The 843,551-nt window shown below is 39.6% G+C and overlaps 7 protein-coding genes across 13 annotated transcripts; 3 read left to right on the top strand and 4 right to left on the bottom strand.

Annotated features, from left to right (window-relative positions):
* Positions 1–10,575: 10,575 nt before the first annotated feature.
* Positions 10,576–69,569, bottom strand: lats2 (large tumor suppressor kinase 2). Of its 2 annotated transcripts, none has more exons than XM_059964212.1 (9): positions 69,442–69,569; positions 68,911–69,139; positions 60,826–61,346; positions 33,694–33,826; positions 29,244–30,856; positions 23,503–24,085; positions 19,182–19,364; positions 15,208–15,314; positions 10,576–14,859 (listed from the first exon to the last, which is right to left on the bottom strand). In XM_059964212.1, exons 3-9 carry the CDS (start codon positions 61,162–61,164, stop codon positions 14,362–14,364), a joined length of 3,456 nt encoding a protein of 1,151 aa, XP_059820195.1. In that variant the 5' UTR covers positions 61,165–61,346; positions 68,911–69,139; positions 69,442–69,569; the 3' UTR covers positions 10,576–14,361. The 2 variants fall into 2 exon arrangements, with proteins under 2 accessions (XP_059820195.1, XP_059820196.1); XM_059964213.1 differs by having other exon boundaries at positions 69,070–69,139.
* Positions 69,570–90,109: 20,540 nt separating this feature from the next.
* On the top strand, positions 90,110–97,518 carry sap18 (Sin3A-associated protein). The gene is made up of 4 exons (XM_059964211.1): positions 90,110–90,268; positions 96,195–96,304; positions 96,496–96,618; positions 97,081–97,518. The coding sequence occupies exons 1-4, from the start codon at positions 90,155–90,157 to the stop codon at positions 97,235–97,237; spliced, it is 504 nt and encodes a 167-aa protein (XP_059820194.1). The 5' UTR covers positions 90,110–90,154; the 3' UTR covers positions 97,238–97,518.
* Positions 97,519–105,935: 8,417 nt separating this feature from the next.
* On the bottom strand, positions 105,936–141,835 carry ska3 (spindle and kinetochore associated complex subunit 3). The gene is made up of 10 exons (XM_059963304.1): positions 141,787–141,835; positions 140,245–140,360; positions 138,197–138,261; positions 128,270–128,435; positions 124,256–124,685; positions 117,308–117,405; positions 113,704–113,867; positions 108,169–108,384; positions 106,889–106,995; positions 105,936–106,469 (listed from the first exon to the last, which is right to left on the bottom strand). Exons 2-10 carry the CDS (start codon positions 140,342–140,344, stop codon positions 106,463–106,465), a joined length of 1,353 nt encoding a protein of 450 aa, XP_059819287.1. The 5' UTR covers positions 140,345–140,360; positions 141,787–141,835; the 3' UTR covers positions 105,936–106,462.
* A 34,511-nt stretch (positions 141,836–176,346) lies between these two features.
* LOC132391268 (palmitoyltransferase ZDHHC20-B-like) lies at positions 176,347–292,252 on the bottom strand. Of its 2 annotated transcripts, none has more exons than XM_059964210.1 (13): positions 292,114–292,252; positions 287,722–287,748; positions 252,665–252,759; positions 242,761–242,881; positions 234,918–234,987; positions 229,438–229,470; positions 227,270–227,390; positions 202,415–202,547; positions 202,019–202,145; positions 196,056–196,145; positions 187,027–187,142; positions 178,949–179,021; positions 176,347–178,507 (listed from the first exon to the last, which is right to left on the bottom strand). In XM_059964210.1, the coding sequence occupies exons 1-12, from the start codon at positions 292,229–292,231 to the stop codon at positions 178,954–178,956; spliced, it is 1,119 nt and encodes a 372-aa protein (XP_059820193.1). In that variant the 5' UTR covers positions 292,232–292,252; the 3' UTR covers positions 176,347–178,507; positions 178,949–178,953. The 2 variants fall into 2 exon arrangements, 1 of the variants encoding a protein (XP_059820193.1); XR_009511153.1 differs by lacking the exon at positions 176,347–178,507 and adding an exon at positions 193,643–194,471 and having other exon boundaries at positions 178,999–179,021; positions 292,114–292,250.
* A 15,217-nt stretch (positions 292,253–307,469) lies between these two features.
* On the bottom strand, positions 307,470–713,792 carry micu2 (mitochondrial calcium uptake 2). Its single transcript, XM_059964209.1, has 13 exons — positions 713,544–713,792; positions 548,776–548,926; positions 539,603–539,623; positions 468,035–468,066; positions 465,292–465,367; positions 444,322–444,369; positions 427,378–427,460; positions 404,148–404,204; positions 360,996–361,084; positions 326,147–326,318; positions 325,488–325,596; positions 316,949–317,106; positions 307,470–313,918 (listed from the first exon to the last, which is right to left on the bottom strand). Exons 1-13 carry the CDS (start codon positions 713,757–713,759, stop codon positions 313,814–313,816), a joined length of 1,317 nt encoding a protein of 438 aa, XP_059820192.1. The 5' UTR covers positions 713,760–713,792; the 3' UTR covers positions 307,470–313,813.
* Positions 603,361–605,090, top strand: LOC132390753 (general transcription factor II-I repeat domain-containing protein 2-like). The gene is made up of 2 exons (XM_059963303.1): positions 603,361–604,554; positions 604,640–605,090. Exon 1 carries the CDS (start codon positions 603,948–603,950, stop codon positions 604,548–604,550), a length of 603 nt encoding a protein of 200 aa, XP_059819286.1. The 5' UTR covers positions 603,361–603,947; the 3' UTR covers positions 604,551–604,554; positions 604,640–605,090.
* Positions 713,793–744,862: 31,070 nt separating the features above from the next.
* Positions 744,863–814,539, top strand: LOC132391266 (fibroblast growth factor 9). Of its 5 annotated transcripts, XR_009511151.1 has the most exons (5): positions 744,865–745,376; positions 745,571–745,865; positions 789,293–789,396; positions 806,643–807,078; positions 814,213–814,539. XR_009511151.1 is itself a non-coding variant. In XM_059964208.1 (4 exons), exons 2-4 carry the CDS (start codon positions 745,595–745,597, stop codon positions 806,886–806,888), a joined length of 621 nt encoding a protein of 206 aa, XP_059820191.1. In that variant the 5' UTR covers positions 744,863–745,048; positions 745,571–745,594; the 3' UTR covers positions 806,889–807,815. The 5 variants fall into 5 exon arrangements, 4 of the variants coding, with proteins under 4 accessions (XP_059820191.1, XP_059820190.1, XP_059820189.1 ...); XM_059964208.1 differs by lacking the exon at positions 814,213–814,539 and having other exon boundaries at positions 744,863–745,048; positions 806,643–807,815; XM_059964207.1 differs by lacking the exon at positions 814,213–814,539 and having other exon boundaries at positions 744,863–745,376; positions 745,574–745,865; positions 806,643–807,815.
* The last annotated feature ends 29,012 nt before the right edge of the window (positions 814,540–843,551 follow it).

The raw sequence follows: 843,551 nt of genomic DNA, 5'->3' as shown, positions 1-843,551 counted from the left end.
TACTGGAGCCACAGAAGTATCATCATTGGTCTCAACTCTCCTCGAGCAGTGAATAGTCTTCTTCAGAAACTGCTGCAAAGCAGTAACTTTCCCAGCACGATCTAATTTGAGAGAATTCAAATTAAGCCTCTCATCATTTTCTTCAAGGCCCCTCCCCCCCCCCATTTATTTGCAATATTTTTAAAGCCAATGCGAGAGGAAGGAGTTTTAAAGAGGATTTGGCGAATGATTGCCCCGCAGTGTAGTTGATGCATGGAGTCGTGCGCTACCGGAGGAGATGGTGCACTCGGATACATTCACACCTCGAAGGCATGGGATACGTGGGCACGTGAGATCGGTGTAGATGGGGTGGGGGGAGTAAGCATGGATATAGTAGACTAAATGGCCTGTTTTAGTCGCGCAATATTCAGCGTGGACGTTAGTTCTGACTCATCCAGAATCTCCAAACTAGCTGCAAGGGTGAAGTAAGTGCGATTCTAGTGGGCTGGCTTCATCCCATGTGGATTCAGAGCTTTTGTGACACATGCTAACTTCCAGAAATACATTGGTTATTTTATGAAAATTGACAACCTTACACAAGCTAACTGAAGCTTCCAACATGAATATGAATCAAAAATGCTGGAAATACACAGCAGGCTAGGCAACATATTGAAAGAGAAACATACTGCATTTCAGGTCTGATCATCAGAACTAAAAAAATGAGAAAGCAACAAGCTGGAGGAACTTAGCAGGTCATCTGTGGAGATAATTTGACAGAGGATATTTCAGGTTGACTCTGTTCTCTGAAAGCATCTTGTTTGTTGCTTGAGATTCCAATATCTGCAGTCTTGTGTTTCCAAGTGAGAAAAGTCTTTCAATTGCAGAGAACAAGAAACAGGGCAGAGACCCAGGTAGCTAACTGGAGAAAGAAATAGTTATAATTTTAGATAGTTTGTAAATGAGTGTAAATAGGTGGACAATGATTTTTTAAAAATATTTTAATGCACTGTGACTGAAACGTAGAACATAGCCTTTTTACCTTGGCCTTTCAAACGGTCTGTGCAGGTGAAATTTGCACATGCACTCAATATTATTGCTTTACGTTAGAAGGGATAACATCAAGTGCATGTGCAGATTTCACCTTCTTACATTAGCAATATCATATGCAGATCGACTGCTTTGCAGAACATCTCATTCAATCCCCAAGAGTGACTGAGTGTACATTGCCTGTCACTTGTTCATCTAAATATCTCAAAGACCTGTTCCGACAAAGCAGAACATAAGCATGAAGACCAGCATTTATTCTTGGGCTCATTGCAGCTCACAGGTCTTGATGTTGAATTCAGAGTTTTAGTTAAACAACTGTTGGTGTTAGAACTGTCTAGTTCTGATGTGAGGTTCCCCCTGTCCCCCATACCATTAACTCATTTTTTTCTATCTTCATAAATGCTATCTGATTTGTTAAGTATTTCTATTTTTTTAGATTTCCAGCAACTGCATTTGTTCTACATTTCAGAGTTCCAGATTCCCCCTCTTAATTCTTTACTGTCCTTGTTCATCTCAAAACATATCAGTTACAATTTATTTCCCTCATCTAAATGGTCACTGAAAGCAATTGTATCACCTAGAAACCTTGGTCTCTTGCACATTTCCTGTTTTCTCCACTCTTCTACTCCGCATTCTTCCAGATCTGATGAAGGGTTATTGACCTAAACTGTTAAGGTGAAAAGTATTTGCAGCATTTTCTGTTCTTATTTCCAAACTCAGTAATTTTGTTTTGCTCTTAAACATTCTAATCCCATCTTACAATTGCTTGTCAATTCTGTCTAGAAGCACTTTGACTTTTGTGGGCTTCTGATCCAGTGTTTAAATGATGAAATTCATGGTTTGCTGAACCCCAAATAAATTCATTTATAGAAATAGCATAAAGCTCCCTTACCTCTGAACAATAATCTAGATATTGCCCCAACAAAGAGTATAATGGCTGGTGAAGCAATTTCTAGCATGCCATGGATAAGCGTGAAGAAGAAAGTCATTTTCTTTCTGTAGAGCAGAGGCATTGTTGAAATCTCAGAAGCATTTCTGTGAGGAATTAAGGAACAAAACTTGCCACTTACCTACACTATTGCCAATATACATGCTTCATGCAGCTCAGTGGCTAATCAGGGCCAATCAGATTAGGTGCTGGCACAAGAACAAACTCACCCAATATCAGAAAAACTAAAGAGCTGATTATCAACTACAGGAGGAAGAAGGCCGAAGTTCTCTCCCCCAACCCCCACCACTACCCTATTTCTCATTAGGAGATCAAAGATGGAGAGGTCAGTAGCTTTAAATTACCTAGTGTCATCATTTCAGAGGATCTGTCCCAGGACCAGCATGACAGGATCTTGTCATCACAAGAAGGCACAACAGCGCCTCTATAACTAACGTACTCAGTATTATTTTTCATTTACGCTCTTTGTCTGTTTTGCACGTTGGTTGTCAGTTTTTTTGTAAATTCTATTGCATTTTTTATTTTCCTGTAGATGCCTACTTGGTAGTATATGGTAACCTATACAAACTTTGGTAATAAATTTTATTTTGAACTTTGAAGTTGATGGGTTGATGAACCTAATAGAAATACTCTGACAGCTGACATAGAGTTGATGAGCTGAATGGCCTTCTTCCTGTTTCCTCTATTTCCTGCACAGAGAGGTTTCAGAACTCATTAACTGATATTGGAAGTTAACACATTGCAAGAGGAAAGTGCTTGAGCACCTAAAGAAAATAGTTTCAGGTTCAAGGGGGAGGAACTGATGGTTGGGGAAAAGAGCAATGGATTTTTTTGGGATGTGTCGTTTGCGACCAGCAAACATCTGCTTAGCAAAATGTTCCCTTCAATTCTGCGCTTTGGTCATTTGATTTTATTAACATCAATGGCAACTGTTTGCATAAATTTTGTTCCCCAACTCATCTGTCAACTTGTAAATTTACTCTATTAAGTGCAGAAAACATAACCTGCAGGTTGACAGGATCAGGGCTTGTCAGCCGAGAGGAGCTGTATAACGTTTAGCATGTTGGGTAAATTGAAGTTCATTCTTTCCAGTATTTTTGCAATTATTAAGGATAATATTGGATTATTTGTAGTTAAAGATTTGATTGTCCATAAACATAAATAAATATGAGGTGTAGGGTTGGTGGGAAGTAAGTTGTTAAATATTCTAAATGCAGTGATAAGATGTTTAGATACATACCTGGAGTTTTGCTGTAATCACCCGGACTCCAGAATAAAGGCTAAATATGACATCCAATAAATTTTGCTATCTGAACTTCTGGTCAGAATCCCAAGTATTTATATTAAAAAACACAATTGGTTTGCTAGTTTTAACATACTGATCAAAAATTAGGCTGTCAATAAGGTTAGTATTTTCCCCTTTTCCAGAAATAACAGATACTGACGGATAATTATGGTTCAGTAATGTGGTCTTCAAATGTCATTGAGATTCAGTCTGGACTCCCCACAAGAGTTATGTACCATTGCTCCAAACTAGGACAGATAAAGAAACCTTACATTTCCTTCTGCCAGTTACTTTATTTATGGACCAATAGATGAACTGTAGTTTTATTTCCTGGTCAGGGTGGTGTTCATCTCAGAGCAAAACCTGTAGTTATTTGTTTCACCATGTGTTTTCTGTCAGTGTTCACCTCAATGGCAAAGGTTGCAAAACCTGCTGCATGCACCAGTAGCGGAGCATGGTGGTGATGTTTAGTATCCTGCATTGGATATCAATCGAGTGGACTGTTTTGTCCTGGATAGTATCAAGCTTCTTGCTTGTCCTTGAAGCTGCCTCATCCTGGCCAATAGTAAGAATTCCATCACTTTGAATACACAAAAGATTAAAATGCTAGAACGTGGAGCAAGGTTTCAACCTGAAACATAGACAATTCCTTTCCTTTCATAGATGCTACTTAACCCACTGAGTTTCTACAGCTTTAGGAAATCAGGGGACTCTTGTTGCAGGACATCCTACCTCTAACCTGCATTTTAATAGCCACTGAATGAATGAAGTTGGTCCTGTCAAGATTCTGTGTAGTGGTGAAACCAAAAATATTGCAGGTGGATAATGTTCACAGACTTCCTGCCTGTTGATCCCAACCTGATCTTTACATAGTTTCTTTCAATGCTGAAACTGTTTGCAAACATCTAAGCATTTTCCAACTCTACCTAGCCTTATATAGCCCTACCTAGAGATTCTTTCAGATTCTTTTAACATGTCTTCAAGCCTTAAACTACGTTGCTCAGAAGAGTCACTCCAGATGTAGGGAGGCTACAAACAGCAAATATTCAAATGTACAAAGCATCAGTAAATATATATCACAGCAATAGAGGAAAATGGATGGGGAAGATATTTCCTTTCGTGGGGCAGACTAGGACCAGAGGGCACATCCTCAGAATAGAATGATGTACCTTTAGAATAAAGATAAAGAGGATTTTTTTTTTTAGTCAGAGGGTGATGAATCTGTGAAATTCATTTACTGGGGAGGCCAAGTCATTGGGTATATTGAAAGCAGAGGTTGATAAGTTTTTGATTAGTAGGGGCATGGGGTTGAGAGGGATAAATCAGTCATGATGGAATGGCGGAGCAGACTCAATGGGCTGAATGGTCTAATTCTACTCCTACATCTTAGAGTGTTATGGTTGTAATTATGGAACATAGAACAGTACAGAATAGAAACATGCCCCATGGGCCACAATGTTGTAATGAACTAACTAAATTAGTAATCAAATGCCCAACCAAACTAATCTCTTCTGTCTACACAATGTCTATATCCTTCCATTTCCTGCACATTCATGTGCCTGTCCAAGAGCTTCTTGAACACCTCTGTTGTATTTGCCTCCACCACCACCCCAGGCAGCACGTTCTAGACACCATCATATTCTGTGTACCAAGCAACACAAAATGCTGGAGGAACTCAGCAGGTCAGGCAGCATCTATGGAAAAGAGTAAACAGTTGATGTTTCAGGCCAAGTTCTGATGAAAGATCTGTTTACTCTTTCCCATAGGTGCTTCCTGGCCTGCTGAGTTCCTCCAGCATTTTGTCTGCATTGCTTGGATTTCCAATGTTGGCATATTTTCTGTGTATTATCTCCTTTCAACTTGCCTCCTTTCACATTAAATACATGCCCTCTGATGTTAGATATTGGAAAAACTATACTAGCTGTCTACTCTGTATCTCATAATTTAATGAATCTATCATATCCCCCACAGCCACTGCCACTCCAGAGAAATCAAGTTTGTCCAACCTCTCCATATAGCACATGCCCTGTAATCTAGACAGCATTTTCTCCATCCTTTCTAAAGCCCAAAGTCCTTCCTATAGTTAACTGACCAGAACTGAATGTAGTATTGCAGATGCAACCTAATTAGAGTTTCATAAAGCTGCAACATAACTTTATGATTCTTGAACTTATATCCTTGACCATTAAAGGCAGATATGCCATATGTCCTCTTAATTATTCTATTGACCTGTATCGCCACTTTCAGGAAGCTTTGAACTTGAACCCCAAGATCCTTCTGATCATCAGTATTGTTAAAAGTCTTACCATTAACAATATACGATCTCTTTAAATTTGATCACCCAAACTATAACATTTCACATTTGACAGTATTAAACCCATTCTGCCATTTGTCCCCATAAGGTCACCTGACCTATGTACTGCTGTTATCCTTTGCCAGTCTTCTACACTATCCACAACACCACCAATTATCTAAAAACTTACTAACCCATCTGTCTACATTTTCATCAGGTCATTTTAGTAGTATATATTACAGACAGCAGAGGTCCCAGTATGGGTGCTTCGATGAGATGAAGACAGTAAAAGAAATGTCAGCCATGAGGAGCATTCAGTGGGGAGTAGAAAAGTTTGGGCATGAAATAATTTTGGAATGCCAGCTCTAGATATATGGTCCCATTGGTATAGCAGACTTCACTTATTATATTTTAGCTTAACTGTAAAAATAACAATTTGCAACCATACTTTTCCAGATTGATGAATTTAAGAAAGAAACACCTTTTAAGTTCAATCAAATGTTTCTGTGAAGGCAAAGAGATAGTTGATGTTTCTCTGTCGAGACCTTGCATCGAGGTGACAACCAGTAATAAAGAGATGCAAGGTAGGTTCAGGGCATGATAGTTGCGACCAGGTGAATAGGGTTTGATGCACAGATGGACCAAGTGGGGACGGTTGGAGATAGCAAGAGACTTGATCCATCTGTTGCTTGCCAGCCCTGGCCCACCCTCCCCCCTCACCTCTTTATACTGGCTATCTCTCCCTTCACATTCTTCAATCTGAGGTGCAAAGGGACTTGAGTCGTCATGCAGCTTTCGCAAAATTTAACTTGCTGTTTGAATCAGTAGTGAGGAAGGCAAATGCAATGTCAGTATTCACTTCAGGAGGACTAGAATATGAAAGCAAGGATGTATGCTGCGGTTTTATAAGGCACTGGTGAGGCCTCACTTGAGTATTATGAGCGGTTTTGGGCCCTTTATCTGACATTGGGTAGGATTCAAAGTAAGTTCACAAAACTGATTCTGTGAATTAAAGGATCATATGAGGAGCATTTGATGACTCTGGGCTTGTATTAGCTGGAATTAAAAAAAAATAGGGGGATCTCATTACTTTAGCAGTGAATCAAGGGCCAGAGGGCACAAACTGAATGAAAAGGTGTCCATTTAGAATGGAAATGAGTAGGAACTTCTTTAGCCAAAGGGTGGTGAATCTGCAGAATTCATTGCCACAGGCAGCTGTGGAGGCCAGGTCATTGGGTATATTAAAGGCAGAATTTGATAGATTCTTGATTAGTCAGGGTATGATCTGAGAAAGAAATAGATTGGCCATGATTAAATGGTAGAACAGACTCAATGGGCCAAATGGCCTGATTCTGCTCCTAAATCTCACGGTCCTGAAGCAGGGTCTTGACCCAAAATGTTGACTGTCTCTTTGCTGCCACAGATTTTCTCTGACTCATTAAGTTCTTCTAACAGTTTATTTGTTGCTGCAGATTATAGCATCTGCAATTTCATGTCTCAGTTAAATGCTTTCTGCAGTGTTACCAAGGTGCAACAGAGCCAAGCAATGAAGATGTATTGCAGATGCTGGAAAACTGAAATAAAAAGCAGGAAATGTTGGAACTCTCAACAAGTTAGGCAGTGGAAAGATAAACACAATGTTTCAGATCAAAGACCCTTTTGTAGGAACTCACCATTCTAATGCTGCTTCTCTGCATAGTTAATGCATGGAGTTATTTCTTGTATTTCATCTTCATTCCCAGTGAACCATGAGGAGAAAAGATGTATATCAGGAGAATAAAACAAATGTGTTGTGTTCTCACCAGGACAATTGGGTCTAAATTACCATTTGAATAACATCAATAGGTTCAGTACATAAGGGGTGGGGAAAAGTAGACAATTAAATTAGGTAAAAATCTGTCAGGCTCCAGAGTCTACATCCCTCATTGTATTTTCTATCCCAATACCAGCTCAACACAAACAATTAGAATTAGAAAATGTATGCATGTAAAAATGCAGATTAACAAAGCACTACTATGTTGATGCCTAGTTCATGTGAGGCACTGAGGAAAGCATATTTAAATAGTATACCTTCCCTCCACATGGCAAAAAAAACAAACTTTCTTTGTTGCAGCATGCAAAAACACATTTGAAAGCAAGTTATGCAAGAAGATTAAAATTTTTTCTCTACAAACTTGGAAAGTAACAGGAATTGGGTCTCAATTCAGGAGGGTGACTGTTTCAAGCATCAGACACCCCTGGCTGCCAATGGGACATCATTTTAAGTTTATGTATATCACAAGTGGACTCCATTTGAAAGCTAGTCAGATACTCAGAAGGCCATGAAATATTTTCCTAAACTGCATTGTGCACTGAAGTTGACAATTAGTCAATGATCAATTTATGGATAAAATTATACTCTAAAATTTTCTAATATAACATGCAAAGAATCTCTAATCTCCATTCCAAATATTTATCACCATCTAATCTTACAACAAATCAGAACTATTCCACAGGGCAGTTGATAGAACTTTAAAGTGGATTCACAAGGAAATCTATTTGACATTTAGATAAATACTGATGAATAAGTACTCAAGAATTCATGTATGATTTGGCATACTTTGAAACATTTATAATTTTTAAAAATTTTTCAGTAATAGTTCAAATCTTGACAGCAAAAATGTCATCTCTTTACTCTGCACTGATTAGTGTCAGTAAATGAGTAGATTGGCAAATGGATCTCAAACTCCTGCATCATATTTTTGAAATTGTGTTAAATATTCAGTATGGAAATCCTCACACTGGTGTTTGAATTTAATAAATAATGGATTATTAGCATTAGAATATTTTTAGACTCAACAGCAAAGAAAACAAATTACATTATTAAGATAGCAACACACACAAAATGCTGGTGGAACACAGCAGGCCAGGCAGTATCTATAGGGAGAAGCACTGTCGACGTTTCAGGCCGAGACCCTTCCTGACAAAGTGATCTCCCTATAGATGCTGCCTGGCCTGCTGTGTTCCACCAGCATTTTGTGTGTGTTGCTGTTTGAATTTTCAGCATCTGCAGATTTCCTCGTGTTTATACATTATTAAGATGATAGCCAACTCCAGAAGACGCAATAGTTGACCTTTCCCTGTTTGGACAGGTTCATTCATGTCCTGCAGTCCAAATGGTAGCAACAAAAATCCAGTGTCTAGCTTTGTTATATTTAAAGATTGTTATTTTATTTATAATATTCTAATCTTTGGTCAACATTAAATTTATTTTTTGTTAGAAAACAAAGGGCAATTTTTTTCCTCTCTTATTGCACTTGGATTTAAATAATTACCCAAAACTCAAACATCATAGAAATTCATATTATCTCTAGCCATTTAGCTGGACAGAAAAACTAGACAGGTACTGTTTTTATAGTATTTGAAATAATAACTACAAGGACTTTATAGTACGATTAGTTCACAGGTTTTCTAGCCAATACATGCCTGGTTGGCATGATTCTTCATCAGAAAATTACTCCCGAGTCTCAGCACTTTGTATCTGGAGGATTGGCATTTACAAACATTTCAAGTTTCCAGCAGGTGTCACTGGATAGCAATGAGTATTCCTAATTAATTTTCTCTTTGGCGTGCTGAAGTCAAATGTAATGTTCTTGATGGCACCTTTACTGAGATTGCCTACGAGATACCATACTTGGGTTATTTTAGCTCTGGTGTCATGTTTTGCATTCAATGAGCTTTAACAAAATATAAAATTGTTAACATTGAATGTAATAAAACAGGCATTTAGAGTGTTAATTAATCTAATAGTCATCAGTGCTGTTATCTAGGCATATCATTTCAGGATGTGAAGTGTGCAGGTTAAATAAATATGTGGGAGCCATGATTGAATAGTTAAAGGTGATATAAAATTGTTTTATCATAAGGAAAAAAGGGGAGAAAATGGTGAATAGAATTCATTCTTCAAGATATGCATTTAGGAGTGGTGGGAATGGAGGAAGGATGTGGAGAGTGCAGAGGAGTTTTACAAAGATGTTTCCTGGATTGGAGGGCATACTTTATGAGAAAAGGTTGAGTGTACTTGGCCTTTTCTCCTTGGAGCGACGGAGGATGAAAGGTGATCATATATAAGTGTATAAGATGATGAGGGGCATTAATTGTGTGGATAGCCAGAGGCTTTTCCCCAGGGCTGAAATGGCTAACACGAGGGGCATAGTTTTAAGGTGCTTGGAAGTAAGTACCAAAGGGATATCGGGGTAAGTTTTTCCACACAGAGTGGTGAGTGTGTGGAATGCACTGCCAGCGGCAGTGGTGGAAGAGGATACAATAGGGTCTTTTAAGAGCCTCTTAGACAGATACATGGAGCTTAGAAAAATAAAGAATGAGGTGACAAGGAAATTCTAGGCAGTCTCTAGAGTAGGTTACATGATTGGCACAACATTGTGGGCCGAAGGGCCAATAATGTGCTGTAAATTTCTATGTTCAAAAGGAAATTTAACATAATGTACCAAAATGTGCCTCCATTGTTGAAAGGTCAAAAGCCAAAGGTAATGATTCCAAGTAATTTATAGGGTTAGAGAGAAACTAAGGAGTTTTTTTTTTAACCTAAAGAGCAATGGGGATCTTGTACACATCAGGTGATAGTGGGAAAAAACAGCATTTAAAATGTTTTTGCATTAACACTTAAATACAGTATTACTTACAATGACATTTAAAGTGAGATTAGCTTGGATTGCTTTTGAAATTCTGTTTTGGACACATATGTATGTATGAATGATTGAATGCAATGACTACAAGTACTGTGAAATAATTTCCCCTCCAAATTACAAATTGCCTCTTGTGACAAGGGCACAGAAAACAGTATTCTTCCCCCCCCCCCCACTTTTAAAAAACACTTTTGAAATTTTGCCAAAATGACGATCCAAAATGCACCCATTTTATACAAATAGTTATATTTGAAATCCTGAGGGAAAACTCAGGATATGGATGTTACAACTAACATTATAAGATCAATAACACTGGATAAGCAAGAGACTGTAAAAGGACAATAGATCTCCTTTTATACACAACTGTCAACAAGTACTTACAAAAGAGGTAATATTTTAATATGGTCTAATAAATACCATATACTTTTTATTTTAGAGAAGGTTGTGTTCTATGAGAATTACAATGACATTTACTGATTTTATCTCCATATTGCATAGACACTCCAAGTTTTTTTTTCCAAAAAAATAGAACTTGATACATTATATAGTCAAATAAGCTAAATTATAACCAGTTGTCCAAATCATAATTGGATATACTTTAGACAATAAATACTTGGCATATTAGGGACAAATATAATCAGAATTAGCTATCAGCATTGAACCTCACTGCATTCTAAGTTGACACAGGATGTTTTCTGAATAATGAATCTCTTTGTCTGTATCTCTTGTTCCTTTTCTCCATATATCCAACATACATACCAAAGTTAATCCTATTGTACATCTTGAACTCTTATTTGCAGCCATTTCCTTAGTTCCCCTTTACAAAATACTCAATTCTACCTTCAAATTTCTAATATCACCAGTATTACCCTCTTTAACACAAAACAGGAAAACAAATTGCACTGTTAATTGTGTTACACAAGCCTAAAAAGATGTATGTTTAAATCTTGGTATATGCTGATAGAGATAATCTCAGCTATGGCAGCAAGGCAGTACCACAACTGCATGTGTTTGTTTGCTCAGGCAGTCAGAAATATATCTACTCCTGTTCATGCATTAGGATACCAGAAAAATGAGCTGTGACATCAGCCTCCTAAAAGTAAAACTTGTTTTTCAGGCTCCCACAAAAAGTCACCCTTTGGGTAATAAGATGTAACATCAACACCACTTGCAGAATAATACATAAACATTTGTTGATATTATCTAAAGGTAGTAGAAAAGAGTTCAGGCAGGTGGGACTCGTCAGCCTTGGACAGCAGCCCACCTAGGAGAAGGAAAATTCTTGATTTTAAACCTTTGCTGCCTTGTGGCCATACCCACCCATGGGAAAGTCTTCGGGAGTAAACCCCAAGGAAGAAATCCGGAGCCCGGATCCCTAAGGCAATTTGATGTTGTTTACAACTTCACTCTGGCAACCTCTGCGACAGCACTGGTGTCAAGCTGTACCGGCGTTTGCCCCTCCCTTGGACTACATCAGTGACATGGAGAGGGGGAACCTGCTGCATGGGCAACAGCTGGTTCTTCAAATCTTCCCACCCAGGCAGGACACAGTCCACAAGAGGCGCAAACCCATGATCCCCAGGATCGATGGCTACCTACTAGAAAAGAATACAAAAATCTGGGGAAGAAAAATATTCTTTAGGAGATAAAATGTCAAGGATATCCAAATGGAATATAATCAAGCAGACTGAATAGCCAAGATGACTTCCAAATGTAGATGATATTTTAGAAGTTTAGACACAAAAATGCAACTAAATTCTGTGCAATCATTTATGAATTGCTGAGCAATATTAACACAAAATGCTTACCAGATGTTATTCCATTATCATTACATTATCTGCTGCATTAGCTATTTTGTCTTCAATCAAGGCTATTCACATTGGCTTGTGAGTAGTTGCTATCTTTGATTTTTACCTTTAGAAATGAGAGGACATTTAATCCAGGATCTTAAAAAAAATCCATCTGTAATAAGACTATTGGGGTAGAGTCTGGTCACCAAATCTGAACCTAATAGGACCTGGCTCTGTCAGATTTGGATGTGTGTATTGCTAAAATATTCTATTTCAGATCCACTCCCGTTCAGTACTTTAACCAGGTCAGGATAATATGTTTTTTTTTCTTTGAGATGATCACAAGTCAGATTGGGTCAGATGAGAGGAAAAAAGATCTATAAATACTTGGCCAGTTCAGAATTGGCTGTGGTTAGGTCGGGTTTTAAGTTTTGCGTCATTTCCACTTTGACATTTGTCCTAGTATGTAGAGGCCTACACAGTAAGACACAATAACAAAATATATATTTTCATAATCATTCTGGTAGCTGCTGAGAAAAACAAAGTTTTCTGTACTTGTCCCACACAAAATGACAATATGTGAACTTAGTGAATTATTATCTGCAGAACTTAATAGAAAAGATTTTGATGATGTTTGATAGCATTATACTGTTATGTTTTCAACCTCCATTAAAAGTTTTATGTACAGATAGTTGACTGATTGGCCAAAAAGTATTTATTAAATTGTTGGCATTACTGTGGTGAACTGTATGTAAATTTATGTTCCAGCCAGCTAACGGAACCCAACCAGTGTACAGCCATACTCTGGCATTTTATTTTCATGTATTGAGACACATCAACAACTTCAGGTGAGACGAATATTGAAAGTGTAAGACTGGACCAAAATTCCAGTCCCATACTAAAGTCTAATTTATACTACATTACTAAAGCTTGTACAGATTCCATTAAAACTTGATTATGTTCAAATTGGTTTTGATAGAAGGGTCTTACAATGCAAGAAAAGTTGCTAATTTTGATGTTTATCAATATAATAGTGAAATAGGTGCAACTAAAATAGTTATTGCTTTGGGGAACACAATCATACATATATGGAAAAGCTTACTCTTTATAAATAGTTATATCATTTATACATCTCTGCTGCTTGCAACTTTATGAAACAGTAATCAACAGAAATAGTACTTTGTCAATAATTTTACATTCAGACAATATATTTATTTCTGGACCATAGTCATTTCACATTAATTGAAACAGAAACATTCTGTGTCCATATCATTTTTTGTAAAAAAAAAGCTTAAGTGGCACTCTGTAATATTAATCTTTTAAGGTCTGATGTCACATAGAAAAAAAACATAAGAAATGGAGAACATGTAAAAGGCTTGATTATAAACTGTTTTAAAGAGACTGAGATACAAGGAGCTGTTTTTTAATTACTGTAAATGAATTGATTCACACAGGACCTGCCTGTGTTTTACACATATTTCCTAAAATTAGTTTAACCCAAAAGTTGAAATTAATATTCATGTTTGAGTTGCACTCCAAGGCATTTCAAAGCATTATGCAATTATCAACTCACTATCACTTTTTATATTGAAAAATACTTTGAATATATCATAAAAGATTGAAAGCAGCATTGGTGTTATCCAAACACTGCTATAAAAAGCTGCAGCAAAAAAAACACAAACTTCTGGAAGTAGGCTAAGAAGCATCAGTGAAAGGAAAGGAATTGTCAAGGTTTTGGATTGAGATCCTTTTATCATTCCACAATTACTGTCTCTGCATAGATGCTGCTTGGTTCGCTAAGTTTCTCCAGCAAGTTTCTTTTTGGTGTTATCCAATTTGCTCTAGAGCTTTCAATATAGATTATAAAATTAACAAAATGTTTATTATGGTATTGCAATATTAATGAATGTATGTATGTGTATGTATGTGTATATGTATATATATATATATATATATATATATATATATATATATATATACACACACATATATAAAACATTGATTTACATATTATTGCACATAACCATTTTTCAAAACTTTTCAGCCTTCCGTATATTTTGGAAATCCTGTTTATATATTCTAAATCTATCTAGAGTTTATTCCCTATTATCTAGTTCTATTTTCTTCTATAAAATTAGTGTTAATACTAAATATAATATTTTTAAATATTTAGCAGCAGGAGCCAATCATCCCTAAGGGGCATAATATGCCACTGACAAAGTAAGTGCTATCTGTTTTAAGCCACAGATGTCAGGTAAAATTCCTGTTTGAATTCTGGGACAACAACAACAACAAAAAAAATCACAATTAATAGAAAATGTTACATTTTGTTTCTAAACATATACCGGCTGATAGCTTTCACCATGGTTGACAGATTCACTCTGGCCCAAATCCGGCTGACTTTCTTTGGGTTCATTATTTTCTAAGGGTTTTGGATACCGGAAAGGATAACCATGGTCATCAAAGAACCGTCGGAAAGTGAACTCATAAAATGCATGTTCAGGATGCTTGTTACCACCAATTGGACTAGTTAATGTGTCAGAGGTTTTGGTGCTGTCACTGCTGTCATTCCACAAATTCTCCTCTTCTATTGGATCAAAGTTTGAGGTGTCCATGGGATGGCTAATCTTTGGAACATAGGGTGCTGGCTGTCTGCGGATGTCTTTAGAAAAATCAATGGAGGTAAAGAAAGGATGAGCCTTAATTTCATCTGCTCCGTTTCCACCAAGTCTGTCACTGGCTCCACAACAAAGCTTTGTGATGAGATCTCTTGCTTCAGGACTAAGTTTTACTTGTGGTGGAATGTACAGTGTACTCTCCCAATTTATTACCTGTAAAAGAAAGTTTAAAAAAGGCACAGGATTAGCTTGGCTTCAAATATTAATTAATTGTTTACTTTTAAGACAAAATACCAATTCTAAGCTTTGTTTTGCAAATACATTTATTGAGAGCAATCAGAAACAAAAATTCAGGTGATGGACTTAGGAACAGAAGTATGCCACTTAGTCCCTGAACTTGTTCCATAAATCATAATTGTTCTCTGTCCTAGCTCTGTGTGCCTGGCTTTCCATATTTCTTTAAAACCTTTTGGTTAACAAAAATCTCTCACCCTCTTAACATTAACAATTAACCCCGTATCAATTGTCATTTGCTTTAGAACTTTACAAACTTATAATTACCTTAATTTGAGTTTCTGCAGGTGTTGGAGCAAGAAAAGGAGGCTGTCCCACTAACATCTCAAAGAGTATAACTCCTACACTCCACCAGTCACAGAGTTGTGTATATCCTGAAAGAGAGAAACCATTGTTTAAGTTGATTCTCAAATACAAGTAAAACCTAAAAAGTCTCCTGAGATTGAAATATTTTTGATCAAATATGCCCAAATTGACATAGGATGGTAGGACTGTACACAATGTTTCTGGGCAGCAAATTCTATGTAAGCAAAACTCGTTAGGATAGCAATAATTATATTCATTCATTTTCTTATAATTTACCTTTGCCTAATTAATTTCTCTGTATAAAAAATTAAAATATATAGGCCCTATATCATCTTGGATGTCCCTAGAAGTTAAATCAATAATCTAAAATATTAAAAATAGATTTGTTTCATAACCTCAAGATCAGGAAAGAAAATATGATTAAGGAAGAATATTATTTAATTCTTTATTATGCTAATTTGGAAATATATTGTCAGATCTTCATTGCTACAGTTTTTGAATATCTAAATATTTCAAAATTCATTCAGAAAAGTTTTTCATTTTTGTACACAAAGATGACTTTCATTCCGAAATAAAAACAAAATGCTGGAAATACTTAGCAGGTCAGTTTTTTGCTTTTCATACATTTTGTTCTGCCTCAAGAATTCCTCATCATTTTTCATAGATCATTTTATTCTCTTTCTCACTTGGTCCGTGTATAGAGATGTCATGTAACACTGATCAGATTTTGTTCAAAGCTGTACGGAGCCCTTAAACAGTTAACTGGTTAATCATGTTGATCTAGAAATTTATTGGGGCATGGAACAATCCTTTGACGGGTAAGGGCATTATGAGAGAGTAAACGCTTTTTCCTTAGTCACCTGCCACTGTAGATTATACTGCCTTTCACCTGCTGAGGCTTGTGGAGGAGGAATGTGAGGGGAAAGAAAGAATGTGTGTAGGGGGAGAGTGGTGTTATTGAGGTTGCTGGTGTAACGCAGGTTAATTAAACAAAGATGTAATGTTAGAAAGCTCCATCTGCAGAGGGATGAAAACGAGGGTTTACCAATTTGAAAAAAAAAGCACTATGTGAGACGGGGCGTGGCTGACAGGACAGACAAGGAGAGAAACACAGCAAAAGTTAGAAGCTGAAGACTTGAAATGTTAAGAGTGAAATTAACAGTGAGTATCTCTACCCTACTAACTTGAAAGCCTCAGAGTGAAACCCCTGGAGGAGAGACAATAGCGATAGAAGATTATTGAAGCTACGGTGATCACACACAGCAGCATTAACGAGGCAATACTGGCAGAGATGATAGTCCAAGATCCCTACCGTGTAGTTGGGAATTAGTTCTGTAAGATCATACCAAGGGATTTAGTCAAGTTTTTGTACAAGTTTGTGAATTGACTTGCTGTGGATGATAAGCCATTTCAATCCAATGAACCAAGAAAGAAGATGCTGAGCTACCCAAGATGAAGAATCAGCGCAGGGACAAAATGTGTATTGACACAGAGAATTTAATATGGCTGGATGTATAAATTATTTTCATTCGAAGAATCTGAATTTGGTTTTCTGCCAAAAACTGATTATTTTTGCAAAGACTTTGATAAGTTACTGAATGAGATTTACTTTGTCTAAAAGTTGTGATGTTGGAGAATTGTGAAAGGAGTTAAACTGTATATATAATTTTTGAATTTGAATTTAAATTTTTAGTTGTACTGCCTGGAACTGAAACTGAAGTTAACTATAATACTTAAGAGTATGAATTATATTTGGTTTTCTAACTAACTAGGGATAAATAAAAAGGAATGTTTAGTCTGTAAACTTTTAGATAGGGAATAACACCAGATCTAATTAGTTAGAGAGATCAGAGTAATAAAGGAATCTCACTGATTCTAATTAAAAAGGAATTTGTTTTGGTTTGGTTTCTAAGATTTGGAACCTAAAGAGAATGGTGGAATTTTGAATTGTTCTTGCTCATGTAAATATTTTGTACATATTGTTTTTTTTTCCTTATAAACAAACCTTATTTACAGAAGTATGTGGTTTCTATTCACAGTCTCCTTCCTTTAGTTAGAATCTTCTAATGACCTTCTAGCACCTGGAGTAATTTGATTTTCTCAAAGGGTGTGGCAACTTGTCACACATGATAAGACTGGTGCTATGCAGGTATTACATTTAGGTTTGAAAAATGGGGTTATAACCTCAGAGCAGATGAAGAGGTAATTGTGTCTGTCTCACAAGTAAGTATTTGACTTGAAGTGGATCTATTTGAAGTTGATTTCCAAAGCTGAACGTTACACTTGGACGGAGTCTCTTTAGGTCATGATAAAGCAAAACGCATTGATGTCATCATCAATGCTGTGCAACAGAGACACATAGGACCAAGAATGAAAACCACTGACCTCACACTGGACAAACAGTATTGTGCAGCACATATAAAAATAATTTCCATGTTATTATATACCAGTTCGCAAGGCTGTATCTGCATATCGTATTGTATGCAGTTATGGAAACTGTTTACTGAAGGAATTTTGCAGGTATGTAAAAAGATTATTAGAAAGAACTGCCAGTGAGATTAGAGAACCAGAGAATAAGCAAGGCACTCCTATTAAAGAAAAGATAAGTAAAGAATATTGAAACAAAATTCATACAAATATAGAATAAATACTGGGATATTATGAAATATATAAAAGGTGCAAGTTCTTACAATGTATGGTACAAAAACTGAGTGTTGATAAGGTGACAGGGTTGCTTACTGACACTGGGCAGGAGGTTCCAAAATATAAATCCTGTGATGGTGAGAATTTGACAATAAGTTTAAAGTCAGCGTGCTATATAATCTGAACCTCCAGGTTGGCAACGCTCTCAGGCACCTGCAGCTGTTGACCTTATGGATAACTGCAGGGTCTAAGAGTAATGTAGAGAAGTGAAGACAGTGTGTTTTGTAGGTTGCACAGTACATGTTGAAACGGTAGAACTTTAGTGATTGAGGGAGTGAATGCAAAATTAAGAGTACATTTCCAGCATTTGTAGTTTTTTGGATTTCTTCTTAATTGAGAGAATGAATGTACAAGGTCAATGAAGCGGGTTGTACCCCAATTTCACACATGAAAGCATCTTTATATCTAACCCCACCAAACTCCTGCATGAGTACAGTTAAAATATATTAGCTTTCTTTTCTAGAAAAAAAATTCAATAAGCTTCTGGGGGAAAAATGCACATTCCAAAAGAAAGGTAGTTCTGCAGGATGAAGCTATTTATTCCTTCAGGACAGCTGAAATACATGTGATAAGAAGTTGATAATATATTACAAATTCAAAATAAAGCATTTATTTTGTGTGCTGAAATTATATTGAGGTCGAAATTTTTAAGCAATGCAATCGTTCAGTTATAAATGAATTCCACTAGTGTACCCATTAAAATAGAAGGGCAAAGAGATGTGGGATATTGAGAGTTGGCAGAATTACTGCAGTACCACATCTTGCCAAAGAGGCCTGCTCTGAAACTTCCTCCGAAACTACACAGAGCTGCAGATGAATATTCAGCAAAAGAATTCCTGGCCGAGAGAGTTCCCATTCCCAGATCTTCAATCAATGAATAGCTGCGGCTCTATCTCAGAAATGGCAAAGCCTGGGAAATCATTATTTTAGTAAAGTTTGTGGTCATTCAGATTCAGATTTATAACATGTATAACAAAACATATAGTCTGCGTTAACAATCAACACACCGAAGGATATGTTGGGGGTTGCCCCAAACGTTGCCACGCATTCCAGTGCCAACAGAGCATGCCCACAATGCTTGGCAGAACTACACAGAACACAACAAAACAGCAGATACCTAATATTCTAATGGATGCAGTCAATCAGAACAGTTGAGGAATTCTCCCCAATAATTTGATCTATATTTTTCTTTCAAAAATACACCAACATCAAAAAAGACTTGTGATACTTACCTTTTCGTACCAGAACCTCAGGAGCAATGTAGTTTGGAGTTCCGACCAATGAGTGGGCCAGGCATCTTTGGTGCTGTCGGGCAGCCCTCTGTTCAAGGGTTTTTAATCTATCACCACACTTACAATCAGACAAGTCTCCCCAAAGATCACTTGGCTCCATGCTGTCTTGTCTGGCATGGCTCCCTTTTATAAAGCGGAAAATAAAACAGATGAAACCAAAACAACTATTTTTATAGGAAAAAAGAAAATATTTAGCTTTTTGAGTCACTGTTTGCTACAATATAGAAACAAAGCCTTTGGCCCATAAATCCACTGAACATCAAGCACCCAATTATTCCTGAAGTACAATCATCCCATCTTTCAAACAATTCTCTCAATTTTCTCTTCATCCCAGCACCCACCAAATTCTACCATTTACTTACAGACTGGGGCAATTTTCAGGGGCCATTCATCTGCAATCCCCAAGCTTTTGGGGTGCAGGAGGAAACTGGTGCACCTGAAAGAAATCCTTGCATGCAAACTCCACACAGATAGACCCAGAGGTCAGCACTGAACCTAGACTGCTGGAAGCGTCACTGTGGCTGTCCTATTGATATTTTATTAACTTTAGTTTTTTGGCCAGAACTTCATCTTCAGCAGTAACATGTTCAGAAAATAACAGAACATTAGAATCAAATTTCAAAAGAACAATATAAGGATTTAATTGGAACCAAATTTCAGAAGCAAGATTTAATGCACAACCCTACTGTTCACATTTCTTTGCATTGTGCTCCACTTACTTATCTTTGCCACCCTCTTCACAACTTATTTACATCTTTATGGCCTCAAATTTAGTAACCACACTTTCTCTAATTTATGTGAGTCAAGACCCTGTTGGACTGCAATTTTTACAACTGTATTTCATATTAGCCAGTCAATCTTACCCAAGCCAACGTGTTATTACTCATAGGAACGCATAAATCAGAAGTAGGAGTAGGTTGTTTCCCGAACTGGAGGCTGGTAACTAGTGATGTGCCATAGGGATTGGTGTTGGGACCCTTGTTATTAGTTACTTATATAGATGGTTTGGATGCAAATACACTTGGCTTAATCAGTAAGTTTGTGGGTGACACAAAATTAGAAAGGTGTTGCTGATAGTGAAGAAGGTTATTGTAGTTTACAAAAGGATCGTAATCAGTTAGGAAAGTGGACCTAATAGTGGCAAATGGATTTCAATACAGATAAGTGTGAAGGGATGCAATTTTTAGAAAGTCACACCAGTGTAGGACTTATGAATAGTAGGGCATTCAAGAGTGCCATGGAACAGAGGGATTTAGGAGAACAAATTAAAAGTTCATCACAGGTAGATCAGGTGGCGATGACGGAATTTAACACACTGGCCTTCATCAGTCAGGAATTGAAATATTATGTTGTAGCTGTGAAAATTGATGGTGAGGCCGCACTTGGGAGTACTGTGTCCAGTTTTGGTCATCCTGCTATAGGAAAAATGCAGTTAACTTGGAAAGAGTGCAGAAAAAATTTACAAGGACGTTACCAGGACAAGCAAGTCTGAGTGATATAGATGGGTTGGGCAGGCTAGGTCTGTATTCCTTGGAACATTGGAGAATGAAAGGTAACCTTACAGAAATGTATAAAGTTATAATAGGCACAGATAAGATGAACAATGACAATCTTTTCCCCAAGGTAGGGAAGTCTAAAGCTAGAGGACATGGATTTAGGGGGAGAGAGAAAAGACTGAGGGACAACTTTCTCATACAAAGTGTGGTGATCATGTGGAATGTGGTGCCAGCAGAAGTGGTTGAGGCAGGTACAGTAGTATCAGTGAAGCTCTTGGATAGGTACTATACATGGATGTGGGATTTAGAGGGGTGTGGGCTGAATGCAGTAAGTAGGAACTAGTCGGGTGGCCAATAAGGAAATTGGGAAGTTTCCATGCTAGATGTTGATGAGGCCACATTTGGAGTACTGTGTTTAGTTTTGGTCGCACTGTTATAGGAAGAATGTGATTAAACTGGAAAAAGTGCAAAAATGATTACTACTTATTCCGGCTTCCTCCGCCTTCCTTTTCAGTCCTGACAAAGGGTCTCAGCCTGAAACTTGACTGTTTATTCCCCTCCATAGATGTTGCATGACCTACTGAGTTCCTCCAACATTTTGTGTTTTACTTTGGATTTTCAGCATCTGCAGAATCTCTTGTTTATTACAAGGATGTTGCCAGCACTTGAGGGACTGATCTATAGGGGGACAGTGGACTGGCTGGAGCTTTACTCCTTGGAGAGTAGGATACTGAGGGATAAAATCATGAGGGGCATAGATAGGATAAATGCTGGTTTTTCCAGGGAATCAAAAACTGAAGAAGATAGTTTAAGGTTAGAGGTGAAAGACTTAATAAGAATTTAAGAGGCAACTTTCTTTTAAAACAGCAGATGAAACCAATATATGAAACCAGCTGCTAGATGGTTGAGGCAGGTACATTAGATACGTTATGTGGACAAGATGTGGATGGCAAGAGCTTAGAGAGATATAAGCCAAGTGCTGGAAAACAGGAATAGCTTGAATATTTATTTTAGACAGCCCTGACAAATATGGGCTGAAGTGACTGTTGCTGTGCAGTATGACTCTAACCCATTTAAAGCTAAAGCAGGGCTCAATCCTCCATTTAAGCCCTGCTTTTGCATTTTAAGTCTGTAAATTCTTTTCTGCAAATGGTATCAAAATGTGTGTGCCCTTGCCACAGCAAATGCAGATTTTGCTTCTCCGTGACCTACTATATCTCCAGATTATATGCATAGAGAATCAAGGAAAAAATATCTGAATTAAATGCAACTGAACTTTTGATAAAATTCATTCATGCAGCAACATGCAATAGAATTTCATTAATTTCACCACGTTGATGCCATCCTCAGCAATATAAATCTCTTCACACTTTCGGCAGCTGTTTCACAGCAATCAGGGTAAAAAAACTTTTCAAGATATTTAATCACAAAAAAAAAAATGGTTCCATGGCTAACTATAATCCCCTACTTAGATCATACAGCTCAAAATGAGGCCCTTCAGCTCACATCTGTACCAGCCATGAATACCATTCTACCCCCATCAGAGCTTCCAACGCTCAGTCCAAGTGCTGATCTAAATACTTACTAAATGCCGAGAGAGTATCTTTCATTACCATCCCTCAGACAATGCAGTCCAGATTTCAACCACCTTCTGGGTAAAAATCTTCTCCAATTGTCCTCCTTAATCTTCTATCTCTCATTTTAAACTAATACCATCTGGTTATACAGTAGTTTTTTTTTATATTCCCGATATAGCTGAGTTCTATTTAAAAGAACACATCTTTTATTTCCTTGTCAAGAGCAACAGTTCTCCTGTTGCCTGCTTCATAGTACAGCAAAATAGAAATAATTATTTCTGATAAATCCATTGCTCCTCTGAATTCCAATACCCTTACTATTGTATGAGCCCAGAAATACATAGAACCACATCAATTTCAGACTCACTCACTGAATATAAATATACTATTTATATTTGCTTGGGCATTCATAAAATCAGCTTCCAATGCTTTGAAAGGAGAAGCAAACATCTACAGTGTATAAAAGTGAAGAGTAGGGGTCATTTTGTCAGCTTATCTTCCACAGCCAATAAACAAGGAAAGGGCTTAAAGTCAACAACCTGAACTGATGTGATCTCAGTATGATCACTTTTCATGTTGCTTTCTGATTCATCGAGTTCTCAGCAGTACATGGTATTACCTGAAAAAAACTCCAGAATGACTAATGATGCTTCATCTTTCTAAATCTACAGACAACATTACAGACTTTACAAAACATTCATGGCATATCTTTGAAAATGCCTTATGTCCAGAAATCCCTGCTGGTAAATCTGACTTATCTACCAAACTCCATCTCTGAAATTTGGAATGAGCACTGTCAAGCACAATACATAGACATGACTAAATATTGCAAGTGCATTCAGGGATGTATTTGTAGGTATCTGCACATCTCCCTCGCTCCTGCATAACTGAGAACGCATAGAATATAACAACCCAATCAGCATCAGCTTACAGGAATTTGAACCACATCAGTCAAACTGGATAATATTTCTGATCCTCTCTCCAAGCAGTAAAGATGGAAAATTCCCCTTCTACAAACTGACAAAGTTACTTAATCAGAGCATATAAATGAAGCTTCAGGGCAAAAGCTGATACTCTGCTGTCAATTGAGGCACAATATTGCCAATTTTACAAACTGAAATGAAACATACAAAAAGCACTATTACAAATATTCCAGTGAAAACTTTGAAAACTATTAGCAAGACTTACCTTTCTGATAGTATTTGGAATCATGTGTCCACCTGAACCCAGTACAAAGACCAAAGTCAGTGAGCTTAATGTGTCCGTCAAGATCTATCAGGATGTTATCAGGTTTAATATCTCTGTGAATAAATCCCATTTTGTGGACGCTCTCAATGGCTAAAGTCAGTTCTCCGATATAGAATCTTGCCAGTGACTCTGGAAAAACTCCCATTCGTATTAAGAGGCTCATCATATCTCCACCAGGGATGTAATCCATCACAAAGTATAAGCTGTCTTTATCTTGGAAGGAGTAGTAAAGCTTCACCACCCATTCATTGTCAGCTTCAGCCAGAATGTCCCTTTCAGCTTTCACATGAGCCACTTGATTGCGACTCAACACATCTTTTTTCCTTAGAGTTTTCATTGCATACAGAGCATTGGTGTCCACTTTTTGAGCCAGGCAGACCTCCCCAAATGCACCGACTCCCAGAGTCTTAATTTTTACAAACAGGGATTTGTCCATTTTTGCTCTTTTCAATCTGTTGTAATTGGATTCTTTCTGATTAAGCATTTTCCTCATCTGTTCCTGTTCAGCCACGGAAAGTCCTGCCTTTGGAAGTCACAAATTAATAAAAATAGGTGAATTGTACTTGGGGGAGAAAAAACACCTTAACTATGCAAAAGAACTGAAAAACTACTTGTGAGTTTTGATTTTCAACTTGTCTGCGAAGTACACACTGACAATTGTAAAATTAGACAGACTGCTACCAGCAAGAAAGTGAAGCAACATGGATTATCAGGAATGAAACTCTGAACTGAAACAATTCAACATCTATGTAGCATTACTCTGAGATCCATTAATTCTTCCTGTCATATATGAACATTACACGGGAGGACTTAACCAGATGAGGTGGGGTTGTGAAGGAAATGTATTTACCAGAACTTTCATAAGGAACTACCATACAGTGCCCTATGATTTTCCAGTCATTTCCATACCATATTTTTCTGTATCCTACGAAGTGTTTGTTGTCAGTGCAGCTACAATGTCCACAAATATGTTTTCCCCACTAGATTTTCTGAATACTCCCTCTTTTTGAAGGAAGGAAATTAGAGATGTCTAGTGGTGCAGGCCACACCAGAAGTGCTCTGTAGCCATCAGAGTCCTCACCCATGTAGTACTGATATATCTGCATTTATCAGAGTCTTCACCCATGTAGTACCGATATATCTGCATTTATCAGAGTCCTCACCCATGTAGTACTGATATATCTGCATTTATCAGAGTCCTCACCCATGTAGTACCGATATATCTGCATTTATCAGAGTCTTCACCCATGTAGTACCGATATATCTGCATTTATCAGAGTCCTCACCCATGTAGTACCGATATATCTGCATTTATCAGAGTCTTCACCCATGTAGTACCGATATATCTGCATTTATTAGTCTTCACCCATGTAGTACCGATATATCTGCATTTATTAGAGTCTTCACCCATGTAGTACCGATATATCTGCATTTATCAGAGTCCTCACCCATGTAGTACCGATATATCTGCATTTATCAGAGTCCTCACCCATGTAGTACTGATATATCTGCATTTATCAGAGTCCTCACCCATGTAGTACCGATATATCTGCATTTATCAGTCTTCACCCATGTAGTACTGATATATCTGCATTTATTAGAGTCTTCACCCATGTAGTACCGATATATCTGCATTTATCAGAGTCCTCACCCATGTAGTACCGATATATCTGCATTTATCAGTCTTCACCCATGTAGTACTGATATATCTGCATTTATTAGAGTCTTCACCCATGTAGTACCGATATATCTGCATTTATTAGAGTCTTCACCCATGTAGTACCGATATATCTGCATTTATCAGTCTTCACCCATGTAGTACTGATATATCTGCATTTATCAGAGTCCTCACCCATGTAGTACTGATATATCTGCATTTATTAGAGTCCTCACCCATGTAGTACTGATATATCTGCATTTATCAGTCTTCACCCATGTAGTACCGATATATCTGCATTTATCAGAGTCCTCACCCATGTAGTACCGATATATCTGCATTTATCAGTCTTCACCCATGTAGTACCGATATATCTGCATTTATCAGTCTTCACCCATGTAGTACTGATATATCTGCATTTATCAGTCTTCACCCATGTAGTACCGATATATCTGCATTTATCAGTCTTCACCCATGTAGTACTGATATATCTGCATTTATCAGTCTTCACCCATGTAGTACTGATATATCTGCATTTATCAGTCTTCACCCATGTAGTACCGATATATCTGCATTTATTAGAGTCTTCACCCATGTAGTACTGATATATCTGCATTTAACAGTGAGAGTGTTGACTTGATTAGGTCTGGATGCTGTGGCAAATTAGAATATAGCAAAGGTTTTGCCAGTATCTAGGAATTACAACCAGCTGCCTGTCAGCAAAGCAAGAAGTTAACGTTCTGTAGGGGTAACTGGATGCAGCAGGAATATAACATGCTCCTTTTATGAAGTATAACTTTTGTGGAGTTAGAAATATTCCTGAAGTCATAGATTATGCTCTCTGATAATCTCAGAAAAGAAGCACAGACTCCTCAATGGCTCTGGTGCCCTCCAAGACAGATTAGCCACATATTCCACAGTGTTCTTCAGTTTAAGGAAGATAAGATGCAAGCATGCACTACCACAGCCAAGTTACTGCTACATCACATCAGTTAGTAATGATTGTCAATGAATGAATGACAGTTCAATCCTCACAGGCATCTTTTAAAATCAGATCCATGTGATTCAAATGCAAACTGGCTCACAAAATTATAGGTTTCTCCATGTTGTTCATACTGTGTAATCTAGTTCATTCTCCTGTGGCTCACTATTTAAATCTCTAAGAACATGATTGAGTGAAAACATGCACTTTGCAACCTATCACAGCATCTAAACATTTGCAAGTTGGTTATGGTTTGTTTTAGTGTCTAGCTCCATTTGCTCTGAAACACCATTTCTCTTAACTGATAACTGTCTGAAACCAAACTAGATTGTTTTTGATCATAGGATGAGCTTTTGATCACATCACATGCTATCACAAATACCATAAATTCCGATGTATAAACCGAGAATTTGGCCCTAAATTTTGGTCCTAAAATTAAGAGATCAGCTTATACAGAGGGTGCCAGCTTTGGAAAAACAAATACATGGAAGACAGGTCATATTTATTGGCTGTTTTTGAGTCAAATTCGTTCCACTCTCGACACATGAATTCTTTGAATGATTTGTTTAAACACACATCTAGTGGCAGGAGCACAGAGATCAAACCACCGGGGATGACTGCAGTGTCCATATTTTCAGCTTTCAGTGCTGCTTTTGTCTCACCTGACAAATGCGCCTTGAACATGTCCCAGACGAGTAGCAACTTTTCCTTCCCGAAACCGTCGAGGCCACACCTCTTTAACCCACTTTAAGCAACCCACTTCGTCCATGCAGCAGCATTCTTGAATGTAAACAACACCCCGCGGAAATTTTCTGAGCAATCTCTGTTTTTTGTCTCAATACAAGATCACGTCTATTCATAAATTTGGTGCACCAACTTCGCGTAGCTTTGAAATTTTCGCTGACCTCACGGTGTTTTTTGGCCCATTTCAACACTTGAACTCGAATCATTTCTCTGGTAACAATGTACCCAGATGATCGCTGATGATTCACCCACTCTAAAACTTTTTCTTCCAGTTCTGGCCACTGGCATGTTTTCCTGCGGTTTGCACATTTCGCCTTTGGCATTTCCCTCAGCGTGTCCTCTACCTTTCTCCATTCTCTCACTTGTTTCTCGTTTACACTAAACTTCTTAGCAGCTGCAGAATTATTTGTTTCTCTAGCAAAATCAACAACCTTCAGCTTGAAGCCAGCATCATATCGCATTCGTTTTAATCTTTTGTACATGGTAGTCACAAACTCAATACTGAGTACACGTACTGATCCCGCCACCTTGTGTTATGTTTTAAAGAGATTACAATGGTTTCACGGGGGTTACATTTCAGAGGATTCTTTACCATTGGAGACCTAATCCAAAATTTCCCTCCCTGATTTATTTATTAAGAATTCACTTGTAACACTCTGCAATGTGATGTGTAGGCCTGTTTTCTTAGCAGGTACTGGTTCACAAATTTTCCCGGTTCCACATCCGGCAAAACTGAGTACCGACAAGTGAGATCTTGTGATCTTTTCTGGTTAAATCAAAAACCTCTACAAAGGGGGTTGACTTATACAAAGGTAACATGAAAAAGTCACTTTTTTAACCTTGAAAATGGGGGTTCGGCTTATACTCCGGAATATATGGTATGAGCTAACTTTATTTCTGTATCAATATTTAAATCTCTCTTGTCTAAGCCCATCGGATGCTGAAGTCCTCTTCCACACCTTTTGTGACAACACATACCTTGTTCTACCTGCTGAGCTAACAGTCATCCAAAACATGCTCCCTGCATCCTAACTTTTCCCCCAACACCCAAGACCACTGTCTTTGATAGCTTTCACCAATTCTCAGTTAACTCAATTTTAAAATTCTTATGTGGCTGTACTTTTTTCTATCTCCAATCTCCTCCAACCATGTAACTATACAAGATATTGGTGTTCTTTCATTTTTGGACTTGACCAATCCCAATGTAATCACCCAAGGTTTTCAAGACCTAAATCCTAGAATTCACTCTCTAAATCTCTCCACCACTTTCTCCTCCTTTAAGAGAGTGTTTAAGAACTCTCTTTTTAACTAAACTTTTGATCATCTGCCTTAGTATCTCCCAATATGGCTTGGTATCAAAATCCTATTTGATAATATCCTCAAGAACCATCTTGGGATATTTTGTTTTAAAAGGCACAACAGCAATGCAAGTCATTTTGGGTTCATAGACAACTTTAAAAAAGTAAAATTGACATGATAATGGCTCTTCTTTTTTTGGCAGCAAAATATATTGAAAGTGAGAGGAGAAGGGAAAGCAACTGAAATTTGGGTATTTCCTTGTTTCCAGAATTGTTTCTACCCCCTACCTTAACCCCTAGAAATTTTGAGAAGGATTATAAGTAAAAACTAACTTGACGTGCAAGCTCTGTTTCTGTTGAAATGGACATTTTCTCCTGTATTTTGGTGTTTAAGACAATGGTCACCCTGCTACTACTAAGAAGGCAACCTAACACAATCCAGGTTTTTCCTCTACATCCCATTGACAAATCCACGCCAGACCTTAACTAATGAATTTCAATGATGCTCTCTCCACAGCGATTACAAGTCAGTTAGAGTTTACAATCATTAAGGATTTTGTGAATATATTGTTGCAAGTATTCTAACTTCCAGCTTGTGCCAGTTCTGTTAGTCAGAAAGGATTCAGGCATCAGAATGCTAATACATGTTATTATAATGCAACAGTTAGTAATGTTAGAGTGCTCCTTCTGGTTTAAAGTGGACAAAGCAATCGAAAGAACCATTATAGATGAAGGTGAAGATTGCTCTGTTAAATGCAGTACACCATGGAAGTGTATTTTAACTCATGGTCAGTCCTTGTAACTGATAAACTGAAAAGGTTTTGCCCTGTGTCTGTGATTCTGTGGTGGTGCCAGAGGCCACCTACTCTCATTCCCCATCTGCTGGCGGGAGTCACTCAGTGACACTACAGAAACATTTTTCCAGTAGCCATATGCCATATGCCAGTCCCACAACTTAATTCTGCAGACCAGACATGTTTTGACAATGAAAAATCAATACCTTTGACATCTCTTGCTCCAACTGCAGCCTTCTGTTTAATTTTTGTTGGTATGTTTTCATTATATTCTCTACATGTTGTTCCATGAAGAATTTAAAAGCAAAAGGAGAGTAACTTTTAATTCTCGATTCTCTCTTTTCCTCATCTTTGTTGTTTTTGCGAACTGGTACAGGAGATGTTTGAATAAGTTTTTTGTCCTTTCCCATCTTCTCTGATTTGTTCGGCTTGTTATTTTTCTCAGATTTTTGATTGCCAATACTTTCAGTTTCACTGCAGGTCAAACTTTGAATAGCGCGAATATTTTGGTCCACACCCATGCATAAACTATTGGCATCAAACTGCTCTGCGCTGTTCTGAAGTAACAAATGTTTTGGATATGGTGGTGGAGGGCATCGACGCTCTTTCACAGTGTAATCATCAGGCTCCAGGGGATAGGCTACAGCCCCACCTACTGCCAATGGCTTCTGATCCATTACGTCATTGCTATCTGTGCCCGGAGTCTGTAACCATGCTGGGTGTAAAGGTGCCACAGCTGTCTGAGGCTCGGGCCTTGGGACTCTAATGCTCCTCACTGCTTTGAGAATAGGGGTTGATGTTACTGCTGTAATGGTATTGGTAGTGTTAAGAGATGGATCTGTTTTGTTCGTCTGAACTTGTCTCACAGATGGCGATGTCTGCAGTTTGCTATTGAATGAATTAGTTCGATTTGGAATTTTGGCATCTGGCCGCAGGTGGCCAGCTGACCTTGGCAATGTCTCCAGACCAGGGTTCTGCAGGGAATCCCTTCTCATTGGAGATGGTATTTGCCAATGTTGTACCTGGGAAGAGTTCATATCAAAGATCTCCAGGTTCAGGCTATTTCTTGAGGGTGTCATCATATTTGGGGCAAGTTCAGGAAAGTCATTTCCAAATGCTGGGGCAACAGCTGGCAACATCTGCATCTGAGGGGATGTAGGACTTTGTTGTCTGTGGTGGGACTGTGGTATGTATAGAACTGTTGGAGACTGTTGGAAAGTGAGGGTGGCAATGCCTTGAGTGACATGATTTTTATTCTGAAGGCTTCCGTAACTTCCCTCTTGTTGAATCTTATTTTGGAAAGATGAGCTTCTTTGGACAGGATAACCTAAAGAGACAGCATTGTCTCCTTGAGCTATTAAATGCTGCCTCATATAATGAGGATTATTTGACACTTGAGTGCCTTGTAGTGCAATTGTTTGGCTGCTGTGATTTGAGAGATTGTAACTAATCATTTGGAGAGTTTGGCCTGTCTCACCTTTGGCTGAATATGCTTTCTGTTGATGTTTAATATCACAAGCTATGGGTGGGAATATATTATTCGATGGAGGATTCTGTCCACTCATTGTAGGGTGTTGGCCTATGGGGGAGCACCTCTGTCCAGGATTGTTAGCTGTCATGGCTTGTCCAGTTGCAACTAAAAAGTTAACATTAGACGTATTTGCATATTGCCGTGATAGTTCAGTATGTATACTTCCACCCTCAGCTCCAGAATCTGCTGCTTCATAAATCGGATTTCCCATCTGATGATAGGCAGACAACGAGTCGTTTGATCCTTCAAAACTTGGTCTATGATCAAGATGTGGTCCAACACCTTTTCCTTAAAGTAAACAAATCATAATATTACCATCACAATGAGTTTCCTGCAGTAACACAGAACATTATGATTTAAAACATGGCTAAAAATCATATTTTACTCTACACTATCCCAGATTCCTCCTGGATTAAGGACACACCCAAGGTTATCAAGTCCATTTAACCACAGCAACTAATATTTATGTGGCAAAGCATTCGCAGGCATTTCAGGGAAATATATTTTAACAAAATTTGACTATCTACAACCAGACTTTGAGGTAGATGACCAACCACTTCATTGAAAGGTGCAGGTTTTAATAATTGCACTAAAGGTGAAAAGACCAATAGAGAAGAAGTGAGATTTGAAAGGAGAATTCCAGAATTGACGACGGAGTCACCATTGGTGGAACGGCTAAATTCATGAATGATCATGAAAGCAGCAATGCAGAAACAGTGGCATCTGAGGGTTACAGAGCTGCATGAGATTACAAAGATGGGAAGAGTGAGCCATATAGGGATCTAAAAATACAGGGAAGGATTTTAAAATCATGTCCTATCAAGAGCTAATGTAAGTCAACAAACCTGGAGCAGTGAATCACCCAAACACTGCATTTTCTTTTCAATGAGGAGCTGAATATGAAACAATAGACAACATCCAAGATCTAACCCATTTATTTTCTCAGTAGATGTAACTGATTTAAGTGCTCTTATGATATGGAATTAAAAACTTGGGAGGAACTTAAATTTTGATTACTGATCAATAATTGCTACTGATTCTGTATTTGTGAATACATTAATTCAAGGTGTTTAAACACTATCCTAAGACCAAAAAGACAGGGAAGCAAAAAGCCTGAAAACATTGGCAAAGAAATCTTGTGCAAAATTAAGTGAAATTTACGATTCTTCAAAATAAACTGCATTTTTTCAACACATCACATTTCTCATCATATGAGAAAGTCATCTATAACAGTAGCAAATTCTGCCTTTGTATAAACTTTGTCAAAGTTTTTAAACTCTTCAGCATCAGGATATCAGAGCTTTATAAGAACACTTCTAGACAAGGCAATCACAATTTTCATTTCAATTGCTGGAAGGAACATTGTGAGCAACTTAGAAGACTGATATGCTAATATCTAAATTTTCGCTTTGTTCATCACAGCTGCATAAATTGAAAAATATATATATATAAAACACTATGATATTCTTGCCCTTGGGCTAACAACACCTTCTTAAGTTACAGCTCCACAGTAGCATTTCCTTCTGGCAAAAGAATTAGCAAATTGTGGGAGGCAAACTCATGCAAGCAGCATCTTGTTCCGGGTCAAAAACAATTTAAGCAAAATTGCTGGACAGCTATTGTAATTAGTCACTAAAGACGATTTCCCTTGAGGCCAAATCCAAATAGCCATCTCTGCCCCAGAGACATCTAAGAACAAAGAAGACTGAAATAGGAATGCCCACAGGGCCTCTCACGACTTTCCTGTTATTCAATAAAATCATGGTTCACCTTATGACATATACATTCCTGCCTAATCCCCATTTCTCTTTGCATCCAAAAGTCTATGAAGCTCATTTTCCATGATAGAGCTTTCACAATTCTGAAATGAAAAATTCTACAGATCTACAATCTTCTGCAGCAAAAACTATTTGATTCTCAGTCCTAAATAATCACCCTTACCCCAATACTGTGCTAACCCTTCTGGCCTCCCCCTCCTCTAACCAATTCTAGATTCTCCAGCAAAAGGAAATTGCTTTTTGGCATCTATCCAATAAAACCTTCACAGAATCTTAAAAGTCTTAATGAGATCCTGCATGTGCCAAGCCAAACCTTTCCTCCTTCCTTCTGAGGAGAAACCTCCCATCCTAGAAATTAATCTAATAAATGTAGACTGTGCTGACTCCAATCATGTTTATCTTTGGCTAATTTAGCGTAAACTGGGAATCAAGCGTAAGGTTTTCCCATCACACCTTATTACACAATAACTCAGTCTCATTTTATTATAGAAATTAAAGAGATGCTGAGAATCCATGTAATGATACAATTAGCAGATATACCTCCAAAAGTTAAACTATTGAAAATGTAGTTATATTTAATCATCATTGGTTCAGGAACAGCTCGGGGATTCAGGAACAACTTCTTCCCCTCTGTCATCTGACTTCTAAATGGACACCACCTTTTTTTAAAATTTTGTTTTTTTTTGCACTACTTAATTATCTAATAGACATATATATGCACACTGTAATTCAGTTTTTTTCCTCTATATTTATCACATATTTCATTACACTGCTGCTATAAAATTAACAAATTTCACGACATATGCCAGTGATATCAAACTTGATTTTGATTGAGTCAGTCAAAAAATAACCTGTGTGTAGTGAGAGGTTACATGGACAAGGTTCTTAATGAATGTTTTGTATCCATCTTCCCAAAAGAGGGAGATAATGCTTTTTTTTATACTTAAAGGAGGAAGTGTGTGAATTATTGCATACAACAACAATGGGAGAGAGAGGAAGTATTACGATTTAATACTGGAAATTGCCAGAAATGGAAAAATTTGGCTGAGGAAAGATTAAGGACACTGACGTTGTTTTCTTTGGAACAGAGGAGACTTATTGAAAGAAATTATGAGTGGTTGAGAAAGATATTTAAGAATGATCTTTTTCCCTTAGCAGAGGGGCGCGTGTGCGCGCGCACACACACACACACACACAAACAGAAGGGTAATGAAAAACAGTTCTTTTCCACTGAGAGGTGGTGACAATCTGGAACTCACTCCTGGGACTCATCACTATAAAAACATGACTATGACTTTAGCAAATCACTGGTAAATTCACAGGTCTGAATTGTTGCTCTGGGCTTACCTGGTGAAGTTTGCTTAATAACTCGTACGATCTGTTCAGTCCTAGGGTCCAGATAACCCATCTTGCTTATGTAGTCCAGAGCTGCTTCTATGCTTCTGCTACCAGTCTGCTTGAGAGCTCTGATTGCCATTTCCTAAAAACAAAATCCATTTAAGAAAGTATAAATAAAACATAAATTTTAGATCAAATTGACAAATAATAGTTATACATAGGAGATATAAACGTAGCAAAGTGGCCGTGTTTGTAACACTTGTGGCAGCTACAATCTTTCAGTCTGTGGTTTGGGTAAATTCCCCTTCAAGACAGAACTAGATGGTGCTCTTTTTCCTGCCAAAAATGTGACTATTTATAACCTATGGTAGCAAGTGTTATGCTCACAGAAATATATAACAACAAAGTGTTAAAACCCGAAGGGAGGAGAAACAATTATAAATGCATTGAGAAAAAAAGCTTCACCAATGCACCTTCCACACCTGTTACAAATTATTCTTAAAAACCACACATTCATCAGTATATTTTTGATTCAGCTATATACAATGAAAAACAGAAAATCTACACACACACACACACACACACACTGCTGAAGAAACTCAGCAGGCCAGGCAGCATCTATGGAAACAAGTACAGTCGACATTTCAGGCCGAGACCCTTCGGCAGGACTGCTGAAGGGTTTCAGCCGAAAGATCAGCTGTACCTTTTTCCCATATATAATAAAAACAATTATTGATGCAGAGTCCTATTTTCTATATTTGTAATCCCTTTTCCCTCAACATTTTTTTTCGCCACTTCTAAAGTTTAACAAATTTAATAAGTTACAGAAATACAGGAGGTTGCTCTTTGTCCTATTGTGCTTACAAGTGACTGGTCAACATACTTAGTTCCATTTAGCAAATATTTATTTTAAAGAATCGGAAGTCTGCATTAGAAACTGAAGAAATAATATCCAATGTATTCCCCGTGTGCTCCCATCTGTGTGCGGAAGAGCCAGAAATTATGCCAGACGTATACCCAATCAAGAGCATCCAGAGTATAAGACAGAGGATGAGTGATGGAGAAGTCCTGCTGACCAACAGTTTTCTCATCCTAGGACTCGGTGGCTACATAACAGCTAGACTAGACAAATTGATTTATCAAGGAGCATGCCTGGAGGCAATCACGAAAACCAAATGCAATTATAAGACTGCAAATGAGTGGCTTAATAACTTCCAGCACTTCTATAAAAAGCATGTGTAATCTTTCTGGCAAGCCAGTTTTGACACCACCTGACAGAACTTCTGCCTCCACAGGTAAGCAGTTATACAAGGTGCAATCATCTACCAGAATATGATAACCTGCAAACAACAGCAATGTTAAGAGTCACAGGTTTCAGCTGTTCCCATTCCACAATTCATGGATAGCATACAAGTTTGTAGATGCACAATCTTTACACATGTCAATATCTAGCAGTCACTGCTTGGAAAATTGTAACTCTACCTCCTCTTAACGGTGCTTTCAATAAGAGTATTTATACCTTGCAAATGACAGTGCATATGTTTGGGTAACTGTGACGAAGTGAGAGAATAGGATGAGATGAAAGGGTAAGGTGATGGCTACAAAAAACTGGTGACTATTCCATGCAACAGAATACTGCAAACTCAAAGTAGAAATGGTGTTCTTGTAATGGTAATATTTTCTGAAGAGTGTTTTACAAAGTATACAACAAAATTTACATTGATCTCATATTTGAAGCTAATTAAGTATTCAGAAACAATTTGTCACTGGTAAAGTTTATGTGTACTTAAATATGGGTTCTGTTATGATTACAGTTCAATCTCCAAGACCAAGTTGAAAAGTCACTGAGTAATGTGGAATTATGCATGCAAATTCCTGTAATTTGCCCACAGTATCCTAGAAATTAAAGAGAATATAATATAGAATAAAAATATGACAAATTAACCCTTAATAAACAATTATTGGAAGTACTATACTCTCCTTAAATTGATTAGCTCCTTCCTGTTCTGCTATATTGTGTATAGCTGAAATGCAAAGGCTGCTCCATGTGAAAAGAAACTATTGCACAAATCAAGATTCAGGCCCTATGACTGGACAAATCCAACAGCAATAGATCGGAACACCGTTCAGCTATAATTGCCTGGGCACTCAGACACTTCCACACTGATATTGCTCCCACTGTTTGGAGATGGGTATACCTTCTGAAAGGGTAAACTAAAAGAACAACGTTGCCTTCACAGCACGGATGTTGCCATCAAGAATAAGTGAGTCTGGTCCCTGAGCAACTCCCAAGGCAAAATTAGAAAATGCCTTATAATCCTGCCACGACATAACAAACATGTTAAGATTAACAACTCATACTTAGACCTTGAAAAAAATCCAAGTCACATTTGAAAGGAACACAGTATGATCCTCCTGGGTGAGATCAATGCCAGGGTGGGAAAGGGAGGAAACTTCTGACAGGGAATGACCGGCAAAGGAGAAGCCAAGAAGGCTCATTCTAATAGAGTCCTGACAAAACCCATGAGGTACAATTTTGCTATAATCAACATCCAGCTTTATCAGAGGGTCATAAAATATCAAAGCAACATGCCCCCTACCCCACCAGCTCAAGTTCTGGCACCTGTTAGTTCATACAAGTCAAAGCAAAGATGCCCATATCATCCACACCATGACGGTCATGGTAACTGCTGCCTGCTCAACAGCCCTAAACTACAAGCATAAGCAGACGCTGCCACTGAAAAGAAACATCAATGTCATACCTCACAAGGATCTCACAGAAGTTAACTCTTCTCAGGCAGTACCTCGTAGACAACCTGTTGACTCCCAACTAACTAAAGCCACAGTGTGTCCACACCCAGTAAGTCCACCATAATTATTGTCTATGTAGAGACTCTTGGCTTCTCTACCAAGAATGGTATAGTGAGAATGACCCAGAAATTAAGGAATAAGCACAAACACAAGTTGTTACTGGATTGGAATCTCTATCACTTCGCACCCAAGGCATAGGCCCAGCTGAAACCCATGAACTAAAGGTCAAGTGGTGGGCAGAAATATCCAAGAGGCCCTGCAACTCACTGACATGCATGACACACATGGGTTTTCAGTGTTGTCAAGTCCATCAATTTGAAAAGATCACAAACCAACTAAAGATCAACAGGGCCTTGGTGCACCATGTCCTAACTGAAGCTCTAAAACACGTTGATGAATGGCTTCATTCACCAAATTTCAATCTCATTGTCCACAAAGCAGGAGCAGGATATAGTAGGGGCACCAGAGGAATGCTATAAACAAGATCATCTTCAGGAAAGGAGACTGATGTGACTATGGAAACCTCAAGGGGTCTTCCTTCAATCGTCTACAGAAAAAACCGTTGATGGCCTTCATAAGCAGCTTGCTCTTAGTATCGGAAGAAAAGTTTCCAACTTGCTTTGTGGATTCCATCATCTAGGGCAGGGTGTCCCAACCTTTTTATGCCTTGGAGCCGAGGAGTCCTTGGACCTCAGGTTAGGAACCCTGATCTGAAGGCAAAGTAGATATAATTTTCATCAGCTGGAACAAATAATCTATCAGTGGGTGATACAGCATCTGTGTGAGGGGAGGGGGTGGGAGAAATTGACTATTAGTTCCCCCTCATTGCTGCTTGACCTGCTGTTCCTCCAGATTCCGGCATCTGCTGTCTCTTTTGTCTCCATTGTCATCACTTCAAATGAAATGCAAGGAACAGGGTTGGTTTTTGATGTTACAAAAGCCTTTGACTCCATCAGCTCCAAGGGACTGAAGAGCACTCTCCTCAAATTCAGCTGTGAACAGAAATTCACCTTTATGTAACGTATGATTTGTGATGGGGTGCAAGCCTTGAGTGTATCCAATGAATTTATGACAGAGACAACCTCAGTACGGAATCAAACAAGTCTGCATTACTGCCCCAACACTTCTTTCAATATTTCTCACAATATGGCAGCCAACAAACCTCCCATGGGAGTGAAGATCATTAGAACTAATTGGAAATAGAATATTTAACCCATGATGACTACATTCCAGAATCAAGGTCACCACAACCTTACCTGTTAAGCTGTAGAGTGCTAAGCTCCCAGCTATTTTTGATTCATTTGTTGAAACAGTTAAAAGGATAGGAACCACAGTGTATGACTCTTCTGCTACTGGAGAGGGGTGCAGTGCAGGTTGGGTGAGGAAGTCCCTCAATTATTTAGTGATACAGTCCGGAGTAGGCCCTACTGGCCCTTTGAGCCTCCCATCCCAACAATCCCTGACAACCCTGATTTAACCTTAACCTCATCACAAGACAATTTACAATGACCAATTACCCTACACTGTAGGTGGACTGCAGGAGGAAACTGGAGCACGCGGAAAAACCCACACATTCTACGGGGAGGACGCACAGAGACTCCTTACAGACGATGCTGGAATTGAACTCCAGTGCCCTGAGATGTAATAGCATCATGCTAACCACGATGCTACCGTGGAGCCCTTCTCTTGTAGTAGCGCACCATATGAGACGGTTAGAGTTGCAACAGTCCTATTGGTTTTAAAGAATACAATAAAACAGAAATGAAGACATTGACAATGAATGTAAGAATGAAACAGAGATTTCATGGTTTATTCTTGTAAATCATTTTTATTCTGAATAAAATTTATTTTGATATTTTAAAAGATGTCAGAGGATGTGCCTTGCACTCAATATCTACAAGACAGTTGTTTGACTCTGTCCCTGCTGTACACCACCTCATCTGACAACAAAGGCTTTTTTCAAGGTTTTAGAAAACTTGGATCACATAATTTTTGGGAGCCACTTCTTGAGGGAGAAAATGATGTCAGTGATGAAATTCACTCACACTTTTAATTCACAAGTATAGTGTATGGCCAATTGAGAAAAAGTGTTTTCAAAGACGAAGCACTCACACCCAGTCCGAAGTGCACAACCTACGCAATAGCAGTGATCTCTGTTGGTTTCCCAGACACTTCACGACACTGTTGGAACATTACCATAGTGGTCTGCAAAATCCTTCAAATCCACAGGAAGGAGAAGCTACTCAATGTCAGTGTCCTCTGCCAGACCAACACCTTCAGTATTGATACCCCACATGTACTCAGTTAGTTGGGTCCATTGGGAGGACATGGCGTTTACCAACAACAGACTCAAGTCTCAAAAATAGTTTTAAAACTGCAAACAGAGAACCAGGCAGATAAAGAAAAATATTCAAAGATGTGCTCAAAACCACCTCAAAAAGGTGCAAGATCTCCACTGACTCCTGGGAATCAATAGACCATGACCAACATGGAGGAGGTCCATTCAGGTTGGATTAAAAATCTCAAGTCTATCAGGCAGACACAAAAGCCTTGCAGAAACAGCAGAAGGAATACAGATCTTCACCAAAAATTTTTAAAAATTCAGTACTTGTCAGATTAATGATATGAACGTGATAGTCAAGTTTCATCAGTACTAGCACGGACTTGAAAGTATACAGGATTGAAAATGAGATAATGGATAATCTACATTCATGGGAGACATTATGTCACCAAAGGAGTTAGTTCTAAAACTGCTCTTCTTTCATAGGAAACTTTCTGCCTTCCCGGAGCACTGCAACATTAGAACCATTGTGTTGTTACAAACAGTGAATTTCATTGCCTTTTCTGTTTATTTCTCCAGAACATTATTTTGATTTGCTTTTATTATCTCCCAAATGCAATTTAGAAATTTATCCCTTCTAAAACTAGGGTATTATCAGAGGTCAGATATCTAGTTTGTTATAATCAACAAAGTTGAGTGTAGAGTTAAGAAATTCATCTTCTAGCTGACCCCTTCAGGTGCCATATTCTGGCTGCAGACCATCATGCTTCTTGCAATAACCAAAATCACGAGAAGATCTGCAAACCAGGATGGCAGGGTTACAGGCAACTGAAGCAAAACCTGGCAAATTCTTTAAGTTCTATGATTTTTGTTTGTGAATCAATACTTACTTTGTATTTCTGGTGGTCCTGGGAAAGCAAAAAGCCCCTATGATACAAATATAATGTTTTCCTTTTCTAATATCAGCCACCTTTGACCTCACTGAGAGAAAATGATGCTCCAATTTAGTGTTAATTTTTGCTATTCTGAAACTGACCAAATTAATTTCAGGTAAGTCATCAGAAAGAGAAGATTTCCTGCAAACAATCTTGGCCCCGTGATTATCAAGCAACTTGAGACCTGGCAAGAGTCTAACCATCTCTCCACTTAAGTTACCACAACTTCTACACGTTGCAGACACTACTACAGTCCTTTAAAAAGCTTCTTCAAGTGTTCTTAAATTCCCACGTAAATCACATAAGTCAACTGTGGATCAGGATTTCTTAACATGTATTTCTTTTGAGCCAGGGTAGTTATTAATCATTTAATAAAGAAAGGCAAATGGAGTCTATTACTATTTACGGCTACATGTCACCCTTCAGAACAATATTACCAGAGGACATAGATGAGGATTGCTGAAAATGAACAAATTCAAAGGAATTTCACTAACAAAAACTTGGGTGTTTACCAAGGCATCAGGTAAGTACAAATCTTTAAATTGTAAAAAGTCCTTTTAACTGGTTTCAGATGAGGAAGTAGTATGATATTAACAGTAAAAACATAAGGGTAGCTTTAATTTTTCCTACAGTTTGTTAAGCACAGCACAAACCAACAGGACATGTTGTAACTCAACTATTATTATTCTATATTACTGCATTATTATTCTACCAAAGCTACACAGCACATTTTTCTTAAAAGGTGGAGGAAGCCAATGTGGAATCACATGGTGATAGATACATCCTCTCCAAGCTTTGCCCTACGCTGCTGGGGTGTTTCTCAGTTGCTGTATATATAGACACCTCTTTCTTTCTGAGAGGCATGATGCAAACTCCCCAAACAGTACTCCTTCCCATTTAAGGAACATAATTAGTATGGTCTCACTCTAATTGCGTTCTGAAATAGATTACCGCAGGAAAATTAATATTCAAGTTTGACCACAAGCTTTCCAAAACAGAATCAGAATCAGGTTTATTATATGGCATGAAGTTCGTCGCTTGCAGCAGCAAAGTACAGAGATAAAGTGACTATAAATTACAAAACTAAATAAATATTGCAAAGTAAAAGAAATACTGTGGTAGTGTTCATGGGACCTTTCAGAAATCTGATGATAAGAAGGCAAGAAGCTATTCTCGACTCATTGAGTATAGGTCCTCAGGCTCCTGATGATAGTATTGAGGAAAAAGGAATGTGCTGAATGTTGAGGGTCCTTAATGATGGAGATCACTTTCTTAGGGTTACTGCCTCTTCAGGATGTCCTCAATGTTGCAGAAGGTTGTGCCTGTGATTATGCTGGCTGAGTCTACAACCCTCTGCAGCCTCTTGCAATCCTGTATATTGGAGCCTCCAGAGCAGACGGTGATGCAACCAGTTAGAATGCTCTCCACAGTACATCTATAGAAATTTGCAAAAGTACCAAATCTCCCCAAACTGTTAACAAAGTAGAGTCGCTGGTATGCCTTCTTTGTGAATGCATCAATGTGTTGGGCCCAGGACAGGTCCTGAGATATTGACATCCAGGAACTTAAAGCAGCTCACCCTTTCCACTGCTGACCCATCAACAAAGACTGGTGTGTCTTCTCCCAGCTTTCTGAAGGTCATAATCAATTCCTTGACTTTGCTGATGTTGAGTGCAAGGTTTTCGTTGACTTGCCACTGTTGCAACTATTTGATGTTGAGCTGGACCATGGATGCAAACTAAAGAAGGTTTTTCCCCAGAGTCTTCAAATTAACGTGCCAGTGGTAAAAAAAAAAGTATGCATTTTACCTATTTCTGTAATAAGACATTCACAATATATTATTCTGGGAATCTAATTTTTAGGTTTAACTTCATTTTCCTCCCCCCCACACACACATATGCTAATCTCCAACCAAGAGAGATAATGCCAATATGGCAGGTGCCCTGGAGTAGAAAAGGAAATTATGTGCTATTGCAGAACTGAACCGATGACTAGCTTCTGGATACTTCGGGTCGACCAAAAACACCACTGTTCTTCATTAGTGATTCATGTTATTTTCCTTACTTCATTTCTCAGCCTTTAATGTCCACTTATTCTTGGTAATATGGCATGTAGAAATCCTGGAGATGACACAGGGGATACCATGATATTATTCCTACAGTGAACATGTTAACAAATGCTCCAGAAACACACATCAGGTATTCAAGGCCCTCATACAGCAAGTTCCAAAGAAGAAAAGCTGGTCCTACATACATTATCACAAATTATTCTCCCATGATTTTATCTAGACAGACTCCCCAGTTTTACTAGGGAAAATATTGATTCATAGAAAAACACCAGGTTACCAAGCAACCCACAATTACCACCCACGTTCTTTTCCACTATAATTTAAGAATGTAGGTTATTACAAATATATTTCTGCAAAAACTCTATTCTGGCAGACTTTACTAAAGTTTAGCCAAGTACAACACATCACTTTGTCATGAATAAAACTACCAAGTTCATTTTTTAAGCAAATTGCTAATCACCTTGGGGCTGTAGTTCAGACTCAGTAAGCTACACATACAGTTAAGACGGCTTTTCAGTCTTCTAATAAACTTGCATCATCTATAAAGAAAAGCCACACATAGGAGTTATCCTGGGGTCAGTTCTCTTGGTATTTGGAAAGTATTTCGGTGAACTATTCTCATAATTTGCACATGGCTTACCAATGTTAAAGTTAATCGTCTAACATACAAAGCCTTCTCTGTGCCAGAAAAATGATCATGAACACAGTGCATACAAATCTTAGCCAACCTCCAGGGCAGTTAACCATCTTGTAATACAGTATGCTGAATAGATTCTCCTTCTCCCTGTCAACTGGATTCATTGCCTCAGTGGTTATATCCCAATGGCTGCAGACTTTACCAAGGCTCTGTGACATTCAGAGCAATTCACTCTTCCTCACCCTGGAATTTAGCTCTTTTACCCTTGTCTGAACAGAGGCTTGGAGCCAAGTGATCCTAACAGAATCCAAACAGAGTATCAAAGAGCAGCTTATAGTAGAGTACGTGGTATTTTATAATACTGTAAGGAATTTAATAGAACTGAATTTGGAGTTACAACAATAAAATTCTAATCATAGCCAACTGGTCAGACATCAATGGAGGCAAAAACTTGTAATTGTTTCAGGTTGATAACGTTTCTTTAGACATTGCAGCTCCCACCATTAGTTTCATGTAACATGGCAAGTTTCAGCAAATAAAATCCTTGTCTCAGGTCATTTGGGTTTTTGTAGTTAACAAGTGCAAGCTAATTATGTATACATTTTTTTTAATTTAGAGTGCTTACTACAAAAACATGGTCTCAATTGCACTTCTGTAGAACTTTCTGAAATGAAAATGCAAAAAGTAAAATATTAGTGATGCTGGAAATTCAAAATTAAAACAAAATGGTGGAAATACCCAGAATTATATAACAATGGCCTGCAAATTCCTTGGAAAGGTGTAATATCCTGAGAAGTGCTTCCTGCACAAGCACCCCCCCCCCCCCATACTCTTTTATTCTATTCTTTTGCTTCCTCTGCATCAGAGTGGATAAAGTTCCCATGGAATGCTTACTAAGACACTATTACAGTAACTCAAGCAAGGATTTTCTGGTCATTTCAAATTCTCAGGTTGCCTGAAAGGATTTATATATGAAGTACAATATAAAGGGTGTGAATAGGGTGGATGTGAAAATGAAGCTGCTTCTTGTGGGAGAATCTATAGCTGGGGTTAGTGGTGGGTTAATTGGGTATTGCCAATTAATAAATACACACAACAGCAACATAAACCAGAGAGGACTTGATGGGCATGTGAGAGAGAATATGCTATAAGAAATTAGTGAGAGATTGGAACAGATGCAATTGAAATGAGAACGAGCGTGAACTCAGTGGGTGAGTAGCCACCTTCGCCGTCACAAGGATATACAAAACCAACAATACAGAAAAATTCCCAGTTAAGTGTTGCAAGGCAAATGACATTGAACAATTACCATCCCATCCATTCACTCTCGAAGATGACGGAAGGCATCTTGGTGCATATGGTCAAGTGGCAATTTCCCACCAAAACTTGATGACTGATACTCATCTCGGGTTTCGTTATGATCACTGAGCTGCATGCTGCATTATAGCCTTGCTCTGAGCATGTCATGAGACACAAATTCCAAGTTTGAGGCAAAAGTGATTGTTATTAACATAAAACAGTACAACAGTTGGCAATGTGACATGAAAAACCCTGACAGGAATTTTAAAAATGACAACCATGATGGTAAGCCCTTGGTTGGAGAACAAAAAGGTGAAGGTTGCAGGAGAACAATTTTCTCAACTCCTGAATGTCATCCTAAGAGTTCCTCAGAATAGTGTCCCAAACCAACATCTTTGCCCATTTCACCATTAATCTTAAATCACAGATAAAGTCAAATGTGAGGACATTTGCTGAAATTTCAGCAACAGACTTCAGTTCCAATTAGAATTTCTCAGAATGAAACTGTCTCTGACAACATTCTGGCATGGGGTAATTGGCAACTAACAGTCAAACAATACAAATATAAAATTTATTTATGTTTTATTTAGAGACACAACTCCGTAACAGACCATTCCAGCCTAGTGAGCCCACAGGACCCAATTAAACCCATGTGACTAGTTAACCAAACCCATCCATCTTCAGTAACTGGAGCACCCGGAGGAAACTCACGCAGACACAGGGAGAACGTACAAACCCCTTGCAGAGAGCAGCAGCAACTGAACTCATGTCGTTGATGTTGTAATAACATTACGCTAACCGCAATATTACCAGAACAGGAAAACTTTAAACAGAGAATCTTCCTTGAAATTCAACACTATTTGCCAAACAGAATCTACCACAAAAGACCTTGGGGTGGTGGTGAGTAGCCACCACTGACCAGCACCCCAATTGAACAAACGCCATCACTGCAAGAACAGGCCAGGAGTTGGCTATTCTGTCGCAACTGACTCACCTAGCTCCCTTTCCATTATCTAGGTCCAGATGAGTTTGGATCAAATAACACTCAATAAGCCTGAGACCATTCAGGGAAAAAAGTAGCCTGTCTGAAAGGCAAGCACATGATCTGATATTTACTTCTTTTAGATGCAGGGGGTCATGGCTGCAAAATGCACTGAAACAATTTGCTAAGGCTCCTTTGCCAGCAATTCTTCAAACCACCTAGAAGAACATGAACGGTAAGGGCATTGAAAGGACATGAGTAACAATATTCTCTCAGTCTGTCTCTCTGTTCTTCTGTCCCCTCAGGTCATTTGGTGTTCTCACATGGCTCGAAACCAGCGTTGCTCTTTTTCACCACAGTCCATCAGCCCTTCCCACTTGGTTTCCAATACAAGCAGAAACCTTCACAGAATGCAGCTGCTGCCATTGAGTTCCTGACCAGTTAAAATAAAAGTCAAATGGCCTGTCACTGCCTGCACCTTCTCAACATAAACTTTTGGAGGCATTTCAGTCTTAGCCAACCTGGTGTGGCTGGACATGATCATTAGGCATACTTAATAAATGCACCATGCCCCATCCTTGCCCCTTTGCAACATTTCACCATGATTAAATTCAACGCTCTGACATATTAATGCATATTTTGAACTTAAATTGAAAAAAAATTAATTCCACAACCTTCTCATTAGCCCTGGTGTAGTACCTCCTAAAACCTTAGAGCAAAGCAATGGTAATTATACTTAGAAAGTACAGCACGCTCCACTTCAAGAGCATATGTTTAAGACACATTCACCTTCCAATATATTGAGATAAAATTAAATTCAAAGTTAATCTTATCAGTTGATATAGAACAGGTTTTCCATGAGTTAACATAGCATACATACTTCATGTCCAAGAAATGTGACAATGCAATTGTTAATATAATAGTAACTAAATGTTCAATTGTAGGGAAGAAAAAGTAAATCTATGCTTTATTTCAGCCTTTAAAAGCATCATCCAGATGAACATCACACCAGAGAAAGAGTTCTTCATGGTCCTGACTTCACAGGACCCCAAAATTCAAACTCTCAGGCTTTTAGCTTTGGATATATTTACACATTTTCATGTTCTACAATTGTGCAGTAAATTCCAGAAGAATTACAGTTACGTAAATCACAGATACATGTTGGCAGTCAGGAATAATAAGAATCTCAGAACAAAAATATTCAAGACCATAGAAAATTTGCTTTCTAAATATTTATTTTATTCCATCATCTTGTAAGGCAACATACTCCAGACTGCAACACAGGTTTGAGTTTCTTATTAAGAATTTCTAGCAATTACTCCTCATGGCTTACAAAATTCAGCAATCTTACTCTACAGTGTGGTTAGAGTTATGAAGCAAGAAGCACTGGTTGTGATCTAGTTGGATTTGGTTTATATATATGTATTTAGTGTTATAAACCTAACCAATACTTATAGTCAACTTACACTCAGTGGCCACTTTATTAAGTACACCTATACATGTGCTCGTAAATGCAAATACCTAATTAGCTAATTACCTAATTAGTCATGTGGCAGCAACTCAATGCATAAAAGCATGTAGACATGGTCAAGAGGTTCGGTTGTTCTTCAGAACAAACATCAGAATGGGGAAGAAATGAATGCTGGTGCCAGATGGGGTGGTTTGAGTATCTCAGAAACTGCCGATCTCCCGGAATCTTCACACCCAACAACCTCTAGAGTTGACAGAGAATGGTGAGCGGCAGTTCTGTGAGCGAAAATACCATGTTACTGACTGGTTCAAGAAGATGACAGTAACTCAAACAATCACACATTACAGCACTGGTGTGTAGAAGAGCATCTCTGAATACAGAACATGTCGAACCTTGATAATATGGCATACAGAAATCCTGGAGATGACACAGGGGATACCATACCATGATATTATTCCTACACCAGGTTCCACTCCTGCACCCAATAAAGTGACCACTGGAAGTATTGTGATAAGATTACATTCACAGATTATGAACTTTGTAAAAATATCGTGATTTTACATTTCTTTTAGATGACAAGAAGGGTTTTCCCCAGTGGGATTCCTTCTCTGCTACTATAACTTCGCCAGAGGCTATTGGAAACAGTTTGTTTTATAAAAGGGATTCTAAACCCACTGCTTAAGTTACAATACTGGGAAGGAAGACTTGAGGAAATGCCTGAAAATTACATAAAACTTTTGTCTTTAAGAAATAGTTTTAATTTCAACATGTGTTATTTGCCTACATTGTGTGTCACATCTTTCAAACATGGTCTTGACCAATTTCGAAAATATATTTTCCGAGCAAAATGAACAGCACTGTAAAATAATCACTAGATTCTTGACACACAATTAACTTGTGAAGGATGCACATAAAATTCAGACACATAAAATTATCATGATTTCTGTAATCTGCTAATGCTAACCCATTATTTACTTTTTACTCTAATCCATGGGGTTCAATTTTATGATGACTACTATTAGCTGTAGCAAACTAGCAGTGGTTGAAGACAAGTCTGCATCCCCTAAAAGGAAAGTGCTCACATCCTCCAATACAAGGTGGAAGGCATTCCAAAAGACTGAGAAAGCTTATTAGAGGTCATTGGGAAAGTGAGCTATCTGGCTTTGGTGGATGAGATAGATGGGTAAAGGAGGAACTCTGCATGTGGGTGCACAGGAAGCCATTCAAATTTAAATAAGTCAGGTCAAGTTTGTGATCAACACCAGAACCCTACTCATGCTCAAGCTTAGGAAAGCATCAGCAAAGACACAGAAACTGCAACATTAACCCTACGCTATATCCCATGCCCTGCAAAATGGGATTGAATGGGAAAATAAATCAGCCATCATGGAATGGTGGAGCAGAGTCATTGAGCCAAATGGCCTAATTCTGCTCCCATCTATTGAGTGTATTAAGAACATTACACACAGCAGCATCAAAATACTTGCTATCTAACATTCACACTCTCACATGCTGCTTCACACTGCTTCAAATCTCACAGATTCTCATTATTTACACATTCCCATTTACTTCATCAGGGCAGCATATCAGCCAATTTGCAAAGATGCGCAGCACAGAAACAAGCCTTTCTGCCACTGTCCACGCCAATTATCAAGTTCCTATCTATACTAATCTCATTTACCTGCACTTGGTTCATAGACAGTTATGTTTTAGCAATCCAAATTCATGCCAGATGTGAGGGTACCTGCCTCCATCACTTTGTCAGGTGGCATCTGAGTGAAAACATTCATCATCAGATCCCTTCAGGAAGAGGGAAATCTTACCTCTCACCTTAAACCCATGTCCTCTGAACTTGGGCACAGTAAAACCTTTCTTACTAGCAACCTTATCTGTGGCTCTTATAATTTTGTACATCTCTAGCAAGTCTCCTCCACCACTACCTACAGCTGCTCCAAAAAAAGAGTCTCTGCTTATAACCGAAACAACCCTTCCCACCCAGGGAACATCCTGGTGAACCTCGGATGCATTATCTTCAGAGTAATCAATGTCTTCCCTATGAAATCTCGGACTGTTGCTATCATCGTTGTGGATTTGGGAGTCCTAATACAGGATTCTCTAAACATTAACTTGCAGTTTGAGTCAGAAGGTGCATACAATGTTAGCATTTGTTTTGAGAAGACTAGAATATAAAAATACTGAGGCTTTATGAGGCATAGATCAGACCACAGTTGGAGTATTATGAGCAGTTTTGGGTCCCATATCTAAGGAAAGTTGTGCGAGAGAGGGTCTGGGGTAGTTTACAAGAATAATTCTGGGGAAGGAAGGGTATGAGGAGCACATGGTAGATCTGGGGCTGCACTTGCTAGAGTTTAGAAGAATGATGGGGAATATCATTGAACTCTACTGAATATTGAAAGGCCTGGATAAGAGTGGATGTAGACAGGATGTACCCAGTAGTGGGAGTCTAGGACCAGAGGGTAGAGACTCAAAATAAAATTATCCCTTTATAACAGAGATAAGGATCAATTTCTTTCGACAGGATGGTGAATCTGTGGAACTGATGTCCACAGACAACTGTGGAGACCAAGTCATTGGCTGTACTTCAAGCAGAGATTGATAGGTTCTTCATTAGTAAGCTCACCAAAGGTTATAGGGAGAAGGCAGGAGAATGGGATTGAATGGGAAAATAAATCCGCTATCATTGAATGGTGGAGCAGAGACATTGAGCCAAATGGCTGAATTCTGCTCCAATCTATTTAGCGTACTATGAACACTAAAGGTATGTACAAGAATGATTAGTCAATGATCATATAATTTTAGTCTTGAACTGGATGTATAAGTGGTTTGAAATGAGTATTTGGTTAGGTCTCTTATTCATGAACTGTCAGATGGATATTCCTCTGGTATGGCAGGCTCAGCTGACTGCTGCAGTACAAAGAATTCTTAAATACTCCCCAGTCCTTTGTATTGAATATGAATATTTTATATATGATGTAATTTTCAAGTGAGGAAGTGAAACCACCCTGCATCTGATAAAAATCTGGATTATTTGACTCAATTACGCCCAATACCATGGGAGGCCAGCTGTGTGTTCATGAAGCTATGTACTTCCATATTCTGCTATTCCCTTCCCAAGAAGGCATCTTCCCCTCCCTATTACTAATGAGCCTACCCACACTCATACAGTACTGTGCTGCAAGTTGGGAGATGGCATTGACCCTTGCAGTTCCTGCTCAGAAACAGCCAGATTCAAAATACTAACAAAGTGACTTTACCTAGAACAGGTGGCAGGTATCAAAGACTATCTCCATGGAGAGGATTAATATTGGAAAAGTAGATATGCGAGCTCTGTTCCCGAAATGCCCTATACGTTAGGGCTGGCTGGCCGAAGACTTTCTCCACTTCCTTGCCTCTCTGTCAATTAAGTGTACTCTTTGGACTCTCTCCTTCCCCTCATCATGATGAGTGCCCGGCAGGGTGGTCAGCAAAGATATCCATTCCTTCCAGGAAAAGAGATTCTTATTCCTGTTATTCATAACATTGACAAGGGCTGTCCACAGAGTCAAGCAGCACAGAAACAGGTCCTTTGGCCTATGCCTTTGCCACCCACTGTAACTCTGTCCCATTTACCCACACTAGCCTCATCACTTTATATGCCTTTGCAATTGAAGCACTTGTCCAGACTCTTCTTAAATGTTGTGATCATATTTGGCTCCACCACAACTTCAGGCAACACACTACAGAATCAAACCATCCTCTGTGGGGAAAATATACCCCTCAGATCCCCCTAAATTTCATCTTTTACCTATGGTCTCTTGTCCTAGACACTCGTACCAAGGAGAAGAAAAAAAAAGATGATTAAAATCTTCCTGTTGTATTGCTCTCCACTTCTTCTGGTCGAGGGAAAAGAAACCCAGCCTATCCAATCTCTCCTTATAATGCTAATGCTCCAATTCAAGCACTTCTTGGTGAATTTCTTCTGCACACTCAGCCCATTAATTCTACACAAGGTCTTTGAACATGCCCATTCCCCCAATTAATTCACTGTAACCTTTCTTCTCACGTATCTCCACTGACCCTTCTGCAACCCATCAATAACTCATATTCTTGGAAACGTGGAAAAAAATTTAGCACCCAGAAAAAAACTGGAGAGAATGCGCACTGGGATTAGGACGCACAATCCATACTGTTAGCATACAAGCGTAGATTGAGCCAGAGGCAGTTTGAGGCAGCAATAACCACTATGCCAGTAGAGATCAGCTGAGTCTAGCAACAAAATTCTGACATCACAGCTTTTTGGAAAAGTTGGTACCTTCAGTACTGCATAGAGCATTTGAGACTTCAGGCATTTCAGAAGTTACCAATCAACATACTATTATTTAATAATCACAGCCAGTCACTCCCCAACAAACCCGTTAGGCATTGAGGATCTCTTTCAATTGTATGGGTAGGTGGGTGGGTGTTAAATGCCAAGTACCCATGCACAAGATCTTAAGTCACCAAATATCTAGTCTGTACACTTCAAGCACAGGCTAGTCAATATCCCACACAGCCAAGCTGTGCTATAACTGCTTATTCACAATACCTGATCCAACGTTCATGATCCATACACAGGTCAATGCGACAGTTCAGCTTTACATTTTACAGAAAACTTTGATCAAGAATCAGTCAAAATAAATGGCAATAAAGTGTATGAAACAAAAAGTCCGACAGTGTTCTTTTTCACTGAAAGATGGGAAATATACTTGATGCAGCATTCCCATGAGAAAAGGTCTATTTTTACCTTTATGATTCACTATCAGTAATCCACACAACTGCACCACCCCCTCTATCAATTCCGATCCAGCAGGAGCAACTTGGCAATATCACCTGCTTAAGCTAAACTGTGAAGGGAAAAATACTAAAAATCATAATAATGGATAATGGGAAATCGTCCTGAAACCACATCTCAGCACTAGGGTTGGGAATGGAGGGGAGTGAAATAAAAGGAAACTGAAATTTAAGTTAAAATTAAAACTCATTTGCAAATTCTGGAAGCAGGCATCTTTGGACAAATTATCATGTTAAAAGTCTGACCCTGAGATTTCTAGTAATGATAAACTACTTTGCCACTCCTTTAGCATGTAGGTCTGTGGAGCAGATCTACCAGTTGCAACATGGTTCATAAAGCCAACTGATGAATAAGATTCCATTAAGTGTTAACAGGAAGTTCTGCCTGCAAATGCTTTGGCAGGGCTGAAGCAGATATACTAGCTGTTAAATGAGTTAGATTGAATGTTTTTGGAATTCAAGAGATATTGAAACTTCAAAAATATTATATATTTTTAAAATAGATAGTATTTAAAACATTTGGAAGCATTTAAACCCAATTAGCTCAAAAAGATATAGTACCTGCAATTTTCCTCTTCCCCCTCACAACCATTCCTTTCCATTGCAATGAACCTGCTCCTGGTCTAAATCTGGCTGAGTTAACAAATATCTCAGTAAAAATGCAGGAAGTTGGCATTCCACTGCTGGGCCCCATGAAGAGCCCAACATTAGAACACAGTCTAATCAGTAGCAACAAGAACCTCTCAAAATCTGCACTTCTGCGTACAAGCATTTATACACATGTTCTAATCTTCCATAAAGTGGGAAATACCAGCAATTCCCAATGGATTTGCCTGTAATTGGTTACGCCTTCTTGAGTACAAACGAGTCTGAAGCAAGATGAAAACCATTGCTGCAGTTAAAAGAACAATCATGTACAAAATGAGTTACTAAATTCCCAGAACTAGTTATCAGCATCATACCAAACAAAAACCTTAAAAGTAAGTCCCTTTCTATTTATAAACTGATAACTAAATTAGAATACTGCATAACGTTTTACTTTGTATAGTTTCTAAGAATTCGGCACATTCTCTGAACTCTTCAGCATAACATTTATAAAGTTTACTTGAGGTCTTTCCTGTTTAATTCAGTAACATTTTTGGTCATTATTCACCCCTCAGTTTCAGATGAATAATGATGAGGACTTATTCAAAACTAGGGCGCAAACATTTACTTATGCAATCTTGTTTCAGAAATGATATGAAAGTAATTTAACACTCAAGGACATATAAAACAATCTCTTTTAATTAAACAGAAATGCTGTACTTGTTCTGTGAAACAGCCACAGAAAACTGCAAGATGCAGTTGGGAAGAAAGTAATTCAGTTTGCTGTCCAAATCAGCTTAATAAAAAATTAAAACCTTTAAACATTGCAAAGGTGGAGCTCTTCATTTTCTAATTACATGTTTACAAAATCTCCACAATCTTTTTGGCTTACATTTTGAATTAAGTAATAAAAAATAGACACAAAATACTGCAGATTCTGGGCTTTGGAGGAACTCAGCAGATTGAGCAGCATCTGTGGAACTGTCTATGTTTCAAGTCAAACCACACAGCGGTGGGGGCCAATAAAAAGAGAAGGGAAGTGGTGAGACAGCAGTGAAAGTAATAGGTGTACTGAAGAGAGGTAAGAGATGACAGAACAATTGATAAGCATCTCCCACCAGCAGCTGTCTCCAACCACTCTCCCCATTTCCTAGCTCGCTCCATCTACCTCTCTTTTTCCCTTTGCCTGCTTCCATCTATTAGCTGAGTCTCCAAAATTTACTTGACCCTTTTATGGACGTCTTCTTTTGTATGATGGTAGTTTTTACAAATGAAAATCAATTTAACTCAATTGATAATCCTGACAAGACTCAAGTGTATATTCATAGCATTACTGAGCTGACACCACATTATTGAAAGTGTTAGGTTTCTGCTGAGGCACTGAGCTGAAATTCTATTTATCTATTCAAGTCGCTATAAAAGATTTCATAGCATACAGCTCTCTTTATCCCTCAACCAGCAATGCACATGCTGGACAAAACCTCAAATACAGATTAACTGGCTCTACTAAGAGGTGGCCCAATGATTGCCTCTGCAACAATAGTGACAAAATGTCAACAGTAATAAATGTTTTGGGATCTCCTGAGGCAATAAGATGTAGATTTTTATCTTTACCAGTTAAGAGTTTAATAATTATTTAGACAGAGAACCCAAAGAAGAATTTGATGGGGATGGGATTACTCAGCAGTAATTTAAATCTGCTAAATGTTCCTTCCATTCATTCAAATGGAAGAAAAGTAGATTATTTTGTTGCCAGCAATGCTTTTCTGTGCTTCACTCTTTCAATGCTTAAGCCTTCCACAAAACTATCTACATAAACGTACTTTATTTTTAAAAAATCATGTTTGATGATATATTAAAATGTGAAAGAAGAGCAATCATATGAAAGGTAATACATGACACATTTACACAAAACTACTTCATCTGTTGTTCCAAAGTGGTGACATGATTAAAGAATTAGTGAATTTTCTTTAAATTTGGATTAATTGCCAATTGATTTCTGTTTCTCCATTGACTCAGATGTCAGGGGAAATGCAAGCCTTGTTTTCGGTTACTAAAAACTTCCATATAACAGTAATACTGTTGGAATCCTCTCCCATGAGTTCAAGTTGATAAATTCACAACTTGAAAACAAACTAGGCATTATTGGTCCATGCCTACACCATAGCAACCAACATAAAACATACTCTAGCATTGCATAACATTTCTGTTTTGCTTTGGAGGTATTCCCAAATAGAAATGTGTCCTTTGCTTCTTCTCACTGCACCATTAGAAAGCTCACGATCAACACATCGCTACTAATGAGTGGGTTGTGGGAAATAAACACATTTATATGCTGTTCTTTACAATCTGATAACGTCTCAGGATCACTATACCAGTTAATGAAGTGCCACCAGTACTAAATACACAAGATTGCATTAACAATGCGCTAATGGCCAGACTATGTTTGCTTCATGTAGCATTATCTTTAAAGATAAATATTTATCAAGACTACATGGAGACCTCTTGTTCTTTGAAAATCACCAAGGGATGTTTACATTTGTTTGAGAGGCAGACAGCAATCCTCACTGGTTTTTCATCTCACCATAAATTTTCCTGAGCAATTGGTAACAATGATCTTAATGAAATTCTGTAATGAGTCTAAAATTGAACCAATCAAATACAGATTAATTGGCTCTACTAAGAGGTGGCCCAATGATTGCCTCTGCAACAATAGTGACAAAATGACAACAGTAATAAATGTGGTTATAAATGTTTTGGGATATCCTGAGGCAATAAGATGAAGATTTTTATCTTTACCAGTTAAGAGTTTAATAATTATTTAGACAGAGAACCCAAAGAAGAATTCGATGGGGATGGGATTACTCAGCAGTTGCACTGAGAAAATCGTTGTCTTTAGTTTATTATTTGCACTGCAGAAACTGCAGCAATGTTGTTTCCGAGAAAAAATAATCACAGATTGTTTTGTTCTTATAGGTCATCAAAGCACAAAAATGTTTGACAAGGATCTTTAAAAGAGATTGTTCTGAACTAACGAATCAACAAAGATGGTTAGTTTGAATCAGATCAGAATGGAAGGCAAGGCTAAAATCAAGCTCAGTACTGCCATAAACAAGGTTGCTGAGTGTGCCAGAATCATTTCTGTGCCAGGTATTCCTCCATCTGCAGAATTTCATAAAACTTCACACTAACTTCACCAACCACATAAATGTGTTCTACTCAAAGATTTTGTGAACATGTGTCTGAAAACAGCCACCACACATGAAAGGAAGTCCTTCCAAGGATGTTCCCAAGAATTGAGAGGTTATATTTTAGAGGAAATGGCTGAACAGGCTAGATTCTTTTCTCTACAAAAGCAGAATGAAAGAATGGTGAGAAAATCTCAGAAGATTTTGATGCAGTGAGTCCAGGAGTTTGGAAGTACAAGAGAGACCAACTATAGAGTAATTGGTAAATTGGTTTATTATTGTCACATGTACAGACAGACATACTTCATTGATCCTGAGGGAAATTGGGTTTCGTTACAGCCGCACCAACTAAGAATAGTGAAGAAATATAGCAATATAAAACCATAAATAATTAAATAATAAGTTAATCATGCCAAGTGGAAATAAGTCCAGGACCAGCCTATTGGCTCAGGATGTCTGACACTCCGAAGCAGGAGTTGTAAAGTTTGATGGCCACAGGTAGGAATGACTTCCTAGGACACTCAGTGTTACATCTTGGTGGAATGAGTCTCTGGCTGAACGTACTCCTGTGCCTAACCAGTACATTATGGAGTGGATGGGAGTCGTTGTCCAAGATGGCATGCAACTTGGACAGCATCCTCTTTTCAGACACCACCGTCAGAGAGTCCAGTTCCACCCCCACAACAACACTGGCCTTACGAATGAGTTTGTTGATTCTGTTGGTGTCTGCTACCCTCAGCCTACTGCCCCAGCACACAACAGCAAACATGATAGCACTGGCCACCACAGCCTCGTAGAACATCCTCAGCATCGTCCGGCAGATGTTAAAGGACCTCAGTCTCCTCAGGAAATAGTGACAGCTCTGACCCTTCTTGTAGACAGTCTCAGTGTTCTTTGACCAGTCCAGTTTATTGTCCATTCATATCCCCAGGTATTTGTAATCCTCCACTATGTCCACACTGACCCCTGTACTGAGGTACAGCCATACAGAATTGTAAATTCATTACAACAATGCACTGAGGTAGGTCAAGATAAATGATAACTAGGTGCAGAATAAGCAGCAGAGAAAGTGCAGTGCAGGTAGACCATAAGATGAAAGGTCACAACAAGTCAGATTGGGAGGTCAAGAACCCATTTTATCATACTAGGGAACCATTCAATAGTTTTATAACATAGATGACCTTGAGCGTGGCAGTAGGTGCTTTTAGGCTTTTGTATTTTCAGGAGGGGGGGGGGGCAAAGAGAATGTTCCATGTGGGTGAGACCTTTAATTATGCTAGCTGCTTTAGCAGTCAATGAGAAGTCTAGGCCAAGCCCAAAAGCATTAAAAAGTTAATAATACAATGGATTCCGATTAATTGGGGCAGGCTCTTATTTAGGCCAACTCAAAGGACAAAGAACTGATTGAGAAAATAACTGAGATTCCCTTTGTTTATTTTGGACACATTGCCCCTTCACTGGGACAGGACATTATTGCTGAACTGTATCTAGCTCACCTCAGTGGCCATTAGGCACCACACTTTTCTTCAAGCAAAGAGTTCTAAAAAACTGTCAGTTGCATGTGTTTGTTTTCAAAAAGCAGCGACTTTTTGTCACTGATGGGTGGCCGGAAATAAACGCAAGACAATTCAGAACTGTTTTGCTCACTGCAGTTTAGGCTTGGAGGCGTCAGAAACAGCCAGGAGTGAAAAGGAAACCATTTCACTACTTCAACAAGTTAGGAACTATGAAGAACTTGCAGGTATTGCAAGTATTGACATCCCCCACCCCTGGCATGCCCTCTCCATCACCTGACTCACACTCCTTCCATGGCACTTCATCCTCGCCATTCCCAACATCCTCTGCTCCCACCAGATTTATAAACGCACTCCCCCTCACACAAACACACACTATATATACACACACATCTCTAAGACATTTGCACAGTATGAATATTGTACTAATATGAACCAGAGGTGATTTTTTTTCTTTACATTTTATTAAGCTTTTAGATTACTTAGTTTAAGTTTTCTTACATTAAACATTTTTCTTCCATAAAAGCACGGATGAAGCTCTTATCAATAAATTAAACAAGGCATAAAGCCTTTGAAAGATGATGGAATGAAGGAGAAACAAATATCTTTAATGTTAAATCCTCAACCAATAACAAAATGTGGAATGCAATCAATGAAAAAAATGTACTGATAACACAGAAAGGATTCCTGAACCCATGACTGGCTCAATGATAAGGAACTTTTGAGTTCTCCAATAGATAAAATTTTTCAGTCAGTGTTGACTAAGAGTAAGAAATCAAGTGCTCACATCAGAGACAACGCATGATTGTGGGCCCAGGCATGCACGCATTTTGCAATCAAATGGTCAGGACATACCATAGTGTCATGCCAATTGATGACAGACAACATCTTGCTTAATGACATTATCCAACTCAGTAGTACTTAGCAAATGTATTTTGTTGAAAGAAATTAAGTTTTCAAATAGCTCCTTGTAACACTCCTAGCTCTCTAAAGCTTAGGCAGTAAATGACTGTCTGACATTATACTAACCTATTCAGACCAGAAACATCAAGATTTAGTCCAGTCAGTGGTGAGTTAGTTACTCATCAGATATTCTCTTGGGGCACCATCCTTCCCACATCAGGAATAAGAAAATAAAACCAATACAGGCCTCAGTGATATAAACATACAAAGATGAAAGGAAAGCTAAATAGAGGTAAAACTCTAAATAATCTACGCTCCAGCTATTTGAAAATTCTATCAGCTTGGCACCTGGTTCAATGGGTGCTAACTCCCTAACTACATTTTACAAACTTGTGCCCCGGTTCCTACCCTCCTGTGAAGCTCACCTGGTTCTTTCTCCCACTTGCTCTTGAAACTGACGCAGCATTTCCTCTGCTCTCTTTAAACTAACCAGGTTCACTGGAAAACATATTATGTTACTGAGGTAAAATGAAAACACTTTTGAACTGAGTATTCACATGGCACCCATGTGTGCCAATAGCTTCACTTTGGAGAATTGCTAAAACTGTTTTGAACAGAAACTTGCATGTAGATAGTCTATCTGTATGTCCTATGAATGCATGGTGGCGCAGTACCACACGCGGTGTTGCTGCTGCTTCAGTTCCAGTAACCTGGCTTGATCCCGATCAACAGATGCTCAAAAGATATACTGGTTGGTAGGTTACTTGGTCAATGTAAACTGCCCCTAGTGTGCTGGTGAATGGTTGAATCTGAGGAAAGATAATGGGAATATTAAGAAAAATTACAGTAGGAGTAGTGTAGATGGTCGATGCAGATTCAGTGGGCCAAAGGGACGTTCCTGTGCCATATAACTCTCCGCCAGTCTAACTTGTTTTAACCTGATTCATTCCTGATTGCCTGCTTATCCTAGCTCTAAATTTTTCTATGTTTAATAAACCCATATGTTAAAGATTTATTGATATCTTACCATTTTCTTTTCTTCCAGCAGAAGAGACTAAGTTCTCACTTTCCTGATAAACTCTATCGACTGCACCTTACACTCACTCACTAAGCCTGGCTAAACATTTACAGATTGCACCTTCCTTATTCTTCACTTTCCATTCTTGCTCTGATCACTGTTGGGCAAACATTTACCCAGGTCTTCTGATCTAATAGATACAAGTTACAAATTACCAAGGCTGGGTTCTTTTAGTCACTTTCTGGTAGCAGCCTACCTGCCTGAGAAAGACTATTTATTCCTACTCTGCTCTACTCTGTAAACAATCCTTTCTCCACACTAGATTGAAGCCCAATACTTATGTAACATTATTAAACTCTTTTAAAATCCACATACACAAGTACAACATCCTGGCCTGCTGACTACATTCTCAATTTCTCATACACTGTTTCCCTTTCATAAAACCAGACTGATTCTGCCGAATCTTATTGCAATTTTCTAAAAGACCTACTACCACATCCTTAATTACAGATTCTGGCAGTTTCCTGACAAACGATTTTAATTTATCAATTTTTCATATTTTGCGTTACTGGCAAGGCAAGGGCATTCACTGTCCATTCCAAATTGTGCTTAAAATGGTTGTGGGTCACCAGCTTGAATTGCGGTAGACTTCTGGTGGAGGTATTCTCACAGTGCCATTACACAACAAGTTCCGTAACATAGACCCAGGGACAAAGGAACAACAATCTTTCCAAGTCAACATGATATACACTTGGAATCTGCAAATGCTGTTATTCCCAACTGCTGTGGTCCTTTGTGTGGTGAAGACCCCAGGTTTGAGAGGCGCTATGAAATTAACCAATTAACTATAGTCAATTCATACACAATATGAACCAGTACCGCTGGATACTGATATTGTAGGGAATGAGCATTTGCGGTAGGAGAGGGATGATCAATCACATGGACTGTTTTGCCAGCAGTGGTCAAAGAGCCACGGAGTCAAACTGCACAAAAAGAGCCCCTTTGTTATAATTTATCTAGTGCAAGTTGCTTATATGATGCTATGTGCCTGTGATGATGATACAAGTAAGTTTTCATTGCACCTGCGCAGACGACAGTAAACTCAACTTCAAACTGACCAAGATGTCTGTGTTAGTCATGTCTGCTCGCACTTGTCTCATCTCTCTTTCTATCTGTGCAAGTCCACGTAAAGATCCAGCTCAGAGTCACAGAAGCAGGTCTTTTGGCTTACCAAATCCTTGCTGACCATCATCACCCATTTACAATAAACCTGCATTAATTCTATTCTCTCCACTTTCACTCTGATTACATTATTTACCTGTTAGGGGCAATTTACAGTGGCCAATTTACCTGTAACCTGCATGTCTTTAGGAAATAACAGGCAGGATAGACAAAGGAGAGTCAGTGGGTGCTTTTATTTACAATCTCAGAAAGGCCTTTGACAAGGTGCTGCACGTAAAGCTGCTAAACAAGAGCCCATGGTATTACAGGAAAGATATTAGCATGGACAGAAAATAGGCTGACTGGCAGGAGACAAAGTGGGAAAAAGTGATCTGGATGATAGTATTAATGGCCTTGGTCCAGGTTTGAGGACAATACAAAGGTACATGGAGGGGCAGGCAGTCTTGAGGAAACGGAGTCTGCAGAAGAACTCGGACTGATTAGGAGAATGTGCAAATAAGCAGCAAGGGGAAAACAGTGCAGGGAAGTGTATGGTCATGCACTTCATAGAAGGAATAAAGGTGTCGACTGCTTTCTAAATGGGGAGTGAATTCAGAAATCCGAGATGCAAAGGGACTTGAGAGTCCTTGTGCAGGATTCCCTAAATTTAATTTACAGGTTAAACTGGTAACATTCATTTCAAGAGGACTAAAATATAAAAGCAAGGGTGCATTGCTGTGGCTTTATAAGGCATTGATTAGACCACATTTCAGCAGTTTTGGGCACTCATCAAAGAAAGGATGAGCTGGCATTAGAGAGATTCCAGAACAGCCTCACAAGAATGATCCCAGGAATGAAATGCTTAACATATGAGGAGCACTTGAGGGCCCTGGACCTGTTTAGAAGAATGAGGGGGGACTTCATTGAAGAAGGTTGAAAAGAATGAGGTTGAAAAGGAAAATAAATCAGCATGATTGAATGGTGGAGTACACTCAATAGGCCTAACTCTGCTCCAATGTCACAAGTGAGAAGAAACCAGAGTACTCAGAAGAGAGAGACATTGATGTAGAGTGAATGGATAAACTCTATGTAGTACCCAAAGTCAGGATTGAACCCTGGTTTCTGGCACTATGAGACAGTGCCTCGACCTGCCAACCCAAATGACCTTTCGTTTCTCATTATATGCACCAACTACAATGAAAATGGATTTTAAAAAAATAACTGTACAATGGCTTCAGACATTTCACCACCATTATTTCCTCCTACTTCTACCTCAGTCATTCACTTTTGTCATTATTATTTACTGGTATCCAGTTGTACCCTCTTCATTACAATTGAATGTGCAGGTAGCTTGCATGGAAATTACAAGCCAATACACTTTGTTTCCCAGTGGCAGTGAAAGCTTAACATTTTACAAATTAGCGGCATATGGCAAAACGTACTATCAGTGAGACGTACCTGTTCACAACCAGCATTCACTAATTCTTGAAGCATCTGCCTGTTTACTTCAACGCTGATGGATGAACCTGACTCATTTGCAAATGGCATCAGGGAGTTTCTGATTTCCCGGAGAGCTTTCTGATAAGGGCCAAATTTTGGGACGGGTCGCATCTGCTGCTGTCTGGTGGCATCTTTTCCAACAGTGACTTTCGGGTCAAGTTGGGTTTCATTGTTAGAGCCAACATTCCAGCCCTGGCTTGAAGATTTAGGAGGTTGCTTCAACCCCTCCCGAATTTCCTGTAGTCTTTGGCGGCTGTTTCCAACATACGAAGTGGCTGGAAATGTCTTTGGCCTCATCACCAAAACAACTTGTGCTTTTCATAAATAAACTCTCTATGGACAATGCAGATTTTGAGGAAGTTGTATCAGTCTGCTGTAATCAATATATTTATACTTCCTCTCTTGATAGTCACTCGTGGTCCTTTGATTTATTTTCAACAGAAAGATTATGTCAGCTTCATTCCCATGACCACCCTGAGCTGAAATATAGAAGAAGAGTTAATAAGACAGTTATAATTACAAAAAGCAAAATTCTCTAACCAGTTACTTGATTGAAATATATAATGAACACACTTTCTCCTTTACATATGTGTTTGCAAGTATGTGCACATTTGTGGATGAATGGTTATAAAAAGGTTGCAAAATCCAACATACAGAGTATATTTTCAAATAAAATGTGAATATATATTACTTTTCAAAAACTGCTAAGAATATCCTATACTCCAATATCCAAATAGCTTCTTAACCTCTTGTTAATAAAGCAGTTTACCCAGGTCTTAATATTTTCCCTCTCTTTCCTATTCTTGCAGAAGTACCAGACTCATGTTGGGAAAATGTTGAATAGTTCTCTGGGGGGTGTTCTTTTTTAAATGGACCCAGCAATGGGGTAGACCACATGATGATGATAGGCATCACAGCTAGGCTTCACCTCGTCTTTGCTAAGTGACGAAGAGTACAATTTCCAGCAGGGTAATCTGCTTGGCAATGAGAAGAATTCTGATTGGTTTTTATCTCCTTTCTAGCCAAGAGTGTTGAGCCCCCTATACTGTGCTATTTCTGAGAGAAAAAAAAGCTATTCAGAAAGCAGTACTTGATACTTATGAATTCAGCCCTTTCTGACATCAATACCAATTCTTTTTATTTAGAGGGTAGGTTGGTTTAATTGATAGCTGCTTGAGTCAACACCCACAATGGACTTGCACGTGTACTCCTGACACTTGTCACATTGTAATAGTGACTCAATACGGTATTTTTTAGGCAGCCCTCAAGAATGACATTTTTTAAAATCCATTCCAGTGGTGGATTTAAGGTACATAGCAAATAAGAGTACTGCCACGAGAGAGGCAGAGATGTTTAATGTGGTGGCTTGTTTAGAATGTTCTTTTGTTTCTTGTGTTTTCTCATAGGACCCACAAGTAACTCTCAGCACCTTTCTTAACTTTTAAGGCAATGGGACAAGGATCCCAATAGATTCAGAAGAATATTAATTTACACACACACACACACCTTGGACAACAAATTCAAGGTACTTTTTCTGACCTTCTGGGAAACTCTTGACATCTTGAGCTCTGAACAGATGACAAGCTTCAGGCAGTTTAACGTGCAAATAGTGTGAGTCTAATCATAACTTCAATGATGGAGATATTGGCCTGGAGAGGAAGCTGATGTTAATTCTGACAATGAATTAGACAGCTCTTCAGGCATAGCCTTGGGAGTCACTTCTCCTCTACTTTGAGGTGCTTTCTGCTGGTGGTCCATGTCTCTAAAGAGCATAGATCATTGCTGCTCAGTAGAGCATCAACGTCATGCTGGTTTGAGTTTTGATCTTTGAATACTCCCCCTCCACCCCCGAAGCCAAAGGCTGGGCAGATACTCTAGACGTGGTGATGTTTCATTGAGATGCGTCTCCAAGATATAAAAAGTGCTCCATATTTTCTAAGATATACAGTGCGTCCCAGTTACTGGGGGCAGCCCCTTATTTGTGACAACTCTTAAAGAACAAAAACTAATTGAGAAAATAGCTGGGACTCCCTTTATTTGGGACACTATGCTGCTTAATTGGGACTGCGACTGTTGTCAAACAGAGTCTAACTAGCGTCAGTCACGTACACTGGCGAGGCCGTCAGACACTACACTGTGCTTAAAGCAAACAGTTTTTAAATAGCGTCAGATGTGTGTGTTTGTGTTCAAAAAAGCAGTTGGCAAGAAATAAGCAGCAAGACAATTCAGAACTATTTTGCTTACAGTGGTTTTAAGCATTGAGGCTTGGAGATGCCAGAAACAGCTGGGAGTAAAAAATAGAACAATTTCACTACTTTAACAAGTTAGGAACTACAAAGAATTTGAAGCATTGACAATCATCTTGAACATTAAGATGAAAAATGAAGATTTGGAGCATGTAATGATTGACAGTTTTGTATAAAGGCAATCCATTATCAGCAGTGATTTTGTACATTTACAGTTAAAAGTACATGACACAGATGAGTTCTTCCAGCAAGAAGTATTAGGAACTAATACTGATTTATAGTTCTGCAGTAGTATTGGTAGTGTTCTAGTTTGTTCTATATTTTATTTAAATACATAATTTGTTCCTCAGTTTGTCTTTTTTTATACCTTTTCAAACTATTTCCATGAAAATTTGGGTAACTGGGGCAGCTGCTTAACTGGACCAAAATGTACTGGTCCCAATGTGTCCCAATTATCTGAAATCCACTGTAGCTGAGATTATTTATGGGTTAGTGTTGTGCAATAGGATATGTTAGAATCAGACTCAGGTTTATTATGTGATATGAAGCATTGACAATCATGCATGTGATATGAAATTTGTTAACTTAGCAGCAGTTCAATGCAATGCATAATCTAGCAAAGAGAGAAAGAAAATAAAACAATCATAAACAACTAAATCAATTACGTATATTGAATAAATTATTAAAATAGTGCAAAAACGACCTTCATTTTATGGAAGAGCAATGCAAGGCCCATACTCTTACATAACTATCTGTTAAATCTCAGGTCGCCTCTTTCTCTCCAAACTCAGCTTTCAGGTGCCTGTTTTGAGTGATACACTTTGGAACTTATTGATGGTACTGTACCAATGCCAACCACATCTATCCTGTACTGTGGAATTCCTATCATCTACCTTCAGGTAGGCTAGAGTAGTAGTTAATTTTTTCAAATACTCCTTTACACAAGATACAATGTCACTCTTAAAAAAATATACAGAGTGCTCACTTTATTAGGTACATCCACCCGTTAATGCAAATCCTCATGCAGCAACTCAATGTTATAAAAGAATGCAGACATGGTCAAGAGGTTCAGTTGTTCAAACGAAACATCAGAATGAGGAAGAGATGTGACCTAAATGATTGTTAGTGCCAGATGGGGTGGTCTGAGCATCCTGGGATTTTCACACACAACAATCTCTAGAGGTTGCACAGAATGGTGTGAGAAACAAAAGAAAAAACATTTAGTGAGAGGTAGTTCTGTGGGGGCAAATGCCTGGGTCAGAGAATGACCAGACTGGTTCAAGCTGACAGGAAGGTGACAGTAACTCAAATAATCCCATGTTACAACAGTGGTGTGCAGAAGGCATCTCTGAATGCACGACATGTTGAACCCCAAAGTGGATGGGCTACAGCGCCATAAGACCATGAATATACACTCCTGTGCCTAACAAAGTGGCCATTCTATACATGTAACAAAAGCCAAGCTAAAAGAAATTCAATAACTCTTCAAATCTGAAATTTAACAATTATTTTGAAGTTGAGCTATTTGTCTGAAAATGCAGAGATGAACAGTAATTGCCCATTACAATTCTATTACTAAGAGAATATATCACATACCCAGAGTCAAAACGCCCTCTAAAATATCCTTTTATCTCCTATTCAACACAACACACACAAAATGCTGGAAGAACTCAACAAGTCAGGCAGCAACTATGGAAATGAATAAACAGTGAATGTGTCAGGCCGAGACCCTTCTTCAGGACTGAAAAGGAAGGGAGAATACCCCTGAATTAAAAAGGTGGGAGGGGGGAAAGCGAGAGAAGCATAGCTGGAAGTTACATGGCTGAAAAGTCAGAGGGCAGCAGAGATCACTGAGAGGGAGCAGTGAGAGAGGGTCTCACTGAATTCCCATTGAAGAGAAGATTTAAAATTCTTCAGGGTTGACTTATTCCCCAGATTTTGTTGCCATCTCAGTAGATCAAGTTTTCAAATTTAATTGAGGGGAATATCTTGAAACTTAGTCTCTCTGTTTTACTGGTGTCATAACATACTCCACACTAATTTGGTACCATATATATTTTTAAATTTGTTGATTAATCAGCACATCACACTGATTAATGCATTCTAATAAAATAATTCTTCCTGGAGTTACAGCGCAGCTTTAATGCCTCATATACTCTTCAGAGACCAAGACAGAACCATTTAGAATCATGTGAATATTTATAGGGAAAGAAAGAGGAAGCTCCCCTACATTCAGAGAGTGCCAGGTATACTGTGATTGGCCAATGGAAACAATATTTGCTTGTTCTAGCCCAAGCAGACAATGTCAGTTATTTCCTTTCTTTGAAATGGCTGCACCAAAAAAAAAATCACCATAATTAGAAGAGCCAAATTTTACCATTTTGAAATGCAAAGTTATGGATCTTTATCCTCTGGATTAGACCAATGCCATTAACAGTATAATCTACAACTTCAAAAAGATACTGAGAAAAAATATCAATAAAACCAAACAATAATATTATACAATAAGAGAGGAAAGTGAAGGGGCATCTTGTGCTGTAGGATCATAGATCAATAAATTAAATAGCAATTATTTTACAGAATGCGTGAAGAGATGATCAATATCCAGCTGAGCACCACTCAATTAATTGTCTCTTTCAAGCAAATCAAGTTAGTTTTGTATTTTTTTGGGCCGGGGGTGGGGGAGGGCTTTTAAGCAACCTCAGAATTGAAATTAATTGTCCATCTATTTATTTTAGGATGCTTAAAATATAACAATATTATACATGAGCACTATTTTGCAATAAGTACTTCGCAGAAAAAAATGTGAACTACGCAGTTTATAACAAGCTGAGGCAAGTTATAGTGATATTCTTTTCTTTTATCCATGAATTGGTTTAATCAGTAGCGTCAATTAAAGGGAGGAGACTTAACTTGCCATGACTTGCACAGGAAAATGAACAAATTTGTAACACTTAATAATTAAAAGCATTTACATCCCTCAAGTACAAAGGCTTACTAATTGTTTCAAGACTTTGATATACATTTTGCAGTAGGTTTTGACTACAAAAGGGTAATAATAGTTTTAATGTAGTTACAACAAAGACAGCAGTTAACTCTTTACAATGTAACCGTAATAAGAAACATGGGGCACATTGTGTATAATTGGCACCTTTAATTCTTGAAAGACAAATATTATAAAAACATTAAAATTATTTCAGCTGTTACATCTTCCTTATAATTTTGAGCAAGTTTATTACCACATTTTTCTTACAGGCTTTTTTCTTAGTGGCTATTGTATTTTAAGTGTGCCTAGCTGGAGGAATTTTATATCATTAGGCAATAAGCAAGAGATACTGATGCCTTATCTACCTTCTGGACCACTTATTATCTAGAGAATATACATCCCTGTTGCAAAGCAATAGCTCCGCATTTGCTGAGTTCAGCATTATTAGACACTCTCACTTATTTGGCAGGAGAACAATCGTTAATAAATGTCCAATACTTTCTGTATCATACTACAAAAGGCAGCTTTTCTGAAAGAGAATAAACTACTCCCTGTCAATTAGACATTTAACTACTTAAATGTATGCAGAATACAGCATTCAAGAAGTAATGAAACAACTTGTTAGTAATTTAAGATTTAAAAAAACATGGCACATGATATGACAGTTCTCAGAATCCATAGGACCTAGTTGAAATATCTATATTCTCCAGGATTCTACAACTTTTTAAAATCAACTAATAAGACTAAGACAAAGTACTTTGAAAATTGGTTTTATTAACCTAAAACAAAATATACTTCAGCTAACATTTTAATTATCACCACACCATGTTAATATTGGTACTGTTTTAGAGATGAAAACTTTCATACCTGTATTGTACAAACATCTTCTGTCACAGTAACCTGCACTGCTCTAATTTAACCTGTTATTCTTCTGTGTACAGTTACATTACCTCTTTTCTACAGGTATGGTTAAAATTACATTTTTGAAAATTGTGAAAACATTTATTGATTAACTGCTAGCACCCCATGTAATATTTCAAAATAATTTAAAGATTGTTGGAAATCAGATACATGTATTTAGCTTAATGAGACATATAACCACATTCAAATGTTTCCTGCTAAAAGGAGAAAATTCCACCAGTGTAGAGATTTTTAAAAAAGAGGGAATTACTTTGAGGTTGAAATCCAGTGATAGTTAATTGGTAAAACTTTGAAGCTTTTTCAAGTAAAAAGTGATTGCTGTTTTTCAGGTGTTGATAGTACCAACCAAAATGGGATTCAGTAAGGTTTTGCATTACATTGTGTGTATACACTGGGAAACGTAATGCACTTATTTGTTTTTATATATATAGTAAACTAAAACATTGATTAGCAGAAATGTGTTACAAATTAACTCTAATTTGGATTATAATTTGTTTGTGCATTGTTGCGATGAGAAACAAATGCACTACACATTTTAAAGTCTAAGATATGCATCAAATACAGCACAAGAATGACGACTGATATCAACGGCTGATATTATCAATATATTGTCAATGTGAGAACAGAAGGACCAGATCTGAACCATTCAGTCCTACAGGCTCCTCCATTTCATTACACCATGGATGATCTTCTCCGGCAACTAAACCTTTTTGCATTACCCTTGTGTCTTCATTCCCATTCAAAAATCTATCAACCCCTGGTCAGGTGACCTTTTGGGCTCATTACTAACTTCTGAACTTGGGAGTTCAACACTTTTATATCATGATACTGATACTCTGATTTACCCCTCCTTTAGAACTTTAATTTTAAATGCAAAATTTGTGTAGGTTTTCTCATGTTTTTAAATTTTGTTTCCCTGTATTCCGCCTTGAATACATCTTTAAATGTATTACATCTTGAAATTTTACTAAGTCACTCTAAAATGTCACCCACCCACCAGAAATATTGACATACCAACTGAGCTTTTCCAACATCTTTTCACAGATTTTTCCAGCTAGTTCCCTCTAGTTATTCCAGTTAGTTTTCCCACCAGAAAATCTGAATAAATTTTATTCACTACTCATTTAAGTCATTGTTAAGATTGTAAATAATTCAGACCAAGCACTTATCTTTCTAACACTTTGCCAGCATTCCAACTGGCAAAAGAGCCCAGTATTTTGCTTAATAGCCAATCCAATGATGGGCACTATATCTATCTCGCAAGTCCTAACCTCCATGAAGTCGAACAAATTAGTTAAACAGCATGACTTCAATAAAATTAGATTCTAGAATTTTCTCTAAAAGTGATAGGTCGATTGCCCCCCATATCCTTGTTTCCTTTTTATTCCTCCTCCCCACTATGTGCGAAAGTTAGCAGAATATAGCATTAACAAAGAACCCGATTATTCTAGTAATCGACGAATAGATTATTCGAAAGTAGCTTATCGACAATTTTACTCATCTGATAACTTTACCCTTCGCTTTTGATTGCACTTGATATTTTATACCGGACGTCTAGAATTACCGATGACAAGCTTCCGAAAGCATGCAAGCTTCAGAATTGCCTACATTGCGGCCCCGATTCCGCGGACGTCAGTGGCTACTCGAAGCTGTCATCGGAGGGTCTTTGGCTGGCCTCAAAAATGTTCTGAAATTGTTATCATGTTTCAAACGGACACGCGAACTCTCCCAAAGTGGGATCTATCCTCGAACTGGTCAAGGTTTACGAAGACTGCGAAACGGGTTTACTTCACGGTACATTTAAGATCGCAGTCAAAAAGAAACTGCTTCAAATAATCGGAGTGTTTTTTTAACGTGACAGGAGAAGAAGAGATTTAAACAATACATTACCATCAAAAATATCTTCCGTAGTTAATTACACGTTAAGATCACAAATCGTCTCCCCAAGACTGTCCCCAATTTAATGGGATAAATACAGGCAATTTGGAGTCAGCGCAGTTTCTCTTTTTTTTACACGAAGTTATGCGGCTCAGAGCCAATGGAACGCACCTCGGCCCGAGCAACCACATTCCATAGCAGGGAGAAAATACATTCAATCTACCAGCGACACCATGTTGTGCTGTGGGAATAGAGAAAAAAGAAGTCCCCATTTACCAACATTATCATTAAAAATTACTATAAAGTCGCATAAATCTGGTTAATCTTAAACAATGACAAATTATTAAGAAACGTCAGCTGTAATCCTATAAAAAGCTCAGGACAGCACTCAACTCAGATTAGTTTCACTATTAAATTTTAAGAAATTTAAACACGTAGGCCGGACAATTTGATATGTATAAAATATTTAAATATGATCAATCTAATCGTACAATTGAACTGCTTTGAGAGCTACTGCGTTAAGTTTGAAGTTTAATTACTTACTTGATGTTACTGCCTTTCCTACCCCTGAGCTCCTTGCTTGTAATAATTTCCTCCGGACCGTGCGCTTCAGGGAGAGCCGGGGGAGCCGATCGCCGCTCGCTCGCACAATGTGGGCCGGAGCTCGCAAAGCACCTGATTGACAGCCGCCTTCCACATTGTTTTCATTCCATTCGGATCACGTGGCTGCGCTCACGCGGAGCGGCCGGCATACCAGCAGGGGGCGGGGCCCCGCGCCGCTGAAATGCCCTCGGTGTCCCGGTGCCCCTCCAAAACCTGCGCCTTTCTGGCGCCCGCTTTTTAATCGCATATCTTGACTTGTTTGTCTCTTCTCATTCTCCAAAGAAAACATTTCCCCAGTTGCACTTAAACTCTGAAAATTACCGAACTAATGATGCAATAAGAATTCAGGGAAACCAATAATCTAGTGACTTCTCTTCAAGAAAATACTGTAGGTGTTTCAAAATAACAGTATAGTTTCTGGTTTTAGCAAATGAGGTACAACATTCTTGAGGCTTAATTCCACAGGTAGGCATATGGCGCTCTTCTATACTGAATTTTCACATACAGAGAGCGATACTACTATTCTTCAAAGGGATTCAGACCTGCCATCCGTGTATGTTAAATCCCTTATTTGATATTGAAAATACCTAAGAGAAAAACAATCACGCCCAAAGTAAGTGATTAATATGTGTGTTTTACCTTAGGACAAATTATCTTTTACGTCAACAAATGCCCTTCTAAATCCGGTCCAAACTGATTGTGCTTATCGCTTTGAAGGGAAAGTGATACATCCTCTTGCCCCTTTCATCATGCAAACTCCTACTGCAGTTTCCCTTGAAATCGTCCCACTCCTCTGATATGGAACAGTTTGCTTTGAAATGAATTCATGTTGTTTGGAGTTCTGATGTGTGTCGTCAGAAATGCCTTTATCACACATTTGTTTTTAGTCTGAAGTAGGGTTCATTATTGGTTTACTATCACTCTTAGCTGTTTTTGTCACTGTTGTGCTGTGTCTGTCTTCTTTTGACTGCGGTCGCTAGCCTTAATCTTTTTGCACTTATATTGGTTCCATCTGTCCATCATTCCTCCTTCTACCAGTCTCTGTCTCTACCCTCATGCCTCTCTTCTGTTCTCCCAGCCAATTTGAATAGCATATTTAAAATAAAATTCTTACCTTTCCATCTACCACGTACCAGCCTTTGTCTCAAACTGCAAAATTAGTTATCTAACAATCTTTCTTCCATTAAGATTTTTTTCCTATTAGTGTTTGTGAGTCAAGAACTAGTATCAGTCGACCATTTCACTTTTGGTAGGTTTCAATGTGCACATAAAGTATCTAAGGCATTCTCTGAGGTTTAATTCGAGAGTTATGTATTAGGCTTGTGACTTACAAGATTCAATAACATCTTAACTTCCATCTGCAACACACACAAAATAAACAGGCTGAGACTCTTTATCAGGACTTTATTAACTTCTGTCTGTTTGGTTTTATGACCTGTTCAATATATTGTGTCATTTAAGATAATTTTTTTTTCTGATTTCTCTACTCTTAAAGTTATTTGCAAGTGCAGCGCATCTTGCCCTTGCTGGCTTTTTGAAATAAATACTGAAGTGTCCTTTTCTCCCATTTTTCTACTTTTTAGATATGTATCCAATTCCCTTTTTGTGCTTGTTTTTATTGGATTTATTTTGGGTTTTTTTCCAGTATTGTAATTAAGACCTTATCAACTTACTGCAAAATACATTTTTCATTTTCCCTCCAGGCCCACAGCTCCCTGAGAATGACTGCAAAGGAAGATGGGCTAGTAACGGTGAAACTTTATACAACTCTGATTAGGCCACATCTGGAGTATTGTATTCAGTACTGGTCAACCCATTTTTGGAAGAATGTGGAGGCTTTGGAGAGGGTGCAGAGGGGGTTTACCAGGATGCTCTCTGAAATAACGGGCATGTGCTAAAAGGAGAGGTTGGACAAACTAGGTTTGTTTTTCTCTAGAGCAACAGAGATTGAGAGAAGACTTGACAGAAGTTTATAAAATTATAGTAGGAGAGGTACAGATGGAACGTACCCAGGGTTGAAACGTCTAATACTAGAGGACATACATTTAAGCTGAGGGAGGTAAATTCAAAGGAGATGTGTGTGGTGGGTTTGTTTTTGCACATTGAGCAACTGGTGCCGAGAATGCAATGCCAGTGAGGTCAGCTGAGAAGATCATCTCTCTTCCCGCCATCATGGTCATTTAAGCTACACACTGCATCTGCAAAGGAAACAGCATTATGAAGGACCCCATGCACCCCTCATACAAACTCTTCTCCCTCCTGCCGTTTGGGAAAAGGCTCCAAAGCATTCGGGCTCTCACAGCCAGACTGTGTAACAGTTTCTTCCCCCAAGCTATCAGACTCCTCAATACCTGAAGCCTGGGACTGACACCTTACTGCCCTATTGTCCTGTTTATTATTTATTGTAATGCCTGCACTGTTGTTGTGCACTTACGCAGTCCTGTGTAGGTCTGTAGTCTAGTGTAGCTTTCTCTGTGTTGTCTTAGGTAGTTCAGTATAGTTTTGGACTGTGTCATGTAACACCATGGTTCTGAAAAATGTTGTCTCATTTTTACTATGTACTGTACCAGCAGTTATGATCGAAATGACAATAAAAGTGACTTGACTTGACCAAATCCCGAGCCAAAGGGTCTGTTCCTGTGTTGTAGTGTTCTATCTTCTATAACAACTGTTCACTCTATTTTGAGAGCTAACAGACACATTGGCGAATGGAAATAGGTTCTCCCTTTTCATTCCAACAAACTTCAGATTTTGAATGTTTGTTTCATATTTCCTTTTATCTTCATCACTTCCAAGAAGAGCAATCTGAATTTCTCTAATCTCTTTACACGACTGGAGTTGCTGTGCATGTTGGGAGTTGGACTGAGCCCAATCAGTGAGCGGGTGCGTGAGAAAAGGCTGCGATTTCACTTGCGTATGTGGCTGAAGATTTTTAAAAAACAGCACTTTGTGGTAGTCTTTGGAGTTGGACAGTGCCCAATCAGTGAATGGGATTCATTAGTAAGGGCAAACAAAAATAAGGTAGGGGCAAGCAGAGTGAGCCAGTGTTGCAATGGCTTTGGCTCATCGGGCTTAAGTACCTGGTAAGTTTCTTTTTCTTCTTCTTTATTCATCATTCCTTATGTGTTATGGTACAGTCAGGCTCCAGACTGTATTTTATTCTGTGTGTGAGAATCCTGTGAGACTCCAGGCTCCCAGATAACCATGTCTGCACCAGGTGCACTGAGCTGCAGCTCCACAGAGAACACGTTAAGGAACCAGAGCTGCAGCTCGATGACCTTTGACTCATACGGGAGACTGAGGAAGTGATAAACCAGAATCGGGTTTATTATCACCGGCATGTGTCATGAAATTCGTTGTCTTAGCAACAGCAGTTCAATGCATTAAATAACTAAATAAATTACAGTATATGTATACTGGAGGTTAAAAATTACACTGAAACAGAAATAATATATATTGAAAAGTAAGGTAGTGTTCACAGGTTCAAGGGCTATTTAGGAGTCGGATGGCAGAGAGGAAGAAGCTGTTCTTGAATCGCTGAGTGTGTGCTTTCAGGCTTCTGTACCTCCTTCCTGACGGTAACAGTGAGAAAAGGGCATGCCCTGGGTGCTGGAGGTTCTTAATATTGGACGCTGCCTTTCTGAGACACCGCTCCTTGAAGATGCCCTGGGTACTTTGTAGGAAACCGGAGCACCCAGAGGAAACTCATGTGGTCGCAGTGAGAATGTACAGACTCCTCGCTGACAGCGGTGAGAATTGAACCCAGGTTGCCTGTACTGTAAAGCCTTTTGCTAACCAGTATGCTAGGATGGGAATAGTGCTAAGGATGGGGTAGTTGGTTTACAAACAGAGGCAGTGCGTAGTGAGACTGCTAGCAAGGAGAGGCTGTTGACACAGCAAAATTTCAGTCAACAGGATAAGTTGCAATGTAAAAGGGGGACAAAATCATAAACAGTGATGAATACAGGACTGAAGGTGTTATATTTAAATGCACAAAGTATATGGTAAATGAATGTAGTACAGTTACAGATTGGCATGTATAATTTTATGGGTATCACTGAATCATGGCGGAAAGAAGATTATAGCTGGGAGCTTAATGTCTAAGGATAAACACTGTGTTGAAAGGACAGGCAGGTAGGCAGAGGGGGTGGGGGGGGCTCTAATGGTAAAAAATGAAAGCAAATCATTAAAAAGAGGTGACATAGGATTCAAAAGTGTAGAATCATTGTGAGTAGAGTTCAGGAACTGCAAAGGGTAAAAAGGCCCTAAACAATAGCAAGGATGTGGATACAAATTACAATGGGAAATAGAAAATGCAAGCTGAAAGGGAAATGTTCGACAGTCATGGGAGATTACAAAATGCAGGTAGATTGGGAAAATCGGGTTGGTGCTGGGTCCCAAGAAGGGGCGTTTGTGGAATGCCTGAGAGATGGCTTTTTGGAGTATCTCATGGTAGAGCCTACTAGGAAATCAGCTATTCTAGATAGGTGTTGTGCAGTGGGCCCTTAATGGGCCCAGTGATCATAATACAATATGGTAGAATTCACCCTGCATTTTGAGAAGGAGAGCTAAAGTCAGATGTATCACTATTGCAGTGGAGTAAAGGGAATTACACAGGCATGAGAGAGGAGCAGGCCAAAGTTGGTTGGAAAGAAACACTAGCAGGGACAATGATGAGCAGCAATGGTTGGAATTTCTGGTGGCAATTTGGAAGGCACAGGATAGATACATCCCAAAGAGGAAGAAGTATTCTAAAGGAAGATGGCACAATCATGGCTGACAAGAGAAGTCAAAGAGATGGAATATAATAGAGCAAAAATTAGTGGGAAGTTAGAGGATTGGGAAACTTTTAAAAACCAACAGAAGGCAACTAAAAAAGTCATTAAGAAGGAAAAAATAGAATATGAAGGTAAGCTAGCCAATAATATTAAAGATGATGCCAAAAGTGTTTTGATATATAAAGTGTAAGAAAGAGGCGAGAGTAGATATTGGACCACTGGTAAAGCTGGAGGGGTAGTAATGGTGGACAAGAAAACGGTGGACGTACTGAACTGAATAAGTATTTTGTATCAGTCTTCACTGTGGAAGATACTAGCAGTACGACGGCAGTTCAAGAGTGTTAAGGGGCGGATCTGAGTGAAATTGCCATCACTAAGGTGGAGGTGCTTGGAGAAACGAAAAGGCCTGAAGGGAGAAAAGTCACCTGAACCAGATGGACTACACCACAGGGTTCTAAAAGAGGTGGCTGAAGAGATTGTGGAGGCCTTAGTAATGATGTTTCAAGAATCAATAGATTCTGGCATGGTTCCAGAGACTGGAAAATTGCAAATGTCACTCCACTCTTCAAGAAGGGAGAGAGGCAGAAGAAAGGAAATTCTAGGTCAGTTAGTCTGACCTCAGTGGTTTGGAAGATATGGAGTCAATTGTTAAGGATGTGGTTTTGGAGTGCTTAGAGGCATGTGATAAAATATGTCAATGTTAACATCGTTTCCTCAAAGAAAACCTTTGCCTGACAAATCTGTTGGATTTCTTAGAAGAAATAACAAACAGGATAGACAAAGGAGAATTGGATGTTGTGTACTTGGATTTTCAGAAGGTCTTTGACAAGGTCCTGCACATGAGGTTGCTTAACAAGATGGTATTACAGGATAGATACTAGCATGGATAGATCAGTGGCTGACAGGCAGGAGACAAAGATTTGGAATAAAGGGATCCTTTTCCAGTTGTCTTCCGGTGACTAGTGGTGACAGTTGAGTAAGAGGTAACTAGTGGTGTTCCACAGGGGTCTGTGTTGGGACCGATTCTTTTTGTGTTATGTCAATAATTTGGACAATGGATTTGATGACTTTGTTGCAGAGTTTGCAGGCAATATGAAGATAGGTGGAGGGTCAGGTACCTTTAGGAAGTAGAGAGGCTACAGAAGGATTTAGACAGATTAGGAGAATGGACAAAGAAGTGGCAGATGGAATACAGTGTCAGGAAGTGTAGGGTCAAGCACTTAAATTGGTGAGAAAATTCAAAAATCTGAGATGCAAATGGACTTGGGAGTCCCCAAAGGTTAGTTTTCAGTTGAGTAAGAGGTGAGGAAGGCAAATGTGATGTTAGCTTACCTTTCGAGAGGACTAGAATATAAAAGCAAGGATGTGATGTTGAGGCTTTATAAGGCACTGGTGAGGACTCACTTGGAGTATTGTGAGCAGTTTTGGGTCCCTTGTCTAAGAAAATATGTGCTGACATTCGAGAAAGTTCAAAGGAGGTTCACGAAAATGATTCTGAGATTGAAAAACATATCATATGAAGAGCATTTGTGGCCCTGGGCCTGTACTTACTGGAATTCAGAAGAATGGGGGGGGGGGGGGAAATCTCTTTGAAACCAATCAAATGTGAAAGGGCTCCATAGAGTGGAGGTGGAGAGGATGATTCCTGTGGTGAAGGAGTCTAAGATCAGAGGACACAACCTCAGAACAGGGGGTCATCCATTTAGAATGTTGAGGAGGGATTTCTTTAGCCAGAGAGTGGGGTGTCTCTGGAATTTGATATCACAGGCTGCTGTGAAGGCCAAGTTATTGGGTATATTTAAGGCCGAGGTTGATAGGTTTTTGATTAGTCAGGGCATGAAGGGATATGGGGAAAATGCAGGGGATTCGGGTTGAGAGTGAGATGGATCAGCCATGATGAAATGGCAGAGCAGACTCGATGGGCCAAATGGCCTAATTCTGCTCTTATATCTTATGGCCTTATCATTCCAGTGAATTTCCTCTGCTTTCTCTTCATAATCCTGTTTTTATTGTTTTCTATATAATCTTGAGGTTATTGCCTTTGTCAGAAGGATGGTAAAAACACAACTATTTAAATGGTATCAGACAACTGAATTCTAGTGTCCAGAGAGGCCCTTTAATAAGAAGTATAAACTTGACATACAGGTGCTACATAATTAAGAAGGCAAATGGGACAGAGGCCTTTATTGCAAAGGAAATGTAGAACAAAATTAGGGTAGCTCTGCTGCAATAGTATGGGACATGGAGGGAACAAATCTGTAACACCATTTGGATCTCTTTCTCTTAAAGTTGAAGCTGAGAGAATCATTGAGTTGTACAGCACAGAAACAGGCCTTCTGCCCACCACATCCAGGCTGACCTTAATGCCTTTCATGCCTTTGAATTGGAGACATTGCAGTGAAGATTCATTAAAAAAAGTATTATAGAGGAATAAAGTGAGATAAAGCAGGTTAAGTTCATGCCATCCAGATTTTGGAAGAATGAAACGTGATCTTATTTAAACCATATAAAATTCTTAAGGGACCTGAGAAATTAGGGTATGACAGGACTTTTTTTGTCTGGTGCCCATTTAGAAACATAGAAACATAGAAAATAGATGCAGGAGTAGGCCATTCAGCCCTTCGAGCCTGCACCGCCATTCAGTATGATCATGGCTGATCATCCAACTCAAACCCCTGAACCTGCTTTCTCTCCATACCCCCGATCCCTTTAACCACAAGGGCCATATCTAACTTCCTCTTAAATATAGCCAATGAACCGGCCTCAACTGTTTCCTGTGGCAGAGAATTCCACAGATTCACCACTCTGTGTGAAGAAGTTCTTCCTCATCTTGGGCGTAAAAGGCTTCCCCTTTATCCTTAAACTGTGACCCCTTGTTCTGGACTTCCCCAACATCGGAAACAATCTTCCTGCAACTAGCCTGTCCAATTCCTTTAGAATTTTATACGTTTCAATAAGATCCCCCCCTCAATCTTCTAAATTCTAGCGAGTATAAGCCTAGTCGATCCAGTCTTTCTTCATATGAAAATCCTGCCATCCCAGGAATCAATCTGGTGAACCTTCTCTGTACTCCCTCTATGGCAAGAATGTCTTTCCTCAGATTAGGGGACCAAAACTGCACACAATACTCCAGCTGTGGTCTCACCAAGGCCTTGTATAATGGCAGTAGAACCTCCCTGCTCTTCTACTCAAATCCTCTTGCTATGAATGCCAACATACCATTTGCCTTTTTTACCACCTGCTGTACCTGCATGCCCACTTTCAATGACTGGTGTACAATGACACCCAGGTCTCGTTGCACCTCCCCTTTTCCTAATCGGCCACCATTCAGATAATAATCCATTTTCCTGTTCTTGCAACCAAAGTGGATAACCTCACATTTATCCACATTAAATTGCATCTGCCATGAATTTGCCCACTCACCTAACCTATCCAAGTCACCCTGCATCCTCTTAGCATCCTCCTCACAGCTAACACCGCCGCCCAGCTTCGTGTCATCCGCAAACTTGGAGATGCTGCATTTAATTCCCTCGTCTAAATCATTAATATATATTGTAAACAACTGAGGTCCCAGCACTGAGCCTTGCGGTACCCCACTAGTCACCGCCTGCCAATCTGAAAAGGTCCCGTATATTCCCACTCTTTGCTTCCTGTTTGCCAACCAATTCTCTATCCACATCAATACCATACCCCCAATACCGTGTGCTTTAAGTTTGCAAACTAATCTCCTGTGTGGGACCCTGTCAAAAGCCTTTTGAAAATCCAAATATACCACATCCACTGGTTCTCCCCTATCCACTTTACTAATTACATCCTCAAAAAATTCTATCAGATTCGTCAGACATGATTTTCCTTTCACAAATCCATGCTGACTTTGTCCGATGATTTCACCTCTTTCCAAATGTGCTGTTATCTCATCTTTGATAACCGACTCTAGCATTTCCCCCACCACCAATGTCAGGCTAATTGGCCTATAATTCCCCGGTTTCTCTCTCCCTCCTTTTTTAAAAAGTGGGGTTACATTAGCCACCCTCCAATCCTCAGGAACTAATCCAGAATCTAAGGAGTTTTGAAAAATTATCACTATTTCTTGGGCTACTTCCCTAAGCACTCTGAGATGCAGACCATCTTGCTCTGGGGATTTATCTGCCTTTAATCCCTTCAATTTACCTAACACCACTTCCCTATTAACGTGTATTTCGCTCAGTTCCTCCATCTCACTAGACCCTCGGTCCCCTACTATTTCTGGAAGATTATTTATGTCCTCCTTAGTGAAGACAGAACCAAAGTAGTTATTCAATTGGTCTGCCATGTCCTTGTTCCCCATGATCAATTCACCTGTTTCTGACTGAGCTAAAGAGGAATTTCTTCGTTCAAATGGTTGTGAATCTTTGCAATTTGATTTATCCTCCACAGAGAGCAGTGGGTGCTGAGTTTTTAAGTGTATTGAAGCTTAAAATAAATAATTTGTTGACTTTAGCAGAAATGAGAATCTTTGAGACCCAGCGGTGAAGTGGAGTTTAGGACACAATCAGATTAGTCATGATTTTATTAATGGCAATGCAGACTGGAGTGCTCATATTTTTAATGCTTAGTCCATTTTTTATGTTCTTTATATGAATAATTCTTTTTTAGTCATGACTAAAATGAAAGTTTAAGCTAATCAAATTAAAAGCTTACTACTTTATTGTGTACAGCAATTTTACAAGAATGGTTTAAGCATTTCTATGGTTAATATACATTATCATCAGGATGTCCAAAGTAGTTTACTCACATTAACTTTTGAATACTAACCATTGACCTTTCTACTAAAGAGATCTATCCAGGCTTACTGATGCAGGAAAAAATAAGAGTTATGGCCAAGGAAATAAAATGTACTCTTTACATGCATTTTGTGTGTTACAGCTTAAAAATTCTGACAGATTTGTTGAACACAAATTTCTCTTTTATTCAACTGTATCCACTCTCCCAACCACAATATGAATTTGTAAGAACCTTATTACTACATTCATAATAGTTTACCTTACAGTGAATTTCAGGCAAACCAGCTTCTCCCTTCTTTCATTGGTTACCTTTGAATCCATGGTAACTGTTCCAGAATTTAGAAGATTTTGGTTTATTAATACCAAAGCATTCATTATTTTTGGAGTAATTTTGTTCTAAGACAGGGGTAGTGTACCTTTGGCACACATACCCAAGATGACACCTGCAAAAATTTTGTTGGCATGTGGTGTGCAGTACCATCTTCTTGGTTCTTTAAACATCTATCATATTAGAAAGATACATATTGATTATCTTCACCTGCCAAATGAAGCAGCAAGTGATTTTTTTTTAAGAACCCAAAGGCAGTGAGATATCTTCACAGGAAAAGTCTCAAGCAGGCTTGGCTCCAAATAGACAGCTGCAAGAATATGTGATGAGGATGATGCATTTTGAAATCCTCACAAACCTGCTGCACAGTTTAGTATTGTATAGTAAACGGATGGGCCAGTTGCCTTATGTCTGTAAGTGAGCACTGGATATTCAGTGATGATAATGGTAAATACTGTATGTAGTTTTGTGCCTCCATAATATTCATTTTCATACAGTAAATGTACGGTATTTATTTATATTCATAAAACTATATTATCTGGTTCAGTGGCGAGATATTTTGAAGTTTTGTTTACCCTTTTCTGCCTATTCAAAATGTCAGATGCACTAGAAAAGGAACAAAAATTTTCAAATAAAAAGAGAAGCCAAGATGGAGCAGAGATTATTAATGAAAAGGTCTGCTTAAAATTACCAAGGCATGTGAAAAAAATTATTCAGAATAGTATTGCCAATTTGGGCACACTCTCAAAGAGGTTCATCACCCCTGCTTTCAGGGGGCCTGTTGGCTTTTATTTTTACCTTATTGAGAGATACAGTCTCATAACAGTCCCACTGCCCAATTACTTTCCACATTTTCTTGACTGATATTAATTAGTTTAAATTCCTAAATCGTATTGGATTCTAGTTCCCTATAATTTTCATTATTTGTTTTTCAGCCTGAGAACAGACCCCAATATTTCTTTACTGTACAAAAATTAAACCTAAGAGAAGGAACGGGCCACTCAAATCTCAACTCTGCGATGGCATTCATTATATAATGCCTGATGCATTTATGACTTTGCCTCCACTTTCCATCTACACAAGGTAATTTTCATCCCCCTTGCTTACCAGATATTCGTCCACATCGGATTTAAAAGTATCCAAAGATACTGCTTCCACCACCCTCTGAGGAAGTTTGTTCCAAAATCACTTGACTCAGTAAGAAGGGGAAAAAATGCCTTTTATTTGTCTTATATGGACAACCGCATTTTTTAAAATCTCCAATATTCTTCATTCTTGGCTGTGTTTCAAAAGACCCATATTTATTTAATTATTTTTTTGCAGTGGGTGTAAGTGATATATAATCAGCTTTTGTACTTCTTGCTTTGTACAGCCGAGAGCACTCTGACTGGTTACATCTGCACCTGGTATTAATGTGCAGAACTAAAAGAGGCTCACAGGCAGAACCTTTCCCACCACTGACGACGTCTTTAAGAGACAGTGCCTTCAGGAAGGTGGTGGATGTCATTAAGGGCCCACACCATTTGAGACATGCCTTCTTCTTGTTACTACCATCAGGAACGGTGTACAGGAGCCTGAAAACTTTATACTTTAGCAACAACTTCTCTGCTGCTGTCATCCGATTAACAAATGGACCATGAATGCATGAACATTATTTATTTATTTTTTAACTTTTTTTTATGTCTTGCCCTGCACTGCTGTCACAAAAAGCAAATTTCACAACATTTGGCAGTGATAATGAGCCTGATTCTTATTCTAATCACTAACATTTCATTGGTCATCTATTGTTAAAATATCTTGGGCTCATAATTCGTGACAACATTGCAAGACTTTTTATTAATGGAATATTATCTTTAACTCAGTTAACCTTGGATGCAGTGTTTATCCTCCAGAAGATATATTTTCATTCAGAAATATGATTTCTTTCGATGTTTATGACTGCTTATCTACCAGATTTTCTTTTTTTTTAATAAAATTTTTTAAATTGAATTTTCAAATAGGTTACAGAAGGAAAAAAAATTGTAAAAACAAATGATCGACCCTTCCCCCTCCCCTTAAACCCTGCCCCTAACATATCCCTGTAGAAAGAGAAAAAAAAAGAGAGAAGTAAAAAGAAAGAAAGAAAGAATGCCTGGATATTGGAAGATCCCCACATGCTCCACGGAGTTCATAATAGCTTTAGTATATATATTTATTTCTTTCCCCAGATAACCAATAATTTTATCTTCGGAGCACCTATATATTTAATCCTATCTTTTGTAAATAAGGGTGCCAAATTTTCAGAAATATTTCATATTTATCTCTTAAGTTATAAGTAATTTTTTCAAGTGGAATGCAGCTGAAAATTTCATTCTTCCAACAATCTTTACAAGTATGAATCTGATTTCCAAGTAACTGCAATAGCCTTTTTGGCTACTGCCAATGCAATTTTTATGAATTCTTTCTGATATTTATTCAGTTTGGATTTTGGTTTTATCCCTTCAATATAGACTAGTAAAAATAATGTTGGATTATGTGGAAGTTGTGTTCCAATAAAATTCTTAAATTTGTCCAAAAAGGTTAAATTTTAAAACAAAACCAAGTAGAGTGTAAAAAAGTACCGATTTCTTGTTTACATCGGAAACATTGATCAGATAAATTTGGGTTTAATTTATTTATTTTTTGTGGTGCAATATATAATTGATGTAAAAAATTATATTGCACTAATCTTAACCAGACATTTGTTGTATTTGTCATTCTGTCAAGACATAGTCTTGACTAACTTGTTTCTTCAATTTTAATATTCAAATCAGTTTCCCATTTTTGTCTTGACTTATGAATTCCTTGATTAATTGCCTGTTTTTGAATCAAACTATACATACAAGAAATAAATTTTTTAATTTTTCCTTTTTGAATTAAAGTTTCTATTTCATTAGGTTTTGGCAATAACATTGTTTGACCCAATTTATCTCTTAAATAAGCCCTTAATTGGAAATAACAAAAAAGAGTGTTGTTTGATATTTTGTATTTATTCTTTAATTAATCAAATGACATTAATATACCTCCTTCAAAACAATCTCCTATATATCTAATCCCTTTTTGAAACCAATTGTATAAAAGTTGATTATCCATTGTAAAAGGAATAAGTTTATTTTGAATTAAAGGTCTCTTTGCTAATAAAGATTTCTTTATCTCATCATCAACATTTATCTTATCCCATAAATCAATCAAATGTTTTAATATAGGAGATTCTTTCTTTTCCCGTATTCATTTAGATTCCCACTTATATATAAAATCTTCTGGTATATTTTCTCCTATTTTATCTAATTCTATTCTAATCTAATCCATGCTGGTTTATCTTCATCAAAAAAAGATGCAATAAATCGAAGTTGATTTGCTTTATAATAATTTTTAAAGTTTGGAATTTTTAACCCTCCGAGGTCAAGTTTCCATGCCAATTTTTCCAACGATATTCTTGACATCTTACCTTTCCAAAGGAACTTCCTCACACATTTAATTAACTCTTGAAAAAACTTCTGCAGTAATTGTATTGGTAGTGTTTGGAATAAATATTGTAATCTAGGGAATATATTCATTTTTACAGCATTTACTCTGCCTGCTAATGTTATTGGTAACGTCATCCATTTATCAAGATCTTCTTGAATTTTTTTCAATAATGGTAAATAATTTAATTTATATAAATTCTTTATATCATTATCAACTGTTATACCTAAATATTTTATACCATTTATTGGCCATCTAAATTGAGTTATTAGTCGACATTGACTATAATCTCCTTTAGTAAGGGGTAGAATTTCACTTTTATCCCAATTTATTTTGTAGCCTGATATTTCCCCATATTCTTCCAATTTAGAAGATAATTTATGCAGCAAATACAATGGGTTTGTTAAATAAAGCAAAACATCGTCAGCAAATAAATTAATCTTATATTCTTCCTGGTTAACTCTGAAACTCATAATATTTGGGTCCGTTCTAATTAATTCAGCTAAAGGTTCTATCGCCAACACAAATAATGCAGGTGATAATGGACAACCTTGTCTAGTTGACCTTGTTAACTGAAATGATGTCGAAATTTGACCATTTGTCACTACTTTAGCTTTGGGATTAGTATTTAAAGTTTTAATCCATTTTATAAAAGATACTCCTAATCCATATTTTTCCAATACCTTAAATAAAAAAATCCCATTCCAATCTATCAAATGCTTTTTCTGCATCTAAGGCAACTGCCACACTCATTTCCTCCCTCTTTTGTGCCAAATGAATTATGCTAAGTAACCGAGTTACATTATCTGCCGATTGTCTATTTTTGATAAATCCTGTTTGATCCATATGCATTAATTTTGGTAAGTATTTAGATAATCTATTAGATAAAATTTTTGCTATTATTTTACAGTCAGTATTCAACAAAGAAATAGGTCTAAATGATCAGCAACACACATCTCCATTTCCAGCATCTGCAGATTTCCTCGTGTTAGGTCTATATGATGTTGGTTTTAAAATATCTCTATCTTTTTTTGGCAATACTATTAAAATAGCTGTTGAAAAAGATTCTGGAAGTTTATGCATTCTTTCTGCTTGGTATATTAACTCCATAAAAGGAGGAATTAGTAAATCTTTAAACTTTTTTAAAATTCAGGCGGAAAACCATCATCTCCTGGGGATTTATTACTCTGAAGTGATCCTAGAGCTTCTTCGACCTCTTTTAATGTAAAAGGCATATCTAATCCCTTCTGTTCTTCCGAATCCAATTTTGGAAGAGTTATTTGTGATAAAAACCTTTCTATCTCGACATTATCATTTTGTGATTCTGATTGATACAGTTCAGAATGAAAATTCTTATAAGTTTCATTAATTTCCAAAGGTTTATAAGTAATTTTATTTACACTAGTTCTAATTGCATTTATCATTTTGGAAATCTGGTCTGTTTTTAACTGCCAAGCAAGAATCTTGTGTGATCTTTCACCTAGTTCATAATATCTCTGTTTAGTTCTCATAATCGCTTTTTCTGTTCGATATGTCTGAAGTGTATTATATTGTAACTTCTTGTTAACAAGTTGTCTTCGTTTTTCTTCTGTCATATATCTTTGAGATTCTTTTTCTAATTTTGTAATCTCTTTTTCCAATTGATCTATTTCTACCATATATTCCTTCTTAATTTTAGAAGTATTATAACTTATTATCTGGCCTCTCAAATATGCCTTCATTGCTTCCCATACTATAAATTTATCATCAACTGAATGTAAATTTGTATCTAAAAAAAAATCACAAAAATCTTGACGTTTTAATAATATTGAATTAAATCTCCATCTGTAAATCAATTGCTCTTTATCCATCATTATCATTGTCATTGTCAGGGGAATGATCTGACAATACTCTTGCTTTATATTCCATATTTTTATTCTGTCTTGAATTCTTGTTTTATGTCTATTAGAATAAAATGAGTAATCTCTTTCTTTTGGATTAATTCTTCTCCATATATCAATCAAATTTAAATCTTTCATCAGTGATAAAGTTAATTTTGCTACTTTTGATTTTGTAACAACCTTTGTTGATCTATCTAAAACTGGGTCTAGACAAAAATTAAAATCTCCACCTATTAATATTTTGTCATGTGCGTCAGCCAAATTCAAAAAGGCCTCTTGTATAAATTTTACATCATTTTCATTTGGTGCATAAATATTCATAAGAGTCCATAGTTCTGAAAAAAACTTGACAATGTATAATTACATATCTCCCTGCAGAATCAATTAATACATTTTGTATTTTAATTGGTAAAGTTTTATTAACCAAAATTGCAACTCCCCTCGCCTTTGAATTAAATGAAGCTGCAATAACGTTTCCGACTCAATCTCTCTTTAATTTCTAATGTTCTATCTCTGTTAATTGTGTTTCTTGTAAAAAAGTTATATCTATTTTCATTTTCTTAATGTATGTTAAAGTTCTTTTTTCTTTTCACTGGTCCATTAAGCCCATTAACATTAAAACTTAAAAAATTCAGTAAATTAGTCATTATTTTAACAGGGTTACTCCAATCTATAGTAATTCCTAACCTTTCAACTTTTGTAGTACCTTGGGGAATCTTTTTAAAATTCTCCATGTTGCTATGTGTCTCCCCCCAGGCAAAGAAAGAAAGAGAAAAGAAAAATAGATTATAAAGAAAAAAAATAACAAAATACCCCCCCTACTAATGTTCTGAATAAAAAAAACACATTACCCCCCTCCGTTGTACGGCTCATGGCAATCACCATGATTACACATGTGAGTCCCGTAGCAATCAATCCGAAAGTTCCCCCAGCTCCCCCATAACATAAAAAAGTATATATAAGAGAAGATAAAATAATATCACTACTCTTGATTTTGTAATTGCTCATTTGTGCCCAGTGCTTTCCTTTTGCTCTTAACATACCTGTAGAATCCCTTTGGATTCTTCATCATTTTATTTCTCAAATTTTTACCTTTCTCCCCCTGTATCATATAATTAAGAATATATTTAAATATTCTTCTGTCCTTAAACATCCATTAATTCCATTCACTGTCCCTGTCTTCATCTTTAATCTGTTTCACTTTTAAATCTTTGGCTGTGGTTAGCGAAGATTTGGAAGTTCTTGTGCAAATTCTTCCGCTCCCTGATAATCAGTAAAAAATCTTCTTTTTCTGTTATCCAAAAAAATTATCAGGGTTGCCGGGTGGCGCAATATAAATTTATAAACTTTTTCCCCATAAAACTTTTTTCGCTGGGTTAAATTCCTTCCTTCTCTTCAAAAGGTCATAACTTATATCAGGATAGAAAAGAACAATTTTCCCTTCTATCATCAATGGCCCGTTTCTCTTTCTGGCACGTTGGGCAGCCGCCTTCTACCAGATTTTCAACTTAACTTTTTAATCTATGTCTGTCAACTCACCTTTCATTAAAGTCATTTGCTGAATTTGTTCACACTTATAGTTGTGGGTTTAACAACATCATTGTCCCTATTCCCTAATTGGTTCCTCACACAACATTCTCAGATGTATTCTATGAAATCCTTCTCCAGCCTGCTTTTGCTAATTTGGTTTGTCCAGTCTTTGAGGATAATGTTACTTCATAAATATTATGTGCTCCTGTACCTTTTGCTTTACTTGATTACTGTCATTATCTTGGCATCTACTTCTCCTTTATTCTCTGTTTGTATTATTTCTTAATGTAGTTGATCAACAAACTGATTTTAAAACAAGGAAAAAGCTAGAAATGCTTACCTGGTCAGGCACTCCCTGTGGACATACAGTAAGACATAGGAGCAGAATTGGGCTATTCAGCCAACAACAAATATAACAATCACAGCACGGAAACAGGCCATCTCGGCCCGCCTAGTCCGTGCCGAACTCTTAATCTCGCCTAATTCCACCTACCCACACTCAGCCCATAACCCTCCACTCCTTTCCTGTCCATATACCTATCTAATTTTACCTTAAATGACACAACTGAACTGGCCTCTACTACTTCTACAGGAAGCTCATTCCACACAGCTATCACTCTCTGAGTGAAGAAATACCCCCTCGTGTTTCCCTTAAACTTCTGCCCCCTAACTCTCAAATCATGTCCTCTCGTTTGAATCTCCCCACTCTCAATGGAAACAGCCTATTCACGTCAACTCTATCTATCCCTCTCAAAATTTTAAATACCTCGATCAAATCCCCCCTCAACCTTCTACACTCCAATGAATAGAGACCTAACTTGTTCAACCTTTCTCTGTAACTTAAATGCTGAAACCCAGGTAACATCCTAGTAAATCGTCTCTGCACTCTCTCTAATTTATTGATATCTTTCCTATAATTCGGTGACCAGAACTGCACACAATATTCTAAATTTGGCCTTACCAATGCCTTGTACAATTTTAACATTACATTCCAACTTCTGTACTCAATGCTTTGATTTATAAAGGCCAGCGTTCCAAAAGCCTTCTTCACCACCCTATCTACATGAGACTCCACCTTCAGGGAACTATGCACTGTTATTCCTAGATCTCTCTGTTCCTCTGCTTTCCTCAATGCCCTACCATTTACCCTGTATGTTCTATTTGGATTATTCCTGCCAAAATGTAGAACCTCACACTTCTCAGCATTAAACTCCATCTGCCAACGTTCAGCCCATTCTTCTAACTGGCATAAATCTCCCTGCAAGCTTTGAAAATCCACCTCATTATCCACAACACCTCCTACCTTAGTATCATCGGCATACTTACTAACCCAATTTACCACCCCATCATCCAGATCATTTATGTATATTACAAACAACATTGGGCCCAAAACAGATCCCTGAGGCACCCTGCTAGTCACCGGCCTCCATCCCGATAAACAATTATTCACCACTACTCTCTGGCATTTCCCATCTAGCCACTGTTGAATCCATTTTATTACTCCAGCATTAATACCTAACGACTGAACCTTCTTAACTAACCTTCCATGTGGAACTTTGTCAAAGGCTTTGCTGAAGTCCGTATAGACTACATCCACTGCCTTACCCTCGTCAACATTCCTCGTAACTTCTTCAAAAAATTCAATAAGGTTTGTCAAACATGACCTTCCACGCACAAATCCATGCTGGCTACTCCTAATCAGATCCTGTCTATCCAGATAATTATTAATACTATCTCTAAGAATACTTTCCATTAATTTACCCAACACCGATGTCAAACTGTCAGGTCTATAATTGCTAGGCTTACTTCTAGAACCCTTTTTAAACAATGGAACCACATGAGCAATACGCCAATCCTCCGGCACAATCCCCGTTTCTAATGACATCTTAAAGATCTCTGTCAGAGCTCCTGCTATCTCTACACAAACTTCCCTCAAGGTCCTGGGGAATATCCTGTCAGGACCTGGAGATTTATCCACTTTTAAATTTCTTAAAAGCGCCAGTACTTCCACCTCTTTAATTGTCATAGGTTCCATAACTTCCTTACTTGTTTCCCACACATTACACAACTCAATATCCTTCTCCTCAGTGAATACCGAGGAGAAGAAATCGTTCAAAATCTCTCCCATCTCCCTCGGCTCCACACATAGCTGACCACTCTGATTCTCTAAGGGGCCAATTTTATCCCTCACTATCCTCTTGCTTTTAATATAACTGTAGAAACCTTTCGGATTTACTTTCACCTTATTTGCCAAACCAACCTCGTATCTTCTTTTAGCTTTTCTAATCTCTTTCTTAAGATTCCTTTTACATTCTTTATATTCCTTGAGCAATTCCTTTACTCCATGCTGCCTATATCTATTGTAGACATCCCACTTTTTCCGAACCAAATTTCTAATATCCCTTGAAAACCATGGTGCTTTCAAACCTTTAACCTTTCCTTTCAACCTAACAGGAACATAAAGATTCTGTGCCCTCATAATTTCACCCTTAATGACCTCCATTTCTCTATTACGTCCTTCCCATAAAACAACTTGACCCAATCCACTCTCTCTAAATTCCTTCGCATCTCCTCAAAGTTAGACTTTCTCCAATCAAAAATCTCAACTCTAGGTCCTGTCCTGTCCTTCTCCATAATTATATTGAAGCTAATGCTATTGTGATCACTGGACCCGAAGTGCTCCCCAACACATACATCTGTCAGCTGACCTATCTCATTCCCTAACAGGAGATCCAACACTGCCCCATCTCTAGTCGGTACTTCTATGTATTGTTGCAAAAAACTATCCTGCACACATATCACAAACTCTAAACCATCCAGCCCTTTTACAGAATGAGCTTCCCAGTCTACGTGTGGAAAATTAAAATGAAGCCCATGAAGTTTGCTCCACTATTCAGTAATGCCTGATTTATTATCCCTCTCAACCCCATTCTCCTGCCTTCTCTTTGTAATCTTTGACACCCTGATTAATCAAGGACCTATAAACCTCCACTTTAAATATACCTGGTAACTTGGCTTCACAGCTGGTTGTGGCAATGAATTCCACAGTTTCACCCACCAGTCCTCTAGCTAAAGAACTTGCTCCTCATCATCTGTTTTGGGGTGATGTCCTTGTATTCTGAGTCTATGCCTCTGGCCCTAGACTATCCCACTATTGGAAACATTCTCTCATGTCCAGTCTATCTGGGCCTTTCAATATCCAATAGGTTTCAATAAGATCCTCCCTCATTCTTCTAAACTCCAATGAGTACAGCTCTAGAGCCATCAAACACTTCTCGTGTGCTCTCCCTTTCATTCTGAGAATCATTCTTGTGAAGCTCCTCTGTCATACACCCTGGGTCTAATTTATCAGATATTCCCTTTGTCCAATTTGTCCTTCGTTCAACCCACTTGCACCTTAAAACTAATGTTTCTCTCTTTTACCCAGTTTTTATGAAAGGTTTTCAATATAAAATGCTATGTCAGCTTCTCTTTCCACGAATGTTTTATCACATGCTGCATTTTACACTTTTTGTTTCAGATTTCCAGAATCTGAAGATTTTTCTGCTATTGAAATTGAGGTCAAAATGGGAGTGCGCGTGTATCGTATGTGCTGTTGATAGTTTTCCAGTAATTAGGGAGAGGGTACAAATTTCAGTTATTGCATAAGTTATTTAGAAAATTAGCAGCAAAGACTAAGTGCGCAATTCTGCATTAAAGGTTTTGGTAATATATTTAAAAATGTTTATAAGACGGAATACAAATAAGCGTAGGAAGAAAGGAGAACAGACTGGATTGAACGGAACAGAGAGCTGATGATCGCCGTCCGCTGCCCAGATCAAAGATGGCCACCGTAGCAGTCACAGGAGCTTTCCGGCGTGCGCATGCGCGCGCGCGGGACACTCGACATCGATGGTGCGGTCGCCATCACTGAGGGAACGGCGGGGAGGGAACATGGCTGTGGAGTCCAGAGTCACACAGGAGGAGATTAAGAAGGAGCCAGAAAAGCCGGTGGATCGAGAAAAAGTGAGTATTGTTGGTGGCGATGATGGGGCGCAGTCTTTACGAAACCGCGGAGATTGAGGCCGTCACTCAGTCGGGTGAGCGAGATGGCTGGAGGGAGCGACAAGGTGCCGCCGCGGTCACCAGCCCCCTGGCTCTGTGTCCAGTGTCGGTTGGTGATGGGCAGCCGTGTCTGGGCACTGAACATCCTTCTGAATGGTGGGTGGCCGTCATTGAAGGGGAAGCGTTTTTCCGAGTCTGGAAGAGCTTAGTGCGGGTAGGCGGCCTGGGGAAGCAATGGGGCCTTCTCCGACTGGCGGCTGCTTGGATTGCTGCAGATAACTGGAGTTACACAGTCAACATAATTCGCTGAGAAATGTCGAGACTCGAAATAACTGACCAAAAGTGGGGAGGACATAAAGAGCCTTGAAGATATTAACCCTGCTCAAAATGAAGGGGAAGAGGAGACGCAGCGTTTGACCAGATGGGTTCCCATGGATTGATAAAGTCGTTTCATGTCATTTAGGTTAATTATTGCTTCAGTTGTATCATTTTGGGCGGTCTTTTGAGATCAAGAGTATGCTTGACTATACAAAATGCTTACACTCTGGTTCTGAGGTTACTATCGAGTTGATTGAAATCTTCAAGTTCTTCCATTGATGGACCATGATGTAAGTAATTTGTAATATAGTTCATCCTTTGTTTCAGCAAGATTTTTGTCTGCTCATGCACTTCAAAATACTTGATTGTGTAAATTGGATTGGAATTTTTGATGTAATTTTGGAAAAAGGATACTTTTCAGATTGTAATTCATCAGTACCATAAATTCTGAGGGGAGAGGGTTGATAGAGGGGAAGTGATAGATGTGTATTTAGATTTCCAAAATGCATTTGACAAGGTGTCACGTCAGAGGCTGGTGCATAAATTAAGAGTCCATGGTATCAGAGGTAGTGGAAACTGGCTGTCTCATAGAAAAGTTAGAATAATTGCACCCCTTTCAGACTGAAATAGTGGAGTAATACATGGACCAGTTCTTGGCCTGCATGTTCACTTTTCTTATTAATGGTCTGGACGAACATTTGTATGTGAAGGATTGTAGAGCACCTACATTTGCAGAAAATAGATGGAAGGGCATACTGTGATTCTTCAGTGGCAGAAAAATTTAGAGAGTGGGGTTTTAAGAAAAACCTTGATGTGAGGAAGTGTGAAATGCTCTTAGTAAAGGAAATCAAAAGCATGTTGTTATCTAAATGAACCAAGTGCAGAGGCATTTTAGTATTCATTATAAAAGATTTGGAATTTAAAAACAGAGACAGGTTTGCTTGCAATTGTACAGGATGTTGGTGATGTCTCACCATACCGTGTATGGTTTTAGTCCCCTTATCCTGGAAAGAGTGTAAGTAACATTTGGGGCAATACAAAGGAGATTTACCAGGCTAATTTCTGGAAAGAAAGACTTGTCTTATCAAGGTAGACAAAATACTTTGGGCATGTATTATATAGCATTTAGAATAAAGAAGTGGTGATCTTATTCAATCATAAGATTCTGAGGGTGTTTGACAGGGTAGATATTGGGATGTTTTTGGTAGTGGAGAGTCTCAAACAATGGGATGTAACTTACAAGAGGTTAGTACATAGAAATTTCTTTTTTGCAGAAAATGATGAATCTCTGTCTTAGCTGGTGGAAATTGAAGCATTAGAGGTACCGGTAATAACATTAAAATGGATAAATATTTCACATCAGGTGATAGGAGGAATGACATAGAAGAGTGGAATGCTGCATAGATCATATTCAGTAGTGGGACAAGATTAAAGGGTCTGATAGCCTACTCCTGCTCTTTCACATGGGAAAAATAATTTATCACTTGACAGGGATTGTGGGGCTTCTATATTGAGGAGACTTGGTCTGTCATCAAAGACCCTTACAAATTTTTACGGATGTTCTGTGGAGAGCATTCTAACTGATTGCATCGCAGTCTGGTATGGAGGGAATACCACATTGTATTGGAAAAAGCTGCAAAAAGTTTTAAACTGTCAGCTCTATCATGGGCACTTGCCTCCCCAGCATCCAGGATATGTTCAAAAGTCAGTGTCTCAAGGTGCATCTATCATTAAGTACCCCATCACCCAGGACATGCCCTCTTCTCATTACTACCATCAAAGAGGTACAGGGTTCTCAACACACACACTCAATGCTTCAGGAATAGCTTCTTCCCCTCTGCCATCAGATTTATGATGGACAATGAACCACAAACATTTCCTTAGCATTTTCATCTCTCTGCACTACTCATTTAACTTAATTTTCTTCACTATATATACTTACTATAATTTATATTTTTTATCATTATGTATTGCATTGTACTGCTGCCACAAAACAACAAATGCCAGTAATATTAAACTTGATTCTGCCCTCTTGTACACTGCAAGTCTTGGGTACATGTATATAGCTTGGGTGCCTGAAACTTTTGCACAGTACTGTATTTGTCAATGTGGAGTGGAGAGTAAGTCTGTAAATCTGATGGGAATGGTGAGGGTGGAGTGCTGCAGGAGTGTGGGACAGGTGACAGAGAGAATGGCCCTGAGACACTTGATTCCAGTTGGTTTATTGATAATTACATAATGTCACTCAGTGTGCTTCCTGCTCCCTCTCCTCCTTTTCCCAACCTGATTTCCCTCTCCCTGCCCCCTTTCCGCTCTTAGTCCACAATAGAGAGCCATTTCAGAATCGGGTTTATCATCACTCACGTATGTCATGGTTTTTTTTGTGGCAGCAATACAGTGCAATAAATATATATTTAAGACTGGTCAGTGGCCATATTCTAAGTCAACTCATTCACAATCATTTAAGAGGGCCTCGCACTTCTGCAGAACAAAAATCCTTTACCACCTTGCTTGCACTGTACTGGATTGGCAACAATAAAATTCCTCAATGTATCACTAGATAACGTGGATCACTTCAGAATCGGGTTTATTAACTCCATCATTTGTAGTGACATTTGTTAACTTAGCAGCAGTTCAATGCAATACATGATAATTTAGAAAGGTGGGAAATTTAATAAGTAAATCAATTACAGTAAGTTCAATGTTCATTTAGGAATAATATGGCAGAGGGGAAGAAGCTGTTCCTGAATTGCTGAGTGTGAGCCTTCAGGCTTCTGTACCTCCTTCTTGATACTAACAAGAGAAGAGGGCATGCCCTGGGTGATGGGGTCTTAATAATAATGGATGTCACCTTAATGAGGCACAGCTCCTTGAAGATGTCTTGGGTACTACAGAGGCTAGTACCCAGGATGGAACTGATTTAATTGTACAACTTTCTGTAGCAGTAGCACCCTCCCCCCCCTTGTCAGAATGCTCTCTACAGTGCATCTATAAAATTTTGGGTTTTTGTTGACAAACCAAATTTCTTCAAACTCCTAATGAAATACAGCCACTGTCTTGCCTTCTTTATAGATGCATTAATATGTTGGACCAGGGTAGATCCTCAGAACTTGAAATTGCTCCTCTTTCCACTTCTGATCCTACTGAGGATTGGTTCATATGTCCTTGTCTTACATTTCCTGAAGATTATAATCAGCTGTTTTGTCATAGTAACATTGATTGCAAAATTGTTGTTGCAATACCGCTCAACTAGCTGGTATGTCCCGCTCCTGTATGCCCTGTCATCTCCATCTGAGATTCTACCAACAATAGTTGTTTCATCAATGAATTTATATATAGTATTTGAGCCACACAGTCATGGGAATAGAGCAGTGGGCTAAGCATACACCCCTGAGGTGTGCCAGTGTTGATCATCGGTGAGGGGGTAATATTATCGCCAATCTGCAGAGATTGTCATTTTCTGATTAAGTAGTGGAGGATTCAATTGCAGAGAAAAGTAGAGGCCCAGGCAGATGATCAGGATCATGGGAACAATGGTGTTAAATGCTGAGCTAGTCAACGAACAGCATCCTGCCATGGGTGTTTGTATTGTCCAGGTGATCTAAGGCCATGTGAAAAGCCATTGAGGTTGCATCTGCCGCAGACCTATTATGGCGATAGGCAAATTGCAGTTGGTTCAGGTCCTTGCTGAGGCAGCAGTTTATTCTAGCCATGAACAACTTCTCAAAGAATTTCATCACTATCGATATGAGTGCTAAAATGTCCTTGGATACTCTTGCCAGTTGGTTGTGACAAGTTTTCAGAGCCTTAACAGGTACCCCATAGGCGCTTGCCACCTTGCAAGCGTTTACCTTCCTTAAAGACAGCTTAACATCAGCTTCCAAGACAGATCACAGTATGCAGCAGGGATCTTCACAGCTGTAGTTATATTCTCCCTTTCAAAGTGGCCATGGAAGGCATTGAGCTCATCTGGTAGTGAAGCATCACTGCCATTCATAATATTAGGTTTCACTTTGTGGGAAGTAATGTTTTGCAAACCCTGCTAGAACTGATGCGCATTTGATGTTACCTCCAACCTTGCTCGGAATTATATCTTTCTGTATCTTAGAGCCATCTCTCAGTGAAGGCAATATTGATGAACTGAATACGTCTTAATTAATGTTCAATTAAACATTCCATGATAATACCCGAGAGAGTTGATTTACACAGTAATTTTAAGTAACCATGTGTTGTGTAAAGCAAAACATGAAGTGATAAGAGTTTGAATCTCACATGTATTTAAGGTAAACCAAGTAGCATTTTTAAAATAAACCCTTTGAAGGTGGTTGAGCTACTGTACTTAATCATGGAGTCTTAAATAGGAAGTTTATAAAACTAGATCTATTTCACTGCAGACTATTGGAGCTACTGTGAATACATAACAATTTTTGAAAAACAATGTAATTTTATGAGATGATAGCTTCTCTAAATAGCTTTCCTATAGACCCCACTGTTGTTTACATAGGGAGCAAAAATCTCAGACCTGTTGGACAAGCTCGATGGCCGTGGCTCCTCCAGAACTACTCTTGGAGTCTTCCACTTGCTTCACTCACAGTCACGCTGTCTTTTCCCTGGACTGAATTTAAATGTTCAGGCCTGACTGTCTCCTGAAACAGTGTCAAGGTAACTCTCTGCCTTTTTGATCTGTCACAGTGCTTGAAGTTGGTGACCAACACCAACAGTGCTGCCAGTGGCACCCAAGAACCAGAATAGGGTCCACCAGCTCCCACATAATGCAACTACAACACATCACCTGATCCCGCATCCCTACTTTAATTAGTTGCAATTTCGTGTCTTTTTATTTCATTACCATGTTGGTAACCTTGTAATTCTCGACTACAATTCTCTCTACTGTGGCTGTGCTTGAAACCCTGCAAGGGAATACAGGTGTCCCCTACTTTAAAAAGGTAGAGCATTCCTATGAAACATTTCTTAAGCCCAAAAGATGTAAAGCGAAGAACCATTAATTTATATGGGAAAAATTTTCGTAAATGCGAAAATGGGTAACTAATGTAGATCTTTTGTAAAAGTGAAGTGGCATTAAGCGTGCATTTGTAAAGCGGGGGACACCTGTGCATGTGGATCCATTCAGTTAAATTGTTTCCATGAATACAGCAGGGACAGTGCAGGCCTCGTGAGTTTCAGCAAATCTTTATGCAGCTATGGAGCTTAATCTTGCATTGTAATGTCAAGCAGTAGAAATGTCAATGGGTCAATATTAGAAATAAAAAGTATGTAATTTTAATGTGATTTCAGTTTTCAGCACTACATTTTCTAGTTTATAGTGCTATGCTTTAGAAAATGGCACGTTGTACATGTGTAACAATTTTCTTTTTTTAAATTCTCATGATCCAATCTAGAAACAATACCTGGACATTTTATTTCTCAATACTGTTATTAACTCTTGGGTCAGTTTCACATAATTGGTCCTGCTGTACAGCTTATAGTGGATCTAGAAAAAAAATGTTAAGATGCTCCGTTAACTTTTTCCCCATGTTGCATTATTTATATTTTACATTTATCTGTTTAGACCTGCCCTCTGTTGCTGAGAGTATTCACAACTAATAATGGAAGACATCACAGAATGGATGATTTTGCGAGAGGGAATGTCCCATCTAGTGAGCTTCAGATCTACACTTGGTTAGTATTGTTCTTATTAACTCAGTTCTGATGACTATGCTATTTTTGTAGTCTTGGCATTCGTCTATGTAAAAGAAGCCAACAGTATAAAAACATCTATACTCAAACCTGTATGCATGCTTCTTGTACTAATAATTCTTTGGAAGATTTGCTTTATAAATGTATTTAAACAGCAGTTTTTTTCATTTAAGGATGGATGCAACATTAAAAGAGTTAACAAGTTTAGTAAAGGAAGTTTACCCAGAAGCACGGAAGAAAGGAACACACTTCAGCTTTGCAATTGTGTATCCAGATCCAAAACGACCTGGTTACAGGTTAGTATAAGATCAGATTCACTGTACATCACACTCTTTGCAAGCACATAATATCCTTGTAGAGGTGTTATAACAAAAGGTCATTTGCTAATATTGGCTTCAGTTGCCCTTTTTGATTGCTAACATTTTGGAGATGATGTATCTTTGCATCGGGGTAATGGACTGCGAGGTTGCTTGAACATAGGACATTTTGTCAATTAGTGCAGATATCTGATGTAAGTTTGTAATCTTTAATGCCAGTCTTAAAGATAAATGAGGAACATTAATGCACAAAGTGAAGAATCTCTGTGGAGGATAAGTTTAAATATAAATCATACATAAAGCATATACGGTTTTAAGGGATTATTAAAGTTAAGTTCAACAGAAAGGTTAATGGTAAAGCTTTAAGGGTTTTTTCTGTAGGTGTTTATAGAAGAAAATTTACCTTGTCAGCTAACTTGTGCTTTTTTTTTTAAATCATAGAGTAAAAGAAATTGGCACCACTGTTTCAGGAAGGAAAGGACCAGATGACTCTATGACATTACAATCACAAAAATTTCAGATTGGGGACTATCTGGACATTGCAATTACACCGCCTAGTCGAGCACCACCACCTCCTGGCCGCATGAGACCCTATTAATGTTCTTTTCCCATCCCCTTTTGTTGGGGTGAGGTTGGGAAACCTCATATTTAGGTTTTGTTTGGAACAGGTGGGCCTTGATGGAATATTTGTTAGTGGCCCTGCTACAATCTAACTGTTAAAGAAAACAAAACCAAGTATGCCATATTCCGATTCCATTGTAAGCAAATGTATTTTTGGAAATTTGCAGTACTGATTTATAGCGTTTGTGTGTTCTATCTTAGTTATGGATTTTGATTAGTGATTTATTTGGAGTTTAATAAAGGTATGCCTTTTGTGAACTTTTATTTCTCAACATTAGTATAATTTACACAAATTTGGGAGGAAGAGTAGGAGAGTCACCAATCACCAGAAACAGTTAAGGATATATAAAATTAAGGATTTTGTATTGACTACACTTCTCTGCTTCACTGAATAGAAATTACCAATATTCATGCTTATTATCATTCAGGCTAAACATTGCTTCATTCAAACCCATTTCCCACTGTCTTAAAGAATCTATACAGGTAAAGTAATCCTAAGTTACTGCAGTGTAGGAGAGTAGAGAGTAAAAAGCAGAGTGGGATTGGTGAACAGAGAATTAGAGTGGCAGGATACTGGAAGCTCAGGATAAGCTTTCCAGCTAGAACAAAGCTGTTCTGCACTAGGTCACATTCTTGTCCATAGTAGAGGTTACTGTTAATTGGAAATGGTATTGAGTTGCTATTTCACTATGTGGATTTTTTGAAGCAAGGTTCTGTTTGTGGAGAGGAAAGGGTGGAATTCTGTTGAAGGTGAATAAATTATGGAGGATGAAGCAATGTCTGGTGAGTGAGAACAGAATAGTGAGAGCAGCTGTTTATAGAAACCAAGGACGTACAGTTGAGAGTCCTGTCAGTTATCTTTGAAGGAAAACTATAGTTAAGAAAAAACACAATCACTGGTGTAGAAAGCCTGGACAGTAGTTATTTGACATGGAGGCTGAAATGGAACTGTTGCTGGGGGTAGGAAAAGTTGAAGAAAAGAAAGGTGCAGTTATTGTAGGTTTGTAATTGATGTCAGTAGTTAATTCATTTCCTTAAGAGGCATCAAGGAGGGAGAGTCAGGATAGAAATTGGCAGCAGAAGTGAAGTTATGTATAAGCACACAAAGTAGCAGAAGTCAAGTAAACAACCTAATGGGAAAATGTTGAGAAGAGAGCTGAATAGGAAATGGAGATCAGTCCATGTATCCAACAGACACTGTTAACATGAACCCGCAAGCTCCCCTGGTTACACTCTTGATGTAGAGAAATCCATGTTTTAAATATATGCAATGATCTAGCCTTCACTACCCTGGTTAGAAAATTCCAGAAATTCACCATACTAAATTTCTACTCAGTTTGGTTTTAAATGACTTCTCCCATATTGTAACTATGCCCCCTTTGCTATTTTTAGATACTTGTGATAGGAACAACTCTTATCCTGGATATTAAGGCTAGGGAATTTCTTTTGGACCACTTCCAATGCTGGTATAACTTAAATAAGGGGATCATGCACAATACTGTCACCAATTATCTTGCACAATTGTAACATGGCTTCCTTTTTCTAAATTAGCCCTTGTGCCTGCTAAAATTTTGCAATTTGTTCACCAAAGAGCACCCAGATTCCTCTGTACTTCATCCTACAATCTTTCTCCATTTATTTAATAATTTGCCTTTTGATTCCTACATTAAGCCACATTTAACAAGTTTTCATCTATTCACTCAACATACCCACATCTCACTGCAGGGTCTAAATATCCTCACTGCAATGTACCTGCCAACATACTGTATTATCATTGACAAATTTAGATATATTGTGCTCTACCCCCACTTCTGTTCAATATAAATAGAAAGTAACCAAGGCAAATGATCTGTGGAACTGAGTTACATCCTTTCATCCTGAAAAATACAGGTTTGTTCTGACTACTGTGCAACAGAGCTTCAGTCAATGCTTAAATACTTCCCCAAAACCATGGCTCTTGGAATATCAGCTTTTAATGTGGCACAAATGCCAGATGAAATGCGATAGTCTTTGGGGTAACTGCAAGGTCTGTGTCTTTGCTATTGCCTAGCTCACGCTTGTGCTTGGTAGTGGGTGCGCTTTTTTTGCCGGGGGGAAGGGGGCTATCGTGTTCTCATGTTTAACTGTCGTTCATTCTTTGGGGCATTTGTGTTTTTGTGGATGTTTTACGAAGAAAAAGCATTTCAAGATGTATATTGTATACATTTCTCTGACATTAAATTGGACCTTTGAAATCAACATTACGCCAACAAGATGCCCCTCCATCATCTCTGCTTACTTCCTTGAAGAACTTTACAATAGACAATAGGTGCAGAAGTAGACCATTTGGCCCCTCGAGTCTGCACCGCCATTCTGAGATCATGGCTGATCATTCACTATCAATACCCAGTCCCTGCCTTGTCCCCATATCCCTTGATTCCCCTATCCATCAGATATCTATCTAGCTCCTTCTTGAAAGCATCCAGAGAATTGGTCTCCACCATCTTCTGAGGCAGTGCATTCCACACCTCCACAACTCTCTGGGAGAAGAAGTTTTTCCTCAACTCTGTTTTAAATAACTGACCTCTTATTCTCAATCCATGCCCTCTGGTACTGGACTCTCCCAACATCTGGAACATATTTCCTGCCTCAATCCTATCAAATCCTTTAATTATCTTAAACATTTCAATCAGATCCCCTCTCAATCTCCTCAATTCCAGTGTGTACAAGCCCAATCTCTCCAATCTCACTGCGTAAGACAGCCCTGCCATCCCAGGAATCAACCTAGTAAATCTACGCTGCACTTCCTCAATTGCCAGAATGCCCTTCCTTAAACCTGGAGATCAAAACTGTACACAATATTCCAGGTGTGGTCTCACCAGGGCCCTGTACAAATGCAAAAGGACATCCTTGCTCTTGTACTCAATTCCCCTTGTAATAAAGGCCAACATTCCATTTGCCCTCTTCACTGCCTGTTGCACTTGCTCATTGACTGATGAACTAGGACTCCTAGGTCTCTTTGCATTTCTCCCTTACCTAACTCTACACCGTTCAGACAATACTCTGCCCTCTTGTTCCTGCTTCCAAAGTGGATAACTTCACGTTTATTCACATTGAATGACATCTGCCAAGTATCTGCCCACTCACTTTAGTTGTCATAAAACTTGTTTCTTGTCTTGAATCCATCAACTGTCTAAATGACTAGCTTCACTTGGTTCTGCACAAACTATCCTTGATGTAGCACAGTAAGTCCAAACAAAACAAAGTAAATAGTCAATTGTGCACACTCCCACCAGGTTTTCCTCCATGAAATCTGTGGTGTTAAGTACCTTATAAATTATTACAGGCTTTAATGAAAAAGTTTAATCATATAGCATTAGTAAATATCCATAAAGTTGTGCATTAAAGAAGTCATTTAGAAATCCTGATCAGAAGCATAAATTTTCAAACTACGAATCAAACTTACATCTGTATAAAGTTTAAATTCCCACTAAAAAGGCTAAAATTGTGGTAATTTTCACATTCGTTTACACTAGCATAATATCATGAAGTAATGAAAAATACACAGCATACTGTATATCTAGTTTGTATTGACCTGCCTAGTGCCATTTACCTACACCCAGACCATATTCCTTCAAACCCTTCTCAATCATGTATTTATTCAAACTTTCTTAAATGTTACAACTGAACCTGCATCTATCACTTCCACTGGCAGCTCATTACACACTCACACCACCCTCTTAGTGAAGAATGTTCTCCTCAATTGCCTTTTTATTTCATCTTTCACCGTAAACCTATGACCTCTAGTTCTTCTTACCTAACCTGAGAGGAAAAACCCTACATGCATTCGTTCTATCTACCGGTATATCCCTAATAATTTTGTACATCTCTAAGATTTATAAGTTGATGAAGGCAGAGGTGTATAAGGATTTTAGTAAGGCATTTGATGAGGTTCTCCATGGTAGGCTCATTCAGAAAATCAGGAGGCATGAGATCCAGGGAAACACAGGTGCATGTATTCAGAATTGGCTTGCCTGCAGAAGGCAGGGGGTGGTAATTCTGCCTGGATGTCAGTTTCCGGCAACTTCAGGAATTTGTTCTGCGACCCTGCTCTCTGTGATTTTATAAATTGGATGAGGAAATGGAAGGAAGGGTTAACTTGCAGATGACATGAAGGTTGGTGAATTTCTGGGTTATAGGTTGTAATGGGACGTTGACAGGATGGAGGGCTGATCTGAGAAGTGGCAGATGGAGTTCAACCTGGAATAGTGTGAAGTGATACACTTTGGAAGGTTGAACTTGAAGGCAGAGTACAGGGTTAGTGATAGGATTCTTAACTGTGTGGAGGAACCGAGGAATCTTGGGGTCCATGGTCAGGGGACAAGGAGCCACAAAGTACTGTTTCAACTCTTATAAACTCTGGTTAGACCATACTTGTAGCATTGTGTTCACTTTTGACCTGCTCATTATAGGGAACTTTAGAGAGAATGCAGAGGAGATTTACTAAGATGCTGTCTGGATGAGAGAGCATGTCTTACGAGAAAAGGTGGATGAGAAAAGACTTGATAAAGGTTAGAAGTGTACAACAGACATAGATAGTTGACAGCCAGCACCTTTTGCCTTTTTCCCCAACGTGGCAATGGCTAATATTATTTTAAAGGCGATTTTAGAAATTGTAGTGGTGAAGGGGGGAAGAGCAGAGGTATGTGTTTTTTTTTTATTTAGATGTATTATGGAGATTTAAGAGTCTTACAAGGCTGAAAGAAAAAGGGAGGGCTTTATGGGTGGGAAGGGTTAGATTGATCTTAGAGTAGGTTAAAAGGTTGGCGCAAAGTCAAAGGGGCTGTACTGTTCTATGTTCACCTAACTCGTTAATATAGATGATAAACAACAAAATGAGAAATGATCCCTGTGGCACAGCACCCATCACAGGTCTTCAGTCAGAGACAGCCATCCACTCTACTTTGGTCTCCTCCTGCTAAGCCAACGTTGATTCTAATTGGCTACTTTATCCTGATGGCTAACAATAGAAAATAAAAATGGAAGTACTGTTAGTGGAAAGGGCAATACAGTTTTCCCCTGCTATTCGAAGGTAGAGCGTTCCTATGAAACGGTTTGTAAGCCGGAATGTCGTAAAGAGAAGAAGCAATTGCCATTCATTTATATGGGAAAAATTTGTGAGTGTTCGCAGACCCAAAAAATAACCTACCAAACATGCCAAATAACACATAAGACCTAAAATAACAGTAACATATAGTAAAAGCAGGAATGATCTGATAAATACACAGCCTATATAATGTAGGAATACTTCTCTGCAATTATTGCAGCACTGTCCACCGCAGCAAAAATCTCACGCAAGCGTTTTCGGCAGCACTCACAGCAAAAACACATGGCGCAAGCGCTCCTGGCAGAAGCACTCTTTCCAGTAACCTTTAAGCTATGAAGCTACCAAATAATACAAAAATACACAGCCTATATAAAGTAGAAATAATGTATGTGCAGTGTAGTTTCACTTACTGGCATCGAGTAGAGAGCGAGCACACTGATGATGGTGTGTTAGGCTGAGTCATTGGAGGTTGGGGTGGTGGGACACTGGGTCATCTCATGGTCATCTTTCCATCAGGGCAGGCAGGTATCTTCTATGTCTGCCTGCCTCGATGTCGAAGGTCGAGTTTCGTTGTCTGCTGTGGCTGATGTGGAAGGCTTGAAAAACAACTATGCTTGACTGCTTAGCCTCGCGCATTTCTCTATCAGTTCTTTGTAAGCATTCAAACCATCCTGCAAATATGCCTTAAACCTACGTACCATTTCAAAATTAGTCATACTTTTCTGCAATCATTGCAGTGTTGTCAATCCCAGCGAAAATCTCACGCAATTGCGTCCTGTTCAGTTCCTGGACGACTTCGCTACTGCGTTCGGCTTGAATTGTTATCCTTTCCTCTTCATCTGTCAGTTCTTGATCATGGGATGCCAAAACCTCTTCAACATCATCTTCGTCAACTTCCACAAACCCTTAGCCAAACTTACTTTATTCACCACGATTGAAACACTTAATTATGTCTAGTTTTACGCTAAGTGTAACAATACCCTTACGTGCTCTTTTAGGCTTTTCCGATACCTTCGAACTCATCTTGCTACAAAATAAATCACAGATGCTCACAGGCAAGTGATTAAGCAAAGCCAGCTAGAATGCAGTTTCAATAGACAATAGGTGCAGAAGTAGACCATTCGGCCCTTCGAGCCTGCACCACCATTCTGAGATCATGGCTGATCATCTACTATCAATACCCGGTTCCTGCCTTGTTCCCATATCCCTTGATTCCCCTATCCATAAGATACCTATCTAGCTCCTTCTTGAAAGCATCCAGAAAATTGGCCTCCACTGCCTTCTGAGGCAGTGCATTCCACACCTCCACAACTCTCTGGGAGAAGAAATTTTTCCTTAACTCTGTCCTAAATGACCTACCCCTTATTCTTAAACCATGCCCTCTGGTACTGGACTCTCCCAGCATCTGGAACATATTTTTTGCCTCTATCTTGTCCAATCCCTTAATCTTATATGTTGCAATCAGATCCCCTCTCAATCTCCTTAATTCCAGCGTGTGCAAGCCCAATCTCTCTAACCTGTCTGCGTAAGACAGTCCGGACATCCCAGGAATTAACCTTGTGAATCTACGCTGCACTTCCTCTACAGCCAGGAGGTCCTTCCTTAACCCTGGAGACCAAAACTGTACACAATACTGCAGGTGTGGTCTCACCGGGGCCCTGTACAAATGCAAAAGGATTTCCTTGCTCTTGTACTCAATTCCCTTTGTAATAAAGGCCAGCATTCCATTAGTCCTCTTCACTGCCTGCTGCACTTGCTCATTCACCTTCAGTGACTGATGAACAAGGACTCCTAGATCTCTTTGTATTTCTCCCTTACCTAACTCTACACCGTTCAGGTAATAATCTGCCTTCCTGTTCTTACTCCCAAAGTGGATAACCTCACACTTATTCACATTAAATGTCATCTGCCAAGTATCTGCCCACTCACCCAGCCTATCCAAGTCACTCTGAATTCTCCTAACATTCTCATCACGTCACACTGCCACCCAGCTTAGTATCATCAGCAAACTTGATGTTATTCTCAATGCCTTCATCTAAATCGGTGATGTAAATCGTAAACAGCTGTGGTCCCAATATCGAGCCCTGTGGGACTCCACTAGTCAGCACCTGCCATTCCGAGAAACACCCATTCACCGCTACCCTTTGCTTTCTATCTGCCAACCAGTTTTCTATCCATGTCAATATCTTCCCCCCCAATGCCATGAGCTCTGATTTTACCCACCAATCTCCTATGTGGGACCTTATCAAATGCCTTCTGAAAATCGAGGTACACTATCTCCCTTGTCTAACTTCCTGGTTACATCCTCGAAAAACTCCAATAGATTAGTCAAGCATGATTTGCCCTTGGTAAATCGATGCTGGCTCGGCCCAATCCTATCACTGCTATCTGATATGCCACTATTTCATCTTTAATAATGGACTCTAGCATCTTCCCCACTACTGATGTTAGGCTGACAGGACAATAGTTCTGTTTTCTCCCTCCCTCCTTTCTTAAAAAGTGGGATAACATTAGCCATTCTCCAATCCTCAGGAACTGATCCTGAATCTAAGGAACATTGGAAAATGATTACCAATGTGTCCACAATTTCCAGAGCCACCTCCTTTAGTACCCTAGGATGCAGACCATCTGGACCTGGGGATTTGTTAGCCTTCAGTCCCAACAGTCTACTCATCACCGTTTCCTTCCTAATATCAATCTGTTTCATTTCCTCTGTTACCCTATGTCCTTGGCCCATCCATACATCTGGGAGATTGTTTGTGTCTTCCCTAGTGAAGACAGATCTAAAGTACTTATTAAATTCTTCTGCCATTTCTCTGTTTCCCATAACAATTTTACCCAATTCATTCAAGGGCCCAACATTGTTCTTAACAATCTTCTTTCTCTTCACATACCTAAAAAAGCTTTTGCTATCCTCCTTTATATTCCTGGCTAGCTTGCATTTGTACATTTTTTTCTCCCCGTATTGCCTTTTTAGTTAAGTTCTGTTGTTCCTTAAAAATTTCCCAATCATCTGTATTCCCACTCACCTTAGCTCTGTCATACTTCCTTTTTTTTTAATGCTATGCAATCTCTGACTTCCTTTGTCAACCACTGTGGCCCCTTTCCCTCCTTTGAATCCTTCCTTCTCTGGGGAATGAACTGATTTTGCACCTTGTGCATTATTCACAAGAATACCTGCCATTGCTGTTCCACTGTCTTTTCTGCTAGGATATCCGTCCATTTAACTTTGGCCAGCTCCTCCCTCATGGCTCCATAGTCTCCTTTGTTCAACTGCAACACTGACACCTCCGATCTGCCCTTAACCTTCTCAGATTGCAGATAAAAACTTATCATATTATGATCACTACCTCCTTTACTTCAAGATCGCTTATCAAATCCTGTTCAACACTAAATCCAGTTTTGGGGGAGGAACTTGGCTGCTCAGTGCGCACTGCCTTTTTTCGTAACAGCGAGGTGACGTAAAGCAAACGTTCGAAAAACAGGGTCACCTGTACATGGAAACAAGTTTGACCTGGGGTTTTCCTCAGTGATTTCCCCCCCAACTGTTTCTTGATGGTAGTTCTTCAAATGAAATGTTTGAAATCCTCACGTACACCATGTGTATACTTTATTTGCTAATGAAAATATACATAAACCAAGTAATTTTATAAATATATTAATGTACAAAATTGAGAATTTTACAGAAATTATGATCATGACCAGTGTTATAACTTTGTTTGAATTTAAAATCAATTCCATAATCACACACTGAATGCCAAAAAAATCAGTTATTTAGCTTCAAATAATACACTTATTCCAGCATATTGAGCCTCAAAAATAGATTTCTTCACATACCTAACTGCACTTTAATTATTTGATCTACCTTTGCAATGTGCCAAGAATATGGAAACAACTATATGTTTCACTAATAATTGGATTTATTCTACAAGAACTATTTACATGTATCTCTTCTGCCTATATGGATCCGTTGTTGCTTCTGCACTTGGCTTTCAACAGCACAGATCCTCTTCCAGAACCACTCTTCTGGTCATATTCAGACTTTTCCAACTAATCTGATGTATTATTCCATTTATTTTTGAATTTCTTGCGCCAAGACTTCAATGTACAAAGAGATCACATTCTAGAAAAATAAACATTATTAGAACATTACTTTTTCTAAATTGCTAAAAGTTTACATGTTTAAACATTATTACCACATCGATAGGCCACTGAATAAAATTACTGCATCATAATACAGCAAAACTATTCTTTATACTATAACTAATATAGTAAAACCCATTAGTACTTCACTCTGTAACTTGGCCACCATGCAAATATTTACTGGGCCACAAAGATAAAAGGTATAAGAGAAATAATACCTTAGGACAAATTCCAAGGATGATGATATTGAAGAATCCCTACCTAGTACCTTGAAAGCTGTATAAAGAGCATGCTGCATTGTATCAGAGGGAAAATGTATTCAAAATGAGGTATAGCATTTAATCAGAATTCCTGACAGATAAATTTAAAAATACAAACAAAATAATGATTCCAGCTTACCTATTTTCCTTTACAAATTTATTCCTTGGTACAGGAGTCATTAGGTTAAAGGAAGTCAAATTTTCCCTGTTAGATTTTTGTCGATTTGTATCATAAGATGACAGAATCTGGCAGAAATTAAACAATTAGTTTACCATAGCAAGCAAATTATGAACTATGATTTTAAAAGTAGTAACATTTAACTTTTATTGTATTTCTTACCTGAATATCAAATTCCACAGAACAGCTTATGATCATGGTAAAATGAATGGTAGGTATATAATTTTATAATAAAGGTGTTGTCCATTTTGCCTACCTTACACTTGCTAAGTTTTTTTGAAACTGCTTCTTAAACACAGCTTATATTTATACAATGCCTTGCAGACAATAAAAATCCCAAAATTGTTTGAACAAGTGTTGACTAAATTTAACAATACCCCCCAAGACTTGAGACATTAGATGAACAAAGCTATAATAAAATAATGAAGCTCCTGACAAGAGCATTAAAGAGAGGAATTGAGAAAAACGAAGTATTTTCAAATATTAAGGCCATGACAGCACAGATATTTTTGCTGAACATAAAGTCATTAGAGGAAAGGATGTGCAAAAAACCAGAACTAGAGATTCATGGGGGGGGGGGGGGGGGTGGTGATTGACCTAAATAAAGCAAGGCCACAAATTTTTGAAAATGAGGGTTAGAATTTTAAAATTAACATGATCCTGAATTGGATGCAAAAGTGAACACAACTTGACATATGCTTCAACAGGAACAGAAGCTTTTGGGCAACCTGATTTCACAAAATGTGAAAGATGAAGTATTTTCCAAGAATTAAGCTTTGCAAAGGCATAGCTTAATTCCACCCTTCTGCTGCTTCAGTCTTTTTACTCCCCCCCCCCCCCCCCCAGTTTTTTCCTCCTAAAATTGTGCCTTTACAACCTGTGGTCAAATTGAATAATACTTCTCATTAGGATATTCCATTTTAATTTTTCTGACTCTCAGTTTACTATCATACCAAAAATATAGTTTGAGAATTATTTTGCACTCTTTTTATTCTTAAGTTTTAGTCCTCTAATTATTGACTTGCTAAAACCAATTATGGCAGAAAACCCCCATTCATAATTTTTCTTACAATAAGAGATCATATCAATAAAATCCTTCCTAAAGTAAGATACCCCAAACAAATAGTATACCTACTGTGTCCATAATAGTGTAATTTTAGGAGAATCTCTTCAGTTGAAATCATATGCTGCACTTTATTAATTTCTGTTCAATTTTGTAATATAATAAAAGCAAATCCAACCTTTAGAACATCGCTTGGAATTTGTGTGGTCATTTCTGGAACTTTTGGTGTATCAAGAAGAATTTCATAGTTAGACATTATCGGTGGAGGTGATGGCGATTTGTTGTATCCATTCAGAACGCCAATGGAGCTCATAGCTGGTAGCTGAGGTTCTTTTAAATCAAGTTCACCTGATGCTTCTTTTTGTACACATGCCTCATTTTTAAGATGTTGCAACTACATTAAAAAATATGAAATATAATAATCCAGCATTAAAGGAAACAAGATTATTTGTACTTAATTTAACTAATATTATCTATTTTTCCTGGTGAGATTGCCTCATGTTATTTTCTTCTCATGGCTACCCAAAAACGCAACATTCATTTTCTCCTTTGGCTAGTTGAAACAGTGATAATTAGGTTCTTTAATTTCATTTCTCTATAATTCCATAATCCAATAAGCAGGTATCATGTGTGGATTAGCAGTTATTGTTTTTGAGAGGGTTCAAGTAATCTTAGATTTTACCACTTTGGTGCCTCAATGCTGGTGTGCTATTTTCCACATTGGGATTTTACAAGAACATTGTAGTTATTACATTTATTCTTTCCAATAGAACATTAAATATAATTTGGGAACATCAAACACAGTTGCAATATACAATTATATAAATTTCAGATTATAATGGTCAGAGATGTACAATAAAAAACTTTCTTGTGGATATTGATGTAAGGGAAGCTTATTTTGTAATAACATAGAATTCAGTTAATAGCAAACCCATTGTGTATCCAATTGATCTAGAAGAAAGCTTCACACAAAGGTTAAGTAGTGTCTTTGGTGAGTGCTTCCCCTTTGCCAATGTCTTGAATTAACTGAGCTCCACTTCTAGAGGAATCCTTGCGTTTAGCAACTGATGTCACTAATTTCTTTGTTTTCTAATGACTATGGGCATTCAGTCCTTTGAGGCTATGATAGATATCAGAGAAATCTCAGTCAATACTATTTCTCAACAGCATTTCAGAAAGAACACCAGACATCTGTTGTCTTGAACAGTCTCATTTCTATATCTTATGTTCTTTTGTCCCTAGTTCCATCAAAATCTGCAGCAGCCACAGAATTCAACGAGATCACTGCTCTCTTGGACAGCTGTGCTGGTTAGCAAGTCTGTTAACAATATATATATATTATATCTTAAAAGCAAAAAAAAAAATTATATACACACACTCATTAGGTACGGGAGTGGTACCCGGTGTGGTCTTCTGCTGCTGTAGCCCATCCGCTTCAAAGTTTGATATGTTGTGTGTTCAGAAGTGCCCTTCTGCACACCACTGTTGCAATGCATGGATATTTAATTTCCTGTCACTTCCTGTCAGCTTGAACCAGTCTGGCTATTCTCTACTGACCTCTCATTATCAAGGCTTTTCACCCACAGAACTGCCGTTCAATTGATTTTTTTTGTTTTTTGCAACATACTCAGTAAACTCTAGAGATAGTTCTGCATGAAAATCCTAGATCAGTAGTTTCTGAGATACTCAAACCACCCCATTAAGCACCGACAGCCATTTCACAGTCAAAGTTACTTTTCCTCCCCATTCTGATGTTTGATCCGTACAAGTAATGAAATGCTCAACCATAAGAGTCACAGAACACCTGGACCATAATCATTCAAAACCCTCCCATCCACGTACCTATCCAAATTTCTCTTAAATGTTGAAATGAAACCCGCACCTACCACTTCTGCTGGTAGTTTTCTCCACACACTCTCCACCCTGAGTGAAAAAGTTTTGCCTCATGTTTCCCTTAAACATTTCACCTTTCACCCTTAACCTCTACTTCTAGTCTGATCCAAACTCGTGAAAAAAGCATGCTTGCATTTACCATGCAGAACTTGTTTGCATGCTTTTATGTATTGAGCTGCTGATACATTATTTGCTGATTAGATATTTATATTAATGAGCAGATGTACCTAATAAAGTGGCCACTGAGTGTGATTGATAGATAATATATACACAGGCACAATTCATATATATACATACATACACACACTGTTGTTGGTTGTATCTTGACGAACAATGGGTGATGATAATCATTATAGAACGAAGAACAGTACAGCACATTCCAGGCCTTTCGGCCCACAATGTTGTGCTGACCCTCAAACCCTGCCTCCCATATAACCCCCCACCTTATATCCCTCCATATGCCTGTCTAGTAGTCTCTTAAACTTCACTGGTATATCTGCATCCACCACTGACTCAGGCAGTGCATTCCACGCACCAACCACTCTGAGTAAAATCCTTCCTAATATCCCCTTTGAACTTCCCTCCCCTTACCTTAAAGCCATGTCCTCTTGTACTGAGCAGTGGTGCCCTGGGGAAGAGGCGCTGGCTATCCACTCCTATCTATTCCTCTTAATATCTTGTACACCTCTATCATGTCTCCTCTCATCCTCCTTCTCTCCAAAGAGTAAAGCCCTAGCTCCCTTAATCTCTGATCATAATCCATACTCTCTAAACCAGGCAGCGTCCTGGTAAATCTCCTCTGTACCCTTTCCAATGCTTCCACATCCCTCCTATAGTGAGGCGACCAGAACTGGACACAGTACTCCAAATGTGGCCTAACCAGAGTTTTATAGAGCTGCATCATTACATCGCGACTCTTAAACTCTATTCCTCGACTTATGAAAGCTAAAACTCCATAAGCTTTCTTAACTACTCTATCTACCTGTGAGGCAACTTTCAGGGATCTGTGGACATATACCCCCAGATCCCTCTGCTCCTCCACACGACCAAGTATCCTGCCATTTACTTTGTACTCTGCCTTGGAGTTTGTCCTTCCAAAGTGTACCACCTCACACTTCTCCAGGTTGAACTCCACCTGCCACTTCTCAGCCCACTTCTGCATCCTATCAATATCTCTCTGCAACTTTCAACAATCCTCTATACTACCTACAACACCACCAACCTTTGTGTTGTCTGCAAACTTGCCAACCCATCCTTCTACCCCCACACCCAGGTCGTTAATAAAAATCACGAAAAGTAGAGGTCCCAGAACAGATCCTTGTGGGATACAACTAATCACAACCCTCCACCACGACCCTCTGCCTTTCGCAGGCAAGTCAATTCTGAATCCACTTGGCCAAACTTCCCTGGATCCCATGCCTTCTGACTTTCTGAATAAGCCTACTGTGTGGAACCTTGTCAAATGCCTTACTGAACTCCACGTAGATCACATCCACTGCACTACCCTCATCTATATGCCTGGTCACTTCCTCAAAGAACTCTATCAGGCTTGTTAGACACGATCTGCCCTTCACAAAGTCATGCTGACTGTCCCTGATCAGACCATGATTCTCTAAATGCCCATAGATCCTATCTCTAAGAATCTTTTCCACCAAATTTCACACAACAGACATAAGGCTCACTGGTCTATTATTACCTGGACTATCCCTACTACCTTTTTTGAACAAGGGGACAACATTCGCCTCCCTCCACTCCTCCGGTACCATTCCTGTGGACAACGAGGACATAAAGATCCTAGCCAGAGGCTCAGCAATCTCTTCCCGTGCCTCGTGGAGCAGCCCGGGGAATATTCCATCAGGCCCCGGGGACTTATCCGTCCTAATGTATTTTAACAACTCCAACACCTCCTCTCCCTTAATATCAACATGCTCCAGAACATCAACCTCACTCATATTATCCTCACCGTCATCAAGTTCACTCTCATCGGTCAATACCAAACAGAATTATTCATTGAGGACCTCGCTCACTTCCACAGCCTCCAGGCACATCGTCCCACCTTTATTTCTAATCAGTCCTACCTTCACTCCTGTCATTCTTTTGTTCTTCACATAATTGAAGAATTAATTTGATATTTTGTTTTTGTGTGTGTGTATATATATATATATATATATATATATATATATATATTTATTTCTTGGTGCCTTCTTCCACCTGACTAGATTTTCCACTTCACTTGTCACCCATGGTTCCTTCACCCTACCATTCTTTAACTTACTCACTGGGATAAATTTATCCCTAACATCCTGCAAGAGATCCTTTAACATCGACCACATGTCCTTAGCACATTTTCCTGCAAAAACATCATCCAAATTCACACCTGCAAGTTCTAGCCTTACAGCTTCATAATTTGCCCTTCCCCCAATTAAAAATCTTCCTGTCCTCTCTGATTCTATCCTTTTCCATGATAATGCTAAAGGCCAGGGAGCGGTGATCACTGTCCCCCAGATGCTCACCCACGGAGAGATCTGTGACCTGACCCGGTTTGTTACCTAATACTAGATCTAGTATGGCATTCCCGCTAGTCGGCCTGTCAACATACTGTGACAGGAATCCATCCTGGACACACTTAACAAACTCTGCCCCATCTAAACCCTTGGAACTAATCAGGTGCCAATCAATATTAGGGAAGTTAAAGTCACCCTGTTATAACCGTTATTTTTGCACCTTTCCAAAATCTGCCTCCCAATCTGTTCCTCGGTATCTCTGCTGCTATCAGGGGGCCTATAGAATACCCCCAATAGAGTAACTGCTCCCTTCCTGTTCCTGACTTCCACCCATACTGACTCAAAACCCACCCTTTCTGTAGCTGTAATAGTATCCCTGACCAGTAATGTCACCCCTCCTCCCCTTTTCCCCCTCTCTATCTCTTTTAAAGCACTGAAATCCAGGAATATTGAGAATCCATTCCTGCCCTGGTGCCAGCCAAGTCTCTGTAATGGCCACTACATCATAATTCCATGTATGTATCCAAGCTCTCAGTTCATCACCTTTGTTCCTGATGCTTCTTGCATTGCAGTACACACACTTTAGCCCTTCTACCTTTACACCCTTTATTCTGCTTCTCTCCTCAAAGCCTCTCTATATGTTAGATCTGGCTTTACTCCATGCACTTCTTTCACTGCTCTATTGCTCTGGGTCCTTATCACAAAGCTGGGCGGAAGGCATGGAGATCCTAAGATGCAAAGTTGTTGAGGGCAGTCCAAAGCTTATGAAGCAAAACGTTTGGCCCAGCTTGGCTGCAGGAGCTGCTGGAAGGAAGTTCAATGTTGTCCAGCTGCCTTCATGGTTCCGCTCCGTATTTGCTGTTTGGGTTTACTCCCATAACCTTCATCTCTCCCGAGACTACCCTCAAGGCAGTGGGGCTATTTACCCATTGCTGGGGATCTGGTTCATGAGCATCAGGGTGTGTTCCACACACCGGTGGACCAGCATGCTATGTGTGCAGGGGCCAGACCTCTTCCTCATCCTCTGTAGTTCAGCCTCCGAGTCCGAAAGGAGTTTAGTTTCTGTGTGTTGCCAGTGAGGAGGCACTACACAAGGCCTGTTGTTGGAGAGGCAATGGATTGGCAGGGAGACACTTACTCATTTGGCTCTCCTTTTCATGAGACTGTGAGCCAGAGGTGGAAGCTGAAAGTGAGAGCAACTAACACACTAGACACAGCACTACAACCATTTTATTAATATGCACACACACACACACACACATTTTATATATATATGTATAGATATTTATTTCCACATGGCTGGAGATCATACTCACAGTAGATTGCCTTTTCAGCCAGGGCGTTTCAAAGTTTGGTACCACTGGTGAAGAAATTGAACCATTTGATTTCCTATTTTCATCCACTGAAACTTGGTGGTTAGCCTTATTTATTTTCAAACCAGGTGTGCAGAACACAGGAGGCAGAGGAGAATTCAACTTATCTGTTAAAATATGAAAACAGATTTCCAGACAGGACTGATATAGTTAAGTATACAGATGCAGAATTAGAAACTCGGACTGGAGTATTAATTCACGTATGAGCAGAAGGAAAGTACTTTGGATAGTGAGCACAGATGAATTTAATAGAGAAAAAAAAAGAAAATACTAAAAATATTACAGCAGAAAATCACATTTAACAGACCAAAATCTTTTAAAATTAGTTTGGGTGTACTACAGGATAATTTAAGCATATTTCTTTGTTCACCAGTATAAACATTACCAGTGAATTACAAAATCCTTGATAAATAATTACTTATAATAGAGAAGTGGGAAAATGACCTAATGTTAAGTTAAAAATATATGAGAGGATGGTGGTGGGTGGGTGGGGGTGAGGCAATAAAAGGACTGAGAGGATGCAAAATCATAGGCTCTCTACAAATAAATTGCCATAACTCAGGAGATAATCAGATTACCACCTGTATTTTAACTTGAATCTATCCTGTACAGTTCAGATTGCTAGTGGCTAGCTCATAGCAATGATGAGATTAGTACAGACAGGTACTTGATAGCTGAAATAGTTGGGGTGGGGTCAAAGGACCAGTTTTATTTCTAACAGATTTTTCTACATAAAAAGGCTTCTGATTTTAATAATGAGTGAAGGCTCAGTGACCGAGGAGAGGGCAGGGGATGGGAATGAGGGCACCAGGTCAGAAAGCTGAGGATGGAAGAGAAATGTAGATGTCAGATCCAGAAAAAAAAAACACAGGTAGGAGCAAAGCAATTGATATGAAGACATGAAGCGTGTGTATTTTAATGCTAGGAGTATTATGGTAAAGGTGATGAACTTATGAGCATAAATCAGCACATGGAACAATGATGTTGTGACTTAGTTAAGGGAGGGACAGGAATGGGTGCTTAATGTCTCAAGGGGGCACCACAGTAGTGTAGTGGCTAGTGTGACACTATTACAGCTCGGGGCACAGGAATTCGGAGTTTAATCCTGGTCTCCCTGCGAAATGTGTGAGTTTCCTCTGGGTGCTCTGGTTCCTTCCCACAATCCAGACGTACCAATTAGTAGGTAAAATGGTCATTGTAAATTGTACCGTGATTAGGCTAGGGTTAAATCGGGCTTTGGTGGCAGTGTGGCACCAAGGGTCAAAAAGGTCTATTCCTCACGGTATCTCTAAATAAACAAATAGAGTCGGCCCTGTTTATCCGCGGATTCAACCAACTGTTGATCAGGAAAACCCGTAAGTTCTCTCTAGCACTTGTTTTTTGAACATATACAGATTCTTGTCATTATTCCCTAAACAATACAGTATAACAATTGTTTACATAGCATTTACATTGTATTAGGTATTATAAGTAATCTAGAAATGACTTAAAAGTACAGGCAGTCCCCGGGTTTGAATGAGTTCCATTCCTGAGTCTGTCTTTAAGTCGGATTTGAGTTGGTACAGATACATCCGGTATTATTTAGTGTCAGTTAGTCAAACATTTTTCTTAGTATATAGTACATATTTTACTTTTCTATGCATATAAAACACTTAAGAATCATACGCATTTCAATAATTAAACCACTGTGTTGCTTAGTAATAATTGTAGCTTTCATTGGGGCAGGGCCTTTCAAATGCTTCATTAAAATTGTTCCGACCATTGACCCACTGTAGCCTAATGCTTTTCCAATGACTGATGGCGTTTCACCTCTTTCCGATCACTTTATTACTCCCACCTTATTTTCAATCGCGATCGTGATTATTTTCGTGAACAGAAACACCACAGATTCAGAGCTACACCAGTTCCTAATATTCACTGCACTGAATTAAGTCGGGGGTTCCGCTGGGTCCTAAAGACCACTGCATTGATTCAGGAAGGGACTTGAGCATCCGTGTTTTTTGTTATCCGCGGGGTGTCTCAGAACCAATCCCCCGCGGATAAGGAGGGCCGACTGTAAATGCAAATGTGTAATTAGGGAGTGGATGGGACCACTCAGAGATAAAAGAGGGAACATTTATTTGGATGGGTAGATGCAGAGAATGTGGGTGAGGTCCTTCATGAATACTTTACATCAGCATTCACCGAGAAGCATATGGAAAATAGGGAGATCAGTGCCAAGTGTATTGATATACTAGGGCATATCAATGTAAAGGAGGAAGTAGTGTTGGGCCTCTTAAAGAGCATTAAGGGGAACTCCCTTAACAGTTTCGATGACCAGAGGGATCTTGGAGTCCAAGTTCATAACTCCCTGAATCTGGCTACATAGATTGATAAGGCTTGCCTTTATTAGTAAAGGCATTTTCAAAAGTCAGGAAATTATGTTGCAGCTTTATACAACTCTAGTTTGGCTGCATCCAGAGTATTGCATACAGTTCTGGTATCGCCATTATAGGAAGGATGTTGAGGCTTTGGAGAGAGTGCAGAAGAGGTTTACCAATATGTTGCCTGGATGAGGAGTGCATGTGCTATAACGAGAGGCTGAGGGGAGATCTGATAGTTGTTTATAAGATTATGAGAGGCATGGAGAGAGTAGACAGACAGTAACTTTTTCCCTCCAGAGTTGTAATGTCTAATATCAGAGGGAAAGGGGGTAATTTCAAAGCTTGTGCGAAGGGCAAGTGGTGGGTGCCTAGAATGAGCTGCCAGAGGTGGTGGTAGAGGCAGAAGCATTAGGGACTTTTAAGAGACATTTAGATGGGCATATAATGGGAGGGAAATGAAAGGATATGGACATTGTCTAAGCAGAAGAGATTAGTTTAGCTAGCCATTGATTACTGATTTAATTGGTTTAGCACAGCACCATGGGCCGAAGGGACTGTTCCTGGGCTGTAATATTCTATGTTCCAAGAACCTTAGTTACAACAACCATTTGGAGACTTGTAGTTGGGGACTGAACAATACATTAACGTTTTCCTCTTGGCTTTACTATTTTATCCTATTAATTATGATATTAAGTCCAGGGTAGACATGATGAATATTGAGCTGAGATGGATTTGGGAATTTATGATCTGTTCTACATGCAATCCTTCACATCTGTCTGTATTACATTTATTTGCATATTTTAAAGTTTGTAGCTCACAAGTGGTCTGCTTGGATTCAATTAACAGTCTTAGTTTGTAAACAATGACAGATCTGAACTACTTTTATGTTTACTTATTTCAAATTGTAAGCTGTAATTCATAAACCACTAAGCTAATATATAACAATTATATACAACACTAAATTTTACAACTTGAATGTTAATTCTACAGAAAATATTAATATTCTAATATTTTTAAAAAGATCAATTTCTAACAATGTATTCTCATTTAATCAGAATGTTTAGTTTGTATTTCCAGCATGAAAGTAATCAACAAACCAATTAATAAATTAAATGGGTATATCAAATAATTTGCTATAATAGGCTTTTGATCTCAAAATCAAAAATGTATTACGTAATACATACCATTCAACACTGATTGGTGTGACATACACTGCACAAAGTCATCCTTCAATGAATGGGCTTTCTGTGGTTGATTGTCCGCAGTTGATAGAGGACTACAACTGGAAACCATTTTGTTTTGGGATGGGAGAAAATAATACAAGGAACAAAAAAAAAGACATGTATTTAAAGATTGTAGTATTGACAAAGGAGGTCAGTATAATCATTGGGGAAAATCATTTATTGTTACATTTTTTCCTTAGGAAGAATGGAAACATGATTTTCCTCTTTCTGAATTACAAATGCTGCAAAATAAGTTACACGAAGAACCCAATAGTACTACCCATCACATGAAAGTCAATTCTGCAAAGTTGCTATAAATGCTCTTATTTTGTAATTTATTTTTTATTGAATCAAACATTTCCATAAGATTTATTTCAGATACTGTATGTATATCATATATTCACGTTTGCCACAAATCTCCACATAGTACTTATCTGAGGTATACACTTATAGAAAAGAACTAACAAAAGGAAAACTATGTATAAGTAGGCCGTGATGTATTTTTTACAACATAATCATTGATTTGTGAGAATAAAATCAGGCCTATGGGGTGTTATGTAGTTAAAACCATTTTTCCCAATATGAATCAAATTGTTCCAATTTATGATTGACAGACGCTGTTATCTTCTCCATTTTGTAAATGTCCATAGTAATTTCCATCTATGCGTTTAAAGTTGGTCTCTCCTGTGATAACTATTTCCTGGTAAGAGTCTTTTTACCAGCCACCAGCAGTATATGCATTAAATATTTATCTCTTTTCAACCATTCTTGAGGTATATACCCAAAATATATGGTCTTACTTTCTAAGGGTATTTCACATTTAAAAATATCTTGTATGGCATTGTGTATCCCACTCCAATAGCCTTTGATAATGGGCAATCCCATAAAATACTGTACAGGTCCACAATCCCTTATCCGAAATTCTGAAATCCAAAAAGCTCCGAAAACCGAAGTTCTTTTCGCCAACAGCAGAGGCCACCAGATGTCAGTTGTGGCTCAGCACTCGTACTGGTTACACATGCATTTGCTAGTCGCTGATATTTTGTGTTCACTGTTGACTTTGTGTTTAATTTCACTGTGAAAATGTCAAAAAGAGCTGCAAATACCCCTATGGGTAACAATGAGAAAAAAAAGAAGGAATCATCTATCATTATCAATAACACAGAAAGTGGAGTCATTGTAGAAGCGGTGTGTCTGTGAGGCGTCTTACTGAAGAATATGGCGTCAAAACTACTACTGTATATGATTTAAAGAAACAGAAAGACAAGTTACTGAAGTTTTAAAGTGACAGTGACGTTCCACATTTATTCCAGTAAGTCATTTACAGTGTGTTTGATTTGGTTTGTTTCAAGCTGTATATTTTTGTTTTATTGAATGATTTTGTCGGAAATAAAATATTTTTGCTATTATTCCCTAAATAATACAGTATAACAACTATTTACATAGCATTTACATTGTATTAGGTATTTTAAGTAATCTAGAGGTGATTTGAAGTATATGGGAGGATGTGCGTAGGTTCGGAGCTCCGCCAGGTCCTAAAGTCCACCTGCACTGAAACAGGTTAAATAAGGGACTTGAGCATACCTGTTTTTTGGTATTTGCAGGGGGGTCCCAGAATAAGGAGGGATTCTGAAATACTTAAAGTTCTGAATTCCGAAATGCAACTGGCCCCAAGGATTTCGGTTAAGGGATTGTGGACCTGTAATGGTTTGAAGTTTGATTTCTACAATTTCTCCAGCAAACAGGGAGGTTACTATCATAATGGTATTTCTGAGAGGGTATAGTAAAATATCTTATCAGGTTCTTCCACCCAAACTCCCTCCATTTCTGTGAATTAGTACACTTTCATTGATACCTCCATATTATTGTCCATTCTTCCTCAGATATAGTTATCCCTTCCTCATTCTCCAATTTTGTTTTAATGTATGAAGTCAAGTGTGTTTTAAGATTTGACAGAGCCTTATACACACTTGAAATGATTCTACTATCATTATCTGAATTAAATGCTTTTCTAAACAGTTCTATCAAACATGTACTTGCCTTGGTTACATTTTTCACCCTCCTATTAACATAATGTCACATCTGCAAATACCGATAAAAATCTTGCTTTTCTAATAGGTGTTTCTCTTTAAGCACTTCAAATCAGAACAATGTTCCTTCTTTCATTATATTACATAGAACTGTTATTCCTTTGGCTGTCCAGTCCTTAAATCTAGCATTCAGTTTATTTGGCGTAAAATCCGAGTCATATGCACACCATTTAAGAATTACAATATCTCCCTCTAGTTTATATTCTTCTATAATAGTTTTCCATATTTTAAGAGTCTATTTCAACCATGGGTTATTAATAGTATTTATATAACTTTGTAGGTTGTTATCAGCCAAAACTGCCTGTATGGGGATGGGATGTATCCCCTCCTCAATGTATTTCCATTGAGTGTCATATGATGGGTTGCACCAGCATATCACACCTCTCAAATATACTGCAAAATAATAATCTGTAAGAGAGGGTAGGCCCATTCTACCCCCCCCCCCTTCCTTGGCCAATTGCAAAGTTTTGAGATGAACTCTAGGACTTTTACCTTGCCATATATACCTTGAAACATTTTGTGCCATTCATTGAATTGATTTTAGTTAATCTCTATTGGTAGGGTCTGAAAGAGATATAATAATCTGGGCAATATATTCATTTTAATGGACTCAATCCTTGAACTGAGACTAAAGAAAGGAATTAGATTTCATCTTGTTATGTCTTCCTTAATTTTTTTTATATATAGGCAAATAATTGCATTCTGATAATTTTGCCAAATCTTTTGGCACTTGATGCCCAAATATTTGGAAGACTGTTTGCCATGCCAAGGGATATCTACTTTCAATTTCTCTTGATGGACTATAGTTATATGAAAGTAATTGGGTTTTATCTATGTTAATCTTGTATCCTGATAATTGACTATATTGTTCAAAGGATTGCATTAATTTAGATAGAGTATTTTGGTTGCCCTAGATAGATCAAAATGTCATCCACGTAACAGGCCAATTTATACTTGGTCCCTTTAATAGTAATTTCCCTGATATCTTCATTTTGTCTGATGTATTGAGCTAGTGGTTCCAGATATAATGTGAAGAGTAGCGGTGACCATGCACAACCCTGTCTCATGCCCCTTTCTAGGGTAAAACTATTTGATAAACATCCATTGATTTTAATCCTAGCAGTGGGATTGTCATATGGTGCCTGTAGAGTTTTAAAAATTGTGTCCAAATCTATGTAAAACTCTGTAAAGAAAATTCCAATTAACCGAATCAAATGCCTTTTCAGTGTCCATGCTTATCACTATTGCTTTAATTTTATTTTTTTGTATATGAAACATAATATGTAGTGTCCTTCGTATATTGCCTTGTGTTTGGGGTTGTTGTATAAAATCTGTCTGATTATTATGTATCAGTGTGGGTAGAAACTCTTCTAATCTTTTGGCCATGATGCAGCTAAATAATCTATAATCTACATTAAGAACAGATATTGGTCTAAATGATCCACATTCCATTTTATCCTTGCCTTCTTTCGATATAGCTGAGAATATCACCTCCATCTAGCTGGGTGGTGTTTGAGCCTTTTTTAGAGCCCAGTTCAGTGTGGGGAGTAAAACAGGAATTAAGTCATTTTAAAATTCTTTACACCACTCTGCCGTATAACCATCTGATCCTGGTGACTTACGTAATTTAAGCCTACTAATTGCAGTTTTTAGTTTGGTTTCAGTTATGTCAGCAGTTATCATTCTATTTTGTTCTTCGTTTAAAGCAGGTAACTCTAGAGAACTCAGGTAGGTGTCAATTTGGGTTATGCTTCCCCCTGAAACTTTAGAATATAGAGTTTTGTAAAACACTTCAAAAGCTTCCTGAATTTCACTTAGCTTATTTTTTTAATCACTTTTATTCTTGTATCCCTAATTCTATGAATTGTATTTTCTGCTATTTCTTTTTCAGTTTCCACGCCAGTATTTCCAGATTTAGATCCACTTTCATAGGGTCTCTGTTTCAAAAACATTAGATTTTTCCTGATTTCTTGTGTAGCCAAGCTATTAATTTTGTTCCTAATTTTTAAAATTTTCTCTAAGGTATCCTGCGCCAAACTCAATTTGTGTTTTTTTCTAGTTCCTTCAGCATGTTTTGTAATTTCTCTAATGTTTTATTCCTTATTTTTTTCTTATATGAAGATATCGCTATAATTTTCCCTCTTAAGAAAGCCTTCAGAGTATCCCATAGAATGGGAGGTGAAACCTCTCCATTATCATTGAATTCTAAGCAAAGACCAATTTCTTTTTTAATTTGTTCCTTAAAATAGGGATCATTTAGTGTTTGTAGATCAAAATCAACAGATAAATATATAGGTGCATGGTCACTTAAATCTATTGTCTCAATTCCACAGGTGTTAATTTCCAAATGTTATGAAATAGTCTATTCTTGTATATAAAGAATGAGGGGCAGAATAGTGAGTGTAATCCCTTCTGTCGGAGAAAAGGTCTCTCAATATATCAATTAGACCAACATCAAAAAATGTGTTAACTTTCTTATGTAATGACTTTGTTTCAAGGGATTTTCTACTGGAAGAGTCTAACTTTGATTGTAATTCTAAATTGAAATCACCCCCACATATCAAGGGACCTTCTGTTTCCATTACCATAACATTAGTGATTTTCTGGAAGAAACTAATATCATTTCCTGGGGTTGCGTATATATTCAATAGAGTAACGGAATTCCTGTCTGTATTCCCCCTTACTAAAATATATCTGTCCTCCTTATCTCCAATTTTGAATACTTTTTCAAAATTTAACTTGCTTGAGATGAGAATAGCAACTCCTCTCCTATGTCTTGATTTATATAAGGAGAAAAACAAATTAGTGAAGCCTATTCTCTTTAGTTTTCTATGCTCATTATCATTTAAATGAATTTCCTGTAAATATACTATATGGGCTTGTTCTTTCTTCATTTTAGATAGAATTTTACTGCATTTAATTGGATTCAACAGCCCATTGACATTAAAATATATGAATTTTACCTTGTCATTAATCATTTGTATTTATCTGTCAGTGTATCATTGAAATTAGCAGAAAAGAACTTAGCCAATCTACTCCCTGAACAAGTAAGAACAAAGAAACACAAATGAGAAAAAAGGTAACGAAGATGTGATTCCGAGGCTGAGGTCTCTAGTAGGTGACCCTGGGCTGAGCTAGAGGAAATGTCCAGCTGTGGGGGATAGCCTCTCCTACCTATGGGCTGAGGGCCCCCACTGCAGCACCCATAAAAGTAAGTGAAAAAGTCTATGTCCATTACACAGAAAAGACTTCCCTGTGTATACCTCCCATATATATTCTCATTTAGGTGGGGAAGGAGGAGTGAATGAATGAATAAAAAATAAAATAATAGAGTAATAGAAAATCCACATTGTAATAGGTATTTCTTGAGATAAATACAGTATCATCTATTTTGGCTTCTGTTCAACTTATCAATACTTTTGAGATTAGTCAAACCTTATATCTCTTCTGGAGGGGGTGAGGGCTGTCTTATGAAAACTTGCTGTCTCTCCCTGATATTCTTCTCCTGCCCCCTGCTTTCTCGGTCCTCCCACCATTTCCCAGGCGGAGCGGGATAGCTACTCAGCCAGGCTTTCCCTTGGTGTGATCACGTTGACGAGCAATCCTCTGTTCTTCGTGTCTGCAGTCATCTCCTCCACTGTCTGGTACAGCTGTGTTCCGTTCTCATAGAACACTCAGTTTAGCAGGGGACAGAGGTCTGGAAGCTAATCTTTCTCTGCTTTAACACTCGCTTCACTTCAGAATATTCCTTACATTTTTGCAGGACCGCTGGGGGATCATCTTGATCAAAATATATTAATCTCCCGTTCAAAAATCCCTTCTTTCTCCAGGCCTTGCACAGAATCTCTGCTTTGGTTTTGTAGCAGAGGAATCTGATTATTATTGACTGTGGCTTGTCTTCCTGATCCTAAGAGGGTCTCAGGGCTAGTGTCTGATGTGCTCTCTCAATGTCAAGCTCCGTAATTGGAGGAATCTCCAGTGCGTCCCGTAGTAACTTTCCCACAAGCTCCACCATAGACGACCCCTCTATTCCTTCAGGAACATTATATAACCTTACATTCTTCTGTCGAGACCTCCCTTCTTGGTCGAGTAGTTTATTTTCTTGTTGATTCATCAATTTTATCATCTTGCTTAGCATGTATTCCACACTTTGAGCACGATCTTTCACCTTTTCAATTTGTGCCCCTGCTTCCGCTATTTTTTGATTAACGTTGGTGAGCTCAGATTTAATATCATTTAGTTGTTGTTTTATGTCTTTATGGAAGTCCTGTATCTCCTCCAGAACTTTTGCTAAACTTGCCTCTTCATTTGAGTGAGGGTTAGCGTCAACTTTGCCATCTTATGCCCGTGTACAGAGCTGTTCTCTGTATTTTCCTCGTTTACAGGCTCTGCAATGGCACTTTTTTTGTTTCCATCCCTTTTCCCCATTCTTGTCCCCCTTATCAGTTCAAGTATTATCAAGAGATTTTGTATTTGGTGGTTCAAGGGGCAAAATACGTATTTTTTCGGAGGAGCTGTTATTTTACGCAGCCATTCTGGATGATGATGTCACTGGAACCCTGCTATAAATGCTTAGGAAGGAAATGAGATTAAAATCTGCAGAATGTTTTAATGTTCATGCAGAAATCAAAAAATGCAATATAGCTGCTGTTATTGCAAAAAGTAAATCCAGAATATGGTCAACAGTAGAGATCCTTAAGGTATAAAATCAATAATGAAATATTCCTAAAAATCAGTCATTATTAATTGTTGAAATCACATACATCATTGGAAACTGAATGGAAAAGTATGAACAGTTCGAAAAATGTTTAAAATTTACCTGTTGATATTCAGTTGATCACGTTTATTATACAGTGCCAAAGTAAAGTCGTTTACATAGCCTGTATGTTCATCAATTTCAAAATTTTCCATCTTGGGTGTAAGAAGCACATCGTCTCCCAGCTGCAATGTACATTTTGGTGTCTTTGGTATAACTGGACCTTGAAATGTGGAAGATTGTGTATCGTAATTTCCAGAGAATCCATCAGTCATTTTGGGATCTGAAGGCAGAGGACATTCTTGTACCCCCCAAGCACTTCGAAACATTAAATGACCAAGTCCAAAATCTTCAAGCTGAGGGGTACGTGTAGGGTCACTTAGCAAAGGCTTTTCATGCGTTGGAGTAGTAACTTCATCGTTCTGCGATTCAAGATTGGTTTCAGAATTTGCTGCCAATTCAGTTTCAGTTTCCATTAGTTTCATCTGCGGTTCTAGAAGGAAAAAAGTACTGCATTTATTTGGACAAGCAACACACAAACAAAATGCTAGAGGAACACAGCAGGCCAGGCAGCCTGTATGGAAAAGAGTACAGTCAGTGTTTCAGACTGAGACCCTTCATGAGGACTTTGGATATTGCCTACTTCCTTTTACCCTAAAGCATTGAGGATTGTATCTTTTCAGGAACATTGTCCAAATACTTTGGTGATGAGAGAGAAAGGACATTCTTGACTATAGGAGGCAGATTTTTTCTGATTTAATGTTTTTGACCAGTGGAATACTGTACAAATTGGTGCTGGGATCCTTGTTGTTTATTTTATATATATATATATTGATATTATGGATGTGAATGTAGGAAATATGATACCAAGTTTGCAGATGATATGAAAATTGGTGTTGTTGTGGATAGAATGGAAAGTAATCTCAGGCTACAGAATGACACACAAGATAAACATTTGGCAGTGTTGGCAAATGAAATTTAATCCTGACAAGTGGAAGGTGAGGTATCTTGGGAAGTTAAATAGGGGTAGGAGATACAGTAAGTGGTAGGGCACTAAGGAATGTTAAAAGAACAGAAGGACATGGGGGTTCAAGTCCATAGTTTCTTGAAAATGGCAAAAACAAGTAGATATGTTTGTTAAGAGGGCATATGGCATGCTTGCTTAAGTCAGAGTATAGAATACAAAAAGATGGGTCTTATTTGGAAAAATTACAGAACACAGGTTAGCTGCTTCTGAGGTAAAGCCTGTAGTCCGGGTTGCTGTACTATAGGAAGGATATAGTTGTTTAAGAGAGGATGCAGGGGATATTGTCCGAATTGGAGGATTGAATAAGTTGGAGTAAAGGAAGGTGACGGTCAACTGATAAAGATAATTAAAATAAGCAACATAGATAGGGTAAATTGTCAGAATCTTTTCCTAACATAGGGTTATCAAAAACAAGAGGGCATGGGGTTAAGGCAAGAGGAAGGAGTTTTAAAAGGAAGCTTTGAAGAGCAAGCTTTTACAAAGAAAGTAATTGATATTGAAACCCTGTCAGAAGTGGTGCTGGAGTCAGATACAATGACTACATTTAGACAGGCACTTCATTTAATAACCAAGACATAAAAGGATATAAACCTAATGTGGACAAACTGGATTACTGTAGATGGATCTGGTAGGCTGAAGTACCCATTTCTGTGCTGTACAATTTTGTGTTCACTTTATTTCGTAATAATGGACCATTTGTGAACTTGCTGCAAAGAACAGGGACTACAAATGAGCTCAGGTGGAAAAATCTTACATTAGGTAAATTGTAGTTTGAAAGCAATTCAGTAAACACTCTAATTTGCTGTACTGACAATATGAAAGATACATAGTCCCTCTATGTTAAAATATGCATTTAGAACTCTACAACTTAAAACAATAAAAAGCTCTAGCGACAGTTCCACTACTAAAAGAAAGATGTTGTAATTAGCACCTGCCAATTACAGGGCGATCAAATAAAAACATGCAATGAATTCTTTCAAGCATCTTTTATTACTTTAGTTCACACCAAAGGTGTATCATAATGGCCCAAAATTTCCTGAAAGGTTGTCTCAGATAATCTTATTGATTTATCAAAGGTGGGTACTGCCAGCAAAGTCAGCAAATATTGCCCATTCTTGCCAAAGGGTGATTGTATGGAAAGGTCTTCACTAATTGCTGCAGTCCATGCAGTAAAAGCATTCTCATAGTGGTACAGGTGGCCCCCGTTTTTTGAATGTTCGCTTTACGACAGCTCGCTGTTACGAAAGACCTACATTAGTACCTGTTTTCGCTAGCCAAAGAGGATTTTCACTTTTACGAAAAAAAAAAGACGCCCACTTTATACATGCGTTTACCCCGAGAAAGACTACCATGACTGTGAAACCTTGTGCAGGCAGTTGTGTGCGCATGCGTGTATATGCTGATTTTTTTTTTCTCCAAATCGATTTTGGCTCACTGTCTTCCTGATTTTGATAAGTGTAACTACACCGTACATACAATATTCCTATTTTATATAGGCGGTCTATTTATCATATCATTCCTGCTTTACTATATGTTAGTGTTATTTTAGGTTTTATATGTTATTTGGTATGACTTGATAGGTTATCTTTTGGGTCTGGGAACGCTCAAAAAATTTCCCCATATAAATTAATGGTAATTGCTTCTTCGCTTTATGACATTTCAGCTTACAAACGGTTTCATAGGAACGCTCTACTTTTGGATAGCAGGGGAAACCTGTATTAGGTAGAGAATACAATATTATGTTCTATTGGACAAGTAGTTCAAAGAATTATAGCATGCAACCAAACTTCCAGACTTTGCAAAGAAATGCATTGTAAGAAACTCATCTGTGCTCAATGCTATTACTTTTGTAAATATTTGTAGTTATGAACTTAATATTAGTTTAAATGAATGATTATTCTCCACTATTGCAGATAGAGAATGAGATGAGGTTCCAAGATGGAGTTCCATAATTTTATCCTAGCAACAATATAGAAACATGTTTTTCCAAGACTGGAACAGTTCAGTTTAAAAGGAAAACCAAGAGGTGGTGCCATTTCTAATTGGAGGCTGCCTTTCTTCTCTTTGAAGCAAACTATTATTGATATAGCTATTGTTACTTTGGGAGGTTCATAGCATTCCCCCTTTCTTTAAAAACAGAAAAGATAAAGGAAAAACGTAAGAAATTAAACTTGTACATCAACATCACTTCTGCCCTCACTAACACTACTGCCACTTTGAATTATCTGTTCTTAGATTGGGAAATACTGGTAATGGGATGAGGCATTCAGTAGTTTTTATTATTATTTTCCCCATTCCTAAAGACTTTTGTGATTAACTAGTTGGAATTGTAGAGAATTATACATGGGCTGAAATTGTGATGATGAATACGAAACTCACAAACAAAAATAGTTAAGATAAGGAAAATGGAGCTGTTTATAAAAACTGAAATTAAAATTGTAACATAATTTTAAGTTGCCACAGATTTTCATATTTTGTTCAAAAATCCATTACAGGGATGAGTGTTGTGTTCCTAGTAAAGAATCCTATCACAATATTCCATAGTGCAAAGTTATGTCATCATTAAGAAATGAGTGTTAAGAAATCAAACCACCTTTTCAGCCCATCCCATTCATAACTTCTATGACAGCAAATTTTACTAATTGGGTAAAGGAGACATCAAAAATGCGCTGAGCCTTATACAAAAATCTAGTAACATCAGTTATGCATTTCTTTGGATTTTTAATTGCTATAATGGGTGGTGAACTTCCGGCTTTGAAAAAATATGTTGAAAGTCCTGGCACCCCTTTCATATATTGCATCACCTGATGAACATTTCTAGTATTGTGTTTTTATTTTAAATTTGCAGTATCTGCCAATTAAATTTTTTCCAGAATAGTAATAGCAGATCACTGCATGCAATAATTCAATTATCTTGTAGCCCCATTTTCTTAAACTTCTGTATATTACTAATTAATTTTAGTAGTATATTTCAACAACATTGTAAAACTTATCAAAGCACAATGAAATTGCAACTGAGAGTTACATTCTGTTCTCATCTATTCACATACCTTGATCATTGTTATGCAAGGGCTCATACCCATAATTTTGAAAGTGTTCTTCGATTTCCTCAAGGTCTGCAGTATTCTTCTGGTGCAGTGTCTGAAAAGCTCTAATTAATGCACTATTATCTCTGTTTTCTGTTTCAAGAGTTTCTAATTTTTTGCGAAGATCTGTCTTTAAAGAGGAAACAAAAATATTGACAAGAATGAATTCCATTTAACCTGGATGTCTGCAAAGCCAGACAAGACAATTCAAACTTGTAGTCTATAACAATCAGATGAGTTTTATCACTTCCCTTAGATAGTTTTAATATAAAGATAGTTACTTTGAGTAGTTCAATATCCTGCCCAGTGATTTAACAAATTTGTCAGCTTGATTTGGAGTCTACTATTAATTTTTATTTCCACTATAAAGTAGCACCAAACAGGCAACTTCTCTGCAATGTACTTCAAAATATTCTTATATAAGATCATTCAAACCTTCCATTTGGATACACTGTTCTATGAGAGATGATCAAGTAACAAAAGATAAGGTTTGCTGATTTAGGGCTGTATAGCAAGAACTGCTATACTTCAAAACAAAATTACAGAATCAGCATCATCACATTCTTCCTACCATGTTGTGTTGTGTGGTATTACAATAGGTACAATAATAGGTGGAGGGTCAGGTAGTGTTATGGAAGCAGGCAGGCTACTAAATTACCTGAGGCAGGAACTAGCAAGAGCAAATTGGAAACAGATGTTCAAGGCTGAAAGCACAGAAGTAATGTGGAGGAAGTTTAGGGATCACTTGTGCTGGGTTCAGGATAGTTTGTCCCACTGAGACAAGGAAAAAATGGTAGGAAAAGGGAACCGTGGCTGACGAAACATGTGAGGCAACTCGTCAAGAGGAAGAAGGAAGCATATATTTAGATATATGAATCAGGAAGCAGAAGGGGCTCATGAGAAATATATGGTAGCCAGGGGTCTTACATTGGTGGTCTGCAAACTATTGGAAAGGATTCTTAAGGATAGGATTTATGAGCATTTGGAGAAGTACAGTCTACTCAAGGATAGTCAACATGGCTTTGTGAAGGGAAGGTCATGCCTCACAAGCATTTTTTGAATTTTTTGAAGAGGTAACAAAAGAAATTGATGAAGGTAGGGCAGTAGATGTGGTCTACATGGATTTTAACAAGGCATTTGACAAGGTCCCTCATGACAGACTCATCCAGAAAGTCATGAGGCATGGGATCAATGGAACCTTGGCTGTTTGGATAAAAAATTGGCTAACAGGAAGAAAGCAGAGGGTAGTAGTGGAAGGAAAGTATTCTGCCTGGAGGTCGGTTACTAGTGGAGTGCTGCGAGGATCTGTCCTGGGACACCTGCTCTGTGATTTTTATAAATGACCTAGATGAAGAGGTGGAAGGATGGGTGAGTAAGTTTGCGGATGACACGAAGATTGGAGTTGTGGATGGAGCTGTAGGTTTTCGAAGGTTACAAGAGAATATAGACAGGATGCAGAGTTGGGCAGAAAAGTGGCAGATGGAGTTCATTCCTGATAAGTGTGAGGTGATGCATTTTGGAAGGACAAACCAGAAATCTGAGTATAGGGTTAATGGTCGGTTACTTAAGAGTGTGAATGAACAGAGAGACCTTGGGGTTCAAATCCGTGCATCCCTCAAGGTCGCTGCACAGGTTGATAGGAAAGTTAAGAAGGCCTATGGGATACTAGGCTTCATTAATAGGGGAATTGAGTTCAGGAGTAAAGAGGTCATGTTGCAACTCTACAAACCTCTGGTGAGACCACACAGATGGCTGTGGAGGCCAAGCCATTGAGTATATTTAAACCAGAAATTGACACGTTCTTCATTAATAAGGACACTAAAGGTTTTCAGGCAGAAGGCTGGAGAATAGGGTTGAGAGTGTATAGGCCTGGATCGAATGGCTGAGCAGACTCAATTGACCAAATGCCCTAATCCTGCTCCTGTCTTATGACAGAGCCATACCTGTAGCACTAAAAAAAGGTACCAATCCAGTGAAACTGTAACATGTGCATAATTAATATAGAAAATATGGAGTTAAGTGGTGACACAATCCTGCCACTTTTGCCGATGAGAGATGGATAAAAAAAGTTAATGAAAATCAGCAGCTCCATGAACATCTCCATTCAATGATTTAAAAAAAATAGCAATATAGTGCAGAACAGGCGTTTGAGCCACGCCATCCCAGCAACCCCTTGACAAACCCAATTAACCTGATTAGAATCAAAATCAAGTTGTGAAATTTGTTAACTCAGCAGCAGCAGTACAATGCATGATAATATAGAAACAAAAAAATGAGGTACTGTTCCTAGGTTCCATGTCCATTCAGGAATCATATGGCAGAGGGGAAGAGGCTGTTCCTGAATGAATGAATGTGTGCCTTTAAGCTTCCGTATCTCCTTCCTAATGGTAACAATGAGAAGAGGGCATGTCCTGGGTGATGGGGGTCCTTAATAGTGGACAACACCTTTTTGAGGCTCCACTCCTTGAAGATGTCTTGGATACTAACTAAGGAGGCTAGTATCCATGATGGAGCTAACTAATTTTACACTTTCTGTAGCTTCCTTTGGTCCTGTGCAGGAACCCCCCCAAAACCAGATAGTGATGCAGCCTAACAGAATGTTCTCCACAGTACATTGTTAGAAGTTTTTGAGTGTTTTAGGTGACAAACTAAGTCTCTCCAAACTCCTAATGAAATACACCCACTGCCTTGCCTTCTTTACAACTGCATTGATATGTTGGGATCACGTTAGGTCCTCAGATACTGACTGACACCCAGGAACTTGTAATGTCTCACTCTCTCCACTTCTGATCCCTCTATGAGGATTGTTCTGTGTTCCTTCGTCTTACCCTTCCTGAAGTCCACAATTAGCTCTTTCGTCTTTTTGGCATTGAGTGCAAAGTTGTTGCTGCAACACCACTCAACTAGCTGATATATCTCACTCCTGTATGCCCTCTCATCTTCATCTGAGGTTCTACTAACAATGGTTGTATCATTAGCAAATCACAGGACAATTTACAATTAACCTACCTTTCAAAGGATAAGCCCTGAATATAACAGCAAAGACAAAACTGAAGTATTCACAATCACATTTAGCCAAAAGTGGATAACCTATCTTAGAGTTCTCTGGGAACCACCAAAATCATTAGAGCCATACTTCAATGACTGAGAGCACTGGGTATACCCTGGGGTGTAGGACCAGATAATATCCTAAGTACTGAGATTACATGAAAGATGATCAGATTGAAAAAGATCTTAATACATGTTCAGCAGCAAAATAATTCCTTGTCAAATTTGCATGTTCACAAGTTGCTGGCAAAGAAACTTTGCTGTGAGCAGATATGTTGTTCCGCATCACCTGAGTAATGCAAATATATGCTAAAAACAAAATTTTGTTTCTACTTTGATAAAATTAGTATCTATTGTGTTGACTCAGATATAGGAAGGCTGCATATTTTTCAGTGTTCCATGAAGCTGTTCTATAGTGACAATATTATCCACCCAACATGGAAAATTTTCTAGGTATGTGTTCCTCAAAGGAAACAGGGAAATCAAGCTACCACCCAGCATTTTCTTAACCCTCAGTGAAGTGATGAAAAGCTTCAATAGCACTTATTCTTCAATAAACTGATCGCCTATGCTTAGTTTGCGGTTTGCCTGGGCGGTCTACCTTCAGGTGGACCAAAGGGCTCATTTCTAGTGATGTGATGAGAATGGTAGCAAGACCGCATTTGACCAAGTGCAGAATCAAGAAGCCCTGATAAAACAAATTAATTTGTATCAAAGGATAAACATTATGTTTGCAGTAATACCAAACTTTAAAAAAAAAATGCCTGTAGTTATCTAACCCAGGAGATCACAGTAGTAGCCTTAGACCAAACCATTTTTAAACCACTTCAACAATGACTTTGTTATCATAAGATCAGATGTGAGGACATTTGTTGATGATTCCATTTAACACTCCACAGCAAATGAAGTTATCCATCCCTGCATGCAACAATACCTAGTCAACATTCAAGAAGGGCTGATAAGTATTAAGATACAGCCCTTAAAAAACACACTGGGCAATGACTACCTTCACCAGTAGATCCAACCACCTATTCATGATATTCAATAACATTACTATCACTAAATTCCCTTCCATCGACATCTTTGACCTGCAACTCACTTGCTGATATTCCAAAATCTTTCCACCATTTACAAGGCATATGTCAAGAGTGTGGCTGGGTGAATGAACCATGTGTATTGTTGAAGTTGCAACACCATCCAGGGTAAAGCAGCTCACTTAGACCTTTCACCTGTATTATACACAAAATGCACTTGAAGATTAATCAGCCAAGGAGGGAAAGGTTTGAAATGCACAGGAATAGCATCACCTCCAAGCCCCTAACAATACATCATCATTTCTTCTTCACTGTTAGGTCTAACCCCTGGAACACACTCTCCAACAGAAGTCCGGCATTTAGATTTATAATTAATGAAGGATCATTATAAAGACAGCGCACTACAACATCCTACAAGAGCACTTAGGATAAACAACAGTCATGTCCATATCACAAGAAATGTGCAAATAAACAAAACCTCAAATTTAAATAGAGACAAAAAATCCATATTAATATGTAAATAAACAACTAATAGCCACATTATGATGTACTCAAAGTGAAAGGTGTACGTTAGTTTACTCACATCAGTTTAAAACATTTTCTGAAACAGCAGATTTGAAAGCTTGACCTTCCATCTGTAAGTTTCAAGAATTACAATTGCTGACAACAGACTCCAGTTAACAGTGTTATGAATGTACCACAGCTCTGAGGGGCCGAAGGGTGTGGGGTAGCCCCCTCCTTTGTGAGAATCGCAAGATCACTATTGATTTGGGTCAGGAGACCCAGGAAATGAGAGAGAGATGTGCGGAATGTCTCGTTCCCCGGCAATATAAAGCTACGGGACACGGCCATTGTCTCTTGAAGACGAACTTGTGTATTGCAATACTGTGCTACGTGGAAGCCCTCAGGCAAAGTGGGCTGGTTGAGGGAGGGACTGCATCACCCCCAACCTGATTGACATCTGAGACCCTGTGAGTCAGGATAAAAGAAGGTCTGTGGGAACAGCCCCTCAGATGCACCAGAAGAAACGCTAGCGATCCCGTAATAGTGGAAGCCGGTGGGGAGGCCACATGCATTCGGTTCCATTTTGCCCCAGAAACCGGTGCCCTTTACCATGGAAAAATGGCTTTTAGCTAACAACGGGGAAACCAACTCCCAACGACTCGAAGGATTAACATCATAAAAGGACTGGGCAAGTTTTAAGACCGTCTTTCTCTCAAACCAAAACGCTGCAGCGTGAACGAACTAACAGTGACTTTTATATTTCCATCGGACAATACATTATCCCCTAGACAACGATAGAGCTATTTCTTATTATTATTACACACGCGCGTTTAGATTTGGTATTGACAACGTATATTATTTGTATGGTTGCATTGATATTATTTTGTGTATTTTTATCAATAAATACTGTTAAAGATAGTACCATCAGACTTCAACGGACCTCTCTATCTTTGCTGGTAAGTGACCCAGTTACGGGGTTTGTAACAAAATTGGGGTTCTCGTCTCCAGATTTGACACCAAATTGGGAGGCCAGTGAATCGGGCTTGTAAGTCCCAACTTGGATCTGGTTACGTGGGTAGCCAGACGGGAAACCAGCAAAGATGGATGTGGGTGAATTTATAGAAAACCCGACTCTGGAGGCGCTAGAGGCGGCCACCAAATCAGACTTGATAAATTTGGCGAAGGGGTTAAACCTCGCAGAGGTGAGGTTGTCAATGAAAAAGCGGAAGGGCAATAACTCAGTATAATATTGGGAAGAATGTATTTGCAGCTGAGGTATTGGAAAATATCCCTGAAAAGGTACCAGCTAGTGGGACAGCTCAGTTAGAGTTGGAGAAATTAAGGTTGGAACATGCAATTAAGGTAAAGCAGCTGGAAGCAGCTGAGGAGGAGAATGAAAGAGCCGAGAGAGAGAGAGAGAGAGAGCATGCGCTCCAGCTAAAGGAATTAGAGGTGAAATGGGAGCAGGAAAGAGCTGAGAAGGAGAAAGACAGAGGAGAGAGAGAGAGAGAGAGAGGGAGAGAAACAAAGGAAACATGACTTGGAGATGGAGAAGTTAAGGCAAGGGTGAAGAGATCAAGGGTCAGACCGAGAGGAACAGTTTAATGTTAGTCGGGAGTTCAGTTCCTCCGTTTGAGGAGACGGATGTTGATAGTTATTTCTTGCTTTTTGAAAAGGTGGCAGTGAATCAGAAGTGGCCCAGAGATCGGTGGGTTGCGCTGTTACAAAATGTGTTAAAAGGGAAGGCACAGTGGATATATACAGCGTTGGCCATGGAGGAGGAAGTGGAGGAGAGTTATGACAAAGTAAAGGCGGCCATTCTCCGGAGTTACGAGCCAGTACCTGAGGCATATAGACAAAAGTTTACAAATTTAAAGGAAGGGTGGAATCAGACGTATACTGAGTTTGCCTATGAGAAGGGTGTGCTCTTGGACTGTTGGTGCACAGCAGAGATAGTGGCAGAGGATTATTGGTGTCTCAGGGAGTTAATTCTGATTGAAGAATTTAAAGGTTGTGTTTCGGAGGATATCTGGATGTATTTGAATGAGAAGCCGAATAAGTCCATTTCAGAATTTGCTAGGTTCGCAGATGAATATGCCCTAACCCACAAGACAAAGTTTTCCTCGAATAAAAGTTCCCAGAGAGACCGTGGGAACGATCGAGAAAGTCTGCCGGCTGAGGTCCCGCTGGGAGCTAGCGGTAAGGTTGAGGGGGAAAGGCCAGAAGGCCAGAGATTTCTGGGCTTGACCTGTTTTAATTGTGGAAAGTGGGGGGCATATTGCATCTAGGTGCTTTGCTCTGAGGAAAGAGTTAGGAAAAGGGAAAGCAGCAGTCCCTATTGGATGTGCTGTGGTAATCAGTAAATCGACAAGAGAGCCCCGGGTAGACAGAGTACGAGAAGGGTCTGAGACTTGTCTGTCAAACGGAACCATGTCTGTGAGGGAGGGAGACACACCAGTTCCAATACGGATCTGGAGAGACACAGGGGCTGAGCTGTCGTTGATCAGCAGTAAGGCACTAGATTTTGGTCGCAAGACGGGAATGGTAGCTGTGAAAGGAATAAGTAAAGGAATGGAAATGGTACCCTCACATAAGGTCATTATGGATTGTGAGCTGGTGTCTGGACCAGTTGAAATAGGCGTGCGATCAGAATTCCCGAGCACTGACGCGTACGTTGTTCTTGGTAACAATATAGCAGGTGGTAAGGTTTGGGCAGCAATGACGCTGACAAACTGGTCGGTGAGTGTTGAGGCCCCGCCCCTAGATTCTAAGATCTATCCCGCATGCGCGATCACTCGCAGCATGTTGAGAAAGGCAGCCGAGACAGAGAGCAGTTTAAAACAGGCCAGTATCGATTTGGCCGAGACGTTTTTACCGACCCTGTACCACGAGGGTTTAGAGGGTGGTAAAACGAAGAGTAGTAAAGTGAAAGAGGGTAAGGGAGAGGAGGTAGACCTGCCCTTAGCGAGGAGAAAAGTTCTAGAGGCAGAAGATAAAGATGAGACACGGATAGAGCTGTTAAAAGGTCCAGGGTTGGACATGGATGATCTGTCTGGTTTGGCAGAACTGTTTGAAGAAGTTGAAAATGCTAGAGGTGTTCCCGATAATGAAATGAGGGTAGTCCTAGATGAAAAGGGTGCCCTTACCTTGAAGAAGTCTGCTGGGTTGGCAGATGAGGTTGCTTTAGCCCGCGGGGTTGAGTTTACTCCGGAAGGGAGATGCCCAGAGAGTAGCTGGGAGGATCAGGGGAATTTAGAATTTGGACCGGGTACGGGTATTGAAAGCCTGGAAGAGGCAAATGTCCTGTTTGAGTGTGTCCCAGATGTGGATGCACTTGGTACTGAACCTAGTACTGGAGCTCAGAAAAAGTCTGAGGTATTTGATTCAGTTGAAAGGGACGGCCGTTCTTGTGGGTCAGATAGACTTGGTTCAGTGAAGCAAGGGTTAACCTTGGTAATAGTGGGAAGTGAGAGTTCCCAGGTGCTTGTGCTCGATGATGTGTTAAAGGTTAATGCGGAAATCAAAGGTGGGGAGATAAATATTATTATTGAAGGAAACGGGAAGTATGTAGTTCCCAAATCGAATGAAGAAAATTTAACGCCTGCGGATTGCTTACAGATTGAGTTGGACGATGACGGGGCCCCCCAGGCTATTGTTATTCCAGTGTGGTGTGAAAAAGCAGAATTTGAAATGCTGCTTGAACAAAGAGTTCGAACTGAAAATGAATAGGCTGAAGGGTCCTGAAGAGAGGGCTAGCAACCTGTGTAAGATTAAAGAATTGGGTGGAAATTCAGAAGATGGTCTAAGTTTGGGACACGGTGTTGATATAATAACTCCTATGAAAGAAGCGGGCGAGAGCCTCTGTCACCAGGGTACCCAAGCTCCCTACGTGGGAACTAACCGGAAGAGAGGCGACAGTTAATGGGGACGCCATTTTTAAATAGCAAAAGTCGGTTTTACGGGATTTCGACAATGCATGTGAATAATAAAGACAACCCCATGGAAGCCTGCCTGTTAAGTTTGAAAGCAACAGAAAGATTAGAATTTGCATGAACTTTTGTAGATACACGTAAGCTAAGATCACAACTCCTTAGTTTTTGCTTGCTGAAGGAAAGAAATAAAAATACGTGGTTATTAAATTGAAGTCTGATGCTTCAAGACTTTAGTAAGGTACAAGATGTTAAGATATAAAAGGAAGTGACACTGTAATCGTTAACTGTTTAGATGCTGAATTGAATGTATAACTGTATTACTCTGTAGTGAAAAGGAAAAGCTTTTGTATTGTGTTAAGATTCTAAAATCCTGTAAGACTCTGTACTACTTCGTTTCACCGCTGGTAAAAATGCTTTGAAGAAAGGGGGTGTTATGAATGTACCACAACTCTGAGGGGCCGAAGGGTGCGGGGTAGCCCCCTCCTTTGTGAGAATCGCAAGATCACTATTGATTTGGGTCAGGAGACCCAGGAACTGAGAGAGAGACGTGCGGAATGTCTCGTTCCCCGGCGATATAAAGCTACGGGACACGGCCATTGTCTCTTGAAGACGAACTTGTGTATTGCAATACTGTGCCAGGTGGAAGCCCTCAGGCAAAGTGGGCTGGTTGAGGGAGAGATTGCATCACCCCCAACCTGATTGACATCTGAAACCTGTGAGTCAGGATAAAAGAAGGTCTGTGGGAACAGCCCCTCAGACGCACCAGAAGAAATGCTAGCGATCCTGTAATAGCGGAAGCCGGTGGGGAGGCCACGTGCGTTTCTTTCCATTTTGCCCCGGAAACCGGTGCCCTTTACCACGGAAAAACAGCTTTTAGCTAACAACGGGGAAACCAACTCCCAATGACTCGAAGGATTAACATCATAAAAGGACTGGGCAAGTTTTAAACCCGTCTTTCTCTCAAACCAAAACGCTGCAGCGTGAACGAACTAGACAACAATAGAGCTATTTCTTATTGATTATTATTATACCCGCGCGTTTAGATTTGATATTGACGACGTATATTATCTGTATGGTTGCATTGATATTATTTTGTGTATTTTTATCAATAAATACTGTTAAAGATAGTACCATCAGACTTCAACGGACCTATCTTTGCTGGTAAGTGACCCAGTTACAGGGTTAGTAACAACAGTAATTAATCTTTAAAATATTTACCTTCTGGCTAGCCAAAGTAAAATGTTAGGAGAAATTGTTAGGAGAAACCATTTAATATGCAACAAATGAACTTCATGCAAAATAGTTAGAATTGGAAGTAAAACTTCCCAACTAGTAAGTCTACCATTTGATTGTATTTATAACTTAATAATTACCTTAATATTTCTAACTTCTGAATGTAATTCATGAAGCATCTTTGTGCGAGCAGCTTCTTCATGGTCTTCATGTGATAGAAATAAAATGTTAGGTTTTGGCTCCTTTATTGTGAAATAAAGCAAGGAAACAGGCCCAACGTATCCATGCTGACCAAAGTTTCTTCCTAAACCAGTCTTATTTGCCTGCATTAGGTCCATATCCAGAAACCCTTCCTATCCATGAACCTGGCTATGTTTTTTTAAAATGTTGTAATTGTATCCACCTCTCCCATTTCCTCACAGGCCCTTTCATATACCCTCCACCCACGGTATGAAAAGCCTGCCAAACAGATCCCCTACAGGTCATTCTCCTCTCACCTTAAACTTATGCCTTCTAGTATTACAGTCCGCTATCCTGTGACAATCTATTTCCTCTCCCTTGCTCCTTATGTATTGCTATCATAATCTGTATTTTAATAGCAAAACTCTCTTATCACCATTACTTTATAGATTTTGTACATTTTCACAATTTCTTTGAGGCTTTTCTCCTTAACATCCTTTCTACTAGAAACCATAGAGTAATACACCAAATTGGACCAGTATTATAAATATCTCTCTGCAGCACAAACATAAAGAGAAAATATAATTGCAGAATTGTTAGAATATAAAATGACAAAGTATGGCTAAACATTAGTAGCAAATGATAAGATAGCCAACAGTATAAAAATGAGTAATTTTAATATATATTTAAAGAGGAAAGTAAGCATTGGTCTTATATAAAGTCAAGTAAATAAAATAATGGAAAATAAGGAGATGGTATTATACATCAGTCTTCAGTACAGAAGAGGGAACAACCCAGAAATAGGTGTGAATCAGAACTGTGAAGGAAGGAGGAACTCGGAGAAATTGACCACCAAGGAAGTGGTAAGAAAATTGTTGGATATGTAGACAGTCAAGTATTCATATCCTGATAGACATTATTTTAGTGTAAATAAAAACTGACAGAGATTTAAATTTTCCAAAATTCCATGGATTCCAAGATGATTATTTTAAACTGCTTTTAGTATCCTTCAATCTGTCACTTTATTCTAAAAGGGACCCAGAAAACAAGTGGTTATAGCAGCTTGGAAATTTTTTAAATAATCAGGTAATGTCGATAGTATTCTATAAAAGAGAAGTCAAATTTATTGAAATTCTTTCAAGGAGTAACTAGTGCTGTGGTTGAGGGACGAAAATGTCGATGCATGGTTCTTAGATTTTCTTAGACTTGATAAGGTGCCACATCAAACAAATTAATGAAAAATAAAAGCTCTTACTCTATGAAGTAATAATCTAGCATGGTTTGAAGATTGGCTGGCTATCAGAAAAGATGGTTGGCAGTGGTAATGACTTGTGTGGTCCTAACCTGTCACAATTAATACAAATAATTTAATGAAGACACTGTTAATAAATTTATTGTCAACACAAAGGTAGGAAAGTGTGTTAATACATAGGTTAAATTAGTAACTAATGATCTGGCAAACGGAGTATAATCTTGGAAATGCAAAATTGTTCAATTTGGCGGAAAAATAAAAAAAAAGCTTGACATCAAAATGGCGAGAGCTCTACATTTGCAGAGGTTATGAGTGGATTGTGCCGTATTTTCAAAAGGCTAGTGTGTAGATATGGCATGTAATTTAAAAAAACAGAACAATATCACTTTATTGCTAGGGAAATTGGTGAAGTTAAGCTTCCGTTACAATTCATCTTTCTAGGTTAGAGACAGACAATAAAAATTGCCAGGAGCAGAGAGAGATGCATGCTATGTTTGTGCTCCTAATCCGTATGTACGTAACATTACTGAACAGATGATACATCGTAATATAAAGATTTTAATTTGTCTCATTTGCATTAAACTAAATGAGCATTGTTGGGGGGGGGGGAATTCTATGTAAAATCTCTCTGGTTTTAATTAGAAATTTCAAAATAATTTATTAAGGCATTTATAACTTAGTCACAGACTCCAGAACTGTAATGTCTTTTCAGAATAGACAAAATCATCTTTGCAAAGTATTAATTAACTTGCTTACCATAATCATTATTCAAAGCATTGTCCAAATATGTTGTCTCTTTCTCCAAATTTACTGCAAGCGTTTTCAACTTAGTGAAAAAATTAGCTGTTACATCCATCTCTGTTGGAAACAAACTAGAATAAAAATTAAAAACAATTTTGATAATGGAAGGTCATGGATTCTTGTGATCATGCTGCCTTCTTGACTTAGGAAACCCAGCCACCAGAAGATTTTTGTTTTTCTCTAAAGGACTGAAATAAAATTTTAATACAATACGAATTAAATACCAAATATAAAAAGTTTCATCTAAGCCTGTCAGAGTATTGTTTCAAGATCATGAATGGTTATTCCTTGATCTTCTTTGTTAATATTGTACAATCTTGCTGGAAGCAAACACCTGCATGGTCCAAATAAAATGTAATTCAGAACTTACAAATTCCTCACAATCATGGAAATCATTATGATACTTTATTTATTATAGTTAAAATTCTCTAGTCCTAGCAATGTCTTAAACCTCTTCTGCATGTTTCTTACTGCAATCACAATATGCCTGTAATATGAAGAAAGCCACATTCAGAACTCAAGCATAAGTACCCAACATTTTATCCATTTCCACTGAGACTCCCTTGCTCTTATGTTCTGTATGTTGACAAATAAAGAACATTATTCAATATACCTTTAAGTATTTCATCTACTATTATAGTTACTTTTAGAAGTTGGAAGATTCTCTTCTAGATCCTCTTGTTCTTTTCCAATCACTAGGCTGGTTCAGGTCCAGTGCCTGTGATCACCTCCAATAAATAGATTCCACATTTATGTCAGGCGGATGCTTCAGAGGTCTGAATGATGACTAGACAGCACAGCCTTGCCCAAATGCTGCAGAATGGCTTTCACTGGAGACAAAGCTGGGCAAAGCTTGTCTCATATTAACAATATTATGGATCAACATTTTAAAAATCTCTGATTTTCGCTGCAAATGGAATTGAATAATATAGGGATTTGGTTTCCCTAATTTGTCAGTCTGGGACCTCTGTTCAAATGTCAAAACACTTGCAATTCCTTTCAAAAAGGATAGTCACAGCCAGCCAGATTTTGTCCATTAAGAATTATTGTTTGCACTATCCAGCAACCCATGTTTTCCACAAAACACAAAATTAATAAAATGAGTCAACTGCAAACTCATTCACAAGCAAGTCACCCAAATGATTGACATCTATAAAAAAGCCGACGACGGTGAACAAACGTTGCTTTGTCCCTACTTTAAGCTCCATTTCCCAAATCAAACACTCAACTCATCATAAGGTTAATTGCAACTTCTGTGCACTCTATCTTTCTTTACGTCAGGGTGTTAAAGAAAACTCTGGCTGATTCCTTTCTTTTTAAGAGTGAGCTCAATGACCAAAAGCCGAACGACCAGTTCATGAATCTTCGTTCCGGAAAGCATAGCGTTCACAGTTCAATCCGTGAAGGCCGGTTTTAACCGCACATAAACCGATTAAAACCTCCTACCATACTCCCGTAAACAATTACTTTCAGAAATCAGAAGTTGATGATTTTTACCAATTTAACGGTCACCCAACACCACATCCGTGTCCAAACACACCAACCGGAAGCTGCGCCCGGAGGTTCTGCTTGAATTTCGCGCGCGCCGACCTCCGCGCATGCGCGTTCCACCCAACGGCCCTGGATGGATTCCCAAGGTACCCACAGTGCATCCAGGCGGATGAACAAGGATCTGCAACTATTTTCCAAGGCAGTTTCTGCATTTTTATTACAATTGCGAGATTTGAAATGATAGAACATGAACAGAAACCGGTCCTTCGACACACAATGTTGTCCCGAACTAATTAAATGTCCAACTGAAAGAATTGCTTCTGCCTACACAATGTCCATATCATTTGTGGTCTAAGTGAGAACACAAACAATCTAAAGACACTGGTCTCCACTCTCCTCTCCTATCAGATTCCCTCAGCATCAACCCTTTGCCTTTCCTACACACCTGGTTCCACCTACCATCTTCTAGCTAACAGGAGGAAATCTGCAGAAGCTGGAAATTCAAACAACAACACACACAAAATGCTGGTGGAACACAGCAGGCCAGGCAGCATCTATAGGGAGAAGCGATGTCGACGTTTTGGGCCGAGACCCTTCGTCAGGACCTACTAGCTATCCTCTTTGTCACCCCCACCTTTTTATTCTAACATCTCCCCTCTTCCTTTACAGTCCTGAGGAAGAGTCTCAGCCCCAAATGTCAACTGTTTGCTTATTTCTATAGATGCTACCTGACCTGCAGAGTCCCTCCAGCATTGAGTGTGTGCTGCTTTGGATTTCCAGCATCTGAAGAATTCCTCATGTTTATTATCACACAGTGCCTGTTCTGCACTGGTGTGTTTTATTTCCCATTCGTTCTTCATATTAGGCATTACTGGTAAAGCTATCATTTATTTCCCAAGTGTATTTGCTTTTGAGAGGGTGCTGGTAAGCCTCTTGAACTTTGTGGTTCTCCCAGTTTTGCAAGGGAATTCCAAACCATGACACTGCATTGATAGGAATGTTCAAGAAGCCAAAATTGAAGGAAAGCCAAAATTGTAGAGTTTAAAAGCTAAAGGAAATAATAGATGGAAAATTATAGAGGAGGAATTTGAAAATAGCAATGATAGTACAACTTGGGTCATGGACAATTGCAAATTTAAAGTAGAACAAGAGAAGTCATCCATAAGAGAATTCTGAATAGTTAAATCTGTATCTAACAAAGACATGGAAGAAAATTAGCTGGAAAACAACTAATCCTCATGATAAATGGGAAATTATCTTCGATTCAGACCAAGATAATCCTAGTCTCAGATGTAATATACAGTTGACACTTTGTGTAAGAGAAAAAACTCCGAGTTCTCCTCAACTTGTTCATTGTAGCATAAAAGGAAATGTTTTACACATTTACAAAACAAATGTTCTCTAACAACATGCACCACCTTCTCCCAATAAAGATTTATGGTCGGATTCTGTGGACAACTGCATATTCTAGTTGCTAATTGTATGCATCATGAGGCAGAGGTCAGACCTGGAGAGGGGTGCTGGGCTACATCTTTGAGTTGCACCCAAAAGTGGAAATATTGCAATAATCTGTGGGGCACTAGCCTTGGAAAGTGCATGGAGATAGAGACACAGCAGAAAAGCCAGTCACACTCTCAGGGAGAGAGAGAAAAAAAAAGATTTTGTAGTCTAAATAAATAACATGATACATAAACAGACAGGAAAATGGAACAAATAGCTGTAGTGTGTGTGTGGCATCCGTCAGTCTCTAGAGACCATGGATCTGCTCCTGGAGGGTTTTGATTCAGCTGCTGATGGTGGTGCAGCGTCTGTTGTGGCTGGACAGGCCCACACGGGAGTGACAGTCTCGGTTGCAGCGATTGCATTTGAAGACGCTCTCCTCCAATGTTGCCGTGTTGTTGTCTTTTCGGCGAGCATGCTTTTCCTCGGCGGCAAGCTTCAGTTTCTCTTCTCTTCGCTCCAGCCCTCTGTGTAGTTCTCGTCTCCAGCGTGAGCAATCGTTCGCGACGTTTTCCCATCTTTTGACGTCCAGGTCCATTGACTTCATGTCCCTTTTGTAGACGTCTTTGAAATGAAGATGAGGACATCCTCGTGCTCTCTTGCCAGTGGTCAGTTCCCCGTACAGTAGGTCTTTCGGAATCCTCCTGTCTGGCATGCGATGTACATGTCCCAGCCAGCGGAGGTGGCATTGTTGGAGAAGGATGAAGAGGCTGGGTAACTGGGCGCAGGTAAGGACTTCAGTGTTGGTGACTCGGTCGGTCCATTTGATGCCCAGAACGCATCTCAGGCTGTGAAGGTGGAAGGTGTTGAGACGTCGCTCCTGCCTGGAGTAGAGGCTCCAGGTCTCGCTGCCGTAGAGCAGTGTGCTGAGGATGCATGCCCTGTAGACTGCAATTTTGGTGGTGGTAATTAGCTTTCTGTTCTCCCAGACTCTCTTGGTCAGCCTGGTGAATGTGGTGGCTGCTCGTCCGATCCGCCTGTTGATCTCGGAGTCCAGGGAGCGGCTGTCCGCGATGGTGGAGCTGAGGTATGTGAATTCGTGGACTACCTCCAGCTTGTAGTTGTTGATGTTGATGTCTGGGGGTTGTTCAACGCCTTGGCCCATCACGTTGGTCTTCTTCAGACTAATGGTTAGGCTGAATTCCTGGCAGGCTCTTGAGAGGTTGTCCATAAGTTGCTGCAGTTGCTCTTCAGAGTGTGTCGTCAACGCTGCGTCATGTGCAACCAGCATGTCTCTGACGAGTACTTCATGGACCTTGGATTTTGCCCTCAGCCGGGACAGATTGAGCAGCCTTCCGTCTGATCTGGTATGAAGGTAAACTCCATCGGTTGAAGTTTCAAACGCATGTTTCTGCATGACTGCGAAGAAGATGCCGAATAGGGTGGGAGCAAGCACACAGCCCTGCGCCACTGCAGATGTTGAAAGCCTCTGAAGAAGAGCCATCAAATTGAACGACGCCTTTCATATCCGCGTGAAACGATTGGACTATCTTGAGGAGCCTTGGAGGACAACCAATCCTGGAGAGGATTTTAAACAAGCCGTCTCTACTAACAAGGTTGAATGCCTTTGTGAGGTCGATGAAAGCGGCGTAGAGTGGTTACCTTTGCTCTTGGCAGCTGTCGAAGAGAGAAGATCATGTCGATTGTGGAATGTTCTGACCTGAAACTGCACTGAGATTCGGGGTATACCCTTTCGGCGATTTTCTGTAGTCTGCCCAGGACCATGCAGGCGAAGACCTTCCCAACGATGTTCAGCAGTGAGATTCCTCTGTAGTTGTTACAATCAGTTCTGTCCCCCTTGTTCTTATAGAGTGTGACAATGTTGCAGTCTCTCATGACTTGCAGCACTGTTCCCTCCTCCCAGCACTGACAGAATAATTCCAGCAGGTGGTTGAGCAGAACTCCCTTTGCACACTTGATGGCCTCTGGTGGGATGCCATCCAACCCTGGTGCCTTTCCAGTGGGTAATCTGTCGATGGCTCTGTTCAACTCTTCAGCAGTCGGCAGTACGTCCGTGAGGATCAGGTCTAGCTGATGCCAGTGTTTGGAGCGGGGATGTCGCCAGGAAACTTTGTGGTGAGCTTTGGCCTGGAAGTAGGTGTTGGTGACACATAGTCCGTGGAGCACGCAAAGCTCGAGCAGTCGTTGTCATTCAAGTTACCGATCCCATACCGTCCCAGACAGCTTGGTCAGGAGTCAGGGTCGGCACCCACTCTTGTGTTGAAGTCGCCAAGTAGCAGCAACTGTTCCTGTTTTGGGATCACTTGTATTTGCATTGAAAGTTGATCATAGAACTCATCTTTTGCGTGGAATATAGGGTTGGGGCGTAATAAGGTTGACAGGCCCATCGGAGGTGTGCAGCCGCAATAAGTAGATCCGCTCTGATCTATCCTTGCTGGGTTCCACCATCTGCAGCAGCGAGTTTTTCACAGCAAAGCCGACACCATGCTCTCTGGTCTTGTCCTTGCCTTTCCTCTGCCAGAAGGAGGTGTACTCTCTCTCACGAAGGGTCCCCGAATCTGGAAGCCGTGTCTCTTGGAGCGCTGCTCCACTTGAGCAGCGTCTTCAAAGTGCGATGTCCACTTGAAGATGAAGCAGTTCATTGTAAATCACTGCTGTTTTGCAGGTGTCAGTGATCTCGCGAAGGTAGTCTGACAGACCGGTTGTCATAGCCTGTACGTTCCAACATCCGAGTCTGAATGCTGGCTTCTTGCCTTGTTTCCTTGTTGTTTTGCTTGGTGCAGTGTTTACAGACCGCGATTCAGGATACTTGTATCCCTGAGCCCCACGCACCCAGTGAAGCGAGTGGACTGTGGCTGGACAGCACCTTAGTGGCTGGGTGCTGCCCAGCTTGAGGCGGGCAGTAGCTGTCCAGTGAGGCATGATGGCCTCTCCCTCCGTCGAAAGCAACCCCTGGTGCCTTGCTCTACGCCAATCGAGCGCAGGTTTATAACCGGTAGACTGCTGCTTTCCGTGTTTTGTCGCCGCGGTGAGGTGACACTGGAGTGTCCTCTTCAGGGCGCAGGCCTGGGCAAGCTTTTATGAGAGATCGGCAGTTGCCCATGCAGCACATCTCCCCTCTCCACGCCACTGATGCTGTCCAAGGGAAAGGCAGGGGTCGATGCTGCTTGACACCGGCGTCGTCGCAGGAGTTGCCAGAACGAGGTTGAATGTAACATCGGACTGCCTTAGGGACTCTGGCTCCGGATTTATCCTCAGGGTTTACTCCCGAAGCCTTTCCCTTGATTGGGTATGGCCGCAAGGCAGCAGAGGTTTAAAATCAGAGTTTTCCTTCTCTTAGATGGACTGCCCTCACAGGCATCTGTAGATAGCTGCAATACTTACAACTACTTACCTAATAAAGCCTCCCCTGAGGCATTTGATTTCTTTAAACCAGGGGATTCTGAAAGATGGCTCAGACACTGAGAGATTTAGGGTTGCAAACAATCTCATTCAGGCTTCAGAAGAGCATAAAATAAGCACACTGATATACTGCATAGATGACAAAACAGATGGCATCATGGTGGATAAGGACTGACAGGTTTTCAGGAAAAGGAGTACTAAATAGTGCAGGACAAATTCAATGGATACTTCACATGAAAGCAAAGGTGGGTGCAGAGGAGATTTACAAGGATGTTGCCTGGATTGGGGAGCATGCCTTATGAGAATAGACTGAGTGAACTCGGCCTTTTCTCCTTGGAGCAACGGAGGACGAGAAGTGACCTGATAGAGGTGTATAAGATGATGAGAGGCACTGATTGTGTGGATAGTCAGAGGCTTTCTCCCAGGACTGAAATAGTTACCACAAGAGGTTTAAGGTGCTGGGGAGTAGGTACAGAGGAGATGTCAGGGGTATGTTTTTTACTCAGAGAGTGGTGAGTGCATGGAATGGGCTGCTGGCAACAGTGGTGGAGGTGGATACGATAGGGTCTTTTAAGAGGCTTTTGGATAGGTACATGGAGCTTAGTAAAATAGAGGGTTATGGGTAAGCATGGTAATTTCTGAGGTAGGGACATGTTTGGCAGAGCTTTGTGGGTCGAAGGGCCTGTATTGTGCTGTAGGTTTTCTATGTTTCTATGTGATATATGAGAGGAAACAAGGTGCAGTCAGAAAGACTACAGAAAGAGGTTTCAGCAGAGCTCAGCTCAAACAAAACAGACAAATGAAACAAAGAACGGGTAAAATGTCTTGTGGCAAGTCTCCATTCCAAGTCAAAGCTCTGTCCAATTAAAGTGCAATGCCACCAGTGCAATAGAGTTGGCCATTATAAAAGCCAGTGTCACTCAGAAACATTTCTTCAGGAGTCAAAGAAGACCAGATTCAGATGAAGAGAGAGCTTTCCTTGGGGCTCTAGATTCAAATAGACAAGGCTAGTATATTGCAAAATGGGGTAATGATGTTCAGAATGGACACTGTGGCAGTTGTCATAGCCATCCCTGAATATCCACTCACAAAGCTGGTGAAGAAAGCAGGCATTACACTAAACCTACCAAGAAAAGTGCTCATGGGACCAGGGAAACATATGCTCAGTGTGAGAGGAATATTTTATATTTCCATCAGTAAAAATGAAAAACAGTTAAAAGAGGACTTCTATCTCTTCCCACCACTACTGGGATGATATGCCATTGAGTAGTTGAACCTATTGCAAGGTTGGACTCACTAAACAATGTTCAGTGGCAGAAGAATTACCTGGAGTTGTTCAGAAGTCTGGGCGGGGGGGGGGGGGGTACTGAAAGAAGAGTAGCTTATCCAACTGATGCCAGGAGTGATACCCTACTCTATGACCACAGCAAGGCATATACTAGTCCCATTAATGAACAAAATCAAAGCTGAATTTGAGAGAATAGAGACAATTGACATCATAACTAGAGTGAAAGGCCCTACTGACTGGTGTGAGGGCATTGTTCCTCTTCCCAAGACAGATGGCACAGTGAGGATCTGTGTTGATATAACAAAATTGAATAATGCAGTGAGGTGGGAGAAGTTTATTCTGCCCTCTATTGAGCACACATTGGGTTATTCTGGGAAGAGCAAAGTTCTTTACCAAACTAGATCCCAAATAGTTTTAACATTGTAGATCAGCGAGTTGTTTGTTATGTCTCCCCTCTCGCTGTGAAATGGAGACACCTCTTTTTCCCTAATTAGGGAGAGAGAGAGCCTGTGGTATGTCAAATACCGGGTGAACTAATAGTCTTTGGGGTACTGCAAGTCTGTCTTTGCTGGACACTTTACTGCTCAGTGGGGGGTACCGATGCTTTTTTTTTGCTGGTAGGGGAGAGGTGATTGTTGCTTTGCTGCCGCTTAATCGTGGGAGGGAGAGCTGAGGGGGGGTGCTTTGGGGTTCTAACATTTAACTGTCATTCAGTCTTTCTGTTTTCGTGGATGTTTGCGAAGAAAAAGTATTTCAGGATGTATATTGTATACATTTCTCTGACATTAAATGTACCTTTGAAACCTTTGAAACTCTGGGTTCTGGCAGATCCTGAGTCACAGAAACTCACAATCTTTACCACACCACATGGATGCTATGCCTTCAAGAGACTCCCTTTTGGCATTTCATTAGCCACTGAACTCTTTCAGATGAGAATGAACCAAGTTTTGGAAGGACTGGAAGAAATAGTCTGCCACATGGATGATATACTCATCTTCGGATGCTCAAGTGAGGAGCATGACAAAGGGGTGGAAGCTGTCTTGGAGAAACTGAAACAGGCTGGAATTACCCTGAACAAAAGAAAATGTGAATATGCAAAGTTAGAGGCGAAGTTCTTAGATCACTAATTGTCCTCAGAGGAAATGCAATCAGATTCAGACAAATTGGCAGGAGTTTGGAACCTATGAATGTATTAGAGATCTGTAGTTTTCTTGGCATGGTAAACCAGCAGGGAAAGTTCATTCCAGATTTTGCAGAGAAAACAAAGCTTCTACATGATCTCCTCTCTCAGAGAAACATTTGGATCTACGACGCATCACAAGAGAAGTCATTCTTATCACTCAAGGCAGAACTTATCTCTCCACCAACATTGGCATTCTTTGATTGGAACAACGCAACCAAAGTCTCAGCAGATCTCCCTTTGGCCTAGGGTGGGTAACCATACAGTTCTGCAGTGGTGTATGGAAACTGGTGGCATAGAGCACTGACTCCTACTGAACAGCATTACATCCAAATCAAAAAGGAGACACAGGCTCTCATATGGGCTTGGAAACACTTCAGCTAATACTAGATAGGCACTAAATTCCTACCTGAAACAGACCACAAACCACTTGTCAGCCTCCTCAGACAAAACACTTGGATGACTTACCTCCACGTCTGCAAAGATTCAGAATTAAGCTTTTGTGATGCTGTTATGACATTCAGCACATCCCAGGCAAATCTTTCACAAAACCAGATACTCTGTCGAGGATGCCATGCAAAAGTGAGTGGACGGAAGCTGACTCCGCTTTCATAGAAGACACCAACATCTCAGGTATGTGAAAGCTTTCCTGAATCACAGGGTAAACTGGATGAAGTTTGCGCTGAATTGAAAAAGAACTAAATCTGCAGCAAGGTCATGCAATCATGTGAGCATGGATGGCCAGCTGTTCCAAAGGGAACTCACAAGCTCAGACCATACTGGCTTGAAAGAGGCAAAAACCCCATTTTTGACGGTTCGTTGCTGAAGGGCTCCAATTACATCATTCCTCCCTTCTATGTACACCAAAACCATGAACTAAATCCACCCAGGACATCAAGGCATTGAAAAAACATCGCCTTAAGAGCTGGGCAATCTGTGTGGCAGCCTGGTCTGAGAGCACAGCTGTGAGATGATGTAAAGCAATGTGAAGCATGCAGAAAACTGCACAAAAATCATGCTGAAGCTTTCTGTCCTACTCACAGGATGTTGAAGTGTCCAAGCTGTCCTCTACATCCTCAGCAGCAACTGAAAGTTGTATTCGCTCACCTTGGAATACCTGAGACTCTTGCATCAGAAAACAATCCACAATTCAGCTAATCAAAATCCAAAGCCTTTGCTAGGGATCACGAGTTCAAACACTGGATAAGCAGTCCAAGGCACCCCCAGGCAAATGGAGAAGTAGAAAGAGCAGTGCACTCTGTTAAGAGGCTTCTACTCAAGCCAAAAGACCCCTACAAAGCACTACTAACTTATTGCTTCACACCTCTTGTGAATGGCTACAGTCCATCAGAGCTGTCAGTGGGGCGGAGACTGAGAACAAGCCTGCCCATTCTTCCTTCCCTTCTCCCACCTCACTTACTGGATTTAGACAAAGTGAGAAACTTTGAGAAAACACAGCATGAGAAAATGAAGAGCATGCAGGATCTCCGACACAGAGCAGAATTTTTGTCGCTGAACAGGAGCGGTGAAGCTGTCTGTGTTTCAGACCAACTCATCAAAGGAACAACAGTCTGACAGCATGCATCGTGATCGTTTGAGATCAGACATCAGGTGGAGCAGACGTGCACTCGTGCTTCTTCAAAGTCCACAGAAGGTTGAGGAAGAAATAGAGTGGCCTGATCCTTATGATGAACCTGTTCAAGAATCTCTATCTGCTCCAACACTTCCAGAAACCTATACCAGATATGGTTGTTTACCTGTCCTAACATAGAGATAGAATCCATAGCCTAAAAGCTTAGGGCAAGTGACTAACGAGGCAGAATAATTATCCGACTTTGTTGGTGTGTTCAGGTAGTCTGACCTGACCTCCATTAGATTTAGCTTTTTTTTAAAAGAGTTCCAATGTTGAAAACATTTCACAAAATGAGACTGTTCTTAAAAAAGGAATAGCTGAAACAAAGGAGGGAGAGGGAGGGGAGAAGGAGAAGGGGAGAGGAAAAGGGAAGAGAGGGAAAGGAGGAGGGAGAGGGGGAGGGGGAGGAGTGAGACCATTAAAACCCAAGTGAAAGACAGTTATAATGTTGGCAATTCTTTTTTATGTAAGAAGTATAGGTTATGTGGTATGGGTAAAGTAAATTGAATCGCTCAACTTCAGTGACTATTATTTCAATACTTTCTATGGACTAGAAGTACATAACTAGCTTTTCTATTTTTTCAAGAAGGGGAGATTTTGTGGTAGTTAATGGGTTAGTTTTATGTCACTCAGTTACTTACTCTCATATGGGAAGAGTTCACATATTGTAAAAGCAGCATTGTCAATAAAGTTCAGTTGATAGCCTGTACACTGCTGACATCCTCGTGTGCCCTGCAGTCCCCTTTGCATTGAACACCACTTACTAATCAACCTCCACTTTAAGTACACCCAATGACTAGGCCTCCATAGTAGTTTGTGGAATGAATTCCATAGATTCCCTACTTTCTTGCCAAAGAAACTCCTCCTTATCTCTGTACTAAAGGGATAGCCTTCTATTTTGAGGCTCTGGCTCTGGCTCCAGACTCTCCCACTGTTGCAGGAAAGACAGCAGAGCAGCAATGGCTGGAGTTTCTGCAAAAAAATGAGGGAAGGGCAAGACAGATATATTCCATAAGATATAGGAACATAAGTAGGCCATTCAGCCCATCGAGTGTGCTCCACCATTCAATCATGGGCTGATCCAATTCTTCCAGTCATCCCCACTCCCCTGCTTTCACCCCATACCCTCTGATGCCCTGGTTAATCAAGAACCTATCTATTTCTGCCTTAAACACACCCAATGACTTGGCCTCCACAGCCGCTCATGGCAACAAATTCCACAGATTTACCACTCTCTGACTAAAGTAATTTCTCTTCATCTCAGTTTGAAAAGGACATCCTTCAATCCTGAAGTTGTGCCCTCTTGTCCTACCATGGGAAATAACTTTACCATATTTAGTCTATTCAGGCCTTTTAACATTTGGAATGTTTCTATGAGATCCCCCTCTTTCTCCTGAACTCCAGGAAATGCAGCCCAAGAGCTGCCAGACGTTCCTCATATGGTAACCCTTTCATTCCTGACTTCATAATGAGGGAAGTGTAAGACAAATATACTGTATTCCAACTAAGAAGGAATTTTCAAAGGGAAGAAGGACACTACCGTGGCTGACAAGTGATGTCAGAGCCAAAGTAAAAGCAAAAGAGAGGGAATACAAGGAAGCCAGAGCTAATGGGAAGATAGAGGATTGGGAAGCTTTCAAAAACTTGCAGAAGGAAATTAAGAAGGTAATTAGGAAGGAAAAGATGAATTATGAAAGGAAGTTGGGACTAATGTCAAAGAAGATACAAAAGCTTTTTTAAGTATATAATGGGTAAAAGAGAGTCAAGGATAGATATAGGACCAATACAAAATGACGCTGGAGATATTGTAATGAGAGATGCAGAGATGGCAGAGGAACTGAATGTGTATTTTGCATCAGTCTTCATAGTGGAAGACATCTGCAGTACACCGGACATTCAAGAGTGTCAGGGAAGTGAAGTATATGCAGTGAAAATTGTGACTGAGAAGGTGCTCAGGAAGCTTAATGGACTGAGGATGGAAAATCTCTTGGATGTGATGGAATGCTCCCTTGGGCTCTGAAGGAAGTAGCTGGAAAGATTGTGGAGGCATTAATGATGATCTTTCAAGAATTGATAGATTCTGGCATTGTGCCGGTTGACTGGAAAATTGCAAATGTTACTCTGCTATTTAAGAAGGGTGGGAGGCAGCAGAAAGGAAACTATAGACCTGTTAGCCTGACATCAGTGGTTGGGAAGTTGGAATCAATTGTTAGGGATGAGATTACAGAGTACCTGTAGGTATACGACAAGATATGCCAAAGCCAGCCTGGTTTACTGAAAGGAAAATCCTGCCTGACTAACCTATTGCAATTTTTTGAGGAAATTACAAGCAGGGTAGACAAAGGAGATGCAGTAGATGTGGTGTACTTGGATTTTCAGAAGGCCTTTGACAAGGTGCCACACATGAGGCTGCTTAGCAAGGTAAGAGCCCATGGAATTACAAGAAAGTTATTAGCATGGGTGGAGCATTGGCTGGTCGGCAGACAACAGAGAGTGGGAATAAAGGGATCCTATTCTGGCTGGCTGTAGGATACCAGTGGAGTTCCACTGGGGTTAGTGTTGGGACTACTGCTTTTTACGATGAATATCAATGATTTGGACTATAGTATTAATGGATTTGTTGCTAAACTTGCCTATGATACAAAGATAGGTGGAGGAGTGGGTAATGTTGAGGAAACATAGAGCCTGTAGAGGTACATAGATAGTTTAGGGCAGACAACCCCAATAGGCAGACCGCGGGCCAGGTCCAGACTGCGAGAGCCAAATGTCTGGACCGCGCTGACCCATTGGCACTTACGTGAATGCACCTGTCATAACATGTAAATAAAGCGCGTGCTGCTCTAATTTATTTTAACCTCATCCCACGCTGTACACTTGACCTACGCCTCTGTACAGCATGTGACCTACTGCACACTCTCTACGGTCCTTGACTAGACAGCGGCACGCACCAGCTACCGGCCTGTCATCTAAGAAACAAATCTGTCATCTAAGCGAATTGTTACCAGCAGTAAGTCACAGACCCCTAAACTCTCAGGTGACATCCTTCTCTTCCTGAGACAGCTGTTCTTTGTTTCAGCTGACGGCCAGTGGACTGCAGAGGCCAAAAGGCTGGTGCCTTCTATAGATGAGGCAACTCTTCAGATGGAGGTCTTGGAAATGGGAACATCTGATTTGCTCAAAGCACAACACAAGGACATTGGGGTGAGCGACTTTTGGATCAAAGTGGTTCCCCAAGCTCAATTCAAAAACGTGAGAGCTATTGCAATGCTCCTACTGTTCCCCTCCACGTCATTGTCTTCTTCAATGAACTCTATCAAGAACCAGGACAGAAACAGACTCTCCAATGCACATCTTGGCCAGTGCCTCAGGATTGCCACAACAGAATACAGGCCTGACATCAGAAGGAATGCCTCATCACGTTGCTGTCACTTCTGGTATAATAATATTTCATCAACAATAATACTGATAATTTCATTTATAGCTACGCTTCATACTTCAAATGCTACATAGCTTAATTAAAAAAGAACAAATAGATTAAATGAGAGAACAGAAACACTGGAAAAGGCAGTACTACTAAAACTCTGTGTGTGGAAGAGAAGTGGTGAAGGGGGGGGAGGTGTGTGTGTGTGTGTGTGTGTGTGTGTGTGTGTGTGTGTGTGTGTGTGTGTGTGTGTGTGTGTGTGTGTGTGTGTGTGTGTGTGTGTGTGTGTGTGTGTGTCTGTGTCTATTTTAAGTCCAGATGAGTTCTCAATGTGACAGCTGACAGTTGTGATAGCTAGAGTCATAATTAAATAGTTGTTTTGAATTTATTTTGTTTCAAGAGTGCATTTTTTTTTCTTGTATGACCCACAACACAGGCTTTGAGAATCCCAGGCCTAAGTTATTACTACTACCACCACTACTACTACTACTAATAATAATGGTAATAGCAGCAACAACAACATCTGCCCATAAAACAACTTACTGGCACAATGGGAAAACCCTGGATGTTTTGGCCTTTGGTTTGACATGCTTGACATAGTTTGGCCATTGTGGAAAACTAATTGGGGAACACTGGTTTAGGGAAATGGGCAAAGAAGTGGCAAATGAAATACAATGTTGAAAAGTATATGGTCATGCACTTTCGTGGAAGAAATAAATGAGCAGACTATTATTTAGATGGGGAGAGAATTCAAATTGCAGAGATGCAAAGGGACTTGGGAGTCCTTGTGCAAGATACCCTAAAGGTTAACTTCCAGGTTGAGTCTGTTGTGAAGAAGGCGAATGCAATGTTGGCATTCATTTCTAGAGGTATAGAATATAAGAGCAGGGATGTGATGTTGAGGCTTTATAAGGCACTTGTGAGACCACACTTGGGAGTATTGTGTGCAGTTTTGGGCTCCTTATTTTAGAAAGGATATACAGTCATTGGTGAGGGTTCAGGGAAGATTCATGAAAATGATCCCAGGAACGAAAGGGTTATTGTACGAGGAACGCCTGGCAGCTCTTGGGCTGTATTCCCTAGAGTTTAGGAGAATGAGGGGGAACTCAGAAACATTCCAAATGTTAAAAAGCCTGAACAGATTAGATATGCCAAAGTTATTTCCCATGGTAGGGAATTCTAGGTCAAGAGGGCACAACTTCAGGATTGAAGGATGTCCATTTAGAATTGCGATGTGGAGAAATTACTTTAGTCTGAGGGTGGTAAATATGTGGAATTTGCGATGGGGTTTGAATGGTCTTATGCGCATTAAGGATTTGTACACTGATAACATAGTTGATAGCTTTGATAAGCTGTGCAGTAAATATGGCCTTCCACATAATCATTTTTTTAAATACCTGCAGATTCACCACTTTGTCAAGGAGAAGTTTCCCTCTTTTCCTAATCTACTACCTGCTATGTTGTGGGAAAAACTCACTCTTAGCTTTAATAATAAAGAGCTAATCTCTGTACTATACTCTCAGCTGATGTCTTTGGGAGTTCAAGATCTAAACAAAACTAAGACTAGGTGGGAGGATGACTGGCTGGAGGAATATTGGGCAAAAGCATTGAATAAGGTTCATTCCTCATCATCATGTGCTTGACTGGGGCTCATACAATTTAAAGTTTTACACAGGGTACATTTAAGTAAAGCCAGGCTTGCTGACATATATCCCGGGACAGATGCTGGCTGTGACAGGTGTTCCTTCTCTCTGGCTGGTTTAGTGCATGAATTTTGGTCTTGCCCTCGGCTTGATGGCTATTGGGGACTGGTTTTTAAAATTATCAGTAAGGTTTTGGCGGTGACACTGAGACCTTGCCCACTTAGCTGTATTTGGTGTGGCAGGTGATGATTTAGGTTTAAATGCAAGCCAGTTGGATCTCATTGCATTTACATCACTATTGGCCCGTAGGAGAACCTTGTTGGTCTGGAAATCTGCCACTCCCCCATCTGCTGCTGTTTGGTTAGAGGACGTAATGCTTTTTCTGAAATTAGAAAAGATTAAATTCACTTTGAGGGGGTCTGTGAAAAAGTTCTATTCGAAATGGGGTCTTTCTTGTCATATTTTGGGAGTCTTAAGGAATTACCTATTAGTTGAGGGTATTTGATTGTAGTTGGGAAGTTGCCTCCCTTTTAACACGCAAATGGTTTACCTCACTGGGTGTTGTAATTGTAATATGGGTGTATTTTGGATCATCTGACATGTTGTGGATGTGTGTGGGCCCTTGTCTTGAAGTAGTGTGGAGGTATGGTTGTGAAATATCTGTACTTGTATTTGTGAACTGTTGTATTGTAAATACATTAGCTGCCATGATATGTGAGGGGAGGTTTGTTTAGGGGTAAGGTATCAAAGCAAAATGGAGGAAAATGTAATCCATTCTGTATTCTGTATTGTGTCATTCCTTCAATAAAAAATATATTTAAAAAATCTGTGGAATTTGTTGCCACGAGCAGCTATGTAGGCCAAGTCATTGGGTGTATTTTTCTTGATTAGCCAGGGCATCAAAGGGTATGGAGTGAAAGCAGGGGAGTGGCGATGACTGGAAAAATTGGTTCAGACCATGATTGAATGGTAGAGCAGACTAGATGGGCTGAATGGCCTACTTCTGCTTCTATATCTTGAGATCTTAGGGTCTTATTGGAAACATCCTCTCCATGTCTCCTCTCTATAAGGGCCTTTCAGTATTCAGTAGGTTTCAATGAAATCTCTTGCTATTCTTCTGAACTCTGGAAGTACAGAATCAGAATATGTCATGAAATTAGTTGTTTTGCAGCAGCAGAAGCATCATATAATGCATAAAAAGCTGTAAATTACAATAAGAAAAATGTATATATAATTAAATAGGTATTACAAAAAGAGAACAAAAATAGTGACGTAGTGTTCATGACAGAGCAGAAGCTTTTTCTAAAACACTAAGTGTCTGTCTTCTGGCTCCTGAACCTTCACCTCAATGGAATGTGAAGAGGACATGTCGTGAGTGATGGGGATCCTTAATGATAAGATGCCAATTTTTTTGAGGCATTGCATTTTGAAGGTGTCCTCAATGCTGAAGAGGTTATTGTCCATGATGAAACTGGCTTAGTTTTCAAACTTTCTGCAGATTTTTCCAGTCCTTCCCCTCCATACCAGATAGTGATACAACCCCCATTGCCGTCGAATATCTGTAGAAATTTGCAAGTCCTTGCTGACATACCAAGTCTTCTCAAACTCCTAATGAAATACAGCTGCCATCATCCCTTCTTTGTAATTGTATCAATATGTTGCATCTTGAACTTCAAACTGCTCAACTTTTCAACTGCTGCTCCCTCAATGAGGACCGGTGTGTGTTCCCTTAACTTCCCCAACCTGAAATCCACAATCAGTTCCTTGGTGGCTGCTGACACTGAGTGCAAGGTTGTTGTTACACCACCACTCAGCTGACAGATCTAACTCACTGCTGGGCACTTCCTTGTCATTATCAGACTCTGCCCACAACAGCTGTGTCATTGGCAAATTTATAGAATGCATTTGAGCTATGCCTAGCCACTCAGTCATGGGTGTAGAGAGAGAAGAACAATGGGCTAAGTACACATACTTGAGATGCACTGGTGTTGATTGTCAGTGAGGGGGAGATGTTATATCTGATCTGCACTGACTGTAGTCTCCCAATGAAAAAGTCCAGGATCCAGTTGCAGAGAGGTACAGAGGCCCATGTTTTTAAGCTTTGTGATTAGTACTGAGAGTACGATGGTGTTGAATACTGAGCTATAACCAATAAACAGCAGACTGATGTTAGTATTGCTGTTGACCAGGTGGTCCAAAGCAGAGTGCAGAGTCAGTGAAATTGCATCCACTATTGTGGCAAGAGGAGAATTGTAGCAGGTCCAGGTCTTTGCCATGATGTTTCAAAGCACTTCATCACAGTAGATGTGAATGCAACTGGGTGAAAGCCATTCAGGCAGTTCACACTGTTCTTCTTGGGGACTGATATAAGTGACACCCTTTTGAAGCAGGCAAGAACCTCCAACTGCATCAGTGAGAGGTTGAAGATGTCCTTGATCACTCCTGCCTGGCACAGGTTTTCAGTGCCCTACCAGGTACACCATCAAGGAGTTCTCGCAAGGTGGAACTCGCGAGGGTTCATCCTCCTGAAAGATCATTTGACTTTAGCCTCTGAAACAGAGATCACAGGGTTGCCAGATGTTGCAAGGATTCGCACAGATGTATTTTTATTATCCCTTTCAAAGTGTGCATAAAAGGCATTTAGCTCATCTGGAAGTGAAGCATCAGATCTGTTTATGATGTTAGGTTTTGTCCTGCATAAAGGCCTACAAACCCTGTCAAAGCTGATCTGCTTTCTATACCATCTCTAACTTCAATTGAATTGGTTTTCACTCTTAAATTAGCCTTCCACAGGCCCAAAGACATCAAACACTCCTCATGCATTAACCCTTTCATTTCTGGAAATATTCTTTTAATCCTCTTCTGGACTTTCTCCAATGCCAGGATAGTCTTCCTTAGATATGGGCTCCAAAAACTGCTCATAATACTCCAATGTGGTCTGACCAGTGCATTATAAAGCCTCAGCATTACATTGTTGCTTTTATATTCTAGTCCTCTCAAAATGTATGCTAGCATTGCATTTGCCTTCACCACTACTGACTCAACCTTTAGGAGTTAACCTTTAGGAAATCTTGCACGAGGACTCCCAAGTCCCTTTGCAGCTTGATTTCTGAATTTGCTTCCTAGCTTATGCCTGCCTTTATTTCTTCTACCAAGGTGCATGGCCATATACTTCCCTCTGCTGTATTTAATCTGCCACTTCTTTGCCCATTCTTCTAACCTGTCCAAGCCCTTTTGCAGACTCCCAGCTTCATCAACACTACATGCCCTTCCACCTATCTTTGTATCATCCACAAACTTGGCCATAAAGCCATCAATTCTGTCATCCAGGTCATTAACGTATAACACTAACTCCTGTGAATCATGACTAGTCACCGAGAGCCAACTAGAAAATGCCTCCTTTGTTCCCACTCTTTGCCTTCTGCCAAAGTGAATCTTCTATCCATTGTAGTATCTTTCTTTTACTACCATGGTGTAGGAGTCATGCATCCATTTTCTGTCTGTATTGTATTTTGTGTTGCGAGTTTATCATGGGTAATTTGCCATGTGGGTTGGGGCATGGTATAAGTGAATGAGTATAGTTATGTATTCATCCTTTGTCTTTAGGTTCACTTTAGTCTAGTCAGAGCCAAGGTAAGGTTTGGGGGGGGGGGGAGAGGGAATTTTTTTATTGTTGATTATTCCAGCTTAAGATTGCTATTTGATTGCTAATTAGACTGTTATATAGCCATTTTACCTCTTATCACTAGTTTCCGTTTCATTAGTTTAAAGAAAAATCACTAAGATTGTTCGCCTGTGCTGGTTTTGTAATAAAGGACCAAACATACCTTTTCAACTTTGGAAATTCGTTATTGTGTGAAGTGTGTCATACAGTGTCAATTCCCCAGACTCAGTCTCTGAGCAGTTTTGATTTGTTTTCAAGTAACCGCTAAATTTTGTCAACCAAAAAAATTACACTAAACGAATACAGTCTAGAGCAAAGGATTGCCTTGGATCCTATTAGTGAAATTGAAATTGCAACCCAAGTAGCTTGTGCCAAGTAAGCAACCTTTTGTAGATTCATGCTGTGTGTTTGTGGTTTCAACACAGTTTTGAATGGTCAGTACTGCCTGTCCATTGGGGACAGTTGCTCAATTGTGTGGTGTTTGTTGCTTTGTTTTACTGAAGTGATGAAATATGCTGGCTGCCTACATTTGAACTGAAGGCTGTTTGTTCGGTCTGGTTTAAGTGCTGTGAATATTTGTTTTTTGACTACGTTTATTGAATGGAATACCATCGGAGCTTCAGGAAAACAAAGAGTTAATTGCAAATGATGCATTTAGGAGAAAGTGAATCAAAGCTTGGAAGTGATGTCAGCAACCCTCATATTGAGGCTGGTAAAAGAGAAATTAAACTCACTTCAAAAGCTTTAGTGGGTAGAATTAAAAATCCTCAAAAGGAATATCAGACAGATGTGAACAAAATTAAAGGTTTAATATCATCAATGAAGGATCTTAAGGGAAATAATGAAAATGGCTTACATGTGCAATTTTATCTTGAAGACTTGATTAATTTTTATAATGCTGTTGCTAAGCAACATCACATATCGATCTCATTACTTCCTAAGGTTGAGCAGGACAAACAGAGCCAATGCTTTTCAAACATTGGTTGCCTTAGTAGTGCATTCATAGGGGATATTAAACAATGGTTAACTCAAGCATGTTCTATTGAAGGTCATGTTGCTGCATCAAGTGAAAATGTTTCTCAAATTTCAAGGCAGGTTTTGACTACACATATAGCAGAGGACTCACAGGATGACATAAAACCTGAGTTACAGTGTGACAAATGTCAGTACTCCAAGTTGTGCTGCAGGCAGAGTATCTTCTATATTTAATACCTCCTCTGCTCGTGTTAAATTAGAAGCCGACTTAGCTGCATTAATCACATGGCAACAATTATTGAAAAGCAAGAGGAAAAGTTATGGAAAAGGAAAGAACAGCTTAAGTTGCAGTAAGAAATTGCCACACAGGAGGCCAAAAATTATGTGCTAAGAGCTTCAAGTAAGGCGAGTGCTTAAAGTGCTTCAGCAGGTACAGTATTGATAGGGCATAGGAGAAAACAAAACCATTCAATATCAATGTTGATTCATTTGTTCAAGTGTCTGTAAAACAAGAGTTAGACCCCCTGCCTGACGGTAGAATGTCAAAGAGGATGTTGGATAGATGAGTGGGATCCTTGATAATACTAAGGACCCTGGTACGCAGTGCTTCTGATAAATGTCCCCGATAGATGGTGGGGAGACCACTGAGATCCTCTCAGCTGTTCTCACAGTCCTTTGTAGGGACTCGTGGTCTGATGCTTGGTTGCTCCCATAGTAGTCCAGGAACTAGTTACAGAGGGCGATGTTGAGACCCAGTGAAGATAGTTTCCTGGATATGATGGTTTTAAATACTGAACTGAAGTCTATAAACAGCATCCTGGCATATGAGATCCCATTTTCCAGGTGGGACAGGAGAAAGGTTATGACATCATCAGCAGATCTATTCAAGCGATAAGTGAATTGGAAAGGATCCAATGTAGCTGGAAGTCTTTAATGTTCTCCATGACCAGCCATACAAGACATTTCATTATGACTGACGTTAATGTCACAGGATGATAAGATTTTAGGCGATTGGCACTGGAATGATGGTACCCGCCCTGAAAATTGAAGGGACAATATATTCTTCCAGACAGATGTTGAATATTTCTGTCAGCACTTCAGTTAGCTGGTTGTGCAATCTTTCAGAACCCAACCTGGTATGTTATTGAGCTCCACTGCTTTGAGTGTGTTGACTTCGCAAGGTTTTCCTCACATCAGAGGGAGTTTTTGCTCCCCTGGGGGGAAAAGAATGCTTTCATCATCAGCACTTTGTTCCGTGCATTAAACTGGGTGTAAAAAGACACTCAGCCTGTCAGGAAGTGAGGTGACTTGGTCTCTGACGCACAGGGTAGAATTAAACTCTTTACGATTTATGTCAACTATTTAGATGAGGGCATTGAAAACCATATCAGCAAGTTTGCTGATGATACTAAACTGGGTGGCAGTGTGACATGCGAAGAGGACGTTAGGAGAATACAGGGAGACTTGGATAGGCTGGGTGAGTGGGCAGATACTTGGCAGATGTCATTCAATGTGAATAAATGTGAAGTTATCCACTTTGGAAGCAGGAACAAGAGGGCAGAGTATTGTCTGAATGGTGTAGAGTTAGGTAAGGGAGAAATGCAAAGAGACCTAGGAGTCCTAGTTCATCAGTCAATGAGCAAGTGCAACAGGCAGTGAAGAGGGCAAATGGAATGTTGGCCTTTATTACAAGGGGAATTGAGTACAAGAGCAAGGATGTCCTTTTGCATTTGTACAGGGCCCTGGTGAGACCACACCTGGAATATTGTGTACAGTTTTGGTCTCCAGGTTTAAGGAAGGACATTCTGGCAATTGAGGAAGTGCAGCGTAGATTCACTAGGTTGATTCCTGGGATGGCAGGGCTGTCTTACGCAGAGAGATTGGAGAGATTGGGCTTGTACACACTGGAATTGAGGAGATTGAGAGGGGATCTGATTGAACCGTTTAAGATAATTAAAGGATTTGATAGGATTGAGGCAGGAAATATGTTCCAGATGTTGGGAGAGTCCAGTACCAGAGGGCATGGATTGAGAATAAGAGGTCAGTTATTTAAAACAGAGTTGAGGAAAAACTTCTTCTCCCAGAGAGTTGTGGAGGTGTGGAATGCACTGCCTCGGAAGACGGTGGAGGCCAATTCTCTGGATGCTTTCAAGAAGGAGCTAGATAGATATCTGATGGATAGGGGAATCAAGGGATACGAGGACAAGGCAGGGACTGGGTATTGATAGTGAATGATCAGCCATGATCTCAGAATGGCGGTGCAGACTCGAGGGGCCGAATGGTTTACTTCTGCACCTATTGTCTATTGTCTATAGCCTGTTGTCAGTAACCCTCTGAATTCCCTGCCACTTACACCACAGAAATGGTTGCATATTCTTTGAGAATGCTCACATTTTGCCTTCCCGATGGAGTGGGAAAGCACAATTCTCATTCTGCTGATAGCTGTCACATCCCTCAAACTAAAGGCAGCATTACAATTCCTCAGCAGTGCACAGACCTCTGCCATGGCTTCTGATGTGTTTCATGTTGGTATCATTCTCAGTACAGTTCTCTATGTAGCTGGTCACAGAATCCACACGTTGCCATGGGTAGAAGCCTCTCTGAATACTCTCCAGTTCGTGTTTTCAAAGCAGTCCTGCAATGCTGAGATATTCCCTCAGGCCAAGTTTTCACCATCTTTAGAGCTGGTTTGGCCCGTTGGAATTAGAATCAGATTTAATATCACTGGCATAAGGCATAAAATTGCAGCAGTACAATACATGGTAAATGCAGCAAAAGTAAATTAATTAAATACAGTAACTATATATCCAGATTCAGATTATTGTCATTTAGAAACCACAAATGCAATGCAGTTAAAAAATGAGACAACGTTCCTCCAGAATGATATCACAAAAGCATATGACAAAACAGACTACACCAGAAAATCCACATAACATTTGGCAATCCCCAATCCAGAGTCCGGAGAGGCCGCTACCGTCTTAGCACGTTCCCTGGAAAGGAGCTCCAAATTCACCAGACAAAACAAGACCAAAAACTAAAGCTATAAGACCTGCACAAAACCACATAGTTACAACATATAGTTACAATAGTGCAAACAATAGCATAATTGATTAAAAAACAGACCATGGGCACAGTAAAAGTAGAACAAAGATGTTAAAAGACTATAAGTTTGAAAGAAACCATCACACAGCTTTCACACGTCCTCAGGGTCCCGATTGACTCGTCATCCAATGCCGGCAGCAAAAGGGAATACCCCCGCTATGGACTTCCATGGCGCTGCCCAACTCAGCCTCGCAGACGCAGCATACAATGAAAGCTCCGTCGGACCCAGCCTTGCAGACGTAGCACACACTGAAAGCGACCTGACTGCAGTGAATTCCGAGTCCATCGAACCTCTGACCATCTCCTCCGGCACAGCTTCTCCGAGCACCATCCTCTGCCGAGCGTATTAAGACGCCCCCGCCAACGGCCATCGGCAACATGACCCTGAGGACTGGGGGCCTGTTCTTCCCAGCAGAGACCCGGACCTCACAGCAGCAGCAGCAATGAAGAAGGACTTCCTGGAGATTTCCAGATGTTCCTCCATGCTCCTACATCCATTTTCAACTGATTATGATTGCGCACGGCACCCCGCTTCACAAATAACATATAATCAGCTCCGGAGTGGCTGCTGCAAGCTGCGTCACACCGCCATCTTGGATCTTTAATATATGTATATTAAATAGTTAAATTAAGAATCATAATGCAAAAAACAAATGAAAAGTGAAGTCGTGTTCATGGGTTCTAATGTCCATTTAAAAATCGGATGGCAGAGAGGAAAAAGCTGTTCCTGGTTTGCTGAATTTGTGCCTTCAGGCTTCTGTAACTGCTTTCTGATGGTAAGAGGGCATGTCCTGGCTGACTGGGATCCTTAACAATGGACACTGCCTTTCTGGGTCATTGCTCCTCGAAGATAAGTGATCTGAGAGCCCAAAGTGGGGTTTACAAAGGAAGTCATCTCAAAAGGTAATGCTGAAAGAATGGCAGCAGCAGATTTGGAATGCAGTTATGGGAACATCTGGTATAATCCACGTCATAAACAAGAGAAAATCTGCAGATGCTGGAAATCCAAGTAACACACAAAATGCTGGAGGAACTCCACAGGCCAGATGGCATCAATGGAAAAAAGTACAGTCAACATTTTGGGTCAAAACCCTTCAGCACCACATCATGGTGTTTACCATCCCAGAAAAGGGAAACTTCATGTTGTGTTTGACCTTGGAGCAACTTTTCAGGGAATATCACTTAATGCTCAACTTTTACAGGGACCAGATCTTACTAGCTCACTAAATGGAGTCATAACCAGATTCAGGAAAGAACCAGTGGTGATGATGGCAGATATTGAATGTGTTTCATCAGGTTAAAGCACCAGTGGAACAAGCAGATCTGCTGAGGTTTCTCTGGTGGCTTGAAGGTGACCTCAGCCAAGATGTGGTGGACTTTAAAATGGTGGTACATCTCTTTGGAACAACTTCATCACCAAGCTGTGCCAATTTCTCCTTAGGAAATGTGCAGAAGACAATGAGAGACAGTGGATAAGGTTTTACATTGCTCCTATGTTGATGATGCCTTATGTCAGTGTCTTCTGAGGAAAAAGCACTGTCTATCATAACCTTGTTTCTATTTGGGTTAAAGGCAGCTTTTGACTCAAAGTGGATAAGCAACATAGTGTGCTAGCTGTGTACCAAAAGAACAAAGAGCGAAAGATTTGGATTTAGATCAAGATATGCTTTTGGTTGAGAGAGTACTGGGTGTGCAATGGTGCATTCAGTCTGATACTTACAAGTTTAAGATCATGATCTGAGATAGACCATGAACTGTGCTTGATAATGCGACAAACTTTGACGGAGTTGAGCGTGAGTTGCTAGAAGCCATTGATAAGTAGAATCATTCACAGCTCAGTGATATCCTTTTTCAAAAAGGAATTAAGTGGATTTTTAACTCCCTGGCTGTTTCACATTATGGAAAAGCATGAGAGAGATTTATCAGGTCTGTGTGAAAGGGCTTCAATTCCACCATGAAGGTACAGAATCTTGATGAAGAGGGTTTCCTTTATGAAGTAGAGGTTATTGTCAATGATCGTTCAATTACCAAAGCATCCTCTGATCCCAATGATTTGGAAGCATTAACACCCAATGATCTGTTCCTTCTGAAGACCTCACTCATCATCCTTATCACCAGGAGAATTCCAAAACGAAAACATTTATGCTCATTGTAGATGAGAACAGGTCCAATACATGTCAAACTTGCTTTGGAAATGGTGGATCAAGGAGTATTTACCACAGCTGCAGGATCACCAGAAACAGTCAGAAATAAAATGCAACTTCCTTCCAGGAGACATCGTGCTTATAGTTGACGACACAGTGCCTTGAAACTCATGGATTATGAGAAGTAACTTAAGTCTTTTCAGACAGAAGAGGATTTGTGCAGCAGTTGTATATCAAGACCAACTATCTGGGCAGGCCTATAACCAAGATCTTTATTCTACAGGAGACAGAAGTTTAAGGAGCTATAGCTCTAGAATCTTCATGACTTTGATTTGACAGAGAGTGGTGGCTAAGATCACTCTGTACTGGGCTAAGTGCTGGTAACCTCTGTCCTAGATGAGTGTTGCATGACTAGTCTGGAAGGAGAGAGGACATTTGCATAAATGTTAAGGTGTTTATCTTTGAAGATTTCATGTCTCCTATTTTCAGTTGTATGTAGCTCTAATTATTGTTGTGTAATAATGAGAGCTGGGATGTAGAAGCCATGTATCTATTTTGTCTGTATTGTATTATGTGTTGCACATTTATCATGAGTAATTTGTCACGTTGGTTAGGGTGGTGGTAGAAGCCAATGATTATAGTTGCTTTGTTTTTAGATTCAGTTTAGTCTAGTTAGAGCTGGGGTGATTTTTGTTGTTGACGGCTATAGCGTAAGATCACTATGCAATTGCTAATTAGACAGCTTATTTCATTTATCACTAGTTTTTAGTTTTGTTGGGTTTTTAAAATCTGTATAAGATTGCTCATCTTTGGCGGTTTCTTAATAACATACCTTTTTTTGACATTTAGAACTTCCATTTTTGTGGAAAGCAGTGTCAACCCCCATACTCAGTCTCTGTGTGATTTTGGTTTGTTTTTAAGTAACAGGTACCTTCCTTGTTTAGCAGTCTCAAGCATGGCACCTTTTCAAAGGCTTTCTGAAATTTGAGTAAATAATATTTGCTGACTCTCCTTTTGTCGATCCCGCCTGTTACTTTCCTGAAGAATTCCAACAGATTTGTCAGGCAAGATCTCCTCTTAAAGAAACAATGTTGACTTCAATCTATTTTGTTATGTGCTATCAAATACCCGGAAACCTCATCCTTAATAAAATCTTACCAACTACTTAAGTCAAGCTTTTATTTTCCTGCCTTTTGCTTCCATCCCCTCTTAAAAAGACTGAATGACATTTGTGATTTTCCAGTGCTCTGGAACCATTTGACTGTAGTGATTTTTGAAAGACCACCACTAGTAATGCATCCACAATCTCTTCAGCTACTTCCTTCAGAACCTGAGTTGCAGTCCATCTGGTCCAGGTAACTACTACTTTCAGACCTTTCAGCTCCCAAGAACCCTCTCCTTAGTAATAGCAACTACAGTCACTTCAGCTCTGATTTTCTCAAGTTGCTGATGAAGACTGATGCAAAATACTTATTCAGTTCATCTGTCATTCCTTTATTTCCTATTACTGCTTCGTCAGCATCATTTTACAGTGGTCCAATATCCATTTGTGCCTCTGTTTATATAGATTTACCGGCAGAAAAATTTGCCAAAAACAATTATGGTCATGGAAAGACCATGCTCAGCCATGGCACATAATGAACAAATGATCTGAGATAAGCTTTTGGTATCCTCTTTTACGTAACCAGCTAGCTTACCTTCATATTTAATCTTTTCTCTCGTTACTTTTTTAGTTGTCTACTGTTGGTTTTTAAAAGCTTCCCTGTCTGCTAGTTTCCACTAAGTTTTGCTATATTTTATGCCCTCTATTTTATTTTTATGCTGTTTTTGACTTCCCTTATCAGCCATGGCTGTCACATCTTCCCTTTAGAATGCTGCTTCTTCTTTGTAATTAACTGATCCTGTGTCAGAATTGCCCCATTGCTGTTCTAACGTCATCCCTGCAATCAACTTAGGCCAGCTCCTCTCTCATGCCTCTGTGGTTACTTTTACTCAACTCTAATACCGATGCATCCTATTTTAGCTTCTTCCTCTCAAAATGGAGGGTGAATTTTTTTTCATATTATGATCACTGCCTTCTAAGGCTTCCTTTACATTAAGCTCACTAATCAAATCTGGTTCATTACACAATACCTGATCCAGAATTGCATTTTCTCTAGTGGGTTCAAGCACAAGCTGCTCTAAAAAGCTATCTTGTAGGCATTCTACCCTCTTGGGATCCAGTACCAACCTGATTTTCCCAATCTACATTCATAATGAAATCCCCACGACCATTGTAACACTGCCCTTTTTACATTTTTTCCATCTCCCATTTTACTTTGTACTTCATTTCCTGAACACTCTTTGGCCTGTAACTCCCATCAGGGTCCTTAACTCTATCTACACAGAGTCTTCCATTGTCTGATCCTACGTTACTTCCTCTTAGGGATACGATCTCATTTTTACTAATATAACCACTTCCACCCCTCACTCCATTTACTTGTCTTTTTGATAGGATGTGTATCCTTGGATGTTTAACTCTCAGCTATGATCTTCTTTCAATCAGAACTCTGCAATGCTCACATCATAGCTGCCAATTTCTAACTGTGCTATAGGCTCAATTACCTTATTTTGCATATTCTCCTCAAAGTTGTTGCTTGATCCCTTGAGTTCTTCCATCAATTTGTTTCTCCAGACTCCAGCATCTGCAGTGTCTTGCATCTCCAAACTTATCAATGATAGGATCCAAAGCACAGCTTGGGAATTAATATGAAAGTAGTATTGAAATATGAATATAGATTGAAGTAAAGACGAATAAACTACAAATATATCTAAAGTTACCTTATAGATGAAAGCCAGCAGCCTCATTCAAAGAAACAGGATGCATTAAATGTGCAATCAAGACTGGTATAAAACTGAATGTCCAGATGCAAAGTCTATCCTGCCCCTTGGCTTTCTACATATCCACCAGCTGTTTGTTGGTACCTTCTGACAAATGGAAATGTAAAAGACTGATAAAATCCACAAACATAATTCCAACAACACTGAGAAAGTTTGACATCATCCAGGACAAGTTGTTGGGTCTGTTGTTGTTTATCATCTATATCAGTGTTGGTGAAATGTTTTGAGAATGTGTGCCCAAATTTGCTATAGCCTTCTAAAAATTGTCTCACTTCGCATGGTAATTTTGAACAGAGATTATCATTGATTAATGAATTAGTAACAGTAATTATGGGCTTTTAAGGAAAAAGGATGAATTCTATTGTTTATTTATATTCATTGTTCAATTAATTAAAGTATAACAAACATTGAAATTAATAAAGCATTTTAGCATGTTCAAAAATTTATTATCAAAGAAATTTTATTATCAAAATGCATATATGTCACCATATATTATCCTGAGATTCATTTTCTTCTGGGCATTCATAAAGAAACACAATAAAATCAAAGAGAAACTACACACGCAGGCAAACAACCAATATGCATAAGAAGTCTGTGCAATTACCATAACTAACAATATAACAACACTAAATAAATAAATAGATAAAAATTAGAACATGAGCTCTAGAGTTCAGAGGTTGTGGAACAGTTGAGTCTGATAGTTGAAGGGTAATAACTATCCCTGAACCTGGTGATTGGGACCCAAGGCTCCTGTACCTCCTTCCTAATGGCATCAGCAAGAAGAGATCACGGACTGGATGATGGGATCCTTGAAGATGGATGCTGCCTTCTTGTGGCAGCATTCCTAGCAGATGAGCTCAGTGGTGGGGAGGGCTTTTCCTGTGATGGAATGGGCTATATTCATTACTTATTGTAGTCTTTTCTGTTCATGGGCATTTGTGTTTCCACACCGGGGCGTGATGTAACTCGTCAGGATACTCTCCAGTGTGGACCTATTTAAGTTTGTTAAAGTTTTACATGACATGCTGAAACTGTGTAAACTTCCAAGAAAGTAGAGGTGCTTCATAAATTATAAACTTCAGTCCATATACACAAAATATTAAGGAAACGAAAATAAATACTTCACTCTCAATGAAATATTTGCTGCTGCAATAATAAAAAATGTATAGCATTAGTTTCATCAGTAAGTCTACTCCTATAACTAGACTTGACTGAGCTCAACACTGAAAACAATGAGCCACATGAATATGTTGATGAAAATACTGTAAATATTGCCATTGCAAGATTTTTCAAACAGTTAGGATTCCAGAGTTGTAGAACTTCATAGTATGGAGTTTTATACTTTGATCTAATCATTAACTAATATATTTCGATATTTTCCAGTTAAGATCCAGATTCATTTATAAATACTTTGAAACATAGTGAACACAACCTGAAGATATGTTGGGTGAAATACACTAGCGTCACCACAAACAACAAGAACAACAAAATAAACAAATAGCAGCAAAACAAACCCTTTCCAAACCTCCCACCAACCCACTCACACAGGCAGGCCTCCAACCACACGACAGGCCACCTTCAGTCCTTGATCGTGGACTCTCAGGCCTGCTCTGGAATTGCAGACATCAGGCCTTTAACTTCTAGACAAGCCAACTCAGGGGCTTCAATCGTCGGGTCTTGACCGTCGGACTTGATGATTCCAGTCTTCAACCTTTGGTTTTGATATCTGGTATCAACCCCAAACTCCAGGACTCACTCGCTGATCAAAGGGCTTTGGACACAGGTCTTGACCTTTGGACTCGAATGGACCAACATCAGGGCTCACTAAGCTGGAGCGTCACTAGCTCTCTCCTTTGGGGCCTGCCAACCACTGTTCTTGAGCATGGGGATCACTGGCCACCCTCATCACCTGCCAACCCAACTCCCCAGAGATCACTGGCCTTCGACCATGGAGCACTACGATTTACACTCTGAGCACTGGCTTTTAAGTTTCGCTCTTGACAAAATTTTACTTCTAAATTGAGTTGCTTTGTAGATCAATCAATTGCATTTCAAAATGATTGAAATCAATCCACTGCAACCTTTCCAAATTCAGTTTGTCTAATTTACATTGTTTGCATGGTTTATAAACCCTGCAGTTTCTAAAAATGACTTAAATTTAGTGAATCTTAAAGAAAATTGATCAGTCATTGAACCAACGATGCTGAAACTTTTCATTGCACAGCTCCGTACGTCTGTCTTTTCAGGAATTTCAATATCTGTTATGTGATGTTTTAGGTTTGGAAAATACTGAGGAGTGTTATTTTTGGCATCACATTTAAATACTTTGTTTGATTTCAAAGGCTTTTATGTTATTAAACATGACATCAAGTATTTTGCCAGATCCCTGTAATTTGGTGTTTAAGTCATTTAATTATGAGCAGAAATCTGCAAAAAACATTCATCTATAAATCCACACAATGTCATATGATTCTTGACAAGAAAAAAAATTAATTGGTCAAAAAACAGACAAAATTTCATTCATACACTCAACAAATCATTTAAGGACAGAACATCTATTAAACCAAAGATTGTATGCAAGTAAGTCCTGTGTAAACCAAATTCACCTTGCTCAGTCAATTCTGAAATTTCTTTTTCAAAGCATGGGAAAAAATAAAATTAATTATCTTGGTTATGACTTTCATCACTTCTCCAAATTGCTCAAGGTTACAAAGACCCACCTCGTGTACTACACAATTAAAGCCTATCATTGGATGTCTAACATCTGTATTTTGCAAACAGATTGACAAATACTGCCACTTGAGCACTAGGTGCAGCATCAATTGTCACGGCAACTATTTTTGAAAGGTTAACTTGAACAGACGATTGTTTTACTACTACTTTACATATTTCAATCCTGTGCTGTGATCAGGTAATGTTACTATGTTAACTATTCCTTCAGATATTTTGCCTCTACCAAGTTGAGCAATAATGGCTAGCCTGGCTAACGATGTAACAACAGTGCTCTCATCAAGACAAATGGAAAGAAATTCCCATGAACTAATATATTTTGTCAGTTTTTCTGCTAGGCTTGGTTATGTAATTAATATTTTGCCCTTTTCTGCTCATTGACAAATCCTTAATGTGCTGAATATTTTTGTTTTCTTTTTCTACAAAACGATAAAAACAAAGGCAAACATTCTAGCCATGTTTTTAACACACTTCTCATCACTGAGTGGTTTCCATGTTGAGCAATAACTAAGTTGGAACTGTCTAAAACAAACGTCATCAAAATATTTGATTTTTTGTTGCTGATTTGAGAAATTTATTTGTTTTGTTCTTGCTCATTTTTATCACAAAGCTATTTATAAAGCGTTTCATAATGCCAAATCCTTCACTCCACCACTCTTGATAATCTCTGCTGCTTCTCCCATCATCTGAACATTTTTATTTCTAACTGATGTATCTGATATTTTGAACAGGCTGAAAAGGGCAAACAATTTTAAAGTATTACACCGATAAACTTAAAAATGATTTTACTGATATACTGTAAATAAAATGTTTATTGCAAAGAAGATTCATGGAGGAGCTAAACCACTGGTTTAGTGGTTTATTACCAATGGTAATATTTACCATAATTATCATTGAATATCCAGTGTTCATTCACAAATGATGGAAGAAATGGAAGCAGAATGAAGCCAATGTCAATGGACCCAGCTGTTTACTACCCAAATTTCTAAGATGAGGTGCTGTTGTGCATTCTTGATGTGAAATTATAAACTTCAGTGCATATTCGTAAAAGATCAAGGAAAGGAAAATAACCAATTCACTCTCAATGAAATATTTTCACAAGTCAGCAAGGATTTCAAAACATATCATCACGTGCTCTTGCATCCATGTAGGTGGCACCAAGTCAAAGTGAGATGTTTCCTGCTCTTGGGTTGTACAAAATCATTTGCTGCTTCATTTGGCAGTAAAGAAGTATTTATTATTATTTTTAAATTATGAATGGGGTTTAAAGAATCAATGGGTGGCACTGCATGCTATGTGCCAATATAATTTTTGTGGGTGCCATCTTGGGCACTCATGCCACAGGTTTGTCGTCCCTGATCTACATTAATAACTTAGATGATGTAGTAAACTGGATCAGCAAATTTGCTGGTGACACTGGGACTAGGGGCAAAGTGGACAGCGAGGAAGGCTTTCAAAGCTTGCAATGTCATCTTGACCAGCTGGGAAAATGGGCAGATGGAATTTAATGCAGTCAAGCGAGAGCTGTTGCATTTCAGCAACAGCAACCAGAGTATGACTTAAATAGTGAATGATAGGGCTCTGAGGTGTGTGGTAGAACAAAAGAACCTAGAAACAGAGATCTATAATTTCTTGAAAGTGATATTACAGGTAGATAGAATCATAGAGAACACTTTTGGCATATTGGCCTTTATAAATCAGCAGTTGGGATGTTATGTTGAAGTTCCACAGGAAATTGGAGAGGCCAAATTTAGAGTATTGTGTACAGTTCTGGTCATACGAGGGAAAATATCAATAAGCTTGAAAGAATGCAGAAAAATTACAAGCATGATGCCATGAATTGAGTATAGGGAAAGGTTGAATCAGTTAGGACTTTATTCCCTGGAGAGCAGGAGAAAGAGTATACAGAATTATGACAGTATAGATGAGGTGAATCCCTCTCAGAGTCAATGAGATTTGAACTCATCATAGTTTTAGGGTGAAAGGCGAAATATTTAAGAATCAGAGAGGGACACTTCTTTGCTCAAGAGGATGATGCCAACGGCAGTGGTAGATGCAGGTTCAATTATAACATTTAAGGAAAGTTTGGATAGATACATGGATGGGAGGGGTATGGAGAGATGTAGTCCAGATAGATAGATGGGCTGAAAAATCAGTTTCTGTGCTGTAGTATTCTATGACTCCACGACAAAGTAGGCTATTTGAGTGGTCTATACAATTATTTCTTCCACTACTGGCTGCCTGCCACCTATAAAATGCATTACAGGTGTTCACCTGGTTTTATTCCAAAGCAACTTCTAAATCCATGATCTCCACAACCAAGGATCATAGTGACTTCAACATGGGAATAGCAACATCTCCATATTTCCCTTGAAGCTGAGCACAATTTTGATTGAAAATACAGTTGCAAGAAAAAGTTTCCAAACCCTTTGCAATAGCTTGTTTTTCTGCATTATTTACTCATAAAAAGTGGTCTGATCTTCATCTAAATCACAATAATAGACAAACCCAATCTGCCAAACCTAATAACAAAGATTTGTACTTCTCGTTAATACCATTTAAATAAAATCATAGTTTAGGTTCAAATAAAGGTATTGAACCTCAACAAAAGCTATTTGGCACTAAGTGTTCCAATCAATGAGATGAGATTGGAGGTACGGGTTTGCAGAGGTGCCTTGCCCTATAAAAATAAACACACACACACAAAGTCAAGATACTGACAGAGTTTGCTCTTCTCAAGAAAGATCTGTTTATGCGCACCATGCCTCGATCAAAACAACTTTCAGAAGGTCTTAGAATAAGAATTGTAGAGATGCATGAAGCTGGAAAAGAATACAAAAGCATTTCTAAAGACCTGAGTGTTCATCAGTCCACAGAAAGAGTAATTGTCTACAAATGGAGGGAATTCAGTACCGTTGCTACCCTTCCTAGGAGTGGTCATCTTGCAAAGATCACACCAAGAGCATGACATGCAATGCTGAAGGACGTGATAAAGAATCCAAGGGTAACAGCAAAAGATGTGCAATAATCTCTAAAACTTGCTTAACTCTCTGTTCATGTGCCCACTTTAAGAGAAACACTGAATAAAAATGGTGTTCCTGGAAGGATACCATGGTGGAAACCACTAGTCTCTAAGAAAAATACATTGTTGCATGTCTCAAGTTTGCAAAAGATCACATGGATGTTCCACAATGCTTCTGGGACAGATGAGACAAAAACTGAACTTTTTGGTAGGAATGTACGACCGCTATGTTTGGAGGAAAAAGGGTACTGCATACTGTTACGTACCCCGTAACTGGGTCACTTAACAGCAAAGATAGAGAGGTCCGTTGAAGTCTGATAGTACTATTTTTAACAGTATTTTTTTGATAAAAATACACAAAAATAATATCAATGCAAACATACAGATAATATACGTCGTCAATACTAAATCTAAAAGCGTGGGTATAATAATAAGAAATAGCTCTATTGTTGTCTTGGGGATAATGTATTGTCTGATGGAAATATAAAAGTCACTTTAGTTCATTCAAGCTGTAGGCTGCAGCCTTTGGTTGGAGTCAAGAGAGAGTGTTAAACTTGCCCATTCCTTTTATGAGGTCAATCCTTCGAGAGTCGTTGGGGGCTGAATTTTCCTTTGTTGTTAGCTAAAACCGTCCTTCTGTGGCAAGACCCACCAATTCTGAGGCAAATGGAAAAGGATGCACGTGGGCTGCTTCCACCGGCTTTCGCTATTACGCTGTTACAGGAGTTCTAGCGTTTCTTCTGGTGCGTCTGAGGGGCTGTTCCCACAGACCCTCTTTTATCCTGACTCACAGGGTCTCAGATGTCAATCAGGTTGGGATGATGCAATCCCTCCACCAACCCCCCCCCCCCCCCCCGCCCCCGGTTCATTGCCTGGGGCTTCGATGCATCATACAGGATTCAATACACAATTCCGTCTCCAAGAGACAATAGCCGTTATCAATGGTTCCGCCTTTCGGAGGCCAGGACACATTCCAAACTCTTTGTGGATTCTGCATGTCTTTCTCTCATTTCCTGGGTCTTCTGAACTGACTTAATAATGATCTTGCGATTCTCAAAAAGGAGGGGACTACATTGTACCCTTCGGCCCCTCAGAATTGTGGCACATTCGTAACAATATCAACACCAAAACCTCAACCCAACTGTGAAGCACGGTGGAAGGAGAGTCATGGCTTGGGGCTGCTTTGCTGCCTCAGTGTCTGGACAGCTTGCAATTGATGAGGGAACAATAAATACAAAATTTTATCAAGACACTTACAGGAGAATGTCAGGGTGGTAGTCCGTCACCTGAAGCTTAATAGAAGTTGGATGGTGCAACAAGACAATGATTCGAAACACAATAGTAAATCAACAAAAGTCTGGTCTAAAAAGAAAAAAAAATTCCTGTTTGGAATTGCCAAGTCGAAGTCCAGACCTTAACCTGACTGACATGCAGTGGCATGACCTAAGAGGGCTGTTCATTCAAGGTATCCCAGAAATACTGACGAACTTAAACAGTTAGGTATGGAGGAATGGTCTAAAATTCCTCTTCGCCATTGTGTAATTCTGATCAGTAGCTACAGGAGATGCTTGGTGGAGGTTATTGCTGCTAAAGGCGGTTCTAACTGTGAATAATTAAATAATGTGTTCAATAAAGAAATGAAAAGTACAATTGTTTGTGTTATTAATTAAGGCAGACTGTTTTTGTTTATTATTGTGACATATGAAGATCAGACCACATGAGTAATTAATGCAGAAAACCAGGTACCTGCAAAGGATTCACAAACTTTTCTTACAACTGTATATTTTGTCAATTGTTAATTGTCATTGGGTCCTTGGATCTCCTTCCCAAGAATAGTATGGGAATACCTTAATTAAAATTGCAGAAGTGAATCAAGAAGATAGTTTCACTGTCACTTTTTTAAAGGCAGTTATGGATGGGAAATAAATGCTGGCTTTACCAACAATGTCCAGACCAACCTACCCCAACCCCTTAAAAAATGAATGAATAAATATTCTTATTAAACAGTAACAAGATCTGCATAATGTTTAAAATCATTGCTGGGTTTTATTTATTCTCTGCATTAACCGACAAGACTGACTGATGAAAGTAAGAAAAAGCAATATATGAATAGTGTAGAGGTGACAGAAAATAGTGCAAAGCAAGCATATGATATGTGCCAGCTTTCTGGACAAAAATAAATTATACAACTCAAATACATATCATGCTAAGTGAAAATGTAATTTAGCCACGTCTGCTGGTTCTAATTTGATTACATTTTCCTTTTGTTTTTAACTGAAACCGATGTTAATTCAGCATGGCTATGCTCAAATTCCGTAGATCATCAGCAAATTTCATCGGCACAAAATAGTCGAAAAGATGCTGATAAAGCTATATGGAGTGCACATCATTTATGTTTCAATTTATATTAAACTATATTCAAACACTATCAACATATTTGGATAATCCATTGGTAAACATCAATACAACATCAATTGTTGACCTGATATTAGTGTTGCATTCTTATATAGTTATCTTTTCTTTGATAAAATTGCTTATTAGCTTAATACTGTAATAGATTTTATGACTGCAAATCATTTTTCAGTTTAATGTCATAGAGCTTACATACAATGGTAAGTTTTATCATAGCAAAAACATTAGTAACACATTTGTGGCTATAGAATGTATCTAAACCCTGATGAAAAAAATTTTAAGGTAAAAAAATTCAATGTCAAAGTTATGCAAACATATGTTACTGTGGTTGTAAAATACATTCATTTATCATGGTTATGGTATAAAAACACAAGTTGAGAATATGTTCCATGATTGATTCTTCCATTTCTTTTATGAACTTTCTTATTTAGACACTGCAAATATTAACCCAAGGTAAAATTTGCAGAAGACAACCCATTAAATAATTTAAGAATTACCTATAAAAGCCAAATGTGTTTGAATTAGAATCTGCCTCTTCTCAAATTTTAATTCTGATGTATACAATTTTGTTCAGTTGTCCTAGATTGCAGCTTTTTTATATTTGACATTTACAGTGTTCATATGGTGTACATGGTGAACACAGCAGAGTTTCCAACCACTTTTCAAGATATTGAAAAGTTGAATCATGAATTCTATTATCTGTTAAAATACATTTTAATCAACACCACCCTCCCAATCCATTTCAGATTTATGTCTAAATTAATTGTTATTTTAGGAAGTTATTAATTATATATGAATGACTAGAACTATGTAAATTAATAAAAAAGTTCATTTACTATATATAAAAAGACAACTAGTAATCTTGATAATTAGAGATCTTGACAACAGATTAAAAAAAGGGAAACTAAAACCATGTGGCATTTGTAAACCACTGTTCATTCAGAGCAATAATAAATATGTGTTTCATAAACAGTAACTGCTCTTTGGTGCACAGCAGCTCTGATTAATATACATACAAATACATCAAACATCAGTGCAGAAAGTCTGTTTTCCAAAATTTCTTGCATAAATTTAAGATAATAGCACACCCCCTCAAACATTATTGGCTTTTGCTTAAAATACAAACCTGCATCAGCATTTCATTTAATGTTATAGCTTGTAGTCACTTATAATTTTAAGATCCTTGCAGGTATAGTGCATGATTATTATAGAATTTAGGATCTTGCATCCCATCTCTATGTTGGATCTGATTTATATATTGCTTATTAAAATGTTATTACTAGAATAATTCCTTTCAGTGCCTTTTATTTCCTATAACATTATAGCCTGGTAATAGGCAGAGGTAAAAGTCAACTTGTGATAGATTACACACATCTGAAAAGCCAATCAAATAACCAAAATATAGCTGTATAATTGGATTTTTCAAGTCACAATTTCAAGCTACCTACTCTGAGACTATTGTGTTACAGGATACAAATTATATTCAGTTTTATTATCTGGTGAGCTGTTCATGTGGAGCAGACAATCCAGAGCCCATCTTATATTTGTATCACCTATCAGAGTGTCAGTGGACAGACACTAAGCAAAAAGGTATCACTTAAGGCAACAAGCTATGGTATTTGTAAATGCATTGCCTTTCTCAACATAGTGGTATTACTGTTAATGACTGTTTCATAGCACATAAAATCTTGATGCAGAAGTTGGTCACCAGTATCACACGTCCAACAGTTTCCTCTTCAAGAGAAGTGAGCAGCATTCTGATTTTAACATCTGGTACCGGAAACATCAATGGAGAAACATTTATACTAGTTTTAAAAGTAGCAAAACTTAATTAAAACAGGATTTAATCTTTTAATGCATTTAACACAACATTAAGTGTACATTTTTTTTCCCTTTTCTGCTTAATTTCCCTGATGAGAGTGGCTGCAATTTTCTATTGTCCTTTAGGGAACAGAAGCAGCAGGGACAAAAAGTGATCATGTGAGAGTACCATGGTTTAAAAATTAACAAAATAGTTAAAGTTGCCTCTTTGACAGTGTTTTATTATCTGTAATATATGAAGCTTAATTAAAAAACATACTGCAAAATAATAGTAATTACAATTTACTAATGAATTAGAGCAACACATTTGAGTTGAATCTAGCATATGAATGATCATATTTCTATTTTGAGGTGTCCATAATTAGAAGCAGTAACATTTATTAATTTTACCTTTGCTACGTCAAACGTTTTGTAGGTTCCTGGTCAACTGAAACTGAAACATTTTGGTTTGGAACTGCAAATGCTGGGGAAATAAGAAATAAGCATTTTGAGCTTAAAACTATTCTTGTCAATGGAAATTATTAGGTAAAATTCTAAGATCTAGACATGTTAAAGCAAACATTTCTTGGCGAAGCAAACCCCAGTCCATTTAGAAAGATCCAACAAATTCAGATAATAGGCCTAGAAGCTCTTTACAGTGCAGGAGACCTCTGGGAAGTTGATAGAAAGGACAGGTTGCCAATAGAGCAGTCTTCAAATAGGGAGAGGATTGCGAACTTCAAGAGCCAGGACAAAGTAGAGAAGGAATCTGGCCCAAGGCAGACAGGGAGGAAATGGTGAACTTGGAGAGTGGATAATAATATGTTGGGCTTGAAAGTAGAAACCTGGGCAGACATCAGTGTTCAGGATGGTATTTTAATTAGTAACAAGATTAAATACTAGATGGCTTCTGCCCTTTCATAAACAAACAAAAGTTTTTGATTTGATATTCAAATAATGGCAAGCTAATGGTAATCATTATTAGTTTTATACAATACTAACATAAATTCTGATAAAACTAAATGTACAATTAAACACAGAAATCCAAAAGATGCTTAAAAGATTACCACCTTATTGTCTGCCTAACATGCAGAACATGTAAAGTATGAAATTGCTCATCAACTTGATAAGTGTTAATCACTACCAAACAAAATATCTGATTGTGAAAATCATCAATGATAAGCGTTGGACCTCAGTTCTTCATGCTTGTTTGTTGCAGCCAGATTTTGTAAAAAAAAATAAGCTTCTTCTTGAGAAAAAGTATTCTATTTTCATACTTCTTTGAATACAATAATTTATTTCAGACTGTTCTACAGGAAGGATGTGGAAGCTTCAGAAAGGATATGGAAGGCCTTTATCAGGATGCTGCCTAAATTAATTAGTGGGTATGAGCTACAATGAGTGGTTGAACTTCATTTTTTTTTAAAAAGAAAAGAGAGTTTGAACAAACTTTGGTTGTTTTTCTGGAGCATCAGAGGCTGAGCCTGATAAAAGTTCATAATTTTAAAAACATTTTTTTTAAACAAAATGAACTTTACTCATTAAAAATATTTACAAGAATTATATTTTCATGTCTTTTCATTCTGTATGTTCAAAGTCAATGCTTCCTGTACTGTTCTATTGCATGCATACACATCAATAACACCGCTATGTCTCTTGGCACTCTGGAGTGGTGCAATAATAATTAAGGGGCTTCATCCCACAACCTGGCTGAAGAACCTTATGCTGTGGCCTTTCCCCACTGAGACACTGCATTGGCTGTACCAAACTTGAGTGCATCCCTCAACATGTACTCCTGCAGCCTGGAATGTGCCAGTCAGCAGCATTCCTCTATGGATGTCTCGATGTTCTGGCAGACCAACAAGTTTTGGGCAGACCAAAGAGTGTCTTCCGCTGAGTTGATGATCAGCCAGCAGAATTTGTGAACAGTCTATAGATCAGAGTACTCTATTGTGCAGCTGCTTGGAATGAACTGTGGCTCAGGCTTTTTCATCTTTCTCCACACCCTCTACAGTAGCCACAGCTCTACACACCATTCTTCCACATCTGGAGAAGAAGGATGCTTATGTGAGAATGCTGTTCTTGGACTATAGTTCAGCATTCAACGCTATTATTCCCTCCAGGCTCGACAAAAAGCTCACAGACCTCAGCCTTTACCCTGCCTCAGGTAGCTGAATCCTGGACTTCCTGTCAGACTCCCGGCAGTTGTTAAGAGTGGGCTCCCTCACCTCTGCCCCTCAGCACAGATGCCCCTCAGGGCTGTGTTCTAAGCCCTTCCTTTATTCTCTGTTTACTTATGACTGCGTTGCCACCTACAGCTCCAATCTGCTAATTAAATTTGCTGTCGATACTACATTGATTGGCCTAATCTCACACATTAATGAGGCAGCCTACAGAGAAGAAGTCATCACCTTGTCACAGTGGTGTCAAGAAAACAGCCTCTCCCTCAATGTCCAAAAACAAAGGAACTGGTTGAGGACTACAGGAGGAATGGAGACAGACTAAGACCTATTGACATCAATGGATTTGGGTTTGAGAGGGTGAAGAGTTTTAAGTTTCTTGGCATACACATCACTGAGGATCTCATGTGGTCTGTACATACTGGCTATGTGGTGAAAAAAGCACAACAGTGCCTCTTTAACCTCAGATGGTTGAAGAAGTTTGGTATGGGCCCCCAAATCCAAAGAACTTTCCACAGGGGCACAATTGAGAGCATCCTGACTGGCTGCATCACTGCCTGGTATGGGAACTGTACTTCCCTCAATCACAGGACTCTGCAGAGAGTGGTGTGAACAGCCAAGTGCACTTGTAGATGTGAACTTCCCACTATTCAGGACATTTACAGACAGGTGTGTAAAAAGGGCTTGAAGGATCATTGGGGACCCAAGTCGCCCCAAACACTAACTGTTCCAGCTGCTACTATCCGGGAAACGGTTCCGCAGGACAAAAGCCAGGACCAACAGGCTCCGGGACAGCTTCTTCATCAAACTGATTAATTCGCGCTGATACAATTGTATTTCTACGTTATACTAACTGTCCCATTGTACATACTATTTATTATAAAGTACTATAAATTTCACATTTAGACAGAGATGTAATGCAAAGATTTTTACTCCATACATATACACACACACACACACACACACACACACACACACATATAAATATATATATATATATATATACACACACACACACACACACACACACATATATATGTGAAGGATGTAAGTAATAAAGTCAATTCAATTCAATTCTTCATTAACCCACAATTGGCAAAGAGGCGTGCTACTGTCTCTTCCCCCACTACAGCCATTCTGTGGGCAGCGTGCTGTGGGAGTGATGCTCTGGGCATACTTGAAGGATCTGACTAGGATGGCCCCTCTTCACGTAATCATACCTGATGGTGAAGGGGACACTAGATTGGTTGGGCCAGTTGCCAAAGAACATGGTCTTGCTCTTCGTGCAGTTAACTCTGGTTCCTGATGCCAACTCAAAATGGTTGCAGATGCTGATCATCTGTGAAAAGACTTCAGTTCTGAGCAGAAGACGATGACATTGTCCATGTACAGGGAGGTTTTCACTTGAGTCCCTCCAGTGCCTGGTAATATCAGCCCTCTGATGCTCCTGTCTTTTCTGTTGGCTTTGGCAAAGGGTTCTATGTAACACACAAACAAGACAGGGGAGAGTGGGCAACATTGCCTGACCCCAGACCTGATGGGAAGCTATTTGTTTCCCACCCATTGATTTGGACTGCACTACAGATGTCTGTGCAGAGCATTTGTGATCCAATTCTTAAATCCTTCCCCAAAGTCCATTTTGGAGAGTACATCCATCATGTATGTGTGGGAATTCCTGTCAAAGGTTTTCTCCTGGTCCAAACTGATCGGGCAGGCGTCTAACCCCTCTCCTGCATGTGGGAGATAGTGCCACAGTGGTATGAAGCTGTCAGGCACAGCACAGTTTTGGTCTGGGGCAGGGGTCGGCAACCCGCGGCTCCAGAGCCGCATGCAACTCTTTCATCTCTGTGCTGCGGCTCCCTGTGGCTTTGGAAAATAAATGATGAGTATTTAATTAAAATGTATTTTATGTTAGTTTGTTAGTTTTTGAAATGTAATTCTAAATTTGAAGATTATGGTGATCTTGTACAATCTAAATAAAATGTGTTTTTTGTCGCTATTAACATACGTCACCACTGACAATGCCTGACACCCGCCAGTGCGCAATTTCTTTAATTTTTCGATCCAAGTTAGGCTAACTATGGAGAATTCTAAAAAAAAGAAAAGTGACTGAAGAAAACAGAACGTTTAATGATACTTGGGCAGATTCATTTGCTTTCACTGCTGATGAGACTGGTTTACCGGTATGCTTAATATGCAATGAGAAACTAGCAAACAACAAAAAGTCAAAAGTCGCAAGACATTTCCAGAATAAACACGCAGCCTTTGCTCAAAAATATCCGGATGGAGATGAGAGGAAAAAAAGCCGTTTCAGAACTGATGCGGAAGGTTGATCTGAGCAAAAATAATTTCAAGAAGTGGATGAAGTCTGGAAAATCAACTACATATGCTAGTTTTGTTGCCGCTCAGGAAATAGTCAGGCAGGGGAAGCAGTTTACAGATGGTGAATATATAAGAGAATCTTTCATTAAGATTTCAGAACATCTATTCACGGATTTTAAAAACAAGAGTGAAATTGTGCAGAAAATCAGGGATATGCCCCCCTCTGCAAAGACTGTCAAAGACAGAACCATAAAAATGGCAAAAGACATCACAAGACAGCAAATTAAAGTCATCAATTCAGCTGTGGCCTACTCGATTGCCTGTGATGAGTCTAAAGACAAAGGTGATATTGAACGAATAGTGCTGTTCTGCCGGTATGTAAACTCTGCCAGGCCACAGGAAGAAATGATTGAGTTGATACCTCTAAAAGACCAAACATGGGGGGAGGACATCTGTGAGGCTGTTTTGAATTGTTTAAGAGCCAAAGGAATAAAGACCACCCACCTGGTGTCAGTAGCTACTGATGGGGCACCATGTATGACAGGAGCATACAAGGGATTTGTGGCTTTACTGCAGAAGTCGCTGGACAGAAAGCTGCTGACTTTTCACTGCATCTTGCACCAAGAGGCACTGTGTGCTCAAACATTTCCTCCGGAATGCACAGAAGTAATGGATGTTGTCATTCAGATTGTCAATAAAATAATGGCAAAAAGTTTAAATCACCGTCAATTCCGTTTGTTACTGGACGAGCTGGAAAGCGCATATTCTGATCTCCTGCTGCACAACAAAGTCCGGTGGCTGTCAAGAGGGGATGTGCTGAAACGCTTTGTTGCGTGTCTGGAAGAAGTGAAAACTTTCCTGGGCAGCAAAGGGCTCACCTTTCCTGAGCTGGAACAGCCAGAGTGGCTGGAAAAGCTACACTTCATGGTAGACATGACAGCGCACCTGAACACGCTGAACACAGCTCTTCAGGGGAAAGGACGCACAGCCCTGCACATGTTGGAGGATGTTTTGGCATTCGAGCGCAAGTTGACAGTGCTTGCCAGAGATTTACAGAAAGGCACATTGTCTCACTTCCCCAATTTGAGAGAGTTCAAACAAGCTCATGACATGATAAATTCGGAGTATTTACATTCTGCAATCATCGCAATGCAAACATCGTTTGGGAAACGCTTCTGTGAGTTCAGAGAGGAAAAAAACACATTATCCTTCCCGGTCACTCCCCTAAGCATCGATCCATCCCTACTGAATATGACTGCATTGGCAGGTGTGAGTCAACCTGATCTTGAGATGGAACTGGCCGACATATCCGACAAAGACATATGGGTGTCCAAGTTTAGACACTTGACAGCAGACCTTGAAGATGTTGCCCGTCAGGAGGTCATTCTTGCTCAGAATCACAAATGGAGTGATATTGAAAACCTCCCAAAACCGGACAAACTTGTGTTAGAAACATGGAATGCTATCCCCGACATTTATGTAAACATTAAAAAGTATGCGCTTGGAGTCCTGTTGATCTTTGGATCCATATATGTATGTGAGCAGGTGTTCTCCAACATGAACTTTATTAAAAACAAACATCGCGCACGCCTCACAGATGACAGCTTGCGATCCTGTGTAAAGATGAAGGTGACGTCATACAGCCCTGATGTGCAGACGCTGTGCGCTGAGGTCCAGGAGCAGAAATCCCATTAACCAAGTATGATAAATATTTTAATTGCCTATTATTTTACGTATATTCATATTTTTTCATTGTTCAGTGAAATAGTCCTTTTATTTTTCAGGTTGACAGCTGGCTGACGTTATTTTTGGTTTGCTGCTGGCGGACAAGTTTGGCGTTTTTCATAAATACAAGAAGGACTCAAATAGACATTGAGTATTTTAATTAAAAGTAACCTTCAACCCAATGTCTTTTTTTCGGAGTTCAAAATGTTTTTGTTGCATGCAGAAATGTAATTTCGTTTTCTCTGCAGGAGTTCATCGATTTCATAAATGCAACACATTATAGTTTGTTTATACATAGCATAAAGGCAAAAAAAAAACCGTTGTATGCAGTTATTTCATTTTAAATGTCAAACAGGTTTTGTGGCTCCCAGTGTTTTCTTTTCTGTGGGAAACGGGTCCAAATGGCTCTTTCAGTGGTAAAAGTTGCCGACCCCTGGTCTGGGGGAATCACCTGAGCCGGAAATATCTTGAACCTCACACACAAAATGCTGGTGGAACACAGCAGGCCAGGCAGCATCTATAGGGAGAAGCGCTGTCGACGTTTCGGGCCAAGATCCTTGGTCAGGACTAACTGAACCTGTTGGCTATGGCCTTGGACAGGATCTTATAGTCTTCATACAACTACAAAATGGGTCACCAATTCCTGATGTCATCTGTTTCCCCCTTCTGTTTGTACATGAGGGTAATCCTACCCTTCCTTGTGAGTTGAATATGCTGCCAGCTAGAAGTATAGCACTGTATACTTACAGCAGGTCTGGACTCATCCAGTCCTACAGAGCCCAACTTAGCTGGTAAGTTTATAAAATTATGAGAGGCATATTTGGGATATGAAAAGCAGCATTTTCTTTCCCAAAGGTAGAAAATGTCATATACTAGACAGTATCCATTTAAGGTGTTGGGAGTGGGGAGAAATGATTAGAGTAGATGTGCAAGGCAAGTTGTTCTTTGTTACAAAGAGAGTGGTAGGTGCCTGGAGAGGGGCTGTTAAGGGTAGTGGTGGAAGCAGGTATGAAAGTGGAATTTGAGAGGCTTATAGACAAGACATACGAATATGTAGGGTATGGAGGGATAGGGATCGTGTAGAAGCAGTGAGATTTAGTGTTATAAGGCATCATGCCTAGTGTTGACATCATGAGCTGATGGGCCATTCCTGTATACTACTCTTCTATATTCTATGTTCTCTGTTTATACCTCTTCCACGCGTGATTTGACATCAAATTTACCCTCTTTAATTTCTCTCTCTTTTTCTGTCCTTGCTCTATTAAGTTTGGAATCCTCAAATCTGTTTGGTTAAGGTGCATACAGTTATGTTTTGTTTGGTCAGGTTAAATTGTGCCATTATCAGCTCTTACTTTCAAGAACTGCAGTCTAAAATGTCATTATTTTAACATATGTAAGGAAACGTATAACCAATTCATGCATACTGGTTGCTTCCTTTATCCAGGAAATTATGACCCATTTAAGTGACCTTAAAGTAATTGAGTATTTATGCGACCCCCCCCCCACCCTTTTCAACGTGGAGTAGAGGGAAAGGTCTTGACAACATATTGAATTATAATAGTTTATTTCAAATAGAAATAGGCTAAATGTCATCAAAAAGCTAAGGAATTCAGTGTGTAAAGATAGAAAAAAGTGAAAATAAATTGCAAAATAATATAGGATGGGAGAGAATAAACAGCATCACCTTGTTCCCATAAATTGGAGAGGGAGTAGTAGTAGTAGTAGTAGTGTGAATTTTAAATATTTAAATGCAAGTGAGCTGTGACACTTCCGGCATTAATGATCCGGGCAGAATTCATGTTATCATTCAAGATCAAAGGGGCTAAGTGCATAAAGGAAAAGAGTTTTAGAAATACAGTAGGAAAATATATTTGGAAATCTGAAATAAAAACAGGAAAGGCTAAAAAAAAACCTCAGCATCTGTGGAAAGAAAAACATTTACAGATTCAGGCATGAGACCCTCCATCAAAAGTGGGGGAAATGGATAAACAATGAGTGTTTCCAGCATTTTCTTTATTTTAAATTTAAAAACAAAGTTACAGTTAGGTGTTATATACAAGTTAGATCTCTAAAATGAATTGTAGAAAGATCTGAGGTCAGTGTTTAGGCAGGATATATATAGCAGCATAATGGATTAGTTTATTTTTAAACCCAATTAGTAGATAGATGATGGATTGTTAATCATTTGATATCTTCTTTTTAAGGTAAAATTTGGAATGCCATGTCTAGAGGTAATTCATTACCTGTGAAAGAATTCATTACCTTTTGAAGTATCTTCATCTAGCTCATCATCCACCCACTGTAGATCATTCCCTCCTAACAATCGGTTTTGAGATTCACTCAATGGTCTTGGAGGAAGTGACTGTCCATCTGTAATGCTGTGATAAAGAATAGTAAGACTAATTACAATTCTTACATTAGAAAAGACAATTTAATGTAGTAAATCAACTCAAAGTGCTTCACAGCAGTAAAAACATTTTAAAAAACCGAAGCTGAAGGAGGCAATTTTAAGAAGAAGTGAGCTAGATTTTTAATGAGCACTTTTAAGGGTCAAATACCAGTGACTGAGCCTGAACAGCTGAAGTCATATCAAGGAGTCAGGTGGGGCACATGAAAGTCAGATGGGCAGTGAATTCACAATATATATAGGATTACAGTTAATTGGGACACACTGTATAGTTTGGTCAATTAAGCAACTGCTCCAAATAGCTGGTTTAGTTAAAAAAGTATTAAAAAAGACAAACTAACTGTTCTTTAACTTAATGAAAATAAATGAAATACAGAACAAATTAGAACACTACCAATACTACCATAGAACTATAAAATTGTGTATTAGTTCTTTAATAGTTATTGATGCTAATTAGTTGTGCTGAAGTGTTTTTGATTGACTGTAAATGAACAAAATCAGTGCAGACATTTTGAGCAGAATATGGACTGCCTTCAAACAGTGTCTTTCAATGATGGCATCCTCCAAATCTTCATTTTGATTGTAACATTCATGATGATTGTCCATACCTTCAAATTCTTTATTGTTCCTAACACAAAGTAGTGAAATAGTTTGATTTTCATTCCCAGCCTGAATGCTTGAAACCACAGTGAGCAAAATAATTTAAAATTGTCTTACTGCTTATTTCTTGCCAACTATCAGCATCAAACAAAGATAAATGATACTACTTAAAAACTGTTCGCTCTAAGTGCGGTGTAGTGCCTAAAGCCCACATAAGTGCATGAGTCTGATGCCAGTTAGGAGACGTTTGGCAACATTCTCCTGACCCAATCAAGAGGCATAGAGTCCCAATTAAGCAAAAGGAAACTGGGCTATTTTTTTCATTAGTTTTTGTACTTTTAAGTGCTGTCCCAATTAAGTGGCTGATGGCCCAATTAACCAGAATCCACTGCATATATACAGTTGCAAGAAAAAGTTTGTGAAACCTTTGCAATTATCATGTTTTTTTTTGCATTAATTCCTCATGTGGTGTGACCTTCGTCTAAGTCACAGTAATAGACAAAACACAATCTGCCTAAACTAACAGCACACAAAGAATTGTACTTCTTCTTGTCAATACTGAGTACACCATTGAAATAAGTACAGCCTAGGTTCAAAAAAGTATGTAAACCTCTGGCGTAATGTTTTCAACAAAAGCTTTTTGGAGTCAGGTGTTCTAATCAATGAGATAAGATTGGAGGTGTGGGTTGTAGAATTGCCCTGCCCTATACAAAAGACACACAAAGTCAGGTTACTGACACAGCCTGCTCTTCTCAAGAAAGATCTGTTTTTGTGCACTAAGCCTTGATCTAAACAACTTTCAGAGGATCTTAGAAGAAGAACTGTAGAGATGAATGAAGCTGGAAAAAGCTACAAAAGCATTTCTAAAGACCTGAGCGTTTATCAGTCCACAGAAAGAGAAACTGTGTACAAATGGAAGGAAATCAGTACTGTTGCTACCCTCCCTAGGAGTGGGCATCCTGCAAAGATCACATCAAAAGCACAATGTACAATGCTGAACGACATGAAAAAGTACCTAAAGGTAACAGCAAAAGACCTGCAGAAATCTCTAAAAAAAAACTGAATAAAAATGTTCATTGAAGGACACCATTGAATGGAGGAAACCACTGGTCTCTAAGAAAAAAAAACATTGTTACATGTCTTAAGTTTGTAAAAGACCACCTGGATGTTCCACAATGCTTCTGGGACAGATGAGACAAAAGATGAACTGTCTGGCAGGAATGCACACTGCTATGCTTGAAGGAAAAAGGACACTGCACACCAACACAAAAACCTCATCCCAACTGTGAAGCATGATGGGGGTAGCACCATGGCTTGGGCTGCTTTGCTTCCTCAGGGTCTGGACAGCTTGCAGTCATTGAGGAAACAATGAATTCAAAATTGTATCAAGACATTTTTACAGGAGAATGTCAGGGTAGCGGTCTGTCACCTGAAGCTTAATAGAAGTTGGATGATGCAACAAGACCAGAGTAAATCAATAACAGAATGGCTTAAAAGGAAGAAAACTCCTGTTTTGGAATGGCCAAGTCAAGAGTCCAGACATAACCCAATTGAGATGCTGTGGCATGACCTGAAAATGGTTGTTCATGCAAGGTATTCCAGAAATATTGATGAACTGAAACAGGTTTGTACAAAGGAATGGTCTAAAATTCCTCCTAACCATTGTGTAAGTCTGAACAGCATCTACAAGAAACACTTGGCGGAGGTTATTGTTGCGGAAGGAGGCCCTACCAGTTATTAAATACAAGAGCTCACAATTTTTTTTCCAGCCTGGACTGTGAATGATTAACAATGTATTCAATAAAGACATGCAAAGTATCTCTGTGTATGTGTTATTAGTTTGGGCAGATTGTGTTAATCTCTATTATTATGAGTCAGATCAAGATCAGACCACATTTTATAAGTAATTAATGTAGAAAATCAGGTAATTGCAAAGAGTTCAAAAACTTTTTCTTCCAACTCTATATGTATATACAGTTTGTATGTGTATATACAATTATGTATACAAACGCACACATATATTTAGGTGAGAATAGTGGAATGGGGTGTACAGACTATGAGGGAGAGATGAGACAAAGAGGGGAAGGAACACCTGGGAGGAGTAGAAGGGAGGAAGAAGTGTGTTGGGGAAGTAGAGAGAAAGAAGTAGGTGTGAGGTGTCTCTTTCCGCACTTCCCTTGCTCTCCGCCCTTTTTCTCTCATCTTCTCTTTTTACAAACTCTCCCACTTGTCTCTCACCCACTGAGAAGGGAAGAACAGAGTTATGAGAGACATAGAAGACTTGCCATAAGATAAGAATGCATAGAGTTGGAGGTGATGTATTAGCACGAATAGAGGTTTGGTTAATCAAGAGAAAGCAGAGAATTGGGATACATGGATGTTTCTCTGGTTGGCAATCAGTGGTGAGCAGTGTGCCAAAGGGTCGGTGCTAAGCCTGCAACTGTTCACAATATATATTAACAATCTGGAAGAGGGGACAGTGTGCGGTGTATCTAAGTTTGCTGGTGACACTAAATAGAGCGGAAAAGCAAATTATGCAGAGGATGCAAAGAGTCAGAGAGATATAAATTGGTGGGCAAGGGTCTGCCAGATGGAGCATAATAGACAATAGACAGTAGGTGCAGGAGTAGGCCATTTGGCCCTTCTAGCTAGCACCGCCATTCACTGTGATCATGGCTGATCAATGACAATCAGTACCCCGTTCCTGCCCTCTCCCCATATCCCTTGACTCCACTATCTAAGACCTCTATCTAACTCTCTCTTGAATGCATCCAGAGACTTGGCCTCCACTGCCTTCTGGGGCAGAGCATTCCACATATCCACCACTCTCTGGGTGAAAAAGTTTTTCCGCATCTCTGTTCTAAATGGCCTACCCCTTATTCTTAAACTGTGGCCTCTAGTTCTGGACTCACCCATCAGCGGGAACATGCTTCCTGCCTCCAGTGAGTCCAATCCCTTAATAATCGTCTATGTTTCAATCAGATCCCCTCTCATCCTTCTAAATTCCAGTGTATACAAGTCCAGTCACTCCAATCTTTCAACATATGACAGTCCCGCCATTCCAGGAATTAACCTTGTGAACCTTCGCTGCACTTCCTCAATAGCAAGAATGTCCTTCCTCAAATTTGGAGACCAAAACTGCACACAATACTCCAGGTGGGGTCTCACCAGGGACCTGTACAGCTGCAGAAGGACCTCTTTACTCCTATACTCAATTCCTTGTTATAAAAGCCAGCATGCCATTAGCTTTCTTCACTGCCTGCTGTACCTGCATGCTTGCTTTCATTGGCTGATGTACAAGAACACCTAGATCTCGTTGTACTTCCCCTTTTCCTAACTTGACTCCATTTAGATAGTAATCCGCCTTCCTGTTCTTGCCACCAAAGTGGATAACTTCATATTTATCCACATTAAGCTGCATCTGCCACTCACCCAAACTGTCCAAGTCACCCTGCATTCTCATAACATCCTCCTGACATTTCACACTGCCACCCAGCTTTGTGTCATCAGCAAATTTGCTAATATTACTTTTAATCCCTTCATCTAAATCATTAGTGTATATTGTAAACAACTGCAGTCCCAGCACCGAACCTTGCGGTACCCCACTGGTCACAGCCTGCCATTCCAAAAGGGACCCTCTAATCACTACTCTTTGTTTCCTGTCAGCCAGCCAATTTTCAATCCATGTCAGTACTCTACCCCCAATACCATGTGCCCTAATTTTGCCCACTAATCTCCTATGTGGGACTTTATCAAAAGCTTTCTGGAAGTCCACTGGCTCTCCCTTGTCTATTTTCATAGTTACATCCTCAAAATCTCCAGAAGATTAGTCAAGCATGATTTTCTCTTCCTAAATCCATGCTGACTCGGACTGATCCTTTTACTGTTATCCAAATGTGTCGTAATTTCCTCTTTTATAATTGACTCCAGCATCTTTCCCACCACTGACGTCAGGCTAACCTGTTTTCTCTCTCCCTCCTTTCTTGAAAAGTGGGACAACATTAGCCACCCTCCAATCAGCAGGAACTGTTCCTGAATCTATAGAACATTGGAAAATGATTACCAATGCGTCCACGATTTCTAGAGCCACCTCTGTAAGTACCCTGGGATGCAGACCATCAGGTCCCGGGGACTTATCAGCCTTCAGACTCAACAGTCTATCCAACACCGTTTCTTGCCTAATATAAATTTCCTTCAGTTCATCCTTTACCCCAGTTCCTTTGGCCACTATTACATCTGGGAGATAGTTTGTGTCTTCCCTAGTGAAGACAGATCCAAAGTACCTGTTCAACTCATCTGCCATTTCCTTGTTCCCCATAATAAATTTACCCATTTCTGTCTTCAATGGCCCAATTTTGGTCTTAACTATTTTTTTTTTGCTATTCACACACCTAAAGAAGCTTTTACTATCCTCCTTTATATTCTTGGCTAGTTTACCTTCGTACCTCATTTTTTCTTGGCGTATTGCCTTTTTTGTTATCTTCTGTTGCTCTTTAAAAGCTTCCCAGTCCTCCGGTTTCCCGCTCATCTTTGCTATGTTATACTTCTTCTCTTTTATTTTTATATTGCCCTTTACTTCCCTCGTCAGCCACGGCCGCCCCTTACTCCCCTTAGGATCTTTCTTCCTCTTTGGAATGAACTGATCCTGTACCTTCTGCATTATTCCCAGAAATATCTGCCATATTTATTCCACTGTCTCCCATGTTAGGGTATTGTTCCATTGAACTTTGGCCAGCTCCTCCCTCATAGCTCTATAGTTCCCTTTGTTCAACTGTAATACTGACACATCCGATTTTCCCTTCTCCTTCTCAAATTGTAGGTTAAAACATATCATATTATGGTCGCTACCTCCTAATGGTTCATTTACCTCGAGGTCCCTGATCAAATCCGGTTCATTGCACAACATTAAATCTAGAATTGCCTTCTCCCTGGTAGGCTCCAGTACAAACTGTTCTAAGAATCCATCTCAGAGGCACTCCACAAACTCCCTTTCTTGGGGTCCAGTACCATTCTGATTCTCCCAGTCTACCTGCATGTTGAAATCCCCCATGACAATTGTATCATTACCTTTGCGGCATGCCAATTCTAACTCTTCATTCAACTTACACCCTACATCCAGACTGCTGTTTGGGGGCGTGTGGATAACTCCCATTAGGGTCTTTCTACCCTTAGAATTTCTCAGTTATATCCATACTGACTCTACATCCCCAGATTCTATGTCCCCCCTCACAGGGACTGAAAACCATTCCTCACCAACAGAGCCACCCCACCCCCTCTGCCAGTCAGTCTGTCCTTTCGATAAGATGTATATCCTTGAATATTAATTTCCCAGGCCCTGTCCGCTTGAAGCCATGTCTGAGTTATTCCTACAACATTGTACTTGCCAATTTCCAACTGAGCCTCAAGCTCATCTACTTTATTCCTTATACTTCGTGCATTCATATATAATACTTTTAATTCGGTACTGCCCCCTCCTTTCATATCAATTCCTATTTCACTTGGCCATACTGTATGATCTCTTCTTGAGCTTTCTACTCCATTGATTCTGTTGTCCTTCTTAACTTTTCTTATTTTCACTTGCCCTTTAACTCCATCCTTATATTTCCAGTTCATCCCCCCACCCCACTACTTAGTCTAAACACATCCGTGTTGTAGTGGCAAACCTGTCTGCCAGAATGCTGGTCCCCCGCCTATTAAGGTGCAACCCGTCCCTTTTGTACAATTCATCCCTACCCCAAAATGGATCCCAATGGTCCAAGAATGGAAATCCTTGCTTCCTGCACCAGCTCCTCAGCCACACATTCAGATCCATTATCTCCCTGTTCCTGCCCTCTCCAGCACGAGGAACTGGAAGCAAACAGAAATAACCACCCTGGAAGTCCTGCTTTTCAGCCTTCTTCCGAGTTCTCTGAAGTCCCGCTGCAGAACGTCCTTCCTCTTCTTCCCGATGTCATTTGTGCCGACATGCACTACCACTTCCGGCTGTTCACCTTCACCTTTGAGGATTCCCTGCAATCGGTCCATGATGTCCTGCATCCTAGCACCAGGGAGGTAACACACCATCCTTAAATCTTGCCTGTTGCCACAGAAACCCCTTTCCGTACCTCTTACTATGGAGTCCCCTACCACCACGATTCTTCCTGATGTCTGATTCCTCGGCTCTGCTTCTGCACCAATTTTCAGCTTGCAGACCTGTCTGCCGCTCAGACTGGCAGTATCTTCTGTCCTGACAGCTTCCAAGAAGGTGAACCTGTTTACGAGAGGTACATCCCCTGGGGTCTCCTGTACTTCAAGCATCCTTTCCTTCCTCATCGTCGCCCCCTTTCTCTCTTCCGGTATCCTTGGTGTAACGACCTCACTGTAGGTCCTGTCCAGAAAACCCTCATTTTCGTGGATAAACCTGAGGTAATCTAGTTCTTTCTTCAGTGCCGCAACATGCTGCTTCAGAAGCTGAATCTGGACACACTTTCCACAGCTGTAGCAGCCGGGGTCACCATCAGTGTCCCTGACCTCCCACATCATGCACGTAGCACACTGAATCAGCTTAGCGGTCATGTCTTCACCCTCTGCAATTGTGCCTGGCGTAGTCTCCTCGCCGAAAACTCTCGAGCCAAAGACTAGCACTTCTCACACCAGGCCACTTCCCTCGACCAGGCCACTTCCCGACAGTTGGTAATGTTGGTAAATGCGAGGTCATCCACTTTGGAGGAAAAATGGAAGATCAGACTATTACTTAAATGGTAAAAGATTGCAACATGCTGCTGCGCAGAAGGACTTGGGAGTGCTTATGCATGAGTTGCAAAAGGTTGGTTTGTAGGTGCAGCAGGCTATCAAGAAGGCAAATGGAATATCGGCTTTCATTGCTCGAGGGACTGAGTTTAAGAGCAGGGAGGTTATGCTGCAACTGTACAGGCAATTGGTGAGGTCGCATCTGGAGTACTACATGTAGTTCTGGTCTCCCTGCTTGAGGAAGGATATATTGGCTTTGGAGGTGGTAAAGACGAGGTTAACCAGGTTGATTACAGAGATGAGGCGGTTAGACTGTGAGGACAGATTGAGTTGCCTGTGACTGTACTTACCGGAATTCAGAAGAATGAGAGGAGATCTTGTAGAAACATATAAAATTATGAAAGGGATAGATGATATAGAGGCAGGAAAATTGTTTCCACTGGTAGGTGAGACAACAACTAGGGGAGGTGTATATTCTGCTTCAAGGTTTGGCAGAGTATACTTAGGACAGAAATGAGGAGGAACGGCTTTTCCCAAAGAGTTGTGAATCTGTAGAATTCTCTGCACAACAAAGCATGGAGGCGATCTCAGTAAATATATTTAAGACAAGGATGGGTAGATTATTTCATTGTAGGGGAATTAATGGTTATGGGGAAAAGGCAGGTGGGTAGAGTTGAGTCCGTGGTCAGATCAGCTATGATCTTACCGAACGTCAGAACAGGTTCAATGGGCCAGATAGCCTACTCCTGTTCTTATGTAACAGGAATTCCCAAAACTTAAGTGTCTGTAGATGAGGCTACTGGTGAGGAGGGAAGAGATTAGGCAAGTCACATATAATCAAACAAGCTGGATGAACTCAGCAGGTCGGGCAGCATCTGTTGAAATCAGCAGTCATCTGCCCGACCTGCTAAGTTCATCCAGCTTGTTTGTACATCTTGATTTGACCACAGCATCTGCAGTATACTTTGTGTTCACATATAATCAGTCCTGCTCATCATGTCCCAGAAGTGAGCTTATAATGGGAGCTTCCAAACTTGCCTCCTGTGAGAAGAATGGCTGCCTCTTTTTATCTTAAGTGTGTGAAGCTTTAAAGTGTGTGGGGATTGAGGGTGAGATTGTTATGCTCCCATATTTAAAAGCTGACCCCAACTTCATGTATGGGGATTAAAATGCAGCCCAAATGCATCTGAAGACTTGGCCAAATACAGTGATTATTTGGTGGTCAAGTTTGAAAGAACTTTCCAAACGATTAAATGGGCCTCCCATAGTTGAACTAGTGAAGCCTAATATATAGCAACCAGCATATTTAATGGTATTACAAAGGATAGAAGAAAATATTAAGTTTATTTTCATAAGTCAGAAGTTTCAACATCCTCACAAGTTATTTCAATAAGCATTTATTCTTGCTAATTATTGCATTTGGAAGTTTATCTATCACTGTTGGCTTGAACAGTTTTGCAATTGAGCCAATCAATTGCAAATGGAGTTAACTAAATGAAGTACTGGCTTAATAGCTACTCATATTAACAGAGTAATTCAAGAACAGTATATATACTTTTTAGCTGATTCACTGTGGTTGATTGTATTCGGTTGCTCTACATCTTGGCTGACCAGGCGCGTTGGATAAGAACACCCATCACCTAGACTGAATGGTAAAAATAGACAAGTAATATATTTTCATCAACAACAAAGGTAATCCTCATGAAAGTACAGATTTGAACATGGTTAAAACACTAAATTAATTTTATACATTAGAGTAATTGAATTGTACAGCATAGAAGTGGGCCCTTCACCGCAAACATGCCGACCTTTTGCCTGTACTCTGTATCATTTTATACCTTGCTCCTTTAAATGCCTGTCTAAATGGGTCTTAAACATTGTAATTGTGTCTGGCTACGCCCTGTGGCAATGAGTTCTGGATATCAATCATACTCGGTGCAAACAAAAACTCTCCCCTTAATTCTCCTTTAATTCACATCTTAAACTGACACCTTCTTGCTTTGGTATCCAATATTTTAACCACTGAACTTACCTAGGGTGCTATTAATTTTATGTGTCATTAAGAAGTGACCCTCCAACCTCCTTTTCTCTGTGGAAAACAAACCCAGTCAATCCAATCTCTCCACATTATTGAAGTCCTCCAATTCAGGGAAAATCTTGTTGAATCTCCTCTGTCTTCTCTCCAATGCAACCGTATCTTTCCTACTGTGTGCCAACCAAAACTGCACACAATACTGCAAGTACAATGTAACTAGTGTTTTATAATGTTGCAAGATAATGTCAAACTTTTATATTCTTTACCTTGACTCATGAAGGTAAACATGCCATATGCTTTCTTCACCATCTATCCATGCTGTCATGTTCAGGGAACAATGAACTTGAACTACAAGCTCCCACTGTTCGTTACCATCCTCTAGCATTCTATTTACTGTAATGTTCAAGCCCCATTTGACAACCCAAAGTATATCACTTTGCTTTTATTGAGAGGAAATTCCATCTGCCAATGCTTTACCCATTTTATTATACAAGCCGTAACTGGCCGTAGCCTTAGACAACCTTCCTTGCCCTCCATAACAGCACCAACTTTCATCTGCAAATGTAATCATATCTACTATATTTACATCTAATTCAGCTTTTATTCCTGTAACATATCTACAATATGGTTACGACCTCTAATCTGAAAGGACCTTCCAACAAAACCTTTTGCTTTCTATTACCAAACCAATTTTGGAACCAATTTATCAGCTTACCTTAGATCCCATGTGTTTTAAACATTTGGACCAGCCTTCTATGCAGAACCTTGTCATATATCTTACTAAAGTCTATATAAGAAAACATCCACCATTCTGCCTCCTTCAACATTTTCAGCATAGGGACAATTAAAACTTAAGATAAACTATTGTTTCCTTTTAATATTTATCAGCAAACATTAAAAAAAAATCTAAAAGAAGAGAAAAATCTGCAGATGCTGGAAATCCAAGCAACGCACACAGAAAATGATGGAGGAACTCAGCAGGCCAGGCAGTACTATGGAAAAAAGTACAATTGATGTTTCAGGCCAAGACCCTTTAGCAAGACTGAAGAAAAAAAAATTGAGTAGATTTAAAAGGTGGGGTGAGGGGAGACAGAAACACATAACTGATACTGTAAAGAGCTGGGAAGTTGATTGATGAAAGAGATACTGTGCTGGAGAAGGGAGAGCCTGATAGGAGAAGGCAGGCGGCCATGGAAGAAAGGGGGGAGGTGATGGGCAGCAAGAAGATAAGCCGAGGGAGAGAGAAAGGGATGGGGAATGGTGAGGGGTGGCACTACCAGAAGTTTGAGAAATCGATGTTGCATCAGGTTGGAGGTTACCCAGATGGAATATAAGGTGTTGCTCCTCCAACCTGAGTGCAGTGTCATCACAATAGTAGAGGAGGCAATGGATCGACATATCAGAATGGGAAGTGGAATTAAAATGGGTGGCCACTGGGAGATGCCGCTCCTTCTGGCGGATGGAGCGTAGGTGCTCAGTGAAGGGGTCTCCCAATCTACGTCAGGTCTGACCAATACACAGGAGGCCACACCAGGAAGACCAGATACAGTAGATGTCCCCAACAGACTCACAGGTGAAGGGTCGCCTCACCTGGAAGGACTGTTTGGGGTCCTCAATGGTAGTGAGGGAGGAGTTGCAGGGGCAGGTGTAGCACTTGTTCCACTTGCAAGGATAAGTGCCAGGAGGGAGATCAATGGGGAGAGATGTACAATGGGACAAGGGAGTTGTGTAAGGAGCGATCCCTGTGGAAAACAGAAAGTGAAGGGCGAGGGAAAGATATGTTTGGTGGTGGGATCCCTTTGGAGATGGCAGAAGTTCTGGAGAATTATGTGCTGGATGTGGAGGTTGGTGGTATGGTAGGTGAGGGCAAGAAGAACCCTATCTCTGGTAGGGTGGCGGGAGGATGGGGTAAGAGCAGACACACATGAAATGGAACAGATGTGGCTGAGGGCAGCATTGATAGTGGAGGAAGGGAAGTCCTCTTCTTTGAAAAAGGAGGACATCTCCTTTGTTCTGGAATGAAAAGCCTCATTTTGAGAGCTGATGCAGTGGAGTCAGAGGAATTGAGAGAAGGGAATGGCGTTTTTACAAGTAACAGGATGGGAAGAGGTATAATCCAGGTAGCTTTGAGAGTCTGTGGGTTATTGGTAGACATCAGTGGATAAGCTGTCTTCAGAGATAGAGGCAGAGACAGTGAGCTCAAAAATAAGGAGGGAGGTGTCAGAAATTGACCAGGTATGAGGGCAGGGTGGAAGTTGGAGGCAAAGTTGACAGAGTCGATGAGCTCTGCATAGATGCAGGAAGCAGCACCAATGCAGTTGTCGATGTAGTGTAGGAAAAGAAGGGGATGGTCACCAGTGTAGGCTGGGAGCATAGACTGTTCCATGTAGCCAACAAAGAGGCAGGCATAGTTGGGACCCATATGAGTGCCCATGGCTGCACCTTTTGTTTGAAGGAAGTAGGAGGAACCGAAGGAGAAATTATTAAGTGTGAGGACGTCCATTAGATGGAGGAGCGGGGTGGTGGAGGGGAACTGGTTGGGTCTGGCCTTGTAGGCTTTTTTAAAAGAGCTTGTAGAATAAAAATTCCATAGTAAAAACTGAACAGTTAGGACTAATTTTGAGGAAGTTAAAGATGCTGCTAGATTTAAAGTGGAGAATGGGTAAATCTGAACATTGGGGTAGAGTGGGCTATTGTATGGTAGGTTCAAAAAATCCACATAAGATGTTCAAGAGAGTTTGAGAGACGATATAGAATATGACAGATAGAATATATAGGTTGGGTTTGGCCTTGTAAAAATTCTACGCAATTTTTAAATATTTCATTTATCAGTTAGTAAATGGATTAATTTATGGCATTTCTCAAATTATAAGTGTTTCAAAATTCTAATCGCAGCTTGATTTATGTTTATACTAGGTTAATATATGACATCACTTTGATCCTTTAGCTTTTAAAATGAAATAATCAATTACTACTTTTTATTTTACTTTAAAGTTTCACAAGATAAAATATTGTTCCAGAGATTATTCTTCAAGACTTCCTTGATATAGAGTTTTGAACAGGGCATTATTGAAGTCAAGCCTGTGTTCAACAGCCATTTCCATGTGTATGGTTACTTTTGCTTTCCTTGAAGAGTACAGAGGCCAAACTGTGACATTATCATTACCTTAAGTGCGATTATTCTCTTTACTCTGAACCTATTCTTAAAATCCTACAATAAAAACCTTAGGTCCTGTAAATTTCCAAATTTTAGTTCCAAATAATTATCTTAGGCTCCCTGTTTTCATTAGATTCTTATATCCCCACAATTCTCAGCTGCCATTATGTGTGCAGGTCTAGTTTGCCATTACAATTTCTGGTTCTTCCTTTTAAAGGATTCACATTTACATCAGTACTTTTTGCAATACTTAAAGGTTCTCACAATCTTTGTACTGTTAAAGAAAATATTAAATGCTGTAAATATTCTGCCAGTCAAGTCAAGCATTTTGTGGAGAAACACAAAAAGAATGCTTTAGATTATTTGCAGATTAATATTAACAGTTTGGTTTTCCAGAGATACAGCATCTGATAAGTACTTTTCTATCTTACTTTAGATTCCCACATCTGGATCTCTGCATTTCTTCCTAAATTAATGTCATATTTTATCTGGTCTCTCTCACTCTCTTGAACACCTTATGTGGATTTTTAGAACTAAATTTAGCAGCTTCTTTAACTTCCTCAAAATTAATCATAACTGTTCAGCTTTTACAGTGGAATTTTTATTTTATAAGGGCTTTATGTACATTCCTTAAGAAATTATGATTTCATTAAATGCTTACTTTTATCTTCAGTCACACATTTAATTTCACAATCTTTCTCAGTAATCTCACCACATACAGTACTGTGCAAAAGTCTTAGACACATATATATAACTAAATGCCTAAGACTTTTGTAGAGTACTATATAGCCTACTGTTATATATTATTGTCAAATTAAAAATGAAAGAAAAAGGAAATGTATTGTTTAGAAATGTACATAAAATTAGAGCAATCCTGAAATGATTCTAAAGTAGCCAATTTAGAAAATTAATCCATCAACAACTGTTACATGTTCTCCTCTTGTTATTTTTTGGTTCTCTGCATGTTGAATCTACATTCTGATCTCTTGCAAAAGAAATCTCCCTATACCTTTATCGTTATTATCAGTGTTTTCTAACTACCTTTCTTACTTTACCTATTTAAAAAAAAGATAAAGTACCCTGAAATGACCTGCAAATAATGGCTACAAGATCAAACCCACTTGTATCTCTATTTCTTCCATCAATTCATCTACTGATAAATTCACAATACAACACTGAGAAATAATGTCTTGTTTTTGCTATTTTCTTCCCCTGATCTTAATAAGACTCCTGTCCTTAAACTGCTTGTTTTTTTTTCATTTCACTACTTTATTCTTCAGATATCTAAAATTACCTTCTGCCCCTTAATAGAGTTTAGATTAAGATTGCCAAACAATTTAAAAATAATTCCAAGTTAATCAAGGCTGTAATCACTCTATTAAACTGTGATAGAATGCCAATATTATTTAAGTAGTCCAAAGGACTCATTGATTTTTAATGTTAAATGCTCCAATAGAAAATGCTTTGTCATGATAACCGTTTATGGTACAAATTAAAATTCTTGTATCTGAATCCTGTACTGGGGGTTAAAATCCAGAGGGAGCCTGGCATTGCCAGGGTTCGCAAAAATGGCTTCCTGCAGGAAATCAAAATGGAGTTAATTGATGTTAAAATTTTGTTTTAATTAATTCCCTTTACATTAAAAGGCACAATTAGTTTGACGGCTTATTTGAATGTCCTAACTAACTTGTCTTGCCAGTGGTCCTGCATTATTTGGGGTTTTCTGTATCTGAAAGGGAAGATATGTACAAGTGTGATGTGTGTCAATTTTTTGACCACATGAACAGAGGAAATTACAATTGGGTTGGCAATCTCCACGGCAACCTCAGTTCTTCATAAATGAGCAACTGCTGATGTCACACCCTTTAATACCTGACCACTAACCACACCTCTTTAGCCTGAAGATCATCTCTGGTGTCAAACTGTAGAAACAATTCTCCGGACTAAATCATAATACCCAACCCTCTGACTTCAGTTAAAGCTTTGGTTCAAAGTTTGAATTGCAAACTTCAAACAGAGATGTGGTTATCTGGGATTATATTATTCTGCAAAACTCCCACTGGCAGTGCATTCCTACATTGACATCTCTAATGAAATTAGTTTTCAACATAACTTCATCTCATTTGTTTTTTAAATGAATTAAGACTAATTAATTGATTGGACGTATTAAACTTATGCATTTGAATATATGAATTAAAGTCTTTCCCATTCTGCAAAAAATTCTCACTCAGCAGATTTTCAACTTGCCACCAACTTAAGAATTTTGTTCACCCTATGATCTCAGATCAGTGATCATGTACTTAGTTTTTCTCTGAACCAAACATACCTTGTAAAAATAGGCAGCAGCCAATATTTTACTTGATCACCATACACCTGTTTTATATTTTTGGTAACTCCAAGACTAAATCCATTTTTGTCAGGACCATTTCGAAAAACAGGTGCTCGGAAAGCCTCTGGGGAGGGTGATAAAAGTGCCAGGTTAACAGCAGTACAATATTGTCATCAAATCAAAAATATAATATATTTTTGTAGACTGATATCCTGCTGCATAAATTTAAAGTGGAAAGTCCTTGACATTAATTGGCCAGTCACAAAAAAGAATGCTAGCATTCTCTTTTCTTGACCAAAACAATTGTAAGAAGCAGCAATGCAAAATATGATTGCTGTGTGTTTTTCATTTTGGAAGTTAGATTTGATTATTTGAGTAATTAGAGACTCTTACCTATTGTTGACCTGTTTTTGCTAACCAGCCAGCAGTGGTAACTGAAGAGTGACAGTAAACTGATGAAGAACATTGCCGCCACAAAGAAAAGAAACAAGACATGGAATTTTGCATGTGTATCTGGCAGATCACCCTATTAAAGCAAAAATAACTTCAGCTACACATAATAATTATAAACATAACTAACAGTAAGCTAATGTAGTAATTTTCTAACAGTTTTCTTTCAACACTCTACTTGCATGGTTAAATCTAACTTTTCTATATTTATTTAAAAGCAAAATGTTAAGTCTTCAGAAATACATAACTTGTTAGCAAATGGCCTGGATCATTAACTGGTTTTCCAAAGACTTAAATTGACTGTAGCTTTCTCCTAGAAAATGACAATCTTTTTAGGTTGCATCAAATATCACAGCAACCCTGCTGACTTTCATTTTAACCTGTCATTCAAGTGGGAAGTTTTGAATCCACCTGATCACCATGACATTTATAATACTACTTACAGGGTAAAAAGGACAGTAGAGTTTCTTCCAGTTCCAAGGTAGGCAATAAATTTCTTCCATTATTATAATTAGCCTGGTCCCAAGGGATCCTCCTGACCACTACCTCTTGCTCTTTCCCAACATTCCCTCCACCACCGTCAACTGTTCTGCCCAGTATTTGCTCTTTGCTTTCAAATCTGTGAATGGAATTCCCTGATCCAGATTTCATGATCAAATCCACTCCTCCCATAACGTTAATCTTTTGGAAACCAAAAGACCCCTAACCTGTGAATCAGATTGCTTGTGGTTAGTAAGTGTACTTAAAGGAGCCTTGCAATTAAATTTGTAGGACTTCTGCATGAACTGTTCTTGACCTATGCAACTCCTATTCCACAAAGAAACACCTTCCAGTCTAAAATACAGTCCAAGTTTAGTGTGCTATCCTCACAGCTATACTTTAGGTACAGCATCTGTGAAAAATCTTTTCTTAGGCTTCATGCATACAGCTCATGCACATACCTGGGTACACAGCAATGCAACTTTAAAAAAATCTTCAAATCTTAAGAGCAAGTATTCTCTAGAGTTCTGCCCATCCACCAAAACTGACCAGTGTGATTAGATGTCATGCCTACAGTAGTAACAGCAGCAGCAGCACACACAAGAGAATGCACATCTGTAAGAAGATCATCCAGCCTCCAAGTGCAGAAATGAGGGACACTTATCAATGCCCTCAAGAAAGTAGAGGACTGAAGTTCCAAGAGACAAGAAATTTAATAACTTCACATGTTTAAATTGAACCAGCAACAAACTGCAGCTGCCAACACAAACAATCCCATAGCACTCAGACAGGCACATTATACCATTACATTGCCACACATTTCCTAATACTCTTTCTTCTACTGCAAGAGAAGATAGCTCACAGTGGCAGATTGCAGCAGCTGACTGTAGAGTAAACTTTATTATGTCCCAGTCTCTCTCATTTGCAGTATACTGAATGTCACTGAATTAGCTGCATAACAACCAGTGACAAGTGATGGATTTGGCATATTGCTGAATTTTCAGGATTGTTTTTCTATAAGTGGTAGTATTTTGATAATGCTGGCTGATGGATAGTGGTCCAAAGAAAGTTGTAGGTCATCAGCCATGTGGAGCTCAGAATGTCTTCAACTTTCACACATGTGTAGTCAGCGTTCTGATTGCGCTGAAGATCAGAAGCTAGCAGATCCTATCTGCTCTATTAAATCCAACAGTAGATCAGCAATAGTTGAAGCAAGATTCACTTCTTATGTTATTCCACAAATGTGGCATACTCAAAGATGCATTATGGCAACCCCATTAAAAATTATTTGAATGTTTTAATACTTTTCATTTTTTAAAGTATTTTAAAAAATACTCAATAGATTTAAATATCTCTACCAGGGGTATCAAAACTTAGTCCTTGGCAGCCAACCTGCTATCAATTAGGATATACAGGGGAGCAATGCCTCAGGATACTATATTTGAAGCCTACTTATTCCCTGGACTCTAATTCCATCACACCTGATGGCTGTTGGGTGCACATTCTCAATCTGCTCAGCAAGCTAATTAAGGAGTCTAGTTCCTCACTAATGCATATGCAGCCTTAAATTTGTTTTTCCATTCACAGTAATAATTTGCTTGGTTTTGCTAATTTTCTCATTAGTTGTAATCTCAAGGTTGTCCCTGTTGGGAAATGTTTAATAGCAATGCCATTGAACATTAAAGGAAAATGATGAAATCTCTAAGATGTTTGCTGTAATTAGGCAAGAACTATTTTTGTGTTTGAGCCCCGAACTTAGGAGTGATTTTCTAAAGTAAATCACTGAGTTCTAAGGGATCTCTGTTAGCATTTACCACCTTCATCCTCTTCCCCTTCTGCTCCCTCTTGTTGCATGTGCACACATTTTGACATGGTTGATACAAGAAACATAAAAGGCACACAAATACTACAGCGATCTGAGTTTTCTGGACATGGAAGCTCATCATTCTCCAAGAGGCTGTTATTGATCCAAAAGCTGGAGTTTTAATTCTGCTCTCTAGCACAATTAGGACAGGAATGATGATGGCCTTTGTTCAATCGGTACAAAAGAATAATTATAATGACAGTGCAGTGCATCTGGATGATCAAGAGGAACATTTCATGCAATTCTGCTTGATGCATTTCATTGACCATAAGGATTACATGCTATCTGTCCCAGAGTTAAAAAGCCAGTAATCCTGGTAAATTTGCACATCAGAATGCTTGCTGGCCTTTATTAAAATATATATTAATGCTTTGGAAACATAAACAAGGGAAATTTTACCTAGAATGGATAGTTGTTTTATGAATAAAGCTTGGACAGCGTTAGGCTCACAGAAGACTACAGAAGACTGTGAGAAAACTTGATTGAAACACCAGGTTCTGAGAGATCTCAAAAGGGAGGGCAGAGAAGATGCTTACCTTGCAGGAGAATCTTGGACTGTGCATTTAAGAGACATTTCTTTAAAAAAAACTAAGTTTCAAGTCTTTGGAATTCTGATTTTTGAAGGGCAACGGAAGTAAAATCATGATTATTTTTAAGATAGTGGTAGATACACTATAAACAAGGGGATGAAAGGTTACTGCATGTGCCCTGTCAGAAATTAATCAGAATGCAGTGGAGACCACAGTCTGATCAGCCAAGACCTTCAAGTAAATTTGAAGGGGTGGATGGTGTAGTCCTATTTCTAATTTGTATCTCAGTTTTATTATTACTCCTTTCTGCATAAAGAATACCTGTGGTATCAAACAGACAGGAGTGAGCACAAGTTGAGAGATCTGGCATTGCCAAGAATGATTCAGAATTTTAGGCAGAGCAATCCAGACGTAGACCAGTCTCAGTTATCACTGCCTTAGGAATGTTAGCTAAATCTCTTAATACAATAAGGAAAAACAGAAAATGCCAGAAACACTCAGGTCAGGCTTAATATATAGAAAGAGAAAAAGAATTAACGTTTTAGACAGAAAACCCTTCATTAGTAATGCTTCAGCTGCGTATTTCTTGTATTTTCTGTTTTTACTTCAGATTTCTAGCATCTTTTTTTTAATCATTAACTTCTTAAACGGATACAATATTCTTCAGACAGTCACAACCAGGAATAAGTCTCTAATAAGACACGAGGTTCAGTTTCTCTTCTTCTCTCCTGCAGCAGCACAAGTAAAGGACCCAAAATAGACAAGAATCACATGCTATCTTGATCTCAGCATTTATCCAGACTTGCAAAACATTTCAAAGCACAAGACTTTTTAAAAAGTACATTTGGAGAGCATGTTATCAGCTGTTTTCCTGTGCATGACTTACAATATCCATAACTTCACAAGTGCAAAGTGGGTGTTACATGTGGATTGATGTCACCAATAGACAATAGACAGTAGGTGCAGGAGTAGGCCATTCAGCCCTTCTAGCCAGCACCACCATTCACTGTGATCATGGCTGATCATACACAATCAGTACCCCGTTCCTGCCCTCTCCCCATATCCCTTGACCCCACTATCTATAAGACCTCTATCTAACTCTCTCTTGAATGCATCCAGAGACTTGGCCTCCACTGCCTTCTGGGGCAGAGCATTCCACATATCCACCACTCTCTGAGTGAAAAAGTCTTTCTGCATCTCTGTTCTAAATGGCCTACCCCTTATTCTTAAACTGTGGCCTCTAGTTCTGGACTCACCCATCAGCTAGAACATGCTTCCTACCTCCAGTGTGTCCAATCCCTTAATAATTGTATATGTTTCAATCAGATCCCCTCTCATCCTTCTAAATTCCAGTGTATACAAGCCCAGTCGCTCCAATCTTTCAACATATGACAGTCCCGCCATTCCAGGAATTAATCTTGTGAACCTACTCTGCACTCCCTCAATAGCAAAAATGTCCTTCCTCAAATTTGGAAACCAAAACTGCACACAATACTCCAGGTGGGGTCTCACCAGGGCCCTGTACAGCTGCAGAAGGACCTCTTTACTCCTATACTCAATTCCTCTTGTATTAAAAGCCAGCATGCCATTAGCTTTCTTCACTGCCTGCTGTACCTGCATACTTGCTTTCCTTGACTGATGTACAAGAACACTTAGATCTCGTTGTACTTCCCCTTTTCCTAACTTGACTCCATTTAGATAGTAATCCGCCTTCCTGTTCTTGCCACCAAAGTGGATAACTTCATATTTATCCACATTAAGCTGCATCTGCCACTCACCCAAACTGTCCAAGTCACCCTGCATTCTCATAACATCCTCCTGACATTTCACACTGCCACCCAGCTTTGTGTCATCAGCAAATTTGGTAATGTTACTTATAATGTTACTTTTAATTTGCTAATGTTACCAGAGTACAAAGAAAATCCTACTGTGTACAAATACATAATATAACTGATTTTATGCTATAAATCAAACTGTTTTGAGTATAACAACCCCATAATACATTATTGAACTTGAGGCCCTTGCAACCCAATAATGTTTTTTTAAAATTTGTGTTGGCATGAACTATCACAGACCTGGTGGCATTGGCTGAATTTGACATGTGTTCCAGCAAAACAAACTGATAAAACTGCTTTGAATCTGTTATTAAATCCAGGACCTGTGCTTTTGATAGAGCATACACAGAAAACCTATACCTGCAATTATTTTATCAGTAAGACAGAACTGAGCAAATGCCAATTTTATTACAGTTACCTAAGATTTTCATACCCATCCATCAAATTCTCCCTATAAGCACATCACCTGCCATATAATTGCTATACAACTCAAGTGTAAAATGAAAGTATGCTTGAAAAGTATCTACTGAAAGGAAGACTCATCATTCAACCAGTTACTTGGGCATGGCAGAAAGCAAAATTACTTCCCTTATCCTTTAACTGTATAGCTTTGGAAAGTATTTTTGAAAACTTTATACTCATGAGAATTAAAATACAAACTGATACTGTTACCTTAAAGAAATAATTTATAAAACAATTTAATTAAGAATATATTAAAATATTGTTAAAAAGTGAAACAAATCAAAAAGCTGCTGCACTCTATCTGCACGTGATCCTGGTGTACAGAGCAAGTATATCTGATCCTTCTCTTCACTATGTCACTGCTCTGCAACTGTCACAATGGAGTAGGCAGTAAGATGCACTGACATCTGATTTCTTATTCATCTTGGGCTTCTATCTTTCCCCGTGCAAAGGGAAAGGTTCAAGTGAAAATTTAAAGACATGCTGAGACACAAATATCTGCTTGCTGGAAATTCTTAGGGGAATCAGTATAATTAGTTTAAAACATGAAAAATATACACTGAATTACGAAAAATAATATACCTTTTGCAATTGTAATATCAAAGCCAAACACACTGCATTTCAATACCAAAGTACACCAAATAAGGAATGCAATGGTATTTTACCTTAGGGCAATTCACTGATGATTTCCTGCGACAAAGCTATATACAAATAAAGACACACTTTAATGAAAACTAGATTAATTAATTGATTCATGTACCATGCAAATAGCCATGGATGGGAATGGGATGGGGAAATCATGAAGTTGTTTGTGTACAACATTCTATTTGTACATAAACATATCTGAAAATTGAGCCATCTATTGTGTCACCTGTTTTAGGAAGTAGGATTCATTTGCTCCTACACATGCAAGAAATAAAATATGAAATAACCACAGAAACAGCAAATCAACATTTCTATATGTATATTTTTTCTTTGTGTAAATAATTGTGTTTCAAACTGCACTTTCAGGTAATATTCCATTTATTGTCTCTTCAGGACCTCTATCTTGAGAGGGTCACAAACAGTAAATTAGATGTTCAAACAGTTCAAACTTTTACATGTTTGATTTCAATAAAGCACATTATAAGAATTTTCAATACGGCACAGCAGGATCTAAATTTCTACCTGAATCACAAGAACAATTGCGACTTCAGGAAACACAGGACACTTGACAATATATTGCCTGACCTCAGTGGTTGGGAAGATGTTGGAGTCAATTGTTAAGGATGAGGTTCTGGAGTACTTAGTGACACAGGACAAGATAGGATAAAGTCAGCATGGTTTCCTTAAGGGAAAATCTTGCCTGGCAAACCTGTTGGAATTATTATAGGAGATTGCATGTAGGATAGATAAAGAGGATGCAGTGGATGTTGTATACTTGGACTTTCAGAAGGCCTTTGACAAGGTGCTACAATTGAGGCTGCTTATCAAGTTAAGAGCCCATGACATTACAGGAAAGTTACTGTTATGGTTAGAGCAGCGGCTGATTGGTAGGAGGCAAGTGGGAATAAAAGGATCCTTTTCTGGTTGGCTGCCAGTGACTAGTGCTGTTCCACAGGGGTTGGTGTAGGGCTGCTTCTTTTTATGCTGTATATCTATGATTTGGATAATAGAAAAGATGTGTTGGCATTGGAGAAGGTTCATAGAAGATTCACAAGGATGATTCTGGGAATGAAAGGGTCATCATACAAGGAACGTTTGATAGCTCTGGCTCTGTACTTCCTGGAGTTTAGAAGGATGAGGGGGAATCACATTGAAACCTTACAAATGTTGAAAGGCCTAGACAGAGTAGATGTGAAAGGACGTTTTCCATGATGGGGGAGTCTAGAACAAGAGGGCACAGCCTCAAGATAAAACAAAGATGCAGTTAAATTTCTTTAGCCAGGGAGTTGTGAATTTGTGGAATTTATTACTACTACAGGCAGCTGTGGAGGCCAGGTCATTGAGTGTATTTAAGGAAGTGCTTGATAGGTTCTTGAATGGACACAGCATCAAAGGTTACGGGGAGGAGGCTGGCGACTGAAGCTGACTGGAAAATAGGATCAGCCATGATTGAACAGTGGAGCAGGCTCAATGGATCAAATGGCTTAATTCTGCTGCTACATCTCATGGTCTTATAATTCCTCAATAAACATTGGAATATCAGACTTAACTATATGTGGTCAGCATTAAAGAGAATTGAATCAGGTGAAAATATGATGAGTTGAACCTGGTTCCCAATGCCCACTTTTCTAGTCCAGGAATCAAAATTGAAATTAACATAGAAAAACCCACACAGGTTATGCAGTTTAATGTGAATTTGTGTGGTACTTCAATCAGTGAAGCTCACTAACATCATCTTTAATTTTAAGAAGATATTTGCTTATGCCTTGGTTTGCATAGTGTCAATCATACAATCTTTGAAAGGTCAAAAGGCAACATGATCCAAAGATACTGCCAAAATGTTCTGCTTTCACTCTTTAGGAGAGAGCAGATATGACCTAAGACTTACACCTCTCACTGAAGTGACAGCTAACCATTTCTCAACTATATGCTTGTCATTTAGAGAGTACCACCTTGAACTGACATTGTACTGATTGATTCTAGCTTGATATGGAATTAAATTAAAATGAACAATACCAAACAAAAAACAAAAACTGGTACGCTGCAGATTGTTTTTTGTTACATTTCTGAGAAGAAGATTTTGCTTTTCATTTATGGTAAAGCCTAGACTTTATTATAGTGAAATACTTGTAAATTAATAAACTGTCTATGCAGTCCCTCCACGGCCTTGAACTCTTTTCTGAATTGTGATGCCTAGGAACGGATAGCAACTTATAAAATGTTTAACAATAACTACATTTATATTTTTGCTCTGTACCTTTGTTTATATAACCACGGATTCACAATAATTTAAAAAAAACGTATTCCATTCACGACTTCAGACATTTGTGAATGTTCTGCAACTTGGGAAATTATTCTTCCTCTCATAGTTTTTCCTTCCAGAACTATATTAAACTTTATCTGCCTTATGCCATCATACTTTACCAGCCTATGTCGCCCTGACATCTGCAGTGTTGATGATATTGTCATTTACTTTTGCAACTTGATCATTAATATTTAGAGAATGTCTCTAGTGATCTGAAGCAATACAGCTATGTCTGAAAACATGAATTAGTATTTGTAGCATAAATGTATCTAATTTATTTTAAATAGTGCATACGTGCAAATCTAGTTATGTCTTTTTTTATTTATATTGAATTTGAAATAAGCTTCAATGCCACATTCAAAAAGTAAATATTTTGACTATCAAATAAAATTGACGAGAATGTTTTGGTGTGATATACAGAAAAAGACACAAAAGACATTAGTGGATATATTACACCACTCTAATGTAATAATTCATTACCAAAAATGAGGAAAATATTTAGATATACCATTTATATATCAATTAACTTATGAAATCTGACAACTGATTATTGACTTTATAATAAATGCAATGAAATTACACTGCCGAACAGGGAGGAATTGGTGTGGCATACTCAAAATAGACTGTATTACTAAGTATTTTAAAAAGCATAAATCAAACAGGTGACACTCACAATTTTTGCTGCTACAAGACTGAGGACTAATATCTGATGCACAACGCTATAGGAACACATGGCAAATAAGCTGAAGTCATGCACCGATGATAATGAGGACTGCAGAATACAAGTTATAGCCTTTTTGGAAATAATGAAGGAAACATTAGTCAAGATAAACAAGATACTTAGGAAAAAATTTGGATTGATGTGATCAGCTGAAGAGCTGTCATAGTCAAAAGCAGACCTCCAGAGCTTTTCTTCAGAGCAAAGCTAAGAATGCTATGTTTCATAAAACAAAACCTCAAATGACATGTCAATCTATCGTACGCACTGTTAAGCTGGTGTCTGGTTCTGAGAATACCAGCATTCTTTTGATACCTTACTCAATTACTCATTATTCAAGTGAGCGACTCGACATTAGTTTGTAGGGCTAGTTAATGATGCAGCATGACATTAGAGTTCCATCATAACTTTACTTTAAGTCCACATATGCACCTTTGCTCCATGCAATAATCTACCCAAACATATGGAGTTAATATTTGTCATTCTCAAGAGCTGATCCAGCACAGAACATGGATCCCACTTATCTAAATTGCTTGGTACCATATCAAACTGAGTAAGTGTGAAGTGATTCACTTAGGTAGGTCAAATATGATGGCAGAATATAGTATAATGGTAAGACTCTTGGCAGTGTGGAGGATCAGAGGGATCTTGGGGTCCGATTCCAAAGGATGCTCAAAGCAGCTGCGCAGGTTGACTCTGTAGTTAAGAAAGCATACGTTGTATTGGCCTTCACTAATCATGGAATTGAATTTAGGAGCTGAGAGGTAATGTTGCAGTTATATGGGATCTTGGTCAGACCCCACTTGGAGTACTGTGCTCACTTCTGGTTGCCTCACTACAGGAAGGATGTGGGAGCCATAGAAAGGGTGCAGAGGGGATTTACAAGAATGTTGCCTGGATAGGAGAGCACGTATTATGAAAACAAGTTGAGTGAACTTGGTCTTTTCTCCTTGGAGTGACGGAGGATGAGAGGTGACCTGATAGAGGTGGATAAGATGATGAGAGGCATTGATCATGTGAGAGGCTTTTTCCTAGGGCTGAAATGGAGGACAGGGTTAAGGTGTTGGTGAGTAGGTACAGAGATGTCAGGGGTAAGATTTTTTACGCAGGAAGGTGAGTGCGTAGAATGGGCTGCTAGCAACGGTGGTGTAGGTGGATATGATAGACTTTTGGATAGGTACAAGGAGCTTAAAAAAATAGTGGGCTATGGGAAGCCTAGTAATTTCTAAGGTAGGGACCTTTTCAGCACAACTTTGTGGGCCGAAGGGCCTGTATTGTGCTGTAGGTTTTCTATGTTTCACTTGGGAACCGTGTTCACCTGTTTCAGATTAGATTTAGTTAAACATGGAATGTAACAGCTGCATGCAAAAAATGGAAAAACAAATTTGATTCAGGGTTAATTGAAAATATTGTTTGAAATTTTATGGTGGCTGCCTTCAATTTTACAAGTCCACATTCCTTCACTGAGGACAACATTTTATTTTATAGCTTTTGAAAATTAGATGGCAACCTTGTGGATTACTCAAATTAATTGACCATTTATTTGTTTAGAGTAAGTTTCTGTTTTAATTTACTGAAAATTTGCCAGTCATTATTCAAGCCATCTTACAATTCTAGAGAGCTGATCAATAAGGTTGATCAGTAAGTTTCTATTTCAGAAAATGAGCAAAATATTTACAGAAGTTTATTTTTATATGATATTCAAAATATTTAAATATTTGATTTCTTCCTCATTTTCTGCTGAGGTAATTCTGGAATAAAGGTTTATAAAAGAATTTTAACAAAAGTTTGCTGGAAACTTTTGCATGCTTATTGAGATTAAACAAAATCTTTCCACCAATAGGCATTTTCATAATAACAATTTAGTTAAGAGAATACAGCACATATCCTCCTGATAGAATGATATCGGTATATTAGACAGAAAAATACATTCTTCACTTCTTGTTTTAAAGAAAGGTAGTTTTGAACAAAATATAAAAAAGTGACCGTATAAAGTTAGATTAGGAGTAACAACATGTATGTACCATACTGAATATCACTGAAGTACACTGTATGTCCTTATTCTTTCTATCTATTTATTTATTTATTTATTTATTTTTAGAAAATTGCAAAGAATAAATGTAACGAAAAAAAAAATAATATTGATCCTCCCCCCTTAACCCTTATCTAAAGAAATAAAAAAAAAGAAAGAAAGAAAGAAGAGAAAAGATTGCCTGGATATCGGAGGATCCCCACATGCTCCATGGAGTTCAAAATAATTTTAATATTTATTTTTACTTTCCCCAATTACTTTATAATTTTATCTCAAAGGACCTATATATTTAATCCCTTTTGTATGTATGGGAGCCAAATTTTCAAAAATATATCATATTCATTTCTTAGATTATATGCAATTTTTTTCAAGTGGAATACAACTATATATTTCATTATTCCAACGATCCATAGTTAAATATAAATCAGATTTCCAAGTAACTGCGATAACTATTTTACCTACTGCCAATGCAATTTTTATCAATTTTTTCTGATACTTATTCAATTTAAGTTTCGGTATTGTCCCTTCAATATCTCCTAATAAAAATAACATTGGACTATGTGGGAATTGTACTCCAGTAATTTGTTCCAATAAAAGTCTTAAATTTATTCAAAATGGTTGAATTTTAAAACAAGACCAAGTAGAATGTAAAAAAGCACCAATTTCTTGATTACATTGAAAACATTGGACAGACATATTTGAATTTAATCTATTTATTTTCTGTGGTATATATAATTGATGTAAAAATTATATTGTATTAATTTAAGTCGAACACTTATTGTATTTATCATACTATCAGAACACAATCTTGACCAACTTTTTCCATCAATTTTAACATTCAAATCAGATTCCCATTTTTGTCTTGATTTATGAATTCCAGATTCAATTGTCTGTTTTTGAATCAAATTGTACATACAAGACGTAATTTTTAAAATTTTTCCTTTTTGAATTAATATTTCTATTTCACTAGGTTTTGGCATCAACATTGTTTGACCCAGCTTTTCTTGTAAATAAGCCTTTAATTGAAAATAACAGAAAAGAGTGTTGTTTGATATTTTATATTTATTTTTTAATTGCTCAAACGACATCAATATAACTCCTTCAGTCCCCTCTTGGAACCAATTATGTAAAAGTTTATTATCCATTGTAAAAGGAATAAGCCTATTTTGAATTAAAGTTCTTTTTGCTAATAAAGATTTCTTTATCTCATCATCCATATTTACCTTATTCCACAAATCAATCAAATGTCTTAATATAGGAGATTCTTTTTTTCCCCTTATCCATTTGGATTCCCATTTATATATAAAATCTTCTGGTATGTTTTCTCCTATCTTATCTAATTCTATTCTAATCCATGCCGGTTTTTTTTTCATCAAAAAAAGACGCAGTAAATCTAAGTTGATTTGCTTTATAATAATTCTTAAAATTTGGAAGTTGTAACCCTCCTAAATCAAATTTACACGTCAATTTCTCCAATGATATTCTTGACATCTTTCCTTTCCAAAGAAATTTCCTTACATATTTATTCAGTTCTTGAAAAAACTTCTGAGGTAATTGTATTGGTAAAGTTTGGAATAAATATTGCAATCTAGGAAATATATTCATTTTTACAGCATTAACTCTATCTATTAATGTTATTGGTAACATCATCCATTTATCAAGATCCTTTTTAATAATGGCAAATAATTTTGTTTATATAAATTCTTTACAGTATTATCAACTCTAATATCTAAATATTTTATCCCATTTATTGACCATCGAAAATGAGTTACTAATCAACATTGATTATAATTTCCTTTGGTAAGGGGTAAAATTTCACTTTTATCCCAATTTACTTTATACCCTGATACTTTCCCATATTCTTCCAATCTAAAAGATAATCTTTCCAAAGATTGTAATGGGTTTGTTAAATAAATCAAAACATCATCAGCAAATAAATTAATCTTATATTCTTCTTGATTAACTCTAAAGCCCCCAATGTCTGAATCTGTTCTAATTAATTCAGCTAATGGTTCTATTGCCAATACAAATAAAGCAGGTGATAATGGGCAGCCTTGTCTAGTTAACCTTGTTAAGCAAAATGCTGTTGAAATCTGACCATTTGTAACTACTTTAGTTTGAGGATTAGTATTTAAAGTTTTAATCCATTGTATAAAAGATTTTCCTAACTCATATTTTTCCAATACCTTAAATAAAAAATCCCATTCCAATCTATCAAATGCTTTTTCTGCATCCAAAGCAACTACCACACTCATTTCCTCTCTTTTTTGTGCCAAATGAATTATATAAAGTAACCGGGTTATATTATCCATTGATTGTCTGTTTTTAATAAAACCTGTTTGATCCATATGTAATAGTTTTGGTAAATATTTAGATATTCTATTAGATAAAATTTTTGCTATTATTTTATAATCTGTATTCAACAAATAAATAGGTCTATATGATGTTGGTTTTAAAGGATCTCTATCTTTTTTTGGCAATACAGTTATGATCGCTGTTAAAAAAGATTGTGGGAGTTTATGCATTCTTTCCACTTGATATATTAATTCCATAAAAGGAGGAATTAATAAATCCTTAAATTTTTTATAAAATTCAGGAGGAAAACCATCTTCTCCTGGGGATTTATTACTCTGAAGTGATCCTAAAGCTTCTTCAACTCTTTTAATGTAAAGGGCATATGTAATCCTTTCTGTTCTTCCAAATTTAATTTTGGAAGGGTTATTTGTGATAAAAATTTATCTATCTCAGCAATCTTATTTTGTGATTCTGATTGATATAGTTCAGTATAAAATTTTTAAAGTTTCATTAATTTCTAAAGGTTTATAAGTAACCTTATTTACACTTGTTCTAATTGCATTTATTGTTTTAGAAGCCTGTTCTGTTTTCAACTGCCAAGCAAGAATCTTATGTGATCTTTCGCCTAATTCATAATATTTTTGTTTAGTTCTCATAATTACTTTTTCTGTATGATATGTCTGGAGTGTATTATATTGTAATTTTTTATTAACAAGTTGTCTTCGTTTTTCTTCTGTCATATATCTTTGAGATTCTTTTTCTAACTTTATAATAACTTTTTCCAATTGATCTATTTCTGCCACGTATTCCTTCTTAATTTTAGATGTTTAACTTATAATCTGACCCCTTAAATATGCTTTCATTGCTTCCCATAATACAATTTTATCTTCAACTGAATGTAAATTTGTATCCAAAAAAAAATTGAATGTTTTTTCATAAAATCACAAAAATCTTGACATTTTAATAAAATTGAATTAAATCGCCATCTATAGATCGATTCCTCCTTATCCATCATTATCATTGTCATTATCAAGGGGGAATGATCTGACAGTATTCTTGCTTTATATTCCACACTTTTCACTTTATCCTGAATATTTTTTGATAATAAAAAAAATCAATTCTTGAGTAAGTTTTATGTCTATTTGAATAAAATGAATAATCTCTTTCTCTTGGATTATTTTTTTCTCCATATATCAATCAGGTTTAAATCTTTCATTAATGATAAAGTTAGTTTTAATACTTTTGATTTTGTAGCAACTTTAGTTGACCTATCCAAAACTGGATCTAAACAAAAAATAAAATCTCCACCTATTAATATTTTATCATGTGCATCAGCCAAATTAAAAAAAAAACTTCTTCTATGAATTTTGCATCATTTTCATTTGGTGCATAAATGTTCATAAAAGTCCGTAATTCTGAAAAAATTTGACAATGTATAATCACATATCTCCCCACAGAATCAATGACTACATTTTGTATTTTAATTGGTAAAGTTTTATTAACCAAAATTGCAACACCTCTCGATTTTGAATTAAATGAAGCTGCAATGACATTTCCAACCCAATCTCTCTTTAATTTCTTATATTCTGTTTCTGTTAAATGTGTTTCTTGTAAAAAAGCTATATCTCCTTTCATTTTCTTAATATATGTTAAAACTCTTTTTCTTTTCACAGGTTCATTAAGTCCATTAACATTAAAACTCAAAAAATTAAGTAAATTAATCATTCATAATACCTTGGGAACTCTTTGAAATTCTCCATGTTGCTATGAGTCTCTCCCCAACCATCCAGGCAAAAAAAAAAGAAAAATAGAAAAAAGGTAACTAATATATAAGAAAAAAACCCAAAATACCCCCCCACTAATGTTGCGAATAAAAAGAACACAACATTACCCAGCCCCAATTTAAGGTTCATGGCAATCGCCATGATTGTACACGTGAAACTCGCAGCCATTGATCAGGAGCTCCTCCAGCTTCCCCGCAAAAAAGAAAGAAAGAAAATATATTAGTGAAGAAAAAAAAAGAAAATAATTAATGTCTCTACTCCCAATTAATACTCAACTATTTTTGTTTTCCTTATAAATGTCCATCAAGTCCAACCTTATTTCAGTCTTCATCATTAGTCCACTTCATTTCTATAATTCTTTAGTCCTCTTCGTGGACATCAAATAATACTTGTACAAATTTCTCCACTTTCCGGTAATCAACGAAAGATCTTCTTTCTTCGTTATCTTCTTTCTTCGTTATTGTGGGTAGCACAATAAAAATTTAAAGCCCTTTTCCCATAAAGATTTTTTCACTGGATTAAATTCCTTCCGCCTCTTCAGATCATAACTTATGTCTGGATAAAAAAAACTCTTGTCCCTTCTATTATCAATGGCCCATTTCTCTTTTTAGCACCTTGAGTAGCTGCCTTCAAGATCATTTCTTTATCTTGATACCTTAAGCATTTTATCAAAATTGATCTTGGATTTTGATCTTGTTGAGGTCTTGGTCCTAAAGCTGTGTGTGCTCTTTCAATTTGAATTACTTGGCTTCCTTCTTTAATTTCCAAAATTTTCGGAATCCATTCTTGAAAGAATTTTATTGAATTTTCTCCCTCTGTACCTTCCATAAGACCAACAATTTTAATATTTTTTCATCTACTAGAGTTTTTAAGCGCATCTATTTTTTCCAACATCCGTTTTCTTTCTATTGACCAGGCAAGATTATTGTCTTCTATCTTATCTATTCTTTGTGTTTTCTTCCATTTTTACTTCCATCTCTTTAACTTTATTATCCATCTTCTTTTGTTTTTCCACCTCATTATCAAGTGTATTCTGCATCCTTCTTATATCTGTTCTTATAGCTTTTAATTCATTCATCATATATATCAGGATATCTCTTATGTCTCCTTTAATCTCTTTCTTCTTTTTCTCTTCTTCATCCTCTGTATTTCCCAAAGAGTCTGATTCCACTTCTGATTCACTTCCAGCCATAGTTGGGATTTGTAGTTTTGTTAATATCTGTTCATGCAGACTTGTTTCTTCACACATGTGTTGTTCTTGCCGTTTCTTCTTAGAAACCGCCGACATTGCTGCAACTTCCTGTCCTGCATCATCAGAAGTGCCATGCACTTCGCCGGGAGGAGATCCAACTTGAGTCCGAGGCTTCGTCGATATGGTTAGGCCTTCTTCCCCGCTGATCTGCGCAGTCTTCAAAGAAGTAGCTTTCTTCTGTTTCGGTTAGGAGCCATATCCAAAAATAATCCTGAGTTACTTATAAATAGTTTCTAGTAGGTATTTATTAATTCTTCTTCATTTAAACCCTATTTCACTACTTTTTACAAGGGAGCTGGATTCCCAACGTCTCGACCCTATGTCATCACGTGACATCCCCCCATGTCCTTATTCTTGATTAAAATCTGGATGTGGTTATCATTTCTATTGAAAGTGATAATAGATGGCATGCTGCAAGCTAATGTTACTGTGGAAGATTGGCACTGAAGGATTATTGCCAAACAGCATATCCAAGAATGAGGCCTACCCCATATTAATCATTAAATTATTCTCCTGGATGATTCATACTGAGGTCACCAATCCAAACATAATCACCTACCCTTCTAGTAATAAATATATTGTAGCAGTGTGCTACACGCAGCGCTAAAATAATGACACGGAGTCGGTAAACTGCAGTTAAAGAAAGATTTTATTCAAACTTCACAGCCTTGCTTTAAAGCCTCTCTGATCCCGCCCTCCCTGGGCGCGGATGCTGCAGGGGCATGTACTCACAATCCCCCGCAGGCTTTTCCCTTTGTTGGTGAAGCAGACCTGGCGCCCTTTTGGGACTGGCCTTTGTGCCGGCGCGCTGGCTATTTGTGAGCCGGTTCGAGTGCGCTAGGAAGTGGGTTGCCACATAACCTTCCCCCCCCCCCCCCAAGTACCGGCGATACACCCCCCAATGTCCACAGTCTGGGCCGGACCCTGTTTGGGAGGTCGGCCTCTGTGCCACGGTCCCGGAAACTTGACCGGTTGCGCCAAGTCCACATGGGCCGGTTTGAGTCGGTCCACCGTGAAAACCTCCTCTCTCCTCCCAACGTCCAGCACGAACGTGGACCCATTGTTCCTGAGCACCGTAAACGGCCCCTTGAAGGGCTGTTGCGGCGGTGGCTGATGCCCGCCCTTTCGTACAAACACAAACTTACAGTTCTGCAGGTCTTGGGGTACGCAGGTCGGGTTCTGCCCATGCTGTGAAGTAGGTATGGGGGCCAGGTCACCGAGCCTCTCGCGTAGTCTGCCCAGGACTGCTGTGGGTTCTTCCTCTTGCCCCCTTGGGGCTGGTATGAACTCCCTGGGGACGACCAGGGGTGCACCATACACCAACTCGGCCGATGAGGCATGCAGATCGTCTTTGGGTGCTGTGCGGATGCCGAGTAGGACCTAGGGAAGCTCGTCCACCCAGTTAGCTCCTCTCAGGCGGGCCATGAGAGCCGACTTTAGGTGATGGTGGAAACGCTCCACCAGGCCGTTCGACTGTGGGTGGTAGGCAGTTGTGTGGTGCAGCTGTGTCCCCAAAAGGCTGGCCATAGCTGACCACAGGCTGGAGGTGAACTGGGCGCGTCGGTTGGAGGTAATGTGGGCCGGTACACCAAAGTGGAACACCCAGGTGGCGATCAGTGTCCGAGCGCAAGACTCGGAGGTGGTGTCGGTGAGCGGCATCGCCTCTGGCCATCTTGTGAACCGGTCCACGATAGTGAGGAGGTGCCACTCTCCGCGTGACACTGGCAGGGGGCCCACAATATCCACATGAATGTGGTTGAAACACCGGTGGGTGGGGTGGAACTGCTGTGGCAGAGATTTGGTGTGCCGCTGCACCTTGGCCGTCTGGCAGTGCATGCATGTTCTGGCCCATTCACTGACCTGCTTGCGGAGTCTGTGCCAAATGAACCTGCTGGAAACCATCCGGACGGTTGTCCTGATGGAGGGGTGTGCTAAGTTATGAATGGAGTCAAAAACGCGTCGCCGCCAAGGTGCCGGGACGACGGGACGGGGTTGGCCGATGGCGACGTCACAGAGTAGGGTCCTCTCACCTGGGCCTACGGGGAGGTCCTGGAGCTGCAGACCGGAGACTGCGGTTCTGTAACTCGGGATCTCCTCGTCTGCCTGCTGCGCCTCTGCCAGCGCCTCAAAGTCTACCCCTTGGGAAAGGGCATGAATGTTAGGGCAAGAGAGCGCGCCCGCCACGACATTATCCTTACCCGAGACGTGCCGGACATCCGTCGTGTATTCAGAGATGTAGGACAGATGGCGCTGCTGGCGGGATGACGAGGGATCGGACACCTTCGTGAACGTAAAGGTAAGCGGCTTGTGGTCCGTGAACGCGGTGAAGGGCCTACCTTCTAAGAAGTACCTGAAATGCCGGATTGCCAGGTATAGCGCCAACAGTTCCCAGTCGAAAGCACTGTATTTGAGCTCGGGTGGCCGCAGGTGTTTGCTGAAAAATGCCAGGGGTTGCCAGCGACCTGCGATGAGTTGCTCCAGTACCCCACCGACTGCCGTGTTAGAAGTGCCCACTGTGAGGGTGGTAGGGACATCCATTCTGGGGTGCACTAGCATTGCGGCATTTGCCAAGGCTTCTTTCGTTTTAATGAAAGCGGCGGCGGACTCCTCGTCCCAGGTAATGTCCTTGCCCAGGCCCGACATCAGAGTGAACAGGGAGCGCATGATTCGGGCAGCTGAAGGGAGGTAGAAATTGACAATACCAACGAATTCCTGAAGGCCTTTGATCGTAGTGGGTCGGGGAAAATGGCGGACTGCATCTACCTTAGCGGGCAAAGGGGTCGCCCCATCTTTAGTAATCCTGTGGCCCAGGAAGTCAATCGTGTCGAGCCCGAACTGGCATTTGGCCGGGTTGATTATTAGACCGTACTCACTCAGTCAGGCGTAGAGTTGACGGAGGTGGGACAGATGCTCCTGACGACCGCTGCTGGCTATGAGGATGTCGTCCAAATAGATGAATGCGAAGTCCAGGTCGCGTCCCACCGCGTCCATACTGGAACGTCTGTGCGGCATTCTTCAGGCCGAACGGCATGCGGAGGAACTCGAAAAGGCCAAACGGGGTGATGAGAGCTGTTTTGAGGATATCGTCCGGATGCATCAGGATTTGATGGTACTCCCAGACGAGGTCTACCTTGGAGAAGATCTGTGCGCCGTGCAGGTTTGCTGCAAAGTCCTGAATATGTGGCACAGGGTAGCAGTCCGGTGTGGTAGTCTCGTTCAGCCTGCAGTAGTCGCCGCATGGTCTCCAGCCTCCTGTCACTTTGGGCACCATTTGCAGGGGGGAGGCCCATGGGCTGTCGGACCGCTGGATGATCCCCAATTCCTCCATCTCTTGAAATCCTCCTTCGCCAGTCAGAGCTTGTCCGGGGGAAGCCGCCGAGCACGGGCGTGGAGGGGAGGTCCCTGGGTTGGGATGTGGTGCTGTACGCCGTGTCGGGGCATGGCTGCCGTGAACTGCGGCGCCAGAACCGATGGGAAATCCGCCAGGACTCTGGTGAAGTCGTTGTCGGACAGCATGATGGAGGCCAGGTGTGGGGCTGGCAACTGGGCTTCTCCCAGGGAGAACGTCCGAAAGGTCTCGGCGTGGACCAGTCTCTGCCTCGGCAGGTCGACCAGCAGGCTGTGAGCCCACAAAAAATCCGCACCCAGAAGTGGTTGGGCTACAGCGGCCAGTGTGAAGTCCCACGTGAACCTGCTGGAGCTGAACTGTAGCTGCACTGTACGGGTGCCGTAGGTCCTTACTGTGCTGCTGTTCACAGCCCTCGGGGGGGACCCGGTGCCCTGTTGCGGGTATCGTAACTCCTCGGAGGCAAGACGCTGATCTCGGCACCGGTGTCAACCAAAAAACGGTGTCCCGACCTGTTGTCCCACACATACAGGAGACTATCCTGATGGCCAGCTGCCGTAGCCATCAGCGGCGGCTGGCCCTGGTGTTTCCCAGGAACTTGCAGGGCAGGCTACAGTGGCGGGCTTCTGCGCCCCACCGCTGGTGGTAGAAACACCATTGCTCGTTGGTCTCCTTACCCATGCCTCTGGGGTTAGTGGGCTCTGTGGCCAGGCCTGGTCTGGTTTGCTGCTGGGAGCATGGCCTGGTGATCTGTGCGACGGACGCCTCACTCTCCTTCTTGGCATTCCACAGCAAGTCCGCCTGGGCTGCCACCTTCCAGGGGTCGCTGAAATTCACGTCGGACAGCAGCAGGCGTATGTCCTTGGGCAGCTGCTCCAGGAATGCATGCTCAAACATGAGGCAGGGTTTGTGTCCGCCGGCCAGAGACATCTCATTTATTAAAGCCGATGGAGGTCTGTTTCCCAAGCCATCCAGGTGCAGTAAACGGGCAGCTCGCTTGCGCCGTGAGAGTCCAAAAGTCCTTAGTAGCAGGGCTTTGAATTCCGTGTACTTGCCGTCCGCTGGGGGAGACTGTACGAACTCCTCAACTTGGGCCGCTGTGTCCTGGTCGAGGGAGCTCACCACATAGTAGTAATGTGTGTCCTCTGAGGTTATCTGCCGAATGTGGAATTGGGCTTCTGCTTGCTGGAACCATTGGTGAGGTCGCAGCGTCCAGAAGCTTGGCAGTTTCAACGAAACCGCATGAACAGATGCGGCGTTGTTCATCTCCGGTCCAAAAATCGTTTGGACCGTCGGGGTCACCAATTGTAGCGATGCGCTACATGCAGCGCTAAAATAACGACACAGAGTCGGTAAACTGCAGTTAAAGAAAGATTTCATTTGAACTTCACAGCCTTGCTTTAAAGCCTCCCTGATCCCGCCCTCCCCAGGCGTGGATGCTGTAGGGGCACGTACTCACAATCCCCCGCAGGCTTTTCCCTTTGTTGGTGAAGCAGACCTGGCGTCCTTTTGGGACTGGCCTTTGTGCCGGCGCACTGGGTATTTGTGAGCAGGTTCGAGTGCGCTAGGAAGTGGGTCGCCACAATATGTTAATAACTTTAACAAAACCTCAAATTTGTAAAGATAATTAAGCTGAATGCTTTGTGATTTTTTGAATTACACAGGATGGTAACTCAGATGATGCAATGACTATTTTAAATAGTAAAAAGGCTAACAGATTAGTCATTGCATAACATTAAATATCACTGATTTTAGATTATAAGCAATTATAAGAAAACCTCACTGTCCTCACATGGTAATACATCAGGTAATAATGAAAATTTTATATCTTTAAATATTTAGTACAAAGCTTAGATGCTAGGAGATCGCAAACACATGAAGACATTACATCAGAAACAATACTGAAATGAAGATACAGATAACAATGGAAAGGTTGACAAAGAGAAATTCACACTAAAAACGATGAGCTATAGATAGTACCTAATAGCCATAATGATGTCTACATTTATATACATTTTTAAACTGAAGTTTTCACTTAACTGTAAATGGACAAGGCAAGGGTAATCTCATTTATAATCTTTAAGTTTAAGGTATTCAATTAAAACACAACAAAGTAATTCACTGGCTGTTAATACTGAAAATGAATAATAAACGTTAACAAAACTAAAATATCCAGTTGAGATGGCACCGTCTCCCAACTGATACAGAAAATAGAGACCGCTTTTAAAGTCATTTCATCTGTTTTGCATCAGAGACTGAGATGTGGAGAACAAGCTATGCTATGCTTTTTACAACAGTGAAATACTTGAGATAATTTCACATACAGTTCTTAAATCCATTATTATATAAAGTATTAGAATGCTAACATTTGTGACTTAAAGCTATAACATGGAAATTTCACAAAGAAAAACTGCCCAAAGACCTAAGCAAGAAAAGCTTTAAACTTAAAATACATGTCCTTTAGTAGAAAAACAGGTAAATTCATCATCACTAATTTGCTAACTGATATTTTCATATCATAATATGGCCATGATTAAAGCTAATTTACGCATCAGCTCTCATCTCAAAGGTTCAGATAGGGAAGAATTTATTAATTGTGCCCAGGGAAGTTTTGTCATGCAATATTTAGGTAGCAACTCTCAACCTCCCATTGCAGAGCAAGTGACTTTTAAGTATCCATAGGACCAATTACCATAGTTTAGTGCTCGGTCCACTGTTGTTAAGTCATCTATGATTTGGATGAGAATGTAGTTTGGTTGGTATGGCTAGTAAATGTGGATGAGACCAAAATTAGTGGTTAGGTGGACAGTGAAGGTGGTCATTAATGATTGAAACTAAATTATGATCAAGTGGGAAAGTGGATCAAGAAATGGCAGATGGAATGGAATGTAGGCATGTGTAGTGTTACATTTTGGGAAGTACTGCAAATGGCAGAGCCCTGGAAAGCTTAGATCTCTGAAAGTGGTGATGCAGGTAGACAAGGTGATGAAGTATATGTTTGGCATTATTGCCTACATCATTCAGGGCACTGAGTACAAGACATGGGATGACATGTTATAGCAGTACAAGATGTTGCTGAGACTGTACTCAGAGTTCTGTTTGTTTCTGAAGAATGACAGTAAACTGGGAAGGGCAGAGAAAAGACTCACAAGGAAGTTACTAATCTAGAGGGCTTGAATTATGAGGAAAAAATGGATAGCCCTGCCAGTGAAAGTGGTAAAGTCAGTGTAGTTACAATGCTTAAAAGGCATTTTGACATATAGATTGATTGGGCAGCTTCAGACTGGGCTGTATTTTCTTTGACTCTATTATCCTGAGTTTCCAAATAGCAAAGATACCAATTTGAAAACTTTTGAATTTTCATATTGGAAATTGGAAACGATTCAACCTTATGCTCACTGTGAATCTCCAACCTTTATCTGCATTTAGTGTTACAGCTGAAGACATCAAAGGTAGTGTCATTCACTTTTAATATACAAACTAATTTTAACAATAAGGGTTACATAAAGCCTCGGAACCATTTCCTTTCAAATACTTGGATGAGTGCACAGGAAGTTCAAAGGAATCAGGAGAAATGACAAACAGAAAACTGCAATAAGTACAAAGGAATTTCCTTCCTGGCTGGTTTTACACAATGCAGGTCATTAAAGCTTCAATTCACATGAATTAGCAAATAGAAGGAAGATAGAAAATCTGGCTGAGTGGTGTCATAACAACAACCTCTTACTAAACGTCAGCAAGATCAAGGAGCTGATTATTGACTTTGGGAGGAGGAAACCAGAGGCCCATTACAGCCTCAGAGTTGGGGAGGGTCACTGACATAAAATTCCTTGGTGTTATTATTTTGGAGCACCAGTCCTTGGCCCACATGCAAATATAATTATGAAGAAAGCATGCAGCGCCTCTATTTCCTTTGGAGTTTGCAAAATTTTGGCATGACATTTTAAACTTTGATGAACTTCTATAGATGTGTGATAGAGAGTATATTGACTGGCTGTATCACAGCCTAAAACAGAAATATCAATGGCCTTGAAACATAGTAGATACTGCCCAGTCCATCAAAAGTAAAGCCCTCCCTACCACTGAGTACATCTATACGAAATATTGTCGCAGGAAAGCAGCATCCATCAACAGGGACCCCCACCACCCAGGACATGTTTTCTTCTAGTTGCTGCCTTCATGAAGGTGGTACAGAAGCCTCAGGACCCACACCATCAGGTTCAAGAACAGTTATTACCCCTCAATCATAGGGCTCTTGAACCAAAAGGGATAACTTCACTTGCCTCATCATTGAAATGGTCCTACAATCAATGGACTCACTTTCAAGGACTCCATCTCCTGCTCTCAACATTTATTGCTTATTTATTACTATTTCTTTGTTTCTGTATTTTCACAATTTGTCATCTTTTGCACACTGGTTAAATGCCTAAATTAGTGTGTTCTTTCATTGATTCTATTATGATTATTATTCTATTATGGATTTATTGCGTATGCAAGCAAAAAATGAAACTCACAGTTGTATATGGTGACATATGTACTTTGATAATAAATTAACTTTGACCTTTTACTATGCACTAAACCATCTGCAATTTATCAGAAATTGTTCATCTTAAGTATGACAGATAAACAAATAAGGAAATAACATAACATACTAGCATAATACCCGTACTTACTGACATGAAGGCAGGTACACTGTTAAAACAGATATAAATTTATTCTGAACAAGAGCTTGAAGTGCACGTCACAAGTACTGCGTACAAAATTTGAAATATATTTCAGTCAGCACCATCTTTTTCTGAATACCAAAGTACCAAAGATATTTTAGATTAATAACTTGCATATTAAATGCAATTTCACAGATTTCAAATTGAGACTGCAGTACAATTCAAGCAGAGTAGTTTTTCATAAAGCGGTATCTCATGATTCTTTTAATAGTCACAACCTTTCAAACTCAATATTGACCAAACTGTGATTCCACGTCTCTCCTGGGTAAACAATTCCTCTGGGTGAGGGTCACTTCTTCTGGGAGAAATTTTCTTTGTCAGTTTTGAATGGCCAATTTCTTATTTTGAGATTGTGATGCCTGTTTCTACCTCAGCAGAATCCTCTGTGGCTCATAACGTAGCTTTTTTTAAATCAAGGTTTAAAAGCATCTTAGGTACTTTTAAACAAAGAAGAAAAAACTTCAAAATGAAATTTGAACACATTCTTCTTTAAACAGAAAAGATGCAGTGATAAAATTGAACTTACTGTCCAAAACTTGATGAAATATTGTAGTACTGTTGCTGCAATGAATAAACAATATAACAGAGAATATGCTAAAAATAGCATAAAAAATTTGTAGTTCGAAAATCCCACACAGTTATTCACCCTGAGGAGAAATAAAAATATGCATTATTAAGTGATTGATGCCTACATACCAACTCTTTTCAAAATGTTACATTATCCAATCTTTCATGTAAATTAGTAAGATGCTTGGTCTAATGACATCATCTGTACCCCATATGTGTTTTTAGTCTACCAAATCAAATTATCTTTGATGATTGGGAAACCTTGCTGTTAGCATCATTACTGAGAAAAGAATGAAGGAACTCTGGAGCTGATGTCAGAAAGAGAGGTTACAGTCCCCCCCCCCCCCTTAGGAATACCACTCCACAGTAGCCATTTATTTCCAAAAGCTACTACCGAGACTCTTTGCAACACACACAAAATGCTGGTGGAACGCAGCAGGCTAGGCAGCATCTATAGGGAGAAGTGCTGTCGACGTTTCGGGCCAAGACCCTTTGTCAGGACTAACTGAAAGGAAAGATAGTAAGAGATTTGAAAGTATGAAGGGAGGGAAAATGCAAAATGATAGGAGAAGACTGGAGGGGGTGGGATGAAGCTGAGAGCCAGACAGGTGATTGGCAAAAGTGATACAGAGCTAGAGAAGGGAAAGGATCATGGGACGGGAGGCCTAGGGAGAAAGAAAGGGGGAGGGGAGCACCAGAGGGAGATGGAGAACAGGCAGAGTGATGGGCAGAGAGAGAAAAAAAAACTAAATATATCAGGGATGGAGTAAGAAGGGGAGGGGCATTAACGGAAGTTAGAGAAGTCAATGTTCATGCCATCAGGTTGGAGGCTAGCCAGTCGGTAAGTAAGGTGTTGGTTCTCCAATCTGAGTGTGGCTTCATCTTGACAGTAGAGGAGGCCATGGATAGACATATCAGAATGGGAATGGGATGTGGAATTAAAATGTGTGGCCACTGGGAGATCCTGCTTTCTCTGGCGGACAGAGCGTAGGTGTTCAGCGAAACAGTCTCCCAGTCTGCGTCGGGTTTCACCAATATGTAAAAGGCCACACCGGGAGCACCGGATGCAGTATACCACAACAGCCGACTCACAGGTGAAGTGTCGCCTCACCTGGAAGGACTGTCTGGAGCCCTGAATGGTGGTGGGGGAGGAAGTGTAAGGGCAGGTGTAGCACTTGTTCCACTTGCAAGGATAAGTGCCAGGAGAGAGATCGGTGGGAAGGGATGGGGGGATGAATGGACAAGGGAGTCACTTGGGGTCTCAGCCTGAAACGTCGACAGTGCTTCTCCCTATAGATGCTGCCTGGCCTGCTGCATTCCACCAGCATTTTGTGTGTATTGCTTGAACTTCCAGCATCTGCAGATTTCCTCGTGTTTACCGAGACTCTTTGGGCATGTTTCTGCCCCTTCACAACTTAAAAAGAGTTCACTCAACTCATCAGTGTCCCATGATAAAGAATGAAACTACTTCTCCACTGAACTTTGTACTTTAAAAAAAATAAATAGCATCTCAATTCTATTTCAGAAAAATTACATTACATTTTTATCATAAAAATGTAAGCTTTTCAACTGACTCAATTTCTGTTCCAAAAGCACCAGCTTATGACTATACCTACAAAAGTATGAAACAGTTACCATTTAACCATATAACCCTCCATTCCTTTCCTGTCCATATATCTATCCAATTTAAAAAAAAATGACAATATCGAACCTGCTTCTACCACTTCTACTGGAAGCTCGTTCCACACAGCTACCACTCTGAGTAAAGTAATTCCCCCTTGTGTTACCTCTAAACTTTTGCCCCCCAACTCTCAGCTCATGTCCTCTTGTTTGAATCTCCCCTACTCTCAATGGAAAAAGCCTATCCACGTCAACTCTATCTATCCCCCTCATAATTTTAAATACCTCTATCAAGTCCCCCCTCAACCTTTTATGCTCCAAAGAATAAAGACATAACTTTAAAGTATTAAAAATTTTTACCTTTGCTTCCTAGAACCAGTAAATTATTTTAAAATTTGTAAACATTCAGCACTTAACATTGAAATGAAGCTGCAGAGTTAAATAATACCACAATTACATTGTTCTGTTATTTTATAATTAAAATATTTACTGTTTGGTATAACATACCAAGGACAATGATGATCCATTTTTAATACGCACCTATATTAAAAAAATTAGGATAAAAATTAGGAAAAGGAACAAAATCAACATTTCTCATTCTTTAATTGAGCAAAATAATAGTTTGATCCAAGATTCAAGATACTGCAAATGCTGGAAAATGGAGCAAAGGGATGGTTTGTGTTTTGGGCCAGGATGCTGCACCAAGAATGATTTAAATATGTTTTTGTGACTAAATAGTGCACAGCATTTGAATTAGTTTATGTGACAATGTGATATTTTTATTTTATGACCTCATCTTCTACAAATTTTAACAATGCTTATTTTGGCTGTTTACCATTGCAACAAATGAAGATTTTGAGCTTTCAGTATTTCGATCTTCAAAAAAGTTAATATGGGGCAAATTCAGATAACTTTCCAAAAATAGACCAATTCCTAAGCTGATGATTCAGATCACAAGCAATCAACAAGCACTGTCTGTCAGCATGTTGCAGTTTAGGATTTAAACGTGATAAACTCAAGATACAATGCAGAATATTTATCTTTCATGTTTTATCCTTATTTGCATCAATACTTCCTTTGTAATAGTTTTGAATAACATAATGGCAAAACAAAGAGAAATTGGATATGCATTTACCTCCAAAGAGGATCAAAGTAACTGACAGGCAGTGAACTATGGCCATTTAGGAAATAAAGATCAAAACTGCATATGAAAAACATGTAAAACGGAACAGACCAAGTGGAATTAGGAGCTGAGGAAAAACAGTTCCATTCCTCACCCTTTCCTTTTAAATGCTATTAGTCTGTAACTTTATCTTATTTGGATCCACTTTCTCCAAACTCTATGTGTAGCCACGGACACCTGCGTGGGCCCCAGCTATGCCTGCCTTTTCAGTGACTACATGGAACAGTCCATGTTCCAAGCCTTCCCCGATAATGTTCCCAAACTCTTCATGTGCTACATTGGTGCCTGCATTGGTACTGATTCATACATCCACGCTGAGTTCATCAATTTCATCAACCTTGTCTCCAACTTCACATGCCCTTAAATTCACTTGGTCCATTTCTGACATCCGTTTCCATCTCTGGGAACAACTGTCTATAAACTTACTGAAACCCATGACTGTACCTCTTCCCATCCTACCTCCTGTAAAAATGCCATTCCCTTTGGTCAGTTCTTTCACACTGCCACATCTGTTCCCAGAATGAGGCATTCCTTTCCAGGACATTAAAGGTCTTCTCCTTCTTCAAAGAACAGAATTTCCCCCCCTCCACTATTGATGCTGTCCTCACCTGCTTCTCCATTCTCTGGAAATCCGCGTTCATCCGATCTTTCTGCTGCCTTAACAGGGATAGAGTTCCTCTTGTCCTCACCCACTACCCCATGAGTGTCTGCATCTAAGACATCGTCTGCAACTTAAGCCTTCTTCAAAGGGACCCTAACACCACGCACTTCTTTACTTGTCCCTCCCCCGACTCTTTGCTGGAATCAATCCCTCCCTGATTCCTTTGTCCATTTCCCCCTCCCCACTAAGATCCCTCCTGGCACTTACGCCTGCAAGCAGCAGAAATGCAACACCTGCCCATTCACTTCCTCCCTCACCTGCATATAGGGCCCAAAATAGTCCTTCCAGGTGAGGCAACACTTCACCTGCAAATCTGTTGGGGGCTATCTACTGCATCCGGTGCTCCCGATGTGGCCTTCTCGACATTGATGAGATCTGACATAGATTGGAGGACTGCATTGTTGAGCACCTCCATTCCATCTACAAAAAGCAGGATTTCCCGGTGGCCAACCGTTTCAATTTCAATCCCCATTCCTATTCTGACATGGCCTCCTCTTCTGCCATGATGAAGTCACTCTCAGACTGGAGGAGCAACACCTTATATTCTGTCTTGGTAGCCTTCAACCTGATGGCATGAACATCAATTTCTCTAACTTCTGGTAATTTGCCACCCTCCCCGTTCTTCATTTCCCCACTCAGGCCCTCTTCTTGTACCTTTTACTCACCTACCAAACACCTGCCCCAGTGCCCATCTTTCTTCCCTTTTTTTCCACGGTCCACTCTCCTCTCCTATCAGATTCCTTCTTCTCCAGCCCTTTACCTTTTCCACCTTCCACCTCTCAGCTTCTTTCTTCATCCACTCTCCCTCACCCACCTGCCTTCATCCATCATCTTCTAGCCTGAACTCCTTCCCCTCCACCCACCTTTCTATACTGGCATCTTCCCTCTTCGTTTCCAGTCCTAATGACTCGAAATATTGACTGTTTAATCATTTCCATAAATGCAGCATGACTTGCTGTATTCCTTCAGCATTTTGTGTGTGTTGATACACTGTTAACTTGTTTGTTGCAGTTATGGATGTAAATTGCTTGATGTTTCTTTTATTCAAATTTCCAGTATTAGCTGCACGTTTCTTGTAACTGCTATCCAGTCTGCCAGATAGCAGTTATTTGACAAATATTCCATGCAATGACAAGTCAGTCATACATCAAGTTTTAGAGTTTAAAGATGTTCTGTGAATAACGGCATTGAGAAAGCACAACCAAAAGCAGCTGACCACTTTCAGTCAATGCAGCAGGGATAGGATTGCTGGGCTTTGTGCATAATCACACATAACAGATACATTAATGGCAAAGTCACACAAGTGTCAACTTCGCTACAAGATAACTTAAAGTGCTGTAATGACCTTTTCTCTTGGTACGGCAGTTCTAAGATATTTCTCCCTTAAATAGTGGATAACTGTAGAGATAAGCTCCACATACATCCAAGAGGTAATGGAACTTAGTGCCTTTAGAAGTGCACATCAGAGGTAGACATTATGGTGGTCAAAGTTGTCCACACTTATTAAACAAAGGATTTACTTTACAGCAGAATGAATTTGAGATGATCAAGTCACTGCCAGAATCAACCTCCTGATTCTATTCCTTTAAGGTATGTAAAGATATAACTTAGCTTGTCTGTGCAATGTTTGACAACAGAAATGAGCTGTGACAATTACCAAAATAATTCCTTAGCTTATTATTATTTAATAGATGAACACAAATTTAAAAGGGAAACATGGGCCACAATTTAAAACTAAAAAACAAAACAATCTGAAATGTTTTGAAACTTTCTAATTAGAAACTATGGGGTATTTCACCAAATTTTATGAAAAATATATGAATATTTCTATTAAATTTGTCAGGGGAATACTTGAAAGAAGATATAAATATTTAGATATTGTACATCTGATCTTCTTTAAGGAATATTAGTTTAAGCATAACCAACAAATGAAAAATTGTAACTGTCCCAATCATTAATACACAAACAGTCCCATCACTGGTCTTTTAATTTTACAACCATAATCAAGAATTTTATGCATTAGTTAAATACAGTATACAGTCCACCAATGAAAGTGGATGCCTAAATTAATTAATATTACTCTGTTGATTAATCTATTCTATTTTTTTCTAATCTGTTTAATAAAGTGAAGCAGTACAACTATCTTCACTTAAATCTGCAAAATGAATGGAATTATTTGAAGTACCATATAAACTTCAAGATTTCCTCCCCAGTTTGTGCATCCCTTTTGTTCATCTCTTTTGTTCAAAATTAAGAATTTATCCTGTAGAAAACAAACTATGACCCACTAGTGGATAAAGTGAAAGAGACGTTGGAGCGATGGTTAACAACACCCATATCAATGATTGGCTGTATAAACATGATCAAAATGAATATATTACCAAAATTTCTATACCTTTTTCCAATCACTTCCTCTCCCATTACCAAAATAATTTTTTGATAAGCTTAATAGTATTTTTAGTAAATTCATTTCGAATAATAAAAAATCTAGACTGAGACTTAGGTTGCTATACCTGCCTATGAAAGGGGAGGGCTATGGCTCCCCAACCTGAAATGGTATTATTGGTCTGCTTTGTTATGTTCTGCAATGTTTTATTTCTCAATGGAGGCCCTTCCAGCCTGGGTGAATATTGAACAGGCATCAGTACCGAACCTCCCATTAAAGCTCTATCTATACTCTGCAGACCCAAAAAATCTGAAAAGAACAACCGAGAACCCTTTCCTCAAAAATACTATTGACATCTGGTATAAAGCATATCAGCATATTAAAGATACTCCTCCCATCTCTTGTTTCTCCTCAATATGGAGCAATACATACTTCAGGGCAGGAAGAGCAGATGGTGGTTTCAGAATCTGGGCAGACAAAAGTGTGCAGAAAATAGAGGACCTTTATATGAATGGTAATCTGATCACAGTTGATCAATTGTGTCAGACATACCATATTCCTAAAAAACACATTTTTAAATATTTGCGACGGAGACATTTCATTTAATCAAAATATAAACATTTAATATCTGAACCACCACTATCACATCTTGAAAATCACACACTTCTAAACCTAAAGGGGAGGAGTTAGCGATTTCTTTATTCTATACAGTATTGATGTCATATGATAAGGAGTCCACCATTGACAGGCTGGAGGCACGGAGGCTGGATGTTCAAGAGGACATACAAGAAACTGAATGGGAAATGGCATGCATAAAAGCCCAAAAACAATCAATTAATACGAGAATGAAGCTATTACAATATAAATGTTTAATGAGAACTTACATTACCCCAGCCAATCCCGTTGGACCCCTGATATCCTGGACACTTGTGTTAAATGTTTAGAAGAAAAGGGTACTCTGCTTCACTGTGTATGGGACTGTCTAAAATTAAAAAAATACTGGAAAACATTTGTTCAGACTATATCTGAGATTGTTGGAGTAAAGGTGCCTCACCAAGCAAAAATGTGTGTACTAGGTATATATCCAAAGAACTTTACTGTTAGTCCAAAACAGTCAACTTTAATTGACTTTGGACTCCTACAGGCCAAGAGGGTGTTAGCTTTATCTTGGAGAAAAATGGATTTACCTTCCATACATGTATGGGTGAAGGAGATGGCATCTTGTATTATATTGAAGAGACTGACTTACATAACCAGAAGGGCAGGAGAATTTGAAAATGTTTGGAAACCTTTATTGGAGTTTTCTGGATGTCAAGGTGCACAGTCATTTTGAAATAGCGGTTTGTTGTTGAATGCTTCTATGGTTTTTTTTCCTGATGTGTTTTTCTTTTATTTCTTTATTAAATATGTGAATTATGTGAAATGTTATACCTCTTTTCCTTTCACGATTGTGAAAAACATGATGATGTTTCACTATTTTGTTCAATTATTATTATCTGTATATGTGAAATATATGTAAAATTCAATAAAAATATTGTTTAAAAAAGAATTTATACTGTAGAGAATAAGATAGATGAATCTACAATTTAACGCTCCATCTATTTCAAAATGTTGGAAATAAATGCAGCACAGCTTGATCGGTATTAGAGAAACTGTGCAACATTGCCTCAGTGTGTAGGATGACAGGCGACAAATTTCCAAATGTTTTTTCTGAATACTAAAACCCCTGAACTTTCAAATGGACACAATCAACTTACATGTCACAGGCAGAACAATGATGACATCGGTCAGGTTTAATTACTTGGCAACGATCACAGTACCTGATGGCTGAAAATAAAATAAAAGTTGTTTAGAAATACAGCATGGTAATAAATCCTTCACGAGCCCGCAGTACTCATTTACACCTATGTGACGAACTCACCCACTAACCTTCACATCTTTGGAATGCCGGAGAAAACTGGGGCAACCCACAATGTCAAAAGGAGTGTGTACAAACTCTTTTCAGACACTGGTGGAATTGAACTCAAGTTGCTGGTGCTGTAATAGTGTTACACTAACTGCTGTTACCATGTTGCCCCTATTAAATATTGCATGTAGTTCTGTGTCTTTAAATTTGAATAAGATTACTTCAGTCAAGAAATACATGCAATATTTAATAGATTTCTAGTTATATCTTATCATCATACTAGATTCAGGACAATGCATCCTTCGTAGCCAATTCAACATTTTTTATGATTAAACATTATCCTAGAAAAATTATATTGGGTCTTTTCATCTAGATATAGAAGCATGATCACTGCTTCTCTCTTAAATGCTTGTTGCATTTTTTCAACAGACACCGCCATTTTGTCACTAATGATGCCCTTTATTTTGCATTTCTCACAATACAGCATTGAATGAGATCAATTCAAAATAGATAAACAAAGCATTCAAAGAAATGAAGCTGAGATGCAGAAGAGGAACATGTTCCTTTCAGATCATTGGTTGGCTAATGTTTCTTTACATCTGTTAGACAATGCACCTAATTTGAAATATCCAGTACGATCCCTAAAGTTTTAATGACTTTTCTTTCTCACATAAAGCAAAAAAATCTACAAAAATCTACAAAAAAGCAAAAAGCAAATAAAATTGTGATTAGTTATTTACTATTCTTTCCACCCTAACAGGGTGATATCTATTAAAGAGTAGGGTTTCAGCAGTCAGGCACTGCCAGTCAAGTCTGGGGATGCTACAGTGATAAATGAAGATTCCAGCAAAAGCTCTGTTGGAGTTGTCAGTGTCACAAAGGAAGAGAAAAAAATCAGACATTCTAAGAGATACAATGACTTTGGAAATTCAAGACTGAAGAGAATACAGTGAGTGACAGTATCCGGTTTAACTACAGAAAATTGTGAACAGCAATGAAATTGGTGGCAAGAACTCAAGAGTTTATAAAGGTGGTCTGTAAGACTTTTATTTAAAATATTTCTATTTATATAGTACGGGGATTTGCTAGCAGATGCTCTAAGTTTCACTTTTCTGGATTCCCCATTTATGTTGGGGAATCTGCCCAATGAATCTACAAACATTAGTCCTGGCAACACTGCCAGGGAATTGGATTGGTAAAAGGCTATTACTATTTTAATTTTACTTGCATTAATAATTTTAAATGCTTAATCTATTAATGTAGATTAATGAATTATTTTCAATCATTTTAATCATTTGTACACACTTGAATGTCCAAATATTCTAAGTCCTTTAAAGTTTTGATAACAAACAAAAACAGGAGTGTGGTTTTGATAGTCATTAATGATTATTTTCAAACCCATTCATGGGTTAGGTTGACTGTGGCTACTAATGCAACATGCCACTAATTACAACATACAGGTTTGTTCTTAGTCAGCAAGACAGTTAAGAGCATTCTTTTATCACAGAGCCCTTCAGTTTAGGGACTAGTAAACACCCATGTGAATAATTAATTATATCTAAACTTTAAGTTATCATCTGTTGTTCTCATCTGATATGCATGAGAAAGAATACAGAACATTGAACAGTACAGGTCTTTTGGCCCTTGATGTTGGCCCACCTTTTAACCTAGTCTAAAATCAATCTAATGCTTCCCTCTCACATAGCCCTCCACTTTTCTTTTAAGAGTAAATTTAATATATATGGAAACTAGTAGTTACTATCCATATGATTCCTATCTTTTAGCATCAGGCCCCTTGCCTTCTATTTCTTGGCATTGGCTGAATCAGTGGTATTCACATATCAGCACATAGGAGGGAGATTGAAAATCTGGCTGAGTGGTGCCACAACAACAAACTCCCACTCAATGTCAATAAGACCAAAGAGCTGATTATTGGCATCAGGACGAGGAAATCAGAGGTTCACAAGCCAGTACTCATTGGGGGATCAAAAGGTGGAGAAGGTCAGTAACTTTATATTGCTCGGTGTTATCATTTCAGACGACCTGTTCTGGGCCCAAAACGCAAGTGCAATTACGAAGAAAGCATGGTAACTCCTCTACTTCCTTGGAAGCTTGTGAAGAATTGGCATGACGTCTAATACTTTGACAAACTTGTATAAATGAGTGCTGGAAAGCATATTTGCCTGGTTGTATCTCAGCCTGGTATGGAACCAATGTTCTTGATTGGTTGCTTGTCCGCTTTGTTGGTGCAGTCTTCCTTTAATTCTATTATTGTTCTTGGATTTACTGAATATGCCCACAAGAAAATGAATCTCAGGATTGTATTATAAATTACTATAAATTGCACATTGCACATTTAGATGGAGACGTAATGTAAAGATTTTTACTCCTCATGCATATGAAGCATGTAAGTTATAAAGTCAATTCAATTCAAAACTGATGCTCCATCCCAAGTAAATGAAGGGATCTGGCATATTTTCTTGATTAGTTTTTGTTCTTTAAGAGATGTCCCAAATTAGTGGCTGCCACAATTAACCAGAATCCACTGTATATCCTATCTAACATAGAACACAGAACAAAACAGAACCGGAACTGGCCTTTGGCCATGATGCTGTGCCTAACTAATTAAACAAGTAATTAAAAGCCAAATTAAACCTAATCCCTTTTGCCTACACAATGTCTACATCCCTCTATTCTCTGTAGGCTCATATACCTCTTTTTTTTAAGCGTGTTGCGCCAGTCAGCCATTCTTGTCTGGCGTGTAGTGTCAGGATTGGTCTCCTTTCAGATTAACTAGCTCACGATATGAACGTTCCTGACTCGACCCTTGTATTTTTTATGAGGCCGAGTGGCTAGCCCAGGGGTGGGCAAACTTTTTGACTTGTGGGCCACAAAGGGTTCTAAAATTTGACAGGGGGGCCGGACCAGGAGCAGATGGACGGAGTGTTTTGGTAATACACCTCATAAGAGAAAATAAAATATCATGGGATATGTAGAAAACATGTGCTTTAATTTCAATTGAAAATGAACAAATGCATTACAACAAAATATCTGTCTTTGAAGTCCCATGGTATTTAGCTATTTATTGAAATGACTTTTAAAACACTGAAAATTAAATGAATAAAAATACAGCTTTTTTAAATAGTAACAGTTATTTTAAAGCACTGAAAATTCTGTTATCCTTCAAGATATTATCATCATCACTCTCCTCCTGACTGTCTTTATTTCAAAAACGGTAGGAGATACAGGTCTACTTGTCCTGCTCCTTCTTATTCAATTGTCCCCTGTGCCAAAACTCAACAACGACCAGCACAAGGACAGAACAGTGACAGCGCGCCAGTATGCGGAGTGCGTTATTTGATCTGGAGCGCATTTTTTATTTTGAGAATGTACGTGCACCTGTGCACTACTCATGTCCATCACTTAACAGAAATGACATGTAACATGTAAGGCTTATTGAAAAAAATATTTTCAAATGCATTTTTTACATAATATAACGAAGAAACTTATTTTTAATTTCAGTGGGAACAGTGTTGTTGGTCTCCCTTTTTAGCCAGCGCGTCAAAGTCTGGACTTAGTTTTGTTGTGGCGACTCTCAGGATGGATCTGAGGTGTTGGTCAGTTAACTTGGATCTGTGGCTGGCTTTGTTGATGTTCATGACGCTGAACGCCTGTTCACACAAAAAGGTCAAGCCGAACAAAGAGTAAAGCACAAATGTGGAGTAATACGCTGCACCTCAACAAAGGTCAATGTATATAGAGTGCGTCATCTATTGGGAAAACGCCAGAATTGCGGGGAAAAAACGTTAACAAGGTTTATTAATGCTTAACGGGCCGCATATGGCCCCCGGGCCATAGTTTGCCCATGCCTGGGCTAGCCTGACGCTCCACCTGGCATGGATGGAAAGCATGCTCGGGAGTGGCCTGACTTGGATTCGAACTTGGAAGCCTTCGCTCCGGAGTCTGGCTCTGATGCCATTGTGCCACCAGCCGGCCAATACACCTCTTAAAGGTCTTTAATGTATTTACCACTATCAGACACAGGAGCAGGATTAGGCTATTTGGCCCACAGAGTATACTCCACCATTCCATCATGGTTGATTTAGTTTCCCTCTAAATCTATTTTCCTACCTTCTCCCTGTACTCTTTGATGGCCTTTCTAATCAAGGACCTATCAACATTCACTTTAAATATACCCATTGACTTGGCCTCCACAGCTTCATGTGGCAATGAATTCCAGATTCACCATTCTCTGATTAAAGAAATTCCCCATTTCTGCACTGACAGCAAATTCCTGGCACTCAGCACTCTGTGTATAAAAAAAACTTGCCCTGTACAACTCCTTTGAACTTCTGCCCACTCACCTCAAAATAATGCCCTCTAATGTTACACATTCTGAACCTGAAAAAAAACAGCTAAAGAACCTATCTATGCCTCTCTTCTCTCATCTTTCATTAGTTCTCTTCAGTCTCCCCTGCTTCAGAGAAAACAATTCAGGTTTGTCCAACCTTATAGCAGAAGGTAAGCCTCTTTTGCACCCTCTAAACCACACCACCACCAATCTTTGTTATTGTGTGTGAACTTACAAACCTACCCATCCATGTTTTTTTATCCCCGAGTCATTTATATATATATATATTTATATTAAAAAATAGGAGAGGTTCCAATATGGATCTCTATGGCCTTTTTCTATAATTTGGAGTATGTCTTATTAGGCAATGGAGACATAGCCTTCTTAACATACTTCAAGAGACCCACCATTACCGCTTTGTTTACCTCAAAAGGCATAATAGCATGTTCCACACTGATTGCACCACCATCAACGTCCTCCTTGGTAAACACTGACACAAGGGACTCATTTATGATCTCACCTCCCCTATCCTTGTGCGGTCCAACCCTTTCTTGTTATTGTCTTGCTCTCATGGTATAGAATGCCTTGGGATTCTATTTAATCCTACTTGGCAAGAACTTTTCAAGGCCCTCGATGCTCTCTTTGAGTTCTTGCTCATTGCAATCCTCAAGGGCTCAGTTTGATTTTCAGCTTCCTAAACCTCACATATGCTTCCTTTTTCTTGACTAAATTCATTACCTCTTTTGTAATTCAAGGTTCCGTTAAGTTGTCATCCTTGTCTTTCCTTCTTACTGCCCTGTACTCACTTGCAGTTAAACTTTAAACACCTCCACATCAGATATGGACTTGCCCAAAACTAGGTGTTCCCAATTAACACTTCCTACTTCCTATCTACTATTCTTGTAATTTGCCTTGCCCCATTTTAATACTCTCCCGCAAAGTCCTGACTTATCCAATTCATAGCCATACTAAAGCTGAAGAATCTGTCACTGTTCCCTAAATGTTCTCCCCGAAAGCTCATCTGGGCTCATTTTCCAACACCAGGTCTAGAATGGCCCCTCCTCTGGTTGGACTATCTATATACTGATTTAAGATATCTTCCTGGATGCACCCAAGACGGGAAGTAGGAAATTTTGCCCTGTCTAAACCTTCTGCACTAAGGAGATCCTGGGTTATATTGAGGAAGTTGAAATCACCCATGACAACAACCCTGCATTTTAGCTCACTTCCCTAACCTGTGCACATGTCATCTTCTCAATGTTCATGTGGTCATCGGGAACTCTGTAGCATTCGTTAGAGTGCTTGCATCTTTTTTTATTTTTGAGTTCTACCCATACAGACTCAGTGGATGAAGTCCCCCCTATTTCCCTTCTGCATGCAGGTATGATATTGTTCCTGTGCAGCTTCTCCCTAACCTTGCCATTAAATCCTGCTCTATCTTTTTGAAAACATCAAATCCATAAGCATTCAGCCCTGTCCCTCTCTCAGCCAGGTCTCTGTAATGACCATATTTCCATATTCTGATCCATGCTTTAAATTTATCACCTTTAACCTTAATACTACTAGCATTAAAAATAAACACACTTCCCTGTCCCTCCCATTTTATACAAGACTGTGCAAAAGTCTTTGGCACATATATAGCTAGTGTGCCTAAGACTTCTGCACAGTACCGTAGCACTTTTATGTATTGTACTCTACTGTAGCCTCAATAAACAAATCTCATGACTATGAGTGATGATAACCTGATTCTAATATGGGTCTCTTGTGGACAAAGAGTGGGAAATGAGGAGTGGGGAGGGGATGGAGCAGGAAGCAGCAGAGAGACATTCTGCAATGATCAATAAACCAATTGTTGGTAATCAAATGACCCTGCCCTGTGTCTCAAGGCTGGGTGTATCTGCATCACTCCCTGAACCTGCACACACATATTTATATATGTACATCTATCTAAGACTTTTTCACAGTACTGTATATTACCTTGCTCTTCCTTGTCCTCCTCTACAGAATTACTGGGGATGACATCTACCTTCCTCTCAATCCCTCCAATTTTTGACCTGATGCTCTGGTTCCCATCATCCTACCAAATAAATCAGGGGCTGTCAATGCTAGTCACTCTTTACCCCGTATATTTTTATATAGCTGAATGATTTTTACCAAGGAATCAGACCTAGTCTTTCCAGTTGTTCCTCATAACTGAAATATCCATTACACATTATATCCTGGTAAATCTTCTCTGCACCTTCTCTAGTGCTATACTGTTTCCTATAGTGCAGTGAACAGACCTGCATACATTATTCCAGCTGAAGTCTGACTAGTAAGTTGGAGCTTAACCTCCCAGCTCTTGTATTCAGTGCCCTTATTAATATTCCATGTCTTCTTAACCACATTACCTACTTGTGCTGCCACCTCCAAGGATATCTGAACTTGTATATCAAGAGCCTCGTTGCTTAATATTTCCTAGGACTCTACCATTCATGATGTCCTAGTTTCATTAGTACTCAAAAATGCATCACCTCACATTTATTTAGTTTAAACTCTATCTGACATATCATGCAACCTAAGACTACCCCCTCCATATTATCAAGAACTCAACTAATCTTTACGCCATACGTGAACTTATTGAGCGTGCTTCCGACACCCATATCAAAATCATTTACATATATTATAATCGAAGGATCCCAGCACCATTTCCTGTGGAACACCACTAATTACAGGTATCCAGTCATAAAACAACCTATGTCGCAATCACAAACATGAGAACATCTGCAGATGCTGGATATCTCAAGCAACACAAACAAAATGGTGGAGGAATTTGCTTCTGTTGCAATGTTGTTTGCTACAGCAGTTCTATCCAACCAGGAATGCCACATTACATGATGAAAGGTGCCTTAACTGAAGACGAAAACTTTTCATAAAAATCCTGCAAGAATCACCGCAAAGCTTTTGCAGCAGACTTTTCTATTTCAGACAGACGACAAAATAAGGTACATTTCTTAATACAGACCTATTCTGGACACATCACTGATATTAATGAATCTCCCTTATGAATAAAACAGTCTACCTGCTGAACTTCCAAGTGATAGTCAATATACAGCAGTAATGATCCTGTAACCTGAGGATCAGTGATTAATTAGGTTGGGATGGTTTGGAAGAATTTTTTTTCTTGAACTTCAGTGCATTAGTAACTTTTCATCAAAAGAAAAAATACAAATGCAAGCTATTGACACCTAAGCAAAGAGATCTGTGAAAATAATGCAGTGCCTGATTTTAGAAACAATGACTATTTAAAATCTATTTTATTATTAATTCAATTAAACTTATAATTATCTGAAGTTCAAATTACCTCCATTTGCAGTTCTGGTGTAAACAGGTAAGTCTTTGGCTGCTTTTCTGAGAATTTCTTGCTGTGTTTCTGGCCTCTCCTCTTGATCATATTGTTCCTTATCAGATTTTATCAAGCTGAACTGCAAAATAGAAATTGATTATATTAAATACTGATTTGCACCACAATTGTTTCATGTGTGGGAAAGAAGCAATTCCAGTAATTTCATCATAGATTCAACTTTAGTACGTAGTATGATGAATCATTCAGCTACAAAACATGTTAGATTCACTCATTAAAGCAATAAACCAATTTTAGCACTTTCCTGCTGGGGACATCCCCCCCCCCCCATGGATTTGCTATAATTGATTCAGATTTACTATTAAAGTATTATTAATGAGGACAATATAATGTTATTTTCTCCAATCTGTCAGCATTCACTTACTTTGACTCAACCACTATTCTAGATATGTTTACAGGTGAGTTACAACTGTGCACATACTGTAGGACTGGATGGGGATTAACAAATTTCCTACCCTGAAACATTGAATCTTTAAGATTCCCTTTTATTCTTCTAAATTCTAGAGAATATAAGCTATTAACACCAATTTCATTTCATACTATGTATTAGCAGGAATGATGTAAGATTATTCTTCCTCAAATAAAGAAACTAGAATTGCACAGCAGAATAATGCTGTCAGTCTGGTCTCCCTCATGTACAATTGCAGCAAAACACCCTTGCTCCTTCAGTCAAGTTCTCTTGCTATAAGCCTTCATATTTAATTACATTATCTTCTAATATCCCTGACATGAACAAAAGAGTCATCATAACCAGTAATTTAACTGAACTGGCCAAAAGGTACAATCTACAACAGGTCAGAAACTTTAACTTTGCAGAGGCTGACTTTTTTCTTGACACCCCAAAGCCTTTTCACCATCTTTTTAAAAACTATTTTTATTCAGAGATGCAGCACATTAACAAGCCCTTCTGGTCCAATGAGCCTATACTGCCCAATTACATCCAAGTGACCAATTAATTTATTCACCAGTATGTCTTGTAATGTGGGAGGAAATCTGAGCACCTGGAAGAAAATCACGCAGTTACTGGGGGCGCCCCGTCCCGTCTAAACTCCTTGTAGACAGAGGCGAGAATTACAAGTGCTATCATGCTGTAAAACACGTTAGGAATGTAGCAGAATGCTCTTCACTAGCCGAGATGAACATCTTCAATAACACCAAAGAGGCTCTACACTATCCAGAACAAAGTGGCGCCCTTCACTGAAACTTCATTTATTCTATCTGCTATCAACACCCATTGACTCTAGTATTGCCACTGATGCCCACATTCCATAAACTAATTTGTGTATGACATTATGGGGAATTTGAAAGTGGGGACATTCAAGTATAGTTTCCCCTTATCCTTTTGGACCTCAAATAACTTGGTAGAAGTTGTGCGTTTGAAAGAGGTATAGTGTAAAAGAGATCTAGACATCCAGATGGTATACACTACATCTATAGTGCACCGGCAGCAGTGGTGTGAATGTTTACAGTAAGTGCGGTGGCACCTGAACAGTATGCTCAAAGTCCAAAGTACATGTATTATCAATGTATGTTTCTAAAATACAACTCTGACATTCATCCTCCCACAAGCAGCCATGATCCAAGAATCAAATAAGAGATCTGGCTCTCGTATTGAAGGTCTGGAATTTGTGTAGCACACACATTACTTGCCATTCATCAAGCATCAGTAAAATATTATCTAGATACTAATGCATGTAAGCACAGACTAATTCATTATCTGAGGAGCCACAGATAGAACTGTACAATGCAAATAATACCCATTTTCACTTCTGATCTTATGTTTAAAGGAAAATCATTGATGAAGCAGGCAAGATAGTGGAGAAGATTTCAGCAGCCATTGAGATTTTTCTATGATGGCTTATTTGAAATTATTGCTGAGTAGCCCTTTTGACATTCTTACCCACTTAATAGCATCAGGTTGACCTATGCGCGATCAGCTGCAGCAACATCTTCCAGCTTCGTTTGTTCGCTATGTGCTGTGTCGTACAACGTGGGCGATCATGATTGTTCTGGGCAAATTGTTCTAGAGGAGTGGTTTGTCATTGCCTTCTTCTGGGCAGAGACTTTACAAGACAGGTGATCCCAGCATTATCAATACCTTTCAGCAATTGTCTGCCTGGCATTAGGGGTCGCATAACCAGACATACGACCATCCACCACCTGCTCCCATGGCTTCACGTGATCCTGGCCCTAGGCAAGTGCTACACCTTGCCCAAGGGTGACCTGAAGGCTAGCAGAGGGAATGAGCACCTTACACCTCTTTTGACAGAGATGTATCTCCAACTTCCCACCCTACTTCCAGTTTCAGCAGCTTGATTATGTGAGATCCAGTGAATCCAGACTCCATTTTCTGCAGTTGTGGCCCCAAGCAGTCATCTCTATGGTATCCTATCAAGCACAGCCTGCTAACCTGAGGAAGGTAATTTATTCCCACATTTAGAGTTATATAATACAGAAATATGCTTGTCAGCCCAAATCAACAATGCTGACCAAGGTGCCTAGCTGAGCTAGCTCCTTTTGCATGCATTTGTCCTATATCCCTCAAAACTTTTTCTATCCATGTACCTAGTCAAATGCCTTTTAAATATTGTAATTGTACCCATCTTTCTCAGGCAGCTTTGGCATTGTGCAATTCTCAACACATATAAATACACTTCCTCAGATCTCTGTAGTCTAACCTTATCAAAGGCCTTCTGAAAGTCCAAATGCACAGTACCCTTTGGCGACCACCCTTATTCTAGTCACATCTTCAAAGCACTTCAGTAGATTGTTCAGTTGAACCTAAATTTTCCTTTAAAAATCCAAACGGACTCTGTTATTCTTTATAAATAATTGGTCATTATATTCTTTGTTACAGATTTCAGCATTTTCCCAACCACTAACCTCACTCTAAGACATTGGTAGTTCTTGTTTTCTCTCTTCTTCTGCCAGTAGTAAAGTCACATTTGCTGAGCTTCATTCCACAGGATCAATGCTCACTATCTCAGTAGCCACTGGAGCAATTACAACCAGTGGTCACCATCTCAATCATTCATGAAATAGACACAAAGTAGTAGTTTAGTTGCTCAGCCACTTCCTTATCCTCATTATAAATTCACTTTTGTCTTTAAGGAACATACATTTACACTCACTTTCTTTGTCTTTTTTTATACCTATAGAAACTTCTGACAAGAGACTATTTCCGACAAATTTATAAGTCTCTTGCTTGCATTTAAACACTATATTAAATTTCTCCTACAAAAAATGTACATAAAATTTGACCATAGGGATCAAGGTCTGGAAGTATTCCAGGGATCTGCCAGTATACTAGATTTGATCAGGACCTACAATACATCAAACAAGGAAAACAAGTAAGTGGAACCAGTTGTCATTAGGTCAGGGGTCCAAAAACTCATGGATTCTTAGCTACATTATTCTGGTATTTTGCAAAATCAGACCACGTTGTTGTTGTGATGGAAATAACTAGTTCGTTGAGTCTCAACAGTAGAGGCCTGGACACACACAGTTTAAATAATAAGGGATTTATTTACAAGGGGAAGTCGGGTCAACACAAGCAACTACAATACACAGAAAGCGGTGTGGGGACAGGGTACAGTTACACATACAAAGAACAAAGGAAAATCACTACAACAGCTATCTCCCTTGACCTTGGATAGCTGTGGCTCCCTTACCAGGGCAAATGATAGACCTTCCCAAACATAAATTGATGCACTTACCTTCAATAAGGTGGTCTGTAAGAGAGACCGAGCCAGGCACATGTCTCACCTTTTATAGCATGGGGCTGGGCGAGATAATCCAATTAAGGTGACCAATAATTTAGGTGTGCATTGATTAGTTGGGAGGGACCAAATGTTGATTGGCATGTGGTGTGTCCTCCGACCAGCCAGGCGGCAGTGCGTCTGTCACGTGGCCAGTATCTCTGGATACACTCCACCCCTCGGAAGACGCACCACATAGCCAGCACACATAAGAGGGTGAAACAAAATCGCATATATCAGAAATAACCATTTTTAAGCAGCTAAGTCTTAATCAGCTGGCATGCGCAACATAGTATAAAAATGGCTATGATAACAAGAATGAGTGCGATGGACCAGTGAATGACAGTTGCCCACCACCCTTCTAGGGACCCAAACGGCCACCAATTACCCCATGAGGTGTTGATCCCTTGATTTTTTTTAATTATAGCCACCAAGTCCCAAATGTGAGCAACCAAGCGAGTGATGATGCTGGACTCATCAGGGATAAAGGTACAGCATTTCTTACCAACCACTGCACACGTTCCACCATCAGCAGCGAGTAGGTAATCCAGTGCCATTCTGTTCTGCAGGGCGACCATCCTGACAGCTGTCAGTTCTGCCGCCGTTTGGGTGAGGGCATCCTCCGTGTGTTGCAGTGCCACTGCCGTCTCGGTGGCCAGAGTCTCGAGCACACTGGTCATCTGGATCACCTCCCGGGACAGCTGGGCCGTACCATAACTGGGAAAGGCTATCATCCAGAACCACTCTGCCTCTGTAATGGCCCTCTTGTCCTGGTGGCCACTGTACGCTGGATGCTCCCCAAGGTCATTCAGGGGGTGGATGAAGGGCACCACATATGCTGGAAAGCAGCAGCCATACCAGAGTTTATGGGGACAACCTGCGATGTCTTCAATAAGGGTGACAATGTCAGGTACAGCGGCGGCGAGGGGGGTTGGGGGGGGGGCGTGCAGCCTTGTTCAATTGCATATAATCAACAGTCATCCGCCAGGAACCGTTCTTCTTTCGGATGGGCCAAATGGGGCTATTGACAGGCGAGGCTGTGGTTCTAGTAATTCCCTCCCGTAACAGGGCTTGAATGGAGTCTGCGATTTCTTGGCACCCCCCGGCACTCTGTACTGACTGTTATAACAATTGGCTCCCACTTAGCTGCCCCGACGACAATAGTGGCTTGCGCGATGCTGAAGGTGAACTTGCCTCTGTTTGTTTCAAGTGATTGTCCCTTTAAAACATTGATCCCGAGGATACATTCCGAGGAGGAGGCAATAAGGACATGTACACGTCTGGGGGAATGGTTGCCTATGGCTAGGCAAAGTGTGACCTCCCTGGTGCGTAAGAGGGAGCCCCCCCCCAATCCCTCTATCTGCATGTCTGTACCCCTCTATAAGGCAGGATTGCCTGGGATAATCGTGTGCTGGGTGCCTGTGTCGACAAGCGCCATCCACCTCTGTGTGTTTCCCTTTCCCCAATGTACTGTGACAGGTATATGTGGCCTCAGGTCCCCCGGGTGGGAAAGGGCAAGAGAGCAAATGCGCCGGGGGCCCTGGCCTTCATCCTATGGGAGGGGGGGAAGAGGGCAGCCATGCCGGGGGTGAGGCACTTTGCTGGAGGAGGTGGGACATATCCTGCCTGATGAGCTGTCTGAGTTCTGCTTCGAGGGCCTTCGAGACAGTTTCGGGCAGGGGAGGCGTGGAGAGTGGCTCGGTGTGGGTGGTCTTTTTGTAAGTAGTCTTCCCCCTGCAATGCTCCTTCCACAGGGCATATAGGTTGGGGGTGGGGATGCCATCTATCTGGTTACGATCCACTCCTGTACGCAGCAGGTTCGTGTATATCTGAGAGGGATAATGTCTTGGGTCCTTGTCTTGGTCTTCCGGACCTGCGTAGGTGCCCCCCTCTGCATATATTCTAATCCCTCCAGGAGGGTGATGGCATCCCGTATGGTCCTACTGCAGGCTGGTGCCATGAGGGGCAGGATTGCAGACTTCATATCGGGGCGTGCGGTAGTGACCAAGTATCCCGCTAGGGCACCGGTCACTCGTGTGTTTTCAAGGAAGTTACAGTCGCAGGCACCTTGATAGATACCATTGACCAGTGCCCATTCCCTGATGACCCAGGTGCCCTCACTGACCGTACCCCATTGCGGGCGCCCGTGTAGATCCTACTCCAGAAGTGTGGGATAGCGAGCTCGTACCGAGGTCACTACCCGATCCAACAGGGTTGTGCTGTCGCGGATTTCTGCTTGTGGCACCAGCAGCGCATTGTTTATGTTCTGCTGGTCAGAGAGGCTTCCCAGGGTGCTTGTCTCCTGATGGGAGAGGCTGAGGTTGGGCCCCCCCACCCCGTCCCACAGCCGGAGCAGCCAGGCAGCCAGGTGCTCGCTTGGTCGTTGGCGGTACCGATCCGCCAGTTGGGTCAGCTCCTTGGGGGAGAAGTCCCGGGCCTCCGTGGTCTTGCAGTGACTAGGGGAAGGTCTGAGTGTCTCCCCCTTGTCCCCTTCCTCCCTGCGGTGAACCTGGGACCGCGTGGTGACGGGTCGGGCATGTTGGAGCTCGGGTGAGAAGGGGAAAGGGTGGTTGTGGGACCTTGGTTCCTCAGGCACCCCCTCGTTGTCACTATCCAGCCAGATGTCCCCATCCCCCAGCCATGCGTCCAGCTTGTCGCCGCACTGGACTAAGGCTCAAATCTTTAATGGGTCCGGCTGCCAGCCAGACCGACGGGCTGCCCTGGCCTGCTGAAGTTTTATGAGGCGACAGGCAAGTTCAGTTCCCCTAACTTCAAGGTCATTGGCTCGGGCCTGGGCAGCCTGTGCTGCTTCCTTCAGCGTGCAACAACGCTGACTGAGGTTTTCAATTTCCCTGTCCTTCTGACCACACAAGTGCTGCAGGTGATCAGTAATTCTAACCTGGCGTCTCAGCAGGGACGCAAACAACTCCCCTTAGCTTTGGGGAACCCTGATTCCTTCAGAATGGAGACCACATGATGGCCCAGCTTCTCTCCACAGGGCTCAAACTGCTCAGACCAGTCCACTGGTTTTCTGTGGTCTGCCAGCATGCTGGCCAGACTCTCAAATCCCTCCCTTTCATCAGGCCACCCGGGGATCTTATCCTGGGTGCCTGCACTGGCTTTCTTCCCCTTATTTCACAAGCACAATCCCCTGTGCTTGTGTCCAGCCAAAACTTATGAGACCCTGCTCTGCAGCACCAAATGTTGTAATGGAAATAACTGGTTCTTTGAGTCTCAACAGTAGAGGCCTGGACACTCACAGTTTAAATAATAAGGAATTTATTTACAAGGGGAAGTCGGGTCAACACAAGCAACTACAAAACACAGAAAGCAGTGTGGGGACAGGGTACAGTTACACATACAAAGAACAAGGGAAAAGCACTACAACAGCTATCTCCCTTGACCTTGGATAGCTGCGGCTCCCTTACCAGGACAAACAATAGACCTTTCCAAACATAAATCAATGCACTTACCTTCACTGAGGTGGTCTGTAAGAGAGACCGAGCCAGGCACATGTCTTACCTTTTATAGCATGGGGCTGGGTGAGATAATCCAATTAAGGTGACCAATAATTTAGGTGTGCATTGATTAGTTGGGAGGGATCAAATGTTGATTGGCATGTGGTGTGTCCTCCGACCAGCCAGGTGGCAGTGCGTCTGTCACGTGGCCGGTATCTCTGGTACAGTTGTCCAAGGCTCTTGGCCCCATGCAACTGGTCTAAGTGTCTGTATTTGATGCAGCAAACAGAAAAATACTGCTATACAACTGAACAACTCAAGCGCATCTGAACAATCTCAAATGCTTTGTTTTTTGCCTTTGTGAAACTGAATCCATCCATAGATGTCTAAGTGCTGCCCAGAATTAATTTAGCATTCAAAGAATTTTACTCCAACCAACAATGCTCCATTGTCACAGAGAAGTCCCAGTCAGTGCTTGACTAACAACATCCAGAAGAATGTTGTTATTTTGTCAAAACATTTTGCCAGGTAATATCTTCCAAATACCATGTCCTATATCACATTGCTGGCCACCTCAAGGATCTCAGCCTTTGGTTTTATTCGCATTCAAACAGAAAAAAAAATGCACTCATGTCCATGCTATTACAGGCAGTGTACTTAAAAATCAATGGGCAATTTTCTACTTAAATTCTGACAAGGAAAGATAATCCCTGGGGCCTCAGCCTTCTTAAAGCAAGATGCCAGAAACTGAAAGATATAAAATATGACAATACTGCTCATTTAAATGGCTCTCCTACATAGGCGTTCAACGACATGAATAGATGCAGCTGGAGGAAAAAGCGAAATATTAATCTAGGGAACTATCTATAGTAACAAAAAAAAAGACCTGCATATTATTTTGATATATTAAAATCATGGAAAATAAGTTTCCTAAACACAGATTAGATTATATTGAAATATTATATCTGTTTGGCCAAAATATAGAACTTTTGAAGCTTTTTTTCAGTTGTACTTAATAGTTCATTGATACTCCTTCCAAATTGATTGGCTATACCTATTTTAAAGTATACTGGGTAACATAATTTTTAACTAAAATTGTAATTTGATATAATAGATTCACTATGTTGTTCATATTTCTTTTCACTCTTTGACTTACTTACAAAGGCAAAGAGTAAAACAATGACATCAATTTGCCAATAATTGCTGCTTAAAATAAGGTTTTTAAAACTTTTTAACAGTATCTAACTTATTGGAGGTAAAATTGCAAGAGGAGAAAGTGGGACTAATATGCATTTTTTTAAGGCTGCAGCCATTATCATTATTGAATAACCACCACCTCTAGAAAGAAAATGAATACAGACAACTTGTTGCATTTTTGATTCAACCTATATAATAAATGGGAGTGGGAAACTGAGCAGCTTGTCAAGACATACAAACAAGTTGGATAAACTCAGCAGGTTGGGCAGCATCTGCTGAAATGAGCGGTCAACATTTCGGGCCAAGACCCTTCGTCAGGACTGAAAAAAGAGGGGTCGGGGCCCTATAAAGAAGGTGGGGGAAGGGTGGAAGATGCCAGGTGAAAAACCAATCAGAGGAAAGATCAAAGGATGGGGGAGGGGAAGCAGGGAGGGGATAGGCCAGAGAGGTGAAGAAGGAATGAAAGGGGAAAGCACTATGGGTAGTAGTAGAAGGCAGAATCATGAGGAGATAGGCAGCTAGAAGAGGAGGCAGAGTGAAAGTGGGATGGTGGAAAGGAGAGGGAGGGAATTACCGGAAGTTGGAGAATTCAATGTTCATACCAAGGGGCTGGAGGCTACCCAGACGGTATATGAGGTGTTGCTCCTCCAACCTGAGTTTGGCCTCATCATGGCAGTGGAAGAGTCCATGTATGGACATATCCGAATGGGAATGTGAAGCAGAGTTGAAGTGGGTGGCAACCGGGAGATCCTGTCTGTTGTGGCAGATGGAGCAGAGGTGCTTGACGAAGCGGTCTCCCAATTTGCGTTGGGTCTTGCCGATGTAGAGGAGGCCGCACCAGGAGCACCGCATAGAATATATTACCCCAACAGACTCACAAGTGAAGTGTTGCCAACCGGAGGAGTGTGGTGGTGTTGGGGAACTGGTGAGGTCTATTGTCAAGAAAGTAGTGGAGGGCTTTGAGGCCTTCTTGATGGGGAATTGAAGTGTATAAGGATTGGACATCTATGGTGAAAATGAAGCAGTCGGGACCAGGGAACTGGAAGTTATTGAAGAGGTCGAGGGCATGGGATGTATCCTGGATGTAGTAGGGAGGGACTGAAATATGGGTGACAAAATGGAGTCCAGGCAGGCAGATACAAGTTCTGTGGGACAGGAGCAGGCTGAAACTACAGGACTATCAGGATATTCAGGCTTGTGGATCTTGGGGAGGAGGTAAAACCGAGCAGTGTGGGGTGTTGGAATTATGAGCTCTTTATGATCAGCTTGTCATCTTTGTTAACCCAGAGGATTCAAGGAGCTATGGTTTAATGTACAACACAGCCTCTGTATTTAATAAAACAAATGTATTCAAGTTTTTAAATATTATCATTTCTGAGAACTTTAAAATGAAATTCACCCAGAACTCTTCTCTGGCAATGCAGTACTCACCTCTTTTGATGGCCTGGCTGGTGACGTAAATATAGTCTTCCAATAGGACCACGCAAACATGATAAAAGACAGATGGAACACTACAAGGTATACAACTGAAACAGATGACAAGAAGTATTTTAAAATTAGCAAAAATATAACATATTCCTGTTCATTATACGCTTTCTCTGAAGCCTAAGCTGTACAAGTATACAAAAATGTACAATACATTTGGCACGAAACACCCCTGAGCTTGTTCCACCTTTTAATAAAATTATATTATTGAATGTGGTGCCTCAGCTCCACATTCCTGCCCAATTTCTATCATATTTAAATTCCTTATCTGCTAAATTCAATCTTGAATAATGACTCACCTTCACAGGGTATAGAACTACAAATATTCACCATGCTTTGTGAGAAGAAAATTTTCTTCCCTTAAATGAATGACCCATATTTGAAACTGCACTTACTAATTTAAAATTCTCCCTTATTGGGAAGGTGATGGATGTGGATGGAGGGGAACAACCTCTCAGCCTGTGCTGCCTGATAACTCTCAGAATTTTATGTATTTTGATAAGTTTCCCACTCATTCTTCCAAACTCCAATAAATAAAGACCTAATCTATTCTATTGTCCCACATAAATTAATGACCTTGTCTTGGGAATCCAGAGTGAAGTGCATCCAATGCAATTATACTCCTCTTTAAAAACAGGTTATAATTATACACGGTGCTCATGTGGTCCAACTAACCCTCCATACAGTTTTGATAGGAAAATACTATAGTTAATTATTTTTAAATGGTAAGAAAATGAGAAGCCTTGGTGTTCAGAGGACCCGAGTGTCCTTGGACATGAATCACTAAATACTACTCTGTAAACAGTGTGAAAAGTAAAGCTTAAGTTTGCCTTTATCATAAGAAGATTAAAAGAGTAGACTTACAGCAATTATACTGGGCTCTGGTGAGTGTGTAGTTGTAAGAATGTGTACAGATCTGATATCCCCTAGGAAGAAGAAAGCTGTAATAGACGTAATATCCATGGTCAACTCTGACCAACAGAGACCTCAAAGGAACTAGAGAGGTCAGAATTCTAAAACTAAATTCTCCCAATGTTTGAGATGGTTGGTGGAATACTAAGGCTCCCTCTCCATGGGGTGTCCAAAACCCTAAAATATTCAGCACAAACTGAAGAAAAAATTCTTCACTTAAAGGTTAGTGATGCGTTGGAATTCCCAGTCATTGTGTATATTCAAGAACCAAGTCAACACAGATTTTTAGGTCTTAAGGAAATCCAAGCCAGTGCAGAATCACAGCAAGTTAAAAGATGAGGCAGGATCTTATACTTCACCAGTTGGCGAAACAGGCACAAAGGGTCGATTACTGCTTTAATTATTTATCAAGTGTTTAATTTTTAATTTTTCTTTACATTGTCAATAGAAAAACACTCCCTATTCCACCAAATGCTTAAACAATTTTCTTTCCTTTCTACCACCTTCACCAAATTATACATGACTTTTTACCCAAACTAGGAAAAAATTGAAGGCAACTGCAAGCATTGTCAAAAATGTTCTTTTTCTGTAGTAGATTCTGTCAAAAAACTGGAGTGAGATGGAAGCAATGGTAGACTGAGGTAGCTAACCTAAAGAGAAAACACAGTAGCTGAAGATGATGTCATTGCGCAGATGAGTACAAAAGTACACACAAGAGGGTCAGAACTGGAGAGCAAAATAATGTGAAGGGGGGGAATATGGTAATAGAGAAAATTATAAAAATAGCAAAGCATGACCATGAAGGTATGGGAAGAAATGTCTGTGCTTTAAATATATTTGGATAAGAATTAAACCAAATGAATGGAAAACCAGAAGATTCGAAATTAGAGAATCACTGAAGGAGAACAGTGCACAATGCTTCAGAGAAAGAAGTCAAGGATGGATAACAACCCATGGTCAGTTGATAACAAGAATTTGATTATATAATCTTCTTTGATGTTTGTATATTAAAGTCTAGAATAGAAAAAAAGTCTAATACTAAAGTGGAGGTAGTTAGACCCAGAAGTGATAGTATTTGGGGTTGATGGAGGTTAGAGGAAGTGCCACAAAGGAAAACACAGATCACAATTTGTGTTTTTTAAAGATTAGAATAATGACATAGGTTTAACAGAAATAATTGTCTAAGACTAAATATCATTTAATGCAAGAACCATTAAATGCATGTAATTCAACAATTAAGCTGGACATATCAAACTTGGTGTTAAGAAAGAACCTGTGCACATTGTACATGGTATCTCAAACACAAAGATGATTAAAGGACAAATATTTTAGGATGTAACTGATTTTGAAAACATTCGCCCAGAGTTATACATGCCTTTCACAAATATTTTGGATTAAAAAGTGGTTTTGACAGATGGAATAACATATGAAGTTGGTTGACATGGCTCAACTACTTTAGGAAATGAGATTGGTTGTTGTCTAGGTGTCTCATTGATGACTACATTAACCGAATGATTACTAACTACAATCACAAAACATAATTTATCCTTCTTCATCTCATGAGAATTTTTCACAGCTTTTATCAAGCTTAATGTAATGTATGAAAATACACCATATGTGGATCAAGAACTTTAGCTTTTGACCTGTATAATTATTTATAAAACATGTTAAAATGTTACCTAAATTTTTTCAAAATGTTGCATCCAGCATCAAAGTGTATTCCTATCTTTACAACTCATATTTCTAGACTGATAGCATGGTGATATATGTCAAAGTAAATACAAAAAAAAGCAACATTGAAAGAGTTGAATTTCAACATGGATACATCAGAGCACTACAGCTTTTGGAGACTAAATAAAATAGAGTAATCCCCATGGGCCAAATGGTGCTGAGGTTTTAAAGGAATCTGCTGAGATTCAGCTGCTTCTAGGTTAGCATGTGCCAGATTTGTGTAAACCTACCGTAAGTCTAAGGTTACTGAGTGACAGATGCCAGAGCATCTGCTACAGTGCTCCATGGCTATATAGAATAGGCTAGGAAATTTGTCTTTCCTATCCTAAGCCACTGATTGAGTGTAAGCGTTCAAATGAGTGGAGATTCTCTTTCTGGTAAACAGGAGGAAAAAAGACGAGTTACTTATTTTTTTGAATTATTTAATTTTAAATTAGAAAGTGTTTTAATGCACTACTTTTAAAAGCCATAAAGGATTAATAAAAGTGATTTTAATGGTTCTCAAAGATGTATTAATATCAAGATATTAAAATAAGCCAAAAAAAAAAGTCTCAATAGCTTTGACAAAGAAGAGATTCTAGCACCAGTCTTATCTTCTGCCAGAATATCCCAGGAACTTAAAGTACGTTGCCGAATTTCTATTTGCTACTAAGGCCTCACTAAACATCACCCTACTACCTTTGCAGTGTGTTGTGTACAAAGCTAGGTAGGCAATTAAACACCTCAAAATCACTTGAGTCAGAAGCTTTCTTCAGGGTTTTTAATGAGAAAACTTTGTGAAACAATATTAAGTAAATTAAGTAAGCTTAAGACTTGCAGATACTGCTTTCAAGGGCAAATAAAGAGTGGAAGGAGATGGATGTCTTTCTACCTAACGTGCTCCAAATTGAAATCCAAATTAACACACACAGTAAGTGATTTAAAAGATGGTGCCTCTAGAGGAAGAACACGTCCTGCCTGACATTCATGATGTCAAACTTAACGACTGAAATTAAATGTCAAATGATCATTTCATTAAGTCTTTGGCAAAAGAAGGGCTGTCTCAGAGACTGGTCTTGAAAACAGTCTTACAACAATCTTTAAAGTTCAAAGTAAATTTATTATCAAAGTACATATACGTCATCATATACCACCCTGAAATTCATTTTCTTGTGGGCACCTCAATAAATCTAGCAATCATAATACAATCAATGAAGGACCACACACAACAGGGCGGACAACCAGTGTGCAAAAGACAACAAACTGTGCACATGCAAATAGAAAAAAAAGAATCAGAATCACTTTTAAAACCAATTTGTTACCTTTGCGGCAGTAGTACAATACACAATAGAGGAAAAGACGACATTGTAGCGGTGTGCTACATGCAACGCTAAAATAACGACATGGAGTTGGTAAACTGCAGTCAAAGATAATTTTATTTGAACTTCACAGCCTTGCTTTAAAGCCTCCCTCATCCCGCCCTCCCCGGGCGCAGATGCTCCAAGAGACACGTACTCACAAACCCCCGCAGGCTTTTCTCCCTTTGTTGCGGACCTGGCCTTTGTGCCTGCACACTGGCTATTTGTGAGCTGGTTCGAGTGTGCTAGGAAGTGGGTCGCCACATAACCCCCCCCCCAGAACTGGTGATACACCCCCCAATGTCCACAGTCTGGGCCGGACCCTGTTTGGGAGGTCAGCCTCTGCACCACGGTGCTGGAAACTCGACCGGTTGTGCCAGGTCCACATGGGCCGGTATGAGTCGGTCCACTGTGAAAACCTCCTCTCTCCCCCCAACGTCCAGCAAGACCATGGACCCGTTGTTCCGAAGCACTGTACATGGCCCCTCGTAGGGCCGTTGCAGCGGTGGCCGATGCCCGCCCCTTCGTACAAACACAAACTTACAGTTCTGCAGGTCTTTGGGTACGCAGGTCAGGTTCTGCCCATGCTGCGAAGTGGGTATGGGGGCCAGGTCACCGAGCCTCTCGCGTAGTCTGCCCAGGACTACTGCGGGTTCTTCCTCTTGCCCCGCTGGGGCTGGTATGAACTCCCCGGGGACGACCAGGGGTGCGCTGTATACTAACTCGGCCAACGATGCGTGCAGATCGTCTTTGGGCGCCGTGCGGTTGCCGAGTAGGTCCCAGGGAAGCTCGTCCACCCAGTTAGCTCCTCTCAGGCGGGCCATGAGAGCCGACTTTATGTGACGGTGGAAACTCTCCACTAGTCCATTAGGTGGGTGGTCGGCAGTGGTGTGGTGCAGCTGAGTCCCCAAAAGGCTGGCCATGGCTGACCACAGGCTGGAGGTGAACTGGGCACCTCTGTTGGAGGTAATGTGGGTCGGTACACCAAAGCCGGACACCCAGGTGGCGATCAATGCCTGGGCGCAAGATTCGGAGGTGGTGTCAGTGAGCGGGATCGCCTCTGGCCATCTTGTGAACCGGTCCACGATAGTCAGGAGGTGCTGCGCTCTGCGTGACATTGGCAGGGGGCCCACGATATCCACATGAATGTGGTCAAAACGCTGGTGGGTGTGGTGGAACTGCTGCAGCAGAGCTTTGGTGTGCCACTGCACCTTGGCCGTCTGGCAGTGCATGCACGTTCTGGCCCATGCATTGACCTGCTTGCGGAGTCTGTGCCAAACAAACCTGCTGGAGACCATCCGGATGGTTGTCCGGATGGAGGGGTGCACCAAATTATGAATGGAGTCGAAAACACATCGCCGCCAAGGTGCCGGGACGACGGGACGGGGCTGGCCGGTGGCGACGTCACAGAGTAGGGTCCTCTCACCTGGGCCTACGGGGAGGTCCTGGAGCTGCAAACCAGAGACTGCAGTTCTGTAACTAGGGATCTCCTCGTCTGCCTGCTGTGCCTCTGCCAGCGCCTCAAAGTCTACCCCTTGGGAAAAGGCATGAATGTTAGGGCGAGAGAGCGCATCTGCCACGAGATTGTCCTTACCCGAGACGTGCCAAACATTCTTCATGTATTCAGAGATGTAGGACAGATGGCACTGCTGGCGGGATGACGAGGGATCGGACACCTTCGTGAACGTAAAGGTAAGCGGTTTGTGGTCCGTGAACGCGTTGAAGGGCCTACCTTCTAAGAAGTACCTGAAATGCCGGATTGGCAGGTATAGAGCCAACAGTTCCTGATTGAAAACACTGTATTTGAGCTCGGGTGGCTGCAGGTGTTTGCTGAAAAACGCCAGGGGTTACCAGCGACCCGAGATGAGTTGCTCCAGTACCCCACTGACTGCCGTGTTAGATGCGTCCACTGTGAGGGCGGCAGGGACGTCCATTTTGGGGTGCATTAGCATCGCGGCGCTCGCCAAGGCTTCCTTCGTTTTAATGAAAGCGGCAGCGGACTCCTCGTCCCAGGTAATGTCCTTGCCCGGACCAGACAGCAGGGCGAACAGGGGGCGCATGATTCAGGCAGCTGAAGGGAGGAAGCGGTGGTAGAAATTGAGCACACCAACGAATTCCTGAAGGCCTTTGATTGTGGTGGGTCGGGGGAAATGGCGAGCCGCATCTACCTTAGCAGGCAGAGGGGTTGCCCCGTCTTTAGTAATCCTGTGGTCCAGGAAGTCAATGGTGTCGAGCCCAAATCGGCATTTGGCCAGGTTGATTGTTAGACCGTAGTCACTCAGCCAGGCATAGAGTTGACGGAGGTGGGACAGATGCTCCTGACGACTGCTGCTGGCTATGAGGATGTCGTCCAAATAGATGAAAGCGAAGTCCAGGTCACGTCCCACCACGTCCATTAACCGCTGGAACGTCTGTGCGGCATTCTTCAGGCCGAACGGCATGCAGAGGAACTTGAAAAGGCCGAACGGGGTGATGAGAGCCGTTTTGGGGACGTCGTCCGGATGCAACTGGATTTGATGGTATCCTCAGACGAGGTCTACCTTGGAGGTATCCTCAGACGAGGTCTACCTTGGAGAAGATCCGTGCGCCGTGCAGGTTTGAATGTGTGGCACAGGGTAGAGGTCCGGTGTGGTAGCCTCGTTCAGCCTGCGGTAGTCGCCGCACGGTCTCCAGCCCCCTGTCGCTTTGGGCACCATGTGCAGGGGGGAGGCCCATGGGCTGTCGGACCGCCAGATGATCCCCAATTCCTCCATCCTCTTGAACAACTCCTTCGCCAGTCAGAGCTTGTCCGGGGGAAGCTGCCGAGCATGGGCGTGGAGGGGTGGTCCCTGGGTCGGGATGTGGTGCTGTACGCCATGTCGGGGCATGGCTGCCCTGAACTGCGGTGCCAGAACTGATGGGAAATCTGCCAGGACCCTGGTGAAGTTGTTGTTGGACAGCGTGATGGAGTCGAGGTGAGGGGCTGGCAACTGGGCTGTACCCAGGGAGAATGTCTGAAAGGTCTCGGCGTGGACCAGTCTCTTCCTGGGCAGGTCGACCAGTAGGCTGTGAGACCGCAAAAAATTCGCACCCAGAAGCGGTTGGGCTACGGCGGCCAGTGTGAAGTCCCATGTGAACTGGCTGGAGCCGAACAGTAGCTGTACCTGACGGGTGCCATAGGTCCTTACTGTGCTGCCGTTCACGGCCCTCAAGGGGGGGACCCGGTGCCCTGTTGCGGGTTCCGTAACTCGTCGGAGTTACTGATCTCCACACCGGTGTCGACCAAAAACCGGCGTCCCGACCGCTGGTCCCACACATACAGGAGGCTATCCCGAAGGCCAGCCGCCGTAGCCATCAGCGACGGCTGGCCCTGGTGTTTCCCGGGAACTTGCAGGGCGGGTGACAACGACGGGCTTCTGTGCCCCACCGCTGATGGTAGAAACACCATTGTTCGTTGGGCTCCCCACCCCGCCTTTGGGGTTAGCGGGCTCTGCGGCCTGGACTGGTTTGCTGTTGGGAGCATGGCCTGGTGATCTGTGCAATGGACGCCCCTCTCACCTTCTTGGCATTCCACAGCAAGTCCGCCCGGGCTGCCACCTTCCGGGAGTCGCTGAAATCCGCGTCGGACAGCAGCAGGCGTATGTCCTCGGGCAGCTGCTCTAGGAATGCCTGCTCAAACATGAGGCAGGGTGTATGTCCGTCGGCCAGAGACAACATGTCATTCATTAAATCTGATGGAGGTCTGTCTCCCAAGCCATCCAGGTGCAGTAAGCCCGCTTGCGCCGTGAAAGTCCGTAAGTCCTTAGGAGCAGGGCTTTGAATTCCATGTACTTGCCGTCCACCGGGGGAGACTGTACGAACTCTACAACCTGAGCCACTGTGTCCTGGTCGAGGGAGCTCACCATGCAGTAGTAACGGGTGTCCTCTGAGGTTATCTGCTGAACGTGGAATTGGGCTTCTGCTTGCTGGAACCATAGGTGAGGTCGCAGCGTCCAGAAGCTTGGCAGTTTCAATGAAACTGCATGAACAGATGCAGCGTCGGTCATCTCCGGTCCAAAAATCGTTTGGACCGTCGGGGTCACCAATTGTAGCAGTGTGCTACACACAGCACTAAAATAACGACATGGAGTCGGTAATCAAAGATAATTTTATTTGAACTTCACAGCCTTGCTTTAAAGCCTCCCTCATCCCGCCCTCCCTGGGCACGGATGCTCCAAGAGACACGTACTCACAAACCCCCGCAGGCTTTTCTCCCTTTGTTGCGGACCTGGCCTTTGTGCCTGCACGCTGGCTATTTGTGAGCCGGTTCGAGTGTGCTAGGAAGTGGGTCGCCACAACATTATATGTATATATAAAAAAAATGGAATAGTTAAATTAGTGCAAAAAAATTGAAATAAAAAAGTAGTGAGGTAGTGTTTATGGGTTCAATGTCCATTTAGAAATTGGATGGCAGAAGGGAAGAAGTTGTTCCTGAATCATTGAATGCATGCCTTCAAGCTTCTGTACCTCTTACCTGATTGGAGCAATGAGAGAAGAGCATGTCCTGGGTGATGGGGGTCCTTAATGATGGACACCACCTTTTTGAGGCACCGCTCCCTGAAGATGTCCTGGATACTACGGAGGACAGTGCCCATGAATGGAGCTGACTGATTTTACAACTCTTTGCAGCTTACTTCGATTCTGTACAGTAACTCCTCCATACCAGACAGTGATGAAACCAGTAAGAATGCTCTCCATGGTACATCTGTAGAAATTTACAAGTGCTTTTGGTGACATACCTCAAACTCCTAATAAAACATAGCTGCTGTTGTGCCTTCTTTAGAGCTGCATCAATAAGTTGCATCCAGGAACTTGAAATTGCTCACTTCTGATCCCTCTATGAGGATTGGTTTGTGTTCCTTTGTCTTACGATTTCTGAAATCCACAATCAGTTCTTTGTTTGCTGACATTAGGTACAAGATTGTTGCTGTGGCACTACTCATTTAACTGGTATATCTCACTCTTGTACGCCTTTTCATCACCATCTGAAATTCTGCCAATAATGGTTGCATCATTAGCAAATTTATAGATGGTATTTGAGGTATGCTTAGCAACACAGTCACGGGTGTAGAGAGAACAGAACAGTGGGGTAAGCACACATTCCTGTGGAGCACCAGTGTTAATTGTCGGCAAGGTGGAAATGTTATTTCCAATCTGCACAAATTGTGTTCTGCTGGTTAGGAAGTCGAGGATGCAGGTGCAGAGGGAGGTATATAGACTTAGGTTCTGTAGCTTTTTGATCAGGACTGTAGGAATAATGGTGTGAAATGCTGAGCTATAATCAATAATCAAGCATCCTGACATAGGCATTTCCATTGTCCAAGTCATTTAAAGCTGCACAGAGAGCCATTGAGATCGCATCTGCAGTAGACCTATTGTGGTGATGGCCAAAATAAAGTGGGCCCATGTCCTTCTAGCCATGACCAACCACCCAAAGCATTTCAACACCACAGATATGAATCCTGCTGGACAAAAGTCATTGAAGTAACTCAAGCTGCTCTTCTTGGGCACTGTGTAATTGTTGTTCTTTTGAAGTAGGTGGGAACTTCTGTAGCAGTGAGAGATAGAAAATTTCTTTGAATATCCCTGCCAGTTAGCTTGGACAAGTTTTCAGAGCCTTACCTGACACTATATTTGGCCCTGCTGCCCTGCAAGGTTTCGTCCACTTGAAAGACAGCATGATATTAGCCTCCGAGACAGAGATCACAGGGTCATCAGATGCTGCAGGGATCCTCACAGCTGTGGTTTTATTCTCCTTTTCAAAGCAATCATGAAAGGCATTGAGCTCATCTGGTAGTGAAGTATCGCTGCCTTTCACGCTGGTAGGTTTTGCTTTGTAGGAAACTATGACCTGCAAACCCTGCCGGAGTTGATGTGCATCTAATGTTGCCTCTAACCTCTCCTAGATTTGTTTCTTGGCTCTTGAAATAGCTGGCTATCTATACAGACCTGGACCACCAGACTTGAATGCCACAAATCTAGCCCTCAGCAGACTTTCTGGTTCATCCACAGCTTTTGGCAGTGATGTACAGTAAGTTTTCATAGGCACACACTCCTCCACATAGGTTTTAATAAAGTCAGTGACAACTGTGACATATTGATCCAAGCTCAAAGATGACTCCCTGAACACAATCCAGTCCACTGATTCAAAACAGTTCTGTAAGTACTCCTGTGCCTCCCTGGTTCATACCTTCTTGGTCCTCTCTCCCTATAGTAGAGGTATAGCCAAGTGATCAGATTTACCAAAATGCAGTCTGGGCATGGAATGGTAGGATTTGCTTATGATGGTAAAACAGTGATCTAGTGTGACCTCAGGTGCTACAGGCAGTATGCTGATAGTAGTTGGGCAAAATTTCCTCAAATAAGCCTGGTTGAAGAACCTGATCATGATTTGAAATGTGCCTGGATGGACTGTTCCTTGTTTCGAGACTAAAAAGACATTCAGAGGTTACCAAAAGCAGAGCCGACGGATTTGTCAGTGAAGGGAGGTCTGCTTACTCTTGCCAGCTCTTACTGACTACAATCATTATCCCAACAACAGAGATGTAATCCCAACTCCTGAAGCTGCACATGGTCGATCACATCCTAAGGACATGCAGCTGCAAAAATTTTCTGAACCCTTTGCAATTACCTGGTTTTCTGCATTAATTACTCATAAAATGAGGCCTGAACTTCATCTAAGTCACAATAATAGACAAACATAATCTGCCAAAACTAAAGGCATACTTTTCACATCTTTAGTGAACACACTGTTTAATCATTTACGGTCCAGGCTGGAAAAAGTATGTGAACCATAGTATTTAATAACCGGTAGCACCTTCTTCGGTAGCAATAACCTCCACCTAACGTTTCCTGTAGCTGCTGATCGGAATTGTACAATGGTGAGAAGGAATTTTAGACCATTCCTCTATACAAACCAGTTTTAGTTCATCAGTATTTCGTGGATACCTTGCATGAACGTCCCTCTTTAGATGCCACAACATCTCAATTGGGTCAAGGTCTGGACTCTGACTTGGCCATTTTAAAACACAAATTTTCTTCTTTCTAAACTATTCTGTTGTTGATTTACTCTTGTGTTTCGAATCATTGTCTTGTTGCATCATCCAACTTCTAATAAGCCTCAGGTGACAGACCGCTATCCTGACATTCTCCTGTAAAATGTCTTGACACAATTTTGAATTCATTGTCCCCTCAACAACTGCCCATGCCCTGAGGGAGTAAAACAGCCCCAAGCCACAAAACCTCTTCCACCAAATTTCACAGCTGGGGTGAAGTTTTGGTGCTGATGTGCAGTGCCCTTTACCCTCCAAACATAGCGGTGCGCATTTCTGCCAAAAAGTACAACTTTTGTCTTATCTGTCACAAAACATTGTCCCAGAGGTGTTGTGGAACATCCAAGTGGTCTTTTGCAAACTTGTGACTTTCTCCAATGTTTTTATTTCGAGAGCAGTGGTTTCCTCCATGGTATCCTTCCATGAACCCCATTCTAGTTCTTATAGTGGGCACATGAAGACAGACTTTAGCAAGTACACACACAAAATGCTGGAGGCACTCAGCAGTCTAGGCAAACAGATTTCTGTAGATCTTTTAGTGTTACCCTTGGGGTTCCTTTACACCTCTTTCAGCATTGCACACTGTGCTCTTGGTGTGATCTTCACAGGACACCAACTCCTCAGAAAAGTAGCAATGGTACTGAATTTCCTCCATTTGGAGACAATTTCTCTTACTGTGGACTGATGAACACTCAGGTCTTTAGAAATGCTTTTGTAGCCTTTTCCAGCTCCATGTATCTCTACAGACAGACAGACATACTTTATTGATCCAGTGGGAAATTGGGTTTCGTTACAGCCGCACCAACCAAGAATAGTGTAGAAATATAGCAATATAAAACCATAACTAATTAAATAATAATAAGTTAATCATGCCAAGTAGAAATAAGTCCAGGACCAGCCTCAGGGTGTCTGACACTCCAAAGCAGGAGTTGTGAAGTTTGATGGCCACAGGCAGGAATGACTTTCTATGACGCTCAGTGTTACGTCTCGGTGGAATGAGTCTCTGGCTGAACATACTCCTGTGCCTAACCAGTACATTATGGAGTGGATGGGAGTCATTGTCCAAAATGGCATGCAACTTGGACAGCATCCTCCTTTCAGACACCACCATCAGAGAGTCTAGTTCCACCCCAACATCATCATTAGCCTTACGAATGAGTTCGTTGATTCTGATGGTGTCTGCTATCCTCAGCTTGCTGCCCCAGCACACAACAGCGAACATGATAGCACTGGCCACCATAGACTCGTAGAACATCCTCAGCATCATCCGGCAGATGTTAAAGGACCTCAGTCTCCTCAGGAAATAGAGACAGCTCTGACCCTTCTTGTAGACAGCCTCAGTGTTCTTTGACCAGTCCAGTTTATTGTCAATTCGTATCCCCAGGTATTTGTAATCCTCCACCATGTCCACACTGACCCTCTTGGATGGAAACAGGGGTCACCGGTGCCTTAGCCCTCCTCAGGTCCACCACCAGCTCCTTAGTCTTTTTCACATTAAGCTGCAGATGATTCTGCTCGCACCATGTGACAAAGTTTCCCACCGTAGCCCTGTACTCAGCCTCATCTCCCTTGTTGATGCATCCAACAATGGCAGAGTCATCAGAAAACTTCTGAAGATGGCAAGACTTTGTGCAGTAGCTGAAGTCTGAGATGTAGATGGTGAAGAGAAAGGGAGACAGCACAGTCTCCTGTGGAGCCGCAGTGCTGCTGACCACTCTGTTTGACACAGTGTTGCAAGCGTTACTGTGGTCTGCCAGTCAGGTAATCAATAATCCATACCAGGGAAGCATCCACCTGCATCACTGTCAGCTTCTCACCCAGCAGAGCAGGGCAGATGGTGCTGAACGCACTGGAGAAATCAAAAAACATGACCCTCACAGTGCTTGCCAGCTTGTCCAGGTGGGCGTAGACACAGTTCAGCAGGTAGACAATTCTTCTTCTAAGGTCCTCTGAAAGTTGTTTTGATCAAGGCACGGTGCACATAAACAGATCTTTCCTGAGAAGAGCAGGAAACCTGACTTTGTCATTTTTAATAGGGCAGGGCACCTCTACAACTCATACCTCCAATCTCATCTAACTGACTGGAACACTCGACTCCAAACAGCTTTTACAGAAGGCATTACTCTGGAGGTTCACATACTTTTATGAACCTAGACTGTGATTGTTTAAATGATGTGCTCAGTATTGACAAGAAGTAGTACAATTGTTTGTGTGTTATTAATTTAGGCAGATTGTGTTTTGTCTATTATTGTGACTTAGATAAAGATCAGATCACATTTTAATGAATAATTAGTGCAAAAAGCAGGCAACTAATTGCAAAGGGTTCACAATGATTTTCTTGCAACTGTAGCTTACAAGATCCCTCCCCACGTTTCTGAGATTCTCCTGTGACTTGGCAGAGACATCATCTATCCATATACGAAGCATGCAGAGAAAGTGCAGTACACCACAAAGCAGGAACCTCTTACAATCCTAAGTTACTATAGTGAACTCTGTCCCTTTCTTGACGTATTTAGAGCACATAATTCACTTCAGAGGCACCTCACCCAATCATCATTCTGGGTGAGTTCCATCTCACAGGTCTGTTCATCAAACATTACCATGAGCAAGTATGTCATCAAGGAGATCATTTTCAAAGTGAGAACAGTTAAAGACCATGTAGGGAAACAGTTTCAAGACTAGTCTATGCTTTTGCAAAAGATTTAATGAAATGATCACTTGACTTTTAGTTTCAGTAGTAAAGTTTGACATTATGGAGGCCAGACTGGGAATGGTCTATCTCTAGAGATGCTGTTTATTTTGGATTAACATCACTTCCCATTTGTAATCTGTTTTTTCAAATCATTTCCTGCACATGTTGATTTGGATTTTGACTTTAAGTACACATGGTGGAAAGACATCCAACTCCACCCACTCTCTTTGTCCTTGAAATAGTAATATCTATGAGTCTTAAGTTATCTTTAGTGGATGTACTTTGAAGGAAGTATTATGTTTATCATTCATCTTTATTAAGCTAATGAATTCACTCAAGTCCACTGCATAGCTACAGAATGTCGTATGTGTGTATTACCTTGTTAATGCTGATTGTGAGAATAATATTAGCGTGTTCAGGCATGAAATGATTCTGTATCGAATCTAACACGTTTTACTTACTTTCTGCAGGTTCACAAAGTTTTGTGGCGACCCATTTCCGAACCGACTCACAATTAGATAGCCTACGGGGGTTTGCGAGCACAGAGCTTTGGAGCCTCTGCGCCACAGGGGACAGGTTGAGGGAGGCTTAAAAGTGAGGCTGAAGATTTCGAATAAAGTTTTTTCCTTCGACTGCAGTTACCGACTCCGTGTCGTAATTTTAGCGCTGCGTGTAGCACACCGCTACAATTGGTGACCCCGACGGTCCAAACGATTTTTGGACCAGAAATGACCGCCGCCGCCTCTGTTCATGCGGTTTCGTTGAAACTGCCGGGTTTCTGGACACAGTGCCCAAACCTATGGTTCCAGCAAGCCGAAGCCCAATTCCACGTTCGCCAGATCACCTCAGAAGACACCCGCTACTACTACGTGGTGAGCTCCCTCAACCAGGACACAGCGGCCCAGGTTGCGGAGTTCGTACAGTTGCCCCCAGCAGACGGCAAGTACACGGAATTCAAAGCCCTGCTCCTCAGGACTTTCGGACTCTCACGGCGCGAGCGGGCTGCCCGTTTACTGTACCTGGATGGCTTGGGCGACAGACCTCCATCAGCTTTAATGAATGAGATGTTGTCTCTCGCTGATGGACACTCACCCTGCCTCATGTTTGAGCAGGCATTCCTGGAGCAGCTGCCCGAGGACATACGCCTGCTGCTGTCCGACGCGGATTTCAGTGACCCCCGGAAGGTGGCAGCCCGGGCGGACTTGCTGTGGAACGCCAAAAAGGTGAGCGGGGCATCCATCGCACAGATCTTGCAGCCACGCTCCCGGCAGCAAACCAGTCCAGGCCCGGCCGCAGAGCCCGCCAACCCCCAGCCCAATGAACACTGGTGCTTCTACCACCAGCGGTGGGGTGCAGAAGCCCGCCGTTGTCGCCCGCCCTGCAAGTTCCCGGGAAACGCCAGGGCCAGCCGCCGCTGATGGCTACGGCGGCTGGCCATCGGGATAGCCACCTGTATGTGTGGGATAGAAGGTCGGGACGCCGGCTTTTGGTCGATACTGGGGCTGAGATCAGCGTTTTACCTCCGACGAGTTACGACACCCGCAGCAGGGCACCGGGTCCCCCCGAGGGCCATGAATGGCAGCACAGTAAGGACCTATGGCACCCGTCAGGTGCAGCTACAGTTCGGCTCCAGCCAGTTCACGTGGGACTTCACACTGGCCGCCGTAGCCCAACCGCCTCTGGGTGCGGATTTTTTGCGGGCTCACAGCCTACTGGTCGACCTGCCCAGGAAGAGACTGGTACACGCTGAGACCTTTCAGACGTTCTCCCTGGGTGCAGCCCAGTTGCCAGCCCCTCACCTCGGCTCCATCACGCTGTCCGACAACAACTTCACCAGGGTCCTGGTGGATTTCCCATCGGTTCTGGCACCGCAGTTCACGGCAGCCATGCCCAGGCACGGCGTCCAGCCCCACATCCCGACCCAGGGACCACCCCTCCATGCCCGTGCTCAGCGGCTTCCCCCGGACAAGCTCCGACTGGCGGAATTGGGGATCATCCGGCGGTCCGACAGCCCATGGGCCTCCCCCCTGCACATGGTGCCCAAAGCGACGGGAGGCTGGAGACTGTGCGGCGACTACCGCAGGCTGAAAGAGGCTACCACACCGGACCGCTACCCTGTGCCACACATTCAGGACTTTGCAGCAAACCTGCACGGCGCACGGATCTTCTCCAAGGTAGACCTCGTCCGAGGGTACCATCAAATCCCGATACATCCTGACGACGTCCCCAAAACGGCTCTCATCACCCCGTTTGGCCTTTTCGAGTTCCTCCGCATGCCGTTCGGCCTGAAGAATGCCGCACAGAGGTTCCAGCGGTTAATGGACGTGGTGGGACGGGACCTGGACTTCACGTTCATCTATTTGTATGACATCCTCATAGCCAGCAGCAGTCGTCAGGAGCATCTGTCCCACCTCCGTCAACTCTGCGCCCGACTGAGTGAGTACGGTCTTACAATCAACCCCGCCAAATGCCAGTTCGGACTCGATACCATTGACTTCCTGGGCCACAGGATTACTAAAGACGGGGCAACCCCTCTGCCCGCTAAGGTAGATGCGGTCCGCCACTTTCTCCGACCCACCACGATCAAAGGCCTTCAGGAATTCGTAGGTATGGTCAATTTCTACCGCCGCTTCCTCCCTTCAGCTGCCCGGATCATGCGCCCCCCGTTCACCCTGATGTCGGGTCCGAGCAAGGACATTACCTGGGATGAGGAGTCCGCCGCCGCTTTCGTTCAAACGAAGGAAGCTTTGGCGAACGCTGCAATGCTAGTACATCCCAGAATGGACGCCCCTACTGCCCTCACAGTGGACGCATCAAACACGGCAGTCGGTGGGGTGCTGGAGCAACTCATCGCAGGTCGCTGGCAACCCCTGGCGTTTTTCAGCAAACACCTGCGGCCACCCGAGCTCAAGTACAGTGCTTTCGACCGGGAACTGTTGGCACTCTACCTGGCAATCCGGCATTTCAGGTACTTCTTAGAAGGTCGGCCCTTCACCGTGTTCACGGACCACAAACCGCTTACCTTTGCGTTTACGAAAGCGTCCGACCCCTGGTCGTCCCGCCAGCAACGCCACCTGTCCTACATCTCTGAATACACGACGGATGTCCGGCACGTCTCGGGTAAGGACAATGTCGTGGCGGATGTGCTCTCTCGCCCTACCGTTCATGCCCTTTCCCAAGGGGTAGACTTTGAGGCACTGGCAGAGGCACAGCAGGTAGATGAGGAGATTCCGAGTTACAGAACCGCAGTCTCTGGTTTGCAGCTCCAGGACCTCCCCGTGGGCCCGGGTGAGAGGACCTTACTCTGTGACGTTGCCACCAGCCAACCCCGTCCCGTTGTCCCAACAGCCTGGCGGCACCGCGTTTTCAACTCCATTCATAACTTGGCGCATCCCTCCATCCGGACAACTGTCCGGACGGTTTCCAGCAGGTTCGTTTGGCACGGACTCCGCAAACAGGTCAGTGAATGGGCCAAAACGTGCATGCACTGCCAGACGGCCAAGGTGCAGCGGCACACCAAAGCCCCACCGCAGCAGTTCCATCCCGCCCACCGGCGTTTCGACCACATTCATGTGGATATCGTGGGCCCCCTGCCAGTGTTGCGCGGAGCGCAGCACCTCCTGACTATTGTGGACCGGTTCACAAGATGGCCAGAGGCGGTCCCGCTCACTGACACCACCTTCGAATCTTGCGCCCGAGCCCTGATCGCCACCTGGATATCTCGCTTTGGTGTACCAGCCCACATTACCTCCGACAGAGGCGCCCAGTTCACCTCCAGCCTGTGGTCAGCTATGGCCAGCCTTTTGGGGACTCAGCTGCACCACACCACTGCCTACCACCCACAGTCGAACGGGCTAGTGGAGCGTTTCCACCATCACCTGAAGTTGGCCCTCATGGCCCGCCTGCGAGGAGCCAACTGGGCGGACGAGCTTCCCTGGGTCCTACTCGGCATCCGCACAGCGCCCAAGGACGACCTGCACACCTCGTCGGCCGAGTTGGTATACGGCGCGCCCCTGGTCGTCCCCGGGGAGTTCCTACCAGCCCCACGGGGGCAAGAGGAAGATCCCGCAGCAGTCCTGGGCAGACTACGCGAGAAGCTCGGTAACCTGGCCCCCATACCCACTTCACAGCACGGGCGGCACCCGACCTGCGTACCCAAAGACCTACAGAACTGTAAGTTTGCGTTTGTACGAAGGGGCGGGTATCGGCCACCGCTGCAGCGGCCATACGAGGGGCCGTTTATGGTGCTCCGGAACAACGGGTCCACGTTCGTGCTGGACGTTGGGGGGAAAGAGGAGGTATTCACGGTGGACCGCCTCAAACCGGCCCATGTGGACCTGGCGCAACCGGCCGAGTTTCCGGCACCTCGGCGCAGAGGCCGACCTCCCAAGCAGGTTCTGGCCCAGACTGTGGACATTGGGGGGTATCGCCGGTTCTGGGGGGGGGGGGGGGGGGGTTATGTGGCGACCCATTTCCTGGCACATTCGAACCGACTCACAATTAGATAGCCTACAGGTGTTTGCGAGCACAGAGCTTTGGAGCCTCTGCGCCACGGGGGGCAGGTTGAGGGAGGCTTAAAAGTGAGGCTGAAGATTTCGAATAAAGTTTTTTCCTTCGACTGCAGTTACCGACTCCATGTCGTAATTTTAGCGCTGCGTGTAGCACACCGCTACAGTTTCTCATTAAAAACCCTGAAGAAAGCTTCTGGTTGGGGTGATTTTTGAGGTTTAATGCCCTGCAAGGACAGCAAAGTGAAAAAAAATTGCTGTTTCAAGGGCAAATAAAGAGTGGATGGAGATGGATATCTTTTCACAACATGCTTAAAGTTGAAATCCAAATAATTTGTGCTGAATTGTTTAAAAAAAATCAGCTTACGAATAGGATGTGATGTTTGTACAAACAAAACAGTGCCTCAAGGCAAAACAATCCCTCTCAATCCCATTCTTGTCTTCTCTCTGTGACTTTTGACACCTTGACTAATCAAGAACCTATCAGGTTTTGTTTTAAATATACTCATTGAATTAGACTCTACAGCCATTCAAGGCCATTAATTGCACAGATTCACCACCCTCCAACTAAAGAAATTAGTCCTCATCTCTGTGGATACCACTCCATTCTGAGAGTATGTCCTCTGCTCCCAGACTCATCCACTACAGAAAATATCCTCTGCACAACCACTCTATCTAGGCCTTTAAATAGTTGATACATTTCAATGAGATCTGCCCTCATTCTTCAAGCTCCAGTGAGTACAGGCCTAGATCAAATGCTCCTATACATTATTTCATTCATTCCCAGAAGCATTCCTGTGAACCTCCTCTTGATCCTCTCCAATGTCAGCACATCTTTTCTTAAATAAGAGCCTCACAATACGCCATGTGCGGGCTGACCAATGCCTTATAAAGCCTCAGCATCACATCCTTGCTCTTGTATTCTAGTCGTCTTGAAACGAATGTGAGCATTGCATTTGATTTCCTTACCACTGGATCAACGTGCAAGTTAACCTGCAGAAGGAGTCCCAAGTCTCTTTGCACCTCTGATTTTAAAATTTTCTTGTTTACAAAATTATTCCTCCCACCAAAGAGCATGACCATTCACTTCTCTACATTATATTTCATCTACTATTTCTGTGCCCATTCTCCTAGATTGTCATAGTCTTGCTGCAGACTGTTTCCTCAACACTATCTGCTTCTCCACCTATTTTCAAATTACCCACAAAGCCATCAATTCCATTATCATTGACATATAATGTGAAAAGAAGTGGTCCCAATACCAACTCTGTGGAACATCTCTAGTCATTGGCAGCCAACCAGAAAATTCCCAGTGCACCCTGCCAGTCAGCCAAACTTCTATCGATGCTAGTACCTTTCCTGTAGTACCATTGGCTCTTATCTTGTTAAGCTGCCTGATGTGTGGCACCTTAATAAAGGGCTTGTCTAGGTAAACAAAGTCCACTGACTCTCTTTTGTTTATCCTGCCTGTTATTTCTTCGAAGAATTCCAACAGATCTGTCAGGAAAGATTTCCCCTTAAGGAAACCATGCTGACTTCGGCGTATTTTATCACGTGACTCCAAGTACTTCAAAAGCTCATCCTTAACAATGGACTCTAACATCTTCCCAACCAGTGAAGGCAGGCTAACTGGCCTATAACTTCCTTTCTTCTGCCTACCCCCCTTCTTAAAAGAGTGGAGTGACATTTGGAATTTTCCAGTCCTCTGGAACTAGTCCACCAGAATCTAGTGATCCTTGAAAGATCATTACTAATGCCCTCACAATCTCTTCAGCTACCTCTTTCAGAACCCTGGGGTGTAATCTATCTTTTCCAGGTGACATTTTTCAGATCTTTCAGCTTCCCAAGCATCTTCTCCTTAGTAACAGCAACTAAATTCACTTCTGCCCTGACACTCTTCAATTTCATATTAAATTACAGTATTAAGTTCATTGGCCATTTCTTTGTGCCCCATTACTACCTCTACAGTGTAATTTTCAATCGTTCAATATCCACTCTCACCTTTCTTTTACTCCTTATATAGGAATTTCACCTGTAGAGGCATGCCTGCCCAATTTAAATGTAATCTCATCTGAAGCTGAATTCACATTTGCAGATGACATTCTGGACAGGATCTTCTCTAACATTTGTACAAATTTTCTGATGATAGCGGAAAGTCTGCAGAGATTAGGAATTTCACCCATAGAAGGATGCCAGCCCAATTTAAACATTATAGCACAACATGAATCAATGCAGTATGTTCTTGGCTCTTTCCATGCTAGGTTACATCAGCTTTCAAATGACTCAGTCCAAATATTTGATATTATTATCTGAACAGATACAAGATCAACAGGATCATTAGTTTCTGACTAACTTACTTAACAAATATTGAACAAATGCATGATATAGCAGTGATGTAATCTTACATAATTTTCTCTAAGAAAAAATAGACAGTAGGAAAAGTTACAACATAATTATTTGTTCAGTGACTTTAATAAATGTGAAATCTTTCTAAATGACAGTATTTAGCTAGGTATCATTATCATAATCATTCTTAAAATTGCAATCAGTTTTGACAGTCATTAAACTGTGCCAGCAGTTAAAGTTTTCCTTTCATGTGGGTTTTGATCAAAGGAAAAATGGCCAGAGTCACGTGGCACTTTAGTGCAAAGGTGTATTAGGTACATCAAAAATCAAACTTACAAAAATTAGCAAAAATAGTGAAAACTGCCAATATTAACAAGAAGATATCCGCCAGAAAACACAATAGCTCCATACTTTGTTCAGTGTGATCTCTTGGCAGCCCTGAACTCTCTCTCTTACTGACAGTGAAGAGTCCCATTTATTATGCACCAAGACATACCTACCATCTTTCATTACCCACAAAGTTAACTGAAGACTACACATGAATTAGAATCTGATGCACTCCACAATATAGTCATAATTATATTACAAAATAAACAGAAATATCTACCTTAATTATAATATACAAACAACATATAGAAATTTGCACATCCCTATTACTAAAGGATAGAATATTACGCTGTGTATTGCGGGAAATGCACCATAAAGCCAATCCGAGTGTATCAGTTCGGTTTAGAACCAATTATGAGAATATACCGGGGAAGACATTTAAGTGCTTACGCTTACTGCAATGACAGCAGAATGTCAAGGCAATGTTTGTGTGTGTGTAAGGAGTGCATTTACCGAGTGCTCTCCATCACAGCGTGCAATTATTCAGCCCTTTCTATATGATGCCATTTTACTGTATAGAGGATATACAGGACAAGAACAGACCATTTGGCCCATACTAATATTTATGCTCCTTTTCAGCTGCCTTTGGTCTTTTGCATCATTTTCTAAAGGCTGACTCTTCATTCATTTCTCCCTCACATGCTTCCTAATCTCCTATGTTTGATTCACTTCATCCATTTCCTATAGTAGTAAGCACTGCATTCATATCACTGTGTAAAGAAGTTACTTCTGAATTCTGTACTGAATTTCTTGATAGCATCGAATAATGCTTTTCCCTATCCATGGATACATTCACTCAATATTCTCAAAATCTTACACAATTTTAAAGCTAACTACTAAAATCAGAATCAGAATATCACTGGTATATGTTGTGAAACTTGTTTTGCAGTAGAAGTACATTGGAATACCTAATATAAAAACCATCAATTACAATAAGAAATATTATTTATTATATTTTTATATATACACATACAGAGTACTGTGCAAAACTGTTAAGCACATGTACAGTAAAAAAAATTGTATAGTGAAAATTCTTTAAAAAATAAAATGAAAAGTTTCTAAATATCGAAAAACTATAATAAGCAGTAACAGTAAAAAACTAAATCAAATCAATATTTGGTGCGACCACCCTTTGCCTTTAAAGCTGCATCAATTCCTTTAGGTACACTGTTGTGGAGTTTTATAAGAAAATCGTCTGGTAGGCTGTTCCAAGCATCTTGGAGAACTTCTGCAGACCTTGGCTGTCTTGCTTGCTTCCATCTCTCCAGATAATCACTGCTAGCCTCAATGATGCTTGTGGAGGCCATACCATCTGCAGAACTCGTTCTTCTTTTCACTGAAGGTAGTCCATTATGACCTTGGCAATATGTTTTGGGTTCTTTGTCCTGCTGCAGAATGAAGCTGGTATCGATCAAATGTTTCCCTGATGGTATTGCTGATGGATAAGAATTCACTTGTACTTCTCAGCTTTAAGGGTTCCAATAATTCCAGCCAGATCACCAATTGGGAAGTTGGATGTTTGGGAAGCTTTTAAAATCCAACAAAAGGCAACTGAAAAAGCTATAAAGGAAAGATGAAATATGAGGGCAAACTAGACAATGATATAAAGCAGGATACTAAAGGTTTTTTCAGTTGTATAAAGAGTAAAGTGGAGGTAAGAGTTGAAATTGGACCACTGGAAAATAATGCTGGTGAGGTAGTAATAGGGACAAAGAAATGACAGATGAACTTAATGAGTATTTTGCATCAGTCTTCACCGTGGAAGACATCAACAGTGTGCCAAAGGTCTGCAAGTGTCAGAGAGCAGGATTGAGTGCCATTGCTGTTACAAAGGAAAAAGTGCTATGCAAACTCAAAGATCTTAAGGAGGATAAGTCACCTGGACCAGATGGACTACATCTCAAAGTCCTGAGACAGTTTGCTGAAGAGATACTGATGTATTGGTCATGATTTTTTAAGAATCACTTGATTCTAGCATGGTCCCGGAGGACTGGAAACTTGCAAATGTCACCCCACTATTTAAGAAGGGAAGAAGGCAAAAGAAAGGAAATTATAGGCCAGTTAGGCTAACCTCAGTGGTTGGGAAAGTGTTAGAGTCTATTATTAAGGGCGAGGTTTCAGGCCAATAATAAAATAAGTCAAAGTCAGCATGGTTTCCTGATTTGGGTATAACTTGGAGAAGGAAGTGTTAGAATCGGAGCAGGAGTGCGGCAAGAGCCATTTTGATTTTTCTTCTTCTCATTGGAGTTAAGAGAGGTGGGACTGTGCAGGCGTGTGACGTCGGGCAGGGAAGCGCATAAGATTTAAAAGGAACACAGCCTTATACAGCAGGCAGCGTTGTTTTGCGGGCAGCGGAGTGAGCCAGGAGCAGAGTGAGGGGCTTAAGGGCTTGGGCTCAATGGGATTAGGTAGAAACGGGCAAGGCAAGGTAGGTTTAGTTTTTAAATTTTTCCTGTTATTTGAGGAAAGGGGGAAGTATGAGTGTGGACAGCTTGTTGTTCTCGGTGTTGGATGTGGTAGGTCCTGGAGTCTTCTAGGCTCCCAGATGTCCACATCTGCACCAGGTGCGCCGAGCTGCAGCTCCTAAGGGACTGTGTTAGGGAACTGGAGCTGCAGCTCGATGACCTTCGTTTGGTCAGGGAGAGTGAGGAGATGACGAAGAGGAGTTACAGGCAGGTGGTCACATCGGGGCCATGGGAGGCAGACAAGTGGGTCATGGTTAGGAGGGGGAGGGGGAAGAGTCAGGTACTAGAGAGTACCCCAGTGGCTGTACCCCTTGACAATAAGTATTCCTGTTTGAGTACTGTTGGGGGGGGGGGGGGGGGGGAAGGAACAGTTTACCTGGGGCAAGAGAAAGTGGCCGTGCCTCTGGCACAGAGTCCAGCCCTGTAGCTCAGAAGGGTAGGGAAAGGAAGAGGAAGGCAGTAGTAATAGGGGACTCGATAGCTAGGGGGTCAGATAGGCGATTCCGTGGACGCAGTCAGGAGACCCAGATGGTAGTTTGCCTCCCTGGTGCCAGGGTCCAGGATGTTTCTGATTGCATCCAAGATATCCTGAAGTGGGAGGGTGCGGAGCCAGAGGTCGTGGTACATATAGGTACCAATGACATAGGTAGGAAAAGGGAAGAGGTCCTGAAAGGAGAATATAGGGAGTTAGGAAGGGAGTTGAGAAGAAGGACCGCAAAGGTAGTAATCTCGGAATTACTGCCTGTGCCGCTCGACAGTGAGAGGAGGAATGGAATAAGGTGGAGGATAAAAGCGTGGCTGAGGGATTGGAGCAGGGGGCAGGGATTCAAGTTTCTGGATCATTGGGACCTCCTTTGGGGCAGGTGCGACCTGTACAAAAAGGATGGGTTGCACTTGAATCCTAGGGGGACCAATATCCTGGAGGGGAAATTTGCGAAGGCTACTGGGGAGACTATAAAGTAGAATAGTAGGGGGTGGGAATAAAATTGAAGAGACTAGGAAAGAGGAGGTAAGTTCACTAATAGAGAAAGCTATTAGACAGTGTGTGAGGGAGGACAGGCAGGTGACAGAGAAGGGGAGCGCAAAGACCAAAGATGCAGGGGAGAAGGAAGACAAAGATAATAAAGTTGTTTGCACTGTTAGGGATAAACAGAAAGTAAGAGGTAGAGAGTTTCTTAAGTGCATTTATTTTAATGCTAGGAGCATTGTAAGAAAGGTGGATGAGCTTAGAGCATGGATTGATATCTGAAAATATGATGTTGTAGCTATTAGTGAAAGATGGTTGCAGAAGGGGTGTGATTGCCAACTAAATATTCCTGGATTTCATTGCTTCAGGTATGATAGAATCGGAGGGGCAAGAGGGGGAGGTGTTGCATTGCTTGTCAAAGAAAATATTACAGCAGTGCTTTGGCAGGATAGATTACAGGGCTCATCTAGGGAGGCTATTTGGGTGGAATTGAGGAATGGGAAAGATGCAGTAACACTTATAGGGGTGTATTATAGACCACCTAATGGGGAGCGAGCATTGGAGGAGCAAATTTGGAAGGAGGTAGCAGATACTGTAGTAAGCACAAGGTTGTGATTGTGGGAGATTTTAATTTTCCACACATAGACTGGGAAGCCCATTCTGTAAAAGGGCTGGATGGTTTGGAGTTTGTAAGATGTGTGCAGGATAGTTTTTTGCAGCAATACATAGAGGTACCAACTAGAGAAGGGGCAGTGTTGGATCTCCTGTTAAGGAATGAGATAGGTCAGGTGACGGAGGTATGTGTTGGGGAGCACTTTGGGTCCAGTGATCACAATGCCATTAGTTTCAATGTAATTATGGAGAAGGATAGGACTGGACCCAGGTTTGAGATTTTTGATTGGAGAAAGGCTAACTTTGGGGAGATGCGAAAAAATTTAGGAGTGGATTGGGACAATTTGTTTTATGGGAAGGATGTAATAGAGAAATGGAGGTCATTTAAAGGTGTAATTCTGAGGGTACAGAATCTTCATGTTCCTGTTACGTTGAAAGGAAAGGTTAAAACTTTGAGAGAGCCATGGTTTTCAAGGGATATTGGAAACTTGGTTCGGAAAAAGAGAGAGATCTACAATGAATATAGGCAGCATGGAGTAAATGAGGTGCTCGAGGAATATAATGTAAAAAGAATCTTAAGATAGAAATTAGAAAAGCTAAGATATGAGGTTACTTTGGCAAGTAAGGTGAAAATAAATCCAAAGGGTTTCTACAGTTATATTAATAGCAAAAGGATAGTGAGGGATAAAATTGGTTCCTTAGAGAATCAGAGTGGACAGCTATGTGTGGAGGCAGAAGAGATGGGGGAGATTTTGAACAATTTTTCTTTGGTATTCACTAAGGAGAAGGATATTGAATTGTGTAAAGTAAGGGAAACAAGTAGGGTAGTTATGGAAAATATGATGATTAAAGTAGTAGTAGTACTGGCGCTTTTAAAGAATATAAAAGTGGTAAGTCTCTGGGTCCTGACAGGATATTCCCTAGGACCTTGAGGAAAGTTAGTGTAGAAATAGCAGGGGCTCTGACAGAAATATTTCAAATGTCATTAGAAATGGGGATGGTGCCGGAGGATTGGCGTGTTGCTCATGTGGTTCCATTGTTTAAAAAGAGTTCTAAGAGTAAACCAAGCAATTATCGGCCTGTAAGTTTGACGCTAGTGGTGGGTAAATTAATGGAGAGTATTCTTAGAGATGGTATATATAATTATCTGGATAGACAGGGTCTGATTAGGAACAGTCAACATGGATTTGAGCGTGGAATGTCATGTTTGACAAATCTTACTGAATTTTTTGAAGAAGTTACTAGGAAAGTTGATGAGGGTAAAGCAGTGGATGTTGTCTATGTTGTCAGTAAAGCCTTTGACAAGGTTCCACACGGAAGGTTAGTTAGGAAGGTTCAATTCTTAGGTATTAATATTGAAGTAGTAAAATGGATCCAACTGTGGCTGGATGGGAGATGCCAGGGACTAGTGGTGGATAACTGTTTGTCATGTTGGAAGCAGGTGACTAGTGGTGTGCCTCAGGGATCTGTACTGGGTCCAGTGTTGTTTGTCTTATACATTAATGATCTGGATGATGGGATGGTAAATTGGATTAGTAAGTATGCAGATGATACTAAGATAGGTGGCGTTATGGATAATGAAGTAGGTTTTCAAAGCTTGCAGAGAGATTTAGGCCAGTTAGAAAAGTGGGCTGAAAGATGGCAGATGGAGTTTAATGCTGATAAGTGTGAGGTGTTACATTTTGGTAGGAATAATCAAAATAGGACATACACGGTAAATGGTAGGGCACTGAAGAATGCAGTACAACAGAGTGATCTAGGAATAATGTTGCATAGTTCCCTGAGGGTGGAATCTCATGTGGATAGGGTGGTGAAGAAAGCTTTTGGTATGCTGGCCTTTATAAATCAGAGCATTGAGTATAGGATTTGGGATGTAATGTTAAAATTGTACAAAGCATTGGTGAAGCCGAATTTGGAGTATTGTGTACAGTTCTGGTCACCGAATTATAGGAAAGATATCAACAAAATAGAGAGAGTATAGAGGAGATTTACTAGAATGTTACCTGGGTTTCAGCACCTAAGTTACAGAGAAAGGTTGAACAAGTTAGGTCTTTATTCCTTGGAGCGTAGAAGGTTGAGGGGGGACTTGATAGATGTATTTAAAATTATGAGGGGGGATAGATAGAGTTGACATGGATAGGCTTTTTCCATTGAGAATAGGGGAGATTCAAACAAGAGGACATGAGTTGAGAGTTAGGGGGCAAAAGTTTAGGGGTAACATGAGGGGGAACTTCTTTACTCAGAGAGTGGTAGCTGTGTGGAACGAGCTTCCAGTAGAAGTGATAGAGGCAGGTTCAATTTTGTCATTTAAAAAAAAATTGGACAGGTATATGGACAGGAAAGGAATGGAGGGTTATGGGCTGAGTGCAGGTAGGTGGGACTAGGTGAGAGTAAGTGTTCAGCATGGACTAGAAGGGCCAAGATGGCCTGTTTCCGTGCTGTAATTGTTATATGGTTTCTGTAAAGGGAAATCTTGCCTGTCAAATCTGTTAGAGTTCTTTAAGGAAGTAACAAGCAGGGTGGACAAAGGAAAGGCAGATGTCATTTACTTGGATTTTCAGCTGATAGCAGTGCTGGACTGCTTCCAATTTAGAAGGGACATCAGTATGATGTCTCTCTCGTCTGCTGCACTCAGTTTCCATGGCCAACCAACTGTGTTTTGGTCCTCAACCTTGCCCGTTTCTTTGTGCTTCTTCAAAAGAGCTTGGACAAAACATCTTGAAACTCCTGTCTGCTGCAAAATTTCTGCTTGGGAGAGATCTTGCTAATGCAAAATGACCACGTTGTGTCTTATTGCAATGCTTACTCTAGCCATGGTGTACGAATTGATGATCTGAAGATTAAATTGTCACATATGCCACACCCTTCCCTCTTAGTTTGGTTGGTCTTCACCCAGATTAACTCCTTCTATATCCATTTCAGCTTCATTTAACTTATTATGTCATTGATCATTAGCACCCTAGATCATTGTTATCTTTGTTTATTCATGTGCTGGGTTATATACTTGCAAAGAAATCGAAGTTTTAGTTGAAAAGTGATCTGTAACTTAATATATTACTTTAACAAAGTACAAACATTTTTCTGTACATTTAATATTTTGGAAAATGAATGTTTGGAAATTTAAAATTTGCTCATTTCTTCTGACACAGTAATGCAGAAGACAAAACATAAACATCTAAAACAAGATTTATATAATATTATGATCCCAGCCCCTTCCTTTGTGAGAATCGCAAGAGCACCCGTTGGGGGGGGTGGGGGTCAGTAGACCCAGGAAGTGGGAGAGAGAGATGTGCTGAATAGACTCAGGAAGTGGGAGAGAGAGAAATGTGCCGAAGAGCACGTTCCACCTGGGATGCAAAATAAGGCGACAGTGACTATTGTCTCATGGAGACCATGTGAAAAGCCCTCGGGTAAGGTGGGCTGGTTGAGAGAGAGATTGCATCATCCCAACCTGATTGACAGCTGTGACCCCGTGAGGAAGTATAAAGGAGGGTCTCAGGGGGACAGCCCCTTCAGACGCACCAAGAAGACACGAGAGTGATCCCACAGCAGCGGGAAGCCATTCTGAAGGAAGCCATGTGCGTTAGATTCCGGGATTGGAATTTGTGGCTGGAATCACGGAAAACCGCTTTTAACTAACATCGGGGAGAGGGAACCAACGCTCTCCAGATTTCAAGGAAGCTTCATAAACACCCGACAATTTTTTTCTCTTCTCCCCAATCTCTCTCTCTCGGTCGTAGATTGAGTATTGACGACGTGCATTATCTGAGTGTTTGTATTAACCTTACTTTTGTGCCCCTTTATAAATAAAAACGTTTGAAAATAGTGACATCAGACTTCAACGGACCTCTCTATCTTTGCTGGTAAGTTATCCAGTTACGGGATACGTAACAATAAAAAAAATCTAAGGTGCCCAAGACTTTTGTACAGTAAATATATGAGCAGGATAAAATAGCGATCAGAATCAGAATCTTGTGCAGTACTTCCAGTGTGGTCAAAATGAGGAATTGGTACAGTTTTCACATTATTCCAACTTTTAAAAGTCTCTCTTTCTGGAAATAAACCAAAGTAATTGGCTGTATCTTTCTTAAATAGCCTCCATAAGCCACGACACAAAGTTTGGTGGCTAGTGTATTTATAGCTCAAGGTTCCTGATACCTCAACCTCATATAATCTCTATCTCTACAGGTAACAATGACCTTTCTATTTTGCCTGCCAAAATGTCCACAGAATATATCTCAGCATTTTAAAAATTTTATCTAGCTGATGCCATAGTTGAAATGAAACTGAAACAGCTTGGTTGTGAATGTGGCTGGTATGGAGAGACAAATTTTCAGAACCAGAGCCAGGATGTTAGAGAAGCTTAAAAAGTGCGGATATTAGCAAGATATAACACACAGATCTGCTTCTGTGATGAGGCATCCCACTACCACACACTCTTTTAGAAAGTGGACTCCTGAAGCTGAACAGGCCCTGAGAGACTGCTTCGGTACTACCAACTGGGATGTACTGCAAGGGGGGCTCTGTGGGGGCGTTGAGGAGGTCACTGACTGCACAACGGACTATATTAACTTTCGCGTGGACGCCGTTGTTCCTGTTAGAACTGTTCGCTGCTATCCCAATAATAAGCCCTGGATCACTAGCCACATCAAAGGCCTCCTAAACCAGAAGAAGAGGGCCTTTAAAGATGGCGATCAGTTGGAGCTTAAAAGAGTTCAGAAGGAACTCAGAGTACAGCTCAGGGGGGCAAAGGAGCAGTATAGGAGGAAGCTAGAACAAAAGCATGAAGGAGGTGTGGAATGGGATGAAGATCATAACCGGATGCGGTGCAAAGCGGGGGGCAAACATAAGTGGAGATGTGGAGAAAGCGAACCAGCTGAATAACTTCTTCAATAGGTTCGATAGCACAATCTCATCCTCACCGCAGAACTCCACACCAGGCTTGTCTCTCTATTCGTCCTCCCTCTCACTTCCCTCACAGGAAAATAGCCACTCACAGGAGACCTTACCCACGCCCAAGATTACGGCTGCACAGGTGGAAGGTCAACGGAGGAAGATCTGTACCAGCAAGGCGGCTGGATCGGGTGGAGTATCCCCACGATTACTGAGGGCCTGTGTGTCTGAGCTGGGAGAACCCCTTCAGCGCATCTTCAACATGAGCCTGGAGCAGAGAAGGGTACCCAGACAGTGGAAAACATCCTGTATTGTCCTGGTACCGAAGAAACAACAACCAAGGGAGATGAATGACTTCAGACCTGTTGCTTTGACGTCGCACGTGATGAAGACCATGGAGCGGCTGATAATACAGAATCTGAGGCCACAAACCAGGCACGCCCGGGATCCTCTTCAGTTTGCGTATCAGGAGAAGGTGGGAGTGGAGGACGCTATCATGTACTTGCTGCACAAATCCCTCTCTCACCTGGACAGGGTCAGTGGTGCTGTGAGGATTACATTCCTGGACTTCTCTAGTGCCTTTAACACCATCCAGCCCAGGATCTTAAGGCACAAACTAACGGAGATGGGAGTAGACTCACACATGGTGGCTTGGATAACGGACTACTTGACAGACAGACCTCAGTATGTGCGGTTGGGAGACTGTAGGTCTGACACGGTGGTCAGCAGCACAGGAGCGCCGCAGGGGACCGTGCTCTCTCCGGTCCTGTTCACCCTGTACACATCAGACTTCCAATATAACTCGGGAGTCCTGCCATGTGCAGAAGTTCGCTGATGACACGGCCATAGTGGGGTGTGTCAGGAATGGTTAGGAGGAAGAGTATAGGAAACTGATACAGGACTTTGTGATATGGTGCAACTCAAACTACCTGCGTCTCAATATCACCAAGACCAAGGAGATGGTGGTGGACTTTAGGAGACCTAGGCCTCATATGGAGCCAGTGATCATTAATGGAGAATGTGTGGAGCAGGTTAAGACATACAAGTATCTGGGAGTGCAGTTAGACGAGAAGCTAGACTGGACTGCCAACACAGATGCCCCTGTGTAGGAAAGCACAGAGTCAACTGTACTTCCTCAGAAGGCTGGCGTCATTCAATGTTTGTAGTGAGATGCTGAAGATGTTCTATCGGTCAGTTGTGGAGAGCGCCCTCTCCTTTGTGGTGGCGTGCTGGGGAGGCAGCATTAAGAAGAGGGACGCCTCATGTCTTAATAAGCTGGTAAGGAAGGCGGGCTCTGTCGTGGGCACAGAACTGGAGAGTATGACATCGGTGGCAGAGAGGAGGGTGCTGAGTAGGCTAAGGTCAATCATGGAAAACCCTGAACATCCTCTGCACAGCGCCATCCAGAGACAGAGAAGCAGCTTCAGCGGCAGGTTGCTGTCAATGCAATGCTCCTCAGACAGGATGAAGAGATCATTACTCCCCAACGCCATTCGGCTCTACAATTCAACCACCAGGGGCAAGACATGTTAAAGTGCCGAGGTTAGGACTGAGCTTAAGTTACCACTCAATGCACTTTAGTAAACTATTTAAGAACTTTTTAAAAGCTAATTATTAATGCTTTTTGGGAGGGTGATTTTAGATGCATATCATATTTATACTGTTAAATACTGTATGTAATTAGTTTTGCTACAATAAGTGTATGGGACACTGGAAAAATGTTGAATTTCCCCTTGGGGATGAATAAAGTATCTATCTATCTATCTAACTGTTACATTAAACCATTCGTTCCTACCCTTTCAGAGGTTATCACTATTCTACCCTTTCCTTCCTGTCTTCCATGCAACTGCTAATCAACGTTATTTCTCTTACAGAATTCTTACAAAGGGTCTCAGACCAGAATAATTACCTCTGCTTCTCTTTTCATAGATGCCATTTGACCTGCTGGATGTTTCCAGCATTTTCTGTTTTTATGGCATGTCATAAAGCTTTTGTTTATCTATTGCAGTGTTCCCAAAGTGGGATTAAATACTGGTATCACAATGGTAAATAAAACCAAATCCTATGGTCTCAATTCTTAACTACTCAAGAGCTTTGTATTAAGAACAATGAGCAGCTTGCACTTGCAGAGCACGCAAGTTTTGAAACCGAAAATTCTTTGAAGACTCGAATGCTTCATTCATTAATCATCTCAAGAATATTATGCATAACATTGCTTATTTGTCAGAATTATTTGCAAAGTTTAATGAAATAAATTGATAATTACAAGAAAATGATATGATTTTAAAATCAAATCAGTCGTCTCCATATTCCTGTCCAAGTTAACCATATTTAAGTGCAACATTGGTTGTCATGACCTTTTTCCATTTCTGAACCTCTCTGAGTTGGAAGAGAAAGAAAGAATACCAGATGATGATCTTCAAGTATACTGTGCCCAGCTGGTTAAGCTGCAAACACATGTCAGAGACTACAGGATCTTCTCTTGATCCAAATTCCAGAATGGGTAACAAATCCATTTGTGAACATGTGTAATGAGGAATTACCAGGAAGGATGCAGGAAGAAGCAATCTGACTACAAAATGACTTTGAACTGAAGCCAAGATTCAAAAAAACCATAAAGACTTTTGGTTGCGGAAAGAATTGCCTGATGGCTATCATGCACCATAGAATACGGTCAAGATCTTCTTCATTGCCTTTCCAACATCAGATTTTGTGGAACGTTGTTTCAGTGCAGTCGCTCAACTTCTTTCAAAGCAATGAAACAGACTGCAAATTACTGATTGTAGGGATCTGAGACTCCTGAATGATAATCAGCATGATATTGAGAAGCTGATATCACTGCCCCAACCCATCCATCTCAGTGAAAGGTGAAAAAGCAATGAAGTATTGAAAAGTTGGACTGCTAATATATGCTCTAAAATTGTTGATAAAATTGTTTTTATTGTAATTAAATAAAGAAATAATTATATTTGTACCTTTAAATATATTTGAATAATTTTCAATTCCTATTTTCCTTCACTGTGCAATGTAAATCAAAATTCTTTATAGTTTTCATGTAATGACTGGAAAGACAGAGGATGTGATTTGGGAGCCAAGGGTTGGTAACCCTAAAAGGTTTTGGAACCAATAATCTAGTGGATCAACCACAAATGGCTGTCATCTATGACACTGATAATCTCTGGATGAATTGCAGGTTTAGTATGTCTATCTGAAAATGGTTGTATACATGTAATACTGATCACTTACACTTGTGCTGAGTTCTGCTTTAATTTAAGATAATTCTGTGGCTGGTTGGTAACTACCAAAGCTATACATAATTATATGCGGCAGAACTGTGAAGGTTTAGCTAATCAACTGAATATAGGAACTGGCAGTTTCATCTCTATAGATTTGCGTTAGAGCACCAGAATGATACCTAGTTTTCTGATACAGCTAGTGGATGCCAAATTATGAGTTACTAGATCTGTTTTTTCCCCATTTACTATGATGGTGCAAAAGAACAAAATGGCATCCTCATTGTGTAGATACTTTATCCAAACAAGGACAGTTTGTGGCAATTCCAACAAGTGCCATCATTTGCAATAGGTAAAATGGTTTTGATAACGTTCATGGAGTTATCATTCATAAAAGTGTCCCAAACTCAGTTCTGAAGAACTCATCCTTTGGGACATAACCAGTTCAGTTAGCAGCAATGCTACTGAGCCAATAACACAGAAGGATATGGTAGACCCACTTAGATTACATTGTCTCTTACTACCCATCTTACCAAATGGCATTCAACAACAATCAGTAGTAGAAACCTTTGGCATTATCATTCTGAATATCTTGCTACCAGTTGACCAGATGTAAAAAGGAGAAATCTGAAGTGATGAAGGAGTTGGGATTGTTGGCTGCTAATTACTGTTTGCAGGGTATGAATATATCAGGCTGCTTCCCGACTTCAGAATTAATCTAACCTCGGAATGTTTCCAGATGTTAGCAAGGATGATTCTTCATGGTTGATTAAACTGGGTGTGCCTTTGCCATATCTGGTTCATTTCTATTTTGCTTAGGAAATATTTGTTACAACTTTGCAGTTTGCTAGATGATTTCAGAGATAAGAGGCAACAATATTGCTATGGTCTCAGACACACACTAGCCAGAAATAGCAGGCTTCCTTCCTTAAAACAGTTATTGTTGAAAGATAGCTAGATAGCTGGATCACCAATGCTACGTGTTTATAATAAATGTAATCACTTTCTACAATCAAATAGATTTGATTAAAATAAAATCCAAAGCACACATTTCAATAGCTGGAATTTATATTATAGGTTTAGGTTATTAATTCCAGTCTTTTAGATTAGTCTAAAATATATAAAAACACTACCCTGCTTTCTTTCCATCTGAAAGAAGTCTATGGTTTTAATCTCAATTTCTCATTAATTCTTCCTCAGCTTTAAATACACATGCAGCAACAAAGCTATCCCTGTAAGTAATATAAAATACAAATCCTGGATAAGCTAAATAAATGGGATATAACCACGTAAAGATAATTCATTCTGATGGAAAAGAAGAAAAATGAACGGAAACATTCGTGTTTCAGATTTTTGACAGCTTTACAGCTTTGATATTGGAATTAACTATTTGCAGTCTCAAGTAATGTAAATAGGTTAGGTTTGGTTGGCACATCACAAAACTGACTAAGAAAAACACAGCAACAATTATGTTGAATTTTGTAGAACCACTAAAAATCAGTGGTCTAAATATTAATACCCTGAGAAATAATCAACGACTTCCAAAACTTAGATGCAGAAACTTTTACAGCACATGTCAAATGCTATAATTATCCTGAAATCCAAAGGAGGTAGATGTTTCTTAGCATATCATTGATAGACCCGATGTTGTTGGTTATAGACATTATGCAAAGTAAAATGAAACTACAGTTGTGTCACAATGAAGTTCTATATTTGCCTGAATACGCAATGATACAAGTTGCTAAATTCAAATGCAAAGTTTTTTTTAAAATTGTATTTAATCGTATTTAAAAATACAATTTTTATGCTATGAGCCATCAAAGCACTGTTTGGTTAATTTTGATGCTTACCTTTTTCCCCAATGCTTTGGATGGTAACTGTAAGATAGAAGAAAACAGTTAAAATGTTAAACTCTATATTTATATTTTAATTGTTAAACCCAAATGGTAACACCTATTTTGACAGGAAGAGAAAACTTTAATCCAATTTAATGTATAGCTCAGCCACCAATAGCAGAGCTGAATTTTCTAGCCTGTAAAATACATGAAGTAACACTGCATTTGTGTACGACTTTCTTAAAGGGGTATTTTTGATATGTACTTCTGGGAGAAAAATTCCCAGTGGCTGTCCATATAAGCCCTGCCTCTGGAATCAAAACATCATCCGTGCATGTTTAGTCACAGTCTGTGCACACCTGCCCTACACTTCTGAAACAAACTCACAACCACGCACTCAGTTCTGAAAACAGTTATCATTAGTTGGTGCTGCAGTCCTAAAGACTGTGTTAACAAGGTGTAATTGGCTTCTACAATAATTAAATACCCATGGTAGAAAAGCTTTGTTCCTATAGATAAAAGATGATGGCCTTAAAAGGAAACAAAACATTATTTCATTATCAAGTTTATCTTTTCAACATAAGTAACTTCTAAAATATTTCACATGCACAGGTTTCCCTCTGACATGTTATCTAAAGTACAACCTTTATGAGCAAAAGCTGTTGGCTAGGTACTTTAATAGTCATATAGAATCAGAGCACAGAAATTGAATGTCATGGATAAAATGGATTTTCAGTCTATTTCACAGGGTAGATGTCTGAAACTGGGGAGGGGGGCAGAGGTTTAAGTTGAGAGAGGAATGATCTGAAGGGCAATTTCTTCATGGAAAGGGTACTGGCTATATGGAACCTGCTGCCATAGTAAATGGTACAAGTGCTTAAAAGAAATTTGGACAGGGAGAGGGATATGGGCCAAATGCAGGTATTGGCATTTATCTCAGGAAGACTCCTCGGTCAGCCCTGAATTTTTTGCCCGAGTCCTCCAGGCCCAAAACATCGACTATATTTTTTTCCATAGATGCTGCCTGGCCTGATGAATTCCTCCAGCATTTTGTATGTGTTGCATGGATTTCCTGCATCTGCAGATTTTCTCTTGTGATTTTCATCTTTACTTTTAATGAATGGAGTAGCTTTACAAACAGTTTATCAGTTGAATTTTGTTATTTAGAAAAGACTGTTTAAACATTGACTGGCATTGAGAATATCTCTGCCCACTAAAATATCAAAGATATTATTTCTGAATCTCTTACTAACATTCAGCATCAAAGATTATATATCTGAGAAAAATCTACTCATAATTCATTTTCCATTTTGTTGATACATGAGGGTTCTGAACGGTTCTTCAGAATTGCCTGTAAACTGATTTTTCCCATTAGTCAGCCAATTAACATGAACATTTATTTATTGTCTTCACTGGTACAGAGTCAAAATGTCAAATATCCAATGGCTAATTGTATCTGCCTTAATGAATAACTGGATGTTACACTGTTTCATAAAGTATTTCACAAGTGTGTGTCAATCAAAGAGATATACTTTGTTAGATTCCAAAGCAAATTTCTTAAATGAATTCTCGATTTGGCTCATACACACCATGCTGCAACCATTTTGCACCTCTGAATCTTCAGTTCACACAGCAAAAATGAAAGAGGTACAGTATTGAGACGAGGGCATGTCCAGGATGGTGACAGCTCTTAACCTTTACATATGAAGGTTACCAACCACCCCACAAATCTCTTTAACCCACTACCATCAGGCAGAAGGTATAAGAGCATCAGGACTGCTAGACTGGGCAATGGCTTATTCCCTCAGGCTTTGAGACTAATGAATATTCTGCCACCACTGAGGTCTTGTCACTCGGACACCAAGCTGTTTCCTTGTATTACGCACTACATGCTCTTTGGATTATATTTTATTAATTTACTTGTGGTAATATTTTATTTTATGTGCTGTGTGTGATATGTTTCATGGGTGCACTGTTCAGGGATACATTGTTTCATTTAGTTGTATATTTGTATAATCAGATGACAATAACCTTCAAATTAATTATAGATGTCATCTTCTTGAGGTACCACCTCTTGAAGATGTCTTCAATGGTGGGAAGGGTTGTGCCCATGATAGAGCTGGTTGTGTTAACCTTTAGCAGCCTCTTTTGATCCTACACATTGGAGTCTCTATACCAAACAATGATGCAACCAGTCAGAATGCTCTCCATCATACACATGTCAAAACTTGCAAGTCTTTGGTGGTATACTAAATTTCCTCAAACTCTTAATGAAATGGAACTGCTGTCATGCCTTCTTTGTGATTGCACTGTATTGGGCCCAGGGTAGATTGTTGCATCTTAACACCTAGGGATACCCTTTCCACTGCTGGCCACCCCCTCCCATGAAACTGATGTATGTTCCCCTGACTTTCCCTTCCTTAGGTCCACAATCAATTCCGTGGTCTTGCTAATGTTGGATACAAGGTTGATGTGACACCACTAAATGAGCTGATCTCACTCATGCGCAACTCTTCATTGCTATCCGAGATTTTGCCAATAATTATAGTGGTATCGCCGGCAAATTTATCGATAGTGCTTGAGCTGTGTTGATCCACACAGTCATGAGTCTACAGGGTAGGGTGGTTGCTTAAGCACACATCCTTGATGTGCGCCTGTGCTGATTGTCAGCAAGGAGGATATGTTATTACAGATTTGTACTGATTGTAGTCTCTCAATAAGGAAGTCAAACATCCAGTTGTGGAGAAAGATACAGAGGTCCAGGTTTTGAGGTGCATTAATTAGTACTGAACGAAGCTAAAAGCTTACTCAAAGATCTGTGTTTTAAGACATCTGTTAAAATGGATATAGCAAGGTGGGGAATTATAGGATAGGAATGCCTAATTTCAGGACTTTTAACTGAAATGCATGATGCATCAGAACCTATAAAATGAAGGAGGGCAGTGAAATTATTAATGATACTTTGCCTTTATACAGAACACTGATGTACAGGTTAATATTGCAAGGCACTTCTCAATAATATCTAAAACTTAACATCAAGCAGATATGAGGGCAAATGACCAAAATCCCAATTAGAGGCAGGTTTAAATGTGTACCTTAAAATTCTGAGACAGAATGAACTCCAGTGCTTAAGGTCTACTAACAATGGCTACTAACAATGAAACACAACGCGTAAGCAAGAATAGGAGGGGTGCAGGGTATCTCAGAGGTTAAATAGCAATTACAAAGGAGAGGGCAGAGGCGAAGAGATTGTGTAAACTAAGGTGTTGCTTCATTTAAGTTTACAAACATTTGACTTTGTCAAACCGGATTGACAGTACATAAGAAACAGACTTAGATGATTTCAAATTTACAGAAAATAGGAGATATTTTACTAGGAATGTGTAAAACTAGGGAGTTTAATCAAATCTAGGGGGTAATAATGCTGTGATGCTAGTTTAAGCTGCAGATGAACGTGGTTTGCCACTGTTTGGACAGGTAGTATTTGATCTACAGGTCTTCATGGGGTCAGGTATGACAAAGTTTACATTAATCTGGTTCAGTTTCTCAGTTGTCAAGATCTGCATTGAAGCTACCAGAAAAGGAATCAAGTTTGTAGTCAAGATTGAAAACAATAGATTTAATATTCCCAGTATTTCATTAAAGAAATTTCCATTTTAATAAATGTTTGACTGTCACTCCAGTTCAGCTTGCAACTTAACACTAGTGAAGAGAGGATATAGTCCGAAAAAGTATCTACTTGAGGTTCGTTCAAAAATGGTGACCGGCGGTTGCTGCGCCCTTACTCAAATGCCACTGCGTTAGTTAACACAACACAAGAATGAATCAGGAACTTCCTGATCAATGAGATCACTTTTCTACCTGAACCAAGAAAACAAAACACGGAAGTTTAACTGGTGGACAGCTGCGAAGTTCTTCGTTTACAAATTTAAATATTAAGTTACCGTCGAAAACGTTCGTCTTAAACTACAAGAAGCTGCTTAGTGGAACATACTTCACACCACTTGAAGCTATTTTTCTCCTATGTTCTCGTCATTACCACGAACGCATTTTTTTTTGGGGGGGGAACAACAAAAAAAATTCTATAAGTGATGACTGAATCAGAATCAATTCTACCGTCGATTAAAATCCGGTAATTAACCCATTCACTTTAAGCTAATCGGATCTACGGGACAGTGGTTGTGGTCACCTGCAGCTGGACGGACTACATGGAAGCTGTTAATAACGGAGCAGCATGTACCCTCTGCTAATGCCGAACCTGTATCAGGCACCTACCTCTCCCCGGCGATTTCACCGGGATGGGAGTGGGAGACCAGCACAGACACTTCCTCCTCCTCCTCTGCACCACAGTACAACAAAATGGTTCAGAACAATACAAATCGTAACATGCATTTATATTTTACTCACAGATACATAATTCTACCACATAAGCGTAGTAAGACCAACAGACAACGAGCGTGATAAAAATGACAGGGATCCAACCGACCACCCGTTGACAACACCTCAGGACATTCGACGGCGCCATCTTGACCCACCCCCAGCCCAGCCGGAGACACCGCACATGCGCACACTACCTCTGCGCGGCATCGCTGGCGGGCAACCGTCACGTGACGCACGCTCGTCCATCCCACAGTTTGACGACTGTAGGTCTGAGTCGTGTTGTGACCATTATTGCACCAGTGGCTGCAGATAATGAGGTCTGTTCAAGCGTAAAACACATATATCTTTCGGAGTTACTGAGGTTATGAAGCGGGCTATTTAAAAAAGGTGCTACCAAAAGTTAGATTTCGAGGTCTCTGATTCACTGTTTGGTGGGGCTGCGCGCATTCCCTCACACAATCTTACGGTTGTGGAAGCTCACTCAGGAAAGGGGAGAGAGTAAGTGAGCTGAAGAGAGTTTGGGTCTCAGGTTAGCTGTCGTAGACTACCCGAGAGCGGGACAAACGGGCGCATTGGTCTGCCAAGGTGTGGTGTGCGGTCTGTGGGTCGAAGGGACGAGCTCCTGGTGTTGGGCTGATTGTAGGATCGCGGTCATCAATTGAGATCTGGAAAGAAACAGCGCCGGCTCCGACCACCCCGATTCTGTGGTGAGATTCAGAAAAGGCAGCCTAAGGCGGTATACAAAGCCAATCCTTTTATTAATAGATGAAAGTAACAAATTGCAGATGATGGCGTCAAGACCCCTAAACAGGCTTGAGAATGAGAAGCTAGTTAAGTGGGAAAGAAGGCAGGGGAGGGCAATGGTGGAACAAACGGAATAATTTTCTGTTTGCATTGCTAGTAATAGTAGATAATTCAATTCATAACCTGATAGTAAAACTACTCCATTCGTTTAAAGTAAAGATGAAAATCAATTTTCACACCCCATTCTGATATGTCCCTTCATGCCCTCCTCTACCGTCGCGATGGCTGGAGGAGCAACACATATTCCATCTGGGTAGCCCCCAACCTGATGGCATGAACATCGATTTCTCGAACTTCCAGTAATTGCCCCCACCCCATTCCCATTTCCCTCTCTTACCTGCCTATCACCTCTCTCTGGTGCTCCACCCCTTACCCTTTCTTCCATGGACCTGTCCTCTCCTATCAGATACCCCCTTCTCCAGCCCTGTATCTCTTTCACCAAACGACTTCCCAGTTCTTTATTTCACTCCTACCCCTCTCCCGGTTTCATTATCACCTGGTGTTTCTCTCTCTCCTCCCCCCACCCTCTAACTATCTTTTTTCCCCACAGTCCTGCTGAAGGGTATTGGCCTGAAAAGTCGACTGTACTTTTCCTTGGATGCCGCCTGGTCTGCTGAGTTCTAGTATTCTGTTTGTGTTGCTTGGATTTCCAGAATTTGCAGATTTTTCCATTTGAAATCAATTTGTGTTTTGGGTTTTACAGAACATTCATAATGATTGATAAAATACACACAATCAATATGGTAGTATCTGATTTTAGCACAAAAAAAATCACCAGCATAGTTGTTTCTTTTAAATTTTCAACATCCTTAATACCTTCTGAACATTAAAAGTTATGATATTTCAGCCGACAACCTAGTGTGTATATTTCAATCTTTATTGGTCATAACATGTTTTAAAGTATTAGAAATTACACTCTTTTGACTGTGATTGAAAACCAGGGATCCCATTCAATTAAACCATATATAGGAGCAGAAGTAGGCCATTTGGCCCACTGAGTCTGTTTCTCCATTCAATCATGGGCTGATCCAATTCTTTCAGTCATCCCCACTCCCCTGCCTTCTCCCCATACCTTTGATGTACTGGCTAATCAAGAACCTATCTGTCTCTGCCTTAAATGCACCCAATGACATGGTCTCCACAACCACTCATGGCAACAAATTCCACAGATTCACCACCCTCTGACTGAAGTAATTTCTCTGTATCTCTGTTTTAAATGGACTTCCTTCAATCCTGAAGTCATACCCTTTTGCCCTAGACTTTCCTACAATGGGAAGTAACTTTGACATACCTAAAGATGATGATTCCTGGAATCATTCTTGTGAATCTTCTCTGAACCCTCTCCAATGTCAGTATATCCTTTCTAAAATAAGGAGCCCAAGACTGCACACAATACTCTCAAGTGTGGTCTCACAAGTGCCTTATAGAGCCTCAACACCACATACCTGCTCTGACATTCTATACCTCTAGAAATGAATGCCAACATTGCATTTGCCTTCTTCACCACTGACTCAACCTGGAGGTTAACCTTTAGGGTATCCTGCACAAGGACTACGAAGTCCCTTTGCATCTCTGCTTTTTGAATTTTCTCCCCATCTAAATAATAGTCTGCCTGCTTATTTCTTCCACCAAAGTGCATGACCATACACCTTCCAACATTGTATTTCATTTGCCACGTCTTTGCCCATTCCCCAGAACTATCTAAGTCTTTCTGCAGACTCTCTGTTTCCTCAACACTACCCACTCCTCCACCTATCCTTGGATCATTGGCAAAGTTAGCCACAAATCCATTAATCCACATGTATTGACATACATGGAATACACTGACATACATTGTAAAAAGCAGCGGTCCCAACACCGACCCCTGTGGAATTCCACTGGTAACCGACAGCCAGCCGGAATAGGATCCTTTTATTCCCACTCTCTGTTTTCTGCCAATCAGCCAGTGCTCCACCTGTGCTAGTAACTTCTCTGTAATTCCATGGGCACTTATCTTGCTAAGCAGCCTCATGTGCAGCACCTAGTCAAAGGCCTTCTGAAAATCCAAGTACACTACATCTACTGCATCTCCTTTGTCTACCCTGCTTGTAATTTTCTCAAAAAATTGCAGTAGGTTTGTCAGGCAAGATATTCCTTTCAGGAAACTATGCTGGCTTTGGCCTATCTTGTCATATACCTCCAGGTACTCTGCTATCTCACCCCTAACAATCAATTCCATCATCTTCCCAACTACTTTTGTCAAGCTAACAGGTTTATAGTATCCTTTCTGCTGCCTCTCACCCTCCTTAAATAGCAGAGTCATATTTACAATTTTCCAGTCATCCAGTACAATGCCAGAATCTATTGATTCTTGAAATATCATTTTTAATGCCTTCACAATTTCTCCAGCTACTTCCTTCAGAACTTAAGGATGCATTCCATCAGCTCCAGGAGATTTATCCACCCTCAGACCATTAAGCTTCCTGAGCACCTTCTCAGCCATAATTTTCACTGCACATACTTCACTTCCCTGACACTCTTGAATGTCCGGTATATTGCAGATGTCTTCCACTGTGAAGACTAATGCAAAATATGCATTCAGTTCCTCTGCCATCTCTGCATCTCTCATTACAATATCTCCAGCATAATTTTCTATTGGTCCTATATCTACTCTTGACTCTCTTTTGCCCTTTATATAATTAAAAAAGCTTTTAGTATCTTCTTTGATATTAGTTGCAGCTTCCTTTCATAATTCATCTTTTCCTCCCTAATGACCTTCTTAGTTTCCTTCTGCAAGTTTTTAAAGGTTTCCCAAACCTCTATCTTCCCACTAGCTTTGGCTTCCTTGTATGCCCATTCATTTGCTTTTACTTTGGCTCTGAGTTCACTTGTCAGCCAAGGGGTAGAGTCCTTCTTACATTCAAAAATTTCTTCTTGTTTGGAATATATCTGTCTTACACTTCTCTTATTTTTCACAGAAACTCTAGCCATGCTCTGCTGTCCTTCCTGCTAGTGTCCCTTTCCAGTCAACTTTGGCCAGTTTCCTTCTCATGCCATTGTAATTTCCTTTATTCCACTAAAATACTAACACACTGGATTTTAGTTTCTCCTTCTCAAATTTCAAAGTGAACGCAGTCCTATTCTGATTACTGTTCCCTAAGAGTTCCTTAACCTTAAGCTCTCATCACCTTTGGTTCATTGCACAACACCCAATCCAGCACAGCTGATCCCTGGAAGGTTTGAGTTACGAGGAGAGACAGGATAAGCTGGGGTTTCTTTCCCTGGAGCAAAGGAGACTGGAGAGAATTTATAGGAGTTTATAACATTGAGTGGTATGGATAAAAGGGATTTTCAGTCTTTATTTCACAGGGAAGGGGAGTCTAAAACTGGAGGGCATAGGTTTAAGTTGAGAGAGGAATGACTTGAATAGGATCTGAAGGGCAATTTCTTCATGGAGAGGGTAGTGGCTAATTGGAATGTGCTGCCACAGTAAATGGTACAGGTTGATACAATTATAATGATTAAAAGGGATTTGGACAGATACTTGTAGAGGGATATAGGCCAAATGCAGGTATTTGCATTTACCTTATAGGAAGTCACCTTGGTCAGCACAGACATGTGTGGGCTGAAGGACCTGTTTCTGTGCTGTATGATTTTAAGATTATTAAAATCGCTTAAATTTATTTTTAAATGTCTTACCCTTAAATTGTAAGAAAACTAATATACTCTTTGAGTTTTGCAAATTACCCAGATTACTTTTCCTCAACTTTTGTCTTCACAACTCATTTAGATTTTTTCATGTTCATCCTGGAATCTGGGTGTTACTTTATATTAAAATAATATTTATTAAAATAAATTATATTAAAATATTATTTTCTTCAACCTGAAGTCTATCATTTTAATATTGTAGATTTGCCTTAACACTGTAGTACCATTTGGCAGATGGTAGCAGCTGAAACAGTTTGTAGTTGGGGTGGCTGGAGACTCTGATGATCCTCCAGGCCCTTTTTACGCACCTGCTGCTGTAAGTGTCCTGAATAGATGAAAGATCACATCCACAGATGCGTTGTGCTGTCTGCACCACTTTGCAGTGCCCTGCGATTGAGAGGAGTACAGTTCCCATGCCAGGTGATGACACAGCCAGTTAGGATGATCTCAGTGGTGCTCCTCTAGAAAGTTCTGAGGATTTGGGGATTCATACCAGACTTCTTCAGCTGTCTGAGGTGAAAAGGATGCTGTTGTGCTTTTTTCACCACATAGCTGGTATGTACCGTCCAGGTGAGATCTTCAGTAATGTGTATACCAAGGAACTTGAAACTACTCAACCTCTCAACTACAGTCCCATTGATGTCAATAGGGGCTAGACTGTCTCCATTCCTCCTGTATTCCATGATCAACTCCTTAGTTTTTTTTTCAACATTGAAGGAAAGGTTGGTTTCTTGGCACCACTGTGTCAGGGCATTGACTTTTCTGCTGTAGGCTGTCTCATCACTATTGGAAATAAGGCTTATCAGTGTCATGTCATTTGCAAATTTGATCAGCAGATTGAAGCTGTGCATAACAGCACAGTTTAGACAGTATTTTGTAGGTGGGAATTGGCAGTCCTGTTCATAGTACATATATCTGGTTGAAATTTCATTTTGGCATCCACTATAACTTCAAGATTAATAATAGTCATAGAAAAGTACAGTGCAGAAACAGGCCCTTCAGCCCATATAGTTCATGCTGAACTATCGACCTGCACTTCATAACCCTACCATCCAGAAACCTAGCTTCACATAAACGTTCCACGTTATCATGAGCTTCTAAGTGAAGAAGTTTCCCCTTAAATTTTTCACCTTTCATCCTTAACCCATGACTTCTGATTGTCCCTACATCTGTTATCTTTACCTTTTATTCTGACAGCACATACAAGCATTGAACTTTTAAAATTTCACTTTTAAAGGCTTCCCACATATCAAGCACACCTTTGCCAGAAAACAGCCTGACCCAATCCATATTTGCTAGATCATTTCTGAAACTATCAAGTTGACCTTTCTCTAATTTAGAATCACAACTTGTGAACTAGAGCTACCTTTTTGCATATTTACTTTGAAACTAATGGCATTGTGATAACTAAATGCAAAGCGTACCCCTACACAAACTTCTGTCACCTTGCCTGCTTCTTTCCCTAATAGCAGATTAAGTATTGTACACTCTATTGTTGGGACTTCTCTGTATTAAAACAATGTTTCCCATCCAGGTAGCAGAGTTTGTTGCAGAATAAAGATGATGACATTTAGATGGAATTAATTTTGGCTCAAATTAGGTATTACACAGTTAGTATGATAAATCGGACTAATTTAGGTGAGATAAGGCCAAGAATAATCAGGATGCATGCAGAACCCATTCTGTCAGAACCCATTGTCTTTTGAGAGTAAGTAAATTTCAAAGAGAGCCAACCATTCTCTTACTTCACTTGTTAGGTTGGGGGAAATCATTGCAGGTAATTATCTAGTTATAATTAAGTGGACAAGATTGGGTAAGACTGATTCCTCCCAGAAGGATGTCAGAGAAAATTTTTTGAAGACAAATTGTCTGACCAGTCAGTTGCAGCTTGGAAAGAATGGAGACGAATAATTCATCCATTTCCTGAATTAGTTCCAAAGAATAGTTATGGTTAAACTGAGAGTCATTTAAAATGAATAAACTCTACTTGGGCTTCCAGCGAAATACAGATATCAATTTTAACCAACATTTCAATGACAAACCCTGCCACCTTCATCAGGGATGATCCTAGTAATGTCTAGTCCAGTGATATATACATATTTATGTCCCGTTGTCCATCTCTCCTGATTGTCCTCATCCAATCAGGTTTCTGCTGTCCCACCTTTTACAATTGGATTTATGTTCTTACTAAGAGAGAGACTTCAGTCTTTGTTAAAATTCTTTCCCCCTAGTTTTATTTCAATGGCTTCCTTCACCAGGTGGTCCTAAAACCTATTGGCGTGGTACAGTAGTTTTGTGCCATTGAAGTCAATTCAATGGCCATTGCAAATGCAAAGTTCTGCCACAGCTAATTTCTCCAGCTAACCCAAATGGATATACCTCCTGTGTCCCTTGATGCAGGTTTCCACTGTGTGCCTCATCTGGCTGATAACTGCTGCTCTGCATTCACAGGGAACCCTGTAGATGCCAGCCACCCTGAGTCCCAGGTCATCTTTGACTCGCATAAGCTGTGATTTGAGCTTCCTTATGGGTTTGCGGATGGTATTAATCTAGTATTTCATTAGGATCCTGGCAATCCTTCCAGAAACTGTGGAAATTTAGGGAAGACAGGTGGTAGCGATGAGTTCTTTTTTGTTGTTAGGTTTTATGGTTTTTCCGTCGGCCCTTTTAAGGACCCAATTGATTTCCTTCACCTTGTAGCCATTCTGTAGGAACGCTGTGCGTAATCGTCTTAGGTGGAGACTGTCCAGGTCTGAAATAGTTTTTGCACGGTTAATCAAAGTAAAAAGGACTGTTCTATGTTTGGAGCCTGCATCAAGTAGCATAGGAGGTTTATTGTTTGGGTCAACTGGAAAAATCAGTGGTAGCAGAGTATTGCACTTGCAATGGCTGTAGGATTATTATTATTATTATAATTATTGACTTTGACAGCACAAAACTATTATGCCACGCTAATGTCTTTTGGGACTGCCTGGTGAAGAAAACCATTGAAATAAAACCAGAGGAAAAGAATTTTAACAAAGACGAAGCTCTCATTCTCAGTAAGAACTTAAATTTGATTGTAAACAAGGTGGGACTACAGAAACCTGATTGGATGAGGACTAATCAATCAGGAAGGATGGATGATGGGGGTTATATACCACCAGACTAGTCATGACTAAGCATCATCCCCAATGAAGATGGCAGAATTTGTCATCGAAACATTGGTTAAAATTGATATCTGTACCCGGCTGGAGCCCAAAAAGAGTTTATTCGTCATATATGATGGGAAAGCACAAGATCCTTTTCCAACTATGATGTTGATAAAACTGTCCCAGTTCCAAGGCGACATAGGATTCAAGGGTTTCAAACACAGAAATGGATGAAAGAACATAAAAGCATAAGGAGGAAAGAGAAGCTAGAGATGGCATAGTAGTTTGCAAAAATAATGTTCAAATGTTTACAGCCAGTCTGCAGCTTGGCTTAATGCCTTATGAAGCCAACAAACTTAAAAATTACATTTCCACAATGAATGAGATATGGATGAAAATTGTTCTTAAAAATAAGAATGATGTAGGAAAGATTGATTGGCCTTGTGAATGAACTATGTAGTGACAAAACTAACCTAAAATCAAACAAAACACTTGCCACTTGCCTGTGACCACATAGACTGGAATATTTGCGTGACACGTCCATAGCTCCAGTGATTGCTCCAAAAGTCAAACCCTTTATTCGATCCTTCATTAGCAATTAGCAAGCATGCAATTAAGCATTTTGAGCGTTATCTCAGTGGTCATCAAAAGATACAAATTGCCACAAAATAAGAAAGAATATGAGGTTATTCTTTGCTTTCACCATGCCCCCACTCATGTGACTAGTTACCATGATAAACTTAATAAACTCCACATAACAATACAAAGCAGATGGAGAACAGATACATGGCTCCTACACTATGTGAGTGAAGGAGGAATTATGGGAAGTTTTCAAGTAGGCTTTAGGTGAGTGACGTTTGTTTGTTCAGGTAAATTGAGTGCTCCTTCTATTGAAGCCCTGTAGTCTGGTGTTAATGTGATTCCCAAATAAACACAGCAGTCTTTTAAAGTCATCTTTGGGAATACTAATGTCAGATTGATCGTAAGAAATCCATTTGCCAACCCTTTAGATTGTTAACAACCATGAAACTCTTAGGAATTAGTGCTGTCAAGGCATATTTGGCTTCTAACAACATTGAACAAAATGAAGACATTTCCTTAAGGTGATAGTGACTCAGTGGTGAGAAGCTACCAAATCAACTATTTGTGGATTTACAAACATGGATAGGCAAGTTTAAGACTGTGCCTCAGATTCGATTAGTTGTCGCAGAACTTTTAAAAAAAATATGAAGGCACTTGTAAGTAGATCTTTTTATTTAGCAACTTCTAATGGAAATGCATGCAAAGCCGATCTTCCACATACAGGAAAAAAGACGTCATAATTGCTGAGTGAGCAATGAGTGTGTGTGTGAGCAGTGTTTTGAAGTCAAAAGGAATTGCTTGTTAGCCGTTTTTACATTATCTATTGTCTATAAATAAGTGAAGGGAATACAGAACTATACTGAGTTATGTGCCTGGATCATTTTTACCCCAGTTTGTAGCTATGGGCCAGATTCAGAAATCAGAATACAAGAAGAAAGATGTAGAACTTACCTCATTAAAGATGCTCTCTGCATTTTACCGATGTCAGTGAAACTTGTATCAGTTCTGTTATGTTGCTCCCTTTTCTTGCGAACACTTTGATACAAGTTATGAATCTAATGGTTTGTCTAAAATCCCACAGAAGTTTTTTTTAAAAAGAAGTTAGCTCTTCGCAGAAGCGTCAAAGTAGAGAATTCTTTACTTGTTTATTACCTTTGGTATCTTTACTTCCTCATTAGCATTTTAATAGTTTTTGTGGTTGAAGTTTACTTTTCACTTCCTCAAAAATCAATATTATAAATTCATCATTTTTTATGAACATGATGCAAAAAAATTGTCAGGAAATCCAGCATTACCTAATTGCTCCATACTAAAACATTGGTTAAAAGGTGCACCACTTATTTTACGCCTTGTTTATTCTGAATAAACTATAAAAGCCTTTACTTTTTGCACTTAATCATATTAATCTCTTAATTTATTCTGTCAAATCAGGTTGCCAAACCCTATTATGTAATAATCAATTATCATTTTAAATGGCATGCACAACAACCTTTCTCTTTCTTTCTCTCTTTCACACACACACTCTCACACAAATAGATGCATTGAAAAATTGCATGGAGCATATATAATATATAATTATTAACTGATCTTAAAGAATTGAATGAAATTACCTTTCTTCTTTATTTGTGAAAGGTGGCAGGTGTTCAGTAATTCAGACTCCATTTTTGCCAGGATTACCTTTTAAATTGACATTGAATGGAAGTAATTTTTTCTTTGTGATAGTAGTGATGACATGCAGCAGACTGAAAAGCTTGAGTATGTAGATATTAAGAACAAGGATGTGCTGGAAAGCATCAAGTTGGATAAGTCGCCAGGATCGGATGAGATCTACCCCAGGCTACTGTGGGAAGCAAGGGAGGAGATTGCTGAGCCTCTGTTGATGATCTTTGCATCATCAATGGGGAGGAGAGAGGTTCAAGAGGACTGGAGGGTTGTGAATGTTGTTCCTTTATTCAAGAAAGGGTGTAGAGATAGCCCCGGAAATTATAGACCAGGGAGTCTTACCTCAGTGGTTGGTAAATTGATGGAGAAGAGTGAGTGTGTGGAATGGGCTGCCACCAATGGTGGTGGAGGCAGATACAATAGGGTCTTTAAGAGACTTTTGGATAGGTACATGGAGCTTAGAAAAATAGAGGGCTATGGGTAAACCTAGTAATTTCTAAGGTAGGGACATGTTCAGCACAGCTTTGTGGGTCGAAGGGTCTGTATTGTGCTGTAGGTTTTCTGTGTTCTAAAGTAGAAGTCATTGCAACAAGGGCCAATTATAATTTTCAACACTTTGAGGACTTCTGTTGGTTTATGGGAAGACAATCTGGAGGGCCACATATCGTCTTTGTCTCGGTGATGTAATGACAAGTGGTGGATTGTTAACAAGCTTCAATATTGTGTTGATAAACTAATAGAATGTTGTTTAATACTGTTAGCTCAAAGAAGCAGTCTTAAAATTTTGAATTAACATCCCCTCAAAACTAATCAGTTAACTCCAAGGCCTGGGCCTCAATACCCCCTTGTGCAATTGCATCCTGGATTTCCTCAGTTGTAGACCCCAGTCATTTTGGATTAGCATAAACACTCTCATAATCTCCAACAGCACAGGACTACCACAGGGCTGTGTACTTAGCCCCCGCTCTACTCGCTTTACACCAATTTCTGTGGCTAAGTACAGCTCCAACACCACATTAAGTTTGCTGATGACACCACTGTTGTGGGCTGTATCAAAGGGGTGATGAATCATCATACGGGAGGGAGACTGAACATTTGGCTGAGTGGTGTAATGACAACAACCTCTCACTCAATGTCAATGAGACCAAGGAACTGATAGTAGACTTCAGGAGAGGGAAACCAGAGGTCCATGAGCCAGTATTCATTGGAGGATCAGAGGTGGAGAGGGTCATTAAGTTGCTGGATGTCACTCTCTCAGAAGACATATCCTGGACCCATCATATAAATATAACTGTGAAGAAAGCATGACAGTGCCTCTGCTTCCTCAGGAGTCTCTGGAAATTTGGCATGTCGTCGAAAACCTTGGTCAACTTCTATAGATGTGTGGTGGGAAGTGTGCTGATTGGCTGCAATATGGCCTGGTATGGGAACATGAATGCCTTTGAGCAGAAAATCCTACAAAAGATAGTAGATATGGCCCAGTACATCACAGGGAAAACCCTCCCAAACATTCAGTACATCTACATGAAATGTTGCCTAGAAAAACAGCATCCATCATCAAATATCCTCATCACCCAGGCCATGCTCTTTTCTCATTGCTGCCATCAGGTAGAAGGTACAAATGCCTCAGGACCCACCCCACCAGGTTCAAGAACAGTTACTACCCCTCAACCATCAGGCTCTTGAATACAAGAGGATAACTGCACTCATTTAAGGATTCTTTTATCTTGTTATTTCATGCTCATTATTAATTGCAGTTTATTTATTATCTGCATTTGCACAGTTTATTTACAGGTTACAGTTCCTGACGTTTACAGTTTACAGATCCTGTTTACAATTACTGTTCTATAGACTTGCTAAGTATGCTCACAGAAAAAGAATTTTAAGCTTGTATGTAGTGACATGTATGTACTCTGATAATAAATTTAACTTGAACTTTGAACTACTTTTTTTTGGGTTGAAGAGATTTAAAAAAAAGACATGGATTTCAAAATTAGACATCCAAGAGGTGCCCTGGGCTATCAACACCAGGGTTGCACTGGTGTATGCAGCCTCATGGTCCACTAACTCCATCATCCTCAATCACAATGAAGCTGGACGATCAATCCTGCCTCAATGAAAAATGTACAAATAACTACCAGAACTGCCAGAAATTGTGATGGTGACCACTTCATATGTACACAGCTCCATTACTTTTACACAATTAATTAGCAGGAAGTGTTAGATTTAAGTGATTTCCAACCCAATGAATTAGGCTGTGTAGTCTTGTGACAATCAGTTGTGAATGATGATGATCAATTAAACCCCAAAGAAGAGGAAGAAGCTCTAATTATCATCCTCAATAATAGTGTAAAAGAGTAAATTTTTAACACTGATTTTTTTTTCTTCTTTAGTTAAAATGATTTTTCTTTACCTCTTCCTTAAACAACCATTCTTGAATTCCATTTTCAACTAGTTCAGGTCACGTTATATCAAGAAACAGCTGACTGTGCTAGACGAAAGTCCTGGCACCTTCCCAGTCTAGCTGTGCCTACAGTTAAGCTGTTCTAGCACAGCTTTGATATTGGTATTTATCCAACAATGTGGAAAATTGCACAATTATGTCCCACCCACTGAAATAGAATCAAGCAAAACATGCAACCTGGACAATGACAATAATTTGAACAATTTACTTTTCATTTACTTAAGACAACCTGACTGTTAGTAAAGGTAAAAGGAGAAGGAAAACTAAACTCACGAGGAAATGACAGAAATATTCAGCAAGTCAGATAAGAGTTGTGGAGTTACAACAGGTGTTAAAGTTTCAGATCCATGACCTTTAATCTTTCCCTCACCCATCCCTCAGTTGCAATGATATCCTCTCTTGTTGATATACCTTTGATAAATGGCCTCCAGCTTCTAAAGATGCTGTCTTATGAAATGTGTACTTTGATACCTCTGATTTTTTATTGTGTCCTTGGAATCTGAAAAATTGACTTTTTGCAGTTTTTCATTAAATATAAATGCAAAGGTCTAAATTAATTTCCAGCTCCTTTTCCCAAATCTCAAACATTCTGAATAGATGACTTCCTAAGACCGCTGTAAATCTAGCCATCTGTACTTACACCCATCCCAGTTTGAATTCCACTGGGCCTCTTCAGCTCCAGATATGATTACAGATTTTGCCCAAGACCTATAGTTACAATGACTGTCCTTGATGTTAAAGTAGGAGGTAAGATTTGCCTGTGTGGCACTGAGAGTGATGAGAACTGGAGTCAGTGATGATTAGAGAGTTGGAGGGGAAAAATATCTCAGGTATACAGTGGTGCTAGAAAGGTTGTGAAGCCTATCGAATTTTCTCTATATCTGCATAAATATGACCTAAAATGTGATCAATCTTCACATGTCCCAAAAACTAGATAAAGAGAACCCAATTAAATAAATAACATAAAAACATTATACTTGTTCATTTCAATTGAGAAAAATGATCCAATATTAAATGTATTTGTTGGAAGAAGTATGTGAACGTTTGCTTTTGGTAACTGCTGTGACCCCTGTGTACAGCAATAACTTCAACCAAACGATTCCGGTAACAGTTGGTAAGTCCTACACATGGGCTTGGAAGAATTTTAGGCCATTCCTCCTTTAATAACTGCTTCATGTCTGGGATATTGGTGGGCTTCCTTGCATGAACTACTTGCTTCAGTTTCTTCCATAACATAGGATTAAGGTCAGGACTTTGCCATTCCAAAACATGAATTTTCTTTTTTTTAAACCACTCTGTTGTTGATTTACTCTTGTCTTTTGGATGTCTTGTTATGGTATCCAATTTCTATTAAGCTTCAGGCTACTGACTGCTACCCTGACATTCTCCTGTAAAATGGTTTGATACAATTTTGAATTTATTGTTCTCTCAATGATTGCAAGCCGTCCAGACCCTGCGGCAGCAAAGCAGCCCAAACCATCTTGCTCCTTCCACCATGTTTCACGGTTGTGATAAAGTTTTGGTATTGGTGCAATGCCCTTTTCCCTCCAAACATAGCAATGTGTGTTTCTGCCAAAAAGATCAAATTTTATCTCATCTGTTTACAGAACTTTGCCCCAGAAGTGTTGCAGAACATCCAGGTGGTGTTTTATAAATTTGAGACATGCAGCATGGTTTTCTTTGGAGGGCAGTCACTTCCTCTGTGGTGTCTTCCATGAACATCATTCTTGTTCAAAGCTTTTCTTATAGTGGACACATAAACAGAGACTTTAGCAAGTTCTAGAGATTTCTGCAGGTCTTTTGCTGTTACTCTTGGGTTCTTTTTCTCCTCCTTCAGCATTGAACATTGTGCCCTTGGTGTGATATTTGCATGATGCCCACTACCAGGGATGTTTGCAGGTCGCCCACTCCTAGAGGCAAAACAACAGTACTGAGTTTCCTCCATTTGTAGACAATTGCTCTTCCAGCTTAATGCATCTCTACAATTCATCTAAGTTTCTCTGAAAGTTGTTTTGATCGAGGCATGGTGCACATAAAACAGAGCTTTCTTGGGAAGAGCAGGCTCTGTCAGTAACCTGACTTTGTGTCTTTTTTTATAGGGCAGGGCACCTCTACAACCCACACCTCTAATCTCATTGATTGGAACACCTGACTCCAAATAGCTTTTGTAGAAAGCATTACCCCAGAGGTTCACATACTTTTTTCCAACAAACATGTCATATTGCATTATTTTTTCTCAGTAAGTAAGTGAACAAGTATAATGATACTGTGTTATAGACAATAGGGGCAGGAGTAGGCCATTCGGCTCTTCGAGCCAGCACTGCCATTCAATGTGATTATGGCTGATCATCCACAATCAGTTCCACGTTACTGCCTTCTCCCCATATCCCTTGACTCTGCTAACTTTAAGAGCTCTATCTATTTCTTGAAAGCATCCAGAGAATTGGCCTCCACTGCCTTCTGAGGCAGAGCGTTCCATAGATCCACAACTCTCTGGGTGAAGAAGTTTTTCCTGAACTCCGTTCTAAATGGCCTACCCCTTATTCTTAAACTGTGGCCTCTGGTTCTGGACTCCCCCAACATCGGGAACATGTTTCCTGCCTCTAGCGTGTCCAATCCCTTAATAATCTTATATGTTTCAATATTTTGACTTTATATGTACTATTATCTAGTTTTAGGATTTATGTGAAGATCCGATCACATTTTAGGTCATATTTATGCAGAAATAGAGAAATTCTACAGGGTTCACAAACTTTCTAGCACCACTGTGTAAAGAAACCTTATTGCCAACCTCAGTTAGTGATAAACACACTGGTAATTTTTAACTGAGCTACAGGATTTCCTGCCACCTGAAGCCATGTGTGAAACATAGCAAGGGATCCTTGAAAAGTTGATAAGAAGTACTTAGTTTTATTATCACTGACATATGTAGTGAAATTTGTTGTTTTGTACCAGCAGTACAGTGTACAGTATTAAAAATATAGTTTCAATAAGAGATATAAAAAATAAATTATTAGTGCAAAAAGAGAACAAGTACAGTGAGGTAGTGATCATTTATCATTCAGAAGCCTGATGGCGGAGGGAAAGAAGCTGTTCTAAAACACTGTAGAAATCTGGTAGTGTTTGGTGATATACCAAATCTCCTCATACTCCTAATGAATTATAACAGCTGGTATGCCTTTGTATACAGTTGTTTGTACACAGGTCTTGTACACACAGTTAATTTAGCCTGTGAGGGGATAAACTATTATGAAGTCTGTATGCAAATTTTCCATTGAAGCTATATAACTTGGAATGACAAGTAATTTGAATATCACTGCTGGGTTCTGGGCAAATATGGTACATTGGAAAGACTGGGACAGATGTTGGTCAAATTACCAATTAAGGGATACTAAATTGTTCTACCAAATTGCTCCTCAATAAGCTATAGCTAGATCGATCCTGATGAATAGGGTTGAATGGAAACCACCTGTTGCTTAGACATTCTAATTTTCATTGGATTGTCTCCTTCATTGTGTTTATGTCTCTTTCAATGTGCTGATGTGCCCATTAGATTGACATTCCTTACCGCTGGTGAAAGATGTACTTAGTTTTATTCAAAATGTTACTTGCAAAGCCTAAGCACAGTATTCTCAGCACAGTGTGCATTTAGTAAAGCTGTTACCTCACACCACAAGAGACCTGGGTTCAATTCTGACCTCAGGTGCTGTTTCTGTGGAGTTTGCACATTCTCCTTCTGACATATGAGCACTGTTGTAGAAAGACTAACTTCTCAGACAAGCTCTGATTTGCAGTAATGGAAGGAATTTCAAAGTTGTGTAGGTTGCTAGATTTATTTGCCCAGCATTGCTCTTGGCAAGCCTTTCTCTTCTCATTGACCTGGATTGATCCACTAGCTTGATTGAATGAGGAATACGCCATACCATGAGATTACATATTGTGATTGTATATTGCTGCTGCTGGACCACAGAGCCTCATAGATCACCAACTTCGACCATCTGCGTGTGATATGAAACTTTCTATGATGTGTCCTCATAGAAAGATAACATGAAATGTTAGCTCCACCAGGGCTATGCAGTGGTCACTTCTGTGCTAGAATGGATAGATGTCTTGGGTAAATTTGTGAGGATGAGATTAAGTAGGTTTATTACTTGCATTGGTTCACTCCTTATCTGTTGAAGCTTTGTCTAGTTTAGCTAGTTCTGGCAATGGAGTTAGAGTTCCCGACCCAGAGTACTGGGCTTCATCCAAGTGTTACTGATTCATCAGTTGAGTGTGGACATTTGCTAGCATTCAGAAGTAATATGGGGGCATTGTTGTAGAAAGACCAACTTCTCAGACAAGTTCTGATTTGCTGCAATGGAAGGAGTTTCAAAGTTCTTGAACAATGACTGCCTTATTCTAGATGTTGAAGAGTTCCCATGTACTGGTGGTTAAGGAAACCTTGAAAACTTGTCTGTATCAATTGATTTGCAATAACAATAACATTGGCTGCTTTATACAGAATGAATTAAAGCTTTAATTCAATGTCTCCGGACTAAACTGAAAGTGATAAGTTTTTTTCAGCAATCCTAACCATTCCTGTATTATTGAAAGACTTTGTGACATCAGGAATATGCGGCCTGCAGTGTGCATCCATAGTCAAACTAATTTAAATGATTTGATTCAAGTTAGTAATTATAATTAGGCATGCTTTGAATGCCAAGGGGTAGTGGTTAGATTTCTTTGTGTTGATCACTGTCAGATACTTATGAGAGGTGGTATTAATTCATCCCAATTCCCAATTTTAAATATTAGCAATGTTTAGACCAGCTTGTTATCAAACATCCAATACTGGATCGAGAAACAAGATATGGAGGGAAAAGCATTCAGTCCCTATTTCAATTTCTGTATTTCTGAAACTGATCTAGGCTATTGTCATTGTTGCTTTATACTTGATTCTAAGTAGAGGTTCAGACCAACTATTCATGCCTGACTTAAGCAACCTCTTTCCATTTTGATAACTGCCCCACTTCACTCATGCCTTGGTTCTTTTACTGAAATCCTCATCTATCTTTATTCCTTTAAAGTTCAGTATTCCAATTTGGTCCTGGCTGGCTCCCCTTGTTCTACGGTTCATAAGCTCAGAGTAATTCAAAACTCTGCAGGCTGTAATCTAATTGAAACCAGCTCCATTCATCCTTTCGAGGTGCTCTTTATAATCTACTATTTTGTCAAATCTTTGAGAAACTGTTCCGGTATTTCGTGTTATGGTTCACTTTTGTTTGAAAACTACCCTCTGAATCATAGTGGCATGTTAGAAACACTTCATAGTTGAACATTATAGGTTCCTAATTTGGTTGAGTCAGGCCCTCAGCTAAGCAAATAGTTACGTGCATATTCCATTCAATAAGATCATGACTGATTTTAAAGGAATTTCAAGTCTGCACTCCCACCCATTCTGATAAACTTGGTGCTTAACAGGAATCTTACTATCTAATACCTGCTAATACTTACACTAGGCTGCTGTTTATTGACTACAACTCAGCATTTAACTCAGTCATTGCTACAGTTTTGATCAAAAAGCTCCAAAACCTGGGCCTCTGTGCCTCTTTCAGTAACTGGATCCTCGACTTCTTCACCGAAAGACCACAGTGTGTGTGGAATGGAAATAACATCTCCGCCTCGCTGATAATCAACACCACTGCAACTCAAGGATGTGTTCTTAGCCACTGCTCTACTCTCTCTACACCCATGTCTGTGTGGGTAGGCACAGCTCAAATGCCATCTATAAATTTCCTGACAACATAATTATTGTTGGCAGAATTTCAGATGGAGCTGAGAAGGCATACAGGAGTGAGATCGATCAGCTGGTTGAGTGGTGTCACAGGCACAACCTTGCACTCAATGTCTGTAAGACCAAAGAATTGATTGTGGGTTTCAGAAAGAGTAAGATGAGGGATCACACACCAATCCTCATCGAGGGTCAGAAGTGGAAAGGGTGAGCAGTTTCAAGTTCCTGGATATCAACATCTCTGACGATCTATCCCGAGCCTAACATATCGATGCAGTTACAAAGAAGGAATGACAGTGACTATATTTCATTAGGAGTTTTGGTATGTTACCAAAGACACTCATAAATTTCTACAGCTTTTTCCACTGAGACTAGGTGAGAAAAATCTGGTGGACATGGGTTAAGGGTGAAGGGGAAAAAATCTAAGGGGAACATTGGGGGGGGGGGCTTATTCACACAGAGAGTTGTGGGAGTGTGGAATGAGCTGCCAGATGAAGTGGTAAATGCGGGCTCACTTTTAACATTTAAGAAAAACAGGTACATGGATGAGAGGTGTATGGAGGGATATGGGTCCAGGTGCAGGTCAGTGGGACTAGGCAGAAAAATGGTTCGGCACAGCCAAGAAGGGCCAAAGGGCCTGTTTCTGTGCTGTAATGTTCTATGGTTCTATGTACTGTGGAGAGTATTCCAATTGAAACAATGTCTGGTATGGGGGATTAGGGCACCACGGCACAGGATCGAAATAAGCTGGAGAAAGTTGTCAACTTAAGTCACCTCCATCATGGGCACTAGCCTTCCCAGCATCCAGGACGTCATCAAGGAGTGATGCCTCAAACAGGTGGCTTCCATCATTAAAGACTCCATCACCCAGGACATGCCCTTTTCTCATTGCTACAATCAGGAAGGTGGTACAGAAGTGTGAACACACACATTCAATGATTCAGGAATAGCTCCTTCACCTCTGCCATCTGATTTCAGAATGGACATTGAACTCATGAACACTGCCTCACTACTTTTTTCCCCTCTTTTTTCACTACCTATTTAACTTCTTAAAATATTTATGCACTTATTATAATTTAGTTTTATTATTGTGTGTTGCAATGTATTGCCGCATGACAACAAATTTCATAACATATGCTGATGATATTAAACCTGATTTTGATCTCAAAATATTCAAAGACTGCTTTTATTGCCCTTGGAGGACAAGCAATTCAAATACTTGTGATTTTCACCTCCTTGATTTCTATTTTAAGTGACCCCTTATTTTTGGACATGCAGAGATGTAATTTGACAGCTTGTCTGAACAGAGGCATGTAATAGAAAGCAAGATTATTGTAACATATGCATGCAATGTGAGTATTTGTAGGATTGCTTATTCATTTGCCATACACAAGCACTTCAGAAATTGTGAGAGAGAAGGTAGGAATGTATTTTAGAAAGCATCCCTTTATGGGCTGAATATCTGCAAAAAATAAACTACTATATGGATCAGTGATAAAGGTTTCCAAACATTGATTATAAGTGTGTGACATGCAGTAATGTAGTTTGTGCTAGAGGCGTATCTTTGTGATGTTGGTAAAGGCTGATACATAGGGGATGAAGGAAATAACTGATTTAAAAATCCTTAACCAGAATGCTTTACTGCTTAAAGCCATTGAGCAGTAACTATTGGAGGAAAATTTATCGCCACAGGCGGCTGTGGAAGCCAGGTCACTGGGTATATTTAAGGTGGAGGTTGATTGGTTTTTGATTAGTTAAGGCATGAAAGGTTACAGGGAGGAGGCAGGAGAATGGGGTTAAAAGGGAAGTGGATTGGCCATCATGAAATGGTGGAGCAGACTTGATGGGTCAAATGGCCTGATAATGCTCTTACATTTAATGATCTAAACTTGAAGCTGACAGAGCTACAAGGAATGAGAAATGTTTCATTTTGTGTTGCTCTAAATCTGGTAGTCATTTGATAATATAGATGAGTATGTAAATTTCTACTGTTAATTGCAGTCTTGTGTTGCTATTAATGTAATTTAGCCTATTGCCATATAATTTGAAAATTGATTATTATTCTGATGCTTAAGCATCAGCTGAAAATAGATAAATCATTTTGCTGCAGATTTACAAGACTGATGCCTGGGATGTTGGGGTTGTCTGAGAAAGCTTGGTGTACATTCACTAGCATTTAGAAGAAGGAGAAGCAATGCCTTAAACATTCTGAGAGGCTGACAGAGTAAATTCCTAGCAGCTCTTTTCACATATGGATAATGGTTACAAATCAACTCATAGCCTGCTTTGTTTAAAGGCTTCAGATTAATTTTCTTTCTACCAGCATCCCAGGGGAAGGCCTATAATGTTGATAATTCTAAAAGGAGGTAATTGACCTACTGAACTGGTGTGAAACATTATTGATTGCATAGTCAAGCTGAATCATACTACTGAATCAAATCTTATTTACTTTAGTTTTGATTCACTTGTTATTGTTTGCAACTGACAGAGGAAAGCATTGCTTTCATGGGTTTCAGTTTACTGAATATTGATTTATTTCCATGCAGTTTAAAATAAAACATTGGACTGTGGGAATAGTCTAGATTCCAGTTACTACTTTACAAAACCAGTTATAGTACTGCAACAGAACCGTATCTCCAAGAGAATAAACTCAATAAAAACTTGCCTGAAGACAACCAAGGCCAATAGGTATTGATTGGTATTACTGTAAATAGGAGTAGGATTAGGACACAACGTATTGTCCTAAACACATTTAATGTTTTCAATTAGCAATGTGTGTTAGTTAATATTTAGATGGTTTAATGACGACAATGGCAGTTGCAATAGAACAAATATTTGAATCATTTGCCATGCATGTTCTGACATATCAAAACTGATTTTGAAAGCCAAACTTTATTAGTGCAAAGAAACAGTGCACATTAAAGTTTCAATTAAATCACTGTATTCATTAAATTTATTCACCCCCAAAAAGTATTAAAATAATTGAGATCACCACAGTAAATGAACCATTCACAAAATATTACTTGTAGAACTTCCATAAGATTAATAGATTTTTAAAAAAGCATCCATTTTTGAAAATAATTTTTGAGATTCATAGTAAGTATGTATAAAACAAACTGAAGAAACATTCACTGAACTTCCTGGATATTTTGTGCTTTGCAATGAAGTAGCACTGGTTAAATATTTTGTTAGAGCATTTTTAAACAAACACAATTAGTATTAGTCATACTAAAAAGAATCAATGCAACTATTTAAACAAGTCTAATTTTATTGAAACTGCATTGTCTTCATGAAAATATAATAGATTAACCCTTTTGCTATTTAAATAATAGAAGCTGAAAGAACACATTACACCCTTGATTATAAATGGCAGAACATTATATTTTTTGTTAAGGTTTAAGTATGTAAACAAGTGAGAAAAGACTTGCCGGAATACATTTTCATGAAGACAGTGTAGCGTTTTTTTCTGTAAACACTATGTAAACAAGACATTTACAAGTTTCAAATAGCCATGTCAAAATATATTGCAGGACTTTTTAAATTCACTGGCAGAAGAACTTGTTAGTTGATAAAATTTATGTAAGGTAGTGGATTTTTTTTTAAAGTTCCTGTGTTCAGTAGTTATTAACAGGGACTTCTCCCAGACTGTTTCCAGGCTTCATGAACTCCAGCAATTGTTTCTTTCTTCACACATTTAAAATAGCCCTTCAATCCATGTTGTGTTGGTGCCTATGGAAATGAAACCAGTATGTTTCAGGTACTGTAAACAGATACAGCTATTATTCTCTATCACAATATGAAGAACTAGCAGGACAAGGGCATATGTCCCTTGGGCCTATTCAGTAATCAATATCTATTATTGAATCCACTTTCCTGTCCAGATTGTTTTTCCCTCAGTGTGAATGGGAAACATTCAATAAATTGTTTGCTGAAATCAGAATCAAAAACAAAAGTGTTGGAAAAACTCACCCAATGAGGCAGCATCTGTGGAAAGAGAAACCATTTATCGCTTCAGGTCAAACTTTGCTCCTTAATTTTCTGTGTCCAAATTTCTATGAATTTTGTCTTTGAAGGATGATGTGCATCCAATGTGCATTAAGACTTTTTTCTGCACTTTAGTACTGTATGGGAAATCCCTGACTCTGCAATCATTATTATTTCGAGATTTTCCAGACTCTTGCCATTGAAGTTCATGTGGACATTCTCTTCCATTTAAAAATTTACTTTTATGGAGAGATTAGATCACTTAGATCAACTTTCACCCTGCCCTCAAATTTAGTTGGTTCATCTCTGATACTTCCCTCCCCTTTCTGATCACTTTGTCTCCATCGCTAGAGACAGACAGTCTACTAATATCTATTATAAACATACAGACTCTCACAGCTATCTTAACTATTCCTCTTCCCTTGTATAAATGCTATTCCCTTTTCTCAGTTTCTCCATCTCTGCCGGATCTTTTTTCAGAATGAGGTTTTATATTCCAGAAGAGATATCCTCCTTCTTTAAAGAATAAGGGTTCCCTTCCTCCATCATCAATGCTGCCCTCACCTGCATCTCATCCATTTTCCATACATCTGTCCTCAAGGAAACCACCAGGCTCAAGGAAAGCTTCTATCCTTCTGTTATATTACTGAATGGTCCCTTAGTGCAACAAAATGGACTATTGAATCTTAACATTTACCTCGTTACCTGGCCTTCCACTTTATGGTTTATCTGTACTGCACCTTCTCTTTTTGGTGAAATTTATTTTATTTCTGGTCAATACAAACATAACCAAAGCATAATTTTCAATGATGATTTCATAAGACAAAATTAAATAATAAAAAATCTTTACACAGACTGAAGGGGTGAAGGCTAAAGCTACAGCTTATTACGCCTATTCCTCTTACTTATACAAAAACATATTTGGCGACAATCATCACATCAAAACAAAAAAAATTCTTAATCTTTTAACACAAAATCCAATTACAAATATCATTTATTTACATTACTCCCATTCATTTTAAATCATGTAAACTTGTTAAATGTGGTGCATGTTTTTAAATTCTGTTCCATAGATTCACCCCTCTGACTGAAATACAATGATTTTTTACATTTGTTCCTATCCTTTGTTTTTGAAATAAACATGTTCCTCTCAAATCATGTTGGCTTTCTCTCATTTTAAGCAATCTTTGGATACTTTGTGGTAACTGTCCATTTTTTACTTTATACATAATTTGTATTATTTTAAAATCTACAAAATCTCTGAATTTTAAAGTGTTTAGTTGAATAAATAGTGGATTGGTTGGTTCATAATAATTTGTCTTATTTACAATTCTTATGGCTTTCTTTTGGAGTAGAAAAATTGAGTTTGTATTTGTTTTGTATGTATTTCCCCATACCTCTACACAGTAAGTCATATGGGACTTTAAGTGAACAATATAATGTATACAAAGATTCCTCATTTAAGAAATCTTGTGCTTTGTACAGTATTGCAATAGATTTTGACATTTTTGCTTTGACATAATTTATTTGTGGTTTCCAGCTTAATTTACTATTACTTTAATATAACCATATAACAATTATAGCACGGAAACAGGCTATCTCGGCCCTTCTAGTCCGTGCCGAATGAAATTACAACTCCTAAAAGTTTTGTTTCAGACACCTTATCAATTCAACATCATTTATTCTAAGTTTACTATATGAATTTGGTACAGGGTTTCCCAATATTATGAATTTAGTTTTACTGAGATTCAGTGATAATTTATTAGTATCAAACCATTTCTTTATAATTTCTAGTTCTTTCTCTACTGTATCCAAAAGTTGTTTCAGATGTTCCCCACTACAAAATATAGTTGTATTATCAGCAAATAATATACATTTTAATGTCTGAGAAACCATACATGTATCATTTATATACATGAACAGCAATGGACCAAGCACTGAACCTTGTGGAACCCCACATTACCCTCAGAAGTTTTGAATTCAAGTTGTTAAAATGTACATACTGATACCTGTCTTCCAAATAACTACTTAACCAGTCATGTGCCACCCCTCTAATACCATATCTTTCTAATTTTGTTAATAATAGTTTATGGTCAATGGTGTCAAAAGCTTTTTTTAGATCAAGGAATATTCCCACTGTGTATTCATTTCTTTCTATAGCGTTTGATATTTCTTCTACAAAATCTTTCTTTTGCACACTCTGTTATTCTTGTACCACCTCACTGCACTGACATAATGAAATGATCAGTAAGGACGGTACGCGAAGCAAAACTTTTCACTGTGACCATAATAAATCAAGAGGTGTTTTAATTGAAATGTACAGAAATCTTTGGCTTTAACAAGATGGCCATGGAGTTTCCTTTGGCAGGGATGTACAGAATCAGAGGTCCTAATAGTTGGCCATGTACCCAGTAGGTTGTGAATCTTAAGAATTTGCTGGCCAAATTGACTGCTGAACTTCAGTTGTTGAAAATTACAAAGATTGGAAAGCTTTTGGATATTAAGAGAATCCAGCGCTATGGGGATTAGTGTAGGTAAACAGTGCTAAGGTGAATGATCATTCCTTACCTTATTAGATGGTGGGAAAAAAAGGTCTGAATATCTTACTCCAGCTTCTGTGTTCTTAAAATAATCAGAAATGGAGAAGAAAAAACAGAAAGCCCTTTTTCCATGTAAGTATATTAAAGTCTTTTCAAAGATGCTTTCAATGGTGGATTTGCAAATTGTAAGTAACTAATGACTTGTATGTCTGTTGATTTAGAACTTTTATATTACCTTAAAGCCACGATGGAGCCTGGTCATTATCACTGCAAGGAACTCTTGTTTGCTCAAACGTCCATCTCCATCTATATCAAAAATCTTGAAGACTGTATCAAGAACGTTATCTGATAGTTCTTGCCCTGTTGCAACTTTCACAGCTCTCTTGAATTGTCCTAAATTTTATATAAATGAGATTCAGAATCAGGTTTATTATCAACACAAAGTACACTGCAGATGCTGTGGTCAAATCAAGACGTACAAACACGCTGGAGGAACTCAGCAGGTCGGTTGCATCCGTTGAAACGAGCAGTCAACATTTCAGGCGGAGACCCTTTGTCAGGACTAGGTGCCAGGTGAAAAACCAATCAGAGAAAAGATCAAGGGGTGGGGGAGGGGAAGCAGGGAGGAGATAGGCAGGAAAGGTGAAGAAGGAATGTAAGGGGAAAGCACTATAGGTAGTAGAAGAAGGCAGAATCATGAGAGAGGTGATAGGCAGCTGGAAGAGGAGGCAGAGTGAAAGTGGGATGGAGGAAGGGAGAGGGAGGGAATTACCAGAAGTTGGAGAATCTGATGTTCATACCAAGGGACTGGAGACTACCCAGATGGTATATGAGGTGTTGCTCCTCCAACCTGAGTTTGGCCTCGTCATGGCAGTAGAGGAGGATATGTATGGACATATCAGAATGGGAATGTGAAGCAGAATTGAAGTGGGTGGCAACCAGGAGATCCTGTCTGTTGTGGCGGACAGAGCAGAGGTGCTCGACGAAGCGGTCCCCCAATCTGTGTCGGGTCTCACCGATGTAGAGGAGGCCGCACCGGATGCAATAGATGACCCCAACAGACTCTCAAGTGAAATGTTGCCTCACCTGGAAGGATTGTTTGGGGCCCTGGTGGTAAGAGAGGAGATGTAGGGACAGGTGTAGCACTTACGCTTGCAGGGATAAGTGCCAGGTGGGAGCTCTGTGGGGAGGGACGTGTGGACCAGGCAGTCGCAGAGGGAACGATCCCTGCAAAAAGCAGACAGGGATAGAGAGAGAAAGATGTGTTAAGTGGTGGGGTCCTGTTGAAGGTGGCGGAAGATAAAATGCTGGTCCGGGGGCTGGTGGGGTGGTAGGTGAGGACAAGGGAAACACGGTCCCTGTTGTGGTGACCGGAGGATGGGGCGAGGGCTGAAGTGTGGGAAATGGAGGAGATGAGGGTGAGGGCATCATTGATGATGGCAGAAGGGAAATCACAATTCTTAAAGAAAGAGGACATTTGAAATGTTCTGGAATGGAAAGCCTCATCCTGGGAGCAGATGCGGCGGAGACGGAGGAACTGGGAATAGGGAATAGGGAATAGCATTTTTACATTTGGCAGGGTGGGAAGAGGTATAGTTGAGGTAGTTATGAGAGTCAGTGGGTTTATAGAAGATGTCAGTGGACAGTTTGTCTCAAGAGATGGAGACCAAGAGATCGAGAAAGGGGGAGAGAAGTGTCTGAGATGGACCAAGTGAATTTGAGGGCTGGGTGAAAGTTAGAGGTAAAGTCGATGAAATTGAAGAGCTCAGCATGGGATGTAGTTGTCAATGTAGCGAAGGAAAGGTTGGGGAGCAGTACCAGTATAGATTTGGAGCATAGATTTGTTATCACCAGCGCGTGATGTGAAATTTGTTAACTTAGCAGCGGCAGTTCAATGCTATACATAATCTAGCAGTGAGAAAAAAATAATAATAAATAAAATTCAAAAATTTAATAAATGAACAAGTAAATCATTAAATACATTAAAACATGCAAAACAGAAATATTGTATATTTAAAAAAGTGAGGTAGTATGGAAAACATTTGTAAATTAGTAAAAATACTATTACATTTGGCACATGGAAAAAACACTTTTTTCATGCAACAAATACTTATAAAAGCAATTGTAGATTCAAATAGTGTTTATTTTTACCTACTTAAAATATAACGAAGTGGATATATAATGTAATTAGTAGGGTGCGGAGAGGTTTACCAGCATGCTGCCTGGATTAGAAGGCATGTGCTATACAGGAGGTTGGACAAACTTCCCTGGAGCGGTGGAGGCTGAGGGTAGATCTGATAGAGATTAATAACATTATGAGAGGCATAAATAGAGTACTCAGACAAAATATTTTCCCAGGTTTGAAATGTGCAATACCGGAGGGCTTGCATTTAAGGTGAGAGAGGGTAATTTCAAAGGAGATATGAGGGAGAAATTTTTTATTCAGAGTGGTGGGTGTCTGGAGTGCTAGAGGCAGATACATCAGAGACTTTTAAAAGACATTTAGACAAGCACATGAATGTGAGAAAAATGGAAGAATGTGGACATTGTGTAGTTAGAGGAGATTAGTTAAGTTGCCCATTTGATTACTAATTTAATTGAATTGGTACAACATTATAAGCCGAAGGACCTGTTCCTGTACTGTAATGTTCTATTTTCTATTGTATGTTCGATGCATACTATATCTAGTTTGAGTTTTACCAGGATCACTTGACTCCAGACACAATGATAGCCCTAATTTCTGCAAAATATTTTTCCTAATGTGTGGGGAACAGAAGTACTCACATTACCCAGTGTAGGTCCATCAGGCTTTGTTATCTGTAGTGTAATTTCTATCTTTATGTATTCTAGGTCTCCAGATGTAAAGTCAGAAATTAAAAAGTATCTTTGATTATTTTTCTGCTTTGTTCATGGTTTAATTATGCACTACTACTATGAGCTCTGCAATATTTAGAAAATATCCTGTTCACTCCCTCCTAGATTTAAAAGTGAATGATTTGACATTCGTCTTTGAACAAAATCACTATTGTTTGCCCCACTTGAATCTTTTAACACCTCTATTGTTAGTTCACATTCCTTCTGCACTGCTTATAATAATGGCATTTTATCAGCAAATAGGAATACGGTTTTCTACACTATGAGCTGAGTCATAACCATGGATAAGGGTAGGAATAGATGATATGGGAAAGTATTCAATTGTAGGATGGGTAATTATAATGGTATTAGGCAGGAATTTGGGAGTGTAAATTGGGAACAGATGTTTTCAGGTAAATGCACAATGGAAGCTGCTGAGAGACCATGTGCATTGGATTCTGAATAGATTTGTTGTACTAAGACGGGAAGGATGATAGAGTGAAGGAACCATGATTGACAGGAGAGGTGCAACAATTATTCAAAAGAAAGCATGCTTAAAAGTTTATGAAGAAAAAAACATTCAGCACTCTTCAGGTCACAAGTAAGAAGCTTGAAAAGAGATGTAAGAGAGATAGAAGAGGATGCTGTGAAACAGGGACACCTCTTTTTCCCTTATTAGGGAGAGAGAGAGAGAGCCTGTAGTATGTCGAATTACCGGGTGAATGAGTGGTCTTTGGGGTACTACAAGTTTGTGTTTTTATTGACGCTTTGCTGCATGCTTGAGTGCTCAGTGGGGGGCGGGGCGCCCATGCTCTTTTGCTGGTGGGGGAAGGTTTGTTGCCTTGCTGCTTGTGCGTGGGAGGGCGGAGCTGGGGGCGGGCTTTGGGGTTCTAATGTTGAACTGTCATTTATTCTTTGGGACCCTCCTGTTTTCGTGGGTTTGTGAAGAAAATGAATTTCAGAATGTATATTGTATATATTTCTCTGACATTAAACGTGTTTATTGAAATCTATTAAATCCTATTGAGAAGGCCTGGGTGAGTAGGATTAAGGAAATCCTACATTGTACTGTACATGAGAATCAGGAGGATAACTAGGGTGAGGGTAGGATCACTCAGGGAAATACACCTGGGGGCAGAGAAGGTAGGAGAGGTTCTTGATCTATACTTTGCTTCTGATGAATGTGAGGTCAGTACAGAGTAGGTTACTGTACTGGAGCATTAAGGTTAAGAAAGAGCAGCTTCTGAAAAACATTAGGATAGGTAAAGTCCCTGAGGCCACATGAAGGGTGGGTTAGTAAGTTTGCAGATGATATGAAGGCTGGTGCTGTTGTGGATTGTGTAGAACGTTGTAATAGATTACAATGAGATACAGACAGGATGCAGAGCTGGATGGAGAAGTGGCAGATGGAGTTCAATCTGGAAAAGTGTGAAGAATTTGAAAGATTGAGCTTGAAGTAGAAGGTTAATGGCAGCAGTATGGAGGAACTGAGGGATCTTGAAGTTCAAGTCCATGGATTCCCTCAAAATTGCTGTGCAATTTGATAGGGCAGTTAGGCACGTACTGTGTTAGTCTTCATTTGCAGGGGCTCAAGATTGTCAAGGTAGTGTTATATAACCATGTAACAATTACAGCATGGAAACAGGCCATCTCGGCCCTTGTAGTCTGTGCCAAATGTTTACTCTCACCTAGTCCCACCAACCTGCAGTCAGCCCATAACCATTCCTTTCCTGTCCATATACCTGTCCAATTTTTTTTTAAATGACAATATCGAACCTGACTCTACCACTTCTACTAGAAGCTCATTCCACACAGCTACCACTTTCTGAGTAAAGAAGTTCCCCCTCATGTTACCCCTAAACTTTTGCCCCCTAACTCTCAGCTCATGGCCTCTTGTTTGAATCTCCCTCACTCTCAATGGAAAAAGCCTATCCATGTCAACTCTATCTATCTCCCTCATAATTCTAAATACCTCTACCAAGTCCCCCCTCAAACTTATACGTTCCAAAGAATAAAGACCTATTGTAGCTCTATAAAATTCTGATTATGGCACATTTGGAGTATTGTGTTAGTTTTGGTTACCTCATTTATAGAAAGGATGTGGAAGCTTTACAGAGAGTGCAGAGGAAATTTACCAGGATGCTACTTGGATTAGAGAACATATGTCATGAGGAATGGCTGGGCAAGATAGAGGTTTTCTGTCTGGAGAGAAGGAGGATGAGAGGCAACTTGATAAAGTTGTATTTGACTGAGAGGCATTCTTAGAGTGGACAGCAAATGCTTCCCCCCCCCCCCCCCCCCCCCATGGTGGCAATGGCCAATACCATAGGACATGCATTAAAGGCGAGTGAAGGAAGGTGGGGGGAGGGAATGTCAGAGGTAGTTATATTTCACACATGAACTTCCAGGGATGGTGGTAGAGGCTGATCTATTAGGTGCATTTAAGAAATTCTTAGATAGGCAATGGATTTAAGCAAAAAAATGATGGGTTATGGGTTGTGTAGGAGGGAAGAGTTAGTTTGATCGAGGAGTAAGTATACATAAGTTGACATAATATTGTGAGTGTAAAGGACTGTGCTGTACTGTATTGTTCTCGTTCTACATTCTGCATGCATGCATGATGAACAGTTGTAGATGAAAATTAGATCCTTTTGGATGATTTCATTAGCCATATCATCCAGATATACTGCAGATGCCCATCACCCCTATTTTGTCTCCTGCTTTCAATCAGTTTCACATCAAAGGCAACAATTTGGCTATAATACCTCAGAATTACATTTCAGAATTTCAATGGAGAACTTAAAAGTACAAGGAAAATGTCTTTAAATATGCAAACTCTACAAATGTTCATGCAAAACCAAAATACTAATGGACAGAATGTCAGAGCCTCTGGTTGTTACTTGTGCCATTGTCAAGCTGCTGTTGACTGGTTATTTTGGGTAGCTACAGTTAAAAGCAGCCTCATCTAGCACAACTGAATAGATATAATCACATTTGCAGCACAGATTAGACTACATAACGTAAATATTGTGCCCATATAGGGCCACGAGATAAAGAACTATTACATCTGTCCAGATATTCTGTGGTGTGTTCTTTATATCATACAGATGCTTAAATTGTACTGTAGTTGTTATACTGCAGTGATATTGAAAAAAATTAGAAATGCTCAGCCGTTTAAGAATAAATGATGAATTAATATAATGTGAACTTTTAACAATAAGCCATGGAAGGCTGCTGGATCAGACAACATTCCTAGTAGAGTGCTCAGAGGATGTGCAGACCAGCTAGCAGATGTTCTCACTGACATCTTCAACATCTCTTTGAGCAGCACCACCATTCCAACGTGCTTCAAGGCCGCCACCATCGTCCCCATGCCGAAGAAGTCTTCAGTGTCCTGCCTAAATGACTACCGTCCCATTGCACTCACTTCCATCATCATGAAGTGTTTTGAGAGGCTCGTCGTGAGGCATATCAGGACCCTGCTGCCCCCCTCACTGGACCCCCTACAGTTTGCATACGGTCCCAAATGCTCAACAGATGACACCATTGCCATCACTCTCCACCTGGCCCTAACCCACCTGGACAACGAAGACATGTACGTTCGGATGCTGTTCATAGACTTCAGTTCAGCATTCAGCAGAATCATCCCTCAGAAACTGATTGGAAAGCTGAGCCTACTGGGCCTGAACACCTCCCTCTGCAACTGGATTCTAGATTTTCTGACTGGGAGACCTCAGTCAGTCCAGATTGGGAGCAGCATCTCCAACGCCATCACACTGAGCACAGGGACCCCCCAGGGCTGTGTGCGCAGTCCACTGCTGTTCACTCTGCTGACCCACGACTGTGCTGCAACACACAGCTCGAACCACATCATCAAGTTCGCTGATGACACAACCATGGTGGGTCTCATCAGCAAGAACGACGAGTCAGCTTACAGAGAGGAGGTGCAGCGGCTAACGGATTGGTGCAGAGCCAACAACCTGTCTCTGAATGTGAACAAAACAAAAGAGATGGTTGTTGACTTCAGGAGGGCATGGAGCGACCACTCCTCGCTGAACATCGATGGCTCCTCGGTAGAGATCGTAAAGAGCACCAAATTTCTTGGTGTTCACCTGGCGGAGAATCTCACCTGGTCCCTCAACACCAGTTCCATAGCAAAGAAAGCCCAGCAGTGTCTCTACTTTCTGCGAAGGCTGAGGAAAGTCCATCTCCCACCCCCCATCCTCATCACATTCTACAGGGAGAGTATCCTGAGCAGCTGCATCACTGCCTGGTTAGGAAATTGCACCATCTTGGATCGCAAGACCCTGCAGCGGATAGTGAGGTCAGCTAAGAAGATCATCGGGGTCTCTCTTTCTGCTATTATGGACATTTACACTACACGCTGCGTCCGCAAAGCAAACAGCATTATGAAGGACCCCATGCACCCTTCCTACAAACTCTTTTCCCTCCTGCCATCTGGAAAAAGGCACCGAAGCATTCGGGCTCCCACGATCAGACTATGTAACAGTTTCTTCCCTCAAGCTATCAGACTCCTCAATACCCAGAGTCTGAACTGACACCTTACTGCCCTATTGTTTATTATGTATTGTAATGCCTGCACTGTTTTGTGCACTTTATGCCATCCTGGGTAGGTCTGTAGTCAAGTGTAGTTTTTTTTTCTGTATTGTTTTTTACGTAGTTCAGTCTAGTTTTTGTACTGTGTCATGCAACACCATGGTCCTGAAAAGCATTGTCTCATTTTTACTCATTTGTACCAGCAGTTATGGTCGAAATGACAATAAAAAGTGACTTGACTTGACTTGAATAAATGCTTTCCTCAATGTTCAGCATATAATACTGAAAAAGGTCAATAAATTGCAAATTAAAATTGTAATTTGGCACCAATTTCAAAATAGCAGCCAGGCAACAATACTTGTTAGAATAGTGGATAAAATAGATAACCGAGGAACAGTTTATACTGAGATACAAAGACGTCTTATTCAACTTATTTCATATTCACTGATTTGAAGTGCATAAGCTTTTATAATGTGTTCTGAGGCATTAATTTTGTCCAACATTCATTATGCTGAGAAAGATCTCATATGAATGACTATTTGAATAATTTGTTTTCACGCCATGGATTAGAAATTAACGAGGGAACAGAATATGCAAATAATGCCATAATTTGAGTCTGAGGCCTCCGTTGTTCAGAGTTGACCACTGATACTGTGTCCACATTTTTTTGATGCAGAATTCAAAATAGCATCAATTTTTGGGTCACATCAACTGGCTTTCTAATTAGAAGAATAAACAACAGTGTCTTGTAAAATACGAGGAAATCTGCAGATGCTGGAAATTCAAGCAACACACACAAAATGCTCGTGAAACGCAGCATGCCAGGCAGCATCTATAGGAAGAAGTACAGTCGACATTTCAGTACAGTACAATAGTACAAAATGCAAAGGCTGCTGTGGATGAATCAATCGCTGCTTATTTATTATTCAGTGTCTTACACAATCATTCTTGGTTTACAAAAAGATTGCAATCTTGGAAAATGTTTAGTTGGATGAAAATGGAAATCAAAAGGGCCTGCAAACTGAGCACTTTGTTACTGTTTCATCCTTTGGGCAGGAAGTGGACATTATGTGGTACAGTGAAAAGTAAGATTAATATATCTAGGACTCTCATTATTAAGAATCAATGGTGTTATATTCAAAATTCACAAATGGATGCTCATGAATTTGGAAATATCCTAGTATTCTTGTACGTTCAGAAGAACAAAATGAAAGTAATGGAATGAAAAATTAGCACACATTTTCAGCAAGGACATGTGAATCTCATAACTTAAAATGACTAAACTTTCATTTTTGTTGTTGGAATGAATATACCTTATAATGGTTTTCTTATTCTTATGGAAAAGAAAATGTTGCCATATTTACCTATTCCAACAGGACGATTGGCTGCAGTGAACATGTTCATGGTGAAAGCAAAATCCTCAAGATGATTCATAAAATTGTAAAATGCCCTGAATTCTTCAAAGGAAATGCTCTAGGATGTGACAGAGAATCAATTAATATTTAGGGACAGGACTTATTTTGCAAAATATGTGGGAGAGACTGAGAAAAGGAAGAGGAAAAGGACAAAAATGGAATGAGAAGGATGAAGAAAATGATTTTCATACCATTCTCAACATTTAGCAGTCATTAAGTAAAATAAAATGCAATACAAACACTTTCACAGACAAACTACTGAAGAAAAATTGTGACTATTATTAACCTTAAATGCATTCTATTATTAGTCTGAAATTTGATTTTTGTGAGATTACATATAAAGAAGAAAAATGTTTAGCAATTTACATATGGCACGACTGGGAAAGTTTTGTGGTATAGACATCCTTCCATGAGTATTCCTTTCATCTACTGCTTGCAGTGAGACACAGAATAAATTACTGTATTTTAAATTATTTAAGGGGCCAAATAGTTTTCAGAACAATAATTATGGCTTAGTACTACTTCAACCAGAGAACCGTTTTATTTTAAAAGATCAATTTAGAAGTATTTAAATTAAGGCATTTTCTTGATAATAGCTGCAAGCTAACCTCTCCTGGAGGAATTTTCATTGTTACATTTTTCCAGTAGGTACCACGATTTTGCTCTTCAGTGAAGTGGAGCAGCCACGATGCAAAGTCCTCTCTTCTCATGGTTTTCATGCCTCGAGAGAACTCTCGGAATTCAATCTCTTGTACCTCTCTTTGCAAGTCTTCCATAAATCTGTGTATGAAAATTGAATTTCAGAGTTCAAGAATTTTAAAAAATCGACATTCAGTCTTAGAGATAATTTTAAAGATGCTATTGCATCAAATACATCTGAAAATGGACATGTAACTTAAAAGCTGATCGTTGCCACCAGAAATTCTGCAAATGCTAGAAATCCAAGGCAACACATACAAAGTGTTGGAGGAACAGCAGGTCAAACAGTACCTGAAGAAATGAATAAACAGTCAACGTTTAACAAAAACTTAAGACTCAAAGGAATTGCTGCTTCAACGGCTAATAAAAAGAGGATGGACATGGATGTACTTCAAATTAAATCAAAATTAACCCATGCACGAAATGATATTTAAAAAAAAATAGCTTATAGTACTGTATAGAAGTCTTAGGCACCTACTGTATAAATATGAAAAAATTGTAGTGGATGTCAAAATTAACATAAAATACAGTAGGATAAAGAGGCCGGTCAACAGCAATACTTAAATGAAAACAAGAGGTCTGGAGGTCACGTCAATTATTTCTTTTTTGACAGTGGATACAGAACTGAGGTTGTCATACACCTGAGGGAAAAACTAGTACTGAATGAGAAACACTACTCACAAAATGCTGGTCAGTTAGCCAAAACATTATTGTTGAGAGTCGATAATTAAGGATTTAGTATTCGAACAAAATTGAAAATTTCAAGTTAGCCAGAGAGGACTGACTTAGGTTTATGAAGAGTAGGTCAATTCCAATAAACTGAATGACATTTCTTCTATTAACATTGTGGATAGGGGAATGTTTAAGGATTTTATTTATGTGAAGTTCCAGAAAAAAACTGTTAAGCTGTTATAGAGAGGACCATTAGCTAAAATAAAACTCAAGGCAAATTATTAACCAAGTGGGAACTCTAAATGATAGAATTTGGACTGGTACAAGGATTGGTTTCAGGATATTATTCACACCATTAATAATTTAAGTGATATACTGTACATAAAGGAAAACCAAATACTCACTTTATCTCGATGACACAAAAACAGATGGTATGTGATGCAAACCGGACCAAAAATTACAAAACAATAGTAAAATAACTATTGCTTTGCAACTTTATGTTTCCAGTAAACTTCATATTCACTGCTAACTTCAAAGAAAGTCTCCACAAAGATCCAGTAGTCTGGAATTATCATCTGCAGCCTACTGATAATGTTTGTGTTCCATATGGAGAGTTAGATAGATACTTTATTGATCCCAAAGGAAATTAGTGTCACAGTAGCATTACAAATGCAAAGATATACAAATATTAGAAGAGAAGTAAGAAAGAATAAAAAATAAGTTACCTCAAATAGACTGATGGGAGAGCATCATCACTCCCCCGGCTATAGGTTGACACATCATAGAGCCTAATGACCGAGGGTAAGAATGACCTCATATAGCATTCTTTGCAGCAGTTGAGGCTATAACTAAAAGTGCTCTGTTCAGCCAAGAAATCATGCAGAGAGTGAGAAAAATTGTCCAGAATTGCCAGTATTTTCCATGGGGTCCACAGCCTCCAGTATGTCCAATTTGACTCCTATAACAGAGCCAGCCTTTCTAATCAGTTTATTGAGCCTGTTGGCATCACCCGTGTTGATGCCATTGCCCCAGCACACCACTGCATAGAAGACTGCACTGGCGACAACAGACTAGTAGAACATGTGAAGGAGGGGCCTGCATACTCCAAAGGACCTCAGTTTCCTCAGGAAGTAGAAGTGATGCTGGCCCTTCTTATACACAGCCTCTGTGTTGGTGTTCCACTCCAGGTCTGTACCCCCAGGTACTTGTAGGCCCTCACCATATCCATGTCCTCATCATCAATAGTAACAGGGAGTAGTACAGCCATACTCTTCCTAAAGTCCATCACCATCTCCTTTGTCTACTGATGTTGAGCTACAGATGATTCAGTTTGCACCATTTGACAAAGTCCTCCACCTGGGCCCTGTATTTATCCGCCCATCCTCTCTTTATACGCCTAACTATTGCTGAGTCGTCAGAGAATTTCTGCAAACGAAATGATTCCGTGTTGTATCTAAAGTATGAGGTATACAGGGTAAATTGGAAGAGAGCTAATAGAGTCCCCTGTGGGGCCCCAATGCTGCTTATAGCCATATCTGATACACAGCTCTGAAGCCACACAAACTGTATACAACGGAGCTTCTCCCCCAGCAATGAGGGCTGTATGGTATTGAAGGTCCTTGAGAAATCAAAAAGCATGATCTTCACAGTGCTGCCCTGCTTATCCAGATGGAAGTAAGCTCTGTTCAGCAGGTAGATGACAGCATCTTCAATTCCAATGTGCTCCTAGTTGGCAAACTGTAGGGAATCGAGGGCTGATATGACCGGGGGTCAGAGGTGAACCTGGACCAGCCTCTCCAGGGTCTTCATGATGTGTGAGGTCAAGGCCACTGAACAGCAGTCATTCGAGACTTTTACTTGTCTCTTCTTGGGTACTGGGACCACGCATGATGTTTCCTACACAGTCAGGACCCTTTCCAGGCTGAGACTCAGATTGAAAATGCACTGGAGAACTCCACGCAACTGCTCAGCACTCTCCCTTGGGAACATGGGGTTCACACCATCTGGTCCCAATGCTTTGCTGTGTCTGAGTTTCCCAAGATCCTTCTCACCTGCTCAGTACTGAAGGTGAGTCCATGATGACTGGGGAATTGATGGAAGGTGCAGACTGGGGGAAGGTGAGGATCGGGACGACAGCATTTGGTATGTGGAGGTGTGGATGGTAGGTGCAGGGCAAGAAGGAGATGTAGACAGGAGTAATAGCTTTTATTATTCATCCACATGTTGAATTGGAGGAGGGAGGAGAGGGGGCATTGGTGCTGAGGGAGCTTTGGGTGCCTCTGCACCTGGACTGGTGTGCTGAAGGGGGGTGTGAACAGGAGGGCAATTCTCAAGCCTATTGAAGAATTGGTTTAACTCATTAGCTCAATCAAGGCTGCATTCCAAGCTTCTACAGCTGGTCTGATTGAAGCCAGTGATGTTCTTCATGTCTCGCCACACCTCCTGTTTGCTACTCCACCCAAGCTTGTCTCTCCAGCTCTCTGCTGTATTCATCTTTAGCCACCTGATCTTCTGCTTTTGCTCCCTCTGCGATGTTCAATTCCTCGCTGTCTCCTGATCTAAAGACTCTCTTTTTGTGGTTGAGAAGAGCCTTCAAGTCACTTGTGATCCATGATTTGTTGGTAGGGAAGCAGCAAACAGTCCTTGATGGTATTACAGTGTCCACACAGAAGTTGATGTAGCCAGTGATGTAATCAGCAAGTCCATTAGTATCCTCCCATATGGTTCACAAAGCACATTCCAGTCAGTAACCTCAAAGCAGCCCTTCAAGGCTTGATGGCCTCTGGAGACCATTTCTTTACTAGCTTAGTGACAGCTAGTTTATTGCTATACTTTGGGCTTATACAAGGGACCCACGTTGTGATCTCATCTTCCAAGTGGGGGGGGGGGGTGTGGAGAGCTGTGGCACTGTGTGTATCTTTAACATTTCCATACAAGAGATCCAATGTTTTATTTTCTTGTATGACACTGGATAAGCAGCCAGTCAAATTAAAGAATTCTCACATAGCATTTTGAAAAAAATTCAAACATCATGTGTACTTTAACATAAACATATGCTAAGCGGCCACTTTGTTAGTTACCCATTGTACCTAATAAAGTGGCCAACTGTATGTTCATGGTCTTCTGGTGCAGTAGCCCATCCACTTCAAGGTTTCATGATTTGCATTCAGAGTTGTTCTTTGGCACACCACTGTTGTAACGTGTGGTTATTTGAGTTACTATCACCTTCCTGTCTTAAAGCTGTCTGACGTTTCTCCTCTGACCTCTCTCATTAACAAGGCATTTTGCCTGCAGAACTGCCATTCATTGGATGTATTTTTGTTTATCACATCTTCTTTGTAAATGCAATAGAGATTGTTGTGAAAGAAAATATCATGAGGTCAGCAGTTTCTGAGATACTCAAACCATCTGGCACCAACAATCATTCCATAGTCATTCTTCCCCATTCTGATGATTGGCCTGAAACAACAACCGAACCTCATGACCATGTCTGCATGCTTTTATGCATTTTTGCTGCCACACAATTGGCTGATCAGAAATTTGCATTAATGAGGTATACAGGTTTGTCTAATAAGGTGGCTACTGAGTGTATGATCATACCTCAACTTTTTCCCGAGAAGGAATTGAAGTACACAATTCTTTTTTTAAAGTTTGCTAAGCAGCAATTAGCTTAGTACTCTAATAAAAACCTGTTTACACTTCATATAGTAAAGACTTTCAGCTTACTATGCAGGGGTTCCAGCTAAAACAAGCTTAAATTCAGGCAGTTAATTGATGTCCCTATTAGAGTGAATTGCAAACGGCACAGCTTGTGTAAATATCCTGAATCATTGATATCAACTTTGTGTTTGCTACATAAAACCGTTTCATAGTACCAGGACAAGAATGCTAGTAGTTTTTGTCAATATTCCTACAAAATCTGCTCTTAAGAGTAGCTCTGAATGTGCCAACTGTCATGTTTGGATTTCAAAACAGAGAAATTTGAGGTAACCTTAAAATGACAAAAATAGATTTCTTTCATATGTTGAAAGGATAGAAGAAGTGCAAAACACAAAAATACAACTGCAGATGTTGTGGATCAAAGAATACGTACACAACGCTGGAAGAACTCAGCAGGTCAGGCAGCATCCGTGAGAAAAGAGTAGTCAATGTCTCGGCCCAAAACGTTGGCTTCTCTTTTCTCACTGATACTGCCTGACCTGCTGAGTTCTTCCAACGTTGCATTCATAAAAGAAGTGCAATCATATGATGTCATGGAAAACCAGAGAGACTTGGGTATCCATATGAACGTTATTAAAGAAAATGATCAGAAAGGCTACTGGGAAAATGACCTGTAAAGAGCGAAGCAGGAAGTTACAAAGTGAGTTGTCTTTGTGAAATGTAGAAAATGAGGGGAAGATATGATTGTTGGTGGGATTATGTTAAGTCTGTTAGGGTGGAAGTTAAGAACCAGGAGAACTCTATCTTTGTTCTGTCCCTGTGAAGAAGGGGTTAGAGCAGATCTGCGTGAAATGGAGGAAATGCAGTTGAGAGCTCCATCTGCCATTATAACCATATAACAATTACAGCATGGAAACAGGCCATCTCGGCCCTTCTAGTCTGTGCTGAACACTTACCCTCACCTAGTCCCACTGGCCCGCACTTAGCCCATAACCCTCCATTCCTTTCCTGTCCATATACCTCCAATTTTACTTTAAATGGCAATACTGAACCTGCCTCTACCACTTCTACTGGAAGCTTGTTCCACACAGCTACCACTTTCTGAGTAAAGAAGTTCCCCCTCATGTTGCCCTTAAACTTTTGCCCCCTAACTCTCAACTCATCTCCTTTTGTTTGAATCTCCCCTACTCTCAATGGAAATGCCTATCCACGTCAATTCTATCTATCCCCCTCATAATTTTAAATACCTCTATCAAGTCCCCCCTCAACCTTCTATGCTCCAAAGAATAAAGACCTAACTTGTTCAATCTTTTCCTGCAACTTAGGTGCTGAAACCCAGGTAACATTCTAGTAAATCTTCTCTGTACTCTCTCTATTTTGTTGACATCTTTCCTATAATATAATAATAATTATTATAGAAGGGTAAATATAATTACCCTTATAGAAGGGTCATCATGTTTCAGAAATGAAAGGACATTTCAGAGGCACCAGTATGTAAGGTCTTCTCAATGGAACAAATGTGATGCAAGTAAAGATACCGAGAAAATGGAATGATGTCCTTACAGGAGGCAGTGTGAGGGGATGCATAGTCAGGTATCTGTGGCAGTCTCTGGACTTTTAAAAGATGTTACTGACCGGTCTATCTCCTGAAATGGTATCAACAAGATCCAGAAAATGGGAATTGTTAGAGATGTAGAGGTGGGTGGATATTGACACCAAAAGTGATAAAATATGAATTCTATTAGATGCAGGATGTGACATCAATATGATATTAAGATTTGCAGAAGTGGTCCCAAATAAGCCTGAAACAAGGACTGCTCCTTTATCCAATCAAATGACACATCTCATCAGTCATTCAAGTTCCCATTTAGCTACAACTTCATCTGGAGAAAATGGGTGAAATTGAAGGAGAAGTTGAGCACAAGGACAATTGAATGAATATGTTGGTGGAGAGGAATTGACTGGCCTTAAGATTGAGGAAGGAACAGAGTTTTCAGACCTTCCTGATGTGGGATTTTGGAGCAAAGGGACTGAATAACCATGGTGAAATTGGAGTTAGTTGTGAATGGAGAATTGTAAATTGTCACAACGGCAGAGAATTTCAGAATTGTTACAGATGTAAGTGGGAACGGATTTGGACCAGGGTACAGGATTGAGTCAAGGTAGAAGGAGCAATAGGTCAAGAATAGGCTGAAACAATAGAATGGGGCAGTCCTGTTTGTGAATCTTCAGTAGGAGGAATTATAGGCCAGAGTACATGTCTCCCAGACTTTGTAACATTAGCAACACACTACTGAAAGGAAGTCAATGCCTAGTCAATGGCTACATCATTTCACCCTGTTATAGATATTCCCCTTGTACACCCCTTGTCTCCCCCCACCTTCTCTGCTGCTTAAACCAGTTTGATTTATTTCAAGAGGGTGAACAGATGTGTGTGAATCCTCACCAAGTGGCAGGGCATGACAGAGTACCTAGTAAGATCTCTGTAAACATGTACCAACCAACTGGCAGGGGCATTCAAAGAAAATTTCAACCTCTCATTGCTACGGTCAGAAGTTCCCACCTGCTTCAAAAGGGCAACCATACCAGTGCCCAAGGAGAACAACGTGAGCTACCTTAATGACTATTGTCCAGTAGCACTCACATCTACGGTGATGAAATGCTTTGAGAGGTTGGTCGTGGCTAGAATCAACACCTGTCTCAGGACGGACCTGGACCCACTGTAATTTGCCTATCGCCAGAAAAGATCTACAACAGATGTGATCACAATGGCTCTCCACAAGGCCTTGGATCACTTGGACAATGCCAATACCCATGTCAGCTCCATCATGGGCATTATCCTCCGTAGTATCCAAAACACCTTCTAGGAGTGGTGCCTTAGGAAGGTGGTGTCCATCATTAAGGACATGTCCTCGTCTCATTGATACTGTCAGGAAGGAGGTACAGAAGCCTGAAGGCACACACTCAGTGATTTAGGAACAGCTTCTTCCCCTCTGCCATCCAATTTTTAAATGGACATTGAACCCATGAGTACTACCTCACTACCTTTTAGGGTTTTTTGTACTACTTATTTTAACTGAGCTATTTTATTTATATATATTTACTGTGATTTAGTTTTTTTCTCTATTTACAATGCATTTCACTGTACTATTACTGTAAAGTTAACAAATTTCATCACATATGCCGGTGATATTAAACCCAATTCTGATTTCTCTCTCTCTGTCCTTATGAAGGGATTTTATTCTGAAACATTTTCTGATTTCTCCTTCCATGGATAGTGCTTGACTGGCTTTGTTTTTCTAGTATTGCTGTTTTTATTTCAGATTCCAGCACCTGCAGTTTTACTGTTTTTCACAATAGCATATGATAGCATTTGTTCATGAGTAATGCAGAAACTTGGACAAATAACCTGAAAATGTAATATTTGGATAATTTAAATGAAATAATTTAATTACATAAATTGGTTATTCAAAAACACTTTGTATCAGTGATTCTAAGTATAAAACTACTAAACCTTTGTAACTAGGGGTGGGTACTGAATGCTAACCTTGTCAGCAATGCCTTCATAACTGTAAAATGTCTTTACTAGGCCCATTACTTTATTTCATTCATACAGCACACTGTTGAATATATATCATCATTGAATACAGACAATACAAAATGTTTTCATGTGACTATATGGATGTTTTATTGCTTATGGGCTTGATTGTTATGTATACATTCACTGTCTTCCTTTAGGGTACAATTAAGCCTTTTGTGTTAGGGTTAAGAAGCTTAGTAGAGGCAGTAAGTTTCATCATAAACAGAAGCAATGTCAACACTGAAAATTATTAGGTATCTTTAGAAAGCAAAAGATAGTCTCTGATGAACACAGAGTTCTGAAAGCACATAAAATATATGCAAGAGTAGAAAACAAGGCCAATAAAGAAAACAGAGCTACTGGAAGGAACAGTTATTCTAAACAATACAGAAAATGCTGGGGAAAAATTCAGTAGATCAAGCAGTATCTGTGGAAAAAGTAAGTTAATATTTCAGGTGAAAGATGCTCAATCACATCAAAGAGGGAGATAGCAATTTGGTCTTATTTCTTAAGGTGCTGAAAAGTATTTTGAGAAGGAACTTCTGCTCTCTCCCACTTAGTCTGCAGATTAATTTTTTTCATTCTTTCTCAATTCTCGTGAAGGGGTTTCAATCTGAAAAATGATCTGTTTCTCTTTCCACAGATGATGCATGACCCAAGTTTTTCCAGCATTTCTATTTATTTTTAATTTCAGATTTCCAGCATCTTTTGGATGTTCATTTTCCCTTGGTCTGTTCAGTTCAGATTATTCACAAATTGGCTTGTTTTATTCCCAGGTAAATAGTGTATAACCTAGTTACATATCCAGGAGAATGAAAGTTGTAGGAAATCTATTACTGGTTCCAGACTGGGCTGCAAAGATAATGGGCAATAAACTGTCAACTGTATAATTTATTCATTTCTACTGAGTCTTCAACTCCAATTTGTCCTCCTCCACTTGATTTGGAGAAACCTGCAGGTCATTCATGGTCAATAACCGTGTCTTAGGAAGGGACAGTTAATTGTGTGGGGCAATTTGTCAACTATGTTGTATGCAACGACAGTGTTCAATAGTGAGCTCAGTTTGCAAAATTACTGTGTTAAGTCATTGTTTAGATCGGACTGAGACAGAGTATCACAATGAAACTACAACATTTTTATCCCATTTTTCAAAATATCCCAAGTTTGAAAAATGAACTCTTTCCTATTTCCCATGCTGACTTAATGGCAGCAAGTTGGAACCAAACAGTTTTACCTATAGAATGCACACACAGTACAGAAAGTGTGGTTTCACTGCCTGCCTCAAACAGTGAATGGTGAAGTTATGGGGAGAGATAATCGTGTAGGGTGGGAGTGAGGGGCTAAAAGTGGCTCAGTGCTATGACAAAACAGACTTCCTATGACCCGAGGAAATATCATATGCAAAAGTATCTAACAATCTTTTTCCAGTTAGTGTTTACACTAACCTTTATTACAAATTGATATGTTTCAAGTCAAGTCACTTTTGTTGTCATTTCGACCATAACTGCTGGTACAGTACATAGTAAAAACAAGACAACGGTTTTCAGGACCATGGTGTTACATGACACCAAACTAGGCTGAACTACGTATAAAAAGAGAAAAAAACACACAACAACTAGACGAGACTACAGACCTACGCAGGACTGCATAAAGTGCACAAAAGAGTGCAGGCATTACAATAAATAATAAATAGGTCAATAGGGCAAGGTGTCAGGCCTGGCGCTGGGTATTGAGGAGTCTGATAGCTTGGGGGAAGAAACTGTTACATATTCTGGTTGTAAGAGACCGAATGCTTCGGTGCCTTTTCCCAGACAGCAGCAGGGAGAAGAGATTGTATGAGGGATGCATGGGGTCCTTCATAAAGCTGTTTACTTTGCAGATGCAGCATGTAGTGTAACTGTCTGTAATGGCGGGAAGAGAGACCCTGATGATCTTCTCAGCTGACCTCACTATCCGCTGCAGGGTCTTGTGATCCAAGATGGTGCAATTTCCAAACCAGGCAGTGATGCAGCTGCTCAGGATGCTCTCAATGCAACCCCTGTAGAATGTGATGAGGATGGGGGGTGGGAGATGGACTTTCCTCAGCATTCGCAGAAAGTAGAGATGCTGCTGGGCTTTCTTTGCTATGGAGCTGGTGTTGAGGGACCAGGTGAGATGCTCCGTCAGGTGAACACCAAGAAATTTGGTGCTCTGAACGATCTCTACCGAGGAGCCATCGATGTTCAGCGGAGAGTGGTTGCTCTGTGCCCTTCTGAAGTCAACAACCATCTCTTTTGATTTGTTCACATTCAGAGACAGGTTGTTGGCTCTGCACCAGTCCGTTAGCTGCTGCACCTCCTCTCTATAAGCTGACTCATCGTTCTTGCTGATGAAACCCGCCACGGTTGTGTCATCGGCGAACTTGATGATATGGTTCGAGCTGTGTGTTGCAGCACAGTCGTGGGTCAGCAGAGTGAACTGCAGTGGACTGAGCACGTAACCCTGGGGAGCCCTCGTGCTCAGTGTGATGGAGTTGGAGATGCTTCTCCCGATCTGGACTGACTGAGGTCTCCCAGTCAGGAAGTCTAGGATCCAGTTGCAGAGGGAGGTGTTCAGGCCCAGTAGGCTCAGCTTTCCAATCAGTTTCTGAGGGATGATTCTGCTGAATGCTGAACTGAAGTCTATGAACTGCATCTGAACGTACTTGTGTTTTTTGTCCAGGTGGGTTAGGGCCAGGTGGAGGGTGGTGGCAATGGCGTCACCTGTTGAGCGGTTGGGACGGTACGCAAACTGCAGGGGGTCCAGTGAGGGGGGCAGCAAGGTCTTGATATGCTTCATGATGAGCCTGTCAAAACACTTCATGATGATGGATGTGAGTGCAATGGGACGGTAGTCATTTAGGCAGGACACTGAAAGACTTCTTCGGCACGGGGACGATGGTGGCGGCCTTGAAGCACGTTGGAATGGTGGCGCTGCTCAGGAAGATGTTGAAGATGTCAGTGAGAACATCTGCCAGCTGGCCTGCACATCCTCTGAGCACTCTACCAGGGATGTTGTCTGGTCCAGCAGCCTTCCATGGGTTGACCCTGCACAAGGTTCTTCTCACATCAGTCACGGTGAGACACAGCACCTAGTCATCTGTAGAAGGGGTGGACTTCATTGCTGCCATGTCATTTTCAGCTTCAAAATGGGCGTAGGAGGTATTCAATGCATCTGGGAGAGAAGCCAGTCAGGTGATGTTGTCTGTAATTGGTGATGTCCTGGATGCCCTTCCACATGCGCCATGTGTCGCCGCTGTCCTGGAAGTGGCTGTGGATTTGCTGGGCGTGTGCCTGCTCTGAAGGCGGAGTTGTGGGTCCTCAGCAGCGCACACACCTCCGCGGTTATCCATGGCTTCTGGTTGGCATGTGTAGTAATGGTCTTGGACAGAGTAACATCATCAATGCACTTGCTGATGTAGCTGGGGTGGAGTTTCAAGATGGCGACGTAAACATCTGCCTTTTAGGCGCTCTTCATTTTTTCAACTATAATCACCCTTTAATCACATCTTTTCGAATTTAATCATATGAGTTGCTACTTCTGATTAACTTTTTTTTTCCTAAAACAATATTTGATCTAATCTTGTCAAACTTAAAATGGCTACAAGCAAGAAATTGTCTAAAGATCCTTTTCCCGTCGACATAATTTCTAATCTTCTGGACGCTAAACTTGCGGGTTTGGAAGGCAGATTAGAAGGTAAATTGGGAAGTAGACTGACAAGTTTGGAAAATAAGCTTACCATGAAAATATCTGAACTTGAAGAAGCTGATAGATCGCTTGAAACTAAGCTTCAATCGCAGGCATCAGATATTCAGCGGCATGAAGATAAGATCACGACTCTTGAAAAATCAATTTGTGAAAAAGTACGTACATTTGAAGTGCTGGAGAAGAAGATTGAGTCAACTGCTAAAACTATGGATCAGTATAAGTTTAAAATTACTGATCTCGAAAACCGATCTCGCAGACAGAATTTGCGTATCATCGGATTTCCCGAAAAAGTTGAGTCCGGTGATTTAACTGAATTTTTCTCTAAATTATTGTGGGAAATTTTCGGTGATGAAGGTTTGCATAATAAACCTGTTATCGACCGCGCTCACAGAGTTGCGAGATTTTCGGCTGTGTCTGGTAAACCACGAGCGGTGATTGTTCGCCTTCATTATCCTCGGGAGAAAGAGCTTTTAATTCGATTAGCTCGTAAAAAAGGTATGATCTCTTACAATAACAACACATTTCGAATTGTTGAAGATTATTCATATGAAGTAATGAGAGCGAGAATCGCTTTTAAACCAGTGATGGCAGATATTCACTCGATTGGACTTAAACAAGCTTTAATGTATCCAGCGAAGCTTAGAATTATGCTGAACGACAACAGTCAACAATTTTTCAACACTCCGGAAGAAGCGAAGAAATTTGTTGAAGAATATCGATCTTCTAGTGCAACTTGAACTATGTGTTATATTGAAGATTTTTCGGAGAGAGGATGCCATCTCATTTTAATTTTTAACCTATGAAGCTGGGTTACAACTTCTTATCCTGATCTACGGGTCTGGTTCTTTTTTTTTACTACTATTATCATTGTTTATAGATGCTCTTTTAATTCTTATAATATCCTTTTTTTTATTCTTTTTTCTGTTTCGGATATACACGTTTTTATTTTGTAATAATGATTTACTTTTTTTTCAAAATGTCGTTTCTTCTTCCCATAAGACTTTGCTTTCTGTAAGCGTTTATTTGTCTGCCTGTACTTAGAAATGGGACGAATGTTTTGAATTTTTTAGTCTTTTTTTTATATATATTGTAGTGTCTATTAAATCTTTTTTTTAAAATCCTATTTTGATAACTCTTTTTTATTAAATTTTTTTAATAGATTGCTGAACTTACATTTATATTTTGTAATATGGCTTTTTCAAAATGTCGTTTCTTCTTCCCATAAGTCTTTGCTTTTGAAACGTCATCTTTCTTGTATTTGAACATGGAATTTTTTTTAAAGGTATATTACACTTTCAAATTTTAATGTTCATACTTATTTTTTATTAATGATTGTTTGTTTTATTATATTAGTTTTTTCATTCTGACTGATATATATTTTCTTTTTGCAACCCTATATTTTAATCTGGGTGTTACATAGTTTTTTTAAAAATCTTTTTATGGAGCTGCCATCTTGAAATGGGGGTAATGTTAGTATTAGATTATGCGCCTGCCGCTTGGCTTTCTTTCGAAGGGTGGGGGGAGGGGGTAGGGATCTTTTTTCACACTTTTGCTTTTTATTTTTTTGCTTTTAGTTTATGGGCCGACTTTAAATTATTAATATTGTTGAGGTGTCATGTTCTCCGGTTGCTCCTGAACCAATTTTCCTTCTTCCTGAATTATGGGTTATGTGTCTTTTTAACCTTTTATGATACACACAACTAATATTGGCATGATGGATAAATCTATTAACTTTATCTCTTGGAATACTAATGGTTTAAATCATCCGATTAAACGTAAAAAAAATTTAAAGTATTCCATAGATTGAACGCTAATATTATTTTTGCACAGGAGACCCATATTAGGAAGGAGGATAATCAACGTTTTTTTTAGGTTCTGGAAGGGTCAACAATTTCACTCGAATTGTACCACCAAAATTAGGGGTGTGTCTATTTTTATAGACCCCTCAATTTCGTTTACACATCATGAAATTATTTCTGATCCACAGGGCAGATTTTTGTTGATAACTGGCTCACTTTTTAATCGAAAAGTGGTTCTAGTTAATATTTATGCTCCAAACTTTGACTGCCCTGAATTTTTTAAACGTTTATTTACTTCCCTTCCTAATCTAAATGAATATATGTTGATAATGGGTGGAGATTTTAATTGTTGTTTGAATCCTTCGATGGATAGATCTAAACCTATTCAAACTCTTCCGAATAGATCAGCCTTACTTATTAATTCTTTTATGGTCGATTCGGGAATTACTGAAATATGGCGGTTTTTGAACCCTAAAGATAAAGAATTTTCATTTTTTTCACATGTATATCATAGTTATTCTAGAATTGATTATTTCCTTATTGATCATCGTTTATTAACAGATGTTACTGATTGTAAATACGATTCTATTGCCATTTCGGATCAAGCACCTTTGAAGTTATCTATCAAGATTTCGGACTCTTCCATTAATACTAGATCTTGGAGACTCAACGCTACTTGGCTTCAAGATCCAGAATTTATTACCTTCATAAAACAACAAATTGACTTATTTTTTTCAACAAACTATACCGAAGAGATTGACAGAGGAATACTTTGGGACTCCTTCAAGGCTTTTATCCGTGGACAAATTATCTCATATTCCGTTGGTAAAAGAAAACAAAGATATTTAGATATAGCTTTATTGGTAGATAAAATTAAAGAAATTGATAAGATTTATTCTGTCACTCCTACCAAAGAACTTTATAAGAAGAGAGTTGAGCTTCAAATGGAACATAGCTTATTATTATCTTCTTCAATTGAGAATCAATTAATCAAGACCAGGGCTCAATTTTATATTCATAGTGATCGAACTGGTAAATTGTTAGCTAATCAATTAAAAGCTATTTCGACTAAGCGACAAATTATTAAAATTCGTAAACAAGACGGTAATTTAACTACTGATCATAAAGAAATCAATAACACTTTTCAAGATTTTTATAAATCTTTATATCAATCAGAATTTGATGGTGACCTGTCCATGATGGATAATTTTTTTAACAATTTGAATATTCCTAAACTGATAGATGAAGATCGTAGCTTGCTTGATGCTCCTATCTCTATGGCCGAAATAAGAGAGGCTATCTCATCAATGAATTCAGGGAAAGCTCCTGGCCCTGATGGTTATATTGTAGAATTTTTAAAAACTTTTTCTTCTTTGCTTTCTCCTTGGTTATGTGAAATCTTTAATGATGCATTTGTTAAGAAGAGATTACCTCAATCTTTTTATGAAGCTACTATCTCTCTAATTCTTAAAAAAGATAAAGATCCTACTTTATGTGCATCTTATCGCCCTATATCATTATTAAATGTAGATTCTAAGATTCTTACAAAAATTTTAGCCATTAGATTAGAAAAGGTACTATCACAGATTATTTCAGAAGATCAAACTGGTTTTATTAGGAATCGGTATTCCTTTTTTAATGTTAGAAAATTGATTAATATAATTTATACTTCATCACTCACAACCCCAGAATGTGTTATCTCATTAGATGCTGAAAAAGCTTTTGATAGAGTTGAATGGACATACTTATTTAATGCATTGAGAAATTTTAATTTTAGTCCTAATTTTATATCATGGATTAAATTAATATATTACAAACCTGTTGCTTCTGTTCTTACAAATAATTATAGATCCTCTTTTTTTCAATTATCTCGTGGTACGAGACAAGGTTGTCCTTTAAGTCCTTTATTATTTAATATTGCATTAGAACCTTTAGCCATTGCTATTCGTGAATCTCCTAATATTTTTGTTATTACCCGTAATGAGAAGTTATACAAATTATCACTTTATGCTGATGACTTGCTGTTATATATTTCTGATCCTGACAGGTCTATTCCTGCTATTTTATCCTTGTTGGCTCAATTTGGTAGTTTTTCTGGTTATAAATTAAACTTAGATAAGAGTGAATTATTCCCCTTAAACGCGCAAACCTTATTGAATGACAGGATACCATTTAAAGTTGTTACTGATAACTTTATCTATTTAGGTATAAAAATCACCAAGAAATATAAAGATTTATTTAGACTGAATTTTTTACCTATGCTTCATCAAATTCAACAATTTACTACAAGATGGTCTCCCTTATTCCTATCATTAGTTGGTCGGATTAATGCTATTAAAATGATGATTTTACCAAAATTTTTATATTTATTTCAAGCCTTACCAATTTTTATTCCTAAATCTTTTTTTGACAACATTGATTCAAAAATTTCCTCATTTGTGTGGCAAAATAAAAACCCCAGGTTAAGTAAAAGGCAATTACAAAAATCTAAAAAAGATGGTGGTTTAGCTTTACCTAACTTTAGATTTTACTATTGGGCGAATAATATTCGTAACCTAACGTATTGGAAATTAGATTTGGACTCACCATTGTGTCCACAGTGGGTAAATTTGGAATGTAATGAGGTAAAGGGATATTCTCTGTTCTCCGTTCTTGGTTCTTTTCTTCCTGCTGATTTAGTTAAATTCAGATATCTAATCAGATATCTAATCCTATTATCAAACATACACTACGAATTTGGTTTCAATTTCGTAAGTTTTTTACTCTGAAAAACTTTGTTCTTGATAGCCCTATTTTACTTAATTTTTTTTTCAAACCTTCATTGACAGATCAAGCTTTTAGCATATGGAAAAGGAAAGGTATAAAATGTTTTCGTGATTTTTTTTTGAAGGTACTTTGATGTCTTTTGACCAACTTCCCAACAAATTTAAATAACCTAAATCTAATTTTTTCAGATACTTACAAATCAGAAATTTCTTACATAAAGTTCTACCATCTTTTCCCAATTCAACTTCAATGGATTTCTCAGATTTGATTTTTACCTTTAATCCTTGTCAGAAGGGATTAGTAGCTTTTATTTATAACATGATTATGAAGATACAACCAGAAATATCAGATAGAATTAAACAAGAATGGGAAAAAGAACTTCGATACAATATATCAACAGATAAATGGGAAAAAATTTTACAAATGGTTAATTCCTCTTCTATATGTGCTAAACATGCTTTAATACAATTTAAAATTGTACATAGAGCTAATATGTCTAAAGATAAGCTTGCTCGATTCTATTCTCATATTAACCCTCAATGTGACAGATGTCATTCAGATGTGGCTTCATTGACCCACATGTTTTGGTCATGTCCCACTTTACATAACTATTGGAAGGACATATTTGTTACCATTTCCTCAATTTGGAATATTGATTTACAACCTCATTTTATTACTGCAATTTTTGGTATACCAAATGAGGATGGTAATCAGTTTTCCCCTTCAATCAGACGAATGATTGCTTTTGTAACATTAATGGCCAGAAGGTCTATATTACAAAACTGGAAAGAAGTAAATCCTCCTACCACGTCTCAGTGGTTTTCTCAAACTATTTCTTATCTGAGTTTGGAAAAAATTAGAAGCACTATTTTTGACTCATCAATTAAATTTGAAGAAACTTGGGGACCGTTCATTCGACATTTTCATATGAATTAATTTGGCCTTTTTCAGACCTTCTCTCTGCTTATTCTTGTTCAGGTATGGAGTTCCGGAGTTCTTTGACACTATCATATACTTATAAACTGTTATTATTGCCCATGTTAGTTTAGTTTAGTGTTTTTTTCAATATATATTCTCTTTTATATGTTTTCAATTTTTTTTTCCTTTTCTTTTGACGATTATTTTTGTTTTTTTTCATATATAATTATATAGACTTGATTGATTAATGTACCTTTTTTTGTTGATGTTTAATAGGATATTATTATTCTATTATTAATGCAATTTCAAGTCTATTGTATTTATAACCTATTCATTATTATGTTATGTTTTTTTTATATATATATGAAACTCAATAAAAAGATTGAAAAAGAAAGAAAGAAAAGATGTAGCTGGTCACTGATGCTGTGTACTCCTCTAAGTTGGTAGAGTTACCATTGGTTGCAGCCTCCCTGAACATGCCAGTCAGCGTGCTCAAAGCTGTCTTGAAGAGCAGAGATGGCTCCTGCTGGCCAGGTTTTCACCTGCTTCTGAACTGGTCTGGAGTGCCTGACGAGTGGTCTGTATGCTGGGATTAGCATAACAGAGATGTGGTCTGAGTAACTGAGGTGGGGGCGGGGGTCTGCCTGGTATGTGTCATTTAAAGAATTGTTAGTATAGATGTGTTCTTTCCAGTTTGATCATTTTTGATTGATTATATTGATGAAGATGAGAAGAGGTTACTCTGTGGAGGTGGAGAAGCGGGGTATTTATGGAAAGCCATTTATGGATTTTTAAGTTTAACTGTGCAAGTGATTAATCCACTTCTTTGCTGTCAGCTTCAGGGTGCAATACTGCAGACTGCTCATGAATCTGTTGCAAAACCAAGTCAGTTGAATTAAAAAACAAAATTATATTGCCAATCAATAGTTAAGATCAGTATTGTTAACCTTCTACCAAACTTCATAAAAATAAGTGACATTGGGACATTTGAATAGTTGTTCAATAAAGCATATTATGCACAAAAATCACCAGCAAATTGACTGCAGTTAAAAGCATCATCTTTATACCTCCGAGGAATGTCAATTATGTGATTTGCATTTCTTCATTTCATCAGGTGTGCTTTGAAATGTGGAAGGCATAAAGCTAAGCACATTCATGCCACTTCAAACATAGTAGAATGCTTTCCAACAAAAGGGGACAAGTAGATTTTATTGGCTTTGTAGCTTTGTTAATCAGAATTGCAGTTGGTATACACAGTGGATAAGAGTACCTGAGGCCGAGCCACTCCAACAGTGCGATACATATCAATACTCCTTAAATAGTAGATCCTACCTTTAAAATATGTTTAAAAGTTATTAGGGAAGAAATACATTAATTGCAAGTAATAAAATACTTATTTGGAACAGTAAGCATAGTATGAAAATAACATAGATGGAAAATAACATTGAAAAAATCATTGGCTTTGAAAAAGATTACAGTACAATTTTTTATGGTCACTTTATTCAAGGAGATGATGAAGAGATTGGGCTTCTAAGAAGATGGCTGAGAAGATCTGATACAGGTCTCTAAACATAATGCAAGGTTTTAGTATAATAGATACTAGAGAATATTTCTATTTGAGAGGAAGAACATAACTGGATGTCATCAATATAGTCATCAAGAAGTCCAAAAGGGAATTGAGAAATCACTACTGCAGAGATTGTCGTGGTTTCTCGTGCCCCACAAATGACCAGGAGACGCAGAAGATTCTTCAAGAAGGGTTAAACTTTAATTTGCAAATCAAAGCTGAGACAGTCAGTGAGCTAGTCGCTGATTGCCTACCGATCCTTGGACACAGCATGTTTTATAGCAATCTCCTGGTTTAGTTGCATTAGCATATGCAATCGGTCTATAGTTGCGTATCACACGTATATCCGCCAATATTGTTCCTACCCATTGACTTAATCTACATCTCCTAGCTACCTCTCATTAACACACCATTGTCTTCTACATTCTTAAGATTTCATTCTCCTGCTAAATTGGGTACATGCATAGCAAATAGCAAGTTTCAAAGCTGACTACATAGTTTTGGTTACACAGCAAACAATCTCAACTTTTATACTCCAATAAGATTAGTGGAGTTAAATAGTATGCGTATATTCTAGGAGACTAGAGCATGAGGAAAAGTACCAAAAGAACCACCGTGTATTGTTAGGGCTTATACTGTATATTTTACACCTTCAATTATCAACATGATCAACAGGCAAATGGTACTCCAAATTTTAAATAGATATTCTCCCCCCTCACCCCTACTTCTCTGTTATTATCATTTATCATATTTTTCTGTTCTGATCCTCTGACTCTCCAGTTTTCTACCAATGCTTATGACATTCCTAAATCTTCTCACCCTTTTGATGTTATCCCTTCCTCGATTCCCTGCAAGATAAGCAACAACTTCCTTCTGTACCAATCTTTTGACCTCCGATGGGGCTATTGCAGCATTCCTTACTGAATCTTTACAAACACTAGTAGAGTTGCAGCCTCACAGCTAGAATCAATGCTGACCTTTGGTGCTGTCTCTGGAATTTTCACTGACTTCACTGTACATGATATTGTCTTCTCTGCAATGTGGAGACCAAACGCAGTTTCTGTGGATTTTCAATCAGTCCATAATCATGACCCTGAGGTACTAATTACCTATCACATTCATTCTCTACCCCATTCACTTTCTGACTTCTTACACGGTTTCAATGAAGCCTAAAAAAAAACTTGTACCTTCTGACTAGCCTTCTTCATGTATTGCCCAATTTAACAATTTCAAATAAGTTTGTAATTTATTTTTTAGTGAAGTTCATGATCAAACTAACATTTCCATAAGATGTATTTCAGATATTGTACATATATATCATATAGTCATTATGCCACAAATCTCCACATAATATTTATTTGAGGTATACACTTATAGAAAAGAGAGGAAAGAAAGAACAAGCGGAAGGAGGAAACTAAGTACAAGTAGGGAGTGATTTTTTTTTTACAACATATCCATTGATTTGTGAGAATAAAATCAGACCTATGAGGTGTTATGTAGTTAAATCATTTTTCCCATATGAATCAAATTGTTCCAACTTATGATTAACAGATGCTGTTATCTTCTCCATTTTGTAAATGTCCATTGTAATTTCTATCCATGCATTTAAGATTGGGCTCTCCTGTGATAACCATTTCCTAACAAGAGTTTTTTTTTAACCAGCCACCAATAGTATATTCATTAAATATTTATCTCTTTTCAACCATCCTTGAGGTATATACCCAAACTATATGGTCTTACTCTCTAAGGGTATTTCACATTTAAAGATGTATTGTAGGACACTGTGTATTCCACTCCAGTATACTTTGATAACGGGGTATTCTAGAAAATATGATAATGATTTGCATTTTGATTTCCACAATTTCTCCAGCAAACAGGAAGGTTACAATCATAATGGGATTTCTGAGAGGGTGTAATAAAATATCTTAAAGTTTTTCCATCCAAACTCCTTCCATTTCTGTGAACTGGCACACTTCCATTGATACCTCCATATTATTGTCCATTCTTCCTCAGATATAATTATCCTTCCTTCCTTCTCCCATTTTGTTTTAATGTATGAAGTCAAATGTGTTTTAAGATTTGACAAACCCTTATACACGCTTGAAATGACTCTACTACCATTATCTGAATTTTATGCTTTTCTAAACAGCATGTACTTGCCTTGGTTACATTTTTAACTGTCCTATTAACATATTGTCACATCTGTAAATACCGATAAAAATCTTGTTTTTCAAATAGGTGTTTCTCTTTAAGTATTTCAAAACTGAACAGTGTTCATTCTTTCATTATGTTGCAAAGAACTGTTATTCCTTTAGAAGTCCAGTCCTTAAATCTAGCATCCAGTTTATTCGGTGTAAAATCCAAGTCATATGCACACCATTTAAGAATTGCAATATCTCCCTCTAGTTTATATTTTATAATAGTTTTCCATATTTTAAGAGTCCATTTCACCCATGGGTTATCAATAGTATTTATATACCTTTGTAGGTTGTTACCAGCCAAAATTGCTTGTATGGGGATGGGAAGTACCCACTCCTCAATGTTTTTCCATTGAACATCATATGATAGGTTGCACCAATACATCACAGCTCTCAACTGTGCTGCAAAATAATAATCTCTAAGAGAAGGTAGGCCCCCTTTTCCTTGGCTAATTGCAAAGTTTTGAGACAAACTCTGGGTCTTTTACCTTGCCAAATATACCTTGATAACATCTTGTTCCATTCATTGAATTTATTTTGATTAATCTCTATTGGTAGGGTTTGAAAGAGATATAATATTCTGGGCAGTATATTCATTTTAATAGATTCAATCCTTGAACTGAAACTAAAAAAAGGAATTGGGTTCCATACGTTTTCACTTTTTCAACAATTCAGTTTATTTTCTTCTGATAATTTCAGGCAAGTTTTCAGTTTACATCTTCTCCTTTCATCTTCACCATCCACCCACATCCTATTCTGTCACGTCTCATTTAATCATAGATGCTGTGTGCTACACAGCTACCCAGATTTTACAGGAAGTTCTTATCACAGAGATTTATTAAATACTATTTATTCTGACAAATAACCACCAATTTAAAAAAAGCTCTCACTTTGGATACACTGGTGTATATTCCCAGGGTTAGGGAAGATTTTTTTAATGTTATGCCAAAGGAAGGTGCTCACATTTCTAACAATGCACAGCACAGTAAGGTGCTAGAATGCGTGGTTGAATTGCCCTGGCTAGAAATTAGGTCTCAGTGAATGTCTGGAAAGAGTCCAGTCCGTGATAGTATACAGTGCCTAGTTTTCAACTGTCATGAAATAATCCCTTGGCTTGATTGTAAAAGCATGTGGTAGTTATTTTAGAAGGAAGGGGTATGTTATGCAGTGCCTTGATAGATTGAGAAGGAATAAAATTCCATGCTGCAAATGTAAGACCCATAAGACATGAACAAAATTTGGCCATTTGGCCCATTGCATCTGCTCTGCCATTTGATCAGGGCTATTTTATTTCCCCTCTCAACCCCATTCTCCTGCCTTCTCCCTGTAACCTTTGATACCCTTACTAATAAAGAACCTATCAATCTCCATTCTAAATACACCCAATGACTTGGCCTCCACAGCTGTCTGTGGCAATGAATTGCACAGATTCACCACCCCCTGGCTAAAGAAATTCCTCCTCCTTTCTGTTCAAAAGGGATGTTCTTGTAGTCTGAGGCTGTGCCCTTTGGTCCTAGACACCCCTCTATAGGAAGCATCCTCTCCAAATCGATTCTAACTTGGCCTTTCAATATTAGGTAGGTTTCAATGCGATCCCTTCTCATTCTTCTAAACTCCAGTGAGTACAGGCCCAGAGCCATCAAACGCTGCTTACACATTAATACTTTCAATCATTTCTTGTAAACCTTCTGTGGATCCTTTCCAATTATAGCACATCTTTCCTTTGATATAAGGCCCAAAACTGCTTACAGAAGTCCAAAATCTTACTACCCAGTGAAGTCAGGCTAATCAAATAATTTTCCATTTTTTGCCACCCTCCCCACTCAGCCTTCTTAAAGAGCGGAGTGACATTTGTGATTTTCTAGTCCTCTAACTCTAGTGATTCTTGAGGCATCACTACTAAGGTAATGCAGTGATTAGCTGATACAATTACTGCGGCAGCAACTCGAATTCTGTTCCACTGCTATTTGCAAGGAATATGTACATTCTGCCCGTGACAGTGTAAGTTTCGTTCTGGTGCTCCAATTTCCTCCCACATCTTGAAGACATATGGGTTAGGGTTAGTAAGTTGCGGTACCAAAGTCATGGCAACACTTGTGGACTGCCCCCAGCACATACTTGGACACTGTTGCTCGTCCATTCAAATATACATTTAACTGTATGTTTTGATATACATCATCCAGGCTTTATCTTTAATGCCTCAACAATCTCTTCAGCTACCTCCCTCCTATAGTGGTGGTGTAGTTCCTTCAGTTCAGGTGACTTATCTACCCTCAGAGTTTTCAGCTTCCAAAGCACCACCTCCTCAGTAATAACTACACTTACTTCTGCCTCCCACCTCTCTCACATTTCTGGCATGAAAACTGAGGCAAATTACCTATTCTGTTTGTTTGCCAGTACTACTTCTCCAGCGACATTTTCTAGTGATCTGATGTCCATTCTTGCTTCTCTTTTAATCTTTATATATCTGAGGAAACTTCTGATATTGAAATTTGACCTAATAAATTTAGACACTGACTGTTAAATTATCTATGAAAGATAATGATGTGTACAACAATGGTACCATCAAGCGTCACCTGTGATACACAATGGGGCATATATGAACTATGGAAGCTCAAACACCAGGCAGCTGTCAGCTGAATAACCCATGGTGGCGAGGGAAGAATTTCTTATGACTTTCTCTCAGACACATAATAAATTAGACAGACATGGTGTTAAGTTTATTAAAAGCATCATACTGATAATATTGTAGCATCATGTTTCTCATTTCATAGTACAGGTTGAGTACCCTCATCTGAAATGTTTCTGATTTTGGAATAAATGAGATAACTGGGATTGCCATCATATGCAACTCTGAATTTATGTGCTAGTAGACAGTTTTTGTTGTACACTTGTTTATCACAAATATGTACCATATAAGTTTTATATAAGGTATAAAAACAATCAGTATCATAGACTTGTTCTGGTGCTAGATTTTTGTGAGCAATAGACAATTAAAAAATTTGATGCTGTGCTATTTCTTAAATTTCTGCAACCAGCCTGTTGAATATTGACGATTACTTCAATTTTCAGTTTGTTGTCATAGATCTTTATGATCAGCATACCGTTAAGCGACATGAAAGGCTAACTTTGAGGAGATGCAAAGGGATTTAGAGAGAGTGGATTGGGTCAAGTTGTTTTATGGGAAGGATGTAATAGAGAAATGGAGGTCATTTAAGGCTGAAATTATGAGGGTACAGAATCTTTATGTTCCTGTTAGGTTGAAAGGAAAGGTTAAAGGTATGAAAGCACCATGGTTTTCAAGGGATATTAGAAATTTGGTTCGGAAAAAGAGGGATGTCTACAATAGATATAGGCAGCATGGAGTAAAGGAATTGCTCGAGGAATATAAAGAATGTAAAAGGAATCTTAAGAGAGAGATTAGAAAAGCTAAAAGAAGATACGAGGTTGGTTTGGCAAATAAGGTGAAAGTAAATCCGAAAGGTTTCTACAGTTATATTAAAAGCAAGAGGATAGTGAGGGATAAAATTGGCCCCTTAGAGAATCAGAGTGGTCAGCTATGTGTGGAGCTGAGGGAGATGGGAGAGATTTTGAACGATTTCTTCTCTTCGGTATTCACTAAGGAGAAGGATATTGAATTGTGTAAGGTGTGGGAAACAAGTAAGGAAGTTATGGAACCTATGACAATTAAAGAGGTGGAAGTATTGGCACTTTTAAGAAATTTAAAAGTGGATAAATCTTCAGGTCCTGACAGGATATTCCCCAGGGAAGTTTGTGTAGACATAGCAGGAGCTCTGACAGAGATCTTTAAGATGTCATTAGAAACGGGGATTGTGCCGGAGGATTGGTGTATCGCTCATGTGGTTCCATTGTTTAAAAAGGGTTCTAGAAGTAAGCCTAGCAATTATAGACCTGTCAGTTTGACATCAGTGGTGGGTAAATTAATGGAAAGTATTCTTAGAGATAGTATTAATAATTATCTGGATAGACAGGATCTGATTAGGAGTAGCCAGCATGGATTTGTGTGTGGAAGGTCATGTTTGACAAACCTTATTGAATTTTTTGAAGAAGTTACGAGGAATGTTGACGAGGGTAAGGCAGTGGATGTAGTCTATACGGACTTCAGCAAAGCCTTTGAAAAAGTTCCACATGGAAGGTTAGTTAAGAAGGTTCAGTCGTTAGGTATTAATGCTGGAGTAATAAAATGGATTCAACAGTGGCTAGATGGGAGATGCCAGAGAGTAGTGGTGGATAATTGTTTATCGGGATGGAGGCCGGTGATTAGCGGGGTGCCTCAGGGATCTGTTTTGGGCCCAATGTTGTTTGTAATATACATAAATGATCTGGATGATGGGGTGGTAAATTGGGTTAGTAAGTATGCCGATGATACTAAGGTAGGAGGTGTTGTGGATAATGAGGTGGGTTTTCAAAGCTTGCAGGGAGATTTATGCCGGTTAGAAGAATGGGCTGAACGTTGGCAGATGGAGTTTAATGCTGAGAAGTGTGAGGTTCTACATTTTGGCAGGAATAATCCAAATAGAACATACAGGGTAAATGGTAGGGCATTGAGGAAAGCAGAGGAACAGAGAGATCTAGGAATAACAGTGCATAGTTCCCTGAAGGTGGAGTCTCATGTAGATAGGGTGGTGAAGAAGGCTTTTGGAACGCTGGCCTTTATAAATCAAAGCATTGAGTACAGAAGTTGGAATGTAATGTTAAAATTGTACAAGGCATTGGTAAGGCCAAATTTAGAATATTGTGTGCAGTTCTGGTCACCGAATTATAGGAAAGATATCAATAAATTAGAGAGAGTGCAGAGACGATTTACTAGGATGTTACCTGGGTTTCAGCATTTAAGTTACAGAGAAAGGTTGAACAAGTTAGGTCTCTATTCATTGGAGTGTAGAAGGTTGAGGGGGGATTTGATCGAGGTATTTAAAATTTTGAGAGGGATAGATAGAGTTGACGTGAATAGGCTGTTTCCATTGAGAGTGGGGAGATTCAAACGAGAGGACATGATTTGAGAGTTAGGGGGCAGAAGTTTAAGGGAAACACGAGGGGGTATTTCTTTACTCAGAGAGTGATAGCTGTGTGGAATGAGCTTCCTGTAGAAGTAGTAGAGGCCAGTTCAGTTGTGTCATTTAAGGTAAAATTGGATAGGTATATGGACAGGAAAGGAGTGGAGGGTTATGGGTTGAGTACGGGTAGGTGGGACTAGGTGAGATTAAGAGTTCGGCACGGACTAGGAGGGCCGAGATGGCCTGTTTCCGTGCTGTGATTGTTATATGGTTATATGTTTACTCTGACACTGACAATACACAATTGAGCTCTTCACTTTTCATTTTATGCGAGGTTTTTTCTATTTTTCATTAACTTCTGTGCATTATATATGTAAAGTCACCTTTCTGAGCTGTCTGTGGTGCACTGAGACCTGTGCAGCGCTTGGGAAACTTTCCAGCATCTTGTTGAATTTTCCATTTATGATGTCAGCACTAAAAAAATTGGATTTCAGTTGGGAATTTTGGATAAGGGGTACACAACCTGTATTATAATAAAATTGCAAAGCTATTGGCAGTAACAATTATGCTAATACCTCCAACATCAGGGAGAACTGCGGAGAGGGTGGTTCCTCCCTCAGCAATGCCAACTGGCAACCATCAACAGCTATTTTTATAAACTACTGGCAAACTTCAGAGAGTATTTAGACCATCCATACAAACCAACAATGCAGCTTTTGTATAAAACCTTTTTCCCAGTCGAAGTCAAAAGACTGACTGAAGACTAATTAAACAAGTATCCATGTCCAAACTTGTACACGTGCAGTTTCTTTCTGTTGTGCTAATACTCTACAGTTCGCCTTGCAAAATAAACATGGTAAATGCCAGAACAGACTGCTTTTATTTGATCTGGTTTTATTCGTTTAATGTGAACACGACTGAAGTATGAACAGATATTACACAACAATATTAACCTCTCTTCTGCATTAAGTTTTCAGCCTGCTCTTGGAAATACTTAATGAGGAAGTCTTTTCCGTGAATGTTTCTGAATTGATAATAACAGATGAAAGCTGCAGGGATGTAAGGATATTACAGACACATATCTTTGAGTTTTATGAGCTGCTGTTACATCTCAAGCGATAACTAAACATGGTTGTCTGGACACCTGCCACAGACCCTGACTGCCTGACCTCAAAACACTATAGCTGTAGAATACTAATTAACAAAGAGACTTAAACTGAAAAATGTGGACTTTTGTGTTTGTCATTTACTCTGAGAGTGTGTTATTGGCACTTTTGTTTCTGAAGTTATATTATAAAGTACAGAACTATTGTACTTTAAAATTGTACTTTATAGTACAGAAGTATAGAACTAGGAAATTATTTGCATCAAAAAGTACACATACAGTCCCTATAAAAAGTATTCAGCCCCTGCCCTTGGAAGTTTTCATGTTTATTGTTTAACAACATTGAATCACAGTGGATTTAATCTGGCTTTTTGTTTTGACACAGATCAACAGAAAGGAATCTCTTGTGCCAAAGTGAAAACAGATCTCTACAAATTGGTCTCAATTAATTACATATATAAAATACAAAATAATAGATTGCATAAGTATTCACCTACTTCAAGTCTGTATTTAGTAGATGCACTTTGGCAGCAATACAGCCTTGAGTCTGTGTGCATAGATCTCTATCAGCTTTGTACATCTGGACACTGCAATTTCTCCCCATTCTTCTTTACAAAACTGCTCAAGCTCTGTCAGATTGCATGTGGATTGTGAGTGAACAGCCCTTTTCAAGTCCAGCCACAAATTCTCAAATGGATTGAGGTCTGGACTCTGACTTCATCTCTGCAGGACATTAACTTTGTTGTTTTTGGAAAACAAATCTTGCTGGAAAACATATCTTCTCCCCAAGTTGCAGTTCTCTTGCAGACTGCATCAGGTTTTCCTCCAGGATTTCCCCGTAATTTTGCTGCATTCATTTTACCCATTACCTTCATAAGCCTTCCAGGGTCTGCTGCAGTGAGCATCCCTACACAGCATGATGCAGCCACCACCACATTTCACGGTAGGGATGATGCGCCAAACATAGTGTTTGTGATGGCCGTAAAGGTCAATTTTGGTTTAATCAGACTATAGAACCTTCTTCCAGCTGACTTCAGAGTCTTCCATGTGCCTTCTAGCAAACTCTATCTGAGATTTCATGAGAGTTCTTTTAAAAAGTGGCTTTCTCTTTGCCACTCTCCCAAAAAGCTGGGGCTGGTGAAGCAGCTGGACAACAGTTGTTCTATGCACAGTCTCTCTCATCTCAGCCATTGAAGCTTGTAACTCCTCCAGAGTTGTCATAGGTCTCTTGGTGGCCTCCCTCACTAGTCCCCTTCTTCAACGGTTACTCAGTTTTTGAGGATGGCCTGGTTTAGGCAGATTTACACCTGTGCCATATTCTTTCCATTTCTTGATGATGACTTAACTATACTCCAGGGGATATTCAGTGACCTGGAAATGTATCCATGTCCTGAGTTGTGCTTTTCAATAACCTTTTCATGGCATTGTTTGGAGTGTTCTTCTGTCTTCAAGGTGTAGTTTTTGCCAGGAGTTGGACCTTCCAGATACAGCAGTATTTTGATAATAATCAATGACAGCACACAGGTGATCTCCATTTAACTAATTATGTTAATAATTACTGAATAGTTTTTATAGGCATCAAAAAATAGGTAATTGACACAATAAGTTTCTAACTCATTAAAACAATTTGCAATTCCAGTGTTTTTTTTAATATACAGAGAATATACCAAGAAGCATGGGTTTCTCACAACTATGTATCTATCTCAGGTTGGCTTAGAAATGAATGCAGTATAACATTCCCTTAGGCTCTGTATCATTAAGCAAACCTGACCTCTGAGGAAAGTCCAATAAATTGTGTTTAATATTGGATACAGAGGTCCAAAATATGGTGAAGAATACAACCAGCAGAGGGTGGTAGAAGCTTTTCAAAGGCACTTACTAAAGGAAACCTAAATCCACATGATCAACAAATAACAGTAACAGCCATGTGTGTAAAAGATAGTATTTACCTTTGTGCTGTTGGTAAATAAAACACACATTATTGACTTTGAGCTGGCTATATCTTTTCCCACAGAAAACAATCATTATTGCAAATTATTTTATGGACAAACCGCAGTAAGTACTTTTGAAAGATTACACATTTCTTATATCAAGTCTCTCTTTGAAATCAATCAAGAAAATGTAAAGAAAATGGTCAATAATGAAACTAGTGGACCTAACCATTAAATGAGTGTGAGTTGGAAGTAACGTACTTCCAATATAGAAGTTATTCCAAAAGGATTAACCTAGCTGTTTTGCCCTTTGAGGAAACTCAATTAATGCAAATAGTTTATGTGACATAGTTAACATTAGTGAACACCACAGTTGTTACAAGTGGAAGAAAGGAATTGTGCTTTAGTAACAGAGTAATTCCTGCCATCCTGCTTCTCCCTCAACCATACATCAACCAGTTTAGCTGATAACTTATATAAACTGCCTTGTGAAGGCCGCCAAGTTGTAAAGCCAGTTGAAACTAAAATGCAGTTGCCTGGAAAAGAGCCCAGAGTTTAACAATGAGCAAAATTGGTTGACCCTGCATATACTTTTTAAGAATTTCAAAGTAGTCTGGAAATTTTATTGTTTTGTCTATATTAAATTCCAGCAAATCCTGACATAAAGCATGAAGAATATATTCACTCAGATACTTACTAGAAACAAATGTAAACAGAAAATATAATTTGTCATGTCTCAGTGAAAATTTCAAATGGTAGCATTCTTGCCGTTTGAAAATTTTAATACATTAAATTGGAACTGATTCTTAGTGAATAAGTCTACGATTAGAATCCTAACAGCGTTGTGATACAGGGGCACTTTATCCAGAGCTAATGCATTAATAGGCATTCAAGGATATACTTTGTCGGCACATTTTGTAAGGCAGTATTGAAGGTTTTGTAAACAGGGTATTTATAAGAGCTTTGGAACCAATCATCAGAATATTCAGCTGGATTTGGTTGGATTAAAACTGATGCAGAACAACTGGATCCAAAAGGAAAGGTTTAAATTCATTGCCCCAGGCTTCAAACTTTCCAGCTTAAGTTTCTTAGTTCTAAGGTAATTTTTCACCACTGGCGGGATGATTGTTGATAATATCTGGATAAACTTTTAATAGACAATGGCTAAAATGAAATGCTATCACCAATTCTTAATTTACAGCTGTTTAATTTCTAAGCCAGTCTCATTTTGTTTGGATACAAAATTCCTGCTTATTTTGTATCGACCACAGGTCTGATTAAATATTAAGATTTGGGCTGTACATGATAAATATGCAATTTCACTTGCTAAAACTTTGTTGTAACCTTAAAATAAATAAACATTTAAAACTCAACTAAAAAAACCCCTGCAAAAGAAAAGTGCTTGTTGTGGAGAGAAAAGCAACTTCAAAGCAGTATATCACATCACAAATTTTGTACTGCAAGGGACAAAATTATTACACATTAAGCAACAAAGCTGAACTGTAATCAATTCTACTTTTTCTATGACCAATAAATTCTGTATTTATCTTTGAGATGGATGCACCATTCGCATATGGATAATTGTTTAACTGTCTCAGAATTTCTTCACCCAGCGATGTGTGAACTTCTCTTACATTCATTGGATCTTGCAGTAGCCATACAGACTGTTATATTGCCTATGCTGCATCAGTTTCTGCACTTGTAAAGTACATAATTGTGTTTGAGGTCCTGACATTACACAGTGCTACATAAGTGACCCCTTTTCTTCTGTCAAACTTTCCATTAGGATTCAAAAATCAAAAGAATCCTAACCTGCTCACCAGAAAAATGCAGTGTACCTGAGAAAAGCTTTGGGTGCGTAGCTACTGCCTACCATGAGAATTTTGTCTGTTCATGCACATTTGCACATTTTTAAATTATTAATGGGAAATGCTGGTTTTAACTCCACATGTGTTAGGAATATGATACACAATGGGGAGCAATAGTTTATGGGAATATGTCATGAGCTTAGTCTGTAACTCATTCACGCCTATGGCAGCAGAGTCATTAAGCCCATCATCACTTTCTGCTTTATGTTCCTGTAAATCACACTTCTCACTAGGCATCCCATATATAATTAGAAGTAAGGTTTAACTTAAGTAATTATCTGTGCAAGTTGATGTAAACGTTACATTCCTCAGCTTCCTAAACAAACAAAATAAGTTCTGTCTGGTTAGCAGAATTACTTTGCAGTCATGTTTTAATATAACTTTTCATTAATTTTTGTTATGAGGGCTTGTAGAAACTGTGCCTGACTAGTCTTTACCAGATGTTGACACACGCATTTCCTGGCAGGTGAACAATCCAAAGTTAAGGTGTACTAATTGGTTACCCCTACCCTTCCTCTTCCTATCCCAGTCTAGAGGTGCTCATATCAATCAGTTGTATCCTTACTGTTGCTCAGTCATCTATTTGTGTTTAATAAACCATATCCATTTTGTTACCAATTCTGACTCCATCCAGTCCAAGTACGTTTTTAAGTTGGAAAAAAAATTGCATCGCTCTCTTTGTAGCTTCTCACGTATAGCAAGTACATCTAATTAGTAGCTAATTCATGGTGAGGAAGGTGCCAGCTTCAGTTACCAGTCTGTCCTGAGTTAAATTGTACTCTGCCTAGCAGTAAGAAAGGTGATCGTATTGACATGAAAATTTCTAATTTATGGAGCAGGGAAGTTCAATCTTTGTTCTATTTCTTAATTATTGAATGCCTCCAGTAAACATGTGTCTGGATGTTGTATCAAGTAAAAATAACTCATCTTGGCTGTGAGGTCTTTATAGTGGCTGACTTTGTGATATCCATTGCTAAAGTTTTCTAATGAATATGGTTATTTGAAGAGGATCTTAGCATTGTTACTGATCCCTCCCATCCGTCCAACAATCTCTTTGAACCCCCCTACCATCAGGAAGGAGGTACTGTAGCATTAGGACAAGAACTGTTAGGATGGGAACCAGCTTTTTCCCTCAGGCCATAAAACTACTGAACTCCCTGCCACCACATACAGTAAATTTTCATCATATGGTCTCTTCACGTATGATGCACCAGTAGCATTATATGGTTTACTTTTTAACTTGTTTGCACCTTATTATTTATTTGTGGTAATAATTCTTCATGTGTTATGTGTGTGAGTTATATGTACTGTGTTATACATGTTGTCCGGAGGAACATTGTTTCGTTTGGCGGTGTATATGTGTACAGTTGAATGACAATAAACCGAACCTGAACTTTAAAATGGTTTCCCCAGCAAGGAGCTAAGATCCCCAAGAGAAAAGAAAAATAAACGGTGAGACAAATTTAGTTTTGTTGGATGACAGAAAAAGGAAATGGACAAATAACATCAGAAACATTAATTTGACAATTTTGGGCTGCCACATAAATGCAATTAATGACGGTATAATAAAGATACACGATTGTTCTGTGGAGATTTCTCCATCCAAGCATCTAGCCAGTAGAGAATTTAAAACATAAATTTTCTGCCATTCAATCAAAACTTCTTAATGAAATCAATATTTTAAATTCTTCTCAACTGTTCATTCCTTCTACTTTTCTCCTCTTTTCTGAGTTGGTTTAATTTTCTTTTAAATCTAGCTCTACTCAGATAGCAAAATATGTGCAAAGTATAAAAGAAAATCTACATATTCCTTTGAAGAAATTTTGTTTTCTACCCTTTACAAAAATCCTTCCAGATCTGGTAAAATTATCATTAGATCACTTCTTGATTAGATGATTAGTAGGTGAACATTTTCACTAGAGGGTTGTTTCTGCTTTATGTCATGAAGAAAGCTGGTATACTAGAATGCTTTTACTTCTTTTTTAAACACTATGTCTGGGTGAAAGACAGAAGCCTGGATTCCTGACCGAACACTCTTGCCAAGAAGCAGCACTGACAGAAAGTGATGGAAATCTAGGTCTGTGGTCATCTGTTCAATTCCAAGTAGTCTCTACATACATTTTTTCCCAGAGCAGATAGTAATGCTCAGAAATCAACTGGTCTAACAGCTTTATTTATATACAACCAGTGGCCACTTTATTAGGTACAGGAGTGTACCTCAGAAGCTGGCCAAAGGACTGGAATCCAGTGTGGTGTCCTGCTTCTGTAGCCTATCCACTTCAAAGTTTGATGTATTGTGAATTCAGAGATGCTCTTTTGCAACCCTCTGCTGTAATGCATAGTTATTTGAGTTAGTGTCACCTTCCTATCAACTTGAACCAGTCTGGCCATTCTCCTCTGATCTCTCTCATTAAAAAGGCACTTCTGTCCACAGAGCTGCTGCTCTTTGAATGTTTTTTCTTGTTTTATGCACCAATTCTGTAAACTCTAAAGACTGTTGTACATGAAAATCTCAGGAGATCAGCAGTTTCTGAGATACTCAATCCACCCTGTCTGGCACCAACAATCATTCCACGGTCAGAATCACTTAGATCACATTTCTTTCCTATTCTGATGCCTGGCTTGAATAACAACTGAACTTCTTGACCATATCTCCATGCTGGTATACATTGAGTTGCTGCCATTTGATTGGCTGATTAGATATTTGCATTAATAAGCAGGTGTACCCAATAAAGCAGCCACTGAGTGGATTACCTAAATAGTAAAAAAAAAGTTCCTGATAATATTTCTTTTCATAACTACATTAAAAATAATTAAGAATCAAATTAAAAATTACCTAAGCTTAAAGCAAGTATTCTCAAAACAAGCTTTACACTTCATCTTTCAAATGAATCGCAATGATCTCCATTTGCAAAGGTCTCAAACAGAACCTAAAGAGATAACCTCTACACTGTTGAAATAAATATAATTAATACTCTTAGGAAAGCTTTTAAAATATTTAACTTAAATTTTTTGCTTCTAAAATAGATCAATGAACAACAATTCTCTAAGCTTTGCCATCAGTCAAGACTTGCTTTTCTATAGTGTTTGCACCTCCAGGCTAAGCTGAAGATAATTTTAGAAGGATGGTAATACAATTGGAGTTTAATAATCCTGCCCAGTCTTCTTACTGAATCTTCTGTCGTTTTGAATCTATATCATATCGCTGGCATAAAACAAAACAATCTTATTGTAAAATATCACTTCTTTCTTTCTAACAATTAGACATATCCATAAGGTTCATCAGTCACCTCCTTTCAAAACACATAGGCACTTTGATCAATGGCCAACAATGATTTCCTATGTGTGGTAAAGTGTTTTGAAGAAAGATCAGATAAAAATCACATTTTTTTCCCATTAAGAACTAGAAAGATGATTTGGTTGATTTACCAACAAATACCATTTGGGTGAAAAGTGATATCTGAACCAAGTAGAAACCATGCTGACTCTTTTATCTTCTAAATAAATGTGCAAAGCCAGAATTACTGGCATGTAACAAACTTTTAAGCAGCTTTTATGGAGTGATCAAGAGCACATACCTTAACCATAAAGACAATGTGTAACTCCCTCATTGTACTCAAACAGCTACCAATGTTGAAAAATTATCTGCAATAGACCATAAAAACAGGACCTAGAGCTCTTAACAGTCAGATGTGGGAGTACAAGTTCAATTAGGGCTTTCTATCTCTGTGGTAGGCAGAGACTTCTTACCCACAAAGATTTAGAAAACATGTTAAAACAGCTGTCATGCCACATTTATACTGTGACCTAATTGCTCAAACTGTTGTGAAATGCCACATTGTTCATGTTTTTCATTTTAAGATTAGAGGGTGCAAGGTTTATGAAACTTTGTATTGAAGGTCAGTGTTCTCTTGGAATATAGCTAGTAAGTGGAGTGGCTGAGAACTTACCTATAAAAGTCTTTATACTGGAGCTTAAGGTTTCCTTCTTTCCCAAAGAAGTGTACCAACAACGTTGTGTTCATTTCTTTGTTAATTTCCTATAGCAAAGACAGAAACAGGTAATTGACCAGCTTGAATGCAGTGCTCCCAGAAATTCAAAATGCTTAAACACTATGAATGCATTGATGTACTTGACAATCAAAATAGAACATTTTGAATAGTGACACTGATAAAGTTCACAGTCTCTCTCTCTCTCTCTCACACACACACACACACAAATTTTATTTATTTTATAAAACATATTTTACATACTGTATTTATACACAGTAAAACTCACTTAGTCTAGTGCACACACAACTTGGGTGCTGTTAGATGATTACTTATTCTACACTATCAGATATTATTGTATTAATAGCCCAATACACTTTTAAAAAGGATGTTATATAACAGAGCAATAAACTTTCTGCTGAACACATTAAGTTTCAAAGGAGTGTGGGAAATAGAACCAGAAACTGTAGCATGCAGAGCTAGATAATTTTAAGGGCTTGTGAGACTTTTGGCCCTGATGAGTGAGAAGGACCCCAGTGAATGGAAGGCAGCACGGGAGCCAGGGCTTAATTAGATAGATAGATAGATAGATACTTTATTCATCCCCAAGGGGAAATTCAACATTTTTCCAGTGTCCCATACACTTATTGTAGCAGAACTAATTACATACAGTATTTAACTCAGTATAAATATAATATGCATCTAAAATCACCCTCCCAAAAAGCATTAATAAATAGCTTTTAAAAAGTTCTTAAGTAGTTTACTAAAGTGCATTGAGTGGTAACTCAAGCTCAGTCCTAACCCCGGCACTTTAACATGTCTTGCCCCTGAAAGAGGCATGGGACCCAGGGTCCAAATGATAAAACGATGGGCAGGAACCAATACCCCAGAATGTTAGAGAGCTCAGGAATCAGCATATGATGTGTAACATACCAAACCATTGATATTTCCAAGTAGTGGAATAGCAGATTATCAACATTTTATAGGACCTCTAATTTTAGGCAAGAACTACCTCTGAAACATATTTGCAAGAGTAATATCCATGGTACAGTTCATAATATTTCAGTCAAATATTGAATGACATCTGCCATCATAAATTATCACATGGACTATATTCTGGTCAAATTATTTACTTATATTCATTTTGCCACAATCAAATCAGATCAGCTAATTTTTTAAAGATTAAAAGCAAGTCAAAGCTCAACCTGCAACCACAAATTGAATTAAAGTGATTCTGCCCTTTTAAAGTTTACAAATCCCTTGTCTCAAATGATCAATTTTAAAACTATTTATTAAAATGCTTAGCTGAAGAAAAAAAACCTTACAATTCGTTATGTATAAGCAAATAGCATTCACATTTTTATAAATTATTCTACATATTTCAGGATGTTGTATTGGAAAGTTCTGGATCTAAATGAAAAAAATCTCATGCATTTTTCATCAAAGTTCCCCAATATTATAAAAACAAATACCCAATAAAGGAAATGTACATAACTAGTAGTATTTATTCCGAACATTTTTAGGCTACAGATTATATTCAAAATACCAGACTGAATCTTGCTGGTAAATGTCAGTGGTTTAGTGCAAGTTTTGCAAAACACTAACATCTTCAAATAACTAAACACACTGAAATGACCAATCTGTCAGTTCACTCATCTGCTTGACTATATCTTACATATACAGTGGCTTGCAAAAGTTTGGGCACCCCGGTCAAAATTTCTGTTACAGTTACTAAGCAGGTAAAAGATGACCTGATTTCCAAAAGGCATAAAGTTAAAGATGACACATTTCTTTAATATTTTAAGCAAGATTACTTTTTTTATTACAAATCCCTTGTCTCAAATGATCAATTTTACAGCTTTTACAGCTTCAAAATAACAAAAAAGTAAAAGGGCCTGAAGCAAAAGTTTGGGCACCTTGCATGGTCAGTACTTAGTAACATCCCCTTTGGCAAGTATCACAGCTCGTAATCTCTTTCTGTAGCCAGTTATGAGTCTTTCAATTCTTGTTTGGGGGATTTTTGCCCATTCTTCCTTGCAAAAGGCTTCTAGTTCTGTGAGATTCTTGGACCGTCTTGCATGCACTGCTCTTTTGAGGTCTGTCCACAGATTTTCGATGATGTTTAGGTCGGGGGACAGTGAGGGCCATGGCAAAACTTTCAGCTTGTGCCTCTTGAGGTAGTCCATTGTGGAATTTGAGGTGTGTTTAGGATCATTATCCTGTTGTAGAAGCTGTCCTCTTTTCATCTTCAGCTTTTTTACAGACGGTGTGATGTTTGCTTCCAGAATTTGCTGGTATTTAATTGAATTCATTCTTCCCTCTACCAGTGAAATGTTCCCTGTGCCACTGGCTGCAACACAAGCCCAAAACATGATCGATCCACCCCCATGGTTAACAGTTGGAGAGGTGTTCTTTTCATGAAATTCTGCACCCTTTTTTCTCCAAACATACCTTTGCTCATTGCAGCCAAAAAGTTCTATTTCAACTTCAACAGTCCACAGGACTTGTTTCCAAAATGCATCAGGCTTGTTTAGATGTTCCTTTACAAACTTCTGACACTGAATTTTGTGGTGAGGATGCAGGAAAGGTTTTCTTCTGATGACTCTTCCATGAAGGTCATATTTGTGCAGGTGTCGCTGCACAGTAGAACGGTGCAGCACCACTCCAGAGTCTGCTAAATCTTCCTGAAGGTCTTTTGCAGTCAAACGGGGGTTTGATTTGCCTTTCTAACAATCCTACGAGCAGTTCTCTCAGAAAGTTTTCTTGGTCTTCCAGACCTCCACTGTTTCTTTTAACTGCCATTTCTTAATTACATTACAAACTGAGGAAACGGCTATCTGAAAACACTTTGCTATCTTCCAATAGCCTTCTCCTGCTTTGTGGGCATCATTTATTTTAATTTTCAGAGTGCTAGGCAGCTGCTTAGAGGAGCCCATGGCTGCTGATTGTTGGGACAAGGTTTGAGGAGTCAGGGTATTTATAAACCTTTGAAATTTGCATCACCTGGCCTTTCCTAATGATGACTGTGAAAAAGCCATAGCCCTAACAAGCTAATTAAGGTCTGAGACCTTGGTAAAAGTTAACTGAGAACTCAAATCTGTTGGGGTGTCCAAACTTTTGCATGGTTCTCCTTTCCTTTTTTTTTACTCTAAAATTGTACAAAACAAAAATAATACACTAATCTTGCTTAAAATGTTGAAAAGAATGTTTCAGCTTTAACTTCTATGACTTTTGGAGATCAGTTCATCTTCTATTCACTTAACTGTTCAGAGTCACAGAAATTTTGACCAGGGGTGCCCAAACTTTTGCATGCCACCTAATGCTGGCAAAATTTTCTTTCAGATCCACTCCAGATTAGATTTCACTTGCTTGCATGCTTGTGGATTTTATGCAAAGAGAAAGTGTAAGCATTTTGGAAATGGTGACCACGTCCCTGACCTTTACCATGGTAATAGTGGGCTCCCTCACCTCTGCCCCTCTGACTCTCAACACAGGTGCCACCCCCGGGCTGTGTCCTAAGACCCCTCCTTTACTCTCTGTATACCCATGACTGCGTCGTCATCCACAGCTCCAATCTGCTAATTGAATTTGCGGATGGCACTACACTGATTGGTCTAATCTCAAATAGTAATGAAGCGGCCTACAGAGAAGAATTCATCACCCTGCCACAGTGGTGTCAAGAAAACAACCTCTCCCTCAATGTTGCAAAAACAAAGGAGCTGGTTGTGGACTACAGGAGGAATGGAGACAGGCTCACCCCTATTGACATCAATGGATCTGGGGTTGAGAGGGTGAGAGGCTTTTAGTTCCTTGGTATACACATCACCAAGGATCTCATGTCGTCTGTGCGTACTGGCTGTGAGGTGAAAAAGACACAACCGCACTTCTTTCACCTCTGACAGTTTGATATGGTAAGGGCCCCCAAATCCAAAGAACTTTCTCCAGGGACACAATTGAGAGCATCCTGACTGGCTGCACCACTGCCTGGTATGGGAACTGTACTTCCCTCAATCGCAGGACTTTGCAGAGAGTGGTGCAGACAGCCCAGCACATCTGTAGATGTGAACTTCCCACTATTCAGGACATTTACAAACACAGGTGTGTAAAAGGGGCCTGAAGGATCATTGGAGACCCGATTCACCCCAACCACAAACTTTTCAAGCTGCTACCATCTGGGAAACGGTACCGCAGCATAAAAGCCAGGACCAACAACCTCCAGGACAGCTTCTTCCACCAGGCCATCAGACTGATTCATTCATGCTGATACAATTGTATTTCTCTGTTATACTGACTGTCCTGTTGAACATATTATTTATTATAAATTACTATAAATTGCACTTTGCACATTTAGACAGAGATGTAACGTAAAGATTTTTTATTCCTCGTGTATATGAAGGATATAAGAAATAAAGTCAATTCAATTCAATATTAGGCTAGAACTTTGGTGTGTAAATTGGGAATAGATGTACTCAAAGAAATGCACAATGGAAATGTACAAGTTGTTTTGGGAGCACTTGCATGGGGTTCTGGATAATTTGTCCCATTGAAGCATGGAAAGGATGGCAGGGTGAAGAGATATAGAAAATCTAGTCAAGAGGAAGAAAGCAGCAAGTGTAAAGTTTAGGATCAGACGTGGCTCTTAAGAATTACAAGGTAGCCAAGAAGGGGTTTAGGAAGGGATTTAGGAGAGTTAGAAGGGCATATGAAAGGGCCTTCACTAGTTGGATTAAGGTAAACCCCCAGGCATTCTACATGTACAGTATATGGTGCTGACAAAGGATCTTATTTCTTTCCACAGATGCTGTCTGACCTGCTGAGTTCCTCCAGCATTTGGTGTTTGTTACTCTGGATGTCACAATCACATACTCTGCCCCAGGTACTCACAGGCGGGTTGCAGAACACATTCCGCCATCCCTCTCAAGAGTATGCATGTTCCAACCAGCTAGTGTTTCATTGTGGTGGCATTTAACTCCCTTCCTTCCATTTCTGTCTTGTCGAGACTTGACCAAAAGTAGAGCAACATCTATACTGGCTACTTACCACTGTCCTCGCTCCCAGAGAAAAGACTACTATTTAGCCTGATACTGTTAAGGAACGATATTTATTTAGTATTAAGCTACTGTGGCCAAGCTGCTGTATCAGCGTTAGCTTTAGTTTGAAAGTTCTACTTAATGGCCCTGTTGGCCTAACGTTTTTTTGTTTTATTTTTCCGTTATTTCCTGCACAGTTCCCATTAAAGTTAGTGAACTGTTGATACACTTCAGTGCGTCTCTCTCCATCCTGTGGCCATAACCACACACCCTGTCAGCAAATCTCGATCAAATACAATGGACCCAGCAGAGAGAGAACAGCAGACCTTGGCCCTGACATTCACTGGCCAGATAGGAGATAAGTTACAGTCAGTTGAAGCTGTGTTGGGAGAAGTAACTGCAGCAGTATGACAGATACTCTCAGAACGACACACCCAGTACAGACCGAAGCTTGTGGATGAGAAACTAAGATCAGTAGAAGCTGGATTGGCTGACATCTCTCATGTACAGCTACAGCTACTTCCAGAATAGTGAGCCCAGTCTCAGCCCTTGCAGCAACAGTTCAGCAACTCACTGAAGACAGCCAGAATCAGGTGGCAGTAATTACTTCTCTCATAGCCACAGTTTAGCAGCTTACTACCGACAGCCAGAATTAGATGACAACCACTACCACTCTCGCAAATGCGATTCTGCATCCTTTAGCCGTATCAGTCGCACTCCCAGCATCTCCCAGATTGTCCTCTTCAACAGCCTCATCAACCTCAACAATTAAAGCTCCGACTCCCATAACCACTTCAAGAACAGAACTGAGTATTCCTCCACCAGGCAAATACTCTGGTGACCCAGATGGCTGCAGGAACTTTATCACCCAGTATGAGCTGACTTTCCAAGCCCAGCCAGGTCAGTTTGATGATGATGCACATAAACTGGCGCACATAGTAAATCTCTTAGATGGACTCCCACTCAGCCTATTCAATGCTCTATGGGAACAAAATTCTTCTGCGGCCCAGGTGTTTCAGCAATTTCCTGTTGAGTTCAAGAGAGTTTTTGACCTTTCAGTACGGCATCAGGAAGTTGCCCACTGACTCCTGATCTGCACCAAGATGGAGGGACAGTGTCGGACTATGCAGTAAAGGTCTGGATACTTGTGGTGGAGAAGAGGTGGAATGAAAGATTGCCCAGCACTGCCTTCCAATGGGGATCAAGCGTAGGGGTCCAGCAGGAGATTGTAGTGCGTAATGTGCAGGACAGCCTGGATGACCTGATTAATCTGGCCATTGGGGAACTGAGTGGTGTAGGGAAAGCATGTCTTTGGATCACCATTTGTCTTCACTCTCTGCCTCATCACGGGAGAGCCTATGCAAGTAGGTTGCATGTACCTGTCTCAGGAGGAATGAGATCAGCACATGAGGACAGGTTCCTGCCTCTATTGTGGTGATTCAGGACACTTCCCGGCTTCATGTCCCAAGCCCCCAGTAAAAGAGGATACCCGTCAGCAGGAAGGGGAGATCTGACAGGTCGGTTTTCCATGAAAGCCTCTTCCCCTTATTGTGTGATACTCCCAGCTTCCTTGTCACGGGGGTCTCAGAACCATAAACTTCAGGCATTTATCAACTCTGGGGCAGCTGGGAATCTCAGGGATATCCTTGGCTCAAAAACGGGGAGTTCCGACTCAGCAATTGAGAGAAAATATTGATGTCAAGGTCTTGGATGATCAGCCTTTGGGCACCGGCAAGATCCATTTTTTCATAGATTCCCTCCAACTCGTGCTAGAAAGCGACCTTTAGGAACAGCTCTCCTATCTGGTTGATTCACCTGAACTGCCACTGGTGCTCCAAGAGTGGGGAATGCATGCCTGTCCACCTGTCTGGGTCCACCTCAAGCTCCTGGTCGTGAATCCCTTCCTGTGTCAACTGCTACTGTTGGCCTTTCTGGCATTCTGGCTGCATATGCTGACCATCTTGAGGTCTTCAGTAAAAAGAAGGCCACCTCCCCTGCCTCCACTCCAGCTGTTTCCTTCTCTTGTCCTGAAACAGTGGCCATAGAGGGTCCATCAAGGAGGCATTGGCCTTCGGGTTTATCTGTCTGTCAACCTTGTAAGCAGGGGCAGGCTTCTTTTTTGTGAGCAAGAATGATGGCAAGCTCCGTTCCTGCATTGATATCAGCCCTTAAACAACATCACAGTAAAGAACCACTACCCTCTTTCCCTGCTTGCCCCTGCGATCAAACATCTCCAGGAAGCAACCAGATTTTCCAAGACAGATCTGTACAATGCTTATAACCTTGTTCATATCTGAGGTGGAGGTAAGTTGAAGACAGCATTCAACATCTCCACTGGCCACTATAGGATCAAAAGATTGGAGGCTAGCAAATGTTATTCCTTTGTTTAAGAAAGCTAACAGGGATAATCCTGGGAATTATAGACCAGTGAGTTTATATCAGTGGTGGGCAAACATTTGGATAAGGTTCTTAGAGAGAGGATTTACAAGCATTTGGAGAAGCATTGTCTGATTAGCAATAGTCAGCATGGCTTTGTAAGGGGGCAGATCCTGCCTTATGCACCCGATTGAATTCTTCGAGGAATTCTTTGATGAAGGTCAAACAGTGAATGTGGTATAGATGGATTTCAGTAAGATGTTCCGGAAATTTCCCCATGCTAGAGTCAGGAGGCATGGGATTCAGGGAAACTTGATTGTGTGGCTACAGATTTGGCTTGCCCATGGAAGACAGAGGATGATGGTAGATGGAGTGTATCCTTTCTGAAGGTCAGTGACCGGTGGTGTTCCACTGGAACCCCCGCTCTTTGTGATTTTTATAAATGACTTGGACGAGGAAGTGCAAGGGTGGGTTAGTAAGTTTACATATGACATGAAGATTCATGGTATTGTGGATAGTGTGGAAGATTACAACAGGACATTGATAGGACGCAGAGCTGGGAGAGGTGGCAGATGGAATTCAATCTGGAAAAGTGATACACTTTGGTAGGTGGAACTTGAAAGCAGAATACAGGGTTAATGGCAGGATTCTTAGTCCGGAGGAACAGAGGGATCTTGGGATCCATGTCATCAGATCCCTCAAATTTGCCATGCAAATTGATAGGGTGCTTAAGAAGGTGTTTGTTGTATTGGCCTTCATTTGTTGGGGGATTGAGTTTACGAGCTGTGAGTTAATGTTGCAGCTCTATAAAACCCTGGGAAGACCACACTCAGAATATTATGTTCAATTTTGGTTGCCTCGTTACAAGAACAATATGAAAGCTTTAGAAAGGGTGTAGGAGATTTACCAAGATATTGCCTGTATTATAAATCATGTCTTTTGAAGACAGGTTGAGCAAGCTAGGGGTTTTCCTTTGGAGAGAAGGCAGATGAGGGGTGACTTGCTAGAGGTGTATAAGAGGATAAAAGGTGTAGGTTGAGTGGACAGGCACAGACTTCTCCCTGTGGTGAAAATGGGTAATACAAGATATTTGTTGGAAAGTATAGGGAGAATGTCTAAGGCATGTGTTTTTACAAAGAGAGTAGTAGTTTATGTGGAATGCCATGCCAGGGATGGTGTGAGAGGCAGATACCTTAGGGGCATTTAAGAGACTCTTAGATAGACATATGGGTGAAAGGAAAATGGAGGGTTTGGTGGAAGGGAAGAGTGAGATTGATCTTGGAGTAGATTAAAATGTAAGCACAATATTGTGGGCTTTGATTGTGCTGTATTGTTCTGAGTTCAAATTACTGAACAGTGTTTTAAGCGTATCTTTGTTAATTTTAGGTTGTGGGTCACTGCAGAGTTATGTTCTGCTTTGCTCAGACCATTCCACAGGAGTCAAGAGTGTTTCGGGCTAGTTAGGTAGGCCTTTTTCACTTGCACCTGACATACAATGAAGAGTTGAGACCAAAGGTGCTAACTCTGGCTGACAAGATCTAACCATATGATCTGGCTCATTATGAATGCATGCCTTTTAGCCCAAAAAGTTTATCTTCCCATTTCCAGGATTTCTGATTTTTATTGTCAACATTTAATAGACTTTATAATCATTTACAATGGAATTTCCCTATGCAAAAAAAACTGCACATGAATCCACTTCTCGACTCTAGACATACTACAGAAGATAAAATACAGTGGATTCCAGTTAATGGACACATCGGGACCAATGCATTTCGGCCCAATTAAGCTGTTGTCCTAAAAAGCCGAAGTTTCATGGTAAAAAAAAGGTAAAAAAAATTAAAAAAGGTATTAAAAAAGATAAATTACCATTTAACTGAGTAACAAATTCAAATGGTTCAATTTAATTTCAGAGAATGTATACAGTATACAACCTGAAATTCTTAATCTTTGCAGAGTATAATTGTGTATTTAAATGAAACACAGGCAAATTAGAATGCTATCAATACTACTACTGTAGTATAAAACTGTGTATTAGTTCCTAATAATTAACAATGGAAGAATTAATCCAGTGTACATAGCTGTGTTCCTTTGACTGCAAATGAACAAAATCAACAGACACCTTGTGCAAATAATGCATACAATGCTTTTGATGAATGCATCCTCCAAATCTTCATTTTCATTGTAATATTCAACATGATTGTCAACATTTTCAAATTCTTCGTTGAACTTGTTGAAGTTGTGGCATCATTTCATTTTCACTCCTGGCCATGTTTGGCTTCTCCAAGCCTGGATCCTTGAAAGCGCAATGAGCACAACAGTTCTGAATTGTCTTACTGCTTATTTCTTGCCAACTATCAGTGACAAAATTACTGCTTTTTGAATACAAACACATGCAACTGCTGCTATTTAAAAACTGATTGCTCTAAGCACAGTGTAGCGTCTAATGGCCACACGAGTGCATGTGACTGACGCTAGTTAGAATCTGTTTGGCAACAGTCTCCTGCCCTAACTAAGTGGCGTAGAAAGGAAATCCCGCCTACTTTCTTGATTTGTTTTTGTTTTTTAAGAGTTGTCCCAAATAAGTAGCACCCTTGATTAACTGATGGCCCAATTAACTGGAATCCACTGTATTCCTAAAATTTGAGAATATATAACAATTATAAACAGCAGAATCAAATAATATTTAAGAAAAAATGTCATAGTCAATAGATGGATGACCTTTCAACATAGTTTCCAATTAGTCCCAAAATTAACTGGCAAGATCACAAAACATTCCTTTTTATCAGAAATGTTACAATTTAAAATTATAAGCTTCAATATTGGAACAGCATGGAAATGTTGAAGATCACAGTTAAATAATTTACAAGTTATGTGTGATTGAGAAACAGCACATGCAAAACATATCCAAAACTGGAGATTCATACTGCTCTCAGAGTATATCTGATTGCTGTCGTGGGACTGCAATACTTTGCTACAGACAGGCTGAATAGACCATCTTGTCCACCTGTACACCTTTGTGTTTCCTCATACCAGCAGCTAAGATCTCCGAATGGCAAAAATAAAACAGATAGTAAAATGACCATGTGAAATTTACAGGACAGATAAATGGACCTTCATTATTAATTCTATTTCTCTCTGAGTGACCTGCCAATGTGTCCAAATTTTCTCTGCTGCAATTGGCACAAATTATTGCAAGTGATTAAAGCCCACTGTTTTGCCACGTAAGTAGCCTGTAATAAAAATATTAAAACTCAAACTGGGGCTTCTCTCACAAAACCTAATATTAATTAAATTTATTCTTGGCTTAGAGCCACTGGAGTTTCAGGAAAATTATTACTCACTTTGTCTGCCAAAATCTCATGAAACATTGCCCTATTTAAATAGCAACTCCAAATTTGCACACAAACTATAACATACACGATTAAACTTCCAATATATTACAAAAGAACACAAAAAGCCATGGTTATTAAGGGATAATTTGGGCCTTTTAATTTTAGGATGTAGGTTTTTTTTGCAAATGGTAGGTTTCTATTTACAAGGATTATTATCTAAATACTTGAAATGGATAGTAGTACAATGGAAAATAAACCTTCCGTACTAGATCTACAGTACTGTGCAAAAGTCTTAGGTACATGTATATAGCCAAGGTGCTTAAGAACAGTATTTGTTAACATGAAATGGAGAGTGAGTTTGTAAATCTGGCAGAAGCAAAGGATTTTGGGAATGGTGAGGGTGGAGCGCCGCGGGAGGGGTGTGGGACAAGTGGCATAGGAGTGGTTGGGGTGGGGGAGGGGGTTTGGTAATGCAGGTTCAGACTCACCCAGTTCTGAGATACCAGGCAAGGTCAGTTGAAACTAATCAATTGGTTTATTGATCATTACAGAATGTCTGGTACTTTCCACTCCCTACCCCTTTTCCCAACCATGATGCCCTTATCCCTAACCCCTTCCCACTCTCAATCCGTTATAGAGACCCATATTGGAATCAGATTTATCATTATTCACGTATGTCATAAAATTAGTTTTTTTTTTGCAGCAGTACAGTGCAATACATAAAATTTTCATAGTATTGTATAAAACATTTACTTAGCTTTAATGGATCACAGCAAAATGTTCTATGACGGCAGCAATATTATTTTTATGACAACAATGCTTGTCATAGATTGCTTAAATGTTTATGTTTCAGGTTAGTTGTTGTTCCTTTTTGTGCCTTGTGATGCATTGAGCGGCATTTTTGCCGTTCCAATAGCATTTGACTTTTTTTATGAGGCCAATTTGCTAGCTCAGCGCTCAACCCTGCACGGATGGAAAGCGTACAAGGTGCTGGCTGGATTCTCCTCGAAGTCCGGTGCTAGTGCCAATACACCACCAGCTGGCATTCAAACCAGGCATTATATAAAATTTGGCTCGATGGGCTAAATGGCCTAATTCTGCTCCTATGTAAAATAGTTTTAAATGAAAATGCTACACCATAGTTTTGCAAAGCCCATCCGGTTCCTTACATGTTCTGTGTATAGCAGCCAATGAGCTTGATTGCATGGAGGCTGAAGTAATTCTTTCCAAGGTTGAGTGGAGCCCCAGGACAACAGCAGTGGTCCCAGCAACCAAGAAGAATGGGTCTGGGACAGGATCTATGGTGATTTTAAGATCAAGATCAACATCAATCCAATACTGAAAGCAGATCAATACCCTTCTGACCAGGGGAGAAGATATCTTTTCAAACCTTTCTGGAGGAAAACTCTTCAGCAAAGTGGAATGTGCCTGAGGCCTATCTACAGATGGAGATAGAAGAAGAATTCAAAGTGTTTCTCAGCATAAACACTCACAAAGAAGGGCTTTATTGCTATAATAAGCATATTTTTGGAATAGCATCTGCACTTGCACTCTGGCAGAAAGATATGGACCAGGTGTTGCAAGACTGTCCAGACACTCAGTGTTACCTGGATCACATCTTTGTTACCGGTAAGGATGACAAGGAACATCTCCAAAATCTCACGATAATGTTTAAAAAAAAACCAGAAGACAGAAAGTCTGGATGAGCCTTGAGATTCACAATCTGTTGAAGGCCAGATAAGAGGCATTCAAGTCTCCTGACGAAGAAAGTTACAAGAGGTCCAGGTACGATCTCCAGAAAGACATCTCACAGGTGAGATGGCAATTCTAGATTAAACTTGAATCAGTGAAGGATGCTTGACAGTTGTGGCAGGGCTTGAATGCTATCAGCTTTTATAAAGTTAAATCAAACAACATAGGCTTCGCTTCCAGATGAGCTCAATAGCTTCAATGCTCACTTTGACCGTCAAAACATGGAGGAACCTTCACGAACTCCCAAAGCCCCTGATGATCCTGTGATTTCAGTCTCTAAGGCTGATGTGTGAGCAGTCCTCAGCAGGTAAACCCCTGAAAAGCACTTGGCCTGGAGAAGTGCAAAAGACCTGTGTTGATGAACTGGCTGGAGTGCTCACTGCAATCTTTGAACTCTCACTTTGGTAGTATGAGGTAACGACCTGCTTCAAGAAGGCTTCAATTATATTGGTGCCTAAGAAGAACATGGTGACCTGCCTCAAAGACTATCATCCAGTAACACTTAAATCCAGAGTGATGAAGAATTTTGAGAAGTTGCTGGTGAAACTTATCAACTCCTGCCTGAGAAGTGACTTGGATCCACTCCAATTTGCCTACCAGAGCAACAGGTCCACAGCAGATGCCATCTCATTAGTTCTTCACTCAACCCTGGAATATCTGAACAGGATGTTCAAATGACATACAATGCTATCATTCATTCAAAACTAATTGAAAAGCTCCAAGTCCTTGGCCTCAATACCCCCTTGTGCAATTGGATTCTTGATTTGCTCACTTGTAGACCCCGGTCAGTTTGGGTTAGCAACAATATCTCCTCCACAATCTCCATCAGTACAGGTGTACCACAAGACAGAGTGCTTAACCCCCTGCTCCACTTGCTTCACACTTATGACTGTGTGGCTAAGCACAGCTTCAATGCCATATTCAAGTTTGCTGATGACACCACTGTCAAAGGGCAAATCAAAGGGAGTGATGAATCAGCATATAGGAGGATAGGAGGGAGATTGAAAATCTGGCTGAGTGGCACCATAACAACAACTTCTTACTCAATGTCATCAAGATGAACGAGCTAATTATTGACTTCAGGAGAAGGAAACCAGAGGTCCACAAGCCAGTCCTCATCAGAGGATCAGAGGAGAGGGTCAGCAATTTCAAATTCCTCGGTGTTATTATTTTGGAGTATCTGTCTTGGGCTCAGCATGTAAGTGCAATTATGAAGAAAGCATGGCAGCACCTCTACTTCCTTAGGAGATGGCAAAGATTCAGCATGATGTCCAAAACTTTGACAGATTTCTATAGATAAGAAATGAAACGTATATTAACTGGCTGCATCACAGCCTGGAATGGAAAATACCAATAACCTTGAACAGAAAATCCTACCAAAAGTAGTTGATATAGCCCAGTCCAACATGCGTAAAGCCCTCTCCTTCACTGAGCACATCTACATAAAACACTGTCGCAGGAAAGCAGCATCCATCATTAGGGACCCCCACCATCCAGAAGATGCTCTTTTCTTGCTCCTGACACCATCAGAAGGTACAGGAGCCTCAGGTCTCCTACCATCAGGTTCAGGAACAGTTTGTACCCCTCAACCATCAGGGTCTTGAACCCTAACCTCATTCAACTTCACTTGCCCCATCACTGAAATGTTCCCACAACCTATGGACTTACTTTCAAGATTCTTTATCTCATGTTCTCGATATATATTGGTTATTTATTTATTATTTTCATTTCTTTCTTTTTGTATTTGCAGTTTGTTGTCTTTTGCACACTGATTGAGCGCTCATGTTGGTGTGGTCTTTCATTGATTCTGTTATGGTTATTACTCTATAGAGTTATTGAGCATGCCTACAAGAAAATTATGCACTTTGATAATAAAGTAGATCCGATGTAACAAGTGTGAATTCTTTAAAGTAACCATCACTTACTTTGGTCACACCATTGATGCACAAGGATTATACAAGTGTGCTGAGAAAGTTCGAGCAGTGGTGGATGTCCCAAGGCCAAAGTATGTGTTGCAGTTGTGGTCCTTTTTAGGATTTGTCAACTACTATAAGAGGTTCCTGCCAAACTTGGCTACTGTGCTCCACCCATTGAATACATTACTACTGATCAGGAAGAAATGGCAGTGGGCAAAACAGTGGGAGGTGGCTTTCCAAAAGGTAAAGGAGATAATGACGATATTGTAATCACACATTATGATCCATGTCATCCAGTGAAGCTTGCCATGCACTGTTTAGGATGTCAACACATCCAGAAGAAAGAAGTCCAGAGCTGTCAGAACCACTTCCTGCAGTCCCACAGTCAGCTTCGACAACTACCAGGGAGGAGGACAGAACCTTCGATTGATTCACTGCCGCAGTCTCACCTGCCACGTAGAGTGACCACCCTGGCCAGGAAAGACATTATCCCACAAGAGTAATAAATTCTCCAAAGTGATTAAATCTTTAGGTCTGAATGGAACAATTTAAAATTTACTATAGTGTGGATCTTGAAACGGTAGGTATATTATATAGTATACTGTGTGTATGTGTAAGTTGAGATGTATTCTAAATTGTCTTGAAGTTTATACAGTAGCTAAGCAAGGAGGAGTGCAGTGTATTTAACATTTCAGTAATATTTGAGTAATAATTGTAAATATATCACTTGACTAAGCATTCTTTGTTGTTTACATAATGCATTGCGGGTTATAAGTAAAGGTTCATGGATGGCATGTTATGTATGTGAGTGCCTTACTCAAAGTGAAAACAAACATGCACGAGTTATCTCCTGGCTCTGCGTTTTTATTTACATTAGTTATATGTTTTGGTGTTAGAAAACATAACAAATTACATCAATAAATTTGAGCATTGGACAAATAAGATCAGAGCTTTTCCTGTTTTCTATTTAGATCCCTGGAACATTATCAAGAAACAGACAATTTACGATTTTATTTTATGTGTTTATGTTATGACTGTAACACTCTGTTACAGCCATTTTAAATAAAAGTTAAGCTAAGCCAATAATAAACTGCAATGAATGTCAAACAATTTCAAGCCACCCAGAACTTAAAAGTCAGATGAACATATTTTCAGTAAAATGACTGCTGAGATAATGAAGTGCAAAGAATCTATGCCTACTATATGAAGTTGTCATCATCTTGATTTCAGTGACCTATACAATGTTAACTATCGCTATTGTGTATTACAATAATCCCTAATTTTGTATCTGTTATGAAACACAGTCAGCTAGTTGAAAAATGGTAGCCTACTCCTCTTAAAGGAAGATTTGGTGTGTGTGCTGGAACCAGTCTATAGGTCTTGGAAGCCACGGATGAATCCTCTGAGAGAAGGCCCCTGATGTGCCTAAATAGTCAACAGATGGGAGAAGTGAGTATGGGGAAGAAGGGAAGCATTCTTGACACACACTAAAGTGACATTGGAAGTAAACTACCATCATAGTCAATATGATGAATCAAGCTGCAAGGAAGTACATACTGTCCTGCAAGAGGTCCCAAGAACACACAACGATTTCTCCTTAAGGCTGCACATTGCCTTAACTCTCCTACTAATGATCTCTCTATTCATCACTTGCCACCAATCATTTCACAAATTATAAATCAGCTACTCAACCATCATCCAAGCACATTGTGCAAAACTCACTGATATATGTCGTTTAATCTCACCTCCCAACAAGTTGTGGTGATATAAAAACTCATCATTCTCTTCCAGCTCTGCTGCTCACATCACTTTCTCTTACCATAAAGTTTAATGGGAACATTAGGTGGGGGGGGGGGGGGGGGCTTCTTCATGCAGAGAGTGGTGGGAGTGTGGAATGTGCTGCCAGATCAAGTGGTGAATGCGGGCTCACTTTTGACATTTGGGAGGGGCTTGGGTGGGTGTATGAATGAGAGGGGTTTGAAGGGATATGGCCCAGGTGCAGGTCAGTGGGACTAGGCAGAAAAATGGTTCGGCACAGCCAAGAAGGGCCAAAAGGCCTGTTTCTGTGCTGTAATGTTCTGTGGTTCTAACCCTAGCCTGCACCTTTCTCCTTTCAGATTATTACATCATGCAGCTTGATTCCCTTCCTTTTCCCACTGCTTTATGCAGCCCACTAACACAGAAAGATAGATACGTATGGGCTTCTACTTGCTAAGCAAAATAAAAACAAAAATGAAGACTTACTGTTGTTTGATCAGAAATCTACAGCCAACATCTAAGGTGCTACTCAAGGCAGAAGTTTCAGCAATTATTTGACGTGAGTACCAGGCAAGAGGTTAAAGGAACCCAAAGATCAGATCTCTTGAGTATTGTGCTACAGATTCAGATGGGAGGAGTCATCAACTGAGAAACCTCTTTTCTCTTTCCCATTTTGCTTTGCTATATTCACAAGAACACAAACTCTCCGTGCGATCTCTCTCTTTAATTTAGGTAAATAACTATGGCTAGGATATTGGCACTAATCTCTGGGAGTACAGCCCTGTACTGACAACGTGAACAGAATAAATTTATTCCAGGCATAACGACCTTCAATTTTGTGATCTCTGCAGCTGATCAACAGCTCCCTTTGACAATAAGGCTGAGACTGTGAAAACTTTGGGAATGATATGTTCAATTACTAGAATAATTGTTTAAAGTACAACATAGAATGTAACAGCATAGAACAGGGCTCTTTGCCCCATGATATTGTGCCGACCACTTAACTTACTCTGAGATCAATCTAACCTTTCCCTCCACACAGCCTTCCATTTTTCTATCATCTATGTCCTTATCTAAGTGTTTCTTAAAAGCCTCCTAATGTATCTGCTTCTACCAACACCTCTAGCAGGGTGTTCATTGTGCCCACTCATAATAGCCATAAGAAAAAATCTCTGGCTGTCCACTCGATCGATTGAGGGGCTTCCACGGCCTTCGGTCTCTTTCACCAACTTACTTCTCAGCACTTTACTTCATTCCTTCCCCTTCAGGTTTCACTTATCACCTTGTGTTTCTCTCTCCCTTCCCCTCACCTTTTAAATCTGCTCCTCAGGCTTTTTTCTCCAGTCCTGCCGAAGGGTTTCCGCCTGTATTGTCAACTGTACTTTTTTCCATAGATGCTGCCTGGCCTGCTGAGTTCCTCCAGCATTTTGTGTGTGTTGCTCGGATTTCCAGCATCTGCAGGTTTCCTCTTGTTTATGATTGGATTGCCTCTTAAATGTTGTTTCAGTTTTACATATTCCTCTTTTGTCAGCTATAAGGTAACATCAGTTTTGCACCATTTGATAGCAAGATTTATCTATTCCCTTTACTGTGAGTTATAAAGCCCAGTGTGATACTACACTATGTATGAATTCAAGCAGGCTTGGTAAGGCTTTCTGGTCCATTCTTCTGCATTTCACAGCACAGTCCTAAATCTTTCAATAATAATGTTTGCTATGTATCAAAGTGGTCCTTCAAGAAATGAGTGAAGTTGTTCTTTAAAAAATATGGCAGTACTTTAACACATTTACCTAAAGTCAATACATATCTACATAGTAACATCAGGCCTGTGTACATTCAAATATAATTTTATATTCTTTAATTTGTTAACTTCTTTACCCTCAACATTAACATTTTTTTAGGATCCCCTGAATGTTCGGAAAACAATGTGTGATGTTTCATATCATAATTATTGTCAAATGACATGTTTAAGATAGAATGTAGTGAGCACAAAATGGGAGATATAATGGAAAGGTAAAATAGAAGAAAAGGTTAAGACTGAGATGCTAAGACAGAAAATGAGGGTTAAGAAAATATAACACGTTACAGACAGATAGTGTTTTCACAAATAGTAAAGTCTATTTGAATTAAGCACCAAGAAATTTGTAAATGTTGATTAAAAAAATGAAGACATGACCATTGTTATATTGTTACTCTACAGTAATTAAGATATTTCAGAATAACTGGGCAAGCAGCAGCAGTAGAAATACGACGCTATGCAGGAGGGAAGAAAACAGCCCTTTCAAAAACAAGATTTTGAAGAGGTTTTCACTGGCTGGAGTCTAATCTCCAAGCTTTTGATTCTATGGAAAGAAGAATTGATCTGAAGAATGTTGCTGGCATGGCAGGGTTTGACCCAATGCCAAAATAAATAACTTAAAATCTGTTTAATGTTGTAAACTATTAGTTTAATACCAGTGTGCATTAACTTTCTGTGGACAAATAAAACAAACTCTTCTACCAATACAATGTGAGGGGTCTGCTCTTAAAATCAACAGAGCTTTTTTTTATTGTTGGCAATAAATCAAGCTAACAAACTCACTAAATGTACTTGGACTAACTCCTAATTGCTGAAAGATGTAAATATTTTCAAATGTATTATACATGAGGATCACAGAAGATTTATAACACAGGACGGCATTCACTGTCTTTGTCAGTTAGTTGAAAAACCTTACCTAGCCTAATCCCAGTTTTTGGTCATCACTCTGAAAAGTTTTAATTTTAATTTTTAATTTAGATATATAGCTCCGCAACATACTCCTCTGACCCAACAAGCCACATCACTCAATTTGTAGCCATGAGCCCAATGAACCTACTATTCCAGGAAACTGTAGCACCTGGAGGAAACCCACATGGTCACAGGGAGAACTCCTCACTGACAATGGTGGGAACTGAACTCGGGTTGCTGGTGCTATAACATTGTTATGCTAACCACTACACTACCATGCAAATTCAAGGATTCTTTTTTAAATAGGATGAACGTTTTGGTCTCTATCACCCTTTCAGGCAAGAATGTTCCAGACCCCTTGCCATGCTCTAGATAGGGAAATGACCAATAAATCTGTGTTCCCTGGATTTTGACCACTCTGCTAAGGAATGTTGGTTCTTCCTAAATTTTAAACACCTTAATTGAATCTCTCCTTGGCCTCCTCTTTCCTAAGTAAACAACCCTGTCTATCCAGTCTTTTTTCACAGATAAAATTTTCCATTTCCTGGCAACATCCTCATGAAACTGATCTGTACTCTCTCTGCCCTGTTTATCATGCTGCACTCGATATGCTGGCTGTGTCCTAAGTGTTATATACAGTTCCAACACAACCTCCATTTTCTTATATTCAATACCTTGGTTACAAAAAATAGCAAGCTGTAAGCCTTGCAACGCACGCAAGGCGCTGGAGGAACTCAGCAGGCCAGGTAGCATCTATGTAAAAAAGTACAGGAAGGTTTCGGCCTGAAATGTCGACTGTTTACTCTTTTCCATAGATGCTGCCTGGCCTGCTGAGTTCTTCCAGTATTTTGTGTGTGTGTTGCTTGAATTTCGGGCACCTGCAGATTTTCTCTTGTTTGTAAACTGTAAGCCTTTTAAACTATATTATTGCTCTGTTCTGTAACATTTATGGCTGTATGGACAAACAAGGTTCCTATTGCTCCACACCTCTCTATATGCCCACAATTATGTCTATCCCTTTGCCATGTTGTGCTTCACCAAATGCATTTTCTCACACTGCTCCAGATGGAGTTTCATTTATTTACTTTCTATCCAAGTGACCAGTCAATTCATTTATTCAAATCAATTACTCAATCTGAAGCAAGGGTTTCCAATGCCAGACTTCTTTCCCTCAGTTTTCCAAGGACCTCTATCTGTTCCAGATCCACACCAAATATTCTGCTGGTTGAATGGTATTGGGAAGATTGAATAGTAGCCTTGGGAAATAGAAAGGAGATATTATGATGGGACAGGGAAGCATTGTGTAATGATCTATGAATCACGAAAGAATGGAATTGCCAAGGATGGAGTAAATAAAATGACTACGTTCAGTAAAATTCAAATAAGCATTACAGTTTTTTACAATTAAAAAATGATAAACTATGAGATGTAAAAATGTTTAAAATGTTACAAAATTATTTATAATATAATATTTAAACATTTTCCTCAGGAGTAAACACCAGACCTGACTAGAAATGGGTCAACATACAAAAATGCTGGGAAAGAAAGCACTTTTGTGTAGTTCACAGTGTTTAAATTTGCTGCTCAGCTTTCATAATGTTATAGTCAATTTAAATCCCCATCTGATATTTGACAAATCTTAATGAAGAATACTTAAACTTTGCCGTTGAAATTTTGTTTTCTTAACTGACAAAAAGAGTATAAAGAAACAAACCTTTATTTTTCTGGATAAAACTAAAATTTCCCACTTTCCCTCCAGTAATAATGTACCAGAATTATAGACTTAATTGAAGGATAAGCATGTTTCCAAATCCTTACCATAAAAGTAATCCACTTCCTTCAGCACTGAACTTCTGGATTTCATTGTCATGGGTTAGTTATACATGACAAATAAAGGAATGTTGGATATAAAACAATATTGTTATAAACCCCAGGATTGCGGCACTTTTATAGTTTCAGATGGTTATGTCTCATCTTAACACTTTCTAACTTTGAATTTCATCTTTTAGAAACTTTACCCTTACTTGTTAGATTGTAATATTTGGCACTTATTACACCATCCATTAATGCATTTCACTCCATGAGCTACCAACTTACATAAAATTCATTGAAGTACATTTGGTTACAAAATAATGTATTATATCATGTCAAACTTTAACTAGAATCTCATTAAACTTGTATATGGCAATACACCAATAAAGCTTGTTTCAGTCACTTCAAAGAAAAGCTGTATTTAAGCATTCAGGCAGATTGAAACCCAATGTACTAAATGTGAAAATGGTTGTCTATTTGTGTTGAGAGTTTTTTCGGAAATTAATTTTCATTTAAGTTAATGACTACAAATGATATTTCAAAAGCCATGAAGAAAAATCAGTGCTATGTCTGGTAATCATTAAAATAATTTAACAGTTTTGACTAATTAATATAAAAAAATTATATTATTTTGGCCCAGATATCAAAGCAGTAATGATGGTGGTACCACTGGAGTCTACTAACTACTATCTGAAACTGACAGCATCCACTCTGAGATTTTTGCGATACATGTTCAGATGTGAAAATCCAGGAGCTATTGTCAGTGCTAAAAAGCAAATTGCTGGAGGAACTCAGCAGGTCAAGGTGTAAAAAGATACAAGATTGAGACCATGTATCAGGACTCAAAGCAGTCAGTGGTTTTCTCACCGATTCAGTACAAACCTGCTGACTGCAGTTCTAACTCAACACAGGTCAACAAGAGAGCAGGAACTGTCTGCAACTGAACAAAGAATCTCATCCAAAGAGGAGGTAAAGAGTATTTCACAGTTAACTTTGGTAGGAAAAAGTAATTTTAAGTCTCTCTTAGAAACGTGTTAATGAGTTATTAACTTAAAATGCTTTTTTACAATTACTTTGAGATTTTTTAACTCTGATTATTAATTTAGATAAGCGTTTAAATGTGTAGTTCTTTAAAATTCTGAAATTCGCAAATGCATGTGAACACCATGCTGCACTGTCTCTTGCATCTCCTCTCTTGGACTGATGCAACAGGCAAACCCATAATTTGAGGCCTAGTTTTCACTACAACTGAGGTCACACAACTCCTCCACTGCCTGTCTTTCCAATAAACAAAGGAAACAGACTTGCAGCATTTTACATTATAAATGTCCAACAGGGTCTTATGATCTCAAGAGAAACATCCAAGACAAGCACTCGCAGTTGGACTGTGCACCGACTCCAATGCCTTTCTGTAGCAGGCAGTTACACTGTTCACACCAAGTCCAGCTCCTCCACCAACGAGAAGCTCTGTGATGGGATAGACCTGCAGTACTTGAGGTTTTTAATGTCCAGATTGTCCTGCGATCATAAAAATGATGCTTAAAAGAAGATTTTTGGTTGACCCTTCAAAGGTAGCTGTGTCTGAACATGCTGCCATCCTACAGGAATTCCTTATAACAGTGGTGTGCAGAAGGGTATCTCTGAATGAGCAACATTTTGGATCTTGAAGTGGATAAGCTACAGTGACAGAAGACCACAAACCTACACTCAGTGGCCACTTTATTCAGTACATGAGTTACCTAATAAAGTAGTCACTGAGTGCAAGTCCTGTTGCATTCTTTGAAGATCAATTCCTCCGTTATAAAGTTAAGAGTAAATATAGAATATAGATAACCAAAGATATGGTCCACCCTTAAGCCCTTCTTCTCAAAGCTTAAATCATTTCAAGACTGTATTGTTTTTAATTTCAAAAATCCACCTATACAAAGCACAAACATTTTAATAGGATACAATCCCTTATAATTGGATTATCCATCAATGTAGCAATAAGAATAGAGTTCCAAATAGCTGAAGTTGGAGAAATATGCTATACATTTAGAATAATTATCATGAGGGCACAATATTTCAAAATGCTTGCACAAGAATTTTTCAGCCACATTATTGAATGATAAAATTAACAAAGAAATATAGCTCCATGTTACAAGCAATTTTAATTCCATAGAAATTAAGTGTTACCATAAGTGCTTATTATTAAAATGAAAGAAACTAAACCATAATTCCTGGAATAAGTACCAGTGAAACTAAAAGTGGAAGTTTAGAAGCTAGAATATAAGAACCTTATATTTCAATAATATTGCCTCTCATTCATATAAACCCCATTGAGTACAGACCCAACCTGTTCAATTTCTCCCATGAAAATCCTCCATATCCAGGGTCATCTCAATGAAACTTCTTTAAACTACCTCCAATGATAGCATCTCTTTTTAAAATTATTCACTGTATTCCACATGTGGTTTCACTTGTGCCCTGTACAATTGTAGCAGGACTTTCTACTTTTATACTCCAAACATCATTAAATAAAAATCAGCACTCCATTAGCATTTCCAGTTGCCTGTTGCACCTGTGTTTGATGTACAAAGACCACCAAATACCTATGTGCCACACCTTTCTGTAGACTCGCTCCATTTAAATAATAATTTGCTTTGTTATTCTTCTTTCTAAAGTGAAGTTCACATTTTCCCACATTATATTTCACTTGCCAATTTTTCTCCCAACCAGTTAACTTATCAATATCTCTATAAACTGTTTATATCCACCTCAGAGTGTGCTTCCCTACTCACCTCTGCCAATGTGACTAAAAGACTTTCAATTTCTCTAAATCCTTAGTCCCAGTACTGAACCCGATGACACCCATTGTTCAGTTGAAAACAACCAATTTGTTTTTATTTCTGCTTTCTGCATGATAGCCCATACTCTGCACACATTAACATCAATACCATGAGTTCCTGTCTTGCAAAGTAACTTTTTTTGTGTGATACTATATTGAAGGTTTTTAAAAAATCCAAAAATATCACATCTACTAGTTCCCTTTTATCAACTTGGGCTCATTCCTCAAAGAACAATAAATTTGTCAGACATGATTTTCTCTTCATATAGACAAATATTCTGCTGTCAACACTTTAATAACTGATTCTCACATTTTAACAACAATAGTTTTTGTCTAATTGGTCTGATTTTTGATTCCAACCTTTTTGGTAAGCTCATTGCATGGGGAGTCTATCATAACTGTATTTCTATATAGTCTAAGGGGGTTGGAAGATGGAAGATTAAAGTTTACAGTTCGAAGTAAATTTATTATCACAGTAGATATATGTCACCATATGTAACCCTGAGATTCATTTTCTTGTGGACATACTCAATAAATCTATAATCAAATAATAGCCATGATAGAATCAATGGAAGACCGCACCAACTGGGTGTTCAACCAGTGTGCAAAAGACAACAAACTGTGCAAATAAAAAAATAAATAAACAATAACAATAAATATATAAGCATTAAGTATCAAGAACAAGAGATGAAGAGTCCTTGAAAGTAAGTCCATAGGTTGTGGAAACATTTCAGTATTGGTGCAAGTGAAGGTGAGTGAAATTAATGCCTTTGGTTCAAGATGGCTGAAGGATAATAATTGTTCCTGAATCTGGTGGTGTGAGTCCTGAGGCTCCTGCATCTTCTTCTTGATGGCAGCAGTGAGAAGAGATCATGACATTAGTAGAAGGAGTCTCTGATGATGGGTGCTGCTCTATGTAGATATGCTCAGTGGTAGGGAGGGCTTCACTGTGAAGGACTAGGCCATAATCACTACTTTTTGTAGAATTTTCCATTCAAGGACATTGGTGTTTCCATACCAAGCTGTGATGAAGCCAGTCAATATACCCTCCACCACATATCTATAAAAATTTGTAAAAGTTTTAGATGTCATGCTGAATCTTTGCAAACTCCTAAGAGAGTAGAGGCTCTGCGGCACTTTGTAAATACACTTGTGTACTAGGCCCAGGCCATATCCTTCAAAATGAAAACACTAACGAATTTAAAGTTACTGAACTCTCAACCTCTCATCCTCCAATGAGTACTGGCTCATAGACCCCTGGTTCCTCCTGCTGAAGTCAATAATTTTTTGATCTTGCTGACAGTGAGCAAGAAGATGTTTTCAATCTCCTTCCTGTATGCTGATTCACCACCATCTTTGATTTGGGCTATAACTGTGGTGTTGTCAGCAAATTTGAATATGGCATTGGAACTGTGCTTAGGCACACAGCCATAAGTGTAAAGTCAGTAGAGTAGGGGCTAAGCATGTAGTGTTGTATTGCACCTGTGCTGATGAAGATAGTGGAAGAGATGTTGTTGCCAATCTAAACTGACTGAGGTCTGCAAGTGAGGAAATCGAGGATCCAATTGCACAGGGAGGTATTGAAACCAAGGTCTTGCAGATTATTGATTAGTTTTAAGGGATGATGGTACTGAATGCAGAAACTACATCTGCTGCATCCATCATCTCTGCGATCATTTCTTTTGGGATCTTAAGATGTAAACCATCAGGTCTAAAGGACCGATAAGCTTGTAGTGCCACGAGTTTATGCAATATTAATTCTCAAGTACGGTGATAGTACTTTAGCCTGCACCCATATACTTCTTTTACCACCTAATGTAAAAAATGATGTAAAACCTAATTTTTCTGCCATTTCCTTATTTTCCATAAGTGTGTGATAGTTTAAAGAATAACAATTCGAACGGTACAGCTTGCTGACTGAAATGCAATTCATATTTCACCCTAACATGAATCCCATTTAATGCCCTGTTTGATCCTAAAACAAATTTAATGTCTGAAGGCCAGTTCACTCAAATAATTATTTCACTATTCTGTGTTTAGAGTCATACAGAATGGAAACAGGACTTTTATCCCAACTGATCCATGCCAACCTAGATATTCATCTAAGCTAGTCCCATTTTCCCACATTTGGCCCTTTTCCCTCTACACCTTTCTTATCCACGTACCTGGTCCAAGGTCTGTTACATGTTGTTAATGTATCTGGTGCGTGGCCAAGTGGTTAAGGCATTGGTCTAATGACCTGAAGGTCGCTAGTTCAAGCCTTAGCTGAGGCAGTGTGTTGTGTCCTTGAGCAAGGCACTTAACCACACATTGTTCTGCGATGACACCGGTGCCAAGCTGAATGGGTCCTAATGCCCTTCCCTTGGACAACATCGGTGGCGTGGAGAGGGGAGACTTGCAGCATGGGCAACTGCAGGTCTTCCTTACAGCCTTGCCCAGGCCTCAGTTATAATTGAAAATCGATGGACAGCTGAAGAAGAATAATGTATCTGGTCAACTACAAACATTTGTACATGTTCTCGCAGTTCATTCCATGTACCGACGACCCTCCAAATGAAAAAGTTACCCCTCACATTCCTATTTAATTCACATTCTTTACTCAGTGAGTGGTAGCTGTGTGGAATGAGCTTCCAGAAGCAGGTTCGGTATTGTCATTTAAAGCAAAACTGAATAGGTATATAGACAGGAAAGGAATGGAGGGTTATGGACTGAGTGCGGGCCAGTGGAATTAGGTGAGAGTAAGTGTTCAGCACGGACTAGAAGGGCCGAGATGGCCTATTTCTGTGCTGTAAATGTTATATGGTTACATGGTTATAAACCTCTTCCCTCTCACCTAAAACCTATGCCGTCTAGATAGTTCTTGATTCCCCAACCCTACACATCTCTATAAGGTTATCAGGGTGGCAGGACAGAGATATGTCTCTACCAAAGGAAGTGCAAGGTACTCCTTTCCTCCACTAATCTACAGGTTATCCTTGAGCAGCCTTGACCCTCAGTCTCCAATCATGGTCATATAAAGTCACGGAGGCAGGTGATGGTTGGCTGTATGAGCAGCTGGTGTGTATCACAATTCCTGATTCACCAGACTGACAATCTCTGAAAGAGTATTGATACTAGCTGGGGTCACCTGTCTTGTAAAAGTTGCTGTTCAGAAGAAGGCAATGGAAAACCACTCTGTAGAAAACTTTGCCAAGAACAATCATGATCATGGAAAGACCATGATTGCCCATGTCAAATGACACGGCACATAATGAATGAACAATAAGATTACCCTAAATTCTCCACTACTCCAGTGAATAAAGTCTCAACCTGCTCAATCTCTCTCCATACCCAGTCCCTCAAGTCCTGGCAACATCCTCATAAATCTCCTCTATAATCTTTCCAGCTTAATAGTAAGCTCCTACAGCAGAATGGCCATAATCAGACACAATGCAGCTTCAACAATGTTTTGTACAACTGCAACATAACATCCCAACTCCGATACTCAGTGGCCTACATGATGAAGGTTAGCATGCCAGAAGCTTCTTCACCAACCGCTCTACCTGTGTAACACTTTAGGGGAACTATGCACTTGCACTTCCAGGTCCCTCTGTTCTACAACACTCCCCAAGGCTCTACCATTCCCTCTTCATTTGTCTTGCCAAAATGCAACACCTCACACGTATCTGAATTAAACTCTATTTGCCATTCCTTGGCCCCTTACCCAGCTATTCAAGATCTTTCTGTAAACCCTGATAGCCAATTTCACTGTTTAAAACACCACCTATTTTAATGTTATTTTGACTAACCATGCCTTGTACATTATCATTCCAGTCATTGATACAGATAATAAATAACACGGGGCAGAGCACCGATCCCTAGGGAACATCACCAGTCACGGGCGTCCAGTTCAATAAGCAACCTTCTACCATCAACCTTTGCTTCCTTCTATCCAGCCAGTTGTGAATCCAATAAACCAGCACTCCTTGGATCCCATGAAATCTAACTTTTTATTGCAGCCTACCATGCAGAATATTATCAAAGGCTTTACCAAAGGTCATACAGACTGCCTACTGCCCTGCTCTCATCAACCTACTTGGTTACTTCTTCAAACATCTCAAACAAACATGTCCCATAAGACATGTAGTGTTTAAACTCTTCTCAAGCTTCCTGTACCTGGCTGGAAGCCCGAGAAGAATTTATTCATTATATACGCCGGGAAAGCACTAGATCCTCTTTGACATGAAGTGATGGTTAAACAATAAAAATATTTTAGGATATGTCAGCATATACACAAATCTTGCCAGAAAATCCTGGCCTTTATTTTGCTTTCTGTATGATATTTAATCTAGTCCTGGTTACTGTGTATGAGAACTCTTCAACATAATTCAACATACTTGTTGATATCACCATTGCCAGATGCCAGAGATCCTCCAGAAAGCAAAATGACATTGGGACAGGCAAAATCTATGACATAGAATATATTAAACTTACTATGTGACCATCTTTTTTTAAACCAGCAATAACACTTTGCCATTGAAAGTACTCATTATTCTCCCACCCCACATTTACCTAGGGGTTATGGGTGACACCTATTATTGTGCATTTCTCAATACTCTGAAGTAATGGTGTTAGGCTTTCTTTTTAGTTAGTGATTTATTTTTCTTTACAACAAGAGTGCCTTACCCGTGTGCATTGTGAGTCAACAATGGGAGTTGGATCTGTTTCAGGTGAAGGCCAGACTAATATATTTCACATCAGCAAAGGAATACAGAGTGCCTCCGATAACTTTTGTATTAATTGATTTATGAGCTTTTAGCTTAATCTTCCCCACCTCCATCTTCATTACCACACAATGTAAAATTACATTTGTTTTAAAATATTTTCCAATGTCTGGAGACATGAGAAGTACCTCCACAGTTCCAAGGTTATTTACAGTGTACATTATATTTTATATATTGATCTACTCAATGAAAAAACTAGAAGGAAATTGCATGTGGTTGTTGTGGAACATGTTGTAGAGTTTTATAAAATGGAATGTATACTGCTTACCTCATTAGGAAATCCTTAGAAAATTTCTCATAGTAATAGTACTTCTGAGGATTTAAGTTTATGTTCCTATTGAATTTATGAAGGTGAGAATCACTATACATTTTGACTTGATAGCCTCATCTCCATAACCAAGAATGATAGTGGGGTATAATAGACACTTTCATGGTGGTTGTCATTCACACAAGCTGCATGTGTGCCTTATATCTAGGAATGTGTCTGAACCACCCAATATATGTGCGTTTAATCTTAGAGTATAACAAAATTATCCTCCTAAGCGGAACTGGTTATAGTATCTTTTACACATGTGTTTCTTTGGTCTCTTTGAAGTCAGATTAAGAAAATATTTATGAAAATAAGGCTTGATTTGAATCATTAAGCAGCTTTATTCCACAAAGCAAATTATTATTAGATTGTATTGATTCAAACAGTACAGCTGTCCATGTCTAATAATACAATATAAAGAATACACTATGTTTCTCCAGACGTTAAAGAAAATAATTTGCACTGCTTTCCTTTATTATCCTCCCGAGCCTGCATTCATAGTTTTATGTTGAAAATTTAACTGATTGCCTAAGAAGTTAGATCATAGATCAGTCCTGAACTCACTGAGTAGTGAAAAAGGCACAAGTACATAAATGACTTTACTCCTATGTTTAGATCCAGAAGGGACTGTAGACTCCCCCATCATAATGAAGAACAATGATCTAATGATTATTAGGATATACTTATTGTCTGTAAAGGAGCAACATCAAAACTCATTATAATTTTAACCAGCTAACATATTGCATATTTTAGTTTTAGATTAGAACAGCAGCCTATACTGCTTAAAATACACAGCAAAAATAAAATCTTTCTAAAATGTGACAAAAGAATTTCAGGATAAAGGGTGGAAATGTTGCACTATGTTAGAATTTCATTTACAAAGTATATCATTGAACATAGGAAACCCTGTGGTAATACACAACATGGCTTTCATCTTGTGATAATCTGGTCAATAACTGATCTCAAAACTGTTAGAATGAGAAGTATGGAGCCAGAGGTTCCATATTTCTTTACAGAAAAAAAAACAGCTTCAATTGGACTCTTCAATTGAAGAGCTTCAATTGTATCTTTGAACAATGTAGCCACCATTTCTAATCAACACATTGCCTTCCGTTCCCAACCTCCACCATTGAACTGGGGGTCCGCTGACCCAGAATTTGCACACTATCAGAAGACCAGACCAAATTATTAAAAAAGGACAAACTTTCGTCTTATTTTGTGAATTTAATACCCTCGGCAGATCCAAGATTTGCAGTGGCTAAAGCTAAAATTAGACATGTTAAAGAAAAGACTAACAAAAAGAGGAAAGATAAAAGAGTCTGGAACCAGATAATAGAAAGTGCAGGGAAATAAGTTGTAATTCAAATAACCTTATTTTGTAGATAGATAAGTTCAGGATAACTGGAAGTTCTGGATTCATGCATATGTGCTCAAACTATAAGTGTGAGAAGCTATAGATTATTTTGATTGAGCTATTTTAAACAAACATGCTGTCTATTTTCCATAGATAATGTTTTTTTTCCAGATCATCCTCAATATGAAGTATTAGCTCTCCTCTTTAGCTTTATACCCATATAGGTATTTTCAAAAATTCCTTGATGCTTCACTAATATAAACCCATTTTCCTTTATTTGTTACCTTTTGGTAATAAGTGGGTTTGAGTTTTGGAACACTGGCACCAGTAATTGGGAAGAAGGGAGCTGCTCCAACAGGATGATCTCCACTTGAACCTGGGGCCAGGGTCCTGGCAAATTACATAACTAGGGCTGAGGATAGGACTTGGAACTAAATGGGGAGGGGGGGGGCTTCAACTGTTTGGAGAAGTATGGATAAAGTAAAAGGGAAAGAGAGTGCAGGAGAAGTTATTGAAATCTCAAGAATAAAGAATAAGACAAAAAATGAGAAGAATTTAACTTCAGACAACAAGGCGTTAAAATTGAAAAGAAGAATGGTGAATCAGGATGTTGTATTTGAAAGCACACAGTAAACAAAACAAGGTAAATGTTCTTGTAGGCCGGTTAGAAATTGGCAGGTCTGATGTCGTGGGCAGAGCTGTTGATGTTGTACATCAGAGCTGAGTGCTTAACATTCAAGGCTACACATTGTATCAAAAGAATGGGCAGATGGGTAGAGAGGGTGGGATAACTTAGTTCGTTAAAAACGATAAATCAAATCCTGAGTGACATAGGATCAGAAGATGTAGAATCCTTGTGGATAGAATTAAGAAACTGCAAGGGTAAAAAAAGACCTTGATAGGTGTTATATATAGTACTTAGGATGTGGGGTATAAATGACAGATTTCAGTATACAGGTAGGATGGAAACATCAGCTTGGTGCTAGATCCCAAGAGAAGAAATTTGTAGAATCCCTAAAAGATGGCTTTTTAGTTGAAGATAGGGCAGAGAAATTGCAGGTGGAGCTTAACCTGGCCAAATGTGAAGTGTTGCACTTCAGGAGATCAAATGTAAGGAAACAGTACACTGTTAATGGCAAGTGTCGATGTGCAGGAGGATTCTGGGGCCCAAGTCGACAGCATCCTGAAGGTGGCTACATAAGTTGATAGGGTGGTAAAGAAGGCATATGACATGCTTGCCTTTATTAGTTGAGGAATTGAGTTTGAGAGTCGGGAGGTTATGTGCAGCTTTATAAAACTTTAGTTAGGCTGCATTTGGAGTACTGCATTCAGTCTGATTGCCCTATTAGAAAGCAGCGTGCCATTTCATTGTTTGCGACTGGAGTTCTAAGAGGATGAAGGGAAAGTTTTGGGAATTGTCAGGAAAGTAGTCACATCCTAGTAAAAGATTGGAGAGTTTGTGGTAGCGTGGAGTGGCAAGAGGTTGGTGCAAGGACTATAAATGGCCCCAAACTTTAGCTAAACAGTGAACTTAGCCTAGTAGAGTTTCAGTTCAGCACAGTGCAATTAAAATCTAGATGGTTTAGGCCTGCCTAATTACCAGAGCTGCTAGTTAGATGTGGTAAAACCTTCTAATTCAAAGGATTACAGCATATGACATGTATTAGACCAGGTCAGTGTTTGATTGAATTTCCAAAAATGACATGAAACTAAGACTGAGTGGTTGAATATCTGGCTTAGTATCAGAACAGTCTAGTTGCAATCCCATTAAAAATAATCCACACACTAATGAAAATGGCCACAAATAAAATGGCTGCTATACAGCTTGAAGATTTATGTGATGACTAATGGTATGCTGTAATAATTGGTCAACTGGGATTGAGACTGAAAATTGCCACAGGATTACCTCAGAAGTGTGAAATTAGGTAAATTGGACACGTCCCAGAAGGGCAAGCTCTTAAGCAAAAATGTGGCGTTGAAGTAAAGGATTACTTTAGATTCAAGGCACTTCAGCATTTCAAGTATCCCACAAAAGCAAATCACAACTATTTGCAAAACTTCACCTCTTGTTAAAAAAATAATTGTTACCCACAATGGCTATATATACTTAGGAGACCTGAAAAATCTGTTAGTCCTGGGATATATTCATTGGTGAATAATTCTTTCTAAATTATGTAGACAGGCAGCCTTTTATTTCTTGTATGCCAATCTGAAAGCAAAAGGCTTGGGATTAGATGAGAAAGCTCCCATTTTTGCCTTTCAAAAAACATTAAGATCAACTTAATGGAAATTTTGCTGATAAATAAATGAAATGCCATGCAGTTTTCATAAGAAATCCCCTTCAAGTTTTGCCAGTTTTCTTCAGATTTCAGTTGTGTTTGCATATTAGTGCCTCCCCTACTGTGCTGGCATGACATTTCTATTCTCCATACACTATACTGGGGCCTCCAAAAATGAGCCTGACAAATTGTGCTCTGCTCTCATTCCACTGCAAAATGGATTGAGCCTGCCAGCAATAACTTCACTTCTGACCCATTCCAGCTGTCAGAAAGTGAGATGTTCATCCTTTCTGTTTGGGCTGGATTTAAATTCAGTTCCCAAAAGCAACATGACATTGCTAATGCATTGTTACATTCAGCCAGCCTCAGTCATGCCAAATGCTAATGAACCTCTGTCTTCGTCTGTGGTGAAAAATATAATTTATGTCTCATTTGTTATAAAATTTTCCTCAGTGAAATATGCAGGGAATTCAAGCTTTACGGAATCTGCGAGAAACAAGCCCTATGCAATTATACCTCTTTGTAAGAAGTGTTGGTTTTCTGAAGGATCCAATAGTTAGAAATAGGGCAGCTTGAGCTCTTGGGAATACACATAAGATTAGGTAATGTTGAAGCAGTTATAGGAAAATCACCACTATATCATTGCAAATATCAAGTAACATTTCATTGAAGTTAGTAACTGCCCTTTTTTTTACTATCTACTTTGCTTTTGTAAATTGATTCTTCAAGCCATAAAAACACTCAACATCAAACTCAAAAGGCTTCAAGCATAACATATAGTTTATTTACAAAAGATATATATTTTGAAAATACTTTGAGAGCTCACACAGGACACTCAAGAATCTGAAGAATTAAGGAATAATTAAAAATATGAACCATGCCACAACTTTGGACATTGATGCAAGATATACAGACATCTGTTCCGTCTCATTTGTTTCTTTTCCCCTTTCTTTAATGTTTTCATGACCATTTTAGCCAGATGCATTGCAATGCGCTGATGCTAGGATTTTGCCTGCAGTTCTACACCATTAAGTGAAGGATAATATAGTTTGCCTTTTCTTCTTCTGCCACTCTTTGGAGATATGACTTACTGTAAACAAAGCCAAACTTGATGACATCAGTTTTCTGTTCAAATCCAGTGTCAACCTGCAGTTTGATAAGCACCTTCAAGCAGTCTGAAAGGACCTCAGGAACAAGGAAAAATTATAGCAAAACTGAAGCTATGTCCTTTAACAACTGGTCCTGATCACTTGATTCCTCTGATGTTGGGCCTCATTACCTGGAGGTACAGGGAACATGGATCCATAAGAGTGGAAATCAAGGGAATGAGTACATCAAAGCTTAGATATATATCAAGGGTTGGCTGAAGAGAAAAAAAAAGAAATACTCGACAGGTATCAAGAATAAAGATGGGGATGTTCCGTCAAAAGTATATAAAGTGTAGGGGGCCACCTAAAAAGGAAATTAGGAAGGCAAAAAGAAGTCACAACAAATTACTGGGGGCAGACAAGATTTGGGAAAATCTGAAGATATTTTATAAGTATATTACTGAAGTCTTGAACACTTTTCACCAATATTCACAAAGGAAATAGACATTGTAGGAGGATTCAGGAAAGGGGAGAGGAGGGATTAAAGTTGGATGGGCTTTTTCCATTCTGTAATAGGAGGCAAAGGAAGAGATTTCTGGGGCTCTGACTGAGACTGGCCACAATAAGAAGCAGATAGCTGAAGGACAGCTAACGTAGTCATACTTCCCCAGAAGGGGAGCAGGAAAAAAGCCTGATAATTATGGAGCTGTAAGCCTAACATTAGCAGCACAGAAGTTATTGGAATGCATTTTGAGGAACAGGATTATTGATAGTGTAAGTGGCTTTCTGAAGGACAGATCTATTTAACCAATCTGATTTTTTGATGAGATAACAATTAATTTGATCAGAGGACCAGATGATCAGTGGTTTACATAGTGATCATATGGCCTTTGGCAAGGTACCACATGGAAGACTGTTTCAAATGTTTAGGGGCTATGGGATCAGGGCAAATTAGTAAACTGAATCCAGAATTGGTCTGGCAATAGGAAGCAGTATCACTGTAGAAGGTTGTTTCTGTGATTGGATACCCGTGACAAGTGATATTCCACAAGGATCAGTGCTGGGATGCTTTTTGTTTGTAATATTTGTGAATAATAAGAACTTGTATGTAAGAAACAAGATCAGTAAGTTCACAGATGACAAAGACTAGTGGAATGTTGATCTTGTAATTAGTTGTCTTAGGCTACAAGATGATGTATTGTTGAAATGAGCTGAGAGCTGGCAGATGGAATCAATCTTGTATAAATGTAAGGTGATGCATTTTGTGGTGTACTAATGAGGCTAAGACATGCACCATGAACGCTAGGGTCCCAGGGAGTATTGAGGAAAAGAGGAATGTAAGTTCAAAGATTCATGAAGGTGACAATACAAGAAAATAACATGGTTAAGTCAGCTTATGGGATATTGGCTTCATTGTTTGGGGAAAAGCAGAGAGATTAAGTCTTAACTTTCAGCTAGACTACTGAGTGTGGTTCTAGTCACCCACTATTGGAAAGAAGTGATAGTGCTGGAAAGATTGCAGAGAAGATTCACTAGGATGTTGCCTTTAATAGAGATGATGGAGATGGAGCTTTTTAGTTATGAGTTGAGATGGGAGAGGCTAATCTGTTTTCCTTGGAGGAAATATTAAGAGAGGACCTGATTGAGGTATATATAATTATGAAGAATATATATAGGTAAATAAAACTATAGGGTAGAGTTTGTTAGATTGGAATTCTTCTCAGATGGTTACCGGGAAACTCAATAGGTGTACAAGATTGTACCTCTCTGTGGTCACATCTCAATGACTCTGAACATCAATGCAGTTTGCTCAGGGGAAAGGATAAGATACTTAGAGGACAGCTCAGGAATCTTTTCTCACTCAGAGAGCTGCAAGTACTTGGAATGCACTGGCAGGGAGAGTAGCGGAAACAGAGGTGCTTACAGCATTTAAATTGTCTAGACAGGTACTTGGATCTCCTGGGCATGGAAGACTGTGGACCAAGTACTGGAAGACATGATTAATGCAGATGAGTACATATTATTGGCATGGACATAGTGGGCCAAATTGTCTATTTCCATACAGTAATTTGGAGCAGAAGAGAACGAAATGAAGAACATCAGAGAGCATGCAGCTGGGGTGTAGTACAATCTAGGATTGTGGAAATGGCAGTTCCCTCTTGTGTGAAAGAACAAGAGCATCATGTTGTTGCTGCACATGACACAGGTGTGGCCTACATTCCACTCCTGCATTATAGCAGCTGATTAATCTATCTCTCACTGTCTGGACATTAAATACAGATCCTACCTCCAGAGAAAGAGGAGGGGTGGGTGGTGAAATGTTTTCAACATGTCTGTCTCCCAAACACAGTCTATGGGTGTGTAGGCAAACATCTCCAGACTGTGTGGAGGCAAACACTAATTGACACTGTATGTCAAGGTGGATCTGTCGTTTGGGATGTGAAGAACGGGTCTGACTACTCCATTTACCAATTGTCTCTCCTGAAAATCTGTGTAGAACATCTTTGATCCTTCAACAACAGATTGCACAGAATGTCCTCATGGCCCACTAGGAAAAGGAGATGATGAATTCTGTTGAATGGTTTTCACACTAACTTTTCAAGTTCAACAGCAGAATTTTCAAATGAACCCGCAAATCTTTCTTGACTAAGGGTACAAGGGCCTTTTTCGGCAGTTCCTTCATGCACAGGTGGAGCCTGTCCTTTAGGTGATCACCGTGAGGATGAGACCATCTCCCACCTTCTGGAAGGTTCATTTTGTTACGCTTTGTAGCTTCAAAACATTAAACTAATTCAAAGGAATACACGGGGAGTCTGAAATAAGGATGTAACTTAGTCTTTACTTTAAGTGAAGTGCACACATATCATGTGGTAGTGTGATGATGTAGGCAATTAATGTATTTTTACATATAACCCTTAGTTAATTACTTAAACAAACAAGAATGTTTAATCAGAAAAAATATATATACAAGATTACTTAAATATTATTGAAATATTAAATACACAACACATTTGTCAAGATTATCTGAAACGAGATGCTATTTCTTTTGTCAATTTTCACGGTACTTGTAACACAGGATTCTGTTCTCTACAGGCTGTCAGCAGGAATGCACAAAGAGATAAACCCCTTTTCCACTTGGATCATTACCAACTCAATGAAGGATGCTCCTTAGTTTGTCTGAAATTTGCTGATCTAGATCAAGGAGCTGGCAATAAATGAGGGCTGCAGGCTGGCACATTCCAAGGTGAAGGACTACATGTTGAAGCATTATGGAGCCACCACAGACAGCCTTTGGGGAAAGGTCATTGTTTAAGGCCATTCTGCGACTACACACTGTGAAAGTCTTGAACCAATTGTTGGCTTGACCAAACCCTTGATTCCTGCAGCCTACAATTTAGCTCCGATCACTGTCAATCAATGCCAATTTTGGTATTTTTATTCATGTCCTCTATAAGCAAGTTTAACTCATTCATATATATCCCTGAAAGACTGGGAGGCTAGAGCATTCCAATCCCTTCAACCAATGAACTGCATTTTCTGTCACTGATCCAGTTTTGGACCCAACTTGTGACATTCCCTTGGGCCTGACAGGTTTTCACTTTCCTTGACAATGTGCCATTTGAAATTATCAAGTGCTTTGCTACAACCGAAGTAGGCTATACAAAAATACTCTACTTTTTCTTAGATTTACAAAAATACAATTTAGACACACAAATTTCAAAAATTGGTAGTGTTCCTTAATTATCCATTTATATGATTCCTTAGACCAACTTCTACTAATTTGCCTATTTAGGCCGACTAGTTAGTAATTACTCAGTCTATAACTTTCTCCTGTATTCAACAATATCCATGCCATTTCCTGTTCACAAATTGCTTCTAGTGATGTCATGGCTACCGGTCATGGATTTGTTTCAAAGCTATCATTGTAATTCTTTTCCCCATCTACATTATTCATTCAATCTTGCTTCATTTACTTTTGCTGTCCCATTTTCTTGATAAACCAATCGTAACACACAAAGTGGTATCTCTCTCAATGAAATTTATGGTAAAAGAACAGTCCCCACAAGAGGATGGATGCCAACAGTTTAGAGGAATCAAAGAAACTTGGGATTACAAAATGATCAGATTATTATGCTAGGCCAGAGGACTTGTCCACCAAGATAATTTTCCGTACACGGAGTCATCTTGTTGGATACAGGCACATCATAAGAATGATTTATACAGTACTGTTGTGATTTGATCATGCAGACAATGAGAATGTTAAGGAAGAGGAAACCAACAGAAGAGCCTGAACTTTGCTTCAATCTGCCTGCAAAATATCCAATTACTCTGTAAATTAATTAAGATGTTTTTCTCCTAACTTCCTAATTAACTGGTTTTGCTAATAACATTGTTACAATTTAGACATGGTCCAGAACTGGAAGATACCCCACACTGTACAAAGAAATTAATTGGTTCTTTGGGGGATATGTTTTGTATCAGCAGAATCTAGCAAATCTCCTAGCAACACAATAGAGTGATTAAGTCCATCATCTTACGTGAGATTGCTGAATTACTATAGAGAGTGTGATGCTGGCAACAAAGAATAAGATTGATGTACTGCAAAATTCTGACACACAAAATCTTAAAACAATTATTCTGCTTGTTTCTTTTGTAATATCCTTAAAATTAATAGGATGTTTTTCCAATGGAGACTATAAATGCTGTAATTTGAAGCAAAAAAAAAATTGGTTTGCATTATCTGTATGTGACTACTTTAAAGTCAGTTTTACGGTCGCCCAACTCTTCCCTTTTAAATTATTGATATACTGTGAATACAACCATCTGGCTGGGTATTTTTTAGTTTCATGGGGGCAATTTTTAGTTTCATGGGCTTGGATCCCCAAAGTTCCTCCAGGGAGATTTTCAAGAATTATGTCAATTTATAGACTTCCATGTTTAAATGCAGGAGTGGATACCAGTGCTTGCTATCAGTTTAGCTATTATAATAATAGTGAGTAATGAATCTTGTTTTCAAGGATCAAATGCATACATCCTGAATGCAGCATACAAGTTCCATTACAAAGAAAGCATGACATCATCTCTACTTAGAAGATTGTGAAGTACTTTGACAAACTTCTATAGATGTGCAGTGGAGAATATATTGACTGGTTGCATTACAGGCTGGTATGGAAACACCAGTGCCCTTAAACAGAGAAGTCAACAAAAGATACTGGATACTGCCCAGTCCATCACAGATAAAGGCCTTCCCACCATTGAGCACATCTACATGGAGCACTGTCACAGGAAAGGCGCATCGATCATCAGAGACCCCATCAGGAAGGAGGTACAAGAGCCTCAAGACCCACACCACCAAGTTCAGAAACAGTTATTACACATCCACCATCAGACTTTTGAACTAGAGGGGATAACTTCATTCACTTCACTCACCCAACACTGAATTATAGACTCACTTTCAAGGACACTGTATTTTATTTTTATTGCTTATTTATATACTATTATTATTTTGCATTTTATTGTTGTTTCTGTATTAATTGTGAATGCCACCAGGAAAATGAATCTTAAGGTTTTATATGGTGACATATATATACTTTGATAATAAATTGAACTTGGAACAAAAGGAGTTAAGATTGGATTTTAAAGTGTAAGGGAGAAATCAGAATGATCTATTTTATATAGAAATGTCACAACCTACATTATCCATATGTGACTACTTTGAAAGTCAGTTTAACTTCCTTTTATGAGATACCAACTTATCATCTCTAAATTTGTAACATACTTTGAACACAGCCATCAGACTAAGCATTCCTTAGTTTCATGAGTTTGGATTCCACAAGTGTTCTCATGACAACAAAGCAGTTCATTTGTTTTATTCTACTGAAAACCCAAGGTAAAAGACAGTCATCTTTTCATAAAACTTATTACTAATGGTTATTTAACTTTCAGCATCAGCAGTAACAAGCCCCAATAGACCTTCTTTGTTCTATGCTTTCTTGCGCATGTGACATGTGAAACATTGCAGGTTATAAAGCTAACATTCCTGATTGGTTTTCTTTGCCACAGCTCAGTGATTGCCAGTGGCATGACCCACAATGCCAAGGTCTATCATGACCTCAAAAACTGCCTTCAGTGCATTTCAAATATTTCTGCTAACAAAGAAAACCACCGGCCCAGAAAATGAACTGGCTTGTTATCCCAAGATGCTTCAATATCATTATAAATTAGATCTTGCCAGATGCCAAAGATAACTTTAAATTTGAAGTTCACTATGGTTGGGTTCAGATGAATGTAATCTTAGTGTGGGTAGATTTCAATTGTCTCCATATATATTAAAATGTGTAACAAAGGACCTTTTATAACACTGCGCTAACACTCAAATGTATAATCAATACACCTTTATTTATAAGGCATGTTGTTACAAAAGAATTGTAATGACCTAACTTGCAATCTAAATGCTTAAAAACTAAAGAAATGATTTTAGAGTACTGAGTTACTAATAACTAACACTTTAGTGTTGCTGGACTATTGAAGAACAATTAAATCTTCACAAAACATTTAAAACTAATTTCCATCTTTTAGAATCAATACTTAGCTGCTTGTTACTTTAATTTCATGGACAAGTTTAAGTCCCTCTATTTTGGTCTTACCTCCAAGGACAGCTCCAACCTAATTGCCATCATTGATAACTCAGAAGGTTAGATTTTGAAATATCGTTATGTAAAAGGCTGCAAGGTCCCTTGATTTTACACTTAACACAACAGAGCTTCTGTAATAATCAGAGGAAAGTGCTTTGAATGACACTTGAATTTTAATTCAGATTAATATGGAATAGAACCTTTTTTAATTACTCATAATCTTGACCTAAATATTATCCACATCCCAACATATTTTCTTATTGATCATTAATATGTTGGCACAAAGTTAGGAAAACAGATCTTTTTTCAGTAAGAGTATAGCCATCAGCAAAAAGATTTAAGCAACCCTTTACACCAATGTCCTTTGATTAGTATTTCCAATCCCAGAATTTGGGGAATTAAATATTTAACTATATCATAATGGGTTTGGGGGTGTGATTATTGTATTTTCTAGCTATATGACAATATAGCTATGTTTAACTTTTCTCTCTACAGAAACTCCCTGTGGTATCATAATAACTTGACAGAATGACAGATGAGACCTTTTTATCAATCAAATGTCCAGAACGATGTTATCCACATTTAACACACACAAAATGCTGGAGGAACTTAGCTGGCCAGGCAGCTTCTATGGAAAAAAGTACAGTTAACATTTTGGGCTGAAACCCTTCAGCAGGACTGGAGAAATAAAGATGAGGAGTAGATTTAAAAGGTGAGTGGAGGGGAGGGAGAAACACAAGATGATAGGTGAAACCGGGAGGGGGAGGGGTGAAGTAAAGAACAGGGAAGTTGTTTGGTGAAAGAGATACCAGGCTGGAGAAGGGGGTGGGAGGGGGGTCTGAGGAGAGAGGCTAGAAGGCCATGGAAGAAAGAAAATGGGGAAGGAGCACCAGAGGAAGGTGATGGGCAGGCAAGGAGATAAGGTGAGAGGGAAAAGGGGATGGGGAATGATGGGGGCGGGGGGGCGCCATTACTGGAAGTTCAAGAAATTGGTGTTCATGCCATCAGGTTGGAGGCTACCCAGATGGAATATAAGGTGTTGTTCCTCTACCCTGTATGGCTTCAACACAACAGTAGAGAAGGCCATGCATAGACATATCAGAATGGGAATGGGAAGTGGAATTAAAATGGGTGACCAATGGGAGAACCCACTTCTTCTGTGAGATGGAGCGTAGGTGCTTGACAAAGCAATCTCCCAATCTACATTCCATTCCCATTCCAATATGTCAACCCAATTAAATTCCACCTCTCATTCCTATATGTCATCCATTTTAATTCTACTTCCCATTCCCATTCCGATATGTCTATCCATGGCCTCTATTGTCGTGATGAAGCCACACTCAGGTTAGAGGAACAACACCTTATATCCTGCCTGGGTAGCCTCAAACCTGATGGCATGAACATTGATTTCTCAAACTTCCAGTAATACCCCCCCACCTTTACCATTCCCCATCTCCGTTACCCTGTGTGACCTCATCTCCTTGCCTGTCCATTACCTCCCCTTGGTGCTCCTCCCCCCTCTTCTTGCTTCCATGGCCTTCAGTCTCTTTCACCAATCAACTCCCCAGCTCTTTTACTTCATCCATCCTCCCCTCCTGGTTTCACATATCTTCTTGTGTTTCTCCCTCCCCTCCCCCATCTTTTGAATCTACTCATCTTTCTTCTCCAGTCCTGCTGAAGGATTTTGGCCTGAAACATCGACTCTTTTCCATAGATGCTGCCTTGCCTGCTGAGTTCCTCCAGCATTTTGTGTGTGTTGCTCAGATTTCCAGCATCTTCAGATTTTCTCTTGTTTATCCACCTGTCATAAAGTTTTAGTTAGAATTCCTTTGAACAAGCCATCTTTGTGCAAGCTTGACTGTGGATCATTGACCTTTCCAAGATAAATGAATGAGGAAGCTTCATCCAGGATGTGCCATGATGATACATAAGCAAAAGCTAACTTTTAAGGAATAAATGTAGAAACTGCAACAGTTATGCATTCCTTTCTGGTGCAAAAACAATAAAAAAAGTATTCAACTACATCTAAAGAAGGAATTTAAGGATAGTACTAAATCTAAAGAGAAAACTTGCAAAGTTGCTAGAAAAGGTAAGAAGCTTGAGGATTGAGAGAATTTTTCAATTCAGCAAAAATTAACTGAGAAATTGATTGAAAGCACAAAAATAGACTGCGAGAGTAAAATTCTGAAGAATGTGCAAAGAACTGTAAACATTTCTCTAAGTATGTTAGATTACTGATGACAAATTAAGGTCCCTTACAGCCAAGGAGAAGAGAATTTATGATGAAATAGCAGGGCAGTTAAATCTTTTGGCTCTGGCTAAATAGAAAACCTTGCAAATAAGTTAGTAGAGTTTTAAGGAACAAATGATGAAAATTAATTAAAGGGATTAGTAATGAAAATTAATGCATCTGCCTTTACCATGTACCTATTACTCTCTATGTAAAAAAAAAACAGCCTCTGACACCCCCCCTCCCATAGCTTCCTCCAAATGCTTTAAAAGTTACACCCCCTTGTACTAGCAACTTCTACACTGGGAAAATGTCTCTGGATGTGTACTATATCTATCATTTTGTACACCTCTATCAAGTCACATCTCATCCTCCTTCGCTCCAAAAAGCCTTAGCTCGCTTTAGATCAAGTAGGAAATATTACCAAAAAAAATTATTAAAATCTAAATATATCTTGCCTTGCTAGAGGTTTTTGGTCTTTTTAGGTCCTTGGTGGTGAGGTTGGAGACAGTGGAGATGGGCCTGTTTTTATGCAGTTATGACTTTATGATCTTATTTATTATAGAGTATTCTTGGTAGGCTGGATGCCAGGACATTACTGGAGTTGAAGGTGTATCCAGGACCAGGTAAGACAGTCTCAGAATAACGGATAAGACATTCATGAAAGAGATTATAAGAAATTTCTTTGTTCAGAGGTTGGTGACTCTGTGGAATTCCCCACCAGAGATACTTGTACGAACTACATCAACGAATACAGAAACTTTTTTTGTTAGAAAAGGCATAAAAAAATCATAGAGACTAGTAATACTGTAATGAGAAGAAGCTCTATCAAAACTGCATGAATTGTGAAGCACACTCGAAGAGCTGCATTCATTGCTCTTGCTTCTACTTTTTAACGTTAAACATATCAAACAGTAACTTGAAAAAAGACGATCACTTACTGATGCAGAATGTGCTTCTGGCTTGTGCTCTTTCTTTTGCCCAATGATGCTCTGCAGCTGAAATTATATCACAAGACTCAGTATTTTAAAATTTTCTTCATCTCTGCACCAATGAAACAGCACACAAAGATACACATACAAAATGTTGGAGGAACTCAGCAGATCAGGCAACATCTATGGAAATGAATAAATAATGTTTCAGGCTGAGACCCTTCTTCAGGACGGAAAGGAAGGGGGAAGATGCCAGAATAAAAAGGTGGGCAGAGGGAAGGAGGACTAACTAGAAGGTGATGGGTGAAACCAGGTGGGTAGGAAAGGTAAAGGCTGGAGACGAAGGAATCTGATAGGAGAGGAGACTGGACCATGCAAAAAAGGGGAGGAGGTGATAGGCAGGTGAGAAGAGGTATGAGGTCAGAGTGGGGAATACAAGAAGAGGGGAGGGGGAGGGAAAATTTCCTTTACTGTAAGAAATTGACACTTACGCCATCAGGCTGGAGGCTACCTAGACAGAATATAAGGTGTTGCTTCTCTACCCTTAAGTTTCAAGTTTCACTGATGTACAGGAGGCCACAACCAGAGTACCGGACAGAATAGACAACTCCAGGAGATCCGTAGGTGAAGTGTTGCCTCACCTGAGAGGACAGTTTGGAGCCCTGAATGGAGGGGAGGGAGGAGGTGAACGGGCAAATGTAGCACTTTGGCCACTTGTAGGGATGAGTGTCAGGAGGGATGCATGGACAAAGGAATCGTGGAGGGAGTGACCTCTGTGGAAAGCAGAAGGGCGGGGGGGGGGGGTAAAGATATATTTAGTAATATGATCCCTTTGGAGATGGCAGAGGTTGTGTAGAATGGATGCAGTGGCAAGAATAATTCTACCACTGTTAAGGTGGCGGGAAGTTCAGGAAATGGAGGAGATGCGAATGAGGGCAGCGTCAACGGTGGAGGAAAGGAAACCCTGTTCTTCGAAAATGGAGGCAAGCTGCATCCTGGGAACCAATGCAGTGGAGACAAAGGAGAGGGAGCAGTATTTTTATAGCAGACAGAATTTTTGTAGCACACAGAGATTACATTCATAATCCAGCAAAACAGCAGAAATCAGATGTTCATGTCGAGTTCATACAAATTGTCACCAAAGAAACAAAAATTATCATTTTCACTTTCAGACAGAACCATAGGATTCTACAAAACATTTTACCGAACAGTTTTTCCATGGAATACAAAAACAGAGATTACCAGAAACACTTAGCAAGTTGGGCAGAATTTGGGGAAAGAGAAATAGTGGCTCAGTTTGGAAATGTTATGTCAGAACTTTGGATCTGAAACTTTAGCTGTGTTTCTTTTTCCACAGATGCTCCCTGACCTGTTGAGTGTTCTTTTAATCTGGACATCAGAAAAACGCACATCAGGCCGCTGTCTTTTGTACACAGCTTGGCATTCAGTACCAGCATCCCCAGATTACTAATTACTAGGCTTCTAAACCTGGGCCTCTGTACCTCCCACTGCAACTGTATCCTTGACTTCCTCATCAGGAGATTGCAGTCAGTATGGATTGGTGATAAAATTTCCTCCTCGCTGACAATCAACATTGGTTCATCCCATGGATGCGTGCTTAAACCCCACTGCGCTACTCTCTACACTCCTGATTATGTGGCTAAGCAGAGCTGAAATTCATTTATAAATTTGCAGATGACACCAACTGTTGTTGGTCATATCTCAGGAGGCAATGAGAAGCCGTACAGTAGTGAAATAAGTCGGCTGATTGAGTGGTGTCACAATAACAACCTTGCACAGAATGAGAGCAAGACCAAGGATTGCGGACTTCAGGAAGGAGAAGTCAGGAGAATACATGCCAGTCCCTATTGAGGGTCGTTAGTGGAAGGGTGAGCAGCCTGAAGGCCCTATGTGCTAGCGTCTCCGAAGATCTGTACTGGGCCCAACATATTAATGCAATCATGAAGAAGGCACCTCCAGCAGCTCTACTTCATTAGGAGTTTGGGGAAATTTGGTATGTCACCAAAGCCTCAAGATTCAAGTTTATTTATCACATGTACATCAAAATATATGGTGAAATGCATTTTGTGTGTTGACAACCAAAACACCCAGGAGTGTGCTGCAGACAGCCTGCAAGTGTTGTCTCACTGGCAACATGGTATGCCCATAATGCTCAGCAGAACAACACAGGGCCTCTTGCAAATTTCTACAGATGGAGAACATTCTGACTGGTTGCATCACACCCTGTTATGTAATGCACGGGATCACAAAAGGTTGCACAGGGGTGTAGGTTCAGCCAGCTCCATCATTGGTACAAGCCTCCACACCATCAAGGACATCTTCAGAAGCCTTGCCTCATGGCAGCAGTACCCATCACTAAAGATCCCCACTATCCGGGACATTTGCCTCTCTCATTACTTCCACCAGGAGCCTGATGACCCACACTTGTTTTAGGAACAGCTTCTTTCCCTCCATCGTCAAATTTCTATTCCTCTTCTATCATGCTTCCTGCTGCTAGTCCTCTTTAGCATTATTTATTATTTAACTTAATATTAATTTTTATGTCTTACACTGTACTGGTGTCACAAACCAAATTTTATGTCATATGTTCAGTGATAATAAATCTGATTCTAAATCTGAATGAGGACAGAATTTACAACAAATCCAAACTATTGTATAAGCACACAAGCACCTGTTACCTATTTCACAATACTAGGCTTTGTTCTATAGTGTATCCCTCTGCACAGATACTCAGGTTTCTATAGGACAACTGGGAGCCCAATTCAAGATTTTGCAATGGTGCACAAATTTCCCTGGGATTCAGGAAAGTGAAATCTGTTATGTCCACAAGATTTATGCTATTTTAAGCACTTCATCTTGCCTACATCTTCTCCTCTGTCGACCATAGATGCTCACACTCCCTTGCAATTACATCTTCTAATTTACTCTCCTATCCCAATGCTCTCTTCTTTTGACCCAGCCTACATTTTAATTCATCCTGGTGTGGACTTGCCTTCATCTGTCAAACAAGCAGGAATTATTTCAACAAAATATTAATGGGATCTTGATATATCCCACCTCACTATCCTTGCTAGAATTTTTGATCCTTTTTAGGCCCTACAACCACTATCTTGGGAAATATCTCAGCCTACTCTACAAAATGTTGTTCAAGTTTGAGAGATAGTGTGTAAATTCAAAGAAATAATTTTAAAATTAACTCAGATGATTGGAAGCAATAAAATCTGATTTAACACTCACAAAATGAATTTGTGGACAGAGAGGGGGATATCCAAATACAGCAAGAAAAGATCAAGACCTTTTAATCACTTGCTGATTCATATTCAACACAATGCAACAGGAGAGAATCCATTTGATATAAATATGAAAGGTTAACAAAACAATTATTTTATACCTTTCTATAATCAAAGCAAAAAGACTGTCCTCTTGTATCCAATGTCCATGCCAATTCTATGGAGATTCTCTCATTTATCATGACCTCATGTCCAAGAGGAAATTTAATAAGCTGAATCAGACTTTTAATCTGCATCATAATTAGAACTCCAACAATCCAATAAAGGTCCTTGGCCTTAAATATCAATTCTGTTTCTTTCATTAGAGCATAATAGCAGGAGAAGGCTATTTGCTTATGTCTGCTTCATCATTCAGTGGTTGATCTTAGTGACACTTCGTTGCATTGCTTTTAATTATTTATTCCACATCTTGAATATATATTGCAGTTATGTTGACTGTCTCACTTAAAACTATCAATCTCTCTACAGATGCTGCCCAAGTTGATGAGCACTTGCCAAATTTCTGTACTTTTATACTTTAGTATAGATCCAGTACATTTCAAGTGGTTCCATATAGCATTCAAATATAAAATCATACAACAAACAATTATTTTTCGAAAACAAATGTTTTGGTCCTTATTTTAAACATTGCTTAAATTATACTTAATTATAGGATGATAACTAAAAGATGATAGCTGAAATTTATTTCTCTGCATCTCTTTGAAAACTCTCAATATTCCTCACATGTTCTTTCTTTTTAACAAAGACTGTTCTGACAATTAAAAATGCAGCACATCTTCACCTGCCTCAAGAAAAACAGATTTTACAAAATATAACAAAGCACATTATAAAGATGTATTTCAGGAACAAAGATGTGGGGGTCAGCAGACACTGCACTGATATCACTGAATTTCCCACCCCTGAGGGTCACCATTGACTAGAAACTCAGCTGGACCAGCTACACAAATACTGTGGCCACGAAAACAGGCCCATCTCTAGATATCCTGTGGCAATTAACTTACACTAACTATAGCTTTTTCAATATCCACATGGCACACATCGGGAACATGATGGAATACTCTCTGCTTGCCTGAACAAGTGCAGCTCTAACAACACTGAAGCAGTTCAGTATCATGTGAGACAATGGCATTTGCTTGACAGATACCCATCCACTATCCTGAACATCTGACCCCTTTGCTATTGACATGTAGTGTGTATCTTCTGTAAACTCCAAAGCTGCTCCGACAGCCCCTCCCTAGCCCACAGCATGTCACCATGAAAGACAAGGGCAGTAGCTGCAAGGAAATACCATCAGCTACACGTTCCTCGCCAAACTGCACATCATGAATTCTTCAACACTGCTGGGTCCAAATCTGAGAATTCCCTGTCCAGGAACATTGTAGGAACACTTTTACTGGTAGAACTGCAGTGGTTCATGTTGTCAGATCACCACTATCTTCTCAAGGGCAATAAATGCTGGCCTCTATGGCACTGCCCAGCTCTTCAAAAACAAATTTATATTCTTATTTTTTGCTTGTGATATTTATTACAGTTTGGATTTACTTGTACTGATTCAAATCCATACAAGATTACCAAAAGGTAAAAAAATTTCTTCAATGTCAAAAATGTCCCAGTGCATAGAATCTTTCTATATTGATATCATCTGCCTCAATAAAGTTTTACCTGAAGTTTCTCTTTAACAATAATCACAAAAATACTTATTGATAATGAATGTCAATTTGTCATTTGCAGTGACGATAAGACATGTTCTAACTGCAGTTCATTAGCCTTTAATTTTTCAATTGCAGTTAATACCTGTGCCCAGTAACAAAGAACTGAAGCTATTTAATTATAAAAACTTGAGAATATTGTTGGAATTGCATGCATCTGATCAGATACAAGCCTTTTATAACAACTGCATCTGGATCTCAAATGTTCTGACATGCTATATTGTTTCTGGAAGCTTGTGCAGGTATACTGTTTTCATGCAGAAGAGAAACAACTACTTCTATCCAGTTCCAGATAATTGACGTACCTTTCAATGAAAGTTGCACATATTTCCTCATTTGACAGCATTAATATAAAAAAGGATTATTAATTAAACCATAGAAAAAACATCGCAGTGTTATATGATGTAACCTAATCAACCTATTTGGTTACATAGACATATATAGTTCATTTAATTCCTTTCTAAAATATTCATTTCTATTTATTCTTCTCTCTTTCTCCAGTTATCCATACATATTGCTGGTTAACTGGTTTATTATTGTCACTTGTACTGAGGTACAGCAAAAGACTTGTTTTGCATACAGTTCATTATAATAGTGCATTGAGGTGGTACAAGGTAAAACAGAGTGTAGAACAAAATGTAGCAGTTACAGAGAAAGAGCGGTGCAATCAGACAACCTGCAAAATCATAATAAGGTGAATTGTGAGGCCAACAGTTCATCTTATCATACTAGGAAACTTCAATATTCTTGTAACAGCAGGATAGAAACTGTCTTTGAGCTAGGTGGTACATGTTTTCAGCCATTTGTATCTTCTACCTGATGGGAGGGGAGAGGAGGAGGAATGTCTGGAGTAGATGAGGTCTTCGATTAAGCTGGCTGCTTTACTAGGCAGCAACAAGTACCGATAGTGTCCATGGAGAGGAAGCTGGTTTCCATGATGTGCTAGCTAGGCTGTGCCAACAACTTAATGCAATTTCTTGCAGTCATGGGCAGAGTAGGTACCATATCAAGCCAGTTGCTATATTAAGCCATATAAGCCAAATTCTTGATTTAAAAAAACTCAGATGTTTTCAAGATGGGCTTCTGAGGGATTTTATCTAGCCAAGTAAATGCTTTTCACTTTCAACATGTAACATTAGTTCATCCTGATGATTTTTCTTTTAAAAGACTTAAACACTGATATATGCATGAGTGGTCTAGAGCTGGAGTTGGTGATTCCATGTGTTTCTGGTTGCTTTTTTTTTTGCTATTGGCGTGATTTGATCGAAATGCTTCAGTGCGGAACTGGCTCTGTGGCTGAGGCCTCCAGTCATTGACACACTGCTAAACTGAACTGACTCTGTGGCTGTAGCTCTTGGACTGTTTTGAGGACTCTTGTGGTTTGATGTTTAATATTCTGTGTGTTATTTGCTCACTCTTTGCTGTTTGTGAAATACGTTGTTTTTATTGTGCGTTGGGTGTTTGATGTTTTCTTTAAATGGATTTCACGGTGTCTGCCTATGGGATTCCACGTAGGCTGCCTATGGGAAGATGAAGCTCAGGGTTGTATACTGTGTACATACTTTGATAATGAGCGTACTTTGAAACTTTGAAAGTGTACTTTCAGAAAAATTATTCCTTTTGGTCTGAATTTCCATTTTAGCTAGCTGGCTCTCAGGCTTCATTTCACACCAACCTACTTTGCTAAACATAAACCTGCAATTAGATCAATTAATGATAACTTTTCTGACTACAAGTTTTACCCTGGTTTAAGTTCAACTAAAAAAATCAACTGAATGTTGATACTTTCAAATCAATTACAGAACTTTCATATCAGAATTAATTAATACTACAGTAGAGGAATTAGTTGCTTTGATAATGTGCCGACCTCTTTTCAGTAATGCTAGCAAATTAATCACATTGCTCAGTCTTTCCCCATTGACCTCTTCTTCAGATGTTTAAAAGTAGATGTTATATTGAATGTTACACTGACTCAGTTTCCAAAGCCTTTACCAACACTCCAAATCATAACAACAAGCTGTATAAAACAGGTTTCTTCCTCCCATTACTTTCTGGTCCTTACTCACTCAACAAATATTTTTTTCTTGGTTACTGACCGATCTACCAGTTATATCTACTCATGACCTTGAACATCTCTAAAGTATTTATTGTTAACCTCCTCTACTCTAAGGAGTTTCTTCAATCTACACATAATTGAAATTATACCTGCCTTGTGGCACATCAGACGGCAACCTTGCCGTTTCTTTAGTTTTTTTTACAAGGCTGAGTTGTAACTCAACCCAGCACAGATGGAAAGCGTGCAAGGTGCTGGCCAGGACCACTTGCCTCAAAGTCCAGTGCGGATGCTGCTATGCCACTGGCTGGCTTACACATCACTGGTACTATCGAACTATTTGTTCCTGCACCCTTACTAAGGATCAATTTGGTATCCGTGTGGCAACTGTCTCTTTACTCCTTTGTCATTGAACTTCCTTGAAACAATTCCAGCCCTTGGTCAAATGTTATTTGGAAGTTCATTTACTTAAATTAACCATATATAACACTCAAACATAACTTAAATTTTAACAAGTTTATTCTGACTTTTATTTATTAACTCATAATTTCCAGAGGCTTGTACTAATTATTGGGATGGGAACTAATTTTCTATAGGATCCTAATGGAGGAGAGAATTAATGGAGGTAATTCAAAATCCTAAACCCAAGAAATCTGAAAGCAAGTTGCTTTGTGCAGTGGAACAACTAAAACCAGCTATTAACAGGAGACTGGAACTGGAGGGTAAGATAGAATACTAATGTGCTTTGGAATTGCAACTTTTAGTACACTTTGCAGCTTAAATTCTAGGGGTAAGAGAGTCTACATTATTTTCTGTAGCTAGTAGAGTTTGACAAGTGCTCAATTTGTACAAGATTACTAAATTTTTCAAATGGAAAAACACATGGCATGCTACAAATTATTGTTTGTCCAAAACAGGACATACATCCTTCATGTTTTTATTGAATTTGACTTAAATTTACCATTAATCTTTTTGAGGTACCGTAAATGTCAATTTCAATCTCAATCAGCTACACAAAGAAAAACACATTTAATCATTATGCAGCAACCTTAATGCATTTATTCTATTGTAAGAGAAAATGCAAACTCTCTCCCCAGTATTCAAGCTATAAAACTTGTTCAAAGTCACAATTCCAAAAGATGAGAGAATTCTTATTTATCCTTCAATTCTGGTCTCCTATCAGTCACTGATTTCAATTGTTCCACTGGATAAGGGGAATTGATTTCAGTTTTCTCCGCCCTAGACTCTGGAATTCCCTCCTTTAATTGCTCTGTCTTCCTCCTCCCTTTGGATTTTTTTCTAAAATCTGTTCTTATTTTAAGGTTTCCTTACATTCCTCTACATGAAACCTCATGTGATAATGCTGCTGTGAAGCTCTCTGGGACATGTTACTATGTTAATTGTGGTAAATAAATGCAAGCTGTTGTTTCAGATTAAAAGCACAAAATGATTAAATGTTAAATTGTTTATTTTACTTCTGAGATCATTGACTCATTTCAGAGAATATTTTATGAGATGTCAGCAAGTATAAGTTGTCATTACTATCTGGCAATCCCGGTAAGGAAGTAAACCTCAAATATCTAAAAAAAAACTGAACTTCGAAATTAACTATAAATGGCAAACTTTACACCACTGCAAATATTTCCAACATCCCCATCAAAAGACCACAAGATCATAAGGCACAGGGGCAAAATTAGGCAATTCAGCCCATTGGTTTAGCTGTGCCACTTTAAATATGGCTGCTTTAAATATACAAATGCTTTAAATATATCCAATGACTTGGACTCCACAGCCATCTGTGGTAATGAATTCTATAGATTCTCTACCAGCTGCATGAAGAAATCCCTCCTCATCTCTCTTCTAAAGGGATTTGCTTTCATTCTGAGGCTGTGTCCTCTGGTCCTAGACTCTCCTCTCATTGGAAACATCCTCTCTACATCCATTCTACCTAGGACTTTCAATATTCGGTACGGTTCAAAGAGAATATCCCAATGAGATTCTTCTAAACTCCAGCAAGTACAGGCCCAAGAACTGAATGCTCCTTAATCATTAATCCTTTAATTCCTGGGATAATACTCACAAACCTCCTCAGGATCGTCTTCAATGCCAGCACATCCTTTCTTAAATAAGGGGCACAAAATGCTCACAATACTCCAAATGTGGTCTGCCCAATGCCCTATAAAGCCTCAGCATTATATTCTTGCTTAAGTATTCTCGTCATCTTGAAATGAATGCTAATAATGCATTTACCTTCTTTACTACAAACATGAGCTGCAAGTTAACCATTAGGGAATGTTGCACTAGGACTCTCAGTCAGTTTTCACTTCTGAATTTTGAATTTGCACCCCATTAAAAAAAGTCTACGCCTTTATTCCTTCTAGCAAAGTGCATCACCACACACTTCTCTACACTGTTTTCCCTCTATTTCCTTTTGCCCATTTTCTAAGCCTGTCCAAGTTCTTTTGTTGACTCCCTGCTTCCTCAACACTACCTGCTCCTCTACCTTTCTTTGTAGCATCTGCAAACTGGGCCACAAATTCATCAATTCCATCATTCAGATCGTTAACATACACTCAGTGACCCTGTACCTAATGAAGCGGCTACTGAGTGCATGTTTGTTGTTTTCAGCTGCGGTAGCCCATCAACTTCAAGGTTCGATGTGTTGTGCATTCAGAAATGCTTTTCTGCACACCACTGTTGTAACATGGGATTATTTGAGTTACTTTCACTTTCCTGTCAGCTTGAACCAGTCTGGCCGTTCTCCTCTTATTTCTCTCATTAACAAGGTGTTTTCGCCCACAGAGGTGTGCTGCTCACAAGAAGTTTTTTTTTGTACCATTCTCTGTAAACTCTAGAGACAGTTGTGTGAAATTCACAGGGTATTAAGTTTGAGATACTCAAACCACTCTGTCTGGCACCAACAATCATTGCATGGTCAAAGTCACTTAGATGACATCTCTTTCCCATTCTGAACAACAACTGAACCCCTTGACAATGTCTGCACGCTTTTACGCATTGAGTTCTGCCACATGATTGGCTAATTCATTATTTGTATTAAGGAGCAGGTACACAGATATAACCAATAAAGTGGAAACTGAGTGTGCAATGTAAAAAGTACTAGATCTAAAACCAGCCCTTATAGAACACCAAAAAATGCACCCCCCCATTCCCACTTTTTGCCTCTTACCAATCAACCAATCTTCTATCCATGCTATTTCTTTACTGTAATACCATGTGTTCTTAACCTGTTTAACAGCCTCATGTATTGGTATCTTTTCAAAGGCCTTCAGAAAATCCAAGTAAACAACATCTACTGACTCTGCTTTGGCTATCCTGCCTGTTATTTCCTCAAAGAATTGCAACAGATTTTTCAGGCAAGATTTTCACTCAAGGAAACGGTGCTGGCTTGAGCCTCCAAGTACCCTGAGACCTTATCCTTAAGAATGGATTCCAACAGCTTGCCAACCACTGAAGTCAGGTTAAGTGGCCTATAATTTCCTGACTTTTGCCTCCCTCTCCTTCTTGAAGAGTGAAGTGACATTTGTGATTTTCCAGTCACTTGGAACCATTCCAGAATCTAGTAATTCTTGAAAGATCACTACTAATGCCAATGCCTTGGGTGTAGTCCATTTGATCCGAGTGAGTTACTGACCTCCTGACCTTTCAGCTACCCAATCATCTTCTTCTTAGGAACAGCAACTACAGTCACTTCTGCCCCGACACACTTTAGAATTTCTAGCATGCTGTTGGTGCCTTCCACAGTGACAACTGATGTAAAAAACCCAGCCACATTGTCTGCTATTTCATTGTCACCATTACTATATCTCCAGTGCAATTTTCCAGCAGTACAATGTCCAGTCTTGTCGCTCTTTTATTCTTTATATAACTGAAAAAAATCAGATAGATAAAACTATCTGAACATTTTAGTGCTTCTTTTGACTTCCCTTGTCAGCCATGTTTGCCTCATCCTCCCTTGAGAATGCTGCTGCTTCTTTGGGATTAACTTATTTTGTAAACTGTGTGCATTCAAATAAAGCACTTTAGTCCTGCATTCACTCACCTTCTCTTCAATTTTACCTCCATACTTAAATGCTTTCAATCACTCTTAGATATCTGTAACTCAGATAGTCAATTTGAGTACAGGAGCATGATATATACTGTATGTGGATCATCAATCAACAGAATTTGAGCTGAGACTGTCAAAATACATTTCATTCAATTGTTCACTGACAGTAGTGAGAAACAACTTGCATTCCATTAATTTGGGTTAAATTGAAATCCAGATGTCAGTGGTGAAAACCAGTACTCACCACTCTATGTTTCAAATGATTAAAAAAAATCACAATGTGAGTTACAAAGAATTGGAGTCAGGTTTAAATGTGTCCTAATGGAAAGAAAAAAAAATAGCAGAACCTCAGAATAATCTTAGTAATGGATTCAAGGGAGAGGGATGGTGGGGGGGGGGGGGGAGAGAGAGAGAGAGAGAGAGAGAGAGAGAGAGAGGAGAGAGAGAGAGAGAGAGAGAGAGAGAGAGAGAGAGAGAGGGAGGGAGGGAGGGAGGGAGAGAGTGGGAGGGAGGGAGAGAGAGGGAGGAGGGAGAGGGAGAGAGAGGGAGAGAGAGGGAGGAAGAGAGGGAGAGGGAGGAAGAGGGAGAGAGAGGGAGAAGAGAGAGGGGAGGGAGGGAGGGTGAGAGAGGGAGGGAGAGGGGGAGGGAGAGGGAGAGGAGGGAGGAAGAGAGTGAGGGGTGAGGGGTGGGGGAGAGAGAGGGAGGGTGAGAGAAAGGGAGAGTGTGAGAGAGAGAGGGAGGGAGAGGGGAGGAAGAGAGCGGGGAGGGAGAGAGGGAGGGAGGGAGAGAGAGGGACAGAAAGGGAGAGTGGGAGGGAGAGGGGGGGAGAGGGGGACAGAGAGGGAGAGAGAGGGGGAGGGAGGGAGGGAGAAAGAGAGAGAGGGAGAGGGGAGGGAGGGAGAGAGGGAGAGGGGAGGGAGGGAGAGAGGGAGAGAGAGGGGGGAGGAAGAGAGTGAGGGGGAGGGAGAGAGAGGGGGGAGATGGAGGGTGGAGATGGTGGGGGGAGAGGGAGGGAGGGAGAGAACAAAGTAACCTTATCATTCTGAAGAACACTCACCTTTGTCATTTATCCACTAAGATATTTATGCTTTGTGAAACTGTGATTGTAAACATTCAGAAAAGCTGTATAAGCCAGGTCCCTTTGCAGAATAAAATAGAAGACCATGGGTGTTCTGATAGAGGTCTTTAAAATTAAGGAAGAGTTTGATAAGATATCTATAGAGAAAATGTTTCCACATGTGGGGGAGGCCAAAATTACAGCAATAAATATAAGGCAGTCACAATATACTCAGTAGAGAATTCAGGAGAAAGATTAGAATGCAGAACTCCCAGAGAGTCGGGGTTCTCTCCCAGACAGTTTGGAATGTGGAATTCAGTAACATGAGGGACATCTGTGGTGAATAGTATAAACAAGTTTCAGAGGAAGTTAAGTAGGTTCAGGAAGGTTTGATAAAGACGGATGGGAAAACCTTGTGCAAAGCATGAAAGAACATCATCATGTGGCATGTCGTATCTCATAGGTGATTATGGTCTCGATTCCATTCTATCCCCTTGGTTCAGTCCCTTCCCACCTACATCTGCAACACCTCTCATGCCCTCGATCTCTTCAGTAACTTTCAATTCTCTGGCCCTGACTGCCTCATCTTCACCTTGTTCAGTCATTATACAATTCTATCCCCCATCAAGAAGGCCTCAAAGCCCTCTGCTTCTTTCATGATAAAAGTATCAACCAATCCCCTCCTCCATCTGGCAGAACTGGCCCTGAACCTGCACAATCTTTCCTTTGGCCCCTCCCACTTTCTCCAAAGTGGATGGGTAGCCCTGGGCACGCACATGGGTCTCAGCTATGCCTGGTTCTTCGTTGGCTATGTAGAAGAGTCTATGTTCGAGGCCTTCCCCAGTTATACTTTCCAAATCTTCCTACGCTACAGACAACTGCATTGGCACTGCTTCAAGCACCCATGCTGAGCTAGTCAATTTTATAAATGTTGCCTCTAATTTCCACACTGCCCTTAAATTCATTTGGTCCATCTCTATCACCTCCCTCCCCCTTTCTTGATCTCTCCATCTCCAACTCTGGAGACAAACTGTCAACTGACATCTTTTATAAACCTACTGACTCCCATGGTTATCTCAACTATACTTCTCCCCACCTTCTGTAACGATGCTATTCCCCTTTCTTAGTTTACTATTGATGCTGCCTTCACCCGCATCTCCTCAATTTCCCATATATCTGTGCTCAACCTCTCTTCCTGCCGCCATAATAGTGATAGTCCCTCTTGTCCTTACCTACCACCCTATATGCGTCCGTATCCAACACATTATCCTCCACAACTTCCGCTGTCTCAAAAGGGGCCCTACTACTACTAAACATACCTTTGCCTTCCCCACACTCCACTTTCTACAGGGATTACTCCCTCCACGATTCCCTTGTTCATTCATCCCTCCCCCACTGATCTCTCTCCCAGCAGTTATCCCTGCAAGTGGCCAAAGTGTTACACCTTCTCCCTCACCTCCATTCAGAGCCCCAAACAGTCTCTCCAGGTGAGTCAGCACTTCACCTGTGAATCTACTGGGGTTGTCTATTGTGTCCGGTGCTTCCGATGCAGCCTCATCTACAGTGGTGAGACCTCTTGGAAATTTGGGGACTGCTTTGTTGTACACCTCCGCACCATCCGCCATTAGTGGGACTTCCCAGTGGCCAAGCATTTTAATCCTGATTCCCATTCTGGTTTTGACGTGCCAAGATGAGGCCACCCTCAGGGTGGAAGAGCAATACCTTAATTCTGTCTGGAATCTCCAAACTGTTGGCAAGAATATTGATTTCTCCTTCTGGTGAGCAAACTCCCACCCCCCCGCCCCATTTCCCACACTGACCTTTTACTTCTTCTCACCTGCCTATTACTTCCCCCTGCGTTCCATCTTCCCTCCCTTTCTCCGACTGTCCACTTTCCTCTCCTATCTGATTCTTTCTTCTCCAGCCTTTACCTTTCTCACCCACCTGGCTTCACCTATCATCTTCCTGCTAAGCTCTTTCCCCTTCCCCTCTTTCCAGACTGGCATCTTTCCCCTTCCTTCTCAGTCCTGAAGAAGGATCTCAGCCTGAAACGTCGACTGTTTACTCCTTTCCATAGATGCTGCCACACCTGCTGAGTTTCTCCAACGTTCTGTGGGTGCTGCTTTGGATTTCCAGCATTTGCAAACTTTCTCGTGTTTGTGACCATAGTCAATGACCATGATTGTTCCTGGCAAGTTTTTCTACTGAACTGGCTTGCCACTATCTTCTTCTGGGTAGTGTCTTTACAAGACTGGTGAACCCTGCCATTATCAATACTCTTCAAAGACTATCAGTCTGCCATGAGTGGTCACAGAACCAGCATTTGTGATATGCTTATACGGCCATCTACCACCTGCTCCCTTGGCTTCATATGGCCCCGAACGAGGGGCTAAGCAGCTGCTACGTCTTGCACATGAGAGACCTGCAGGTGGCTGAACTACTGGAAAATTTGTCACAAAGATCAGGATATCTAATTCAGGATGTTCCTGTTTTTCTGTGATCAATTTTAATCCAGCTTCAGAAATTGCAGGGTTTCAAAAATCATAATTTTCTTCTGTGTACTGATCCAGCTCTAAGTAACATAGAAATTCTGACTGAAAAGAGAATCTATTTTAAACAAGCTTTGAGCTGATTCCGTTCTTAGATATACATCTCTCAACACTGATGCTATCAATTTAAAAGTACCATTGCTTTCAACTCTTCAGTCAGCTTTGGATAACACCATGATTTAACTTTCAATCCTTACTGCTTATATAGTGGTAATAGCCTTTTATGCAAAATTTTGTCAAGAGTCTTTTGGAATTGTAGATACATCTCACTTTAAGGATCCCTCAGTCTATTTGGAATGCCATTCATTCAAAAGCTTCTCCACCTGGGCCTCTGTACCTCCCTATGCAAATTAATAATTTAATACTAGTCATAGGTTAATAATATTAGACAATGATGGTACAATAATGCACAGATTTCTAGCAGCCATTAACTTTTGACATAATGATTAATATAGGGGGATGATGGTATAGATGACAGCACGCTCAGTTGCAGCTGCCACTCCGGCTCCATCTAATGGTATTATTGTTTGTCCTTTATCTTTTTCCTATGATCGCAAGATACTGCTGGATATTGAGAACGCCAACTACTGCAAGTCTACCTCACTAGCGAGTTGTTGGATAGCAGATGAGCTCTGCAGCATGGGCTTATTGCATACTGTACCATTGCCTGCTACAGCCACTGAAGGAACACGTTATTGGAAGTATGGAAAGTGCAGGCCAGCTCTCCTGTTGATTCTGCTTTCAAACATTGCTTCACTAGAAAATAAACTAGATTCTCTTATGCTTATTTAGTCTTAGACCCAGGTAAAGGTTAGCTGTGGGCTCATCCTGACGGAAACATGGCTCCAAGATACCACCCCTGAAGCGATCATACAGCTAGAGGGTTTTGTCTCTTTTGAGACCGACAGAATTCCCGTTATCTCTGGCAAGACCCATGGTGAAGGTGTATGTAGTAAGAACCGGTGTGTGAACACTTCGGTAGTGATGACCCAATGTTTGCCTCTGGTAGAGTTCTTAGCAGGCCCATCTATTTACTGAGGGTGTTCAATGCTGTTGTGATTTCTGCTGCGTACATCCCCTCCCCCTGTGCTAATGCTGGGGAAGTGCTGTGTGAGCTCTATGGCATCATAAACCTCAAACCACACACCCTGATGGTTTCTTTATTATTGCTGGCTACTTTAACCATGCTAACTTCAAACCAGTTCCGCCTAAATTCTGTCAGCAGGTTGCCTTTGTTACTAGATATAAGAAACACATCTGACCCGGTTTATACCAACATCTCTGGAGCATACAGAGCTTGGATTCTCTGACCACTTCTCTGTTATGCTAATTCCTGCACACTGACCACTGGTTAAGGGAGATAAAGACCTGTTCAGAAGAGCAACCTCAGCATCACAGGAGTGTTTGAACATGGTCAGGGAAGTGGCTACCTACAACCACCACATTACCATTGATGAACATGTGAGATCTGTGACTGGCTACATACAGAAGGGCATTGAGGATATCACCATTATTAAACACAGCTCTGTGAGGGCAAATCAGAAACCAGGGCTGACAGCAGAGATCCGGACATGGCTGATACATTGGGGTGCTGCCTTCAGATTGGGGGTTAAGACAGCTCTCAGATCAGCAGGAGATGCGGTTTCTGGCACCATCAGGAAGGCAAAATAGGATTGTTTAGAGAATATATTGTACAGCCATTTCTGTGAAACCAGAGACAGAGGGCACATGTGGCAGGGCATTCAGACCCTGATAGGCTGTAAGTCTTTTATGCTTGGCTTGATGCACAGAACAATCTGCTGGCAAGGAAGGCCCCTCCATTTCCCCAGGAGCAGGCCCTGTGCCTGGCTGCAGCTGATGTGAGGAAGATCCTAGTCAGGGTCAACCACATAAAGCTGCAGGGCCTGATAACATACCTGGTTAAATGCTGAGGGACTGTGCTGCCCAGTTAACAGACGTTCTAACAAACATCTTCAACATTTCTCTGGAACAGTCCACTGTCTCCTCAGGCTGCAAGGCAGCCACCATCATCCTGGTGCCCAAGAGGACGACAGTAATCTGCCTCAATGACTATCATCTAGTAGCACTGACCTCAACAATAGTGAAGTACTTCAAGCAGCTGGTTATGGATCATATTTAATCCCATCTTACATTGATACAATGGACCTTTTCCAGTTCACGTATCACTCAAATTGGTCCACTGATGATGCATAGCCTTTGCATACCATTCTATCTTGTCCCATCTGGAAAATGGTGCCTCATATGCCAGGATGCAGTTTTTGACTTCTGCTCAGTGTTTAGTATGATCATCTCTCAGAAGTTGGTGGGTCAGCTGTTATCGTTTGGTCTCAGCACCTCTCTCTGTAAGTGGATCCTGGACTTCTTGACAGAAAGGACAGTCTGTGTTGGCAGATATATCTCTAGCTCCATCACACTGAGCACCACCACTCCCCAAGGCTGCGTGCTCAGCCCGCTGCTGTTCACACTGCTAACGCATAATTGCACTACTACTTCCAGTTCAAAATGAATCATCAAGTTTGATGATGATACAACAGTGGTTGGTCTCATCAACAAGATGGTGTACAGAGTAAAGGTACAGCAGCTGGTAGAATGGTGTGCGCAGAACATTCAAATCTTAATGTGGACAACTTCAAAAAGATAATTGTGGGCTTTAGGGAGTTGCTGGCTGACCACTCCTCACTGCACTTACACGGCTCCTCCGTGCAGAGAGTTATGATCACTAAGGTTCTGGGAGAGCACATAATGGAAGATCTCACCTGGTTCCTCAACACCACCTCTTTGGTCAAGAAAGCACAGCAGCAACTCCACTTCCTGAGGAGATTAAGGTGAGTGAGGCTCCCTGCAGAAGAGATTTACTCAGATGCTGGCTGGATTAGAGAGTATGACCCATAAGAAATAGTTGGACTAACTTTAGGCAGTTTTTCCTACAAAGTTGGAGGTAAGGACATTAGATAGGGTAGACATTCAGAATCTTTTCTACAGAGTAGAAATGTAAAAATTCAGAAAACAGTCTCAGGATTGGAGAGGAGTGGCAGATTTTAAGGGTGAAGTGAAGGGCAAATATTTTTAAGCAGAGAGTGTTAGATACCTGGAACAAGGAGTGAAATCAGCCAGCTTGGTGTTTATGAGATTTTTATATAAACACATGAGTACGAAGAGAATGTGGGGATGATAAATAGGAGGACATTTAGTATAAATTGGCATCAAGACTGAACAATATTGTGGGCCAAATAGCTTCTCTGGTGTTATACTGTTCTATGTTCTACACAATTGTCCTAAAACCCTACAGAGAGGCTTGAAAGTGTAAGTGAGGTTCAAAAATATAAGAAGCTGGGATTGATGAAACTAGCCTCAAAGATGCTGGATCATTGCAAAGGCATAATTAATTCGCTAAAATCATTTGGGGGAAGAAATGTGTCATTCTTATACAAGTCCTGAAATCTTAAATACCCCTGCAAATCACTAAATAATACCGGATCACAGTTCAAGGTCCATGCCATATTCTTTGCACAACTAGGAATGTGCAACAACCCTACCCTGACCAAGAATGACAATCTGAATTATGTTCACTGGCTGTACATTACACAGTAGCTTTGAAATCTAATAATGTACCTTGATAGTCCCATACTAATCAAGAGAAATTTACTGGTTAAATTTTGCTGGATCCAAACATTTTGCTTTTCTGCCAAGTATTTTGGTATTTAATAGAATTTTTTTATCGTGTATCACTCCATTTGTCTGTCTTGGACGAACATACGATAAGACTAGACTGTCTGTAAAAGACTGCCATTTCTTTTACATAATGCTTTCTTCCCTTGGGGAATGAATGAGTAATCAGGCACAACAGTGTAAAGAAAACCCTGGAGCTAATATTTTCAAAAATAAAGAAGAAATCCATAATAAATAATTCTATTCTAATGGAAAGTTGCTGCATATTTGGTAAATGGAAACAATTAACAATTATTTTTAAAAATATCATAAGAAAATATTCAAGCAACTTTATACCTAAAGTATATCATTAGAACTTTATCATGATCTTCAGTTTTTCTGAAAAATAGGAGCAACAAATTTTGTTGTGAAACTTTGTGAGAGACTCCAGTTATAGTTAATTAAAACTTCATTTTATTTGAATTCAGCTAGCTTTTTAAAATTAGCTTATAAAGATCTATAAAAAGGAGTCTGTGGCTTTAAAATTCCTTTAAAATTCCTGCTGGCTTTGATCCTGTATGGGACAGATTTATGTCTCTACAGCCAAGGTGGGCTATGAAATCATCCCACTACGAAAGTTTCTGATGAAACACTTAGGTATATAAATGAAGCTGTTTTTTTTTAAATGTCTGCTTGTCTTCGCTTCCCAACTACCAACACTATTCAGCTAGCCAGAAGACTAACCTTGCCAGACCCCAATATATTATATTCATGGGAGTCCATCATTCCAAACCCATTGAATTACACAGTGCACCAGACATGATCTGTACCTGAAGAATTTCAAACTTAGGTTGTCGTGGCTCTGTGATATGTTTTACCCTTCACTATCTTACTCTTTAAAGAAACAAAACAGAAAAGAAACTACAAATGGAACAAAAAGGCAAGTGGAAAAAAAATTCCAGTAACTTAATCTACTGTGAATTTTGCTGCCTTCTGTTTTTTGTAGCTTAGGAGTAATGCCACTTCAATATCTAACCAGTTCCACAGACTTCACTTCTGAAGCCAACTTCATTTCTTAGATGTTTTTAATTGTGGTGCAAGTGTCTGAATGTCAAGGTAATAGCCTCTGGCGTTGAATGTGTAAGCTGTTACTGATGATTCTCGCTAGCCTTCCACCTGCACAGTGACAAATATTTCTTGGAAAAACAGAATCATGTAGTGTTATTTGAATAAAAAAAGGCATAAAACTAAAAAATTTTGGTGTGGTAAATTAATTTGACTGTTTCTGATGACGTCCAATAATAATTTTAGCTGCGATTTGCAACTTTGCTACAGAAAAAGCACACAATTAACCCTTTAATGCTTAGGTCCTTCAATTAAAAATGGGAAAATGTCCAAAATCAGCTTTGAGTTCAAAAGCAGCAATAGCAAAAGCACAAAAAAGCCAGACTCTGCAGAAATGCCCAAATGTGATGTCAATTAAGTTTACATTCAGAGGATTTCTGGATTGGAGATAAATGTCAGTTAAACGATGAGTAAAGTGAACCAATAGACCTTGCGAATACCTGTCAGTAGGGACTACTTAAACCTAATTCTCCTAAAAGCCCTGAGATTTGACTCTTGAAACTAATTCCACATATTCACTGCTGTTCCACACGTGTCAAGTACCTTAGGTAAGGTCAAGACTTGCTAATGTCAGGTCAAGGAATTGAAGTACCTATTATGTGTTTTCTTAACTTTTTTTAAACTTAGAAAAATAATAAGAAAATTGTACAAAATTACAGTTTTCTGAATTTTCTTAACCATAGTTAGTATGTATACCAGGTTTTGGTAATTAAGGTTAACACTGACTGGAAAATAACCAGTACAGCTGGTACAGCCATTTTGTTCAGGATTAAAAAGCATATCTTGTTATTTGTACTTATAGGTGAATATACATAAAATTGAATAAAATCCTATGACATAATTGACCACTTTATTATGTTAAAGTCATTTTCTCTCTCTCTTTCTCTCTCTCTCTCTCTCTCTCTCTCTCTGTTTGTTGATAGTTAAGTTCTTTTTTCCTTATTTAATGATAGTTCAGTAAGAATGATGCAGGCTGAAACTAACTCTGAATACTTCCTGGGAGGCTGAAAATAACAGGTTGTCAACGTTAGCTGAAGTTCATAGAGACTGGTAGAGATCGGTTGTGAAGACTACAGGGGGTAGGAGTTGGCTGGAGAAATACATTCCTTTAGACATCACCCTTGACACTACATCATCTTAAAGCTTTACAGTGTACACTAGCATATTCTTTTATGCATAAGAAATAGAAACACAGATTTTCTGTTTCAGAAGCAGGTGTTAGTCACAGATTTGTCGGGAATTTGGTGTGGTACAAATTAGTTTTCCTTGGCATTAATGCAGAACTGGAGCAAAAAATACTTAAGACCAGACATGGTACATTTTTCAAGACTTGGGGCTATGGTTTGAGGAAAGGAGGTTGGTACAAAGAGAATGAACTATGATAAATGGGTGACTACTTTGCCAATATTTTCCTGAATCAGGATTATGCCTTCATCGATTTTTTTCTGTTAATTCTGCACAAAATAAACTGAAAATGTTATATCAAAAGCTATCTGACTGAAAACAAAAATGATTAGATTGATATCATGTATTCTACATCAGGATATATTTCGAGATGGTTGAGTCATAGCTGGATTGAACTGGACTGGGCTGGGCTGATATTCCTGCACTCTTTGCCTTGAGGTTTGATGTTTTACATTCTGTGTTCTTTTGCTTGGTTTTTTTGTGCCTTTTACTTGATTTGTTCTTTGCACTTGGGGGTGGGGGTGGTTGATGTTTTTCTGTGAATGGGTTCTATGGTTTTCCTTTTTTCATGACTATCTGTGGGAAGATAAATCTCAGGGTTGTACACTGTAAACATACTTGGACAATAACTGTACTCTGAATCTTTGAACTATTTAAGTATTCAACCTTTCTGACACTGGAAATTAGCTAGCACACGTAGGATCTCGTTTCATCAGGTATTAATTGATGCATGAGATTTTTAAGTCAGAGTCTGAATTTTATTCCCATTGCATTATTTCTATTCATGAATTTTGTTTGATATTGTATTCAATCACTTTAATTTGTACAATTTCTCAGCTCTTGTAATATTTATTTCACTCATTTCAAACTCATTGGTCAAACAGAAACATGGTTTATTTCTCTTTTTACTCATGTTCAAATGCCTTGTTTCCTCATCAGCATCATCATAGGTTGCTTGACTATAGCCAGGGTTCAGGGGCTCTCATATGTCATGAGATCCTATACAATAGTTGACAGGATGTGGAGCACAAGCCAAGACTATGATGTTTCTTGTCAACCACAATTATGTGCATCCATTATGGTATTGGCTCCAGTCTTGGCAGCAGGCTTTGAATAAAAGCATACAATATGCTGCTGTGATTAGTTAAAGGACTGAAGCTTTTTGTCGTTGCTATGGCGGTCATTGCTAGATGCAGTACTTGGCAAACTTTCAAAACGTCCTGAAGTAGGTGAACTGAGTTCATCTAAGGCAGGTATTACTTGTCCATAGCTTTGAGGATCCTACTCAAAAATGCAGCCACTGACCCCATCCCTTAAGCTTAAAGTGAAAAGGGGAGGAGTTAAATATTGCTGAGTCACTAAAAAAATAAAAAGTACCAACAGAAGAAAACTTGGCATCTTTGTACAAAAACTCTAATAAATTGTAGCTTACAATTAAAGTATGCATCAATTGAATGCAATGTGCTTTTGGTCATTCACGATATGGAAGTGCTGAACCTCTTTATATCTTAAATAATTTACTGAGTAGAATATTAGTAATGGACAGTTCTACAGCATTTTTCACATCCTCAAGAAGTTCATTGCCAATTTATAAAGCAAGGAATCACAAAGAGAAAGGTGTGTGTTTTTACAATGGTGACCAAATGACAACTATTAGAAAATCATTAAAGAGTACTATCCAGGGCATGGTTGAAAATGTGCCAGTGGATTTTTTATGCCAACTTAGAAGGCAGGTAACTAGGTACTTTGATGATCCCGTTTGAAATGTGACACTTCAGATAATGGTTTCGTGTCTCAGTGCTCCAGTAGATTATGAGCTGAATGGCAACTGATGCTGCCAGTGACAATGTAAAACATTATGGGATGGAAGTGAAGAGCAGAGACCCTGAGATCAGCCTTGAGCAGATATAATGGATTCATTCATATATGAAGAAATGATGGATGAATGAATTTGAAAGCAAAGAGTGGCAAATAAGTGGATGGAGACTTGGTGAACCAGTGGGGTTGAATGGCTTTTACTTTTTTTGATTCCATGTGTTGGCGCGTGGCCTAGTGGGCAAGGTATCAGACTAGTAACCTGAAGGTCACTGGTTCGAGCCTCAGCTGAGGTAGTGTATTTGTGTCCTTGAGCAAGGCACTTAACAACACACTGCTCTGCGACGTCACTGGCAGCCAAGCTGCATGGGTCTTAGTGCCCTTCCCTTGGACAACATCGGTGGCGTGGAGAGGGGAAGGCCTGCAGCTTGGGCAACTGCCAGTCTCCCATACAACCCTGCCCAGGCCTGCGCCCTGGAAACTCCATGGTCTCTCGAGACCGACGGATGCCACCATAGACAAAACAGTAGAGTAAATACTTCTCTCTTCTAAAAAATGGGCATAGAATTGAAGTCAGTATTGAATTCAGAAGAAATTAGATTATTAAACATTATCAGATGTTAAAATCAACCCTAATTTCAGTTCTATTTACAATTAAAAAACTTTTCTGGCACAAGATTAATACATTTAAAAAAATTACCATTAGGAATTCTTTTTTCTCAACTTGTTGGTTGTCATCAATGTCCAGCATACTAAAGGCAATATGGAATCCAGTGTGTGGTTCTGTAAGCAGAAGGATCATATTATCATTAACAAAGGAAATTTCTGAACTGGATTTGTGTGTTTTGCAGTATTTTTTTCAGTCTTTGATGGGAATAAAGCAGAGGAAATTAGAAAATACATCAGGTCACTGCCTGTTATATTGGACACTTCAAGATGAATATTATCAACTTCTAACCCAAACTTCACCACATGGCTGAGGCTGGTAGAATTCACTCTAGCCCATCTTTCCTTACTTTCCTGATAGCATTAGCTTGCAGTCACCAGCAAGAGGCAAAGATACAAAAAGCATTTACCTTTGCTGGCATTTGAACAATCACTAAGTAGCAGACAATGGCCTGAAACACTTACTTTACCAAACTAACAGCAAGGTGCTTTTGAAAGTCAGTCTTCCATATTTCCAAACACTTTTTGGAACTTCTGCACTGCCAGTAAGATGCTGCCCAGCACAGTGCAATCCCATTCATTATTGGGTGGGTGGACAAGTTTGCAGAAACACACACAAGTGTTTTTGTTTGAATATAATTACCCTTCATGTTTCTAGTGATTTTATATAATGTGAAGATGCTTAAGCAATTTTTATGAAACTATTTAAATTATTCCACCTGTCTTCAAATCGCTGTGATCAGAAACATGTACATAGGGTGACCATTTTTCCATTGTCTTAATACTAGACAAGGTTTGGTCAACTGACCTCTCATATACATGTACTCCGGGATGAGGAGCAGAGGTCAAATAGATGGTTACGAATGGGGTCAAGTGTGTGATTGAGAACTAAATACAGAGGAAGGCCAGGGACTGCATGTGGTTGGGATCATGCATGCATGCGTGCATCAACACACACACACACGCTTTCATACTCCACCTTCCTCACCTTACCCACAACTCAATAGAACATTCATAATCCCTCTATCTCTGAACTTCTTCACTTTGAGCATTGTTTGCATCTTCTCCTGGTCCTCACATAGACCCTGTCCTTTGAACACACAGTCACCTCTCTTGCCCATTGTAAAACTTTACTTATGCCTGATAAGCTCTGTTACCATGTTTTGGCCTTGGAGCTCAGTCACACATTTAGCCTTCAGCTCCTGATTTCAGCCTTGAACCACAATATTGGTCCTATTCTTTCTACGCGTTTGATAGAAACAGGAGTACATCTGTATTCATAGCTGCTCTACTAGCTACACTCCTGTCTCATTTACAGGTCTCAGCTAGGCTTTGCCACTTTTCACGTCAGAGGCATGGGGTTCTCCCACCAACTTGCCGAGGATGGGCGGCAAAGGCAGAAACAAGTGAACGTGCCACAAGCAGCAATCATCTTGAACTGGGCTCAAGCTCAGCTCCAATAATAAAATTGACAACTGCTTTGTGAGTACACATTTTTGTTTTTATGTTGCACTGCAAGACTCCTAATGATTCACGTACATTCTGAACTTTTGTTTGGGAATAATTAAAATGCTAAACACAAGAGGTTTAGAAACAATCAGAAACTGATTGGAAAGCTGAGCCTACTGGGCCTGAATACCTCCCTCTGCAACTGGATCCTAGACTTCTTGTCTGGGAGACCTCAGTCAGTCTGGATCGGGAGCAGCATCTCCAACACCATCACACTGAGCTCGGGGCCCCCCAGGGCTGTGTGCTTAGTCCACTGCTGTTCACTCTGCTGACCCACAACTGTGCTGCAACAAACAGCTCGAACCATATCATCAAGTTCGCCGATGACACCACCGTGGTGGGTCTCATCAGCAAGAACGATGAGTCAGCTTACAGAGAGGAGGTGCAGTGGCTAATGGACTGGTGCAGAGCCAACAACCTGTCTCTGAATTTGAACAAAACAAAAGAGATGGTTGTTGACTTCAAGAGGGCATGGAGCGACCACTCCCCGCTGAACATCGACGGCTCCTCGGTAGAGATCGTAAAGAGCACCAAGTTTCTTGGTGTTCACCTGATGGAGAATCTCAGGTGGTCCCTCAACACCAGCTCCATAGCAAAGAAAGCCCAGCAGTGTCTCTACTTTCTGCGAAGGCTGAGGAAAGTCCATCTCCCACCCCCCATCCTCATCACATTCTACAGGGGTTGCATTGAGAGTATCCTGAGCAGCTGCATTACTGCCTGGTTCAGAAATTGCACCATCTCAGATCACAAGACCCTGCAGCGGATAGTGAGGTCAGCTGAGAAGATCATCGGGTCTCTCTTCCCTCCATCTCGGATATTTACACTACAAGCTGCATCCGCAAAGGAAAAAGTATTATGAAGGACCCCATGCACCCCTCATACAAACTCTTCTCCCTCCTGCTGTCTGGGAAAAGGCTCCGAAGCATTCCAGCTGTCATGTCCAGACCATGTAACAGTTTCTTCCCCCAAGCCATCAGACTCCTCAATACCCAGAGCCTGGACTGACACTTTGCCCTATTTACTATTTATTGTAATGCCTACACTATTTTTGTGCACTTTATGCAGTCCTGCATAGGTCTGTAGTCTAGTGTAGCTTTCTCTGTGCTGTTTTTTTTTATGTAGTTCAGTCTAGTTTTTGTACTGTGTCATGTAACACCATGGTCCTGAAAATCGTTGTCTCATTTTTACTATGTACTGTACCAGCAGTTATGGTCGAAATGACAATAAAATTGACTTGACTTGACTTGAGGTTCTGCAGATGCTGGAAATCCTGAGTAACAATTATAAAATGCTGGAGAAACTCAGAAGGTCAGCAGCACCTATGGAAGGGAATAAGCAGTTGACGTTTTGGGCTGATAGACCCTTCATTGCGACTGCATATGAAACACTGCAGACAATTGGAGGCAGAAAATATGGGACCATCTGTCATTTTTTAAGATTGGGGTATAAATGAGGGATAGTCCCATTAAAAAGCCATGACCTAGACCAGTGTCCACTATTCAAGTTGCTGCTGTTCTGACTTATGGTTTGGGTATGGCAGCTAAGACTGCAAACCAGAGACACACAACTAATGGTGTTAACAGGTCAGGGGAGCTATCATGAGCAGCAGGCCAGGTCAAAGATAATGCAGCCCAAAGCACGAGGTATTGTAGGATTCCGATTGATAAAAACCAAAGAGTCCTGTGGAACCTGGACATAAATCTTGAAGTGTATTACGTGAACAATTAATATGGCTATACAAATCTTTTTAAGCAGTTTTTAAAAACCTTTATCTAAATTGTAAGAACTGATGACAATTTTATACATTTAATCTTGCAGTGTAATTTTAAAGAACATTTAAATTTTCTCTCAGATACCAATCTTGCCACTTATTTTGAATAGGAAGAACATTAGAATAAGGCGGCTTCCATCTCTACCACACAAATGCCAATCTGAGAAGGATGGTAGATGATCTGCAGGTACCTACACCTTGTTTTGCATGAAAGGCCTCTTCCTTATTGCCTGAGAAATTCCTTCAGTTAAGTCTGCTTTCTTCAGCTAACCTTAACAATGGAGCTGTGTCAGTTGGTATACAGCTGAAGAGAGAGCTTATAACCAATAATAAATTAGTTAAGCCTCTCGTCAAATATGCAGTTCAGTGTGGGCCCTAATAATAATAAATTCCATCTTTGTTTCTCTCAATCAGTCAACCTATGTGAAACCTGTACATTTCAGTGTGAGAAAAACTTAATTTTACATGGTGTTATGTAACACCATGGTCCTGAAAAACGTTGTCTCATTTTTACTATGTACTGTACTAGCAGTTATGGTTGAAATGACAATAAAAGTGGCTTGACTTGACTTGACTTGAACTCTGGAGGAGTTACAAGCTTCTGTAGTTGAGATGGGAGAGACTGTTGCCTGGGTGCTTCACCAGTTGCTGCTTTATGGGACAGTGCTAAAGAGCTGTTGAAAAAACACTCACATGAAATCTCAGCTAGAGTTTGCCAGAAGGCATTTGGGAGACTCCAAAGTCAGCTGGAAGAAGGTTCTATGGTCTGATGAAACCAAAATTGAGCCATCAGACTAAACATTATGTTTGGTGTAAGCCAAACATCACATATCATCAAAAACTCACCATCCCTACTGTGAAGCATGGTGGTGGCTACATCACTCTGAAGGGGTCCCAGGCCTTGGAAAGCTTGTGAAGGTAGAGGGTAAAATGAATGCAGCAAATACAGGGAAATCCTGGAGGAAAATCTGATGTAGTCTGCAAGTAACTGCAACTTGGGAGATTCGTTTTCCAGCAAGACAATGACCCCAAGCATAAAGCTAAAGCTACACAGGAATGGCTTAAAATCAACAAAGTTAATGTCTTGGAGTGACCAAGTCAGAGTACAATCCAAAAGAGAATTTGTGGCTAGACACATGATCCCCATGCAATCTGACAATACTTGAGCAGTTTTGTAAAGAAGAATGGGGAAAAATTGCAGTGTCCAGATGTGCAAAGCTGATAGAGACATATCCACACAGACCCAAGGCTGATATTGTGCATCTATTAAATATTGACTTGACTTATTTGCTGCATTCATTTTACCCTCTACCTTCACAACTGGTAATCATGCAATCAATTATTTATTATTTTGTGTTTAATAATTGTAATGAATTTAGACAAATTTTTAGAAATTTGTTTTCACTTTGATACGAAAGAGTTTTTTCTGTTGATCAGTGTCAAAAAAGCCAAATTAAATGCATTGCGATTCAATGTTGTAAAACAATAAAACATGAAAACTTCTAAGGGCTGTGAATACTTTTTATAGGCACTGTATTTAGCAATCAGAGCAGCAGTTAGTATCAGATTGTTTCTTTGTCTGTATACTGTGTCACCTAAAGCAAGATTATGAGATACACAGTATGCAGACTCTGCAAATTGTTAGAGAAAAATGGAGCCAAAAGACAACAAGCAGAAACAGTTTGTTCTGATACAGATAAAGAGTGAATTACATAAAGCTGGGAAATTCACTTGAGTCCTGAAGACTGCAATGTACTTAGACTGAAAATGAAGCATTATTCTTCCACTGTGCAGCAGGCTTCACTGCAAGAGTTCAGAAGGTCACAGACAGAGGTCAGAGTGGGAGTGGAATGGTGAATTCAAATGACAGGCTGCTGGAAGCTCACTCCTGTAAACATTCACACAATCTACATTTGGTTTTTCCATGTAGATAACACAATGTGGGTACCCAATCCAGTACACTAGAGTGGAAGAAGTGCAAATGAATTTGTGCTTCATGTGGAAACACTCACTGTGGCTGGATATTTATTAACAAATTAATAGCAGTTCTTCATTAGTTCAAGTTTGCCATTCAGTCATGTACATGTATACCACCAAATGAAACAAAGTTCCTCCAGACAAAGGTGCACAATGTAGTACATATAACACACACACACACACACACACACACACACACACACATACACACACACACACACACACACACACACACACACACACAAGTAATATTACCATAAATAAATTTAAAAAAAAATGAAATATATTCTGGAAAGCTGACATTTAGTACAAGGTGCATTTATGATACTTTTTAAAAGGTAAACATTATCACATTATTGGCACTTGCATGATGATATCTGGGTGGTGGTAGGATGTTCAGTAGTCTTATGGCCTGGTGGATGAAGCCAGTTCCCGTCCTAATGCTATGGTTTGATGGTAGGGGTTGAAGAGATTGTAGGATGGATGGGAGGGTTACCTGACAATGTTAAAAGCCCTGCATATGTAGCACTCCTGATGAGTATCTTGAATGGGTGAAAGAGAGACTGCGGTGATCCTCTCATCAACGTCCTCCTAATCCTTCATAGGGTGCTATGGTCAATTACAATTCCCATAGCAGATTGTAATGCAGCTGGTCAGGTACTCTCAATGGTGCTGCTGTATAAGTTAGTTAGAATGGTGGGGGGGGGGGAGGGAGGAACCATTGCTAGCCTTGATCTCCTCAGGAAGTGGAGATGCTGTTGTGATTTCTTGACTAAGTGAGATCATTCACTATGTGCATTCCCAGAAACTTGGTGCTACTAACCCTCTCCAGAGGGTCGGTGGCCAGGGTGGGGGGGGGGGGGTGCTGGGGGGGAAGCAGTTTATGTATAGTGAGAAGTGGTCAGCCTACACTTTCCTAAAGTCCATAATGATCCCTTTAGTCTTGTCCATGTTGAGACTCAAGTTGTTGGCCAGCTGCCAGCGGACTGCACACATAGCCCTGGGGGCTGCCGGTGCTCAGTGTGATGACGCTAGATATGTTGCTACCAACACGGATTGACTGTAGTTTTCCGGTCAAGAAGTCCAAGATCCAGTTACAGAGAGAGATGTTGAAACCCAACAGGGACAGTTTACCCAACTTCTGAGGGATGACTGTATTAAACACCAAGTTGAAGTTGATAAATAGCATTCTGGTGTATGAGGTTTATTATTACATATTACATTTAGTGTAGAACAATATATCTTGCTGGTTCAATTTTGCAAAAAAAAATTGGATACTAAAGAAAGGTTCCAATTAGTGTTCAAAAGCTCGTTTAAAGATTTTCATTTTTTAGGAGGGCTTTAATGCAGTCAACAGATATAAGGGAAGGAGATAAGCGGTTTAAGGAGACAATTCTAGTGATTGGTGCTATCTCAGAAGTCACAAAAGTTAATGATGCACCAAGGTAACAAAGCCAAACCAAATGTCTGAATCAAAGACACTGACCAGATTGGAGTCCAGATGCACCAGTGAGACTGGTCTTCTAAATTTGAGCATAGAGAACCAAGGGTGGTGGTTCTAGACAAGTCGGCTACTTTTAGCCCTTTATCCGCATCCCTGGGACAATTACTGCATTCATAGACTAAAATTATTTTACTTGTGCTTGCCTTTCTTAATGTAATGTTCATCCAAATATAACACAAGCATCTGGAAGAATAATTAAAGGTCAGTTAATATTGCACTTAGATCTTTAATTCTGCACTCACAGCACAAGCCAAATCTGTGGCTCAGCACTTTGAAGCTTTGGGGATACCTCCTATTTTGCCAAGTAAAATCAAAACCATTCCTGTTCGATTTACAAACTTATAACTAAAGTTTCTTAAATTCTGAGCTGAGTTTGGATATTAACACAAAACCATTGATTTTCAAAAATGTTAGCTCTAACAGACATCAATTATTATTACTTGTATATGAATATCATTATCACATACTTGCACATAATATCAAAAAAACCTTGTAAGGAAAAAATATGGCATGAGACAAGCAAAAATCTATATTCTCTTTATTCACAAAAGAAGTCATTGTATCATGTAAAGAAACTCTCAGAATCATCTTCCACCCCATTTAGTCATAGAGTACTAGAAGAGAGAAGCTGGAGTTTTAGCCCGTCTGGTCCATGCTGAACTGTTGTTCTGCCTAGACTGATTGACCCACATCTGAAACATTGCTCTCCATACCACTCCCATCCACGTACTTATCCAAACTTCTAAATGTTGAAATCAAACCTGCATCTACCACTTCCACTGACAACTTGTTCCTCACTTGACCACCCTCTGTGAAGAAATTTCCCCTCATGTTCTCCTTAAATAGGTCACCTTTCACCCTTAACTTATGCCCTAGTTTTCTCGTCTCGCCCAACCTCAGTGAAAAAAGCCTGCTTGCACTTACCCTATTTATACCCCTCAAATTTTGTATTCTTCTATCAAATTTCCCCTCATTTTCCTACACTCCAGATAATAAAGTCCTAACCGTTTCAATATTTTCCTACAAGATCCTTGTAAATTTTCTTTGTACTCTCAATCTTATTGACATATTTTCTGTAGGTAGGTGACCAGAACTGCATCTGAATTTGGTCTCACCAACCTCTTAAAGACCTTCAACATAAATTGTGCCTCACACCATACTTTTCCTTACAAGGTCTTGTAGATATATAATACAAAAACTACACTGAACTACATAAACCAACACAAAAACTACACTAGATTACAGACCTACCCAGGACCCAGTACGCAGAACAGTGCAGGCATTACGATAAATAATAAACAAGACAATAGGCACAGCAGAGGGCAGTAGGCTGGTAGTACGATGGCTTGGGGGAGAATCTGTTACATAAATAAACAGCTGAATGGCGGCGTCCGGGATTCCGTCCGTTTCTGTACTCCTGCCGAGTATTTCGTTGCCACAGATGTAGTCCAATTTTATGTCCTTTGGAGAGCAGAATGGATGGGAGGGCTGGCCGGCTGGGGCTTACTTTTTTCCTGGCATGGACTCTTGCCCGCTTGCCTTGCTTCCGCTTCCTCGCACACCGCTCATGACGTCCCCAACTCCGCCCACCGGCATCAGGCGACTCTGAGGACTGCAGGCCCGATTCCCCCAAGTATATGGTATTGATATTCATATGCAAATAATAATAGAACTTCAACATAAACTCTTGTACTCAATACTTAGATTTATGAAGATCAATGTGCTAAAAGCTTTCTTTAGGACCCTCAACTGCATCTCTTCCATTTCATGCATGTCTGCTCTTACCCCATCCTCCTGCCATGCTACCAGGGATAGGGTTCCTCTTGTCCTCACCTGCCATCCCATCAACCTCTGCACATAGTTCTCCAAAATCTCTGCCACCAAACACATCTTCCCCTCCCCCCCACTTCCTGTTTTCCGTAGGGATCGCTCCCTATGCAACTCCCTTGTCCATTCATTCCTCCCCACTGATCTCCCTCCTGGCACTTATCCTTGCAAGTGGAACAAGTGCTACACCTGTCCCTACACCACCTCCCTCACTATCATTCAGGGCCCCACACAGTCTTTCCAGGTGAGGAGACACTTCACCTGTGAGTCTGCTGGGGTCATTTACTGTGTTCGGTGCTCCTGGCATGGCCTCTTGTATATCGGTGAGACCCAATGTAGATTGGCAGACCGCTTCACTGAGCATCTACATTCTGTGCACCAAAACAAGTGGGATCTCCCAGTGGCCACTCATTTTAATTTCATTTCCCATTCCGATATGTTCATTCATAGTCTCCTCCACTGTCAGGATAAGGCGACACTTAAGATTGGAGGAACAACACCTTACGTTCTGTTTGGATAGCCTCCAACCTGATGGCATGAACATCGATTTCTCAAACTTCCAGTAATGACCCTCCTTCACCATTTCCCATGCCCTTGATAATTCCTTGCCAGTCTATCGCCTCTCTCCAGTGCTCCTCCACCCCTTTTTCCTTTCTTCCATGGTCTTCTGTCTCTTTCACCAATCAACTTCTTAGCTCTTTGCTTCATCCCTCCCCCTCCAAGTTTCACCTTTCACCTGGGGTTTCTCCCTACCCTCCCCCACCTTTCAAATCTACTCCTCAGCTTTTTTCCTCTTGTCCTGCTAAACGGTTTTGGCCCGAAACATCAACTATACTTTTTTCCATAGATGTTACCTGGCCTGCTGAGTTCCTTCAGCATTTTGTGTGCATTACTCAGTTTCTAGCATCTGTAGATTTTATCTTCAGACCCTATCTATCTGTGACACCACTTTCAAGGAATTATGTATGGACCTGTATTCCCAGATTCGTTTGTTCTACTATACACTGCAAGTCCCATCCTGGTTTTGTCTTACCAATGCTCAATACCTCACATTTATCTGCATTAAATTCCACCTGTAATTTTTTAGCCCATTTTTTCAGCCACTTTTCCTGTAAGCTTTGCTCCCTGTCCACTACACTCCCAACCTTGGTGTCATCTGCAAATTTGCTGACTGATCCAGTCTATCACATTATCATACAGAATGTTATCATGACACTATCATGACAAACAACAATGGACCCAGCACAGATCTCCGTGGTACACCACTAACTATGGGCCTCCAATCAGAGAGGCAACCATCTACTACCACTCTCGGGATTCTCCCACTAAATCAATGTTGATTCCAAATTTCTACTTCATCTTGACTGCCAAGTGATTGAACTTTCTAGACCATCCTTCCATGCAGTACTTTGTCTAAGGGCTTGTTAAAGCCAATGTACTCATTATTCTCTGTTTTCCCTCATTAACATTCCTGGTAGCCTATCTGATAAACTCTACAAGATTGGTTAGACACGACCTACCATGCACAAAACCTTGCTAGCTATCCTTAATTAGGCCATGTCTATCTAAATACTTAGATATCCTGTCCCTTGGAATACCTTCCAATAATTTACCCACTACTGACATCAGGCTCAACAGTTTATAATCTTCTGGCTTATTCTTAGAATGTGATCAATGGCAAAACATTAGCTATCCTCCACTCCTCTGGCTCTTCACCCACGACTAAGGATGTTTTAAGTACCTCTGCCACGGCCCATGGAATTTCATCACTTGCCTCCTACAATGATCGAGAGGACACCTTATCTGGTCCTGGGGACTTATCCACCCTAATATACCTCAAGACAAGTACCTGATCTTTAGTATTCTGGGTATTTCTCCCCTATTCACTTCTGTTCAACCCTTTGCTACATCTCCTCAGTCCAACTCAGGAACCACAAAATATTCAGCCATATTTTAAACATCTGAGACTGAAGAATGTATTAGCTTGCTCCCTCATTTGTTAAAATAAACACTTTTACTCTACACCAGTCTCGGAAGTCTGAAGGTCTGAACAGAAACAATGTTAAGTTCATGGTTCTTATTAATATCAGTCATACACAATCTCAATTGTGGTTACTTTATGTTCCCAAATTTACTTAAAGCCAGGTTTCTGTGGTTAAAATTCAGAATCAATGAGAGGGATTTCCAAGTCAGATTTTACTCATCTGATTGACCATGATTAACAGTTCCAAGTCTTGCTATAATTTTTTTCCCTCTTTTTTGGAGTAATGATTTGATGCATCTCTAAGAGTATAATACTTAAACTTAAATAGTTCAAATTCACAAGTAAAATTACAGCTCATGTCAAGATCTCACAACTCTCAATGATTTGTGTTTCATAAATCTTTCCTTTAGCAATTAATTGAATATGATTACTATCAAAATGCTTTTTTATTTTTGCTAATAAACATAATTTTCAATAGAAATTCATTTAAAATTCAAAGTATATTTATAATCAAAGCACATATATGTCACCATATATATTGCTGAGATCTATTTTCCTGCGGACATGTACAGAATATTCAAGAAACGCAAGAGAATCAATGAAAAACCGCACCCAAAAGGATGGACAAATAACTAACATACAAAAAACAACAAACTATGCAAATACAAAAGAGAAAAAAAGCAATAAATATCGTGAATATGAGATGGAGAGTCTTTGAAAGTGGGAACAGTTCAGTGATGGGGTGTGTGAAGTCATCCTCACTGGTTCAAGAGCCTAATGGTTGAGGGATAAAACTGTTCCTGAACCTGGTGGTGTGGGTCCTGAGGCTCCTGTACCCTTTTCATAATGGCAGCAGCAGTAAGAGAGCATCTCCTGGGTGGTGGGGATCCTTGGTGATGGATGTTGCTTTCCTGCGACAGTGTTCTGTGTAGATGTGCTCGACGGTGGGGCTGGCATAACCCATGATGGACTAGGCTGCATTTATGTTGAAATTTACCTATAATCTCCACGGTGGTATTGTCTAATAATTATTATATTGTTATATATACAACAGTGGACTCCGGTTAATTGGGACACATCAGGACCAGTACATTTTGGGCCAATTAAGCAGCTGCTCCAATTAGCTAAAGTTTCATGGAAATAGATAAGAATGTATAAAAAAGACAAACTTCCATTTAACTGAGAAACAAATTATATATTTAAATTAAATACAGAACATATTAGAACACTACAATACTAATATTCTATAAAACTGTGTTAGTTCCTAATAGTTATTAATGGAAGATTTCATCTAATGTACACTGCATTGTTCTTTTGACTGTAAATTGATTGACTCTGTAGTCCCGCCACATCCAATCATGAATGGTGGTGGACAATCAAACAACTCAATGGATGAGCAAGCTCCACAAATATCCCCATCCTCAATGATAGATTAGCCCAGCACACCAGTGCAAAAGATAAGACTGAGGCATTTGCAACAATCTTCAGTGAGAAGCGCCAAGTGGATAATCCAGCTCAGCCTCCTTCAGAAGTCCCCAGCATCCCAGATGTCAGTATGTAACCAATCCAATTGATATCCACGTGATATCACGAAAAGGCAGAAAGCACTGCATACTGTGAAGGCTATGGGCCCAGACAAAATCCTGGCAATAGCTCTGAAGACTCATGTCCCAGAACTTGCCATGCCACTAGCCAAGCTGTTTCTCTACAACTACAACACCGGCATCTACCACAAAATGTGGAAAATTGCCCAGCAATCTCAATCATCAGCAAAGTAATGGATGGGGTCATCAACAGTGCTATCATGCAGCACCTACTTGGCAATAACCTGCTTATAGATGTCCAGTTTGGATTCCATCAAGGCCACTCAGTTCCTGACCTTATCACCTCCTTGGTCCAAACATGGACCAAACAACTAAATACCCAAGGTGAGGTGAGAGCGCTAGCCTTTGTCATCAAGGCAGTGTTTGACCAAGTATGGCATCAAGGTGCCCTAGTTAAAATGGAGTCAATGGGAATTAGGGGGAAAATCTTCTGCTGGTTGGAATCATACCTGACACAAAGGAAGATGATTGTGGTGGTTGGAGGTCAATCATCTCATCCTCAGGACATCACTGCAGGAGTTCCTCAGGGAAGTGTTCTCGGACCAACCATCTTCAGCTGCTTCATCAATGACCTTCCTTCCATCAAAAGGTCAGAAGCGGGGATGTTCACAGATGACTGCACAATGTTCTGCACCATTCATGACTCATCAGATAGTGAAGTAGTTCATACCCAAATGCAGCAGGACCTGGACAATATTCAGGCCTGGGCTGACAAGTGGCAAGTAACATTTGAGCCACGCAAGTGTCAAGCAATGACCATCTCCAACAAGAGAGGCTCTAACCATCATCCCTTGATATTCAATGGCATTACTATCACTGATTCCCCTACTATCAACATCCCGGGGATTACCGTTAACAGGAAACTGAACTGGTCTAGCCATATAAACTCCATGGCTACCAGAGCAGGTCAAAGGCTAGGAATCCTGTGGTGTGTAACTCAACTCCTGATTCCTCAAAGCCTGTCCACCATCTACAGGTCAGGAGTGTAATGGAATATTTGCCACTCGCCTGAATGAGTGCAGCTTCATCAACACTCAAGGAGCTTGACACCATCCAGTACAAGGCAGCCCCCTTGATTGGTACCCCTTCCACAAGCATCTAATCCCTCCACCATTGACGAACAGTTGCAGCAGTGTGTATATCTACAACAGGCACTGCAACAACACACCAAAGTTCATAAGCAGCACCTTCCAGACTCATGACCACTACCATCTAGAAGGATGAGAACAGCAGATACCTGGGAACATCACAACTTGGAAATCCCCCTCCAAGTCCCTCACCATCCTGATTTGGAAACATATCACTGTTCCTTCATTGTCGCTGGGTCAAAATCATGGTATTCCCTCCCTAACAGCACTGTGGGTGTACCTACAACTCAGCAACTGCAGTGTTTCAAGAAGACAACTCATCAACCACTTTCTCAAGGGGAACTAGGGAAGAGCAATAAATGTTGGCTTAGCTGGCAATGCCCACACTCTGTAAATGAATAAAAAAAAATAAATGAACAAAATCAGTGCAGACACCTAGTGCAGATAATGGACTGTCTTCATACAATGCTTTTGACAATTGCATCCTCCAAATCTTCATTTTCATTGTAACATTCAAATTCTTTGTAGTTCCAAACCTGTTGAAGTAGTGAAATTGGATTTCTACTCCTGACCAGTCCTGGCGTCTCCAAGCCTGAATGCTTAAAATCATAGTGAGCAAAACAGATCTGATTGTCTTACTGCTTATTTCTCGCTAACTATCAGTGACAAAATACACAGTTTCCTGAACACAAACACACACACATGACGCTATTTAAAAACTGTTTGCTCCAAACATGATGTTGTGTCTAACGGTCATAGAAATATGTACAACTGATAGTAGTTAGAAATTGTTTGGCAACAATCTCCAGCCTCAATTAAGTGGCATTGTGCCCCAAATAAACATACACACACACACACACACACACACACACACACACACACACACACACACATATACACATACTTCATATACAGTGGATTCTAAATAATTGGGATACATCGGGACCAGTACATCTTAGGCCAATTAAGCAGCTGCCCCAATTAGCTGAAGTTTCATGAAAATGGTTAAAAATGTATAAAAAAGACCTTTCATTGGACTGACAAATAAGTTATACAGAACAAATTAGAACACTACTAATTAATACTACTTATGTTCTATAAAACTGTGTCAGTTCCTAATAGATTATATGCAAGTTTCATGGAAATAGTTAAAAAGGTACTGTATACAAAAAAGACAAAATAACGTTCAACTGTGACAAATTATGTATTTAAATGAAATAGAGAACAAATTAGAACTTTACCAAAACCACTGCAGTATTATAAAAGTGTATTAATTGCTAACCGTTAACGACAGAGGAATTCTTCTAGTGTAGGTTGTCATGTATTTATGATTGACTGTAAATGAACAATATCAGTGTGTGGGTGACTGTGCACCTTCAGGAATATACCAGACATCCCAAGCCAGAAGCTGTGGATGAACCATGAGATTCACAATCAACTGAGGGCTAGATGTTCAAAAGTAGTGATCCAGAATGTTCACAATGGCGAGAATTAACTCCTGCCTAAAAAAGGACCTGGACCCACTACAATTTGCCAACCACCACTATAGGTCTAAAGCAGGTGGCTCTCACTGGCTCTCCAGTCAGTCTTGAATCCACTGGACAAATTCAAAACCTACATCAAGCTGCTATTTGTTGATTACAGGTCAGCATTCAACACCATCATCCCCTTGGTACTTATCAATAAACTTGGACCACTGCAACTGCATCCTTGACTTCCTCATTGGGAGACCACAGTTACTGTGGATTGGAAGTAACACCTTCTTGCTGAAAATTCAACACTGGTACACCTTAAGGATGTGTGCTTAGCCCACTGCTCTGTCCTCTCGACACTCATGACTGTTTGGCTAGGCCAGCTCAAATGCCATCTATAAGTTCACCGATGACACAGATGTTGGCAGAATCTCAGATGGTAACAAGCAGGTATACAGGAGTGAAACAGATCAGGTGTCACTACAATAAACTTATGCTCATCGCTAGTGAGACCAAAGATTCGATTGCGGACTTCAAGTAAGGGAAGTTGTGGGAACACAAACCAGTTCTCTTTGAGGGGTCAGCAGTAGAAAGGATGAACAGTTCAAATTCCTAAGTCAACATCTCTGAAGATCTATCTTGGGCCCAACATATCAATACAATTATGAAGGCATGCCAGTTGCTATATTTCATTAGGAGACTTGGTATGTCAAAGTCTAGCAAATTTCTACTGATGTACCATGGAGAACATTCCATCTGGTTGCATCACCATCTAGTATAGAAGGGCCACTGCACTGCACAGGATCAGTAAAAGCTGCAGTGGATTGTAAACACAGCTAGCTCAGACAGCACCCTAGGTCAAGACTGTACCTGTGCCTCTCGCACTGTGAGGTGGTGGTCTACTATTTGCACCATTGTGCGATTAAAATTGCTTTTGAAACTTTAATTATAGCTCATTTAGATTTAGAGGAGAAATCTGGTATGGATTAATTAAAATTAGGCAAACTCAGACACTTATCAAAATCTTTGTCCAAATATCCAGAAGAACAATAAAAAAAAATCACATAGCACTGTGACACTGTACACATAATGGTTAGGGAGATAATAGGTCTCATTAAAAATCAACATGGCAGACTGTGTGAAAGAGTGTAACTGTATAGTTTGCTGACAGTGGTTTCTCAGTGAAGTAGTGAATAAAGCATTTGGCACACTGGCCTTCATTGGCCAAGGTGATGAGTATAGGAGCTTGGAAGCTAAGCTCAGTTATAATTCTTTAAAAGAGCCTCTTAAATAGGTATTTAGAGCTTAGAAAAATAGAGGGCTATGCACTAGGGAAATTCTAGGCAGTTTCTAGAGTAGGTTACATGGTCAGCACAACATTGTGGACTGAAGGGCCTGGAATGTGCTGTGGATTTCTACATGCTATGTTCTACGTATACATTGGTAAAGTCTCATTTGGAATGTTGTGCACAGTTTTGGTCACCCTGTTATAAGAAAGATTTTATTAAAATAGAAAGAGTACAGAAAAGATTTACTAAGATGTTGACTTGAGATTTACTAAGACTTGAGAGCCTGTGTTACAAGGAGAGATTACATAAACTAGGATTTTTATTCCTTTGAATGTAGAAGACAGGGGTTTGCCCTGATAGAGGTATACAAAATCACTCAAGGCAGAGTCATAGTCTTTTTCTCAGGGACAGAGTGCTAAAAACAAGTGGGTATATAGGTTTAAGATTTAAAAGGGACATCAGGGACAGTTTTTTTCATGCAAAGCATGGTGTATATCTGGAAAGAGCTTCTAGAAATAGTGGCTGAGGCAGGCACATTAGCAACATATAAAAGCAAGCTAAGTAGATAGACTTTTAGAGAACTATGGGCCAAACACTGGCAGATGGGACTAATCCTCTTGGCAGCACCGCCAACATGGGCGAGTTGGGCCAAAGGGGCTGCTTCCATGCTGTAAGACTCTATGATTCTACAATGATTACTTCACTAGAGGTTGTTTCACCTAAGTGGCTTTAGGGGCCTGCAGCTGTTCTCAATAAAAGTAGTCAAATGAAAAAGAAGAAGTTATTTAATCAATTCAAATCTTCATAGGCATCTAATAAATTGTTAATTTTTAACACTGGCTTCATTAATGATTTTATTTATAAAGCTTTGTACAAAACAGGACACAATTTTGGTTAAAAGGCAAAATGAACAAATGTTAACATCAGATAAATTACAGTTTAACTCAACTTACTTGTTAGAATACCCAGCAGGAATAAGTATTCTGTGTATGATATTAGACCTAGAGGAAAACAAAAAAAGACAGCAATTGTTAATTTCTCTTTTATGGTCCTTTCATTAATTACTTGATAACATATTGCAGTAGTTTTTGAAAACAGTAAATTAATGCAATAAAGTCAACCAAGATTTCTAGATAAATACCTTTTGACATTTCAGCAAATTAGTGTTGAATCATTTAATTGCAGGACAGCATGGATTTCTAAACTAGCTGCATTTTACCGATTAACATTTGACACATTTGTATGACTGGAAATGCATCTTTTTTTCCCAAAAATTATGTAAGCTTTCTACTTTTAGATAGAAATTGAGGGTATATCCATTGCTGGATATGAAGAAGACCACCAAGTTATAATGTCCTTAGAAAGGTCTTCAATCATGAATCACAGAGGTGTTACTATACCTTATCAAAACAGTACGGATGAGACATGGCTCAAAACCATTAAATTAATTTAATTTCTGAAGTGATATTTGGCAGTCTCCCTTCATTCAAAAATACCCTCCTATAACATTTTTTACACATAATTTCCAGCCTGGAGGTGGGCACAATCAATGTTTCATCTACCTCTACCCAAGCTACTGTGATTTGACTTCCAATAAATAAGAGCACAATGGCTGACTTGCTTTACATCCTTTCCCCTCAAGTACACCTCAGTTGTTGATCTCTGGAGAACAATGTAAGATTGGGCGTGGAAAATCAACACAATGGAAAATTATGCTGTATACGATAAAATTATAGTAAAAATAAAAACAAAAGCATATGTTTGTGAATGAAGGAAATCTCCCAATATTGGGAACTGAACTACTTTTTATTCTGAATATTTTATTATTGTACAACATATGCCTGGGATTTCTTCAACTGATAGAATTTTTAATGTTGATTTCTATTACATAGATATATTAGATGAGGATTCAGCTTGCAAGTAAGTACAGGGTTATAAAATTACCACTTAATTACACAAAACGTAAAAACCTTAGCATTAACTTTTTGTGTATTTTTAACATTTGCTCTGTATCATCCATTAATTCTGAAATTTGCCTTAAACATCAGATTCTTTGTTATAAAATAGCTGATCTAGCATTACTGATCAGTCTTAGAGGATTGTAATGTTTAAATTCTCTCCACATATTCTCATTCTTCAGGAATGAATTTCAACCCATAAAAAGTGAGGATTTAGAGATTTATGAGTATCTTGCTCCACCGTTTTTCTTCAAACTGCCTGTGCATTAATGGAAGGGGAAAGGCTCATTTTATCTCACACATTTGGATGAGGAGCAGCCTGATTAAAGGACTGCCTTGTCAAAAGATAAATGACAAGTCCAATTAACAATTTGTAAAAACCATATAAAAGCACAAAAACTCTGGAATAAAAGCAATATGGTGGGAGAATGGACTTTTCAGGTAAAAGTACAAAAGCAGGTTATGTTTTATGTTACAAATGGGGAGGATACAAAAACCAACGTGAATGTTGGTGACAGGATGGAGACCTGTCTGGTACTGACGCAATCCTTTCAGCACAGTCTAGTTAATATCTAATTGAAGAGAGTTTGGGAAAGAGAAAAATAATAATAAATTGCTAGAAATCTAAAACTATCTGAAAATACCTAGCAGATCAGACAGTGCATGACAGAGAGAAAAGGTAAGCTTCTGTTTCCAATGATATTACAATGAAACTGGCCAGTTCTGACAATAACAGTAAAGACTGGTTATCTGAAATTGTTGAATTTCACCTTGAATCTTTAGGGCTGAAAGTACTTTGCTGACATCTGAATTCGGCCTGCTTTGTTAGAACATTGAAGTAGACCAAATAAAGATGTCAGCATGTGAATGGGATTGGGATGGAGAATTAAACTGACAGGGTTCAGGGAGTTGCTCACCCTTATAGATTGAAGGAAGTTGTTTCAAAGGTTCCTTAAGATTTGTTTATTTACAGGCAGTCACAAAGCAAAGAACCCAAAAGTACCCAATTACAAAAATAAGACCAACCCCCCTCCCACACCCGCAGTGCCCACAGAGAAAGACAAAGAAAAAAAAACACAAAACAAATCATATAAACAATAGAAGGAAGCAACAACATCATTCTGAACCAAATTGAGTCCTTAGATCCAAATCCCTGGAGCAGCCTGGAGTAGGCCCAAAGACTCGGTATTCAGTTCATCATATTAGTGGGGCATATCGCTGCAAGTATACTCAGAAGATTATAAAAGTGGATTTGTGTTTTCCCACAGTAGAGGAGACTACATTGTGAGCACTAGATACAATACATTAGAAATATAAATTAGTTGTAGGTTCATCTAGAAAGATGATTGTGGACCTTGGATTGTTAAGCAGGGATGATATAAAAGGGCAAATGGTCTATCATGTTCTGTATAACAGGGTGAAGTTACATAAAACTACCTTTAATTGTAAGACAAGAAATACTTTCTTGTAGCAATATTATACCTAAAGTGCGGTATTGTTTCATGCACTTTCCTCTCCATTTTGTTAAATTTTTTAGGGTGTTATTTACTTTCCAATGATTAGCACGTATGGGATGTCTAGGGAGGGGTAGCATCTCTTGTGAAATGGCTTGTCATGTCCATTTTGGGGGAGCTCACTCATCTTTGGGCCCCAGTGGACACTCACCCACGTGCGCTTTCAAGTAGCTGTTTGCCTGCAACGGAGGCCGCACCCCGGTACACCCCTCCAACAGTTAGGCTAAATCAGGTGAGGATAGCCAGTGGGTCTCATAACCTGGTGTGATAGGGACTGAGTATGTGAAGTCAGGTCCAGTGGACAGGGTGGATGAGTTCAACAGTGGGATCCAGTGGTTAAGGAGGATGGTTCTGCAACACTTCATGAAGAGCGAAGGGTATGACAAGGCACAGAAGTCATGATCATCTACTGTAACCAAGGAGAACTTCAATTTGTGATGGTGACTCTTACCACTAGACCTAGACTTCCGAGGTCAAGAGAGTGGAACTGCCCCATGCAATGGCTTTTCCACTTTAAAAACTCTCCTGCATAGGTGCCCTGTCATTATTGATACAATGTAAAACCAACCAATGAACTACTGCCCTTACCAACTGTATTTATGGCACACAAGATTGTTTAGGCTGTTATGAATGTACCACAGCTCTGAGGGGCCGAAGGGTGCGGGGTAGCCCCCTCCTTTGTGAGAATCGCAAGATCACTATTGATTTGGGTCAGGAGACCCAGGAAATGAGAGAGAGATGTGTGGAATGTCTCGTTCCCCGGCGATATAAAGCTACGGGACACGGCCATTGTCTCTTGAAGATGAACTTGTGTATTGCAATACTGTGCTACGTGGAAGCCCTCAGGCAAAGTGGGCTGGTTGAGGGAGGGACTGCATCACCCCCAACCTGATTGACATCTGAGACCCTGTGAGTCAGGATAAAAGAGGGTCTGTGGGAACAGCCCCTCAGACGCACCAGAAGAAACGCTAGCGATCCCGTAATAGTGGAAGCCGGTGGGAGGAGGCCACGTGCGTTCGGTTCCATTTGCCCAGAACCAGTGACTTTTACCACGGGAGACTGGCTTTTAGCTAACAATGGGGAAACCAACTCCCAACAACTCGAAGGATTAACATCATAAAAGGACTGGGCAAGTTTTAAACCCATCTTTCTCTCAAACCAAAACACTGCAGCATGAACGAACTAACAGTGACTTTTATATTTCCATCGGACAATACATTATCCCCTAGACAACGATAGAGCTATTTCTTATTGATTATTATACCCGCGCATTTAGATTTGGTATTGACGACGTATATTATCTGTATGGTTGCATTGATATTATTTAGTGTATTTTTATCAATAAATACTGTTAAAAATAGTACCATCAGACTTCAACAGACCTCTCTATCTTTGCTGGTAAGTGACCCAGTTACGGGGTTCGTAACAAGGCAAGTTGACGTATTTATCGATATTGTACAGATTCCAATGCAAGTACCAACCAAAGTCCTTCTTTCACCTGCCTGAAGGGATCAACAGCTCAAATCTGAAGCCAGTGAGTTGAATAGGTGTGTTCTAAGTATTCACTACGTTCCTAAATGAATAGGTATGCTACCTTAAATTGTTTTAAGAGATGAGCAACTCATCTTTTCATGCTACTTTTGGAAGTTTTGGGAAGGTATAGCTAAGGAGTGCCCAGATACAGTGGACTCATTCAGCTGCGATAAGCATTTTTGCACTCATTCAGTGGAAAGAGCTTGATCCCTCATTTCTTTTAATAATCTCCTCTTTCACATCTTATAAGCTATAATTGGGGAATAGCTCTTGTACCTTTATTGTTGGGATTGTTTAAAGTCTTGCACTGGGATGGATGCACAGTTTAATGTAGTGTTGAAGCATATTAGGACTACAGGCTGTAACTGGCCTGTAATTAGTGTAAGTGGTAACATCAAATTGCAACTCAGAAATTGTAGGTACTCTGCATTCTGAACAATGCTTAATTCATCCTTGTTCAGTTGATACATTTGTTGGTGAACTTTCAGGCTCTGATACAGAAAATGATGATCTATCACAGCTTAACATCAATAGAAGTAACACAGTGGAACATCCAGTAGAACTGCTGCCTCACATGTCCTGGTCATTGGTGTGAAGTTCGTATGTTCTTCCTGTGACAGTGTTCTGGTTTCCACCCACATCCCAGACTCATGTAGGTTGGTAGATTAATGGTCCACAATAAGTTATCCCTAGCGTATGAGTGAGTGATAAGAAACTGGGAAGGGTTAGTGCACAATTGGAGATAATAAATTGGGCTTGGTTTGAGATCACTGATAAATGAACGTGTCAGGTCTGCACAAAGTTGGTGGTCGGGGTGGGGGGGGGGAAAGGAGTTTGCCTGCAGTATGGCTCTAACATCAAAGCTGGGGCATACATTGTTATTTTTCCTCTTTTTTTCCTGCATTTGTTGAGAAAAACATACTTCAGATTTTATCAAGATATCGTTTAAAATGAATTATAATTTAAATTAATCGCAATTATATTAATTGGTTTTTATATGCATTTTGTTGTCCGTTTTGCGGTCAATAACTAAATACTTAATAAATATACACTGTAATTAGATTATATCATGATTATTACCACAGTAACAAGTGGGAATAAATGTCAAAATACATTGCTTGTTCTATTGAATTCCTAAATAATTAACTTATGTTCTAATGTTGATTTAGTATATATTAATTTGTAATATTTTATGTTACCCATATTTTAGCTAATTTATGTAAAATGAATAATATAAAGCTAGATTATTTCAAGTCAATTTGCAAATGGTAGCAGAGGAATTACTATAACATCATTTTAAAAGATCCAAGTATTTCAGCTTTATGTCATATCTGGAAGCCTTGAATTCAACAGAACAGTCTGCACATAATTCCCCTGAGGAATGGCAACATGCAAAGCTGCCAAGCTGCTAGATTGTATCACTAGCACTGCTAGGCCATGTGCCAATAGAGAGCATCGCTTTTTTAAGAAACATGTCCTCTCCACAAGGTGAAACTGTTTTCCATTGAACTAATCTAATTCTTTTTTAATTTCCACATGTTTAGGTAGATAAAACTCTGTTTTTACAAAAATTATCAAGGAAGAATAAGCCTTGTTCATCTATGTCCCAATTATAGATTAAGATAAAAATATTAATCTATGCCCCTAATTTAATTCCTATCACAACAAAGCCTGTTTTAATAAAACATACGGTTTAAATGATAGACAAATAATTTTCAAATTAAATGTTGGAATCAATATACTTGTATATATATATGAAAATATAAGAAACATAACCATGAAAATAATATTACTCTGAATTGTCAATTGCATTGTAGTATAGAAAGGGTTTTGGGCAGATCAAAATAAACCAACTTTAACATATGGGAACACAAAAAGTGTAATTAAGATAAATCTCTTAACTGAAATATATTTTATAATGATAATCTTGAACCAGCATAAATAAACTTGGATCCTAAATATCCAAGCAGTAAGTAGTACTTCTTTCAAATCCTTCCCGAATACTGTTACCATTTTCTTGCCGCTGCTCCTAAGTCAGTAAATTATTCTGTGCACATCCATGTAGGTGCCAGTAATATTCAAGCACTTCATGTAAATGAGCTGTGGCATCATTACAGAACCAGAATATTTCCTATCATCATCTGACTTCCACAAATTTTCCTTTGTAGGCTCTTGATAGAGACATTATTATAATATTTCATCTTCCAAGAGAGATAACTCATTGTAGAACAGCAATTAATGCTGGAATTACTCTATACTACAATTCTGTACCGCACTACATGGCAGAATCATATGCTCATTTTGCCCTAATGTTTTACTTCCAAGGCTGATTGAGCAGACACTTCAAATGGAAAAGCTAACAGGTCTGCACTATTTACTAACATTGAGTACATTAGTGCTATTAATGATAGAAAAAAATGACTCTTTAAAATTCATTCCTTAAATTTAGAATCACTGAGCTCAAAATCAATGAGTATTCTTGAGAATGTGGCCCTTATTGAAAGCAGATGCATATTGTACCTACCGCTGGCTAATGTGTGAAATTGTATCTGAGAGAACATGAACTGATATGTCTTCTTGATACAATGTCACATGGACATGCAACCACCAAACAACACAGCTCACACACACAAGAAATCCCTGTGTAATTCTGTTGTGTGCTTATAATTAAAATAGACAGCAATTTAAGGATTCTTGATTATAATATAGGAAATGCTAATACAGATAAACATGGACATATTTTACATACTACTACCAAGTTTCCACAAGATGGCAGGTAATGCACATTTTACCATTCAAGGATAAATTTTGCATTCAGGATGCATTTTAGTTACTCATGGGCCAAAACACAAGGAATGGGGTTACTTGACACAGATAAAAAGCAGACCAATGATTCCCCTTTTATGATAAAAAGTCTACATTATGCACATCTTTATATTTCAGAATGGCCTGGATATACAGACAAGTCATTTTAATGCAGTGATTTGGTGCAATTTGTAATTCCAGCACATATTTTGAAATACAATTAGACAGATTTTTAAACATTTATATCTCCTCAAAAATTTAGTTTTAAAATACTTTTTGATCTACTTCAAAGCGGAAACATTAAAGTTTGAATGATACAACAATTACATTTGAATAATATAACTTAAAACAGCAATTAAATTCACAATGTAAATCTCTATATACTCATAACCCAATTTTAAATTTCTTCAAAAAAACATACTAAACTACATTCTAGCTAAGCAGGGTTATACTGATCAATTCCTTAATAAATTTTAATACGTTATGTCAAAACCTCTTAAAGCGGACTTATCACTGTCCTTTAGTTTCAGGATCCAACTTTTTCTTCCTTGAAGGGATGCAATTTGCAAGAAATCTCATTCAAATAATTCATGAAGATGTGGATAGCTTTGAGGTGTGACTTTATTTTCCTCAAGAAAAATATTTAAAATGACCAGGCACGACTATGGAAACTCAGGTTAAATTAGCTTTCAGGTGCTGAGTGAGTTTTGAAAGCTCATTAACACGGAAGGAAATAAGGGAAGAAGATAAAGACTGATGTAAAGTTTAGGTTGGATCTGACAAAGTTTAAAGGAGGAATCAGAAAATACTGACATTATTTAAATAAATCAACAAGTGTAGAGGGAACAGATGAATGCTTCCAGGGCTCATCCTTCTATACTTCATCACTGTTCTCTCCAACATCTATTTCTGAAACCTAAAGATGATGGGTTTGGTTATCAATAGCAATTATCAGAAATTTTATTAGGTTTCCATAGATGTAGTTAGAGACTGAGTTCTTACTTTCTCACCATCATAGAGTTTATTATTTCAGTAGTTATTCTACAGGAAAATATTGTGATGCTGGGAATCTGAAATAATTGAAAAAAATATCAGAAATATTCTGCGTCAGATAGCATCTTTGGAACGAGAAAACAAAGCTAACCTTTTATTTTTATGACCTTTAATTGGAAGTTTTGCTTTGATTAGTTACAGGTTATTTGTGCTTAATGAAAGAAAACTTGAAGTGGCTGCTGCTGCACCATGGCAAGATTCCAGGCTAGATTTCCAACAACGTTATTGATCTTAGCTGTATTGCTCTGAAGAGGGACCGTTTCAAGAGACGGAATTTTTTATATAGAAGAATGACTACTTTAAAAAAAATATTTGTATACAGATCTGAGGAGCTTTGGCAATAACTAAGCCTTGCCTTTGGAAAAACTGCAAACAGAAGATCGCATTCACATAGTAGCATTAAAGGAATGGCAATACTTTTCTAAGTCAGGATGCCATGCGATTTGGAGGTGCTGTTTGATGCCATTCTCAGTGGGAAGGTCACATGTTTGGATGCAGCTGTACTTATTGTAGCAGTTACTGCATCCATTGTGTGAGCTTAGGGAAAGATTTAGATTCAGTTTATTGTCATTTAGAAACCACAAATGCAATGCAGTTAAAAAATGAGACAACGTTCTCCGGAATGATAACACAAAAAAAGCACACGACAAAACAGACCACATAACGTTTGGTAATCCCCAATCTAGAGTCCGGAGAAGCTGCTGCGTATTAATATTGCGCTACCATCTTAGCACATTCCCCGAAAAGGAACTCCAAACCCATCAGACAAAACAAGATTACCCAGACACACCAAGTCAAGAGACTAGCACTACCACCCAACAAACCAAAAACCTACACAAAACCACATAGTTATAGTTAACATTTAGTTGCAACAGTGCAGACAATACCATAATTGATAAAAGACTGACAAAAACCACATAATTTAACATACAGTTCCAACAGTGCAAAGCAATACCGTGATCTGTTAAAGAGCAGACCATGGCATGGTAAAAAAAGTCTCAAATTCCCGACAGCCCATCATCTCACGCAGACGGTAGAAGGAAGAAAACCTCTTCCTGCCATGAACCTCCAGCTCCACGACCTTGCCGATACAGCCCCCTGGAAGCACTCGGCCACAGCCATCTGAGTCTTTCTGAAAACTTCGAGCCTCCAACCAGCCCTTCGACACCAAGCACCATCTCTGCCAAGTGCTTTGACCCCAGCCCCGGCTGCCGAGCAACAGGCAAAGCCGAGGATTCGGGGCCTTCCTCCCGGAGATTTTTCCGATCGCACAATAGCAGTGGCAGCAAAACAGGCATTTCAAAAGTTTCACCAGATGTTCATGGGATAACAATTAGATGCTGCTTTGTCCTGGATAATGTTAAACTTTGAGTATTGTTGGAACTGCATTCATCCCAGTAAGTGGAAGGTATTTCATTGTATGCCTCTAAATGGTGAAATGACTTTGGAAAATCATGAATAAGTCTCTCTTGCAGAATACGCAGCCTCTGATTCGCTTTTGTAATATTTATATGATTAGTCTGGTTGTTTCTGGTTTTTGGTGACCCGGGATGTTTATGGTAATGATGATGCTTATGGAGATGGTCATTTCCCAACACCCGCGGGGATGGAGGAGTATCAACCCAAGATGGTTGTCCAGGTTTTGTTTTGCTGTCTGTAGCCATATCCTATTTCTCTATCTAGGATTTATCCCAGTTTAAAGCCTTTTGAGGAAGAGAAGGTTACCAATGGTGAAACAGATAAAAATGGTTGGTCTGTCCAAAGGAACTTCTGCAGAGGTGTCTGGGCTGAAATATTAGTTTTACATCTACAGCTCTATTTATGCTAAGGATTATTCCAAAAAAAAAATACAGATTTTCTTTTATTCCTAATTTCTTAAATTTTTCTAAAAAGAAGCACCCTGAATTTATAAAATACCTTTGATATCCCATTCAGTATATCTCACTTGCTTGACAGCAAAAAAAGTCTTCTTGAAGTATAGGCACTGTTACAATGCAAAAAATACTGCAACTAATTTGCACAAAGCCAGTTCCCACATAAAGCAATGTAACACTGACTAATTAATCTGCTTTGCTGACATTGATTAAATAATTATGTTTGGTCAGGTTGTTGGGGTGTATGGGGGGCGGTGGATGTAGGAAAAGAAACTTCATGCTCTATTTGTAAAGGTTCCTGGAGATCTTTTATATTTACCTGTCCTCTTATTAGGAGTTACTTTTTATGAATATTAGTTGATGTGACCTCTACAATGTCACTGTAGTAATCTTCACCACACCAAGGATATTATCTTCTGGGTTCCAACCATGGAACGATTGTTGATGCCAGATGGGGTGGTCTGAGTAAGACCGTAAGACACGTAAGAAGAATTAGACCATTTGGGCTGTCAAGTCTGCTCTGCCATTTAATCATGGCTTGTTCACTATCCCTCCAGTAGTTGTGTCTAACTTTCACACTCCCTTCTTCCCATCACACTCCATCTGCCTCTCTTTTTCTTCCTCTTTGTCAGTCTCCATCTATCATTCACCTGCCAATATCTCCCAACTTCGTCCCACATCCCCTCCCCTACTTGTCACCACCTGCCTGCTATCTTTCACTCCTAGAGTCAGAGTGTCATACAACATGAAAACATGTCCTTCAACTAACTCATCCATGTGTTACCAGTCGGCTAGTCCATCTGCTGCATTTGGCTAGCAGCCGCCTTAACCTCTCCTATCCATGTATTGAACTAGTCAGCTTTTAAATTCTGCTGATATATTCCAAGTTCAAAGTAAATTTATTATCAAAGTACATAGATATCACCATATACAATCCTGAGATTCATTTGCTTGCAGGCATACTCAGTAAATCCAAGAAGCATAATAGGATCAACTGCAACCAACAGGACAGACAAAATGCGAAAGACCACAAACTGCAAATACAAAAGCAATAACGATCAAGAACATGAGATGAAGAAGCCTTGAAAGTGAGTTCACAGGTTGTGGGAACAGTTCAGTGATGAGCGAATGAAGTTATCCCAACTTGTTCAAGAGTCTATGATTGAAGAGTACTAATCGTTCCTGAACATGGAGCTGTGGGTCCTGAGGTTCTTTTACCTTCTTCCCGATGGCAGCATCGAGAAAAGAGCATGGCCTGGGTGGAGGGGTTGTTGATAATGGATATTGTTTTCTTGCATCAGCATTCCTTGTAGATGTGCTCAATGGTGGGTAGGCCTTTACTGGTGATTGACTGGGCCATATCCACTACTTCATGTAGGATTTTCGGTTCAAGGGCAATGGCGTTTTCACACCAGACCCATACTCTCCACCACACATCTATAGAAGTTTGTCAAAGTTTTAGACGTTATGTCAAATCTACACAAGCTTCTAAGTAGAGCTGCTGCCATGCTTTTGTCGTAAATGTAAATCTGTCACAGGACAGATTCTCTGAAATAACACTGAGGAATTTAAAGTTACTAAACCTCTTCACCACCCCCTCCCCCGATGAGAACAGGCTCATGGATCTCTAGTTCTCCAGCTTCCTCCTCCTGAAGTCAATAATCAGTTTCTTGGTCTTGCTGACACTGATTGAGAGGTTGTTGTTGTGGTACCACTCAACCAGATTTTCAATCTCCCTCCTCTATGCTGATTTGGTCTCAAAGACTGAAATCATAGGGTCAAGGGGTGCTGTGGGGTTTGTGAAGGCTCTTCCATGTTTTGATGGTTAAAGCATAAGAGACATTGAGCTCATCTGGGAGCAAAGCCTTGTTATCACCTATGCCACTTGATTTCAGCTTGTAAGAGGTAATAGTATTCAAGTCCTGCCGCAGCTGTCAAGCATCCTTCAGTCTGATCTGGAATTGCCACTTCACCCCTGAAATGGCTTTCCGGAGTTTGTACCCAAACTTCTTGTATCTTATTTAGTCACCAGACTTGAATGCCACTGATCTGGTCCTCAGCAGGTTGCGAAACTCATGTTTCATCCAGGGCTTTAGGGGAAGACTTGGAATGATTTTGTGGGAACATACTCATCTACAACTCTTTTTATAAAGTCCATGACAACTGTGGTGTACTCATTCAGATACACTGATGAGTCCTTGAACGTGGCCCAGTCCACTGACTTGAAGCAATTCAGTAGTTGCTCCTCTGCCTCCTGCGACCACCTCTTTGTTTTCCTTATCTCTGGAGCTTTGCTCTTTACCTCTGCCTGTGTAGAGTTAGGAGAATGACAGCCACGTGATCAGATTTCCTGAAACGCAGTCTGGACACAGAATGATAGATATCTATCTTATTGTAATATAGCAGTCTAGGGTGATGGAACCCCTGGTGCTGCAGGTTATATGCTGATGATAACAGGGCAAAGATTTTTAAAGCAAGGCTGATTGAAGACCCCGATTATGATTTGAAATGCGTCCGGGTGGACTGCTTCTTGTTTAGTGATGCATCTTGACTGCTTGATTTACATTGGCTTTTGGCGGTATGTAAGCTGTGGTTAGAATGATGGAGGACAACTCTCCTGGGGTAAGTAGAATGGTCGGCATTTAATTATTAGATGTTTCAGGTCAGGGGAACAAGAGTATGACAAAACCGACATGCCCAAGCAACACAAAGAACTTATCATGAAATGCAGATCCTGAACTTTTGGCTTCTCTGAATTCACAGTTCAGTCCATCTTGTGTATCGAGAAGTCTTCAGGTCTTACCAATGTATTTGGCATTTCCCAAGTGAGCCATGTCGCTGAGAAATACTGAAAACAGCAATTCCTTATTTCCCTCCAATACAGCAATCTTGACCTTAGGCCCTAAATCTTGTTCTCCAGAGATTATACATTTGCTAACAAGATGCTGGGTAGACAGAATGTCCATCCTGTGCATTTTAGCCTGCCTTGCAGCGCCCTCTCCTCCTCAACCACTATTTTTGGCAGCTCATTTTAAATATGCATCACCTTTTGCATGAAGAAGTTGCCCCCGTAACCCTCTTAAATCTCATGCCTCTGATCATAAATCTATGCCCCCTTTCTTTTAGCATTCCCTCCTTGGGAAAATAACTATGTGCTTTCTCCCTGTCTATGTCCCTAATGATCTTATAAACATCAATCTCAATCTCTTATGTTCCAGTGAATAAATCTACGCAACCTCTCCGTGTAACTCAGGCATCTCAGGACAGGCAACTGGTAAATCTGACACTCATGCTAGTGTAAAAACAACTTCCTATAACAGAATGACTAAAATTGTATATAATACTCCAGTATGCCCTCACTGACATCTTATATAACTGCAATATAACTTTCCAAACTTCTGAGTTCAATGCCCTCACTGATGAAGGCCAGCATGCCAAGTGTTCTTCACCCACCTACCCACCCACCCGTGACATCGCTCCAGCGAACTACACTCAGTGGCCACTTTATTAGGTACACCTGTTCGTTAATGCAAATATCTAATTAGTCTATCATGTGGTAGCATAAACACATGCAGACTTGGTCAAGGTTTTTATTTGTTATTCAGACCAAACATCAGAATGAGGATGAGATTTGATCTAAGTGACTTTGGCTGTGCAATGATTGTTGGTACCAGATGGGGTGGTTTGAGCATAGCTGTTTTACTCAACTTCATTCTCCTGCCTCCTCCCGTAACCTTTGACGCCCTTAACTCTCAAGAACCTAACAACATCCACTTCAAATAAACCGGTGGCTTGGCCCCCACAGCCAGCTAGGGCAATAGAGTCCTCAGATTCACCCTTTTGAGCCACTAAGCCCAGCAACCCCTGAATTTATCCTAGCCTAATCACAGGATAATTTACTATGACAAAATAACCTACTAACCAGCACATCTTTGGAATGTGGGACGAAACTGGAGCACCCGGAGAAAATCCATGCATTCCATGGGGAGGATGTACAGACTCCTTATAGAGGATGCTGGGATTGTACTCTGAACTCCAATGCCCCAAGCTGTAATAACATTGCACTAACCTTTGCACTACCGTGGTGCCCATGTAACAGTGTCACAATGTTCTTCTAATAAAAGGAAGTAGTGTCTTTCAATTTTATGATTGTGTCCTCTTGTCTGAGACTCCCCCACTACAGGCAACATCCTCTTTGTGTGCACTCTATCTAGGTCTTTGAATATTCAGTGATATCCCCCCTCAATCTTCCAAAGTCCATTGAGTACAGGCCTAGGGCCATCAAATGCTCCACATACAATCACCCTTTCATTCTTAGGATCATTCTCATGAACTTCCTCTGAACCCTTTTGAATGCCAACACATCATTTCTTAGATAAGGGGTCCAAAATTGGTTACAATACTTCAAGTGTGGTCCAACCAATATATTATAAAGCTTCAACATTACATTCTTGCTTTTATATTCTAGTTTGAGAGTATCTCAGAAACTTCTGATCTCCTAGGATTTTCATGCACAACAGTCTCTAGAGTTTATAGAGAATGGTGTGAAAAACAAAAATCATCCAGTGAGCAGCAGGTCTGTGGGAGAAAATTCTTTGTTAATGAGAGGCCAGAGGAGATGGCCTCACTGGTTCAAGCTGACAGGAAGTCAACAGAATCTCAAATAGTCACGCTTTACAGAAGTGCTGAGCAGGAGAGCATCTCTAAACACATATGTTGAATCTTGAACTGGATGGGCTATCGCAGTAGAAGATCACAATAGGTTCTACTCCTACACCTTCACACTACAATACCTAATTTACTATCATCCACAACAACCTGGCACTCAATATCAGTAAGATGAGAGAGCTGATTGAGGACTTCAGGAAGGGTAAGACAAAGGAACACATACCAATCCTCATAGAGGGATCAGAAGTGGAGAGAGTGAGCAGCTTCAAGTTCCTGGGTGTCAAGATCTCTGAGGATCTAACCTGGTCCCAACATATCGATGTAGTTATAAAGAAGGCAAGGCAGTGGCTATACTTTATTAGGAGTTTGATATTTGGCATGTCAACAAATACACTCGAAAACTTCTATAGTTGTACCGTGGAGAGCATTCTGACAGGCTACATCACTGTCTGGTATGGAGGGGCTACTGCACAGGACCGAAAGAAGCTGCAGAAGGTTGTAAATCTAGTCAGCTCCATCTTGGGCACTAGCCTACAAAGTAACCAAGACATCTTTAGGGAGCGGTGACTCAGAAAGGCAGCATCCATTATTAATGATCCCCAGCTCCCAGGGCATGTCCTTTTCTCACTGTTACCATCAGGCAGGAGATACAGAAGCCTGAAGGCACACTCAGCGATTCAGAACAGCTTCTTCCCCTCTGTCATCCGATTCCTAAATGGATATTGAAGCCTTGGACACTACCTCACTTTTTAAAAAAATATACGGCATTCCTGTTTTTACATATTTTTAAAAATCTATTCACTATATGTAATTGATTTACTTGTTTATTTATTGTTTTATTTTAATTATTATTATTATTTTTCTCTCTCTACTAGATTACGTATTGCATTGAACTGCTGCTGAAAAGTTAATAAATTTCATGTCACATGCCAATGGTAATAAACCTGATTCTGATTACTAACAATGCCTCGTACATTCAGCCCAAGATTGTTATTCACATTTTTTTTAGCTCTTTTTTTTTCCCATGGTAGAAATGTCAAATGCTAGAGGGAGAAGTTTAAAGAAAATATTTTGCTTTTGCACAAGGAGTGATAGGTGCCCCGACTGAATTGCCAGGGGGTGTGAGAGATAGAGATATAATAGCATTGTTTAAGAGGCATTTAGATAAACATTTCATCAGGCAAGGAATAGAGGGATATGGACCATGTGCCAACAGCTGGGATTACTTTAGACTGGCATTACGCAAGACACATTCCTGTACTGTACTGTTCTACATTCCATATTTCTTGATCAAGAAGCTATCAATTTCACCTTTGAGGATACTCAAAGACCTGGTGTTGATAGTCATCTTTTGAGAATTCAAAATATTCATATTAGGTCTGCACAGCAGTGATGTCTGGTACCAAGTGATCCTGCTTCAACCCACATTCAGCATCAATGAGTAGCTTGTTGATGAGTAACTGCTCAAAAGTTCAAAGCAAATGTATTATCAAAGTATGTCTACATCACCATATACTACCCTAAAATTCATTCTATTGTGGCGACCCACTTCCTAGCGCACTCGAACCGGCTCACAAATAGCCAGCGCGCCGGCATAAAGGCCAGTCTCAAAAGGGCACCAGGTCTGCTTCACCAACAAAGGGAAAAGCCTGCGGGGGATTGTGAGTACGTGCCCCTACAGCATCCGCACCCGCGGAAGGTGGGATCAGGGAGGCTTTAAAGCAAGGCTGTGAAGTTCGAATAAAATCTTTCTTTAACTGCAGTTTACCGACTCCGTGTTATTATTTTAGTGCTGCGTGTAGCACACCACTACAATTGGTGACCCTGATGGTCCAAACGATTTTTGGACTGGAGATGAACGACGCCGCATCTGTTCATGCAGCTTCATTGAAACTGCCAAGCTTCTGGACTCTGCGACCTCACCTATGGTTCCAGCAAGCAGAAGCCCAATTCCACCTTCGGCAGATGACCTTAGAGGACACCCGTTACTACTACATGGTGAGCTCCCTCGACCAGGTCACAGCGGCTCACAGCCTGCTGGTCGACCTGGGGAGGCAGAGACTGGTCCACGCCGAGACCTTTCAGACGTTCTCCCTGGGAGAAGCCCAGTTGCCAGCCCCACACCTCGACTCCATCATGTTGACGAACAATGACTTCACCAGAGTCCTGGCGGATTTCTGGCACCGCAGTTCACGGCAGCCATGCCCCGACACGGCGTACAGCACCACATCCCGACCCAGGGACCACCCTTCCACGCCCGTGCTCTCCGGCTTCCCTCGGACAAGCTCTGACTGGCGAAGGAGGAGTTCAAGACGATGGAGGAATTGGGGATCATCCGGCAGTCCGACAGCCCATGGGCCTCCCCCCTGCACATGGTGCCCAAAGCGACAGGGAGCTGGAGACCGTGCGGCAACTACCGCAGGCTGAATGAGGCTACCACACCGGACCGCTACCCTGTGCCGCACATACAGGACTTTGCAGCAAACCTGCACGGTGCACGGATCTTCTCCAAGGTAGACCTCGTCCGGAGATACCATCAAATATCGGGACGACGTCCCCAAAACAGCACTCATCACCCCGTTCGGCCTTTTCGAGTTCCTCCGCATGCCGTTTGGCCTGAAGAATGCTGCACAGATGTTCCAGCGGTTAATGGACGCGGTGGGACACGACCTGGACTTCGCATTCATCTATTTGGACGACATCCTCATAGCCAGCAGCAGTCATCAGGAGCATCTGTCCCACCTCCGTCAACTCTACACCCGACTAAGTGAGTACGGTCTAACAATCAACCCGGCCAAATGCCAGTTCGGACTCGACACCATTGACTTCCTGGGCCACAGGATTACTAAAGACGGGGCGACCCCTCTGCCTGTTAAGGTAGACATGGTCTGCCATTTCCCCCGACCCACCATGATCAAAGGCCTTCAGGAATTTGTAGGTATGGTCAATTTCTACCACCGCTTCCTCCCTTCAGCTGCCCGAATCAGGCGTCCCCTGTTCGCCCTGATGTCGGGTCCGGGCAAGGACATTACCTGGGACGAGGAGTCCGCCACCACTTTCATTAAAACGAAAGAAGCCTTGGCGAACGCCGCGATGCTAGAGCACCACAGAATGGACGTCCCTACCGCCCTCACAGCGGACGCACCTAACACGGCAGTCAGTGGGGTACTGGAGCAACTCATCACGGGTCGCTGGTAACCCCTGGCAGTTTTCAGCAAGCATCTGCGGCCACTCCAGCTCAAATACAGTGCTTTCGACCGGGAACTGTTGGCGCTATACCTGGCAATCTGGCATTTCAGGTACTTCTTAGAAGGTCGGCCCTTCACCGTGTTCACGGACCACAAGCCGCTTACCTTTACATTCACGAAGGTGTCTGATCCCTGGTCGTCCCGCCAGCAGTGCTATCTGTCCTACATCTCTGAATACATGACAGATGTCCGGCACGTCTCGGGTAAGGACAATGTCGTGGCGGACGCGCTCTCTCGCCCTACCGTTCATGCCCTTTCCCAAGGGGTAGACTTTGAGGCGCTGGCAGAGGCGCAGCAGGCAGACGAGGAGATCCCTAGTTACAGAACCACAGTCTCTGGTTTGCAGCTCCAGGACCTCCCCATAGGCCCAGGTGAGAGGACCCTACTCTGTGACGTCGCCATCGGCCAACCCTGTCCCGTCGTCCTGGCACCTTGGCGGCGACGCGTTTTCGACTCCATTCATAACTTAGCGCACCCCTCCATCAGGACAACCATTCGGATGGTCTCCAGTAGGTTCGTTTGGCACGGACTCCGCAAACAGGTCAGTGAATGGGCCAGAACGTGCATGCACTGCCAGACGGCCAAGGTGCAGTGGCACACCAAAGCTCTGCCGCAGCAGTTCCACCCCACCCACTGGCGTTTCGACCACAGTCATGTGGATATCGTGGGCCCCCTGCCAGTGTCGCGCAGAGCATGGCACCTCCTCACTATTGTGGACCGGTTCACAAGATGGTCAGAGGCGATCCCGCTCACCGACACCACCTCCGAATCTTGCGCCCGGGCACTGATCGCCACCTGGGTGTCCGGCTTTGGTGTACCAGCCCACATTACCTCCGACAGAGGCGCCCAGTTCACCTCCAGCCTGTGGTCAGCTATGGCCAGCCTTTTGGGGACTCAGCTGCACCACACAACTGCCTACCACCCACAGTCGAACGACCTGGTGGAGCGTGTCCACCGTCACCTGAAGTCGGCTCTCATGGCCCGCCTGCGAGGAGCTAACTGGGTGCACGAGCTTCCCTGGGTCCTACTCAGCATCCGCACGGCGCCCAAAGATGATCTGCATGCCTCGTCGGCCGAGTTGGTGTACGGCGCACCCCTGGTCATCCCCGGGGAGTTCATACCAGCCCCAAGGGGGCAAGAGGAAGAACCCGCAGCAGTCCTGGGCAGACTACGCAAGAGGCTCGGTGACCAGGCCCCCATACCCACTTCGCAGCACGGGCGGCACCCGACCTGTGTACCCCAAGACCTGCAGAACTCTAAGTTTGTGTTTGTACGAAGGGGCGGGCATCGGCCACCGCTGCAACGGCCCTATGAGGGGCCGTTTACAGTGATCAGGAACAACGGGTCCACGTTCGTGCTGGATGTTGGGGGGAGAGAGGAGGTTTTCACGGTGGACCGACTCAAACCGGCCCATGTGGACTTGGCGCAACCGGTCAGTTTTCGGCACTGCAGCGCAAGAGGCCGACCTCCCAAACAGGGTCCGGCCCAGACTGTGGACATTGGGGGGTGTTTCGCCGGTTCTTGGGGGGGGTTATGTGCCGATCCACTTCCTAGCACACTCAAACCGGCTCACAAATAGCCAGCGCGCCGGCACAAAGGCCAGTCCCAAAAGGGCGCCAGGTCTGCTTCACCAACAAAGGGAAAAGCCTGCGGGGGATTGTGAGTACGTGCCCCTACAGCATCCGCGACCGCGGAGGGCGGGATCAGGGAGGCATTAAAGCAAGGCTGTGAAGTTCGAATAAAATCTTTCTTTAACTGCAGTTTACCGACTCCATGTTGTTATTTTACCGCTGTGTGTAGCACACCGCTACACTATTACATTTACAACAAAACAAACAAATACAATAGAATTAATGAAAAACTACACACAAAGACTGATGAACAACAAAAGTACAAAGGAAGACAAACTGCAAATCCAAAAGTCAACAAATCTTTTCATCCTCTTGCTTCTGCTTGGAAATATACTGAATGACGTGTAATTAGCTGGACTGCTATTTAAATTTAACAGAAATTGTTTGGGAAGCTTTCCTCTTTATCATGCAATGCCAATATAATTGATGCCTAGCGTTAAAGGGAAACAGACGCTTCAGCTATTAAGTATGTGGCAACCAATAAAGACCAATTGCTTTACCAGAGTTAGTTTGACTAGAGACACCTCTAAGTCTAGTCAGAATTCAATGTGGTTTGGAGGATGTCTTCAGTGTTTTAGTTGAAATACTCTATAGCCTCCCTATAGTTTCTTCTAGCCATGTTACCATGCAAAACACATCAAATTAAATGAACAGTGTACTGGTGAGGATATCACAATGAAACTATGTTCAATCCAGTTGGTATTTTGGAATGAAAGTGGTCTTTCCTGTTGTCTAAATGTTATCTCATCATCCTCTGAGGATGAGATATCAACAAAGCTTATTGCTAGTTCTTAATTGTCTAATACAATTTAGATTTGGAATAGAGCAGAGCTTTGATTTGGTCCAATTGTTACTGGCTTAATTTTGTGCATATTTATTGCCTCCAGGGTTTAGCACAAGTGGTTTTGTGTTGTTGTTTTAAAAAGTTGGTAAGCGCTGACAGGGCCAGCTTATGCGGCTTATTATTAATTGCCCTTAATTATGTGGTGGTGATCCTCTACAGTACTTCTAGCAGAGGTTTACCCTCCGATGAAGAAGCCCAGTTGATGGAATGTAGTTCTGCAAAGCAACAGGAGAACTGAGGAGGCAGATGATCGCAAATAAAAAGAGCTTTATGCTCAGCTGGCAGAAAGACTGTAAACTGGAATGATAAGCCCTGATAAATAAGCTAAAACAAAAGAATGTTTACAAGAGATAGTAAAGTGGCCACTTTCCATTGTAGTCGCAAAAATCAAAATATATGTATTGAAGGGTAAAAGTTTTTTTTAGAAATCAGGTCAAAATTGCTGCAAGTGAAGACTGTAGGAGTGCAGTAAATCTCAACCAGCAGGCCTGTCCTTTGGGAATGAAAGCTTGAGATACTGCTGCAGTTCCACAATGCGCAATCTTGCTTAGGTTAATTTTTACTTACACAATGTAAATGTTAAATTAATCGAGGAATACCCAACACCAAATGGAACTTTGGCTGAATTAAAATTCTAATAAACAGTAAAAATGTTTTGAGAAGTAAATGTAGCCAGTCAATTTTGAATGTTTGTTTATATGAATCAACAATGTCTCATTTGATATGTTTTTGCTTGCATACAGAATTTTGAGTGCATAGTCAAAAATAGAATATTTCAACAATATTTAAACATACCTTCATCACCAAGATCTCTGAAAAGATGATGGGTTTGTTTCAGCTTTGTAGCTCTCGTCATTAGTGCATCAATATCCTACAAGGAAAATTATCAGAATGAATAGCATTAAAGAATCATAAATTTACTAAAGGTGAATTATGTCTTTAATGACTGCTTGAGAAATAAATTACCAAAAAATGGATAAATATAATGAGCCACACCAACCTGGACTTGCCAAGTTTATATTTCGTTTAATCTAATACCTCTCGTGACATCCCAGGTAGCTATGGATGGATCATTTTCCTCAAAGAGACATTATTTCTTAAAAAGCTAGCCATTATTTTTTAATCAAATTGCCTGATTTAATTTTGCAAACACACTCCTAATATTTAGACAAGTTTAGTTAAGATCAAGGAGCTTAGGAGAATGGTGGAACCTAACGGCGACTCCTTTGCTTGCACCTTCAGTAACAGCTCTATTTCTATCTTCGATATCTCTTTTTTCCCTTTCAAGGTTCTTTTGAAGACGCTGACTTTGGTTCTTTGCGGAAATGGGACCCGCTCTTGGGGCCTCACAACCAGCAGCCTTTCAATATGCTGACGCGGTCTGGAAGACTAGTGCACCTTCAGGGTGCTGGATTTTTGTGATTCTAGAGGCGGGTGGATTCGAGGTCGGTGCTACTGCCTGAGTGTCGTGAGAGATGGAAGATCGTAAACCGGGAGCTGGCTGTGTGCCCAGAGATTTTGGGCACAGAGCTTGGAAAATGCAACGCAACAGACTTTTAACACCATAAATCAGTGAGTTGCTTTGTTATATGTCCCCTCTCACTGTGAAATGGGGACACCTCTTTTCCCTTATTAGGGACAGAGAGAGCCTGTAGTATGTTGAACGAGTAGTCTTTGAGGTACTGAGGTAGTCTATGTCTTTATTGATGCTTTGCTGCATGCTCGAGTACTCAGTGGGGGGTGCTGATGCTTTTTTGCTGATGGGGGGGTTGTTGATTTACTGCTGCTTATGAATAGGAGGGGGAGTTTGGGGGGCTTTTGGGTTCTAACATTTAACTGTTATTCATTCTTTGGGTCACTCCTCTGTCTTCGTGAATATTTGCAAAGAAAAAGTATTTCAGGATGTATATCGTGTACATTTCTCTGACATTAAATGTACCTCTTGAAACCTATTGACACTTAATTCTGACTGATCTGTCACTTCCTTGACCTTCATATTGCAATCATTCTCTCTGGTGGATCCTCTTAATAAGATTACTAATTAACTGTCCTTTCTTCAATTCCTCACTTGGTTTGATGATGGTTCTCTTCAAGAAAGGTGTCTTGAATACACTTCCTGAGCTCCCAATATCATTTCCCAGTAGATATGGAGATAAAAGTCTCCCTACAGTACTGTTTTGTTTTCCATCAATTTTCCTCATTTTTGTTTTATTTTAATGGTTTTGCAAGAATGGGGAAATAATTTCATTCTCTGAAATTAAAGTTACAGAAAACAAATTGTTTATTACTTTTAAATGAACAATGACAACTTGTGAATATCACTCCCCAGATCAATCTGCATTTTCTATTGCTGCACAGCAGCCTGTCTTCCTTCAGTTCTCAATTACAACTGGTAACAGCTACAAATAGCAACTGTTGTGTGAAAATCAAAACTGGTGTGGCTACTGGAAATCTGAACTAAATCAGTTCACTGGAGATCAGTTCTAATATAGGCTCTCTGTCCCAAAACGTTTTCTCTTTCTGCATATGCTTCTAACTGATGCACCATCGATAACTCTAGGAGACCGGAAGTGAATGATAGGCTTTTATTAACAGCGAAAAGGGAGCACGACCATGTCAAAGACTGAGGGAGGAGCAGTGCCCCAATCGCCTTTATACAGGGGTCTGTGGGAGGAGCCACAGGAGCAGTCAGCAGAGGGGCGTGTCCAGACAGGTATATGTAGTTTACCACACTAACCTGTTGAGTTTTTTTTCTGGCATTTTTTTTTTTGCTTTCATTGCAGCTATTGGGTAGTGCATTGGTGAACCTCAAACCATGCAAATTTGACTGTGCTACCCAACCTTCATTAAAGACTATTAATTTTGTTACTGAAGCATATTCACGTAATTAACAGTTGCAACTTGAAATTGGATTCGTGACTGGTGTGCTATACTACTTTAAGGATCTGCCAAATATAAATTGTTTATATGCTCAATCTATTTTGAATAACATCAATGCTTAAAAGTACAATAAATAGAATTATGACCACCTGCTGACAAATGTGGATATTTCTTCATCCAGTCAGCTGGGAGGAGAAGAATCAAGTCTGAATCCCTTTGATTAATGTTAATCAGCAGGTTGATCAAAGATAATGCCAAGTGGCTCCATAAATGTGAACATTAGTTCAATATTCCACCCTTCTGATGAAACTCAAAATATATTATGTAAAACAAAGGATTTAAAAATATTGTGTTTCCTTTAACATTCAGGTCTTTCATTTTCTCCCTGGTGTTGGTGGTTTTGGTAGAAGAATGCATGAACCACTGAATCAAATACAATGGTTACATTATTCCTGACAGAACTTAAAAAAAAGTTGAACAATACATCAATTTCAAATTTCAATCAATTTATTAACTATATTGAATTACTTGATAAAACGTCCAGCACATTAATTTGCGGCTGCAGAATTTGCTGGTTATTGAAATTGGTAGCTAGTCAATTCAATGAACAATTGCATTAAATGAAAGCTAAATGCAACCATCTGTATGAAAAACTTACCTGCTTTGTTAATTTCTTTTTATTCATCCTACCTGGGGATAAAATAAAGCAAAAACCACACTTAGATAAATGTATAAATAAGGACAAACTATAAAATGACAGAACTATATGTTGACATGGCTGGTTAGCTGAAAAGGAAACCAAAGATATCCTTAGGAATAAATGTGCAAAGTTTCTCACCGTGCACAGTGGTTCCCACAAACTAGACTGCAGAAGAGGTAACTGTGCTACTTAAGGAGGAAGAAAGAAAGCAGATTATAACAAACCAGTTAACCTGACACCAGTGTTTGGGAAAATTCTAGAATGTATTTTAAGGAGGAGGGAAGAGGGCATTTGAGAAAATAATAGTTAGGCAGAGTAACTAAATATTAATGGAAATCATGCTTGACAAATCTACTACTTTTCTGAGGTTGTAACCAGACAGAATAGATAAGGAGGGACCAGTGTATGTTGCATTTAAACTTTATGGAAGGTCTTCGATTTAATCAAATCAGAGCACTTTAGAGTATAGACAGAAAAACAGAGAGAAAGAATAAATGGATAATTTTCAGATTGGGAGGAGTTGACAAAAGGTATGCCACTCAGGTTGATGTTGTACCTGCAACAGATCACAAAGCACATGAATGACTTGGATGAGGGGACCAAAAGTAAGAAATACAAGTTTGTTGATGGCTGTGGGAGTTATGAGGACAATGCAGAGTGGCTTCATGAGGCTCCTGCAACACGTGACCTCTCAACAATTCCACCTCATTTCATCATGCATATTGTCCTTTCAGTTCAATGGCATTTCAGCCTCTCTTAATCTTTCTTTCCTGATTAACCTATCAAATTATTTTTATTTCTCCTACCTCAACCTTTCCATGTCATGCCATCTTTGTTCATTTCCTTGTATTACCCTCCAATCACACAATCCTAAAACCACTTTCCCTATTTTTCCAAGTGTGAACTCCCAATTCACTTCTGCATACACTAACAAAATTTTAAGTCACAGTCATAGAGAAGTACAGCTCAGAAACAGGCCCTTCGACCCATCCAGTCCATGCCAAACTATTAAAACTGCCTACCATCTATGTACCTATCCAAACTTCTCTTAAATGTTGAAATCAAGCTTGATGCACCACTTGCACCAGTAGCTCGTTCCACATTCTTATGACCCTCTGAGTGAAGAAGTTTCCCATCATGTTCCCCTTAAGCTTTTCTCCTTTCATACTTAACCCATGACCTCTAGCTGTAGTCCCACTCAATCTCAGTGGAAAAAGCCTGCTTGCATTTACCCTATCTGTACACCTCAATTTTGTACACCTCTAAAACATCTCCTCTCAAACTTCTACATTCCAAGAAATAAATTCCTAACCTATTCAATCTTTCCTTGTATCTCAGATCCTCCAGGTCCGGCAACATCCTTGAAAAATTTTCTCTGCATTCTTTCAACCTTATTTACATCTTTTCTGTCAGTAGGTGACCAAAACTGCACACAATACTCCAAAATGGGCCTCACCAATGCCTTATAAAACTTCAACAAAACATCCCATCCCCTGTACTCAATACTTTGATTTATGAAGGCAAGGCCAATGTGCTAAAAGCTTTACTATGTTTTTCACCTGTGACACAACTTTCATTGAATTATGGACCTATATTCCCAGATCCTTTTGTTCCACCACACTCCTTACTGCTCTACCATTCACTATGTAAGACCTAGCCTAGTTGTTCTGAATGAAGTGCAACATATCACACTTTTCTGCATTAAATTCCATCTGCCATTTTCAGCCCATTTTTCCAGCTGGTCCAGAACCTGCTGCAAGCTGTAAATTTTCCTTGCTGTCCACTACACACCCAAATCTTGGTGTCATCCGCATATTTGCTGATTCAGCTAACCACGTTATCATCCAGATTGTTAATATAGATGACCAACAATGGACCTAGCACTGATCCCTGTGGCACTTCACTAGTCACAGGCCTCCAGTCAGAGAGGAAACCATTCACTGCCACTCTCTGGCTTCTCCCACAAAGCCAATGTCTAATCCAATTTACTACCTCATCTTGAATGCCGAGTGACTGAACCTTCTTGACCAGCCTCCCATGCGGGATCTTGTCAAATGCCTTACTATAGTCCATGTAGACAACACCCACTGCTTTGCCTTTATGAACTTTTCTCGTAACTTCCTCGATAAACTCTATAAGATTGATGAGACACAATCTACCATGCATGGAGCCATGCTGACTATCTTTAATCAATCCCCGTCCATCCAAATACTCACATATCCAGTCTTTTAGAGTACCTTCCAATAATTTTCCCATTACTGATGTCAAGCTCAGTGGCCTATAATTACTCTTTTCTCCCCAGAGGCTACCTGGCCTGCTGAGTTCCTCCAGCATTTTGTATGTGTTGCTATAATTTCCTGGTTTATTTTTAGAGCCTTTCTTAAACAGCACTGGAACAACACTGGCTGTCCTCCAATCCTCTGGTACCTCACCTGTTGCTAAGGATGACATAAAGATCTCTGCTCAGACCCCAGCAGTTTCTGAACTTGACTCCTGCAGGGTCTGATGGATCACCTTGTCAGGCTCTGAGGATTTATGCACCTGAATTTGTTTCAAAATAGCAAACCCCTCTTCTTCTGTAATCTTTTTAGGATCCAATCCTATACTATCTATACCAAACTACATTGAGATATTTGGTATATACTATACCAAACCAATCCTATTGCAATCCTTTTGTTCTTAACGTATCTGCAGAATTGCTTAGGACTCTCCTTCACCTTGTCTGCAAGGGCAACCTCATGTCTTCTTTGAGCCCTCCTGATTTCTTTGTGTTCTCTTGTATTTCTTATACTCCATAAGCACCTCATTTGTTCTTAACTGCCTATACTTGATATGCACCTCCTTTTTGTACTCAAATAGGGCCTCCATCTATCTTGAAAACCAAGGTTCCCTAAACCTGTTATCTTTATTTTTGATTCTGAACTCTCAAAATTTCACTTCTGAAGGCCACCCACCTACCAAGTACACCTTTGCCAGAAGACAGTCCAACCCAATTGCTAGATCCTTTCTGATACTCTCAAAATAGGCCTTTCTCTACTTTAGAATCTCAAACTGCAGACCAAACCTATTTTTTTGCATATTTATTTTGAAACTAACGGTGTTGTGATCACAAGATACAAAGTGTTCCCCTGCACAAACTTCTTTCACCTGCTCTGTTGCATTCCTTAATAGCAGCCTGGCTTTTAACTTTAGATTTTGCATGACATCTCTGCAGCTATCATCTGCCCAACCACATTGTTATTTCCACTTCTGAAGCTTTCATCCCAACCAAAACATCCCTATTATTTTCTCATATCCCACCAGCTCTAAAAGAATATGACAGGAAGCTAGTTTAATTATATATGGCCAGGTCTGTCAGAACCACCAAAAACATTTTCAGTTAAAATACTTGTCTGTCAAAACTGCTCAGGATTTCAAGATCACCTCAGAATGCAAGGATAAAACTGAGCTTTTCTCTACTGAAGATTACCTCCCATGTTGTTCAGTATCTAATCCAAAATCAAATGTGAGAAGGTCATGTACTTCTTTTTCACTAAGGAGTCTATACTTGGTTATGTCTGCCTAAACAGTATATCAGTGTTTTCCCTAGTACCCCGTGCTTTACCCCATTTTTCTGTTTACCCCTTGATGACTTTTCCAACACCCTGTTTTTCATACTATTCATTGTGCATAATTCACTTAGAGAATAAAAATTACTTTTATAGTAAGGAAGCAGAACACGAGACAATATACCACCTTCCACTTACTTAAAACCAGTAGAAGTAAAAAAAAGAATAAAGTAATACAAACTTGAAATCATCATACACAAAACAATACCTAGTTCAGTGAGAAATATAAGCTTGTTTAGCTCATTATGCTGTCTTAAATAATGGCTGTGAGAATTTTTTTCCCCTTGGTTTACCATTGCACTTCCCAAATCCACTTGCTTCTGAGTTCACACCTGTTTGCTAACAGTCTGTTAGCTAAGAGCATGTGATGGGGATAGTATTACATGTTAAGAAGGCTCAGACTCAGATACAGATTGAGGGGAACTTCATAATGAATAGTTTTTACCAGTGTGAAGCACTGCTGAAATGTAAATTTCTCAACTTAAAAAGACCAACCTTGGTATATTTTAAATATTGATGCAATAATATTTAGTTAGGATTTAAAAGACACCAGAATAAGGGAGGGCAACATATTACATTTTTTACCTGTGAGTACTGAAATGTACTTAACTGGAGAAAAATAACTTTTACATAAGTGATTCTGATAATTAGCACAGGAATCTGCTTGTATGCTTTATCAAGTTTATTGGACATGGAAAAACACATCTGAGATGGAGTGTGAGAGTGTATTAATATAATGTGTCTGTGTGTCTGGCTCAAGTGGCTTGCAAGGTGGCAGTTAATAAGAAGAGTACATTGAACAAGACCCTTGGGAATGGCAGTGGAACAGTGGAGTAAAATATTGGCGTCCCTGTACCTCCCTCATAGGGAGTATTTGAAAAGACTTATGCTGACCAGTTCTGCAATTCACTAGATATAATCTCTATGGAAACTCTGTCAACATTATTGAAGACTGGTGGTTACAAAGCCAAGAATTTTATTAACATTCCCTTCTTAAGACCAAGAGGATTGATATTATTGTTGGTCCTGTTCATCTTGTGATCCTTCCTGTTGGTTAAATTAAAAGAAAAACTTTTGCCAGCACCTTAGCAAATTTGTCAATTTTATCTCCTTGCCACACTTTCTAGTCTGACAACCGACCCTGTCTCCTTTCTTCCGAGTCCCACTTATTTCCAGTTTCTAATCTCTTTTTCTGGCATCCTATCCCTATTTTCTTCATGCTGAACATTTACCCACAAGATTTATCTCCTGTTCCTTCCATCCTATTCCCAACTCTCCTTCCTAGTACTCATTCAGGAGATATTGTTAATACTTCCCTTAGCAACATTATCCAAAAACAGTGTCAGTTTTTACCTGTTTACTGATATAATCAAAACCTGCTTTATGATATCTTGATTCCCTAGAATCTAATTTGTCAATCACCCTATCTAATATCCAGTAATAAGCTCCAAATAAGTATGGGGAAGACTGAAGCATTAGCTTATGGTCCATGCCACAGAGCCCATTCTCCAACTATCATCTCTATCTCTCTCATTGGTCTCAAATTGAGCAAGTTTTGGCCTTATACTCAACCAGAAGATGAGCTTTAAGCAATATTCCCACATTATCACTAAGATTGCCAATTTTTACCTCTAATACACAGCTCATCATCTTTTTTTTGCACTCAGTGTGCTCTGGATGTTACTCACCTGTTACCCATTCATGCTTCTGTTACATCTAGATTTGACTATTTTGACCTACTCATCTTACCCTCTGTAAACATATGGTCATTTAAAACTCTGCACTGTGCTCCAAGTTGCACTAAGTCCCGGTCACCAATCATCCTTGTTTATAATGACCAACACAACATCAGTTTTCAGACATCTCCCAGCTCCATTTAAACAATATCTTCCTGATTTTAAAATTTCCATTCTATTTTTCAAATCCATTCGTAGGCTCACCCTCTTTATCCACATCCTTCTGAAATATCTGACCACCTTGTTATCGTTGAAGCTAATTATTCATATGTTCAGCTGCCAATTCATTAAGCTCTATCACACTCCCTGTCCTTCAACCTTTCTTTCTCCTTCAATAATCCTCAAAATCAACTTTTGACAGGTCTTAAACGAATGCCCTATTACCTTCTTATATGGCTTGTCAACAGTTCATCATTTCCCTAAAGAACCGGGTAAATAGAGTTGTCATGAGCAGCACAGCTCTCCTGCAATATGGACTTAACAACCTCTAAATTCAGTGGTAGTTTATCTATAAAATGTTTTGCTGACATTGCTAGCTTGTAAGAAGCTCAAAGGAAGTTGAGTAAAACTTTGGATTATTTGGTGCCAGGTAGACGACATTAGATGAATGTCTTAAAAAAAAGGGACATGATTATATACTGTAGTATTTTGTACTACTTACCACAGATTCAGGTCACTCAAACTAGTTGGGTCAGCCAAAATTTATGTCCCACACGAGCTTCCTCTTAGTTATCTATTTATTTATTATTAATTTATTCATTCTTATCCATCAATATGTATTTTCTTTCCCTCCCTCATCTCTGTTTCTTCAGTTGCTCCTTGAAAAATGCTAAATGCTAATTGCTTCAAGTGTTCCTTGAATGTTAGCCTGACTAAAGCTGCTGGCTGGTTCAGAACTGAAGAAGAATTAAAATCATTTGACCTTAACATCAGCAAAGAGCCAGTGGATGGTTACTTAGTAATATTAGGCAATAACGTAACCAAAAAGAAACTTCAATGTTTGGGGGTCAAATCTGAGCACAACAGAAGCCAGCACAATAACTGAGCTATTTTCAATAGAAGTAGCATTTAACATTGAAATGGCATTCACAGTATAATACACATATAATATAATAATATTCACATTATAATCTCCAGTGAAACTGTTGAGTTGTACTATTCCTGAAAGGGAGAGGCGGAGCAAAGATAGATTTTGGCCAAAAGATGGACAGACAGTGGCTCATTTACAACTAAAGAAAGGAATTGATGGAAAAATGGGTACAGGCCTTGATAGCAGCTTTATCACTCTTTTGTGAAGAAAAGAATGTTCATATGATGGGGAGGAATCTAGGCTCATGACATGGAAAACTGAAACACAAATTAAATACTGTTTGTGTATTTTGTTAACGTAACGTCACACAGATGCCAACTGCATTGCTCACATAAACATTAAGAATATTAGAAAGTCACATCAAGATTTATGTCATCAGGCAGGCATTTCTGTTGGACTGCATCACTGAAGCAATTGTATTTAATAACAATAACATCACTACTAGCAATTCTTTGATAGGAAAACAACTACATATAGGTTTAAACAAATTGTAACCCAGATAGAATTCTGCATTTATGTTTCCTTTATTTTCTTTATGATTACTCCTGAGCTAGTGCAGAAAGAAATTACTACAAAGTAAATAGAACTATAAAATTCCCATAACTAAATTTAATAGGCATTCTAAATACTATGTGATTACAATTGGCTACTGATATATAAAAAGCGGCCAGTGAGTGAGTGGGCCAGTGAAGGAGTGGAGATTTGAGGCTTTGACTCGAGAGGCTTCGACGAGAAGAGGTTGAGGACAAGCTTCACTTCAAATGAGGTAAGGCCAGGTAAGTTCCTTTCAAAGGAGAAAGTTTCAAAAGTTGAGGCAAGTATTGGGTAGGTCATGGCAGCTGAGATTGGCCCTGTGGTTTGTTCATCCTGCGGCATGTGGGAAATCAGGGATACTTCCAGTGTCCCTGACGACTATGTGTGCAGGAAGTGTGTCCAACTGCAGCTTCTGACAGACCGCATTGAGCATCTGGAGCTGCGATTGAATTCATACTGGAGCATCTGCGATGCTGAGGAAGTCGTGAATAGCACGTTCAGTGAGTTTGCCACACCGCAGGTAAAGGCTACACAGGCAGAAAGGGAAGGGTGGGGGCCACTAGACAGTGTAGCAGTAGGCAGGTAGTGCAGGAGTCCCCTGGGGTCATCTCCCTCCTAAACAGATAAACTGTTTTGGATACTGTTGGGGGAGATATCTCATCTGGGGAAGGCAGCAGCAGCTGAGTTCATGGCACCATGGGTGGCTCTGCGACACAGGAGGGAAGGAAAAGGAGTGGGAGATCTGGGGATTTGATTGTAAGGGGAATAGAAAGGCGTTTTTGCAGCCGCAAAAGAGACTCCAGGATGGTATGTTGCCTCCCTGCTGCAAGGGTCTAGGATGTCTCTGAGCGGCTGCAGGACATTCTGGAATGGGAGGGTGAACAGCCAGTGGTTGTGGTGCACATAGGTACCAACGATATAGGTAAAAAAAGGGATGAGGTCTGACAAGGTGAATTTAGGGAGTTAGGAGATAAACTAAAAAGTAGGACCACAAAGGTAATAATCTCTGGATTACTACCAGTGCCACGTGCTAGTCAGAGTAGAAATAGGAAGATATTTCAGATGAATACGTGGCTTGAAAAATGGTGCAAGGGGGAAGGATTCAAATTTCTGGGGCATCGGAACCAGTTCTGGGGGAGGTGGGACCAGTATAAACAGGATGGTCTGCACCTGGGCTGGAATGGAACCAATGTTCTAGGTCAGGCATGGGCAAACTACGGCCCGCGGGCCATAAGCGGCCTGTTAAGCTTTTTAATCCGGCCCGCAGAACTTGATGAAATTATATTAATAAACCTTGTTAACGTTTTTTCCCCGCAATTCTGGCGTTTTCCCAATAGATGATGCACTCTATATACATTTGTGGCGACCCATTTCCTGGCACATCCGAACCGGCTCACAATTAGCCAGCATTCCGGCTAAGGGGGATAGCCTGCGGGGATTTGCAAGCACAGAGCTTTGGAGCCTCTGCGCCATGAGGGGGGGGGGCAGGTTGAGGGAGGCTTAAAAGTGAGGCTGGGGATTTCGAATAAAGTATTTTTCTTCGACTGCAGTTACCGACTCCGTGTAGTAATTTTAGCGCTGCATGTAGCACACCGCTACACATTGACCTTTGTTGAGGTGCAGCGTATTACTCCACATTTGCGCTTTACTCTTTGTTCGGCTCGACCTATTTGTGTGAACAGGCGTTCAGCGTCATGAACATCAACAAAGCCAGCCACAGATCCAAGTTAACTGACCAACACCTCAGATCCATCCTGAGAATCGCCACAACAAAACTAAATCCAGACTTTGATGCGCTGGCTAAAACGGGAGACCAACAACACTGTTCCCACTGAAATTAAAAATAAGTTTCTTCGTTGTGTTATGTAAAAAAATGCATTTGAAAATAATTTTTTCAATAAGCCTTACATGTTACATGTCATTTCTGTTAAGTGATGGACATGAGTAGTGCGCAGGTGCACGTACGTTCTCAAAATAAAAAATGCGCTCCAGATCAAATAACGCGCTCCGCATACTGGCGCGCTGTCACTGTTCTGTCCTTGTGCTGGTCGTTGAGTTTTGGCACAGGGGACAATTGAATAAGAAGGAGCAGGACAAGTAGACCTGCATCTCCTACCGTTTTTGAAATAAAGACAGTCAGGAGGAGAGTGATGATGATAATATCTTGAAGGATAACAGAATTTTCAGTGCTTTAAAATAATAACTGTTACTATTAAAAAAAGCTGTATTTTGTTCATTTAATTTTCAGTGTTTTAAAAGTCATTTCAATAAATAGCTAAATACCATGGGACTTCAAAGACAGATATTTTGTTGTAATGCATTTGTTCATTTTCAATTGAAATTAAAGCACATGTTTTCTACATATCCCATGATATTTTATTTTCTCTTATGAGGTGTATTACGAAAACACTCCGTCCATCTGCTCCTGGTTTGGCCCCCCTGTCAAATTTTAGAACCCTTTGTGGCCCACGTCAAAAAGTTTGCCCACCCCGTCCTAGGGGGAGCGTTTGCTACTGCTGTTCAGGAGGCTTTAAACTAATGTGGCAGGGGGATGGGAACAAGTGCAGAGAGACAGAGGGGTGTAAAATGAGGGTAGAAGCAAAAAGTAGTAAGGTGAAAGTAAAAGTGGCAGGCAGGCAGGCAAATCCAGGGCAAAAAGCAAAATGAGACACTTTTCAACATAATTGTATAAGGGCTAAGAGTGTTGTAAAAACAAGCCTGAAGGTTTTGTGTGTCAATGCGAGGAGCATTCGTAACAAAGTGGATGAATTGAATGTGCAGATAGTTATTAATGGATATGATATAGTTGGGATGACAGAGAAATGGCTCCAGGGTGACCAAGGATGGGAGCTCAAGATTCAGGGATATTCAATATTCAGGAGGGATAGACAGGTAAGAAAAGGAGGTGGGGTAGCATTGCTGGTTAGAGAGGAGATTAAAGCAATAGAAAGGAAGGACATTAGCCTGGAGGATGTGGAATTGATATGGGTAGAGCTGCATAACGCTAAGGGGCAGAAAACACTGGTGGGAGTTGTGTACAGGCCACCTAACAGTAGTAGTGAGGTTGGGGATGGCATTAAACAGGAAATTAGAAATGCATGCAATAAAGGAACAGTAGTTATAATGGGTGACTTCAATCTACATTTCAATTGGGTGAACCAAACTGGTAAGGGTGCTGAGGAAAAGGATTTCTTGGAATGTATGCAGGATGGTTTTCTGAACCAACATGTCGAGGAACCAACTAGAGAGCAGGCCATTCTAGATTGGGTGTTGAGCAATGAGGAAGGGTTAGTTAGCAATTTTGTCATGCGAGGCCTCTTGGGTAAGAGTGACCATAATATGGTGGAATTCTTCATTAAGATGGAGAGTGACATAGTTAATTCAGAAACAAAGGTTCTGAACTTAAAGAAGGGTAACTTTGAAGGTATGAGACGTGAATTAGCTAAGATAGACTGGCAAATGATACTTAAAGGGTTGACGGTGGATATGCAATGGCAAGCATTTAAAGATTGCATGGATGAACTACAACAATTGTTCATCCCAGTTTGGCAAAAGAATAAACCAGGGAAGGTAGTGCACCTGTGGCTGACAAGGGAAATTAGGAATAGTATCAAGTCCAAAGAAGAAACATATAAATTAGCAAAAAAAAGTGGCACACCTGAGGACTGGGAGAAATTCAGAGACCAGCAGAGGAGGACAAAGGGCTTAATTCGGAAAGGGAAAAAAGATTATGAAAGAAAGCTGGCAGGGAACATAAAAACTGACTGTAAAAACTTTTATAGATACATGAAAAGAAAAAGATTGGTCAAGACAAATGTAGGTCCTTTACAGTCAGAAACAGGTGAATTGATCTTAGGGAACAAAGACATGGCAGACCAATTGAATAACTACTTTGGTTCTGTCTTCACTAAGGAGGACATAAATAATCTTCCAGAAATAGTAAGGGACCGAGGGTCTAGTGAGATGGAGGAACTGAGGGAAATACATGTTAGTAGGGAAGTGGTGTTAGGTAAATTGAAGGGATTAAAGGCAGATAAATGCCCAGGGCCAGATGGTCTGCATCCCAGAGTGCTTAAGGAAATAGCCCAAGAAATAGTGGATGCATTAGTGATAATTTTTCAAAACTCCTTAGATTCTGGATTAGTTCCTGAGGATTGGAGGGTGGCTAATGTAACCCCACTTTTTAAAAAAAGGAGGGAGAGAGAAACCGGGGAATTATAGACCGGTTAGTCTGACATCGGTGGTGGGGAAATGCTAGAGTCGGTTATCAAAGATGTGATAACAGCACATTTGGAAAGAGGTGAAATCATCGGACAAAGTCAGCATGGATTTGTGAAAGGAAAATCATGTCTGACGAATCTTATAGAATTTTTTGAAGATGTAACTAGTAGAGTGGATAGGGATGAGCCAGTGGATGTGGTATATTTAGATTTTCAAAAGGCTTTTGACAAGGTCCCACACAGGAGATTAGTGTGCAAACTTAAAGCACACAGTATTGGGGATATGGTATTGATGTAAATAGAGAATTGGTTGGCAGACAGGAAGCAAAGAGTGGGAGTAAACAGGACCTTTTCAGAATGGCAGGCAGTGACTAGTGGAGTACCGCAAGGCTCAGTGCTGGGACCCCAGTTGTTTACAATATATATTAATGATTTAGACGAGGGAATTAAATGCAGCATCTCCAAGTTTGCGGATGACACGAAGCTGGGCGGTGGTGTTAGCTGTGAGGAGGATGCTAAGAGGATGCAGGGTGACTTCGATAGGTTAGGTGAGTGGGCAAATTCATGGCAGATGCAATATAATGTGGATAAATGTGAGGTTATCGACTTTGGTTGCAAGAACAGGAAAACAGATTATTATCTGAACGGTGGCTGATTAGGAAAAGGGGAGATACAACGAGACCTGGGTGTCATTGTACACCAGTCATTGAAGGTGGGCATGCAGGTACAGCAGGTGGTGAAAAAAACAAACGGTATGTTGGCATTCATAGCAAAAGGATTTGAGTACAGGAGCAGGGAGGTTCTACTGCAGTTGTACAAGGCCTTGGTGAGACCGCACCTAGAATATTGTGTGCAGTTTTGGTCCCCTAATCTGAGGAAAGACATTCTTGCCATAGAGGGAGTACAGAGAAGGTTCACCAGATTGATTCCTGGGATGGCAGGACTTTCATATGAAGAAAGACTGGACCGTCTAGGCTTATACTCACTGGAATTTAGAAGACTGAGGGGGGGGATCTTATTGAAACGTATAAAATTCTAAAGGGATTGGACACGCTAGATGAAGGAAGATTTTTTCCGATGTTGGGGAAGTCCAGAACGAGGGGTCACAGTTTAAGGATAAAGGGGAAGCCTTTTAGGACTGAGATGAGGAAAAACTTCTGCACACAGAGAGTGGTGAATCTGTGGAATTCTCTGCCACAGGAAACAGTTGAGGCCGGTTCATTGGCTATATTTAAGAGGAAGTTAGATATGGCCCTTGTGGCTAAAGGGATCAGGGGGTGTGGAGAGAGGGCAGGTACAGGGTTCTGAGTTGGATGATCATCCATGATCGAAGGACCGAATGGCCTACTCCCGCACCTATTTTGTATGTTTCTATAAAATCAAAATTTTTCATTGCTGGTGCTTATTGACTTTTATACAGATACATAATAGGTACATTTATAGAGAGACAGTGCTTTGCTTGCTATTCAGCTAATGCCATAATAATACCTTTCTAGAATTTGTAGATATTGTTTTTAACTTCCTTTTGAAATGCATTTGAGCAATTCCCACTTAAGGCCCTAGATTCCAAAGAGTTAAAACTAAATGTAAACTCAATAAGCAATTCTAGAACTATATGAAAATCATTGCTGCCAAAATATGAATCTATTCTTTATATTCTTGTTGACAGGACATAGTTCCATACTCTGAATCACTGGCAGTCTTATATTTATAGAGCTGAAACAAATAAGGTGCTGCATTTTAATACAGCATCCCAAAGAGTGAAATGATCTCTAGCATTAATAAAAAGAATAATTTCTGTGTTGTAGACAGCTTTTTCCAGACTTCACACCATTTGCTACCACAAGTGAGGCACAGTGCATCACACTAGCACAAGTGGGGGTCAAAGTGAGGAGCGGGGTTATACTTGTAGCATTTATTGGACAGCTACCATGAGAATCCAAAAGTGAAGAATAATTAGAAAAAAAAGGAATATCCCCATTTGAGACATTTTAAGATTCCATGAAATAAAAAAAGACAGCTTATGTAATATGAAACTGCAAGATTCCAAGAAGCTATCAGTGTCAGGACATTGTAAAGCACACTAAAATCTGCAAAAGAACCATTTTATGGATTTTTCATCTATTGCAGTACAATTGTTGAAAGCTTATGTATGTTAATTCTAAATTATCAACACGTTAGGTGATTGACTAGCGGACCTTTGAAAAAGAAACAAGCACATAGCTATCAGGAGGGACTTTTAAGAACCAGTGGTCCCAAGGAATAACATTAATGTAAATGGCACCATGCTTTTAATGTAATGAAACATTCAATGGAATGCCACAAGAGAGCTATTAAATATAAAATCACATTAGGAGATATTAATCAAATAATCAAAAACCCTGATTAGGGTGAGTTTTAGAGAGCTGGAATAAAGTAAAACAGCACTGAAGTTTGCGGATGCTGAGGCTAGGACTGGAAGTTGAATTAAGGCTGGAAGAGGTTCCAGCGAAAGGGAGGATCACAGCGTGTTATTTTGTATCATTGCATAAAGATAAACATTACCAATAGAACAAAGTAAAACAAATTATAAATTGTTGTATTGTTCACATGTTGCAAAAAAAAAAATAACATGACCTTGTTTTACCAACTATTCCTGAGTGCAGCTTTTCTTTGAAAAGGCTCACTGGATGTTGTATGCGAACAAGATGGATACCCACTTTCAGATCCCAAAGGGGTAATACACTGTTTCAAAGTATGTATACATTATACAACCTTGAGTTTTGCCTTCTGACAGGCAGCACAAAGCAAAGAAACTCAAAGGAACCCATTGAAAAAAGACCATCAAACACCCAGTATGCAGAGAGAAAAGAAGCAAATAGCACTGAGAACTAAAGTTTCATGGAAATGACAAAGCCAGGCATCACTGCAGCCTCAGTTCAGCACCGGACCTGACACCCTGACCTTTTCAATCTGGCCCAGTGCTAAAATCATTCAAACATTAGTTCCTTCCTTCTTCTTGGACCACTCTGGTGACTGGACCCCACTTCCATGATTCAGACCGTACCCGACCTTTCCAATTCGGCCTGGTGCTTAAATCAATCAAACCTCATGTTTTTTCTCACTCTTAGGGACACCTCTACTCTGCCTTACGTCTGTTTGACTCTCCATTGTATGCAGTGATCATTATTAATAAAGTATTTAGCTCTTTATTTTGTTTGTCACTGATAAGTAGTTGCTGGGCTTCACCGCCGGTATCCTGTTCAAAACCGCCCAGAGTGCGGTCTGACCAGTGCCTTATTAAGTCTCAGTATCACATTTAGTTTTCTTGAAATGAATGCTAACATTGCATTTGCTTTCCTCACCTCTGATTCAACCCGAAAATTAACCTTTGGGGTATCCTGTTCAAGGACTCCCAGGTCCTTTTGTGCCTTTAATTTTGTATTTTCTCCACACAGTCTATACATTTATTCCTTCGACCAAAGTGCATAACCATACACTTCCCTGCACTATATTTCATCTTCCACTACTTTGCTCATTCTCCCAAAATGTCTAAATCTTGCAGACTCCCGGCTCCCTCAAAACTACCTGCTCCTCCACCATCTTTGTATCATCTGCAAAATTGGCCATATTGACCAAAATTGATCAATTTGTCATACAACATTGACATATAACATAAGAAGAAACGGTTCCAACACTGATACCTACAAAACACCACTAGTCACCGGCAAACAACCAGAAATTTATTCCCACTCTTTGCCTTCTGCTAGTCAGTTAGTCTTCTATTCATGCTAGTATCTTTCCTGTTCTACCATGGGCCCTTATCAAGTTAAGCAGCATCATGTGTGGCACCTTGACAAAGACCTTCTGAAAACCTAAGTACACAACTCCTTTGTTTATCCTGCCTGTTTGTTGTCCGTCAAAGAATTTCAACAGATTAGTCAGGCAAGATTACCCCTTTAGGAAACCATGCTGATTTTGGCCTACTTTATCATACACCTCCAAATATCCAGAAACCTGAATAAGGCCAACCACTGAAATCAGACTAACTGGCTTATAATTTCCTTTCTTCTGCCTCCTTCCCTTCTTCAAGGGTCGAGTAACATTCACAATTTTCTCGTCCTCTGGAACCATTCCAGAATCTAGAGATTATTTAAAGATCATTACTAATGCCTCTACAATCTCTACAGCTCCTCTTTCAGAACCCTGGGGTGTGGTCCATCTGGTCCAGGTAACTTATCTACTTTCAGACCTTTCAGCTTCCCAAGCAGCTTCTCCTTAGCAATAGCAAATACATTCCCTTCTGCCTGCTGGCACTCTCAAATTTCTGCCATACCACTAATGTCTTTCACTGTGAGGACTAATGCAAAATACACTAAATTCATCTGCCATTTCTTTGTCCCCATTACTACCTCTCCAGCATCATTTTCCAGTGGTCCAATATCCATTTTCGCCTCTCTTTTAATTTTTATACATCTCAAAAAACTATTGGTATACTCTTTGATATTATTGTCAAGTTTACCTTCATCTTCTCTCCTTATGGCTTAATTAGTTGCTTTCTGTTCATTTTTAAAAGCTTCCCAATCCTCTAATTTCCCACTAATTTTTGCTCTTATATGCCCTTTCTTTTGCTTTTATGCTTTATTTGATTTCCCTTATCAGCCATCGTTGCCTCATCCTCCCTTTAGAATACTTTGGGATGTATCTATCCTGCACCTTGCAACTTGTTCCCAGAAACACGAGCCATTGCTGTACTGCCTTTAGCCCTGATAGAGTCTCCTTCCAATCAACTTTGGCTAGCTCGTCCCTTTGTAATCCCTTTTATTCCACTGTAATACTGATACATCTGACTTTAGCTACCCTTGTCAAACTGCACAGTGAATTCTATCATATGATCATTGCATCCTAAAGGTTCTGTTACAAGAAGCTCACTAATCAAACCTGGGTCATTATATAAGACCAAATTCAGAATTGCCTTTCCCCCAGTGGGCTCGACTACAAACAGCTCTAAAAAACCATCTCTTGACAAAGAGTCTCGGCCCGAAACGTCGACAGTGCTTCTCCTTATAGATGCTGCCTGGCCTGCTGTGTCCCACCAACATTTTGAGTGTGTTGTTTAAACAACCATCTTGTTGGCATTCTATAAATTCCCTCTCTTGAGATCTTATTTTCCTAATTAATCTGCATATTGAAATCCACCTTGACTATTGTAACATTGTCCTTATTACATTCATTTTCTATTTCCTGCTGTAATTTATATCCCACATCCTGGATATGGGACTGCACAAGTCCCATCAGAGTCTTTTTACTTTGCAATTCCTTAACTCTACCCACAAGGATTCTACACTTCCTTCAAGATTTGGTTTCAATTTTTACCAACTGAGCACCTGACGCCCTCTGCCTGGCAATACAAGGTTAAGCTCCGAGCTATGATTTTCCTTCAGCCATGATTCAGTGATGCCCAAAACATCATACCATAAGGTCATAAAATATAGGAGCAAAATTAGGCCATTTCTCCCACCGAGTCTACTCCACTATTTCATCATGGCTGATTAATTTTCCCTCTCAGCCCCAACCTCCTGCCTTCTCCCCATATCCTTTCATGCCTGACCAGTCCAGAATCCATCAACCTCTGCCTTCAATACACATAAAAACTTGGCCTCCACAGCCATCTGCGGCAACGAAATGGACAAATTCACCTCTCCTTGGCTAAAGAAATTCTTCCTAATCTCTGTTCTAAAAGGACACCCCTCTATTCTGAGACAGTGTCCTTTGGTCCTAGACACTCCCACAAAAGGAAATATCCTCTCCCACATCCACTCTATCGAAGACTTTCAACACTTGATAATTAAGTCACCCCTCATTCTTCTGAACTCTATTGAATACAGGCCCAGAACAATCATATAATAAGCCGTTCAATCTTGGAACAGATTGTTATATGAAGAGTGTTTGATGGCTCTAGGACTGCATGCACTAGAATTTAGAAGAACCTCCTTTGAACTCTCTCCAGTTTCAGTACATCCTCTCTAAGATAAGGGACCCAAAACTGCTCACAATACTCCAAGTGAGGCCTCACCAGTGCTTTATAAAGCCTCAACATCACATCCTTGCTTTTACATTCTAGTCCTCGAAATGAATGCTAACAACACATTTGCCTTCCTCACCACCAACTCAACCTGCAAATTAACTGCTCAAAGACTCCCAACTTCCTTTGCATCTCAGATTTTTGAATTTTCTCTCCGTTTAAAAAATAGTCTGCTCTTTTATTTTTCCACTAAAGTGCATGACTATACACTTCCCAACACTGTATTACATCTGCCCCTTCTCCTAATCTGCGTAAGTCCTGTAGCCTCTCTTCTTCCTCAAAACTACCTGCCCCTCTATCTGTCTTCATATTGTCCATCTGCAAACTTTGCAACAAAGCCATCAATTCCATCAATTAAGTCATTGACATACAATGTAAAAAGAAGCAGTCCCAACACAGACCCCTGTGGAACACTACTAGTCCCTGGCAGCCAACCAGAGAAAGCTCCCTTTATTCCTGCTCTTTGCTTCCTGCCAATCAGCCATTACCTCATCAATGCCAGTGTCTTTCCTGTAATACCATGGGTTCTTAACTTGTTAAGCAGGTACACGTGTAGCACCTTGACAAAGGCCTTCTGAAAATCCAGTATACAACATCCACCAATTCTCTTTTGTCTATTCTGCTGGTTATTTCTTCAAATTCCAACAGATTTGTCAGGCAATATTTTCCCTTGAGGAAAATTGGAAAATTGGATCCTTATCAATCGATTCCAGTATCTTCCCAAATATTAAGGTGAGACTAACTGGCTTATTAGTTCCTTTTCCTGTCTTTCTCCCTTCTTGAAGAGTGAAGTGACATTTGCAATTTTCCAGTGTTCCAGAATCATTCCAAAATCTAGTCATTCTTGAAAGCTTATTACAAATGCCTCCACAGTCTCTTCAGCAATCTCTTTCAGAACCCTGGGGTGTACACCTTCTGGCCCAGGTAACTTGTCTATCATATTCCATATAATGCACGTATTCAAATATAGCACCTTCAGTCCTATATTCATCATTCAGTTTGATTTTGCCCCCATGTTACACTTCAACTTATCCTATTCACTACAATTATTCTCCTATCATTTGCCTGTCCTTCCTTACAGTCTCAATGCAGTGACTTGTATACCATCCTCAACTCTTTATCTCCATTTCTCTTTCCCCTGCCAAACTAGTGTAACCCCTAACCAAAAGTTCTTGCAAACTTGCCTACAAGGATATTGGTCCCCCTTGGGTTCAGGTGTAACCCTTCCATTTCCCCCAAAGTTATGACTCATTCATCTGAACCACCATCCTTGCTGGTCCTGCTCTTCAGATTTTTTTCCTAATTCCCTATACTCAGTGTAGGACCTCTTCCACCTTTCAACCCATGTCACTGGTGCTGATGAGCACCACGACCTCTGACTGCTCAGCCTTCCTCTGTGACATCCTGGACCCCAGCATCTGGGAGGCAATGCACCATCCTGGCTTCTCTTTCACAGCCATCGATTCTGCTGTCCATCCCCCTAATTAGCAAGTCTCCTATTGCTACCACTCTGCCTGACTTTAACCTTACCTGCTCAGCCTCAGAGCTGGCCACAATGCCACTGTCTTGGATACTGCTGCTGTATCCTGATAGATCATCCCTGCTTCTCCCCCCCACCCCCCAAACACCCCAGGCAGTATCCAAAGGGAATACTTCTTGTTAAGGGAAATGGGCTTGGAAGAACTCCACACTAACTGCTTATTCCCTTTACTTCTCCTGGTGGTCACCCATCTACCATCTGAAGCTTGTACTCTGGGTGTGTGCTGTTCAGTAAAGTCTCATCTGGTAAAGGTTATACTGCTAATGTTGTAGGGTATTTCATGTAATGGGCTTTCTGTAGAAGCCGTGTGCTTGCTGGCAGCACTTGGATTACCATTAAAGATAAAGACTGCTGGGGAATGTGTGTTATCCAGTCAGGAGAGCAGACCTGGGAGAAGGTTCTAGAGAAGGCTGGGGGAGCGGGTTTTTATGACTGACACCGGATTAAGTCGAGGGCTATGTTTGGTGAGAGACAAGGAGAGAAGATGCTGGGCAGAACTGGCCAGAGGATCTGTTCTGGTGGGAATGTGTGATTCGATGGAGCCCAAGGCGTGGAGGTCTACCGAGGATCGGTGAATATGGCTTTTGGTAGATTGAGCTCCAACATGTGCACTTTTGGTTGTTTTAATAATGGGCTCTTTTTGTTTTTATCTTTCTTTTCTTTACTAACTCTTTAGTTAGGTTAATGTTCATAAATATACTTTCTTTATAATTGTATGGAATGCGTGATTTGTTGTCTCTTGCTGATGGGTGATTGCCAGTAAATCACACAGCATTCACACAAACTGGGGTTTGGGTGGGTAAGACATCCCAACCTCATGGGATTGGCGGGCCCAAAGTTGTATACACCCTAAACGTACAAAGCCTGAGAAAGGTGGGTTTCTTGCCATGGAGTACAGTGGTGTTAGCGAGGGGTTAACAAGGCACATTTCCAGAGACATCCAGTAAAAAGTGGTTTCAGAGGTTCTCAGCCTCCCAGATAGTCTTGAGTACATCTAGCACCAGTTCCAGGTGCTAACGTTGGGTGTACTTCCCACAGGTGTAGACATTAGGGAGAGTGTTTGATACCCTGAAATCCCACAGCTCACAGGAGGAGCATTCCACTGCCTGAACTACCATCCCGCTTACACTTGATATACCTAAAACTTCTCAAGTTTAATTTTTAGGCTTCACCTGTTCTCGCCAGTGTCTGTTCTCACCCAGGCCTGTTGAGCCAAAGCCTGACCATTCTAACACCGGCCCACTCATGCAATGACTGCTCTGCTTACACCTCAGCTATTTTTATTGACCCCTTCTGTGTGCCTAAAAGATCGCGATGATTACAGACTGCTGAAAAGTTCCAAAACACTCCAAGCTCTTTAAACCTTGTGCAGCCTCACTGACGAATCACTTCTCCGGATTATGACATGACAACATATACAAGTAGGACTGAGTGAACAGATTTTAAATTCTGAATTGGGAATAATTCTGCATATGCAGAGCTCCAAAAAGCAAAGTTAAAAAATGAAAGTATTGCCTAAATATTAAGTCTTACTTGCACCTAAATGCGTGATCAAAACCAGATTATTATGTTTTGCGAAAGATGGAGCATTACTCGTCAGTAGCATCTCAAACAACTTACTCTTAAGCCAGCAATATTGCAGCTTTCTCTTGCCCTCACATAATTTTAAATATAATATCAGACAAAATGGATTTGTATATCCTTGGTATATAAAGAGTAAATAAAAAAAACCCATTATAGCCCAGAATTTATGGCAGTACTCTCGAAGAAAACCCCTCATAAAGTTCCAGTGATCTCAGTGGCAAAAATCTCTTTTCTTCATCTTTGTTGCTATGCTGCTATCAGGTATCAGTTTAATGGGATTTGCAGCGGCTAGTAGCTATGATGCTGCCAAACTGCTCTGAGGAATCAATCACATCAAGAATCCTCAGCAGATTAAAACACCATTTTAAATGAACTCTTTAAATGTACTGTATTTTATAAATTGTTAAATAAACATAGCAACATGCAAAGTAAACCTTTAAATAAAATATTTTATTTTGAAGTATTTGGCCGAGGAGATGACAATGCATGTACAAAAATATTAGTGATTATGGCTTGGTATACCTTTAAAAATTCACCAGGTCCTTATGTGATGAAGCATTACATTTTTAGGGGATTTCAAAGGGTGGGTAAGCCAAATCAACTTCTGCATTTTTACATTAAATTATGCATTTGTGAAAATTGCTAAGTCTCTGCCAGATTCATAGAGCAGTGGTGACAAACAGTAGTGATTTCATAATGACTAATTTTGAAATTCTGTACCACACTGTATCTAAATTCCCTGATTTCTGTTTACCTCCATAGATCTTTTAGAGCTATGAGCTCACATCCTACAAGTACACAGACGAATAGAGCACAGTATGTGGCCTTGGCCCATGTTGTTGTGCCAAACTACATAAACCTACCTCTTCACTTCTACACAGCCCATTCTTTTTAATTTCCCACTTTCTTATTTTAGTACAATCCTCATTACTAATTCACCATGCAGTGGAAATAATCTTTCTGTTCACTCTATTAAACCCTTTTATTCTAAACACTTCTCATTGTTCCTTATTATAACTTTGTCCTTCATAATTCTTGTTGCATTTTTCAGATTTTACAACTGTAACTTTCAATTTTGGTATTATCCCATTGCACTTAAACTGTAACATCTGCAGGACCCCAACATGGTTTCCATAATTAAAACCCATACTTGCTCATGATGCCTAAATATGGTATATTTTTATTTTTGTTTTATATCTGAAACTGAACTGTTATGAATATAATCAAATTATGACTTTTTCTTTAAAAATCTTGTGCACTTTCGTTTGTTTTGCCCAGACATCATGACAGAGGTCCTTCCATATTCTTAAATCACAGGTGTAGTCCCAGAGGTTAGTAGAATAATCAGTGTTATTCTTCCACTTAAGAAAGGCTTTACAGACATACCAAGAAATGATCGGATGCTGAGCCTTATATCAGCAGCAGGAAAATCACTGGAGAAGCTTCTCATATTCGCATCTACTCGCATCGGGAAAAGCAGAGATTTATTAGGACAATATCATGGCTTTGTATAGGGGTGGTTATGTTTTACAAACTTGATGAAGTTTTTTTGAGGAAGTGATGACTGATAAGGGTAGAACAGCAGAGTCAGCAAACATGGACTTTAGTAAAAATTTGATAAGGTCCCTCATGGTAGCTTGTGCCAGAACATTAAGACACATGGGAGCCATGCTGGATTGGTAAGTTGGATAAAAAATTGATTGGCCACAGAAGATAGTCATGGAGTGGTGTATTTCTGACCCAAGGTCTGTGACTAATAGTGCTCCACAAGGATCACTGCTAAGACCACTGTATTATGATAAATGATTTGCACAAAAATGTACATGGGCTGATTAATAAATTTGCAGACAACACAAAACTTGTCAGGGTTGTGGATAGTGAGGGAAGCTGTCAAAGGATTTAGCAGGATATAGACCACTTGGAAATATGGGCAGAGAAATGGCAGATGGTGTCTAATCTGGACAAGCTCTGCAGCTGTCCACCAGTCATCTTTCAGTTTTAAGTAGCAAGTTTAATCACCATTGGCCAGTTTTATGCTGACACTTATTATACCGATGTAAATGTAAATTACTGACAGCATTACTACTTCATTAAAGCAGTTCAGCTATTTCACATATTGCTAGAAGCCTTTTGTTGAGACAATGCTTTATTCTGACCATGAGGAAAAGTCAAAATAATGTAACATTTTTATATATTTCCACTGCAGGAATAGGAGGGTATACATGCAAGCTAACTGAAGGTTGATTTTGTAAATCAATGTGCGAGATCATTTTGTGCTGAAATTCACAGCTAGGATTTGCTGACCCTCACATGAATGGACTGAACAGATGAGATAAGTTAAGGGATAATGATTGTTAAACAATGTCAGAAATAGTCTAAGAATGATGTTTCAATATATTCCTTGTGATCTAGTGATGAATCAGAATTTCCAGAAGGAAATTTCCTTATTGTGACTCTGATACAGAGAGAAGACTTACCCTGAAAGAGCTGCTGGAAGGAGTCAGCTGTGTCCTTGTCTCCTTGTCCTTGAACACAAATAAATTTTTCTCTTTCTCTTTGTCTTAACTGGGTTAGTTCTCATCCTGCTCATTGTTAAGTTATAAAACCCTGAGTTGTCAATGTTATTCCTCAAGCCCATACCGTCTTCCTTTCTAAGCTCCACATTTTTTCTTTCTGTTCTAAAAATAGTCTACATGCTTCCTTCCTGCATTGATGACAACTACTTTCAACGATTGGAGGAAAGTAACATGGTGCATGGCAGATAATGCAAAGAAAAATATGTAACTAGGATGACGCAGAAGAAATGCCAAGGAAACTTTAAACGTGACAGGATTATAGTATTCATTAATGCAAGTTTAAAATAGGGAGAATAGTGTAAAAGTATGCTGTCATTTTAATACAACTCATTCAAAAATACACATCTTTCTTACACAAACCAGAAGGCAACTCATACCCAATAAACCAGCTGAAAAAAGATGAGTGATGTTCTTGGATGACCACAGAACACTACAGTAATCTGTTCAACTGCCCATTCTGCATTGGTTACTGGTGACCTAGTCAGTGGTGGGAATTTTGTGAACATTCAATTGAAAACTTGATGGGGAGGAAAAAGAAAAGATCCAAAATTTATGATCCCTTTCTGTTGTGAGTACCAACTTACTTGACAAAAACTGGAGCTAATTCCAACACATTATTGTTTAATCCAGGAATTGGAAATATAACTCAGAGCAAAAACATCAGATATTTACCTGGTTTTACATTTTTTCCATACAGTATTCTACATCTTGTTAAAATCCTTGGTCAAAACATAGGCAAAAGGGCTGAATTCTACAGATGAAGTAATAATGACTGAGCTTGATATCAAGACTTCATTTATAATGTAATAAAATGAACAGCTATCAGGAGCAAAATGCTTCAAGTGCAGACTCCTGATAGCACTGTGAAGGTAAATATGGTTGCTGTTGGTCAATCACAGATAATAACTGCAGGTGTTTCTAAAAGCAGAGCCCAAGTTCCAATATTCAATAGCTTTATCACTCATCTTTTGTCTTTCAATTAAACAGATATGGCAATATTCATTGATATCACTGTAGTTCAGTTCCACTTGCATTTCCTCTAGTAATGAAACAACTTATGTTTACATGTAGTGAGACTTGACAATGTTCAGACTTGGACTGATGAACACTAACGTTTATATTACATTTATGCCAGGAAACTCCCATGACATTCAGGAGCACTTTCTTTTGTCAAAACTTATACCTGCAATATTCTGAGAAACACCATTCATTTGAAAATGAACTAAGCGCATCATGAGCTTGCCATTCTGCACATCATTCTCCTTCTGAAGACCTCTATGCCTTTTCACAAATCAACTGCACTTTTACACTTGCTTAAGTTCCAATAAGAGTGAGAAAGCTTCGTACCATGTAAAACAAAACAACCCATGTCTTTGTTAACCTACATGCTATCTTAAAGATTCAACTTTCACCAATGCAACAACATTGCTGCATGACCATCTATAAAATGTGCTGCAGCAGTTCTCCAAGATTTCTTCAGCAAGTTCAATAAAATCACTAATCTCTACATCAACATCATTAATTGTCTGGATTAGATGGTTTCTGAAGCAGAAGATGGTCTCTAGCACAGGTCTGATTTCTTTAAGGGTACTTCGATGACCGATTAGTCTAAACCTTGAGTCACAGACATAAAGGATTGAGCTATTGCTGCTATCAGAAGGGACAGATGTGCCAGACATTTATCTGTGATTAAAATAATTTTTCCACAAAGTTGGCCATTTCACTTCTGAAGAATTTTCACCAGATAGAATAGTTATCCGAGCTATTTTCACCAGCTAGGCTACTTCTATTTTGTGATGGTGATGACAAATAGTTTGCTTTATCTTGACAATGTGAATCTAGTAGAAAATAAGGCATTTGGAAGCACCTTTAGTCTCCACTTCAAGTTATGCATCAAGTTAACTTAGATGCAGATCATCATTTTGTAGTCATTAGGCAAATACCCTAGAACTCCTTATCTAACAAGAGTGTGAGTGTTGCCGCTTCACCCAAACGTGCAGAGTTAAAGGAGGCAAATTATTGCAATCTTTTAAAAACAATAAACATTAATATCATCAGCATGTAAGAAATTAATTTAGAATACACCTATGCAATATGGAAATGAAAAGGCTACAGATACAGATCAGCAGTACTCTTTCTGAACCGACGAATCGTCCTTGCTGTGAAAATGTCAGCTCCACTTCTCTTTCTAGTTGCTGCTTGGCCTTCTATGTTAATTTATTTTTAGCATAAAAATGTCTTTGAATGCATTCTGCTTTTTACATACAGTGGAAGTAATTTGTTAAGTATAACTGATATATTGAAAGGATAAAAGAAATACAATTCAGTGAAACCAGTTAATCAGACCGTAAAGTTAAATTAGCAATTGACAGGTCAGTTTTGCACTGCAAAAATGTAAGCAAATGTCTCTGAATGTAATAACTATTTTCCATAAGTGAAAACAGAAATGAGAGCAGGCCATTCAGCCCACTGAACTTGTTTCACTATTCAATTTAACTCAGGCTAATCTGCATCTTGTCTCTATTTCCTGCTATTGCTTTACAGCCCCTTATCCAGCACTAATCTCTACCTTAGCCACAAATATTTTATTAAGTTTACTAACCAGATTCTTTTAAGGGAAAAAGTGCTAAATTGCAACTACTTTGTGTGAAAAGTAATTCTGAATTTCATCTGCATAAAGCCCCCAAATTATAGATCTCCCACCTTTTCTAGTATTCTAAATACATTTATCATTTCTCTAACTACTTATTAAAGCATTAATATATTGAAAGTTAACTAAACAATTTGAAGTTGTTAAGTATTCAAAGATTCCTAATGAGAGGATGGGTACTGGTACTATTTGTTGGGTTAGTTTTCAGGAACTGTTGGTTATTAAGTTTTTATTTTCTAATAAACTTCTAATTAGTGTTATATATAGCAGTGGAACAAACATTATGGTTTTAAAGACTTTGTCAAGCTACAACATCAGACACTCAACATTATTTGAAAAAGCCATGGACATTTTTTTGTGGAACACTACACTAAGTATAGACTGAATCGTATTCAGTGTTCTGAAAAATGTGCTTTTCATTACAAATAAGCGAGACATTTATATTGGGATTGGAGCAGTCACAAGAATCCATGGGAGTTTTGTTCTTCTTTGAGTGCAAACCATAAGAATAATTTATTTATTGAGATACAGTGCGGAATAGGCCCTTCTGGCTGTTTGAGCCACATTGCCCAGCAATCTCTCAGTTTAATCTCTCTAGCCTAATCACGGGACAATTTACAATAATCAATTAATCGATCGACCAGTATGTCTTTGGGCTGTGGGGGAAACCGGAGCACCCGGAGGAAACCCACGCAGTCACGGGGAAAACGTACAAACTCCCCGCAGGAATTGAACCTAAGTCACCTGTACTGTAAAGCGCTGTGTAAACCACTACACTACTGTGCTACCCACAATGTTGCTGACATTCTCAATACATCTATCTATCTATCTATCTATATATATATATATAATATATTTTCCTCAGTAATATACCTGAAAGTTAAACGGAACTTATATTTAAATTAGGCAAATGTACTGGACCTTTTAAAACTAACCCTTGAAAAACTGACCAAAAGATCTTTCAAATAAAATGGAATGCATTTCATCCATGCCTCTATAAATTACTTATGAAATCCAGATTCATCTATGAGATCCAATAATAATTATTACATTACAACTTTGACTACACTTTAAAAAGCTTTAATTAACTTTAATGCATTTTTGAGATGTCTTGAAATCACTAGACACACCGAAATGCAAGCTTTTTTTATTTCTTATTAACAGTGAACCATATTCTGGAGCAGGTGCAGAAGAAGAAATAAATGGAATGTACTTAACAACTTTCACTTAGATGATAATTTCAAAGTTCAAAGTAAATCTATTATCAAAGTATGCATATGGTATTTTGAAAAACAATACAATAGAACTTATAAAAAGAAAACTTTACATAGACAAACTCTGGCAATCAACCAATGTGCAGAGGGAGACAAACTTTAAAATAAAAAATACTGAGAAAATGGTTTGTAAGAAGCTTTGGAGGTGAGCCTGTAGGCCATAGATTCAGTTCAGAGTAATGGTGATTGAAGCCTCAGAGTTGTTTGGGTAATAACAGTTCCTGAACCTGGTGTGTGGGACCCAAAGCTTGATGGTAGTAGCAAGAAGATGGCCTGGCCTGGAGGGTGGGAGTCTTTGACGATGGCTACTGCTTTGTTATAACAGCGCTTCATGTAAATATACTCAGTGGTAGGGAGGGCTTTGCTTGCGATGGACTGGGCTGTATCCCACTACTTTCTATTGAGTTTTCTGTTCCTGAGCATTGGAGCTTATATACCAGGGTGAGATGCAACCCAGTTAGAATACTAATAGTATAACACTTAATACAACTCTTGGTTTGAAAAATATACTTGCTATTGATATTTGTATTATATAAATTAATATTCTTTTACCTAAGATTTAGCAGGTTAAGGGAAGATACGTCATATTTTTAGGAAAATAAAGAAGTATTAATGAATGGAAGGATAGTATGGAATAATTTCTATTGGTTGGGAGTCTAGGGTAAGGGGCTTAGGCGGATGATTTAAAGGTAAAGTTGGTAAATATCTTTATATGCAGGTGAAGGGTATCTGGAACTCTTGTTGCAAATGGTAGCCTAATTTAGGTCAATAGTTAATGTTACAGTAGATTACAAGCTGACAATGTCCATCAGAGCAGCAATCAGGACTGATGAAGGGTCTCGGCCCAAAACGTCAACAGTGCTTCTCCCTATAGATGCTGCCTGGCCTGCTGCGTTCCACCAGCATTTTGTCTGTGTTACTTCAATTTCCAGCATCTGCAGATTTTCTCGTGTTTGAACTTAGCTCAACTGCAGACTGCTGTAACTATCAAGGACTCAGGGAACTAGGCTATTTTTGTGTGTGACTGTATTTTACTGCTCTTATATGTGTTGTGTATGCATTGTACTGTGAATGACTGTTGGTACTGTTTTTTTGTACCTTGGCCACAGATTAACACTGTTTTGTTTTAGCTGTATTCATGGGTATTCATGTATGGTTAAATGAGAGTTAAACTTGAACTTGAACTAAGGGCAATCACCATTTGTTATCTATTTCCTGGAAACGCTGGAGAATTTTCATCTCTATATTGTCTCAGTAACTTTAGATCTCTCTTTACAAAATATACTTATGGTAATGTGGTCTAATCCAAATCCAATGGGTGAACAGGAATGAATTACTCCCTTTTTCTATAGACTTTGTCGTTCTCTCTTTCATTTCAACTCATACAAAATTGAACTGCTCATTGTTTGATCCACACCATTTAATTCACCCGTTCCCTTTCCGATTGATGTAAATTCAATCAGCCCTACAATTCTCTCAGAAATTCACATTGCTCAAAATCTATTCATTAGGTAATGCAGATCTCATTTATATTTCTATTGGCCACTTAGCTTGAAATTCCCTTCTCAAACTTCTCTACCTCTCTCTCTTCCTTTCCACAATAAATCTTACTCCAAATGTATCATGATTACTTGTCTTCTTTAAACAAAAACTTGATTCCATTTCATTTGCTAAGTGCCACCCAGATCTTCCACATCCCATTTTTTCCTGGTGACTGCAAACAAATGTCATTACCAAAACTTCTGTGAAACTTACATAGAATTTCATACGAATCCTTTGAATTACGCTTCCTTCCATTTATTCTTCGTGGTGCGTGGCCAAGTGGTTAAGGCATTGAACTAGCGATCTGAAGGTCGTGAGTTTGAGCCCCAGCCGAGGCAGTGTGTTGTGTCCTTGAGCAAGGCACTTAACCACACACTGCTCCAGTCCACCCAGCTGAAAATGGGTACCAGCAAAATGCTGGGGGTTAACCTCGCGATAGACTGGCATGCTATCCGGGGGGTGTCTCGTACTCTCAATTGCTTCACGCCACGGAAACCGGCATAAGCACCGGCCTGATGAGCCTATAAGGCTCGGGACAGACTTTAACTTTATCCATTTTTCTTCAGTGGGGGATCTCTCTATTGTAGCTATTTTCAATTCAATCATTCTTTGAGAACAAACTTTGCCATCTCCTGTTCTGCAAATTGCAGATCAGACAGCCTATTACTGTACTTCCAATTGTGCACTTGATATTTCAATATTGAACTGAATTGACTTTACTTCTTACATCCTTCACATAAATGAGGAGTAAAAATCTTTACGTTACATCTCCGTCTAAATGTGCAATCATAGTAATTTATAATAAATAGAACAGTTAATGTAATATAGACTACATTCAAATCAGTATGAGTTAATCAGTCTGATGGCCTGGTTGAAGAAGCTGTCCTGGAGCCTGTTGGTCTTGGCTTTTATGCTGCGGTACCATTTCCTGGATGATAGCAGCTATAATAGATTGTGGTTGGGGTGATTTGGGTCCCCAGTGATCCTGTGGGCCCTTTTTACACAACTGTCCTTTAAATGTCCTGAATCATGGGAAGTTCACAACTACAGAAGTGCTGGGCTGTCCACACCATTCTCCACAGAGTCCTGCGATTGAGGGAAGTACAGTTCCCATACCAGGCAGTGATGCAGCCAGTCAGGATGCTCTCAATTATGCCTCTGTAGAAAGTTCTTAGGATTTGGGGGCCCATACCAAATTTCCTCAACTGCCTGAGGTGAAAGAGGTGCTGCTGTGCCTTTTACACCACACAGATGGTGTGTACAGACCATGTGAGATCCTCAGTGATGTGGATGCCGAAGAACTTAAAGCTGATTACCCTCTCAACCCTAGATCCAATGATGACAATGGGGGTTAGCCCATCTCCATTCCTCCTGTATTCCACAACCAGCTCCTTTGTTTTTGCAACATTGAGAGAGAGGTTGTTTTCTTGATACCACTATGTCAGACAGATGACTTCCTCCCTCCTGTAGGCCACCTCATTATTGCTTGAAATAAGGCCAATCAATGCTGTGTAGTCAGCAAATTTAATTAGCAGATTGGAGTTTTGGGTGGTGATACAGTCATGGGTATACAGGGAGTAAAGGAGGGGACTCAGTACACAGCCCTGAGGGGCTCCTGTATTGAGAGTCAGAGGGGTGGAAGTGAGGGAGTCCACTTTTACCCTTTGCTGGCAATCTGACAAGAAGTCCAGGATCCAACTGCACAAGACAGGGTCAAGGTCAAGATCTCTGAACTTCTTGTCGAGCCTGGATGGAACTATGGTGTTGAATGCTGAACTGCAGTCCAAGAACAGCATTCTCACATAAGCATTCTTCTTCTCCAGATCTGTAAGGATGGTATGTAGAGCAGTAGCTATTGCGTTGTCCATCAATCGACTGTGTTGCTAGGCAATTTGTAGGGGGTCCAGTGTGGGCGGTATTAAGCTGCAGATGTAATCCTTGACCAGTCTCTCAAAGTATTTGCTTATTATTGAAGTGAGTGTGACAGGATGCTAGTCGTTCAGGCATGTTACCTTGGTCTTTTTTGATACAGGGACTATGGTGGATAATTTGAAGCAGGAGGGCATTCGACACTGGGAGTTCCCATACATCTTTTAAAACCATATGCAACCTGTGTCAAAATGTGGACCTACTTTTGTCAACTAACCTGTTAAGGGGATGCAGCTTGTTATTTATTTTGAAATTCTAGCATTCATAATTGTTTGACTTCTATTTATAAATGGCTTAGTCTGGAAACTCTTGCAATAAATAACCATTTTTGTACAGGAATTAAGTGATAGGTTAAGAAAGGAGTAAGTATGGTTTTTCCAAAGTAATTTTCTACCTAAAAATTTCACTACCCTTTAAGAGACAAAATAGGGGAAAAAAATCCCCTGCCATGGAGTTTACAGATATAATACTCCAGAAAAGAGGTCTATACTTTTTACCAAATCATAAATCAATAACAATTCACAACACACGCCAGCCTTATTTTATTTACTTGCATTTCTTCCCATAAATTGAGTGACAATTCTATAATAATCTAAAAAAAAGTTCAATGTTTTTATAACATGTAAAATATAATACTTTGCTAACTATTTGAGCTGTGGTTTTCCCAGTTGAAAAACTGCTATATAAAAACTCCATTTGTAAAATATAAACAGGAGGCATTTATGTTATTTAACTGCCCATGTGGCTTTGTAATGATAATAAGTTAAAACAAGATTGAAGCTTCTTATTCCATAAAATAGAAAAGCTGCTGAGCTATAATGATCTGTGCTATACTGCTTCAACTTCACATTTATTGCTGAGATTGCTCCCAACCATCCCAACTCCAACATGTTTCCTACCATGAGGTTTTGTCATTAGTATCCAAATTGTTCTGCACATCAATGAAAATGTAACAGCTGGCAAGAAGAAACTCCTGTCTGAACTGTTTTTTCCTCACTTGGATACTCATGTTTAAAAACATCAAAACACAACAAGAAGATAAAGACTAAAATTTCTAATTACCTGGCCTACCAGATTAAGTGCCCTTATGAATCTGTAATCCTTTACCAGCCAGATTTGCTCAATAAATCATGGCAGTTCTGCTGTGAATTGTCAGTAAAACACAAACCTTTAGAAGCTGAAAGTACCAAATCACCTAGGCAGGACTCCACTGCAAACTCTCAGCATTCTTAGTGTGTGATGTCATGGACTATCAAGACTGGCTTATGAAAAACCAATCATCATAGTGTCATACTGGTTTAAAAAGCTCTCCTGAACACACTTAAAATGTTCCACCCCATTCAAGACTTCCACACTAAGGTGATATCAGTTAACAAAGGGGAAGCTGAATTTTTAGGATAATCTGTCATTTACCTGCATCTGTTCTACTATCTTCCATCGACTGTTAGATGTTCTACACCTTAGCAAAGCAGTCACTCTTCTTTAGTCTCTAAACTTTGTCCATCTGCCCTCATTTGAAGAGCCTTCTAGGATATCCTCCTTCGCTGCAGTTATGGATCCTTGATTAATATTGCAATGCCACCAACTCTTTAAACTTTCCATGCTCCCAAGTGAGTTATCACATCAGTGTTTGTTTGACCTGCTGAGCTGATTTAGCTATCCTTCTATGTTTGATTGTAACTCTCCTCCTCCACACCCCCACTATCCCCCTCTATCACCACTGCCCTTCAGTTTACACTGCAGTAGGTCTAAGCATGGGGAAAATGTTGGAAAAACACAATGGCATAACACACATAACCCAGCTCAAAACAATTATTCTAAGGGAATGTTCCTGGGTAGGAATCTACCAGAATGGTACAAATGAATGTACAAAAGCAAAATACTGCAGATGCTGAAATGCTGGAAATGCTGGAAGTATTCAGCAGGTCAAGTAGCATTTGTGGACACAGAAAATTAGTTAACCATCTTTCTTTAGCGCTTCCATCAACATGCAAGTATATTATTTGCAAAATTGAATCTTTATTCTGTGGGAACATGTGTGTATTTAATAAGTAATAAAAGAACTATATGGTTATGTGCTGGGTTGGCAACAGCCAGCAACTTGAACCCTCCACCTATGTTATTGTTGGGCAGACTGAAGGTATGCTGTCTAGTTTACAGAACTGGATTAGAAATAGAAATGTAAAAAAAATTGCTAAGTGAGGAGGTGATTATAAACTGTCCACTTTGATCTATAGCCTCTGGCTTCCGCTCCTACAGACAGTCTGCATTTAATACACTTTTCATTATAGCTTGGGTGTTTCCTCCATACAGCTTCAAAGAGAAGGACTAAGTACAGTTTTAATGAGAAGAAACAGTACTACATGATTGGGCATTAATTACAATAGAGACAGCAAAATCTGCCAGGCATCTCTCTCCTGAATTAAGGTACAAGGTGATTATTTTAAATGTTAAAAAAGTGCTTTCCCTCCACCTCATTCTCCACCTTATTAGAAGATGACTAAAAAGTAGGATAATGAAGATGAATAAAAAGGAAATATCAAAATATATACAAAGGGTCCAATGACATTGTCCTTTTCTGTAGTTTAAGCAGATTTACAAAAAAAACTCTAACCAAAGCAGAACCACATTTATTGCCTATTCTTGTTACCCTGACAAACTGGAGGTGGAAGACTGCAATATTTTCTACACCCATGTTCCAAAGTCAGGACATTCTGTGACTTGGAAGGGAGGTGAGAGGTGATGTTTCTCCTGTAATACTTATTTGGTTCTTTGTGGTGGTAAAGAATACAGTATTTGAAAACAGTGTTGGAAGTAAAGCTGGAAAGATTTTGCAATGCCAGAGATGGCACATACTGCAGCAATTGTATATTGGTAACAGAACAAAGAGTTCCTGAGTTCAATAGCAAACTACTTTGTAATGGCAATCAAAAAGTCAGGAGTTCCTAGAAATCTGAAATTTAAAATAAATGCCCAGCCTGAAACGCTGTTACCACATATGCTGCCCAGCCTGCTGAGTTTGTGATTTTACTTTATGATGAATGTTACCATTTATGTGAGTTGCTCTGGTTGGAGCTTTGCTTGCAATCTTTAAAACAGTAAGTAGGTTTTCAGTGGTCATAGAGTCACAAAGCACTATGGCACAGAAACAGGCCCTTTAGCCCACCTAGTCCCATGCCTAACTGTTATTCTACCTAGCCCCATCAACCTGTACCTGGACTTTCCAACCTGCCCTTCATACCCCTCCCGTCCATGTACTTATCCAAACTTCTCTTGTGTTGCAATCGAACCAGCATCTACCACTTCCACTGGTATCTCATTCCAAATTCTCATCATCCTCTCAGTGATGAAGCTCCCCCTCAAATTCCCCTTAAATATTTCACCTTTCACCCTTAACCTATGACCTCTAGTTCTAGTCTCACCCAAACTCATTGGAAGAAAGCATGTTTGTATTTACACAATATTAAAGCTGGACACATTGGAGGCAGTGGTAGAACAAAGGACCCTATGGAAAATCCTGGCAATTCTGGACAATGTTTCTTACCCTCTGCATGCCACCTTGGCTGAACAAAGGAGCACTTTTAGTTATAGACTAAGACAACTGCACTGCTCCAAAGTGTGCCATATGAGGTCATTCTTACCCTCGGCCATTAGGCTCAATTTTGAGTCAACCTACACCTGGGAGAGTAATAACCACTCCTGCTAGACTGTTTGTGGTAACTTATTTTTTATTCTTTCTACTCCTCTTCTAATATTTACATCTGTGCATTTGTAATGCTACTGTGACACTGTAATTTTCTTTGGGATCAATAAAATATGTATCTATTAATGGAGGAATTCATCTAGTGTCTGGTGCTGTACTTAGCAAAGTCAGCAATCACCTAGTGCAGATAATGGACTGCTTTCATACAATGCTTTGAACTATTACATCCTTCAGATCTTCGTTTCCATTTTAACCTTCAAGATGACTGTTGATATCTTCAAATTTTTTGTAGTTTCTAATCTGAAGTAGTGAAATTGTTTCAGTTCCGTTCCCGGCTGTTTCTGGCATCTCAAAGCCTGAATGCTTGAAACCACAGATAGCAAAATAGATTCTGAGAGGTGTAGTGAAGTCATGATGGCACTAAACAGTGACTCCTTTGTTTGTATCTTCAGAAACAGCTATATTTCTATCTTTGATAATTCTTTTTCTCCTTTTCAAGGTTCCTTTGAAGACCCTGACCTGGAGTTACACTTTTACTTTGGTTCTTTGTGGGAATGGGACCCGCTCTCAGGGTCTCGCAACTGGCTGCTTTTTGATATTCCAAGGATGCAGCCTGAAGGACTAGCATGCCTTCAGGGTTCCAGATTTTTGTGGCTCTGGAGATGTGCTGATTCTAGGTTGGTGCCTCTGACTTAAGTGTCGTGGGAGAACACAACATTGGGAGCATTGGATTAGCTGCCAAGGATTGTGTGTCTGACGAGCTGCACCTTTCTGGAGCTGATTCTCTGGGTGTGGAGCACGGAAAAAGCAATGCAACAGACTTTTAACATCATAAATCAGTAAGTTGTTAAATGGGGACACCTCATTTTCCTTTATTAGGGAGAGGGAGGGCCTGTGATATGTCGAATTACTGGGTAAACGAGTAGTCTTTGGGGTACTGCGTCCATGTCTTTATTGATGCTTGCTGCATGCTTGAGTGCTTGGTGGAGGGTGCTGATGCTTTTTGCTGGTGGGGGTGTGGATGCATCATTATTTTGCCACAGCTTGTGCATGGAAGGGGGGAGCTGGGGGGGGGGGCTTTGGTGTTATAATGTTTAACTGTCATTCAACCTTTGGGGCACTCCTGTTTTAGTGGACGTTTGTGAAGAAAAAGAATTTTAGGATGTATATTGTATACACTTCCCTGACATTAAGTGTACCTATTGACTTCTGAATTGTCTTACTACTTATTTCTTACCAAATATCAGTGACTCCGCTGCCTCTCTCCCGGCAGCTGTAAACAGGTAACACTCTGGCTTGAGGCCTAGTGCGTGCTATGATCAAGGCCACGCAGCTCCACCACTGTCTGCCCCTGCCATCTACCAATCAGTCAGTGAATTGGATTTATAGCATTCCACATTAAAAATGTCCAACAGGGTCTTGTGATCACAAGAAAAGTGGCTGATAATCATTAGCTGTTAGACTGCATATCTTCTTTCCTCCAATACCTCTCTGATGCATGCAGCATCACGATCCGCATCAAGTCCAGCTCTTCAGTCTCTCGGCCAACGAGCAACTCTCTGATGGCATAGACCTGCAGAACTCTAAGTTCTTAATGGCCAGCAAGGTCTTGCGATCATAAAAATATACATTCAAAAAGGACACCACCACTTTTGGCTGACCCTATAGAAGTTGCTGCTAACAAACACACAGCCATTTTACTGGTAGACCGCTCCCAATTAAGCGGTATAGTATCTCAAATAAACAAAGGGAATCCTGGCTATTTTCTTGATTCATTTTTTTTATTTTTTCAAGAGTTGCCTCAAATCAGTTGCTGCCCTTATTAACCGATGGCCCAATTCACTGGAATCCATTGTATTAATAATTCTTATCCTTTATTTAAACTACTTTGCTGAAAAATTCTTGAAAATATTACTTTGCACAAAGAGCTAATAAGTAGTCTACCCATTCTGAATTAATAGGACCTCCAGCAGTTTACATTTATGATAAACTGCACAATTTTTATAACATATATGTAGCTATTCCAGCAATTTTGTAATGAGACTTCAAAATCATTAAAAGCAGGCTGTAAATAATGTCCATGTTTTATTCCAGGCCTTCTTCAGGACCCAACATTTGCTTGGCATATGTGGTGAACCCAGGCCAATCAGACCAGATGTGGAAAAGCCTAATACTGCAAGCCAGTATGATGTCCCTTCTTATGGAAATTCTAGCTGATTCTTTGCAAAAACTAGCAGATGTTATTTCTTGATTAAGACATTAGTTTTACACTGGCATCCTGACCAGAATTTACAGCTTCAATGAACTGTGTCTGAGAATGTGTTTCTGACTTCATGAACTTTGATGCTGTCAGCAGAAGATGTTTAAGGTAGTTACTCTAGTCACTTTAGGCTTCATACAAACTTGTTATGAATAATTTTATGGATGATTTATATTATTTCCACTTGGGGGAATGAGTTGTGCAACTTCTTACTTTGGACATGTTATACAAGTTCCTTCAAAATACAATTGTACAGCATTATAAAAGTTATTTACTCCTGCCAATGACTTGTTGCCATAATTTGGGTATATTTTGCCTTTAATATTCCAAAAGATTTCTTTTTCTCTATCCCCACCAGCTGATAATGGATAAGATTATACTTTGGCAATCCATGAAAGCTATCTTCAACAGGCATTAAAAATGTATTCCAAACATAATCTTTAAAAGAGTTACTTATGGTTTTAAAAATGAACAAGAGAGAATTAAATTACTTTGCAGTTAAGAAAATGATTTAGCTTTTCAGTGTTAATGTGATGTACTGATTTAATCACATGATAAACATCTGAAAGCATTCAATATACATCACCTTCTGTTACAAGGTACCTTTGCTACCAGATACTGATAAAGTTCTCCTTTCATGCCAAGCTGACATAAGGAACTCGTTATACTTTAATGTAAATATAACTGCAAATCAGTTATTTAGGGATCTTAAGTTTTGGCCAAAAATATCAACTGTTTATTTTCCTCCACAGATGCTGCCTGGCTTGCTGAGTTCCACCAGTCTGTGATGCTCCTGATAAAACTAGGTTCATATTCATTCTTTATCAGAACTTTCTAATAATGTCCTTGAAATAGACTTAACCATGTAATTTTATATAATAGAAATATTAATTAAATTCAAGGTGATAATTAAATTTTCAAAATGTATCTCAGCCTTAGTTCAAGAACTGCACTAATACTTCTGAGTCAATTGATTGTACATTCAATTTTCCCCCAATGCAGTGCACACAGTATTATATCGCTAGAGATGTGACCTTTTGTGTGAAATCTAAAAATCTTTGGCAATGTGACCTTAAAAGACTTTGCAGCATCCTGTAAAAAAGAGAAAGCATGTTCTGTTTTATGGCATGGCCAATATCAATCTTGATAACTAATAACTGTACATATTAAACAACTGTAAATCTAGAAATGATCTCTGATGTACCCTTTGGTCACAAGTCATTATATGAAAATTACCATTTTATTCTAGTCGGTCCTGTGTTACTTCCAACACAATGGGCACAATGGACACAATAAGCTTTTGTGAAGGCCCATGTCCTTCAGGAAGTTAAACTACGTCATAGTTAAACTGTATCACTTGGTTCCCTTCTATCCACTCCTGTCAACATTTCCTTAAATATCTTTAATAAATTTGTCAGAAAGAATTTCTCCTTCATAAAGCTACACCCACACTGCTGAATAAATTGCAGTTTTCAGATGTGTTGTTATTAGTTGAATCATTGATTCTGACATCTTTACACAAGAATGTATTTCATCAATTGGCCTATAGCTACCAATTTTTACCTCCTTCATTTTTTGAGGGGTATGACTTAAGTAATTTTCTAATCCTTTTGTACTTCTCCAGAATCCAAAATTTAGAAGATTATAATAATGCATCTACTATATCATAACCATTTGTTTTCCAATCATAGAGTGTAAGCCATCAAGGCCAGGGGACTGATCAGTAGTCTGCTTGATGTGGCTGACCTAGTTGATTGTTTGTGGTAAAGGCTGCATATTGACTGCTTGCTGTCATTAGTCAGGGCATAGAACACAAGAGTAAGGCAGTCATTTTGCAGCTATATAAAATTTTGGTTGGGCTGCACTTGGGAGTTTTGTGCATAGTTCCATTACAAGAAGGATATGGAGACTTTGGAAAAGTTTACCAGAATCCTGTCTGGATTACAAGGTATTGACTTTAAAGAGAGTTGGACAAATTTAGGCTGTTTTCAGAAGTTGAGGGGAGACTGATAGAAGTTATAAAATGAGAGAGTACATAGCTTGAATCTTTTTCCCAGGATAGAAAGGTCGAATACTACTAGACTACTACTACTACTACTACTACTACTACTACTACTACTACTACTGCACAGGTATATGGAGGAATTTAAGGTGGGGGGTTATATGGGAGGCAGGGTTTGAGGGTCGGCACAACATTGTGGGCCAAAGGGCCTGTAATGTGCTGTTCTATGTTCTATGTTCTACGAATACTGGAGGGCATTTACTTAAACTGAGAGGGGGAAATTTTAAAGATGTATAGGGCAAGTTTATTTTTAACACAATGTGGTAGGCGCTTACATGGGTAGTGATGGAAGCAGAGGTATAGTAACATATAAGAGACTGTTAAATAGAGACATGCAGGAAATGGTGGGATATAAAAAATCTAGTTTACCTCAGCATTGTGTTCAATGCGAAGGGCCTGTTTCTGTGCTGAACTGTTCTACGTTCCATTTACCAACTGGCCTGCTCCTGCTCTTAATTTACATGTTCTTATTTAAAACAGTGCTACAATTTCATCGTGCACATGCTGGCAGCAATCTAGCGGCTGTCTATTATGTCATTGAGATGACTTAAATTTATAGTTATGGGTATGCGGATGTTAATATAGAAAGACATTTGCCAGAAACATGTTTATCAATGTCAAAGGAGGGTTGAAGTGCCATGTAATGTAGATCAGGGGTGTCTCTCTGGAAATCACTAAAGATTAACTTCCAGCAATTGCAGTGTTTTACTGATGAAATTATAGGATTTTTTCAATCAAGCTTAAAGTACCACATGTGGGCATTTGCTAGAATGTTAAATGCAACCAAGAAAAACAAATTCCTTATACAGTAATCACTCATATTTACCTACGAACAGTTCCACTGAGATTTAAATATTGGAGATAACTAACTTTAATGGTAGGCTGCATCACCAAACACTTTTGCATTCCGGTCATCAATGTTAATGCTAAATACTTTTAAGGGCTTTTGGGTGATAATAAGCAGCAGAATTTTATGTCTTATTATATTCTCTAAGTAGTGGGTTCTTATACTTGAATCATAGGTATCACTGCATCTCTCTCAAAATGAACAGGACCAATTCACAGTCCTGGTAAACTATCTTCCCCCCCCACCCCCCCTTAGTCAATCTCAATTTTCTCTGTAAAATATCTCTTTATACTGATCTCTTTAAAATAACATTTAAGATTTTACAGTCAAATCTACATCCTTACTAACTCAACCTTGAGTTCAGTCCTCCAAGATGTATGCTACTTAGACACTTATTAACATTTTCTTTCTATTTTACCATAACCTCTGGCAGCTTCATAATCGCTCCCTGGCAAACTATCTGATGCTGGCCTCTTCTGTATTTGCCATTCTTTCCTTCTTCTCTTCCAGTGCTATTCAGGTGTTGAGGCTCCATGTGTTAGACATCCATCTTTCCGACAGAAAAGTCTGCCAGTCCTGCTGACTGCTGAAGACCAAAGTTCACAATGCAATAGCCGTAAACTGCTTAATGATTCTCAAGTTGTGTATTTTAATATATCAGTAATATCTAACTAATCTTGCAAATATGCCTTGATTAACCATTCCATGTTTGTTTAAATAATGTATTATGGATTATATGTAAAAATAAGTGAATTGCACATGTCATTATGCTACCACGTGATACGTACTCGCTTAAAGTAAAAACTGGATACAGTATTGTATGCAACACACACAAAGCGCTGGGGGAACTCAGCAGTCCAGACAGCATCCATAGAAAAAGAATAAACAGTTGACTTTTAAGGCTGAGACTGGGTCTCTGACCGAAAGTCACTGTTTATTCTTTTCTGTAGATGCTGTCTGGCCTGCTGAGTTCCTCCAGCATTTTGTATGTGTTGCTTTGGATTTCCAGCATCTGCAGATTTTCTCGTTTATTGGATATTGTATACTGAGTGAATTGAACAGTATTTTAAAGCAAATGGAATAGCGAATGTGAAACAAGTACCAGTTTTGGATTTAAAGGCATACAGTTTGCTTAGGAGCTTGACTGCTCCAACCAAACCAGGAGAATCATGAAAATAATGTAGGAACATTTGGAACCTAAACCATTACTCATTGCAGAACGTTTTTGATTTCATAAGCAGAATCAAAAGGAAGGGGAGTCCATTTCAGCATACGTGGCTGAATTGAAGAGATTACCTTAGCATTATTATTTCAATGATGGTCTTAATGATGCACTGAGAGATTGTTTAGATTATGAAATCTTTCAAGGAAGCATTCAAAAACGGCTCCTAACTGAAGCACAACTTACATTTAAAGAGCTGTTCAAATAGCTGTATCAATGGAAAGAGCAGACAGGAACACAATTGAGTTGCTGTCAGGAATGAAAGTAAGCATTAACAAAATTGCAATATCTAAACAGAAACCAGCCTGGCCAAAAATTGTGTTACCATCGTAGCAGGGGCTCACATACACAAGACCAATGTAGGTTTAAAGGTGAAACTTGTAGAAATGCAGAAAAGAGCCTGTCAGGCATACAAAAGTAAATGGACTAATCTGGGAGGAGAAAAACATAAACATTCAAGTTGCAATTTAAAAAAGAACACTAATCTGCATATTACTGATGAAAAATCTGATAATGATGAAAGTGACACAAAATTGGCTAGCCTTGAGATTTACAATGCAAAAATTAAGAATAAACAAATAATATGGCTTACACCAGAAGTGAATGGCAGATTAATTAAAACAGAATTGGACACTCACTTGGCTGTTTCAGTCATTCCACATAATGAGTTTGAATGGCATTTCAAAGATACTGAACTGAAGCCTGCAGATATCTAACTAAGAACTTATACTGGAGAAAAGATAACTTCCATAACAGTGAAATACAACAACCAACAAGCCACATTGGGCTTGTATGTGGTAAAAACAGAAGGGCCAACATTTTGGAGGTGTGATTAGCTGAGACAACTATAACTTGATTGGAGATCCACCCAGCACTTGTATGCCATAATCTCCGTCACAGAGTCAACTGAAAACGAATTTAAAAAGGTACTGGATGATGCCACAACTCTCTCCATGCTGTGCACCATGAACCACTTTCAATAGAGGGCAAACAGATGTTGTTGCTAACCTCTGTACCTCTGGTTGTAAAGCCTATTGGGCCAAGGAACCACCATGCTGCTCAGTGGAAATGTGAAAGTGACAAAAGCAGTGGTCTGACTACAACAATTTTCATTGGAAATGTATCTGAGAAAGCTCCTGAGATGTTAATCAGGCAGTTACTTGTGAAATGTGGCTTGGTTTTAAGCAGGAAGAGTTCAAGGAGCATCAGGAAAGTTGCGTGCATTTGGCTTTTGTGAGTATAATGGACTAGAATCTACTGTGTGCATTAAGGTTCGTAGCCAGGACCCCAAATTTGGGCCTCTGGTACCATCTGGGAGGAATAATTCTTATAGTGATTTTGGCAAGGTATACACCCCTAGTGCTCGAAAATATGTGAGAGCATTGCAGCTGTGGTAGCTTTCTGTGTATTCGGATGCATCATACTGATGGCACAAAGGCGCAGTCTACATATGGAGGATATCCTTTCTCATCCCCTTGGACCATTGCCCTGGACCCTGTCCACACCGGAAGGATTGCTGAGAAAGACAAATAAAGCTACTTTAGCCACAACCTTGCAGAAAAATGTAGCAGGATAAGAGCAACTCCCAGGAAACCCTACTACAGTGGTTGATGGAATGAACTTGGTCCAAAGAGTGAAAGGTGATCAAGTTACTTTCAGAGATGTTGCCACAGCAATTCTGGGTATGGCTCTGAGGGAAGGCAGTCAGAGTAACAGAATAGATGTTGTGTTCGACACATACAAGGAGAACTCTATCAAGAATAGTGAAAGATCTCTATGGGGTGAAGAGACTGGTCATGAGTTGCAAGGTATCACAGGCACACAGATGGTGAGGCAATGAAGCAGCTTCCTGACCAAAGTCAATAACAAAAATAGTCTCATTAGCTTCATAGTCCATGAATGGAGGAAGGCTGAGTACAGAGCAAAGCTACAGGAGAAGATTCTGTATGCAACTGTGAATGGCAAATGTTACAGAATCACATTTCAAGACAGTGAGGAGGTGTCAGCTCTTCAGTGTCAACAAGAAGAAGCAGATGGCCACCTACTTCTCCATGCTGCCCATGCCACAAGAGAGGGATACCAATCTGTAGTGATCTACTCAGAAGACACAGATATCTTTATCATGTCTTTAGCATTTTGTGACAAGTTTGAGGCCCCATTGTTCCAGAAGTGTGGCACTAGAACCCGTACAAGTGCTTGTAGACATCAGGAAGGTTGCTGCCACTGCTGGCATAGAGGTTTGTAGGGCTCTCATCGGGTTGCATGCATATACAGGATGTGACACTGTAAGCACTTTTGCAGGCAAAGGGAAGACAAGTGCCCTAAAACTTCTGACCAGCAACAGGGGAACTCAGGACACATTCTTAGAGTTGGGTCAGGAATGGGACCTCTCCCTAGAACTGATGGACAAACTGGAGGCATTTACATGTCTCCTGTATGCCCCAAAAGCATCGACCACCAAGGTCAATGAGCTCAGGTATCATATTTCTGCGCCAAAAAAGGTGAAATCGAAAGTCAACAACTCCCACCATGCAAGAACTGTTTAACAAGACATACACAGCAAGCCAGCTGCCAGGCTGGTATGTGGAGAAGATGTTTGGAGAAGGACCCACAAGTGCCAAGCCCTGTTGGCAGAGGATGGAAGATGGAGAGAGAAGAGGAAGCTGAACAGTTGGTGGTGCACTGGATGGAAGGCCAGCCAGCACCCGATGCCATCCTGGATCTACTGGCCTGAAACTGTCCAAAAAAATGTTCACTCCCAAGATGTGTGTGTGTTGCAAATGGCCTCAGGTGTACTGACATGTGCAGACTGGCAGACTGTGAGAACCAGGCATCCACCTCAGAGAGTGTGGAAAGTTCAGATGAAGATGTGGAAGACTTGGAAAATTATTATGATTATTAATAGTATGAAAAACAAAGTATGGAAAGCAGTCTTTGATTAAATATATTCACTTTACAACCAAATGGGGCCTAGGTTATGGCTGTGTGGAACTCCACATTTGAATTATTGTACTGTAATTCTATATGCTGTGACAAAAGCTTAAGATGGTTTTGATTTGATACAACAATATGGAAAATATCATGACATTGATAAAACTCCAGAAATCTCTTCAAATGAGGTTTTTTACCTTTCAGGGGGTAGGGTAACATTTTCTGCTGTACTGATGTTAATGTGGAATATATACAAAAAGTAATACTTTTTTGAATTCCTGAATAAATTCTCTACAAATCCATGTGATTATGTGTCCTAGGGTTTTTACTGACTTTTCCAAAATAAACAACAGACAAATATTTTTCTAAAAATGAAATGATTCACTCTATTGAAATTGGGCACTGTACTGTGAGTGCCACCAATGACATAGTTTTCAATGTAGAATTTTATACCAACATTTGATGAAAAGTGCTTGAACTCAGCTATCATTGTGACAAATTTCAATGTTGAAGGATCACTGATGACAAAATACCACTATGCTGAATATATAGGTTGTACTTTATGTTAGCCACTTTTCAGAAATGCTTATTTTAGGGTAGTGTTATAAAATGCATGGTAGCACACATAAAGCTACCACTGGTGCAATGCTAGCACATATTTTCTAACTCTGGAGATGTATACCTTGCCAAAAATCACTATTCCACTCAGATGGTACCGACCAACTCTACTGGCTCACAGACTAGTGGGAGACAAAAAAACTACTTGCAGAAGTAGATGCAAAGACCAAAGCCCAGCTGGATAAATATCAGGCCAGAAAGAAATCAATGGAGATATAAGACAGGGGATTAATCAGATGTGTTGTTGATGAGGAAACCAAGAGAGATCAGATCGTAAAGGGAGCAAGAGAAGGATTAATAAGAGAATGCTCCAGTGAACTAAATGCACCTTCCCAGGATCAAGATGCACAAACTAAAAGAAAAAAAGTAAAAAAGAAAGGCTTCCAGAGCTGTCAGAACCACTTCCTGCAGTCCCTGCATCAACTCTGACAACCACCATGCATGAGGCCCCAGAACGTGAGATTTTTCTCACAGCCACAAGTATCACCTGCTAACCTGAAGGCATGTAGCGGCTGAAGAACAGAGCTCAGTGCCACCTGCTCAATGATAATCAAAGATGGGCATATAATATTGACCTTCCCAGTTGTGGCTATATCCTGCAAAGGAATAAAAAAAAAGTAGAGATCTTTGGTCTCAGTTATTAACATGTGTTTGGTTTAGGCACAACATAGCAATAATTAATGCAAGCAGAAAAACTCTAATTTCAATGGCATCTATTGCATTCCTCTAATCTCCATAGTTCCATTATATTTGCCAATGTCTCAATGAACATTAAATCATTGCAACTATGACTTTAATATACTGTCCTAGTTGCATCTCAGTAGAAGTATATTGAGAGTACCTAACCATAGAGAGTCCAACACACACACACACAATCTTTCGTTTATACATAGATCATCAATTTTTATGGTTACTGTTCATCTCCAGTTTGTAGCTCTGCTGTGTTAATTTTGAGGTCTGTATGCAGTTGCATAATGTTTTATAATTTTTGAAAAGATCATCAAGTCTGTTTTTACCTGAAATATAATTATATAATAAATTGAGATTATACCCACAATAAGAAGTACTCCTTAAAGGTTAGAAATATTAAAATCACAACATCAATTCTGCAGCCTGTACTTGCTACAAATATTGCTCTCTGCCAAAAGGACAGAATTTACAAAGCTTGATCAACCAATATGTTCACATATTCCCAACATGACAAATCTTCAACAGAAATGAGTACATATAAATGTTAACTTGTTGCTGCCATTTGAGGGACAGTTGTCTCCAGCAATTCTGAATTGCTGATCTTGAATGTGGATTTAGGAAAAGCATCAGTCATTACCCAATTAGTTATTTCCTCATAAACAAGAGCTAAAAGCCTAAACGGGCATTACCCAGCTCACAGACTTGGGGACTATGAAGAGATTGAGGGGTAGAAGCTAAGCATTGTAAAGTGAACTACTGTGGTTTGAATCTACACTGGAAATATGGAGCTAGAATTGACACTGACCCAGGACAAAGTCCCTATTCATGTGCAACTCTGTTGCAGAAACTTGTCAACAACAGCTGGTTCCATCTGTTGTGGTAAAACTCCGCACATTAACAAGGTCTTTCACAAAATAAATGGCACTTTGTGAGGATTTGATCCCCTCCAATAAAATTCTGAAGATTGCTTTGTTGCTGAGTCACAACCACAACTTGAGCTGATACCCCGGTCTGAGCTGGCTCCCAAAGCTTCAATGGCGCAGGTCTTGTTGGCAAACAACAGTAGTTTCAAATGGAATCAATGACATAGCAAGTTCAGGCCATCCACACATGCTATCACGTGAATTTCTCAGACATTCAACAGATTTGAACGTTAGACTCCTGGTGACCGAGCACTTGTTAGATTTACTACTATATGCACAAGGAAAATTGTCCAAAATTGTCTGTGCTAAGTAAGAGGAGTATAAGATCCGAGATCCCACTGATATCAGTAGCTATTTTAGCTTTCTGAGGCTGGTTTTTCTTATTGTTCTGTCAACAGCCCTGCCACCATGATCAAACCAAGGGTTTCAGATAGTCAGAATGAATTGAACATTATTGAAATAGTAAAAATCATTCAAAGCTAGATTAATAAAATAAACCAAAAACAATACATAAAACCTTAAAAATTTAAATAAATTCAATGGAATAAAAATCTGAAGTTAATAATCCCCCTGCTTAGTTGCTTACAGTTTTTCTCATGCACACAGTTGTATAGAGAAACTTGCCATGCTCTAAGACTAATCTGCCACAAGTCACTTTAACAGATTCCTCACTGCCACAACTTTGCACAGTCTCACTGGACTTCAAACTCTGAGCATGTTCACAAAGTTACTCTAATTTTAGAATTTACACTTTCATACAGGACTATCAAAGTTGCAATTACATTAGGAAATCGTGGCACAAACACAAAGATCCAGCCTGGCAGACTAGGGGTGGAGGCCAATTTCCAGCTTCCCCTGTGTGATGTTTTGAATTACAACATAATTATTAATAGCAGGGGCAAACAAAGCCCCTGTTGCATAGTGGGCAATGCATGATGCAGTCCTAAATTTAACTATTAACCAGCTTTATATATAACCATCTACATATATTACTTTGCTTACATCTTCCAATGTACTTGGACTACGTAGCAGGGTAGCACCCTATTAAACCAGTTGGTCAGTTTCCTAAAGACAAAGTTTAAGCACTTTGGGGTCAGGTAGGAATTGGACTGAATCTTGGTGCCATGGTTATCAACATATTGTTACTGCTGCTAAGAAAAAAATAAAAAGGAAAACATGAAGAAGAGTAAGATATAAATGCTCTATCAGAATTTTACAAGTTTCTGATCCAGAGAAGTTCAGATTCAAGATTGTTTAATGTCATTTCTAGTACATAAGAGTAAAGGAGAATGAAATAATGATTACTCCGGATCTAATGAAGCCCAAAAATAAACAGAATAAGATAAAGAACACAATAATTTTAAAAAACAATAAATTTAAATACGTAAGATAGCTTATATACAGAGATTGATTGTATGTCCATTAAATGACACTTGGCACAGGAATGTCTGTATGTAAAGTAAATGACAGGAAATGATAAAGTACTGATGGTGGGGGGGGGGGGTGTGGAAGTGTGTGTTAGTGGATAGAATTGATCATTCTTACTGCTTGAGGAAATTAGGGGCAGGATTTCAGGCTTGTGGATCATTGGAATATTTTCTGGGCAGGGCCAACTTGTATAAGCGGAACAGGTTGCACCCAAGCTGGAAAAGAACCAATATCCGAGCTGCAAGGTTTGCTCGTGATAATTGGGAGGGTTTAAACAAGTTTGGCAGGGGATGGGACCCAGAGCACCAGGTCAGAAAGTGGAGGGATGGAGGGATGTACTTAAGAGCATGGATCAGTACATGGAACAATGATCTTGTAGCCATTACAGAGACTTGGTTGAGAGGGAAATAAGAGAGGTGGGGAGTTGCACTACTAATCAGGGACAATATTACAACTGCACTCAGAGAGGACATAATAAAGGGCTTGTCCATTGAGTTAATACCAGAGGGCATTCATTTAAGGTGAGGAGAACCATTTATATAAAGAAAATTTGTATGAAATATATTTGAGAATGCTTTCCAGTCAACTAAATGCTATTTTTGGAAAGGTAAACACCAAAAAATGTATGAAAGAATTGCAACAATTTTCACGCAGCAATTTCCAATATCAGTGAGATAAAGACCCAATAATCTTGGTGATATCATCTAAAGCAAAAATAATGAATAATGTAGCAGGGGTAGCTGCCATATTCTTTGAAGATTGCTGCAGAATACTCTAAATCTAAAGGGATTGAAATATCACCAAAAATCCCATAAGTCTTTGATGCCCTGAACCCAGAATCACCATTGATGAATCAGAACAGTCTTTCAGAGAATGAACCCGTAAAAAGCAATTGAGCAAGATGTACTCCCTGGCCAAGTCCAGAAATTCTGGGCACATCAGCTGATATTTTTATCCAATCCAGACTTCAACTTGAGGTTTCCATTATCATCCCAGAATCTAAGAAAACAAGGTAATTTGCCTTAATGAATGCCACCGGTAGCTCTGATATCCAGCATCATGATGACAGCATATATCAACTCCTGCCTTCCTGACAACTCAACCCACTGCAATTCACCTTTATAAAACATGTCCATGGCAGATGCCATCTCCCTAACCCTATATTAATCTCTGGGGCAAATGGACAGTGAAGACATCTACATGAGAGTATTATTTATTGACTCCCGCTCTACCTCCATTAATATAATTCCAGTCAAACTTATCTCCAAATTCCTAGACCTGGTACTCAACACTTCCCTTTGCAACAGGATTCTTGGACTTTCTGACCAATAGATCAATCAGTAAGGACAGGCAACAACCTTTTACTCTACTCTCTATACACTCACAACTGCATGGCCAGATTTTACTTTAACTCCATCTACAAGTTTGCAAATGGTGGGCCAAAGTCAGAGTACAGAAAGGAAATTGAGCTTAGTGCCATGGTGTCATGATAATAACCTTTCTCTCAATAGCAGCAAAACAAAAGAGCTGATCATTGACTTCAGGAAGGAGGGTGGCATAGTTGGTCTTGTTTAAATCAATGGCGTTGAGGTCAAGGGAGTTAAAGTTTTATGTTCTGAGGAGCGAACATCAGTGATAGCCTTTTCCGGCCCAACCATGTAGATACCATGGCCACAAAAGCTCACCAGCACCTCTACTTCATCAAGAGGCCAAAGAAATCTGATCTGTCTCTTTTGACCCTCACCAATTTTTGTTGACGTACTACAGAGAGCATCCTATACAGATGCATCGCAGCCTGGCATGGCAGTTGTTCTTCCTGAGACCACAAGAGACTGCTGAGTTGTGGACAAGCTCCGCACATCAGAGAATCTTGCCTTCCCCTCTATGGGCTCTATAAATATTTCTCACTGTCTCAGTAAGGTAGCTAAAGACCCTACTCACCACAGACATTCTCTCTCTTCACCACATCCATTGGGTCAGAAGATACAGAAGTCTGGAAGTATGTACCAACAGGCTCAAGGACAGCTTCTAACCCACTGTAACACACAGAAAATGCCAGAGGAACTCAGCAGGCCAGGCAGCATCAATGGAAAAGAGTGAACAGTTGACATTTCAGGCTGAGACCCTTGATCAGGACTCTAACCGACTGCTATAGACCAGTGGTCTCCAACCACCAGGTCGCAAAGCATGTGCTACTGGGCCATGAGGAAACAATATGATTTGGCAATATGAAACGATATGAGTCAGCTGCACCTTTCCTCATTGCCTGTCATGCCCACTGTTGAACTTGAACGCACACAGGGTCATTACCCACACAAGGTCATCAGTCGGTCATTAACCTACAACTACTCAATGAGTAAAAAAAATCTCTTGAGAGTTTCTTTGGAAGAGGTGGTAGGGGACATAAAAGGCCTAACAATGATGATACCGCAGAGACAGCAGAAAAAGAATGCTTCCTTCAACAGAAAATACGACAAGTCGTACATAAAATATGGCTTTAATGTGACCGGTGACTCGCATACTCCAAGCTCCCTGTGTGTGATATGTGGAGACAAGCTGTCTAATGAGACAATGAAGCCCTCAAAACTGCTTTGGCACCTTGAGTTCAAGCACCCTGCACTTAAAGACAAACCCGTTGAGTTTTTTGAGCGGAATAAGTGTGAGCAAGCGGGACAGAAGCAAGTGCTGAGAGCCACCACCTCCACAAATGCTGCTGCTCTGAGAGCGTTGTACTTAGTGGTTAGCCGTATTGCTAAGGCTAAGAAGCCTTTCACTGTTGGTGAAGAATTGATTCTGCCTGCTGCCAAGGACATGTGCCGTGAACTATTGGGAGAGGCTGCAGCTAATAAGATGGCACAGGTTTCTCTTTCAGCTACCACAGTTTCAAGGAGAATCGATGACATAGCAAAGGACATCGAAGCACAGCTGTTGGAATGGCTTAACGAGTCACTACGGCATGCTATCCAGGTCGATGAGTCTACCGGTGTCGACAACAAGGCAATACTGCTGGTTTATACGCGATATGTATTTCAAGAGGATGTGCACGAGGATATGTTGTGTGCACTGCTGCTGCCAACTAACACAACTGGGGCAGAACAATTCAAGTCTTAGAATGATTACATGTCAGGCAAACTGGATTGGTCATTCTGTGTTGGAATATGCACAGACAGGGCTGCAGCAATGACTGGACGGCTATCTGGTTTCACTACCCGAGTCAAAGAGAGAAATGCTGGCTAGCCGAAAAATGTCATCTGATCTTAAAAGCATGTTGATTGACGTTGTTGAAGTTATCAATCACATTAAAGCAAAAGCCCTCGCAGCTTTGTGAGGAAATGGATGCAGAGCACACATGCCTTCTCTTACACACTGAAGTCAGGTGGCTATCAAGGGGGAGAGCCCTGGTCAGGGCTTTCTGAGTTAAGAGAGCTGGTACAGAGATTTCTTTCAGGAAAACAGTCATCACTGGCAGCACACTTCAGTGACAAGGAGCGGATAGAAAAACTCGCTTATCTGTGTGACATCTTCAACCTGCTCAATGAACTCAATTTGACACTTCAGGGGTGAATGACAACTGTCTTCAAGTTGGCAGATAAAGTGTCTGCTTTCAAGGACAAACCGGAACTGCGGGGACGGCAAGTGGACAGGGGCATATTTGACATGCTCCCAACATTAGCTGGGATTTTGGGAGAGACTGAGGCTGCACCGTTCTTCTCACAGCTGGTGTGCAATCACCTGTCTTTGCTATCGACAGAATTCAAGCGTTACTTCCCAACTGCAAATGACCCAAGATGTGCAAAGGAATGGGTCCGTGTCCCATTTGTGAATGTCCCCAGTGAACCATCCATGTCAGTGTGGGAAGAAGATCAACTCCTCGAGCTTGCAAATGACGGTGGGCTGAAAAGTATGTTTGACATAACATCTCTGCTGGCATTCTGGTTCAAAGTCAAGGCTGAATATCCTGAGATAGCCACGAAAGCACTGAAAACGTTGCTTCCATTTCCAACATTCTATCTCTGCGAAGCGGGGTTTTCTGCAATGAATGCAACAAAAACTAAACTGCGGAATAGTCTGGTCATAAGGAACCCCCTTAGAGTATCGCTGTCTTCCATCACCCTTCAATGGGACCGTCTTGTTGCAGGGAAACAAGCCCAGGGCTCCCACTGATTCAGCAATATTGATGTGTTGCAATGATTTTATATGTTCTACGAGGAAAATATGTGCTGTCTGTTTAATATCTAAACATGACTTAAAATGTTACAATGCTATGGACTTCTAAGTGACTTATAATTGACTTATCACTATATTCATACAAGGAAAATATGCACTGTGTGGTTAATATTAAATTTGTTAGATAAACACTTTTAGAAATGAAATTGAGTATATTAGCCACTTATAAGTGACTTATAGTTGACTTATCACCTATATTCCAGTCGCGATTAACACCCCCCAATCGACCGGTCCGCAAGAATATCGTTAATATTAAACCGGTCCGCAGTGCAAAAAAGGTTGGTGACCCCTGCGACAGATTATTGAGCAGTCCCCAATATGGCAAGATGGTCTCTTCACCTCACAATCTAACTCGTTGTAGCTATGCATCCTATTGTCTTCCTGCACTGTCCTTTCTCTGTAACAATAACATTTCATTCTACATTCTGTTACTGATTTCCACTGTACTGACATGCAAATCAAAGATTTTCACTGGAACTCTGTACATCTGTCAATAATAAACCAAGTTATCAATTTAATCAGAAGGTGAATAGGATTTTGGGCATCTCATCTGAAAGGTGGCATCCTTGACTGTCTTGTGTTCATTACTGAATTGTAATGACAGCTTGGATTAGCTATTAAACGAAAGAATTGTTTTTAAACTCATTCTGAAATATGGCCTTAGCGTACGAATCTTCCATCAAATTTTGATGTTCCAATTGTTGATTGCACATAGAAATTTGATGGAAGATAAGTAAAGTAGATTCTAAATGGAATGCTTTGAAATATCACTAAAAGATTAGCTCCATGTACCAAAAATAGTGCACATTATATGGCACCGATCAAAAGCAATTTTGCCTAGTTCACATACTGTAGTTAAGCCCATAAGACAGAGGAAATCATAATATACCACAGTCTGCTGATTACCAAAGAGGCCCCTAATTAGGCTATCCAGCTCACTGAGTCTGTTCTACTTTCCATCATGTCTGATCTATTATCCCTCTCAACCCCATTCTCCTGCCTTCTCACCATGGTATCCACCCTCCTCAAACCCTAACCTTTGACACCTTCAAAGTTCAAAGTACATTTATTATTAAAGTATGTGTATACTATACAACCTCGAGATTCATCTCCACAAACAAGGTACCCAAAGAACCTATTTTAAAAAATCCAACAACCACTCAATGTGCCGGGATGGGGGGGAGGGGAACAAATTGTACATAAAAGCAAGCAAAGAGCATTCAGAACAAAAGTGAGTCCCGTGACATGAAGCCTAGAGCAGGCCCACACCATCAGGCTCAGTGCAGTGAAGAGCAGAGTAAATGTTGTGGACTGGTGAGCAGAATCAGCCTGACCCTCGTTCCAGTCCTGATACCCTGCCTTTTTAATCCAGCAGGCCCAGAGTTTATATTGGCTAAACATCAGGTCTTTCCCAGGCCCTGTTACCATGCTCTGAGCTTGGTACCACCCCATACCCGATCTTTCCAAATCGGCCCGGCACTTAGATTAATCAAACCTTGCTCTCGGTTTAGGTGGACAGGCTCCGTAACTCCTCCGTTCCAACTTTTTGCTGCTCCACTCGCTCCAACTCTCTCTGAATCTGACCACTTCACTTCGAACATGCCTCAACCTTGCACCGATCACCTCTGCACGAATATGCCTCGACCTTGTTTGCACCCTTGTACCTGACCCCACAAGTCAGCTTTGCCTTTGCTCGCCTCTCCATTGTTTTAGTGATTGTTCACAATAATATTGTCATTCGTACTTCGAAAACCACCAGAATGTTGTCACCCGCCTTCAGCAACGTCATCTTAATCCTGAAGAAATCGGTGCAGAATTAGGCTATATGGCCCATCAAGTCTGCTCTGCCAGAGGGGTGGGACTTAGAGGATATGGGCTTAACACAGGAAATTGGAACTCGCTGGGTGGATTCCATGGTCAGTTGGACTCGGGCCAAAGACCATTGTGATTCACTCTATCACAAAGGCTATTCACATTTTCAGCAGAAACTTCAACGTTGGAAATCATAATAGACTACAGTAGGATGATTACCAAAGAGTAACACAGAGTAACACTAATTAACCCCATTTCACTGCAATGTACCCATGGTTGTGTCAAATCCCTTCCACACATTTATCTGAGAATAGCAGAGATAATTGAAACAAATCAATTGTTCATTTTCAGCTGTGGCACCTATGTATTATGATAAAAAAAAATTATCAACAGTATTCACATATTGCAAGGGCAGACTAATAAATAACTACTTGAAACAATCCTTATATTAGAACATAATTCCTCAAAGGCATGAAAATATATTCATTCTCCTCAGCAAAGGAAGGCAGAATTTACACCAGCAAAATGTGCCACCCTTCACCCTGCTCCCCCCATATTGTATTACATCCACCCTATCCCTTCAACATTCATGATATACACTCAATTTTAGATCATCCATAAAATTGCTTGGTGAAATGGAGTGCAGATAGTGTGAGACCAACCATAAGCCGTAAACTGTAGAGAATTACAAAGTTTAGTATCTTTATTCTCTCTGTTACTCATGACTACAATCTGTTATGATTTCCCCAAGCAAACCTGACAGATTTAATTTAGGAAAAGTAGAACATGATATAATTTTAGAGTATTGCTGCACATAAAATAAAGTTCCTCTAACATGGTAACTACCATCTGATAGAACATACACTTCTTAAAGTCTGCAATGGATTGGATGTTAGAACTTGTGATTTGTGGGAATTATTTAAAGCAAAAGTGAAATGAATAAAATGCACACACAAGAATTTACTTCAATATTTCCTATCATTATTTGGGCAGTTAGAAGATTAAAAGCATTATTTGAAAACTTGACGTTAGTTTGAATTAGCAATAGTAACATGGTCAGAGATGGGGAATATTGGACAAAAAAGACACTCACAAAAAAACAGAAAAAAATTTCTGAGCTTATTTTAAACAAATCTAGGAGGCATTTGGGGAAGCTTGGTTAAGATCCAAAATATTATTCAATATACCTTTATCCATCTTGTCAAAAATACAGAAAGGAAATGTTATTCTATGAAACCTCCACCGTACAATGGATCAAAATATTTTTGTCAGTGAAAATCCTTGACTGCTTAAATAAATGTTGTTAATTGACAATTGGTGCATTACATCAATGGCTTTTTTAAAAAAAAACATCCACTACTACTACATCACCCCCAAGCTGGTGTGACCTTTCACCGATTCTCTCATGGTTATTAAATCTATTTCGGATTTATTGAGTAAGCCCACAAGGAAATGAATCTCAGGATTGTATATGGTGATGTATATGTACTTTGATAATAAACTTACTTTGAACTTTTTAAGGAGTCAAATTGAAAACAGTAGGAATGTCTAAGTAAATTCTAATATGATTGATGTTACTGAATTGATAATCCGGAACTGAAATTTTCATTGAGATACCATTCTGAAATTAGACAACAATACTGGCTTTGTATTTCTTATTAATTTATAATAAACATAGATATGGAAGTTTAAGACTGCTTATCGCCTAAAGGGAGTCCAGTAGTCAGTGGCAATAGAGACACTGCACATGTTGGTGTAATGCCCTGTTTAAGACTGTTATGCTGTGAGGTTTTTTTTATATTAGCAGTTTTCTGCAGAAGCAGTGTGTCCTGCTAGGAAGAGTGTTTTGGGTTAGGCGAAAGATAAGGAGCTGTGCTGGTCAACTTAGAAATGTTGTGTTAGCCAATCAGGTTTGTCCGGGTACATGGTGTAACTGAGATCTCTAAAGGTCTGTAGGCTGGTTTGTGGGCTTTTGGCAGGACCAAGGAAGAATGCTGCCCGAAGGAGAGACCCCATTGTAAGAAGTGCTTTGTGCAGACGAATGGTTCCAAGGAGGAAGTAAAAATACTCCTGAGTTAGCCAGTTTGTTTGAAATAGTCTTCGAGGGAAGTGACTGGTGTCTTTCACGCAGAATATGCGTGAGTAAAGACATACACCCAACTACTTCAGAAATGAGCTCCAACATTTATGTGCACATGCACTGGTTTAATTGTAGTGGCCCTTTTATTTTTCTTTTCTTTTGATAAAGTTAAAAAATTGGTAAATATAATTTTAGGCTGGTGGACAACCTGTCATTTCTTGGCAACTGATAAATGTGTATGGGGCAGAATTTACACAGCATTCTCTACAGTCAATGTTCCTTAATCAGAACATCTTAACTTTCCTCCTTGGTTGAATCCCAAATCATAGCTACACTAGACATGTATTGCTTATGAAATGCTTGTGTTTTCAGCGGGGTGGATGTTTGAATTTCCAACGAACTGCTACTTTAAAACACTGAGTTCTGTAAAAGTGTTGGGGAAAATTACACTGATAGAATGGCATCTTGACCAGTCAACTGTTATGGATGTAGTGTTAATCCAGACTAACAGTGATGTGACTGAAGTCACGCTGCCCAATAGGAGAGGGCACTTCATGGCTAGGTCATATCTTCAGAGAAAGGGGGAATGTAGCTGAGGGTGAAGACTTTAAATACAAGTTGTTCTTGATTCTATGAAGTGAAGGAAAGTAGCTGTCTAATGTGAGAAGTCTAATAAGTCCTTCAGCTGTTGATTTAAGTTCTGAGCAGAGTTTTGGCTATTACATCACTGGTTGATAAATGCCAAAGTGTACCTGCAGAGAGCCAAAGTTATGGGAGGCTGAGAATGTTCTCTGGAGTTAAGCCAACACCCAACAGGGAAGAGGAATACGAGGCTTAGGCTGAGCAGACTTCTCAGTTACTGGATGAATGGCAGTGCTCAGATAATATGAAAAAACAGAGACCAGTAGGGAGGTTGAAGGGTGCGGCAGCTGATAAAGTGAAGTTCCTAAAGTCAGAAAGCGCATCAACCAATAGCTAATTATATGCAAGCAATGTAATATGTATATGAGCGCGGTGAGAGGGTTACACCGGATATCTTGAGCAACACAAACACACATTAAACATTGGAGGAGCTCAGCAGATCAGTTAGCATCTATGGAGAAGAATAAACAGGCAACATTTTGAGTCATATTCAGTCTGACTATCCTACAACCTGATGGCACGAACATCCATTTCTATAACTTCCAGTAATTTCTACCCCTCACTCTTCTCTCTTTATCTATTTTCCATTATACTGTAACATTTCTCTTACCCCTTCTATTCTCACATGCCCATTACCTCATGCAGGCCGTCCTGCTCCTTCCCTTACTTCCATAGTCCACTGTCCTCTCATATCAGATTTCTTCTTCTTCAGCCCTTAAGCTCTTCCACCAATCCCCTCCTAGTGTTTTACTTCATCCCTCTCCTCCACCCACCCACTCTCCCCCCCTCCCGGCACCACTGCCGGTTTCACATCACCTGCCTGCTTTTATCTCTTCGCCTCCTCCCACCTTTGTATCTTGGTATTCTGGCTTCTTCTTCCTTCCTTTTCAGTCCTGAAGAAGGGTTTCGGCCCCAACGCCAACTCTTTATTCCTCTCCATAGTTACTGCCTGACTGGCTGAGTTTCTCCAGCAACACACACAAAATGCTGGAGGAACTCAGCGGGCCAGGCAGCATCTATGGAAAAAGAGTACAGTAGGTGATTCAGGCAGAGACCCTTCATCAGGACTGGAGAATAAAGATGAGGTCAGAGTAAGAAGGTAGGGAAGGAGAAGAAGAAGTACAAGGCAGTAGGTAATAAGTGAAACTAGGAGAGGGGGAGGGGGGAAGTAAAGTAGGTGAAAGAGAAAGGGCTGGAGAAAGGGGAATCTGATAGGAGAGGACAGAAGTGCATGGAAGAAAGGGAAGGGAGAGAAGCACCAGAGGGAGGTCATGGGCAGGCAAGAGATAAGGCAAGAGAAAGAAAAGGGAATGGGTCATGTTGAAGGTGGTGGGGGGGCATCACCGGAAGTTCGAAAAATCAATGTTCATGCCATCATGTTGTAAGCTAACCAGGCAGAATATAAGGTGTTGCTCCTCCACCTGAGTGTGGCTTCATCATGGCAGTAGAGGAGGCCATGGATTGACATGTCAGAATGGGAAGTAGAATTAAAATGGGTGGCCACCGGGAGATCCCACTTTTTCTGGTGCGTGGAGCGGGGTGCTTGACAAAGCAGCCTTCTACGAACTCCATTTCCAGAAAAATTGGGATATTTTCCAAAATGCAATAAAAACAAAAATCTGTGATATGTTAATTCAAGTGAACCTTTATTTAACTAACAAAAGTACAAAGAAAAGATTTTCAATAGTTTTACTGACCAACTTAATTGTATTTTGTAAATATACACAAATTTAGAATTTGATGGCTGCAACACACTCAACCCAAGTTGGGACGGAGTTAAAATAAGATTGAAAAGTGCACAGAATATTCAAGTAACACCGGTTTGGAAGACTCCACATTAAGCAGGCTAATTGGTAGCAAGTGAGGTATCATTACTGGGTATAAAAGTAGCGTCCATCAAAGGCTCAGTCTCTGCAAGCAAGGATGGGTTGTGGCTCACCCCTTTGTGCCAAAATTCGTGAGAAAATTGTTAGTCAGTTCAAAAGGAACATTTCACAACGCAAGATTGCAGAGAATTTAGGTCTTTCAACATCTACAGTACATAATATTGTGAAAAGATTCAGAGAATTCAGAGACATCACAGTGCGTAAAAGACAAAGTCGGAAACCACTGCTGAATGCGCGTGATCTTCGAGCCTTCAGGCGGCACTGCCTAAGAAACTGTCATGCTATTATAGCTACCTGGGCTCGAGAGTACTTTGGAAAACCGGAGGTCTCAAGATGGCGCTTATGGAGAAAACCGCTTTTGGCTTTGCTCCAAACCTTTTATGTCTTTTTAACCTACAAACACCCCTTAAATGATCTTTTTATACTTATTCTAAAGGAGTTTAAACACACAGAATTTTTCTTTTTAACTATTCGATCTATTTTCAACTCGCTGAAATGTCTAAAGTAAGAGAATTGAAACAGACGAAAGAACCGATAACTTTAGAAACTATTATAAAGCTTATAGAAGATAAATTTGCGGGTCTGGAGAGAAAAATTACCGAACAGCTTTTTATGTTTGATGAGCGTTTAAAATCATTCGAAGGAGAATTTAAAACACTTTCACTGAAACTACAAAAACAACAAGCAAGTATTTTGGTACTCGAAGAAGCCGCTCGTAAGAAAGAACATATTATCAAAACTTTGCAACAAGAGCAAGCTTCGACTTCTTAACAGATGGATCGTTATAAATCTAAAATTACTGATCTTGAAAATCGCTCTCGAAGACAAAATCTTCGGCTAATTGGAATTCCGGAAAAACTTGAGTGGTGATCTTACTGTTGTCTTTTCTAAACTTCTAATGGATGTCTTCGATTCAGAAGCTCTGGACTCTTCTCCAATAATCGATCGTGCACACCGTGTCTCTCACTATCATTCTGATTCAGATAAACCACGGCATGTAATTCTCCGGATCCATTACCCTCATATCAAAGAGAGTCTGATTAGGGCGGCTCGGAAAAAGGGTATGATTAACTTTCAAGAACTTAAATTTCGTATTTTGGAAGATTATAGCCCTGAAGTTTTAAGGGCAAGAATGGCTTTTAGACCGGTTATGTCGAAATTTCACCAGGAAGGCTACAAGCAAGCGCTGTTATTTCCAGCATATCTGAGAGTTACTTCTGAAGACGGAACTGTTCGGCTGTTTAAATCTCCAGCGGACGCTCAAAGTTTTTTGGAACAATGACACTCTATCGGATTGACTAATGTAATAATTAGTCTATAAATTTCGATCTCTTACAGAATGATGGTTTTTTTTAGGTATGGCTGACATGTATTTTTTATATATTGTAAAAGTTCTCTTTTTTTTGGTTTATTCTGATTTTATTATTTTTTTATATTTTATTAATCTATTAACCTTGAAAATAACTGATTAGGGTTCCTTTTTTAAGTTTGTATAAGCTTTTTTATATTTTTAACATTTAAATATTAAGATTTTAAAAAATAATAATAATAAAATGGCGTTTCTTCTTCCCGAAAGACTCTAGTGCTTGGAACGTCATATCCGTTTTGATGAGTTTGAAAGTTTTAACCTCTCATTTAAAATACTAATTTAGTAGTATTTATTTATGGGTTTTATCAATTTAATTTTTTAACCCTTTTGTTATATGTATATAATACTAATTTTATATTTTAACTTTTGTTATATTAACCCTTTCTTATAATATGGGTTGTTTGTATTTTTTTCAATTTTTTTTGTCTGAGTTGCTGTCCTGAGACACGGGGGTAATTTTAGTATTAGATTGCCTGCTTGCCTCTTTTTGGCTTTTTTCCTGGGGTTTCGAGGGTGGAGGGAGGGGGATTTTTCTTTTTATTTTTTCTCTTTTTGCTTGCTTTTTGCATAGTTTAATTTCATGGGCCTATATGAAACTACAAAAATGGTTGCAGTGCCGTGACTTCCGGTTTCCCCTTGAACTCACTTCCTTCTTCCGGGTTCATGAGTTCACTTTTTTAAACTTATGTGTTAACTGTAATAAATATTGTCAATATGGATAGGATTATTAATTTTGTTTCTTGGAATACTAATGGTTTAAATCATTCGATCAAACGGAAAAAAATATTCAAAGTATTTCATAGAATGAATGCCAATGTTATTTTTGTGCAGGAGACTCATGTAAGGAAGGTGGATAGTCAACATTTTTTTAGGTTTTGGAAGGGCCGGCAGTATCACGCAAATTCGCAAGCCAAAGTCAGAGGTGTTTCTATTTTTATAGACTCATCAACTTCTTTTATACATCATGAAACAATTTCAGATCCACAAGGTAGATTTTTGCTTTTTACTGGTCTACTTTTTAATCAAAAAGTTGTTTTAGTTAACGTTTATGCTCCAAATACTGATTGTCCTGAATTTTTTAAATGCTTATTTACATCCTTTCCTAATCTGAATCAATATAGACTGATAATGGGTGGGGATTTTAACTGTTGTTTAAACCCTGTGATGGATAGATCCAAGCCTACCCAAACTCATCCGAATAAATCGGCTTCTCTTATTAACTCTTTTATGATTGATTCAGCTATTTGTGAAATTTGGCGTTTTCTACACCCTAATGACAAAGAGTTTTCATACTTTTCCCATGTTTATCATAATTACTCAAGAATTGATTACTTTTTCATCGATCACCATTTACTCACAGATGTTACTGATTGTAAATATGACTGTATTACCATATCTGATCATGCACCTCTGAAGTTATCTATTAAAATAACGGATTCATATATCAATGCTAAATTTTGGAGGTTTAATCCTATTTTATTGCAGGATTTAGACTTTGTTAACTTTATTAAACAACAAATTGATTTGTTTTTCGCAACAAATTCTACAGCAGAGATCTCTAGTGGAATTTTGTGGGATAATTTTAAAGCATATATTCGTGGACAGGTTATTTTATACTCTGCTGGAGTTAGGAAACGAACTAGTTCTAAAATATTAACATTAGTTGATAAAATCAAAGCAATTGATAAGATTTATTCAATGACACCTAGTAAAGAACTTTATAAAGAAAGAGTGGAACTTCAAATGGAACATAGTTTATTATTATCTTCTTCGATTGAAAGTCAGTTAATTAAATCAAAAACTCAATTCTATATGCATGGAGATAAGTCTGGTAAATTATTGGCTAATCAATTGAAAATTGTTTCGGATAAACGACAGATTACTAGAATTCGTAAACAAGATGGTACTCTAACGATCGACCACAAAGAGATAAATAGAGCCTTTCAAGATTTTTATAACCCCTTATATCAATCAGAATTCACTAAGGATTCTTCTATAATAAATGAATTTTTAAGGAAATTGAATATTCCAAAAGTAACTGTTGAGGATAACATAATTTTATATACACCTATTACGGAGTCTGAAATAGAAAAGGCTATTTTTTTAATGAATTCTGGTAAAGCTTCTGGTCCAGATGGTTTTCCTGTAGAATTTTTAAAATGTTTTTCTCCTATACTTTCTCCTTGGCTTTGTAAAATTTTTAAAGATGCATTAAGTGTAGGTAAATTACCACAATCTTTTTATGAAGCTTGTATTTCTTTAATTCTTAAAAAAGATAAAGACCCTACTGAATGTGCATCCAATCGGCCTATATCCTTATTAAATACGGATTTTAAGATTTTCAGTAAAATTTTGGCTATTAGATTAGAAAATATATTACCTTGAATTATTTCTGATCAGACTGGATTTATTAAAAATCGCTGTTCATCTTTTAATATTAGAAAATTAAGAGAGTCAGCTGGAGATGCTCATGGAGTGAGTACCGTTTTGGATTCGCTCCATAACTTTTACTTTTTTTAACCTTTGATCACCCTTATTCAGCTTATTTTTACCTATACCGAAAGTTTCTTTATTCTTTTTTTTTGGATTTACTGCCAAGCGTTTGTTGTGAACTTTTGATGATATGCAAACAGAAATGTCTCTCAGGTCTAAGGGACGGGATCCCGGACGTAATCCGAACGGTAACGGAAAAAAGCAGGCTCCGACACAACAAACACGATTAACTTTTGAATTGTTTATGAATCAAAAATTTGCTGAACTACAACAATTTTTTAAAGAAGATATAAAGGCTTTTCAAGAGTACATGGTTAAGACGGATTTAGTAATTAAACAGCAACAAGCTCTTATTGCGTCTCTGCAAGAAGAAGCTCGGAAGCGAGATTTGACTATTGGAAAACTGCAACAGGATTTAATTTCGACCATTAAGCTGATGGAAGCCCTTAAAGCCAAGAGTGACGATTTTGAGAATCGCTCCAGAATACAGAACGTACGTATACTTGGTCTTCCAGACGGCATAGAAAAAGATGACCCTTCGAAATATTTTGCTCAACTTTTAAAAGAAGCGTTTCCGACAATTTTCCCGAATAACCCCCCTTTATTGGATCGGGCACACAGAATTCGGTGTCGATCACTGAGTGTTACAGACAAACCTTCGGTGATAATTGTCCGGTTCCATTATGTACATGACAAAGAACAAGTTATAAGAGCAGCTCGTCGACTAGGAATGATTAAAATCAAAGATTTTTCCTTCCGCCTGATCGAAGATTTTAGTTCAGATCTTTTAAAAAGAAGGCTTCTTTTTAAACCGTTGATGGCTGAATGTTATGAGAAAAATCTGAAACCTGCGCTTCTATACCCTGCGAAGCTTCGAATTTCTCCGTCGAATGCTCCATGACAAGTTTTCCTTTCAACTTCAGAAGTGAGAAAATATCTGGAGGAGAACTTCCCTACTGCTACAGACACCAGTCTTTAATAAATGAATGATTCTGATCGTATAAGATGGTTCTCGATCTCTTAAACCAGAATTATAATCTGGTTATTGGTGTAGGTTCATCCTACACTTTATACTCAAGTTAAAGTGTGTTTGCGTCATGTTAATTGTTTTGCCTTATACACTTTAATCATTTAACTACATACTTGTCTATTAATTTTGTTCCTTCGAAGGTATATTTTTAATTCTTTGAAGGTAAATTTTTCCTTGATTAAGATGGTGGTTTTTTGGAAAAGATTTTTGGTTTTGCTTAAGATGGCATTATGTTTATATTTTTCATATTTCTCCCAGACAAGGCATCGCTTATCTCAGCTTAAATATTTTTTGTTTTGTCTGGGCCAGAGCCCGAGTTATAATTGTTTTTAGTGATTATATTTTTATTCTTTTTACAACTAACTATACTTAGAAATATGGTTTTTATTATAGCGATTTTATTTTTAAAGTCGGGGTGATTCTTTTATATATATCCTTTTTATATGGAGTGTTCTTCAGCTGACATGGGGGTAGGATTAGTCTTACTTTTTCTCTTTTTAAGCCATATTTTGGCTTTTTCTCTTTTTCTCGGGGGGTGGGGGGATGGTCTGTTTTCTAATTCTATTTTTTTTGTAACAGTTTGCGTCAGTTTTTTTATTCGGGCTGTTTTTGAACTTCAAATATGTCTGTGTTGTCGTCACTTCCGGGTCTTCTCACTACTTTTGTTCCTCTTCCGGGTGCATGAGTTTATAAGTTGGTTAACCCTTTCTATACCAAAGGGTTGATTATAGAATTATGGCTCAGACCATTAATTTTGTGTCTTGGAATACTAATGGTTTAAATCATCCAATTACACGAAAGAAGATTTTCAAAGTATTCCAAAGACTTAATGCTCATATCATTTTTGTACAAGAAACTCATGTGAGGAGGGAGGACAAATTTCGTTTTTTTAGATTTTGGCGGGGTCAACAGTATCACGCAAATTCGAATGCTAAAGTAAAAGGAGTTTCAATTTTTATTGACTCCTCTATTTCATTTGTTCAACATGATATTTTTTCGGATCCGAATGGCAGATTTTTGTTAATTACGGGTTTACTTTGTAATAAAAAGGTTGCTTTGGTTAATGTTTATGCTCCAAATGTGGATTGTCCTGACTTTTTTAAGTCTTTATTTACTTCTTTACCCAATCTAAACGAATATAAGTTAATAATGGGTGGTGACTTTAATTGTTGTTTAAATCCTCTGATGGATAAATCGTTATCTATTCAGACTTTACCTAATAAGTCGGCCACTTGTATTAACTCCTTTTTGACTGACAGTGGAGTTTTTGATGTTTGGAGATTTCGGCATTCTAATGACAAAGAGTTTTCTTTTTTCTCACATGTTCATCACTCTTATTCAAGAATTGATTATTTTTTTGTAGACTCTTGTTTTATTCCATTGGTAATCGGTTGTAACTATGATATTATAGCTATCTCTGATCATGCTCCGTTATTACTTTCTATGAAATTTACGGATACAGCTTTTAATGCTAGACAATGGCGATTTGACTCTACCTTGTTGCAAGACTCAGACTTTATTAAATTTATGGAGGAGCAGATCGACTTCTTCTTCTCAACTAATTCTACAGATGATATTTCCTGCGGAACACTTTGGGACACTTTTAAAGCTTATATACGTGGACAGATTATTTCTTATTCTGTTGGTTTGAGGAAACGTATCAAGATGGAAACTCTTTTATTGGTTGATAAAATTAAAGAGATTGATAAGAAATATTCGATTGCTCCTAGTAAGGAGCTTTACAAACAAAGGGTTGAACTTCAAATGGAACATAGTTTATTACTTACATCCTCGATTGAAAATCAATTAATGAAAACTAAATCTGATTTTTATATACATAGTGATAAATCTGGTAAACTGTTAGCTAGTCAATTGAAGAATGCTCTGGTTAAACGTCAAATCACTAAGATTGGTCAGCAGAATGGGAATCTGACAGTTAATCATGATGAGATAAATAAGGCATTTCAAGATTTCTATACCTCCCTGTATCAATCTGAATTTCCTCAAGATTATAATACCATGTCTGATTTTCTGGGGAAATTAAATTTTCCAAGGTTATCATCTGATGATCTTTTGATATTGGATACTCCTATTACGGATGTAGAAATTAAAGGGGCTATTTCCTCAATGAATTCTGGGAAAGCACCGGGTCCAGATGGTTATACAGTTGAATTTTTTAAATTTTTTTCCGCTACTCTTTCCCCTTGGTTAGGTAAGGTTTTTGAGGAGGCCATTAGATTAGGGAATTTGCCACAATCTTTTTATAGAGCTTCCATTTCTCTAATATTGAAGAAAGATAAAGACCCTACTAATTGTGCTTCTTATAGACCTATATCTTTATTGAATGTAGACTCCAAGATTTTTTCTAAGTTACTGGCATCTAGATTGGAGAGGGTATTACCCAAAATTATTTCAGATGATCAAACTGGCTTTATTAAAAATCGTTATTCTTTTTTTAACATTAGGAGATTGTTGAATATTGTTTATACTCCCTCACATGATACTTCAGAATGCGTGATTTCATTAGATGCAGAGAAAGCATTTGACAGAGTTGAATGGCCTTACTTATTTAATGTGTTGGAGAAGTTTAATTTTAGTCCGATATTTATATCATGGATTAAATTGATTTATCATACTCCAGTAGCCTCAGTGGTTACCAATAATCAAAGATCTCCCTTTTTTCGCCTATTTCGGGACACTAGACAGGGAAGTCCTCTTAGTCCATTACTATTTAACATTGCCTTAGAACCTTTGGCAATTGCCATCAGACAATCACAGGATATTTTGGGTATTAATCGTGGGACAGATATTCATAAGTTATCTTTGTATGCAGATGATTTATTACTATTCATTTCTAACCCGGAGAAATCCATTCCAGCAGTTTTATCATTATTGGCTCAATTTAGTGAGTTTTCTGGGTATAAGTTAAATCTTAATAAAAGTGAATTGTTTCCATTAAATAAACGGGTCCCAATTTATGGAAATTTACCCTTTAAATTAGTTAATGACTCTTTTACTTACTTAGGGATCAAAATCACAAAGAACCATAAAGATTTGTTTGGATTTAATTTTTACCCTTAATTGATCAGATTAAAGGTTTGTTTACTAAGTGGTCACCTTTGTCTCTATCTCTAATAGGTAGGATTAATGCTATTAAGATGGTTATTTTACCTAAGTTTTTATATATTTTTCAAGCGATACCAATTTTTATCCCGAAATCTTTTTTTACTAATGTTGACTCTAAAATTTCTTCATATATATGGCAGTATAAAAATCCCAGGTTAGGTAAAACATATTTACAGAAGACAAAAAAGGAAGGCGGGCTAGCATTACCTAATTTCAGATTTTACTATTGGGCAGCTAATATTAGATATTTGTTATGTTGGTTGAAAGATGGGGGTGGATCTTTTGGCCCTTGTTGGGTGAGTTTAGAAACTAAATCGGTATCAGCTTATGCTTTGGGTTCTATTTTAGGGACTTCTCTCCCTTTTGCTCTTTCTAAATTGCCGAAACGAATTGACAACCCGATAGTTAAACATACATTGCGTATATGGTTTCAATTTCGGAGATTTTTTGGGTTGACTCAATTCGTTTTAAATAGTCCTATTGTATCTAATTGTTTTTTTCACCCTTCCATTATAGATCAAGCTTATTCAGCTTGGAAAACTAAGGGATTACTAAGATTTTCTGATTTATTTTTAGATAATTGTTTCATGTCTTTTGAACAATTATCCAACAGATATAACTTGCCGAGATTTCATTTTTTTAGATATTTACAGATTAGACATTTTTTAAGTTCTGTACTCTCTACGTTTCCAAATTTTGTGCCTTCAGATACTTTGGAGAGTTTATTTGAATTAGACCCTTTTCAAAAAGGGCTTATTTCAAAACTTTCAAAAATATAATTATGAAGATACGTTCAGAGCCCCTTTATAAGACTAAACAGGATTGGGAAAGAGAGCTTAGTTTTAGTATTTCTAGTGAGAATTGGGAATGAATTCTTCAATTAGTTAATACATCATCGTTATGTGCCAAACATTCACTAATACAATTTAAGGTTGTACATAGGGCCCATATGTCCAAGGATAAATTAGCTCATTTTTACTCTCATATAAGTCCTATTTGTGATAGATGTCATTCTGAAATTGCGTCTTTAACTCACATGTTTTGGTCGTGTTCATTTTTGGAGAAATATTGGAAATATATTTTTGATATTATTTCTGCGGTTTTGAATATTGATTTACAACCTCATCCTATTACCGCAATTTTTGGTTTACCAATGTTAGATTCACAGCATTTATCTTCTTCAGCCCGTCGAATGATTGCATTTCTAACTCTGATGGCTAGAAGATCTATATTGTTGAATTGGAAAGAAATTGATCCTCCCACTGTATTTAATTGGTTCTCTCAAACTATGTTATGTTTAAATTTAGAAAAAATTAGAAGTGGTACTTTTGAGACTTCTATTAAATTTAAAAAGTTATGGAGACCATTTATTCAACATTTTCATATGATGTAATATGACCCTGTGCCAAGTATATTTGATTTCCCAGCTTTTAGCTTATGTATTTTGAGAGGACCGGAAGTGACGGCATTGATGAATACTTATTTTTGTGAGATATTATAAACAGCCGACTTTTTTTTTCCTTCTCTTTTGTTTGTTTTTTTCTTTTATATTACTTATTAGTTATAGTTATTAGATTAGATTAGTTAGTTTTGCATTATATAAATTTTTTTTTGTTTTTTTTTCTTTCTTTTTTCTGTTTTTTTTATATTATACATTATGAAATATTTAGATTTACTATGTCCATACATATATCTTATGGCTTATGTCTTGGTAAACTCATTTATATTGTAACTATTATGTATGTTTTTTTTTCATATGTAATGGAATGTGTATGTTGGTAATTTCTTTATCAATATATCATCTGTATTCTGTCCATATTACTAATATTAATAAAAAGATTTAGAAAGAAAAAAAAAGAGAATTAATATTATTTATACTTCTTCATCTAAAATACCAGAATGTGTTATTTCTTTAGATGCTGAAAAAGCATTTGACAGAGTTGAATGGCCATATTTATTTACTACAATGCAACAATTTAATTTGAGTTCAAAATTTATATCATGGATTAAATTAATATACCATAAACCTTTAGCTTTGGTTTTTACCAATAATCAAAGATCCCCTTTTTTTCAGCTACTTCGTGGTACAAGGCAAGGTTGCCCTTTAAGTCCTTTACTATTTGACATTGCTTTAGAACCGTTGGCTATAGCTATTCGTGAATCACCTAATATTCTGGGTATTACCCTTGGGGAGAGGACGTATAAAGTATCATTATATGCTGATGATTTGTTATAATATATATCTGACCCTGAAAGATCTATCCCTGCTATTTCGTCTTTGCTTGCTCAATTTAGTAATTTTTCTGGTTATAAATTGAATTTTAACAAGAATGAACTATTTCCATTAAATATGCAAGTTCCAATTTATAAACATTTACCATATAAAATTGTTACAGATTATTTTACTTACCTAGGTATTAAAATTACTAAAAAACATAAAGTTTTATTTAAGGTTAACTTTTTACCTTTATTTGATCAAATTAAGCAACTTGCTATTAGGTGGTCTCCATTATCTTTGCCATTGGTTGGTAGAGTTAATGCTATTAAGATGATGATACTACCTAAATTCTTATATTTATTTCAAGCATTACCAATTTTTATTCCTAAAGCTTTTTTTGATACTATTGACTCTAAAATATCTCCTTACTTGTGGCAGAACAAAAATCCTAGATTGGGTAAAAAATATTTACAGAAGCCTAAGAAGGAGGGCGGCTTGGCTCTACCAAACTTAAGATTTTACTATTGGGCAGTCAATATGCGGTATTTAATATTCGGGACACAAGAATGGACTATAGCTATTTGCTCACAATGGGTAAATTTGGAATGTAAATTTGTGCAAGATTTTTCACTGATTTCAATCTTAGGATCTTCACTTCCTTTTTCTTTATTCAAATTGAATAAACAGATAACTAATCCTATAGTCAGATATACATTACGAATTTGGTTTCAATTTTGTAAATTTTTTGGTTTGAATAAATTTATTTTATCATGTCCTATAATATCTAATTATTTTTTTGGCCTTCATCTATGGATCAAGCTTTTCTTTTATGGAAAACAAAAGGTATAACATGTTTTCATGATCTGTTTCTGGATGATAACATTATGTCCTTTGAACAGCTATCTAATAAATATAATTTACCTAAAACCCATTTTTTTAGATATTTGAAAGTTAGAAATTTTTTGTATGAGTTACAGTCTTTTTCGAAAGAATGTCCATTGGACATTACAGATAGAATTTTAGCTCTTAATCCTTATCAATAGGGTTTAGTAGCCATCATTTATAAGATGATCATGAATTTACAGTTAGATGTATCAGAAAAAATTAAGAAGGAATGGCAAGAAGAGTTGCATTGTCCTATATCTACTGAGCAATGGGAAAAAATTTTATTATTGGTAAATTCGTCCTCTATTTGTGCTAAACATGCCCCAATACAATTTAAGGTTGTACATAGAGCTCATATGTCTAAGGATAAACTGGCTCGATTTTATTCTCATCTTAACTCAACCTGCGATAGATGTCATTCTGATGTTGCTTCATTGACTCATATGTTCTGGTCTTGTCCTTGTTTACAAAATTATTGGAAAGATATTTTCAGTATTATTTCAAGAGTTTTAAATATTAATTTTCAACCGCATCCTCTTACTGCAATTTTCGGTTTACCAATGACGGATAATAATCGTTTATCTGCTTCATCTCAACGAATGATTGCATTTGTTACATTAATGGCTAGAAGATCTATTTTATTGAATTGGAAAGAAATTAATCCTCCAACTGCATTTCAGTGGTTTTCTCAAACTATTTCTTGTTTGAGTTTAGAAAAAATTAGAAGTGTGGTTTTTGATCCTTCAGTTAAATTTGAAGAAACTTGGAGACCATTTATTCAACATTTTCACATGAGTTGAATTGTCTTTTCCTAAACCTTACTTATATTATCCTTAATTAATTGGATGGAGGTTCGGAGTTATTGGCACTACTGTATATGTACTTAATATTATTCAATGGCCCATGTTGGTTAGTGTTTGTTTTTTTTTTCTCTCTCTTTTTTTAGGGGTTTTTCTTTTTTTTCTTTTTACTTCTTTGTTCATTAATGTTCTGACTTTGGGAGGTTATATATTTTTATTATTACATATCTGAATGTCTATTTAAACTATTAATTATGTACTCTCAAACATTTTGTATTCATGTTTCATTTATGTTTGTTTAAAACTAATAAAAAGATTTAAAAAGAAAGAAAGGAAAACCATTGTCACTTAACACAGTCTGTCGCTGCATCCAGAAATGCAACTTGGAACTGTATTACGCAAGGAGGAAGCCATACATCAACTCTATGCAGAAACACCGGCGAGTTCTCTGGGCCCGAGATCATCTCAGATGGACCGAAAGACTGTGGAACCATGTGCTGTGGTCAGATGAGTTCACATTTTAGCTAGTTTTCGGAGAAAACAGGTGTCGAGTTCTCCGTGCCAAAGATGAAAACGACCATCCTAATTGCTATCAGCGAAAGGTGCAAAAGCCAGCATCTGTGATGGTATGGGGGTGCACCAGTGCCCACGGCATGGGTGAGTTGCATGTATGTGAAGGTACCATTGACTCTGAGAAATATATTAGGATTTTAGAGAGACATATGTTGCCATCAAGACGACGTCTCTTCCCAGGATGTCCATGCTTTTTTCAGGACAATGCCAGACCACATTCTGCACGGGCTACAACAGCGTGACTTTGTAGACACAGAGTGCGTGTGCTTGACTGGCCTGCTGCCAGTCCAGATCTATCTCCTATTGAAAATGTATCGCGCATCATGAAGAGGAGAATCAGACAACGGAGACCACGGACTGTTGAGCAGCTGAATTCTTATATCATGCAAGAATGGACAAAATTTCCAATTGCAAATCTACTACAATTAGTATCCTCAGTTCCAAAACGATTAAAAAGTGTTATTAAAAGGAAAGGTGATGTAACACAATGGTAAACATGCCTCTGTCCCAACTTTTGTTGAGTGTGTTGCAGCCATCAAATTCATTATTTACAAAATACAATTAAGTTGGTCAGTAAACTATTGAAAATCTTTTCATTGTACTTTTGTCAGTTAAATAAAGGTTCACGTCATTTAACATATCACAGATTTTTCATTTTTATTGCATTTTAGAAAATATCCCAACTTTTCTGGAAATGGAGCTTGTACATCTGATCTCACCAATATAAAGAAGGCCACACTGGGAGCACCGGATTCAGTAGATGACCCCAACAGACTCACAGGTGAAGTGTCGCCTCACCTGGAAGGACTGTTTGAGGCCTTGAATGGTAGTGAGGAAGAAGGTGTAGGGGCAGGTGTGGCACTTGCTCCACTTTCAAGGATAAGTGCCAGGTGGGAGATTGGTGGGGGGGGGGGGGGGGAATGAATGGTCAAGGGAGTCAGGTAGGGTATGATCCCTGCAGAAAGTGGAAAGTTAGGGAGAGAGAAAGATGTTTGGTGGTGGGCTCCAGTTGGAGATGACGGAAGTTACAAAAGTATGTGCTGATTGCAGAGGTTGGTGGGATGGTAGGTGAGGGCAAGAGGAACCCTATCCTAAGTGGGGTGGCGACAGGCATGCATGAAATGGAAGAGATGTGAGTGAGGGCAGCATTGATGGTGGAGGGAGAGAAGCCCCTTTCTTTGAGTTTCTCCAACATTTTACTGTATGTGTGTTGCCCAGTCCTCTGTGAGATGATAAATCATTCGTACAGGGTTGCAGAGATGATAAGATAGTTACATTTAGGGAAAAAAATCACATGATCCACACCAGGACAGCAAGTAGTAAGAATCACATCTAATTGTACAAATAGGCTCACCTGTAAGGTGCGGTTCAGTATCTATGGAAATAAGACAAAATGAAAAACAATATTAGTACAATGAATGTTTTTTTAAGATACTGGTTTCAACATAGGAACCAAAGAAGACATTTATTGCTCTACATGACAAATATATTCACATTGAACATTCAAGTTATTCAGCTAGTCATTGCAGATTACAAGTCTTCCTTAAATGTGCAAACTGCAAAATAGAGTTGTTATTCTACAAATACAATCTTCAACAGAAAACACCGTTAAGATGCTCTTTTAACACTCGTTATTGAGGTAACAAAAATGGCAAATACACTCAGTAGAATTTGTGGTGAGAAATCAACATGAAATTATAGGTCACAATCTAAAATATGGAGACGGGAATTTACTGGAGAGATGTAATATGGTAGCCCTCAATGTTCACTGAAAGAATACGAGGAGAAATAAATCTTGAACAGAAATGGTTATTTTTGCCTTTTTATACACTGGAATGCTTTGAAAAGTTATGTAAATTATCAGTTGAAGGAAATCTTGGGATGCATTGATAATATAACATAAAAATACCAAAATGTTAAGGATCTTAAAAATAATGCACAATTTAGTTAGCAAGATTGAAAATAATCCCCAAAAGGAACACAAAAGATGAAGATAAACAGCTGCCTGGATTAATAATCTGGTGATGCAAATTCAATGCCCACCACAGCAGTTGGAAAATTTTAGATTTATTTTCCTTAAATTCTAGAGAAATGAATGAATGAATGAATGTCAGTAAAAGTTACTGCAGCATTGTTATAAAACATATCTATTCAATAGTTTTTAAATTAGGAAAGAGGACTGAACATAGAATAACAGAAAATTCACACAACAGGGGCCACTGAGACCATTTTGTTCACACCATCTGTAATCCTAATCCTACTTTCAGGCCATTTGTCTGTGATGCTATAGGTCAACACTCTCCATGTAAATCCCAGCACCTATTCAGAGTATGTTCCTTGATCACTCTTTTGACTCCAGCAACTTCCTTCTAATCCTTTATACTGACTTGTTTAAATCGAAGCTCCCCAGTGTTTGATCCCTGTTCTGAGAGAAATGGATCCCTTCTACTTACTTCACCAGGCCCTTCAGTTTTAAAAATGAAACTTCCCCAAGCAGCCTTCCTATCGTATCTCTCCTCATAAATGAAATTTCCAGTCCTAGCAACATCCTTGTAAATCTCCTCTACTTTAATTCTGTACTGTGACATACTGCACACAAAACTCAAGCTGTTAACAACTCTGTGTAGCTTTATGCTTTATCTCAAATGGTCCAAGAAGCTATTCATTTTTAAGAGATTAAAGTAAGTTAACCATTCCAGGCAAATAAAGCATGATAACATAAATTGACCTTGTCAGCAAACACACACAAAATGCTGGAGGAACTCAGCAGGCTAGGTAGTATAAATGGAAAAAAGTACAGTTGACATTTTGGGTCGAAACGTTGACTGTACTTTCTTCCATAGATGCTGCCTGGCCTGCTGAGTTCATCCAGCAGCTTGTGTCTGCTACTTGGATTTCCAGCATCTGCATTTTTGAAATTATATTGAAAGACATACAGGGGTAAAACTTTAGGAAATCTATACTGAGAAATACCACATGAGCTTGTTTTAAAATACAAACTTTCTTCTCAAGTCAATATATTTCTGTTATCCAACTTATGGGAATTGGTTTGACAACAGTCAATATTTAAAGATCCCCATTTAAACAGCTGAATGTAAGAATCTAACTAGTACACAACACAACAAATGTCCATTTAGAATTACTCTACCAATTGGCATATTTGAACTAATAAACAGTATTGGACAGAACTGTTCAGCAAATCTATACCATATTGCCAGCAAGACCCACCATCGTTTCCTTACCATTTAATTTGAACTTTCCTAATAAGGATTTGTTACATCTTTGTGGTGAAATATTAAACTTTTAAAAAGTCATGAACCCTGCTCCAATTAATACACACAAAAAGCTCAAGGAACTCAGCAGGCCAGTCAGCCTCTATGAAAAAGAGTAAACAGTCAACGTTTTGGGCCGAGATCCTTCATCAGGACTGGAGAACAAGATGAGAAGGTGAGAAGGTAAGAAGGTGGGGGGAGGGGAGGAGGAAATACAAGGTAGTAGGTGATAGGTGAAATTGGGAGGGGGAAGGGGTGAAGTAAAGAGCTGGGAAGTCGATTGATAAAAGAGATAAAGAGCTGGAGAAAGGTAAGTATGAGAAATCGATGTTCATGCCATCAGGTTGGAGACTACCCAGACGGAATCTAAGGTGTTGCTCCTCCAACCCGAGTGTGGCCTCATTGTGGCAGTAGAGGAGGCCATGGATTGACAAATCAGAATGGGAATGGGAAGTGGAATTAAATTGGGTGGCTACTGGGAGATACCACTTTTTCTGGCAGACAGAGCATTGATGCTTAGTGAAGCAGTCTCCCAATCTACGTCAGGTCTATCAATATACAGGAGGCCACACTGGGAACACCAGATACAGTAGATGACCCAACAGGCTCACAGTTGAACTGTTGCCTCACCTGGAAGAATTGTTTGGGGCCCTGAATACTAGCGAGGGAAGACGTGTAGGGGCACGTGTAGCACTTGTTCTGCTTGCAAGGATAAATGCCAGTGGGGAAGGACGAATAGACAAGGGAGTCGCAAAAGCAGAAAGTGGGGGGAGGGAAAGATGTGCATGGTGGTGGGATCCCATTGGAGATGACAGAAGTTACGTTGAGTTATGTGCTGGGCGCGGAGGCTGGTGGGGTGGGAGGTGAGGACAAGAAGAACTATCTCTGGTGGCATGGTGGGAGATTGGGGTAAGGATAGTCAAAATGAAAGAGATGCAGTTGAGGGCAGTGTTGGAGGAAGGGGAAGCCCCTTTCTTTGAAGGAAAAGGATATCTCCTTAGATCTGGAATAAAAACCCTCATTCTGAGAGCAGATGTGGTGGAGATGGAGGAATTGAGAGAAGGGACTGGCTCTTTTACAAGTAGTATGGAGGGAAGAGGTAGGGAAGGAAGGAAAGCCCTTTCTTTGAAGGAGGACATCTCCTTAGTTCTGAAATAAAACCCCTCATTCTGAGAGCAGATACAGCACAGATGGAGGAACTGAGAGAAGGAAATGGCTTTTTTACAAGTAATATGGTGGGAAGAGGTATAATTCAGGTTGCTGTGAGAGTCAGTGGGCTTATAAGAGACATCAGTAGATGCGCTGTCTCCAGAGATAGAGACAGAGGGATCGAGAAAGGGGAAGATGGTGTTGGAAATGGACCAGGTAAATTTAAGAGCAGGGTGGAAGTTGGAGGCAAAGGTGATAAAGCTGATGAGCTCCACATGAGTGCAGGAAGCAGCACTAATTCAGTTGTCAATGTAGTGTAGGAAAAGTTGGGGAGTGATACCAGTGTAGGCTTGAAACACAGACTGTTCCACTTTAATGTTGGTTTAAAAAATACATTCTCCCAGGTCTTTAGTTATCAAGAACCAAGTGGGAAAGATCCCATAGGTATAACATGGCTTTCTTTCTGCGTCCCACTCATAACTGATGACAAATCATCAGTTTCCTAGAATATGTTGACCTCTCTGATTCAGTGTAGTTTATTGAGTCAGTTGATTTTATTCCAATCTTCCACAACTACACATATCACCCTTAAGGAACTCAAATCCATATGTCTGGATTTTTAACACACTGCTGGTTATCTACTGTTGAAATTCATTCTTGGATCATTGCTACATATAATCCTCCACCAGGATGTCACTTCTTAGATCAGTGGCAAGTTCTTGCTTCTAAACTTAAATGAAAAATTAGTCAAGACTTGCCTGCAGGCTCAACAGTTTACAAAAATTGGAGAAGAGACTGAATAATCGTAAGTGGGTGATATATTCAGAGCAATTAAAACAGTATTACATTATTCTAAAATAAAAAGATATGGAATCAATAACAATTTAAGAACTGAGGATACCAACAGGAAATGTGTTTTTCTATTTATGAAAGGTCGTATCTATCATCTATATAAAAAAGATTTTCCTCTAAATCCCTTAGATCTTTCATCCATTCCTTTATATCTGAAACACCTTCTTTATCGAAATTGATCATGATTGTGTAAATATCATCAAATCCCAGTTTAGCCCTCTTTGTTCAAAGGAAAATATTCACAGTTTCTCTAATATAACACTGTAACTCAAATGCATCATGCCTGTAATCAATCAAATAAACATTTTCCTTCCTCTTCTCTTGGACCCTCACAAACTTCTGAATCTGTGATTACCAGAAATTGATGTAATAATCCAGAGATCTTTTTGCCATTGTTAGCCTGGGGTTTTATAAAAGTTCATCCATGCTCAACTGCCTTTGTAATCTGTGTCTCCATTTATTAAATGATCTCTCAAGAAGTTATCAAAGCTTTATGTGAACGTAAGCCTACATTGTTCCTGCACACTTCACAAATGTGACATTCGCGGTAATGTAGTCTTTGTTCAACATTTGGCTATAATGCAAACTCTCACTATACTCTGTATACGTTTTACCAAGTACTTCCCTGTCTCTCCCTAGGAATGACCCATGAGTGACATTAATATCTAGGATGAAAAACAACTACTTCCTGACGAAGGGTCTTGGCCCGAAACGTCGACAGCGCTTGTCCCTATAGATGCAACCTGGCCTGCTGTGTTCCACCAGCATTTTGTGTGTGTTGTTGTTTGTACTTCCCATGACTCTTTTTTCAGTCAATATGCCAATTTCCTTGGCAGGTTGTCTTGCAAGCCTTTTTATTTCATGGGCCTTTATTTTGTGAATCAGCTTTTTCTGTAAGACTGTCAAATGCTTTCTGACTGTCTATCAACTGCATCTCCATTATCATCCTTCTCTACTCTTATCAAATACGTTAGTCAAACAATTTGATTTTAATACATCCACACTTACTTTCCATCATTAACTTAAACTTCTCCTAGGGTCCTTTAACTTCCCCCTCATTATTGCTTCTAAAAACCTCCCATCCTCTGGGATTGAATTTACTGGACTGTAGTTGCCTGACATGTTTTCACATGCACATTTTAAAAAGGGGGTTACAATGGCTTTTTCCATTGCTTTGGCACTTTCCCCCTACCTAGGGAAGGACTGAAAGATCATTTGAAGTCTATCTTCAATCTTCACTTCACTCAGCAACTCGCAATGCTTCCCATCATGACTCAATGATGTTTACTTTAAGTCTAGTCAACTGTTGCAGCACCTGCTGGCTATCAGTTTTCAGCACAGCCATTCATCTTCTTGGTAAATAACTTACTAGCTGGGATTTTGCTGTTTTTTTTGGTGGCAGTTTTGCTTAGAACTATTGATACTTCTCAATGTGAATGCTGGTAAACAAGACATTGCATGAATGCTCAAGATCTGAATTTACTGGTTGCTATATCCTGCCAGATTCACAATGAATCAACAATCTGCTAAGTTCCCACAAGATTTACATAAGAATAAGAAATAGGTGCAGAAGTAGGCTATCTGGCTCATTAATCCTGCTCCACTGCTCAATAAGATTATGGCTGATGTGGCTGTGAAACCAGCTCCACTTATCTGTCTTTTCACCCATAACCCTCAATTCCCCTCCTATGCAAAAAACCTAACTGTGTCTTAAATATATTTAATAAAGTAGCCACTACTGTTTCCCTGGGCAGAGAATTCCACAGATTCATTACTCTCTGGGAAAAGCTGTTTATCTTCATCTCCATTCTAAATTGATTCCTTCGAATCTTCAGTCTAAATCCCCTAGTTCTGGTCTCCCTTACCAGTGGAAACAATTTTTCTGCCTCTATCATATATACCCCTTCCATAATTTTATATGCTTTTGAAAGAGCCCCTCTCATTCTTTTGAATTCTAACAAGTATAGTCACAGGCAATGTAATCCCTCCTCACTGGCTAAACCCTCAAACCCTCATCGTCAGAATTAATCTGTTGAGCCTCCTTTATAGCACCTCCAAAGTCAGTATATAATTCCAACTTATAAAGTAAGGAGACCAGAAATGCACACAGTACTCCAGGTGTGGCCTCACCAGTACCCTGTAAAGTTGCAGTGTAACCTCCCTACTCTTATATTTAATCCCTCTAGTAATGAAAGCCAACATTCCATTTGCTTTCTTGATAGCTGGTTGCATCTGCAAAACCAAACTTTTGAATCACTAGATTCTGGAATAGTTCCAGAGCACTGGAAAATTGCAAATGTCACTCTACTCTTTAAGAAGGGAGGGAGGTAGAAAGAAATTATAGGCCGGTTAGCCTGACTTTAGTGGTTGGTAAGATGTTGGGAGTCCATTATTAAAGATAAGGTTTCAGGGTACTTGGAGGTACATGATAAAATAGGCCAAAGTCAGCATTGGTTTCCTTAAGGGGAAACCACGCCTAACAAATCTGTTGAAATTCTTTGAGGAAATAACAGCAGTAAAGTAACAAGAGAGTCCATGGATGTTGTTTACTTGGATTTTTAGAAGGCCTTTGACAAGATGCTGTGCATGAAGCTGCTTAACAAGATAACTGCCTATGTATTAGAAGAAAGATAATACCATGGGTAGAAGATCAGCTGACCGGCAGGAGACAAAGAGTGGGAATAAAGGGGGGGCTTTTTTGGTTGGCTGCTATTGGTGTTCCACTTGGGTTGGTGATGAGACTTCTTTTTACTTTATAAGTCAATGATTTGGATAATGGAATTGATGGCTTTGTGGCCAAGTTAGCAGATGATGCAAAGATAGGTGGAGGGGCAGGTAGTGTTGAGGAAGCAGGGAATCTGCAGGAGGACTGAGACAGATTAGGAGAATGGGCACAAAACTGGCAGATCAAATATAATGTAGAGAAATGCATACTCATGCGTACATAGAGGAATAAAGGCATAAACTATTTTCCAATTGGGAAACATATTCAGAAATCTAAGGTACAAAGAGATTTGGGAGTCCTAGTGCAGGTTTCTCTAAAGGTTAACTTGAAATATGAGTCGGTAGTAAGCATGGCAACCAAGAAATGGACCTCAGAGGTCTGGGTCCAGTGGTACAAAAAGGTGTCACAAACTGGGGTCTTCCTTGGTTGCAGTGGATGACCATGATGTCCTCTGTGCCTTGTCATGTCCTTTGCTCTCCACACAGCATTGCAGTACCGGCTTCCTAGCCGTTGGATCTCACTGTAGATCTCATATGCTCAGTCCACCAGGCATGTCTCTATCTCACCGGGGTATGAGGCCTGCCAGCTACCCTCATCTGGCTGTGCCCACCTGTTGAAGTGGTATACAGGGGTGTGGCTGCTGTCACAGTTACAGCGAACAACTGCTCGGAGCCACATGAGAGCTGAGTGTCCAGTGGGGACCAAAAGTGAGTGAGCTGCCTTATACTGGACGTGACAAGTCCCCTCATCAGAGGTGCTACCCCTCCCTGGACACTCCATACATTGTTAATGTATTTCATAAACAATTTTCAGGCCTGGAACTCCATGCATCGCTGACTGCCAACCAGAGAAACACCCACTTATTCCAGCCCTGTGCCATGTTGTGTCTGCCTGATGGAACAACTTCTATCCGGCTGTCTTACTATTTATTTGTTAATGACAGCTTCAAACATATTCCTGACTACAGATGTTAAGCCATTTTACCTATAGTTACCTACCTTTTACCTGTCCTTTATTAGCAACTTGTTTCCATTCCACTGGGACCTGCCCAGAATCCAGAGCATCTCTTTAGCATGTCATTTGAAATTAGCTTGTGTTGTATCTTAAAGATAAATACACTTTCCACAAAGATGGTCAACACAAAATAAAATTGTTATGCTTTGTAACTCCAAAACGTAAATCTAATTGCAAGAAAAAGACAGCAGCCCAGGAGAACGGGTCTTCGTTCTGTTTTTCTACTTTAACCAAGACACGCATGTATGACGCAGTGGTATTATAACCTATGTCAGATCACGATGCAGTTCGCCATTTTAAGTCATTGCCGTTGAGCGTTTAACTTTGTATTTGGCTTAAATTTTTCTTAGTAAGATTCACCCTGACCCCGCCCCCCCCCCCCCCCCCCCCATCCAGTTGGCTGGTGGTGCAGTGAGATCAACGCCGGGCTCAAGAACGGAAGTTCCTGAGTTCAATCCAGTGACAGACCGCTCCTGTTCCGGGTTGATGTCGAGCTGGCAACTCGAGCTCGTAAAAAAAAAACACTGCCACCTCCAGTTTGAATTCCCACGCGAAATATTGTGGAGGATCAAATACCCAAACCCAGCACAGCCCATTTAGCCTGCCTCAGTGCAGTGGAGTTTAGGACCCAGGGAATTCAGTGCGGTGGTCTTTAGGACCCAGCGGAGCTCGGAAGCCGGCGCAGCTCGGTACCCGCCACCCACAGTGTTTCTGCTCCATTGATGGAAAGTGATTGCGATTGAAAATAAAGTGGAAACAATAAAGCATTTGGAAAGAGGTGAAACACCATCAGTTAATGGAAAAGCTTTAGGCTACAGTCGGTCAACGATCGGAACAATTTTAAAGGAAAATGGATAAAGTGGAATAATGGAGTATGTGAAAGGCCCTGCCCCGATGAAAGCTACAATTATTACTAAGCAATGCAGTGGTTTAATTATTGGAAAACATACATTTCTTAAGTGTTTTATATGCATTTAAAGGTAAAATATATACTATATACTAAGACAAACATTTGACTAACTGATGCTAAATAATACTGGATGTACTTGTTCCGACTTATGTACAAATCTGACTTAAAGACAGACTCAGGAACGGAACTCATATGTAACCTGGGGACTGCCTGTACTCCAACATCAGAAGCAATTAATATTAAAAATGTTCAAATTAAACTTTTATTGTAGCTACTTTTGTACAATTTGCTAATGTATTAATTTTTGAACAATGTAAATTTTCGTAAAGTAGCAGTCTAATAAGAATTTGTCAATCTAAACCACACAGAGCATTTAAGTTACTTTCATTCACATTAATTCAAATCTTTGTTCATTTAAACCTATTGTTAAACCTGAGGAGGCTGTACTGAAACCACTTTTTAAAAATTATGTGTGACATTTTTTCTTCGTTAATTGTTTTAATTGGCTTGGAACAGTAGTGACCCTCAAGAAAATCTACAATAATGGGAATTTTTAGGGATATCCACCAGATTACATAGCAAATTTCATGATATATTGAACTTACCATCTCTGCTTTCCATAATCACAGAGAACAAAAAGTCTCGAGGAGTCATATATAATTCTCCTTCATACTCCACTGAGGCCAACATTCTGAAACGCTGCTTACGATTTTTAGCATATCCACTATCTTCTTTAGTTTCCTCTTTAGGCAGATCCTGATCATTGAAGAAAACGAAAAAAATGTGTTATACCTAATTGCTTGAACATTTTAATAAATCCTGGGATATTAATTAACCCTAATGAAAATGTAATGTTATCAAGCAACATAAAAATATAATCAAAACATTACAAGAGCCATCATAAGTTATTTGCTGTTTAAATTCCTACTTTAAGCAATCATAGCATTCCAATATTTTCAAGCTGCTCAAATGGGAAAATTTTGGCTTTGAGAGGAGTCAAGTTGGACAGAGGACATAGAGAGAGAGAGAAATGCAGAAGAAATAAAGAGAGGAAAGAGAGGCGAGATAAGGTGGTGGGGATTGGGGGTGAAATGGGGGATGAGAGGTTGTTAGATCCAGTCATTGAGAGAAAAACAGATGGTGAAATAAACTGCAACATAGTCCAGACTTTATGCCCAGGACAAATCAGTACATCATTACATCTCCCTCTTTCCTATCTGTTTATAGATCTTGTACACTCTCTGGTGTTTCTGTTAATTCCATGACCCAAAATCAACACAATTCTCAAGGTAGCCTAAGCTGGACTACCAGCTGCAGTGGGCAGAGCGGGGCCTGATATCTGATACCTAAAATCATTCACTACACCAGTACTTCACAGTTAAACACCACTATTAATTGATCACTCAAATTTGTCAAAAACAATCATTTTATCTATTGTCACTAAATATTCAAACAAGGAAAATGAAAATTTAACCTAATGCAAATCAAAATGAAGGTTTCACCTGCAGGGGAGAAACTGCCAAATGTTAATCCGAATCAGGTTTAATATCAATAGCATATGCCATAAAATATTTTGTTTTGCAGCAGCAGTAATTGTAATACATAATAACTATTAATTACAATATGAAATATATACGTAATATATATAAAATTAAATTACAAAAGTAGAACAAAAAGAAAAACAAAGTGAGGTATTGTACATGGTTTCAGTGTACAATCTGAATGTGGGGTAGAAGCCATTCCTAAAAAGTTGAGTGTGTGTTTTTAGTCTGCTGTAACTCCTCGATGGTAGCAATGAGAAGAGGGCATGAACTGGGTGATGAAGGTCCTTAATGATGGATACCGCATTTTTATGGATTTGCCTTGTAAATATGTGCTTGATGCTGGAGATGCTAGTGCCCATGATGAAGCTGGTTGAATTTACAAATTTCTCCGGCTTTTTCTGAACCTGTGCAGTGGCCCTTCCCTAACAGACAGTGAAGAAACCTGTTAGAAAGCTCTCCACTGTAAGAGTCTTTGGTGTTATATCAAGTGACCTCAAACTCCTAATGAAATATAATTACTGTCGTGCCATCTTGTAATTGCATACAATAGTTGGACCCTGGATTAATCTTCAGAGATGTTGACACCCAGGAACTTGAAACTGTTCACCCTTTCCAATGCTGATCCCTCCACGAGGGCTGGTGTTTCTTCCCTTTCTTGAAGACCACAGTCAATTCCACGGTCAATGATGATGAGTGCAAGGTTGTTGTTTTGACACCATTTAACCAGCTGGTCTATCTTACTCCTGTACACTTCCTCGTCACCACCTGAAATACTACCAATAGTTGTGTCATTGGCAAACTTATAGATGGTATCTGAGCTATGCCTAGCCTCACAGTTATGGGCTAAGCACACATCCTTGAGGTACACCAGTGTTGATTGTCAGCTAGGAGGTTATATTATTTCTGATCTGCACTGTGCCCTCTTGATGTGGAAGTCAAAGGTCCACTTGCAGAGGGAGTTAGAGAAGTCCAGGGGTTGGAGCTAGTTGATTTATACAGAGGGTATGATGATGTTGAACGCTGAGCTGTAATCAATAAACAGCAGCCTGATATAGGGCTTGCTATTGTCCAGATGATCCAAGGCTGAGTGGAGAGCCAGTGAGATTGAATCCACTGTAGGCCTATTGTGACAACAGGTAAAATGCAGTGGGTCTAATTGCTTGCTTAGAAACTGGACTTGAACAACATCTCAAAGCACTTCATTAGAGTAGATGTGAGTGCAACTGGGCGATAGTTGTTCAGGCTGCTCACTCTGCTCTTCTCAGGCACTGGTATGATTGTTGTCCTTTAGAAGCAGGTGGGAACCTCCAATTGAAGATGTCCTTGAACAGTACCAGTTGGTTGGCATAGGTTTTCAGTGTCTTACCAGGTATACCATCAGCACCTGATACCTTGTGAAGGTTCACCCCCGTGAAAGATGCTCTGATGTTGGCCTCCGAGACAGATTGCAGGGTCACCAGATGCTATAGGGATTTGCATAAGCGTATCCTCCCTTTAAAAGTGTGCATAAAAGGCATTGAGCTCATCTGGGAGTGAAGCATCATGTTTCGCCTTGTAGAACGTAATGGCCTGCGAACTCTGCTAGAGGTGGTGTGCATCCAATTCTGTCTTAAAATAGCCCACCATAGATCATACCTGGGCTTCTCGTATAGTTCTGGATGTTTGTATGTACTAACTTCACAGTTTGTTCTTGGACGTAGAATCATACTGCATGGAAACAGGGCCTCCAGCTCAACTCATTCATGCCAACTGTGTTGCTTAGCAAGCATGTCCAATCTGCTTACCTTTGGCCCACAGCCCTCTAAAAATCTTCTACCCATTAATTCACTTCGATGGCTTTTAAACATTGCTCATATACCTGCGTCAAACACTATTTCTGGCAGCTTATTCCAAATATGTACCACTTTCGCATAAAGAAGCTGCCCCTGATGTCTGTTTGAAATATCTCAATACTAATATTAAACCAATGCCCTCTTATTTTTAGCAACCCCCACCCCCGGGTGCCAAAACTGTGGTTTCATCCTTTGTGTACCCTATGTGATCTAAAAAGTCACCCCCTCAAGCTCTTACATTCCATGGAATAAAGTTCTAGTCTACACAACTTCTCCTTGTAACTCAAGCTTCTAAGTCCAGGCAACATCTTGGCAAATCTTTACTGTACTCTTTCTAATTTAATAACATCTTTCCCATAACAAGGTGACTAAAATTGTACTCAATATTCCAGTGTGGCTTCACCAACATCTTATATAACTGCAACATAACTTCTCAATTCCTATACCCAGTGCCCAAACAAATGAAGCCAGCAAGCCAAATGTCTTCTTCAAACAAAGGTCCCAGCATTAATCCCCATGGCACATGATGAGACAGTCTTCCTGACTCAGGAACAATCCTTGACCATCACTCAATGCTCCCTACCATTCAGCCAATTATGAATTCAATTGGCTATCTCCTCTGGATCCAACTCTCCAGACTAGCCTGCCACGAGGGTGGTCATCTACCCTCATGGTTGAGTCCTCCAGGAACTCCAAGCAATCTGTTAGACACAACATCCCATGTAAAAAATTGTGCTGACTGCTGCTGGATTCTGTTTGTCAGAATCCCCTGGAGCAATTTACCCACCGATGACAGATTCACTGGACATCTTTGCAGTTGTAGAATTAAAACCTGTTTCATTTTTATCAAAATGTAAAGCATGTCCTCACTGGTAAAAAAAAATTTCTGCTACCTGTTATCATTCATGCTCCATGCTAGCAAAATGCATACTACTTCTGTTCCCTTTGTATTGTCAAAACATACTTGAAAAGTAGATCTACAGTTCCATTACCAGCATGCTTTGATCAGTAAAAATAGTAAAAGCCTTGTAATTTACAACTGTTGAAGTTAAATACTGGGCTTCTCTGCATATTAATGAGCACCAATTTTCTATGATAATATTTCCTTTCCTGGCAAGTGTTGATGGGGTAAATAGAATGAAGAAGCTCCTATGAGCTCCCATTAGAGATCATGACAACAGATTTGAAATTTTAACAAGAAATACTAAAGGGATTGTGTAGAAAATATTTTTTGTACACACAATTAGAAATTTTGTAATAGTGTTAAGAGTTTTGGAGAAGAATCAATCAGACCTTTGCATAGGGAATTGGATAGGCGCTTGGGTAAATTTGCACGTTTAAGGAGAAAGGGGAGCTAAATAGGATTGGTAAATTAGAACCATTTCTGTCATTGAAGTGATGAGTCAAGTGATCTCCTGGGCCACGAAGAGTGAAGATCCTCCAACAGTTAAAAGACAGGCCTATGCCAACAGCGAGACCTGACCTAAAGTTGCCAAGAATTTAGAAATGTGGTTTTGTTGGTTTTGAGTTGGCATCTATAGGTTATCCTGCAGGGAGGCAATTAGATTGAATGTGTGACAGAAGTAGGAAATGGGTTTGTCCGCACAGTTACCACAGCAAGTTCTTGATCTCATTTTCATAACAGTGCGGATGAAGGATTCTTCCTTACCAGAAGAAAGTACTGTAAGCATCAGAGCCAGGCATCCCAGCTGACTCTTGCTAACTTTACTATATGACAGGCTGGTAAGGGTCTAACCAAAGGCCTCCATTTAACTGTTTTAACCAGTGGAATGATAAAAAGTGAAAAGCAACAACTTCACTTGCACATCTGTTGGGGTTGTCTGTTGTATCCGTTACTCATGATGCAGCCTCCACTACATTAGTGAGACCCAACATGATCAGGGGACCACTTTGTCATGCATCCCCTCTCCATCCACCAAAAGCAAAACTTCCTGGTAGGCAGCCATTTTAATTCCTACCCTCATTTCCATTCTGACATGTCAGTTCATGGCCTCCACTTTTGCCAAGATGAGGCTACTCTCAGGTTGGAAGAGCAACACCTCATATTTCATCTAGGTAACATCCAACATCAATTTCTCCTTCTAGTAATTTTTCCCTCTTCTCCTATGCCCCACTATAGCCACAAACCTCTTCTCCTTACCTGACTATCACCACCCCTCCAATGACCCTCCTTCTTCCCTTTCTCCCATGTCCACATTCCTCTCCTATCAGATTCCTTCTTCTCCAGCCCTTTACCTTTCCTACTCACTTCGCTTCACCTATTACCTTGTCCTCCATCCCCTCCCTCCACCTTTTTATTCTGACATCTTCCTCCTTCATTTCCAGTCCTGCTGAAGGGTCTCAGACCAAAACACCATCTGTTTATTCATTTCCATAGATGCTGCCTAACCTGAGTTCCTCCAGCATTGTGTGTGTGTGTTACTCTGGATTTCCAGCATCTGCAGAATATCTTGTTTTCAGTATTTTTTAAAAATCTATTTTATTTTTAAGAGCTAAGCTCAAAGTAACCTAGGAAACATACTAGATATGGCTTGGCACCAGCTTCAAAACATTTTTGAAAACTGACTCACAAAGCTTTGTTTATTGGATCTAAGCATTCCTAGCCAAAATTAATTTTGAGGCAGCAGAAACTCAAAAGTTTGCAAAAACTTGTCACAACTTTACAATGCACTGGAGAGCATACAATACAAAATATTTATTTAATTTCTGACTGCAAATAATTTGTACACTTTTCATTTTAATTAACATCAGTCTTGCAAAACTTCATCTTGCCAGAGGGTACTTTCCAATTTTGTCAAACTACGGCAAAAAAAATCACAAATTTTTCAACGACATTGGAACACATATTAGTACATCACGGGAAAATGTCCTTCAACCACAATGTCTGTACCGGCCTTACGCCAGCCTAAACTAATCTGTTTGCATATGGTCTGTACCCCACTACTCCCAGTCTATGTGTATTGTTAATTGTCTGCTAAACATTGTTATCATATCTGCTTCCACTACCTACCCTGCACCACTTTCCAGATATTTACAGCTCTCTGCATTAAAAAAGACCTCATAAATTCCTTTAAACTTTCCACTTCTCTATGTCCCTAGTATTTGACATTTCTAACCTCTCATATTTTATTAACATCTATCAGATTGCCCTTCGGACTCTGACGCTCCAGAGAATAAAACTGTTTGTTCAACCTTGCCTTGTAGCTCATACACTCCAATCATAGTGAACCTTCTCTGCATCCTCTTTAAAGCCTCCACTCCTTCCCTAATACTTAAAATATGGTGTTACTAAAATTTATCAATGTGCAATATAACTGCCTGATTGTAATACACAATGCTGAACCAAAGGCGGCAAACACATGGTACATCTTCTTTACGACCTTATCTTCTTGCATTGCTACATTCAGGGAGTTATAGGCTTGTACCCCATGATTGTTCTGTACATGAGTGGTTCTTAAGGATCCTGCTACTTACTGTATACTTTCCTTTGCTTTTGACCTACCAAAATGCATTATCTCATACTTGTCTGGATTGAAGTCCAAATGCCATTTCTCCGGCCAAATTTCCATCTGATTTAGTTTTGTAGGTTAATTTATATTCACTGCTCTTGTCAAAATTTATCCTGAAAACAACTATAGAAGTTAGATTAAGATAAAGTTGTGAATTAAAACTACACCTATAACAATTTTTCTGTCTTTTTAAGGGCTCTTTAACAATCCATTTTCAAACCAGTACAGACGACTAAGAAAGTAGTTGAAGCAAAGTTCCTATGTTGTCCAGTTTGAAATTGAATTTACTTTCATCTCTAGTCCAAAAACTATGACACTGGGCCAATTAGAGACATTGGCAGCTGGCAGTCACTCAGGACACCACTAGCTTACAGCCATTCGCAATGCAATTCATCTTAGATTTCTGCAAATACTCAGCCAAATACATGTCTGAGAAAACTTAGTGATCAGATGCCAGCACGTTTAAACTACTTTCTAGATCCCATCCCTCATATTTGTCCCAGTATATACTGAAGTTTTCAAATTGGCTTGTGGATTAGGTCTATTCCAACAGTAATTTTGCTGGAAGTGAAATGCAGTCACTAAGCATCTGCAAAACAAAAATTATTCGAAAACTTGCTCCAGTGGCCTTACACCACCCAATGAAAATAAAGATCAACACATACTACTTTATAAACAATTGCAAGCTGTTCCTAGCTATTTGTGCTGGTTGATGATTCTAACGATGCATTTAACTGTATGTTTTGATGTACTAGTGACAAATAAAGTTAACCTGTTAATCTCTCAATGGCAGCAGACACTGATGGATTCAGCAACAGCTTCAGTAACTTTGACTGCTTGAGGTAAACAATATTTGAAGATCAACACCTCCAACCTGGCACAAAACTCTCCGCCCTCTTAAAGTACCTACAAGCAAGCACCACCTGCTTCTACAAAATTCCAAAAAATTATTAGCACAATAAGCAAAACAAGACTAACAATCCCTAGATTGCTCAACTTACACTCAGCCAGCTCCAATGAGGTTATCACAACATTCACATCCTCAATATCAGATGTTCAAAGCGTACACTTTACTCAGAGCTCCATTATGACAGAAAAAAAACGATTGCAAGTATAGATGAAACAACGCAAGGATGTTCTCAAAGCCTCTTTGAAAAAGTCTACAGAAGTTGTAAAAGAATAATAACATTTCCTTTAAAATTTAAAAATAATTAGGAGGGGGGATCTCACAATTATTTATTTTCTTACACAACTCATTAAAATGAAGAGCTTTTCATAGTAAATGAAACAACTGAAGCCTGGAATGTGTTTGATTGTTTATCACTTAAAATGTCAGTGGCTTTTACACAGAGACTATGCAAGGATTATCAAAAACCATAGAAAGAAAACCGATGCAAATCAAAGCAAATATGACCTGGATTTGCACATGAGTACTCTTAAAATAAGATAAATTCTGCAGCACAAAAAAATCTATGCCACAATTAAGTTCTATTCCACAATTAAGATTAATTAAAAATATGGCAAAGTCTAACCCTCATTTAACAAATTAAAAGGCTTTATTGAGGCTTTGTAATACAATGGAGGTTCCATAAATATTTTAGTTCAATTTTGGTATATTATAATTTTTTCCAAGAGTATTTGTCGTATCCCATAAGTAAATGTGATTATTTAAATGCATTAACAAAATCCTTATCTAGCATATAGAATACATAATAGTTATGTCATGTCCTCATGAGAAATGGGTGAGCAAACAACAGGTGACCATTTCTTTCATTTCCCCAAATGTCAAAAAAGAACTTAATTGTGCTTCGGTTTCCAGAGTAAGCTGAGTTGGAGATCCTGCTAAGCATTACTTGGAGACTCATTCAGTTTCACATGAGAATTGCAGCTTTGTCAAAATGGTCACATTTTCCCAATATGACTGCTTGCAGGTCAAAGCATCACAACCACATGAAAATACACTTAGTAAGAGTTCCTAAAAACAGCTTATAATCTTAAATTATTTTTATCTTTTCCTTTGGAAAAGATATATACTGGAAAGAAAAAGGAGGTCATTGATTTGGAAATGTGTAATGTTACTTTAGCACTGCCATAACAAAATTCTTATTACTCACTGTAGGAGCCATGCATCTGTTTTTGATCTGCATTGTATTCTATGTTACACATTTACTATGTGTATTATGGTAACTAGTCATGCAAGTGGTGGCAAGGTAAAAGCAAAGGGAATATGCTACGTATTTGTGTTTCATTCTGGGGACCACTGGGTGTCATATCTTTTGTTGAATGCTTAGTTACACTCAAGTTGCATCATTTCAAGATTGTACATTTTGCTAGTCGCTAATAAAGAATGAATATGGTTCTTCAACTTTGTGGAACATCATTACTGGAGTGATTTGGGGGGGGGGGGTGCACATTGTACAAGGATAACAATCTACAGGGGTTACCAGCAGCAACAATTGTTTAGTTAGAATTGGCTGCTACACTCACCATCTCATGAAATCCAGTGTATTTTCTGGGTGCCACCATGAAAAGAAATACACTCTCACCCTCTTTATAAAGAGACCAAAGCTACCCACCATTTCCAGGAGACCAAAAACACAAAAACCACAAAAATCAGCTATTACAAAACAGTAAGTGTTGAGATAATCATGTGAATGAAATCTAAATGTAACTGAATTTTTATAACATCTTAAGCTACATATTTAAATATTCTGTCTCCAAGTTAGTGGGTTTATAGAAGATGTCAGTGGACAGTCTGTCGCCACGGATGCTGCCCGACCTGCTGAGTTCATCCAGCTTGTTTGTATGAGTATTTAAATATTCCGTTTTTAAAAAATCTTTGAAAATCACCATGCTAATACTGAATTAAACAAATTAAATACTCTTCACCATTGTGCATCTTTACATTTTCATAAAATCACAGAGAAGTTGCAGCAGAGGAGTTCCTTCAGTCCATTGTATCCAAGCCCAGCTGTCTGCAAGTACAGTCTAGCTAGTCCCATTTTCATGTCCTCCCCTCATAGCCCTGTAACTTCTTTCAAGAACTCACCCAACGCTTATACGGTTTCCTTTATCATGCCACAGATGAATCAGCCCTCACTAATCCCAAGACAGTCCTATACAGATCCTAACCATTCACTGAATGAAAATATTTTCCTTGTGTAACTTTTAGTTCTATGGTCACTGTGTCCATCTCTTCTTTCCCTCTGTTCCAGTATGTTTGTAATCTATATCAATTATATGAATGCTGATCACATGAAAGTTGGTGGCATTGTGGATCGTTAAGAAGGTTTTGTCTAAGAGTGCAGCATGACAGAGAATACATGGAAAGTTGGGCGGACCATTGCAATATGGAATTTAATCTCTTCAAGGTCGAGGTACTTGAACTTTGATGCTTTTTAATGACACCTTGGGAAGTCAAATAATGGCTAAGTGCTAAGGAATATTGATTAACAGAGACACTTTGGGTTCAAGTCCAGAGTTCTTTGAGAATGGTGCTGCAGGTAGTGATGAAGGCATATGAAATGTTTGCTTTCATAGGTGTAGAACATAAACATAGTGACATTATGCTGCAAATTTATAAACACTGGTTATACTGCACTTGATCACCATATTATAGGAATTGATCACCATATTATAGGAATTAATTAGTGAGTTTTAGGAATTAAGAAGCAAGAAGGCAGAGAATGATATAATAATTGTAGTTCAATTAAGGATAGAGACTAAAACAAATGAGATTAAACAAGACAGAAAGGAAATGTAATAATTTGTTAACATTTAAAAACCACTATAAACAATATACTTCCAGTATTGATAACTAAATTGGTGTCTCAAACAAGACTTCACAGCTTCAACTGTTCCTGTGCTGGGTTGGAATGATTATAGCTATCGTAAGTTTACCAATATTATAGACATTAAGACCATAAAACATAGGAGCAAAATCAAGCTACTTGGCCTGTTGTATCTGCTCCACCATTCAATCATGGTGGATCCTTTCCTCCTCCACCCCCGCTCCCCGGTCTTCTCCCCATAAGCTTTGATGCCATGTCCAATCAAGAACTTGTCAAGCTCTGCCTTAAATACTCCCAACAACATGGCCTCCACAGCTGCCTGTGATAATAAATTCCACAAATTCACCACCCTCTGACCAAAGAAATTTCTCAGCATCTCTGTTTTAAATGGACACCCCTCCATCCTGAGGCTGTACCCTCTTGTCCTAGACTCCCTTCACATCCTTTCCACATTTAGTCTGACTAGGCCTTTCAACATTTAAAAGGTTTCAAAGAGATTCCCCCTCATCCTTCTAAATTCAAGTGTGTACAGATCCAGAGCTATCAAACATCCCTTGTATGATAAACCTTTCATTTGTGCAACTATCCTTGCAAACCTCCTCTGAACCCTCTCCAATGCCAGCATATCTTTTCTTAGATGAAGAGCCCAAAACTGTTCACAATACTCATGATGAGGCCTCACCACTGCCTTATAAAGTCTCAGCATCACATCCTTGCTCTTGTATTCTAGACCTCTTGAAATGAATGCTAACATGGCATTTGCCTTCCTGACCACCAACTCTACCTGCAAGTTAACCTTTAGGTTGCTCTGCACAAGGACTCCCAAGTCCCTTTGCATCTCAGATTTCTGGATTTTCTCCCCATTTAGAAAACAGTCTGCACATTTATTTTGACCATGCAGTTTCCAACATTGTATTTCATTTGCCCATTCTCCTAATCTCTCTTTCTATGGCCTACACTACTTGCCCCTCCACCAATCTTAATATCATCTGCAAACTTGGTAACAAAGCCATCTATTCTATCATCTGAATCATTGATATAGAGTATAAAAGAAGTGGTTCCAACACTGACCCTTGCAGAACACCACTAGTCACTGGCAGCCAACCAGAAAAGGATCCTTTTATTCCTACTCGCTGCCTTCAACCAATCTGCCAATGCTCAACCATGCCAGTAACTTTCCTGTAATACCATGTGCTCTTAACTTGGTAAGTAACCTCATGTGTAGCACCTTGTTAAAGGCCTTCTGAAAGTCAAATATACAACATCCACTGCATCCCCTTTATCTATACTACTTGTAATCTCCTCAAAGAATTTCAACAGGTTCATCAGACAAGTTTTTCCCTTAAGGACACCATGCTGACTTTGTCCTATCACATCCTGCATCACCAAGTACTCCATAATCTCATCCTTAAAAGCTGACTCCCAACATCTTCCCAACCATTAACGTCAGGCTAATTGGTCTATAATTTCCTCTCTACTGCCTTCCTCCTTTCTTAAAGAGTAAAGTGACATTTGCAATTTTCCAGTCCTCTGGCACCATGCCAGAGTTCAATGATTTTTGAAAGATCATTACTAATGCCTTCACAATCTCTTCAGCTACCTCTTTCAGAATCCAAAAGTACAGTTCATCTGGTCCGGGTGACTTATGTACCCTTAGGTCTTTCAGCTTTTTGAACAGCTCTCCCTTATCATGATATACTGTTAGGTACCAACTCCAATTTGCTGCAGCTAATTTATTTCACAGCCTGATTAAATCTACAAGGTTATCAATTTTTGGAACCCCATTCTGAGATTGAAAATGTGCTCTAAAATTTAATGCAAGACTAAATGCAAAAGTGGTGCAAATCCTCTGACAATTTATGATATTTCTTCCTTGTCACAAATTGTTGAACAGTTAGAATATGCACTAAAATGCCACTATATTGTCAGACTCTCTCTAGGTGGTACAGTCTCTCCTGGTTTACAAATGCCCAACTTATCAATACCCATACATATACAAATAAGTTCACATAATTAATATTAAATTCATGAGCAGAGCAGAACAACAAACTAGTTACCTCTGTCAGTTTTTGTGATTTTTCTTTATTAATGGACTTGAGAAAAACCCTGTTTACATATAATCACTCCACATTAATCAAACATGCTTCAATCTTAAGAACACATGCTGCCAGTCTCACTACTGGAGACCACATGAGAAATTTGCTTTAGAAATTGACCAGCAATTACTTCCACTGATAGCTATATAATGATAATATATTAAAGAATGTAACAGCTGCTGATACTTCAAGGACATTGAAAACCAGCTATTGAGCAATGGAAAATGTTGACTACCATTGTAACTCGGCAGGAAAAGAGAATAAATAAATGTACATGTTAATTGGCTTGCATCAACATAACTAATTAGAATACTATAGAGGAATGGCTACCGTAGCAAGTGATTTTTGTGTATTTTCCAACTCATGGACAAAGTCAACTTCTAAATGTATATAGATGTAGAACCCTGTTGTAATCCAGGATAGAATTTTGTCTCTATTTTGAAAGCGGCATTTGCTCTTTTCGTTATCAAAATGGTACCTTGCTGCTTCCTTTGAACTAGACTCAGATTTATTATCATTCAGATACACTCAGTGGCCACTTTATTAAATACCTCCTGCATCTAATAAAGTGGCCACTAAGTGCATGTTCATGGTCTTCACAAAATTCGATGTGTTGTGCGGTCAGAGAATCTCTTCTGCATACCACTGTTTTAATGTGTTTTTATTTGAGTTACTGTCATACTTCTAGCATTAACTAGCCTGGTCATTCTCCTCTGACCTCTCTCATAAACAAGGCATTTTTTGCCCCAGGAACTGCCACTCACTGGATGTTTTTAGTTTTTCCTCTGTAAACTGTTATGCATGAAAAATCCCAGGAGATCAGCAGTTTCTGAGATACTCAAACCACCCCATCTGGCACCAACAATCATTCCAGAGTCAAAGTCACTTGGATCACATATCTTCCACTTTCTGATGTTTGGTCTAAACCACTGAACCTTTTGACCATGTCTGCATGCTTTTATGGATTGAGTTGCTGCCACATGATTGGCTGATTAGATATTTGGCATGTCAACAAATACACTCAAGAACGTCTATAGTTGTACCGTGGAGAGCATTCTAATAGGCTGAATCACTGTCTGGTATGGAGGGGCTACTGCACAGGACCGAAAGAAGCTGCAGAAGGTTGTAAATCGAGTTAGCTCCATCTTGGGCACTGGCCTACAAAGTACCCAGGACGTCTTTAGGTAGCGGTGTCTCAGAAAGGCAGCGTCCATTATTAAGGACCAAGGCATGCCATTTTCTTACTGCTGCCATCAGGTAGGAGATACAGAAGCCTGAAGGCACACACTCAGCGGTTCAGGAACAGCTTCTTCCTCGCTGCCATCTGATTCCTAAATGGACATTGAAGCTTTGGACACTAACTCACTTTTAAAAAAATATACAGTGTTTCTGTTTTTGCACATTTAAAAAATCTATTCAATATGTAATTGATTTACTTGTTTATTTATTATTATGTTTCATTTTATTATTTTTTTTTCTCTCTGCTAGATTATGTATTGCATTGTGCAGGAAAGCACAGAGTCGACTGTATTTCCTCAGAAGGCTGGCGTCATTCAATGTTTGTAGTGAGATGCTGAAGATGTTCTATCGGTCAGTTGTGGAGAGCGCCCTCTTCTTTGTGGTGGCGTGCTGGGGAGGCAGCATTAAGAAGAGGGACGCCTCATGTTTTAATAAGCTGGTAAGGAAGGTGGGCTCTGTTGTGGGCACAGAACTGGAGAGTATGACATCGGTGGCAGAGCGGAGGGCGCTGAGTAGGCTACGGTCAATCATGGAAAACCCTGAACATCCTCTGCACAGCGCCATCCAGAGACAGAGAAGCAGCTTCAGCGGCAGGTTGCTGTCAATGCAATGCTCCTCAGACAGGATGAAGAGATCATTACTCCCCAACGCCATTTGGCTCTACAATTCAACCACCAGGGGCAAGACATGTTAAAGTGCCGGGGTTAGGACTGAGCTTAAGTTACCACTCAATGCACTTTAGTAAACTATTTAAGAACTTTTTAAAAGCTATTTATTAATGATTTTTGGGAGGGTGATTTTAGATGCATATCATATTTATACTGAGTTAAATACTGTATGTAATTTGTTTTGCTACAATAAGTGTATGGGACACTGGAAAAATGTTGAATTTCCCCTTGGGGATGAATAAAGTATCTATCTATCTACCTTGAACTGCTGCTGCTAAATTAACAAATTTTACATTGCATGCAGGTGATAATAAACCTGATTCTGGTTTAACAAGGGGTACAGGTTTACCAAATAAGGTGGCCACTACGTGTGTGATGTGACTTTCGTTGTTTTGCAGTGGTGGTAAGGTTAGTGTGACCCTATTACAGCTCAGGGCCTTCCGGAGTCCGAAAGGAGTCCCCTCAAGTCCTCCCATGCAATGTGTGGATTTTCTCCGGTCCACTGATAACCCCCCACAACTCAAAGCCGTACTGGGTAGGCTAATTGTTCATTATCCTGTGATTAGATTATGATAATCGGATTTGTTGGGGGTCCTGAGGCAGCTTGGCTTTAAGGGCCAGATGGTAGAGGGGAAGAAGCAGTTACTAAATCATTGAGTATGGATCTTCAGGCTCTTGTACCTCCCCTTCTAATGGTAGCAACAAGAAGAGGACATGTCCCATATGGTGAGAGTCCTTAATGATGGATAACACCTTCTTAAGGTCACATTACTTGAACACGTAATCAGTAGGGAATGTTGTGCCCATGACAGAGCTGGCTATATCAATACACCACTCTGCAACCCCGAGTGATCCTGTGCACTGAAGCCTCCAAACTAAGCAGTAATGCAACCGGTCAGAATGCTCTGCATTGAACATCGATGGAAAGCTGCAAGTCTTTGGTGACATACCAAACCTCCCCAAACTCCTAATGAAATAGTGCTGCTGGCATTCCTTCATGTTTGCATCAATGTGTGGACCCAGGATAGATCCACTGAGATGTTGACACCCAGAATCTTGAAGTTTCTCACTCTTTCCTCCACTAAAACCTCAATGAGGACTGGTGTGTGTTCTCCCAGCTTCCCTTTCTTGAAGTGCACCTGTGTTTATAGTCAGTGAGGAGAAGATGTGATTCCCTATTTGCACTAACTGTGGTCTCCTGATTACCAGATCAAGAATCCATTAACCAGAGTTAATTCTGTTTTAAAAAAAAAGTTGCAGCTTTTTAATCCAATAACTAATTGGTATTATTGCTGCTACAGCAAGCCATATACACACAGACAGAAAGATTAACAAATAAATTTAACTTAATGGATAATAAAATCAGTGTTTAAATTTGTGTTGCTTCATAAGAACATAAGAAATAGGAGCAGGAGTAGGCATCTGGCCCGTCAAGCCTGCTTCGCAATTCAGTAAGATCATGGCTAATCTGGCCATGGACTCATCTCCACCTGCCTGCCTTTCCCACATAACCCTCAATTCCCCTACTATGCAAAAATCTGTCTAACCTTGTAAATATATTTACTGAAGTAGCCTCTGCTGCTTCGTTGGGCAGAATTCCACAGATTCACTACTCTTTGGGAAAAGCAGTTCCTCCTCATCTCTGTCCTAAATTTATTAAACCGAACCTTGAGGCTATGTCGCCTAGTTGTAGTTTCACCTACCAGTGGAAACAACTCTTCTGTCTCTACTTTAGCTATCCTTTCCATAATTTTATGTTTCTATGAGACCTCTTCTTATCCTTCTTAATTCCAGCAAGTATGGATCCAGGTGACTCAATCGCTCCTCATCATCTAAGTCCCTCATCTCTGGAATCAACCTGGTGAACCTCCTCTGCACCACCTCCAAAGCCAGTATATCCTTCCTCAAGTCAGGAGACCAGAACTGAACACAGTACTCCAGATGCAGCCTCACCAGTATCCTATACAGTTGCAGCATAACCTCTCTGCTCTTAAATTCAATCCCTCTAGCAATGAAGGCCAACATTCAATTTGCCTTCTTGATAGCCTGCTGCACCTGCAAACCAATCTTTTGTGATTCATGCACAAGCACACCCAAGTCCTTACTTGCTTAACAAAAATCAATGTTTTGACCTTTGTTGCTGCAAAGCAAAAAAAATAATGTAAATAGCAGAAACAAATAAAATCCAAAATTAACAACAGATTTTTTTGAGAAATATTGGCAATTATCCACATTATCACCAACAATTTCATCTGTGACTGACAGTAACATTAGCATTTCTATACGAATATACAGTCCTTTAATTAACGTGTTTGTAATAGTTATCAGATGGACTCTGACATAGGACACTAATGAATACAATCACAGGGAGCGAGATTGCACCAATCCCCTAGTGCTTCTGCTAGTGAGCCACTTAAACAAATTGCACTAGATTGGACCTTGCAAAAGTCCATTTTGTGCATTCTAACAGATGACTGAGGCTACAAGGGACTGAGGTAAGTTTTAATTGATTACTTAAAAATAATTTATTAAATGTGGATTTCTTTTAGAAGTTAGACATTTAAATGCAGCTTTCCATGTTGAGTTTTATAGGTTTTTTTAGTATTATTTATTTTTCATGTTTCTGAATATTAGAAATAGAATAATTCAACATTATTTTTAGAGCTGTGATAGGAAATTAAGAATTGTAATATGTTTTAGTCAACAATAATGTTTTTGTCAGCAGCTTCAAAAGGGCAGGACTTATTCTGGTTCTTCCATGCATGATAACATCTATGCTTGCATGTTTTCCCTCTCCAATGAAGTTAAGCCCAGACACTTAACTAGTATGGATGCACATAGTTTGAACATTCCTCACAGGTCAAGAGTGAGTGCAAGTGGCTTCCAGTGACTACAAAATATGCACCACTGGTTATACAGCAATAATTATGCAAGTCTTTCTAAACAAATCCATCAGTAAATGATCTGCCTTCTCTCCATTTCATTCCAGTACTTATAAATATTTAGCTACTAGAAGTGCACACCTTTAGGAAAAATGTTCATGGGATATGAGCACTGACAAGTGTGCATTAATGCTAAACCCAAATTAGGTGCACTACTCACTCAAGGCTGGTTGCCATCAGTAAAATGGAAATTAACAATATGATCCCACGAGTCAGATCATCCAACCTGCTGTTCAAACATTTCTCTCACAATACCCTATTCTGTGAGCATGTTTCTAAATCAATGATAATCTTCTAAAAAGTTCTCTCACATGCCAGGTAATTTTCAGCAGAGATTATCAGTGATCAATGATTTGGTAACAATAACTATGGATGTTTTAAGAAAAAAAGATGAGTCTTAGTTGCTTATTTGGATGTATAATTTTATAAGAGACAGATGAAAATAAATGATTTTAGAAAACCTGCTCTAAAATTATTAATATTAATCTTTTTAAAACAGAAATGAAAAATAATAAACACTAGAAATACTGCAGATGCGGGAAATCCAGAAGAACACACACAAAATGCTGGAGGAACTCAGCAAATCGGGTTCTATGGAGAGGGATAAACGGTCAACATTTTGGGCTGAGACCCTTCATCAGGATTGGAAAGGAATGGTACCTCATATACAGCTTAAGAAATGTGAATGTGAAATTAGAAGCTTTGATGCATATTCAAAAATGATCAAGGAAAGGAAAATGAACACACTTTACTCTTGGTGAGACTTTTGTTGCTGGGCTAATGTTTAAAAATATTTCATAACCAACTTTTATTTAGTTGTTTTGAGAGTTATGCATGTAGCACTAGTTTCAACAGTAAGTCTACTCTTACAATTAGACTTGACCAAGTTCATCACTGAAAACAATGATTCACATGAATATGTTGATGAAAATATAGTTAATAATGTCATTACAAGATTTTTCAAACAGGTAAAAGCTTCAGGAATAGAATTCCAGAGTTTCAGAACTACATAGTCAGCATTTTTATGCTTTGATCCAGTCATTAACCAATATTTTCCAATATTTTCTAGTTGAGCTCTTAAGTCGACAAATTTTTGCCTCCAAATTGAACTTTGTAATAAATCAATTGTATTTAAATATTATCACAATCAATCCACTGTAACGTTTCCAATTTGTTTGTCTAATGTAACACTGTATAAATATATTATGACTTTTGCAGTTTCTTCAAATAGCCTGAATTCAGTGAATCTTATACATAATTCTTCAGTAGTTGAACTAATGATGCCAAAACATTGCACTGGAAAGCTCTGAATATCTGTCTTTACAGGAATTTCAATACCTGCCATTTGTACCATCAGTTGTAAATAAGAGGTTAACTTGTCGATTAGACAATTCTTTTACTACTGCCTTTCACATTTCAATCCTATGGTGTACCTCAGGTAATATTACCAAGTTAACCAATTCGTCACATATTTCATCTCCCCTTCAAAACTGAGCAATAGCGGCTAGACCGGCTGATGTAACATCACTGCTAGCATCAAGGCAAATGGAAAGAAATCTGCATGAACTATTAACTTTTGTTAGTTGGTCTTATAGGTTTGTTCCTATCATTAATATTTTATCTTTTACTGTGTTTCTGCTCACTGGCAAACCTTTATCTGTCGAATATATTTTCCCTCTGGAAAGCGGTCCAAAAGGATCATACTCTAGCCATGTTTCTTTAACGCATTCCCCTCACTGAGTGGTTTTCAATGTTGAGCAATAATAATTGAAAAATCACTTTTACTGTTCTTTCAATTTAGTGAGTCATTATGCACAATGCAGTTCAAGGTCTATTCATTTAAAAGATGTAGCTGTTCTTAATTGGTTAAAACCTCACCCTCAGTTTGAGACCAACTGGGAGCACTCCTTTGTAAAGGTCACTGTAACCTCTGCTCAGTTACAATTCCTGTTCATATCTGTCAGTTTTCATGTTCAAGTGTAGGTACCACATAGCAATAAGACTGCTTCAGAAGGGAGTGCACCCTCATCAAATGGAGAACAGTTTACAAAGGTTAATCTAAAACTTAAAACACACACAATCACCAGCAGTAATCAATTCAAAGATATAAACTTCCATTAGCTTGCATTGTCTGTTTACTGATCAATTGGTTACAGTAATTTTGAATGAATCATGATGCTGATTTATAATTTATGCTGACTATCAGGCCATCTCTGCACTTGGGTGGTTTCTTCATATCAAGGCAAAACAAAGCTCAATGTTGTTAATTCCTGCCAAGCCTTCTATTTACAATTGTGCTGGAGAAAGCATAAAAGGCACTTTAGCACCACAAATTAATCTCCAGTCAGGGAGATGTCACAAACTGAATTCTGGAGCCAAATCAATTCCACCAGACATTCTAAGAACCTGCTCTTCTAGTATCAGGGCTTTGCTACAATTCAATTGACAAGGTATTCAGATTTGCAAATGCAGCTCAAGTCTCTACGGTAAAGTTCAGGTAGATACATATCATACAACCTTACCACCCAAACAACTTTTTATTGTATTTCAAAATAAATATTTAAAATGGAGCCAGGAACATTGTTTGGGGAATCTTTGGTTGCTACATTTTATGCATGTTATCTATGAATTGAGATAAATTCCACAATATTGGCAACAAAATAATAACTTTTATGAAGAGGTTATGTACAAGCAGAATTTAATCCTGATTTCACTCTGTCAATGAAAGCCCAAACCGTAGTAACTGATCCTTCTTTTTCCGGAAGACACAAGAGGACGAGGCATTCTAAATTTTAAAAAATGTACATTCTTTGTACCTGCATTTTTACAGGTTAGTCAGTCTTACATAAGAAAATTTTATCTTATATCATAAAGGCTGGCACTCTCATACTTGTTGACATTTTTGGAATGCTGAGGTAAAAAGGATTTGCCTCTTCCATAATTATGCAGAAATTTAACAATCTAGACGTGGTTAACCACTTCAGCAAAAAAAAAACATATTTAGGATCACTTGTTTGGGTGAGACACAAGAGAAATATTTTAATACAGAAAATTACAATGCTGGTTCAAGATAAACTATGTTTGCTCTGAATTATTTATTAATTATATTGAAATTTAGGTTCAAAACTAAAATAACCTATGAAATATAGTTTTGTAGTTGAGGATTTGTTCAGAATTAAATTAAAAATGTGTACTTAAATAGCAGTCTTCTTCAATGTGAACAAATGGATAAAGCTGAGATAAAATCTGAACTATTTTGTCTTTCAATTTTGAGGCAGTCGATCATAGAAATTACTTTCACCTTTGCTACCTGTTTGCATTGTTATTTTTCGCCTTTACTTGCTAGATTGGAATTGGAAGATTTTAGAAAATTTAATGTCTATCCTCTTTTTAAAAAATTCAATATTGCTAAATTATAATTATCGCAGTCTAATCACGTTTTTATGCAGTCAGTTTGAAGTAACATGAAATGGGTTTGAAGAGAATGAAAATGAATTATAATAAATACGAATATTGTAATTTTAATTAAAGCAATGATAAGCATGGTCACATGCAAATTGTAATAGAAAAGAGACCCCAATATGTATTTTCTCTAAAACTTTACATATTCCTGAATGGACAGATTTCACTTATTACTGTTCACAAATTGCTGCACTTTCCAATGAATGATATTTCTTAAAAGTGCAAAGTTTTCGCAAACAAGTCATTTCATAGCTTGTCACAGCAGACAGTCAGCCATTCTTGTCTGGCATGTGGTGAGAGGATTGGTCTCCTTTCGTATTAACCAGGTCACGGTATGAACGTTCTTGACTTGACCCTTGTTTTTTATGAGGCCGAGAGGCTAGCTCGATGCGCAACCCGGCACGCATGGAAAGTGTGCGTGGGGGGGGGGGGGGCGCGACTGGGTTCGAACTCGGGAGCCTTCACTCCAGAGTCCGGCGCTGATCCGACTGCGCCACCACCAGTAATGAATGTGTACTTATCCTACACTCACTACCTTCAGGGATAATAATGATCTGGCTCATATTGACCATCATTACACTATGAGGCTGAAAGCAATGTAATGAGAAAGCACACACATTCAATGAATTCAACCCAGATAAGTGTGAAGTGGTTCGTTTTGGTAGGTCAAATATGATGGCAGAATATAGTATTAATGGTAAGACTTTTGGCAGTGTGGAGGATCAGAGGGATCTTGGGGTCCGAGTCCATAGGAAACTCAAAGCTGCTGCGCAGGTTGACTCTGTGGTTAAGAGGGTGTACGGTGTATTAGCCTTCATTTAATCGTGGAATTGAACTTAGGAGCCAAGAGGTAATGAATGTTGCAGTTATAAAGAACCCGGGTCAGACCCCACTTGGAGTACTGTGCGCAGTCTGGTTGCCTCACTACAGGAAGGATGTGGAAGCCATAGAAATGGTGCAGAGGAGATTTATAAGGATGTTGCCTGGATTGGGGCGCATGCCTTATGAAAACAGGTTGAGTGAACTCAGCCTTTTCTCCTTGGAGTGACAGAGGATGAGAGGTGACCTGATAGAGGTGTATAAGATGATGAGAGGCATTGATAGTGTGGATAGTCAGAGGCTTTTTCCCAGGGCTGAAATGGTTGCCACAGGAGGACACAGGTTTAAGGTGCTGGGGAGTAGGTACAGATGTCAGGGGTAAGTTTTTTATGCAGAGAGTGGTGATGGAATGGGCTGCTGGCAATGGTGGTGGAGGTGGATATGATAGGGTCTTTTAAGAGACGTTTGGATAGGTACGTGGAGCTTAGAAAAATAGAGGGTTATGGGTAAGCCTGGTAATTCCTAAGGCAAAGAGCTTTTCGGCAGAGTTTTGTGGGCCGAAGGGAGTTGTAGGTTTTCTATGTTTCTAATAAAATGTGGAAACTACAAATTTGCTGTCAGTGATTCCTGGTTGTTCTAGAGAGTACAGCTAACTCCCTCATTATGGGGGGTGGGATGGGGTGAGGTGCAGCTGGGTTGCATTGATAGAATATGAACCGAATTGCAATTTTCCACAACTCAAAATATATTTTGCATTTATTTATGCACTTTTTCTCCCTCATACAAATTCTGTGAGAAACAAATTTTATTCCATTTCTTAATTTTTGGGAAGTTATTTGTAAATTCCATGAGGGATAATTTCTGTAAACTGAACAGCCATAACGCGGGGCTTGCAACTCAAAAATCAGTACACAGAAAAAAACCCATTCCATTTGTTGTGAAAAAAAAAGCACTAACAATGTACAGTCGGCCCTCCTTATCTGCGGGTTCCGCATGCGTGAATTCAACCAACCGCGAATCGAGAAAACCCAGAAGTGCTCTTCTAGCACTCGTTCTTCGAGCATGTACAGACTTTTTTTTTGTCATTATTCCCCAAATAATGCAGTACAACAACTACTCACATAGCATTTACATATATTAGGTATTATAAGTAATGTAGAGATGATTTAAAGTATACGGGAGGATGTGCGTAGGTTAACATGGATCGGGATTGAAAAAAAATCAGAAGTTCTCTTACTAAGTAAATCGGAACAGCTACATCCAGTATTATTTAGCGTCCGTTAGTCAAACGTTTGTCTTAGAAAATAGTATATATTTTACCCTTCTATGCATATAAAACACTTCAGAAACGTACGTATTTCAATAATTAAACCACTGCGTTGCTTAGTAATAATTGTAGCTTTCATCGGGGCAGGGCCTTTCTCACTTTATCCTTTAAAATTGTTCTGATCGTTGACTGACTGTAGCCTAACGCTTTTCCAATGACCGATGCCGTTTCACCTCTTTCCAATCGCTTTATTATTTCCACTTTATTTTCAATAGTGATCGTGATCATTTTTGTGAACAGAAACACTGCTCAGAGCTCCGCTGAGTCCTAAAGACCACCGCTCTGAGACAGGTTAAATAAGGTCTGGTGTTTTGCTGGGTCCTAAAGTCTACCACACTGAATCATGCTAAATAAGAGACTTGAGCATCTGCGATGTTTGGTATCCGTGAGGGGTCCTGGAACCAATCCCTAGCGGATAAGGAGGGCCGACTGTATTGGTAACTTTTTGATGGCATTCTAACTCATAATTACTGCTTAACAACTTCTCTGAAGCTTAAAAAATGCTTCATGGATTGTTACTGCCACAGATAATTACTACAAATAGTTGTACTTTCTCGTACAATAACAAAAACATTTTTATTAAAAGGTTGTGGTATTTATCTACTGTAATCTCATGGCTATTCATGGTTTTGATAATGATATTGTTCTGACTGACTTGCTACACAAATCCCTAAAGGTACTGAAGAAGCAAGTGCAGCAGGATGAAAAAAAGATTGCTAATAGTTTCACTATTTTGATTCCAGATAAGCTTAATTATGAATTTAGATTCCCTTAAACTCCATGCTGCGATTTGACTTTTTTCTAGCTATAGGCCTTCAATACAAACAGCAACACAGCCACATCCATTCCATTAATGTACTGGATCCACAGGCAAAGGTAACATCCCTGTCTATAGTTCATACTTTGTAAAAGGTTTTAAAATATAATTAAAATATGAATATGTGTTTTCTTTGTTTTGTTATCTGGGCACCAAAGCCCCTGAGCGATTATTACAAATCAGCATTGGGAAAAGGAATTTATGTCATCAAGATTTCTATTTCTTTATGAATATTTTACAGAATGCAAAATCCAGGTTAATTTTTAATAAAAATAAGAAAATTTTATTTTTCTGTGTGATATGAAAGATGAATACCTAATAACAAAGCACAGTACAACATGGTACCACAGCCCACGACATTCCGCCAACCTTTTAACCTATCCATGATCAATCTGTCTCTTTACTCCTACATAGCAGAAAACCCTCCATTTTTCTTTCATCCATGTGCCTACTTAAGGTCTCTTAAATGTCCCTTAAGTATCAGCCACCCTAGCAGTGCATTCCAGACACTTATTGCACTGTAAAAAAAAAATCTCTAACATCTCCTCTAAACCTTCCTCTACACACCGTAAAAAGATGTCCTCTAGTATTAGACATTGCTGCCCCGGGAAGAAGATGCTGGCTGGCCTCCTAACATCTTATCGAGGAGTTCCCAACCTATTTTATGCTATCGACCAATACGATTAAGCAAGGGATTCGTGGACCCCATGTTGGCAATCCCTGCTCTGAACAGAAAAAAAACCCTAGCTTGCTTGACCTTCCTTCATAAGACATGTTCTCTAATATAGGCAGCATCCTGGTAAATCTCCTCTGCACCCTCTCTAAAACTTCCACATCCTTTCTATAATGAGGCGACCAGAACTGAGCTCAATACTCAGTGCGGTCCAATCAGAGTTTTATAGAGCTTCAACATTACTTCTTGGTTCTTGAACTCAATCCACCTGACTATTGAAAGCCAACTCACCAAATGCCTTCTTAACCATCCTATCAACTTGCGCAGCAACTTTGAAGGATCTATGGGCTTAGACCCCAAGATCCCTCTGTTCCTTCACGCCACTAAGAATCCTGTCATTAACCTTACACTCTGCCTTCAAGCTCAACCTTCCAAAGTACATCACTTTACACTTTTTCTGAAGCAAATCCATCTGTAACTTCTCAGCCCAGGTCTGCATCCTATCAATGTCCCGTTGTAATTACAACTTTCTACAACACTACCAACTTCTGTGTAATCTACAAACTTACTAACCCACTCTCCTATTTCCTCATCCAAATAATATATAGTATGAGGTTTTTGATATTTAACTAAACATCTATTTCAAGTAAACTATTTCATAGACATAGATGTTTGCCACTCTATCTGACTGGGCAGCAATAAACAAGTATTTACAGAAGTGAACAAAATGGTTAGATTGAGACATCATTAAAATAATAATAAAAAATAAGTTCAACCTTATTTACATTTCACTCTGAACAGGTCAAAGCACAACTAATGTTTTTAGATACTATATTTCATAAATACCTAGTTCAGTGTGTGAACTATGTCCAGTAAATATTATTGCAGTAATACAACGATCACTACAGGGAAAAGGGGTAACAAACATATCGGACAATATTCCTGCTATTACTGGGCCACCTTCAGAGTAACATAGTGGTAAATAATTGAGCTCAAAAACATTGTTAATACACTCCTGCAAAACTCATGTATGAAGAATAACCCCTCAAGTAAGTTAACAGAGAAGAGTTAAATCCCAGCATGACATTTACAGAGATTCAAATTCTCAAATGAACAGATCTGGAATGGAAAAAAAAAACAGTTAAATTATCAGATTGCTTTGCTCACTAATATGATGGTCCATTCTTTTTGATTCTCTATATGTGTTCAGCAACAAGATTCTTAACTGCTTTCTGAAATTGCTGAGCAAACCAATAAGTTATTAAAACATCACTACCAAAAGCTGCAAAAATAACACTGGACAAACTACCTGGTATTACTGTGAACATGAGAATGAACAGTCCAGTTAACTCCACAATAGCCTCACTTGGGAAACAGACAAAAATTGAGACAGATTAATCAAGTTCCTGACATTGTAATATGCATGGAATTGGACCTTCCACATTTCATAATTTCTAGATAATCTTTTCTCATTGGTAGGAAAGATTCACCAGAAATGGTAGTAATAATTGAGAGAGGTGGACTCCTGACCATCTCGTCTCAATGAAATGATACATTTTGGAAGATTCAACTTGAAAGCAGAGTACAAGGTTAATTTATGGCAGCTCCCTCAGTCGACATATACACTGCATGGAAAAGGGGGAGAAAAGGAGCTGAGCCACAGAATGTACACAGGGTGCAGACTTCAAAAACCTATCATTAAGAGTAGCTTCATATTACACCATGATGGAGCAAGTTGTTGGAAGGATTCAGAAAGAGTTCATTAATGACCATATAATGGGAAGGAAATCATATTTGACTAATTGTTTGGATTCCTATAAGAAATAACATGTGGATAATGGAAAACCAAAGGAAGCAAGACTTCCAGATGGCAAGTAATAATTGCTACACCAAAGGTTAATAGCTCATTGTGTAGGTGGTAACATATTGGCATAAACTGGCTAGATAACAGGAAACAGTAGACATAAATTGATTCAATGAGTCAAGGTTCAAAGTACCATAAATTACAGTGTATAAGCCGACCCCCATTTTCAAGGTTAAAAAAGTGATTTTTTTCATGTTAACTTTGTATAAGCCTTTTGCAGAGGTTTTTGATTTAACAAGATCTCACATGCCGGTACTGAGCTTTGCCAGATCCGGAACCTGGGAATTTTGTGAATCAGTACCTGCTAAGAAAACAGGCCTACACACTGTAGAGTGTTATAGGAAAATTCTTAATAAATAAATCAGGAAGGGAAGTTCTGGATTAGGTCTCCAATGGAAAAGAATCCTCTGAAATGTAACCCCCATGAAACCATTTAGTGCCCATCGTAATCTCGTTAAAACATAACATGAGGTGGCGGGATCAGTACGGGTACTCAGTATTGAGTTTGCGACCACCATGTACAAAAGATTAAAATGAATGCAATATGATGCTGGCTTCAAGCTGAAGGTTGTTGATTTTGCTAAGGGAACAAATAATCCTTCAGCTGCTAAGAAGTTTAGTGTGAATGAGAGAGAATGAGAGAGTGGAGAAAGGCAGAGGACACGCTGAGGGAAATGCCAAAGTTGAAATGTGCCAACCGAGAGAAGACATGCCAGTGGCCAGAACTCGAAGAAAAAGTTTTAGAGTGGGTGAACCACCAGCGATCGTCCGGATACATTGTTATCAGAGAAATTATTTGAGTTCAAGCATTGAAAATAGGCTGAAAAAGACTGTGAGGTCAGTGAAAATTTCAAAGCTACACAAAGTTGGTGCACCCGATTTATGAATAGACAAAAAACAAAGATTGCCAGAAAATTCCCACAGGGTGTAGATGTTTAGGTTCATGAACGCTGCTGGATAGACGAAGCGGGTTGCTTGTAGTGGGTTAAAGAGGTGTGACATCGACGTCCCGAAGGTTTCAGGAAGGAAAAGTCGATACTTGTCCGGGACATGTTCAAAGCGCATTTGTCAGGTGAGTCAAAAGCAGCACTGAAAGCTGAAAATACGGACATTGCAGTCATCCCTGTTGGTTTGATCTCCATGCTCCAGCCACTAGATGTGAGTTTAAACAAACTATTCAAAGAATCCATGTGTCGACAGTGGAACAAACTTGACTCAAAAATAGCCAATAAATACCACCTGTTTTCCATGTATTCGTTTTTCCAAAGTTGGCACCCTCTGTATAAGCTGACCCCCTAATTTTAGGACCAAAATTTAGGGCTAAATTCTCAGCTTATACACCGGAATTTACGGTACATGTAATATCAAAATATGTATGTCATATACAACCCTCAGATTCATCTTCCCCACATGCAGCCATGAAACAAAGGATACCATAGCACCTATACAAAGACAAAAACATCAACCACGTGCAAAAATAAAACCAAATCATGTAAATGACAACAAAAGAGCAAAAAGCACCAAATATAAAACATGAGATCAAAAGATTCCAGACATATTCAGTTTAGCTCAGTGCTCGTTATCTGCAGGCCACTCGGATACAAAGTCTCACAAAATAGCAACAAAAAAAAGGATCGGCCAGAAACCAGAAATACATCATAATGTGAAGTACTGCATTAATTAAACCTTACCAAGAGCCAAAACTCCAGCAGCATCCTCAGACAGCACTGAGGGAGAGAGAGACCATCCAAATGCAGGGAACTTTGTCCGGCAGCAGCAAGTGAGAGCCAGAACACTCCCTCACCTTCTGCACTTGCTTCAACAATTTCAGTCTTCCTCAGCGTTTTAATTGGTGAGAAATAGAGTTGATTATGGGCTTGCACCCTGTCTCCAGGCTTCTTGGCCTTGAGGCCGCATGCCTCAGGGAACACCCTTGGCGACAGCAAAACACCAGATCGCTCAAATCGGTCTGTGAGAGCACACCACCAAAATACAGATCACAGGCTCTAACAGTAACAGAGCCACATTTGAAAGAAAACGATGTAAAAGAAGTGGAAAAAAGTAGCTTCGTGAACTGTCTGGAAGATGTTGTCCTTGGTTTTGTTGTTTGCTAACGCCAGCTTCTTCTGGATATATTGATATTTAGATATTTATATAAATTGAAATTTTTCTGTTGGATAATATGTAACAGGAGATCAGCACTGAATCATGAACTTGTGATTAATATAAGTGACTCAGATGAAGGCACTAAAGGTGGTTGCTAAGTTTGTTGATAATATAAAGAAAGGAGGGAAAGCAAATTGTAAAGAGAATTTGGGGAGGCCTTAAAGGAATATAGATAGGAGGATAGTGGGGAAAAATGCAAATCTGCGCATTTTTGAGGGAAAAATAAAAGAGGAGCATACAATCTGAAAAGTGAAAGATTGCAGAGCTTTGAGATACATAGCAATCTGGGTGTCTAGTGTATGATTCATAAAAGGTTCAGTTGCAGGAACAGAATTTTACTGTTATGGCCAAGGTAATTAAATTTAAAAAGTAAGGAGATGATGTTTTAGTTATATACAGCACTTTTAAGACCAGATTTTGGCATACTGATATGGTGTCACCAGTGATAAATATTGGTTTCCTTATTCAAGGAAGTACATTAATGCATTCAAAAATGTTTTGAAATAGTTTTATTAGAGTGATGCTGGGAATTGATAGGTAATTTTATGAGCAAAAGAGTCAGGCTTGACTTGTATCTGCTGGCGTTTAAAAGAGACAAAACTTGGTTAATCCTGAGGTGTATAAGGAGTGGATGTTACCTCTGTGTTGAATCTGATTACAAAGGGTGAGATCCATCTATATCAAGATGGATGAGATGAAACCATTTCTCTCAGAGGGTTGTGAGTCCTTAGAACTCTTGCTCAAAGGACAGTAGTAGTAGAGACTTCAATGCTTTTAAGATACAGTCGGCCCTCCTTATCCGCGGGTTTTGCATGCGCAGATTCAACCAACCGCGGATCAGGAAAATACGGAAGTTCTCTCTCCAGCACTTGTTTTTTGAGCACTTACAGACTTTTATCTTGTCATTATTCCCTAAACAATTCAGTATAACTATTTACACAGCATTTACATTGTATTAGGTATTATAAGTAATCTACAGGTGATTTAAAGTATACGGGAGGATGTGCATAGGTTAACGCGGATTGGGAATTGAAAATAAAAACGCAAGTTCTCCAAGTCAAAACAGGTACATCCGGTATTATTTAGCGTCAGTTAGTCAAACATTTGTCTTAGTATATAGAATATATTTTACCTTTCTAAGAAAAAGTATGTATTTCAATAATTAAACCACTGCATTGTTTAGTAATAATTGTAGCTTTCATCAGGGCAGGGCCTTCACATGTTCCAATATTCTCACTTTATCCTTTAAAATTGTTCCGATCGTTGACTGATTGTAGCCTAACGCTTTTTCAATAACAAATGGAGTTTCACCTCTTTCTGATTGCTTTATTATTTCCACTTTATTTTCAATCGTGATCGTTTTCCGGAACAAAAACTCTGCGGACAGTGGGTCCCGAGCTCTGCTGGGTCCTAAAGTCCACTACACTGAGACAGATTAAATAAGCTCTGGTGCTCTTCTGAGTCCTAAAGTCCACCGACTTGAGCATCCACGTTTTTTGGTACCCGCAAGGGGTCCCGGAAACAATTCCCTGTGGATAAGGAGGGCCGATTGTATGTGGATGCTACAGTAGCATAGTGGTTTGTGCAACACTATTACAGCTTGGGGCGTTCCAGAGTTTGGAGTTCAATTCTGGCACCATTTTGCAAGGAGCCTCTGTATATCCTCTCTGTGCTGGAGCTTAATGATCAAGGGCTGGAGGGGACTACTCCATGCTGTATCACTGAATGGACAGATAGATACATACATACATACAAGTTATTCAATAAGCAAAAGCTTAAAGGTTACCACGGGTATATGGAAAAGTACAGTTGAAGTAATATTAGATCAGCCATGATATTATTAAATGACAGAGTAGGGTCAAGGTGCCTCATTCATATTTGTATGAACTAGTAGTCAAGGGACCCTTGGAGAACAGTCGTCAAATAGTGGTTTGATTCAACCTAACTGCAGAGGCTTAAATCTGAATGAGCAACTCGTAAAGAACAAAAACTAATTGAGAAAATGGACAGGATTCCCTTTGTTTATTTGGGACACCATGCTGCTTAATTGGGACAGGGGACTGTTGCTGAACAGTTTTTAATCAGCTTTAGTCACGTGCACTTCTGTGGCCATTAGACACTACATTATGCTTTGAGCACAATTTTTAAATAGTGTCAGTTGTGTCAAAAAGCAGTGATTCCTGTCACTAATACTTGGTGAGAAATAAGCAGTAAGAGAGCTATTTTGCTCTGTAGTTTAAAGTATTCAGACTTGGAGATGCCTGAAATGGCTGGGAATGAAACTGAAACAAGAAGATATCGATAATCATGCTGAACATTACAGTGAAAATGAAGGTTTGGAGGATGGAATCGTTAATACAACCCACCTGTGGAGTAGAAGCATCTGCAGCGGGCTTTGAGGTGGGTGATTCTGGGCTTGGATTTGGTCAGCTCCTGTGCTGGATTGCATCTCGAGCTAGTACTCAGCCTCGTTAATAAAAAAAATCGATACATGCTAAAGAAACAGCAAGGTTGCTGCCTGATATGCCACAAGGCGCGAAAAGGAGCAACAACAACAATTCTCGATAGCATTTTATGAAGGCAAGCAACAGAAAATCTGCAGATTCTGGTGATCAAAGCAACACACACACAAAATGCTGGAGGAATTCAGCAGGCCAGGCAGCACCCATGGAAAAAAGTACAGTCAACGTTTCAGGCTAAGACCCTTCAACAGGACTACAGAACAAAAGCTGAGGAGTAGATTTAAAAGGTGGGTCATGGATGGAAAAAAAGGGGGGAGAGGCTCCAGAGGGAGGTGAAAAGCAGGCAAAGAGATAAGGTGAGAGAGGGAAATGGGGATGGGGAATGGTGAAGGACAGGGGTGTGAGGGCAATACCAGAAGTTCAAGAAATCGATGATCATGCCATCAGGTTGGAGACCTCCCAGACGGAATACAAGATGTTCCTCCAACCTGAGTATGGTATCATCGCGACAATAGAGGAAGCCATGGGCTGACAATTCAGAATGTGAATGGGAAGGTTTGAGGAGTCGGGGTATTTATAGAGCTTTGAAATTTGCATCACCTGACCTTTCCTAACTATGACTGTAAACAAGCCATAGCCCTAACAAGCTAATTAAGGTCTGAGACCTTGGTAAAAGTTATCTGAGAGCTCAAATCTCTTGGGGTACCCAAACTTTTGCATTATGCTCCTTTTTTTCCCCCACTCTAAAATTGTTCAAAACAAAAATAATACACTAATCTTGCTTATAATGTTGAAAAGAATGTTTCATCTTTAACTTTATGACTTTTGGAGATCAGTTCATCTTCTACTCACTTAACAATTCACACTAACAGAAATTTTGACCAGGGTGCCCAAACTTTTGCATGCCAATGTATAACTTGGCAACAAAATTAGTCTCACCGGCGGATGTACCTGAGGTATCAACCTTGTCTCAACTGGTAGCACTTTTTCCCCCTGAGTCAAATAGTTTAGAATTTAAGGTCAAGTCCAGGTAATTCAGTTCCTAATTTAGACAATTGATATTATAGAGCACAACATCCATTAATCCAATTTGCATACTTTGGCAACAGAGCCCTATTCCTGTTATCTATCCATTTTGTTTTAAAAAGTTAATCCAATTGAATGTGCTTCCAACAATCTTACATCCAGATACTGTTTTCCAGATAATGTTTTTAAGATACTGATAATTCTCTGATATAGCCCCTGCCTTTTCGCCAATATGTTCTGCCACAAAAAACTTTCGTTTCTAACTTCCTTTTATGAATAACTCTCACATCTTTGGACATCATTTTTCCCTTCAGGGAATGCAATCCTCATCATCTTCATATATCTTTTAGTACATTTCTGTAAATATCTTCTTGTACCTTCAAACAACTTGTGGTCCTTTCTAAAGTGTGCTGCTTAGAATTGAGCACATGGTTGTTTATATTTATCTAGGATTATTAGTGTTTCAGTAATTGACCACTAAATCTGCCACAGTGCGTAGAGATATAATAATTTGGTTTCCAAATATACACTTTCTTCAAAAACAGATTCTATCTTTGCCTTGATCTAACCACACAAATCACAATGAACAATGCTTGGCATACCTTTGCCCTTACTCTCTGGCTATCTTTTATTCCTTTCTCCAGATATAATCCATTTCAAGGAGACTGCTCAGGTAATTGGTATAGCACAAGAGCAGGATGCAGACCAAATCTGCACCAGGTACTGCAACACCAACAGCACCCTGCACCTGCTGAGCAAGTCCTTTCATTTAATCCAGATGAAAGAACTGCTTCCATAATCTGTTTCATTCCCCTTGGCCATGTTCTCCGTCCACTTCTTCATGCAAGTCCAAGCAATGGTTTGTGCTCTTCTTACTGAAATATGCCTGCTGTAGTTATCTGACTCCCACTGATAGTGTATGGTAGGAAATGTGGGGTTGATACAATCTTACCATAGTCCAGTGTGTATAAACCTTATATGTTTGCTGATGATATTATCTACCTTTTATGAACTATTAAGGATTGCCATTACCCATCTCCCTCCTTAATGCCACAATGCTGATTGAGAAGTTGCAGAACCTGGGTCTCTATACCTCCCTTGACTTCCTAACCAGAAGACCACAATCTGTGCAGATTGGTGATAATATCCTCGTTGACGATCAACACTGGCGTACCTCATAGGTGTGTGCTTAGCCCACTGCTCTACTCCCTATATACCCATGACTGTGTGGCTAGGCATAGCTCAAATACCATCTATAAATGTGCTGACAATACAACCATAGTCGGTAGAATCTCAGGTGGTGACGAGAAGGTGTACAGTAATGAGATATGCCAAATAGTGGAGTAGTGCCACAGCAACAACCTGGCACTCAATGTCAGTAAGACGACAGAGCTGATTGTGGACTTCAGGAAGGGTAAGACAAAGGAACACATGCCAATCCTCATAGAGGGATCGGAAGTGGAGAGAGTGAGCAATTTCAAATTCCTGGGTCTCAAGATCTCTGAGGATCTAACCTGGTCCCAACATATTGATGCAGTTATAAAGAAGGCAAACTTCATTAGGAGTTTGAATAGATTTGGTATGTCAACAAGTACTCTCAAAAACTTCTATGGATGTACTGTGGAGAGCATTCTAACAGTCTACATCACTGTCTGGTATGGGGGGGGGGGGTGCGGGAAGGAGCTATTGCACAGAAGCTGCAGAACATTGTAAATTAATTCAGCTCCATCTTGGGTACTATTCTACAAAATACCCAGGACATTTTCAAGAAGCAGTGTCTCAGAAAGGCAGTGTCCTTTTTGAAGGACCACTAGTACCCAGAACATGCCGTTTTCTCACTGTTACCATCAGGTAGGAGGTACAGAAGCCTGAAGGCACACACTCAGAGATTCAGAATCAGTTTCTTTCCCTCTGCTATCTGATTCCTAAATAGATACTGAACCCTTGGACACTAACTAATTTTTAAAAAATATATACTATTTCAGTATTTTTGCACAATTTTTAATCTATTCAATATACATATACTGTATAAAGTACACTGAATACGGCCTATTTATTTATTTATTTATTTATTTATTTATTTATTGTTTTTCTTTTAAATTATGCATAGCATTGAACTGCTGCTGCTAAGTTAACAAGTTTCACACCACATGCCGGTGATAATAAATCTGATTCTGATTTTTTGTTCTAGCCAGTGGTAGATTATGGAACAGATATGTAGGAAGATTATGGAAAGACGTGGAACCAACAGAGTAGTTAAAGTGCGGAATTTCTCCAATTTTGATTGGGAATCCCTTACTGCCAGAATCTTAAATGGGTTAGAATCTTTTAAGTACATCAAGGAGAGTTTACGGAGAAACATAGAAAACCTACAGCACAATACAGGTTTCCTGTGCTATCTGAAGGTAGAGCGTTCCTATGAAACGGTTCGTAAGCTGGAATGTCGTAAAGTGAAGAAGCAATTACCATTTCTTTATATGGGAAAAATTTCTGAGCATTTGAAGACCCAAAAAATAACCTACCAAATCATGCCAAATAACACATAAAACTTAAAATAACAGTGACATATAGTAAAAGCAGGAATGATACAATAAATACACAGCCTATATAAAGTACAAATACTTTTCTGCAATCATTGCAGCACTGTCCACCATAGCAAAAATCTCCTGCAAGCGCTCTAAGCAGAAAGACTCGGCGCAAGCGCTCTTGGAAGAACTAATCTCTCCAGTAACCTTTAAGCTATGAAGCTGCCAAATCGTTCCAAATAACAAATCGTAGCAAATAACACATAAAAATACACAGCCTATATAAAGTAGAAATAATGTCTGTACAGTGTAGTATCGCTTACTGGAATCGGGAAGACAGCAAGCACACTGATCATGGTGTGTTAGGCTGGGTCGTCGGAGGTTGGAGTGGTGGGAGGTAGAGGAGACTGGGGTGTCATCACATCGTCGTCTGTTTCCATCAGCACAGGCAGGTCATCACCTTCTATGTCTGCCTGCCTTGATGTTGAAGGTCGAGGTTCGTCGTCTGCTGTGGCTGATGCGGAATGCTTGAAAAACGACAGGATGCTTCACTGCTTAGCCTCGTGCATTTTTCTATCATTCAGTTCTTTGTAAGCACTCAAACCATCCTGCAAATATCCTCTAAACCTACATACCCTTTCAAAATTAAAGTCGTATTTTTCTGCAATCATTGCAGCGTTGTCAATCGCAGTGAAAATCTAACACAGTTGCTTCATGTTCAGTTCCTGGACGACTTCACTTTCGGTCTGCTTTGATTGTTATCCTTTCCTTTTCCAATTGCATCAGCTCTTCATCTATCAGTTCTTGGTCATGGGATGCTAAAACCTCTTCAACATCATCTTCGTCAACTTCCAGAAGCCAAACTCACTTTGTCCTTACTCTGTTCACCATGATCAAAATGCTCAATTATCTTGAGTTTTACGCTAAGTGTAACACCCTTACGAGCTCTTTTAGGCTTTTCCGATACCTTAGAACTCATCTTGCAAACGGATGTACAAAATAAATCGACATAAAGCACAGATGCTCACAGGCACGTGTTTAAGTAATGGCAGCTAGAATGCAATTCCGTGGGAGGAGCTTGTCTGCTAGGGGCGTGCGCTGCCTTTTCTCCTAACAGTGAAAACACCTTCTGTTGGTGAAAACAGGTAACTAATGTAGGTCTTTTTAAACTCAATTCCATGGTTGATGAAGGCCAATGCATCGTATGCCTTCTTAACCACACAGTCAACGTGTGCAGCATCTTTGAGTGTCCTATGGACTCAGACCCCTAGATCCCTCTAATCCCCCACACAGTCAAGAGCCTCACCATTAATACTATATTCTGCCATCATATTTGACCTACCAAAATGAACCACCTCACACTTATCTAGGTTGAACTCCATCTACCACTTCTCAGCCCAGTTTTGCATCCTATCGATGTTCTGTTGTAACCTCTGACAGCCCTCCACATTATCCACAACACCCCAACATTTGTGTTATCAACAAATTTACTAACCCATCCCTCCATTTCCTCATCCATGTCTTTTATAAAAATAAAGAGAAGAGGTCCCAGAACAATTCCCTGAGGCACACACTGGTCACCTACCTCCATGCAGAATATAACCCATCTACAACCACTTTTTGCCTTCCGTGGGCAAGCCAATTCTGAATCCACAAAGCAGTGTCCCCTTGGATCCCATGCTTCCTTACTTTCTCAATAAGCCTTGCATGGGGTACCCTATCAGATGCCTTGCTGAAATCCATATACACTACATCTACTGCTCTACCTTCATCAATGTGTTTAGTCACATCCTCAAAAAATTCAATCAGGCTTGTAAGGCACGACCTGCCTTTGACAAAGCCATGCTGACTATTCCTAATCATATTATGCCTCTCCAAATGTTCATAAATCCTGCCTCTCAGGATCTTCTCCAACAGCTTACCAATGACTGAAATAAGACTCACCGGTCTATAATTTCCTGGGCTATCTCTACTCCCTTTCTTGAATAAGGGAACAACATCTGCAACCCTCCAATCCTCCGGAACCTCTCCTGTCCCCAATGATGATGCAAAGATCATCTCCAGAGGCTCAGCAATCTCCTCCCTCGCCTCCCACAGTAGCCTTGAATATATCTCGTCCAATCCTGGTGACTTATCCCAACTTGATGCTTTCCAAAGGCTCCAGCACATCCTCTTTCTTAATGCCTATATGCTCAAGCTTTTCAGTCCGCTGCATGTTATCCCCACAATCGACAAGGTTCTTTTCCACAGTGAATACTGAAGCAAAGTATTCATTAAGTACCCCCGACATCTCCCCGGTTCCATTCACACTTTGCCACTGTCACACTTGATTGGTCCTATTCTCTCATGTCTTATCCTCTTGCCCTTCACATACTTGTAGAACTCCTTGGGGTTTCCTTACTCCTGCTCACCAAGGGCTTCTCATGGCCCCTTCTGGCTCTCCTAATTGCATTCTTAAGCTCCTCCTGCTAGCCTTATAATTTTCTAGATATCTATCATTACCTAGTTTTTTGAAACTTTTGTAAGCGTTTCTCTTCTCCTTGACTAGATTTTCAACTGTCTTTGTACACCACGGTTATTGTACCCTACCATCCTTTCCTTGTCTCATTGGAACGTATCTATGCAGAACGTCACACAAATATCCCCTGAATATTTGCCAAGTTTCTGCTGTTCATTTCCCTGAGAACACCTGTCCCCAATTTTTACTTCCAAGTTCCTGCCTGATAGCTTCATATTTCCCCTTACTCTAATTAAACACTTTCCTAACTTGTCTGTTACTACCTCTTTCCAATGCTATTGTAAAGGAGGTAGAATTATGATTACTATCTCCAAAATGCTCTCCCACTGACAGACCTGACACCTGACCAGGTTCATTTACCAATACCAGATCAAGTACAGCCTCTCCTCTTGCAGGCTTATCTACATATTGTGTGAAGAAACTTTGCTGAACATACTTAACGAACTACAGCCCATCTAAACCCCTGGCTCTAGGGAGATGCCAATCAAGGGCCTGATCTATGGTTCTAATATTTGGGAAATAAAAAGCTCCCACCATGACAACACTGTTATTATCACACCTTTCCAGAATCTGTCACCCTATCTGCTCCACTATGTCCCAGTTACTATTGGGAGGTCTATAAAAACACTCAGCAGAGTTATTGACCCCTTCCTGTTGCTAACTTCTACCCACAGAGACTCAGCAGACAATCCCTCCATGACTACCTCCTTTTCTGCAGCACAGTATGTTTCTTAGCACAATATGTAGATAGTCCATTTAAGAAAGGAGCCACACTGCACCTTGTATTGAGAAATGAACTAGGTCAGGTGATCTACATTTCAGTGACTGAATGGTCTGGGGACAGTTTTAGGTTGTCATGGATAAGGATTACACTCGACCTTGGGGGATAGTGCTAAATTTTATTAAGTGGGAACTGAAGAGGATAGCTGGGAACAGTTGTTATTGAGTAAGTTCCCACCGAACATACAAGAGTTGTCTAAGACCAACTGGTCCTAATTCTAGGCCAATAAGTTCCTGTGAAGAGGAAAGATAAGGATGGCAAAGTCCAAGAATTTTTGATAATGAGAAATTTTGCAAATTTTGTCAAAAAGGAAACATGAAAGGTGTATGAAGCTGAAATTGGACACAGCCTGAGGAATATAAAGAAAGGAGGAATCAGGAGGGCTAAAAGGGGGTATGAAATCTCCTTGAGGAATAGCATTAAGGAAGTTCCCAAGGTACTTAGGCACATATTAAAAACAAGAGGATAATTAGACAAATTTGACAGAGTGTAGAACCATTCAAGCACAAGGAAGACGTGGGAATTTGAGCAACCAAACCAAAAAATGATGCATTCATTCACATTTTTGGTTTTATATCCATTTATCAGCCATCAGCCATATCCATGCCAATATCTTACTCACAAAATTAACCATACTAATATTGTTCAATAATTTCCTGTGTGACCCTTATTGAAAGCTTTGAAAATGTCCAGATACACCATGTCAACAAGTTTGTCTTTTATCTATTCCACTAGTTAGTAACCTCAAAAGACCCTCAGAATTGTCAAATATATATTTCCCTTTCTATGAATCTATGTGGCTTTGCCGAGTACACTTAATACTGTGAATTCCAGTTAACTGGGAAGCATTGACACCAGTACATTTTAGCCCAATTAAGCGACTGCCCCAATTAGCCGAAGTTTCTTGTAAATTGTTGAGGAGATATCAAAAAGACAAACTACCATATAACTGAGTAACAAATTATGTATTTAAATATTGAACAAATTAGATCATTATCAATGCTATTACAGTACTATAAAACTGTGTATTAGTTCCTAATATTTATCAACAGATAAATTCATGCAATGTATGCTGTTGTGTTTTTTTTGAATTAAACAAACAAAATCAGTGCAGGCACCTAGTGCAGATAATGGACTGCCTTCATACAATGCTATTGACGATTGTTGTTCTTCCTTTCCACACTTTGTGGCGCATCAGGCAGCAACCTTGCTGTTTCTTTAGCATTTGTCTGTTTTTTTCACAAGGCTGAGTTGCTAGCTCGACACTCAGTCCAGCACTGATGAAAAGTATGCAAGGAACTGGCTGGATTTGATCCCAGAACCACTTGACACAACGTCTGGTGCGGATGCCACTAAACCACCAGCCAGCTATATTAACAATTTCATATTCCAAGTCTTCATTTTCATTGTAACATTCAAGATGATTACCAACATCTTCAAGATCTTCATACTTCCTGACTTGTTGAAGTAGTGAAATTATTTTATTTTCACTCCCGACCATTTCTGGCATCTCAAAGCCTGAATGCTTGTAATTGCAGTGAGCAAAACAGTTCTCATACTGCTTATTTCTCACCAACCATCAATGACAAAAATTACTGTTTTTGATCAAAAGCGTTTGCAACTGGCGCTATTAAAAACTACAATACACACAAAATGATGGTAGAACACAGCAGGCTAGGCAGCATCTATAGGAAACATCTGTCGATGTTTCGGGCCGAGACCCTTCGTCAGGACTAACCGAAAGGAAAGATAGTAAGGCAAGTCTACCTTGTGCGTTGTTGTTTGAATTTCCAGCATCTGCAGATTTCCTTGTGTTTGCTATTAAAAACTGTTCACTCTTAAGTTTTTTGTAATGTCTAACGCCACAAAAGTATACACATCTGACATCAGATAGAAACAGCACCTGTCTCCTCCCCCTATTAAGTGGTAAAGTGTCTCAAATTCAGGTTATTTTCTAAATTAGTTTTGTGTTCTTTAAGAGTTGTTCCAAATAAGCGGTTGCCCTGATTAACCAATGGCTCAATTACCCTAAATGTGAGTGAGTGTGAGTGTGTGTGTGTGTGAGTGTGTGAGTGTGTGAGTGTGTGAGTGTGTGAGTGTGTGAGTGTGTGAGTGTGTGTGTGTGTGTGTGTGTGTGTGTGTGTATAAAAAAAGTATTCAATCCTTTGGAAGTTTTCATGTTTATTGTTTTACAACACTGGATCACAGTGGATTTAGTTTGGCCCTTTGTGACAATGATCAACAAAAAAAACTGTTTTGTTTCAAAGTGAAAACAGATCTCTACAAATTGGTCTAAATTAATTACAAATATAAAACACAAAATAACAATTTGCATAAGCATTTACCCTCTTCAAGTCAGTACTTAGTAGATGCTACTTTGGCAGCAATTGCAGCCTTGGGTCTGTGTGGATAGGTCTCTATCAGCTTCGCACATCAGGACACTGCAATTTTTACCCATTCTTCTTTACAAAACTGCTCAAGCACCATCAGATTGCATGGGGCTCGTGAGTGAACAGCCCTTTTCAATCCAGCCGCAAATTCTCAATTGGATTGAGGTCTGGACTTTGACTTGGCCACTCCAGGACATTAACATTGCTGTTTTTAAGCAATTCCTGTGTAGCTTTGGCTTTATGCTTGGGGTCATTGCCTTGCTAGAAAACAAATCTTCTCCCAAGTCACAGTTCCCTTGTAGACTGCATCAGATTTTCCTCCAGGATTTCTTTGTAGTTTGTTAGTTTGTTGCATTCATTTTACCCTTTACCTTCACAAGCCTTCCAGGGTCTGCTACAGCATGATGCAGCCACCACCATGCTTCACAGTACGGATGGTGTGTTTTTGATGATGTGTGGTGTTTGGCTTACACCAAACATACTGTTTAGTCTGATGGCCAAAAAGCTCAATTTTGGTTTCATCAGACTGTAGCACCTTCTTCCAGCTGACTTTAGAGTCTCCCACATGCCTTCCGGCAAACTCTAGCTGAGATTTCATGTGAGTTTTTTCAACAGTGGCTTTCCCTTTGCCAATCTCCCATAAAGCTGTGATTGGTTAAACACCTGGGGAACAGTTGTTGTATACGCAGTCTCTCCCATCTCAGCCAGTGAAGCTTGCAACTCCTCCAGAGTTGTCACAGGTCTCTTGGTGGCCTCCCTCACTAGTTCCCTTCTTGCGTGGTCACTCAGTTTTTGAGCAAACAGCTTGCTCTAGGCAGATTTACTGCTGCGCCAAATTCTTTCCATTTCTTAATGATTGACTTAACTGTACTCCAAGGGATAGTCAGTGATTTGGAAATTTTCTTGTATCTATCTCCTGACTTGTGCTTTTCAATAACCTTTTCACGGAGTTGCTTAGAGTGCTCTTTTGTCTTCGTGGTGTGGTCTTTGCCAGGATACTGACTCAGCAGAGTCAGGTGTATTTTTACTATGATCAATTGAAACACCTTGACTGCATACAGTGATCTCCATGTAATTATTTATGTTACTTCTGAAATCATACCACTGCTGCACCAGTGATGACTTGGTGTATCATATTAAAGGGGGTGAGTACTTAAGCAATCAATTATTTTGCGTTTTATATTTGTTATTAATTTAGATCACTTTGTGGAAACCTGTTTTCATTTTGACACAGAAGAATCGTTTTCTGTTGATCAGTGTCAACAAAGCCAAATTAAATCCACTGTGAATCAATGTTATAAAACATGAAAACTTTCGGGGGGGGGGGGGGGTTTGTGAATACTTTTTATAGACTTTATTGTGTGTGTGTGTGTGTGTGTACACACGTGCACTCTCTCTACATATATACACACACATAAATATTTACATATACATACACAAAGATTTAGTTCATCCAATTCATAACATCAATCTTTTACAGTAGAAAAAATATTACAATTATGTGGCATTTGAAAATTCTACAGTACCTTTAAAATTGAAAAGGTCACTATCAGTCAAACTGTTTGCTGATCTCAATGCCTGAAATTTATATATATATTTTTGCATACATTTCCTTTGGTGAAGCTGGATCTGTTTCAATTTCTCAATGAATGCACAGAACCTATCAAAATATGATCCAAGGAAAATTAAGTATGTTTATTCATCAGATTGTTTGCATGACCTCACTCTAACTTTTAAAACAAACCTAAATATTTAAATGTCAGGAATTTTTATATTATACACTCTAAATAATTTTCTTCCTTCAATATTTTTATACAAAAATAATGAACTTTATTCATCCAACTAAATTCCTAAGGCAGAATAAGTTTCTTTATCAATAATACACATTATTTATATCTTTGGAACAATCAACAAACTGTTGGACATTTTATCATGCAGTGAGTCATTCAGATTTTTCAAACCTGCACGCTTAAAGACCAAGTTTAAGGCTTGTTTCAGCAAAAATTTATCCACATTATCGCTTAGATAGGTCCTTCAAGTTTCTAGGTACCAGATGGCAGGGTTGGTATATTGAGGTAGTAAGTTTATTTTTACTGCAGTCTCGGCTATGCCAATTAAACCTTTTTTTTGCACCATCACTGCCATTCTTACACCAGCAAACCACTGCTGCTTTGCATTAACAAACACGCCAAGACCATCTGCTTTTTTAAAAATCCTAACTGATGTAGGCAATAAAATTGTTTTATTCTGCTTGATTAAGTGAAAGTTACCAACTCAACTAATTAGCAGTGACCAAGTAACAAAATACTACATGATAATAAATGTTTACCATCATTTGAAACTGTTCTGTTCATTAATATTTTTTATTCCAATATTAACTCTTTAATACTACAATTTTATTTGAAATGATGAAGCATTTTTTGACTTTCTAATTAATAGCTGGGTATAAACCTCTAATCATATAATTTTATTTTCTAATATATCTATACTCAACATAACATTTCAGCAAGATTTGACAAGTTCTCATGAATCTTCATGCTAGCTTAAATGATTTGAGCTAAGGGAAAAGAATGCAGGGAATCAAATGAATTGCTCTGAAAGAAGCTAATGTAGACTTGAACAGAAGTTGCTTCTTTCTGACCCATAACAATTCGATGTAACAATATCACATACCTATGTACATGGCAATTAAAATAAAGGTCATTCCACTCTATCTGACTCAGAAATAAAATTGTGCATGATAAAAACTGAACAAACATATCCCTCTGAAATTTGTCTACTTTGTTAGGTGTATGCATGCATATTGCATGCTAGAAAATTCACAATATAATTTCAGGACTTTGCTGCATTTGGAAAGAAAATAAGAAGAATTTGTATTTGAATATTCATTTGCTTATCATGATACCCAAGGAGGCCAATCATAAGAGGAGGAAGAATCCCGACAATCTCATTTCCTATCTCCTTACTCCCTTGTCTCCTGCAGCGTATTCTATCTAACATGCCATTGATAGGAATTTATCATAATTGATATCAGCTAAAACTTACAGACTAATGTTAACAGCTTTTTTTAAACAATTTTCACTGTTTTATTCACCTATTATGATGTTAATTATCCAAATGCTAAAGTGAACATAAGCAATCTTCAAATTATATTTAGTTCACTTAAAATATATTAAAATGTTAATTAATTAAAAACATGAGTAAATAATTAATCTATCTAACATATTCAACACTATAACAAAGGCTGGCAACCCCAAATAAAGCCCTTTTGCTATTTCCTGACCTCCATGATATAACGTGCAAGCCCAGTATACTGGAGCACGCAGACATACGCTCTACAGCTGGCTATAGTTTGCAGCTAAACTATCAGCGCACTGTCAGTTCATTCCAGACTTTTATTCTTGAAATAGCAATTAAGCTGATCTTGAAAGTAGCCAAGTACACACTCTGTTTTCTCCTTTACACTGTTGATTAATGCCAGTTTTCTGCTTTGTCCTTGATAGCCGAAGCCACGTTTGGAATGCAATCAAAAGTAGGTGAATTCATCACTAACCAATTCTCAAGGTACCTTTGTGCACATTGGTAAATATACATATACATCAAAAAATGATGCATAGGCTTTCAGCCAAAAACATAAGCAAATCACAGTTTAGAGCAGAAACATATCACTTCAAAAAATTTATTTCTATGTAGATAATAAAATTCATTTTAAAATATATTTCTGACATTATTGATAGTAATTTCTGAACTTGCATTTTCCCAAGATTAGAGAAAGGAAAATTGACAGGTCGACTACATTATAGGTAGCTTCCAGGATACAGAGCTGCTTGAATGGTCCGGACAACTAGTATAACTGTCTGTCACTGATTTTCAACAGCAATGTTGACTATAAAAGAGATTATTTACACACATGCATTGTTTTGCTTTTCAAGGAGCTTGGGAAGCCTCTGAGTCTCCTCATATCATCTAAAAATATCATATTGGGAACTGTACTTTCTAATTTCATTGCCCTGAAAGAAAATGCTAAATGAGCCGAAAGTTATGAAGTACGGAAACATTTTTAAAGTCTCACAATTAGAAATTATAGTTGGATGTCACGAAAATGAATTCAAATGGTACACCAGTTTTCAAAAATGGATAAAAAGTATGATGAGCTCCCTTACAATGATTAATAACCAAATACAAATCAGAACATCAGAACATGAGTAGGCCCTCAGTCTGTCTGTTACTTCAGTTACTTCAGGTCTGTACTTTTCATATACGACTCACAATTTCACCCAAGTCAAAAGGTATTTGGCCCAGAGAGGGTTTGTGTCCTTCTCTAGTTGAATTGACCAATAAAATTTTATCAGAAGTGATGAAGGTGTTTATTTTTTCTGTGGGATGTCATGTTGAAGACCTGCTGACTCATGGTCCCATGGCACTAATGACCCCAATTGACATTGCCTGTTGGTTCTTGCATTTTCCACATTAGATCAATGACTAAACTTCAGAAATACTTGAATGACTGTGTTGTGCTTTAAGGCATCATAAGATCAGAAAAGGCCATACATTGCAATACACAATAAAAAAAACTGCCACAAAAGATCTTATTTTGCGACATATGCAAGCGATGTTAAAACTGACTGATTCTGAGAAAGGCTTGAGATAATTTCTTTTTCATACCTCCCTTACTCTCACAAAACAGAAAAACATAACTGTGATTTTAATCAGTCTAGAAAAATAAACACCAGCCAATTTTGTCTTGGGATTTCAATAAGAAGTTTTGTTTTGTGACAAAAGTTAACTAGGTGCCTAATTTTCAATGGAAATGGCAATGTAAACAGCCTTCAAAAACAGTTTGGTTGCTTTCAGTGAAATCAAGAGCCATGCAAATACTTTGGAGAGAGCATAAAATTTTGAAAGTTAATTTGGAAATTTTCCAAGACTATTCCCCAGAAATATTGTTTTCTTAAAAAAAACTAGACTGTTCAGACATTGACTTTAATGAGTCCTACAAATTTGCAGTAGCACTGCAGTTAACTCAGTATAAAAGCTTCAGCGTGATTAAGAACATGTGCTACAAAATGCTGAACTAATCCATCTGTCAGCTACATGTATATCTAATGATTGTCTTGACATTTTAGACAATGTTGATTTTTGAGAAAAATATCCTTGCAGATTTCTGCTTCCAAAAACATATTGCTCATTTTCTTTGGAGTTTCTGCAAAATCATTTTTATACAAGTTCATTTTGCGAATGGTGCTTAAAGTATATCATTTCCAAATTATGCTTGGCATTAGTGCAGTTTAATTTAAGTGTGAATACCACTAAGAAAAGAGAACATAGTGCCATCAGTTGTTGTTTTCCTAAAATTATCATTTTGGGCAATTTATTTATTCAGAAAAAAATAATACTGACACATTGGAAAGTACACATCTCATTGTTCTTCCCTCACCCCTGGAACATCTGGACAGCAAAGATGCATACATCAGGATGCTCAATAATCAACTACTGCTCAGCATTCAATAATATCATCATCCCCTCAATACTCATCAATAAACTTCAAGACCTTGGCCTCAATATCTTCTTGTGTGACTGGATCCTCTATTTCCTTAGTTACTCTCCCCAGTCAGTTCGGATTGGCAATTATCTCCTCCACAATCACCATCAGCCCAGGTGCACCACAAGGCTGTGTGCTTAGCTCCCAGCTCTACTCGCGTTACACTGATGACTGTGCGGCTAGGTGCAGCTCCAATGCTATTTTTAAGCTTGCTGATAACACCACTGTCTTAGACCAAATCAAAAGTGATGACAGATCTGGCTGAGTGATGCCACACCAACAGTCTCCTACTCAATGTCAGCAAGACCAAGGAGCTGATTGTTGACTTCAAGAGGAGGACATCAGAGGTTGATGAGCCAATCTTCATTGGGAGATTGGAGGTGGAGAGGGCCAGCAACTCTAAATTCCTTGGGGTTATCATCTCAGAAGATCTTTCCTTGGCCCAGCATACAAGGGCAATTATGAAGAAAGCACAGCAGTACCTCTGCTTCCTTAGGAGTTTACGAAGGTTCAGTATAACAGTTAAAACTTTGACCAAATTCTATAGATATGTAGTAGAAAGATTTTGACTGGCTGCATCACAGCCTGGTATGGAAACACCAATGCCCTTGAATAGAAAATCCGACAAAAAATAATGGATGTGGCCCAGTCCAAACTGAGTAAAGCCTTCCCCACCACTCTCATCTATAGGAAGAGTTGTTGCAGGAAAGCATCATCCAGCATCAGAGACCCCCACCACCCAGGTCATACTCTATTTTCACTGCTGCCATTGGGAAGAAGGTACAGGAGCTTTAGGACTCACACCACCAGGTTCAAGAATAGTTATTTACCCTCAACCATCAAGCTCTTGAACCAAAGGGGATAACTTCATTCAACTTCACTTGCCTCATCATTGAAATGTTCACACAACCTATGGACTCTTGTGTTCTTGATAGTTATTGCTTATTTATTTATTATTATATATTTCTTTCTGTATTTGCACTGTTTGCTGTTTTTTGCACACTGGTTGAACACCCAAGTTGGTTTGGTCTTTCACTGATTCTATGAAGGTTATTAGTCTATTGTGGATATGTTGAGTATGCCTGCAAGAAAATCTCAGGGTTGTATATGGATAATAAATTTACTTTGAAGTTTAGCTAATGTAGCACCATACTATTTTGTACAACAAAATTAACAACATTAAAATATTACATCGCTTAAAATGATCCAATACAATTGAAGACTTTTTCCAAGAGATAATCATCTAGAAATAGTTGTTGACCATCTTAAATCATCAATGTAGCTTTTATTTATCACTGAAAGTAATGCATTTCAATTTTAAATTGATAGATAGGTATGAAAGATTGACAAGTTCCTGGCTGAAAAACTTGTTATACAATATGCTTTTCCTACATGCTTTTACACTACCTCACAAACTCTTCTATCGAAAACAACGTTATTTAAAATACATTAATATTTTAGGTCCAATTATAATATGGACAAAATCTTTCTTGACTTAGCCTATAACCTTCCACAGTATTTCAATAACTGCACCGACCTTTTAAAGTAGCACAGCTCCCAATGCCCTGAATGGGTAGCTGCCATGGCCCTTTCTAAAGGTTCAAACAGATCATAGGCATCAGAGCCCTAAGAACTATAAGCAATACAGAAGTGTAACCATTGGTGTAATGCAGTTACAATATCAGCAACCTGGGTTCAACTCTGCAGCTGTCTATGAAGAGTTTGTATATTCTCCCCGACAAAGCATGGGTTTCCTCTGGGTTCTCTGGTTTCCTCCCATATTCCAAAGATGTGGTTATGTGGTCACATAGATGTAACAGAGTTAAAATTTCAGGTCCAAGGTCCCTTGTCAGACCTTGGTGAGGAGTCTGAGACTGAAACATCTGCTTCTCTTTCCCATGCTACCCTACCTGTTAACAGAACTGTTAACAGTGTTAACGGAAGTGTCTGCTTTTACCTCAAGATAAAACTAGTGTCTATTTGACATTGTTTTTACTGCAGACTTCCAGCATCTGCAATTCTTTTGATTTTAATTTGCATCGGTCCTAAGGCTGTCTCCCACAGCATTAATAGTTTGATACGACTTTCTATGGGTCTTTTTCTGATCTCTTTCTAAATGTTTCTAACCATTGATCTATGGTTGATAAAAATAATTAGGTCCAATAACAGATTAGGAATGAAGGAAAGATAAGTACAACAAATGAAGGGGAGAGGAGGGAAGCAAGTTTGATGAATATGACATTGAGAAAATACTCAGAGGCAGGCTTTTTTTTTTACACAGAATTTGTTGCATTCTAAAATTTTACTTTTTATTTAATATGTTTTATATCTGAAAACATGGGGGTTTTGTTACAACTTCAAAATGTCTAGGGGTTTACAGGAAACAGTTTGATCATACTCAGCCACTCTGGCAATTTATTCTCAACCTCATCTATTTCTTCAGGTCAACTCAGCTGAAGTAAAGAAAATCTTAGCACCATGCAGTCTCATTAAAAGCTATTTCTATATTCTCGCTGCTTTCCTTTGGAAATGAAGTAAAATTAATTGATTTGATTTCATCCTTATTCATAAATATCTTAAAACATAATGGTTATGTTTCAATACTTAATGATTTAAGATAGTTATGAATAAGAATATGTTTTACAACTCAATGGTTTTAACATAGTTATAAGTAAAGATAAAATCACTTTTTGCGGGAAGGAACTGGACTGGGGGAGGGCAAATTATGACAGGATAAGACAGGAGCTAAGGGGCACTGATTGGGAACAGCTGCTGTGAGACAAAACCACATTTGACATGTGGAAGTTGTTTAAAGACCAACTGATCAGAGTTCAGGATCGGCTCCGGTAAGGCGTAAAGACAAGGATGGTAAAGCAAGGGAACTTTGGTTGACTGAAGAGGTCTTAAATTTAGTCAGGAGGAAAAGGAAAGCATGTATGAGGTTTAGAAAGCTAAAATTAGACTGGGCCCTTGTGGAATATCACGATAACAGGAAAGTGCTCAAGCAGGTGAGTGCAAAGGCTAAAAGAAGCCATGAAATGTCCCTGGCAAGTGGGATCAAGGAAAATGCCAAGGCATTTTATAGTCACATTAAAAAAAGAGGACAACTAATGAGACTGAAGGTCCACTGAAGGATAAAGAAGGAGTGGCTGAGGTACTAAATTAGTACTTTGTGTCAGCATTCACTGAAGAGAAGGATTTGGAGGATAGTGAAGACAGAATAGGGAATTGCCAATGTGCTGGAATATTTTGAGATTAAGGAGGAGGTAGTGCTGGATCCTTTTCCTCTTAGCTTAGGTGAGATTAGAACTAGAGGTCATAGGTTTAGGGTGAAAGGAAATATTTAAGAGGAATCTGGGGAAATATTTCTGTACTCAGAGGATGATGCAAGTGTGGAATGAGCTGGTAGATACAGGTACAGTTAAAACGTTCGAGGGAAGTTTGGATACATACATGGATAGAGGGGATATGGTCCTGGTTCAGGTACATGGGATAAAGTTAATATGGTCTAGGAGGCAGAAGGACCTGCTTCTGAGCTATTCCACTCAATGAGGACTTGTCCACCTTAATGCCTTTCATAGTGTTGTCGATGCCATATATCCCAGAATATTGGAAGAAGCACTTAAGGAGATTTCAGAGACTTTGATAAAGATCTTTATGTCCTCACTAGCAACAGGTGAGCTATCATAGGCCTGGAGAGTAGCAAATGCTGTGCCTTTGTGCGAGAAAAGAAATAGGGATAATTCAGGTAATTGCAGACCAGTGATTGTTACGAAAGCTGTTGGAGGGATGTGATCTATATGTATTTGGAAAGCCTTGTCATGCTTAGGAGATGGTCAGCAAGACATTGTGCAGAGCAGTCATGCATTATAAACCTGATTGAGTGTTTGGATGAGATAACAAAGAACTTTGATGAGGACAGGGCAGTCTGTACAGACTTTAGTAAGATTTGATGGGAGGTCAACACAGAAGATAAAGATGCACGGGATCCAAAGTAAATTGAAAGTTTGGATTCAGAACTATCTTCCCATAGAAGGAGAGTAGGTTATTCTGGCTGGGGACCTATGACCAGTATTGTGCCACAGAGATCCATGCTGGGATGTCTTTTGTTTGTAATATACAGTATATTAATGAGCTGGATGAAAATAGTGATGGGCAGTTTTTCGTTTGTGAAGATAATGAGATTGGTAGAGTTCTGGACAATATAAAGTATTCTCAAAGAAGACAGAAAAATACAAGTCAGTTACAGATATAAATAGAGAAGAAGCGGATGGCATTTACTCTGGGAAAATGTAAGGTATTGCATTATGAGAGATCAAATGAAAGAGGAAAGTCTACAGTGAATGGTAGACTCTTTAATAGCATTGAGGAGGCGAAAAGGGATCTCTGGGTCCAGGTCCATAGCTCACTGAAAGTGACTATGCAAATGGATAAGGTGGTAAAGAAGACATATGGACAGATTGCTTTCAATGGTAGGCTTTTCAAGCATTAGAGAAAGGAAATCAAGTTGCAACTTTATAAAACTTCAGTTAGACTGTACTTGGAGTACTGTGTACAGTTCAGGTCACCCCATTATTGAAAGGAGACTGTGGACAGGGTGCAGAAGAGGTTTACTCGGTTGCTGCCTGGATTAGGTATGAGCTATAAGGAAAGGTCAGACAAACTTGGGTTGTTCTCTCTGGAGCACTGGAGACTGATGGGAGACTTGATAGAGGTTTTTTTAAAATTATGAGAGGCATAGATAGGAGACAGTCAGAATCTTTTTGCTATAGGATGGAAATGTCAAACACCAAAAGGACATGCTTTTAAATTTGGAGGGGGGTGGAGTTTAAAAATGACGCAAGGGGAATTTTTTTTAAATGGAGAGTGGAAGGAACCTGGAATAAGTTAGCAGGGGTATTAGAAGAAAGGCAGCTTGGTGGAGTTTAAGGGACTTTTAGATATACACTTGAATGTGAAGGGAATGGAGAGATATTAATAATACACAGAGGAGGAAATTTAGTATAAAATGGCATTGAGATTGGCACAATGTTGAGGGCTGAAACAGTCTGTCCAGTGCTGTACTCTTCTATGTTCTAAGTCACTGATACAGTCAGCAGGCTGAAAACACAATATCAGGTTCCAAGTGAATGCTGACCACTGATTGACCTTAAATATTAAATGTGGTTCTCTCCACTGTAACAACAACCTTGCACTCTACCTCAGCATGACCTAGGAACTGCCTGTGGACTTCAGGAAAGGGAAGTTGGGAGAGCTCATACCAGTCCTCATTGAGGGGTCAGTGGTAGAAAAGGAGAGCGGCATCAAGTTCAGAATCAGGTTTAATATCACTGGTATATCTCATGAAATATGTTGCTTTGTGGCAGCAGTACATTGCAATACATAACAAAAAACTATAAATTACAATTATATATTCATTTTTGCACTATTTTATATGTGATCAGAAGATCAAACAGCTTTTGTGGAAAGAGACACAAAGTCATTATTTCAGATCCCTCAGAATGAGGCTTATTACCAGTTGTGGAATTTGTTGCTCTGCAGCAGCAATACAGTGCAAGACATAAAATTGGTATAAGACTAAGAAGTTTTTATTAAAATGTTGAGTATGCATCTTCAAGGTTTTGTACCATCTCCCTGATGGAAGTAAGATGGAAGATGGCATGCCCTGGATGGTGAACGGCTTTAATAGTGGCACCGCCTCTTGAAGATTTGCTTTATGCTGGGGAGGGTTGTGTCCATAATGGAACTGGCTGAGTCTACAGTCCTCTGTAGCCTCTTGCAATCCCATCCTTTGGGGCTCCATACCAGGCTGTGATGCAACCAATCAGAATCCTCTCCACTATTTATTTGGTAACCTATCAAATCTCTCCAAACTTCTAATGAGGTAGAGTCACTAAGGTACTTTCTTTGTGATTATTTTAATGCAATGGTCCCAGGTTAGATCCTCCAAGATGTTGTCACACAGGAAATAACATCTCTTCAATGACAATCAACACTGGCTCATTTCAAGAATGAATGCTTAGCCCACTGCTCTACTTTCTCTAAACCCATGATTGTGTAGCGAGGCACAGCTCAAATGCCATCTATAAATTTGAAGGAGACACAACTGTTGCTGGCATAACCTCAGATGGTGACGAGAATGCATACAGGAATGAAACAGATCTGCTGGTTGAGTTGTGTCGCAACAACTGTCGCTGCTTGACCTTAACACTGCCGTGTGTCACTGGATTCTGGATTTCTTGACAAAGAGACCACAGTCAGTCCATGTTGGCAGGAACATCTCTGACTCCATCACACTGAGCACTGGATCTCCACAAGGCTCTGTGCTCAGCCCACTGCTGTTTACACTGCTAACACATGACTGTGCAGCCAGATTCAAGGGGAACCTGATCATTAAAATTGTTGATGATACCACAGTGGTGGGCTCATCAGCAAAAATGATGAAACAATGTACAGGGAGGAGGTCAAACACCTAGAGAGCTGGTGCAGTGACAACAACTTGATGCTCAATGTCACCAAAACCAAGGAGATGATCGTCGATTTCAGACGATCTCAGCCTGAACACACTCCCCTCAGCATCAGCGGCTCCACAGTGGACAGAGTGGAAAACATCAAGTTCCTTGGGGTGCAGATCTCGAACAATCTCACCTGGTCCAGGAACACCACTGGGATTGTAAAACGAGCCCAGCAGAGATTGCACTTCCTGAGGAAACGTAAACAAGCATCACTCCCCACTAACATCTTAACTACATTCTACAGAGGGGTGGTTGAGAGTGTGCTGACCTTTTGCATCACAACCTGGTACTCCAGCTGCAGTGCTGCTGACAAAAAAGCCTTGCAGAGGGTGTTTAGGGGAGCAGGGAAGGTTATTGGGCTCTCCCTACCTTCTGTCCAAGACCTTTTTCAGGATTGATGCCTCCAGAAGACACGGTACATCATTAAAGACCCTTTACACCCTCTCCATAATCTGTTTGTTCTTCTGCCATCAGGCAATTGTTACAGGAGCATCAAAACAAAAACCACAAGGCTACTAAACAGCTTCCTCCCACAGGCAGTCAGACTGCTAAATAGCTGCTCTACCTGACTCTGCTTTGGACACTTTTAACTTGCACTGGACACTTATAACTTGATTTTAACCGACATGTGGCTGTTGTGTTTTACTATTTATTGTTGTGTTTACTATTTGTTGTGTTTGTTATGTTAGGATTGCACTTGCCCCTGGGAAACGCTGTCTCATTCTGCCTTGCAGAGCTGATGTATGGTTGGAATGACAATAAAGTTTTTGAATCTTGAATCTTGCACTCAACGTTAGTAAGACCAAGGAATTGATTGTGGACTTCAGGAAGGGGAAGTTGAGGGAACACACATCAGTCCTCATTTTCCTCCGACAACTACTACAACTAGATCTTTACCTTCCCTCACCAAGCTCCTCTGTGGCCCTGAAGAGATGTTCTTTATGCCTGCACAGCCTTTGGGACTCAATGCTGTGGCTGCAGAAATAACTGTCCCTATAACCTGTACGTTTCTTCTTACTCTTGGAAGAATTGCATGCATTTTCTTATAATGTAGGATTTTCATGAGTATATTCAGATTCATTTATTTATCACTGTACATCAAAACATACAGTGAAATACATCATTTACATTAACAACCAACAGAACCTAAAAATGTGCTGGGGGCAGCCTGCAAGTATCACCACACATTCCAGCACCAACAAAGCATGTCCACCACGTTCACAGAGCATGTCCACCATGTCGGAATTAAAACGTACAACATTAAAATGCTTCCCCATTGGTATGTATAAATATTGACCTATGCATTTAAGTAGATTTGCATTGTGTTGTTTGATTGTTTTTTTCATTGTTCTTCATTTATTCTTTCTCAAAATCTGTTTACACTTCCATTGACATTTATTCTAAAAAAACTAGACAATGAAACAACATGCACATAGAAAAGAATATCAGATTACATGAAGAGATGTGGAATATGAATAAATATATTTTAATTGCCTGATGCCATTACATTATGTTGGAAAAGTGAAAGAAAATTAAGGGAAAACATTCTTGTTATGGTCTATGAGGAGCTTAAGGTTATCAATGTTATGGTCTTACTCAAACATATCAGCTTGTGAAGGGGAACACAATATCTTTCTTGAAGGGAGGGCTGGAAGGGAAGCTCTCGGCCTTTCAACATTAGACATTAATGAATAAATCAGAAAAATGACCGTCTAGTCTTCAAATGATAAGAGGAAACATTTTCAAGCTGGTTTTAGATAAAGTCAGCACAGATAATTAAGTCTTCTTCAAATGAATACAGAATGGGCTTCATCAGTAAGGGAGTAAAAATAGAAAAATGCCTCCTAAGAAACTTGTTTGTACCATTACAGAGTGGAATGGGAGTGGGCAGCAATGCAGAAACTTGCTATTGATATGTGAAAAGTTAACAGAAATCTTAGAATTTTTAAAAAAGAATATAAACAATAATTCAATTGTTCTTCATTAAGCAAATTGTGCACCTACTGAAAATCAAGCATTTTACTTCAAATTAAACAATTATTAAATGCAAGAAAACTCCAATTATATATTTGTAGTTAATTCACTATGAAGTTTTGTGAATATGTTAGGTTTCAAAGGTTCACTGAATGCAAACTGCAGTATTTGAAATATAATTTTCTTCAATGAACACATACAAAATGCATTGTTGTGGTTTAACTCTGTTGTTTGAAGACAATAAACAGGATTGACACTCACGATTTGTTACAAAAACTGAAATGAAGCATTTTGAAAAATATATGCTTAGTGAAAGAAGGATGTAAGAATGTAATTTCATTGTAAAAATACATGACAGTAAAAGCATCTTAGAAAGCAGCTTCTTCATAGGGTGGAAGTTAGTTTTTATATACAATAACTAGATTTAAAATAATGACATTGAATTAAATCTAAAACTTCCAGACAATTGTCTTGACATATTATTTGTCAGGTATAATTTCCAAAACTGCCACATTATTCTTGAGAAACAATTACAGAATATGATATTGTAGGATAATACATTTGGGAGAAATATACATAATTCACAACCACTGACATTGAGGGGGTTTCACTTTAAGAGGCTGGTCTGACGTGATAACGCTGTTATGAAAGAATTTTCAGCATGCTTTTGTGTTTAGGTTTTAGAGTTCAATAAAATGTGTAGAGGATTTCATTCAACATAAAATGCCTCACTTCGTTTTCCTTGCAAAAACCTACGTTGGTGACCCAGATGCCCTAGGACGGGGGTCGGCAACCTGCGGCTCCCGAGCCATTTGTGGCTCTTTCACCTCTGTGCTGCGGCTCCCTGTGGCTTTGGGAAATAATTGGTCAGTATTTAATTAAAATGTATTTTATGTTAGTTTGTTAGCTTTTGAAATGTAATTATGGTGATCTTGTACATTTCCTGCCACATCCGAAACGGCTCACAATTAGCCGGCATTCCGGCTAAGGGAGATAGCCTACAGGGGTTTGTGAGTACGCGTCTTTTGCAGCATCTGCGTCCATGGGGGCTGGGTTGAGGGAGGCTTAAAAGCAAGGCTGTTTAGTTCGAATAAAGCTATCTTTGACTGCAGTTTACTGACACCGCTACAACGTGTTTTTATCGCTGGCTGTCCAGACGGAAGGTGCTGAAACGCTTTGTCGCGTGTCTGGAAGAAGTGAAAACTTTCCTGGGCAGCAAAGGGCTCACCTTTCCTGAGCTGGAACAGCCAGAGTGGCTGGAAAAGCTACACTTCATGGTAGACATGACAGCGCACCTGAACACGCTGAACACAGCTCTTCAGGGGAAAGGACGTACAGCCCTGCACATGTTGGAGGATGTTTTGGCATTCGAGCGCAAGTTGACAGTGCTTGCCAGAGATTTACAGAAAGGCACTTTGTCTCACTTCCCCAATTTGAGAGAGTTCAAACAAGGTCACGACATGATAATTTCGGAGTATTTACATTCTGCAATCATCGCAATGCAAACATCGTTTGGGAAACGCTTCTGTGAGTTCAGAGAGGAAAAAAACACATTATCCTTCCCGGTCACTCCCTTAAGCATCGATCCTTCCCTACTGAATACGACTGCATTGGCAGGTGTGAGTCAACCTGATCTTGAGATGGAACTGGCCGACATAGCCGACAAAGACATATGGGTGTCCAAGTTTAGACGCTTGACAGCAGACCTTGAAGATGTTGCCCGTCAGAAGGCCGTTCTTGCTCAGAAACACAAATGGAGTGATATTGAAAACCTCACAGATGACAGCTTGCGATCCTGTGTAAAGATGAAGGTGACATCATACAGCCCTGATGTGCAGACGCTGTGCGCTGAGGTCCAGGAGCAGAAATCCCATTAACCAAGTATGATAAATATTTTAATTGCCTATTATTTTACTTATATTCATATTTTTTCATAGTTCAGTGAAATAGTCCTTTCATTTTTCAGGATGACAGCTGGCTGACGTTATTTTTGGTTTGCTGCTGGCGGAAAATTTAAGTTCGGCGTTTTTCATAAATACAAGAAGGACTCAAATAGACATTGAATATTTTACTTAAAAGTAACTTTCAACCCAACGTCTTTTTTTCGGAGTTCAAAATGTTTTTGTTGCATGCAGAAATGTAATTTCGTTTTCTCTGCAGGAGTTCATCAATTTCATAAATGCAACACATTATAGTTTGTTTATACATAGCATAAAGGCAAAAAAAAACGTTGTATGCAGTGTTATTTCATTTTAAATGTCAAACGGGTTTTGCGGCTCCCAGTGTTTTCTTTTCTGTGGGAAACGGGTCCAAGTGGCTCTTTCAGTGGTAAAGGTTGCTGACCCCTGCCCTAGGATGATTCCAGAGTTAGGGAACATATCGACCAATGTAGTCGCTTTGAAACTGCCAGAGTTTTGGAAGCAAAATACTGTTGCTTGGTTTGCAAAACCCAGCTTTTGATGAGTTTATTTAGTCTTTTTGCATTACCAGCACCGATGCTGCTCCTCCAACATAAAGCTACAAACTGAGAAATTCTTTCATTACACAATAATTTACCAATATTCAATAATGTGCAGACTGCACATTATTGAATCTTGATAAATTATTATGTATATTATTATTCTGCACTTTATTATTAGTTAAGTCTGCACACTGCTAAGTGTGTTTTTAAATGTTGCCCCAGTAATGAAAGAATTTTCCACTTGGGATCAATAAAGTACTTATTATTATTATTATTACAACAAGCTGGGGCCCAGTTCACTCTGTGCAAAATCTCCGCCAATGATACCAAATTCTACTAAGTAGTAGCGTCACTCAAGAGTTCCACAGCTTGAGAGTTGTGAGTCTGCTTGAACACTCGCCTGAACATGATAAATAAATATTAATTGCTGAAAATTCAACTTTTGCAGACTTTTGGACTATCAGAGCATGAGCAGGCCAAACAGTTGCTTTCCTTACTTGGTCTCGTCACTGCTAGGCCTTCAGAGCTAACGGACCACATACTATCTCTCCAGGGAAATCACCATCATTGTTTTATTTTTAAAGTTCTCTTCATGCAACATATGCCTGATCAAGTTTGTATAGCCCTCTCTAACGCACCCGTGAAGTACTATAGGGAGCTTGCTAAAATGGCTGATAGTCTAGACTCAGCTAGGCAGCAATGCATCATTCCTCTTCCTCTCTCAATCTCAAAAACCCCAGTCAGCAAGGCCCTCAATATAAGGATGCTCACAGCTGCAAAAAGGACAACACTGTGCCTGTGTTTTCACCATGCATGCTTTGGTATGAATGCTGGGAAGTCCCAACCACCTTTACCCCATTCCACACATCCAAGACTTCTCAGCATGTTTAGATGGTAAGTTAATTTTTTCCAAAATCAATCTAGCTACCATCAGGTGCCTGTGTGCTCAGAGGACATTCTCAAAACAGCTGTGATAACCCCACTTGGCTTTTTTGAGTTTCTGTGTGTGCCATTAGGACTGAAAAATGTAGCACAGACTTTCCAATGGCTGATGGACTCTGTATTAAAAGACAGATTTTCTTTTGGTTTACCTAGATGAGATGCTTGTTCAAATCCAAACATGTACCTCATTTCCACGCAGTTTTTCAGTGCTTAAGCCAACACGGGTTAATTATTAACCCTGCTAAATGCCAGCTTGGGTTGTCAACCATTGACTTTCTTAGCCATGACATCTCTGCAGAAGGTACAAACCCCTCCATAAAAAGTAGCTGCTACTATAGATCTACCTCTGCCCTGCATACTAAAAAAGTACAGGAGTTTTTAGGTAGAATGAATTTCTATCACTGCTTCATTCCATGAGCTGTTGAACTTATACTCCCCTAGTATGGTGTGCTTAAAGGCCGCATGACCAGGGCATTTGATAATACTAAAAGACTCTTTCTGACGTGACCCTACTGGAGCACCTGCTCCCCAACACACCCATAGCCATTACTACTGACCTCAGACTATGCTGTGGGTGCTGCAAATGGGGCAGTTCTAGAAAGCTGGGGTTTCCTGTGTAATGTCTCAACCGGTCGCTCTCACCCCATCATGTCTGCAAACTGGAGATGGACTGTTTTTGACTCCATGTCAATGTGGACCTTGTTGGTCTTCTCCCCCTCCCATGGTTTCATGCACCTTCTTACCATGGTGGACTATACCACCAGGTGGCCAGAGGTCATTGTTCTAGCATGGACGATGGCTACAGACATGGCTTGGGGGTTCATCAGCACCTGGGTTGCTAGGCTTGTCCTCCCATCTGATATTTCCTCTGACTGTGGTCCCCAATTTATTTCAGACCTTTGGGCTGTGATGACTCAGAACCTCAGAGTCAGGCTACATCACATGATGGCATATCACCCACTGTCCAATGGTTTATGGAAGCAGTCTTACCGCTCCCTAAAGGCTGCTCTGAGGGCTTCCCTGACCAATGAGTGTTGACATGATCATCTCCCATGGATCCTGCTGGTGATCAGAAATGTTCCAAACAGATGACCCACAGTCGTCTATGGCTGAGTTGGTATACGGGCAGCTGTGATGACTGATAAGCAATTTCACTCCCGATGCTATGACCGCCTGGTCGGCCTCTCAACACCGTTCCACCCTCCTTAGTATATTCATACAGCACTCTTTGGTTCCTTTTGACATACATTCCACCTTGTTTGTTTTCAAACGCCATGATGCACACCAACGTTGAAAGGACCCCTAACAATGGCCTGTTCTGTGTTTTGGAATGGGGAGAAGAGACCTATAGATAAGAGTGGTAAACCTGAATGTATTTCATTAGATCGCTTTAAACTGGCCCACCAAGATTTGGAGTATTCCGCTGCCATGCCCTTAGCAACACAACAAGACCATGAGCTTGTCAACGTACTTCTGGACGAGCCAGAGACACCTGTGGTTCCTCCACCTGTGGAATATAGGGCACGAGCCAGATAGCTCATCCAAGCTCAGACAGGTTCATGATGCCGATTTTAGTGAATTCTGGTAGTGGGGGGAGGAGGGGGCCTGTGTACAGTAGTGTAATTGGGAGAAATACACAGAATTCACAACCACTGACACTGAGTTGGGGTTTCACTTTAAGAGGCTGGTCTGATGTAATGACATTGTTGCGCAAGGATTTTTAGCACACTTTTGTATTTAGGTTTTGGAGTTCAATAAAATACGTTATGGGTTTCATTCAACAAAAACCACCTCACTGTTTTCCTTGTGAAAACCTAAAATATTAGTAATTAGCAATCACCAAATGTGCTTAAATATAATGAAATGTACATCTTTTTCTTGGTAGATGTTAGAGATGGCTTGAGAAGTAGATGGTATAGGGTAAAAGAAACATGTGACAAGCAGTTCACCTCAATATTTTACTAATGGCTGATCTATAACTTAAGTCTATTTAACTTCTGTAAAAACAGTGGATTCTGGTTAATTGGTTAATTGGGCTATTGGTTAATAGGGGCAGACACTTATTGTGAACAACTCACAGAACCAAAGCTAATTGGGAAAATAGTCAGGATTCCCTTTGCTTATTTGGGAACTAGGCTGTTTAATTAGGACAGGAAACTGTTGCAGAACAGTTTTTAACTATCGTCAGTGGTGTGGCTGTTAAGACACTACACCATTCTTCTGGAGAATAGTTTTAAAAATAACATCAGTTGCGTGTCTTTGTGTTCAAAATGCAATGATTTCTGTTACTGATAGTTGGTGAAAAATAAGCCACAAGACAATTCAAAATTGTTCAGCTCACTGTGGTTTTAAGCATTTAGACTTGGAGATGCCAGATACAGTACAGCCAGGAAGCGATTTCACTACTTCAATAAGTTAGAAACTATGAAGAATTTGAAAGTATTAGAATCAGAATTAGGTTTATTATCACCAGTATGTGACATGAAATTTGTTAATTTAGCACAGCGGTTCAATGTAATACATAATCTAGCAGAGAGAGAAAAAATAATAATAAATAAAATAAAACAATAATAAACAAGAAAATCAGTTACATATATTGAATAGATTATTAAAAAATGTGCAAGAACAGAAATACTGTATATTAAAAAAAGTGAGGTAGTGTCCAAAGCTTCAAAGTCCATTCAGGAATCAGATGACAGAGGGGAAGAGGTTGTGCCTGAAACACTGAGTGTGTGCCTTCAGAATTCTCTATCTCCTACCTGATGGTAACAGTGAGAAAAGGGCATGCCCTGGATGCTGGAGGTCCTTAATAATGGATGCTGTCTTTCTGAGACACCGCTCCTTGAAGATGTCCTGGGTACGTTGTAGGCTAGTGCCCAAGATGGAGCTGACTAGATTTACAACCTTCTACAGCTTCTTTTGTTCCTGTGCAATAGCCCCTCCATACCAGACAGTGATGCAGTCTGTCAGAATGCTCTCTACGGTACAACTATAGAGGTTTTTGAGTGTATTTGTTGACATGCCAAATCGCTTCAAACTCATAATAAAGTATAGCCGCTGTCTTGCCTTCTTTATAACTATATCGATATGTTGGGATCAGGTTAAGTCCTCAGAGATCTTGACACCCAGGAACTTGAAACTGCTCCCTCTCTCCACTTCTGATCCCTCTATGGGGATTGGTACATGTTCCTTCGTCTTACCCTTCCGGAAGTCCACAATCAGCTCTTTCGTCTTACTGACGTTGAGTGCCAGGTTGTTGTTTTGACACCATTTAACCAGCTGGTCTATCTTACTCCTGTATGCCTCTCGTCACCACCTGAGATTCTACCAACAGTGGTTGTATCATCAGCAAACTTGTAGATGGTATTCGAGCTATGCCTAGCCACACAGTCGTGTGTATACAGAGAGTGGAGCAGTGGACTAAGTACACACCCCTGAGGTGTGCCAGTGTTGATCATCAATGAAGAGGATATGCTATCGCCAATCCGCACAGGTTCTGGTTAGGAAGCTGAGGATCCAATTACAAATCCAATCAACAGTCATCTTGAATATTACAATGAAAATTAAGATTTGGAACAGCAACCGTCAAAGCATTGTATGAAGGGAATCCATTATCTACACTTAGTGTCTACACTGATTTTGTTCATTTATAGTCAATCAAAAGTACATGGCAGCATGAACTGGATGAATTCCTCCATCAGTAACTATTAGGAACCATTTAACAGTTTTATGGTACTGCAGTGGTATTAATAGTGCACTAATTTGTTCTGCATTTTATTTAAATGCATAATTTGTAACTCAGTTAAATGGTAGTTTTTATACCTTTTGAACTACTTCCATGAAACTTTGGCTAATTGGGGCAGCCACCTAATTGGGCCACAATGTACTGGTCATGATGTATCTCAATTAACCAGAACACACTGCATTCAATTACTTTAACTACATTTCTTCAATGATATGAACAAAGAATAAAGAGTTGTATATTCACTATTCAAAATGAAAAGCATAGTACAAGACAAGACAGTATAGTATAGACAAGAGCAGGATATTACTAAAGAAAAAAGACATGCTTATTTGAGGCTAAAAATTTAGCAACTTGATTTCAATACAGTTAAGTTCAGAGCATTCAACTTTTATTGTTGTACAATTTTTTTCTTAATGACATTGAGGGAAGGAAAGGGATTTTGCTTCCTAGATCCAAAAAAATGCACAAAAAATGATGCGCAAAATTACCGTTGTACTAGAAGGGGAGAAAGGAGTGGTGTGGTGAGGAAATGATGCTTCTTAGAAAGCATTAATCAGATCTCATTCTGGGGTACACCATTCCCTTTAGTCCAATGGACCTCAGTAAATACATATTTTGCTTTAGAAACCATGTAAGTCTGCAAGTTATAACACAACAATTATAGGCATTGCTATATGGCCACCACAAGTTTGTCAACAATTGCATTCATCATGGGTCTATGTTTGTAAATTTCAGTCATAACAGAGAGAGGCCATTGAACATAACTTGCTGACTGGAACCAAATCCTATGTCTGGAGGATAGTTTTTGGTCAGGACCTGTGTAAGATGTAGGAACATAATGGCATTAGGTCCTAGAGATCAAGTTGGCAATTAAGGTAATGGGATGGAGAAGGGAGTGGGCTATTAAATCAGGGCTTGTGAATTCTGTATAATATCAGTCTAGGGGTCCAGATGGTGTATGAACAGAATAGAGACCTGGTCCCTTAATGAAAGTCTTGGGTGTGAAGATGTGTTACTGGGATTGAAAATCACAGCCCTGCAGATGAGTCAACTTCATTGCAGACAATATTCAAAACATCATGGATGAATTACACTTATAATCGGTTAATTGATTTTACATATCATGTGAAAATAGCAAAAGGCAATCAATGTGAATAAGGAAGTTGATAACCCATAAATCAATGTTATTGCATTTTGCTTTGTCTAAAGTTTATTTATAATTGTGTATCTACTGAGATCAGCAAACAACATGTCATAAAGGATCGAGGCTAAAGTGTTAATTCACAAGAAATAAATCAGATTTTAAAGAGTTAAATTACAAACACAAGTTCCATAATTAGGCTTGTTGAATGTTCAGAAAAGGATAATCAAACTGTTCAAAGTGATAAGATATTCAGTAGAGTATTCAGTATTGTTATGTTATTGCTTCTGCCAAGGCATTCAGAACGAGAGGCAACAATATTAATTTATTTAACTAGGTCTTCTAGATGTAAAATCATGAAGCATGGTTTCTGCAAAGGATTGCGGATGATGTCTCCACTAAATTGCCAAAACTGAAATTAATAACCTTATCCAATAAAATTATTTAAAAGAAATAGATCAATAATGTGTAATGGGGAAAAAAGTGAATTGGCTGGCGGGATGAATAAATGGATGTTACCATATTTACTACATGAGAACGACCTCTGCTCTGCCACAGAGGAGAAACAAAAGAAATGGTTGTTGACTTCAGGAGGGCACGGAACGACCACGCCCCGCTGAATATCGACGGCTCCTCGGTAGAGATTGTTAAGAGCACCAAAGTTCTTGGTGTTCACCTGGCAGAGAATCTCATCTGGTCCCTCAACACCAGTTCCATAGCAAAGAAAGCCCAGCAGCATCTCTACTTTCTGCAAAGGCTGAGGGCAGTCCATCTTCCACCCACCATCCTCATCACGTTCTACAGGGGTTGTATTGAGAGCATCCTGTGCAGCTGCATCACTGCCTGGTACCGGAATTGCACCGTCTCGGATCACAAGACCCTGCAGCGGATCGTGAGGTCAGCTAAGAAGATCATCAGGGTCTCTCTTCCCGCCATTACAGACATTTAAACTACATGCTGTATCCGCAAAGCAAACAGCATTATGAAGGACCCCACGCATCCCTCATACAAACTCTTCTCCCTCCTGCCGTCTGGGAAAAGCCACCGAAGCATTCGGGCTCTCACGACCAGACTACGTAACAGTTTCTTCCCCAAGCTATCAGACTCCTCAATACCCAAAGCCTGGACTGACACCTTACTGCCCTATTGTCTTGTTTATTATTTATTATAATACCTGCACTATTTTGTGCACTTTATGCAGTCCTGGGTAGTCAAGTGTAGTTTTTTTCTGTGTTTTTTGTTTACATAGTTTAGTCTAGTTTTTGTACTGTGTCATGTAACACCATGGTCCTGAAAAAACTTTGTCTCATTTTTACTATGTACTGTACCAGCAGTTATGGTCAAAATGACAATAAAAGTGACTTGACTTGAAAGCGGGTAGGCGGGTGCCAGTGACGCATTGGGCAGATTTGATAACCTGTTGTAGAGTCTTCCTGTCTGCTGCAGTGCAGTTTCCGTACCATGCAATAATGCAGCATGACAGGATACTCTCTACCGTGCACCTGCAGAATGACATGAATATAGATGTGCATAGTTCAGCTCTCTTCAGTCTCCTGAGAAGCTAGAGGTGCTTGATTGTGCAGGAGTTTGAACCTGCTGTGCCACCGATGTAAAGAGGGATGTGAGTGGTGGGATTGCAGTGGGTTGATATGCATTTTGTTCATTTTTTGTGTGGGGAGGTGGGATTTGGGGGTTGATGACCATGCTCCCTTTCCTTTCTTTCTTGGTTTCTTGGCTACCCGGAGAATTAAAGAACTTCAGAGTTGTGTACTTCGTTAATAAATGAACCTTTGAACTTAAGCATGTCAACACTGACACACTTCAAAAAGTATATCAACCCTTTCACACAATATATATATTTTATAACTATTAAGAATAATAGTTTCATATTAGAATTTTAAAGACTGTAATGGTCCTGATACTGGGAAAAAATCTGAATTTAGTTTGTTGAATATAATTAGCACTCTAAACTTCAAACATATTTTCATTGTCTGGTAATACAATTCCATTTGAAACTTTTGGACTTAGATATTAAGAAGTTAATACTCCAATAACAATATTTTGGAAAAATAATAAAATGTTGTTTTAGGTTCGATGTCCAAATTGAGATTCTGATTAAATATAGAGATTTTTCATTATGAAGTTTGGTGCAGCACAATTTGCTACACAAATGCACAATCCTAGATTCAGAGTGCATTTATTATCAACAAAATGTTTAAGTTATACAACCTTGAGATTTGCTTGCTTAACAGGCAGTCTCAAAACCAAAAAACCTAAAAGAACACAATTTTAAAAAATAAGACCAACCCCTGGTGCCCACAGAAAAAAGGGAGAAAAAAAACAAATCATGTAAACAGAAGCAAGCAACAACAACAGTATTCCAAACCAGATCAAGTCCTTAGATCCAAATCCCCAGAGCAGCTCGGAGTAGGCCCACGGATTCGGTATTCAGTTCATCATGTTAGTGGGGCAAGTTGCCACAAAGTGCAGCAGCTGGGGGCAGTTTCATGGCCTTAGCATCATGGAGAGAGGAGCTTCTAGACAACCTGGTGCGGCATTTAAATTGCCCGAACTTCACACGAGGAACCCCCTGCCTTTCCAGTCTATCTGGGGTGGCATTTAGATTTGGTCATTTACCAAATATATTATTTTACTTTCATGAAGTCAATTAAATAAATCTAATAAGGTTCAATTTATGGTTCTTGGATAAACCATGGAATAGATGTTTTATAGATGCCAGTAATGTCAAATAAATCCCCTATTTATTTGACGTCTTCCTTCTAATTTAATCACTAATTTACATTATTTACAAATAATATGATGAAAGATGGTATGACAATCAGATGTAATTTCATGTAATTCATCAAATCTGAAGCAATGTAATTTACTAGTAGACAATGACATTACTTTTCTACATTTCAAAAGGCTAATTGCCAAAAAGCCTGTTCAAACTTGCAGAGCAAAATTATGAAAGCATGCTAAATGTCAGCAAAGATTTCCAGTAGCATTTCATTAAAAAAAAACATTTCCACACTTATATCTGAATTTGCCACTTACAGAATTCTGTTTTTATCAAAGTTTCACCAAAGCATAAAAAAGTAATTGCATGATTCCAGTGAAAAGCCAAAGTATTAGAAATTAAGTGGTAGGATGAAAACTGTTGACATCCATTTTTGTGGATCGTTTTCTGCACATCTTCTCTGGGCAGACAAAGCATAAGCTGTAGAACAGTTAATTGAGGGTGGTAGAACGCAGAAATGATTGAGCAACCAGTCTGATGCACTGGCCAGTTCTAACAAAATTGATTTAATTTGGAGCTTAAGGGAACAAGTGTTTCATGGGGTTTTGAACTCTTTCAAGTCCCAGATAAGCTTATGGGGAAATGTGTACAGCAATATTTAAAAATATTTCAAGTTTTTTTTATTCCTCGTTTGAGGAGGAAAGAAGTTCCAAACTATTTGAAGATATCAATGGACAGATTTTAAACACAAATGGGGCTAAGGGATATCAATCCACAAGAGTGGGAGATAATGCATCTGGAGAGGCAAACAAGGCAAGTAAATATTCCATAAATGGTAAGATATAAAAAAAATGGAGAGAAACAGAGGGATTGGAATGCATCCCCACAAATTCCTGAAGATAACAGGACAAGTAGATTATGTGGCTAGGGCGACAGAGAATCTCTGCCTTTATTAGTAAAAAGGACAGAATGCAAGAGCAGAGAAGTCATGCTATAACTATGTGTTCACTGCACCACAGCAAGGATGTGATTGCAGAGCAAGCATCCAAGAATGATGTTTGGGCTGGAAAATTATAGTTAAGAAGAAAGACTGTCAAGGTATTTTAAAAAAATATTTAAAAGAGAGACTGAGGGGAAATGTAACTAATATATAAAGTAGCCTCAGTAGATTAAAAAGGACAGACCTATTTCCCTGGGCTGAGTAGTTAAAGAGCACGGACATAGATTTAAAATAATTTGTCGAAGCATTGGAAGGGAGGGGAAAATGACTTTTTGCACCCAATTTAAAATTCCATGCCCAAATGGCCAGTAGAGGTAGAAACTCTTATTTGCATTTATGTTGTTCTTGGATGAATATTTTTTAAAAAACCATAACATGCAAAATTATGAAGTGCTGAAAGGTGATTGATGTTGTTTTAGAGTTTTTTCCTCTAAAACCAGCACTGTCACAATGAATCGCCTTTTGTGTTATATATTTTGCATATAACAGAAATATTACATTGCATTCACCTCATGGGTACTCAATTTCATTTTGACATAAAACTCTAACACAACGATCAAATATCTCACTTTTAACACCCTTTACGTGTACTGAGGTACAGTGAAACACTTGTCTTACATACTGTGCATACAGATCAATTAATTACAACATTGCATTATGTAGTACAAGGTAAAACAGTAACAGAATGCAGAGTAAAGTGTTACAGTTACAGAGAAAGCGCAGACAGCCAATAAGGTGCAAGATCATAATGAGGTAGACTGTGAGGTCAAGAGATCATCTTATCATGCTAAGGACCATTCAATACTCTTATAACAGTGGGATGAAAGACTGGTGATACATGCTTTCAGGCTTTTGTACCATCTGCCCAATAGGAAGGATGAAGAGAGAATGCCACACAAACAGTTATGCAAAATCAAAATACTGGAGATATTTGAAATCTGAAATTGAAATGAAAACTGCTCCAAATATTTAACAGGACTGACAGTATTTATGAAAAAAATAAATGTCTTAGGTTAACAATCTTCATTAGAATCAACTCTGTTACAAAGAGATTGTCCTGATAAAAAAGCCTTTTCTTTCAACATGGTGCTTTACCTGCTGAGTATTCCCAGCATTTTCTGCTTTTATACACTCAGCAATGCCCAGGGGCTGAGTTAACTGGTTTCCAAGAACTACATCCATCTTTCTTTGTACCAACCAATGAAAAATCTTCCCCCAATTTCCATTGTCTTCAATTGTAATTAGTTTTTTTTATGCCCTCTAAATAAAATACTGCCTTGATGCCAAGCATAGTCTGGAGTCAGCTCCTGTCTATGGTTGGAGTAAAGCTACAATTAGATCAGGAGATGGTTGTCCTTATGGAGCTCAAAATAAGCAGCAGTTGGTGAGTGAAAACTTCTGATAACACCATTGATAACTTTATGTATTACTTTACAAATGCCTAGCAGTAAGGTTAAGGGAATAGCAATTGTCTCTTGGATTTGTCTTGCTTTTTAAAAAAAAAACAAGTCCTTGTCAATTTTCTGTTTTTGGGTAGATTCCAAGATTGAAATTGTACTAAAATAGCTTAACTAGAAGTTCTCAGAATTACGTCTACAGCACTAAAGAAGGAATTTTGTCAGAGCCTGGAACCTTCAGTATGACTTGTGTGTTTGTGTGTTAAGCAGAGAAAACTGGCTTCTGAGGCCAGCTACTTTAGAAGGAAAGCAAGATGGATCATTCACTTCACCCTTCCATATGAAGATGGTCACAAATGTTTTAGCCTTGCCTTTCACATTCTGTGATTATATCCTCATAATCATTAAGAATGGGGTTTTACATAGAATCTCCTCCTCGTCTTCCCTCCCAATTACTTGTTTAAGTTGACCACCACATAAGTCTATAGGGAATTGATTAAATATTCAATTTCACAAAACAGAACTGGAATACTGATGAGTATAAGCAAACACTGATATTACTCATTAAATAACTTGATCATAAAAACCTTGTTTATTTCAACTTAGTCCCAAGAAATCACTACATTTTTCAAATGAACATTGTGTATATGACGTACTCCAATAGCCACTTTATACTTCTAGGTGCACACAAATCCACAGCAGACCACCCATTAAAGGCCACACAGAAGTAAACAAACTGTCAACAGAGTCCTACTCATAGAATTAATACTGGGAAGCTTCAGCTTCAGTTATAAGAAAACATCTTTGGTAAATGCTGTCTTACCCTTATAAATGATCCAATGATAAAATAGTTTAAAAATTAGTGTTTAGGATCTTTGGTGTGTTGGCAGAGAAGTAGGGGTTGCAAATGCTAAATATACAATATTGCAGCAGCTATGTACACTCCACTTCAGAAATTTCATGAGTTAACATACAGAACATTTAAAGGACAAAGGGTGACTCTGCCCAGAGTTTCAAAAGCAAAGCTGAAATGCAAAACCTTTAAAAACCAATGGTTAGACGTCACTGCGTCAAATTTTGACCATTAGACTTGAGGAAGGATCTCAAAGTTGATATACTACGATGGTGCAAGGGATGAGGCACATGTTACTTACTGGGAAGGTTTATGATATATAGTTGGTGCTCCTTGAAATAGAGAAGATTATGAAGAGATGCAACAAAGCTGCTCAAAGTTATGAGAAGTTTCAACAGAACTGATGGGGAAACTGCTTACATTTGCAATGATTACTAACCACGGCAAAAAATTTGGAGTTGCTACAAAATGTTCTTGGAAAAATAGAGACAAAATAAAAGTTTCATGGATTCAATTCATTAATTTTGTCAGGACATATATCAAAATTTTGAACCATAAGAGATAAAACAGATTACTTCTTAGAATTACTTAAATGGAGCCACACAAAGACACGGTAGCTTGTAGCCTAATTATGGAAGAGCATATGGGAAATCTTCTTGCATTGACTCCATGAATGCATAAAAAGATTTTATTTTTAAATACTAAATATATCATTGTTTCTTCCTTTTGAAAACATTAACCAACAAAGATCTTGTGATCTTTAAAGCTTTGAATTCAAATGCTTCTAGGCAGGAATTCAAAGTAACAGTGTTTTTTTTTCCCAAGATGGTCGAGTTTATACTGAATTCATACTGAACAAAAGGCAAAATTATATTTTTTTAAAAAAGTTTACAAAAATTAAAATAGTGATTAGAACCTACAAACAAAATTAGGGTAGCTTGAAATATTAATGTAACAAAACTTAATTCACATACATAAGATATTAAGATCAAAGAATTAGGCAAACAGTAATTATAGTTTGGCACACAACTAAGAAATTAGTTACAGCTCATGGAAAAGGAACACATATAGGATATTTTATACTACGAATACTCTAAGCACTTGATACCTTTGCCAATTCAGCTTCCCAAAAGTATGAAGGACATTAATATCACAGACACCAACATTAGGATTTCCCATGTTAAACTATACATATGCAAGAACCTTAACTTACTAGTTTCAAACTTGTAAAGCCAGCAAACAGACAATTTTGCTGACATTTTATCTGAAAAATCTGGGCAACTGATTGAGATTTTTGCATATTTTCAAGAAAGATTAATGAAATTTCCCTTTCCCAATCAAATTTTGAGAACATCTTGGTTTGTTTTGTTCCATTTCGGAAGTACATCTCATGCTGTCAGGGAAATACGAGGGAGGAAAGAGTGGAGGGATCTGTTTAAAATCAAGGACAAATTTGGTTGCAGGCATGTACAGAACATTGTCTGGCTAACATGAAACAGTTAGCTAACATGAATAAGTGGGTATTTTTGTTTGGCAAGATGAAATGGGTGCTGTATCACATTGATTGGTGCTGAATCAAGCATGCCACAAATCATCTCAAAATTGGCCTACTGAATGTGCTGTTCCCAAGTGAACCACGTTATAATAATAGTTATCAATTTATCAGTGGCTACATTTTCATTTGGGGTAATAGTAGCCTAGAATATAAAGTAGATGGAAATGTACATAATTTGACTGTACTTTTTTTCATTAAGAAGTGTATGTCTTCCAACTTTACATGGAAACACTATTGTATATAAATTATTACATAATGAATCCACGGGATAAATCTACCAGAAATACTAAAATATATTAACAGAAGGGAATGAAATGCACTTAATTTTGTGCAGGAACTGTGTAACTTGTATGTTCACTTTGCATATGCTATTTGATTTATCTGTTATGTCTGATTGAAATGCAATTTAAAACTAATGCAAAACAATTAAATGTTATGAGTGATTGTAATGAAATTATATTTCTGGATTGTATGCAAAACAAGTTTTTCACTATATCTAGCTACATTAGGCATTGGCAAATTGGTTTATTACTGTCACATGAGAAAAGCTTCAGCCACACGGCCCAAGACTTCGGAGGGGACAATGCCAAATCTCCCATATCCAAGGCTCTGCTACTTAGAAGCTTCACTGAATCTGGCTCACTTTCATCAGCTGAAAGGACATCAACCCAAAATCCCAACTGTTTCCCTCTCCACAGATGCTGCTGGATCTAAACATTACCAGTAGCTTCTGCTTTTATGTCAGGGTTATATTATCCACAGTATCCTGTATTTGTTCTACAGCAAATGCATTCACAGCAAGACCTTTTTGGCAAACCAGTATTTATGAAAGGCACTATACAATTCCAAGCTTTTGTTTCCCTTTGTTCTGAATATAAACCTTGTAGTTAACACAGCTTGCAGGTATCCCCTCGGTAGCATACGAGTCTGATTTTACAAAAGTAGATTCTGTCTGCAAGTCGAGAAGTACACAAAATTCACTCAATATGGTAACCAAACCTCAAGAGTAATGTTATGAATGGCATCAAAAGCACATAAGATAATAAAGAACAATTACTAAAAGTGGAAAGAGGGAGGAAACTAGATCTGTCATTTGTAGAATGTATATATGTAGGTTGGGGTTTCCATTAAATAATGCTATGGAATCTTTGTATATAGCGCTGCCCATGTCAGGGGGTTGGAACTCAGATACGTCTGCAGTCTTCATCATGGGCTTACCATTGAACTCTGCATTAGCTCTATCATCAGCAACTGCTCAAAACAATCAAATTCACCGCCCTCCAGGAGAAAGGAGTTTGTGTGAACTCTGAACCTGCAACTGAACTGGTGTCTGGTTCAATTACTAGCGACACGCTTGGCGGTTTTAACATTTTCTACAGAATACGTTGTACCAGTTTTTATTTACTTTGACAAAGCTTCATTGTTTATTTTCCTCCCACAAAGAGCAAAAATGACAACATTCATTCCCCTTCAAAATCATGCTGCTTTGAACTTATTTTGCTATTTCTACAGCTCTTAGGTTAAAACTGATTCTTCCTACACGGTATTTTGTAAGGAATGCAGCAGGTCAAGTGATCAAAAGAAGAGAGTTCGATTTATCTTTTCAGAAGAATTAGAAATGGATAATAAGTGCGGCTTTACTACAACTGCTGTGTTCCAAGAAGAGATGTAAAATAATCACAAACTTATTTCTTATTTTATACATGTTTAATAAGGCCTCAAAACTTAGAATTACTATTTGGTAAATAATAATAACAACTTTATATAGCACCTTTCATAATTAAGAAGCAGGCTCGAAGTGGTTTATATAGATTGTAAAAATAAATCAATATATAGTACGAGACAAAATAAAAAAAATCATAGGACAGAAGGCCTTAAACTCAAGAATTCATATATTTACAAAATCATAAATAGATTGATGGATGTTATTGGATGAATGTGCTACTAAAAGTGAAAGAAGTTTGATATTCATGTCAAAGGCTCTTGAGTACCTTATTTACAATCTAAATCATTAAAAAAAGTTTCTAAGGCGGTTTCAAACCCATGTAACGCATACTTTTAAAATATAAACTATAACATAACAGAATAACGAAATTTTGAATAACAAAAAACAACTGCATCTATAACTGTGGGAGAAGATGAACAAGAAAGATATCCAATTTCATGCTGTTTCCATTAGTGTTTACCTCTACACAGAACCCCTCTGGTCCACTAGACATTTAGCATGCTCTTATGGAAGCTAAAAAAAAATGGAGTACTTAAAACCCACATGTAAATAAAATCTCTGTATATGTTACCAATTTATTTGACCATGCATGATTTGTAATCAACTGTTTAAGTAACAATTCTCTTAATTAAACATCTGCAATCTGAGCTATGGAACAATTTTTAACATGCAGTACTCTGAACAAATTGGACATTTGTCATGCTAATGTAATTTTGATTTTATTTCAAAATTATATCATAGTCCTCAGACAAGAGATATCATACTCAGCATAACTGTCTCATTAGTCCCCTTGGAATATTTCAATGATCTCTGTCTTTTATTACAGCTGTGTAATGCTTGTTAGATTTAAATATGTTGTTAAATGTTAATCTGGTGTCGGTAATTTATGCTATGATGCATATTGTAATCTCAGGGCACTTTGGGAATGCCTTGCAATGTATAGCTGTGCCGATTTGAAAGGTTGATGATGCATTGCTCAATACTGATGTTTATGCAGGATATATGTGTACAAATTTAGTCAGCGTAAACAATTGGGTAAGTAGTATTGGCAGAAATGCAAATTTTGAGCATCCTGAATTTATGTGTGATGCTATAGGATATAGGAACCATTTAGAACCATCAGTAAACAAAAGGCAATCAAAACTAATAATTTTCAATTGACACTATCTATGACCTTGTATAGTAAGAATGACTAAAGAGAAATGCTATAGGACTCTAAGTTCCATTTCTCCACTTCAAGAACAGGGAATTCTGAGACATCAAGCAAGTAACCTGCTTACTCCTTACAACTGCTGCTGTGCTGATGGGTTGAAGCAGAACACCAACTAGTTACGCAAGATCAGAATAGAGCAGAGTTAATATCTTATTAGTTGATGAAAAACAGATATCTGGAGACATTTGACATAGCACAATCAAAAAAATAGGAGGAAAATAACAGAACTTAAATTGCAGGAATTGTCATGTCCATATCCCACTGTGTGCCTATTGTCTTTATTGACCATTGACTTTATTTATTGATGTAACAATCAATAAACTCAACAACTTTAAATAATTTGAGCTGATACCTTGCAGTTCCAAACTGATCAAGAATCCCAAGTGCAAAGGGTTGGGGTATACTCCCTCATTAAAGTATCAAAGAAGAGGATGTCAGCAGGCAGGCAGCATCTATGAAAAGAACACAGTCAACGTTTCGGGCTGAGACCCTTCAGCAGGACTGGAGAAAATATATGAGGAGTTGGAGTTAAAAGCTAGGGGGAGGAGGAACCACAAGGTGATAGGTGAAACCAGGAGGGGAAGGAGTGAAGTAAAGTGCTGGGAAGTTGATTGGAGAAAGAGACACAGGGCTGGAGAAGGGGGAAGCTAATAGGACAAAAGGCCATGGAAGAAAGAAAAAGGGGTGATAGATAGGCAAGCAGATAAGGTGAGAGAAGGAAAAGAGGATAGAGAAGGGTGGAGGGTGGAGAGGGGAGCCATTCCCAGAAGTTTGAGAAATTGATGTTCATGCCATCAAGTTAGTGGCTACCCAGATGGATTACAAGGTGGTGTCCCTCCAACCCTCATTGCAACAATAGAGGAGACCATGGATTGATATGTCAGAATGGGAACAGGAAGTGGAATTAAAATGGGTGGTCACTAGAAGGTCTCACTTCTTCTGGCAGACAGAACGTAGGTGCTCAGCGGAGCAGTCTCCTAATCTATGTCGTGTCTCACCAATATACAGGAGGTCACACCAGGAGCACCGAGCACAGTAAATGACCCCAACAGGCTCACAGGTGAAATGCTGCCTCACCTAGAAGGACTGTTTGGGGTCCTGAATGGTAGTGAGGGAGGAGGTGTACGAATACCTACCCCTTGTTCTGCACTTGTTCTGACTAGATTTGCTGTCCACGTGGTTTCAGAATCCATATTTCCCAGGTTAAGAAATATATAAAAGTAGGCAGTTCAGATCATCAAGCTTGTTTTGCCAATGTACCAGATTAAGGATGATTGCTGCTTTAATTCTATTTACCTGCATTTTATCCATAGTCCTGATAGCTTTGACCAATTTAAGTGAAAGCCAATCTCTGTCTTTAAAATTTCAATTGACCCGATTTTAATCACTGCAGATTTATGGGAAGAAAGACCCAGAGTTATATTAAGCCCAAGACTCAATTTACTCCAAAGGAAAGAATATTCCCTCTACTCTCTTCTCCAAATCACAGAAGATGAAAAAAAGCTTGAAAACACATACCACCAGGCTCAAAGACAGCTTCTATTCTGTTGTCATAAGGCTCTTGAATGGATCTCTTGTACAATAAAGATGAACTCTTGATCTCTCAATCTACCTCATCATGGTGCTTGCACCTTAACTGTTTACCTGCAGTGCACTTTCTCAGTAACTACAATACTATATATCTGCATTCTATATTGATTTGCCATGCTTTACCTCAAGGTACTTATGTTTGCGATGATTTGTCTGGATGGCGTGCAAAGCAAAACTTTTCACAGTATCTCAATACATATGACAATAATAAAACAATTACCAATTATAGCAATAACAGACTAGTCACAATTCAATTTTACTAAATCCCTATTAAGGAAACCAATTTCTGTGTATTTATCCCACACATCTTAATATTGTTTTAAGCATTTCTTGGTTTGCAGCCCAAGTTCTAAAGACAAACAAAATGAACCCAATTTAATTCAACTATTCAACTAATTTTTTAAACCTCAGAATCTCTCTGGAAAAACTAAGCTGTCCCTCTTTTCAGAAAAATTTACCTTTCCTGAAGCCTGATACCCAAAGCTGAATAAGCAGATCAAATCAAAACTGACCACAGCTCCGTACAACTTAAGCATTTGTATCTATTTGTGCATTCCAATCCCACTGCAATAAAAGAACAATGAGCTATTTATATAAAAGTTTGGTTACTATGGACACACACCTCATGTTGTTAAAAAAAAAAGAGGGATAAACCTAAATACACTGGACAGGTTATTGATTGAGAGCTTTCTCTCACATTATTATCTCTTTAACTTTTATTGCTCAGGACAGAAATCTGAAAAAGAAGCACTCCAAAAATGTTGCATGGAACCTGAACTAATTTTTCAATGCAATTATGGAGTAATGGAAGTGATGTGATTTGTAATTAGAGTAACAGAAAAGACTGGAAATCAGCAACAGGTGAAACAGCATGTGCAGACATAAAAAACAGAAATTTTCAGATTCACTCTTTTATTAAACCTGGAAAAGTGAAAAAAATGTTCTTTAAGTTGCAAAGAGGTAGAAAAAGTGGTGGAGAGAACAAATAATATTGGTGCCATCTAACACACTATTGTGAATACTTGTTAAATTCAAAAATGTTTCCGAGTAAATTTATTATCAAAGTACATATATAGTATGTCACCAAATACTATCCTGAGATACACTGTCTTGCAGACATTCACAATAAAACAAAGAAGTACAATAGAATGAAAAAAAATCTACACATGGACAAGCATCCAATGTACAAAGAAAAATTCTGCAAAAACAAAACAATTAAGTAAGTAAATATATAATACTAAGAATGTAAGTCGTAGAGTCCTTGAAAGTGACTCCATTAGTTGTGTCAATGATTAGTTTAGTGTTGTGATGAATGAAGTTATCCATGCTGGTTCAGAAGCTTGATGGTTGAAGGATAATAACTGTTCCTGAACCTGGTGGTATCAGTCTCAAGGCTCCTGTTTCTCCTTTCCAATGGTAGCAGCAAGAAGAGAGCATGGCCTGGATGGTAGGGGTCTTTGATGATGGATGCTGCTTTCTTGTGGCAGTGCCCTTTATACATGTGTTCAATGAAGGTGACGACTCTTTCTATGAAAAACTGGGATATATCCACAACTTCTTGTAGACTTTCCGTTCTTGGACACTGGTGCTTCCATACCAGGTAGCAATGCAACCAGTCAGGATACTCTCCACCGTACATCTATAGAAGCTTGTCTAAGCTTCAGATAACATGCTGAATTTGCGCAGACTTTGAGAAAAGTAGAGGCACTATCTTGCCTTCTTTGAAATGGTACTTATCCAAGAAAGGGTGTGCTGTCACTGGAGAGAAGGTTCACTAAAATGATTCCAGGATTGAAAGGCCTCAATAGAGTGGAAGTGGAGAGGATGTTTCCTATGGTGGGTGATATCTAAGACCACAGAACACAGCCTCAGAATACAGGGACATCCATTTAGGACGGAGATGAAAAGAAATTTCTTTAGCCAGAGAATGGCAAATCTGTGGAATTTGTTGCCACAGGTGGCTGTGGAGGTCACATCACTGGGTATATGTAAGGAAAAGATTGATAAATTCTTGATTAGCCTGGGCATGAATAGATAGAGGGAGAAGGCAGGAGACTGGTGCTGAGAGGGAAATTGATCAGCTAAGATGAAACGTCAGAGCAGACTCAATGGGCCAAATGGCCTAGTTCCACTCCTGTATGTTATGGTCTTTTAATTTCTGACTTTGGCTAATGTTTTAACAACATGCTTCCACACCACTCCACTCTATCTGTTCTGGCACTTTGGTTACCATCCCCCTGCAACTCTACAATAACCACCCCCCCCCCCCCCCAACCTCATGCAGCACTAGTAAACCTTCCCACCAGGATATTAGTCCCCCTCCAGTTTAGGTTCAAGCCATCTCTTCTGTCTAGATCCCACCTTCCCTGGAAGTGAACCCAATGATCCAAAAACATGAAGCCCTCCCTCCTACACCAACTCTTTATCGTGTTGAGCTGTATGATCTCCCTATTTCTCACCTCACTAGCACATAATACAGGTGGTTATCCTGAGATCATAACCCTGGAGGTCCTATCCTTTAACTTAGCACCTCACTCTGAGTTCACTTCGCAGAACCTCATCCCTCTTCCTACCTTTGTCATTGATGCCTACATGGACCACAACCTCTGGCTGCTCACTCTTCCACTTTAAAATGCTGAGAACTCGATCCGAGATGTCCCGGACCCTGGCACCCAGGAGGCAACAAATCATCCGAGAATCTCATTCTCATTCACAGACCTTCTTTCTGTTCCCCTAACTGACGAATCTCCTATCACCATAGTTCCCCCCTCTTCACCTCTGAGCCAGAGTCAGACTCAGTATTAGAGACTTGGCCACTCTGACTTTCCTTTACTAGGTCATTCCCTACCACCCCCCAACCAACAATATCCAAAGTGGCATACCTGTTGTTGAGGGGGATGGACATGGGGGAACTCTGCACTGGCTGTTTAACTTCCTTCACCTTCCTGAATGTCACACAGTTTCCCGTGTCCTGCACCTTGGGCATATCTACCTCTCTGATCTACCATCTCGGATCGCAAGACCCTGCAGCAGATAGTGAGGTCAGCTGAGAAGATCATCGGGGTCTCTCTTCCCGCCATCACGGGCAATTACACTAAACGCAGCATCCACAAAGGAAACAGCATTATGAAGGACCCCATGCACCCCTCATACAATCTTTTCTCCCTCCTGCCGTCTGGGAAAAGGCTCCGAAGCATTCGGGCTCTCACGGCCAGACTACGTAACAGTTTCTTCCCCCAGCTATCAGACTCCTCGATGCCCAAAGCCTGGACTGACACCTTACTGCCCTACTGTCCTGTTTATTATTTATTGTAATGCCTGCACTGTTTTTGTGCACATTATATAGTCCTGTGTAGGTCTGTAGTTTAATGTAGCTTTCTCTGTGTTGTTTTGTTACATAGTTCAGTCTAGTTTTTGTACTATGTCATGTAACACCATGGTCCTGAAAAACGCTGTTTCATTTTTACTATGCACTGTACCAGCAGTTATGGGCGAAATGACAATAAAAGTGACTTGACTTGACTGTATGGCCTGTCTTATCACACCCTCAGCATCCTAAAGGAGTTCATCCAGTTCCAGTTCCAACTCCTTAACGCAGTGTGTTAGAGGTGCATCCAGCTGCAGCTTCTTGCAGATGAAGTTGGCAGGGGCATGGGAAGTCTCGCCCTACCTTCCCACATCCTGCAAGAGGAGAATTCAACTATCCTGTCTGTACTTCTACTGCTCTAACTGTGCAATTATAAAGAAGGAAAGAATAAACTAAAAAAAAATTCTTACTGCAGCTTTTCATCTTCTCTCACTCAAGCCTCTCTTTGTTAAAGCCTCAAATCCCCACTGTAACACCATCCACTCCAACAAAGGCCACTAGCTTATCCCAGCCTTTTATTTGTCCTTGCTAATGAACCCCATTCTCTGACTGGCCACTTTTCAAATGTCAAAACTTCCATGAAACACTGCTTTTTAGTGCACACTCACCAGTCTAAGTGAATCACCTCTTTGCTCGCTCCCAATCTCTGACTGGCCATTGCTCCTTGAGATTATTTGAGACTTTGTTGTAGTGGTCTATGACGTTAGAAAAAGAACTGCCAAAGAGCGACTGGGACCTCCTGACCTCATTCCATCTCAGTCTAACCCTGTCGTCTCTTTACTTGGCATCCTATGCTATCCCAACAAAACAGCACCTCATTTTTCACCAAAGCACAGTGAAGCCTTCAGATAACCAGCCTTACCCGTTTCAGAAAAGACCATTAATGTAAGATAGACCTGAAACATTAACTGTTTCTCTCCACAAATGCTGCTTTATTTGCTGAATATCTAGTGTTCTCTATATTTATTGCAAATTTTTGTATCTATTGTTATATGATTTTCGATTATGACTGTCTCCTCAAGTGGTTGTAGAACTTTCCACAGCATTACTCAAATGTCCTACAGCATTATTTCTTATATAAATAACAAAAAAGGATCAAGCAATTATCTTGCTGTGGTTCCTTGCCATACACAAACCAACTTTGTTTCCTATAATATGCATTCTACGTCTAAACAGACTTCATCTGCTGAGAGGTGGTTTGAGGCACATTGAAGGCATTTCGAACATAACGAAGGTGTAAACACTGTCTTCCTTTTATTTGGATCATACATTGTTCCAAATTGCTAACAAGGATTAAAGTACGATTATGAGAAAATTTTAACTCTGCTTTTAGAATCTTAACCAACAACATCTTTAGAAGATGTCAGTGTTGGTAACTAATTATTTAAATAAAATAAATAAGGATGAATGTGTCACATTCACTGATAATGTCTGTATTATATTTGAATAATTGGCAAAAGATCAGGTTTACCTATCAACAAATCCAAAGTGAATGGGACAATATAAACTAACAGTTGGCAGCAAAGTTTTGTATCAGTTTATGGAGGATACTCTATGCTAAATTAGTCAGAATTGTGATAGTTGGGTCTAGAAGAAACAAATACTGTTTAAAAATGGGTGTAGTTCTTTCCTGGCATATGTAATGAATAAACTCCTCTCGGGCTTCCAGCCAGGTGTAGACATTGATTTTAACCGGTATTTCAATGATAATCTCTGCCATCTTCATCAGGGATGTCATTAGGCCATTATTTATCAGTAAGATGTCAGTTAAAATTGATACCTGTACCAGCTGGAAGCCCAAGAAGAGTTTATTTGTCAAATGCTGTTTAGTTTACAAACCATTAAAACAGGAGTAATGCAACATTCCCAATAAGATCACTTCAAACAACATTTATGCAAAAAACAAACTTTCCTTTTGAGGTTTAGCAGAAAATATCTCAGATCATGATTACACATCCATATTAAGAATATCGGATAACAGGGTAAATATGAAGGCAAATACATTGGAACTTGGTTCTTGGCACAATTAGTACGGTTGAAGCTACCCTCACAGCTCCAGCAATGCTCACCTCCTCTAGTGTCTGTATAGAGTTTGTACTTTGTCCCCAATTATGTGTTAGGTTTTCTCCCATATCCTAAAGAGGCAAGGGTTAGGAGGTTATTATGCCACTACAAATTGCCCTTATTTGTGAAGATAATAGAATCTGGTGGGATTTGAAGAAAAGATGGGGAGAATTAAATCAGATTAGCGTAAGTTTACTATAAACGGGAGTGTGATGGTCAATGTGAACAGTAGTCCTGAAGAGCCTTGATGTGTGACTATGACTTCTATAATACCATGATTCATCACTGCAGCATAATAAGCCTACTATTATTTGTGTAACACACATCACAGAACCGATGAAGGGTCTCGGACCGAAATGTTGACTGTTTATTCTTTTCCATTGATGTTGCCTGGCCTGCTGACCTGCTGTCTTTCTCTTGTTTGGGTTTCCTATTATTTATGTTGTGTTACACAAATGTACAGTAGTTTAAACATATTCAAATGAGTGGGAAAGTAACTAACTGGAATACCATACAATTATTATCAATGGTCCAGCTATCTTTAGTTGTACCTTCAATCCTTTGCTCAAACCACCTCCAGTCTGAGAAGAATATCACATCTTTCCAATCGCTACAATATTCTGTTACTGAATTTGTTGGTGTGTGCTTCATTTGAGGAATAATTTAAATCTGCAGGTATCAAATATTTCCTGCTATAAAGCAAAGCATCTTTACTCTTTCCCAGAAACAATAATCTGTAGATACATAGCCTACCCAGCCACTATGAGAATGACATAATCAGTTACCCTTCCGATAGAGCACTTCATTTAAAAAAATACTATTATTCTACTGTCTCTAAAATCTCTTAAGAGCCAAATTATTTTTTCAATGCTCTTGATTCTTCTGTCAAACTTGATCCACTGCTTCTTTAGAAACCTCTGTTCCCTTTCATAGATTTCACTGTTGATATTCTTTAATTCAAGGGAAGCTTAATAAATGCAAAGGATTTTTTCTTCTGATATCCTAATTTTCTTGGGTATCGAAGGCACTGATGTGCCTAGAAATACATCTTCAATGACAGAATTTAAATCAGTCTTTCCACAATGTTGGAAATTACAGGAAAAAATCTAAAGTTCATCCTATTTATTTATAGATGCAGCGCAAAATGAGCCTTTCGAGTCACATCAACTCACCAAATTAACCCTAGCCTAATCACAGGACAATTTACAGTGACCAATTAACTTACTAACCGGTACAATATGTCTTTGTACTGTGGGAGGAACCCCACACATTTCACGGCCACAACGTACAGAGGACGCTAGGATTGAACTCCCAAAGCTCTGAGCTGTAACAGCGCTTTCACTTAATATTCACACATGCACATTTTATCTGGTAGCATTGGTAATAACTAGCAAAAGCTCATCTTCATTACTACCACCAAGTACCGTGATTAAACAAGACATTAACAAATTATTTTTCATGGAAAATAAAGCAGCAAATCAATTGTTCCAGTTAATTACAACAGCTTATAAAGATGTAAAATACCAGATAATCTTAGAAATTCATCAGGAACCATAATAAACTATGCTACTTGAAACTCATTCAATCTGCCATCTCCCAAGTTAACAAAAAGTCTCCAGCATGAAATTATGTCCGGATGTGATAAAGTACACAGAAAAAGACTTCAAGAATTAATTAACAGTGATTTATTCTGTATTGTGTAGATTTACAGGTTCTAACTGATCTTGAATTATATGGTCAAACTTTTCACATGGAAAAAGGCCACTGAATCAATCAAGGCTATGGTAGTTTATGATAAAGCAATCGCCAATTCCAAAGCCTTATTCTTTCAGCATAGGACTGAATACTATTGTCAAGTGCTCAACCAAGCTTTAGTTTCAACCCAAACAAAGGCATAGTGTTCCAGATTATAATTATTTCCTATATGAAGATTTTTTTCTCTCCATTACATCCTTCGTGCTTCTTATGGCTAAAGTTTTAAATCTGTGGCTCCTATCCTTGAACTATATGTTAATGGAAATAGAATCCCTCTATATACCCTATATACCCAGCTTTATCAAATCTATTTGGGAAGTAACCCTGATTTCTGAAATCTAATCGTGTAACTGAAATCATTCATCCCTGAAACCATTATAGAAAACCTTTTCCATTGTCATTCTGGAAACTTCAGATCCTTCTTAAAGGAGGGTGACAACAATTGGATGCAATATTCTTCCTGTAATAAAACCATAATTTTCAACAGGCTCAACATAACATCTCAATTATTGTATTCAATGTCTCTGTTTATGAAGTCCTGATCCCTTGGTCCATTTTATCCCACTGCATCCTTTCTATTACTGATTCTGCAGAAAACCATCTTCCATCATGAAATATTGGGGGAAAAATATATTAATCCCATAGGTCTACTGAAATGGGTTTCCTCCCAAGTATAATTTGGAACAAATACTATCCACAAACTTTGAAACATTTTGAATGTCTACTTGAACAGCTTTAACCAAGAATAGTTCTGCACATTTCATGTGTTGCATAGTATGCTTAAGTTTATAAATAGAAAGGAACTCAAAATTTATACTTTGCATCAGGAAAGATACTTATTAATTACATATTTGCATTATTCAGTTAGTGAACTTTGGCAGCAAATCAGCCAATTTAATATGCAAACAGTAAGTTACTTTGGCATAATAATATACAGTACAATGATGTGCGGTGGTAGAAATTTGCTCACTACCCATTTCACTCAGCAACATTCTTATTATTTTTATTATTCAACATTGCCTTATTCTTTAAGAGTAACTACTACAGAGACAATGTTATATGGGCTGATTCTGAAGGAAAATTCTTATTCACAAAAGTGCTCATACATCTAGTAATCAGCTCAAAGCCATTTGTAAAAACAAAGAGACAGGCTGCCTACATCAAGACAGACAGAAGTCAGGTTCTACTACTCATATGCATCTTTAACCTGTTTTGCAAAACAGATAACAGCAATGGTAAAATTCACAGGCTTTAAGCAATTTATCAGACAAATAAATTATATATGTTTTGAGCATACTTTAGTTTGTAAAAGGACTCAGCTTAATAGTCTCCCGAGAATGCATACCATTCATAGTTTTGCTTCAGATGATATAAAGCAGTGCATATAAGGCAGAAAAATACACAAGAGGTCATTACAAGGGACATTTAAAAATCTGTTACATAATTTACTGCTAAACCAAACATTAATTTGTTGAAATTCTCTGCTTTACATCTACTGTACAGAATGCAGTGCCTTCTTCACATTGCTCCTTAATAGACCAGACATATTTAATCTCATTCAATAATCTCCAAGAAACTTAAATTAAAGGCACACACAGCCACATGACATTACACAAACACTAAGATGCACATTACAGGCTTTGAACCATGAAGGTCATTTGAAAAACAAATTGATACAGGGCTCCAATGCAGCACTTCTAAAAATGCAGTAATACTCTGTGACCACAAGGTGTCAGGAGATCAGTATACTATTGTCCTTCACTTCCAATGATGACCTCTTAGCCAAAAGCTATTTCTTGCTTGTTACAGCAATTATCCAGAATATATAAGAACATACAATTTGACCTATTCAGGAAAAGTAATTGCATTATATTTTGCTTTGATACACCTTATTTGTTAATTAAATATGCTCTATGACAAGATCAATACATTCATGAGAAAAAAAGGTTAGAGAGACACCAAATCCTTTAAGACTTCAACCAGAATAAAATAATTACCTCTTTTACATTAGTTATGTATAGCTTGTCATGTTTTCTTTTGACAATGAAACCAGAAAGGATACATAGACCACCAATAAATGCATTCAGTTTCTGCTGAAAATTAGTTCAATATTGAACACTGATAATCAATAATTTATTTATAGAAAACAGATTCAGATTAATATTGAAACCATACTGTAAATGCATATATACTTCGTAACAAAAGTATATTAAGCTGTGGATAACGAATTCAGCATTCTGCTTGATACATGCAGGAAGAAGATCAAAAATTATTTCTATAGACACCATCATAAGCAAGAGTTAGAGGCCAAGAAAATATTATGAAGAAAGACAAGTCCAACCGGTAACTATAACTTACCACTTACATATTACTGAAATTATGTTGTTCATCCCAGTGCAATGTTACATCATTTGTATTGGCAAGTTCCAAATCAATACACAATAACAAAATCTGATCTGTCATTAGAGGTTCTCAGTCATTACAGTTAATTTATGAATTAAGTCATTAAGAAGCATTCCCCTAATAGCACCCCAAAATGAATTAAAAACTTTACATTGCTACTTCATATACCTATTAGAAAATAAATTCAAATGTAAAATTCATTTACACTGAAACTTTATCATTGAAGATATTTATACTTATTGATATAACATTTTAACTTTGAATTAAAATTAAGGAGGCAGAATATCCCAAACAGAGATAGAACTAAGAGTTGTAGGATTTCATCTACAATTTAACCTTGGCACTGCATAGATTTAAGAACTGCTGATGCAGATTTTCCCGTAAGTTCAAAATAAATTAAAGTAGTAAATTTGTCATGGTTTTAAAAAATGACAAGCTCCAAATATTAAAAAATCACCAACCAGGTGATAGAATATATTTTTGCCACACCGAGTGTGACTTACAGCTGAAAATAAAAGATGGCAGGATACAGGTTTGGTCTGGTTGGATCACCAAAAGCAGAGCAGACTTGAGCTGATGTCTTCCCTTTCCCCTTCTGCTTGCTGCAATGCCCTTCCTCTTGGAAGCATAGCATAGCTTTATACACTTCCAGCAGGTCCAGGCCCATCTAGTCCAACAGAGCAGAGTACAACTCTGCTGCCAAGCTGTCACTTCCAGAAGTTTTATTTGTGCCAGTCAGCTCCCTGAAGGTCAGTGGCTGATTCAGATTCACCTGGTTGCTATCATCTATCAGCTCCATGATAAAGGATAGGAAATTCTAGGAGGCTGTGTTGTTTGTAAGCCTTTTTGTCATCCAGGCCTACATAGAAGGATCTGCAGTTCCTTCATATGTCTGTGAGAGAGGATGTTACTCTTCCTTAAGGCAGTGGATCTGAGCTGCCCCAGTGAAACCCTTGGAAGAAATGTGAGCACATCTCATCCTACTTCACAGAAGACAACCCTGGAAAAGAAGACAATCTTGAATGATTCAGAGGTAAAGAGCATAGCTTGTCAGGTTGTCTCCTCATATCCACCTGTCAGCTGCAGAGGAGAAGTTGCTCTGCCTCTGCCATGTTTTCTGAACACTTTTGCAGATGAAGAACTTTTTAATGTTCTCTTTGGTTGTTTGCCACCCGTGAATCAGAGAGTCAAAGAGGACCTTTAAAGTTCTCCAACTTGTATAATCTTTATTAGTTTGTAAATATCCTCTAAGGTCCACAGCTTGATATTCAACTTTCACATCCTCCTGTCTGCCTTCTCGTGGTCCTGTGACAGGAGGCACTAGACAGAGAACACTAGTGTGACATCAATTGATCTGATTGCAGCTGCCAACAATAAAAGGAGGAAATCTATCACGAACCATAATGGCTGCTTGTTCACGTCAGAGTAGTTTGAAGCTGTGCTTCACCTGCAGTGGTACTAAAGGCATCACACAACTTTGCATCTTTAACTATTTCTATTAGCTGCATTCCGTTCCCTGTTGGCACTGCTGGATTGTCCAGCTGTATCAAACTTACAGTTGAAGCTGCTGGCCAGAATGATTGATAGTTCCAGAGCTGGGAGCAACTGGAGGACAGCCAGCCAGCCACTTGCTCACCAAGGGCACGGTCTACACATTAATTAGCCAGAGCAAAGTATTACAGTACTTTATATCTGGCACAAGGAGCTGCCTAGCCACCATCCCTTCAGTGATCGAGAAGTTGTCCCCCATGGCAGATGCACAGCTATTATTTTCCAGTCACCACAACCGATCATACGGATAATTCCTGGGACGACCACTGCCACCACCTCCAATAGTTTCAGAGGTGTGGCAGCCCATGCTCCTATTGAAAGTCATATTTGCTTTGAATTTAAGAAAAGTAGTGTGAGCTGTCTTATTGACTGACACCCAGTAGCACTCACATCTACAGTAATGAAATGCTTTGAGAGGTTGGTCATAGCTAGAATCAAATCCTGTCTCAGCAAGAACTTGGACCCACTGCAACTTGCCTAATGCCGTAATAGGTTTACAGCAGACACAATCTCAATAGCTCTTCACATGGCCTTAGATCACCTGAATGATACAAACACCTATATCAAGATGCTGTTCGTAGACTACAGCTCAGTGTTTAACACCATTATTCCCACAGTCCTGATTGATAAGCTATAGAACCTGGGCCTCTGGACCTCCCTCTGCAATTGGATTCACAGCTTCCTACTGGAAGACCACGAACTGTGTGGATTGGTAATATCTCCTCCTCGCTGACGATCAATACTGGCACACCTCAGGGTTGTGTGCTTATCTCACCTCTACTCCCTCTATACCCATGACTGTGTGGCTAGGCATAGCTCAAATACCATTTATAAATTTGCTGGTGATACAACCATTGTTGGTAGAATCTCAAATGGACATGACAGGGCGTACAGGAGCGAGATATATTAGCTAGTTGAGTGGTGTTGCATCAACAACCTTGCAGCCAACGTCATTAAGACCAAAGAGCTGATTGTGGACTTCAAGGGTAAGATGAGGGAATATGAACCAATCCCTAGAGGGATTAGAAGTGGAGAGAGTAAGCAAATTCAAATTCCTGGGTGTCAAGATCTCTGAGGATCTCGCCTGGTCCCAAAATATCGATGCAGATATAGAGAAGGCAAGACAGCAGCTACATTTGATTAGGAGATAGAAGAGATTTGTTTTGTCACCTAAAACACTCAAACTTCTATGGATGAATGATGGGGAGCATTCTAACAGGTTGCATCACCGTCTGGTACAGGGGTTCTACTGCACAGGACCAAAAGAAGCTACAGAAAGTTGTAAAATTAGTCAGCTCCATTTTGGGTACTAGCCTCTGTAGTATCCAAGACACCTTCAAGGAACTGTGCCTCAGAAAGGCAGTGTCTATTATTAAGGTCTGGATTCTCAAATGCAGTCCAGTATCAATTAGCCTGAGCCCTCATACTCAGAGTTTGACTGTTATTTGGGTGCAGGTACCAGAAATGGCCTTCATGAGCATGTGACAGTGCAGATGGTGCCACTTCAAGGTTAGTGTGTTCCTGTTTTGAACTCTGCCTCTGAATGTTCTGCATCTTCCATCAGTCAGAATTGGGGTGGGTTGGACTCATTGCTGTTCCTAACGGCTTCTATATTGGTCCCGGTCTCCCAAAGTTGGGATGCATTGTATGCTGTGCTATTCTGAATCTCCCAGAGGTGGGGGCCCAATGACCTCTGTACTGCTCCTGGCCTCATAGAACTTGGGGGACAGGGGAGTGACAGGCTGTATTCTCCACTTGTCTGTTGGCACACCTCCTCTTCATTCCCTCTAGAAAGTTGCTTCCTCTCCCAACATTGTTGAGTTTTCATACTTCCTCCATCCTCCATTGTGGAAAGACGCTGGCGTCTGTTGCATTTCCCTTCCAATTACTTACACTCTCATAAATTAGTTGTCTTTTTGGTAGTGTCTTTTGAGAATTCAGAATCAGGTTTATGCTGTGCATATGCTGTGAATTTTTTTTTTGCAACAGCAGTACATTATAATACATAATTATTAAAACTATAAATTACAATAAATTATAATAACACACAAACAATTGTACTCTGTCTTCACTTAACACATTGTTTAATCATTCACAATCCAGGCTGGAAAAAGTGAACCCTTGTATTTAGTAACTGGCAGCAACAACCTCTACCAAACATTTCCTGTAGCTGCTGATCAGACTTGCACAACAGCAAGGAGGAATTTTAGACCATCACACCACACAAAACCGTTTTGGTTCATCAATATTTCTAGGATACCTTGCATAAACTGTGCTCTTCAGGTCATGCCACAGCATCTCAAATGGGTTAAGGTCTGGACTCTGACTTGGCCATTCCAAAACACAATTCTTTTTCTTTTTAAACCATTCTGTTATTGATTTACTCTTGTGTTTTGCATCACTGTCTTGTTGTATCATCCAACTTCTATTAAGTTTTAGGTGATAGACTGCTACCTAGATATTCTCCAGTAAAATGACTTGATACAGTTTTGAATTCATTACTCCTCAATGATGACAAGCTGTCCAGGCCCTGAGGTAGCAAAGCAGCCCAAATCATGATGCTCCTTCCACCATTCTTCACAGAAGGATGATGTTCTGTGTTTTTTCCTCTAAACATAGCAATGCTCAATTCTGCCACAAAGTTCAACTTTTGGTGGTCTTTTGCAAACTTGACACCTGCAGCAGATCTTTTTGGGGAGAGCAGTGGTGTCCTTCCATGAACACCATTCTTCTTCAGTGCTTTTCTGATAGTGGACACATGAACAGAGTCTAGCAAATTCTACGGATTCCTGCAGGTCTTCTGTCATTACCTTTGGGTTCTTTTTCAGCTTTTACAGCATTGCACATTGTGCTCTTGGTGTGATCTTTGCAGGAAGCCCACTCCTAGGGAGAGTAGCAACAATATTGCTCTATTTATAGACAACTTCCCTTACTGCAGACTGATGAATACTCAGGTCTTTAGAAATGCTTTTGTAGCCTTTTACAGCTTTGTGCATCTCTACAATTCTTCTAAGGTCCCTTGAAAGTCGTTTTGATCGAGGAATGGTGCACATAAGCAAATCTTATTTGAGAAGAGTGGGCTGTGTCAGTAACCTGACTTTGTGTGCCTTTTTTTAAAAATAGGGCAGGGCACCTCTGCAACCCACACCTCTAATCTCATTGATTGGAACACCTGACTCCAAATAGCTTTTGTAGAAAGCATTACCCCAGAGGTTCACATACTTTTTGAATCTAGACTGTGATTGTTTAAATGGTGTACTCAGTATTGATGAGAAGTACGATTGTTTGTGTATTATTAGTTCAGGCAGGAGGTGTTTGTCTATTATTGTGACTTTGATGAAGATCAGACCACATTTTATGAATAATTAATGTAGATATCCAGGTAACTGCAAAGGGTTCACAAATTTTTTCTTGCAACTGTATGTTTTTTCTTCCCTCCCCCATGGGTAGTGCATTTTTCCTCTCAATCCCAAGTCCTCTACCTGAGGTCTCGGAGCTTGAGGGTTCAGCATAGTATCCTTGCTGTTTCTAGTAGTGTGCTCTTCTGGACTGAGATCTCAGATTTTGTTTGTGAGATTTGTTGGAGCCACTCTCCTAGTCCAGGTGTCACAGCTCCACGTGCTCCTATTACCATCAGGATTACTCTGGCTTTAACCCTCCACATCCATTCAGTCTGCTCTTTCAAGCCCTTGTATTTCTCCAACTTTTCATATTCTTTCTTCCTGATGTTAATGTCATTTGGGATTGCCACATCTATTACTATTGCTTTCTTCTGTTCCTTGTTCAATATTACTCTGTCTGGTTGGTTTGTCAATAACTGCTTATCAGCTGGTATCTGGAAGTCGCACAGGATCTTAGCTCTGTCGTTCTCCACTACCTTCTCGGGTGTTTCCCATTTGGACTTGGGAGTGTCCAATCCATACTCAGCGCAGATGTTCCTGCACATAGTTCCTGCAACCTGGATGTGCCATTCAGTGTATGCTGTCCCTGCCTACATCTTGCACCTTGCTACTATGTGCTGGATGGCTACAGCTGATTCCTATATACAAATTAAATAAGTCATGCAAAAAGAGGGAAAAATACTGAGTTTCATGTGTTTGTTCTCCATTCAGAAATCTGATGCAGAAAGGAAGAAGCTATTCCTGAGACTTCTTCCATCACTTGCCATTCCCCTTATCCTGCTGCCATCCTCTCCTCCACTGCCTCTTCCTTTTGGGAAGGTCATAGAGGCTGGCTTCTGAGGTTTGAAAGCTTGGGGTAGACAGTCTCTCTTCATTCCTAGTCTCAGTCTCTGCTAGACCTTCTGCAACAGTAGGAGGTGTGCCAGCATTCTTCTGGGAGTTATTGGTGTCCGCTTCCCTTTTACTGCCTGAGCAATAGGTACAGACACATTTCAGGTAGCCTTGTAGAGATGGCCTGTCTCTAGGCACAGGTTGCAAATTTTGCTTTTTCTGTAGTCCTTGATCTAGTGGCCTTCCTGCTTGCAGTTCTTGCAGATGACTGCAATGGACTGGGCAGGCACGTGTCCACATTTGTTGCAGTTAAAACAAAGCCTGGATTGTCCTGCAGATAACTCATACTCACAGTTTTTTTCTGATGGCAAACACTGAGGGTGTGTGTATGATGGCTTTATTTACATCCACCCCAAGTTTAACCTTCACCTGGCAATTGCTGGTCCAGATCCTTGATCTCAATGGAATTTTCTATTCCATCAACACAACAAACCAGGAAGGTGAGGATACCCATAACAAGCATTTGTGGATTAAAACTGTGCACTGTTATCTCACATTGGGTGGTGAAGGTGAAGAGTGACTGTACCTTCAGCAGTGACAAAGGAAACTTGGCCCCCTCTCCAAAACGTCTGTAGTATCTTCTGCCATCCCACCAGGTACTTGAAGGTAATGTCAAAGTACACATTGCCTGGGAAGTCCTGGAGGCAATAAATGTCCTCTCCTCAAACTTGCAGCACTCCAACAGGACCTCCTTGATGAAGAGATCCCTGGAGAAGGAGTTCCCCTCACTCTGATCCCTCACTGTCACTCTGACAGTATTTTAAATCCCCTGTCTTCCTTGTCACAGCAGGCATCTTGATGGAACTGTATAGTTAAGTAGGTTTAGTTGCTGGGAAGAAGTATTAAGATGGTTTTTCAATCTGCATTAGGCTTTATCCCTACATTAGCAACTTAAACTCTGAACAGAAAACCATTTGATCATGAAGAGTCACTGATGTGTTCCTTCTTCAACTTCTCCCGTAAATCCACTCCATGATTATCATCCTGGGAGAGCAGCTGCAGTGATCACCAATTCTCCCTGCAGGTAAACTTGCTGACAATGAGATAACCTTTCCCACCAATTCTTCCCTGTCAGGTTAGTATCAATGTTCCTAACAATCATTCTCCTGGAGACCCTTTTGATACGGTCTTCCAAATTCAAAGTACATCACATTTTTATGCACATAACATCAAAGAAAACAGTAGGTGATTCAACAAACACTTGAAAATCTGCAGATGCTGGAAATCCAAAGCAACACGGACAAAATGCTGGAGGAACTTAGCAGGTCAGGCAGAGTAAACAGTTGACGTTTCTGGCAGACACCCTTCATCAGGACTGGAAAGAAACATGAGAAATCAAATGGGTGGAGGGGAGGACGTAGTATAAGGTGGCAGGTGATAGGTGAAACCAGGAGAGGGAGGAAGGGTGAAGTAAGAGCTGAGTAGTTGATTAGTAGATAAAAAGAGAAAGAGATACAGTGATAAAGTAGGTGATTCAATACAATTTCAATAATTACAATAACAACAGTTACTTCAATATTTTGAGTCCAACAATGCTTCCAATAAGTTACTGTACATATCTAAAATGGGAGACACTTCTGAATGTTCAAACACATTTACTGGGATAAAGTAATTCACAAGGATGATCTAAAGGCTTCTGCATAGAAGTATAGAAATACATATCCCAATTATTGATAAACCAAATATGTCCGTGATCATGTCTGTCAGTAACAATATCAGTATAGTCTGCAAACTTCTTTGAGCTCAATCACAATAGTGTAAAATAACTTTACACAGAACACATTAATTTGGTATGGAATAAATAGAGAACACAAAGTATGAAATTTAAATATTTTATTGCTGAATATAAAATTTAAGGTTGAACATAATTTACAATGAATGCTTATGCATTTTTGAATGAAAGTGTATATGCATTATTTGCATTTTATAATCATGATCTGTAACATAGACAGTGAATGAGCACCTGTACAGCATCACCATGGGAGCATTCTTACCTCCAAGTCAGAAAGTAATAGCTCAACTCCAACTTCAAAGATAATGAGCATAATATTAGTCTGTCATATGCTAAAACGTTCAGAGGTTGTAAAAAAAGAATCCACCTTTCTGATAAGTTTCTTCCTTTTCAAGGAAAAATGAAGGATTTCTCAAGGGAATTCTATTGTTGTGACCAAATAACAATGCCAAAAAGATTGCCTGCTCAATTATTTCCCTGTTGGTTATACAACCCAATACAAAATGCCTGTCCTGTAGTTCTTTCTTGGGCTGAATATCCATCAGTAATGAAAACAGTTAAATACAAGTTCTGTCATTCAGTATGTCAAATCATATTAACATACATATGGAAAACAGGAGTTCAATGTAACATCCCCTCAGTTCTAAACTCCAAACCCTAAGCCTTTGTACCTCCCTCTGCAACTGGATCCTTGACTTCCTCAGAGGGAGACCACAGTCTATGAGAATTGATAATATCTGCTAATAGCTGACAATCAACACTGGCACACCTGTAGGATGCAAGCTTAGCCCACTGCTCTACTCTCTGTACACCTAAAATTTGTGTGGCTAAGCACAGCTCAAGCAACATCTATAAATTTGTTAGTGACACGACTATTGTTGGCAGAATTTCAGGTGGTGACGCGGTGGTGTACAGGAGTGATGTAGATCACCTGCTTCAGTGGTGTTGCAGACCAAGGAATTGATTGTGGACTTCAGGAAGAGGATGTCAAGGGAACACACACCAATCTTCATCAAGGGATCAGTAATGGAAAGAGTGTGCAGTTTCAAATTCCTAGGTGTCAACATCTCTGAAAATCTATCCTAGGCCCAACGTATTAATGCAATTACAACAAAAACATGACAGCAGCTATGCTTCATTAGTTTGATGTGACAGCCTGTCACCAACAACACTTGCAAATTTCTACAGATGTACTATGGAGAGCATTCTACTTGGTTTCATTACTGTCTGGTACAGAGGGCCATTGCATAGGATCGGAAAAGGCTGCAGAAAGTTGTAACCTCAGCCAACTCCATCGTGGTCACCAGCCTCCTCAGCATCGAGGACATCTTCAACAGGCAATGCCTCAAAAAGGTGGCATCCATCATTAAAGACCCCATCACCTAGGACATGCCCTCTTCACATTGCTACCACCAAGGAGTTGATACAGGAGCATAAAGACACACAAAGTTTCAGAAACAGCTTCTTCCCCTCCATCAGATTTCTGAATGGACTATGAACTTATAAAACACTACCTCACTTTTTTTTCCTGTCTTTTGCACATATACACACACATGTTCACATACATACATGTAAGATTCTGAAGTTTTATCCCTGTCACATAGGTAGTATTGGTGGACCTTTACCCAACAATTATTCTTCCTCACAATCCAAAGAAGTCTTTCACAGATGAGTATCTAGACTGTACCATAAGGTTTGTATCTAAACTAAGTAATTTATCCTTTAAAGACAATTAATATTTTATGTATTAAGCCTTATTTATTCTTGACAGAGATCTGATAATGACTACAGTATATAATGACTATAAACATGCAGATAGGTAAGAAGCAAACTTACCTATTTAATACAGGAGCAAGCTTTAACTGTTGACTGTGCAAAGAGATTCTTTGTCTAAAGATTTTGTACTTGTATGAAAGTAAGTGGTTGAGCAGCAGCACTATTTGGCAGGGAAGCTTCAAATCAACTTTCCCTGCAACCCTGGTGATGGAGAGGTGGAGTTGAGGTCAGGGAGTGGGATAGGTGGCACAAAGTAATCAGTTCTGAAAAAAGTCAGCTAACATTTAATTTACACTTTGGTTCACAAAACCATGTTGCAGAAAATGCAACTCATTTAAACTCATTTATGTAGAAGCCTGAGAAAATAAATGTTTATGTTGAAAGATTGCTATCTGAATTCAACATTAATACATTCTATCAATTTAAGTCCTATGGACAGTGTAGCTGACAAAGACTATCTGTATTTAAGTATTTAATGTAAACAAATAAATGCACTTTACTTTCCAGCTCAACCTAGAGAAAATAGTGGATGTTACAGGCAAGAGAATTAATTGAATCATAGGTCGCTACAGCATAGAATTAGGCCTCACCAACATCTTATACAATTTTACCATAACATCCCAACTCCTGAACTTCAAGTAATTATGGACCAGTATTCTAGTATCTTTCTGTTTTGCCACACTCCTCAGTGCCCTAGAACAGAGTGCAATATCTCACACGTGTCTGCATTAAATTTCATTTGCCATTTTCAGTCCATCTTTCCAGCTGGTCCAGATCACACTGCAAACTTTGATAGTCTTCCCTGCTTCCCTGGGACATCTCAGATCGGGTGCAGGCTATTCTTGAGAACGAGGGCATGAACCCAGATGTAGTGGTCCATGTAGGGACCAACGATGTAGGTAAGGTGAGTGAGGGGGTCCTGCTTAGAGAGTTCAGGGAGTTAGGAGTGAAGCTGAAAGGCAGGACCTCCAGGGTGACAATCTCGGGATTGCTACCTGTGCCACGTGCGAGTGAGGCGAAGAATAGAATGATTATGCACATTAATACGAGGCTGAGAGCATGGTGCAGGAAGGAAGGGTTCAGGTTTTTGGATAATTGGTCTTTGTTCCAGGGACATTGGGATCTGTTTCGAAGGGACGGTCTACATCTGAACCGGAGGGGTACTAACATTCTTGCAGGAATGTTTGCCAGTGCTGCTCGGGGGGGGTTAAACTAGATGTGCAGGGGGCAGGGATCCAGATCCAGAGGGTTGGTCAGAAGGAGCATGGGGTTAAATGTGTAGAAGGTTTGGGTGATCTTGAGAAGGTCATCAAAATTCAAGGTGCAATTAGCCCGATGGAAGTTCAAGGAGCTGGGTTAGGTACAATAGACAGTGTTTTAAGCAAAGAGAGGAGGAATGGGCTAAGAATTCTATACTTGAATGCGCGTAGTGTCAGAAATAAGACAGATGAGCTTGAAGCTCAGATGAAAATGGGAAACTACGATATTGTTGGGATAACGGAGACATGGCTGCAAGGGGATCAGGCCTGGGAATTGAGTGTACCAGGGTGTACGTGCTATCGTAGAGACAGAAATATGGGAAGAGGGGGTGGGGTGGCCCTGTTGGTGAGGAATGAGATTCAGTCCTTAGCAAGAGGTAACTTGGGAACAGGGGAAGTAGAGTCTGTGTGGATTGAGCTGAGGAACAGTAAGGGTAAAAAGACCCTAATTGGGTGTTGTGTACAGGCCCCCAAACAGTAGCGTGGATATTGGGTACAAGTTGATTAGGGAGTTAACATTGGCATGTGCTAAAGGTAATGCAGTCATTATGGGAGATTTCAACATGCAGGTGAACTGGGAGAATCAGGTAGGTGCTGGACCCCAGGATAGGGAGTTTGTGGAGTGTCTAAGGGATGTATTTTTGGAACAGCTTGTGCTTGAGCCAACCAGGAACGAGGCTATTTTGGACTTGGTGATGTGTAATGAACAGGAATTGATAAGTGATCTTGAAGTAAAGGAGCCATTAGGAAGTAGTGATCATAACATGATAAGTTTTTATCTACAATTTGAGAGGGATAAGGGCAGATCAGAGGTGTCAGTGTTGCAATTAAATAAAGGAGACTACTGAGCCATGAGGGAAGAGCTGGCCTAAGTTAAATGGGCGGATGCCCTGGCATGAAAGACAGTGGATCAGCAGTGGCAGATATTCTTGGGGTAATACAAAAGATGCAAAAGCAGTTCATTCCAATGAGAAGGAAGGATTCAAAGAGGGGGAAGGGGCAACAGTGGTTGACAAAGGAAGTCAGAGATTGTATAGCATTAAAGAAAAAGAAGTATGACAGGGCTAAGATGAATGGGAATTCAGATGATTGGGAAAGTTTTAAGGAACAGCAGATCTTAACTAAAAAAGCAATACGGAGGGAAAAAATCAGGTATGAGCTCAGTCTAGCCAGGAATATAAAAGGGGATAGCAAAAGCTTTTTTAGCTATGTGAAGAGAAAGAAGATAGTTAAGAACAATGTTGGCCCCTTGAAGAATGAATTGGGAGAAATTGTTATGGGAAACAGGGAAATGGCAACAGAATTTAATGCGTACTTTAGATCTGTCTTCACCAGGGAGGACACAAGCAATCTCCCTGATGTATGGATGGGCCAGGGTCATAAGATATCAGAGGAATTGAGACAGATTGACATTAGGAAAGGAACTGTGATGAGTAGACTGGTAGGACTGAAGGCTAATAAATCCCCGGGTCCAGATGGTCTGCATCCGAGGGTTCTAAAAGAGGTGGCTCAGGAAATTGCGGATGCATTGGTAATCATTTTCCAATGTTCCTTAGATTCAGGATCAGTTCCTGAAGATTGGAGAGTGGCTAATGTTATCCCACTTTTCAAGAAGGGAGGGAAGGAGAAAACGGAGAACTAACGTGCCTAACGTCAGTCGTGGGGAAGATGCTTGAGTCCATTATTAAGGTCGAAATAGTGGCACATCTTGATGGCAGTAATAGGATTAGGCCGAGCCAGCATGGATTTACCAAGGGCAAATCATGCTTGACTAATCTGTTGGAGTTTTTTGAGGGTGTAACAAGGATGTTAGACGAGGGTAAGCCAGTGGATGTAGTGTACCTAGATTTTCAGAAGGCATTCGATAAGGTGCCACATAGGAGATTGGTGAGTAAAATCAGAGCTCATGGCATTGGGGGCAGGGTTTCAACATGGATAGAAAACTGGTTGGCAGATAGAAAGCAAAAGGTAGCAGTGAATGGGTGTTTCTCGGACTGGCTGGAGGTGACTAGTGGGGTACCACAGGGCTCTGTATTGGGACCACAGCTCTTTACGATTTATGTCAACGATTTAGATGAGGGCATTGAAAACTATATCAGCAAGTTTGCTGATGATACTAAACTGGGTGGCAGTGTGACATGCGAAGAGGACGTTAGGAGGATACAGGGAGACTTGGATAGGCTGGGTGAGTGGGCAGATACTTGGCAGATGTCATTCAATGTGAATAAATGTGAAGTTATCCACTTTGGAAGCAGGAACAAGAGGGCAGAGTATTGTCTGAACGGTGTAGAGTTAGGTAAGGGAGAAATGCAAAGAGACCTAGGAGTCCTAGTTCATCAGTCAATGAGCAAGTGCAACAGGCAGTGAAGAGGGCAAATGGAATGTTGGTCTTTATTACAAGGGGAATTGAGTACAAGAGCAAGGATGTCCTTTTGCATTTGTACAGGGCCCTGGTGAGACCACACCTGGAATATTGTGTACAGTTTTGGTCTCCAGGTTTAAGGAAGGACATTCTGGCAATTGAGGAAGTTCAGTGTAGATTCACTAGGTTGATTCCTGGGATGGCAGGGCTGTCTTACGCAGAGAGATTGGAGAGATTGGGCTTGTACACGCTGGAATTGAGGAGATTGAGAGGGGATCTGATTGAAACGTTTAAGATAATTAAAGGATTTGATAGGATTGAGGCAGGAAATATGTTCCAGATGTGGGGAGAGTCCAGTACCAGAGGGCATGGATTGAGAATAAGAGGTCAGTTATTTAAAACAGAGTTGAGGAAGAGCTTCTTCTCCCAGAGAATTGTGGAGGTGTGGAATGCACTGCCTCGGAAGATGGTGGAGACCAATTCTCTGGATGCTTTCAAGAAGGAGCTAGATAGGTATCTTATGGATAGGGGAATCAAGGGATATGGGGATAAGGCAGGGACTGGGTATTGATAGTGAATGATCAGTCATGATCTCAGAATGACGGTGCAGACTCGAGGGGCCGAATGGTCTACTTCTGCACCTATTGTCTATTGCTTTCTGGTGTTATCAGTAAATTTGCTGATCCAATTTGCCACATTACCGTCAAGATCAACGATATAGATGGCAAACAACAACAGTCCTAGCACCGACCCCTGAGGCATACCACTCTGCTCGAGCCACTGCAAATTTGCACTTATTCAGGCAAGCAGACAATATTCCATTACCATTGATAACTTATGCATTGTAGATCCAGTAAAAGACTATGGGATATTAAGAGGCAAGTCACTCACAGCAGGATCACCATTCTCTGAACTACTCATGTGGTTGATTTCTTGTCAATGGTCACTCCCATGATGAGGACAGTGAGTTGGTGATAGTTGTGACATTATACATCAAAGGTAGGTGTTTTGACTTTCTCTAGTTATACAGTTAATGTCTGTCATTTTGTGAAATGGATGTCAATTGCCACTTCAGTTCCTTCCACAATTCTCTAAGCTGAATGATCCTGGCAATACCCACACTGGGCAATTAGTTAGTGTGTTAAGTGCTGCTTGTTGGCATTAATGATTAATGATAAAGAATCATAAGGTCAAAATCAAAGTTGTCCAGCATAGAAACAGGTTTTTCAACCCAACATGTTCATGCTGACCTTTTCACTTTTCTACACTAATTTTATGTGCCTGTATAAGCTCTACATTCTTCTGTGCCTCGCCTAGTTTGCTGGTGACTCATCCACATGGTTGAGTAGATGATATAACCATACAGGAAAAGCATATATGTTACTGAGAACCCAACCAGCATGCATTTACTTGTCCCCTCTATCTAGCTATCTGAATATCTACTGAAATCTGTCAACTACTACTTACCATTCTCAAATCCAGGCTAATAATAGATTTTAACATTTTCTCTACCTCTAGTCTTTTGGTGATATAATGCATGTTTATTTTTTCCAGTCCTGTCTTCGATGATAGGATATGGATGGTGAACATAACCTATTGTGTGCTTTAATCAAAGCCCTGAATAATTACAGCAGAATTCCCTACTCTTGTAGTTCATTCTTCTAGTATTAATGACCAATGGTAGGTAATATTCTCTTTTTCCCTCTGTCTGCCATTTCAGATATTCCATTGCTCCCCCTCAGTATACCCCACTTGTTACCCAGATTACCCATTCACTCAGCTTGCCTATGACCTTCCTACCTATCATTTCATTAGGAAACTCAAACTCTTCAAAGTAGTTCACACAGATTGTAAGTAAGTAACATCCCAACAATAATTATCAAGCCTCCACAAGATTCTCAAGTCAAGTCACTTTTATTGTCATTTCAACCATAACTGGTGGTACAGCACATAGTAAAAATGAGACAATATTTCTTCAGGACCATGGTGTTCCATGACACAGTACAAAAACTAGACTGAACTACCTAAAAAACAACACAGAAAAAAACTACACTAGACTACAGACCTACCCAGGACTGCACAAAACAGTGCAGGCATTACAATAAATAATAAACAAGACAATAGGGCAGTAAGGTGTCAGTCCAAGCTCTGGATATTGAGGAGTCTGATAGCTTGGGGAAGAAACTGTTACATAGTCTGGTAGTGAGAGACTGAATGCTTCGGAGCCTCTTCCCAGACAGCAGGAGGGAGAAGAGTTTGTATAAGGGGTGCATGGGGTCCTTCATAATGCTGTTTCCTTTGCGGATGCAGCGTGTAGTGTAATTGTCCGTGATGGCGGGAAGAGAGACCCCGATGATCTTCTCAGCTGACCTCACTATCCGTTGCAGGGTCTTGCGATCTGAGATAGTGCAATATCCAAACCAGGCAGTGATGCAGCTGCTCAGGATGCTCTCAATACAACCCCTGTAGAATGTGATGAGGATGGGGAGTAGGAGATGGACTTTCTTCAGCCTTCGCAGAAAGTACAGACACTGCTGGACTTTCTTTGCTATGCAGCTGGTGTTGAGGGACCAGGTGAGATTCTCTGCCAGGTGGACACCAAGAAATTTGGTGCTCTTAACGATCTCTACCGAGGAGCAGTCGATGTTCAGCGGGGAGCCCTCCTGAAGTCAACAATCATCTCTTTTGTTTTGTTCACATTAAGAGACAGGTTGTTAGCTCTGCACCAGTCCGTTAGCTGCTGCACCTCCTCTCTGTAAGCTGACTTCGTCGTTCTTGCTGATGAGACCCACCACGGTGCTGTCATCGGCGAACTTGATGATATGGTTCGAGCTGTGTGTTGCAGCACAGTCGTGGGTCAGCAGAGTGAACAGCAGTGGACTGAGCACACAGCCCTGGGGAGCTCCCGTGCTCAGTGTGATGGTGTTGGAGATGCTGCTCCCGATCCAGACTGACTGAGGTCTCCCAGTCAGGAAGTCTAGGATCCAGTTGCAGAGGGAGGTGTTCAGGCCCAGTAGGCTCAGCTTTCCAATCAGTTTCTAAGGGATGATTGTGTTGAATGCTGAACTGAAGTCTATGAACTGCTTTTGAATGTATGTGTCTTTTTTGTCCAGGTGGGTGAGGGCCAGGTGGAGGGTGGTGGCGATGGTGTCGTCTGTTGAATGGTTGAGACGGTACGCAAACTGCAGGGGCTCCAGTGAGGGGGGCAGCAGGGTCTTGATATGTCTCATGACGAGCCTCTCGAAACACTTCATGATGATGGATGTGAGTGTAACGGGACGGTAGTCATTTAGGCAGGACACTGAAGGCTTCTTCAGCACAGGGACGATGGTGGCAGCCTTGAAGCACGTTGGAACAGTGGTGCTGCTCAGGGAGATGTTGAAGATGTCAGTAAGAACATCTGCTAGCTAGTCTGCACATCCTCTGAGCACTCTACTAGGAATGTGGTCTGGTCCAGCAGCCTTCCGTGGGTTGACCCTGCACAAGGTTCTTCTCACATCAGTCAAAGTGAGACACAGCACCTGGTCCTTTGTAGGAGGGGTGCACTTCCTCGCCTCCACGTCATTTTCCGCCTCTAAGCAGGCATAGAATTTATTCAGCGCGTCTGGGAGGGAGACATCACCCGCACAGTCAGGGGAAGTCCTGTAATTGGTGATGTCCTGGATGCCCTTTCACATGCGCCGCATGTCGCCGCTGTCCTAGAAGTGGCTGTGGATTCACAGGGCGTGTGCACACTTTGCCCCTCTGATGGCCCGGCCCAGTTTGGCCCTTGCTGTAGTTAGGGCTGTCTTGTTGCCTGCTCTGAAGGCAGAGTCACGGGTCCTCAGCAGCGCACGCACCTCCGCAGTCATCCATGGCTTATTTCTTTCTCAGCTTATTTAAAATAATCAATTTATCCTTGACTTTTATTTTCAGTCCATTAAACAAATCCTTTATACCTATCAACATAGTAGCCTTGGTGAGCACTTGGTAAACACACTCTTTACACACCACACACAGGCACACACCCTTGTAATTCTGCTGTTTCATGCTGTCGGCTCCTGGGTCCTAAGCCAAGCTTATGGGCTTGGTTGGCCTTATGATGCCTTCCCTGCCATATATGGCAGAATTTTCCATTTCTTTAGTAATGGTAATATGTAAATGTGTATATGTTGTATACTGTATTTAATGTTGATACCTCTGTATTTTGTAATATGATTATAACGACATTGGGGGCTGTATCGTATTCTAATTCGTGTGTAGTCTTGTTAACTTTGCTGGTAATTAAATATTATATGTCCTAGTGCTTATGAAAGGAGCTCATCGCCCTCAGAATGGGAGAGAGAAACGGGCTGCCAGGAGTCAACACTGGGCAAGAACAAGCATGGAGCTATTATTGTGTTTCTCATAGATATCTTTTTGTAAATATAGGCAATATTTTTCTACTATTTTCACTAATTTTTGGCACACCTAATAAACATCCTTGCACTCAAGTGTTAAGTGACTCCACTCATTTTTTTTGATAAAATGAAAGGTCATACACCATGTTTGTTTTAACAAGCCTGAACCTCAAGAATGTTTATTTTGTACAATTGCACCACAACTACTGCTTCCCCTTTATCTCCCATGAATGTTACCTTCCTTGCCTGCTGATTTTAAAGTCTTGTCCTCATGTTCCAGATTCCCTGATCTAAAAAGTACCTCATCTACATCTACCCCATGAAGTTATTTTAGCATTCATAAAAATATTTAAGTCACTCATTCAGCTCCTGAATTCCAACTTGTTACAGAATTGATAGCAATCAGGCAAGGAATGAGCAATGATCTCTTCAGTTAAAGGCTACAGGGAAGTTTGCATTCTTGCAGTTAGCTGCATATGCAATATAATGTGATGACGATGATTGAAAACAAGCACACCATATATCAAAACAGCCCCTATAATGAGGCAGTTGAGAAGGACTAAAAACTTCCATAATTTTTTGCATATGCAGAGCACTTCAGTTCTCAAAATATGCACACAAGTTTTCTTTTAGCTACATGCTTTACATGCAAAAAAAAATGCCTATCTAGAAATCTCTATTAGCTCCCTAAAATTCACCAGCTGAAAATATTTCCTCAAAAACATCTTGGATATATTAAGAAATGCAAACCCAATGAAAAAGCAGCTAATCTTGAGTGTTCCACAAAAGTAAGTTCTCTGTAATGGTGTTTTATATTTTGTTTAAGCTGATGGAACAAGTTGAGAGCAGGATTTGGTTTACTATCAGGGAACTTGCCTCCTCAACATCAACCCCACCTCAAGGATTTTCCAGTGCCATTCTATCAATTTCACAGATACAACATGCAAATCACTAATAATACAATGTTCAATTTCGCAAAAATAAACAGGTGAATTCTCCAAATTTACTTAACCTAACAGAGATCATTTTTAATTTCCTTTAATCTCCTTTTCACCAAAGGAGAAAAGGTTCCTTATTTTTACAAAGAAACAATATTTTCAAAAAGTGCAATCAACTTTCTTGGTGGAAGTGTAATCAAATAGAATCTTCTACCAATTATTTGATTCCATTGATTTCAATAGGACGTGAGACTTCCCTGCAAGACCAGCATTTATTGCCAAAAGCTTGATATAAAAGACTGAATCTTGCCAATCACTTACAGATTCTCTTGAAATGAATGCCTTGTTAATTGTAATTAATAAAAACTGCAGATGTTGTAAATCTGAAACAAAATGCTCAAGATATTCAAGCAGAGAAACATTAAATGTTTCAGGTCAAAGCACCATTGTTAGAAACTCTCTCCTATTGAGTGTTTCAATATTCTCTGTAGGTTTTACTTCACTGTTTATGTCTATCAAGTCTCACAAAAGCATGATATCAGTCTGGATAACTAAAGGAACTTGTTTTCAGTGAAAGGAGAATGATATTTCATTAAACATTTCTTGAAAATATCTCCCAAATTGTCCATAACAAATGTGTAGTTCAGAAAAATTAAACAAATGAATTATTAATTGGTGGTGTCTATTTCAAATATAAATTTCATTCATTAGTAATTTTTGTAGTCTTTTCAACAACAAGATTTCAACTCTGGTAAATTTATTTAATCTCACCTGTCTCCTAACAGGCAGATAATTTAACTTAATGTAACATGCTATTTTAGTTCCTGACAATATTTCTCTAACTATGTACTAAATAATTAAACAAATTACATACATCTGAAACATCAACTCCCATTCTCTATTCACAGATATTGCTTAATTGACTGAGTGTTTCAGGGATTTATTCTTTAACTTTTATTTTACTTTTAAACTGTGGTCAGTGTTAGTTGTACAAATAATTTCATATGTAACATCCCTCAAACAGTGAGAGAGTGAAGGGCAAGGTAATTTGATCTAGCCAAGAGGTAATACAGGGAAAACATTTAATTATTTACCCATGCAAGCATAAATATAATTGAATAGGACATTTTAGTGATCAGTGTCATTATTTCATGATTCATAATTCTTTGAAACACTACAGCCCTGGTTAACCCACATTTCCTTTTTTGGATCCTCTTTAGTATTGATTCTGTAATAGTATCCCCAGTTGATCTTTCTACATGTTATTCCAAAAAAAAACTTCCTCTTTAATCCTTATGCTTTGAACAGTATGTTATCATCAACTAAATAAAACTTGAAGACAGTTCAGACTGCTAGAATAACCATCTTGTCTCATCATACAACTCTTGCCAACTTGATGGCTGCATACAGAAAACCACAATTAAGGTAGTTGGTAGCTTTTACTGCTGAAATAAAATGAAATATCAATGGTATTGTTCCGAAACATTAGATGTTGCAATTTAAATTCCTTCACAACAAGTAAAGGGTTAAATTCAATAAGGGCCAAATTGGATAGAATTAGAAAACAGGCATCAGGATCACAATATGGAATTAACTAGAGTTCAATCCAAAGTGGCAGCACACCAAGTTTATCCTGTCTACTGTTTGCAATGATTTCAACATAAAGCCAGCAATAATTATATTTTTAATTATCTTTGTTCACCCAATTTCATGAGTGGCTGGCATCAACAAGATAGAGGGGTTTCAAGCATGACAAACTGCAAATACGATGCAGATAGTGGAAGTGGCTTTAGAAATGAGTGCATTGTTAGCCAGAGGTAAGATACCATAAAACTGGAAGGTGGCTAGCATTGTGTCTTTATTCAAGAAAGGGTGCAAGGACAAGCCAGGAAACTACAGACCTAACATCAGTGGTGGGAAAGTTACTGGAGGGAATTCTGAGGGACACACCTACCAGCATCTGGAAAGCCTACTGTCTGCATAGAGTAAATTCTGCAATTTTCCAACACATTAGTAACATAGGAGGAGTGATATACATTATCCAGAAGCCTCAAGGCAGCCCTCCTGTAGCAGTAGGAGACTATTATGCAAGTAAATGCAAAGGCCTGCATACAAAACCACAAAAAGTTCAACAAATTCATTCACATAGTTACGGTTATTCATTTTCAAAAGCCACACCTCACCAACTGCATCACTGGATTCAGATACTGCTCAATGCATTGCACCTCACCTAGCAACAACCCCCAGTCACAGGAAACAAGCATATTTCACAAATTTCATCACATACTTAGTTATTCAATTATGTCTATTAAAAGACTCATACTTATATCACAGCATGAATTACCTGACAAAGAGCATTATTTTTATTTAGCAATACAACAGAGAGTAAGCCCTAGCAGTCTTTCAAGGAACGCAACTCCACAACCCCGATTAATCCTAACCTAATCACAGGACAATTTACAATGACCTACCCTGCACATCTCTGAATTATGGGAGGAAAGCCCGCCCACCCATTTCACAAGGAGGATGTACTATATATAGATTCCTTACAGAACGGTGCTGGAATTGAACTCCAAAATCTAGAATTCCCCAAGCTGTAATCAACTCCAAGATGGCAGCACGATGCAGCGCGCAGCAGTCACTCCAGGAATGAATATTTGTTATCTGTAAGTAGGGGCCATGTACAATCCTGATTTGATGGAGACGGACGTGTGAAGCACGGAGGAACATCTGGTGGAACTTTTGAAACGCCTGTTTCGCTACTGTGCGATCGGAGAAATCTCCGGGAAGAAGGCCTCGAATCCTTGGCTTTGCCTGTTGCTTGGTGGCCGGTGCCGGGGTCGAAGCGCTCGGCAGAGATGGTGCTCGGTGGCGGAGGGCTAGTCAGAGGCTTGAAGTTTTCGATGGACTCGGAGTTGGCTGTGGTCGGAGCTCCCAAAGTGCTGTATCGGCAAGCTGTGGCGCTGGAGGTTTTACTTCCTTCTACCATCTGCGTGAGATGATGGGCTGTCGGGACTTTGCGACTTTCTTTTAAACCGTGCATGGACTGCTCTTTATCAGATTATGGTATTGCTTTGCACTGTTGGAACTATGTGTTATAATTATGTGGTCTTTGTCAGTTAGTCTTTTATCAATTATGGTATTGTCTGCACTGTTGAAACTACATGTTAACTATAACTATATGTAACTATGTGGTCTTGTGTAAGTCTTTTAGCTTTAGGTTTGTCTGTTGGGTTTGTAGTTCCTTTCTGGGGAACGTGCTAAGACGGTAGCGTGATATCGATACGCAGCCGCCTCTCCAGACTCTGGATTGGGGATTACCAAACGCTATGTGGTTTTTCTTGTGTGGTCTGTTTTGTGCTTTTTCGTGATATCATTCCAGAGAACATTGTCTCATTTTTTAACTGCATTGTATTTGTGGTTTATAAATGAAAATAAACTGAATCTAAATCATTGCACTGTAATAGCTATGCTACTATGGTGTCCCACAGTATATTCAACAACACATTTTCTTTACTCATGTAAGATAGGTGGCACATAATCAGCACCAGTAACAGTGAATCGACAACTAAATGCCACTCCATCTTGTACTCTGCAGATTTTGCCAACAGACAGGATCAAGGCAAATCTGAAGGCATTTTATGAAATAACAATGTTAAGGACAAGGAAATAACTAAAGAAATCATGTGATCCATTAGGAACAACAGGGGCAATCTGCACAAGATATTAGATATATGCATGGTCATATATTAATACTTTTCATTGGTGTTCACAAAGAAAACAACTCAGTTAAAAGGTGAAATTCTAATGCAAGTCTCAACAAAAAAAGAAAGAGTGCTGGTAGTTTTTGTCCCTCAGAATCCCCTCCAGTAACTTTCCCACCACTGATGTTAGGCCTGTGGTTCCCTGGCTTGTCTTTGCAACCTTTCTTGAATAAAGACACAATACAAGTCAGCCTCCAGTTTTCTGGTACCATGCCAGTGGCTAAGGAAGATACAAAAAAGTCTCTGCAACTTCCTCCCTTGTTTCCCCACAACATTCTGGGATACAGGTGGTTAGGCCTAGGGATTTGTCCCTCTTGTCTACAAAGCAAAACATCACATTGACAGCACTGGACCTCAGACTGATGCAGCTACACTTCCTGCTGCATTACCGATAGGCTGAAGTATCTTGTTTGAGCAAAGACATGCAGAGGCTGAGCAAACAGAGCTTTACTTCACAATAGGCTGAAGTACAAATGACATGAGATTGCTTGATATTCACAATGGCCTTAAAACAGTTTCATTTCCCAACACCAGTTAATAAGAATTTCCCATAAACAATTAGTGGGCAGTTGCTCCTCACTGCAATTTCCTTTGATTTCAACAGGGAGCACCTATGTTAATTTAATTGAGATATTGTAGCAGTGTGCTACACGCAGCGCTGAAATAACGACACGGAGTCGGTAAACTGCAGTTAAAAAAGATTTTATTCGAACTTCGCGGCCTCGCTTTAAAGCCTCCCTGATCCCACCCTCCCCGGGCACGGATGCTGTAGGGGGCATGTATTCACAGTCCCACACAGGCTTTTCCCTTTGTTGGTGAAGCAGACGTGGCGCCCTTTTGGAACTGGCCTTTATGCCGGCGCGCTGGCTATTTGTGAGCCGGTTCGAGTGCGCTAGGAAGTGGGTCGCCACAATATACTGTATATTCACACCAGTGATCCTGGACAAAATAAATATAGTAGCAATACGTATTTCAAAAAATAATTTCAAATAGATTCATTGAAAAATAATTTGTTTTTCTATACTTTACACAGGCAAAAGTCTCCAGTTTAAATTTTTTGTGTTTTTTTAAGAACCCAAAGTAAGAGTGAATCAGAAAAATCGTACAAAAATTGTTACAAAATGTATATCTACCCATAATTCTAAGCATGGAAACCATCCTGCCAACACAAATCCTAAATAGAGCATGTTCAAATGCTATTCAAACAGAAAGAATTCACAGGAGAGAAAACTGAGAAGCATAATGAAAGGACTGACTTCACCACTTGAACTTGTTTCCCTTTAATTAGTGCCATTTGTGAATACTGGCCTACATGATAATTTGTTTACTTGGCGACTATAGCTAGTGGAATTGCTGTTGTGCAAATTAGATACAGGTGAAACAAGGGAGCAATTTTTCTGTTAAACTGGTGGTAAATAGAAAGTCATCTTAATTTGCTGATTGAAATTTCTTTAATGGTAAATCTGGATAGATCATGATTAAACTTATTCTACATTTTATGGTACTTTTTAAAAAGACGATAGCTTTGAAAGCATATTACCAGTTACTTCAAAAAACAATTCCAAGTTATTAGCCTTTGAAAGCACCGTTAAGTCAAAATGGATCACTTCAGTTTCATAATTATAAACATCAACAGAATAGAAGGCTATGTAGTGATTTACCATGACTTCATTGGTGCAAGCTATTTCCAGCAAATAACTTTTTCAAGTTGTACTATATATACACACATTATAAATATAAATAAACTGCTGTTCAAGGAGTATTTAATTACTTATGCTTTACTCATTGTAGCACTAAAGTTCAAAGGAATCTTCAAATTTGGGGCAACAACAGACGAGAAAAGAAGTAAAACAAGCAATTTTAAATGTTAGGCACAATTCCTTAAAGCAACTAAAAATAAACTGTTCAAGTTTTGACTGTGATGCTATAATTTACTGGCTACTAACATAGTGAAAATATACTGGCCTGAACTTAACAACAACAAATTGCTGGTGATCGACATTACTTTTCCATGAAACTGGAAGTGATGTCAGGATTTTTGCACTTCTGAGTTGTCCATGATTTAGCACTCATTCACCTGCTGCACAGTTCACCACAGCAACCTAGAAAAATTTCTTGAACTGATGTGAATTTAAGCAATTTACAAATTAATATACCCTAAAAATCATCTGCCTTAAGTTAAGAAAAATTTTAAATAGCATACTAAGCTATAATTACCATTAAGGAAACTATTTGACTCTTAAAAATATCAATTTATATTTCAAGATAATATCATGAAGTATTTTTAAATGATAAATTCACCTTTTGCTTTAATCACATATTATTTATTTAAATATTTAATGTGCTTGACAAATAGAAACATTTTAGACATACTGTCTACGAGAATTGTAATAGGTTTTTGCCTATTTATTCATGGCCCTGAAATGTGACAATGAGCAGCAAGTTTAACCTTGAGAAAAATAGTTCTTCGTAAAGAAAACTTCAATGGAGAAGCTAATGGCTGTTGTCACTGAAATGCCATGTCACCAAAGATCACATTTTAAAGTTATCACCATTTCCACTCGAACGGGTAGCACAAGAACTTTAGGGAAGATTTGGGAATTGACCAGTTCTGCCCATATTGTCCCCTCTACATACTAGAGGAACTACCAGAATAATAGGCTAGGACTACTAGAGTAGCAGCAAGCTTTCCTTCAGGCTGCATGATCAAGTTCAGCCAGTCCTTCATCTGGTAATTCCTGTAAAAATTTTGAATGACAGCAGTAAAAGGTCAGCGACTGAAGGAGAATTTTGAAGATGGGTGCTGCAAATTTTAATATCACATTGACCACACTTTTCTGTTAAGTATTGTATAAGGGTGAAACCTCAATGAAATACAACTTAAGGAAAACTGAAACACTGGTTAAACTTCACTTAGAATATTGTGCAGTTCTGGATACTATACAACAAGGAAGATGTGGCTGTGCAGGGAAAGAGATTAACCAGGATACTGCCTGATCGGAGGACTTCAGAAATGTTTTCTCCCTATAACTAATCTGTGGCAACCAATCAAAATACTCCTATAACACACTGAGAATGGATACAAAAAACAGTGAAATTATAACTTAGTGGATAAGCCTCCCAACATTACCAAGTAAAAAAAGAAAATTATAATGTAGTAAAACAGAAATATCACTTCTAAGTTTAAAATATTAAAAAGGATTATTGGGGTTACAGGTTCAAAATCTCACAGGAAAGTAATCCATTCTTTAAACAAGTTCTTATATACATGACAGCATTTAAAATTATCCATTTTTAGAGAGGGATTTACAATGCAGTTTGTAAATCCAATATATAAGTAAATTATTTACATGAGGGAAACAATTTCTACTATTCCATATATGTAAAAGTCAGAGAAAAAGGATAATATTACCAACTATCGTCACCTTAAACACACATATCATTGAAAATAGATGGAAACAGTTCCATGCAACCACTTTTGAAATAGATCTTTTATTTGAAATACTTGAAAGTTGGATAATTTACAGTCTGACGGTCATTACTTCATAGCTTAAAAGATTTTACATAACTTTAGGAATATTGTCGACAATATAGAATCATTATATTAAAACAAAGACTTCAAGATGGTTAATCTAAAAATTTCTGCACTTGGAATTTACGTGAGTTTGTAATTCTTCTGCTGATGACCTCAGTGAAACAACTTACTAATGATCACAGGTACGCACGACTTTGAAATTATACTTTGACACAGGCTAATAAATAGAAAATACAATACGACTCCCATTGGACTGCAATCATAAACTAGCAAATATACATCAAATGAGAACTGATCATGGCTTTCAGGGTGTTAAGGACACCACAGAGAAATATGACAAATCAGCTTTCTTAAAATACGAAATCCATTCATGTCACTTGTGCTTGGGTGATTTCTTTATTAACAGCTTAACAATTCATGTTAACTTTAAATATCTGAACATTTGCTGAAGTACTGAGAGATACCAAAAAAAAAACATATGCAAGTAAATGGGATGTCAACTATTAGTGGAAGTTTAACTGAAAAAGCTTTATCACCAGTCACATTATTACTAGGTAAAGTATCAAGTGATAAAAACCTTACTTGCTTTTAATTGTTTGCTTATTTGGCAGTTCCATTACAAAGAGAGAAAAAAAGTTAAGAATATACAAAGAATACAGATTTTAAGATCTCTCCAAATAAAAGCAAAGGCTATATTGCGATAATATTTAGCTGGATGACATTTTTATTAGCATTCAAAATATCTTTCTATCTGTGGGCGTGAGATAGAGATTCACACTTTCAAGGTTTACAGATATAAACTGCATTCTTAGAAGCTTGCGTGTATACAAGTATAACTTAAAGTGAAGCTGTTTCTGTATAGCTACAAGGTGCTTTTGTTTTAATTACTACCACAGTGAAACTGCTATCTTTGTGGACTCTTGATTTCCAAATGCTTTCGTTGCTGTGGACTACATAAAGCACAGTATTGCTTTAACACTATCATTTAATATTCAGCTGAAGTTGTTTGTTAATAACTACACAATCTATAGGGCTTAGATGCAATTTATTGCAGTAGTTCAAATTTCAATCAAATGTACATTAACATGCGAGTAAAGAGGGATATCTACCTGCTAAACAGAACCTCTATACATCAATATTACTACTTATCTGTTACAGCCATTTGTTTTACAAATATAGTAACAGCCAATCTGAAAGCAATTCAGAAGCTAGTCCACTCTGGTCAGATGGGGTTCATTTAAGACAAACATAGATAATTAATCTTCCAATACCATGGATGAATCTCCCTTAGTAACTCAGCAGAATAAACCTGTTTTTTTTTCTGAAAAGCATATTCAATGCTTTAAGTGTGGGAGACCCTTGTCTAGTGGTTTTTATGCAACTCTCAAATCATTTGTCATCATTAAAGTGGATTCTCTTACTTTAGTATAGTTTCATCAAAGTGACTTGTTTCAAGGCAATGCCCATTATCCACATTACTTTTAGCTTCATTAATTCAATGACAAATTGCATTAAATTTACAAACAATTGTTTAAGAGGGTCAAACGAAAATGAGCATGACCGAGAACAAGTACATTGGAAAATGCCCTGGATAATGGCCGATATATTCTTTCAAAATGGATCTTCAACTTTAAAGATGTATTATTTAAATGTAAATCTGGGAAACCAAAACTAATTAAAATCACACAGCTGCTTATTTAAGCAGAACATTCCTTGACAGAGATAAGACTGTGAACATTAAATACTGCGTCGGGAGAAACTCGTTAGTGGGATATTTATGTTCTGTGTTATCTGGTCTTGTGCAGGTTGCTTTGTTAAAGAAAGATTGAAAAGTTAGGGGAGTGAAAATGGAAACAGTATGGTTAAATATCAGTGCCTCATTAACTGACATTTTTCCAGGACACTTACATAGAAATGACTGACATCAAGAGATACACCTCTGTTTAATTGTTTATCTCAAGGCTAACAACATTTTAAGAGGGCTTACTTTGAATTTAGTGTACAGAAGTGGATGCATGGCAGTGTTCCAAGCAGATTCATTTTTGATTCAACAACTTCAAACATTGAAGATTTTGGCTTATTCACACCAGACTAGCCATCAAATTTCAGTAAACCTTCTCAGTGTTTTTGTCCTAATCTCTGTTCTATGTTCCAAATTTACATCCATTATAAATTAAGCTCTGTGACATCTTTATACTCATCAGCAGTTTTAATGGGTTTATTTTTGTGGAAGCCAGCTTACTACTGAAGTTAATTGTGTAATATTGGAAGTTAAAACAGTATTATTGTAATCTGTATTGTATCATATATTTATGCACTTCAAACAGTATGATTTCTATGAAAACATTTACCTATAGTGTGTTGAGAATTTTTTTCTTTAAATTAGCTAGTCAATTAGACTGAGCTCAAAGCTCAACAAATTTCATATAGCATCTTAACTAAATTTCAACTATATACTCTAGACTCAACACATTGCTCTTCAAAAATAACTAAGACGAAGAGCTACAGCTACTTGTTTTCTCAAATAATCGCTGTAGAAAAATGGTCAATGATTCAGATGCATGATGCTTCCTAAATTCTACCCCGATCAAATCAAGTGATGTGAAATCTTACACATGATACATAATCCATACTGATGTACATCCCTCTTCATTCTCTAGTTTTCCATCTTCAAAAAATTACTACTCCCAATTCTCTTATCTACTATATCACTCTTGGTCATCATGAATTTCAATACTAACTTCCAGCTTCCATCTGCATCTTTATTTGGTCAATGCTATTTGCTTAAAGCCCAGCACTACTACCACAGTTTTAATTGCTTCAATGACTTCTCATGCTAACGATACTACCAACTCCTTCCATGGCTGCATGCTATTCTTAATTCATCGACTGCCTTATAACTATTTATAGTCTTTGTTCCTTCTTCAATATTATCCTGTAGCATAGGACAAAGCAGACAGGTGCAAAATGACAGCCTAGTTTTTACCATCACAATGCATAGGGTATAGTAGTATTCCAGCTTTATGATCAAGACGTCTTTACATTATGAAACAATTTGGAATTCAAATTTGGCATCTCCAATGCATCACATACAGCAGAGAAAAGGCACTCCAAGCCTTCAAGGATACAGTGATCATAGCACAACCATTTGTGCACGCAGCCTACACTCACTGTCAATAGAAATGATATTTGTGTTTCTTGGGACATAAAGCATCTTTTTTACCTAATGCAGCAATGTGGTATAACGTGCAATTTGTAGAGGTTCCTTGCTTCTGCCTGAGTAAAGACAAGAATGTAGAAAATAATAAGTACCATGTCCTTAACAGCCGTAAGCAACACTATCTGGTTTTGGTTCATAGGTTATATTGTGGCTGTAGCTTTTCATGCAACTAGAAAAGGATTTCTTCATTGAAACTGAAAAAAATAAATGTAAAAATTTCTCTCTGAACATCATTGTGATATAAGCCTCCTGCTGGTGAAGGTCAAACTTCCTATGCACCCCCTTCAACAAACCTATCTTACCATGTGCCCATACCTCATCTTCTCCATTTTTGAGAATGGTAGCTAAAAGAAAGGTGTCTGGGGGATAGTCAAGACACAATTAAAACTTACTCATAAATAAATCTTAATGTATTGGAAGATTTTAATGGGGTAGTCCATGAAATGCAGAGAATAAACAAGGAGGTACACCAAGCACTCAGGAAGGCAGATGGTGTGGCGGCTTTAATTGCCAGGGAGCTAGACTACAAAAGAACAAGTCTTGTAGAAATTGTAAAGGGCTTTGATATGATTAAACAACGTGTTTTGTTTACAGTATGATTTTATTACCCAAGTAAGAATACAGTTACATGTTGTTCTCCATGATCGACAGGGGCATGGACTTCCTACAGATATCTCAAAAGACCCTGTACTATGCACCTTATATATCTCTGAAATAAATGTAAATGTATTGATACTTATAAGCTTTGAAATCACAAGTTTGAGCTGTGTAAACAAAGACCATTCTCTATTGGCACTAGTAGGGACAATACAAATATACAGATTTAGGAATTGATCACAGTGACTCTCCAACAAAGGCATCCAGCGTGTTTGATCCATCATTGATAAACAAAAAAGACGTGAAGTTTTACATCCGTGCACACTCATGCGTGTGCAGATAGTAAATCAGCAAATACAGTATACACATCATATAATCACATTCATTATATTAGGTTGAAGCACTTGCCCTCAGAATGTTAGATTTTTCTAAGCAGAGCAAAGTTCCAAAGATCTAAGGTTATCTTATTGAGTCTAGCAAGACTCTGAGAGGCCCTGACATGATTGTTGCAAGGTTGTGACAGGGGATTGGGCAGGAAAATGAATTTCAAGTCAAAGTCAGCTCAACCATATTTTTTCATGAATGATGCAGTAGTCTTAAGAGGTCGCATTGACCTACTTCTGCTCATAAAGAACACTGGGCACAGATTAGCCATGATGTACTGAGGTAGCTCATGATGCAAATAGCATTATTCCTGCTTTTATTTTTTATTTCAGTTTCTTAATGTAGACCTCTGTCATATATTAAGCAAATAAAATATATATTTTGTCATACATTCTGCGAATTTTACAAACTGCAAAGTCATGAAATAATCTAGCATCAGTCCCCCACAATAAACAGTACACTAATTGATCAGCAGCTAAATTGCAAATAATCAATGATGCTTTTCAATAATTCACATGGTAGGGATTCACAATGCATCATTAAGATCCACTTTGGAAGTGCCAACATCCATCTAGCTCTGTGCTTTCACAGTCTGCATGTGTGGTGTACTTTTATCATATGAGACATATTACAATAAAAACAGAACATACTGGAATTACTCAGTAGGTCTGGCCACATTTGTGGGAAGGGAGACAGTTAATTTTTTTTAGGCATGAAAATCCTAAGTATTTCCAGTAAATTTTATTATTTAGATTTACAACATCTGCATTTTTATGAGCAACACACATCAAATGCTGGGTGAACTCAGCAGGTCAGGCAGCATCAATGAAAATGAATAAATGGTTAATATTTCTAGCCAAGACCCTTCATTAGCATCTGCAGGATCGCCATCACTTATGCATTTTTATGATTTTCTTCTGCTACTGACTATTACTTTCCCACCAATGATGACCTACATATTTATGCTACAAATGTGCATATGCATGCTCTCCAACAAAATGGAAGCAATTAAGCATCTGTAGGCTTGAAACTAAGATACATTAAAGCTCATTTTAAACTGAAAGCCTGATGGGAATGTCTGAAGAAGCACACAGTATATTCCAGTTGACACGTAACAGAAACTTAAAGAGGACATAGACAAAATTGTAAGTGATTTGATTAATTAAGTTTGCAGAAAACACAAAATTTGGCAGAGTTGTGGATAGCGAGGAAGAATGTCAGAACATGGAGCAGGATATAGAACAGTTGCAAAGATGGACAGATGGGGTTTAATCTGGACAAGTCATAGAGCACTACAGCACAGAATCAGGTCCTTTTGCCCATCTAGTCCTTCCCACCCTTTTCTTTTGTCTAGTTCCATTTACCTGCACCTGGACCATAGACTTCCATACACATCTGATCCTTGCACCTATCCAAACTTCTCAAATGTTATAACCACTTCCACTGGCAGCTCACTCTGCACTCGCACCACCCTGTGAGTGAGGTTCCCTTCAGATTTCCCTTACATATTTCATCTTTTATCCTAAACCTATGGCCTCCAGTTCTAGTCTCACCCAATCCGAGAGGAAAAAGCCTGCATGCATTCACCCTATCCATACCCCTCATAATTATGTAGACCTCTTTCAGATCTCCATTCATTCTCCTGCACTCAAGGAATGGAATATCTCCAAGTGAGAAATACTCTACTCTGGGACGTCAAAAGTAAGACTAAATTATACAGTGAAGGGGAGGACCCTTCGGAGAATTGATCCTGAATGCACAACTCCATAAAAGACGCAATACAAGTGGGATAGTAAAGGAGGCATGTGGCATGCTAACTTTATCATTAGGGTACGAAGTATACAAGTTGGCAAGTAATGTTACAACTGTTCAAACCTTTAGTTAGGTCACATTTGGAGAACTGTGTGCATTTCTGCTTGTATAATACAGGAAGGTTGTGCAGGATTTGGAGAAGGTGCAGAAGTGTTGCCTGAATTAGTTATAAGGAGAGGTTGGACAAATTTGTATTGTTTTCTCTGGAGTGTCAGAGACTGAGACAGACATATATAAAATGATAAACAGCACAGACTAAGTAGATAGCGTCTTTTTTCCAAGGGTGGAAACATCAAATACTAGAGGCCATAGCTTCAGTTGTGCTGGCGCATGGTTTAGTGGATAAGGCATTGGTCTAGTGATCTGAAGGTCACTGGTTCAAGCCTCAGCTGTGGCAGCGTGTAGTGTCCTTGAGCAAGGCACTTAACAACACATTGCTCTGCGATGACACCAGTGCCAAGCTGCTAGGGTCCTAGTGCCCTTCCCTTGGACAACATCGGTGGTGTGGAGAGGGGAAGGCTTGCAGCTTGGGCAACTGCCTGTCTCCCATACAACCCTGCCCAAGCCAGCGCCCTGGAAACCTTCCAAGGTGCAAATCCATGGTCTCACGAGATTAACGGATGCCTGTTATTATAGCTTCAGTTCAAAAGGTGAAAGGTTTAAAAAGGGACAAAGAGATTTTAAAGAAAATTATACTAAGTGGTAGATTCCTGCATGTTAGGGTCAGCGGTTTAAGTAGATATGTTTAAGAAACATATAGACAGGAATGGAATAGAGGGGTATCAAGCGCAAGCAAGCAGATTTTGCTTCAAAAAGACATGGTCAACCGAAGAGCCTGTTGCTGTACTAAACTGTTCTCAGATAATTCAGTACATTTTTACCCAGTAGATGAAGACAACTAAAGATAAAAACATTGTCTGTGATGGCAATGTGAGGGGTGGTTACTTCTACTGCTTAACCTTACATGTATAAATGTCTGACACAAAACATTTATCGAGAATGTTAGTGCAGATAATGCAGAATATAATTAATTTCACCTGTGACAAAATATGTTCAATGATTTTAGTTTATCTTGGACATTTCTATAGCAACCAAATATACTGCAATATTATTTCCAAGTATTATTCATTATTAATTTCATCAAATTTCTCCCAATCAGTTCAGTAATGAGAAATTTATATGGAAATGTAAAAAAAAGAACTATTTAAACAATTTCCTTAGATTGTCCACCCACTGTTCTGTTGTCTGCTTTGATGTGGTTATGAATGGCTCCGCCAGGGGACAGTCAGTCCCTTGTGGGTTTTAGGTAGAAAAGCAGCAAGTTTGTGGTTTTCCTGTGTTTCCCTTAAAAATTACCACAACAAAGTCTTTCCTGACTGTTTAATCTATTAATTTCTCCAGTGAAAGAGCAGGTGTTTTGATTCCTACATTACTTTCTGCCAGCTGGCCAGACAGAAAGCTTCAAGAGGACAGGGTAGAAAAATAACATGGGCTATGTCATCCACATATAATCACCATTTTTTGAAAAACACCTTTAAGTTTACAGTGGGTTGTTCCACCATTGCTGTGTTATACAAGAAAAAAATATGACAAACCATTCATTCTATTGGGAAGGGGGAAATAACTAGTCCAAAAGCACCAATTATACCTAATTACAGACTCTTTCTTGAACCTTTATTCTTTTCATAACAGCCATTTACACACTGAGCACTTTGATTTTTGACTTCCATTTAGGTTTATTAACATCAAAGCAATGCCATCACATATCTTCTGTTCACTCTTCACCTCAGGCTGTTAGTGGGAACAGTACACTGATTTTTATACATACCTGCTGTCTGCTGTAACAAAACGGCTACTCTATATTATATTCACGTTTAGCTCTGATTAATCCTTTATACATCACTAACTAGAGGAATGTGTTTGGCTTTAGTTATTTATAAAAACCCAAATAGCTCCTTAACTCCCTTTACAAAAAAAATAGGTTGACAATTCAAGGTCTTGTGCAGCTTTTTGTTTGTAATGCCTCGTGCAGAAAATATTTAATTTTGTAGTCTGAGTAACTTCTGATATTTTAATCATTGGAACAATAATTGCATCAAAAGTAGCTGTATATTTATCAAAATGGAGGTATCAGTATCATTAAAAGGTTTTCTTCCTTCAGTTCCATAATTAATGCTTCAAAATCGTTGGAAATGCCAATGTTGTCATTATGGCACGGCTAGAAAAGGGGTTAAGATACAAGCAATGAACCTACTACTTCTACAACACATCAAAATTCTACCTTTGTTTTAATCAAGTTCTGTTTTTTTTGTAGAACCATAGCAATTTCAAAGAAGAGGGATACTGGATTCCCTGTTGTACTCCCAACTCAACTCACCCACAAGATGTATGGGGATGTCTGTCAAAGAACATCTGTTCTGCTCAGCTGTTTTTCAAAACCAATTGTTGTAGAGCTCTAAACATTTATTCAATACATAAGCAACGAGTGGGCAGAGAACTTTTTTGAACCACATGAACAATAATTATATATTTCTCGTAGAACATGCGCATGGAGTACCTTACACACAGAGAGTACTCACAATTAATGTTTTCAATTTATCAACCTATAAGACAATAAGACATAGAAGAATTAGGCCATTTGGACCATCAAGTCCACTCCACCATTCTAACACGGCTGATTTATAATTCCTCTCAATCTCATTCTCGTACCTTCTCTCCTTAACCTTTGACACCTTAACTAACCGAGAACCTATAAACTTCCACTTTAAATATACCCAATGATTTGACCCCCACAGCCGCCTGTGGCAATTAGTTCCAGATTAACCACCCTCTGGCTAAAGAAATTCCTCCTCATCTCTATTCTAAGTGAACGTCGCTCTATTCTGAGGTTGTGCCACCTGGTCCTAGGCTCCCTCGCTATAGGAAGCATCCTCTCCTCATCCACTCTGTCTAAGCCTTTCTACATTTTTTTATTATAGCCCTTAACTCAGCAGTGGAGTTACTGGAGCACCGTCATGATGATATTTCTGTAGCAAGCTATTCTTGTTTTTACGAGGCCAAGCTGCTTGCTCAACGCTCAACCCAACTTGGATTTGAACTCGGGAACCTTTGCTGATATTATTGCGCAACCAAGCCGGCTTTCTACATTTAATAGGTTTCAATGAGATTCCCCCCCTCTAAACTCCAGCAAGTATAGGCCTAGAGGCATTAAATGTCCTCTTATATTAACCCTTCCATTCCTAGGATCATTCTCGTGAACTTCCGCTGGACTCTTTCCAATACCAGCACATAGTCTCTTAGATAAGGTGCCCTACTTGTACATAGTTCTTTCCTTTTGCTTGTTTTTTTCTTTCCACTCTTTTCTATAAGTGTATACCTCAGATAAATACTGTGGGGATTGGTGATATATATGATTATATGATATATATGTACAATGTCTGAAATACATCTTATGGAAATGTTTGTTTGATGATGAACTTCAATTAAAAAAAATTACAAAAAAAATAATGCTGCATGATTGCTTATACAAGAACATTACACTACAACTGTGGTTCATTAGCTATAACATACTTTGGGACATCCAGATTCACGAAAGAAGTGTATAATACAATTAAATTGAGAGCCAACATCAGTCAGTGACTACATGCACTCTAAAACAAATTCTATATACCATCTTTCATGGAACTACAGTTGCCCCAAAGTGTTTTATAGCTAATGAACTAAACTGAAAGATCAATATTGCCAAGACACTTGGGATAATTTCATTTCTGTTTTAGTCTTTTTTGCCTCATCCAAAGGTTACAGTTGCCAATAGTACAGAATTCCCCTTTGCGCTAACTGAAATGTTCAGCGTAGATTTTTAAACTGAAATCTCTGGAGTAGGATTTGAATCCTCTTCCATCTGATTTGGCAGCAAGTACGTTTCCAATTCAGCTACGGCTAACACTCATTAAAGAAATGCACTAAGTGGACATCCAAAATAAACCAAATTAAAATTTTGAATCTCAGCCATGAGGCTGCAAAACACTTAGAGACTAAAAATTTAATGCAAGAAACAAAGCAAACTGTATCTTCCTTGAGCATAATGTTAGTGAAATCTGAAAATATGATGCACCTTTTCCTTAAGAGCACTGTACAAGGACAGTTTTAAGCACTGAAATACCTCTTCAGTGCCAAGTTCTTCCAGTACCATACCAAATGAATTTTCACTATATGAACCCGCATGCCATATTAATCTGAGCAGTTAGCCCTTATTTAGTTTATCCTAACATATCAGGTTTCCAATTAAGTTAACACAAATGTGTTGCTCTCTGGTTTTACCAGCTTTACTTGACTTTCCAGCGCAGGTTTGTATTATCTTTATATCCCCCCCCAATCATCTCTAAAAACAGTAATTTCAGCTTATTTGTTCTCTCTCACTGTTTATGTTCAAAATTCATGATTTCTTCAGCAATCAGTTCCTTGCATTTCTTTTGATTTTCTCTTACACAAGGTATGACATGCAAATGCAAATATACATTGTATTACTACATTGCCTAAAATTTCAATATGTTGAGATTCCTATATTTATTTCCCCATGTCACAGAAAGAACACATGCGTTCATCCATAAAATCCAAAATCTCAGAGCAATCCTATTCCCCAGTAATTAAAAAAATCATAGAAATCTGAAATAAAACAAAAAGCTATAAACAAACTTGACAGTGATTTTCTGCGCAGAAATAATCAACTCTGCTCCTTTTTCTCCACATATGCTGCATGCACTGCTGAGTATTTGCAGTGATTTTTATTTTATTGCATTCTTCCAGTAATTTGATTCTCTCTCATGTTTCCCAACACCAACTTAAACCAGCAGTAATTTATAGCAACACACACAGAATGCTGGAGGAACTCAGCAGGTCAGGCACTATCTACAGAAAGGAGTAAACAGTCAATGTTTCAGGCCAAGACCCTTATTCAGGACTGAAAAGGGGGAAGATGCCAGAGAGAAAAGATAGGAGGAGGGGAAAGAGGCAAACTGGAAGGTGATAGGTGAAGCAAGGGGGGTGGGAAAGGTCAAGGGCTGGAGAAGAATGAATCTGATAGGAGAGGAGAGTGGACAATCAGAGAAAAGGAATGAGATGGGGACCCAAGGGGAAGTAATAGGCAAATGAGAAGTGAAAGGTCAGAGTGGGGAATAGGGGGGGGGGGGGGGAGGTTGAAATTTGTTCACCGGAAGGAGAAATCAATACTCATGCCATCAGTTTGGAGGGTATCCAGATGGAATACAAGGTGTTGTTCCTCCACCCCAAGGGTGGCCTCAACTTGGCATAAGAGGCGGCCATGGATTGACACATTGGAATTACAATTAAAATGCTTGGCTACTACGAAGTCCCAATTGTGGCAAGTGGTATGGAGGTGCTCAAAGTGGTGCCCCAATTTAAGACGGGTCTCACCAATGTGCAGGAGACCGCATCAGGAGCGCCAGACGCAATAGATGATCCCAGCAGATTTGTAGGTGAAGACTTGACTCAACTGGAAAGACTGTTCGGGGTCCTGAATGGAGGTGATGGAGGAAGTATATGGGCAGGTGTAGCACTTATGTCACTTACAGGGACAAGTGCCTGGAGGGAGATCAGTGGGGAGGGATGAATGCACAAGAAAATCACATAGGGAGCACATTATAGCAACTGATTAACCTGACAACCAACACATCATTGGGAGAACATTCAAACTACATAAGAGTATCACAGAAGGTCAAGATCAAACCCAACTGTGATGCAGCAACACTATCTCCTGTTAACATCCTTCCTAAACTTCTTCTAACTAATTCTAAGTTAATATAATTACAAGATTCTTATGGATTCAAAACAGCAACTTTTTTCTGAAACAAAACATTTCTGAAATATTCACAGTAAGTAATAAAAAAATTACAAGTTCGTTCGGTAAAGCCCCCAAGTGTTAGTTGCAAACAATGCTATACTCTGTTCGGTTAACACCACTGCATTATTAATTTGGTTATATTCTTTGTAAAATTTTCAACAAGAAATCAAGGAACGTTATAAATCTAAATGTTCCATCATGTCCACTCAGTTCAGGTATATGTTATCAAGCATATTAATCTATTAAGTAAGAGCTCTGCAGGTTTACAACTTAATCTCTCTTTTTTTAAAGCAAAATAATGTACTCTAAATCAGCGAAACAGTGCACACTTTCCTGTACCTGCCTCAACTCCACCTTTGGAGAAAGTTTAAAAAAAAGACTAATTCAAAACCCCTTATCCAACCATTATTCTTACCAAAATACTACAGACTGGCAATCTTAAAGGTTTTCTCCTATTAGAAATAACGTATAAAAAAAAAGAATGTACAAGGTGGTAGTATTGAGCAAAATAAAACAGAAAGGACTGCCTAGACAATAATTAACAGTGGGGAAGTAATCAGTGGTAGAACATTTTCCTTAAATTTGTTTTCTATGCACCTAGCTGGTTCTTTTTAACGCTTAACAGTATAAACCTATACCACCCATTATTTTCAGTACCGAATTGACTGCATGTCACAACTAGTCAGTGCACAACCATGATTCTTTCAAAAGAGCATTTAAGTTATGTAACAGTTAGGATATATCAAAAATCTGTTCCTCAAAAGGTGCTGTTTTCATTTACCATTTGTTGAATTCCACATTAAGTATCTGTGCGTTCTTCTAATCAAACAGTTCAAATTTATCAAACTGATCATTTTTAAACAAAATCTTCAAAAAGGACTAAAATAGGCACATTAGAAAAATATTAAAATGACAATAGTTAATACATTTGAAATATTCAATTAAGATTTGATGTACAATACTGTGGAAAAGTCCTAGGTATCCTTTATTTTTTTATATGGTTACAGATGATGTGACCTCCAGAGAGCCCTGATTTCAACAATATCAAGGCTGTCTGGGATTACCTGGAGAGGCAGAAACAAGCGAGACAGCTAAAGTCTGCAGAAGAATGGTGGTAAGTTCTCCAAGATGCTTGAACAACCTACCAGCTGAATTTTCTTATAATACTGCACAACAGTGTACCTAAGAGAACTGATGCAGTTTTAAAATCAACAGGTGGTCACACCAAATATTGACTTGATTTAGTTCTTTTTAGTGTATATGCTCTTGATCATTTTTTTGATAGTTAGAAACTTTTCATTTCATTATTTTTGAAAGCATCTTTGCTTTACAGAATTTTTTTTACATGTGCCTAAGACTTTTGCACAACATAGTATACAGTAATTCATTGTAAATAAGACTAACTTGTATATTATAACTCATTCTCCCACCATTCTCCTGAAAGTGCAAACTAACGCTGAGGGACGCTGTCACAATTATCATCTTCCCTCCAGCAAACGTTGGGAGTAGACACCATATTCTCTTACCTTTCCCAAAAGAAAACAGATCACGAATATTACACAAGCTGAAAAGCCAATTCAGTTACACTTTCTAATGCTGCTATCTTCATCTCACCCACCACCCACTCCTCTGCACCAGGATATAACAAATAAGAAATTGGTCTAATTTAATCATTCAATATGTAATTACTATTGTGATGAGTTTGCAACTCATTTTATCCCTATAATTCTTGATCCTAGATCTCTCTCCCAACTAATAGTGTCTCTCATTCACCAAACATGTAAATGGCTAAACTAATTCTCTGTTTCAGAAATCTTCCGCTCCATTACATAATCTAAATTTTTTTCAACCTACATAGCCCACCTCCAAGCAGCCTGCTCCCAGTGCTAGGAGAATACGAAATTAACCATGAATAAGTCTTATTAACAAGTTTAAATCTCATTCAATCTTCACTGTACTTGCAACACCAGATAGCATGTTAAAACTTGGTAATAAGGATGTTCCATTTAATACTTCAAATGTTTTCTTAGTTGAGTTTAAATTATACTGTAACCAATTTAAATCTGGCACAGCACACTGAACTAAAAATCAGAAATACTGTATTTATACCAAATTTGAATTCATCAGACCAGCAAGTAATTTCAGCACTGTCAGTTTTTATTTTGTATTTCCAATAACTGTGTTACCAATTTACAAAAATGACCATCTATAAATTACAGGAGGTTAAAGCTCTTTACACCTCACTTTTGTTTGAAGGTTCAGAAAAAGATTTAGTTAACAGTAAGTCAGGTTCTGACCTAACAATTGGTTACAGAGCAAAGTAAACCAATAGATATCCAATCACTCATGATATATGTGGACAGAAAACAACATCTTCAGCACAATGAGGAAATCACTGTACTTTCACTTCCCCAAGTGAATTTGGGTGGCACAATTATGCAGCAGATACTGTTGCTGCCTTACAGCACAGATGACCTGCATTTGATATTGACCTCTACTGTTACTTACGAGGAGTTTGCCTCAGGTGCTGCAGTTTCCTCCCATATTCCAAAATCATGCTATTCTGAACTCAGTGGGTCAGGCAGCATCTTCAGCAAGAAATGGACAACCAATAAGGAGGGTAATTTATATGTTAATAGGATACAGTGGGTGTTAGGAGAATTAAAAGTAGCTAATAGACGAATGAATGAGAATAGTTTAAAGGGAGATAAGGAAATGGAATGCCCTGTTGCAACACAGGGGGCTCAATAGATCAAATAGATTTCTGCACTGCAAGTATGAGAAAATTATAAAAATGGGAAATAATAAACTTTTAATTGTTTTAAGATAATATTAACCATATAACAATTACAGCACAGAAACAGGCCATCTCGGCCCTTCTAGTCCGTGCCGACTGTTTACTCTCACCTAGTCCCACTGACCTGCACTCAGCCCATAACCCTCCATTCCGTTCTTGTCCACATACCTATCCAATTTTACTTTAAATGACAATACCGAACCTCCCTCTTCCGCTTCTACTGGAAGCTCGTTCCACACAGTTACCACTCTCTGAGTAAAGAAATTCCCCCTTGTGTTACCCTTAAACTTTTGTCCCCTAACTCTCAACTCATGTTCTCTTGTTTGAATCTCCCCTACTCTCAATGGAAAAAGCCTATCCATCTCAACTCTATCTATCCCCTTCATAATTTTAAATACATCTATCAAGTACTCCCTCAACCTTCTACGCTCCAAAGAGTAAAGACCTAACTTGTTCAACCTTTCCCTTAGGTGCTGAAACCCAGGTAACTTTCTAGTAAATCTTCTCTGTACTCTCTCTATTTTGTTGACATCTTTCCTATAACATGGTGACCAGAACTGTACACAATACTCCAAATTCGGCCTTACCAATGCCTTGTACAATTTTAACATTACATCCCAACTTTGAATGCTATATTGAATGCTATAACTCAATAATTAGGTTTTTGAATATTCACTAAAACTGCTAACTGAACCCAAAAGTGTCAACCCCATCTTTCAGCTCTAAAATTTTAATAATATTTAGCAGTGACTTTAAAAAAGGCAAAATAAAACAAATCAAATTAAGCAATGAGAATGGAAGAATGACTATCTTGCAACCAGCATCAAGGCAGAACAATTTCAGCTCATCGCAGAAAACAGAAATGTGCCCCAGATGTTCTGAGAAAAGAATCTTACTTTATTTCAGTTTACAAGCAGTGTAACTGCAAGATAACATCAAACTGAGTTTAAAAATTGGGTTGCCACTTGTTGAATCCCACCTGTTACATACATAGAATAAGCATGGAAATGTAAACTACACCCAACTATCTTACCAGGACTTTATTTCATCTGTTCACTGGACTGACTTTTTAAAAATATTCTTGCTCCAATACTTACCTTTTGTTTTTAGGACTAATCATCCAGTTCAGAATGTAATCATTGCTTAATTTTTGTGATGGTTTAGAAATTATCTACCCACTATGACCAAATTTATATCTACAAACAATTTATTTCAATTTTACAAGAACAAATAAAACTTCAGAGTATTGGAGAACAAATGCAATGATCAGATTTTAAAAAAACACAATTACTCAGATACAGCCAATTTTAATTGTTTATCTTTATAGATAGATACTTTATCGATCCCAAAAGAAATTACAGTGTCATAGTAACATTACAAGTGCACAGAAATACAAATATTTGAAGAGAAGTAAGAAAGAATAAAAAAATAAGTTACATCAAACAGTCTAACAGGAGGGGTGTGCTCACTTCCCCGGCTATAGGTTGACTCATTATAGAGCCTAATGGCTAAGGGCAAGAATGACCTCATGTAGCGGAGCAGCATAGTTGTCTTGGTCTGTTACTAAAATTGTTCCTCTGTTCAGTCAAGATGGCATGCAGCAGGTGAGAAACACTGTCCAGAATTTCCAGGATTTTCCTTAGTCGGGGCATTCAGGTGTTCATTCAACTAATTCCAAATTTGCAGGCAACGCATAGGCTCATTGCAAGTACACACTCACCACAATTACAGGGATTTAATACTACCCACATGAGTAATACATTCACCTTCAGCAGCCTTCTTCTGCAGTTAGACCTGAATAAAACTGTGTAGCTACAATTCAAGTTCAAATTATCACTATGCAAGGATTCTAGCTCTTTATGCACAAGAAACAGAATTTCATAGAATCAATAAATTAAGCCTTCATGCTTACAGCTACACAAGGGACTCAATGACCCCTACAGATATGCCAGTAATATTTTATTTTCTCCATAACATTTTGATTACTCATTATACAAAATGTTTTTAAACCATTAGTCAGCATAATTTATACTTAAATGAAGGAATAGAAATGAGACAATTCCTGATTCCCATTAACAAGGTGATAAACATGGATGAGGGGGCAAATCTGTACACAATTCCAATAAATAAAGTAATATTGGTTGATTTTATCCCTAAGTAGGCACAAGTGTAAATTAGTTGCACTCCTACAGAGTAAAAACTTAATAAGTGGTTCCATGGATAAATGGTGGACAGCACAGTGACATGCAGTGCCAAAAACAGTATTCAGCCCCCGCAAAAGTTTTCATGGCTTATTGTTTTACAACAGTGAATCACAGTGGATTTAATTTGGCTTTTTTTCTATTGATCAAATCAAAGGCTCTTTTGTGACAAAGTGAAAACAGATCTCTACAAAGTAATTTAAATTAATTACAAATATAAAACACAAAATAATCGATGCATCAGTATTCACCCCCTTCAAGTCAGTACTTAGTAGATGCTTGGGGTCACTGTCTTGCTGGAAAGCAAATCTTCTCCCAAGTTGCAGTTCTCTTGCAGACTGCATCAGGTTTTATCCAGGATTTCCCTGTATTTTGCTGCATTCATTTTACCATCTATCTTCACAAGTCTTCCACACAGTAGAGGTGGTGTGTTTTTGATGATGTGTGGTGTTTGGCTTATGCCAAACATAGCATTTAGTCTGATGACAAAAAAGCTCAATTTTGGTTTCATCAGACCATAGAACCTTCTTCTAGCTGATTTCAGAGTCTTCCACATGCCTTCTGGCAAACTCTAGTTGAGATTTCGTGTGAGTATTCCCCCCCCCCCACCCCCAACAGTGGCTTTCACTTTGCCACTCTCCCATAAAGATGCGACTGGTGAAGCACCCATCAGTTGTTACATGCCCAGTCTCTCCCATCTCAGCCACTGAAGCTTGCAACTCCTCCAGAGTTGTCATAGGTCTCTTGATGGCCTCCCTCACTAATCCCCTTTTTGCATGGTTACTCAGCTTTTGAGGATGGCCTGCTCTAAGCAGATTTACAGCTGTGCCATATTCTTTCAAATTCTTGATGATCGACAACTGTACTCCAAACTCAGTGACTTGGAAATTTTCTTGTATCCATCTCCTGACTTGTGCTTTTCAATAACCTTTTCACAGATTGCTTGGAATGTTCTTTTGTCTTCATGGCATAGTTTTTGCCAGGATACTGACTGACCAGTGTTACGAACCCCGTAACTGGGTTACTTACCAGCAAAGATAGAGACGTCTGTTGGAGTCTGGTGATACTATTTTTAACAGTATTTATTAGCAGAAATACACAAAAATAATATCAATGCAAATATACAGATAATATACGTCGTCAATACTAAACCTAAAAGTGCGGTTATAATAATAATCAATAAGAAATAAGCTCTATCGTTGTCTAGGGGATAATGAATTGTCCGATGGAAATATAAAGTTCGCTGCAGTTCACACAGGCTGCCATCGTTTGGGTGTCGCTGGGTTGCAATTGTTGGAGAGAGAGAGAGAAAGAGAAAAACTTGCCGACTTTCCTTTATGATTTCGATCCATTAAGTGTCTCGTTGCAGTGGCCGTTCAAGTGTGACCTCTCCTTTAGCTAAACCGTTCTTCCGTGATGAGCCCGCTACCCAGGCAAGGGAGGACGCACACGATCTCCCACTGGCTTTCGCTATAAAACGCTGTCACTGGATTTCTAGCATTTCTCCTGGTGTTCTAAGGGGTGTTCCCCAGACCTGTCTTTTATCGTTACTCATGGGGTCTCAGATGTCAATCAGGTTGGGATGATGCATCCCTCAACCAGTCCACTCTGGTTGTCCCCTGAGGGGTTTCAATGAACAGTACAGTACTCAATACACAATTCCTTCTCCAAGAGACAATGGCAGTATTCAGTGGTTCCGTTCCGCTTACGTCAGGAGACATTCCACCTGGTTGTGTATTCTGTATCTCTCTCTCTCTCAGTTCCTGACATGCTGTGTATCTCTCTCATTTCCTGGGTCTCAGACCCGAAATAATAGCGATCTTGCGATTCTCAAAAAGGAGGGGGCGACTTTGTACCCTTCGGCCCCTCAGAGTTGCTCCACATTCGTAACATCAGCAGTTAGGCCTTCCAGATATAGGTGTATTTTTACTACAATCAATTGAAGCACCTTAACTGCACATGCTGATCTCCATTTAAGTAATTGTGTAACTTCTAAAACCAACTGGCTGCACCGGGGATGATTTGGTGTGTCATATTAAAGGAGGGTGAATACTTATGCAATCAATTATTTTGTTTTATTTTTGTAATTAATTTAGATCACTTAATAGAGATCACGAAAGAGTCTTTTTCTGTTGATCAGTGCCAAACCAAACTAAATCCACCGTGATTCAAGGTTGTAAAACAATAAAACATGAAAACTTCCGGGGGTGCGTGTGAATACTTTTTATAGGCACTGTACCTGGTAAAGCAGCTGCCTCGCTCTAACAGACAATTGGGCTTTCCATACTCTCCCTGACCAAGAGGGATTTCTCTCAGTGCTCCCACATTCCAAAGTCAGGTGGAATGCTAGGTTGTATGACCACCTTACATTGCTATAGGATACAAATGAGTGGTAGAATCTGCGGGGAAATAATGAGAATGTGGGGCAAAAACGATATTAATGCAGGATTAGTATAAATGGGTGGTTGAAGGCTGGCACTGACTTGATGGGCCAAAGGAGTTGTTTGTTTCCATGCTCTCTGTCAGTGACTCTGAAGGGGAGTAATAACGATAAAACTAAGTTTAATAACACTGAAGAAAATCTTCTCCTGCTTTCACTAAATTTCTCTCTTGACTCTTGTACATCTATTTCTCCTGCCCCAAATTTCATTGGTTAATTGGTGACTGCTGATTGTTAAAGTGCTACATAGCTTATTACCTCATTACATCAGCAGTTCATACATCCAGCAACATTCAAGGCAAAAGAAATTCAAAAGGTGGAATAATAACGAAGGATAACTTTTTTTTCCAACAAAGGTACTAAAAAAAAACTACTGGAACTCAAGGTATGTGCATTGAAGCAGCTGTTTCAAAAAGCATATGGGAACAAGGCTTTTGAAGTATTTAACTGCTTTGCTTTTATAAATCACTGGTTAGACCTCAAATATGTTCAATTGAACACACTTCAGCATGTCAAGGCTTTGGAAAGGGTGTGGAGGAGATTTATTAGAATAGTACTAGGGATATGGATACATTAAAGGCCCTGGGATTATTCTGCTTGGAAAAGAGAGACAATTTACTCCTTAAAGTTTAAAGTTTTAAAGTGTTTAAAGTTATTAGTTATAAAAGAAGCAAAATAGAGAAATTGATTTAAAGTTGGTAACTCAAGGAAACAGACTTAAGGTAACTGGCTTAAGAAGAGGGAGATTACCTTTTTTTTTAAAAAAAATGCACAATATTAAATGCAATTGATGTCCAAAAAAGATTGTTGGAAAGAGACGTTTTAATGTAACTGAATACTTACTTGAAAAGTAAAAGCTTGCAAGGCTATAGAACTGCAGAAGAGTGGGTTGAATGGAATACCTTTTCAAAAGAGCCAGCATATGCACAGTGCTCTGAATGATCTCCTTCTAATTCCCCTGGTTCTATCATCTGAATTTAAAGCTGAGCTTGCAAATGCTCAGGCTACAACTGTACCATCAACATAAAAAAAACCATGTCATCAGCAAATTTAACAATTAACTTAACAACTAGTTTGGGAGAAAATAAAAGATATCAGATCAAGTAACTTAATCCAAATATGTAACCTCTAAGAAAAATTGTTAAGTTCCATGGATCAAAGGTCTGAACTTTTATTTGCCATTCCAAATCTTCTCTTTAAAGTCAGTGTACCATCTACTTTTTTGGGAACAGAGGAACACAGTTTCACGAAGGAAATCAGCTCCACACGCTCACTGTTGGTACACTGATTTAGCAGCCACCTTGTAGAGCACAGAAAACAGTTGTCAACAAGACTATGCATGACTGCAATTAAATTACAAACTAGTAAGGAAACAACCATTTGAACTCTGTGCCAGCTAAGTATCAAGTAACTCAACCATGGAAGAATTACAGGGCTCTGCACTGTTATTAGTTTATTGCCCATGCTGTTTACATCTTGACCAATAGCACCAATTCTATTTGTATTTGGAGGAGAACAATGCATAATTATTAGTACTAGATGCCATAGTCAAAGATGTATTACACTGAATACAAAGTTAGTATCATTATTTTTTAAATTGTGGTTTTCAAATGAAGCATAAAGAAGCAATAATTTATGATGGTTTGGCATAGTGACCCATCTCAATAGGTGAATGTAAAGTTTATGAGTAGAGCCACTTTTACTTAAAATTCACATAGTCTTTTTATAAAAACAAGCCGCTTTTCTGAGAACTGCAGATGCTGGAAACCTGAAAAGAAACTAAGCCTTGGAAATACTCACAGGTTAGGAAGCATTCTGTGGAGAGAAAAACTAGTGTTCAGATCAATGACTTTTCATCAGAACTGGAAATATAAGAAAACAAACAAGTCGGTGTGTAGTGAGGATTGGGCAAAGAGGTGAAGAGAACAAAGGAGATTTCTGTGATTGGATGGAGACTAGGTTACATACTAATCTTGGAAGTGTCTAGTTAATGAATGAGAATAATTGGAGGGAAAATTAAGAACAAAAAAAATGTTTAGATGTTGAGAGGGAGGAAACAGCAGAATGCAAGAAATACCCAGCAATTAGACACCATCCGCAGAGGGGAAAACTGAATTTGAATTTTATAGCTCCTTTAATATAAAGCAATTCACAGAGAATTATCAGACAAAAAATGGGTATCAAGAAGCATGAGTGGATATTAAGATTCCCCAGTGCATTTGAGCCTGACCAGTGTTAATGTGGGGTATATGATGACAGTAACACTACTAGGTATAAAAGGGAGGCATTACTCATTCTTGTTGGAGATGGTCTTGTATATAGCATTTCCCTTGAGCAAACATTACTTGCAACTTATTGCTCCATACCCAAATGTGGTGCAGTTTCAATTCATAAAGATGTGAGCAGCTTCATTATGTGAATGGAATCGGCTATTGTACAATTACTGCCAAACATCAGGCCATATGTCAAACAAGCGAAAATCTACAGATACTGTAAATCCAAACAACATACACAAAATACTGAAGGAACCCAGAATTCCAGGCAGCATCTAAGAAAAAGAGTATAGTTGATGTTTTGGGCTGAAACGTCAACTGTACTCTTTTCCTAGATGCTGCCTGGCCTTCTGAGTTCCTCCAGCATTTTCTGTGTGTTGATCAGGCCATATGATGCTGGGAAGCAATTGAAGATGGTTATGGCACTATCCAGGAGAATTCCTTCAGTGATGTCTACCAATAACATTAAGTCATCATTCTTAAGCACAACAATGGTGTCAGAGCAGTTCTGCATGAATTTTCATTAGTGTTAATTCTGCACAGGACACTTACTGCTTCAGTTGCTCCCTGATTGAAAAAGGACTCACTATGACCCAAGCCACATGTGAAAGTGGCCCTTTTGTTCTTTAAGACTACCAGTGCATTGTGGTTCTGACAAATCTGAACAATGAGCAGGTTTTTGTTGTAGATAGTTATAGGCAGTAACATAGCTCCTTGGCATCTATTGGTGATTTGCAAATGATTACATACAGACTTGCCTGATCATTAGTTGCATTTGGTTAGAACATAATTTAGCAATTTTACACATACTCAGGAATACCTTAGCCAAAAGTTGACCTAGCTCTAGACCATAGCTGGAATGTGATCAGGTCTTTGGTGTTTGCAGCATTAAATGCTCTCAACCACTTAGAACTATCACAGAGAACTGTGGCATACAATATTCAAGTTGTGGGTTCGGGCTGAGTTTGCCACCCCTAGGGTCCATTCAATGCCTGGTTTAGGGCCAGGTACTTGATACTAGACTATGGATCAGACACCAGAAAAACTAGAACTCTGCAGATTCTGCAGATGCAGCAAATCCAGAGCAACACACATAAGATGCTGGAGGAACTCAGCAAGGTCAGGCAACATCTCTGAAGAGGAATAAACTGTCAACATTTTGGGCCTGGTCCTATCTTCTGGGCCTGACTCCAGATTATATACTATACTGGCAGAGACAGGTTTTCCATTACAAAAAAAAATGTGTGATAATGAATATAGTACCAAGGATCCAGATTAATCACTGTATAAAATTTCAGAGTCAAAGTGCCATACAGCACAGAAACAGGCTCTCCAGCTCACCATGATCTTACTAACCATGGTACCCATCTACTGTGTCTCTTGCCTCTAAAAACAAAACTGGGCAGTGGGCACAATTCTATTAATGTATAGCAAAGGAGCAAATATCTAATGTGGCAAGTAGAACATCAGAGTGTAAAGACTGGGAGTAGTATGCTAGAGGGATGCCGGGGAAGGGGGGGGGGGGGGGGGAAGAGAGAGTGGAGAAGGAATGCAGAGCAGTGAGGTGGAAGTAATTGAGAATTATGATATTTAAACCTGACCAAAAATATCAGTCTGTTTTGCAGTTAAAAATCAAATATGCTGTGTTTAGAGGTGCTTTGCTTTTTAAATACGACCCTCAGTGCAAATAAACTGTACATAACTGACAAAATGCTAGAGGAACTCAGCAGGCCAGGCAGCATCTATGGAAAAGAGTACAGTTGACGTTTCGGGCCGAGACCCTTCATCAGTACCCGCTGCTGACCCAACGGCTCTAACCTTTGCAAACACTACCATCCTATCCATTTCTCACAACCCCACCCCACCCCTACACTTTCTGCAGTTTAAAATTAACTGATTTGCACTCTCTCCTGGTTCTGGTGAAGGAATGTTAACTTTGTTTTTCTTTCCACTGATTCTACCTGATTTACTTGGTGTTTCCAGTATTTCCTGTGTCATTTCTTTTGAACTAATATATTATTTTAACATTCTTAGTATTAGGAAAGAACAAAATATTTCAATTGAATTAGAAGAACATCCTTGCAAAAAGGAATTAAATGAGTGGACACCAAGCTCAACATTTTAGTCACTTAAGGTTTAGCTTTCCAAGATGCCAGCAAAACTATTTGACTTCTGGAGCCAACCATTCAAGCTGATAATCTCTTAGAGTTCTGTATTTTGTGCCATTTAAAGCACAAAATGCTGAGAATACAGCATGTCATGCAGTACCTATGAACAGAGAAACAGAACTAACCTCCATAACGTTACCCCTGAGCCTCCTACACTCCACACGTTGCAAGAACCTGGTAAAATGCAAGGATGGGAATTCCTCAGGTGCTATTTCTGGATTCTTGTCTTTGCCCCTCTCAGTCACTCTCCACTATTTCTATCCATGACAACATTTGTAATACTCTATCTAAAAACCAAAAGCTGATACAAAATATCCAGCTAACCTTCACATTCCCTGAATCACACCGAGATTGAATTTCCTTAAGCTACAGGCACTTCCTAAAGATATACAGCTGAAAATCAGTTCTTTCAACAACCACAATATGTCACTCGCTCTGACAGACAAATATACTTCTCAAAAATTCAAGTAGTAAGTGCAATATGCTGATTTAAAGGTGGTGAGGAATCAGCATACATAAGGGAGACTGAAAATCTGGCTGAGTGGTGTGATAATAACCTTACACTAAATGTCAGCAACACCAAGAAGCTGATAGATTTCAGGAGAGGGAAACTAGAAGCCCATGAGCCAGTTCTCATCAGATGATCAGAGGTAAAGTGGCTTGGCAACTTTAAATTCCTACTTCAGAGGACCTGTCCTGGGCCCAGTACATATGTGCAATTGTGAAGGAAGCGTGTCAATGCCTCTACAGGCAGTCCCCTGGTTACATGCAAGTTCCGTTCCTGAGTCCGTCTTTAAGTCGGATTTGTACGTAAGTCAGAACGAGCACATCCGGTATTATTTAGCGTCAGTTAGTCAAATGTTTGTCTTAGTATATAGTATATATTTTACCTTTCTATGCTTATGAAACACTTAAGAAATGTATGTATTCCAATAATTACACCACTACGTTGCTTAGTAATAATTGTAGCTTTCTTCGGGGCAGGGCTTTTCACATGCTCCATTATTCTCACTTTATCCTTTAAAATTGTTCCGATCATTGACCGACTGTAGCCTAATGCTTTTCCAATGACCGATGGCATTTTACCTCTTTCCAAATGCTTTATTATTTCCACTTTATTTTCAATCGCGATCGCTTCCCGTCAATGGAACAGAAGCACTGTGGGCTGCAGGTCCCGAGCTGTGCCGGCTCCCGAGGTCCACTGGGTCCTAAGGACCACCGCACTGAGACAGGCTTAATGGGACAAGTGGGGGCTGTGCTGGGTCTGGGTATTTGATTCTCCACAATATTCCATATGGGAATTTAAACTGGAGATGGCAGTGTTTTTTTTATGAGGTCGAGTTGCGAGCTTGACATCAACTCGTCACGGATGGTACGGGAGTCACTGGATCAACATCAACCTGGCACGGGAGCGGTCTGTCACTGGACCTCCGTTCTCCAGCACGGCGCTGATCTCACTGCGCCACCAGCCAAACGGAACGGGGGTGGGGGGGGGGGGGGTCAGAGTGAATCTTACTAAGAAAAATTTAAGCCAAATACAAAGTTAAACACTCAACACAGTGTCAATGGCAATGACTTAAAATGGCAGATGGCGTCACGATCCGACTTAAAATGGTGGACGGCATCGTGATCTGACTTAAAATGGCGGACAGCGTTGTCCATAAGTCAGACGTTCGTGACTCGAGGACTACCTGTACTTCCTTCAGAATTTGTACAGATTTGGCATGACACCTAAAACTTTGACAAGCTTCTATGGATCTGCAGTAGACTATATTGACTGGCTGCATTGCAGCCTGGTATGCAAACACCAATGCCTTTGAACAGAAAATCCTACAGAAAGTAGTGGATACGACCCAGCATATCATGGGTAAAACCCTCCCAACTATTGAGCACATCTACATGAAACGCTGTTGTAGGAAAGCAGCATGCATCATCAGAGATCCTCACCACCCAGATCATGCACTCTTCTTGCTGCTGCCATTAAGTAGAAAGTACGAGATCCTCAGGACTCGCACCACCAGCTCCAAGAACTCCTCAACCATCAGGCTCTTGAACAAAAGTTACATTCAACTTCACTTGCCCTATCATTGAAATGTTCCCACAACCAACAAACTCACTTTCAAGGACTCTTCACCTCGTTATTTATTGCTATTTATTTATATTTGTATTTGCACTGTTTGTTGTCTTCTGCAGTCTGGTTGATCTTTCATTGCCCACAAGAAAATGAATCCAAGAGTTGTATATGGTGACATGCAAGTACTTTGATAATAAAATTTACTTTGAACTTCTGAACTTAAAAAAGTTAAATAATTAGTTGAAAAGATTAATTTAAAATATAATTTAGTCTAGTTAACAGTTTAGTTTTAAGGTACAAGTATTAGTAATTACTTTATACTGGATTATAATTTTAGAACAAATCCTTTCAAGGTTGGAAAATACTCACTAGCCAATTACCTTCCTGTGATCACACACTAGTTATTTTTACATTCCTTAAAGCTCTTGATTTAATTTGCAACTGATGATACTTAACAATTCAACTCTGATTTTTCTTAACAGTGCAAACACAGTAGCTCTCTTCCTCACTCAGCAGACTGTAGAATGGACTCCTGCTATTATTTTCACCATACAGCTCAAATGAAGCTTGAAATGGAATCTGAATACTGCTGTGCTCGAGTTCTTAGGCTAGAAATTCAGAGCAGGAAGTTTGATGGCTGTGGATCTTTCAGCTATATAATCTATTACAATATTCTGTACTGCTGGCATGAAAAAGGAAGATATCTTTATGTTTCAGATGAGCAACAGAGGGTGAGCAGTGCCTCACACATGCTACTTGACCTGCTGAGTTCTTCAAGCAGGTTGGCTGTTGTTCCAGATTCCAGCATCTGCAGGTTTATTTTTATGTCTCCTTTGAGAGGATCTCTTACAAACTAAAGGCCTCCAAGTGAATTAATTGCCTCAATACCAGGGAAAGGTTCCACTGGAAAGCCAAATGGAAGTTTATTCATGGGTTCAATCCACTGAGAACAAATGAACCTTTCCCCTCTCATAACCACTCTTCCCTCCACCTCCCTCCCACCAACCATTTTTCTCAAGGCGGAGAACAAAGGAAGGCAAGATGGTGGGAGATGAGGTGCAAGTGGAAAGGAGATCGATATCATAACCACCCTGAGTGAGACACACCAGGCAGAAGAACAACAACAAAGAATGAAGCAGTAGATACATACCAGATAATACATTAGCTTAACATTAACCTTAGCACCCTCTGTCAAATCAAACTACATTTCTAAATAAGTACTTCTAAAGCTCAAATTACAATGTTTGCCAATAGTTATAAGTTGCAATGACGAATGGCAATTTCCTTAGAAAATCATGTGCCATTGTGAAAGTCAACAGCAAATTATTTTGATTTGGAAATAAAGCAATGGATGCACTAAAATAGAAAATAAGCCCAGTCTGGTACAAAGTTAAAACCAAAAAATGGCCTTTCCCCTTACAACTGCTGATATTCCAGCTCCAGCACTTTGTTTCGTTTCTAACATCCTCATTTTTTTTCTTTGCTGTTGAAAGTTTCAAGATACTGTAATACTCCAAATAGCCTGATAAGTTCTTGATTGCTCTTTACAAGTAAAACTGGTTCAGTTTGAAAGCAGAAGGATTTAGAACTGGCTTCTGTTGCTCATGTAAATATCTGTACGCCTTCTGCATATTTGTTGATTTCCGTAGTCAATTTATTCCAAGTAAGGGATATAAGTGTAAGGGATATAAGGTGAGAATGTTTTGAATTGTGATTTTATTATGTCTGCAAAGCATTATTAGGACATGGATTGTTTTCAGAAAGGAACAAATGGGCAGGATTGCAATAATCAATTTATAATTTCCTATGTTGGTCTGTCTACATTATGCAAGACATTGAAAGGTTTGGGAAGTCATTGTGCTTGCTTTTCTGAACACATAGCACTCTGTACATCACACTACCACTGTCATATCACTGTGCATATGCTCAGCAAAAGCAACGTCACAGACGATATACTTACATTTTGCGTTAATAATGGAAATACATTTCAGGTCGTAAAACTGGGTGCAGCTCATACACACTCACAAAATTAACACTGGCATTCTCAGACTTGTAGAACGACAAGCAAATGCTGCAAACTGGTACATTCCAAAGTGCAGGAGTATGTGCTGAAAGATTCCCTGAATCACAGTGCAGTCACCACAAAGGATTTATTAAGGAAGAATTGCAGGCTACTGCCCTACCCATGGACACTGAGAAACTGGATCCTGCAAACACTTCATGGGTGCATTGTTTAAGAAAGTAATACTGTATAAATAAAGTTGACACATTCTAAGAAAATGTACTGAATTGGAGATACAATAAATGTAGATAAAGACATACACTAATTATATTTACTATATGTTTTATGAATGAAGAACATTTTTGAAGTGAAGAAAATAATTTGAATAGTTGGGTCCATTTTCAGGCAAATGGTATATAAAAAACAACCTGCATTTATATACCATCTTTTACATCCCAAGGCATTTTGGAGGATTATCAAACCAAATTTGACAACGTCACAATCAGAAATTTGGCAAATATCCAAAAGATCAGGGCAGTAATGTTTTTTTTTAAATTAAGGACTCCTTAAATAAGAGAATTAATTATTGTTGGCCACATATAAATGATAAAGAAATTGGCCAACAATAATTCATCCTGCAGTCAAATATTTTTAAAGGCCCTGAATGCAAAATCATTTTTTCTTAATACAATTCCATAGGGAAGCTGCAAAGTTTTATCGTTGGCACAATTACCACTGAAGCTACCCTCAAGTTTCAGTGAAGAACTTATACAGAAGTGGAAACAACTTTGCTTCCTATAAAGAATGTAACCATGCAAACTTGCAGATTATATTAAACTACCAAAGAGGAGTGCTTGCTTTTGTTTCAGCAGCACTGGCTGTTGCACAGCTGCTTTGTGATTTACCATTATTTTACTTCTGGTGCAGTAAACCATTTTTCAGATTTAAAAAAAATGCACTGACTTGATGTTTAAGTCAGTCAATGTGAGGTAGTTTCCCAAATCAATCCATCAATTTGAAGATAATCCTAAATGAGCTGACACGTCCTGTTTAGCTCAATCTCAACTCTACATGACTCAAGCATTCACCATTGCACCTAACTCCATAATCAATATTAAGTTGCTCATTTATGGAGATAATTGATGTAACAGAAAAATCTGGTGGAATTGGTCAAATTAGCAGTTAGATCAATTATTAGTAATGAAACTTCAGATGCAATCAACTTTCCAAATAATATATTTCCATCACATTTTGACAAATTGTTCTGCTCCCAAGTCCCTGGACTCCATTGACAGCACTCCTTCAGTTCACCCATTCTATCTAGTACTAATCTCAACCATCATCCCAGTAATGTTTGGACCACTCGAGTTCCCTTAATTGCTCTATGACAGCTAATAATATCAACAGAATTTCACTACTATGTCTTTCTGCTTCAATACTGCTATTATCAGCTTTTTAAAGCATTCAGCTGTGATCATTTTGTTTTCACCAACCAGAGCCCATCTCCAACTTCCCCTTCATCTTTAAACATATGACACAGGTATGTGGCAGAAAACGAATGCAAGTGGCATCAACACCAAGGCTGTCCTTTTCAAACTCAAGATGCAACTATAGTACATGCCTTGAGTATTCAACAAAAAATTCCTACTCCAATAAAGTTCTTTCTGCGGTGCAGCTACAAGAACTGCAAGGATCTTCTACCAAATGGAACTACAAACATCTCCAGTAAAAGCAGCAACCATTGCTGCCTTCACTGTCATCTTGATACCTCACCACCTCATTCAATCACACCCTGCAAAGCAACCTCCAGAACTTTTGACTTTTTGTCCTTTGTCTACAATGCACTGAATAACACATGCCTCAGGTGAAAGATCAGCTTCCATACAAGTCTCAATGATGCCCATATTACTAAGTTTTGTGATATTAAGTTTTGATGTCAACTATAATTTATCTCTTTTTTGTGCAATTACCGTTCGAACAAGATATCTAGAAAGTTTTAATCAACTTTGCCTCCAACTTTCACCCTGCCTCTTGTTGACTTCATTAACTTTGCCGCCAATTTTCACCGTGCCCTCAGATTTACCTGGTCCATTTCTGACACCTCCCTTCCCTTTCTTGATCTTTCTGTCGCCATCTCTGGAGATGGCTTACCTACTGGTATCTACTATAAGCCTACTGACTCTCACAACTACCTGGACTATTCCTCTTCCCACCCTGTCTCTTGCAAAAATGCCATCCCCTTCTCGCAATTCCTCTGTCCCGGTGCAGCCTCCTCTACATCGGCGAGATCCGACGCAGATTGGGGGACCGCTTTGTCGAGCACCTCCGCTCTATCCACCACAACAGACAGGATCTCCCGGTTGCCACCCACTTCAACTCTGTTTCACATTTGGATATGTCCATACATGGCCTCCTCTACTGCCATGATGAGGCCAAACTCAGGTTGGAGGAGCAACACCTCATATACTGTCTGGGTAGCCTCCGGCCCCTTGATATGAACATCAAATTCTCCAACTTCCGGTAATTCCCTCCCTCTCCCTTCTCCCCCATTCCCAGTTTCACTCTGCCTCCTCTTCTAGCCTCTCTCAGTCCTGATGAAGGGTCTTGGCCCGAAATGTCGACAGTGCTTCTCCCTATAGATGCTGCCTGGCCTGCAGTGTTCCACCAGCATTTTGTGTGTGTTGTTTGAATTTCCAGCATCTGCAGATTTCCTCATGTTTGATGTTTATTTCCAGGCTTCCATGTTTCTGTCTTTTGATTAATTTTATTTTAATTTATTACAGAACATAACAGCCAGCAGTTTTCAAGATTCAAAGAAACTTTGACAGCCAGGTTCTTATTGAACATTGAAGGAGGATTCTTCAGTTATCTCAAAGCAGCAGCCACTCTCTTAAATGTCTCATTTGCCTATTACACAGCCAAGAACTATGGGGTCACATTCACCATGCTGCTGCCATATGCCTTGCTGCTTCACCAGCAGTAGTTATTTTAAAGTAACCAGAAAGTGTGGGTTCAGCTTCGATGACAGGCAGACAGAGAAAACAAATTTGGACACAGATAAACTCAGCTACACACACACACACATATCAAGAATCTCAATATCAATATAAATTCCAACTTAATGCCTCATGTTTCAGCCAAACCTCTTGCATCTAAGAAAATGCAAAACAGATTCTTACACAGAGTTAATCATCAATACAGTCGGCCCTCCTTATCCGCGGGGGACTGGTTTCGGGACCCCCCCGCGGATACCAAAAAACGCAGATGCTCAAGTCCCTTATTTAACCTGTCCAGTGCGGGTGGGCTTTAGACCCTAGGGAAGCTCCAGACCCGCTGCCCACGGCTGCTGCTGCTGAATCCGCAGTGTTTCTGTTCCGCTGACAGAAAAAGATCATGATTGAAAATAAAGTGGAAATAATAAAGCGATCAGAAAGAGGTGAAACGCCATTGGTCATTGGAAAAGCGTTAGGCTACAGTCGGTCAATGATCCGAACAATTTTAAAGGATAAAGTGCGAACAATGGAGCATGTGAAAGGCCCTGCCCCAATGAAAGCTACAATTATTACTAAGCAACACAGTGGTTTAATTATTGAAATACATACATTTCTTAAGTGTTTTATATGCATAGAAAGGTAAAATATATACTACAGGTATCCCCCGCCTTACAAATGTTCGCTTTTCGCCACTTCGCTTTTACAAAAGACCTACATTAGTAACCTGTTTTCGCATTACAAAGAGGATTTTTGCTTTTACAGATTTTTTTCCCATATAAATTAACAGTTCTTCACTTTACTCTATTTTGGCTTATGATATGCTTCATAGGAACGCTCTACCTTTGTAAAAGGGGGGGGGGAGACACCTGTATATAATAAGAAGAACGTTTGACTAACTGACGCTAAATAATACTTGCCAGATGTACCTGCTCTGACTTACGTACAAATCCAACTTAAAGACTGCCTGTACTTTAAATCATCTCTAGATTACTTTAGTACCTAACACAATGTAAACGCTATGTAAATAGTTGTTACACTATTTGTTTAGGGAATAATAACAAGAAAAAAAAGTCTGTACATGCTCAAATAATGAGTGCTGGAAAGAGAACTTCTGGGTTTTCCCAATCCGTGGTTTGTTGAATCCACACATGCAGAACCTGCGGATAAGGAGACCCGTCTGTACCCCACATTTCCATATTGTCAGCACTGTGCTGAATAGTTAACTTGTTGCATAGATTCAAAGTATCCTGTCTGGATCTGCTATCATTGCAATGTCAATTCCAACAGAGACAATGAATGGAATACACCATACAAAACACCATACAAAACAAGCAATCCATTTGATACAGAAGATTCTGTAGATCCAGAGTAACAAAATGTTGTTACAGCAGGCTAACCAGCATCTATGGAGAGGAATAAATAGTCAACGTTTTGAGCTGAGGCCTTTTACCAGCTACTCACTTATTGTTTAACTCAACTGAGATCTGCAATGTTTAGTTTCACCAGCTTTGGACATGGACAAATATAAACTTCAAAAGGAGTGTCGGATAAATTTTTCAGCTGCAATCACAGCATCGAGTACAAGCCATTCACTTTTAGTCGTCTCATTTAGGGGTTTAAGAAATTTCCTTTTAACCCATGTTTTATCTTTATTTATTTAGAGATACAGCACAGAACAGGCACTTCTGACCCAATGAGCTGCACTGCCCAACAACCCACCCATTTAACCCTAGCTTAAATCACAAAACAAGTTACAATGACCAATTAGCCCATTAGTTGTTACATCTTTGGAATGTGGGAGAAAATCAAAGCACCTGCAGGAAACCTATGTGTTCCTTACTGGCAGCAACCTCCAACTCCTAAACTGCAATAATACTGTGCTAACTACTACACTACCTTAGCATATATCACGGGAGCAGGAGGATTTCAGTGGACATACATTACACTCTGACAATATGGATCAGGCTTCAGGGTCCAGGTTATATCTTAACATGTTTGAATATTCTGAAATTCCTTCCATGATGTTTCCGACTTCTACTTTCCCTAAAAACTTGTAAGTGTTTTATCTTATAACTTATAAGATAAACATCCATTAACAATATTTACAGGGAAAACTGCTGAAGTCACAAAAGACAGCTGTGATGTGAAGAATTTCTGGTTAGTTTGTTCATAAAAAGAAATTCATTTGGCAACCCAATCTTCATTATTAAATATTACCACTGAACACACTAGAACAAAAAGTGCAAATGTATGACCTGACACAATTAGGAATTTGATTACTACAACAAATTTACTGGAATTCAACTTGGCAAATTGTTAATTTTATTCAATGGCTACCAAGGAATTAACAATGATTATACGATAGCAGGGAAATACCCGAGGAAATGAGCAAGTCAGTGTTTATTGCACTGCTGAAAACATCTAGAGCAATTGAATGCTCGTTACACCCGCAATTAGTTTGATCAGTCATGTTGTGAAAGCCCTGCTATGAATCATCATGACGAGAGCAAGAAAAAGCATGAAACTGGAGATCTCACTAGAGCAGTGTGGCTTTATTGAAGATAGTGGAAGGCAAAATGCAATCTTCATCCATTGACTGATTTGTGAGTGTGCCATAGAGGTCCACAAAGGCCTATGCTTCATCGACTATACCAAAGAACTTATAAAAATCCTTCAACACTTGGACACCAATGGCAAAGATCTCAGAATCATCAGAAATTTGTATTGGGAACAAAACTCAGGAATGAGAGTTGAAAATGAGACAAATGATTTTGTCCAGATTAAGAGAGTCAGAGAGAGTTGTGTTCTCTCACCCAACCTATTCAACCTTTATAGCGAGAAGATTCTAAGAGAAATTAGCAATATTCCAGGCATAATTGGTGGATACAATTTGAACAACCTACAATATACAGATGACACTGTGCTGATAGCTACCTCCAAGGAGAAGCTCCAATAAATAGGAGATAGAAGAAAGTGCAAAGAGAATATCGATCATCAACTACAAGATGACTGAATGTATGGTTGTTACAAAGAAAAAAAATACAGAAATGCAAACTGAAACTGGGCAATGAAACAATTAAACAAATGTGGCAATTCAATTACTTAGGTAGCATGATAACATCTGATAGCAACGTTGATGTTGAAATTATGAGGAGAATTGGGATCACTAAATGCACATTTGAGAATTTTAGCAAGATACTGAAGAATAACAATTTCTACCGGGTATGAAACTCAGTGTTGTGATGCTACCTTTATTCCACACTAACATATGGAAGCAAATGTTAGAAAATATCAAAGCAAAATGAGGGAAGTCTCGAAGTTACAGAAATGTGTTTTTTGAGAAGAATGGTGAAAATATTGTGGAAGGAGAGTACCAAACGAGGAAGTGTTACAAAAAGCTGGAATAGGAAGAAAGCTGATATCATCAATCAGGAAACAGCAGCCAGAATTTCTGGGACATGTACTGAAGAAAGAAGCTTGAACATCTTGCAGTGAAGTTGCAATCGACAGTGTATGACATTCATGAGTTGCATCAAGGGATGGACAGGCTAAAGTTTTGAAGAGTTTATTGAAACTTCAGATTAAAGACAGATGGAACACCATGATTGTCCACGTCACATAACGATGTTGATGAATAAAGAATTAGTTTAAATATCAAAGAATTGCAATTGTGTGGAAATAAACATACTCTTTCAATAAACATCAAGTCCCCCAATGATCTTTTTCCCCAACATGGAAGGTGCTGAAACATACAGTGCTGCCAGAGCCAGCAGCTCTCCATGGTCCACCCAAGAAACTACTTACTTTAAGTCAAGAAGCAACATGGAACAACTATTCTCAGTGATGATGGGGTGGGGAGGCTGATACATCTGATCTGGGTCTCATCAAAACTGAATAGCTTTCATTAAGATTAATAACTGACAGATGCAACACTATTGTTCCTTTTCAGAGTTATTTAGCTAGAAATCACCCCCAAAAAAATTCAAATAATCCTGCGTCAAAGCAAGCAGAAATGCCTCCACTGAGACCACAAAAAGCCTACTTGTAGCCCATCCACAATCCAATACAGTGACATTTTTACCATTAAGATTCCAACTTTTAGGCAACTCTGATGAAACACTGGTTAATACTCTGCTTGGCACCAAACCTGACCAATGATTTGTGAGTAAATCCATTATTTACAAAGTTAGCCCTAACCTTGGGAAGGTAAGGATCAGGATGTGAAAGGGTGAGTCAAGGGAAGCTACAACAGCACATCATTAAGTCTAGGAAGAGACTTAAGAGACCACAGTGCAAGATTGCTGTATCAGAGGGACATCAGAGAATATTTGTATTTTGCTTCACAGAAATAGGGCGTCTCCCAATATTTCAGAAGCAGGGCTGCAGCCTGATATCTTCACTATTCTCCACAAAGACAGGGCAGCTAAGTTTTTGTTTTAAAAAGGTAGAGGAGGAGGAAGATGCTTTATGATTAACTCATCATAGTGTACAGACATGGGGGTTCTGTCTCAGTTCTGCTCATCTGACCTGGAACATCAGACAGTATCATCCTTTTTAACTGTGAAGGGAGTTTTTCGCCATCATCCTGTTAGCATTCTATAAGTCAACCACCTTTTCGCTACATCTTATAACAAACAACAATTAACTCAGAGTGGATCAATCATAAATTCATTTACTTTACTTGCAGCAAGGGAAAACTAGCACTACATAAGAGCTGGTAACAGTTTTGAACAAACAGACAGCATCATCACGTTCTTTAAACACAAGTGTTGGCTGCCAATGCTAGTTCAAGAGCAGAGTACATTCTGTTGTCTGCTTAATCAGTGAACTTGACATTCTTCCAGTAAACAAATCAGCTTGTCTTTCTGCAGTTTGTCATATATTCAGGGTCCTTCAGCATAATGATGCATGAACACTATTAGCAAAGCACTCAGGTACAATATAGATTCCATTTTGTTACAACAAGTACATTTCCACACCACCTTCAGCCAATGTTAGGCAGGCACTGTAATTAGCAGGCAATAAACACTTCATGCCTTCCCTATTGTAAGGGGGTTTCTTCTTGGTGTAAGGGGGTTTCTTGTTTTCTCTTCTTTATGTTACTCTGTGTGTTAATCAAAATGGCTTCTTTGTTAAAAGTAAAAATGGATCTTTGTTATGCTAACTGGTGAGAGGGTGTTTTCTCTCGAAACTTGTTTGGGTTATGATTGCTGATAATGGGTATTGTATTCCTTTGTTAACCAATTGGGATGGATGTTATTTTTTCTTGTGGGTCGGTGAGCTGTGGTTTTGTGAGCTTTTGGGGAGATGGCGCGAGGGGGTTAGAGGGAGAAGATGCAATGTTGTAAGCTAAGCGACAGAACAGCCCCGAGTGGGGGTCCAAGGCCCAGGGTTTTCAGTGAGGAGAGGAGTTGAGGACAGATTCGTGTGGAGCGTCTGGTTGACCACCGTTGTTGGTCCCAGATGGCAGGTTGAGGAGGTCGGAGAGAACCGAATGGCGGCAAGAAGACTTCGTTAACTGAGCTCCAACGGGTTGTGCATGAAGTGGTTGGACTTTGATAAGTTTGGCGCCTTTTACTTTTCCTTTTATATCGCATCTCATTAAGTACATAGTTCCAATAAGATCTATAAAGTGTAATAATCTACCTCGCATATGGTGTACTGTCTGTTATTTAGAAGGGTGGGGACACCACACAGCATCCACACAAGCTGATTACCCAGTTTGGCGGGGCCGACGGCTGCTCCCCCTAGACGGAAGTGAGCTGAGCAAGCCTGAGGCTTACCGGGGGCTACACTAGCATTGCACGGGATCTCAACCAGGCCAGCTTGACGAAGTCTCTGAACAAATACCACCAACATATCACCTGTGGAATCAGAGACATCAACACACTTGACCACTGTTGTGCCAGCATCAAGAATGCTTACCTTGCTATCCCCTGTCCACACTTTTGAAAGTACTTTTGTGCTTTTACTCCCAGCATATCTGAAGATATGCTCCAAGGAAGAAGAGTGCTTACAGAATTACTTTGAGTTGGTGGACTGGACAATATTCAAGGATTCATCTTTGAATCTGAATGAATGCACCACAGTTGTCACCAGCTTCATCAAGACTTGTGTGGACGAGTGTGTGCTCTCAAGAACATATTAAACACACCCCAACCAAAAGCCATGGAGGAATAAGGAGATTCATAGTCTGCTGAGGGCTAGTTCTGTGGCATTCAAGACCAATGATCCAGAACTATATAAGTAGTGCAGGTACGAACTATGGAAAGCTATATTGAGAGCGAATAAACAATTCCGACAGAGGTTAGAGACAGAATTGGATGTACATCAGCTCTGACAGGGAGTTGCAGGCCATTTCTTCCAATTAAGCAAAACCTAACATCATGAATGGCTGTGTTGCTTCACTCCCAAATGAAGTCAATATCCTTTACACACACTATGAAAAAGAATAAAATGACACCTATGTGAATACTTGCAGCATCTAGTGACTCTGTGATCTCTGTCTCTGAGGCCGGTGTTAGAACATCTTTCAAGAGGGTGAACCCTCGCAAGGAGTCAATTAACTGGCGGGAGTGTTCAAGGCATCTTCAATCTCTCACTGCTGCAGTTGGTGGTTGCCACATGCTTCAAAGGGTGATAAGCAAGTTCAGCTACCTCAATAACGATTGCCCAGTGGGACTCACTATTGTGACAAAGTGCTTTGACAGGTTGGTCATGGCGAGAATCAACTCCTGCCTAAGCAAGGACGTGGACCCGCTGCAATTTGCCTACCACCACAATACAGTCTACAGTGGATGCAATCTCACTGGCCCTCCACTTGGACAATAGTGATACCTATAGCAGGCTATAGCACAACATTCAACACAAAGTTGTAATCAACCAGCTTCAAAATCTGAGCCTCTACACTCCCTTTGCAATGGGATCCTTGACTTCCACACCAGGAGACCATAGTCAGTGCAGTTTGGAAACAGCATCTACTTGCCGACAAAAAACACTGGCGTACCTCAAGGATATGTGCTTAGCCCACTGCTCTTCTCTCCCTACACCGATGACTGCGTGGCATACAGATGCGAGATAGATCATTTGGCTGACTGGTGTCACAACAACAACCTTGCACTCAATGTCAGTGAGATCAAGGAATTGATTATGAACTTCAGAAAGGGTAAGACAAGGGAACACACACAGCAGTCCTCATCGAGAGATCAGCAACGGAAAGGGTAAGCAGTTTTAAATTCCTGGATGTCAACATCTCTGAAAATCTAACCCGGGCCCAACATATTTATGCAATTACAAATAAGGCATGTCAAGAGCTATGTTTCATTAAGAGTTTGAGGTGACTTGGTATGTCACAGAAGCCACTCACAAATTTTTTTTTTAAATTAGTTTTTTTATGCATTTTCTACATCACTACAGATAGAAAAAAAAACCCAAATCAAAATGAAGAAAATTAATACAGTGCAAAAATAAACATACAATAATAAAATACAAAAAAGATAATTGAGAAAGCATTCAAATTGAAGACATGTAAAATTAGTATCCTCCCCAAGCCCCGCAACAAAAAAAAACTCCAGACCAACCACAACACAATATAGAGAATATAAATCAGGACATTCAAACCCCCAAAACTGTAAGTACACTTAAAAACAGAAGATAATAATGCCTACTACCAAAAAAAAGAGCTGAAAGCAAGGGACCGAAAAAAAAAACCTTAGTTAAGAGGAAGGTTATGAAAGAATAAAAGGTCCCCAGGCCTCATGGAACTTTATATCCGAATTAAGAACTGAATAATGAATTTTTTCAAGGTCTAAGCAGGACATAATATCATTAAGCCATTGAGCATGCGTGGGCGGGGCAACATCTCTCCATCTAAGGAGGATTAAACGTCTAGCCAGGAGAGAAGCAACAAATTTCTACAGATGTACTGTGAAGAGCATTCCAACTGGTTGCATCACTGTCTGGTATGGAGGGCCACTGCAAAGGATAAAAAAAAAACTGCAATAAGTTGTAAACTCAGCAAGCTCCTTCATGGCCACTAGCCTTCCCAGCATTGAGGACACCTTCAAAAAGTGATGCCTCAAAAAGGTGGCATCCATCATTAAGGAAACCCCTCCCCCAAACACCCAGGATGTGCCCTCTTCCCATTGCTACATCAGGGAAGTGGTATAGGAGCCTGTACACTGAACATTTCAGGAACAGTTCCTTCAAAGTTCAAAGTAAATTTTATTATGAAAATACATATATGTCACCATGTACAACCCCAAGATTAACTGTCTTGTGGGCATACTCAACAAATCAATAGAATAGTAACTATAACAGAATCAATGAATGACCACCAAACTAGGGCTTTCAAACAGAGTGCAGAAAACAACATACTGTCCAAATGCAAAAAGAAAAGACAATAATACAAATAAATAAGCAACAAATATTGAGAACATGAAATAAAGAATCGTTGAAAGTGAGTCCATTGGTTGTGGGAACATGTCAATGATGCAGCAAGTGAAATTATCTCCTTTGTTCAAGAGCCTAATGGTTGAAGAGTAGTAACTGTTCTTGAACCTGATTGTGAGAGTACAAAGGCTCTTAAAACCCTTTTCCTGATGGCAGCAGTAAGAAGAGTGCATGTCCGGAGTGATGGGGGGTCTCTGAGCATGGATGTTACTTTCCTGCAACAGCATTTCATGTCGATGTGCTCAATGGTGGGGAGGGCTTTACCTGTGATGGACTGGGCTGTATCCACTACATTTTGTAGAATATTCCAGTCAAGAGCATTGGTGTTTCCATTCCTGCCTACGATGTAACCAATCAATATAGTTTCCACTACACATCTATAGAAGTTTGTCAAAGTTTTAGATGTCATGCCGAATCTATGGAAACTCCTAAGGAAGTAGAGGTGCTGCTATACTTTCTTCATAATTGCACATGTGTTGGGCTCAGGACAGGTCCTCTGCAATAATAAATCCTCCGAATTTTGAAGCTGATAACCCTATTCATTTCTGATCCAACTAGGACTGGCTCATGGACCTCTGGTTTCCTTCTCCTGAAGACTATAATCAGTTCCTTAGTCTTGCTGGCATTGAGTGAAAGGTTGTTGTTATGACACCATTCAGTCAGATTTTCAATCTCTCTCCTATATGCAGATTCATAACCAGCTTTGATTCGACCTACGACAGTGGTGCCATTAGCAAACTCAAATATGGCATTGGAGCTGTACTTAGCCACACAGTCACAAGTGTAAAATGAGTAGAGCAGGGGGCTAAGCACATAGCCTAGTGGTGCACACCTGCTGTTGAAAATCAGAGAAGATGCTGTTGCCAATCTCAACTGACTGAGATCTGCAAATGAGAAAATCCAGGATCCAATTGCACAAGGAGGTATTAAAGCTTATTGAGTTCTTAGAGCTTATTTGTTAGTTTTGAAGGGGTGATACAATTGAATGCTGAGCTGTAGTCAATAAACAGCATTCTGATATATGCATATTTGCTGTCCAGATGTTCCAGAGTTGAGTGAAGAGCCAATGAGATGGCATCTGCTACGAACCTGTTGTTCTGGTAGACAAATTGGAGCAGATCTAAGTCACTTCGATCTTCCCCTTTATCATCAGATTTCTGAATGGAAAATAAATCAATGAACACTACCTCATTATGCTTTCCTCTCATTTTAAACTATGAACTTAATTAAATTTTTGTTGATGTATACTTATTGTAATTTATAGATTTTTAAAATTATTATGAAATACAATGTCCTGATGCTGCAAAACAATAAATTTCAGGACATATGCCAGTGATAATAAACCTGATTCTGAGAAATTAAGGTGACAACAGACCTTGAAAATTTAGTTATTCACACCTATGTTAAAAGAGATAACCTAAGCACATCTTGAGGTACAGTAGGCAATGTGATGCTACAAAATACTACAGAAGCTGTGTGCATTGAAGATAATACCAAACCCAAAATCAAAGAAATAAATCCCTTTGATCACAACAGGAATAGAATATATAGTAAATTAGGAAAAATAGTAACAATCAAAATAGAAAATTTAAACAGCAGACCAAGCAGCATCTATAAGGAGAAGCACCGTCAACATTTCTGGCCGAAACCCTTTGTCAGGAGTAACCGAAAGGAAAGATAGTAAGAGATTTGAAAGTAGTGGGGGGAGGGGGAAATGCGAAATGATAGGAGAAGACCGGAGGGGGTGGGATGAAGCTAAAAGCTGGAAAGGTGATTGGCGAAAGTGATACAGAGCTGGAGAAGGGAAAGGATCATGGGACGGGAGGCCTCGGGAGAAAGAAAGGGGGAGGGGGGAGCACCAGAGGGAGATGGAGAACAGGCAGAGTGATGGGCAGAGAGAGAGAGAGAAAAAACGAACAACTAAATATGTCAGGGATGGGGTAAGAAGGGGAGGAGGGGCATTAACGGAAGTTAGAGAAGTCAGTGTTCATGCCATCAGGTTGGAAGCTGCCCAGCCGGTATATAAGGTGTTGTTCCTCCAACCTGAGTTTGGATTCATTTTGACAGTAGAGGAGGCCATGGATAGACATATCAGAATGGGAATGGGACATGGAATTAAAATGTGTGGCCACTGGGAGATCCTGCTTTCTCTGGCGGACAGAGCGTAGGTGTTCAGCGAAACGGTCTCCCAGTCTGCGTCGGGTCTCACCAATTTTGGAGACCGTTTCACTGAACACCTACGCTCTGTCCGCCAGAGAAAGCAGGATCTCCCAGTGGCCACACATTTTAATTCCACGTCCCATTCCCATTCTGATATGTCTATCTATGGCCTCCTCTACTGTCAAAATGAATCCAAACTCAGGTTGGAGGAACAACACCTTATATACCGGCTGGGCAGCTTCCAACCTGATGGCATGAACACTGACTTCTCTAACTTCCGTTAATGCCCCTCCTCCCCTTCTTACCCCATCCCTGACATATTTAGTTGTTTGCCTGTTCTCCATCTCCCTCTGGTGCATCCCCCCCCCCCCTTTCTTTCTCTCGAGGCCTCCTGTCCCATGATTCTTTCCCTTCTCCAGCTCTGTATCACTTTCACCAATCACCTTTCCAGCTTTTAGCTTCATCCCACCCCCTCCAGTCTTCTCCTATCATTTTGCATTTCCCCCTCCCCCCACTACTTTCAAATCTCTTACTATCTTTCCTTTCAGTTAGTCCTGACAAAGGGTCTTGGCCCAAAGTGTCGACAGTGCTTCTCCTTATAGATGCTGCCTGGCCTGCTGTGTTCCACCCGCATTTTGTGTGTGTTGTTTGAATTTCCAGCATCTGCAAATTTCCTCGTGTTTGCTCTTAGAAAATTTTAATATGTTTTTTTTGTTTTCTAGTTTTATTATATGCATTTTAATGGGTGAAAAGGGCAGATGGATGCCTAGACAAAGCTCAGATGTTCTTTATTAGAACGACAGAAATAGAGCTTAAAACCTAGTGAGTATTTTCTATAAACTTTATTTCCACAAATCCATATTTAGCCTTCATATATTACTGCTCCCTACCAGTTCTCTTTTACGAGTATCCATCTTCTTAAACAGATTACCACTTCCCTAAGCCAAAAAGAGAAAATGTTTGAAATGTTACCATTTCAATTACATACTTTACAGCCTTTATTCTAGGTCCAAAATTAAGCTCAGCGACAACAAATTACAACCACAGTTTCTATTTGTTTTGAAAGCAGATGCTGGAAACCATCCTACAGTTGCTACTTATAGTTCCTCTAAATGCATTGTTTTTTTCATTTTCCTTCCCCAACCCTTTTTGCTTTGCATCAACTATGTCATTTAATCACCCCTTCCTTCCAGCTGATCACTACCCACTTGCCACTGTTTACATTTGTTACATTTTCAAACTTTTCTAGTTATGCTCCAAGGGCTAGATCTGAAATATTTACTATTATTTCCTCTCTTCATAGATGCTGCCCAAGCTCTTAAGTAATCACTGCTGAGTACCTTTACTGGTGATCTTTCGCATCATTCTATATAAGCTTTTAAAAAATCCTTGGATCAAAGTCCAGCGGCTTAGAAAATCCTGCAATGGTGATAGCATCCCAATTGAACATTCAATGGTTATTTCCAGAATATTATGAAAGTAACAACACAACTGTAGCTTTTATTCCTCTTCTCAGAGTGGAATATTACTTCATCAAGATTATCCCCAGATAAAGTCCAAGTGGTTGGTGTCTATAAGGGCACTACATATTGTTTATTTTCTATTTTTTTTTTGAAGAAAGCCCTTAACTCCAAGTGGAGTCATCAGGACGCCATTGTGAAGGCAGATTTTTAGCACGCTTTCTTATTTTTACGAGGCCAAGTTACTAGCTCGACACTCAGTGATGGAAGGCGTGCAAGGGAGCCAGCTGGATTCGAACTCGAGAGCCTTTTAACATAGGTGTTAATCAAGGAAAGAAACAATAACTAAATTTTCAAAGTCCGTTGTCACCTTAATTTCTCAGAATCAGGTTTATTATTATTGGCATATGTCCTGAAATGTTTTGTTTTCCTTTGTACTACAGCACTGCAATGTAATTACATGACCTCTATGGACAACATGCAAATGAGGTTTTCACTATATTTGGGTATTTGACAATAATAAACATATTTACCAATCAATGGCCAGGTGGGTAAGGTCCTGTACATTCTGCCATTTACTACTACTTGCAAGGTCTCTACGAATGAAGGCAAGGTCGCCAAGGCCATCCTGAATATTCCTTCTCTTTTCTGAAGGGCCAGGAATCAAGGATTCTCACGTCTTTGGTGCCGTTGTTTTGTTTCACGGAGGCTTTCAGAACATTCTCAAAATGTTTGCCCAGTCCATATCTGCTATGGTGGTGTTTAGGGGAATGTGTGTTTTAAAAGAACCATGTAGCCTGCTAATCAAAGCCAAATTAATAAAACTAGGGGCTTCAGCGCTGGGGATGCTGGCCTGTGAGAAGAATCTGTTGCAGTTTTTCTTATCCTGCCAACAGATTCAGTTGATTCTATGCAGATAGCACAGGTGGTGGCTCTCCAGTGCTTTGGACATTGAGCTCTTGATCTTCAAACACTTCCTCAGGCATCCACACAGTGTGAAGTTACTTATAAAGCAACAGTACATTCCAAAAGCTGCCCTCATTGGAAGTTGGCTCCAAAAAGATGGGAAGTAATCCATGTTTTTCCCCCCAGGGTCTCATCAGGAACCTTTGTTGTTAGGGAAGTGTGGTATAATGTGGGTCATCTCTTTGACCACAAAAGCCTTGAGAGGGACTGTGAAGAAATCAGTCTCCACCTTACATCTACAACAATAATATGCAAGCTTTGGGCTCAAATAATGGATCTACAAGAAAAGCTCCACTATCACATCAGTTCTTTTTTCAATCTTTAATGCCACAATACTGCAGGCTAATTCCACCAAGCTCCCAGTGGAATGGAGCTAATCTGTAGGGTCATCTAGGAAACCATTCAACCTACCTTGCAGGTATTCCACTGCCTTAATTCACCCTAACATCAGTCAAGGACAATGGCTGCACTTGTGCATATTCAGAGACTAAACTGCTAGGTCATTATCAATTTGTTTACTGAAGTGGATCGAACTTGGTAGTTCCACAAAGTAAAGATTCACTACCAACAATAACTTAAAGATGGTGGTCATCAGGATTTTTTTCTACATATAATTAAAATGAGCTAAATTGACAACAAACAGTTGACAAGATGCACAAAAGATGGCTGATCAACTTATTAGTTTTCGCCCAAATGACAGCAGAAATTAGGTCATGGTCATACAACACAGAAACAGGCTTCCAGCCCAATGCCCTCAGTCCCACTCACCCACATTAGGACCATATCCTTCCAACTTGGTTATTTTTAAATACTGTACCTCTTGAACATAATAACGGAATCTGATTCCACCTCCTCTAGAAGTGCATTTCAGGTATCAACCACTTTACATATATAAAAAAACTCTCACACAAGCTTTCTTGCTTTAGGTACCTACTTCGCTCCAGGAAAAATAAGTACAGCCTATCCAAACTCTTCCCCGCCCCCCAGTCTTAAATTGGCAAAATCCTGGTGAATCTCCTCTACACTCTCTCCAGCTCAATCACATCATTAGAAATGCACCTATACTTCTACTGCAGATTATTTTGCAAAGTTACAATATCTTAAAACGGATAAGCTAATTTTCAAACTCTTTCTGTTTATACACTAACATAATATTTTAAATGCAGTCGGCCCTCTGAATCCGCGGATGAAAATACTGCACAAGTATCCCCCTCAATCCGAAAGTAGTGTTCCTATGAAACCTTTTGTAAGCCAAACACAAAAAAATAACCTACCAAGTCATACCAAATAATACATAAAACCTAAAATAACACTAACATATAGTAAAAGCAGGAATGATATGATATGCTACTAGCAGAAGCAATAGTAACATTGGCAGCTTTCAAGATTCTCTCTGAGTGTAAATAGTACGAATGGTGGACGCAGGCAAGTTCAACGCATATACAATGTCTTTATTTCGTTCACCACAATCAAAACGCTTAATTACGTCCAGTTTTACACTAAGTGTAACACCCTTACGAGCTCCCTTCGACTTTTCTGATACCTTAAGACACATCTTGCTAACGGATGCACAAAATAAGTCGTGATAAAGCACTCTCGCTGCTTGGGGTGCGCACTGACTCGCTGCAAAACAAACGCTGAACACTATTTTTGCCTTTCGTAACACCCTTATGAGCTCTCTATGGCTGTTATATAAGGGACTTAAGCATCCACAAATTTTGGTATCCGCGGGGGATCCCGGAACCGATCCCCTGCGGATATGGAGGGCCAACTGTAAAGTGACAGATCTGAGATTTTACAACAAGATAACATTTGGTCAAGCAACAAATTATTTCTTTGCCAGGTGTGGTTTATGGACATGATGCTAGGCAAAACAAAATATCATTTCGATTTTTTTTTGTATGCCATTAAGCTGTCATGATAAACCCAAGATAACAACATAAGCACATTCATCTTCCAAAATAGGCAGCAGCTTCAATAATCTAATGGTAACTAAAAGGAGAATATTCTGGGAAAAAATGCTCAATGCCAATTATTAAAGTATGGTTAATGTTTTGACTATAGATACTCTGCTAGTTTCTTGAAAATTAATGCTCATTTTTTTCCTCCATTAAGAGATATCAATGGTGAGCTTGTTATGATAGATGAATGTTTGGATTATTATTTTTATCTTTGCTATAGGTCAGTGAGTTCAATGAAAAATGTGTTTAGAATGTGGGTGGAAACTGTTGATTATTACCATATGTCTGCTGCTATCTCCTGATCCACATGATGAGTAGCAGAACCAGAATTTTCATGAGACTAGATTTTGAGGTTTTCTGTATGTACTTTTGAGAGATGGCAAAGACTAGCATTCCATGACAATCATAACATTCAGAATGGAGAAGTATCAATTTGTTTCATAAATATACTTTAATGTAAATTTTTAACTAAAACCACCATTTAGCCCATTAAGATAAAATTAAACTTTTTCCAATTGTAAAATATGTTGTAGTCCATTCCTTGTCAATGTTTTACTTTTTGGATATACTGCACATCTCGGACCAATGAAATTAATAATGCTAACCATGCTCTCTTTTACTCCCTGGATTCTTCCAAGAATTACATTTTTTGAAAGTGACTTCTTTCTCCAAGTCATCCAAGGTTGTTGAAACTTAAATTCACTAAAACTCTTTTTCCAAAATATGCCTAAAAGCAAACGTATACCCTTACTACTAACGGATTCATTATTTACTAAAACTTTGATAATCCAGGATCTTGGAGACATTTAAAAAGAAACAAATAACTGAAGTTTAAAAATGTCATAGATTTTCCTCAAAATTGTTAAAAAATTTTAAGTTTTAAAAAGATTAAGCACCAAAAAATACTAGCTGCAAAAGGTTTTCACTCTAGTCTTACTTGCAAGACATACACTGTTCAGCCCACATAATCCAAATGGTCATGCCAAGTCCTACTGCCTCCACTAATCTGGTCTTTTCATCTAGCAAGCTCTTCTTCAGGGATGTAAATGCATCAGGTCCAGAAGCAATTTATTTTCTAGTGACAAATTTGGGTGGCAAGCAAAAATTAGGCCATGTTTTCTTTGCTTAAAACTGCAGCTAAATGTTCAAAATCTAATTCCTTACTCTAACAAAATAATACTTTAATCTGCCAACGTATAGAGATCACTTGATTTCAAAACTGCACATCTGTACTTGTTGGAATGACATAACTGCAAGTCTTCCTTTGAAGCACAGTAAGCTGATTAAGTCAAAATGCTAGAGGAACTCAGTCAGGCAGCATCTACGGTGGGAATTAAACGGTTGGTGTTTTGGTAGAATCCTCACGAGGTCTGAAAAAGACAGGGACAGGAGCCAATATAAAATGGTGAGGGGAGGGGAAGGAGTACAAACTGGCAGGTGATAGGTAGGTGGGGAGGGGGTGAAGTAAGAAACTGGCAGGTGATAGGTGGAAGAGGTAAAGAGCTGAAGAAGGAGGAATCTAAAAAGAAGAGGGAGTGGACCATGGACTAAAGGGGAAGAAGGGAACCAGAGGGAAGTGATGGGTAGGTGAGGGAAATAGTTGGGGTGAGAGGGTAAACAAATGGAGAATGGAAAAAGAGAGAAGGGCCATCAGGTTGGAGGCTACTCAAACAGAATAAGAGGTGTTGTTCCTCTAGCCAGAGTAACCTCATCGTGGCAGTACAGGTGGTCATGGACAGACATATGGGAATGGAAAATCGAATTAAAATGGATAGCCACCGGGAGACCCTGCCTTTGCGGTGGATAGAACAAAGGTGCTTCACAAAGTAGTTCCCTAATCTACATTCAGTCTCTTTGATGTAAAGGAGGCCACGCTGGGAGCACAAGATACAACTGATAACTCTAACAGACTTGCAGGTGAAGTGCTGCCTCAACCAAGAGGACTGTTTGGTGCCCTGAATGGTGGTGAGGGAGGAGATGAAGGGGGAAGTGTAGCACTTGTCATACTTGCAGGATTAAGTGCCAAGAGGGAGATGAGTGGAGAAGGATGAATAGACAAGGGGACAAGACATAGAAAGTGATCCCTGCCAAATACAGGGGGGGAAGGAGAGCTGTTGGTTGTAGGAATATTATGCTTGTGGTAGGATTCTGCTGGAGATGACAAAAATTATAGAGAATGAGGCTTGTTGAGTGGTTAGGACATTAAGAGGATGGGGTGGGGGCATATACCTCCCCTTTATCCAGTCTTACCTATCACCTGCCAGCTTGTACTCTACCCCCCACCCCCCTCACCCCACCTTCTTATTCCAGCTCCTGTCCCCTTCTTTCTAGTCCTGGCCCAAACTGACATCTGCTTATTCCACTCCATGGATGCTGTTTGACCTGCTCAGTTCCTTCAGCATTTTGCATGTGTTGCTCAAGGTTTCCAGCATCTGCAGAACCGCATGTTTAAGTTAATTCAATTATTGCATTTACAATTCACTTGCTTCCCTCTTTCCTTTATGAATATATGAAATCATCTTCTTGTCCACTCAGTAGGTCAAGATAATGTGTTCAGAACACAACTGAAAGTTTAGTTGTAAATTGCATTTAAAATTATGCAAATTCTGAATGATTTTCCCCCAACTGAAGCCTGAAAGTATTATCTTGTACAACTTTATGAATCTACTAATCATGGGTATTTCCATCTTCCATCTGCAAACAAAGAGGTAGTTGTGGTTTTTTAAGCGGGTTTTCAATAAGACTGATTTAGTCAGCTGCTCAATGATTTGATACAAGAAAAATTTAACAATGTATTGCAAAAACAGAAATTAAAGTAATACATGAACTGCATTATTTCAAGTCAGTAGGTCAAGCAGCATCTAAAGAAAGGGAATCAAAGTTAACATTTGTGCCCAATCAGCTGACTATTTATTGTTTTATTTTATTTTAAACAGATTTCCAGGATCCAAGTTCTTAATTTTTTGATTACCATCCATGCATGGTTAGTTTTGTGTGTGGTTTCTACTTCCATGAAGGTATTTTTAAACTACTGCACAAAAATATTTTGTTCTAAACACAACATACATTTAAAATTCCTCGTTCTTTTATAATGGATTCACTAATTTTGGATGATCAGAGGAAAACTTCTTCCTGCCAAGTATTATACATTTTCTTATTTCATTGTTTTCTTTAAATCAACAACAGAATCAGAATCAGGTTTAATATCATTAATAAATGTTGTGAAATTTGTTGTTATGTCGCAGTACATTGCAATACATAATAATAAAAGTGTAAATTAATGTGTATACAAGTATTTTTTAAAAAGTTAAATTAAATAAGTAGTGCAAAAAGAGAGAACAAAAGTAGTGAGGTAGTGTTCACAAATTCAATGTCAATTCAGATTTCTGATGGCAGAGGGGAATAAGCTATCCCTGAATGGTTGAGTGTGTGCCTTCAGGCTTCTCCCTGATGGCAGCAATGAGAAGAGAACATGTCCTGAATGATGGGGGTACTTAATAAAGGATGCAACTTTTCTGAGGCATTGCTCCTCACGATGTCCTGGGTGCTGGGGAGGCTAGTGCTCATGATGGAGTTGACTGAGGTTACAATTTTCTGCAGCTTATTTTGATCCTGTGCAGTGGCACTCCTCCACACCAGATAGTGATACAGCATGCTAGAATGTTCTCTACAGTACATCTGTAGAAGTTTGTGAAAGTCTTTGGTGATAAACCAAATCTCCTCAAACTCCTAATGAAATACAGCCGCTGTCGTGCCTTTTGTGTAACTGCATTGATACGTTGTGTCCAGGATAGATCCTTAGAGAAGTCTACTCAGAGAACTTGAAATTGTTCACTCTTTCCACTTCTGATCCCTTGATGAGGACTGGTGTGTGTTCCTTCGTCTTACCCTTTCTGAAGTCCACAATCAAATCCTTGGTTTTACTGATGTTGAGTGCAAGACTGTTGCTGTGACACCACTCAACCAGCTGATCTATCTCAATCCTGTATGCCTTCTTGTTACCATCTGAAATTCTGCCAACAGTCGTGCTGTCAGTAAATTGAGAGATGGCACACAGATTTATGGATTAGCCACACAGTCATGGGTGTAGGGAGAGAAAAGCAGTGGGCACACATCCTTGAGGTATGCCAGTGTTGATTATCAGCAAGGCAGAAATATAATTTCCAATCTGCACAGACTGCAGTCTTCCACTGAAGAAGTCAAGGATCCAGTTGCTGAGGGAGTTACAGAGGCCCAGGTTTTGAAGCTTTTTGATTAGAACCATAGGAATGATTGTGTTAAACACTGAGCTGTATTCAATAAACATCAGCCTGACATAAGTATTGGTATTGTCCAGGCGATCCAAAGTCGCTTGAAGAGCTAACGAGATCAGACCCACTGTAGATCTGTTGTGGCGGCAGGCAGATTGCAGTGGGCCCAGGTATTTGCTTAGGCAGTGGTTGATTCTAGCCATAGCCAACCTCTGAAAGCACTAAATTCAAATGCTACTGGACAACATTCGTTAAGGCAACTCACCCTGCTCTTCACGGGCACTGGTACGATGTTACCCTTTTGAAGTAGGTGGAAGCAATAAGAGATTGAAAATGCCTGAATACACCTGTCAGTTGGTTGGCATAGGTTTTCAGAGCCTTACCAGGTACACCATTGGGGGCTGCCGTCTTGCGAAGGAGGGCTCACCTTCTTGAAAGACGTTCTGACATTGGCCTCCAAGACAGAGATTACAGGGTCACCAGATGCTGCAGGGATCCTCAAAGCTGTAGTTTTATTCTCCCTTTTAATGTGTACATAAATTGAGCTCATCTGAGAGTGAAGTATCACTGCCATTCATGATGTTCATTTTGCTTTGTAGGAAGTAATGGCCTGCAAACCCTGCCAGAATAAACATGCAACTGATCTCGCTTTAATCTTAATCAAAATTGTTCTGTTGCTCATGAGGTAGCCCTCCATAAATTGTATCTGGCCTTCTTGTATAGTCCTGGATCACCAGACCTGAATGCCACAGATCCAGCCCTCAGCAGACTATGGCTTTTGATTCAAGCATGTTTAGTATGCTCTTGTAGGCACACACACATCCACACAAGTTTTGGAGTCAGTAAAAACTGTGGCATATTCATTCAGACTCAAAGATGAATCCCTGAATACTGTCCAGTCCACCAACTCATAGCAGTCTTGTAAGTGCTCATCCGCCTCCCTTGTCCAAACCTCCTTGATCTTCTCTACTGGTGCTGCAGTCTTTAGTTTCTACTAATACTCAGGGAGTAGGGGTAGAGCCAGATAATCTGACTTTCCAAAGTGTGGGAGTGGGATGGCACAGTAAGTGCTCTTTATGGTAGTATAACAATGGTCCATTGTGTTGGCTCCTCTGGTTGCACAAATGGTATGCTGGTGATAATTATTTAGAGACTTTTTCCAAGCTGGATTGTTTAAAATCACCCAAGATGTTGGGGAAGGCATCAGGTGCGCTGTTTCATGCCTATTGATTACATTGCTCAGTTCATCTAGAGCCAGCTAGACAAGGGCCTGAGATGGGATCTGTACAGCTACCAAGATGATGGCTGAAAACTTGCAGCAGATACAACAGACAACACTTGATTGCAAGATGTTCCAGGTTGCGTGAGCAGGACTGGGACAGAACCATTGCATATTACAATGTATTTATGCTTTTTTTTTAAAATCAAGGACAAAACATATAAAGTGCCCAAGAGAGAGTACTAAGCTTGCAAAAATATACTTTTCTTAATTAACTGTAGGCTGAAATTCAAATGAACTGCACAAATCTGTCAAAATTCTTTGTGCTTCTAAATCAAGGATTTAAAACAGAGTCATCAAAATAATATGTACAGAAAGGACTTTGTATGTCAGACCACTAATCAAGAAATGCTCCCAAAGACATTATTTGAGATAATGCAGTTCAGTTATGATTTTAATTTCTATTTCTGTTTTTTTCTGTCAACCCATCAATATAAAATTGGTAAAAAAAATAGTTGATTAAATAATCATATTTATTATTAATAACCCATCTTTATGACATTAGCCACAACATATACTTCTGTACATTAACGTTCTTAAAATAGTGTGGTAATGGCTTCACTTAGCAACGTACTGTAAGTTTCCAACAGCTTGTTTATTTCTAAGCTATCAAAGCTCAGAGATTCGATCATCACTCCTGGTCTGAGTCTATACATATATTCGTTCAGTTAATATTTGGCATATGCATTACTTGGCTCAGCTTTCTCTGAAATAGTTATACCATGGTGTCCTTTATTTGGCTCGCAAAGGCAGTTTTTTTTCCCCCAGACACAAATTAATCTAGATTACTAAAATCCATTCCTAAACTTGATTCATTTGAATTTAAATTTTGAAGCAATACTAAATCAACAAAAACCATTGAACTAAAAAGGGTTCTCTCATTCTTTCAAATGTTCCATACTGTCCGCTTCTGCAATATGAAATTCCAGTCAAGGAAAATTGGTGAAAACTCTTCTCTACAGTAATACAACAGACACTGAATACTACTGCAGAGCACCAACTAAAATAGCTGTGAAACAATAAACATGGTTTGCATATTAAAGAGATACTCTGATTAGGCTGCACCATTGAAAAGCAAATAAATATAGACAGTGGTGAAGCAGTTAGTGCTGTTGCTTCATGGCTCCAAGGACATGATTCAATCCAGATCTTGGGGCTCTCTATGTAGATTGCACATTCTCTCTAAAAACCTATGGCTTTCTTCCAATTGAAGACCATGTATCACAGAATATAAGCTGAAGGAGTACAGGAAGATAAGAAAAAGGAGAAGAATGACCAATGGGGTTGTTCCCTAGGGAACAGCATGGATCAATGGGCCAAATTGCATCTATGTTTATAAGACACAACATTGTGGAAAATTGCAAACCTTAGCAGACAAACCTGATGACAATATGGATGTAAAACCTTACTTCTTGAAGTAATTACCATCCTTAACCAAGCATTATACCAAAGAGTCTACTGATTTAGTTCAATGGTGAAAACCTTCCAAAGGCGAAATTTCTTTCAAGGGATGTAAAATGCATAGGATGAGCTAGAACTAATTGCCCTTGAGATGGTGATGGGCTGCCTTCTTGAACTACTGCTGTCCTCAAGGTGCAACTATATCAACAGTGCAATTAGGCAGTGTATTCTAGTAAAGTTGAAAGAACAACAATATACTACAAAGTTAGGTGGTGTGTAGCTTAGAAGACAACTTATTATAAAAGACAATGTTGATTATTAACAGGATCTACAAGCAAAAAACCAAGTAGTAACAGTGTAAAATACACTGATGTGTTTGTATTCTATAAATTAATCATGCGTTTCCTTAAAGTTCAACATCACTTTACACAACTGAATAATACAAAATGTTGAAGGCAGTATTAAAACACACAAGTTTTCTCGCTGTCCACCAAACAACAATTAGTTTCCAAATTCTCAAAAGTGACATGGATTTAACCTTAGTTGTAGAATTCTGCGTTAACTTTTGTGATTTGAATATTTTCTGGAAGTTTGGCTAATATTTATACCTCACCATTAAATAATATTAACACAAATTATCTGGTTGTTATTGTGCTGTTATTTGTTGTAGCTTGTTCCATAAATCAGCTGTTGGGCTCACTACATTTAGGAGCACAACATGAACATTTAATTGGACTTAAGGGTTTTAGGCATTATACAAAAGCAAATTTGTTCTTAATTTTTATTATACTTTCATAGATTAATCTTACTGTAGATAGGATACATCTTTTTCTGGACCAATTAGTTAAAAAGCCTGAAAGAATCAATGGATTTTCTAACAATCAACAAAAATACAACATTTGAACACATATTGTCCAGTCAATCTAAGCAGAATCATTGTTTCTGCCTGGTCTTGCCCCAATGAACAAAGTTCTTCCAACCTTGACTCTATTCTCTCTCATACAGTTTATGATATTTCATATACCCTCCAGTGAGTGTAACAAATTCCATAACCAACATGTTTATATCATCATGGATACACAATCACTCCACACTTTAATCCCACTACTAGAGAGTCTGAGGGTTCTCTACTCCTTGAGCAGAGGTCCAACCAGCTTTCCCTCACCAACACTCTTGTTTGCCTGGCTGAATACATCCTCAAATTAAACAGTTACTACTTCAATTCCACATACTGCCTCCAACTCAAGCAAGCTAGCCTGTCTTTCTGTGGAATAAAAAAAGTCTTTACTTCAGCCCAACCTGGGCTCACTTCCCAACCTTTGTCCCATGTATTCCTCCCTTACTTTTTTCCCTTACCAAAAAATAACCTGCACCTCTCTCTCTTTCCCCGGTCTGAGAAAGGATCGCAAATGCAAAAATGTTGACTGCTTCTCTTTCCAGACGGTGCCTGACAACTGCCTCTTAGCTCATCTGATTAATGTTGCAATATATAGAAGCAAAATAAGTTATCAAAGCAGATAGCAAGTAAAAGTGTATGTTAAATTTCAGTAGAAGTATAGATACTAATAACAATGAGTATTGCCCTTTTCTCTACTCCTATTTCAATCAGAATTTAGTAAGACAATTTTATACATATTCCTCTAAAAATTGGTTTACCCACTCTCCAATATGCAACATGACCTGTTCCAATAACAATCACAGAATGTAAGTTAGTACCCCGGCCAGTTCTGAAGGGTAACCAAGAAATAGAGTCAGAAAGACCCATCCACATTAATATTGTGATTCAGATAAAAAATGAAAATCACTTTTGAAATCAATGTCTCTAAAATATGAAAAGTCCCAGGTACAGACAGGCACCAAAGTGGCTCCATTACGGGAAATTGGATCATGAAGTACAGAATGTCTTTTTCAAATGTGAATGTACACATGGGATTGCTAAAGTGAGAAGTATTTACCCTCAAAATCTCTCTTCAGCAATTGGCCAGGCATGTTATACCTCAGGACACTGTTGATGGTCCAAGCAAATCTAGTGGATGAGCGCACTAGCTAATTACTGCCCATGTTGTATTTAATCTATCCAGATAGTGCTTGTAAAATAAGAACTAACTTCAACCACACGACTCTTTCAAAGTACTGAGACATCTATATGCATTATATTCTTGAATCCTGGTTTCAGGTTTGGGTCTCTGACCTACTTCAATTTCGAAGTACGGGTAAATTTATCGCTAAAAATCTCAATGCTATTCACTTTCATCTAAATGTTATTCTCTCTTGGCAACACCAAAATACCATATAATAAAAAATGGAAATACAAGGTACTTCCCTCCCATCAATGCATATAGCCTAGTTACTATGTCTAGTAAACATCACCTGTTTGCATGTTGTTAGTGAATGTCAACAAAACTAAAAGGAATTACAACCGACAACTTCAACTTTACGGGCATCTGAACTGAATGCTTCTGTGATAGTTTCTAACGCAATAAGCGGATGTTAATGCGGACCTTTGATGGCAGTCCGAGGGACAGTACTCGTTGTCAGCGGCTAGTCCCTCTCACTGACTCAGTCCTACAACTTTGCTTACCTGCTGCTCGGCTGCGTATACGCTGTAGCTGCGGCTCAGGCTGTTGCTGCTCCACCACCTGCCCCCGCCGTGAAACACCAGGCCCCCGACTCCAGCAGCTCCGAAACCCAGCAGGACCGCGGGACTCAGCCGTTGCCGACTGACAGCACTCCTCAGGCTGTTGAAAGTTGCTGCAGATTGCCTGAACGTCGTCAACAACCACCTCCAAGTCGCCATTTTGGCGGAAGTTTGATAAAATCTCGCGAGAGATGGACATAAACACGTGGAGCTGATTCTTACTCTGTTTACACTGCTATGTTGTCAGCGTTCGCGAGTCTTTGGTATTCAGTATACAAATAACGTATAGCTCACGGTAAATACGTTCATATTTGTCATAATTTTAGAGGGTTTTTACAAAAAATGTAGCACAGCAACAGATATTTCAGCTTACATGAAAGGTTATTGTATGTTCTAACTGGTCAGATCACGGACAAGGTAAAATCTGCAGATGCTGGAAATTCAAGCAACACACACAAGATCCTGGAGGAACTCAGCAGGCCAGGCAGCATCTATGGAAAGTAATATTGTCTATGTTTCGGGTCGAGGGTCTCTTTTCCTTAGATGCTGCCTTAGCCTGCTGAGTTCCTCCAGCTTTTTATGCGTTGCTGTGGATTTCCGGCATCTGTAGAATCTCTTGTGTTTATGAGGAATGTTCATGGGGTCATAGATCATTCAGAAATATGGTTGCAGAGGTGACGAAGCTCATTAAAATGCTGCCATGGCTGACAGCTGAGGTTCAGGCACGGTTTAGAGATTGGGGTGGTGGGGGGGGAGATAAGACAGCTAACTGGTCAGCAAGAACTGCACTTTCCCGTGCCATCAGGAAAGTAAAATAAAATTGCTCACAGAGACTGAACATCCATTTCTGTGATCTGAGGTGCATGTGGCAGGGCATTTAGTCCATAACGGACTGCAAGTATACACCCTGGGCGTCAACGATAGAAACGCTCCTCTTCCTGGTAGGGGGAATGCCTTTTACGCCCAGTTTGATGTGCCGGTGAGGAAGGCCTCTCTTTCCCACAAACAGCAGGCACTCTGTCTGGCTGCAGCTGGTACGAGAAAGACCCTAGCCAGGGTCAAACCACATAAAGCTGTGGGAGCTGATAGCATACCTGGTCGGGTGCCGAGGGACTATGCAGCCCAGTCAACTGAGATTCTAACATCTTCAACGTCTCTCTGGAACAGTCCACTTCCCCTTCAGGCTTCAAGGCGACCACCAACGTCCAAGAGGACGACAATAACCTGCTTCAACGACTACCATCCAGTGTCATTGACAGCAACAATAATGAAGTGTTTAGAGCGGCTGGTAATGGATTGTATTAATCCATACATTGCTGCAATGGATGCTTTCCAGTTTGCTTATCGTTCAGATTGGTCTACTGATGGTGCTGCAGCCTTTGCATTCCACTCTATTCTGTCCCACCTGGAAAATGGTGCCTCAAGTGCCAGGATGCTTTTTATTGACCAGCTTGGGTTTAATAGGATCATCTCTCAGAAGCTGGTTGGTAAACTGTTCTTGTAAGGTCTCAACACCTCTCTCTGTAACTGGCTCCTGGATTTCTTGACAGAAAGGCCACAGTCAGTCCGCGTTGGCAGAAACATCTCTAGCTCCATCACACTGAGCAATCACGCTCTTCAGGAGTGTGTACTCAGCCTGTTGCTGTTCATGCTGCTGACACATGACTGCACCGAATCTTCTTGTTTGTTAATGACACATCAATGATGATGAGACGGCATACAGAGGGGAGGTAGAGTGGCTGGTAGAATGATGCAAGCACTACAACTTGAGTCTCAACGTGGAGGACCAAAGAGACTTTTGGAAGTTGCAAGCTGACCAGTCCTCATGGCACATACACGGTTCCTCCGTGGGGAGAGTTAGGAGCACTGTTTCTGGGAGTGCACATAATGAACAATCTCACCTGGTCCCTCAACACCATCTCTTTGGTCAAGAAAGCACAGCAGCATCTCCACTTCCTGAGGAGATTGAGGCAAGTGAGGATCCCAACCCCCCCCCCACCACTACCCATCCCACATCAGCATTTTAACTGATTTTTACAGAAGCATCATTGAGAGCGACTTGACCAGCTACATCACCTCATGGTGTGGGAATTGCGAGGTATCTTTCTGCAAGTCTCTACAAAGAATGCTGAGAGGATTAATGGGGTTTCTTTTATCAGCTAAGGTGAGTGGGAAGACAGATGACTGGGAAATTTTTAAGGAACAACAGAACTTAACTAAAAAGGCAATATGGGGAGAAAAAATGAGGTACAAATGCAAGCTAGCCAGGAATATAAAGGAGGATAGCAAAAGCTTTTTTAGGTATGTGAAGAGAAAGAAGATAGTTAAGAACAATGTTGGGCCCTTGAAAAATGAATTGGGTGAAATTGTTATGGGAAACAGAGAAATGGCAGAAGAATTTAATAAGTACTTTAGATCTGTCTTCACTAGGGAAGACACAAGCAATCTCCCAGATGTATGGATGGGCCAAGGACTTAGGGTAACAGAGGAAATGAAACAGATTGACATTAGGAAGGAAATGGTGATGAGTAGACTGATAGGACTGAAGGCTAACAAATCCCCAGGTCCAGATGGTCTGCATCCTAGGGTACTAAAGGAGGTGGCTCTAGAAATTGCAGATGCATTGGTAATCATTTTCCAATGTTCCTTAGATTCAGGATCAGTTCCCAAGGATTGGAGAATGGCTAATGTTATCCCACTTTTTAAGAAAGGAGGGAGGGAGAAAACAGAGAACTATTGTCCTGTCAGCCTAACATCAGTAGTGGGGAAGATGCTAGAGTCTATTATTAAAGATGAAATAGTGGCATATCTAGATAGCAGTGATAGGATTGGGCCGAGCCAGCATGGATTTACCAAGGGCAAATCATGCTTGACTAATCTATTGGAGTTTTTCGAGGATGTAACCAGGAAGTTAGACAAGGGAGATCCAGTGGATGTAGTGTACCTCGATTTTCAGAAGGCATTTGATAAGGTCCCACATAGGAGATTGGTGGGTAAAATCAGAGCTCATGGCATTGGGGGGAAGATATTGACATGGATAGAAAACTGGTTGGCAGATAGAAAGCAAAGGGTAGCGGTGAATGGGTGTTTCTCGGAATGGCAGGTGGTGACTAGTGGGGTGCCACAGGGCTCAGTATTGGGACCACAGCTGTTTACGATTTACATCAATGATTTAGATGAAGGCATTGAGAATAACATCAGCAAGTTTGCTGATGATACTAAGCTGGGTGGCAGTGTGACATGTGATGAGGATGTTAGGAGAATTCAAGGTGACTTGGATAGGCTGGGTGAGTGGGCAGATACTTGCAGATGACGTTTAATGTGAATAAGTGTGAGGTTATCCACTTTGGGAGTAAGAACAGGAAGGCAGATTATTATCTGAACGGTGTAGAGTAAGGTAAGGGAGAAATACAAAGAGATCTAGGAATCCTTGTTCAGCAGTCACTGAAGGTGAATGAGCAAGTGCAGCAGGCAGTGAAGAAGGCTAATGGAATGTTGGCCTTTATTACAAAGGGAATTGAGTACAAGAGCAAGGAAATCCTTTTGCATTTGTACAGGGCCCTGGTGAGACCATACCTGGAGTATTGTGTCCAGTTTTGGTCTCCAGGGTTAAGGAAGGATATCCTGGCTGTAGAGGAAGTGCAGCATAGATTCACAAGGTTAATTCCTGGGATGTCCTGATTGTCTTACGCAGAGAGGTTAGAGAGACTGGGCTTCTACACGCTGGAATTAAGGAGACTGAGAGAGGATCTGATTGCAACATATAAGATTATTAATGGATTGGACAAGATAGAGGCAGGAAATATGTTCCAGATGCTGGGAGAGTCCAGTACCAGAGGACATGGTTTAAGAATAAGGGGTAGGTCATTTAGGACAGAGTTAAGGAAAAACTTCTTCTCCCAGTGAGTTGTGGGGGTGTGGAATGCACTGCCTCAGAAGGCAGTGGAGGCCAATTCTCTGGTTGCTTTCAAAAAGGAGCTAGATAGGTTTCTCATGGATAGGGGAATCAAGGGATATGGGGACAAGGAAGGAACCGGGTATTGATAGTAGATGATCAGCCATGATCTCGGAATGGTGGTGCAGGCTCGAAGGGCCGAATGGTCTACTTCTACACCTATTGTCTATTGTCTATTATCAGGAGCACCCTGTATGCAGGGTCCTTATCATTGTCAATCTGTCTTACAATCTCTTTGACCTCCTACCATCAAGCAGACAGTACCGTAGCATTAGAACAGGAACTGTTAGGATAGGAAACAGCTTCTTCCCTCAGGCTATAAGACTACTGAACTCCCTACCACCTTTATATGAGTCTTATCATAGTCTTTTTGCGTATGAAGTGGCAGTAGAATTATACAGTTTACTTTTTAACTTGTATCATATATACACCTTATTATTTGTTAATTTAATGGTAATATTACTTTATGCGTTATGTGTGTGGATTGTATGTACTGTGTTGTGCACCTTGGTCTGGAGGAACCTAGCTTCATTTGGTGGTATACATGTGTACAGTTGAATGACAATAAACTGAACTTGAACTTAAATTTGAGTGTGGGTCTTCAGGCTCCTGTACTTCATCCCTAATGGTATTAGTGCAAAGAGGTAAGTCCTGGATGGTGAGAGTCTCTAATGATGGATGCCAGCAGCTAAATTTCATTCGGAGTTTGAGGTATGTAACCAAAGACTAGCAAATTTCTACAGATGTACTGTTGGTTTCTTGTGAGTGGTAATTGATAAGTGCGTGGCCTAAGCTAGAAGGAGTCAATTTTGACAGACAGACATACTTTATTGATCCCGAGGGAAATTGGGTTTTGTTACAGCCACACCAACCAAGAATAGTGAAGAAATATAGCAATATAAAGCCATAAATAATTAAATAATAATAAGTTAATCATGCCAAGTGGAAATAAGTCCAGGACCAGCCCATTGGCTCAGGGTGTCTGACACTCCGAGGGAGTTGTGAAGTTTGATGGCCACAGGTAGGAATGACTTCCTATGATGCTCAGTGTTGCATCTCGGTGGAATGAGTCTCTGGCTGAACGTACTCCTGTGCCTAACCAGTACATTATGGAGTGGATGGGAGTCATTGTCCATGATGGCATGCAACTTGGACAGCATCCTCTTTTCAGACACCACCGTCAGAGAGTCCATTTCCACCCCAACAACATCACTGGCCTTATGAATGAGTTTGTTGATTCTGATGGTGTCTGCTACCCTCAGCCTGCTGCCCCAGCACACAACAGCAAACATGATAGCACTGGCCACCAGACTCGTAGAACATCCTCATAGAACTCACGTTAATAACTCAGCAGGGGTGATTGATAAGTCTGTGACCTAAGGTAGGAGATGAGTTATTAAGCTCAAACTTATTGCATAATCTCTCAACGAGTTGAACTGCATGTGCACTTAACGATAGCTTTATAACTCATCTCCTTCTACCTTAGGCCACGAGTTTATCAATCACCCATCCGTGGACACTTCCTGGAAGTCCAAGATCTGTACGCTCCATGACCGCTGGACTAAGTGTGTAAATGTAGGAGGGGACTATGTTGATAAATAAATATGCCAGGTTTTCTAAAATTGACTCCTTATACCTTAGATCACAAACTTATCAATCACCCCTCATAGCTGGGGTTGGTAATGGGGACAATCTCCCACTACCTATTAAATGCTCCCAATGGTGTGCACCTCCACTAGCCTCTGACAACCAAGTCCAGCTCCTGGCCGTCAAGTGTAGCGTAACCGTTTCTACTGACTGGAGAAGTGGTAAAAGTGGGTTACTGGTGGCTTAAAGCCAGTCACTTTGGGCAGATGGGGCTCATCAGCCGTGGCTGGCAGCTCATCCAGGAGAAGGAAAACAGTGATACCAAGCTTCGCAGCCTTGCAGCTACACCCACTCATGGGGGAGACTTCAGGAGTAAATCCTGATGGAAAAATCTGGAGCTCCAGTCCCTTGGGCAGTCCTACATTGAGTTCAATGTTGACTGGCAACTCCTGCGATGCAGCTAGTACCAAACTGTATCGGTCTCTGCCATTCCTTTGGGTTCATCAGATTTGTGGAGAGGGAGAGCTTGCTACAGAGACAACAGCTTGCTCACCAGATTGTACTGCCCATGCTTGCATACCTAGACAGCTAGGACGCAATATCCATGGTCAACCCTGACCAGTGGAGGCCCTCACCATTGAGAGGATTCTGACAGCTTGCATCACCATTTCATATGGAGGCAACAATACACAGGATTGGAAAAGAAACATCTATCATTGATTTCAGGTCACCTTGGCTACCTCCTCAAAAAATCCAGTCAAATATGTGAGATACAATCTCTCCTGGACAAAACCACGCAAACTTCATCTAATTAATCACTACCTTTCCAAGTCAAGATAAATCCTTTCTCTGAGAATCTTCTCCTGCAACTTCACTCCCACTGATGTTAGGCTCACAAGGCAGTACTTTACAGGCATAGCCCTACTGGCCTTTTTGAACAAGAGAACAACATAAGCTATATCCCAGACTTCTGGTACCTCATCCTTGGTTAACAAAGGTGCAAAAATCTCCATTAAGCCTCCCTTGCTTCCCTTAGTATCTACTGTGGGATGGATCCAGTCAGGCCTGGGATTTTTCCAATCTAATGTGTTCCAATATATCTAACACTTTCTCCTTCCTGCTAAAAATGTGCATCAGGATATCAGTCTATTCCTCTCTTGACTCTTCAGCCTCCACGTCCTTCATCCTGGTGAATACCAATGTCGGATTCATGTAGGACCTCATTCGTATCTCATTATACCACACATAGATTATTTGTCTGGTCCCTGAGAGAACCTATTCCTTCATTAGCTACTCTCTTGCTTCTAATAAACATAAAATATTTTTACATTTTCTTAATCCTACTTGCCAAAATCATTTCATGGTTTCCTTTTGCCCCCCTAATATCTTTATTTTTTTCCTGTACCTATGAATTATGAATGACATCCTTGATAGCAATTCCCTGTACCTGATAAGTTTGTTCTCTTTCGAACAATGGCCTACGTTTAATACTCTCACCTTAGGTTGAAATACCTGTCACTGTAACTTCTTTTACCCACTAGAAATATAGAAACACAGAAAACCTACAGCACAATACAGGCCATTCGGCCCACAAAGTTGTGCCAAACATGTCCCTACCTTAGAAACTACTAGGGTTACCCATAGCCCTCTATTTTTCTAAACTCCATGTACCTATCCAGAAGTCTCTTAAAAGACCCTATCATATCCACCGGCAGCCCGTTCCACGCACTCACCACTCTCTGCATAAAAAACCTACCCCTGACATCTCTGTACCTACTCCCCAGCATCTTAAACTTGTGTCCTCTTGTGGCAACCATTTCAGCCCTGGGAAAAAGCCTCTGACTATCCACACGATCAATTCCTCTCATCATCTTATACACATCTTATTAGCCCTCCAAAATCTGCTGAGGTCCCACAACTCTGGACTCACTAACCTCAACACTTCCAGTGGTAAATTTGTAAATTGGTTTGTTATTGTCACATCAACTGAAGTACAGTATAGTGAAAATGTTGATTAGCATGCCATCCATAAAAATGAAAAGCAACACACACACACACACACACACACAAAGTGCTGGAGGAACTCAGCAGGTCAGGCAGAATCTTTGGAAAAGAGTGAACAGTCGACGTTTTGGTCTGAGACCCTTCTTCAGTTCTGGATTTCCAGCATCTGCAGACTTCCTCTTGTTTGTGATTGGCTAATCCATAAAGATCACTTCATTACAACAATGCTTTGAGTACAAGGGAAAACAATAACAGTACAGAATAATGTTACAAAGAAAGTGTATTGCAGGAAGACAGTAAATTGCAAAGCCATAATGAGGTAGATAGTGAGATAAAGAGTCTAGTTTATTGCACTTAGGAACCATTCAAACATCTTATCATAGGGTGATAAAAGATGCCTTTCAGTCAGGTAGTATATGCTTTTGTACTTTCTGCCCAATGGGAGGAGAGAGAAGAGATGACGTCCATTGTGAGTGGGATCTTTGATTATGCTGGCTGCTTTACCAAGGCAGTGGGAGGTGCAGACAGGGTCCATGGAAGTGAGGCAGGTTCTCTTGATGTATCCACAACTCTGCAGTTTTCTGCAGAGCAGTTGCCATACAAAGCCATGATTCATCTGGACAGGATGCTTTCTATGATGCATTGATAAAGTTTTGGAGAGGATCAAAGGGGATTTGCCAAATTATCTTCAGAAAGCAGAGGCACTGTTACATGCCATCCATGTGATTGGACCAGAACAGTCTGTTGGTGATGTTCAGTCCTAGGAAATTGAAGTGTTAAACCCTCATCACCACAGCACCATTGACTTAAACAGGAGTGTGTGCGTCAATGACCAGCTCTATTGTTTTGCAGAAATGGCCAAACAGTAATAGTATTGTCTTTGTCTCTCTAACTGCTCTCTGCAATTTTCTGCATAAACCTGCCCCCCTGCATGCTCTCTCTATCCATGCATATTAAATACCTGTTTCTCAACATTTTTGCTTATTTGTCCACAGACTTCTTTTTTGACTGTTTGTCAAGTGTTTTGGGTAATTACACACCTTTTGAAGGAGCTCAAAGCATTTTACTGCTAAAATATAAATGTTAAAAGGAGTAGTTTATCTGTGCTGAATGAAAGCCATATGATAAAATAAGCATCAGTGAAGCTCTTGGTGATAGTTCCCAATGATAAGGTTCAATATCAATGCGGTAATGATCCAGGTAAAAAGCTACAAAAAACTCTGTGTGCCATATATTGTAAAGTTGAAATATATTTTAACATTTTAAATATAAACTATGCCATTGTGAATGCAGTTGTTTGGTTTGCACGCCAATCCTAAACAAAGGATTGAAAAGGTAACACGAGCAGCTCACTTTAAGAATTCTATTTGTATTTTGTGGAAATGAATAACAATAACCTAGGAATGGACTTTTGGTTAATATTTCCTTAGGCTGCATCTGAGTTTCTCCATATAAATTTGTAGATACAGGTTGAAATTTGTTTTCATTCAAAATTCAGCACTATGAAAATTGCATTCTGAAGCAAAAGTCTACAAAATATGTTGAAATCTGGCAACAAGTATTGACAGTGTATTTTAATTAAGATATGGAAATAATCAAACCTGAACAGTAAGAGAAACATTTCTTTATCACACACAGCTTAAAATGAGACCATTTGGACTGTTTTTGTGCTGCCAAATGGTGAATGACAACTTAACCTAATGATAGTTTATACTTTATTTTACACCTATTTTGTTCAAAATCACTTATTGAATAATATCTGAGACTATCCATTCATTGAAATCAGAATCAATTGGTCCAATGTATTCAGACAAAAGTCCATTTATAAAGTTAAATATGCTTTCAGATTTAGCAAATTTAGTTAATGAAATAATATTGAACTACAAATACTATTCAAAGAATTGGTAGGTTCATTTTGAATATTTTAATTCTATAATTTTGGTCTGCTTAATTATCATTATGTATATTTGAAATTAATAGTTTAATCTTAAGTATAATTCAATATGTGCTTTATTATTAACAGAATATCAAAGATTTTAAATATAAATTCACAGATCACATTAATGTCAAACTCGGAATTGTTTCAAAGCTCAAGTTTTTATAAGGGTGTTTAAATATCACTTATTATTCATATTTTTGGAAACTGATTCTTCATAATAAATATTTTATGACATGTTACTTTAAAATACTTCTCAGAAGAAGTTTCAAATGAATATTTTGAGTAAACACCAGATTTGAAATTTCCTTTTGAACTGCAGCACTTTAAAAAATGAATAAATCCTCATATGTCCATTTAGATGGTTTCATGTCTCCCTTTTTAATGTTATTGTAAAGAAGCCTCCCCTTATTAAAAGAAAATGGGCACACAGCTTCATGTCAAATGTTTGCTTTATGTACAAAGTAATTTTTAAATTGAGCCTTTACATCTGTTGTCTATATAGTGTATATGAATGATCTTTTGATCCTAGAACTAACTTTTTAAAAACATTTATAATGAAAAATTGGAGCTTGATTACCACCCTGGCACAGGGCTACTCCATCACATCACCCTGAGAACAAATGCTTTGATTTATTTTATTTAGATGTCTGCTGTGCTAAACAACTTTTTGAAGTTTAGTTTGAAATTTCCAGAACCTTAAAAATTCAATCACTATTCTAAAGTTCTGAAATATTAACAGAACACACAGAATTATTCATGTCTCAAAGTAAAGATAGAGTCAAAGTGTTATAGAACACTATGGTACTGAAACAGGCCCTTTGGCCCCTCTAGACCATGCCAAACTATTAATCTGCCTAATGGCAATGATCTTGTGTAATATCCTCCATACCCCTTTCATCCGTGTACCTGTCCAAATTTCTTATAACTTTTGAAATCGAATCCCCACCCACCATTTCCACTGGCAGCTCATTCCTCATTCTCACCATCATCTGAGTGAAGAATTTCCCCCTCATGTTCCCCTTAAACATTTCTGTCTGACCCGCTCTTGCTGACGCTTCCCAAGCTGCGTGGTGAAGTCTCCACCCAGCCAACAGAATTCATCTGCCGCTTTTTACAGACTCGTCACCTGCAGTCCTTGTTCACTCACTGAACCAGCCGGCCTCAACCTATTGCCCCTAGCATTCACTCTCCCTGCCTAAAATTTACCTCGTTGCCTGTTCTGTTTAGTTTCTGTTCTTTCTTGTTTGCGACCTCTCTCTGTCTCTGTACAACAACTCCGCGCCAGTTCTCCTCCCATCTTTGAGTCTCAGATTCCTGTGTATGAGTACTTTGAGGGATGTCCAATTTGATGCAGTAACTTCCTGTCCCTGTGCACCTTACAATTCAGGCTCCAGCCATCTCTGTATTCTACGGCTGGGCCAAGATCACCTCATCTCTCTTTGGACTGGCAAATTTGGACCTGGGCCACTGCTAACTGGGACAATAAAATCCCCATTTGCAACAAATATGACAATTTCACCGTTGAGATGCATTGAGCTTTCGACCACCTGGGAACTGGAAGGGAGGCTGTGGATCTGATATGCTTGGTGCTGGATTACACTGTGGAATTCAGGACCCCCGTGGCTGAGTGCAGCTGGAATGTGGAAATGCTGCTGGCCCATCACCATCTCAGCCTCTCGGAGAGCTTGAAAGATGAGCTGTCTACCCAGGAGATGCCCACCGGCCTCAAACATTTCATCACTCCTGCCCTCCATATTGACAAGTGTCTTATGGAACAACCCTGCAGACCATTAGAGAGGACCCCAGTTCCGTTTCCAGAACCGTTTCAGGCTGCAGATCCCCCATCACCAACACCTCCAGAACATAAGCCATTAGGGAGACTCCCTTAACCCCCCCCCCCCCCCCCCCCCAAGAGCAGGCGCTGGTGGGGAAACAACTTGTGCACCTACTGCAGAGCAGCCGACCATTAACACATCAAATGTTCACGGAGAACAACACCTCCAGTAGAGGCAAAGCCCTTCTAGCTGGCAAGCATTCCCCTGCCTTACAATCCAGCACCATAGGCTGTCTCACTCTCTTTGTCCTCCTCTACTCTCAGTCGGCTCTACACGCACAGGAGGCTCTGCTGCATTCTGGTGCGGCAGACAACTTTCTGGAAAAAATTCTGAGTGCTTCTGTGAGATTAATCCTTCAGAATCTCCTTGAAACCCATCTGAGCTGCGAGTTAGAAAAATGCTGCTTCCTCAGCGCAGTTGTTTCTTTCCTGAGTTTCGTCCTTCAATCCCGAGGCATGACCGTGGACCCAGAGAAAGTGTGTGGTGTCGCTGAGTGGCCCTGACCACACTCCCTCAGATGGTTTTGGTGCTTCTTGGGCTTCTCCAACTCCTACCACAATTTCATCAGAAACTATATCTATGTGGGCGCCATGGGCCATCCTCTCTCAGTGAAGACTGGATGGGAAGACACAGCATTGTGCCATCTTCTCATGCAAGTTCAACCCTCTACACCACCATTATGGAGCAGGAGAAAGGGAGCCACTCGTTATTAAATGGGCCTTAGAGGCATAGAGACATTGGCTGCCGGGAAACACTAAGGACCAGAAACTGACAAACATGAGGAAATCTGCAGATGCTGGAAATTCAAGCAACACACGCAAAATGCTGGTGGAATGCAGCAGGCCAGGCAGCATCTATAGAGAAAAGTGTTGTCGATGTTTCGGGCTGAGACCCTTTGTCCTGATGCCCTGACAAAGGGCCTTGGCCCGAAATGTCAACAATGCTTCTCCCTATAGATGCTGCCTGACCTGCTGCGTTCCACCAGCATTTTGTGTGGGACCAGAAACTCAGTCTAGTTCTAGTCTTTCCCAACCTCTGTGGGAAAAAACTGCCTACGTTTGCATTTACCGTGTCTATACCCCACATAATTTTGTATATCTTTATCAAATCTCCCCTCATTCACCTAAACTCTAGAGAATAAAGTCCTAATCTTTTCAATCTTTCTCTGTAACTCAGGTTCTCAAGTCCCAGCAACATTCTTGCAAATTATTCTCTGCACGCTTTCAATTTTATTGCTATCTTTCCTCTGAATAGGTGACTATAACTACAGATAATTCCCCCAAATTAGACCCCCCGATGTTTTATACAACTTCAACATAACGTCCCAGCTCCTCTGTACTCAGTACTTTGAGTTATGAAGGCCAATGTGCCCATAGCTCTCTTTCCAACCCTATCTACCTGTGATGCCATGTTCACAGAGTTAAACATCTGTATTCCCAGGTCCGTTCTACCACACTCCGTAGTGCCCTATCAAATACCATGCAGATCCTTCCCTGGTTTGACCTCCCAAAGTGCAACACTTCACACTTATCTACATTAAAATCCATCTGCCATTCTTCAGCCCATTTTTCCACCTGGTTCAGGTTCTGCTGCAGGCTTTGACAGCCTTCCTTGCTGTTCACTATGCCCCAATCTAGGTGTCATCCACAAAATTTGATTGTTTACTACATTATTATCCAGATCATTGATACAGATGGCAAACAACAATGGACCCAGCACTGACCCTTGAAGTACGCCACTAGTTGCAGGTCTCCAGTCAGAGAGACAACCATTTATTACCACTTCTGGCTTCTCCTATGAAGCCAGTGTCAAATCCAATTTACTATCTCATTCTGAATGCCAAGCGACTGAACCTTTTTGACCAACCCCCCATGCAGGGTCTTGTCAAAGGCTTTTCTAAAGTCCATATGAACATCATTCACTGGTTTGTCTTGATCAACTTTCCTGGTAACTTACTCAAAAAATTATATAAGATTGGCTAGACTGAACTTACCAGACACAAAGCCATGTTGTCTATCTCTAATCAGTCCCTGTCTATCCAAATACTTATATATTCAGTACCTTAGAATCCTTCATGTAGCTTACCCACTACTGATGTCAGACTCACCCATCTAAAATTTCAGGGCTTAATCTTAGAGCCTTGGTTCCTAAGATTGTCATAACCAGGGGATGATAGTGGGGATAAGCTCCCACTACCTATAAAGTGCTCCAAATGGCATGTGTTCCTAACAGCCTCTGACAACCAAGTCCAACTCTTGGCCTTCATGTGTGGCTTAACTACCAGGCCCAAAAGAACCTTTTCTACTGACAAGAGAAGGGGCAAAGGCGGACCACTGGCACCTCAAAACTTGCTTCAGGCAGGTCAGCCTTGGACAGCAGCCCACCTAGGAGAAGGAAAACTCTGAATTTAAACCTCCACTGCCCAGTGGCCATGCCCACCCATGGGAAAGGCTTTGCTCATAAACCCCGAGCAAGAAATCCAGAGCCTGTGGTCCCTAAGGCAGTTTGATGTTGTTTACAACTTCTTGTTTACAACTAGAAACCTCTGCGAGGGCACGGGTGCCAAGCTGTATTGGCACTTGCCTTGGACTACACCAGTGATGTGGAGAGGGGGATCCTGCTGCATGGGCAACAGACAGTTCTTCAAATTTTCCCACCTAGGCTTGCGCCCTGGAGAGGACACAGTCCACCAGAGGCGCAAACCCATGATCCCCTGGGATCGATGGCTGCCGATTATTCTTAGAGCTTTTCTTAAACATCAAAACATTAGCTATCCTCCAGCACCTCAAATGTTGCTAAAGATGTTTTAAGTATCTCTGGTAGAGTCCCCTGCAATTTCTGCACTAGTTTCCCACAAAGTCTCAGGGAGCACCTTGTCAGGCCCTGGGGATTTATCCACCCTAATTTGCCTCAAGACAGCAAAAACCTCCTCTGCAGTCTGTATATAGTTCATGACCTCAGTGCTGTTTTGCCTCACTCTGTAAACTCTGTGGCTATCTCCTGAATAAATATAGATGCAAAAAATCCATTTAAGATCTCCACAACTCTTTTACTCTGTGTATAGATGACCACTCTGATGTTCAAGAGGACCTATCTTGTCCTTTGCTCCCTTTTGCTCTTAAGAGATCTGTAGGATCCGTTAGGATTCTCCTTCACCTGGTCTGCGAGGGCAACCTCATGACTTCTTTTAGCCCTCCTGATTTTCATAAGTGTTCTCTTGCATTTCTTATACTCCTCAATTACCTCATTTGTTCCTTGCTGCCTATACCTGCTATGAATCCACAGTTTAGTTAATGGTACTACTTAAATGGCTAGGTGATCAAATTGCGAAAACATTATTACTTTGCTAATCACAATATCACAGTATAACTTCGGAACTGCTCTTCTAACAACAAAATAAGATACATGTTTCTTCTTCAAATGTCATCATACAAATGTTATTTGAATACATGCATTTCAATATCATTAATATAACTTGTTACTTAAATGTCCATCAGACAGTGTTTTTTTGAAAAGTTGAATTTATGTAAAAAAAAATCAAAGGGTCCCATTCTGTCATTAATTTTTCTTTGTGTAAAATAAAGAGGCTGCAACAGGAGTTTACACTTTCAGTTGTCCCAAACCTGTCCTCCTTCAAACTTTCAGGCTTTCTGCAGGCACACTGGATAAAACCATAGTGCAACCATTCAGGAGGACACAACTTAATTTTGATGCCAGAGAAAATGAAGCCTCCTAATTCTGCTGGTGGTCTTCCTAGAGGCTGGTAGCATTTTGATTAGTAAGGGAAGAAGGCAGAGGAATAGGGTTGAGACAGATAATAATTCAGCTATGGTTGAATGGTAGAGCAGACACAATAGGCTGAATGCCTTAATTCTGCTCCTATGTCTATGTCTATGGTTTTATGGTCTTATGGTGACATTTCAAAATGTACTGATTATTACCTGTGGTAATGGGGCACATCTCAGATAATGATGAGTTGGAGTACAGGAAGAAGATAGAGAATTTGATGACATGGTCATTGACTTCAGAAAGGGGTACAGTGTGCATGCTGCAATCTACATCAATGGTGCTGACATTGAGGGGGTTGAGTTCCTTGGTGTGAACATTACCAAGAGCCTGTGCGGGTCCAACCACATTGCTGTAATGGCATAGAAAGCTGTGCTTTTTCAGGAGGCTAAAGAAATTTAGCAAGGCCGTGTTGACTCTTACCAAATTTTATCACCTTACCATAGACAGCATTCTGTCTGGATGCATAAGTGCTTGGTATGGCAACCACTCTGCACATGACTGCAAGAAACTGCAGAGAGCTGTGGATGCAGCTCGGCACATGACAGGAACCAGCCTAAACTTTGTACCGCCTCAGTAATGCAGCCAGAATAGTAAAAGGCCTTATGTATCCTAAACATACTCTCTTCTTCCCTCTCCCAGCGGGTAGAAGATACAGAAGCATTGAAGTGCATACCACCAGGCTCAAGGACAACCTCTGTTTCACTGTTATCAGACTCTTAAATGGACCTCTTGCATGATATGATGGACACTAAGCCCCACAATCTACTTCGTTATAATTTTCCACTTAATCGTTTACTTGCACTGTGCTTTCAGTAGCTTTTCCACTTTATTAGGCATTGTTACTGTTTTACCTTATTCTAGCTCAATGCCCTGTTGAGGATTTCAGCTGCAAAAACAATATGTAATACAAGCTTTTCGCTGTATCTTGTTACATGTGCCAATAATAAGCCAATACCAATACCAATATCACAAACAAGAGAAAATCTGCAGATGCTGGAAATCCAAGCACCACACACAAAATGCTGGAGGAACTCAGCAGGCCAGGCAGCATCTATGGAAAAAAGTAAAGTCGACGTTTCAGGCTGAGGCCCTTCAGCAGGATCCACTGAAGATTTGTACCATAGAATTAGCATGCCTCTAGTCAAGCCATGGGAGCAGATGATGTATGTTTGTTTGAGCAGCTGGTGCATAACACAAGTCCTGGCTATGTGACCACTGATGCCAGGCAGACAGTCTCCGAAGACTATTGATAATGGCTGGGGTCACCCATCTTGTAAAGTCATTGCCTAGAAGAAGGGAATGGCAAACCAATTCTGTAGAAAAAATTGCCAGGAACAATCATGGCCACGGAGACTATGATCTCCCACATCATACAACACGGCCCTTGGTGACGATGATGATTGATTAATCAATCAATCTAATCTCAGTCCTTGGTTGTTGGAAAACTATGTCAACTTTGCTATTTGAGTTCTTCCTCATATTATTCATAATTATATACTAATAAATCCTGATATCCTGACGAAGGGTCTCCGCCCGAAACATCGACAGTGCTTCTCCCTATAGATGCTGCCTGGCCTGCTGTGTTCCACCAGCATTTTGTGTGTGTTGTTTGAATTTCCAGCATCTGCAGATTTCCTTGTGTTTGATCTGTTAGGAGGATTTGCCTCTGTTGAAAACATGGATAAAAAGCCTTAATTCCAGGGGTGAGTTGAGAATAACTCCCTTGACATTAAAATAGCATTTAAGTGAGTGCCAGTGATGAAAGAGCTTGCAGCTTGCTTAGATGTTTGACTGATCCAACAAAACCAGCTGAAGTGAGCTTTGCTGATCTTGTGAAACTAATGCAGGAACATTTAGAACTGAAACCACAGTTGTCTGCAGAACTCTTTAGGTTTCATAAGTGGAATCAAAAGGAAGGGAAGATAATTTCAGCGTACGTGACAGAATTGAAGAGATTGTCTGAGCATTGACAGTTCAGTAATGGGCTTAATAATGTAATGGGAGATTGTTTAGTTTGTGGAATCTCACAAGGAAGCTATCAAAAATAGTTTCTGACTGAAACACAACTTATATTTAAAAAGACTAGTTAAGATCAATGAAACAGCAGACAGAGACGCAATTGGGTTGCAATTCAGAATGAAAATGAGCATAAACAAAATTACGATATCTGAACTGAAACGAGGCTGGGCAAGCAAGTTGTGTTACTGTTATGGCAGGGACTCACATACACCAAACCATTGCAGGTCTAAATGCAAAGATTACAGAAAATGCAACAAAGTAGGACACATACAAAGAGCATGTCAGAGACACAAAAATAAATGGACTGCACAGGGAAGAGAAAAAGATAAAAAGTCAAACTATGGTTCCAAAAAGAGCACTAATCTGCATGCTTTTTATGAAAAATGTGATAATGATGAGAGTGACACAGGAATGAATAGCTTTGAAATTTACAATGTAAAAACTGGCAGTAGACAAATAACAAACAAGAGAAAGTCTGCAGATGCTGGAAATCCAAGCAACACATACAAAGTGCTGGAGGAACTCAGCAGGCCAGGCAGCATCTATGGAAAAAAAGTACAGTTGACGTTTTAGACCGAAACCCTTCGGCAGGCCTGGAGAAAAAAAGCTGAGGAGTAGATTTGAAAGGTGGGGGGGAGGGGAGAGAGAAACACCAGATGATAGGTGCAACTTGGAGGGTGAGGAATGTAGCAAAGAGCTAGAAAGTTGATTGGTGAAAGAGACAGAAGGCAATGGAAGAACGAAGAAAGGGAAGGGGGAGGAGGAGAGGAGCACCAGAAGAAGGGGAGGTGAAGCGCGGGCGAGGAGATAACATGTCAGAGGGATAAGGGGATGGGAAGTGGTGAAGAGTGGGGCATTACTGGAAGTTTGAGAAATTGATGTTCGTGCCATCAGGTTGGAGGCTACTCAAACAGAATACAAAGTGTTGTTTCTCCACTCTAAGTTTGGCCTTATCCTAACAGTGGAGGAAGCCATGGATGGACATAAGGGAATGGGAATGGGAAGTGGAATTAAAATTGTTCTGCCGGATGGAGTGTAGGTGCTTGGTGATGCAGTCTCTCAATCTACGTCGGGTCTCACCGATATACAAGAGGTCATACTAGGTGCACTGAACACACAAAATGATCCCAACAGACTCACAAGTGAAGTGTCACCTCACCTGGAAGGACTGTTAGTGGCTCTGAATGATGGTGAGGGAGGAGGTGTAGGGGCGGGTGTAGCTTACAGGAGGCCACACCAGGAGCACCAGACACAGTAGATGATCCCAACAGACTCATAGGTGAAGTGTCACCTCACCTGGAAGGACTGTTTGGGGCCCTGATTGGTAGTGAGGGAGGAGGGGTAATGGCAGGTGAAACACTTGTTCCGCTTGAAAGGATAAGTGCCAGGAGGGACATCAGTGGAGAGGGACACAAATCCTATCAGATTCCACTTTTTCCAGCCCTTTATCTCTTTCACCAATCAACTTCCCAGCTCTTTGCCTCACCCCTCCCTCTCCAATTGTATATACAAACATTATGGCTTATACCAGATGTGAACAGCAAATTAATTAAAATGTAACTGGACATGGTTTGGCTGTTTCAGTCATTCCACAAAATGAGTTTGAATGGCATTTCAAGGATACTAAACTGAAGCCTGCAGATATCCAACTAAGAACTTATACTGGAGAAAAGATAACCATTGTGGGAATGAAATTCGTAACAGTGAAATACAACATTGGGCTTGTATGTGGTAAATACAGGGGGGCCAACATTGTGCACTATAATTGGCTAAAAGAACTACAACTTGACTGGAGATCCATCCACCATTTGCATGCCACATCCCTGCAATAGAGTCAAAAAGCGAATTCAGAAAGGTACCGGATGATGCCACAGCAGTGTTCAAGGATGACACTGGAAAACTCAACATATCAAGGATAAAATAGTGTTAAATGAAAATACCACATTCAAATTTTACAAAGCCCACCTGGTTCCTTACACAACCTGTGATAAAGTAGTCAGCAAACTACATTGGATTAAGTCTGAAGGAACTCGTTCTAGGGTTGAGTAGAATTCATGGGGTACACCAGTAGTCCCACTAACAAAGACAAATGGGTCTGTTGGGTTCTGTGGTGATACCATCAACCCAGTACTGAGAGTAGATCAATACCCTCTGCCCAAGATAGAGAATATCTTTGCAAACTTTTATGGAGGAAAAAACTTCAGTGAAGTGGGCTTAGCTGAGGCCTACCTGCAGATGGAGATGGAAGAAGAATCCAAAGTGTTTCTCACCGTAAACACTTGTGTTTCTTGTATTTGCAGGCTCAATTTTATGAAGAATGACTGGTTGCTGGGAGATAGTTAAGTTGAATTACTTAATTTTAATTCCCCTTCTTCATATTTCTTTTTAATTATAATTTGTATTTGGCAAAATAGTAAAATTTGTAGGGTAATTTATATGTAAAACTAAAATCTATGGAACTTTAAAACACCAGTTAATTTAAATTTAACTGTGAGCGATCCAGCTAGCTGTATCCATCTAGAGAAGGTAGACAGGAGCCAGCTGTGGTAGGGTAGCTGCCACACACTTCTGCAGAGATCTTCCTATTTCTGCCTTTTATCAGACATTGTATTCGTCCATCTTGCCTACTGAATTTATTGTTCAACAATCAGGACAGTCAAATTAAAATGTTGAAGGTCATAGCAGATACTTAGTTGATAGTAGGACTTAAGCTTAAGAAGTTAGAGCCAGGCTGGACAGTAATTCAAGCAGAGGAGAGCTCCTCCTGTGAGATGTGGGATTGCAGGGTACCTACTGTTCTCCCTGATGACTGTATCTGCAGGAAGTGCACCCAGCTTCAGCTCCTGATTGCCAAGGTGGAGCTGGATGTACTCAGGTCCACTTGGGAGGCTGAAAACCTCAGAGATGACTTTTACTGAGGTAGTCACACTCAGATAGTAGATGAGTGACCACCAGGAGAAACAAGATGAGAAAGCAGTCAGAGCATTCCCTCTGAAACGGAGTGGGGGGGGGGGGATGACCTATCGGGGTACAGCAGCAGTAGCCAGGCCAGTGGCACTGTGGCCAGCCCTGAGGCTCAGCAGGGAAGGGTAAAGTCAGGCTGAGCAATAGTGACTGGAGACTCGCTAGTTAGGGCAACAGACAGCAGATTTTGTGGCTGTGAAACAGACACCAAGATGGTGTGTTGCGTCCCAGGTTCTAGGGCCCGGGATCTCTCAGAGTGACTGCAGAATATTCTCAAAAGGGAGGGTGAGCAGCAAGAAGACTGGGTACATATTGGCACCAATGGCATAGGTAGAAAGATGAAAGCGGTCCTTTGTGGAGGGTATAGGGAGCTGGGGAAGAGCCTGGAGAGCAGGACCTCCAAGGTGGTAATCAGGGCAGGAATAGGATGATAGTACAGATGAATGAGTCGCTGAGAAACTGGTACAGGTAGCAGAGTTTCAGATTTCTGAATCATTAGAATCCCTTCAGGGGAAGGTATGACCTGAACCCGAGAGGGACCAATATCCTTGTGGGCAGGTTTGCTAGAACTGTTGAGGATGGTTTGAACTAATTTGGCAGGGAGATAGGAACCAGAGTGATAGGGCTGAGGATGGGGTAGTTGGTGTACAAGGAGATGCTGTGTGTAGTAGGTCTGTGTGGACGCACAGGCAGATGGTCAGGCAGTCAGTGGAATGAGTTAAAGTGTAACATGGGGCTAAAATCAAAAAGGGTGAGGAATACGGGAAGGGAGGTGTTATGTTTGGATGCACGTAGCACATTAGAGATTGGCTGGTATGATGTTGTTGGCATCACTGAAGCACAGTTGAAAGAAGATCATAGTTGGGAGCTTAACATTCAAGTATACACATTGTATCGAAAGGACAGGCAGGTAGGCCAGAGGGGGTGGGATAGATCTGTTGGTAATAAATGAAATCAAATCCTTAGAAAGAGGTGACATAGGATCGGAAGATGTGGTGTCCTTGTGGATAGAATTAAGAAACTGCAAGGGTAAAAAGACACTTACGGGAATTATATACAGGCCTCCAAACAGTAGCCAGAATGAGGGAAACAAATTACAACAGGAAGTAGAAAAGACATATAAAAAAAAGACAATGTTATGATAGTCACGGGGGATTCCAATAGAAATTTCGGTGAAGTGGAAAAACCAGTTTGGTACTGAATCCTAAGAAATGGAATTTATAGAATGTGAATGAGATAACTTTTCAGAGCAGCCTGTGGTTGAGTCTTCTAGATGAAAGTCAATTCTGGATTCGGTTTTATGTAATGGACCAGATTTGATTAGGGAGCTTAAGGAACCCTGAGGCAACAGTGAACATAATATGAGAAAGTTCACCCGACGGTGTGAGAAGTAGAATATAAAGTCAGAAGAGAGTGTACTTGCTATTACTAAGGAGAAGGTGCTTGGAAAACTGAAAGGTCTGAAGGTTAAAATTCATCTGGACCAGATGTACTGTACCCTAGAGACCAGATGTACTGTACCCTAGAGACTAGATGTACTGTACCCTAGAGATGAAAGAGGAGGCTGAAGAGATTGTGGAGAGATTAGTAATGATCTTTCAAGAATCACTAGATTCTGGGATGGTTCTGGAGGACTGGAAAATTGCAAATGCCACTCCATTCTTTAAGGAGGGAGGGAAGCAGAAGAAAGGAAATTGTAGGCCAGTTAGCCTGACTTCACTGGTTGGGAAGAAGTTGGAGTCCAAGGATGAGATTTTGGATACTTGGAGGCACATAATAACATAGGCCAAAGTCAGCATGGCTTCCTCAAGGGGAAATCTTGCCTGACAAATTTGTGGAAATTCTTTGAGGAAATAACAGGCAGGATGGACAAAGGAGAGTCAGTGGATGTTCTTTACTTGGATTTTCAGAAGGCCTTTGACAAGGTGCCACACATGAGGCAGCTAAACAAGCTAAGAGTCCATGGGATTACAAGAAAGATACTAGCATGAATTGAAAATAGGCAGGCTGGCAGGAGGCAAAGAGTGGGAATAGAGAGGGTCTTTTCTGGTTGGCTGCCAATGATTAATGGTGTTTTGTAGGTAGCAGTGTTGGGACCGCTTCTTTTCATGTTAACTGTCAATAATTTGGATGGCAGAATTGTTGGCTTTTTGGACAAGTTTGTGGATGATACAAAGATAGGTGGAGGGGCGGGTAGTGTTGAGGAAACAGAGAGCCTGCAGATGAAGTTAAACCAATTGGGAGAATGGGCAGAGAAGTGCAGAAGGAATGTAGTGTAGGGAACTGTATGGTCATACACTTTAGTAGAAGGAATAAAGGCATAAACTATTTTCTAAACAGGGAGGAAATTAAAAATTCAGAGGTGCCAAGGGACTTAGGAGTCCTTGTACAGGATTCTCTTGCAGGTTGAGTCTGTGGTGAGGAAGGCAAAAGCAATGTTAGCATTCATTTCAAGAGGACTAGAATATAAAAGTGAGGATGTAATGCTAAGGCTTTATAAACTACACTTGGAGTATTGTTAGCAGTTTTTGGCCTCTTATTTAAGGAAAAATGTGCTGTCATTGGAGGGGGTCCAGAGGAGGTTCACGAGAATGGTTCTGGGAATGAAAGTGTTAATATATAAGGAGTGTTTGATGACTCTGGGTTTGCACTTACTGGAGTTTAGAAGAATGGTGTGGAGGGGGGATCTGATTGAAACCTACTGAACATTGAAAAGCCTAGATAGAGTGATCGTGGAGAATATGTTTACTGTAGTGGGGGAGTCTAGGATCAGAGGGCACAGCCTCATAATAGAGGTACACACATTTAGAACAGAAATGAGGAGGAATATCTTTAGCCAGAGGGTAGTGAATCTGTGGAATTCATTGCCACAGACGGAAGGAGGATTTCGGCCTAAAACATGTTTATTTATTCATTTCCATAGATGCTGCATGATCTGCTGAGCTACTCCAGCATGTTGTGTGTGTTGCTTTGGATTTCCAGTACGTGTAGTCTTTCTTGTGTTTCTAATGTTTTAATCTTTTATTTAAAATAATCGTAGGTGCTATTTAGAACTCAAAAAGAATTTAGGAAAATATGTCAAGTTAGGATGCAGGTACCTCTTAATTTAATGACAAATGGAAGGTTGGCTTTATTGCAAGGGGGATTATAAACAAAAAGTAGTGAAGACTTCTACAACTCTGCATGCTATTGCTGAACCCACGCCTGGAGCATTATGTTTGAAAAACATTGTTATCCTGGGTTACCAGCAGCAGCATCACAGGCACATATGGATTCAGACAATATAAGGCCATAAGAAACACAGAGCATAAGTTATATATAAAGTATATGTCGATTATACAGGACAGGTTTGGGTTAGACATGAAGTTTGGACAGAAGGGAGTCATTGAGCCCCAGAGCAGATCAGCCACTTGGTCACTGAATGATAGAGTAGTCCTTGGGTTGGGTGGAGTGGTGGATGCATATGACCTATTCTGCTCACACATCTCATGCTCTTACAAGTTAACATTAATCACACCACTTTTACAGTATGGTGACCAGAAATGCACACAAAATTGTGTAGAAATAGCAGGAGCTCTGACGGAGATCCTTAAGATGTCATTAGAAACGGGGATTGTGCTGGAGGATTGGCGTATTGCTCATGTGGTTCCATTGTTTAAAAAGGGTTCTAGAAGGAAGCCTAGCAATTATAGACCTGTCAGTTTGACATCAGTGGTGGGTAAATTAATGGAAAGTATTCTTAGAGATAGTATTAATAATTATCTGGAGAGACAGGATCTGATTAGGAGTAGCCAGCATGGATTTGTGAGTGGAAGGTCATGTTTGACAAACCTTATTGAATTTTTTGAAGAAGTTACGAGGAATGTTGACGTGGGTAAGGCAGTGGATGTAGTCTATATGGACTTCAGCAAAGCCTTTGACAAAGTTCCACATGGAAGGTTAGTTAAGAAGGTTCAGTCATTAGGTATTAATGCTGGAGTAATAAAATGGATTCAACAGTGGCTAGATGGGAGATGCCAGAGAGTAGTGGTGGATAATTGTTTATTGGGATGGAGACCGGTGACTAGCAGGGTGCCTCAGGGATCTGTTTTGGGCCCAATGTTGTTTGTAATATACATAAATGATCTGGATGATGGGGTGGTAAATTGGGTTAGTAAGTATGCCAATGATACTAAGGTAGGAGGTGTTGTGGATAATGAGGTGGGTTTTCAAAGCTTGCAGGGAGATTTATGCCAGTTACAAGAATGGGCTGAACATTGGCAGATGGAGTTTAATGCTGAGAAGTGTGAGGTTCTACATTTTGGCAGGAATAATCCAAATAGAACATACAGGGTAAATGGTAGGGCATTGAGGAATGCAGAGGAACAGAGAGATCTAGGAATAACAGTGCATAGTTCCCTGAAGGTGGAGTATCATGTAGATAGGGTGGTGAAGAAGGCTTTTGGAATGCTGGCCTTTATAAATCAAAGCATTGAGTACAGAAGTTGGGATGTAATGTTAAAATTGTACAAGGCATTGGTAAGGCCAAATTTGGAATATTGTGTGCAGTTCTGGTCACCGAATTATAGGAAAGATATCAATAAATTAGAGAGAGTGCAGAGACGATTTACTAGGATGTTACCTGGGTTTCAGCACTTAAGTTACAGAGAAAGGTTGAACAAGTTAGGTCTCTGTTCATTGGAGCGTAGAAGGTTGAGGGGGGATTTGATCGAGGTATTTAAAATTTTGAGAGGGATAGATAGAGTTGACGTGAATAGGCTGTTTCCATTGAGAGTGGGGAGATTCAAACGAGAGGACATGATTTGAGAGTTAGGGGGCAGAAGTTTAAGGGAAACACGAGGGGGTATTTCTTTACTCAGAGAGTGATAGCTGTGTGGAATGAGCTTCCTGTAGAAGTAGTAGAGGCCAGTTCAGTTGTGTCATTTAAGGTAAAATTGGATAGGTATATGGACAGGAAAGGAGTGGAGGGTTATGGGCTGAGTGCGGGTAGGTGGGACTAGGTGAGATTAAGAGTTCAGCACGGACTAGGAGGGCGGAGATGGCCTGTTTCCGTGCTGTGATTGTTATATGGTTATATTCTAGGCTTGACCTTACTGAGATTTATAAAATCATGAGAGGCAGGGGTATTGTGGATGGTCACAGTCTTTTTCCCGTATTGGAGGAGTCTAAAACCAAAGGCTTAACATGAGAGGGGAACTATCCAAAGGTGACCTGAGCAGCAAGTTTTTTTTAAATAGAAGGTGTTTGACATTAGGGATGAGGAATTAAAGATAGTAACAGAGGTACTTGCAATTACAATGTTTGAACAGGTACATGGAAAGGTTCAGGAGGAGATGGGCAAAATGGGGTTAGTGATTCACAGTGGAGAATTACTGACTGGTTGCAATATGGCCTGGTATGGAAACACCAGCACCAAGATCAGAAAAGCCCAGTTCATAACAGACAGAGCCTTCCCCACCAAGCACTGCCACAGAAAAGCAGCATCCATCACAAGGACCCCCACCATCTAGGCCAAGCTCTTTTCTCCCTGTTGCCATTGGAAAGGAGGTACCGGAGCATCAGGTTGCACACCATCAGGTTTGGGAACAGTTATTACCCTTCAACCACCAGGCTCCTGAACCAGAGTGAATAACCTCAACTCTGAACTGATTCCACAACCAATGGACTCACTATCAGGACTCTACAACTCAGTGTTATTTATTTACATATGTATGGCTGCATGTGTTACACAGTTTATCTACTTTTGTAGATCGGTTGTTTGTCAGTCTTTCTGTGTAGTTTTTCATTGTATTGCTTTGCCCTATTGTGAATGCCTGGAAGAAAATGAACTTCAAGATAGTAAATGGTGACGTATGCATACTTTGATAATATATCTACCTGGAACTTTGTGCTCAGGAGGGCACCTTGCACGAGTTGGGCCAAAGGGGCTCTTTCAATATTATTCTGTTCCTTTACTCTGTCCTGTTGTGTATCCTTATGGGCTATTAGATTTATTGATTAGATCTTTTGATTTCATGTTCCAATGTTCCAGTCCTAATCTTCTTCACTACACTCCTCCCCTTAAGTACTCCCTAATTCACCAAGTTTTTAAAATGGTGCTAATGTTTCCTTGTTTCTTGTTCAATAGCACAGGTTAATTTTATTTTCTCATCAGTGAGATGTCAAGTGAAGGTTAAATACATTAAGCAGTCAATGACAATATAAGCTTGCATTAAAAGGTTGTATATTTTGGAAATGTGAAATTAGAAATATAAACACAAGTACTGTTGTAATGAGAAAAGGCAAGTTAACCTTTTGGGGTATGTTCCCCTTTGAGTATATTTTTAGTACAACTGGGAGAAAAAGCATCACAGTTTATCTGAGTTTAGGGGGTAAAAACCATGCACAAACCCAAGCATATGAAATGGAGTATCTCCCTCCTAGTCCAGATGAAAGGTCATTACCTGAATCAGGACTGTCTATTTCCCTCTGCTGATGCTATCTGACTGGGTTCCTCCAGCACTGTAACACTTTATTTTGCCTGTACTACCTCAATGCATCATTGTAGGTATGACCTCTATGGATGGCATACAAAACAAAGCTTTTCACTGCATCTTGATATACATGACAATAATAAACAATTTACATGCCTTCTTAATTCAAGGAACTGATAGTGTGGCAATTTCATTAATGAGAAGCACTTTTTAAAAAATGATGCCCTGAGACTCTGAATCTACTGTAAGTTTCATTAATAGCCAAGGAAGTTGTGCAACAGCCGAGACTACCTGTAATTATATAAGATGTATTTCTAGTAGTTTTCTTTTATTTCAAACATTGCATATATTACCAAATTGTTTTATTTATTAGGAATAATAAATGCAATGCCTGGAATTATTAAACATCCAACAATAAACTAAGTTAGACTCCATGTTTACTAAGAACATTCATATGTGCTAATCATTGAAAATTACAATGACTTGATACTCTTTTGTGATAAGTGCTTATTTTTAGAAGCCGTTTTTTTTTGTCTGTTGGAGAAGGCTTGATCCAAAAGCAGAGCAGTGGACTCAATTCAGTGTTGAATGATAACTTTAATAATAGACCACAAAATAACAAGTCACAAAACCCCCAATACAAGAGAGAATAGGCAACAAAGTAAACTTTAGGCAGGGTGAGTGAGAACTAGCAGCAACTGGTTGAGAGGAGTGAATAAGGACTGTGGTTGAGAATTGGGATTAAATAGGCTGCAAGTGATGAGTCTGGAATGAGCATCAGATCAATCCTATCAGCTGGATGGGGCCTACATGTGCTGGCTGGGAGGGGTTAGTGGGAGCAGCCCTGACAGTACACCCATAATATCCTATCTGTAAAACTGGGTTTCAAATCAAACTCCTTCCCTCTTAGTCCCACAATGACATGAGTCATGTCACCTTTCAAGCAAATCTATGTTGCACTTTAGTCATTGAGGTAGATTAAGGAAGATCATATAACCATATAACAATTACAGCACAGAAACAGGCCATCTCGGCCCTTCTAGTCCATGCTGAACGCTTACTGTCACCTAGTCCCACCTACCTGCACTCAGCCCATAACCCTCCATTCCTTTCCTGACCATATACTTATCTAATTTTTTTTAAAATGACAAAAACAAACCTTCCACTACCACTTCTACTGGAAGCTCGTTCCACACAGCTACCACTCTCTGAGTAAATAAGTTCCCCCTCATGTTACCCCTAAACCTTTGTCCCTTAACTCTCAACTCATGTCCTCTTGTTTGAATCTCCCCTACTCTCAATGGAAAAAGCCTATCCACGTCAACTCTATCTATCGCCCTCATAATTTTAAATACATCTATCAAGTCCCCCCTCAACCTTCTATGCTCCAAAGAATAAAGACCTGACTTGTTCAACCTTTCCCTGTAACTTAAGTGCGGAAACCCAGGTAACATTCTAGTAAATCTTCTCTGCACTCTCTCTATTTTGTTGGCATCTTTCCTATAATTCAGTGATCAGAACTGTACACAATACTCCAAATTTGGCCTCACCAATGCCTTGTACAATTTTAAGAGTACATCCCAACTCCTATACTCAATACTCTGATTTATAAAGGCCAGCATACCAAAGGCTTTCTTCACCACCCTATCCACATGAGATTCCACCTTCAGGGAAATATGCATCATTATTCCTACATCACTCTGTTCTACTGCTTTCCTCGATGCCCTACCATTTACCATGTATGTCCTATTTTGATTAGTTCTACCAAAATGTAGCACCTCACACTTATCAGCATTAAACTCCATCTGCCATCTTTCAGCCCGCTCTTCTAACTGGCCTAAATCTCTCTGCAAGCTTTGAAAACCTACTTCATTATCCACAACGCCACCTACCTTAGTATCATCTGCATACTTAGTAATCCAATTTATCACCCCATCATCCAGATCATTAATGTATATGACAAACAACATTGGACCCAGTACAGATCCCTGAGGCACACCACTAGTCACCAGCCTCCAACCTGACGAAAAATTATCCACCACTACTCTGTGGCATCTCCCATCCAGCCACTGTTGAATCCATTTTACTACTTCAGTATTAATACCTAACGATTGAACCTTCCTAATTAACCTCCAGTGTGGAACCTTGTCAAAGGCCTTACTGAAGTCCATATGGACAACATCCACTGCCTCGTCAATTTTCCTAGTAACCTCTTCAAATAATTCAATAAGATTTGTCAAACATGACCTTCCACGCACAAATCCATGTTGACTGTATGCAGTATATGTATCATATATGCAGCCTTTCCAACATTCCACTCTTTAATATATTGAGAGCTTTAAGATACAATGAAAATGTTGCCCTTCCCACACAAAAAAAACTAAAGTTGGGAATCTTGCGTCTGCATTTCAGTAATTGATTTAAATTATGTTTATAGATTTCTTAGTGCGATTCAGTGTTTCTTCAGCGGTAACCCAGTCAGTAGAGTCCCTGAATGCCAGTTAATTCATTTCATTGCTCAAACTTTTTAAAATTCATTTTCCATATTTTGCTAAGAAGAGAAAGCCAAATTATGAGTGAAAAAAGAACAACACCCGGAATGTGATTTGACGAGGTAGCTATGGCTGTGCGCCTTTAAATTATAGTGTACGGCGGATCTCAAAAAAGAGCGCAAGACGGTATCCACAGTTCCGCTTCAATTCCTGCTACATCGTAGCAAAAGAATCTCTTTCGGAAATGTTACATTTCCGATTTTCATTTAATATTTCTCCAGTGATTAAAGAACATCTGTGGGAACACAAGTATAATGCATGCCATTAATAATTTTGATTCAATTGAAGCACTTTATTCCACAATAGAATCTCCAGAGCAACATTCAATTAATGATACCTCCCAAGTCTTGTTTTTTTTTATATGCTTATTAGATCAATTTCAAACAGATACACTTATTTTGGTTACATAGGAAGGAACATAAAAACTGAAACATTAAATCATTACTGAAGGGAATCATATGGAAGACATTGTCCAGGCGCAGTAAGTGTGTAACGACAGCGAAGCAGTAGAGCAAACAAATCTCTTCAGTAGTTTTTCAATATGACCTTCAGGCCCTATTAATATATTTAAGAATAACAATTATTGTACAAAATTATACCACAATGACTTAACCGAAACAAAAATCTTGATTGGAAATTCACTAAAAGCAGCAACGGCAATAACACAAGCAAATACACACAAAAGAATGGATAAGGATTGCTGCTAATGTTAGACAGGCTCCGGCTCTAGAGCGACTTCTAGCGAATCTACCGCAATCCTTATTCCCATCTCCAATTCGCAGTGCTGCCGTCAGTCAACCCGTTAAGAACATGACTTACGATGATGGACAGACATTTGAAAACTCCGGGTTTAAATCTTAACTCCCGTCCCCTCAGCCTCGGACAATATTTGTTCATGAAACAACAAATTATCCTAAATAAAAGCCTTCGTGATTGCGGATCAGCACCCCGACCCGGGTCCTAGTGCCCGTAGTCATTTAACTACCACGAGAAGCCAGAGTTATATCAAGCTTTCTCTGATTCGTATATCAATTTGTTTATAATTTGCATATTATAATTTTCTGGAGGATAAGACTATCGGAGTTCGGGAGCCATTGCAACATATTTTATCGGTTATTCAACAACCTTTCTCACCATTTCAACGACCCACCTACTTTTGTTACAGTTTGTTCCATATTCTGAAGTGGGGTAAAGGTCTGTGTTATATTTGTCAAAAGCGTGGGTCCCCATTAAACACTTCGAACATCTTAACTCTCCACCTTGTCCTCCACGCTTCGCACATTACCAACTATGAATAACTTTCTGTTCAGCCCCATTTCCGATGTATTTATTTGGTTAATGCAACCATTCGAGGTAAGTAACGTGATTTTGAATTACAGGATGTTAAACAGAACCTGTTCTGGAGCAGCTTCCTTATGGACAATGAAGCTTGGGGATGATGGAGGTAGGCTCCTTGGAAATGCCCAAAGTTGCTCTGTGGAGTTGCATACAGGTGCTAACTGAGACAAGTTCAATCTAAGCGATGTAACTTCAATTAGGCCGCTACTAATATTAGAAACTCCAGGACGCCTTTGAACCTTTTTATTGGGCAAAATTATTTTTGAATTGTGTTATTTTTCCTGGTTCTTTCGTGTTTTATTATCACTAAAAAAAAGCTTTCTTAAAGGAGCCGGAAAAGTTTAATAAAAGTCTACACTGCAATATGGATAAGAAGATCGGTAGTTTTTTAGGAGTACAAAACGTTTTGATCGTATATTGTTATGTGGGTTAATCATTCGCGCGTTCTTCAGACCTACAACCTCGATCTAAGATACCTTTTGATTCTGACTACATATATTTCCTCGGGCTAATCTAAAAACCTGTGTTTTTGTAAAATGAAAATTACTATACAATATTATTATTGTCCTAATAAATAAATCTCAACCCATAAAATATTTTATTTAGTGTCGTAAAGCTGAGATGAATAGAAAAGTTTAGACTGAATATGCACCCAATACAGTTAAAAGGGTTTCATATGCGTTTTCAAATAGTTTGATTTCTTTAAGTAACCCATGGGCACTAGGACCGAGAAGGAGCCTATATGTCGTTGGTAAGACTACCTTAAACCCAACCCATGCCTGCTTTTCTGCGCCACTCTGCGTGCTTTATGGAGAGTATAGTTCAGACGCAGATAGTACACACATTTCACAGTGGGGTCTGCGTAAAGAACACCTGTTTCAAGGCAGCCAGCAACCCAGCATTGGACTTGCAGATCTTTCTGCTGATGAAGGCGAGCGCCTGAAGCTCCAGACACTCTCCTGATCTTCCTCGAGTCTTTGGATAATAAAAAAGGTGACGTTTGGGAAAAAAAATAAGATCAAAGTTTCTGGATTGCCCCAGCGAGCAACGTGCGATCTATATTTTCTCAAGGATTCATGCTGATGTATGCAGTCTTTTATAGAGTAAAAACAGCGCATGCCTTTCTGGAGACAGATCCATAAATTCTGACGTAGCCTTGTTCATCTAAAAAAAACCAATAACGCCGGGTTTAAGTTGCTATGACCATCGTTACCTTCTTCCAATGGAGAAACTACGAATTTTTATTCTCAATGCAGCTGGATCGCCTGAAGATCAAGCAGCCTGTTAGACCTGGGATTATTTAAAAACAATATGTTAATGTGTGAGTATAAAGCGGTGGTTTCATAGACTACAGTGATTGACCTTGAACCTGCCCCAAACCAAAACAGCATATTACTTTTATGTATGTGTTAATGGATTGCAGTCAAAACAATTCATTCTAACAAAAAAACACGAGAGCAATTTGGGCTGACACCTATATTATTATTCTTGTTTTTTTTGTGTTGTTATTATCAGAAGCAGAATCGCCGGCGGCGACTGATGGCTCCGTTAGGTGAAGTTGGGAACTATCTTGGTGCCCAGGATGCAATACCTTTTGGGAATGTGCCCGTTTTACCGGTGGATAACCCGATACTCCTGAGTGATCATCTCGGCCAGTCTGAGGGGGGTTTGAGCAGGGGCTCAGTCACGGACCTGTCCCACTTAAAGGGGATCCTCAGGCGGAGACAGCTCTACTGCAGGACTGGCTTTCACTTAGAGATTTTTCCTAACGGAACTATCCAGGGGACCAGACAAGATCACAGCCGATTTGGTAAGTAGCAGATACACAAAGCACTTAAGTAGGTCATAAATGAGACATCTTATGATTTTTTTACGTGATGCCAGATGGCAGAGTTTATTGCTGCACTGCTCTACGATGCGAGCAGAGAGCGAGCGAGCGAGCGAACGTATTCTGATTCCTATAACGTGCTCTAAGAATATCAGGCATGACTAAATGATAGAATCATCACATTCATTTAGGCCCACATTCCCGCATCGTGGCAATTGATTTTTAAAACGTATCAATATGCCTTTGTCTGTCTCTCTGTATACGCGGTGGCTAGGAAATAAAGAAATAACTTTTCAAAGCAGCAGGCTGCGAAAAATTGTCAAGTTGAGGACATGTGGGTCTCGTACTTGCATGTGTATAGAAAAATAGATTCTGACTAATGGTGCAGTGAGACAACCACGCTATACCAGTAACTTAGGTGCGTAGCTATTGGATACTGACCAAGATGCGTTTGCTTCGGAAAATGTATCTGCGGCCGCCCATTTACCTGTCCTCACGACCTTATGCGTCCTATCTGATGTAAATGTCATTTACTAGGTCGTCAGACTAGAAACTAACTTATAATATGTTTTGTTACATTGGGGTGCCTTATGTGTGCAGTCATGAACGTGCAAATAAACTGTAGACTAATAATCGGTGTTTTTTTGCAGTCAAAGTTGGATGCAGATTGCAAACGCAGTGGATTGGTGCAATCATATGACTCACTGGTGGAGGTGATTGTTGAGGAGATCAGAGCAAAGACTTATTTAAGCCATCGTCATGCATTATTAATCAGTGTTTCCTCGATAGATTATTCAATGTCGAAATGCGCAAGAGTAATTTAGGCCACGTGCGTGCAGCAACCTCGCGAGGTTTCCCCCCCTTTTTGTTGGTTAAAAGGTGCGAATGCGTTTTAAAGATCAAAAGCACCGGTACATTTCTAGTTTTTCTCCCCGAAGGTTACGGCCAAACCTCCAGCCCCGGGTTCACGCCTCCGGCAGGTGTCTGTACGGCGGCCGCACTGCTACATTTCAGAGCGAGAGATATCCCCCGGGTCCTAACGCACGGTCCGACGCAGGGATTCGGGACTCAAATTCAGGACTCGCTTTCACTCAGAGATTCATTTTTAAATGAATTAATTCTACTAGCTACTAGATAAAAGATTATAGCAAATCAAACAGCCGACCAGAAGGCTGTATGTGTGTGCGGGGGGAGGGGGCAGGGGCTGGGGCGGAGTCGAGTAGAAATGCTGCAATGATAACTCCACCCGAACCCTTTGCAAAATGTTGACATAAAATTATTTAACAGAAAATAATTCAGCTCGGGGAGACTACATATAATAAGAACATTGAAAACGTTTTCTGCAAGCAAACGACGTCTGACTCCAGGGTCTGTTTTAGCTATTCTGTTTCGGGGATAAACGGGAGTGGGAGGAGGGTGGTGGTGAAGAAATTGGTTAAATTAGAATCTCAATGTGGGAAGTTTGCTACCTGCGCTGGCACGGTAGTCTAGCTCCCTTCAGATTCCCGAGGCTGGCTACACCTCAGGAACCTTCATTTTTTGCACCATTTGTATGCTTTCCCGGGCCGACTGTGTTCCCATATCATTTTAACTCACTCCGGCTAGTTTCGAGGGATTAATACCCCGCCCGTTGCCCCTTTAGTAATAATCTAGTTTCTTTGTTCTTTGTCGTGCCTGTGTGAAGCGCATCCTCTGTGTCGCGGGGCCCCGACACTGGCAGGTGTATCTCAATGCAGCAACTCCTGCTTTCGCCCACCTCTGCACTGGCTGGCCTGCACCTGCTCCATTTCATAAGGCATGGTGCAGGATTTAAATCCGCCCAGTTTTTAATACCCGACCGATGCATTTAAACAGTCCCACCGTGTTCCCTTTGCAATTAAGAGTTGGCATTGCCATCAACTTTTACTTTGCGGTTTGCGCCTGAAGATCATGGTTGCTAGAACCGATGACCGAACACCGCAGTGATCTTTGCGTGACAACTCGCCCAAGCACTTGTATTTCTATTGATTGCATTTCAATCAACCAGGGAGTGCGTGAAGGCTGTTGTCTACAAAAAAAACATAGTTGTGAATGCTGAGGTACTGGAGATGGGAATAATCTTGAATTCTCTCGTGGAGGCGGCAGGTGAGAGTGGGATTACGCGGCTCTCTCATTTGCTGTTTCATGATGTACCCATAAATTCAGCCAAGCGCTTCACAATTAAAACTTGTGGCGTGGCCTTCCTAACCAAAACAAAATCGACGCAGCGATCCTCCATTTCAAAGCTTCTAAGAGGAAATACTGGGAGAAACAGCTCAGTTTTATATCACGTTAGTTAACACGGTGCATTCACCGCGGCCGCTGTTTCATTTGCAATCCACTTTAACCAACTTTCCTCTTCGAATTAAACAGTTAACTGTCGGTAACGACCGTGTTTGATGCTTATTGCATTTGGTACGGGTTTAATATTTAACTAAAAATACAAAAGGATTGTTTCTCAGTTTACCTACATACTCTAGAACGAACTGCTCTGCTAAGCGTGCAGTTTTGCGGTTTGCTGAATATATTGCCCTAAAAGACCCACGCGGGGGGTGTTGGCTGCTCCGATTTGGCAACGTGCAGCATTTTCTCCGCAAGGTCTCATTCGCTCGATATGCATCAGCAGCCGCAGCGTATCCTTTGCTGCCTCTTATGATTATCGAGTTTGTACTGCAAGCTCTTCAGAGGTCTAAGGCTGAATGTTTAATGTAACGTTTGTTCTTCGATTGAAGGCACTTTCCAGATTGAACTCCAGTGGGAAATTCAATAACTGGAAAATGTGGGCGGGTCTTTTGTGTCAGCAAAACTGTTCAGCAGATGGACGTGTTCAGAATAGAGGCCATCTCTTCACTTAAAATTAAGACATGATTTCATTGAAGTTCTAATTTTAGCTTACCTTACCTTGATATACATTTAACTGAAATTGGATAAAATATTGAATTTCCTCTTCCATTTAGTATTTGCTTCCAGGGTTTAGATCAGGGTTACGAAGCAAGGATTGCAGGCACTAGGACCTCGAGGGAGACCTCGGTTTATTATAGGGGCGTTCCAGGTTTAATACCTTGTTACTAATATATGCATTGCATATTGTTTTTCTCCATACCCGTTAATCATTCGACCATATCCTTTCAATTAACCAGATTTATCCTCTTTTGGATACACTTAATTACATTTTGAGTGTATCGTTTAGTCCTGGCAATGACATAACAATGAGAACAAAAAGACTAGGCGCGCCCCAAGTCATTCATCATTTATGCAATAACTGAAGGTAAACGACGCAGGCGTTTTGTGAGCTCGCTCCATTTTTAAAAGTCACGTATTCTGTGCTTACTGTTAATATATTGGGTGTGGCATTGATATTTCCACACAGAAATCTCTGTTATCTGTTCTAAATACACAGTGTCGGGGCTTAAAATCCGTGACATGCTGGAACAGTGTGCAGAGAGAGCTTGGTTGTATTATAACTTCTAAAGGAACCGAACACCAAATAGCTCAAGGTGTCAGCTGAAAAAATATCACCCTGAAGCACTCAAAGCCAGGCTCTCCAGTTGGCACGTCAATCATCTCCTGAACACCACAAATACTTTAAGGAAAAGACAATTACATTTACAATGCAAGCTCTTTCACTATTTGAAGAAATGCCTTGTTTCGCAGGATGAAATTGAGGACAAGGCCTTGCTGAGGGTTTCACATTTAAAATCTTTGTCTTAACTTTCCTATTCTATTAAACAAGTTTACTGCTGGAATGCAAATAGCTGCAAACGACTAAAAACTTCCTTTGTTGCCTCAAATGACCCATCACAAACCTCATTTCTAAAGGAAAACAAGACAGATCACTAAAGTGGTTCCTTCTTTGTAAAACAAGTGTTTGGTGTGGGAGATTGATTCACACTTCAGTTGTATTCTTTTGGATGGCAGACCGACAAGTTCCTGTGGCTTCCTCAATGCTGAGTTATTGTATCTGTCACCAGAGCAAGTCTATTTCTCAGTCACAGTTATTGACATTTACCGGACTTCAGGTGATCCCAGAAACATTCCTGTTTTTGCCTCAACTTCAAAGAGTTGACTTGCAAAATGCCTTTCTTTCCCCTTTTTCTTAGGGTATGAAGTCTGAGTTGTACCGCTGTATTCGATGCTTGAGAGGATATCTTCCACCTGTGCAAAATGTCTACTTTGCAATATACTTCTGTGAGGATCATTTTTATTTTTTTTAGCTGCAAGCATGTTCAATTTTGTCTTTCATTGGATACATTGAAACATTAAGGATTTTTCTGAGATGAGAGTATGGCTAGAACATAGATGGTCCCTTCAAACCACAATGTCCTTGCTGACCATGGAAATACCATCATCCATATCTCTCCTCTGTCTATTCTTGTGGTTTTTAAAAGGCCTCTTAAACAGTGCTATTGTGTCTGTTTCTGCCACCTTCCCTGGCTGTATGTTTAAGGCATCATTCACTCTCTGAGCAAATAAAAACTTGCTACACAAATCTCCTTTAAACTTTCCCCTTCTCGTCTTCAATCTATGTCCTCTAATATTCAAAATTTCCACTCTGGGGGATAAAAGGACTCTGACTATCCTACGCCTTCCATAATTTTATGTACTTTTGTCAGGTTGACTCTCAGCCTCCGATGCTCCAGAGAAAACAGTGCAGGTTTGTCCATCCTCTTCTTGTAGGTAATGCTCTGTAATCTAGGCAACATACTGGTGAATCTTTTCTGTAACCTCTCCAAAGCCTTCACATCTTTCCTGTAATACTCAGCCAGAACTACACCCAACACTCCAAATGTGGCCCACCCTAAGGTTTATGCAGCTGCCACATGACTTTTTAATCCTCATATTCAGTGCCCCAACTCATAAAGGAAAGTATGCTCTAAGCCTTCATTACCACTATATCTATTTATTTTGACAATTTCACTGAACTTTGGACCTGCAAGACTAAGATTTTTTTGGAAGATGCTGAAGCCTGAGACATTCCATTGAAAATGGACAATCTCAGACGTTTTCAGCTTGGGAGTGTACCACACAGATTTTCCAATTGTGTCCTCAGGCACATCCACAATTAAAAACCCAGTTTATAGTGAAAAAAGTGCTAATGTTTCAAGGTCTTAGCTTTGTGTGGCAAAAGCCAACACACTTTCATTAATTAGAACATCCGAAAGAGTCTTACATCTGTTGAAGTAGTTCTAGAGTGTAGAAATTACTGTAAGGCTGGAAATGTGAAAATAATCACTCTGGTCACTAGATCAAATTCAGGCATCTGATGGTTTTCAAAACGGATTTGTCATGAGAGCAATTTCCAAGTTAGATTACCTGATCTTTGGCTGTGTTTGCGCATGGTCAAAAGAAACAAATAAGTAAAGTTAGAAAACCAAAGCAGAACGCTTTGGATGTTGGAACTCTGAAACTTAAAACAAATTAAATGGGAATCTTTCAATGGGTTAGGTAGCATCTGTGGAGAGATGAATAGTTTAGGAATAAAAGTGCAGAAAGGTTGTAATGAAACATGACTAACTACCTCACTCCACAGATGCTGCTGGATCTGGAGTGTTCTCAACAGTTTTCTTTTGTCTCAGATGTACCAATGCAATTCTCCATTTTTAATCACCATACACCAAGGCTTTATGTTACTGGCAAACCTTTAATATTTTGCCAGTTGGTAATTCTGCAATATGTCTGGGTAACGAGCTCTGATGAGATTGGAAGGAACTGTTAAAACATTTGAGCCTCTTCTACGCTAATCAAATGTAGGTAGTTGAATTCTGATTAGAAACAGCAACTTTTTTATTTTATCATTTCCTGGGGTGGCACAGTTTGGATAAAGTAGCTCCATTGCTAAGGGCCATGGCTCAGCACAGACTAGAGGTCCAAATTAGAAAACCCTGGGCTTTTGGCTTAGGTCTTTTAGCATATTGTCCAACCCCTCAATGGTTCTATATAAAATCAGCACAGAACAAAATCATCATCATCGTGCAGGCTTTCATCTTGTTTCTCATATGTTGTCATCTAATTGACCTTCACATGATCTTTAAACCTGAAATTCTGCAAAGATATATGTGCCACCTTTCACAGAATTCAGAACAGCTGTTTTCCCATGAATGCATCATGTGACAGCTTCCACCAAGATATGACATGTAGCTTGCACATTTTATATTTAATTATTTGGCAATTTTTTGGTTTATAATATTAAGGCTGCAAATCTGATTACTGTCAAAGTCAAATAATCTGTTGGCATCATAAGTTAAAATCAATTCATTTGATTACACAAACAGAACTTAGTACAATCCCCATTTTTTGCATTGTTGAAAGGCCAACCTATAAATTTAGGTATTTACACATTGCAAGACTAATTGCTCAAGCCATTTACTATAATTAACCATTATTAAACTTCCAAATATACATAACTAAATATCACAAATAATAACCTTTGGGAGGAAATAAAGTGCTGCTGATGCAAAAAAAAATCATTGTTCAGAAAATTCCAAATAGAAGTTTCTCAGTGCTTTTCTTTTTATTTATATATATAAAATCATAAAAATCCTTTCATTGGTATAATAATAGGGAACTCGGATTATGCTAAGAGTCTTGCTCTAAGGCTGAAGTTATTGTTATCAGGAATTTAACTTGGTGGCATTTGTTGCCATTTGATCCATCACTTGATTTGTGGAGTTGAATTACTTCTTAGCCACATGATTTAGAGTCACCTCTAAGACCCAGTACAGTAACTCAATATAAAGCAAACCCAAATCTTTGTTTCAGCAGCTGACAGACATTACATTAGGATAATTTCCTCACCATGACTACGATGGCATGTACTTTTCAAATAAACTGCCACATAACTAGGCTATTAACACATTTGGAAATTTTATTTTGCAGCAATGGGCTAGTTATTACTAGTGATTACTACCATAAGCTATGCAAGGAAAGATATTACAGTATCACCTTATGTTCTCAAAACTGGAAGTCATAGTGAACTACTCACATTTTGCATTCGCTTGAAAAATGTAAATGCATCTGCTGTGAGTTATACAGCAGAAAGTAAACCCATCTCAGCAGGAGATGGAATGATCAAAGTGTAGATAATACAGTTGAAAAGGTTTGTTTATTGTTACACTGTTCTGCTATTATATTTCCACTCATTGCCTGTACCAATTACCATGTTTTCTTGAATTTTTCCTGCCTGGTGTAATTATAAATGCAAGACATAAAAGTTATATTAGTAAATATCATAAAAATAAAATTTCATCCAGAGAGTGAAGACCTGGTATGTACATGGGGCACTTCTGTTTAGTTCTCTGACAGAACTATATCTAGGGGTTACGCTAAGTATTTTGGGGTACATTGAAGCAAAATAAATTGTCTCCAAATCATCATTTTTTTCCAAGTTCATTTCTTCTTTTTATCCAATTGGTTTCCTGTCAAAATATTTGTGCTACGGAACTGGTGATGACTGGCAGCAGTGGGCAGTACTCGTGTACAGTATTGCTTTCTTGTAGGAGTTACAGAAAAACTGCCAGCAGATGATTTCCCAAGTAGGTTTCCATGCTTCAAGTTAACCCATGGTGATGAAATTGGTTCTTCAGTTCTCTGCTGCATCACTGGATGGACTATGTTATAAGCATCAGAGCTTTATACATAACAGAAATTTTTAGCATTGGGATGTTTTGCATCATTAAAGTTCATTGTTAATTACTTTTAAGCAGCAATGCTTATATATAACATTTTTGTTCTGTTCTCAAAGTATTACAATATTAATTGTACTGAATCATGAGGATCTCCCTCTAGACATCCATATTGCAACTCAACAGTTTGCTTTCAATCAGAGGTATCTAAGATAATAACTTGAGAAAGATTTAAATTGAAACTAATATATTTACACAATACTATAGGCACCATAAGACATCGAGCACAAAGTGCTGTTATCTGCCTCTGTTATCCCTTGCAGTTGTCTGTCAATTTTCTTTTCATTTGAGTTTCTTGTATATTATTCTATCATCTCAATCACTATTATCCCATCCAGGAATCTGATCATTTTTTTAAGATGTTAGTTTTCATCTACCTGTCAAGTTTGAAATCTTCAATAGAATCATATTACTCTGTCCCTTCAAATAGTCACTTCTTTTTGCATAGTATCACTCCGTCCTTCCTCTTAACTTTACACGATCACCCAAAGGACATCCAAGTCATTCTACTTCTTCAGTAGGTCTGAGCACTCAGCACCAGAAAAAGTGACATTTAATGTGCCAAGATTAATTTTGTCATAAATGGTACCATCAGGAGAAAAGCAGTTAATTCATAACTGACTTGAGTATTGATAGATTATCTTCCCAAATAGCAGGAAGTAAGCTGTCACTAAATGGGCTCATTGTTATGTCCACAAAAATAAGAGTATCACAAGCCAGAATAGAATAGAATCAGGTTTAATATCCTGGGCATATGTCATGCAATTTGTTATTTTGTGGCAGCAGTACATTGCAATATATAATAATATAAAAAAGTATAAATTACAATAAAAAATGTATTAAAATAAATAAATATGGATTGCAAAAGTAGAGCAAAAAATAGTAAGGTAGCGTACATGGGTTCATTGTCCACTCAGAAACATGATGATGGAGGGGAAGAAACTGTTTCTACAATGTTGAGTGTGTGTCTTAAGGCTCTTGTACCTCTTCCTTGACGGTAGAAATGGGAATTGGGCATGTCCTGGGTCATGGATGCCTCCATTTTGAGGCATTGCCTTTTGAAGATGTCCTTGATGCTGGGGAAGTTTTGACCATGATGGAGCTGGCGAGTGTAGAACCTTCTGCAGCTTTTTCTGATCCTGTGCATTGGCCTCTCCATACCAGATGGTGATGTAACTAGTTAGAATGCTCTCTGTAGTATGTCTGTAGAAATTTATAAGCACTTCTGGTGACATAGCAAGCCTCCTCAGACTCCTAATGAAATATAGCTCCTATTGTGCTTTCTTTGTAATTGCATCAATATGTTGGGCCCAGGATAGATCTTCAGAGATGTCAACACCCATGAACTTGAAGCTGCTCACTCTTTCCACTGCTGATCCCTCGATGAGGCCTGTTGTGCGTTACTTCAACTTTCCCTTCCGGAAGTCCACAATTAATTCCTAGGTCTTACTGACATTGAGTGCAAGGTTGTTGTGAAAGCTGAGTGGATGTTTAAAGAGTTTTCTTAATACTTCCCACTCTTAATTACAGATAGATGAACTATGTTTAATTAAATATGCTTGCCAACCAAGTAAAAAGTACTATTCCCCCTTTAAACAATGTAATTTATTTTTGCACAATTGCATCTTTGCTTCTACTTCCCAGAATGACAGAAATTAATTACTTTCAATCCATAATGCACTATTCCAAGGTTAAAGGCTAGTCCTCTGTGCCAGTCTTTGGATCAGAGGTTAGTGTCTGAATTGCAGGTCAATCTGTACCGTTTGTGCATTGCAGATTAGCCTCTGTCAATCTCCTTCTCCATTTCTTTATTCTCTCTGTGCTGACCAGTAAAAATTTAGTGGATCCTTCTGACATATTTTCTATGCTTAGTTCCTGTAGTTAGATCCTCTGCTTAAGAAGCAATATCCTGCAAATTATGAGACATTTAGAATACTGTCCTGGCAGCACAGGATTTATTGATTTTTGTCAGCAAACACTAATATGCTGACACAACATTGCAGATGCTGATATCAGCTTAAAATTCTGATATTTGGCATGTTTTGTATTCATTTGGATACTAACTTTAAGTGATTTTCACGTCTTAGCCTCTGTCCATTCTCCAGAGATGTTGCCATACTCTGTCAAAACATTTGCTGCAAAAACAATGTAACATTTGAATTGTCTTTTTAGAAGCTTAGCAGCATATTAGAAATACAGACCTTAAATTTGCATGGCAACTTTCAGGACTTTAAATGATGCAGGGATAGATATTTCAAAATCGGGGTTCCAGACTCAAATGAGGTTGTTAAAACTGGAAATGTAGGGAGAGGTTAGATTGTCTGTAATTTTGTTTGAAAAAAGATTATGGAAATTTAATTTAAAAGTGTAAAATTAAGGAACCTAAATGGGACAAATAGGAAGGGCCTATTCAACACAAGCCAATAATCAGGGATGGAGATTTAAAATAGTCTGTACAATGGGAGAAGTGGAAAATTCTTCCACACATATTGTGGTGAGAATCTGAAAGAGTGGAAGAGATAATAACCCATTTTTACACAGCTGTATGTGCAGGCGCTTAAGGAGAGTAAGTGAAATTAAATGTGGAGATTGCTCTGAATGGCTAACATAGACAAGAGGTACAGCCTCTTTGCATTCTTCTATGATTATTTCTTGATGGACTATGCCACTAAGAAAGATTTCTTTCTGTGCCCTACTGCCCTGGTCTCTACGCTGATTATAGATACTAATTAATTTTTAACTTCACCTGGCACCCGTGTTCCAAAGTTACCAGGCTACAACACCCATCCCTAGTGCAGCTCGCTCTGCAGTTCAAAAATCAGTGGACCATCCCAAGAAGTAGTCACAGATTATATATGCCAGCTGGATTTCTCCTTTTTCTATTTGTTTGAAGTCTTCTACATATTTAAATACAGAAAATGCTTGGAAAAAAACTCAGCAAGTTCTTCTTCTGTGGAAAGAGAACCAGTTACTCTTTCAGGTCCCAGGACTTTTCATCAGAACTGAGAATGAGAGAAAAAAAAATAGTCTAGGTGGCAAAAAGATGGGGATGAGCAATGGTTGTTAAAATTATACAGTCTGTGTCATGTTATATAGTTTGGCCTATTGGGCTATGCCCAGCAGGCCAGTCTCTACTAATAAAAGAAGTGAAAAAGGGTGGCAGATAAACATGGCCAGCTCTCATACAAACAGAAACAAAGAGTGAGTTTGAGAATTTGATCTGGAGTATTTTAGGCTGCAACAGATAGAGGATGAGGTGTTGTTCCTGGAGCTAGCGTTGAGACTAGTTGTAACAGTGTAGAGGCGAGAGGGGGAGTGGCATGATAAATTGAAGTAGCAGGGCAGCCAGAAGCTCGGGGTCACTTTGGTGGATTGACTGCAAGAGTCCACAAAGTGATTACCTAATCGGTATTTGGTTTCTTCGATGTAGAGGAGGCAACGTTGTGAACACTAAGTGCAGTATGTTAGAACAGAACAGATGCTTCTTCCATGTAAATAACTTCTTTGTTATTACATTCTTTTCTCTGCAGAGACCAAAATTGTCCTTACTTGTATGCTTTCCAGCTATTATATTGTGTTATATTGTTTAATTCCACAGATGTAGCTCTGCAGTGTCCTAACACCCTCCCCCGCCAAACTAGGATAAACTTGATCTAATTTCTCATCAAATTCTATGACATATATGATCTTTTTGCCACATTTTTGTTCCCTACATAAAGTATATCCCTGAATGCTATTCTCGTTACTTTTATCTGATTGTCAGTTTTCTGATATGCCTAAACAGACAGTAGCTCATTCACGTTCTCAAGTATCTGCACCCTCTTCCATTTCTTAGTGAATATGTTCTGGTTTTCTTACTCAAGGTGGTATTCTTCTAAAAGCTATTTGATTTGTCTAAGATCTTATTTCTAACCTTTTCCCCTAACTGCCTATCAGAAGTGATTTTTTTCTCTCAATAATGTGTCTAGCCTCATAACTTGAGGGTGGCAGATGTCTAGTGTATCTGTTTTTCATTGTGGAGGAGTGCACATTAGTAATACATGTAAGATTGTTGTTCTTATACCAACAACGTAGCCACTTACTTGTCCCCAAATTTAAATTTGGTAAATTCCACTCCATTCCCCCCAAAAATAGAAAATTGCCTCAAAACCTGCTTTATATCTTCTACCTTAGAATGTGGCCTCACTTCTCATACACAGGGCTTCAAACCACACTAGAAATGCACCCTGTTTACTCAATCTTGGTGTGGGTTACACTCTGTCTGCCTCATTGTACCTTTCAATCTTTTCTCAAGATGTACCATTGTAGCTCCAGTCAAATCAGATCAATGCCTTCAAGAAAAGTCATTATGATAAACATATTTGTCTGACTCCTTGTTAGAGAAAAGAATCAATCATTGCAAGGTCTCCATGGTAGACATACACTTTCATTCAAGTTATTGTTTCTTATTTTTGAACCTTTACTTTTCTGGGAAGTTATATTCAATTAGACAGTGTCTGATATTCATTTGCTGAATGATACTTCTAGATGGCTCCACCATTACCCCAATTTTTTTTTTTTGCTTCCATTGTCAACTCTAATCTTTACCGTTAGATTAGAATTCTACCTCTTTTACCTCTTTTAACAATTGCTTCTCTGCTTCTAATTATGCTGGTCTTCTCTACCAGTCTTTGAATCCTCACTTACTAGGTCATGTCACTTGGTTGAAAAGCTTATGTTATGTACTCACCCTAAAAAATGTCCTTGCTTGTCTGTCCCAGCATATTCTTGTTATCTAGGGGCACATCATTTACTTTGAATTTACTTATTTTATTCCCATTTTTCATTCTCATCCTACACTGTGTGCCTCATTAATGAACATCATGCAAACTACTGCACTCGTTCCAAAGTTTCCATTTTGGCTTTGTATCATGTGTGGGAATTTTTTATATTTCAACAAGGAGAAGGATATGAAAGGTAGTTGGACCAAGGAGGGTTGTACTGATTTTCTAGGGCACATTGATATCAACAGAACGAAGTGATGGAGGTTCTTAAAGAATATTGAATGAATGAGACTTCCGTCAGTCAGGATCGACCATGGGATGTTGTGTCCTAGCTTTCTAGATACCCAAGCCAGAGCAGTACAAAATGGAGAGCAAGCTGTTGCCTTTGTAGCAAGCTACCCCTCTACATGTGTCTGATGAATCCAAAGAAATGGCAGAGACTGAAACAGTTTGGCACCAGCTGCGCTGCAGAGGTTGCCAGTTAGTGTTGAACTCAGCTTAGGAGTGCCTTAGGGACTCTAACTCCAGATTTTCCCCTTGGGATTAATTCCCGAAGCCTTCCCCATGAGTGAGATAGATGCAAGGCAACAGAGGTTTGAGATCAGAGTTTTCCTTCTCCTAGGTGAGCTGCCAGCCACAGCTGACGAGCTGTATCTGCCCAAAGTGAGTGGTTTTAAGGCCCCAGTAGCCTGCCTTTGTCCCTTCTGTCAGTAGAAATAGTTGCACCAGGCTTCGTAGCTAAGCCACACGTGAAGGCCAGGAGCTGGACTCAGAGGCTATTTGAATTGGATGGCATTGGGAGCATTTAATAGGTAGTGGGAGCTTGTCTGCCCTACCACTCCCTGCTATAACAAGCCTTAGAAACCAGGAGAACATTTAGACATATCCCTAGGGCCTAATGGGATCTACCCCAGGTTATTGAAGGAAACAAGAGAGAGATTGCTGGAGCCTTGACAGAGAGCTTTATATCCTCTTTAGTCACAGGTGAGGCCCCAGTGGATACCCAATGACATTCCTAATTTCATTAAGGACAATAGACAGACACCAAGAAATTATAGGCTGGTCTGCCTTGGTAGACTAGTGGTAGGAAAGTTATTGGAAATAATTAGGGGAAGGATGTACACATATCTGTAAAAGCATAGAGTTGTACAGGATAACCAGCATGGCTTTGTGTGGGGGAGGTCATGTTTTACAACTAATTGAGTTGTTTGAGGAGGTGACAATGAGTTTAGAACATCCATGGACTTTAGTAAATCTTTCAACAAGGCACCTGAACTAAAAGTTTAAGGCACATGGAAAATTGCCCTCTAATCTAGGCAGCTTCCTGGTAAGTCTCCTCTGCACCCTTCTAAAGCTTCCACAAACTTCATATAATGAGGGAACACGAATTGAACACAATAATCCAAGTGTGGTCTAACCAGAGTTTTATAGAGCTGTAACATTGCCTCGTGGCTTTTAAACTCAAACCCCCAACTAATGAAGGCCAAAACACTAAATGCCATCTTAATCACTCTATAGCGGCAACTTTGAGGGGCCTATAGGTGAAGTCTACAAGAACCCTGTGTTGCTCCACACAGCTGTGAATCCTGTCAGTAACCTTGTACATTACCTTCAAGTCTGACCTTCCAAAGTGTTTTGTTTTACGTTTTTCTAGGTTGAATTCCATCTGTTACACTCAGCCCAGCTCAGCATCCTATCACTGTCCCGTTGTACCCCACAACACTACACTATCCACAACAACACCAACCTTCGTCTCATCTGCAAACTTACTAATTCACCTGTTTTCGTCCCTCGTAGATCTTTTATTAAAAAAAAAGTCATAAAGAGCAGAGGTTCTGGAACATACCCCAAAGGAACACCCTGAGGTCTTAAAACCTAACTCTGACTAGGCCTTTAGTTGTTCCTTTAGTTGGTCCTATCCTTTCTTTAGTTGTTTGGCATCAAGTGTTTTGAATTAGTATTTCTAAGATGCATCTTGTCACTGTAACAATCCTGTTTAAGATCAAGGCTGGCTTCTTTTGTTGTAACTAACCAAAGAAGGGCTTTCCCCCATTGAATACAATTATGTTCATGGTGGTTGTTGCTAGACTTAGTTAAATACAGCTTTGTGGTTGTGGCTTCTCGTCTCCTCTACTATTCATCTTTTTTTTGCGCCAATGCTTTGATCTAATCATTGAAGGATTTAAACGGAGTGTTGAGAAGCAGTTTATTGGGTGCTACTGGAATCTACTAATAATGTCTATTTCCATTACCTCACTGACACCTGGGAAGAATTTGATGGAATGTTAGTTGAACAATTTAATCTTAAAGCAACTTAAAAAAAATTATATACTTGCAGTAATTGTTTGAATTGAATAAGATTGAGCAAATGCAGATGCAATAATTAAAAGTGGTGGAAGATTTTTGCGGATCATGATGTATTCAAATTTATTCTGATGCTAGTTAAAACTGTTTTTTCCCCTAATGGAAATAGATTTTTCTTGATTTGCTTTGTTACCATTGATCAATACTTGGTATTTGTAACTCTCTATTCTGGGCTTGCTCTCTTCAGTGCTATTGGAAGAATACCATGAAATTCATGAGACGCTTCCTTCCACCCTTCAAATCAGTATTATTTATTTCAATATGTAATTTGGAGTCATCTATAGTGCTTTATGCAGCAGCATTAATTTAAATAAATCAACCTAGAGCATAATATTACCATGATTGTAAAAACTAATACTGGTAAATATATTCATCAATATTTGCATATACTGGGGGCTTGAAGCAATCATTATCATGCAGTGCATTATTAATGAAAGCAATCAGCAGATACATTGGAAGTAATGGTATACTCAAATGCAGCATAGTAAAAATATTAGTCTTGAACATGATTTACAGTGCTCTTTCACTGTGCCCTAAAAACAAAGGCTATGTTACTGGATTGTAGTTGATGGAGCAACTTTAACCCCTTAGGTTGCTGAGTTTGGATTGTATTGGAAATTAAAAAATGAAATAGTCAGAAGTCCTTCATCTAAATTGCATTTAGCAGACAGTTATGGAGGTAGGTAATTAACCCAATTTTCGTTTTTACACATTTCAGGGAGATTTAGTGACCATTCCCACTTTAACTCGGCCATTGGAAAAGGATAATGATATGGCCAGGTTGAAAAGGCAGGTGCATTTCTAGCATTACTCATGGGCAAAAAAGAACGAGAGCTTATTAGCATAGTCTTCTCCACCCGTCACGATCTTCTCCCCTTTTCCCTGACCGCATCCACTCTCCACCAACAGCTAACATTTCCTCCAATCACTCTCTTCCTTCCTCCTCTTAGCAGTTGTAGCCTGGTGCTATAGACACAGTTTGGCCTGCCAACTTCTCAATCTGGCTGGCTGCAGCCAAGAAATATTCTCCAGAAGGAAGCTCTAGTCCTGTTGTTAAATTTGGCTAGATCTGAGGACAATCAGTTCTTCTGGATTTCCTTATTACAACTCGACTTCTCCCTCAGATGACAGAGCCTAAAGTTTTAGAAAAGCACCTATGCCATTTTGAGGAATTATTTAATTTTTCCTGATATTCACTATTTATTTTTTTAATTAATACCTCTGTAAAGACATTCTGCTACCAACCAGTATATTATTTTTCCTTTGTTGCAACCCTTGGATAGAAAGACATCGTCATGGGACCAGTCAATAGAGATGAGATATTGCTGGAGAATAAAGCACTTATTAGTGTTTAAAATTGGTTTATTATGTTGGAAGGAGTGGAACAATGCTTGTAAAGATTTGAGGAACTAAATGACAATTGATCTGAGATTCAAAGGCTGGAGAAGAAAAATCACAAATGTGGAAAGTTATTAGCAGGATATAGGGTATCAGTATTGGTTTAATATTATCTCATTTACTACAATACAGTAAAAAAGACTTGTCTTGCATACTATTTATACAGATCAGATCATTATGCAGTGCACTAAGTTAGAATAAGATAAGACAATAGCAATGCAGAGCTACTGTGAGTGCAGTGCAAGTAACTGATAAAGTGAAAAAATCATAATGAGGTAGATTGTGAGGCCAAGAGTCTATCTTATCAGACTCTAGAATGGACCTCTTGAACAATAAAAGTTGTTATTGTTGTCTTTGAGTTCTGTTGCATGTGCTTTCAGACTTTTGTATCTTCTGCCTGATGGGTAAGGGGAGAAGACGGATGTACTGGGATGGGGTTCGACCTTTGAATATGCTGGCAGTCTTACTGGGCCAGGGAGGAGTATAGACAGAATCCATCGAGAAGCGACCAGTTCCTATGAAGTGCTGAGCTGTGCCCACAACTCTCTGCACTTTATCGTGGTCATGTGCGGAGCAGTTACCATGACAAGCTATTCTATCCAGTTAGAATGCTTTCTATTGTGTATTGATAGTAATTGGTAAAACTTTGGGAATATGTCAAATTTCTTTGGTGTCCTGAGGAAGTGGAAGCATTGGGTGGTTTCCTTGGCCATGGCATCAATGTTGTTGGACCAGGACAGGCTACCAGTGATGTTCACTCTTCGGAACTTGAAGCTCTCAGCCCTCCCACCCTCAGCACTAATGTAGACAGGATCATGTGCACCTCCCCCCCCCCGCTCTTTTGTTTTGCTCAAATTGAGGAAAAGCTTGTTGTCATAACACCATGTCACTAATCTCTCTTTCTTTTACCTGTACACCAACTTGTCGTTTTTTGAGATATGGCTCACTACAAACTTGTGATAGTGTGAGAACAGAATCTGGCCATGCAGTTCATGACTGTACAGGGAGTAGAGTAGGAGGCTGAGGACACAATCTTGTGGGGCACCAGTGTTTAGAATAATCATGGCAGAGATGTTACTCCCTATCCTTGCTGATTGCATTCTGTTGATCAGAGAGAAGCATTAACTCCCAGGGTCCAGAGTTTTGTGATAAGTTTGCTTACAATAATGGTATTGAACGCAGAACAATAATCAGTAAACAACAGTCTGACATAGAGTAGGTGTCTATAGAGTAGGTAGATGCTCCAGAAGTAAGTACAGGGCCAGGGAGATGGCATCCGCCATGGATCTATTTCAGCAGCAGGCAAATTACAGTAGATTGAGGTTCTCCAAAAAACTGAAGTTAATACTTATTAAGACCAGCTTCTCAAAGCACTGCATGATAGTAGAAGTTAGAGCCACTGGGTGGTGGTCATTAAAGCATGGTAGAGTGCTTATGGCTGCTTTATAAGAGGGAGAATTTGTTGACAGAAATAATCAAAGGTGGTTGAATACAGCATTTATCATAATTTATCTCGCAAGGGTGCAAGGAAAAAAAGTGGGATCATCATGAATTTATAGCAACAAGCAAAAAAAAAGAGGCCGGTCTCCCTGATGATGTGGATCAGAGATTGAAGGATGATAATTTGGAAAAGCATTTTCTAGTAAAGTGGACAAAGTTGCCTGCAGAGGTTCGAAGTAAATTGTAGAGGAAGGGACAAAGCCATCTGTATGTATGGTGTCCACCATGTCGACTGGTGCAAATTGCCAACATATCAAACTGAAGAACTTGGGAAGGCCACCTGGACCATTGTACCCATTAAATACTCACATAAATTGTCCGCTCCATCACCTATCAGATCATTTGTTGCCAACCAGTTGGGTAATCACCTGAAAAGCCCCAAAATAGAGAAACAATCTTCCTCTATAATCCTGAACAAGTTCATACAAATTCTAGGAAATGCTAGTGTTTGGGCGACATGTAAGCCTAATTTCAAATATTCCTTTGGTTATGCTAGACGGAGATTCCTTATGTGTTTGTAGTTAGCCTGTACTCATTGTAAATATGGGATAACACAAGAATTCTGTAAAGGGACTTTTCATCTCATCTAGTTTTGACTTAACTGCAATCAGCCATGACTTTATTCAATGGTGGAGTAGAGTCATTATACTGCTGCCCAGCGTTTAAATTTTAGGTTGAATTCGCCACTGACAATCTGGTTCACATTGTAAGTTAACGCAGATGGAATTGAATGCATCGAAATTGTATTTTCTGATTAAATGCCTACACAAAATAAATACTCATACAGTTAGTGGCTCATAGAACCTAATCACTGAGCCCTTTATACTACATATCAATGTAATGGCTCCGGTCAGAATATTTTCCATTAGCTCTGCATTATCCATGTGAAGAGATCTAAACTGGACATGATGTTCTAACCAAGGTCTTTATATAAAGACAGTGTTTCTAGTTAAATATATCTCCTGCTGATGCATCATAATGTTATACTTGGTTTTCCAGTGGCCCTATGATAATGATTGTGAGCCTTCAAATATGCATGCACTGCAGCACCCAGTCCTTCTGCTGCTCAGCAGTTTAGGGCATTTTACCTTTTAATTTCTGGGAAATTGAGGATGGAGGAAACAATTAAAGGATGCTCTAATCTTAACCAACTCATCCCTCAGGGGCCTAGATGGTGATCACCCGAAATAGAGCACTTGTGTTGGTATTGAGAACCTCAAGTCTTTTCTTAGGAGCATATCAAAACCAGCATAGCTTGGAAAACACCTGTTCCACCAAATGTACTGGTCTTCCAGTCAAACATATCCTTACCCACCTTTGACAGAGTCCTTGCAGCTTATATTACCCTTATCAGCCTCCTCAAAATGCAAAGAACTGGATGGGCATCAAGCATTTCCTAACCCTTGGGGTTATCCAGAAGCTGAAGTCTTCTCAAGTTTTGTAACACTCTCATCCTGTTCACCTAAAATGCATGAAGAACCCAGACATGCTTCTACACAAGTATAAACTTAACAACTCTAGAACTTCTGCTGGATCTGCACAAGTCAGTTTTATTTTGCCAATGGCTTTGTGCTTGTTGTCTGAACATCTTTGAAAATCTAGCTACAGTACACCATCATAACTAAATTGACCGATCTGGTAATGTGCCTAAGATGATGAAGATACCAGCTTGATAATACAATCTTTTCCAGAAGCTGATGAAATTTTCTAATCACTCAGTTTCTTTAAAATCATTGCAGAATAAAACCCCAAGCAACCAGAAATCTGCTGCAATTGAAATTTTGTAGCAGTAACTGAGAATGTAGTTTTCTGATCCACCACTGTTCATAAGTGTAAGCGTGAGCAGCTTGCAAGGAGCAGACTCCATTTTTTTAATACTCTTGGGCAGATTTCATCAGAAGATGAAATCTGTAATCTGAGATATGTGTTGTTCTCTGTATGAAGATAGGTAATTAAATGTTCAGGATGGCTTTTATTGACAAAGAAGTGCAAATAAATTGCTGCTTCCCTGGGAAAGTTTCTTGGGTGGACAAGGATAGGTGTTGAATGGCCTCTCATTGATTGCATGGAGAAGTGCTTTCAGAAGCAACTGATGATAGAATTGGAAAAGCAAATCGGGGTCTTGTGAAGGGAAGGGTTCTTTCTGGAAGCTCAATGGAGAGAAGAGAATAGATGTGATTAGGATAGATTTCCATTGAAGGTAGCAGAGTTGTGGTGGATGACCATGAGGACCTACCTCTCATTTTTATACCTGCCCAACCTGTCGCTCATCAACCAGAGTTAATGGATTCTTTACTTTCAGAACAACATTTGCCACATGTATTCCAGAGAATTTATTTCTGGCTTCTGAAATCTCATAATGTAGTTCAAATATCACTCTGCAAAATTATACAGTGTACTCCAAGGTTGAAGTAGGTCTGGTGCTCAGAACTAATACAGTTTTTGTATTTTGCTCTATTTATTCATTGTGTAACTTAGAGTAATTTTTACATCTTGTGCTGTGCTACTGCTGCAAAATAATAAATTTCACAACATATGTCTGTGGTAATAAGCCAGATTCTGAATTTGATTCAAATTGGCTTCATCAGAACCTTGTCATGTTGCAGTTTAATCACCACCTCTTTGTAGACAAATTTGCTAGAGATAAAATATTAACATTCCATTACTGGTTTTAAACCTCTTTTGTACTTGTTCATAATATTTGAAAGATGTATGTGGATCCCAAAGTCACTTTGGATCTCCACTGCTTCTGGCTTTTCTCCTAAATCATCTGAATTAGGTGATATCATTTATGATTTCCCTTATGACTGCATTCATTTACCAGAATTTTACATATATTGCTGAATCCGTGATTTCTTTTGTAACTTTTTAAAATCTCAGAGTCATAGAGAAATACAGCATGGTAAGAAACTCTTTGGCCTAACTGGGTCATGCCAACCACAGCATCCTACTTCTAGTCCCAGTTGCCCACATTTTGGTCATTACCCTGCAAATCCTTCTCCTCAATGCATCTATCCAAATACTTCTTCAATGTGCAGTTGTACTTACCTCAAACACTTCCCTGGTATCTCATTTCAGGTACTCAGCACCCTATAAGCAAATATGTTATTTCTTAGAGTTCTTTTAAATCTCGCTGCTCTTATCTTGTATCTGTGCACTCTAGCGTTGGACTCGCTTATCTAATGTTCCCGCTAAGCTGCGTGGCCACCCCATCACTAAAATGCTCTCATGCACATAGCATTGGTTGCCACACAGCTAGAACTACTTTTATATAATGCTAATATAATTTTGAAATTTATGTTAGTACAATTGTGAAATGCCCAATAAACATGAGTTAATGAATAAAATCCATAAATGTTCCGATTAATAAACGTACAACTTTTTCTTTGAAATTTTTTAGAGCTTCAATGTATTTACATTGTCATTGTTTCAAGTTACAAATTGTAACAATAAATGCAGAATGGAAGCTGGTAGTTCATTATTAAAAAACCATGAAATGTGAAAGATTTTCTTTGTTATGCTTTATTTCGTTATACGCTTCAATAAATAAAGAAAATCAAAAGTATGTGATTTTTCAATTTTCATTCCAAGTATTCATAGTATGTATTACAAAAAATAAAACATTCAAAGTGCTGTGCAAATTTCCAGGCCGTGTAAACATTTCCTGCTCAGAGCAATAGTTGGTCCATTCAGCTATATAAAAAATTACAGGAACCCTTGTCCCTACCTTAGAGAACAGACTATGACTGTCCACCTTATCCATATCCCACTTGTCTTATTTCCCATTGAAATTTGGTATAGGAGAATGAGGGGTGTCCTCATAGGGCATAGGATTCTATCCAATTCATGTGCGTCAAAGGCTTTCTGAAAATTCAAGTAAACAACATTCACAGTCTCTCCTTTTGTCTATCTTGCCTGTTATTTCCTCAAAGAATTCCAACAGATGTGTCAGGCAAGAATTCCCTTTTAGGAAACCATGCTGACTTTGGCCTCTTTTATAATGTGCCTCCAAATGCACTGAACCTTATCCTTAACAATTGACTCCAACATCTTCTCAGCACTGAGGTCAGATTAACTGGCCTATAATTTCCTATCTTCTGCCTCACTCCCTTCTTGAAAAGTGGAGTGACATTTGCAATTTTCCAGTCTTCCTGAACCTCTTGAAAGATCATTACTAATGTCTCCACAATCTCTTCAGCCAACCTCTTTCAGAACCCTGAGGTGTAGTCCATCTGGTCCAGTTGACATATCTACCTTCAGATCTTTTAGCTTCCCAAACACCTTCTCCTTAGTAATAGCAATCACATTCTCTTCTGCCCCTGAAGCTCTCATATTTCTGGCTTACTACCATTGTTGTGCAAAATGTGTATTAAATTTGTCTGCCATGTCCTTGTCCCCCATAATACCATAGATATAGGGGTAGATTTTAGTTCATTTGGCTCATCAAGTCTATGCCAATATTTCATCATGTCTGATCCAATTTTCCTCTCTGCCCTAACACCTTGCCTTGTCCCAATATCCCTTCATGCATTGACCAATCAAGAATCCACTGTATCAACCTCTGTCTTAAATATACATAAAAACAGCCTCCACAGGTGCCTGTGGCAAAGTATTCCATGATTTCACCACCCTCTGGCTAAAAAAATTGCTCCTCTTCTAAAGGATGCCCCTCTATTTTGAGGCTGTGTCCTCTGGTCTTTGACTCTCCCATCATAGGAAACACCCTCTCCACATTTGCTAATTTAAGGCCTTTCACTATTCAATAGATTTCAGTGAGGTCATTCCTCATTTTTCTGAATTCTGGTGTGTACAGGCACAGTGCCATCAAACGCTCTTCAGATAACAAGCCATTCAATCTTGGTATCATCTCTGTGAACCTTCCTTAAACTCTCTCCAGTTTCAGCACATCCTTTCTAAGATAAGGGGCCCAAAACTGCTCACAATACTCCAAGTGAGGCCTCACCAGTGCTTTATAAAAACTCAGCATTACATCCTTGCTTTGAGATCTGAGTCCTCCTGAACTGAATACTAACATTGCATTTGCCTTCCTTACCACAGACTCAACCTGCAAAATAACCTTCAGGGAATCCTACGCAAGCACTCCTGTCCCTTTGCACCTCAGATTTTCATATTTTCTCTCTATTTAGAAAATAGTGAACCTTTTAATTTCTGTTATGAAAGTACATGACCATACACTTCCTGACACTGTATTCCACCTGCCATTTCTTTGCCCATTCTCCTAATCTGTCCAAGTCCTTCTGTAGCCTCTCTACTTCCTGAAAACTCTCTGCCCTTCCATCTATTTTCATATCGTCTCCATACTTTGCAACAAAGCCATCAATTCTATCATCCAAATCATTGACATATAACGTAAAAAGAATCAGTCCCAACACAAACCCCTGTGGAACACCACTGTCACTGGCAGCCAACCAGAAGAGGTTCCCTTCATTCCCACTCTTTGTCTTCTGCCAATCAACCACTGCTTTATCCATGCTAGAATCTTTACTGTATACCATGGGTTCATAGCTTGTTAAGTAGCCTCATGTGTGGCACCTTGTCAAAGGCCTTCTGAAAATACAAGTACACACTGTAAACTGACTCTCCTTTATCTATTCTGCATGTTGTTTCTTCAAAGAATTCCAACAGATTTGTCAGGCAAGAATTTCCCTTGAGGAAACCATGCTGACTACAGTCTATTTTATCAGATGCCTCCAAGTACCTTGAGACCTCATCCTTAACAATTGACTGCAGCATCTTTTCAACACCGAGGTCAGACTAACTGGCCTATAGTTTCCTATCTTCTGCCTCTCTCCCTTCTTGAAGAGTGCAGTGACATTTGCAATTTTCCAGTCTTCTGGAACCATTCCAGAATCTAGTGATTCTTGTAAGGTCATTACTAATGTCTCCACAATCTCTTCAGCCACTTCCTTCAGAATCGTGGAGTGAACACCATTTGATCCAGGTGATTAATCTACCTTCAGACCTTACAGTTTCCCAAGAACCTTCTCTTTACAAATGGTAACTTCACATACTTAATGATGCCTGACACCTGGAACTTCCACCATTCTGCTTGTCTTTCACAGTAAAGACTGATGCAGTTCATTTGCCATTTCATTGTCCCCTATTACTACCTCTCCAGCATTGTTTTCCAGCAGTCCGAGATCCACTCTTGCCTTTCTTTTACACTTTGCATATCTGAAGAAACATTTGGTATCCTCTTTAATATTATTGGCTAGCATACCTTCATATTGCACCTTTTCTCTCCTTATGGCTTTTAAAAGCTCCCCAATCCTCTAACTTCCCACTAATTTTTATTCTATTATATTCCCTCTCTTTGGCCTCTATGTTGGCTTCGACTTCTCTTGTTAGCCATGGTTGTGTCATCCTTTCTTCAGAAAAGATATTCCTCTTTGGGATATATATATTCTCTGTCTTCTGAATTGCTTCCAGAAATTACAGCCATTGCTGTTTTGCCGTCAATCCTTGCTTGTCTTCTTTTCCAATCAATTATGGCCAACTCCTCTCTCATTCTTCTGTAATTCACTTTACTCCACTGTAATAGTGATACAAGTGACTTTAGTTTCTCCTTCTCAAATATCAGGGTGAATTGGATCATATTATGATCGCTTGTCCCTAAGGGTTCTTTTACCTTCAGGTCTCCAATCAATTCTGGTTCATTGCACAACACCAAATCCAGAATAGCTGATCCCCTAGTGGGTTCAACCATGAACTGCTCTAAAAAGCTATCTCAAGGGCATTCTACAAATTCCATCTCTTAGGATCCAGCATCAACCTGATTTTCCCAGTCTACTGAAATTTATTTTGAAGTCCCCCATGACTATTATAATATTGCCATGTTTACATGCATTTTCTATCTCCCGATACACTTTGTGTTTGTTACACATATCCTCGCCTCCTCGAGTCCCACCCAGCCCTACCAATCTAGTTTAAACCCTTTTTGGTGTCAAAAGCATGCTCCTTGGTGGGACCACTAGGATGCTGGTCCCCTTCCAGTTCAAGTGCAACCTGGCCTCCTTGTAGAAGTTGCTTTTACCCCAGAGGAGATCCCAATGATCCAAGAACCTGAATCTCTGATCCCTGCGCCAGCACTTCAGTCACACATTTATCTGACCTACTGTCTGTTCCTGGATTCACTAGCTCATGGTACCAAGAGTAATCCAAAGATCATTTCCCTCGAGGACCTGTGTTTTAATTTCTTACCTAACTCCATATATTCATTCTGCAGGACCTCATCCCTTGTTCTACCTATATTGTTTGTACCAACGCGTGCAATGACCTCTGGCTGTTCACCTTGTGCCTTTAGAAATTTCTGCAGCTGGTCGGAGACGTTCTTTCACTGGCACTCAGGAAGCAACGCATCATCCTGGCATCTTTTCTACATTCTACATTGGTTAGAATATCTAATCTTTGTCATTGGCACTTGGATACACAGCTTTCTACTCCATCAAAATAACTTATAAATATGGTGATCTTAATATAACTTTGCATCACCAATCACAGCCTGCCCATTTGAGTGGTTACATAATATCCTTAATCTGTCCTTGACCATTCAGCTGATTTTCTAGTCAAGTCAATAGCTACCAGTAAGAAAGAACATGCTAGTAATGCTTACTAGATCCCGGAAGAACTTTCAAAGCCAAGATTGGACTCATAAGCTACTTGAGAGCTCATAAATAGATCAACAGAATGAAGATCATCACCCTCGACCTCGAGGGATAGCCATGACGACCAGATCCTGCAGAAACTGAGGAGAGAGAACTAGAGTTGGCAATTCAGGCCAAGGATCTTTCATCCATATCACAAACTCCTGATGCTGACCCAAAATGCTGACAGTTCCTTTTCTTGCACAGACGCGGTTAGATCTGTTGAGTTCCTGCTTGTAGCCTCTTGCTGGACAGAGACCATTATCATAGATTTGTGTTGGATTGCATATGAATAGTAATGTGAATGCAAACTCCATTTCATGTAGAATGCAACACTGAGGGAGAGAATTGAGCCCTTCCCCAATTGCCATCTACAGCAGCCCACCCTGAAAGGAACTCAACCACCCATTAAAGCAAGACATGTGAATTGAAGGTGAACAAAGAGGTGTTCTTGCATGAAGGATTTTATAAGTGCTTATCTCAACTTAGTGAGAGGTATATAGCAAATCTCCTTTGACCGTGGCTATAATTATTGGTTTTTGTGAATGATACTTATCCATGATGTGTGCTTGGATCCAAATCTGCATCCTCCACCACATTGATACATTTTGACAAATCTTATTGAATTTTTTGAAGAGGTTACGAGGAAAGTTGACGAGGGAAAAGCAGTGGATGCTGTCTATATGGACTTCAGTAAGGCCTTTGACAAGGTTCCGCACGGAAGGTTAGTTAGGAAGGTTCAATCATTAGGTATTAATATTGAAGTAGTAAAATGGATTCAACAGTGACTGGATTAGAGATGCCAGAGAGTAGTGGTGGATAACTGTTTGTCAGGTTGGAGGCCGGTGACTAGTGGTGTGCCTCAGGGATCTGTACTGGGTCCAATGTTGTTTGTCATATACATTAATGATCTGGATGATGGAGTGGTAAATTGGATTAGTAAGTATGCAGATGATACTAAGGTAGGTGGCGTTGTGGATAATGAAGTAGGTTTTCAAAGCTTGCAGAGAGATTTAGGCCAGTTAGAAGAGTGGGCTGAATGATGGCAGATGGAGTTTAATGCTGATAAGTGTGAGGTGCTACATTTTGGTAGGAATAATCAAAATAGGACATATGTGGTAAATGGTAGGGTATTGAAGAATGCAGTAGAACAGAGTATATAACCATATAACCATATAACAATCACAGCACGGAAACAGGCCATCTTGGCCCTCCTAGTCCGTGCTGAACCCTTAATCTCACCTAGTCCCACCTACCCGCACTCAGCCCATAACCCTCCACTCCTTTCCTGTCCATATACCTATCCAATTTTACCTTAAATGACACAACTGAACTGGCCTCTACTACTTCTACAGGAAGCTCATTCCACACAGCTATCACTCTTTGAGTAAAGAAATACCCCCTCGTGTTTCCCTTAAACTTCTGCCCCCTAACTCTCAAATCATGTCCTCTACTTTGAATCTCCCCTACTCTCAATGGAAACAGCCTGTTCACGTCAACTCTATCTATCCCTCTCAAAATTTTAGATACCTCGATCAAATCCCCCCTCAACCTTCTACGCTTCAATGAATAGAGACCTAACTTGTTCAACCTTTCTCTGTAACTTAATTGCTGAAACCCAGGTAACATCCTAGTAAATCGTCTCTGCACTCTCTCTAATTTATTGATATCTTTCCTATAATTCGGTGACCAGAACTGCACACAATATTCCAAATTTGGCCTTACCAATGCCTTGTACAACTTTAGCATTACATCCCAACTTCTGTACTCAATGCTTTGATTTATAAAGGCCAGCGTTCCAAAAGCCCTCTTCACCACCCTATCTACATGAGACTCCACTTTCAGGGAACTATGCACAGTTATTCCTAGATCTCTCTGTTCCACTGCATTCCTCAATGCCCTACCATTTACTCTGTATGTTCTATTTGGATTATTCCTGCCAAAATGTAGAACCTCACACTTCTCAGCATTAAACTCCATCTGCCAACGTTCAGCCCATTCTTCTAACCGGCATAAATCTCCCTGCAAGCTTTGAAAATCCACCTCATTATCCACAACACCTCCTACCTTAGTATCATTGGCATACTTACTAATCCAATTTACCACCCCATCATCCAGATCATTTATGTATATTACAAACAACATTGGGCCCAAAACAGATCCCTGAGGCACCCCGCTAGTCACCGGCCTCCATCTCGATAAACAATTATCCACCACTACTCTCTGGCATCTCCCATCTAGCCACTGTTGAATCCATTTTATTACTCCAGCATTAATACCTAACGACTGAACCTTCTTAACCAACCTTCCATGTGGAAGTCTAGGAATAGTGGGTGCATAGTTCCCTGAAGGTGGAATCTCATGTGGATAAGGTGGTGAAGAAAGCTTTTGGTGTACTGGCCTTTATAAATAAAAGCATTGAGTATAGGAGTTGGGATGTACTCTTAAAATTGTACAAGGCATTGGTGAGGCCAAATTTGGAGTATTGTGTACAGTTTTGATCACTGAATTATAGGAAAGATGCCAACAAAATAGAGAGAGTGCAGAGAAGATTTACTAGAATGTTACCTGGGTTTCCGCACTTAAGTTACAGGGAAAGGTTGAACAAGTCAGGTCTTTATTCTTTGGAGCATAGAAGGTTGAGGGGGGACTTGATAGAGGTATTTAAAATTATGAGGGGGATAGATAGAGTTGATGTGGATAGGCTTTTTCCACTGAGAGTAGGGAAGATTCAAACAAGAGGACAAGAGTTGAGAGTTAAGGGGCAAAAGTTTAGGGGTAACACGAGGGGGAATTTCTTTACACAAAAAGTGGTAGCTGTGTGGAGCGAGCTTCCAGTAGAAGTGGTAGAAGCAGGTTCGGTATTGACATTTAAAGTAAAATTGGATAGGTATGTGGACAGGAAAGGAATGGAGGGTTATGGGCTGAGTATGGGTCAGTGGGACTAGGTGAGAGCAAACGTTCGGCATGGACCAGATGGGCCAAGATGGCCTGTTTCCGTGTTGTAATTGTTATATGGTTATACGGCATCAGCAACTCCCAAGAATAATGAATGACTACTACTGGCAACAAAATCTCAAGTTCAAGTTCAAGTTTAATTTCAGTTTTATTGTCATCCAACTGTATTCATGTATATCGCCAAAAGAAACAATGTTCCTCCAGACCAAGGTGTACTACACAGTACATATCACTCACACCTAACATACAAAGTAATATTACCACAATTAAATTAATAAATAAGGTGCATTTAAGTTTAAAAAGTAAACCATAAAAGGCTACTGGTGTTTCATGTGTATCAGACCTGGGTGGTGGCAGGGAGTTCAGAAGTCTCATGGTCTGGGAGAAGAAGCTGTTAATAACCCCAACAGTTCTTGTCCTAATGCTGCGGTGCCTCCTGCCTGATGGTAGGGGTCAAACAGATTGTTGGACAGTTGAGAGCGATCACTGATAATGTTAAGGGCTCTGCGTATGCAACACTCCTGAGGAATATCTCAAATTGATGGAGGAAAGACCTCGATGATCCTTTCAGCTGTCTTTGCAGTCAGATGCCTTGCAATTCCTGTACCAGATGGTGATGCAGCTGGTCGGGACACTCCTGTAAAAATTGTTTCGGATGGAGGGCGGGTGGAGCCTTTGCTCACCTCACACTCCTCAGGGAGTGGAGATGTTGTGGTGCTTTCTTGACTAGAAAAGACCGTCTGTGTTGTGCATTCCCAGAAACTTGGTGCTCCCAACTCCCTTCATGGTGGAGCTGTGTATGAGGAGTGGTCAGGCTGCACCTTCTAAAGTGCACAATCATCTCTTTGGTCTTGTCCATGTTGAGACCTGAGTTGTTGTGCTTGCACCATCCTTTCAGCCACTCTACACCCTCTCTGTACTCCATCTTGTTGTTGTTGACAAGGCCAACCACTGTTGTGTCATCAGTGAGTGAAGAGAAATACAAGAATTCGCATGACAGCCTGCACAATTTGGCCACCATAGTTCCCTTGATGACTCTACTTCATCTGTCTCTTAATGTTTCCTGATATCACTTTTCTTATTAGATTCTAGCACTTGTAGCCTTTATGTCCCTGTTTCTTTCTGTCCAGCCTCTGTCTCCATCTCCCACCTCTCCCTGTCCCCTATCTCCAACTTTGGTTCAGCCATCTCTTTTATTACTTTTCTGCTTCCACCTATCACCTAACTACCTCCACCCCTCTTCCCCCCACCAGCTCTTTCTTTCCTTCACCCCTCCTTTGTCCACCAATTACCTACTAGCCCCTGTTTCTCTCTTCCCCCCTCATCTTTATGCAGGACTTCTTCCGTCTACATTCTGGTTCTGATGCAGGGTCTCAGCCAGAAAGGCTGATAGTTCCTTTACTTGCACAGATGCTGTTAGATCTGCTAAGATCCTGCAGCAATTTCTTTTTTCGCCTGTAGCTACTGGCTGGACAAAGCAATTAATATTGATGAAGCTGCTTTATGGTTGGATTGCATATGAATAGTAATGTGAATGCAAACTCCATTTCATGTAGAATGCAACACTGAGGGAGAGAATTGAGCCCTTCCCCAATTGCCATCTACAGCAGCCCATCCTGAAAGGAACTCAACCACCCATTAAAGCAAGACATGTGAATTGAAGGTGAACAAAGAGGTGTTCTTGCATGAAGGATTTTATAAATGCTTATCTCAACTTAGTGAGAGGTGTGCAGCAAATCTCCTTTGACTGTGGCTATAATTATTGCTTTTTGTGAATGATGCTTATCCATGTTGTGTGTTTGGGTCCAAATCTGCACCCTCCACCACATTGATAACAGTATCAGCAATTCCCAAGAATAATGAATGACCAGTATTGGCAACAAAATCTCAAGTTCAAGTTTATTTTCATTCATCTGTATACATGTATATTGCTAAATGAACGAATGTTCCTCTGGACCAAGGTGCACCACACATTAGATAATACACACACCTAACATATAATGTAATATTACCACAATTAAATTAACAAATAATAAGGTGCATTTATAGCACAAGTTAAAAAGTAAATAGTATAAGGCTACTGATGCTTGATATGTGATAAGACCTGGGTGGTGGTAGGGAGTTCAGTAGTCTCAAGTTCTGGGGGAAGAAGCTGTTAACCCATCCTAACAGTTCTTATCCTAGTGCTGTGGTACCTCCTGCCTGGTGGTAGGGATCAAAGAGATTGTTGGATGGACGGGAGGGATCATTGACAATGCTAAGAGCCCTGGGTATGCAGTTCTCTGGAGAAATATCTCTAGTTGGTGGAAGAAAGACCCCAATGATGCTCTCAGAAGTCCTTGCAATCCTTTCTAGGGACTTACAGACAGATGCCTTTCAATTGCCATACCAGACGGTGATGTAGCTTGTCAGGACACTCTCAATGGTTCACTTCTAAAAATTGGTTAGGATGGAGGAAAGGAACACTCGCTCACCTCAATCTCCTCAGGAAGTGGAGGTGTAGCAGTGCTCTCCTTGACCAGATGAGATCGACTGCAGTGTGCACTCCCAGAAACTCCTAACTCCCTCTGTGGAGGAGCGGTTTATTTACCGTGAAGAGTGGTCAGCCTGCACCTTCCCAAAGTCCACAATCATCTCTCTAGTCTTGTCCACGTTGAGACTGAAGTTGTGCTTGCACCATTCTACCAGCTGCTCTACCTCCTCTCTGTACACCATCTCATCGTCTTTGTTGATGAGGCCAACCACTGTTGTGTCGTCAGTGAGCCTGATGATTCAGTTTGAACTGGATCGTGCATCAGCAGGGTGAACAGCAGTGGGCTGAGTACACAGCCCATGGTGGGTGCCAGTGCTTAGCCTGATGGAGCTGATGATGTTGCTGTCAACTCTGACTGTGGCCTTCCTGTCAGAAAGTTCAAGATTCTCTTATAGCGAGAGGTGTTGAGACCCAACAAGAACAGTTTGCCCACCAGCTTCTGAGGGATAATCATTTTAAACGCTGAGCTGAATACAATAAACAGCACCCTGGTGTATGAGGCACCATTTTTCAGATGGGACAGGGCAGAGTAAAGTGCAGAGGCTCTGGGATCATCTGGACTGACTTGAATGATAAGCAAACTGGAAAAGGTCCAATGTAGTAGGAAGATGGGATTTAATATGATCCATAACCAGCCACTCAAAGCACTTCATTATTGCTGAGGTCAGTGCTACTGTGCGGTAGTCATTGAGGCAGATTACTGTCACCCTCTTGGGCACCAGGACGATGCTGGCTGCCTTAAAGCCTGCGGGGACAGTGGACTCCAGAGTAATTGACTACCAAACCAAATTTAATTAACATGTTAAGCCAATAGAAAACGGGAAAAACAAACATAAAATTAAGGAACCATTGAACATCAAAGACCAGAGCTCTCATGCAATTAATTGATGCATGACATGGGTAATTCCGACTCAAATCAGGATGACTTGATGTTGAAATTGCTTTAAATCCCCTACATATTGAAAAGAGCTCTTTATGCTTATGTTGCAACCTTGTCAGCACCACAAATGGCAGAGTAGTTCCCTGTTGAGGTAGGCAGATGGTTACTCTGAGAAAAAATATGCCCCTTTTGTAGTGCTTTTGTCTGTTCCCAATGCCTGGAGCTCAGATTCTCAAAACCATCCTGAGTGTTCCTTCCATTGAACTGTCATGAGTCAGAGATTCCTCGATGGTTTTGCATTTCTTCAAGGAAATTTTTGAAATTTTTCCCCTTCTACCTATCTTCTATCCTTCTTTCTATGACAGAGGGGAGCATCTGTTTCACAAGTCTGGTATGCGAAAATAAACGATGTATCCTACCTGAGGTAGAAAGCTGAGTGTGCTTCAGGCTGCTGGGGGATTCTTTGCTTGTCCCTCTCTCGGAACCCACAAGACTGGAGTAGAAGGCAAATCAACTTTGATGATTGTTCTGAGGGACTGCCTGCAAAGGAGAAGGATTTCAAAAATCCATTGTGGTGTGAGTAAAGTGCACACAGCATGAGCTAGATTTTTTGACCCATGCCAAGCCAGCATTGCAGCAGAGCCCAGAAAAATCAAGTTTAAGAAGTACTCCTTCTTCGAACAAAAATCTATTTTGATTTAATAGGGTGAGTTGTGCTATCAAACAGGAAGTGCATGTGTTCAGCTGTTCTCAGGTAATCAGCTCCAGGACGTGCTGAGTGACAGATGCCAATGCATCTGTTGTTCCACTCCATCACTGGACTCCACGTGATGGAGTCCTGTCTCACTGGGTTTCCACTATTGTGCTGGGAAATCTTACTCTATGCCAGTTGTACGTGAGTGGTGATTGTGGACCTGGACGCAAGGAGTTGCCCACTTTCTTTAAAATCTTAATAGTATTTTCAAGTATTTCTGAAAATCAAAGAGCATTAAAAAAACCAAAAAAGAAACCTTTCTTGTCACATGGGATATCCTCACTGGCACCTCCTGATTATGAAGGGTTAACTTGTTTTGTGTTCCACATATGTGCTGCTGGGCAGGACCACAGGCTGTGAGTCAATTTTACCTCGATTCAGTCAATGCCATTCTATCGTGAATTAGACTGCCTGTGAAAAGCAATGTGACTCTTGTGTTCCTACTAAAGGTGAATGCTGCAAGCAGAATCCATTCATATCACTGTCCAGCTGTTTCTGTCTAATCTTGCATCAACTGCAATTAGTGCCGAAGAAATCAGAAAGTGGAAGTGAAACTGTGGTGAGCTGCCATAGATTGAGAGAGTGCTAAGGGTTTAGCAAAGGAACAAACTGTAAAACACCAATAGAAAAAAAACTTAATTAACTCACTAAGAAGTATTTAAATTGGACTGAGTCAATCTTTATCCTTTAGAATAGTGACCCTTAGTCAAAAATAAGATTTCAAGCATTATTAGAACACCATAATGATATTGAGAACATGGATTAAGTTACATGTAGACAACTCTTGGTTATTGAGTAATTTCACTAATACAAACGCTTTGGTTCTCAAAGGATGGGCTTGAAGCTGATGGTTGAATCTAAACCTGTCTTACAATTTGTTTCGGAAGGAGATAGAGCTTTGAAGAACTTCATAGAATTGTTACAACACGGATGGTCATTCATCCCATTGAGTCGATATTGGTATAGCAATCTATTCCATTGCATCCCCTGCTTGATGGGATATAGAATGTAGAACAAGCAGTACAGCACGGGAACAGGCTCTAGGTCCATGATGTCTCTACCGACCGCAATGCCAGTTTAAATTACTCCCGTATGTTCTGCATCTCTCCAGTCCCTGCCTGCCATGTGCCTGTCTGTATGCCTTTTAAATATTACCTTTGTGTCTGCTTCCACCACCTCCATGGCAGTGGATTCCAAATGCTTATCACTCTCTCTGCCTTGCAAATCTTTTAAAATTTCCCCCTCTCATTATGTCTATCTTCTCTAGTGTTTGACAATTCCATCCTGTGAAAAAGATTCTTATGATCTACCATATCTAAACCTCTCATAATTTTAAGTATACCTATCAGGTTGCCCCTCACCTTCTGATGCTCCTGAGTAAAACAATGAAAGATGTGCTGAATTTAATGTGAATATAATGTGGCAATGGCTTCAGTCGGGAAAGTTTATGAATTTGATAGTGCTAATGATGGCTGGGAGTTGTTTATTGAGTGGGTTGAACTATATTGTAACACAAACAATGTGGAGGAGCAAAAGAAAGCCCCTACACTTCTTTGCTTAATGGGTGCAAGGATGTACACTAACTTAGTAACCCCTTCAAAGTCAGCAAGCAAGATGTTTGACAAAATTGTTACAATTGTTCAAAATCACTTGGGCTCTAAACCGCTGGTAATAGCTGAGAGATTTAGATTTTACAAAGGGAATCAATCAAAAGATGAAAGCATTTCTGAATGCATTGCAGAACTGTGCAAACTTCCCCAGTACTGTGACTTTAGAGATGGACTTTCTGATGCATTACGGGACAGGCTTGTATGTGACATGCATTGTCAAGCTACTCTAACAAGGCTATTGGCAGAAAGAGACCTAACCTTAGAACAGGCATTGACCATTGAAATATTGTCAGAGTCTGTGGCAAAGAATGCAGCAGAACTACAGAAAAGGAGGTTAGAATGTGAAATGCACATGCCCCTGACTGATGCAAAAAACCGAAGATGTTATTGATGTTGCATATCCTCCCGTCTTGCAAATGATTGTTGGTTTAAAGCAAAAGGCTGCAGAAAGTGTCACAGACAGGTCCCATAGAGAGAGTGTGCAAGGCAGACAAAAAGCACAACCAAGTGAAAAGTCTCAAATACAAAGCTAAACAAATGCATAAAGTTACTGAATGTAAAACATACAGACAACATGGAGTCTGACAAAGGTGAACTGTCACGCCTAGAGCTGTATAGTATATCTGAAGCAGATCACATCATTTGGATCACAATAGGTGTGTCTGGTGTAAAACTGATAATGGAGCTGAATATAGGGTCAGCTTTGTTTCTAATTCCAGAGGCTGACTACAATAGACTGTTTCCTAAGATACAATTAAAGAAATCCTCAGTGATGCTAAAGACTTACGTAGGCAAAGGAGTGTCTCCCAAAGGCAAACTGAAAGTAAATGTGATGTATGGAGCACTTTTTGGACATAAATGGTTGAGAAAAACCCAACTAGACTGGCACTCGATCAAAGCTCTCAGTGTGGCATCAACAGGCAATTGCAGCCTAAATGGTAGCACTAACTAGAGGCTGTCACAGCTGCTTAATGCTAATCAGAAGGTGTTTGAGAAGGGAATAATAGATACACAGATTGAAGACTTGGCCAAAAAGTTCAAAATGCTCCCCCACAGGCACTATTAAACCTGTGGGAGTGGCAACGGGTACATATTGTCTTCACTGAACCATTCGTGGACTGCATGTTTCTGATTGCTGTGGATGCTCATTTGAAGTGGCCAGAGGTTATATCATTGGTCAACCATCTCAACAAAGACTGTCTCTGCCCCGAGAGCTATCTTTGACAGAAACGGCTTATCAGAACACATTGTGAGTGACAACGGACCACAATACACATCAAAAGAATTCCGACTGTTCATGAAGAAAAATGGCATCAGACATTTCAAGTCAGCGTCTCACTATCCAGCAACGAATGGGTTAGCAGAAAGCTTTATCCAAACCTTCAAGAAGTCCATTAAAGCGATGGACAAGGGGGACGTTTCTCTACAGCACAAGGCAACATATTGGCATATTGGAACTCTGTTCATGCATTAACAAATCAAACGCCTGCAATGCTGTTCATGAGCAGGAATCTGAGATCTCACATTGACCTCCTGAAACCAGATCTATGGAGGGAAGTACAGAATAAACAGATCAGCCAATTGCCAAGTGAAGCAGCAAGGAGTTTTGAGATTGGATAGGAAGCTTTAGCACATGATTATCGAGAGGACAAATAGACACCCAGTAGGAATGCTACAAGAACTAGAGCACTGATGTACACAGAGGATGTTGGAGATCAGACATGGAGACGTCATGTGGACCAGATACTGAATGCACAACCAAAGAACACATCTGAGTCACTATATCCAAAAAGGTGGACACGTTACAATCACTGGGCTTAACTCCCAGTGATGATGCCACTGACAGCAATGTGACATGAGAAACTGAGAGCATTGTTTTAGAAAACACGCCTACCAAACCCAGTGCCACTGCACAGGTCCAGAGGCACAATGGGAAACTTGTCATTGACAAGACTCCTGCCAAATCGGATGCCACTGCACAGGTCCAGAGGCACAGTCCTGAAAGAAGCACCACCCAAAAGACTGAATCTCAAAAATGTGGTTAGTTTTATTGTGAAAGTATGTTTATTTGGAATATGGGTTGATGAAAGGGAAATTGAATGTTTTGTGCATTTACAGGCTCAAAAACTGTAACTTGCCCCATGCAGTAAGGTTGAATAACACCTGCACCCACTGACACACTCCCCACCACCACTACTTTGTCATTTCTTGTCCAAATCATCTTATGTGCAGACACTCTCGTACCCAGTGTTACTTTATGGACATACAATCAATCTGTGTATGTAAGCTATCTTATGTATTTATATTTAATTGTGTTTTTTTTAAATTATTGTGTTCTTTTGAGCTGCATAGGATCAGGAGTAACAATTATTTTGTTCTCTTTTACACCTGTGTATTGGAAATTATGTTAACCAATCTTGAAATTGGCCTTTATAGATTTTACAGTCACTTGCACCATTGACATAGGACTGAATTGAACGGACATATACTTTGAAAACCTTACTTGAGCATCATGTAACATTGTCTGTTTAAAAGCATACATGCTGTCAATCTTGCTTAGCAAATGACAAACTTTATGTGTACTACAATCTGCTCATATTTCGTTATGGGTTTTACATTTAAAAACTTATTTTGGCTTCTATCTTCTTTATTTGGGACTCTGCATGATATTTTAAATGTGTACTACAAAATGTGCCTGAGAATTTTTCAATGCAAATGGCAGCTCAGACAGCTTGTTGTCAAAACAGCGGCTGGGCACCAAGATCTCAATGAACTACTGCTTGATAGCAAGCAGCAGAAGGATGATCCTCCTGGTGTAATGCTGGCCAGGCCCTTGTGGGGTGTTTATTCAAGGCAAGAGGTGAGTGTCGTGTTCTGCCGCTGATGACAAGTTCTGGGCCTACATGAGAACCTTGTCGTTATCAAAGTTTGTTGTAATAGCCATTTGATTGAACTATGATTAAGGCATTTATCTCAAGGTTCAGTATTTGTTGTTTGAAAAATTTTCACCTGGTTCTCATACAGTAGCTATACTTCCTGATGCATTCCAGTACCTGCCACCATGTTACACTCTCCATCCAGTTAACTGGATCTTGGGCCGCTTTTGAACAAAAACTACTGAAGGTCAACTTTCCTCAAGTCAAAAATTAAGCAATAATTTAACTATTGCTTAAGCTTTAGTTCCATGGCTGATATGATGAACTCCCACAATCGAAAACAGCTTCTGCAAACCGAAAGTGCTTCTCTTTTTCCCATGCTCTGCATCTGAAAAGCATCGTTTCTGAATTCCCTCTTTGGTTTTTGGTGCTTCACACTGGTGCTGCAGCACTATTTCCGGGTATAGAGTTTATTAATATAGAAACTGTTTAACTTTGTCTAGAAATGTCTCTATTTGGATGTGTTGGACAAGAAAATCTAAGGGTTAGTGAGGAACATGTAATTTTTTTTAAAAAAGGTTCATTAGCACTGGGGTTAAATACCTCATGCATTTTATTGGGGGAGGTGAGGGGCCCTCAAGCACTCTAATTGATACACTCCCCCAACCTACTTATTTCATTTGACTAACCCCCTAGAAGAATTTCTCCACCACAGAGCTCAAGTGGGCCCACACAACATCATAGCTTGGTATGGCAATTGCTCTGCTGAAGCTGCAAGAAACTGCAGAGAGTTGTGGACACAGCTCAGCACACTCAAAGCAGAGGGGCCGGGCAACATGTCTGGTCAGATGCTGAGGGACTTTTAGTATCTCTTTGAAATGGTCCACTGTCCATGCAGGCTTCGAGGCACCCACCATCATTCCGGTACCCAAGAGAGTGACAGTAACCATTACTGCCCAGTGCTACTGACTTCAATAATCATGAAGTGTTTTGAGTGACTGGTAATGGATCATATAAAACCCCACCTTCCAACTACACTGGACCCTTTTTAGTTCACCTTCCACTCAAACCAGTCCACTGATAATGCCTTAGCCTCAGCCCTCCTCTCTGTCTTGTCCCACTTGGAAAACAAAGCCTCATATGCCAGAATATTGTTTAATGACTTCAGCTTGCCATTTAACATGATCGTCCCTCAGAAGTTGAGTCCCTCGCTGTAACTGGAACTGGATCTTGGACTTCCTGACAGAAAGACTCCAATCAGTTGAGTTGGTAGCGATATATTGAGTTCCATTATGCCCACCCCTCCAGACTGCGTGCTCAGTGTGTTGCTGCTCATGTTTCTGACTGAAGACTGCACTGCCAGATCCAACTCAAGCCACATCATCAAGTTTGCTGATGATACTACAGTGGCTGGCTTCATCAGCAACAATGCTGAGTCAGCACACAGAGAGTGGGCAGAGAGGCTTGTCATATGGTGTGAGAACAACAGCCTGAGTCTCAACGTTGCCAAGTCAAACGTGATGATTGTAGACTTCAGGAAGGCAAAGGCCAACCACTCTCCATTGTACATCAATGGCTCTGCTGTGGAGAGGGTGAAGGGCACAAAGTTCCTCGGTGAGCACATAACAGAGGATCTAACCCGGACTCTCAAAACCTCACTGTTCAAGAAAGCACATCAGTGTCTACACTTTCTGAGGAGACTGGGACGTGCAAGGTTCTCTACCTCACTCCCATTCTAACAACTTTCTACGGGAGCACCGTTGAGAGTGTCCTGTCTGGCTGTAGTGGAAACTGGAAGGATAGTAAAAACACAAACAGCAAGGCCCTACAGAGGACAGTAAAAACCATCGAGAGGATCACTAGGATTTCCCTCTCTGCTATTTGTGACACTTACCAGGAGGCAAAGGGCCCAAAGCATTGTTGAGAATCCCCACCATCTATCCCACAATCTCTTTGACCCTGCTGTCATCAGGAAGGAGGCTCAGGACATCAGGACTAGAGTCACCAGACTGGGTAACAGGCTGTGAGACTAATGACTACCCTGACACCTCCGAGATCTTGTCAGGAGAGTAAGTTATATACTGTTTACTGTATTGTTTACCTGTGCTGCACACTACATGCATTTTGACCAATATTAACTTATTTTGGTTTATGTGCTGTGCGTGATGTATACTGTACAGGTGCAGCATAGTTGTTTTGTTTGGTTGTATGTATGTACGGTCAGATGACAATAAAATTCAGCTCAAACACATCAAAACCCTTGATAGCTTTTGTCTGTGCTCCTCATTGCTTCTGTAAAACAGCCAATATGATAGCAGATCCCACCCAGCCCAGACATGTTCGCTTCTCACACCTCCCATCGGGCAGAAGATGGAAAAAGCTGAAGGAATGTACCTCCAGACTCAAGTAGTGCTTCTGACCTGGAGTTACAAGAAAATTGAATAGTCCCCTAGGATGGCCTCTTGACTTCACAATTTACAATTTACCTTGTTATTGTCTGCACTGCACTTTCTCTGTGACTGTAACACTTTTTTCTGCACCTTATTGTTGTTTTACTTGTACTACCTCAATGCATTGTTGTAATTAAATGATCTGCATGGCAGGCAAAACAAATTTTGCACTTATCTTGGTCACATGACCAAGCCAATTTACCAATTCACAGTTTTTTTTGCCAGAGCCTCAGTGACCACTTATTTTCTCAAATGGTTGTCTTGGAGGAAAGATTCTGTGAGTAGTCCATCACGTCCTTCTCACAGCGCAGTGTTATTTTTTATGAGGCTGAGTTGTGAGCTTGGCACTGAACCCGGCATGGATGGAAAGCGTATCCGGGAGCGGCCCGACTGGATTCGAACTCGGGAACCTTCGCTCCGGAGTCCGGTGCTGATGTCACTGCGCCACCAGCCGGTGGCCAGTAAAGTGAGAGAAATGCCAGGTCATGAGATTCCACTTTACCTTGGAGTACCTGGTCCCCACAAAATCAATCAGAATCTTCCCTAACCAGAAGCCCTGGATGAACCATGAGATCCGAGGGACAGGTCAGAGGCATTCAAGTCTGGTGACCAAGAAAGTTACGAGAGGTCCAGATTTCTGGAAAGACATCTCACGGATGAAGTGGCAATTTGGACTAAACTTGAATCAATGAAGGCTTGTTCGACAAGATGTGGCAGGGTTTGAATGGTATCATCTCTTATAAAATTAAATGAAGCAACATAGGTGACAACAGGACTTCACTTCCAGATGACCTCAATACCTTCTATGCTCACTTTGAACATCAAAACATGGAAGAACAATCATAAAGCCCTACATCCCCCAATGATCCTGTGATTTCAGTCTCTAAGGCTGACATGTGAGCACTTTCAGGAGAGTGAAACCACGAAAAACACCTGGCCCAGACCTGGCCAAGTACTAAAACCCCGTGTTAATCAATTGGCTGGTGTGTTCACTGAGCTCTTTAAACTCTCAGTTTGGTAGTCTAAGGTACCCACCTGTTTCAAGCAGTCTTCAATTATACCGGTGCCTAAGAACATGGTAACCTGCCTCAATGACTACCATCCAGTAGAAATTATATCCACAGCGTTTTGAGAAGCTGTTGATGAAACATATCAACTCCTACCTGAGAAACAACTGGGATCAGCTTTAATTTGCCTACGGAGTAGCAGGTCCACAGAAGATACCATCTCATTTGCTCTTCACTCAACACCAGAACATCTGGACAGCAAAGATGCATACATCAGGATGCTCTTTATTGGCTACAGCTCAGCATTTAATCCCATCATCCCCTCCAAACTATTAAGCTTCATGACTTTGGCATCAATACCCCCTCATGCAATTGGATCCTTGATTTTTTTCACTTGCAGAACCCAGTTTTGATTAGCAACAACACATCCTCCATGATCTCTATCAGCACAGGTGCACCACAGGCCTGTGTGCTTGGTCCCCCGTTCTACTCGCTTTATGTGGCTGTATGACTAAGCACAGCTCCAATGCCATATTCAAGTTGGCTGACGAGGCCACTGTTACAGGCCAAAACAAAAGTGGTGATGATCCAGCGTATAGGAGGGAGATTGTCACTCAATGTCAACAAGACCAAGGAGCTGATTTTTGAATTCTGGAAGAGGAAAGCAGAGGTGGAGAGGGTCAGTAACTTTAAATTTTTCAGTGGTATTATTTTTGTGGACCTGTCCTGGAATTATGAGGAAAGCATGCCAGTGCCTCTACTTCCTTTGGAGTTTGTGTAGATTTGGCATGACATCTAAAACTTTGACAACCTTCTATAGATGTGTAGTGGAGAGTACTTTGACTGGCTACATCACAGCCTGGTATGGAAACATCAATGCCCTTGAACAGAAAATTCTACAAAAGTTAGTGGATATGGCCTAGTTCCTGGGTAAAGCCCTCCCAACCATTGGGCACATCTATATGAAGCATTGTCGCAGGAAAGCAGCATCCATCGTCAAGGAACCCCACCAACCAGGTCATGCTCTCCTCTTACTGCTGCCATCAAGAAGAAGTTACAGGAGCCTCAGGACTCACATCACCATGTTCTGGAACAGTTATATCCCTCAACCATCAGGCTCTTGAACCAAAGGGGATAACTTCACTCAACTTAACTTGCCCATCATTGAAATGTTCCCACAGCCCAAGGACACACTTTCAAGACTTTTCACTTTATGTTCTCGATATTTATTATTAATTTCTTTCTTCTTGCATTTGCACAGTTTGTTGTCTTTTGCACACTGTTTGGCAAAGTCGTTCATTGATTCTGTTATGGTTATTACTCTATTTTGGATTCATTGAGTATGCCCATAAGAATAAATCTTAGGGTTGGACATGGTAACATATATGTACTTCGATCAATTTGCTTTGAGTTTTGAACATTGCTGCCACTGCTGATGGTTCACAGCAACTCTAATATACCCAATTTTAATGTGTCAGATCTGTTATGCATCTGGTTAACACAACCGTATGATGCCAGCATAATGTAAAATGTCTTAGTGTGAAAGTGGGACTTTATCTCCACAATGGTTATATGGAGGGAATTTCTACCTCTGTACCTATGGACAAAGGTATCTGCCACAGATCTGCTCAAAGATGGGCTCATCTTAGTTCACTCATGACCTAGTGTGGCAGCTGTGGCCTCAGAGACTCAGCCTGCTTGATTAGTGATGGTGCTACCAAGCCAACTTTGGTGGTGGGCATTGATGCCTCTGAATCGGAATACATTCTGCAGTATTGCTCCTTCCAAGTGTTGCTCATTAAGGAGGAGCAACAATACGTCAGCTGAGGGAGGACATTTGGTGTAATCAGGAGGAGGCTTCTATGCTCATGTCAGAAGACCCTATGGTGTTTCCAAGCAAACATAGAAGACTTCCAGGGCTACTACCTTCCATCTGTTTCTCATTGTACTTCCATCTCGAGTGGACAAAGTGCACCCAGGGAGTGTAATGGAGGTTGTCTGTCAGGTGCGATTTTGTCAGTATGACAATGCCAGTTTGTGTTTGACTAGTCTGTGGGACAGCTCTGCCAATTTGGACAAATGCCTGCAGAAGACTTATCAATGTTCACTGGGCCAGAAGTGATGCTACTGTGTCCAAATGTAATGCACTAGTTTTATCCTTATTCTGTTTAAAATCAGCAGTGATGATACAACTGATTGTCCTCTGAAATGTCGCAACAAGCTGTACAGTCTAGGGGCCCACAATCTTTCCTCATAATTGTTTCAGCAACACATCATTCCAAACAAAAAAAGTTCTAATATAATTTCCCAAGGCAAACATTAATTAAATGCATTCAACTGCAAGCTATATTACCACTAATATTAATAAATGTGTCAAAAACTTCAGAAGATGCCACATATACCAAACTTATTTATTCAGGTTCATAGAAAAATCCATGTGCGTTCTTTCATTTTGTCAGTTTTCACCTTTACTTGTTGGTTTACTATCACTATTTACTATCACCTCAACTCTAAGAAATGTTCTCAGTAAGCTCAGAGAAATGATAAAGTTCATAATCAATTCAGAATCAGAATCTGATTTATCATCACTGACTTAAATGACATAGAAATTGTTGTTTGTGGCAGCAGTACAGTGTATTCTAGTTTCTGGGCAATGCAGTGCACAGCACTGAGTTTTCTGTTCTGTTGGAACTTCCCTTTCTAAAATTTCTCAAGATATTTACAAAACATTCTGGAGGATGTCCCTTGTGGAAGTCTAATGATCTTAATTAAGTCTTTTGAAAGCTTTAGAAAGCTATTGTTTTATAATCAAGAAAACTAAATGGCACTGGTAGATTATGCATATTTTAGACATTCTGAATTGCATTAATTATTTTGAACATTTGCACATTTTTTAAATGGACCTATTTCTCAAACGTGAGCATTTATGATTATTGTTATTGCCATCATTAGGTATTCTGGAGTTCATTAGTATAGCAGTGGGCCTGGTCAGCATTCGTGGTGTAGACAGTGGACTCTACCTCGGAATGAATGAGAAAGGAGAGCTATACGGATCGGTAAGTGCACATCTGTGTTTTAGATAGTGATAGTTAAGGTTGATATGAAGAAAGATAACTGAATTGTTTATTAAAGTAAGTAGCTAATTGTAAAGAAGTTGAGAAGAGTTTAATTCCAAATGATGGAAAAGGAAACACAAAGAGAAGAACAAATTAAAGCTCTTTTCATGAAAACCACATGTAATGCAAACAGTTTCAAGGCTGCTTTATCACACTATAGATACTGTATCTTTTTTCGTGTCTATCTAGGCTCTATTTCAAAATGATCCAGCGCGTTGTTTGCCAACCTTTGAGGGTCAATAAAGCACCAGAGTCCCGTCATATTGACCTACAGACTGTGACTTTAAATCAAAAGCACATTTCTTTCTCATTACTGTTCTTTTCTTTCCTCTGCTCTTGGTGCACAATTCTGTTACATTTCTCTGGTTACAATTTGTGTTTCCAAATAGCTCAGCATTTAGTACAATTGTTGACACACTTCCATAAGCAGATAGGTTGCCAGAGCAGAATGGTACAAGAAAATGCCAAATGTACAGCCATGAATAATCTGACCTCTTGTGGAACCTTCCTATTTGTATAAACTACAGCAAATAACTTTCAAAATAACTTCATCTTGTAGTAAAACTTCCAGGATAATCCACACTTACTTACTGACTCCAAATGCAGGCAAACAATAACCCTATTTAGTATTATTCAAACTTAACTGATGAATAAACTTGGAATGCTGTCTGCAATGAATTATACTGTATTAAGCAAACATAAGTTCACCATGTTAACAAGGTGCACCCGCTACCTAATTAGCCTTACAACTTCCAAGTGAGTGGAAATGTTCAGGAAAGAACAAAAATTAGACCCCCCTTTTGTTCCTCTGTCAATGGCTGTTTTTGCCATGTTTGAGATTTTCTTGTTCCTGATTTCACTGTGCATACTAATACATAAAAAAATTTGATTAAACCCTTTTGGACATTGTTAAAACACTCCCAAACCTGACAAGTTGCCAGACACAGCTTGATCTATTTATCATTCCATTTTGTTTTCTGTTATCAAGCAAGTTTTTCAGTAGGGTTACTAATGTTCTATTAATTCCACATACCTCTATAAACCATAGACTTGAAATGTTGTCTTTTGAAAATCCAAGTATTTATATATTTTGAATAGCCTTTACCTACTAATTTAGTTACCTCCTGAAAGAATTCCAGTAGATTCATGAGGCATAACATAATGCATCTAAAACCACATTGGCTGCCATTTATGGTCTTATAACAGTTCTGAAAATCTGAAACAAAACCAGAAAATTCTAGAAGCATTCAATAGGTCAGTCAACATCGGTGGAGAGAGAAACAGTTTTCTATTTCTGCTGAAGGGGTCATTGACCTGAAATACTGACTTCTCTATGCATGACTTAGTGATGGGCTAGTGTTCTGACTTCCTCAAACTACCTCCACTCCTTTCAGTCCCAGATTTCAAACAAAAATCTTCTCGAGACCTTTCCAAAATTCTGTCCATATTAAGCACAGTCCTAAGTCTTCCAACACTCCCAATGCAGCCTCAACCACAACCCCTCACCATTGAAATTGTCTCAAACTCATCTATCTCTTTCTACCAAAATGTTCTCATGATGTAACCCTATTCAGTTTTCCAAAATTCCAAATCAAAGTCTTCCAGCCCACATTAGTCTCAGGCAACACTTTCCTACCACCCGCTAACCTCACCCCACTTCTTCCATCAATTTGCCCAATAAACCAAGGCCACACCTACATGAAGCACATTTTTTTCTGAAGCCCAGTTCCATTATTTCCACTCACCCATGCTGCGATAGCAATTACACAGCCTCTTACAGGTGACATTATAACCCATAAAGAAAGCTGTCAAATCCTTGTGTATATTTATTCATTTTCTGTAATGGGAATATTTATTACACAATCCTAAATTTTCTTGAGGTGGTGTTAAGATGCCTTTTTAAACTGCTGTATTGTGTGGTGAAGCAACTCCTGGCATCATCGGGTAGGGATTTAACTTCAGCACTGATGAAAGAATGGTGTTACGTTTCAAACCCAGGCTGTTCAACTTGTAAGGGAACCTGCAAGTTGCGATGCGCTGTAGGTCTGCTGCCCTCATCTTTGGCAGTAGAGATCACAACTTCAGAAAGTACTGTTGGTACAGCCATAATTGCAGTGCATTTCGCAGACGATACACTCTGGAACAACAATGCCATGAGGATGCAGTGATTAAATACTTGGGGTAGATGCAAGGATATCAATCAAATGGGCCACTATGTCCTGGAAGGTGTTGATTTTCTTGACCAGTTTTGGAGAGCTGCCATCCTAGCAAGTGGATAGTACTCTATCACACTCCTAATTTGTGCCGTGAAGAGACGGAAAGCTTTTGTGCAGTTAGGAGCTGAGTCATTGGCCACAATAGGCTCAGTTTTTCACCTGCAGCTGTGTTTATGAGGCTGATCCAGTTCACCGTTGACACTCAAAAATATTGGTGATTGGGGATAAATAAACTGGTATGATCTTCCTCTGTCAAAAATAGTTTGTGGCTGGTAGTTGAGCAGCATGAATGTGAATTCATGCTAAAGGGTTTTGGCCCAAAATATTGACTGTTTATTCCTTTCCATAGATGCTGCCTGGTCTGCTGAGTTCCTCCAGCATTTTGGTGTGTTGGTTGGGCTTCCAGCATCTGCAGATTTTCTCTCGTTTATGAGTTAACTTGCTACTTCTGTAGACCTTCCTCTAAGCAGGCAAAGGACTGTTTTATTGCATAGATATTGCAAATTCAGATGGTCAGTCTTCGACGTTTGTACAGCGAACATTCCTTCTGATGACCTTAAAGTGGTTATATAGTGGAATTACATTATACTGTAATGTGAGGCTCTTGCTGAAGCAGCTGAAGATAGTTGGGAAGGGCAAGAAAACTGCTCATGCTGGAAATAAATTAAAAAAATAGAAAATATTGGAAATACACAGCAGGTCTGGTAGCATCTGTAGAGAAAGAATGCTCGATGGGAGGGAGAATGAGTGAGAGAGAAAATATTGATAGAAGAAAGTGAGAAGATTTCCAAAACTGTTGGAGAACAAAAGGGATGGAAGAGACAGTTTACATTAAAATTTAAATCAGTCATCTTAAAAATTGCCTATGCAAGAGCATTTGTTGAAAGTGAATGATCAGATTTAAGAAAGTATTTCTAAAACAGGCTGAACATCGAGCATTGTTTATCCGGTGAAAATGTAGTTATCCCCCTAAAGGTAAAGAATCTGCAGATCCTCTTAGAATTCTTAAAAAAACAAATAAAGGGAAAAAAAATTGAAAAATGCTTCAAGCCGTTCAGTTCAATTAAGACATTGTTATAATATCTGTAGAAATAAATGGGTTACAGTCTGCATAAAATTGCATAACATGTGATATGCATGAGATTCTGTTAGAGAATTTAGATCAAACACAAAGTAGGCAAAGACCTCTAAGCTAGTTACCACCTTTATTTTGTGAATTCATGTGGAGACGTTCTGCACGTCTCTGCCAATGCAAGGCTACAATTTAAATTTATACAGTCAATCTAATCACACTAGGCCAGCCAGACTCCAGACACTGCTTCCACAATTTACACAACATTAACAATTGCTCAGAGTACCAAACAAGTCATGTTGCCTCTCAGATGATGAGCACCTATACAACTGGTCTTCATTGATGACATGGTCTATTGTTAGTTAGTTCCAGGAAGATAGACCTGTTCAGCTTCCCATCACACCATCCCTATGACCCAGTCCTCAAGCTTAATTTTTCCACCAGAATATTTGATTACTCAAATCCAATCCTGTGGTTTAAGGTGGCTTACAGGAAACAAATCAACTATTTTATTTGCAATGTGGTTGGCACCCGTCTGTCTTGAAGGACAATGGGTGATCTCCATCATCGTCATGAGTCTGGTCAGAAAGTATGGGGATCCTGAGATGCCCAGTCATCAAGAGCCAACTTTGGCCTCACCAGGTTCAAAGGTTTGGCTCCAGCTCGGCTGCAGGAGCTGCCGGTGGGAATATGACGTCCAGCCACCTTAGGGGCTCCACTCTGTCCTTGCTGTCTGGGTTTACCCCCATAACCTTCAAGTCTCCCGAGGCTGCCCACAGGCAGTGGGGCTATTTAACCATAGCTGGGGATCTGGTTCATGAGCACCAGGGCATGTCCATGCAGCGGTACTGGTGCCTGCGTGCTATGTGTGCAAGGGCCAGACTTCCACCCCATCCTCTGTAGTTCAACCTGAGTCTGAAAGTTGTTAATTTTCAGTGTGTCGCCAGCGAGGAGGCACTACACGAGGCTTGCTGTTGGCGAGGCTATGTGCTAGCAGGGAGAGACAACACATTCAGCATTCATTTTTGCAAGACTGCTAGCCAGCAGTGGGAGCTGGAAGTGAGAACAAACAAGCGCTACCGCTATACTACCACACTAGACACATTACAACAACCATTTTGACACTTTATATGCATTAACTGTTTGCATATTATGACATAAAGTACTTCAAAGTGAGCAGATTGGAATAAAAAAGGAAGTGAGATAATTTCCCGTTATCTGTACATAGTTATGATCATAACCAGAAAACAGAAGTGTTAAATCCCTAAACAAACGAGCAAATCTGCAGATGCTGGAAATCCGAGCAACACACACAGAATGCTGGAGGAACTCAGCAGGCCAGGCAGCATCTAGGAAAAAGAGTACAATTGGCGCTTTGGGCCGAAACCCTTCAGCAGTCCTGCCAAAGGGTTTGGACTGAAAAGCTGACGGTATTCTTCCCCTGGATGCTGCCTGGCCTGCTGAGTTCCTCCAGCACTTTGTGTGTGTTGTTAAATCCCTAGAAAAGCTCTGAACAAGAGGGTGTGTTGAAAGGAGAGGCGTACAGGGGGTAAAGCTGTGAGTAGGGTAGAGAATCAATCATGTTAAAGAAGTGAATTTCTGGGTTCTCTATATTCTCTTTATACACCCTTTCGATGTTTATTATTTGATTAAGAAATGTAACTTCTAGCATCACTTGCATTTTGTTTTAAAGTACCTTTCATAGCAATTGCATGTTTTTTAAGCAGATAAAATGCAAATTAATTTTATCTAAAATTACAAGTATTTGGAGAATCTAGAGAATTTCCAGTGCAATTGCATAATGTAAATTCATTCTCTAAGAATGAGTTCCTAACCTGGGGTCCATGGACCCCTTGGTTAATGGTAAGAATCCATGGCATAAAAAAGATTGGGAACTCCTGCTCTAAAGTAACCCTTGCTGTTGGAACTGGGTTAATAGTTTTCATTCATGTGTACAGGTTACTTTTACTCTGGATCTGTACGCATATTTTAAGTGGGGTGTATTTAGTGAGAGTACTTGGCTGGAGACAGCACTTCGGTTGCCTCTGCAAGATATTTCTTCAGTCTTCTGCCATATAGTGTTGTGTCTGATCTGTGCGTATTACTGTAATGCATTGTCTGTTCAAGTACGTATGTCACATCCTTAAACCTCGCCAAATAAATGCCACCTTCTGGATCCTTGAAACATTACACCGAAAACATAACTTACCCATGAGATAAAATTGTCTCTTGCTCAGGTGCGCTCTTAACAGTTTTGTATATCAGAGTAAGTTTTCTTGTAATGGACGGCCAAATAGATTTACCAATGTGGAAAACGTTACTTACACCATCTGAGACATTTTGCTGAATGAATGATAGTGATATAGCCCCTAAAGCACATTAAGTCAAATGTTTCTTTATAATAAAATAACAACTTTGCTTGAAAAGCATTTTGGAAATAACAGTTAGTGCAACATAGATCTGCAAGCATATAGATAATATAACCAAAACATTTGAGAACATCAGGTACCTATTTTAGAACATCAGCCTACTTTGAAACAAAGAGAACATTTAATACAGTGAAGGTGACATAAGTATTTTCATTGCACTGTGCCCTGTGCTCTGAGCTTTAAGAACTAAGACTGTCCCAACATTATTCTGTTACCTAAGATCAGGGTTGTGCATCCTGCAGGGAGTCGGGTTGGTGTGCTGCATGGGTCTCATCAGCCTGAGTGAGTCAATTCTCATCATAAGCATCTAAAATACCTTCTCACCTGAGCAGTGGGTGTCTTTTTGCTGCTGAAATTAACATTATGATAGTGAACAGAATACACAGAGTTCCTAGCTGTTGCACAGTTATGTAAAGCATCTCTAAGTGGCTGTTAGGGATGGTTTTACTCAGTGTACAGTGATGAATTTGATCTATGTATATTTCTATAAAGCATTGTCTGTTCACTGACATTTTATGGAAGAATAACCCATTGAGGCACTTTCGGGTTAGAGCTCGCATGTGAAGAGTAGCTATTTGATTGAAACATGAAGAATGGCCAACACCCTTAAAATGTGTCACATATACAGACAGATTCTGGCCCTTGCCTTAAAACAAATGATACTGTTTTTGGAGCAAAAAAATGTTAAAATCAATCTTTCTACTTTGTCCAGGTATCAGATTGTGAATTAATTTCTCCACAGGAAAGCACCATAGAAACTAATTAAATGACCAATCACTATCAGGTACCCTGTTGTTTCCCCGCCTTAGCGATTGCCTTTCAGTTATAATAAGGCAATTAATACGTGAATTTCTTCTTTTCATTTTCAATTTGGTTTGCAGTCATTTGGATGGACTTGTGCAAGATGGAATGAAATCTGATACCTGTCTGAAAAAGTTTTAACACAGGAATGCAGCAGATAGTGTTTTCATAAACACTGATGAGAATCTTTATCTCCATCCAATAGGAATTTCTTCCCTGTCACTATTTCTGAGACTTTGCTCCCTGTAGCTGGTACAGAAACTTATTGAAATTAGATTCATGTTTCCCGCAGAGCTGTGAACAAGCATATATAGCACTTGAACTATGGTTTACCATTGAAGTTAAAAAGAATTGGTTAATCACAAACAACTCTCTCCAGAGAAATGCTGGGATAGTAAATGAATAGATAAAGTCAGCAAAAATGTACACTTTTCACAATCTAGCTGGCTCCTTCTCTTAATAAAATAGCAAGGTGTAGCTTTGGGTATTTCTTGGAATGATACACCTGCTAGTACAGAGGCTGTATGGGTGACTTTCATGTATCACCTTAAAAACATACTGATAGGCATGCACACAGATAGAGGAATTTATTAATTTTATTTCCTCCACCTCTAAGATTCCTGAACATGTCAAATTATACACCTGCACAAGACATAGGAGCAGATTCAGGCCATTTGCCCAACCAATCTGTCATGGCTGATTTATTATCCTATCCTCAATCCTATTCTCCTGCTTCCTCATAACCTTTAACACTTCGGCTAATCAAGAGCCTATCAACCTCTGCTTCAAATATACCCAGTTACTTGGCCTTTACAGTTGTCTGTGGCAAGAAATTCCATAGATTCTCTACCTTCTGAATGAAATTCCTCCTCATCTCTGTTCTAAGTGGGCGCTCTCTGTTCTGAGGCTGTGTCCTCTGGTACCAGACTCCCTCACTTTCAGAAATATCCTCTTGACACCTACTCTTTCTACGCCTTTCAATATTCGATAGGCTTCAGTGAAATCCCCAGTGAAATCTCCCCACAGAGCACAAGCCCAGAGCAATCGAATACTCCTCATATATTAATCATTCTTGTGAACCTCCTCTGGGCTGTTTCCAATGCCAGCTCATCTTTTTTTAGATTAGGGGCACAAAACTGCTCAGATTACTCCTGAGGGAAGGCCTGGCTTACAAGGCTGAAATGCATTTTGGCAAAAGTGGACAGGGAAGAGCTTTATGAAGGTAAATCTGTGTGTGGAAATGGGGGACATTCAGGGATCGGAAGAGTGATGGTTCATTATAAATATCTAGGAAAGGAGAGTGAACTCTGAATGCTTGACTTCCTGGTCAAAGAGAGATGTTCAGATAACTATAAAGCACATAACGAGCTACTGAAAGACACAGACAATTCAACACAGTGGAAAGGTGGGGAGGGATGCTGGGGGGCAGGATAAATCTAGAAAGATTAGAAAGATTAAGTTTATTCAGCATTTACAGGTTAAACAAATCACAGAAAATCACAAGTACATGAAGTAAGAAGGACTAAGTAGCATGTGATCTGACTATAATTTTCTAATTGGTTAAAAGTGCAATGCCAGAGGCGTGGTTTGTTGTGGATATGGTACCATTGTTTGAAATGGGAAGATGTAATAGACTAAGTACATAACTACAGTTAGTCTGGCATTTGTAGTGACTAAATTGTTATGAGAAAAGCCTGAAGAACAAATTAACATTTAGAGAAGCACAGGTTAATTAAAGGTATACAACAATGATTTGATAAAGAATCTCATCTCTGATTAGCTTAATAGATTTTTTGAAGAGGCAATGGTGTTGATGAGCTCGGGCACTTGATATGGTATACATAGATTTTAGCAAGGCTTTTAACAAATATGGCAGATTGGTTAAGAAAAAAAATTGGGATCCAAAGGCAAATAATAAATTAAATTCAGAATTAGTTCAATAGCAGAACAACACTACCATAGGTTTTGGGGTTTTTAGTCAAAGGAGGGCTGTGTGCAGTGGATTCCACAGGGTTTACTTCTAAGCTCTTTAATTTGCAGTACCTAAATATAAATGATTTGGGCAAATGGAGGGGCTATACTTCAGAAGTGTGCTGACTCCAAAATTGGTAGTGAAGTTAAAGAGAGGGAAAAAGTTCTTGGCTACCTGAAGGTTTATGTGGACTGGGTAAAGAGGGCACAATGTGACTCGTGTAATTCAGTGCAGAAAATGCAAGTAATGAAACTGTGAAGGACAAACGAGGCAAGGTTAGCTCCAGTAAATGATTGGCACTGAAAAGTGTAGATCTTGGAATGCCCATCTCAGATGTCTGAAGGTGGACAAGTTCATTAAGATGACATTTGCAATACTTGTCTTTATTGGCTGAAGCATAGAAAGGAGGATTTGATACTGCTGGAGAGAGTGCCGAGGAGATTTGAGGATGTTGTCAGGGCTTGTGAATTATTGTTATGAGGTAAGACAGCTTAGCTGGCAATGCTTTATTTGGAAACAAGGAGACTGAGAGGAGATTTAGAATGTGTTTATAAAACAAGCCTAGCATGTAAACACGTACAGAGAGGCAAGTAACCAGGATCATAGATTTCTTACATGGGAGATGAATTAGAAAGATGGAGGATAACGAATGGAAGTGATTTGGAACCCAGGGCCTGAAAGAGCGGCAGATGCAAAATCCCTCCCCATATTTAAAAAAAAATCCCAGGATGAACATTTCAAGTGGCATAGCCAAGAGCTGACAGACAGGATTATTTTTGACTAGTATGGGCATAATGGGCCAAATGGTCTTATTTAGTGACACAAATTGCTATCATTCTATGTAATGCTTCCTGAATTTTCCCTTCATTATTGCTTTCATGAAATTTGTCCAAGTATCAATCACTTGTGAGGAATAAATCTAACATTCTTATTTTAATATCACGTTACTCCTATAGAGCAAGCCTCACTTTTTCATTCTATTTCAGTCCTCCTGACTAATCTTGTGGCTTCCAGATGTGTTTTGTAATTTAGGGCTCAACAAAGATCAGGCTGCTCTGCTTGCTGCATTAAACCTACAAACACTGACCCTGTAGAAGTTAGATTTGAGGCTAAGTCTAAAACCAAGTCTATTTTAGTAGAGCTAGAATCAGCATTCAAGACTGAGGATAAATAGTGTTTTTGCCTTTTTTTAATACTTCATTCTTGAAGACATTAGGTCACCCTGGTGCTACAGTTCAACATATTTTCTGAATGTTAATAACAAGGCAAAGGGAAGGCTGAATTTCCAAGCAAAAATATGTTTGTTTTTTATGGTTAACCTGTGTGGATATATTTGAATGCTAAGAATATGGGAGATTCTGCCTAAAGGTTCCTCTACCCCTCTCTAGTGCCAGTGGCCCAGTAATAATTGAGAAAGAGGAACCTCCCGACAGGATGAAGTCTATGTACAGGATTGCAAACCCAAGCCAGATCCGCCTCACCCCTCCATCACAACCACTCCATGACCAATGAACACATTTGGCAAAGTTTCTTCGGCCAGAATCAAAGACATAAATCTAGAATTTGAACACTGTTCATTGAATTCATCAGTTGGACTTCTGAAGTCATGGCATAGCCATGTAAGTTTTATTTTTTCCACAAATATTGGCTGGTAGAGTTGGAGTTATTTCACCATTTCAGCTGGAACTGGATTGGGAGTGGAAAGATGCTAATCTAACATTGAGCAGGAGCTTCCAATGAGCCCCGCAGATTTACATTGGGGAATATTATGGTCAGCAACTAAGGCTTAGAAATAGATTGCCGTTTTTGCAAATGCTGCAAAGATGACATTCCCATTGTAGACGCCAGGCCTGAAGAAATTGGTCTGCAAAAAAAATAGTGACTATAAATCTCTTGAAGCAAAGTACATACAGTACATATTTCAAAAGAATTGAACACCATGGAAAACTTTATTCATGACTGCATTTCCAAACAGAAAAGTGTAGATGTAGAATGTATCCTGATTGTTGCAGTAAATCAGGTGATTATTCATATTCTTACAGTTTAAGAAGGCTGAAGTATCTGTTGACATTTTCTATTGCTTGAGATTTACTGCACAACATGTAAGATGTTAACTCTGATCTCATCTGTAATCATATGCTAATTGTAATTCATAATTGAAATTTCTTACTATCAATAATTAAAATTAAGAAAACCAAGTAGCAGGCATGATATGGACATGTATAAGCATCAAGCACCCCTAATCAACATTTATTTCTCTTGGTGCTTGATGGGGCACTTGCTGCTGGATCAGAATCAGAATCAGAGTCAGGTTTATTATCATCTCCGGGTATGGAGGGTCCAATGCTCAGGATTGAGAGGGGCTGCAGAGGGTTGTAGACTCCATCGTGGACACAATGCTCCCTACCATCAACGTCATGTTTAAAAGATGCTGCCTCAAGCAGGCGGCATCCATCATTAAGGACCCTCACCATCCGGGACAGGCCCTCTTCTCATTGCTGCTATTAGTGAAGGAGGTACAGGAGCCTGAAGATCCAGCCTGAGTGTTTCAGGAACAGATTCTTCCCCTCCACCATCAGCATTCTGAGCCGTTCATGAATTCACACTACCTTACTGTTCCTCTTTTGCACTATTGATTTATTTACAGTATTGGAACTTAATCAGTTTTATGTCTTGGCTGTACTGCTGCCACAAAACATCAAGTTTCATGAAGTATGTCAGTGATAATAAACTAGATTGTGATTAGTATCATTGGGAGTAGAAGTACAGCTCGGTGATCAGACTTCCCAAGGTGAGGGCATGGAATAGCACATTAGGAATTCTTGATGGTGGTGTAGCAATGGTCTGTTGTTTCCTCTGGTGTTGCAAGTGATCTGTTGATGGTAGTTGCTTCGTGATTTTTTTCAGGCTGGCCTGGTTAAAGTCTCCCAAAATGATGGTGAAGGCGTTAGGGTGCAGTGTTTCATGCATGTTGACCCCATTACTCAGATCATCTAAAGCCTGATTGACATTGGCCTGAGGTGGAATGTAAACTGCTACCAAAATGACCCCAGAGAACTCCCATGGTAGGTAAAAAGGACAGCACTTAACTGCTAGATATTCCAGGTCTGAAGAGCAGAATTGCCACTGATATACTTGTGCACCAAGAAGAGTTGATCATGAGGGATAATCCTCCACCTCTGCTTTTGAGAGACTCTATAGATCTATCCTGACCGTGTATAGTAAACCCGCTGATCTGGATCGCTGCATCCAGTACAGAACAAGTTAGCCAGGATACCATGAAACAAAGGACGCACGCAGTTCTGACGTCCCTCTGATTCAGTACCCTGGCTCTGAGATCATCGATTTTATTCACCGGAGACTGCACGTTCGCCAGCAAGATAGTTGGTAAAGAGAGTTTAAAACCCCATTTCCTTAAACATACTTGTAACCCCGCACTTCCTCTGACGTGTCCTCCGTCAGCACTTCCGACCACAATCGGTGTTGCTTCAGTCGGTTTTACGCAGCGATAATTTGTTTAAACACATTAAGACATTTTTGTTGACTGTACTGACCTTGGAAGCAGTTGTGCTTTTTATCTGAAACAGGAATATTTAAACATATCCTTTGAGAGTACTGCTGCTACTGGAGTGGCGTCTAGGCGCTCTGGTAGGTTGACCATTATACCAAGCACCGAGTCTGCAGAAGGACCTGGACAGATTAGGAGAACGCCCAAAGAAGTGGCAGATGGGATACAGTGTAGGGGAGTGTATGGTCATGCGTTTTGGTAGGAGGAATAAAGACAGAGACTATTTTCTAAATGGGGAGAAAATTCAGAAATCAGCTGCAAAAGAGTGTGAAGTCTTGTGCAGGATTCCCTAAAGATTAATTTTCAGGTTGAGTTAGTGGTAAGAAAGGCAAATGTAACATTAGCATTCATTTTGAAAGACGTAGATTATAAGAACAAGGACATAATACTGAGGCTTTATAAAGCATTGGTCAGAATGCACTTAGAGTATCGCGAGCAGTCTTAGGCCACTACCTAAGAAACGATGTGCTGGCATTGGGAGAGGAACAGAGGAGGTTCACAGTGATACTGGGAATGAAAGGGTTAATGAATGATGAGCATCTGATTGCTCTGGGCAGGTGCCTGTTGGAACTTAGCAGAATGACTGAAGATCTTATTGACACCTATTGAATATTGAAAGAGCTGTTAGACTGGATGTGGAGAGGATGTTTCCTGTAGTGTGGGAGTCGAGGACCAGAGGGCACAGCCTCAGGATAGAAGGATATCCTTTTAGAACAGAGATGAGGAGGAACTCCTTTAACCAGAGAGTTGTGAATGTGTGAAGTTCTATAGATAGCTATAGAGTCCAAGTCATTGGGTATGTGTAAACTGGAGGTTGATAGGTTCTTGATTAATAAGGGTGTCAAAAGTTACTTAGAGAAGGTTGGAGAATGGAATTGAGAGGGCTAAGCCACAATGGAATGGCAGAGCAGACTCGATGGGGCAAATGACCATGTCTGACCCACCATGGAAGTACTTGTTCAGGTGCAGTGGTCCTCTAGTACAGCATTACTCTTGATAACCAATAACTTAAATAACTTAAAAGCTGGTGCCTGAACCTATTATGTGCTGAAAATGGTAAATCTAGAACTTCAATAAATTAATCAACAATATATAAAACCTAATAATTTTTACAAATATTATTTGATAAAACATCTATTTTCTTACCCTGTTTTCCCAGTTTTCACACTATAGATGACTGAGAAGACAACCGGATTACCTCTCCCTAGTCCTTTGCCAGAATTCCTTCTTTGTGGATTCTAGGAGCTGTGTGTGAAGATTAATCAAGAACAACTCATTTTCTGGTTTTCCTGCCTTCCCAATGGGGAAAGGGCTCAGCTCCATTCAGATAATGAGACTGAATAACATATCATGGTTTGAATCAGAAAATTATTGAAAGGGACAAATATTAAACTGTTTTTCTTTTACACAGCTCTGTACCTTCTGCCTTTAGCTTCATTACATAACCATGTAGTGAAAACCCCTTCCAAAAGCTATTTATTAGAATGAAGAATTTCTTTGCATGGCTTATTGTCAGCTTCTTCAATATCTTTGTTCAAATCGGAGAACTGATGCCAGCAATTATTACTAAGCACAAATCCAGGGCAGAGACATCTTATCCAGTGTTAAGAGAGCACTTCACAATTTAGCAGATCTTTCCCTTTGGGGTGTGTCTGTTCATTCCCCTCTCTGGTTTTGTTTAGCAGCTTAGTAAACTCAGTTTACCTGTTGATTTGTCTGTATTTATTAACGATACAAATGTGATTAATTCTAGCTTCGTCATATCAAGACACCTTTTAAAATCTTAGGAGCTCTAAATATAGGAACTGTCCAGTCATTCTGGAAGTAATGCTAATAATAACAACTAGATTACAGCACATCTGATTATTTACACAGTTCCAGACGCTTAATATTAGTGCGTAGTTTGTCTGCTCTTTTGATTAGCAAAAGTCAAGCTAATCTTTTGATTAGCAAGAGTCCAGCATTGAACATTTTATAATTTAGAAACATTTCACCTTGTAGGGCATTTCATGAAATCTAATACGTTCCAATGAAAGATCTTGAAATATTTTGGTTAACTTATTTCTAGTATCAAATATATAAAAGCAATTAATGTCCAAAAATAACCAGGTTTTGATATAGAACTTTAGGTATAGAGGGGTTAGAGGAACAGAGGCCAAACCACGGGTTAATGTGGCTCGTTTGGTGGATGAATTGAACTGAAGCATCTGTTTCTATGCTGTATTATTCTAGGACTCTAAAACTAAAGACCTCTCTTCTTGTAAAACCTTTACTAAGTAAGAAATCACAGATGTCCATTTGTAATTGTGGTTTATTCCACTACTGATTCCATCAACCCTGATTCTATTAAAACAAAACAGGTAGATGTATGTCTGCTCAAATGTGTTAGTCCACATGAGGTATTTTGTTACAGTTGGATTGATGGGAACCAATCATGTTATAAAACAGTTCAGAATAAAATGTTTTTACTAATCATTCATTACAATTCATTTATGTTTAAAAATTACACGAAGCTGATTACAACCTAATGCTTTCCTGGTCTTAATTTTAAAAAAAAATATTGTTACTTTTTTCTGGAGTCACCGAGGAAACTCCATCCAGGCAACAGAATGTAAGTGACTCCAGCTTGATTCAGAGCATCCTACTTCCCCAGAAGGATCCAAACACAGACATCGAACTTCACACAGACAAATGTACCTGTTTTTGGCAACTGCTGCAGCTGACTGAACATTGTCTGAGACTATTGTAGCATTAGAGATTTTTATTGTTGCACATTTTTGCCAGAATGTGATCAATTTCTGCAGTGCTGTTTGATTGCTTAAATCACAAATTGTAATTTGTATCTGAGAAAGACAATCCTATGAGCATAATAGTTAAATAAAATGCTGCTTTTATAGCTAAAATATAGCTAGTTTTCTTAGTTGAACTTGAAGTTAGATTATTTTATTCAATTGTTCACCCAACTTGAAAAAAATAATAATACTCTCATGACCATGTGGCTCGGCACAGCTCAAACGCCATTTATAAATTCACTAGTCACACCACTGTTGTCAGAATCTCAAATGGTGAAGAGGAGACATACAGGAGTAAGATAGATCAGCCGGTTGATGGTTTCACAACAATCCTGCACTCAACATCAGTAAGGCCAAGGTAGATTTCAGGAAGTGAAAGTCAGAGAAGGTGCACCAGTCGTCATTGTGGGGTCAGTGGCTGAAAGAGTGAGTAGCTTTAACTTCCTGGGTATCAACATCTCAGAGGATCTATCCTGGGTCCAACAAATTGATACGATCATAAAGGAGGATTGCCAGCAGCTATGCTTTGTTAGGAGTTTGAGGAGATTTGGTATGTTACTAACAACCCTAGCAAGTTCCTACAGATGTACCGTGGAGAGAATCCTGACTGCTTGTATCATCTCCGGGTATGGAGGGTCCAATGCTCAGGATTGAGAGGGGCTGCAGAGGGTTGTAGACTTAGCCAGCTCCATCGTGGACACAATGCTCCCTATCATCAACGTCATGTTTAAAAGATACTGCCTCAAGAAGGCGGCATCCATCATTAAGGACCCTCACCATCCGGGACAGGCCCTCTTCTCATTGCTGCTATTAGTGAAGGAGGTACAGGAGCCTGAAGATCCAGCCTGAGTGTTTCAGGAACAGATTCTTCCCCTCCACCATCAGCATTCCAAGCCGTTCATGAATTCACACTACCTCATTGTTCCTCTTTTGCACTATTGATTTATTTACAGTATTGGAACTTAATCAGTTTTATGTCTTGGCTGTACTGCTGCCACAAAACATCAAGTTTCATGAAGTATGTCAGTGATAATAAACTAGATTGTGATTAGCATCATTGGGCTTCTTATTCTTACTCAGATGTGGTTAAGGTGCCCATATGGGAAAGATAGAAAAAGAAATCGCAGGCTTGCCTCCTCTACATTGGTGAGAACCGTCACAAACTGGGGGACCGCTTCATCAAGCACCTCCTCACCATCTGCCACAAGTGGGACTTTCCAGTGGCCAAACATTTTAATTCCAATTCCCATTTTCGTTCCAAAGTGTCAGTCCATTGCCCCCTCTTGTGCCAAGATGAGGCCATGCTCAGGATGGAGGAGCAACACCTTATATTCCATCTGGGTAGCCTCCAACCTGATGGCATGAACATTGATTTCTCCTTCTGGTAAACAAATTCCCGTCTCCCACTTCCTTTATTCCCCACTCTGACCTTTAACTTCTTATCATCTGCCTGTTACTTTACCCCTGGGTCTGCTCCTCCTTTCTCCTACGGTCCAGGTTCCTTCCGCTCCAGTCCTTGACCTTTTCCGCCCACCTAGTTTCACCTATCACCTTCCAGTTAGCCTCCTTCCCCTCCCCCCACCGTTTTATTCTGGCACCTTCCCCCTTCCTTCTCAGTCCTGAAGAAGGGTCCTCAGCCCGAAGCGTTGACTGTTTATTTATTTCCATTGACGCTGCCCGATCTGCTGAGTTCCTCTTGCAGTCTGTGTGTGTTCCTTTGGATTTCCAGCATCTGCAGACTTGCTTGTGTTCATGATTTGTTACTCTGGAATCTGTCACAACAGTGCATAAAGAGAGGCAGGGGTGTGCAGAGGAATTTAAACTTGACTGCTTTTGGAGAGCTATGTTAACAGGCGCATCCTGTACGCATACATTGAAAGGCACTGGTTCATAATGTGCTAAATGATGATGGTGGGACTGGTGCCCCTGCTGGCAACCTCCCCCCATCCTCTGTGAACGTCTCAGGAGAGAAGCAGAAGCAGCTGGGCCCTACAACCAGTTCAATGAAAACAACGTGAAGCACAGTGCTTCTTCAGATATGCTGTTGCCTCAAATTGTTTGGCATTTTAGGAAATATTTTAATGAAAGTATGCTATTTGTTTCCAGCAAAAGAATGTTTGATGGATTTTTAAAAATATTCTTGTAAATTGTGGGATTCATTTTCCAGAGAGCTCAGTCTTAGAGGATTTGCCAGCTTTTAATCCCAGTAATTTCAATGACATGAAAATCTGATGATATTTATAATCAGCATATAATCTGCTACTAGGAAGACAATCGAATGAAAGCTTAGTTTTTCCTTGGTTTTAATTTTCTTTAACTTTTCTATCATCTTGCAGGAGAAATTGACTGCAGAGTGTGTTTTCCGGGAGCAGTTTGAAGAAAACTGGTATAATACCTACTCCTCGAATCTTTATAAGCATGCGGACACTGGAAGACGGTACTTTGTTGCATTAAACAAAGATGGAAGCCCAAGGGAAGGGACTAGGACTAAAAGGCATCAAAAATTCACTCATTTTTTACCTAGACCCGTGGACCCTGACAAAGTACCTGAACTATACAAGGATGTTTTAAGCCAAAGTTGATGAAGACAATCCTTTACTTTGGACCACTGAAAAGCAACCACTATAATGGGTTCATGTGGTGGGTTCTAAACGATTAGCTGTGTCATCACATCAGCTCTACTGTTGCCAAACTTTGTCGCATGCATTGTGTATGGAGGCTTGGATGGGACACGCTGATTTTGTACTGCACTTACAGTTTGTCCTCTCAGAGGTGAGCCTGTGCCCACTTGCTTGGTTGAAAAAAAAATGTGTAAGAGGGAGGAATATATTGAAATGCCAAGGAGAAAGATGGCCTGATGCATGCTCCAGGATGGGACACGCTTTAAATTTTTTTGATCAGTTCTATTTTGTTGTGTATCAGCATAGCTGCCATACTTTGATTCATCGGGATATGGGCTGGTGACAAAGCTCAAGCTCACACTGCATTAATAATGGCATGGAGGACGCAAGCATACGTAAAAAGTGATTTAGATAAAAAAGAGAAACAGACAATTCCTCTACCAGCTCAATGGTACTACCCCTTAGGGCTTTAAGCAAAGACCTCTTAGTAAAGAAAACAAAAAAGTTAAATTTATTTATAGAAATTCCAAAGGCAACATTATATTTATTTTATATATTTATTTATTATATAGAGTTTATTTTTAATGAAATATGTACAGGCCAGATAGGCATTTCGGAAGCTTTAGGCTTTGTAAGTGTAAAAATGCCAGTGGCCACTATGAACCTATGGTAAGTTCATGTGAGTTAATGTAAAGGTGCATGAATATAAAAGGATTCCAGTAACCCCTCTGTTCTGAAAGTGACAATCTCATTTGTGCCCAGTCTATTGTAACACTATGAACAGCACTCATTATATTGAGGATCAGTTTTTTGACTGCTTGTTTCCTGACTGTCTCCCTGTCCTCCGCCCTCTCCTCCCCGTCGATTAAAGTTAAAGTTGGGTCTTCACATTTCTCCTTTGTCTCTTTTATATCCAGTTCTGTCAGATGCAGTTTCACAGCTCTGGGCTTATCCTTCATCTCAAAAAGAAAGACAACTGTTGCTGTTGTTTGATTTATTACCAAAAGCCTGCAGTTTTATAGCAGAGTTTGGTAGTAAAATATCCCAGTCTGTATTCACAGTTCAGCGTTCTCAGGACCAGTGTTCCTTTTCTGTATTATATTCATCAAGAAATTGGAAAACTCCTTAAACTAAAAGCTGAGTAATAGACAAAAGGTTTAAAGAAAAGAAATCCTTTTTTATAATAAATATTACAACATCATTCTTAACATAGTTTTACTGAAAAAGGTCATCTTCTGGACTAGAAATGTGTGAACTTTTCTGTAGCCTTGGAGGGAATGCTGAAGATTCTTGTGTTTTTTTTTTAAATTCTTTGTGCAAAAACATGTTTTACAGCCTTTCTTAATATTGGCTCTGAGCAACAACAACTATGCGATGCATTAGCTTGATTTTTTTTTCAAGAATTCATTTCTACGGTGGTAAAAGTAACATTTAAGGGATGAAGATGATGACGTTTCAAGTGATACCTGGAAAAACTTGCTGGCAATAAGGTGCCCAAGCCTTTGCCTTTGTCTGCCAAAATTAAATTGGGACAGAATTTGGGGCTTCTATTTGGCTACAGAAATGAAATTTGACAAAAAAACCTTCAATCGAACAAGTTAATCTAAAATGTTTAAAGACTAAAATGCAACAGCGTCTTTAAAAGAAATACTTTCTTGACTTTGACAGTGCCTCTGCACTTAGACTGCACCTCTCACTTTCTTCAAAGAATATTCTTATAACCTGAGTTACAATGCAGAAGTTACAACTATTGACCATTCCTAAACTGTTTTGGACATTTATCAAGCGAAAGCATTAAAGTTCCTGAGGTAATTTTCTACTGGATCCTTGTCCGTTAACTACCTGTACATCTTCTAAAATCATTTAAATGTTACAACATTCCAGAGTGGTACAGTCCAAGAGATATAAGAATGAGCAAGATAGACCGTTGATGACCTGGAATGTTTACCTTTCAGGTGTCTTTGGTTTTAGTGTTTGTTTAGCTATAGCTACTGGCATTACCCATTTGATTTCCCATTAGAACACTTTATATTTATACAATGGCTTTTTCTTAGTCATACATCCCAAGGCATATTTGGGGAAATGTTATCAACAAAACTTGATCCTGAGGAATAATGAATGTGATTAGACCCCTATCAAAAAGATAGATTTTAAAGAGCATCTCATCAGAGAAAATAGAGAAGCGGAAAGGTTTAGGGAGGGAATTTCAATGGTGGAGACTGATGTAGTTGAAGAACGGGACGGCATATTTTATGAGGTGCACCAGAAGCATATTGTATTTAATTTCTTTTTCTTTTCACTTCACCCATGTCTTGACACTGTTTTGCACTGAGCATCTCAAATGATTGTTACCCAATCCATGGAAACGTTTGTTTTTTATGCTGCAGTTTATACAAATTGTAAGAACAATTTGATCCCTTCCTTCAGGATCTGATCAATGAATTTGCGAATAAAGTCCATATTCAACATCATATTGACTTTTAGGGTTAATAGCTGCCAACTATTAAGTTGGCAATACTCCAACATATCATGGATTCAAATTCTTTCAGTCATTTATGAGTAAATATAATGGGGAGGGGGGAGACAAGCAGCAGGCAAGTCACACACCCAGCTGACCATCAAATGGAGTGGTTTTCTGATAATAATGCACTACAATTACAATCTGTATGCTTTGGGTCTATCTGCAACACGTGAGGACACAGCAGGGTTAATGCAAGCCTTGTTAATTTGACCACTTGTAGGCAGTTAAATGAGTATTGCTCTGAAAAGCTCTTTTATACCAGGCTGTTCTGAGTAGTGGGAGGAATGCAAATGTTCTTTTACCTTTGGGGCTAAAGTAGTGACACAAGCTTGATGAACTAAGAGTTGTAAAAGATAATAGTAATGTATAACAAATATATTTTATTCTGAACTTTGTTGATGTATCTGCCATATCTAAGCATTTATTATATAATGCCATGGTTTGATTTCCTGAAATGTGATTGGCTGGTAGGTGTGTATTATTGCATAACACAGCACACCTAATTAAGTATGTAATTTAATTAATAAATTAATATTGGACTATCCAAGTATATCAGATGAATGAAAATGTTTAAATATGTAGGTAAGGGTCAGTTATTTCGGACAACCTGTTTAGCTTGCCACAAACCCCACTTTTCAAATGCACTTACTTGAACAGAATGTGATTTTTAGCGGATTCAAAATGAAACTGCATTTTGTTTAAATCCAGTTTTCATCTCCTCATTTCTGACTTTATAGTATTTGCTTATCTTCATATACTCTACAAGTTAGTAGATCTTACATTCTTTATGCTATGACTTAACATTATCCAAGACTGACTTGTGAAGTAGGATTCAAGGAGAGCTGTGGGCTTTGCATTTACTTTTAGCATGGCCTTCCACCTAGTCCCTTAACTGCGAAGGCAACTGACCAACACAGGTGGTTTCAAGCCATTGTGGCTTGGCAATGTTCACCTATACGGAGAAGAGTTGAGATTGTTACCACTCTTGTTATTGGCTGGGGTTTCTCATAAATGCAGCATTCTTTTCCCTGTTGAAGGTCTGATTTTGAAGTGAACTTCTATGAACTTGGTCAAAAAAATACCAAAATATGCAAATCCAGATGTTAAAGTCACTTTTCAACATTTCAATGCATTATTCAAACTCAATAATTTAGATGTACTTCGGTCTTTTTTTTCCCGGGTAATATCGAGCTCTGCCTCTCTATTCTGATCTTGTGCTCACAATTATTGAAATTATAATCTGCTGGTGGCCAATCCAATGATCTTTATTTCCTGTGGGAAAACCAATTCTACCTTTTCTATACAATACAAGACTCTAAGCTACAAGACTCTAAGCTATGTAGGAAACTATAAATATATACCTTGCTGAACAATGGCATCAGAACATTGAGAAACTGAATTGTTTCTTCCATCTTTGGATATTGTGAATTAAAAACACTTCTTGTTCTTAGCTTTGTCCATTTGAGGGTGAAAGGTGGTATTTCAAATGAATCTCTTGCAAAAGCCATATCAGAGGAAACGAGAATTGATGGTAAAAATTGAAGAAAAGGTAAGGACGTAGTGAAGCCATGGGCTGGGTATTTAAAATTTGAAGCACCAAGGATCTGGGATTTACAGCAGATTCATGAGGAGAGACAGAATAGGTGAGAGGGAGTTCTACAAGTATAGGATATACACAACATAGCAGTGGAAAAGCTGAAGGAGGGACACCAAACAGAGATATCTTGGATTATGCAAGTTTGAAGATAATGGAGCACTGCTGAAAGTTTTTGCAGAACTGGGTGAAGGTGGACATGGTCTAGGAAGGTCAGTTCAAGAGGGTGAGGTCGGGATAGAGGCCAATTAGGTATGTAGCAAAGGTGGGTTGGGTTTTAGAGCTGACCATTAGTAAGAAGGCACAAAGATCATAGGTTTCTTCTTCTTAATCTTCAATAGTAGGAAAATATTGTTTATATGAATCTGAAGGAAGCAACAGACTTGGTGTATGATAGTTTAATGGTTGAGCTAGCAGTCAGAGTTCAGGAGACATGAGTCAGCGGATACCAGGGGTACTTAAATTCAAGTAATTTATGAATTTATAATTTTCATATAACAATCTAGTCTCAAGTAATAGCAACCTATGAAACTATTGGTTTGTTGTAAAGTCTCATCAGGTATGCTAATCCCCTTCAGAAAAGGAAACTTGCTGTCTGATCTACATTGGCCCCAGACCCACCAGTCTTGTTGAGAATGTTATCTGTGTTCTTGGTAAACAATGTCAGGGATGTTCACATCCTGTGAATGAATTTTTAAAAATTATCTTAAGGTAGATCAAGCAGCATCTGTAGAGGCAGAAGTAAAGTTTCAGATCAATGACTTTTAATTTAAACTTTCAAGATATAACAAGTTTTCAGCAAAAACAAGTTGAGAAAGATGAGAAGAGCAGGAAATTGAAACAGATGCGCTATCACAAACTGGAAATCAGGAAAGTTTAAACAACAAAGAGGAAATGGTGAAAAGCAAAAGAGGTGGTAATGGGTCAAGAAACAGAAAAATACTCTCTGAAAGGGATGTGAATGATGAGATCACAAACTGTTGAAGGATACAAAATGCCTAACTGAAAGTTGGCATATTTCTTTGTGTTTATTTTGAGATCCATTGGAAGAGAGCAAAGAGGATAGACTGGGAATTAAATTGGCAATGCAAACATAGTGTCAGCTTGCACTTTGAGTATAGATATTATGCAAATAAGGCACCCGTGTTTAATCTCCAGAGTCTGGAGTTTGTATCATGAGCTGTGAATAGTACAGTATGTATTAAGCTGAATGAAATACAATAATTTAATCCATTTAGTCAGCGATGTGGATGTAACTGGTTAGGCCAGAAAATATTGTTCATTGCTAAATGTCCTTGGGGAGATGCCACTGAGCTACCTTCTTGAACCACAACAGTCCTTCTAAATTAAGTACGTCCTCTGTACTCTGGTGTAGAGAATTCCAGTTCCAAGTCAGGATGGTGTTTAACTTGGGAGGGGAGGGGAGCTGTGGTTATGTCCCCATGCCCTGCTGTTCTTGTCTTTTTTGTTCATGGATTTGGGAGGTGCACTGGAATAGCCTGCAGTGCATTTTGTGGGTACACGATGCATTGGTGGTGGGATAGAGTGAAGTTTGAACTGATGGATGGAGTGACAATCTAGCAGGTCACTTGATTGTTTGAAATGCATGTGTTCAGGCAAATGGAGAGTATTGCATGCATCCAGGCAAGTGGTGTTTTATAGACAGGAGAACATCCTTGGACTACCAAGAGTTGAGTTACTCTACCTCTAACCTGTTTTACTATTTGGGTGACTGGTCCAGTTGAGTCAATAGTCCATCTGAGAATGTTGATAGAAATTTTTGATGGTAATAGCAAAGAATTTTACGGACAGAGGATTAGGTTCTTTTTTGTTGGAAATGGCAAGTTCCCAAAAAATTATTGGCATTTGGCAAGACTTTGTGGACCACAGTATTGTGGAATGGAGCTTCTTCAAGGGCAGGGGATAGATTTTTTCTGATTGTCTGGGAAGGTGAGGCTGTACTAGGAGTGATTTTAGAGTGGACTAGGAGTATAGAACTATACCCAAGAGAATTCTGATAGTAGGAGGAATGCAAGTACCTGTGAGATATGAAATGGATACTTTTGGAATTAGTGGGAGCCACTCTGGAAAGCAATCATCATTTGATTAGCATGGAGGATGTGTTTAAAATATAACCATTGGGGTGGTTTAGGTGGGACAGGGACATTGGAGTTGATGAAATTTGGGAAAAGAAATAAGCTAACAAAGTGTAGACTAGGAAGAAGTGCAGTCAATGTAACTGTTAGAGGGAGTGAGCACATAATGAATATATATTAGGAACTCCATTGCTTTTTAAATTTAACCAATGTCACTGTTGTAAATTTATTTGAAGGAATCTTGCAAAAATTCAGCAATGACACAGCTGCCCATTAGTCTGGTCCAACACCATTTCTAGGGGTCAGGATGTCTGCTGGACTTTGGCCTGTGCTCAGGCTGGCTTTGGCGGGGGGGGTTGGGGGGGGTACAGACATTAACCCCTTCAACAGCTGTGGGTCTAGTGGGAGATAAAAGAGTGTGCTGCTGTGGAAGGGTGGGATAAGAGATTTAAAGCTGATATATGGTGGAGGGGGGAATGGTTGGAAGAAGGATTGGCTGAAAATTGGGCCCAGTTTAATGAAAGGGCTTGTGTGGTTGTTGGGGATATCAGAAGGTCTCAGTGACTGAGGACCAAGGATTCTGATGTTGGGAAGCTTGCTGGATCAGCAGGGTGATTGAGTTCTGAGGGGTTTGAAAGATTGTAGAGTGATGTTAGAAGTGTGCTGGACTGGGTTAGTATAGTGCAGGCAGTGTTCAGAAGGAGTTGTTGGAAGCTGTAGCAACCCAGCAATAAGGAGTGCTGAGACAATGTGGTCCAACTTCTTCTTCAATCTCAGAAAGGAACAATGGCAACAACAGGGGTCAATTGTGACTCACTCCTTCTGAATGCCCGGACAATTCTCTGGAGTGAAATGGAATAGTCATTATTGCATTTCATTCTCAAAGCAAGGACGTTCTTTTCCATAACTTTGAGGGGAAAAAGTAAACAGTGCAATGTGATTGAATTTCTAGGCACTAATATCCTGAGATATATGAGCTCCAGTAAAAGATATCAACCTGAGTCATTAACTCTTGTTTCTCTCTCAATTGATGCTGCCTGACCTGCTGAGCAGCATTTTCTGTTTTTATTTCAGATTCTCAACATCTGCAGTATATTGCCTTTGCAACAGCAGCTTTGCACAAGTACCTTGTTCAAGTGGGTCTTCTACACACATTGCCCTGATGGTGAGTGTTGGCACAACACTTGGTTTCCCTGACACACTCGGGATAATTATAATGCCCCACTTCAGCCTGTCAAAGGTTGTGCAATCTGTATGGACAGGTGATATAATCTGAAATTTTATTGTTCCATGCATCTCTGTGCTGCATACATTATTTATCCAATGGCAGTCACAAATCACCTTATGGCCAATTTTTTTTTTTCGAAAGAAAAAGTGTTTCCATGGATATCAAAATAAATATTTGCTTTTATTTGTCTCTGTATCTCATTTTTCAGAAATATTTTGAAGTGATACAAGCAATACATTGAATTTTACACATGGTCCCTCAAGTGCCTGAATGTTCCAATGCTTCTCAAAAACAGTGAAGTACCTTTTAAAGCACATTTGTATTGCAGGTAAACACCACCACACTGTCCGACGCAAGGAGTTAGTGTTGACCGAGGTGTAAATATTGGCCAGGAAACACTGAGATTCCACCACTCTTTCAATAATATGTAGGATCTTTTCCATTTCCCTCAAAGGGATAGATAATAAAGACGCCTCCTCCAACAAAGTGCGGTCTAGGCTAAGTTTTTGGTGTTGTGCTTTAATACAGGGCCTTCTAGTATCCTGATGAGTATCCTGCATCTTGTAACTGTGGGGAAATGCCTCGGCCTTTTGCACATTACTCTACATAATGCACAATCTCTTAAAGAGGAATGAAATAAATTACCAATTAATCTATGTTGACTGTTTCACCAAAACCTTCACATTTTTTTTCTTTCTGGCTGACAAGTGGTATAAACATGTCAACAGGATTACTGTCCCTTTAATGAAAACAGAAACCAGAGGTCTAATATTTACAACAGTTTTTAATTGTTTGTGTTCACAGCGTGACCAGTGTACTGTTACATTCATTTCACAGATTCTGCAGAGTTCTGTAATGACTGCTGGAAAACAACTGCTTGAAAATAAAGCAATCATCGGCTAGCGAAAACAACATTCATGTCATAGTCTTGTAGCACATTGGCTCACCACAGTCATAAATTAGAATCTTCAGCCACAATCTGCAGTGTACACTTTGAAGTAATGTTGCTGGGATCAACAGAACAGCTATCGCTTCTATCATGCGGTGTTCAGCAGTCGCCTATTTAGTGCACAATATGCCATAACACGTTTCATCAAAGTCAAACCTGAATGTTTAGTAGGAACACACATTTCATTAGCTCCATCTACTTAGAGATGACAAATAATAGAACATGTCTAAATCGTATTTTGAAGACCACAAACTTTAAGGTTATGTGTTAGTTTCACCAGCTCAATTGGCATGTTAGTGGACGCTCTTGCTGACTTGAGGTTTATATCTTGTATTTCAACATTAGGGAGGCTTTACATTTTAAACTGCCATCAATAAACACTAATGAAGTTTGCACCTCAAGAGTTTAAATAATGGAATTTCACAAATACACGCTCTTGATCTTATAACTAGAGGTAATTCTAATATGTTTTTCAAGTATTGAACTGATAATAGATATGTATGTTCTATGTTGACCCAATAGTTTGAGTGATCACAGAATAATAGCATGAAAAGGCAGAGGTCTTTATAATTATGAGGCAGTGTCCTGACTAAATCAATGGTTTCACCATTTTGATTTCAAATCCATGAGCACTTTAAGTTAATTCAAACAATGTGGAGAAAACAATTTAGACGCAGATTATTTATACTCAATCTTTTCAAATCTTTCTAGCAGAAGGTGGCTGTTCAAGTAATGCTTTAAAGTGACATTTTGATGACAGATCATATCTCAGCCACTCTAAGCTTTTAATTTCTTGATTTAAAATATTCTCTCTGTGTTGGTAAAATCGAGGATACATTATTTCAATAAAAACACATGATGCTTGTATTAAAATAATTTTACACGTCAAGTAGATAAGTCAACGTGAAAATCACTTTAAAACGTTAGTCAAGTTACGTGTTCTTTCTGAAGCATTTTACATGCATGTGAGTTGTGAATGATTGGATTCATTGTCTGGCTTCTCACAAGTTAACATCTATGGTGTTCCTCTAACAAGGCAGAAATGACATGCTTTAACATTTTCCTCCAAATTTTATGAGGAAAACATTGATTAAAATGGGCTGGAGCTCAAAAGCAGCAGTTTTTTATGGACAGATGGATAATTTCACAGTCGTCAACCATAATAAGTCATCGCAGTGAAAATAAAGGCAATCGTACACACATATGAATCATTGCCAAATGGTCTGTGCCTCACTGCAGGTCAAGACTACAACCATCTCATCACATTTGTCATATGTGTTATTTCTCAGCTGGACTGGACAGGCAGCTCCCCCACAGAGGCAAGAATTAAAGTGAGGCTTCTGGCTAGGGTTGTAAGGTCTGGAGTTGGAGGATTCTGATGACCTTTACAGACCTTTGCATTGACACATAATCTGATGAGATGGTTGGCGGAACCGTGAAGCAGTCAGCATCTCCCCAGGGCTCAGTTCCCCCAACTCAACAGCATCAGATGTGAGAAGCTTATGAAAAGAGGGATTCCACAAGGGAGACCTGAAGCGCCAATCCATAGTCTCGACCGGACTGGGTTGACTTCTGCTGTCAAGCTTCTAAAAGAAAGATAAAAAATGAGATCAGGTGCTACTGCTACTTTCTGTTTGTGACTGATAAAGTGAGGTGAGTTAGCAAACTGCAAATGAATAATGCAGCTCTTGCAAAGGAAAGCTCTGTATTGACCGAATGTGTACCTCTTAACCTTCAGACTTTTATCACATGGAGAATTCAGCTTGCTGTCAGTCCGTGATGTACAGCTTTGGACCTGATCTCTGAATCCTTTCATTTGATGTCATCCCTAAGAGGATTCTTTATAATATATGTCATGTGAAATTGTCTACCTGAAACTGCCAGTCTTGGTCTCAATGTTACGGTTACCAATATTCTGTTTTCCTTGGAGCAATTATTCTGATGGGACTTAATTATCAACGATAAATAAAGACTACACATATTCTAAGTCTAATGCACATCAAACACTAGTATAAAATGGCACAATATCAGAGATATGAGGCATAATTTATCATCGATGCTTGATATTATGCTTCTGAGATTGCAAAACCGAGCATCATTTTCTTTGACTGCATTTGCCTCCTACATGTCCCTTTACAATTTCTGATTAATGAGACTGTATTAATTGTTGAATGTGGAACTAGACCCCACAAAGAATTCTAATATGGCACACTGAACTGTATATTAGATTTTTTGTGATAGAGGATTTACTTCTTTTGTTGATTTAAATTGAATTCAAAAATTTGCCATTAACATTGTGAAATTATTCCATTGTAGAATTGAACAAAAGAGGCCAACTGGTAATTAACTGCATATAAATACCATATAATTTGATTTGAGTGGTTCTGATTTGATTACTTTGACATAATTTTTTATGTGTGCTGAGCTTTCTCTGAGCTATAGTTTGACAAATTATTAATGAATTAACCATTACAACTTCTTGATGAAATATTCTTTTGTTACATGGCCAGATCTATTTTTAAATTTGCAACCAGTTAAGCACCAGTAACATAATTGCTATCCACAGAAGAAGGCCAATGTGTGCAGAGAGAAATTACTTATTAACTTATGTGAAAGCTTCAGTTAGTCAAAATTACATAGCTTCCTATTAGGACGCAAACAGATCCGGAAAGAAGTTGATATAAAAGATATTTAAAAGTGCGTAGCACAGATGAGCTTTACTCCGAGCTTTACTATTCCAGGTAGTCCAGGAGAGCAGGGCAAGAGCGCACAGGTCCAGGCATTGGGAGATATTTCCTTCAAAGAAGATCAACAGCTGTAGAAGTTGTCTGGAAGTGTGGTGGAAGCCAGGGCACTGGCCTTATTTAAGAGATAATGATGAGCTGTGATGAGGAAATGGCAGGGTTGCTATTTTGGAAGCATGAGATCAAACGGCCTTTATAGGATTCATCATCTGAACTCAGCTTCTGAAAGAAATCACAATGCAATATTCCTAATTATTGGTTTTCTCTTGTAATCATCCAAAGCTAGGCAGTTTCAGACCAGAATATGTTCTGGCTGGAGGTTTATGTCTTGCTACTCTTGCTGATTATAATCTTCTGTTAAATTCCCCACCCATTTAAGGGCACCTAAATGTTCAAAGCACCTTGCCACTCTTAGCGTTTCTAACCAAGTGGTAAAATGAAAATGCCTGCATTGTGGAATGAGGAACCATTGCTTTTTGCATTCATATGACAATGTTGGTGTTGTTTCTTTGCCCACCTGCGAAGTTATGAATCTATTCTTAAGGCTCCATGCAAAATATAAATGGTTGCTTGAATTGATCTGAGGCATCATGTTAATATAAAAATAATAAAAGAATATTTATTATAAATAAAATTCACAAAATAAATTGTGGATGTTTGATGCTAAAAGAGATCCAATCTGGCATTGTTTGTAAAACGTATTCAATATAGTGTCTGGAGTTAATTTGGTTTAGAGTCACAGACTGAATATGGTTATTTTCTATTAGTTTTATTGCAAATTTTCTTCACTTGCTTCCAGCTTGGTAACATTTCTTCCAAAGTACCAGGGGACGTCTGACCAACTTACAGCCTGCAAAGAGTGAGTGTGTGTGTGTGTGTGTGTGTGTGTGTGTGTGTGTGTGTGTGTGTGTGTGTGTGTGTGTGTGTGTGTGTGTGTGTGTGTGTGTGTGTGTATGTGTGTGTGTGTGTGTGTGTGTGTGTGTGTGTGTGTGTATGTGTGTGTGTGTGTGTGTGTGTGTGTGTGTGTGTGCATACACATTTATAATGAGTGTATGATCAACTGTACCCACATGCACCTACAATGAAATAAATGGAAAAGAATATAATTCTCAATATCCTTGTGTTCATTGTCATATTTTTGCTATTGATATGGAAATAATGATGGGACATCACTGACATAATACTATGGCAGAAGGCTTTTTCAACCATCAGGCTAAATACTATGCAATGTCATTTTTAAGGAGAATTTTCAATGATTGCTTATTCAGCTCAGAAGCTGCACCTTGTGTTTGCCATCTCGATGCATTAATTTATAACTTTGTTAAAATTAACAAATTGAATAGATTGAGTTTTTGTAGAACTGGCAAAAACTAAGCTGTGCAATCTACCATTGCAAAACGACATAGAACTCAATCAAAAATATGTCAAAAGGAATTAGATTAACAATGGCAGAAGTGCAGCTCTGCAAAAAGCTTAACGGATGGTCCATGATTTAGAAATAATGAAAGTGCCGTCCGATCTCATTACTGCAAATTTGTAGGAAAAGCAAAATGGATCTTGTTAGTTATTGTTCTGTGGGAGCGAAAGTTCCCCTCACTTGTTTTGTTCTCCATCACAGGCCGTTGATAAAAAAAAATGCAATTTTTGCGCTTTGTGTGTTAAAAAGCATCTGGGAAATTTTGATGTCACTTGTCATTTCCTGGGAATGCTAAAATAATTACGACTGTGCTGTTTAGGATAACAGGTCAAAATTCCTTTCAAATAATTCAGTGGGATTAGCTATTCTGCCTATCATAAAGAGAGGTTTTGTTATTGTTTTTATCTTAAGAGTGGTGGAACACAAAACTCTAGTCATGGTTCAGATGGACAAAAGGAACAATTTATTAGACCAGGAGGTCCACATCAACCATAGGGTCATATTTTTTCCTCATTTGCAATCATTTGGGAAAGGCAGTTTTGGTTTATTTCAAAGGAGTGACACATTTTTACAGAGTATATTCACCACTGAAAAATGCATAACTTTTCAAGCTGTTTAATAAAAACATGCATACAAGTGATATTTTAAACCTCTGGAGGTTTTGCTGTACAAACTTGATACATCACAATTTCTCTCAGTGTAATTTTCAGTTAGATTTTTGTTCATAAATTCCAGGGATGAGGCTTTTTAATGCTTTAAAACTGTCAGACTAGTTGATAAAGTATAGAACTGCTCAGATCTTAACTGTTCCAAGGTTGCAGTGCCTTGTGTACATAGCAAATGTTCCCTCTGTAGTGTTAATGTAATATGAATTTTTTCATTCTTCTTATTTTAAGTGCTTTTTGGCAAATTCCCTTTGCTAACTTCTGGCACTATCATCTGCCAGAAAATAATGGTGGAGAATTGAAAGAGTCTTGTTCAGAATTTTTGATCCTTTTCATTTGGTGTTAAAGTTCATTTTATGGTAATCAGGGACCAAGCATTAAATTTTATTGTATAATTTTAACAAAAACACACATTTGTGTACATATTCATGCTTTGTGCTAAAAAGGGTATTTCAACCCTATAGCTTAGAATTAGAACATAGAATATTAGCACTATGGGTACCTTCGGCCCTTTTAACCTCTGAGATTAACCTAACCCTTCCCTCCTGCACAGCCCTCCATATTTCTATCATCCATGTGCCTGTCTAAGATCTTCTTAACTGTCCTTAATGTTTTTGCCTGTACTATTACCCCCAACCACTTAAGATTCTCTTTGTAAAGACGTACCCCTGACATCCCCCACCCCCTGTAGTGGTAGTTAATTCCTATGCTATTCAGTTAACCACTCCCACATGGGAAGAGTTCACATACTGTACAAGCAGGGTTGTCAATAAAGTTCAGTTGAGTATCCTGCATGCTGGCATCCTGATGTGCACTGCACTATCCCTCGATAACAAACAAAACACCCCTATACTTGCCTCCAATCCCCTTAAAATAATATCCCATTACATTAGTAATTTCTGCCCTGTGAAAATGGTCTCTTGTTATCCACTTGATCTATGCCTCTTCTTAAATTGTACTCCTCTGTCATCATCTCTCATTCTTCCCTCCAAAGAAAAGCCATAGCTTACACAACAGATCCTCATTAGACATGCTGTCCAATCCAGGCAGCATCCTGATAAATCTCCTCTGCATCGTATCTAAAGCCTCCACATCCTTCCTATGCTGAAGCAACCAAAACTGAACATAATATTCCAAGTGTGATCTAATAAGGGTTTTATGGAGCTGAAAATTACCTCATGGGTCTTGAACTCAATCCTACAACTAATGAAGGCCAACACACAATACAACTTCCTAACCGCCCTATTCACTCGTGCAGCATCTTTGAGGGATCAATGGATGTGGACTCCAAGATCCTTCTGCATCCCATCAATGTCCCGTTGTAACCTATGATGACATTCTCCGATATTCACATCTCCACCAACATTCGTGTCATCTGTAAACTTATAAACCCATTTCCTCACCCAAGTAATTTATAAAAATCACAAAGAGCAGGGGGGGTGTCTCAGAACAGACCCTTGTGGAACACTACTGATCACCTACCTCCAGGCAGAATACACCATCTACAACCATGCTCTGCCTTCTATGGACGCCATAGAGTCATGCTTCCCTTAATCATGCTCCTCTGAATGACCCTACCATAGGGAGCCTTCTCACACTCCTTACTAAAATAAGGATACACCACATCCGCTGCTCTGCCTTCATCAGTGTGCTTTGATGCACCCTCAAGGAATTCAGTCAACCTCATGAGGCAATATCTTCCCCTCACGAAAGCATGCTGACTATCCCTAATCAGACTATGTTTTCCCAGATACTTGTAAGACGTGTCTCTTAAGAACTCTTCTCCAATAACTTGCCCACTGGTGAAGTGAGACTCACTGGCTGATAATTCTCAGAGTTTTCCCTGGTTCCTTTTTTGACCAAAGGAATAACATTTGCCACTCTCCAATCATGTGGTACTATTCCTGTGGCCAGTAAAGATAATCTCTGAAGGTGCAGCAACCTCTTATCTTGATTCCATTGTAAACTGGGGAATAGCCTGACCAGGCCTCAGAATTTATCTATGGTAATGTTTTTCAGAAGTTCCAACACATCCTCTTTCATAACCTCAACATATTCTAGCATATCAGTCTGTTTTATGCTGCTCTTACGAATGTCAAGGTTCCTCTCACTGGGGAATACTGAAGCAAAGTATTCATCAAGGACCTCCCCTATCTCCTCTGACTCCAGGCATGTTTCCTCTACTATCCCTGATCAGTCCTACCCTCAGTCTGGCCATCCTCCTGTTCTCCATATGCATGTAGAATGCCTTGGTGTTTTCCTTAATCCCACTCACTAAGGCCTTCACATGCCTACTTCTAGCTCTCCCAAATCCATTCTTCAGCTCCTTCCTGGCTATTTTGTAGCTCTCTAGAGCCCTGTCTAATCCTTGCTTCTTACTCATCCTTCCTAAACTTTAAGCAAGCTTCTTTCTTCTTCTTGACTAGATGTTCCACATCTTTTGTCAACCATGGATCCTTCACCCTACTATCCTTTCCCAGCCTCAAGGGGACATCCCAGCAAGCACTCCCTAAACAACCTTCACATTTCTGTTGTGCATTTCCCTGAGTACATCTGTTTCCAATTTATTGTCCCCAGTTCCTGCCTAATAGCAATATAATACCCCTCCCCCATTTAAATACTTTCCCATACCATCTGCTCATACCCCTCTCTAAGGGTATGGTCAAGGTCAGGGACTTGTAGCCACCGTCTCCAAAATGCTCACCCGATAAACCTGTAATATAGAATTGTTTTAGTCAGGTGCAGTGGGTTCAAGAGGAAACATAGTTTTTCCGTTTCTCAAACCCTTTTAACTATTCTTCAGCCAAGTTATTCCTCTAGAGGCCTAAAGGAAATAGTGTATAACAACTAAAGGTTACAGCCATGTTTCAGGCACTGGGATGCAAAGGAGCAACTGATTGGCTTTATCTAGTCAACATTTTGGTGGTTTCTGTGAACAATGTATGAAATATGAGATACTTTGGTCAAGACTAACAGCTGTTTGTTGTTAACAATATAAATAACATTACACAGATCTGGCAGGTAACAGAGCCTTTCCCGTCATTCTACTGCACTTGAAGGTGGTTCCCCATCATCAAAATGCAACAAATGTGACAAAACAATGTATCACCACAAACATCAATGACATTACTTAAGAAGTCACTGGAAGGTCCTAGAGAACGTTTTCACTGTTTCCATTTCTATGAATCAGAAGATCAGTTCTTGTCAAAAGTCAGTGCTTCAGCCCAATAAAATTTGACATCAGCATGACTTTGGGCAGGTACCTTCATCCAGATTCTGCCTCCTTGCTTCAGAATTCAGCATCATTCAACAGTTTTTCCTTCCTATCTCAGCTCTCCCAATTAGCTGCATGAATCTTCCCATGTCCATCGATACATTAGCAGTTTCATATTCCTCACATCGCTCGAGGCTTTTCACCTTTGATGTGCAAATCCCCATAAAGATGAAAAAAAGAACAGAACACTGGAAGAACTCAGTGTGTCAATCAGCATCTGGAAAGGCAATAGGTGCAGCCGGACATTTACCAAGACAACATTTTTCTTCTTTGAATGGACACACATCTACCTGCATCAAGGCTGAATATTGAATATTTTCTTTACTCCACTATTTTCAACAAATCAAAGGTATGAGAATGAGTCTTGGCTATGCCTGGGTTTTTATAGGATGTGTATAATATTCTTTGTTCAAGTTCTATTGACATTTGCCCAGTCAATTCTTTCCTGGTACATTTTTCATCTGTTCCCTGCTTTTGCCCCAAAGCAAATAAAATTTTTAAAAAATCACATTGTTTCCAATTTCGACCTTTGTCATATGGTCTTTTTCTGCCCCTTGCCTTCTCCTGATTTTGTTTCACCTCTGGTCTTGGGGCTAAGCTGTCAACCAGTATCTAGTATAAGCCTACGGACTCTCAGTAACACTTTGACTCCATTTATTATTCCATTTTCCCAGTTCCTTTGTCTCCAGCACATCTGTTCTGACAATACAAATTTCCATTTCAGTTCTTCTGACCGCACATCCTCTTTTTTAAACCTCCCCCCCCACCCATCCATCTCATTTCTGGCATTTTTGCTCTCAGTTGGTTCCAACCTCTTATTCCCAGAATCATGAAAACATTTTGTTTGTGTTCACCCTCCATTCAGCAGCTTCCACGTTCAATGGATCAGCATCTGCCATTTGCATTACCAACAGCTCACTACTAGCACCCAACACGGTTTTCCTTACCTCATTCCCAAAGGGAACATCCAACACATGTAACTTCCCACCATCTTGTAACCTGGCGAGTGAACAAGTTCCTTCAATTCCTTTTCTATATTCACTGCTCATAATGCCGTCTTCTCCAGACAAGTGAAGCAGGCACAGATTGAGTGGTAACTGTGATGAACACCCCTATTTAGTTTGCAAGCACAACACACTAATTTAGTTCTCTGTCATGATACCCCACTACAAATCTCTGTTTGGCCTCTTAAGCTATCCAAGAAACTCAATCTGTTTGAGTACCATGGCCCCATCTTATGACTAAGCACTTTACAATCTACCAGACCCAATGCTATAAAATTTTAGAAATATACATCCATATCTGTTTTTTCCAGATGGTAGTTGTTGATAATGACCTTGTCATTCCCATTTATATGGTCTGGTCTCAAACTTTCCTTATTATTTTACTCCTCATTTGTTCTGCGTTTGCTTAAAACCAATTACTTATCCAAATTTTTTTAAGCTTAAGTTTGGTTCTCATTTTTTAAATACAGTTTAGATATTATTATTAGGTTTCCTTTATTGCCCAACCCTAATTGACTTCTGATAGTCATTTCCAGAGAGCAGCTAAGGCTACAATTGGGGCAGTCATGGTAAGGAAATCAGATTTCCTTCCCTATAAAATTAGAGAAGTTTTTCAGACAATTCATTAGCTTTTTGGAAACCCTTGACACTTGTAGATTATTTCATATTTACTTAATCACCTGAAATTAAATTCTCATCTGCTGCACCTGGACATTGAAGTCTCAGTTTTGACAGAAACTTTATTTCTCACAGCATTATCAACATCTCATGGAGAATTTCCACATCTTTTGTTTATTATTCAGATTTGTAATATGCGGAGTATTTCATATTTATATGATATGAACATGATCTGACAACATTGAATCTGAAAGACATGGGTATTTATTTAATGGTGTTATTGGCCATTTTTAAAGAATATGCTTAAGTTTCAGGTAACTTTGTTCCTTCTCAAACCTTTCCATTCTACAAGATTAATAGCTTTTTGCTCTGCTTTCTCACCTACAGATACAACAAGAGCTGAAGTTTCTTGGCATTCCAGCCCTTGTTGAATTTTAAAGCTGTGTCACTGACACAAAACATAAGGTTCAAATCTTTCTCAAAAAGCATGACTTACTATCATGACACATTTTTTTAGGTTGTGATTTCTTTTCCAAACAGTGAACACCATAATGCATTTGTTTCAAAAGATTCCCTCAGTGGCTGCTTTATTAGGTATACCTGTACACCTTCCTGTTAAGGCAAATATTTAATCAGCCATTCATGCGGCAGTAACTCAACGCATAAAAGCATGCAGACATGGTCAAGGTGCTTTGTTGTTGTTTGGCCCAAACATGAGAATGAGAAAGGAGTTTGATCTAAATGACTTTGACTGTGGAATAATTGTTGGTGCCAGATGGGATGGTTTGAGTGTCTCAGAAATTGCTGAACTCCTGGGATTTTCATGCACAACCACAGCCATCTTTAGAGTTTACAGGGACTGGTGCAGAAAACAAACAAGCAAGCAAAAAGTGAGTGGCAGTTCCGTGAGTGAAAATGAGAGAGGTCAGCGGAGAATGGCCAGACTAGTTCAAGCCGACAGGAAAGCGACAGTAACTCAAAGAACCACCAGTTACAATAGTGGTGTGAAGAAGAGCATTACACGTTGAACATGGAAGAGAATGGGCTACAGCAGCAGAAGACCATGAACAGCCACTCAGTAGTCACTTTATCAGGTGCACTCTGTATCTAATAAAATGGCCACTGTCTACTTTGCTAATTTGAACAGGTTGAAGACGGAAAATGGGGTCTGAAAAATACTTTAAATGATGAAGTTGATAGGAATGATTTTGTTGGTTTGTCGGTTCTTAAAGCGAGAGGGGTTAAGTTCATAGGAGATGTGCGAGGTAAGGTGCTTTACACAGAGTGCGACTGGTGCCTGGATTGTGCTTCCTGGGATGGTGGTCAACATAGATACGATAGAAATATTTAGGAAGTTCTTGGATAGGCACCGGAATGTGCAGAAAATGGAAGAGTATGGTCTCTGTTTAGGCAGAAGGGATTATTTTATTTGGGCTTTTGATTAATAATGTAATTAGTTTAATACAACATTGTGGGCAGGAGGGTTTGTTCTATGCTGTTTATGTTCTGCGTTCTATGTTTTTGAATAGTAATAGCATAAATTGGATATTTGAACATACTGGGATAGCAACAGTACCTAAATAGGCCATCTTTTGGAAAGGCACATGTCTCTACTGCTACGGGATGAAAGTTTGATTGTCCTCAAGCTATACAGTACTTTACATTTGGATGATAATTCGAATTGTGGGTGGAGGAGGGGGTGTACTTGTTGCACCTTGCAATGTCCTTGCAAATACCTTGTCGAGAGGGTTTTGGTGCTCGTGCCTCTCATTAAATTGTGTCGGATGTGTATGTGGCATGTTCCACTTTTATGGCTACTCATTGTAGGAAATCCAAGTTGGAAGAAGTTATGATGCACAAACGTATTAGGTTAGAAGAACAGCAGGTAGAATTGAAGTTACTGCTGGTACTCAATATAACAGATATACAGTCAGTGGCCACTTTATTAGGTACACCTGTACACCTACACATTAATGTAAATAGCTAATCAGCCAATCATCATGGAAACTGCTGATCTCCTGGGATTTTTGTACACAAGAATCTACAGTTTACAGAGAATGGTGCGAAAAACAAAAAAATCTAGTAAGTGGCAGGTCTGTGGTTGAATACGTCTTGTTAATGAAAGAGTTCAATGGAGAATGGCCAGACTGGTTCAGGCTGACAGGACTGTGACAGTAACTCAGAGAACCATGTGGTACAACAATGGTGTGCAGAAGATCATCTCTGAATGCACAACACACTGAATCTTGAAGTGGGTGGGTTACAGCAACAGAAGAACACAAATATACACTAGTAACCACTCCATTAGGTCCAGGACCAATGGAGTTTAATTAGAAAATGGTGCCGCCTTTTGTGCTTGGACTGATGATCTCAGGAAGGATGAAGATTATGAGACCATGAGAAAGGATGGTTTGATACCAGTGCCATCATTTTGAAGAGGAATGAATCAACCACCTTTCTTAATTAAATTCACACATGTTCCACAATAGGAATGAATTCCAATTTCCAAATGAAAGTCTCCTCAGCAGCTTGGCAGCTGAATGATTTCTTCTTTCAGTTGTTGCAACGTAAGAAGGTTTTGGTTCTTTCAAGATTTGTTTCAATGACAAAAGTCAACGGAGGATGCTGGAAGACTTTGTTCTGCCTTGGCATCTGCACAAACCATTCACCCTTTGCCCTGGGCTGCTGATAGTCATCCGTCCTGCTGTACCTCATGAATGGGTGAATGAACAGAACGTGCACATTGCTGTTTGGGGAAAGGACTAAGGAAGCCTCTTAGTTGGAGCATATTTCTTCCATGAGTGCTCTGTAACTAATTCTCATATTTAAATTTGAGCAAAGAATAGTGCGAGACACCTACATTTTCATAAGAACATTCTCCAGGAAATATACCACCCTTTGGAATCACAAAACAATTTCAGAGCTGGGCAAGGGCCTCAAAGCCAGTGGTTGTCAACATCACCAAAGCTATGAATCTGTATGACACTATTTCCTTCCGGAATATTTTTGGGAGACACTTGAAACATCTCGCATTTTACTATCTGTTTTCACAGTTTCTCTAGGTAATGACAACTCACCGTATTTCATTCCCTCTGGCCAGAGACCCATGGTAGGGACTTTCGTGAGGAATGCGTGCTTGCCCATGGTGCCAGTGAACATCAATCACAGACACATTGCCACTCATATGTCCTATAGTCGAAGCGAAAGGAATTGAATTCTCCCCACTATCAGCTGGCAGATGTCCACAGCACTATGTCAGAGACAAGTACAATGCCTTAAAGTGACTTCATCAGCCAATGCCAGCAAGCAATTGCGGAAATTGAATCAAGTCAGCATTACATAGTGGAACTCTGAAACAAATAGATTGGAACTTTTGTTCTTTTTCTGTTATCTTTGTTGCCATTACCTGAGGTAGTATTCCAGCTTTGGTATATTTGAAAGGACAGATTTCACTGAAAAGATGATTCCTGGTCTAAAATCAAAACCAGCAAGCACGAGCAGGTAGTTCGGCCAGCTGGGATGTCACAGCTGAGTCATAGAAACATAGAAATGTAGAAAACCGATGGCACAATACAAGCCCTTTGGCCCACAAAGTTGTGGCGAACATGTCCCTACCTCAGAAATTACTAGGCTTACCCATAGCCCTCTATTTTTCTAAGCTCCATGTACCTATCCAAAAGTCTCTTAAAAGACCCTATCGTATCCGCCTCCACCACCGTTGCCAGCAGCCCATTCCATACACTCACCACTCTCTGAGTGAAAAAACTTACCCCTGACATCTCCTCTGTACCTACTCCCCAGCACTTTAAAACTGTGCCCCCTCGTGTTAGCCATTTCAGCCCTGGAGCAAAGCCTCTGGCTATCCATGAGATCAATGCCTCTGATCACCTTATACACCTCTATCAGGTCACCTCTCATCCTCCGTCGCTCCAAGGAGAAAAGGCTGAGTTCACTCAACCTCTTCCCACCTCAGCACATGACCATACAATCACACTTTCCATCAGTGGTCACTGTATATGATTAGAACTCGAAACCCTGCTAATACTCCCCTTCCTTTCTGAGTTGGATATGATGTGGCCAAATGTGGTTGTGTTGTTTTCCCAGGTGATATCAACTAATTTACTACAGATAAAGGTCTGACCTTTAACTTACTGCACTGAATGACGCAGGAGAGCATTTAGACACATGAATTATGCAATAAAATAATGAGTAATTTTGCAGCTGTAAGAAATCTTAAATAATATGGGATAAATTTTAATATTTCATACCACTGGCAAAGAGTTTTGTGCAATAGGACAGCACTGTGGAAATTTGAGTTCAGAGGCCAAAATACTTGATTCGTGCTCCCTGTATCAGAATATCATGCTGGCTGTGGTCAGGATATGGGACTCCATGCTAAAATTCCTAATATACCTTCCATAATATGAAGCTTTACATTACATATGCCAAATTTAAAATAATTCTGGAAGACTATCATAAAAAAAAAACAAAGAAGAAATTGACTGGGTCAAGGTACTTATGGAAAAGAGGAAGGTAGCAGTTCAAGAAAAATTGGGAACAAAATTATGATTATAAACTTCGGTATGGAGAAGCCACTGGAATTCCATCATCAACCAACAGAAATGGAAATGGTCAAGATATTTTTCCTTCAGCTACTTGGTTTACAAGATCTAGAAGAGTGAAGCAATTGAGAAAATACTTACTTAGGAAAAAAAGTCTATTTGCAAATGAACATTAAGTATAAAGCTGAGTAGGAAACAGGAAATATTAATGTGCAGTATTGTAGAAGTTTTCCATGTAGTTAATTTAGAATATAGCATTAAGAGTAGAGATACATTTGAACCATAGCACCAAATTTCAGATGTTGAGTAGATGACTGTTTCAGATCCATCTGATATTATAATGAGTTCTGAATGCATCACATAACAGGCAGATGGAAGTTAAACCCATCTTGTATCTATGTCCCAGTCTCACAATTGAAATTAACTTTCTTAAGAGGGATTGTCTGAAAGCAGTTACTGACTCTTTCCATTCAAAGCAAACTAACTATTGCCCTTGTCACAGGAACACTGCTGAATGAAACATTCAGGTATGCATGGGCTGTAGGCTTCTGGATATAGCAGTATTTCACTGACTGGCAAATATGTTGCTTTGGAAGGGCAACATCAATTTTGGACTGCACTATAACTACAATGGATTCTAACCCTCAACATCTGACTCGCGTGTGCACACAGTGCATCAGTAGGCAGAAAAATAAAACATTTCAGAGCTGAAAACCTGAAATAAAAATAGAAAAGCATTCAATGGGGCAAGGACTAAAAAGTGAGTTAACATTCAGGCTGCTGAGCTTTCATCAGAACTCATAGTAACTTTATTGTTCATTTGAGTTACTACGACAAACTGAAGATTAGGTCGTGTTGGCAATTGCCATCTGCCAATGACTTGGCTAAAGATTAGCTTTATTCGTCACATGCACATTGAAATATACAGTGAAAGACATCATTTGCGTCGATCAAATCAGCAAGGATGGTGCTAGGCACTTGCAAGTGTCACCATGTTTCTGGTGTGAACATTGCATGGCCACAATGTACTAAGTCTAACCCTAACGGTACATCTTTGGAACGAGAGAGGAAACTGGAGCACTCGGAGGGAACGCACACGGTCACAAACTCCTTACAGACAGTGGTGGAAATCAAACCTCAATTGATTTTATAGCAGGCATAGTAAAGCTTTGCTCTAACCACTGCCTATCATGCCGCCGATGATGCACAGCAAGTCCTACCCATACACATCCAAAACATAATACACTATTGGGAGTAAAATGACACATCCTCTGCACCATTGTAAGAGCCCAGCCTCAATCGGCAGTGTGGATGACGAACATTATGTTAGTCCACACCATTCAGCCCTGTCAGCATCATCTACCTAACAAAACAAGCAGGGAGTAGAAAAAGGAGGAAAGGCAAAGCGAAGAGGAAATCTCAACCCAGAGTAATAAAAATGGCATGGCTGCCTGTGAATACCATACCTCATACCCCAGGTACAATTAAATAGGTACCTGAATGCAATTCAAGTAAATGCAGTTCTCACATACCCACTCTCCAAAAACCTCTTGCAATGACCATCATATTATTCCTTTGGCTAAATGAAATTTAACAATCAATGAATATTACAAAACAAATTTGATTTGTTCCATTTTCAAATGGTAGCCTATTGAAGCCCTTTGGAGCTTGGATAGGAAGTTAGAGTAGTACTTTGGAAGTTGAGCTGATTCCTTGTCACCTTAAGATCCTCCAATATATTTAACTTTCTCATCGGATCAATGTTCACTTCAAAGAACACCTGCTAGTAGGCTTTAATAACACGACACATATTGGAAAAGAAGCTAACCTGTGGGTTAAGCAAACCCCCCATTTCATTCAGGAATGAGTCAGAGAACAAAACTTCATACACTTTAAATGCACACCATTTTAATATGAGAAACCATGCAAAATATTTTGAGCTAATAGTTTTTTCAGCTGTCAGTAGACAAGGATTGTTTTTACAGTGAACTGGGATAGTTGATATGTAATGCAAAACTAATCTTTACATTGAGATTAAAGATACTAGTTTCATTAGACAAACAGGCAAGAATATTCAAACATTCATCTATATCTTTTTCAGGTGTGTGGACTTTGCTATACCCATAAATAAAATGCATACATTGTGAGGACTTTATTTTAAGAATAAGTCCCAAAGTGCTCTTAATGGAATATTTTGGATTCTTTTGCAAACGTCTGAATTTTGGCTAGTTTGGATCATTTCAGATCTGCTGAACCCTGTCCTCTGGAAAGAAAGATCAAGCATATAGGGAAGCGTAGAACGTTCTTGCACTCTGTGTGCAGCTAATTTGTAAAGCATGTCATCAGTTTCCCTACCTTGGCCTTGGTACTATTATTTGATACCAGAATCATAACAGGAGTGTATTGTTTGGGCTTGTATTTGTACAAAACCAGTTCCGAAGGTCATCAAGTTACCACCACTTCTTCTTTTCCAGGGGCTTTATATCATGCTGAATAATGATGAAAGGCAGAATAAAACTGGATTAATTGCCAAAGCAATCACATGGATCTCAGAACTGAAAGACGGCATTAGGCAACCATTAGGCATCATTGGCAACTGTTCCTGATCTAATATTTCACTTGCGTGGTTTTCTACATGAGGTGCTATTGTTTTCCTGATTGTGTGGTGATAAATGAGCATGTACATATAACACACAAAATGCTGGAGGAACTCAACAGTCCAGGCAGTGTCTATCGAAAAGGGTACAGGCGACATTTCAGACCGAGACTCTTCATCAGGACTGGGAAAAAGAGATGAGAGGTCAGAGTAAGAAGGTGGGGGTTGAGTGGAAGAAGTACAAGGTTGTAGGGGAAACCAAGAAAGGGGGAGGGGTGAAGTAAAGAGCTGGGAAGTCAGTGGCTGAAAGAGATAAAGGGCTGGAGAAGGGGGAATCTGATAGGAGGGGACAGAAGGCCATGGAAAAAAGGAAGGGGGAGGAGCACCAGAGGGAGGTGATGGGCAGGTAAGGAGATAAGGTGAGAGAGGGAAATAGGAATGGGGAATGGTGAAGGAGTAGGTGGGGGGGGGGGAGCAGTTACTGGAAGCTTGGGAAGTTGATGTTCACAAGAGGTATGAAGTATTTTGGATAGGCTATCTCTATGCAGCAAATGAGATGGGATCCATTAACTGCAAGTTGGACTTCATCCTCTTCAGCTCGTCATAGATCAGCCCCATATTGATCACAGAATTTAGTTCAATAAAATACTGCAATAGAATGGATGAGGGAAGGAAGAAATACTTAACGACTTTCATTAATTTAGAAAGCTTAAGATGTTGGACAAATTTCCAGTTAGTTCTTTATCTCAGCTAAATGCTGCTTATTTAAAGCTTGTTTTATTTTCAGTAAAATTAAAACAGAAAAAAAGAGATACATAAGGTTCTGTACTGTTCTGTTCCGGATGCTGAAATTTGCTGAGTTTCTAATAATTCACTTCTCTAATTCTGTAAATAAGAACAGGAAAAAGAACTTCCTTTAATGTGGCAAGTTATTCCCAGGAATTTCACTGGTGAATTACTTCAAAAAATTGTAATATTTTCTTTATCCAGTGGAGATTTGGCCCTATAACATGCATATTTTTGATTTAAGAGTCCCATTTCTTGCAGCTAATCTAATGGTAATACAGTTCAAGGGTTAAGGGGTGGTGTGGACAAGGGGTGGGTAGAAGAGGACTTTATATCAAGCTGGAGCAAGAGGTAAAGTTACTTGCTATTTTTTTAATAAAGCATGATATTGTCTGACTTCCAGCCTTATCTGAGGGTTGGAGTATGTTGGGGATTTGCCGAAGGCCTTTCTCATAATATATATAGTTGATAAGTGGGTCAATTTGCTGTCCTGAAGGGACAGGTTACTGGAATGTTCTGCTACAGGCCTGCTTAACCCAGTTATAAATGATCACATGATTTTGATTAATGGCAAATGCAACCAAAACAGATTCTGTTGTAGTAACTTTTCACGATGCATTTCAGATGATGAATTCATGTCATTTTGCAGACCCATTTTTTGAACATTGCCATTGCTGGTGAGCAGTCTTCTGTGACTGCTCCAGCCCTCTTGGTAAAGATACTCCCACATTTGGGTGGGAGTTATGTGGAGAGCCTCCAGGTTAAAGTAGGCTGTGGAATCATTCACATTTTGTACAGTGGTGAATAATGAAGGTTAACACATTTCTGGCACATTTTACACCTGTCTCAGATTTGGACAGTAGATCAGGTTGAAGTAAGTGGAAATTAAAATTAGGTGCAACAAAAAGCATTAGCTACTTGTACTGGATGCTGATCTGTGGAAATCACCAGTGCTGAATTGTGCACCCAACTTGATTTCCCAATGAACCACCCTTAAGCAACATTGGATCAGAAGAGTGATTTTTTTTACTCAGCCCTGAACTTTCTGCTCAGGAGCATCCAGCTTCAGTAGCTGATGCAACATCATTGAACAATTTCAGAGAGACTTTGCTACTCAGATTAGGCCTCAAAGCTATAGGTTTAGTTATGTAGATTGGACTAGACTAATCAAATATTCCACATGGTTCAGTAGTTACTGAGTTGAGGGCTGGGTTGAGAACTGGACTGTACCTGTGAACGGTTAGAGGCTAATACTAAATAATAGAAGGTTTGCTTGAGTGCTCATGAATGTTTAAACACTACATTTATTCAATAAAACAATCAAGTTGACTAAAATAGTGTCCACTCAAAACATTTACAGGCCAACTGCAGTAACCAATTTAATGAGACAAACAAACTTTTCTTATTTCAGTAATAAACTTTATTTGCTTACATTTCATCACACAAAGGATTTAAACCATAGCTGCATAAACCCTTCTTGTGTGTAACGACCTACCTCGTTCTGATCTCGTACTTCATTGTTCACCTGCACTGCATTTTTTCAGAGGCTTTTACACACACTTGCTACACGTGATATTAATAAACCAATACCGATTGTAGATTGTGAGGTCAAAGGGCCATCTTATTGTACAAGAGGTGCGTGCAAGAATATGACAGTAGTGGGATAGATGCTGACCTTGCCCTGGTGACACCGGCATTGAGCTTTTGTATCTGCTGCCTGATGGGAGAATATCCAAATCCAATACCAAATAAACTTTGAATTGAATTGACTTGATTACTTACATCCTTCATATACATGGGGAATAATAAAACTTTACATTACATCTCTGTCTAAATGGGCAATGTGCAATTATAGTAATTTATAATAAATATTATCAACAACAGGATAGTTAATATAACATAGAAATACAATTGCATCAGCATAATTAAGCAGTCTGATGGCCTGGTGGAAGAAACTGGCCCAGAGCATGTTGGTCCCGGCTTCTATATCGCGCTACCTTTTCCTGGATGGTAGCAGCTGGAACAGTTTGTGGTTGGGGTGACTCGGGTCCCCAATGTTCCTTTTGGCCCTTTTTACACACTTGTCTTTATAAATGTCCTGAATAGTGGAAGGTTCACATCTACAGATGCGCTGGGCAGTATGCACCACTCTCTGCAGAGTCCTGCGATTGAGGGAAGCACAGTTCCCATACCAGGCAGTGGTGCAGCCAGTCAGGATGCTCTCAATTGTGCCCCTGGAGGAAGTTCTAAGGATTTGGGGACCCATACCAAACTTCTTCAACTATCTGAGGGCGTTTAGAAAGGCCATCAATCAGTGACCCCAGGCTTTTCTTATTGTCTCTACTAGGAAAACTTGGGAGAGAAAACATTTGCCAAATATTGGGTGCATTGTTTGCATATTTGTATTAACTGACTTTTGTAGTCAGAAAACACAACTATGGAGGTAGAAGGCCAAATTCCAGTTTCTATTCCTAGAAGCATGATATATAAACCCCAGGTATGCAGTATCACCTCCTCTGTTTTAGGGAAAGGTATAAATGAAGAGGAGGCTTACCAGGAACATTGGGGTTATAATTGCAGTAGGAAATCAAAAGTTGTGGCTTTTTCAATTTCTCAATAAAGGCCCGAGCTGCATGGTTAGGAGGGATGCAACTGGCAAGTGTAACAGATTGCTTCCATTGTTTAGCACAATAAACTGGTAACTTGCTAATTTGGTTTATTTATCATCACATGAACTGAGGTACAATGAAGAACTTGTCTTGCGTACTGTTAAGACCAAAAGACTACAAGACATAGGAGCAGAATTAGGCCATTTGACCCAACAAGTCTGCTCCACCTTTTTATCATGGCTGATCTATTGCTCTCTCAACCCCAGTCTCCTGCCTCCTCCTCATAACCTGTCATGCTCTGATTAATCAAGAACCTGTCAACTTCTGCCTTAAATATACACAATGATCTGGCCTCCACAGCCTCCTGTGGCAATGAACTTCACAAATGCATCACCTTTTGGCTAAAGAAATTGTTTCTCATCTCCTTTCTAGACGGACAGTCCTCTATTCTGAGGTTGTGCCCTCTGGTCCTAGACTCTCCCACTATAGGAAACATCTTCTCCACATTCACTCTATCTAGGCCTTTCATCATTCAACGGGTTTCAATGAGATCTTCCTTCATTCTTCTAAATTCCAGTGAGTACAGGCCCAGAGCCATCAAGAGCTTCTCATATGGTAAGTCTTTCATTCCTGGAATCATTTTCGTGGACCCTCTCCAACGTCAGAACATTTGTTCTTAGGTAAGGGGCCCAAAACTGCTCACAATACTGCAGTCTGACTAATGCTTTATCAAGCCTTATCATCGCATTCTTGTTTTTGTAGAGTCTAGTCCTCTCGAAATAAAGATCAAAATAAAATTTATTATCAGAGTGGATAGACATCACCACATACAACCCTGAGGTTCTTTTTCCTGTAGAACAGTAACTGTAAACAGGATCAATGAACAACAAAGTGTGCAAATGTAAACATAAATAAACAGAAAGAAATAATGAACTTGAAATAACAAATTAGTTATCCCCTTTTGTTCAAGAGCCTGATGATTGAGGGTAGTAACTGTACTTGAACCTAGTGGTGCGAGTCTTGAGACACCTGTACCTTCTACCTGGAGGCAGCAGCGGGAAAAGAGCATGGCATTTGCCTTCCTCACCACTGACTCAATCTGCAAGTCCCTTTGCACCTCTGAGTTTTGAATTATCTTCCTGTTTAGAAAATAATCTACTTTTTTATATCTTCTACCAAGGTGCATGACCATACACTTCACTGTATTCCATCTGCAACTTTGCCAACTCTCCTAACCTCTGTTTCCTCAACACTACCTGCCCCTCCACCTATCTTCGTATCATCCACAAACTTGGCCACAAAGTCATCAATTCCATCATCCATATCATTGACATACAACGTAAAAAGAAACGGTCCCAACACTGATCCCTGTGGAACACCCCTAGTCATCAGCAGCCAATCAGAAGAGGCTCTCTTTATTCCCACTCTTTGCTTCCTGCCAATCAACCAATGCTCTATCCAAGCTATTATCTTCCCTGTAGTACCATGGGCTTTTATCTCGTTAAGTAGCCTTGTGTGCAGGAACTTGTCAAAGGCCTTCATAAAGTAGAAGTACACAACATCCACCGATTCTCCTTTGCCTATTTTGCTTAATTCCTCAAAGAATTCCAACAGATTTTCCCTTGAGGCAAGGTTCCAAGCTTTTTTTAAGCCAATGGCCAAGGCAAGGGGTCCATGGACTACAGGTTGGAAACTCTCATCTTAAGGAAACCGTGCTGACTTTGGCCTAATTTATCATGTGCCTCTAAGTACCGCGAAACCTCATCCTTAACAATCAACTCCAATATCTTCCCAGCCACCGCGGGCAGGCTAACCGGCCTATAGTTTCCTTTTGTCTGCCTTCCTCCCTTCTTGTTCATATAGCTCAATTCTTTAAAACACTACACTAAGATAGTACAAGGTAAAAGAGTAACAGAGTTATCACCATCGCAGAATTATTACTATTACAGAGAAAGTGCATTACAGAAGACAATAAGGTAAAAAGTTTTAGCAATGTAGATTAAGGTCACCAGTCCATCTTATAACACTAGGAACCATTCAGCAGTCTTGTAATAGCAGGATTGAAGCTGTACTTGAGTCTGGTGGTACGTGCTCTCAGGCTTTTGGATTTTCAGCCTGATGGGTGGGGAGGTTTGATTATGTTGGCTACTTTAATAAGGTAGTGAGAAATCTCAAAATTGTCTGTAGAGGGGAGGTTGGTTTTCATGATGTGCTGCTCTGTAGTTTCCTGTGGTCAGAGGCAATACAGTTATCATACATCCAGATTGGTTGTTTCTATGGTGCAACAGTAAAAACTGGAGAGGGTCAAAGGGGACATGCCAAATTACTTTACCCTCCTCAGGAAGATAGGTGCTGGTGAGCTTTCTCGACCATGATATCCGCGTGATTGGAGCAGGAAAGCCATGGTGATGTTCACTTCTAGGAACTGGGAGCTCTCATCCCTCTTGACTTCAGTGTCATCGAAGTAAAGACAGTGCATGTGCATGCATTATCTCTCCTGAAGTCAATGACTTGCTTTTTGGTTTTGTTGACATTGAGAGAAAGATTGTTGTCACAATGCCATGACACTGAAGTCATTGAGATAAAGACTTATCTCCCTCCTGTACTCAGACTTGTCATTATCTGAGATGCGACCCACTACAGTGTTATCATCTGCAAACTTGTAGGTGGAGTTGGCGCAGAATTTGGCCAATCAGCCTTGAGTGTATAGGGTATTGAGTATATTGTGTGCTGTGGACACAGCCTTGTGGAGCTACCGTGTTCAGAAGCATTGTGGCGGAGTTGTTGCTGCCTATCCTTACTGATAGTGATCTGTTGGTCAGGAAGTCAAGGATCCGGTTGCAAAGGCAGGTGATTGAGTCTCAGGTCTAGAAGTCAGGAGTTGTGCTTGCTTGAAATTAGAGTATTGAAGGCGGAACTGTAGCCAATAAACAACAATCAAACATAGCTGACTGCTGTCTAGATGCTGCAGGGGCGAGTCTAGGGCCAGGGAGATGGCATCTGCCGTAGCCCTGTTGTGGAAGTAGGAGAATTGCAGATCCTCAGGGTTGTCTGGAAGGCTGGAGTTATTGTGCTCCGTGTCCAGCCTCTTGAAGCACTTTCTGATGGCAGGTGTCAGAGGCACCATGTCATAGTCCTCAGGCACTGGCTTGCTTTTGTAAATTCCGGGATGATAGTGTCTTCTTAAAGAGAGCAGGAACTTCAGATTGAAGCAGAGGGAGGTTAAAGATTCCTGTAAATAGTTCTGTCAATTGAAGTGTGCTGGATCTAAAAATGTCATCTGTGGCAGATGCTGCCGTGGGTTCCCTCTCCAGAAGACTGATCTTATGTCCACCACAGTGGTTTCAGATGTATTGGAAGACGTTGGGAAAGGTGGCAACATTGTAATATAATTCTGTTCAAAGCGTGCTTAGGATGGGTTCATCTAATCAGAAAGGGATGTGCTATTGGTGGAGATACGACGCATTTTGGTTTGTAGAACGTAAGCCCTGCCACAACTGACGGCTGGTCTGGGATTTGATTTTGGACTGGCCTTGGCTCCTCATGTCCCTGATTGCTTTACAGAGGTCATATGTCAATTTCATGTAAAGATCAGGGTCACCTGATTAGACTATTACAATGCTAGACTTGAGCTGGGGGTGGATCTCTTGGTTTGTCCATGGCTTCTGGTTTGGGAACACCTGAGTTGTCCTTTTTGCTGCACAGTCCTCAGCACGCATGCTGATAAGTCCTTGATGGCGATGACATCCTCATCTAAGCTGGCTGCTGAGCCTTGGAACATGGATCAGTTGATCAACTCGAAGCAGTCATATAGAAGTTCATCTATTTCCTCTCTGCAACTTTCTGTACTGGATCCTCAATAATAAATGAAGATAATTATGAGAAGAATTAAATCGGAACTCTTTTACTAGTTTCTTTAGATGAAGGATGATAAGAATATGGAATCCATCCTCACAATCACAAAATATAAAGTCCATCAATTATCTTGGAAAGACTTTACATGGAGTCCATGGTGATGGGTACTCAGAAGTATTGTTTGGAATACAATTTACATTGAAAAATTGGGGTTCAGTAGGATTCCAAGTAAGAGCAATATCTGAGACTTTACAATATATTGATAGGATTATGTGAGCTATCTGTTCTGATAGCCATGCTGGAAACAAGCATATCTGAAACTTAGGCAAGGTATGGTGTTAATGTTTGGTGATTCACTGCATGTTGAGGGACTGGCTTTGTCAGCAAATAGGCAGGTAGAGGTCATAGGTTCAGTGATCAGCTGGACCTACTATCTTCTGATCTGAAACAGAACTTAGGGCAGGAATTTATTGCAGAGCAGAAAGTGCTGGTCATCAGGTTAGAGTTTCCAGCTCATTTAATCATATATTTCAGGATCATTTTTTACTTGAACGCTTGAGCTGTAAAAATAGCGGGGAGCATCACCTGCCTATTATAATAACAATAAAATCTGAAAGATGGTTGTTGAAAATAATTTGATCTGCAACTGGCTAAATTGACACTTGAACCTCAGAATCAGAATCAGGTTTATAACGCTGACATATGTTGTGAAATTTGCAACTTTATGGCAGCAGTACAATAAAGTACATGATAAACACAGATAGCAAAAGCCCTGAACTATAGTAAGCATATATGTTAAATAGTTAAGTTGAAATAAGTAGTGCGAAAATAACAGAAAACAGTGAGGTAGTGTTCATGGGTTCAATGTCCATTTAGGAATCAGATGACAGAGGGGAAGAAGCTGTTCCTCAATTGCTGAGTGTGTGCCTTCAGGCTTCTGTACCTCCGACCTGATAGTGACAATGAGAAGTGGGCATATCCTGGGTGCTGGGGGTGCCTTTCTAAGACACCATTCCTTGAAGATGTCTTGGATACTACAAAGGCTAGTACCCATGATGGAGCTGACTAATTTTATAAGTTTCTGCAACTTACTTTGATCCTGTGCAGTAGCCCTCCCCATACCAGATGATGATACTGTTACATACCCCGTAACTGGGTCACTTACCAGCAAAGCTAGAGAGGTTCGTTGAAGTCTGATGGTACTATTTTTAACAGTATTTATTGATAAAAATACACAAAAATAATATCAATGCAAACATACAGATAATATACATCGTCAATACTAAATCTAAAAGCGCGGGTATAATAATAATCAATAAGAAATAGCTCTATCGTTGTCTAAGGGATAGTGTATTGTCCGATGGAAATATAAAAGTCACTCAAGTTCATTCAAGCTGCAGCTTTTGGTTGGAGAGAAAGACGGAGGTTTAACTTGCCCATTCCTTTTATGATGTCAATCCTTCGAGAGTCGTTGGAGGCTGATTTCTCCTTTGTTGTTAGCTAAAGCCATTCTTCCGTGGCAAGGCCCACCAATTCCGAGGCAAATGGAAAAGGACGCACGTGGCTTTCGACCAGCTTTCGCTATTACGCTGTTACAGGAGTTCTAGCGTTTCTTCTGGTGCGTCTCAAGGGCTGTTCCCCAGACCCTCTTTTATCCTGACTCACAGGGTCTCAGATGTCAATCAGGTTGGGATGATGCCATCCCTCCACCGACCCCCCTCGGTTCATTGCCTGGGGGCTTAGATGTATCGTACAGCACTCAATACATAACTCCAAGAGATAATGGCTGTTAACCGTGGCTTTGTCTTTCGGAGGCCCAGGACACATTTCAAACATTGAGGAATCTGCGTGTCTCTCATTTCCTGGGTCTCCTGACCCGAATCAATAGCGATTCTCAAAAATGAGGGGGCCACGGGCGTAACACTACAGCCAGTCAGAACATTCACCATTGTAGAAGTTTTCAAGTGTCTTAGTTGACAAAACAAATCTCTTCAGACTCCGAATGAAATATAGCCGCTGTCTTGCCTTCTTTGTAGCTGCGATATGTTGTGTCCAGGTTCGGTCCTCAGAGATATTGACATCCAGGAACTTGAAGCCCACTCTCTCCACTTCTGATCTCTCTATGAGGATTGGTTTGGGTTTCCTTGTCTTACCTTCCTGAAGTCCCCAATCAGATTGTAACAAGTGTGGATATGGCCCAAGTGCAGAGTAAGAGACACTGAAGCAGGTCGATAGTTCACAGACTTGAATGTGAACAGTGTTAAAAGGAAAAGAAAACAACAAACGCTAGCCCAAACAGGGCTGTTAACTAAAACTCTCAAATGGAAAATGAAGCCCACACTACGGCTGAAGAGAACAACTAAATATAAAACATGTACCGCTAGTCTTCAGAGTCAGTTGACTGGACAGTCCTATTTCCCAGGCAAGGCCGAATGCAAACAGACGGCGCGATGTTGCTGTGTTCCATGTCCCAACAAATACTGTGATGGAATGAATGGAGTTAAATACTATCACAGTGAAATAATAATCAGCCGACATGTGCATGTTCATGAGCGTAATTGCCGTATCTGCTGTGCTGCTGAATCTGTGGTTGTGACAGGGCCCCCTCTCGCTAGGCGCAGCCCCTGAGGCACCGCTGGAAGTCCCACATGAGGGACTTGTTTAAGATGTCTTTCAGTGATGCTGGTAAAGAAGTGTCATTGGTGTACACTGCCAATATCGGAGCTGAAGGCTTCCCTGTAGAGATAGAAACAAGAGCTTAGACAGGGGTAGCTCAACCAAGTGACACCGTGAGACAGATCATTCTCAAAATGAGGACCCTTCGATTGGAGCTAATCGGGCATCTGCTTCAACAATAAAACTAACACAGAATCCCTGAGCCCATCAAAATAAACAAACTTAAATAGGAAACCACATTGCAAAGAGTGAGTCACTTGAGAAAAAGAAGGAAATCTTAAACCATTTATAACTTGTTAAATAACAATTAACAAATTCAGGTGCTTAAAAACATCAGAGCCCAATACTCTGTTCTGATGTCCTGCACAGGGCTGAAATAGTAACTATAGGATCCCCCCCCCCCCTTCCCTATAGCTGGCACTTGCTGGCCCTGGAAGACCTGAAAATTCAAGATCCAGGGAAGACTTGAGAGACCTGGGGAACTTGAGCAGGAGGCATGGGAAGCTCGAGAGGCAGGGAGACTCGGGGATCCAGAGAGACTGACAGACCTGGGAACCTCAACAGACTGAGAGACTGGGGAATCCTGCCAGATCTGGGAATCCTGAGGGCCCTGGGAACCCCAACAGACTGAGAGAAAGAAGAATCCTGAGAGATCTGGAATCAGACTGAGAGACCGGGAATTCCTGAGAGATCTGGGAATCCTGAGGGCCCTGGAAACCCCAACAGACTGAGAGACTGGGGAATCCTGAGAGACCGGGAATTCCTGAGGGGCTTGGGAACCCCAACAGACTGAGATCAAGAAACCTCAGGCGAGGCCGAAAGGGAGGCTTGGGGATCCTCGAGACGGGGAGGACATTGAAAAACCCTAAACACATTGAATAAGCCTTGGAAACAATTGGAAAAATAAAAACCTTGGGAATATAGAGAAAAGTCCTTGGGAAACTGTGGTGAACTACATATACCTGTCTGGACAAGCCCCCTGCTGACTGCTCCTGTGGCTCCTCCCACAGACCCCTGTATAAAGGCGATCGAGGCCTGAGCCCGGCCTCTCTGTCTCCAGGATGTAGTATGGTGGTCACTCACTGCTTGTTCCTTCTTCCAGTCAATAAAAGCCGATATCTCGCCTTCACGTCTCAGAAAGAGTTATTGATGGTGCATCAATTTTATTGACTGGAAGTTTTAAAACATGGAAAGCATTTTACGTCCGGAAAGATTGGATTTGGACCCCCAAGACCCTGAAGCAGCTCTTGCCTTTGAACTCTGGCTTGCATGCTTCCAATCATACTTGGAGGAGATTAGTGCAACTGAACCCACTGTTATGCTCAGAATTCTCCTCTCGAGGGTCACACCGAAAGTTTACTCACTTGTCAGGGACCTGTCGACCTACCAAGGGGCATTGGACACCCTCAAAAGACAGTACCTGCAGCCAG

The sequence above is a fragment of the Hypanus sabinus genome, chromosome 3 (genome assembly GCF_030144855.1).
Source record: "Hypanus sabinus isolate sHypSab1 chromosome 3, sHypSab1.hap1, whole genome shotgun sequence".
NCBI classification, from domain to species: domain Eukaryota; kingdom Metazoa; phylum Chordata; class Chondrichthyes; order Myliobatiformes; family Dasyatidae; genus Hypanus; species Hypanus sabinus.
The sequence above is the reverse complement of the archived record's forward strand: the minus strand, read 5'-3'. Positions and strand labels throughout refer to the sequence as shown.

Bases quoted from the DNA above. Each gene is read 5' to 3' on its own strand.
- lats2 (XM_059964212.1), bottom strand. From the start codon at position 61,164: ATGAGGCCAAAGACATTTCCAGCCACTTCGTATGTTGGAAACAGCCGC. The intron at 33,827-60,825 runs GTACGTCTCACT...TTTTGTTTTTAG, and splicing joins TGAATGCTGGTTGTGAACAG to GAAATGGCAATCAGAGCTCT. The intron at 24,086-29,243 runs GTATTGATTTTT...TGACTTCCAAAG, and splicing joins TGGAGCAAGAGATGTCAAAG to GCAGGACTTTCCGTGGCTGA.
- sap18 (XM_059964211.1), top strand. From the start codon at position 90,155: ATGGTGCGGTCGCCATCACTGAGGGAACGGCGGGGAGGGAACATGGCT. The intron at 96,305-96,495 runs GTTAGTATTGTT...TTTTCATTTAAG, and splicing joins GAGCTTCAGATCTACACTTG to GATGGATGCAACATTAAAAG. The intron at 96,619-97,080 runs GTTAGTATAAGA...TTTAAATCATAG, and splicing joins CCAAAACGACCTGGTTACAG to AGTAAAAGAAATTGGCACCA.
- ska3 (XM_059963304.1), bottom strand. From the start codon at position 140,344: ATGGATGTAACAGCTAATTTTTTCACTAAGTTGAAAACGCTTGCAGTA. The intron at 124,686-128,269 runs GTATGTGAATAG...TTTTCCTTCTAG, and splicing joins CTTGCATAACAATGATCAAG to AACCGCAGATGAAACTAATG. The intron at 106,996-108,168 runs GTTGGATTTGCT...AATTTCTGCCAG, and splicing joins TTCCAAGCGATGTTCTAAAG to ATTCTGTCATCTTATGATAC.
- LOC132391268 (XM_059964210.1), bottom strand. From the start codon at position 292,231: ATGGCGCCGTCGAATGTCCTGAGGTGTTGTCAACGGGTGGTCGGTTGG. The intron at 229,471-234,917 runs GTAAGTTGATTG...TTTTTAATATAG, and splicing joins CATTGTTCTGCCTGTGACAT to GTGCGTATTAAAAATGGATC. The intron at 202,146-202,414 runs GTAAGAGTCTCT...CACCCTCCCCAG, and splicing joins CAAAAACAGGTCAACAATAG to AGGCTTTCCGAGCACCTGTT.
- LOC132390753 (XM_059963303.1), top strand. From the start codon at position 603,948: ATGGTAGACATGACAGCGCACCTGAACACGCTGAACACAGCTCTTCAG.
- micu2 (XM_059964209.1), bottom strand. From the start codon at position 713,759: ATGGCGACTTGGAGGTGGTTGTTGACGACGTTCAGGCAATCTGCAGCA. The intron at 468,067-539,602 runs GTGAGCCTATTT...TTTTATCCCCAG, and splicing joins TACTGAACCGCACCTTACAG to GTAGGATGAATAAAAAGAAA. The intron at 317,107-325,487 runs GTAAATATGGCA...TATAAAATTTAG, and splicing joins CAATCGTCCTGTTGGAATAG to GACAATTCAAGAGAGCTGTG.
- LOC132391266 (XM_059964208.1), top strand. From the start codon at position 745,595: ATGGCTCCGTTAGGTGAAGTTGGGAACTATCTTGGTGCCCAGGATGCA. The intron at 745,866-789,292 runs GTAAGTAGCAGA...TGCCATCATTAG, and splicing joins ACAAGATCACAGCCGATTTG to GTATTCTGGAGTTCATTAGT. The intron at 789,397-806,642 runs GTAAGTGCACAT...ATCATCTTGCAG, and splicing joins AAGGAGAGCTATACGGATCG to GAGAAATTGACTGCAGAGTG.